Raw genomic sequence first — 1067028 nt, 5'->3', positions numbered from 1 at the left:
TAGATCCCTTGGACTCTGGTCATGAACACAGTAGCCAAAGGAAATAGATTTTCTCTTTGAAGATTCCTAGTCACAATTGCTCTTTTGATAGCTTAAAAAAAAATTACTATATGAAAAGTAAAATTCTATAGCTATCTACTTGTTTTGCCTTCTCAAGGTTAGGAACTTTACCTTAGCTTCAGTTGTAGCAAGGATTTGTCTTCTGATACACAGAGGTCGCCTTCTGTAGGGTAGCATTCATTGCCACACTGCTGATAAATGCTGAAAAACAAAAGTGGACTCATAGAATCAGAATGATTCGGGTTGGAAGGGACCTTAAAGATCTAGTTCCAATGCCCCTGCCATGAAGAGGGACACCTTCCACTAGACCAGGTTGCTCAAAGCCCCATCTAGTGTGGCTTTGAACACTTCCAGGCTTAGGGCATCCACAACTTCTCCAGACAATCTGCTCCAGCACCTTACCACCCTCACAGTAAAGAATTTCTTCCTAAAACCTAATCTAAACCTACGCTCTTTCCGTTTGAAGCCATTCTCCCTTGTGCTGTCACTACACGCCTATGTAAGTCTCTCTCCATCTTTTTTGTAGCCTTCCCTTTAAGTAATGACAGACTGCCTTAAGGTCTCCCTAGGGCTTTCTTTTCTCCAGGCTGAACAACACCAACTCTCTCAGCCTGTCTTCATAGGAGAGGTGCTCCAGCCCTGTGATCATCTTTGTGGCTCTCCTTTGGACTTACTCCAGCAGGTCCGGGTCTTTCCTATGTTGGCCCCAGAGCTGGGCACAGAATTCCAGGATTCTCAACAATAGTGGAGTAAAGGGATAGAATCACCACTTCTTTAGATGCAGCTCAGGATGTAGTTGGCTTTCTGGGCTGCAAGCGCACATTGCGAGGTCCTGTTGAACTTTTTCTCCACCAACAACCCCAAATACTTCTCCCCAGGGGTGCTCTCAAACCATTTTTTGCCCAGCCTGTACTTGTGCTTGGGATTTCTCTGACCCAGGTGCAGGATCTTGCACTTGGCCTTGAAGTGGGGGAGTAGTCTATTCAGCACCAACCAACATATCATTCAAAAAGCATTTTTATTTTTGAAAATATGCCTAGATTTGAGCCATCTACTTTCGGGTACCTGTTCATGTAGGCTTAGGAGTTACTTAGGAGAGGTAGGTTTCATGAAATGCCTTCTAGAGTGCTTTCTGGAGTCTGTAGTAGAGAAGATTAACTTGTTCTTTGAAACTGCCATCCTAATGTCATTTTGTAGGCAATCCCCCAGGATGATCTCTGTTTATAAATGCTTTATAACTTTCATTTCAAAAATAAATTTGATGTTTTTCTCCATGGCCTACTAAATTAAGAAAGGAGACACAATTTCAAATCTTATTAACAAATGTTTCCAAAGTGGAACGTGAACTGAAACTATGGGTCACTGCCACTGTGAATGAAGAATGAAAAAACTAGGAAAGGAAAGATATAATTAACAGCAATATAAGTTCATATCTACTTTGGTAATAGGAATTAATGTGAGATATAAATCTTAGTTGCTAGTTTTGACACACTCAAGCTATCTGCTTATTTCATCATTCCCTTTTTTGGTATTAAAAAAAATGCTGGATAAAAATATGTATCTGTCTAACTTCAAATTCAAAAAATTGGTTTAGATTAATAGAACACTCTTCAAGTTATTCTTCTTTTGATCAGTTTAGAAACATTCTTGGCAAAACAAAGAGCTGAAAAGAGAACTTCCTGAACTGAAGAAAATACAGATCTCGTGAAAAGTTGTTATTTCTTAAAACTGTTTAAATCATACATTGCTAAATGGGTTATCTTAATCTAGAGTTCTTAATTTAACAATATTATTTGTTGATGATATCTGACAACAGTGTATATTCCAAGCCTAAGGAACTTAGGTAGCCTGGAATATCTTTCTTTTGCATGCTATAATATAAAAAAAAAATTATATTTATATTCTTCTCCTGAGGCCGATGTCAGAATAAAAAGCCTAATTCCTTTACATTTTAAAAATGCCAGTTTTCTTAAACATGAAGAGTTTTCTGTTAAACACTGTGCTCCAAAATCCAAATGAACAAAATGTTTAACATGAAACTCAGCAGTTCCACATTAATAGATCCTGGCTGACAGTATGAAACTTGGACATTATTGATTACAGTTCCAATGAGATATATTAGCTTTAATACAGGGTACAAGCAACATGTGCAGGCAAGCCAGATGCAAAACTGAAACATTATCTAAACAGAGTTGATTTCAAATGTTTCAAATGTAAATAATCCACCGGGTGGTCCTTGAGACTGTCAGCAGTCATTATTTTCTGTAGCATAAACAGGGCTGTCAGCTGGGATTTCTGTCAGAAAGATAAAAAAGCCATTTTTCCCTTGCAAAGCCTGGGCTGTTTTTAAAGAAAGTCATGTACCTCCATGATAGATGGAGAGTTTCTTTCTGGATTTTAGTGAAAGTATTTTATAGGCTGCCATGAAAACCAGAATAGGTGTCTGAACAGTGTAGACTACAAACTAAATAAAGGTTAGTGGAATTAGCAGAATAATAAGCCTTAAAATTCTGACATGTCTAAAAAAATGCATAATTTCCATAGATTTTTCTATGTTTGTCTTTCAAATTTTTCTGCTGGTAGCAAAAGCTAAACTAAGAATCAGACATACTAGTAGATAACAAACATATAACCTTGGATGAAAAAAATCATTTTATGTTAGAGGCTACTGCTTGAATTAAAAATATGAACCTGATCAGTTTAAGTGATCTGAAGTATTAGTTGATCATAGGGATTTATATAATGGCTTTAAGTCATCTAATATTCAGATATTTCAGAAGAGTATTATTACACTGCCTGCCTCTACTTAGTTCAATGACAGCCGAGCAATTAAAACATATTAACAAATCTGGTCTGATATCTCAAAGCACAAAATTAATTATGTAGTAATATCTTCTGTATCAACAGTCACATCTTTATCTGATAGCCACTGAAATCCAGAGCAGCATTGCCATTGGCTTCAGTGGAAAGATGATTTGAGGCAGTGTAGGACATCAGGTTTTAATTCCAAGATAGTTGAAGATTTTTCCAACTAATTTCCTGAAAGAAAATAATATTTTCAGGTTCTTCTCAAGACCATTTTCACCTGCAAATGGGTCATCAGGGGCCTATACCTCCTTTCTGTAATGGTCCTGTGCACTGCTCAAAAACTAGAGAACTTCACACTTTACTGAACCAAAAAGATCTCTTCTTCTTATGCATGTATGTTCTTTGTGCCTGAGGAACTGAATATAGAGTCATTCCATGATAATGTCATTCTTTGCAGCCATATTTATACTTGCTTACGTGGTGCAGTGAGTCAAGAGAAAGCATGAACAATTTGGTTAATCCCTCCTTAAATCCCTCCCTTCTTCACTTGTACATTCTGCAAAGTCTATGTGTAGTGTTGTCTGTGTTCTTGGCAGATTGCCTGGCTACAGTTTTAATTTTTCCTTTCTCCCCTCTTTCAGTGCACTCCCCATGTCCTCTCAAGCATTCTCAAGTATTCAGTTCACCTTTCCCCAGGGGATTTTGAACAGTCCATTCGACCCTTGCGTTCTTGTCTTGGAGAACCTGTATAACATGTCTGGCATCCTGAAAATGCATCTTTAATGTATCCTGAAAATATACAACTTTACAGTCTAGGGTTTGTACTTAACTCTCTAAAGTTGTCTATAGTTGTCTTTACCTTTTTCTCACTACAAAACCTTTCAATTTGCATAACTGTGTAAAATAATACTGCGAGCATCCTGCTGCTTTCTCCTGCTAAAAGGAATTTGATGACCAACTCCTTCTAAGATCAATGAATTAGATAAAATATTATGGGAATATTGCATATTTTTCTTTTATGTCAGAATTAACTTTAATTGAAATGACAATATATTTTAAACAGATTTTTAGTTCAGCAGGTGAGTTCAGCAGATACTCTGAGTATCTGAGGTACAAAACTTTCCCTGTATTACTGTTTACCTAAGCACCACCACAGACATACAGCTATCAGCATACCATGTGCAGACCTACATAAGTGAAATAATGACAGCAAGAGACTTGCATAACTACTGAGAAATATATGGAGGCCAGTGTCCCCCTTTTTGGATGCTGAAAGGGGAATGTGCTCTTCTTGGTATGTGGTATTCTTTGCTTCTTTGAATCACAGCTGTGAATTTTGTTTTTGCCAAAAGTCATTTTTTCAACAGAATGGAATTTTCCACAAAATACTGTCTTCCACAAAAATTGCCCATTTTTAAAAGTCTTTGAAAGTGTTTAGATCAAGAAAAATAATTTTTTCTTCAAGTGTTTTTTAGGTATTCCAGTCCCCTGAGACTTTTCTTCTACTGTTCTCCATAGTTTAATCATCCTACAATGTTTCAGTAATTTTCATACATATTGCTCTTAGGTTTGTGTTTGTACATTTCATGGCCTTTCAGAGCAAATAAACTTTACTGAAATAAAAAGAGATTGAAATCTCTATAGTAGAGTGTGTGCATCAGAGATACAGAAAGCTGTAAATGGGTGCTTTAAAATCATAGTACTTTCCTTTTTTCTTCACCTGGCATTATTTTTCTTGTACTAAGAGTACATCAGTCTAGTAATTGTCTGTAGTAAAGAAAATGCACTGACAAGTCAGATTTAATTGTTAAAGGAAAACACAATGAAGCCAGCTGAAAGTGTAGTTGCAGAGAAAGAAGATCCTTTCAGATCTTGTCTTCAGTATCTTTTATAAGTATTCATTGCATTTTTTAAATTACTGCCAAAAGGCTTTTCTGCATCCATCAGTAATAAACTGGGGGGACTGGGTAAGCTAAGGGTAGATTCTGTGTAGCAGGTTTAATCAGTGCCTCTGCAAGTGCGTTTATCTATATGTGGTCTTTGGTGAAGAAGTAGTGCCAGACTGAATGTCTTTGATTGGATTATAGTGTATCTTGCCCTTTCCATCATTCCTATATTATTAGCTGATGTTTATTTTCATAACTGTGCTTTTACTACAGCTGTAAAAAAAAAAAAAAAAAGTGCCTCCTTTGAAGTTCAGGATTATATTGTGCTGGGAATATTATTTAGAAATTGGTTAAATACAGCAATGGAGGGAGGCGGCTGAGCATGGGAATTTTAAGGCTGAGTGGAGCAAAAGTCATAGAAGCTCTGAAGCCCTGGTCCCGTGCCCTTTAATAACATAGCTTTGCTTCTCTTCCACTCCACAAACAGCACTGCTGATTTACTTGCATGAATAAGATTTAAAGGATCAAAACTCTAACTTGATACTGGTGGACTTACTGGCATCATTTGGTTTAGTCTACTGTAAGATTCAATTTTGCTCTGACTCAGAAGAGACAAATTAGAAGAGCAAACTCCCTATATAGGCACTGGAGAGAGGTAAGTGCTTCCAGGGGGGCCACTTAGGCAGTGTCAGTTAATGGCTAAAGCAGACAGCATAGATAACATGCTTCTGAAATATAAGCGTACCATGTGGTTCTTGGAAAGTGAGACAGAGACTTGGGTGCATGTTAAGATTAGTCAAAGAAAGATAAACTTATAGTGGAGTTCTTGCTACTTTCATTTGGAATGTTAATAGCTCAAATTAAACAGTGTAGAGTACTCCAAATACCAGAGCAATGAAAAAGTTTACAGCAATGATATCAACATTTGGAGTATCCATATTTTTTTAAGGTCTGTTCACTTCCCATGACTTTCAACATACTTATACATTGCCAAATATAACTCAGGGTGCAGATATGATGTAGGCCTGATTTAAATTTGAGTGCCTGAGTATAATTCCTTCACCAGAGTTACCCCATGACAGAACCACATCAAATGCAGTTGCTTTCTATTATAAAAGTGTATTTTATCTCCATATATAAAACAAACTTCTAGATTCATGTGCTCAGAAAGGAGGCCAAGGAGTGAACTAGCACAGAAAAATTCTCCCTATAAGTAAGAATAAAGTGATTTTCTGTGGTCAATGTAGAAATATAAGTAACTCCTGCTAATATTATGTTTTCTCTAGGCAAACATAGATAAGTTTATTCTCAAAGCCTTGACAGAATTCCACAGTCTGACAACCTTGTCTTTTATACTCCTGAATTCAGGTGTTATATGCAGCTTTCACATCAGAGATAGTGGCATGGAAGTATCACCTCATTAAAAAGGAAGATGAAATTTTGTTCACACTTTTTGCAAACAGAAGTGATCAAGGACCAGGCTGCCAGGCTGGGAAAATGGGAAAGCAATATAGAGAAAAGAAGCTGGGCATTTGTGTCCATCCAGATCACCAATCTGCCACTTGCTGGATGCAATCTTTTGGTTGAGCCAGCCTTGCCACTCACTTACTTTTCCCCATGCGCAATGTGAGGAACATCCTGTGTTTAAAACACTTCAAGGACTAATATATGGAAGGAACTGAACACAGCCATGTTTGAAAGATGGAAGACTCTTTCTAAACCACTCCTGTTAGATTCTTGACAGGTGGTACCTTGACAGCACTGGTACCTTGACGGCACTGCTCAACTTACAATCGTGTGTACAATCGTTTTGGACTAGTCACTTATTTTAAAGGACAGCACAGTAATATGCTGAGCTCCCTATGGTCTCCATGGTCTTAAAGAAAGTAAAAGCAAATTATTTGTAATATTGGTATGTGCCCACAAAATAATCAAAGCTGTATCCTAAAGAAGACTTGCCATCTTGGATGAACCCCAGCTGTCCTGGGCATCCATCACTCCAAAAGCAAACCTTTGGCCCTCTTATATTTTCATAATTATATGTATGTTATAAAAAAGAGTCAAGAACGTGGGAAAGAAAAAGAAAAGGTTTAAAATAAGCATCTGTACTGTGGGAACATGATGAGGGAAGAGTGGTGAATGCAGCAGTTCTCCTTCACAGGAGAGTGGAATTCCGTGCAAGGTTCCCTTGCACACATGCCTATTTTGTTTAGAAAGGCACTGGTGCTTAAGCACCTGCCTGGCTTACCCTAAAGGAAACAGACAGCAAATAGTCTGTCTCAGAGACACTAAAAATGGCCACAGTTTGTGCTTACTAGGTCCAAAGCCAACAGGAGATCAGGCCAAGCAAATGCACCTTCTCATTTGGCAAGTTTGGGTGCTGGCTGTTTGCTGGTGAGAGTACACAGATGCTACATATTCTATCTAATTTGAAACACCTGTGGAAAGAAGTATCACATGAATGATAAATAGAGAATTGGAGGTTCTCATTGCCAATAAAAAAAGAATGCAAGAAAAAAAAGACTCATTTTTGCTGCTTTTCCACTGTAGTCCTGTAAGCCCTTTAGTGAATGCCAAAATGAAAACAAAAAACCCAAAAAAACCCCAAAAAGGACGCTATATTAAATATCTTATATGCTAAAAAGGTGTGGTTCAATTGCTCTTGAATTCGTTAGGAATTAACTTTAGAACGTTTTATATTGAATGCCTAAGGACATTCTTCTTTGAAGAAATTGGCTGCCTCATTGAACATATTTGAAGAGTTAAGGCTAAAGTAAAGGACATTTAATGTATAGAGCTGCTGGCTAATGTGTCAACAGCCATAGGGTTACAGCCCCGGGCAAATCACAGATTAAAAGAAACCATGGATGTCAGCAAGAACAGCAGTGGGCTCTGTATTACCTCAAGCGTATCTGTGTTTACCATCCTCTTATCTTTTGTTTGGTTCTTTTTTACCTAAAACTTCATAAGTTCTAAATTAAATTAATGTCAGTGGGACAATATGAGAAGCTGACCAAGGCTTCTTGATAAGTGTTTGTGAGACATGCAACACGCTACTGCCCAGATACCAGTTTTCTTATGCACATAGAATAGGAAGAGTCAAAGCCCAAGTCTTGTCAGACAAACTAAGGATTAATAGAAGAGATGTCTGTTGTTCTGTCGAGTTCCAGATGGTATTAAATATCCTTTTATTTCTCCTTATCCTCTTCCCATAAAGCCAAAAAGCCTAAAATTGGCACAGCATAGACATTAGCAAGGTCCCCTTCGCAAGGACTGCACAGAAACCTGTGAAGTGTTCTGCAAAGCCAGAAATATGCTTAGAACTTGGAATCTCTCTCAAGAAAAATGATATCACAGGCAAAGCTGTTTGTAGTTTTTGATAGCAAAATTTTTCCTCCTATGGATTATTAACATCCTCCCTGAGCACTGGGCAGGGTGAGCCTGCCACGGGAATGGCAGCAGGAGGAAGTCAGAAGCATTCAACTGTGTGCAAATGTGTCAGCAAAGGGCCACACAAACCTCGAAACGATTCTCCTTTTGACCTTTGCACACCTATCCCTAATGCATGTGATTTCCAAAACCTGTCAGAACTAAGTTAAAAACTATTTCTTCACATTCGTTGTCCTGGAAGTTTTGTTTTCCCCCTTGCTTTTGTGTATCAACTCAGCAGAATCAAAATAAAATACACTTTTAAACTCAATACAAAATCTAGAACACAGATAAGAAAGGTAAAATAAGGTTATTGTTACTTTCCTTCTTAGATATTTCTGTGCCACATCACTACTATGATTACATGGGCCACATCGAGCTACCCAGGTACTTTTTTTGGAAAAAAGTGCAAAGAATATCTTGACATCTCAGGTCATCCTGTAAGTACAGAAAATCAAGACAATTAATTTGTTTACATGACCTGGTGGTCTATTCTGCACATTTATGTGATGTTAAAATGCTAACACTAGTAGGAGTTCCATACACTTTAATATGCTCCTAAATTCTTATGGATATAGATACCTGAGTATCTATACTTCATATTATGGAACAAAATTTACTGAGGAAATAATATACAGTAGGGATAGTATTCGTGAAAGAAGTAAATTTTGAGTATAGTTTGGATGCCATTCAAAAATGCAGAACACTGATGGCTCAGTCCACTTCAGTGGGAGTCTTGCTCTCAGACAGGCTAAACATTGTCAGTGGCAGACAGCAGAACAATAGCTAACTTGGCTTTTGATAGAGCTTCTTTTTAGACAGCTGGGTTAATAAACTGTTTTAAAGGCAATTTTTATCCACTGTTACACTGACAAAAACTTACAAACATTGAAGCTGAAAGTCTGAATTAGAAAGGAATCTTGTATCCTTGTGCCTATATTCATATTTTGCAATATTGCATTTACAGCGTATTTTGGTTTAGATTGCTTTTGTTTTATTTGAACAAAAATTTGTAATTTTTCTTTGTTTTTGAACATATCATGTATAAATGACCTTTTTTAAGAAGACTAAGTAATTGTTCAGTTTTTGCTCTTTGTCACAAACACAAATATGGATCAATGAGAAAAGTTTATAAACCAATGACCTCTCTTGAAGTTTGGATTTTTTCATTAATTCTGACAGCTAATATCCAACACAGAGAGAAGTAACTAAAGAAATGTATTTTGCTGCCACTAAAGTCAAAAGAGCTGAGCTGATAGTAGAAGAACCTAGAGTGAAGGTTACTTGATAGAGGCAGTGGCAATCTAAAATTTACACTCTGATGCTCTATAGGTAAAACATATATATGATAGGTATGTTCCATTTTTCTTGAGAAATACATATAAGATGTAAAGTCACACTGAACTTTAATAAATGTTTACACTTCACAGGGAATTAAGTTTCTTTGCTGAATTAGGGTCTAAATTAAAAAATTAAAAAAAAAAAAGAAGAGTTTTCTCTTGTAAAGTCTTGTAGTCCTAAAATTAATAATAAAAATAATAAACATTATAAATATAATTTTAAATAGAACATATGAAATATCAATATTCAGAACAAGAAATTATTAATTATTTCCCACATCTCCTTCCTGGTTTTTAAAAAGTAAGCCCCACAGACTTTGAAAAGGAAGGACAAAAACAATTTAGAAGAGTGCATAAGGAGTAAAAACAAAGAAATTGCTAGAAACAACTGACCTTGAGCCAGACTTTCAGAACAACAGGCTGATATAGTTAAGGGACCAGATGGTCGAGGGTACTGAAGATAGAACGGAAGAAGTCCTCAGACTTTGTTTTAAGCACTTTTAGACGTTTCCCTTCCCATTATGTTATTGACCTAAAGAAAGTATTGACTTCCCTTGCTTCATAATTTCTATAAATTATGGAAGTTTTACAGTAGGACAATGTCAGCTTGATCATACACAGTGTTTACAGTTGGGAATGTTTGCAAGGAGAAAAGATAACTCGCCAGATTACTTTTCATAGCATTTTTTCTGCAGATCTAGGAACTACTAGGTTCACTGCTGAAAGATTTGGGGTGAAATCATGGCCAATGGGAATTTTGCCATCTACTTCAAAAGATTCAGATTTCATCCTAGATCTTATTTGTCTAGCAAGAAAGTGCTTATTTTTCTATTCTTTTTTTTGTGCACAAACTGTCAGCATTGCATGAAACAAACCATCCTGATTTCCAGAGTGCCTTTCAAAAGTCGGGTCACTGCCAAAATTGCAAATCCAATTTGTTCACAGATTGACCAGTGTGTGATCATTCCAATTATATTTGTCACATGTCAAGTGGAAGAATCAAACCTCCCTCTTTTTGGATCACTTATAAACACTTCAAAAAATAAACTCCCAATATAATTAGCTGCTGAAATGCTTGGCGGGTTGCCCTTAAAAAAATCCCCATCAGAAAACACACCCCCTTGATTCTTCCCGAGCTCAGGCTTCAATACGCAAGTCAGACCTTGTCCCCTGCACCTGCACTGATTAGTGTAATCCTCTTGACTGCCTGTGGGTACCCCCAAAAACTAGTTTTCCCACAAGCGAGGTCCAGGAACTGTGTTACATGAGAGCTGGATAATGTGACAAGAGAATTCTCCCCCTCAATCTCACTCTTAAGTACAAGCTGCTGCTTAAGCCCATCTGCAAGCTGAATGTACACAGCACAGCTCATTGGTGTCCTTACTCTTCAAAAACTCTGTTACTGATATATGTTGAGGTTTTCTTTCAGTGCATCAGTGAAAATCCATAACCCTGTCAAGCTGCCTGAAATCCTGTGTAGGAGCTACCTTTTCCAGCGAGCATCTGCCTTAATTCTCAAAAAAAAGTCCTTCTATTCTGCTTTTTTGCATAATCCTGCCAAAAAGCAAAGGAACATTCAGTGAGCCAGTTACTCATTTTCGCTGCTGTCTTGAAACACAAGAGTCATTCTTCTTCCTATTTCTTTTTGGTTTTTGTTTTCCTTGCCAGTGGTTGTTATGAGAATCACTTCAGAACACTCCGAGGCTCAGAAACAGCAAAATTCAGTGCTGAAGAAGGAAAGCAGAATAGTAGGTAAATGTATCATAAAACTCAAGCCTATTCTGCAAAACTACATTTTGAGAGCAGTTTGGCAAGAAAGTAAACATGCTTTTGGATCTTCAATGTCAGTTTATACTTTGCCATCAGAACACTGGGGACCTTCCACTGCCTAATTTTTAAAACACATTACTTATGAAACTAATTCATAGTTCCCTACTGCTCTACCTCTACTCTGTGCTGGATTTAGCAAATTTTATGAATACCCATTTTGTATGGGAAGATCATCAATTAAAATGTTAAATCATCCCCATCTCAGTACCAAACTCCATAAAATAAAAAAGCTGCTTTCAGCTCCATAGATACCTATTTGAAGCAACACCTCACTTTCTCCTGATGAAGTATTTCCGTCCTGATGATTGCTTTCCCTTTTCCTCATACACTCTGTCTCAGTTCAGTTCTCATGTAGGACATGATCATAACAAGTGTTTTAGACAAGTCTGGATGGCTTGGCTCTGGTTCATCCCCTTACCCAGGAATAACTTAGCACAAAAGCTGCCAGATAAGCTTTGCAGAATCCATATTTGGTAAGTATTGTCGCATTTCTTCCACATCTCTACTTATGTTTTTCTTCAAAATTGTTCTGAAATCATGAATACTGACAAATGGTTCAGTAGATGCCTGGTTTATGTTTTTCTTCCATTAAATTTAGCTAGGAAATTTATTATTCTCTAGTCAAAAGCTACCACAGTCAGTATGATGGGTGTATTTATAATGGTTTCTACCAGACTTCTACCTCTGTGTGCCAGTTCTCTCAGTGTTCTGGGATCATCTGATCCCTCTGACTGAACTGTGGTGAACTATCTTAGACTATCTTCCATCTTGTATACAGTAATGTTCATAAGCATAAGCCAACTCTCCTTGTTTTCTAGCATAACTTCCCATTGAAAGATGATAAGCCACTTCATTTTAGGAGTAGAGTTTATGTTCACATACACCATCTCATGATATTCTGCCATATTGCTGACCAAAGACTGCACTTTTGAGAGAAAAATAGTTGCCCTTGTAAGGATATGTAAACCCTAACACAAATATTAGGAAAAGAGTTTTCAGACAGGTAAACTTGATACTTAGTAAGATATTGGATCTACTTCACTCTTTTCATTTAAGAAAAGAATTACTTCAAAGAGAACAGATTAAAAACTTATTAAAATCTTCTAGATGATTTTGTTTTGTGTTGTGATCCTGCATTTTAAGGCGCTGTAGCAATCCCCACTTTTATGTATGGCATTTTGACACTCTGCTTCTTATTTACAAATGTGTATTCCTGGATGTCTATAAATCAGCCCCTCAAGATTGTTCCAGACAGATACTTGGCTTCCAGATCCAAAGTACAGAGAAGAATAGTTTTCTTTTCTTCCTGTATTGACAAAAGTATATGTGATAGTGTGTAAGCCACACCACTGGAATGCAGTGAGTAAACAAATATTTAAAGGACATATTAGCAGCCTCAGTTTATTTGCCTAGTTCCAACTCAAATAACCTCAGTTTAAAGCACAAATCAGGCAGTCAGTGGCACAACGAGTACCTGCATCCTGTACCCTCAACAAGGAATGTGAACAAAGAGCACTCTGGCACTTGGAAGTATGCAGGAACAAAGGACCCAAAGAATCACCAAAGCATCAGGACTGAATTTGTGAGCTTTTATCACATGCTTGAATCCCACATATTTCTGGTGAGGCTTTGCCAACAGCTCCTGAGGCATCGTTTACACTGCACCCAGAACGTGAGATTCTGGACAAGGAGACACAAATCTCCCCATGCCAGAAGAAAAGCTGTGGTAATGTTATTCCATTCTCACATCATTTTTATAACTGAGAGGAAATGCAGGCCACAAACAAAGAAGGTAACGGACTCAATATGACAGAAATTCCCCATTGTTCCCTCCTTTCAGAGGACTAAGGGTCCAGCTCTACATTTCATGTAATGAAATTCTACCATTGCTATTCCTCAGCTGCTGGGGAGTGTCTTACCCCCAAGCCCCGCCTGGATTCAGTGCTATGAATACCACCTCCAGCACAGCAAGCTGAGGCAGGCAGCAGCCACGGATGGCATTTGTCTTGGAACATGCTTAGTTGTGTGAACATCAGCTTTCACAATCTGACTCATAGCCTGGATGAAGGTTGCAAGTTTTCAGGCTGGTACGCAGCACATTCAACATGAGACTGTAGCTTTTATTTAATCTGAAGAGAGTCAAGTTTCAATGAACATAGAAAGTCTTTAGAACGCCCTGTCCACCTGAATTTCCCCCCCTTTCTCCCCATTCCACGTTTCTTTCCCGCAAAAATGAGAAGTCCGTGTTTTAGAGAGGTAATGAAAGAAAACAAATATTTATGTGTTGGTGATTCCTCCAGGGCCACATGAAATTGATTGCTTTAATAACCTATAAAAGGTAAACACCATCTCCTATCTACTATTGAGTTAATCAGGAGTCTCAAAGAAAAGTTTCTAGAAGAAGGGGAAAAAAAATCACCTCCTGTCTCTTCCTCTCCGTACCTTCAACACTGAACCAGAGTCCTCCAGCTTTGCTTGGGCTTGACTCTGAGGCATCTAAGTCCCCTCCATGCTCTCACAAGGAAATGTACATATCTAGAGGGCAGTTTTAGGAGTCTCACAGCATCTCAAGACATTAGGTTCTTAATTCATTTGATAGCCTAAAACTAAGCAGAATTAATTGAAACCACAGTTTAATGTAAGTAAACATGTGAAAAACACAGGAAAAACAGTTTAGTGCAAGCATAGGTAAATAAAAGGCTTCAGCTACTTAAAAATTATGGTGTTTGCACCACAAGGAAGAGTTTATGATGTGATGAACAAGCAAATGGAAGTGTTTGTGTCACAAGTGCATAGCTCAGCCTGAAAACATGCTAGTTAAGTTTGGTTGGGATTTTTTCCCTCTGAGAAACTCTTCTTTTTAAAATATAAGAAAAGTCTGTAATTGTCATACATCTTGGTTTCCCTTTTTCTCAGATTTCACATAGATCCCCAGTGCTGTTTAGCGGAAAAAAATAAAGATTTGGTTATTTAAACAGGCATCCAGTCTCTATGGGATGCATAGATTATGTTGAGTTTAGTGAATAGCCCTGAACTAAAACTGTTGATAAAGAGGGCTACAAATACACTTTCCCCCTAAAAATTATATAAGATACAGTGTATGCAGTTGTCTTAAATTAAATTTTGCTTTTAATTATTTTATTGTTGTATTGTCTAAGAACAAGCCAAACATGTAAGGACAGATCCAGGCTGCTTCTCTATCCTCTTTGCAATGCCTCGATGACAAAGTGAGATGCTGATTATGCTGACAACACTTGGCAAAGGCTGCTGAATGCCATCCATTTTCTCTTCTCCAAGGTGCCTAAGGCTATGGTGACTTGGGTGAAAAAAAGAAGGGACTGAATGGCTGGAGATGGCACTCACCTGCAACAAACCCTCTAGGACTGGAGGTACAGAAGCAAGCAAGCTGCAGTTTAACATCAGTGGCTGTCAGCCTGCAACTTTCCTACACATACCTGAGTTCTTTATAGAGTAAGGAGCTGAGGTAAAGGGAACACATAAAGCTGGAGCTAGATGCAAGCAGCCTGTGTGGGGTGAAATATCTAATGACCTCAGTGTAACAAGTAGGGGCAGACTGTGACAGGGTTTTCACACACACACAGGCGCTGTTCAAACATTAATGCCTATCTTTGACTTTAGTAGAGCTGGTGCAGAATGAATTCCAGTAGACAAGACTATCAGCCTGATCTAAACAGCAAAGACATTTTTGCTTTCAGCACAAGGCAAGAAGCAGTTTTTACCTCACTATACCAGCCCTGAATCATCTCTCAGAGTTTCAATGACCACCAGCACAGCGTGGTAGCCTCTGAGAGCAAGTTTCTCAGTTGGGCTGCTTCTGCTGCTAAGAATGTAAATTGTGTATGAGGAGAAGGTCCTGTAACCACATTTCAAGCTGTAAAGCAAGTCAGAAAGCTCCCACATAACTCTGGCATAACTGTGCCAAAATCTAAAGAAACCTAATACATAGGAGAAATCGCATTTCATTATGCCTGTGTGAGAGAGAAGGACCAAAAGTTGGTGGCAGTACCTGAAAATATTTGCACTTGCTCTCTTTAAGATAAAACACAAAATATCTTACCTTCATTTGGTTTTTTTTGGTTGGTTGGGTTTTTTGGGGTTTGGGGTTTTTTTGTCTATATTGTTACAGCCTTAGCAGATCGATGACAGGGGACAGACAAAATCTGTAGGAAAATATGCTGTATTTTGATAAGCCAAATGGTGCCTGTTAAGTGCTAAAGCCAGTCAACACCACTCCACAGCCATCACAGTAAGTGTCCCTTGCCAATAGAGCTAAAAAAATGTATGGATGGTTCACTGCTCTGTTTTGGAATGTGATACGTTTCATCCAGGTATCAAGTAGAAAATGGTGCTATCAGGACCAAACTAACTAAGCTGTATGCACCAAGGTGAACACACCTTCACTAATGTACATAAAGGTCAGGTTAGCGTTGGAATAATATTTTTCATAAAGCAGACTCTTCAACTTTGAGCTCTCAGTCCTGTTTCCCTTCAAAAACTGAAACTAAAAATTAAAACTCATAATTCTGCTTGTTTTATAGACAATAGAAAAACTTCCTATTAAGCTTTCTCTTCTACAAATGTCTTTCTTTTTATTCCATTAGGACTAGTGCCCTTTGTCCTCTTCTAAATCCTTACCATTCTACTCCTTTTTTCAAATTTTAGAATTCACTAAAATAATTAAACTCAGAGCAGGTGTTCTGTTCTCAGCCTTTCTCAATCTGTTCTTGACCTTTCTTAACTTCACATTTGCTTCTACCTCAGACTCAAAGAAGGGTTCTTTATCCCATACACTTCATGTTTGTTTCAACTGTGCAGAGGTTTGCAGACTGACACAGAACTATGATCTTTACTTTTTTTTTAGAATTTCATTATTTTAATAGTACATATAAACTGGACCTCTTAAAGTATAAAAAAAAATGAATAAGCCCAGGTTGGAAAGGACCTTGAAAGTTCATCTGGTCCAGTCCTTCATGAGAAAGGGAGCCTAGATGTTAGTTCCTATAATACCTAAAGATTATGAAATAGTGGAAATAATGGGAATAATCATGTAAACAGAACTGCCATTGAGTAGGCAAAATGTTTAAATCTGTCCTTTATAGGCCTTCTGCTACTGATGATCAAAGATCTGGTCATATAGTGCATTAAATGAACTATCAGTCACCATCTCTTTTTGAAGGAACATTAGTCTTGTGTTTCTAAACTGCTGGTTTCATGCAGCACAAAAATCTTTGGACGAGTTGCTATCCTGGGACTTGATGTCCTGTACTTGGAATTGCCAGTGCTTCCACATGTGTTCAGTCAGAAATCCCTAATGCCACCTTTTTCTGTTGTTGATCATCAGTGTTCTCGAAGAGAACAGAAAATAGAAGTGTATGTTTAAAGCTTTATCAGTACCCTTTCTTACTTTGAGACTTTTAATTTTTCACTGTGTTATTCTGTTATATTCACCTGGTTAAGACCTTCATTTTTTTCTGATTTAGTTTTTCTAGTAATTTCCTAATCTATTTCTCTTCATTTTTCTTCTTTCTTTGAACACTAACTATTCTGTTACTATTTTAGAAATTGTGTCTATGTGCATAATTAATAACTTGGTTTAGTGGTTGACCTCTAAAATATGGGTTAATGAAAGTTTATGGCTGGCCTAATAAAATTACTAATTTTAATGTGGAAACATTTTCACATTTTTTAAAAGAATATTTTTTATCCAACTGGGCATTAATCCAACCCAAAGCAATCTAATTTGCTTCAAACTATCCAGGTTTTATAACAAAGGCATTTTTTCAGTGGGAATCAAATTTTAATTCATCAAAATGCACCAACCTGGTATTCCATGCAACATCTTACTTGAGTAACCATGTAAGAATAAGATGCATCTTCCTGCGGATGCAGATTTGTGCTGCCAGAGATGGATGTCATGAGGCCAACATCTTGAATTGAGTGGGCAGCCAGGGACAGGACTGACAACCAGAGGCAGGACTGACAGCCAGCTTGTCCTTTTTTAGAAGCAGAACCTTTTCTGTTTGTTTGTTTTCCCCTCTAATTTGAAGCTGAAAGATTTGCCTAGGACACAGGTGGGCTGAATAAATTTGATAAGAAGTTAGGTCACTCGCTTCCATGCTCTGGGAATCACCTAATGATTAGAGACTTACAGAACCTAGGAGGAAATAAAGAATCTGTACAAGAGAGACTAGAAATCAAATATTTTTCATGGAAAATGTCAGTGGTGTAATAGCTTCAGGTTCTCTGCTTTGAATAGAGACTCGTGGTTGTAATAAGGCTTCCCTGTATTTCAGCTGTTCCCGCTCTTCGTGTGGCAAACATTTTTCCTTGAAAATCAAATAGAAAAGACTTCCTTGTGATTCTTGACTTGTTATAATCAGCACGAATTGTTGGCAGGATTTTGAAAAGCATTCTGTCAGTCTACCCATGATTTAAATAAAAAATGCTTCCCTCCCTGCCCCCATTGACTTCAGTGAAGCTGCTTAAAAATCATCTACTGTTTTCAGGTCACTGGCATTATTCCATGGATCTGAAGTTAAACTTATGCTCACATTGTCTTACTAACCCGAGACCATTCTAAGCAGGTTTTGAATCAATGATTTCCCTATCCTTTCCACATACGAAATGGTTCTGTTTTCTCTTTATTTTCTCCATAAATCTCAAGATACTGTCAAAATGCAACATGATTTATATTCACTGTGCTTCATGTATGTTTCCCAAAGGTGTCAAAACAATAAACCTTGGATAATAGATAAGTTATTGCTGATAACTCAACCAAGAAATATATGACAACTGTGATAGCATGTTTTTTTCTTAGCAATTACTTGTATTTTCTGAGAGATGGAAACTAGTCCAGTGCATGGGAGCACAGAGCTCTAATCCAGCTGTTCAGAAGGGAAGACAGATGCACTAAACTGCTGGGCCACAGAGATTACTTATCTCTTTGTCATTACACTGGGGCAAAGGCAATTATTTCTGTTGAGCCTGGGCACAGATTTCTCTCTGAAGGAACCTCAGACTGGGAGCATTTGATTCCTCCAGGGAGAAACATATTAATTACTAACTCACTTATTTGCTTATGAATAAGATAAATTATGAGAAACGCCTATATGAAACAGATGGCAGAAGGGAGAAGAGATGGAACCTCAAGTGACCACCGAACAGCTGGGCAAGAGTATGTGGATTAGTGCACACAGCCTCATGCCCTTTCCACCCCCATCCAAGGTCAACCAGGAACAAGCTGCTTCGCTCAGGAAGGTGTAGGAGCCACATCTGTGTGGAGCACTGGCCAGTGTGACACAGCCACTTTCTCAACTGGGCTGTCGGTGGAGTGGTGGGAGAACAAAAGGGGTGCACGACCTCATGGGCCACGGTGTAAGTATTGCTTAGCTGAGAGCTCCAGGAGTGGGCAGCATCCCCACAGTCTGCCTGGCATGCACTGAAAGCCGGGATATCCCTGGGAAGACATGCAGTATGAAATTCAAAACAGAAGAGTGTTATTTAATTACCAATATGTTTGTAATAGCACAAATGCCTCCCTGATCATAAGCACATGCAGTAAATGCTATCCAGCAACCAGCAGAGTAACCACAGATCCAAAAACCTCAAGGAATGAAAGGCACTGGGATCCCTCCCAGCAGTGCAGTGTTACAGGCAACATTCAAAAGATACATCCAAATTTAAAAATAAAGCAAATAAATAAGTAAGCATGTTGCATTCCACCACTCCTCAGTACATAATCTCCTACTGAGAAATGAACTGTCAGCAGAACTGATTGCGGTTGCCACACCAGAAATGCAGGTCAAAATTCACACCATTTTTTTTGGAGATCAAGGTACCACCTTACACATCGTCTCAGCTGAGGTCCTTCAACAGCCAGAGGAAAGGCTGCCCAACCGATATCCAAGTCAGTGGATAGCTGAGAGCCACTGAAATGCTCACTAAATTTGAGATGGGGAATAGATAGAAGAGCTCTGTTCTTATGTAGAGCCTGCTCTTGGACTTTAAACTACCAGGTCCTTTTGTGCCTCTTCTTGGCCTTCTTTCTATTTAACTAGTAGACTTTCTAGCTGGAACATCCTCTGGTACAGTTACCAGGGTAAAACCTCCAGAGTATTTTCTGTGCAGAACCCTTTGGTCTCTGGTTTTTGCATTCATTTCTGTAATCCCAAGAGGGTTTAGGTGTGAGAAAGGGAGGAATTTTTGGTAGAGTTGCTTTAGTTTGAGACATACCTTGATCTGTTCCCGTTGTCTCCCCCAACAGCCTGTTTAAGGAAGGTGCTGACGGCCCCCAACACCTGTGGTGCCCATGCCCTGCTGCTCCTGTGGTCCCATGCCAAGCACAACTGGGGCCCTGCTCCTCCAGCTCAGCAGTTGCTTCCCAGGTGGCTGGTGCATAGAAATATCAACAGCAGGGAACTTGAAAGGTAAATTAAATTAAAAGTAGCTTCCCCAACACTCCAAAGTGGAATTGAAAGAGAAGAAATGCTGCTTAAGAAGAAACTGCTGTTTATTCACCTACATTTGTTAAATAGGAAAAAAAAAAAAAAAGAGAAATTAATAAGAGTCTTCTTAATCAATAATACTGTAAGTTAGTACATAACTTAGATATTCTAGGATGTCATAAAGGACACTGCGTGTACCCCACTATATTTACTATGTATTGAGTAAATAAATCTCCCCCTGCCCACAGTGCCTTGTGGAGGGGTGAGCACAAACTTTCTATTCAGGTCAAAACCTGCAATATTTAAGTAGCTCAGACTGTTTCATTAAAAATATAAAGTAGTGCCTCAGTGTTTGTCTGTTTCCATAGGTCATGACTTATTTCATTTCTCAGTCACTGGGAAGAAGCAAATGTGTACCTGCAGACTTCAGCACTGACCACCGTAGTTGGAAGTGATGGTTTAGGGTTCAAACGCCCAGTTGCTGTTTGAAGGAGATGATATGGTTTCCAGACAATGCAATTCTCGAAGGCAGTCCCTAGATGTCACTGAACACCACGGCTGGTTTAAATACAAACCAGGACATTTTACACCAGGCAAGTACTTCTCACACTAGAGACACGGTATATTTCTGTTAGCTGGAAAATTATAGCTTTGAAAAAAAAAGCTTTTTAGTCCTTCAATTTGAGTGTTGAAATAATTCCATATTGAAAACTAGGAAAGTTGTAGCATAATGAGCTGCTCAAGCACCAGTTCTGGGTTTGCTCCTGAGCTCTATTAGACCTGTGAGGTGGTTTGCATCCCCTTCTAGAGGTGACTTAGGGCCTCATCCAGCAGCTTCTCCACTAAGAGGGAAAACTCCTGTTCCTTTGGTCCTTCTGAAAATCCCTCTGTTTCTCTTTCTTGCATGAAATTACTTTTCCACAGCAATTTGCCCATACCTCATGCCTTTCTTTACTTTCTCAGAGGCACCTGGTTCTGTAAGAACCCCCAGAGCTGAGAGCGGTGGGGAGCAGCGCCCAGGACCACCAGCCATGGCCTTGCCCAGCAGCTGTGTTCAGTCTTAAATCTAGTCTGAGATTTGTCTTAGTTTCCTGGAGATTTGGGTTATTTCCTGGAGAGCCTGGAGAAGAAAAGGCTCCAGGGAGACCTTATAGCATCCTTCCAGTACCTAAAGAGGGCTTACAAGAAAGCAGAGCACTCCCCCTCATACTAAGGACTTTAGATAAGAGGCTGCCTTTGACAAACAGAAGGCCTATGGGGAAGATTTTCAAAGGTAGATGTGATAGGTGATATTTTTGATTATCTACCTTTATATTGCAATGCTATAAACTAGTATCATCTACACACTGATGCCTAGTATTTCCTTGGACTCCCAAAGCAGCCCCAAAAGTAGCAATCTTTTTGGCATGGACTGTATTAGTCAAGCAGCCTTTTCCTTATAAAAATGAAAAGTACTTGCGAACATTTAAAACTTGAGTGGAAAAGAGGTTCAGTTTAAAAAGGAAAGTGAGAACAGACTACATTCAAAGTAATAAAGAAAAGCAACAATAACAAAAAAAACAATCTCACGGGGTTTGTGCTTACAGAAGAGAGGCTGTAAACCAGAAACAGGCTCCACCAGTAAATCCAGGTAGGTGTTGCTGTTGCTGCTACAGGCTTCCTCTTAGTCAAATAGCACTATCTTTTCTGCCAGAAAAAACACCTGAATCTGAAGATTTATTCTCAAGGTTAGGACATCTGGGAACTTTCTGTAGAGTAGATTAAATCATACCTGAACTTATACTGTCCTGTCTACTTCAGTGCTTTTTCAGTCTACTAGAGTGGCACACATTTAACTTCCTTTTAACTTGTCTTCCTTATCCTTCACTGGTAATATAATTACCTCTGGTTGTGCTTATTTGGCACACCTGGAGCAAAGCTTATAGTTTCTGTCTGACAAATTTGGGTCTAGGTAGACAAAATTAGAGAAATTAATATAGTTCTTGTGTTATTTCTGTATCAAATGAAAATAAAACAATACAACAAATGTCGTGAGGAAGCGGGCACGGCATGAACCATAGGAAATCAAAACTACTCACACATGTAGGTGTGGATTTACTGTAAATATCAGCAGTTCAAGAGTCACGGCACTGAAGAGACTCTGTTGATTTCACCTGAACTGGTTTCAGGTGGTAAGAACAGGCCAGCTCCCACAGACACCACCCCAGGTAACTAAAACTAATCTCAGACTAGATTTAAAACTGAACAAAACATGATTCTGCTCTACAGATCTGTGCCATCATTACCTTGGAACACTGTAATTATGAAAAATTTTGTACTGTAATAGTGATTAAGAGCACAACCATGAAAGTGAACCCAGCTGCTCTATGTGCTCTACAAACAGAGGACAAAATGCCAATTTGACCCAATAAGCTTTGAGGCCTTCATGGTCTCAGCACTGCAGCTGCATACTCTGCTGCTGATAACACTGACAACTCACCTGCTTATCCCTGGGGAAACACTCAGGAGGCATCTAATAAGCAATGGGGAAAGTTTGAGGGTATTTCTAGGGAGTCCTGATATGGTGGGATGGAGGTATTGTAGGAAAAGAAAGTGTTTGTTTTTAAAATACAAAGAGTAGATAATGGAGATTATCACTTTTGGCTGAGTGAGGAAGGCTATAGAAACATGTTACTAGTGCATTAGAGATGATGTTGCAGTAATTGAGGTACAGTGGGAACTTGGATAAATATGTTATCTGGGTGGATGGACAGAAATGGTCTATCTTACAGATGCAGACAGAATCACAAGAATTCAGGGACAAGCTCAGTATAAACATATGGATCCAAAGTAGTAGAAGAAAATCAGTGTTATGGGCCTGAATGGTAGGGAAGAGGAGTTCCCAATCACTAAGAGAGAAGATGGAGGAAGGCATGAGCAGGGGAGCCTGTAGGACAGGCTGGACTGATTTCGACACCCGTATATTCCCAGGAGATTTGAAAAGACCTGAGTTTTGAGTTTGGGCAGGCAAGAAAAGCTCCAGAGCAGAGAACTGAAATTCTCAAGTCTCCAGCAGACGTTTATGTTTATGCAGGAGATTACTAGAAATTATTTCTGTGTACACAGTTTAAAAATGGGATTATGTGGGAAGCCTGAGATGCACTTGCCAGCTGGTGAATGTTGCGAGCTCCTGGAGAGTGGTTTGAAAAGACCACCAGGTATTTGTAGTTGTCACTCTGACGTGGTTACATCCAGTTCTCTGACAACAGCTAGTCATAGACAATTGAATACAGTTGGAGGTTTTCTGCTCCTCCCCAGAACTCCTCAGTCTTCCTCTTACTAAAAAAAATTGAATTTATTTTCTTACACTAAACAAGTTCAGACCTTGCTCTTTCATTCTGTCTCATATTGTTGATCTGCTGCATATAATTCAAGATGCAACAGTTCAAGTAATTTGTCCCAAAAATGCTATTGGTTGTCCACAAAAAAAATTGTATTTCATGTTTTAAATATGCAGTATATTGAAAATATAGAGAACAACACAGTATATTTGTGTCACATAAAACATACATAATATAACAATAAAAAAGTATGCTGTCGATTATTGTATGATGTTTAATGGAAGGAAGAATAAAAGCAAACAAAAAGCCCACAAAATTAAGGTTTATTTTAATAGGGTGCTATTAGGACAGAAAAACTTGCCTTACTTAGGTAAATCTATGTTTTTTTAATATCTGCAAGTAAGAATAATCACATGAGCACAGCTACCAAGTCAACACTGGACATATTTTCATTGTCTTAAACACCAATATAAAATTATCCTAGTCAATATCATGTAAGTGAATATGACAAGGTAAATGAGTCCAAAGAAGGGAAAATCATACCTCTTGATTATACAGCAGACTGTTTTTCTGACTGTTTGCTCACAGAAAGTCCTATGTAATTTCTTCCTCTTACATAGAGAGTTCCTGTAGCAACTTATTTCCCATTAACCTAACAAAAGCTGTGATGGCAGAGGATGCTTGCAATGGTTGCCCATACAAGCCAAATTATGCTCATGTTGCCTTATTTTAGCACTAATATTGTTTCCTATGTTACCTTACAATTCACTTAAGCATGTTTCAGCAGCCCACAGGCTGAGGCAGCAACAGTTTGCCATTACAGGAGAAGTAAGCTCCTGTTTGAATAAGAGGTTCACCTTCAAAGAATTCAATGCACATTAAAACCCCACCTGGAATTTTTACTGTTGCACTTTGAGATATGCCTTTCATGGAGATGGTCCAGAGAAAAGTAGTGAGAATGATGAAAACTCTGGAAACCTCTGCCCTGTGAAAAAAAATTGAATACTTGAGATGATTAGATGCAAAAAACTGTTGTAAAGAGGGAAAGAATCTATTCTCTGTGCTCAAAAAGAGCTGGGTAAGCAAGTATCCTGGGCTGCATCAAAAGCAGCAAAGTCAAGGGAAGTGATTCTCCCCCTCTACTCTGCTCTTGTGAGACCCCACCTGGAGTGCTGTGTCCCGCTCTGGGATCTCCAACATAGAAGACATAAGAACAACATGTATCTGTTGGTGAAAGACCAGAGGACATTCTCAAAGATGATCCAAGGGCTGAGCATCTCTCCCATGTAGATAGGCTGAGATAGTTAGGGTTGTTCAGCCTGGAGAAAAGAAGGCTCCAGGAACCTTGGAACACCTTGGAGGGACTTTTCAAAAGGGCATGTAATGATAGAACAAGGAGACTGGCTTCAAACTGAAAGTAGATTTAGATTAGATATTAGAAAGAAAAATTTTACTGTAAGGGTGGTAAGGAATAGGCACAGGTTGCCCAGAGTAGTTGTGGGCATCCCTAGAAGTGTTCAAGGCCAGGTTGGATAAGGCCCCAAGCAACCTGGTGTGGTGTGGAGGGTGTCCTTGCCCATGGGTTGGAACTAGATGATCTTTAAGGTCCCTTCCAACCCAAACCTTTCTATGACTCTATGATTCTATGAAGTGCTAAAGATGCAGCAAGAAAAATTTACATTTACCATTAGGAATTTTTTTTCCTAATCATCACAGTCATGAAGCACTGATTATGTGGGGGTTTGTGGAGCCTGCATGGTTAGAGGTGGCTTGACAGAAATATCCATGTGGAGAGGGGGGTAGAATAGTTGACCTCCTCCAGTCCCTTTCAAGTCTAGAATTAAGATTCAATGAATGATATCAAGTAATTGCAAACTTAAATTGTTTTTACATTCCACTGCAAATCTCATAATAACTTGATATTACCTCTATATTTAAAGAGAAAATCCTACTTCAATCCAAAAGAAATCGATCTTAAGTATAGTTTGATTCTATCTATAGTGGCTGTTTTTCTTTTCAATTTCACATCCATATTCCTAAAGCCTTACTAAATCATCACTTTAAAACACTGTGCAAAAGCTAAAGTTTTATATATTTCCATCATATAAAAAAATAATCAAAAACCAACCAAGCCCCTACACCTTATCCCTTACAACTGTTACCTTTCCTCTTTTTCACCAGCCTAGCCCTGTCAGTGCTATAGTTTCAATGCATGTCAGGCAGTGCATTAATGCTGGACTGCAAGCCCTCAAATCCAAACTATCTTTTCATAGGCAAGATCATCCGTGTCACTTTGAGACTGCAGATGACCTGGGATCAAAAGCACAGCAATGTGCTGCCTTTACACCTGATTTACACGTGATTGCTACAGTGACAGATAAGATTTGTCTTTCAGTTCCAAATTCACCACGCAAAGGGCAACAACATAATAAAAATTTCATTAAGCAGCTTTTCTTTTTCCATGTAACAAACTTCAAAGGAAAAGAGAATTTGGGGGAAAAAATGTATGATATTAAAAAAAAAATACAACTCCAAATGAAAGGATACTATGGAGAACTGGGGTATTCCTTTGCAGAAGTATTGAATGCCTGCAGCTGAAAATCACTCCATAGCACTGAAAATCAGGCCAATGTTATTTAAACAAGATGAGCTATTTTCCACATATCATTTATCAGCACCAACCTGTAATAACCCTATCAAAGAGTAACTAAGTGCAGAGTTTGACCTTAAATATTTCTGATGCAGTAATTTCTTCCGTTTTTTGTGGAGAGACTACTTCTGGGTTTGTGCTATTAATGTGGACAGGAATCTGTGAGTCCCTAATTCCTAATGAGACTGAAGAATGACAGAGACTAATTCAAAAGCAGACCATCTTGATGCATTGCCAAGAATGACTGATTTTTTTTTTTTTTTTGGCTCTCCCATCAGCACACTCGACAGCATGAGGCATCCTAAGAATTGCTCAATTCCCATTAAAACCTCCAGAGGAAAACAGCTCAAGTCTTTATGTCCTTATAGGTAGAACAATCACACCAATATGTGCAATCCCTTTAATTGATGTAATGGAAGACTGATTGCAGCAAATAATTAGTTGACAACAAATTTAAAATTGCTCAGAACCTGCAATCCTTTTTACTCCATATTGTGTTTCAGCTATAGTAGCTGTATCACATACCGTGTGCTCTAGAGATTTTATTTTGTGTTTTACTTTTTTTTCACATGTGCCAGGCAGACAATTCCCACTGATTTATTCTTAATCAGTAACATGTAAAGTAAATGCCAGCTTACAAACTTTGGGGGTTTCTTTGTTTGTTTTTTTTTTTTACAGGGCGTATTTTTCTTGCATAGCAAGCAAATGTAATGGTTTGCTCTTCACTGTAATTTCTGTTGTCTTTGTTCCATACCATTTCATGAAAGTCAAACAACAAAGAGTCTGCCTTGCAGACAATAAAAGGAAAGAAGAAAACCAAGGTAACACAAAAAACAAGGTTAGAAAAAAATAAAATACGGTCAGTATTTTCCCAGACCATACTCTTAGAATGAGTACTAGCTAGTGAATATAGGGCCATACAGAAACCTAAACCCTGTCTTTCTAGCCAGGATTGGCTTCTAGGAACAAAGTATCTTTCATTTAGCCTTTTCATATTTCTACAGTTTCAAATAAGACAGTGTCATGGTTTGAGAGCTCCAAAATCCAATTCCCAAACCTCCTCCCACATCTCAACCCACTGTGAGATGGTTTTCCAGACAACCACACGAGACTCAAAATGGGGGAAAGGGAATATATATTACAATGTATGGCCAGTCTTTGCGAACAAAGAATTGGGAAAGGTCTTTACCCTTCGAGCCTGCACAGTGGATTTTTTAGGTGAGACACAGTGTGTGCTGAGCTGAGCCCACCCTTTAATCCTAAGGTTCATCTGCCGGCTCCGAGCAAGCTTGGACAGTGGCAGTGAGGTCCTCAGGACGTAGGTTTGTTTAGAGTGACCTTCTCTTAGATGGATGGCCTTACAGGGCTGACGAGCTCCATCTGCCCAGGGGAGTTTCCCTGACCAGGAATTGAACCCGGGCCACAGCGTTGAGAGCGCTGCATCCTAACCACTAGACCACCAGGGGTCCCCCATATTACAATAACTGTACAAATAAATACTACAATACGTTATATACCATCTTAGCTATCTCTACCATGACGTAAGTATTTACAATGGATCAAATCTCTTCTCTCCAAATAAAAGTCCAGGAGGGAAGAAGGAAGATCCTTTTTCACTTTCAGAGCAGTAGTCTCTAAGGCAGCAGGCTTTCTTCCTCTCATGCATGCAGTAGCTGTGGTTGGATCTCTGCCAGTACTCACGAGGGGGTATCCAAGCCCCCTTGGCCACTCGTTTCCAAGCGAGGGTCTTCTTCTGTAGGCTGTGTTCACCAGGACAAGGCTCACTTCACTATGTCATATCACAAAGCTCAGGGGTCTTCGTGACAGTCTGTATCTTCAGGGGATTCAAGTTCCCTACAGAGCTCTGTGCGCCTGTCTCAAGCAGCGGGGGGGCCAAGGTCACCTTCTGCTTTCTTCTTGGAGCTTTTCAGCTCCTCTCTGTAAGTGCTGTAGCACTTTAAGACTCTTTCAAGTAAGAGTCCATCATCTTCCTCCTTTCTCAGAGGTCTCAGAGGGGTATGGGCTTTTATTTAAGTTCTTACCCCAACTTCCCCTCTCTCTCTGCTGCTGCAGGCTCTCGTTCTCTTTCTCTCTCTCCTTCTAGGAGTTCTCTCTGTGTTCCTGCCTGCCTGTTGTTGCTGCTTGGTCTTATCTCTCCTGGCTCTTTGCCACTGTTTCTCCGGTCAGTGCAGTTCTGCCGCTGCTGCTGCTGCTCACAGTGGAGGGAAAAACCCTTCCAGCTTCTAAGTCACAGACCTCAGTCTAGTCTAACACTGTTTCTGAGTTTCTATGACCCCAGGCGGGGCTGGGTGGGCCAGAGCCCCCCAGAGGGGCTCCTGCCCCTTCTGCTCGTGGCTTTCACAACATGGCTACCTCTTCTAACAAAACTACAACTACCTTCTCTTCCATTCTGCTTGTGATATGTTTATATTTTGCAGAAGCGCTCATTGGCTAAAACCAAAAAACTTCAAGGGTCACCACTCCCCGGGGTTTTACCATTTTATAACTGCAGGGGGAAAACTGTTTCCCCCCACCACAGACAGATATATAAATATAGAAACAAAGTTTCATTTACATTCATGCACTAGAATCTTATTGCCCATGTGTATAGCAAATTCAGAGAATACCCATCTAAGATTCATAACTATTAAATTTACACCAAAAGTGGCATTTAGACTTCTAATTTCCATCTGTTAAAATATACACTTGATATAAAATCCCAATTAAACTTGAAGTAAAACAAAGATGAAAAGCCCTGTGGCCTTGGGACCCGAATTCAACCCATGACTTCATTTTGCAAGGCATGTGAGTATGTGCCTTTTTTTTTTTCAATGTTATCATTAGATAAACAATTGTGGTTCATGTTTGGCCTAAAAATGTTTTTGGCAAGAACTAGTTTCCCCACCTTCAATATATCCTGTTCAAGAGAAGTGTGGTTTTGGTATTCAGAAGTCCCAACACCAAAAATTGTAAAAGGGAGCTTTTGTATCACCCAGAAAGTATCTGTAATATATCTGGTCACTAGATAAAAGAGAAGGGGTAGAAAACCTAGACCCAAGAGAGGAGTTAGAGACAATACTTGTTGCAGAACTTCTTGAGCTATTTTTCATCCATCACTGGCTATCGCAGAACTTTTCACAGTAAAATTACCGTGCCTTGTTTACATTTAAAGCTGGCACTTTTGAGGCAAATTTTCTTTTACACATATCAAATAGGAAGTATATACTACATAACATATACACTGTATGTAGTAATTACATTTTATGTCATTTAGTGTTCCTGGTGAGTGAAATCACCTTTAGTGTAATAGTCTTCCAAGAATTTTGACCAAGGATGAATTGTGTTTATTCATTTTATTTTAAACATTGCAAGCATTAGGTCAGGAATTCTAGTTCTGTGGAGGGATTTCTGCTAATCCAGACATGATCTGACGATACTTAGATTACTTTTGGCCTAACTGCCATTAGGAAATCTGATGTTCAGTCAGTAGCTTTTCCCTAAACATTGTTCTGACATGTGAAATACATTTTCTGCCATGCAATCCATGCATCCAGTACAAGATAAGGAGTCAGTTCTGTACAAGCTAGTTCCAGTCTGATGGAAATTTCTACTACTCAGTCAGTCAGGTAAGCTTGGGTTTTGTTTCTAAAGTTTCCTCTTGAGCTTTTGCCAGCCCCAAAGTTTCAAAAGTCAAGCCATCCACCAAAAAAATCATATATTCAATTTAACTAGTAGACTTTTATTAATCAGGAGATTGTGGCAGTCTGTTTGTTCAATTTCTGCGATTTTTAGAGTGTGTTTTGGTCATACTTTCTGGCTTTTCTCTTAAGGCACAAATCTTAAACATTTCTGGTTTTTAATACATGTTGGGTTGGGTTTTTTTCCATAACCCTATGATTTCTGTAGCTGAGGTTTAAGAAAGCTATCATATACCAAGAAACCTAAGATAAAATTATAAGAGTTGTTACCACTTCAACTGTGTGTACAAACTGAGAGATAGCTTGCCATAGGCGACTGACTCCACAGTCAGTCCAAGATCATATTCCAACTTGACACCATACCTTATTTCCAAATGAAGTATTTAGTATCGTCAATCCCCTGTAAAAGCCGTATTTATTATGGAGGTAATTTGTAGCCCATCCTTGTTTTCCTGATATTGGCCAGAAGAAAGAGTAATTCAGAATTTTTCCTTTACTCTTGTGTTATTTCAGCCACAAAACACATAATCTTACATTTTCCTTTGGGCTTCTGGGTTTGGGTTACCCAGCTATGAAATATCTGTCCAAATTTTTCATTTTAGACAGTCCTGTTCTCCCTGTACAGTTCATGCTGACATTGGAATTCTGAAACTTAAATATACTTCACACTTTCTGGGTTTACTTTTTGAAGTTCTTAAAAAATCTTTGTGAGTTTTATTGATGTTTCTACATAAAGGTAGGAATTTACTTGAATTGGTATCACATTTGACAGTGACTACTAAAACTAAAATTAAGGAAGCTGAAAAGATAGAAAAATGTACTGTCCCTTTCATGTGGATTGCTTCCATTACAAATGTTCTTGTGTCAATTGTTTTCTTTAAGATGACTCCTGGACCCATCAGAAACTGTCCTGCTCCTTGGTTTTTATGAGATTTATGGAGCAGTGACAGCCATCTTACATTCAGAGGAGGGAGGAATGTGCTGGGTGTGAGTGGTAGAAGAGGAGATCCCTCTTCCCTGGGAGAACTATGGATATCAAGACCTCAGAGCTGCATAGTCTGTAATGACTTAAAAGGAATACAGATGCTGTTATCATGGTAGCCAGCTTCAAGCCATCTGCCAGCCTCAGAAAAAGAGATTCATGATTGCATGATGATTAAACTATCTCATTGCTAAACCCATGACGTCCTCGAAGGTGGGAAAGGCAGTGTAACATATACCACCTTGGACCAGAGCAAAAAACATGTTGCGACAGAACTAAGCTCAAGGTCATTGCTGCTTGACCCAGGGCACATCTAAACAAACTGTATTTTTCAGAAGTACTAACCAACATTTGTTATCCCTGGCACCACACTAAATCACTGAGGAAACTTGGTTCTTCCTATTAACAGAACTCTGGGTGGACTTTTCACCTCAAGCTTTACCTACTCCAGACTGTGAGTTTGCCTGAACATGAACAAGCCATAGTCTTGCAGCTAAGAGGTCAGATGGAGTGGCTTCCTCTTCTCCAACAGATGCAGTGATGGAGGAGCTCATTTCTTTCTGCAAAACGGAAGCAATAGTTTCCCAAGTATTAGAACATTTATTATGTTCAGAACAAAAGAATGGCAAAGGTCATCTAGGAGGTAGATGAGTGAAGTTCTGCCATGTTCTTCCTGAGGTGGCATGACAAAAAGTGCACAAAGAATTCAAGAGGACGAGTGACTTAAGTTCTCTGTTTCATTCTTTTCTAGTAGTGATGAATAAGCATTGTGTCTTTACAACAAAAGCTAAAGACTAGGCTGACATGTCAGGAGAACTAGGCAAAGTAGCTCCAAATCTTCATTTTCTGAGCAGTAGCAGCTCATTTAGAATCCATCACTATGCATGTACAGTTGTGGATACTTTTTCCCATGTCAATTCCTTAGCATTTAATGACATTGAATTTCACCTGTCATTTTACCATTTAATATTGTGAACTCCTTCAGTAGCATTCTGCATTCAGTTTTAATTTTGAACCTACTGAATAATTTCTTATCCACTGCAAACCTTCACCTTACCAGACACACTGTTATTCCAGGCTAATTCTGAACATGTTGAAGAGCATAAAATCCACTGATTTTCAGAGACTTATCCTGGCAGTTGTGAACTAAGCATTTCTTCTTATCCTTAGTTAGTCCAAAACCTGGTCTCTCCTCTAGGCTAGTAAGAACCTATTATGTCTAAGAGTCAAATGAGAGGAATACCTCAAAATATTTTAAAGTTAAGGATCAGTTCATCCCTTATGCCAAGTGTGTTTAAGCTTTCAAAAACTTGTCTTTAATATGCCAGACACCAAAAAAAAGAGGACAAGGGGTAGAGGCAAAGAAGAGAAATGTTTCGGTGATTTATGCCTCTGCCATTAGTATTCCTTGTTAGGAGTACCTTGTTCTGTGGTGACCTCTTAAAACCACAGCATTCCTTGCTCCCTTTGCTACTGTACTGGAAACTTCTAACTTCATGCTAAATCCCAGACTCCTAGCCCAAAAACACCCTACACCTGAACTATCTTCAGGCATGGTTTCCCAGGCCCTGCTCACATCCCTCCCTCCCAGACCCCTGACTCCCACCTCCCCTAGATATCCTGCCTGGCAGAGGTTCTCCATCTTTGCTCCCCAAAGACTCTCTCACTGCAGAAATTCTTCCTCCCACTTAAAGGGAGGGAAGTAACTGCTTGAAAGATAGTTAATATCCCTTTGTACTGAAAATTAAAGCCCCACAGCCCTTGGCCAGCAGCAGCCTCTCCAGGTCTGGTCAGCACATGTGAGCTGCAGTCCTCACCACTAACACCCTCCACGTGAGTGCAGCTGGCCTTCTGTGGGGTCTGAACTCTTTTCAGTGCCTCCTCTAGTAGCTAAAGATTACCTTGGAGAACATTTACTCTTCACTGCTGTTCTACTAGCAGCAGTTACAGTGCACACATCTTGAGACACCTTGGTATTATCTCAAGGCAGTTTCAATGAGAAGCTGGGGAAACTGATGAAACTAGCAGCAGATTTTCCATTTACAACAAGAATTGCCTTTATTTTAGTACTTTTAGTACTTTATTTTTACTAACATATAACAAGGAAACTATTCTGCTTCATAAATATGCAGTTTTAGTGGTTCTAATCACAAACCTCTATAATTAATCCTTTGATTTTTCTTCTGGGACAAGAAAATATTTTCAAGATCCACTTTCAGATGAAGTGTTATTAACAGTAATTGGCATAATTCACCAATTTGCAACTTTGCAAAATTAAAAGTTTAGTCTTTTCCTCTTTTCTCACTGCAGACCAATACAGAATTTCCTACTGATATTTCCCTGAATGCTCTTTGACTGTATTTTTCTAGATTTTTAAGGCCAAAAAGGAACCATTATGATGCACATGCATACCATAGACCCTTTTTTTCCAGAGCTAATACTTTTGGTCAGCCTACAGCAACATTTCTCGCTTGATGTCACGTGATGCAAAGTGGCCCACAGAAGACAAGTGAGGGGTTTTATAAAGGATTTCAAATTGTGTTATCAACCTAATACTATTAATAAACCAAAGAGGGTATATGAACGTGGTTATCACACCATTTTTCACGAAAATCTCACACAGACTATATGTTGATTTTATAGTCTTGTGATTAACATCACTGATCAAATTTTGAATTTCTATAATGAACATAAGAAAAGAAATGAATTGACAAACAACAAAAATCCCAGAAACACTCTGAAACTTAATCTGAAGATGTTAAAAAATTCTCATGCAAAAGCATATGTTTTAGCAAGGTTTTCAAAGCTTAGAGGGTTCCCTGTGCAAACTGTGACCATTAAAACTAAGCTTTTAGGATGTACAGATTTCATCTTCATTACAGAGTTTGAAAATAGAGACTGACTAAAAGGTGATTTTAAGGATATCTTAAGTGCAAAGTTACATTTAGATGCTTTCAATTAGCTCAATAGCATACTGCTCTTAGTTGGCATAAAGATTCTCTAAAGTGTTTCTGCTGGTTCCTCTTTTAGGTATTTATAGAAGCCTCTGCTCAGTTTTTATCTTCTGCATTACTGTAGAAGAGTGTTAAGAAAAAAACAACTGTCCTCTGATTGCTAAGTTGAGTACAGAGTCTGAACCCATACCATATTTTTGCACTACATTTTTAAAAATTAAGCTCATCTGTTCATAATGTTACTGCTGATAGAACTTCCGCTATTGCAGTAGTAGAAAAGGCTGTTACGGGATAATATATTCTTCAGATAAATAAATAATTAACTTATCTTTGTGGGTCTCTGTAGAATAAAGATAAATAAAGTAATAAGATTTAACTGAATCTGAAGCCCATTTTAGTTCCCTCAACTTGGCTGATATAGGGAAAATAGTAAACATCAAAAGAAAGGGGAATCAATAGGATTAGTTTCAAGAGCACTGCAGTGTTTATCTGATAATCCTCTCAAATAAATTGTTACTTTTTCAACCCTTTTCAACTGGAGTTTTCCTCTCATTTGGTACCATTAGCAATGCTGATCCAGTGCTGCCTGCCTTACTTGCAGGAGTACTCCAGACAGCCCTTTTAAATGATGCCCCAATGGATTATCTGAACAATTTCCAACTGAAGGTAGTGAGTAACCACTGAGCGCTGAGGTAATATAATTTCAATAAATCAGTTCAATCTGAAATGTCAGATAATGGTCAAACTAGATAATGGAAATGGAATCCAGCCATATCCCTCTGCGTAATGTGAAACAAAAGCTGTTCATCCTTTCCACTCCCTAAATCACATCGGTTGAAACAAAGTAGAAATTGTCAATGCCGAAATTGGGGTAGAGGCGCAGATTCAGGGAAGTAGGTAGTAACAGCAAGTTGGGTGGTGTGATACCTTACCTTGAAGGGAATACTGATTGACTCTCTCCCAGATGTAGAGTACGGGAACTGTTCAGCCCCTCTAGAAAGTACTGGCCACCATTTTTATATAGTGGTTTAATGACTTTAACCATGACTAATGAATAAAAGTTTCAACCTCTGCCCTCCCCTTTTTACTAAGAGTGGAGGTCAAATAAATGGGATCAAACCTACCTCTCTGACCTCCAAAGGCAATTCACTAAGTGTCTTGTTATTGTGTAGAAAACAGGGTTGAAGATGCTTTCGTCTCTTCCCATTAAGGAACATGAATTGCACAGGACCATGAAGACAGCTAGCAGAAGTCTCCCTACTCTAGGGCTGTGGTTAGGGCACAGCTTGCGAAATGATGAGTGCTGATGTGAACCATTTCAGGTGTTGGAAAACAGTAACAGTCCCCCTTTTGTGGTAAGCAGCCAGGTCATCATCTGTGACTGAAAGTGAGGTTGTGACAAAAAATTTTGGGACCTATTAAATGACACTAAGAAGAGGACATATCACCTCTCCCCTTCATCCAAGTATTTGCCTAGGTGCCTAACTGTCGGTGTGTGGCCTGCCAAAGAAATTATATAGGAGAATACCTGCTTTGGGAAATAGTCCAAAGATAGACGTGGAGCTGCACAGATGGGACAGTTCAGGGAACTTGCAGCACTCTAGAAGGGTAATGAGTCCTCTGATGCTGCAGGGTCATCTTGGGTGTCTTCAGGAATAGAGGTTTTTGGGTAGAGGGGAAGGATGGGAGGGCAAAGGAGATTTGTGAGTCACATCTTGTAATTTAGGTATCTTAAAGCTGCCTAAGTGCTAGTTTGGCTCCCAACCCAAGCTCTGCTCTGAATAGCAATCACGTCTAAAAGCTTAACACAGTAGAGCAAGACCTGAGATTACAAGAAATGAGCTCCGTGGAGGCAGGAAGCCAAAGCAACATTTCAAAGCAGGAGACAGAGGTGCAGTGAATGAAGGCTTTGATGGTACTCAGATGAGCGGGTATGAAGAATAAGGAAAAGGCTGCAGTGCTGAGGCTGCAGTGTTCAAGCTGGGAATGCATTTTGGCAGTAAAGATAACTAGGAAGAAACACATTTTTCAAGCTGAGACTGGGAAAACAGGTATAATATTTGGTGAAGTCTTTGCTCTGTTAGGGGAGAAGACATAGAAATGGCTTGTAAAAGTAGTAACACTATTGTTACCTAGTACAAACTGTTAACATAGATGTTTGGAAAGAACATAGACAGGAAATCCAGGCGTCATTTCCTAAGAGCCATTAAAAACCTACTCAGGTAAAGTAATGAAAAATTAATTTGGTTAAATTAAAAAAGTAAGATGATGACTAACATTAAAATCAATATGCATTCAGACATCTTCCTGGATGTATAAACAGGGAAAGGTTCAGTCTTGCAAGGTGACCTTGCCTTGAAAACAACAGGATGACTCAGCTAATAAGACAAAGTGGTCAAGGGAGCAGTGAGGGGCTCTGTGATTAAGATAAACTCAGACCGATTAAGATAACTTTCTGCCCTCAACATATCTTAAGCACAAAATCCCTATTTTGACAACTCGTTGCATGGTTACCAACCTCTGTACCATCTTACAGCCCATTGATTGGGCTGAGATCCACATGCCCACCAGTGTAACATTAGCTTTTGGAGCCTAAAGGGTCCATTCAGTGCCATCAATAGTGACTTGAAGTCTCTACGGTAGATCATTTTATGGATCATGTGTAAACAAGTGCAGGAAAGATTAAACTGATCTGTCAATAATCAGGAGTAGGATTCCAATGATCCTTTTGGGTGCCTTCCAATTCAGTACATACAATTCTATGATTCCTTTAAATAGAGTTGTACTAAATATTCACACCTGGGTTAGCTTAGAAAAGCAAACCAGGCATTTCAATATTCAGTAAGTGAAATTGCTCCCCCTGAAATTGCTCCTTAGGGAAAAGCACAGTAGGATAGGGGGGATTTCTGCTGTGGGAATCACTGGTGGCTGAAAGGTTTCTCCAGAGCATACAAAATCCCACTCAGCACTTTTTGTTTAAAGAATGGTGTTGAGGAGGTTAATGATGTGTCAGACCCCCCAGCCTGAGTCAAACAGGTGCATGACTGGAGTCAGAGTCTTGAAATCAAGCTAAAAAAAGGCTGTAGAGTGAGATGAATGGAAGCAGAACTTGACTCTACATCAGAGCTTTATACACTTTGCTCTCTAAGACGTGGGTATACTAAGCAAACTAATTCTCGTTAGCTCAGAAAAGACGAAATTCAGAAAAGGAGAAGCATTGATCACAATAAATTGATTTTAATGCATCTAAAAATAAAAGGCACAGTACTTCTTTCAGATACAGCTGCAGAGAAACTGATTTATTGCACTAAATATAAAATTGAAATTCTGAATTAATTCTTGAGGGAAAATGTAGCTAAGGAGCTAAGACGGGATCACCACGCTCTCTAGTTTAGTATTCCAGGGTGACAATATTCCCGTAGGACTGAGGTTCTGCAACAAGCTGTATTGTGTTTTCCTGAGGTATTTGGTTGATATTTCTATTACATATATGTTCCTCTGACTCAGAGGCTAATTCAAGCTGCCCTCAGTTTATTACACTTTCCCTTTCTGACAAACTCCGTTGCATCCCTGTCAAGTGTCATGACATTCAATTACATACTAATTTTGAGCAAAAGATTCTTAGAAAACTTTTTAGTTCCAACAACTGATGAAACAACGAAAGGTCTATTGATGTCAGCATTGCCTGATTTTCTTCTCCCACTGAAATCTTCCATACTAGCACCTTAATTCTCATTAGGCACTCAGAGTAGTCAAGAAATACATTGTACGAAGAAATACATGAAAATTCTGAAGATGCCAGGTTAATCACTCAAAAATTTATGGATTAAAGATTTAGGATCATCTGTGTAACTTCTTGCAATATGACATAGCTATGTGATTATTTCCTTTTTTCCCTTTTCTCAGGGTTATTTACCCACATTTAGATATAAAATGGAAAATAGATTTATAGGAAAATTTAGGCTGGATTGGACCTCTGGAGGCCATCTGGACCCATCCCCTGCTCAAGCAGGGCTAACTTCAAAGTTAAATCAGGTTTCTCAGGATCTTGTCCAGTTGAGTTTTGGAACATTCTGGAAATCAGTAGGCCTCTTTTCTTCTCCCAGCATCATCGGGCAATCTCTAAAGCACTGAAGTCTGATTTGAAAAAATTTAAAAACCTGAAAGTATTCCAAAAGCATGGAGTATTGCCATTGCAGGACAAAACATGAAATTTTTCACTTAGGATTCTATCAACAAAAAATTTAAAGTGAAAATATACCTCAGGACAGCCAGCATGGTTTTACAGAGGGCAAATCCAGTGAAAGGATCTTATATTTTTTTGGGAACAGTAGGTTATTTAAGAGAAGACAACTAATTTTTACAATATAATTTTCTACTACAACATAGTATTTTTACACATTTATTACAACAGCATAGTACTTTAACCAAAATGTCTGCATTATATGTGGAATTAACAGAACACACATCACATAAACAAAAGGCATGCTGAATGACAGATCTCAGAAAATAAATTATTGATGAAGAGGTGTCCATTAGCCATATTTGCTAACAGGCTATCACTTCTTTATTTAAAGGTGTTCATATGACTGAGATGATATAAAGTCATTGCTGTTGTGTTTTAAAATTACACACAAAAAAACCAGCAAGGTAGCAAATAAGAATAAATTTCTGTTATATAGGAGCTGAAACTGTAAAGACAAATGCTTTGAGTTCAACAAAATGCATTTCAATTCAGTTATATGCAAGGTAATATCAACTATCTACAGTTTGGAAGACTACTTCAGAAAGTATTGTTTCAGAGAATGATTGGATGTCGTCTCAGACACGAGATGAAGGCAAGACACAATCTTACCTCACAACAAGGTCTCTCAACCTCTGACCATTGTGATCCGACCCCTGACAGTGCAGGGACTGCAAATATCTGTGGGGATTACCTGACATTTTCTTATTTGTTTCTTATTTAATTTCCTGTTTCTCAGAGGCTACAAAGATGGAAATATGCCTTCTTAAGAAGTCACAGAACATTCTCTCTATATATATATTTGCATAAAATTTGATGAGTCATAATAAATAAAATAAAGAATAAAAATAGATTATTTTATTTTTTAGTGTGAGTATAATAAATAAATGCTCACACTGAAAAATAATCTATTCTGGATTTAAGCTGTATGATCACAAAGGCTAAAAGATTTTGTCACCTTACACATATTATTTCCCTGTCCCTTCAGGAAGCTGGGACATTTCCTCAACATCACAATTTTGGATTCAGCACAATTTTTTGGCCCTGCACAGAGTATTCCCATCATGTGCACCAGTGCAAGGACCTCTCTGGCTATGGTAGAATCTGACACCCTCTACTGTCACAGAGCAGCAGTTCATTCCTCCACATCCCACTGCCAAATGGGATCAACATTTGAAACTGTAGACAAAGCTTTTCTAAAAAAAAATGAAAACCAACAACTAGCAACGTATACAGACATCAAAGACACCTTGTGCTTGCCAGACACCAAAGTGTCTGTCTGCTTTCAGCTTTCAGTCCTTTCTGCTTTCAGCTTCTCCATAAGAAACAACCAGGATGCTGAAATCATGGTACTTCTCACAACCCCTCCCTCTGCCCCACTCCCCTCAAATCATTTCCTGTGCTCTGGGAGACCCTGGCATTAAGACAGGGCCCTCTGTCACCCACTGGCCTGCCTGCAGAAAGGCAAAACCCTGGTTCTGTAGTAAAGCAAAGAGAGGTAAAGTCTGATAGGGAGATTTGATAGTAATTCAGCCAAAACAACACCCACGTGGTTTCCTGATAAGGATCCATTCTTTTTGTCCCTATAGGGTGGAAAGTTTTAATTTTTCTTTTTCTTCAAGAGTCAGATTTCAAATATTTATTAACTCAAAGCCAAGTACAAATCAACCGTTTTAGTCCAGGAGTCAAAGCAAAGCAGAGAGTTTGCCAATACTACAACAATAGAAAAAGCAATCCCAAAGTCTTCAAAACAGCTCTGAGCCCCCCTGAGGCTCTGTTCATCCCTGAGTCCTGGTATATGCTGCAGTTATATTTGCCCCTTGTGTCCTGTCTGAGACAGCCTCATAAAACAAACCAGGCATTTATGCTGGATTAAAACCAAGATCTCTTCTTTGCTTTACTGAACATTGAAATTGGGCAGAGGACAATATCTGTAAATCTATGGATGCTAAACAAGAGCAGAAATTATATGAGAAGTAGTAATTCAGCAGGATTGTATTTACTGAGACAGATTAGAAGCCTTAGGATTTCTCTTCTGAATTGACTGCAGTGTAATTTTCATGTTCCCAAAGAGAATAACATTAAAGGAAAAATCCTTCCTTTTTCCTAGCAAATACTTTGCTTGAGCATTATCCATTACCAAGCTGAAAGAAATTCTGAAAGAAGCATAACAGAAACTTTCAGAGTACATTCTTAGAGAACTAAAGCCAATGCTGACAGTTAATTTTGCAGCATTTTTAAATCTGTCCAATTAAAGATCAAATCCTGTGCCTTTCATATGTGTATTAATTGTGGATGTCCAAATAAAAACACTAGATTTTGTTGTTTTAAAGTCTTATTGTGTCCTCATAAATCAAATTAAAAAAATAAATAAATAAATGAAACCTTGAACACTGTTGGCAGGGCACTGCAAACAAAAAAGATTAGTGAATTCCACAAAATTTGTGACCTAAAGATCTGATTTGAGAAAGTGCTCAACTTCCATTTATGTAAAAGCCTGTGTTTTTTACACTTATCTCTGGTAACAAGTAACTTCAGGGTCTGCTCCAAGTTCCTACTATTTTAAACCCCAAACTGTATGACAGCAATACATGCTGATGAAGCTCTGATATCAGTGAAGTCCTGATCACTCTAGAAACCTTGACAAAAGCAGATCAAATTTCAATATAAAAATTATTTTTTTATTATTTTGTTTATTTATTTTGATTTTTTATGAAACTCATGGATTGCCAGCTATTTTCCTGGACAAGATACTTCTTCAGCATCTAAGAAAAGTGTATTGAAATAAATTATGGTCTGAGCTGAGTTCTAGTAACCACAGTTTCGTGATTTTTCTGTTTAAATCTGTTCTCTTTCCCCTTGGCTTCACCCTGCTCACTGTTGCTACAAAAGGAAAATCAAATCTTCTGAAAATGTGTTTAAATCAGATTTGAATAATTCACTGCCAAAGATTTGGCTGTGCTACGCTGATGATTATTTCATACTTTGACCCCTTCATCCAGAGCCATTATTCATATCAAGGCAAACATTTCATATCAAGCAGCTGTTCATGTTTGCTATGCAGAAAAAGGAAGACCTTCACTTTCTTTAACCATTCTACTGACTATTTTTTTGCCAGGGAGACTAGTCTGAGAAAACACAGGTATATTTTTTTAACTTAAATTTTATACAAAACAAGTTTAATATCCTATCCACAAATCAGTTTTGATTTATTCTAAGCATCCGTAGAATGAGATGAATGTCTTCCACCTCAGTACCACAAGTTTAAATAAGCTATAAATCACTTTTTGTTGCAATTTGGATACACGGTAGGTCAAACTTTCTTAATGTTTGTGTCAGTCTGTCATAAAAGCACTAAAAAAGTCTTGAACCTTTATACCCACTCCCCCCATGCAAAAATCTATATTTACTTAATAACCTTTTCCTCTTCTATTGGTTGCTCACACTTGTGAGACAAAACATACACAACATTTATTTTTAGCATTGCCTTTGACAGTTCATAGTTTAAATTTGAAATGTTTAAATCAAGTCATGATGTCCATAGAAAGTCTTAAATGCAACAGTGAATCTACAGGGTTTTTGGAACTGAACAATGAAAGAATAATTTGAATTTGTATAGTATTTGGCAGTGTAAAGTAATACTGATGCTTTTGTCCATTGACATACAAATATATTCTTTCCAGATTTCTGTTGTCTTATAATTTTTGGGACATTTACTGGCTTAGGGAGCTGTGCAATAAAAATAAATGCCTGAAGTTACTACTGTTTATTTTGTTATAAAACTGCTTTAACTGTATACAACTTTTCCTCCAAAATAGTCCTGATTAACTGCTAGAGTTTGTGAATTTATTTTTTTGTGAGTTTATTTTTTTTGCACATTGTCAGTGTAATTAATATAAACATTTACTGCTTTGCTCCAGGGCTACAGCATGTGACACTAAACCATAAAAACTCTTTTTGACCTCAACTGCATTTCTCTTAGTTGAAGAACCGTGAACTTGGCCCTTAAGTCAGGTCTTTAGGATCACCATCTGTCTCCAGACAGCACAATAATTCTGGCAATAACTCTCTTTTGATTAAAAACATTGTAATTGTTTTAGTAAAAAAAAAAAATCTGGGTTTTATTTCATAAACAGTGTATCACAGACCAGCTCCCAACACACTTTAGGAACTGAGGTTGGGAAAAATCTGCCAGCCTACCATGTGGGGAGACAGAAGAAGAAAACTAGGTTCTTGATAGGTAATAAACTTCTTCTTTTTTTTTTTTTATTTTTAATGCTAGAAGAAAGCTGTGGTTAATTATCCCAAAACTATGGATGGTCCAAGCAATTAGGAAAGAAACCTAAGCCTATGGAAAGAGTGGGGTTTATTTTTGGGGGGCTTTTTTGTGGTTTTTGGTTTGAGGGTTTTTTTGGTTGTTTTGTTTTGTTGTTTGAGTTGTTTTTTGGTTTTTATTTGTTGCTTTTTTTGGTCTTTCTTGTTTTGATCAGCTACAAGCAATACGGCAAAGAGAACTACCTGACCCTCTTGCCACTGAAACATGGGTAACAGGTCAGACTTGCTTAATAAAACTTCTCAATCACTGCATAGAGAGAAGGACAAAATAAAGCAATGAAGACATTTGCTAATCAAGTAAAGTTCCGCTGGAAGAATTTAGAAATGGAGATTCAGAGATTTTGTCTGACAAGTGCTTTTTTAAAATCAAACTGTCTCTATCCTGTTACTAAGTTGTCTTTTTGAGGTTGTACCCCTCTCCTCCACCCATTCTGGTTCTTCTTATATCATCATGTATTCAGATCTTGCCTTCTGTCAATGTCAACATCAAAATCCAGTCTTACAGTTTTCCAGCAAATTGAAATGAGTAGAATTTGATATTAATATATTTCTAGATTAAGAAAACTAGATAACTGTTTATTGTGTATAGTGTTTTTATATCTAATAAAGAAGTAGTAGAATACACTCTTTTTTACCCTCTATCAAAATAGAATATTTTATAATATATTTTTCTGTATTAAAATGAATTCCACAGTCTGTTTTAAAGTTGTGTTTGTTCCTCCTTGAAGTGATGACAGGCCATCATGCACACACAGAGAAAGCTTATCCAGGACACAGTCTATCTTCAATATGAAGATTTCTCAAACAGACATCCCTAGAACTAAAAAAAATAAATAATATATTACACAGATAGTACAGGTATACAAAATAGCTACAGATTAGGCTTTTTTGAAGAAACTAAATCAATTTGTTTGTATCTGTGACTTATTCATATGTAGGATAAAATAAAAAGTAGGAAAATCATTTACTCTATTATGTCATTTCATTACACTGCACTATAAAAATGTCCTGTGCAAGTTTTTGAATACCAACTAACATTGCATAATACTTTAAATACTTTTCAGAGAACATGGTACATTTCAAATCAATAAAAATAATCATTTTGGTCCCATGCAAAGTCACAAAAGACCTAAAAAATTGATTTCAGGATAACTCAGATGGATTTTATTGAATCTGACCCTCAATTATACATCTGCCACTGTTAAGGCAACAGCAGGGTCATGGTGTTGCTTGTGTAAGATCCATGGGTAAAACAAGCTCTTATAAGCAAAGGATTCTTCTCAGAAGTACAGCTAATATTTATCTGCTTCTGGTGGCACTCCAAATGCACCACATACTTCACAAAAAAAGGAATAACTTCTATTGCTGGACAGCTTCTTGCTGAAGTTCACTGAAATATGGGAGAGCGAAGAGGAGGAGAGGGAAGAAGAGACAGCCTAGCTGAGAGACAGAGTTGAAGAAACTTGTGTCTTTGTGTTGGTCCAGCTGGTTTCCAGGAAGGAAAAGCATGCTCACACATCTAAGACGAGGAACATCATGGAAAGAAATTACCCCAGAAGGGCTCAGAGTTGCTAACATGATATCCAAGAGTACGAATTAACTTGTGGATGATTTCTCATCCAGCATAAAATCCATAAAACCTGTTGAAATCTCTAGTAGGATTTCTATCCTTGGAAATACTCAAAACTTGACTTCATGTGGCCCTGAGTGACGTGGTCTAATGTCAAAGTTGGATCTGACTTTGCGTCCTGCAAGATTTGGACCAGATGATCTGAAGTTATACCTTTGCATCTTAAATTACTGTGTGATTCTGTAAAAAACTTCACTCCCTTGAGCAGGCACATTAGCAGAGGGATGCCAACATGCCAGGAGCATTGAAGCTTGTGGGGTTTGTTAGTCAGGAAGGGGTGATGCATGAAAGCAGGAGAGAGTCAGTCAGATGGGAACTCCTTGCAAGGATCACACCAGATCCTGTCAGCTTTCCTCTGCTTTGTGCTGACAAAGCACAGATTTAGCAGCTCTGCTGGTCTCAGCTGAGTCAAGGACTAGATCAGGAACTCCACAGCTTTAAGCTAATACCCTTGATTGCACTAAAAAGCTTGTCAGAGGGTCCAGCCAGTCTCAGCACAGCAGTCTCTCTGTGCTGTCAGTGTGCAGCTCCACTTCACAAGCAGTCCTCAGCCTTTGGGCAGATGGTTAAAGGTGCAGGCACCGTGCTGAGCACGTAGCAGCAGCCTAAGCTTCGATGTGATGAAAGAAAGATAACTGTGAAGGATGACAGCAGCAGGGAAAGGCGAATGATCTCACCAGAGGTGGATGGCAAAGGCTTGTATCTGCTGGATCTTCACCTGACTGTGCCGAGGGACAGCCTTGGTCTGAGATTCAAGGGGCAAAGCTGTTGTACTCTGGACCTGGCTGCCAATACAAATTCCTCCTGCTGCCTCTGCCCAGCCTGCCCAGCCTGCCCCAGCTATGTCTAGACAGAAGCCTGGTGCAGGGATACCACTCAAAGAGCATGGATTGTAGCTGGATGTAGATTGAAACTGAGGCAGGTTACTGATAATACTGATATAAAAAGGGGAAATAAATGGCTGAGCCTGGTCTGTTTCCAGGCAAGCTCTAGAGTTACTTGGAAGCACAGATACACAAAATAAAAGAATAAAAGTCAGAAAAAAAAAATCTGCACGTTACTAATCCTGTGAGATACAGTCAGTCTGAGTTCATCTTTGAATGAGTGCCCGGTCTCATGCATGACTTTGAGGTATAACGGAAAAAAGATGAGTCAATTTTTTTCAAACCAGTTTCCTCACTGGGAAAACATTCCTTTAGGTCACAAAGTACTTATTTACTCAGTCAATACTATGACAGTGAGATTTACAACCACGTCATTAATAACACTGATTGACAAAGAACTTCCTCAAAACTCTTTCAACTCCAGACAAACATGATATATGAACAAAAAAGCGCAGTTATAGATTTACAGCTGAACATATGTGTTTGGGGCAGGGGCAGGTAGGGAAAGAGGGAGAAGCGCATGAAAAACAACATCTGATCTTTTTTTCCCCCCAGTATTTGAGGCTGACTCATATTTGTTTTGAATTGCTTGTTTCATTGGTTGCTCAGGGTTCTTTAGATCTCTTAGAGGATGAACTGGAAAGGGACTAATTTTTCAGAGAACTTCCACAAGTCTTTACACTCGAATGGGCTGATGATAAACACATTATTTTTGTCCATACTGAATGAACTAGGTGGTAGCTCTCACTGGATTTAGTTCAGTACCATCTTAATAATTTTCACTGTTGTCTGAATGTATTCACATTTATCCTGCAGGAACTGTGAGGAGAAAAGGGGGACCTTGGTGAAGATAAGTGCAGTTGCTTCAGTGTTCTTTTTATTGAAGTGATTTTGTATTTCATGAGTCTCTTCTGCTTGTGCCTCATAATGGCATATAAACTTTATATTTATTGATACCAATGACACTTGGTCTTCTTTGTAATAAAACAATTTTCCATTGTAAAATGAACTTTTGTCCAAGGAGAAAGTTTTGTGGGCCTTAGTTAATTTAGAGGAATTTTTCTCAGGAAAAGGCCTAACAAACTCATTTCTTCTGTCTTTTTAAATAGTGGATTTTTAAGGTTTTTTTAAGTTAATAGTTTAGATCTTTTTAATTTTATATTAAAAAATATATTTTTTATTTTATATAGTTAGGTGTGTTTTACACTATATTTCCTGGCACATAATTCTGACATTATCAAAATATTGACTGAATATTCCGGAACATATCTGACTTAAATTATAAAGAAACATAGAATGCAATATACATTTTCTGGCCATCTTTAATATTAGACTCTTTTGCAATTATCTGCAGCTGCTGAATCTACGTGTTTCTTTTACTCTGCAGGTTTATGCTAAATCTTTGAACATTTCCTTACTAGCCCAGTTCCAGCAGATGAATATTAAAAAAACCCACATTTCCCCTGAAGGTAGCACCTGGATTTTCTATATAGTCAGTACAGAGAAGGAGCTACTTAGACCCTCACGGGGAGTTCTTTTGTGTCTTTCTTTTGTGCCTAGCCTGAAGAAAAGAAAGATTTGTGGAGGGGGTAATGTTTTTTATAGGACCAATTGCAGAGGCTTTCAGAAGTCCCAGCCTCTTTTTTGATCGCCTATATAGGGAGTTTGGGTTTAAACTTTGGAGGAGAATTGACTCATTAAGCAAGTACAGTCTAAGTGCAAACTGAATTAAACAGCCAACTCCCAGCTGGTGGCTGCAGTGAAAGTCTTGAAAACCTCCTCTGAACGTGCACAGGAACTAAAGACAAATGTACAAAAGGCTTTTAAAATAAATTCCAGGGTTGTGCTAGCCTCATGATTTTGAAAGTCTGCCTCCTGCTGTTTGAACACGTGGATTAGACAATGACACAAAAATTGCTCAGCCTTGCAATTGTGTCTTGCTTTCTGACTGGCATTCCTTCCTTCAACTTTGCTTCTGTCCCTACTGCTGAAGGATCTCTCAAGAAAGAGAGGCTTCTTCGCATACCACAGAGCTTCTGCTGCCATCCAAACAGGCAAAGACACCTACTGCAGCTCTGGTAAGCAGTCAGAGCATGCTGATGAACATATTGGATGGGGCACTTAAGTGCTGTAGGACCTGCAACTCATCCCTGGCTCTGGTATTGCAGTGCTGGTGTTTGGGAGATGAGCTGCTCAGGGCCTGCAGCACCACACCTCCCCAGAATCAGCGGGGGGCCAAGGATGAGGGTCCTCTCCTGAGCCATAGAAAGAGATGGAGTCAAGCCAGCTGCATGCATCTGGTTGACATGGAAAGCAGGAGGCTCAAGCAGGGTGCACAGACAGCAAGGAATGGGATACAGAAGAAATCATTGCAATGTGGTGACAGAGACAGCCTTTGCTGGGACAAGGGGTTTTGTGGCCCCTCTCATAGGTGTGTGATACAGAGTGGCAGCTACTCTGTGTAGTGGGTGTGTAGTACATTCACCTTGAGAAACCATTACCCAAACTACAACCATGTTTGAGGCCCTCCAGCTGTCCAGCATGATGCAAATGTAGAGAAACGGGTAATACCAGTCCAAAGGAGCCATGTAGTTAAGCTACACTGTGCCAGTGTAGTTAAGCTACACTGGGGTAGGGTAGAAAACAGAAGTGGGAAGAGGACCGAGTAATGTCCAGAATGATGCATCTGGAAGCAGGGTAGAGTTGGGGACTGGGACCCAGCTCTTCTAATTGTGTTTAATGATAATGTTCTCTGAAAAAATAAAAAAGAATTAGGCTGAGCTGTACTCCCTTTGTCTCCTTCTGTCTTCTCCCTGTTTCTTCTTTGTATATATAAAGGCACCGAGAATATTAACTGTACAACAGAAGTATACTGAGTTAATGACTGTATCCATACCGATACATGTAAGAAAACCAGATGTAAGTCACCAGCATAACAGCACAGGGGCATGTGAGCTCCTGTGGTGCTATGCTGCACAGAGACAACCACGTCTATTTATTTGGGTTAGAGTTTTATAGGGGAACAGATGCAGATTGGTCAGACTTGGGTGGTGACTGACGGGCTGGGGAAAGGCTAGTGTGGCCAGAGCACTCCTAGGCAGGCACAGCCAAGGCACCTCACTGTCCTGGGCAGAGCTGTACCCTCCCAGCACCCATGCTGGAGTCAGTGGCAATGTTGTGGGAAATCCACTAGATGTAGATACAGCGTTAGACTGTCACTGATCCAGGAAATGTGGAATCTGTCTTCAAGGGGAAATTACCTTTCAGAGCCGTGAGAGGGGGCAGGTGCTTCTAAACAGAAATTAAAAACTTTTTAAAGATTATACTGGTCTTAGGTTTCATAATAACAATAACAAGTCTGTTGGTTAAGGATCTTCTAATAATGTGTTATTTGTTCAATCTTTTTTTTTAGAAAAGCCTTCTTTACTCTGTTGCATTATGCCCAAGTGCCACCAAACGCCACATTATCCTCCTAAGATTGGCCTCACTCACCCTCCAAAGCCTCCACCCCCTTACAGCACAGTCGTGGAGATTTGTTAGCTCACCAGGGCAGTGCTGGCAGCAGCTCATGCTGTGGGAAGCATTAGTGTGCTCTGGGGTGAGAGCAAAATATTGAGAAACAAATGGTAGGTAAATAATGCTTCTGTCCTGAGGTAATGAGGCTCTTTTTCAGAATGCAGATGAGAAATTCATCAAAAGGAGAAGGCTAATGTAAACTTCTAAATGTTTAAATCATTTAAATGGTGCATGAGAAACACTGCCTGGTTATACTCTGCCTTGGGCAATAGGGCAGAGCATCAGCTAATGTAAATCCATCAGAGCTACAGCAAGGTACAGTAGCGCTGGACCATGACCATGCATGGGGCTGGCATGGTCAAGGAAAATGCCCTGTAGAAAAAGCACCCTGCTTGCAGTGGGACAAGTAAAAGAAATGAAAGGCTATTGCTAAGGGCTAGTTAGAGGCAGGTCTACTTTCTCTGTTTCAGAAAGGCACTCACTGTTCATATTTTCTATTTATTTTCCAATGTGATACAAATTTTAGGGTAGCAAGTTTATCCTGCAGCACTTTCTTAGTGTCTGAAGAGTAGCAGAAAAGAACACCTAGAGAGGAATAAAAAAATAAAATCATTAGCTAACTGATAATCTTTTTAAAGACGACAGTGAGCAAAGAGGAAAGGCTGCCTGCAGGTTAATGGTGCTCGCAAGGAATTGAGCATTCAAGGAGGCTCTGAATGAAGAAATTGGTAATTTTCAAAGACAAACATCAGATTCAATGGACAACAACGAGTCATCAAACCAGAATGCAACTAAAATAAAATCCAATAAATAACTATTGAAAGATATTTTGCAGTTTCCTTACCCCTGCCAACACCTGGTGCCAAAGGCAGTTACATCTTGTCCCTTAACACAGGCATCACAGTATCCACACCACCAGCTCAAACAAGGCCAGGAGGCAGGTTTGAGCAGTGTCCCACCAATTATCCAGGTTGCTTAATGGTTAACATGCTTCCAGGTGAGGTTTTGGTGTATGCCAGATAAAATTTTCCCAAATCCTGCTAGAGCAAGGTTTGGGAGGGGCCACATGCAAGGGTCAGTTCCCAGTAGACAGGATGGGTGTGATTGCATCAGGCTGGTTCCCTCTCCTTTGCCCTCCAACATGTGCTCGGGCTTTGCACCCACAAATGCCTCCACATGCATACTACACTGCAGCCTCTGCAAACTAACCACCACCCTCTTACCACAGGGAAAAAACCCATAGTTGGTGAAACTGTCACATTTTTTAGACACTTCCAGTTGGAAAAAAGCAGGTTTCCACAGTATAATAATGATGGCTCAAGAACCCAAGATGAGATGCTGAGGAGATGCAGGTCAAGTTCTGTGTAAAGTTCCTAAGCTGCTTTTCAGCCTTCAGGCCAAGCACGAGTTTCCAAACCTGTTTTAATGTGCTGGACAGAGCTTTAAATCTTAATGAGAAAATTTATTGCTCTGTAAAGTCCCTGGTAGAAATAAAGTGAGGCACATGAATAAACTGTGCTCTATTTCACAGATTACAAAGCAGGGATTTGAGTATAGTAGGAAAGGTTTCTCTGCCTTGGATCGGGGTGGACCTGCCTCGCAAATGCTGAGCCATGTACAAGCAGCCGCCTGGCAGCAACTCAAGTCACGGCATGGAAACTGTCCCTCATACCTTGGACCAGGTTCTCCGTTGCACAAGCTGAAGGCTCTCTGAGAAGCATGAGCCACAGAAGCCAGTTGGCTTTTTCTCATTAAATGGCTTTGGCAAGAAGTACTTTTTCACAAAACAAAACTCTTTACAACACAATAATAATGAGATTTTTCTAATTTTCTGAAAGTGTTGAGATGCTTAATTGTTTTTCATCCAATATTTTGACATAGTGTTACCAAAATAGCTAATAAAATGTTTACCCACTAAAATCTTAGTCTCTGATAAATCAATGGAAAAGATATTAAGAAACACTATGACATCTCCACAAGAAAGCACAAAGAATAATAACTGCAATAAATAACAATTTAAGAGAAATCAGAGAATTTAATTTTGTTTAAAATGTTTGGAATTTTAACACTTAGCTCTTAACAACGTTGTTTTTCAACAAGCTTTTCTCAGACCTGCTTTCAGGAGTTATTCACATGCTCAGTGTTTGCTGTTGCCTTCAGAGATTATAATCTCATTCAAGCAGAGGCTCATCTTCTCGAATATTTGCAAAGCACTTGCACAACTTTGAATGTCACTGGAGTGAGAAGCAACAGACCCATCAACACAAAGAGCAAGCAGAAGATAAGGGGAAAAAAAAAGTCTTTTATCTGCATTTGAGTGAAAATATGTTTCCAGAAAGGAAAGAGAATATAATCCAAGATCCACATAATGATACAATTTAGCATCTCGGCAAGCTCTGGGTTAGCTGTGCAAAGGAGCACACGAGCACGTTGTACCTATGACTGTATTTGAGTGGTAGCAGTGTGAGTGTACAGCCCTGAGCCAGCCTTCGTCTGCTTAGCGTAGGAACACAACAGCAGGGGAGTGGCTGGGCTGGCTATGCAGGCTCACCATGGGGTCCTCAAATGACTAACATTACCTCCACCCCACACCCGCTGTGATTTCCCTGCTCTCGCTGCCTGGCCTAAGCTGTTTACAGCCTCAACAATGCGTTTGGTTTTCTCACTGCAAAACAAAACAAAACAAACAAACAAACCCCAAAAAAACAAAACACAGACATTACCAGTTACAATGTACTTCACGCAGGAGGGCTTGACCTGTACGTGAACTGAAGGGGGTGGGTAGCGAAAGGAGGTTCACATACACTAAACCTCCCTCTGGGACATTAGTGAAGCTGTCTGTGCCTCTCCTAAAATGTTTCAGGGGTTCAAACGTGAGGAAGGTTAAAAGACTGGTAACAGGGAGCATTTATGTAGCTCAGTCCTGTGTCATGTATCAAAGACCTAGCTAAGAAGTCCTAAACAATATAAATGCCATACTTCACTTGGATTAATACACCCTCTGTCTCACAGGGGCTACAAGGCAATTCAGGTATCTTGCTGCACTGCTGCAATATGCCAGGCAGACATACACTACTATTTAAACTGGGAAGGATTGGATGAAGAAAGCTATGTAATTTACCCAAGGTCAGAAAAATGCCTGCGGTGGAGCCAGTCTCCCAAATAGCATCCCAATGACCCATGCACTCACGCACCCCATCTATGTAACATGCAGAGGGAGGAGGAGAGAGGACAGCAAAGCAAAGGCAGAGAATACATTGATACCCGCTTTGCAAATTAAACAATGGGTAGTGGAAAACAATGCTTACAATTTGGTGACAATCTCCTCAGTGCTCCCAACCCCTTCACAGACATCATCCCAGCCTAACCTTTTAAACCTGATGGTAAACAGGCAGGAGAGCTCAGTTCTTTACTTCATGTTGTTAATGAGATCCAGCGTGCAGATCCCGCCTACCCTTCCTGATCATTTGTCAGATATGTCGATATTTTATCCACTACTCAGAGCAGAAAGCATCCAAATGTCATTAAAGCCTGCCCTTACTGTACAGGGGCAACTGTTTAATGGAGCAGGTCACAAGGGCAGAGGGAGCTTTTAGACATTGCCAGATGAATAACTGAAATAGCACCAACTTGCAGGAGACAAATTTCAGGTTGTGGCATAAGATGTACAGAATGGCATATAGTTACTGGGCTACCAAGACAAAGAGGACAGATACAAGGGACAAAACTAACGGTTTCAGCAAAAATTATGGAGCAAAAGATCAGAGGTCCCTTGGCTGGGGCCACTAGGGCAGGGTGGTGGTGCAGCATTCCCCAACCCCTGACTCAGAGCAAAGACTCAGGGCTAAAAAAATTTTATTGAGGTGAGAGTACAAGCAATTTTCAGATTGCTTTTGGAAATTTCACAGTGTTGTTCTGAGTGTGGCTGCCTTTCAAAAGCATGAACTCGAGTGCAAAGGACTGGATTGTATCCACTGCAACCTGCCATTGCTAACTGAAAGAGCTGACCTCTTTCACTCACTCTAATTACAAAACACGCATCCTGCTGAGCAGTATTAAAATTTTTTTTGGCATACAGTGTGTAAAAGATATGGTATATAGATTAAAAAAACCCCAAACCACTCATTCAGCTTTTCCTGGAGAGGTTTCATATGTGATGAGTCAGTTATTCAAAATAAACCCAACGAATGAGTGTCAAGATGGAAGAAAAATGTCCTGACGCAGAACCTCACCAATTCTTGACTGAAACCTGTAGCAGTCACAGTACAGAGGAGATGCCATTTCAGCCTCCTTTTCAGCACGTCTATGTACAGACAGCTGGAGCTTCCCGGCCCTCTCACAAACATTGGGATTTTCCCTCCACATCTTCCTGATGCCTGTACCCTCCTCCCTCTTCTTCACTCTGACATTATTTTTTGTCCTTCCTCTGCTTCCATGCTGTGCTCTCCTGATGGGCACCTGCTTCCATGATTCCTGCTGTGGGCAGGAACTTGTAGGGTGGAAAAACCCTACAAGTGGAGGGGAGTGACTGTGGACTGACTGCTAAGGGAAATGGAAGTGAACATCAAGGTCTTGCAGGCTGCCTCTGCCACTTTAATAGAAACTTTGGATCAAATACTAGGCAGGAGCTCCTAGGATCCTGTTTGCAGGTGACAGTCCTCATGCACGTTGAAGATTCTGTTTTGTCGGTTGTACAGTATCCTGAGCATTGCTGACAGACATCACTGGGGACCAGAGTCCTGAAGGGTGACACTGCTTGCCATTAGTCACCAAGGTGGTGGGAATCACCATGAATTACCACCACTGTAAAAGACAACACCAGAAAAAACAATGCCCCAAAAATTATGGCTCACCGTGCTCAGAAGTGTAGAGAACACACTGGTGGATACAAAGAGAAAATAAATAAGATTTTAAATTGGAGTAGTCATTCTTCTGCAGAAACCTCTGTCTAACGTGTACTGCTCAATGTGTGTGTACTTCCCTTTCAATGACTGTAGCCATACACTCCTTACAACATTTCTGCATAAAATGAAGGCATAATATGCAATACAGCGTGCTGAAGAGATATTAAAGATATTTACTACACTCTGATTATGAAGACGGTGTTTGTTTAACCATCTTTATTCACAATAATTAACTGTTGCTACTACAATTCTTTTCAGCACCAATTAAAAGTTGTTCTGTACTTCTTTACTAATGCATTTTTAAGTCACTCAGTGCTTAATACAAGTTTGTAACCTGCAGGCTCATGTCTTGTGGAGACTCATGCACATGAATAATTCATAAACTAAGGACCTATTAACATAACTAAAACTACTTGAAAAACAAAAGTAACTCAGACTGAATTCTTTGTAGGAATTGACCTTAATTTGCTCTTTAGATCTAGACTGCCCTATTAGGAAGCTCTTGTCTTATTTTTATTTATTTTATACAGGTAGGAAACACAGATAAAACAGGTCTCCAAACTCTATAAATCTTTTAAGTCAGACTGAACTTTCTTGACAGTTGTAACACTATGAACAGCATCATAAAACAGAGTTCCTCTACCTACTGCCCCAAGACTCAGTACTTTCTGTATGAGGAGGCAGACAAGATGACTCAAATGCCGTTAACGTTTACAAGGCTGGTCTGTGAAGCCTTAAATCAGTGAGGCTCAGCTGTCATGCCATGCATAAACCCCTGATAATTCCCTGATTTTCCTTAAATAGAGAGAATGCAGAGAAAATTTTAAAAAGCAATGAGACAGAACTCAACTGACACACTTACAAAGTGCCATGCCTCTATCTTGCTGTTAGAAACCAAGAAAAAATCTGATAAGAGCAAAGCTCTCCCTGCTTACAAAATAAACAGTGAAATATAAATTGGATTACCTGTTGTATCAGGAATATGTCACTGTTTTCTCAGGGTGTTCAGACATTTTTCTTCCATAGTACCAACCTGGCTTGATTCAAAGCACCACTGATGATGATGGTCTCAATGCTTAATAATGTTTCAGAATTAGGGTTTTTTCCCTTTAATTCGCATGGCCTGAAAATATTTATAGATCCAAGGCTAATAGCAATTGTGTACTTGTGTTCTGCACAGCCCATAGTACTATCTGAGGTTCTAGTAGAGATACACAATTTTTTTTCAGTGTTATTACCAGGATATAAAAATTAATCTAACCCTGGTCATTTGTGACTCAAGCTAACCAGTATAATTTTGAGCTTGTCTGGGATCATAGCAACAGCAACCTTTGGAGCCTTGCTCCCAAAGGGAAGAAGGTGCCCATGGGGTAACCCTGATTCAGGCACCAAATCACTTATGATGACTATGTACTTTCTGCATCAACTCAAAGGCGTTTTACTGTGTGTTATGAACGCATCCTCAACACCCACTTTAGCTTGGTGGGAACATATTGTGGAAGCCAGATATGTTTGATGGTTATTGAATATCAGAGCTTGCAGCTGCAGATTTACAGGTCCCTGGGACCTTGCTATCAGCTAGCTCTGTGCTTTTGTAGTGCAAAGCTGACCTTTTGAAGCTTTCCTCTCCCTCTGTGCTACACTCTCTTGTATTTCAATCAGCATAGCTGCACAACAAGGAACAAGTGGGGCAGCCTTGTAAAGGAACGAACCATCAGAGTGTGGGTATCTTGAGTAAACAAACTGCAAGGAGAGAAACAAATCCTGACTGACTTCTTGCACCTCATGACGAAAGCAGTATATCCTGGCAGCCAGTGCATCTCATAGTTCCAGAGGGATTAGTGTGATGTTTACCTGCTCTTTCCCAGGCTGGGCAAACGTTTGATCTTACTAATGTGTACACGAGTTTTTGACAGTTGCCATAGCACGACAGGAACCCTCCCATCTCTCTTGTTGTTTGTAACCTTTGAGGACTAACCAGCTGAACTTTCTGACAACATCAAAAATTCACCTCATTTTAAATTAACTTCCAGTGCAAAAAGGGCTGCTTTCAAGGGCTTTCATTGACCAAGTTGGATACTCCTCCATTAGCAAGCATTAGCTTCCTTTCGAGGGGGAAAAGGGCTTTTCTGCTCCCAGAGAAGAGGGAACTGGTTGGCTTTTGTGGATCTTTGTGGAAGAAGGATCAGAAAGGTGGCACTGCAGTGCCTACATCTGCCCTGGAGGAACAGGGAAAAACTTTCCTCTCCCATGGGACTCCATTTGTGTAGTAGTCCACTATTATTTTGTGCACTGTACTTAATACTGTTTTCTGGTATAGACTAATGTTCCATTATGTCCCTGGGCACTTTGTGTAAAGTGATATTTAACCACAATGAAAGCAAGGTGCTGCCAAGAACATGCAGTAGGAGGTTATAGAACAAAGTTGGGAAAGTCTCCTGGCGTGTCACAGCTAAAACAAGGGTGGGCCTACAGCATCAAACTATGAACTGTGTATGTCACAGCAAGGGCCCATAGCATTGATGCCTGCATAATACTTCTTTTTTTTTTCATTTTATCTTCACTATGACTGTCTTCCTTCATAGGCATATATTAAACAGGATTTGTATGGGTTAGGTGACAAAACTAATTCCAGCTGATGTGATAGTTCATCAGTGAGTCGTGTACCATGACTGAATGCCTTCCCCTAGTCTGCACCACCAACAATGTCCAGTCTATGGGTAGCACATTTACTAAGTTAAACCACGCAGCAGCTTGGAGAGCCCTCTGGAATTGTGTGATGGGAGGTGAGCAGTGCTTCTCACACAGGTGCTGACATATCCAGTGTCAGAACATTAAAACTAAAGACTGAAATAGGCCTTTACTACCACTTTCACACTTTGTGAAATGCTGATCATAAAGAATAGACAACACAAAAAAAAAAAAAAAAGTAAAAAACCCCTAAATTACAAAAAATTCAATCTGCAATTTTTAAAGTAAAAGCTGAAAGAAGAAACAGAATTTTGCCAGTAGTAATACCTCAAGGTTTTAATGGCTCCACTTATCTGGATTTTATTTTGGCTTGGCCCAGCTAATGTAACTGCACTTCTCAAAACACTAGCATCAGCATTTAAATTTATCAGGCTCTGAGGACTATCTGTTGAGATAAACTCAGCCTACCCAAAGTGGCAACATTTACAGCACTGATGGAGCCTCAAATAGAATAGGTAGGTCCTTTGCAGCACTAAATTAAGTAACAACAGAAGATTCGTGCTGTGCATGGTCACTCCACACGCAAGCAAACTGAATTTCCACAGCCCCATTTCAGGTCCTAAAAGGTTTGATGAATGGAAAACAGCAAGATAAGTCCCTTTCCTGTCACAGCTAAAAGTCATGTCCTGGTTTAACCCCTTGATCCCCAATAAAAATCCTGGTATTTGTTTTCTTAATTTGATAGGGGAAAAAAAGGAGGAGAGACAGAGACCAGAACTGTTCTCAGTCTTTAATTTACCTACTTATATCATTGCTGCTTCTTCCCTGGGTTTGCACAATGGGGCTAGAAGCCTAAATGAGAGGGAAGCCAGATAGTGGTTATTCTGTGACTGCTCCAGAGGTACAACCTGAGATGAAAAGGCCTTTTTCAGTATTGATCAATGCCCTTGGTGAGTTGGAGGGTAAAACCTTTGAGGCACTTTTATTTTTCAGGTTATACTTTTACTCAGAGGCTTTTATGTCTGTTAGTTTATCATATTGGAAATGGATGCATAGAAATTTCGTGTTACAAATCGAGAAAAAGTCATACATTATAATCACACAGGTAAAAGGAGAATTAAGATCCTTAGAGCTCTTACAACTCTACCTTTCTTCAAGGAATTGCCTGTCCTAGCCTGTGGTAGCCATAGTAGGCATGGCAATGTGGAGTCCATCTCACCTGGAATAACCATAGGTATCCTACAAATATTTTATCAAGCAGCAAGCACCTGAACTGCCCAAGTTGCCTTTTCATAAGCTGTCTTATCACTTCCTGAGGCCCTGATACCTGAAGAAATGAATTAACTATTTAAAAATGGCATAATGATTCTGCAAAAGATGGCTAGCAAGTTGTCATTATGTAAATCTGGTTTCCTATTCTTACAACTGGTTCAATAACACTGCTCTGGCTTAAAACTGGGACTGGTCATACTATCTGTTTTCTATAGTGCTTGATTAAATTAGTTTCTTTTCTTGTTTGTGAGACAAGGACTCCTGTTTCCTCTCAGTCTGACTTTTGTCTAGATGCCAGATAATTTGCACAAACTAACCTGTTGTTGAATTGTTGTAGACTGGCAAACTAAGGTGCATGGCCTGGCTCCAAACTGCTGATTGGAACCCTCCGATACAGGTCTCCTGTGACAACGAGCAAACAGCACACTGAGGTTCACAGGAATGCTCTCAGACATTGGCCAGTATCTCAGTGCATGCCTGCAGACTGAGCTTGTCACTTGGCCCTTCCAGTGCTACATAGGCTGTGCCAGTGTGACCATTGTGAAAGTACAGCTTGTACTTTCCTAAAGTATCTTCAGCTCACTCTGAAATTAGCTACAAGTGCACAGCTTGTCTGCCTTTTCCAACTTTGCCTTTTGCCAGCCTAATTTTTTTTTGAACTGAAGGATCATATCCTCTCAGAGAAAACAGTGAAGAAACATTTCTTGTATAGACAAGGTTAGAAAACTCATTTACTAACAGACATTTGTAGCTTGGCTGGCTTTAATGAAGTGACATGTCAAAACAATAAATATTAAAAGAGAGCAAAAAGATTGATGGTAGAAGAAAGTTTTTTCATTAGAAAGCATCAGAAAGCACTTGTAGAGAAAGGACTCCTCTTGAACTCTGTCAAAGTCTGTGTGTGAGGTCTGTGCATGCCTGTGAATTTTAATTTATGAACTAAAGAAAAAAGATTGGTAAAGGATCTTGGAGACCCTTGTTATTGATCAGAAAGGAATAAAAAAAAAGAAGGAAGGAAAGTAAGGACACAGTAATGGGTAGTGAAACAGCAGAAGCAGAACTGAGAGAAAGAAGAATTCTTGTAAAAGTCATCAGATAGAAGGTATGGTTAATGAGTTTCCATGCAGTAAACTAGGAGATAACGGTGAGAAACAACTGAGAAATTGATGTACAAGAGGTTCAAGAAATCCAGACAAGAAAATCTGGGAATTGGAACTGTGCAGAATGTAAAAATAAATGCTGTAGAGAAAACAAAAACACAGTCAAATAGCGATCAAGATTTGATCTCTGGCACTGAAGAATTTATGATAAGGAGAAAAGAGAAATAAATAGCAGACTGGTGTAGTCTCTTCAGTACTGGTGATGGTATAGAAAAAGTTTCCTTAGGATTACTAGAAAAGATATTAACAATACAGGAAGATAAATACTATGAAAGACAATAGAAGGTTCATAGTTTCCACATATAAATTAGACGTGAAAATGAAATATCTGGTTTGACAGTGAAGAAATTTGTTTGCGACTGAGAAACACCTACCTGAACAAAGAAAGGATTTGTATCCAGTCTTGTTAAAACTTAAAGGTATCATAAAAGTGCTGGCCACAGAAGGTACTCTTGCTTCATGTGGGGTTAAAATAACTAGAAGAGTTAAGAAAAAGCGCCCATCTTAAAGATTATTTAGTTCCAGAAGGGAAATATGTAGGATACAGGAAGAGCTAATGAGTAAAGGCACTGGTGCTGAGGAGTTCAGAAAGTTGAATGAGACTTGGTTGTTTGCAATAAAAAAAGTGCCACTCAGACCTTCATACCAAGAAAAAGAGAAAATAATAAAGAAGGATCCTAAAATTGTTTAGGTAAATAGCCACATAAAAATTATATTCGGAATAGGTAAAAACTAAACACCAGGAAAAAAACCTTTTTTCAAAATTCAAGATTACTCATAGAGCAATTCTAAAAGCTGAATCTGTATCTCTTTACAGCTATTCTGCAGTGCCCCTTCTTGTATTATAAGAAGTCTACAGGTATCTTCAAAATTTGCTGTGATCTTTAATACATTTAGTGGACATTCTGTTATTCTCTTTTCCTGGAAGACTGGAAATTTTGCTGGATTATTAAATGCATTTTAGACTCCTTTTCATCTAACGACACTTACTCAAAACGTTTGAGAAGTTTCTGTAGCTTCGCTTTGCCTCTTTCATCCCAGAGATCTTGGACACAATTCATGTCCACTGCCAGGGATGATGCTAGAACATACTTTCATAGCTTGTCCCAGCTGTCTTTAGCAAAATATGGTGTCCTTCTCCACCAACCATAGGCAAGAGGGCAACCAGTTTAAAAAGGTGTAGAACTCAACCCAGCCATGAGCTCAGGTGGGACTAACTGAAACTCTCCACATTCCCTTTTAAGTCCTTTCTCATCTTTGATCTGCTGCTGCCTTCTGGCTTTGCTATGTAATAAGGATCCTACTGTTTTAAAATATTACAGGTTTCTGCTGCTCTTTTAACACAGCCCTGAAATTACTGAAGAGAGGGACCACAGTAGCAATTTACAGAAATGGTGGAAGTGCAAGTTATAGTCCCCATTTTCTTTCATTTTCATACATTGTTCAATAATTCATATCTACTCAAGATTTCAAATTACTTTCAAGTTCTATGACTAATAGGGTGTGGAGCTGTAATTTACTTATATGAATGTTTCATGACTTCCTTTCCAGTGAATTTGGGGAAGGTATCACAAAACTTCAATTCTTTAGCACTTTGACAAGGATCCAGTAACTAAGCTGAAATTCACTTGAATTTAGCATGTAAATTCTGTCCATCTTCGATAGGGAAAAGATTGCATTGTCATTTCACTTATCATTACCTTCCATTTACTAGGAGTGTTTCAGATACATTTGGATAAGGTCCCGGTGCAAAGAAGGGCAAAATATAGCATATGAAACATCAATTATTAAAATACAACATTCATTTCAATGAATGCAGTCACTAGGAACGACTAATGTGCTCAGAGACACATGTTAGTCTTGATTTACAGAAATTAACTGATGTACTGATATTTAGACAGAGTAAGTACTGGGAACATAAGAAGTGGTATTAAAAAAGCACCCACTAAGACTCAATAAAAAAAAAGGAAATGTGATTTATTAATATTTTATTCTCTGCCACTAGGGCTGCAAGGATGAAAACCCATCCTTTAGGTTTTATCAAAAAGCCCTACCACTTCTGTATTTTAGTATCTTAAAAATTCACAAACTTTCCAGTATTTTGTTTCCCTCTATTCTCTGCTCACTCCTAATTCCCTATTCCCTCCTCACTGCCCTTCCCCTTCTTCCAAAGCAACTGTGGGTCTCACTGTCTCAGAAAGACCCTCTGAAACTCTTTGCTGACTTGTGCATACCCACAGCAGCATTAGCCTAGCTCTCTAGCTGGGTCAGAGCACATTATAACTTTTACCAAAGGGCTGTAACTACCAGAATTTATGTTACATACAACTGCAGCCCTCTACATGCATACACACAGTTTACATTCACCCTTCACCAGTCAATGCAAAAGCTCCCTTATTGCTCCAGCTCTTATCCATGGGACAAGTACTCCAAAAGCCAGTAGCCTGCACAATGTCTTATCATGTGGAGTTAGTCACAAGAAGTCAGTATGTGAATGCTTGTTCCCCAGAACTGTTGCAAGGAAAGGCAAATCTGGAGATCCAGGATATACAGCCCAGTTCCCAGAAGAGATTGCTTAAAAAAGGGAGGGGATTGCCAGTGTCATTTTTTTAAGAACTGGTTGGACAAAAAACTAACAGGATTGGCAGAACCAGAGATACATAAATCTGCCTTTAGGCAGGGGGAGGGATTTAAAGACACGGTGCATTCTCTTTCTCCTCTGCTTTATATCATCTGTCTGGGTACACTGATTTTTGGCATCTTTCTTAACCCTTCCCTTCATGCCCACACTAATTTGGATGATGAATCAGCAGAGAGATGCTGCAACAGGAATCAGGATGTGCAGGGCATGTTTTCTCCCTCAGTTTTGCCTCACTGTTTGACCTTGAACTTCTCACATGCTGCTGTGATAGCCAAGACCGTGCATCTGCAAATAGAGCTCATGGTAATTCATCTGCTTCATAGTGGTAAGATTTTGGATGACAACCAATATGGAAAAAAAAATCTTTTTTTTCACTGAAAGATTAATTACATAAAGTAAAAAGAAAATAAATTCTAACTTATGTGAAGAATTTCTACAGTACAGTTTGAGAAGCAGTCACAGAAGTGTATGGTTATACTACATAAAATCAAACTGGGCTTTGCAGTGTTTTTCATGTTTTTTAATGGGCACACCTATATGTTGTTCCACATGTTTTACTTGTCTCGAAATAACCCCCAAAAAACTTTCCTGAAACTGTGGGAAGACTTACAAGGCTTAGTGAACAACCCCCATTTCAATGAAATTCACCTTGAGTTACAGCTAGCATGTCTGAAAAGCAAACTTTCTGAGTTGGGGTCCTGTCCTCACTCTCCTACTCTGTGCTGCTGTCTTTCCCAAGTGAACCCTCGTTTTTCCCAAGTGATCCCCAAGTGAACCACATTGACTTCAACACCTCCTTAATCTGAATTCCTGAATATTCAGAATATGCAGAACAAGGCACCTTGATAATGCAGTAGCATTTTGAAAGCTTTTCCACATATTTCTCGTTATAAGGACTAAAACATCTTTGAAAGTGATACAATCCCTCATGGAGACAAAAATGTTACTTATCTTCACAAATTTTTTGAAGAACTGGAAGAAGTAAAGAGAATAAAACCCCACATGTATAAATACCTTTCAGTCAGATTGGCAGCCTCGGTAAAAAGTAAGCCTAATCAGAAGTATAAAATCAGTAAAAATGTTTGTGTGTACAAGTTGGTAAAGAAGAACTGCTGTACGCTGGATGTAAACAAGATTTTGCTTCAGACTGAGTTAAGGGCAGAAGTAAGTTATTTGCATTATTTTCTTACTGTACAACCAAATATAAGCCCTCCACATTCACAAAATTTCAGTCCAAGGGGCTGAAATGCATGTAGCAATCCCATGAGCTCCACAAGGAGAAAATGTGATCAAATATATTATAGAAGACTAGATTTTGCCCCAGTATTTTCCTTTATGAATCTTCTCCTAAATGGATTGATCCATCCCAACACCCCTGTCCTCCTCAGCTCACTGCTGCCTGCTGGACCACTATTGGCCTCCAGCATCTCTTTCCCCTCTCTCTCCTCGGTACTGGAAAGTACCTCATTCAAACACTCCTGAAATAGCAAAATAAGGATGTTTCTGAGTGGAAAGTGAAAAACATGTGAACATCTGCTGCAACAGGAGCTCTGAGTCCCTCTGAGGTCTTCACTCATTTCCATTCATTCACATTAACTGTAGGTCTGTCCAAGGCCATCCACTAGCAAGGTCCTACCAAAGTAGAATTAAAAAGTGTATTTATACTGTAATGTCATGTTATAAAGTTGGAACTTAGATTGATTATCTTTGCAGAGCCAAATTATTTTGTCGGAAACTACATTAGACTCAACATCCTCTCCCAGCACAGTTGGGCAGAGGCCATTATCTTATCCTGTGTCACTGTTCATTTCCCAAAGAGATATTAAGTGGGAGTGAAAATCATGACAGGCAGTGTGAACTCTGTTCAGCCCTAAATCCATTATTTAAAGAAATTACCTTTTACTGTTGATCATCAGCTCCAGCACCCGAAGGTAGCAAGGCTGAAAGTCAGATGCAGAGTTCATCTGCTTTATCAGCTGCATTTGCTTACTCCAGTCACATCAGAATTTGTGCTATAAAGAGACATGAGATAAAAGGAAAGGGTGAATGTGGAATAGAGAAGTGACAGAAGCCTTCTGCATTTTCAAATGGTTTTGAAATCTTAAATGTTTTCATAAAAATTTCAGCAATAAGAAACCGTTTGAGCTATATTTGGGTTTCCCTCTACATGAGGCCAAGACTGTAGATCCTACTTCTTCTTTATGCCTCCTTTATTCTGGCAAAATTAAATTATTCTTTGGTTTAACAAAACATACTGCCTTCCTTTAAACTACACTGACATTTGTGTGTCTCTAAAATGGCAGATGCCAAGCTCTGGCGGGCCCAAAATCAGAGCTGATAAAGATGGTGCTAAAACTCTGTGTACAATGTCATTGAAGTCTTGTCTTGTCTGTGCAAAAGCTTGACGGTGGAAAATTTACTAATTGTGTCATGAGTCCTCCCAAGGAATAAAGCACACAAAAATTATAAAGTTTCTACAGTTGCACTGAATCATCTGCTTCTCCTTGGTTAAGAAAAGAATAACAAGAAAACCTTGGGCAGTAATGATTATTAAACAATTACTTTCCACCTTACCTTCACTCAATTTATGTGCTTGAGAAATCAGTTATATCCATTTCAAATTTCTCATTACATATTTTCTGAAATGCAAAAGCATCCAGATTTTGAGTTTTTCATATTGTTAAATATTTGGATCAGTGTCCTAGGCTCTGCTTTTGTCTGTAAGTCCTTCTAGCATAATTACTGAACCTTCGTTTAGTTTTGGTGTTTATAACTTTTTTGTTATCTGCAAATAGAAGTCCTCTCTAGTTCCTTTTGCATCTCTCTTTTCTTTGGTCCCTTCTTCTTAAAACTGAAGTGTGGAAAAATTTCCTTTTGAAATAGGAATAGAGACACAAATCTAATTTAATTCAGATGTCAAAATTGTGGAGTAGAATTATATGCAGGAAGAGGTGCGATTTTTCAGGTAATTTCTCTTCCCTGGAATGCTTCGGTCTCCTTTAAAACATTAATTGAAGGCCTGAAGCCTCAGCCCATCCTGCACACAAGATACTGAGCTGAAAATGATACTCTTAACTAACAAGGTACAACGAACCCTTGCTGCCAGAAAGCAACATATTGTTGATATCTGCATGTTTTGTAGCTTTAATCCAACAGCATGTTGCGCTGCAGGCAGATACTCCTATTTAAATGAAGCAACTCAGAAGGGAATGCATTATTATTAAATATGCATAGGAACAAAGAAACATCCTGACTGTGTTTTTTTCAAGTGCTTGTAATACTGTGATTGATGTTTCTATACCCATGCTCTAATAGCTGAAGAGATTTTCAAATTCACATGAGCCGTTGAAGAACATCCAATTCCTCTCCATTCACTGAAGTGTCATAAAAGCAGTAGAGGGATGGCCGATCCTGGGCTAACTCTTAGGCTAAAACAAGCTTGCTTATTCCTGCTAATGGAATTCTCAGTAATTGCAGGAGGAGCTGTATTTAAAAGAATTTGTCCAAATAGACCAGATTTTCAGCCATGTGTAAATCTCGATTAAAATCCTCTTTTAGAGCATCATCATTACCCAGTAAAAGGTGTAGACCTACTTCCCAAAACTGAAGGAAACACATATCTCCTCTGTATCCAAAAAACATGGGGTTTTCAGTATTCTCTCATGTTACTGCATTGTCACTCAGCTGAAGAGAGTTTTCAGTGTTTCCTCTGGAAGCAGACTCCCCATTGAGACTTGAGCCCACTTCTTACACCTTTTGTAACAAAGATATTTCAGTCCATGCATCCTGTTCTTTCCTTTAGCTTTCAAGGAACAAAGCCTTTTTGATAGTTTTCTGGGAAAGTAGGTAAGATTCACAGAGTGACCCACAGTGTGATTGTCTGCAGAAGAGAGGCTTTCTTACCCCACACCACTCTCCATGGTGTGGTCTTGATGTGCACAGGTACAGTCTGTGCTCCTACCCCTTTCTTTCCAATCATGGTGAATTTTGTCGTTCTGTATCTGGAGGAGCTGCCAGGATGCCCTGATCTGCCCCTGCAGCAGCTGCAGGAGGTAAGTACAGAGGAGACAGCCTCCAGCATGGATCTGCAGTTACAGACAGCTACAGAATCCTCCAGTTCACAGTATTGTGGGAAAGATCCCTTGGTGCCTGAGTGGACATGTGGCTCACGTATCTCAAAACATGGGTAAAATAAACCTTCTTTGATGGTCAGTTTTATTCAGCTTCCTTCATTAAAGACTAAAGATGTAGCATGTATTCATAAGAAAGTTATATCAAAGTAATGAGCTGAAAATAAACTTGTTTTAATGAGATGGATATAGCTGTTTGATTATGCTCGGTCATCATTTTCTCAACTTGATCTTGACTTCCCTTCACATATCAAGTTCCTACTATATAAAATCATATTTGCTTTCCTGTGTTCATTACTGCTGTTGCTTTCCAGGTTGCTGTGTAATTTACTGTAATCCTCCTATGGGTGAATCACCCTTCATGCTGGTGTCTTCTGCCGGGAATTATTTTTGTGTCCTGGTGCACTTTATTGAACTGTGTTCTTCCAGAGTGTGACTGATAACTCTAATAAAACGCAGGAGTAGTTTATGACCAGTAAAAAGTTTTCTGTGACAGAGAAATAACTTTAAGGTCCGTGAGAGCTTTGGAGGGCTCTAAGGAATACTTAGTTGGTTTAAGACCCAAACTACTTGGGAAAAAGCATGTAACACAAATATTGTCTCTTCAGTGTCACTTTTACTCCCCAGGTATTTCTAGGAATAATGCCAGCCTAAGGTGGCATATACACCTGCCACAGCTGAGAATGGAGAGCCAAGTGACTCCAGCTGGGACTGGCTAAAGAGCTGTAGCTCATGCCAAATACTCTGTGAATAAAAGACTGGCTTGGATCAGTTTAAACAGACTAGAAGACTTCGTGTAGGACTCACACAGCTGAAGAAAACAGCGCTTTTCTGGTTTTACTTCTTGCTGTAAAAGTGTCCCTCTTTCAGCGACCATTTCAGTGCATGACTTTCACAGGCAAGGAGTGGCTCAGAGGCACAGATCCTGTTTGGACATTGCTTAGGACCGGGTCTAATTCCTGGGCAAAACTGCCTGGGCCAGAACAACTCACACTGGCTGTGAGATCAATGTTCATCAATTGATTCACAGCTGATTGCTCAGTGACAGCAAACTGTGAAGATCACTACTCCCAGTGGGTCTGTGGGAATGCATTGTAGTCTGTCCTCTGGAGAAGAACCTTCAGCCTGGGATGGGTGGAGCAACAAAGGGGTTTAACTGAGCAGTTGATCTTACTTATTCTGATGGATAGAGATGGTAAAGAACAAGGTCAAAGGTCAAAGCTTTAGAGGTGAGGATATGGCTGCATGAGTGATGAAAGAAACTCCATCCTAGGCCTGCTGGCATGGGAGAGTAGGTTTTCTCCATAGAATTATGAATTCCATAATTAAGAATTAAAGTTCTTGGATAACTGCAGAAAACTGCAGTCAAACTACACAGCTCAGAATCTGGTATTCAGTCCACTGTTCTGTTGAATCTATAGAGTACTCAGACTCTTGCCGAAAGATTCCCATTATTGTGAAATACCCCTGAGACAATGAAGGGCATGAAAACTGCAGAGGTCTGTGAACATAAGATGGACAAATACCCTTAGACATGAGGTACCACAGAACAGCTCTCTTCTTCTAAAGCTAGGTTGCTCTTAGCAGGTTTTTTTGCATTTGAGTGAGCTATGAATGAAATTTACACAATTTTTATCCATTGTCTCTGCCACTGGTAATTGAACATGACACTTTGTAGTTAGAAATAACTCAGATAGTGTGGTAAGAAGCCGAGCCCATGGCTCGTGTGAATTAGTGGAAGTGATGGAAGTAGGCTGATCCCCACCTGCTAAGGAGCTGGCATGACACTGGGCATTGCTGTCCTCCAGCTTTCACACCAGCAGGCAGTCACTTCAGAGACACCTGGAGAAGCATTTGAAAGTCTTCTTCAAACAATAGTAAATTATTTCATGCTATTGTGCTTTAAGCTCTAAAGAGCCTCTGCTTCTTAAAATGTCTAAATATAAAGCACAATCAGTCAGTCTCCATAGAGAGAGGTGGGTTATAAACAGTGTTGACTCATAAGGCTTTTTAATGGCTTTTATTTACAGCTGGAAGATAATTTCCAGATTTGTGAGAAGACTTGCTACAGCATTGTAACTAGCAAGATCATTTCAAGGATCGCGTGTTTTATTAGCACAGAATGATCTTGTCCCTGAATCAGGAGCTTACAGAGGAAAAAGAGAAACAACAGTGTAAAGGCTTTTGGAAGCATTGGCATATCAGTATGGTGCAGTTATTATGACATACAATTCACAGTGTGCTATAATGCTTAATTTTTATCTTTCTTAGAGCCTCCCTGCAATAATGGTTTCTTGGTAAGATACATCTTCATAATCTTTATTATAACTGTTATCTTAAAGAATTTTCCTCTCTCCCATTTAGCTGTTCTTGGCAATTTTCCTTTAGGTAAATGCATACAATGTCATATAAAAGAGCTCTGGAAGAAGTTCTTGTAACTGTGAAAATCACTGTATGTCACCTCATCCTGCACAGCTGCACAGCTGTGGAGTTGGTTCCATCTCAAACAGTTACTCTTTCCATAGCCAAAATGTATTTTCTTTTTTCTTCTCCAATACTGCTGTGGCTCTACTTTTTAGGCGCTGCATACCCTTTCTGAGTCCTGCCCTAGAGGAACATGGCTTTCCAACCCAAGCCACAGAGCAGCAGTGCCACAGCTCGTGGGTTGTAAGGGAAAGGATAGGGCACTGCAAAAAGGACTAGGACACAGCTGAGGGTGAGGGAAGCAATGCCAATTTTATTGGGGGAAACACAGACTTATATAGGGTAGTTTGAGGGGTTGGGCTCAAGCAAGGGGAGGAGGGAAAGATTGACAGGTCAGGAGGGATTGGGATTGGATATTATAATAAGGAGGGGTGGAGACTTCGGGTATCCAGGGGAAAGGACCAATGGGAGCTACCTCTGCAAACTGTAGCCAATCACAGGCAGAGGAGCGGGAAAACAGGGGAGAACAACAGGTTCTGGCGGGAAAACTGTGAAGGGAGGAAGAAGACAATATGGTGGGCAGGATTTTAAAACAACAACCAGGGGTACAAACACATTAATAACTCTGCAACAATAAACCGGGATTAACTGGAAGCAACTGGGGGAAACAAGGGTGTAACTGTCCAGTCCGGGTACAGCCTTTTCAGGCTGTAAATGTCCATTCCAGTGTTAAAAGGTCCTTTTATGAGTTGTAAACTCTCCTCCACGCTTGGTATCTTTCCCATTCCTCTCGCTGGTTCTCCTCGTCGTCCCCAACACAGCAGTGCTCTCTTATTCTGTTTCACTGCTTCCTCTTTTGTTGCTTTCCTTACAAAGTAAACAAAACACTTCTAAAAGATGAAGCTAGGAACTCAGATCCGTAAAACTGTGAGTCAATAGACGTTTTTAATGGAATACTGTGGTGTCTCTCCTCCCACCCCCCATTAACCTTCCTCTCCTCCTTAGGCAATCCATTACCTGTTCTTTTATTTTTTTCTTCAGTAAGTGATAATCACTTTATCTTATCTAACATCCCCCATGCTATTCCCGAGTCTCAAGCTGCCCAGCCACTCTCAGTTGTCTTAAATGATTTACACATCTAATTAAATACAGAGAAGCTAGGATTTAGCTCTGAAGGTTGCTGCTTCAGTTTTATACCCAAAGAAGGACTTGTGTTCCTGAAAGCTTATCTGCTTCTTTCAAATACAGAAGTTCTCATAAAAGATTATCCCCCAACCTTGTCATGTTATATGTTTACAGTGGTAAAAGGATGTGGAGGACAGAGATGGGAGCCAGAAGGAGGGTCCAGAGGAAGGAAAATGTGAATGAGGTCTCTGAGGGGATGTTGTCCCCCAGTGGCAATGTTTTTACTCACACTTTGTTTGATTATCTGGTTAGAATTAGCACTGATAAAATTACTGGTCTAGTCTGTGGGGGATCATAAAATGTCAAAACTAAAGAATAATAAACAATCATCTCAATCCAGGAGTTCTTCACATGTTTTTATCTGATGGTAGAAAAGCTTTAAGAACTTGAAGTTTATGAAGTTTCACCAGTAAAAAAATACATGTTTTTATAATAGTGACATCAGAATTCCTTCTGTAAGTGACTCAGCTTCTCTGTCTGAAGTTTCAGTGAGATAAAGAAAATGGTCCTCTGTAAATGCTTTTTGGTATGCATAAAGGACTTCTGTTTTCTTTACCCTTCGATAAGAAAATATCCATATACTTTTGAAGATTAGTATTATTAATTAATAGGAGCAAAACGATGATAAAAGAGCAAGATCCTTCAAAAAATATTTTTTTAATTAAAAAATTCAAACCAGTTAACTTTTCAACCAACATGTTCCTTGATGAAAATGGTACTATTTCCCTTTAAAAGGCTGAACCTCTATAGTAGTAATTTACTTTATTTTAGATGTGCATCAACAAGAATCTGGCTTACATTTACTGTATAAAGCAGTGGACTAAATGGCATAGAAAGTTCTACCCAGAAAGCTTGCAAAAAAGAAACCATAAAAAAAAAAATCAACCAAAAAGTAAAACCAAACCAAAACAACAACAAACCCCACATAAATACACACACAAACACACACACACACAAAGAACCAAGAAAAAACCAAAACCATACCAAGCTTTAAAAAGCTCATTTTGGCAAGTTAGCTACAGAAACAGCTAACTAAAAATCATTATTCTGGCATTTTTAAAATCATTGCATGGAATTACAGAGTCTTTTCACAGGGAAGAAAATGGTGGATGGAAGGTACATGAAAGCTTAATGATGTAAACTTTTTTTCATTAAAAATACAAACTTTTAGGTCCAATAAATTCTCAACAGCATCAGAGAGTGACCATAGGCAAGAAGGCACCAGGGCATCTGAAATGCTAGCAACCCTGCAATAAAAACACCTCCAGTTAAGAACAGAGTAATTGTGTATTTTAAGGAAGGACTCATGAGTGCATCAGAAAAAGAGTGTTTACTCTTCTCCTTAGAGATAATGGCAGAACTGATATCAGCAAATAAATAATAAGCTGTTTCTCAAAACAGACTGAATGTGCTCGGTGCTGGTTCTTCTAGTAAGTCTCCACTCACGCTCAGCACTTTGTATGCAGTAGGAACAATATGATGACTGAGTAAAGCAGAACAGGGAAATTAAATTGCCCTTTCCTCTACCAGAAAAGAAAGAGCTCTTTGTTTGAATTTAAAGTTTCCTATTGCCTCCTTCCAGAGGCTATGATATCTTCTTAAACAGCCTGGTGCAAGTAAAATTACAGCCCTGGAGACGAGAAGTATCTTTAGTTCTGTGTTTATTGTCAGTCTTTGATTCATGATGTCCTGGGGCTGGCTAGTCAGCTGTCAAAAGGAAAGGCTCTGGGTGTTAACTCCGCTGCTTCCTCCTTCGAAAATCTCTATTGCCTCTTACATCTTTCCCATAACCACTTCAAAAGCCTTGTTCTTGGTTTTCAAGGTAGGTAGCTGGTTAGAGTTCAAATGTACTAACACAAATAGTTTTGCCAGTGTCATTTCCTAGAGACTTGTTTCCTACTGCCTGATGTGCCTCCAAAAGCAGGCACTTGTCCCTCCCTTCCCTCCACCATAATCACATCCCAAATAGTTCCTCCTTATATATCTCTTTCTCAGTGTCGCTCAGCCCATCCTCCATTCCCATCAAAGTCCCCATCTCCATATCACATGGTGATAGTTTTGGGCAGCCAAAGGGACAAATCCCTACCCTGCCTCCTGCATTGGGTACTGCCCAGCATGCCACCCTAGCTCTCCTCCACATGCCAGCTGGATATGCAGGAAGAGAGGATCCTGAGGCTTCTTGCCTGCTGTCAACTGCCATGACCAGAGAGCAGTGACATTTTCATCTGATTCTTCTCCTTCAGTACTAAACGTAGGAGTGAGTTCTGATTTGAACAGCAGGAATGTGGTAAAATTAGCTGTGCAGCAACTGTTCACAATATTGGAATTTAGATGTCTACCATTAGTTTCTGGGGTTAATAACCTACTGCAGTGCATGGGGGAGGCACCAGTTTGCAGAGTGGCTGTATATACTTGCTTAAGATTTCAGACAGAAAAGATAGTTTAGCCTATTTTGAAAGTGTAAGAATATGATCATGCTGTCAGACAGAAAAAAATTACTAGAATATATATTAAAGCCAATATAGAATATACATAATAAGAAGATGTAACAAAAACTGAGAAATGCTGTGAAAAAAAATATAGTTTTATCATCATTACATAAATTACTTAGTGGGCAACTTTTATTTTGTGTTCTGTCTTGGAGCCAGTGACCCATTTGACTCAGACTGTTGTACTGTTCTCCAGTCTTCAGCTCCCTTGCTCACTGTCGCATGTTTGTCACACACGACACATGGTCATTGCAAAAATGCTCAGACAGGTGAGAGAGGCTTTTTCCTGATTATGGATTCTTGGCAGAAGTAAAAGGCTCCAGTTGAAGCAGGGCTTGGACATTGAACTTCAAGTTTTAGGAAAAGTAAAATTAGTAAATTGGTGACTATTATTTTATATTTTGGTAAAAAAAATACTTTAATAAATAAGCAATTATTGTGTGCTCATATTTAGATGGAAAGTTATTTGAAAAATAAAGGTCTACATTACACTGGAAGTGATTTATATGAAAGATATGTTTTTAAAAGCTTTTAAGTCTAGTCAATTCAAAGATCTTTGATTTTTTAGATAAAAACAGTTTTTAAAACAGCGTTTAAGACTTTCCATCTCTTTCTAGATGTTTTGGGGTGTGCTGCATTTTTACCTTACTCTAATTTCTTTCTCTTGAGACTCCACAGTTCTATGTGTGAATTAGGCAAACTAAACCTTAGCCCAATTGATAAAAAAATAGTTCTTTATAATATTACTGTATTTAAAAAAAAGTCCAAAGATATGACTGCAACTTCTACTGGTAAGTGTCATATGAAGTAAGAAAATGAACCTGTTTTCACCGCTGTTAATTATTTTGGAATATGAAATTCAGGAAGAATTGCATGTTATTATATGTTCATTTCTGCTTGATTTAAGTTTTCAAATCAAGCATTTGAAAGCCTTGCTTGGTTTCAAGTTCCCCTTATGTAAGTAGTACACAATCCCGATAGAGTTTCTACCTGGAAAAATTGAAAAGAAGACTGATGATATAAGGTGGTGGGAGTGCATAATCCTGTGAATGTTTCTTTCATTTCCTGGATTAAATATCAGACTTCATGGACCACTAAATTATTACTAGGTTTTAATCCATCAAAGCAGCATGAGTATGAAAGCTGCAGCGGCGTGGTTTGTGATTGCAGGAGTAGGGATGTTGCAGGGGTGGAGAGTGTCTTGCTCAGTGCAGTGGCAGGTCCCACTGGAGATGGCAAAGCGAGGAGTGCAAGGTGAACAGGGGGCTGCTGGGGGCTCCTGCCCACCTGTGCCTGGCGGTAGCAGACCACAAGGGACACTTGTTCTTTGCAAACTCCTTTTCATAGTTTTGCTGCACTCATTTCAGCCTTGCCAGCCCAGGTGTGAGTGGTGGGCTATGAACCCCAGAGCACATGTAGATCTCTGCTACTGGTACCCTCTGGTAGAAAATCAAAGAGGCAAAGAAGGGCAACCTCTTATATCAGCTGTCGCTTGTGTGTGTGATGCCAAAAAGGCACTAGGGTGCACAGAGGGTGGGTGCTGCAAAACGCTTGGTGATCCTGGAATTTTTCTTCCAGGTCTGCCTGTATCTGTTCTATGACTTGGAGCTAATTTCTTCTTTTTTCCCATTGTTTACCTCGTCCTTCAGACTATAAATTCTTCAGTGCACTTACTGTCTGTTATCAGGTGTCAAAGCAGAGCCTAAGACAACCAGCTCCTAATATCCTGTTCCATCTCAGCCACCAACACCCTGACCTGCAGGTACCAGCAGGGCCAGGCAGCAACTCTGTAACTCTGTTGCCTTTATCTCTTTTCCCTCCACACCATGGAGAATAAATACCTGTGACCTGCTGAGGCAGCGAAGGATTGATATACTGAAGAAGCTTAAAATGCAAAGCACACAGAAAACAAACTGCAAAAATACAAATTAATTTTTGTTCCCAGGACACTATCTTGATACAAACTATAGCATAATGTCCTTCTGCAACCTTTTCTGTGGTGGCTTCTTCAACCATCTGTGCTGTGTACAGTAATTAACATTTGGTGAAAGTCTGCAGGGTAATGTGAAATTAAAAGTCACTCTGGCTGGTTTGCACTGGTGAGAAAAGCTGGTTTTGAATTTCAAATAAAGCTTGTAGAACTACAGAATACTCATATAAGCAATTCCCATATTAGAAGGCATCCTCCAGGAAAGCAATTAACATTCCATCTCCTGTATCTTCACTGCTGGAGAATTTGAATGCTGACAACTGTTGACATTTCCTTACTTACTCCATTTTCCCCTTGCACATCCAGCTCCCAAATATGGGTGCTGTTTCTCAACTCCAGCCCTCTTACTAGTAATAATAACAATGCTTTGGTGGGAGCAATTACAAAGCAGCCTCTTGAGAGACTTGGCAGTCATTTCCCCTCGCGCTAAATATGTCGGGATCTGTGTCAACTACCATTTGACCAAAAAGTAGTTTAAAAACTTCCCCACAGCAATATGCAATTCTGACTCTATCAATCAGCACACATCAGGACACTGATGAGGAGGCTACACACAGGCTCAGCAGAGCAGCCAGGAACCAAATCTGGCACAGGCTGGCATCAGTGTTGGATGGGGGCTCTGACAGCTCCTCCCAGCAGGACAAATAGTGTGCCTGTGTGCTGGTGGGAAAAGGCAGAGACACTTTCCATAGGTACTTTCCATACAGCACATTTCTAAGAATGGTGTCTGTGTCCCACTGTCACACTGAACTTAGATTTTTTAGTGTGATCGCTATGCTCATAAAATTAAAAAGTTGTACCATAGTAGTAATGAAAAGTATGAAATAACCAGTACCTTATTTTTAAAGACTCAACCAACTAACCTCTTATGTTAAACAATGGAAACAGGGGCAGAAATCATGCATCATATTTCCAAACAGGTGCTTTGACAGACCATACTTTTTTCAGGTCAGTGGACAGTTCTGAACAAAAAGTAAGGTGTGGTACTGAATAACAATTTAGTGGTGTCAGAAAGATCTTTCCAAATAGTCAAATGAGTGATGAAAAATACAATTTTAGTTTGCTGAATAAAATTATACAAACCAGTCATGTTTTTCCTGTGTTAGATTCTTAAAAAGAGCTCTGGAATTATTGTCTCAAAAATTTATTGCTAGAAGAAAAAGGATTTAGTTCTCAAATCCTAGGCTATATTACAGATTTATGGGGATACTTGACCAGGACACAGTTATTATTTTGAAAGTAAAATTCATCTTCGCCAGTATTTACCCTTCTTGTTCTAGCAAGACTTTTCCTTGTCCTTCTCTCCTTTCCCTATACATAACACCAATCATTTTAATTAAGTTGCCAAGGTTTTTCTCCTTTCTTTCTCTAAACTCTGCTATGTGAGTGAGCTCACCCAGGATCAGATTAAGCAGCAGTATATGTTTTAGTAAACAGAATTTATTCCCAACCTTCAGCTCCCCATCCACTGTTACAAACCAATCCTTCACTCCCTTAAGGCAACACCCAAGAAAGAAGCTTCTGTATAAAAGACTTACAACCCATGCAGACTCCAAGGGATAAGCTGTCAAAACAATGTCTTCAAGGGGTACATCCCATAATACTCATATCTGTTCAAACCACAGAAAGGTTTTAATTCTGTGCACTGCTCAAATATCAGTTCTGAATCTTGTTTAGTCTTTCAATGAGTAGAATTTAGGTATTTTAACTCATGACCTGATAACATTTTAGCTACACAGAAGATGCAATGGTAGAGAAACCCATAAATTTGAATAAGAGGCTTGCAGATGTGTTGGACATCCTTTATCACCTTCAGTAGATCAAGTAGCTTCCACTGAACTTTGTCTCCTTTTCATCTTAAAGATCATAAAAGAAAGCCTACTTGGCTCATGTTTAACAATAAGACTTTGGCCTTGTTCTTTTCTTACAACTCAGTGCATTGAGGAACGCACAATCCAGAGTGGAGAAGTCATCAAAAGAAAGGATGCTACATCTTGTAAGTCAGGACAGAGCTAAATCCCAGGCTTCTGAAACCTCTAGTCAAAAGGAAAGGTGCCAATGAAGCAGAAGCCAGCCCCAGGACAGCTGCAGCCCCTGGTTACCAACATGTTACCAAGTTGTGCAGGCTGCCTCATCACACCAAGCCCTGGGCCAGGGAATGTTGTCTGTGCTTGCACAAGTCTGCAAGACCCTCTGAAACAGAACTAGACCAGTAGCTTTCCTGTGCCAGCTCTATAGACCCCTGAGCCTCTGTAACACCCCAATACCAGCATTCTCCACGTTCCAGCATCTGTCACTGAAGTTGGAAAATCTGTTTCCTGCCATGTCGCTCTCCCTTCACAGCTCTTAAAAATTTTTTTTTAATTCTGAAGCTTTTATTTGTTTATGCAAAAGGAAGCTGATCTCACTGAGCTGTAGAGTTCCTGGGGGCGTATAATGACATCCTGATGACTGCAACCTCGGAAAGTGCCTATACTTGTTTAATTTTAAACACGTGAACTGCCCCACTGAAGTCAATGAGACCACACTCCACACACGTTTAAGTGCATCTGTTATTTCAGGGGTAGTTACTACATCTGGAGCATGCACATTCATTTAAATGAGAGTGTTATTTTTTGTGTGCAGTACCAGTGCAAAGTATCTGGTGTGCCAGTGTGCAAAAAACCACCATTTTTTTTGCAATGAGTATTTGTAGTTGATCTTTAAGGCTCATTTTTCAATATAACACCAAAGCCCCAAATGGGTGCCAGAAACTTACACCACAGTAGGGAAAGAACCAGAAAACAACCATAGTCCTTCTACCATGACTCACTTTTGAGTCCCCACCAACCAGAGAGGTAGAGCCGGGAACATTTTCCATACTCAGATGAATGCAGACATTGTAATTGTTCCTGTAGCCACCAATAAAACCGCCATATAATTTAGAATAGGTTAGTTCAGTTCAATGGATACAAATACCTTTTCTTCCCTGTGCAATAGTACCACTTTTGGAAGAATAAAAAAGTGCTACTGGTGGTAAGTGCAAGACTTTGGCTCCTCAACTTTTGCATCGTTGCATATTGGCACAATTTGGTACCCTGTATAAGGTCTGAGAAACACTGGAGCAAGATGTAGTTTGTACCTTTTGTTGTCACATACCTTTTCCCAGATCTGCTGTATGCCATGTCAATATAGTTTCAGTTATCCAAGCTAGATTTTCATCTAAATGATATAGAAATTGACTATTGTAGGCATTTTAAAAATTGAAAGACTAAAATTACCTGCTAAACACTGTTATTGTTCCATTTATCATCCATAGAATTATTTCCAGTTTTATATAATCATTCCACTTTTATGACCCTGCTGCCATTGCAGAAGTAACATATTGATATTTTCTAATATGTATTATTTGTAGCTATATGAAATAAACAGCAGCTAGATTTTTATTTTCCTATGTCACTCCTTTCCTATGAATTGTTTTTAAACTTGTACAGCAACTCCCTGTGCATTTCTCAGTCACATCCTGAAAAACGGTGTTGGGTTAATTAAGGATACTACAGACTGAAAAGTGTTAGCAATAGAAAACAGCCAGTAAACACAGACATCACTCCTGCCATAGAAATTTCACGCTCCACTAATACACATTTCATTAAATGCCCAGGCTAAAAGATCGCATCATAAGTGCCAGATTATGTATGTTTTGAATGTTAATGTCAAACCCCTGCCATCCCGTGCTCCACTGCATGAAGACCTTGCCTTTTGCAATCTTTATGGCCATTCTTTGAGACTTTTCCTGTCTTTGATTTACCACATGCTTTTCTCATCTGTACTTATAGTGAGATTTCCCCCACTTTTATTTTATTTTAATTTTGCTCATGAGTGCAGCTCAGGACAATTTCTGAAAATTTAATTTAAAAAAATTTCTCCATGTAGTCTGAAGAAAGCTGAGTGGTTAGCATGGGATGAGGTAGTTAATGAGAAGCACGGCATGGACACCCTATAACTTAATGAAAACAAGTGGGCTTATACCAGAGGGAGACAGATGCACGGCAGTATTCCTGAGCCAGGTTCCTGACTGGGCTAAGCATCCATTATGGGACCCTATCAGTGGGAGAATACTGGGCTACTTGGATTTTTCATGTGATTTTATTACACCGTTTTCATCTGCTGCTTCTCCTACAACCCATCCTTTTCCTGTGTTCATTAAATTAAGCCTCCTACTTTCACACAGCAGGTCACTTAGGTGTAACTTATATCACCATTATACAGTTGCCCTATGAATTTAGCTAAGAAAACACCCTGCTTTCCAATATACTTAATCATGTGCGATACTATATGTCAATTTTTCAGCATATTTGAGGAGAAACAAGAAAATCTCTCTAAATATTTTACATGATGATCTGATTAGTATTTGTATGTGTCTGCACCCTATTTAAAGGTGCATATTGCCCGTGTATGTGAGAAAAAGAATAAATGGAGTCTTGGTGGTCCTATCATCTAGTTAGGCTTCAGCAAAAGAAAAGTGAGCAATTAACTCTCCAAAGAATGTCATTAATAACCCTGACCAAATAAACCATGATTAGCAAACTGACAGCTCCAGCCACTCTTCTTTACTTTCTTGTAGTGTATACTCAGAATATCTTTAAACACGTTAATTACCTGTACTTTTTACCATCGAAAGATCCTCTGTTTGCTGCAGCCAGCAGCTAGCAGCTAGCAGACCTAAATCCAAAGAACTATGAACAGCTGAAAATAGAACAGTATGGGGAAAAAACCCCAACACACTATGCTGAGAGCACTTTGGGACTATCAGCACATCATTATGAAACTCAGCTAAACAAATAGCCAAACATAAAGCATCAGCTATTTTTGGGGGGTTGTGGGTTTGTATTTTTTGTTGTTTATTTTTTTGGTGTTAAAAAACAAATTTTCTCAGGATGGACAACACACAAAGAAAGAAATTGGGAAGATGGAAGCACAAAATGTGAGCTCAGTGAAGCAAGATGTAATGTATTTTACATAATATACAAGCTATTGTAGTCTGTATGATGTGGACTTCTGAAAGAGTTTTGGCAGTATGAGGAACCACACTAGCCTGGAGAAAAAAGGCTGAGCTGAAGGCCAAATGTAAAATAATCATTGACTGTGTACACGCTTAGTGTAATCAGGCAGCTGCAATCTATCCTTGTATTAAAGAGCTCAGCCCTATTAGATGTACGAGCAAAGCAAAAAGGTCAAAACATTGCTCACTGCATGAGCAGCCCTGCTGCACCCAAGGTGGTTTTCCTCTTTAACCTGTCTTATGAAGAAAATGAGTAAGCAGGTGAAAAAAAAGCCTTTCAGCAAAGAGACAGAAATTTAAGCCTTGGCAATGGAGACATAACAGACAGAAGAGAGTCCCATGCACAATAACAGGGCAACATTATCTAAAAATATGTATAACAAGAATAAACACTAATATTCTGATTCTTCTAAGTTGCCACAAGCGAAGGCACAGGAGCACAAATTGCGCTCTTAGATCCACTGTCAGGAAGAAAAAGAAGAAATATCTCAAATCCTCCTTCACATCTGCAAAACAGTTGGCTGTGGATCAGTTGGTTATGAAGAAAGGTTAGGCCAAAACCCTCTACCCCCTTCATTTTTGTGATACAGCCACTGAAAGAAGCATTCTCTTGGTGTTCCCAGGAAAACAGTGATCCATTAACGGCTATTTGCTGAAACTTATCTTCCCTAAATGGTTTTTCTTTTTTTAGAAATCCAGGGCAGGAGCATGCTACCCCTGCCTGTGCCACACCCTGGGTGAATATGGCCACAGTATCAGCCAAGGACATATTAAAAACCTGCCAAAAGTCCTGACCAAAGGATGAAGTGTAGTTGCATGACAGGAGCAGTGGTGTGTGAGCAGGGTGTGGCTCAAGCACCTTTGCCCCACAACACCTGGGCTACATCCAGCATTATACTCCACCAGCTTCTCCCTCCTAGAACAGGCATATTCCCAGCAAAAGCTGTAGATGTTAACATAGAAGCCCATCAGATTAGTCCTGATGCAATAAAAGAGGCATTACAAGACACACTTAATTTTGTAATAAAACAGATGTCACTAGCTAGCAACAGGGGAGCAGAGAGGATCAACACAGGACTAGTTCAAACCTAGAAGTCTGCAATGTTGATGTTACGTGGGGACTGGGTTCCCTAAGCATAGACATCTGGTGTAATTTGAGACACAACAGGATGTATAAAGTGGCCTCATGGAGCCATCAAATATGCGCATATCCTATGGTGCACCAATGTCCTTCCAGATCAGCTGGAGATCCCACGGGTTGACCCTCAGGCAGCTCAAATGGTGCAGAAGTCTACATCCAAGCATCTGAACTTAGGTGGGCTTTAGGGTGACCTACACAATTGTCTAGTGTAGACTAGACCTGCATTGACCATGGGTGCAGTTTAGACTCATGGCACCTACATGGGGACAAACATTTTGTCCTTTGCTGCCATCAGTACCGTTAGGTGAGACAAATCCAGGCACAGAGTCAGTGTATATTGACACATAATGTTATTTAAATTTTATTAATCTCAGGATTTCAAACTCCCCTGGACAGAAGGCTCACTGCAGCACAATGGAGACGTGGACAAAGACTAAGTGATGGTTTCTCCTCTCAGCTTATATGCCAATTTTGAAGATTTAAGATCAAACACACAGCCCTTGATCAGAAAGAGCTAGCTTACAGATCTGCCTTGACAGTATAATATACCTTAAGTGGGCTTTGCAGAAGCCCATCAGATACTATTTCTGCTGATTACATTCCAGCAAAGCACTACATGGATAAACAGCTCAAAGGAAGCATTGTTCAAAAGGAGTGTTCAGTGCTTTCTACTAACGTTAGCTTTTTTGATACAGTGAAGTGATAAAATGATTAAAGCTAATTGCAATGTTTTAAGACTTAAAAAAAATCAAGTGACAACAGTTTTCTGTCTTTTACCATTATTCATTTCCAAACCACATGCTTAGGAGAACAACTTGTACTTGACAAAAACCCATTGTTTCTGCTGGCTTGTGAGAAAGCTAGCATCAAGCCTCATTTAAAGGGGAGTTCTCAGAGTCTCTGTGTGTGTCCTCAGTGACCACAAACCAAATGGCCACAACCTGCTCCACGAACAGTGCACTAAAGGCTAAAGACCACCAACTTAGCATTCCTCTGCTTGCAAGCAAAACAAAACCTCAGTGACTTCTTACAATGAAGTTAGAATTTCCCATATCTTGTTTTTAAACTAGATCTGTTCCCAGGAATGAATCATCTAATCGACAGGACTGTATGAAACCACCTCTAGGATGAACTGGATTGCAGCTGTACTGAGTGTGGAGTCCGTGGTAGCACCTGGATTCCAGAAGCAGAACGGGAATGATGCTGCTGCTCTGGAACGGATGCTCTCCCTCCAGCACAGTGCACATGCATAAACACACGTGTGCACAGACAAGGGAAGAGGGTTCTGTCAGGCCACCTGAAATGAGAGGCTGCAGGTCAGTTTCTTGCTACCATCTTGAGCCAGATCTGGCTGCTCTGGGGGACACACGGGTGAGGTCAGGGGACAGTACAGCCCAAGTGAAACACATCCACTGACCTGCCACCCAGGTTGGACCAGGTCCCAGTCAGTAACTGGGATGTAGGGTGTTCTTGTCTACTTCTAACAAATATGATCCAGTTCAGGAAATCTGAGATCACATTGAAGTATAAATCAAAGTGCAGCAAAAGGAGATTAATTATCAGGACATTAAGTTGAAAAACCCGTGCCTGAACTGAATAAAAATTGATATAGAAACACCAATGGGTTACCCCTGTAACTGAGGCCATGCCTTGCCCTTAGCCAACAGATATGGCTCTTTTTAGATTCTATGTTACTATTAAAAAATTAAAAAGCCATTTTCACAGCAATATTTGCACTAATCTATGTGTATTTTTCAATAGATATTCTCTCTGTCCTTGGAGGGTTTCTGCTTTAAACACTGAGTCCAGGGACACAACTGTTTATTTTTCTTCTGAGGGAAAATTATGATTTCTGTTGAAGCATGGGACTCTTCCTGCAGAGCAGGATGATGATGGAGGACTCCAAATGTCCTGGCTGAGTGGCGTGAAGCACAAGCTGGTCCGTGACATGGCAGGGATAGCAGCCAGCTGTTCTCTGTGGGGAAGCAGAGAGCATCTGCTCTGCTCCTGGAACAGCCGAGAGACACGGAAAGGGGAGAGCCAGCCAGGGCCCCAGCTGGGGAGCCATCAGCACAGAGGGGAAAGCAAATGTCTCTCCTCAGGCCCCAATTAGCACAAGCACGAGGAGGGAGACCACTTCCCCTGCAGGCTGCTGAATGCTTGGCCAGAGACAGCAGTGAGTGAGCAACAGTGGGAAGAGACGGAGAGTGATAACACAATGGGAGAGCTGAGAGGAAGAAGGGAGTGGAAAGGATGGACAATGGGGCTTGTGTGCTCTGAGATAAAATACCAACTACACTCTGTCAGTAGATGCATTTCAGCCTTTCCCAGCACAAAGCTTTAGTCTAATGACTTTTCCAGTAATCTAATACTCCTTACCTTAAGCCACGCAGATCTCAACTGAGAAACTCAACTGTGTCTTGCTGGTACAGACAGCAAAACCTTGTTGTTGTTGTACTAATAATACAGTCCTCATTTCCATGTGCTTTGCCATCATTTCTTGTGTTGAGCCACAAAGAAGTTGATGCTGTGGGGCCAGGCTTCCAACCTGTGTAGTGTTAGACCTGTGAGGGTCTAACCTCAGGGCTGTCAGTTAGACCCTCAGCAACAAGCAGGACAAATACAGTTCATGTAAGCAGCACACCGGTTTCAAATAGAAGGAAAATCCATACTGATGTGGTAGAAAATGCATTCTTCACTGCAGACACCAGTGCTGGCTTTGAAGGTGGTAAGCCCCATAGGGAAGGCGAGAGGGGACAGATGTGGACCGCAGCCTTTGTGTGGTGCCCCCCAAGAGGTGCATTAGTGCTGTATTTACACTCACCAGCTAGAAACACAAGACCCACACTAGGTAACAGCTCTGCCAGCAGAAGGATTTGGAAGTGCCACCGCTTCAAATTATATGTAAAATTATTTGAGTATTCATTAAAAACATTGTCTGTTATCCGTATTTTTTGTCTAGAAAAGGAAAGACTTTGATCTTCTTTTTTTCCTTGCCCTGTAGAACAGAATGGAATCAGAAGTTGATTTTGTCAGCTGACATCCTTGCTGATCACCCCTCTTCAGTCTCTAAAATCCATTAACTTAGTAGGGCCATGTAGTGACCAGTGCACAATGTCAGCCTTTTCAAAGAACAGTGTAGAAGCATAAAAGGCAAAATGTTGACAATGAAGCTCAAAGATGCAATATAACACTTTGATATGTCATATCCATTTATGTATTCAGTATTGGCAATGCCTAGACAGTATTAAAAAAAATAAATCTCTCAAGTAAGACAATAGTAATCCAATGTGTGCATATTTTGTCTCCAGTACTTTTCAGCTTCTAAAAAGGTTAAATAACTATTAAATTATATTTTACCAATTCATTTACCTGAAATTATTTAAAAATAAAATATTATAATTATTTAAGTGATAAGTTAAGCTCTTTACAGCATTCATCTCCTTTCAAAAGCCTTTGTAAAGATTCAATGAGCACTGATGTCTTTGGCTAACTTGACAGGATGCAAGCAATTTTTATTTCTTGAGTGATTTTATCTCTGACCAAACAAACTTGCCTGATGCTTTGTGTCCTTATCTCTGACTGAAGCCAGTAGGGACTGCAGCTGTTTATAGCTTAACAGCATTCACTGATGCACAGAAGGTCTTCATTTTTTCATGAAAACCTATGAGGACACAATTATTTTTCACCATCTATAGCACATCACTTCTGCCATGCTCATATAATGTCAGTTGGTTGAAGCAGCAGGCTCAAGAAGGAAGGAAAGTAAAGCTGAGAACATTGTGCTCTGGCAGATGACTTTGGTTTCTCAGCAAGTCTGTGCAAGCATCAAGTGATTCACAAATGGTTCAGCAAATGTTGGCTCTGGTGAAATCAGATTGAGGGCAGTTCCAAGAACCACAGGGAAGCATATGAAGCCAAAGCCAGTGGTGGGTTTGCTGGAGCTCTGGTGGGTGCATGGTCCTCAGGGCCCTGCTCTTCTCCCATTCCGTAAAACATCTGCAGTGACTGGGCTTTACTCTTCCAACCTCAGAGAGGTGTAGCTCAGGAGAAGAGACAGTGCCAATCCAAGCTCTGTCCCATCTTCCCTCACCATGTGTCAGGACTGACCACGCAAGGTGCTGAATGCCAACAGTGCACAGAGGCTCAAGATGAGACTCCAATTTTGTGTGTATCAGTGCCTGGTTACACACTGCCTTCCACTCTGGGGAAGGGGCTTTAGCTCAATGTGGGCTGAGTGCTCAATGCTAAAAAATTGGATGGATCCAATTTACTTTGTACTTGGGGTAACTGGGAGTACCACACATATGGTGCACAAACCTCCAGAGCAGAAAACTTAATAATTATGGCATTTTGGAAATATTTTTTCACTGATAATCCAGAATCATAATCTGGATTGCCATATTATCTGTTCATTCATTACTTAGCACCAGTCTTAAAACAAAGGATCAAGGATTCCAACTAACCTTCATTCTACAATATACCGCGTGACTTGGGTTTGTGCATTAATTCTTATTTTCTTCACTTTCATAAGATGTTGGACACAGATACTGAACAGGTCAACAGGATAATTAAATACTTTCTTAAGATGTGAAACAGAAAAAAAATAAAGCCTAATCATCAAAATATTTTAAAAGCAATCTTGTTAGGGGGTGAGGTTTTTTGGGGGGAGGAGGGGAGGTTAGCAAATGGGCTAATGGAGGCCATTTTCTAAGAAGAAATTTAAAGTAATTTTGAAGTTCCTATCTGGAGTTACTCTTTAACTTTTAAGAACAAGAAATGGGCTATATTAGGCCTACATTACAGGTCTCCCTCTAAGTTCAGCTGGTACTAAAATAATAGAGACTTTCTATTCAAAGTAAAAAAAAAACGAAACTGAAGCTATTTTTCCAGTGAAGTCTCACTTTCAGTAGGGATAAATAATTACTTTAGACTGTAAATAAATAACACATCACATTTTTGTGCTCCAGTTGATTTTAATATTGCTAGAATTTCTTTATTTTATGCCTAAAAATGTTCTAGGTAATTTACCCACCAGTTTAATACACAAACAGAATCCTAAAATCTATATAGAAAGTTTAAACCAATGGATCATGGTGAAAATGGAAATGAAATAGTTGTTCAAGAATAGCAAATTATCAATTATTAATTTTTCTGACTTATTACCCTTGTTCTGCAAAATCTGACTAGTCTTTGTATAATCCTTTCTAACAACACTGTTTTTAGCTCTATGCTATAACCTGCTTTGGTCTCACAGTTGACCCTGTTTGGAGTGGGAGGTTGGATTAGAGACCTCCTGAAGTTGCATCCAGTATGAATTTCCCCCCATCCTGTGATCTGCACTGACTCCACTTATTCCCTCTCTGAGATGAAGCCTGTTCATGGGCTATATCTACACTGTCAAATCCCTCAGGTCCTGGGACTGACCCCAGTGCCCTTGGTGGAGTGAGGCACCAGAGAGTGAAAGCAGACCACTGTACCCACACTACACCTAGAGTCAATCTACACTTACCCCATACCCCTCTGCTCTGGACTCCTGTGTTACCTCTGAGACATAATTATCATCTGTGTGAGTGGAAGAAGGGTCATTTTGTCCAAAATGTCTGTAAAGTGAGAGTCGTGCTTGGTTCAGTCCGAACAGTCTGTGTTGGAGACCACGTGTTGCCTGCCTGACGGTGCAGGGTACAAGAGATGGAGGGCAGAAGGGGCCAGACCTGGGACAGCCTTGTCCATGCATCCCTTCGGAGTGGCTCTGGGGTGGAATTTCTCTGAGCAACACCCAGGGGACTTGCCTGTCCCAGAGAAATGTGACTGGAGGCTTCAAAGCAGAGCCAGTGGAAGAACAAGGAGATAAGAGCTCACCTTCCCTCCCTGACCACCTCACCCCTATCAGGATAAAATCCGTTCCTTGGTTTAGCTCACCACCACGCAACTCAGGCTCCAGTAAAAACCCAATGCCCCTGGACATCTACTTTAGAAATCCAGGAAACTTTTCCCTTTTTATTTTTCTCTGTAAAAGATATCTTAATGAGCCTTAAACATATAGGTTAGTTTATAGGTTCCTGTACCAGCTGTACCTGCAAAGATGGAAAACAACAAGAAATAGGTAGAAGAATATTTTCTGACAGGTAAATTCCTGGTTGGACACTGAACAGTCATGTGGGATGAATGATTAAAATCACCAACACTTGCAGCTCTTTTTTGGTCATTTCTCAGCTGGGGTTGAGCATCTCGTTAGCACCCGAGTTAATGTTTGCAGGGCAGAGGTGGAGCTGTTCTGTAAGAAGTCTGCACTGCTGTTTCCCAGAAGAGCTCTGCAGTAAGAGTAACTGTGTGATCCTGTCCAGAGCAGATGCTGCAACACCAGCATGATAAGATCTTACTGAATCTGTAATTTTGTTTAATGTAGGATAAACCTAATGAGGCCTGAATACTGGGGCTTGTGTTTATTTGTTTTGTATAGCTTTGTAATTGATATAATTATATAGAACAGCTAAGCTATTTTACCCTCTTTATCCAAGAAGTTATTTAATCTTCAGAGTCAATTGGATTAGAAGAAATGTGTTATCATTTTCAAGATAAATTCATGTAAATCAAGAATTTGTAATCAGGTCATCCCAAGACTTGTGAATGCTCTTCTGTTGTTATGTGGAACTCAGGTGATGTTAGGGTGAATTTAGAAGGACTCTGAAATGTAAAGGGCAGGACAAGGCCTGATTTCACCATGTAAACAACTGTGTCAGAGAACCCACCTACTACACAGATGTTGACCAGCTTAGTTAAAACACAACTCTGTAGTGTAACAGAAACTTACTCATCTCCCTCAACCAAAGCTGAAAATTATTAAATAGACTCAGTCCAATTCAGAATAACTATATGTATAGAATTGTTGCATATCATGGTGAATAACTAGAAAAGGTCAAAGAGAAAATTAATTAAATTTTTATTGAGGACTCAGAATTGCATCTATAAGCTCAGATTTATTCCCTGGCCTCACAACTAAATCAGACATGATTTGACCACATCTACACTATTTAAGTCACCTGTTAGCCAAATAAAATAGTTGGGAATAGCCAAAAGCCTGCGTTAACTCCTAAACTCAGGCAAAGGGAACACAGGTTATCTATTTCCTCTGTACGTACATACAGGACAGATTGCAGGCTTCCTTTTAAGCCTGGAAGATACTCGCCTTTTAGGTCTGAATTGTACAAAGCCCTTAAGAAAGCAACAGGATAAACCATCACACCTTCAGAGTGATATGGTTTGAAGCTGGCTCCCTGTCAAGTCTCCAAACCTCACCACAAGAAGTGTCCGTCCCCCCCCACCCCCCCCGCCAAAAACCTCAGGGAGAAGAGGGAGAAAAACAACCAAGAAAACCCGAAACGAGAGAGAGACAGCTAAAGTGATATATATAAATATATTTACACTTATATTACAATTATATACAATTAAAATATATACAATTTCACAGGGGAAATGGAAGGCGGAAGGGAAAAGGAACAAAACGAAAATAATATATCCCAATCAGTAGCCTGAGATCTAGTAACTAAAGAGTTAGCAAAGAAATATCCCACCACTCTCCTTGGGACAACCGAGAGTCGCTCCGGGACGATCGCCGACAACCTCCGCCTCCCAAGGTCGACAAGGCCCTACCAGGCCTCGCTCCCCAACCCGGCAGACTCAACAGCAGGGAACCTGCACCTCCAAGGCGCCGGAAGGAAAGAGAGCGAAGGCCTCTCCTCCTTTCTTCTTATAGTCTGGCTTACGTAAAAATCGTAGGGAATACTGGGTAAATCTAGACCCTTCCTTGGTTACAAACTGGTCACCAAGGAAGGCCTAGCCCAAACTACCACACAGAGGTATAGTGACTGATGACTATCAAATGTAAAGGTTTGTCCTTGGCAGGGGAACTGTCTTGATAAATTAGTTCATTTTCCCATCTAAACTCTGAAAGGAGCTCTTGCATCAGCAAACCAAAGGAGACCTGAAAATATCTAGAAGGGGGAAGCAAACAACCTGCAGTGATACATACAAGCACATTTATCAGTTTTCCTAGATTTGCATATTTCTTGTGCTTAAACAGTAAAAAACCAATCACCCTTGGAGTCCCTTAGACAGCCTGTATTCCAGCAATCTCCCTTAACTATCACATGTCCATCAAAAACTGAACTACAGACCTGCCTGCTAAGGGATATGGGAAGAATTCTTAGATGTGTAAAGGTATCTCAGCAGTGAGAAGTACTGGCTCCTTCTGTGGAAAGGTGAGATGCAGACTTCATTCGCTAGTAACTCTGCTAGAGAGACCATGCAAGAGCTCTTCTAGTCCTAAATTAATATCTAGGATGTACAGATAAAGCATTGTATTTGGTCAGATTCTTCATAGATTTCACAAAGAAAGAGGCTAAAATTTGCAATCGCCGATAAGAAAGATTGAGCGATGGATAGCTGAATCTTCAGACAGAGTACAAGAAAGCTTTAGGAAGGAAGCATCATGAACTCATCCAATTTGTTATTAAAACCTTAAACAGAAGATGACAGACTTTGTATGTTACACATATCTGCACATTCCAGGTTCTGGTACTGTGCTCCCCAGGTGATATTTGCGGTGTTTTGGTGTTTGACTGACAGATGGACTTTTTTAAACATTAGGAGCTGTGTCCATCATGGATAGTGTCAGACAAATTTATTCAGCTACATTTAAAAGGAGCTCTATGATGGGTAGTGATTTTTCGTGTGTGTTGCCATCTTCCTCTCAGTCATTCAGATTTTGAGAAGCTACCCAGCTCAAAATACTGCCACAGCTTAAAAAATACTGAAAACATAGAGCATGTCTGCTGCCTTCTCAGAGATCACTATGGTATTTATGGGTTTCTCATACCTGCACAAGGAAGCAGACCTATGCTCAGCTGTGGGGGGAAAGGCTGCAGTACCAAAACTCCCATGACCATTCTCTCAAGGAAAATGTGCCAAAATTTTTGCTTTAATATAAACATTTTGTGTTTACTGACACACCACTTGTTATAAAACATTTAATATACTTCACAGAAAGTGGATGAGGAAAATAGGGAACGGGATTTCCAGCAGTCAGTGGCTGAGTGAGGCAACACCTGTATAAACTGTCTTCATTTCACATTTGAATGTCTGAAGACTGCTCTGAACATTGTTCAGTTCCTGTGTACCACTAGAATTTTCAAATACGAATATTATCCTGTTGTTTGATTTCTAAATTTGAGTCTGTATCATTGAAAATTAGACTGGGAGAGCTTATAACAGCATGCATAGTAGAAGAGCTGAAGTTTTTAGATATCATATTGTGATTTGAATGAACATCTCCAGTGAATACCTTGACCAGCATTGAAGGTGAGACTTTTTCAACCTTCCTTGTTTAAATCCTTCTACTTTGCAACAGTAACTAAAAATCCACACACTTCCTAGGTGCATGAATATTAGGTCATAGAATTAACATCTTCTGCCCACTACCTTCAGTAAATTTCTAATTAGACAAGCAGAATAAAAATGTTTTCAGCTACAGAACCTGAGTGACAATGAACTACAGTGCCCACATTATAGCTACTGTGTTGGGAAGCAAGAAATCCAACATCAGAACTTTGCTCCAAATATGGGAGGGGAAAATGGTCTCACACACTTGCCAGGTGAGTAACCCAACTAGCAGGACATAAATTATATATAACAGACAACAGGCAATCCTCTTTCAGAAGTTCAGTCATCAGTGACCTTTCATATGCTTCCTAATCTGGCCTGTGCACTCTGAGAGAGACCATGTGTGCAAATTCACAGAGGAATTCATGGGACGTAACCATGTGCTGTATCTCTCAGCTGTTTGGGCGCATGGATAGATACGTAAAGTCTTGGCACAGCAAGAGCAAAAACTTTGCAGTGATGTTTTAGATATCTACCAGGCAAAGAGACAGTAGAAAGAATTTTGAGGTGACACTAAAACAACAGAGATTTGTATGACTGTAAATGCTTTTTATAGGTTTTAGCTTTTGATTAGGTGAAAGGGTTTTCTAGGACCAAAGCTAACTATATATGAGACTAGGCTCAAGGCTGCCTATAAAATGCATAAAGTACTTAAGAAGTGCCCTGACCAATCCCTGTGTTGGGTGAAGTGCCTGTGTATGAGCTTAGCTGGTTTGTAAAGGATTTTGCAATCGCCGAGGGAGGCAATTTTACAACTGCAAGCTATGACTGTGGGAACACTTATCCAACTCATACACAACAGAAGCAACAGTAAGAACCTTTTACTGAGTGCAAAGTTTATTTCAACACATGTAACATGCATTCATTCGTAAAGGATTTCAATTCAAAATTCAAAGAATCCCTTTCAGGATCAAGAAGAATTGGTCTGGAAGTTAACTTACTTATTTCCTCCAGAGCATCATAGCTGTATTTTACTGTGAAAACTCTGGCTCTTCCCCTCCTTTTATATATCAGTCAATGAATTTGATCCCTCAAACAACATGATAAATAGATCAGTGTTTTTTAAATCAAATTCAATCACAACATTTTAACACACACTTAAATGCGTTAGGTATCAAACTTGGGTTGGATTTTTTATTTTTTCATATTAGGTATGTCAGAGCTGTATGACAAAATGGAATTAGTAGGCTCAGATGTACTGCAGGGAGAAAATGGCATAAAAGGCGAAGAGAGCATGCAATGGTTTGCACTTTCCCCATTGCCACTGCCTGGTGTAATCCACGTTGTATTTGTCCTCCCCCTCATCTCTTACTCTGTGTTATTCCATCACTTTGCTTCTGCTCTTTGTTCTAATAATGCTTCCCATATGTTGCCATGAATCACTGTGATGTAAATTACCCTGTCCTGTTGAGATCCATGATGGTTGTTCAACCTGGAAAGTGGTATACCTGGGGTTCCCAAAATTCTACTAAAAAATAAAGGCCTCTAATGACAATTGTGAACAGGCTGGATTGATTTTAGGAGGAAAATGTTTTCTGGTTAAGATGCCAAGTTGTTAATGAAGCAAACAACCCAAAATTACAAGGGTGGTAGAGGAAGCTAAGCAATCTGTCAGTGGTGGGAGAGGCTAAAAGAGGACACAGAAGCGATGTGGATCTGCCTCTGCTGTACAGTGCTCAAGCCTGGAGTCTTAAAATTCTGCCTGAAGATGTACAGGCATGCCTATATCTTCTAGTGTGCAAATCTGAATTGGGACTCTCACTCATTTCATGTCGAAGGGCCTGAAATTTCCCCACTGGAGAGATCTGGTTGGAAACTGTTCATTTCCGGATTGTGGCTGTTTTACATCACCCGAGGGCAGCAAACAGGACACCCAGTGGCACCACTCAGAATGCCACAGCAGGAGCAAACCACACTCTGATCTGGGCTGCAACACCTGCACCCGGCACCGAGAGCTGCTGCGGGGGAGAAACCTCAGTCCTGGGACACAGCTGTTCTGGTCGTCTCCAAAATGGAAGTGTCCCACTTCTTTTAGGGCTTGAGATCCCCTTTCTCTCTCCTCTTTGCCTTTACTTCCCACTGCCACCACTTCATTTTTGCCCTTTGACCACCGTAAATTAAATGACACTGGCAAGGGGGTAGGAGTAGTGACAGCAATGACCTAAGCTTTGCACACACTGTACTTTTTGCTAACAGTCTCATTGCAGCGGCTCTCAGTTACTGACTTCCCAGACTCCAGCTACAGGAAAATGTGCCCCAAACACATCTCTTATTAATACAAACAGAGTAAGCAGTGATTTGTCTTACCCCACATAAAATTAAACTGCTTTGTGTTTAGTGATAACTTTAAATGCCAGCTGACTCGAAGGTGTTCTGAAAAACTCCCCGTGTGAAAACCCATGGTGTCAGCTTAAGGCTTAGTGTGTGCAGAACTTGTTTCTCTTATCTTTGCCTGATGCATTGATGCCAGAGAGCGACTGATGACAGCTGACAGGCTGAGGGATTGATGCTGCTGCACCCATTTTTATTTCCACTTTATTGTCTGCAAGTCTGTGCTGGGACAGGGACAAAGGTGGTTTGCTTGGGGCTCTCATAATATACTCTCTTTCTCTCTGCTTTCAAGAAAGAAGAAATGCTATGGCTCTCTCTTCTTTGAACATTGTGAGTATATCCATAAACATAAAGGCTAATTACAAGAGATAGAAATATAAATATTTCAAAGCATAGAATTATATTTTAAACTGAAATGCATTTAAGTTTTAAAATACATGCCCAAAATATATTTAAAATATCACGTAACTGAGCAGCTGCTATACTGATGTACCTTATTAAAGGAGATAGGGTTATAAAATTTTGTTGCTCACAATGTTTCCTGACTCTAGGAAGACTCTTCTCCCACTTTAAATGTTGTTGTCATCACCCAGGATTCTCAGGGAAAAGTATCTCACATATCAGGAAAGGCAGCTGAAAATCACTGTTGCAATTTTTCATGAGAAATTTCTTGTGACATGCACTTTGTGGAAAATCAAAACTCACATCTTCCTTTGTCAGTGAGAATGGGACAAAACAGGCTGAAAATGAAAATATTCCAACAAAAGTGCCTAGGTTTGTCTTTCAGGCATGCATTCAAAACCAAGGACATTTTAAGAGAAAGGAAAATATATCTTCTTTTTTTTCTAACGATTTAAACTTTTTTTTCATCCTAAACAGTATTTTTCCATTGTTTTTATGTATCAACTCTAAACACAAATCTATTGTCCACTGAGCAAAATATAGAATTTCTGCTTTTGCTAGTGGCTTTTGCATGTGACAAGGGGTGGATAAACAGCCTTGATAAGGAAATTAATTGGATTTGTTTAATAAGATCACTCTTACTGATACTCATGTGTTCATTCTTCTCATTATTCCAAAGGACTGCAAACAAATTAGGGGTTTTTTGTATGTTCTGAAAGCTCAGACAAACAAGGCACTAGAAATTGGAACAAACACAAATTAAAATGCATGGGAGAATGTAAATATGTGTTGTTACATTATGCAGTGCCATAGAACTCCAAAGAAAATATTGAAGGAAAAAATTCAGACAGATTTGTCCATACAGGAATGAAACTTTAACCTCACAACTACATTCAGCACATCTATCAGCTTATTGCTCAGATTCATTGTCAGAAGACATCAACCTTCTCTATATGCCCAGCATCCCATGTAACATTTAAATATGTAATGATAATAACTACACTCTTACATATCTGTGTATGAACTGCTTTAACTAGAAGGTGCTCCCCGGTAATTAACTGTGCTTAAACTTTTATTATTATCTCTTAGTTTTTGAGAATATCAATTTTTAGGCAAGTCATTATATGAACCAGCTCTACTTGTTTACCTGTAGAAGAAAAAAAAGTTCTTTCTCAAAAAATACACCCATTCTACATAATCACAAGAATTTCACTCTAAGTGATTTTAGAGTATGTCACTACTTTCAGTCCTGATTCAGGCAAGCATCATATCTGAGATCCTTGCTGTGAACAGGCAGTTGTGTGTTATAGGGCTTCTGGAGTGCAGACCTACATGTCTAGAAACAAAGATGATGTAAAATTAAGAGGAAAACCAGCAGTAGAACCATGATGGCAAGAGAATATTTCTGAGTTTTGTGTTTCTAAGGTGGTCTACACTGAAGAGCTAGACCAAACTCTAACTCCAGGATTGCTTTCAACACTTCCCTTGTCACAATGAGAACCTTGCTGGCACCTGAAACTGCATCATGAGGACAGAGCTCATCTCTCCCTTTGTAAACTTGTTTGACACAATTTAGTGATTATAAAGATCAAGTATGAATCAATCACCACAAAAGTGTTCTGATGTTATAATCCTCCAGAAGTAACAGACAAACTATACCCAAACCAAACCAAACCAACAAAAAATACGCATGGAAAACCTTACATATATAAACTGGCTTTTGTTTCCTACGTAAGAAGAAAAGTTATCTATAATTCAGTTATTATTGACCTCAGAGGAGCTGCATTTCACATGTGATCATGAGTTAAAGTTGAACTGCCCCAAGTGATTACCTATGACTTATATGTCTAATTTTCAGGTGTTTACATTACAACCAATGCCTCTGTCCTGCTACTTCAGAATTGCCAGTCCCAGCTGGGAATTCTACCCCTTTGGAAATCTGCCCTGTATTTCTGAAGGGCAAAGATTTATAACAAGCAATTCAGATTTATGTCATTCCACAGCACTTTATTCGTGCAGAGCCGCAGCTCAGCTGTGGGCCAGGGACAAATGTCTCCCTGCTGCTGCCGATGACCCGGGAAGGACAGGATGCTGCTAGCACAGCTGGAGGCACAGCTGGAGGCACATCTGTGCTGCCCACCCGGCGTGCCCGGACCCTGCTCCGTCTCTATGCGCTGGAAGCCCGAGCCCCGTCCTTTCCAAACCATTCCAATAGCAAGAATGCCTTTAAGCTCAGCACCCGGCAAGGCCGGGCAGTTAAATCTGCGGGGGCAGGGGGGGAGGCACTGAGACGTATAAGGGCCGCGAAGAGAGAGGTGTGAGGTGTTGCCCCCACAAGGGAAGATGCACTGGGGTCTGCCGGGTCAGGCCCTAGAGCAGCGCCCCGTCCCCCGTAGGCGGCCCTGGAGAGGATGCTTCTGAGGGGAGCAAACCCCCAGAGCGTCTCGCCGTCGGTGCGGGCGCCCCGCGCCCACGGCAAGGATGTGTCCCCGGAGCCCGGTCCGCCCCAGCACCGCGGGAAGCGGCAGGGGCCGGGCCACTGCCCCCACCAGAGCGGCTCCCTCCCTCTTTCCCTGCCTTCCTGCCGGCCGGGATTGGCTGTGCCTGGCCGGCGGGGCGGGCGGGAGGCGCGGGCGGGACACGCGGCGCCCCGACGGCGCAGCAGAGCGCGGAACTCGGCCCTCGGAGCGCGGAGCCGCTGCCTCTGCGCACCAGCTGCCAGGCTGCCCTCCACCGCTTTCTGGTTTGGTTTTGTTTCTTTTTTTTTTTCCTTCCCTCCCTAGGACTGAAAGCAGGATCCGCGTCCCTGAAACTGCTATGCCAGCTGAACTCTCCCGGGCCGTGGGAATGCACGCTATCTCCGACCTGCACTCCTCCCTCCCTCTGCGGCTCCTCAACAAGGGGCCCGAGTACCTCCGCAGGCAGATGGAGGCCGGCAACTCGGGCAGGAAAAGTGCCGTGGAGAGACTGGCCGCCGATAAGGCCAAGTACGTAAAGAGCCAGCAGGTCATCAGCACCAGGCAAGAGCCCGTCATCTCGCTCAGCTCAGCCTCGGAGAGCAGCAGCGAGACCTGTTCGGTGGAGAGCAAAGCAGTCAGCAGGGACTTAGGCAGAGGGAAGGGCGCGAAGCCCCTGGACCTGGCCAAGGCGGCGTACTCCTGCCGCGCCCCCTTGCAGCACGGCCCCCCCATCACCAGGCGCAGCACCCACAAAAGACAGATGCGGCCGGATTCGCTGGTGATTTACCGTCAGAAATGCGAGTTTGGGAGAGGTCAAAGCCAGGACAGCTCGCGGGGGAACTTGGTGAAGAGAATCTTCCATGGGTCCATAAAGGAGAAGCAGTTGCCTTCCCCTGAGTTGCCCAGAGTCATGGAGGACACCGCGGGCACCGAGAGCAATGAGCCCCTCTCTGCAGAAGATGGTGACCATGAGCCAAGCGACTATGCAGTGGAGCAGACGGTCCCTGTGAGCACCGAAGGCCCAGGGGTATGTACAAAAGAGCATGAGAGACCCTCAAACCTGAGTATACCTCCTGACGAGGTCAAGGAGGTGAAAAGGAGAGGTCTCCATCGGTCCCAGTCGGACATCAGCTCTCGCTACTCTAAGTCCTTCGCTGAGTTTGATACATTTTTCAAGTACTGTGGCCTGGAGCAGGAGGTCATTGAGGACCTTGGAAGAGAGAACTTCTCCGTGGTGTCTGACAATGTCTCCTTCAAGTTCCGCAGCATCAGCGTGGCAACATCTGAGAGCGACTTTACGAGGCACAGTGGGGATGAGGGGCTGCTGGAGGATGAACTCACAGAGCAGGTCCCAAGCAGCACCTCTGTGGTCGAGCGAAATGCTCGGATAATCAAATGGTTGTATACGTGTAAGAAAGCCAAGGAGAATAACAAGGTGATCCAGGAACTGGCGTGATGGCTTCTTTCAGCGTGCATTGCAGCCTGGTGAACTCAAGGTGTGTGCAAAGCCTCGCCCTGGTGATTTGTGTATTTCTCTTTCCTCTTTAACGAGCAGTTGGCTTTTCTAAGTTTATATTATCTTTTCATGAAGGGCTGAAGGAAAATGTATTTTGTTTACTATGTGTTCCAAGTATGGCTTATTTGCAAAGCAGAAATCGATGTTGTTACAAAAACCAAAATAAAAACAAATTAATGCTTGCAGCTTGCCAGGTTTAGGTCAGAGCCCCCCCCCCCATGACATTAAAGATTCAGTGTCTGTAAAGGATGCCTGTACTCTGCAGATTCCTGCTTGCAAATAGCTTGTTTTCTCTGATTTCTGATATATTAAATGCTAGGGAAAAAAAACCCAACCAACCAAACAAAAAACATTAGAAAACTATTCAAGCTTTGGTTACAGTTACTTGGATAACAGGCTGAACTGAAACTCTTACTCATTAGGAGTACACTATATTTATATTCTACTACTGAAACTCTTACTCATTAGGAGTATACTGTATTTATACTATAGTGCTACAGTTTTCCCCTCTTTACTTTCCTTCGCTCTCTCTCCTCCCCCTCACACACAGGTGCCCCCAAGTATCAGGAAAGCAAAACTGAGTCTGTGGTCCTGCTAGCAATCTTATTTCCTCCACAGCTTTCTGCTGGGGCCATAAGTTTGTTCCAGGTGAACCTCTAGTGTTTCACAGGCTTTGGGTTTTCCTCTGCAGTGGGTTTTGCCATGTGGTTTGGCAGTGGTAGCTGGGAATGGGTTGGGTGGTTTGCCTTGGTCAGAGGGGTACTTCACTGTTTAAACTAAAGGTAACTAATATGAATGTGTGGATCTAGACTTGGAAATCAATTACTTCACAGACAGAAGCAGAACAAATTCAGCCCTGCTAAAAGGAGATATCCTGGTTTTAAAAAAAGCAGTGCTTATTTTGCATATGATCTCCTGAAAAAGAACTATATTCATGGAGCCTTTGGTATTGATCTAGGAGATAACAGTTTTTCTCCTTCCAGTACATAATGCCCTTAGGATAAGTGCCACAGCTTACAGTGTGGTATTTAAAAATTGCATGAATAGGCCTTGATATGAAGGATTACATGTATATATTCTGACAGTTCGTAATTGGTGCGTGAGAAGAACATCACTTGGTGTAGACACAGCTGTTAATGGAGCATGTGGGCCTTATGACTGTGGAGAAATGTTGTGCTTGAGCCTCTTTACTGCATGGATGTGGGGCTGTCACTCCCGAATATATATATATATATATATATATATATATATAATATATATAATCCATATAATACAATAATCCATTTACTTCATTGAAATTGGTTTTAATTATGTGAAATTTTGTTCACTTTTAGAATAGAACTTTTCTCAAAAGCCTATTTTCTTCCTGCAAGAGGAGGAAGAGGGAGAGAGAGCCATTTTCACACAAACATTTCAAGCCCTTGCAGATAGGAATTCTTGTCAGGTGTCTGGCTGACAACTTAAAGAAGTGTTGTTATGTAACAGATCTTTTCCCAAGCTACCTTACAGAGAAGAAAGGGCTCTCCTGAACTAATCATTTCTCCTTGCTCACCCTTTTGTGTAAAAGGCCAGGGAGGTATGCAAAATGAAATGAGGAAGGTGGTCATTATGTGAAGCTCCTTGCAGCTGCCAGCCTTGTTAAACACAGAGGATGGGAGGCAGATTACGGCAAGCATGAACCACTCAAGAAAAACAACCAGATGAAAGCTTGCTTTTCTCCTGAATGTCCTTGCTGGCTTTAGGGTCTAGGGCCAGAAGACCACAGAAGGAGCAGTTGGCCCTTTCCCCATCCATTTGCACGGTGGTAGGATGTCCAATGCTGCAGCTGAGGCAGGAGATGCTGGTGAGCACCCCAGGGAGCTTGCAGCCTGCAGAGGAGGTGCTGCACCAGGGCAAATGCAAGGGCAGGAGGGGAGAAGCACTCTTCTAGGGGCTGAACCACTATAACCTCATATGGGTTTGGTCAATGGCTTTTTGTTTTTAGCATAGAAAATAAAATGGTAGTTCATAGCACATATCCTAACAGGCTGCTGAAAAGGTCTCCATGAAGTAAATAGCAAGTTTATTCAAGTCAGTCTATGGTCATTCTGCAATAACTTTAATACCTAGAAAAAGGGAGCACTTTACGCTGGCAGCAATTGCCTTTGGCACCAACATTTTTGACAGCCTAGGAAACACTAATTCATGGGGTCCTTATTACAAACCTAATTTTAAGGATACTAGGGCTGATATGCAGCTGACAGATCTCAGCAGTAGGGTAATTTCTGAAAACTGAGAACGTACTGAAGCAGGAAGTTCAGAGGGGTCAACTAAAACTACCTGTACACAGCACCCAGAATAAAGGACAAAGGTCGTTAAGAATTACCATAAACTGGGAAGATTTTAAGGAGAGAGTTGTTATCAGCATGTGATTGCAAGATAAATCTTTTAGTTCTGATAAAAAATTTCATTCAATCCTACACTTTCTTTGATAATGCAGCATCAAGTTGGATATCTATGTTTTCAAAATATCCAAGTATTTGGCTCTGTTTAGTTTGCTTACTGATTATAAATGGGCAGTGGACTCCTGTGTAGCACTGGGGAGCAGTGTACTCTTCCTGGCTCTCCCAAGCACATCCTTGGAAGTTCCTTGTTTTATACGGAGGCTTGAAAATTGTTGCATCTTCTTTGGACAAGGGAGCAGGAACCTGTTTTCTGAAATCCTGACATTCATTATGTATGAAACCTTTCAAGAACTGCAGGGCTTTTATGGGCCAATGATCATTCCATTCATATTTTATATTCTCCATTTAATTTTTCATGAGCTCTCTAGGACTTGGTGGAGCACCATGTAAATAACAGAGTTATTTGAAGGATTGAGTTCTTTAACATGTTTCATCAGAGTGGTGATTACAAAGTCTGACTGTGGGTTGTGAGTTTCAGAAAACCAAGTTCTTTAGCAAGATGGGCATTGCTGTTTCATGGCTGTAGTTCAGCCTGTAGTTCAGCTCCTCCCCCTGTCAGTCCTGCTTGATTCTAACAAGACAGGAGGCTCATTCTGCATCCTCCTTCCTGAGTTGAATCAAGATTATTCAACCTTGAGTTTCTGCATCCTTCTTAAATGGATGGGCATTATTCAAGTAGAAATCTCCTGAGTGGGGAATTTACTATGTTGGCAATAGCCATAAGCAGCTGAATAAAAGATTTAGAGTATCACCTTATGCTTGTCTGATGTGATAAATAACAAATGACACTTTTTTTCTTCTTTCTTCAGAATACTTGACTTGGAAGTTGAACAAAACCAGACACAGGAAGAAACTCGTCCCTCATCTGGCTTATGACTACTTTGTCCAAGTTAAGTATTTTATTATTGCTTCCTACCCTCACCCCCATCCCTTGGAAGCCTCACCCTTGTCAAGCCCAAGCGTGTTGAAGACTGCGATGACAAGTGGAGGTTGTGAACTGTGCCCCAGCGAGACAGCACAAAATTAAAGCCCCTGGAAAAGTGAAGTGTGGCAGCAGCTGCCATCCACAATAACATTCAACATCAGCTCACTGCCTCAGGATGCCAGTCCAAGCTGTGACAGAAGGTCTGTGTTGTGCACCCATCTCCTTCTAGCAATGAATTTGTCAGCAGGGATATGGGGAGAAAGCGGGAATGAAGTAGCAATGACCTCTGGGTCAGGCATTTCCTTGCAGACAGACACACTCCACCTGCGCGTTCAAAGGCTGTGTCTTACCAGGGCTGTATGACCAGAGCTCACCCTGACGTCATTCAAAATCATCCTCTTGGCTGGTGAGGACTAACTGTGGCAACTTTATCTGGGATACTTGGCAAACCTGTTGTAAGCTAAATCCCCGCCAAACCTCTCTTTCTCTGCAAGTATTCAAACTAAATTGGTGTAGCTAGTTTGCTCTTGCTAGTTGGTCACACAGCCTGCTCAGCCATTGGGAAAGAATAGCCCAAAATACTTCCAGAATGGTTCCAAGAAACAGGTATTGAGGGAGGGTTATGCATTGTTTCTGCTTGCAGAATAGTACAATTTGTTTGCAATGTGTGCTCAACTCTGACATTGCAAACATTGCAAACTTTGGTAGCTTGTGGTTTAACACCTTTAATTTTATGCATTGTGAGTGATCAGGTGGCTTACAGAATCACGTTAGGAAATCGTATCCCAGGCTGCATAAAGCCAAACTTCCCTAGCAGAAGGGCTATGCAAGACAGTATGTCTGCCCTGCAAGGCAAAAAGGCATATTAGGGCACAGCCGGGCCAGGTAATGCCCTGGCGACACCCAGTGTAGACAGCACCTTACTCAATATCATCAGTAAAATGCTTCATTTGGGCTGGCTGAGCTAAATGTGTTTTAAAAGCTGATACTTTGGATCATCAGTGTAGTGAATGAGGCCTCTGCAACAACTCATGGAATTTGCTGGCTGTTCCTCAAACATCCCAATCTGTCATTGCTCGCTAGCAAATGTCTTGCACCAAAGCATTTCTGTGTGGACATTACAAACCACAAAGCAATGCAAAAAGAAAAACCCAAAGCTAGTTTCTCTTTAATTTGCACAGATGGCCATTTGTGATAACTGCACCGCTGGCACACTGGGGATTTGACCTGGGGGTCCTACAGATGTTAAAAGTTTACTTTGTGTTACCATGTATGTGGAAGAGTTGTTCTTCAAGAGCTCATTAAGTGACATAGTTGACATCAGCTAAAAATCATCTGAGTTGCATTTCCCTATGTTTTAAATGTGCTTGTCAGTCCCTGGATGGTTGGTTCTCAATTACAGCAACAGTTTGGGAATGCAGGGCATTTGTCTTCTGTTTCTAGTGTTATGTACTAAAGTCTGCATGTCTGAAGTTCTTGAGATAACTGGATAACAATTCCAGATAAAATAATTGTTGAACCCACTTTTTACTTGGGAGAAAACTAACTAGTTTGCATGAGTGAGCTCCTGCAGACTTAGAGGGAAGGTAGTACAGGCAGATATTTTTTTAAATAATGGAATTTCCATGTGTATTTGTTACATTATTATGAAAGGATGCTTCTCAGAAAACTCCAAGATGCTGCTAATATAGCAAGAATTATGCACTTAAGATGCAGGTTTTTAAGGCTCGAGTCTAGGTTTATTAGTCAGGGACACAACCTGACATATCTGTTCTGTTCATGCTCAATTTGCAAGGTGCCGTACCACATATACGTTTGTATACAGTTGTCAGAGATAAGGGTTGCTTTTCTTTGAAAATACAGATGCCTGTAGACAGCTCAGAGTGCAGGAAAAATCTTTTGCATTACAATTCAGTGCCCCACTGCAAGAGAAGAGAATTATTTTGTTTTGTTTCCAAGGAAATATTTGGTTTCATTTTTAAACTTCTGTTTGCTTTTGCTCTTTTAGTTGAGCAGCTCTCAAAAGTTAAGATGAAAGATGTGTTGCTCACGAATTTTCATTGTTAGGAAGGAATATGTTTAATTTGCTTGAAAATAGTGAACATCAGCCATTCTCAAAACTGATGAAGGTTTTATGGCAGAGGTTAGTGAAATCAGAACTGGCCCCATTCTGAATATTTTTTTAATCCCCCGTTTTATCTTTGTGAGTAGTTTGGGGGAGTTGGAGTTCCACACTGATATGTGGCAAAATTTTTCTGGCTTTGTTCAAACTCTGTAGGAATCCCAGGCTCTCCCAGGTATCATTTACTTCAGAGATGATGTGGACCTGTCTAAGATCTTTCCCTGATAAGCTATAGATTCCCTTTATTTAATAACACCTCTGGGGAAGCTAATAATTTACACTTCCCAGTGTGTCAGAACAACAACAGACAACAATCTTTCTTTCTCCATACATCTTGGGAATGGGTAATTCAGTGCTTTTTCCAAATGGTGGGAGCTCTAGTCTTCATTCAGCTCCTGTTACTGTTACATGTACAGGCTTTTCCTTTTTTCTGCTGGGTCTTTCAGATGTATCCCTCAAAATAAGAAAAACTTGCTAATGTTAGTCACTACCTCTCTTTTTCTCAAAAAATTATCCAGATTGTTTTGTTGGTTTTGTTTTGTTTTGTTTTCCACTATTTGATTATAAAAGACATGCTTCGGAAGGGGTTGGATTTTTCAGCTTTAGTGATAAGCTGTGGTAAGGTGGGCCATTGCAGTTTGGACAGAAGTTTTAGCAGTGGAGTTGGTTTTCCAGTTGTCTGAGGAGCTTAAACTGAGGCTGAGGACAAAGGTGAGTCATAAATTGAATGATTTTTTTTACTAGAACTATGTAAACAAAAATAGTCAAATGGTGTGTGAGTGTGCAGAGTGAACTGCTGTTTACACCCGAGTGTTTCAAGGTGCTCCAATGCTGTGACAAAGGACAATGTCCGCGGCTATAGCACAACAGGAGAGAGGTACAAAGTCTGGGGTTTATGGCCTGGAAGCAAGTATTTGCAATCAGATAGTGACTGAAATCTTTGCAATATATTGTAAATATTACTGTACAGAAATCTATAAGTAAGAAATACAGATTGTTCTATGATATGTATATTACTTTTCTAAGGGATATAAGTCTTCATGTTTTTTGAAATTGGCCAAGCATTACATTGATGGGGATTAAGCAGAAACTTTCTTCTGGGAGCAAGTTGTCCTGTCATTGCCTCTCATGGAGTTTCTTGGATCTGCTTTTGAATCCTTTGAAATGGAGTGCTGGTCACACCTGGTATGGATGTTTCTTGGTTGCTATGTTTGTATTACTATGAAAGAACGTGTGCTATTGAATGCATACAAATAAAATGCATACAAATTCAATTAACTCTGAAAGTTAATGTTTGGTTTTTTTAAAGTATACTTTTATTTTGCTGTCTCCATTAAGGTACTATTATTTTAAAGTTGGAATCCCGTTAGGGAATTAATTTCTCTGTGAGTGAGGCTGATACTAGACTGTGAACATCTGAAAGCGCAGTACTTCCCTGGGCCACGCCCAGACCCCTGGCTGAGCTTAGGCAGGAAGTCTCACAAGGAGCTGGTACAATAACTGTTAGCTCTCAATATCAGTAAATTTGAAACATATGAGGCTAGGGCTGTTCTTTTCATTTTAGAATATGGCTGAAAAGATAAAGAGTTTATTTCTGAAGGGTACTATTTTTTTTCCAAAAAATAGTATTATTAGTATATACTAATATATACTAGTATATAAATATTAGTATTATATTTGGTTTTGCTCACTGTCAAAAGCTACAGTGTGCTGCAGGCAATATCACATTCTTCACAGCCAGTGTCCAAAGTGGCAGGGAGTTTGAAGTTCTGCTTGGAAAAAATACTATCCCAGAATCTTATCAACAAGCTGTTGTTTGACTGTTCTTTCCGCAGGAAGAATTCAATATATGATGCTAAGTCCTTATTCATTTATTTTTTGAAGAAAGCAGCAGAAATAATGATTGCATACAGTGAGCTTTTACCAGAGACCAATGCAATCCAGTTTCCTAGTCATCATTTTGGTATGATCTGCTCAGACACAAGTGTTTCACCATCCAGCATTTGAACACAACTGTAGGTTGTGAGAGCTAAATGATGGTTGCTGCGCAGATTAGGCTCTTCCACAAACACCCAAGAGCAACTTTATTATCATTGCCATGTAACCTTCCTCTCACAAGCCCTGTTTGACCTATATCAGTGCAAGGTACAAAGCAAGTCTGGAAAGGAGTGACAATTTGTGTATCCCCCTTTCTGTGGAAGTTAATCTCCATAGCAAGCCTTTGCTCATCTTGCTGCTTAAGAGAGGAAGGAGCCATCATAATCTGTGAGTAACCTGTGGCTACATTTAGGAACATTGTTCTTACGTTATTTTCCACATAGCACCTTTGTACCATATTTTATGAAGTCTAGTGGATTTCTTCCAGAAATAAGGTTTTATATGATCTTATTCTTGGACTGATACAAGCGGCCTCTAAAAGTCCACAGCTTACTGATTCACTGCTTCTTTTCTGATTCATCTCTGAGTAGTAAATAAGTGTTGGAAAGAAATAGAAAAAGGCCTTTTCAGGTGTATTGTAGATGTTGGTGCACTCTGAACACAGAACTGCAAAAGTACTTAATATATCCAAGAGCTTTTGCCAAAGAACAGCCTATGTCAACAGCAGGTGAATAAGCAAGTACAGGATTTGGTTTTACTCTGCAAAGAGATGCCTTCAAATTTTTTGAGGAGGTTTGGTGGTTGGGCCATATTTATCCTGGATTTATCCTGTGGGACAAGAGGGGACTATATCAATTCACTTAAGTATAATGTTGCAGAGAGAGTGGTAGGTGCCCCATCCTCAGAAATAAAGTGGGCTTAGAAAGGGCTACTCAGCTCATTTGCAGGCAACGATGTAACAGCAGCTTAGTCTGTGGAGGTCTCCATGATAAAAGGTGTTGAGAATTTTGATCACTTATACTTGCCAATAAAATTTTGGATATATCAGAAAAAGAAACAGTATCAGAAAAAAACAACCTCCAGATGAAAGTCAGTTAAATATATCCACCTCCAGGAATCAATCTAGCTACTGAAAGAACAGGAAATCCTGTAAAATTAGCTTCTACATTTGTACGGGAGTTGAGTTGCTTCAACAGCTATGATTAAAAATATCTAAGAGCTGTGATTGTCTGGGTTTCCAAATTTACCTCAGTTGTCAAGAGCTCCACAGGAGTACCTATTTTTATGTTCTTTTTCATAGGGGGTAGCAAGGACCTCTCAGAGGGTAGCGATCACCAACAGTTACCCACAAAACCACGAGATTATTAGTCAGGTGATGATGGACATAGAAGTGTCGAACCAACCAGCACCGAGATTTAGACTTGTGTGCAAAGAGACAGACACAGCTGAACACGCTGAGGGCAATGCTGCCCTTACTCCTTCCTGTTAGCCCAACCTCTTCTTACATCACTGCTTTTCTCTTTGGTGAGCAGGAAGTCTTAACCACTTCCATAGTTATTCATCAGTTGTTCATCTTACACCCTCTCTGACAGTCCTTTTCTATGTTTACTTTTCCAATGAACTCATTCGTGTGCCAATCATTACAAAAGGCACTATTGTCCTCACCTCATTCTTGTAATCTTTTTTTCTGAATAATGCTTCCAGTTAGGTTTTACATCCTTCTGCTCAATCTTTTTCTGTCTCTACCCATGGAAACTAAGAACTAATCATGCAAAAAGTCAAGAAATTAATGTGTTGTGTAGTTAAGCAGAGGCTTACAAGATCAGAGACCAAGTCTCTAGTCCTTTTTCATGTACATAGCTCTTCCTGCATAACTTAGCATATCATTTTTGCTCTTTGATACCTGTTTGAAACATCATCTTTGGCTTGGTTTATGTCTTCTAGATGATAAGTTTCTCCAAGCTGTGGTGACACTTTGTCTCAAAGAGCCCTGAGTACAGCTACTGCAAAGTCAAATGCCAAATCACAAGTCTTCTCATGGTGTAGTGTAGCTTATACCTTGTAGAAAGCTCAGTGTGGCCAAATAAGAACATTACAGCAGTGAAAGCAAATTGGGCAAGCTTTGCAGCAACAGGACTGAAAAAGAAATGCACCCTAATCAGTTCTATGTGGGACCCAGGACAGCGAGGTATCTCTTGAGCTTGTTGGAAAGATGCAGTTCACCACTTTTTTCTTGAGAACCAGTTTTTACTCAACATTTAATACTTGCAGGAAGAACCCTGTCACATGCAAAAGTCAACCAACATCAGATAGTGATGTAGTCTATTGGGTTCACTTGCAAATACAAGCTGAGGTGACTCTCTAGGCATCTTTTGGGCTTAAAATGAGCATCTGCAGAGCTGTCTCCATTTGCTGTGACAACAGTAAGAATAAATCTCCGTTCTTTTTCCCTGTTGTAGAAAAGAATTCGATCCTTGATTTCAATTACTATAAAGAGGCTGAAATTTATGTTATTTCTGAGAACAAGCCTTCGATGTAACCTTCCAGAACAGCCTAGTAGTCTGGAAGCTCCAATTTTCCTAGATTTTCAGTGATTTAGATTGTTATATTTTTATTATCCTACAGTTGTTGGAAGAAAGACCATCTCACTCCTCCAGATCATGAGACATTCACAGATCATCTTATATTGCTCTAAAACCATTGTGGAAACAAAGTGATGGGATGGTAAGAGGACTTCTCTGCCCTCTGATCTTAGAATCATAGAATATCCTGAGTTGAAAGCTACCCACAAGAATCATTGAGTCCATCTCCTGACTCTGCACAGGACAACACCAAGAATCCCAGCATGTGCCTGAGAGTCTTATCATGCACTATCCAAGAGGATGGTTTTCTTCCATGACCACTTTGTCTAAAATCCCCATTTACCTATGCTTGATCTCAAACTGTCACAAATGAATTCCCCTGATGTTCAAATATTTAAAATATAAATCAGTGTGGTTTGTATTATGTTAGCATTCTGTTTTACCTAAGGACAGAGGCCAATATTAGCAACAATCCTCGTATGTAAAACATTTGTACAAATGCTGGAGTACATAAAAATCTTGAGTCTGCCGATTAAACCACAGTAAACAGCATAATCTGTCAGATTTGTTGTGGGAAAAATGAATATGATGCAATAAAAAATAACGTCCCGCAAAATTCAAGGAAACAAGGAAAATAATTTGGAGAAATGTTTAACTCCTAAAGTTACATAATTTGAGGTATTTTCTGTCTTTCCTCAGCATACCCTAAGAAATTACAGTATATCTAATGGTTCAGCAGAGCTGCAAGATCTGGGGAGATAGCAGTAAAGTGCAAAAGACATGTTTCCTCACAGAGTAGAACTCAAGTTCTTCGTGCAGTTGGGAGGCACAAGAAGCTGTTGTTTTAATTAAAAGTATGGATTTAAATCTATTTATATTACTTTAATTGTAAAATGAAATTGATTTAAAAGTGTTGCAAACCTCCATGTGCCCGTTTGTCCTTCGGCAGTCCTCTCTCTGTTTAGTTCAATTCAGCTTCCCACACGGCTCAGCTGAACAGAAAAAGCTGAAAAGATTTGAAACTGAAACATTCATGTAGATGAGATGTAGTGCCGGAATGAGATCCTGCTATCAAACGCTATTGAGTTAGTTACCATCCCTCAGCTGCAAATCTGGCCTCCAATGTGTGCTGAAGTACACAACACACAAATCTGACCACCTCCAGTCCCCCTTTAGGGATGTGGCACATCTGGGAATCTTCTCAAGTTATCAAGAATCTTCTCCTGTCCATGTGGCAGGAGGTGGTGGAGGAGTGGGGACTGATGGGAAAGGAGGCCTGCTAGGAAGAAGAAATGGTTGACCCAGACTCTAAAACCACTTGCCAGAGTTCATCCTCTCAGTAGCTGTCTCAGCTTCAAGACCCATTTCTACCGAGTGAGTAGAATATGTACCAGTAAGTTAAACAAAGAGGACACAGTTTATTTTCATCTAAATGAATGTCTACCATTTCAAGTAATCCTGTATTTTTCCGTCTAAATAGATTGCAAATATATATTTCCAGTTTGAGCCCAGCTTAAAATGATTTAGCTCATTCCTAAACTAAAACAAGCACTGACCAAGGACTGCTGTACTTGTTCTCTGTTGATTTTACTCAACATTCTTCCACAAAGGTATCTTTTCAAGGTATATATAAGTATATTTCTTTTCAAATAAAAACTTGTGGTTCTATAAACACAGTTGTGATCCAGATCAAAACCATCCAAATATGTAGGACTGTTCAGTTACTAAATGTGAATGAGAAACAGAAGGACACCAATTTTACACTTTACATTTTGCTACAAACCTGATCTGCATCAAAGTTCACAGTTCAGCGGAGGAGGCAGGAGTGTCAGAGGAATGTACGGTATGTAGTGTGTCTGGTCATGGGGAAGTGCTGTGTTTTGTTGTAGGTGTATAGTATGTAGCATGATAAGGTCCTGGGCATGACTGCAAAACATAAACATTGCCCAGTACAAATATTTCCAGTATCAAGACCCCTGTGATGTCCACTACCCACAGCCTTCCCAGACTTCCCTAGTGCTTCTACTTGCTGTGACTAACCTCAAAGACATAGCTGGAGACAAAACCAGTGGTGTCTGCACAGTCAGGATTACACCTTTGCGACTATGATCAAAGATGAAATGTTAAGCAAAGACAACAAGTTCCATCCAAGCAGGAAGTAAACAAGGCTGGTTCTGAGCAAAATGAAATGGGATGGTGCAAATGGAAACGCAAAATATTCAATCACAAGCCTATGTATTTCATAGGAAGAAACGTGCCACACAGCGACAAGTCCATCAGAAGTAAGAGAAAAGCCAGTGTAGCTGAAAAAGGAGGTGAAAATGAAATCAGTTCAAGAAAGATTTTTAAAACATGAGGAACAAGGTAAACTAGAAAACTCCCAGACTGTGGAAAGAAAATGTAGCTGTGATGATGGGGTTTTCAATTGTCTGGAGGATGCAACAAAAAGTCATCAAGAATAAAGTAAGAGATCATGTAGACTGTTTGGGTTCCTTATAAACAGTTGGGATGGGTCCACAATTCTGTTTGAATCTGATGAGTTTCTAAGGTAAAAGAAAGCTGATGTGAAAATAATTTTAATGAAGTTATAGGGACTAGATTATAGCTTTATACAATGTTTTGCTTTCCAGCCAGAAAGAGCCATGTGACACTGCAGTCAAGAAGAGGGGGTGCTAAGATATTTGGTCATAGCTTGAGGTATTTGAAATGGTGTAACGTTTGAAAAGCACTCACAACCTTTCCAAATTATAATTCTCTTTATCAGAAGTATCTCAGAGTCAGTTTTGCAAACAGATGCTGGTACTAAGGATTCAGCCACATGACTCAGCTATGGCAGCTGAACCTGCCAGCACTTGTCCCGTGAGCTGCCTTGACTGTCCAAGTCTGTGCTCCTACCCAGCTCCAAATGGGGGGTGCAGCAGCCTAGCCTGGAGGTATTTTACAGCTAAGGCTGTTGCTTTGTTCTGAAGGCAGGCTAACACAAACAGTATCCAGCAGCACAGTAGATCTCACCTCACTGCTCACCCTAGCAGTAGCCCTCTGCAGTCAGTGAGTCATCCCGCCTTCAGGTAGACCCAGCTACAAGTAATGAATCACTTCTGGAGCTATCTACAGTTCACCACTGACTACTGAGGGCGACTAGGTGACTAATTGAGGCTGGACTGTTAACCTTTGGCCAGCAAAATTTAGATGAGCAATCCCACCCTCAACCAATGTTCATAACCTGTAACACTGTGAACACAGTGTCTGTCTAAAGCCATAAAGCCTACTGAGATTTTTAGGGAGGGCCTGCCACTTTTTTCGGTCCTTCATTGGGACAAAACATTTTGGTCAGAGTGGCTACTGTTTCTGAAAATCCCCACCAGGTGTGGGTGGAAGAAGCTTCAGCTTGGTGAACCCCAAATTTGTCAGAACTGAGGCTCCCCAGAAGAAATGCTGCAGAGCCAACAAGGTCATTAGCAGAAAGTCCAAATGGGGTAAAGAATGTCAGGTGCCTCCAGGCTAGGTGGCGCTCTGGAAATGTGACACCACAGTGGTACCCTAAAGAAGTAAGTGTAAAAGATGTGGGTACTTATCTAGGAATAGGCAAGTTACTGAAAGGTAAACTTAAAATCTGGCACATTAATTAACTTCCATGGAATGCAGCTGTCTAGAACAAGTTCTTCATTGTCTCTTCCCTTCAGTCTCTTTTCTGAAGGTTATTTTAGACTCTCAAACTGCAGGTTAAAGTGGTGCTAACTGAACTGCGGTGAGATTTGGTATATCTCTTTGCTAGAGAGTAACACAGAAGACAAATCTGAAAAATCAACAGGTGTTTTCCTATTTCAGAAAAGAACTGTGTTTTTAACCAAGAAATTAAGCAGCTGCTGGAAAGGCAAGGAAAATCAAGACAAGGAGTGATACAATTGTCTTTGTATTATTTTCTGAATGAAAGAGGAAAGAACAGTTTGTGAAAACAATAGCAAGGGTGTTGCAAATCAGTGGGGAAAGGGGGAAGGAGATGTGAGTCATTAGTGTACATAAATTTAGATACCTAAATTGTAAGGCTGGTCAAAAAAATTCCAAGAAAAGTATTTCATAATGAAATTTTACTTTCATGGAGTTCATACTTTTCATGAAAGTGCTGAATGAATATCCCAGCCCCCCCAGCCCACCAAAAAAAAATTTTACTCTCCAATAAAATTAGAATCTCTGAAAATAAATATATTTTTACCAGAAAGAACAGCCTAGGTCAAAGCAAAATATCACATATATAGTAGAAGAAGCGGTATGCTCAGAGCATATGGTATACTCAGAAATAAGTTCATTTTCAGTTTGGGGTTTGGGGTTTTTTTTATGGAGGGGAGGATCATGGAAAAGTTGAATACAATTAATTGATAATTGTTCAGCTGAACTGTAAGGAGGAAGAAATCGTTTGAAAAGTGCATTCAATGTGTAACAACAGTTTTTATTGTTGTTGTTATAGGTCACTGCTGTGACAAGAGTTTTAGAGAGCTCTCAATATACCATTAATGCAAAATTCTGTACTAGCACTACTGAGTGTAGGCACTGTACATCCTTAATCTTAAAATTTCAATATATACATATAGTTTCTGAAGTCCATTAATATTAAAGTTTAATATTCATTAACATTCCAGTGAGACAATATATTCCAGACAATTAGAATGCAATATAAGGATTCATTACTTTTTCCAGAAAAGTCATATACACTTATTTCAGTGACAATGCACTGAAAAGCAAGTTTTCATTTGAACTCTAAAGCTGGACGTTTTCTTAACGTGTGAATGTACAACTATGGAACCTGTTAATGTCTAACTAAGTGAAAGATACTTTGGAACAATACCTTGAGTCTCTGCAGTTTTGTCAGTTATGTAACTGTCAAAAACTTGTGATTTACATGTGCAGTGATAAAATATTTTGTATTTAACAAGTATAATTTGCAGCAGAGAGTTAAATAAAGGCAATTTCACTTCTACTATTTTTTTTTCTAAAGGTATATGTCTCCTCACTAGAAATTGCTTTATCCCTACGTTTATGAAAAGCAAGTCTGTTGTGAAATACTCTTAAACCATCCAGGAGGTCTTGTAGCATCCTTTCAGATATTTTGCAATGATATTTTTATTTCCAAGTGGAAAACTGAAGCAAAAAGAAATGAAAATTCCGTCAAAATTAAGAAATCATATGCTGATGCTAGAGGGAAAATTTATTCTCTCTGAAAGAGAACTATAAAGGAAAAATAGGAAACAATAAAAGGTGGGTAGGAAGGAAGGAAGGAAGGAAGAAAGGAAGGAAGGAAGGACAGGCAACATCAGGCTGAAATAAAAGTGTCTAAGAAATAAAAATCACTAAAATACTTTAAAACATAGCCTATGACCTGTTGGTAGCTCGGCTATCCCTCCTAAGAAATTATAATCTTCTAAGTTTCTTGCTTACATGCTTTCCATAATGTGTTTATAAACTAATTATTTTACACTTTGCTCCTAAATTTGTCCCTAGCAGTCTTTCCCCCTCAGAGCTGACCCTTTGATTTGTCTTCTGCTTATGAAAATAAGGCTGCTTACAAAGTTACACAACACCCCCCAGGGCACACACTAGCTGTATTTGCTCTGTGTTTGCCTGAGGTATTGGCTGCTCCTCCCATAAAGGGGCAGAGATTGCATCTGTTTGCAGATGAAATCTATATTATTGATTTCTAGCCATCAAGGTTCAGGCAGATGCTGTTTGCTGAAACCCCAAGGCACCAGAGAGACACCAGCCAATTTTTCTTACTTCTGCCATTTCTTGCATTACTACACACGTTTTTTATCCTGACTTTCTGCTTTGGAAGCACGTGTAAGTCGTATTTCATATAAACATGTTTTGTATGCTAAGATTTTCCTTGCTTTTCTAATTGCACTAGTCCTCCAGACTCTAGCAGTCTGTCAAAGGTGATCAAAGAAGGAGATGAGAGGAGATATTTTAAAAGGGAATTGCTGATCACAGAAATGGAAAAAAGCATTTTGACCAGAGATAAGAGATATTATGTCATGGAACAATTAGTAGAGGGGGAATAATTGTCTATTTTATTACTAAAATAAAAGTTTGCAATAATATCTTGTTAAAAAATACTGTAACATTTCTTAATATTGTCTAATAAAAATTAAACTGTGGCTTGCTGATAGCTTTTTAGTTGCTTTCATCAGCTCTTCAGACCTAAGGGCTCTTTTCTTTTTGGTATACATTTAATTCCTTTGCTGAAGTCTCTTGAACTGATTAATTTTGAGGATACGATACCAGACTAGATGGACCAGTATTTATATTTTATTGGCTTGGAAAAACTAGATATGTTCTGAGGAAGAAAAATTGGCAAAACTGGCAAAGATTAAAAGCTGTGAAAGGCAAAACATGCAACTGGGACAACTTTCAGTATTTGTGAGAATCCACCAGGATTTGTACCAGGCTTTGTGCTGTGGGAAGTGCACTCATACATCTCAGAATCCACCCTAAGCTGTAGGATGATGCTCTCTGTCCCCAAGTGCTTGACAAGGCACAAACATAAACATATATTTGCAACAAAAGCCGCTAACATTCTAGGAGATGTCAAGAAATGACTGACAGCTGCAGTACAGACAACAAGCACAAGTCAAAACAAAGCCAACATTTTCAAAGTACTGCCAGATATCTTAATCTGTAGTTGGGCAACTTAATTACTTAACCACAGACTTCATTAAAGGCATAACAGTCGTTACAGTTCTCTAATTCTGAAAATAAAAGAGGTCCCATTTTGTTGCCTGAATACAAGTGTAGAACCAAGCTTTTCCAAAGTACATGGGGATTTTTAGTAGGCCAACTTCAGACATGTCTGACGGTCCAGCTCTGAAGAAATGCCAGATAGGAACTCACCCCTTATTGACAACATGTCCCCTCTGGTTGGTAATTCAAAACTTTGAGAATTTTGGTTTGGATTCCTGATTATAAATATAATATTTTAAAGTACAGGCTCACCATATACTCAATATTTAGATTTCAGAGTAGATTTTCACTATTCTTTCAATCCTTCAATATCAGCAGTGCTGGAGGGAATGTACGTTATACCACCAAATGATTGTATGGATTTGAACCTAGCTTTACCAAAAAAAAAATCAATAAGGACAGAATTCACAATGACAAATCCTTTCAGTCGCTTTTTTGATAAAGATTAATTCTTCTAAAAAACACAACTGCGCAACAGAATTATGAAATACATCAACATTTATCTTCTTTTATTGCCTTTTATTTTGGGGGGGGGGTGGCAGACTTCTTTGTAAACGTGCATCCCTTATCCAATTTCTGATCTCAGACAATAAAAAGTAACAGTTAAAAATACAACAACCTGAAACGTAAGACAGAGCTACATATGGACCCTTTCCTTCTCCAGAATTAGAAACATCATTTATTTTTGGAGTATGAATGAATAGATGAATAGGCAGAAAGAGAGGCAGATGCATAAATAATTTTAAAACATGACTAATGTTCTAAACCATTAAATGAAGATTTTATCATTTTATCATATGTCTTTCCATTCACTTGCATGATTCTCCCATTGGGAGGAATTTCTCTTCAGAACTCCTCAGCGTCTTTCCCAAGAGAGTTTCACCACTATGAAAGAAGAGCTGACAGACCAGTTACAAAATAGTGGATTTTCCTTAATTATTACTGTCTGGTTAGCAATTAAAGTGAATATCACAACACAAACATTTCTGCAGTTTGCAGACATTAATGATTTAATAACCACTGTGATATGTATAGCCATTGTCACGTGTTTACATAACAGAAACACCAAAGCTTGTTGAACTGGAAGATGAAGGCAGTAAGACAAAGGGAAAGGGTGAATTGACAAACTCTTCACAGTACTCATATACCACATAAATGCTAACTAATCACAGGATTATTGATATGGAATACTTCACACTAGCAAAGCAATTGAAGCTTTTATCTTAGACCATAAAAACATTAAAATTTTCATCTTAGAAAAAGAAATTTTTTACCACAGGCATTTAGGCAATTCTGAATATTAATGGGTCTTATTTTAATTTTGTACAAGATCGAAAGGATGGAACCACTGAAAATTTGTTTTCAAATATTCTGAAAGGTTTCATCTGACAATTTTTACAGCTTTCTTCTGAAAAGTAGTAGTACAATCTATGGCTACAGAGGCTTCTAACCACACTACCATTTCAATGAAAGAAGAATTAGGATTGCAATTTCATTTTTTTCAAGAGAAACAGAAAAAATGTAGAACCTCTTCTCTTTAGGGGGCAATGATGACTAGGGCTAGATGGCAGAATATTGGATTTGGCATTGTAGGCATTCCCTCACAGTTCCATGAAGCAAAATTATCTTTACACAGTCATCACTTGGGATGATGGAAACAAATCGTTGAATGCTTTTCTCCAGAATCACATAAACCATAGACCTACACAGCAGTGCTTTTCTGAGGACAACCGATTTTCCTGTAATTGAGCTACCATGATCCTAAGAACACGCAGCAACACAAACGAGTGCTTTCTCAAAACCAATTTTTTTTCCTTTACAGTTACTAATAAATGCACCTTTTCGGTTTGTTCCTCCATTTGCTCCATGATCAGAGCAAATAAGAGTTTATCCAATCCTTAGCCTTTGCTTAAAGCAGGAAATGTGAAATGGGAATATGGCCTTTTAGCCTCACAGTTACTTTTGACATCTTCCCTGATAACTGGAAGATGTTTTCAAATTTTTTTTTTCTCTTTTGAAGGAATGTAGGATATGTCTTTATCACAGTAAAAAAATCATAATTTTCATGGAACTACAGGAAATTCATATAAATATCTTTGGGGAGTTTGGTTTGATTTTCCCTGGGATATTCAAGAATCTCCCCCACATTATCGCAAAACAATGCTTTGAACATTCTTTTTGTTCATAGGTACTTTGCTTTACCAATTACAGGCTTCATATGCATATACACTGTAAACATGAAAAAACAGAGCTGTGCCAAACCTAGGTGCAAAGCCATACTGTGCCTGCTTACCACGTTACAAGTAGTCTTGTTTTCCTTTATTTTTCCTTTATTTCCCAAGAGGTGATTTATCCTGATCTGACTTGGAACTGTCACTATTTATTGTATCCCTTTTATACAGAAAACTTTCCCAAAAACCTGAAACAAGCTGATCCTTTATGTTATCAGTGAACATTTAGAACATGCAGCATCTTTCTGGCTGTTCTCTCAATGCAGCTGCTCTACTGGTGGTGCTGCTACTGCAAGCCAGGGGCTGTTGGAGCTGCCAGGAATTGTATGTACCTGCAGTGCTTTGTAATGGTTGTTGTAAACCCTCAGCTGTAAACAGTTGAGAACCTGTCTATTGGCAGAGGGCAAACACACCTAGCAAATGTTTCCTTCAGCAAGAAGATGGAGTTCTTGCCAAATCCTCTTAACATTCATTGAAGTAGCCCTTCAGAAAAAGGATTTTTTTATTCCATTCCTGTGAGAAACCACATATACAAGTTCACCACATCCCAAAGCAGATTTAAAGCCCATTTTATTTGACTGCAGCCATTTTTAGCTACACAAGAGAAAACATGATTTCATAATGCCATGCCATCACTTATTCACTCTCTCTTAGCAACCTCAGCTCATGAAGCAATTTAGGTCACACAGATGACTGCACTCAATCTCTCTACCAGCAAAGCTGATGTTTAAGAAGAACTCACTGCTAATCATGCTATATAATGTTCAAGTATGTGCATGTTACAGTGCAGTCAGTGCCATGCACAAGCCTGTACATACTAACCATGGTTACAGTGTTGTCAATGTAGTGCATGAATGTGCGCATACTAAACATGGTTAATTTAAAGGAATGCATGTAAAATAATTAAGAAATAAAACATGAGACATTTCAAGGAGATCAGTGAGTTTTCTTTCAGTTTTGTAAGGTCTGGGAGCAATGACAGAGCCTTGAACAACACATGGAGTGCAAAACTATTCATAAATTATACTGTTAATAATTTTTAATATATTATATTAAATATTATAACATATTATATATGTGCATAGATACACATTAAAATTATTACCATGGTTATACAACCATTCTGATCTCTCAGCTTAGCTCCCATGAATGGCACTGGAGTGCCTCACACAGACATCCCATACTGCTGGGCCACTAGGTTGGGTGCACATTGCACTTAGGTCCCGATGCAGGATGGTGCATGAGAGGCTGGACATGACCAGGCAATGTGCAGTTGTGGCCCAGAAAGCCAAACATGTCCAGGTCTGCAGCAAAAGCAGCATTGGCAGCAGATCAGCGGAGGTGATTCTGCTCCTCTACTCTGCCCTGGTGAGACTCCGCCTGGAGTGCTGCATACAACTCTGGGGTCCCCAGCACAGAAGGGACATTAACCTATTGGAGTGAGTCCAGAGGAGGCTGCCAAGATGATTAGAGGGATGGAGCACCTCTACCATGAGGAAAGGCTGAAAGAATTGGGACTGTTCAGCCTGAAGAAGAGAAGACTTTGGGGTGACCTAATTGCAACTTTCCAGCACCTTTCTGGAGCCTGCAAGAAAGATGGAGAGGGACTTTTTACAGGGGCGTATAGAGACTGGACAAGGGGGAATAGCTTCAGGCTGAGAGTAGATTTAGATTAGATATTAAAAATAAAAAATATTCTTTACTGTGAGGGTGGTGAGGCACTGGCACAAGTTACCCAAAAAACTATGGATGACCCATCCTTAGAAGTATTCAAGGCCAGGTTGGATGAAGCTCTGAGCAACCTGGTCTGGTGAAGAGCATCCCTTCCCACAGCAGGGGTCTTGGAATTAGATGATGTTTAAGATGCCTTCTAACTCAAGCCATTCTATGACTCTGGGAACCTATGATATATCTGTGAGTCTGCAAGAAACGTGTCACCCAGCTCAGCAAGGAATAAAAGCATTTTCCTTCACGCAATTCAAAGCCTGAGGACTTTCCACTACTTTTCAAGTGACAGATCAGGCTGCAGAGCCAGAGCACAGAAGACATGCCTCAGAGGGTAAGTGATTCAGCAGGGCATGTGGGTCAGCGACTGAGTACTTTGATGAGGTGTGAAAAACTAGAGAGAACTAGTTCCCCCATGAAGCCCACATTTCAGCAGGATTGCTTCACCAAGCATCAGATGCTTACATACAGTTCAGAAACGTGGCTTAGGCAAACCGTGTGCAATCAGGAATTAATTTCCACATAGGCAGATGTTTTCAATGAAAAGCAATATTAGGCAAAGTCTGAAAAGTATGCCTATTCTGCTGTTATAGCATAAGATCAGGAAATCAAATATGAAGAGAAGATAAAAAGGTAAAAAACTGGTTGACAGTTGGGAAAAGTGTCTTGGAAGAAGTGGGAACAGGAAAAAGGAATGAGTGCCAAGACCAGGCAGAAGTACTACTGCTAACAGTTTTTAACATGGCATATTCTATCTTGAACTTTGATGGAAGAATGGTGACACTTGTGATAGATACCCATATAGTGTTGGTCATACTTGTAATGGACCATTCATTGTCCACTTCTTAGAGCATTCAGTTTGGAAAGCCTCTCCCATGTCCTCAGAGAGTTCTTAGTCACAGAGCATCATGCATACGCTCTGGACTGGGCAGTGAACCAGATGCAAATCTGCGTCCTGTTGCTCAGCCAGTCCCAGAACCCAGCATGACTCTATTTGTGGAGTGTGACCTTTTGCATCTTACAGTTCAGCAGCCTTCCACTTTTTCTCCAGCAGGTGCTCATCCAGTGCACACACACAGATCTACATGAAATGACTGAGTTGATCCCACAAATGGAAGCCTCCAGAATTTCAGATGCGATTTCCATGTATTAGTCATGGTTGCTGGCACAAACACTGTAAAGCTCCTGGGTTATCAGGTTCGTCTGCTCCTGTAGCTAAAGCTACTCAAGCAGATGGCTTTGTCTCGCCCTTTCTCAGCCTTGCAAGTTCCTCTTATACGGAAACAGTTTGTGAAACAAGCACCTGGGACATGGGGACACTGCCAGAACAGCCTTGCTGGGGGTGCTTTTCAGGAAAAGGTTTCATCCTGCTCACAAAATTATGCAAGATCGTTTTACGCAGCTGTTCTGGATTCTTGAACCAAGAACTGATGCAGGGAATGAGGAATGTAGAGGAATCCATCCTGCATCTGCCGTGCTTCCCTATCTGTGACCGGTTCCTATAAGGCATGCCACATCATCCATTCCTCGGCTTTGCCAGCAGAGATCCAACTGTCTTCAGCCATTGAGGACTATGCAGTTCAGAGACAAGAATCAGAGGAGAGGTGTTCTGGTGGACCTCAGGCTTACAAAGAGAAAAAACTGCAAGGAGCATGAAGATTAAGGGACAGTTGACTGCAGAAACCATGGGCTGGTGGAGTTCAGTATTCTGAGAGGAGGGAGCAAGGCAGAAAGCAGGATCACAACCCTGGTCTCCAAGAGAGCAGAGTCTGGGCTGTTCAGAGAGATATTTAGAAGATTTGTATGGGATACAGTCCTGGAAGGACTTTAAAGTTTTATTTTTAAAGGTCGTCTTTTCTGAGCTCAAGGATGGTCCATCCTCATAAACAGGTATAAAAGCGAAGATGGCTGCAGGACTGCCACTACTTTCTAAACTCAAACATAAAAAGGAAGCAAACAGGAGGTGGAAGCTAGGACAGGTAACCCAGGGGAAATACAGGTACACTGCCTGAACGTGCAGGGATGAGCTTAGGAAAGACAGAGCCCAAGTAGAGTTAAATCTGGTGTGGAACATGCTGGGCAACAAGTTCTTCGACAGGTATATCAGCAACAAAAGGAAGACTGGGAAAAATAAGTGCCTGCTGCTGGATGGGGCAGGGGACCTCGTGACAAAGGACAAGGTAGTCAATGGGCTGAGAGACTGAATGCCTTCTTCAGTTTGATCTTCACTGGTCTTGTCCTTCATCAATTCCAGGGCCCTGAGACCAGTGGAAAAGACTGGAACAAAAAAGACTGCCTTGCTGGAGGAGGAGGATCATGTAGGAAACCTGTGAACTCATTGGGTGAACACAAATTGGATGCACAGATCAGTACTGAGAGAGCTGACCAATGTCACTGGAAGGCTATTTCTCATTATCTTTCAAAAGTCATGGCAATTGGCTAAGGTTCATGAGGACTGGTAGAGAGCAAGTGTCACTGTCTTCGAGGAGGGTGAGAAAGAGGATATGGGGAACTTCAGCCCAGGCAGTCTCATCTCAATCACAGGGAAGGTGATGGAGCATATAATCCTGAAGAACCTTTCTAAACACAAGAAGGACCAGAAAGTAGCTGGGAGTAGTCAGCAAGGATTTGCAAAGGGGGAAAAAATGCTTGACCTGGTAGCGTTCTACAATGAAACTGGGGAACAGTGGATGTTTATCTTGACTTTAGCAGGGCTTTTCACACTGCGTCTCATAACATCATTAATGACCTAGGTGTTGGGATAGAGGGAAGGCTCAGCAAGACTGCAGATGATATAAGGTTGGAATGAGTGGTTGATACACCAGAGAGTCATGTGGACATTCCAAGAGACATGACCAGACCAGGCTGAAGAAAGGGGCTGGCAGGAATCTCATGCAGTTCACTGAGGGAAAGTACAAAATCTTTTGCTTGGGCAGGAAAAGCCCCATGCACCAATAGCCTCTGGGAGCCAACCAGCTGAGAAGCAGATCTGCAGAGAAGGACAGTAGGGGACCCTGGTGGACAATAAGCTGAGAATGACCAAAGAGTAACTGTAGCAAAGAAGGTCAAGAAGCTCCTGAGCTGCATCAAAAGTGGCCAGCAGGTCAAAGGATGTGACCCTGCCCTTTGCTCCACTTAAAATTGTGCATAAACAACCAACTTAGGTGAAAGAATTGGGGGGGTCAGACTGAAGACCTCCAAAACTCATCTTTTCTGTCATTCTAGAAAAACAGAACGAGTAAGAAAGCACACTTTTTAGTCTGTCCACATGGAGTGGAAGAAATCGGCATTCCAGTTTGCATGGCAGCATCTGTCCTATCAGCTCATCCATTGATTTTAACATAAAGCTCAGGAGAACATGCTTGGCCTATAGTTTTCAGTGAAATGATGCAGTCACAACTCTCTCAGGCCTTTTCACTACTATAATGGAAATGACACCACTGAAGTGTATGTGACTATAAAATAACTAATTGTGTGCTGCTTTGCACAGAGAAAAAGAAAGCAGTATTTTCAGAACTAACATCACTGGAAAACTGTGATGATAAGTTTGAAAATACTTCTGGAAAGAAATATGATTGAAGAGAATGCCAAAGCATGGCTAAAAATGCTTAATTAGATATGTTCTGTCCCATTTTGTAGTATTTATTACCTTTGTCATCCAGTGTATTAATATAGACTCTGAAGGTCAGACTTTAAAGTCTTGCTTTAGGTTCTTTCATTGCTCAAAATGGCCTGGCCTTGATACCCCCTGCCAAATTCCTTCCTTCAGAGGGTCTATCAGGCACTTATGAAATTTATATTTGGGCTGTGATTTCTCTTTTCTAAAGCTGGGGGAGATATGAAACTCATCCTATTTTAATTAGTACTTTAAATAGCTTATTATCATATCTAAAATATATGAATGAGATTTTTGGAGCTGGCACATCTTCTCAGAGGGTAGTATATTCAGATGCTTTACATAACATGGTTACAATGCAAGAGGATGCCTGTCATGTCCATGCATTTCAAGGACATTTTTGTTTCTTCGCTAAATATGGAGGGCATCAACAAAAGAGGCCGAGGCTTGGACTCAGGCTAAGACAAACCTTCACTGCCTTCCTCTGCAGTCACTGGGGGAGGAGTAGCAGTGTTTCCTCAAGCCTCTCTGTAAGACATAGCACAAGTCCCAGCCACCTCATTGCAAAAGTACCTTCTCCTTGCCAGTGAAGAAACCCTGAAGGAAACAGGCCTGATAGCCTTGTCATGTTCTGCCTGCATACATACACGTGGTTTTCCTCCACTACTTTTGGTCTTTTCATGGTGTTTGGTCTTTCTTACCTTCCTGCTTTGGATAGAGAAGTAACAATCAGTGCCAGCCTCTACTGAGGATCAGATTGCTTTTCAAAGTCCTTGTAAAAACCACCAGACAGTAAGCAAGCCACATCAACCATGATGCCTTCCCACCATACCCTGTGATATCCTTTGGGGCAGCTTGTCCCAGCACTCTTATTTTTACCCATGTTGGATTCCCAGCTATGCTGCCAAAAAGGGTTGAAAATGAACAGGGAGAGTTTTGGTGCAGACAAGCTTCCACAGCTTGGCTCCTGCTTGCTCATTTGAGTAAAGAAACAGTGTGTGACCCCCTAATGATCTTAGTATATTCTGCAAAGAACAAGTATTTTTTACTCACTTTTATTTATCTCATGTTTAGTTACTGGGTGGCAACCTCCAGTATGAAATGTTGCTGTATGCTGCATACAGAGGAGAGTAAATAATCTGCTCAGCACGGTCCCCTGCAGCCCTCTGACAAAAGGAAATGTGAGCAGAGGTGCACCTTGACCAGCTGGAGTTTTTAATTGTGTTTGCAGAAGCTCAGGTTGCAGCTTGTGTAAGAGCTTTTCTTGTGTAGTAGTTAGATCAAGCATCAGTGACTGCTGTTCACTGGTGCATGTGGAATTAAAGACAGTGACAGGTTAAAAAAAAATAACAAAACAACAGAAAGAGAAAACACATGGGGCAGAGCAAGGAACAAGAGCTGGTTGATGGTATCACTCAGCTACAAACAGCAGAGCAGGGGAGAGAAGAGAGAGCTGCTCATCCCAGTTAATCCAGCCTGATGCAGTTTCAAAGGGCCTTTGCTTTCCTTTTAACTCCAGTTCCCAGAACAGTGAAACAAGGAAGAAAAACAAATAGAAGGGACTTGGAAGTGGGTAAGGCAAATGAAATACAGTTACGGCAGAGTGAGCAAGGAGAGGAAACTGCAAAACATGTTCTCATGCAAAACTGGTGGTTAGGTTTCCACCTCAAGCAGTTTCTTCCAAAACAAGTTTAGTAGCATTCATATTAGGAGTGGTATCATCTTCAGTTTTCTCCACACTTACTTGTATTAGAATACACAAAACTTGGCAACAACTAATATTTCAAACCTGAATCCAGCCAAGCACCTAAACACAGCCTTAAACTGAGGCACAAGGTTAGTCCCACCAAAGTCAACAAGCTATTGATTCAATTAAATTTTAACAGGTACTTGAATACTTTGCTAGGCTGAGATCTCCCAGATGCTTTTACTTGCTGATTTCCCAAAGTGCTGAACAAATGATACACCCAATCCTCCTCCTAGGCAAAGTCTGCCTGCCAGCTGTGCTCTGGCTTGGGAGGCTCCATGCACACACATCCATTGGCACACATCGTTGCTGCAGCGGGTTCTCACGCGGGACTACCTGTGTGGGACACTGCCCTCTCAGCTCCTGTTCAGCCTAACTGAGGTGAGCCAGGGCAGGCCTGAAGGGCCCAAATACAGACTGGGCCTTGCTAAGCCAGCTTGCTTTGACTGATGAAGGTCAAAGAGACTGTGCTGAGCCGAAATGTTTATGAGGGCGGTAACATCTGTCTTGGCAATGATGCTGGAGATGGCAGCCTCTCCATCCCATGCACCTGAGCCCCAGGGAGAGGCACATTAGCTGCCAGAATGGTAAAACACTAATTTTTTTTTCCATCTAATAATCAAGGGAATAAAATACAGACCATTCTTTTCCTTGGGGAGAGAATACATTTACTTGACTTCATATTCACTTCATATCACAAATTGTCAATGACTCCTAAGAGAGAGTTGGTGCAAGTGCCTCTTCTTCAGGTTTAAATGCAGGGCAGTGTCTCCGTCATCAGAAGACTCTGCTTCAGAGTTGAGCCATGAAGTAGATAGTCCGAGATATTTAATGCTCACCTGTACTTGAAAAAACGAACAATTTCCAATCACAGAAAGATTATTGTAGGACTGTATAAAAAGTGTAAGTTCCATTCATTCACAAGGCTGCCTGTATAAAATGAAGAAGGCTGTACAATTCCCTTAAGCCATACATGTCCTAGGCTTCAAAGCATGTGCAGGAAACACACCTACATAAATACATGGATTTCTGAAGCCTCAGATTAAAAATGCAATACAAGGCTTATTGACTTAATGTATTATGCTCAGTCTAGTAATTCTGTACTATGCTACGCAATTAAAAATGTCAAGTTGCTAGGGGAAACTTAAACAATCCATCTCAAAGAAATACCCACACCATGACTCAACATTGGCTTTGGGCATAGCCAAAGTAGGGAAGAAGATTGCTGAAAGGCAAATCTGCCATAGGTTGGCAGTGTATATGCCACAGCTTTGAAAATTCCTTAAATATGTGCTGAATTCTAGATGCTTTAGTTAGGGCAAATAAAATAAATCTTAGAGTAGAAACCCTAATTGCTTGTCTCCAGTGACTGCACATGGAGCCGGGGCCTGGCAGTCTGGACAAATTTCTCACCCCACCACGGCACTCAGGCACCATGAGTTGCACTGCCTACCCATGTCTTGTAGTGGATGGAGTGAGGATGGAGTAAGCTGGTTTTTGTAACTTTTTCAAGAAAGCGATCAAACTGAAAAAATTCCTCAATGCATTGTTATTTACTATACAACTGTTCAGAAAATCTAGATTATTTCTATCTTTGGCTATTAAACTTGATTAATATGGCCAAACAGATGCAAATGTAGCAATGAAGTGCTTTAAAAGTACTGTTCTCCTTTTCTCTGTTATTTTCCGAATTACTTTCTTCCTTTCTGACTGCATTACATTAGATTGTATTTCAAAGACCACTAATCAGACTAAGTGCTTGGGGCTTGTTTGGGGAGCTGCAGTTTAGTAGAAGCACGCAGTGCACAGCCCCATTTGAGATGAGGTGGGGTGCTCCAGGTGTAAGCTCCCCTACAACTTCTCAATGGAAGAAATACAGGCACTTTTTGAAATGCTGATTGCTGTGCACTTGCACAAGGATTTCTAGAAGGGAAAAAAGCAATCCTGGAACTGCTATTCATCTTTCTCTGTTAATTTTCAAATCAGACATTACAGGGATTAAGAACGGGATTGAAGAAAGCGCAATGGGAGTAAGGATCTACCTTCGCCCATCAAGCCCGTGATCTCTAACCTCACTGTAGCTGACTGCTGCTGAGCAGCTGCTGAGCATTCATTCACAATGTCTCCAGTTTCCTGCACCAGCAGGTGCCAGTCCAAGATCAAAAGAAATCAAAGCAAGAACAGTTTTTCTGCATTTACTGTGAACATGGAGAGGTATCAGTGTTGTAAAGAAACATGAGTAAAGACAGCTTTTTCCCCTTTTTTCCTGTGACTCCAGGTATTTAAGAGAAATACACACAGAAAGAAGAATAACTTTCAGCCAGACTCAGCCCTTTGCTTTCAGAAACAAATGCAACAAGGGGTTGCTTGATGTTTTCCTATCCAAGGCACTGTCAAGACCTGTTTGGACTGTTTTGTCCTATTGAAATAGCTGTGTGCTCTGCAGAGCAAAATAATATTAATCTTCAGCACTACCAGAGTGCTTAACATTTTACCAGGGCTTCACTGATATAAACTGAACTGCAGTCATAACACTGATATGTGAAGCAGAGAGCTGACAGCAAGGTAAGATAGCAAGCACTGTTTTCCCCCTCCTACAGGTTGATCACATCCTCACTCAGAAATGACAGTGTCAAAACAAGTATCCATGGTCATAAATCCAGACAGCAGTCTGAATGTAGTGTACTGATGCTTTTTTTTAAAAAAATGTCCCTTAGGAAAAACAGCAGAAATATCACTTTCTGTGGGTAAAATGACCTTGAAAAACAGAAGCCTGGTAGGTGCAGAGGAATATGCAGAGGAACAAATCAGCCACAAATGAAACAGAATTAAAAGGCAGGGAGGACAATAAGGGTAGATTTATACTGAAAGGTTTGGTCCTCCAAAGATACATGGACACAGTGACCTCTGTGCATTGGGGCTGGGCTCTGCAAAGCATCATGCAGCTCCTCTGGGGCCTTACCTGACAGCCCAACTGCTCAGATGCAGGTTAGACAAACTGTACCCATTCTGACAAAGAGCGAGTCATCCGGTGAGGGTAAATACCCCTCTGGAGGGTGTTATTTTGCAAAAACATCATAAAATACGTTCTTCATCCCTCTCTTAATCAATTCACACCCATAGAATAAGCAGAGTTCACAACAGTAATATTTGTTAGTTAAGTACATTGGAAAAATGTCTCCGTATTAAAGCTACAAAGTTAAATCTGTAAAGCTGTCTCAGGTGAGATGTTTCTGTTTTCATGACACAATCCATAGTAGTAATGCTGATGAATAATCTGTTAGAAGATATAAAAATAGAGTCTAAATTTTGTGAATTATTACTGATTACAATGGCTATTTGATCATGGTCTTAAAATTGAATATTTATTAAAAACTTCTTATTTTCTTTACTTTAAGGGTATAAAATTTTTAAAGCTTTGCTATAAGACCATTTGACTAAGATATCTCCAGTAGCTCTGAGGAAAGCACTGGATGCAGAACAAGGCGGATGTTAACAGTATTGGAGCACAGAGTTAAAATTGTTCTCCCAGTTTCTATAATACTGAATTCTGCTGCAAGAACAGTGTAGCTTTTTGTTGCCAAGCATAAGACAAGGCATTCTGTTCAGTAAACAGGCTGCCTATCAAACACAAAAAACAGAAGGATAACATCTGCATTTTGCTAGGATCAGGACTTAATCTGACACCACTAAGAATGTCTAACTAAGCCTTTTTTAATTTGTTTGTTTGCAGTGCAAATGGAATATTCTTGTGTCAACTCAATTAAGCTCTCTATAAGTAAATGCAGGATTGAACAAGCAGTCATCAGGATCTGGTAGACTTTAAACCCTGTGCCAGGCTCCTCATGAAAGTAATCCCCACTTCCTTAAGAGTTTCCAGACTGTTTTCTCTCATAGCAGGGCTGGACTGATAGGAAGTGAACAAGCTACAGATTTTTATCTAAATTACTGAGCTGCCACACCAGCATGCAAGGGAACAGCCTTTGCTAAAATCAAACAATCACGACAATTAATTTGATCGATTTTCCTCCTTGGGAAAAAAAAAAAAGCTGTTACCAAACCTCTTTCCCTAAGTCACAAGGCTGCACTCTATAAATAAGGCCATCATCTAGTCAATGGGTTTGCCTTTCCTGTTGAGATATTACTATGTTGCTGCTGTGAAAGCATGGGAAAACAGGTAATTTTTTACTTAAGTTTACTCTTTGCTAGTTAAGACCCTCTCATGTAAGGCCACTTCACTTGACTTGCTGAAGCATGCAATTGCCCCCTGGTAAGTTTTGTAAAAGAAATAGTGTTATCTGATAACATGAGCTATATCATAACATTTAATGGTATGCTTAATAAGTTTATCTTCAAGTAATTATATTAAAATCTCAGCTCATTAAAATAACAAATTTGTCAGACATCACTGCTGAGGAGGAAGGCTCGAAAATGAGTACCCAAAAACTCACAAACCATGAAATAAATAAAAATAATTTAAACTAGCTTGTGCTTTAAAAAAAAACAAAACAAAACAAACAAACAAACAAACAAACAAACAAAACCCAATAAAACATGAGACCCAAATTTCCATAATAATTTCCTATTTTTATGTCTATGTTCTTTTATTTTTAAAGAAACTTCTCAAAAGACATTGGGGCTATGCCTAAAAATATTAAGCTCTTTTTTCTGTTTATTGCAAACTGGTAAGTGTATCACACGCTTTTTACACTTGCATTGCTACTGTTTGTAAAGTGGTGAGATGTTGTACTTTGGACAAATATACCACAAAATGTTTACAGTTTCATTTTCTTTTACATTCTTATACTTAAAAAATCAGTTCCATTTCTAGATTTATTTAGACTTTATTCTGAAAACATTCATGGGCACTTTCATTTCTGCCCAAATTCCTTTATTATCCCGCAAAGGTCTTTTGAAATTTAAGACTATTTCCACTTTTGAGAAAGATTTATTCTTGCTATGCATGGGTACTTTGTTTCTGTGGACACAGGAGTGTCTTTCTAAAGCTGCATCTTTTTACAGGGAAGCTGGATGAGGGGAGAACGACTATAGGAAGAGGCAGTAGGGACACACCTGGGCTGAGTACAGTTTTTTTGGCAGCTGTTTGCTCCTGATCCCTTTTGCCAGTTCATCTGATAGAGATTCTGCCTTCAGTTTCAAGTCTTTTATCAACACAGAGAAGTATGACTGCAGAAATTACCTACCTCTTACCTGAAATGATAGCAAACCTTTTCCTTTGTGCTACATTTTTCTCCAGTCCTTACCTGACTTGGTTGTGCAAATTTTAACATGTTTTCCCTTTGTTTCTCCAGTCCTCTCCTGCAGCACTTTTCACACATTTAACGTCACCCAGCAGTAGCTGTCATCACACTTCAACAGGCCCATTATGAGACTTGATTTACTGTGTCCAAACTGGCTTGTCTGTGACTCACGTTATAGCCTTAGGAACTCTCGTTTTCTGGTACCTGGGATGCACAGGAAATGAGGAGGAAATGTTTCAGTCGGTATTAAACTGCTGCTTAGTAACTTAGCAGGTTATTTGCACCTAACAAGTCTGAGATATGTATTGACAGCTGTCTTCTAAAACTGATACCTTGAGAAAAATACTTCTCTGGGCTGTTTTGAGAACTACCTATATTTAGAAGAACTCTAAAGGTGAAAACAGTTACTAAATTCATTCTGTATGGGCATTGTACCAAGGAGTTTTGTTTTCTTACAGCCACGCCACTTCCAACAGCAGGTGACAACAGAAGAACATGGGGGATCAAAAGCCATATCTCCAGGCTGAAAATAAGACTAATGAAAAGTGTCATATGATTGTCTGGGGAGGACCTTTCACACTCTCATAAAATCCTGTAAAATTTGAACATAAATAACATGACATAAACATCACTGACCTGAGACAGAAAGACATACTACTGATGCTAATCTGTTTGAAGGACTTTCTGTTCTTTTGATCATTTTTCTTTTGGTCTTACTAAAGACAGTTATTCTAGGCAGGTCTCAATTACCTTTAATCGGTGTCTTAGGTGACGTTAGAGGCAATCTTCTAAGAAGTACCTGGAGAATTTAAGAGACAAGTCAGATTTAATAATAAGTCATAGTATGTTTGCAGATCAGTGAAGTATCTGTGCTGAAAACCTGCTGTGGTTTGTAGTGGAAATTCAAGCAAAAATGCTGTTATCTCCTGCTCAGCTGTGCATATGTTGTCCCTGCAGCAGGCCAATATATCTGCTGAGCTCTTTGAAAGCAAGGGATTTGCCATCCTGAAAATGACAGACTGTCCAAGTAAATTTGTTCAAACAATTATCAGGACCAGCTTGAAAAAACATGAAAAAAAAAGGTCTCTTCAACAGAATTTCTTCCTCTTAAGATCTGCAGGCAGCCTCTCACGGTATCCCTTTGGACACCTCCTCTCTCCTCCATAGATTCTTTCCAAGAGGTTTTCTTTTGCTACACTCACTTCTCCAACTCAGAACTGTCACCTGGGCAAAACAGGAGGATTTCCTGCTTTTGTTCAGGACTTCTGGCTTGCCTAGCATCCAGAAAACATGGAGGTGCTCACTGGGGAGGAAGGTTACTCTTCAGCAGCTATTCCAAATTGGAAGTGCGTGGGGGTTGATTTTAGTACGTGGATTTCATAGATGATCTATGTTTCTGCTGTATGCTTGACATGCTCAGGATGTCTGACTTCCTATGCAGAATCAGTGCACACACAGCAGGTTTGATATTCCCAGATATATTAATCCCATTATGTCATCACGGCTAGACTTCGCAAATGAAGATTTGGGAAGGGCTCTACCCACATTTGTCACAAGTGCGTTGGTGGCTAAAAAGGCCAATATGAGATAGACATGTCTGATTGCAAAAGGCACAGCAGAAAGACTCCTTAGGTGGTATATTCTGCAAGACACGATTCTTTCTGCGTTGTCTTTTCTCCTCAAGAGCAATCCTGCGTGTGTTCTCAAAAGCATCAGCAGCGTTATAGGTGGTGTGTCTCCAGCCCTCCCAATTGGAGGCCAGAGTAGACCAGTTATGTTGATCAATATGGCCATTATGTACATACTGCGCTGAAGACTGCAAAGGTATTTCTGCCATCTATCCTAGTGGGACCTGAAGTGACCATCCCAAGGGTCAGTGCCTAAAACTTAATTAAATTTTCACTGCTTTTCTAACAAGCCATATGAAACCAGAAGCCAAACTCTCAACAGAACTCAAATTCAAGCCTCAATGAGTCATCTAACTCTTTCTTCCAGTGGGTATTTTTTTATAGCAAGTAACTAGTAGGGCAATAAGTGTGGTTTCTTCCCTGTCATACACCCACCTCCACTGCACAGTTTCTTTCATGTTGCCATACTGGAATAAAAGTGAGGGGAGCTCTTTTATTTTCAAGAATAGTCCTCCAGGATATAAAATAGTTTTTCTTGCTTGTATTATCAAAAATTACACAGTTCACAAAAGTCAGCAATGGCATTTTTTCCAGCAGGTTGCCAATTGTTTCTAATTTTTAAGGCATTTAAAACTATTTCAAACTACAGAACCTATTTCAAATTTTTACTCTCAAACCCTGTCACTCTTATAGATTTTAGGGGGAAATACCTGACAGTCTCAGCATTAAAAACTGATGTTGCCACATACCACTTTATTCGTATTGTGCCCTTGCAAAGGATATTCTAACCAAGGACTAGAATATCAAGAACTGACTATCCTGACTGCATCCTCTTCACACCCTCCCTTCAGATGCTTATACACATTGATAAGATCGTCTCTCAGTCTTTTCTTCTTGAGGTTGAATAGGCCCAGCTCCCTCAGTCTTTTGTCATAACAGAGATACTCCAGTCCACTAATCATGTTTGTTGCCCTCCTCTGGACTTGCTCCAGGAGCTCCATGTCTCTATTGTACTGGGAAGCCCAGAACAGGTCACAGCACTCCAGATGTGGCCTCACTAGGGCTAAGTAGAGGGGCAGGATCACCTCCCTTGACCTGTTGGCAACGCTCTTCCTAATGCACCCTAGGATACCTTTGTCCTTCTTGGCCACGGAGGCACACTGCTGGCTCATGGGCAGCTTTTTGTCCACCAGGACCCTCAGGTCCTTCTCCACAGAGCTGCTCTCCTGCAGGTCAGCCCCCAGCCTGTACTGGTGTATGAAGTTATTCTTCCCCAGGTGCAGAACCCTGCATTTGCTTTTGTTGATTTCCTCATCCTCATTTCACAGAGACAAGGCTAAAGCTGCCCTGACACTGTGGCACCCCTCCTGCTCTGCAGTCCAGCGTAACCAACCCAGGTGTCCAGGCTGGCCAAAATGCCAGTGAGAGAGGAGCATCACAGGGATGCACAGGAACCAGGTGGGTACCACATTTGATCTATCCCTGCCAGAAGGCATATTCCCATCCTGGCCCCACAGTCCCTCCATGTGGGCAACTCGACAAATTAAAAAAGAGGATTTATGCTGATACTCTACCCACATACCTTCACGAGGTGGTCTGACACATGATCTTCAGCTAGTAAAACAAACCTGGTTAACCACAGTGAGGCCTCTGCAAAAACAAGCAGCAGACAAATGCCCTGGATTCTGGAGAGATTATTAAATCTCATGCCCTGTAAGCTCTTATTATAATCACTTTTGATATACACTGTGAAACATTCACCTGGCTTTGATCCCTACCTCTGTCTGCTGTTTGTGGTTGAAGAAAAAGTGACTGTTATTCTGGACCAAAAAAAAGCTTTGTTCCAGACCAGATGTCTCATTAACTGCTTATGTCATCCCTGCAGGTGCTATCACAGAGTCAAGAAACAGCAAGTTTTGGTGCAATTTTCAAATAACAGTGAGATGTCAAGATATTACTTAGCTAAAATAATAAACAGTTTATCTGCTTCAGTCATAGCAAGTTTTGAGTTTGGGGTTGTTTTTCTCCAAACAGTGAGTTATATTGTGCTTTCTCTTCCATCACTATAACTAAGAATAACTCCACTGACTTCAGAAGAAGGTTTCACATCTGTGCTTTAAAGAGTGAAATTTTAAACTAGCACATGGATATGTTGCATATTTGAGGGACTTGCCTGGTTTAATGCTTTAATTCTTCAGGACTGTCTTTAGATTTTCCTATCTCTGATGCATTGAAAGCAAATCCATGTTTCAGTGAGTAATTTATGAATCTCATTTTTTTGGGGAAAGATTTTTACTTTGGGTTTCCACATGAACATTATATCACCTAGATGTAAACACAGAAAGTGTCCTTCCATATTTAATCAAACTGCTACATCACATAACACACCAACTGATTTCTCCTTTTCACCCATCACAAAAGAACTGTAACATCTTCCTTCTTGCTTTTATAACACCTATTTTGGATATCTGTTGATCTTTTTTGCAGTGACAGCTCACTGTCATTTAAAATATGGGTTCTCCTTAAATGTCACTTTTGAGTGATCCATTTGAGTTTCCACTCAAATGGGTTACATTTAGATTTTAAGATATGAAAATAGATTGTCCCAGTGGCTCCTAATCACATACTTGTATGTAAACCTTTGTTTCATCTTAAGCCGTGTGACTGTTATAAAAGGATTATAAGAAGATTATGGTCCAGATCTACAAAGTACCTAAAGAAGAACCTACATAGAACCAGGATTTTCATCACCAGAGAGACATATCCCCAAAACTGCCTTATCCCACAAGGACTAGGAAAATTTTTGATGTGCCATTTAGTTATACTTTAACATGTGCAAAGCACTGAATCTGTCTTGGAAGGAAATCACTCACTGTTCCTCATCCATGGGTGGCCAAATCCACCAGCCAAGCTTCCCACTGACAGATGGAAACTCTGCACACTGCATCACTACCGCATCTAATACATTTTGCTTGTGGACTTGGGGATATCTTGGGGCAATTTCAGCCAAAAGTCCAGAGACGACATCATCAACCCTGCAGAAATCAACACCAGAGCTAGACCCACCAATGAGTGAGGAGAAAGACAACTGGGCTGCCACTCTGCATTCTACAAAACTTTGCTTATGGATATGACCATAGCATAAATGGCAGTGCCCTTTTATAACTGTGTTGCTGGCCCCAGTGTTAAATGGAAATTCATATCTATTTTTAAAAGGTTGTATATTCAGAAGAACCAGAACAAAAAAAAAGAATCAGGCAGAGATCTCCAAACCCTGTCACCTCCAAAACTGTAAAATGTCAGAATTTATTATTATCCTCTCTGAAGGGTTCTCCTCTTGACACAGAAGAGCAAATTGTTAGTAATGGGTAATGAATTCTGGTCACAAACAGCTTTTATGGCTTTTGCTTTGCTTTGTAATCTGTTTCCACAATACATAAGTGGAAGAAGCAGATAAACCACTTTTTTTAGAAACCATAAATATAAGTAATTTGTCTTCTTTCCTTAAGCATTTAGAAACCAACCTGCCTCTCATTTTGCTTCTGTGAGTGCTTCTGTTAAAATTTTTTTTGAGCTCTCTTCGCTTTATCTTTAGTTACCAGTTTCAGGGAGCGCATGGTGTTTGAAATGTTAAACCAAGACAAATTCCCTGTGTAATGTCCAGTGCACAAATTCACAAATTAAAAATATGTCCACAGTCCAAGCTTAGGAAGAGGATTTTTTTCTTTCTTTTGAAATGTTTAGGGAATATTTTGCTTCATACATTAAAATAAGCAAAAATGTTGAAGTTTGAGTACAAATATACAATTTATACAGTATACAATGTATATTGTATATTTTACATTTGTATATATTTAGAATGAGCAAATATGCAATTTACAAGGAGTTCACTTTTCTGAAATATGTATGTGGAACTGGGGTGTGCTCTCAGCTGACATGGAGCAGGTTCTACTTCCTCTGTTTCTCTTCTGTGGAAAATAAGGACATGTTCAGCCAAGCAGATCTGTCAATACACTTTAAGTTTTGACCTAAACCTCATGAAAGAGCGTCTATATAGAACAGTGAAGAGTACACATAAGCAGGCTGCCCCTTAGCTACATTCCAGAGAATGACAATAATACAACCATTAGAGACACTGAGGATGAAAATATTAGAAGTCTAAAATCCACAGGTGGCTTGCATTCTACTTGCTAGTCCATATCACATTTTTGCAGGTATCTTCACTTGTGCTAGTAAGATAAATTTCAGACCATCACTTTCATTTTCTTATATAGTAACTATATAAGATTAAGCCATATACTGAAGTCTGCGGAATTAACACACCTGAATAAGTAACTTCATGTGCACTTGCTGGATTATCTAATTGAGTGTCTGTCTATTTTTAATATAGGTCAAGATTTTTATTTGAAAATCCTGTTTTTGAAATCATTGGGAAATTTTCTGCAGACAGACACAGTTTCAGAAATAATTACCTTAATGGCCTTAAGATGAAGGAGGAAAGGTTTAGATTTGATATTAGGAAGAAATTATTTATGGTAAGAGTGAACAGGCATTGGAACAGGATGCCCAGAGAGGCTGTGGACTCCCCATCCTTGGAGGTGTTCAAGGTTGGATGGGGTTCTGTGCAACCTCATCTAGTGGAATGTGTCACTGCCAATAGCAGGGGCGTTGGAACTGCGTGATCTTTAAGGTGTCTTCCAACTCAGGCCATTCTGTGATTCTGTGAGTCTATGACTACTATCTAGAACAACATAGCAAAATATTTGAGTTACCTTTAAGTACTGTAAAGGAAACTTTTTATTCTCCAGCATGGATTAACATAGTATATAGTTCAAGAAATAAATACATTCAGTTCCAGGGCTTCTAGTCATTCCCCATAATGAAGATGGTCTGCACAGTCCATCAATCAAGCTATTTCTTATTTCCAGAATTCCTTTTACAGTGCTACTTGCTCAAGAATTGATGAAAGACTCCTTACAAAGGATAACAGACTTATAGCTTGGAGACAGGATGTTTGCTTGCCATTTTCTTCAGACATTTAGGTCTTTATTTTTCCTGTTCTTCAGCTAAAAATGCCAAGACACAGGATGGATGGGCAAGAATGAAATTTGATGCAGCAATGTGAGGAGTGTTTCGCAGAAAGCAAAACACCCTATCAATAATCCAGTATACTCATCTCTTCCAGAAGAAAAACTAATTCACTCATATTTTAATTAGCAATCCTAAATCAGCATTATATATCCCAAATCATTGTACATTAAGATGGACATTATGTATAATTACTCAGAATTCAAGCTGTGGGTCACATTTATCCTTTACACATTAATATACATTTATAATCAAAGGGAGATCAAGGGAATCAGTACAGATTAGAACTTACTAGGACACATCTTCAGGTATTATATTTACTTGTACAACAGTTATATGACTTGCCATGTGTAATTAACTACAGGGTTAGTGCTTCAAAACTGGAGCTGTAGTCATATATGCTTCAGAAATTCACAGAGCTATGTGTGTAAGTGGCTAACAGGTGCAACTGCCGTGACACCAGCAGGTGGTTCCCATTCTGAACCTGACACAATCCTGATCTTCACTGACTGGTAACTACCCAAATACGTCATCCAGACAAAAGATGAAATCCTAGCAGTACTGTGTCAAATGCCAAAACTGACATCAGGACAGCCAGTATTTTGTTTGGAACATTGTGTTTACATCCTTAAATGAGAACGTATTTAATTTTCTTTTTTGAGATATCTTTTGCAGCACAAAGGTTGTGTTAACACGTAATGCCCAATCCACAGTAACCTTCCTGTGGTTACTTCTTCCAGTAAATACCTTTGAGGCAAAGGCAAAAGTTGAAAACAAACCTTTGTTTGTGATGACTGTACAACTAGAACAAGAATCAACAGAACACAGGGAATTCAAGGTAGGGAAATGCTGGAAGAAAACCAGACAAATAATAATGTACCTGACTGGTCGAATATGGTCTATTCCACTGAAAGCCAACCTAGTTTTCTCATTAAATCACTCAGTTAGGTAGAAAATATTGTCTCTCCCTATGAACAACCTTGACATCCTCATAGCCTCCAAGGCTACTACTAGAGACTGGTAATACACATATATTGGCCTATTACTCAAAGGTTTACTTGGAGAAGATAGGAGAGTGAATCAAAGAAGGGAAACATAAAACTTTTCACATAATACCTTCATCATGTATATTTTAAAGGGGTCCATTCACAAGTTATTAATTGTTTGGGACATTTGGGACATTAAAATTAAACTACAGATTGTCAAACTCTCTTGAATTTTCAGTATATACACAGTATGATATTTTTAGGCACTTTGAGTTAAAGTCTCTATACTATATGTTTCTAACTAGCTGTTACACCCCACCACATAAAAACAGCCATCAGCAACTTGTCAGAAAGCATTTTTTCTTGCCACATGACACATATCTAGTTAAGCCTATTGTTTCATTTCTGCAGTGTGTAAACAGATTTATAAATAAAATTAATATGGAATGTGATATTTCAACTTCATTTATATATTTAGTATATTTAGAATCATAGAATGCTTTGTGTTGGAAGGAAATGTAAAGATCATGTAGTTCCAAGTCCCCTACCATGGGCAGGGACACCTTTCACTAGACCAGGTCTCTCAGAACTCCACAGGTGCTGATATCTTTTCTTCCCACTATCTGCTCTTACCTTTTCCTTCTCTTCCTTTCTTTTCCTTATGTATTTTCTTCATTATATTTTATACTTCTAGTGGAAAGAACCAAAATGGCCACATGCTTCCTTTCTGCTGCAATTAAATTGTTTCAAAATAAATCTGCCTCATGCATACACTGGTGATTCAGTGTCATTTCACTCTAATTCACCCCAAGAGATTTATTAACAGGAACCTCAGTTACCCTGCCTCAGAGGCGGGTTGTAACATCATGGCACTGTTTTGTTGTATGTAGCCTAAATTACTAAAAGTGCTTATATGCTTGGAAGAGAAACAATTTATACTGTACTCTTTACATTGACACAATTCCACCAATGCTTGAATAGAATTTATTTCACCTGGTTTTTCCTATCTAATTGGTCATCTATCTCTTCTAGTCACCAGAAAGAGAAAACCTTGCTGTAAGATGATAAATGCTCATCTTTCGCCTACACTAGACAAGAGAAGAACACAATTCTCTGCAGACCCTTATTATTCCTTGCTGATTTTAAGGGATACCTGCTCTTCCACTGTGTATATTTCTTTGCACTGACATCAAAGGGAGCTTAAACAATGAGTTGAGATGGGAATGGCTGCAGCATGTGAAGTTTCATCTTTCCATATGAGCCCTGTCCTCTGTGCCTCACACCGGAGCTGTGAGTCAGCTTCCTAATTTGTACACAGTGTAAAGTCAAGCTGTAGGGTTTTGTCTTTTCAGCCTCATTTTTCTGCTGATATTCTTGATTATCAAAAGGATTCATGAACAGGCTTTAGCTAAGTTTAGACTCCTTGAAAGCAGTTCATTAGCTGTGCTCATCCCTTCCTCTGAATTCCCGAAGGATGAAGAAAATCTCTCTGCTAAATTTCAAAGGCATTAAAGATAATCCAGTCAGCCTAAAAGCCATTTTTGTTTCCAAAGAATTAAACAATTCCTTATCACTTTTGTTGCTATGTAATGTATGGAAAGCTGCAGACTGACTCTGATTGCAAAGATGTCTCAGGGCTTACCTGGCATACGTTACCCGTGGTACACAAACCATGGCCTGCTACTCTTTAAAAGGGTGCAGACTTTCTGCAGAGCCTTTGGAAGAAAGAGCATCAACCAGTTCAGGCTCAGAACATGCTTAGTGTTGTCTGACCCCTGCTCTCAGCCATATACCCTTATGACCAATGACCTGTCCAAGCCAGCTCCCACCACTTCTTCAGGGCTGTGGGATGGCCACATAATCTTATCAAATCTAGAGTTCATCTTCTTAGATGAAAATTACCCACTGTGGTAGCAAATCCCTGCACTTCTGACTACCCACCTGCATGTGCTGATACTGCTTTGTAGTCCCATCCTGTGCTGGAGCCATTTCAAAAAGGTCATGATGTCCATTTGCTTAGTGAAGATTGCTGTCATATCTTTTCTGGCACAAAACAAGCATTTGGAGCATACTCCAATTATGAAGCAGAAATCAGTCTTTAGAAAATTCCACTGCTAATATTTCTGTATGCCTAATTTAAGTTGCAGCACCCATATATAGCCAGTAAAATGAAATGGCCTGATTTTCAGAGATGCTCAGCTCTTCCACATAAGTGCCTTTGCAAGACAGATGATTTACAAGGCTGTGCTGTTAAGCTTGTTAGCTGCTGGCTCTGAAGTTTCAAAGGCTGATCTAAACTGACAGAAATAGGAGTTTTGCAGAGGGACCATCTTTTAGGAGAAATATGAGTACACACTGAATCTATAGAGAGAGAGATTGTTACCTGGCCCTGACTATTAGCCAAGGTGTGCAGTCTTATAGATTGTTTCCACCAGAAAGAATTGACAAAGAGATTGATTAAATAATTTGACAAAGAAGTCACATATTCTTTATATGCAATCTCATTTATTCACAACAGCAATGACAGAAATGCAAGGACTCGTGTTTCCTTCACGACACTAATTTACCACAGAAACTAATGGAACCTGCAGTCTTTGCAGTAGCCCATCCAGTAAAACATCATCTCCCTGCAGCTGGAGACAAGGAACTGCTCTTCTCCCTCCATTGAGACTATCTGCTTTGGAGCTCCAAATCTGGAATCGAACAGTGGAATGAAGTTTCTTTCTCCTTAGCACCAAACCCCTTGTTTTGCTTGCCCAAAAGCCTGAAGTCTCTCTTTTCTTTTTTTTTTTTTTAATATCATGCTGCGTACACCTTCTTGTCTTTTCTCTTTTCTTGCTAGTTTCCCTGCTTCTTTCTCACACAATCAAATATGCCCGAGCATGTACCTATTTTCTGGAGGACAATTGCTGCTGCTGTTATCTCTCAAAATATAGTTACTTGTTAGCTGAGATGAGCAGTAGGTGTTCTAGCCTCACTTGTATGTCCATAGAAATTATAAGAAGGGATCTCACAGGCTTCACTGTGCCCTGGATGAAGACCTCTAACCATATTCTTCCTTTGTGTGAGATGTCCTCCCTCCCACAGATTTCTAGAAAAAATTCTAAATATTCACAAATAGATGCAAAATTGATTCAGGACCCAAAGTCGGTGGAAAGAAAAAATTGCAATGAAGAAAGAAATGGGGAAAAAAAATCATTCCAATGTCCCAGTTTGTATCCACTCTCTAAATCAGAGGGAAAGGTGGCAAAAGTTGTGAATTGAGTGGGGCATTTATTTCTTCTTAATGACTTGGTGCAGAGGCTGATGTTCATTTTTTCATAAGGAAAATGCAGCAAAATCACAAATGGATGAGTAACTATTCAGCACTGTACTTGCACGCTCTTCAAAATTTTAATTATTCCAGTGAGTAGAGAAAATATAATTTATTCTTCTCATGAGAGAAAAAATGAGCAAAAGACAGATAGTAAGGTCTGTTCTTTTAATTCATTAATCTAGCAATCTATATTCCACATTTTTGCACATCAGATTTATCCTGCATAGTAAATGTAGCCTGGCAAGACTTCACTTGAGTATATGTGATTTTTACTTATCTCTTTTCAGAAATTCTTGACCGCCACACGTTTTTTGCAAACATCAAAGCAGAGATCATTGCAGCTGTCTTTTTTCTTTTGCCAGGTTGGAACTGAAATATCCCATAGGTACGTGCTGTGAAATAAAGATGCTGATTTGACAGATTTTAAGATCCTATGGTCATTGGAAATCGGGGAGCTCACACAGAATCTGTATTGCAGATCTCTCCCAAATCTCAGGTTTGGGTATACAATAATTGCAAATTCATAGTCATTCCCTATTAATTTGATCTTTTTTATGGGTTTTTTTCTCCTTCAAGCCCCTTTACAAACTATGCTATCAATCAATTACTAATGTTACCAGTCTTGCTACACTTCTGTATTTTCTAGTAATGCAAAAGTAATTGGTAAATGCATCCCTTAAGGGTACATATCAAATAGATCTTTCATACAACTTCTTTAGGCAGCTTTCATTTTACAAAAACAAAGTTACTTTTTAAAACCCCCAAAATTATTGCAGAGTTATTAAAACAGATTGATTCCATTACCTTCCACACTGAGAGAGTCCAGGACATTGTGATTTCTGGGCCTATTTTCAGAAGCAGGCAAAGACAAGAATTTTATATTTCAACCAGAGCACAAATCTAATGGTCTTCTCATTTCTTGAGCCCTCCATGCCTGATGTGAATTTGGAGTCTTGTCATCATGCAGGATGTGAGTAATTACATGTTTAGTGCATCTAACATATCATGGAAATTGTTTATAAGCTACATGGTCAAGCTATAGTACATTAAGTAAAAGAAACAAATTGCAAAATTCAAGATTCATGCATTGACTTGTAGATAAAGGTTCCTTCTGACATAACAACTTTGCACTAGGAAATGTATTGATTTTCCTAATTGATCCTACCAATCTTTCCTATATGAAACTTTGTATTACTTTTCTTTATAATCAGTTATACACAGAAGTGTTAATGCTATTAGAGTATTTTATCTCCTGGTTCACATTCAACTTCTTGCTCTATGTTCTAATCGTATGCATGTAAGTTAAAAGGCTTAAATGGACTGACTTTTTTTTCAGACAATACAGCTAATAGGCCAGGGCTGACATAAGTATATAAGGAATAATTCATACTGTAGCATACCTTCGTTATTCTGCTTAAATAATTCATTAGTTTTCAGTCAGGAAGGGAGCTTCTTGCCCATGAAAAAGATATAATGCAACACTGGGATTGCATAGTTTACCCTATGCAACACTGGGATTCCACAGTAGCAGAATCTCCCTGTAGGAAGAACTGGATAAAAAACCAGGGTAGTTTAGATTTAAAAGATTAAACAAGGACAGGAAGGAGGAGAGAAAAGTTTAAACAATTAAAAAAGGAAACCATAGGAACTAGAGGAAGGCAGGTACCTGAGGTGATGGTCAAAATAAGTGTCAGTGTATACATTTTTCCAAATAATGATTTCAAGTTGCCAGCACATTTCAAAACTTGAAGAGAAGATGGATCTCTTAAAGGTCTTCCTATCTTTTCTATCACTTTGTCTGTTATTTCTCTCTTTTCATTGACATTCTCTTTCTTTCCCCATCATACTCAGCTTGAAGCATAGGTCCCATTTCAAATTCTGCTCGTCAAATACAGAAAATGTGCAAATATGTGTTTTATTAGTCCCATATGTATGAGCATAGCTGCCTGATTTGAGTGTGATTTCTTTGTGGAACAAACTATACCAGCATAAATCCATACAAGGAAGAACTATCATTAGGGATGTTGATATAAATGGTTTTAAATAAACATTCCAGTCTTTAGGAGGACAGAATTGCTGTAAAGAAATAATACTACTGTTTTGTTTGAGAAAATCATGGCTAAGATTTGGGAAGGGCTCTACCCACATTTGTTACAAGCACACTGGTGGCTAGAAAGGTCAATACGAGATAGACACATCCAGTTGCAAAAGGCACAGCAGAAAGACTCCTTAGGTGGTATATTCTGCAAGACATGATTCTTTCTGCATTGTCTTTTCTCCTCCAGAGTGATCCTGCGTGTGTTCTCAAAAGAAGCAGCAGCATTATAGGTGGTGTGTCTCCAGACCTCCCAATTGGAGGCCAGAGTAGACCAGTTATGTTGATCAATATGGCCAAGGCTGAGATGTTGTTTCAGGGAGTCCTTGTATCTTCTCTGTGGGGCTCCTCTCTTGAGGCAGCCAGTGGCAAGTTCACCATAAAGCAAGATCTTAGGGAGGCGGTGGTCCTTCATCCTTGAGACGTGCCCTGCCCAACACAGCTGTGTTCTCAGTAACATGGCCTCTATACTTGTGATTGCTGCTGTTCTAGAACAGATGTATTGGTCACATAATCTGACCAGCGGCTGTTTAGGATTGTACGGAGGCAGCGCTGATGGAAGCGTTCTAGGAGATGCAGGTGGTGGCGGTAGATGACCCATGATTCGGACCAATATAAAAGAGTAGACAACACTATGGCTCTGTAAACACTGATCTTGGTACTTTTCTTCAGGTGTTTATTTTGCCAGACTCTTTTATGGAGTTTTCCAAAAGCACTATATGCCTTTGCTAACCTGTTGTCTATCTCTCCATCCAAGGAGATGAGGCTACCTAGGTAATTAAACTGCTGGACTGATTTGAGCTCTGATTGGCCAATGGTGATGGAAGACTTCCTGAGGTGCAGGTTGATAGAGAACTTCTGTCTTCTTTTAGCTGACTTCCAGCCCAAAGAGCTCAGCAGCATCTGCAAAGCAGGATGTTAAACACTGCAGAGCTACTTCTTTGTGGGCGACAAGGGAGGTGTCATCAGCATAAAGTAGCTCCTGGACAAGATGATTTAAGGTCTTGGTGTGGGCCTTCAGTCGCCTTGGGTTGAATAGGTTTCCATCAGTACAATATCACCTGGCCGCCGGGGACGGGGGCCTGCCTCCGTCCACTGTTTGAGGAAAACTATTCATTTAAATGGTATTTCTTACATGAGTAAGCTTCTGAGTTGAGCAATCTGTTGTGCAAAATGCACCCTCTTCCTCTTCACTAAAAAGAGAACACTGACTTTGAGTCACAGGGTCATCATATTCACAATACAAAACACTAATGTTACAAAGAAGAACCAAGTTTCAAAATAAAAAGCATCTTATTATAGGTACCATCAGCATTTAACTTACAGGGTTTCTTTCCTGTTTAGATTAGGTAACTGTATCTGTTGTTTGATTTGTCAGAGAAGATCATTCTAACAGGGATGTAAAAGCTTCCTACCATTGGTTCACATAACATTTGTGCTTCTCATTTGCAAACCCTGGGATCATTATTTATAGGCAGAGGAACTTTGGATTATCACACAAGAGAGAGTTCTCCATCTGTTCATAATTTATTCTAGTCCTGCTGCTAGTTTTGGCAGTTCAACCATTAGACACAGTAAGACAATAAAAGCTCACAGCATGATGCCTATCTGTAGATTGCTCTGTTTTTGAAATCTAGGCAGCAATATTCTTTTGTTAAGTGGAGACAAAATTCCGTGTGCCATGCAAACGTGTTTTTAGATCAGCTATGTACATTATCTGCTGTTGAAACAAATATAAGCCATATTTAACCAATGACAGAATCTGACATTTTATCTCAAAATAGTTTATGCACACTCAGCTTCAGAACCATGTTTGGATTTGAGATAATAACCGAAACAAAATCCACTTTTAAATTATTGTGTATAATAATCCTTACATATTTTATCATTTTATCCTTGCAGTCATAGTTACACTCCCAGGTCCAAATGAAAATTAGCTATGTCAACCTACATGCTAACTAAAGCTGACAGAGTTACAGTCAGTAATCAGTCAATTATCAGTCAGCCAGTCGTGTTTGTGTAGAGGCAAACCTGCACTATTGTCCTGTTGATCAGTCTGCTTTTTCAGTTCCTTTTCTGACAAAGAATTTATAGGGAAATTTTGACCGGTAGTTCGACAAACTCTAGAAAAACCAGGGAATTCTTATTTTACACCTCTAAAAAAGAACATGCCATGGTTCTGGTCTTGGTCCTGGACAATTTTTCAATGGATGGTGTGTAGTGTGTAGGCAGCTTTCCCAGTTCCCTGGTTGTGATATAACCCCCTTGTTTCCCTTTTTGCAAAAGTTAGATGACTTCTGGCACTGTCCAGCCTGACAGGTACAAGAAGATGCTCAAATGTCTGATTCATCCCAGTGAACTGAGGGATGGCGAGGGATGCACAACCCTATTACAAGCACTGGGAACATAAGACCTTGCAGTTGGATGCTGTCCATTACAATTGAAAGCTACAGAGCCTTTTGGATGCCAAATGCAGAAATGCAACTTCTCTTATTTTTCACACACACTTTAAAATGCTTTAGAAATGCAGAATGCACAAGGAGGCTTACAAAATGCAATAAAGTTTAGCACACAATCTTTCTCAGGGGAAATAGCTAATGTTTATGTTGGGACTTCAACTAAGCAAGGCTAACCCCACTGTGATGAACTTAAATGGCAGTGAGAAAAATTTAGGCTAGGCATTAGGACAATTTTTTTAATGGCAGGAATAGCAAAGCTCTGCAGGGATTGCCAAGGACATTGTTGAGTATCCATCCCCAGAAATCTTTGAAAAAGAGAAAAACTGGATTTATAGGTGAACCTGTCTTGGGGTAGTCAGCTGAACTACATGAAAACTTGAGGTCAACTCCAACTTTGTTTTTGTATGTTACCCTGTTCCATAACTTACTATGAAAAATATCAGCAGAACAAGCCCCCTCAGCCTCATGGAAGTGTGTGCTTTGGATCTGACACACTTTTCCTGACAGTGCTGTGTGCAGTGTCAGGAAACCCACTGCAGCAGTGGTTGAGATGACTCAAGCAGGCTTTGCAGCCATTGCAGCCATTGCAGGAGTTACAAACCATGTCAGTCAGGGTGCATTGCCCCTACTGGTGAATAATCACCCTGATAAGCATGAGGTGCAAGCCACAGGGACAGACAAAATTAGTTTAAAACAGAATAATGATGTGAGACTCTCCCTTTTTTCAGTATCCAAAGGGAACAAAAGGTTGCCAAGAGATTTTTTAAGAAAGTCACTGGCATGATGGTATCAAACACACTCTTATTCTGCACTTTCTTTACAGTTAGAATGCAAGACAGCTCTAGACTCTGGCTTTTTCTATCAGTTTCTTGCAGGCTTCCATCCGATGTGGATTAAAAAATTGAAGAGGAACAGCAGGGTGGGAAACATCTATTAGGGCTGAAGAGCGGCAATGACATTTTTCAGAGAAAGTGTGAGAAATGCTACACAGGATGCCAGTAATGAGCAGAAAGCCTGCACTATCCTGTAAGTTCTTCAAAGCAGTGTCCAGAAAGTGCTTATTGGGTAACTTTTCTGATACAATTAAATATAATCATGATGATAGAAAGGAAGTCTTTAATTTTAGCACCATTAGATAAAGTGCAGGTGACAAGTGGTCACTGTCATGTAGAGAATATTTAGTCTTCTTTACAAATTGAAACACTATGTATAATTCCTACTGATGGTGTATTTATACCCTGAACAGATGGATTTCCTTGTCATCCTGACTGGTCATCTCAGCAAGAAGGTCAAGATTTGAAAGAACCCAGAAGAATTAAACAGCAGGACAGATGAGTATCACTGGGGGAGGTTTGTAATTTCCCTTCAAAGTATAATTATGGGCTGAAAAGAAGAAAGGAAATATTGCTTGGTCCTGTTACTGCTGCAAAAGGAGACAGATAAGAAGAAATATTAGGAAATTTACATTGCCAAGACAAACACTTTAAGAAACCCTATTATGCAGGGCCAAAGACTTATATTTTAAAACCAGAGATGTTCTCTAATAATATGATATCTAACATCTAAACGTTAAACAAAGTCTGGGAATTTTCTGTTTCTTTGTCAAGGTAGGATTTCTGATTTGTCCAGTGATTCATCACAATATAAAGGATTGGATAGTCAAAGGAGGATTGGAGTTACATTTCATGAAAACTGATGTAATTTCACAAAACTAGCAGAATGCATCTTCAAGGACCAAGACAGCAGCTCAGCTCTGCCATGAAAGACTCGTTAATCCACAATTAGCCACAGAATGGGGTTTCTTCTCTGATTCCTCGCTCTGATCTCTTTGCTATTTGTAGCAGTTATTAAACTTAAAATGCATTTTAATAAAATGGCAGAAGCCAAGCATCTTTCAGTGTCCTATATTCACTTTATGTGGAGTTGTCAAGCTCAACAGCCTCATTAGCTTTGCAGTGGCTGAGCCTTAGTGAATAAGCCAAGTTCATTCAGCCCTCTACAAATGCAGCTGGTTACAGTACTTCAACACTTCAAAAAAAGAATGAAAAAACAAGGTTGATCAATAATTACTACTCCCACATTGAGACAACCATGAATTATTTTAGACAGACTAGTTTGTCCTCAACCTAAACATTTATTTTTGCTGCATTCCTTCAGCTAGAAGTTGAGCTGTTGAACAGAGTGGTTTTCTCTATTTTAGTCTGACAAAAATTATAAGAGGGAAAAAAAAGCCAAGGAAGCACAATATATTATTTCTCATATACTAAATTGTGTAATTCCCGAGCTGGCCAAATAAGAAATAAAGCTCTATAGTTTTGCTTTTAGGATTACAATATTTTGTATGAAGATGTGTGTGTACACCTGTGACTGTGGTATTTATATTCCCAGCTATGCATGGACAATGAATATATAACATATATAACCTTCATTAGAAATTATGTCAATCCAAATAAGTGGCCATAATCTGGTGTCAGCTGATGATATGACAATGCACAGCTGCAAGCAAAACCATAAATTAAAATATGGATGAAGACAGACATAGAAATCTGTCCTGATGGAGTAAAGTCTACATTTTGAGTACTTCTTCTGCTATAATTTCTGCAATTTTATAATGTTCTTTTAATCTATATGGTTGTAAACTGCATCAATGTACATCCATGTATTCTTATTGAATACTTTCTATCAGGTAGAGTTGATATCATCATTATACGTTATCTTTTTCTTTTTCAGTATGTTCAGTATTTATACTACAAACATCCCAACCTTGCTTTCCAAAAGATTTTCCACACTGGACCAAGTTTTTATGCCCCTCCAAATAATAATCAAGCAGACTAAAGTCAGCCTTAACATCCTTTTTGCATGCTTCCTTCTTTTTCTCTCCCTTAGTTAAGTCTGCCTCAAACTTTTCCTCCCTCTGACTTGGGGTTGAGCCTGTGCTCCAGGTCTTTGACAGAGTGCCACAGGAGGTGATGCCTTTCTCTGCAGAAACTCTGCACTTGCCATTCTGCTGACTCAGGTGAGATTTCTGCATGGCTAGACTGCAAGTCCTAAAATTCAATATTAAGCAACATTTTAGTAAGAGTTTTAGAAATAGGCTACTAAACCAAGGTTCTAATAAAAGCAGAGAAAGAACAAAACTATTATATATGGAATTTGTCTTTACATTTACTATTTCATATTATGCTAAGTCATTCATTAAGCTACTGCAATAATATATTGAACCTTTCCTGCTATTAATTCATGTACTTTATCAATGACGGTGGTTATTGGCTGTCATTATACGTGTATACAAATTACTAGAGAGGCAGGAATTTTCTTTTTTCAGTCTGACTTCTCAAGGCTTGCACAGCTGTCAGCTTTCCAAAGACTGAGCTTTCCATGCTTTGAGCAGTAAGCATTCCTATGAGAAAAGGCTCAGAAAATGAGGGACCGAGTTATCTTTTAAGATCAGACCAATTTCTGTGGGCAAAACAGGTACAAGAAAGAAATATTGTGTAAAACTCACAAGGAAGGAGTATGCAGGTGCTCCGACTTCAATAGCTAAATGCATTTTCTTCATCAAGAATCAGCAAAGGAATGATGTCATTGAAGACAAGGAGCTATTGTACAGGAGCCATCTGAATGTGCTTCACTAGAAGTGAGCTGCATGTTGTCCAGCCATACCTATGCGTCAGCCAGGGAGATGTTTCATATCCTCTGTGATTTCAAATGGTTATTTACTGAACTTGTTATTGTATAAACTTCAATTCCACTTTAATTCCTGTGACAGAAAACACAGGAACGGGGGTATAGACATCAGGAAGATTTTCCCGGTTGAGCCCCAGAGGTTTTGTGGAGGGGACAACCATGTACATAATAGATGGAGCAAGAGCAGTAGTTCTTCGGGTATCAGATTCATAAGAGCTTCTACCATGTCAAAGGTTTAGCTTCTTTCCATCCTCCACCCTCTGCATATTAGCTCACAAAACGCATGGCACAGAATCCTGATAAAAATCTCATTGATTGGTTATATATTAAAGTTTGCCAAACACCAACGTACAAACTTGGGATAGAATTCATTTCTTCTGCCAAAGCACTTAATCTAAGTGCTGTAACAATCTAATGAGGAAAATGTTGATTTGAAGGTTGTCCAGAGACAGTATACACATAAGTATTTATTCCATGAATCTAAGAGATAGCAGGATGACAAAGTTATTCCAATAAAAAACTTGCCAGTTGTGCAAACTCCAGTGTGGTGTCATGGAATCAGTAGAAACAATACTCCAGCCCATCATGGAACATGATGAAGAAAAGAAAGTAAGTAAGAAAATAAGAAACCTTTAATTACAAAATTCCTCTTTCAGCATTTTGCTGAAACTATTAAGAGATTTCTGTAGTAAACAACTGCAGTTGTTTTCTTTGGCTTGCAAGCTGAATCTGGAGGTTTTAAATTCCCTGGTAGAAGTGGCTGTTGAAAACAGGGCAAAAATGATGAGGACTAAAGCACACAAGCTGTGGCAGGTCTTTCGTTATTTCGTTGAAAACTGAAAGGAGAAGGCAGGGAATATTTTATGAGTAATGTGTTTCTCACATTTTGGATTAAAAGAAATAATAGAAATATGTGGGAAACACCATGAAAGATCATATCAGAACTGTGAAAGACATATTTTGGGACAAAAAAGAAAAAGATTAGCTAGAAAGAAAAAAATCTTCAAAACTTGGGTCCAATGTCCCAGTGTTCAAGAGAACAATCCAGAATGCATGCTTTTCAGTACTGCCTGGTTGCTAATACCAGCAGCACTGAGACATGCACACGTCTTCCCCAAGATACGTACAAGGCAGTAGCTGGCAATGGTCCATGGACAGAAAGCAGAAGCTGAGAACCAAATGCAGCTCTGCTCCTGCAAGAACTCTGTGTGTCTGGGCTTCAGATTCTTGCTTTATCTTTGCTGATGAAACAAAACCTTCATCATACAGATAGAGGCTATTCTTCCTTGATCTCCTCTCCTACCTGGCTCCACCTGTCAGAACCATCTCCTCTGAGTTAGAGCACTGTCCTTGGAAGAAACACATTTCTCAGCAGCTCTTTTTTGTCTGTAGGCATATACCTCCTCCAAGAGGCCATCAGCATTTAACTCTTGCCCTGGCAGCAGCCCCAGGTGCATCCAGCATCCAGGCTCTCCATAGAAGGAGAGTAGCACCACTGGGCCCATGTTTTCTGCTGGCTTCGTGTTGTCCACAGCACCTGCCTGGAGCTGCTTCTCTGAAAGAGCTCCTCTCTCTACACTGACCATGCAGCCAAGGCATCAAACACAGTGAGTCTAGCGAGTGCTGGGGACTGGAATTTTCTCGTACTACCACAGATCATACTGGATGCTCATTAGTAAGGGATGAGGACATTTTCCATAGTGCACAGCAATATGTGTGGGGTAATGAGTGTAGCAAAGGTGTAGGGTTGTGATCCTCTATGTTTTGGATTCAAGTCATGCCATGTAAGTTCTTTCGTGAAGCCAGCCACCAGATTCATTTAATGTTAAACACTGACCATTAGTATTATCATGATTAAGAAATAATACATAGTATTTGATGAAGAATGAAGCTAATAAATTTAACTAATAATTTTTAAAATATCCATCAATTCAAGACCTAAACAAAAGTTAAGAGATCTATTGTGGAACACATTTTTAAGCTCCAGATACTGAATTTTCTTGTCCCTTTTCAAAGACAAGGGTGACAAAAACTGTGCACTTCTGTTCCCTATCTATGTTGCACATAGGCATTTATGGCTCATGGATTATGATCCAAAGACCATGAGAGGCCTATGAGGCCATGGAAAGTGATCTACAGCTGATATGCAACTCCATATTGCATGATAACAGCACTTGGTGGTTTGTGAAAAATAGATGGTGTCGTAAGAGAAAGACTGATGTTAAACATATCCATCCATGATTCAAATAGTCTAGAGATCATAGACATTCCTTTACCCAGGAATATGTTCAGGATCCCACTGAGTGACCTTCCCTGCCATCCATTTCAACTCCCTGTCTGCTTAGGCAGGCCCAGGGAGGTGTTTTTTTGTGGCTGCCACACACTAGTTACATGATGGTCTTTTTAGAGTTCGGATTTACCTTTGGCTGAAAACTCTTCACTGAGTAAAAATATTATGCCACAATCTGTAGAATTCCCAAAGCAAGAGTGTTTCCTGATCAAATTTTCTACCACTAAAAATGTATACTCCATTCATATTCCAGAATAGCCTTTTGTAGTTGTTCCTCTACCCTTTACCAATGATAAGTGGCATTTTTGAATCATGATGGCACTTTTACTGCCAACATCTCCAAATATTTTTGCCACCTTTAGCTGAAACTTGATGAAAAATGCATTAAAGTAAGGCAGTTCTGAGGATTATCCATAGGCCTCCAATTGCATTCGTGCAGACTTCTTGAGGATGACTGTTTGGGAAGTACATTTTACTTTTTGCATTTTTAAAAGGAAATTTGTGTTCTCATTACTCCCCTGCAGTGCAAAGAGCAGCTTGACTGGAAAGCCTATAGTGTGATCAGGGAAAATTGAAATCAAACATAGCAGAGAATGAGAAGAGGGATGTAGAAATCACAGACTGGGTGAGTGGACAGAGGGTCAATCCCTGAATAATTATTGCTCTTAGGTCAGCCTCTTTCTTGTGGTCAGAAGCCACTTGATCCAAGCTAGCAGCTCTCCTACCTGTGAACAGTGGCTTTTGTCTGCAGAAAAATGTCTCTGCTAGAAGATGGGACAGTTCAGTGACATCAAGCAGATGGGCAGAGAGCAGCAGCAGCCCTCTCAGGAGCATGTGGCAGAAAATCAGACGACAGCATTTCAGCTGCTTGGCTCTATGAAACCTGTCTCCATGGAGAGAGACCAGTCACTTGCTAAGATTAAATCCACCTCTGCTTCGTATTCCCCACACACCCTTTAATGAACACATGCAAGATGGCAAAATCCACATGCTGAGTTGACTCATCCCTTTTCAAAACTAAGGATGCCACAAATTGGTTGCACATGCTGACAGTGCTTGTGGAGAGCAGAGTTATCACCCAGAGACTACCATGGTGTCCAACCATGCACCAAGTCACGGCCAGAGGAGTGTCTGCACACAGGCAAGGGCAAGTTTGGTGCTCCACATCTCCTGGGACACTCATCTTCTCAGGGTTGGGATGAGCACGTGTGGAAAGGTTAAAGGCACAGAGAAAAGCACCTGCAGGTCCTGGTACTCTGTAAGAACATCTAGTAATTTCAGTCTTCATTTTGTCCTGATGCTGCCTGGCACCAGAATCTCTCAGAAACACAGTGCCAACAGTCTTCATTAAGACTAATTAAAACAGTGGGGGACATGCTGCTCTGTTAATACATGCTGTCAGTTAAACCTGCCCCCAGCTAAAAGTACCATTTCTATGAAGCTTTGCAGAGTCAGCTGCTATTCACCTTGTGCAGGAAAGGTCAGAACTCACCCAAACCAATTCTCTTACTACTTTGACTAAAGAATGACTCTCAGTTTCCCTTTACTGACTACCCTTTTACTGATGAGAAAGAAACTCATTTTTTAAGTGACAAGGGAACTATTTTTCTCTCATTTATTGTAGTATCAACCTGAAGAAACTATTGACATCAATAATGCTGAACATGATAAGAGAGGAAAATCAGGCCCCAGTGATTGACAGAGGATTTAAAGGGATCACTGGTTCAGAAAAGGTATAACACAATTTTCAGTGTCATCAACAATTGTACTGTTCCACCAGCAAGGAAAGCTTCTTTTTCAAGAACATTTTCAAAATGTCTTTAAAAGGTCAGTATACTCTGTGCTCAGCCCACTCCTGGTGAGTGCTGGTTAGCAGATACTTTTGATTAGGCAAATGAGACAGGAAGAATTGTTTTGTTTTCTCATCTACAATGTTGAGAAAGGCCAGTCAATGAAAGATCAACTTTCAAGATACTGGGCTATAATACTTCTTCTCATCAAACATTTTCTGGCCTCTTGATTCATATCTCAACTACATCACCAGTTCATTTCACTTCACTCAGGTAATCTATATCACGTGAGAAATCCATTATTTATTGGAAGTTAATCATGTATAATATAATGGTCTATAGAAGATATGCTATACTGATAAATTGTAACAATTATATAATAAACTATAGAATATATTATTACATATTATATTATACATTATATAACTATTACAATGTGTTATATGCAAATATAGTACACGCACTATGCATCATTACAAAATGTAATAATAGAATTATATATAATGTGATTTTTAATTATAGGCATAATTAGTCATACATTTTTGTTAATCTTCTTGTTTTATAACAATCTTTTGATTAGTTCATATATATTTCAAATAAATATTTCCTTTCCACAGCATTTGCCTTAAAAAAAAATAATTTCTAATCTATTGGTCATTCACTATCAAGGTACTTTGTCTATTTATTAGATATTATTCATATTAAAAGATAATTTCCACAACTCATATTCTAATATTACTATGACCAACCATATGAAGTTCAACAGGGAACTGGATTCTACACCTGGGATGGGGCAATCCTGGATGTAGATACAGACTGGGGAACGAGATACTGGAAAGCAGTGCCATGGAAAAGGACCTAGGAAGTCCTGTCAATGGCAAGTTGAATATGAGTCACCAGTGCCCTGGCAGTCAGGAGGGCCAACCATGTTCTGGGGGACATCAGGCAAAACATTGCCAGCCAGTCGAGGGAGGGGATTGTCCTGCTCTGCTCTGCTCTGCTCTGCTCTGCTCTGCTCTGGGGCAGACTCACTTTGAATATTGTGTGCAGGTTTGGGCACTGCAATATGAGAAAGATATTAAGCTCTAAGAGAGTGTCCAAAGGAGGACAACGAAGATGATGAAGGGCCTTTAGGGGAAGCCATATGAGGATTGACTGAGGTCACTTGGTCTGTTCAGCCTGGAGGAGACTGAGGGGAGACCTTATCTCACTCTACAACTTCCTCATGAGGAGAAGAGGAGAAGCAGGCACTGATCTCTTCTCTGTGATGACCAGTGACAGGACCTGAGGGAATGGCCTGAAGTTGTGTCAGAGGAGGTTTAGGTTAAATATGAGAAAAAGGTTCTTCACCCAGAGGGTGCTTGGGTACTGGAACAGTCTCCCCAGGGAAGTGATCACAGCGCCAAGCCTGACAGAGTTCAAGAAGCATTTGAACAATCCTCTCAGGCACATGGTGTGACTCTTTGGGATGTCTTGTGCAGAGCTAAGGGTTGAACTCAATGATGAGAACATCACAGTTCCTCCTTCAAGGATGCTCTTGTTCCTTATCCTTGCTGCAGCTGATTAAGGTACATTCAGAAGAAAAAATATGTGTGATCTGTGATCTTCTCCAGCCCTCCCTTCCAAATTTCACCTGGGATAGCACAGTCAGACCGAACCTTATTTACTCTCTGCCTTAGTTCTTTCCTGATGAAGTCAGTTTAAAGACCAAGCCCCAGCTTGCCAATGAAACCCAAAATAAAGGATTTGTCTCTATTTGGGCAGGAGCTGCAGGTGCTGTGGGTTAGCTGAGAAGGCCTTTAGCACTCGTGCCATTTCTGTTTATGTGTGAGGTCCAGAGAGTGACTCCAGTGGAGCCAGCCCTTGCCCATAACATGGCCAGACATGTGTTCAGATCTGACCAGTCTTGCAGAAAGCTCCCCATGGCAGGACCACTCTCTTCTGGGAATTTTCATCTCCTTTCCTTTCGTAAGTTGATTACAGAAACCATGATTCATTTAAGATTTGTTCCACTTAAATAAATCCAAAGCCTTAACCACAAACACTTTACAAGTGCTTCTTAGCAGCATGTAAGTTATATTACCAGTCCCTTCTGGCTTTTTGCATCTAGTCCAAGATTCATTTATTATTATTCCATGTGTCTAACACTATCCTGCTGATCTATAGAAAAAAAATGCATAGTAAGCAACAACTGAATATTATAAAAGGCTCCCAGTTTTGCTGTTTAACTCATTATCTAACTCATATATCTTTCCATTGCCATAAGGTTTCTGGAAATTAAAGTGTTGGAACATGACTTGCACGGTACACAAGATTTTCTGGTAGGCTTAGAAAGTATCAAAGGAACAGCTCAAATTTGTGTTAAGATATAGGTCTAATAAGTGAAAAAATGGGTGTATGGTTGTGCAGCTGGCAACAGCCAGTGCAGGACTGCTCTCGTTTCACATCCCAACACTTTGTGTACTGCTGTCTCACATATGTAAAATGTTTCTCCATTATAATTTGAGGGATTGTTTTAAAGCTGAGTGTCCAAACAAACAAGATACAAAGAAAACTATTAGCACTTCAGCATTCCATATATGGGATTGATTTGTAAGCAGACATTGAATTTCAGTCTCAGAAACCAAGGTGTAAAGAAGAAAACTGAGATTTCAGCTCCACAGCTCACAGCCCTGGCACCTGCTGCTGTTGTCTCTGCACGTCACGCAGGAGGAGGGCAGCACACATCAAATGTGCATGGAAGAGTTGTAGTAAGTCCTACAGAACCTCTGTGATTGACCAGATAAACTGTGTTCTAGTGAGGTGTACTTGAAGCAACTATCAACCTAGAAAAACCACTGTGGTCAAAGGTAACATATTCATTGCGGCGAAATTTAAAATGTTTGAAGAACAAGTGCAAAAGAGGCATAGGGCAATACAGTTTCCATCCTTATTTTTCTTTAGATTTTGTAATTATAAATTAACTAGTGATGCCTTAAGACCCTTTTAGTTTCTTATTTTTCTAATTTTGTAAGCTTTATAAGTTTTATAAGAAGTAGAAGCAACAGCCCTTATCCCTCACCCTGTAGCACAAGTAGTTTATGCATTCCTCAACCCTCTTACCCCATTCCGTGGTCCCCATATCAATCCTCCCCTGAATTCAGTAGTCTTTTGTCAAGGCAAGGCATATGCTGTTTAGAGAACACTCATATCTTGGCCTGAACAACAGAACAGTCAAGAACTGGGTGACCGTGTACCCTTTGTGCTCTGAAGATGGTGATGGTGATGAAGAGGTGGTCCCAAAAAGTCCCCAGACCCAATTCCCAGGGGGTGGGCCAGGGGGTGGATCAGGGCAAATTAATGAGGTGGAAACACTTGGGATTGGACAGATAGTATTATAAAATGTAACATCTCAGGCACAGCCGGCGCGCACGTCCTGTAACATCTATGCCTTGGAACAAATTAAACCCTTTTCTTATCTCACCCTAAATTAACTGCTCCTGAGGTTTTTTTTCTTAACATCAGCAACAGGCATCATTAGAAATAAACAGCATCAGAATTAGTCAATATACTAATTTATTAAAAAGACATGATTAAGTTAAGCATTTAATGCATCAAGAAGAACACCAGGGACTTGTCACATTGTGACAAGTAAGCAAATACAGCAAAGAGAAAAATTTTCAGAAGTGTGCAAATCAGACAGACGTACAGGAGATCTTACAGGACCACTTCATAAATACGACTGGAGTTCCTGAAATCATAAAGGTCAATTTCCCATTTTCCAAGAGATTTCACAGAACTTCCCTACAGACATCCTTGTGACAAATAAAAAGAATATAGAGATTGGAATTGGGCACTTTGGAAGGCCACTCTGACAAGTATATAATTTAATTGCTTCGCAGCAGAAAATTATGGCCAAAGTTGATCTGAAAGCAATGGTTTAAAAGAAAATATTGAGATATTTCAATGGCGGGCTTAATGGATGGATTTGGGAAGAAGTAGAATGGTGTACAAGTGAGGAACTGAAGAACTTTTTCCTCTTTTAGTTACTAGGGATACCTGTGAGGGACAAGCATTAAAATCTGCAAACTTTGTAACTCCTACCTAAAAACCTGGAATACTTGTGTAAAGAAGTCTTGATTCTTCGGATTGTATTCTTCAAGAAATTTTAGAACTCTGGAAAAATTCCAGACAGCTGGATGTCAACAGGAGTCAAGTATGAAAAAGGATTGATGAAGAAAAATTATAAATAGACTACTGTTTCAGAGTAACATATATAATTGTCATGGTGGCTTTTAATCAACACTTAAAAGCACATAGTTGAAGCTTTTCAGGTGAATTTTAACACTTCTAGAATGTATTGATCTCCTTTTCACATTCTATCTAGTATATCATCCTCTTCAGATCTGAAATGATTTTTTAAAGAAGTTACTAAAAGCAGCTTTGTAAACACAAAGTTGTTCTTGACAATGATGATGACTACATGCCTATACAAGCAGTGCTTAATGAATTCATACTGTCAAGGGCAAAAAAATTATGTGTCTGGATTACTTATGTAATGTTGTCAAGGTGTCTCTACTCCCTGAAAGCCAAATCTGGGGGGAGGGCTCTCATCCAAAACATATTATCAGTCCAAACCTGCTTGGCTGTCATCACTTCCAAACTCTGTCAATAACTAGTAATAAGCTACTTTCATAATTCTCATGTCCATATTTATATAAAGAATATTTCTGATTATATAAGGTGTTTTGTGTACTAAGATTTATATCACTCCTTAACAGTCTGCAAAGAACACAATTCTCAACAGATAAATGATCTGTTTATTGACAAGTATCACACTGCTAAGTAGATGTTGCCTCAAACAAATATTTTATTTACTGTGTGGTCAAGTGCTAAGTCTGCCCTGGGGACAACAGCATTTCAAATATTTGGAATGTGGTTTTAAAACTGTTGGTTTTCTTACTAGAAAAAAAACAGATGAATACATTTAATTTTGAATCAAAGAATCACAGAATATGCTGAGTTGGAAGGGACCCACAAGGATCATCAAGTCCAACTCCTGGCCCTGCACAGGACCATCTCCAAGAGTCACACTATGTGCCTGAGAGTATCATCCAAATGCTTCTTGAACTCTGTCAGGCTTGGTGCTGAGACCACTGAAGTGAGACTGACAGTCCTATAGTATCTAGGGTCCTCCTTCTTGCCTTTCTTGAAAATCAGGACAACATTCACCATCTTTGTCAGCTGGGACCTCTCCAAATCTCCAAGACCACTCAAAAATCGTCAAGAAAAGTTGTGTGATGACATCAGCAAGCATTTTAAGGATTTTGGGATGAATCCCATCAGGCCCCATAGATTTGTAGGGATCCAGTTGGAGCAGCAGATCCCGCACAATTTCAGGGTCAACTGGGAGTTAATCATTCTCAGAGTCATGGTCCTCCAGTTCAGGGCTGAGACCTCCTTGGTCCATCATCCATGTTGAAGACAGAGTCAAAGAACACCTCTGCCTTGTCTTTGTCCCTGTTTGTGAGGTGACGATCCTCATCATGTAAAAGGCTGATGATATTTCTAGACTGTCTACTACCACTAACATATTTGGAAAAACTCTTTATATTGTCCCCCATATCTCTAGTCAGCTTCAACTCTGAGCTTCAATCTGAGCTTTGGTTGCACAAGTTTTCTCCCTACAGCATCAAGCAGCATCTCTGTATTCTTCCCATGTCCCTTGACCTGGCTTCCACTGGGCATACACCTTCCTTTCTTGCCTTATTTTCGAGAGAAGATCCCTGCTCGGCCAAGCCAGCCTTGTGCCTCGCCTGCTTGACTTCTGACACTTGGGAATTGCCTGCTCCTGTGCCCTTAGAAGATGATGTTTGAAAAGTGATCAGTACTGAGGGACTCCAGCACCTGCAAAAACATTTTCCCAGGGGACCTTACTTACTAATTCCCTGAGCAGCCTGAAGTCTGCTCTCCTCACGTCCAGAGTTGAGGTTTTGCTGGCACTTTTCCTCCTGTCAACAGAGACTTAAAATCCCGTCACTTCATGGTCACTGTGGCCAAGACAGTCACCAATCTCCACTTCGCTCACCAGATCCCCTCTGTTGACAAGTAGCAGACCAGGGAGGGCGTCTTTCTGAGTTGGTTCTCTTAGAGCCTGTTCCATGAAGTTGTCATCCAGGTTTTTTAGGAATCTTCTGACCCTGGTTATACCAGCTGTATGATGCTCCCAGTTAATTTCTGGCAAGTTGAAGTTGCCTATAAGGACAAGGACAGTTGACTTTAGAGTGTATCCCTTAGTTCTTCAAAGAATAATTCATCATCATCATCATCCTGGTTGGAAGGTCTATAGCAGATGCCCATGATGACATCCACATTATTTGTTTGCCCCTTGATTATTATCCAGAGGCTTTCAGCTGTGCCATTGTCAGCTGTGAGCTCCATACATTCTAATCCTTCTATAACATACAGTGCCACTGTTCCGCCTCTTCTGCCCTCCTGAAGAGCCTGTAACCATCCAACAGGGCACTCCAGTCATAAGTTTCACTTATGCCAGTGATGTCAAATCTCTGGGACTGGGCCAAATCTTCAGTCTTCAAACTCCTCTGTTTTGTTTCTCATGCTGTGTGCATTGGTATAGAAACATTTCAGGTGTGGTACATTGTAGTCAACACTTGGTGAAGCAGATTGAGGGATACCATTAGTGTTGGTTTGCTCATTTCTTCAAATTTTGGCACACCATCCCATCTCATCACTGGCAAACCTGGTTTTGTCCCTTTTCTTCTTTCAAGCTAGGTTGAATGGAATTGCCAGAAAAAAGCACCAAAAATTAAAGGTGTGATCTCAGATGACACTCTGATCCTTCAAATGCAATCATGAAGATAGATGTTTTAAAATGTCTGGGTTCCAGCTGGTGGAGCTGTATGACTATGAATAACTCTTTGGTCAGTGGACTAGAGACCATCTCAAAGTTACTAAAAAGCATCAGTAGCTAGAAACATCTGGGATTTTCTTGTGCATAATTGCTGCAAATACACTACTTGTCAAGTACATTTTAGAATGATAATCAGTTCATTTTGCTTTTATTTATGATCTGCCCACTCTTCAAAGCAGCATCCAAGCACTTGCCAGGCCAGAGATTGTATTCACACAGGGGTGGCAGCCCCCAAACAGGGTGACTTGTTCCCCTCCACAGACTGCAGGATGCCAGGACAAGTTCAGGGTACTCTGGAAAAGGCAGAGACCTTTTGGAACCAACAACAGCCTGTCAAATGGGAATAACCTTTCCCCTAGGACATTTGCTGATGAGTACACCCTTCGTATTGGTGAGAATTCTAAGAAAATACACATAGATCTCCTTTAAATTTTAGCAGGTATTAAATCCTGATTTAGTCTGTTTATCCCCAGCTATTCAAAGAAGCATGATACAGTGCTTGGGTGGGTAGCTTCAAATCATGGTATTTTCAGAATAATACTTTGTTTCCTGCCTTTTTTATATTTACTATATGAATTTTGATACTTGGGACATATAATTAAAAGTTTTTCCCTGCAAGGGCTTTCTTTATTATCATATAATCATGTGGCTACAAGCTTTGAGTTGGCACATTTAAGGATATGCCATTAAAATAGAAATATTGAGGAGCATTTTTTTCTTTGTTTTGAAAGTTTTTAGCAGATTCTGAGGGATAGATCTTCTCCCTGTTCCAAATCCTACGATCCTGAATCAATGCCTATCAAAAATTAGTGTTGTTCAATGGTGCCACGAAAAATTGTGAGACTGCTGTGGACTCCTAATCCTTCATTGAAAGGAGATCTTACATACAGTTTAAATCTAAGGAATATTAACACACCCATGTTTCCACCTCTAAGTCATTGTTCTTTTCTTTATGCTAACTTTTGCTTTCTGTAATATATATAAAAGAGACATTTTTCCTATATTTTAACATGGAGTTCTTATATTCTGTTCTTTCTTCTTACTTTCCTTGATTGAAATTAAAGAAGTTATAGCCTGCAAGAGCATGATTTGTTCCTTGTGCATGGAAACATAATGTCCTTCTAGGTTATCTCAGTGGGGTGCACTATGACTGCGATGCACCAAAACCCCTCTGAAATTAAAAGCAAATAGAGAAACTGAGTTTACGTTAGACAAAACAATGGAAAATTCCTATTACTGCAGGAAAGCAAGCTTGCAGAAATGTTCCCTATTCTTGCCGAACTCCCCACTTTCTTTCTACTCAGTAAGAAAAGTAACACAGTACTACATTTTCCTGATCAGTGATCATATTATCACATTACGATTCTTTCTTTCCTATAATCATAAAATGTTATAAACAAGTAACTTCAAAAGTTCATTATATTACAGCTGTTCCTTGCAGTTGCCCTCACACCAAGATGTATCACTGTCATTAGCCAAATAATTCAGCATCAATGGTATAGTAGAAACAGTACTAGCATGAAATTATTACAAAAATTTTCAGAATACAAGGGACATTTTCATCTCCCACAGCTGAAATCAGTGTGATCACTGACTGTGACCAATAAAATAATCATTTCAACTTCAGCTGTAAGCCTTTGGTAACAGTGTCAGGGAAGTCATCATAGTACTGGACATCACAGTCATAAATCAAGGACCCTTCTGTACAATATAGAACAAAAATTGTGACCCTTGCCTCTAAGTTCCCTGTTCTAAGTATACGTGTTACTCAATGATGACAAATGGCAGGTTGGCTTCCTGCATGCATGACACTGTCTAAAACATACAACTGTGCACCAGGGATAGCAAACCATACCTGTCTGCAAAAGGAAGTACCTGATGTAGGAAATTGCTCACCTCTGGAATTTATTTGAATGTCTACCAGCTCACTTGTGATTATTTCTGCAATTTGAAAAGAAATGAAGCCAAAGCATACCACTTCCATTTCATTAAACCAGGAAAACTTTCTCAAGGTAAGTTTTGATAACCGGAGAGCTTCCATGCCATTCCTTAAGGAGTGTGCTTGGTAAGCAAAAGTCTTTTTTCTTTTTTTTTTTTTTTAACAAGGAAAATGTGTTACCTGCAGTGGCCTTTATGGAAATTCTCTGCCACTATGGAAAAGTCCAATGGCTTAAAAAATATCCCCAGAAGCCTGAGACTGGGAACATATTTGCCAGACTAGGCCAAATCAAATCCTGTTGCATCTTTGTAGGAACTGAAATAGTAATGGTACACATTAAGGGGCAGAAATATTTCATGCAACTGATCACATCAGCATCTAGAGCATTCTTCTAGCTAACTGTTCTTGTGCAGCTAATCCATTGCCTCAGGAAGCTTTAGTGCACACAGATGTATAAAGGGAAGGTTTCTTATCTCTACAGTTTGCAATTAGCTCTCTCTTTCCTACAGTCTCCTGCCTTATTAAGTTTACACCCTAACAAAATTGAATTAAAAATAGAAAAAAGATACAGAAATGCTTGCTGAAATGCCAGGAGTTAATCTGTGCTCACGTGAGGGTTTATCTCTTTGATCCTCCCCCTGACACCCGTTTGTGGTCTTGGCTAATACTTGAGCTACAGCGCAACATGCAAAAGAAATGGAGGATCCAACACTCCCAAGGTGCCATAACAACAAAAATGCTGTCCACAAACACGTTTTTGTGTCAGTTCCTTATAAACATGAGTACTCATAAATGCAGTGAGGAAGACACTTTGTCTACAGGTAAGGACTGCAGAGAACAAGTCACCAAAGCTGAGCACCAGAAAAACATTAACCAAGTCCTTCTGCAGATCTTACTGTGACTATGTTTTTTTAGCAGTTACATCACCTCTGGGTGATGTTTTAATGCAGTGCTTGTCTTACCAGAATAATTTCCATTTCCACAAACAGAGAAGTCAATTTTAATTAATCCAGACATAGAGATAAACCTGCTCAGAATTAAGTCATTCCCCAGGTTTGGCAGTCTGCTTCCCTGAATAATGACTGCAGTGTTTGTTGAGAGGCAGAAGGTTACTGGATATAGGGAAAGAGCACAAAATATTGTATTATGACAACTGAACAGGTTTAATGAACCCACCATTCTAACTCAACCTTTTGAAGAATGCACTCAATGCGGGTAGCTTGGTGTGCAAGCTGCAGACTGAGCTCTGGGGAGTGGGAACACAAGGCAAGAGGCCATGAACTGGTGCCCACCTTTTGCACAACAAAGGGCACAAGGACCTGTGGTGCTGACCAGGTGACCAGACACTTAGATACACAGAAGGAGCCAATGATCCCCGACTTTCACGTGTTTTGACTGTGAGGGTATAAAAGCCCAGGGTTTTCTTTGTTTGGGGTCCCTTCTTGGAGGCCCTCAGCGCGAGCTGTAATTTTGTTATTTGGTTATTGCACCAAGATTAAATTATTTTAAGAATACAGACTCTGCTATGGGAAGTCCAGGTTGAGCCAGTAAGGAAGCCTGGCCTGACTATGTGAGAGTGGTGTGTGTAGGGAGTCAAGTGGAGCACCTATGGGGTCACTGGAGTCACCTGCTGTCAAGGGACCTCAGTCCCAGCTCAAGTGGTGCAAGTGTGACTGCCAGAGTGGCTCCTGGATGGTGAGAAAGGAAAGTTTCCTCAATGCAATCTAAAGATCAACGCCAGCTTCTCTTGCATGGTAGCTAAGAGCCTATGCTAGATACTTAAATATTAATTAGCATGCCTGAAATACAAGAAAGCATCTGTGCTAGTAAACAAAATGAGTGGAGAACTTCTCTTCCAGTCCAAAATAGTGTCTTAGATTCTGGGATGTGATGGGATGGCCTGTGATGTTCCCTGAACTATACCCAAATGCTGTTTGGGAAAGCCTTAGATGTGTCACCATGGAACGGTGCCCAGTCCTTGTGGAGTCTACTGACATACACAGTTTATGTATCTACCTTTAACAAGTTGTATTTTTAATTGAATCCATCTGTTGATAGCATTTATACAGAGCCACAGTAGATACTCAGGGCTTTCCTCTTTTAAAGTGTTTTATGCTGAGAAGCATGTGTCCAAGATTATTGCACGGCTATCAGTACCTTCAGCCTATGCCCATGACACCACATTCTCTTACCCTGAAGAACCCAACATTCCCATATCAATTTCTCATTCAGAATGACCTGCGCTGACTCTGAAACTGTGCCCAGGAATTACCAAGCGCTGCTTGACATGGGTCAAATCTTGACAAAAATGTTATAAGAATTTAACAATAGAGAGGACTAATTCTCATATCCAGGGATATACTCTGATATGGCTTAATTTACAAATATAAACGTATCAGGAGAGACTGCTTTTATCCATATATATATGCCAGTCCAAACTACAGGCAGTCAAATGCTGTGCAAGGCAGGCCTTCCTTCAGTGATCTCGATCCCTATGTTCAATTTCTATGGAACAATTCCATTCAAGAATTATTTATACTTTAAAAAAGCCTAGAGAATATAGTCTTTTTCTATACATGGAACATTTTCTACCCAGGACTTTCTATTATCAGCAACAAAATTACATAATTTGTCTTTTTTCAAGCTAAATGCTTGTACATTAAAAAAATAGATGGTGTACATGACACCTATCGCAATAAAATATTTTTAATACACTAACATATAAAAAGAACATCTTTAAGATTTGGAGGTTGCAAATCAAACTCTAATGAAATCCGTGGGAGGATTGCTACATACTTCAGTAAATGCAGGCACTGGCTCGCAGTTCCAGCAATGTTAAATTTCCAGTAATTCCATTAGCTAAGTGGGAATTCCTCCAGATTTGCAGAAATGTGTCTGAGAGCCAAATTCAGTCCAAAGTATTTTTTAAAATATTTCTATAATCATGCTTAAATACCTGGTGTTCAAGATAAAGAAATTCCTACTGTGATTATTGACGTTTCTTTAAAATAATATATACTCTAAGAGCAGTATACATTATCTCTGGTTTTGGCATATCCAAAATAGTCTTGAGTTTCTCAATTATTTTAATATCAAAAATACACAGTTTTTAGATCAAGCCTTTTATATACACCATACTTTATCAGACTGGGGGGAAAATAAAGATATAAACTAAAGATTCTGATTGACATACTTGGAAATTTTCTGTAATAAACATTGTGGACTGAGAAAGGGTCCTGAAAGAGTAACTGGATCATCTGACTCAGAGATTTAAACAGGTGAAAATTCACAAAATTAAAAAAAAAATTTTGTTGCATAATTGCAGCATTATAAAGGTCACTCCTATAATTTACTGTAAACCAGATTATAATATAATACAGACTACTCATTCAAACATTCTGTAATCACTAAAGGGGTAGCAATCAGTAGTTCACTCTCAAAAAAAGAGGAGCTATTGAGTAAAATTTTGAAGCAGATTTTGCCAGCTCTAGCCCTCTTCAAGGAATGGAATATGGTTCCTACCTGGGCAGATTCCATAAAGCTGAAGAATTTTATTTCAAAACAGAGTTACAATCCAAAATCAATTTGACAAATGGGAAAAGAGGTCTCAAAACATAGGTACAAGTGCAGAATATTACTTTTCAGAGGTAATAATAATCTTCCAAAACACAGGTATGGTGACAATGGAGTACATATTGTATCAGGAAAAGGGTTAGCACTGAAGCCAATATTCAGATGAAAAATAAGAAGTGCCATCCTAGTGGAGGAAAACCATAGTGGCACATTTAAACAGAAATATGTTTCTAAAGACAAGAGAAAGTAATATTTCTCTTCTACTCTGCTTTGGTAAGACTTCAGTTGGACAACTGTATCTAACTGGGGTGGAAGCATAACAAAAGAATACAGTATAAAAGCTACCCACTACAGTTTCTCCACTGGGATACCTTTTTTGGGTGTGATATTTAACTATTTTTATGACCCTAATTTAAGAGATGTTTTGTGGAAGCTGAAGAGCATATGAAGAACACTCACTGTGACAATAATATCTTCTTCTGGCTCCCACTTTTTATGAGTGAGATAAATTGTATAAACAAATAAACACTCCTCCCTTACATACTTCTCCAGACCTTACTGAGGAGCCAATGTACTGCCTTCAATAGGATAAGGCTATAGCTAAAAAGGAAGCAGACCTGAAAATTACTTTCATTAGCCCAGATGCATAATCCCAAATCCTCAAAAAACTCCTGTTAGAAAAGTCAGTATTAACTAGGTTGTAAGTTTTTTTCCTCAGCCGAACTCTCTGTCCACCTTATTTTTTTGTTACTATTTATATTAAAAATAGCAAAAAGTAAATAAATAATGCTGTTTTTTTGAATCCTATTTCTGACAGGAGACAGATTTATCGTTCTGCTTGCCAGATGAACAGATTTCTGATGGGTTTTTTTCCTTTGTTCAGGGCTCTGAAGCACTCTTGATCCCTGGGGCAACGATAAGAAACTCCACATTCTTCTTTTTTGTTGAGCAGACCTTTGGCAGCCTGCAGAGGCAGCTACAATGGGGAGCATGTGTCAGTGCCCTGAGCATTTCTTTTCCTTGCACTGTCCTGAATCAGTTTCCATTCTCCATTCAGCAGTGGAAGGGACAAGGGACAGAATCATGCTGTGCTCTTATATAGGCACAAATAATAGTGGTTGCAAACCCGCAGAAATGTCATAAAGTTCACTCAACAACATCCAAATACTCAATAAAGGCCAACTTAAGTACTGAAAAGGCAACACACCTTCACTTTCTGTTTGATATGCAAATACAGAGAAGTGCTAAGTTCTCTTCAGGTGAAGAGTAAGATTATTTCCTTTGGCTGCTGTCTGCCTCTTGGGAGTTTATAGATGCTTAGTATGTTTCAAGTTTTTGTCCAGTCATAGCATGAAAACTGTAAATACAGTTTAGCACATATTTTCTCTGCTTTGCAGCTGAATATTACATAAATGGGGACCAGTAACCTCTGTAATGGCAAGTTATAACAGAATGAAATAATTTTTTCATGTATATTCATTTTACCTTTTTCTCTTCTTTGGTATTTAAATCAGCAGGCTAAAGAAACAGACTTTCCCTGCACTGCAGCACCTTTGCAAATACATTAGCACTGATGGAGCGTGCTTATTTTGTCTAGGATAGTGATGATTTTCTTCGTAATAGCTAGTATGAGGCTGTGGTTTGGATTTGTGCTGAAAACACCATTGATAATGCAGGGATGTTTTCACTGTTGCTGAGCAGTGCTTTCACAGTGTCAAGGTATTTTCTGCTCCTCACTCCGACCCACCAGCAAGGAGCCTGGGAGTGAACAAGGAGTTGGAGCAGACACAGCTGGGAGAGCTGATCCCAACTGACCACAGAGATATCCCACACCGTATGGCATCATACTCAGCATAGAAAGAGGGGGGAACAAGGAGGAAGGGGAGAACATTTGGAATGATGACATTTGTCCTCCCTGGTCACCATTATGTGTGATGGAGCCCTGCTTTCCTGGGGATGGCTGAACACTCCCTGCCCATGGGAAGTGGTGAATGAATTCCTTGCTTTGCTCTGCTTGTGAATACAGCTTTTGTTTTACCTATTGAATTGTCTTTATCTCAACCCATGAGTTGTTTCAGTTCTGACAAGGGACTAAGCAAGTAGCTGTGTGGGGCTTGGCTGCTGGCTAGAGTTAAACCATGACACAGAGGCACGACAGGAATTATTTTCTATATATATCTCTTTTGCAGGTAACCCTCTCCAGCCAAACATATTTAAAACAAGACCAAATTGTGTCCTTAAATTCTCTAAAGCCACTCTGCACCTGCACGTCAAGTATGAAGGCTAAAACTCTGGGATATTTTGGACCAAATAACTTTTCTGTTCACAAGATGCTAACATATCTGGCCATTCAATGACCTTCAATATGTAAACTGTTCTCATGGGAGTCAGAGGAAACTGTTAGCAAAATTCATTATTAAAAGCCCTACCAAGTCTAGGACTGTTTACAGCAAGATGAAGTAGAGAGGATCACTTATATACTCCCCATTTTATGGGAGAAAAAAAAATTGGCAGTTGAACGGATATGCTGGCAAGCTGCAGCCTTCCCTCGCTGAATGCAGTCTGCAGGCTTACTCAGAATGGGGAGTTCTGAGCTTAACTGTGGCCACACTCAGCGTTCCACTGCATATATAAACCAAATACAGCCACATACTGGACTGTACAAGTAAAAGTATAGTCAGGAGGTCAAGGGAGGTGATTATTCTTCTCAGCACTTTTGCAGCTGCATCTGGAACACCGGGGTTTCCCTTTTGGCCCCCAGCACAGTAGTGACAAGGACAAATCAGAGCAAGCCCAGCAGCAGTTTACTGCATTGCTTAAAGGTCTGGAGCAGTTGATGAACAGAGACGCCAAAGGAACTGCACTTGTTTAGCTTGGAGAAGAGAAGGCTGCAGGGGTGCTTAGCAACAATCTATCATTTCTGAAAGGGAGTTAATGGAGAAGATGGGATCTAGACTCTTCTCAGAGTGGTACAGTAAAAGAACAAGAGAGAATGCAGGTTGTGATAAGGAAAATTCCCATCATATACGAGGGAAAAAGTCCATAATGAGAGTTAATTGAACAGGCTGCCAGCAAAATTGTGTAATCTCCATCCTTGGAGACACTCATAACTCAGCTAAACACAGTCTTGAACAAACCCCACCTACCTTCAGAGACAGCTCTGCTTTGAGCAGAAGCCTGAACTAGATAACCTTCAAATGTCCTTTCCAATCTGTTTTTCCATGAGCCTCTGATACCGTGAAAGTAGGCACAAGTCTAACAGTCCTTGATATATTTACTTACAAAGCAACTACTATGGTACAAGATGAATGTCAATGCACAGACCAGAACTTCAGAGGCAAGTTCCTGCATGCGATTCAAGAAAAATAGTTAAACCTTGATAGATACAACAACTCAGTCATATTTATAACCTAATGTTAACTGATCTACTATGCAAAATTTCTGATGTAACAGCAGAAGTCCTTAAAATTAACTACGACAGGACTGAAACAAAGAAAAATACCTTTGTAGAACACTCTGGTTTTACAGGCAGAGAAACTTACGGGCAGACGGCAGCAGAGATGGGGCCATTCCCTAAGGGAAGGTGAGCTGGGAGCTGAGAGTGACTGCCCATCCAGCAGTGCCCTCATTAGCCAGGGCACAGCCTGACAGCATCTGTGCTGCAGTAGCGGTAACAAGGTGCAAGGGCAGCCCCAGGCATAGCGAGGACATGAATCAGGTCCTTGGTCCACCAAGGGACCATCAGGAGATTAAGTACTGGAGACAAAAGTGTAGTAAAGGTCCAAGATCCCTCCAGAAGGCAGGTCCAGAGACATGGATGGGCACAGGCCCATTCACAGCAGAGCTGGGGCCAGGACTGGATTCCCAGACCTGAGCTGAAATGGAACCCCAGGGTAGTAGTGGGAGTGGAAGCTCCATGAAAGGCTGGTCATGGCCATTAAAGCCTGTTAGTGCTCTCAGAGCCCTGAGAAATTCATGCATTAGAGGTATATCTTGTCTAAAGCTATGTGGCCCAGTCTGAAACTACCAAACTATGTTAAGAAAAAAAACAACTTGGTGACTCTGAAAACCATTTTCCACAATTCAGCAGAAGGTGAAATATATGTTATCAACAGAAAAATAATAACAAAGCGTCATCCCATTAATTAAACTTTCCTACTGCTTAGTAATAAATCAAACCGTTACATCCAATTTTGGCAAGATTCCTAAATTCCTTAGTATCACTACGTTTATAGTGGTATGTCACAGACCAGACTTATTCACTACAGTATTAGAAACTGATTGACATCTTGACTTTTTTTTCTCCATTCCAGCTTGTGCATTGTGGTCACACTTCAAGAGAAATTGAAAATGCTATCTGGGCCAGATTCATTTCAGTGAAGTACACATAAAATAAATTTGACCAGCTGTCACAGATTTCTCAACTTATTTTAGAATAATTTCCACAATGTTAAATAAGCTTACCCAGAAATTGGAAATGCTCCATTAATTGCTCCACTTACTACTAGTAGATTAAATGCTGAGCACCAGCTCTGGCACAGATTGGAATGTGATTCTTACTGTATCTCTTACACATATCTTAACAGCATCATTCCTAGAGGTAGGAAGTTCTCCTGCCCTTTATACTATGTATAGATTTTCATAATAATCTGGTACTTGAATCTAGTCTTTGAACATGCAAAGCACCTTCACTTTTTATTGACATCTCTGAAATTTGAACATAATATGAATTTTCACGAAACAGTCCCAAACCCCTATCTTTAGTGATGGTTCCTACAAAATCAGTGATAGTGTGTGTCCTCCCCAGATGCCCTGAAAAATGAAGATTTTTTTAGTCTGAGTCTATGCACAACTCTTGCCATGGAAATAAAGCAATGCTTCCCACAGTGAGATAAAGTTATCACCAGTAGGGGTGAGCATATGGGTAATGAGCTAAGAACTGCTTGGTGTCTCTGCTAACAATTTAGGAATAGATTTTGTATATTTTCTTTTTGCAAAGCTCACAAACTGAACCAAACCTTCTATGTTTTAGCAAAAAGGAAAACTAGTTTGTTACTTCCTAGCTACTTAGAGCTCCACTCTTGTGATTATTGTTACTGTTGTTTTTACTGCCCCATGGAGCTATACAGCATACAACCACTTTTCATCTTGATGGGAGATATAGTGTTGATCACAGGAGGGGAGAAGTTTGCCTTCACAGTAGGTGTCAGTGATCCCGATGAGCTTCTTCAGGTCCCACTGGGTCAAGTCCCCGCCTGTCACAACTACAGTATTTTACTTTCATTTTACTTTCTAGCTCCAATATGGATCTCAGCAGTCAGTAGAAACTGTGCCAGAAGCCCTCTCTCCACCGGGAACATTGATGCTGATGCTGATGCTTTTCCTTCTGGGCTTTCAATACATAAACACGACAATCACTGAAAGTTTGCAGCAGTGCAATTAAAAGTTAGCTTTTAATTGTTAAGTTTCTAATCCACTTAAATAAACCTCTTTTGTACAAAATAATTTCTTTCTCATGCTTCCTTCAGGCCACTGTTTTTTATCAGTGCCAGCATGTTATCATTCTGTGGTACTGGTATGCTGGCATTCTGATATCTATATTTTTTTTGCAAAAGTGCTTGGAGCTTCTTAAGCAAATGGCCATCACCTAGTGAATGGGTGCTGTAAGACCCCAGCCCCAGAGCTACAAGCTCAACCAGAAGTTTTACATTTAAAAATATAAAAAGCTCAAAAAAATTCACCCACTGAATGTTTTGAAGAGCCCTCGTTTCTTTAATAACTTGAGGTAGCATAAAGAGAAGATGCAGTACACATTTTCTCAGGAGATACTTTTACTGATAACTTTAGAAAACAAGAGAGAAAATAAGGGATCTTGGTAAAAGTTTAAAGGGGTAACATACAACCAAAATAGAGCATTCCACAAAGCTATGACTTAGCACATGCTAACCCACACAACTTAGCAAAATCCAACCCATTCAGTTACCCAAAAAAGAGATTAAGAGAAGAAAAAAGAATAAAGAAAGAGAGACAAAAGAGATTAAGATCATAGCTGCCACCACAACGTCCTGTGCAAAGCCAGCTTCCACAAGACAGGTGGCACGTCTCAAGCAAAAATGAAGCCACGTGTTGCTGTTTTTATGTGCTTTGGCCACCCCTCCCAGGCAGGACTTCCAGCCCACTGGTCGCTCTGGGGTTCCAGGACAGGGTGCAGCCTGTCTGCAGCTGGGTTAGGGGCCCCAGGGGCTGGTGTGTCCCAAGCTGCCTTTGCCTGAAAGCTGCTCTGAGGTTGCTCCACGAGCAGCTGCCATGTAGGCATGGGGCTGCATGTAGTATGCAGTACGGCCAGTCTTCGCGAACGAAGATTTGGGAAAGGTCTTTACCCTTCGAGCCTGCGCAGTGGATTTTTTTTTAGGTGAGACACAGTGTGTGCTGAGCTGAGCCCACCCTTTAATCCTAAGGTTCATCTGCCGGGGTGGAGCAAGCTTGGACAGAGGCAGTGAGGTCCTCAGGAGGGCTGCATGTGGGACGCAGCATTATCTCACCTCCATGAGATTCGACCTATCCCTTCCCCTCACACACACACCTCTGAGCTGATTCCAACCTAATAATATAATAATCCAGTGTCTCACACACCCTCCATTCTAACCTCCTTGAATTCAACAAGTTCCTTCTCAAAGGGACACTTGCCCTTCTCCCTGAATCTCCTTTATCTCACTAAAGGGGATAGCCCCCTTTCATCTATCCAGCCACTTTCCCCTGCAGCCAAATGTTGGAATTATTCTTCAATTTTCTTCCCTACAAAAGAAATGGTGTTATCTCAGTGCCTATGACACTCACCTTCTGAGTTTCTCTCCTGGTGCCTTAGCAAATACTCCATCAAATTTAAGTTTTAGCCAGCAGTGTAAAATCTCTGCTTATCCCATTGGAGAATCTTGTGCTTGCAGCACTGGGGTCTGTCCAGAAAGAACAAGTTTGCATAAATAAAGCAAATGCATTGTTATTGCTACTAATCTCAGAATAACAGCAAATACAAAAGATCTTCATGTCCTCAGTTCCAGCACCATACACCAAAGCAGGAATATCTATACCTGGATTATTCGTGGTAGACATCTCTCTAACCTGTTCTCAAAGTTTTTCAAAGACAGAGATGCCATGACCTTCCCCAGGCAGCTTTTCCATCCCTTTTGGCTTGTACTGTTAAAAAACTTCCATGCTGTCTAACCTGAATTTTCTGATGTAATTTAAGCCCTTACATCCCGTGGCATACATATGTCATAGACAAAGAGAACAAATTAATTCCTTCATCTTCACTGAAGACTTTTACTTATTTGAAGTTTGACATTTCTTTCTATGTTTTTTTCTCCTGATAGTCCTTTTTTCTTTTATTTAAATAACCCTTGTTTTTTTCAGTCCTTACTTGTAAGTCATGTTTCCCAGACCTCTGGTCCTTTTTTGTGAATCTCCTCCTTAATTTTCCTTCGTCCATAAACTGGAAGTCTCTACTTCTGCAGAACCCTCACCAACGCTGTGTAAAGACTAAGGATTACTTCTTATGTCTTGCAAGCTGTATTTCTCTTCATCTGAGAATCTTCATCTATATGAGGAGTATTAAGTACATAGATATCATTTGTGTGTAGAAGTAGCAGAATAACCTGTCACCTCCATTGGTTTTCTTTCATTAGGTCTGTCTCAGCCTAAGGTTTGTCTGTAATTCTATCATTTGAATTATGAAAGAAAAACAAAAAGTGAAGCCCTGGACAGTAAAGAGGAGACAAATTGTAGCACTCAATGTGATGCAATTGCCAGAGGATATTCTAAAGCCAACACTGAGGCAATACAGAGAGGTCTGAGTTAAAAAACACATTTGTAACTAGAATTTTTGGTTAAAAAACATATGGAACTTAAGTTTAAAAGGTGCCTGCTCTCTTCTGGCTATGTGAGAGCTACATGTAGGCAGTTCTGTTGAGAAAGTATTAAATCACAGAATCATAGAACAGTTTGGGTTGTAACAGACCTTAAAGATTCTCTTGTTTCAACCCCTCTGCTGTGGGCAGAGACACCTTCCACTAAAACAGTTTGCTCAAAGATCTATCCAGCCTGCCCTTGAATATCCCTGGCCTTCCAAGGATGTGGAATCCAGAGCTCCTCTGGGCAACCTGTTTCAGACCACCCTCACAGTAAAGAATTTCTTACTGAAACCTAATCTAAACCTATGCTCTTTCAGTTTGAAGCCATTCCCCCTTGTCCTACACGCAGTGGAGAACCAGTGCCAGCAGGAAGGACTGAAACCCAGTACTCACACTCACCTATTCCCAGTGCCTTAATCACTGACTAAAGAACATGTCCATGATTACACGGCTAAGAAAGTAATTTCCAGTTCTGGGGGCAAAGATACTCTCCATGGACAAAAAGTTTAAAAATCTGTATTTTTAGTTAGTTTCATCCAGAAGCATTAATTTAATGCATTTTGAGCCTCTGTTTCTCAAAACAAACCAACCTAAAAGTTAATTCAAGAGATTTCCATGTTGTATTGACACTTCAGCCCAGGCTGGAGAGTTGGGCTGATTCCAACGGGATGAGGTTCAACAAGGCCAAGTGCCGGGTCCTCCACTTTGGCAACAACAACCCCATGCAGTGCTACAGGTTGGGGGCAGAGTGGCTGGAGAGCAGCCAGGCACAAAAGGACCTGGGAGTTTGGATTGACAGGAAGCTGAACATGAGCCAGCAGTGTGCCCAGGTGGCCAAGAAGGCCTATGGCATCCTGGCCTGTATCAGGAACAGTGTGGCCAACAGGACCAGGGAAGTGATTCTTCCCCTGTACTCAGCGCTGGTGAGGCCACACCTGAAGTACTGTGTCCAGTTCTGGGCCCCTCAGTTCAGGAAAGATGTTGAAGTGCTGGAGCCGGTCTGGAGAACAGCAACAAGGCTGGTGAAGGGACTTGAGGTAAGGTGAGGAAAGGCTGAGGGAGCTGGGGTTGTTCAGCCTGGAGAAGAGGAGGCTCAGGGGAGATCTCATCACTCTCTACAACTCCCTGAAAGGAGGTTGTAGCCAGGTGGGGGTTGGTCTCTTTTCCCAGGCAACTATCAGCAAGACAAGAGGGCATGGTCTTAAGCTGTGCTAGGGGAGGTTTAGGTTAAATATTAGGAAGAAATTCTTTACAGAGAGGGTAATCAGCCATTGGAATGGGCTGCCCAGGGAAGTGGTGGATTCTCCATCCCTGGAGGTTTTTAAGATGAGACTGGATGTGGCACTTAGTGCCATGGTCTAGTAACCACAGCGGTAGTGGATCAAGGGTTGGACTTGATGATCTCAGAGGTCCCTTCTAACCCAGCTGATTCTATGATTCTGTGATTCATCAAAGAAAGACATCTATTTTTGTATGCTGGAATCAACAGAGAGTTACCATGATGTTTATGGTATCTTTCTACTCTTCTGTGGACCTTGCAGCTAATGGCCATCCACAAACATTATTAATGAAAGCATTCAAAATACCAAACTGTAAACAGAATTAGTGAAACTTTGAACTGGGCCTTAAGCTGAGTATTGGGGAAAGTTCTGTATTCTGCTATGCAGGAAGAAGGAACTGAGCAAAAGGTGTCTTTGAAAGAAATCGCTGTATACCCTTCACAGAGAGACTTCTTTCACTGATCAAATGATGTGTCAGATAAAAATAGCATCTCCATTACAGTGTTATTTTCCATTTTAATTTTAGTTTCCTGTCCAAAATTAATACATTTTTTAAAGATTTTATGATTGATAACTAAATTATAAGCTAAAGACCAATGACCGGAAATATCTGTTACAATTTAAGTAAGTGGCTAAAATACTGAAATTGTGAGAGAAGACTACAGGTTAGAGGAATAAAAATTGCTTTCAGGAAAGCATTACAATTTTCAACTTGCTTCTGTAAATATCTTATTGTGGTTTTAAGCAAGTTACTTTATCTTTTCTAGTTATGTTTCATTGGTAAAACAGGAATAGCATTTCCTTACTTTATTAGGTGTATTATTAAGGATATGCATATTCATAAAAAAGCCTGTTATGGTACTGAATGATGTGGAAAATTCTCCAGGTAATTGAAAAAGAATTTGCATTTTTTTTCTTCTTTCAACTAATGTTTAATAGCTCAGTTGTCAACAAGTGAGATAATGATCTAGGAACCAGAGACTTAGAAAAACAGCTTAAATTCCACATTCTGTCTCTGCATTTGCATGTTCAATATTTTACAGTAGTTTCCCCAAGAAGAAGTGACTGATATAAAGAAACGGAGAGCTGTTCCAGCGAAGTTCTTTCCTGCCTCTGAGGAATGCATTACCTCTTCTGAACACCAAATTTGCAGGAAGCACTGACCCGACATGGAATTTATTTGCCTGAGTTAACTTGACAACTGGCAGGCGGTTGAGGTACATTTTGCTACCCACAGTGCCTGAGCTGCTGCATGTGAGTCAGGTGTAACCAAGCTCTACCTGTCAAAGGCTGTAACAGAACAAGCTGCAGTGCAGCAAACTGAGCCCCTTTCTTTTTTTCTCTCTTTTTCATTTTTTTAAACATTTGAATAAAAGGTAGAAGGTATTGACCAGAATCAGTTTTGCAGTTCCTGAATTTTTGTACAGGCACATTCAGAAGGAATCCTTCTCTTGGACATACAATTTCAGAATTTAAAATTTCAGAAATTAAATGAGAGATGTTTAATTGCTCAATGACTAACAGTGAAAAGTTTTGTCGATAATCTGCTTCACAACTATATAAAGTCTTCACATGGTGTGAATTTACCCCTTATTTTCATCTACCACTTTCACATAAAAAAACCCCAAACAAAACAAACAAGCAAAATATGAAAATTATCACTAATACTGTAGGACTTGCACTATCCTGTGTAGAACTAGGTAAAAAAAATGCAAAGGTTAAAAAGGTTAAAAGAGGTTTAAAAGGTTAAAAAGCCCTTTCACAGGTATGGTAAATGTATCATCAAAAAGATATGCTAATTTGACATTTCATTTAATAGTCAAGAGAAAACCACTGAGCTTATATAAGAAAATGGAATGAAGACTATGACAGTAGACACTGCAAATTTAAGATTGGAATTCATATATGTCATAGTCAATGTTATTTCTGTTATCCTACTTTTTTCTACTTTTATTTTTAAGGTACAAGCTGATTGATTTTCACTGTGACTTCTATAAATCAAACTCACCAGAGACTTGGCTCCTGAATCATCACTTATTCTAAGAAATATTGCCTGATTTTTGCTTTCCTCATATTTATTTGCAATGATAGGAAGCCTTTGCTCCAATTTGCTCTAAAGGAAATCTCACCATATTTGAGTCTAATCTCTTTTGGCTTCTCTGTTTGAATCAAATCACAAGGAGATTTAGAAAAATGCTCTGAAAATACTTTACTACATGCTGACAGTTACAGTAAGGCGTAGTTCAGCAATGCAAACAGCATGAAATAAACAACATGTCCCCATGTTTTTATGACATATCCAAGACAAGAAAGGGAGTACAATTTCTTTTAAGGGACATTTAGGATTTTTCCTTAATGGAAGAGTTTGGATGCACAAAGATGAAACCATAGATTGAGCAACAGAGGAATCCTGTTTATCAGAGTTGTACAATAAAAATCCAGCAATAATCAAATTATTTTAGTGCTTTGACTGCCATGGAAAAGAGTGCTAGTCACAGCAAATGTTGCCAAGAGTAAGAAAAACAGTACCAGCAGACTGACATATCTGTTTCCACATCATGTGGAAAACATTATTAAGCTCTCTTGTATGTCTGCTTTAGTACAATGTTTAATTACACACCACATACAGTTCCTCCCAAGATGTCTGAGGATAAAATCAAGGCAGAATACTGAAGGAGGCTCTTATCTGTAGTACTCTCATTTCCTGAGGGAATAAGAAAATCTCTAGTGAATAAGGCAGGGGTTACTTCTGGAACAAAAAAAAAAAAAAGCTGGTCTCAAGCTTAAGACCACTGAATCTTCTGCTTATTGTTTTTGCTTTCAAAATCCCAGCATTTGTTTTCTGGTTGGGAGGTTTTTCCACAGAATTTCTCTGTGATTCCTGCCTCCCTCTTAGCTAAGTATTTTCCAGATTATCACTAGTGATAATCTGTGATATCAGTGAGATAACTGCTAAATGGAGAAGGAAATATGACATTGTATATATGATAAATGCAAACAGTGATAGTTTCAAAGTGTGATGCAGGTGGCTAAATACTGCTAATTGATTAAGGAAAAACAGTATTACATATCTCTCTGTTCTGAAAGTAGTCCTGAGATGCAGCGTTTAATTTTAGCTATAAGTCTGGGACTATATTTATGATTAAAAAAGAATCACAATTAATTAAAAGCTATTTTCTGAGGAGCTCAAGCTAATGAGCTATGTTATTTGTACGTAAACAAGTCTGCACAGATTTTCTTGCTAAGTATCTGCATGAGCTCATGTCTGCAAGTCAAGTGAAAACCCACTAAGCTCATTTTTGTTTCTGAGTGAGAGAACATGGTGGGATGTTTGTCTCAGACATCAAACACCACAACAATTAACAGCATCATTTCAGAGCTCACTCATGACTTCTTACTAGACCCCTTTTATGCTTACTACCTGCTTTTAAGTGAGGCTGTTTGCAATGTCGCAGTGTTTCTCTTTTCAAGTTACTGTAGTGCATTTCACACTCAAGTATGCAAATCTCCCCCATAACCTGTAAAGGTGCAAAACCTATAAAGCTTCAGGCTTGCATCTTTATAGCAATAATTCTCTTCATGACTCAGAGAAAATATTAGATGGCACCACACTCTCAGAGCCTTTTCTGTGCTAGGCCAGAGCCTGAGACATCTCCAAGCTCCTCTGAGCTGTCTGATTTTGACTGTTATAGAGCTGTAGATTACTTGGGGTCTACCATCACATCCCATACACACTGGAAATTTGCCTTCTAATCTGGAATTGCCAAGTTTATCATGCTCAAAGGGAGAGAGAAGACCAAGTAATCCAGTAGTCAGGTGAGTGACTCTGACTGTCTGGGGAACCTCCCCCCTAACATTTCTGCCCTGCTTCCTCCTCACACCCCATTGTGGCACCTTTCAGTGGAGTTACTCCTGATTTACTCCAGTCAGTGACCTAAAGAAGTGTGCCTTTTGGTTTCAAATTCACCTGGTTTAAAGACTATCAACCAAGATGATCCAATTGATCTTAACTGATGAGAAAGCAACTGAAGCAAAAAGATTTTCACAGATTGAGGGAGGTGATCCTTCACCTCTACTTGATCCTAGCCACATCTGGAGTATTGTGTTTGATTCTGGTCTACACAGTTCAAGAAAGACAAGGAGCTACTGGAGAGGGTCCAGCAGCCACAAAGATGATTAGGAATCTGGAGCATCTGTCTTATGAGGAGAGATTGCAGGATCTGGGCCTGTTTAGTCTAGAGAAGAGAAGACTGAGAGGGGATCTCATTAAAATATTAAATATCTCAAAGGTGGGTGTCAAGAAGATGGTGCCAGACTCTTTTCAGTGGTGGCCAGAGACAGGACAAGGAGCAATAGCCATAAACTAACACACAAGAAGTTTCACCTCAACATGAGGAAGAACTTCTTTACATGAGGAAGAACTTCTTTACACTGAGGGTGACAGAGTACTGGAATGGGCTACCTAGGGAGGTCGTGGAGTCTCCCTCTCTGGAGACATTCAAAACCCACCTGGGCACATTCCTGGGTAACCTGCTCTAGGTGATCCTGCCTTGACAGGGAGATTGGACTAGATAATCCCCAGAGGTCACTTCCAACTCTAACTATTCTCTGATTCTGTGATTGCAGTCCAAGTCCTTAGGTCCCAAAACACAGTCTTGGGAAGCCAGTCAAATCCTGCAAGGTATGGGAACTGGAATATTCTCTGCAAGCTGTAGCACAACAATAAAATGCCTCATACGCAGACACCTTATTCACCAGACAGGGACAATAAAATTGTTCATATCTGAAAGAGGACAGAAAATAAGCAGGTATTATCATTCAGAATCAAATGAAGATATGTCCTGAAATACAGAAGCTCATATTTGGATTTTTTTTCTCCATCTGTGCTGCTACCAAGGAGCTTACAATATCTTATAAATATCTCCTAAGAAAGGAAAAGAAAAGCATTGTCAGGAAGTGGACATGACTGCAAAGTCATTTTCACAGGCTTTGGAAACTACATTTTGAAAAACAATAATAATAATAGGAATTTTTTAGTCCTGGAAGGCAGGGTTGACACACAATGTGTTTTGTTGGATTTAAATTGTGAATGCTTTGAATATTTATAAATGTTTATAAGAGTTAGGAATGATTATTGCTGCACATTGATAAAGAAGTCCCTTCTTTCTCAGCAGTACTAATAGCATCTGCAGTGCTGAGACTCATAAAGCATTGCTGTTGGCTTTTAGGATGATTCATAGGCCTATTTTAACAGAGAGAGGTATCTCAGCATAGCACTGAGAGTTAGCAGTTCCTCCCTTCTGATCTGAGCTCTGATACAAAATTTTCTTTATAGCCTTGAGCAGCTCACTTAATCTTTCTGCCTTATACTCCCCATCTGTGAAATACATAGTTACCATACTCACCTAACAATAAAGAAAGGTCATTGTTTCTCTCCTTCAAAAATATTTCCCTTAGGACATACCTCACCTCAAAGTCACATGGGAACTGAAAGTTGTCCTGTGAATTTTGAACCTTTGAGACTGGGTTAAATGTTTGCATGTGCTTGATGGTACAGAATTTCTCTCTGCAGAAATACCTACTGGCAAACTCAGAACCTGAATCCTGAATATAGATAATGTGGGTGCTTAGTGAGCTTCTGCTTAAAGATGGAAGGAAGAGTCCACTTAGAAGACAATATGGATGCAGCTCTTGCAGTTGGGAAGCTAGCTTTAGTGCCTATGTTCCAAATCTCTACTGTATGATTCTATATCAAAAAAAAAAAAGGCAGGTAATTCTCTCTCTGACCCCCAAAAGGATCTCTTTATATTCTTTTGTTGTGGAGCCATGAGTACTACTGTGGTTTTAGTCCTGCAGAAAACTCTGAAGCATGCTGACTCAGTCAATATCCACTTCGTTTTACAGGAAACTCATCCAAAACCTAGAAGAATAGTGTACAAAAGAAATGGGATTTTTTTTCTTTCAAAATGGTAGCAATATTAAAAGGATATATTCATGAATAGTCTAGGAACTTTACTCCACATTTTTTAACCCTTAAGTGGTCCACTTTTTAGAAGTCCAAGTTCCCACTTACTATAGAAATTATATTATGGTATCACAGAACATTAGTTCTCAACTGCTCTTGTGGGATGTTAAGTGACACCATTGGGAACCTGGCAATAAGAAAGACATATCAAGAAAAGTTATCCTAAACCAATTAACAGTGAGGACTGGGACTGTTTCCCTGAGCAGCTAGGAAGTCCTATACAGATATATTCATGCTATCTCATGGTTTCTCAAGTACATCAGGAAGTTAGAAGGAACTGCCAGCATCAAAATTCACATCCTTCTGTACCTCTGCACTGGCTAATGATGCCAACCAAACGAAAAGACTTAGACCACTGGGAAAGGAGAAGTGCAGCTGTAATATCTCCTCCAAACTAATACCACAATTTCATCTGTCTGCAATCTTTCAGTCTTTTTTTTTATTTTCAATTAAATGAGTCACGCAACATAGCTCTCTTTTAGAGCTGGATGAAAACCTGATTCTTATATTCCACAAATGTATTATATGATAAAAGGAAACTGCTCTCAAACTCTACGCATAGACCAATTTGCTTAAGAAGTTGAGGAGCAAAGAGGTGGGGCCTGTGACTATCAGACTCTCAAATCATCCAGCCAGTAAAAACAACATTTACTTGTTTAGACTGATGAACCTTTAATAAATACTCTTTCATGGAAAGTCAGATTCTAACTCAGAGTACATGTAAGCTTTTTTATTAGATTTAAATCTATTTCTATCAGACTTACATCATTTTCTCTAGGTTTTATATCTTGAGAGCAGACACATACAGTACTCTAAGCATGCTTTAATTTTTTTCTAATTTCATGCAAAATCTATTCTAAAAATAATTTTGGTGATTGTCCTTCATTCAGTTCCTTGAGTACTGTTTACTTTTACTGGTTGACAATCCAGTATTTCTAATATATATTGTTGCCATCTAGTGTCAAAAACCCAGCAGTGTATTTAAAATTCTTTTTTTCCATTTTTAGATTAAGCACATATTTGCATGTCTCCACAAATCTTTAAATTAGTTGATTATATTTTCTATCTATTCTTTTCAACTTATCAACCATTTGTGATAAAGACTACCCAACTCCTACCATGTCTACTGCATATCTTTTCCAAGGTCAGCTAGCAGGGATCAGTGCTTTGATTTCAATTCTGTTTGGCCACCTAGGCATGGTACAGCAGTTGGAAAGTATGGCGGGAACTGAAATTGTTCCCCAAAAGCTCTGAGGAATTTGGGATGTCCTGAAAGAAGATGAAAGGTGATCCCAGAGGGAATGAATCTCACCTAACTAGACATACTTACAATATAGATATTTACCTTTTAAGCTCCCTCTCCAGTCACTGGAAAGTCACTGGTACTTTCAGGGAACAATTCATCTCATTCTGAAGTACAAGAGTGAAACAGGTCAGATTACTGATGTGCTTTAGAATTGTCTATTTCTGCCCTCCTCCCTAGCATCAGGTAGCAAAGGCAGGTGGAGACATCTAAACTACGGATGGCTAAAGTCAGATGAGATGAATCTTACCTTAACTCACTGTCATGAGATCTGAAAGGAATTTATTAACTGTCCAAATTGGACTTAAGCCTGTCTTTTAAATAGCCCTGTTTGAATATTCTTCATGAGTGGTAATGAGATTTTCGAGTTACGTGCTCACTGAGGGCAGCCAGAATCCTTTAAATCTTTTCTAATTATTTCAAGAGAGGTCTACAGAACACTGGAGGAGGAAGGACATTCGATTACATAATTGATTAAAGTGGAGACACAGTAAAGCTGCCAAGACAATCCCTTTATATCTGAAAACCCAAAGCACAATTCAATCCAATAATTCCTCATAATGGTAAAAACTGGAGAATAGAGATCCAGTTGTGGCATATTCCTGTAATACTTAGAAAGACAGTAGGATGAGTTTTGGGTTTGTTTTTGCTTTAAGCCAACAGTTTTCATAGAATTGAATCCATATTAAAAGAGAAATTTTGGCTTATCCTAGTCCACTGAAGTCTTGTCACTGATTTCAGTGAGATCAGGGCTACATTCTCAGTGTTGCTTCTGCCTGCTCTATCAGGTAGCTAAAATTTATGGAGCACAGTGATACATGAAGGAGCATATGAGGTAAAAGCTTAAGCCAAAAGACAGATTGACTTGGAAAGAGTAAGATTCAAGAAATGCGCAACTTTTTCCTCTCTTTTCTGTCAAGTGTTCCTGTCTTTACTATTAAATGTACACTCCCAGGTCTCATAATTCCTGTGACCGTCCCCACATGTGTTTAAATTTCTGTTAACACAGTTAGCTCTGCCTCCATATGGCACAGCAGTGGCACTTGGTTGCTGTGATTAGATCTGAGCATTGGCTGGGGAGGTAAATGAAAAGGCATGCTTTCTGCTGAAGCAATTTGTCAGTGAAGTACTGCAAGCCATATGTTTCTCTATCTTCTTCCAAATATTTGTGCTGATGTTGCTAGAAGGCGATGTCATCCAAGGAAAAGGAGATGCATGACAGATTGTGCTGTGATAAATTAGCGAAAGTATACAGCACTTGCCTAATGCATTTTCTGCTTCTGAATTCAGTGCTTTACAGCCAGTGATGCTGCTGCCACTAGAATTCATCAGATTATTCCTCCCACCACCAGGGCTGCAACTTTGTGGGGCCCATTTCTCCCCTGTAGTGTTGGAAGCCATTAAGGTTTTGTTCTCTATCTCCTGAGGTATGTTATGCCTAAAGCATGTACATAGTAGATAAAATTGTAAAAAATAATAATAAATAAATCAGATTCAGTATCTAGTACTGCATTAAATTAAATGCATGTCCTCAAGTAAGGTTAAATAATTTCAAGTTGGTTTTAATTGAGTAACTTTTCTGACATGAAAATAAAATTAATTCACCAGACTGGCACAGACAGCATCCCGGGGCCAGTTTCCACTCTGTCAAATCCCAGTTGAAGTTACTGAGCCTCATTCATCTCACAGATGTAACCTCTGCAGCACCACTTTATTACACTTTATTACTGCCTTGAGATTAACACTCCTTAAAACAGGTAGCTTCCACAACAAGCATGGAAGTGACTACCAAAGGAATAAGCATTCAAAATGGTAGTAATATCCAGGTGAAACTTCATCTGTCACTATAGTGATTCAACCTAGTCCAGTTTTAAAGGTTGAAAAAACACTTTTCCTCTTATCTCTACTATAGCAAAAAAAATTTGTACTGCAGCTGAAAGATCTAGTATTGAAGTAATAAATTACTCATATTTTGTATTTAATTAAATGAATAAAATATAACCATGCTATAAAATAGAGACACAAAAATAGTACATGCTGTGCATTTACATTTTAGAACTGTCAGCAAATTCTATCAGGAAATGATCTCCTTAATATAAATGAACACAGGAAAGCAATTAACTCTTTTTAATTTAGCAACAACAAATTGTAATATCTTTCACACAAGTAAATCAGAATCATGTCCTAACTTTAATGACCAATAGGTAGCTGCTCCATCCTTCCAAAGCTGAAGAATTAATACAAGGGCAGAGATTAACAGCAGCAATTAATTTTTAGTACAATCATAAATATGTTCTTTTAAGCATATTGATTTAAATGTGATAAAGATCCCATTGGACAGAATTCTACAGGGTGCAAGCCTGCTGCCATTACCTAAACCAAACTCCTTTGTGTCAGCAGTTTTGACAACTGGTGATATCTGAGAACTGGAGCTTTATAGAAATCATAGAATATAAAGGAACTGGCTTGGCCATCCTTAAACAAATTACCTGCATCTTTAAATAGATTGGCTATGTGTTTACTGTACTTTACAGTGCTCTAAATTCCAGTTTTTCCCTAAGATCTACTGCTAGTGATTAGCAGTGACTGCTAACCTCCTGCACTACAGGACAGTGTGGATGCACTCATTAGATACTGATTTGTTTTCTCAAAAAGTCCACAGGAAGATTCAGACGCTAAACACCACCAATACAGCTGAGAATGCGCACGATGTGGAGAGACACCGCCTGTCCAGGGCACCCTTTTTCTCAGGTCAGAACTGGAAAGAACAAAGCCTCCACAGAACCCACAAACCAACTGAAAGGAAATAGGTCACTAGACCTCAGCTGTCTGCTATGTGAGTGCAAGTCCTTTGGTTTTCTGACAAGGAGCAGTGTGGGATGTGCACTGTCTGAGACCTAGAAAGTCAAAGTAGGAAAGAAGAAGCAGAAGAAATGGAAGGGGAAAAAAAAAATCATTGAAATGTGGTTCCTGTTCCATTCTCAGAGTTTTAAAGACATTTAGTCATCCTTTGAGTATGGATAGACAACCATTGCTGCAGTAAATGCTATGTTCTTTTAACCAGGGTGCTTGTAGGAGAAAAACATCTAGTGATTCTTGCCTCCAGCTGGTAGGACAACTGTACACCTGGCTATGCAATGTCAGCCTAAATAGCATTTCCAATGCTAACAGCAAAACTATTCACATTTTTAATTGGTATTTGTTAGCATAAATTTCTAACTTGAAAGGCACATTGCTCACTTGCTGTTTCTCTAGTCTGTGCGTTAATGAGGCAGTTTGATCTTAATAGGTTTTAAAAATTATTTAATTCTTTGCATATTGCTTGTGTTCAAATAATATATGAATGAAATCTTTGTGTCTTCCAGCCCTATGTGCTTCTGAAAATGACTGCTTAGTTTAATGGTAATCCTCCTTCTCCTATCAAAATGCACCAGGAAAAAGAATTTTGCTATGCACAAGGCTTTTAAATGTTTTCTAAAAATTTCTACCCATGTCCATGGATTTTATATTTAAGATATCTATAAAATCATAATAAAAATTTCCAAAAACCATGTGAAAAAAAATGTACACTCAGAATTAATAGTTCTAAACCTTGCTGAGAATTGGATAAATGGACTGCCACAGAGTTCTCCTTTGTGTAATAGAATGGTCCCAAGAACCATGCAGAAATCTAGTGGTGACTTCGAATAAAATGTTGCTTTTATTTCTTCCTCCTTATCAGGAAAAAAAAACCAAAACAGCAACAACACAGCAACAACAAACACCAAGAAAATGAACCTGAAATTTGCACAGCTTTTTCAGGACTGCTTTTAGTAGTGGAGTGGCACTGAATTTAACTACAAAGTGTAAAACTTCAGTTGCATATATGCAGTTGCTTTTCCTCCATATAAACAAGCTTGATTCATTTCCTTTGAAATAAAGGTCAAAATCCTCCTTTACTCCCCTGGGGGTTGGATGGCACTTAAGGAAGGCTGTCACACATAGTGGTGTTCATATTAATACAGTAAGCAGAGAACAAATAACCAAATGCAGAAAGTTTAACCCAAAAACCTTACTGGACAAACTCACAAAAAAAAAAAGACTGATTCTTCAGTAGGAAATGTGAATTTAGGGATTATAATTACATGGTGAGCAAGATTATAAATAATAATCCCAGAAGTATATTGTGCTGCTTTTTCACAAAATACATTATTTTTTAAGACTTCCTCTGTTTAGTGCTTTCAAAGTGAAGTCTTTACTACCACAGATCACAGTGGATTACAAATCATGAGGACTATTAATGATGAGGCATAGAATTACTGATCATGTATTAATCTCTGATATACTTTAGAGTAGTTAAATTAGTTGTAAATATACAATGGATGGACCATATATAATAGAGTAACCTCTGTAACAGTCAACCTTCAGGTTTTTGTTTTCTTTATTAGAATCACTTACATTTGCATCTTTCCAAGAAAGGATAAAATTATTCCAAACCCATCATTCCAATATCTTAACAACTAAAGGCTTTGGCAGCTTCCTTGCTGTTTCATCTCTGGGTCAGATTGGCTGTCCATTGGTGCCACTGTCATTCAGCAGCACTACAAATTACTTTACTGAAAACAAACAGCATTATGTTACTTATAACCAAAATTTATATCTCAGAAAAAGTCTAGTAGACAAGCTTACATGTGCACAAAAACTAGATAAAAACACTAATTTGCAGCTGCTGAAGGTGGTTCATTTTAAATATGACAGTGACTCCCTCTGGCCAAAGCCATGAAAAGCCTGAGCTCAGGAGTCAACAAGGGCTTTGAAGCAAAAGCCACCACAACTCAGAACCTCCTGGGAAAGGAGATTCTGTTTTTATTTCAGCATCTCCTCTTCCTCCTTGTGCCACTATCTCATTCCAGCCTCTTTCTTGTCTTCACATTGTCATAAATTGCTTGAACACAAGATGTGGAAACTGAAAACCACAAAAACTCAAGAAATTAAACATTCAGTTCGACATGCAAAATTTACTGGAGAAAAATTACCAAGAAGAGTGGAAGATTTTCCAGTTCTGAAAATAACATATGTATAGTATCAAAGTAGTTAAGTAAGAAATTGGTTAGCTTGTTTTAGAAATTTCTCTGGGGTCTGTTATGTCAGTGGAAAGACACTTGGTCTTTAACAAACTTCAATCAGAATTTTTATTGTACAAGACCTTTTCTTTTTCCTTACTATGCAGTTTCAGTTCTCTTTAGAAAACAAGGCTGGACCATGACATTTAGTAAGCCAGAAACACATTTCTTTGACACCACTGAGCTAAAGTGCAGCAACTGAGTGCAACTATAAAACAAGAATATAATTATTTTTAACTTGAATTAATAAAGTTAGGATTCTGCATCTCACGTAGATGAAAAACTTAGATTAAAATGTGTTTCTTGGCTTCCATTAAGATTTTGATAAATCAGAAAGCCTGATTCGATTCTCACACTTCCATAAACCTCAACATAAATTGACTAACACAATCATTATTTATGGGTGTTTCATCTGTATAAAAAAGTATATATAAAAGTTAAGTAAGCTTCAATCTTGGGTTTTTTTTTCTTTCAGCATACTTTCTTTTTTTATTTCCTCACTGGTCAGCTATATCCAAATAATGCTACTGTGATATCAGATACAGTTTTCGCTGTTGAGATAAAAGCAGTTACTGATCACACTAGTAATTGAGTTTGTTTTATGCAACTCCATTAAGTCACGGTTATATCATAGGCACAGCTAAATGAGATAGAAGCACACTATGGACAGATGTTTTAATTATGAGTAGATACAAAAAAGGTCTCTAGGGAATTCCATTCTGTGTTTCAGACCACTCCTCCAAGGTCATTTTTAATTCTTAGCATATTTTTCCACATTCTTCCAGTTTCCTACCAGCTATCAATTTGACATGCATATTCTTTATTCTTTATTCCAGCTCATTAAAGAGATTATGTTAGTATCAAATTTTTCCACCAGAAGCTATTTAAATTTACAAATTATAATTGATTGTGTGTATTTTTCCTTTTTTTTTTCTAAAAATAGTTGCTGTATTTGGCCTTTTGCAGTTCTGTCACACTTCTCCAATGCTCTATATGTTTTCCAACAGAACTGCTGGTAACTCAATTTATCAGGTCCAGCCAAACTGATTAACATCTAATTTCTCTAAACGGTCCAGCTATCATTCTCTTTCTCTTTCAACCCACATTTGTCTCTGGAAACTTACCCTTTGCATCTAGCACTTCTGTCAGCCATCTCCTTTAGCTGAACATTTTAGTAAACAGCAGGGCATTTAATCTTGTTGAACAGCATAGTAATAGTTTAGTTATTTTCTTATTCTTCTCAGTATCTCTAGTAGTTTGCATTCAGTTCCCTGCAGTCAGACTCAACTATATCAAATAGTTGAATCTTCCTCTACTGATTAAGCTTCTCTGTAAAATTAGATTTCTTTGTTCCAGTTCTCGCTCTGAGAAAAGTTGAGAGAAACAAGAGAGAAAAAGAAGAGAGAATCTTTCTCCTTTAACAGTTAGATATCTTCTCATTTACAGATTAATTTTATCTCTATTTTAATTATCACAACATTGTCTTCAGTTTCAATTCATTTTTAACTTGAGCTGTATGTCCCCAGCTTTTGCTGCAGTAATCACTTTCTCTTAGAAACATATTTGAAACCACTAATCCAAATGAATTTATAGGTTCTATGGATGCATAACAAATATAGTGAAAACAGATGGTAACTTACCAATATGGGAAAATAAACACCAAATTGGGGTCTGTTCTGATTAAAGGTTTCAAAAAGATTAGAAAACCTCTCACCATCCCTCATCAGCAAAAAAGCCATGAACCTCACTTTGGTAATACCAATTTCTGTAGCTTGGATTGCCATGAAATTCCACCCCAAACTGCAAATTCCTAAGCTAATTAATTTTCTTTCTTAGTTATCTTTCCCTAATATAAGCCAGATCATATTTCTTGAAAAATGAAAATCTCTTCTCCAAACCACAGTTTTGACCTCACATTTCCCTACTGTGAATGAGTTAGTTGCCATATCCAACTTGTCATTGATCAAATGGTGTAATTTCTGTTGGTGTCCCAGCACTTTCAATTAAAGATTTGTTTCAAGATACGGTACATGCTGTTTTTCAGATTGTTTCTCTGGAGTTATCTAAAATCATGTTTTTTACTGCCACTCTGAAACTGCTTCTATTTCTCCCTTAACATTATTTCCCAGCAAACTGTTACTGATCTTTTCTCTAGAATAATTGTTTTCAAAATTCTTTGCTCTATGCTACATACTGTTCCAACCAAAATAAACCTGGTTTTACTTTCAACAGCAAATTATTATAGAAGAAAACACCTTTCACATTAAAATTCTGCATCCAGCACTGATTTGCTGAAAACAATTACTTCTCTGAATGTAGTTGTTAATAACCCACTGTATATCTGTGAATTCTTTTTTCACAAAGCTCCTATACAATGTTTCTCTTCATAAAGTCTTTCCATTTCCCATGGTCTTTGGAGAGCAATTTGTTTGATGACATTACATCCCTGCAGACTGGGGAGCTGAGAGGGGTGCTAGGGCTTCTCTGGATAAGGCAAGTAGATGGGGCCCAGATTCAGCCAAGAGTCCAGATCATCAGGTAAGTGGTAAGGCTGGTCCAAGGTCAAGCTGGGAAGCCAGTCTGCACGTCCAGGCAGGGTCCGAGTTCAGCAGGCTACGTGGACAGAACATCTGGTTCCCCTGGCGCTGTCAGGGGCCTCTCTCCACTGTTCCCAGGAGGAAAGGGGCTGCCCTGAGCTCCATCACTGCTGAGCTGGTCCTGATTCCCAGCAGCCAAGCCTTCAGGAAAGGGCATGCTGTCTTACACAACTGTAGTTTCCCTAACACACTTAAATATTTATCTTCGCATATTGAGGAGAGTAATAAACCTAATGAAGGAAGAGGAGCAGTATTACCTCGTTTTGGTAGTGCTGATGATAAATATTTAGGAAAAAACTATGCCAAACTTCTGAAGAACTGTGCAATACACTGAAAATCACACATTAAGTAATATTTAGGACACTGAGGCTTTTCTCCAAGGGTTGTTGGGGTTTTTTTACAGGTTGTGGGTTTTTTCCTGAAAAAATGAAACTATGAGCAACTGGCTCCTTGGGAAAAGGCCAACTGCTTGGATTATGTGTTCTTTTCCATTTTTATTTTACTTATTAAATGAATTTTGTCTTCACTGTTACCATGAGCTCCCTTCTGCTATCTAATGATTTTATTGCTGCTGCATCACTTTCCTGTTTCTTTTTGTTAGCTTTAAATGTTGCTAAGTAACTGAATCTGGATGTGATATTCTTTGGCAGAACTGTTCTGTTCTTTGAAATATGTATAGAGATTACTCAGCAAAATGAAAACTACTCTCCCAAAGGAAAGAAGGCCATTTGCATGTACCATAACCCTCATTTTCAGATGATTTTTCAGAAAAAATTGAAACTGATTCCTACAAAAATAATGCATATTTCCAAACCAGGTAGTTAAGGAAATATGAATATTGATGAAAAATTGCTTTTCCTTCTCCATGAGGTTGTCCTTAGCTACACCAAATAACACCATTCATTTTGCTTTTAATAATGTGTCTCAGCTCTTACAAGCTAAGTAACTTAAAGGCAAAATAGCTTGGCTTCCCATCAGTGCAAGCTCATTTAGAGAACTCACCTTTGTTGTGAATTATTAAATAGAAATCCTAATTTAAGTAATTTAGTAGCAAAGAAATGGGAAAGATAGAATTTACCATTTTATCTAGGTATCCTAATTTCATGTTAACGTGGCAGTGACCTAATGTCTCATCTGTGCCACTCACACGGACCTGCAATCAGCAGTAAGGGCAAAACTTATCCCAGCTGCAAAACTCATCAAGGTTTAATGCAATTTTAACTTTACATCTTTCTAAAACAATCAAAAACACTAACAGTCACACTGCAGACCAGTTTGTTCGATTTCCACTGTAAAGGTTTAAACCGTTTTAGTACTAAATAAAACATAATAGAGGACTGTGACACCAGAATAAGAAAATTACCATAGAACTTTATGAAGAATGTCTGAAACAGAACAGTGTCAATCATTATTAAATTATTCAAGAACTGCTTGATCTGCTCTGTGTTGAGTAGAATAGTCTTAAAAGCTTCCACATTCTATTTTGCAATTTTAGAGTTTTAAATCCCCCCAAAGTGAACGTGATTTCTTTTGTACATTTTTAACAAATACATCTTTGAATACTTAACAAATACTTGGAATGAATAAAAAATATTTTAAAATAAATTTCACAGTCATAGATGAATTTTTTATAGATAAGAGCTTGGACTATCAAGATAGCAACTATACCTGGGAAATATCTCTAGATTTGCTAATTTGAAAAGTTATCATATTTTGTTAAAAAAAAGGTAGACAGACAGGCATAATAAACATTAAATAGAAAAATGACTTCATAAACATTAAATAGAAAAACTATTTTGGTTACGAAGTACAGAGATATAAAATTAGGCTTGCAAGAGAGGATGGCTCAGTACTAACTATGGGCAACAACCACTTTACATCCGGTTGTTGAATATCACAAGATTTTTAGACATTTGGAATGAAACCTCATATACACTAAGTCTTATAATAAGTGGGTCTGTACTAAAAAAAAAAAATAAATAAAAAATCACATTCTCCCTGCTCCCTTTATTGTACAATTAATATAAATATTCTGAAGCCAGCAGGTGAAATATTGTAATAGCTAGGCATGAGTAGCAGTGAATATGCAGGAGAGTTGTCACAGAAAATCCAATTATTTACATACCTTAGCTATTAATAATTTTATTAAATTTGAAGCGTGGATAAAGCCTTCCCAAATCTTCGTTCGCGAAGCCCAGCCATGATGAAATTTGAAGCACAAGTTGAAAAGTGTGACTGCCCAAGCTGGGAAGGCACACTTGTCCTTGTCCTTGTAGAACCTATACCAGAAAAAAAGAAAAAAGCTACAGGAAACACGTTACTTTCTCTGTGTCCTCCTTCCCTATTGTATCCTTCCTAAAGTGTGAGGTATTCACCCACACTTTAGGGTGGGTATCGGCTTGATACCAGCAGGTATGATCAGCAGGTGGAGGGAGGTGATTCTGCATCTCAACTCCTCTCTCATGAGACCCCATCTGGAGACCTGCATCCAGCTCTGGGGACCCCCAGAATAAGGACATGCAGCAAGTCCAGAGAAGGGCCACAAAGATGCTCTGAGGGCTGGAGCACCTCTCCCATGAAGACAGGCTGAGAGAATTGGGGTTGTTCAGCCAGGAGGAGGCTTCAGGGAGACTTTCTATACCTATCAATACTTGAAGGGGGCCTACAAGAAAACCAGAGAGCGGCTTTTTACTAGGGCATGTAGTGATAGGACAAGGGGGAATGGCCTTGAACTGAAGAAGGGTAAGTTTAGGATACGTATTAGGAAGAAATTCTTCCCTGTGAGGGTGGTGAGACACTGGAACAGGCTGCCCAGAGAAGCTGTGGATCTCCCATCCCTGGAGGTGTTCAAGGCCAGGCTGGATGGAGGTTTGAGCAACCTGGTCTACTGGAAGGTGCCCCTGCCCATGGCAGGGGGGGTTGGAACTAGATGACCTTCAAAGATCCTTTTCAACCCAAACCATTCTATGATAATTAAGGAAGTGTGGTGGGTTGACCTTGGCTGGTTGCCAAGTGCCCACCCTGCTGCTCTCTCACTCTTCCCCTCCAGCAGGATGGCAGGAAAAAAAAAGACAAAAAAGTTCATGAGTCCAGAAACGGACAGAGAGATTATTCACCAATTACCATCACAGGTAAAGCAGACTCTACTCGGGGAAAATTATTTTAATTTATTGTGAATTAAAAGTAGGGTATTTTTAAAACAGGAGAGAGAGAAACTAAAATAAAACAAAACCTACCTTTTCCTAAATCCCCTTTTCTTCACAAACTCAACTCCACTTTTTGTTCTTGACTTTTCTTTCACCCCCTGCCCTGCACAAGTGTCACAGGGAGATGGGGAACAGGGGTTGAGGTCAGTTCGTAACAGTCTATGCCACTCCTTCCTTCTCGTGCTATTCCCCTGCTCCAGCATGGAGTCCCTGCCATAGGACAAAGACCTCCGCAAACTGCTCCAATGGAAGTCCTTCTCTAAAGGCTGCACTTTTTCAAGAAGTAATCTCCTGGTTACTGTCTCTTAAGGTTTTAGTGCTGCTTAGTCCTCAGATAAACACAAGAGAACTGCATAACTTTTTCTGAACTGTATCACTTTTGGATTAGATGCCTCACTCATGATGTTTTTCTAGTCAAATCCTACCTGCCCTAAAGGATCAACCCCACCAGAGCTATGAGGTAACATGTATGTCCACACATGACAGGATATCTCAAAGGCAGAGAGAAAGTATAGAAAGAACCTAGAGACAAAAGGATTTTTGCCACATTATGAAGTAATTTTGTAGATTTCCATGCCAAAGAGTAAAAAAGACCCTTCCATGGGCTGGAAAAGGAGCTTTACAAGTTCCTGATAGTGTGATAGAACTATTAATATTGACTTATATACTTTCCCAGTGTGAGGCTGGGAAACTCTTTTCAATCAGGCAGTGGCAGAGACTGTGGCCTATAGCCTTTTGCTATGCAAAGGCAGCACCTTTGCCTTAGATGTCAGGACAACGGGGTCTTGAAAAAGATTATGGTACTGTATTTTTTTTCTCTCTTCATTACAAGAAAGGAATCCAATTTGTAAAACAGTAGTTTAATTATTAAGTGACATACTGAGAGCTCAATGAATCTCAGGCAAAAAATAAGTACTCATGTAATTTTTTCAAGACTAAAGACTGAAAAGAAGCCCTTCCAATGCGAGCCTTCACCTAATTCTGTGCTTTTACAGAGCTGAAATTATTTTACAAGACCAAAACCTCCAGTTTCTTATGGCTAAGACTGGCAAAAGGATTAGGGAATGCTTTCTGAAGGGGACAAGTTTCAGTAATTGCAGTATCCTCAATACCAAGCATTCAGATAATTGAAAGTCTACAGCATATGTTCTACAGTATAAAATTTAAGACTGATTACCATGCTTGAAATCACAATTTTAATTTTCTTTTTAGGTCCTTGACCTTCTATTTTTTAATCTTCTCTGCATTCATATGAGAGAAAATGACTGATTTTAAGTGAAATCTGAAATGTTTATACAATCACATATTAATGACTTAAAGTTTAAACAAGGCACTGCATGAGTTTGGTTTTCCGGGCACACCAGCACACCCGGGGCACAGAGGGACAGACCGGCAGGTCACACGGGGGTACATGGCGCACACCAGAGCACACTGGGACACACTGGTCACACCGGGAGGGGGTCACACTGGGAGGGTCACACTGGGTCATACTGGTGGGGTCACACGGAGGAACCACATGAAGGGGGTCACACTAGGGCACACTGGTCACAGCAAGGGGTGTCACAGCGGGGAGGGGGTCACACCAGACATACCGGAGGGTCACACTGGAGAGATCACGCCAGAGGTGGAGTCACACTGGAGCACATCGTGTCACATCGGGTGGTCACACTGCCGGGAGTGGGAGGGGGTGTCACACCAGGCACACCGGTCAGCATGGGGGCGGTCACGCCGGTGTGGGATCATACTGGGGGGGGGGGGGAGGGGGGAATCACAGTAGTGAGGGAAGGGGTCAAACTAGGGTACATCAGGTCACACCGAGGGGTCACACGGGGGTGGGGTCACACACTCAGGGGTCACACACTCAGGGGTCACACACTCAGGGCTCACCCAGGGGGAGTCACCCGAGGCACGCCCCGCCCCGCGCGCGCCACGCGACCCGCCCCCGCCGACCAAAACATTGGCACGTGCGCGCCGCGCCCGCCGGTCACGTGACGCTCCGGGCCCGCGGTGGGCGGGGCCAGAGCCGCCCCGCTCGGCCAATGGCGGCCCGTGCTGCCGGGTAGCAACAGGCGCGGCAGGAAGGGACCAATCAGCGCTGCGTGGGCGGGGCCGGCGCGGCCCATGGTACTTCCGGAAACAGCGCCGGGCCCGGTCCGAGCGCCGGGCGGGGAGAGGAGCTGCTGGGAGGGGAGGTGAGTGAGGGGATCCCGGCCGGGAATGGTGCTCGGCTCTGTGTGTGAGCCCCGCCGCCACGGGGCTTTGAGGCTGAGCGTGGACAGTCGTGTCTTGGGGGGTTGGGGACTCGCTCTTAGGGGCATGTGGAGCTGAAGGAGTTTGGGACTAGCTGTTGGAGTCAGGATGAGCTGATGGGCCTGGGGCAAGGGGCAGGACCGAAGGGTGTGGAGCCTGCCTGGAGGAGTGAGGTGTTGGGATCTCAATAGGGTGCGTGAGGATGGGAGCTAGCGTGGCTTCGCTAAGGGCAAATCCTGCCTGACAGATTTGGTGGCTTTCTACGGTGGGGTTACAGCGTTGGTGGATGAGGGAAGAGCAACTGATGTCATCTAACTGAACTTGTGAAAAGCATTTGATGCTGTCCCACACAACTTCCTCGTCTCTAAGCTGGAGAGACATGGATTTGATGAATGAATCACTTAGTGGGTAAGGAATTGACTGGATGTTTGCACTCAAAGAGTTGAGGTCAAAGGCTCAATGTCTAAGTGGAGATCCGTGATGAGTGATGTTCCTCAGGGGTTGATATTGGGACTGTTTAGCACCCTTGTCAGGGACATGAAGAATGGGATTGAGTGCAAGTTTGTGGATGACAAGCTGTGTGGTGCAGCTGACATGCTGAAAGGAAGGGATATCTCCCAGAGGGACCCTGACAGGGCAGAGGTGGGCCCGTGTGAACATCATGAAGTTCAACAAGGCCAAGTGCAAGGTCCTGCAGCTGGGTGGGGCAGTCCCAAGCACAAATACAGGCTGGGTGGAGAATGGATTGAGAACAGCCCTGAGAATGACTCAGGGGTGTTGGTTGACAAGAAGTTCAACGAGCCAGCAATGTACACTTGCAGCTCAGAAAGCCAAATGTGTTCTGGGCTGCATCAAAAGAAGTGTGGCCAGTGGATCAGGGGAGGCGATTCTCCCCCTGTACTCCACTCTCCTGATACCCCGCCTGCAGTGTCATATCCAGCTCTGGGACCTACAGCATAAGAAGAATGTCAGTCTGTTAGAGTAAGGCCAGAGGAGGGCCATGAAGATGCTCAGAGCACTGGAGCACCTCTGCTATGAACGCAGGCTGAGAGGAGTTCATCCAGGAGAAGAGAAGGCTCTGGGGAGACCTTTAGGGCAGGCTTCCAGTACTTGAGGGGGGGCTACAAGAAAGCTGGAGAGGCACTTTTGAATGGCATCAAACTGAAAGAGGATACGTTTGGATTGGGTTTTAGTAAGAAATTCTTTACTGTGAGAGTGAAGAGGCACTAGCACAGGTTGCCCAGAGAAGTAGTGGGTATTCCATCCCTGTCAGTGTTCAAGCCCAAGCTGGATGAGGCTTTGAGCAACATGGTCTAGTTGAAGGTATCTGTACCCATGACAGGGGGGTTGTAACTAGGTGATCTTTAAGGTTGCTTCCAACCCAAACTATTCTGTGATCAGTCAATGTGAAGGGAGTTGAAAACAACTTGGAAAAAAAGTGTGTTGTGTTCATATTACTCCTAGGAAGCAATACAAGGATTGGAAAAGCAGATAGGCATGAATAGAGTTTGTGGTAACTGGGGGAAAGGATGTGGTAAATTTTGGAGAAGGTTCTTGTTAGATGCAGAGGACAGCTGACATAAGTAGGAAGAGGACTTTAGTCAGTGCTGAGGACTAGACAATGCACTTTGTTTTGTGTAGTGAACAGATTTTTAATTAAAGAAAAACTCAGTTGGCTCACTCGATTTGTATTTCTTCTGGCTTTTTATGTGTCTGTGCCCTCTCCTGTTGTAACTATATATTGGGCAGATGCTGGTCAAGAGTGCAAATGGATAAATAAATTCACAGTAATGCTTGACTGATGTGGCCTAATATTTTTTTCAATTTGGAAAAGTATTAGAAAATGCATACTGGTTAGGACCAAACCTGTTCATATTATATATTAACATTGTTTCAAATATGATAATGTTACCTTTCCTCTAGAGCCTGCATGTGAAATCCCGTGTTAAACTAAGGAGCAACATGTTTGTGTGACTAATGGGAAGAAGATGGCAAAAGCTGGCAAGGTCATAGTCTTCAAAGTACAGAAAACTGCTTTGTTCACATTCTTAATGTGTCAGAAGTGAATCTCACTTTTGAAAAAACATAGCAGAACACTGTTTGAATGACATACCTTGCATCTGTTTGTAGAGATTTTTGGGAGACATGTCACAATGGACTTTATGTTGCAGTCTTCTTTTGTGCTGGTATCTGGTCAATAACCTGGCGTGGGAGGTGACCTTCAACAACAAGTGAAAAAATGTTTGGGAAAATGAAAATTCCCTTACTGAAACATCACTACACAGTGTAGCAAAAACTCAGTATATATAAGGCTTAGAAAAAATAAAAGGCTCAACATTGAATTTGTGGGCTCTCAATCTCTTTAACAACCATTTATTAGTCATGTATAAAAATCAGTAATCTGTTTGATCATGGCAGAGCAGATTACACAGGATACAATTTTGCTTCTTTTGGAATAATTTTTTTCCTGGGCTACCATTCTTTTCCTGTTCTCTAAAGAACTAGGTAGGAAACCTACCTTGATCTAATAAATGCTTAAAGACAAGAAGAAGGAGGTTAGAGAATAAAAAATGTACTTAAACCACTGAATCTGTTTCTTTAAAGGATACTCTACAGAGAACTTTCGTCAAGGTATATTTTTTTTTTAAGGTTAAACAGAAAACTGAAATAATGGCAAGAAGTTTTGCAACTTTTATTAATAAATAATACACAAGGAATCTCTTCTTGCTGCTTATAGAGAAACCATGCCATTTTTGGGCCAAGACTGGAGATCCCCTGGATGGAGATGGGTTAAAACAGAAGATGGATGGAAACGATGTGAGCCCTTTACTCCTGCACTTGAGGATGGGAATAATCAGCTGAATGATATCAGCCACACTGTGTAAGTTAAAAAAAGAAGTCATTCTGCGTGAGTTAATGGCAGGTGGGAAGGCAAAAGAGTGCAACTGTTTGTGGTAGCTGATATCATCTGTATACAAATGCATCCATGTATTTTGTTCAGTTAGGCAGACAGGAGACCCTTATGGATATTGTCTGTCTTTTGTCATTGCTTCCTGAGTTGCTTATTGTAGGCAGCCAGATCCCTTCTTACGTTCTATGTCTTTAAAAATAACGAAATAAAAAATATGTAAAAAAAACCCCAAAGCAAACCAACCGACCAAACAAACAATCAAAAAAACACCCAAAAACAACAACAACAACAAAAAAAACCACAAAAAAACCAAACAAAACCAAAAGAAATGAGAAAAACAAAACAGAAAAACAACAAACCAAAAAACCCCACCACAACAACAACAAAATCCCAACAAAAAACCCCAAACTAAAACAAAAAAAGAAAAAAGCCTGTCTAGTACTATTTGAAGGTAAAAGTAATACATATAAATTGCAAGTGCAACAGGCATATTGAACTGTTACCAGGAAGTGAATGAAGACTTTGTGGTCAATAGGTGTTGGATTAGTTCTGTTTATAGCACTCATATAAGGCCTTTGCTCCAAATACACAATCAGTAGTAGCTTAATGCTCATTCTCTTTTATACAGTATATGACTGTATGTGCTCCTGTAAAACGGGGGAGAAAGAGATTGGATAAATAAAATAATACTTGTGGCAAATGCCCCCAGACTGGTGTGATATAAATAGCTTTGTCAAAACAAATTTCTACTTGATTTCTCCACAAAGAAGTAATTCTCAGGGATAGCATTCTTGGTCAAAAATTCCATCATAATGTGCTCATAGTCCAATAAATGATATGATAACTCATTTGATTTAGAGGGAATTTACTGACAAGCTGGGGCTTGCTGTAGTCATACACCTGTGTTTTCTATTTGTGAAATAATCCTCAAGGGAGTTATTAAGCAGTGAAGAATTATTTTTAAGCTTGTCTCGACCTATTGTTTTCTTCATGCCCTTTTTCCTTTTGTGCTCATCTGTCACCGATCATATTCGGGCTTCTTTTTTCACACAGTCTGGCCACTGTGGATACCAAACACTGGAAGAATGTTCAGTAAGCCTCCAACATAAAAGCTGCCTTAAATACCTTTGACAAAAAATCTTTTCTTCCCTCTTTCATACCTTTAATAATATACTTGGCAAATTAGAGGAAATATATTTTTGAAGCTATTTACACAGTTGCTAAATAATTACATCTTGTGTGTTGCTTTAATTAATATTGCTTGACAAGTATGAAATAAATTATCATTGTCTTTGTGAATACCATTAAGACTTCTGCTCTTCTGCTTGTAATTGTATATCTATATTTATATATCTTTTCTCCAGAGAGCAAGGTGAGGTATTTTTATTGCTTCTTTTGAGCAAAAATACTGGACTAAAATAAATACTTCAATTTGAAGAGACTGGCCATGAAATGCACTAAGGATGCAAATATTTTTCCATGCAATCTGCAGTGTCTCATGATTTGGGTGTCTTAGTCTAGCTTGCCAGTTTGTCAGAATCTCAGACTTAGGGGCCAGCTTAGTCTGCAGCAGCCATCCTCATCTGCAATGGTTCCCCATCTTCATCTTAAACATCTCCTACTTAGCAAAGCCAAACTTTGCAGTTTTAATTTTTTTTTTTAATTCTACTTCTGTCTATTCAGTTAAAAATGCATGTTGTCCAAATTTAGACTAAGGAATTCAAGTTGATACTTCTTGGCATAGTAACACTACTTTGGAATAATTTCACTACACCTTGAACTTTGAATCTGAGTGCAGCTTGAACTATTTGTCTGTGAGTTAACTTCTGCTGCTAAGCAGCAATTAATGTCTATTTGCACAACATTATAAAACAATTTAGGGTGTAAATGACCTCTGGGCGCCATCTGGTCCAAACACATATCGAAAGCAAGGTCAGACTTTGCCCAGTTCAGCTTTGCCCAGTTCAGCTTTGTGTATTTCCAAAAATGGAAATTCTTCTCTGGGCTCCTGTTTTAAGTTCTATTACTCTCAAAGTTATTTTTTTGTTTGCTGTTGTTCTGTCCCAAGTTGTATCATCCCTTCTTGCCCCCCCTCAGTCTAATAAGAATTTCTTATCGCAGATTGTGTCCGTTACCACTTGACTTAGCACTGCCCACTTCCCCATACCTTACAGTCCAGCTCTATCTTATTTATACCCTCATATTAGAAATTGACAGCAATCAGATTTCCCTCCACCACCAGCTCTTAACACCGAACAAGGTCAGTTCTCTTACCCTCAGGCATCATGTGCTCCAGTACCTTGGTAACTCCCCACTGGACTTATTCCAGTATGACAATGTTTTTAATGTACTGGGGAGCTCCAAACTAGACACAGTACTCCAGATGCAGTTTCTCATGCCAAATGAAGAGGGATGATTACTTCTTCCAGTCTGCAGGATACACTTTTGTTAACTCAAACCAGGGTGCAGTTGGCCTAATACAACACAAGAGCACACTGCTGACCTGTTTTCAGCTACTTATCCACAAGACTGCTGGCTCCTTTCCTGCAAAACTGCTTCCTATCCAGTTTGTACCCAGCATATACCCAGGCTTGGGGTTCTCCTATGGCATGTGCAGGCCTTCATATTGTGGTACGCAGTGTAAAATATTTTGGCAAATACATTGTCATGTTATTTGGTGCAGACGCTTATTTCAGAATTTGCCATGCATGGTCAAGCTGTAACTGGCTTTGAGTCTCTTGTAAAGCACTTAGTGTGTCTCTGTATGTAATTGCGTGACTTGAGGGCCATGTGAAAAGAAGCAAGGGGATAAGGAAGAATAGCTGGAGCTCAGATAGCCCTGTCATATGTTCCATCATTTAAGTATCATACCCAAAAGGTTATTTAAATACTGATATGAAATTATTTTTTTGGAAAAAGATGAAGTTCTTACATGCTTTATCTAAAATATTATAGTTCTAAGAACACCAGATACTTTGCTTTTAAAAGCTTTAGAATAATTTTTTTTTGAAGTGTGTCATCAAGACAAGAAAGTAAGAATAGCTGTAAATTGGCAGTATTGTGTATGTATTTAAATCCTTCCAGGTGCACGCAGATGTCACGTGCAGTATTATAATAAAAACATTTCATTAAGGCTTCTGTTACACCATATGGCATGTGCAGCTTTTGATTTGGTTTATTGTATGTTAGCTTGGTGTTTGAAGGGGACAGGGGTTGCTTTTGTGATGGTAGAGCAGCCTTATTACTCACCAAGCAGCTCTGCAGGTTTCTGGAAGGAACGGACGCTCCTAGTCACTGGGGAACTGCCTCTGTTTCTGTCCCATTCTTCTAATGTCTGTGGGACTCTTGCTTTCATTCCTTGATTTCAGACTTAAGGTTTGTCAAGAAGAGTGGTGGTGTTTACAGATAAGTAGGGAAAGACTCTCCACATGAAATGGGACAGAACATGAGGAAATAAACCATCATATCAAGAGATCCTCAGAAGGAACAGTCCAATTTGTCTTTTCTCTAAAAAGACGTGAAGAATTCCAGGAACGTCACAGGCAAATTTAAATGTTAGACAGAGGTGTTTGAAATATCCTCTTCATCTTCACAATTCCTTCCAGAGAGGTCCCAGCTGACTGGAAGCTGGTGAACATTGTCCTGATTTTCAAGAAGGGCAAGAAGGAGGACCCTAGAAACTACAGGCCTGTCAGTCTCACTTCAGTGCCTGGTAAAGTTGTGGAGAAGATTATTTTGGGAGATACTAAAAAACACCTGATGATGCAGTCACACAAGATAATGCAGTCACTGGTCACAGCCAGCAAGGCTTCATGAGGGGAAAGTCCTGCTTTTCAAACCTTATTTGAAAAGCTTTTCAAACCTTATTTCCTTATATGACAAGGTAACCCACCTAGCTGATCAGGGGAAGTTTTTTGGATTTCAGTAAAGCTTTGGATACTGTCTCTCACAGGATCCTTTTGGACAAAATGTCCAGCACAGAGCTGGATAAACACATCATGTGGTGGGTGAGCAATTGGCTCATGGGTTGAGCACAGAAGGCTATAGTGAATGGGGGAACATCAGACTGGAGACCTGTCACTAGTGGAGTTTCGTGGGGCTCCGTCTTGGGCCCTGTGCTCTTCAGCATCTTCATAAAGTACTTGGACGCGGGACTGGAAGGGATACTAAGCAAGTTTGCAGATGACACAAAACTAGGAGGAGCTGTTGACTCTCTCGAAGGCAGGGAGGCCCTGCAGAGAGACCTCAACAAATTACAGGACTGGACAATCACCAACCACATAAAGTTAAACAAGGAGAAGTGCAGGATTCTGCACCTGGGATGGGGCAACCCTGGATGAACATACAGACTGAGGAATGAGATGCTGTAAAGCAGTGCCACAGAAAGGGACCTGGGGGTCCTGGTTGATGGCAAGTTGAATATGGGCCAGCAGTGCCCTGGCAGCCAGGAGGGACAACCGTGTCCTGGGGGGCATCAGGCAAAGCATCACCAGCGGGTCGAGGGAGGGGATTGTCCTGCTCTGCTCTGCTCTGCACTGGTGTGGCCTCACCTTGAATATTGTGTGCAGGTTTGGGCACTGCAATATAAGAAAGATATCAAGCTACTGGAGAGTGTCCAAAGGAGGTCAAGGAAGATGGTGAAGGGCCTTGAGGGGAAGCCATATGAGGAGCAGCTGAGGTTGCTTGGTCTGTTCAGCCTGGAGAAGAGGAGACTGAGGGGAGACATCATTGCAGTTACAGGTTTTTTGTGAGGGGAAGAGGAGGGGCAGGCACTGATCTCTTCTTTGTGGTGACTGGTGACAGGACCAGAGGGAATGGCCTGAAGTTGTGTCAGGGGAGGTTTAGGTTGGATATTAGATTAAGGTTCTTCACCCAGAGGGTGCTTGGGCACTGGAACAGGCTCCCCAGAGAAGTGGTTACAGCACCAAGCCTTACAGAAGTCAAGAAGCATTTGGACAATCCTCTCAGGCACATGGTGTGACTCTTGGGATTGTCCTGTGCAGGGCTAAGGGTTGGACTCGATGATCCTTGTGGTCCCTTCCAACTCAGTGTATTTTATGATTCTGTGATTTATTAACTATACTTAATCTGCCTTGCTTGTTTATCTGATGCTTGAGGAATTCTCTGTTGTTGGAAGGCAGGAGTGGACTTTAAATCACTTCAGGTATGTTACTGGTCTAAATTGCTTTCTAGGGATGCTTCCTCTCCAGGAACAAAAGAAAGAATCTCTACAGTTTAACTATCCTCTTCAAGGCAGGCCTTCAGGAATGCAGCCTCCCATACTCTACTTATTGCTTTCCCTGGGTCAGTGGGAATGAGTGAGTTTCTGTGCTGCCTGGATTATGTTGCAAAGTATCAGGACATATCTCCCTAGTCCTCTGTCTGTTAGAATGATAAAGCTCTGGGAGTATTGGCCTCTATTTCTGATTCTGCAGCAACTCTTCAGATTCTGCAATAACCTCTCACATGACATGGTGATGCAGCCAATATGTTGAAACATAATTAAATTAATTTTTAGTGATCTTAAAAAGAGATTTCCTTTATGAAAGCTTTGGAAAATACCTCAAACCTGATGGATTGGAATGCTACATAATCAAATAACTTGGTGTTGATGTTGTGCCTTTGTCAGTTGCTTTGCTTTTGCCTGTTGATGGTTTCTTTTTTCTGAACTCTTTTGCTGTTTGACCAGAGGTGATATTTAGCACTGTTGCATAGAATATTGAAGGTGTTGAGTCTTTATCCTCTGCTTTAAAAATATTAAGGCATGAACTAAGGTCCTGACCTTGGATTAAGCAGTGTCTGAACACAGAGATATGTTAGGTTTAAATCCCAGAAAAGAAAAGCTAAGATGAAACTAACTTTTGATTTCTGAGTCTTCTCAACTTGTGTATCTTTAAGCTGAACTAGCATTTACTGATAGGAGCAATCAAAAATCCAGAGCTTTTTTGCAATGTTGTTTAGTTATCCTCCCTAACAGATGGTTCAGGCCTGAAAATTTTAACTGTATAAGCTAGTAGCAATAAATAATTTATTTTTTGCCACTTAATGGCCAAATAGAGGTTATTTTTGAATAAACTGATGTCATTTATTTTATAGTGTTCAGTTATTTTAATTTGGAGTTCAAACTGACGTTGATAAATAGCTTCATCTGGCAAACTGAGATTAAAAATAGTAACAAATGTGAGGGGTTTAGTATACAACTTTGTTGTCAAAGAACAGTAATGGGGAAATAAAATAGTCTTACAGTTAAACTTCACTACCACATATCCTTCATTATTCTGGTTATCTGGGCAAGACCATAGCCTTCATATGAAGTATCTTCCTTCTCAGTGCTAGAAAAATGAACACCCATTCTTATCTATGTTGCTGGTCCTTACAGATATCTGTAAAAATGGAAAGAAAATTTTATGAAACTGTGTAGACTCCCTGTAGCATGGGCAGTTTTTAAATGTATGTAAATTTTAGAAAGGTTACTTTATCAAAAAAACCTATTTTAATAGTTTATTGTCTGTATATTTTTTTATGTATATTCACATTGTCTGTGCAGTATATACATAATTATTTGGTATAGTCCTCAGTGTTGGGTTACGTAGTTATCTGTCAGAAGTGACACAGATATAATTGAGTCTCTCTGGCAGAGACAGACCACTTGGTTCTTGATGCTGTACAAATCACGTACAGCATGACACCTATACCATGACACCTATATTATGTACAGTGTTGTGGTTCAAGCATTTGTTAACAGAAAGACTTTCTTTCCCTCAAAGGTGACAGTAGTAAGAGATATCTTTCTTTGCTGATTTTCTGCCTATGCAAGGGTGTGAAACAATTCTGCACTGACTTTTATACCAGTGTGCAGTTTTTCAAGGTTCGGTCCATTTCAAATAATGAGTTTTTGTACACCAGAGCTTTGGAGAGTTTTGCAGTTGTCCAGCTGGTACTGACTTCTTAGTAGTCCTTCCTAAATGTCAGTAATGACTTAGAAGATACCTATTAGGAAGATACTGTTGTGTACTTAATCACTTTGACACAAAATTCAACTGCACTGGGAAGAAAAGAATACGACGGCTTCTCTCAAGACACACATTGCTATAGACAATCAGGTAAAGGATCTTAATTAAGAATATGGTGGGGTTTTTTCAGCTGGTAGACTTTAATGCAGAAAATTGTGAGCTGTATGCACCTTAAATATTTAATCACTGCTGTTCTAATTAGATTTTTTTATTTCAGCATCATAACCGGGGATGATGAGAAAGAAGTATACAGTACTGAAGACTGTGAGTTTGCAGCCAAGAAAAGGAAAAAAGATCATTTTAGGAATAACACGGATTCACAATGTACGCCTGAGTTTTCTCATTTATTTTAGAAGACTCATGTAGCTTCAGAAAAATGTTGCTATAGTTGTTCATTTATATTCACCCATAGAGTAGCCTTCCAAATTATGTTTACTTCTGTATTGGTAACAAATTCTCATGTCAAAAGTGATATGTCTCAATTGAAGATGTGGTATTGATCACTTATTGGGGTTTTTTTCAAAGATCCAAAGGTAATTCACTCCTGTGTTTTCTGTGGTTTTTTTTAAATTATATAACTCTTCCATTATTTTCTTGAAGTACATAACTTGTAAAATATTTTAGTCATCCTTTTCAGCCTTTATAAACTTTCTTCATTAAAACTGTTCTGCCATCTCTCCTATCTTATGTCTGTTTAGTTCAATTTCTTTCTAGAAGGCATTAACCTATGTGGAAGCCTAAAATCTTTGTGTTTTGATTTTGTTTTAGGTTTTTATCGTGAAAAGTGGATTTATGTTCATAAAGAAAGCACCAGGGAAGTAAGTCTGCATGCTCTGGGTCAATTCCTGCGATATTTGTGCCTCTTAATTGACAGACTGTATATTGAAAAAAAGCGTTTGTGCTGTGTCTTAGGGGTTGTATTTAACTCTTCACTGGCAACATAGCACACCTGTACGTGGTGAGGCAAAGGCAGCTGGCAAAGTGGGAACTTGCAAGGATGGACATACAGTTCACTGCTTATCCAAGCCCATTTGTCTTTGTACTGTCTGTCTTTGAACTAAAATCGAAAGTGCAAAACCACATAATTGTCTCCAAAGAAGGTGCTTGCAGGCAGCTACCTGATATTTTGGAATTTTGGTGTACATTTGAATGTAAGTAAGTAAAATTTCAGTTTCAAACTTTACAAAGAGGACCTTTATATTCAATGCTTTCCGTTAGGGGTATAAACTGTATCATGCAACTGTAAAAGGAACATTAAAGATCTTGGAATGAACCCTTGTAAAGCCATCCATTTTATGTAGAGATAAACTGATGATTCCTTTGGTTATCTGGGATGGGTGGAACTTGAACACCAGTAAGGATGTTTTGCATCCACATAGTAATGCCGTGGAGAGAAGGAAGCAGGTGAGTGTAATGAGTGCAGTCATGCAGGCAAAATTTGGCTTTGCATTTATGAGCTAAGAGAGACCATACAGAACTTTGTACTCAGGAAGAGTGTGGTATTGTAAAGAGAGCTTAGATAGAGGACACACCGAAAGACTTCACCTTGTAGATCAGTGACCCAGAGACTGCCCTTCTACATCTGAAGGTAATTGTAAAGCCTTTCACCAGATTCAAAGCCCTCTTTCTGCTCTGTCTTCTAGATAAGGTTACTTACACTGGTCTACAAAAGTCTCAAGCATGCTCTTTCCCTTTGTGCCATCTCAAATTTAGGGTACGAAGGAAGGGGAGATGACAGACTCACCAATCATTATGGTGTTTTGAGTGATAAGGCTGTTAGGCTGAGTTTTCAGACTACATTCAGGCCAAACCACAAATTTCCTAAAATCTCTCACTGCTGTCCTTCATAACCTATATGTTGGAATTACTTTTTCTGCTACTCCTGCAGAAGTTGGTGTCCTAGTGATTTGTGGTATTTGCTTGGGTTTCTTGTCCATTCAGAGAGTGAAAAAAATATTTTGGTTGTCTTCAAATATTTGACCATTGACTTTTCTAGGGTTTTGGGGGGGTATGAAAAACTAACCAGGGATTGTTAGAATTAATCACTAATCTTTTCAAGAAGTGCTTCATGTAAATTCAAAAGCTTAGACTAAAAAGTTAAAAAAAGTAACAGAATCAAAAAGTAGCAACAGCAAGGAATAAGCACAACTGAACCAAAGAATTCAGAACAACAATTTAAGCTAATCTAAAACATAATTTACAGAGGCTCTAGTTTTTCTTACAAGTTGTAATCTTACTTGATTTTGAAATTGCTGTCTCACAACCAGGAAACATTTTTTTCTAAACTGGATACAGCTTGTTAGGGCAAAATGACAAGAATAGGAAGGTATTGGTAAGAAACCTATGAAACATGCCATGGGAGAGCACTGAAAATAAAGAAAGCCAAAACAAGTGCAGGAGTGTAGCTGAAATGAAGCAGGGGATGCTTTTTGAGTAATTTTGTCATGATGGTGCATTGGGAAAGGCAGAGCTTTCATAGAAATCTGTTTCCAGCTGTTCAAGGAAATGGGTCTCTCATGTTAATGTATTTAAGCTGACCTTTTGATAACTCTTTAGCCAGAGAATAGACACAAATACTTAAATTTCAACAAAAGTTTTGTTGTCTGTAAGTGTTAATTTACTGCAATTAGCCAACCAAGGTGTGCACATTGGGAATTGTGCAGCACACTTGGATCTGAGATGTATGAACTGGATTAGCAAGCAGTACAATCCCAAATTTGGTCACTAACCAATAAGCAATAATTACCTCCACTCTGCAGCAAGTAGATAACTGTCTCCTGTCCCACTAGGATGCACCCAGGGTAAGCTTTGTTTGGGTCACAAAAAGGAATGTTAATTTGTACTGCCATCTTGTCACCATCACATAATTCACCAAGGAAGTCTGTCTAGGAATATATTTCAAATAATTATTTATCCTTCTTCTTCCTGGGCTAATAAACCATACTAGCACACTGCTCTGCAAAACTCTTTTCAGTTGGGGGTTGGGTTTTTTTCTAGTATCATTATATTTTGTTCTAGGCTCCCATGTGGCTTTGTGGTTCTAAATGTGCTCAGCTTATGTGATTGCATGTCATTTTGGGCTGCTACTGACACCTTAAGTAGTTCGCAACACCCTCTGAAACTTCCATATTTACCTTAAGATACCTATGGAGAAATACCAAAGAAAATGCAATTGCTCATGCTCTTGGGACATAAAAAAAAAGGTACCTAAGCTTCTAGCACCTGGAAAATAAATTTTAGATGTTGACACCATTTGTTCTTCCAATCCTAGGAGCAACTACCTGTGCTCTTACCCTCAGATGTGAATCAGATAATTGTGGTTGTAGGCTCAGACTGCTATACAAGCAAGTTCTTCCTTGTGCTGAAGCAAATGGGGAGTGTGATATCCATGACAGGGTGCCAACATCATGGCCGTGCAAGAGTGGAGTAGATTCCCAGGGCACTCAAATACCAGTGATTCCAGACTGTATGATTAGTATGAATTGAAAGGCCTTGGTTATGTACCTGTTAGTTCCAAACAGCCTATCTGTTTTCATTTGTTCTTCAAGAAAGTAAATAACTCTTCAGTCCAGATACATTGTATTTTCAGGGAGCATGGCATCCATGCTCAATTTTGTTTCTTTCCACTTAAAGTGTGTTTTTTCTTCTCAGAGACATGGCTATTGCACCCTGGGAGAAGCTTTTAACCGCTTAGATTTTTCAAGTGCAATTCAGGACATCAGAAGGTTCAATTACGTGGTCAAAGTAAGCTCTTTATTTTATGTTCATATTATAAAAATGTGTTTGCTGGTGTGCCTATGTGTACAAAAGAAAAATTTTTGCACTGAACAGATGATTTGTAACTGTATAAATATCGTGTTCCTATGTTATTTATACTGCATGAAGCAACCTTCACCTGCGTAATCTTTATTTGGTGAAAACTCATTATATTGCTATGTAAAAAAGCCTCTAGCTTGAGGAGGATGGTGATGGCCAGTGTGCTGTGTATTTAGAGGGAAACATTGATGGTAGTTTCAATTGCTGTTCATCAGTCTGGTTAGTGAACTTTCTTTAAAGGCAAAATAATTTCTATACAACCAAAATAATTTCTATACAACAAGCAAAGTGTAATTCATCACAAATATACTTTTCTATATCTTAAATATGCTTAAAATAGAGATTTCCAGAAGAATATTTGATGTGTAAATATTTTGCGGTTTCTGTTTCTTCTGCAACTTCTTAACAGTCCTGTGATTCATTGTACAGTTTTGTTTTTTTTTTAATCTAGGACAAGATATCTATGCAATTATCTTTGTTAACAACCCTTAAAACTTGAGACTCCAGCCTTAATTTCCTTAATAACTAACCAGCTGCCCACTTGGAAATGCCTGTTCTGGGCGATACTGATCTTCTTTTAGCCTCAGGGGTTTTTTTTTCATCTAACTTGAGATAGTAAAATTCTTGTCCCAACTCCTAGGGAAGCTCAAAATGAGTCATATCAGGACTAGAGTTCAGCTCAGCGGTGAGGCTGTTCACAAGTAATGTAGTGGTTGGAATGCACCCAGAACTTTAAAAGACACGAATCAAAATTAAATAAACATACCAGGAGAACACTCTTACCACTAGGCTATGGAGTATTTGGAGAGAAAACATGCTCTATCCATCCTTGTGAAGCTGAGGCAATGTATTATACTCCCAGCAAAACGAGATGTGGAAACAAAGCAAAAAGGATTTGTTTCCAGGCTAGTGGTTAGGGTAGTTGCCTGGTTTATTCCCCTTGCAGCTTTGGGGTTTTTTTGTATGTGTGTGTTGTGGTTTAGAGCATTACTTTTTAGCGCTGTTTTGGGAGCAGAATCAGGAATCCTACCCAAGGCTTTTCAGCCTTGAACAGTAGGAAGGAAAAAAAAGCATCTGAAAAAGGTGATTTGTGTTATAAATGGTGTCAACCTTGAGTGCCTTACTTGAATGGAAAACAGGAAGAATGAATGCAAATCTAGAATTCTACATGGTTTTTAAATGCTGCAGTGCCTAAGCTGGATTGCTTAAAACAATTGATCAGAACAAAGTGCAAAGTCTAACATAAGCACATGGACCAGTGTTTCTTCTGTTCACCAAAGAATATAAAATGCTGGTGTAGTTGTCCAGGCTTAAGATCACTGAGAAAGCACTACTTTAAAATTCAGAAATTTGGCTTTGCAATCCAAACTATTGCTCTAGTAATGGTAGATCCTAAACAATCAGGGTGAAATTAAAATAGCGGGCATTTTAAGGTTTTAGAATTTATTTGAAATTTTTAACATTTAGAATTGTTTTACAAATGCAAAGGTACAATTAAATTTTCGTATCAATTCCTCTGAGGTGGTAGAGGCAAACTGACTTTTATCAACAGGTACATAAGACCTCAAAAGTTACCAAGACACTAATAAACATGATTAATATGAGTGACAGCTGCTGCTCATTCTTTAGCCATAGAACTTGTGGACTTGAGAAACATATGTGGAGTTCTGTCTAACTAATGAAAACATCTGAGCAGATGTCAGTAATATGTGAAGTTGCCACAGACTTTTAAGAACAATGTTTAATCTACTCTCTCAGATTTTAAAGCAGCCTGCAACTCAGACCTAATAAAAGAAGCAGTTCATTCCATGCCTATCTGCTTTACATGAGTTCTCATTTACTTTCCTGAAATTTCTAATGGTGGCAATACTTTGTGTAGAGCTCATTTAATGCACTGTAGCCGTTCCTATTTCTTCTTCTCTAAGGATTATTTCTAGTTATGCATGAACACAGTTATGATTACTTTTATGTGTGCTGTTCTGCCTCTTCCATTTAAAGATAGCAAAGTATAAATCAGGAATACTTTTTCTAAAGCCCTACTAGGTAGCTCTTCTTTGATCCCAGACCACCAGAATGATCCATTTTGATTCTCCAACTAACTAAAAATCTGCCAATCATTATTTAAAGTTAATATAGATGTCTGTCCAGGATCCTTTTGGTGTGGGCAGTGAGAAGAAGGTAGGATAAGCTGTTCTTCTGTACTTGTTTGTGCTGTAGCAGATCGATAATTTTGTAGCTGTTAAATGCTGATACATTGAGTTTGATATGGTTTTTTCCACATATTTTCATTTGAGTAAACAGATGATCCATTCAAAGTTATAATCTCTAGTAGACAACATAAGCCATGGCTTTACACACATTTATAAGACTGAACTTGTGTGTCAGATCCTTGTACTCATGCTACCTTACTTCTGCTAAAATTGCCTTAGTCCTTGCATATTAACTTTAACTGAAATTGGAAACTTCATTAAAATAAGTTAGGTGGAATCTGTTTCTTTGATTTGATCTCCAAACTGAGTAACGTAACTGATTTTTTTAAAATAAATCCAGAGAAATATACATACTTGCTTGAACTGGCAAACTGCCAGAGACCTCTAGGTGTGTTCTAAATTATTAATCAAACTAAAAGGCTTTGAAAACACCAAGAAAGAGATCCTTTTTATACTGTTTTTGAGACTAGACTGCTTGTATTTAAGTACATCAAGAAAATTATTTCCTCTTTTCATAGCACATAGTGTCGTGTCAGGGATCGTACAGAGAAGACAGAAGGAACATTATTAAATCAGGGAGAGAACAGGTGTATTCCCTCTTTCCAAAAGAAAATTAATGTTGAATGAAGTGCCAATTTGATGTTTTAGAAATGAAGATACAATAAATTTTTGGCAGGCTTAGTCTTTATTCTTCTTCTGTGCCAACACTTGATGCTATCCTATACCAGCAGGGCTCTGCAGGTTAGTCTTGAGAGTGCTCTGCAGGGAATGCTGGCTTCTGCTCCCTGCTTTTGCTTTCCAGAGTGTTGAGAACACTTGTTCTGAACTAGTCATTATAAAGTGCAATTGAAAAGCTCAGGGCCACACTTCTAAACATTGTAATACTGTCACAACATTAAAGTCATATTTCATACTGAGACCATTTTTTGTTGAAAAGGCAATGGTTCTTACCAGCTACAAAACTGAATCTAAAGTGTAAAAGCAAAGGTGCCATAATGGAGCAAGGGCTGCCCCTAGTAGCTGTAGCTTGGCATTTACATGCACCAAGAATTTAAGCTGTTCTGATTACTTTGCCCTAAAGCATTCCCACTGTTCTTGCCACTCTTCTGCTCACAGGGTTTTCAGAAAGAGATGTGTGAACAGCTAGGAGATCCTTGCTATTTAGTTAAGGGAAAGTTACTAATATGTTTTGTACACTGCTCATTATTAGATCACTGTCGTTTATTCTACCAGGAACCTATGTAGGAGTAATGTAGAAATGTAGAAATTTTTTTCCCCTAGTTTAGGTAAAATATGGTATTTCTTCTCCATGAGTAGAAAGTATTGCACTAAATCCATCACAGTTCAGTTTGACCAGTACGATACTTTCACTCAGAAATTGGAACTCTGGTAAGCAGGTATCAGTTCAAAATGATGTTCCTGGCCACCAAATCTCTCAGGAGTTTCAGGACCCAGCCACGCTGAAGTTCATGTTTGTATTTGTGAGCCTCCAAAATAGACTCTCTTCATTGTTTCACTACAGCTCCTAAAGTCCATATGTCATGTGCTCTGTCAGAGATAAACACTACTATCCATACAGTATTTTGAAAATGTACATCCTTCAGGAATTGTTCACGGTATGCTAGTGGGGATGCCTAAAGTTTTCCATGTTTGTCTTACTTTTTCTGAACTCTACACTTATATTTTCACAAAATGCCGTTGCGTGATCTAGGGTGTTGTAGGTGAGTGTATGCACTGAAAGTGTGTATTTAAAACCATCCTTTACTTCTGTCATTCTTCTGAATTTTAATTTTTTTGTCCTAGCTTTTGCAGCTAATTGCGAAATCCCAGTTAACTTCACTGAGTGGTGCAGCACAGAAGAACTACTTTAACATTTTGGATAAAATTGTGCGGAAGGGTAAGACCTAAGGTTTTGTAACCTGCTTCATCAGATTTAGTTGCTGTGACTAAGGTATCAGTTGATTTATTGCAAGGTTTCATACCTCCCATCCCACAATTGCAATAAGTTTTTTTCTCTTGGTCATTGAATAATGTCTATTGAAGCAGGTTGGTGGAATTTAGACAATTAGATTCTATTCAGAAACTGTTGGTTACTACTAAATTATACTCTTCATGAAATGTGAATGCTTTTAGATTAATAAAATGTTTTGGGGTTAAGTTTGTGTGATGTACTGAAACTTGAAATACATATCTGTTCTGTTTATTTTGTTTAAAAGCTATTACATAATACTGATTTATTTTTCCTTCTGGTAATCCCACTAAATGGAGCTGTAATACTATCCACCTTGAAGAGAAGAAATTGGATTTATAATTTGTTGTTTAGCATTAGGTTTATTAAATGTGTAGCATGAAATGTTGCATCAAATTTGCCTGTGGAATTGTTAATTATTGATCTTGCATGTATGGAACAACATTAATGAATGTCATAGTAGGAATTAGGGCAGCTATTTGTACACAAACAGTTGAGTTTTAATTAGTTCATCTAAAAAAACTGTTGATTACTTTGAGCTAACTGTTAGCTTGGTTAACTCAGCCAAAATTGTATTTGGTTTGTTCTGTTTTCTAGTCATGGAAGACCAATATAATCCACGATTAATCAAAGATCTTCTGCAGGATCTGAGTTCTACTCTCTGTATACTGATTAGGGGAGTAGGAAAATCTGTGTTGGTAGGGAACATCAATATTTGGATTTGCCGATTAGAAACTATCCTTCTGTGGCAGCAACAATTAAAAAACCTTCAGATGAACAAGGTATGTTATTAAATCATGTTAAATAAAATTTGGGGGAGGGGATTCCAAATACATTTTAAACAGTTTTACTTATTTTCTTTGTTTTTAAAGAAGTAGTATGAAACTAATGAAATGGAATCAACTTACTTTTCTAATTTTTAATAGCTCTGTGCTGCTGGTTTGTGGTATAGATGTATAGATATAATGGTTTTTCTCACTTAAATGAATTTCAAAATGTTTGTCTCTAGATTGTCAGATGGAAATGGAAAAAATACCAATTTTTAATTCCAAAGTAAATTTTCTACAACTGAAGAAATAAAAATCTAAAAGGCATTTTAGAGATGTATCAAGGAAGAAAATATTCAAGTAGCAATTTTGCAGAAGCAGAGTTGCTTAAAAAAAAGGAAAGGAAAAAAAAGGAAGTATAATGACTTCAGCATCTGGATTCTCATCATGTTCAAAGCATGTGGTATGCAGTGGTCCAGGGTTTTATAGTGGAAACTTCTGATGATAAGCAGGCAATTTTTTTTTAATCAGACTGGGTTACTCCTGGAGAAAGAAATGCTGCAAGATATTGCTCACAGTGAAATCGTACAAGTGTTTCACCTATTGGCTGTCAGCTATGAAATCTTGAAGTAGTCCTTTTTGTGTGTGCTGGGTATTTGAATAAACCAACTACTTTTGGAACAGAAAGGAGAAATGGGGAACCCAGTCTCAGCAGTTTTGATATGCCAGGCAACCCCAGCACAGACACTGCAGTTACTGCTGCGCTGGTTTCTTTCCAGTGCAACACGTCCCTCGGAGCTGTTTTACATTGGCTGGAACCACCAGTGTGAAATCTTGTGTCTGTAGTGCTCACATATTCCTCAACAGAACGATAGTCCCAAGGTGTTTATAACAGATGACACTGTGGAAAGTCTAGTCTGTGAGATGGGTGGCTGTGAAATAAGCCGATAGAAGCAAGAGCCCGCTGAAGCACAGCTGCTCTGCTGCCAGTGCCCTCTGCTGGGGCAGCTCTGCTGGGTGGGGCTGGCACTGCCCACCTCCCTCCCTCCCCAGCTGGGACACTGCCTCCAGCCTCTTGGGTTTTGTGCCAGCTGGCACTGTGGGCTCCAGGGTTATTCGTATAGGAGCTGTGCCGTAGGTTACCCCATTCAAGTTCCCAGAGGTGTATAGTCCCAGTGAAAACTTTCTCAGTGCTTTATTCAAACACCTCTGCAGAACTTCTCATTTATGTATAAGGGGAATTAGCTCCAGACTTCAGAAATTATCCTGCTTGCTTTCTTCTTCCTCTGACTTCCAAAATGCTTTCATTCCATATTTCTGCATTCTGTATTGTCTTCTGTACTCTAGTTGTCTTAAGGCAAATTGACATGTGCTTTGTTTCTTAATAAAAATTGAGAAACTGTAGTGATCCTACAGATTAGAAATAATTGGTTCATATCTTTATTATAGTTAGGGCTTTAGCACACTTATCTCAAAGGTGGAATTGAATATATGTATATACATATTGAAAATATGTAGTTTTCAAGATTGCATACTATTATTTTGTAAGAAGTGTTTTAAAAATTATTTGAACTTTAAATAAATAATTTAGGATATGTTTATTTTAACTGTAGAAAAGCTATAAGTTATAAAGCTACAGTCTGTAGTTCCTTCTGTACCTCTAATCATTAAACTTTTCAACAACAGCAGTTAGAGAATAATGGTAGGCAAGACTTAACCATAGATTTTACTCAATGTTTTCGAACAACTAAGACCTGAGATACCTTTAAAGTAAGAATCTTATTTGCACCTTATACTGTCAAGGTTTTGTAGCTAAAAGTCTTCAACTCTTATTTCCAGCAAGTCAGCAATGGTCTTACGCTCATGGATCTCCCTCTCCATATGCTGAATAACATCTTATACAGGTTCTCTGATGGCTGGGACATTATTACTCTGGGTCAAGTGACCCCAACTTTGTACATGCTTAGTGAAGACAGACAGTTGTGGAAAAAACTCTGCCAGTACCATTTTGCAGAAAAGCAGGTAATAAACTCTGACATTTGTATAAATGTAGCCTTTGTGATACGGTGTACTCACAGTTTGAACTCACAGTTTTTGAGGTAAGTGTGACATTGTGTATAATAGTGAAGGGGTTCTTTTGGGGGGCCTTGGTTGCTACTAACTATGGTATTCAGCATGTCTGTGAGTTTAGGATAACTATTGGGCTGTTTCCTTGCATTATTTTAAAAACTGTTTTTTCAGAAGATGTTTCTTTAAAAACTGCACAATCCCCAGCAAGTACGGTAAAGGAGACCTCTAAGGTGTTCCTAATTTTAGTACCTAAAGTAGAACTTATTTGACTAACCAAGGTAGTCAGGTTGCTTGAACTTTTAGGCTACATGAATAGTCTGGTGAAGCCAAAATTGGATTTCTGCAAAAAAGAATAACAAATGCTTGAGATTTTGAAATTAATAACAAAAAAAGAAATGGTGCTTTTCTGTCATTTCCTCTTAAAGAGCATTAAAGTAATCTAGGAATGACTCCAGAACTGTCTTAATTTTCTGGCAATAATAAATGCTGGGATAAAATCAGTTTAGGTGAAAATAAACCTATGAAAGTAGTAGTTACATCAGAACTGGAGGAAGAACTTTCAAATCCTGGTACATTCCAGAATGGAGGAAGCAAAAGTGCCCATTCTTAAATCTGACAGGTTGAAGTGACACCATTTGGTTGGTGACTGCCAGATTAAGTATCATAACAGAAAAGAAAGAAGTGAAGATCAATTAACCCAAATAAGAATTTTATGTGAGATGAAAGGCTTTAAAATTAAGTTCCTGGAGAAAATAAACAGGCAAAAGCAAACTGAAAAACCTTCCTTCAGAAGCCGAGAAGAATGCAATGTGAAGTTATGAGGATAAGAAATTTAAGCTTAGGTAGCAGTTGAGTGTATTTTGAGGGTAGATGAGCAAAGCTCTTTTGAACAGTGACAAAACTGGTAGGAGAGGAAGCTGTTTTACTAAGATAATGCTGGAAGATCTCTTCAGTATTTCAGTAGAATTAACTATCCTTGTGCCTCATAAAGAACACTTGTACAGAGTGTTTCTAGTGTGTTCCTGAATGTTCACATTCAATTTCTTGCTAAGTAATTAATGATAGAAATCTAATGATTTTATTTATTTTCCCATATCTGCTGCTCGAAAATCCTGCTTCTCCTGTTTACAAGTACGCTGCCTTAATAAGCTACAGAATCATGTTAGGTTGGTTTTTTTGTGCTCCTCAGTGTATTTGTTGAACCACTGAAACAACCACAAAAACATACTTGACATCTGAAGAGCACTTTTGGAAAAAATGAGACCTTTAAACAGGGAAGTTACTGTGAAACCAAGTGTAGCTGAAATCAGAAAGGCAGTGCTATTTGCCCCATCTAGGAGTTGTCTTCTGAAAGAAGAAAGCCCTCACTTATATTAGCATTAATCCACACTGAGTGGAACAGAAGCCTTTTATAAATACATACTTAATAAACCTTGGCTGTATTAAGCAGGGGAGAAATAGCTGTTGTGCATCAGCTAAGCTTTACATGGAGATTAGGTACAACAAGAAGTACAACAATCACTGATTATTGCTATCCTTCTAGAAAGATCACCAAATGTGAAAAAAATCATGTATATGCTTTTAAAATTTAAAAAACCCCATTATTTAAATCCATAGTTAATGTTTTAACAGAAAACCATGATCTGTAATGCATGATCATGTTTTTTAAATCTCATTCCTCAGGTTTTTTTTAAAAGTATAAAATTAATTACTTACAGCTCTAAATACTGTTTTTGTTAAATGGTTCTTAACTATAATTAGAATCATTTTGAGACAGTAGAGTTAGATCAGCTGTGTATGGCCTACTTTTTCTTGGCAAATATGCACCCTCCTATTTTTAGTATTTGCCATCCATCTTTTTTCTTTTTTTTTTGCAGCCAGGTCTCTCTCACGGCTTTGCAGAGATGTATGATGTCAGAATATTTATTGTCTTCAAAGAATTCTAGTTACAAAACTTCAGTTTAACTACCTTTTCCCCATCTTCCCCCATCCTTTACCTGATTTGATTACAATTTTAAAAGAAAGTATTAATTTTATGTCTAGTTTTGTAGGCATTTGATTCCATCAGAGAAAGGTCACATTGACTGGAAGTTGATGTACTTTGCACTTCAGAAATATTACCCAATAAAGGAACAGTACGGGGACACCTTGCATTTCTGTCGACACTGTAGTATTCTGTTTTGGAAGGTAAGAGCTTTGAAACAGATAATCAGAAATATGTTCTAACAGCTAGTGGTCATCACCTGAAAAGAAAAATATCAAGATCATCTTCTTGGGTTTCTCATGAAAAATATGATTGGGTAACTAGTATCTAACTTTAAAATAATATATAAAACTTCCATATAAAATCAGTATTCAATTCTGAAGTTGTTCTTTATCTTGTGTTCTTATCTCTTGATACCTGATAACCTCCGTAGTTAGAATTACAATGAAAAGTGGCATGTGGAAAAGAGTTGCACTCTGTCTTCTTGTATCTATTTAATCTTATAGAAAGTTATTAGGGAGTAGTCTGAAGTTAGGATTTGCTGATGATGACATGGTAATCAATACATCTCTAATGAGAACTAATTACTACAGTATTCCTACCACATTGGTGTAAAGCTCTGTATTTTTATAGTCTTGCTTCTGTCCCATATGAAGCTTGCAGGAGTGTTTGAAACTTCATTTAAAATGTGTTTTATATTGATTTTTATGTTTACAATGAAGCACATGCTGAGTTACAGGATAATTTTAACTTCAGTAGGGCATTTTCTTGTTTAACTTGTGTGTGATTTCATTGTCCTGCTTTTACTTTGGGTTGCACCATAACATTGCCTTCCAGTTAGTGAGACTTCTTTAATTTTGCAGCTGAAAGATCAGATATGGGTAGTGTTAAGTAGACAGCAAAGAGCAAGAAATGTTTGAGAAATCTTGGGAAAAAAAATCATATTACTGATGTTTTAATTAACAGAAATTAGTTGTTCTTGTTTCATCTTTCTGTGATGTTTAAGAGGAGTGGCATGTCAGTGTGAGGCTTTTTTACTTAAAAAAACCTAAGTCATTTAACAGGATAAGCCTGGCTTTCATAGAAATAGCATGTTACTTAATGATGTTATCTAGAATTTTAGTATTCTTGATATCATGGAGCCCTTCCAGGTACTAATGTTTTGCTAAATTAATAGTAGGAAAGCAGATAGCCAGAATTGGCTTCTGCTGTGAAAAGCCTGGGCATTTGTTGAAGGATCTGTGTCAAGAATGTCTAAGAACTTTCATTACAGTGGAATAATTCTTTGACATCTGGCCCAATATGCAGGGTAAAGTTTTCTCTTTGAAAGGGGAAGTTTCAAAGGTAAGCACACACCATGCATGCAGGTGGGCATTTGTGGTATCAGATTTCTTTGGATTGTCTGCCTTGGCTGTGTAAAGGGTAAATGCTTTCTACAGTTAGTTTCTCTCATTCTGATCTTGGTATAATTGAATGTATAACTCTAATACTAGAAATTACTAAAATGTGTTTGGCATTAAATATTTAACTTCAGAGATGGTATGTGACAGTAAGGGGCAGTGAACCTGAGCAGGCAGATGTCTTGTTACCTTGACTGCTCCAATCTACTACCAGAATAATAGGTCTCATTTTGGGCTTTTATATTTTTAGTGAAACACAGCACAGTAAGTTCTAAAGATACTATGGATTAATGAGCAGTACCTGCTACATCACCATTTCAGTGCTGACTGCCTCATTCTGGAGATTTGAGCAAGTCTTAAAGTGATGGTGCAGTTATAGATAAGTTGCATGCTTCTGCATTAAAACTCTATATCAAATGTTTGGGATCAGCTGTTTTAACAAGAGCACAGTCAGCAGGTTGAGGAAAGCCATTATCCCTTTCCATGCAGCACTCATTAGACTGCATCTGGGATACTGCATCCAGGACACTGCATCCAGCTGGGGTCCCAATACAAAAAAGATACTGATAAACTGGATGAAGTTCAGGTGAGACTCAAATAATCAGGGAGGCTTGAGGACTTGCCCTGTGAGGAGAGGCTGGAGAAGACTTCTTCAGAGGAACCTAAAAGCCTGCCACGAGGACAGCCAAGCGAGGGAACAGTTTACTGTAGGGTTGATGCAGTTTCCATCCTTGGATGTGTTCAGGACCTGACTGAAAAAAGCTCAGAGCAAGCTGGTCTGATCCCACAGTTTACCCTGCTTTGAGCAGGAGGCTGAGCTGGAGACCTCCTGAGGTGCCTTCCAACCTGTGAGCCTGCATTGCAGTTTTCCTTCTCTAGGTCTTGGTATCTAAGCCTTGTCCCTGTCTTAAAATAAATATTTGATCAGGCCGAAAAAGCTTAATTGAATTAATTTATGCACAATTGTCACCCTTATTTGCAGGGACACTGAGACCTTAATCTTTGGTCTGAAAAACCATCCCTCTCTTTACAGGGCAATGTGGGTCAAGTAGTGTTGATCACTGAGTTATGGGAGGGTGGGGGGAAATAGTTCTGCTTTCTTGTTCAGGCACTTGTATCTTTCCCAAGCTTTCTCAAGAGAGGTGAGAAGCAAAGCAGAGGTAGGAGGCAGAGGGAGAGGAGGTAGGTTATTAATTCTAGATAAATTCCATGCTAAGTGAAAATATTTCTTAATCAGAAAGAACTTTTATCAGGTTTTGGCAATTCATTCAAGCTTCAGCATCATACTTGATTAGACAAATTGATAAATTACATATGTATATCAATATATCATATTATACATTTTTGTTCTCAACTGAAGCTTTTACTCTGACTAATTCTATTGGGTGTATGGCAAAAAAAAAAAAAAGCCAACAAAAAACCCACAACAAAACATCACCAAGCCCAAACTTTAAAAGAGAAATCACAGTTACTCTACAGAGGAAAATCATAGAATCAAGGTTGGAAGAGACCTTTAAGATCATTAAGTACAACTGTCAATGTAGCACTACCACTGAAAAGTACAAGTGTTTGAATGAATCAAGTAATTTTGGGTAAACATGCTGAGAGTTAAGACTTTCTAAGAACCAAAGCCACAAGGTTCTGAAATAGCCCCGAGGTACAGGCCTAACCAGTGATGAGAAGAATTTTCATCAGTGTATGAAATTAGTAATCTAACATAATTGCTTGCAATGTGAGAGGCCTACACACAGGAAGTTATTGCAGTCCTGCATTTTGTGCCCTTTTCAAAGAAGGCCTTGCAGAAGAAGGGACTGACGGCTCCTGAGTTGAATTAGCAAACTGTTGAAGTAGGGAAATGACTTTTCACTCTTTCAGTATGCTATAATAATCATAGTGTTTCTTTTAACAAGCTTAAAGAGCTTTTTGAGAAGTGGCATTTGTATTCTTGTATTTGTCTAAACCCTGTGACCAAAGTAATGTTAAATATAGTATGTAAGAGACTCCTAAATCATTGTTAGAAGTACAGTGACTCTAGTACTCTTCTGTGTTAGAGGAGGGAGTGATTATAAGAAACTTTTCATATTGAATGACTGTTTTCAGAAGTGACTTTTTGGGAAAAGATACGTATGTCCATGATGAAACTGAGAAAAATACATAATTTCAGTAGTGCAAAAGTAATGACAAACTAATTGTCGACTGATGCCTCTGTGACTGCTTTTTCTGTATATTATTTCTTCTGTTCAGCTGGGGATCATTGCAGTTGTGACAGGTCTTTTCTTTAGCACACTACGTAGCACTTTTCAGTTATCCCAGACATGGCCACAGAAGCTGAAATACCTTTTCTTCTTTCAGTATCCAAGGCTTTATGAAAACACTTTGCATAAGTGGTATGCTTCACACTTGGTCTTAGTCTTTCTGGGTCTTGTGCTGGTATAGGTTCTCACAAACCTGCTTGTGATTTGCCACAAGAATAAAAGACTTTTTCTAAATGGCATATGAACCTTAGCTTAAATAAACCTTAACTCTGCTTCTTTTACTTTACTGCTCTCCTTCCCGCTTCCTTCTTCATGATCTCAAAAGGACTACCACCTTGCTTTGTTACTCCAGGTATTGCCTCTGTCTCATCTGTTTTCATTGGTAACTGTTCTGTAATGTTGAAGTGAATAGTGTGTTCATTTCTGATTGTCTGATACTCTTTGTTTTGATTTTTGTTTCCCCACATTAGTTTTGCAGCAGGAATACTTCAGGTTTTTTCCCTGTTACGTAAAGGTAGCGATGACTTTCCATCTCACTTTTTTGTCAGTTTTGTCTTTCATTATTGCCATATTCCCTGTTAATGCCATTTAAACTAGGGACTCTAATTCAAATTCTAACAAACACAGGGGCAATGGTGTTAGTGAGATCAGCCAGATTTTGCTAAGAAATAGGTTTCTCTGCACTCAGTGTTTTAAACTATTCCTGCACTCCCTGATGTATTTAATTCAGTACTTAAATCTGAAAAGAATAACATGTACTTCAATAACTTTCCTTAATGCAAATAAAATTGATTTTACTCTACTTGGAATGCTGTAGTCCTGTATACCTTTTTGAAAGGGAAATTCCCAGAACAAGCTACATGTGACTTAGGAGAGTTGGGGGAGGCAATTATATCATTGTTTTCTGAATGAAGAAATGGTGAAAATACTTACACAGAGGTTCTTAATGTCCAGCTGTGATAAAGTTTGAGGAGAACAACTACATTTAACAGTAAATGCTCCTTCTGGGGAATTATCATTTTACCTTAAAAGAAATCTGTTTTAGCTTTGATACACTGAAAATCAATATGATTTGAAGACATTAATAAATGTAGTTCCAATGAAAATATATTTATGAAAATATATTTCATAACATTACAGGAAAGTTATGATTCTTCTTTTTTTCACTGTAAAATTTCTGTCTGTGTTAGTTCAATAACTAAGAACTGACCTCTGAGATTTTTATTGGACCTGTAATTCCTGACTAGGCAGTCAGCAAAACACAAAAGTGTTTTTATAATGATGTGCAGAGAAAGCAGATAGCATGTTACAAATTCTAAAATATTCAGGAGTATAAATAAGTTCTAAAAGAGGACAAACCCTACCTTCTTTCCCAGAATTACAATTCTGATGGTGTGTTTTCCTGGAAGTATGACACTGACACAGCAAGGGGTAGAGAAGACAACAGGCCATCAGCAACTACCTTTGAGAGTGTTTTCTGGTGTGGTGTAGCTCTTCCTTGTAGATGTCATCTCAAGATGAAGGTGTTAAGTTTAACACCTCTGGTTTTGGTCTTGGTCATCTGTTCTTGCTCATCTGCAGCCTCCCCCAGTAGGCAGTTCTACCTGGGTCTCTTTGTTTGTTTTTCCTCTCTGTGTCGTGAATCTAACAACTGTTTCTAACCTGTTTCTTAGGTGATGTTAAAGCAATTGTTAAAAAAGTGGGAGGATGAGGAGGTGATACCACATGGTATATTCATGTAGTCATCTATAGATGCAATGGGAAAACACAAACAATATATCAATAGAGTAACAAATTTAATTGGAAAAGCTGCATAGTATTTAGAGCACAAAGCTGAGTAGTATTCAGAATGTGTTTCACCTACTGCACTTTCGTGCTGCAAAGACTTTGAGTGGGAATGTGGCAGTGAGGAAAAAAATTCACTTACAGGTTTCCTTCTACTAACTGAATTGCATGTAACTTCACTTCCTATGGAGACAAAAGCAATGGAGACCACAGCAGTCTCTGATCTACTTGCCATGTATTTATCTAGTTTTCTTGCCTCACATGGTGAATTCATCAACACTGGTGGAAAAGGGAGAGAAACCCCTTAAAACCTGGTGAGGACAGGTTCTGAGCCTTACAACAGTATTGAACCAGGTGTTTAACTTCTCCATTGAACTGTCTGGGGCCTTCTTCTCATTACACCTCTGCATTTCCTTCCCTTGGGGAGTTCTAATAAGGTGCAAAACGGAACTTTTAATTCAAAGAGCAGTTTGAATCTTAAATAATCAGACAGTTCTGCTGAGGTAAAGTTTCAAGTAATGTGAAAGAAAACACTGCAGGCTTAGTGAATTTGTAATGGAAAGCCTTTCCTGTCTGACTTAAATAGTCCTAACTTGCCTGGGTGCTCACTTCTGTTTTAAGGCAATGCTTTCAGGTGGGGAAAAGGTAGGAATGGAAGAGGAAAGAAGGATACTGGGTGAAAAATAGCAAAGTAGAAAAACTTTTAAGACTGGGATTTCAAACATGCTGTTCAGGTTTTTTGAGGAAGTGTCTGCTGCCCTTCACTTTCAAAGAAAGGGGCTAATTTTTCCCTAGAGGAATAGTTGACTTCAGCTTTTGATTAAACAGATAATTTAAGTTCAACAAAGCAGTTGCCTTTTTGCCTTTTTATTACATTTATCAAAAAATAATGGATAAGGAAGATGATACTTTTTCAAGAGCTCCAACTAAGGTTCTGGTTTTGCTAGGAGGAGAGATTTTTTCCCTTTTTTTTTCCTGAATTGGGGGTGAAGTATGGAAAGAGAACTTACTTTTTTTTTTCTCCTTCATTTTGCAGGATACAGGACATCCCTGCACAGCCAGTGATCCAAACACCTGTCTCATGCCAGTATCTCCTCAGCATTTCATTGATCTATTCAAATTCTGAGGTGTTCAGTAGCTGTTCTCCTGTGTTCGTGGCCATTTTTGTGAAGAATCAGGCAGGATATGTTATGCTTTTTGTGCAATATATTTAAGTGTAATGTTTTATTGTAGTTTAAAAAAATGTGTGTGGGAGATTATCAGACAGGTTTATTTGGTGTATTGCTTTTGTGCAGAAAAGACAGGAGGAGAAGGAGATGCATTAAAAAAATTTCTTTGTCAGGAAATCTGCAGTGGACTTTTTTTTAAGTCCAAGAAAGATCACTTAAATCTCAACTTTAAATCCATGCTTTTGACGCCTTAATAGTTGGTTAAAATTATGTGGGGGAGTTTTGAAAATTTCATGGAAGAATTAAACTACTCTTGCAGGGACCAAAGGAGGGGTTTTTTTTGTTAATCCTTCTTTCTTTAAGCCACAGTTTTCAAAACACCTCCATGTAATTTGCACTATTATAAAGAATAGGCCAATATTCTCTTAGACTCTTACTACATCGTTACCAGGGTGACATTAATCATTGTGAGGTAGTGAATAAAATATAACTGTGGTTATATCTGCTGTTGAACCTATATGAATGAAGGAAATCAACCAATCTTTGTACATACATTGTGCAAATATATTTATTTTTCTTAAAGACTTTATTAAACATATATAACCTATCTCAGCACATCCCGCAGAACTCGACACCAATCTGGGGCTACTGGAAATCTCATTTTTCTGATGGTAGCTACAGCCTTCATTTATACTGTTTGGAATGTCTACAAATGCAACCACATCAATTCATCTTCTAAGAAGAAGAAATTATTGAAATTTAAGGAGAATGGAGTTGCTCGTTCTGGTACAGTGGCAGAAGCCTATGCTACCAAACGAGGTTCTAACCTCGGGGGTTTGAAGCTATGGGGAACACTGAAGGTCAGTTTGAGCTCAAGCACCTTCTGCCAAGTTAATCAGATGATAAATTCTCAAGGAAGTTATTTTCATCTATCCTGTAGAACAAACTAAATTGCTTGGCTTAGGCAGGTAAAGGAAAAATTAGGGAAGTTTTGGGTTTGTCAGTGAAATTTAAAAATATGTAATGTACAGAAAAAATAAATTATGTACCATATTCTGCACTTGCCTGTTCTGAATCTAGTTTTGTACAGTGTAATAAATCATGGTTTTATCTGTTATTTCTAGAAGTCTCCAGTGCACAGAGTTGAATCAATTTGTATTTTGTAATATCTTTCTATAACCTGGTCTCTGTAGTAATTGGTCATGGAATGAGAAGCGTACAACCAGTCCAAGTGACACTGCTTTTCAGTAACTGGTTGTATTAGCACTTTTTTTTAATAGGATAGTTGGGCTGTTAATAGGCTGCACAAGAAGAGGAGAATATTTATTTCCTCAAAAGATAGTTTAACTTGAATCTTGGTAATATGCCAGCCTTATCCATTGACTTTGCTGATAGGTGGATTTTTCAATACAGGGTTTTGCGGATTTCTTTTCTTTCTTTCAATTCAGGTGTTGACCATGGCTATGGTAGTGATCAGGTGTGGAGCCAAGGACATCCATTCTTATTCCTCTTCGTTCAGAACATTGCTGCAAGCCCTGCTTTCCCAGCCCAAGCACTGCTGTAGCCACTGGATTTGTTAAGGAACCAGCAGCCCTTCTTTAACAACATTTTGCACCCCATTTATTTAACTCATGTAAGAGTTGCTGATGTGCTTTCCCATGTATGTGACCTGGGTAACCTTGACAGAGGTTGCTGATGGCTGACATCCATTAATCACTCCCTTCATGAAACTGCATCTAAATACATGGATGCTACCTGCTTTCTCTGAGAGCTTGAAAGAAAGGTTTTAAGCATTTGATTTAATACTGCTGCGAGCTCTTCCCCCATCATGCTGACTGAAGGTCTCTGATCAGGGACTGTGTGGAACCATCTCCTGCAGACAGAATGCAAGCTTGTAAGGGACCCACTGTTACCTGGGATCTGCCCATCATTGAAGAGACAAATGTGACAACTGGGGAAAGGTATTAAGAGAGCTGTAAGAGACCTCCCCTAGCCACTGAATTGAGGAGGGAGAGAAATTACTTAAAATGGCTTGTAAGAACTTAAAGATAGGTTTGGAAAAATCAGTATCGGTAATAATTAATTTTCAGTTCTCTTAGAAACGTCAAGTGACAGCACTTTCTCTTTCCCCAGAGCTGTCTTGCTCTACCTTCTGTAGCAAAAAGCCTGAATGTTTTGTCCACAGGCTGAACAAAACAGGCTGAATGTTTTGTTCTGAGATGTTCCTGTGCAGACCATTCAGGATAACCAGTCCATTCCACAGGTCTGAGGTGGTAGTAGACGACAACAACCAGGATTCTGCCTTGTATTCTTCATTCTACATTCACAGGTTGGTTGAGCGTGGAAGGGACCCTGTTAAGCAGGGCTTAACAAGCTGATTGTCCAGGACTTTGTCCAGAACCACGGCCAGATGGCTTTTGAGTATCTCCAAGGAGGGAGACTCTACAGCCTCTTTGGGCAGCCTGTGCCAATGCTTGGTTACCCTCACAGTAACAAAGTGTTTCCTGATGTTCAGATGGCACCTCCTGTGTTACAACTTGTGGCCCTTGCCTCTGGTCCTTTCAGTGGTTTCCACTGACAAGAACTTGGCTGCCTTCTCCTACCACCCTCCCTTCAGGTATTTATAGACATTGATGAGATCCCCCTGAGCCTTCTCCAGACTGAACAGTTCCAGCTCTCTCAGCTTTTCCTCACAGAACAGATGCTCCAGTCCCTTCATGATCTGTATGAGCCTTCACTTGACTCCCTTCAGCAGGTTCATGCAGCTCATTAACCTTATCTGTGTTGCAGCCCATTAACCTTATTGTGTCAAGGGCACACTTCTTGTCTCGTGTTCAGCTTGGTGCCCACCAGGATGCCCAGGACCAAAAACCAGCAGCCTTTTAAACCTTTCTTTCAGGTTAACAAAAAAAGAAAAAGGGGAGGGAGAGAAAAGATGTGCATACATGCTCTGAGAAGCATTTCAGTGCTGGGCTATTATTTTTTATATCTTAAAGACCTTGAGTGCAGAATCACACTGTCATGAGCAGTGTTACAAGCTTTTAACACTCGGCAAAACTGAGCTTTGGGAATAGTTCCCCTAGCTAGTTAAATATTTAGTGAATGCATTTCTTAGACTAGGCAAATACTAGAGCTTGATTAAGAGTGACTACATGATGTGAAGTCATTGGCTGCATAAGAAGATAGCTTTTAATTGTGTCACCTATCAAAAAAGCTAAGGCAGTGATTATGATCAATATGGTTTGTGTTCTTATTTGGTTTTGGTTGGGGTTTTTTTTATATCTCAAAGAGATGGAAAGGGGAGAGGATTTCACCTTTAGGATAACAATCACATTAATACCTCACCCGAAGTAAAGAATATATTTTGACAGTCTGAATTCATCCCATTTTCCTTTACATCAGTACTTACTCATGTAACCTAAAGTGTTGTAACCCAGGAGAAAGTCATTCCTTAAAGTAAAACATCTGCTCTCTGGCCTCCTGTGTGCTGACTGTCCCATGCACAGAAACGCAGGTGCTGTTCCCTAAAGCAGAAAAAGTGCCTTGAAACGTGTACTAAATCTCTAGCACACGTTTCTTTTGCTCCCCAGCTTTTGTCCCCAGACCTGGATCTGTTTACAGATTTTGCAGTGGCAATGGTAAGAAATCATGTTCTAACTCTGGCCCCTACATGATCGCATCACAAGTTCAGGTGATCTGGGTTTTATTGAATTCTAGTCCTGAAAAAACAATACTGATTCAAAGGCAATCAGGATGTTCTCTGCCACAGTGCAAAATGATCTTGAAATTACAATTTTGAAAAACAGGATCTTTCCCCCTCCCCAACACCTGCCCCAGTCACTGCCTCCTCTCTCAGAGACTCCTTGCTTGTTTTGTTACATTCTCTCCCAACAGTTTTATTCACCTTTTTCTGGGAGAAGACACTCTGCCATGGACCTATTCCAAAGGCACTGAGTGAGCCTTTCTCTTTGGATGTCAGATAGGATCAAGGCAGAGTAGCAGAGGAGCTGGACCTTCCTCTTTTCCTTCCCCTGCTCCCCATCCCTGGGTAATGCAAAAACTTGATTTTGGAGAAGGAAGAAGCTGAACTTCAAGAAAACATTTAGCTCAAACCAAAACATAACCACTAGGAATAGGACTGAAAGACTAGTGGCATTTTTGTGGTCTAGAAGGCAGCAGCAATGAGAGCTAGCAGGAAGGAGAGGGTGGAATAGGGAACAGTAGCACAAAATTTTGGATCTCCTGATGTACAAATTAGCATATTTACAGATCAGTAATTGGCAAAGAAGTTAGAGGAAGGCTAGACGCTTAATATCCAACTAAGGTTGCTTGAATTGGCATAGAGCTAGAGATACCAGCATTAAATAAATCAAACAATATCAAATGTTTGGATACAGTTGCTAAATTCAAGTTCAGAACATTGAAGCATTAGCTAATTACGCTATTCATTTGTACTGTTTCTATGCTTTCAGCTGCAAGACTCAGTTCCAACCCCTTCAAAGACATTGGAACGTAATTCCCAGCAAAATTCCTATGAAGTTCAGTAGGTTAAGGGTTACCTTTAATTCTTAAAATGTCTGTATGGAAGGACATGATAGATAAGTGGATTCAGAACATGAGAGGTGAGAGAAAAGCTGGGTGTCTTTTCTTTCAGTTCCCATGGGCTGTTCTCTGTGCCACACACAGATCTCTCCCTCTGCCTGTCAGACATGCTGGTAATGCCTAATGAACCTTCTGCAGGTTTATGTGTACATTCTTCTACAAATATGAATAAAACATGTTCAGCTTTATATTTGTTGCTCTTTACAGTCATTGCACCTTCAGCTGAAAGTTCTAAAAATTTTCAAGGCACACACAAACAGCTGCCACTTAGTTCTACATTTACGTATTTAATTTTCATATGCTCCTTCCATTTGAATGCTGTTTTTCTGTAGTGTTTATAGGAGACCAATAATGGAAGAATAATTTATTTGCTGAAATCAGCTGTCATCCCCACACAATGCTTAGATTATGGAACAAAATTCTGCAAGCTGGGAGCACCTCTTCACAATGTTTTGGTCCCCGTTATTCTTCAGACATAGCAGTTATTTTTAGCTTTTTTCCTACTGTTGACTTTTAAAGCTGTAAACCTGTACTCGCCTTCTTAACTCAATGGTATCCCTTTAGAACTTGGTGAATTTATAAAAGCAATACTTTTCATTACATTTTCATGATCATAATGCAGCAGCTCCAGCAGTAGCATTTTCCACTCTGTACCTCTGAACCCCATCTCAGGTAGACCGACTACATTCATCCACTAAAAGGGGAAAAAAGTATCCTGATACTAAAGTGGAATCATCAGGGATCTCAGAGAAGAAAGGGAAGGATGGAGAAAGCTCTTAAGAGATCTCAGAAATCTGGTAAAAAAGCAGAGAATGGGAGGAGGCTGAAAGTACAGCATTTGAAGAATCAGGATACTAGACGGAGGTGTTCAGTTCAACTAAAACGTCAATAAATTAATCACACCACCACTTAAGTTCCTGCTGCAAGCTGGCCATATGCCTTCTGCTGATCCTGTGTTTAAGGGTACAGTCTTCTACCACCTGCACTCACCTTCTACATTTTTGATCAATTAAGCTAAATTTATAGGCATAGTAGTAATATATACATCTGGAGAAGTGTTTGCTGCAAGTTAGAGCACTGATGTTACAAGCATCCAGAACTTTCTGTCTGTACCTGTGCACATGGAACATTCTTTTCAATTGCTCATCACAGCCAAAAATCCTGGTCTTGAATAGGATAACAAGGAAAAAACACCAGGAAAGAGGATTGTCTGTGTGTTAGTTCTGATTCTCCAACACTAAAACCCTGGCTTATTAGTAAATATTGATACTAACACCCCTAGGAACATTCTCAGATGTTCTGGACTTCTCTTTATAGTGTGCTTCATGCCTTGTTGCTCCTTTATGTGTCTTGAAAACCTTTCCCCATCCCCAGTGCAGCCAGTTCTCACAGCACAGGTCAGGAACTCAGACTTTCCACCGTCTTCAGCTGCCAACAGGCCCATCCACCTTGGCTACAACAGTTTGGTCAACTCACACTTGCTCTCCTGCAGGGCACAGCAGGACAGCCACGCTCTGCAGACAGGTTGATACTCTTCAGGAGACACATGAGTTTATAAAACGGGAAAAAAAAAAAGAGCAAGTATATATTTCATTAAGTCTCTTAATTTTCAAAATAACCCTAAAGTGCAGCACTACTCTATCTGTAGTAGGACTTCTGGGAATCTTGTGCTCCATCCTATCAAACAATGGTTTACTTCCTAATGGGAAATGATGCTTGACTTGTTTTCCTTTGTTTTCCTTTCAAATGTTGGTTGCCAAGTTTCTGTCCAAATGTTCAAAAGATAAACTGTTTACAGGCACTAACTGAGGCAAGTCAGACTAAAAAGGGGGTGTCAGTCATGCAAGAAATAGCATCTTCATCTTCATGTAATCAGGATGTTTTTGCATGTGTGACTCCCCCCCCCAAAAAAAAGCTAATATGGGACAAGTACAAAAAAGAAATTAATCAAAGAATAATTAATATTAATCATCTTGCACATTAGAAAACTTTGGCGGAAAAAAATAACGTGCCAAGTGCAGTACTTGGTCTCATGATACATTGGTCTCCCTTTCTCCAGCACAAACACATACACCAGTGTTTCCTCTGTCCCTCAAATACCAGAAGCGTTTAGCAGTGTGACCTTGTGGAGAATCCATGACTCCTGGACAAACAAGATGGTCAAGTCAATAGCATTCGGGGGGTTCAAGGAAAAAGGTAGAAGACAAGAAAGGCCAAAAGACATTGGTAACTTAAAGGAATGAATCTGACCTGTTTTGCCACACAAACTCAAATAATTAAACCAGCCAATTCTCTGAAAAATTACTTAGCTGTTCAGGTAGTCTCCTCAGTACAAGAGCTTGGAGCAACTGGAAAGCAAAACATCACATGGTTATTTTCAGCAGTGGACAAACCCATCTTAGAAAATACAGCTGTGAGTTTTTCTCTGCAGAGCGTAATTCTTTTTCTTTTTCAATAGCAAACTCACAGTTCAAAATGTGTTATTAAGCTCCCACTAGTGTTATTTGGGTCTCAACAGCATAAAAATTTAAGTGCCAGCCAAGCTTTTACCAGACTATTATGGACTTGAAAAGAATATACCCATTTTCTTGTATCTTTTAGTAAATACTAGACACAGAATAGGAAGAATATCTTCCCAAATACAGAGCAGGTATTTCTTTTTTCATTACCTGTGATAACTGTTGGTAAATATCATTTGAAAAACCATCTTCTCCCTACACTTTGTTTGCTATTATATATTTCATAAAATTTTTTATTATTTATATCCCTATTTTCTGATTGTTTTCATATTCTTTATTGCTTTGTAACTATAGAAGAAGCGTTATTTTCTGCTATTTTACTGGTTGCACTTAAAATAAATGTAATTCTCTCCTTTCAATTTCTAAACTGGATTTTTTGCCTATATATCTGATTTCCTATCTTGTACAGTACAAAGCAGTCACTCCATAACAAATTTTTGAGAGTCTGACAGACATCTAATGATACACATCTTTGCAAACTATCACCAGTGACTAAGCCTTTTTGGAAATTATTTTTCTTCTTCTCATTAGTGGTTTCATTTCCCTGATACATCAGTAACAAACTAACAGGCACTCAGGAAACAAAAATAAATTTAGCAAGAACAGTTTAGATATGCAAGAAACAGCTAAATAACATGCACATTCATGTTTTCAAATTGCACAGAGATAGGACCTACAGTTTTGTCATCTAACATCCCCATACATAAACAAGCATTTCAAAAAGTTTTGGAAATGAGACAGATGCCAGGCTGAATTCACCTGGGCTGTGGGAACATCTATGCTCAAAATTTGGCAGGGTCCTTGTCTACACTAGGTCTGGAAATGCAGGTCCCTCCACTCCCTTTCACCTGCCTTGATGTGCACCTAACCCACCTGGGTCCAGTCAGAGCCATCTCAATACAGGATTTCCTTCCCGTAAGAATGCAACTTTTATGAATAAAATTTTCTGTTCTGCCTAGTCCCCACACTACAGTATGAAACATCTTGCCTAAATATTCCCTGCTAAGTCTATGTAGGCAACCACAAAGCCAGACGAGAGTGGAAGACGAGAGTGGAAGAATGAGAGGCTGACAATATACTTCCCTCTGTAGCTGATCCACTGGTATCAGTGGCTGCACCTCACGTGTCGCAGTCCAGGACGTGCAGGTCTCACCTCGTTACGGGGCCAGTGTGTGCAAAAGCATTCCAGGTCCTCCAGTTTACATGTAGCAGGTGAAATATTTAGGGAAAGAATGCTGCTCTGCTCAAGCTTTCATAACAGCCAGTAAATTAAAAAAACAAACCAAAAAGTTTAAATCAAATACCAGTAAAGCAAAATATTTGTAGTTTGTTAAAACCAGTTAATTCTTCCCACTGTGAAAGCAATGTGTGATGCTTTAAATCTAGGGTGCTGCAGCTTCCGAGATGGCATGATTCACGGAGTTTGGACAAACATCACTGTCACTTCCTTGGCCACCCTCTACAATGATACAAGTAACGTCCACACAGATGGAAACAAATTCACATGACCAATAAAATGGAATCAGAAAAATGTCAGAGAATGAGGCATTTCAGTTCAAACTAAATCTTTATTCATATGGAAAATACTACTTTTCTTTTTTTGCAAATGATGCTAATAAATAAAAATACTCAGAAAGAACTTTGCTCAGTTAAGTGACTAGTAACAGCCACACGAAGCTTTTAATTCCCATTAAAACCACGCCAACGATCATGCAGATTGGCTACGAGAAAGCAATATAAACTATATTTTATTTTGTGCAATCTTATCGTACAATCTTAATGCTACCTTCTTCTAAACCATTTCACACAATTTGAAATGCAATTCCAAAACAAATTTTAAGGAACATATTCTACATTTATTCCACATATGGAGCTGTGGATAGCTTAAGCCCATAAATGTATAATGTAGTTAAGCATCTAATGAAGGTAAAAGAAGAAAGGACCCCATTCTGAAAATTCAGACACATTTATAAACATAAGAGAAGGAAAGCTCACACCGTGAGTTCTTAACAGACAAATAGATTATTAAAGCATAACAATAAATTATATTAAATTTGATAACATTGATCCTTAGAATGGTTATTTCTGAGGAAATATCACTTAAAAAGCACACCAAAACTTTCATCACTAGGAATGAAACTGAAATTTTACATATCTCAATTTCCCACTTAGATGCAATTTTGTTTTATAATAGGCTTCAGATTTGTTAGCATATTCTTTATCATACATCTAAAAACAAATTGAAAAAGGTTGCAGTTAAGCTGTGCATCAAACACGTCATCAAGGTGAGAAACAGGCACTTGACAGTATAATGTGCAAGGCAAAACCTTTACTGGTCACAGTATAAATAGTTTCTCCAGGAGTGAAATTAAAAGTTCTCAGCCCATCTTTAAGAGCTGCTAACAGATCTTTTTCTGTTCTTTTAAGTCAGCACCAACAACCAAACTAAATACTAGCTCATGCCTTAAAGGGTATTCCATAAACTATAAAATGCAGCATACTTAACCCAAGAATACTAACTCTTTCCTATAATTAACCTCAGTGTATGTATTTGCCCAAGGCAAATACAGAGTTTACTCACAGACTAAATGATGCAATATAAATGCTAACCTTTTCTCTATCAGTATTTTTTCAATAACTAATGCCAGTTTTACAAATATATTTGCCAGTTGTTGCAAGATCCTGTTTTGTAGCAGAAAACATCAATGTTTTTTTATATAAACTTAAGAACAATGTCTTTTAACATCCTATTAATATCAGGAAAAAAGAAAACAACCCAAACCATTTTGTTACAGTTTCCCTTCAGGCACATCTCAGCAGGAATCTCCAAAAAATAGCTATGTAGGAACTGTAAGCCAGAAAACTCTATGTGAATTGGAGGGAGGAGAAAGAGAGAGTTAAGGAAGGAGTAATGTGGCAGTAACAGAAACAAGGTACAAGCTTAGAAAAAAATGGCATGCATCCCTTTCCATCAGCATAAGCTTCTTGCAAAATATGTTTACAAGACATCTGTTATATAAAGGTATATACTTTCTTGTAAAAATGCTGATTTTCTCTGACATGCTAGCTTGATCTTCCAACTGTACTGGCCATATCGCTAGGCAGTCAAGTTTTCAGTTCAGTTGAACAATCAGGAGAGAAAAGGCCTACTGTTCATTTCCTATGAAACTTTTGGTTTGATTTTTACCCATGAATGTTAAAGTAGCATTTATGTGGATCATATAAACAAAATAGAAACCAGCTTTGGATCTGGCATCAGCTGCACTGCTAATGAGAGATAATAAGCTAAAAAGAGGCACTTTTATTAGTCATATATACATTTCAAATCTCAAGTTTAACACTTCACCTACTTTTACCAAAAAAAATCAAAATATCAGTAGCTAATAAAGCAGAGCTTTATAACAAAAATGCTTCAGAAGTTGTGTGTATGCACACACTTGCAATGGCTCAGTTACTCTGCTACCCTGAAAATGCCAGAGTATAATTCGGTCATTGCTTATGGGGTGGGGGGGAAAGAACAACACAGCAAAAAACAAAAAAGATGGTTTTAGAACAAGGATCAGCTATCGTAAAAATATGAGAACATATGCCCTTCCATAAGAAGCAACTTATACCTAGATCCAGATTCAATATCCCCCCAGAATATCAAGATCATCTTATGCTCTACTCACTGCCGCTTTCCAAATTGTCAATCATTTTTATTTTTGGCATAATATGCATCTTAAAAACTGAAAAACTTAGCATTGTCAAAAAAAAAAAATCAATATTAAAAGAAAAGAAAAAATCAAACCAAAAACACCCCAAAAACAAACAAAAACCAACACAAAAAAAACCCCCAAACCAAAACAAAAACAAACAAAAAAACCCCAAAACAAACAAACCAGAAAAAACCCCAAATGCTCACCCTCCCCCCCCCAAACAAACAGGAAAAAAACCCACCAAAATCCCCCCCCCAAATTCTGGAAGACCCATTTGACCTGACTATTGGTGACAATCTTCTAATGGAAGGAATTACATTAGAATAGTATTTTCCCACTTCATACACAGTATAGCACATTGTGACAGTAAGCATCTTGTGTGCACAAGCTGAAGTATATGCTGAGGCTGAAGATTTGGAAACAGTCTACTAAGTACAAGCATTCTCCCTGCAAGCGACAGATCAGTATTCTTGGTTAAAAAGGGACAGCATCAAAACTAAAATTTTGAGTGACCCTCAAACATCAGAAAAGAAACAGGACTTGAGCTAGTGGAACTTCCTACATAAGGCAGTCAAATTTACAACCAGTGTATACATTCACTAAGGAATTACTTTTTTTTTGGTAAAACCAACAATCCAACATACTGCAAAGTCTGAATGTGAAATATAGGCACAAAATAGATTCTCTACTTTTTTTTCAGTGTGGAAAACATAGCTATTTAACAATGTAATAAGAAAATTTACTATCAGGTGAGCAAAAATTTGTAACAATCTGAATAAAACAAAGTACTGTATAAAGGTGCAAGATCGAGCAGATTTGATTTTGGTTTAAACATATGAGTAAATCATGGAATCTTTCTCTTCTTATCTATAAAGCATTTCACGTTATCATTCTAACTCTTCCCAGTTGTCAGTAAGGTTACCTTTGCTTTGACGTCTAATACTAACCAGCTTTCCAGCTGATTTGATACTCCACCGGGAACTGTTTCCTGAGCTGGCCAGGTTTGTGTATTTTGTGGAGCCTTTGGTTTCATCTTCCCAGCCTGACCAGGCTGTATAGTCACTTAAAGGAGTGGCTGCATTGCTGGTGGAGTCAGCAGTGCTAATCTGCGGTGGTTCCCATCCCTCAATCTCATCTGGTTTCCTAGGTGGAACATTCTGCTTTATCACCAAACTGTCCCAAAAACCTGGCTTCTTTTCAGACTTCATCTCTTCCTTTAACTTTAGATTTGTTCTACAAAAAAACAACAGTGCAGTGATAAATTTCTTCATTTTACAATGTATGTAGTAGTTATTAATAAGCATTCAATTAATTTATATATTTTACAGTCAGGGATGCTAATGAGTTGTCTAAGCATCCATTACTGTCAACTTCAGGAAAAACACCATCATATGCATGTAAGCCTAAACACAGTAGAATCTTGCAGTGATTAATCAGAGGAGGACTGAGTATGGTCATTTCCTATTATAAAAGAACTTACATACATACCATCACCCCCACCAACACCCCCCAGGGGTGAATTACACAGAACTGCCTCTGGAAATGTACCAAGTATTTTAGAATGCATTATAACTATTTAGGACTTTAACCAAAAAACAGTACAAAACAAATAAACAAAAAACAAAACAAAACAAAAATATCTCCAGAGGTAGGCTAATAGAAGGAATATGAAAATGTCCTTTGTAACACCAGCTTTAACACTCACTATGTCCCTCAGTTTCATATTCCTGTCTACCCCTTGCCAGTTAAACCTTATACCCTAAAATAGTTGATGTACTGTGAGGACAGTATTAGGACTTTAAAGATACCAGCTTTATCTACACAATATCGTGAAAACAGCTGGTTTGTACTTCTGGTATGAACTCCCCAAATCCCCCTCCCAAACCCAAGAAATAACAACCTTTACTGTAATTTCTCTCTCAAAGAGACATTTGTAAGGCTACTCATATTACTTTTCTTATCCCATTAAGAATCTTCAGTCTTAATAATTTCATATTTGCAGCTGGAATATTTAAATTACAGAAATGTCAAATGTTTACAGTTAATTTTCTGTGCAGGGTTATGTACATAATCATATAATGGGCCACAAGGATAGGCTGAACACCAGTGGTGAAACACACAACCTTCAGGGTTCAATGAGCTAAACAGCAAATTGAAAACATTATCCACTAGTAGCATATAAATTCCTTAGCCACAACTAAACTCACCACTAAATCTTTTTCTAATATTTCTATTAAAAGAGCTTTTTTCCATCCATGAAATCTTTGCTCCCTCATATTTAAATAGAAGCAATTCAATCAATACCTTTAAAATTACTTTTCCTTTACTGAATTTTGAATTTATGATTACTCAGAATTTTCATCATGCTAAAACCAGTCACATACTCCAAACACTTTTCTTGTATTTTGTAAGCAGTGAACTTGAAAAGTTCAATTTTTCTTTAAAAGTAAAGTAAAAAATGTGGTATACAGTTAAAGAAAAATATTCTAAACTTAAAAAACAGGCAGTTTTCATAATAATACCAAAACAGCTTTCCACATCTGTGGTAACTCTGTTTAAATACTTTTGCTCTCTTCACTGTGTTACTTGATTCTTATATTCAGCATCAATTGCAAGCATCATTAGAGGAGCCTAGCATCTTAGTAACACCCGTAAAAGTGTACACAGATAGCTGGGAACTTTTGTGAAGTTTTATTGAACAGGCTCAAATGGAAATGGAAATATATGCTTTTATATTCTATGTTGTTTATTTATATGCAAACACCCCCCACATGCAGGTATATACACTTGCATTCTGAAACACATATATTTCAAAGTAAACTGGAAACAAAGCATACTACAGAAAGTCTGATCAAAGCTAATATTTGGCTGGAACAGATCTACTGATATGTGGCACACTTGGTTTGTACCCAGTGTAGTTAGGCAGCACATGAAGGTAAAAACTACATATATTTGTAACAGCAAAATAGTCTGTTCTGGGAAGAGATCTGTTCTGTTCAGAGAACAGCTCTAATCATGTCAGCAGCAGAACTGCGCCAAGTAACCACCTCAGCTCCGACAAGGAAGACTTGCAGATCCTAGTATAGCTACCCCACTTAACCTTTTTAGGTGTAGTAAGACTTCAAAAGAGAAAGTAGGGCATGTAAAAAAAGGAATTTGTAAACTCAACCATAATTAATCTTTAAGAGGAAAGACAAGAGGTAAGAATGACTCTTTTACTCAGAAGCCTTTACTCCTTTTCTACAGTAAAAAAATTATTATGCAGCTAAATTCCCTTTTCTTCCTGACAAACCTAAAAATGTTAACAACATCTGTCCTTTCCAAATACAGCATGCCTTATTCATTGTAAGACTAACATATACATAACTCTGAAATGCACCGAAACCTTTCTTTGCTGATTTGACTTCCAGGAGTTGAACACTACTGTTCTCAGTGCCTAGCTTCATTCCTTTGCACAGCTATTTTCTGTTACAGCGAGTGCATTTTAATAGCAGATAGACCGCTTGGTTTTACTTACCCTTTGGATTTTGGAGACTTGCATCCTGCTAGCAATTGCTGTTCATCATCTTTATTGAACATAGATGTCACTTCCTTCCAACCCCGGAAACTTGCACCTTGAACCTATACAGAGAAGTAAACATTCTCATAAATGTGAATCAGACCTACAGGCACAGGGTCACAACAGACAGGACAGCCACATGAATTATGAAACTCTTAAGATTTAACCCCAAAACTACAGCTTCTGGACCTGCAAGCAAAAAGGGTAAGAGCATTAGGTCACCAGTGACATGTAACATGTGACACTAGTGCACTACAGTGTGTTCCCTAAATTTCCTGTGACCGTTAAGCATGCAGCATAAATTACTTTTTCAACTTTATTTCACATTGAGGAGAGAGGTTCAAACCTTTAATAAAGAGGTATAGGTTATTTTTACTTTGATAGCATGCTTATAAAAAATGCACGCACTGAATTTGAAAGCCGCTGTTCTTCCTCACAGAGTCCAGTAAGAATGGTAGTGCCAGTCAGTCAGTGTTACTTGATTACATTAAAATAGTTGTCAACATAAGCAAAGGCTAATTCATCACCTATTATTATGCTTCATCTTGCTTCATCCTTTTTGCAGAACTCAGAGGTGCAAATTAGTATCAATTTGCCATTTAGGTTTTAATTGATTACAGTTTAACTGGTATGTCCACATAGGCCTTAAAACATGTAAGATGTCACCTACCAATTGAGCACAAAAATCAGACAGGAAAATACTGGTACTGCCAACTCCTCACCTTTCAGAAACCCACAGGCTCTACCATTTACAGGAGTAACACAACACCCTTGTTACCACATGCTAGTCATGGAGTATTTCCATACCTTGTTCTCCTGTTTTACTGTGTCCTGTGCTTTCACTTCTCACCCACCTTCCCTACTCACATCTGAACTGCTTCAGCTTCTTCAACTCAGAGGCATAGCAGGTCTGGTTTAGGATCAGGAGAAAGGTCTAGCCTAGCCTCAGTGTCACTTTGGAAAGATACAAACATGGATCCAGCTATGGGCAAAGCACTGGAGAACTCTGAAGAGGGAAGGCTGAGCAAGCCCAGAGCAGTTTCAAGCTCTTGTTTATGGGATATGGACAGACCCGGTACACAAGAGCCAGGTTCACCACAACTCACCTCTTCCTACATCCATGCCTACTCTTACTGTAAACCACAGCATTCCTCATGGCTTCATAAAATAAAACAACAGCTTCTACATACATATATATTTTTTCCCACTCTGACAATAAAATTAATAAAGCTTATAATAAGCAAACCCTCATGTTTAATTTAAACATACACTTTTATTTTTAATTAAGTTAAAAATATGTAGTTACTACATAAAAATATGTAGCATAAAATAAAACCAGGCAAGCTGCAGATGATACCTTAAGATACCTTGCTATTCAAAATCCTCGTGTTTAACTATCAGCCTCTTCAAGCAGTACTCAACATTTAATGCTTCTGTGGTGCAAATGATGGTCTAAGCATTCAATTTTAGTCAATGAAGGACTAATATTGTTACTTGTTTTAGTCATTCAAGTAAATTCTGTAAAAAGTTTCACATGAGGATTTGTTACTCTGACTGGGCTTCCTCTCACTGCACAGTACTTCATCCACAACAAACTTCCATAAAAAGGAAGAATTTCAGGAAGCTGACTGTTGAAGGAAGTAATCCATTTTAAAACAAGAAAGAACAAAACAAAACAAAATAAAACAAAAATTTAAAAGACAGAAAAACTTGAGAAAGCACTTAGCTTTTCGTAGGTTAAAAATATCCTCCATCTTCCTTGAGTTTGTAGGTCCTGAGGGAACTGGCAGAGGAAGTAGCTAAGACACTATTCATCATATTTGAAAAGTTATGACAGTCCAGTGAAGTTCCCACTGAGTGGAAAAGGGGAAATATAACCCCCAATTTTAAAAAAACAGAAATAAGGAAGACTGGGGAACTACAGGCCAGTCAGTCTCACCTCTTTGCCCACCAAGATCATGAAGCAGATCCTCCTGGAAAGTATGCTACAGTACATGGAAAATAAGGAGGGAATTGGTGACAGCCAATATGGCTTCACTAGGGGCAAATTCTGCCTTTCAAATTTGATGGCCTTCAATGACTGGGTTACAGCAGTGCTGGCTGAGGGGAGAGCAAATGGTGTCCTCTACACGGACTTCAGCAAAACATTTGACACAGTCCTGCACAATATTCTTGTCTCTAAACTGGAGACACATGGATTTGATGGATGAATCACTCAGTGGACAAGGAATTGACTGGATGTCTGCACTCAAAGAGTTGCAGTCAACGGCTCAATGTCCAAGAGGAGACCAGTGATGAGTGATGTTCCTCAGGGGTTGGTATTGGGACTGGCACTGTTTAATATCTTTGTCAGGGACATGAACAGTGGGATTGAGTGCACTCTTAGCAAGTTTGTGGATGGCACCAGGTGTGGTGTACTTGACATGCTAGAGGGAAGGGATGTCATTCAGAGGGACCTTGACAGGACAGAGGTGGGCCCGTGTGAACCTCATGAAGTTCAACAAGGCCAAGTGCAAGGTCCTGCAGCTGGGTGGGGCAGTCCTAATCACAAATACAGGATGGGTGGAGAACGGATTGTGAACAGCCTTGAGGAGAAGGACTCAGGGGTGTTGGTTGACAGCAAGCTCAACAGGACTTGGCAATGTGTGCTGGCAACTCAGAAAGCCAACGGCATCCTGGGCTGTATCAAAAGCAGCGTGGCCAGCAGGTCAGGGGAAGTGATTCTCCTCCTCTGCTCTGCTCTCATGAGAACCCACCTGGAGTGCTGTGCCCAGCTCTGGGACCCTCAACATAAGAAGTATGTGAACCTGCTGGAACAGGTCCAGAGGAGGCCACAAAGATGCTAAGAGGGCTGGAGCACCTCTGCCATGAACACAGGTTAAGAGAGCTAGGGCTGTTCAGCATAGAGAAGAGAAGGCTCCAGAGAGACCTTAGAACACCTTCCAGTACCTAAAGGGGGGCTATAAAAAAACCAAAGAGGGGTTTTTGATAAGGGCATGTAGAGAGAGGACAAGGAGGAATGGCCTTAAGCTGAAGGAGGGTAGGTTTAGATTAAATATTAAGAAGAAATTCTTTACTGTGAGAGCCACGAGGCACTGGAACAGGTTGCCCAAAGAAGGTGTGGATGCCCCATCCCTGAAACCATTCAAAGGGTTGGATGGGGCTTTGACCAGCAACCTGATCTAGTGGAACATGTCACTGCCCAGGGCAGGAGGGCTGTAACTAGATGAACTTTAAGGTCTCTCCTAACCAAAATCATTCTGTGATTCTATCATCTGTTACCTTACTCAAACTCTGCTATTTCATGCCTTTTTGGGAGGAACCTTTGCTACCATAGGCAAATTCACTACGTTTGTTGCACTTAAAAACTCTCACTGCCCTTTAAATTGGAAAAAGACGCAAATATATCTCAGTGATGTAATTTGTATATGTTTGTCTTTTTTCATTAATGATGTTTCATCAAGCCATTTCCACCTAATAAATTTGATAATTAAGAAAAAATAAACTCACCTTGTTACCAGTTTTCAGATAGCAATTTAATACTTAGAACTGGGTTAACTTAAATTATATGTACCTTTAAAGAACAACATTGATGAAAGACTACTTGGAGAGAAGCATTTATATGCATAGGTTTAATGTAAAAAAAAGGATATACCTATACATACACCTTCTTTAATCTAGAACATCATACATACTCCACCGAAGAATGCCAACCTTTGCTACCCTGTTTGGATACTCAAGCAATCCTCTAGCCAAAAAAACAAAAGTACCAATATCCAGCCCAAAGCTTTCCATATTTTTTAACTAGATTTTTTAAAATTTAATTTCATTAATCCAATTCTGATTTACACATATCTTTAAGAACAATTATGAGAAAAGTTCTATTCAGTGTCAATCAGATGGCATGTGCAGGTCTTCAGGTAAAAGCTCTGCACTCTTTCTACCTGTATGTAAATCACTGTCTATGTACACATTCCTTCAATATTTTCATATCCATGGCATTTGGTAGGTACAAACAAGGCTAATAACCATTGTAGCAGCTTGTAACTAATTTCTTCTTCTCTCAACTAGTCCTTAGGAGAAATGTACACAAAACATTTAAGATATATTTCCAGCACTTACTTATTTGATGTTTCCAAAGGAAACCTGAAGGATAATCTACATAAGAGTACCAATGTCCAAGTAGACCATATTTTGCCAGTACGTGATAAAAGTAATTGCAAAAGCCTACTATACATTAAACAGACTAGGCTGAAGGAAACCACATAAATGCAAGAGAAAAACCAGAACCTCTGCCTACAACACTTAAGCCTCCTCTTCTACACCTGCCTGCACCACCACTGACCTCCTGACACATCTTTTCTCCCAACTGAACAGGAGTCAACAGCTCAATCTTGATTGTCTTCTCAGTGGCAGCATACTGAAGAATTTAAACCTCAGCAAAGGAGGAGGTCAAATACTTATTTCATACTTCCAGAAGTTTCTTTGTAACTACTGAACTGTTTTTAAGACCACAATCCTGTTTTTTGACTACTGCTGTCATGTAGCTGTCACATACTAAAGAAATCCCTCAGGATAGCCTGCTGCATTTCTGTATTTCTTTCCAGAGTTCTTTAATGACTTTAAACCTACTGACAAGTGCCACCACCAATGCAGCTGGAACACTTATAGCTGCATCTGCTGGCAGGTACAGCTCAGGAAGGAGATCTTGAAGTCAGCATTCTCTGGAACCATCAGTTTGACATTTAGCAGCTGTATAGCCAAAAATCCTGGGAACCATCACAAATTCAGAAAGGAGATCCATAAATCAATATCCCCTATTTAGAGAGATGCACCCTCTAATACTCAAAACAATGATTCTTGATGTTAGGGGTAAAGGTCCTAGACACTAGCCAAGTTATGTTCTCCCTGAACATCATCTCCTGCTGCCACAGGCAAAGATAGACTGCCAGAATACATGGGCCAGTCTCTGAATCAGCTGGGAATTTCTTACAATTTAACAGAAGACCTGGAAAACAACCCAGATCCCAGAACAACTGACTTCCTTGCAATGGATGTCAAAGGAAGGTCAGTAAGCAAGATGACACTTCAGTAAACTGACTCCTCACCACACTGGAGACATATTTTATGTAAAACTATTGAAGTTATGCAAAGTATGAAAACACAGTACTGATATGGTCTTAAGGCATAAATCCTCTTGTGAAGCTCTGTATCTCATTTTTATGATGTAATTGTCTACACAAAACTCAAAAGTGTACTACTAAAATTTTCAAAAAGGTTTATAAATGTAACTAACTAGCTTATATTCTCAAACCTTTAAAGTATTTTTCCATGTGTCAGTGGAAAAAGAAATAACATCCAGAGTTCACAGAATCACACAGCTTTTACAGCTGGAAGGGACCTCTGGAGACCATCCGGTGCAACCACACTGCTCAAAACAGGGTCAGCTTCAGCAGATTGCCAAGGATCATGTACAGGCAGGTTTTGAATATCTCCACAGCTGGAGGATCCACAACCTCCTGGGGTAATCTGTTCCAGGGTTTGACTGCCCTCATGGTGAAAACATTTTTTTCTACGTTTTAAATGATATTTCTTTTATTTCAGTTTGCGCCCATGCCTCTGCCCATCCCTAAGCATCCTGAGAAGACGTCAGACTCTTTACACTCTCTCTGTTGCTGGTGTACATGCAAAGCCTTTCTTGTTGCTCTTCATTTTTCTCACCAGATTTAACTCTAGGTAGGTTTAACCCTTCCTAACTCCATCCCTGCATGCTCATATTCTCCTCAGGTCACTTGACCCTGCTTCCACCTCTTGTATGCTTCCCCTTTATGCTTGAGGTTTTTCAGGAACATCTTGTTCATGCCTCCTGCCACCTTCACTTCTTTCTCTGCTTGCTAAGTTGGGCTATTCTTGAGCTTGGAGAAGTTCATCTTTGAAAATCAAAGTTAACTGATACCACTGGAATAGAACCAGCGGTTACAGTCAAAACTGTAGTAAAAAAAATCAGTGAACTGCTTATGGGATTGCTAAAAAAGATAGCACTATTAAGGACTACAATTGTAACATCAGATGTGGAAAGTTAAAAGCTTTAGAAACCAGGTTGGATGCCCGCAGTCTACCATGTTTCAAAAATGTCAACGAAAAACAAAGAAGAAACTTCTCAAGATGCATTTCAGTGTTTTCTGAAGTAGGAATACAGACTAGTCTCATACCAGTTTGGCTACGACAGCACAGAGTATGCCTATCAGAACAGCAATTAATAAAGTTTCTCCCGTATCTTCCACTTTAGGTTGTGAAAGCCTTTGCAGAAATCCCCTGTGCAGTCACCTGAAATGTAAAAAGTGGCAGACTACTGAAAGCCTCATCATCATTCATCCTGTCCCAACAGGCATCTAAAGTGCTCAAGCCAGAGCACAGACTCTTTTCCTTCAGTAGAGGAAACTCCAGCTAATGAAGTACTCTTTTTTCCCCATGAGAAAGATGTCTTTTAATTAGAGTATCATCTGAAACTGGGAGTCAAGCCGTCCCTTCTAGAACATCATGTAAAGGATGCAGTCTGTATCCTACTCAAACTGTCTGCCGTTTCTCTCCCCCAGTCCCTTCCCTCTGCTTTGCCCAATGCTTCAGTACCAGTGCCCATCTGTCAGACAGATTCCCAGAGAGAAGTCTCACAAGGTGACAAATCTGGTTTATCAGATACTGCTGCTGAAAGGGTCAACCCAGTCCATTGCCTGTGTGATGCTGTGGAAAACCAGTTCAACTCACTAAGCCAGCAGAAATCTAAATCACTCATTTTTTTACAGTCTTTTAGGTTACTGCTATGAATCAGCTCATTAAAAGATGTCTCCGAAGCATGTGGAATTTAGGGGCAAAAGCACCTTTTTTTGCAGCAGCAACTATTATAACAGCTGAAGCACCCTCTGAAAATTGCAGTCACATATCAACTTTCTTCCATACATACAGCTTTGTACATACAGTATGGCTTCCCCAAACTCAGCCCTAAGCTCACTCTGTAAACTCAATCTTCACAGTAAGACTTCTGTTTTGTTACCTGTATTGATTCAAGTGAATCAACTGTACATAAATTGTATATGTTGACTACAACTTTTCTTTCTTTAGATAAAATAGGGAGAAAATGTTTATGATAGTTAACTTTATAAAATGCCCCAGAATGGAACAGGTCCTCTTAAATGTGAAGTCTCCTACAAAATTGATAAGTATTATTACCAAAACTTAGTTTAAGGACAACATTTTTCACCACATCAACAAATTCTGATCTTTAAATGATTCTTCATGTCATAATAGGGTAAATAAGCAATGAGTATAAATGAACAATCAAAGAGTCCACTGGGAAACAGTAAAGCATCACAAAGAAGGACACTTCAGTTAATTTTACTGTGTAAGGTAAACAGTTGATAATTAGAACTCTGCTAGAGGGCAAGAAGGTTCATAAAAATTGGGCTAAAATGCAACAACCAGCTAACAGCTCAGTATAAACTAATAAGTAGTTCAGGCCTTAAAGCGATTTTTAAAAGTAAATTACACAAAAAGTATGCAGATATAGATGAACATATACTAAGAGGACAATTGTGCAAATTTAACTGAAACAGGTAAACTCAGGCATCAGATGGATGGGTTTAATATACGTGAACATCTTATTCACACAGAATTCAATCAATTCAAAGAATAACAACAAGATTTGGGACACCGGGTTAGAGGTAGAAGACAAGCAGTTACAGTTCAAAACAAAAATTCAAGTATGTTTGAAATATTACTCTGACTGCATTATGATGGGTACCTGTACTTTCAATATATTCCTGTTAAGACTTTCTACTTCCTGACTGCTGGCCAGCAGGGCCTGGAGCACAGACGTCATCTCTGCAGGCTAGACAAGCCACATGACAGTCTTAGCAACAAAAAGAGCAATTACAAGGGATTCTTGCTGTATACCTGTGGTGAGAATTCAGCATGTTCAATGCCATTGTGTAGTTAAGCAGCTAATCCCTAAAAAGTCACTGCTCAGCAGGTACAAAATGAGATTTACAGAATTTATATTTGGGCAATGTTTTAGAGACCTTCACAAGTATTTTCACAGAGGATTGACAACTGGTGAATCAAAACTCTCCAGCAAAGTAGAGGCACTCTACAAAATGCTTGCAGATTTTTTTTTATAAATACAAACAAAAAGAAAGATTTTCCCTCTTGACCTTGACTGAGAAAGAAAACAATTGTTTGTTCTACAGTTCCCCTCACTCCTCCCCTTGAAAAAAAAAAGAACCTAAAATAAAAAAGCTAGAGATGAAATTTTCTGTATAAGTACCTTACAGTTCAATAAAGTTACAACTAAGTGCTTAACAATAAAAAAAACATAAATCAGCTTGAACTAAAGTGTTGTTCCCACATAATACGAAAACCCATTCATAACATACAAGAAGCCAAATAAGAGAAAATGTAAAAAAACCACTCCTCTCCAAATTTGTCTTACAGATATTAAAGCATTGGGTGGTGGGAGGGGAAGGGGGGTGTTTCAAGTCAGCCAGCCTCTGGTGTGCAGATCAGCGGTTACTCTATCCTGTGGCATGCAAAAAATGAAACTCCAGGATATAGCCCCATCAGGGTTGACAGTGACCGGCCTGCAATTCCTTGGTCTTCTTTATTTCCCTTTCTTACAATTGAGAGTTATACTTCCTCTTTTCCAGTCAATGGGAACTTCCCCAGACTGCCACAACTTCTCAAGAATGATGGATAGTGACTTAGCCACTACCTCAATCTCAGGACCACAGATGTATCTCATCAGGTTCCATGGACCTGTGCACATAAGGTTCCTTAGATGGTTTCAAATATGATTTTTTTTGTACTCAAATCTTTGTCTCTTTTCAAATCTGGCCTAAAACCAACTGTAGATGAAGTCTCTGCTGTACTTTTAACTCAGAAAGCCTCAGCACATAGGTGAGACCCCCCAGGATTAGTTTGTAGAGGCCAAATCATAGAATCACTTAAGTTGGAAAAGACCTCTCGGATCATCGAGTCCAGTGTTGACTGATGTCAAATAAACCATAGCACTAATTTCCATGTCCAGCGATTTCTTGAACACTTCCAGGGATGGTGACTCCACCACCCTCTCTGAGCAGCTTGTTCCAATGCTTAGCCATGCTTCCTCATGTCCAACCTGAACCTCTCCTGGTGCAGCTTGAAGCCCCTTCCTCTTGTCCTATTACTAATGCCTGGGAGAAGAGGTCAACCTCCACCTGGCTACAACCTCCTTTGAAGTAGTTGTACAGAGTCATGAGGTCTCCTCTGAACCTCCTTTTCTCCAGGCTAAACACCCCCAGCTCCCTCAGCTGCTCCTCATGATTCGCTCTTTAAGTCATATGTCCAGGCACAGTGTGAACACAAGTTCCAGATTTCTGCATTTTGCAGAGCACCACTAGAGGGTTCACAGTTCCTCACTTTCAGATACCACAAGGCTTTTTAATCAGCTATACCTGCCTTTCAAGAGAGCTGTTGAGAGGGAACTAGAGAAATTCAGCATTGCAATTAGCCTGTCCTCACTGCTCAGTGGGCAGCCTCCTGCAACAGCAGGATCTAAGACTGTTTTCCAACTCCATCTGTAGCCATTAGGACTAGTTCCTACTTTAAACCTCCAAACCTAGGTCAAAGGCTTTCCTCTGCAAATGGGCATCAGCACCGTCTCAAAATTCAGGCTTTAAGAGACCAGGAAGGCTGTTTCTCTAAAAAGAAGATACATTTTTTATCCACTACCTTCTTCTTCCAGAACTTTGTTGATCTTCACCATAATGCTTCAACACGGAGACTATTTTATTCATGATATGTGCATACCAAAAAGGCCACACATGTAATTCATCAGCCTTTTATTAACGTATTAAAGATTTTAGAACTTCTCGAGTATCACTGTACTGAGTGCTTCTAAGACAACAAAACAAGCAAATAAAATACAGAATCACTTTCAGAAAGAGAAGATAAGGATAAGGTGCTTTCTTGTGAATACATTTTTAAGACAAGAGGGTTTTATTTTAAAACAAAAAGTACTGCAGCTCAGTAGTTTGCCTGGTGACATATTTGTTGGGATTTTTTTTTAAGTCAAAGCACATACTTATCAAGCCTTCCTGAAGGAAGGAGCAAAAAAGTTTCAATATAAAACCGTTTTAGGAGTCTTTCCCTAAACATTTATCATCTGGTATAAAATATATGGTATTATATGTTTTCATTAAAAAATTATATTTTTTCAAAAGGGTAGGAAAAGGTATAATACAATCTAACTACTATTTTCAATGAAAATCATGCTGCGTCTGAAGTAGAACAAAAAGAAGTAACAGAGACAGATGTTCAGTTTATACATATTAATGTAAAGTATCCTGTTACGCTAATGAACCTATTTTAAAATACTTTTCTCTATACCTATGGAATTTCAAAACAAGCTCTAGCATATCATAATAACTTCCAGTTCTTTCATCTTCCACTCATGTATTTTAAAAACATTAAAGAAGATTCTTGGACACATATCAAGGTAAAAAAAAATTAACTTGCATGCCTACTCCTCTTTCCTGAAAGAGATACAGAATAAAATTCTTAACCTCTTGTGGTCGTGGAGCCAGCTGAGCTACATATAATGGAATAAGTAAGAGAGATCTCTTCTACTTTTCATGTTGTCTTTGGCAGTTGCAGCTAGATTTTAGTGCTTCTTTAGACTTCAGTTATTCCTGTGTCTTCTTATTTTCATTTTGTGCTCTAATATCTATCATGTGGAAGAAAAAAAAATAGGATACCTTTCCCTCCCCATTAATGAAAGAAAATAAGGCAACTGCACTGCTAATATTACTTCAATGAGAACCCCATGACCAAGGATCATACATAATTATAAAATCATCAATGAAGTATATAAATATCCTCCTTAATCAGATGTCCATGAAAAACTGGTAACTAGCATACAGTGACTGAAATATATATAAAATGTTACACTTTCAAAGAACAGATATTTACCTTTGTTGCAAGATGTGACACTGAAGATGACACTTCATCATGAAGAAACTGGTCTTTATTCTCAAAAAATGATAAAGATAAAAAAGGCCAATAGTCAGTTTTGGTTTGACAATCAGCGCTGACACATTTTAGACTATTCATAAATGCTTTTATTTATTCAGGCCATCATAAAATTGACAAAATATGATCACAATGCAAAATTAAGTGAACATCACTAATAAAATAAGACATGTGAACAAAACTACTTATAATGATGAAAAATATTGTACCAGATGTAAAAAACCAGATCAAACCCTTAAAAAACCAAAAACACCATATCGCAAAGAGAGATCAAGAACACCCTTCTATCGTAACAAATTTAGCACAATTAAAAATGAAAATTTATTTTTATCTTAATGATTGTTTCTCTATTTTTTGGATCACCACTGATTTTCTAAATATCATACTAGGTGATGGTCTATGCAGTGTCTGTGGCCTGGAAGAAAAGGAATGTCCCAAGACTTTTTCCTCCTTCACATTAAAACATTCTACATTTCTTTGACTCAAGGACAGACTTTCGCCTGCATTCCCCTCCATTTGTAACTGTTGATTTCAGAAGAAAATTAGAGTGCTAAAAATGCTTGTGAAGGTTATTCAGCAGGGAAGCATTTCTGTCCATCTCTGAATTAAACTCCTGTCTTAGTACTGTCAGGCCATCCTGCTACTATCAATGCTCTCTTCAAGACAAGGCAAGTAAGATCATTGTTGGGAGTACTTTAGAGGCCAAATATATAGGAAGTGAGATATAGAATTCAGGAAATATGCAATTTTCATTTTCTTCACTCTGTGTTTTAATGAGAAATTTATTACATTTTTTTCCTCTACATATGACTCCAAATACAAACAGTCACAAGTACAAAACCAGAACAGCTGTGTATAACTGTAAATGTTTAACTCCTGTTTCAAAAAAACCCTCAGAATTAAACCAGAACACATCTTTTATGGAAAGTGTCTTCAAAGTGGCAGTTTCACATAACCTCCAGTGTTCACTTTGGTCCATATTTTGCTTACATCAGACACTCACTGTTTCAAAAATCAAAGTTATCACTCCTTCCTTTTCAACTAAAGTAAATGCTAAGGAGTTGATATGCTCTTTGCTCTATAAGCTTAATTTTTGTTTTTGGTAACTCCACACACACATATCCCAAGACACCCAAAACACTCAGTATCCCAGCTTCTATACTTACCAAAGACCTCCTTCACTTTGCTAACAGCATCAGAAAGAGGTGAGAAAGCCAGCATAAAAGTGCTACGTATTTCTAGTCATGTGGGGGTCCAGATGTATCAGCTTCATTTTGAGAGACCAGCTTCAAATCCCAGGCATTTTTATTTATTTATTTGTTTGCATACTACTGTTTCTATTTACTTTACCGGTAATACTTTATATTATACACGGAACAAGGATGGAGCATTTCTAGAACTGAGTATGAAGACCATAACACTATAGTTCAATAGTAATTGTGTGTTGGAATAGAGCAAGTTGTAGATAGCCAGCTTTAGTTGTTGAGGCAGAATACAAAGTCAGGAACTCGTATTATCATTCAAAATGAGAATATTACTTCCTGTGGATCTCAACAAGTTATTTAACTTCCAGGTTTTAGTTGGCTGTCTAACACAGGAGGACATTATTGCAGATGGGATACCAAAAAATTACAAAGTTAAGATTTGTCTAGTACTCTCAAATTAAATTTAATTTACTTCCCCCCCTTTTGGGTTTTTCTTTTCCCTCCTTTAAAGAAAAACATTAGCAATATTTTAAATGGAAATGCCTCACACATACCATTTCAGAAGTCTACCTGTTTCCTCTCAGCACTCCCAGCTCTCAAGCTCTCAGATGAGGTCTTAGACTTAACATGATGGTATCTCTCCTTGGACACGGTACAAGTTAGAGAATACCTCAGCTGATTTGTCCAAATTTTTCCCAAGAAGAAAAAAAAAATTAACAAGAACTGGGAAAGCCCCAAGGGGAAATACAGTAAGAGAAAAAATTATTTCAGACATCCAGAGCTGGCAGAGCTACCAGTTTCAACAACCAACAAACCGTCTCCAGAACTAACAGGACACTGTTAGTACCTTCCAAAGAAATAAAACCTCTCATTTTAATTCTTCCAGCTCTCCAAGTATCTTAGGAAGGATAATAAAAATATGAAAGTGCATACAGAGACATCATGTTCTACTAGAGAAGAGAAAAATGCAAGTGTGAAGGCGTACACCCTCTAGCAAGCCTGAGCACAAGGAAGCAAGGGTGCAAGGCATTTTCACAGTGAAAGTTTTTAGGGGAAAACCATGAGATGCAACAAGCACCTCACAGAGCCAGGGAGTCAGCATAATAAAATGTGAATACCATTGTCAACCAACGATGTAATTCACAATAAATACTAGACAAAAGGACGTATTTGCTTCTCTAAATGAGGGACAACTAGGACCGTGTTGCTGTGTTAATACAGTGTTACTACTCACAGACATACAGAGTGCTACCTCATACGGAATGAGACACAAGTTTGCAGCAACTATACTCATGCAGTGGAGGCTGATGGTTAGAGGACAACACCAAGTTTAAAGATACGAAATACAAAGACTAAAAGATATGAAACCCTCAAGAAAAAGAAGGGTGAGAATCTAATCCCTAAAACACATTTTTGGGGGTGGAAGACCTAATAAGTATCCAAGCATCCTTTTAAGATACACTGCTGAAGGAAAGGAGACTTGGACAATGGCAGTGTGGTTGTGACGTCCATCCATATATCCCATGGACTGATCGAAAACAGCCTGTAAATTTGAGTTCAGCAGTCTCCAGCAAACTAGATTTCAAAATGTTTTGTGGAAAATCCATCCTTATGAAAAGTAGAGGGGAGACTAATGCTGCATGGTGAGAAGAGAGTGCAAGAGGAGCAAGTATAGGAGTTCAGAACCATCCGTGGCCCACATTGCAGGGAGGGACCTGCACACTGTACAGTAGGAATGGGTTGTGTATAAAAATAAAATAAAATAAAATAAAAATAAACAGAGGGAAAGAGCAGAGGGAGGGAGGGGACCTGTACCACCACTGGGAAGAACCGTGGAAAAAAGATGAGAAGCCACATACAACACATCTTTACTTGTTACCCACAGAATAATTTGTATTTTTGAAGTGATACACATTAGTACACCCTTCTTCTGATACATATTCTCTACTTGCATTACCATTCTGAGATCAGAGAGCTTACGATTTGTTTTTTCAAGTTTTCTTTAAAGGACAATCTACTGCACCGCTACATGTAAAGAGTGAAGATGAGCTTTCTTTATCATGCTGCATAACACACATTGATGCTGAACAATTATAAACTATTTTATCTGGACAGTTTAGAGTTATGACAATTCACTTTTTACTTCAATTTAAAAGAAAAACATAGACCCCAATTACAGTATTTAGATACTAATAGGTGACTAAATGCTAATGATAGTGAGAAATGCTGATCAGCAACTTGAATAGCCCTCCAGTTCTGGCAGGGGAAGGTTGGTATGTGCAGTGTGTTTTCATAAGGAAACAAGTGCCCTTTTGTTGGACATACTGCAAACCATAAGGTACTCAAGGGACTAATTCAACTTGCACACAAACCTTTTTGTACAGAGATCAAAATCATAATCTACTTCCCTCAGCTTCCTTTGTGGTAAAGTAATTAATTAGTCTCTTTAGATCATTCACTTTCATAATTCAGGCCAAGATGAGGAATGCTGGACACTGAAGAGTTAAGGCAAATAATAGCATCATCTCACTCTGTATGCCCTTCTTTTGCTCTAGCACATAAAATGGTAGATTATTGATTTTTTCTACCCAGTTGTGGAACACACACACACACTCACTGTCAGAGCAGAGCACAGATAAGAGTAAACAACATACTGTTAACAGAGTAGGTCCTTTTGGTGCAAATTCTCACCCTTCTACTGACTTATTGAATCCCCTCTGCCTACCATCACACCTTACCAAGGACTGAGCATAATATAAAGTCTAGGTTATCATACCTTTGAGTGTGAATTAGATTATGTACCACAGAAATATCATTAAAGTGGAGAAAAATCCCAAAATAAAGAAATACACCTCAAGAGATACGTTCTAGAGAAGAATTTAACATAATCTCCAGTACTCCACAAACCCTACTAAATAATTTAGTGATAGGAGAAGGGAAGGTTAAAAAAAAATAGTTTTAAAAAAATCACTCAGGAAATCACAAACCTGAAACTTAACCTCTGAAGCTGGAAAGATTCCAAAAACACTGATTACAAACCAAACAATTGAACAACTGTATATACACAGCCTAACCAGAAACAGCACAGATTGGGAAGAGGAGATCACCATCTTAAAATACAGCTGACAAAAGAAAATATTTCCTTGGGTTTGAGAAGGATCTTACTATTATAGTGTAAAATGAAACGAACAAAACTAAAGCTGATTATTAATGCGAAAGTCACTCTGCTTATCTGAGTTTAGAACTGAATAAAATCCAAAGCAAAATACACTCAAACATAAGTAAGAAGAAAGTTATCAGCAGAAGATCAGTGGTATTTGGCCTCATTTTCCTTGCTGCACCTATAACATACACCTGGAAAAATTCAGTGGATGGATATATGCTTTGTGTCAGGAAATTGATGCAACAGTAATCAAATTTAAATGGGCACTGAAACAACTACACATATTCCTTTTAACACAGCTGAAAAACAAAGCTGAACTGTACCTGAATACCCACACAAAACTAAACATGCCTTTAAAGAAATACAAGGCTTGCAATATTAAGAAATAGAGACTGGATTACCCAGTCATACACAGCTTTCTTCTCGGACATGAGGCTATGTGTTCAGACGTTCCCCCAGTGCTGAACCATGAACTGCCTCTGCTCCTTTCTGGCAGAGACAGCCTAGACTGAGACCAAGATAATTTGATCAGCCTTGCCCATATTTCATCTACTGCTAGATCTCAATCTTCCATTTGTCTGTCCCTAAGGCAAGTGAGTGAATCAAACAAGCCATCTGGGCAGGTGATATAAATTGAAAATTGCCTGTTAATGTCACCAAGGAAAAGTATTCACCTAGGTATTTCTAAAGTCTTGCTCAAGAGTAATTTGGCATTTTAAATTCATTTTTCTCTTCTATAAACAATACTTTTCCATTCCAGAGTGCTCACTACACTTAGAAGAAACATCTACATTATGACAATAAATCATTTAATATGCCAGTGTAACTAAATAGTGACAGTGATTCCTATCCTGCAAATCTCCTCTGACAGTCTTCAGCAAAACTGAAAATTAAAAAAACGAAAATGTAAAAATCTAAGTATGTTAAAGAATTATCCTTTATTTTATGAATATATTTACTAGACAACACTAATCTGGAAATATGCTTTTAAAATATAATTCATCAGACCATTTATAGAATAACTTATTTCACTCCACTTACTTTAAAGTCTGGGTAACTATTTCACATAAGGAAGACAACTCATAAAACGTATTTAAAACTGCTTCCATCTTCTAGTCTTTCATAACCACCTATTAGTCCCCAGACCAACTGGAAGGCAAAACCATAGGAAAACTGGTTTCCATATTTCAAATAATTTTAATTTATTCAGTATTAATAATAGAGTTGATGCTCCTTTCTTCAGCATCCAGCTGTTAAGAACTTGTTTAGCATTTTCACAAACTCTGTTTCATTCAATTACTTCAGTTATTGTTTCACATTCCATTACATTTTACAACAGAATATCTAAATTATTTCTATACTTTTACTGCCAATTGATATAAATGGCCAAAGGTACCAGAGAAGATTAATCTCAGAACGTATTTACATAAGAATACTTCTGTTGCTCTGCATTTTATTGGCATTACAAACAGAAACATTGGAACATCAGATTTCTATTCTCTCTATTCTTACATTAATACACGAGGTTATTCTATTAATTGTTCAGATTACTGTGCATCTCTGTAGTAAGTGGTTATAACACATCTTATTCAGACTTTGCTTCTCTGAAATATTTTTGGAAGAATATTAAAGATTGAACACTTTGAAAATATTAGAAAAGCTTATATGTCATTAAGAATTTAGTTTTCCCTAATTTAAAATATTTCAAATATGTTTCACAAAATTAAAACAGCTGTATTAAGATCAAAATACCATCAGTGTCAAAGCTGAAACAAGGAAGGTCAGATAATCAATTTTAATTCAATTTCTGCAGCAATTCAAAAACATCAGTGAAGTTTTCAATTTTGCTGAAATTTCCGACTAAAAATTCGTCAATTATTTTTAACAACTTAGCCATAGTAAAAGTTTATGTTTGCTTTTTCATGATCCAGAAAACAAACCAACAGATGCTAATTCAAAAGACAGTAGCTGACAAACAATTTTTATTCAGTGATTGAGTTTGCCATTAAATTACATGTCTTTAATAAATGTCTTGCATGAGTAATGGCCATATTTTCCTAGTTCAATTTCTGCAAAACAGGGTGAATGCATCCTTTTTTGGTACAGTGTTCACCAGCACATGCATTGCTTCCTTTTGACATATGGCTTTTATCAACCTTGGGGTGTTAACACAGACCTGTCCTAGAGCTCCTCACAAAGAGCCAGAGGCAAAACTTGTTAGAAATGTATCTCTGATGATGACAGAACCAAAAGATAATGTACCTGGTAAAGTGTTCAGCAACTTCTAGTAACTCCACTTATGTGGAGTCCTCATGCAATCTGGCAAATAGTTTCTATAAAAGTGAGGGGAAAAATTATAAACCTATTTTACCAGTAAATAATTAAAATGATTCATTCTTTCTCAAAACCTGTTATATTTTAGTTTGTATACTGATGGTAGGAAGTTCAGCACCACTAGCAGAGTATGGCTCCAGAAACCTCACAAAGCTCCGTGAAGATACAACAAATAAATTAGGGAAAGTGGATCTCAAGCAATGATGTAGAGGAGAAGATGACAGTGGTTTTATGGATCGGTGAAGTGGGATAATTCTGTGTTAGGCAGGAGGGGAGGAAGACAGACAAGGCAGCTGCTGGCAAACAGAGGCAATAAGAGTCAGTAAAGCAGAACTGGCTTGAGGAAAGATACAAGTGATAAAAATGAAAAACAGGGGAGAGGAAGGGCCTGTACTCAGAAAAACCCTGAAAGCAAGGACAGAGATTTAAATGTAAATTTCCTGAAACAAAGACAGGCCAGCTGAAGAAAGTGAATCTGAAGGATGAGGAGAACTTAAACTTTATGCCATAAGCAACAACATTAATATCACCAATGGGATTTGCAGGGACTAGAAGATGGGAAAATACAGTATAGGTATTAGAAGCTGCAGAGGAAGTAATCACCACCAGGATGGGAAGCAAGGGTCTGCACAAGAATTTCAGCTGTCTAGACAGAAAGAAAAATAATAATAATAATTTTTAAAAATACTACAAAAGCAGACTTGATGTAGACTTCATGGAGAAAACAACAGTAAAGTCCAGGACACAAATTCTCTTTTGCACAATAGATAAAAATCACCAACAACCTTCACCTTATAGGCTTGACTGAAAGAAAAAGACACATACTGATGGCATCTATAGTAGGACACCAACCAGACAATATGTACTTTGTGGACTTTTAAGAGTCAGAATAAGCCAATAGAAAGAGGATAAGAGGTGAGAAGCATATCTGATCCCAGTCAACTGTGTAAAAAACAACAGTATAAATAAAAATTTGAAGCACCTTAGAAAAGAAAAGGATTTAATAAAAAGAAAGCCTAAAGCCCCAAAAGGCACTGTCAGCTCTATAGAGCTCCAGGAAGATTGTAAGGAAACAGGACCCACTCCAGAAGCTGCTGGAGGAAAAGGAGGAAAAGCAAGAAAGGTAGGCCAAGGAAAGGCTCAGGAAAGTCTTTTCTGACAGTCTCACAATCTAACATTCAAGAATGATGACAGAATACAGGTGATGGATTTTAGCCAGGAAAAATATCACTGAAATGTCACAAGAACAACTTCAATGAAAAGGAAAAAACCAGGCTAGCAGACAGGAGAATGTATGTCAGAATTATTAGACTACTGCAGGCAAAGCCTGAGACACTTTCTAGCCTGAAATGGCTAGAAAGTGAAGGAAAGGCATTAGCTGGATTAACACTGACTGCTTTATTATTTTTTTTAATTAAAAAATACCCTTATTCTACATATTAGTGGAATATAAGAAATGCTCCTCAGCTCCCACCCATTCCTGCAGGGCCTGTCTGAGTTTGACTCACTTCAAGATGAAAGCTCGTATTAAAATCATACCAAAGACCTTAACATCTTCATTAAAATATATAACTCAAATTCTGTATAGCCAACTTCCAAACATCCTGAGCAAGTCTAAACAAAATTCAGCATAAAACATGTTTTTGCACATATTCTCTTTGAACTTAACAAAAAATACAATCAGAGAACAGATCAAGGCTAAGGTCCTGAAATACTTTTATATGAAAGATAAGAGTTGCATTAAATAATACAGACCAGCCTGATACCCATCCACTGCCCTAATATATAGATGTGTTTTGAAGCTGAGTGCCATTTTACGTCAGAGTTACATGTGATATTGACACAGCATTGACATCTCTGAGCACTGATTAGATGACAGCAGGACTGAATCAAGGAGAACTTAGCAAAACTTCCAAAACAGTGCCTTCCAGAAGTCAAAACCCAGCATTTTTCCCTTTCCAAAAATACAACTACAGTTTGAAACATAATGACTATATTACAAACTGGACGCAAGTTTGGCACCACTATGTACATTTCTAGCATATTTTCAGAGAGACACATAAAAAGCATATTAATTTCATTTTATAAGTGTTTACTATGTACGCATGTTAAGTTGCCTAAATGCATTAATTATAACCTAAATGAACAAAGCACCTTCATTACATAAATTAAAAATACTTATGCCTCAAAGTATAAATTAAAATTAACTTCTAAGATTCAGACTAAAACTGTCCGGTTTAAAAAAAAATAAAGAATACAATAATCCACACATTTATTTACACAAGTACTGTTTCAAAATTTACTTGTCTTTCTTATCTCAGGAAACACCCTACTATTTTAAATAAATGTTAATAATTCAAAGTACTTGAATGTATGCAGAAACTTTTGCTAACAAGTGGCCAGAGGCTGACAGTTCCCTCCCCTGCAATTTTCATGTTCTAAAATTTGTTTTTGTTCTCCCCTGGAACAAAATCAAACCACTGCATATAACACAAAACCAGAACTGTCAAAACTTCTCTTTACAGATCAAACTAAGTTTTCCTATTTAAGAACTATGAACTTCTACAAATTCAAATGTCTGCTTGAGTAAGCCCAGATCAGGCTTCCATATCTAAATAGCATGATTAAAATTGCTCTAGAGTAACAAAGGGGTTTTTTGTGTTAGGTTTTTTTTTGTTTATTTACTTTTAACTTATAGTAGCCTAATTCTTTGTTGCTGTCTGCTAATGAAATGTCCTAATTATTAGGTTGCACAGTGAGAAGTCCTTCACTCTTTCTCAGCTTTAAAGAAACAACATACAGCACCAACATTTCACTGGAATACTTTCAATCTGGTCTGCTTTAATGACATAGATGAGACTACCAATTTCTTGTCTTCGAAGTAAAAAGTTTCAGCCTTATTTATAGCATGAATGGTAGAAGCTTAAGGATTTTCTTGTCACTTGCTTATTAAAACTGAAAATAAAGACAAAAGACAGTTGTTGGGAAAAACAAGATGTCATAAATCAAAGTCAAAATATGATGACGCCAGTTCATCTTCTCTTTTACCAAATGATTTATCAGAAAAGAACCTAGAGGAAATGAAATCTAACAGTCAACTTTCTGTTGCATGAAATCTATTGCTGGGCTTCTTAATTTACTAAAAGGCACTCAAACTAATTATCTGGATTTTGGCCCTAAAGAAAAAAAAATTAGTGAAGTCCTGGATTCTCTTCTTCTTGATAAGGTAATGCTTCATTCACAGCAGGCCGTACTGCAACAACAGAGCTGAGGAAGACTGTGACATTCTCATGCACAGCTAGGGTACCACGAGAACTGTCCCCATAACTCCTCCAAGCTCCAATGGGGCTACTGTCCAAAGTCAGGGACTTGGGTGCTGCACATCAGGACGCTGCAGGGGCCAAGTGCAGACCCCCTACACATTACTGGATTTCAGTGCCTTGAAATCATACTATTGGGAGAAAGAACAGGTTCTGATGAAACATCAAAAATGTCAAACACCAAAAGCAGGGCACGTAAACCAGATCAGCTACAACAAGCTGAACAAGTGCATTTAGTTACCTCACACTTTCCCCTTGACACCTGTCTAAGCCGTGTTTTAGACACATTGTACCTATAGCTGATCTAGAAGCTGCCTTGATCATGAGAATTACAAAGTTAATCAAGTGGTAATAGTTTTCCATACAGTCTATCCTTCCTTAAAGTCCACATAAACTCTCAAATAAATACAGCTAAATATTGCGGGAGGAGTGTTGTGTTTCTTTCGAGACATTTTGATTTTAACAGGCAAAAAAACTAATAGCTTATGGTCTTCACTCCATTCTCTGTGCCAAGCTACACCACAGTTGCACTAACCTTACTGAATCCTTGATTTTCAAGACTATTTCATTTAGTGACTTAGAATAATTTATTTTTCATCTTCCACCTCCAATACCAAAATCAGCTTCTTTTATTCCAGTGCCACTGGGACTTGAAAAGGATTTTTCCTAAAATTGATGAAAATGCAAACCATTTACACCAGAAATCGTCATCACCATTATAACTTGAGATTGCTACTAAAGGAACAGAAGCCCAGGCTAGTAAAAGACAATTGAACTGGACAAAAAACAAACAAACAAACAAACAAACAAACAAACCCCAAAACCAATAAAAAACCAAACTCCAGCCTCTGTTGCTAAGTAGAGGACTGGGAGAATTGTCTGGACAGAAGTCTGAAGAATCATCTTCTGACTGGGAGTCTAAAAGGGGGCTTGGAGCATTTATGGTAGAGAAGTAGTGAAGAGTCAGTCAGATTTACCGGAAACTTTCAGTGACCTTTGGTGTCTGAGGAAGATTTTCAGGAGCTAAGCAAGTCTAGGAGGACTACAACAGCACAAGCCAACAGCTTAAGGAAAACAGTAGAAGTTTCCAAGCACCTGAGGATAGGATCTGTAGGAGGGAGAGGTTATGTGTTGCATGAGAGGTTGTGGGAGATACTTCAGGTTGCTTCCAACCCCACAATCCCCCTTCGTCACTCTCCAAAATGAGTGACTGTTCTCCCACAGGAGAAGATGCTATTCATCCATATGAATCTTCACAGCTGCTGTCAAACTAGTAGCAAGAGCTAGGGCTCTTCTGTTTACAGTGCAGGGGAAAAGGTAAGGCAAGACTAAACTGGTGATTTTGGCTACTGGAAGATGGGAGAATAACTGCTGTGACTAGGAGAGGCTGCTCTTCAGCAGTAGCCACACATGTTGACAACCCATAGCACTTGTCAACCAAGAGCTCAAGCAGAGAGTAGTTTATCCAAACACATTCCAGCTCTTCCAGCAAGCCAAGCAAGACAAACATGGGGTGGGAAGTTGAGTGGGCTTTTGTACCTTCCTTTGAATAGAAACCTCACTGGTTTGCAACCCCGGGCAACTGCTTACTTCAGATATGCAGGTGTCCTGCAACCTCTCATACAACATCTAAAGATAATCTGTGGCAACAGAAGATCAGTTCAGCAACAAAGCTGTATCACGCAGCGTAACAGGCTTCTGAGCTGGACGGATGCCTAATTGCTACCAAGTTTTTGAAAGCAAGTCAACAAACATTTTTTCAGTTGTTTTGCCTGATATTCAACAGATACCCTTCCTTTCAGGTTGTATTTGTTAGGCGACCAACACTTTGAGAAGGTCACTTGGTATTTAACTCATTATTTAACAATTAAAGCTTTCAAACAACATTGCGGCTGATTAAGGATAGCCAGCTACTATTACTGAAACCATAGAAAAAAAGCAATCGTGCCAAAATATCAGTGCTCTACACAAACACGGAAATGAAGGTATGTTCTTAAACATCCCTGTCTAATGTATTATGCTTTACAGATGGGTTGCGGTACCCCTGGCTAGGGCCGGGAGAGAAAGTCCCCTGTGGTATGAAGCCACTGGAATGAAGGACAGCAAGTCCCAGCAACGCCGGAGGCCGGCTGCTGGAAGGAAACAGAGGTGCATAGGCCACTCAGCACCCCAAAAATCGGGTGACAGTCGCACGATCCGCGCAAACACCCTCAGCTCGACCAGCGCCAGGCTGCCGGCACATCCAAAGTGGGAAAAGTGATTACTCATGCCGCCGGAGAGAAGGGCAGCGGGAGCGGGGCCGAGCCTCCCGACCCCTCCGAGCCGGGCTCCGCGCTCCTACCTGGGGGGCCGCGAAGGCGGCGGCGGCGGCGGGCGGCGGCCCGCGGGGATGCGTCTCCTCCTCCTCGGGCGAGTCGTCCAGCAGAACTTTGCTGCTCTTGTTGAGCTTCCACATGGCGGGCACGGGGGCGGCGGCTCCCGCCCCGCTGGTCCCGGCAGCGAGCGGGCCGAGGGGGAGCGGCGCTGCCTCCGCAGCCCCGGCCGGGGCGGCTGCGCTCGGCAGGGCTGTCACCCCGCCGGGGGCTCCCGGGCCAGGAGGAGGGAGGAGCTGCTGGCGGCGCTGGGAGCCCGCCCCTCACCGCCGGCCTGCCGATGGAGCCGGGAGCGCGGACGGTCCGTCCGCGGCGGGGCGGGCGGGGCAGGGCAGGGCCGGGCCGGACCGGGGCGCCGTGTCCCCTCCCCGCCGCGCCGCTCCTCACCTGCCGCCGCTCCCCGCCGGGGCCGCCGCCGCCGCTGCCATGTTTGCGGGGCGGGGGCACGGGCAGGGGCGGCTGCCCGTCATCACCGCGGCAACCGCACCGGGCCCGCCGGCGGAACCCGCGCCCTGGCCCCGCAGCCTTCCGCAGGCACGGCAGGGGGTCCCGGGGATAAGGACCGTCCTAGCTCCGGCGGGTGTTGTGGAGGGTGCGGATGAGCGGATGGCGCTGCCCGAGCAGCAGGGGCCACAGGGTGTTCGTCAGGGCAACGCCGGCCACTTTGAGGTGAAATCGGACCTATCTGGGTTCTGAGGGTAGAGGCACCCGCAGAGCGCCATAGATGGCCCGACATCACTGGGTATGGTCCTGGCGTACCCACCCGTGTACCCGCCCGTGTACCTGCCAGTTTACTCACCTGTGTACCTGCCGGTGTACCTGCCCTTGTACCTGCCAGTTTACCTATTCACGTACCTCCAGTTTACCCACCGGGTACTTGGCAGGGTACCTGCCGGTTTGCCCACCCATGTACCCACCAGTGTAACGACCAGCGAACCCCCCACGAGTCTCCTGGGGTGCCTCTCGGGAAGGGCAAGCTCCACCGCCATACCCCACAGCCTGGACCACATGCCTTCTTCCCTTATCCAGCAGAGCCCTGCAGCCAGGGTGGAAAAGCCTGGTGCATCCAGGTGGAGTCCATTGAGTACTAGGAGCTCCCAGTTTTATGGCCGAATGATCCAGACTTAGTGCCCTATGTACCTGCTGCTGTGTTCGTCAGTTCTTAGTTTTCAGACAGGTGTGCTAGGATACTTTTCCACTAAAATCCCCGTCCTTTATCTCTTATTTTGAACAATGACTTAGGGTCAGATGTCCAAAGAACTGGGAAACTATTTTAAAACACAATTTTTGGTTGTTCTGCTTGATTAACATTGCTGTGATTTCACTAGTGAAAGGCCATAACCCTCAAGGACCCCTCATGACAGACTTGCAAGTCTTGCTTTAACTGCCTGATCTCCTCGGGGCCTGGCAGCAGCAATGCCTTGCTGAGGGTGGTTTTGGCTGCAATGTGCTCCTACCTGCTTAACCGGAAAAAGGCTCACCCCGGGGCTGGAACAGCAGCTCCTTCGGGCCAGCTGGTCCATGTGCTGTCTGCTGCCTTTAACTTCCAGCATGTGGACACCCACAGAGTGGAGATTTGCAAATCAATGAAAAAATAGTTTTTCTGTCATAAAACGTCCTTATCTATAATCGCTAACTTCAGAGGCATCATGGTTTTAACTACAAACTCACTTTTGTATTGATTGAGGATTTCTGTAATGACTTAGGAATGCTGTGTAGCTAACTATAATTTATTAGCTAACTGCACAAAAGACACATTCACTTGAACCTGAAATCGTGGAATTCACACCAGTGCAATTTTAACCCTCTGTCTTGAAAATGAGCTTCACAAAATTATATCAATGTGCATAAAGCAAGTGCACAAGTGTTTGGAGGACTGTAAAAGCCTTTAGTTTTGCAATAAGTTTTCAAACAAATTCTTCTTTATCTCATTTATCTATCCCTTCTCTTGCAAGACTAAAAGCTACTAAAATGTGAAGCACTGAATTTCCTTTCACATCTTGCATTAATATTAACCAAATCTCAAGAGGGTAGGAGAAAAAAAACATTCTCAAAGACAGATCAAGTTTAGCATGGGTTTCCCCTAGAAGACCAAGTCAGTTTTGTAACTAGTTCTTTAACCTCTCACTCCTTCAAATGTATAAACAAAATTAATCTAATTTACTTTGCCACATTTGGGCAACTCTAATTGGTAACCAACCCATTTATTTTATTTGAGTTCTGTATTTAAACCTTGAAAAGATCAAATAAATTATTAGTCACTACGCGACCCTACCATTTTAATCCAATGCCTTCTTTATGCTATTTTCTTATGATTATCTGAAACACCAGCTCTACCATTAGGCTTAAATCCCACAAATACTTATGATTCTGCTCAGTTTTAGTCTCATTAAGAAATCTACACAGCATTCCCAATACACACAAAATTAACTACATGCCTTTGGTCTTTTTTATTTTTATTAATTTTGATTTTTTTTTCCCCTTGGGTTTTCTCCTTAGATCTTGAACTTTGGTGTGGAATCCTGGCTTTACTTCGGTCACTGAAAATCAGTCCAGTTGACTTCAGAGAGGTGAGAATCTCAGTTCAGATTTTCTATTGGTCTTCAAGACCCCAGGGCATGGCTGAGCAGTATCTCTTGTTCTTTAGAGAAGAGTGTTATTTTCTGCTGATCTGTTCTACAGACTTTGGGCTTACAAATTTATTATTTCCTTTTAAAATTAATTATATTCATCTAATCAAAAGAATTTTTTTTCCAGATTCAGAAACTGACATCCGCTGACTGGATCTGCCTAGGGTGAAGAAGAACACACAACACTTAAATACAAAGCTTCTTCCTCTAAGTAACTACATTGTCATGTATCCCTAAGTTATATGCAGGGGAAGGCTCTGAAACCCTGTTTGAGAAACTTCTTGCATAGTATTTAAAATGTTATGAGCATCTTTATAAATATCATTATGAGGAAAAATTGATGATTCTACTTCTGAACTCTGATCCCATCTCCCTTAAGGGAGCACAAACAGAGCTGGAGGAAAAAAGACTGAGCAAAGTAACAGAAAATGCAGCCTTTGACTGCCGTGGAAGACTGAGCTGTTTTGAAAGTAAAGCCAGACAAAATGGCTTTAGCAGCCACTTCATGACCTGGCAAAGCATTATGCTACTGAAAATCTTGTTTCTCCTTTGCTCTTTTACTCCAGGCTCTCACCCAGGAAAGAAAAGGGTGGAGTTCTTTTGCTGGACTAAACCAGACTCTCAGGAGACAGAGAGCAAAAATGGGAAAGGTAAAGGGCAGTACAGAGATGATACCAAATAACTCCATGACACTTAGTGCCATGGTCTAGTTGACAGTGTGATGTTTAGTCATAGGTCAGACTTGGTGATCTCAGAGGTCTTTTCCAATCTAATTGATTGTGTGTGATTATGTGTGTACCTGAAAGCATGGCCACATCCAAAGGTCCTGCAGCCCGGAGTCACTAAAGTATGCTAAAGTCACTAAGTGCCATATCCAGTCTTTCCTTAAACAACTCCAGGGACGGTGAGTCCACCACCTCCCTGAGAAGCCCATTCCAATAGGTAATCACGCTTTCTGTGAAGAAATTCTTCCTAATGTCCAACCTAAACCTCCCCTGGTGCAGTTTAAGACTGTGTCTTCTTGTCCTGTTGCTAGCTGCCTGCGAGGAGCGGCTGACCCCTACCTGGCTACAGCCTCCTTTAATGTAGTTGTAAAGAGCAGTAAGGTCACCCCTGAGCCTTTTCTTCCCCAGGCTAAACAACACCAGCTCCCTCAGCTGCTCCTCATAAGATTTGTGTTCCAGACCCTCCACCAGCTTCGTTGACCTTCTCTGGGCAATGGTTTCAGGTACCAAATCTATCCCAACAGCTCTCAGCATTTGCCTTTCAAATCCCTGTTGCTGTTCATGGCATCTCTCACTCATCTGTGCCACAGTCAGTATCTCACGCGAGGTGTCTGTCACTCTTCCCTGACAGACTAACCTTGCTATGACTGCCTGAACACAGCTGCAGTACAGCTGCTCTAATAAGCAAAATGAAACTCGCTTTGGGCTGGAGATCACACACCCACCACTGCTACAACCATTGGTAACCTTCTTAGCTGCACTTGGTACTGAGAGTAACCAAGCTGTTGGAGACCACTGCCAGCAAGACAAGGTTCACCCCTTCCCAGCAGCGTTAGGCATGCACCACGAGCATTAGAGAGACATCCTTCTCCTCCTGCCATGGTCCATTGCTAGCCATGTTACGGTAAAAACTGTCTTTATAGCACTGTGCCAGAACATACCATAGGTGCCATAGTATCCATCCTTTCTGCATTTCTACCCCCAAGTGGTTTTCACTTTCCAGACACTGATAGGGCCAGAGTCCCAGTCTGGTATTTATCTCATGAAATGTTAAATGCCTAGATGTCTAATCTCAGTTATTCTCCCTTTCTAATTGGTGGGGAGAAATACTGTGTGTTTTTGTCTCTTTATCTTAACTGTCATGGGTGTTTCCTATGGACATCTAGCTATAGCCATATCAAAGTTCACAAAAATAAGCAACACAAGGGCTGTATCTTCTGAACTGCAACAGGGGAGGAAGGTTAACCAACTAGTAATAACAGAGTCCAGGGAGTTCGAGACTTTCTTCTTCACGTTTTCCCCCATACTTCTGAGCAGTTCCCTAGCAAACTTTAAGCTAAAACATATGTAATATATATTTTATGAATATGAATTCTGGATGACATGAGTTCTGCAAGTCATCACAATGTCCAAGCTCATTCAAATGAAATACTTGTATATGCGTGTAAGTCACATTTACTAGAGAAAATCTGTTCTAGAGCAATTGAAGAAGGTCGCATACTACTTTCTTGGGACTTAAGTGTAATTCCCATTTAAAACACAATGTAAAATATAACTGTTTTACAAGCCACTTAAGTTTTGTATGACTATTTTAAGCCTTACCAACAGAAAGGTGAGGTCCACCCCTATAAGAGTAAGGAAATCTTCTGTCTGTAACCAAACTCCATTCTTACCGATAACAGAATCAATTTGATTTGAAATACTAACATGTATAGGAAAGCTTTGTGGCTTGGTATGTAACGTATTCAATGTGGCCTTTAGTCCGAAGAAAATATGTGAGACACAAAAGCAAAATACTTCTGAAAATACATTTCTTTAAAAAATTGACAGCTGGTTGAATGAACTGTAAGTCAGCTCAAGAAATACGAAGAGTCTTAGAGGAAGCAGATTATTGCGTGCAAATGCATGCTAAATTAATTTATACTTTGTCATTGCGATTTATTATAGAGGTTTTATGTCCCCAGGGGTGACATAGCAAAAAACAGAAGAAGGCTGGAACTGATGACAAAGACTCTTAGACATGGAAAAATACTGTTATGAAGATAGATTAATACTGTACTTTAAACCAGACATAAGTATGAGGAAATGGAATGAACGTACACAGGAAAAAATTGGGAAGGTGGATAGAACTAATAGGATTGCCTCTTCTCATCAAATATAAACAAGGAAACATCCATTTAGTCAAAAGATAATGCATTTATAACTGAAAAAGGAAATAGATTTTTTCAACTATGTAATTACACACTGTGTGAATTCATTTCTGAAGAATGTAATTGAAACTGTATTCAAGAGATAGGAACTTCATTGGGGTAACAAGAACATCAGGTAACACAAGTAAACCCTAAAAATCTAATATGATATATAAGGCTCAGATTTCAAAGAATGTGCTAATTTTCACAAGCTAGGTTTTAATAGCATGAGAATATATTCCATTATTTTCTACTGCAGGATTTCTTGCTGCAATGAACATCAAATTGGCAGTGACCTCTACTGTAAATAGAATATTAGATAAAGCACACCACTACCTAACCTTTCTGATCTTACATCCCTTTTCTCTTCCACAAGTATTTTCAAAAATTTTCCCTAGACACAAAAGAATTTAAGTAAAGTGACCTGAAACAGTGCTGTTCTCTGCAATACGTACATTGGTTAGAAGTGCACTCAGAAAATTGTAAGTACTAAAGTTTCATTGTCTTCAGGAAAGAAATCTCATAATCCAAAGGTGCAGTTCTCAAGTTTTTGAGATTTTTTGTATTTTATATTTTGTTGTTTGGAAACAGTTTTTCAAGAAATCTAATGCATTTACAGTTTTGGATTACCAAAATCTAATGAAGATGAAAAATTGGGAGATTAGGTTAGAATACTTAAGCCACAGAGTACATGTGTTTTTGTCATGAGAGTGCTTGCCCAGACTGACACAAGAACAGTAAACGTAATCAAATATGCATCATCTTCTGGACTACTTAGTGATCTGCTTTGCAAGAGAAACAGTAAAGAGTTAAACTTAATGAAACCTCCCCAGCATTTTATTTAAATCAACAGTAAAACTTTGATTTCAGATTCAGGCCTTCTCTGCCTGGTGAACTGAAGATCTCAGCCTGAAATATTTTCACAGATAATACTCCATGAGGTCGTAGCCAGGTGGGCGTTGGTCTCTTCTCCCAGGCAACCAGCAGTAGGACAAAAGGGCATGGTCTTAAGCTGTGCCAGGGGAGGTTTAGGTTGGATATTAGGAAGAAATTTTTTACAGACAGAGTAATCACACATTGGAATGGGCTACCAAGGGAGGTGGTGGATTCACCGTCCCTGGAGGTTTTTACAATGAGACTGGATGTGGCACTTGGTGCCATGGTCTAGTAACCATGGCGGTGTTGGATCAAAGGCTGGACTTGATGATCTTGGAGGGCTCTTCCAAGCCAGTTGATTCTATGACTCTATGACTCCATGTGCTCCAAGCAGGCAAAGCCCTCCAGATAGGGCCCTTTGTTTTGTAGTTCCACCATTATATGAGAAAAACAAAGTGTAGTGAGGGAAAAAAAGGGGACTGATTTGCCCACACAGCTTTTCACCAGTGCAGCAGTTCTGAACCAAAAGTGACATCTCTGCACTATAGCAGAGATGGACACAGTTTTCTTTGGAGACTCAATTCTTACCTACAGTTTTGATCCAAATTTACAGCACAAGGATTCTGAAGAGTGCAAGGCTCACCTCCACATTCTCTCCTTGCTCAGAGCATTGTGAGAATATTTCTCATAAAAAAGAATCCCTGAAAAGACAGACAGGAAAAAGGGATTGGCAAAGAAAAATATTCCAGAAACATTCCAGTTCAGTGCTTGTTCTGCTGGTTAACATCAGCAGTGGGAAGATAACAAAGGGAACTACTCAATGTGAAGGGGGAATCTCAAGGCACCAGTATATGACTCTCCTGGGGCCAATTATTCTTCAAGTATTTCTCAGTGATGCAGTGAGCACATAAGCTCCCACTAGACCATGCAGGAAGGAGCTAAAAAGTTTTAATCAAGTCCTGTTTAAACCACATCAGCTGTCTTTCCCTCTTTAGAGGCAGGTGCTAGCCCAACCGTAACCAAACCTTCAACCCCTCTGAGCAGAAAGGGCTGGAGGAAAAAAGAAATACAAGGAGAACGAGAAATTACAGAGGACAAAAAAGGGTTAAAAGTAAAATGTGTGAGTGTCACAAACTCAAAAATAGATTGATGGGTACTGGAGAAGGGCAGCCCCCAACAACATCAGTCACTCCTGGGATGTTGCTGTCCACCAGCAGCATGAGAAGATGAGGGACTAGAAGCAGATGCTGCAGTTGGCAGGATACCCCCATTGAGTTTGTGTCTACTGGTGGCCTGAAAGGCCACTTTGGCTGTAACTGGCAGGAGACTGATGAATAGGTCTTGTGTTTACTGCCCATTGTGTTACAAACATCTCAAGTGATCATTAATGAAAATGTGTTTGAGGAATAAATATTCTTTAAGCTAGGAAAGAGTGAAAATACTGTTCTGCAGTGAGAAAGCCTCACATATGTCATGTGTGATTTGAGACAGAATTTTCTTTATTTGTAACTTCTATTCTTTCCCGACATTTAAAATGTTCTTTATTTGCTATACTAGTAATGGACTTTGGATGTGAGAAAACAAATTGCATACTTCCTTTGTAGTGCAGCTTCAGTGCAATGATCTGAAAGTACTCACTTACATATTAATGAATTAATCCTGACAAGATATTGCTCAAATAACATCTTCATAGCTAGAAACTCCATGTAAGCTTTTTTTTTCCCCCCTCATTTTCAATGTTTGCTATTACTGGAATCAAACAGCAAAACATGATTAATAATAAAGTGCTATATATGCTGGAAGCCAAAATACACAGATTCTTCTAGCAAGCTCTGTCAAAGCTGTTACTAAGCAAGCAGCAGTGTCCTGACTTCACATTCTTGTTGTTTATCAACTAGCCCGCTTTCTTTTCCAATTCCACATCTACACTACCATGCATTGTTGCAGAACTGTCAAGCAATCTGCGTTGTGTGTCTACAAAAACATTTTTTAAGAGGTGAAAACTTTAAATTATTTTCATCTGAGCAATACAACTTTCCCAAAGCCACAGAAGCTTTTATCAAGCCTATGGAAGAACAAGAACATAGATGTTGCCTCATTTATATTTTTCCTATAATCCTCCAGTTCCACAATGCTCTGTTCCCTCAAAGCAATTGTCCCGTTGTGGTTTTTATTTCTGTTGCTTTGCATTGATCCATGTGATACGAAAGCCTCATATTTGAGCAATACTTTTTATTTTCTCCACTGCTAGCCCAAATTGCAGGCAGGCAGTCATTGCCTTACATAAATTGTGAAGACACTTAAACACCAAACTTCTGGCTGCAGAGAAAGAGTAAGAGTATGAATCTCCTCACACTGAAGAGGAGGGAATGTGTAAGGCTATTTATTGTGCAGCTGTAGCAACGGCCATGTTTGTAAACAATAGAGAAGATGCAAACCAAAGAATGAGAAGCAATATTGCTAAAAGACAAACATCCTTCTGGAAAAAAAAAAAAAAAGGATGCTTGTTTCAGTATGTCTGAATCAGACCAAAAGTCCATTTACCACAGCATCTTCTCTCTGACAATGGTCTTTAAGAAAAGAAACAAGGCAAAGAGCAAGTTCTGTATTTCCCCTGGAATATCCTGCCAAGCATCAGCTTCCTATTCTAGAGACCATATCAGTGTCTTTGTTTTTAATAAAACCTGACAGACTTTTCTTCCTTGATTTTCCACTATGGATTCAACTTCTTCCAGTGATTCCAGTGTTCCATAAAATATATTTCCTTTTTTTTTTCTTTTTCCTTTTTTTGTAATGAAAAACAAAACCACACAGAGAACTCTTTAGTTTCCACCCACCTCTGCACACAGCCAGAGTGCCCAGCACTCAGGTGTGAGTTTCCTCTAGGAAAGATTTTCAGAGGGTGATGGAACTTACAGTAATTTAACTTTCTATTGCTGGTAAAGGATAAAGGTCTAGTCCAAACAGCCCATTAAGCATCTCAAATGTTATTGTTATTATACAATACAGACACATAATCTCCAGCCCTTTTAAACATTTGGCAATCTATAATCTGTGACTGTGAGAATGCTTGTGGAGTCCAGAATATGAGAAATGTCCTTGGTTTCTAATGTAAAGAAGTATAGAACTGTACATAGTATAAAAGCATACTGTGGAGGTATAGAATGCTAATTAAAAAAATTAATGCAATCAAATGCACTGAGAAACAAAAAGATTGAATGGCATTGGGAAAAGTAACAATATGCTATCTAAGCAACAAAAATGAGCCAATTGTGTGACAGATGGAGTTAGAGTTATGGCTCATGAAATTGTGCCCATATATTTTCCATAGAATTCTGTAGAAAAAAACCCCTGTTATTCATGGAAGTTGTAAATTCAAAATAATTTTAAAGCAAGTTATTATCACCTCAGTAAAACTGCATGTGAATCTGTTATTCGGGACAAAGAATTTTGCAATTAAGTGTTTTGCTTACTATAGTTTGGAAGTCTTTAAAAATTTGATTAAGTTATATTTACTCCTCACATATATAGTCCTAGTCTTGATTTGACTCTTTGATTTCAGTTTGTTTACTTCTGAAATACGCAAAATTAAATTAAAAGTGCTTTAATTCTGAAGCAGTGTCCACACCAGATTAAAGGTAGTTTTCTTAATACACTTCAAAGTCACACCTGTAGCTGATTCAGATCAGTTTGCTGAATCCTCCTACGTAATCAAGGCTAGTGTGACATGTAAATATGGGAAACTCCTTTGTAGCCTTGGATAATGACAGAGTCTGGAAGAGAGCTATAAATATTTCTGCAGAAGTCATTACTCAGTTTTTATTATTAATTAGTTTTCTAGTGAAGTATGCAGGAGTCAGTGGCATTTGCTTAGATTTGCCTAGAGTATTTGCCATTCCTATTATTTTTCTTTAGCATGAAAAAAATGTTCCCATGCACTGGTTAGTGATGCAAGACTGTGTTGTTTTTTATTTCTATGCTTAGGCCAAGTTGCTGAAATCTTGGCCTCATTGTTGTCATTGATAAAAGTTTTCTGTGCCTTTAGCAGAGGTGTATTTTGATTCAAAATATCTTCATACAGAAGGGAGAGGAAAAAACCTGCTTATATGCAGTGTGGAAATATCAATGTAATCTAAACAGGTATTTTACCAGATTAGCTCTTGTTAAGACTTTTCTCTACGGATAAGTCACGATGTTCCTAATCTGAGGTTTCCGAATCTGTTAATAAAAACACTAATAATACACCCAAGTAGTTTTATTCTCTCTTATCCCTTTGAGATATATATTAAAAATGAGACTTTGTTAAGCAGTTAAATTTCACAAGAGAAAGATTCACTTCCATTGGTTCAAAACCTAGTTAAAGGAGTGACTTTTTTTCATCTCTTTTCCCTGTTGAACATGGCAGTACACAACCTGAAAGGAGACCTTGGGTTAGCCCCATTTCTTCTGACAGTGATTTACCTTAAATGTTTTTGAACAAATATTTTAAATTAAGGGCATAAGAAATCTAGTGGATGTTGGACTAGGCTCTTAAATTCTATTTTGATATTATTTATCCAATTATGTAGATGATTTATATTTAGGAAACTTAGATAACAGTGCATGTGCCTGAGTCTTGTCAGATTTCACAGAATCATAGAATCATTAAGGTTTTCTTGTCTCTAACCTCCCCTTCACTGACAATAATTTTCTCAGCATTTAGCTATTCCAGAACCAGAACTGAAATACAAAGATCTTCCAAAATCATGAAGTTTTCACCAATCAGTTGCTGTCTGTCTCCATTCTCAATGCACTAGCACAAAGAGCCAGTGTCAATCACCGAGGAAACTGGCAGCTTGCTACTTTACAATTTTCTTTGTGTATCCCCAGTGAGACATAAATCTACAGTAATCTAGAATTTCCACCTTTTTTACGTCACTTAAAAGTTTAGATCCAAATTTTTCCCCAGGTGTTCACTAATAATATGCTCAGTTTTGCTTAACAGAAAGGTTTACTGTAAAGCAGATACAGGTGAGAAAGTTACATTCTGAAAGCTTATAGTATTTTGTGTGTATCATGCTTAATGTAGGTCAGGTAACAGAGACTATGTCCCTTAGATTTGGGAGTTAGAGAACATAAAGCTTGCTTTAGCCAAAGGGGATAATTCCAATCCAGGAATTCAGTTTAGGCTAAAGCTGGAGAGATTTATACTGGCTGAGAATTTGCTTATGCTTTAAGAAGCTTACTTTGATTTAGAAAGTTCAGAGATTTTAGCAAAGGCTTCAATTAGAAGAGTTTATCTTCTGTGAGTAAATATGCATACCAGTACTTTAAAATAATGTAATTTTTTTTTCATAGCTCTCCCTGCCTGTATTTCATCCACTATTGATGAGTTTACATGTTTACATATTACGGTTATGCTGTAAAATCACTAGCTTCTTTGGAATTCCACTGTATCCTCCTCCTGGACTTAGTGGATTCAATATGTACTTTGCATAAATCCTTTTGCTTTTAATACCATGTTACTTTATTATATAGCATAGTTTTCTACTTGGTCAGGAACTTATATATATTGCAAATAGCAAAAAGCAAAAAACCCTATCAGTTACTTGGGCCTGAGAAATTCAATTTCAGGAAAGGTTAAGATTGATATCAAAAATAGTAAGCTTACATTTCCAATGAGGACCAGTGCTTAGATTGGCATACCAATAGGCATACCTGCTGTGTCTTGTATTGCATCTGTTGTGTTGTTGTATAGCACTGTAACCTCATAATCCTGCTTCTGTAAAACTGTTTTTAAAACTTTGTATCAGATTTGGCAATTCTGCATTGATCTTGATGTTGATCTTGAAGGTAAGCAGCCATTACGTGTGTGTGCCTCAGTCATCCTGCATTTTGCTTAAGAAATACCTAGTAAGTAAAGTTACCTTTGAATTTCAAAGCAAAAAACATCTGGTTTAGTCATCCTGTGCAAGGTTTCTGGATGAGTTCAGCAGCGTAGGAGCCTGCAGTTGATCAGTTTGCCCCTGCCTTTAAAGGCAAGTGTTGAACTGTTTCAGATGGCACAGGATAACTCAGCTATCAAGCCACCAAATTAATCAACTTGTATATGATAGATTTTAATAGTCTTCTTTTGGTTTTTTTTGCAAAGAAAGGCTTGGCATCTTGATATAGTATTTCACCACATCTTTCTTGTGTAAGCTGATGAAAAGCTGTCAGTGAGGTAATTTCAGAGAGAAGAAAGGCAGCATATCCCATTAACTTGTCTTGGGATCTAGGTACCTGCTGTTCAGCTAAATCTTGGTTTGCAATCCAGAAATACAGCTTTCATCACTGTTTAAACATCAGCTACCTAAGCACAGGCCCTGCAAGTTCCCTGCACTGCAGTGTCCCTGGGTTTAGCAGGAGATGGGAGGCTGGCACTTGCCTTACCTCCTCATCAGCCCAGTGTTAAAAAGAAAACAGTCTTATTTTTGGTAAGCTCTCTCAAAGAGGTTTTGGTTGCCTGGATCTGAGTAAGTCTTTTCAGTCTGCACAGATGCAGCAAGGTGGTGCCCTCTGATGGGTGACTCAACATGGAGACCCAGTGATGATACATCAATTCCCAGTTTGTTCAGTGACCAGTGTGCCCAGCCTAACCCACTACAAGTATTCCTCATACCCTGCAACAGGCAGGACCTGAGCCCACAAAAATGAGGAATTCCTCCTGTGATGGTTCTACAAACATCTGGCTGCTGCCTAGCAGAGGTCATGTGCCTCTGCACCACCACTGCAAGAAAGAATGAGAATTCCTTAAGGGGCATGTACCTGAATATACAAAATGTTGCCTATTTTTCTTTAATTGTTTGATCCTTCTGTTCTGCAGAGATCTGGAGGCATAATTTTACTGTGTAATTTTTGAAGAGTTGGCCATTATAATATTCCTGACAATAAGTATAACAACAACTAGGCAAACAAAATGAAAGTTCTTAACCTAATTACATAAAAGTTAAAAAAATTCTGTAGTCATACATTTATGCAGAGATTTTCTCCATTAAGTGAGCCTGCAGGGAAATACCTAAGTAAACAAGTGAATTACACCAGCATATGAATCAATCAATTTAGTCAATAAAAATAAACATCCTAGTGCTGACCCCCTTCTATGAAAAAAGTCACCGGTGTTTCTCCTGAGGGTCTGTGGAAAAATGAATGCAACATTAATAAAGCCTAGCTTTTGCCTTTCAGTACTATCCCAAGCAGGGGTTATAATGCATGGTGTGAGTCATGGAATAGCTCACATGCCTCATGCCCAAAAGATATTTGGGCTTTTTGTTTGCTTGTGGATTTTTTTTTTAATTGCTTTTTAAAGGCAGAAGAAGTTAATAATGTTGCATAATCTTAGATGAGAAGCACCATGTCTAAACTGTGCAAACACAGCTTAGGTGATGACTACTCCTTATCCACCCATATTGGTAGGGCAGCTGCATTTCTAACGGGTACTTCCTAGTTATGCTTACTAGAGATGCAAGTTATGATGAATTGCACTCCAGAAATTCAGTACAGTCTAGATGAGTATGGGTTCCTTGTGGTTCCACTGCTGACATGATGTTCATACAAAGAAGTTCCTCCTTTTTCCTGTACAGGTACACTGACTTTTCTCTGCAGGCAGGCATTGCTCACAAAGTTAGATCAGCAGCAGGGTAAATGTTAATTTTTACCAGCTTAACTAGTAAGAAACAGTGGCTTTGCCAGTAAATTTCCTTACCTTGATAAAGTGACACATGGCGGTTTAGTCGAGTGCATTGGTTGATAGCATGAGTACCACCCATAGCACCAACATGTATACCAGGATAAGACACCAGTTTCACTTCCTACTCCAACTCTGCATCTATAGGATAATAAAGAAGATCTATGATTGCAGTGATCTATAATTTCAACTTCAGAATGAACAAGACTAGACTACTGTCCCTAGTAAAAGCAAAGAAGTCACAGTTTCTATTTAATGGAACATTTATTAGGGGTTTTTAGATGCATTTGTCAAAATGACTGCTAGTGGTATTGTGCTAGAAATCTATATGCTGATAAGTTTAAAATAATCTATAAGAAATCTGTCACCATTACTAATATCTATCACCGTTTTTGTTATCTGCTATCTTAAATTTCCCACCTGTGAATGATTGAGGTATCTATGAGTAAATAATGTTATGAAAAGCATAAATGCTCAAAGAAAATAGTTTTGTGCTATGTCTTACTGTAGTACTTGCCTCCTAGAAGATGGAGTTTTTTAACTTTGGCATGGAAGAATGATTTACCGTGCCTTAAAAAATGCAGTTTCTAGCAGAATGATGTTCTCATCACAGAAAAGCGCTGGTATTCAGAACTTTTTCTGATTCCCTCAGCCACTTCTCATAAGACATTTCATTGTAAGCTGTTGTATTGAAATCTAAAGCTTATGACCTAGCACTGCCAGTGGCTATGCTAATGATACCAGGCTGCTGCAACACAACATTTTAGTCCTTCAGGGAGGTTTGCAAGTTGTGTCTTGAAGCTATGACATTGTAGATGAAAACTGATTTGAAACTTAGTGAGTTCTTACTGAACTTGCATTGCTGAAAAGATTGTGGTTGATAATAATTTAGCCTATGGTATAATGAAGCAGATAAAAAAGGTTATGACATGAGCTGTAGAAAGCAAAAAAAGTGAAAAGTTGAATGTCATATTCAGTCCATAATTGCTGTGTATGGTGTACAATGTGACATCCAAAGTACCAAGCATTACTCAGTGAGCTAAAAATTTTGTTATATTCGAGTACAGTGTAACAGAGCAAGGTGAAAATGTCAAAATTGTAGATTGTAGAGCCCTGTGTGGCCCCATTTTTCTTTAAATGTTGATCTGTGTATGGAACGGCATAGGATTATAGGAAAAAAATCTCACTAAAAAACCCTACATAGACGAGTCATTTTTATATGTATATTTTGCTATAGAATCACTCAATTAGTAAAAAAATACATTCTTTTCCAGTGATAAAAGCTACTTCATTCGTCTTTTTATTTGTTTGAGTGGTTTCTTTCATCCTTGGAAATAGTGGAAGAATGGAGAATCTGACTTTTCTAAAGGTCAACTGGGCGAGGTCTGCAAAGCAGAGTTCTTGACCTCCAATATTTTATAGTGGACCTGATCTGCTCACCCCGGAGTTATGCACCAGGCACACCTTCCCTTTGCTCCTGTTCCCACAGAAAGCATCCCCATACCTGCAGGCTGTAAGGCAGTCACAACATGGCCCAGGAGAATTCCCACAGTGTCCCCCTGAGTATTATACCTGGCAGCACATGGAGACACAGACTTTCAGGGGCAGAACACAAGCACAAGACAAGTGAAAAGGGGAAAAAAAGAACCTGAAAAAAAAAAGATAATTGAAACCAAAGCTAGAGCAATCTGATCCTCAGTATTATAAAGCACCTCATTCTGCTCCCTTACAAAGCTGGAGCAAGAGAGAGATCTAAATCTAATCAAGGCTTGAAGAATGTTTGCCTTAGTCCTGGGAAGAGGGAAGAAAGCAGATCAAATAAACAAACATCAGAGAATGAAAAGTTCAGATGACAAAAACAAAATACAAAGTATTTATTTATTTGTTATTACTGCAGTCATTTATCTCCAGTTTAAATTTGGGGGGTTTTTCTGTGGCTCTTACCAAATCTCAGTTCATTCACTTGCAAAACTGGTGTACTACTTACCTAGGAGTAGCCTTCCAAAGATAACTATGTGGGTTACATTTGTTACTTGGCTTAGTTTTCCAGAAGTGCTTTTTGAAATTCCTGAGTAACGGACACAGGAGAACTATAAAGTATTGTTGTTACTATTACTCTGAGTTTTAGTGAGATCGTGTATTAGTAGCCTGACATAATGGAAATAATGACAGTGACCCACTTCAATCAAATTCTATATTTCTTATTTGAGAAGAGTTTTGACTGAGAACTTGCAGGCTTTATCCATAAATGTGAGCTCAAGGGAGGACTATTTTATCATATTTAAGGAGGGAAAGAAGAATGATGAATATCTTAAGATCTAGATACTAATTCTTTTTTTTTTTTTTATAATCCATGCTTAGACACCTAAAGGGGATGGAATTTAAAGCTGCTGAACAATTCCAGATGTCCCCATCTTCAAAGAATGCTGGGAATACTGCAGCCCCTCAGCACCAGGAAAGAACTGGCCTGATACTTAACTATGGATTCAAGTAATCCCAGACATTCAGTTTTGAAGATGCTGTCTGAAACCTCTGGATATCTGAAACACCAACAACCGCCCCTCTCAAATTCTCTATTAGTAGCAGTTAGCCTTTTTTAGACCTTGGAAGATCTATGTGACAGCTTTCAGTGAATCATAGTAAAACCATGTTTTCTTCTTTTCTGTGTGGTGAAATAACTCCCTAAATCTCATTCTTTTGGATCAGCTGTTGGCAACACTCTGGCAGAAATACTAACCTGCCAACATAAAAATGTTGGGCTGTAGTCAGCAGACCCATTACACTGTAAATGTTGAAGCTTGCGGAAAGAAATTAAGTGTGGGAGTAACTTTTTACTCCCTTCTGCATATTTGTGGGGGCTTTCTGCCCTTTTGCACGGTCGTAAGCAGTTGAACATAAAGCAAAGTGCTGTTGAAGGCTGTGGAGCAATGCTGGAAGTGGAGCAGAGCAGGTGACTCCATTTGCTTTGCTGCCAAATAGTTTAAAGGGTACCTTTAGCCACAGTGTGTGGGGTGGGCATTAAATGAGGCCTCTGATGGCACTACCCAGGGTATGACTGAGTGAGGATGCTGAGTGACTAATGATGCAAGGTGGAGGCTTTTCTGCCCTCCAGAGACCCCATACCACCCTTTAACCACAGCAGAGACAGCCTGGGTTGAGGCACACATCCATGCTGGGTCAGGCAGAGGTGCTCAAATTAGCTTTCAGAAAACCTTGTATACAGGAGGCATCAGAACTAGTGCAAATGTCAGAACATCAGACACTCTCTGAGATTTATATACCAATACACAGAAAATACTCTCCTGCCTCACAAATATGTCTGAGATTTAGTCCTTCTCTTCAAGACTTAATAATCTATGGAGAACAAAAGAACCAGTGAAGTACTTACTACCTTCTCTTCAGTGCCTGATAGCTGGTGATTGAAGGAGATGACACCAACTCAGTGAGCCCATTGTACCTTCCTGCACGAACTGAATTAACAGCAGTAATAACACATCACACACATTCATTTCCTTCCAACTCAACAAGGAAATTATATGCATTTTTGTAGATTAAAATACCATAGCAAACCAAGCCAAGTGGATCACCAAATTATCCCAAACACCAGTACAATGTTTTTTCCTTGTGCTGACAGATCCCCTTGGGTTTAGCCTTTCCCTGTTTTTGTGGGGTTTGTTGGTAGAGCTAAATGTCATTTCCCAAACTGCAAAAAGGTGGGAAAAAATGTATCATGATTTTTGTCAATATAATTTGCTAATATGATTGTGTAAGTCTTAAAACCAGCACTCCTAGCCAATATTACCAGAGCAGTGTTTTCTAGGCTCAGGTTTAGCCTTTTGTGGGCAACTAAGAAACAACAGCAGCTTTGGCCACACTGGCATTTCTGCTGCTCCACCTGGGGTGTTCCTGAGGGAATAGGACATCTTCCTCTTGCAGTGCCAGCCAACAGAGCTGTTCTGGTGTCTTTGAACATACACCAAAAGGGGATTAAAACTTTCAAAGTGAGTATGTTTGATGACACAAACCAACAAGGCGTGTTGGTTGTTGTTCTTTGTGTGAAGCTAGTTAAGAGTTTCAGTGGAGGTATAGAAGTATTTTGTGTTTGAATTGCAGTAAAACCTGAAAGAGCGCCCTACTTTGTACGAAAGGCTCAGTTTCATCCGGGAACAAAAGAAAATAAAAGGTTTGGATTTTTTTTACAAAATAAAATGTTTTTCTTGTTTTGGGTTTTTTTGAGGGTGGGGTTTTTTTTAAAGGTCTACAGGATATCCTCCAGGGAAAACCAAAAGCAGAGATAAATGAGTGTTTAGAACACTGAGTGTGGTTTTACAGCAGGATGAGGAAAAGAAAAAGATACATTCAGAGCATACTGATAATTAGTGCTGGATAGGAAAAAGCAGAACATTAAAAAAAAAAAAAAATCCACTCTGTATTCGCATTCCTGTTCTCCCAGAGCTCATGAAGTCTCCCTCTACCATCAAAAAGTGTCTTTGTCCCTGAAGGACCGAAGAGACATCATATCCAGATGAGCTTCAGGGCACTGGGGTGACAGCTCTAAGCAAGGATGACAAAGAGAGCGATTTCTTACCCATCCAAGGTGGTGGCTTGACCACTATCCCAGCTGGGAAGAGGTGACTCTCTAATCATGAGTGGCTCTGTGACGTTTGAATATTCGAGGTCACTGAGCTGAACTCCAAACCTCAGTGATCAGAGCTCTCCCCTGTTCTGAAAGGAAGTACTAATCATCCCATCCACTTTACAGGACTCTTTCCTTTCCCACTGTCCCACAAAATATATATTAAAAAATTGTGGTTTTTGACTGGGCAGATACCTTCTATTCTTCTGAAAACTTTGGAAAAACAAATATCCCTAAAACCTTTTCTATCCCATATCTCCAAGACAGATGGCATGAAACACAATGGCTGTTCTTGCTATTTCAGGCAATCATTGGGCCATATTTCCACACATACACACACTTAGACATACTTTATAAAGGTTTGTATTGTGTCTGTACATTTTGTCTCTGCACTAGAACTATATTGCTTTGATAAGTGCACTGAAACGCCACCCCTACGATGGTGTTGCTGTCTTGTGTTTTCAAAATGAGCACTTAGTTGTGCCCTGCGTGAAATATGGTGTGAAATCCCTCTGAAAACACAGACATGTGCAAAAGCAATGGAGGGAAGGAGTGCCACAGTTCAGCAATGTAAGAGATGCCTAAGGGTTTAAAAGCTTTTTGTTAGCTGGTGTACCATCTCCCCCACAATTTCTAATATCTGTCATCCTCAGGATCAGGTAAAGGGACTCGGAAAATTAGGATGAGCATAAAATTTGAAGAATAGCTCTTATAGTTTCTTTATTAAACTTGAAAAGAATGGGTTGTACCATAGACATTGAGATTCCCTTTCTACTGATAGTAATATGTGCAATAAGAGCAGTAGGATCTTTGCTTTCCATAGACTCCCATGAGGCCAACTTTGGGTAAACTTACAAAAGAAAAATGTGGGGTTTTCCTTACCATATTTAATATAGGTGAGCTTTCTGTGGTTGCCTCAAAACCGACTTATTATTTTTAAATTATTCTGAAGCATCTGTTTCCCTTTTAATGATCCTACGTTACAGAATGTGGCAGAATCTAAAGAATTTTTTCTGCTGCAAAGATTTAGGCAGCCATCAATGAAAAGCAGATTTTTCATCACAAAGATAAGGGCAGCTACAGTGAGTCACACCAAAGATTTGTCCTTCTGCTGGCTCACAACAGCTGGTAGCTGTTCCTCAGGAAAAAATATTACAATACAGAGCAGTGTTTTTCTAAGTACACCTTCCATGTAACTTCCACTAATCTCCTACTTAGTGAAACTATTAATCCTTGACAAAACACAGCCTTTCCTATCCTGCAACAATACACGTTTACATTTCTGTTTTCCAGGGCACAAAAAAAGTATTTTCATCTTTTTTATTTCAAAACTGATGATTTGAATGGATACTCCCTAACTATTATATTAATGCTCTCCATGTTTTTAAAGACTTTCCTTAAATCTGGCATTACTCTTGCTTTTTTCAAGGTAAAGTCCCTTCACATGCTTTGCCTTCAATTCTTGCTTTCTATAACATCATCATGACCATGGTCAGACATCATCAGACATCATCTGCTGTATCAAGTTCTGTTTCACTGTATAAGGTGGGAAAAGAAAATAGCATATGGTATTCAAGATGCAGTTACATCATGAGTTTCTGTAATGGCATAATATTTTCTAGTTTGCTCTCTAGTTGTTTCCTAGTGAATGCTAATTTGCATTTCTGCCTCATATTTTGTTACCATTATCTAGCAGTCCTACAAACACCTTCAGCAAACAGTCCTAGCTGCTTCCTTTCAGCTTCCAGACATTCAGCTAAGGTTTGGTTGGATTTGCTCAGGTGCTTGTGGCAGGAGATCCTACCCCACAAGACCTAAAATCCAACCAGAGAATGCATACAATGCAAGCCATCATGCAAGTTCAGCTGATGGTGCAAGGGTGCTGTCTTACTGTTGATTATGCTAAAACCAGCCTGGTTCACCAGACTTTGAATACACATCTTGCTTTTGAAACAGAATTTGACAGATAAGCTGGTAGCTGGCCTGTAAATGTGTGACTAGCAGTCAATCACTTTATACTATAAAAGTCCATTTCCCTCTCCCGCAGTCAGGTTCTTCTGACATAACCCTTCTCGGGGTGTATGTGTGGTGATTCCTCCCTTGGGTGGACTACTTGTAGTTTTAGTATTTATATTGTGCAGTAAATCTGATTGAGAAATTTTGTCTGGTCATTTGTAATAATAAATGATTCGTTTTATATAAATATTCTCATTTTGCCAATCATTAAAACCTGCGGGACAAAAGTGATTCAATCACACCTCTGTAATTCCTTAAATTTAAACTATTGACGTGATCCGAGGCTAAGATTGGATTCAGCCACGCCCAGATTCCTCTCTGAGAACGGGTTCAGAAAGAAAGGGAATCCTTGTGACCCAACGACAGGGCTTTTTAATATATTTTGTCTAAGCCTTTTACTCCCACCCATTACAGGGCTCCTGAGATGTTTTTGTTTGACTGGGAACTGGTCAGGCCCTGCAGGGAGCACATGCCACAGGGCTGCCCCAAGAGCAGAACCAGCATGAAATTCCCCCTCACCTGTGTGGGACTGGTGTCACCTCACCTGCCCCAAGGACACTCCAGCATCATCATATGTCATAAGCCATTTCCTTGGGTCAGTTCTGCCTGCCTGTGTTCAGGGATGCAAGGAGGCTGCTGGGCTCCTATTAAGCAAGAGAGATACAAATTCTAGAAGAAAATGTGTAGAAGTTCAAAATTTGCCAGAAATATCTTCCAGAACATTGGAAATATTAGAAATATCTGAAATAGCTACATGCTTACCAAAACCACATTTTATCAGATTTTTCAGACATAATATGTATCTTGTAGATATGAAATGAACTGGTGGATATTATGTAGATAAAAAAAACTTCTATACATCTTTAAAAATTAAGTATATTTTTATTTTGGTTTATATTATTTATATTTATTTATTGGTTTATATATTTTATACTTTGTTTTGTATTCATAGCTATAAGGAACATAAAGTTACTTACATATATACCCTGCTTGCTAACATGTGTCTGCAACAAGGGGAAAATAATGGGAGCAGTTAGAACAAAGCATGGCTGTTGACTCACTAGCAAAAAGGAAAGCTATAATTGTATATGTAAATAGACTGCAATGCAATAGAGGAGGAAATTGTATTTCTGTAAAAGAAGCTAGGAAAATGAATATGCACATGTTTTATACTTTCATTTATACATTCATTATGCTGTAAATGAAACTCAGAAAATTATCTTATTGTACAGTCCAAGAAAAAATGTTTCACATGGAAGTTTTATTTCAGTCTTTCTTCAGATCTCTGTGACAGGTGATTAAAGAGAAGAGGAATGGGAAAAGAAAAACAATATTTCTCTGAGAACTTTCCTCTTTTTCCAAACTCATAGGTCTGTTTGGGACATCCCCTCTCCTAGTGTTCTTTCAAAAAAAAAAAAAAAAGAAAATATAAATCATTAAGGTAAACCCTTCCCGAGTGAATAGTGAGGGGAAGATACCAAACCTAATTTTGGCCTTAAAAAAAGGAGATGCAGAGGAGTTCTTTAAAGGTAAGGCATTGTAGGGCAAATGAGAAGCAGAAATTAAAATGCATATTTTCAGTACATTCAGTGTGTATTTGGGCTAACTCTATAAGAAGAACTGCCAAAACACAAAGGAGAGAGGAGGTCAAGCTAAAATATCCTGGCAGGACTGATGGACATAGGCCTATTCAGTATCATGTGTAGGCAGATCTGTGAGCTGGGAGATGTGTGTTCATAGACAAGATCTGTTTCTGCGCACACCAAACCTCTCCAGGAGCTCCATGAAGGTCTGGTAGTGGCAGCTTTCCCTGCTCTGCCCTAGTTTTCACAGTAATGCAAAACTTGGCCACCCTGACGCTGCTGGAAGACCTTGGATTGCCTGCCCTCAGGGCTCCTCAGTGCTTGGAAAGTCTCTGAAATAGCTATTCCAGAATATTACTTGGGCATGCATCCTCTCTGGATGCTCCTATTTCAGAACAGGAATGCTTTTTCGATCTGGCTCTAATCCTTATTCACAACTAATTCACAAACCATGTGGCTGCACAGAGACTTAAATCAGAATAGCTATTAAAAAGATTATTCTGGAATAATATTCACAGCTCTCATTTCTGCATCAGATACAGTTATTTGGGAATACCTCTTCCAGTGTATTTCCACATGCAGGTGAGCCCTGAGTGTTCCAACACCTGTGTTTTCCTCAATCAGGTAAAGAAAAACCTTTTTGCTGAAGTTCTGAGTAATAAAATGAAAACCTTTTGAAATGAAATGCTGCTCTAAACTGCAGTTATTTTGACAATGGATCAATCAAAGGTATCACGCTTTATTTATGTGCCTGAAGAGATGAATTCTGAGCTGTAGTTTCTGTTGCATCATTGAGTTACTCATTGTCTTAAACTTAACTGAAGATGATTCATGGGCAATTAAAAAATGGCAAGGAAGAGAAATACCAGCTTGGTGTGAGCCAGCAGGTTTGTCAGGTGGAGAAACTCAGTCAGCAGGTAGGTGTTGTCTCAAACGCAATCTCACCAGCAAGGCAGCATGGATGCAACCAGTTCAAACCACACTGTGCAGCTCTTGTCCCCTTGCTTGGGAACAATGTGGCGAATTTCTACAGCAGTCTCCAGGCAGTACAAAGCAGCCAGAGTCAGCTCTGTACCCTTATGCCCAAAGGACACTGCCCAGGAGGCCCTTTGTACCTTTTGTTTATCATGTTTTCCCCACACAGCTCCCCGTTGAGATGCCAGCTGGAACAGAAATGCTGCTGGACTGAAGGAGTCAACCAGTGGTTTATTGTATACGTTACAGTAAGGACCACTATCGATTTAATACACTTGCTAGTAACCAAACAGGTTTAGATTGGATATAAGAAAAATTTCTTCACTGACAGGGTGGTCAAGCACTGGAACAGGCTGTCCAGGGAAGTGTTGGTGCTCAAAAAGCATGTAGATCTAGTGCTTAGGGATATGGTTTAGTGGTCGACTTGGCAATGTTAGGTTAGTGGTTGGACTCAATGATCCTAGAGGTCTTTCCCAACCTTAATTATTCTATGATTCCAGATGTTTGAAAGCACAGGAGGAAAAGCATCGATACTGTGAACATATGAACTTGGGCAGCTGCTGTTTCTCCGCAGTCAGCAGTCTCTTGAAGGACAAGTCAGAGCAAGAGCTGAGCTGAGGTGGTCTGAAGAGCTCTCTAGAAAAGACTTTCTCTCCACTGACTTTACAGGAAGACCACCTGGCTCTCAAACAGGTGCTCTTAGAGGGTGTGTTGTTAGCAGCTCTCCTAATATTTAGGTGTGTAGTAAAATTATAGCATACAGCAATAATGGGAAGCCTGAGCTTTACCTAAATCAGAGCTCAAGACCAAAAAGGTAAGACACTAAAACTGTCAAAAGACAGTTGGGCCTCTCAAAATTACTGCTAGAAGACTGACAAGTAAAAAATAACCATAAAGTCAGTCTATTAATTTCTTTACTAGGGCTGGCCAAAAATAGGCCATTGCTTTTTATAACAGAGAGATAAATACTGAATGAGTACAGAGAAATAAATTGCTGTTGTGAATTAGGAGTTAATGGGTGTTGAAAATGAATAAATTATAGATATTAAGTAATTATGCAAATTATATTCCTTCATCCAGTCATTTATTTAGTGGAAACACACAGTATCTTTGCAGAGTGACTGCAGTGGTGGAAACAGTCCTGTTGATGTATAACCTGAAGCATTAGAAGTAAACAAACTTCTGTTATAAATGGTATTGTCTTCTTCTCAGGAACCTCAAGGTTTTTCATCATTTTAAACAATGTCTTAAGGTGGTCCTCAGAAATACAGGGATGGGCAATCTGAGGCAGAAAACTGGCAAGGGAAGTAAGATTAAGGTTTTCCTCTTCTTGAGTTTCACGTACCAGTTTCACTGCAGAGGGCAATGCTTGGCTTAACGTGTTCCTGTGCCCATCACTCCAACCATCCAGTGGCCCTGGCCTTGCTGTGCTCCTTAGGTATATCTGCATGGTTGCTCATAGGACAACTTCCACACAAGAGATTAACACTTTTATTAAAAAAAAAAAAAGTGCTTTAAATAGCATTTTTTAAATTATTTTACTTTTGCAGAGTTTCTCCTTTTTATTTTTCTTTTTAATTACACAGCTGCCTTGGTGGGAATAGATGGTGGCAGGAGCAAGCAGCAGCAGCAGCAGTGCTGGGGACAGTGTCAGCCCCTCAGGTGCTGTAGGATAAAGAAGTGGTGAAGGGATCCTTGCTCTCCACACAAGAGACTTGTTGTACCTTCCCCTTAGCCTGGAAGATGGCAGCTCCCCTCTGCATGCACTGCTGAAGCATTGTTTTGCAGGCAATTGGGTGAAATCCAGCAAATATGTCTTTGTTTTTCAAGCTGGTCACATACAATTCTCACTGGGTTTTATGGTTACGCTGGCTGCTCTCTCTTCAGACTAAATGAGCAAACAATTAACTATCCCACTGCTCAGCCAGACCTAAAGCAATGGTAGTGACTGCCAAGGATCAGACTGAATATAAACACTAACACTGGGAATTAATTAATTTGGGGTTTATGTGTGTGCATGACTTATAGAACAGGCAGAATTTCAGCAGATAGCCATGCAGACAGGAAAAGTTACATTTTTTAGTCAGAAAGAAAACCAGAAGGCCACTTTTTGGACAGAATGCTAGCTGAAGGCCAGAGTTGGAAATATAAAATGGGAAATTGGCTCTGTGTGATCTTTGTGCTTAAGAGAACATTATTTGCCAATAAACATAGTCTTATCCAAGAAATAGCTGATTGTCTTCATATTCGCCTATGGAACAGGGTGCACAGATCACGGCACACAAGGCAAATTCTTGCAATGGAAAAAATGAAAATATGAGAACTAATCTGATGAATTTGAGGACTCTACTTTGGTATTTAAAAGTTGCTCATTAACTTGAAATCAGAAAACTTTGATATCCGAATGATGAGTTCTGCTGAAATCATCTGTAGCCCCTGCTGAAGCTTGGCAGTGGTGACATAGCCTTCAATGCAGCCTAGGCCAAGGCACAGACTTACTCATCATACATCCAGCAGAAGCTCTTAAACTCTTCTTTTGCTGGAAGATACAGTGTGAAGCATCTGTTGCTGGTACACGGCATTTTTAGGTGTATTTCTTACTTGTTAAAATGAAACCATAGTTCATACCAAAAGCTTTTGTAAGAAACAGGGAGAAGGTAACTTGAAAATAGGATAATTTCACTCTCTTACCAGATATCCTGCCGACACCTCTAGCATTCCAGTCATACATATATAGAAGATAATGGGAATAAAAGTGTGGGTAACATAGGACTTGACTGGCTGTAAGAGACAGGAGCACCCTCCCCCATCCTGAAGGACAAGTGAAGAACCATCTGTCAAGATCCTGTCTACTCACCGAGAGGAATGATATCCAACCCTTGGCTTTTTGATCCATTTAATCGTAAATGTAAGTTACCAAATCACTAACAGATTATTGTATTTTGCTATGCTTGTATGCAAAGGGTGATTGTTAACAGAGACTTCAAGTGTCCTTGCCTCTGTCATCCACAGACATCTTTATCCCATAAAAGAACAACTTGTCTTGCAATGATTTCTTTCCCACAGGACTAGCCTGAGGTGAAGTACTAGTTTTCAGTGTATTGAGAAATAAACAGTTTTCAGTGGGTTAAATTTCTGTTGGTAACTACTACTCCTCAGTTTCAGAATGGTACATGTGCCTAAGTGTCTTCCACAGCAAGTGACCACTGCTTTTATTAATGTATGGCATTAACATTAAGTAATCAGACTGTTGAAGTTATTAAGGTATTACTCTGCTCTCTATTGCTGGCAAAATCCTGGCAAGAATACTTTTGAACAGACTAATACCCGCTATAGCAGAAGAACTTCTACCTGAAAGCCAATGTGGTTTCAGAGCCAACAGGAGCACCACAGACATGGTATTTGTTCTCAGACAACTGCAAGAGAAGTGCAGGGAACAGAACAGAGGTCTCTATGTAACCTTTGTTGATCTCACCAAAGCTTTCGATACTGTGAGCAGAAAAGGTCTGTGGCAGATTTTGGAACATTTAGGATGTTCCCCCAAGTTCCTTAAAATGATCATCTCACTTCATGAGGATCAGCATGGCCAAGTCAGATATGGCAATGCACTTTCTGAACCTTTTCTAATAACCAATGGTGGGAAACAAGGCTGCGTTCTCGCACCAACCCTATTCACAATCTTTTTCAGCATGATGCTCCAAAGGGCCACTGCAGACCTCGATGATGAAGATGGTATCTACATTCAATACCGTACTGATGGAAGCCTATTCAACCTAAGGTGACTGAAGGCCCACACCAAGACCTTAAACCATCTTGTCCGGGAGCTGCTTTATGCTGACGCCGCCCTTGTTGCCCACACAGAAGCAGCTCTGCAGTGTTTAACATCCTGCTTTGCAGACGCTGCTGAGCTTTTTGGGCTGGAAGTCAGCTTAAAGAAGACAGAAGTTTTCTATCAGCCTGCACCTCAGGAAGTCTTCCATCATCCCCATATCACCATTGGCCTATCAGAGCTCAAATCAGTCCAGCAGTTTAATTACCTAGGTAGCCTCATCTCCTCGGATGGTAAGATTGACAGGGAGATAGACAACAGGTTAGCTAAGGCATATAGTGCTTTTGGAAAACTCCATAAAAGAGTTTGGCGAAATAAACACCTGAAGAAAAGTACAAAAGTCAGTGTTTACACACATTGTGTACACACAGTGTACACATACACTGTGCTGTGTACTCTTTTATATGGGTCCAAATCATGGGTCATCTACCGCCACCACCTGCAACTCCTAGAAGGCTTCCATCAACACTGTCTCCGTACAATCCTAAACGTCCACTGGTCAGATTATGTGACCAATACATCTGTTCTAGAACAAGCAGCAGTTATGAGTATTGACGCCATGTTGCTGAGAACACAGCTGCGCTGGGCAGGGCATGTCTCAAGGACGAAGGACCACCGCCTCCCTAAGATCGTGAACTTGCCACCGGCTGCCACAAGAGAGGAGCCCTAAAGAGGAGATACAAGGACTCCCTGAAACAACATCTCAGCCTTGGCCAATTGATCATCATCATTGGTCTGCTCTGGCCTCCAATTGGGAAGTCTGGAGACACACCATCTATAACGCTGCTGCTTCTTTTGAAAATGCACACAGGATCACTCTGGAGGAGAAAAGACAACGCAGAAAGAATCGTGTCTTGCCGATACCATCCAAGGAGTCTTTCTGCTGTGCCTTTTGCAACCAGATTTGTCTATCTTGCATTGGCCTTTTTAGCCACCAGCGCGCTTGTAACAAATGTGGGTAGAGCCCTTCCCAAATCTTCATTTGCAAAGCCCAGCCATGAAAAAAAAATGAATGATGGCTGAATTGTTTTCACTGAAATGTAATTAACACAGAGGATGCATGTGAATGAGGAATGAATAAGCAGTAAATCTTAAAGTAATCCCTGGAACAAGTGTGGCCATGCAGAGGCTTTCCTTTTCTCTTTCATACTCCCAAATCTAATTATGTTTTTCCAGTTTTCCTCCCTTCTTTTCCCCAATTCCTGCTCTGTTTCCTCTCTATAACTCTCATTCCTGCTTAAAACTTTCTGCTTCTTTGCACATTTCCTTTCAACAAAGTGGAAAGAAATCATGTAGTCTTGCATTTTACTGCTCCTTCATAACCAAATCTGGAGAAAATACAACAGAGAAGGAAAGAGAAACACTCTTACATTTTTGCTAACAACTGTTGTTGCTGACATTTACATTTGTTTGATTTACACACATTCTAATTAACACAAGTAGTAAAGGGGAGAGCTCAGCAGTGAAGCTACAAAAGTTTACAAGTTGCTTTCACATGTTTATTGCTTTGCTAAAACCCAGACCCCTAATCAGCTTCACAGATTATTCCTTGCATTCACAATGTTATGCTGACTATGAAATGTAAACAAACTGATGCAATGCAAGAGGTAAAATCTGTAAAATTAGTCATACACACAAAAAAATAAATCCTCAAATATTATCATTTTAGGAAAAAAAATACCAAAGCATCAAACAGTGTAAAAAAATATTAGTATAAGGAATAGGAGTCCAGAAGAGCTCTCCTACAACCCCTAATATCGCCCGGGAGCTGTAAGGGGGGTACAACCACAATATAAGGAAGAAGAAACTTCACTGCATGACACTTCCCTTCTGTGATTAAAAAGGGGGATTCTTTTTTCTTTTATCCCGAGAAAGATGGTATTCAGAAAAGCTGGCTATTTTTGCAGCTTTTAATCTAAATTACTTTTTTTCCCCCTATCTGCTGCTCATGATAAGCTCACAGTATTTTTTTATCTGTACACAACACATTGGATCGTCAGAGAGTACTGAGCATCACAGGGAAGACAATCCTACTTTCACCTAGACAGGGTGCAGGGTAAAGGTAGATCTTGCCTCAGATTAGATCCTGTACTCCTCCTGTGGTCTGGCTCCACTATAAGCTGGTTTTGGGTGGAATTCACCCACAGAAACTTGATCTTCTAACCCAGAGATGATCTCTCTTCAGTCAGCATCTGTGGGAGTTAAGCCAAACTTGTCAAATAGACTGCAGGGTTTCAAGGCAAAAGAGAGCACAAGAGTTGGCCTGACTGCCCCTGCATGTGCTCTGCTGTTTTGTCAATTAAATATGCAAAAAGAACATGTGTATTTTATCAGTTCCTTGCAAGTCATTAGGCTTTTCTCTGCCCTTACCAGTTCATACCACAATCAAAAATTTTGAAACAAGTAAACATTCCTCAATAACTACCAGCTGCAAGAAATGGGTCTCAGAAGGATACCATCATCTATTCTGAGTTCTTGAGCCTGAACAACAAGTTTAATTTGTTATACATCACAGATTGCAAGGCAGTCCAGGCTGCTATAGGGAATTCCATAACAGGAGGAATTGATATGTATTCAAATAAAAACATCTTTAGTCGATTGTGCAGTCAAGGAAGGCAAAGCCTATTTATCATAGTCTCCTGATATTGGTTCAAAAGGCCATCACATTACAGACAGAAATATATAGCCTGCTTTCTCATCACCACCTGTCAACAGCAATGACAGCCTGACTGACAGACAATTTGAATGTTCTCATGAGCCCTCCATCCTGAAACCAATATTTCATGGGTTCAGCGTATCTATTGCAGCAATAGAAGGAAATATCCTGAGTTTATTCAAGGGCACTTTCCAATATCAATGCTTTTGTTCAAAAAGTGGTCCTAGCACAGGCTGGTTTACAGCAGCTTTCCCATCATGTCATACTAGTAGCTGAAGCCTATGGCTTTTCACTGACCTTCTTTCTCCCCAAAGGCAGATCTGCCATCAGGAATGCAGGCAGTCTGATCTTTATGGCTCTTTGTAAGAGGATGTGACTGGTTAACACATCTCTTCTAGGTATCTAATCTAACATGTGATTAGATTTGATCTAATGTAACTGGTTAGATTAAATAAGATTATATCACTCCTGTGCTCTAAAGGAACTGTGCCACAGAAGGAGCATCAGGGTCTTCATCTAGATCTGATGGTCTTCCATTAGACAGCACAGTGCTGGCTCGAGCAAAAGCACCTATTTTCTGAATTTTTCTGAAATTACCCTCCCGTGTGATACTTCTTTATGGAGTACAACAACTAAGCAGCAGAGTGCAGGCCAAAACACTGGGCCACGTAGGAAGGCTTAAACAGGAATTAATTTAGGTAGAGTACTATTTGGATCTAATCCCAAGTGCAGGAGTTTGGGTATTTAATCGTAGTGAAGTTGTTTACATCACTGTGCCAGAAGCTAAAAAGCACCAAGGAGGATGAAAAAGAGGAGCAGTATGGCCTCATGGGATAGCACAAGGAAGAGAGGGATGTTTTTGGAAATCATTTGTATAGTCCTTCTGTGATCGGAAAAAATAACAATTTGTAGTAGTCACTCCTGCACTAATTCACTTCTTCATTCTTGATTGCAGAAGACAAGAAGGAGTGTACATCCCTCCTCTTGTGTCTGCTCACTGGGAACAAGGGCAACACTGAAGCAGCTCCCAGTTCACATCTTGGCAACAACAAGGCCTGGTTAAACACAACAAACAAAGGCAAACACAACATTATGCTTTAAGGCAGCAAGATACAAGTACTTCTCTTCAGATCAGACTATGCTCCCAAAAGCTGGATTTCACCTGTCATCCTCAAGGGAACTAGTCCTGATTCATGCAAATGTAGCCAAGCACATCAACACACCAGGGACTGACAAGCCATTTCCATTCAACTGCTTAACAATAATTGCCCAAATAGGTCTTTTACTAATGGAAAACAAAGGGTAACTCCTGATGTCTGCTGAGAGTTAGACATATTTCCCATGGAGTAAAACTGTTGCAGGGCTGTAGCTAACACATATTAAATTCAAAGGATATCGTGCCTACAGGTCCATAATTGTGAGAGCAAAATCAAGCTTAAAGGCCTGAGGAAACAACAGGAATAGCTTATTCAATAATTAATTTTAATTAGGATTTCAATCAGAATGGACAAAGGTAATAAATAACCAACAATCTTATGCTAAGGAATCAGGATAATTAAGTTTGCATTTGTTTGTATTTGTATATTTAGAAAACCTCTGCAGCTGTGTCAGGTGAGGAGGTTATGCTGTCTTGCATGAATTCATTAATTTAAGAAAAAACATACCTTGAAAGACTTTTTTACTAGATAAGTGGAGAAATTGCCAATGAACCCAGGTGGCTCTGTGATGCAACTGCTTTCCTGCTGAGAGCAGGAATAACAGAGAAGACAGAAAAGGTTCCCAGCTTCCTCCCCTTCCTGGCTATGCCTGAAATTTCCTTTTATTTCTTCCTCTTGAGTCTTATTCTAGTTCCTGTTTTGACTTTGGTTTCTCTAGGCTCAGTGTGCTGGTGTTTTTTCCTGCTTCCCTTTAGAAAGGAGCAGTTCACTGACTCTCTCCACATGTGGCTGCCCTGCCTGCGCCTTGGAGTTGTGGGCTCCTACTGAGAGTGCTCTGGTTTCTGCCACAGCAGTCCATTGAATACCTTTGCTTTGTCCCATGAGTACATTAAATACAAGAGAGTTGCAGCACTAGTACATTTGGATGTTGGGTGGTTTCATTGCATTTGGGGGGAGGTTGCTTTTCTGTTTTTGTTGGTAGCTCCAAATTCTCGTCACATGGCACCTTGCTTGCGTTTCTGCTGACAGTCTTAGAAAGAAACTGGGATTCCATTTTGAGTTTTTATATATTGATGCATAGCTATAAACCAAAATAATTATATATTTGTATACCTTCCAGGAGCTTTGTATCAGAGCTATTGTTGATTTCCTGAGGTTCTGGATAAGTAGCACATGGACAGCGCTCAGGAAGATAATCCATAAACCTTTAACCTTGGAGTGCTGAGCCCACTGTCATTTAACCTTTCTGACTCAGCACAGTCGCTCCTTCCTCAGAGTGCCTTGAGGAAGGATGTGTTATCTGTGAAGCCCTGAGTAAAATTAAGTTGCAAGTTGCTATCAGATCTTCAGCTGCCTTTTACAGAAGCGCTATCAGGTGAAGAAGAGGCTCTATAAGGTGAAGCAATCAGTGCTATAAGAAGCTATGAGCTCTGTAATTGTATATTAACATTTATAAGAAGCTTTACAGAAATGTTATAAGGTGAAGAAACCGGTGAGGAAGTCACACATGAAAAGATTTTGATTTCCTGTTGGTCAGAAGTAAAAAATACTGAATAGTTTTATGACTAAGTTGCATCAACTGCATTGCTATTTTTTTTGTAATAGGTATTAAATGTCCAAAAGCAAAAGTTAACCTAAGGTGAATGGTAAGAAACATAATCGGTGTCCCTAGTGAAAGACTATTTCCAAAGATTTAAACTGGGCAATCCTGATTCCTCCAACAGGATGACGGGAGCTTGAAGACCATGACATTGAAATAGAACACTTTGGCAAAATCTGTTGCAAATCATTGAAAGGGTTTGTTGTTTGGGTTTTTTTAACAAAATAATGCATAAAAATAAGAAAGTGAACTTTTTGCCTCAAAATGTGGCCCAGGCTGCCTCTGGCTCTGTCTGTCACAGAGCAAAGACAGGGCTGTGCTGACTGGCCTCTAGAATGGCCCCAGGACCCACATGGCTGACAAGGCTTTGTCTATCCCAGAGCCCTCGTGCAGGCAGGCAGACAGATGTCCTGTGTGCTGTGTGGGGACAGACTGGGTCTTGGTCTAGGCTGGGTGGCTGGCTGCTGCCTGAGCTCAGCAGCAGAGTTGGAGGGATCAGACCGTGGGATGATCTGTAAAAAGCTAAACTGGAGGAGAGGTCACTGCAGAAGACAGATAGATGGCAGCAGCTCTCCAATGCAGCAAGAGGACCAGGGATCTGGAACCCACTTCTAGGCCCTCTTTGACTTCACAGGATGTAGGTCAAACTGTCAGAAGCTGCAATTGTTTTCCTTAGGTTTGTACACAGCTGTGATTTGTTGGCTCGCTTTCCACTTGCTTTTCTACTGGCATTGGTGGTGTTGGTGGGGGAATAGAGTCCCAACAAGCTGATGATCAGGGGCAGGGGGTTTGGTGTGGCTGAGAAGCAAGGGTTGTGCAGAAACACAGCTGCAGCTGCTGCTGCTGCTGCTGTGGAGATGTGGGACCAGACAAGTCCCTGGGCAACAGCAACGGGGAGCTGGTGTGTGTCTTCCTCCTACCTGGAGGAAATGCAATGGGGTGCACCTTAGTGGGAACCCATAAATACACAGTGATAACAGCAACAATAATAATAACAGTAATAAATATAGCTAAATAATTCTCTGTTTATAACTCATATAAATACATTGATTAATAATATATCTGCAATCATATATAGTAAATACATGCATATATTTTGTATATCAATTGTATGAAACATATAAGAATAGATAAATATATGTATATATTTTATCATGTAAATAACACAATACATATATATAAGAATAGCTACTTAATGACCTATTGATATATAAAGATATGCTATAGTATATAATCCACAGCATATATGCAATATAGTTTCTATAATATATGTAACAAATACATGTAGAATGCTTACATAATATACATGTAATAGAATAGATTAATATTACTCTATTTGATATTTGTAAATTTTACATAATACATATACATATAATATAGACTATATGCATTATATGCATTGTATGTACATAATACGATATTTGTATTGTTATCGTTAGACATAACATTATATGTATACATAAACCCCTCAGATGAAATACATGAGCCAGGTTTGATTTGTGCCTTTGCAGTGACAGGCAGTTTTGTTACTGACTGGAAAGAGTGCAGAGTGACTCCTGAAGAGGAGGCATAAGAAGAGCAGAGGTGCCCTAGCATGCCTTCAAAATGAGAAATAACACCGTGGTGTCCAGCTCTCACTTCTCTTCATTTTAATACTAGTTTTCCACTGATTGCATTTGCAACCTAAATATACTGGCAGCAATGAAAGCATTATGTAGCAGCCATTTTAAAGTTACCCCACTGCTGCAGGACATCCCTGCCCTGACATATTTGCCCAGATGTTTATTATTTTCTTTTTATGGATTGTGTTTAATCCCCAGGAAATAACTCAGACAAAAATGAAATACTGAGTAAAGATTTCAGAAGATGGCTTCTACCCTGAGAGTGCTGGCTGGTAGGAGATTTCCCAAAGACTGGTGAGATTTATGTCCTGGAATAAAGACAATGCACATAACTTTTCAGAGTTGTGAGGCAGCCTCAATCTGAATAGCTGATTATTTGAAGTGCTCAGAAAGTATTACTTGTGCAAATGTGCTCTTTCATACTTTCAAGATAATGCCTACCACTGTAGTCACTTCTCACAGGAACAAATTATTCAGGATTCTCTAGAAAAAAGAAAGTGATGGTTATTATGCAAAGGACAGTGTGGTGGCAGAGAATTTTGAGAAACAGCTTTGGGCAGCTAGGCATGGGAAGAAATGTGTAGAGACAGCCAAAACAGTGATTGATCACTCAGTCTCCAACTACACCAACATTCATCTGATCAAACTGGTCTTAACTGATTTGTTTGTTTGTTTGTTTATTTATTTATTTATTTATTGTGTGTATATTTTCCTCTGTGCTGTTCCATAGAACTGCTTTCAGCTGGATTTCATGACAGATCTTCTAGTTTCTTCATTTAAATTGGCAGGAGTATTTTTTTCATATTATAAAAGTTCATACTCTTAGAAGGGTAAGGTAATAATGTTACATAAAATATGGACTGCTAAATAACATCCCTAATTTTTTCATTATTGATATTCAGAAACACCTCTACAACATAAGAAGATATCCATCTGGAGAATACAATGGTTTAACACAAAATGATGGGGTTTGTGATGTTGATTTGATGGCAGATTTGCATGAATTTAGATCCTAATCCAAACCCAATAAAGTCGGCACCAGGACAGTCATGGCCAGCAGACCTTGGCCAGCAGACCACAGGCCAGCCTGTGGAGTGCTGAGGTACAAGAGAGGAAAAAACTTAAATCAGTTTCGATGCCGAAGGACTACCTTGTCAAATCATTCCCTCCAGTACCTCTGCAGGGTACCAACAAATTCAGGGGAGTTGAATCAATGTGAGTAAAATTTGAATATTTCAAAATTGATAGAGCAATGCTGGAGCTATGTAGGATTGAGGGTTTTGAGATACCTTGTAGCATCCATCCCACAAGCTGAACTGCTTTCTGCTTTATGTTCCGTGATGTAATTCAGCTATTCCTTCAAAGGGATTCTACTTGTTTACAGTTTCCAAGCCCTCAAGTTATGATGTCTCATAGAGTCACACTTCATTTTAGTGTTTCTCTCTGACAATCTGCTAGTAAAGAGAAAGTATTCATCTGCTGATAGTTTAATTTCAGTGTATTCCCATGTATTACCCTACCCTGTCCCACAGGGTATACCAGTAAGTGTAAAAAAAGCCCTTCTTGATGAGTCATATATATATATATGTTATATACTTAGTATACCACTAAGTATATAGAAACACTTCTCAGTGGGGCTAAGTTTTTTTACCTTGAATCCTTTCTATAACAACCACCCATCCATATGTTTCCAGTAGGTTTGACTGTGTGAGGATATGTTTGTTATACAGGGGCAGATCTTGGCTTGCAGTGCTGCTCCGGGACCACCTGAGTGAAGGGGGTTGTTGTGGCAGATGCCATGCTGGCTCTTCTCCCTGAATACACACCAAAACCTCCTAAGAATTTTGTAAGCTGTCTGTGAAATGAGGACACTTCTCGGGCAGCAGGAGCAACACAAGTGAGCACGTGGTCAATCCCGTGGCAGGGCTGCAGTCCCCAGGACACATGGGGAGGGTATGCATGGCATTTGCATGGCAAATAACATCTCTCACTTGCAGTTTTAATACCATGAGTTTGGCAAACAGAGCTGCCAACGAATCTTGCTGGGGACCGTCTTATGGACAGTGCATGGTGTGGTTCTGACAAAAGAAGCTTCTCCGTGGAGAAGACTTGAATGCAGATACGATGTCCCACTGCAGCACCTGAGACTTTTTATGTTAACCCAATGAATCCCGTTTTAGTTCACATGTTGTTTCAACACAGAGGAATTTATAAAACTTGTGCTTCCACAAGGGACATTACAGAGGAAGATATCTGAACTGCTAGAAATGTTTAAGGCAGCTAAAGAAACATATTGGTGGCATAAGCGTATGCACTTAAATCAGGACTTAGTTACATACACTAAATCTAAATGTCCAAAATTGGAATGATGGCCCAGTGTCAAGGGAAAAAACAGCCCCCACACCCTACATAGAAGTACTTCAAGTGCAAATCCACCCCATAAATCCTCTATCATGCACATTTTACAAGGTAGGCTTTGGTCTATGGCACTTGCATATGGATGGGATTTGCAAAGCTGCCCCCCACAACTCTAGCCTTGTTGTAATTTCAGTTTCCGTATACTTTAAAGTAGACCACTACAAAAAGCTTGGCCCCCACATTTGTCCCCCCTCATTTCCTATGGTGGTAGTTATTCCCCATGTTCCACTGTACTCTCTCTGAAGATATGTTGGCAAGCAGGATGTGTTACAAGTGGAATCAATGTGGAAGACCACAGCACACCAGAAGGACCCTCACCCAGGAGCTTTTGCATCGATTTGATAGCCTCTACCTTCTTTAAAGATACTTAGAGCTGTTTCAAAGTGACAAATATTACCTTATTTCCTATAAGGTGTTCCACAGATGAGGCAGTTTTTGGCAGGGTGAGAAAGACTGTTCATCTGTTAAACCACTCGGCCTTGTTGTGTGCTCAGCTGGTAAATGGCAGTCACGCCCAGGCAGGCTCCCAAAAAAGATAATACCTCATCCCTTGTCAAAAGGAGGAAAAGTTAAATTCGCTGACACTACAATTTTCATGGGAGTTAAAAGGATAAGCAGCTGGGGCTAAGAGGTGATTTATTCTTATTTTCAGCACTCTCTTCCACATATTCCTTTATCTTTTAAGCACAGATGCAAGGAGTTGACCGAATCCTCACTTGTTCCTGCCTTTGGAAAGTTTTCTGATTTGGCAAAAATAATTATGCATTAAAAAAAAAAAGTTTTTGTAAATGGAGGAGTTTGCACAGGTGGATTTGTGAACATGTGCATGTCACAGGGATGATTTAGGATCTTGTCTGGAAATCTGCCCTCAAAAGCCTTTCAGTGATGGATATTCAGATTGAGTTGTTTCAAAGAGCAAGGCTACGAGGCACCAGAGATTACTTAAAATGAACCATGAACATAATTTTTCAGAAGAGCGTCAGTAGGCAACCTGGAAAAATTATGTACAGTGAATCAAAATAGATCCTAAGGACCAGAGCTTCAGGCCCACTTTCTTTCCCAGCATGCTGCTGCTGGCTGTAGGATAGCTGTGCTCACTCAGAAAGCTCATTTATACTGCCTTAATGTTTTGGTGAGGGCTTGCACAGACAAAATCACCTTCACCAGGGTAAGGGCGTTGACTGGCTATGATAAAATGATGCCAGTTTTGACAGCAACTTACTAAATTTAAACTCCTCTGCATGTCCAGCTGAAAAAGGTGGCCAATATTTTCAGAACATTGTCAAAAATAGTTTTCGCTTGACGTTTGTCCAAGTCCATTGAGTTGTTCTAAAGCTGGTCAAAAGAAGAGCCAGATTTCAACAGGAGATAAACAGTGAAATCAAAGTTTTCACTAAATTTTTAAACCTTCTTTTTACTTGCATGTAAATTTCTGAAAGAAACATAATTTTTCTGCTATATTGATTTTCATGCTTCCCCCAAGCTGGTACCATAGGAACAGTTAAAGGAAACTTGCAATAACATGCTGTCTCTTGATGATCAATAGTATATGAAATAAAAGCTCCACTCCTAAAAATAAGCTAGGGATTCTGCTATCCATTAACTTTACTTTACCTTAGGCATATAAACTGTTACTAGGGTTGCATGATATTGAATAGTTGATATGAAAAAATAAATCAGGCTGGTGAATTGGACCATGTGCAACAATGAGAATAATGAAAGAAATCACATGTATTTAAAATCAAACACTAGAACTGGGCATAATATGGACACATAGAAAGAGTGAAAACTCCAGAATAGGAGAAAAACAGTACTGAAAAGAGCAGATATTTGCATAAAATTATTATGCTGTTACCAAAAAAAGAACATCTGGGTGCAAGGTTTATGATGTTTCATAGTACAGCAGTTACATTACAAGTCACAGGCAGCTTTCCTCCTCCCACTCGGTGTGCTAAATGTTAGAAAAATGAATATCCTATGTACCTGAAGCTGGGCTCCTGCACCAAAACTGGAAACCATCTTCACCTTCAAGTCAGCAGGGCAAAGTGGGGCTCATACGACAGAGATCTCAGAGATGTACCTGAAGTGCCTAGGGAAATGTGGATGTGCATCTGTGACCTTTGAGTCCAACATTAAAGACTTGTCATGGCTCCAGCAACCCCACATCTTTGGAACAGGGAGAGGTGACTGTAGACATGAGACTGCTGCCTCTATCCACCTGTGTGATGGCAGACTTGCCAAACCAAGCAATCCTGCCATGTGTGACTCATTTGGATACTTGACTGGGTATGGTACTAGAGATAATTCAGGTTGTTTACCACTTGCAAACAATCTTCTGCAGAGCATAGACAAGATCATGGATCTATCTCAGAAATTATAATGGAAAGGAGAATTGATGAAATTTGATAAATTATTTATGCTGCAGTTCAATCAGTCTGTTCTTGGTGTTTAATTACATGTGTTTCTGGAGCGATGAGAAGAGCAGGGCAGGTGCTAAAGAGATCTGTGGTTAAAAGTTTTTGTCCTCCTTTCCCATGTTAGCTGTTCATCTACAGCTGTGCTCCTGCTCCCTCGGTGTCCTCATGCCCAGCTGCGCTGCAGAAAGGACCTGCCTCATCTCCAGGCCTGCTTCTGGGAGAACCTCGTGGGGCTGGGAGGTGGCCAGGGCTGGGGACACAGAACTCCTAGCCATGAGCTTGGTGCCACATCCATCTGAGACAGGTGCTTTGACTACTGGACTCTTCGGGATGAATGCGTGGCACTGTTGGCTCTCCTCCAGCTGTGTGTCCAGAGGCACCAGCTGTTGATGGATGCATGTGTTGGGAAAAGGTTTCCACTGGCTGGTGGGTCCTGAGGAACCAGGACTGGCCAAGCACTGATGGAGACTCAGTACAAAGGAGGGGAATGAAGATGGTGAAGGGCCTTGAGGGGAAGACATATGGGGAGCAGCTGAGGTCACTTGATCTGTTCAGCCTGGAGGAAACTGAGGGGAGACCTCATTGCAGTTACAACTTCCTTGTGAGGGGAAGAGAAGGAGCAGACACTGATCTCTTCTCTCTGGTGACCAGTGACAGGATCTGAGGAAATGGCCTGAAGTTATGTCAGGGGAGGTTTAGGTTGGATATCTGAAAAAGATTCTTCACCCAGAAGATTATTGGGCACTGGTACAGGCTCCTCAAAGGAGTGGTCACAGCATCAAGCCTGAGAGAATTCAAGCATTTGGCAACACTCTCAGGTACATGGTGTGACTCTTGAGGATGGTCCTGTGCAGGGCCAGGAATTGGACTCAATGATCCTTTTGGGTCTCTTCCAACTCAGCATATTCTGTGATACTGTGATTTTGAAGTAGCTGCCTCAGCAGGAACTGGTATGCTGCAGACTCACCAAGCTGCTCTTCAGTCTCTCTTCTTCCACCTGCCAACAAGGAGAGCAGAGGTTACCCTCCTGGCATGGTACAGCTCATTTCCATGAGCTCGAACTTTGTGGTACCAAAAGAAAGGCACCTGAAATAGTAAGCCATGACTTTGTAATCAGTGCCTTTACAAATCTAAGCCCAACTTTCTTTTTTCTCCTCCCAGTATTATGGACCCCTTCCCAGTCAGAATGAGCAGTACAGCAGGAGATCAACTTTGCTGGAGCATCCCTTACTAAATAAAACTGAAAACAAAACACCCATTCCCAGCACTGGTCCTGTACCAGAAAACCCTTGGTAGCACTTGGCAGTGCAGCCATCCACATCAGTGTCCCAGGATGCCAACCTGTTGGACAAAAAAATTCTATGGTGGCTCATCCCTATTTGCACGTTTGAAGGCACCTTCCCTCTGGTGATCCTGTAGTATTAAGTGTTTGTTGGTGTGTTGGCAGCTTCCAGGATAAGTGAGTACCCCTGAGCTTCCTGTCCAGATCAGTTGTCTTCAGCATAATTTTGTGGCACAGAGTGTGTATTATGTATCCACTAAGGCATTGTCAAGCAGGGTGGCCTTGGCTTTGCAAAGTGCTGTAACACAGAACGTTACAGGTAGGTCAGAAAAAGAGAACACCTGCTATTTGTGGGTCAGCAGAGGTGCCTTCTACAGGCACAGTGTCCACTGCCAGTGCTGCCAGGGAGATGGTTGGGTCCGTGGCATTTATTTGCCTTCTCCAGGCTACCAGTTTGATCAGTCTTTCTGTGCAGGTCACATTTTCTGCACTTCTTACTTTTATAACTTTCTTCTGAGCTCTCTTCACTTGGTCCACATCTTCCTTAAAGGGTGGTGCCCAAAACGAGACACAGAGGTCATGCCGGGCCTTCACCATTAATGTGCAAAGTAGGAGGACCCCTTCACATGCCTTGCAGCCTGCACCCCCATCTTCACCTCCCCATGAGTCTGCTTCCCACCCCTGCAAGAGTTTGACACTGCTGCCTAGTGCTGTGATTCACTCCATCGATCTTGAGTTGCTCCTCACCCTGTGTTCACACAGCTTATGCTTCTGCCAAAGCATCAAGCTTTTTGTGCTTGTCCTTCTTGAATCCCACAGCTGATTTTGGAGCACTTGGCAGATTTTTAGATCATTGTGAATTCTGCTCCTGTCTTTCAGTGCCTGCAGACCTTCTGAGGTTGATGTTTTATGCGTTCCCACTCACATAACATGAGTCATTAGTAAAAATATCAGGCAGCCCCCGTTCACAGCAGTGTGCAGCAGCCCATTCTGTACTTTTTTCCCAGACACTCAAAGAATACTCTTCATTCTTTGTAGGTTTTTCGACAAGACCTGTAATCTCATTACTGCAGTTCATTTAAGAATGTTTTCTCCCAGCTTGTGTGTTAGAATATAATTTGTCACCACATTATGGAAGTCATGCATTACAGTGCTTGCTCACCTGCTTGTAATGTCACCTAAGGAGGAAACCAGGTTGGTTGCACAACTTGTTCCTGGTAAACACATTAGCTGCTTTTTATCCTCTAATTTTTCTGTAGGTTTGCAGATTGCTCTGATTATTTGTCAAGTACTGTTGAATGTTTTTTAAGCATTATTGAATGGTGATCCTGAGCTTTTCCATCTGAAAGATATTTGCCATTTTTTCAGTCTTCTGGGATCTGCCCAATCCTTCAGGAACCACAGCTATAACCACTGATGACTCTCAAACTCCTTCAGCCAGATCCTCAAGTACTCCTAAGTGAATTTCCTCAGGTCCACCTGGTAATAGCATAGTAATTAGGTGAATGTTTGATCTGTGGCTGCAGCATCTCTCAGGTAATGGAAGCAAATGGGTTCTGATACTAAAATATTCCTTTAAATAACTATATACTGGTTATATTAATTAAATATCACTGTTTCAGACTTGGCAAGTACAAAGCATCTGAGACATTGACATAACTCCTTTTCAACACTATCTAGTACAGAACAAACATTTTCAGTGAGATTGATGGTCTGAGCAACACAGTTGTTTCCTTGTTCTCACCATGCAAGCACATTGGTACTTTTTCTTCTCATTTTATTGGGACACACTAGCAAAAAAGTCTGGAAAAAAATTCTACTGCTCACTTTTGATTTTTCATGAAGACTAATAGGTCTCCAGAGTGATCCAACAAACTTTACATCTTGTACATTTTCACAGAAAGCAAAGTGGGGCAGGAAATGATGTTTAGGGTTGGTATATGCCCAGCGCAGCAGGGACATCCCAGAGGGCTCTCAAAAGCATCTGCAACCATGGTAGATGCTCATTCGTCATGGGCTGCTACCACCCCTGGCTTTAGGACACTGAACATGCTACTTGTGCAGCTGGAGGAAGGAAAGACCGCTAAGTCAGTTGTGGATGCATGTGAAGCCAGATGACTTAAGATCTTGGCAGGCTTGTTTGGTTTGTTTTTTTTTTTCTCAGAATGAAAGTATCTTAAGCACCCAGGAGGCCATCATTTTATTCAAGAGGTTATTTTATTTCTTTTAAAGCCACAGGTCAATTTTTCTTCTCTTTTATTCCTAACTGTGGCAGCAACTCATGCAAAGACCAAGGCTCTTCAGGCAAGTGCCTGATGGTATCAGGCAAAGAGGGGGCTGCAGTCCATCAGAGTCACTTGATGGGAACAGGCACCCAGAGCACATGCTGCTTGCATGGAGAGGGCAACCACCAGCCACTCTCCTGCTGCCATAGGCAAAGCAGAAAAGTGAGAAAAAGTAAATATTGTTACCTGCTTGCTGCAGATGAGGAACTGAAACAACTGCTGGAGTCACTGATCAGATTCAAATGTAAAACTTGAGCCATATTCTCCATATATCCTCTCCTTTTCTCTTCCTCTCTTGGTAAAGTGGATGATTTCAGGTTCTTGGCACGGGCGCAGATCAGAGAGCGCAAAGCACACCCAGCACTTTATTTACAGTGCAGCACAGATCTGCAGATAATTCAGCCTCAGCAATATTACGCAATTACTTATCGACGCCTGTGTTGAAAATAAATGAAAATTATTATTTATTGAGAACTTCTCAGCAGGGCCTGGGATTAAAGAGTACAATAACTGGTAACATTTTATGCTAAACATTTTGTTAAGGGAAATAACACTTTAGTATACGTATTGGCAAAAGAATATTTCATTTAAAGGGCTGTTAGACTACAATGAGTACAGGAAGTCCTTTATAGGAACCATGAAGATCGAGGTACAGCACAACTCACTTTTTAATCAAATCTCAAGGACAACAGTGAAGCTCTAACTCTGAAGGTCCCCTCCCACTCATTTGATAAATTTTCAGCTTTTCCCTCTTAACTTACATAAAAAATTAAGCAACTTCTTAAATTGTATTTGAATGCCAATTGAAATTAATCAATAAAGTGGCCTTCATGGGCAGCACATGGGCACCTCCTGCTTTGGCCACAACTAATGCTCGGGGACCAGCAGAAGGCTCTGGTGGCCACTGGGCTTCACCCTGGCCCTCACTCCACCTCCAGCCTGTAGCCTGCAGGCGGTGGCCACACCTCTCTTTCAGGGGAGGCAGAAGGTGAGCTATCTCTCACCAACTCATTGCTGATGAGGGTCATTTCCCTGAAAGGCCACCCAGAGAGGTGGTGCTGGAAAGGACAAGAGTGACCAGACTGTTCCCGTAATGGGGAGATGGAGGGCAGCAGCTGCTGGGGTTGTGAATGGGCCTCATGCTGCATCCTTCAGCACTGTTGCAGTTTTCTGGGTGCCTGAAAGCTGCTCTGCAGAGGGCATCCTACCGCTTTTGGGAAGGATGGTCAGTAGATACACGACGAACACCTGTTTAGTGACTCCTGTTGTAGCCCAATGACAGTGCAGACTTAGTGGGGAGGGCTTCACCTCCCAAAGAAACACAGAATGCCCTTTGTGATCTTTTATTTCCCATGAGGATGCCTGGATCTGTGCATCTTCATTGCTTAGTTTCTTAATGTTACTTAGCCCTGGTACTGTGACAGGCACCGGTACATTCACCTCTCCAGTGCAAGCATGCGCATACTCAGTGCTGCTTCTGAGGCTTCCAGGTGCCTCCATATGAGAGGTGAGCCACAGTGGGGCTGCCTTAGCTGGTCACTGCCCACACTCTGCTCTCCTGGTCCCAGAGACAGCACCCTGCAGCTCAGTGACTCCCTCTGAAAGCTGCCCAGATCCTGGAAATTGTGCCTCTGAAGTCACAATCTGCCTCAGTGTCTGTCTTCAATGGGAAACTGCTATTATTGGAATAGAATTTTTTTTAGGGGTAGGGATTATTTGTCTCTGCTACCCTGAGCTTTCTGAAAGTGAGATGTCCAGCCCTAGTCAATACAGGGAGAGGCACTCATTCTGAGGGGGATTTGGTCCACCTTTTCTAGACACTTTCTGAAGGGGATGAATTTTCTCTGGAGGTGTTAATTTTTTTCACTCACTATGGAAAGAACCTATGGAAAATATTCTTTCTGAATATTTAATGTGCAGTGACTAAAGTTCAGTAAGATAAAGGTGCAGCATCATACTCCCGTATTGACATCCTCAAGCAAACTCTGGGCTGCAAGGAAATATTTAATATGGGAGAGCAATGATGAAGTGGAATTCAGAATTTATGACTAAAGTCAAACAAAAAGTCTGTTAGTGACCCACTAAAAATGGGTTTCCTTACATTCATCAGCCTATCACTTTGGCACAAACCTGTACTGAGGCAGTTGCACAACTAAACCACAGCTACAAGTACCCAGAGCCTGAGTGAGTCCCCAGCTTTGCTGAATGCTTGCAGGAGCATTGGCTCATTAAAGCCGCCCTGGGCTCAGCGTGATCTTGGGCTCCCTGCGTGGCCGCTGGTTGAGATTTACAGACCCTCTCACCGGGTGGGAGGGATGCTTGTTCTGCTTCTCTTGTTCTTTGCTGAGTGATGCCTCTCCTCCCATCCCATGCTGTTCTGCAAGACGGGGTCAGCGGAGGCCTCCAGGCCTTTCTGCTTGGCAAGGAAAAGGCAGGGAGATGTAGGGACACACACACAATAGCAGATTTATGGGAAAATTCACAATAAGGAAGAAAGTGGCAAAAAACGTTGCAGGTACTTTTTCAGTGCAAACACTCACAGTGTTTATTTAGTTTCTCCTCTATACTATGCTATCAAATTAACAGTTGAATTCAGCTGGGGATAAAGCATGACAAATAATCCCTCAGGTGAGCTCTGGGGCTAATGAACAGGACGTAACTAGCAAGTGAGTGAAAAGGGGACTCAGAGTTACCTGAGGAAAGAGCTTCTTGCCAGTGCTGTGCTGCAGATGAAAGCTAAGGCCCAGTGGGAGACTGCATGCTACTCAGGGAAGATTCAGGGATTTGCACAAACCATCGATGCAGTGAGGCATCCCTCCTCATCCCTCTTCAGTGTTCACCACCTCCTGCACCTGATCCTGCCAGATCCTGCTCCTGCCCTCTCCCCCTTATGTGCAGAGACAGACAGAGAGGCACAGAGGGTCAGGCACAGCTCCATAAGCTTCAGTGGCTCCAGAAAGCAACTCTGGGAGCAGGAGACAGCAGGGACAGGGATGGGGACCCTCACCAAAAGCTTAGCCATTCTCTGGCTGTGTTGACCCAAAGCAGCAGCCAAGGGGCTCTTCTGCCATTGGAGGGTCATGGTGAAGCAAATTTTTTGGTTCCATTCCTCTGCCCTTCCTCTCCTCAGGGATCTATCACAGTGCAGCTGAAGACCCCTAGGGGAGCAGAGCACAGCTTTCTTTTCCCTTAAGGCAAAGCTTGCATTTTAAAAGGAAATATGGCTCAGCTATGACAGGGAAGACACATGGTGTTTGAGCTATTCCTGGCCAGTGACGATTCTGTCCAAGCTTTCAGCGGTTTTGGCTTTACGTGCCACAATCCCTGTTGGGCCAAAAGTTCCAAGTTCCTGTAATCCATTACTGAAGAACAGAGAGTGAAGGACAAACTAATTTGTCATTTGCTTTTTTTAAAAAGATTAAAAATATTTCTCAGCAGCAGGGTCACTCTGACTCTGTATTTATTCCTTACTCTGGTTTAAATAATAGCAATGAGATACAGCCCTTTCCCTCAGTGAGGAAAATTACAGAAAAATTATAGAACCCCCAAACACCAAGTACTTTGACATATAAGGAAACCATCCACATTCCTTCAGCTCATTGTGAAGCACCTTCAAGCTGCTGCCAGGTGCCAGGGTGGCTGTGGCCTCACCAGGACCTGTCTCTACTCTGTGTAGTGGGAGTTAAGAGTGCTCACAGACTTTTCCAAACTTTCCATTGTTCATGTCAGCTGAGCTGGTTCTCTGATCTTTCTTAGGAAAACACATGGAAGCACCCACTGAGAGCTAATTCAAGCCCTCACCCTGCTTGGTATCAGACACCTCCTTTGATTACTCTGACTCCAGTGTCTCCCTTGTAGGATGGACCTCATCAGTGGGGTGTTGTGGATTACATGAAGCTCCAAAAAGTTTTCAAAAAGGTACGGATTATTGTTTTTAATCACTTTGTGTACTTAAAAAGGTCACTTGCAAGAATGCTACTAAGGAGGGGAAGAAACATCTCTTTCTGGGCCCTTTGGGGCTGTTTTTATGCTTACAAACACATGCACTGCAGAGACAGGGGCACTCTGATTAAAAGTCGGTGACACTCCATAGCTCATGGTTATACACTTAGTTAAAAGCTGAAGTCAGTGTAGCCCCAGGAACCTTATTAATCTGTGGTTTGATTAAACTACCTTTCAGCTACCTTATTAAATTGTGATAGTTTTAGAAGAATAACAAGAAAGTCATATGAAAGACAAGACTTCTCTAGAGTGTTATTTTGTGTTGTCATTGACTACTCATAACTAAGAGGGGAAAAGGCCTTTTATCCAAGGTAGAAAGACGTGACAAGCATTAATGTCTTCTTCTGTTTGTTTTTTTACTAACATATCCATACGCAAGCACCATTGCACTGCACAGGTAAATCTATTTCTCAGCTAAGTCTCTGTGGCCATGTTCAACTGAGGCCAGGGAAGTGAATTAACACTGGCATACAGCTTTGCCACTGATAAACCCACTGCACAACTTGCAGTTGAAAAGGTGATTTTCAGACATCTCAAGAAGGAAGCTCCCATGCAGCATCAGTGCCCCAGTTTTATTTTTAATTTATTAATTTGCTAATTACCACTATGGCAGCACCTGAAACCTCAGCTGAGGCCAGACTTCCATGCATCTAGCACTAGCAAAAATGCATGGTCTAAAATGAAGGGTTTCTCAGCTTGTTTGCCTTCTGTTCTTAGTTTGATATACAAATTAGGGGTTCAGTACCATGATGATACTCCCTCTGCCTAGGAAGTGATGGAGCTTCCACTCATTGTTGAGGCAAACTCAAGTTTGTCTTCTTGGTCTGTGATATATCAGGAGACGTGCACAATCTGCAGCTCTAACTTTAGAGATAAGTAATGCTCTAGAGCAGTTATTTCCATGCAGAAAAATAATTTCCAGAAGATGCATGAAAATATGTCAGACACTGCCTTTATTTTATACTTCCCTGACTAGTAGATGAGTGCTACCTTGAGTGACTGTCCTTGGTTGCCTGTCCTGATGGAAGAAGACAGAAATCCTGCTTTAGATAACTGAGTATATATGTGAAAGGGAGCTTGAATGCTCTGTGATATTCACTAGCAATGCCATTTATCGCAAACAAGTCTCCGGTCTGTGCTACATCTATTTGAAGAGAATATAAACCATGTTTGAGTTTCTGATTATTTAATACTTTCATTTCACTTGCCTTTAGGAAGTGGACTCAGGCATAAAAATCAAACAGCTACAAAATCTCTTGTGATTCCTTCTCAAAGAATAAAATAATTAACTTGATATATCAAGACATAATTCAGACTAGAGAAGTTACTGCTGTTAGAAGTGGATTAGTTGAGTCACCATTGTTCAGCATCAAGAGATATTGACCTATATTTGTCTGATATTAGAGGTAAAACCAACATAATAATTTTTATTAAATGGTTTTTAAGTGTATTTATAAAGAAAGTCTAATATTTACTAGCTTTAATAGTGCTTCTATTTAAACATTTTTACAAGCTAGGGAAGGTAAAAAGTAATTCCTGGAGCCTGTCCTCAAACATAACAATTTATATGCCAAATGAAATCCATTGTTGGTGTTTCTTAAAACTACATAATGCAGCATTAACCTCTCCAAGCTCACCAGGCTCCTGACTCTCATCAGCATTCACTTGTTGATGAATTGCCAACATTTTTGATGTAAAAGCCATATAAACAAAAGTACAAATACATTTAAAATGTAAATGCTTTTCGGGGGGAGATCAAGGAAGAGATTAAATACCCCAGTCTGGCAAAGGATGTGAGGATGTTCCTTAAACCCTCTTTGACTTCAATAGGACATAAACACGTGCTTGAAGTTTGGCATGCTCAGAGCTTTGAAGAGAATATTCACAGGCACATCTGGCAATTGCAACACAGAGTGGTATCCTACTCAAATTTTGGGAGACCAGCCACATACTGAGCCTGGAGGCTTGAGTTAGATGTCTATAAACATGGCAAACATAGGTAAAGTCCAAACCCCTGGTACACCAAGTGCAGGGAGGGGGCAAACAGCTAACAGGCAATTAGGACGATAAAGTTTTAGTTTATCCTAATTGCCTGTTTGGGCCCCCTGCTGTAGCGGATGCAGAGCAGGGACAGGTTCCTAGAGCCAGCCTGCTTTAGGAGCTGGGACCCCATGGGACCACACTGGTCCTTCAGAAGAACATGAGGAGGGAAGGTACAGTGCCACAGGCTCCTCCGTGGGAGATCTGTGCAGCTGCCTTTCCTTCCTCTGCCAAAGAGTATTTGCTCTGACCAACAGCGGGACAAAATGAGACAGAGGATGTTAGCTTCCAGTCATATTCTGGGCAGCCTCCAGTCCATCACTATGCTTCCAGCCACAGGAAGGATGAGAAGATGGGCATGTTGTTGCCACTCCACAAGGTTTTGATGTCTGGGTGCTCATCACACCCCAGCCTCACCTGGCTGAGGGGAAGGCTGAAAGCAGATCTTCCAGGGAGCCACAGCAGTGAAAGGGAATGGCACATGGACGTCTGTTGTGCCTGGCATTAGTTGACAGCTCAACTTCAGAAAATTGACATATTAGGTGTAGATTTCTGCAGGAACAGACAGGTTAGATACCTGTGCCTACATCTTCTGCTGGATGCAGTGCCAACTTTTCACCTGAAGTTGATTTTCAGCCCAGGCCAAATTCACCATCAGCAAGTTTAAATCTGTTTTGTAAATAATTTCAGTTACATCTCCCTGGTGCTTCACTGTATGTTCCCGAGGCTCCTATGGCTCATACCTTTATTGAGTCTCTCCACACTCAATGTACCTATTGCCTGTGTTGTCCTCTGGCCATTTTCCCTGGTATTAAATAAAGCTTTCAAAACTATCCAAAGCAATTCTCATGAAAAAAGTACACATACCTTATGAGCATCATTTCTAATTAGAACATCTCACGGCCAAGTTATCATTTATTTTATTCTAGTATATCTTCTTAAAATGATTGCACTTAGCCTTCATCTAACAGAAGAGTTTGCATTAGCATAGTAATGGCCCTGAAAACAGCTAATGGTCTTACATTTGTGTTGAATGGGAGCAGGAAATCAGTTAACAGAACTGCGGCTGCCCAATATCATATGAATAGATTAAAAAGCCATAACTGTGGCATACTGAGGGTGGTGGTGGGGGTGTCACACTGTGTAATGTCAGTCTGTGTGACTGAATGTTTTTCAGAGGTATCATTCTTACTTTTGTCAAGGGGCTCAAGTATTTTGTTTCATTTCTTGTAGGGGAAGGCAAAAGTCGGAATATTGCATTATATGATTTTTTAAATATAAACAGAAGTCTATACAAGATGCAGGTAATTTGTGACCTGGCACATTGGAAAAAATGACCTTGTAAATGCTGATTTTCTCATCATCTTCAGTTTACAAGAGCTGTGGGAGAAGAGCGACATTTCTTGGAGGGGATGAGAAAAAAGGAAACAGAGGAAACAACACTTTAAAAAAAAGTAAGAATTTCAGCCTGATTCAATTTGTGGTTTGTAATGTTGGAATGAGCAACCTGAAGAGTTCAAAATATTCAGCTGTGTAGGATGCCCCTTAGTGGTTGAATATATACACTGTTGACAGATGAAATAATTTTAAACACTAAAAAACCCCAAATAATATTGGTATTTAGTAACTGAGAACAAAGGATTTTAAATGCTAACATATGCACAGAAGAGCCCACAAAGCTATGTTTACATAAAACATCAGAAACAGTTGGAAAAATGCAAACCAATAGTAAAAGAACATTCTTGAATAAGCTATTGCACCGAGTGAGAAAAAAAACAGGGAGAAGGAGGGGAAAAAAGGTTAATCTCTATTTCTATTTTAATCAGAATGTATATTATGGGATGAGTTGGCTTTGCAGAGGAATTTGATCAGATATGGAACTTCACAGTGAAACCCAACACAATATTTTTACTGATACTTTCTAGAACAGAGAGTTACTGTACAGAGTTATGAAGTTATCTGGTCTGGAGCCATGGGCCTTTCCCAGCACCATATGGCTGGTGTAGCCTGTGGCAGAAGACTACCAGCTTGTGTTACAATATACAGACATTGCTACTCAAAAGGCATCAAGAAATGTTTAAGATTCAATAAAAAAGGCTAGAGTGCACAAATTCTGTAATACACACAAATGTACATATCTAGTTAGAATAGTGAAAAGAGTCAATGGGAGATTACTTTCATTCGTTCTAACTCTTATTAGAGGAATATGTTGCCTTTAACTTCTTTTCAAAACCAGTCTTTGCATCAGAGTCAATTTGCAAAAGCTGCAATGCAGTGCAATTCTCCTGAAGCACGGCACCCCCATCAACCTGTTTACACCTACTCCGAATGTAACCACATTTTTATACCTTTAGGTCTCTCTCTGTGTATACACTGGATAACAAAAGAAGTCCATTGTATTTACAGACAGGTTTTGTTATTTGGAAATCTGATGATTCTGATAGCAGTTTTTTTCTTTCTTGAAGATGTCTGGAATTCTTCCATCTTTTTAACTTTGCATGTAGAAGTCACGACTGCAAAGTGTCTCATTACCTCCACACTGGTAACTGAGGCAGAAAAGCCACTCATCAGCAGTACTGACATAAGCCTGGACTTCTTGGGTCACATCCCAACACAGCTTACGGGGTCAAGGGAAATCTCTTTGTTTGAGTTAGCTGGTGTGTGCTGTAGCTGGATATACTGATCCCAAACACTCCCAGGAGGAACGCCGCCCGTTGCAGTGCTGTGTCTGATGGGTTGATAACAATTTTTGCTGCAGCTTGAGTCTGTGGGAGAAACAGGGCAAGTTACATGCTGATTCAGCTGAGTGCAACACAAAAGAAGGTCTTTGGAACCTACAAAGCACTTCTTTCTTCTCCATGCCATTTAACAGTATGATTCTGCTTTCTGCTGAAGAGTATTTGTCACAAACTATTCCATGTTTTGGAAGGCCCCCCCTTTTTATCAGTTTGCAAAAGAAAGGACACATTTCTGATACGATTTTTCTTTCAATTGCAACTATTGATTTTGGTGACTTTAATGGGGTTCCACATGGCTACCGTGTTGAGAGGGAGAGATGAATCAAGTGTGGAGGCTTAGGCATAAAGGAGAAGGAACTTTCTTGTTCAGCAAAGTACAAAGATCTCTTCCTTCCCACAGATTAGCTACTAACACAGAGATGCTCCTTTGAACGTTAGATATTAATTCAGGAAAGCGAGGCTAAAAGGGATCACGAACACCGCTCATGAGCTCCAGAAGTAAGACTAGACCAAGCAGACAAGTTTTAACACAGTCACTTTGTCAAGTACAACCAAGACACAAAGTCTTTGTTCAAGACAATCAAAGTAAAGATTAAAAAAAAAAATCAATTACCTATTATCTGAAAAACAATCAGAAAAGAAATTAAGTTACTGTTGCTTGCCTAGTACATATGATACACTAACCAAGAAGCAGAAACCCAGTTGCATGGACTCTCTAGAGAGCAAAATACAAATTCCAATACACACTGGTTCTTCGAGTTAAAACATACCATGTGTCTTTCTAGTTGCCGCATTTTTTTTGTACATGAAAAGAGGACTAGGCCTCAAATAATGTTTTTTAATGATTTCCCTGGCAATTCATGAACAGAAAGCACGGATGACACCACTGAGAGGAGGAACAGATTCCAAGGAGCCTGATTTTCACTTCCATATTCCAGTTTTTATAGAGCTTAAAGAATCAGAGCTGAGTGCTCTGACCTTGATCAATGTATCTAGCTAGGGCTTCTTCAGCAGTAGAATAAATAAAGACAATGGAAATTCCGAACAGAATTACTACGTAGGGTGATACCAAAAGATATATAGAGAAGCATGAAAGAAATTCACTGCTAGGTCTGAAACACAGTATCTTTAGCTCAGCCTCTCAACTACTCAATCATCATCTCTCAGCTACTATAGCCTATGATTCTGGATGCAGATCACATTGTTAAGAGCTGTGCCATTTTCCAGAGAAAGGATAGATGCACTGTAAATATCAAAATATGTAGTAAAATAAGGAAGATATTCTACTTTGGTATATATATATATATATATATATATATACACTTGGCTGCTTTAGTCTCAATTATTCAGCTGTTTTAAAGCATTTTCTATGCTTGCTTTTATTTTTTTTTTCATATAATGATTGAATGTCCCCCTGTGTTCCAGAGCACATCACTGACTGAGGTTTCTTTATCACAGCCATGGAAGCTGGCTGAAGTGTTTCACTGACAGCTCATCTGAGTTGATCAGGAAGCCATCATCCTTCTTCCCATTAACGTTTTCCTACTGCTCCAAATACACAAAGCCATTGAAAGAGAAAATTATGGAGAAGCAGTTTCTGTTTTAGCACTGCAGAAGCATAAACTCCTTCCAAGTATTCTGCATTTGGTATTCCACCATGATACCAAGATATATCATAATTCAATTGCTTTTCAGCAGAGGCTTAATTAAGCCTTCTTTGTGTTGTTATGTAAGTTAACCCACAAGAAACAAGTGTTCCCTTGGGTTGGTCATGCAATAATTTGAAATAAAATCAGGCTGGTCAAGAGAAACAGAGGTACTTTGAAGATCAATTAAAAGCAGAAAAAAAAACAAACCCACATAATTTCATACCTGCAACAACCTTATATACCCAGGTGTCATTCTCCGGAGAGGAATCATCATGATTTCTGAGTCTTCGTAGAATTTCAGCCCCTTCAGTTCTAGAACACACAAATCATTACTAAATCCCACGGACTTATTACAAATTGAACTCTTAATGAAGCATAAGATTAAGCCTAATATTGTTTGCTACAATGCCAAAAGCACCCCAAGAAGCACAGTATGCAAACATCTTTTCCTCACCTGATGCTCTTCTTCCTCAAGCCCTTTACATGCTTTGGGTCCTGGGGCATATAAAGCCCAGCTCAGTTACATAACCTGTCACATGGGATCTGTCTGCACCACTTAGGTGTTGGCAGAGCCACAACTGTCCTGCCTGGGGCCAGGTATGTCTTGCAATATTGAAAGACTCTCTGGGAATGCTTAAAGCTCATTAAGAGAGCCGACCTCCTTAACAAGAAAAGGACCTAAGCCTGCTTTATACATAGCACTGGACAAACTAAAAGGAGGTCATTATAGCATTTCGTGTCATAGAGTGACGATGCAAATAGGATTGGATGGTGTAGGATTGGATGGTGTTTACATAACTTAAAGCATATATTTATACCCACAGGTTGACCTGACTGGGTAGGAACCTTAATGCAGCCATGACCCAAGTTGAAAGGATGTGCTAATGTTACATGGCTATTTGGAGGCATATTTAAAAATAAATTATTTCTTTCCCGAGAGTGTTCTCTTTTACTCAGCATTATACATGTTCTTGCTTACTTCTCTACTGCTAAATCTTTACCACTAAAAATACCTAATCTGACACTTACTGTTATTACTGCTTTCTGTTAACAGTGATCTCTTTTCACTGGATTCAGTTCTGTTCCTGGAGACATATAGCACACTATGCGAGAAATGGCGGTAGAATCTAATTTACAAAATTAATTTCTCCATCTTTTAGGAGTGTCCATGGATAGATCATGTTGAGAAAGCTCCTTTTTTTCATTATCAATACATTCAACCTTGAATATGGATAGCAAGGCAGAATTTGACTCTAGATGCAGTCCTACTTGCAAGGTAAAAATTTCAGGTGGTATAAGTTAATATAGCACCAGTGAGCACGGTGAACCCACATCAGTTTTCATCACAAGTGTTCCAGAGATCAGTGCTGATTTGCACCCCTATATTCTCTGCTATGGCAGCCTAAAGCTCTCTGAGAAATATTTCTGCTGTAAAAGAGCAGAAATATGTTTCTACTTGGAGAAGTACTCTATATTAGGTATTCCACAATGATACCACTTTTCAAGAATTCTCATAATTCATCTTCTTTTCAGCAGATGCCTAATTAATGTTATATAAAGGAACACTTCTGTTTGATTCTGAGGCTCTGGCTTACACAGCACACAGTGGCAGATCTCATTTTCCTTTTGCTGCACCACCTTTGTACCACATCAACCCTGTTGGCACCAGCAGAGTTATGTCTCATTCAAAAAAAAGTTGAGTAGAACTCATCCTATAGTGTCAGTCTAAATCATCATCAGTGAATCATCATAGAATGGTTTGGGTTGGCAAGGAGCTTTGAAGGTCATCTAGTTCCAACTCCCCTGCCATGGGCAGGGAAAACTTCCATTAGAGCAGGTTGCTCCAAGCCCCATCCAGCGTGGCTTTGAACATTTCCACAGCTTCTCTGGGCACTAAAAGCAAGAGTCGGGGAACCTGCCAATCTGTTGGTTCCTTTGTTTCATAATATGCAACTTGCACAGTGCCCCCATGCTAAACCTTAAGTGCTGTGTTCCTTAGCTATAAGAAATACTGTATTAACAGGAAGCAATCAACATAAAATTGGGAGCCTACTGAGGTTAATAGGAAGCGTATCAGTATCTGCCAAAATGCATTTGAGATGAAAACCAGTATCATGAAAAATTCTTCTTACTGTATGCCCCATGCCAGCTTTCCTGAACAAGCAGGAGACTGCCTGTGCTTGCTGCCCAGAGCAGGATAAGGCTAATGTTGCAGAGTCCACCTTTTTCTGGAAATACACAACACTAAGTTTTTCCTTTATATTTCCAGCCTTGTCTACATTCAAAGAAAAACCTCCTTACTGCAGTATCAGAGTTCCAGGAGGTGCAAGAAAAGTATTACTACCTATTTCTGCCATTTTGTGTGTAACTCTCTCCATTTGGAGAATGGCAGTGAGATTCCTGTGGCATGGTATTCAGAATGGGAGAGCTTTCCAAACAAGTTTCTTTGTGCAGAAAATAAAAGGGAAAGAAAAGAATATGCTTTGACTACCACAGCTGTCTTTAAAAAGGATTTCTTGGCCATGCTCAACACAGCTGAATTATAGAACATTTTCTGTAATTGCAGGTGTTACCAAAATCTGTATTAGTTGCCCAAGGGCTCTGAAAGAATAACCCTCATAGGCTGTTTCAGGTGAACTTTGAAGTTCAAGCCTCTGAAAATTAAGTCCTGACTGCCAGGATGCAGAGATGAACGTGCCTCTTCAGGGCAAAGGACTGGCCAACAAGCCACAAAGGCCTCTTTTGGCACATACACGGGGATCCCATGGGCTGTGCAGACTACTCACTTCATTCATCCACTAATGCCTTCACTGCTTGATGGGGGTACTGTTTCCTAACAGGTATCAAGCAGCTGAGAATGTCAATGCTATGCTGATATCCTCCCCAAAATTAAAGACAAGGAACATTTTGAACCTAGCTGTCAGTATTCACCATCTTGTGCTCTATTTCCATTTAGAGGAGAAATTAATAATGAAATTGCAAGTTCCTTCACTGTAATCCTGTGCCTTTGTCACCAGCAAGGGCTGCTTCCCCAAATGCAGCAGGAATTAACCAACAGAAATAAATCCTTTCCACACTGTTAGAAGCACCTTCTTGACTGGCACTCCCCAAAAAGCTCTCCATGTTGCCAGTGCTGCATGTCCCTGTCTCTCCAGAGTGCAGTGCAGATGACATCACCCACTTCAGTTCAGTGCAAGCAGCAGGGAAAGCACAGCAGCAGGGGGCTCAGGGCCCTGCTCTTTTGGCAGATTTTGCAGTCTCTGCTGTAAGCCACTCTGAGACAAATGCCTCAAACATTTAGGCAGTAATCATCCCTGGACCTGACACTTTCTCTATGTGCCTCAGACTTCACTGGTTTCTCTTTCATAGGCCTCTGCTTCTCTTGACAGCTGGACTTCATGATCTTAGAGGTCTTTCCCAGATTTAATGATTCTAAGATTCTCCCATCATAAGAATGCACTTTCAGATTGTGATAAACTGAGAAAATGATTCGGGCTAATTAAGAGAAAACAGTGTAAGGTCAATATGACCTGGAGAGAGAAAAGAAAAACAAATCGTAAAACTTAATTGGGCCTCTATAAAGAGATAAAACAAGTTACCTCCCTTTTACCTTGTGTAGGATTTATAGTGAGAGAATTTTGTTTAGTTAGCTAGATAATAGCACCTTTCTTAAAATTTATAGATAACAAGCAAACATCTGCTGAATGTCTGATTTAACAATATATTATGCTTATAGATAACATTCTTGTTAAGAAATAATGTTTATACTCATGTACCTAACACTGTGTAATGTTTATACTTATGTATAATGAATATTCATGTAGTAGCTGGAAATAAATGTAGAACAACTGTCTTCTTTGGGTGTGACAGGCGTTGGGAGTTGTTGAACCCCTTCCCTGATCACCCAGCGCTGAATTTGCTTTTATCATATAATAAATTCTGATTGGAAATTGCCCGACTGAGTTTCTATTTCTCACAAGATCCTTAAAGATGTTATCTCTTAATATCAGGCTCAACTTTCCAGTTTTCCTTACTTCCTGTGCTCCATACAATGATTCTGACTTTCCAGCTCATTTTCCCAGATACTTCCTAGCATATTCATTTTTATCCTGACAAAAGGGCAGTTACATCAACATTTCCATCTACACCAATACTTCAGCTTCTGGATTAGAAATTTCTCTTCAGGAAAGGGTCCCATACTGCTTTTTTCTCCTCGTCAGTTCTTACCACTGGAGATCCCTGTAGGATTTGGAATAACAATGGCCTACGGCACTTGAGACTCTGGATGGTAGCAGGCCCTGACTCTCACATGCACCACAGTCCATTGCCTACAACTATAAATGCTTTTTTCCCCTCTCACTGCTTTCTTTTTTTTTTTTTTTTTTTTAAATCTATTTCTAAAGAACTTTGTAGCCATCCTGCAGCAGAGTGAGGGAGGAGTGAGGTAAGCAGGTCAGGTGTGGGAGTTAAACCATGGGAAGAGGTGATGGAGGTGCCCAGGTGAGCAGCCTCCCCAGGGTCCCCCCAGTGCAGCAGGGTTATCTCAGAAAGCCCCTTGCAAAAAGCACACAAGTCTCACTGGGACTTGCTTGAACTGCTGCTGGTGGTTCCAGCTTGCAATGCTGTTATTGCTGACTTGTGTGTGCTAGTGTGCCAGGGCTAGTGTGTGTTGACCCATAGGTATTATTTGGGCCCCAAGCAATGGTGGCAAAGGCAGGGGAAAGGCAGGTGATTCTCCCACTGGCATGGTCGCTTCCCATGGGAACCTGCCACAGCCTCATTACTGGCTTTGGTGGGGCAAGATCACGATACTGACAATGTGAGAGCAAGAACATGAGCCCAAGGAGGGGATATTCCTGCCCCACGGGTGGCTGGGGTGACAGGCACCCCTCTCTGCCAGGGGAAGGCAGGCTGCACACCTGAAGACAGGAGGCTTTTGGCAGCCCCAAGGCACCTCAGGCAGGTGGCATGTGTGCATGTTGATGGGCAAGTTCTTGTGACCCACCACATGCTCAAGGGGTTGGAGTCGGTGTCTCCCACAGTGGTTTCTCCTACCTTACGGGAACAGACTGCAGGCAGAACACTGCAGGGCACTGCAGTTTAAAGCAAGACTCCCTGCTGGCTTTGAGGATCATAAAGCTTGATTTATTCTAGGCCCTCCACACTGATACAAGGGCAAAATTTTACAAGAGGATTTCCCATAACACATTCACAATTTTCATTCTATACTTCGATGACAACATGACATTTGGAAGTCATAATTTTGAAAACAATCCAGATATTTAACTAAAGAAGTACTTTCTAAAATTCATCGTCCTTAAAGAGGCCAGGGTGGAGGAATACAGGGCAGGATTCTGAACCTACCTATGGCTTTCACTGCAGCCTTTGTGCGGGATAGGAGTAAACACAAAGGTTTGTCTTTGCAGGCAAATCAATAAAATCAACCACATAAAGAAAACAAACCAGCAAATCTTCCTCTACACACAACTGTATGACTAATCCTGAGCTTTTTGACTTCAACAGTTATTAGATCTGAGGGCATATCCTTGCAAATCATTCTGTGCATTACTTAAAAATTAGAGTTAAGCTAAAAGGAATTTTGCCTAAGCCAAATGTAGCTGTCAGAGTAACAGGACTGGGCACTGTCAGCTTACAGAAGGAAGAGATGGTCCTGCCCCAAAGAACCTACAGTCTGTGGGGAGGCAGATGGTTGCCACCAATTGAAGAAGCCCAGGGAAACAAAGAGAACGTATTGCTTGGCATGCGAGGCAATGTTCTCAGCTCGCTCACAGTCAGACTGTTTGCAAATTTTTTAGGCATTGCAGTAAAGCACAGAGCTAAGGAGGGATGTGAGGGTGGTTAACGAATTTTAAAATGATGAGGCAGGCAAGGAACAGGAACAATATTAGTTGTATTGTTGCATCACACAGTAATATCTTTGCGAAGCACAAAATTAAGGATGCATTGGAATATATTGATGATAGAAGTAGGAAATACCATCAATAAAGAAGACTGCAGTGTCGTGTAGATGAGCTGAGGCGTAGACTACAGAGAGTTCAGTCCTCAAAGTCATCTAAGGTTACAGATATACAGCAGCAAGAGATCTGTGTTGCTGAGGCTTATGGAGTTACCACTGAAGTAGCTTAAACTATCCATTTATTTCCTGCCGAGAATTGACTCCTGCACTTCCCACAGCTCCACTGCCAAGTGGTTATTCCTGTGTTTGCAGCCTGCCTACCCACAGTGCTTTGATGCCATTGAGGGATGAAAGAACAGAAGCTTACAAAAATGTAACAGCAAAAGAATAGCTGAAAATAAAGTTCATTTCTGCTATGGAGAAAGGAGAACTTCTTTCATGAAAGCAAAATTTGTCTTAAAATGCTGCAGGTTCTATCTGTTAGAAACTAAGGGGGAAAAAAATCCGTAAACATTTCCAAAGCAAAGGTAGGTAAGTGCTACTGCCACTGGCAAAGCACAAAGGCACTACTAACAGAGCTTACCTGGAACCCAGTTCTGGTCAAGCAGGGCTGGATACCGCTCTCCTAGCTCCAGATAAGGCTAGCACAGATGTCAGCCTTGGAACTAGTTGCTCTAAACTCCCATTCTAATTTACGTATTTTAAGCTTCGGGCAAGAATTGTTGCTAGTACAGTGAGTTGGTACAACTAGCACAGACAAAGACATCAACAGTGTAAATACAGCTAGTCACAAAAACTGCATCCCACTGATTAGAGCAGAAGAATTCAAAATGAACCTACTACAAGGTGTCATGCAGAACAGCTTTTAAGATGACCAAAGCAAATGAAAAGCATGTATTACAAGAAGAGGGTATTTTTAACCTCACAAAAGGAGGATCATCAAATCCTTCCTCTCCTCTTAGATATTGATAAGTGAGGATGTCCTTGAACACTGATTTTTACCTCATTCTCCAAATTCTGGATGTGGTCAATAGCCAAGCTTCATCTCCCCTCACTCAGGGGAGGTCTTCATAGAGAGAAAGCAACACTAGTAACATTGAGTAGCCCACTACATGGAAAAGCAAGCACACGAGAAGTACTGAATTTAAGGCTCTGCATAAACAGTTACTGTCTGACCTGATACGCAAATACATCATCATTGTGGGGACAATCTCCGATGTCCCAGCAGACAGTCACTGCCCTACAGAACTGACTGCTACTGTGAGCCATCAGTTGGGCATTAACAGAGAGCTATGTGATCTTGAAGGTCTAAAGACCTTCATGGAAACTAGCACCTTTCAAAAACATGCTGCTATGTTCATGCCAACCACTGGCAACTCTGTGTTTGGGTCCACCTTAGGTTTGCAGAATCTGTAGGTTGGACTGCAATAGAAAACTGTTCTAGCAGATATGGGCAGGGGGGAGATTGCCTGCCTGCCTCTGCTGTGCAAGTGACATTGCATCACAGGCACTTCACTGTTGTATCTTGCCTAATATCCACTCAGCTGGTTGAGTTTAAAATGCATAGCAGAATTACAACTGTCTTTTTGGAGCAACAACTTTATGCCTTGCTGCTTCTGAGGTGGGTTCAGAAGTCAACCAGCACAACTTGCTACCAGAGAAGCTGGAACACTTGGCCTGAGAGCTGTGCTCATTAACTTGAGAACTGTTTGGGTGCATATTGGTGGACAGACTTGTATCTATAGCCATTATTCTGGGAAGGTTCATGTCTGGCAGGCAGTGGACAAACTTCCAGCAGAGGTCCAGAGTAACAGTTAACCCTGGAAACACTTGGTAACAGAGGTCCTGTTTACTCACAAGTGCAATGCACTGTCCTGAAATAACCCCAGTATTCAGAGCACACACCACTTAAGCAAGGCAGTGCACTGAAGGACACACAGTATAATCCTGACAGCTTGTGAAGAAAGGTGGGTATCGTCCTTTAACATACAGTCATTTTTCAGCTACCAAGGCACTGCTGATCTGACTAGAGAAGCCTATGGCACCCCAATGGATGTATCTGGATACATGAGTTGCGAGACACATCATTACTCAAGAGCACTCACACTCCTGTGACTGTGTGTGCCACTTAGCTGCTATTAATCCATGACAGTAGATTCTTTGTTCCTCTAAAAGAATGACGTACAATGGCTGCTGTTTTGCAAAGGAACAAGGCACTAGACTCTTTCCTGTGAACAGCCTGAAATTTCCCTTCCATTTAGAAGAGACTGAAGAAAGAGAGGAGAGCTTGTTAAGGAGCAAGGCATGTTTTCTCACTCTGCTCTGCTCCCCGAAGTCCACTATACCAAGACACCCACCAGATACAGGCTGAACATGTGTTCCTGGCTATCCAGTCCTCAGTGGGTGTTTTTCACTGTGAGAGTTGGTGTAGAGAAATTTTATTACAATCTGTGATGAGAAAACTCTTCACATTGTATCCTTTGCTGCTTCTGTGGCTGATGAGACTAAAAGCTGGATTGTCAGACTCCATGTCCTCCTGGCCATCCCTCATTCCATTTACAGAGGGTTTCAGATCATGACAGGCTTCATCACAGCATCCCAGATATCTTCTGTATCTTGATACACAGTGTACAGATATACTGGCAGATATTACTGTGTAACCATTGTAACTTGCCCACTGCACATATACACACAGGTCAGAGCCTTTGGAATTTGAACTTGTTTGTAAAAAGCTGGACAGATCATTCCCAGAAGTGCTGTACTGCTGCTGGGAAATTTTATCAGTAAAACTGTGCCCATGAGCAAATGGGCAACCAACTCTTGAGCAGGGTTCTTCCTCCTCTTGTATCTCCCACATTGCAACCCTGTTACACACATGCCAAATCTCTTTGAGTCACACGAATGAGAGAGCTTAGGCAGCAGCCTTCTGACATATAACTCCAGAAGTAGATATTTGGGTATGGCAGCTGAGGATAGGTCACGAGATCTCCTAAATGCCTGTGAATGACTGGATGGCTTGCAAAGAACTGCCACACTTTATGTGTGTGAAAGACCTTAACATACTGTATGCAGTGCTTTTCTGTAGCTAGGGACATTTTTCATTTGTTTCAGAGCATGTGAAAATATAGCTGCAGTGGGAATATTTGGAGTACCAGGACTCCAGAGTAGAAAAGGATTCATTGTAAGATGGCACAGATACATTGAAAGTATGACCACAAATTTGGTTCTAATTCCAAGGTTCTGATTTACAACAGAAGTACACAACTTCAGCCAGTCATTTCATTGCTACCTCTCTGCTCTTTTCAAACAAAATTTTCAGATAGTCAAAATGTGTGGGTGACTATATTCCATATGGTTTTATAAATTGTGAGTCATGAATCCTACAAAAGCACCTGTTCCACCTTCTAAACAATTCTGTATAATCTTCTTTTTGGAAGGGCTGAAACTTGTTCTATGTGTGATCACAGCTAAAATAATCTAGTGCTATTATCAAAATGTAGAATTTTACTGACATTTACCATTCCTGCATTAGCAAATGTGACTAAACATCCAGAGAATATGAAGTCTTCCTTAGTGGTCTCCTGGGAAAGTTTCTTACATTTAGCAGCAACGGATATCTAGATCTGTAAAAGTCAAAAATGGTTTCTAATTTAGAAACTGTAAATGCTTTGATCCATCCTGAATATATTCTCCTGTATGCTGCGTGTCTCCAATGCAACAGGCTAGTGAATTAATCCACTAAACCCAAAAAAGGTCTGTAAATTCTCTCGTAAGACTTTAAACTGAAGTATAAGAAGATATAAATTACTTGAGCTTTCCAAGTATGACAGAAAATCCTTCAAAACTTCAAATTAAATTACATAGCTTTAGTGGGAACCTTGCTAGCTGATTTTTTGTTCTTGCATGCTTTCTGATATGTTCCCTTGTTTTGGTTCCTTGCAATTGCCTTCACTTTGCTGATTACACATAGTTCCCATCCCTTACTGTCTGTCTTCCAATTTAAATGTTCTAATCCCTTAAAGAGACTTCTATTATTTCTGGCATGTCACTGTGCCAGCACAATTGTGGTTATTTAACACTACTGATAGTCTATTTTTAGGCACAATCCCATGTAAAGGTACATGTCATGTTGTGCATGAACTCTCTAGCTGAACACTGTAAAGATTCATTAACTTAAGAGGGTAAAACAATCTACACAATAAATATGAAATAAAGCATGAAAAATAGATTAATCCAAAGAAGAGTTCTGTAACATTTACTTTTTCATTAGATAGTCTTTACTCTGATGAAGTGTTGTTGACGTCTGACTGTAAGGCCAAGCAGAAATTACTAGAACAGAATTCAAATTACATGGGAGTGGAAATCAAAACAAGAGGGGCAGAGCAGTGAGCATTTGCACTGAACTAAGATCCACTGGACTTAGCATGGAGTTCTCTCTTCAAAGACTGTATTTCCCACAACAAAACTCTAACAGCTCCCTAGGGCCAGATGGAATTCACCCAAGAGCTCTAAACCAACCGAAGGATGAAATAACACAACCGTGAGCTGCAGTGTGTAACCTCTCACTGGGAATTTTGTGTGTCAGGGGGTGGGAAGGCGGGGAAATAGCTAATTTTTACAAAGGATTTCAGGGGTGATCCGAGGAACTACAAATGAGTGGATATGTCCTTGTTCAGCAAGTCAGTATGAACCATTGCAGGGAACAGAATGACCAGACACGTGGAAAAATATACTGGGATGCACTCCATTAAGCATCTGTAAAGGGAAGAAACACTTCACAAGCCTACTGGCATTTTTTTTTTAGGAATTGACAAATAAGCATACAAGATGTACTAAAGTGCATTTTTAAAATTCAGTGGAGGAAAAAAAAGCCCTTAAAAAGGAAGTCTCATGGTTTAAGAAGATCCTATTTGAATTAATAAGCAATTAAAAAATATGAAAGAAAAAGTACAAAAGTAGGAATGCAACATTTTCCCACCGGAAGGAAATCACTAATGCAATCCTATGGGATTTTTGTCAGGATCTGTGCTGCTCAGCAAAGTCCTAAATGACCTGGAAAAGGTGATGAATAATGGGAGAACAGAGACTGCTGATTTCACTACAGTTATCACAGGGACTAAAATCAAAAGCTGACTGTGCAAAGCTGCAGAAAAGCACTATGACCACAGACAACTTGTGATAAAATGGCAGATGAAATTCTGTGTAGGACATTGCAAAATGGTGCACATAATTACTTAAACTGATAAGGACTGTTCAGGATTAAAATAATGATTCCATGAAGATGTCAGCTCCATATCCAGTAAGGGGTCAAAAGCAACTGAATTATTTGGAAAGGACTAGAGAATACATCAAAGCACACTTCAAAAAATCAGTGGTGAACCAGCATTTTTAATAACATGGGCAGTTTTTGTTCTCTCATCTCTGAAAGGATGAAGCAGACTTAGAAAGAAATGGGTATAAAGAAAAGTAGGAAGTGTTTCTTTATGAAGAATGTGCAAATGGACCTCTTCAAGTTGTGTGTCCTTCTACTCTTCTTTCCTGCTTCCCTACCTCCTCTGTATGAATTCCTCTCTCATGTTACTATGTTCTTACCAATACTTCCACAGTCTTCCCAGACATGCAGACAAATGGAGAGTTTGAAATAAAAGCTGTTGGGATATTTTTTTTTTCTCCTCACTCAGAGTTAGAGGGAGGACTTCTTCTACTCTTCCCACATTCCTTCTCCAAGGCAGGAAATGCATAAGGATTCACTACCCTAATATACAAAGATTAAAAAAAAAAAAATCCTTTTAGTTTTTTACCTCCTTCCTGCATCATAGCCTTGTCAACAGGGTTTTTACTGATTACCAGACATTGACTTGTCCAGTGTGCACTGCTTTCAGTGCAGAGCTGTGAACTGGGAACTGCAGTGACAGACTGTCCCACCTTGCAATTAGTTTCAGAGCTGATTATAAACTCCCATCTTACAGCTTATAGAAATCTATGCCTACTGCTTTTCCCTGATGGTGAGGCAGTACTACTCTTTAAACACATTTCAGTCTTACCCCTTCTTATGTGAAGCTGATGACACCTTTGTTTGGAAACTGGAGCACAGGTACTACAATTGCCAGGGGGTGCAAATATCCAGACTGCTTCGTCTTAAAATTTATCTCTGACTTGTTTTGACTCTGATGGAAATTCACTCCAACTTAAGAGATGTGTTCATGGATTTCCACTCATTTGAACCAAAGACAGACACCCACTTACTAAAAAATGCACTGCTTCAGTCCTTGGTTCATACCACCTCAAAGACCTGTAAACCAAAGTTCACTTCAGGAATGCGACTGACAGGCTGCAGGCTGGAAGATGACCTTTGTATAGGTTCTATGAAAACTTTCCATGAGGTGCAGATCAATTCATTCCTATGAACTTCTACACAGAAGTCTTTCCCTGCCAGAAATTATTTGGTTTTTACACTGCCTATAGGAAGTGTCCAATTATACAGATTACACAGAATTCTCCTTTGCTTGGTTCCCTACAGTCTGAAACACTCATCTTCATTAACTCAGTGTTGCGTATTTTTGTGAGCACTAAAAACCCAATGGAAGGCTGAGCATAGCACTGTGGAAAAAAGATTGCCAGTCACTATAAAAATGCAAAGCACAACCAAGAGAGGGTGCTTTAATTTCAGATAGACAGCTGTAAAATTGCCTAGCAAAGATAGTTGAAAATTTGCTTGTACTTCTTCTCAGTTGTAATGCAGAGGTGAATGGCTGTGTACTGATAAAGCCATCTGTCTTGTGGGTGCCTGGAGGAAGCCTCTGCACCAAAGCAATATTGCCAGTTTTACAGTTAATATCCTGGTGCACAATACTCTTGAGCTGAGAGTTGGATCGCAGACATTTCCGCTGCCTCAGAGCATCCCAGAGAACAGCATGCTTGGTTGTAATGACTCTTGCTCAAAAGCACAGGCTGCTGGATTGGGAAAGGGGACCAATAATGCTGCAGGGCATAACAGCAACGCGACTATGCCATTCCATGCACTGAGATAATATTCAGGTCCGTGGACTCAGATTTGAACCCAGAGAAGAGAAAGAACAACTGTGAGTAGAATGCTATTGTTGGGTAGGTTTTTCAGATGACATGCACACCGTGGGGTGCTGGTTTTTGCTGGGGTAGGGTTAATTCACAGTAGCTGGCGTGGGGCTGTGTTTTGGATTTGCGCTGAAAATAGGGTTGATAATTGTATTGGGTTTGTGTGGCCAGGTTTTGGTAGTGGGGGGACTACAGGGGTGGCTTCTGTGAGAAGCTGCCAGAAGCTTCCTCCATGTCCAGCAGAGCCAATGCCAGCCAGCTCCAGGATGGATCTGCTGCTGGCCAAGGCTAAGCCCATCAGGGGTGATAGTAATGCCTCTGTGATAACACATTTAAGAAGGAAAAAAAGGTTATTGAGCAGATGTAATTGCGGCCAGAGAAGAGCAAAGTGAAAGTATATGAGAGGAACAACTCTGTAGGCACCAAGGTCAGTGGAGAGGGAGGGGGAGGAGTGCTCCAGGTGCCAGAGCTGAGGTTCCCCTGCAGCCTGTGGTGCAGACTATAGTGGAGCAGCTGTGCCTCTGCAGCCCACGGAATTCAAGGGGGATGCAGGGATCCACCTGCAGCCTGTGGAGGAGACCCACACTGGAGCAGGTGGATGCCCAAGAGAGGGCTGTGAATCTGTGGGAAATCTGTGCTGCAGCAGGGTACTGGCAGAGACCTGCTGACATGTGGAGAGCCCACACTGGAGTAGGTTTTCCTGGTAGGACTTGTGGCCCTGTGGATGACCCATGCTGGAGCAGCCTGCACCTGAAAGACTGCACCTGTGAAGAGTGACCCACATTGCAGCAGTTTGTGGAGAACTGTTGCCCATGGGATGGACTCATGCTGGAGAAGTTCATGGACTGTTTCCCACAGGAAGGATACCACGGAAGCATGGAAAGGACACCTCTCCCTGAGCAGCAGAAGAAACAACCTTTGACAAACTGAACACAACCTCCATTCCCCATCTCCCACCACTGCTGAGGAGGAGGAGGCAGAACTTGGGAAGGAAGGAGGGGTGCAGGGAAGGTGTTTTTAAGATTTATTTTACTTCTCATTATCCTGCTCTGATTTTGTTAGGAATAAATTTAATTAATATCCCCATTTTGAGTTTTTGCCCATGACAGTAATCAGTGAGTGATCTCTCTTGGTCCTTATCTCAACTCCTGAACCTTTTGTTATATTTTCTCTTCCCTGTCCAGTTGCAGAGGGGAGTGGTAGAGTGGCTTCGGCGGGTAGCTGGCACCCAGCCAGGGTCAATCTACTACAGTAATACAGGGATGTTTTCATTACTGCTGAGCAGTGCTCACACAGCCAAGGCCTTTTTTTGTTTCTCACCTCATCCCACCAGTGAGGAGGCTGGAGGCGCACAGGGAGCTAGGAGGGGACACAGCCAGGACAGCTGACCCCAAATGATCCAAGGGACATCCTATACCATATGGGGTGATGCTCAGCATATAAATCTGGGGGAAGGAGGGGACACTCGTAGTGATGGCGTTTGTCACTGTTACGTGTGATGGAGCCCTACTTTCCTGGGGATAGCTGAACATCTGCCTACCTGCGGTAAGTGGTGAATGAATTCCTTGTTCTGCTTTGCTTGCGTGCATGGCTTTTGCTTCACCTATTAAACTATCTTTATCTCAACCTACAAGTTTTCTCACTTTTGCTCTTCTGATTCTCTCCCTTATCCTGCCATGCGGAGAGCGACTGGCTGTGTGGTGAATAGGTGCTGACTGGGGTTAAACCACAACACCGGGATATTCACAAAGAATGACTACAACAATTTATGGGCTCAGCAAAATAGAAAAAAGGTCGCAAAGACTGGCCTACTTTGGATCTCTAGGAAATAATTTTATGGGTTTTTTTATTATTATGGGGGTTTTTTTTGTACTTCTCTGGTTGGCTTCAAACAAAATACCATTCAAAGGACCACTGCACAAAGCATTTATGATTTCTGGACACCAGTAATTCCTATGATCAGCCTTGGACAACAGGAGCTGCATTAAGGTTGATAGAGAGAACCCTTAGTTATTATTCAAAAGACTAATGATCCTCTTAGAAATACTTGCTCAATGCCATCCCATCTTTATGACTTTCACCTCAAAAGTTTCCCACCACTCTCATTTAAAAGTACAAGTCTCAGGTTATCCATGAGAACGCTGTTAAGCACAGAGCAGAATGGGCCTACGAATCACTATTGCAACCTACATGGGAAAAGCTACACTCATGCAGTCCCGTGTCTCCTTCTCTCCTGCTCAGTAAGTCTCTGTTGCCAGATGCTTCCCAGGATCCGCCTACTTTCAAAATTTCACCCTGTGGTACCTGCAGGGTAGTTTGAGACCACTTTTCACACTGCAAGGCCTTGCAATTTATGGAAAAAGTAGACGGGTAGGGGACTTTTGAAACAAAACAGTCAGCAAAGTCTTTGTGCCTCAGGTACCCTCACAAGGACACTTGAACTGCTTTTGGCTTGGTTCTGAACTTCGGTTGGTTTTGCTTATGCATAAGGAAATCAGACTGAAAGAAAGGATAATGCCAGGGCAGTGTGACAAAAACGATGCATTTTTTTTTCCATAAGACTTCCAGCATAGGGGAGAATTATGGAACCTTTTGGAATCCTGCCAGACATGTTCCATATTAGCAGTGAGCCAGAACCTGGGAGCTGAAGGCTCTATGCTATTCGTCTGCAAAGGCTTTATACAGCCACAGTTCAATATCTCTGATGAATCCTTACCCTGATCTTATCTCAGGATTTAGACAGCGAAGGCTGATACTGACAGTTAACATAGCTGTGCTGTGGCCTGGAAATCTGCTCAGAGAACTGCTTCTGTAAAAAATTGAATATTTACATATCCCACTATAAAACTGCGAATGCAACTTCATAAGCAAACTTCTACATCTCAGACCTGGTTTTTTTCATCAGTAGTTAATGAACTTATTGAAGGGATTTTTTTCAATTACCAGCTGGAAGAAATGTAACACAACAGATAATGCACACACTAGACACCTTCATAACTAATATTATCAAATCTTGCAGAAAAGAGAAAAGTACAAATTTTTCTTTGATGTTTAAAAATAAAGAATCTTACAAAACAATCATTCTTAACTAATCTCCCGCAGAGCAACAAATTGAAAACACGTAAGACAAACTTGAGAGGCTATTTACTTTGAATACATTTCAATTGTTCTGCTTGCCCTTAAACACACTTTAAAACAAAATTTTACAGTTTTTTTGTACAGTTTTTGGAATCTTACCCTTATCTAAAAAGTATTAAAGCTTGTTCTTGTAGAAAACTGAAGAAATACTTGTTGACAACCATTACACTTAGTGCCACATGACTTTCTGATCAAAACAAAAGGAGCATATAATACAATAAATACATCTTAAATAAATTAGAAATCTACCAGATGATCTCAGCTTTCTGTTTCCAAAAAGAAGGTACGAACAGGGAATCACGACTGAATAATGTTATTTCTCTTTGAAACCCATAAGGATTAGAACCAGACCTTGACATCATTCAGTATTTTTACTGATGATCTGGAAGCAAACATGGAATCACGGTTGGTAAAATTTGCAGATGTCACCGAGATTAGCAGACAGTCAATACTAATGAAAGCAGTACACGTGCACAAAACAATCCATCATTTATTAATCTAGACATAGTAAAAGAAAATTAAAGTTAATACAGCCACACAGAAAGACAGACATTTATGAACACGAAGTATGGAACCAAGGACTAAATCCTGGAAAGCAATGAATTTCAAGTGTATTTGTCTACTATGAAAAATAATTCAACATGGACTTCCTATACAATACTATGGTAAGAAGTTGATCCAAAACCAATGAAACAGTGAGTATGAAAGTTGGCACTGCTGAGATTTTAAATGAAGTTCTGTGCTCAGTTCTACCACACTTGTTTTCTAAATGGTGGGAAAAAAATGGAGAAAATGTACGAGAGAGCCACAAAACCAAGCTGAAGGCTGTAGAAAATGCCTTAAATAAAATAATTTAAAGAGATAATATTAGGGTAGAAAAAAAGCTGCCTTGTAGCTTGATTACAGTGTTCAAAAACTTTTGCAGACAGAGAACAGTGGGTAGTGAGGGACTACTTAATCTAGTGAAGAAAAGCATACCAAGAACTAATGCCTGAAAGTTAAATCTAGACAAATTCAAATTTAAAATAAGGCACATGATTTTACACGTGAAAGTGACTGAGTACTGGAATAAATTATTAGAGAAGGAGCTAAGTCTTCATTTTTTGATTTCTTTAAATCAAGCTTGCCTGTCTCTGCAGATGACTTGCTTTAGCAAAATCACAAACTGTGCTTCTGTCGGACTGGTCTTCGCCCTAAAGTAAAGGGAAAATTTATGACCAGGGATCTAGATGGGGTCAGAGAAGATAATCTCATGTCCTTTTCAGTCTTACCCTTTATGAATCTATCAATTTACTGAATGAGTATAGAGAAAAAATTTTCTGACTTTTGCCATCTGACTTTTGCCAATGTGATCTGTAGCAGATTGTAAATCATACAGTAATAAATATATGCCAGAAACTATCAAGATTAATATATTCTTGAAATGTCTTCTAATTTAGAAATTTAGAGTTATTTAATATTTTCCACATTAATTTTATTCTGGGTAATTGAATTAAGGTGAAAGGGTTAAGCAGACAGGCTAATGAAACACTGTGCCATGTACTTAGCTTAATGTGGTTGGAAAAAATCAATGAACTTTGGTCCGTCAGTCTGCAATCACAGATTTAATTGAATAACATGTCAGGTATTTTAAACAGTTTACCAATGTAAATAGAATCCAGCACTACAGTCATTGTAATAAGCCAAGCTGCTTTCCCTGAATTCCAATCAGATTGCAACATGACCTTCATTTTAAGTTCCCACATGCCAGACAGAGATCAAACAGCTATCATTATGCCTACAGAGTTCAGTGATTAGTCCCGTGATTCTGAAAAAAATATATTTGTTATTGATTCCCTCTCTAGAATACAGGTAATAGCTGATCATTTTGATATTCCTAGCAATGGTTACTCCTTTGTGCATTTACATTCACTTCCACTTGATTATTGTCACTAGGAGGAGGAATAAATCACACAGCAAGCTTTTACTGAGTCTACCTGAGAAGTGGTGGAGGCTGGTTTGTGCATGATCATATGAAGGGAACATGAGGAAGAGAAGGAGAAGCATCTCCTCAGTTTGTTTTATGTGAGTTCCAGGCACAGCTGTACAACAGCTCCTTACTCTTCTTCTTCTCCCTTTTATCACTCCCAGGCAGTCACTTCCCAAGAGGAGACATGAAAGCAGCAAGGAGAGGAGGTCACAGCCCTGTTCAGGCTGAAGGAGCTTGTCACTGCCAGACCAGAAACAAGAGCAGGTGATGTTTCGGTCATGCAACATGCACATTCCTGTCCTTTTCTCAGATGCAGCAAATCATCTTTTTTATTCTTTTTTTTTTTTTTTTTAACAGGATCCAGACGCCTGCAATGCAGATGTTTCCATCTGACTTATGTGTTTATGCTCCCATAACAGTCAACATGAAGATCTAAGTGCTCCCATTGGTACCATTGTTCCTATTCTAAAATAGATGTCCAGTAGCAATCAGTTATATTGCCCCATACAAGTATCTATTTAATCCCAGTGATCAGAAAGTTCTTTAGGATAGGCAGCTCAGATGGAAACATTAACACTGCAGACATATGAAGTCAGGAGAAATGAATTCCACCCTGCATGCCTCCAAGCTCTCCTTAGCAACCTGCAGAAGAACACTGCCTACAAAGAACACTGCCTGCTAGGGAGAACCAAGTCCCTGTTTTACCAGACTGATCATGTGTGCAGTGTAAAATTATGAAGCTATTTTAGACTATCAGCAGCCTTTCCTACGTGTTCAAGCATGGTCTCAATTGTAGTTAAGCCTATTTCATTTCCCCAGCAGACTGTCACCTCAGATGTAATAGGAACTTGTCGTGCTGGCTGCTGTGCAGTAGGGCAAATCCTGCAAGAAACTTATACTCGCTTAGGAAAGGAGAAAACAGGGAGAAAACAGGCAGATTGATGTGGGAGTACACAGACAATAAGGCAACATTAGTCAGCAAAGTAGGCAGTGATCCTAGCATGCTGGCAAGCTTTTGGGCAGCATCACAATAAAGGAGAACTTTAAAGAAGGAAAGGAAGACGGTAGAAAGACTGTTCTGTAGAGAGCTGTGGAAGGCATTATGGGGAAAAAGCACAAATGTGTAAACCTGAAGATATAGGAAATGGGTGAGGGAAGCTAATACCAGAGGCTGACAGGGACAGAGGAATCACCTGTGTGCTCATAAGGAACTGAGAAGACTGGCAAAGATCTTGAAAATGAAGAGAAGCAACCTCTACTTGATGCAAACTATAGCACCCTAGAGTTGATGCAAGAGAAAAGAAGGTATTGAACCACAGATTTGTTCCTTCTCTTCGTGCAGTCCTCTTCAATTTTAGATGACACTTTTTTTTCATTATGAATCCTAAACCAGGATGTTACCTTGCAGTAATAATATAAAAGAGAACTACAGCTTGCTTATACATTTTACAAGAGTATGCAGTACATTAAAATGACAACAGACTATTAATTCTACAAAGTAAGGTATTCAACTTGGAGAACATCCTTATTAAAGCTATATATTTGACCTTCAGTGACTGTGGTGCACATGCGCTGTTTTCAAATAATCACAGAATATATAGCTAATCACAGAAAATACAGCTTTTTCCTATATCCTTATAGAAGGGAAAAAAATACAGCATCTGTAAATTTCTGCTTTTTCTTTATACATATGTCCCCTTGTCCCCTTAGTTCAGCATATATCTAACAGCTGAAAACAATAAACAAAAGTTTATTTATATGCAACGCAGAGGATAAAGTAGTAAACAGTGAAGCTTAATTAGCTGCATAAACATGTGCAATGCAGCCCTCCTTAGGTGCAATCTAGGGCCGAAGCAATTAATGAAGTCTGCATAGCTGTAACCTGAGGTTTCCCTAAATATTAAATATAATACATTTTCCCAATCATACAGTTTGCTGTCATTTCCACTACCACTCTTTGTTATACTTAATGTGTAGCATACTGTACACGTATAACACACACCACTTTCCACACTTCATCTGTGGACTGGTTTTATGATATACCTGATATTACTGGACGACATATGTTTCCTTTGGTCAAAGACAGCTTAAAAATCTTCTGCCTTTATGCTGCCATTTCAGAGATTCAGCCTACTGAGCAGTGGTGCAGGAGAGAGCCCAGCTGTCATAGAAAACATATTAAGGAATTTATAACTCTACATGATTGTAAAGCGCTATATAAAATATTGCACCACTTACACAGCAGTAAAAATCTGTAACATTAGAGATTGATTCCCACATTACATATCCACAAAAGAGAAAAATTAAGGTCTTACAGGCAATTTTAAGAATAAAACATGTACCTATATATAGAGATAATGGCTTTGAACTCATATCCTTACATAGAAGTGTAGTGACTAGCTATTCACTACCACAGATGCCTCAAATTACTTCAGCCTCCGTGGCCTTCTTTGGACACTCTGGTAAGGGACCACCACCTACTCAGAGCCCGATTTCTCTCTCACTGTGCTGTTGCTCCTTACTTACTGTGCAGCGCTCAATTATGCAAACGACAAAGTTTACTCTTGAAGACACATGCAGGTTACTTTCCAGTTGATCCTTAAATTCTTCCTGTTCTTGGAGCCCATGTAGGTTTTAAAACCAAAATTTTAAAGTTCTGTCTTCCCAGAAGTTTGAAATATGCTGATAACAGTCTGAAGTTTTCTGATGCAAAGTCCACTTAAAAAAACTCTTCCATGCCTCAGAAATTCCATGATGCTGTACATTCATTAAACTGAATGATGCTGAAGAAGCAAAAATTCAAGGCCATCTCCTTTGCCATTTATAAGTTTGGCATGAAAATCCAAAAGGATAAATGTTTCATTGCTATGTTGAAGGAGCCTTGTATAGTGAAAGGTAGACCACAGTATTCACTGGTGGATATTAATTTAAATATTTCAATTTTCATATCCCAGCCGTGTTGGTTATACCACTGCTCAAATAAACCTGAAAAGCTGTAGGAAGATTGAGCACCATTTATTTTAGAGAAGCAGTACAGAAAAGTGACCAGGTATTAAAATCCTGATGTATGAAATCTTTTTTGACTGCAAATGGGAAATTAAACACGGAATCCCTGCTGTTTATAGTACACTGCCTAATTTACTTTAATATAAGTAATGTCCACTTCTTTTGCTATTAAACTAGATCTTCTGCTCTATTCTTTTGTGTATTGCTCTTAAGTGTCCTTATGCATGTTGCAAATCAGCACACTGTTGTCTGGCACCTTTGTTTCAGAAACAAATACACTCTTATGCAATTGCATTTATCTACAATTACAGTCTACAATTTATCTGCTTGAATTTGGTCCAATTTTCTAAACTCTTCAACATACTTTATCCTCTACTCCTCATAATCCCTGTTAGTGCAATAGTGGCAGGTTTGATAAGTGTAAGCTTCAGCTCCTATCACAGGTCATTTACAAAGACATCAGATATCACCAACTAACTCGCTATGCTCTGAAATTGTTCCCAGGCTTGCTTTGCTGGGGCCATCTGATTTTTACACAGAATATAAAGCTCTTACAGTGGTAAAAGCAAAGGGAAAAAAGAGAGACTGAAAGTAATCTTCTCTCCATTATTACCTGATTCAAGCAAAGTACATTTTTGACCTGAGAAATTTTACTCACATTCTGAGATAATACAAAATTTTACCCTGCTTGAGCAGGGAGGTTGGACCAGATGACCCCACTGTGGTCCCTTCCAACATTACCCATTCTGTGATTCTGTGAAAAGATTTCTGTTTGGCAAAGATACGAAAATATGCTCCTCTATATGCAGCTATTTAGAATTCAGTGGTATTTTAAAAATCCCTTTAATACTGAGCAACATGGTCTAGTGGAAGCTGTCTCTGCCCATGGCAGGGGGGTTAGAGCTTGATGATCTTTATGGTCCCTTCTAACTCAAACCATTCTATGTTTATGAGAAATGGCCAAGCACTGAAAGGAAATACTAAAGAAGAGAAATTAAAGCAATAAACAAAGGTGTGACATGAGTGCATGAGTGCTTGTGAGATGAGTGTGTGAACATGTGTCAGGCTGGAGTAGCTGGTGAGTAGGAGAACCATAGAGTTAAGAGGGACCAGGATCCAGGCAGGGATATGAGGCAGACTGGGGTCCTGTGCCGGTATTCAAGGCATCAAAGCCCCGTGTAGTCATCCATGTGAGTGTTGTGCATGTCCCCAAGATCCATGCTAAGCATCACTACCGTTTGAACCCGGGAACATGAAAGCTGCACTCACCTCACCTGGTGTGTGAGGGAGATATCCAGATCTCCAGGTACACCAGCCTGAGATCCAGAGGACAAGGAGAAGGAATTAACAGGTCCTGGGGTCCACTCAAGGCAGCAGCCTTATAACATCCCTCAGCACAGTCACTCGATCATCAGGAAATGCAGGCACTACAGTGGTTTTTGTGGTCCTTATTTGACCTGGTTTGTACTTGTGTTTCAAAATTCTGCCTTTAATTACATGACCTCATTTATTTTTTTCATATTCAGTGTTTAGGACAGATGATGTTTACCCAATGAGTTGCTGTGTATCCTTTTTTGCAGTTCCTAGGCCTCATTTATTGTGTGACACTCAAACCTTAATCTGAGGATGAAGTTATTAATTTCCCATGGGTCTAGGTGCTCTAGGAGACTACCTAGGTGCTTCACATCAAAGCGATATTTTCTTCTTTCTCCAGATGTGGGACTGAGGCACACAGGATCTCAGTGAAAAGTCACATCTACAGTACAGTGCCTATTAACAATTAAGGAGCATTAAAGCAGAGAGCACCCCTCTGCAATGTTTGGTTTATGCATCTTTCCTAACAGATACAGACCAAACTCAAGTTCTTCAGAGCTCCACATAGCTGCCATAGCAACAAGACTAGTTTTTCTGCACCTGCAATCCTTTGGTGTGCTACTGAATCCCTTTTAACTTCTTCAATAAATGAGAAAGAGAAATGATTGTATTTTTATTAAAAATTCTTGAGCATCCCTAAACCAATGCCTTACATCAGGATATATCAGGCAACACAATAAAAAATAAAAAACAAAGCAAAAAACCGTGCAATGTTTATATAGTTTCATCAGTAGTGTATCTCCAAGCACATGTTGGAGGAGATAAATATGTTGCCCCTATCTTATTGATGAAGAAGCTAACACACCAAGATAGAAGACCAGATGAACGACTCGGCTGAAAGCTCTTACAAAGCATTTTTTAATTCATGATTCCAAAACATTTTACAGCCGTGGATATTATTTACTGTATTATCTACACACGGATAAGTTCAGCTGCAGAAAGACTACATAGTAGTAGACAGATTACACAGTAATCAGTGAGAGAACCCAGTCCCATAACTCTGTGGTCAGTGGGGCCCGTCAGATTGTAACAGGCTTAGCCATGGAACAGTTCTGAAAATGCCATCCAAGTTTCTTCATAACTCCAAACAGTACCTACATGACCCACATGTAGAAATATATCTATTTCCACAATTTAGCAGTTTATTCAGCAAAAATATGTTCCTCATGACGTGTTGTTGCTTAGATTTAAATATAAAAAATATAGTTCTGTTTTCCAAGCAAGCAGATATACAAAAAAGTCAAGAAATATAATTTCCGGAAAGGAATGATATATTTACAAACAAAAAAAGGAAATACTATTGTTCTTAAACAAAATACCTGATACAGACTTTATCATTCCAGCTAAGTCCCTTATCCTAAGGAGAAATGTACATAGTAATCCAGCTGAAGACTCAGGCCACACAGCATATGGATATTCCTGACCAACCAAACACAAAAAGTCACATGTAGTTTTACCTTGTTTACTCTTTTCTGAAGTTTGTAACACAATAAAAAATCCGTTTACCTGAAGTTGTAGAGTGTGTATTGATACTGCTCTTCCTGAACAATTGCTAATTGGTTATGAGTTTGTATATTAAATTTTAACCCTGTGCATACAGATGCAGGCAAGGCTTTATTTTCTGTTCTTCACAGGAAGGATATCTGTAATCCAGTAGTGAAACAGAGACGTGGCTACCTTAGTATGATCTGAAACAAAGAAAACACATTCCTCCTGAAATAACTCCATGACATTTCTGAACAGGAAAGACTTGTGTGAGCATTTTCAGTAAAACCAATGAAGATATCAGAGCTTGAATACATATGAATTTCTATATAAGCAGGTGCACTTCATTTTAGGAGGTCAGTCATTTGTATGAGAAAATTTTGCTCCTATATTTTGAAATGTCCTATTTGCTATGATTCAATAATTCAGAAAAAAAGGAAGCTGAAATTACATGATCATTGGGTAAGGCTAAAAGAATGCATCTTCACTTCTTTCTGTTTGGAGAGTCATTTCACACCACTATTGAACTTACAGGAGCATCTGCAAGTCCCAGTTGAGAATGAGTCATCTTGTACAGACAGCTGCACTAAAGCCTCAAAATGCTACGACTTCTGTCAAAATGCTACGACTTCTGATTACCTATGTGACTTTATTGATTTTAATGACAGGACTTTCCACAGTACTTACCACGTAATATTCACATTCAAAATGATTCTATGTTATGCTAATGTAGTTTTCAAATTTCTTTTCCTTTTCTTTGAATGTTACTTCATAAAAAGAAGTGTAAATTTAATAATTTTAAGGCCTCTGTGTATCAGCCTCTGCACTGTAGGCACACAGTAAGTGCATTATTTCTGGTCTGCCAAATGTATCTCCCCCTGCAATGAAGACATATATAAAGGACAACTCTCCAAAAAAAGGCAGATAAAAGAAGCTTCGAGCTCTGCCATGAGTGATAATTTCCTAGGCAACAAGGGAAGAGTATGTTTGAGATTTGAAACTAACCAACAAAGGGAAACCGTTAATAGATAATGGAATGAAGTTGATGAGTAGAAGTTCATAAATGAGTTCATAAATTAGGAGATACTGACTTTTTTTTAATTAGGCGATCACCTATGCTTTAATAATTGATGTGAAATAGGAATTAAGTAGCTCTCATTTAAACAGCTGCAGTTTCCAACCAGCAAAAGGAGCACTACTTCCAGTCACAACTCTTCTCCTTTGCCCACTGCACTGTGCAGGACCATGAAGGTCTCTGGCTTCCTTCTGCAAACGGACACAGACTTTCTGACAGAGATCGGCAAAGGCCCCACATGAGAAATCCATATCTGTGTGACTTCTAAACAATCTCTTCCCTGCACTTATACAAGATTTTAGGTAGAGGTAAGTACTTTTTGTTAAAGAGTACCAAATAAATGGAAACAGTAATAGGACATTTTGTTGTCTTTTACAGTCTGAGAACAACGACACTTTAAATAATTATGTTCACACAAACACTCCTGACCAACCTCAACTTTGTATGATCACTGAACTACAAGGTCAACTTGACAGAGTAACTTGAAGCACAAAGTACAAGGTAAGCTGATGGAGGATGACAACTAGACAGAACAACAAGAATCTCTTAACCAGAGATTTTCTTATTTAAATATGTTTTCTCATTTATATGAAGGGTTAAATATAATACCTAATGATAATTTTTCTGTTTCAATCTCTTTAGCAATTTCTTTGACAGTAAATATTGGGACCTAGGAGCTTAAGATAAAACAGAAACTTATTTCTTCATTGTTTCTGCTTTCTTTTGGTTGCACTGTGATTCCCAATATGAATAACATGCTAAGAGACATGAAGGAAATACCAAAACATGGTATTAAACCAGTGATTTTCAATTTGTGATCTGCAGACCAGGGCTTTATTTAAGGGGTCTGTAAAAAGTTACTAAGAAAACAAAACTTATCATAAGGCATAAACTTGGTAACCCCAGTGTAGAGTTAGATGAAACCATAACATACAGATATATGAGGAAATAAAAGACATATAATGGTATGTATAATTTGTAAATTTTACTAAAGGAGAACGTGCATTTATATGAAAGAGATGGATCACTTCTAATTTTTTTCCTACTCTTCCCTTCCTGGAATTAAAGATAAAACTGAACAAAACATGGCACCCATCAAGACTCCTTTGATGCTAGCAGCTTAAATACAATCATAGCCATGGGAAAAAGGGTTAACATATCGCTTGAACCTTAACATATTAACATAGATAAGAATATGCTTAACATATTCTTGAACCACAGGGAATAAAATGTTTATTTTGTAAAAATAATACACCTTTCTAAATTAGATTGGGTTTTTTACCATGTTAATATAGAATGACCTTTGCTTCTAGTACATCACTCCCCAGTAAAAATAAAGAGAAAAAAGGAAGATAATCAGACAAACTTGTAAAAAATTAGAGATAACTATAATGTACTGTACATTTTTATCTCCATAAACAGTCCTAATTTGTATGTCTATAATAAGAACTTGAATTTGCTAAGACAACAAGTTTTTGAAATAACTCTTAACTTTTATCACCTCTTAATTGGGAATGAAACCTAAAACGTAAAATACCCAGACCAGACAAGATGACCCATTTCTGAGCCCCTATAATTAAAGGCCTAATTCGAAGTAAAATTGCAGAGCATTAAATTTTCATTCATTGAAATTCCTGAATTAGAAACAGAATGTATTGTTAAATTCTGCTGAAGCAAATTAATACCTAGCAGGTGTTTAATTATCATTTAATAATTTATAGGAATGTATTTTCCTCTTTCTTATGTTGTTATACCTCATGAATATCAAATCAACTACTGTGGTTACATCTCTGTGAACTTGGAATGAGATTAGAATTGAGCCTGGAGTGACAAGAGTTACTAAGGAAAAAAAAATTAACTGGAAGAGTAAACAATCCCAGGCTCTATCAGTAGAAACATTAATGAATTCTAAAAATCACTCAGAAAATTGTCTTCTGCTTTTCCAAGCAACAAATACATGCATCAGAAAATTATGGTTTTTAATTTGCTTCTGTTTTCTCTCTTCAGTTGGACATTTCTGCTGTATAAAAGTAAAGAGAGCAACTTGCCTCTGGGCTGCAAAACCCAACAGAATTCCAACTGTCTTGCAGAGAATATGGATAAGGCCTGTAAAGAATCCTGAATGTAGTCACTTCAACAGTTCCATTTTGCTTTAACTGACAGAAGCTAAATTAGTTAATTCAATAAAGTGTCAATACCATTTTCATTATTCCTGTTGAGTTCTACCTGGTTTGCACATGCGTATTACATCCAATGAGACTGTGTGATTATAATTAAGATTGTAGAATGTAGGCTTGAAATGCACAGGATTTTGTCCCATGTATATGTAGATGCTTCACATCCATGATAATCTTAAGGGTTGTCATATCTCTCCTTAAAAGAACACATATGTACTTCTCTAAGAGTGTCCTTTCCAAAACGTATCAGCTCCGAACTCTACAGGAAGGAATTCTCTCTTTTTAGTTTAAAACCCTGAATCATCTTGTATTCTATAGTTGCTGCAAAGTGAGAAAAGTTTCTGTATTGATTGTAACCAAATGGAAAGAGGGTAATCGCTGTATTTTTGGCAAGAACGATATTTTCAAGTTTTATATAAGCATATATTTATCATTATATAATTATTTACAGCTTAATAATAATAATAATAATAATAATAATAATAATAAAAGAAGTTATGTGAATTTTAATCCACACCAAAAAAAATTCAGTGAATGAACATGAGTGAATGGTACCAAATGGTACCTACCAGGAAGCATCATGGATTGTTCTTGGAATTGTTTCAAGGCATCCTTCAATCTCTCAATATCCTGTAGCAATACAAGGGATTTCAAACGATGTAGATGAGTCACATCTGAGGAAGAGACGGTGCGAGATTCAAGATATTGTAAGAGCTCTTGGGCAGTTGCTGAATTTACAGCAGTATCTGTGCATTCTGATTTCTCTGGAAAACAATTGGAAAACTATGTTAAAAATGTTCAGTGAACACAGAGAAAAATTTTCCTAATTATACTTTCTTTTCAAAGACAGCATCTTCCTTTTTAGTACAACTGACAATCAAATATCAGGCACTAAAGAGCAGCTTGCTCCTCCAACTTTTTGTTAAATATAAAAACAATGGTAAGAGGGGAAAACTACAAAATTCAATAAGTAAAAAGGACAGTAGGATTCACAACGACAGGAATGCAAGAGGAATCTAAATTTTCAAAATTAGCAGAGGAAGAAGGCGTGATGAAGAAACTGTACAGTGGCCAAAGCACTGTGTTTCTGCTTCCTACACACTATGTATTACAAAAATGCACACACATTTGGAGACAGGGAAACTGTGGAACTACTGCAAAGCACTTCTGGAGGCTACCAATTATCTTGTTATTGCACCTGTATGTTTTTATTTAAAAAGCAGGTATAACAGCATGGAAGACAGTAGAGAAGGGCAGGCATTGTTTATACACTACTAAAGCATAAATTCTTCCATTCCAGTAACAAGGTGTAGTCTGTCCCTTTAACCAGACTCCCTTTAATTCTTTTGTTTTTTACAAGCAAACCAACTGAGAAGAACAGAATTTTCCCGATTCAGCTTTTTAAGATATATAGTAGAAGCATAATCCAACGTGACCATTTGAAAATGCTGCTAAAAGCAATGGTTTCCAATTTTATCTAAAAGAAACAGGGAGTATTAAAGTCATTCAACCAGAAAAGGCAAACAGCATAATGTCAAATATATATATATAAACTACAATTTGCCTAACAAGAAAGTTACTCACACTCTGATTTGTGGATGTCACATCTTATCTGCAGATGAACTTCCTTTTACCTAAGAATTCCTCTCTGTGGATTCCAAGGTCCTCATTGGCTCAACACTGATCTGCTGGTTTGAAACCAGGGCCAGTCAGGCTGTCAAAAACTGTCAAAACCTGAACTTGACTTCCAGAAAAGCTGGAAGCTCAACAACACTCCTTCTTAAAATTCAAGATGCAACACAGTTGTGGACAACTGATCAGGTTTCTGTTCTGTTCATGCATTAACAGCAGAACTTGAAGAGTTTGCAATCTTTCTCAGTTACTCTGGTGTTCTACCACAGCAAACACATGTAATTTAGCTTACATTTACTTAGCAATACAGTGAAGTAGTAAAATTCATATTTTTGGTGACGGAAATACATTAGCCAAAAAGCAGGATAGATTTCCAATGTATGAAGATCTGATGCAGCAGAAAAACTTAACAGTGAGCAAAGAAAATTCTGAGCACACATCTTGAAAAAAAATTAACATGAAATCCCTGATGTCATCCTAACAGGGTGTTTAAAGTAATTCTGTAGTCTAAAGATGAATTTTACGGGACTAGGAGCCAAGAGCTCTGACTTAAGATGGACTCATACAGATATGTAAGTTGTTTAATATTCTCCATTCAGCTCCACAGTGACCAGATGAACATTCAATAGGCCATTAGGGATAACATCCATGCAATCCTTTGAAAAGTGCTATGGAATATGCATTATGCAGTTCTCATTCATCTTGTTCAGAAGTGCTTTATGCCAATACACTTTCGCAGTGCCAACAGTATCCTGCCCTTTCCTCTTGCATGCTGTTTAGATTTCCTTATATAATACAAAGAAATCTCCTCCTGGGAAAGAGAACATTCTGAAAAGTAGGTTGGTTTAGAGATGCTAAGCATGAAAGTAGTTTAGGATAGCAATTGCCCTCATTTGAAGTCCTCTGAAAGGAAGTAATCCTTCTGGATGTTGGCTTGCAGAGGAAAGAAGAATTTGGCCCATTTTAACCACTTGCCCCGAGTGCTTTGGAATGTTTAAGAAAAGAGTAAGGAATATCATGTATATTTTCAAAGACAAGAAACAAAGAACCACAGGTTTTTTCTATTGATGTGGATTCTTACATATTCACATACACACCAGAAAGTGGGACAAATACTAAGCACTCACATGTCTTACCGAGTTCAAGAGAGACACTTCTCTACTAGATTTGTCCCATTTTACAGCATTAATAAATGCACATCCATTTCCCCCTGCGTGGTAATGCTCATGAAAAGAGAGGAGAAAGAGTGGTACATACTGTCAGCAAAATAAATTTGTTGTGTTGCCTGCAGGAAGTCCAGAATGCTATCTGCCTTTTCATCTATGTCTTTTAAGCCTGCTGCTTCTTCTCTGTTGTTTTTGTCAGGCTGATATGTAAAATCCACACTGGTAGTTTTTGTTACCAAGCCAGCTGCTCTCTTTTTTTCTTTCTGTCGCTTCTTTTTCATTTTCCTCTTTTTATTTCTGCTTGTTTTGGGACTGTCTGTCTGCTGCAGCTGTAAATTATCTTGAACTAGAGCCTCTTGCATTCCACAGTCTGTTTGTTCTCCATGTAAATTATTAGAGATTTGCAAACTGCTCTTTTGTTTCTTCCTTCGAACGCACTTTCTCTTGGTTTGCCCTTGATATTCCTCTTCTGCGGATTCAAAAGAGACATGAGAGCTGTAAATAAGATGATCTGTAATAAGCATTTTAGAACTGAGAACAATAAAATATTACACCCTTCAAATTTTGGGATGCCAGAGTGGCTCTAACCTTAATGCATTTAGAAAAGTTGGCTTTGACATTGTAGTACTGAAAGACATTCTAATCATAAAAGTAAGACGACAAGCTCTTTTCCCTTCTACTTTCAATAAAGACTGTACTCTCCTTTTATATACATACTGTATATTGCATTTACTTTCTTAAAGCAGATAATATGGTTCTATACCAAGTGAGGTCAAAACAACCCCCAGAACAAAAAGCAGTATGGACAGGCTGGGGAACTTGGCATGAGAGACGTTCCCAACGAGTCCCCCACCAGCAGTCTGTAGACTTGACCAAGAATGCAAGGAGAAAGCACACAATTGACAGCAAAACGTGTTTATATTGATGATGTTCATTCATGACAGTGTGGTGCTTTAAAAACACCAGGCATCTGCTTCTGACTCATCTACTTCCTCCTCCTTAAACATCCTCCTCCTTTGGGATATCTTACTGTTAGCTCAGTTTTGGACATCAACTTTATAGGAAAAGCAACAGTGACCTTGGCAAGTAGTCTCCAATCTCTTTAACTGCCTGCCTCCGTTCTGTTGTTCCCTTGCTACATTATAATTTCCTTACTAGCTAATTTTTCAAAAGGCTCAAATGTCATGGGAAATAAGTCTCTCTTGCTCTCCAAGACAACTTTTGTGCTTCTTTACTCAGATCTTATCCCTCTACACAAAGCAAGTCATCTCTGACCCTGAACTGACTGCTTCTCCCACACGCTCACTTCTTAGTGTTAGCCCTCCTAACATTAGGCAAGTAAGACTGCCAGAACCCACCTTCCCTTTGAGTGCACTGCTGCTGAAGTCCATATTCATGCCTGTAATAATTCCTGTCTAACTGAAATTCTCTCCTTCATGGTCTAACAAAATCCTCACACGTTTGAACATCATGGAGCGCAGAATACCAGTGTTCTTCTATGTATTGAGTTTGCATGGCAAGATTTTGGTCATGGTGGGGGCTACCAGTGGTGACTTCTGTGAAAAGTTAATTTGCCAGAAGCTTCCTGTATGTCCGACAGAGCCAACGCCAGCCGGCTCCAAGACAGACCCACTGCTGGCTGGCTAAGGCTGAGCCCATCAGTGACAGCAGTAATGCCTCTGGGATAACATAGTTAAGAAGGGGTAAAAAAGTTATTGTGCAGAAGTAATTGCAGCCAGTGAGATTATGTCAGCGAAACAACTCTGCAGATAGCAAGGTCAGTGAAGAAGGAGGGGGAGGAGGTGCTCTGGGAGCTGGAACAGATTCCTCCACAGCCCATGGAGCAGAGCACGGTGAGGCAGCTGTGCCCCTGCAGCCCACGGAGGACCATGGTGGAGCAGAGATCCACCTGCAGCCTGTGGAGGACCCCACACTCGAGCAAGTGGAAGCCTGAGGAAGCTGTAGCTTCATAGGAAGCCCACACCAGAGGAGCACCTGGCAGGATCTGTGGCCTTAAGGAGATAGGAACTCACACTGGAGCAGGTTTGCTGGCAGGACTTGTGACCCTGCAGAGGACTCACACTGGAGCAGTCTGTTCCTGAAGGACTGCATGCATGCTGAAGGGCTCCTGAAGAGACCCATGCTGGAGCAGTTCATGAAGAACTACAGCCCATGTGAAGGACCCATGCTGGAGAAGTTCATGGAGGACTGTCTCCCATAGGAGGGACCTCATGCTGGAGCAGGGGAAGGACTCCTCTCCCTGAGGAGGAAGTAGCAGCAGAAACAACATGTAATGAACTGGCTGTAACCCCCATTCCCCATCTCCCTGCACTACTGTGAGGGAGGAGGTAGAGAACAGGGAATAAAGTTAAGCCTGGGAAGATGGGAGGGATGGGGGGGAGGGTGTTCTTAAGATTCAATTTTACTTCTCATTATCTTGCTCTGATTTTGATTGGTAACAAATTCAATTGATTTCCCCAAGTAGAGTCTCTTATGCCCAGGTGAGTGATGGTAATCGGTGAGTGATCTCTCCCTGCCCTTAGCTCATGAACCTTTATTTTCTCTCCCTTGTTCAGCTGAGTGAAGTGATAGAGTTGCTTTGGTGGGCACCTGGCACTCAGCCAAGGTCAAACTACCAGTTCTAATGTCTTGCTCTAGAAAGCTAAGCCATTTATCTTTCCCTCAACCTCTACCTGCATGTTTCTAAATTCCTCACAGTGCACTGAGCCTATTACTCTTATTTATCTGGGCTTACAACATTCCCTTAGGGTCAAAGAATCTTTGCTTGGCTAACACTGGTGTAACACAGGAGAGACACCTGAAGCCCAATGCTCGTTTCAGGATGATATGCATAATCTCCTGAACTGCCTCTGACATTCTCAGCTTGTTTGGCTTTCTCATCACTCCTCCTCCTAACTAGTCTTTGCCTCTATTTTCTCCACGGTTGGAGGCCCTCTCTTTCATTTCTGTTTCTTTTTCTGTCTTGAACTCTGTCAGCTCTGAGCCACTTTCTCTTTAAATATCACTACAGATTTGTAGTTCTTTAGCTGTCAGATGACTCACTGCAAAGCAATTTTCCATACTTTCAATGAAGGCAGGCTGCATAAAAATAAATTTGCTGTATTATAACTGAACACCACAGCATGTTAAAGACATGCCAAACGTCACCCTGGACCCACAGTGTGGAATGTTTCACACTCATGGTATTTGAGCTAAATATCTTTATATGTGATTTGGACATATGGGATGTGGGAAAAATAACGTCTGTGTCATCTTGAAGGAATAAAATATCAGAACTGAAGGCAGATATGAATGGTGAAAGATGCTATAAACAAAACATCACTGTTTCATCTTGAGATCTAACTTGGATTTTCATGGGAGTATTTGTGTTATAATAGGTGAATTTCAATGCAAATGTAGGTACATTGTTTTGCAAAATTCCTCAGCCCTCTATTAACTTGAACCTCACTGTCTGCTAGTTTAATCTATGCTCTCAGCAAAGTGGCCTAACTTGCTCTTTAAGCATCTGAGAATCACCAAATCTCAGCAAAACTACAGCATGTTGTGCAGACAAGCACCCTCAATTGGTTTGAAACCACTTGAAAAAAACAGTGCAGAAGCCAGGACCCGGCTTAAGATAATTGATCTTTTGTGTCAAATCCAAAAGTTTCTTTATCCCAGGTACCTCAGGACAGCAGAAGGTCTGAAGAGACCATGGTGAAGCTCTCAAAAGGCAGACTGAATGTAGCCTTCCTATGTGTAGGCATTAAGATAACTATCTGACTGAAAGTAAACAAAAACTATGCTTTCCTCCAACACGGGAAAAAAATCAAACATAAGACTCCACTACCCTATCTAAGTTCTCTTGAGGAGTTAAGAGTGGCAGTCCTTTAGCGGTTTTTGTCATTCTTTGTCCTGTATTTTAGCATCTGTTTAGTATCCACTCTTCCATGTGTGGGAGCTACTAGTGATTCAGCATCAGGAACAGACAAAATTAGACATTTACGAATGTAAAGCAATGCACACAAAAGGGATCTATTTGAACAACCTACTGCTAGGGCTAGAGTGAACTGCTATCAGCTCAAGAAAAACAAAAGCCAGACCTGTGCATCAGTATAGAAAGCTCAGTGAAAACATCTGCTCAGTGGGTATCAACGATCAAAACAGCTAACACCTTGTTTGCATACATAAGAAAGGAGATGGAAAATAACTGGAAAAATATTCCAAAGCTATTATATAAACCTGTTGTGCTCTTCAAGCTCGTAATACTGTGTTTCTTAGCATAATCCCTGAATAAGATGACTTTGGCAGACAAGAGGAGGACTCTTACAGAAGTTACCAGAGAAAGAAACTCCAAAAATGTTTGTATTACTTGACTTGAAAGAAAGAGTGACAAAACAGACTTCATTTCTGCCTCCTTGTGCAAGAACAAGGTGACGTCCAATTAACCTGAGCAGTTTCACCAGCTAACAGAAGAAAGTAAATCCTTGTGTTACTAATGGTACAGATTGCTATTGAATTCCCATGTGTGTGGCATGCACAGGAGATTGAAGAACTGGTTCTTCATATAGCCAGTAAGGCTACCTGGTTATAACAGTCATGCTAAAATATAAATAAGCGTTGTACAAGGAACATAAAGTTTAGGTCAGGGGTCTCACACAAGGATCTCAACAAGCAATATGTTCAGTGGGATCTGCTCCCACAGCTTAAGCTGTCTGAAAATACTCAGTGCATACCTAGACTTATGCCCCCTCAGATAACCCAAGAGACACTACCATCTTCAGAAAACAGTTTGCCTCATCCTAAACCAGCCTGGATGGAAATGCAAGCTGAAGGACTACTCTCTCTCTCTCCCCTTCTGTTAACCACGAAGGAAATGGAGATAATGAATTTTGACTAGAGGCTTGCAACAACTGAGAAGAATTAGTCTCTTTTATAAAAATTATTAGTATGGAAGAAGGTGTTTCATAACATGAGTCTGCTCATGAGATTGACTTTTGGTAATTAACAAAATCCACTGTTTTATTAAAAACACCCAAACAAAACAAACGAACTTCTGACAGATTCTCTAGATTTCAAACCAATAGGGAGGCGTGATAAAATTTCAAGAGATACAAATTTGGTTCTAATAACTAATGCATAATTAAAACAAATGCAGGGAATATATACTATGCAAGCAATCTCAGGATGGTGAATAAGTACTTCAGCAACAACGAGAGGAATAGCAGCTTTTGGGCCACACTAACTCTAGCCACAACTGCACCTACAGCTTGTCCTAATTCCAAAAGAGCTGATGATTCTTCCCCTGTTCCATAATGGCCTGTCACCTCTCTCTCTCCTAAGACCCATCTCTGTTCCACAAATCACTTAATTGATCACGTAATCTAATTATCCAGAAGCAATTGACTCTAACCTGTTTAGCTGCACTTGGTGCTCTCTCAGACTGAGCAAAGTGTCTCCCTGACGGAATGCCCATATACATTTTCCAATCACAGTCATAACTTCATAGGCATTTCTTTCAGCCTTAATAAGAACACCTTCCTCAGGAACTGTTTGGAGTTAATTTTTTTTTAGCATAGATTACTTTCTGGATGCAGTTTACCACGCAGGTGCACAGTCGCCGTAGCCTGATTGACAGTATGATATAGAAGTGGGAATGAGCAGCCTGAAAATGAAAGCTAGCTGTAAAAGTCATTTTCTAACTGCCTATCTTATCTTGTCTGAAAGACTAAAATGTTTCCTCCATTCAAACTGCATGATTCTTTAACAGAACAGAGGTAGAAATATGTCAAAACCCAGACTTGAAATAAGAGGATTCATTTATAGATACAGCGTATTGAATTTTGATAATGAAAAGTCAGTGCATTGAGTTTCTATCTTCAAGGAAAACAAAAAAATAATAAAAAATAGAAAATAAAAAAATAATGATTGACATTAAGATTACCAATAAGCTAACTTTTATTTAGTAACTTCTATTATATTAGTAAGTTACTTTGTATTCATCATCAGGGCAGCTGGAGACACAAACAGATTAAATACAAAGCTTAACATAGGCTAACTAATAGCTGACTTCCTCCTGTCCAGACTAACCATCAGCATGAACACCCTGTTGGCAACTCTGTGATGGAAAAGATGAGCTTCCTCGAGTTTATCTGTACTATTTTGGTTCCTTCAGACAATGGCAGATGGAAACATTGTGGGACAGCATCCTGTAAGACACTGAAAAATGGGAGGCTGTTTACTTAGTGTCTGCAAGTCTAAGAGGATATCAAATTCCACAGCATGCCAAAATGAAGTTTGGCTCTGAGAATAAGCTGACAATACTAGGGAATTTTAAAAATCAGGTCCCTGAATATTATTAGAACAAACTTCAGGTGTATAAAGCAGACCAAGAACAAGTCAGTCAAAGAATATCCTCTCAGCTTTGGAAATCTGTATAATGTGTTCATCACGACTCAAGTATGGTAGCTGGCTCTCCTGTTCAAGAACCAAGTCCCACAGCTGGCTTTCTGGATGTCTCTCATGGCAATTCTGCTGGCTGTTTTTGCTTTTTAGTTTGTTTGTTTGTTTTCAGATTAACAGGACGTATGCCTCTCCTGATTTTTCCAGCTAGTTGAAGTTTTATTCTTCTCCCTGATACAGTGGATGGATTTTCCATGCTAAACCATGCAGTCAATGCATAGGAATTTAATTTTGGTTCAGGATCTTGTAAGGTAAAAAAGAATGTTATTTTTAGTGACAATTAAGACATCTGCAGCTACAGTTGGACCGAGAGTGAAAAGCTGTGACTAGTGAATGCAATAAAATGTAATGGTTCGTTAAAATAAAAGCAATATTGCAAAGATCTCAGGAGCATAAAATGATGTTAATATTTTCACACTCTTTTTGGGTGGAAATTGCTTCAAATCATCATTTGAAATCAGTAAAAGAAATCTCAATTCAAAACTTCAAAACTTTTAGTAATCTGCAACACTCATGATGTTGGAGAAAACTGCAAAAGACTGGAAGCTGTTTAAGATAGGGACTGCCTTTCCATTGTTCATTCATGCTATGTTTGTGTGTTCATAAATGAAGAATTCACACAAAACTGGCAAATGCTGCATAAATGCTGTCTAACACAACAGAGTAGTAACTCTTGTATTTTAAGCATATCCAATTAACAGTAATGACAATAATCAGTAAAGGCAGATATCATCATCTGCATCAGTCCTCAATCCTAAATGTTTATTTGACTGTACATACAGATGAATTTCTCTTACTCATAAGTTACATCAAATTCCTGCCATAGGAGGAATTGTAATTGGTCACTACAAACAACTACCTAGGGCTATATTCTGTATCAAACAGTAGCCATACCCTGCATTCAAGAAAAGGTGAACTTTGGACTTACGCAGTGGTATAATGATAGTCCTTCTATTACACTTTTTACCCTAATAATTGCCATAATTTTGTTTGCTTTTTTTGATTGCTGCTGAGTGCTGGAATACTCAGTTATTCGTCATACTGTAAAATCTTAGTCCTGCTTGGTAACAGTCAGCTCTGAGCCCACCATTTTGCAGGTGAATTTTGACTGGTTATTTCTTCCTAAGTGCATCACTTGACAACTACCTGTGTTTTTGACAAATCACTCAATCTGAGATTACATTGCATCCAGCTCTTGCCTTTAGTGCAGTCGATACCCGTGTAGCCATCAGAAAACCTGATATCACTGTTCACTCGTTTTACCTGACCATCTATTGAGCAAAAGCCTTCAGTTGTGACCTCTTTGTTTTGAGAAGTGCTGCTTTTTCTCCATCTACTTCCCTATCTGAGGCTTCATCTATGCTACGTCTATGTGCTCTCTTTGGTGAGGGGTTTTAACAAAAACTAGGTGGAAATTCAAGGAAACTATAGCATTCTTATCCTAGCTTTTCAAAGATTCCAAGGTATGTTTATACTTTCTCCTTGCAAACCTTCTGTGGATTTGTCCCATGCATATCACAGGTTTTCAAGCATCCACAAATATTATTTTGCATCATAACTTGTGGTGAACTGCCTAAAGCAAACCCCAGGACTACAGGCTTGCAGTTCCCTAGATGATTCAAGAACTGTTTCAAAAAACTGGCATCACACTATCCAACCACAAAATCTCTGATAACAAGGCATTTGAAAAACAAGTAGTTATGCATCACTGTCAGTAATGCCGGCAATTTTTTTTCCTTGAATTCTTTCAGAAAGTTTAGGTGAATAAAACCTGGTACTGGTGATTTTATTTTATAATTTATTTTGTTGCATGACCATTAAATTGCTTCAATTTCACATATCCTTTCAGAAAGCCTAGGAAGAAGTGCTGCATCATGGGATTCTCCATAGTTTTTTTCCACAGCTAACAGCAATGCAAACAGGATTTATTTAACTTCTTTGAAACAAGCCTCTCTAAACATTAATTCTACACCATGATCACTGTCTCAAAAGACTGGCAGACACATTGCTCCTGGTGTATCAGAAGTAAGACCTATAGCCAGTTTTAGTTGTTTGTAACATTTGCTCAAGCATTCCTTCACCTGTCTTACCATGTTTTTACATTTAAATATGTTTAATACATCATTTGGGTGTGAACTCAGCTCTTTAAAGAACACCTACTTCTTTCTAACTTCCTTTACTCTGTTGTCTAGCTCTGCTGTCTTCTCACTTTCTCTCACGCCTTTCATGACAGGTGGTGGGTGCTGGCCTTGAATATCCCATATGGTGTCCTTAAGTAGCTTCCACACCACCTGGTACAACTTCCTTCTCTTCGCTGACCTTTTTTAGGTTCTTTTTAGTAAATATCTTTATTTTTGTGTAGTGTTCCTTCTTGAAGAGTATCACAACTGTTGTGGATTGTTGTTTCCTGCTGTTGTTGTTTCAGCAGCATGTTGAATGCAAAGGTTGCTGTTGCGATGTGCCTCTTGTGAACTAAATGCTACGCTGGATGAAGTCAAGAGTCTCTATTCCTCTCACAGCCCCACCAACCAACTTTTCACAACATCCTGATGTGGCAGTAAGGGAGAAAGTGAAGATCCCATTATTACTCTGTGATGCTTCTCTGATTTTTCAGCACTGAGTATTCACAATCCCACCTGGATACGTGATGAAACAGACTCTAAGCTTGCTTTGCTTCTTGTACACTCAGTCCACACACACATTAACCTAAGGCATCCGGGAGATATTTGAAACTATGTCAATTAATAAATTAATTTCAGCAATAAGCTTTTGGGCCTCTTCTCACTTTATACAGAAAATTATACTTGATGAAGCCCCCAATCTTTCTTAAATAGCAACATTTCTGATAAAAATTCTGTACCACTTAATGACTTAATTTTTAAACAAAAGCAAATATTTTGACCTTTTAGTGATCCTTTATTATTTTTTAATTTCAAGCTCACTGTCTTCATTCCTTTTGGCATTTTAGGGGTGATGTGCAAACTATCAGTCAGTCCCCATTATACAGTCACTTCTTAAATGGGCTCAGCTGTGCTCCCCAAAATCACTGAGAATTATTATATTGACTCAGTGAGGAAAATAAAATAAAATCACAGAGCCGAACATATTCACAGACATGAAGGAACAGAGATCCAATGACAATGAGTAACTGTTTTGAAGGCTACTAAATCACCAATGCTCAAGAATCTTAAAGCAGCCACAAAGACTAACTGCTACTAAATACAGAAATCTTCTTAGTCTCTGGCTAAATAAGATTATGTCTTTGCATTTGGACAGAAAGTACCACCATGAATGGGAGGGGGAGAGTTACAACATTTATATTAAAAAACTGGAAACTTTTTAAACATTTGATATCACATTTCCACTTAAAAAATTTGTTCTTTGTTTTAACTTTGCAGGACACAAACACACATGCAGAGTTTTCTTTAAAGCCCTTTTTTCCCAGAAATGGTTTTCAACCAATGAATAACAACAGAAATGATAAGAAACATTGCAATCTCAAAATTCTGTGCAGCATTTAAAATGTTCTTTCCAAATATACCAGATAAACCAGCACAAAATATAAGAAGTTATTTAGACCACGGGATCACAGACTGGAAAATAGGAAACACTGGAAAACAGTTATCTACTGGGAAACAGATATCTAATTTTCCCTGGTGATAAAACAGCATGAAAGAGCAGATCTAAACTAAAGTACAATCTTTTGCACAAAAGAGCTATCTAAAAACACACAGACATTGACATAGTAATATGAAGATACTCAACAACCCCTCAGCCTCAATTCTATTTTTGCAATATTTTACATTTCTTAACTTTTTACAAAGCATCGAATAAACAATTATATTTAACCCCATACATGAAAGAGTTGCCGCAATTTCAATTTATTAAATGATTCTTCCAGTAAATCCCTATTTCAAAAAACTTTGGAAAAGTAAAGTCTGAAAGGATGCAAACCTTCCAAGTGTTTTACTTTAAACTATTTCCTTCATCCATTTATCTTCGGATCTTAAACTAGATTTCAATTAAATTTAATTACATAGTTTCCAAGCAGCTTCGTAAAAACTGGGATGTTTTAGGACATGGATTCAGTTTACTTTTATTAATCACATTCTAAATTAATTGTGTTTTAAAGCAGTAAGTAATTTCTTAATGACCAAGTTCTCTATGTAAAATTAATCATATATATAAAGATGCAGGTAGGTAGGCTGGGAAAATGAGCAACACCATAGGGAAGATCTTGAACTGGTAATCTGTCAGTTTGTAACAGATGTGAACTTGGTGCCACGGAGCCTTCCCAGGGATGCAGCTTTGTTCCTGACTGCACGCTGCGCTGCAGTGGGCTCTGACCTGCCCAGAGCTTTGAGGTCAGGCTGCTCAGACTTTTGCTTCTAGAGTGAACACTCCAAAACAGCCTTTTACTAGGAAAGCTAGGTTTTATTAGAACAGACACTAGAACAGTTGATTTTTTTGAGGGGGAGAAAACTCAAAATGAGGAAAATCAAAACAAAACAATAGGCACAAAATCATATCTCCAGTTTATATGATGCTTTGTAAAAAGTTAAGAAATGTAAAATATTGTAAAAATAAAATTGAGGTGTCATATTTAAATGTTTGATAACTGAAATTCATTAATTGGAGCTGAGGTTGTTGAGTATCTTCATATTACTATGTCAATGTCTGTGAATTTTTAGATAGCTCTTTTGTGCAAAAGATTGTACTTGCATCTTCATAAATCAATCCTCTTTTCAGCATATCAGATATTTCCAGAGTTGCAGAAAAGTCTGCAGTGTTGTCTGGGTCTCTAGGGAAAGTCCCTCTGAAGCCTGGGGTCATGCTGTTCTCAACACATCTGAGGACATCAGATCTCTGCTTTACATAGGGCTTATTCCTTTGCCATCATTCCCCCACAACCTGTTTGTCCCTCACATTCTAGAAAGTTACTCTGTCTCAGCAAGTCTTTCCTCATCTCCTGAGGGCTCTATTCTGGCTTCTCCACCAAACAGCTACAGATTTTCAAAGAATGAAACATGATATATGACATAAGCACATGATTATTCATAATAATAAACTGGAAAAAATCCCAAAAAACCCAGCTGATATCATCTGTTACAAAAATAAATGTTTGGAAAGTGATCGAAATAATTTTGTCACATGTTCTCAACAAGAAATCATATCATATGCATATTCTATTTTCCTAGGAATTGACCCAACTGTACATCATCTTCACATTATTAGGCCACCTATTTCTAGGCTTAGTAAAATGTTACTGGGATAACATGGATCACCCTCTATCACTTCCAGGATTTCTTGTGCTGCTTCCCAAAAGTAAAGCACTTAAAATGGCAATGGGAGCACAATGACTTGTCTGTTCAACTTAGTAAAGTGTCAAGGTGTTTTTAGTTCCCATTTAAGTTGTTGAAAAATAAGAGTTGCCCTGCATCTCATTGAAGCATAGTACTGTCACCTGAAGAGAGACACATTCTTACTTTTCTTCAGTTATATGACATGATCTGTGAAATAACCCTGCTAGGATAAAGGGAAATGTGTTCATCTGTCTACACTTGACTTTGTATTTCATATAATTTTAAAATCTGTCACCTGCTTGCAAAATGCAGTTTTTTCCACCACATGTTGCCCCTCTAATCCAGATTTCCGGCAATGCTAATGCTTTTCATTTTTACTTGGTGCATTGCCTGACACCTCTACAAACTTAGTTTAATTTTTCTTTTCTACGTAATAGAACTTTAGCCATAAACAGCTTTAAGTCACAGACTACACTTAATATGCTATGGATATGTGTATTTTTTTTTCTTCTTTGATGAATTCACATGTTTATTGTTAACTGACTCTCTCACATGCTTTCATGAACTGGCTGATGTATACTACTATTAATCCTTGGGGAAGGAATAAGAGGGTTCTCCAAAAGAGAGCTTATCCTGTCACAACCACCTAATTTTAACCATACAGGTAGGATATTCTTCCCGAATGAAATATTCAGCAGTAGGTAGGAAATATGTGAGAAGAGAAATAAATTCAGGTCTAAGAAGTCCCTCTCTAGGTTTCATGATACCACAGGTATCACAGAATATTCTGAGGTGGAAGGGACACACAAGGATCAGAGTCCAACTTTTAAGTGAATGGCCCATATGGGGATTGAACTCATGACCTTGGTGTTGTGAGGAACTGAGCTAATCCTTTGTACATCTCCCACTATGTAGGCAGCCGATTTGGGCAGAGAAATTGCAACATGAGTCATTTGGCAGCTCTGATGTACAAGGCTATTGTACCACTGTGTCTCTGGATACAGCCTGGGGACAGACCACAGTTTGTCATAAGAGTCTCAAGCTGCACTGGATACTGTCAGTACACCCACCGTTGACTAAGCAGTTCATTTTGAAGACTTTTTGGACTTAGGGAGGACAAGGCTTCAAAGTAAACAACTTCTCCTCTGTCTTAATTTAAAAGGATCACTTCCACTCTGACACAAGGAAACAGGTGTAACAGTGATGGTTTAACCCTTACGGGGTTAAACAGAGGGTATTTCATGGTTCCCTCAATCCTTCTGGACTTTGTTTTGCTCTTCCTGACCTTTTAGCAATAATTAATAATATATTAATAATCACAAAGGCTTACATGATTGGGACAGCAAAAGAAATATTTGCAGAGAACTGGTTATCTCAAACTCCTGCCATTACAGTTTTGAGGGTGCCTTTTCAGCTAGTCAACAGAAGTTCCTTCTATTATGCTGCCAGTATTTGTGCAATGCCTTTAACAGTGCTACAGTTCATCATTAAAATCTACTTGACAAATTTTTCCAGAAGAGATGCAATTACATTATCAGACTATAGATAAGAAACTTAAACAAGTGCATACAAACAAAACACCCCCTTCTGTCCTCCTAGCCTGGTTCCACCTGGAAGTAATTAGACATGGAGTGCAAAATTGTTGCTTCCCTTTATGCTTTTAATTTGACATTATTCTTTCCAGTCTAGAGTGAAAAAACATATTGCTTCCCCTTTCTGGAACTGGAGTATCTCAGCATCATCCCAATAGTAAGATATTCAGGACTTTGTGAAACCTTTAACACAACTTTACTCAGCTTTGAGTCAATCACATTGCTCCTCTGGAGTAGTGACAAGGTTACAAAATCATATTACTTGATACAGTATATCCTCTGCATTTGGGTTTCTGCTATGCCTTAATCTGAACCTTTTCAAAATCTGGAAACTAATTAGGTGATATCACTTTTTTACCCCTCACAGAGACTTTTCTTCTGGTCTCTCTCACCTGACTTAACACTTGTTGTCAAAAGGGTGTTCAGGTTTCCTACACTTAAGCAGCAGAAATTGCTTCCACCAACACTTAGGGCAGCCAAGTTATATCTGACTTTTTCCCAAGACAGCTACTACACCACAGAAAGTTTTCTGACACTAAGGGAGTATTACCTTTTTATACTCAGAGCCTGATGACGTATCACGCATAATTTTACTTAAACAAGAAAATGTAAAGAAGATGTTTCTTCATTTTACTTGTATAGAAGAAACAGGAGCCTTGTTGTAGGTTCCAGGTACAAGCTTGCCCCCAACATTATAAACCAACCACATAAAGATGTTGAATTTAGATGCAAGGAACACAGGCCTAAAACCAATTTTTCAATTTGCTTAAGCAGTAACAGTTTCCTTAATGTTTATTAATTACCAAATACAAGGTTGGTGAAAAAAAACCTCATTGCAAATGTGAATGTTTTGCTGGAGTCACAGACTAGAGCTTCATTCGACCTTTTCCACCTTGAGAACACAACAATTTTTACAGCTGATTAGACAACGCAGGCTTCTGTAATAAATATATATCTTACATGATTGCTGCTGCTCCTACCTGTACAGACTATCTAACTGCTTTTACACTATACTACTATCACTCTGGTGGCTGTATCACATGCCATACATGAAAAGTTACTGCGTATGTATAAACTCTGTGGAGTACAGGACATCAAAATTGCCTCCTTGGAAAGTAATGTTTTATAAAAACTCCTGGATGACAGTTTATGAAAAAGTGTTTTCCTTAAAAAAAACCAGAACACAACCAAATCACCAAACCCAATGTACTGTGCTTTATACAGGTCCTAAAGACACAGGGGTTTATGCACCTGTTTTGATTCTTTCCAAAGGAGATGCGAAATAAACGATGAGAAAGTGGCTCATTTTCCTTTACACTTATGAACAGCAAAGAGAAAGCAGGAGAGAACTAATCAAAATTCACTTATTTAAACCAAAAATAAATTCCAAGAAGTCTGCAGTAAGGTTACAAGCTACCTGCACATCTCATTAGCAAAACCAAAACTCTTAAGGTCTCACTGGAATGCTGGGTTTGAAATCACAAGCAATGGTTGTTCAGTCCTCCTCCTGACCTGTTCATAAAAGTCCTCTTTTGTCAAGCTGGACAAGAGGCCACACAGTACAGGTTTCTGTCTTCTCAAAGAATTAGGATTTTGACTTTAGTAGCCAGTTCCTATATTCACAGGACTTTTTTCATTCTGAAATACTAAAGAGTTCACAAAAATCTTGCAGCCAGTGTCACAATCAATAAATCTCAGCAATGGCTTTAGGTTCTCTGAAGACAAGGGCCAGAGCACTGAACCCTGTGAAAGCAGGATTGGGAATGGGGGCCCTCTGGATGGAGATAGCAGGTGCCTGGCTCTATGGTGTCGCCTACTTCTCTGGCTGAGCAACATCAAGAAAGATTACAAATGAAATTTTATTATTCACTTGTCCCCAGAAGGAGATACATGCTAATCAGGGCTTCACACAAGATTTGCTCCTGCCATTATCTCATACTGTAGCAGGTACAGAGAACTTCCACTGTACTAACAAGTACAGTGACACAAAAAGTTTTCAGAAGTTCACCAAAGAACAGGTTGCAAACAGCTCAAAATAATTCAGGGCTTTTCATTTACATGGCTTTTAAAATAAGCATTTCACTGCAAGCAAGTTTAAGTGTACAGAATTACTGCCATTAAAAGAGAAGGAATTAAAATAAGAGAAGTATAAAAACCTTGTAAATACATTTGAACTAAAAGACATATAAAATACAATGAAAGTTTATACAGCTCGTAACATAACTGCTAGAGGCATTTCACTTTAATAGGCATATTTATCCAAGAATGTATTTAATAGAAGAAAATGCCAGAGTTAGAGTGAAGAGGAAAAGTACTGTAAGTCACTACAGAACACATTCAAGGATTTTAATCATTATACTTCTACTTAGATATTTTTCTGCATATGTGCAAGTGATAACACCATTTCTAAAGCTTCTGCTGAAGTTCTCTATGCAAGCATATATGGTTTTGCACTAAACAAAATATGAAGGTTATTTTCAAACGCAAACATTTTTGATTATTAGTGGATTTTCCATACCAATGTGATTTCTAGATATACGTCAAACAAAATACTGCAGCGGATTTTTTCCTTGGGTAATTTCTGAGATTACTGAAACATACACCTAAACTTCAAGCAATCACTAAACTACCTTACAACCGGCTTGAAATGAGAAACACACACACATATGTAACACTTATGAAATAAGGAAACACTGCATACTGTATTTGATAGTCTTTAACTTTTCCTTGACATATTCTTCCCTTTCAGAGGAAAAAAACTCCATCCAAGGCCGTATAATACTGACCATTAAAGGCTCCACCCATCAACAGCATATTCAAGATTATGGTACCAATGTCTGAGCAGCATTTCAGAATTGCCTGTCTGTACTTACTTCACCAGGTACCTGTATGCTCTACTCAAGAAACAGTTAGTAATGGAGGTAAGTGCAAGATTTCCACTGGCAAGTGCTACAAAGGACAAAGCAGATGCCAAGAAAACCTGGCATTTTTTCTCAGGATGAGAAAAGCTGGCAAAAAAAGACAAGATTAAATGTGGATCCTGAGATGAAAGTGGAAAATCTGTATCACTGGTTTATTATTTTAAGCCGTCCCGTTTATCCTAAGGCTACATATTTTTATTTCTTAAGGAGCTGTAACAGGCACAAATTAGTATTTCTCTCCTCTACAGTGTTAACCTATATATGAAATAAAGAAGTACTGAACAAAGAATCAATCCTTTCTTTTCTCTAGCAGAAGAACGAGAAGGATAGAGATTATGTTCTTTTCAGTAAAAATGCCACAGTTCAGCTAAGGTATTTAACTGCCATGTAAAAGTTACCATAATACTCACTCCCCTTTCCAGGCTCAAATAAAAAGAGACTGCCTTCTCCAAACAGAAAGTTTGATCCTAGCCAGACTTTATTATAGTCACTTACTGTAACATCACTAGATGCCTCACTCTTCTAATTACATATGCAGTTTGGTAGAGTATTCTCATATGCTTCAGTGAAGAGCTGGGAAAAAAAACCAGGTCCATGCACACAGGTGTTGTATTGCAGCAGTTCAGGGTATGAAGTGTTACAGACCTGCAGACCAGCCTGGAGCCTGCAGCAGTTGCTGCCTTTCTGTGCTGATCTATCAGCCCTGGCTCAATATCAACCCCATTACTATATGCATATTTTTGCTCATATATTTATATGTTTGGGCTTCCACAGTAGAATCTTTACTATTTTACATAGTTTGTGATAAGAGAAGTGCATGGATCTGAGCGTTCAGTAAAGTTGGGTTCTCTGAGGAATGACTCTTAATAAAGGTACATACTTAATTATGCTACCTTGTCTAAAAGTTAATGGAGAACAAATCTAAATCTAAATTAAGTATAAAAAAACTAAGCCTTTTTAGTACATTGGATGAAGGTTGGAAAAGAACAGGTGCCACACGAGCACGAGAACTACTTAAAACATCTTTGCTGTATTTGCTGCTTCCTCTAGAAAGCTAGCTGAGTAACTAGAGACATAGTTGCTGTATTTAGTAATATCCACTTCTCATAAAGTTTCACAGCAAATCATTTTCCTATCAACTAAATGCTGCATACCTTTGTCGTTTTTGGAAATTTTATCTTCCATGTTGTTTGATAATGGGAATAACAAAGTATTCTATATATATAAAACATACGTAGCAGACAATATTAGCTTGTAACTCCCATCTTCAGAAACACAGTAATCAAAAAATTAGGTAGAGATATTTGTCCAGACTGACAAAAAATATGTCCACTTGTAAAATCTTGAGAAATGCTGATATACTACTGGAGTTGAGTGCATACCTAAATATAACAAAATGGAATGGTTTGGGAACACATTGCAAACCTAAGCCATCCAGATAATAAAGTACCTAAAGATGAATTTAAGATAGAAGTGTGAAAGGAATTAAGCTCATCATGTGTTAAAGATGCATCTTTTCTCTCACATGTGTGCTAGGCTCTCCTTAAGGTGTGGCAACCATTACAGTTGCCAAGCTACAAAAAACAAAGCTACAAGCTACTAAAACAAATGTTTTATCTAATATTTTATCTGGCATTGTCACAGCGCAATGGCTATTTGTCAGTGAAAAGCAAAGCAACAAAATAAATTTAATTTTGTGGGTAGATGTGCAAGATGCTGATATCCAGTTCAGTGTTACACTCACACCATGGTCCTGTTCCAAAAATAGCACCACCATGTCACTCACTGAGAGTAATGTACTAAACAGATTTGAACTGGCAGAACCTGTTTTTAGCAGTCAGGACATTAGCTCCTGAGTGCTCCTGACTCCTGGCATTTTTCATCCTGTTCTACACACCTTAAAGTACTGAACAAGTTGGATTTATCAGTGAATTAGCTTATGTTGCATTCTCTCAATGTTCCTAACATTTATGAATTATTTTAAATAAAATAAAAAAGCAACTTAGAGAAACCTTTCACTCATGTTTATCCAATTGGATTAGTGAAGAATTGGTATCATCAGCCTAACTAAGCAAAAATAGTAGCATAAAACTGTTTCTGAATTCTTTCCTACTCTAAAGGAAGATGCAGAGAGAGTGTGTTGGGTGAGTTTTATGTAAGTGTTTTCCAAATATCATCAACTCATCCAGAAATAAATAGCTTTGAGAAAGTAAGGTCACTCAGTTCTTATGGAAAAACACAGATGTAGGCAGAACAGATATGAATTCAAACAAAACTTCACCTGTCATTAGACCAGCTACACCAAGACTGGATTTTCAAGACAACTGTTTAAACTATCTGCATCAAGGAAAGAAGGAAAGTGTCAGATGTTGGCAGTGTCCTACACATCAATGAAGGCCATGTGCCCCACGACACCTCGACAGAGTTAGATGCTAACTGTAAACTGCAGACTCAGTCAGGTCAGTACAGCTGTGCTGGTTGTACCAGCCCAGAGTCTGAGCACACTCAGATTTCAAGAGAGAGTCTGTGAGATTTGTTCTGTATCAGTAGAGACTGCCTATTTGCCCTAATGCCTGCCCCACAGCTGCACACTGCCAAAGCAGCTGGGAAATGAAACTACCGGTACAGAGATGCAGCAGCTTTGGTCAGCCAGAACAAGCTGTTCAAAGCAACTGGGGATCCTTGGAATGCACTTAGATTGCCTGGAGTGCATTTTGACTAGATTTCAGCAATTCATTTGTGTATGCTGGTATTTCTGTCTTTTGCTATAGCAACCTCCATTTTTTTCCGCCCTCCACAGATGGCTGGAAAGAAAGAGGGTGAGTGAGGCTGAAGCACGGAATGGGCAACACACATCCTATACTACTGAGCCTACAGTGAAGGAAGGGGCTTCCTTTCCCTCCAAGAGTCTACAATACAGAAGGCTCTGATGAATTATGCCCTGTTAGTTATTTGAAGTCTAATTATAAATCAATTTCCACTTGCAGGGATAAAATGGAAGGAAAATAGCATGAAACTAGCAAATAAAATTATTTAGCAAATGTAATGGGAATGGGAGACGGAGGATGATTATCAAAGCTTCCTTGGCAAAGGTTACAATTGTACTGAGGGTTGTTCAGTACTTTAAAGACTGCTGCCTGTAAACTTTGCAGAGGGCAGTAATCAAAGGCAAAGGATATGAGATCAAGAAATTTCCCAAGTAGAGGCAGAAGGGAGTCAGCCTACTGGAAGCCATATTAAAGCGTGTCTGTAAGCCTACAAGTTGCCATAAATTACAACTATTGCTACAAAAGATTAACAATAAAATGAAGCTGTGAGGTAGGCCTGATTCTGACTTTCAACATCAGACACCATCATACATCTCTATGTCATACTAAATGCTTACATAAAGGACATGGTTAATACTATACACATTCTTTTTCCTGCAGTCTTCATTTTCCTTGTCCACTCAGCCCCACTGATTCTAAGCCCCTGCATGTTAGAAACAGGCTTTGTACTCTTACATTGTCAAGAGTATTTAAACAGCAGGGTAATACGAATGGAGAATTTCTATTCTTACAAAAGGCTTTCCTCTCCTCCTGCTCTCTATTTTATTTTGAATGGGAAAATTGAAAACATACTGCATTGAAACAAGTCTTGTGAGAAAGAAAGAGTAACATGGGCCCTTACAGCAAGAGGATGAGCCAGGGTCACATCCTCATGCTTAATATTCAACAAGTGTGTTGTCTATCGGTGGATATTTGGATCTTGACACATAGGACAGCAACATGTTGCTGTGATTCAATACTAACAGGTTCATAGGCAATAGCAGAGCAGTGGAGGTTAGAATTTTATATGGAACCAACTATATAACTGATAGCCAAAATCAAAATAACATGTATATTAAGAGTGATCAGAAACATCTCAACATCTACAAAACATATTTCCTGATTTAACATGTGATGAACTGAGATTCAGAACAATGAAGCACTTAGAGCCCAAGCTGTCTTCTGCCTTTCCCCTTCATCCAGCCCCCTACTGACTTCACCAAGGTGCTCCATGATGATTTAACTACAAAAGCTTAGGTCTTGATTATGTTTTCATTATGAAACAAGGAGATGAAAGTAGTCAAGCAGTGCCAGATTTCCAAAGTGTTGGGTGCCTGCTCAAGTGAGGCAGAATTACAACAATGCTGTCTTTTTGCTGGGATCTAAGGTGGTTGTTGGTGCTGTTCTCTATTTCTTTTCCTTTCCCATCAGTTCCTTACTGTGACTATGAGGACAGGAAGCCTGCAACACGGCTTCGAGAGAGTAGAAAGGGGGAGCATGCTCCTGCTGAGAGGGGAGAATTGACTCAGTGGGTGGGGAGCAAGAAGAGAAAAATGATATGCAGTCAGGAAAGAGGAGAAAATAGAAAGTCAGTGCCTCTTCGTTCTGCGAGATTCATCTATTAGAGGAGAGGATGCTCAACAAAAATGTTTGTCATCACTGTAAATTAAAAAAAAAAAAGCAAAAAGCAAGGAAAAAAAAGTCAGAGATAAAGGCCTTAATTCCACCTCCTCCTGCTACACATACTATCACCTGACTAGCTGAACCCACTTTAATCCAATTACTTTCAGACTTAAGGACATGGAACAAGAGGAGATTCAGTTTGAGATACTGATTGTATCACAGAGGAATAAGAAAAACTGAAGGGCAAGAACCACAAGAAAGTGAAGGTAACTGCCAAAGTCAACACGTCTCATTAAACATGCACTTCTTGGTGAGTTCTTAGCTTAAGCACACATCTGCCCTCTGGGTTCCAACCCAGCATTCTCTTTCCTCTGTTAAAATGTAAAGGCATAAACTAGGATTAGGGGTATGTTGTTTTCTGCACTACAGAAACACACAGGAATAAGAGCTCATTTCAAAGGTACATTTTCTTATTCAAATACTTGAGGCTTTTTCAGAAGCACACAGAAACTAATACAGCATCTGTACATGTACTTTATTTACAATTATAGGAATATAAACCAAAGATCTTTAATAAACCTTTAACATGCAGCCATGGCTAAAGTAAATCATTACAAGTGTACTAACATTAGCATGTGCTTTGTTTTTTTCCTTAATACATTTTCAGCATTTATACCCTTTCTTAACACCACACAAAAATGTGAACTAAATATTCGGGGTAAGATTCTTTTCCATTCCACTCCAAAAGACATTTTTCAGAGGTTTTTTGGGCTTTGTGAGTTTTTGTTTGATTTGACAGGGTGTCTACTAACGTCTTCATGTTAGAAACTATCACACCAGAATTACTGAAGACTTCAGTGACATTAAAAGCTCCTGATTCGTACCATGAGTTTTGCAATAGTTCCATATGCTTGTGGTTCTATCGGCATTTAGAAGATGTAAATAGTTACAGACAGTGGTAGTTAGAAATGACTGGTTTCTACATTGTATATAAACCTAAACTAGTGATTCACACTTACATCTTCAATTGATAGCCCAATCCTGTGTTTAAAACCCTCAGTGGACAGCGGGGAATTTCTTGTTGTATTTCACACTCACCCTCAGGAGGTTCAGACTTGTTTGTTGTGAAATCAAGAGAGGTGATTACCCCATTCTAGATGGCTGCTTGCCAAATCACTGCAATTGCTTGTAACACTGCTACAGAATACTGGTGGTCTGGAAATGTTTTCCTCTAAGTGCCTGCCCAAGCTACACCTACCTCAAATGTTTATTGCGTGTATCACATGTAGTACACCAGAAAGATTTCCAAAAAGCTGTGATCACACTAGTCAGCTAGCTTTTGCAACATGAGTACATCGGCAAGCATCTTCTTCCAAGCATACACTTAATTCCTTGAAATTAAGTACGATAAAAGTTAAACACAAAACTAGAATTCTGGACAACTCTTAAATCATGTGACACTTTAAAAAGGAAACCTTCTCCTATTCAGATAGAAGAGGATTTAAAGATTTTCCAAAGCAGTATTAGGGAAGTTGATTTAAGTCTTTCTTAACCTTTAATTTAATTCCAGTGATGCAAGTCAACCGATAACAACGTCAGTGTAATATGAACAGTACTGGACCTAGATTTTTATTTTTTAAAAAATTAAGCCAAATGATTCAATACTTTATCTGAACTCTGAAAACAAAAATGGTTCTCTAATCTTATTCAATTTCAGAAAGAAAACTGTGGTGATATCATCTATGAAAGAATGTCATTGCATCTATCAACAAATACAAGGTCTGCCGAGAGGACATTCAAAGAGAAGACGTGCAGTACAGATTCTTCAGCTATAGCTGTCCGACACCTCTATTTGTTTGGGGTATCTTTCACTGTAATTGGTTCCAAAACGTCAAGTGCATTCAAGCTGAAGAAGAAACAGGCTGTAGAGAAGAAAGTTCCTTAACTTCCCAGACATCTCTTCTTCCAAGTTATTGATTAATCTGTAAACACCACAACACTGTGGAAGGGCTTATTAGTAACAGCCTTAACAGAGGTGTCATTGTTGCTACTGCTTGCTTTCTGATGATGCCATACCCGAGACTTCCTGAAGCTGCTGGGAGTTCAGGAAAATCTGCCATTCACAAACTGGGAGTCATACACTAATTTCTGCAAGGACAGTGCTAAACTACAGAATGTTATCACCTAAAATTTTATCATGCACAAATACATTGTTTTAATACTAAACAGTGACATCCAAACTGTCAGAGAACTAAAACCAGAAAACCCAAAATTAACTAACAGAATTCATTAATAGAAATTTAAGAAAAGACTTAGTCTATCTATTAGAAATATAAAAGTCAGAACTCTTAGTCACTGTTTCTTCCTTGCTGAATTACTGAAAACCACTTTTTAAACTCTTTCACAAGCAAGTTTTCAACCTGAAAGTCCACACCATCCTTACTAGAAAAGGAAATACCCATGTTAACAAGTCTACGGAAAAGGACGACAGAGAAGCAAATCTCACAGCACAAGTTTTAGAAGTAGTTGAAGTGAAACAGAAAAACTCTTTTTTTTCAGCAAGTTATATGAAAAATCTGCACACTTGCATATCAATTATATTCACTTATTCATTGAAATATGATTTGGTGCATCTGTGTTGCTAAACACTATTATATTAAGAACTGTACTTCGGCATCTTTCATTATTCAGGCATACTTTATGAAGTCCTAAATTAGACAGGATTTTTATCTGTAACAATTCTTTAATAGGCTTGTTATTCCATTAAAAAAAAGAATAAATCTGGAAAGAATTTTATTACTTTTTGTTTGCAAATGCCCAATCCTTACCCCCGAAGTGCCACAATTCCCATAATTTGTCTTGTTACCAGCTTTGGATATTCAACACAGAAGTTGCCACAAGTCAATCCATGAGCAGCAGACAGAACACACTACAAAACAACCTGATTCACAGGAGGATTTTTTCATAGCTTTTTCTTTCAGATATAAGATTCAGAAAAACAATTATAAGTGTTCTTAAACTCCTTTGGCATCAAGATAAGTTGAGTTTATTTCATGTTGAGTTCTTACTTGAACTATTTTATTTAAAATAGGTAATAATAGTCATTGAGCACTGTTAAACGTTTTAATTTACAGTTAAGAAGTACTAAGCAAACAATGTATATTGTAACATCACTTAGATAACTGCAGACACAAATGAAGTGCTGTGGAATTAGAAAAAGATTTTTCTAATGAAATATTTCTTTTAACTTTTTTCTACTGTAACACCCTCTGATTAATTTGAAAACACATCTAAAACTCTGATACAGTATTAGTTTCTTCAAGGGTAAAGAATTCTGGGCAATCTGTTGTAATTGGGATGCTTGGACATACTTTAATCACATGGTATGTAATGGCAAATGTATTTCTTGGGAAAAATAATACTTAGAGCTTTTGATACACTATTCTTGCAAAGCATACAGCCTATGAACTCATAGTACTGAGATTTTGAAATATGGTTTGAGACAACTTAAAAAAGCCAAAAAGCCTGCTGTGGGAACTGGTAGGAAGCTTGCACCTGCTTGGCTTTTTCATCAGTGATTAACATTAAAATTACTGCTGACATTGAAAAAAATAATGAAAATAGGAAAGTTATATATAAGCATTACTTGGGTTCTAAAAAAACCCCAACAAAATCAACCAAACAAAAAACCCCAGACACTAAATCCCACAAATTTTAAGCATGGTCAGAATATCAGTGTACCAGCTAACAGGAGCTCCTGCTGAAATGCTGTGGCAGAAAAACATTGATGCAATTTTCTTACCTATTAAAACCAAACCCAAACCCCAGACTTGTGGATAGAAACACAAGGACTATATTACACAGAATCACAGAATATTCTGAGTTGGAAGGGACCCATAAGGATCATCAAGTCCAAATCTTAAGTGAGTGGCCCATACAATATTACATCAACATATGGCCTTGTTGAAAAAATAAATACTACCAGCAGTACCGGAGTTTATATTCTTAAAAGGATGCTGTGAAATGGGAGTTATCTAGAAGAGCTACAAAAGTGACTTGAGGATTGAAGCAAACATCTTAGAGCAATACACAAGCGAATCTGTTTAATTGAAAAAGATTGATGGTGACTTGATTACTGTTTTTCTTTGCGGGAAGAAAATACTGCTAAATAAATACTCCTCTTTAAAAGGAGGAAGGCAGAAAAAAACCCCATTTTCAAAGATTTTTTTGTTTTTGTTTTTGATTAGAGTGAGGCCAATTAACTGTAGCACCAGAAAGTAGTGGAGCCTCTGTGACATCCTTGAAATGTGAATAGGTTTTTTTGTTTGGTTGGTTCTTTTTTTAAATGCAAACTGCTGAGCTCAATATGGGGTAAGACCTCTCTAGCAGGTAGAGAAGATTAAATTACATGGTCCAATGATTCCTCTAGTATGAAGGCTACAAAAAGATTCATAATTTCAGTGGTGCTACCTGCCAGTGAAAAAAATTTGCTGCTGGCCTTAGCTGCTCAATATCCATTGTTCCCTCGGTGTGCTATCAGTTCTGTAACGTGTTGCATTCCCAACCACTTGCCAAGAACCTAAGTAGTCAACACATGATTCACACTAGCACCACTTAACAACAAACATAAGCTTAAGCATCCTTAAGTCTTCCTAAAATGGTTGCCTTAAACCTTAAGTGAATCAAGAGACTACAGAGAGGTCAGAATTTACCTGATCATGCCTTAACCAAAACTATCTTTTGCTGATCAGAAATTGCAAACATTTTTGCCAGCAGAACCAAAAACAAGAAATGTAGTAGCTTTTACGAGACTGGTTAAGGACCCCTCCCCAATGTTGCTATTCTATACTGACAACACTAAGAATTTCCTGGTATGCATCTCACTTGAATAGCTAATTTACTTGTATATAAATGAGACAGATCTCTAACTTCCTTCCTTCAGCTTAGACCTCTTGCAGCACCAGTAATGATTCTCTGCAGTATTGCCCTTTCTGACAAAAACAAAGAAAGAAAGCAGAAGTCCAAAGGGCAGCTACATTAACAAATGACTCATGTGCCTCTATCATGTAGAATTGCACAGCCTGCAACCAACAAGCAAATTTAACCAGGAGAGGAAGTGTCCCACAGAAGTACCACTTTTCACATTATGTCAGATTTGTCAGCTGTCAAAAGGTAGGAAAAAAAAAAAATCAGTTGTTTGCTTCTATTTCTCTAACTTGACTTCTCAGCATGACAATAAAGCATCCAAACTGGATTATTCCTCCTAACTAGAACTCCGCCTCATAACCTACCCACTAGGACAAAGCTCAGCCAGGTCTTGTTCCTTCTGTCTATATAACAGGCTTCACCAAAAGTAGCAAGGTTGTTATCAAGATAGTAACAACAGCGTACTATCAGATGAATACCACATTGTGCTTCCAAACTATGAAGGAAAAACGAGTGAAACTTGACAAGAACAAAAAGAATGGGTTATTAAATTAAAAATGAAAAAAAATCCTAAGAACCTTTTTCTTTGAGTTCTCTTTATCTGCTCTTCCAGGTGTCCTCAACTACTCCATATTACTGAACTCCTACGTGCACAGTTTTTATCTTCTACAGTCTCTGGGGCACGAATTTGCTCTGCCATAAATCTAAGAACCACCAAATATCACTTTGTGATGCTACATAAAAATATGGATTTAATATTAAAGTACTTTTGAGAGAAATTATAATCCAGCATACTGTTTTGTGCAAAAATAAAATAACTTTATATGTTATATTCTATTATCATAGCTTCAATTACAGTATCCAAGAAGAAACACTGCTGGAGAAATAAAATCAGTTTATCTTTTAGAAGGAATAAGGTTACATTTTTAGCATTCATACTTTAATGCAAGATAGTGTTTCCTATAGTTTTACCTGTCTTGAAATAAGAAGCAAAACCCCCACAATTTTACTTCATCTTACGAAAGTTAAAACCAAAACAAAAGTACTGCTTCCTAAAAAGTTAAGGGACACGTAACTGAAGTTTTCTGGATTCTCCTTTCATACAGAAAACCCTTTTAAATGTGATGGTGGATCTTTCAAGTGACTACTCTTGAAGAAGCATTTCTCAATAAATAGGTAATGAAAATAAATTAATTTTTATCTCTGATTTAAGAACTTTAAGATATGAGAATATTGGACTTACAACCAGAATTTGATGGATAATAACTTATCTGTAGCTTGAAAATTACACATTTTAATGCCCTTGCCAAACATATAAAGTCTACTGCTAAACAAGTTAGCAATGCATTAACACGTACCAAGGTCAGCACGAAAATAATGTGAAAAACAAAAGAAATTCTCTGGATTATTTCCTCCCCTGACTGTCTAATTCTTGTTACTCAATTCAATCAAAAGAAGGCTGTCATAGTGATTCAATTCATACAAAACAGTCCAGGGAGTTTTTAATAACTAGATGCTCAAGTCTATTTTATTATTCCAAGAACGTTGGATAAATGTAATGCTCATTATTTTCTTGAAAGATAAGGATTAGATTTTTCTTCTCATTACTACAAGTTCATCAATCACCTGTTTACATGAAGGAAACAAACCTGCAACAGCAGTTTTATTCTCCTCACCTCTGGGAAATGTATAAGAGAATCCCACAGGGAAGCAGAGATGCTTCCCGAAACTTTGAACCTCGATGCCATTAGTCATTTACGCATCATCACAAGGTGACTGTGTAATGGTAAGGGCATAACTACTCACAATTTATTTGACAAAACAAAGAAAAGTATTTAAAAGCATTTCAAAAAATATTTGAAATGCTAAAAATACATGCAGAGACAGATGGAGAAAGATATACTGAAATATTCATACAGACCTGCCTTTTTCCCCCCCGCTCTTGCTCAAAAGTTGGTGTTTCCTAAAAAATTGAGCATGTTGTGTATATGCCGGGTAACAAAAGGTTCCCATGCTATCCTTTTCTAGCCTTTGAGTCCAGAATTAAGGGAAATAAATTATGTGGAAACTCAAGCAAAAAGACAAAAAAAAGGAATCTGACTCAAAAATAATTTCATTGTTTATCAAACTTGTCTTATGAAAATAATCTGACTATTTTAGCATTTAAATTTTTTAGTTGCAACTTACTTATATATCAGTGTGATTTGCTATGTCTTCTCAATAAATTAAGAAAACAAAATCTGTGTCTATCTGAATTAATAACAAGATTGTCAAGAAGGATAGATGTGCCATGGCTGATATTTTATTGCATTAATCTATGAAAGAATGAAGTATTCAATCATTAGAATATGAATTTAGCCATCAACTGTTTTTGAGAAATTGTTTAAAAGTTAAAGTTAATTAAAATTATAAATTAAAACAATTTCTTGTCAGCTCTAAAATATTTTTTGAGTTGTCCATTATTATTACTCTTTAAATTAGTTCCATTATGGTTGATACTGTCAGGATGAAATTAATGTTGTCCCTCAACCTTGCAAGATCAGCACAGATCTCCAATTCTGAATCTGTATTTAGACAAAACAAATAAGGGTCTAAACTTCAGCAAGAAAGATCTAGTATTACAGGGTAGTGAAACACTAGAGCAAGTAGAAAAGAGCATGTAAGAAAAACCACCCTAAGAGGAGGTTTTTAAGAACAAATTAGGCAAATCCCTGGCAAGAATGACATTTACAGTCAAATCTACCATGCAAGGAGAATCAATGATTAAAAAACTTCACTTCAAACTTATTTTTTCTTGATTCCATAATAAACTGCAAAGTCAAATAACAAACTAATCCAAAAATAAGTCTCCCAAAATTCCACATCAATTTGTTAACTGTTGAAAAAGTGGTTGAAGTCCAAAACCTACTCTTGCTGAACACTGAAATTGGGATCAGCTAAAAGAGCACTCCATCCAACAGTCAATACTGTCACTACACAACATCAGAATTGTACTTACTGCTATCATGGTTGAGTACGTTTGTTTTGAAATACTAAGGGAAAAGATTAAATCTAGAAAATGAACCGTTATTCAATATTCCATCCGCTGTAAGACCAGGCCAAGTATTTATACTGCTTTAAAAAGAGACAACATAATGCAATCCTAAATTCTGTTCTGCTTAACTGCTATGCAATATATCAACATCTAATATGCACCACATATAACCTGATTTACACACAGATTTTGAACAGCAGCTGACTAAATATGCCACAAAAGTTCCATGCTAATACCTTAATAAAGAGGTTGCAGCAGTGTTCAGACATCTGTATTCTAGTGTTTCATTTAAAAGCAATGTAAGGCCCTGTATAAAACCGAATGTTACAGGTCCATTTACCTACAAAGTATTACGAGACTTCATTTAGTTTTATTAGCAAAATACAGAAGGGGAAACATCCCTCTAATATCTAAAAGGAAAGAACACCAAATAATAAATGGAGATTATATGGCATGGAGGGAGAGAAATGGTGCTTCGGGATCAGAATAAGCAGCTTGAATATGACATGCTGGGAAACAAACCCAGTGAACTGCCCAAAGACTAAACAAATTTGAGCAACGCCTAGAAATAGCTTTTGGACTCAGAACATGAATCCCATCCAACAGAGAAAAGAGCAGCCTAGAAGCTGTACATCCATAATCCAAAAGGTATCAAGATCTACTCTCACGTTACTCTGATAAAGTTACTTCTTTGTCACTCAAAATATGGTCTTTAAACCACTTCACATCAAGGAAGAACATTCTTGATGCACGACCAGTCACGCTGTATTTTGCTTCAGTCAAGCTACTTTGATAGCTTTACTTGTATCCACATTCTGAATGGAGCTCTGAAAGTGCAGACCCAATTTCCAACTGAAAATTCACCCCGTGGGTCCTGTTTGCAGAGGCAAGCAGCTTTTGCCTTTCCATATATGCAGGTTATATCAGAGATTTTCCTTACATTTAAGGCAGTCTCCAGGCTGAAATAGATACAGTACTTTAATAACCGCTGCTTATCAGGTGTTTTACTTCAGCTGCCTTACCTGCGTATTTTCTTTGCTGTAGAATGCCCCTAGCAGCAAATTACAGTGATACACCATTTTGGACAAACATACATCCACAGCAACACAGCAACTGAAAAAACGGAATGAATTTGTCTTGTCTAAGCTTAGAACTTTTTTTTTTTTTAAAGACAGATGGAATCAATTTATTCTGGTAATGGCATTCAGAAAACCATGTATTTAACTGAGGCCAACTTAGAGCTCACTTTACAGATTCTGTGCTTCTTCTCTTGTATTCTTTGACAACCTTAAATATTGGTTCTGAAGTTACCTGGTCACAGTTTCTCATCAGAAAGCCTCTCAACACTAAAGAATTGGTATCTCCCTCCACCAACACCAATGATGAATGTCTGTTCTAACTGAGAGAGGTAAATTTGAAATGTTGTTGAGTCTTTATCCAATTTCTCAGAATATCAAGAGTAAAACAGCTTTATCTATCATTTATCCTTAAAAATAACATGACTGTAAGCAGGCATAATATGAATATACATGTGCCACTTGAGTGGGAGGAGCTAAAGACTTTGTCCTTAGTTAGACTTTATGGAACTTCAGCAAGATCCGTGGCACTGTATGGCTATAACCAAATGTTCAATCTAGTCGTGCAACACTTAACAAGGGAGGTGAACTCATAGGGATGTACATCCTCATTTTGCTTACGTTGCAAAACAGTGACACCCGCTGGCAGCAACAGTTTAAATACTTAATTGTTGCAGTCTGAGTCTACTTGATAAGAGTTGCTAAGAAGTTTACCTTGAGAAAAATTTATCACAGTAACAACCATAGAAACTTACCTGTTGAGTCAGCACTACTGCCTGAGTTTTCAGAAACTGCACTACCAATAGCATCTGGAGTAGCTGCAACATAACCCTCTGGAGGAAGATCCACTTTGTAAATTCTTCTTGGAGACATAACTGCATCATCACTACCTACAAAACAGAAAAAACCCCAAATATCTGCCTCAATATTGGTCTCACTACAGATTTTCTCAAATGTTTTTCCAACCATGGCAATAAGTGTTCTCAAAAATCCTTACAGAGGGTCAGGTGTGGAACACTGAAATTATCCTACAACCAACAAAACTGCACCAAATTTTGTAGCAGCTACAAATAAGCAATTACTCCATGGGTTAGTTCTTTCCACCAGAAACATTTTTTTCCTTTGTATGAGGCAAATCTTCTGCTCTAACTTCAGAAGACACTTACAGTGACATTTTAAGAGAGATTCTAAACATTTTTCCCCATTCAGCATGAGCAGACATTATTTCTTTAAGAACTGTTTCACAAAAGATGGATGGATGGAGAGATACAAGCTGATTATGCAGTGATAGAAGCAACAGAAAAAGAATCACAGAACTGTGGTTTGCCCATTTGTAGACCTTTTAAACACAGCCTATCCTGTTCTAAAGGATGCAAAGATAAAGGGAGTTTGAAAGCCACACTTGACTAAGCCTCAGCAGGGCCTGCTCATCCCTGCTGTGCTTCTTTCTGAGAGGGGAAGGAAGGGGAAGAGCCAAGGGCCAGCTTTCCAACTATTTTATTGTATAGGAAACTACTTGTGGTGATGGCAGCAGTCTCATTTTGTAGGATTCCTTTCCTGTTTAAAAGGTATTTAAAAATACATCTAAGAGCATCAGTAGAAACCTCTCCTGTGTTCACCAGACAAGTAGCTCTGTAGGAGTGACAGAGACTCATCTCTGCTCCAGTTAAACGAAAACAGTCCAAATACCAGACTGTATTTCTTTTGCTCAGTAGTGACAACAGCACAGACCAACCACAGGGAGAAAAAAGCTTTTCCAGAAGGCCGGAATGTCAGGGTATTTCCAGATGCTGCAATGTAGTTTTAGATGGCTCAGTGTTGTTTTGTTTTTCTTTTTGGTTTATTGGGGCTTTTTGGTTGTTGTTGTTTTGTTGGATTTTTTAACACACAGCTCCATAAGTCAGCACAGACAGAGCACCAGCCTTCCCTTCTTGGGGGCAATTTGTCCTTTTAAAACGCAGAATCAGAGAATATACTGAATTGGAAGGGACCCACAAGGATCATTGAACTTAACTCTTAATCCTGCACAGGATCATTCCCAAGAGTCACACCACGTGCCTGAAAGTATCATTCAAACGCTTCTTGAATTCTGACAGGTTTGGTGCTGCAACCCCTCTCCTGGGAAGCCTGTTCCAGACAGAACTGTTAAAATAATGTAAAATAAAAATATCTTTGTCAAGTGGACACAATTAACCTCCTTACACCACAAATTTGCTAGAAGATCCCAGGTGATCCAAGTCTATCACTGAGGTGCAGCTATGGTTGGACTAATTCTCAAACATTTAAAACATAGTTGTGTCTGACAGATTCCTAACAAGAATTACTTCTAGGTTTCAAATATGCAATTTAACTACACATACTGTATGCAAATATGTAATTTAACTATACACTGACATTTCTCAGATACTCTACTTCAAAGAATTCAGCATGACTGATCATCTTAGATATCTATGACAAACTACATTTCTGAACATTCAAGGCACTTCTGAAAAGCTACACACAGTTGTTTTCATCATCAGGAGGTAATAAATTTGTTTTGAAAACACATTAGAAAGTTGTTTTTTTTTCTTGACCAAGCCAGAAAATTTCCAACTCATATTAATGATACTTACTTTAAAGGATAATAAAGGGAAAGAAATAAATAATACAGAAAGATGAAGAAAATTTTGCAATTTGAAGAAAAATCCACTGAAAATTAATGTGGAATAATTCTGCAATCCTTTCCATAGGGATGATGCCAAATGGCTGAACTGGCAGCACTTGCACTGATTCCCCCCCCGGCTAATTAGTGACAGTTTTAAATTACAAGGATGTATAAATGTTTGTATTTCCTTCTGAATGATTTCAAGTTTCCTCATGTTCTTTTCTACAACATTCCCCACACAAAGAGATCCTTTGCATGTAACTCAACTTTGTGCACAGAGTAGGGATGTGAATCTACATCATGCCCTTCCCAACATTACAACTGCAAGCATGTCGGTTGCTTGGCCAGCTATGTTATCTCTTGCTACCCTACTACAAACAAGCATCAGACTGCCTGAACATAAAGCATGCTTAGGCACACCTCAGACACAGACATGGCCAGAACACATGTTCATATAATCTTGGTCCTTTTGTGGCAAATCTACTCAGCTGTTGGTTAAAATCTCAAAATCCACTAAAAAAAAAAATCTTGGTCCTTTGCTTGCTGTAAGACTGGATGGAGACTGAATCACTTCTAGTTTCTGTGGTGGGTTGACCCTGGCTAGCAGCCAAACACCCACCAGATGCTCACTCACTCCCCCCTCAGCAGGATGAAATGGGAAGAAGAGGACTAAGAGCTCATGAGTCAACAGCAGAGAGATCACTTACCAGCTATAACAACCTTTCCTTGCTGGCTTATATTCACTCCAAACTTCACCTACTCCCTATTGCTGCAGTCCCTTCAGTGAGACAAAAAGCAGTGCAAGGTGGTGGAGGGGGCTGTCTACAGTGCAACAGTTTCTCTCTGCTGCTCCTTCCTTTTCCCCCACAAGTGTTCTCTGTGGGCTGCAGTCCTTCAGGAACATTTCAACAACATAGCACCTCCTCCTCTGACCCCAGGGTTCCCACTGTTGTCACTCCTTTTAGTTCCCTCCTCTCCCAGCAGTTCTCCTAGTCCTCTCCTTTCTCAAAGAAGTTTCCCCAAGGCACCCCCCCTCAGCTGTGGGCTCAGCCCTGCCCTGCAGTGGGTGGGTTGGAGCTGCCTGGAACCGACTGCATGGGGCAGCCCCGGCCTCCCCTCACAGAGCCACCCTGCCTGGACACCAGCACCCTGTACAGCTTCACAATCAGACAGAAATTTTGTCTTGCCCATGAAGTGCTTCCCTGCAACTCAGAAAGCTTTGGTAACTCACTGCTAAGTTCCCATAGGGTAGAACTCATACTGCAATTAGAGGACCCAAGTCCATCTAGAACATCCTGCAGCCCCCACAGACAGCTGACAAGTTAGCCCAATCTTATCAAGACTATCTTTTTCACAAAATTATCCCTTGGAAACACCTGGCTATCACTTCTCCAAATAGAATGAAAGAGTTTATCCTCAAAAATAGGTCTTTACAAAAAAGCACAGGAAGTGAGGGATTGATGTTGGTTCAAATATAAGGTCTGATTAGTTCAATGCCATACCTTCTACAAAAGTCATTACTGTCAGTAGGCATTTTCTATGTGGTGTTACAGTAGATATAATCTGGACAAAAATAAGGCTTGAAAGAGGTCTGTTATCTCCTTTAAAAAGTTTGCATAAAGTATGATTTTACTTATTAGGAAAGCTCGAGTATGACCATGTTATAGCTATTCCTCATTTGTATGTATACAAATGAGACCACAACCTGAAAATTCTGACAATCCCCAATGCACAGAAACACTCCCTTGTTATCTGTACACAATCACTTTCCCCTTCACTGACTAGCAGGATAAGTATCTATAAAGACAATGCACATACAAATCCTGGGCAAGAGCTGTCTCCTTTGAAAAGTCTTCACAAACTGAAGTGCACCAAAGGTGATATCAGTGACTAAATGTAGAATATACACACCTCGAGGGTCCTCCTGAGCTGTGGTACTGGAAAATAGGTACTTTTGCAGTTGATCAACCTGAAGACATCAAATTGTCCTTCAATAGCGTGAACAAATCTGGTGATCCGAAATACTCACCTATTCCCCAATGTATACTCATTTTTCTTCAGATGACATCCAAGTTCCTGACCACTAAGCTATAGTTACTTTAGTCTGCCATGATAAGGTACATCAGAGTAACTTCAGGGACATGAGGTGTTATATTATGTGCAAACAACCTCTGTTCACAGGTTTACTTTCACAGGTTTTTCAGTATGAAGTCAACGCACACTACAGTGCTTTCCACAACAACAGAAGCTTTTAGCTCAAGTAGACCTTTGTGCAATTGGAAAGTAAAATCCTTTTTCTTGCAGTGCTGCGTAATTCCTGTTATTTGACCTCAGTTTTCAGCAGAAACCTCTCCCTCAATACTAGAGAAGCACATTTGGTAGAGAACAAAACCAAAAAAGTGATAATGATAATAAACAACCTAGCAAAGAACAGGCAGTCATTTACTGCTGGTCATTTGTTTCGCTCAAATGATAACCATCACACAGAAATGGAAATGTTGTGCTATTTTGCTGGGTGACAGGAGTAGCTGATGAAGTATTTCTGTAGAAATTCACTGCAGGTAGGAACTTGTTTCTCACAAATTTATGGAACTCCCTTTATGGAGAGCTACTACAGTTTACCATTACAGTCTGATTCCTTTAGCTTGTTCTAAGATCTGATAATCTGTACTTTATCAGAATAAACTAAGGGAGTCATTCTAGCCAGTTTCTGGCTGAAGATTCTTCATCTCTTTCTTTTTTTTTATTTAGGAAAAAAAAGCTTTTGGAATGTCTTTCGAACATCTAATTATCTCAAGTTACATTTCTTGCTACAGTCACATATTTTATTGGCACCAATACATGTAACAGAATACTGAAAAAGCTTTTTCTTTTGCAAAATTCTTTAAAATTCTGAAGATGCCTGCTATTTTTTTCTGAAGGATGAACTTCCCTGTTTGCCAAGTACACCGTCAAAGTGTACAGTTTTATTCCAAATTGCTCAATAACATACATTCAAACAATAAACTGATGAACGAATAAAGTCTTAATAGATACATGTTGTCTTCGGGCTCAAAAAATCCTCAAGCAGCATATTGTTGGAGAACATTGTGGGGATGCAGTACAATACACTTATTTTATTCCAATAACCTTTTCTACAATATTAATGGTCACAACATATTAGTGTAAATAGCAGTACTGAATTTTTTAATTTACCTTAATTCTGCTACTTTATTGTTATTTTTACACAAAAAAAGTCTACTATCCCTTGTTTGTCAAGCAATAGCATGCTTTCACTGCATTCTCAGATTTTTTTCGTAGAATACAAGCCATATCACAGAAGAGTGCTCCCAGTTCTTAGGTTACACACCATTTGTGCCTGGTAGAATGTTTAAACAAGCCAGTTCATTACGACTTCCCTCCTGACACTTCACATCACCAGAAGTACTTTACTCCTTCAAAAGAGTAAGTCTAGATTACACAGCACACTAGACTAGAGCACTGAAAGAAGAAAACAACTTGAGAAAATCCTCAGAAGTACTTCCTCATCATGGTCTTTTCCTTCAGCTTGATGAAACCCAAAAACTTCAAAAGGAAACTGAGGTCAATAAAGACATACTCATTTTACAAGACCCAAAGTTAGGATGGGAAATTCATAAAAAACAAGGAACAAGAGAACTCACATTTATTTCCCTCACTATCTCCCACATGCACACTAACTCTTAATTTACTTTTTTTTTAGACAAGTAGAAAGGCTGTATTATAGCTCATTTTATTGAAGACAGCACTCACCATTATAACTCAGCTTCAGTTTCATTACATTAGGAATGGCAGATATTCTTCGTCACAGAGAAAAAACTGATTAAAAAAGTACAAATCCTTCTTCCTCATGTTCTCACTCATCGTCTGGGGAAGAATTTTTTTTTACCTACAAATCACTACAATTTCTACATTCTCCCAGAAAAAGTAGTGAAAAATAAGCAGAATACAAAGTGAGAGTGAAGCATGGAAAAACCACTGACTGAGGAAACCAAGAAACATAAAACTTTTCAGAGCAAAATCTGACTACAGGCAGAGGGCAGTTTTAAAATTACGAGATAGCTAATTTAAAAAGCGGTACAAGCTATTTTGCTAGTTTTTGTTTTCTGAAAGTTGAATATAGGAGGTAATGATGAAACTGTATAGCTCAGTGGTAAGTTATTTATTTTAAAAACTTCAGTGTCCCACAGATGCCCTGGTATATGATTATATGCAATATTTTGATTAGATGTCTAAGAATTCTAGCTGTATAAACAGGAGCATAAAGCTATCTTAACATTAAGTTAGTACTCAGTTCAATTACTTCTCCTAGTGCTGCACATCTTATTTGTTCAAAACACTTCTCAAAAGCCAAATACACCCCTGTCAATCAATACTTTTTTTTTTTTTAATAAATGCAACAACATTGAATCTAAAAGGCCATATGTAAGTTGCAATTAATTAATTACCCTCACTGATGAAGTGATTATGTTATTCTGGAACTCACTTGAAATAAGACCAGAAAATAAACAGATGTGTTCATCAGAATAAAAGTAAACAAAAATTCAGGATTTTAAACCTTTTTTTCCCCCAAAATTGACATTTTCTATTCCCTAACACAAAGTCATCAGTAACAGTCCATTCCCACTTGTGTAAAAAAATAACACAAAGCACAAAAAATTATGGAAAATCATTTCCCCAGAACTTAGTTCAATATAAAGCTCACATTATAAGCATTTCCACTTTTCAAATAATTGTTAGAGGGTACAGTTGTTAAGAAAGACAAGTAGAAAGTAAGCTTGTGTAACAGCAGAAAACATGAGATTTGACTCTGAATAACTACGATTTTGACAATGGCAGATTAAGTAATAAACTCCGCAGTGTAAATCAGAGCAGGAGTGGGGTCTCACACAACTGATTTTGTCAGTTGATTTCAAACAGGGTGACAAAGTGGACAGTGAGAATGTTACACCATTACTATGCTGTAGTTCAACTTCGGGCTATCAGCCATTCTGTAGCTGAAACAAGGCCATTTTATCACGTTCTTACACAAGCCATTTTTCCATTTCCTTTACCAAGATAATTTGTTTTCCCGCAGCTGGCTGCATTTAGGCTTAGAGCTTGTTTACACTTAGAGCTAAAGCTGGCATTTTCTACTCCAATTAGGCAATCCCTACATACTCTTTGATGAGCTACTTATTAAACTACATGCTGTTCTCACAGAGGCCAGAGGCTTTCCCTATGACAGATAAGCTGATGAAACAAGCAGGTAGTAGAGAAGAATGGGTGAATGTATATACATAAGAACATTGGAAAAAGGAGGAATCTGTCAACCAGCAGAAAAAACCCCCACAAAAACACTGCTAAGGGAACTGGAAACTGAACAACAAGGCTGTTTCTGTCACAACAGAATTTACAGATATTATACGTGCAGCCCACTCAGCCTGAACAGAGGCAGGCTTTTGGTTTGTTTCTGGGTTTTTGGTCAGTTGGTTTTCATTTTTTTCTCCCCTTCCCCCCCCTAAACCCCGTATCTCTACATTACCCTAAACCATGCAGCTACCAGTTTGTAAAACTGGTTGGGCACCATTTTTGCCACAGCCACCACAGGCTGTTGTCTTCAGCCAAATAGTCTACTCACTTCTGGATATATCTGTCCCATTTGCACAGCGTAATGGCACTGTAAATACCACGTAATGAGAGAATTTTTAAACCCTTGAGCGAAGACCGTAAGACTGTGTGACAATACTTTGTTGTATAATAATTATAATCTCCATTGCTCTTTAACTTATTCACAATAGACAGCCTTTCAAAGTAATTAACTAAAGCAACGCTGAATTCTTTAACAAGCCTCTAAAGTTGTTTACTGCGTTGAGTACTGCTAGAATTTAATTTCTCAGCCATATGCACTTCATCAATTTGATCAACTAAAATGCAGGGCTATTCATGCACATTTTTTAGACAAGTTCTGTCTTCTAGGCACTTGTGTCACAAGCTTGAGTTTTCTATAAGAGAACGGCTGCAGGAAGAAAGGATTAGAATGAGGATGGATGGACACAGTCTTGGTGTTCTACTGATGATCTAAACACAGTATAATGTCAGCATCAGTAACTTCAATGGAACAAGTAAGAGAATACAAAATTATCACACAGCTGTACTGAATTTTGACAGAAATTCCTCATATAGGATAAGAACGTTGGGATATGTCACATTTGATAGACATTCATGTTTTTATTTAATAAATACAGAGTAAACTGCATTTTGCCTATTTATATAACATAACATGGATTCTGGCTTTTTTAGAAAACTAAAACCTGTTAGTAGTAACAGCTTAGTACTATTCTTCATTACCTCTTACTTAAATGAAGGAGAAGAAAAGATCAAATAGGGTGTCTCTACAAGATCCGAGACTCTGGCCAGGCTGTCTGCATTTCAAATTCCTTTTTCAAAATTAGGGAAAATGCAAACATCAAAAGTGGCACAGTATGCTTTATACAGACAAACTGAACACTATATTTCACTTGAATGCAATTATCCTTCTTCAGCAACTCTGAAATTTCCATTTTTATAAGGAAGCTGCTAAACACTGATCAGTAAATCCCAAGTCCTTTAAAAAGTAGTTATCATTCTTACCAAGAAAAAAGTCTGAGACTAAGGAGGCCATTTCCTCTTATGAGAAAAGGCTGAGGGAGCTGGGCCTATTCAGCCTTGAGAAGAGGACCTCAGCTACTTATATGTAAGTGTCTAAAGCAGGGGAGCCAAGAGGATGGAGCCAGGCTCTTCTCGGTGATGCCAACCACCAGGACATGAGGCAACAGGCAGAAACTGATACACAGGAAGTTCCACCCAAATACAAGGAAGAACTTCTTTACTGTGTAGGTGATTGAGCACTGGAACAGATTGCCAAGAGAGGTTGTGGAGTCTCCCTCACTGAAGATATCCAGGAATCATCTGGATGCAATTCTGTGCAATGTGTTCTAGGATGACCCTGCTTGAGCAGGGAGGTTGGACCAGATGATGATCCACTGTGGTCCCTTCCAATCTGACCCATTCTGTGACTCTGTGAAAAAGCCAATTCCACAATTAGCAAATCTCTATGTAGCAGCATGCATGTCTACTCTGAATATAAAGCTATTAAAAATAATTAGTGAGGTTTTAAAATATCAACAAAAAGTAAATCAATTATGGAACTGCAGACCTCATGAGAAACATTTTTCATTAAATTAATCCTTGTTGCAAGTAGATCCTGCTCTAACAAGGGTCAGAAACAAACAAAACCTATCCTTGCGACAAACTCATATCCAAGTGCGCAATGTGTATTTTGAAATGCTCAGTCTTTTGCCAGATACCTTTTTTTTGTGATACAGCAAGTTTTTAAGTATTTTTAATACAGCATTTGGAAGCATATTTGCAAGCATAGGGAAAATGTTCTCTTATTTGTAGGAGCTTTCACCTTTTCATTTGCTCTCTTTACCACTTTGCCTGCCATAAGGCTCAGGTTCATTATGTTTGTGTAACTTTTAAATGGTTTAAGGTAACAAAGATGGTCATCTACACCCTCTTTAATTTTACGCTGAAGCAAGAAAAAACTTTTTTATTACATCTTCTGAAGTTAAGAAATATAGTTCTTGCAATGGAAGGATCAAGTTCCTCTAGGGAAGAAATGGTTAGAAGTCTTACCTAATTGTCCTGGGGGATAGGAATCCCTACTTTAGTTACGTTCATTTTCTCACTGAGAATTTTGGTAAAATAGGGGAAAAAAGTCTCATTTAGGACCCCAGAATCCAAAGGGATGGTACATCTTACTATGCTCTAGAATGGAAATTCTGGCCACAGGCGTATGTTCAGGTTTGTTGGGTTTTTCCTTAAGCACTTCAAAAAAAAGAAATGATAAGTGACTTCTTTCCTTCTTTGGGATTCAGAAGAAGCTTGACACTTCCACGTTTCCTCCACCCCTAACAGAACTACCACCTTCCTAAGGAAAGCACAAATAGCATTCAGAAGATCACATTATAGTCACAAAGGAAAGTGTCCCTCAGAATTTGCCTCCCATCTCCAGTTATTCTGGGTCTCATTGTAAACTTTAGCTCCAGAACTATGTGAGGAGCTTTATGGGATGACCCTTTCTCACAGTAAATTATTAATCTTCAAAAATTATATGACGGCCAACATTAAAAGTGTCCTCGTATTCTATCAAGTTCATCTCAAGTTCAACTTGATCTCAAAAAAAGGATGTAAATGCAAATATTTACAGGATATGAAAGTATGATCTTTAAATTTTATGGGCATGTCTCTATTATGCTTCAAGGTGCAGGCATTTAAGGCAACGCTGGAAATGCATTCCAGTAAAGATCAGAATCTGGCTGGGGGAAGGGTAGTGGTGGTTTAGCTCAGACAAATTGGTAATGGTACTTTCACAATCTGAAAATAACTATTAAAGTCAAACAGAACGTTGTGATGAGTTTTATAGTAAAACCTGTTATTTAATGCTAGAAAATAGTTAAGACTAAGTCAGCTTTTTAGAGAAATCCTCAACTTCTTACTGACACTACTTTTTTTTCAGTAGTATTTTGCAGGATTGAAATAATCACTTTCAAACTAGAAAAGAGTTTATATCTACAAAAAAAATTTCCCTCATTTTCCATTGTTGCTTTCAATTACCCATCTTAGACTACTGCTACTGACATCATCAGCTGTTTTGTAGTTACACCTATAACCTTTGATCTGTAAGTAAGAAGTAACTTAAAATAGTTTATGATCAAAATGTTCAATCAATGCCTTTATGTTTTTCCTTCACTGAGGTCAGACAGTTTATAGCTCAAATCTTCTAGCCTATCACTAAAGATGTACTTTCAGTGTTCAATGTCATAAAATCACAACATGTAAATGCAAGAGCTCCTTAAATTGAAATAAAATCACAACCAGAAAAGAATGGTTGTCTGTTGGTTTCACAGATGGGTAACTGATTTATCTTTTTTCCCATGAGTTTATTACTTCAACCCCCTTCAAGGCTTTTTTTTTAAGTACTTATTTGTTGAACAACAGTCAAGGCAGAACCCTTTCTATGCCACTGCAGCATTTGCATGCCTCTAACAGAAAGCAAGCTCAGTTACAGTTTGTTGCTAATTTCAAAAACAGCTTTGTTGCTTTGCTGTGAAAATCCTAAATATGGGCCTGTCCTTTTTGTTCCATGTTCCCTATCCCATGATCTACATTTTACCCGTATTAGGATTCTGAACTAAAAGCTTTTGTTTCATTACCTTGAAGAACACTGCATTAGGAATCAGGCATAAACAATCAGAGGAGTTAAAAATCACAAGGTCAAATAAATTCTCCCCCTCACCTCCCACTACAGTGGGAGTTTGGGCAGGCCCTAATTTATAAGGAATGGTATAGATTTACTACAAATGAAAGCAGTATTAGTTTAAGAAATTACTTCATATTCGTGCTTATTGAGCACAACTTCATCACAGAGACTGTCACCTATTTTGAAAGGACAATTAGTTCCCAATGCTATCAGATATCATTGTAAAGAGTAAGTTTAATGTTTTATCAGCCTTTTGAAAATATGCCTCCCATTATTGACTACACAAAAGAAGCACCAGAAGTACTGATCTAGAAAATCAAAATGTGTGTCAAACAAATGGAACTGCAGAAGGTGAAATTTCCATGCAATCTTCTATTACAGTAGGGATGCAATACAGGACAACAGCTACACAACCCTTGAAAGCAAATTCTACCAAAGGGACATGTGAGAAAGTCAACCTGTTACTAGCCATCTTTATTACATATTGGGTGGGGGACTTTTCTTTTTTTTTAAATAAATAAAAAAAACCAAACCAAAACCCAAAAACAAACCAGAAACCCCCCAAAACAAAATAAAAAAACAAACGAAAATCAAAACCAAACCAAAAAACAGTAACACAGATTTCTAGACTCATATATGTTGAGGTCATTAGTCCAAGCCCCAGTAAAAGTTTTCTAGTATGCTGTTGGTTTTGGCTCTTTCAAGAATAGGGATACCAAAACTCTCTTTGGGCAGCCCATTCCCAGTGTTTGGTCACCCCCAAACCCGCATTCCCTCCCCCATCCAACTGGAATTATTCTTACCACAACTTCTTTGTCATCCCTTCTCCTGTCACTGAGCACTTCCAAAAAGTGCACGGATCAGTCTTCTCTATATTCTCCCTTCCCATTTGGTAGCTGAACTAACGAAATTTCCTTCTTAAGACTGAAACTCAATTCTCTGTCTCTCCTCATCCACAGTGTCATCTGGCTCCCCAGTCATTAGTCATTACTACGCCCTTCAGTGGACTCCCTCTACTCTGTCACTACCTTTCTTTTACCGAGGAGCCCACTAGTCACAGGACAGTATGAACTCACACATGCTGCTCCAGTGTGGTCTCACAACAGGAACGATCACTTCCTTCAAAGTGCTGGCTACACTGTTAATGCAGCACAGTATGTCATCAGTTGCCTGCGTGACAAGGATGCAATGCTGACTCAATTGGGCACCCACCAGAACCCCAAGGTCCTCTTCCGTGGAGCTGCTTCCAGTTAGGTACCCCCAGCCTGTGTTGCTGGTTACTATGTCAGATAAAGGACTGCACTCTAGTATTAATTGGTAATTAATAAGGTATATCACTAGCACATGGCCATCTATCAAGTTTTGTATTGCTGATTATCATCCTTTGAGCCTTGTGGTCTATCCATCTAAGCATTCACTTATCCAGCTGATATCTCACCTTGGTAGCTGTAAGAATGCTACAGGACACCATACCACAGACCCTGCCTATCTACAAGCCAGTCATGCCAGCACAGAAGGCAACTGGTTTGCACAACCTGCCTCTGGTAAAACAAGACTTACTGTTTCCAATTCCCTTTTTGTCCTTCACATGCCGGGAAAGAGCTTCCAGAAGGATTCAGTCCCTAACAGGCTCACTTTTCAAGACTCTCCATTTTTGAAAATGGCCCTGGTGTTTGCCTTTTGCAGTCACTGAGGAACCTCCCAATGGTGATGACTTCTCAAAGAGGATAGAAACCAGTCTCACAATGACATCAGTCAGCATCCCATGATGCACAAGTCTTTGTCCCACTGGCATGCAATTGCACAACTGGGTTAACTACTCCCCAGCTGTCATTGTCTACTGTGGACGATTCTTCACTTCCATAGGCTTTATCATTAGGCTCAGGGGCCCAGGAAGCAGGAAGAGAAGTCTTACCAGGCAAAAAAAAGGCACTTAAGTACCTCAGTCTTTTACTTGTCTTCTGTCACTAGTCCCTTGTCCATTAAGCAGTGGGTCCACATCTTCTTTAGTCTTCCAGTTGTTATCCCCACCCTTCTTGTTTCTTCCCACATCCCTTTGAGCTGAGCTTTGGCCTTCCTAACTCCATCCCAGCACACTTGGGCAGCATCTTTAGATGGCTCTTCAGTAGCCAATATCTGCTTTCATCTTCTCTGTATAAGGATCCAGAGCTCCCTCTCAGGATGTAGCTGCCTGCACTTACGGGCAGCTCTCAGATATCACACAGCTGTTGATCCAGATTGTTACGAAGAAAGAGTTGCTTATGAAAGACCTGTAAGAAGCCACCTCAGCAGAGGCTCCCCTCACATCACTCAAAGCTGCTTTTATGATGAAGCTTTTAAGCAGTTCCCAGCTTCAGCCAGACTGAAGCCATGCCTGTGCATGGGCACACAGCCCAACTGATGCACACCCTGACTGACAGACTTTACACACTGGCTTGACCTCAGGCCTGCCTTGTCATTACTGACTTGCCTGGTGTCTGGTGCCACTGGACTGTTGGTTGAACCTGGTTACTGTTACCAGACATGTTCTGCTCTTCTTTTTCAGGCACTGTGGGACTGCTTTCACAGTGATGACACAGTTCCCGTGCCTGCCTTGTCCCATCTAGCCTTCCCTTACTTTCTTTCCTCTTGCTGCTCCCAGACATCTGAGCTCAAGTCAGGCATCCTGCCATACTTGCTTAGTTTTCTGCATGTCAAAATGAGCCATTCCTGTGCTTTGAGAGGTTATTCTTGAAGATCAACCAGCTCTTGAAAGCTCCTTTGCAATTCAAACTAGTCTTCCATTTAATCCTACCAAGCAGACCCCTGAACAAGACAAACATCTGTTATTATGTAGTACAGGGCCCTAATCCTACTATTCATTCTGCTCACTTCTTTGTGGACTTTACTCTCCTGCCCCAGACCATATCCACTGTCAATTCTCCTCATTTGCAAGTAAAAAGTCTTCATGAGCACCTCCCCTGGAGAAAGCTTTTATACTCTTGGGAAACATATCTTTTTATTTCAAGTCAGTTTAGCAACCTTCTAGTAATGGAAAATTTGGTTTTAGACAAATACAAAGCAATTCACACTCTTATATTTGTGCACAGACTCCTTTACCCAAAAGTAATACCACAGCTACTTCATTTTCCAACTCCATCTTTTGGCACACTGTTCACATTCAACAACTCGTTGCAAAAAGGACTTTTACTTACCTGTACCATGTGCCATGTTCACTGCATAAACACACACAAAATAATTCTCTTTAGCAAGGTACCAACATAGTCTCTGAATTGATATTTGCCTTCTGTTGAGTTTGTGTTCCCCATGGGGTTTCTGCTGCAATATGAGGGCAGGAGGAAGTGCTGGATCATGTATTCCCACCAATCTTTGGCTGTATCTCTAACAGCTGAGCAGAGCTGTACCAGTGTAAGTAATTTTATTATCATTCAACAAACATTACACCAAAGACAGTTATAGCTTACACTGAAGTTTCACATTTGCTCCTGCTAATGCTGCATTTATGCTTATACACCAAGACTATTTCTTGGTTTTCACAGGACATATGCACTGATCTCGAGTGTTCTAGGTATTAAGTATCAGAAGCATTGGTATTCAAATTCATCTGTTGGTATCAATAGACGAAAAAAGTACATACTATACTGTTCTGAAATAAAGCAGCTGTATTTAAAAGCATATTATCAGAAAAAGGACAACGCAGTCTCACCTTGCAATGATTTGCAGGGTGTATCAGTTGATGTGCTAGCATCTGCTGATGAAGTCTGAACATTACCCAAATTCTTTTCTTTGGATTTTGATCCCAGATTTCCAAGAACCGCCTCCTCTCCTCTATTTGAAGTACGCACTGGAGAAGATGATGAAGTTTCACCATAGAGTCGCTTCAGTAATTTTGCCAAGAACACTGTAGGGTAAGAAAACTTTCTTAAGCATGAAAAAATGCAGTGTTTTAAAGATATTTTAAGACTTTAAAACCCCCAACAATTAATTGATATATTTTCCCTCATACTGCAAGCAATGGTCTTCACTAGTCCCTACCTCTCACAGGCACAACTGAAAATAATATATATAAATTCTAAACTCAACTCAGAAAAGCCAATTTAAAGCCCCAGAGTTCACTAGCAAGGTTACATTTGAAGTCTTCTATTTGACTACATTTTGGCAATAAATTAATACAGTAGATTTACAGACTAAACACAAATTAATTTTTAATTTTTAAAACAAGTACCTTCCTATACAAGTTTTATAAGGTGGCTCAAATGCAGGTCTCTTCTGGCACAGAGGCACTGCAATTGAATTACTTATTAAAATCAGTAAGCTACAACTATTCAATTATATAGAAAAATTAGAAGTAGACAGCAGCAGAAACACATGGTAACCCAATTATTTCTACAGAACTAGCAGTATTCTTATATGCCTCTTCTTCTTATGGGCCTCTTTCTGACGACACTGACAATCTGCTACTAGTTACTCAAACACAAGCATCATTTGATTACAGAAATAGATGCAAATAATCCACCCATCAACAAAAACATCTTCTTACGGATACGTGTATATTTCAATCACTTTAGAAGACATGTTATACTAAATATAAAATAATACTAAGAAAGTTTTTATCTATTGCAAAAAAAATCCCTAGTTTCATGAATTCTATATGATTAAGAAGATATTGTGGGATGGGGGGTGAGAAAAGAGAGATTTGGAGAAAAACATCTTATCTAAACTCCAACTTTAAATTTAATATACATTTCTTGGACACCATACAAGCAACTTGGTGCAGACTCATAATAAATACTTCTGCCAAGAGAAAATGACTTATATTGTTGTAAGAACAGTTCCTACTGCACCTTAGTTGAAACACATATTATCATCACATAAGCTCACGAATAAATTACTTCACAACTTAAAAAAAATCACCTTCATCCTTGAACATCAAGTCTTTGATAGACAAACTGTACCTCCATATGTGCCTTGGCAACTATGCTTTATCTGTCATGTAAATGCCTAACTATGGGTTAGAATGCTTTGTTATGGGTTAACACTACTGCTCCTAGAAAGACAGACACAAACAAGTGACTCCGCATTTTCTTTTCATAAGGTTCCCTTGCCAGGTTACTCTACAGCTACAAAGACAAAAATCCACAGTTGCCCTCAACTAGAGAAATCAGACAGAAATTAGCAGTGCAATAAGACAAAGTAAATTGCTCTTTGCAGATCTCTGACTCTAAAGGAAGTTATCCAAGTGGTTTATCCTGGATCCTTTCCCCAAGTGCTGCTACTAACACTACAGCATTTTACCAAACTCCAGTAGAGCCGTTACTAAATGCTGTGGTTTAATGCTGATAGGTAGCAAGTCCCCCTACAGCTGTTCACTCACTGCCCCCACATGGAATGGGTGAAAGAATCAGAAAGATAGATTGGAGACCACTCATGGGTTGAGGTAAAGACAGTTTAACAGGTAAAGCAAAAGTCATACACACAAGCAAACCAAGGAATTCATTCACCAACTCCCATTTGCAGGCAGGTGTTCAGTCATCCCCAGGAAAGCAGGGCTCCACCACGAGCTAAGTTGACTCGGGAAGACAAACACCATCACTCTGAACATCCCCCCTTCCTCTTTCTTCCCCCAGCTTTATATGCTGAGCATGATGTCATATGGTGCAGGATATCCCTAGGGTCAGTTGAGGTCAGCTGTCCCAGCTGTGTCCCCTCCCAATTCCTTGCACACTCCCAGCCTCCCTGGCTGGTGGGGTGGGGTGAGGAGCAGAAAAGGCCTTGACTCCATGTAAGCACTGCTCAGCAATAATGAAAACATCCCTGTGTTATCAACACTATTTTCACCACAAATACAGAAAACACAGCACCACAGGAGCTGTTATGAAGAAAATTAACTCTAGCACAGCCATAACTAGTACACAAATTAACATTCGAGCATTTGTACCAAGGAAGCTGTTCTTTCAAAGCAAATTATTACTGACATACTAATGAATCTATGGAAACACATTTTCTACAAGTCTGCTGAGAAGAGCCAGCCTCCTCATAGCTACAGTTGATTTTATGCTCCCCATCTTGAAATCTGATTTCTCTAGTCATCTGTTCAGTTATCCCCACTGTCTGCCCCCCCTCTCCAAATTACATCACTCTTTTTCCTTTCCTTTTTTAAAATAGGGGGACTTTACTCATACACACATTAGCATTGCTTCAGAAAGCAAGATGAGACCTGTCATGATACACTCGTTCCTTCTCATTCCCATGGGGAACTCTCCCCATCTTGAATACCTCTGCCTGAGAAAGGAAGCTGAAACAATGCCTGCCTTTGAAGGGTATGAATACCAAGGAGAGTATTCTTTCATAAAAATCTCTTTTTCTCAGAAAGAAATATCTAGATCAGTAACAGTGACTGATGGATTTACTTCACCAGAGCAGTATCCATATGGCTGGAGTTTTCAGCAGACACTGGGGAGAAGCAGCCAGGTGCAGAGAGAGTTCTTTACTGCCTGCAAAGTGCAGTAAGTGCTGCGCAGCTCAGCACTAACACAAGTCATCTCTTAAGATAACCAGTAATTCCCAATAACCAGAACAGAATGGAAGTGAGCAGTGGTGACTCCTAGGCATGACAAGGTCCTCTTTCGGAACCTGATGTATTTCAAGCCTTCTGAAGACAGCGGGAAGCAATGTATCCCAGCAGTACCCCTTCCTCAGGAGAACACAGAATCATCAGAAAGCGCTGAAAAAACTGACTGATTTAGTTTGAACTATTTGGAATCCTAAGGATATTCTAGCCAGAATGAAAAATAAAAATATGCCTGCAGCCCAAAACTTTTTGAACAAACTGGTCCTGCGTATTAGTGAACAAGGAAATTAGGCTCTGAGGAATACCTATCCTTCCAGAGTCAGCAGCTTTACATGCTCCAAAGCAGCATTATGCTTTGCAGTTAAGAGTCTCAGAGCTAACAAAATATTTTTCAGATGCCAGAGGAAGCTCTCCCCTCAGGGTTTTATTGCTGCAATTACTTAAAAAAGGTATCCATGAGCACTGCCTTAACAACAGGAGGTTGGTCTTGCTTGATGCTATAGAGCAGTACTTCCGTATTCAAAAACTCTTCTTAACCTGATGTCTTTGGCACTATACAGTATCAGAGACCAGTCCACTTGGTAAGAATTACTTAGACTCTTGAAAATAACTACCTCTTACCAGAAAATCAGCAATAAAGAAAATTCAAGCAAAAATATCTGCTACCAGATATCTGCTACCTATTAGAGTTTCAAAATAGAGTAAGACTTGTTCTCACCATATGCATAGCATAGCCAAGTTAATAACCATATGGTTATTTGCTGCTGTTTCCCAGCCAGCATAACTGATGGAGGACTTGTAGAGGTTTATGTGGTCTTTCAATTCTGATTAAGCTTTAAATTTAATTTTAAAGAAAAAAAAAATAAAAATCAATTTCCAGCTGAAAACACGCAACCCTATCAAATACCAAGCCTGTAACTGAAAGCACTGAATATTCTTACTGTGCAATGAGCTGAAGCAAAATCAGAACATGTATCTTTACAGAAATTACTCCGTGACAAAAAAAGCCAGTATTTTCAGACATGAGAACAAGCTGCCAATAGGTACCAAGCTAGTTCTATGGCTAATTCTTGACAACACATGTCTGGAAATAGTGAAGTACAAATACATCAGAAAACTGAAAAAGCACCAGGACTCTGCAGCTTGACATCACATAAATACAGCAAACTGTAAGTCCAAGAAATACAGTGCAGAACACGTACTGGCTACTGATACAAACTGTGAACATCCATGATCTTTCTATTACAATTTTGCAAGAAGAGTAAAGAGACTCCTTCATATAAATGTACTTTTGGCATCTCTGTATTAAACTGATGCCTTGATTTAATTCATATTATGTACATAAGCAGACTATCCACAAACACACACTGGATAGCACTGCAGATTTATGAATGTTCTCCTGAGGCTGACAACATGACTTAGCATGACTTACAACTCCGTTAAGACTAGAGACTGTATAAAAAAGCATGCTGATAACTAAACAAATTAAGTTCTGAACAACATCAGAAGAGTTCCTGTCCAGCTGAGTGTAGGAGGCAACAGTTTCCTCAAAAACATTTCTATGGAGAATGCTCGCCACATACTTTTGGCTACTTGCCATACATACTGTAAGCATCCCTACCATGTTTCTCAGTTGCTTGCCTCCTGCCTACTCAAGTCGAAGTTGGGCAGTAAGAACAAATAAATGGCATCAAGAGCACTGAACACATTAGAACTCTGTGAAGCTTGAAAGTTGTCCTACTTGGTGTCTCTCTCTCTCTGTCTCCTACAAACAGCTTTCCAAAAATGGAAGAATCAGGAATTTCTTCTGAAATCATCCCATGTAAGATGTGCTAATATGCTATTTTTGCTAAAGCAGAAGAAAAGATAGTACAGCAGAACGGAAGAGGACAGAAAGAGGAGAGAGAATGATAATCCACATGCAGAACATATGGACAAGGCTTCATTAAAATGTTCAGTTCATCTCTTGCAGAATTACTGTCCAATATTCAAATGGATTTAAATCCTTGAAGTCTCTTTTTATTATGCAAGTACCATATCTCCTATGAAGGTCACGACAGGACAGTTACTTTACAGCATGGTCATAAAAATCACAAAACCGTTAAGGTTGGAAGAGACCTCCGGTCATCATCACAGTCTGATCCTAATGCTCAGAGTAGGATCAACTAGAGCAGATTGCTTAGGGCCTTGCCCAGTTGGGTATAACAATCATAGAATCATAGAATCAGCTGGGTTGGAAGGGGCCTCTGAGATCATCAAGTCCAACCCTTGATCCACTACCACCGTGGTTACTAGACCATGGCACTAAGTGCCACATCCAGTCTCATCCTAAAAACCTCCAGGGACGGAGAATCCATCACCTCTCTGGGCAGCCCATTCCAATGCCTGATTACCCTCTCTGTAAAGAATTTCTTCCTCATATCTAACCTAAAACTCCCCTGGCGCAGCTTAAGACCACACCCTCTTGTCTTACTGATAGCTGCCTGGGAGAAGAGACCAACCCCCACCTGGCTACAACCTCCTTTCAGGGAGTTGTAGAGAGTGATGAGATCTCCCATGAGCCTCTCTTCTCCAGGCTAAACAGCCCCAGTTCCTTCAGCTTCTCCTCATAGGACTTATGCTCCAGTCCCTTCGCCAGCCTTGTTGCTCTTCTCCGGACCTGCTCCAGCACCTCAGTATCCTTCCTGAACTGAGGGGCCCAGAACTGGACACAGTACTCCAGGTGTGGCCTCACCAGCGCTGAGTACAGGGGAAGAACCACTTCCCTGGACCTGCTGGCCACACTGGTGGCCACTGATCCAGGCCAGGATGCCATTGGCCCTCTTGGCCACATGGGCACACTGCTGGCTCATGTTCAGCTTCCTGTCAATCCAAACTCCCAGGTCCCTTTCTGCTGGCTTGCGCTCCAGCCACTCTGTCCCAGCCTGTAGCGCTGAAGGGGGTTGTTGTGGCCAAAGTGGAGGACCCGGCCCTTGGCCTTGTTGAACCTCATCCCGTTGGAATCAGCCCAACTCTCCACACCTGTCCAGGTCTCTCTGCAGAGTCCTCCTGCCTTCCAGCTGATCGGCACTCCCCACTAACTTAGTGTCATCTGCAAATTTGCTGATGTTGGACTCAACGCCCTCATCTAAATCATTGCCTGGACCATCTCCTCTTCCCTAATCATGTCTGGACAGTCAGCTCCTTGACCAGAGATGCTCAAGGGGACCACTTGAAAAAGAGTGACTCTTGAAAAAGATATGCCTGCATTTATCAAGACCGAGAGCAACAGAGTGTAAAAGCATTTTAAGGAGACTGCTACATACAGAAAACGTTATCCAGACTGCCATTCTTACCAACTAGCAGGTGAAAGACTGATGATAACTTCAGGCTAGGAGCTACTATCCATTCCATTAAACCATACCCCACAAAGCTACTTGTCCTCAATCGTTCAGGATGGAGTTTTATAGTTCAGGTCTTCTGGATTCTTTCTGAAGGAGTTGCTCAGCTGGCCACACTGATGAACAAAGGTCTTCATTCTGTATTTGCTTGGGCTAACACAGTGATTCTTGGGTCAGGGCTCGGTAAGCCTCAAACGACAAAGGCATCTAGTTTGTACTTCAGTACCTGGGCAAAATTCGGTTTGTAGAATGATGTCTAATGAAGGCAAGGTATCATACTCTGCCTACAGATCCAGACACTGCTCCAGAGACCTCATGTACACAAAACACCAATTCTGCCCATGAATCTCTGGGTGTCCAAGATGTACTCAGAACAGATGACAGTGCAGTGAGTACAAGCCCTTGTTACAGTAAATGGAAATCAATACACAGGATCTCCAAGAGTAATTAAATTATTACCTTGACCTGAATTTACACAATACAAGAAACACCACACACACATCGCTCTCGGACAAACCCAAAGCCTCCACCACAAAGTCCCACAGCCAAAACTGCACAAGTAAAACCAAAAAGGAATCAGCTGGAAAGCTAAAAAACCCCCCAACCATTGCTAGAAATGGTAGAGACCAGAGGCTTGAATTAGTCAAGAGAACCTGTATGTGTGTGTAAGCACACAACATATTCTAGCCCCAAGGGAAGTGAGTGGCTATTTAAACATAACTTCAAACTCCTTTGAGTAGAGATCACTTAGCTGCAGAGAATATTCCCAGATTTGGGATACCAGTTCAGCAACTACCAACAGATTAAAGCCAAAGAAGAAAGAGAGTGATTAACTACAACAAAACATTCCATGGCACCTTAACAGGGTATTGTTTCCCACTTCCCCCTCATTTTTATATGACTTTCCCATTTCCAAAACCATTCAAGACACACAGGGATATGTAGAAAAGAATGATTGCAGTGACATGCAATTACATTGTGTATAGCCCAACAGTTCAGATCATCATAAGGGTGTATCTAGTACCTAAGAGGGATGCTCTTGTCAGATTGGGAGGAAGAAACAGAAAACGTAAACATTCCTGCAACGAGCAAGGTCAGTTTTGCCAGAGTGACGTAATTCCATTTCACCCGGATAGTGAGTGTAAACCAAAGCAAAGCACTGTAGCACTGTATGGGAATAGCAAAATTGATTTTTTCAAATGAGGGGGAAAATAGTGAAATATACAGAATTCTAGCTGTGGTGAAAGTACAGTTTTTGTGTACAGAGGAACGGAAGGTCTCCAATTTGACAGTATTTTGCTTTGGGTTCACAGTCTGCAAGCAGTCCTTATCCTGCAGGCAAAGCTATGATAACAGGCTCTTATAACAGTAGCTAAAGGACATAAAAACAATAAAAGCAAGGACTGCAAGATATGCAGCAGAAAATTCAGGCTGAAGCTAACTGTCTTGAAAAAGGCTCTTGAAGACAAAACACAGAAGCTAACATCTTACAAGATCTTGTGTTTGGTCAAAGAGGATGCCATTCTGCAGATCATTTACAACATCTTTAGTCTTATACTTCAGACTTAACTGACTCTATCTATGAATTTATAGTCCTTATTTCCAAATAGCACTGTTATTCTATGGCATCCTTTCTTGAGGAAGACACCAAGTAATTTTTCAGCTTCAAATTTCAGAGTAGAATTCACTTGCAACTTAAGGCCAGAAAAGCACTATGCTCTCTTGTCTGAATGACCTGGAAGGAGCAGTTTTACACATCTACCTACTCAGACTCAACAAGTTCTGTCTCAAACACTGTTAATATACTTCAAAAGACTCTAGAGGTCCTTCAAGAAACAGAAGAACTCAGTAGTTCATAGCACGGGTTTTTTTCCAGTGCTTAATCACCTTTGGCATAAAACACTCACAGCATGTTTGCTACTCACATTTGAAAATCTTGAGTTTTTTCAGCCTTGCACCTTTTTCTTAGTATATTACGGAATCCTATATTACACAGTCTCATCTATATTACGTTTCCTGTGAAGATCTCCCTGCAAGTTAGAAACCTTGATTCTGAAGTCTCTTGATCTGGAAGGCAGCCTCTCAGCCTCATACACCTTATTTTCAACTATCTGCCTTCAAGAGACCACTTTTTTGAACAAAGATTGTTCATCCCATTTCTCCACAGGCTATTATCACCTGAGTCAGCTGAAGCTGAGGAGTGATAGAGGATTTAGATGTATCTAAGGTCATATGAATCTGTGCCTGAACTACTACTAGGTATCAGTTGTCTACATCTTGTATGGTTGTATCCAAAACATCCTGGGGAACTGCACAAGAAGCTTAGATACTACTATTTTAAATCTAGTGTGTAGATTTAATATCAAGGTTTGTCTCAAGACACTGAGATTATTCTCACTGAAACAGCATCTAGTAGTGTTCAACACCATCAGACATTAAATCAGATGTTAGTTGCCTAAATTTTTACTCCTGCCTTATTATTTATTACAGGTTCAAGAACCACAGAGGGAAAAAAACTCCAGTTTTGTGCTCTAAGGTAGTAGTTGATAAAATGTGGCTCTATTTATCTTTTTACTTAGCACTAATTTTTATAAAACATGGAAACCCACTTGGTTATCCAAAACTCAGCAATATATAATTCTCCTATCTTTGAGGCAACTTTTGAACAGCTTTATTTAAGTATATAACACACATCAGCAGGATTCAAAGGTAGGAAAATAAAAGAATATAGTGATTACATACCCCACATTTACGTATTCACCTAAATTAAGCAGTTATCACAATGGGAGAGGGATTTACCACTCCAAGATTGACCAGTGTGCATCCAGACCAACACATTTCATAGCAACTGCAGATACAAACCAGTAAGTTATCCACTACATAAAGCAGACATTTATTTTCTCGTCTTAGCTTAGAAGAAACTGATTCAGGTTCACCAAGCACGATCTCTGTATCAAACTGCAGTTTCAAATCAGTAAGACTGGTGTTACACCTGTCAGCAAATTCTACATGACTGTGTAGTTCAATAAGAATCTGACTAATAGATTGTGCCATCCTGTCTCAACAAAGGTTTTAGAGATCTCTCAGTAGGCCACCTTAATTGCAGCCACAAGCAATCTAGACATCTAATAAACTTGACATGACACAGATGATAAGAAGCTACATAAGCACAATGAGAACATCAGGATTTTGTTCTGGCTGTTCATAACCACATCTGCCTTGTAGTGAAACCGTGTAAAATGCGTACTGCTACTGCAGTCCTGGGAGTCCTGGAAAAACAGCATCTTCACTGTTATTTCAATTTGTGGAGCCTATCATCTTCCACACAACCTAAAATATATTTCTCATACGGCACCATTATCTTGTTTTTACCTGTCACAATCAAACAGACCTCACTCAAAAGAGCCAAAGATATCTCACACACCTGTACTAAATCTCAACTTTGGGATTATTATTGTTAGTAGCAGTAATAATGGCTACTCAGAGCTGGACCATCTGCAACCATAGCTGCACGAGACTGTGTCAGCAGTGTGCCCTGGCAGCCAGGAGGGCCCCCCATGTCCTGGGTCAAACACAAAAAACCAACTCATTCAGAGTTCAAATTACCGAAGAGAAAAAAACCGCGAATTTTAAAGAGACAGTTTAATATTGAGGAGAGGAAGCAAGATAAATGAAGTTCAATATACCAGGATTTAAAAAACAAACCATGAAACTGGTAGTGTTGTATCACTGAGCATAGACAGAAGTCACAAGATTTTGCATTATTAAGTGTTATTTAAAAGGAATCTGCATATGCTTACATCATAACGAAATATAACTACAACTGAATTTCTACCATAGCCTTCTTCAAGGAGTAAGTATATATCACCGTTGCTGTGATTTTCAGATTTGACTTTCAACATAATATCCAGCAAACTTCCGGCAAGGTGTCCCCACATATACATATATAACAGAAATCAGTATTATACCAAACACCCCATCAAGACAAGTTCTGGAAGTTTCAATGCAACTGAATTTTTATTTTCTTTCATCTGCGGAAGTTTAATTTAAGACATTAGGCAACCCACAGAAATCCAAACTTCTTGACAACAGTTTTCAACCTTTTGAACTAAACACAACTGAAAACATAAGAAACCACATGTTGCCATAAGAATCTGTGCCCGTTTTGGTTGGGATAGAGTTAATTTTCTTCACAATAGCTGGTATGGGGCTGTGTTTTGGATTGTGCTGAAAACAAGGTTGATAATACAGGGATGTTTTCATTATTGCTGAGCAGTGCCAAGGCCCTTTTGCTCCTCCCCCACCCCACAGAGAGGAGGTTGGGAGTGCACAAGAAATGGGGAGGGCCAATCTGGGACAGCGACCCCCAAACGACCAAAGGAATATTCCATACCATACATTGTCATACTCGCATATAAAGCTGGGGGAAGAAGGAGAGATATTCAGTGTGATGATGCTTGTCTTTCCAAGTCATTGTTGCATGTGATGGAGCCCTGCTTTCCTGGGGATAACTGAACACCGCCTGCCCATGGGAAGTAGTGAATTATTTCCTTCTTCTGCTTTGCTTGTGCAGATTTTGTTTTACCTATTAAACTGTCTTTATCTCACCAAGTGATGATGAAACAGAGTCCCATCTATCACTTGTGGACTACCATATCTCACTGCAAAGTAGGTAAGAATTGTTCCAAAGTAAAATTTCCAAAAGAAACCAACCTTAAACTAACACTCTCCATCCCCTAAAAAACCCAAACAACCATGCACACAAAATACAGAACCCTCAGGACCACATTATGTGTAGCTCTGCACCATGCAGCGCTCTGTGAGCATGGCGCTCCTCTCACAGACTTTCAAAACAGAAAGTCACTGGATGTATAATCTCTGCTACTTTCATATCATGTTGGCCTTATCATCCTGGCACAACATTGAAGTCAGCAACAAAAAGGGCTTAACATTGTTCTTTTCCTCCCTCCATAAAAGGTTTTAGTGGCATGTCAAGTACTTTTACTCCAGTGCAACTCTTACACTTAATCACAAAAACAGATAGTTGTGGTTTATTCAATTACAATACAAATAAAATTTATATCTTGGTAAGCTGTAATAATCTTTGGTCACTGAAACCAACACCATCCAATTGTTTAGGGGGAGCAAGATACCTCTCCCAGAAGAAAAAAAATAGTGTCAGTCATTAAACTCCATTTCTAATTAATATTTCCCTTCCTGATAAGCATATGTGAATAAAGACATTGACCTTAAAAAGAAGGTGCTGATCTTTGTTCCAGTAAAACCTCAAACTATTTTCTAAAAAATTATGTTGAGTTTAAAAAAACAAAAATAAAAAAGGATTTCAAACCCCTCCATATCTCTATTGAGAGATACATTGCTTTGAAACAATTACAAAAATGAAATAATGTTGTGTTTTTCTGCAAGAATTAAGCTGTTTAATATCTGATTTGGCCAACAAACCCCCCAAACTAAGGAACTTGCAATCTCATTTTAACCCCCATAACAATCGTGCCCCAAGCCATCTGATTTATCACAAAAAGGTGGAAACAGCAGTCCTCGAAGCAATACTCCATTTAAAACCAGTTGTTACTGACAACTATTAATCAGCCAGATTTGCTTTCCAGTTTAATCTCTCAAATAGGAAAGTGTCCTGTAGTACCCTAGATCATCACAATAACTTTTGTATCACTTCTTACTTGTAGTTACAGTCAACACTGTACACCACACCTACATCAATTACTTAACTCTGCTCTTCAGTCTACATACAACCCTCCATGACGTATACTTTGGGGTGGCACAAACTTTCAAGAATCACAACTACTGCTTTAAAGATGCAACTAATGATGTTTAACAGCTACAAATTATTGCACTCAGCTGTTTCTGGACAGAATAGTCATCTTATTGGTAATACATATTATGATAACGGTTGTACCATAGCCCTGTTATGAATTATTGGTACATAATCAACTAAAAAACAAAAGCACACCAAAACTCAAAAAAATGCACTTTCTCAGACCTGCCCCGCTCTTTCTGGTAGAATGAAGTGCCTGCACTATGGCTTTCTGCTATTTTCTTCTCACTGACAATCAGATCCATCACCTACAAGCTGCTGACCATCCCATTTATTCTGTATTATGGCCCAGTACAAAATAAAAAGCTTCATTGTTCACTTGTACGCAGGACAGAAGTCTGTCTTCAGCATCTTCAACCTACTTCTACAGACAGGAGCAAAACCAACCTTAAAGAGAAGCATCTAAACCTTCTTTTTCAGTTTTTTAAAAAATGTCTACAGTTTCACACAATAGAATCCAATAGTTTTCATATATGCTATCAGCTGCAGAGGCTGATCAGATCATGCTGTAAACTCTCCCAATTGCGTTATTTCCTCCGGGTGGCATGTGGCATCCTTGTATTTCTCACCGTATTTTCTTCCCAATCTTAAGTCATCACTCCTTAGAGTTGCTGAATAAATATGCATGATTTCTAACTTTACACAGTAAAGGACAGTCACTCAGCATGATCATTTTATCTTTCTCTGCCACACTACCAAACAAGTGGTTCTTTATTTTACCTTTGGTTTTGCACAATTTGAGAGTTTTAGCATTTGGATCCCTCGTTTTCAGCTTTAGAGCCATGCATTCATTTACAAGTGCATGAACTCACTCTTCCCAATCCTCTAACTTTCTTCCAGAAGACATCAATTTGTAATTCAATCCCCAAGTCTCGAAGCAAAACAGTTACTCCTCCATTTATCACAAGGAAAGCTGCATCTAAAACACAGAGAACACTACTTTGTATTTATATTTCCTTCAAAGTATCACTAGTACACTCAGCAAATAGCTCAAACACTAACTCTAGCTGACCTGTCTCACTCTCAAGTTGTTATCCTCGCATGAAGGATTCCAGTTTCAGGATGTTGGAACTGTTTGAAAACGCAAAAGCTAGCCACAGCATGAGCATCCAGCTCTACTCAATCCCCCTTAAGAAAGAGATATTACTTACAGAACACCTCTATTTTATTATTGCATTCTTCCTGAGCCATGTCTTCTAAAACATAAACCGAATGGACTGAAGTTTTGCTTGGTAAGCAGAAAGCTTTTATTTATTCTTTGCAAGCACAGTACCATAATTATTTCAGAACGGAGCTGGATTCACTTTTAATAAGCCAAGTTAAATGGTCACTAACAGCAAGTAAGCACACACGCATGTGCATACGGAGAAAAAAGGTATTATCTTAAAATACTCTGTGATTAAAAAGCAATTTTTATTTGCTACTTCTCCCCCGCGCCCCCAGGCAGGGAACAGGCGGCAGCAGGACCCTCCGTGGCACGGCGGGTGCGGGCAGGAGCTCGGGAGTGCTCAGCCCCGGATGGCTCCGCGCACCCACCGCCCCGGCCTTCCCCCTGCCGGGCTCTCCCGGCTTCCCACCGCCCGCTCCCGCTCCGGAACGCGCCTGGGCCGAGGGCAGCCGCGCCCAGGGCTGCCGCCACCACCGCCCCCGGCTCCCTCCGTGCCCAGCCCCGAGTGCAGCGCGGCAGCCCCGACCCCTCCGCCCCCTCAGCGCGGCCTCACCTTCCCTCCTGCTCCCTGCCATGGCCCCGCGGCCCCGCCGAGCCGCCCGCCCCGCCCTCCGCAGCCCCCGCCAGCCTTCCTTCCCGTTGGCCGCCGAGCCTGTCCGTCAGGGCACCGGCGCGGCGCCATTGGCGGAGGCTGCGTCGGGGCGTGCCAGCGCTGCGGGCGGCCCCGCCCCCTCTCGCCCGGCGCAATGCTCGCGGGCTCCGGCAGGGGGGCGCGCGGCTGCGCAGAGCCGGCGGGGGCGCCCCTGCCGCGCGCGCGGGAGCGAGGGCGGGGGTGCGCGCGGGGCGCGGGGTTGGGGGGGCGCGCGGGGGAGCGGCGCGCGGCGGGCGGGCGGGCGGCGCGCGGCGGCCCCGGCGGGTGAGCGGCGCCGGGGGGACGCTGGTGCGCGCGCCGCGGCTCCCGCTCCCGGCGCCTCCTCAGCCCCGACCCGCCGCAGCCCGCACCGCCGCGTTAATAATGCACTAGAATGTCAGCGCTGAAAAAGGTAGGGAGGGAGGGGACGGGACGGGAAGGGAAGGGGCCGCCGTCGGGGCGGCGGGCGCGCCGGGCTGCCCGCGGGGCGCCTCCGCCAGGCAGCGGCGGGAGCCGGGGGTGCGGGTGCCGCGGGTCCGCGCGGGCACCGCCACCGTCGGGCACGGGAGCCCGGGCGGCGGGGCGAGGGCGCCCCGGCCGCGCCGTCGGTGGGGCTGTCATCCCCCTCCCTGGTGCTTTCCGGCGACGCGCTGGCCGGGCGGGGGTCGCCGTGGCGGGCGGGGGTCTCGCCTCGGCACAGCCCCGGCAGGACGGCTGCGCGGCGGGGTGCCCGGTGTCGGAGCGGGGGGGACGGGGGAGGGACGGCGTACGGACCCTCCGTGCGGCCGGTCTGGCGAGGGGGGCGGCGGGACTGAGGATGCCGCCCGCGGAACCGCAGTACCGGCGGCGATTTAAATTTTGGCATCGCAGGATCCTCGGGGCTTGCCCCGCGAGGAGGGGTCGGGCAGCCGGGGCTGCCGGCGGACCGCCGCCCGCACCGCTCCCCCCTGTCCTTTCCCGGCCGCCGCGCCGGGGAGGGTGCGGGTACGTCGGAGGGGCCCGCGCTGCTCCTCCCGGTTTGTCCCTGTCCTCCGAGGTGCGTCCCGCCCGTTTCCCCGCACGGTCCGCCTCGCCGCGGTGCGGGGGCTCGGCGCGGCCTGGAGGAGCCCGCGGGCGCGCAGCCCGAGCGCGGGGGTGGCCGCCGGGCGCATCTGCCGCGCTGCCCTCGGTCACAGGGGCGATCGCCGGTGGCTCTCGCCGCGGGGACGGCGGCGTTCGCGGGCAGGTTGGCTGAGCGTCTTCGCGGTCCTTTGAAACACCGTCTGCCGGAGAAATGAAATTATGACCCCGCATCATAAGGGGAGCGCAGCGAGCCCCAGCCCACCTCGCCTCCCCGGAGCGGAACCGGCAAAGCCGCCACCTCGGGCGGGCGGTCCCCGCCGGCCGGCCCGGTGCGATGCGGTGGGGCCGGTGCGGGGTCGGTCCGTGGGAGGGGAGCGGGGAGAGCCCTCCAGCCAGCAGGAAGTGCAGAAAAGGGGCTTCTCTTACGGCCCCGCTTTCTGTCGCCTTCGTAACCTAGTTCCTGCGCTGCTGGGTGCCCCAGTTCTACCAGCGGTGCCAGTGCTGTACAGCTTGGCGTTTAGCCATAAATCCGTATATAGTGCTTCGGCCTCAACTTCCCTCAAACTTACGAAGGTTTCTAATTTGCAGTGACAATCTATTGCTGTTTTCCGACTGTGCTTTACGGCACAGGCTTACACAGGCTTAATGTGCCTGGTAGCAGGTGATAGTTGAATCTCTTCCAAATTAAAGCCCTGAGAAGGTGACCAGGTGTTCCTGTCACTCTAGGTGGTGTGAGCCCAAGAACAAGGCTGTGAAACTCAAGTGCCCTTCTCAGTGCTAGAGTGTTTGGTGACTATTTCTCTCTGCTTCAGGAGCACTAGCAAAATTTTCAACACTAGATACCTCTAGCCATTAAGTAGTAGATGACTGGAAGTGGGCATCCTGAGACAAGCAGGGGGCACCTCACTGTGACTGAGTGCAGATCCAAGTGCAGACAATAGAGAAATGTCGTGTGAGGTCTTAGTAACTGAATGTTTTTTACTCTAGGATGTGTCTAGGGAGCATACTGGTTGTACTGGATGTTTTAAAAAGCAACTCTGCGGTACAGCAGGGGATGGTACTATTTTATAATGCAGATGTGTTTGAGGTATCATCAGCCTTTCATGTTTGTGATTAGTTGCATTTTCATCTTTGTGTTTTAGCTGGAAAACAGGTAAATAGGAAGAGCAGCAAGTTTTATATTTCTGTGCTTTCAGCAGTATAGCAATACTTTCAAGTCATTTCCAGATGGTTTGCACAAAACACCTTCTTTCAGAACTGCAAGTTTTAATTTTACTGTGTGTAGCTATTTTTACAGTGCTAACCAGATCTTATAATTTATATTTGAAGGTTGTTCCCTCCCCCATCATTTTGCATGCTTTTCAAATGTCTGGTATGTGGTTAAAATGGACTCAGACAATGTTTAATAGTTTTATGACTTTATAGTGTTATGCATTGGAGATTTAATTCTGAGTGCTTTAGGCAGGACCCTCTGTGATCTGACATAATATTCCTAAGTTTAAAGAATGCATTTATTATGCCTTTGTTCAGTTACACGTGAACTAAAAACTAGGATTATCAAATAATTTCATTGATTCTAATTTAGATTATTTTTAGCTTTTCATTTTAGTACTATAAAGTGCTATCGGCATTTAGTTACTCATATATCTAGTTTGCACTAGAACAGTATAGGGCATACTTCTTGTTAACTTTTTAGAATTTCTAGTCCCTCTGAAATGAATTCAAATTTCTGGTGCAAGTTGAAGTTACACTAGAGTGAAGTCATAAGTCCTTTAACTAGCATTAAACAACCAGGAAACATAGACTGCTCTTGACAGAGGTGTTGAGGAGACTGTGTTTTGTCCATGTACCACGTAAAACCACACAGTCAAATCCAAGACAAATCAAGGGTAATGTTCCTAATGACTTAATGGGATCGAGATTTCACATCTGTGTAGGTCAAAGTCCTACCAGTATTAATGGTGATACTGTTGGCAAGACCAAGCTGTTGAAACAAAAAGTTACCAAAGCAAGACAAAAATGTCAAGGTCCATTATGGCAAACTAGAAATTCTATCTAAATGAATTCCAGTATATGAAGCAAGTTACTTCAATAGTAATTGGTAGATATGATGGGATGAATGTATCCCTGAATACAAAATTCACACCTGATCTGAGGAAAGCTTGGATATTCAGGTTCCACTGTGACTCAATGCCAGGCAGCATCCTGCCCAGGGAGTACCCCCTGCAAGCTCTCCTGAACATTGCGTGTCCTGGTCCAGTTAGCAGGTCACAGTTACCAAAAGGGTTCTAATAGCAGATGTTCTAATAGGGAAATATTCATAGACACAGTCTGGATGACTGAATTTCAGCTTGATTGTGAGCTTTGCCTGTCTAAATTACAGACAATGGAGTAATTATTGGAATACTTTTTGTATGCCTTAACAAAGATGGTAAATGTTATTTTACACGTACCTTTGGCAAGAACTTTTTTCCTATTTGTAATTACACATAGTCAAAGCACATTTCTTGTATATCTATGATAATCTATGAGAAGTTTTAGTAGTAAAAAGAACATAATCCCTAAAATAACCCCCCCGTTTTTTTATGAGGTATAACTTTGGGGGCCCTTTGAATCTGCAACAAAGAAAAACAGCTGCTTTGTTCTAATCCATGAACAAGACAAGTCTTATTTGCTGCTGCAGGTTAATCAGTACAGTGAATTTTTTATCTAACCATGCATGGTGAACAAGAGGACCACTAATGCAGAAAGTTAGGTGTTAGTCCATCAAGACTTTCAGCTCTTAGAAATGTGTTATATGGGCTTCATATAAATCCTGTTGATTTGAAAATGTTCTGTTTGCTAAATGGGTAGTTTTGTTTTAATAGCTACAGTAAAAAAATTACATACATATTAGTTCAGTTTGCCTTGAGAAAATTCATAGTCATCCACGAACCATATGGCTTTCTTACCTCTAGTAAAGAAATAGCTCTTTGCATGGCAGATACAGTATGTCAACAGCTATAATCAAATATAAGTAGCCAGTGGGCATGGATGAATCAGAATCTGTTTTAAAGCAGACCTGTTGGAGACCACAACTTCTCATATTTCAGTCCGTATATATCTCCATTATAGAATATATTTCCTGGAACAGATTATAGTTCACCACATCTACTTTCTGTTGGAGAGGCCAAAATGATTCATTAAAGTAAAATAAGTACTCTTCCCATGATATTTATTTAGGAAATGTCAAGTAGCAGTTTATTCATTTAGTACATGCTCAGTTATGATGAGAGGATGGAAATCATGGCAGTTAGATTTCTCAATCAGTGTTCCACGCATGCATATATATTTGGTCTCACTTTGCTTTTATCTGTTTCTCACTGTACTTTCTTAAATACTTCTTTTTGTGCATAAATTTACTTATCTTCCATGCATTTTCATTCCACATTTGTCACATTTCTCTGTCCTTGCTAGTTTGAAAATGATCAGCAAATAGCTTCCAATATGGCATTGGCCGTAAGCCCTCTAATTTTTTTCTGGTTCTATAAGTATGTATTCTTATGATCTAAAAAGACTTTCTTTCCACTTTTGATAGTAAAAATACATCAGCAGTTAGCAGACGTACATGAGGTATACCACGGATGAAGGCTTTCATCTCACAAGGGGAATCAGTGTCTGTTTATCTTCAGTAGATGCTGCAAACCACTGTGTGTAGATAAAGTAGATAAATTGACAGTAATGGAACATGTCAAAAATATGATCAAATACATACATAATCCAACAAGACAGAAATCAGTAGTTTAGAGATTCAGACTGTACATATGCACAATAGCAGAAAGAGCTAAAGTATAAACCAGAGCTTTCTATATCTCCCTATCTTGGGTCCTTCATAGCTGCTTCTTCTCCACTCAGAATCCTTCCACCACTCTCAATTTTGCATCTTCCATCTCAAATATTCTCTTCAAAAAGTGAATTTGTTTCGTCAGAGGAACAAAGAGCATCTTAGGGTTGTCAGATTGAGTTGAGCTCAGTCTGAACACAAAAAGTTCTTGCAAGTCAAAGTTTATTCTAGGAAATGTAAAATCTTAATAATGATGTTGAAAGCAGTTAGGGAAGTGTAAAACTAAGACGCACAAAGTTAGGGAGAAATTGAACACCACTCTTGTGTAGTGGTCATTTAAGGTGTTTCTGATACATATTTCATCTTGGAAGCTGAGAGGCTGCTCAAGCAGTGTTCAGCCTCTGAAGTGATGCCTTCAGAGGGAACAGCTCCTCTGCATTGCCCTGGAGGGGCAGCAGGTCAGTACTGAGAATAACAATTCAAAATATTTTTTATTATCTTTCTTCTTTAATTTAGGGGATACTGTATTTTCAGTAATCCCTAAGGTGTGGGGAGAATGCAAATTAATTGTTTAAGCTTGTCCGGAATCTAATTTCCCTTAGCATGCCAGGTTTTTCTAATGCATTGATTTCCTACATGAAATTTATTTTTCTGCACTGGAGGTCAACTGCATTAGTTTCCTCTGATTCTTGCTTCTTGACAGTATGACTTGTAATGTGAAACTTTAAATACCTAATAATATTATGCAAATTACATACCATAAGATATCTCCAAAGGCTCCAGCAATTCTCCTTCTTTCGTAACTGGATAGACTGGTGACTTTTCATAGAAACATACACAATATTATTAATGATGCGGATAATCAACTTAGCCTTAGCCTTAAGGAAACTTTGTCCAAACCATTTCATTCTTTTGTGGTCATTTTTAGAGCTCATGCAGCTGCAGAAATATAGAAGAAGGCTATTGTATTATTCTGTGCTTATTGGCAATGAGGAGTAGAACGAACTTCCCAGCTTTCACACCTGCCTTCCAGTTTCACAAGTAGCCTATAAAAATAGCCAGAACAAATAGCTTCAATTGCCACAAGTGGGAGGTTATTTTTTAACCTCTTTTTTCTCCCCCTGAATGGCAGACAGTAGTGAGAGAATCTCAAGTAGTTACTACTCCTTTTATTTCTATAAGAATAAAACCCAGAGGATCTTCCACCTTCACTTTCCTTATTGATTTACGACTTAATGAGTCATTAGGATGTAAAGCTACAGAGCATAACGCTCCTATTCTATCGAATTTGTCTAAACAGAGTCCAAGTAAGATAAAAGACAACACTTTTACTTCATTCATGCAGAGTGAAATTCTTTCCAAAGAGCATCAGTATAAGGCGACCTTTATCCTCTGTGCAACAGCAGATTTCACTTAAATGAACAAATATATTCTTTAGTTTTAGAGTTTGATAACAATTATCTTCCCCGATGAGCAGAAAGCAGGACAAAGCTTGCTTTTATTCCTTTGATTTACTTCCCTTGATAGTGCAGTGTTTCAAATCCCGCGTAGTTGAAGCTACAAGAAGAACCTGGGCCTTATTTTTGATGCTAGAAAAGGAAATGAAAAAGCACAACCAAATGTCTTGAAAAGACTGTGTCTGTCTGAATTCTTTTTCATATCTTTAACCAGACTTGCTCATGATTATGCAATGTAGGGGAAATAGTATGTAGACTTAATAATGTTAATTTTTTTTTAATTGGCTGTGAAAACCATCACAGCAAGAAGATGTGTATCAGTAAGAACTATTAATATCCTCTAGCTGGGAAGACGATGGGCTCCCATTCGTAAGAATGACATGAACTTCACCTTCCCTCTGGAGGAGACTTCAAGCCCTTCTGATGTTCCAGCCCTTTCTGGCTGCAGGACATGAACTGATCTTTTCTTTGATGGCAACTTGTGGCTTTGTTATGCAGCATCTGGCCTGGTTTTTGGCTATTTTGGGATATCCATGCCATAATGTTTTACTTAAAGGTAAGAAATTAAAAAATATGATTAAGTGTTCCTGTTATGCATTTTATGAAGATAATTTCATTTTTATTTGAGTCCAAGGTTTTGATCTCACTCATTGAGGGTCTGTTTACAAATAGTGTCATTTAGGAATAGCTACTATAACTTGTATTTATACCACAAATGTCCAAAATTAGTTTTCAGAGCTAGATAACTACTGGATTTAAGAGAATACCTTCAATATTTAAGAGAATAATTTTAAAATAACTATAATGATTTTTTTCTTAGTAGCTTAACAGAAATTTAAATTATTATTTTCCTTTCTGCAATCCAAATGGATAAACAGGATTGCTGGGGTTTTTTCCCCTCAGTTTTAGTAGATTGAGAAATCAAAATGTTACACATAGGCTAGACATAGCTCCTTCACAACACAGTTTATTTAAACTGTAATTTACTACAGTTTGTAGACCAGAGCAATTTTGTCACAAGGTCCTGCAGTTTATAGAATTATATGCAGAAAAGGCTGCAAATATGAAAATACAGCATTACTTTTGCTTCCAGTCCAGTGAATTCTTAGAGTCTCCCATGTCCATACATGTCAGCTTTTATTCATTATGCAAGAGGTGAGTATGGCAAGTGAAGTATTTCAAAAGAAATTATTTTTATGAAGTTGAAAAGGGATGCAATTAGTTATGATATTGTGTAGTGGTAGGTAATTTGATAACAGTTTTCTTAAATGGTAATTTGTAATGTACTACTCAAAAATCTCAACATAAATGACACTTCTAAAGGCAAAAACTTGTCTCTTAGTTTTCAGTCTCATTCCTCCTTTAGTAAAGTGATGCATTCTTATATTGCGCTGACCTTTCTCACAAAAACTTGAACTATCTACACTGCAAGGTTTCAACTGTAATGAGATTTAGAAAGTTATGTATTACTTTATGAATTCAAAGCCACATAGTGACCTTTGAAAATAAGGAAATAGATGACCAAAGTATTACAATAGATCTAAATAGTTAAATTAATTATTTTGAAGTTATGTATTTTTCTTTTCAAATTCAGAACTGATAAAATAATTTTGGATGCGTACCAAGTTTTTCTCTTTGTCCCCTCTATAAATGTTTCTCTACAGCTAAAATAACTTGTTAAAGGTTAGGGAAATAAGTCGAACTATTCTTATGACCACCAATAAAATACCTCTTATGGTAATGTGTGTTCATTCTTGAGGTCATTTATAGTGCAGTTAATGTTCTTTTATATTGTTTCATTTTGAGTTATCTTTTTATGTACATTTTTTCTTAATTATTGTATTTCAAAATGCCTTTTTCCTTCATGGTGCTTTTTGATACTGTGTATTCCTTAGTAAATGTCTCATCTGATTTATTAATATTTTTAACATGTACTGTGCTTATGATTTAGAGCAGTGTGGAAGATCATTCCAATGCTCTTTGTCATGGATAAGTTATGCAGCACACTTCCTTTGCTAACCAGTATCAGGTCTCTGATCAATTCCCTGGGATACTTCGATTTCTTTTTGCTTTCCAAAATTGCTGTTCTAAAAATGATGGAGAAAAAGCAAAATATAAAGCTGAGAAGCGCAGTGTATGCCAGGCTGTCGTGGTTTGACAGAGGCTGTAGAATAATGCTTTGATCAATAAAACAGAAAAGTTTCTCCTATATAACTACTATATACATTCAGATGGCATTCTCTTTCAAGAGCTTTCCTGGCATCTGTTTGTGAGTAACCTTCTATTTAGTTGCACTCCCAAGTAATGTAATACATTTTATTTTTCTTTTAATTTTTCTAGAAAGATAACAAATGCCTTTTCCAGACTTCCTTTAATAGAATATTTTCTCTGCATTAATTAAATTCTTTAAACTGCATTCCATTATTTTAAAATCTTCGTGATATGCTTCCTAACTTGATGGAATCTTGTTTAAAGTGTTCTAACAAACGTCCATTTGTTACTTCACAGCATGTACATGGACACTGAAACTTAACAAACTAGTGTGATGCCTGAGAATCACAAGAATGTGTGAAGCCTTACATTCTGGTTACAGCCTGGAAATGAAATGTAACATTTTGCTTCACTGCTTGAATAATCAGTGCTCTAGGTACAGCTTGCTGTGTTAACATTTGTGTTTTCCTGCAATTCATAACACAATCTATCAGCTGAAGAGTGAGCAGACACAGGAGCAAGCCCAGGTTAACATTGGAAAAAAGGGAGAGTGTTGTGGAGGGGTTTAGGGAAGCATGTGATACTGCTTGTCACCAGAAGAAAAGGAGACAAATAATCAGGGATATAGATGCAAGTGTCTGAATATAACAGTGAAGAGATCCTAACAGGGCAGTACAGGGATGACTGTTTTGGTTGTCTCGTTGCGGTTACATGTAAGAGGCAGGAACAAGCTGCATAACATCTCTTTCCTGAGGCATCATGCACATTTTGCGAACTGCATCATGCAAGATTAACAGGCTTAAATGTTTTCATATGTACAAGATAAAATTGCACAGACTATAGATAAACAGACATCAGCATTGAATAATGCATCTTGATATGTAAAATGTGTAGAAGGGGCTCAGCTGATACAAGGTAGCTGCCAGGCTGTGTTTGTACTGTTCTTTACTTGGAAAAAGATTGCCATAAAATAGGGTAACTTATATTAAAAAAAAAAACAAGAAGATATTTACTGCAAGAAAAAATACTAATTTCAGTTGCATAATTCCACATAATTATGAATAAAATTTGCCTCTCTTTTTCAACGTCTTTCATGCGGCTGGTCCAAGTTACCATAAAGAAATATCTTAATCGTTATTACACTGAAATTTGCCACAAAAGCTGTGTTCCTTTTGACCAATGGAACAAATTTTTCTTATGTTTCTGATTTTAGAGCACAAGAAGCAAAGTATTCTTGGCAGCCAGGCTCTTCCTGTGTGAATTCGCTTCTGAAAGACATCAATGTGATTATTAGTCTTGCTGCTTTCTCTTTTTTTTGAGCAAACATAAAAACTTGCAGCCTTGTCCACCCTTCGTAAATATGTCCAGCTTTTGTAATCACTACCACCGGTGAAATATCATCTGAAAGATTTGCAAGAACTACAAAAATAAACAACAATGTATATGCATGGAAGATGTCTCCATTAGGAAGGAATGATGGTATACTGAAATATTTTTCCACAAAAACTTCTCAGTGCATTTCCTTTAAAACTGTATCCATGAAAATTTACTTGAACTGTCCAGTACTACTGTTTCTTTGGCTGTGGCTATTAATCCTGTGTAGTTTGATCTAGAGGATTTCCTGATATTCTTTTTAATTGATTGATTTTTTCATTTATTGTTTTAACACAAATCTGTTTCAACCTATATACCTTCTAGAAAAATTGACTGTATATATAAGCACAACTTGTGATTACACCCAAGCATTTATATATGTTCCACAAAGGAGAATGGAGAAGGAGGTAAGATTGCAGACCAAACAGTAACTTTTCAACATCATTAGTATCCTTAAATTTCACAGAAATTTTAAGAGTAATTTAAATATTTCCACTGGAAAAAAAAAGATAAAAGAAGTGATTAAAGTATAGTAAAACAAAAAAAGTAGAAAGTCAGAAGATAATATAGAATTTATGATACTGAGCAATAGTGAATTAGTATTATATAGTCATTATGAAAATGAGACTAATTGCCTGTGTGCAAATTTGAGCTGTCAGTTGCTCAGACTTCAGCTTATTTGTATCTAGGTTTCACAGATTAGTGTACTTCCTGGTGAAAACCAGCCATCTGATATATTGGAAATGTTTTAATTCATCTGTTTGAGTTATGGTTGATCAAGAAAGGTTTTGCTACTGAACTCAGACCCAGTTTTTAGGTGCCAGCTGGTAAAGCCATCCTTAAGCACACACCTTGCTGTAAGCAGGGTTTTAGGTTTTAGCATCACATTTTCAGTTCTTTTCACTGTCGCCTTCCACAGAAGGAGTGACTTAAATGTATTAACTCTTTGAGCAAAATGTGCTTAAAAAAAAAATCACCGAATTTTGAAAGAGCTAGTATGGGCATTTTCAAGTCTCAAAGATCAAAAACTGCCTACAAGAAAAGCTGTATTTTTGGCTTCTCTGTGTTGTTTATGAGCAAATAATCCATGTTCCAATTTTTTTTGTAATGGAAAACTAGAAACAGCATTTTCTTTCTGTTCTTGCTTCTGTCAGAAAAGTAGCCAAATGCCCCAAGATACTGGGCTGGGACATATGCTTTACTGATGGCTGAAGAGAGAGCATCACCAAGTTATTTTCCCCAGATTTTGCAGTCCCTTTTGTTTGACAGTCTCCCCTTCCATCGATGACCACTGGAGGTGTGCCAGGTGCCTGAGACCAACAGAGCACCCTATGGGATGTTGCCCTGCCTCTGAATTGCTGGTGAACATTATCTCCTTTGGGGCTTGTGGCCAACTGTAAATTGCCTGCAAGAGGGCAAATCCATTTTTCTGTGATGTCAGTGAGTTGTCCATCTCTCTGAACTTGCTGTGAGCTGCTGCAGTCACTGGCACGATGGGAATTACTGGAGTATTTTGGACCATTCCTCTGCTGGCATCAGAGAAACCTGAAGGATGTGCCTAGAAGGGAAGGGGCACTTGAAGATCTCTGCCTTCTCCATCCAAGATGATGTCTTCAGGCCATACTAATGCTGAGCAGCATATCACATTTCGCTGTCAAATCACAATTACAAGCTTGAAGGCTTGTCCCCATGGCTGGGACACTGACCTCCCTGCAGGTTGCAGTGTTTGGGAAAGGCGCAGTCAGCAATCCTCTCTGCTCATCTCCAGTAAAGACCGAGAAGGGGGACAGATTTAGTGTTTGTCCTGAACAGGGCTGCATGTGCTTTTCCATCATTTTTAGAAATTTCCTTTGGAAGAGCTGACAGTGCATGATCTATTTTAAATATGCTTCAGAAGATAAAATTATTTCTGGTCTAAGTGAAATCAATAAGCAGTTTTAAATATAAGATATGATTAAATAAGCTAAAAAATATCCAGTGACTCTCTGTATATATTGGATGTGTCAGGCCTGCTATGACAACCTTTATTAGCTAATTAATAGCCCCTTACTAAGCAACTTACTAAAACCAACAAACCTCACTCTGAAGTCCTTCAAATGCATGAGTAGTAAAGGTGCAGGTGTGGTGTTGCCTGATTTATCCTGGGGTACCTGTTCCTCAAAGTCCTGGACCTTGTTCTCTCTGGCTTCCTTGTGTGCATCAGGAAGTTTTCCCAAGGCTGGTCTGTGTAGCCCATCACAAAGTCAGGTGCTGGTAAATCCCAGTTTACAACTTCCTCATCTGTGCTGTTACAAACTCCTCTGTCCTGGCACTGCACACCTGAGCTCCGCGCAGGAGATACACTGAGGTGTATAAAGTGACACTCCTGCTTTGCCTTGTGGAAATCACCTTTCCTCTGTCCCTGCTCTCACAGTCAAAGCTCTCAGAGTGGATTGGATATTCCAAACAGAGAAGCATTTTTAAGTTCCTTATAAAAATTAATGTAGCTCTCCCATGCTAGCCTTTTCCCCCTTAGTGCCCTCTCTTGGCTGTCTTCTTGCCTACCATTATAATTCTGATGTTGGTACTTTCATTTGCTATATTGCATATTTTCTGAAATAAATAAGAACATTGCTTACATTTGTGAATAATACTGGTCCCATATGTATGCTACTGGGAAGTGTTGCCTAGCAAATTCTGTGACTCCTGATGAAATATGTTAGTTCCTTTTCATAACTTACATTTGTTATTTCTCACAGTATTTGATATATTTTACATGCTTTTGTAATCCTGACTTTAAAGGAAAGTGAAGTGGTGGTCAAGTGGACTCATGTACTCAGTTCTTTGAGACTTTTGTTTCTAGATATGAGGTTAGGCTCATTAAATGTGCACATTGTAGCTGCCTCTATTGGGGCAGTAACTAGTTGTTACTAGAATTTCTTGGTTCCCTTGATGTGGTGAGTGGAGTGGAGTGGTGTGGGCAGCCCTAAGGGGTGATGCAGTCTTACCTTAAGGCAGGTTAGCTGCATCACACCTGGGAAGTGCTGCTTTTTTCAACACCAGAGCCTGGGATGACTGGCTCAGATGTGGATTTCTATCATAAAGGATGTATATCCAGGTATGGTGAATTCTGTCAGGGAAATCTGCAGGTAGCCTCCTTTTTCATACAGTCCAGTAGAATTTTGTCATACTGTTAAACAGGTCTTCGAAGAATGAATCTGTTGATTGTAGTTTCTCACTCTTGCTAAAGATGCTTATAAAATAAGCATTTGTGCATAAATACATCAGAAATAACTGATTTTTTATTAATGTAAGGCTGCAACTGAACCATCTATTCTCATACCTTGAGTTCTGCAGAAGGTTAAAAATTGTGTCATAACACTGAATGAACTTTGAGTTGTATGTCCTGTCTCATGCACACTTTTTTTTTTCATAGCAGAAGAAGTCTGATTTAGCTGCACACAGGAGAAAGTCTTTTCTCTCTCTTTTTTTTTCTATTTTTTTTATTTAAATCAATAGAGACATTTTTTACCAGATCTTCTGAAATGCTTACTGATTCTATTCCTTGCTCAGCAACAGGAGATTAAGAAGAAGGCTGGTTTCGAGCCTAATTGAAACATACCAATAATAGCATTTGTTGTTAATGAATCTATTCCTTATGAGTACATGACATGCTCCTTCTTTCTTGCAATAGAAGCTTTAAATGTTAGTAGCCAGGAAGTGCCAGCATTTCATTGCTGCCTGTAGTTAAGTACATAAAAATATCAGAGGCATGAAATATTTTGGCATAAAAAAATCCCCCCATGGGTAGAGAAATAGGGTGCAGTTAAGGAGTATAAGTCAGAGGCAGAAGTGTCTGCTTAGAATACTTGATATAGCCTTTGCTTCAGGTATTGGTAAGGGAAGTTTAGCAGTCCCATAAGAAATGTGTTGGTGTTCCCTCACCTACGTTCAAGCTACATTTGAACTGGGAGCTTTGATCTCTAAATTGGTCCGTGTTACATGAAGATTTTCCATTTCTAGATACTTGTGCTGCTGTTTTCAAGATGCTAAAAAGTGAAAGTCCCACAGTGACATGGTAATGCTGGCTCCATCCATAGTGTTCTTGGAATGAATGTGTCCTCTATTTTCTTGGCTCATCTACTGCCGGTTTCTGGAGTGGCAACACAGTCCTGTGCTGCATTTAACTTATCCCAGAGTTAAAATAACAAAACCAATAAAATGTGACAAAATCCTTTAGAAGAACAATTGTTGTGCATTTTATTCCAGATGAACTTCTTGAGAGTTGAATCTGCTGCTGACCATTAAAGAGAAAATTGCCATTACAACTGGATATTTAGTTGAACTTATACTTCCATAATTCTGCTAGCGTAAAAGGGATAAGTTGTCAATATACATTATGCACATCATTATACACATACCCATTATCTCTGTCAGTAGCAGATATATCTGACAAATTTCAATGTTTTTAAAAATTATTTTAAATAAATGAAGCTGTTATTGCTGGGATTTAAAAGGTGTAAAGCTCTGTTTTACCAAGCTGCACACATAGCTATTTTTAGAAGTGATAACAAAGTTTCTCTCAAACCGAGTCAATGTTAATAGGTTTCAATTGAGAAAGCCTGGATGATTCAGAGTAAGACTTCAATTTCTTTATATGTAAAAGTAAAAAAAAAATGCAAAAAATTCTATAATTGGTTACTTGTAATACCTAAAAAAAGCCCTGATAGATATTAGCATTGCTCCATATGAAACTTCTCTAAGTCATCCTAGTCCTACTGAGTTCAGCATCCTAAATAGGCATATGTTCATGTGTTAAATAAGCAGCTCCTCTGCTGTCCTGTAAGCATGAAATCAAATCATGGTTCTTTAGTCCAATTTTTGTGGTTCTTTATTCTAAAGACTTTACAACGGATCCCTAAATACTTTTATTGTTAGAAATTAGGCATTTTTTGCTCCTCCAAAGAGCCTGTATGCTTTGTGTTTGAGCTGCATGGGTAGGTTATATTTTTTGTGTCCAACTTACTTCTAAAGTGTTTTCTGTTGCTTTATATTATTGAATAGTTAGCTTAGCTAGTTCTGCAGGGCACCAAGGAAAAAGAAGAGAACTGTTCAATACAGATATGGCTATTCTCCCTCTACTCCTCATCAACGCTGTTCTTATAATTTGTATTTTAATACTGTACAGACATGTAAAACATTCACAATTTTTATTCATAAAATAAGAGAAAGAAGCAATTTATAAATTACCTATACATGGATGTCTTGCATATCTATAAATCGTGTTTAAGCGTAGATAAATATTACTTTGTAGGGAAGAAGACTGTAAACTTTTTTCATCTGTACAATGGTAACCTGTGTGCATTGTTACCATTCAGGCAGCAAATTCTTTGGTTAAAATGTTTCACTGCACTTCTGTATAAAGCTTGTATGCAAGGTGTGTTGGTGTTTTCAACCACGCTGTTAAACACCACTGCCAACTGGTGGTGTAAGCACCACTGTCTTTGCTTCCATCAGACTTCTTTTCACTTCTCTGTAAGCTTAAGGGGTTAATTAAAAAAAAAATTACATTCTTTATGACCTATTGCTTAATCAGCTCTACAGTCTAGCTACAAACTCTTAGGGTATAGTTTATGTCAGAATCTAAAGATGATATTCAGTTTGGGATTAAGATACCTGAATGTAATTTTCTGCCTTCACTCAGGCATCTAATGCCTTTTTAGAAGCCCTTATTTATTCCATGTCACTCTCAGCTACTGCGCTAAAGGATGCCAGTCCTTCTTAGGTCCTGTGTAATATCTCCCAATGTCAGCAGAGCTCTGAGTAAATAGGTGGCCCAGAAGTCAGAGGGGGAGGCATTATAACAATAACTATTATTATTATTTTATTATTAACACAGTCACCTGTATTTATGCACTGCCTAAATCCCTACATGCCTAAGATCCCACTATAGTGCGTGAAGATTAATCAGTACAGCTGTGGCAACTGAGAAAATTCAGCTGAACAGCCTCTATGGTGACAGTAAACTTATGCTTCCTGTGGTGTTTCAGATGCTTTGTTGTCCTGAGACACGTGCATGGGATAGAATGTACACCCTCTACAGAGGGCGTATGTTCTTTAGAATGGCAAGTGGAGGTTAGATACGGTATGTGAGAGCCACCGTCAGTGAGCACGGGGCACTGGTATGTGAGCAACTGAAGTGAGTCTCCAAGTATCATCATAGGCACCATTGACTGTACTAGAGCCATAGGCACTTCTATAGCTCTAGACATCAGAATTTGAGCATTGTAGATCTGTGAGCCGAATTCTGCCTTGCTGAGAACCTGGATATTAATTATCATAATTTTGTTGTTTGGCTACTTGCCTGTGGTACTTTCAATACTTCATTGTCATGTGTGTATGAGAAATTACTTGTCCATCAACTAAAGAGTCTCGTTCCCCATATACTAACAGTCTCTGCTCTCTGGCCTTTAAGTCTCATAGTCAAGACTGACTTAAAATCCAAACAATACCCTGTTTGGTACATCTTCTGTGCCTGATTAAACCTTTGAACAGTCATTGCTAATTTTAGTGAACCAACATCTGAGTACCTCAGACTATGACTAGCAAGTTATGTCTACAAGCTCTTCACTGAGTCCTTTATTGACCTCCTATTACCAAAACATCACTTCAGTTTTATGAAGTTCAAACTCTTCAGGGGTGGAAATCTGAAGTTTTTAGCAATCTTTCCTTCAGACTACATCTATGCAGCATGGAACAGAAGTCAGGGCTGAAGTCAAACTATGTAATAATCACAATTACAGGATCTCACAATTCTGGATCATCAGAGGTTTTAAATGTGTTTTGCAAGTATTAACATTACAACAGAGTGAAGGTGTGTATTATTAGCTTGTGCCCATGTTGTGAGGATGAGTAACAGATAAAAAGAAGAGCTATGAACTCTTCCTGAGACCCTGGGAAAAATCATTTATTTGCTAATTTCTCTCAGGTGGATAGTAGTGCTTCTGTATTCAGGGGAGCTGAGAGGCAATGCTAGCTGGGAAGGGTATTGCTATCTAAAATGGCAAGTGTAGGGGTGTTTTACAGCCAAATATAATGTGAATAGGGATTCAGTGCACACTTCTTATTTGCATTTATCACAATGTGGGAATTCATACAGTGCAGATGTCTCCATCTGAGCTTGTTGCCCTTGCATTTCTTTATAGTCAGTGGAGGTCTAGTCAGTGTAAAGTGTAATTAATCTCATTCTAAAGTAGGTGTCTGAATAGAACAGAATGACTGCAAAGGGTGCATGGGGTGACTAGTTCAGATGGAGGAGAACTGAATCTCATCCTACCTGTTCCGTGGGCAAAACTATGATTTTGCCTTTAAAAAATATATTTTAACTTTACTGAGCCACAGTTAACATACCAGATGTAGAAGTGTCTCAGAATAAGTCTGTTCTAAGCATTTACCACAGATTGCCATACCAGAATTTTTATTTAATTAAAAATACAAATAATTATTTCCCTCGTTTACAGAAACACAAGGGCCAGTACCCATTATTTGTCTGTGTGGGTTGTCTGGAGCAGCAAACAAGGCAATGAGTAAGGTTTCACAGTGGAGGACTGAGGAAATTTTCTAGGACTTCTTAATTTTAGGACTTCCTATTTCTAGGACCTCTACATTCATCCTTAATGTGATCTCTTGGAACTTTGTTCAGATTCCCCACACATCTGGTACAATACTAAGCACCGTCATGTAACCATCCTTATCTCCAGCTGGTACGTAAGAAGGGTGTGGTCTTCTGTATGTTCTGTAACTCACCTGCCACTGTGCAGTGACAGAGGTACTGGTACCTGAGTGTCCTCAGAATGGCACTAGACATCATATATGGATATCTTGAATCAAGATTAATTTATTTGTCATCTCTTCCCTGTATCTCCCAAAGTTATCCTTATCTGGAAAGAAATCATGTTACAGACAAGTTTTCTGCATTGAGAATTTCAGAGCAAGCACAGATCATCCACACTAGAATTACTCACAGTTACTGACCTGAGGTCTCATTCTCATCCTAATTTTATGTAGTTTCCCTCTGCCCTGTTTCTTTCACAGTCTTGCCTGATTTCCTGTCTGTGAAAGCATATTAATCTTTTAAAGTAACTGAGTAGGATTTGGGGTGTACTTTTATGCTCTTCTCCATAATAGAATGTTCCTTCTACAGCAACAGCTACATACTGACACTGTACCTCACAAATTTATCCAAGAATTATTTTAGTTGATTTTGACAACTTTCAAAAGACTTGGAAACAGCTTCATGTTTGGAAGAAGGAAGATCTATATGAGATTCTATAAAGATGGTATCTGTTTTATATATGTTATAATTCTTTGTCAGCTTTTACTGGTAGGGAATGTCTCAGTAATCAGCAATACAGCAAAAATTCCCCACTTCCAAATAAAGAGATAAGGAAAATACACCTCAAACCCCCCCACAAAAAAAAAAAAACAACAGTGAAGAACTTATAGCACTAAGAAAATCTCTATAATATTTTAGTAAATTTGTATGTATGGGACCTGCATCATTATTACTGAAATGAATAGACAGTTTGATGCTGTATTTCTTACAGATTTTTAAAAACAATGTTACTCACATGCGGATCACACAATTTACTAGAAAATTCTTTGAAATTCCATAGTGTATTCAAACGTTAGATGATTTGAAGATGATTTAAATAGAAGAAGAAATGACATGTTACCAATTCAAAATGAATGAATAAGCCCTATGTTTGCTATGAAGCTACAAGTTGTGCATTGTGGGCTAGCCATAGAATTGCTAAAGAATATTAAGGGATTCATGCAATGTTTTTCCTAAGGAATAAATATTCTAAGGTCAGTGTGGCCAGTCAAGCCACAGATCTCAGATATCCTGAAACCTGCTCAAATGTTACAAAGAATGTTTTTAATATCCTATATTTTAAAATCAATCACAAAATTTTAATGCCTAAATTTAGGAAAAGTTCAGTTGTAAGCTGTGTAATTGGGAAGGGCAAGTTCATTAGTATCAATCTAGATGTAGTAGCAGCTCCATGCCCTTACTCTTGCTAGTGAAAATACCACGCAAGAAAAAAGGCCAAGGAGTTAGCAGTGTACCAGTCAGGAACTCTGCAGGAAAGGCAAATATAAATGGTTGGGAGTTACAGAAAGAATAATGTGAGTCATGCTAAGAAGCTGTGTGTATCTAAATGGAGCGGTGGACAAGGTGTATTTGCTTTACCTGTACCTACTGCACAGCAGCCTCATATTCACCATCCCTGTCAGGAGCAAGTGTAAATAGCATAACTAAATAAAGGGATGGGAAAGCAACTATAAGGGAGTATCTCCTTTCATCCAAAAGCTGTAAAGCTGCATGAGGGTGATGCTCTGCACAATCTAATAAGTCCTTGCTGTGTCTGTGAACAAATGTGCAGTTTTTAATGATATTTCTTTCTCCATTTGCTGATGAGCATAAGGACTTAGTGGGTTTCTGTGGCTGGGTTTTGGTAGTGGAAGGGGTGGGCTACAGGGTGGCTTCTGTTAGAAGTTGCTAGAAGCTTCTCCTGTCCCATGGAGCCAATGTCAGCCGGCTCCAGGACGGACTTCTGCAGCTGGCCGAGGCCAAGCCAATCAGGAGTAATAGTAATGCCTCTGTGATTATATGTTTAAGAACAGAAGGTTGTGGCGCAGAAAGAATTCCAGCCAGGGAAGAGCAGAGTGAGAACAAGGGAACAACAAGGCAGACACAAGGTCAGTGCAGAAGGAGGGGGAAGAGATGCTCCAGGGGCCAGAGCTGAGGCCCTGCAGCCCGTGGTGCAGACCATGGTGGAGCAGCTGTGCCCCTGCAGCCATGGAGAACCATCAGGGTGCAGAAGACCCACCTGCAGCCCATGGAGGAACCCTTGCTGGAGCAGGTGGATGCACGAAGGAGCCTGTGACCCCATGGGAAGGCCCAAGATGGAGCAGGGTCCTGCCAGGGACCTGCAGCCCATGGAGAGGGAAGCCCACGCTGGAGCAGGTTTTTCCTGGGTAGGACTTGTGGCTCCTATGGGGGGACCCATGTCAGTACAGCTCATTGTGAAGGACTGCACCCCATGGAGAAGTGACCCACGGGACAGCAGTTTGGGAAGAACTGCTGCCTGAGGGATGGATTCACACTGGAGAGGTCCATCAAGGACTGTCTCCTGTGGGAGGGACCCCACAGAACAGGGAAGGACTCCTCTCTCCGAGCATGGCAGAAACAACAACTGACCATGGGGGAAAAGGTGTTTTTAAGATTGTTTATTTCTCACTCTTTGGCTCTTATTGTGTTAATAATAAATTTAAGTAATATCCCCGCTTTGAGTCTGTTTTGCCCGTGAAGGTAATCAGTCACTGATCTCTCCCAGCTCTTAACTCATGAATCCTTTCCTGTTTTTTTTTTCCTTCATCTGACCATTGCAGAGGGAGAGAGAGAGAGCTGTAGTGAGTACCTGGCATCTGGCCAGGGTCACCCACTACACCAGGGTATATTTTAGGAAAATGGTAATTTATCATGCATATTCAGAATTGACATGACTGGCATTTAAGAAATTAATTTGTGTTTCAATTGAGCGTGTAGAAAGGAAGCTTTCTGTTACATTTAGCACCACTCTGAAATGTATTGTAAAACTTTAGTGTCTGTAAAGTCATTGAGGCTTATAAAAACTTTGTGTACAAACATCTTTTTTGATTAACCTATCTTCTCAATTCAGGCACTTTAATTTTTTCAGGGGAGGATCACTTTTTTTGTCTTATATTGTGAGAAGTTTTTATTTGGTGAAAGGGTAAGCAGATTGGAATGATGGTATATTATAGTCACCCTGCCCTCAGTTAGAAAAGAAGTAAATAACTAAACAGAGGTAAGCTGAGTTGCCTGTTGTGTGCATTCTGTAGCAGTTCAGTAGTTTCTCATGCCATTAGTGTGGTAACACAATGCTGTGATGGTGGTACTCATAAATACAAAGAGAAGTTGTGTTCAAGCTACAATCCTGATATTAATTTCAGTGGGAGTCTTATTAGTCTGTATATGAATGGGGTTTGTTATTTCATCTCTTAAAATCTGTCAGACACTGTTGTCTCTCTTCAATAAAAATTTTTAGATCAGTCCTATTAAATGTTTTAGTGTGCTTTTATGTGACTGCTTTGGAATCAAGGCAACCTTGTCCTAAATGGAGAATGAAAGCGCCTAGCAGTGCAGTCTCTTCACTTCCTATTCAGATTTTCTCTCTAAATTTACATCAATATAATAAGAATATAAAATGCAGATTTTGAAATCCAGAATGTATAAGACTGTGGTAAAAAAAAAAATTAGAAGTGTGAATAGCTGTTGTAAAAATCAAGAGTTAACAAAAGACATACATTACATGAAAGATAGAGAAGCAGTTTAAAATACGATCATATTATTAAAAGAGCTTAATGCAGCATTAAGCTTCAGCAATTGAGATCTTACACTATCTACAAAACCTTTCATTGTATGGCTTGTGGCTCTGTTCCTCTCTCTGCTCTTTTCCATTTTTGCTTGTTTTACTTTATCATACTCTAGTCATGCTCTTAATCATCCATTTGTATTCCACTGCTCTCATCTCACCTCCCTTGTTTCTCAGTCCTCACGGCTGAATCATGCCTCCACTTCTGGGAACTTCTCTGTGACCAGTGCTTCTCAAAAAGCCTGTGTATCCTTCCAGAGTCCCTACTGTTGGAAACACAGCTCTCCCAATCCTTAAGGACTGATATTTCAGTTCTTTGTGACCAGCTGTTGTCATCTCAAAAGAGTGAGAAGTTGACTTGAGAAGGGAGTGAGGAGCCACAAAAGTGGTGGGACATGGCTACATTTAGAAAGGCTTGCTTTACTCGCTTAGGCTTAAATGTGCAAGAAATTTTGTTCATATAACTCTTTGATTGATTTCTATGTGTTAGCTGATCAAAAAGCATTACTTTCCTGAACAAAACACAGAAAACTGAGCTCTTACCATCTATTTCACAGAGTAATCAGATGTGACTTTGGTCAGGAGGATCTAAACCCATTGACTGTGAAAGCCTGGAGTATGCATCCAGAGAAGGGTCATTCTGTTTCCTCACTTTTCTGAAGTGTCTCCTACTAACTGTGGGTGAAAGCAGGGCACTGCTGTTACATGTTACATGGGCTGCAGGTCTGAGCTGGTGTAGCTATTCTTGGGTTAATCACCTGAGGATGTGCACACTTGGCCAAATCTTGAGTTAGTAAAATTCTTTATATTGGGTTAAAGAAATTAAAACACTTCACATAAAATTGGATTTCTATCATAATGTCTTGGATTCTTTGAAAGTATCAACTATGTATAGGGTCTTAAAGAATTTAATTCTAGTCTTTAGGAATGGCTTACATAAAAAGGATCAACTTCCCAGTCAATAGCTTTAAAAACTGCTCATCAGAAAGACAGGTAAATTATCAAAACTACTTTAATTAATGTATCCCATGTAAGCCTTTGGCTATCGGACTTCAGCTGTCTTATCTGTAATTAAATATTTTATCCCTTTACAGATTAAAAGGTGATCCCGCTTGAGCTTTTCAGGTGGTTTTGTTGGAGCATAGATTTGATTTCCCTGTTAAATTTAGAGACTGAAATGATGTCTTTTTCTTCCTCCCCTGAGAAATGCTGAAAAGTTTCTTGCTTGCAGTTTCAACCCCCTCTTGCACTTTGCACTGAGGACTTGCTGAATCTCTTCTGAACAATTCTGATGTTGGATGCGCTCATGTTGTTTCATTTATTGTTTGCTGAAGTAATTTCATGTCCTCTTGTGTGTATAGACAGTGAAGTATGGTTGCTATTACCCTTAGCAACACTAGAGTTTCCTTAATCATTAACAAGACTTTATGTACAAGGTGACGATTATTTTCTGCACTGAATGCATGAAATGGGAGTCCTTCTGGTCATCAGTCAGTCACCGTGTAATTTAAGTTTGTATCCTAATGCATATTCAAAAGTGCCCAAATAAAGACATTTCATGTTTCCTGACTTTCAACTGCCTGACTTCACAACCTAAATGATTTTATTTTCATTTATATTTTAGAAGCTTCCTAGGTTAAAAAATTGTTTTATTTTTAATAAACTTCGCATCAGTAGCACACTTATTAGTTACCACACACCTCTGTCACTCATGCTTAAGAATGACATTTATCCAATCAGAGGAGAAGGCAGTTTTTCTAGTTAGACCAGTCATGGGGAGAAGATGGTTAATAAGTGGGAATAGTGGGAAGGACCTTCAGCAGTAGTGGTACACAGATACTTGGGTGACCTTGAGAGACAATGTACCTACAGGGCATAGTTTTGCTGTACTTCTCTTATCCTTATTTATTTCTATTGCAGTAATGCATATGGTGACAGGTCCTGACTGCTTTTGTTTCTCATAATCTGTGTAACACTGTGTAAAAGAAAATCACGCACAGGGAAGTGTAGTGTCTCGGGTTAGAAGTCGTTAGAAATGTAGTGTCAGAGGTTACAAAACAAGCACCTTCTCCACAAGACAACACCACGCCACACAAGGCTGTGCAGCTCTGCTCTGGGGTACGGCCTGGCAAGTGTGCAGGAGTCAGAGGACCTGCAGTTGAAGCTGGAAGGGATCGTCTGTTTCCCAGAGCCACACAGCTGCCTTATGGCCATAGGGGCAGCTATTTGACTGCTGTAGTGACATGCTGGAACAGACCTGCTCAGAGAAAAAGAATGTAATGAAAACTGACTCTTAGGAATAAAGCATTTAGGACTGAAAAGAATCCTTCAGATCAGTGAGATAACATCATCATATATCTCATAAGACTGATTTGTCCCATTTTTATTTATTGTTCGTTGTTTTTTTTTTTGTCCTTATTTCATATTTTGGAAAGCTTTCTAGATATTTGCAACTCTGAGGATTTAAAACAAACTAAATTTACTTTTTACTATATCAGACAACACACTCCTTCCTCACCCAGCTCAAAATCGTCAGAATGCTTAAGGTGTTTGTCTAGGGAGTAAAGACCAATATTCAGTTCTTACTGTGCATAGATTTAGTGGCTTAACTTACTTTGTCTTTTCCACATCAGTGATCAGTGCTCAAGATAAAAGACTATTAGCTGTTTTCCCCACTCTTACAACAATATCACTCTTAACTTGAGAAGTGTTTTCAGGAACCGAGTATTGTTCCAAATAAAATATCTATGTTATCAAGTTGTTCCTAGCCAATATTAACCCTAAAGCACTGTATGCAGAGTAGAAAAAAATACTGAACAGTGTTACCAGGCTGACAGCAGTGCCCTGTACTGTCTGATATCTGGACAAGAAATACTGTCATTCAGTGATCTTCTCCAAATATAAATGTTTTTTCCCCAGGACAAGGCAAAAAGTACCTCCATGATTTATGTACCTGCTAAAGTTTTAATTCTGCACAAAATGGTGAAGACAACATTTCAAAGAAAATGGCAAATATTTTATAGTGGAAATTAATACATAATAGTATTAAAGGGTTACTGCTTTTTCCTTATCAGTGTATCTCGGAATCTACATGTAGCCCATACTTCTATTTCCAGAATTGCCCATGTAAATTACTTGAGTTACCTCTCATGGTTAAAGTCAGTTGTGTGTTTGCAGCTTTGGGATCACACACTCTCCATGCTGCTTCAGCTTCCTCAGCTTCACAGTGCAGTGCACCTTTATCTTAACTCATTCCAGGCCTTTCTTGCATCAGAATTCCTCTCCTGGACATCATGACTGATACCTCAGGTGTAGTGGTCTCTTATGTTATAGGACATGGTCTAGGAAGACAACACTGTGGGGTATTGAGTAGGACTTCACTGATTCACAGAATTGGAGGCTAAAAGTGCTACCTTGAGTATCTGAACTTGCCTACTGAATGTTGCTGGTGAGGCACCAATATTCCTAAACCCATGCTCCTCTCAAGACTGCCTATTGTTCCTCATGGAAGCTTGAAATTAAGAAGTATACAATTGTGACTGACAGAGCAAAATAAGGTGTTTTCTAGAACTGGTTACCAGTGATTGCTGCTCATTGATCAGCAAAGAGTGGGAGCTTCCTACCCTAACATTTCATCCAAGAATCCCGCCTCAAAACATCTACTTCTTGAAAGAAAAAAGAAGTTACTGTTCTAACAGACAGAAAAGAATACAAGTAGGGATGAAATAGGGGTAAATAAAGAAGAGAAGTAAAAGCGATGATTTGCTTTTTCTAACAAAAGAAATGAAACAAGACAATAGCAATGAAGTAGTCATACAGAGAAGACAATACTGCTATGAGCAGAATAGTCAGATAAATTTCCACTTCTAAGCTTACCACATGGCCAGTGCTGATTAGGCAAGTTTAATAACAGATCAGTTGGCACTTTTTCATCACCTGTTCTACATACTCCTCTTCTTTCCATGCATAAACTATCATTACAGGCAGTGCAACAAGTACAGCTATGTTCCACTTTTCTATATGTTACACACATTTAATAGTGCCAGAGGACAACTCATGAATATAACATTTTCCACTGCTATGGAAATGTTTCCATTTTAGCTTGTCCTTGTACTGCTACCTAAGAAAAGAGAGAAAAGAGGAGTTTTACAGCGCCCTTTGAAGGTTAACAAACCTGAGCTTTTGAAACCCTGAGGGTATATGAATCCCAAACTGAGCCCCCCATCACAAAAAAAAGCCTTCTCACTTATACCATAAAACCACAATTGAGCATCCCCGCAGATATTGACTGCAGTAAGATTTCACAGGGACAGAAGCAATTTCTTGGGTAATATGGTCCCAAATCACATAAGGCATTGTAGGTTGCAGCCAGCATTTGGCTCCCACCTTTTGTATTTTCATTATGGTATAGAAGAGATTCAGGCACTTCCCTTCTTTTTTTTAGAAGTTTTGAATTTAGGGCACAGGACTCTTGCTATAAACTTTGAAAATGTGCCTATTTACTTGTGACAGGCTGTGCTCATGTAAGTTTCTGCCACTGGGGAAGCAGCAAATCAGGGTATTGGGATAGCAAAAACATTGCCAGGTATTCATCAGACTTTTCATTCTGGGCTGCCATTTCAAGTGATGATTTATAGTCCTGCTTCTACCTTCTCTCTTCTGCCTTTCCTATTTTACCTTGCTGCTTTGGCTGTGGATCTTGGAGAGGGAGGAGATGTTGAACCTTTCTTGCTATAGGGCCGTTTGTTCAGACCTAGAGGTTTCAGTCTAAGGCAATATACCCAGACTGGTGATCAAGACACCAAAAAATGAATTTTCTGCTGAATTTCAAGTCTCAAGTGTAGCATACTTTGGACCAAACCTAAGGCTTTCTGATGCCAGTGGACAGTCTTCCACTGATTAGGATGACCTTTGGATGTGGCCGAGACTCACCAACCTGACCTAGTTGAAGATGTCCCTGCTTATTGCAGGGGGCTGGCATAGATAATTTTTCAAGGTCCCTTCTAATCCAAATGTTCTGTGATTCTATGATGTAGCTATGTTTTCATAAGCAGATAATTACAGGTAAAATATTCTCAATTAAATGAAAACCCAACAGGCTAAATTATTCCCAGGGGTCATTCTGTTGTTTTTCAGTTGAGTTATACTAATAACTGATTTGACCCAATATTTTGTTTATAGGAGGGCTTATGAAATGCTAATTATGTTGGTCAAATTAGTGAAAACCAAACAGACTTCAGCTTTGTTTGTGTGGTTAAGCAGTGTAATTATGAATGCTGGAATTGACAATGAGGTTTTTTGTGGAATACTGAGCTCTAACTAAAAATGTATAAGTGAAACACTTCGTTGGGAGTACATACTGTACGGAAACTGGAACATGTTTTTGGACGGCATCCCTGGCTTTGCAAATCAGATGCTAAGATTCAGCAAAGATGAGTTTTGAAGGTAAGAAACACTTTTCCAGAAGAAAATCATAATATGGGTGTTAGTCATGGGTTTCATTGCCCTGTGAATGAAAGTTCAGCTGAATAATTCAAAATTAACAATTATATTTAAACCATCTCTAATTCACTATAGTAAAGCAATCTTAATTTGCTGTATGAATGGCACTAATCTGAATGAAATTGACCATGTCAAATGGGGAGCTGTAACTGGGATTGATTTGCTTTGTATTGCCCAGTTTGGTCAAAGCCAAATCCTGACACCGCATCCTAACGCAAACCTATAGAAGAGGAGATCCCACACAGCAACAGCATTTAACAGCATCTTACATAACCAAACCACATTATCTAAGTTCCTATCTCTTTTGAAGCTCTTTTGTCAACAGAATATATATATATATATACATGTATATATGTGTGTGTGTATATATATATTTATAAAAAATATATATATGGTAGTTTCAAAAAGTATTTTAAAATAAAGCACTATATAAAAGAAATTCTCTCAATAGGCCAAAGCATAGTTTTCAAGCTGTCAGTGCTTGATTGCAGGTTTACATTGAGATGCTTTTGAAATTATTAGAAAATACCAAGAAGACAGTAATAGTTAGCTACATGAAGATCTAGAAAGAAAATCTGAAGTGGAATGCCAAAAAGGAAACTGTTTACTCTCTTTTGGTTCTTCTGTGCTTACAAAAATGTGAACAATGGCATTTACCAGCAGCAGAGGTGCTGCACTAGATTTTCCCATCCAACTGAATAATTGTGTTTTATGCTGATGTATGGCTCTGCTGTAAAAATCCCTACAACACTCACCAGAGTTGCTAGCAAAGACTAATCGTGTGACTGCTCTTCTGGCTAATATCCATTAGACAGGGTAACCACATTTCTCCTTATAGATTCTGGTATACCTCTCATAGGTAAGCAGTTATTATATTCACCCACTGAGCCTCCTACTGTCTCATAATACACCTTTAGCTCACTGTCAAAAATATCTCCAGAGTTGAAGTGATTTATTTTTGCTCAGAAGGTACTCAGAAACAATTGGGAATCCTTTGTTTTTATTACACAGTACTTCTTAGAAACCAGTGTGGGGGAGAAAGACTAAAATACTAACCTTTGTCTCTTGTGTGAACAATTTATAGTTTTAGAGCATCTTTTTCTCATGTCATTATTGCAATAATAATAGCAACGACAATAATAATAGTTAATTTTTAATTATTTCATCTAAACCTTCACTCATAGGACAATGTAATCCATGTATAACAGCCATATTACAATTATTATTATTGTTCCTATGGAGAATATTTCAAGGACTGTATTACCATCCCAGAAAATGGCTGGTGATTTTTTTTTTTCTAACAGATGTAGGCAATCATATACATATATATATATATATATATATATATATTATATAGACAGAGGAGTAGCAACTAGAAACAGGCTTGTATAGTTCTATGAAGTTTCTGACCAGGAGTCCTTGCTTAAGATTGGTGACACAGTTTTGGAATTAATAGTATCTCTGTCCCATTTCTGGTCCCTCTGGAATGAGTCCTCCAGGTGTCAGGTCTGATGCCTAGTCCTGTGTCTGGATGTAAGCTCAGCCTTTAACCTACATTGTGACCAGAATCTAGGTGCTGTTCCAGCTCTTACTCAAGTTATTCAGCTTTTATTCAAGTTGTCTGTTTGAAGGCTCCTGCTTCTTCATTTTGTTGTTCTCTAGCTAATATGTAGGCAGTATTTAGCCAGTGAGACAGATCATTGGAGGAAAATATTTTAAAGCCTCAGCCAATTTACACGTTTATCTGGTTGTACACTGTCTTATGCTGCACAGTGCAGACAAGTCAGTGACTTCTTTTTTCAAGGGATCAGGCCAACTAATTTTAAGAGAGTTAAATATTTTTAAAAAACAGTTCCAAACATTTTTAGGAATTTCTCAGTGATTTTGCTTTCTCCTCTTCCCTTACTACCCTCACTGCTTCTTCCCTCTGGCCTTGGGTCCCTTTGGAGCTAGTCTAGGCACTGGCATTTGGGTTAGCCCCACTCAGCCCCACTCCTTCCTGACACCTCTCCCCTCTCGAGACCTCCACCACTGCCTCCCCACTGCGTGTCCCTCCTGGGATCCAGCTTGGGGAACTCCACTTCCCACTTTTATTTCTGTCACTGCTAGGCCTGAACTTAGTTTAGATACTGATTTTCCAGGCAAAAGCCCATATTTGGTACCCAACATCTCTGTTCCTGATCAGTTGGCCCAAGAGGACACTGATAAGGTGATGGTGCAGCAGCCTGCCTACTGCCCATTTAATATCAAAGGCTTTTGGTCACTGCTTGGTGTCTGTGGGACAATTAACTGGAAGTGTTTATTACTCTCTGATGGTCCAACTCATCAACTTAAAGCTACAGTTTGGGCAGGAATCAACATCCACCTTGGATCACACCTTCATTTACCACCAAGGAGTCTGCTATTACAGCACATATTTGGACTGTTTGATTGGGAAAACTCAATGTTATTTCATTATTGCAACTATCTCATCCAAAGAAAAGTGATAACTAGTTGTACTTCTGAAGGAGGTAATTTTCAATTTGTTTGACTCATAAATGCATTGATTTTATGACTTCACTGCAGTTTCTTTACTCCAGCCTAGGAAGGATTGGTACTATTTTTTGTGGGTTTTTTAGGCTGTTTCTTAAAGTCAGCAAGAAAACAGTGTGAGTGGCATGTTTCAGTTGCCACTTAAGTCACAGGCTAAGGTACAGGAGGACAAGCTTCAACTGATCTAGCAGATAGATGTTATAAAGCAATTTTCCAGCAAACTGGCACTGCAGTGCAGAGCTTAAAATCCCTTTCAGCAACGACATTAAGGTCTCAGGGGTGCCATTGCATTGCAAAAATGCTGGTAAAAGGATAAAGTTCCTTGGTGTTTTGTTCTCTCTTCTTTGTTCCTTGCGGCTCCTGGTAGCTTGTGGAAATTAATAGCTGAAATTGAGAATATTGCTCTTTATTCTGTCAATTCAGAGAGATTCATGGCCTTTCTTTCCCAAATCTCTTTGAAGAAATAGGAAAGGCAGAAAAACCCCCACACTTCAGTGGGCTGTCTAGATTCAAATACCATCCACTGCTGGCCTTTCATCGGTGTTCAGCAGCCTTTGCAAGATTGTTTTGGGAGCCCCTCCAATACACGAATTTGCAATCTGCTGATACATATGCCATGGAGTTGAAAGTGGTTTTCGTTTATGTAGAACCTCTCAGAGCATCCTTATGCTTCCTGCACTGATTCAGGCTTCTGCCAGTGTTACCCCTTACATTTCATCAGTCTTCAGCAGTAGAGATGAGGCATTACTACTGCTAGAAACCAAATTCATTCTACAGATGAGGTTGCTGTATGGAGATGTGAAATATTTTACTACTTTCATAATAAGTGTCAAAAATTACTGTATAAAACCTTCCTATTATATCCAACCCAGACTGAAATGTAAATACAAGGTTATGCTGCTACTCATATACTCACACTTAAGTATAAACCATTTCATTTAATTCATTTAAAACATTGTCTTAATTGAAGCATTTCCAAACCATACCCAGGGTATGGCGACCTTAGGGTCCAAGACTCTAAAGTGGTGAGTATAAACCCAGTTGCTTTAAGAGTTAAAAGTTGGTCTCATTTTTTTTCTGTGATGCGAACTAGTTCAAAACCACCTTCCTCATCTTCACTTCTCTTTCAAGAAGGGGACCACCTTTGTATTCTTCTTACAGAGTGTGTTAAGATTGTGGTGTTTTTGTGGTGAAGACCATACCTATTGCAGGCTGAAATCTACACAACAAAACGTTACTCTTTTTCCCTTTCTTTTTTTTAGAATTCTTGCATTCATTTGCTTTCCTGAATAAATGGTCCCAGATATGACTTAGCAACTGTAGTGTATCAGTAATATGTAATTAAAGTTTTCCATTAAACGTTCCACATATGAATAAAACAACACAGAACTAATTCTTACAAACTATTATCAAATCCATTAATACTGAGCCCTAAGCTAAAGAGGCATTTTAAAGTTTTCTTCCAGACCTGAGACATGTGCTGAAACAACAGATGCAAGTTTATAGCTACAAGGACGAGCATCTTTGGTGATGCATAGGGATCTTCCACATGGAAAGAAAATATTTGCCATATATATACTGAACATTTGTGAAATTCAAATAGCAAGGAAAGCCTAAGCTTGTAAATTCTTATATTCTCTAAGCATCTCATCTATGGAAAAGATTGCATACGAAAATACTAGTTCTAGTAATGGAAAGGCAAGATTGCAGTGACCTGAAATTGTAAAAATACATTGTACTTACTTTATTATTATTATGAAAATCTCCTCTGCAGTAAATAAGTTTGTTGTAAAGGAGCATTTTCAGACAAAAAATGGTGGTTGTCCTGCATACTCGTCTGCAACTCGTCATTGCAAGCTCAAGGGATATCAATTGTGAGCAATAAAAATGTGCCTTAAAGTTTCAAAGATGCTTACTAGCTCTTTTTCTAAACTTTTCATCAATAAATCAATTGATGTGTAAGATGGTTACTTGAACAAATGAAAACGTAATGGCTCAGTTTCACTGTATTCCTAAGAAAAAGATTATTTTTTCAACAATTAGCATTTATAGCCAATTCATTCCTCATACCAGCAATGCTCCTTTTCTCGAGTTTGGATAACCTTTGCTACCTGATACTTCTTTAGGCCTTGGTAGATATACATGCATAAATAGACAAAGTGCTCTGTAAACAAAATTTGAAAATATCTTCTACCTTCCCTATTAGTAGTGAGGGCATATATTTTCAGCCTCTGTGTTACCACAAGTTACCAGATGGCCAGAAAACTTTAGTTTACAAAGGCAAACATGCCTATTCCCTACGTCTCTTTTCTATTACACATTACCAAAACCATGCAGAAAGAACATCTGATTTGTAGTTACACTTCTGCTTGGTCCAAAGTCCAAAGCAATGTCCAAATGTACTCTCTAGTTTGAAAACAAGGCCCTAGACAGCTGTGTAAAGAAAATGAGCTTATAAATATCAGTAATCTTTACATTAAATCATTAAATAGTTGTAAAACACCATCTAAGGATGAGATGCTTTGCAATCTCTTTTATCTTCTGTATTTCCAGCTTCAAAATTTCTGAAGTTCTGTGTTAGTTCAAAGAACAGGAAGCAGTTAAGTAATGTATTAGCTTAAAGCAACATAAAAACATCAAATTGCTGCATGTTTTAGTGTTCAGTTCTTAGATGCATTGGTTGTACTTGTCTGAGTTACTACAAGACTGAGTTGTCTTTGTCTTCAAAGAAAACTTTAACCAAATGACCCTCTAAATTTTCATTTATATTTTCCTGAATCAGCAGGAGGTTTAGCATCAAGCAAAGAATATACACAGGACTGAATGCTTTCTTTGATTCATAAGTTCATGCAAAAGCTTTGATATAAATACTGTTTGGAGGAATTCAGTGAAGCTTGGTGGTTTGGAGGAATAAGATAGTTCAGGATGAAGAACTGGCCATGCATATATGGCTATGAGAAGTCATTCTTTATAATTCTGGTGAATTTTCCTAATTTTTGACCTAAATATTAATAAGTTAATAGTTAGGGTAAGATTGTCCAGATTCTTCATTACACAAAGGAACTGTGTGCTATTCCAATGACTTAAATTAACACGTTCACTTTAAGGCACCTTTACCAAAGAAGCACTTGGAGAGATTTTGGGGAAGCATCTGTGAAAGACGCGTGCAGTCCCATCCTCAGCACTGCAGTGCCTGTTTTTTGGTCCTGTCTCCCAAAAGCAGAGTCCTTAGTTCTGAGATGAAGCCCATAGAAACTTTATACATCACCTGGAGTGAGAGAGTAGCATTTCAGAATTGGATGTTAAGTATCATGTTGAATCAGACAGCTCTTCAAGTACCTCAGTGTGAAGCCATGTAGAGCTAGCCAAAGGAGATGCTCAGTGTCATAAATAGATGTGACCTACATTTTAGACCTTTGCAAGATTTAGATACATATGGCAGGGACCTCCCTCTGCTCCGGATTTGAAAATATTAACTTTTCATATGGTATGATTACAGGTATGATCACACCTTTTCTCTCTTTATTTTGTTCTGGTGTTTTATTTTGAAGCAAAACCATCATCCTACTGTGGCTTTTGGCCCTATTCTGAATCCTGGAGCACTCACAAAAGGCATCAGCTTGTCTTTAGTTTTCCCTCCTTACTGAAATTGGTGATTGGTCTCAGCTACTTTCCATGCTGAGGGTCAGGTGAAGAGTTATGGAGCGCCACTGAGTAAATCTAATTTAAATAAATTAACCTAATTAATGGAATCCTATAAAAATAAATCCAATTATTATTTAAAACAATAAGTAATGATGTAAACAATAATATAAATAATAGCATTTAAAAATATTAATGAGGAATTACTAGGTTTGCTAACGTTGCTCCTTGTGCTGTCTCCATGTCTTTAGCAGTAGGGGGACAGAGATAAAAGAAAAGGCATCTAAAGGTGGGAGACATTCCTGCTGGTACAAAGGGGAGCAGGAAAGGCTGTTCTTGTCCTGCATCCCCCCCTTTCTGTGGGAGGCTGCAGAGAAAGCCGTGTCGGCTGTGGTTTGGAATTGCATCTCCAGGGGGCTGGGTTTTCTCACTCCTTTGCACAGAAGCAGCCTGGAGAGAGTGTGAAATACTGCTAGTGAGGCCAGAGGAGGGATGAGATGCTGCAACCCTGGGGCAGCCAGGTGCTAAAAGAACCTCTGACCTCCTTTCCACCGCCCTGTCTGTCAGCTCTACTTTCTCTGCACTTCTGTAATTTCCTGCAGTGATTTCACCTGAAATCCGATATTTCAGCTCAGCAGAGAAGTCATGCAGGACCTGGAGGAGGTTCAGGTGAGGGGCTGGGGTCATGCCTAGCCTGTCCTCAAGTCTGGGGTTGGTGTTGAAAGTGTAGGGACAGCCTGTGCTCACCCCACTCCTGGACTGTCCTCCAATTTTGAAGCTCTAGTTTCTGTGCTTCTGAGCTTGCCTTGGGCTTCCTCCCCCACTGCTAGTAGACATGGGTTTGTGGGGTAAAACACTGCTATTAGGCATCAAATCCTATGGTATGTCTGTTTGATTTGTCTGTTTGAGGCAAAATTCTGAGAAAGCCAAATTGTCAGTTTATCCTTTAATCCTGGTAGCTCAGGTAAGCTGGTGCCTTTTCACTGTGAACCAACAGAGCAAAGCAGCGGGGAAATAAACATTAATTGAGAATATAGACCACCCCAGATAGCCTGAAACTGGTGGATGAATTCTCCAACATCACAGAAACTGAGCTGGTATCTACAGTGTTTATTAGACTGAGAGAAGATGAGCTGCAATTCAGTGTTCAGTGCTGACAAGCAAGTCAAACTAACATTTAATTTATAAAGGGTATGGAAGAGAGTATTTTACTGGTTTATGAATGGGAATTAACTTGTTTTGATTTGATTTTGCTAAAGTAAAAATGCCCTACTTCTACTGTAAATCAAACCAAAGAGCTTAGCTAGGATTTAAATGTCTACATATTAGACATTATACCATACAAGTGGTTTTGGGTGTATCGACACGGTTGTGTGCTGCTCTCAGGAGTAGCTCAAGACTCTCATTGCTGCACATCCACAGTTCTTGGCTGTAGGAGCCTGAAACCTGCTCTGATGCAGTATTTTGGTAGGAGAGAACACAAATGCCCCTTTTATAATAAAACTGTCAGAGTGCCCTTACCTCACGAATGATTGGTACCCGATCCTCAGCTGTTGTATTTGCCTTTGGGGTGGTGTGGCTGAGAACATAACTCTTTCTTGCAGGAGTTTTTGAGTTTTTCTGTATGTTCTTCAAGGGTTTTCAAGTGATACCTAAGCATTATCCAGGCCCCGTGGTACCTATGCTCATGCCAGTGCTGTGAGCTGAGGGAATGCTATCACAGCAAAATCAAGGCAGAGAAGGCTGAGATGGGCTTTGGGTTCGCTAAGATGCTGATGACAATTCAGTGCTGGTGCACCCTGAGTCTAGCACTCCACTGCATTTAGAGCATTTTGAGATGCTCCCAGTAAATGGAAGTATTTATAAGGCAGATCTATCCTTCAGGTAACCCTGTCTACAAAGGGTGTATGTAAAAAGCTAAATCTTCAGAGAACTGTAGGCAGAAGATAGGTGTACAAATCCAAAAATGTTTTAAAAGAGAAAGAGTTTCTGTTGGTAAGGCTCCACCTGTTCCTGTATTAAAGTGGCCTTATTTACAAGTAGAATTAATTCTCTGGAATTCACATCTTGCCACTACCAAGTGGTATTTCTCTGGGCATTTTTTTAAAGAAAAGACATACTTCTGCAGTTTTTGAAGAAAAAAAAATTCCTAATGCAGCTTCAGGGATCATGGATTAGTGTTTCAATACCCAAAGAAAAAGAAGTTCCTCAAGAACTGCTCAGAAGTTCTTGAATTCCAGAGAAAATTAAAAAAAAAAAAAAGGAATAAAATTCAGCCATCTCCATAATCCTCTGTTGGTTCCTTTAATGTGCTGGCTTATATGGCCCCTATCCTCAGGTACCTCAAGTTTCTTTAGACAGGATGTAGGAAGACTAACTGCTGAATCTTGGATGTTGTTGATTTGAGGTGTCCTGACCATGACTTGTAGTAGAAGTACTGCATTGCTTAACATTGTGGAATAAGGCCAAAATATGAATTCCTTGACTGCTGTACAAATAATGGGAGCTTATTCCCCAGCTAGCTGCTGTGCGATGTAAGGCCTTGTCTGTGTCCTTTCAGGTCCAGGTTATTAGTTTTTTCTTCCGGACTCATTTTTAAACTCTTTTCACAGATACTTGGACAAATATCTGCAAATATGTCAATGTCTTATTCCTCTACCTTCCCAGGGCACCCCTCAGGGCCACCTCAGTGAGGTTCTGCCAGGAATAATCAAATTTTGCCATGAAATTCAACTTATCTTGTTTCATCATTAGTATACTAAAGACAGGGTTTGAGTACATAATGCAATGAGCTGAATTATGGCAGATTAACAAGTTCCTGCCTGTCATTGGAGTTGCCATGTTGTTCAAAGTGTCTTGGATACTTGACATGCATTAATTGAACAATAGCACTGTCTTTCAGACATCATCCCTGCTCATGCATGGGTTAGCCCTCTGGGGCACACACATAGGGGGGCAGCTCTATGGGTCTGATGCATTTCACGTGCATCAGATTCACTGTGAATGTACCATATGTATAGTTTTATCATGTGGGTTTCCATTTGCAAATTTTCAAACAAAAGTTAAACATGCTTCCCAAAAGGTGCACCTTTATCCTTTATTTATACTTTTTTAGGTTGTGTAGAGGGTTCTTTATAGTAATACATTGCATTTTCTATTCACTGGACTTCTGATTTCTTATCTTGCTATGCTGATTATCCTATATTGCTATGCTGATTTTCCTAAACAAGCTCAAATCTTTATTTAATCTATTCCCTTTTATGTGTTTCCAGCAAATAATGTCCATCCTACCTGGTGAATGAATGACTAGGTAATTCAGTCAGATTGTTTCTTTTTTCCTTATATCTTGTATGTAAGGAGAAAAGGGATCCTTATAAACATTTGCAGTATACGATGGCAAAGTTTAATATATGAGAAAGGCTTTCCATAGTATGGTTGTTAACATGCAGCATGTGTCCCTGTGTTTGTTTCATGCCACATTGCTATGCTTAAATACATAAAAAGCTTCTTAGGGACATGGTTTTATTTTTGATTAATGTGCATACCACAAGAACTTAAAACTTGATCCCTTTTTTCTCTTTATCTTTTTTTTTTTTTTTTTTAAGGTTGTCTGCATTTTTATCACACTTCCCTCATTGCTATTCATTCCTCACCTTAGGGTTTCTCCTCCTCTGAAACATGAGGATGAGACCCCCAAGTTCATTCACTGCTGCTCCGTGCGGGTCCTTACAGGGCTGTGCAAGGCTCAGGCACGGGACAGCTCAGGGTCTGCTCTCCGCTGCTTGATCAGCGCCTGTGCCTCTGGAGGAGGCAGTGGGCTGACGATACAGAATGACAGGACTCAGCGCGATGCTGTGGTCCATGTGCCCTACGGCTTCTGGGCTGGGGAGAACAAGTGCTTGTTGCTCCCGGGCGGTGATACTCCCAAACCCTCCCTCAACTCTCCTTCGCCCTTCTGCCATGCAGCGACAGCCAGGACAGCCTTTGTCCCCGTGCCCATCGCTGCCGTGGGATGTGACTGCGGTGGGGAGACACCTCTGGCTGGGCAGAGCCGGCAGGTCGCGGCCCACGGGGGCGTATTTGTGTCCAGGCGGCAGCAAACCCTGCACCTGAACACGTTTTTCCAGAAAGCTCTTTGGCTGCGCGAGTGCCGCGGGGTTTCCATGGTGGCCGCGGGGCTGGCGCGGCTCCCGCGGCGCGGCGCTGCCCTCTAGTGCCGGGAGCGGCTCCGGGAGCGCGGCGTTCCCGGCTCCGACGGCACCGGACATCCCGGCGCGGGACACCCCGGCACAGGACCTGCCTGGAACGGGTCGGGGTCCGGCTGCTCCACCTTTCCCTTTCTCCTGGTTTAACCCCAGCCGGCTCGCTCGTTGTCCCCATCCCTGGTGGGGAGGAGAACAGGAAAAAAAAAACCAAAAAGATAAACTTTAGGGTTTGAGATAAGAACATTTTAATAATGGAAGCAAAACAAAATATAATAATACGAATCATACTAATTATAACAATACGCAATAATAATAACAACAACAATAATAATTATGATAATAATTGTAATGAAAAGGAGAGAGAGGAATAAACCACAAGAGAAACAAGTAATGCCCAATACAGTTCCAGTACTCTCCCTGATGCCCAGCTCCTTGCTGAGCAGTGGTAGGCAGCTCCCAGCTAATTCCCCTCCAGTTTATATACTGAGTATTATGTTCTCTGGTATGGAATATCCCCTTGGGCAGTTCTGGTCAGCTCTTCTGGCTATGCTCCCTCCCAGCTTCTTGTGCAACTGCTTGCTGGCAGAGCATGAGAAAGCACTGTTAGAAACAACTAAATCATCAGTGTTTTATCAACATTATTCTCAAAACACAGCACTGTACCAGCAATTAGGAAGAAAATTAACTCTATCCCAGCCAAAACCAGGATATCCTAGTTAAATTTTTTTTACCTGTACCTGTGTGTTTAGTTATCTGTATTTCTTTGTGGTTTTTTTTTTATTTTATTTTTTTTAATGGATTTAATAATTTTACAAAATTGTAATAATTTTCTACTGTAGGATTTTTTTTGTTGAACTTACAATTCAAGAAATAAAAAGAACCACTGTAAGCCTTAAGTCCATTTTAGGTGTTCGTGTGCTGTTGGGATTTGATTTAGTTTTATTACATTGAAAGAATCAATGTTAGTGTAATACAGAAAATGCTTGAACTGAACTAGGTATAGGGCTTTTTTTGTTTGTTAATAATTAATTAAGTAACAGTGCTGTAAGTAGGAGAACAGTACCTGAAGTATGATTGGATTATAAACTATATTAATTGTCAACAAAGTTATATGTGATGCATACAATAGATCTTGTGAAGCTCTATAGTTTCCATTTTCTCTGTGTGTCATTTTTTGTTGATCAGTATTTCTATAGTCTCTGTTTATTATTATATAGGTATATCTAAAAATGTAGATGTGAAGTTAATCCCCACAAACCGTGCTTTAGCAATCTACTTTCTAGGTGTTGACTTTGTTTTCTAATCACACATAGTAATCATACGATGATGAAAAATGAATTGTGAAAGTGAAAATATGATGGATGCAGTAAAAGTGCTTGTATTCTTTTATTATTATTTTGACATCAGAAGTATTTCTGGAGGAAATAAAGTGACAAAAACTAAAATTTCTTTGAAAGAAACTTGAACATAACAATGGTAATTAATCCAAGCACATGTTTTCCAGATACATTATTCAGATTGGGTGAAGCTTATTGTTTTCTTTATATTATAGATTCACTAATTTAGAAATACTGAAGGGTATTAGTTTTAATAGCTCTCAGTTCCTGGTCTGCTTTGTAAGTAAACTATTGCCATCAGCATGGGTGGGCTACTTCTTTTATCACTTACTTTGCAGTGATATAAGGAATTAAGTTCACTCACTAGAGATCCAGAAATATAAATATGTGTCCTTATAAGGAGGAAGATATACATCATCCTATGTAAGGCAATCCAGTAAGAAATACATTATGTGTGATTCATAAAGACCATGACCTTTTCAAGTCTAGCAATTTAAATATATTTTGTTGAATATAAGATAGCTGTGGTCTTGAAAGCCATCTTCTTTATTCCATTGTTTTCTGGTATTTCTTTTGTAGCCACTCTTGCTGATCTGGATGAAAATCTTAATATTTTCAATGTACTTTTCTTAGATTCCTATCTATATAACTGGCAAATGCTGTGGTTTCTCTGGAGTAGACCAACTCTAAACCTATAATGACCTCTAAACTCATGCTTTCAGTTCACTGTTTGTGAACATGTGGTCCCAGTGTACCGCAGCTCTTGGATGGCATTTTGTATTGTTTTACCTTTCAGCTTGTAATTATTTTCTACTTTACAGCTACAGATCTAGCAACTTGACAAAAATCTAGCATCTGGTAAATCTGCATGCAGTTTTCCTGATGCCCAGAACTCACTGCCAACCACAAGAGACAAGCAAAGTAAGAATCCCGTGTTTTTGCTGGCTCAGGGTCCAGTCCATGCTTTCTGAGGGCTTAAGTAGAGCTTAAGCGACTCACAGGTCTTTCATCCTCACCATGCCCCAAAACCATTTTGCACCAAGCCCTTGGTTCTAAACTTCTCTGTGTGGCACTGTATGTCATTGCAGAGCAAACTTTGAGGAATTTCCCCATGGATATTATCACCTTTGCTAGAATACTCCCAATGACAAGGAAGGGCAGTTGATGTAGGGGAAGGGAGGTATAAACTGCTGCAGGAATAATTCCAGCCTCAGAAATAATAATAATAAAAAAGTGATGAAACCCAGGAAAACTTTGTAACATTGTGTTTCTTTACAAAGAAAGGCACTAAGTAAAACTGGGGACAGGGCAAGTGCATTATATTTGCTTTTGGCAAGCATGGTGTAGAACCTTCATATTGCGATTAGAGAAATTTACTTTGCAAGAGTAAATTTTTGCTGCAGGGGAAGGGTACACATATAACAGATTTAGTGGAATATGTGTTTTCTATTTAAATACATGAATTAGAACTGAGTGCAAAGTGCTGTTTGCACATCAATAATTGCCTTGTGTCCAACTGCCAGCCAGGCTTGACTGCTCAGCAAACACTGAAGAGGGGGCTGATTGCTGTCTTCATATCTGCTCTTTGTCCTTGACTACTGCATGCAGTTTTGGCTTGTTCTGTTGTTGCAGGGTGTCTGATTGACACAAACCATAAGAGGAATAAACCTCTATGTGTTATTCTCAAAAGGTGAAATATCTTGAGGATAAATGACATCTCTGGTGTGGTTGATCTCACCTAGTTTACCTCATGATGCAGCTAAAGTGCTTTTTCTTCAGCATAGCTTCATGCAGATACAGCTTATGTGTTAGTTACCTTCCAGGGTCATATTATAACTTCTTCTGACCAGGGAGTAAAAGCTTAAAGCAACAGTTCTGCAGGAGCTGGTAATTCCATTGTCATTTGAAGGGGAGTGTGGATATGTGTGTCATTTTGGTTAGGCAGTTGGACTGTGATAGTTTTTATTTCAGGCAGAAGCAACTGGTTTCCAGGATTGTGGACATGGATGTTATTTATCATGGCCAATACAAAGACTTTTTTCTCTTTGGAATGCATGATATCAACTACAGATCTTTTTATTTTCTTCTCCTGTTGTATTCTAATCCAGTCTCACAGAAATTCACCACAGATCTAAATTACAGAGAGGAGTAAGCCCATTAGTCACCCATTCCTTTTGAAAATAAAAATAAATAGTAATCAAGTTTGGAATTACTTAAACAAGGCTGCAGCTAATATATCACTGATAAAAACCAAGCAGACATTTTGATTTTCCTGAAGCTGGTTTGAAAAAAAAAAAAGCAGAAGTGGACAAACCACAGCAAAGAGGAAGAAGGATAGATAAGATCTGGAATAGCTTCTGAAAGGTTACATAGCCTGGAATGGGTAAGGTTGGGAAAGAAACAGCTGGAAGAGGTCTAAAAGTCACAAGTGACAGGAAGAAAGTTAACAAGGAAATCTCTTTCTTCCAACACTTCCAACATAGGAACAAGGGAGCATCAGCTAGAACTTGCAGGTGGCAGGTTGGAGACATGAGGGCTCTGCCTACAGTGCATGGATATGTTGCAATACCCCTTGCTTTGGGATCCCTCAGGTGCCAGGAGTTTCAGAGCATACCAATGGATGAATTCGGGGCAGGGGCAGGTTAACACAATGGCTGTTAAACACAAGAGGCTCACTCTACCCGCTGGCATTTTCTGGCTGTTCTTAAGATGCTTAAGGGTGCCCATAACATCTCCCTAGGGCTGGTGCAGAATCTGTGGTGGAGCCGAACATGTCACAGGAGGGAGCTGAAAGCCCAGTGGGGTGTCGTTGGGCACCTGGTGTTGGGAGCCTGAGGGGATATGGATGCACCCAGCAGGGGGTGAGCCAAGTGCTGGGGCTTGGGCAGCTCTGATGAGATGTGGCAGGTGAGCTTAGCTGGCATCTTGATCTGTGGACAGGTGAAATGCTTCTGTTGCTGGAGGACAGGTAGCAGGTAGAGGAGAGTGTACATGGCCTTAAAATGAAGTAAGAGGTACCTTGTGATGCATGCCAAGAAAAGCTATTGAGTTTTGTGTCTGAGCAGTGAAACTCGGAGAAACACAGAAGCCACAAGTTTTGATTTCCAAAATATCTGTTAGGTTGCCAGGATGTGTCAAATCTCTGAAATATTTTACTTAGGACTCACTAACTTTATGGTCTTGGGGTAGATTGTTTCACTTTTTCATGGTAATTTCAGAACAATTCTGGGCCTCTTGTACGGATTGTCACGTGTGGTGAATTGCAGCCAGCTCTGTTGGTGGTCCTCCGGTTTGCTTGTGCTGAGGGGCACCTTTAGGGAACCTTGGGGCAATGGAAAACCCATTTTTTTAGCATGGGGGCAAACCAGCATGGGGATCTGACTTCTCTGCCAGCACTGCAGGACATGCAGCCAGGCAGTGGGAACGACCTGGGTAAGGCAAAGGCCAGCGGCTCTGGTTGTTTGCAGCCCACCGAAAGCCCTGAGAGTGTTTCATGTCAGTGGTGCAGTCATGTCTTGTGAACTGATCCTGGGGCCAGTCCTTCCATCAGGGGCTGAAGCTGAACTTGCTCTCTAAACACTAGCCCTTCCTCGTGAACTCAGGGGCCGGGAACTGGGCCCTAATTCACTTTCTGCATCTTAACATGCAGCTCTTTGGCTTGCACAAAGTTTCCTGGAGCTGTACAAGGGCTTTGCTGAGGTCTTTGCTATTCTCTCTCTTTCTACTGGATGTGTGGAGGAGAGCATGGATACCTTCCATGCCGTCACCCTGCATAAGCCATTGCCCTGTGCAGAAGAGTAGAAGTTATGGATGGATGGCACATAATGCCATCCATCCATAATGCCACTTCAGACTTGCCTTGCTGTTACTTACCTGTTGCTTTCAGTTTTCTTTTTATGGTGGCCAAATCAGAACTTTCCATCACAGAACTAGGAAGGCATCTGTCTTTGTTGGCTACAGTCAGTCTTACTGCTTCTGAGTTTCAAATCCTTTCTTCCTCTTATTACTTTACATTTACTGTGGATTTCTTGAAGTGAGCGCTGCACCGGTTATGAACTCCCTTGGAGAGCCTCATGGTTTGACCATGGCAGCACTTTCTGAAATAAAGCTCTGCACAGGCTGTAACTAGAGCTTGCTGATACTGATGTTACTTTAATGCAGTTGACATAGATTGAAATGAGTAACTCCACTGATATAGAAATTTAACTGACTCTCTGTTGAGTCTGGCTAGTGCTTTATAAAGTAGTACATAACTTGGATAATATGTACAATGACCCTGCTTTGCAATCTCTGTCATACTCCAAAGTTTTGATAAACTATCTTGTTATAATCTCACATTTCTTTTACAAGTAACCAGTCTTGTATACTTATACCAAACCACTATGATATACACTTTTGTTTATCCTAAATAAGAAAGAAAGATAAGATCTTAAACAAATGTCAAAGACAAAATGCCTGAAAGATCAGAGTTTTCAAATGACTGGTTTTTTTAAACACTTAAAAGAAGCATAGTTTTTTATATATATATTTATATATATATATATATATATATATATATATGTCCAGCAAGTTTTAATAGAAAAGTGACTTGCTGGATTTGTCTTAAATGGTCAGATTGTACCCCGTGCTCAAATAATGTAATCTAACTCAAATGTTGTGGTTCCTGTTTGCTTACCTGACAGAACTAGATGGTATGTTTGTAGAACTAGAATCATAGAATCATTTAGGTTGGAAAAGACTTTTAAGATCATCAAGTTCAACCATTAACCTAAAACTGACAAATCTACCACCAAACCATGTCCCTAGAGTCTAGCTTTGCCTCATTAAACTCTAGCTAGGTAGTCTGGAACTTTTGCAGAGTAATTTCATTAGTCTAAATGGCTACCATTACTAGACTGTGTAAATGTGTACGTAGGTATAAATGCATGAATCCTCTTGCTAAGATATCTGTCGCAGAATTCACCAGTACTTCTCATCTATTTCCATGTAAACTGTCTTCCCCCCAGCTATTATCCAGTCAATGAATGTATGATATGATGTGGATTGTATGCTATTTTCTTAAGCTTCACATAAGGAAATGAATTCTGAGGGGGATTTTTCATTGTCGATTTAACCTAGATTATGTGTAAATATACCTCATAGCCTGTTTTTTCTGACTTATGTTTGCTATATATTCTGAAAGATTTGTAAAATATAGTTTGATTGCTAGTGGTTCCACTTATTCTTCCTTTATATGGTACTGCATTATGCCACACTAGGAATGCTGACTATTTTGTGTGTAGACAAAGGCACAGCTGATGATGAGACTAGGCTATTTCATCAGAGTCTAGATGAAGTCAAACAGTGTTCTTATCCTGAGCACTGACTAAGCAAAAACTCTCATGGGCATTTAAAAAACCCCTCCAACCATAATAGAGAAACTCCAATCCACTGAACAAGTCTCATGAGGAATCAGAAGGCCCTGGTTCCTTTCATTCATTTGCTGAAGGGACACTCAACCCTGTGCTGATGGAGATGTCTCTCAGGGGAAGGGATTAAAAGTGCTACATCATTTTGATTCCTGGGGTTACTGGTCCTTTAAGTTTCTCCTTTCGCAAAAATAATTAAATCTTAGGGAAGCAAGACCAAAAAAAAAAAAAAAAAAACCAACCAAAAAAACCCACGTAAAGTAAGGGACTGCATATGTTGTGGATGCTTAGTGCTCCACACCCACTGAAATAGTTCCATTTGCAGTACAGGAACAGTTAATTTTTAACAATCCCATTCTGTGTATTTGTCCTTCTCTGGCCAAGAAAAAAAAGACAAAACTCCAAATCAAAAGATAAACGAAGGAAAAAAAATTGCCCCTTGAAGATGGAGAAGCTGTAGTAAGAAGGATCAAGCAGTTAATAAGAACACTCACCTTCCTGACAAATGCTGGTTGCTTGAATCTAGTCACCTATGACAATAACCTGAAATCCATTCTCTTACCTCCTGTCAGTCTCTGAAGTGTTCCAGTTGTATTTTCTGAGAAAGAGCTGCCATAGGCAGCCATATATGGAAGAAAATTCCAGTTGGGGAAGTCCAGCAGATTGAAAGTGAGTGCCTCAGAGAAATGGGCTTCAGGTCACATTGCTCACTCAATTATTTCCATTGCCAAGGCAATACCCCTGCTCACTGCAGAGGCCTCGTGGTTCCCATTTTATGCACCTGTTTTCATGAGAAGATGCATTCCTAGTTCCCTAAAGAGGTTTTCCTGGTTGCAGTACGTAATCAAAGGAGTGTTGAGTCTTGCAGCACCTGAGCCCATAAATGTCTCCCATTTGTCTCCTTATCTGTCAATGAAACATAGAGCACTCACTGGACAGTAACTATATGCTATCACAGTTATGCAAAATATGGAGGAAAATTTTTCTAGGAAAAATTCTAAATCAATTATATGCTTGATCCACGTCCACTGAGGAACACTAGAGCAGAGAGGCAGCAAACAACACAAGCGTAGTGGTGGCTCTGACGAGGGATCTGGAAGCCAAACCAGGGAAGAGAGGAGAGGGAGCATCTTTTGTTATCCACAGAGCTGGCAGCGAGCATCTTGGCTTGAGGATATTGCCTTAATGTCCATGATCAAAACTGTCTGCAATAATAATCTGGTTCTTCAACTTGAACCATCGCATTTCAGTGCAGAATACATGAGAAGCCATGTGGTTGTCAGGAATATCAGTCTGCCAGATTCTTCTGCTTAAATCATCTATTTTGCATCTTGCAGGGGTTTCTGGGAACATGTCATTCCCTCTCATCAGATAGTCCCACATCAAGAGGACTTAGAGTACCTTCATTATTCTGTACAGTTCAGTACAACTAATACTCTTTTGATCATTCCTTACGTGCTACACTTTATTTTGGATGTATTTCACCCATAAAGTACTATCACTGGGGACCTTCTGCAAAATATTTAATTGGTAGGAATTCAGGAATATTGTTAAGAAAGCACAGTTCACATAGGTGGTTTGACACATCTCTCATTCCTGCCTAAGATTTCACATTTCATCTGGATGCACACCACCCAGCTGTTCTGTCAGTAGACTGAGTGATTATGGTTGTTGTTTTGGGGTCTTGTTCTGACAATAGTTCTGTTTAAAAGTAAAACCCTGGACACACTGAATGAAAGGTACTATACTAACTGTACCTTTCATTGTCCACGCTCTCAAAGCAAAATTTTGTCCTGGTTAGGAACTTACCTATTGGTGCTTCACATGATACCTTTTTACCTGCTGCATGGAGGCTCACTGTCCCAGTAGCTTGCAGCTGTTCTTCCATTCCCACTTTGTCTAAAACATGTCATGACAATGACTTAATGGGGATAGATCTGTTCAGAGTGAATGAATGAAACGTTTTATAGGCTGGCTATGGTCTTGCCAGTGAGAGCACTCTTGAAACACATGATGACAGCCTGGATAGTCAGTAAAAAGCTCAAATTCAACTGCTTGAAATGCCTCATGCTAAAAAAAAAAAGAAGAAAGTGTGGGGTTTCTGAAAGAATCTTTTTGGAAATGGAAATGAACTGATTAGGGATCACCTTTTCCTTTGAAAGTGGGCTAAGCATTATAAACTGCAAATTTTCCAGCAAATTCTGCTGTACCTTTGTGCCAAAACTTGGCAAATGAAGATAATCTGAAATGTGATATATTATTTTTAGCTTTTAGAAAAATAGATTACTTGAAACTTGGAATACCATGATAACAAAATAATCTTTAACTTTACAGAAAAACTTTAATGGAATACAGAAACAAGAGTTATTTCCCTGTTTTATTTCATAATGGAGATAAATTAAGAAACTAATTAAAGTGTGGATAACTTGGCCACAGTTTGGGAGGTTTTGAGGAACAAAGCCTTTTTTCACTCATTTAAAAAAACTGACATAAAATATAGGAGGGTATTTTTAGCAGAAGTGCTCTGAGGTAATGAATTGAATCAAACAAGTCTCTTAATTTGCTCCTTTATTTTCATTATATTTCAAAATTCATATTCTGCTTCAAGCAGAGATGGCCTTTGCAATTTTATACTCTCTGAGAATGCTGGATAAATTGACCATAAATTGGAATTTATACAATGAACTGTCAGTGAGATTTAGCTTTGTTCAGAGATCTGGAATAAGAATTATGCTACATGTAACTCATATTAAGGCCTCTGTGGAGAATGAGATTGTACAACTCTAAGATAATACATAATTGATTTTATCTTGGAAGTGTATACGATTGCTTTTCTTTGTATAAGATGAATGAATCTGACAGACAAAATACGGCATTTAAAACACAAAAGACAAGTCATTATCCTTTGATTTCCTCCCTGTCCTTATGATACAATCTGAGTTCTTTCTCCTTATTTTCTCCTACTGGAGCTCAAGTTAGGTTGCCTCATTTTCTCTCATTCAATTTATGGTTATTTAGGAGGTGTAGTAGCAGTTGTATTACCATCAGCACTACACCTTGAGAAACCCATCTGGAAGTGTGCATGATCTGCAGCAATTGCTTGGATCTCTTTGCATAATAATTACAATAATTATGATTGTATTTAGAAGAAAATGGCAAAATGATAATAAAGGTGTGCATTCCCTATTGAAGAGATATGCACAGGAACAGCAACTGTGGGTACAGCAACCTTGACTCTTCAGGGCACTCCCTGTTTCTCCAGCCCAGCTCTCCCTTTTTGTGAAGTGACTGAGCTGTCTTCTTGTCTCAGCAGAAAGCAGACAGCTCTGTCTGAAAGCTGTGAGCCTACCATGGATGATGGAAGTCTTCCAAGCTTTTCCAGGTTGCCAGTTTGGAGTAATGCCCCCCCCCCCCAAAAAAAGTTATGGAGGAAATAGATGGCTGGCTTCTGAATCATAGTGTGAATCCTGGAGAGCTAAGAAAATTTCAGAGACTTGGAAAAGTGCTAATGAAGTTCAAATGTCAAAAAAGGCTAGAAAATGGAACCTAGAAAACACACACACACAAACACTCTCTCTCTCACCCGCTTACGTAAGTCCAAATTCAATTATAATATTGTAACAGGATAGGTTAAGAAACATGAATAATGTCAGTCAATACGGTTTGATGGCAAGGAAGACTTGTCAAATAAATCCGTTACGTTTCTTTAACAGGACTGTGGATTGGTTGGTGGAAAGAACTGTGTGGATACAGAAGCAATTTCATTTCTCCAAAGTATTTGACTCGGTATCACAGGGTATTTTGATTAAAACCTACAACTGTGTTGGGAGGAATAAACAACTGTCATTTACAGGTTTGACTGTGTCTTTTCCTAGAGAGGATCTGCAGAGACTGGTTATTGACTGAAAGATGCTCAGTACTTTTGGCAATGGTCTAAATGAAAACGTGGCTGGTGAAATGTGCGGAGGACACATGGATGCTACAAAATTATGTGGATTCTTCTCTAAATAGTTTCTGTTGACTATTTTGTTATGTTAATTTAAGTGCAGTGTAATCAGTTGAGAATGAAGAATAAAGGCATACGGTCAAGGAGCATCAGGCAGATACTGAGATGAAGCTTTGTCCCTGATGGGTAGGGTGGCAGTCGAGTGCTGCAGGCTGCTGGTGGCACTTCCCAGCAGACACAGAGGTGCTGGCGGGGGATCCCAGGGGGGCCACCCACAGCAGCAGAAGCAAGGAGCTGTGTGAGGGGCATGCCCTCAGCGACTTGAGTTCCTGTGGCAGGAGAGGAATGGAGGTCCCCAGACTGCTGAACACAAATCTAGAGGGAAATAAAAGAATCTGACAGGAGTAGGCTTTCCTGCCTTGCAGTCAAAGGCACAGCAAGAACCTATGGCTGAAAATTAAGTTAAATTAACATCAGTTTTGGTGTGGGACTTGGGGATTTAGCCACAACAATCCATGTAGAGCTTGGAATGTGAACATCGGCCTAGGTAGAAGGGGATGATACAGCAGGATGAAGCAGGTAATAAGGCTGAGATCAGCCACCACATTTCCTACTCTTCACTTCCAACCTCACATTACCTGTGACTTCTACAGCAATTATAGTTTTCTTACCACATGTGTGTGTTACCTGTCCAAACACGTTTTCTCGGGTGAGGTATACAGCCTTTCTCAGAATGACAGTGCTACTACGACTCCCAACCTAGGGAGAATTTTAACAGTAATTTTAACAGTAATTTTAACAGTAAACCTGGCCACCTCTCTTAACAGGATAATACAAAGTTGAGCCCAAAGCCCCTTGAAATCACTGCAAATTGTTTGCTGTTTCAAAGGCTTAAGAAGAACCCAGCAAAATATAGAACAGATTTTGCTACAGTCTACTGAAAAAAGAAAAGATGTATGCCATTTTATGCATTTGAGATATAGCTTGTGAAAGCATACTGTAAATCTTTAGTAGCACACTTTCAAATGTAAATATTCATATGACTGCTTTTTAAAATAATGATACTTGACAAGCTGACAGTGAAATTTTTAAAAAATTCACATTCATGTGTATATGTGTAGGCTAAATAAAGATGTGTAAATATAAATATAATAATACAAAATTTTCATGCCTGTTATCATATAATATAAAAGAAGCAAAGTGCAAAACTGACTGGTGGGTGACTTTAGTATTTAAACCAGCAGAAATAAGCAATTTGTTCTCAAAATTCAGGAGGTACAGAAGTCCTACATGAGCTGTATATTTGAAAAATAGAGTTCAACTAACTTGGTGAAATAATTTTCAGTTATTTTGAGCCCCAGGGTACACTGCTGTGGATCCTGTGTAGTCAGCCTTTGCAGTCAATGGAGAGAACAGGCTTTCAGAGATGGCTCATCTGTCTGCTATAGAAACCCATCTGGATCTCTCTCTCACTGTGCCTGCTTCTCTCTGTTGCCTACGGAGAGCATGAATATGAATCATGTGAATCCCATCCGCTGCATGTACAGCACATATATGGCTGTAGGAGTTTGGCTGTTTGCTGCTCCCAGCCTCTCTGGCAGCTCTCTGTGGCTGTTCATGGTCTCTGCTGTCTGACCAGTGGCTCCTGCCCACAGCACAGTCTCATCCCCAGGTCCACTGCTGCTGCTGTGTGACCAACTCACCATCTCAGTCCTTGGCCCAGAGCTGTTGCATTGCAGCACTGCTGGTTGTCTGCTTTTAGGTTTTCCTTGGGGTCACAGTCACTTGTTTCTAAACAATCTGGTAGTTGTGCATTGGGGATCTAACAGCATCATCATCAGTGGGGCAATTGTGGGCAGTTCTCTGAGGTCAATGTACCAGAGCGGTACTGTGCAACGGCTGCCTGTTTTTCCTTTCTTTACCAAAAATCACAGATCTGTTGGAGGCTAATAGGTCTTCAACAAAGGACTCTACTTATGAAGGCTTTAGTGGTCATTTGAGAGGCTGCATAGGAAGAAGAGATGGGAGCATGGGGAGTGAAATAAGGCAGAGGTGCTGGTGGGTACCAGACAGCTTTTTGTTGTGAGTCATGCAGGCTGAAATACAAGAATTCATGTTCATGCATAAAGCACTGCCAATTTTTTGATTCTTTTTGTCATTATGCATCCACATTTTACAGTTTTTCAGGGAAGAAATAAATTGGTCAGATACAGGTACACAGCTGCAATGAGCTAATGATCATAGAGTAGAGCAGTTCTGTGAGAAAAAGGAGTTTCTAGTGGGATTTCGGTGCATTAGTAGAAGCCTCTTCTCTGCAAGATGACTCCAGAGCTTGCTGCCTTAGTCAGTGCTGTTGGACTGCAGTTACTGTAATGGTGGCATCCTGCTGCCCTGATCTCTCTTCATAAACATCACTTTAGCAGTGAGGACATCTTGGTCTTCCAGAACTTCTTGGCTTCTGTCCAAACCCTTGGGTGCTCTGGCCTGACCCTTAGCAGCACTCAAAGACTCCTGAGGATATGGAGGCCAAGGCTAAGGTGTCTCTGGAGGGCTTAGCACAGGGGTGCTGTTCTTCCTGCCCTCCAGAGCGCATTGAGACTCTGTTTCATAACAGCTTACGCCCAATTCTGTTGTATTTCCCCCATGCTGCCATTTCATTCTGCAGAGGCTGTGACAGTTTCAGTCAGGGACAGGCAGGTTTCTGGCAAAGCCTTTAGTACATTAATCAGACTTTATTCTTAGGGAAAACAGAAGAGAGAAGCACATGCAAACTGCCCCTTATATATCAATACCTCCTTTCCTTGAAATAAGACAAACAATGCAAGGTTGTAATAAAAACCATAAACAAGGGTACAAGCTTGCAAAGTGTTCATAAAATAAAATAGAAATGTTTGAGTTCCCCTAGGCAGATCCCCAGAATGTCATATTTAATGTCTGTTGTTAGATCAGTATGGTAGTTTGCAAGCACCTAGGGAGAGGTGAGCTAGGTGGAACAATAATGTATCATGTAAACATATATCAGATAGTATGAATAGTAAGAACACACAGAATATGCAGGATGTGCTCTACAGCGTCTGTATACAGAGACAGAATAATCAAGATTGGTTTCATTTTAATTTTTATATGTTCTGCATGAATATTATGGTTTTTTCAGTAAAATAAATGCATTACAATGTTCTGGATATAAAAAACACTTCTTGAAAATACAAGGGCTGTTTTGTCAGTGCATTAGCAGTATATTGCACGGTGAGTTGCTCTTTACTAACCTTTATAGCAACTTGTCCACTTAATGTACATATCATAGAATCATAGAATGTGCTCAGTTGGAAAGGACCCATCAGGATCACCAAGTCCAACTCCTGGCGCTGCACAAGACACCCTAAGAGTCATACCATGTGCCTGAGAACACTGGCCAAATGCTTCTTGAACTCAGAGAGGCTTGATGCTGTGACCACTTCCCTAGGGAGCCTGTTCAGTGCTCAACCACCCTCTGGGTGAAAAATATGGATATCCAACCTAAGCCTTCCCCAACTCAGCTTCATACTGTTTCCTCAAGTTCTGTCACTGTTTACAAGAGTGAAGAAGTTGATCCTTGTCCCTCCTCTTCCCCTCGTGAGGAAGCTCCCCTCAGTCTCCTCCAGGTTGAACAAAGCAAGTGCCCTCAGCTGCTCCTCATACGACTTCTCCTCCAGACCCTTCACCATTCTCGCGGCCCTCCTTTGAATGCTCTCTAATAGCTTGATGTCTTTTTTATACTGTGGTGCCCAAAACTGCACACAGTACACAAGGTGAAGCTGCACCTCCCTTGACCAGCTGGTGATGCTTTTCCTGATGCACTTCTGGTGTAGTTCTCCATTTTTTTCTGCATGACACATTGTTAGGACTTTTTGTTACTGACATTTCTGTCACCCTTCCCAACATATTTGTGTAAATATTTTTTCCTTTGTGTGCTTGCATGCCTTTCTATAAACATTTTTATATTTCTGAGTAAATCTCTCACAGTTAATTAAGAAATTATGTCAGCAGAGGTAGAAAGTTGTCACCAGAGAAGGGTCCCCTGCAGCTAGAGTGCCATAGTTATTATTGAGGCATTTAATAAAAATAAATGTAGAAGCAAAACAAGCAGGCTCTGAATGTGAGGCATGTATCTTGTGACAGTGCTCAGTTCCAGCGACCCTTAAGTCTCCTAAATGAGGGGATTAATTATGTTGACGCCCCCTGCCTCTCCCGGTGCATTACTACAGCATGTTCAAAGAGCTGTGTTGTACGTGCAGCTCATGAATGAATCCCTGCATTTCAGTCACCCCCTCACTCGCTGCATCAAAGTGCGAGCTGCTCTCCATCTAGAGTAAGGAGTAGAATATCTTTCCTATCTGGATGACAGCTGTAAAATACGTCCCTCCATCTTTCCTCTTTAGTCTGTAATCTTCCCTCAGATTTTGGGATCCACTCCAATTATGCAGCACCTTAGACATGACGGTGATGGCTTGTCAGTGACAGCTGCTGTAGGAAGCCCTAATACAGATGGATCATTCTGCTCCATTCACTCCCATTTCTTGGGTTTGCTTGCTTTGACAAGAACCTTCGTTTTCAAACGGGGTGTGCCTTCTTTTCCTTTTTCCAGGGACATATGAGGTTCCATGCAGGATCAGACTTGGTATTATACTAATGTAATATCCTGCTTAAAACAGATTCTTCAGAATAAAATGAAAGTCCCATTTGGCGGACTTGTAATTAAATATGCCTTTGTGGGAGAATTTTCTGACACTCCTAACAGCTCTGTTGAATTTTAGATAAAGAGAATATAAATTTTATATAAAGACATAAATTTCATATAAAGAGAATACAAACTTATAGGTCAATGCTGCACGTTCTTTATATTTTGCAATGAAGTAGCAACAAAAATACTAATTCAGATAAACATGTGGTGTTTCTTTTCAAAATGGTTTTGTTTTCTGCCTTTGCAGGTCAATAAATTAAGTCCCGCCACAGTAGCTATATTTCTTCAGTTCCTCTTTAACTTCTGAAAATTAGAAATCATCCTTCCTTGTCATTTCTATTTTGAGGGAACTAAGCTGATTGAGCAGCATTGATACGTGTAGATGCTTTAGCTTCTGCCAACGTCACTTTGCTATGAACAGAGTTTCAGAAAAGAATCCATCTTCTTGTTAGGAAACAGAGCTGGTGCCAAGCACGTGCTACATATACCTCCTTCTGCTGTCTGCTTACCATCAGATAAGATAAAAGACTGGAAAGAGCCCAGCTGAGAACTACTGTGCACAAACAAGTGGTCTAATCGGAAAACCCACTGAGAAGCCAGGATTCACCCCTCTTGCCTCCACCTGTCTTGAAATGATGTTTCCTCTGCTGCTTTCATTCTCTTTATTCCTCCCCATAGTCGTTCTCCATGGCCTGCACATTGAACCCAGATTTAAGTCTTTGTTGCCAGAAGACCTCTTCTCAACTGACTGCTTCTTGTGCTTGCCTCCCTTCTTCCCCCAGGTACGTTCTTGTCTGGCGTGCAGCGTAACTGCAGCCTTCCATCAGGCAGTTTTTACTCTTGCATTTTGCTTGCTGAATTCCATCCACACTCCCCTGTTCCCTGTGAACACAATGCTGAAGCGCTACCCTGTTATTCCCTCTATTCCATGCTCTTCCCTCTTCACACTCAGTACTGCAGCTGGGAGCATTATGTGATACAAATAAAATAACTGATTAACTGATTAGCTTTTCTCTCTCCTTGTGAAGCAGTTATATAAACTGATTCTATTTGTTGTCAATTTATGCATAAGCCTTTGCTGAGTAGTTGAGATACATATTTTCTAGTCTGTGGGTACTTCACAAACTGCTTACTTTGATTATTAGCTTTTCAGTGTGTGATTAGTCATCTAAATCACAGGGTATCAGCATTGCCAACTTTAAACATTACAGAATCATGAGTCAGCCTCAAAAAATCATGGGATTGTTTAAAAATTGTGTGGGTTTTTTACTATTAAAATACTTTTGCAGTTTGGATTTTATTTGTTTTTTTGAGCATTTAGCTTTTACTTGCTTTAAATTTTCAAACTTTTCTTTGCAATTTTGGATTAGAACACTTCTTAGTAAAGGAAGTTATGTTTACTTTGTAGTCTCCTGATTAAATGATCTGGATCATCAACAAGGAATTATAGAAAGTAAAATAAAAAACTCAAGAGTTGACAGTGCTATACCATATTTTCTGCTTTCTTATTATATGACTGAAAATTTTTACACATAAAATAAGGAATACCAAATAAAGATGAATAGAGATAGCAATTTTCAACATTTATTTAAATTCAAACAATTTAAAGCCTTCACACTAAAGGGTGTTAGGCTCAGTTTTATTAATGATGTCCCTGCAGCCTTCAGGAGGAAAAAAATGCGCATATAGAAGGCTAACTAACTCATTCTGGGATTCAGCTGTGTACCCAATATTCACCTTGCTCCCAGCCATGTCTCTCTCACCTATGGTCCTCATGGAAGAAATTACCTTTGCTGCCACCAGAACTGGCTGTCTAGCTCATGACCCACCTTGGTTTGAAGGCACCAGACAGAGGGTTTCTGGGTTTCTAGGTTTGAGGGCACCAGACAGACAGTATCTAGGTTTCAAGTTTGGAAGGCACCAGACGGAGGGCTTCTGGATACGTAGCCAATTTTTTTTTCTTGCTTGTGCTTCCCACTATTTCTCCAAGCTGCTAATGTTGCTTCCATCGCCAGCACTCCACTTGGGTATTAGTAGAGGAGCATAGAAGAGCAAAGTCTTCAAACCCCTTAAATATGACTGTGAGTCTGTTGTCAGTTCTGAACTCTGTATCTTGTCTAGAAGAAAGTATGTCTATACAAAGCCACCATTACAGCAATTGATCCAAGTAAAAGTAATAGGAATCTGTGTGAAAGCATAGTAAATGTCATGTTTAATTTATCTTATATTCTTTATAAACAATACCAGGTGCAGCTGGGTTAAAGGCACAAAACCCGAGATGAACAGTTTAAATCCCATGGAAGACTTCATTTCATCATCGCTGGCTAGCCTGCACTAAATCCTTTGACTCACACAGATATCTTTCTTATCAAATTCCCCTGATCCCAAGCCAGTGTTTGCTTTCAAAACTAGTTTTCTCTTCTTATTATCAATGCAGCTTTCTTTTAAAGAATGATTAATAGTCACCTTTGAAACACCTAACTGCTGTACTTCCCTGAATCTACCTTGTAAATGAACTGAATCTAAGTTTTGAGTCAGACCTCTTGCTTCATCCCCCTAAGGCTTCCCCCCACCCCCACCTCTAGTCCTGGCTCCCATCTTTTGTTTAGAAACAGGAATTATGGGCAGTTCTTCATATATTTTGAAGGTATTGCACTATTACTCTACCTAGACCAGTTATCTCCTCCAGGCTCCTTGATGACACTTGCAAATGCTGCTGTACCGTAGCCTCCTATCCACCCCATTCATTTCTTCTCAGTGTTTGATCTCGGTAGCCTTTCCACATGACTTGGATGAGTAACTTATCCTGTTGAGTTCATGCAGAAGCCACTATCACAAACAAGTAACCAAAGCACTTGTTTCCATCCAATATGCTGGAATGGAAAGGCTAAAGATGCCATACTTAGAAAAACATAAGGTCAGTGTGCTCAAAGTATCAGTGTTGAAAGTGTCAGTATGGATTCATAAATGTTCTCTTTGAAGTCAGTGTGAGGTGTGTGACAGTAGGGACTGACTAAAAGTAAATATAGCCATAAGAGCTTCTTTGGGCACGTCTGAACTGGGGAATTTTGGAGCCTTTCCCAGTCCCTTCTACTGAGTACTTAGGCCAGACCATCACTGTTTGTTGGACAGAAACCTAAACACGTAAGTAGAGAGTGAACCATCATGTGTTCCTCTCTGCTCTCCCATCTGGAGCATGGGATTGGAACTTCTGTAACAGTTTCAGAGCATTTTTGAGAGAAAAGAAAAAAGAAAGAAAAAAGGAGAAGTCCGCTCAGTTCTCTCTGGATAATGCATGTTAATAGTGCAGCCGCCAGCAGTGCTTTGGATCAGACTAGACCTGAACCACAAAGAATTTTTAAAGATGCTTTAAGAACTGTTCCTCATTTCCTCTTCCAGACAACTATCTGACTAATAAAAGAAAAAAAGATTTTTAAATGTGAGTCTTGTGGGTCCCTTCTGGCGCAGGATATTCTGTAATTCTATGATTACTGATTTTAATGTGTTATTGCTGTCCTCTGCCATTCTACATGGGATGTTGTAAAGAAATAGGCACCAGGTACATTATGTTTCTGTAACTACATTGTAAGGTTCTGGAAAACAAAGCAACCTCAGGAAAGAACAGAGATGAAGCCATACATGATTAGACTGAGAATGGAGAGCTATAGTGCTTTTGTTGTATACGTAACAGCTTGTTTCAAAGCATGAGGGAGTCTTGTAAATCCCTGGATACGTGGAAAATAGCATATTAGTGCAAGGTCATAATGATCATCTATAGTGACAGAATGAGAGAACGAGTATATTTATTTTAACATTATTATCCTTAACTTAGTGAACAGTAACATTTCTTGAGGCCAAAGTACAAACAACAGTATGTTATTCCATTGCCAGAATTTCATAGGATATTGTGAATTTATCTGCAAATGAGTCCATATACTACAATATTAAATTCAAGAATAAACTGCCTAAAGAAAACTAATCTTTGTGTGTGGTACAAGAGCAAGACCAGCTTTGGAGCGGCTGACTTAGGAAAGATGTTAGGTAAGTGCAGCAAGGGAAATGCAGTTAAGACTCTTGGGTTCAGACCCAAAAGGATCTGAAGTCAGGTGACTGTCTCTCGGAGATGAAGTCACAGGGTATATCTAAGCCCCAGCTTATTATGAAGTAGCTTCCGTCCCTGGCAGCTGAGGAAGTCTAATTTTCAGCCCTTGGAGGTATAAACATGAGTCATAATAAATCTTGTAACTGCTGTGGGTCATTTTAGAGAAGAAAAACTCTGCATTGCATTTCTTTTGAAATTAAGCTGCTCTCCAGGAGAAGATAAGGAAGATTTTGCTGTCTGTTCAGGGCTCTCCTCTGGGACCAAAGGCATGTAGCTCTGATTCCTGTTTCCAGATCGGCCTTGGTTATTTTTAATTAGATAGTCACTGACCAAAATCTGGAAGCCATCCAGGGAAATTGCACTGCCTCAAATGTTCTGTCTAAATAAAACATTAGGGAACTGCTTTACCAAGTCATGCCTAGTCCTTATCCTGCCTTGTGTTTCTCAGCTATCTCACCTATTGTGTATGTCTTCTACATCTAACAATTTGTTCACCATCTCTGACCTGGGAGCTAGATGACGGAAATGCTACCAGAAATAGCAGATTTCTCATACATAAAGGCTTTCAGTGGTACGACAGTTTTATAACATCACCCACATTTCATAAACGGAACATAAATTCCTTTGGCAGTCTCATGAGGGACATACACTTTGTCAGACATAACTTTCTAACTCCTTTTATTCTTACAGAACATAGCAGAATTTTTCACAGGAAGGAATCATTCCCACAGAGTAGTTTCACTGTCCATGTCGGCTGAAAAAATTCAGATATGTTTTAAGGAAAAATGGCAACCTTGGTACTGGGTGAAGATAATTCACTAGAAAGTTGATTTTCAGTTTGAAATTTTTGAAAATACATTGCTATTGGCCATATCAGTACTTTTAGAAATGACCTTTGTACCCATCAAACTGTAGCCGACTGTGTGAGGACTCTGATGAGGGTTCCTCTTAGGAGTGTTTGATGCCACCAGACCTGGTTGCTGCTTTTCATGGCACTGAGCAAAAAGTTGCAGCTGAAAATTCTCTGGACTCTGGTCTAGTCTTCCAAATCTTGCAAAGTAACTATTTACGTTTTTTGTTAAATTTTGATATCAACGCTGCCTCCGTACAATCCTTAACATCCACTGGTCAGATTATGTGACCAATACATCTGTACTAGAGCAAGCAGCTGTCACAAGCATTGAGGCCATGTTACTGAGAACGCAGCTGCGATGGGCAGGGCACGTCTCAAGGATGAAGGACCACCGCCTTCCTAAGATCCTGCTCTATGGTGAACTTGCCACTGGCTGCCGCATGAGAGAAGAAAAGATACAAGGACTCCCTGAAACAACATCTCAGCCTTGGCCATATTGATCACCATAACTGGTCTACTCTGGCCTCAAATCGGGAGGCCTGGAGACACACCATCTATAACGCAGCTGTCTCCTTCGAGAACACACGCAGGATCACTCTCGAGATAAAAAGGCAACGCAGAAAGAACCGTGTCTTGCAGAATACACCATCTAAGGAGTCTTTCTGCTGCGCCTTTTGCAATCGGATATGTCTGTCACGTATTGGCCTCATAAGCCACCAGCGTGCCTGTAGCAAATGTGTATAGTGCCTTCCCAAATCTTCGTTCGCGAAGCCTGGCCATGATACGATGATAAATTTTGATGGTTTAAGTTTAAGCTCTTTTAAGTTTCTCTCAAGAGAAGAGGTACCATTGTGAATGCCTCAACTCAGACAAACAGGGGGGTTCTCTGCCCTGGCCTGTCTCTGCCTGCCTGCTGTCCTCACCTTCGCACTGAGATTATTATCCCTCAGTTCTGGGCCTGTCCTCTCTAAAGGGCTTGACCTAACTTTTAAATATCTAACATAAGTGTTTACTGTTGAAATAGGTGCTTGGTTAACTCAGGGTGAGCTCAGAAGAGAGCACTGACCTCCTCTCTCTCAAGCCACTGGTCCTGCTGACATAAGAGGAGAGGGTTCTTTTCTGCCTCATGTCCCTCTCATTCCTACCTGTGCAGTCCTGCTCTCTCTCTGAGGCTAAGATCTAGCTCAGTATGCCAGCAGAAATTAACTATTTTTTTCATTTATTTCTGGATTTGTTTTCTACCAGCTCAGTGAACTGAAGGGGCTTAGCATCGGGAAGAGTAAGTAGCCAAATGAGCACATGAAAAGGTGCCTGGGCAGCAGGCAGGAGGAGTAGGACAGCCTCTTCTGCTAGCAGCATCATGGCATCATCTCATCGTTTTTAGTCACCTCCCAGTGCTCTGTGCTGCAAATAGGGGCTGCTCAGCAGCTGCTGCTTTATGATCTGATAGCTGAGCTCCTCCCAGGCAGGTGTGACTTCTGCAATAAAGACAGTGTGGGTAGAGAGCAGCAGGGACTGCAGGAACCACAGCAACCTTCCCAAAGCAGCCCATCCCCAAGGCTGCATGTGAACCCCTCTTTGTTTTCTTTTATCTTCTACGCCCAATTCACAGGGATGAACAGGTGTTTAATGGGCTTTCTAAAAACAGCCTTCACAATAAGCCACAAATTACAATCATGCATTCCAGGTGCTATTTTGGATGAAACCAGCTATAGAAGGATAATTTTGGAGAAGGAAGATGAGAGGATGAAAATAGTGAAGTAGTAATGAAATTGATAGACTTAATTATAGTATTTGCTTCTGTGAAAGCTATAATGTTGTCTAATCAGTTAAAAAATGTGGGAAGATGAAGGAGTTACTGTTTTGTCTATTTACCCTACTATTTTTAGGGTTTATTGAATAACGTATCTAGGATACCATTTAGAATGTAAAGGTGTATATGGAAATATATAGGCTAATTACATGTTTGGAAAAAATACATGAAGTATCAGAAAGCATGAAAAATTCTGGTGTTTTAGGCTGTGCATTCAAAGTTTATGTGCTCCTCTGGTTTACCCGATCACCTCTCCTTGAAAAAAACCCACCAGTAGTCTGTTGTAGTATCCTTCACCGTAGTAAATCAGAAATGTTCTCTTAAAGTAGAAGAACAAAAGATTATTAATACTGTTACTGTAACAAATGTCATCAGTAATGTACTGATACTGTGAAAGACTATTGGGTTACTTGGAATCATATCCAGATTAATTTTTATGCTTTAGCTGCTTTGCATCACTTGATAGAGCCAAGTTTGACCATTGAATTATTTGAACTTTATGGGGTTTTTCCCTTCTTTGTGCTTATGCTGGGCAAAGCAGCAGAGAGCAAAACATTTTTCCCAGATCCCAGGAATGGTGCTGCACATTTTATTTTCTCTTCTGCCTTTCCTATGTTGTTGTAACTCTTTAGAGTAGGGCCAAATTATCCTCTCATTTGCATTAGTGGGCATCAAAAATATAGTCACTATAACTAGCATTAGTTTAAAAATTGTAAGTTATTTACAACTTCTTGGTCATCATTTTTTACTTTAGTAAAAAACTTTGGAGTGAAAACTATAAACACATGTACGGGAACATACACTATACATTCCTGTTTTCCTTTATACTCTTGGCAAAGCTTGTCCTCTTGTTGCAGACCCACCTGCTCCAGTGTAACTGAGTCAGCGGAAGCAGTTGCTGTTGGTGCAGTTCTGTAGTTGCAGAGCATCCTCATGGGACTGCTTCTGCTTTAGTGACTTTTCCTCATCCTTTTCTCAAAGCAGTGCCTGAAGGATGAATTTTGCCCTTAGACGCTAAAACATAAAGATATTGATGAAGCCAACCAGTAGACAATTAGTTGTAATCTTCTAGTGTCCAGTCTGGTATTTCTCTTTCTCAGCAAAAGGCTCCAAAAATGTCATGAATGTAATAAGCCATGCTCAGGGCCACCGCAAGACAGGCTGGGATGCACAGTGTGATGCAGGAAGTGCCAAATATATAAACTGCACAGGTACTGTTGACAGCATCATGCCTATCTATCCATATGCAATGGTAGCAAATGGGGACAGTTGTTTACTTTTTTTTTATGTACTTCTGTGTTAAATTTTTCAGCTGAAATACACATTGGTTCTGAAGTTACAACCCAAACATGTATCTGGTAAATATTATTAGATTCACTGATTTAAATATTTATTAATTTGATAATAGTTTTAGTAGTAATTATGTCTATGCTGCAACCCAAAAAAATACTAAAGCATATATTTTACAGTTAAATATGTGATTAAATGTGGGCATACTGCTGAATCAGGACTCAAAGTAAGTGACTTTTGAATGGATATTAATCACAACAAAATACTGAACTGTAATGAGCATCTGTGTGCTGAGTCAAAGAGCAAACACATATGACCCCTGGAGTATTTATTGTATTATTATGAGGCTAATTAATGATATTTTGTTACATCCAGTGATATGTAAATTTTTGTGAATCTTACACTATTCTGATGTTATTGGGCAAATACCTCAAACAAAGGCTTACTACATTTTTTCACCCTGATGCCTGTTGTTCAATCTGTAATCACATTCAGACTTTCCGTTTTCCTTGTTTTTAAATGTCTGATTCCCAGCAAAGAATGCCAGGTGTCTGTTTCCCGCTTCCAGTTGTTCAAATTTCTTAGGAGGGATGATAAGCGCACAATACATGTTAGTGAGGAATTCAGCACTGCAGAGTAGACGAACATTCATGGCATTTTTTTTGTGATCAAGAGTAGACCATGTCATATACATTAATTTGAATGGGCTACAGCATGAATTAATTATTTATTTACACAAGTTAATACAAGGAAGGTCATAAAACGAATTTTTATCAGTAACACAATGTAGAAAAGATTGCCTTGTGTGATCATATATGTAATTTTGCTATTCGTCCTGGTCTTGTTATTTTAGATATGAAAAAATATGGACAGCAAATAGCAGGTCACCTTCAAAAGGCAGAAAGCATTTACTTATCTGTCACAAAAATCAGTATGGAATGTAAAGGAGCATCCTTTCCTGAAGATGGGTCAAAGGGAAATACCCACAGGTATTGAAGTAGTACTTTATTTTATTAAACACTTTTTTTCCCCCACATTTGCATTAATACGAATTTCCACACTATGTCACATAGCAATAATGTTCTAGTTCACAGATCAAAATATCTTCTCTTGGTGTTTAAATGAGATAAACAAAATTAATTGCCATTGCTTCCATGGGATAGTATAAAATAATCACAGGAGAATTAAAAACAATTTAAAAATTGGAAGAATCTAGGGTGATATTTTGAAACATCCAAAGACTCCTAGCATTTGACTGCATTCTAATTTTTTCTGCTATCTGTATTAATTGCAACAAACACCCAACTTTTCATAACATTTACTCCAAGCACTCCAAGCAGCAAATTAGCTGAAGTTACCTCATGGCTTTTTGCGTTTGAATAATAAAAACTGATTGATCTAAGGCAGTCTGAAGTTCAGTAGGATGTTGCATTAGTTGTACAGGATATTTGTGTGAATAAACAGACCACTTATACTTTGGGATCTTGTCTGGTGTCAAAACATTTTTAATAGCTTGTTTAATAATATTTTGGCTACAGTAAGCAATACAAATAGTGAGTGACAGAGCCCTGTAGTCTTTCATCAAGCCAGTGCAAGTGGGACAGACTCAAGCAGTTTCATGGTTAATTCTAGATTCTGGTTTGAAAAAAAAACCAAATTGCTGGTGTTTACCAGTGATGAGGTAACATCAATGCTGACGTGTCTGAAGATGAGATGACCCATGAGAATAATTAAAATACTGAAACAGGAACTTATGTCAATGGAGATGGCTTGTCTACTAGTTGGGTGCTCATTCTTTAATATTTTCAGCAGCCTAGGCTTGTCAAGCAGACTGATTATATAGTTCAGCATTGCGTGACTTAACCTTTTGTTCTTGAGAAGTGACATTTCCTTGAAAGCAACATGAAAGGAAGAAATAAAAACAAACAAGCTGAAAACAAGCTATTTCAACTGGATAGCCAAGACAGAAAGAAAATAAAAATCCCTTAAAACTACATTTATTTCAGCTTCTAGTTAAAAAAATGCATACATAAAAGGTCAGTCATTCCACATATACATTTACCAACAAAACAATGTTCCCCTACCTTTCCACCAGTTCATGTGGTTATTTCTCTGATGGCAAATGAAGACCCTAGAAGCATCACAAAAAAAAAAAAATAAAACCAGTAAAAAATTTGTCCTGGTCAGAAAACTAATTAACGCTGTGCAGTCCTACTGCCCCTTGCAAGCCTTATAAAACCCCCAAAACCTAGAGAGCTGAAGAAAAGGGTAATTGTTTCTTTTTAAAGGAGTACTTGGCATGTTGTCTGGGATGTAGGTGGCACAGGTCCAAATACTCCTCTGTTAAGTTTGAGAGTTCTCTCCCACTCCAGTGTTCTAAAACTGGGGACATTTCTGTGAAAGTAATTCTGCTTTGTACAAAATACTTAAATGACTATTAGGAGTATTAGCAAAGAAGTGAAGAGGCAGGAATTTCCTTTTTTTTTGCAAGACCTCTGAAATGTAAATTGTAGAGCTCTTCATGGTATGAGTAACATTCTGCTAATTCTGCAAAATCAAGAAAATCTTCATCAGAGATGAATGTAGTCTTACAATAACTGCTTGTGGAAGCCTTTTAAAAGATAAGATTCTACCATCTCTATTTGGCAGACATTTGACTTGCAACTCAGTTTTCCATACTGCTGATAAGTTGTGTCTCTGTTGCTTCTATCTCAAGAGCTGAGGCAGCACTGTCGTCTCCAGTGCTCCCTTAAGACTATCCCCAAGAGTGTATCAGGTCTTTGATGACTGCCCACTCTTGGGGATTCCCCAGGCTCCCCTGGCTCCTTCCGTAGCACTGGAGGAGCATCAACTGACGAGAAATAGGCATATTTATATGTGTTTTACATCTATCTTTCCACTTTTATAGGCATCAAAAATATCCTTTCTTTGTATGCATCTTTGGGTCATCTAGTGGTATGTAGGCACTAAACTGACCAAAGATTAGAGCAATGTAATGAAGCTACATAGTTTTAACTGTGTAATGTCATCAGCTCACAGATTAAAAGTGCCCTACAGCTCTTCCCATTTTGTATTCTCAGAGACTGACTGCACAGATGATGCAGTCTTGTACCTCAGCAATCCTCGCCGGAAGCAAAACTGTTTAACTGTGACTGAAAAAATTATGACCTGCTTACTGAGACCTATCCTTGTTTTATCCCACCTTCAGCAAAACCTCCCCAGGTGACTGGAGCTTGCAATAAGCTATCCTATTGTTCAGCATTGAATGAAACGTGGGTAATGTTTCTGTCCTAAAGAGAAAGCTATTATTTCCATACAAATACCTGCTCATCGGGGAAGGAGGTGTGGGTAGTTGCTTTGTGTTCTGAAATCTATATCCCCCTGTGCTATCAAACATTGCCAAGGGCATGAATGAGGCACGACATCCTTCTCTGTTTGTTCTCTTTGCATGAAAAATGTGTATAAGCTATGAAATAAGTATTCCTAAAATAGCCCTTCCTTCTCTGTTTTTCTGCCATCACTTGCAGTTGCCCTTCAGGAGGGAAATGTCCCAGTTCTGTGTATGCATGGATTCTGTAGCATGCTGCTACTTCCGTTTGTGTGTTGGGCCAAAAGATGATTGTGTGGACTTGACTTACGTGGAACAACAAAGCAACTGTTGGAAAAACTATGCCTGGTCCCCAGTTTTCAGGTCATCTTTTACCTGTCCAAGGGAAATGGCTAGATGAAATATCAGACATCTGATTTTTCTGAGCAGTTGTCCTATCAAGGATAGAGAGTGCTACTAATGTGTAGAGTCTCAACTTCTCCAAAGCAGCAAATGTATAAAACCTGCCTTTTACATGTAATATGAAATAGTATTAACAGACTCTGGTCCTAATACAGTGGGGACTTCATTTTCCCCCACATATATAGGTGACATCTATTTTTAGCTATTAATAAACTTGAAATTGGACTTATCAAATAGGTTCTAAAAGCAACCATATGTCATAGCTAAACTACTAATAAATTATAAAACATTAGGTAACTTCCTTACTAGATGAAGTAATGATTCCCCACTTCTGGTACATGAGTTATTCTCTGCTTCAGCAGGAAAGATCTGTGATACTAGCACCATAAATGCAGGTAACCAGTTAGGATGTTTCCTTTTTAATTTTTTTTGCGGTAACTTTTATACTTAAAAAGTCCTCTGTCACCTTGTTCATGATTTTTGAAAGGAATATCTTTGCATGCCTATGATTCCTACACAGAAGAATAAAGCAGGCCACTGAGAGAGCTTTGTTGCCAAGTCCTAGCACAAAACTATAAACTTTCATTTTTAACAAAGATTAGTTTCTTTCTAAAAAAGTTACATGGAAGGACTATTGCTCAATTTTGCTGGTTTAATGCTTCTGCAGTACAAATACAGGTATCAAAATATTTAAGATCCATGTGCTTCACACATAAATCTAAAATACAATTCCAGAGCAGCAAGGAGAAATATCACATGGTATTCCCTGGCATTTACCTTGTGTATATTATTATTATCTCAATAATCTGTGCTTTTGAATCACATAATTTATTGATATTGTGCATTAAAAAGATCTCTTGTGACAAACTACAATAAAAACGTATTCCACAACTCCCCAGGAAGGTAGCCAGGACCTATATGCTGAAGGGCTTAAAATTACCCAATCTGAAAGCATTTGATGTGATTTGGTGTAGCCTTGCTGCATAGTGACTTTTACCTGCACCAGTTTGGTCTGGACCCTCAGTGTATTACAATAACAAGAGTAATATCTGGGTGTCCTTTTCCCTGAGGAGGGGACTGCTTCCATGCCTGCGACCTCACAGTTTATTCCTGCCACTGGAGTATCCTCCTCTCCAACTAGGAGACCTCGCAGTCCAGGCATTGCAAGGCCCATACATCCTTTCTATCTAAACAGATTAGGGCAGGGAGAAAAAAGGAACAGTCGCTATCTTGTTTTGTATTTTTTAGAGAATGAAAATGAAGATGTTTGTTCTGCTCCACTATATACCAAGCTCTAGAATTTTTATTTGTTCAAAACTCAGTCAGATGCTTAAAGATAAATAAATCATAACAGCAACTTCTTGTGTCAAGTAACTCACCATGGCTTATTCTTCAATGAATTAAACAATTACAGCACTGGGATGACTATTTTGTAACTTCTGGGGGAATACCTGTCTTTAGCTGTCTCCTAAAGCTACCATGCTTCTATGAGGCATTTGAGTTTTGCAAGTGGATGTAAATGTCCTCACTATTCAAATGTAAGATTCATTAGTAGAAACAGAAATTACATATGCCAATTAAAATTATATTTGAAGGTGGATGGAGGAACTGATGCATTTTAATCTTACATTTTAATGTGATATTTGACTGTATCAATACATTAAATTTAATATATACAAATTTTGAAATAACTTCAGTTGGAAGAGACTCCTGGAGGTCAAGTCCAAGTCTCTGCTCAGTGCAGGCTACTTTTGAAATTAGAGCAGGTTTCTCAGGGCTTTGTTTATCTGAGTTTTAAAAATCTTCAAGAATGGAGATTCCATACTGTCATGGTTTGAGATAGCCCCAAAATCCAATTCCCTAGCTCCATTCCCCCTCCCACATCTCAACCCAATGTGAGATGGGTTTTTCCAGACAAAACACAACCAGACTCAGAATGGGGGAAAGGGAAATATATTACAATGACTGTACAAATAAATACTATAACACATTATACACACAATCACAACTATCTCTACCATGACATATAGTATTTACAATGGATCAGATCTCTTCTCCCCTCCAAATAAAAGTCCAGGAGGGAAAGAAGGACAGATCCCCTCCAGTCACTAAGCAGCAACTTCTTCTAAGGCAGCAGGTTCTCCTCATCTCGTGAATGCAGCTGATAGCTGGATCTCTTCCAGCACTCACGAGGGAGGTATCCAAGCTCCCTCGGCCCCGTCGCCAACCAACCGAGGGGTCTTCCGTGGACTTCGTTCACCCCAGACAAGGTCATTTCACCACGTCATATCACGAGACACAGGGGGTCTTCGTGACGGGCTGGTATCTCCAGGAGATTCAAGCTCCTTGCAGGGCCTCTGTGCCCTGTCTCAGGCTGCGAGCTTCTTTGTAGCTTGCAGCAAGGGAGGGCCCCCAAGGCCAACCTCCCACACCGTCCTGGCTGAGCTCTCAGGACAACCGAGCTTCTTAGCTCCTTTACTCCATTTAGGACTTCTAATCAGTAAGAGTCCACCCCCTCCATCTTGGAGGGATCGCAAAGAAAGTTTAGGGGAATTTTGCAGTTCTTACCCCCAAACTTTCTCTCTGTAGAACTTAGTTCTGTTCTCTGCTGCTGTTCTTTCTCTCTCAGCTTGCAGAAGTTCTGTCTGCTTTGCTACATGTTTGTTTGCTGCTCTCTTATCTTTTGGCTCCGTGCCGCCGCTTTTTCTCCAGTCAGTGCTGGTCTGCCGCTGCTTTCAGTATCTCTTCTGCGGCTCAGAGTGGGGAAGGATCTCCTAGTTTATAGCTACAGACACATAGTCCAGCTTAACACTGTTCCAAGTCTCTGTAGCCCCCCACTGGGGACTGGGGGGCCCAGCCCCCAGTGGGCTGCTGCAGTTTCTCCTCGTGGCTCCTACAACATGGCTACTTCTTCTTCCCTAAAACTACAACTCTTCCCTTCTGGTCTGGTTGTGATATGTTTACATTTTTGCAGGAGCGCCTATTGGGCAGAATTTCAAAACTTCCAGGGGTTCCACTCCTTGGGGGCTACCACTTTCTTAGCCTCTGAGGGAAAACAAAATCCAAACCACTACACACACAAAAAAATAAAAATCTCTTGTAGGTTTTTTCTTGATGTCCAGTCACAATTTTCTTTACTGCAATGCAAAACTGCTGCCTTGTGTCCCTTCACTGTGCAGCTATGGGGAGAATCTGGCTCTGTCTTCTCCATAATGCTTTCAGTGCAATTCTTTAGCCTTCTCTTCTCTGTCTCAGGATCCCCTATCTCTTGACCTGAGAAGGTGAGAGGACTCACAGTCATCATCTTTGACCTCTTGGATGTATTCCATCCAGCCCCATGGATTTGCTGTATCCAGTTAACTTAAGTGTTCCCTTCCGTGACCCTTCTGGATGCCCAGCTCAGGGCAGGAGCTGGGTGAACCTCTGCAATTGCTGTAGGACCTGGACTCCAGGCAAGTAGCAGACTCCTGAGACTGCTGGTCCAGTCAGAAGGTAAGTGTCTGCACAGAAAGGAATATCCAACCACTGTTACCCATTACATCCTTTTTGTGACTGGTGGCCAAGGCTCAGTCACCTTCCAGCATGTTAAAATCACTAGCTGCCACCCTCCACCACTGGGGAGGTTTTTGTCAGTCCCTGCTTTGAGGGTAGTCTCTGGCCATCCCTCCTTCAGCACAAGACAAGGCTTGGTCTCTTGCCTCTTCAGAGTGTCTGTGGAAAGTTGTGACCAACTTTTGGACTGTTAGTAATTTGCTACAGTTATTTCTGTGACCATGATCCACATGATCCTATCACTCTAGAGACAGAGTATCTCGTATCTAGGCTATTGCCATTAGGTAGGAGATGCCTGTGCTACTCATGGTGGGAACAGAAGAAATGTTTGTGATTTCTGTTTTACACCAAAGCTTGTTTCTCAGGTCTGATTGGAGAAAAGTGAATTTGTTTATGTTGGTTGCTTAATGTGTATGTAATGACTGTATATTGGATGAGTTGGTTAGGAATACTTCATCTGAAAGAAAGTTGAAAATGCAGTTGGTTTTATCCTGAAGTTTGTTCTCCTATTCATTTGCTTTTGGAAAAAGGAATTAAGGCATCAATTGAACAGTCTTGGTCTCTTCCTCCTAGCAGTGTTAGCCTGGGAGGAACAACATAATCGTCTCACAGATTCAGAGCACTTTGAGAGGTCATCATCTCTCAGCTTCAGAGACCTGTGACATTGTTTGTTCCAGATTTTTGAAGTCATAGTTTTGGACAATGGTGCAGCGGTGCAATTATATGAACAACAAAGTGAAGTGTTCCAAATAGACCTGTATTTATCATGCTATGTTTAGTCTGATACATCTTAAATAATTTGTGGATTCTCTTATAAGTGCAGCCAATTATGGTAATTGGACCCAGAGATCACAAGTATACAGATCACTCTAGCAAAGTCTTGTTCTGTCAGTCAGGAGTGTAAACTTGTGACAAGTGAAAGGAGTTTTTTGTTGTTGCTGATGTATTGTTCTCTAAGTGTCTAAATACTGAAGTGAAAGTCAGAAATAAATAGGGTTTATGGCTGTTGCCAGTACCACCACTTATTTTTCTAGAGTATTAAATATGAAAAGACTGTCTTAGGGTATTATTTTGAGTCACTTCAGAGCTAGATGTGCTGCTAATTCCAGTCTACATAAGTTTTTTCTCCACAGGCTTGCCTAGTTACTCTATTTAGGCTGATAATTATATTCCTATGAAAGCTACATGGAGGGATTATAGTTCAGATGATAACTTTTAAAAGATTCATGTTTATAAGTGCTTGTTAATTGTAGGGCAATTATAATTAGTTCATGCTAATACAGATTCATGCTAACATTACACTTAAAAGTGTCATAATGGTTATCGTGTTTTCTTTCCTGGGTCATCAAAAAATTATCAAGCCTGTGTTTCAGCTTTACTTGTCATGGTGGCTTGGATAGAAGGAGTAACAAAGTCAGTCATAGTGCTTGGAGATCAGCTATGCTATCTGGGGTTGTTGTAACGCTACACCCCTTCTTCTAGAGTTTCTTTCTCTTAGTTTTGATTCAGATGTACAAAATAGAAAATGCAGTCAGTAATTTCCTCATTACTTAAATGTCTGTCACCTTTAGATGAAAACTGCTAAGAAAATGTTGCTTTAGTTGTAGCTGCCAATGCTTCCTTTAATCATGGAAAGGGTTGTAGAGAATTTCCATTTTTTGAAATGTAATGCAATCTGAAAGAACATATATTAGTATGGGTGTTGTAATGTTTTCCAAATATTTCTGAGATTGTATTTGATGTACGGCCAACATGATTTATCTATTTTCAGTGTAGCTTCTCCCATCCACAAAATCGTGTTTTATTTATATTCTTGATATCTAATTGGGAATGGTGGACTAAGGTAGAGGATGATACTAAAAACCCCACAAAACAGATGAATTATTAGCAAGTTCTGTTTTTGCATTAAATTAACATGAAGGTTCACCGGTGTATATGTGAAACCGGACACTGGACAATAACAATCTAGTAAAATCTTGAAGAAACATAATTGGACAAGTCTCGGCCCTCTCATCAGAATACAATGAAATAAACTGACAAGACAGGCTTCTTACTCCCACCACTGTGGGTGGGAGACATTTGGGCACAGACTGCCTTTGCATCAGGGTGCAGCTCATCAGGGGCTAAGAGGAAAGGTGGTTTCCTCAGGAGGGCAGCGAAACCGACCACTTACAGGGAATGATTGAAAGGTCTTGCAAAATCTCTACTATTTTCAGCAGTACCAGATAGACAAAAAGATATCAAGTCTTAGTATTTTAATATTTTCTAGTTGTGCTAGCTTTGCCATTATAAGCGGGGTCTGTGTTGCTCTGACAGGGAACACATATGGCTGGAAGGGCAGGTGCCTCTGGTCCTGTGCTCTCTTCCTCCAGAGCCAGATATTTCAAGGACTCATTTTAGGAGTAACTTGGAATTGTTACTGATGCTGGTGTAGGTTGTATCAAGAACAGAGTCAAGTGAGATACAGAAAAGACACACTGGTAATCTGAGGTTATCTTTTGAGTTTGCAGAAGAACAGAAACAATAACAGGTATTTATTAATACACTCCCTAGGTGCCCCTTTAAGAGCTTAACCAAATATAATTATGTTTGTGGGAGTGGAATGAAGTTCAGATTTGGTAGATTGAACCAACTGCATATTTTTAGATTGCTGAAGGCAATAACTTGATGCAGCACTTCACCACCTGGTTGCATAGAATCATTATGGAATCACAGAATAGCTTGGGTTAGAAGGGACCTTAAAGTTCAAACCCCCTTGTCATGGGCAGGGATACCTTCCACTAGACCAAGTTGTTGGTCAAAGCCCCATCCAAGCTGGCCTTGAACTAGTCCAGGGATGGAGCATCCACAACTTCTCTGTGCAACCTGTTGCAGTGCCTTACCACCCTCTAAGTAAAGAATTTCTTCCTAATATCTAATGTAAATCTCTTTTCTTTTAGTTTAAAACTGTTCCCTCTTGTCTTGCATGAGCCTGTCTGCTCTGAAAGAATTACTGTAATGCTCTAATGATTACCTTTTGATTTATGATGGTTCGTGTCACCCAGCAGCTTCTGAACAGTAAACCTTGCCTACTTTTTACACCCTGTCTGAAGTCAGACACCTTTACAGACATAGTACATAATTAGCTGCTGGGAACAGCCAAATCCCTAATGCTTCCTTTCTGCTTAAGAAACAGCAGTGAATGGGTTCCAGAGAAGTAGGACCTTCTTGTAACATGTCAATGGGACAGAGACATTTAAAATCCTCAGATCTGAAGTCCAAAATAGAAAGAAACAATAAAAAAAGGGAAAACAAAAATATAATATGCCTCTGTAATGATAGGAGGCAAAAGACATTCAGAAGACTGAACACAGGATTTCCAGTGGTTTAAGTTTTAGCTACAAACATTATTCAAAAAGGTCTCTGTAGTAGCTGACAAAGAAATATTGCCTAAAACAAAAGCCCTTAGACAAATATAAGGAAAAGCCAGATGGAATGAATATGATCCTTCGAATGAAAACAGTCATAATTCATTCCATGAGGTTTGTGCAGATGGTGGGAAAACAGGAATGCTTAGCACAGAGCAGGTAGCAAGGTCTAGGAGGTGCCTCTCTTTTCCAAAGAAGTGACAAAACATTTGAAAGACAAAAAGATAGGAACTCACTCACTGGATCACACCTAAATATCAAACCTGAATTCTCTCCAGTACTATACTGCTACCACAGAAGATGTAAAGCACCCTTGGTGGCTGACTCTGCCCAAGGACCATTTCTTTCCAGCTGTCAGTGTATGAGTAAAGCTCAAATTCTGGAATATGTTTTCTCTGGAATTTTATAAATTGATGTGGATTTTCCCAGTATATTTTTGACACGTTTTCTTCTGAATGTTACCATATTATTGCAATCAAAATACCTCACATGCTATATTTAATAGTTTTCTGGGGGAGGGAGGTTTGGAGCACAAGCAGCTCTCTCAGAGGCAGTCCTTGGAAATGTTTGAACATGACCACGAGGGCCATGAAGAGGATCTGTGTGTCTGGCATGGCCAAAAGAGTATATTTTGACTTCCTAGTCTTTGGGATCACTGGATTTCTAGGATGTAAAAAAGCAGAAAAATATCTTGTCTCTGCTTGGGACCTGAAATTCAAGTTGAGCTTCCTTCCTTCTGGCAAGTTACAAATCACAGGATAAATCCTTGTTAATTTCTACCTTAAATTTCATCTATCAAGCACTTGGACTCCTGAGTGTGGTGTTCTGTAAATTTGGACCTCTGAAACATTAATTTTCAGTTGACTTATTTTTCAACAGAAAGAAATGTAAATGGAGAAGGGAAAATAGTATCCAACTCATTTTTCTATGGCCCTCTTAACAGTGGAATAGAGAGCAAAACATTTTTATCATTCAGTACCGTAGAGAGGACTGATCATCTTTGTGCAGCAGATCCTTTTAAGTGAATAGATATCCATGTCACAGAGGCATTTTTCCATCGTAGAATTATTTTCCTTCTCATTTTTCCACTTCTGTGTAAAGTGGTGTGTTTGGTTTTTTTTTTAGTGGGTTTGGGGTTAGTGCTTTCCAAATTTAAAATGTTTTTTAGGAATTAATTCTAGTTCTTGCTAAACCACTCTAAAAAAAAAGTATTACATACTAATCACTGAGAGGACTCATCTGTCTTATTTTTAAGAAATTGAAGGAAAGTTTCCAAGTAAACGTATAAAAATATGATCTTTACTGAACTGCAACAGCTATGTAACTACCCTGTGCTGTTCTGAGGAGCTTTTTGAGTACCTATATTATAAAGCTACAGGTTAAAATTTGAACACTAATTATGACAGCTATATATTTATTGTGAAAACAATTGTAAATAGGTCCAAATCAATATCCAACAACAAAAATTTGTGTTTTTCATCAAATTGGAAGACACTTTCAACTTGGCACCATAAGCAAAGACTATGTTCCTGCCACATGTGTCCGCCTAGCTATATATGTGGACCATAGTTAATTTGCCTACTACTAGGGAAGCACCTTGATGTTAAGGACATACCACCTGCTGTATTGTTTATTCTGTTTCTGCATCTATGAGTCCAGTTTTAATTTAGTATTGCAATGCCTTAACTCCCAGCTGAGATCTTATAAAACAACTGAAGGTTAAATCATCAGTTAACATAATTGAAACCGGTTTCTTTTTTGCCTTTTTCCCCCACCCACTCTGCATGTAAATCTCTCTATTTGCTCCCGTGTTTTGATTTCTACAGCAGAAATCACTCCAAGTCTGCTTTGGGTGAAGATTCTCACTCAAATTGCTTGTGTAGGTAAAGTTTCGAACAACCAAAAGAAACAAAGATTAATCTAGGGATTTTCTGTGAAATTAAAGAAAAATCTCAGCCATAAGGCATTTTAGGCATTTTAAGCAATAAACTGGGTATTACAATATGCAAATGAATGAAAGGAAAGCAGCGGGGGAAGGAGAGGCATGTAGAGGGAAAGGTGACAGTTTTGCTGAGGAATTCTCCTGTCAGTTTCCCTAGGGAGGAGAGAAACAAAGTGGGGAGAAAGTGGGAGGAGAGCAGTGTGAAAAGGCTCTTGGATACCATGGAGATGGGTACAGTGTAAAAATCTGTATACTGTAGATAAGTAAGTGGGAGGTTGATATCAAACTCCTACCAGCCAGAAACTGGCTTTGTGCAGGGTAAACATGTTAAAGGGTTGGGGAGCAGGAAGCATTGTTTAAGCCTTTGCCATACTGTTTGCCTACTTAACACTTAGGAGAGTGAAGGGAAGGGACAAATAAATGTTTTCCAGCCTGTGCTTTTCAGTATGACTGTTCTCTTATCTATATTCAGTTTACTAGGAAGGGTAAATTATTTTCCAGAGCTTTTTTTTTTCCATTGAAGTTGTTTTGCTGCTCCAGATCTGCTCTTTTTTGTCTTTTCCTGTAATTTCAGTCTTAGTTTGATTAACTGGGAACTCATAATAAATTATAATGCTTTTCCATGGTTCGTGAATGTGGGGAAGAAAATGTGACAGATTCCTGAGGAACTAAATGTTACTTTATGTCTGAATAAGACAGTGTGTTTTTAAAATTCAGTCTTTGTATTACACTGCTTTGAAAGACTGTCTCTGCTCATTTTAGAATTTCTTTGTTCTCTGCTTCTAATTTTTATGCTTTCGATGCCTGTAAGACTACTCTTATTTATATCCATGGCTATAGGAAAAATGCTGCAGTTTGTACATATGACATTGTACTTCCAGGAAATATTGGATTTTTTTTTATTTTAAAATCTAGAAACACTGTAGAATGGTGAGTGTGGTTTTCAGAAAATTGTTATTTATGCTATTGATCCTTCCAAAAATGCAAGCTGCCTGCTGCCTGTGAATCAGAGTAAGGCATGCTGATATTTTTTTATGTTTTATCCACAAGTTTAACTTTAGAATTATGCCCAAACAAGTGAATTACTTTTGTAAATACTGTACCTTCTGTAAAATTTAGAGGACTTGGGTGGGGGGACTGTTCTTATCCCTGTCAGTTGTACTCTTTCCTTTTTGTTCAGGGGGGCTTCCTGGCCACAGACTGACTCATGAAGTTATAATAAAAGCAGAGTTTTGCAATGGCCCTACCTATGCATGTGTGCATTCAGGAGGAAGCATGGTGCAGCAAGGTTCTTAAGACTTTGATTTCTTGTGCTGGAGAACACACAAACTGAGGTGCTTGTTCTCCTGGTTGTACTGAAGGTGTGTATTGGAAAAGTCCTGCAGGGAGGAATGGGGACGTGGGGTGCTGCTGTAGGGGCTGTGAGTGTCTGTCTCTTAGCAGCCTCATCCCTGGCTATTAACCTTGGCCAAACAGCAACAGTGGTCTATGTGAAAAATAAAAATGTCTCTATTCCCTAAAATATTTTCCTTCCTGAATTTTCAGAACCAGTGTGATGGTTCTTGACATCTTCTTAGACATTAGAAGCCCAGGATTTCCTGACAGTGGCTGTGCTGGCCTCTTGTCTGTAGAGACTAACACATGTTTTTTTAAGTTTCAGACTTTAAAGGGTGTGTGTTGACCTCCAAGGGAAAATTGGAAGAAGCCATCTCAGAGCGTGATTTTTAATTGGCTTTTTCTCAGGAACCACAAATAAAAAACCATTAAAGTTTAAGCTACGGTTTTACTGATGTTGATATCACACAGGGCGTAAATTGTAGATTTAAAAGTCCGATTATAATGAAGTATCGTGTGCTCCATGTATGTGTTGTTGCTGGTAGGACCACCAAAGTTGGTTGTCTGTACCAAAATAGGTGATTTTAATATGTAAATCTGTGAAGAAGAGGGAGTTCCTGCCTGTGAAAAAGGGTTATAGGTACTGGTAAGCTCCAGCAGCATTTCCCACTGGCTGACAGAAGCATCAGAGCATGGTGGATGTGGTGAACCATAAACTTGGGATCTTCTCTGTCCCTATTCCCTTCAGTTTTCTACTCTGGAGTTTTGACTTGTCTACTGGAACTGGCTGTGTGGAGAGGGAAATACTGTGCTTTGGAATTTGGACCTGAGTGTTTTATGACAAGATACTGTGACTGCAGGGCCACGTGTGCAAAATGAGGAACAACAGCATCATTGACTGATAACATACTCTCTTTCTAAGTAGAGCATTTTTAAGTATGGTCTTGGGTTCTTTTACCCAGCTTTTGATATTGTAGTCAATGGGAGAAAGTGAAACTAACTTTACAGGCAGGTAATAAGCAGCTAATTTTATAAGATTCTTCTCTGTTTGCAGTTCCTAATGAGTGGAGTTCAGATTTACATCACGATAGCTAATTTGTTGAAGTTTGAGAGCACAAAGCTTGATCAGAGGCAGCAGTGTTCCAGCAATCATTGGCTCTTCTTCATATGATGTTAAAATATATATGTACAGTAACGCCTGTTTCTTTGTTGCCACAGGTTCTGCCTGGCATACTGCAGAAGCATTGCTGCATTTTACCTGACAGGAACACAGGTAAACTTTTTTCTTAATGAGTTAACATTGTAATATGATTTGGAGAAATGCAAACACAAATTGGATTATATTGAGAAGTCTTGTTTGCTATTTATGGCCACTGAAGTTATCTTATAGGGAGTGATTAATTGGATGTTTTGTTTAAATTGCCTGCTTTCATGTGAAGACTTTGTGTATTCTGTTAATTTTCTGGAGCTGTTGCAGTTGTAGAGGTTGCTATCAGGTCTTGCTTATAAAGGTATTTGTGTGAACTTCTGAAGCATTTCTATGTTGTTAATTATAAAGTTACGACTTTGTCAAGAAAGAAGATTTAATACTGAAGTCTGCAGTCTGGTCCTCTTGATTCACAAAGGTGCCAAACATGAAGTCATGCATAGCTCTTACTGCAGATAAATGCTTGCTCTATGCTTATTTTTCAGAGTAGAGGAGTAGACTGGAGTAGTAGACTAAAGGAGTAGAAGAATGAGTATCACGAATGATGCCGGAGGAAACTTAGAGTTGTTTGCAGGAGGAAACTTAGAGTAATGTGTTTATGACCAGAACAAATCAATTGATGAGAATGATATTGGATGAGAAGAAAGTTATGATTTAATTTTACATTCTTTTATGACAGGAAAAAACCAATTTCTTTAAAATAAGTTTTAAAATCCTTTCAATAATATTATAAATTGAGTTAAAGTGACTGTGTATGCAACTGTGGGTATGACTTGACAGACTAATTTCAGAGAAGTAGGAGGAAAAATATAGGTTTTTCTTTGATATCTTCTTAATAGAATATATATGATTGCTTGCATCTCTTAAGGCTACATCCCCTCTTCCCCCAGTAGCTACCATTAAAATAAACTGTTTTGCTCCTTGGCTTGCTACTAATTGTATTTCAGGCACCGTTTGCACTAAGGATAATTACAGAGAGAACTAACTTGAGAACTATGTTGAACTGTAGAGGGACTTGTGGTTACCTGCAAATGCTCAAAAGAAATTTCAAATCTGATTTCCATTTTATCTGTGAACACGATAGAAGTACTACAGTAAGACAGTTAATAATATAGCCTTTCTAGCAAGAATTTGTAAGTTCATAATTAGTCTGCAGACAGACTTTGGCCTTCATAATAATTTCAAGATTTCCTGCAAACTGGACTTGGTATAACGACCTCAGCCCAGTCTGTGTGCTCCTTTTCTAGTATCCCGTGCCAATTATTTTGATTCTTTTATTTGTAATATAAGAACTTCATCCGGATTCCATTGACAACCAAACTCTTCTCAACTTATACATAAGTGTATCGCGTGGATATCAAAGCCAGTGTTGCATGAACTAATGGTCTGGGTATGGGCAGTAAGACTGACCATTTATCTAGAGAGGGTATAACATGCCTTTATAACCAATATCAAGAAAGCCACGTATCTAAAATCTCAGTCACCTTCAAAAGTGCCTTCATTTGGGCATAATAAAAAGGAAGGCTCTTCCTAATGTAAAATTTGTTTTTGAAAACTTTGAACTAAGCTCTTTGAAGAGGAAACCTATCAGGTTTACGTAGGTAACAACTGCTGGACAACTCAAGCATACTTATGTGTGAAAATAGTTGTAAGTTCTATTGCTGCTGTGTGACTGCTGCAAGAAGTATTTTTATGCCTACCTACTGTATAGTGGGGAGTTGCCAGCAAGTGCAAAGTAAATTATGTCTGTGTTCCATTTTCCCCACTTCCCCCATTTACAGTGTTTAAATACTTGGCAAAGAGAAGGAGAAGGAGAGTTTAGACAGGCCATGAGGGATTTTTAAACTCCTTTTTGCAGGAAAAGAATGACTAAGTTTGTGTTTGATTCATTGAGTCTGTTAGAGATAAATGACCCTTTGTCTTGTTTGATTACGCCTGAATCAACTAGTCCAAACTAAGAAGAAATTCATTAAATATGGGTAAATGTGGAATGTACTATTTGCATTCAAATGTATACATCAGACATAATCTTGTCCGGCTCCATTCTCAGTAAATGAGCCCAGAAAAATTGCCTGATTGTGTGCTGTAGGTCTGTTTGCATTCAGCTGTTGACATTTGGAGGAACTGAGCAATAAACAGACTTGGGTGTTGTTCCTAATGATGAGAGAAGGATAAAGAGAGATGGACTAGGGGGAAGGATCGGAGAAGAAAGAGAGGAAGAATCATATAATGAGACTGACAAAACTGTTAGGGAAGAACACAGATGCTGTAGGGAGTATGGGTGGGTGAAAGGGAGAGGTGCAGTAGTAGTTTCTCCACTTATTTATATCCATTCAACATTTCAAGTGTAGCCAGCTTGGTAGTCTTTGGCTCCTCATTCAAGAGTGTCTTCATGACCAGCCTCTTTCATGTTGTTGCACTGGAGCTACACATCAGAGAAAGAAACAAGCCCTTGGGAACAGCAGGGCCAGTGCTGCCAGGCCATTCTTTCATCTGGCTGCCCTTCAGACCTAGCCTAAGTTTGATTCTTGGGGAATATATGCATTTAATCTTAAAAGTAATATGCCCCTGGATTGCCTGTACTCTAGAAAATTGTGCATATCGCTGTCCTTTCCTACACTGTGTAGGACACTGAAGTAACCACACTTTGTGGTATTGATATTTTGTATTTGCACTGGAGAAAAGAACTATGCATGGAAAGAAGGGTACATGGCAGCAATGATCTCCTTCCCATGGTGATGATTTGTTAGTACTCCTACCATGAACTTTTATTCTCAGTGCTTATAACTAAGCGATAAAAATATCTCCTGCAGAAACTTTTAAAAGGGAGCATAAAAAATGTAATTCAGCCGTTCCACAGCAATGCAATTTTGGAAGAAGGTACATATTTAACAAGATTAGGTATTTCAAAGGTTAAAGAATGATTAATTTTCAAACATGTAAGGCATTTGCAGAATTTCATTTTCTAAATATAACACTGAATACTGCTAATTGGCTGCTTGCATTAAACTTTGCTAATAGACAGTGATGTTTCATTTCTTAAGTGTTAATTTATTTGTGGCTTTCCATTAATCATATTTTCATTACTAAATTAAAAGTTCATATAGCATGCACTTGCATTATATATGCTCATTATCATGTTAACTAGTATCCAGAACCTGTATTTATCACATAATCTGTGCCTCAAGAGGCAAAAGATCCCAGACCAGACATGTTTATTCTGCACTTCTATCTTATATGCCATAATCATACTGTAAGAATTTTATTGATGTCCCTGCTAAGTTTTTTCCATGTCTTGGAACTGAACCAGCCAGCAACAACTGGGATGCATTAGCAGTTATAAAGTTAATTGGAAGAAAAGCAGTTACATGCTCTGTACAGGCATTAGTAACAAGATCGTAAGGGGAAACAGTGTGAATGACCTGGTAGGGAGCAGCTTCCTTATTTTCTTGAATTATAACCCTCTTTCTCTCCAGCTCCAGCTGGGAGAAATAACCCACCCCTTTTGATGGACATCCACCACCCTCTGTGTACATATGCAGCTGGCTCATATTCCCTTTATAAATATTTCCCAGCAATGATCTGCCCCCTGTTAATGGGAAATCTTCAGCGAAATCAGAAGTCCTTCCCATTTCTGCATGGTCACTTCTGTAAATCTTAAGCAGATGCGGACGCTGTCCTTCCCTGCTCCCTCCCCCCTCAGAGAGCTGTTCACGCAGTATGAGCTCTACACTTGGTTTGTACCCTCAAAATGAAGATAGCCATTAAATGCAACATGTTTTGGCATTCCTAAACAAAAAATTGAGGGGTTAAAATGCAGATTTGAAACAGAGAAGTGAATGTACGCTGCTGTGTGTTGCTTTTTATTTAAATTTATGTATTTTTTAAATTTATTTTTATTTCCAGTCTTGCTTGAAATAGAACTCTTCAGGCAGTACATGTGGGTTGTTTAGATGTAGAAAATTTCATGCAAATAAAAAGAGGAAATATATCTGAAAGCTTATGCTTTTGTGTATGCTGTGTTTAAGCAGTCTTAGAGCAGATAAGTGAATTATTTGGGGTTTGATTTTTATTTATCCCAGGGCTCCTTGTACCATGATCTAGCACAATAAATGATCCTCAAGGTAAGCACAAATATACTTGATGCAGTAAAACGTGACTTATCAATGGGACTCATTAATAGAAGGCACTTGGTGTGATTTTTACCATTGCTACAGCTGGTAAATGGACACTCTTGCACTGCTGAGATGCTGATAGCTGTGTGCTTTGTCTGCCTCTGTGGTGCTCTTGATACACAATTATTAGTTTCCAAATTGCACGAAAAGCTTGTGTACTATTCTTTTCCGTTGTAGCCGTGAGTTTGATATGTTGTGGACTGCAAATTTGGGCTCATTTTTTCCACTGAAGATCCCAAAGAAAGCAATGAATCAACTGTTGCTAGCAGCTTCTTGGGCTGATTCTTTCCTTGAAGTTTAAGCATGAATTTCCCCTCTCATTGTGAAGGAGAACATAGCTACAATAAAGAGCACCGGCACTGATCATACTGACTTTATTCTGATAAATAGCTCTTTGAGCAACACTTTGAGCAACACTTTAAAAAAAAAAAAGGAAAAGATATTTCTGCTGTCTCAAGTTTCTTCATCATCCATTTTCAGATCAGCTCTTATGTACTGATATTGATCTTGCACAAGAAGTTAAATCTTTCATTTTAATCATACTCTTTTGTCCACTGCATTGGCTAAAATTACACTGAAAAAAAGTGTGACCAATGTTCTGCTTTCTGCAAAGAATGAATTATATCTGCTTTAGAGAGTGGTAATTGCTTTATATACAAAAGCAGGAGTTTAATAATAACCAATCTCTTCATTGGGTAAACTACAGGAATGTTTCATCCTTTGCTTGTTTGCTTTTCTTCCTGTTGCTTGAAGAGCAAATATTGAACAGAAGAAAAATCTAAGATGGTATTAAATAGAATTCCTGCACTAAACTTTACTAAATTGGATAAAGAAGTCAACATTACTTTTTTTTTTTCCTTTAACTATATCTACAACAGTATTGCCTTACTAGCTTTTAAAATAAAAGGTGAATTGGTGTTCAAAACCAAGTGTTTTATAGCTAGCAAATATGTTACTAGTTTTATTTATTTATTTATTTATTTATTTATTTATTTGTTGAAATGCAATGGATGTTTGTGGGAAATGCCATCCAGATAAGTGGGCTGACAATGTGTGTGTATGAACTGTACAGCAGCCAGTTTGACTTCACAAAAGAAATTACAGGATAATGTTCAGAAACCAAAGTACTGTTGCAGAAATAACTTAGCATATTATCTTCCATCCGAATATTTTGAAGTACTTAATTAATTGTGATGAATTTTTGTCTTGTGCCATTGTGATAAAGAAATTTATTCCTACGTTCCAAAGAGGAAGTCAGGTTATCAGCTGCTGCAACGCAAGAATATTCACTAGGGTTAGTATCATCCTCTTTAGAACTTCTTTGCTGAAACTGAGATTGTCCTTTTGCTTTCAAGATGTAGCTATAGATTTTTAGACAGTTCCTGCAGATTTCACCTGCTGTCTGCTTGCTGAGTTCAACATGAGCATTTTCATTCAGATGTTCAGCTGCAGGCTGCCTGCTGGTACTTTCCAGCCCAGTTTCCATGGAAATGGAAATTAGAAGGGTGAAAATAACGAAAGAATAAGTATTTTTTTAATCTTCTAGTTAAGCTGGAAGTTCTCATACCTTGGCATTAAGGTTGTTTTGCTTCTAGTTGGATAGGCATATGATACCAACTTCTGAAAATTCAAAAATAAATAAAACTTGTCATTGGAGCTGTTATAAACAATACCTGTTACCATGACTCTGTAGAGGTGTTGGGAATCACTAGTAAAGGATGAAGAAGGGAGAACTGAACTGAACTGTGCAAGGATAAACTGATGAAAGGGTGTGAGGCAATACCCTATGGCCATTTTAGACTTAGTACTGCTAGATCTATCTAGAATAAGGAACTATACACTTGCAGTCTCAAACTAACCAGGAGACTGCCTTGTCTTATTGGATCTGTATCTGCCTAAAATTGTCCATCTCAATCCACTAAAATCTGGTCTCTAGGTGTTCAAAAATATAGGCAGTTTGGGGTAGACTCGTACTTCAAAGGAGTCAAGTCTATGATCTCAAGATCAATAGGACCTCAGACTTCAGTATCAAGACTTCCAGCTATGAAGCTAATCAGCACATATTGGTCCACTTAAAATAATTGGACAGGCTAGAAGACTTTGTATATGTGTGAGCATAAAAATGTTTTAAGGCTCCAGCTGGTGCAGATCTCTGTGCCATTCTGGTTATGGTGTAAAAAAGCATGATCACAGCACAACGTGTTGGTGCTTCAGTCTTTGCATGGCGTGTCCCAGTTGGTTGCAAGCATAGTACAAAGTCCTTTTTGGAGTTCAAGGTCCTCCACTACAACTGGTTCCTCCCAAGAGATGTTTTTACCCTCTTATTACTGTTATGAAAAGTCACAGTTGTGCTTCACCCAAAACTATGTAGTCTTAAAAACAAAAAAACTGAGCAAGAGACTTCACTGATGCTTAGATGTCACTTTAAATGTTCCAAGATCGATAAAACGTGCTCCCCTGAAGGGCAAGTGCTGCCTAACACCTGTGCTCTCAGGACTGGATGTATACTGTTAGCTGTAAAATAGCACTTTCACAACAGTGTCACCCTCATATGTGTGAGGGGAGCAGGGACTGAAGAAGGCACTCTAACTTGAAGCTTAATTCTAGAGGCAGACGTGAGCATGTGTGTTTGCAGTCTCTTTGCCTAACATCATATGAGTCCTGGAAGCTAAAGGTATGTAGGAAGGAAATTCTATCCAGAAAACAGCATCCCTTTCAAGAAAGCTTACTTGACCTTTATTTCTGAAATGTTTTATAGAGCATTCCAATGCGTATAGCTCAGCTGCTGAAGGAAGAGAGAACTGTGCATCATCAGCAGCAGAAACTGCAGGCAGCCCTGATAATTGATCTTATTAGTAATGAGACTAAGTCTTGCTAAATGAAAGCGTATGTAGAATGACTGCTTCCTATATGCCACAGTTTGGGATTTTTATTTTTTAGGGTTTTCAGCTATTTGTGAAACAGATGGTTGCCCAGGCTGTATGTAAATCACATGGACTGAGGAGCTGTGTGTGTGTGTACTGTACACGGGCACTCTCTTGTGGAGGAACACAGTTTTTGAAGTCCACTGCCAAAATATATGTCTTGGCCAACACAGTGCAGTGTGTGGGTAGAGTTAAAGAGTGTGGAATTGAGCAGACAAATCAAAAGTTAGACATTTCTACTCATAAAGTGAGTAAAGTAGAATGTTGGTATGTTTTTCTAGAACAGCTATAAGTCAATGGTGAGGAGCACAGAGAATTCTTATAGATCTCAGAGGAATATAGCTATAATGCTGGAGGACTCTTGAATTAATTTTTTATGTGAGTACAGTAGACCACACTGATATTTCATTACCACTAGAGGAATTTGACTATGGGCCAAAAGAATTTATTCCCTTACTTTTTAAAGGTCTCAGAAGTGCCTACAGAAAGGTATCTTCATTTCTTGCTTCAGTAGCGTCTTGCCTCTCCAGCTACTTTGACGCACCTTGGAAGCAAGGACAGATCTCTTGGGTGGTATGCATTAATCATACATAAGTCAATTGTGTAAAGTATAGAAGCAATAGATATGTTTTATTTGCTATCATTTTACAATGTGTGAATAATATTCCTTTTCTCCTTAAATTGCAATTCAACTATTCAAGTAGATTGTTATCCTAAAAAGATGTCCGTTCTTGATCTGGGAAGACACCCAATCCTGAGAGGAGGAAGCAATGGAACAGCACTGGAAGTGACCACCAGTCCTTTATTCCAGATTCACATCAGTTGTATTGCAATCGGTATTTGTTGGGAGCTTTTCAAGATTTTGAAGAGGAAAACATTTTTTTTTCAGGGTTTTGGGAATAATAGAATTTGTCATAAAAGTTTTCTTGCAAGAAGAGTGTTAGTTAGAAAAAATAAGGACTAGAATTCACATTGCTAAATTCTAAAACCAAATCTGTTTTAAGAAACTGTTGTTTGTTTTGTCCTTTTCCATGCACCCCCACCCACTCCTCCACTGCCCCTTTTTGCTAGAAGAGTGGGAGAGTATGGGGAATTGGGTTCTATATCTAAGATGCTCACTGTGTTAGATAACTTTTATTTTCATAAGATACCCGAACAATGTTTACCTGCTCTAAGGCATGCTCCTTAATTTGGAGTAGTCTGCCTCATGTTTTGTACTAGTATTTAACTCCCTAGGATAGAGTAACAGGTTGAAAAATATGTAGCATACAAGCATTTCCATGATTAAAATCATCGGAGCTCTCTTTCATTCTAGTTGTGCATTTTCCAGAAAAGGACAGCCCACTTCCACTGACGTACTGGTGGAGACTTCTTCCAGACATACCTTTTTTCTTTCAACTGACTTTATTAATGTGCAATTTTTCTTGTCCTTCCTATTTCTTCTTGTATTAGCTGATGGGGTGGGAGTACTAAAACATACATTTTGTCGTCAAAACATCTGAGCTGTTCATGCTTTCCATTTAAAGATAACCTACAGTGATATTCTCTATGCTTAAAATGGTTTTACGTTACTAGAATGATTTTATTTGTAATAATGCTGTATGACGCAGTTCTCCTGCCTTTTGGGATACTATAACATAACAGGAGCTGTAAATAACAGCTGCTAATGTCTACAGTCATGCACAACAGGTAGTAATTTAACCATTTGTCTCCCTTCTGTCATGATGGGAAATAGCAAACATTTCTGCACCAATACTGCATATGATCCCCAAAGCTGTTAGTGGTACTTGTTGTAGAAATATATTTCCAGAAGCAGTGCTGCACCCTCTGCACTTGAGACTAAATGGTAGCAAATGCTTCCATGCATGAGGTTTATTCATCTCAGTATGACTCTGCACTGGGTAAGACACAAACTGTATCTCCAGAGAGGAGGCAAGAGGAGTGATGCTGTTGAGCAGGGAAAACCAGAGGAAGAGCCTAGAAACAACAAAAGCTGTCCTATTAGTTTATCTTCTTGAGGCAAAGATTATTGGGGCAGGAAAGGAGCAGAGAAGATGAAGATGTTTCACCATAAGGGAGGCTAATATTTCAGTATACCTCTGTGAGAGTCATTGTACAAGATTATATGCGTGTTATCACTTGTAGATTGCATTGATTTTATTAAAATCTGTTGATTTGCTAGACTTAGGTAATTAAATGCTTAAGTGAGGAAGTGTGAATTTGTAGTTGGCCAAAGCTGCTGTCCCAGAGTCCCCCAGGTCTTATCTGGACACAGCCTAAAATCAGGGAAGGAGTGAGGGGTAATAGTACCAGAGAAACTAAGAGAAGCATAACTCATAACTGTGCTCATCTGACAGCAAGCCCTTGGGATGAATCATCTGAAGATTTTCAGTGGTATATATAGGAAACCTACACTTACCAAAGAGTAACTATGGGATGACAAAAAGCCATGGGGGCATTTGCAGTTTTTCTTACCTTATGTAATGGCTTCTTGAATGTCCTTTATAAACTGAGGACAGATCCTCTGTACTGTGCCATTAAAACTTCTTGTGAGCCAGGAGCCTCCGTACTGAACATGGGCAGAACAATGCTGGAGGCTTCAGCTGACAGAAGTTTAATTCATGAACCACCTTCACAAATATATTTGGAAATTGTGAGTCACAGAAATCAGCCCACAAGGCATAAGAAATTACATCATGGTTAAGCTGCAGGTGATTGCAAATGTAAGGGATAAGATACCACATAAGCTTCAGGGAAAGGGAAGTATATATTGAAAATGCTTCACTGCTTTTTACTCCCATTCTCATTTGGAGGGCAGTCGGAGGAAGCAATACAAAATTGAAAAGCCTGAAGAGGAAGGACCAACATGGCATGAACTGTTAATACCATGTGTTAAAGGATGTGTCCTTTCTTTTTGTTGCCATAAAGACTTGGAAAGCGTGTACAATCCTGAGTGCCTCTGCTTTAGGACTAGTGATCCATGCTTCATATACCTGAGTATGAGTCTTGATGATGTATTTGCACTAAAAATATATATAATGATTCTTTACAAAAAGTCATTAGAATTTGTTGCCCAGTGCTAAAATTTTCTCTCTCTCTTGTTTCTATGGAAACTGTAATACTTATAAGACACAGTAAACAAATGCAGGCAGCCTCCTCTTTAGCAGGAGATTAATTTTATTAATATCTGTCCAAATTAGTCTGGTGGCAGGTATTGTTCATTTAACCATCCAAACAGTAAAGTATCTATTTTATTTTTACTGAAGACTTATCTTCCAGCTTTGAGGACTTTTATTTGCTCTTAAATCATTTTCCTGACCCAGTGGTGAGTTGGTGTTTGCCAGTGGTTACTGCTGGTAATATTTGCTTAGCTCAGAGGAAGGTAGAAGTACGCTTTTTGCTAGCTAATACAGAAAATAAAAGCCTCTTTTGCCTGAGATTCTTCTGAACATGCTTATATGGCATGGTCTTTTGGGGCATAGCTGGAAAGGCACAGCCTGCTTTCTAAGAATGAGACAGCCTTTTGTGGAATGAATTATACCTCACAAAGTGGAGTGTCATCATCTGGAGCCATGCACAATTGAAGTATTTTACTTAGCAACAAGTGCTCTGTATGTTCCAGACTGCCAAACACAGCAGAGGCAGTGAGGAGGCTGACCTCTACCTCCCCCTGCTCTGCCTGGAAGGAGTTGCAGGCAGAAACAGCCAGTGCATCTCCTGCAGTGCTGAGGACCCTGTGTCTTGCAAACTTCCTACTCACTGATGGTGATACAATGACATTCCTGCATGATTGCTGATCTTGTCTTCTGTTTTAGAAATGAACCTTCCTTCTGTAAAACCAGTTTCAAGGTGACTTATGCTGAAAAACGTAGTGAGGTTTTCAAAACATTTTAAAACTGGACAAATTGTTCAGGTGACTCAGTAAGTGCTATGCCTATGCTGTACTTCTGGAGTGGTTTATGGAGAGTGAAAAAGTCAAAGCTCAAATACTCAAAGATAGGAATGGAGAAGCCTGTTTGGTTTTCACATGCTGAAGAGACTGCTGGCACTCAGGTTACTTGGAATTTACTCTGAACTCTTCCCCTGGGCTGCAGGATGGCAATGAGGCAGTCACCTTTACTTCAGTTTGTAACATTAAATGCACTTCAGAAAATTATAGAGCTGCCATAGCATAAGCAAAATACTTTTTCTTTGCTATGAAAAATTTATGATGCTTATTTCATTGAAGTCCTGCTGTGTTAAGTATTTAAGAAAATCAGTTGATAACTTTATTTAGTGTTAGTAACTTTTAAAAATGCTTTAGAGAAACTGATGGGAATGGGGTAACTAATTAAGGAAAGCTGTTGATCTAGAGAAACACAAATCATTGCTCAAACCTTTATATACTGATGGTGGTGGTAGACAGTAAAATCCCAATTTGTAGGTTTTTCTTTTCAGATTCTTCAGCAGCATTTTGAATATCATTGTTGCTACAGGGACCGAGATAACCTATCTGATAAGGAAACATTTTGGATACAATGGTGACAAAATAGTGCTCCTCAAAGGCACAGGATACTATGATGTCCAATAAGAGGTAGGCTGTTGGATGGTGCTTAAGTTATTTACTTTGTGTGCAAGCACAAGTGTCTTGGTATCATCCAAAAGAGACAGCTTCTTTAGGTGGGACATCACATTTGACAGGAACCCTTCAGATACTTTCTACCACTTCAGAGAGACTGGCTCTGTGAGGGATCCTCCCGTACTCCTTCATAACTATGACGTCAAGATGTAAATGAAGGTACATCAGCCTGCATAGGCAGAGAATATGTTTTTGAAGGAGATAATAGTATTTTATTTTACTTTTTTTTACACGGGGAGCATATTATATACCTTCAATATAATTGTCTTTCCATTTCTTGTGTTAACTTGAAAAGAAATAGGTTGCACCATACATCACTCAACATATAAACAGGGCTTAGAAAAAAGACAGAGAAACACCTTTTACCAGGACCTGTAGTGACAGAGCAAGGGGCATTGTTTTTAAGCTGAAAGAGGGTAGGTTTGGATTAGGTGTAAGGAAGAATTTGTTTACAATGAGAATGGTGAGACACTGGAGAAGGTAAGTGGTGAATGGCCCATCATTAGAAGTGTTCAAAATTAGATTGGTTAGGGCTTTGAACAACCTGATCTAGTGAAAGATGTTCCCGCCCATGGTAGGGGGGATTGGACTAGATAATCTTTGAAGAATCTTTCCAACCTAAACCATTTTATGAATCTATGATTTTTTGGTTTTGGTTGTACTTCTTGTTATTTGAATTAAAATTCAGCAAAGGGTAAACTGAGATACATTTGATTGCTTGTCCTTTTAATTGTCGTGAGATTCACCTTCATATCAGAAGGCAGATTTTGGCCTTAAGGTGGACATCTTCAAAATATCAACCTTGTAGCCATGAAGATATTACTCTGTTGGAAAACATTGCAAGTAATAGTTGAATGCATTCATTGTTATCTGCTAGAGCTCATCTCTGACTTCTTTATTCAACTAATTTATGTGTGGGGAAGCTGTGGTTTTCTTTCTTCTTTTGAAACTCTATCATTTAAGTCCTTGTGGAAGACATCCTATGCTATTTTATCATTTTTATTTTGTTGAGTTGTAATTCAAGAACATCACAGATCATCAGATACATTTGCTAATGTTTTCTGTTTTCCTTTTCCTTACGACCTTTCATTACTCAGCATAGTCAATAACTCAAATCTTCTCCATTGTTGGTAGTTATTTTCATCCTTTTTATTTTAAGTTTGGCAGCTTTATCACTAAATTAGATATTTTTCTGATTTTCATACCTAATGTTTTGCAGCTCCCTGTAGTTTTTTTTTATTATTGTCTCTAAAATTTTGCTGCCTTTGTTTTTGATCTTCTAATTTTGTTCTTTGTAACTTATCTTAATTTTTATTTCAGTCTTCTTTTTTAATCACGTAAGAAACACTTCCTAGGTTGTTATTCACTATACTTACACTTGATTAATGTAATTTTTTTTGGCTAGTAGATTCTTAGCTATTTGACATTCTGTAATGCTTGGCTGATTCCTCTGCAAAAATCTTTTAGCATCGTGTCCTGCAAGTTATTGACAAATTACTCTCAACAGTAAAATGCAGAGCATCCTTAACTGTCACTGACATCTTTGCTTGGCGTTATGGGAGACATATGGCTTCCTACAAAACTGTGTTGTTATTTAACTTAAATTTTGTTGCCTTCCTGTTGGAGTTTTTGAACTAAGGTATAAATACTGTACCATAAATATTTCTTTTCCCTTTCAAGGAATCTGATGTTAGCTTAACACTGAGCATTCCAGGAGAACCTGTGAGGTTTAGCTTGCAGTAAAAATATTTTGGTGTTTCATTCCTCTCTGCTTCCTCCTGGCATTTGAATGTGTGCACAGCACATTCAGTCTTGAATTTTGTCTCAAGCCACGTGAATAGGATGGCATGGAAGTGCCAAGAATAAGCTAATTTTGCAGCAGAAATGATGGTACAGGTTCTTTGTTGTTGTTGTGTTGCTGGCAGGGCAGTTGAACTCGATGATCTTTAATGCTCCTTCCAAACCAAAACATTCTGTGATTCTATGAAAACTCTGTAAGTGCACCAGTATTATATCAGTATTCAAAGTAACAATCAGGATTACTCCAGTAACAAATTAGTTTCCTTTGATATAAAAACTGAATTCTGTCTCCTTTTTTTTGTTAGTAAGGAGTTACAAGTTTAGACTCTGTAATGGGTTTTCACATGTTTTTATGACAGTAGGTCTTGTCATGGAATCATAGAATAGTTTGGGTTGGAAGGGACCTTAAAGGTCCTCTAGCTCCAACCCTGGCATGGGCAGGAACACCTTTCACTGGACCAGGTTGCTCAGAGCTCCATCCAACCTGGCCTTGAACGCTTTCAGGGTTGCAGAAATTTTCTTCAAGGTTTTAGTTAATTTCAGCCAAATGTGTATAGAGTGCTGCAAGCTGTCTGACTTGATGTAGATGTTTTTAAAACCATCACTCCATTTTAACAGAATTAATGGGTTACACACTGGTTGAAAGACAGATCTCAAACAGTTATTGTGGTGGCAGTGAAATAGAGCTGCTTTTAGAATGACTATGCAACAAGCGGAACAAGGTTCAGCCCTATTTAGCACTAAACTGGAATTAAATATGAAAGAAAAATCTTCTAAAACTTATATCTGAAATGAACAATTGGAACACCATGAATAAAGTGTGCAGTTGTCTAAATTGATCTCATTTGCGTCCACAAAGCTGGACACCTTTCAACAAAATTGTTTCAGTTTAGGGAAAAATGAAATGGCCAATTGGGACCAAGAAAAAAGGTCACGAAACTAGAATAGCAAAGAATATCTTCTTGGAAATTTTAACTCTTTCTATTCTGTGGGGCTGGACATGGGATGTTTCAGGGTCATGCTGGGAGTTAAAGGGCTCACTTCCTGATACAATATTTAAATAGAGGACTAGTGAACAGGAAGACTGTTTCAGCATTACAAATGGTGTTCATTATATTAGTACATGACAGTTTTCTTGCTTGTCTTTTTTAAGTGACCTTGAAAAGCACAGAGGCATGCGGAAAAGAGGGAAGAAACCCCTTAAGGTCTGGGTAAAGTGCTTTACAGTCAGACTCAGTTTGATCTTTGGCTTTCCAGAAACAGAGGTGTATTTTAGCTGAACCAGATAAGCATCACTCCATCATCAAATACAAGGTTCTTCAATTTCTCTGAGAAAAGCAGAACAAGACAACTGCAGATAAGGGATTTTTTTTGCTATGGTGAAAATGGTGATGGAAATGGCTGGATGGAAATGGAACACCCATTTCCTGTGGCCGATTCTTCATCTCTGAACAGCTCCCACTCAGATCTGTTCTGTCTCATATCTGTCATACCTGAGGAGTTTTGGGTTGATCCTTTCAGCTCAAGAGGCCAAGCCTGTTGAGTCAGAGGTGTATTTCTAGAATATTGGTGAGACATGCACTACAATACCGAGTCAAATGATAACCCTTTTGAACACCAGGCTTCTTAGACTTTCTGACTTCAGTTTATGGGAATTTTCAAGGTACTTATTCAAATATCTTGATAATGCACTTCAGATAGATGTAAAGATCTTTAGATGGGCCACTTTTTTTATTTTCTTGTGTAGCTGCACTGATTACCTTTAAGACTAATTGCTGTTTGAAAATTTTCCTTAATATAAAACTAGATATTAGCTGTAGCACTACATTTTAAAAATTCTGAATTCCCTTTTTCCTCTCTGTATTTCGGCTACAGAAAATTTTTTTCATTCTTACTGTGTAAAATTTTTTCAGGGCATTGGTGTTCTAGTGGCCACAATATAGAAGATGCTGCTGCCAGTATGACCATGACATACCCGTGGATATGTGCTTCTTTAAAAGGTCATGATTTAGACACCAAGTTGACTCGAGTTTTGTGTAAGATGTAGATGTCTGTGGAGACATGGTGATTAACTATATGATTTAATGATCCTTTCCAGCTCTTTGGGAAACAATAAACTGTATGTGAGTTGCTTTTCTGGTAATTAAGGGCTTCAGGAGCAGGCTGAAATGATTTCTTCATCACACCCTGTTACCTGTACAATGTAGCCTGCATATTCTCCTGAAAATTACACTTAAATTATTATCTTCTTCCCAGCTGTTTGTAACATCAAAGCTTTTAACTTTTATCTTGATGTTATCATGGATGGATCTTTCAGTCTCTGAAGCGATCAGAGATCACTTGTTATGCAGATGAACAAGCTAAAGAGCAATTTCATAGCAGCAAGTCTGAATGAATCAGAAGTGCTGTGAGGATTAACAGGATGTCAAGCTGTGCCTTGATGAGAAGTACACCCATCCACTAGAGCCATCTTTCCCCACTTCCAGTGATCCTGTATCACAAAATACTCAAAAAGTTTTCTAATCTAGTTTTGCATAAGAGTAAATGCATGTACTCTGTCCTAACTGCTGAATCCAAAGTTAAATTTTAAAAGTTTGCAAATATTACATGCTTATGATGTGTATGATGAATGGGATCTGCATGGGATTAAGTGCTGAGACACATTTCTCAAAACATTGAAAAGTATTTCCTGAGCAGAATAGTGCAGTATTTTTCCCATTGCAGATTAAAATTATGTCATTGTTACAGGGGGTCTTGTGCACATCTTTAAATAATGTTTATAGGTAAGGGCTCAGATTGTTGCCAAGTTGTTTATGAATTCAGGTTCAAAGTTATTTTAAAAACAGAACCCCTCATTTGTTAAAAGTATTACAATATCATTGCATTTAGTTCTGTTTCTAGGAAAACATCAGTCCTGGTAAATCAGAAACATGTAAATTAATTTAATGTGTTGTGATAAAAAGATATCTGTTAACTAAATAACTGCATCATTAGAATCTGAATCAACACATCTGCAAACATTTCACATGGACAAATCATACAACCAAATAAAGCTGTTCTGATTCCTCAGAGGTTACAGGATTCCTGTACAGGAAAACATTTTGGGATTGATTTTCAGATCTTATTAATTTCGTTGGAGATGTGGTGGATATACACTTAATCTCACATTTGAGAGAAATAATTGGGAAATAAGGAGAATGTCTTATTTTCTGTCAGAGGTGAGTTACTTTATTACACTTCATTGATATGATTATGTGTAAGCTTCATGGTCATTCAGTCACAAAAGTTCAGAGTCTTATCGAAAAATTGTCATTTTACCAGTCACACCCAGACTGGAAAACCAGTAACTCCCATAGTGGGATGGATTGCAGAATAACTTTATAATGTTCCTATGCTTTAAGGATTTTGTGAAATATTTCTCTTCCACACAAATATGAAGACCAGTTTTCCTATGAGTTCTTATATTCTGATTAGCCTGTTGTTTAAAAGTGAATCTACCTTTGTAGGCTGGAGGCATTGGCAAGGCAGGGTCCATGGCAAAAAGATCAGTTGAAGGCTAGTGCAAGCCAAGATTGTTGGCAACCTTTTAACTGCATTTTATAATGGGAATGATAATGTGTGCTTCAGAGAGTGCAAATTTTAAACATTATTAAAAACTAAAAGCAATTACAGTGACTCAGAAAAAAATTAAACACAATAATTGAAACTAGAAAACACTATAACGAGATTATAATGGTACAATAATAATAAAAACAAATAATAAGCAAAGGAAGATTACACTCAAATATGTAAAGCTCCTGATGATAGCTAGCGAAAAGAATGGATAAGATGGATAGGGAACATTTTGGAAACCTGATGAAGCAGTAATTAGCTGTGAGCTGTGCTGCAAAGACACTACAAGTAGTAAAAAACTGCCCTCTTGGAGAATAGGGCCAAAATTTACCAAACCTGAGCTGCGTCTGTATGTTTGCTGTGAGTGTGGCAAGAGGAGGGCAACTTGGGGCTGCAACCCACTTTTGGAGGGGGGGAATCTAAAAGCAGGACATGTCTTGAATTACTCATTAAACTAATTTCCCATAGTACCAGTTCTGGCCTGTGATAATATCCTATTTCAGGACTGATATTAGAATCCAGAAGTGAGAAATTGAGCAAGAGAGAAATGAAAATATTGTTTTTCTTTGTACTTTGGTACCTCCCAAAGGTCTTCTGGAACTTCTGGTTACTCTTATTAATGTTTCTACAAATGTACCGGTGACAGCACCACAAACGTGGGCTAACATTGCCAGAGTTATTTGTGCAGCTGCCTCCACAAGGGCACTGTTGAGAGGGGTGTGGCTGCCTGTACTCACCAAGAGTGATTTATCGATGGTGACACGGGAGGAAATGCTCCTGAGCTGGTCCGATGGATCCTGTATTCCCCCACTGCTAAGCTCATGGAAACATCTGTGTGAGCACGAAGTGAAGGGGAGCAAAAAACCAATCTAGACTAAAACTCACTCTTGTAATGTATATTAATTCCCAGTTGTGCAGCTGCAAGTCCCATTGTAAAGCCACAGGAACCAAGTGGTCAAATATTGGGGTGGCAGAGCTGCCTCTCAGCACTATTGTATGAGGTTCCAGCTTCCAGCACTTGGAGATTTGCAGTGTTAGGTATTGATAGAGATCTATTGCAAAGTAAAGAGTTAACTTTTTTTTTTCACTAGATCCAAAGCTGTTTTTTCTCCTCATGTCATGTCTCTCAGATTTGAATCCAAATAACAATGTTGTTTACACTGAAAGGAGAGGTACTTTGTTTTACCCAGAATTGCAAAACTTCAGGATTTTTGTTTTTACAGGGCCAGTAGCTAGATATTTGTGTCCCTCACAGTAGTTTGAGATGAGCTCTTTTTCATCTGAGAGTATATACAGGCTCCACTGCCTCAGTGTATTTTTTACACAGATTTTGTGTTGACTTGTTTTTCAGATTGCTTCTCTGAGCTCTTCTTTTCTCCTTCCTTTTTCTTCCTTTCCTGTTTCCTTTCCCATTCTCCTTTCCTTTTTTTTTTCTTTTTAAACTAGAAATGACAGGTATGTTTTCAACCAGGCTGTAAATATGGACCTAGGCTACATCTGTACTAGCAAACAAAAAATTCTGTTAACAGATACAGAGATATTGTTATTTTCCAATCCACAGATTTTAATATTTTCCATATTGTTAAATTGTTAACTTAGAGGGGTTTTCCACTGCATTTTTGCTTGGGACCAAAACTATCTGTGTCTCAGGCAATTGCTAGACATGGACACATGTGGTAGCTGAGGCTAAGGACAGGACACATCAGCAGCTTCTTGGATGCAGCCACTCTATTTTGAAGGAAAGAGAGTTTTCCAGAGAGTTGTGTGGACAGGCTGTGTATGTTGCCCTCACAGTAAGTGAATGTTCCTTGGTGAATTTTATTTACTGGTGTTGATGTGGCACAGAATAGGGATATTGGGGTAGGTTGTGTATGGCCTGTGGCCCAGGTCTGTCTGCAAGCTGGATTCAGAGGTTCTTGCTGTCATAGTAGAAGAATAATGCTGAGTATCCTAAATTCCAGATGATGATCAGGTCAAGGCCTTCATGCGCACATTGCACTAGAAAAGCTGTTTGACAAGGTGTATGTCTGTGTGGAAAACTTAGTGCCTGGAAGAAAAGGCACTCTGTATATGATTACCTCTTGGTAATCATATGCACACTTAATAATAATAATAATAATAATAATAATAATAATAATAATAATAATAGGCATTGCTCATACCTGGTCATTGAAGTCTCTCAAGAAAACTCTTAATATATGAACAAGAAGCTCATATGCCCTGAATTCTTTTTTCTTCACAGTGGTCACACACACATCTGAGGTCTTCATGTTTAGAAAGCAGTCTTTGTACTTGATGTTTAAAAAAGCAAACGAAGCTGACAGTGACTCTGTTGGAAAGCAGAGACTGTAAAGGTCTTTTTCAGTTGGTAACTGTTAAAACTATATTTTCTGTGCTGATTTTTGGCCATTTTCTTCAGTCAACCACTTTTTGTGTGTTCTTAGCATCATCTTGGCACAGTGATAGTGCCTCTGCTGGGACTGGTGGGAACTTGGGATTTGAAAAGGGCATGGATACTGAATCATGAACATCTTGTATTCTGATGAAAAATATATACAGTGTCTTACAAGTTGCTCTCAGGAGAATTTTGCTTTAATGTTATAAAGACACACTATTAATGCACTGGGAACATCCATAAGAATAGCCAAGGATGGACTAGCAGTACTGGGAAAGGGCAGGATTAGATCCTGCTGCTGTCCTGCCAAGACAGGGGTGCCCCATGCCTCAGTGGTTGCTCTTGTGTGTCCTCTAGAGATGCCACATTCTGCTAGCTTGTTCTCAGCTTCTGTGAAATGAACCTAATTAAAACAGGAATATACATTTTATAGTGGGGCTATATGTAACTGCCTCTATATTTTAAGGAAAGTGGCAAAATTGCCTAAATAAAACCAGAAAATTTGCAGGAAAGCAGTAGTTTTTCCACTCACAGATTTATTGCTACAGGGGTGAAAATTATAACCATGTCACCTAAGCCAGTGACATCTGGGTTAGTTGAACTGTTTTTGTGTCCTCATTGAGCAGCTCAGTGCTGAACTTTTTGACACAGAGGACACTGTAGAAACCTCCAAGACCACCTATGACCAATATTTTTTACCTGACATACAAAACCATACAGTTAGAGTAAGAGACTTTCGTGTGCAGCAGGGATTTGCCTACAGCATTTTAGCTTTTTAGTGTATGAACTCTTTTCTCATTATTTCGATTTACATAAATGTGGATTACCATTCACATAAATTAAATTAGGTAATTTTGAGTTAAGATGCAAACAGAAAATAAGTTTCTCAAATTTCTGTCAAATGTTTAAAATCTTCCAATTAAATGTTAGTAAGAATCTTTTTCTTGTTGTCTGTAGTATTATTTTTTCTGTTACCTTGGAATAGAAGAAAAAAGGACATATTATTGTTATTTCTGTTAAGGTCCCATACACATTCTTCATGACACCACCTTAATTTTGAATATCACAAGGTGATAATTAACTGTCCTGTTAAATCTGTGCCCAAAAGCCCAATCCAAGTAAGGAAAATACCAAGTGCAAATTTCTTTCAGTGAAAACTTGAGGACTAAGGAAAAAGGCATTTTCATATTCTTACATTAGTTTTGTTAATTAGTGTAAGTATCTCTCATCATCTGATGATTTTTGTGGAGATATCTAGAGAAGTCTCAATTTTATTACAACATGATTTTAGAAAAAAGGAAAAAAGCAGAGGCAACAAATATTATTAATTTCAGTGTTCACAATGCTCTGAAAGTTGAAGTAAAAAAAGAGGGCAGCTTGTGAGCAAGAGAGGATGAAGCTTTACTTTCAATCATATTAGAGCTGCAGCTACTTTACTCCTTTGCACCCTTTTGCTATATAGGTACGCAACTGGACTGGAGGAAACCTTTGCAAGCACGTCTGGATGCATAACAGAGGTGCAGAAGAAAACATTCTCTTTAATTAAAATGTTGCCCATTACAAAGTAGGAGCCCTATGGAGAGCAAAAGTACAGTGAGGTTATAATTAGCATAGCTATACTCAGTTAAAGTGAACATCCAGCATCAGAAAATTATATATAACTGACTGAACTCAGCATCTTTAGGTTAGGTATTAGAAAGAATTTCTTTACAGAGAGAGTAATCAGACATTGGAATGGGCTGCCCAGGAAAGTAGTGGATTCTCTGTCCCTGGAGGTTTTTAAGATGAGACTGGATGTGGCACTTAGTGCCATGGTCTAGCAACTGCAGTGGTAGTGGATCAAGGTTTGGACTTGATGATTTCGGAGATCCCTTCCAACCCAGCTGATTCTATGATTCTATAATCTTGAAAATCAGGTTGTTAAATCAACTTTAGTGACAGGGAATTTGATGTTTAGCTCAGTTTCTCCCACCACTCTCACCAGAGGCCAGTAATCTATATATTATACCTAAATCATCTATTCTGGCTCTTGTTCCTGAAAGCAAAAAAGTGCCCTTTAATGATATTTAATGAGCATACTTGGAAACCTTAGTCCTAAAATAAGGAGAAACCATTTTCCATCCTTACTAGTTCAAGCAGTGCTTCCCTTATAAAATAGAATCACAGAATCCTTGAGGTTGGAAAAGACCTCAAGATCATCAAGACAAGCCGTTAACCCAGCACTGCCAAACCCACCACTATACCATGACCCTATGCACCACATCTACACCTCTTTTAAATACCTCCAGGGATGATGACTCCACCAGTTCCCTGAGCAGTCTGTTCCAATGTTTGACAACAAGAATTTTCCTAATATCCAATATAAACCTTCCCTAGTGCAACTTGAGGCCATTTCCTCTCATCCTATCACTTGTTACTTGGGAGAAGAGGCTGACCCCCACCTCACTACACATTCCTTTCAGGCAGCTGCAGAGAGCGATATGGTCTTCTTTGAGCCTCCTTTTCTCCTGAATAAACAACCTCAGCTCCCTCAGCCTCTCCCCATAAGACTTGTGCTCCAGATCCTTCGCCAGCTCCTTTGCCCTTCTCTAGACACACTCCAGCACCTCAATGTCTTTCTTTTAATGAGGGGCCTAGAACTGGACACTGGATGCCAGGTGCGGCCCCACCAATGCCAAGTTCAGAGGGATGATCACCTCCCTAGTCCTGCTGGCCAGACTATTTCTGATACAGGCCAGGATACCATTGGCCTTCTTGGCCACGTGGACACACTGCTGGATAATGTTCAGCTGGCTGCCAACCAGCATCCCCAGGTCTTTTTCTGCCAGGCAGATTTCCAGTCACTCTTCTCCCAGCCTGTAGTGCTGCATGGGGTTGTTGTGACCCAAGAGCAAGACCTGAAACTTCTCATTGAACCTCATAAAATTGGCCTTGGCCCATCGATCCAGCCTGTCCAGAACCCTCTGCAGAGCCTTCCTACCCTCCAGCAGATCAAGACTCCTACCCAATTGGTGTGATCTGTAAACTGAGGGTGCACTCAGTCCCCTCACCCAGTTCATTGATAAAGATAGTAAACAGGGTTGGCCGCGACACCAGTATGTGGCAAGTCTGTGTAGAGAAACCCACAGCTTCATTTTAGGAATAATTCTTGTCTCAAGTTTTCACCTTGCCTGTGCAATTGTCATATGAACAAGTATCTCCAACAGGTTCTTCTTTCTTGCATTCCATGCAACTTTTGTCTGTTTTCTGGCTAACAACAGAGAACACTTCCCATTTATGTTCAGTCTACGTGAAACATGTTGTTTCTTTTCTTTACAAATACATGACAGATTCCCTCTATCCTTTTCTCATCTCTGCCCCTTCCTTCTGCTCTATGTTAGTGTCAGGTGTGAGTTCTGACTTGATCTAACTTCTGTGTCATCTTGGGCAGTGCTTGCTAGTAGATCCTGACTGCTGCCTGCATTGAATGGAGATGTTTGGATCATTATGAATCCCTTTGCTGCAGTATGATGAGTTCATTGTGGTGGTCCAAGGATTCTGTCACTGCTCAATGATGCAAGAGCTTTAGCAACCAGTGCATTGCTTTCATCCACCTTTTCCTTGAAGTAAAAGCCTTAGGAACAAATACTTTTTCTAATCTGTAATTGAAAAATCCTATTTGTTTTCTTCAGTTCTGTACAGAAAAATGATGATTGCCCTGTATCTAAAGCGCCAGTGCAATGCCATTTCATTCAGCTGTTAGCCACAGCTCCACTGTCCTTCAGTAAGGAAATGGCTTCTTCAGCTTCCTGCTCGAAACCTAAGTTAGTGCTAGATGGGCAAGCAGTATGTATACACTCAGGACAGTGCATAGCAAACAGGTAAATTAGCCAAGACGAGGCCCAGTGCACAATGCAAAGGAAGATGTTGATAACCAAGAATGCTTTATTAGTAAAAATTGATCAAACTTGTGAGAAAACCACTTGGTCATCATGCATTAACTTCCTACAGTATGAAAGAAAACTGGTGCTGGTTCTGCGTGCCTGTTCATTGCATACATTTCCAGCCTGAGACTCTTCAGTACATCACTAAACAGTTGCAATTTGCACTGGATGAAAAACCTGTCCTGAAGTAAATCATCCCGAAACCACCTATTGCAGGACTCAAACTATCCTGAATTGGTTAATGCCATTTTCTACAAACTCCCAACAGGCTGAAATGAATCAAGACATTAGCATGAGTTTGTGGGCTTTAACTTATGACATCCAGACAAGAGATATCCCCATCATATAACTTTTCTCAATAACAGAACTATCAAAAGCCTTGCATTTCAGACCATGTACTTGCACATAGCAAGATACAACCTACTTTATTCAGTGCACCAACTAGCCACAAGACAGATACTGTAAGCTGTTGTTCTTAGCTTAGATACCTATTTGGAGATCTACTGTTCCTATTTTGGACTCAAAGTACACTTTTCAATGTGTCTCTCCTCCAGCTGCACATGTGAATAGGTGATTAATAACAGGTTTTCACGTCTATCCATAATTCATATTTTCCTAGTCGGACCTCTTCTCTTGCCTCTCTATATTTCACCAATAGGTGGTGTGGAAAGTGCTAATAATTCTTTAAAGATTCATTCAGATCATAGCTTTATTGTAAAGTAATTCTGGCCTGGAAGAAGTTACATAATATGATACCAGCTTTTAAATTTGTAAATAAAATAAAAATACATTCAAGTGTCTTCACCAAACAGGGCATTTGACCAAGACTTCCTTTTACCTCAGCCATTCTTTGCTGCTCTAGCATTAAAGAAAATTTTTTGGAATATGCTATTGTACACAGCTGTTTGGTAGGAGGAAGTGGGGGTGTCTTCAGAGAAACACATAAGTTTTGCATGCAAAGATTACTATTTTTGTTGTGCATTAATATTCAGTTTTGTTAAAGTGAACCAAGAAGAAAGAAGTGCTGTGATGAGCAGATTCGTGACAGTTATCAATTGACTGACAGTGTTTTCCATGACTAAATGTTCATGTTTAGTATATGGCCTGCACAATTAATGGCACTATATACCTCTTCAAGAATAAAATGAAACCCCTGCAGGGATTTCTTTTTTTTTTTCCTGTCCACTATTATTTTGTCATGCTTTATTATTCCCGAGTCTCTGTATCACGAAATGTGAAATTAGATTTGTTTGGATTTATCTAGTCGGCATTCTTAAGCTTTGTGACATAAGAACTATGAGTTGGATGTAAATGTTATTTATATTCATTTAGTACTTCAGCAATACAGTCTTCAGTGTATAAAATAACCAGGCTTAAAGAACAGAGTTTAGACAGAGTGACTAATAAAATATGCTTTCTCCTTAGAGGTGAAATGAATAACTACTGTCTAGTCTGGTAATTGTAACTGTCTTGCTCTTACTTGCTTCTCTCCTCTCTGTATTCTGTCCAGGGTTGTCTTCCTCCAAGGCAGCATTTGCAGACTTGATCACTAAAAGGTGGTCTTATAATGCCACTGGAGTCTGGGCAATGGAAACAGTCCTAGAAATATTATGGTTCAAGCATTTAAGCTGGCTTTTACAATCTCTCTTCTTTCTCTGTTTTTTCTTTTTACTATTTTTCCTTCCCTTCTTCTCCCATAATTGCAAACCATTTGGTAAACACAGGCTTGAAAATTCAGTTGGAGCAGAAACATTGGTAGGTTCTTATTTTTTCTTGAAAACTGGAAAGTGAGAAAACTCAAAGAGAAAAAGCAGACTCTGCCGTGGGTGCTCCTCACTTGTCCCATGCTTAAGGGGAGGGAGGAAGCATCTCTACAAACTTCTGACTTGGAAATTCATGAAGCGTTCTGTATTTTTACTGGCTATTCAGGAATATTTTAGGAATATAGTTAGGTCATGTAGAAAGAAAATTAGAGAGACAAAGGCACAATTTGAACTCAATCTAACCACTTCTGTTAGGGATAACAAGAAGCGCTTCTACAAATACATCAGTAGCAAAAGGAGGGGCAAGGAAAACCTCCATTCTTTATTGGACATGGGGGGAACATAGTCACCAAAGGAAAAGGCTGAGGTATTTAACACCTTCTTTGCCTCAGTTTTCAACAGTAAGACAGGTTGTCCTCAGGACAACTGGCCTCTGGAGCTGCTAGACAGAGACAGGAAGCCGAATAATGCCCCTGTAATCCAGGAGGAAACGGTTAGCGACCTGCTGAGCCACTTGGATCCTCACAAGTCTATGGGACCAGATGGGATCCACCCAAGGGTGATGAGGGACCTGGCAGAAGTACTTGCCAAGCTGCTCTCCATCATTTACCAACAGTCCTGGCTCACTGGGGAGGTCCCAGATGATTGGAAGTTGGCAAATGTCACACCCATCCACAAAAAGGGCTGCAAGGAGGACCTGGGAAACTACAGGCCCGTCAGCCTGACTTCAGTGCCTGGCAAGGTTATGGAGCAGATCATCCTAAGTGCAATCACACAAAACCTACAGAATGGACAAGGGATCAGACCCAGCCAGCACAGGTTTAGGAAGGGCAGGTCCTGTCTGACCAACCTGATCTCCTTTTATGATCAGGTGACCCGCCTGGTGGATGAGGGGAAGGCTGTGGATGTGATCTATCTGGACTTCAGCAAAGCCTTTGACACCGTCTCCCACAGCACACTCCTGAAAAAGCTGGCAGCCCGTGGCTTGGACAGGGGCACTCTGTGCTGGGTTAAGAACTGGCTGGAGGGCCGGGCCCAGAGAGTGGTGGTGAACGGGGCTGCATCCAGTTGGCAGCCGGTCACTAGTGGTGTCCCTCAGGGATCAGTGTTGGGCCCAGTTCTGTTACTGATGATCTCGATGAGGGGATTGAGTATACCATTAGCAAATTTGCAAATGACACCAGGTTGGGGGGGGGGCATGTTGATCTGCTGGAAGGCAAGAGGGCTCTTCAGAGGGATCTGGACAAGCTGTAGAGATGGTCTGATTCCAAAGGGGTAAGGTTCCACAAGGCCACTTTGGCCACAACAACCCCACACAGTGCTACAGGGTGGGCACAGAGTGGCTGGAGAGCAACCAGGTAGAAAGGGACCTGGGAGTTTGGATTGACAGTAGCCAGGTGAGCGTCAGTCTCTTCTCCCGGGCAACCAGCAGTAGGACAAGAGGGCACGGTGTTAAGCTCTGCCAGGGGAGGTTTAGGTTGGATATTAGGAAGAAATTTTTTACAGAGAGAGTAATCAGACATTGGAATGGGCTGCCCAGGGAGGTGGTGGATTCTCCATTCCTGGAGGGTTTTAAGATGAGACTGGATGTGGCACTTAGTGCCATGGTCTAGTAACCATGGCGATGTTGGATCAAAGGTTGGACTTGATGATCTCGGAGGTCTTTTCCAACCCGATTGATTCTATGACTCTATGATTCTTCTGTCTCAGAAGAGAGTTCAGTCATAATTATGTAGCCACATTCAGATGGGTCCGAAAAACCACCATCTGGCATGATCATATGGTGAAGTAAAGGAATATTTAATGTAGTGTGCTTCCTTTTTGTTGGAGTGAGGTTACAACATATTCCAAGCACTAGAATAAGCCCCGAGCTGGTGCCATCCCACTACCTGACCTCCAGGCATGGGCACATGAGACTGGCAGGGAATAAGTGCTATGTGACCCTTCGTGAATTTAGAAGAGCTGAAGAGTTGACTCGAATTATTGATGGATGAGGTTCCCCTGCAGGTTATGTCAACTCTGTGAACCTCTCACCTGCGCAGATCTTGTTCTGCTATGTCGCTTGTACCTACCACAGGACATGAGGGGTTGTGGGGGGAAGAGCTGGTGCAACGGTAGCCTTCCTGTGAGAAATTGTTCAGTCTGAGGGCAGAGAAGACCTCTTGCCAGGAACTGGGGTATCTTCTCTAAGTCTATGGAGGTAGGCTAACACCATTTGACTAGAAGAAGGTACTTTAGATTCATGATGTAGGCAGAAGGACTTCAGTCCCTTCAGGGAAAGGTAAGACAAAAGATTTTCAAAACGAGAATATGCTTTCTGACCCGAACCCCTTCTGTGATAACTTATAATGCAATATCACTAATAAGCCATAATTAGCAATGAAGTCCCTTCTCATTGCACCCAAGATTGTGCTGTGAAGAGTTACGCCTCTTCTCTTTGGAAAGTTGTTGGAGCTCTCCCCCTCCCCCTATTCTCCTTGAGCAAGAGCCAACAGTGATGCCTGTAAATAATAATAGACCTGGTGGGAATTGCCTGAACCAACATTTGCTTTCTCTTAAAGAAGGAAATAACTTTTTACTGAAGTCCATTGCTCCTTGGAAGAGCGGCCATGTTCATGTTGCTGCTTATAGCTTGAGTTTGCAGTTTGTTTTGCACAATTTGCCACTCTCCCAGTACCTTGTTAGACATTTTGTACCAGTCTGAAGAATAAGCAGTTGATGTCTGTCCTTTCACCTATGACTCTAAATAAAATACCTGCTCTGAAAGAAAAGAAAATTAGGAACTAGAAAACAAGTCAGCCTTTCAACTGAACAACAAACTTCAGTTATATGTTTGAGGACAGATTTTAACCCCAGTCTTCAACCACAATTCATCTGTATTTTGACATGCTCCTGGCTCAGAATGGACAAGGAACAATAAATACAGCTTCTGAAAGAGATCTTTCCGCTGGGGGGTATTTGTACAGTCCTCCTGTCTGTGACCTGAGAATCCCAGACTTGTCATAACTCCTGATAGCTGGACTAGGTCTTAAGTGCTCCCTTTTCTTTTTTTTTTTTTTCTTTGATAATCTTAAATATTGCTTTCATGGCACATTTTAACTTCAAAAAGGACAGTGTGGAATTTTGATATGCATTTTGCAGTCAGAGTAAAATATAGATATCAAGATGGAATTGCAGGCTTAAAGACATAAAAATATCAGTAATTCTTTTGATTATGAACCCAGAATGTCTATTGCAATTACCTTGCTTGATCTTTTATATAATGCAGTACATGTGATTTCCTTTAAATAATACTTATTTGAAATGGACTCTATCATTTAGGCAGAAAAAGATCTGATAATGATTTTAAAAATAGAGTCCTTTTTAGGAGAACTGTCCCTTTATCATTATGTTTCTAATGAACATCCGAGCCACATATTTAACAGCAGTTTACTTTAGTGCCATTTCCAATCCTCAGTAAAATATTTTGTTAATCTTATTGGAAGAGCATAAAAAATACTCATTGTCTTTAAGGGACTTTATATTAATTAAGATTAAATTGTTCCTTATTCCCTAATGTAGTGGTTCTGTAATTTTCAATCAGATGGTTGTAACTGTCTTTGTCTTTATATCTTTCTGTGCACTTTTCCTGACAATGGCTTTGTTTGGAGTAAAAAAAAATTTTTTACTTTTAAGAAAAACAGGACAAGACACAAATCACTTAGAGAGTTCCTGAAAATAATGATGATTTTTATACTGAAAAATGTGAAATCATTAAATTTACTACACAGTATGCAATTGTAGGCGGGAAAGAGACTGCTGGATCATTGGTTGTTGGATTTTTTTTGTTCTTTTTTTTTTTCCCCACCTGTTATGGAATTGATACGATATCCAGGACTCCAGTGAAGTAGCACAAATAAAAAGTCAATGTTTTCCAAATAGAATAGTCTTCAATTGTTTTTCTCAGAAAGGACTTCTTCCACCTCCACACTAATAAGCATTCTTCTGTGCTTCAACTAACTACCCACTCACTTTCTCTCTTCAAAGAATTGTCTGTCCCAATTATCATTGAGACTTTTCAGTCTCTCATTAAATTTGGAGCAGTAGGCAATTTAATCAGGTGGTGATCAGTGTGACATTACAGAACATGACCTTTAGAAAGTGTGTCTTACAAATTTGGATATTTTGTTTTATTAAACATACACTTAGTGTATGGTTAGTTAACAGTTCTCTATGGGGAAAAAAAAAAGTGACTCATAGCACTGTTATATGTAAAAAAATACAAAAGAAACCTTTTATATATATTCTTTGCCTTTAAATTGAAGTGTTATCTCTTACATGTAACACCAATATGAATTTCTACCACCCAAGTTTAAATCAGTCATGGAGCTGACTGAGGATGCAGGACATTGGTACAGCATCATTCCTCAGATGAATGCCACATTCTGGCTTATTTTTTCCCTAGTCAGAGTATCATCTCCTGTTGCTTACAGAGGAGGAACCCTCTTGCAGACGGAGGTTTTACATTGCGAGTTGTGACTCAGAGCGTCCCCGTGGGCTGTGGGAGCGGAGCTGAGGCGCCTGTGGGAGCAGCAGGAAGCGGAGGGGGTGCTGCAGCTGTCTCCCGGCCTTCTGTGGGGCTCAGTGGGCTCTGCTGTGCTGCTGGGGACACGGCGGCTTGATCAGCTTCTAGAGAGCCTTTTTCTGGAAATCCCTGAAGACTTAAGATACTGCTCCCTCAAAAAGTGTGCTTAAACTAGGGCCAGTATATAGAGTAGGAAAACTGCAAGGCCAAAACAAGTTTTGTGCTTGCGTAGCATGGCATAACAGTAGCATGGCATAAGCCATTCCATATGATTTTGACCTGTCTGTGGACACCAGGAGTTGGTAATTCAGAACAACCCTGATACCAATGAGACATTGAAAATTTAGTTTTTAATTTAGGAAATTTAATTGTGTAGTATAACCAAAATCTAAAGTGACTGTCTTTGCCTTGCATTCAGATGAAAAATCAGTTTGGTTGGTCGGGTTTTTTCCTCTCTGTTCATGAGACTACAAACATATGTAGTCCTTAAGAATTCTGGAATTTGAAGCCTTAGACTCAAAACCCTAAACCAGCTCAGATATGAGTCTTCTTATGGATAATCCAGAGCAGCTAAAGCTGACTACCCGTGTGCCATTTAAGAGGTTCTATATCTAGGTTCTGCATCACCCAAGGTGAATTGCAAATTGGATAGGTAGGATTTCACTTCTAAGAAGGTACATATATTGCTGCTTCTCCTCTAGTACTAATGTAATTATGTGGATGCCCTGGGGTATAAGATCCGGTATATTTTGTATCTCTTTTTCAGACATTATTATGCTCTGAGGATCTAAATATCTTTTTTATATGATGTTACATTCTGTTGTGCAACATTATTTAGTGCTGCCAGCCAGAAAGGAAGAGGCGATATCCTCTTCTGTGTATGCTGACCTCTGAATTCCTTTAACATTATCCTCATATGTTTTTTCAGCTAGGCCCACCTCACTTATCTGTATCAGAAATACAAAAGTATTTATGTCAAGGAGACAGGACTACAAGTACATTGGGAGGGCTAACTTAAAGATGTTATTGTTATTGCAGTTGAGGTTCAATTTTGATGACGAAATCTGAATCAATTCCTTGTAGGAAAAGAAGACCAATTTCATGAGATCAGAGTTAACAAAGGTGTACCGATTTCTTCCCTCTGTGGACTAAAGAAATTAATAAAAACCACTATGCCAAAATTTAGCATTCCGGTTCTATCCTTTCATATTTCCTGAGTACACTTCCAGGAAGAAAATTTGTCAGTTGTTTCTAAGCAACATGTCAGGCAGTGTTGCACTTTTTCAGCTGACTCTAAAATATATAAATTTTTTTCACCTAAATAGTGAAGACACCTATGTTGAATAGTGGGTTAGTTCGTAAAAGGCAGATTGATATCTGATTATTTTGGCTCCTCACAATGAGACTCATCTGAGAACACTGCTCATTAAAAACTCACACTGAAGTGAGAAAAAAAAAAACTGAGATTAAGAAACAGTATGCTTTTAATATCTTACAGCACCTAAAATTGCCAATAAGTTTTTTAAAAAAAGATATTGTGTGCAGTAGAGCGTGTTTTTAAGTATGTACCTTTATCCTTATTAAGATATGTCAATTACTGAATACCTAACACGAGATGAATTGAAGAAAGGTCTGGAGGAAATTTTACAGATGTCCTAGTCATGAGAAACTTTGCAAAAAGCTTGTGAAGCTGCCCACAGATTTGAAGCTGTGAGAAATCCGAAATGCCATGGATGACTGTGAAGCTACTTAAAATTTCTGAGGTTAATGGACTGCATGGTAGAGATTATGAACGTCTCTTTACTGCTCTGCTTTTACAGAACAGACTTTTCCTCTTCTAATAATGTTAATTATGAAGCATATGTATTCTGAGACAACATAATGGATGCTATTGTTCCATTTGTGAAAACACTTGGTGTTTACCAGTGCTGGTGAGGGGCAGCATATTGCATAATTCTGCTGTAATTAATTTTCTGTTGTACATAATACAGCACTACTTCATATACACTTCTTTTGCATGCCAGTAGAACATCACTGTTTTCTTCTTCACATTGGGATACACAGTAAAAAACTATTCCCACTTTTATTGTAATCAGGAAATCAAAGTACACCTCATTCCATGCCTTCATTATTTTACAAAATGAGTGATGGCTTTCTTCAGCCTCACAAGTATTCTTTCTGAAGAAAATCAGTCTGATCTTCAATATCTGAAAGTTTCAAATTACTATTTTTTTCTCCAACAGGTCTCCTATCTTTTTTCCCCTGCAGAACTAATTTGGACTAAACAAAGACATAAGCAAACTTACCAAAGGTTTGGCACAGACATAAGTGCTGGTAGATGGCAACAGCTATGAAAAGTAGAGTTCTACATTCAAAACAGTCTTAACATTTACATCTTCACTTTTTTTCCTCTGGGAAACGTGGATGAGTGTCTTTCAGTTTGGTCCTGGACATGCAAATAGAGCTATCTGAATAAAGACTACTGAAAATTAGTATTTTTCTGTTTTGGTGTTTTGTTCTTGTTGCCATGAGCAAATGAAGCCAGCAGACAAAAACCTCTTTCACTGACATACATCACAAAGTGCTTTCCACAGAAGGATAAATTTAATCAAATATCTGTTACCTCTATGCAGACAGATTTACTCTAAGATTTGAATAATTCCTAGATTTTTACTGTTGTCCCCTCACCCCCATGTTATTGATTCTGATTGTGTGGGATGTTCCCCCACTTCTGCTTTGAACTGATGGAAATATTTGGAATTGAGGAGGATTGTTCAGTTACTATTATGGGAGCAAAGTTTAGAATACAGTAGGGATTGACTACACCTCACTACTTCAGGAGCTGAAGATCTCTTTTTCTCTGATGTGTAAATCATACCAAATTCTAGCAGGTTCAAAGCTTAAGTAAAGTACGTATTCTAAAAATTTTGTCTTTTGAGCTGCATTTAGCCATTTCAGAAATACTGTGAATAAAACATTGCCTACCTCTGCCTTACAAGGAAGGAAGTATTGATTTGGAGACAAGTTCTTGAAGATATGCTCTACTGTTCATCACTCTGAGGTATTAAATTACAAAAAGCCCTACAATGTTCTGTTCCCTCATGCCCATCCCTAACACACCGTTTTACAGAAGGCTTAAATTATTAATATTACAACAATAAAATTCACAGCTACTGTTCAGCTTCTTATTTGGTTGCTGGATAAAATTCTCTCCCTACAGTGGTGTGCATACTAATTACTCATGTTAACAGATTGGGTTAAAGACATACCTCACAAAAATGGTGGATATAGAAGAAGTGAAAATAATAGCTCAGGAAAAACATGGAAGCTCTTGATGCTAAGTATGCCTAAAGTGCTGCAATTGAGGAAGAACCCCATTGGGTGCTCCTTATGTTCTCACTGAATGTTTAGTTTTGGCTTCTTTTGAATGATCTGTCTGCAAAGGAAAAAAGCAACCGAAATGCAAGCTTTGTTTCCTGAACTGAGAAATATCTTTTAGCCTTTTACACACACACCTTTTGAAAATGTCTTTTTAATCCACAGTTCTATTTTGGCTTGGACTCAGGTTTCTGTGACACATCTTTGAAGTTGTTTTGAGTGGTGTATATAGATATATAGATATATATTTAGTTTAGTACTGGCTGAAGATTATCCTGTTTCCAGTGGTCTATGCAAGATGGATCCAGTCCCTGAAAAATACCTTTGTAATAGAGAGACATCTACCCAATTTTATTATTTTCAGGGAAAAAAATTGTTTTCTGTGCCAGTAAGGCTTGTCTTGCCACTTCTTTAGAAGGATGGTCCCATTAACCCTCATGATTTGGGAAGTATGAACAAAGGCTACTGCTGCTGTGAGTACTCTTTTAGATAAGAGTGCTAAGAGTCTGCAAAGTGCAGGCTTAGTATCCCTTTCATTATTATGGTAGGTAGGTGTGCTCTTTAATGGGGCTCTATAGTGAAAAAATTCCCTTTTCTGACCCATTAGTCTACAGCTGATGGAGATGTCCGGGTACCACCCTTCTTGACCTGGGGTCTGTGGCTGCTGTGACCAACACTATGGCATGGAATGGAGTAGCAGAAGAGGTTATTTCAGGGATTATTGGAAGGGACCTACAATGATTATCTGGGCCAACTATCTGACCAATTCAGGGCTGACCAAAAGTTAAAGAAGTTATTAAGCACAAGCGTGTGATTAAGGACCTGTGTACATATATATGTAACCTGTATACTTTCATTTTGAACTTGAAGCCAAACAGATTTTAACTACAATACTTCTCTGAAGGCATGAAAGGGCAACTATAAAAATGTGGGAATAATACAGTGTATGTAGAGTGTGTGATTATGGTCATATGTAACCTTTATTTTCCCTCCCTGTTGACCATATTGCACGTTGTCACTGCAGCTCAAGGTCAGAGACTGTTGTGTACCTAATGCTTCACAGTCACGCTGGAGTCATCACTAAGAGTTGAACACTGAAAGTTTTATGAGTTTATGTCAATGAATTCAAGAAGGCTATGCTAGGCCCAGGTGTATTTGGTGTTCAGAGCAATGCTTAGGGCAATCCCCTCAAACAAGGTAATTCTGCTGTCCTGAGCTAAGCAAAAGAAACTATTAATGTTCAATGTGAAGATTCAGAGGTAAGCTATGGGTTAGGAAATGTAGAAGCACACCTATTCATTTAGTAGTTTTTGAATGCTAGGAAGTTAAAAGGTAGGAAAAAGATTAAATGTTTACTGTTACCAGCACACAAGTATAATGTAATATACCATTAATTTACCTTATTTGGTGGGGTTTTAAAGTTTCTCTCATAAAAGCCAGTGATGTGAGACTTGTTTTCTGTGCTACCTTCTATGGAATCCTTAGCTGGAGGAGCTGTAGGATTCCGGGTCATATGAAAGTCATTGAGCTCTTCCTAGTAGCTAGAAAGTCTTTCATTTTCTTCTGTATTTATCTCGCAAATCTCCATTTCAGTTCTGTACTCAATTGATCCAAAGTCACCCAGGAGGCAGGAACAGGGTCTCCTGGGTGTTCTGAATCTGGATATAGGACTCGACTCTGTAGTTCTTGGAAATGTATGGCCTCTCCAAGCATCCATCTCATGAAATAGCAATGAAAGGAATATATTCACTAAGATATTTCAGGGGTTAAGTAATTAATGTTTTGAGTAGCTTAATGCAGAAGCACTTTGTATGATTAAGTATTGATGTAATTCATTAGTTTAGGAATTTGATAATGTCCTTTGTGGGCTCCTGCTGTGGTTGTCAGGAGAATTCTGCTTGGCCTTCCCATGGGAGTACAAAGGACATTGTGCCCTGAACACAACTACAGCCCTTGCTTCAGTCTCTCCAAGAGAACAGGTCATATTAGCTGTTAACAAATTTCAGTTTAGTTGTAAAAATATTGGAACCCAGAGGAAATACTAATGCTGCTCGGCAGGACTGTGTCCCTGACTGTTCATGGTTCAAAGCAACTTCCTGTTTTCCTAGCACTCCTCTTAATCCTTGGGGCTAATAGATCAGAAACCTATCTTAAAGTATACCTTCTATAATTCTTGATATATAGCATCCTGAAATAAAGCTATAGAAGATTCTACCAGGTCTCCCCATCTGGTTCTTTGCTCCACTTGGGCTACTTGGGAAATGCCAAAGGGATACAGAGAGGGTCAGGCCCCATACCTGAATTCCCATCTAACTGCAGAAATAAAAATAGTTGTATGTGGTTGTGCAAATTTGTACACCTACACAATAATGGCTTAGTTTTTCAAGCTGCTCTTCCCCCTGAACATTGAAAATAAAACGCTACTTATAAATGCAGCGCTGACTGCATAATGTCTAGTAATCATACCAAGAGCAAGTATGGATCACTATCCTTTTACATTTCAGGAGTAAAGAGATCTCTCTGGTAAACAGATCTGTTCTTCAGCAAACAAAAGATAAAGTTGCAGTCCCTTGTGTGATAAACTCAGTAATCCTTTGTTATGCCAGACTCAGATTTTGGAGACAGCACCCTTCAATTACAGGGGCAAATGTACATTTGGATACAAAGAGTAGACAGTGAAATGTAACTTTTGGTGAAAAAATAAGGCCTGCCCTGTTTTTCGTACACCTTAAAGAGAAAAGGGAAGAGGGATTATTTCTTAATACAGTGCAGACATATTTCTTTCAAATTGATAAACTTTTGAAAGTGTTATTGCTTTCCACCTTGAGGCCACCACACTTACAAATGCCTCAAGTATTTTAGCCACAGGGATAGTTCTCTAATGTGTGAGAATCATGACTGTCTAACTGTAGGTGGGTAGTCACCCCTGAGCTTTAGATTTAGCCTATTCACCTATGCAAACGCTGAAACAGCTCTGTTTTTAACTTTTGTCCACTTTGAATCGGTCCACTTGCCCTCATCTTCAGCTGTTAGCTCTGTGCCTGGTGGCTGGCATGATGGAGGCTGATTTCAGATTGTGGCTTCTAGATGCTATGGAAACAGAAATAAATATTTTTACCTTTTTTTTTTATTTCATATTATGTAAGTGCATTAGTAACAATGCATGGCACAGGGAACGCAGTAATCGAATGTGCTGTGCAGAGCTTTCTCTTTGTTGCTTAGCAATTAAATGTATGCACGTAGCAGCAGCACTGACAAAAATGCTAATAAAAGGTGACAAGTTATATCGCCAGGAAAAATTATACAATTAAGAAAAAAATATCCGACAAGATACAGGAGGAGCAGCAAATGGTACATATGGATAGATCTTGTCCCTCCTGAAGGCAAGATCTTCAGGTGCTGACCACTAGAGGGGCTGAGATGATGGGAATAGAAGGTATCCATCCACATTTATAGCATGGGCTACAGACACACAGTTGTGCAAACATCATGGTAAGGCTTTCTGTTGTTGTTGATGTTGTTTCTTTATTATTTGTTCATATTTTTATCTGTAAAATGTCTAGAAACATGTTTTGTTTCCTTTGTTTCATTTTTCTCCTCAGCGTTCAGGTTTGCAGATTTTTCACAGCATTTCTTTCTATCGAATTTCTGACTTTCCTAGCAGATGCTTGTGTCACAGTGTAAGATTTTATTTATATAACATGATGTAATCTATCATGCTAATGTAAATAGAATTCTCTATAAAACTGGTTCTTTAAGAATACCAAACTGCTTTTATTTATTTATCTATTTATTTATTTATTTATTTATTTATTTTGAATTTAGAGTAAACATGAAGCAGAGGAACTGCACTGTAGGTTGCAATTCTCAAAAAAGCCCTGCATTTAAAGACTCCTTTCTTTGTGAGATTTGTATGTTTAACCTTTCACTCCTCTCTTACCTTTAGTCGTCTTCTAAAATCTGTGTCACTTGTGTTGTACCCAGGCAGTGCACCGCTTCTTGGACTGGTTAATACTGATTGTACACTTGCTTTGCTGCGGATAAACATAGTCATCAGGGGCTTTTTAGAGCTTTTTCCAAACCAGTTTGACACATTATTGCATGAAATTCTTTTTAGTACATTCAAAGAATCATTTACAGGCTCAAAGTAATTACTCTTAAATCATTTATCAATGTCTGTGGTATTTAGCAAATATTTCTAGTTATGTGGAGGATTTAAATAGTTTTTCTTCTAACAATTCTTTCCAGTATTTCAGAGCTTTTCCTCATTAGATTTCTGCTCACCAAAGTGCTGATTCTGCACTTGACAGTCTGCCTGCATAGTGAATTGCAGGATCTGGGCCCAATTTTGATCTATTTATACTATAGTCCATTTCATTTTAACTGAATGCAAGTACTAATTTGGCTTTACTTGCTTTCAGCATTATGTCAAGTTGTGCCAAATCATCAGACAGCCCATTTGGAGTTTGGCGAACTTTGCTGAAGCTCCTGCATTTTTGGTCAAGTGCTATCAAGCAAAAGTAGCCTAACTCCCGGCTCAGCTCAACAATTCCAGTTCTCTATCCTGTGCTTTAGCAAATAAGATGGACTCTGAATCAGTGCAGATCAGGCTGCAGTCTGTGTTAATAAAATGAATCAAACTTCTTTTAATTCATGTATTATACCTCTTAAGAAATAGAAATGAAAACATACAGTAAAAATAATAATTAAAATTCAGAACATTACTTGACTTCTTTTCCCTGGCTTCTTTATGAGTGTGTTGATAGAACAGTGGTTCAGATAACTCTGCACGCAGAGCAACGCTGTCATATGCTGCAAACAACAAAACGCTATTCAGTGAGATTTTTTAGATAGTCCACCTTATGTTCACTTCACTTGTTCTGTTTTTTTTCCAAAAACAAGTCTTTTAGAATTAGTTAAGGAGGCAGGAATTATCTCATACAGATGAAACTATATGTCAGCCCCAAACCAGCTTGGATAAGGAAATGATAGTGTAAGATAAAAAGGAAGGAGAAGAGCAACAGATCATTGTGCTGAAATATATTGTGTGCATTTAATTGTGATCTTTTTAACAGATATTTTACAACTTGTTCAGGACACTGAATCAAACATCCAGAAAAGGAAAGATTGAATCCACTGGGATGAGATAAAATAAAATTTCCCTGCTTTCTCTCTTCCCTCTTCCTCCTACTCCAGTAAATGCAATCATGGCAAAAGCTTTGAGAGAATCACTTTGATTTGTGAAATACTTTTCTCCAAAGGCTGCATTTTGAAAGCTATTTTCAAATAAGCCTGTGCTATCCAGAAGCAACAGAAGTATTTCATGCTCTAGAAAGATTTTTAAAAACATATTTATGTATGCCTTCCTTCCCACGTTACCTGCAATGACATGAAAACACGGTGTGTGCATATGTGTATGTATGTAAGCATGTGTGCATATAAAATGCAATGGGAAAAAGCAAATACTGTATAAAATTGTCTACTTAAATGTCTGCCTGAAAATGTATGCAGTATATTCTTTTTTAAGTAGCCTCCTCCTGGTAGTACCTTCACTCAGATTCTCACCATTCCCATGTAGTGTTCTGTAAATACCCTGTGAGAATGACTAGCAGGGAGGATGATCTTGCATAACAGGCAGCTGACTAATTTAGACCAGGAACATTGATCTACAATGACTGAAATAGTCCCAGTCTTTTACCGATTTCAACATTTGAAGTTTTGGCATCACACTCATGGATACTTGTATAGTTCAGTCTCCGGAAGTCACTGTTCATATATTTTACCACTTTCAGGTAGATCAAGGAAGGGATAAATCATTCTGAATATCACAGAAATGATGGGATTTTGTGTGTCATATGTGTTCCCAAGATACAGAGAGGGCTATGTTAAAGTTTTATAAACTATCTCTACCCTATACCACTTCTTTAACATATACCACAGCAGACCATCTTTTTCATTTTCTCAGCATGCTACCTTGCCCTCCATATTTTATTCACCTTTCTGAACACTGTGTCTTGACCTAAGCTGTTCTTCTTTTTTATCCATTTAGATTAATTCATGTTTTCATAAAAAGACTATCTCCAAAGACTTATTGAAATAATGAAAGTCTGAGGTCCGTCTCTTACCTGTATTTTCTTCCGTTTGGACCACCCAGGTAAAGCCTGGGACTGTGACTGTGAGGTACACTTCAGAGGTACACTAATTGTGCAGTTTTGGTGGCCACATAGGACACTGGTTTTTGAGACATTGATTTAAATTAGTGCTGAACACTGCAAAGCCAAACACCGCAAAGAGGCAGGACTTGCTTGAAGACTGGTCTGTTCTGGGTCTGAAGCCAAGGGATGAAGCTGATCTTGCAAGGTGTCAATGTCTTTGAGCACAAGTGATTGCTAATCACTAGAACTGCTTGGAGGTCAGCTCCGGTGTTTTCATTTGATTGATACTCAACTCTTCCCATGGGTGTTTATACAGATTCAGTGCCATTGTATGTGTGTGTATTGGCAAACACATGTGAGAGTCCACTGGGATCTTTCTTTGACACCATTGAGCTTTCTCTCCATCCATCCTCTTGCACTTCTCTTAGAAGGGACCTTAAAAAACTTCCAATGTGCTACATAAATAGACACACGTCTTATATTCTCTGCTACCACAAAAATATGATTCATCACTGCCGCTAATTTTGTTGTGAATAACAGCAAACTGGATCTGAATTCCTACAGTAGGAAGAAGTCAGGAAAGAAATGACTGTGTAGTTTGCTGGTTTTGTTTTAAGCAATGAATCTCTTAAAATAAACAATTCTTCATGAAATATATGCCCTTAAAAAAACCCCCCAGATGAAACCTAGAACTGCAAAATCTATTGCTTCTGCTTCTATTCATTTAGATCTATACTCTTATTGCAAAAACACATTTTAAATGAATAAAACACAGAAAAAGAACAGGTTAACAAATGGGCAGCCAGTTGTGCAATAATTTTTATAGGAAAAGGGGCATTAATTTTTTCTCTAGTCCCCATCCCCACCAGTATGTCTTGCTTACACTAATCAGCTCAGCAGTTTAAATCTTAAATTGGTTCCCATTAACTACTTATACCTAACTTTCAGAAGACATCATTATGGAAAAGGTAAACTTGTTTGAGTCCAAATTTTCTTCCGCGCTAACAAACACCAGAAGAAAGTAATCGGTAAAATTTAGGACACTATTGTATAATATATGAGTAATCTGAGAAAATGTAATGTGTAGACAGCAGTCTTTCCTTGCTGTGCTGTTGCTCAGATACACAGCTTGTCTGAATCTAAATATATTGATTTATAAAAAGTCCATGTTTGGTGATACATACCCCATGAGCCTGAAAAACAGTGAACAGGAAGAATAATATTGATATAACTCGTTGTGTATTTGAATAAGCCCTTATAGGAGTACAGTAAGCTACAATGGAGTTAAGCTTTTAAAATTACATTGCAATACATGTTTTGGCCTGTGACTAGGAGAAAAGGGCATTCAGAGACATCTACTCAAAGCCTTTTTCTTTTAATCCTGATCAGTGCAGAAGAGGAGCTCTTCTGTGAGAATAGCTTGGCACAGAGGCCACATCCCAGCAATGGAGACGATGAAGTTAGACTTGCGTATGATTTTTAAAGTGTGTGATTTGGTGTTCTTGGGCTCCGTATCAGTATTAGCATGTGGCTGGAGATATTTCTTAATTGACGGACAGAAAAGAATAGTCTGTTCTTTTTTTCAGTAGACAAGGCCTTTGCAACAAAAAGGATTATAAACATCCTATTTGAAAATTATTTTTTAAAACATTTCTTTAACTTCATATTAACCACCGGTGCTCTGTTTTGTACTGAATGTAGATGTGTTTATCAAGATATTAGGGGGAAATACTTTGGCTGTGTATTTCTCATTGAGACACTAGTGGTAAAGGAGTTCAGGAACCCTTTGCCTGTGGGACCCATTTGCGTCACCAGAATGACAGTAAGCCTTAAATCTGTGTCATTTTATGGATGCCACAAAATCAATCTGGCAGGCTTGGCACGGGAGACCGTTCAAGAAGTGGGTTTCAGGGAAAGATCGGTTTTATTTTAACTGCTCAGCCTTTGCAGAAGGTGAAGTGGAATGGGGCTTTCTCCCTCCTGCCGGACAGCCCTGCCCAGGGGACAGCAGCTTGGAACGCTATTTTGAGTAGGTGCTTACTTGTGAAGAAATAGATGTTTCAGTCGCAATGATGCCATTTCACTAGCTGAGAGGATATTTGCCTCTAGATGGAGCTGTCCACTTGTGTTACAGCGGAGCTGCTACAAGCATAAAGTCTCAAAGGTGCAATGTCCCTGGAAGGCTGGTCAGCAGAGCCCTGAAGCCAAGCAGGTATCTGGCTCAAGCGTGGCAGTGGGTAAAACCTACAAATTCTCCTCTACCTTTCTTATAGACGTGGGGATGGCAGAATAGGCTGAAGGGCAGATTTCCTTGTTTACAGCAAAGACTTTTATCCCGGCTCCCATCCCTGGATATTTTCTTTCAGGCTTTCTCTGCCCCCTCTCCTTGTTCACCCCTTGCAGCTTACTTTGCCTCTTGGCATCTTCGAGGCCTACAGAAGTCTCTTGTTCCTCAGCATCTTCACTGCCTCCTTAAATCCATCCACCAGCTGTATTCTATAAGAAAATTACTTTTTTATAGCTGTGTTTTCTTTATACTGTGTACTCAATTGCTGTGATTGTAAATCTGCACTATATTTGTGCTTTAGGTAAAGTTGGGGCATGTCTTCTATGTGCTTCAGCTTGGAATGATTTCTAAAGCATAACTCATAGTTTTACAGGTCATTTGATCCCTAATTTGGATTAATTTAATCTGAGCAAGGTCTATGCTCAATTTAAATATTGTCCCATTATAAATTATCTCATTTATGGGATAAGATGCTCCTCCATAGCTTGTAATGCTGCAGCTGAACACCTATAGGAAGCCATATTTAGGCCTGACTGCTGGGTTCCCAAGAAGCTGGGACAGTGAATTTTCATTGTACTGGGTATATGTGTTCCCAAACAGAAGAAAATGTGTTTCTGTGCCAACCAGCTTGTAACATATTTTAAGTAGCATGATGTGACATACTTAATAGTTAGTATAGAGAGGTCAATTTATTTTTTTGGCATTTCTCCCAGGAAATAAGACGGGACCACAAGTAAGTAGGCAAGCGCAACAGAAAACAGCTTAAAAGTCAGAGTAGCACTCCACCAATAAATGTCAGCCTTTTGGTGTACTCTTCTTCCACATCTGCACAGGTTTTATAAGCTCCCACTAAACTGCTATTCTATTTTTGTCAAAACCTGGACACGTGCATTTACTAAGACTTCATCAGAAGAAAAATGTTTTCCACTTTCTCATTTACATTAAAAATTTTGAACAGAGAACTGTTCAATATTTTCTATGACATATAGAAATTGCTGATTATTTTAAACCGACAGCTGAGTCCTTTGAACTTCTGGGAAGTACTTTCCTCCTCCCTCTTTAGTGTATCTAGGTTCCATGCATGGAAATGATACATGAAAAGTGACCACTGCTGGTTTGTTGTTTCATGTGATATTTAATGCATTAGCAAAAGTTTGTTATTCTGAGAGATTACAGGGAAAAGCTTTATTTTTCAGTTCAGTTAAGAAAGTAATGATATGACAGACAGTATTCTGAGTTCTTACTGAGTTCAGAGTTCCAACTAGACCAGGTTGGACATCTGGTCTGAATATACCCTACCAACTAAAGAGTCAGTATCAAGTTCAGTTTGCATATCTATCTTTTAAGAAAGTATTTATGATTTTGGGAAAGCTCCATCTGTTACTTTTGGGGGTATTGCTTGAGTCCTTGGGGCTGGCAATGCTAGAAGAAATTATGTAGATTTGGGTGTTGAGGGGACTATATCAGCAGCACGAATAAGCCTCTGATGCTGCTGCTTTTCTACAGACCATAGCTAAAGTTCAGTGTAAGTCCTGCTTAAGGTTCCAAGTATTTTACCTGCATGTCCTGTATGCAGTGAGCACTGTGCCCTTCCTGAAAAAGGGGAAAAAGGTTCTCAGTGAAAGGACTTCAGTGAGTGTATTGAAGAGTAATATTAAGAGCTTTCACCTATAGGGATCGTCAGCAAAATCACATACAGGAAAAATAAAGGAAAATAACTGAACTGATAAAGAGTGCACTGATATCTGTCAGATATGTAACCTGGTGACTAAAAGCAACTAGCCATAAGAAGGTATTGAGGTGAAAAGAGGAAACATAGGCTACTTAAATGTAGGAGGAGTGGCGATGGTGGTTCAGGCAGGTTGTCTAAATAACCAGCTACAGCAGGGAGCAAAATCACTCAGTGTGCTGGGAGGAACTTAAGTGGAAATCTACCTGAAGTAAAAGGATAAAACTAAGAAATGGTTTTTGGTGACTGTTGAGGACACAACCACTGGACACATTTTTAAAGAACTTGGTATACTGTGTGACAGTGAGTTCAGAAAATATTACAGGCTCTAGCCAGTTTGATGTTTATGTAAGAATACTGAAAGGAAGAATCATGCTGATTGCTATAAGACAAAGCAAACAAAAAACCATCAGTTTTACGTATAGCTGTTTCTTATTAGAATAGGCAGGGAATTCAACCATGGAAGATAAACTTTTAATTTTCTTAGTACTGGAAAGATTTACAATAATACTAAGCATATTCATCTGAATTTGCCTTGCTAAATCCTCAGCTAGTGCCTCTCCTCTGGCATCCTGTAAAGCGTTTTCTGGCTTTCAGCTTTATACTGGCCAAGAGCAGACAGCTGTTCCGCACACACTGCTGAAGCTGGGGTCTACAAAGCATTTCCACTGCAAGGCTTCTCCTGCAATAATTGTTCTTATACACAGATGCATAATAATATGCCTCAGCTCAGAGTCTATACTTAAACAGATAAAAGCAGCACAGCTAAGATGTTTATAAACCAAAGAGATTATTTTTTTTGTCTGAATAATTTTGGTGCATTTGGTGAATTTTAATGCTTATGGAAATGAATGATTTTATTGGAGGCAAAGAAAGTGTAGGCAGTAACCATAGTGACTTCTACACATATCAGCATTGCCAGTGTGCTTCAGTTCTAGACCGCAAAATCCTAGATATCAAACATTTGTATGTCCTTTTTGGAAAATCACAATGAAGGGTTAATGCAGAGATGTTATTGTCCTTTCATAAAAAACTAGAATCACAGGAACAAAACAATCATTTGCCAAGTTTCTCACTAAGGTCAAATCTAAAATATGAAAGCATTAAAGGGTGCCACTGTGAATATTAATGTTGTTGCTGGTGTTTTCTTTTGCATGCTGGCAGGGTTAAATAACCTATCAATGATACCCTCATTTTTGTCATATCATTTTCTGGCCCTCAGTCACCCTTAAAGAAGACCCAGTTTACAGATATACTGCGATAATCTTTTCTAAACTACTGCTGGAGGATTTTACTTCTTCCTCCATTCCATTGTTAATGAGTAATCTTGAACACATTGTATTTCTACAAGAAACATGAAAATTTGTAGAAATATTCTACTGAAAGAATATTTCTACTATTTTGTTTGCTATGGCTGAAATTGCTTGACTATTTTTAGCAGTCATGCTAAACAGTCATTTCACTGCACATTTCAACTGCTACACTTATGTTACAAGCCTCTGGATTTATTCAAGTTAAAAAAAACATATTAGAATTTGTAGTACATGTCAGCTTGGAAACTTTCTTTTGGGATGGGAGTGAGGTTCCCTGAAACGAAAATTTAGGCTGATAGAGGAGGCAGAAGATCTAACTGCTATTATATGAAATTGTTATACATTTGACTATTGAATATTACCATATTGAGTATTTTATATAATTTCATTAATCTATTCAGCATTTTTTATAACAAAGAAGCAGTTTCTCTGTCCCATATTGTGAATATTTTTTTCTCCAAAAAAAGGAAGCATTAAATATAATTTATTTTGTTTCTAAAAGACGAATTCAATTATTTTCTAAAAGAGGCCTTGTAAAGGTTGTGAGAAATCAACATACGTTGTTGATTATTTGGCTGTGTGTAAATACATATACTGTTTACCTTTATTCTTTAAGTTGGCAGGTAAGATTGAAAGAATTTGCATCAAAATGTATTTTTAATGTATATTGTGGCATCCAGTGTACTACTTTTCCTTCCATTGTCCTTGTACCATGCTTTTATATCTAGCTCAGATCTGGAACTGCAGAAAAGTCGTTTAAGTGCTATAGGCTTTTCCACCTTCTCAAAACTCACCAGTGATACACTCTTACTTTAGAGTTTGACTTTTCAAATTTGTAGGGGAAAATCCCGGTTCTTGTTGAGCTGTTGCACAGGTATGAAATAGGGTCTCAGAAGAAGAGCCCTTCAAGAGGCTTCTGTAAAACAGGTGGTAACAATCAGTCCTTGCTTTGAAGACCTTGCAATTTATTTAAACAAAACAAAAAGACTTTGTTTTCCTGATTGTATTTCAAGTGAATGTGACAAGCTAGGTGTGTTTGTCTGAATGGTTTTGTTGGGATTAATTATACCAAGATGCTCAAAAACAGCAATGAGTAACACTGAGCCCTATATTTTTTTCCCTAAGAGCTAAATCATTCCAACTCACTTAACTAATGTATTGATTGACTTTATCGAGTCCATAATAGTTCTCAGTTTATGAGCTGTGATGCCTGGAAATGGATTAGTGGCAGTGCCTATGATGAGATATGGCCAGAAGACGACTGTTTTGTCTCTTGGCAACATGTGAGGTTACAGAATTTGACTTTGTTTCACCTTCAGAACAAAACTTGTCATCGCAGATCAGTCTGTATCAGCCACAACAAGGACCTGAACATGATGTCAAACCTCACAGAATGTTTTGACTTGAAAAAATCCAAACCCTGGTACTTCAGCTGTTGCAGCACAGGATACAGTTAATATTGGGTTTACGTAGTTGTAATATTTGTATACTGGAGGTACAATGCAAAGGTTATGTGAAGCAGAATTTTATTTACACTCTAGACACTCTAGACTACATTGTTATTATTAGCAAATAATCAAGAAATGTTAATGAGACCTTGTAGGCTGTCTCTTTCTCCTGGCTATGACCTGCAGACAGTGCTTCCACTTCGAGCCTCACTGTGTGAGGTGCCTCCTTTGGACTCACCAGACCCTGAGAAAGCCTTTGAATTATCTGCAGCTGCTGTCACATGTCTCTCTCCTCCTTCCCCAAAATCTTGTTTATCTGCTTTTGCTTTTTGCTAGTGATTTTTCTTGGTTTCTTTATGCAAAGCCAAATCTCAACGTCTAGTCTTCATGTTCCCTGGACTAAAACCTCAGATCCTCCTTTCCTCTTCAAGCAGAAGATCAGCTTGTATTATAGGTGAAGAATTTATTTTTCTAATTATTTTACTTTCTTTTTTTTTAAAGACATGAAGACATGTGTCTTTATATATATATATATATATATATATATATATATATATTTAAACTCAATACAGAAGTAAGGAGAGGAAATCATATTGATAATTATTTCCAGGAATTCAGACTTACCATTTTAGTTGGGATATTTTTGACTTCAAGTTGTATAACCGGATAAGGCTCAACGAGAAGCTTGAGAAGCTGGTAGTTTCACTACTTACCAATATCTTATTAATTTTACTACCTTTGGCTGAGCATAAGCAAATAGCAAGCTTTTTGCTGTACAGATTTCACATGTGTAGAAAGATATTGTACCTCTGTTTGAATTCCCTAACACATAAGAGCAAACTATTCCTGGTTGTTTACAGTGCTCTGTGCAAACATGCAAACATTTACACCAGGAGTTTAAGATGGAAAACCTCAAACCAAGAAATTCCAGTCTTTGCCATTGCTATCTGTGCATTTCATTATTGTCACCAATGATGGAAGTTCAAGCTTCAGATAAAATGAATGTTTTCCTTCCTTACACACAGCTGATATAAGCATGTCATAAACCTGCAGTCCCATCTCAGTGTTTTCCCTGAAAAATGCTGCTTACTAATCACATTTACAAACTGCCAATACAACTGTACTACTTGAAGATGTATTAGGTACTTCAGCTTACCAAGGGACAACAGATTTCTTGATGTGAGATGTGTTCAAGTCGTTCCTCTTTGTTATATTTTTTCCATAGTTTCTAGAATGATTTTTATAGAGTTGCACCTTCAGTTTTGTCATGGAGTCTACTGGTCATCCTTCAAAGACATCAGAAATGCATAAAATCTAAAACCAGATAGGAAAAAATTGTCTCACATCACTTTTTGTCTATTTGAACATAGAAAAATGGGAAGGAGAATGAAAGGGGGAAGGGGAAGTCAAGACAAGGAACACAGGACTACAAGTGAAAGAACTGTGTTTGACTTGAGACATAGATCAGTAAACAAAAAGATAGAAAGATTAAAGACTGTTGTTTTTCACAAGTCACTAGTAACTACTTTTACTCAAAACAAGAATGCTCAGAAAGCCTACAGTAACATTCTCAGACTAGTGGCTTCTGAAGCAATATTACCTGAGAAAAATATTGTAGGTTTGGTAAAAATAATGCCCCTGTTATAAAATTTGTTAAAATTAAATAGTGCAAAGTTGAGAAGCTTCTTAACTGCTCTAAGCTTGTGCATATCTACAGGGAGACCAGGTGTTTACTGTTTCTTTTTCATTTCCTGTAAAAATTTTGAGATACCAAGCTCTTGAGTACATTCTTAAAATGCTACTGCAAAGAAAAGACTGGAAGCTCTGAAAACAAAAAAAAAGAAAGGGTAGGCTATTAAAAGCCTCTAAATTAAGCCCTCCGGAGATGTTGGTAAGAAGCAAAAAGTGAAATTTTTGAAGGAAACTCATTTTCTTTAAAAGAAGGCATTAGTGATATATTTTTTTGATGTTATATGGTATATGGTTTTGGTATATGGTCTTTCAGGATTACCTTTCTCTTTGTTGTTATTGCTCTTCTTCAACAGTTGCATTGAAGGGCAGCCGGATGCTTTTGCAGTCTTGCCTCCAAATGAGTGAGGAATTGTTGTTCACCAAGCTGTCCTGCTCACAGATGCATCTTCCACTTTATCAATATCAGAATTTATGACATGCTAACCTGGAAGAACCCTCTTTTTTCATGTCACAAGTTTATGACCATACCATAGCTTTGCTCTTTGATCTTCAATGAAAAAAACTATCTCAATAAGTCTCCTGTATGCCAATGGGAATATTTTGTCACAATAACCACAATTTATAGAGAATCCTGATCTGAAATGCTCAATGAGTTAGATTTTTGGACTACAAGGATGAAGCCTACCAACCTCTCTGGAAAACCATCAGGCATCCTACAGTATGGGGGTCTATGATAGAAGAAAGTATTTACTTACTGCTTATATTAAATTATTTTGTACAACCCTTTGTACTGTAAGTGTTTCAATACAGCTGCCTTTCACAGCAATGGGGAGTTCCACTGAAAAGGAAATGACTTAGTAAAATACACAGTTTTAAAGACAGAATGACATCAAGTGGAACTTTTTACCCTTTTCTTCCAATCTCAAGAAAAATTATAACTTATGTAGAAGAGACACTAGATGCAAACCATGGTCACCCCTTATTGATCAACATTTTTGTTTTTGAAAACCAAAGCAAAGCCCCTCTTAAAAAATTTTAAAATTTCTGCTCTCAGTTATTTTAACATTCATATGGAAATGAAAATTATGTGGTTTCCTATCAGAAAATGTAATTTTTTATTTGGCAGATTTTTTTTTTTTACGCCTGTATTCTTATGGAGTGTGAAATAAAATGAACACTCATGGAGTTTTTTTGGGGCACCAGCATTGCAGCTGGTGGTATAGAAATGAGCTTGTGAACAGATCTTTTTCCTGATTGTTTCAAGCATTAAGTAATAATTTATTGTGATTATAATTCTTAAGAATTTATTTAGGTGTGATATTGACAATAGATATTTCTGGCTTTTTGTCGAGTAATAGGATTTTGACAAGTAATTAAAAACTGCAGATTATTCTTCATTAACATTTCTACATTATGACAAATTACATTTGGCCTTATGAGGCTGCAAACTCCCTTTGAGTTTTCCACAGTGCTGTTTAAAAGCAATAGTGACGACTCTCAGGGGATTTAAGGAAGAAACTGATTAAGTACAGCATTGTGATGCATCTTGTAATAATGTCTATCCAAAGGATCCCATCAGTTCAGTTCAGCTCCTCAAGAGATTTAGGCACAAGTAGAGCTGGCTAAAAGAATGGGGATACACTTTTTAGCTCTTAGCATTTCTGATCTTGGCTGCAAATATTAGAAAGGATAGCAGACTAAAATTTCCTTCTCCAAGACTCTTGCCTAATTTTCTTGTTTGTTTGCCTTAGAAACAAGTGGAGATGCAAGTTCTTATAAGGCTTTTCTTTTTCTTAGTGTGTGTGATCCTTGTTGATCGACATGCACAAGGGCTGACCTGAGTAGCACCATTAAAAGAAGCATCACACAATATGCAGTAGCTGTTTTCCTACTCTACTTCTGGAAAAGGATGACATGTAAGAATTCACTTTTTATTTATACTGACTGTTTGTTGTCTGCAGTCTAAAAGGAGAGCATTGCAAGATTTTTTTTAGCATAATTTTTTGTTGGTTTAGTGTTTCCCCACTAATTAATATAAGTTACAATGACACTTACTGACAGGGCTTCTTGCTACGCAAATCAGCAGACAAGCTCATTTAACTGAAGCAATTATTATTAAAATATCAGTAGGTGTTTTAGAAGGTAGCATCCTTCTGTCTCCTACCTTTCAGAATCGAGATTCAATAATCCACTGGTGTTCTATGATTTAGGTTTCAACTCTTATTAGTGGAAAGCCTAGACATTAAAGAAGATCCAGTCTGCTTATTCTCTACCCAGGAATGTGCAGATTTACCAGCTGGCCCTAATATCTGGAGAGATTTAGTTTCCAGTTATGCTAGAAAGAATAGGCCAAAAAAAAAAAGGGAAGACCAGTAGGAACTTCAAGGTGCTTTAAGGACATTTAGACTTATTTTTTTGGATATCAGGGTACTTGAGAGATCCCAAATGTAATGGAAAGAACTTAAGAGGGGTAGAATATTCTGTTTTGTGGTCTGCAGTTTTATCAGATGTCTACTGTGCTTGCTTAGTATTAGATGTGGCTTATGACAATCTCTCCATGACCAAGTACAACAGCTTTCCCTTCCATGGAGTGACTCATCCTTCAGGCTCTTCTTGAGACAGTAATATGCTTGGGATATTTTCTCACCCTATCTCCCTAGACAATAGGGAGCTGTTTGGGAATGACAGTCCATTCTCTTTAGCACTGTCTTTTATAAAGCCTAGAAACCTTTAAGCAAAGATCAGAACCATCAGGGCATCTTCCACTGGACCATGTTTAACATCCTCCTCTGCATGGGAGCAAGCTCCAAGCTCATCACTGTGTCCTTGGTAAGCTCAAAACTAGGTTAAGGAAGAGTGGTGATATCCTTTGATCAGATTCTGAAAAAGATATTGTTTTAAGAAAATGAATGCTTTCCTACTACATCCTGGGAACAGCCTTAAAAGTCTTTGTACATTAACAACAAAATCTGACATTTGGTGTTTCCCAAGGCAGGACTGAATTTGATGAAGCAGTAATGAATTTTCTTTTCAGCTATATTCTGTCTTTTTTTTTCCTCACTTCCATTTCAGCAGCTTTTATCTAGCCAAGAGAGAAACTTCTGGACCATCAATCTCAGTTACACTCACATACATTTCTAGTTTCTAACTGTTTCTTGTGTTATCTTTATCTTTTGTCATGGAAACACGTGGAAAATATTTATGCCATCTGGACACACAGAGTATATGCTTTTCTATTTCCACCCAGTACTGAAATGTAGGGGTTATGATATCCGGAGTCAAAGCTACACTCTATGCCTAGACAGCATATTTGGGAAGATCAGCTAGTGTTATCTTGAAGACAAGCACAGGAGGGAGAAGGAAAGAACCTGCTCATATCTAAATGGCCATGCAGTGCTCTGAAATTGTTTTCTCCATCGTTTTCAATCTCTGAGGAAGGAGTTCTTCTCTTTAGAGTGCTTTTAGAAAAAAACATTGACTTCTCTGTTTTGACAGCATGGCTGTGTCTTGGATGCTGTGCTCAGATTTTGCTTTCACCCCATCTAGACCCGAAGTGAATCATTTTGGTACCAATCAGCTCTGAAAGAATAGCTTTTATTATTAACATTTGAACTGCTTTGCCTTTTGGACCCTCCCTATGTGTAATACAGAAATTTAGTAGAGGTCCCTGGCCCAAAGATACTATGAAGTAAAGGCAAGGTATAAAAAGGACCATCTACAGTGGACAGGCTGGATTTCCAGAAGTGGACTCTGTTTTGGTGGAAATCATCAGTGGAAATGTATATATTATATACAAGTCCTCTCGGGTTTTGTGCTTTTAAGCTTTAAAGTATTCTTCCCCAAAACCCCAGCTTGACTGGCGTTCTGGTGAGCATTGTACAGATATGAATGTGGATGGGTCCTAATGTTACATGTCTCTTCCTGTGTGTTAAGAAGTTGTTTAGATGCAGCTCAGTCTGTTCAAAACAGGAATAACTAAACCAAGATTCGTGGAGATTCTGTTCAAAAATGCCCTGAGGTAATTTTTTTTTTTAATCAGGAGATCTTTTTCTGAAGTTCTTACCAACTTCTGCCAGGAAAAGTATTAAATACAAAGTTCTTAAGCAATTTGCTTTAGCCTCTAGCTACAACTGAGTCCCTTGAGGAAGGGGTGGGTAGGCAAGTGAACGCTGTGTCACCTTTAACTCTCCTCACATCCCTATGTGTTAAAGCAGGCAGATGGAAACTAATTTCAGTTATCTGCATCATAGCATTTCCCAAATATGTATATTTAACCGAATGATTTTTCTGAAGAACACACTGATGTAAGAAATTAAATCCATGTAACGAGTGCATGAGGCAAGCCTGTCTAGCAGACTGGATTTCTAACAGTCCAAGGGTACTTTGATACAGAGTTCATAATCCAAGCTACTGTGACAAGCAGCTGCTAATTCTGAAAAATCTTCTCTAAGAGTGGCTAATTTGTGCATCACTGAAGCACTGGTCCTTTTAGCTGTCAATGCATATTTTGCATTTGCAAGGAAAGAGAATATTCAGTCTTTTACTATTTGTTAAAAAGAAACTGACAGCTACACTTCTAAACTGAGAGTGATTTTGTTCATACCTACCAGTATCCTTGGGAGTGCCGAAGGAATTTGAAAAGGTGCCGCTGCTTTGTCATTATGTTTCATCTACCTTTACTACCTCTTTAGGATTTTTTCTCCAGTTTTAGGTGTGGGGTTGTTGTGTTTTTTTTAATGAGCTCCACCAGACAGGTTTAATGCGTCTCTTCGTTGTCAGTCTTTTAGATGATTATGCAGGATTCATGATATCACATCAGCAGAAGCTGCTGTAGATTGATGGGACCCAATCAACCACCCTGCCCACTCAATATTATAAAAATTTGTGTCGTCAGTAGTCATGACGTTTTGTAGGAAGTTGCCCATTTATGGATACTAGAGCAAATGATATCATCACAATAGGTGGCTCCTGTCTAAATAGGATCATTTGTGAAATAAGATTACAGGCATTTATCTGGGAAACAGGAGACAGAGGCACCTGCTTTATGTAATTGATATCCTGGGGAATTATTGTGTACAATAATCAAGACAAATCTTCACTTCTAATTCTGTTATGTGGGAAAAGAACCTTTCTTTTTTCTGCCTGCATAAAACAAACCCCACTTCCACATGGAATAAGCTCCAGACCATGTTTTCTATTATGCTTGAATATATGGGACATGCATTGCAATCCTATGCTTGCCACACTGCTGCAGTATACTTGTTTTGCAGAGCTCTGTAGCAGGCTAGTCAAAGCTGTGACTAACCAGATCCTTGGATACATACTCTAATATCTGGCCTTTATTTTTACAATGAATTTTATTTGTTCATTGATTGTATATTTTTTCTGATTTGTGAGAAGCTTCATGCTCTGTGTTTGGATGCTGACTGCAATACAGCAATAGTCTTTGATACGGTAAGTCAAAGATGACTCATTTCTTACTCTTGTGCATTCAATTTATACTTTCTACAACACCAGCTCATCAGGTAGAAAATTATGTGTTAATTAATGTTGAAGTAGTTAATTTTCAACAGATGCTCTTCCCTTCCCTTCCCTCCCCCCAGTACTTTGCACCATGCTTTTTTTCCTACTCATGAAAGCAATAGGTTTGAACTGTCTTTAAGTAAAATGCTTTTACTGTGTTATTTTTAATAATATTGCCATAATTTTATCTATTCTCTAATTTCAACAATAGAAAAGAAAATAGATCACACACAGAGATTTGGAACTTAACATGTGATGCTAGAATACGATAAGTTCAGTTCAATGTTAACCTTTGTTACAGCAAACACAATTGAAAAGGCAAGAATCTTCGGGGATTTATACTCCAGATAAAGTAGATGGGTTTCAGTTTTTATTTGAGTATTAATACATTCAGATACATCCAGCTACAAGAGCCTTTATTTTGTGTGAAAGCAGTGGAGAGAAAATGCCTTACAGAAAGACAGTTTTCTTTGTAATGCAGTGTGCAGAAGATTCAGTAGTACTCCTTATCAAGTGCACTACATGAGATAAGGGCAAAAAACCCCATATATTTGCTGCACAGTGATAGGAGCCCTTACATTATAGAAATGTTGCTAACGAAAAATACTATCAAACAGAAATATTCCTTAAAGAGTTTTAAAAATGTGCTGTGAACACACACACACACTCTTTCGGATAGCTGACATTAATTGTACAGTAAGGGTTGATTTGATATAAGATTTTTTTTTTGAGAAACTTACATTTCAGCAGAGGTCTGGAAGATCACTGGGTTACGAGGTCTCCTTCAGTAAAATTCATTCAATCCTGCTTTTAGGATTGGCAACTTTGCAGCAAGTGAACAGTGTTCAAATGGCTTGAAATGTTTCAATATGGGAAGTATTCTCTGTATGTATTTTTTCCCTTTCATGTCTTAAACTTTTCAAAAGTAGAGGTTTGCGGTTTTCTTTTTTCCCGGAGTACTCTTCTAGTTTTGGATATGCCTATCCAAAAAATCAATGAATTTGTATTTGCCAGTATAGGTTTCTGATGTGCAGGTAAAATAGCTCACTCTTTAGAAGTTTATGCAGGAACAAAACCACAAAGGAAAAAAAAAGCAGGATCTGTATGAAATAAGAGTAAAAGCTCAGGCTGGCTGTCATCAATTCACAACTTGTAATTACAGTTGCTTTTTTATTTCTGTGGAGAAGTTTGAAGGTTTGATTTCTGTAGTACCAACGTGATTATTTTACAGGCATGCATTAATATCAGTTCTTGCATTTGATCATATCTGTGAATCCATATCTGTCATGTTTTCCTGTCACTTGAGACAGACTACATCCTTTTTATTTAGCAACAAGTGACCAACATGAGCATGTAGTGCCCAGTGCAGTAAATTTTAAAAGGTATCTTTTGAAACATGAAAACAGTCAAACAACACTTTTGCTAGGTGTTTAAAATCAGTGTGTTTAGCAAAGTTGGTGAGTACTGGCATTATTTTTTGAATGAAACATGCTATTTTAAAATGCTAACAGGCAGGTGAAGGTACTTCAACACATGAGCATATTAAACATCAGCACTGTGCCTGGCATTATCCTTTGCTTTTCCAAGAAAAAACACAGAATAAAGGCTATTTTGTCCAAATAGTTGCATAATGAGATCTACTTAATATGCTTCATGGAAGCTTTTTCACTGCAAATGCTTTTTAAAGTGATCTAGAAAAATGAAGACATTTTCACAGATTTCATTTATGCATATTAAGCGAAAGCTGAAGGAAAGTGGCAGATACTGAGTGTAGAGGCCAAATTGCATGCTCTGTGTTTCAGACATATAACTGTTATGTAGCTTAGCTGATTAAATTTCAAATATCAAGCGGTTTGCAGGGTCCATCTTCTGGAGAACAAAAATAAAGAAATTACTGTGTAGTCACTGCTTTTATTAGTCCGCCTATTTTGAAATTTTATGTAAAAAAAGGCATTAATATTTTTTTCCAATTTTGCATCTCTTATAATTTCCCACTAAAGGGAAGCAGATTTGGCAGCTGCTTTTCATAAATAATAAAATACTTTAAAATTAATAGAAAAGATAATCAACATAATTGGAGTAATAAGCATACTGCAGGGCATATAAATAAAAGCAACATATCCATTATGTTTAAAACAGTATATCCAGTTCTTAAATTAATTTAAAAATATAGAGAAGGAGAAAGGGCCATTGAACAGAGCATACGATGTTCCACTTGAGCTTTATCTAGTAAGTTTTTAAATTATATATCCAGGAGTCATAGAACTCTGTAACACAGATTACATCATATTAGTTATGCTCCATAGATTTTCCTTATTATTTTTGGCATTCTGTTATTGCCAATGTATTAGAAATCTCAGCTGTATTTTTCTGAAAACTTTTTGATTTCTATGTTTTGTAGTTCTCTACTTAATTTTAGGCTCTTAACCTTTGTTGTTGCAGTAAGCTTATGTAGTTGATAATTTGGTTCTGGTTTTGAGGAGAAAAGCTTGAATTTGTGCTGGAGTACATGAGGGAACATCACAAATAACTGGACTTCTGTACAATCAAGTTTCACGAGTGTAGTACAAATGAGACCAGATAGATGTCTCTGATGTGAATATAAAGGGAGTTAAGTGTGCACACAAAGGAAAGAATATGGGATCCACATTCCTATTTTAAAAAAATCCTAATAAATTATTCTAGGGTAGTAAGGGAAATTAGCTGGCTTTTTTACTCATTTTAAAAAGAAAATTCTTTTCATTCATAAGAGTTTAGTATAGCACAAGGTCTGTAAATGCCACCTTCCTTTTCTCTGAATACCACAAGGAATACACTTTTTTTCTTTTCATATATACTTTAAAAATTCTACCCATGGACAGTGCAAAGGGCTGGAGTACATACAAACCCACACATCCTTGGCTGAAGACACCATGGCTAAATTAAAGTGAATTGCTTTTAGTTTCTTGTTATGTAATATAAAATATTCATACCCGCAACAGTGAAAGATTTGCATGGATTGGTCCAATTTGAATTATATCTGTCATAGAATTTAATTGCCTTTGACAGATGCACTTGCAAAATTGCTATTAAAGCCTGAAAATTGTACAGGACAGTGTCAATGCCAGCAAAGCAAACAGAAAGTAGCAAAGTAGTTCTGCTTAGCAAGCTATTAATTTCTCTTAGGAGTACATTACCAAGGTACAAATAGGGTAACAAGTCTGTTACTGTCAGACAACCCTCACAGTAGAGCACTTAGTGATATATAGAGAAAACCACATAGTAATTCATAGATTTCTTTTAGTGAAGGAGAGTGAGACTGCATCATAGTTACTATTAACATCTTCAGAGAAATGATAGGCAAATAATAAATGCTACTGCAGTGTTTGTGGTAGCAATAATTACTTGCAATATCAGAGTCAAAGATTTAAAGGTGACCATTGCCCATCAAAAGAAATCGAGAAAAAAAATTCAAAGCAGAAAAATCACTTAAGGAACACGTGTTTCCATGCTCTCTGAGAAAAGGCATTCTTTGTCATTCGGTTCAAGTTTTAGCTGATCTATATACTAATGTGTTGTCTGTCCCCCCAGTTCTTAGCACTCTATCTGACATTTGATACAAGACCAACATTTTCTAGGTGACCTGCCATCATCAAATCCTTGGTATCTAGGGCTTGAACATGCTTCTGCTGAAGCTGATGGCAAAACACTTACTGGCTTAACTGGGATCATGATAAGGGCTATGCACCATTTAATAACAGAGGCCAGAAAATGTCAGGCTGCTTTTTGCTTGTGAGATCCAGGTGCTGTTCCTGTGGGCAGAAATCTCGCAGCAGTTCACGAAGAGGAAGAGCACTTCCAGATCTTGTGTACTTTACCCCTGGAGAGAGGAGGGGCAAGGGCAGGCCAGGCATGTTGAAATAAATATTCCTGCAGCACAGGAATATTTATGGCATGGCTGGTGAGCGTGTGGCTTGGGGGAGCCAGGTACTGTGCTCTGCAGGCTGTGCTGCCAGGGAGCAGCCTGCCTGCCTGTAGGATCGTGTAGCACCCTCTGCCAGGACTCCGCTACGGTCCTGCACTTCGAATGCCAAGATCTAAAAGGAAAGCAGGTGTTGGTGATCAGATGTTACTTCAGCACACATCCACAGACACTCCCTCACTGTGGCTGCTCCTCCACATAATGACAAGGAAACCCAAACGGAGCTATTTCATCTCCTACAGAAATTGTACTGTGGGGTTGGAGTGGGAAGTGAGCTCAGCATTGCTTTGAGAAGTGGGCACAGTTCAGATGTTCTTGTTTTTGAGGGAATCAGGTGCTTATTCTTAGAAAGCTATTCTTTGTGCGGGCACTCTTAGAGATGAGGCCTGGGTTAAACTCCTCTAAACTTCACATCCCTCACCATTCACATCAGCTTCCAGGCTAGGAAAGTGCACAAAACTCAGAGGCTATTCTATACATTTCTCCAGAAATTATTTTTTAATCCCAGTTTTTTTTCACGCGTTTTTAGTCCTATAAATTTTATCAGTGGCTCTTTAAGTGGGATATTGTCATTTGAACAATTATTCTCGTATCCCTTCCCCCTGGCTGACTGCTGATAGCAGCAGGAAAGAACTAAAAGAAACTAAAGAAATTAAAGGTGTATTTTTTCTGTTCACTTAGTGTGTTTGACAGCATTTTGTATCTATTCACCCTCATTGTTTCCTCACTGCAATCATTTGGCTGCTTCCCATTTGTGCAGGCATAGTAGCAGCTGAAAAGAGAAAACATCTTAAACCAAGAGGAATAATACTGTAGTATCATAAAAATTGGCAGGCTAAATAGCTAAATGTCATGGGGACTCTCGATTTTATTGATTATATGGAGTCAATGGTATCTTCCTCATAAATATGTAGTCCATATACATTTTCATAGACTTAGTAAAAGCTTAAATTATACCTTACAATTAGACAATTAATTTGTGCTATTGCTCTGAACTGCCGTCTAAGCATTTATCTCCCCCATATTTTAACTTAAGTTGTGGCACCATTTCATTATTCCTTTAGCAGATCCATCTGAAGAGGTTCACATCCTGCCCACAGACACTTCTTCCTTCCCACTCCCTGCCTGAAGTGCACTCGGTTGTGCTGACTTCGCTCTTTCTGTGGCCACACTCCAAAACACAGCTTTGACAAGATATTATATTTCAAAAACATGCAGAGACAAGCTGAACAGGCCTTTTTTATGAAATATTTTCTTCTGTCTGTATGTGTAGTTCCATTTTCTTTTCTTTCCATTTTAAGCCACACTAGATGATAGTTAGGTTGATCTAGGAAAAGATCTGGAACTAGGAGTAAGACTAACTTCCAGTAAGAACCTCTTAAATCAGATGTACAGCCAAAGAAATATTAACCAGCTTGATAAGTTTACCTGATCTAAAGGCTGGATTCCTAAAATGGATTGATTTCATAACAAGTTCTCCTCTTGTGAGGAGAGAAGTATCTGCAAGATTCCTGCAACCAATTTTGATACAGTATTGGTATTCAATATTACTGCAGAACAGGATGTTTTGTTTAACAGTATAATTTCCATTTTAGCAGCACCTATAAAGCAAATGAAGGATGAGGACTTTATGAAACTAAGCACTGTTCAAGTAAGACCTTGCTTTTAGAGCACGAAGCAGAGGTGAACCCCTGTCATTAGTGTTCGCACTGCAGATGTTGAAATGTGTTCAGCAGGGTGATGAAAGAGATAAAATCCAAGTTTGGGATGGTGAGCTAACATTATCAGCAAACCTACTTAGACAGAAATTTTTTCAAAACATTGAATGGTGTAGGACAGTTGTCAGCAATAGTATGTAGTAGAGTTGTGCAGTCTTCTGTGTGTTCTTTGGATTTCTTGCACAGGCTCCAGAGGAAGGTAGTTCCATGGCCATGCCCTAAAATCCTATCAATTTTGGTGCAGTTCAGGCCTTCATGGAGCTTCATGGTTCTTACTATATTCATGTCAATGCTATCATTGTGCCTCATAATGCAACATTGCCTTATAAAAAAGGCAGTAGTAGTAACAGTTTGGGTGCCCTCTAGATGAAAATGAGTATGAGCTTCCTCTAGGTTATAGTGGGCTCTAGGATGAAACCCTGTGGGAAAAGGGAAATGCTTTCTAATCTAAGAAACTCCTTTTCCTGGGACTGGGCACATCATCTCAGCCTTTGGTATTTGGTGTCCTTCCAGGCTAGTTGTAGTAACACTTTAGTGGATCCCTTATGTGCCTATTGTGTAATGAATGCCTGCTTCTTATCATTCTCATGCATCCCAGATACAATTCCCTAGATTTCCTATCTAGACACTTACTGCTTTGTATTAAACCCCTTGTGTCTGATCTGAGTGTGAGGGTTTATTGATACATCTATGCTTCAGTAAGCAAGAACAGATATATATTTATCATAATGTAATCTTTAGATTCACTTCTGATTTCTCTTGTTCTCCTAGGATCTCATGTCTCCTGTACCTGGTCTCACCCAGGAATGCTGTAATGGGCGAGCACAGGCAGGCGTTTGTTCGTACGCACACGCAGACATGCACACACATACACGTAGACACATACTTTCTGTTAGAGAGCCAGAAGAGCAGTGCTGAGATACTGCCAGATAGCACAGTTATAGCAGATTCTGACATTGCAAACACTATAATATTTTGCAGATATTTCATTCTACTACTTCCTGGCCTGAAGAGGCTTCAAAAACAGTCTGGCTAGCTTACTGGGTTTTTTTCTCTCTTGTGGTACAGGACCTTCTGCTGTGCCTTTTGCAATCAGACGTGTCTATCTCATATTAACCTTTTTAGCCACCAACGTGCTTGTAACAAATGTGGGTAGAGCCCTTCCCAAATCTTTGTTCACAAAGCCTAGCCATGGTACAGGACCGCTGTGCTAGACAAGGCTCTTATTACTGAACTGGCCATTCATCAAGATCTTGACTTAACATAGTGCAACTCTTTAACACATTCTACCCTTAGTTTCATTTTAGTTTTGAAGCATTGAGAAAGTCAACTAGCCTGAAAGGTGCCACATGCGCCCTACTGCATTGGGCATGAGAAGGAAAGAGGAGAAATCATATTCACAAAGTAGCACAGAGACCTGGAAATGAACTCAGAGGTTTAAAATTGTATTTCAAAAGAATATTGCTCCAATGCTAATTTAATGGCACAATTTCTATTTTACTGATTTCAGTTTTAAATTCTAGTAACAGTTAGATATGAGGCGATCAACTGCTATAATTATTTTTCATATAGCAGTGCCTATTTTCTGAATACAATACAAATATTATTTCCCTGTCCCCCAAGGGTGAAGTAATTTTTTTTTCCTTCCTAGAGTTTTCACTCATGTTAAATTGTCATAACAAGTCATTTTAACTATCTGTGTTCAAATGGGTTACTCTGAAAATAAAAGAGGCCACATTTGAATTTCCAGGTAGCGTGCCATTAGGAATCCAATTTTGGGGTATTCAGTAGGTTATGAAAATGTGAGATTTCCATAGAATTTCAGGCTGGGGGACTGCATAGTTTCTGATCATGTGTGTATGGTACCTGTACCCCTGCTCCAAGGGAATTCAGACAGACCTGATGTGCTTGAAATTTTTTCACAGACCTTGACATCTGCAAGCAGATCAAAACAGCATTGGACATTGACTAATAGAGATTCCTCTAAAAAAAAAAAATGTTTTTATGGTTAAATTTAAGTGGTCTTATTCACACAGCTGTGATGTGTCATGAACAGATAAATAACAATTGAGAACAGGACTCCAAGCTACTGTTTCCAACACGGAAGGGGACACTGTGATTACTGTGCTAGCATCTGTTCTCTTTAAATGAAGGACACTTTTACAGACAAGTTGTATAGAATAGGAGAGGAATAAAATAAAAATGTGCCCAAGTAAAGGGAAGAAGGGATCTACCAGACCTTTCCTAAGCCGACAATATCAGTAGATTCAGACATCCAACTAAAAGTTTTACAGGTTGTTTTCAAAATTAAATTTGTGTGATTTTCATTTCCTTTTTAGCAAAAGGTTATAGTAGTATATAGTATCAGTAATACAAATACTCCAAGTCAATGGGGTATTTATTAGTGGGCAAAATTGGATGTAAAATTACTCTGTTGTCCACCTAGAAGACATAAATGTATTTCTTTCTGCTCAACACATTGCCACCTAAAGCTACAGCCTTGGCTCCTACTGCCTTATGAAAAGTATCTATTAAAAATTATATTCATGAGATTATGGGCTAAAACTAAGAGGCCAGGAGAATCTTTTAGCTTTTCTTCAAAAGTTCAAAACCAGATTACACTCAACATAAATGATGCTCAATGAAAGTTTTAAAATACATACTCTAGAATGGACTTGGTTTTCCTCACACATTTTATGCCTCAAAAGGGACCTAGACAAATCAGAATTATAGCAATCTTGCATCAGCTGGAGACTTTTTCTGAAGACTTTTTTGTAGCTTTCTTTTCTCTCTGTTAAAACAAGAATAAAACAAAAAGTGGTGTTTCACTGGTAATGGCAACATTAAATGAAAAGAAGAGCTTAGTATATTGCAAAAATAAAAGATATTGGACAGATCTATTGTGGTAATAAGATATTAGTAGCAAATGCTGTTGAGGGAGAAAAAAAAAAGTAAGCTCCTCACCCAAGAAGTAAGCATAAATCTTAATTGAGAAGTGAAAGATCCTTATTTTCAGCAAGATGACATTGATTCACATAGATTAATAAGAATATGTTTATATATCATCTCATAAAACCTGAGATCTGGTCTGATGGAGGGGTTAGTGATTTAGCATTTATATAAAGCAGATTATCTTTTGAATTGCTAAGACATTAGTTTAAGTTATTTCAAGTTTACATCGCTGTAACTAAACCTCAGTCTGGCGAGCTGATTTGATTTCCCTGTGTTAACTTGGACTAAATTGCTTATTCACACAAAATGGCCTGTTTGCCGCATACTGTGCTCATGGGGTTCTTTCATTTGCCACTGATGTACTGCAGGGTTAAACATGCCTCTTCCAATACCAAAGAAAGTTGTCTAGGCAAAATGTTGGAATCCGTTTCTCTAGACTAGTGTCAAAATCTTGCTGTATAACTCGACCAGAGCCTGAAGAAATTTCAAGGAGCAGTGTATTCTCCACCTATCTATTTAATAATTCTTTTGAATATTGTTGTTGTAAAAAATAGATAAACATTCTACTAGTAAACTCTAATGTAATTTGAGCTATAATTACAAACTGCTACAACTGTGATTTGTATTGATGACTTAAAGCAGTGCTTTCTATTTAATTAACAAAATATTTGATGTCATGCTGACCTTATTTCCAGAAGACTGTGTATTTCTGATTTCAGTCACTGTGGTGGGTTGACATTAGCAAGCTGCCAAACCCCCATCCAACCACTCTCTCATTCCCTCTCCTCAGCCGGATGAGGTAGAAAATAAGGTGAACAGGTGAAGCAGTTTGTGGGATGAGATAAAGACAAGGAAGTCACTTATCAATTGCCGACATGGGCAAAACCAGCTCAACTTGGGGAGATTAATTTATTGCCAATTAAAAAAGGTTTGGATAGTGAGAAACAAAGAGAAATGAAAGCAACGCCTTCCTCCTGGCCTCTCCTTCTTCCCAGGCTCTGCTTCACTCCTTCACTGGCTTCTTGGCCTCCCCCACCCAGGCAATGGGGAATGAGGATTCATGTCTGTCCGTAAGACCTGCTCTCTACCACTACTTCTTCTCAAGCATCTTCTCTGACGTGTGAGTCCTTCCATGGTTTGCAGCCCTTCATGATAAACTTGCTTATGTGTGGGGTCTTAACAGGCTGCACTGTGGCTGCCCCACCATGGAGGCTGCTCTACCATGGTCCTCTCCATGGGCTGCAGGGAAATCTTTGCTCTGGTGCCTGGAGTACCTCCTCCTTCTCTCTCTGCTCTCACCTTGGTGCTCACAGGGTTGGTTTGGGGATTTTTTTTTTTGCAGGTTTGTCTCACTTATTTCTTCCTCACAATCTTTTATTCAGTGCTTTTGCCCTTTCTTGCACACACTTTCCCCGAGGCACCCCCACCTTAGCTCAGCCATGCCCTGCGGTGGGTGGGTCGGAGCTGGCTGGAATTATCTGTGTCTGACACTGGGAAGCTCTGGCCTCTCTTCACAGAGCCCCCCTGCAGCCCCCACTGTTGGTGCCTGGATACCGGCATCCTGTACGGTGCTTTTTTCTTTAAAAATGTTTTAAATAAAAAGTTCTTAATATATTAAGGTTAATATATTAATATTGATAATAATATTATCATCACAGTATGGAGCAGCAGTTTACAGAGCCTTAGGATGCGTTGTAGGTGTGATGTGTAGAAGAAGCACAAGAAAATTCAATCATGTAAGCTTTTCAGCAGTGGCATCCTGCCTGTTCTCATGACAGAGAAGGAGTGTAGGGTAGGCCTGCCTGAAAAACAACACCTTAATGTGAAATTTCAAAGTTGTCCAGAATTTCTTCTAATTAAAACCTGATCGATTTTATTCTATCACCTTTGGAGATTTTATTGCACTTATTTTTAAAAGTGTCAATGAAAATTTCCAGGGGAGGAAACCCAGTTTCTCCTGAAGTATTCCAAAATAGCTATATTTTGATAAATTTCATAGTGTTTCAGTTAATAAAAATGCTTTTTAAAGTATTATACTTATTTTAGAGAAAAATCTTCCAGTTTTACAGTGCGGATCAACTATTTCAAAAACATTTAAATATGAGGAAAAATATATTTGCAGAGGCAAGATTCATGCCCTCTTTTTGTCTGTCTTTGATATGATCCAGTCCATGAGAGGCTGTATGGCATCCGGCACAGCAAAAATCAGAGCGAATGTGCGTCAGAGCAGCCTGTGTGTCTCTGTGCCCTCATCTCAGCCTACAAAGAGGGGATGAGACTCTTCCCTTACTGCTAGAGCTGGGGCCAGCCCCTGTTGCTCACGGGGAACACCTTTCAGATTGAGGAGAAAAGCCTTGGTTGGCAGGCAGCTAGTCCGGCTGCTTTCATGGCACTGCACTGCATCCCATCCTCCAGGAGCAACCCCTTTGAAGGGGTCACCAGGCAGCACATCTCCTCCTTTGCGAGTGGAATTTTGACCATGTCCTTGGATGTGGGTTGCTCCTCAACCTATTGGTGCAGATTTTGTTCTAGGTCACTTTGACCGAAACTCGGTAGCAGTGCTGAGTTCCTTCCTGTACAGTGCATGCCCAGAGAACAAATTGGTTCACGTCTTCAAAAAGGTCCCATGGCAATGGTAGAACTGTGCAGTTGCACATTTTTCAGATATCTGCTGGCAGTGACACCTGTGTAAATCCACAAAAGCCTATAGATACATGAAAATGTAGCCTCATATAGCCTGTAGATAAGTGAAAATGAACAGTGGGCTTATTTAAACTATGATTTTTATGAAACCAGGCCCAAAATAAATATCCAGGAAAATTGTATAATTCCAAAAGTTAGACACCAAGAAAAAATGCAATTCTGCTGTCTTGGGACTATCCTGATGACAATAATGTGGACAACAAATGCAAGTGATATATATAGTCTGTAAGTTTGTAATACAGTTAAGCTATCTGAATAAACTCATACAGGACACAGTACAGTGTGCTCATCCTTCTTAGCAGGCATACAGATATGCCTTCTAAAGAAGCCATCACCATGCTATTCACGCTGATTCATTCTGCTGTGGAACAGAAGTGCAAGGTGGAGATGTAAAATACATAGTACTTATTTTCAGTAAATGCCTTTTCTTTGTGCGTATCTTGATTTATCTATGTAGCACTCTTTCGATTATTGCTACTAACAAATTCTTCTAAGAAATCTCTGATTTTGCTGCAGATCTGTTGTGCAGTTTCAATGGGACTGATCCCTGTTTCTTAGTATGATTTTTTATAAGTTTTTTTAAAATATCCCTTTTCATCAAGCATAGCTGCAATATTTACTAGTGTGAAGAGATAATAATGAGGAATACAAGTGAAGGAGGCCTGCTCTGTGGTGCAGTGATGGCAGGAGATCAAGATGTTGGAGAGCTGTGGTCCACGCTAAAAGAACCTCTGCCTTAAGCAATTCCGCATGTGGAATGGCAGTACTGATTTAGAGCCAAACACTTATTTATTGATGGATAAATTGACTGATCTTATTCATTGGCTCTGCTTTCAGGCTTGGTCAAAAGCCTGAAACTACCATGGATTGCCTTTCATTTATTTGATGTAGTAATATTCATTTAGCCAGAATACTGCAAATGAAGGAGGAAGATGTTAACAAAAGTAACTCCTGAAGGTAGACTAATAGCTTGTATACAGACAATTAAACTTACAAGGAGATGCACATGGTGCAGACTTACTCTTGCCAAAGTTTGACAAGCAGGCATTTCCAGATTCTGGACAAAAATGTTGCACCACGCTGTGTCAATCTGTCTGTGCCTAAGGCTGACTGTCTCTTGGATGCATGGTTATTCTTTAATATCAGGAGCTTTACTCAGGCAGAATAACTGTGCAACATATTGTGCATCACTGTGTCTTGCTCAAAGTGCTTAGGGATAAATACAACTCTGACAGGAAAATTAATGTGTTCCTTTTCTGCTTTATTTTATTTTAATTATGGAAAGTAGTAAAGTTGTTCAAAGCAGCTTTAAACAAAATGCAAACCCACAAACAAAGTCACTTAAATAGCTCACAATCAATATGTTATATGCCAAAGCGGTAAAATAACTGAAGGAAGAATATTGCACTATGTTGTTCTGGATGGCTTTAAGAAATATATTGTAAATCTTTTATATTTACAAAATCATCTCTCCTTCTAAGTAAAAAGTGTTGCCTGAAAATTTTAGGAAAGCACGTGAACTTGCAATGTTTATCTAAACTCACTGGGTTCTTGATGTTATCTATTGATGAAAATACGTACACATATATGTGTATCTATGTATATATATACATATATATAGGAACAACCTAATGTGAACCTGTTGCACACTACAGCAACCTGCCTGAGTCTTCATCCAAGCACAACTCTGAAGCGAGGAAAGATCATTATCCTTATTTTGAGAATTAAACAGAGGCTCTGTCACTTCCCTCACGTCCCTTAAGAGCCCTTTGGCAAAGCATGAAATTAAAGCCATTATTCATCAGTCTTGCACTACACCATAACCACTGACCTGAGTGATGGACACACTGTAGTATTCTTCAGTCTTTCATAAAAGTTATTCACGATTTTTTCCCCACATCTGATAACTGTGTGTGACAAAATTCTCTGATGGCCGGCATGGCCAATATGTTTTCTCTAGTAATTGTGCTAAAACTTCATATATCCTATGCTGACTCAGGCAGCCTTGGCTACCCAAATAAATTGAATCTCTGTAAAATATGGATCTGTGTGCATCTGTGGGAACAGAAGATCTGGCAGAAATCTTTGATCTCACTGTTCCTAGAATTGCAATTAGGAAAATTCATCTGTGACCCTGCTGCAATATGTCTAACATAGTTCTGGGACCAACCAACTTATTTTGGTCATTGAATTTTGCTACATAGACCTGAACCATTTAGGTCTGAGAATAGATTTGCCTCTTAGCTGAGTTAGTGAGTGTATGGATGGGTCTTTTCTGGTTTGTCCAGTGTGCAAGAAATCTTCATACATGCAAGTAAGCATAGCACATTGAGTATTACTGCAAACTCAGTGTGTGTTTCTAATGTCAAAATCATGATGAAATTCCAGCACTACACAATACAGATATGTGCTTTTTATGCAATAGTTCTAATGTCAAAGAATGCCCCTATAAACTCTGATAGAATAAAGCATTTAGTCAGAGGGTTTGGATAGCCTCCTATAAAGTATCATACTTAGTAAAAATAAGTGTCAGTGTCAAGCATACTTCATGGATAATAAAGACTTTAGTAGGTAAGCTATAACTAATTTTCTCCTGAAATATGTCAACACCATTCCATCTAATTTAGTTTAGAACTGCAGTAATACATGATCACAGTGTACACTGCTTTCCGTTCTGCTGCACAGATTAGAGAACCTTTAGTGTAAATGAGTGTGTATCAGTTCACACTTCTCTGAATTTCCATCTTTTCACATATGCTAAAAAACACAGCTGGACATAAACAAGTAATAATCACTCTTAGTGCCGTTCTTCTGTTTTGTATCAATTTGACAACTGACTGGAAGATGACATGCTTTGTTAATTAAAGGATTGTCTCTGATCTTAGATGCATCTTGATACAAGTCTGTGAGATCTAGAGTATCCTCTGGCAGAGCTCTAATGCTTGCATACTTATTATGAAGGTCATAACTGATAAAAAATATGCATAATACTTAGTCTACAGTATGTCTTCTGAATATTTTTACTAACATGGGTGCTCTGTACAGAACTTGGTTATGTGTGACATGCATGCTAAAAAGCCCCAGAATAACTCTTTTCACTTGAACTTCCTCTTTGCTTCCCACTCACTGATACATCTTTTTAGAGCCATTAATTCTTGTTTGCAGCTGGGAAGTTTCATAGTTTTCATCCATTTTCTTAATCCTTGTCTTCCATAAAGTGGCTAGTTGTGGAAGGGTTGAACATCATTATGGCATCATGGCATGCGATGTCACCTGATTATTCTGAAAGACTTTTTCTCTTCTGTTGTCTGACATGCACTATCTTAATTCAGCCCTCAGAGAGGCTCCTAAAACTGCGAGGACCTATAGCCAAAAGTTAACAGCAGTTCTCAGCTTTAGTTCCCCTGCATAGCACAAGCAGGAATGTACATAACCTAGTCTGTATCCTGGACCATGAAGGCAGCATGAAGCAGACTATCTACTCTTTTGTGGAAATGGACCAGAAACAACTTGATGGGGAAACTGAAAACTAATAATTTCCCCAGCATTTTTGTTTCAGTAGAAAAGGAGATAGAGTTATCTCCAGCACTCACGAGCTCCATGGATAAGGAATATCTGTCTTTTGGAGAAGACCTGACAGGTCTGAGGTCAGTTCTTGTGGGCATACTGTCCCTGAGGCTTCAGTAGCCAGTTCAGGGCAGCAAATCGGGGAACAGCAACCTATCCTGTGAAGCTACCAGCTGGCACAGGTCTCTTGGTCACATATGAAAAAACCCTCTGCCTATAGCTTCAGGTCTGGCATATGGAGACGAGGCTTTTTTAATCCATCCTGTGTGTGGGTTCAACTTCTTAAAAATAGTTGCTGCAGCTGCATGCTGTGAGTCTCTGTTCATTTGAAGTAGGAGGGATGCTGAGCAGGTTTAGAGCAGTGTCTTATTGAAGCTAAGTCTCCCATTTGCCTTTAATTCTCCTGAGGACACATTTTGCACAGGCCAAAATGCAGCTCTGCATATGAGCCAACATTCATATGAATGCATAAGCACTGTGTCCTAAGCAAGTATGAAAATGGTACCAAGAACTAACAGCACACTGAATAGAGCTTTCAATTATTCATTGACACCCTACTTATTTGTATACCTACTCTTTGGTATTATAGTTAGAAGTGTAACGCTGTGTTTTCTACAGATTTTATGGATTAGAAAATCATAGGATTAGCCAGTCCATAAGTTAATCCTGATGTATGTTAAGTAATTCATCTAAAAAAACGGATGCTTCCTATATGGGAAATGAATAATTAATTTTGTTTTCCTGGTTAAAAAAATCCCTCAGGTGCTTTTCTGTTTTCTGCTGAAGCTGAAATTTTTTAGTCCTCTGACAGTGTCTTACACCCTCCAATATGTCTTGTTTCTATGGAGACACCAATGAACTGCAGCTTGCATTCTTCTGCATACAAGGTTGCTTCAGAATTTTCCCGGTGCTTCACTCTCTTCTCTTTTAATCAGAAATTAATCAATAGGTTCGGTACTCTGGTCTCATGCACTCACATGTACATGCACAAACACATATGATCCCTGTGACTGTGAGCCAGCCTATAAGCACAATGTATGCTTTCAAAGTTTTAATTTAGAGAACAGCACATTGTATATTGAGGCTTATAATACTAGAATGGCAGTGTGGGAAGATAGATATCTTGTATGCAGTAGATGAGATGGGAGGATTTTATGATACTTCATGCTTTTTAAAAATAGGAGGGATGTGTGGAGTTCTGGCATGGATTTAAAACATGTCGGGTTCTTGGGATTCTATGCCCTTAACGTTATCTGAGTTATTGTTTGGCCCCATTTTCTGCCCCCCCCCCTTGTAACTTTTATGTGAAATTTCGCCTCTTATCCCTTCCACCCCGAATGGTGACTTATTGCAGGATGATTCTGTAATCTAATTCTCTGAGCCATATTGTTCCTTCCCTGTGAGCACAAGGCTTCCCCTTCAGGACAGTGGGAAGTAAACACTTGTGTGGCAGAACACACTATGTTAGCAAACAGCATAAGAAAGAAGCTATGTAAATTACTTTGTTTATTAATTTTAAATGTACTATGAAGTAAACAGTATTTTTAATTATCAAGAACCAGTGAGAGTGAAATGATGCCAGACCGGAAGTTGTATGCCACTGTTAGTGAGCCCTTTTAAGCCTTTTCTTCCTGCAAGGTAGTCTAAATTATTTTCCCCCAGTTAAATTCAATAAGTAAAATTGAACAAGGCTGTGCTGGTGCCCTGAGTTTTTTTTTATTATTAGCTCATATGATACTGAAATAGATTTCCAGTAACAATTCAAAATAGCATTTGCAGAGGCCTCATAACAGATAAATGTTTATGTAAACCACCCAGTGATGGCAACAGATTACATCTGATGCTCAATTTATGTGCTGAGATGTATCCTGAGCAACTTTTTTCTCATTTTTTCTTTGTGCTACACAGCAGAGTGTCTCCTCTTACTGTCTCCTATGTTCATTGTGGTCTCCTCTAGACAAAGAATATTTTTCAGTGTTCCATATTTTTTAACTACTTATGGACTTCTGAAGTTAATAGTAGTTCTTAATTCTACTTAAGCAACTAGTAATCCGATTAAAAATAAAGAGTTTTGATGATACACCCCTGACTAGTATTTCTTGTCAATATGTTTGTATTTATGCTAATGCATGCATACATACAGATATATGTATTTTTGCATTTTGTGACCGTTTTTGTTGTCAAACCAAAAAGTGGAAAATACAATTAAGATTTTTATGCAAGATTTCAGAAAGAATGCTTAGTTTGAAGTCTATGAACATTTATTGCACTCTCAATTTGTTTGAACTATTCAGTGTTTTTTGTTAACAGACGGACAATAAGGTTTAACCTCTAAAAGGACTAAAACATTACTGCTTTCTCAAGGATAATAATTGTAGCTATGCAAGCTAGCACAAAACGGTTAAATATATCCTTGCTTTTGACAGAAGCTAGTGGAGTTGGAACAGGGATGAACATAGCTTATTAAATATAGCTCTTATGAAGACTGCTCTGTAATTACTGTGACTTTTCTTTGTATCATTATGATGATAGGCTGATGAAAACAATGAATCGAGGCTTTCAAGAGGCCGAGAACTATTCAGCCATATAAAAAAGATCATAGCTAGGGTAACAGCTCTGTTACTTTTCTTTGAGTAGTCTATGTAAATAATACACTATAAAGGTTAAATAGGTTCTTTCACTGAAGCTCCTTCTTCCACTGATAAGAGTTAAAAACTTAGAGGAGAATGCTCCAAGGAGGATCAAGAATGCTTCATTCCATGAAATCTCATATATATCCACGAGCAAAATTTTTGAATGTCCGGAAGTGTTTTCTGAGATGAAAACCTCAGAACAAAGTGACCTATATATCCAAAATATTATGAGCACAAAAATGCCCGATTGTCCTTTGCTCTCAGCTCTGACACTTCTCAGATCCAAAATAGTTCTGGGGACCTAAATTCGAATATTTTTCACTTTTTCTAAGCCATGAGAGATTTCCATGCTTTGCGGCCCTGAAAGGAAAACAAATAGCAAGGGTATTTTCTTTTGATCTGGATTATATCTGTTCTTCCTAGGTCTGTGTTGATATAACTGGGGAGGCAGCAGACCCCAATGTATCTGCTGTATGTAATGAACTTGAGCTTTTCAGCGAAGACCTTGGTCAGTGCTGAAGTCCACTGTCTTCAGGAGTGCCCTTGCTTGTGAAGCTTTCCCCCTTTTGTATTTATTGATAATTAATTTTTTAGAGGGTGGAATTTTGACACTTAAAAATTCAGTTGCTAGTGTCTTCTTAGTAATGAAGAATAATAATTTAATTTTCTTATTTTTAGATTTTATAAGGCAGTTTAGGTCCATGAAAACCATGCAGTATTTATTCCAGACTTTCAGCATGAAGCAAATATGAATCAGTATTTTCAAAGATAAAATTAGGAGTTAAGAATCGTTGATATTCACTGTTGTGCTTGCAGAGCTGGAAGGCAGATAGGGCCAGGCATGTCTGAGATCAGGGATGGGTGTGCTGCCTTTTCAAGCAACCACTTGACAACTCCTTCTGCAAACCAATACAGCTTTGTATTAAAGATAGAAGGTTCGTTGCCTTGGCTACATGTACTGAAAGACTTATCTGAAGGCTCACATTCCTGATGGTTGTTATATCCTTCTCATTTCTAGCCTAATTTATTCTCAGTTAGTGTGTTTGCAGGTCACCAGTAACTGTATAGGTAAAATAGGTCTTTTTCTTCTCTGTTTATGTTTTTTTGATGTCTAACGGATAGACACCTCTCATGATTCCCTTAGTTATGCTGGAAGTGTATTTTGAATTTTTTTGTGTCTGTGGTACATTCATATATATATATTCACATTATGTGGGTATAAGTAAATAATATTATCTTCTATTTAATATTATTTGTTTGTTATCACATACCCTTCTGCAGATATGTGATAACAAAGAGCTTTAAAGCAACTTAATTGCTTTAACAATTGCATGGAGTTAATTCAAGTATCTCAAATCTGTAAGAGTAAACTATAGTATGAAGTAGTGAGTAAGAAGAGGGAAATAAAAAGGAGAACTGTAGTAAATAGTTTAAAACCTATTCTGAAGCAAATCCAAACTTTACAGTAGGTTTGGTTTAAAGAAGAGCAAGTACATAAAGCGGTCAGATTTTGTATGCCAAGGTCTCCCAAATGGTTTTCTGGTAATGCCACAATTAAATATCAGTCAATTGAACAAATAATAACTTAGCAAAACCAATTAAAAGGAATGATTTTGAAGATGGGCTTTTAGGCCTTGCTGCAGAAACCTTGGCTGATGCCCATTCCACTTGTCCAGTAAACTGCTATAATGATTGCTCTCTGTTTCAGCCTTATTTAATAGTTTCATTAATAGTATTAAAGAAAGCAAGTGAACAGCATGTTAATGAAGTCAGTAGATGATGTAAACAGCAGGAAACAGAAAATATGAGATGCTTCGAGATTAGAAACATGAGCAAGAGGAGTTATCAATATGTCATATTCAGATTGACAAAAGTGAGAGGATAATGCATCTGGGATAAATTAGTTCAGAACTGGTTTTTTATGACTAATACATATTAATTAAATACACAGAAATATATACATTAACTTGCACTAAAACATTTTATTTTCTGGTTGAGAAAGGTCCAGTTTGTAGTCAGTATAATACCTAAAAGGGCAATACTGTCTTTGAAAGAATGTGTAGATAGATTGTGTAAAAGAGTAAACAAGTAATTGCTGAGTTTTACACAAGTGAGTGGATTGTAGGAGCAATTTACTGTTCTTCAAACAGAGTAAATTTAAGAGGAAAGACTGAAATGTAATGACTGAGCAAACAGGGAATGGAGAGGAAGACTACTGTAATCCACATACCTGAAATATGTGTAAGCATTTAGAGAAAATATGACTTATTTAGCATTACCACAAATTTAATATCGTATCAGAAAAATGTTCCTTATTATTTGAAAGCAAACTCTAACTGTACTAAATCAAGAATTAAAAATTATATGCAAACAGGCTGTAAAGCACAACTTAGTGCCAACTGATGGAAACCTAAAACAGGCCGTAGGCTTCCACTCGCATATAGAGATACCAAGTCTCTTCAACAGTGCTCAGTGTGAATGCATGTTGCAGAGTTCCTAAATTGTTAAATCTAACCTATACTTTTTTTCCCCATCCCCAACAATATCCAAATTACAGGAGAGGAGACTTCCTAAGTGCTCCATTCAGCATGCCCAATCCCACACAAGATCTAAAATATTTCCCCTTCCCCGGAGTGGTGACATGCACGCTGCAGGCAGACTGACAACTACCTCCTCCAGTTGGAACATATAATCATCAATGCCCTTCTGAGCTCATTTAAAATGTGACTAACTCGAGCCTCAGCTCATACATTGTCAAATCCCACTTGGTGAGTCTTGTTCCTGTTCCAGCTGGAGATGGGCCCACGCTGGAATTTGGGAATCTAGTTTTCACGTTCCAAAATCGAACAAAGAGACTCGGACTCATTTCTAGCCTTAGTTTCCTAAACTGCTGTCATGTCTGTAAGTAAAATGCTGGAACGTTAGTTGTCTGGGAAAAATAAATGAATGATGATTTTAAGAGAGATGCTGGGGCTACTCAGTGCGGTAGCTTCCAGCTTTTTGGTGCTGTTCCCAGAAATGCTTCAACCATGGTGAGGAGCTCAATTCTCTAATTAAAAAACAAAATTGTATCAAATATTTTTCAGCTTTACACTCTCAAATTAAAGCTTAAAAACCTCCAAGGAAGGAAAGGAGGCCAGATTGGAGGGGGAGGAGGTGAGAGGAAGGAAACGGGTGGAGAAAACCACTATATTCCCAAGATGCAAGGAAAGTTGAAAAGTAGAAGAAAAAATATATTAAATCAGTGTAAACTAAGAGGTAAGTTTAAGGCATTTTTTTACATTGAATGTATGTTTTGTTGGGGTATTTTTAGCAGTAAAATTCTGTATACTTTAAAAACATTTGAAATACATTAAAGTGAGGTAATTGCTTTGTTTTCCTCAATTTCTTCTGCAATAAACTTGATCTATATTTTTATTAAACCTATCAAAGGATTTGTTGTGCTGAGATTTTGCTACTTTTCTGCTACTGCTGCTTGAAACTGTCTATTACCTCACAAATGACCTACATGAAGTGAAGCAACATCCCATGGCAGCAGGCAGGTTGTTCTGGGGTAGAGCTAAGCTGCAAAAGTTAATTGTTTATGGAGATTTAATGGGCATGGTGCTCCTACTTACCCACCTCACTGCAATTCAGTAGTGTGTTGGTGTAGCTTAGGAAAAGAGCTGTTGAAGTAATAGATTTTAGCATAGTTAGGAAGACAGTTGACCTGTGTTCTTAACTTGAGGTCAGAGCAGTGTCTTGCATTGTTTCTTAGTGTCGTTGCTGTTATTGCTATTTGGTGCGCTGGCTATGCAGGGGTTATATAAGTTAAGTTTTAATGACAGACCACATGCCACTGCTGAATAGTAAAGCCTGGTACACTTAAAAGCTCATTTATTACTGGGATATTTGTTGCTATACTGCCAAAAGCCTGCCAGAGATGCAACAGAATAAAAATATTGGTGATTAATATGATTGTGCTTGTGTTGTTAACACCATGTGATACTAAAGGCTTTGTCACAGATGAGTTTAGAAAGAAAGGGAGCAGAAATCTGGAAAAAGTAGAGGAAGGGTTACTTGCAGCATTTTTATCTTTGAAGATTGGGAACAGGGTAGGGCAAGCATGCGACAGCTGCCGAAATAGGAGAGGGCAAAGCTGTCAGTAGTTGATGGTCAAGAACAATACAGGAGATGAGGTTTGTAGGGAATGCTGCCACCTTCCTGTCTCATCCATATCCAGTTTCTGCTGTCTGGTCCTCTCAGGTTGGAGGTCATACTGTGTTTAAAAGCTTCTGATGTCTCAGTTGTTCATGATTTTATCCAGTCTTATTTTTTAACCTGTTTACATTATTGATTTCAAAAACATTATAGAAATAGGTTCTGTAAGCTAATGACATTGTCTTTGTTTTAAGCCTCCTGTTTGAGGATTTTATGGATTGCCTGAAGTGTTTCTACTGTGAAAAGTGAATGCTTATCTTTGCCACCTTAAGCTGTCTACTTATTGGCCCAAAACTTGTGGTCTGCTTAAATTCCTCTCTACTCCATATGTCTGGTCATCCTTGTTCCTCACTGTACATTTTCTAGCTATGCTATACATCCTCAGTGTTTCAGGTGAAAATGTTAGCAGTTTGCTGCCTTCTGAAGATACGTATGTCTAATAACTATCTTCCTTGCTTATGCTCACCATTTAGCCTTCCTTAACTTTTCTAAATATATTTTTCAGAGTTGAACTGAATGCTTAAATATTTCTACAGATAGCAGTTACATAAATGTATGCATGGCAGCTGTGCACTTCAAGATGAATATATTATGGATGAAGAGCTTGAATGCCACAGTATTTGTACTATTTTTATTCAGACACATCCTGAGAATTTAGCATCAAATGGCCTAATTCTGCTTCGACACTATAGCCAGTGAATTAACCAGAAGCTGCTACCAGACTTCATGGGATCAGGACTGATCCTGCCTGCTAGAGAAATGAGCTTGACACTACTTTCAGAAATCTTCTGAATTGTTCATGAAGCCAGATATTAGGAACTGCAGTCTTTTGTAGGAGGGGAGACTTGGGAGAGAAGAAACCACAGTTGTTTAGGGGATGCAGTGGTGGGATTGAGGTGAGCTGGAACATGGCTGAGCAACAGGAGCTGTGAGGAACAGGCAGGGAGAGCTCTCTGGGTGAGCTGAAGAGCAAGGTGAGTGAGAGCACAGCCTAGCAGGCAGGCAGGCAGCAGCTGCAGTTGCAGACCCCTGAAGGCAGCGAGGCTGCCACTACATTAGTCAGATACTCTGTCAGAATTTCTTTGGACATCCAAAAGGCCTTGGGCACCTATGAAAGTGAATGAGAATTTGGCATCCCAAGACACCTGTGCAATTGTCAGCCTTGAGGTGATTCAACAGAAATAAAGAGCAACATAGAAATTATGTTTAAGAACAGACTGGGCAGCTGATGACTCTAGCAGTCTTTATTTTGTTCTGTATAGATTAATGGAAAGCATTTTCCTCAGGCATTTGGAAACCATGGTCTATATTTTAAACAGTCTTAAATAAATAATTAGTATGGCTAGTTAATCATAACTCCATCACCAGACAAAATTATCCAAGCAAGAAAGTAATTCTAATTATATTCTTCCCACTGCCTGGTATGTGTTCTTGTCCTTTCTCTTCTTTGGATATTTTGAACAGTAAGGGAACCCTTTTAAGCTGATACAGATTAGTTTTGTATGGAACTAGAAGGAAAATGAATGTTTAAAAGAGATTCTATATAGAAACAGAGAAAACTACCTGGTTTGGGTATTTTCTTAACGTCAGGTGCCTTTGCTTATCATTAATGCAACAGAATAGAAGTAGGGGAACAATCCAGATTGCTAAAAATACCATGTGTAAAAATTAGCCATTTACTTAGAAATTAGCTACAATCCATAGGAGTTGATGTGTTGGCGTTAGTACATCATTTACCAGGTGTGTTGCATCAGCTTCACTTCACAACAGATGTAAGACGTAGAATGCCATGAAGAAATTCAGGCTGGCATTAATAAAACTATGCATGGCAGCACTTCAGCAAGAAAAACTGCCTTTGATACTGCTTACTTGAGGGCTTATCCAAATGTGGAAATAGATTGAATCTAGCCAACTAATAGCAAGCTGGAGGAATAAACAACAAAGGCAGTCTTCTATCCTGTGCTACTATGAGCCTTGCTATACCCTCTGACTGACCTGTCTAGGCAGGCGGTCCCTCTGACCTACATGGGGCAAGTCTTGTAATGCTTCAGCATCAGTTCACTGTTCACTCCAGTATTCACCCAGCTGCAGCTTGATCAGGTTGAATGGAAACAAAATGTTGTCTGCAATTTAAGGACTCTTTGACTTGAGTTTTGCCAACAGTTCTGCTGATAACTGAAAATAAAATACTAAATAATAATACTAAAGGCTTTATCACTGCATGATATTTGGTTTTGCCAAATTTTATCCCTTTCACTTATCCCAGGTTGTGCCAGCACTGTGGGATCTGTCCCTTGCATTAAGCATTGCTAGATGGCTAATTTTTGCTCTTTCAATGCAGTATGTATTCCTTCATTGTCACTAGGTCTAGAAAATAGATAAATGTCCATGAAGGCATAAAACAGGACTGAAGGCAAACCCTTTTCCTGTTAGAAAGTGATCCAGACTACCAGAGGATGGCTCCAGTACTTGCTGCCCATGTCTACCATGCAGAAAGTCCAGTAGATGACACTTCACCTAAAGTAGAAATTTTTAAATGTTGAGTAGATTGGAGAAAGAAAAGCATAATTTCTTGCTATGTTCTTCCTTCTGAGGTGCTCCAGGAAAACAAAAAACCAACCAAACAAAAAATCCCCAACCTCTGTCTTCCACAATCCAATGTGGAAGTATTCAATCTTCACTACATTTTTCTTCTCATTCTTGCACATTCAGATGCTTTTTTGCACATTGTTCAAAGCGAATGTCGCACGTAGTTCCCTGTCTGTCAGTTCTTGAGCCCATGTGTTCCACTGTTGGGTTTACTTTGCTTCCTGGTTATAGGAATTTTTTTCTTGAAGTAGTTTAGATTAGAAGGGGAAGCAAGAAATACTGAAAACTGTTTCTTACCTCTTAAAAATTTTCTAACGATTTTTATTTTTACAGACTAATTGTTTCTGAAGCCAAGGAAGAAGTTGCTTTAGCACAAAATTTGAGACAAGTTTTACCAAATTTCCCAACCAATGAAATGATAAGTGTTTTAGACAGAGCTTTAAATAGAGCTTTCATGTATCCAAGAGGGTTTAACCATTTAGATTGACACTGACTTCTGGATTTGGGGAAAACTACTGTTATTTTATGTGTTTTGGACACTATAACTTACCTATCATTATTGAGTGACTAATGACAAACATCTATCCTGACTTTTGTGGCCATTCAAGATGTAAGGAAAGGGAATCTTCCTCATATCTGGCACTCTCATGAGCTCTGCTGAGCTTTACATGGGCAGGAAAGTGATTGGCACTGTAAACTGAACTAATGGACACGGGAGGGATGGATCTGAAAGAAGCTTTGCTTCTTATTTCTCTTACGACATCTGTGTTCACGTACAGTGAAGGAATCTGCTCTTGGTTTCAATCAAGGCAGCAGTATTTGTTGCCTGGAATAAGGAAGGAGTTGACTTTTGGGATAGCTTCCTTCCCCTTTGGTGTGGCTAAGCACGCTCAGGTAGGCTAGACAGAACCACAAACTGCTTCTGCAAAGGTTAACTGTGTAGTGCAGCATGAGAAAAATATTCTGATGGAAATATTCAGCTTATTCACTATTATTTTAGGTTTCTATAAATGTAATAATAAAGCAGTACTGAAACACCTTTCTGACCATATAGTAGCCTCCAAAGTCTATGGGCTGTTTGAAACACTGGCCTCACTTTACGTCACTTCAGAGTGACATTCAGTAAGCAAAGGATTATCCAAAAAAAGAAGGGAACTGAATCTTCAGTTAATAACCATCTTTAAAAGAAAACAGGTAATGAATATTAGATTGCTATATTATTACTATATTTATTTAAAGAAATTGCCTCAATTGGGAAAAGAAATTCACGCCAACGTTTGCCCCAGGAAGTTACCCTGGGAATGCAAAAATAACACCAGCTTTGGCCTGAAGTCTAAGATTCTCCAGCAAAAAATACTATGCTCTGTCAAAGGTGTCTGAGCTCCTAGCTGGTCAGTTCTCTTCTGGGAACACAGTCATGATTTGAGCTTTTATGCCAGGAGTGCATGTTCAGGAGATGCTTTAAGGTGGAGTTATTTCATAGAATAACAGAAATAGCTGAGTTTAGAAGGCATCCCTGGAGATATTCCAGTCAAAGCCCACCTGCTAAAAGCAGAGTCCTAAGTTCGTTGCCCATGACACTGTCCATGTCAGTTGGGTTTTGTGTATCACCAAGGACAGGGACTGTACAACCTCTTTGGGGAATGGACTTTAATGTTTGATCAGTCTCACAATGAAAAAGTTTTTTTCTAATTTTTAAGTGGAATTTCCTCTTTTGCAATTTGTGCTCATTGTCTCTTGTCCTGTCAGTTGATATACTGAGAAAAGTATGACAGAGGGACAGTTATGAAATTGTAAACTGTAGAAAAGTGTATTACTTACAAAACAAAAAGAGGAATAGCTAAGAAAGAAAATTATCATTATTGCCTCTACTCTAGTCTTTAAATCTGGATCAATACTCTCTTAAAAAAAAAACCAAACAGATAGGAATTAGTAGAAAGTAGATGGGAAGAAAAATCTGAACTTGATGCTTTGTTTACCTCTCTGTGCCTTTTAAAAGAGAGGTCAAATTCTTCACTTTTGAAGTGCTCTCTGAAGAGGTTCGATGTGTCCAGGATACTCAACTGCATTCAGTGCCATTCTAAACCAACTACTTTACATGGCTGAAATCAAATACTGCGTTATTTTGGACTTCAGCAGTGTTTCTCCTTTGCTGCAGAATAATTTAGAGGTTAGATTGTCCCAGCAGCTTTTTTAGAGTCATAGAAATTGACTATATCACCATGTTTTGATCAGTAATATGTCTTGCTGCAAGGGGGTTGGGTGCTCGTTCTCTCTTGGAAGTAAGTATGGAAGTGAATATCTAGGGCAAAAGCCTTCAGGTGTTGCTCATAACGCAGGAAGTTATCCCCATCACAATCCAGGATGTTATTTAGAGCAAAACATGAAGGCAACCACAGAACATTATTTACACAACATTAATGTCTATAAAAGAGTGAAGATTTTGACTGTCCTCTGGTGTCCACTCATAATACATGTTTTGCTGTGGAGAATCACAATTATTATTCACAACAATAACCTCTTTCTCCACCATCTATTATTAAAAACAGCCAACAGGTTTTTTACCATAATTCACAGGCTCAGGTCATTCTACAGGGCTATATATAGTTCAAAGGATAAATATCCAGCATGATTTCTTTTATTTCTGTGAACATTTTAGCAGCTACCAGTGTTTTCATCAGAGTGGTGCTGAATATTACTTCACATATGTGGATGGCTTCCAGCCGTTATAGCAAAATCTGTGGGTTTGATTGTTGTCTGTAAGAAACTACTTTATTTAAAAGATAAATATTTTTTTATTATTACTTGAATAAGAATTTAGGAGAATCCCATTTACACAATGGGATGAAGATAGAGAATAGTCAATATTTATTCCAGGTAACTTTCTGAGCTTTACTTAAGGTGGCAGAGGTAATAGCTACTTTTACTGTCTGTGAGAGAGATTTACCTCTATCTCTCCCCAATGGCTGTAGAGGGAGGTAATATTTTCAGTTTCCATTTTATGGAAATACTCAAAGTTTGGTGTGAAAAATTGAAATTCTCTAAGAAACTAATATTCTTGATAATTGCATTAACCCAAATACTCATGTCACTCTACAAAACTTTTTGAATGGAGAGATGAGGTGCAAGATAACTAAAAAAAAGAAGAAAAAACCCATTGAATGTTAATCCTCTCCTGATCTCAGCGTAAGGAAAGTCAGCGTTCTTCTCTGTTTGACAGCAATTTAGAGTGGCAAATATATGTAAGGCTATTATTAGAAATCTCTGGAAACTAAAATGGTTTAAGATTTAAAGTTGAGTCACTCCCTTCCTCTGCAAGTATTGTTTTAGCTTGATTTTTAGGGATATAAATACTTTTTTATGTTGAATTGCTACACTACACTGCACAAGTTATGCTTTGTAGTTGCCTGAACATAATTTTTCTGTCACTGTGCTACTACCAGTGATTATAATAGAAGTCCTTTTCTTGTATGTATTTGACTGATAAATTACTTAGATGATATAAATGAGAACCCAAAGACTTTTTTTATATTTTTGTGTGTTTATCTTTGCAGGTGTACATGTATTAATGTCAGATGTATTCTGACTCATTCGCAAACATTCTGAAAAGCTTGCTTCCTGATTGAAATCAGGAATGGCAGCAAAATGAATTTTGAGCTGTTTTACAAAGCCAGTCATCTAAAATTATTGAATTAGATCAAATTATCAGAAACGAATTCTATGAATACATCGAATAAAATATAACTTTGAATTTAATGTTTTTGTATGGGAACACTTTTTTTTGAGTCTGTCACATGAGCAACAGTTCATGATGGCTACATCCTATAAGCTATTGCATGTTAATATGGAAGCACTGACTACTACTAGTATTGCAATAAAATACTAAAGGCCTGGAATTTAAATACTGTTGTGTCTGAATAAATGCTAAACTTCATGCTGAAGACCAAAGTGCAGGATGGCAAGGACTGACATATCATAACAAGGTTCATTTCTGTAGACTAAAATTTCTCTTGTTCATTCTGAGGTAACTTACATCTTACTGAAACTTCTGAACTTTACCAAAGTAGAGGGGTTAAGAAGATAGACTGACAAATAAGACCATATTCTCTTCTGGATTCTCTGAGGAGTATCTTCACCTGACCTTTTAGTTATGGTTGCCGCAACTAGACAGGTCTTTTTAATTTGTTATACAGTATGTTTTAAGTTTGTAATAGTAAAAATTTTGCTCCCCCACACCCTCAGTAGCTTTCTTTTTTTCCCCCCTAAACTGCAAAGCTAATTTTCTCTCAGGTGGACATTTTCCACTGGTTCCTTTATAAATGGACTTTTTTAGATAAAAATGTCCACAGAAACAAAAAAAAAGAGGTCATTCTATCCATGAAAGAATAAGAATTATCTGTGAGAGTGGGAAGCTTGAACATGGAGGAGGTTTTCCAATGCTTTTTAGCATATTTTGCTAAAAAGGAGGTGCTTCAAATGCTTCAAAAACAGTCATATGGCAAAAACTTGAAAGAACAGTAAAAGCTGTCAAAGCTAGCAAGACTGTATGAAGTATACTTTTAAGTGTAAGACAAAGAGTTCATTCTTTTCATGCTCTCTCAACTGTTTAAATACATCCTTGCCGGTCTACTGTTTAGAATTTTTGCAGTATATTGGTGCAGAAATGGCAGCAGAAGACCCCTGGAACATAGTGGTAAGTAAACAACTTTTAATCCTGAGATTTGTCACGTGTCATTCCAATCTTATCAGCATTTGACTGCAACAATTGGTATAACCAGAGTATAGCTTTAAAATAACATAATTGTAAAATATTCTTTAAAACAACCCAAAATAAAGAATATGTCTATGACAGACATAAACCAAGTCTATCCAAGAGAGATTGCTAGCATGTAGTCAAGGGCTGATTAATGGGATCAGTAGATAAAATAAGCACTTAGACTCAGTGCTTCCAGATTTCTCGTAAAAGTAGAGACATATGGAAAGTAGGCAAAAGAATTCAGAATAAGGTTTTAAATAAAATCAAATAAATCAAATTTATTACTACACATGCTGTATAAGCATAGATGCTACTGGGAAAACAATTGCTTCATCATCATAGGTTCAGTCAGTCAATGGATATTCTAGATGGTAAATCAGTAGAGTCTGTCATTATTGAGAGCTCATTATGGAACACTTTTAGAGATTAAAGACTTGTCATATGAGTTTAAGTGAAGAATAACTATTAACTTTTCAATATTCATGAAAAGCAGAAAGGCTATGTTTAGGTTTTCTAATGTTTATGAATAAATGACATTTTTATTAGTTATCATTCCTATACAGCAGTGTAATAAATATCAAATGTTGATGACACTTTCCAAATACTGAATTGACCCTGCACGATCGCGTGTATTTGCTCTAAAAGAATGATAGACTCATCAGTCTTGGAGGAAATTGTAGGCTGAGAATATGATGATATGAGCCAACTGATGCTGGAGCTTCAGATATTAGGAGTACTTGTATTCAAAGGAGGTAGACTAGCTTTGAATATCATAATTCATACCTCAGAGAACATGTGAAGCATCTAATCTCTCTCACTGCACTGCCAGAATTGTCATCCTGGTATGTTTTCATAATGCTTTATACAGTTTATGCAAGTACATTTAAAAACTGTGCTAATTTTCTGTAGGGGTTATTCTAAAATCAAATAAATTTCATGCTAGGTATGGCTTCCTAATAATCTTAATCTTAACTCAGCTTCTCCAAAAGGAGGAAAGCAAACAAAAAAAAAGAACAAACAAAAAATATCAGTAGACAAGTGACCTTTTATCGCCAATTAAAAAAAAATGGAGACACAACTTCATAGCTACACCTCCATATACATTAATTTTTCTTAGAAGCACTGGCATAAAGTTAAAAGATTGATTCCCTTTTATTCACAATAATGGTCCAGAAAAGGATGCCTTTTTTACTAAAATTTTAGGATATATATATATAACCATATCTTTAAATGTAGCAGAATGTCACTGTACTAAATTCCATGGATTGGTGCTTTTGTGTTCTCATATTTGCAGAGTGGTGTCTGTGCTACTAGTAGTCTTATGTTTGTCTTATAGTTTATGGTTATCAAGACAAAAATTTTTGTGTGTTAATGGAAATACACACTTTCCAGTTCTCTAACAACTTTCCAGGCTTCCTAACAATAACGAATTATCTTTGGCATGTAACCTTATCAGATGCTTCTTGAAAAATGCATACCGTCCATGTCACTCTTATCTATCACAGTGGCATTATCTTCAAAGTGTTCTGTCAACTTAGTTATGCAAGACATTCCTATTATACAGTCATATTGGCTGACTTTAATGGAATTAAACTTTACTTAGTGCTCTCTTGCCAGTTGCAACAAAATTGTTTTCAATATGCATTAAAAATGTTAAGCTTGCTGATGATTATATATTTTACTCTTTCTCACGACTAATTTGAATAGTGATGATCTCAACTTTTTGGTTCTTCAGGAGCTGATTCTGCCTTCACAGAGTATGGACTGTGAAAGCTCAGTAAATGCTTTGCTAATTGGAAAGCATTAGGAAGCAAAGCACACTCATGTACTTCAATGACAGAATCACAGAAGGAAAACAGCAAGTTTCAGAGAGTGAAAGAGAGGGGTCTAAAATTCAGAAGAAAATTGCCAATGGTTATAATCAGAAACCAACAAGAATGCTAAAAAAAATTAACTTTACAATGCTGTAAATATCTCACCTTCAGAAACAAGGTCCCAGAGGTTTGGAGAACTTAAAGAAACTTCTTCCCTCCCCCCACCCCCTCAATAGGGGGATTATATTTCTTTCATTCATCATTTTATGCCATAGGGAAAATTGCATTTTAATAATTGAACTGCATTTTTAGTAGATTTTGAACTTATGGGCCTGTTTTGGAATGAAAAGCAACATATAGATATAAAATTATATATATCAACAGTTTATTAATTGTGTATCATCCAGGCTGTTACCAGACTAACAAATATATAACAGTAAATGATAAAGGGTAAGAAGAAGTAATACAAAATGGGAAATGAAAAGAGGTTTAAAACCATAGTAAAGTTAGAGATACTCTTCCATATCTATGGAAAGGCAGTTTATGGCCAATGCAGGCATTGTATGGGACAGTGAAAAAGAGTAAATGGTAGTGATCTTGTGCAGCTTGGAAATGGAACCATACTTTTCTATTTATGTTCATCTTGGAGGGAAGAAACAGGCCAGGAAAAAAAAAAAGACATATTTTATTCGTAGGTAGTATATTAAGCTGAAGACCTTCTCCTATGTAGTCTGAACAATCTGAAAATAAGAGATATGTGTGAGTTATATGATATATATGATCTATCATGACATGTATGAGCTTAAACTCCAAGAAAAGTAAGCAAGTCTTTAAAAAGGCTGTAAATCTTGAAGTACTGTGAAGGGCTTGAAACACACTGTGGGGCATTGGGAAATAATCCATTGATTATATTGCAGGACTTCAGTTAGACATTAGAAGCTTAATTAATATTGTGGTGAAAAATGGATATTGTTATCTTGTAGAACTTTCTCAGTAGACAAATAGCCATTTTGTCTCCTAAACTGAGAATAAAATCATTATCAGTAAGTAGAGTGCTGCAACTTTAGCAAATTATATGGTTTTTTCCCTTCCCATTTAAATCAATTGGCGTTCTGTTCTGCTGAAGTACAGTTAGTCTCGTTCACAGAAACAAGTTTTACTTAGATTAGGTAGGAAGCACAATTAAGACAAACCTAAATTAGCCACATATCCCCTTTACTACTTACTTTAGGGTGGTAGACTTATTCTGAAGTTATTTGAGACAGAGACTCAGTATTTTCAGCTGAAAGGCTTGTTAAAATAATGCAGTATGACTCTTTGCTTTTTTCTTTGTGAAAGATGGTATGTGTCCGTCTCTTTCCCCAAGTAACAAGCAATAGGACAAGAGAAAATGGCCTCAAGGTTTAGATTTTAGGAAAAATTTTTTCACCAAAAGGGTTGTTAAGTACTGGAACAGGATGCCCAGGAAGGTGGTTGAGTCATCATTCCTGGAGGTATTTAAAAGATATGTAGAAGTGGCACTTGGGGACCACAGTTAGTGACTTAGGCACCATAGTTTAGTGGTGAACTTGGCAGTGTCAGGTTTAGGGTTGGACTTGATGATCTTAAAGGTCTGTTTGACCTAAATGATTCTGTGATTCTATATACCGTTCAGTTTAGGAGATAAATAATTTCAGTAGAAATCCATCAGTTGCTAAGAAGTGGCATGTAACTTGAGGAGTTTTTCTCAGATGATTATTTTTCTTGCATTGAGTTGACCTCTTACTGTCTTTGAGAGAAACTGAGAAAATAGATGAAAGATAAAAAAATATTTTTCCTTACTAAATGTTTAACAAATTTGAGCATATGCAATCATGAATTCTGTTTGAGTCAGCTATATGCTTTCAGATCTATGTCATATATCACTCAGACAGTGGAAAACTGTTGGAACTGGATGGATCCATTTTTTTTCTAGAAGATATTGAGAAACAGCTTCATAGAACTCCCACAGTCTTTTAGAGATGGTCTTTTTTTTTCTTCTTTTAAAGGTACATGCTATGGAGGCACCTAAACCATTATGCTGGTGTTGACATAAAAGCAATTCATTAAGCTTCTTACAATTTTGACTTACATAAAGAAATATATATGTTAATGCATTGTCAAAATACTTTTTAGTGATGTATTTAATTTACTGTAAAAATCCACTTTTTCTTGTCTTTACCACCTGTAAAACGAATGGAGAAGATTTGTTGATAATAATACAGTCAAATCAAGCATTGGCAGGGAAAAATTATTCTTGTTAAGGCATTATGCGGTCTCAGGAGTCATCTTCTGTGTGAATGTGCCCCTGGAGGAAGCCAGACTGACAGGGCTCTTCGCTCAAATCTTCCATTCCGGTTATATTAAGCACATGGAGCACTTTCGCAGCTACCCTTCCTTCGTCCTGCACTGAAAGAATGAAAGGAAAATCCCTGTGTCCATGTTGATTTTCCTCTCCTCCATGGATTTCTTTTCCAGAGCTATCACTAGAGTCCAGTTGTCAAATTATAGTTCTTCGAAACAAGAAGGAAATCTAACCTGATCTTTTCCTTGGGACAGCTTATTCCTTGCTGCTGTGTTTTAGTGGTTTTTTTTAACTAAAGTTAAGGTGTCACGTTGCAGGAACTTTGATTGTTCTAAATAGAGAAAGGACTCCAAACCACCAGCCTGTTTGACCAGTTACTAGGGAAATTCATACTGCACAGATTTCCTTTGTTCTGAGTATGGATTTTCCAATACCTGAAAATTTTCAAAAAGAGACATTCCAGTTTTGGTCTATGCGCATATCATATGTTCAGGAAACCCAGATTCTGGCTTCACAATAAATTTATTAGGAAAACTTTAGCCACTTATTTTAAAATCTTCTTTCCCTAATAACTTTATAGATCTCCCTTCTGCAACGCTATTACATACACACTTATGCACACAGAATTATTTTGCCTACCAACCAGATTAGTTTTGGAAACAGAATGGGCCTCCAGCACTTTGCTGGATAGGAATAATAATTATATTACCTTAAAATCATGAAAAGCATCTATTTCTGGGGCCTAATAAAACATCAGTATAAAGTATCTAAAAACTGGAGTGGTGATATTTCTGTCATATTTTAATTCAGAAAATTTGTTTCGTTCTTACAACATTCTTTGCTTTTTTTTCTTGCTACAATTTATTTGGATATTAAGTTTCAAAACATTGTGGTTTTTACTAACTAAAGAGAAAAAAGTCGTGGTTTCTGTTAGTAGAGTTTATAATTTTTACCACAGTTTTATTACTTGTTTTTTGAGGAAGTCAGCAGTTCATCAAATCCATCAAGGACTTTGTAAAATGAAAGGATACAAGATGGTGAAAACATTTGTATGGATACTTTCACTTACTGCTCGCTCTTTTTCTTGGTAGGCAGCCATACCTGTAGGTGTTGACAAACTGAGAGTCCATTTAATTCTTACGATAATTATTCTTTAGACCTAATGTTAGGCAAAAGTTCTTTACTATTTAACCAGCTCTATAGCTTTCAGTTAAAATCTTAATCTTTACAGTGGTTCAGATTGTTTTGCATTTCTTCATGAGAGACGTATAAACAAGTTAAAAAGCAGCCCGCACACTGCTTGTTCAGTCAGAATTCTCACTTTTCTCCTATGTTTGAGTTTTATAGCAAGTACACCATAAAACAAACTCTTCCCTCAGCTTGCATTGTTTATAAACTTCATGGTTTAGTTATACCAGCTCTTCCTACCTGATTCTTTTGTCTCTATCTGCCTCTATTTCCAGGCATGACAGTTACTTCCTTTTCATCCTGTTCTAGCTGTGACTTCCACCAGCTTCTTCAAAAACACTATACAAGTCTGTATCATTTACACAAATAGTAAGAAAAGCTCTAAAGTTTCATTGAATAGGTGTTAACTCTGGGGAAAGAAACAGAAAGTAAAAACTAAACCATTGAAGATCTAATAAATTCTTTTGAGTTTTGCCTGTGTGGAGCTTGAAGAGTGTCCACATGGATTTAATATAATTTTTGTCGTGACTGGAAATACCATTTTATGGATGGCATGATAATGAACAGGAAAGGAAATTCTCCCTTTGGAAATGAGTAACTGTAGTCTCGCTGCAGTAGCAATGAGGAACACATCATTGCATTAGAAACTAGAAAAACTTTTATTTTTAAGATTACATTGATGAATTTAGAAGTAAGAAAAAGGTAAAATTAGCTTCAAATGCTGTTAGATCAGTGTTCACACCTTTCCATTCATTTTGATGGAATTGAATTTACTTGCCATCACCTTCAGTGCCAGAGTGGATATTTAAATCCAGATACCATTAGAAATACATTTTTGCATACTTTATTTAAATGATGAAGACATAATGTTGGAAAATTGTAGGATAAGCGTGATTTGCAGTATTAGATACACAGGATACTTTTGCTAGCAAGACTTCAATTGACTTTATGTTGACACGAACTTGTATAGCACTTTAAGTTATGGTGTTAGAACCACAACATATTGTGAGGATGCAGTTTCAAAAGTATGGATTTTCTTCATGCTTTTGAAGCAAAAGCACTTCAATATGAAGTGTTTTATTTATTATCCCCACTTGCCTTCAAAGTTTTCTTGGGATTTCTGTTCACACTGTCTCTATTACTAAGTTATGCTTATGAGAACAAGTGATACACTTCAGGCACATAACACAATCAGTAGCACTTTACCACACAGAACAGTCCATTTCATCTAGAAGACATAGACACTCATAGCAGAGTTTTAAATACCTTTGCATTTCTACTGTAATGATTCTCCAGAAGTCTTCATCAAGTATGTACAGCTCTGTGACAAAACATGGGTTTCCCATCTGTCGCAGGATTCAGACCATCAGATGAAGCTGATTCAAACCGAATACAAGGGCCCTTGTGAGAATCAGCAATTTGATTCTCAAGCTGCTGTTGCTTTTGAATACGAGGTCCTGTGTTTGATACTAAGTGTCATGGTCTGTGTGATACTGGACTTAGTCTGTCCATAGTTTTCTTCTACCTGTAAATGGAACTGAGAATAACCCAGATGATATAGTTGCAGATGATGGATAAGTATACAAAACAGAAAATAAGTACCATCTGTAATTTCTAAAGACACTTGCTGATGTCAAAGACTGTATTATTTTTGAACTTGCCATTCTGCATCACAGATTTTCACTGAAGAGTTGAAGAATTCAATACCCATCTGCAACTAATCTCCCTTTAGTACAATATTATTTGTTTTTTTCTTGCTTGGTATGCTTGAAGGATTTGTAATTGTTTTAAATTATGTTATACATTATTTTGACATAATAACCTATTAAAGGAGCTTTGGAAAAATGGTATGGTATTACAATATAGTTTTCTTATAGTGGCAATTAATAACTACACAGCTGCTTGAGGACTTTGTGTTTCTCAATAAGACACTCATGAAATATTCAGAAATACCTAAACTTTTCCATTTGGAATGTTGATAAACAAATGCATCTGTGTCTTCTGAAGAACCACACACCCCCATTCTTTATGTGTGACACAAATCATTGTTCCCAAAGCTTAGAGGATTTGTAATGAACAAGCAGAATATATTCTCTATTTATAAGGTTTTGGAGAAAGAGTTAAAATCTTAAAGCTTTACTTGTCAATTGTATTGAAAGCTTATGAATATGGGAAGAAGAGGGCATTTCACCTTATGGTTTCTCTATCTAATAAAATTTAATATTTTTCATGACTTGGGAATTGAAAGATGTTGTATAGGGCAAAACCTCTACTGTTGTTAATGTAGTGTGGGTAGATCGGTATGAGGAAATCTAGACAGATTATTAAAGTGGGAAGAAATATCCACAAATCTTCCATTAATTTAACATTATACTTTAATAGATCAGTTGCTTGGTACAACCACTGTCAACTTAGAAAAACAGCTAGTCATCCATTTTGCAACAAATAATAAATGAAAACTCTGCCATCTTTGCTGTCATCTGATGAAGCAATATTTAGTCTTTAAGAAAACAAAAAGTATTACAGGAGTAGAAAAATTAGTCATGGAAGGCTTTCTGCTTCTTTATGGTCCTGTGGCAGTATAGAATATTGGCCTCTCATGGAAATTAACTGAGTTTTGCCAGGCATCTCAATAGCTACCACCACAGCTCCTGCTGCTGACCAATAGCACCAGGAGCTGAGAAGAAATCTGTCTTTTCATAGGTGAAAAAAATTGAATGCCTCTGTGTACCATACACTAAATGAGTGTACAATTAGAGGCAGAATAAATTCATGTTAATTCCCCAGTGTAAAACTCTCAGTTTTCCTTAGAAAATTCCAGAAGTCTACAAAAGATTTAATTTTCATCAATTTCATTCCCAAACTGCATAGCCAGTGGAGAAGAATAAGCCATGAATATTTTTGAAAACAGACTCTTCAAAGTTTTGAACTTAAATGAGAAGTTTCTTATCACTAAAGTCAGAAAACTATTGATCCAGCCTGATATTTTATTTGTTCCACTAATATTTCAGTTAGCATTTTACAGTATTAAACAGTTTGAATATTTTTTAATATTCATTTATTCAAATATCCTATTTAGTTTTCAGAGAGAATATTTCTTTAGTCAAGTAATTTGCTTTTTTCTTTAGTTTGAGCAGGGGGACTTGTCTGCACATCTTCCTTTACAGAATGACTATATCTGCTTTGAAAATCTCAAACCTCAGTACTAGGAAATTGCTTTTTTCCCCTTTTTTCAAATAAGTTATCTTTAAAATATTGGACCAAATCTTCTATTTTCTACAACATTAATCTGACAGAAAATTTTCTTTACTGAGATCAAGAGAATTTGCCTCTGAAAGGATATTTTTCCTCTATTTTCTGTTATCCCCACCAGTATGTTAGTGTTAAGTTGGCAGCTTCCAAGAGCATGGAATTGCACATGTACAGCATTCTTAGTGCTTTATATTTGAAGGACATTTTACACTGGCAGATAGTAGGAAGGGTTGTCAAATCAGCATCATAGTAATATGATTCTCTAGGATTTATGATGATAATCCATAACATCTAGAGATAATGAGGAACTTGAACTCTTTGATCATAGTAATATTCTTTAGAAAATTGATTTTTTAAAAAAAGTATATATTTGGCAATTAATGCTAGCTATGACAACCTTTACTGGATACACTTCAAATGGTTTCAGCTTGACTTGCCTCCAAACGAAAAGTGTGCGGGTAAAGGCCAAGTACTGCAAATGAAAATTCATATCAGAAAGATGCATATAAGGCACTAAAGTACAGTTCTTGCTGTGCAACTGCACAGATTGCTGGCACAGTTACAGGTATCTGTATTTAAAGGTAGCATGTTATTAGTTATCCCAGCTTGGACTCCAGCTTCAGTGCTTCACAGTTGGTTTACTGCTGACAGACTTGCTGTGCTTTCTTTGCCTGGACTTTTTGCCTGCACCTCTTTCCTTTTTTGAAAGTGAGAGACATGAATGGAGAATCACATGTCTGAGTAAATCAAATCTGTAGGAGATACTGGGCATACTCAAGCAAGCCCTTTATATTGTACTTGTCAATGGTTCTATTCTTTAGTTTGTAAAAGACATTATATTCCTCATAGAAAAGTGTACTTTCTATTAAGCTTTCATAGAGAACTGAGAGCTTTGAGAGAGTCCAAAACTACCAGAGCTTTGAGGTAGTGGTGCCTGAACCTTTTCGGTATAAAGAGCTTTCCAAAGAGGATCCAACTGGCTTTGAAGTTCAAAAAGCCAGGTTCTCTAAGGCTATGAACTGGAATAATTAATAAAAGCTATAGAAAACTCCAAGTGGCCAGATGAAGCAGAATAGAAATACAAGGTTTATAAATCAGTGACCTTCTTCTCCCTGTGACCTGGCAGGATGAACTTCGCTTTCAGTCATCCCGTCACTGCTGTGCTTACTGGTCCTTGGCAAGATCTCCTGTTGTTCTGCTCATAGCCCTCTGCTGCTCTTAGCAATCATTCAGGCTCTATTTGACCTGCAGGATGCGGGTGTGTTCTCTTCTCTCTTAGGCTTTCCCTGTCTTTGGCATGCAGTAACTGAGGCTGCTGCATTTCCTGAAGAAATGCGCAGCATCTGCCACCTCCTAGGAGATGACTGTCACTCCTTTTAAAGGAATGAGGACAAATTTCACAGGCTGATCAAAGGGAAAGAAGCAGGTTTGCCTGTCAAACCCTGCATGTGTATGTTGTCAGTGATGATGAAGATTCTCCTCGTGTGATCATACAGCATAGCAAGTCTGTTAGTTATATATGTGCATAAATAGCGTATGAAGTTTGCCATGTATGACTATATTTATCCAAGACTGATGCTAGTTCATTAATGGCTATATTTGTATATTGACATTACATAACACATTTTGTTAGGCGTTAATGTGAATCACTTAAAATGTATAAAAACGTTTTTAAGGCTAGCATAGTTTCAGAAGATACACAATATCCTAACATAAAACATTAGGCCTTTAAAATGATGGTGTATTCTGCAAAAGCATTCTTGACTTGGGAAATTTCTCTTTATTTCTTGCCAATTAACATAATTACTGACTTGGGCATTGAGAAACAAAGAAGCCAATTAAACAAACACTTGGGGGAGACACCCTTCTACCTCCTCCTCAGGCCCAGCTCTAATCTGGACACATCTGGGTGTTCTGGACTCCTCTCTCCTTGCTGTGCATTGCCACAGGGTACGCTCAGTCCCTTCAGGCACAAGGTGGGCTCAGCACCTCGACACCTCAGCACCTGTTGATGCTTCCTTTTTGCTCATCTACTCTGCTTAGGTGGGAATCATCTATGGAAACCCTACCTCACAATCTGTGAGCAGAAGCTCCATGTTCACCTCTAACTGACTCTTTAGGCAAAATGGAACAGATTGTTGAACTGCCTGGGAATGGTTAGGACTGACTGGGACTGCTAGAACCACCTGGAAGTGGCATGTATTTGCTAGGACTGGCATGGATTGGCTAGAACTGGCTTGGACTTGCTGTGACTGGCTAGTACCAACTGAAACCATTCATAGCAGTGCACAGCTGCCTCTCACACAGTCCCTGCTGCCAAACCCTGCTTCTTCTCTCCAGTGCATGCTGTAGTTGTTGTTTCTTTTCTGTTAATTGCTGTAAGGGGCCATTTAGTGGTAGCCTGTCAGCTTCTTAAATAGTCACCTGCCAAAGTGGCCTGTGTGGAAGTAGAAATGAAGTAGATAGAGTTGAGACTGAAACCCATGTTGTAGGAAATTTGCTCAGGTTGACTTCTTTTAAAGGTATGTTCCTTTTTTTTGCACTGAAAATTTGTTTTGTCTTCCTCACCTAAGAACTTCTCTGTTGTTAAAAAAATACTGAAGTTAATATGATCTGTAAAATTTTCTCAGAAATATTTCTGAGTCCGGGGAAAGCCAGCAGGCAGTGAGCCACTGCTTACTGCGCAAGAAAATTCACGTTTCCTTGGTTTTCACTGGAACTAAAATACGAAATTTCTGTTATGATGAGGGCTCATTCAGGTAGGATAAAGATACATAAGCATGAAAGATTAATGTCTGGCATCGATGGCTGTTCATTTAGATGATGTTGTTCCAGGCTGCCCTTAGAAGATATACCCTGTTTCAAAACAGGCGTGTCTAATAAAGGTAGCATAGGTATTAAATGACTAGAAATGGTTTTCTCAGACTGCTATAGGTGACATTAGTGCTCTCTTCCAGAGGCATATTTTGAGGCATGTCTCTGTAAATGCTCGTCCAGGCTGGCTACCTACTGCCCTTTGTACCTGTGCACTGTCTTATGTAATACTACCATCCTTGTTTCTCCTATCTGAATTTCACAATCCATGTATTCAAATGAATAAGCTAAGCTATGTTGCAGAACATAACAGGATGTTTTGTCTCAGCGTAGTAATCGAGTCATACATCCACCCAGTTGGCCAGGTTTTCCATTTGTGTGACTCAGCAGAACGGTGAAATTTATGACCTAAATGAGTAATAATAGCTCAGAATTGCCACAACTGTTTAATCAATATAAGTGATTTTTAAATCCTTACTACTATATTTTATTTTGTCACTTAAAAAAAAAAGGAGTAGGCTTTGCTTTATCTGAGGAACAACCTTACGTTCCTGTTTCACTGTAAGAATCAGTTGTCCTGGTACTTTATAGCCAACTGCTGGTTTTTGTAGGCTTCATATTGGTTTATGTAAACCTCTTCTTTGACAGGTTTCTTACTTCTAGCACGATAATTTCTCTTAGGAAACCTTATTTACTAAACCAGACCTGAATCCTCAGGTGCATATGAGTTGTCTCATTAAATCCAATGAGGTTTCTAATGCTCATTGTTAATTGGTGTGCATGAGCTCAGTGAGGGCAATGCACTTCCTCAGGATCCTGAAAGCCTCCTGTTCATGTGGAAGTGTGAAAGGACTTGCCACATTTGGAGAGTGAGTCTACAGACATTATCCAGGTGTACGCACACACATTTACGAGTTTTCCAGCTTCTAGCCCAGCCTTACACTGGATAAGTAATTTAAGCCATTTCCTGGCTGTACTTTCTACAGTAATTCAAACATCATGAGTCTCTCAAGTGTTCTTTGCCATTTGGTAATACGTACCATGGCAACAGTTCTGGCTGTTGCAAATTTTGTCAATGTGGCATTATATTTATACTGTGCAACACGCTGTAAATACGTTAGCATTATGAGATACTAAAAAATTATTGTTATGTAGCCTGTAATTGTCAGTACTAGTAGGTTGGCTATTCACACTTCAAACTTTGTATCAGTAGTAGTGCAGATTTTTGGTAGTTTCCTCAATATTTTCTGCTAGCCCTATGCTTAATTATTTTGTACTGCAAGTACTGTACAAAAAAAAGTCTCAAGATCAGATCTTGAGGTCTTCATCATCTGTGCTTATTAATATCTGTACAAAGACTTAATAAATGTATAAATGAATTCGAATTAGAAATAATAACCAAACCAAAGAAAACCAACATGTCTTTCCAATGTGTGCTTCTAACCAGAGTCATTACTTCTGCAGTGTTCATTTCTCTGCTCTCCAATGACTCTATGCTTTGGCTATCACCATCTGTTGGGTGTAGCAAAAATTGTGTTGGGAATGTTTTTGCATGGGGCTTGACTTTTCCCAGTCTTTTGTGGAGCAGCAAATATACATTTCCAAGTACTGCAAAATAAATTTGATGCATTGCTCATTTATTTCAAACATCAGTAAACTAGTATTCTTAAACTGTGAAGATACGATTCAAATTGATTAGTTCTCAAAATGTGAGTATTCTCTGTAAGACAGAAAGCTATATAATAAATTACTTAGTAATTGGGCAATAGAAGGCAGAGATGGGAAACGATTTAGGAAAAGTGAAGCTGAATAAAAAAGTGGTGGGATGAGGAAAAGCACACAAACAAAATCCAGCTTTGAATAATAAAATGTTTACCAAATAATTGGTTGTGGCTGACAGTGCTTGCTTTGGGCATGTTGCACACTTAACAGCTGTTACTCTTAAGAAAGGTTTAACATTTCTTCCAAAACGTTCAGATGCGATGCTTGTTATGCTCTTTCCCCATGTGTGAAGAGTGTAGGAGTTGTCACTGGAGATAAGGATTCAGCTTCTTAGTTCAATTCTTAAACAATAGAAAATAATCTGGTTTAAGTTATGTTCACCCTATTTTAAGACTTTTGTGCTGACAGAATGGTACACTGGACGCCAGTGGATCTGCTTTCAAAGACACTTGTCAAAGCATCTGCTTTCAACAAAAGTACAAATCAGATTTTAGAGTAAAGTTTTTTTCAGGAAAGATAGCATGCCTGTTACCACTTTTTTTGTTCTTTAAAGAATGAATTTATGTGATTTAAAAGGAAAAAAAAAGTTGGTGTAAACTCGATATTTTGAAGCAGAGAAAACATACATTAAGAGAAGAGTCATCTGAGAGAAGTGTCCTCAGGAGAAAACATACTAATAGGTGTTCCAATAAGAGGAAAGTTGGCAAGCCATGAGAGAGATCATAAATAACATCTTTCTTTTTTGTTTTCCACACAACCTTCTGCTATATTACTTCAATATCTGTCGTGCAAATCCAAAACATATTTTCTCTGTTGTTCATGATAAGCTAAGAGAAGTCTATGTTACAAGAGAACATAAATATCAAAAGCTCATCAAGGTTAAAGGTGCAGATAAGACTTTTATGATTTCATCTAACCCTGGTGGGATAAGACTGCATTCTTGCAAATAGCCAATACAACAGAGACTAATAATTGTACTCTTCATTTAATTATCATTTCCCTGTGGTTCTTAAAGCTTGTATTTCATGTTACAAACATGAAAAAGCAATTAATTAATCATGCAAAATGCTTTAAACTATAGATTGTGAAGTGCCTGCCAGGAACATGTGGGCTTCTGTTAAAACCTTAGTTCTAATTAACAAGAGCAATCCAGATGATTAGGGAGCAGTGTATCTTTCAGAATGGGTTGTTTCAATGGAAGAACAGTGGCAGCATATTATGAAAATGTTTAGTTGCAGTCTCACCTGGTAAAATATTTAGCTATTAATATAGTAGTTAAATTTTGCCTCTTACATTTTTAGGTAGAAAGCTAATAATTAGTTCTGAAGCAAACATCTTAAAATGCTTAAGCTCTAGTTGCTGTTTCTGTGACAAGTGTTCTGTAAGTACTTACAAAGAAGTCAGAAAGAGATGATGTTTTAGATTTAAATGTTTCATATAAAATAATATATACTTACAGTATGAACATCTTCAGCCATTTGGAAATTTTCATTTCTGTTGTGAACTGATTTCCCAGGATGTCACAAAAAACAAAGTTACACTGTTCTGACAGATCTCGTTAATATGACCTCAAAGAAGGCTGTATGATTTGCCACAGTACTATTCTAAAAGGATGGTATTCTGGATCCTAAATGTCTGTGCTATGCTTTGTTGAAGGAAATTAGTCTCAGCTAAAATTAAAGATATTATATGAATATTTCTTCATTTGAACTGAGTACTATGTAGGGAGAAGTGGTCAAGCCTGAGGAAGTAAAGGTTGTTCCTTCTTCTTTGAAGTGTTCTTATTATTATGATCATTTATTTCATAATATAGCTGTATGAACACATTAATAGCTTGAAATCAGACCTACCTTTGTGTTTTTAAAAGGCTGCACAGGTATAAGTGTGTGGAACTTAACTAAGCAGTCCACAGAGTGCATTTGAAGAAGAATAATCTAGTTTCTGTTTGCATGCTCCAAATACATATGTGTAAGTAAAAACAGACTATTGAGACACAGTTCCTCTTCAAAGTAAGACAGATCTTTCTTTAACTCCTTGGTTATTTTTTATTTTTTTTCAAAATGGTCCCCATATATCTTGTGCTTTGAATATTGACCACTCCAAATGTTTATGATGAATAGTAAGAAAATCAGCTTTACAGCATCTTTTATTCAGTGGTTGTAACAATGAACTGAGTAGTCTTTTGTGCCTCTGTCTGCAGTATAAGTCTTTAAAGTAAACTCTAGCAAAGAAAGCAAAAGTATCTATATAGTAGAAGCTGAAATGCTAATTTTCAATCCAAAGCACAATGCTTTTAGATATTTTGGAAATTCTGACACTAAAGGCACTCTCCAAAGGAAAATACTGTTTCTTCCAGTCTGTAACTTGGCCTTATTTAGCCTTTTACATGTAATGTGAAGCTCGGTTTAGAGAGATCAGACCAGACACTGTCATGTTCTCCCTGCACATCATGAGCCAGCCTGATGGGTGAGGTAGTTCTGGTCACATTTTAGTGAGTGTGTCCAGCCTGGTAGTCCACACTGAATGGAAGAGTGTATATATTGTGTTGTATCATCTCTCTTTACTCCAGTAGACATATCTATGTGTCACTGTTACTCAAGAACAATGTGATGGTCTGTACTGGATTGCAGATGTTTATAGAGAATCATGCTGAAAAAGAAGTACCATTACCATGAACTTCAGAAATATTAGCAAAGTTCACAGACAGGAAAGAGCCAACAGATGAAATTTCCAGCCTCATACTCTGTCTGAATCTTTCTGTTCCAAGATTTCCTCATTGTAGCCTCAGACATCAAACTACACAGACTAGCTAATGTAAAACTAGAGCACACAGCAATTCTAGAGTGAAGTATGGGAAAATTTGCGAAAATATAATGAGATATATATATTCAGTGTTTTTAATATGAACATCTTAACAGAGCAGAGATGATTAAGATGTCAAGAGGGGTTAAACCCTCTCTGCTGAACTGCATACTTCCTATGTTGTGTGAGGAAAGTCAGTTCAAAGCTGACTGGCTTATTTCAACTCAAGATGTAGAACAGGTGGAATGATGGAAACATGAACACCTGTGTCTTTGCAAAATTGGCATAGGAAGGTGGTTAAGAAAATGAGCTGATCTGATCCAATCAGCAACGTCTCATAATATACTAGAATCCATCATAAAATAACTATGCAAAGCACCAGAGTGACAGCAGATGCATGAGATGAAGCCTGCCTCTCCTTGGATTAGCAGGCTAAATGAGTCACAAGCAAAGCTGAATTAGATCAGGTGGGAGGCAACACAGTGAAGTGCCAAATACTTTTGAAGCAGCCTGCTCATGGGGCTGCATGGGCTCCTGAGTCACAGCATGTGCTGAGGCACTTGTAGCAGAAAGGCACTGCAAATTCTACCGTTGCTCAGAGATCAGTCTCATCCACTGCAGGTACTAGGTAGTTAGCCATCCTTCCATTCCATTAACACATTCCAAGTCATCTCTGTCCTGACTGGTTACCTGGTAAATATTTTTTATGCAGTGAACCCATTCCAGCTCTTACATTCCTGCTACTGGGTGATACAAGTCACAGTTCTGATGAGTTGTACTCTACCTGTCCTTGGCAGGCGCTGTTAATTAGGATGCTTTAATGACATCTCCCTTTGACACAGTCACACTATGTAACAGTAGCTAGCTGTGAATCTGTCTTCAGAGTAAATTTATATTGATAATCCAGTTGCCTTGAATTATGTTCTTCAGCTTTGTGTGTTCTATTTGTCCTCAGCTTTTTTGTTTTGTAGCCTTGCTTTTGTGGCCTTATTTCCTAAGCAGGCTGGGTTTATGTGATCACTCTATGTAATAATCCCTTACCTAATCATTAAGGAGCCACAGCTAAAGTTGCTAGAGGAGTACCTCACTCATCATGGCAGGAGAAGATGGAGAGAGAGTGCAAGATGGGCAAAGTGACAGGTCCTCCATTTGGGTCACAAAAACCCCCATGCAGCACTACAAGCTGGGGGCAGAGTGGCTGGAAGGCTGCCTCGTGGAAAAGGCCCTGGGGGTGCTGGCCAAAAGCCGGCTGAACATGAGCCAGCAGGTGTCTAGGTGGCCAAGAAAGCCTTTGGCATCCTGGCCTGTGTCAACAATAGTGTGGCCAGCAGGACTGGGACAGTACTCAGCACTGGTGAGGCTGACCTGGAATCCTGTGTTCAGCTTTGGGCCCCTCGCTGTGTGAAAGACATTGAGGTGCTGAAGCATGTCCAGAGAAGGGCAATGAAGCTGGTGAAGGGTCTGAAGAGTTAAGTCTTATGAGGAGCAACTGATGGGAGCTGGGGGGGGGGGGGGGGGGGGGGCGGGGGCTTGTTTAGCCTGAGGAAAAGGAGGCTCAGGGGGAACTTTATTGTTCTCTACAACTACCTGAAAGGAGGTTGTAGTGAGGTGGGGTCAGTCTATTCTTCCAAGTAGCAACTGATAGGACAAGAGGAAATAGCCTCTCAAGTTTTTGAGGAGATTGGATATTAGGAAAAATTTCTTCATCAAGAGGGTTGTCAAGCATTGGAACAGGCTGCCCAGGGTAGTGGTTGAGTCATCATCCCTGGAGGTATTTAATAGATGTGTATATGTGCCACTTAGGGAAATGGCTAGGACTCGGCAGTGTTAGGTTTATGGTTAGTTATCCTCAGGGTCTTTTCCAGCCTAAACTATTCTAGGATTCTGTGATGGGAGGCAAAGGCAGCTCAGTCAGAATCGTTTCTGTATGGAAGCACAAAACTTGATAACCAGCATGTGTGGACTGGCAAATACAATGTTGAACCTTAGGCTTCAAATTTAAAAACCAAAAACACTTGGATATAATTTCTGATCTTGTAATAAGATGATCTTTCTTTAGGTAGCTACTACTGAAAGCAAATAAAAAATTCAAGAGACGAATAAATAAATTGCACAAAATATTTGATTTTTGTGGTCAAATGCATGGAATGGTAAAATAAATAACATCTAGTTTTGGATCTGTCAGTCTTAACCTCTCAATATTAAACAGAACTATTTCAAATAAACACAAAATTTTAATAAGGTTAGTATTGTGATCTAAGTCAATTTTTAAATAAATAGGATGATTGCTACTTCTTCCATGAAATTTTATTTTTAGTTTGCAATCAGATATATTATTACACTTGTCACATACATGTACATTTTGCATACACAATCACATGTTCCGATTACAACATGGTGAATTTAACCTTAAAGTTTGTTTTTAGCTTTTCAGATAGGTTATGCTTGGTTTTTACAAAATTCCCTTTACTCTTCCCTGTAATCATTTTTGAAACTCAAGCGTTTAACTTCATGATTTACTTTGTAATGACAGTGTGCATGGCAGCCCATGTTGTTTCCTACTCGTCACTGTCACCAGTATGAGACCTGACATGGAGATTTTCAGTCAGCATTTTCATCGATCAAGATGACTTTCCCCCCTCCTGTCCCTGACAAGGAAGAGTTGTATCTCAGATAATCTCCAAGATTCCTTTATTCTTTCCCGGACCCCTATCCCGCTCCAGCAGCTCATGTAGAAAAAGGCAAGAATCAATATCTACTGATTGTGACTGACATGAATGCTGAAACATCAGAATTTGAGTTCATTTCTGTCAATTCAGCCTGCCTTGAGTGAGAGAAGTTACACTGGAAAGTAACTAACAGTGCAGCAAAGCGATTGGATTAATAACACAGAATGGCTGAGTCAGGCTGGGTGCATAGCAGGGGTTATTTTTTTTTGGTTATGTTGTTTGTTTGTTCTTTCTGGAATACCCTTTTTGCTAGAAAAAGCAGTTTCACAGCATTCAAAACAAGGTGCTAATTTAAGTACAATGTATTTGCTGGCAAATCCCCTTGCTTTGCTTGCTCTGTAAAAACACTGGGGGAGGTGAGGATGATGATGCCAGCAATCTGATTTACCTTGTTTTAGGACAGGGAATTTCCTCCTCAGCCTGAAAGGGTCAGAGTCACTTTTCATGTGCCTTGATGCACCTGCCGTCGAGCCATGGAGATTGTCCAGCCCTGCAGTGCCAGCTGCAGTGATTTCCTTGGGAACAAGGAAATGCTGTCCTCAGCATCTCCTCTTCTGGATGGTAGTCTGAAGAGGCATTCTTCCTATTTCTGTAGCTCAGAGCCTTCAGGTGCAACAGGGAGAATCAATTTGCCCACTACTTACATTGGCTCCTTACTGCTTTACTAACAGGAGTACCATTAGTATTTGAACTTTGACTTTAGTCTCCAGGTAGGACAGTCAACTAGAATTTAGAACAATGTTTCATTGTGAGGCTTGTGTGTGTGGAGAACAATGAGGTGTTACACCTTAAAGAAAAGCTGTACGTTATTGATTATGAGCTAGCATGGGGGCATGAAATAGAAAAATCACACAATTTCTTTCCTTTTTTTCTTATTTTTCATCTGAGCTAAAAGGAAGGTTACAAGGATTTGTTTTATTCATAGTAGAGTGAAGGTTAATTAGTAAATACTTTTCAGAGTGCTATTAAAATCCTCAGATTAAAGGCTCCAAATACTGCAAGTATAAAATATTCTTATTTATTATTCATTTATTTTGATCTGCTTCAGGACATATGGAAAACTCATTTCTAACTTAAAAAACAATTAATTATATTTTAGTACCAAAGTTTTTCACTTTTTGGGGGGGGTGGAGTGAAAAACCGTCCACAAAAATTACAGTGAAAATTAATGAGCAGAGTTTTAATGATGTTCAGGGCCTCTACAGGAACAAAGTAGAAACATTAAAAATAATGTGCTCTTACCGTGCAACAGTCCAAGTTTAAAAAAAATGTAACCTCATATTTTCTTCCTTTTTTAAAGTCATTCTCTTTGCCTGGCCCCTGTTGTCTTTTCTCTGGTTGAGTTGATCAAAGCAGGATAGTGAAGAGCGGTGGCAATGAATCATACTTGCTTAATCTGGAGCTCTGAGGATCTGTAGGAGTATTTCCAATGGTTGCCGGTCTGAACCGTGCAGGGGTCTGTTCATGTGAAGAACTGGACAGCTGACCATTTTCTTGGGGAGTGCCCATGGAGAAGCAGAGACTTCAACTCTGTCTCGGGTGACAGCTTTCTTTTGAGATATAGCAGTAGGGGACGAGTTCCAGACCAGGTTATTATGCGTTAGCAAGGTTATGAAATGCGGTTTATGGGTCTAATATTTATTTTATTAAAGTTTTATAGCTCATCTTTAAATATCATTGTAGAGCATCAGTGTTTATTAGAGATCTGTGTGTTTTCAGAGTGCTCATTGTTGTGGTTTCTGGGTACTTGAGGTGCCAGAGTTATCAATTTGCCTGTGAAGCTAAATTAGGCTGCAATGCCCTTGAGTATGTGTTCTCCACATCAAGCAATAATCTCCATGATTATGGGCTCTATTGTGTATTAATTGACCATGACTTGTTATGCATTCTAGACTGAAGATGCATAACCTATTTCAAGGTCACTTTTGTACTAGTAAAGTGTCTTAAAAGGTTGAATATTGATGAATTAATGTTAAATGCAGCTTTGCCTTTAATAATGTAACACTGCTCTTACATGCTTTTCAAAAACACATCCAAAGCTTGTCTTCCTTAGATCTTCTTAAGACAGACATTTGTAGGAAAATTTTCAGCTTTTTATAATTAATGAAGAGAGACAGTAAATTATTAACTTTAGAACTATGACTAAATGCCTTTGCAAATGGTTGTTTGTGGGGAATGTGTAATTTTAATTGTGCTCTGGTTATTTGTGAGCTGTGGAACGTCAGTTGTGATGCCTTCATGGAGAAGAAAAAATTGTACAGTGTGAGGAAAAAACATTCAGAATATTTAAGAGGCTTTGAATTAGTAGGCACTGGAAAGAAAGCAAGTTGTTTGCATGTCTAGTGGTTTAATCCATGTTAAGAATCCAGAGGTTGTAGATTTCCCTAAACTCATAGCATAGGGAAATAGCACTGACTGAATTGGAGTACTCTGTAACAATAGATTGGACAGCTAGACCTGGAATGGATGAAGCCATTGAAGACATTTTCAAAATCACCCCTAACAGCACATATCTTACTTTTCTGATTTCTGGTTACAGAAATTTTATTTTTCTATCATCATAGATTTTTTTTACCATATATGATGAATAAGAAGTTTATAGCGTTTTAGATATGTGCATCTATTTCTGTTTTATTAAAATGACCTGCATTTCCTTAAAGTTTGCTTTCTGTATATCTCAGTGGTCTTTCTTAAGGTGACCTAATGACCTAATCTTTATTATGCCAAAATTTCAAAATTATTAATTCAGAATAAAATATTAGCTTGATGGAGACTGAAGAGGAAACTGGCAAGGATGCTGGAATAGGAACTCAGTAGTTCTGTCCTCAGCCTCTTTTCATACCACTGTGAATTCACAAAAACTTGAAGTTTGTGTAGCATTTTATCACTAGATCTCAGCACAGACTCAGACATTTCATAGCTGGTTTAGTACTGGTATATTGATTAGCATAAGAACAGTCACTGGAATAAAAGTTAATGTGAAAAAAAAATCATAAATAATTATACATATTTCTTGGACAAGACAGGAGTCAATAAACTTAATTAAAATAATTATGACTGGGATGTAAAATAGTATGCCAAAATTATTCTTTTCCTCCTTCATTTACAGAAAGGTACTTTTGAATCATAAATTATTTGATTTTTTATTGTTGCAGCTGTAATACAACAAATATTGCACTATCCCTTATACCTTGTAAGCACCATCTTTCTTAGAAGAAAAGAATGGATAAGAAGCTGCTTCAATGCTTTTGACAGATGAATTATATCTTACATTCTGAAAACTTAATTTTTCATAGTTTCAGTGATCATTTGGTATTTACTGTTTAAAAGCTATGCCTCATTCATTTTTAAGTCATTTTGTAGCAACAACCCAACCCGAGTCCCAGATGAACACCTGTGTTTACTAACAGTATTCAGCTAGTCCAAATCTTTCTCTTTTCTAAAATACAAACCAAAGTGAGCACTGCTAGAAACCTATGGGTTTATATACATATGCTGTGCAATTCTCAAGCAGTGCAGGCCTGGTGCTGTGACTGTTTACTTGCCTAGTTACACTTGAAGCTACCAGCACAAGTAAGTTTAGCCAGATGCCAAATAACACTGCAGCTGAGAATAACACTCTAAGACAGAAAGTGAAAAAAGTAGTATTCTCTATTATTTTTCTAATATTTTCTTTAAAAAATTGAACACTGTATAGCTTCACAGGTTTTCCTTGAATTATACTGAAGATTTTGCAAGATGGAGAAAAGTGTTCTTCCTGATTAAAAAGAACCCAAAATGAAGAAAGTCCTTAAATGATTCAGTAGTCTGCTTATTTTGAGGTATATTGCAAATCGGAGACAAACTGTGTATTTTTAGAGGAGGAGGTAGGAGGTAAGTCTTGTTATTATATCTGGTATGTTCCTCATCCTCCAGTTCTAAAATTAAATCCCTGGATGGGATTTAAGCTGGATGCCTGAAGCTGACTATAAAGTCCAGAATTTTTTAGTCCTTCTGGATGGAATTCATTTCACCCAATAGTGGTATAGTTGAGATGTCTGCATATTGAACTGATCATCTCTGCCTTCTTTTGTAATGAATGTTAATAAATAGGTGGTTTTAGGTCTACCTTCTTTCAGGTATGTGCATCAGATTATATGAATTGTGCCCTTAAAGTGACTGTTTTCTCTCTTCACTGTGAGACAACTATCTGATTTGTAATTTAATGCAGTCATCTACATTTGATTATATGAATCCCATTCTATAATGTTTATTGCATAATAAAAAAGGACTGCTTCACAAAGTAAATTCAAAATCTGGTACACTAGCTTAGAAAAGCTGCTCAGTCCAAGGTCACTGCTGCATGATTTAACTTCTTATTCTATACACTGCCTGTCTCACCTAACGAATTATGTTTAGCTGTCCATTAGTCTTGCAAAATACATTGCTCCTCTCCCTTTTTCTCTTTTAAATTAAACATCACATTCACAGATAATAAAAATGTTCACAAAAATATGTAGCCATAGAAAAATCTTACATTCATAATGGGGCCAAATATTTTGAACCTAAATTTTCACAGCAGGATTTCAAAATGGATGTGATTTCTTTTCATAAAAAATCAGATAAATACAGCCATAGCACAGTTATATGCTATAGGAGGCCCTATTAGAAGGTCAGTACTTTCAGACAATTATTTTTTCCTGGAACAAAGGTGAACAGGATGTTTCCTGTTGTGACTGTAGGAACACATTGTGATACTTCAGAGATCTGTGAAATAACTTAGCAAGTACCACTGTTTCTGCAGTGACTGATGCAAGTAACAAGTGCTGAAACTATGCCTATGATCTTGGACAGTGAACTCCTGCAGTATCTTCCCTCCTTTTTTTCTGTAATGTACTGTGGTAAAATGAAGTCTCCAAATCTCACAGTAGTGTTTGCATTTTCATTACTCAGAGGATAATAGTCTATAAATACTACATTTCCCTTTTCTGGATTTTTGTGTCTTTTTGTTTTTATTAAACATGTTTCTCACCCCTTTTGGATAAAGTAGCTCTTTAACCCTGGTAGATGATTGCTCTTATTTTCAAGGCAGATCTCTGGCAGCTGTTGCAGAGTGATTCATGGCATCTACGTTGAAACAGTGATGCCTAATCATTATAAAATGATCCATCTGGGTTTTTATTCTACAGAGGGGACTTTCTGTGCTATGAAGAGATACAAAGCATGTGACACAGATATTTTAGTATGAGAACATAGCAAATGCTCTATCTCATAGCTTCCTATATTCTTGATCTTCCCCTAAGCCTTAACAGCAGCATATAAAGCTTACTTATGGAAACTCTAAGTTGCTGACACAACTGTTCTGTTCTTTATTTAGGGTAAGATTGTGCCTATCGGCATAGCCTCGAGCAAGAGGTGGTGTGTGAACTGCATCATTGTAATGCCAGCCTGGGGAAGTATGGCAACTCAGATTTTCCTCTGAATCACATTTTTTCCTCTGCTTCTTCCTTGCTCTGAGGGAATAATAATTTACTTCTAGAAATAAGTATCTCTGTGTGGTGGCACAGCTGTTCTAGCCAACAAGGCTGGAAAAAGACTTCAATCTTCCCTCCATTTCTCCCTATGTTCCTTCTGCTCACCTGTTTCAAAGGAGATATAGCTAGGTCATGGCTGAGCTTCGCGAACGAAGATTTGGGAAGGCTTTATCCACATTTGTTACAGGCACGTTGGTGACTTATGAGGCCAATACGTGACAGACATATCCGGTTGCAAAAGGCACAACAGAAAGACTCCTTAGATGGTGTATTCCGCAAGACACGGTTCTTCCTGCGTTGCCTTTTCTCCTCCAGAGTGATCCTGCGTGTGTTCTCAAAGGCTTCCGCAGCGTTATAGATGCTGTGTCTCCAGGCCTCCCGATTTGAGGCCAGAGTGGACCAATTATGGTGATCAATAAGGCCAAGGCTGAGATGTTGTTTCAGGGAGTCCTTGAATCTTTTCTTCGGGGCTCCTCTCTTGCGGCAGCCAGTGGCAAGTTCACCATAGAGCAAGATCTTAGGGAGGCGGTGGTCCTTCATCCTTGAGACGTGCCCTGCCCATCGCAGCTGTGTTCTCATCAGCATGGCCTCTACACTTGTGACTGCTGCTTGCTCAAGAACAGATGTATTGGTCACAAAATCTGACCAGTGGATGTTTAAGATTGTACGGAGGCAGCGCTGATGGAAGCGTTCTAGGAGACGCAGGTGGTGGCAGTAAATAGTCTGGTTTACTCCTGCACACTCAGGTCTAAAATTTGGGTAGTTTGCATAGGACTCTAATTGCAGGGTTCTTCCATTCTCTCCTGTGTGGGTACATACTTACAGACTAAACCTTACAGAGAAGACTCCAGATGTGATATGCAGCCTAGAGAAAATAAATAGCATTTTATTTTGGCTCAGTCATTCAAGTAAAAGAGGACTGATAATTTGGAAATTTTTTATCAGTCCATGAACTTTACTTTTCTTTATCAAATAGCTTATAGTTTAGCACAGCAAACAAATTTAGTCCTGAAAGAGAATCTGTCAGCCTGTAGAACTGTATCCTCTTGCTGCTTTGACTGGAAGTTTCTTGGCAGTTTACTTGGTGACATCAGTCCTTGAAGGCTTGTTCTGCTATTAATGCATGTGACCTTTATGCTTTAATTTTAAAGGAGGAATTTTAAAAAAATCTTTTCTTATTTTAAAATATCTATGCAAAACTTCTTCACTTCAGGCCTAAGTATGATCTGCTGTTGCATCTGAGTTTATTCTGATTTGGTGCTGCAGTATCAGTCACGTTGCCATGTGAGAGAGTGTTGGTGAGTAAAGCACACGTACACATACCACTCCTTAAAATTCTCATTATAAGTAGGTACTAACAGATAACACTTAATATATGATTTCTGAATGGCAGAAGCAAAATGTGGTGAAGAGCAAACCAAATAGTACTTCTTTTCCTCTGCTGAAGGAATGTGGGACATCAATCAGGTGCAGTACCCTTAGCCAGGTGAGATACTGCTGGAGGAATGCTCTTCCTGCTTTTCTTTTGTGCTCATTCTTGTAGGGGCTGTGATCTTGCATACCTTCTTGTTTTCTCCTTTGAATTTTCATTATATGTAGCCAGTTTTATGTTTGGTGTGTGCTTTTTATTTTCTTTATTGCGCTCTAAAAGCAATTCTGCTGAGCTCTCGGAAGTTGCACTCCTTTAGTGGCCAGGAGTAGACCATTTGCACTATGTGCCTCATCTCCTGGAGCCTCAGTGTTGTACTGAGTCTGTTCTGTCAATACAGATTGAACACACAGAACCTATTATTATTCTGTGCTTTTACTCTCAAGGACCCCTTCCAGAGTGCAGACTTTATTATAACCATACTGAGTAGTTACCCTACCAAAATTCTGTAAGGCTGCTCTTGACCACAGACAGCTGGTGTCATCATTGCCAGGATCCAATTAGTACGCCTGCTGTAACAGGGTAGTCCATTACCTTCACAAATACCACAGTCTAAACCTCAGTATTTTATCTAATGGTGAATAATGATCATTAATGTATTTACATTTTATTCTGATGAGGAAGCATGATGTTTGTTTTGCTACAATAAGAAGATGAAGCATAGAAACACTACAGGAGGCCTGCAGGGATAAAAAGCCCCTACAAGACACACGCCCTGGTCAATGTCTCCAGCAACTATTCAAAGGATAACCAGAAGGCTACAATAAATTCTAATGTGCTCTCTGGTTTGATTGCCAAATAGACCTGATTCAAACATTTTTTCAGCAGTGCTACATTTTTATACTTAGGCATCTTTTTTTTCAGTTTGAGGTCATTGCCCTAATGGGGTATCAGAAAGAACAGAGAATGTATCGTATTAAGAGAGTTGCTATGAAAATCTGTGTACTGATTACAGATTTTTTTTACAGAATATGCCATGGTGCAGTTACCCATAAGAGGTTTGCATGAAACATCATGGCATATGAGTGCACTGGTAGTATGACAACTCTTTCAATCTTGTATGCTCATTAAACCACTTTAAATGTGCTAGGTTTGGTTGTTGGTATTTTTTTTTTCTTCTAGTTTATAGCTTTCTGAAAGAAAAGCCTGCTTTTTAAGGTATAATAATCTCTAGAGGGATCTACCAGCTCAGGAAGTTAAATGATTAATACTGTGTCTCAAAGCATCGCCTACTGACACAGCCCAGAGAGAGGTACATCCTTTTTCTGAAATGCTATTGGCATTGCTGATGGCTTTGTGATCATTGTTCACACCTAGATTCCTATCAGCCACTTCTTCCCTAACCATATATTCTCCTTTTTGTATTAGTGATCATGATTGCTCTTTTCTAATATCAGTACTTTGCCTGGTCTCTGTTGAATTTTATCCTCTCTATTTTGACTACACTGAACTTTGCCAAGATCACTTTTAATTCTGATGCTGTCTGACAAAATGCTTTTTAATCCTAGAGCAATATGAATGCAGTTCCTCTGACATAGTGTAAATTATTGTTGAAAATACATTATAGTCCTAGATTTGGGCCAGCGCTGAAGAGGATCTCCAAGTTTAGTGACTCCAGGTTTGACAACTAGCAGTTGATAATGGCAGGAATGTTTGGGATTTTTTTTTCCCAAAGTTGTGGTTCTCTGTTATAGTGGCTATATTCAGGTTATAATTAGCGAGATTGTTTATTAAATTTGCAGCAGTATCACTAACCATATTAAAGTCTTTCTTATATTTGCTGGTGGCAGGCAATTGCATTGACTTTACTATGCTTGGCAAATTCTTACTGGCTGCTTATAGATTGTCTTATGTTCTTTTTATAGCTTGCTTTTTTGATATTTTTCAATATTTTTACTTTCAAACTTAGTTTAATATGTTTCTTATTTCCTCAGCCTTACTTTGTCCCAATAGATAGAGGAGGTGTGTTTGCTGTTCTTCTACTTCCTCCCTGTGTACTTGAAGGCGATCTCTCTGTTGAAACTGCATTGGTTAGTTAGAAAAGTTCTCTAGAGTGATTAATTCTCTGAAACCTTGTATGTTTGCCTTTTCTACATATTCTTCAGCTTCTTTTCTTTTCCTGCACTACTGTTTGCAATGCAATTTGCTTGATAGCTGATTATAATTAATTCTTCCGTGTATGAAAACTGAAGTGTGGAACACCTTAGGCGTCTCTGTGTATCATCCATATTTATGTCTTCTGTCCAATTAAACAGTGGTCTCTTCCTTTCTTTTGTCTTCCCATGACTGCCTAATGTATTTATAGACTTTCTTCTCATTGACTTTTGTGTCTCTAGCTAATTGAAAGACATTTTGTACCCCAGCCTTTTGATTTTCATCCATATGGGGCAGGTAAACTATCCATTATGATTATCATTAATTATGTGCTTTTGTTTCCACTTTTATAATGATTTTGTTTCTATATTCAGGTCATTAAAATACCTACTGATGCAGTTAGAATGGTGTCTTCATATTTTTCTTACCTACACTTCAAAAGCGGTTTGCTTTTGTGTATTCAGTGTAGTTTCTCTCAGTAGGTAGTAGCTCTCATGGTGCTCATTTATCCTTTACATTATCTTACTGAGAGATCTTACTGTAGGTTTATTTTTTCCTCCTTTATTCTGCTTTTTAATGCAGAACAAGGACTTCAGATCTTTTTTTTTTTTTTTTTGTACAGTAAACCTCAGCATTTCACAATGACCCCATATTAGCTCCATGCTGCTGGTTGATTCCACTATAAAAACAAATCTACAACAGCTCCTCCCCGGTAGCTTTTTTAGTGGAAACTTCCTGAGCGTTTGCATTAAAGATTTGATTAATTAGGTGTCTTAAAAAACAATTTAAAAAATCTCCAAACTGCTACCTGCTCCTTGGCAATGATTGTTTTCTCTTGCTAGATACACCCTAAACATTCAATAACTTATTTGGTCTTCCTAAATTTCAGAATAAGGCTTCTAGATAAGATAGAAAATTCAATACCTTCTTGCCTATGCTCATTAAAAAGCACTTTCACTGTGTCTCTGTGATATCTATGATGTTTATAGATGCTTTTATGTTTTCCTTACTAGTAGTCTAATAGCTGGCATATACCAGAAAATTCAGGTGAAATTCTGTTATTCTCACTATTTCTCATATGGCCTTACTGCAATGTCTAATTTCTAATTAGATTTGTATTTAGTAAGTAAATCTGTGTTTTGAAAGTAGCAGTGGGCTTCTTGCAATGACTAACTCTTATTCTACTGTAGTAGCAAAACCTCATTCAGCTACTCATATTCCAGCTAAAATCTCTTTCTGCTTCCCATCAGGTACTATCACTTACCTCTGTGTTGAGATTCCATTTCCTTTGGGACTGAGATGGATTTTACTTGGCTGTTATATTTTACTGGGGCAAGGTGCCATTGTTCCTGGGTTTTAGGCTTAATATGCACATACAGTCAGTTTGTCTGTCTGTAAATCTTCCCCTTAAAAGGTTAAAGTATGTGTGTAGATCCTGAGCTATTGCACATCTGACAAGACAATGACATGAGGAACTGCAGAGTGCTACAGATAGCCAAATGGGAGCAATGTATATGTAGGTGACCTGTCCTGTTCTTTCAGTGACATTCATAAGATGGCCACGTGAGAGACAGCAGGACACCACAGGTAATGAGAGTTGAACAGAACTGAGGGCAAAGGCAGGAAGTACTGGGACTACTCTATCAGAGTCATCAAGTAAGGGTATGAAGTCAGCAAAACCAGAGCCAGTGAGGAAAGGGAAAATAGAGTGGGCAGTTTATTTGGGAGGGATTGAGGGTGCTAAATGGGAATAGCTTGGGAAGAGGGGGGAAACAGCAGTAAAAGGTGAAGCAAGTCATCACTTGGAGCTGTTTGGGAGTATCTGTTGAGCAGCTTGTTCATGATCAGTGCAGTCTATGGCAGGACAGCATATCTCTTTCTGCTGGGTCTGTGATGGAGTCTGACTGGCTTCAGTGCCTGGGGGAACCAGGATGCTCTCCCTAACACCAGTGAGGAAACTCCCATAAGAATGGACCGAACTTCTTAACTAAACCCTTGTAAACTCAGTGCTCTCAAAGTAGTGGAGATTTGTGGGTTTTGTAACTACAGTTAGGCAGCTAGGGAAGGGAAAGAGACACAAATTTGATCTGATTGGCAGAGAGATTTCCGTCTCAGCTCCAAAGTCAGCTGCTTAAGCAATAGGTGTGTGCCCATGGGCCAGTCAGTGCACAGTACTGGCACGTGGCCAGGCAGCAACAGTTAAGAAGCCTGAGAGAAAGACTGGGATGAGTTTAGGGAAATATAGGTGAAAGAGGAATGGAAGGAATTACTACATGAGGGACTGCACACGGAGAACCTAGAATACAGTAAAAGGTATGTAAGGAGTCAGGACATAATTGAAAACAAAAACAAACCAGCAAAACTCCAAACAATCAAACAAACAAAACCCAAACAAAACCAAGAAAAAAAAAATGGAAAATGGAAAATGCTTCTGTAGCCCCTGCTTATGAAACAATGTATTTCAAATCCCCATGGATTCCTCTGACATGTTTTCAGGTGAAGATGAATTATTTATTTAGCTTCCTTTTTCCATAGTGAATCATCCTAATCTTTCAGGAACATAGTCATCACAAATTTTAGACTTTATCTGTGATAAAAATACCACTTTCCCCCTTGCTTTTTTTCAAATTTTATCTGCAAATTATTTCTATTGTTCTGACTCTGCACTGATAAAATAACACTCTTATTCTCACAGAACTAACATCATCTGCAAATTATCTCCTTTGTTCTGATGTCTTATCCATGTAATGTTCACTGACTTCACTTATGACAGGCAATCTTTGTGTCATTCATTTGGGTAAAGAATGTAGTATGTATATATCACATCTCTAGAGCTGTTATTGTGCAGATCCCAGCTGAAACTTTCTACTGTCCTCTAGTGTGCTGTGTTCTCAAAAATAAAAACAATTGGCTAAATAAAATTTTCTTGTCTAGTCCAACATGTTTGACTTCAAATCATTCTCTTTTAGCTCTTAAAAGAATACATTCCCTTCTCATACACCACTGGAGTTGCTTTTCTCTTAACCCTTTTTGACTTCTTTATCTGTTTGTCTCTAAACAACAATCAGCATGGATGAATCACTAATAATTTTCCAAGTAGCTGTAGGTATTCAAGTAATTCTCCTTGTTTTCTTTGTAACTTGGTAGAGCAAATTCTGCTGTTACAGGTGACTTGCTGAAATTTATTAGTGAAGTAGAAAAATAAAAGATAGGATGTAGTTTAACTTAAACAAAGTTGCTTTTTTAGTCTTTGATTTTACACAGTAAATATTTTTTACTTTTTCTTTGCTATCTCAGACTGCACTACAGTTAAGCACAACAGCTTCATATACCATTGCCTTTTCAATGTACAAAAATGGATTTGATATCTTTATAGATGCAGTTTCTCCCATCTATATTAACATCTCATTTTTGCTGGTTAACTTCCTATGATAGTTGGGGAAAGCTATGAGAAAAATTGTTATATTATGAATAAAATATCTGAATATTCATATCAACTTTGATGAGGAAATGTCAGTACATTTTTACATGGAACACTTGTACCATAAACATGAGGTTATATTTCTTTGTAGACTACATGTGCAAAAAAACCCCCTCCTTCTTTGAAATTATTTGTAGTATAAGGATTAAACTTATTACAAATTTTTTTAATACTCCTTTGTCTTTATAAGTATGTAAGATCTGACTTAAAATTATGAAAGGTGGCATTCTGTATAGCAGTAAAAAAAAAAAATCTCAGTTTTTAGTGTGGTTTGTGAGACATATGCTAGGATCCTCTGAGGAATGTTCACTTCCCAGTAACATGAAGTGCCATTTGCTATCTCAGTGGGAATTGCCACATATTGAATGTCAGGCCTGGCACTAGTTCATTTTTACATTTTGGACTTTAGGATTGTGTCATATGGGGGAGGAATGAAAGTGAAAGAATAGCAGAAAAATGCACTTGCAGGAAGGAAAATATATTTCTCTAGAGACACTGGTATATTTTTAATTGCAGCTGTTAAAAGCACTTGTCTGGCATGATAGGTTTGGTGTGATACCTTGCATCAAAGAAAGCTGATTTTACTGCATCATCTGCAACCTGAGAGAGGCAGTGGTGGCTGCTGTCACAGTCTTTTCGATCTTCATGCCTTCCAAGCTTGGGCAACTTGGATTGCTTTGTGTAGCTCCTTGCTGCTCTTTGCCACCTCTATAAATACATCTTCAATTAAAGGAGAGCTGAGGAGAATCTCCATCCTTTGTTTGATGCAAGGGGAAACAGTGAGGAAAAGGCTGAGGCACTTAATGCTCTCTTTGCCTCAGTCTTTTACAGTAAGGCCAGTTGTTCTCTGGTTACCAGAGCTGGAAGACAGGGGTGGGGAGCAGAATGAAACCCCCATATTCCAAGAGGAAATGGCTGGTGACCTGCTACACAACTTGGACACACTCAAGTCTGTTGGGCTGAATGGGATCCACCCAAGGGGTACTGAGGGAGCTGGCAGAAGAGCTCATGGAGCCACTTGCAGTCATTTACCAGCAGCCCTGGCTAACTGGGGAGGTCCCCGTGGATTGGAATCTTGCAAATGTGACACCCGTCTATAAGACGGATTGGACGGAGAATCTAGGGAACTACAGGCCTGTCAGTCTGACCTTGGTGCTGGGGAAGGTCATGAAGTAAATAATCTTGAGACTGGACTTTAGTAAAGCCTTTGACACCATTTCCCACAGTATTTTCTTGAAGAAACTGGTTGCTCATGGCTTGGACAGGCGCACTGTTTGCCAGGTAAAAGAAATGATAAATGGCTGAGCCCAGAGAGTGGTGGAGGATGGAGTTACATACAGGTGGCAGCTGGTCATGAGTGATGTTACCCAGGGCTCAGTATTAGGGTCAGTCCTGTATAATGTGTTTATTAGTGATCCGGGTGATGGGATCAAGTGCACCCTCAGTCAGTTTACAGGTCACATGAAGTTGGGTGGTAGTTCATCTGGTAGAGATTAGGAAGGTTCTACAGACGGATCTGGACTTGCTGGATTGATGTGCTGAAGTCAATTGTATGAGATTAAACAAGGCAAAGTGCCGGGTCCTGTCTTGGGCCACAACAATCCCATCCAGTACCACAGGCTGGGGGCAGAGTGGCTGGAGAGCTACCCAGCGGAAAAGGACCTGGGTGTGCTGATTGATAGCAGTTGAACATGAGCCAGCAGTGTGTACTGGTGGCCAAGAAGGCCAGTGACATCCTGGCCTGTATCAGCAATAGTATGGCCCAGCAGGACCAGGGCAGTGATTGTCCCCCTGTGCTCAGCACTGGTGGGGCCACACCTGGAATCCTGTGCTAAGTTTTGGGCCCCTCACCACATGAAAGACATTAAGGGGATGGAGCGTGTCCAGAGAAGGGTAATGAAGCCAGAGAAGGATCTGGAGCACAAGTCTGATGAGGAGCAGCTGAGGGAGCTGGGGTTGTCTAGACTGGAAAAAAGGAGGCTCAGGGTGGACCTTATTGCTCTCTACAACTACCTGAAAGGGGGTTGGAGTGGGGTGGGAGTCAGTTTCTTCTTCCAAGTGGCAAGGGATAGGATGAGAGGAAATGGCCTCAAGATGCACCAGGGGAGGTTTAAATTAAATATTAGGAAAAATTTCTTCAACTAAAGGGTTGTCGAGCATTGGAACAGGCTGCTCAGAGAAGTGCTGGAGTCACCATGCTTTAAAGTATTTAAAGGATGTGTATATGTGGCTCTCAGGAACATGGTTAGAGACTTGGCAGTGTTAGATTAACTGTTGGAATGCATGATCCTAAAGGTCATTTCCAGCTTAAAAGGTTCTAGAATTTTGTGATGGGAGGCAAGGGTAGCTCAGTTAGAATAATTTCTCTATGGAAGCACCAAACATAGCATATGTTTGTGTACTGGCATATACAGTGCTGAACCGTAAAATAAGGGAGAAACTGTGGTCCTGGGTTAACAGTTGGACTTGATAATGAGAGGTCTTTTCCAGCTTAAATGATTCCGTTATTCTGTGTGCACAGTGCAAGCACAGGGCAGGGGAAATTTGTCTTGCCTATGCTGTCGTCTCTAGGTATTTGAACAACTACTTTCTTAGTCTAGATAGCATGAACAGTGAATGGAAGATCATTACATGAATACTTTACTTCAGAGGAGGGGAAAGTGAGTAGGTTATATTAAATTTGAAATATTTTGAATGAATAGATTTTTTGTTCAGTAATGCTCTGGTAACTAGCAGGAATCTGAGGTGGGGTTATGAAATTTATACAATAGCACCTATCAATTTTCCTACAAGCTTAATATAATTTAATGACCATTCTCTATGCCATTTTAACAAAACTTGAATATCATGATTTCTGTTTTATAAAAGCCTTCTTTATTTCTCAGCTACTGAAACCTAATATATTAATGTGCTCTCAGATGAATTTGTAGCAGTATTGTTTTAGCTTTTATAATGACAAGATTAAACAAATAATTTTAATAAGATTACTCTTGTAGAAGGGTGTGATTTTTCAGCAAATAGGATTGTGAAGTTAATTTTCTGGAACCTGCCCTCCCAACCACCTTACCTAAAGCATATACTGCTAGACAGCATACCAGCTTTCTTCATGCCCCTTCAGAAATGCAAAAATGGCACTAAAGACAGAGGCAAAGTGGGTAGATTTGAGACCCAGCCTTTATTCAAACAGCAAGAAGCCCTTATGTAACATTAATAATGATCATTAATATAACTATTTAATCATTATTAGTTTGCTTCCCTGGACCAAGTTAAGTGTTGGAAACATTTATTTGTTAGGCCTCTACTGTGTTTTGATTTTATTTAGTCTGTGAATTTAGAAGCAATTAACCACCACTGATAACAGGAAGCTAAGGAATTTTGCTTTCCAGTATTCCCCTTAAGACTCTGTCATGCCCTATCTAGCTCATGTACAGGTTTTCTGTGAAGTATCATTTACTGAAACTTTTTTTTTAGTTCTCTATGAAAACGTATGTTAGGGCATTCTGACCCATACACACATGAGCATAACATTTGTATCCCCCAATGGCCACTTGTTCACATTCAGAAAAATCACAGTCCTTTCTCTAACTACTTGTTGAAGAGTAAACTGTCAACGTAAAAAAATAAAAGCGCTTGATGATACCCACTGGAGACAAAAGAGTGGAAGCAGTTATAAAAACCTTTAAGCACTAGGCATTGTTTTATGATTAGATTTTAAACGCACCAGAGTTTTGTAAAACATACCTAACTGTTCGCACACAGTGCCCTTTTCTCCAGCTTCTTAGAGAAAGGAAAATCCAGCCACTTTTTTATGTGAAATTTTATATTAAGCCAGACTGGCTGACTGCGGTTTTGTGAGAGAAAGAGTGACAGTTTTGAATGACTAGCAGAAAAGTAGCCAGCACTTATCTAGACTAAGGGCCAAAGGGGGAGACATAACAGATTGCAACAGCCTTTTGCAGTTCATTTTTTTTTATTAAAGCGGCACAAGTCCATTCCCTGCTTCTCATTTTCTACCTGAGAAAATTCTTTATAAAAGCAACAGAACAAGGTTGCAACACAAACAATAATAAAAATATCTCTAATATTTAGGCACCTTCTTGGTGGATGGTAAAAAGATGAATTTGCTTTAATAATACTTAATATATTGCAGGTTTCCTTATGTCTGTGACAGATACTTTACTGAAAGTTGATTTCCGTGAATGTTTATTACATATGCCATGACTGAGGAAAGAATAAATAAAAATAAAGAAAACTACCAGATTCTGAATTTGCTGACCTTTACATAAGGAAAAGGAACAATTTCTGTACCAGGCTAGTCTAGCCATGTTTCAGAGTTGTGCTATGCTGGAATGCTTTTCTTTGTAACAGATGTTGAACTGCACGAACTGGTGTGGTTTGAATAAATTTTAGAGGGTTCTTCCTTGTATCCATGCTCTTATGGAACAGGTTTCCCGAATGGGGCTTTTCCCCATGGTATACTTGTTCTTAGCATAGAATCATAGGATGATTTGGGTTGGAAAGGACCTTAAAGATCATCTAGTTCCAAACACCCTGCCATGGATAGGGACACTTTCCACTAGACCAGGTTGCTTAAAGCCGCATCCACTGAACACTTCCAGCTTCTCTGGGCAACCTGTTTCAGTGCCTCACCACCCTCACAGTAAAGAGTTTCTTCCGAATATCTAATCTAAACCTACTCTCTTTCAAGGGTAGATTTTTCAACCAGTCTCTTCTCCAGGTTGAGCAATCCCAGCTCTCTCAGCCTGTCTTAATAGGAAGGGTGCTCCAGACCTCTGATCGTCTTTGTGGCCCTCCTCTTGACTTGCTCCACACATTCCTGTCTTTCCTATATTGGGGGCCCAAGAGCTGGACAGAGCACTCCAGGTAGGGTCTCATGAGAGTGGAGTAGAGGGGGAGAATCACCTCCTCTGAGCTGCTGGCCACAATTCTTTTGATGCAGCCCAGGATACAGCTGACTTTTGGGGCTGCAGATGGACATTGCTGGGTCATGTTGAGCTTCTTGTCTACCAACATGCCCAAGTCCTTCTCCTCACAACTGGTCTTAATACATTCTCCACCCCACCTTTATTTGTGCTTGGGATTACCTCAACCCAGGTGCAGGACCTTGCGCTTGACCTTGTTGAGCTTCATGAGGTTCGCACGGGACCACATCTCAAGTCTTTGAAAGTCCCTCTGGATGACATCCCTTCCCTCCAGTGTGTGGATTGCACCACACAACTTGGTGTCATCAGCAAACTTAATAGATTTCACAGAATATTCTGAGTTGGAAGGGACCCGCAAGGATCACTGAATCCAACTCTTAAGGAATTGAACCTGAGACCTTGATGTTAGCACCATGCTCTAACCAAATGAGCTAATTTCAGGGTCCAAACTTGCTGAGGGTACACACAATCCATTGTCCACACCCAACAAAGACATTAAATAGCACCAGTCCCCATACCACACCCTGAAGAACATCACTTGTCGCATCTACCAAGTGGCCCATCTATCACATCCATGTCTCTCTGTTTTAGAGATAAGGGTGTCATGTGGGACAGTATCAAATGTTTTGTACAAGTTCAGTTAGATAACATCAGTTGCTCTTCCCTCATCCACCAATGATGTAACACTATCAGGCCCACAGATCCATCTCATCAGGTCCCATGGACTTATGCACCTTCAGGCTCCTTAGATGGTCTCGAGCCTGATCTTCTCCTACAGTGTGCAGTTCTTCGTTCTTCCAGTCCTTGCCTTTACCTTCTGTGGCTCAGGCAGTGTGGCTGGAGCACTTGCTGGTGAAGACTGAGGCAAAAAAGGAATTGACTACTTCAGCCTTCTCCATGTCCTGGGTAACCAGGTCTCCTGTATCCTTAATGAGAGGACCCACATTTTCCATAGTCTCCCTTTTATCACCAGTGTACCTATAGAAGCTTTTCTTCTTGTCCTCACTTACCAGATTTAATCCTATCAGGGCTTTAGCTTCCTTAACTGAACCCTGGCTGCTCAGACAATTTTTCTGTATTTGTCCCAGACTACCTGTCCCTGCTTCCATCCTCTGTATGCTTCCTTTTTGTGTTTGAGTTTATCCATGAGTTCCTTGTTCACCCACGCAGGCCTCTTGGTGTTTTTGCCTGACTTGCTCTTTGTTGAAGTGCATCCCTACTGAGCTTGGAAGAGGTGATCCTTGAATATTAAGCAGTATTTTGGGCCCTTCTTCCCTCCAGTGCTTCATCCCTTGGTATCCATGCTCTACCAAGCAGATCACTGAAGAGGCCAAAGTCTGCTGTCCTGAAGTCCAGGGTAGTGAGCTTGCTGTGCACCCTTCTCACTGTCCTAAGGATCTTGAAGTCAACCATGTCATGGTCACTGCATCCAAGGCTGCCCTTGAGATTCACATTCCCCACCAGCCCCTTCTTCTTGGTGAGAACAAGTTTCAGCACAGCAGCTCTTCTCACGTTCTTCTCTATCATTTGTGAAAGGTTGTTACCATCTGCACATTCCAGGAACCTCCAGGTTTTCTTGTGCCCTGCTGTGTTGTTGCTCCAACAGGTATCGATGTGGCTGAAGTACTCCATGAAGACCAGGGCTTGTGAGTATGGCTCTGCTCCTATCTGTGTATAGAACGCCTCATCTGCTTGGTCTTCCTCGTTGGGTGTCCTGTAGGAGATCCCCACTATAATGTCACCTATCCCTGCCCCCCTTTAATCCTAACCCAAAATTCTTGACTGGCTCCTCATCCATCCCCAGGTTCAGTTTCATGCACTCCAACTGGTCATTGACACAAACAGTGATACCCTCTCCTCGTCTCCCTTGACTGACCTTCCTAAAAAGCCTGTATCCTTCCATTCCAACATTCTAGTCACAAAAGCCATCCCACTACATCGCCATGTGATGCTAATAAGATCACAGCCCTGCAGGGGCACACACGTCTCTAACTCCTCTTGTCTGTTCTACATGGTGTGTGCATTTGTGTAGAGGCACGATAGCTGGGCCCCACATGAAGCCGACTCACTGGCTGAAATGGCTGGAATATGTTTTCTCAGGAACTATGAACTACCATTGGTTAGAAATTATGATTTATATTAACTAACCTACCTTGTAAGTGATAGTAAGTACATAAGATATCAATGAATTAGAATGTTACTTTAAAAGTAGTCTTAATTTGTACAATAAACATGTTATTTATTCCCAAAGAAAAATGACAATGTGATTCCATACAAGTATATGAACCTGGAAGCATCATGTGGATGAAATCTGTCTCAGAAGCAGGTTCATTCCTATTGCTCCAGTGAAGTACTAATCAGATGACTGACAATAACAGAAGCAAAGTACCATTTTACTCACTAAAGGTAAATTTATGATTGTATTGTCATATGAAGGTAAGACTGCATGTTTCCCACCTAACCAGGTAGAAAAGAGGAAGCAGGTAAAGGAACAAGAAAGATATAGTTTGCATGCAAAAATGTACAGTAAAGATCTTATTTTTTCTTGTAGATATGGGTTGAAAGTACTCCAAAGGACAGTTAAGTTCTAGGGAAATGTTCTAAGAACAGTAATTTAGAGATTCTCTGTTCAGTTTGGTATGGGTTTTCAGTATGGGTTAAAAAGTACTTTGAGATCACTAATTCTCTGCAAACTTAAGGGATACAATCAAAGACAACATTTATGTGTTCTATTCTTTGATCAAACTGTAAGTAATACCTGGTATATATATCAGCCATTGTATTAAAATTCTTCTGCTGAAAGTAATGGCTTTGGTGACTTGTTGTAATTTACTAGTTCAAAATTAGGTTTTTCAATACTACATTGTGTTTGAAAAGCAACCAAGTTGTTTAATTAATGCTGGAACTAATGAATCTGTCTTATAGATTCATGACCTGTGTTCCTGTGTTGCAGTAGCCTAGTTCTCTCTCCTCTTTTTCCTTATAAATAACCTTCCTCCCACCCCAAGAAATATCTTTACTTCCTTGGTAACATCTGCTAAGCCTCCCTGTTCACAGTATGCTTGGCTCTCTCCCATGTCCCCTAAATCCCAGCTGCTGGGGAAGGAGCAGCTTGTATAATAGCTGATTTCAACATAATACGTGTGCTGATTGAGAGATCGAATGAGTCTGATAGTTGCTGAGTTTGTATGGCTGTCTTTCCAATGGGGGTCTTATGCTGGGTTTTTGTTTCCTCCTTCCAGTTGCCAATATTCTCAGATCTCTTAACAACTTGTCTTCTAGGTGTCAAGTTCCCTGTTGAAATGCAGAACAGGGGGCGAAGGTGGTGAGAATAGTGCATAGGAGAGCCAGAGAACTGCCAAATGGATGGACAGTTCAGTCCCATGTATTTAATCTCCTTACTGAAACAAAATGTGAACGGAGAATGAAGTGGGAGCGAGAGAGCAGCTTTCATGTGTGTATCCTTCTCCACAAATGGAGTCCAAATTAATGGCACCAACACTGTTCTAGAGCCTCCCCGGTATTTCTGAATTTTCTCTAAAGTTGCCTTGTTCCTCCCAGCCCGTCTGGACATACCTACAATACACCCTTCTCTGATCACTCAAGTGACTTCCCCTACCCATGACCATAGTCATATATCTTCTCTCCTGCAGTGACTGTACTCCCTTTAAGCCCTGCCCCCGGTCTTGGTCCTAGTTTCTACCCCAGACTCCCTGTTCAACCCAGAAACTCCCAGTCCTCTGATTCCAACTCCTTCCACCTTCACTTCTCCCGTGGGTCACACCTGAGCTTCATGCACATCTACCTTTTTTCTTAACCAGGTCCGGGTACTTTGATTTACATGGGTAGGTCTGAGCTGATGTGTTGCCCTTACCTTCTGGAGTTGTTCCCAATAGTCATTTGGACCAACTTGTTGGCTACTGTGACAGCTAAACATGTCCCTTGCCTTGGGCTCCTTTCTTGCTAATATAGATATTGATGTCAGAAGTGATTTCTGCCAGCAAAGAGACAGTTCGTGCAGAAATCTGAGCTGGAATAGAAGTGAGCAATTGAGCTTATAGGGCTTCTATGGTGACCAAGAAACAGGAATACTTACTTTAAAAGAGAAAATATAATGGTTTGACAAGTTTTACGCAGCAAGTGGAAGGCCAAGAAGGGATATGATTGCTTTCTATAAATATTTCAAGGAGGTAAACAGCAGGAATAAAGACAAGTGTTATAGTGTAAATGATATTGCCAGCAATATATCAAATATATCCTACCTAGTTTTGGGTGGAGTTTGTCACATCATGAATGAGACTGGGAGAGGCTCACTCTCAACAGCCTTAGAAGTCTGGTGTTTGGGGAGTATCACTAACACACCAAATTTTTATCAGTAATGCACTGCCTTGCTGCACACTCCCATGCCTGCCAGAGACAGGTGGAGTATTCTAGATGTTTTTTAACAAATGCCTTGAACACTAATGATAGTGCTTTACTTTGTGGTGTATCTATCTATTAATGTAACCTGCTGTCATCTTTGCCTTCTTTTCCAGCAGCTGTGAAATTATTTGATGGTTTTAATTATTTTTCATAATAACCGCCAAATTCTTCTCTTGATTAGCTTCCTAGATGAGATTTCCATTTAGTACATATTCTCTAACTTGGTGTTTGGTTTCCCTGCTAATTATCTCACATTTTTTTCTGTGTTAAGCTGCATTTGCCATCTGCTCATCCAGTCACAAAAAATAATGGAAAACCTTTTGAATCCGATTGCATTCTCTTAATTACTGTCTCTGTCTCCAGTTGTGTTATTACCCACAGATTGGAAGATCTTGGGCCAAATAATTGGTAAAAAAAAGTGAGATTTCTTTGATTTTGGCTGAGCAATGCTGATACACACCGAGGTCCTGATCTTTCACTTCCTACTATTGTGTATTTTAAGTTCCCCATCTTTCAAAAAATAAACATCTGAGTCACACTTCTCTCAGTTTTCATACACAGTATTGATGCTGCATATCCCACAATTAGACCGTGCTCCTACTGTGAATGAGTTTTTCATTTAGCTATCCTGTGCTTGTACTCTCTCCAGGGAATTCACATGAAGTTAGTAGCACTTGCGAAGAGCTTCAGTGTTTTTCAATAAACATGAACTGAACAGTCATTTATGGCTATGCATATGTGAATATCTGCAGATGTTTCCAATATCAATGCTTACAGCATTAGAAAACACCCAAACCAACAATGCTTGAGTTCTCATATGTATCTTTTCTTCTTTCTCTGGGTCTGTTGATTCTTTTTCTCATCTTCTCAATATTTCTGTATGTCATTTTGGTGTAGGTACTTTTTAAGCCTTGCACTTAGATTCTGTGATGCTTGTTACTTCCTGATGCTTGTTACCTTCCTTGGTGAAAAATATGGTTATTTTGTGAGTTGATCTCTTTACTTCTAGATTCTTGTTACCAAGGTCTATCTCACAAAATTCATTCTTATCCTGTTTTCCTATTTGTATATTTGTGCCTCTTTTCCTAGACTCTATATAGGAAAATCTGTCTTTCATGATAGACTCTTATTTCCAAATTAGCTGAATTGGATTTTTGGAGCTCTTAAGCTATTACAGTACAGAGACCTACCATGGCAACTATATAAACTGTGGAAAAAATGTTTCATATAAGCATAACCCTTGTAAGTTGTTAGTTTGAGCAGTGTAACTGAGATATCATGGGAAGGAAATGAAACCATAGAGTACAGGTTTATTGCAACATTAGATTTTGTGCATCAGCAATAATAGTATCCTTTTCAAAGGAGTTTTTAAAAGCAGAGTTTGGCCTTCTAGTTAGCTAGAAGAACAAGCTGAAGAACAGTTTCAAAAGCACCTGAATTTCCTCAGGGCTACCAATTTGTATTTAATTATTTTTTTCAATAGCAAGATACCATTTAATCTCCATTTTTCTGCTTAACTAAAAGAAATATCACTGGAATGGTAATTGTAAGCATTGCATTCAGTACCTGCAGTATGAGGCAAAGCTAGCTTGGGGATTTACCTAAGGCTTTGTTTGAGAGATTATTTCTTCTCCCCTCTCAAATTTAATTTAATTTTTTCACATACATACTTGCCTTTTACAATGTTATTAATTTATTCATGCCACATTGCCATTATATATATGTATATATATGTGTGTGTGTGTGTAATGATCTCTCTTAATTGACAGAAAATAGGGTAGAGAGGATGGAATAGATATCCTTAAATTCCTTTTCTTTATTGTGTGAGTATTTAAGGATCTCCTAATCGGGGCCAATTCCAAAGCAAGCACATTTCAGAAAAATGAATAAAAGAGTACTTTGTTCTGCTGAAATCAGTGTTATTATTTAGGTGTTTGTTTTTGTAGGTTTTGCATCCCATCTAATTATGTGAAAACATGTAATTTCCCATCCAGAATTTATTTTATTGTTGTGAAAAATCATTTGATTAATTATTTATTTCAATGCTATGGAACCAGATAGAACTGAAATTACAACCCTAGAGAAAATCTTATATGCCTTCAGAACATGAAAAAATAAAAAATATGTGTAGAAAGTGTTTATGAATATTCTCAAAGCATTTAGATTCCTTTGGGTAGTTTAGATATTAGATTAATTTTTGCTGGATTACTATGGAAATCATGAAGCTAGGCTATATAACTTATACTGTAAAACTTCCTGTAAGACAAAATATTTCTAAATCTAACAGATAGAATTATGTCATTACTAGTACATCACACAATTATTTCATGAAGGCTGTACTGTTATGTGAAGGGACTGAAATATTAATGAAAAATTATATATAGGGGGACTTGTTTATGTTTAGACTCCATCTTAGCCAATGTTATGGTTTACTGCTTTTCAATTGCTCCTGAGATACAACAGGTTTTGAAGTCAAACAGCAGTTGTCTAATAATATCATCCAATAACTAAAATGTTTTAAATAAGAAAACTTAGATAAATAGTGCTGAAAAATAACTATGATAAATCATGCTGTTCTTTTTTTTCCTAAGGGTGAAGTATTAAATCGGACAGACAACTCATTTCACACCTGTATGTGTCTGTTTTCTGCTGATTAGTAATTCAGTGGTGTTTTTGTGATTAAGAGAATTTAGCATTATAAACTAGTCATTTATGACATTTGTTTATGACTAACGTGTATAATTATTTATCATTTGACTGTTGAAAGCTGGATCATAACTTTTTCATTACTTGTCTCCTGCAAGTAATTCAATATTGTCTCCTTGTTAATAAAAATCTCCTTAGTTTTAAATTTTCAGAAATTTGTCCCTTAGTTACATCTTGCAAATAATTTGAGGGAGGCCAGTAAAGTTGTGGAAAGCACATAGTGTGTGTGTTTATAATTTCTAAATTCATGGCCAGTCCTGCAGATAACCTTACTTAGGTGACTGTTTAGGAGTCAGTCAGCAGTGTTTAGTATGGTTATCTAAGAGAAAAGGCTACATTAACAACAAACTACTCCTGATTGAAGCAATTTTTTCCACATTAAATATTGTGTCAGGAAAACAAACCAAGGGTGGCAATTTCTTGGCATAGACTTTGAACACTTGTTCATAAAGAGAAACTACTCAATTTGTGATTTTTCATTTTTGTATGTAAACTTGCTTTCAATATCCTGTTAGAAAGTAGAGAACACTGCTTATTATTCCAAACTTGAAAGAGACAGTTTCAGTAGAAATTTTATTTAATGCATTTGGAAAGGGGGAAAAAAGGTAGTTCTAAAGAATAGGGAGAAAGTTTTACTTCTTTAAACTCAGTTAACTAATCTGAGAAATTATGGGCATTTAATATGAACTGGTGTATTTTCTGGACTTCTGCTTTTTCATTCTCTCAAAAGTGACCTGTAGTTATACAACTCCATCTTATGTTTGACACAATAAAACGTTTATTTTCCAAAAGGCAATAACACTCCGATGGGACTATTAGCAGTAGCCTGCCCTTAGGCTAGATTGGTCAATGGAAGTTTGCTCTAGTGATGATAATGCCAGTGATTTGTACTTAATTAGCTGAGCATATTATACATTGATTTAATCTTGAGAATTTTATGAGGGTTTTAATATCTTAATAATGGTGTCTGAAATACTTGCAAGGCTTGTGCTGAGATTCCAATTTTGGTGATGTTTTAAAAATCAGGCAGAAGCATCCCATGTGAGTTTTGGTGTTTGCACTTCAGGTTCCCTGAAGTTTCTAAGCAACATATAGAGATCTGTGATACTTAGCAGTTACAACGATGGCATAGTGCATGTTAACAATTTGTATTTTGACCTTTCAGTGCTTGTGCATACACTCCTAATACTGCAGATCTGGACTGCCTTGTAGCCAGCTATTAAAGAAATCACCAGACCATTACAAAAGCATAAAGGAAGTGAAGGTCAAATCACTGGCAGTGAAAGCCAGCTTGCTGCAGTAATATAAAAGGTGATGCTGGCTGGAAGAGGTACACGTTGCTGTGTATATGAGGCACTGAAGAAAGCAAGGGGAGTCATACAGCTGAAAAGAAATAGTGATTTTTAAATCTACTGTTAGAACTTTGCTTTTGGCTATTAAAAGTTGAATTAATGAAGGCTTCTGCAGAAAGATCAGACTATTTTTCAGTCATTGAGTTTCATATCTCAGTTTTAGCTTAATGAAATATTTTTTGCACTCTCAACTCCTATGTCTTTATTCCAATTCTGCAACTTTTTGCTGATGGATTTATCTATAGTTCTGATTAATGTTTATTTAGTTGCAACTGGAATTTTGGGTTGATTTTGTTTATGAATGTTGATAAGGAGATATTCACTATGGAAAACCATGAATAAAAAGTTTCCAGATGTGCTCACTTTGTTCTAGCCTAGGGGCTTTGCATGCACAGGTGAGGATTAGTACTTCACCAGAACAAGTTAAAAGCTTGAAGCTGAAGTTAATAGTTGTTTTACAGAAAACAGCAAACACTTTTTTTCTTTTTTTTCTGTTTAGCTCACTGGAAAGTTTCTATTGCCCCAAATAAATCTTTAATTTCTATTGTAAAAGCTGAAATTAAGCACTTGTTATTTTGAGCTTAGGTCTGAGTCCTGCAATGAGCTCTTTGTGCTTTTGTAATGGTTATGATAGAGGTCACGTTTATATATCCAGTGAGATGGAAGTGTTTGAAATCATTACCACAACAGCCTTTTTTTTTTTTTTCCTGAGAATGTTCAAGATGGAAAAGAAAGGATATTTTCTGTAAATTCACTTTTAAATTTCTCCAGATTAGTTTTATTAACACTTATTTGTTTGCCAACAAATGCTATATAGCATAAACAGATTTCAGTTTAATTTCTTAAAATCAGATTCAGTGTTTCACACTAAATTTGTATTTCATGGGTATTTGCTCACTCTCTTTTGAAGGCAGCATTTCTGATGGAGAGCACAGACTATATGAAATCTCTGCTCCTGAGATATGCAGATATATTTAGAAATGTCATCAGATCTGAAAGACTGGTCAAGACAGAAATCCTTACAGATGATAGCTCAGTCCTCTTGTTAAACTTTGTTCCCCCAGCTTGTATTTAAGAAGGAACCTGTAGTGGATTCTTTCTCAGGACAGTGGAAAAATATAACCAATCAGACTTTGAGCTGTGGTTTCTAGCTATTGGCAGATACTGCCTGGCACACAGAATTTGCTTCTGTAACCTCCTCAAGTATTCATTTAACATGTGAGGTCACCGCATATTTGGGATTGGACCAGGTCAAACCTTTACTTGTGTATCACAGTCTTTTTGTGTTTGAATGCACTCTTATTAGGACTTTAGAAGTGTATTTGCAGCAATGAAAGCTGAATGCACACTGGACTGCATCGGTACAACTAATAGGTTAAATTTAGGGATCATTCCCCTCTTTTTGGTACTTCAGGTGCTGCAGTTGGAGTGGGGCCCAGTTCTAGCCCTTGCCTCTTTCCCACCCCAGTATAAGAAGGACACAGGCAAACTGGAGTATGTCCAGAGGATGGCCACAAAGATGGGCAGGATACTGAAGCATATGATGCACAAGGAGACACTGAATTTGTTCAACCTGAAGAAGAGGAAGCTAAGAGGAGAACAGAGCTAATTGCCATCCTCAGCTGCTTAATGGGTCATTACAGCCAGATGGAGCCAGACTCTTAATGGACATGCACAGTGTAAGGACAAGAGGGAGCAGATAGATGTTGCAGCAAGGGAAATTTCAATTAGATGTGAGGTATAAACTCTTCATGGTACGGGTGGTCAGACACTGGAACAGTTGCCCAGAGTGACTGTTAATTTTCCTTCCTGGTGGATTTTCAAAACTTCTGTGGGCAATGCCTTGAGAAAACTAATATTACTTTGAAGTTGGCAGTGCTCTGCAGAGAGGGATAAACTCTAACAACCTCAGGATGTCTCTTCCAATCCTTGCTGTTCTAAGTTGATATATATTACTGACTTTATATGAAGGACTTCATTCAACAGTCTTGCCCAGATATGGATACAACCCCCTCCAATGGTTCCGTATTTTTTGTACACCCTTTGTATTTTAAATTACCTTCTTCAATTTGTTTTTAAAGTCAACTCCCCACTCTGTTTAGATGCTTTTGAAATCTGATTCCTATATGAGAGCACAGGAGAAAGGAGTGAAAAAATCAGTTTAACCTTTAGTGTACCAGAGTATCAGAGTATGTCTACAACTGTGCTGTCCTATCCTATATTTTTGCCATCTTTCTGTTGGTTCTTTGTTATATCATGCTCAGCTTGGATTTGTATCATTTATTTGTTCTTATGAGGCTCTGAGATAATTGATTAAATCTCTTAAAATGAGCAAAGTGAAAGAAGAGAGAGAAAAAAAAGACAGAAAATAGAGGGATGGTGATAGATAGCCTGGGTAGTTTTGCCATTAGTATACGACTGAGATTTGACCCTGAGCTGAACTCCAGTGACACTTGCATTGGCTTCAAAGGGGTTTTGGAGCAAGCAAGGTGTAAACTGTCTTCAGTTTTGTATTTCATAGCACTCTCATAGGTCGTCACTTGCACAATTTTTGCTCATCACCTTTTTCTCCTCTTTGGTATTTTTCATAAAGATGCTACAATGTGATTAGGGGATGCAAGCTTCTTAACTTGGCTGTGAGGAATATGACTCACTTTAACCTTCAACATCAAATATGAGAAAATGAGGAAAAAGGAGGAGAAAAACATACGTATTTGCTCTTTATAAACCCATCTTCTGGTATTTTTTGGACTCATTTGGGATATTTGGACTCTCCACTTGGATATTGTGCATGTGAAATGTGTATCAGAAGTGTGCTAAAGCACATCCTTTTTATCACTATGTTTATGACTGCTCCTCTGAAAAGAAAGCATTTGTGTTCAGATCACCAAGAGAAACATTACCTCCTCTTTTTATTTCTTGAGTGGCTAATATTTTGCTTTTTATTGCTTCAGTTATTTTTGTTTTCCTATGAAAATATTTGATTGTTTGATCTCACCATTTTTTTTTTCTGAAATCTCTTTTGGCTTGGTTAATGCATGTGTAATGTGTAAACTCCATATGGAGAAGGATCTGATGTGCAAGTACTATAAAAAGGTTTTGGCATTGCTTTAAGCATGAACCTTATATTTTTATCTGGGGAAAATAATGGGCTTTTAGTTGTTGCTTTATGTATTTGGTTGGATGTCAGTTCATTCGCTCAAAAGGCTGCAAAGTTTGATGCCAGGTTAGTTGATTTTCTTCTGCTTTAGGCTCATTCTATTTTAATAATGGCTATTCTGTGTTCTATTTTTATTTCAAGTTCTTTCAGTATTTGCCCTCCTCAGGACTACTCATTTCCCCTGCCCTGTCTTTCCCCATATAGCCCAGCTTCTAGTCTTTCACAGGCAGCTGGGTATTTTTCCTATTATATTTTTCCTATTCTTCAAAACTTTACTAGCTATTTATTTTTCTTAACCCCAAGGCCCGATCCTGGGCAGTAAAAGGCCCTTTGTTATAAATACCACAGTCAAATGGAAGTATACAAGAAAGCTGAAATTGCAAATGCAAGGGAATCTCATCTTGAGAGAGGTCATAACAGTAAATGATCAACAGTGAGAGGCAGGCAGGCAGGCAACTAGGCTCTTACACTCAGCAAGAAGTGCTTGTAGAAATAGTTTCAATGGGAGAAATACATTTATTGGCTGTATCCACAACAACTTTAAACAATTGTTGTTATTACGTTTTTTGGCATGTTCTGCATGATGAACTGACTGTTATTTTTCTGTGTAAATACTATTGTTCAGAAGAAGAAAACAGGTATCAAGATGGACATATATATATATGTACACACATACAAATGTAAGTGTGTGGTTTTCTTTTGATTGAAATAATTTTTATTTCCTTCATGACTGTTCATGGAGATGGGCCCAAACAATATCTCTTCCTGTTGTGCTATTTGTCAGCACTCAAAATAATGTAAGAAATACAGTATTTTGGAGTAGTGCCATTTTTTATTATTTTACCACTTCATAGTTTCAAACAGGAAGTTGTAAAAAGCACCTTAAAATGCTTTGTGGATTTCACTTGGCTTACAAGGATTGCATGAATAGGGCTCTTAGTGCAAAGGTGAACCAACAAAGCATCCTTGACCTACTTCATTCTTATGATGGTGACTGCTCCAGGTACCTCTAGTCAAACTTCTGTCTAAAAGGATGAGATGATATTTCAGCCAAGAAAATAGTGCCACTCCAAAATTAGGCCAGTGGCATTCTTAAAAATATAAGAGATTGTATGAGAGTAAATATTCTGTTCTACCAGGCAGTCAAAGGACTCCGCTCATATACTGTGTTGAGTGGGGCACTTATAACTTTAGGATGTGGCTAAGTTGGAGAACAGCAAAGATGAGATGAGTATTACCAACCATGACTGTGAGAAAAAAGTGAAGAATTAGAATGGAGGAAGGGAGGGGGAAGAAAAGAAAAAAAGAAAAGACTTAAGGAAATTAGTATTTCAATGAGATATTATTATTATTATTATTCCTTAGTGCATAAAAAAAATTTATTCTCCGTCTGCATATGCAGGGTTTTATTCCCTGTCATCGGAGGTTTTAGAGAACACTTTAGAAAAAATTCTGTAGGAAAAATGGGCTTTCTGGAAAAAAAGGCTATTTGTTTTTTGTACGTGTCTCTCAATGCCTTACCTACATGGGTGACTGAGCTTGGAGCAGGAGACCTCCAAAGGATTTACTCTGGCATCAGTGTGGAACAAAGAGGATGATTGAGAATGGAGAATGTTGCTGGACACAATGAAATCTTGCCATTTATCCTACATGTCTGTCACATTGATATTTTAGCAGATGATATTGTGCAATGATGAGATATCAACAGGAGGAAAAAGCTACAGATAAAGTAAAAGATGTAGGAGAAAAAATCCCTACATGAGTAGAAACAATGAAAAACATAATGCATAATACTGTCAGCTTTTATTGGCACTATTGTAGCCATGTTTAGATACAAATATTGGATTAAAATCCTTAACATTCTTAGAAGTCTCACAGTTTAGCCTTAAATTATACTTTGCTTTTCAGCTGCACTAAATGTCAATATAATGCATGGCTACTCTACGTCTCTTTGAGTGTTGCAGAGTTCTGTTTCATTGACATCAGTAAAATGATGTAAAGATACATTGATGACATAGTATGCTGATGAATTTATAAAACAGTTGTGTTTCTTGCCATTAGAACCAAAATATAAGGCACTACCTGCTAAATTTTGTCATTGGAACTTGATCTATTTTTTTATTGTTTTTAAAATTATTATTATTATTTTGCATAAATGAATGGGGGGGGAAAAGGCAAACTGAGAATTGTTTTCTGTGAGCCAAACCATATTTCTCTGTGAAATAAAAAATCATTTCCAGTTTTCTTCTGATGCATTGAACTCTGGATTCAAATGGGCAGTGATATTCAGTAATTGTGTAACAGTGCTATATGTTTTTTTGGTCACTCAGTAAATATATTTACTGAGGGAAAAAAAGCAAAACCATATAGAGAAATATAAGAAATAGAGAACATATGTGTTTCTAATTAAAATTTAAAATAATATAGGCAGAAGGGAAGAGCTGCAAAGGGTATCTGGAAGAATTAGATGAAAAGAGAGACAGAAAGGCCTGTTAAACAATTGAAGGGGAGATACAAAACTGGATGTGTGGTGTTATTCAAGGGGTAGTCAGAAGGGCTGACCGTGCCCATTTTCTGAATGCAGTGCTGAGGTAACAAGTTATCCCCAGCACTCCTTCTCACCTTTGCATATTATTTCTCACCATATAACTTCCATATAATTTGGTCAAAACTCATCTAGGTTGGACTCTGTAATCTGGGTAAACCCCTGTTGAGTGCATAGTGTATGGTAAAGTGTAGTTAACTGTTTAATACCATCCACTATTTTCTTTAAACTGATTTAAAATATTACTGATATGTGGTGTCTTAGTCTTATTAGATTATATATCTTGCATGGGTATTTTGAATTGTAATTTATTTTTAATGGCTATTTTGTATATTTTATCTGACCCTTATGTTATTTTCCTTATTGTACCTCTTTATATTGGATTTTATTACACTTGCACCAGTAATCTAAGAAAAGTATATACAAAGAAGGAAAGATGAACATGTCTAGCAGAATAATTCATTTTCATTCTAATTTAAAATGGAATGTTGAACTCAGCTTTTTTGAGAAAGAATGTTGGCATTTATATGTCTGGGTTTATTATTTTTAGTTCTTCTTATCATTTAGGTTAGACAAGAAAAACTATAAAAATGAAATAAGTTTCATAATATTTGGGGAAAAAGAGATTGTGTCTTCATGATAAATTTGTTTCTTCAAAAGATCTTTCTTATGACCTATTTAGTCAGCAAGTTCTTGTATCTGGAAAGGTTATTTCTCTTAGCTAGACAATTTCAAAATGACAGAGTGAGATTAATAATATAAATACAGGTTTTCCTTGTTCTATTGATTTATTGGATCCTAAATCTCTGAACACTTGCCTATATTAGTCATTTTACTATTGAGATACATGACAAAGAAATCACTCAGGTGTGTGAGTGTTTGCAAGAAGGAGCATCTTTGTTAAGTGCAACTGATTAGCAACGTACTATAAAGAAAATTCCTCCTGTGAAAGTATCATTATACTACTTTAGATGGACCAGATATGTAGAGACATAATCCTTCACTAGGAATTGTGCAAGGGAGAGGCTTAAAGGCAGGAGGACCCTGCAGAGAGACCTCCACAAATTAGAGGACTGGGCAATCACCAACCACATGAAATTTGACAAGGAAAAGTGGCAGATTCTGCACCTGAGATGGGGCAACCCTGAGTGTTCATACAGAATGGGAAATGAGATGCTGGGAAGCAGTGCCAGGAAAAGGGACCTGGGGGTCCTGATCAATGGGCAAGTTGAATCTGAGTCAGCAGTGCCATAGCAGCCAGGAGGGCAAACCCTGTCCTGGGGGCATCAGGCAAAGCATCTCCAGCTGGTCAAGGGAGGGGATTGTCCCGCTCTGCTCTGCACTGGGGTGGCCTCACCTTGAATATTGTGTGCAGTTTTAGGCACCACAATATAAGAAATGTATTAAGCTCTTAGAGAGTGTCCAAAGGAGGGCAACGAAGGGCCCTTGGTGAAGGGCCCTGAGGAGAAGCTGTATGAGGAGCAGCTGAAGTCAGTTGGTCTGTTCAGCCTGGAGGAGACCGAAGGTAGACTTTATCACACTCTACAACTTCCTCATGAGGGGAGGAGGAGGGGCAGCCACTTTTCTCTGTGGTGACCAATAACAGGACCCAAGGGAATGGTCTGAAGTTGTGTCAGGGGAAGTTTAGGTTGGATATTGGAAAAAGGTTCTTCACCCAGAGGTGGTTGGGTGCTGGAACAGGCTCCTCAGGGAAGTGGTCACAGCACCAAGCCTCACAGAGGTTAAGAAGTGTTTGGACAAGACTCTCAGGCACATGGTGTGACTCTTGGGGATGGGCCTGTGCAGGGCCAGCAGCTGAACTTGATGATCCTTGTGGATCCCTTCCAACTCAGCATATTCTGTGAAGTATCTTTGAAATGTGGTCTTTCTGTGCTCCTATTCCATCACAACATGCAGTATCTTAAGCACTTTTGACATTTAATCCAGCACAGATGTAGAGAAGTCACTTGTCTGAGGCTGAGATTTCACATATAGCACTGCTATAATTGGCGGGAGACTTGGGTCAGGGGACTGATCTTGCTAAGACTTAATTTATTAATTTATTTTTTTTTCTGAACAAATATGAATACCAAGTTGTATATGAGTGAATGTGAGGCATATGAGGCAATGTCTTCATTGCAAACAGGTAAAGTCCATGTTGGGCTATGCCAGGATGAGTAGGATGGGCAAGTTCAGGAGGTTTGTTGTTTCTTTCTGGTGCTGGTGGGGCTGCACCTGGAATACTGTGTTCAGTGGCTGTGGCTCCCTGCTTCTGCAAGCACAGGGAGAAACTGGAGTGAGTCTAGCAGAGGGCCCTCTGGTCAGAGTAGTTGAAAGAACTGGACTTATTTCGTCTGTTAGCGTGAAGATCCATAGTGGGTTACAGCTATTTGAAGGAGAGTTGCAGACAGGATGGAGCTAGAGTCATTTTGGCAGTGCTGAGTGATGTAACAAGGAAGAATGGCCACAAACTGCAGCCTGAGATGTTCAAATAGGGTCCAACAAGGCTGATGCAGCACTGGAGCAGGCTGCTTGTTGAGGTTGTGGAATCTCCATCCTTGGTGGCTTTCAGGACTTGACTATTAATCCACAGCTGAACTGAACTTTTGTTGGCAACAGCCCTGCTTTGCTCTCAGTGGGAGGCTGAGCTATATGACCTCCAGAGGTCACCTACAATGAACATTTCTCTTTTGCAGTGAATGTTATTATGAAGATGCAGTCTCAGACCTCTTAGCACATAAAAAAATGAATGTGTTCTTAAAAAAAAGTGATTTATTAATTTATCTCATGCTACATATTTTTCTAAGGCAGATTAGATGCCTGTTTCTTTCTGCTAATTGGTAATTTTTTTAAGACTACTTTAGATTTTGAACACTGATACTGAGACACTCAATCTTGGGTGAGATGCATGTAAGCCTAAAAAATGTAATTTCACTGGATGGAGTGGTAACTTTTTATACCACTGTCATGTCCTTCATTGCTATCATTTCTCCCCAGAAATGAAATTTAAATAGAAAACTTTTAAATTAGTACAGGTGCTTAGTATTGAGCTGCCTTGCAGAAAGACCTTTTCTAACAAGATACAGCAACTTCATTACAGAGAAAAGAACTTAAAATGAGTGTCAAGTCATAGCTTCTTTACAGAACTTTAAGATTTATGTATTTCTATATAATGTAAATCTACAAATAATTGAGTGCCATGTGTATGTTTTATGTGATTTTAGTTTTGGAAACTTAGGGCATGCAGTCTCTCAGCAATAACCATAGAACGTACAGATCTAAAGAGACTAGATAGAGAAATAATTATTTCTCTCTCACACACAGAGGCTTTGTGGAAAAGAGAGCTCTGTACAACCTCCTTGTCATGTTGTTCACATGCCTAGTAGCAGCGGTTGTGTTTTTGTTTGTCACTCAATCTGTATGTGTCAAGCACAACAAAAAGGGTATCTTGTTCTCCCCCACAGCGGCAAACTACAGTGGGGAAATTCTTAAACAGAGCCTTACTGGTGAATCATGCACATCCATAAAGTCTGCTTCTTACCAGTGTAGAAAGAGAGGTGCTGCTGTCAGTTTGAAATGATTCTTAGCCTCTGTAAGGCATACACTGATGAATTAAAACACCCACCCCCCCCATGAACTCTCCCCAGGTATGCTGAGATAGGGGAAGAAAAATCTGGGTTGCCCATGGAGATGGGACCTTAAAGAAACATCTGAAAGAATTCCAACAAAGCAGTGGTCTGGCAGGGATAGTGCTGACACTTCTCTAGCTTTTGTACAATTTTCTGGCACCAGTCGTAGCTGCAAGCCCTTATTTTGCAGGTAGACTATCTAGCCTGCTGCAGACTTGCAATATTGGCACTAATTTTTGTTTATGGCAAAAAAGAGGGAAGCTAGTAATTTGTACTCTTGAGTGGGGAGTTTTGGAAGATGGTGTTTTGAGCTGCAAAAAATGTCAGGCAGACTCTTTGGATTGTAACGAACCAGTGAAGCAGTTGTTAGCAGAACACAGACGATCAGAAAAAAGTCAGAAGTTCAGAAACCAAGTCTTGGCTTGTTCTTCCTTATCAATCAGGATAATAAACTTCACACAGGCAGGCAGGCAGCCCATCTCAGTAAAACCTCAGAAAGTCTTTGAATTAAAAGTGAAAATAAGATCTTCTGAGATGCTTCCTCTGCATCACCGGCTTGTGCATTTTTTCAGCAATAAAAGAAACTGGCCTGAGTTACCAGAGACCAGGCTTTTTATACTTTTCGTTGGAGGTTTTCTCATGTCTGATGTTAGGGTGTTGTTTTCAGTTTGTCAGATCTGCTGGAGCATTAGTGAGTTGTTATCAATACACTGTTCAGTGACAAGTTTCATGGTGCTGCACTGCATCGAATTTAATTCCTCATGCAACTTTATGCTGTTCTAGGAGTTGTGATCCACCTATCAGCAGCAGAGCTGCCTGGATAAGCTTATTTTTCCTCATTCTTTTCCCTCGTGCACGCTACAGCGTCTAGCAGTAGTAAAACCACAATGATTAACGTGTTTAAAATAAATGAAAGATGTAGGGTCAAGTGCCATTACAACAGTGGGCTGCTATGAGACAGCTTCTTATCTGTATGGAGAAAGTACTTCTAAATAACTGTCAGTGTCACAGCAGCGCTATAAAGGTCAGTCTGTTCAGTGCATGTGTTTCGTATTCTATTTTTCTGGCTTTTTTTGCCTTTGAGTCAAGATCACAGCTAAAGTCCAATCTTCTATTAGTTATTCAAGATGGAGATAATTTCAACAAGCTTTTGTACTGGATTTTTATATACCAGGCGTGTTAAACTGCTTTTTGTAGTAATTGTATATAAAAATATATACATGCACATGTGTGTGTGTGAGCCTGCATATATATATATATATATATATTTGCTTCAGCTGTTAGAGATGTCATTTTTCAGCTGAGTGTTAAAATGGAGATTTCAGAGATTTGTGATTTAAAATATACTGTGCTTTCTTGTTCTAGTAGGACTTTTACAAGTATATCAGAATTATCTGCCAACACGATAACATTCCCTGTGATTTCAATTGATTCGGGTATTTGGATTCTAAACAAGAGCTTTCTTCTACAGCTTGATACTAACTCCTGAAGCAGCTTGGGTTTAAGAGATACTTCAAAATATTTCCTCTATGTGTGTATATATTTGTACATTATGCAAAATAATTTTTAAAACAGCCATCTCTAAACAGTAGTGTGTGGATAAAATAGTAATTGCACATTAAGAGATTGTCTGTTTGTTATGATGGAATTTTATTTCCTTCATTTCTACACTTGAATATTTTGCAGAGTATAACTGCATATTTACATGACTGTTTGACTTTTCTGGCCTGCGAGGACTTGGGATTCTTTTATGGGAAGGGAATATATCAACTCTGTCACTATTACTGTTTGCTACCTCCAAAAATAAAATATTAGGAGGCTTAAACTTTTATTCGAGTGACTGTTGTCATTGCAGTATGGTGTATATGAAAATACAAAAAAGTCACGTGGAACTAAAATGTCCTGATACACGAAGGCATTCAGCTGCAGTTTCTGAAGGTGATAATTATATAAATGTAACTAAAGTTTTATATAGTTCTGTTTTAAAATTCTTCCTGCAGAAACTCTTTTTTGAAGATTATTTTGCAACCGTTAAGAAATGTGTGCTGAAAATAGAATTGCATTTTTCATGCTAACTTTGAGTTCTCTGAGTTTTGTTATATTTGGATATAATTGTGACATCTTAAAATAAAGAAATTATAATTTTTTATTTTTCTTTGCAGAGTCACAGTGTACACTCTGTGGGGAGCCTGAAGGTGAGTGTGTTTTTACACTAATGTTTTTCAAAGCAGCTAGAGGTGAACACTTGTCCCAACACACATGTACAATAGATTGGAAATATTATGTGAATAATGAAAAACAAGGAAAGACATTCTTCCCATGGTTAGATACAAAAAATGAATTGAATTAAGCTGAGAAAAGCACAGTACATGCTCCAGGCAGGAAATACCTTAAAGGGCAAATATTCTATTAGAGCAAAAATTGAAATATTTATTTCTTATTCTTTTGAGTGTTTGTTAAATTAATTTTGGGGTACGAGAGAGTGCAAAGACAGTTTTAAGGACATCAGTTTGAGGATGGAAAACAAAGATAATGGACATAAAAAAATGTTTTTAGATTTGATATTACATTTACAGAGAGGCTAACACATTTCAGCAGGTGAAGTAAATTAATACTACTTCTCAAATTAAGATAATTAAGCAATAACTTATGCAGTACAAATATATACCCACATGACAGTATTTGGTGATTTGTTTTGTTTGGTTTTTTCCCAAGTGACTAATTAAATGCCAAGGTGCGACCCACAATTTACCTAAATGAACGCTGAAACAATGAGATTACGATTTTTAAAGCAGCCTATTTTTGAGGAAAATATCTCTTATTTATTTATTTATTAACATTGGTGCTGTTATAAAGAAAAGGTCGAAAGGCTGACCTTAGTTTCAAATCAACTTGGAGTCTTTCTAAGAAACAGAGTTCTAAATAGCAAATGTAAATGCTGGAGCAAAGTATATTAACTAAAAAATAAAATATTAGGTACTAGGCTGTTCCCAAACACATTCAGCTTTATATCTGAAAAAAAAAAAAAAATAAGCTTCTAATGTTTTATAAATTTAGGAGAGATGAGTTATTAGAAGAGGAAGCCTGGAAGTGGAAGGCTTTGAGACCTTGCATCTAATGAAATAACTCAGTAAATTAAATATTAATTATCTGCTTCTCCCTTGTTATCTACTGAGAAATAATTGTTTTAGACAAATTTTTTTACTGCATTCTGATTTAGAAATTTTTTTGACTGCATTCCTTTAATAAACCTCAAAAAATATGATTTTCCTCTGCAACATTTTATAAATTTTGCTATGGTTTCATAGTAGAATAAGACAAGGGAAGAACTAAAAAATCAAGTTTTTGTGGTGTTCTATGTGGAATTTCTGACTTCTCTTTAGCCTTCTTCAGAAGTTTTACATTGTGTAGATTGCATTTTTTGTATCTGAGGAAAGTTCGGAGAATATCAGTTAATGTTAGATACTGTTTGCCTCCTTTTCCCCCTTCTCCTTTTCAGAAGCAAAATCAAAGTTCACTAAGTACATTAATGCACTTTAGTATATTAAGATGAATTTGCAAAATTGTAGGACAGACACGCCACAGTGTAGACCTCCTGTATTAATTTCCAAAGTGGAGAGACTCATTCAAGAGCAGAGACTCAATCAAGAAATAGTAGATGTGAGGAAGTCTCCCTGGCTTGGGAGAGAAGACAATGCTTCACATCTTACCTCTTCTGAGTTCCTCTGCCATTTCTTGAAAAAACCTGCAGGCAGCTAGGGTTGAGTTTCTGATCATCTTCTGCCTTCTGTAAGAGAGATGGCAGAATGGAAGTGTTTTGCAAGCCACATATTCTGATTATCAAATTGGTCATCTGCAGTCTCACTGCTCTTATTAAGGTTCATCCTTTCTCTGACCATCACTCCCCCTTCAAAACCAGCAGTTTTGTTCTGGATTACGAGTGTATCCAAGTGTAATAGCAAATGACTGTGTAAAACAGAGCTCTTCACTTGGGGCCCTTTGATAAGTTTTTAGCAGTAAATGCTGCACTGTAGGAAACAAATGTGTTTATCTGCATATGTGATAGTGCACAGGTATGGGCAACGTGGGTCCATATTTTATAAAGTGAAAAATACCAGATTTGGAAGCAAGTATGAGTATGAGGGTACAGATTTCTCATTTCAGTGTTTTTCCTGGGGAACTTGTGGTTCCACAGGCAATGTGTCATGTGTCTTCCTTTGCATCCCATCTAAAGAGAATGATGGACAACAGGTGACAACAGCCACCTTCGTAGAAGTGATCTGCAGTTGACAGATTGTGTTGTCCTGTTAAACATCATAGGGTTGTTCTTCTTTGCTTTATTCCTACTCAGATTTTAAGTGAGGACAGCATGTTATAGACAAGTGTCTAGCTCAGTCTTTGTGACAGCCAAAATACTCTGTTAGAAAGACTGGAGGAGTCACGAGAAGTTTCAGTTATCCCTATTAATCCTCTAGCAGATGTTTCTGTTCTTTCTAAATCTTTGTATCTATTCACAGGTTTTGAAAGGATTATATTATCAAATATAATTTTCTATGTTACCAAAGCAGAAAACAAGTCATTTTGATGGCAGCTAAGACTTCAGTAGACTATTCTGTCTTCTCAAAGCCTATGCAAAGGGAAGCTTTTCTTCCAGGCATTTTTAATATCCTTCACAACTCCAGAAGTGATTTACTCTTTCTATAATTTCTCCAGGTAGTTCAGATTCTTCTTCAGTGTCTCAGATCTCTTTTGGGCTGTGGTATGCACCAACAGTTTGAATTAAGATGCCCATTATTTTTTACCAGTAACTGGCACAAGAAGTGGTTGGTGGGTTCAAGCTTGTGGTAGCAAACTTAGAATAGTGACTCTCCAATAAGTAGTAAAATAAACGTGAGACCTATTTCTTAATATATCTCACATTGCACATTGGGGTTTTTTTTCCAAACTTATTTTGTTAAGTTAAACAGTTAGTAGTTCATACAACCAATGCATAGATACTGCATGAGTTCAAGTGTCAAAAGATTGAGAAAGTTCTGACAATTGTATTTTATCTGATAAATCCAACTGTCAGAAGATTAAGATTTAGATTTTCAAGCTAAGATGCAAAAATAATTTTGTATAAAATTATTATATGTAAGTAAATTTGTGTAAAATTTTAACAAAGTTACAAGAATGCTAGATAATGTCACTCATTTACCCATACAGAAGTTTATGCCAATTAATTGGAGAAGGGATTTTAATATGATTAATAGTGGAGGAAGGGTTTAATTTTTTTTTAATTTTATTTTCATTTAGTAAAAGAAGTTCGAAATGCTCTGAAAGAAAAACAAATTGTACAGTTTAATTCTTTGCTCACAGGATGCATAAAATAGAATTTGGGAAATATAAGAAATATAAATAAATAATTTACAGTAACAACAAAAAGCTCATATTTTCCTTGATGAAAAAAATGCCTTTTTCAGCTATGTCAGTGTTGGAGTGTTGTATTTATTTCAGGTACTATCAGCTTTGCCACCCTCTGTGCTGTGTTTAGTACTAGGGTGTTGGAGTTTGTGGGGGAAATAAGCCTGGGGTTTTGCTTTGTTTTGTTGGTCTGTTTTATTTTTGTTTTGTTTTTATTTTTTGTGGGTTTTTTAATAAAGAATCTGGAGAGTAGGTAGTTCAGAAAAAAATACCTTAAGCTTGGCAATATGTCTTAATATTGATGATGTTCCATCTGTGTAGTTCTGGCTCTGAATATAAACATTTCCCAGGGTATCTAGTTGAAAACTATTACAGGCATATTAATAACTCCAGAGAATTTTCCTAATCTTCATTTTACTAATCTTAACATTTAGTAATCCACACTGAGAACTGACAGTTTTTCCACTATTAGCAATGACTTTCAAGAGTCCTATAGTCTTAACTTTTTTATACTTCTGCTGTATTTACTAGACCGACAATTATCAGTAATAAAATTAAAATTGTCTAAGGAAGCAAAGTACATTTCTCAACACATAATCCTGAAATTTTTAAGGAAACAATAACAGATCATAAAATCTACTTTGTCTAATTTTAATATTTCTCCTTTTCTTGCTAATTATTTAGAAAAATAAATCACGGTTGCTTCTTCAAATAAGAAAGTTTGTTATTCTGTATATATATAACTGAAATGCTTGAATAGATTATGGTTCCTGCTATCAACATAATAATAATTTGTAATTATTGCTTGAAGTGATTGACATAACACTCACTATTCAGTTATGTACGAAAAATTTTATGTAAGTACGGGGTCAAGGTCTTTGATCTTTCTGCTTTGATCTATTTGTACACCAATACATTGGTTTTCAGGAACACTCACATCCATGTGCCTGTGTAAACTTCCTTGCTAACATTTAAATAACAGGTTATGGTAAAATTACTGGTAGTATGAACCTTCCTCCTGATCTAAGTGTCATTAATGAACTTTATTTTTAGCAATTTAGCTACTGCTTTCAAAGTGAAGTGATTTGATATTTCATCTTCATGAAAATGTTTTCAAGTTTCATAGAAACATGCTATCATTTACCATTGTGTAATCTGTAAATATTGAACTTTTTTTACAAAAATGTGTAATTCAGTTACACTACATGTTTTTAAAAATTACATACAAAATGTGGAGATTGCATGAACCTAAATATCTTTAAATCTCTTTCTCTCCAAGCTAATATGTGGGATTCTACTCATTAATTTCTTTAAGATACCAACTTATAGTATAGTCACAATGTGCATTATTCTTGAATTGTGCTGAGTTTTAAATAAAGTGAAGAGTTGAGATGTGTATCCTGATTTTTATGAAAAAGTTACAGTATTTTTTTATTCAAATTATATTGAACTGTATCTTCACATTACCTGCTTTCGGGCAGACAGCAAAAGTTGTCTACAGTATTTCTGGTAAAGATTTTGTTGCTGAGAAAGCTCTCAGTGTCTAGTCATACTTGAAATATTTGAAGGTTCAGTTTTGAACTCATCTATAGTTTATATTTGTATAGTTTGCAAATTTATATAGGATATGAGTAAAATGAATACTTTTGTCTGTAACCAGTAATAAAGCTGCCCATTTTATGTAGTTGTACTGAATAGAGAATGGTATATTTAAAGGGCTAGGACCTATGTAAGCTGAGGGTGAGGTATGGTGATAGTAATTTTGGTACGTTTCTTTTACAGAATATCTTGTGATAATTTAAGATAAAAGTCTTTAAAGAAAAAAATCACATTTTATTTTAAGAAAATACTTTTTTAAAAACGTGTTTACAGGCCTTCACCTCTCATTTATATTTTGAATAAATTAAGTAAATTCTTCAGCTGTTTTTATTTCTCATATGTGCAGGAAACAACTGTACTCAAAACTACATTGTTATTCTTGGTTTTTTCATTTACTGATCCACTCTTGCGACTTGTGCAAACCAAAAAATAATAAAAAAACCCCAAACCTAATTTAAATTGAACAAACAGGATGTAATCCCAAATGCAGAAGCTGTTCTTTGTACATTAATTTTACATTGTTGTGATTAAAAAAAACAAACATACAAAACGAAAGACAAGGACCATGTCATCTCTTTCGCTTCAATATAAATAAATAAATTAAAAGCCAATTTGACCCTGAGATCAGTTGGTTAGAGCCTGATGCCAGTAATGCCAAGGTTGTGGGGTTGGTCTCTGTGGGGACCACTCACTTAAGGGTTGGACTTGATGATCCTTGCGGGTCCCTTCCAACTCAGAATATCCTGTGATTTCAGGGAATGAGGGAAGAAGAGTTGGACTCAAAGGCTATAGTCAGAATACACTTAATGTTTCATGCAGCATCAGAAATGTGAATATTTCCTTTGCCAGTAGTGAATGAAGGTGCACATGTAATTTAGTCCTTCAGGGGACTAAATAGTCCTCAGGACTTCAGTATTTGCTGGAGCAGAGAACAATGTAAGTAAGGTTCGTGCAGCCTAGAAGATCCTATTTTAAATTAACCTTTGCATAGAAGTAGATATGTATAAATACACAATTCTTTCTTCCATTTTTCTTCTTTTGCTAACTGTTTAGCACGTTTTCATATTCAGTGAAATGTCCTGTTTTGAATAGTTCATATACCTCAGGTTTGTCTGCTGAATGTTAATTTCTGGAGGAGCACCCTTCTCTTAAAGATATTATTTTAGAAGTATGTATCATAAATGAAACCATTTCTTTTATAATGTGAGCGGTCTGTGCTTTCCCTTAGCTTCTAATTTTCATGCTCTGCAATGCTTAGGGTTTGTGTATTCATTCAACTGTAATACTGCTTTGTATGTATATGAAGCAGATCTCTTTATGTTTAACAGTAATTTCTCCAGAATATTACCTACAGCTTCTAGCATACTTTATGTTTTAGAAACATACTTCTTCACCTTTGTAGGATAAGAAACGTTATGGATTCCTACCAAAACATACAGATTTATTGAAAAAAAAAAAAAGTTACATTTCAACATTCATTCCTTATTTAATTTACTATGGATTTGAGCCAGTAAAGCTGAAATGGCTGATCTTATGGGTCAGTTTTAAGTTCTACAGTGTATAGCTTGAGGTGGACAGTTTGCAGGCTTGATTTGACTTTCACCATATCACTTCCTGGACCTGTCCCTTAGTCCCAGGCTCAGAGCAGACTCAGATGGTCAGCCTGGCCTCTGCAGACACCTGCTTATAAGGAAACCTAGGCCTACCCTAGCTTGCAGCTCTAAATCTAACAGGAGCCATGTGTCACTGTCAGTATCTGTCTGCTTCTAGGAAAAGGTGAAGCTAATTCTAGATGTAAAGCTGAACACCAGTGAGATGCAAAATGCTGTACAGCATCACCGTATCTTCCGTAAGCAAGTTTAAGTTATTGCTTCTTGATCAGCGTTTAACTCTTCTGCGTAGAGAGAGAGTTTTAAGAAAATCTGTTGTAAGGTTTGGGAAGCACAGCTGTAACAGAAAGCAAAGAAAACCTTCCTTTCTTATCACCACACACCATGACCTTCAAGACTGAATATTTCCAATCCATCTTCTGAACCCCATGCACAAATAAATTACATGATTATTATTGAACACATGTACACATTTCATTCTGACTGAGCAAAACATGAATGATTTTTACTTCTATTCTAGATCATCAATCTGAAAAGGTTAAGAAACAATGCAATAGCAAAAGGAATGCTTTTTTGAAGCCAAAACCTGCATTAATTTAAAATAGATTTCCGTACAGGAGGAACGCTGACTTCTCCTAGAGTGTACATTTGCATAAATCTTAGATAACTTCTGGCAACATTCACCTCAACAATTTATGAAAATCCTGAGCTCTTACTTTGTGCAGAGCTACAATTGGTATTAGTGGAAATATTATGTAGAAAAAGAGCTAGGACTTTCACACCAAAGAACTTCAAGCAGAATGCTTTAAATTTCTATACCTGCTGATTATTTTCCATCCGCTATCATCACAATTTTAGTCACTGGAATCTTATAAAATATTAAAGCCGACATTTTTCTGTATTAATATATGATACAGAAATAACTTTGAATATGTAGTTGAAAATACTTTTTCATATCTGCTGACTGACCATGAAAATGAAAAGTATGATGGCAGCAACTGTGTTAATAGCAATTAGCTTGTGCAGCGGAATGTTTAGCAAGCTCTTCAGTGCTGATCTCTGAAAAATATATTTCAGAAAAATCTTGACATGGTATTATTCCAGGCACTTGAAGAATTGACTTTAAGGTGCATAAAGAGGCAGAATGTGCCACAGTGTCGTTCTTAACCCCAGAGCTAGTTTGCCAGGTTTTAACTGCATACAATGTAACAGAAACTTGGGTTAGTATGTTCTTTTCCCATAACTTATTTTTCTCAGTGGTACAAGTGGAGTAGCACTGTATGCCTCAGCATGCTTAGCAAAACAAGTAGAGTAAGCTGTTATTTTAATGTTACACAAGGGTCATAGCTCAGTCTTTATTTGTTTTACTTAAGGTACCTCATGAAAAGATAATGAAACAAATGTATTCTGCCAGATATAGGACTTCATACATGGTCCGACTAGTTACTTGGAAGAAAAAGAGTTAATAATTTTTTTCACTATTTAGAATGGACTCATTGTTTAATTAGAAACTTTGAATGTTGAACTTGTTTTCCAAAATGTCCATTATTAGCCTTCTTTATGATATGGACTAATTATTAAAACATAGAAATGATTTCTCTTTCAGCATATGTGGATACAGTGACCTCTTGGGGATTTTAGCTTGTGTTTAATTTTTGTTATGCCCATTACATTTCTTGTTTGTCAACTATATCATGATAGTGTCCTTTTTAAGAACTAAATGTCTATGCAAATCAGACGTTCTGAAAAGAAACTTCTAAAAGTGTTGAAATAATTCCATCTCTTTGTGCTTTAACAAGAGGATCCAAAACTAGTGATGGAACATTCCTTTTGTAGATTATTGTAAGTTATGGATTTAATGAACTAAATAAGTCTTTAAGGTAATGCCATGAGTGGCACCATGGAGATTTTATTTTCACCTTTTCCTCAGTAACCTTCAGTTCATCATATTGATATAGAAGAAAATTAATTCCCTTACTGATGGAGAACATGTGAGTGTTTTCTTACTGTCTTTTTTTTCCTTTGTATTTACTCTATATAAACTACTTTAAAAATAGTTTTGTGCTAGACATAGTGATTTTCGCTTTTCTGGTGTTGAAGCATCTAATTAAGTGATTGTTTAACGACTGCAATATTTGCCTTGTATCACTGAAACAACAGGGATATTTCTGAAGCTAAGCCAAAATATTCTCCTTTATTTTGCCTATGTTAGCAGGCTAGACACTTTATGATCCATTCAGTTCAAATTCTGGCCTTTTCTTCTGCTAGCTAAATCTAACTCTAATATCATAAGGTTTACATCTGTGCTATGTTTTCTAGCTAGCCAGTTGCTGAGAGTTTAAACCCAGCTTGGGAAGGGGTTACTTGGAATGATTTATTTCATGTTGTAAAAGCACTCAGATAAAAGAACATGTTGTGACTGCCTCTGTTATGAGAAATTCTTTGGAGCCATCAATGTATAATTTAGGAATTCTGCTAGATAACAAAGGTTCTCTGCCTGAAAAGGTTGAGTCTGAGTGCACTTTGTTTTGAATATGGGGCTTTTTTATGCTCTCTATATGAATGTCTTCATATTAATCTAAAACCTAAAAAAGGTAACAGGAAAAATTCTTACTTCAGACAGAAGACTATCAATGTAGGGTTTCTAAGTTTCAACAACCACAGATATAATTGCAGCTCCCACAAGACATATAGCCAAGGGCAAACTAAGCTTTCAAGGCTGAATTCTGGATATTTGGTAAATAAACGACAGATTCACTGACTGATGGAGGATTTCAGGTAGCCAAGAGATCAAATTCCACTTAACAAAGGAGAAGCCAGTGTTGTGGAAGTTTTCGATGGTGAAGCTTACAGAAGAGCAGAATTGGAAAAACATAAAGAGGATAGTGATAGTCAAGAGCAGCAAGGAACAAAACAAGTTTGTTATTTTTATGACACAGTGTAGCTGCTTTTCTTGTGGTGGATCATGACTTAAGTCACAATAAGCTAAATGTGATTTATTTGCAGAATCTTTATAAATCTAATTTCTTTGTTAGCATTCAATGTCTTTAACCTTGAAAAGGTGAACTCAGATTACACGTAACCTGAAAGGAGACAGACACATTTATGATCCCCCAAACTGATAGAGCTGAGCTTCAAGTTCTCATTCTGTGACAAGAGAGTAGAGAGACCATGGAAGAAGATTAACCACACCCATTTCTCTTAATGGGATGCAGCAGCATCCAGCACAAAAGATCAACTATGGATGTCATGGAAGATGTAACAGAAGAGGGACCAAGTCCAACATCGTCTTTGGAATTCTTGCTCTATTCCATTGATGCAGGGGGGTTTTTTTCCAGTCTTATAGCCTCCAAAGGATGATGGATTTAATGCCTACAGTGAATTTGGTCCCATTTTAGCATTTTAATATGTCTGTGGAAAACATTTGTACTCTTCTAAACTACACAGTACCTTTCTGCCATAATTATTTCAAAGTAGCAAGCTCAGGATTTGATGTATGCGAATGACTAGGCAATGCAAACTGAAGTGATTAATGTGTTTGAAATGGGACAGTTACAGAAATTTTGCACTAAGTTTCTTCTACAAGACAGATGAGGTTGAAAACTTTGTGCCTGAGTTTGTTCTCTATTCCTAACATTATCTTTTAGAAAGATCAGCTTCTGAATATGATGACATATAAAGACTTGTGCAAGATATTTTAACTAGACATTGACAAATCAATCATTCCAACTCACAGGGGAAAGAAATAGGCAATTTGTTACTGTCTCCAAGAATGATGGAGATAACAGGCAGAAGAGCTGGAGAAGAATCCTAAATGGAACACTGATAGAAGCAGAAACAAAATCAACCCTAGTTGACTGTGTAGTTGGCTACTATTCCTGCTGACTGATTGCAAGGTATTGCAATCAAAGTACACTTGCTGTTTGGGTCTAAATAACTATCATCATGGTGCAAACCTATGTTACCCTCACAACTAAAAATGAGATTACCCATTAACATCTAATGAATTCCATTTACAGTTAAAACTTCGGAAACAAACAACTCTAGAGATATAAATTTCACACTTAGAATTAAAAAGAGTAATGTTCCATATCATATTCTGGGACACTGATGCAGATCCATTATTAAATAATAGATAATATTAAATAATATGTTATTGTAGCTAAAAAAACCATCACAGTCACTCTATATGGTTTTCAGTATATCATTTTTGTCAGAGGGTATTTTTTGCAGAAAAACCTGCTGCCAGAGAATCAAGTGGTTCCAGGCTGAGAATTAAAAAAAGCCCAAATCAACGTTTGAATGACTTTTAAGGTTTAAAAGCTGTAGTAGTAAGCAGTGCAATTAAACACTGCACTTTATTTCTGAAAGGAGTGTAGGAATCCCAATTAAGGACTTTTTTTGTTGGTTTATATACTGGTTTATTGACAAGAGTTCTTTCATTTTATTATTTTTTTAATTCAGTAAGAGATCAGTGTCCTATTTTAAGCTGTTGCGAATCAGCTGCCATTCAATGGGCACCTAAGTGACTACAGTAATAGAAGACTCTGAGGCAGAATCTAACACATATAGATAGTTTTAAATAGAATCATAGAAGCATAGAATTGTTTGTGTTGGAAGGGACCTTAAAGATCATCTTGTTCCAACTCCCACCATGGACAGAGACACCTTCCACTAGACCATGTTGCTCAAAGCCCCATCCAACATGACTTCAACACTTCCAGGGATGGGGCATTCACAACTGCTCTGGGTAACCTAATCAAGTGTCTCACCACCCTTATAGTGAAGAATTTCTTCCTAATATCTAAATCTCTCCTCTTTCAGTTTATTAAATACATTATCATCCTCATGGCTGGGCTTCGCGAATGAAGATTTGGGAAGGCTCTATCCACATTTGCTACAGGCACATTGGTGGCTTATGAGGCCAATACGAGATAGACATATCTGATTGCAAAAGGCACAACAGAAAGACTCCTTAGGTGGTATATTCTGCAAGACACGGTGCTTTCTGCGTTGCCTTTTTTCCTCGAGAGTGATCCTGCGTGTGTTCTCAAAGGAGACAGATGCATTATAGATGGTGTGTCTCCAGGCCTCCCGATTTGAGGCCAGAGTAGACCAGTTATGGTGATCAATATGGCCAAGGCTGAGATGTTGTTTCAGGGAGTCCTTGTATCTTTTCTTCGGGGCTCCTCTCATGCGGCAGCCAGTGGCAAGTTCACCATAAAGGAGGATCTTAGGGAGGCGGTGGTCCTTCATCCTTGAGACGTGCCCTGCCCATCGCAGCTGTGTTCTCATCAACATGGCCTCAATACTTGTGACTGCTGCTTGTTCTAGAACAGATGTATTGGTCACAAAATCTGACCAGTGGATGTTTAGGATTGTATGGAGACAGCGTTGATGGAAGTGTTCTAGGAGATGCAGGTGGTGGCGGTAGATGACCCATGATTCGGAACCGTGTAAGAGAGTAGACAGCACTATGGCTCTGTAAACACTGATCTTGGTACTTTTCTTCAAGTGTTTATTATGCCATACTCTTTTATGGAGTTTTCCAAAAGCACTATATGCCTTTGCTAACCTGTTGTCTATCTCTCCATCAGTCTTACCATCCGAGGAAATGAGGCTACCTGGGTAATTAAACTGCTGGACTGATTTGAGCTCTGATTGGCCAATGGTGATATGGGGATGATGGGGGACTTCCTGAGGTGCAGGTTGATGGAGGACCTCTGTCTTCTTTAAGCTGACTTCCAGCCCAAAGAGCTCAGCAGCATCTGCAAAGCAGGATGTTAAACGCTGCAGAGCTGCTTCTGTGTGGGCAACGAGGGCGACGTCATCAGCATAAAGCAGCTCCCGGACAAGATGGTTTAAGGTCTTGGTGTGGGCCTTCATTCGCCTTAGGTTGAATAGGCTTCCATCAGTACGATATTGAATGTAGATACCATCTTCATCATCGAGGTCTGCTGTGGCCCTTTGGAGCATCATGCTAAAAAAGACTGTGAATAGGATGGGAGCGAGAACACAGCCTTGTTTCACACCATTCTTAATTAAAAAGGGCTCAGAAAGTGTGTTGCCATATCTGACTTGGCCGTGCTGATCCTCATGGAGTGAGATGATCATTTTAAGGAACTTGGGGGGACAACCTAAACGTTCCAAAATCTGCCACAGACCTTTTCTGCTCACAGTATCAAAAGCCTTGGTGAAGTCGACAAAGGTTACATAAAGACCTTTGTTCTGTTCCCTACACTTCTCTTGCAGTTGTCTGAGAACAAAATACATATGTATGCTTTTTATATAGTGATTGATTGGTTACTAAATTTTAAATTTCAGATAACATCTAGTATGTTTTGATTGAGTTCACAGAGACCTGCTTAATAAGCTGCATCAAATGTTCAGTGAAGCCAAAAGAAATTTATGAAGTGAAAGTCACACTATTTAGCAGAAGCAACATTAAATGTAATCTGTAGAAATGAATGATAATTGTTTTCAGCTAAAATGTGGGAACACAGCAGGGCAATTCCAAGAAATGCCAGGATAATCCTCTCTTACTGGCTCAGAAAGAGATAAATGCATTGTAAATATTCGCAGCTTTGATGTTCTCTTCAACTCACCAATTCCTTACGGAACATTTTTCACTCTGTGGTAAACATCTCTCCTGTTTCACCCTGAATTTAGAGCGCTAACTCCCCACCATTCTTCTTTCTGTTTCCTTGCAGCGTAGTGTATCATACTGCATCTACTGTTAAAATATGCACAGTAGAGGATTTTGTTTCTTGTTTGAACAGGGAATATATTGATTAATAAATGCTGCATAATTTGTTGGAAAAGTAATTGCTTATACAGTGGTAAGTTAGCTATACCGAAATTTTGGCAAGCTTTTTTCTGGCTGTAATTTCTAGTGGAATAACATTGATAACAGTGCCTCTCCTTGGGAGAAGTGACTGTAATGAATACTGATTTTAAAGAGATGATCTGAAATTTTAGCTTGAGGTTAATTTTAAAAGAAAAGGTCAAACCTACTGTGAAAAGAAAACATCTCTTGAAAATGTAGGGATTCATATGACAGTGTGCTCACTTATGTTTCGTAAAATAAATATACTTCATACCTGATTGACAAGCTCTCCTTCAGAAGATATGATATACCCTTCAGTCCCTATTCCACTTAGTTCAGAACAGGAACACTGAAACTGAGTCTGTTTTCCAGCTTGGTCTGGTCTGGATTTATAGTCTAATGTAGAACAGATCTCCAGTGGCCTGTGTAATCATTCTTTGAAATAGTAGGTGGTTGTTTATCCATAATGGTACAAGAGAAATAGACAAACACATTAACCAAAAGTGGAAGCAAAATTCAGTCACCTCTCCTGGTTCTGTTTTTAAGGACTAAAAATGAAACAAAGGAAGTGCATAGAGACAACAGCTCTATTCACTGTATAATTCCATCTACATAACTTCAATTTGTTTGGTATTTCCTATGATTTACAAATTTACGGTTTAAAAAATGTTAGTGTGGGTATTCAGATCTAAAGCATGGCCTCTTATATATATACCAACACGTTTAATAGACATTTGTAGAAACATCACATTTTGAAGAGACCATGCACTGGATTACTAGGCTTAAAATCTAACTTTTTACACTGTTAATTTTACTGAAAATTATTTGGAACACTAAAAGGAGAAGCTTTCTATGCTAGCTGCCAGTAGGTTTCTTGATAAAGTTCATGATGCTGACATCAGCCTGTCTGTTTTGGATTCACTGAAGTGATTGAGCATACAGCCCTGAATGAAGCAATGGTATTGCTGGCTTCTGGACAGCAGCCTCAGTCCTACTTTGCTCAGTCCTACTTTGATCGACTGCCAAGGGTTGATTTCAAACTGAGTTAAAACAAGTACCTTCTTTAATGACTGACTAATCCAAGTCTAGCGACTTAATGTATGATTTTTGTGGTTTTATTGTATATGAGAAACAAAAAGATAAAATAATACTCTTTTTTTCAACTTGCTTTGTTTACTCTCAAGTCAATTTGTGTCTCTTGACATTTTACTGCACTGAGTCGTGAAACAACTTTGATCCTCAAAACACATCTGGATGTTTACATCAGGTAACGAAGGCAAGCTCAAAGGCTGTTCTCTGAGTGCATATCAAAGCTTCACTGAGTGGACTGTTTTTCAGTTTAGTTTTTAAATGAGAAAAAAATAGTATTCATGCAAAAAAATAAAATTTTTAATTAAGCATATAGCAGGAATTAAACATAACCCTGAAACACAACATAATCCTGAAACACAACATCTCAATTTCTTAGGTAAGCTTGATATCCAAATCCATTCTGTCCTTTGTCTCTTTTCTCAAACTGATGCACAAGACAAGACTGGCTAAACTGATCTACTCTCTTCCCACTGTGCTTTTCTTTTTTGTCCTATTTCTATCCAGTAGACTTTGTAAAAGTCTAAATCAAACAATTGAGTGCTAGCACTTATGATTTGTTTGATTACTAACTTTTTTTTTACAGAGCTGCATACTTAAGGTATAAGATAGGTGGATGAAATGCCTTGTAGGTTCAATTACTTGGGGGTGTGATGATGAATGAAAACTGCTGCAGCTCTCGGAAGATCTGCAACAGAATGGCAATTGTTTGATCAACTGTGGCATCCTTGTTAATGCTCTGGTGAGAATGGAACCTTTCGGTAGTTACAGAATTCAGGCATGTCAGAGCTTTAGCTGTTCCCAAAGCCCAGTAATGTTGCAAGGATGGAAGGAGAGCTCACTTGCAAAACTGGAGCTGCTGTGCCCTGTCTGGTATGCGCATAACCCTTAATAAATATTTCAGTAGCTGAGGATAAGCAAACTACCTATTGGTGCCCTTGCTAGAAGAAGGTGAAGAAGATGAAATAATCTATTCTTGAAGAAAATTCAGAACTGGAGACATTATTTAAAAAATAATTTAAAAAAAATAAAAAAAACTCCGAAAAACCACAAAACAACAGTCTCAAAAGCAAAAAGACCCAAACCAAACAGAAAAAAAAAACCCACAACAAAAAAACGTGTAGAAAAAGAAGGTGCCATAGGAGCAGCAAAAATATTGCTGATACAGGACTATGTAGAAGCTAGCCTTGTGAGTTAACCAAAGGGTCAATGTCATAAGACACTTATACATTCTAGTATTGACCTTTTAGGCCATGAGGACACTGACAAATCTTCCACAGAATCTCAGGAGATATTCTGAAGTACACAGTTTCCAGGCCTTGGACCAAGAGCAATGTATGCACTTTTACATAAAAAATTCAGCTGTGAAATCACTGGTCAACCAACAACATAAGAGAGGTTAATATATTATTTGTTTAGTTGTCTGCTCAGCTGTGCAATTGAGCACATGCTTTGTGTTAAGTTTAAATATTTCATTATATGTCAATAATAATCACCTTAAGCCTATGCTGACATTTTTTGTTAAGTATATCTGTTTGACAGCTGTGGAAAAAGAGAAGTTATTTGTTTTGTAGATCAATAGGGCTGCCCCACCTACCATTGAATTCCTGTTGAAAACTAAGCATCATCTAGGCTCATAATTATGAAGTCAGCCTTAATTGTCAAGAATGTAAAGCTGAATACTACAATGAAGCAGTGTTGAATGGCATGAAAAAAAGGGGGTTAAGGGCTATATATTGAGAATTTCAAGGGTGTATGTATGCATTTCTGTTGTTCTGCACTTGCATACTCCAGTGACCAAAAATACGGAGCTGAAATAATAACTTAAAATTATCTGAAATGGGACCCACTTATGATTACTTTCTGTATGCAAACCTATATTTTAAAAGCCTGCTTTCCATGAGAACATTGCTACTGTTATTAACTGACAGTCAGGATGCTATGTTATCAAACTAGTGCATTTTCTATATACAGATATCCCATGATACCTCTAGCAGTTCACTCATTCATTGTAAAGACAGAGAATTAAGTCTCCTTTCAAGTGTCTTTGCTGATACAAAACCAGCACAGGCCTGTTTTTCTTGAAAAAGATGTTCAGACAAAAGCATATATGCATTCAAAATGAACACTTTTATAATTGTAATCAATTTTGAGCCTAATATGTTTTATGTAATTTATTTACTATTTAATGTAGGACCTCTTTTGTGAGAAACATAACCAGTTAATGACCTGCAAAATGCTTCTATGTAACTAAATTCTAAAAGCATTTTACAATTAATTGAATTAATTATGTCTTGAAACCTGGCATTGTTTCAAGACATTCATGGGAATGTTCTAGCGATTGATAATAAATCTGCCTCCCATATATATAGAAAATTTTTCTCTGCCTACAGCTGTGTCTATAATTTCATGGTGAATCAATGTACATATGTGTAAGCAGTCATAAGATAAATGGCCTTAGATTTAGCAGTTTTAATAGGAAAAATTATATTCTCATTTTAGATGAAAAAACATGTCACAGTTGTAAATATTAAATCACTTGAGAATTTGAGCTATATGAGTATTTACTTTTTCTTGTAAAATGAGGGTGAAATATCTGGGGGAAAGTATTTTGACCAGCTGTTCTGCTAGTTGCTCACAAGTGATATTTTAGATTTTTGGCAAGGTTTTTATTTATTTATTTATTGGTCAATCTAAGGAAAAAAATCATTGGAAAACAAGTATTCTGGAAAGGGCACACTCCAGGATGATCACTTCTGCAATGTTACTTGTGGATGAAGATTTTTGATTTGTTTTCCATTTTATATAAGTTGTGTATACTCTTTGATCGTGTTGTTTTCCATACCACAAGTCCCAGCCTGTAGAATTCCTGGGGAACAAGGCTGAAGAACTTTTTTGTTACTAATCTCTACAGACATTCATAAACTTAATCCTAAGCTTATTTCCAAAAATTAGAGTATCTGTTGATTACTCAGCTGCTCCACAATTCACCAATTACAGGATTAAGAAATAAATGGACCAACTTGCTTTAAAATGCAAAATATGGCCAGTGACCCACTGTGAGGGATTGCCCCTGGCTGGATGCCTAGTACCCTCCAGAGCCACTCTATCATTCCCCTCTGTAATTGGATAGAGGACAGAAAATATAAGGAAGGGTTCATGGGTTCAGATAAAGATCTGGAGAGATCACTCACTGATTACCAGCACGGGCAAAACAGACTCGAAATGGGGATATTAATTAAATTAATTGCTAACAGAATCAGAGCAGGATAGTGAAAACTAAAATAAATCTTAAAAACACCTTCCTCCCACCCCTCCCTCCTTCCAAAGTTCTGCCTCCTTTCCCAGCAGCAGCGTAGGGAGACAGGGAATGGGGGTTGCGTTCAGTTCATCACAGGTTGTTTCTGCTGCTGCTCAGGGAGAGGAGTCCTTCCCCTGCTCCTGTGGGGTCCCTCCCATAGGAGACACTTCTTCACAAACTTCTCTAATCTGAGTCCATCCCATGGGCAACAGTTCTTCATAAACTGCTGCAACGTGGGTCACTCTTCCAAGGGGTGCAGTCCTGGTGCACAGGTTGCTCCAGCATGGGTCCCTCACAGAACCGCAGGTCCTACCAGGAAAACCTGCTCCAGCGTGGTCCTCTCTGCACAGGTCAGCAGGTCCCTGCCAGGCCTGCTCTAGCATGGGCCTCCCATGGGGTCACAGCCTCCTTCAGGCATCCATGTCCTCTGGCGTGGGTCTCCTCCATGGGCTGCAGAGGCACAGCTGCCTCACCACGGGCTGCAGGGGAACCTCAGCTCCAGCACCTGGAGCATCTCCTCTCTCTCCTTCTGCCCTGACCTTAGTGTCTGCAGAGTTGTTCACATGTTCTCACTCCGCTCTTCTCTGACTGCAATTTTCATCTGTGCAATAACCTTTTTTTTCCCATCTTAAATATGTTATCACAGAGGCATAACTATGATTCCTGATTGCCTCGGCCTTGGCCAGTGGCAGGTCCACCCTGGAACCTACGAGCATTGGGTCTGCTGGACATGGGGGAAGCTTCTGGAAGCTTCTCACAGAAGTCACCCCTGTAGCCACCCTGCTACCAAAACCTGGCCATGTAAACCAAATACACTCATAAATGAACCTTCAAAATTCAAAAGAGTATTTTGTTATGCATGTCTGGGGTAAAGTCAAGGATTGGAAAAACATGTGAACTGTGAGCACCATTCCTGAGTCCTGGGTGAGTTATGTATCTTAGCCACATAGTGACAAGTAATACTATCTCTCCTCCAGCCTGTACACCCTTCACCTCTCACTGCTGTAGGCTATTCATCATCTTGCAGCTACAGTTACTGTCCTCCTTTGTCCCCAAGCATATTACCCAGCTCTTCTCTGTTGCTGTCTTTTCTCTTTTTTCAGCAACTTCAGACTTCCTCAGACTCACCTTCAAACTTCGTATGTCAAGCTTGCCTACAGCTTGGCTCACACTTGGCCCTGCTGTGGCTTGTTTACTTTGATTTAATTAAAATGCACCCATCCAGAACTCTGGGCACATTATTGACTGCCCGCCTTGCAGAACCTTTAATTTCTGCACTATTTTCACATTGCATTCTCTCTATACCTGGAACAACTTCTTTCTTCAATTACAACAACTAACCTAAAATTTCTCCTTCAAAAACCACCTTTTGAATCATTGCTAGGATTTAACCACCAACCCCCTTTTCTTACCTTCTTTAGCCAGGCAGGAATTTAATTTATTTCAGTCACTGAAGAAATAAACTACTGCAGTCAGGAAGGTCAACCTTAAAGTTATTGTTTATTTGTGGATTATTTTTTTCCTGGTGCTGTTAAGATTTTTGTTAGAATCAGGAGAGTATCTTCATCATATAAACACTAATACCTGCTCTGTGGCTAAAAAATCCCAGTGTATTTTCCACTCTTACCCAAGTACTTTTGGATGGGAAGAGTTAACAAATGGAAAAGTGTGTCCTCCTAAGTTAGCCAGTGATATAAAAAAAAAGAAGAAAAAAAGGAAAGGAAGAGAAAAGTTGTGTTTCTCACAACAAGCTCAGCTTTATTCTTAAGTGCTGAAAGCATCAATAGCACTCTGTAAAGTATGAATCATTCAAGCCATTAGGAACCTGAATAAATATAATTTATTAACCTTTTGGATGTTTTTTTTTCGTTTTGAGTTGTTGCTGGTTTGGTTTTTTTTTCCAAGCAAAGGAGCATTCTTATTCATCTTTTTCTTTCCTTATTCCTCTCTCTCTTTCCAGTTCTGTCCTCCAAAGCTCATTCTCTTCCTTTCTTCCAATGCCATTCTCTTACTACTCCTTCCCTCTGTATTACTCATGTGTTTAGCATTTGTTTTTCTCACACTCTTTAGCCGTAGTCTAATATCCTACACCTTACCCCACTACAAGCAAGAAAGAGAAATAACAGTGTCTGTGTGCCAGCATAGACAGGACACAGGAACAAACACAAAACCATGGATGAAATGCAAAGAGTAAATTTATTTTCATTACCTTGCCATCTGGGGGATCCTCAAAGCAGCACCTGGGCGGCAGCACCATGGAGCTTGGTCTGTGCTAGAGGATGGCTGAACATGCTGTTTTCATGCATCTTTCAGGCTTTCACACAAGCTTTCTTTACCAGTGTGCTTTGGTCTTTCCCACAGCAGAGTAAGAGTCTTAGGAAAGTTTGATAGGGTGCCTCTGATTATCACAGGGCCTATGTTTTCTAAATATAGATGTTCTGCTTGTCAAGCCCACAAGACTAAAGAATTGTCTATCTTGACCTATCTGCAAGTCACTTGAGTGTGTTTGCAATAATCCTTGCCATTTTTCTGCTGTTTTCCTATACCATGCCTCAATTCTGCTCATCTGACTGGTTTTTAAAAGACCTCTGTAAGGTGAGATGAATCTTCATTGACTGTAAAAGCAGAGGTCACAGAAAACTGTAGATATCAGCTCTTGGTCAGGTGACTCCCACCCTCAGTAACCACTCCAGTTTTCTTTGAAGTGCGTTCTTGGAAGGCCTGGATCCTTTGATCCAACAAACAGTCGAGATGTGATGCTGTCTGGATTGCCTGGCTCTGCCTCTGGAGCAGCCACAGGGACTCCTAAAGCTCTAATTTTTGTGCTTGGAGGGGGAATGTTTCTTGCTTATACATTGCTGGTGAAGAGAACTATCACTTGGTATTGGAAGCAGAATTAGGTGGGTTAGCACTTACAGGCATACTTGGACCTTAACACAGCAATTTGGATATAACGTGTGCATAGGAGGAGTACAGAGGAGCAGCAGAGGAACTGCATTTGGTGCTTTGCTACTCCTGGAGCATGCTTGTTGCTAGACTTGTTACAGAACTACTCAGTTTTCTTCTTGAAACACATTGTGGTTGGTGCTCAAGACTTCAAACAGCCTTTCATAAAAAAAGAAGTGGATAGAAAATGACAAAACTTGAATTCCTTCAACTTTAAGTGCAGTTGCCTGGAAAAGACTTGGAGAGAAAAAGAAGGGTTCAGGTCATCATAACACTCAAGGAACTTGGTGTCTGTTGGAACATTCCCAGTTACAAAACTGTTCTAGAAATGCAGCTTGTGAAAGGTGTTCTTGGAGTAAGACTATATGTACCTCTCTAAAACACTTCTGTTCCTGGAAAACCACTTTTAAGAAATACCCTTTTTGCGTCACCATTGTGTAGGTGTTATGGTATTTAGAACAAGATATTTATTAGAAAGCATTATACCGTTAACAAAGATCTTGACAAATCTGAAGTTCTTATCTGCATTTTCGGATCAAAGGTGTATTTTGGCTAAATATTTTAGTTTCTATTATTGATCTAACTTTGGTTTTGGTTTCCATTTTTTAAAATTTTTAGTTTTCCCTGATAGGTGCAAAAGATAAGTCAATATATCAATGCAACAGTAAAACACTTGAATGTTACTGTAATCAGTGTTTCATTGTAGTGTTTCATCAGTTTTTAGTATGCAAAGTATTGTTCAAATTACAAAAATTCTGTAGTTTTGTCTCTTTTTTTATGGTAAATTCAGTCCCAGAAAATCAAGCATTACTGAACTTTATTCTGACTCTAAGGGTGGTTAAAACTGGTATAATACTCTGTTGAGAAAAAAAAAAAGTGATGCTGCATAAAATACTTCTTTTTATTAATGTTTCTTTTGGCATGGAAGTCTTTGGAGTATGCTTCTAAGCGCTAATCAGAAACGCTAAAAAGTGTTTAATGTTTTTAATTTTCATTTCTTAATTTAGGAAGACTTTAATTCATGATTTAAATACTTGGTTATCCTCAGAAAGCTTGGTTCAGTATTTTTATTTCTTCTATTTATTCAAGTATGAACTTATTTTTTATGGTTTTAAAATGTTTTTATGTTTTTATTGCCTTTTTTTTTTAGCAATGTTTTTATTATATTCATTGAATCTTAAAATGATTGGAAGGGACCCTAAAGATCATCTAGTTCCAACCCTCCTGCCATGGGCAGGGGCACCTTTCACTATACCAGGTTGCTCAGAGCCCCATCCAACCTGACCTTGAACCCTTCCAGGGATGGAACATCCATAGCTTCTCTGTGCAACCTGTGCCAGTGCCTCACCACCCTCGCAGTAAAGAATTTCTTCCTAATATCTAATCTAAACCTGCCCTATTTCAGTTGTAAACCATTCCCCCTTGTCATATCACTCCATGCCCTTGTAAAGAGTCCCCCTCTGTGTCTCTTGTAGGCCCCTTTCAGGTACTAGAAGACTGCAATTAGGTCACCCCGAAGCCTTGTCTTCTCTGGGCTGAACAACCCCAACTCTGTCATACTTTCTTCGTAGAGGTGGAGAGGTGCTCCAACCCTCTGGTCATCTTCATGGCCTGATCTGGACTCACACCAACAGTTCTTCTTCTGGGGGTCACAGTCCAGGTGGGGTTTCATGAGGGGGAGAATCACCTTTGAAATGTGTGTGACTGAAGAAGAAATTTTGCTTTCTTATAGGTAAAGTATATTATATATCCCATTCTGGTGATAAATAGCCTATAGAAATCCAGGTACTGTGATTAGATGTATAGATAAAACAAGGGAGACTTGTTTTTAGTACAAGAGGTTGTAGTCTCATGAAAGGTCAAATTTTTAACAATTCCACCCTATTTGGGCTCTGTTTTTGCTTGCGTTGTAAATGAGTAAAATTTCATTAAATGATATCTGACCTTTTTAGTGCACATACTCGCATTTTGAGATTCTAAAAATTTGTCTTGATTTATTCTTGATCTGTAAGAAAATAATAACTTTTTTCTTAAATGTTTTCTAATTATTTTGCTATTCGTGTACAAGGGCTAATTAAAGTAATTTTAGAGGAGTTGAAAGAATTTATTTCAAAAGCACAAGATTCTTGTTGCTAAGCTTCACTGTCCATTTCAGTCTTTGAATTAAGCAATCTGCTCCCCAGTATGCAATCCTAGCTGCTTCAAAGTCCACTACACCAGTAGATTCTGACATTTGAAACTATGGGAGCAAATTCAGAGAACAAAAAAAAGTTTGAACTATTGAAATCGCACAGTATTTCATATGCTTCTATATGTGTTTTTGCTATCAGCCTAGATCATATTTAGCTTCACAGGGATTTTATCACATGCACACAGCAATTCACTCCAGTAAGTTTCTCATGTCCATTCTTTTTTCATCTGCAAATTCAGCTGAAAGTTTATTCAGAGTAACAGTGAAAAAAATTTATTTTCACTTTACAAGAAGGATAAGTAGCTGTCATTTAATTTTCTTGAGACCTTTAAAAAATTAGATTTATCTAAGTAAATAGCATATGTTCTGAAATTATTTGTTTGTTTGTAATTTAGAGTTTACATTAATATGTTCCACTGTAAATTTAGTTGTTTCTAACTCCATGAGATCAGTTATGGAGATTATGGGCACTGAAAGAAATGGGGCTGCCACCACACAGGGTTCAATTTCAGGATTTGTCCACTGATCTTTCTGGCATTCTCCTTTTATTCATATTGTCTCCTAAACAGCATCTGGTGTTTGTCTTTTAGTTAACCAAAATTCCCAGGATCGTCCTAAACCAGTGCATTGATCCCACACGTTCACACTCGCATCATGTTTGACTGTTTTCAACCATGGGAAAAACATGCAGATCAGGCAGACCATTAAGTGATGTTTGCTTTGGCAACACATCACTCTCTTTATCAAAAACATCAGTCAAGGCCAAAACACTCCTTTTTGATCCTAATTAACTGAATGCAGGTGCTGCTGGCTCAACTTGTTCCCACAATCAGTCAAGGTTATTTCATTTTAATATTATTCGTCTTTCTGTGTGAAGACATCTTTGAAGATGAGTAAGATTCGAAGTCTGCTAGACAGGATCTACAGTATGATTTGGATTAATTTGTTGGTATAAAAGAGTTTCTGTGTTAAGTAATAAGTCTTATTGCACTAACAATGCTAGTGACACTGACAGACCTCTGACTCTACAGCCTGAACACGATTGAATTGCTTTACTCTATGCCATCATGAAGACCTTTTATGTTTCCCACTCTACCTGAGTAGTCTAGAAAATATATTTGTGCTGAAAGTGGATTCAAGATCATAATCCTTTATTTATCTCATAAATCTCAACGTAATATCCAGCCTAGTGTGAGACTATGGTAATTAAACTCTATATTGAAAGCTATATGCTTCATGGATCATTGGATATGCTAATTACCTTTTATTAGGACTGTCACCTGTATTTATGTTGTGGTAAGCAATGGAATAATTTCATGTATTTGGTAAAATCAGTAGTTATGGAGGTATCTTAATTGTGGTGGGGTTTTTTTAGATAAAACAAAAATCTGATACTTTTTTTTCTCTGTACTCTGGCTAAATGAAACTGAACATCTTACTCTAAGTAGGTCTGTTGAGTCTTTTTTTCACTTCATAAAGTGTATTTGCAATGTATGATGTGTTTTCTATTGCAACTGGTTTTACATGTCCTTTTACCTTTTTCTAAATTGGAACAAACTGTTCTAAGCTTGAATTGGATAAACAGATCTATTCTGTGTAATTCAATAACTGCTGATAGATGGTTTATATAGCACAATCTGAGATACTATCAATACCTTTTCTCTTCTCTGCCATGATACAAAAGCGCTAACTCAGTGTCACAAATAAGTGGAGTAGTTTTCTCATTTACAACAGTGGTGTTCAGGATATTCTTTGATTTTATGTTAAATTTTATTTTTAATTTTTATTTAGCTATTAGATGTGATCAGGCCAAACAGGCAATGGAATAAATACATATGAACATGCACTTCAAATGTAGCAAAATTCTTGTTTGTATTTTATCTGACAATGCTATAATAATGTATGACTTCCTTAATTACAAAAAAAGAGGTAGAGTTAGGCTTTTTGCAATATATAGAGAAATTAATACAAGGAAATCACAGAGAAATGTGGAATGTGTCTTGTAAAGCAAAAGGCTACACCAGTCTGTCCTCTTTATGGAAATAATCCAAAGTTTATTATAAAAACAAAAATATTAGGTCAAACAGAAACTGGTACTATTATATTTTTCCCCTGAAAGACTTTGGCATTTCAATATAGAATATCAAGTTTCCAAGTAAAAAAATGTTGTTTATTGTAGGTGACATTTTGACATTTTATAACACATTCATTTGACAAATAACTGTTTCTATAGCAGTTCCTGGTGATGTGCAAACTATACCCAAATGGGTGGGTTTTTTAGTTCTCTGTTGGGTTGCCAAAGAGTCAACTCCAAAAACTGCCTATCAAAATCTGTTCCCAAATTCTGAGTGAGCTCACTGGGAATGCAAAAATCCAGAAAGTTAAAAAGAGGAACTTTGTTCTCAGAAAACTAATGCTTTTTAGTAGAAAACAATAAGACAATAAAGGCACATGTAATGATATTCTGATTACCTGTGTCTACTTCAAAATACCATTTTAGAAATCATAAAGCTTTTATATTTGTTTCAGTCTAGCTCAGTAACAGCCTAACTCTGCTCTGCCTCTGAAAGTTATGGTGTTCTTCAGCACTTAGAGGTGTGTGGTTTGTTTATCTGCTCAAATGCATTGTGGTACTAATGCAAATTTTGAACCAGGGTAAAAGTCTTTACGTAACCTCTCCCCTAAGAGTAGAAATATATCTTCAGAAGGACATAGTTTAAAAATGAAATCCCACTTTATATATATTAAAAGAAATGTCTCTGATGATTTCTCTGGGAGCAGTAGTGACCTTTGTTTGTAGCTGCACTAAATCCACTTCTGCATAAATTTGAGTACTTTGCGTATTTTTCAAATTTTATATTTTTTTATGACATTTTAGAGTTGTTTTCTCTAAGTTTCTCATCAGATCATGTTTTTTTCCAGCATGCTCTGTTTTGTTTAAGCTTCACTGTTTTCTGGTAAATGAAACTGTATTTATTTTTGCAGAAATGTTACATCTGTAGTGAAACTCACGGGAATCCCAGTTTTTTAGCCTGAGGTGGTTGTTTTGAACTTGGTTCCAGATCAATAGAAATTTTTCCCTTATTAAGTTATATATACTGTGTGCTTATGTGAAAAAAATTTAAAGCATAATTCTTGGGCTGGATGTCCAAGTAATAGTTAAGAGTAATCAGTATCATGCAGGAGGTCTCAGCTTGTCCACACTATCTGGACACTGAAGTAGAACTCATATTATTCAGAAGTGGTGTGGAAGCATGTGGGGCAACATGATTCAACTTTGCACATACCTTCTTTGTGATAAAATTGTTGTCCGAATTATCTCAGAAACTCAGGTAATGTCAAAGATGAAGTTTGCAACCCCTTCATAGTTTAATGTGATGGATTTAACAGTCTATTCAATACTGTAACAGTTCCTCCAGTATCAGCCTTGTCAGCACAGCATTTCAAAGACAAATTTACCATTATATTCCTCCCTGTCAGTAATTATCCATTTGTTTAAATATATATTCTTACTTAAACATTTGAAAATCTGCAGCTACTAAGTTGGCATCTCCAGTTCTAATGGATTTATCCCAGTGATTCAAGTAAATTAAAAGCTTGAGGTGGCTTCATCAGCAGTTATTAGTTTAGAAATATCTGATATTAGAAGTGGCATATTTAATTGCTTATACTTGGCCCATTTATAGTGGTCAATAATGACAGATTCAAATAGATGACATCAAGAAAAGTCAAGTAATTTAGTTCAGTCTCTGAGCTCTGTCAGGATCAACTACACCTAAACAAGCTGGACCAGTGATATATCGGTATTAAAAAACTTTCAAATAATCGATTCAGTAACATTCCTAATTTCTTTCACCCTAACAGTTGAAAAGTTTTGACTAGGCAGTGTTGATAGTACTTTTTTTGCAAATTACGTTGGTTTCTTCTCTACCCTACAATGGGCATTGATCACCCTTTTATAATACATTTTTGCATGTTGGAAGAATATTACTGTGTCATACTCAGTATTCTCAACTTTAATTATTACTCAAACTAGAGATTACTGGAATCTTTGCTTGCAGGTTAAATATTCTATTATTTTTCTAATCCCTTTTACTAGTCTTTGCAATTTTCTTCATTTTATCTTCATCTTCCTTAAAGTGTTCTTGGGAAAAGAGGACACTACATTACTTGTAGCTCACTGGTGCTGAATTGTGCACCATTATTGCATGTTTATCTGCTCTCTGTGTGTTCTCACTGTGTTTGATTGCTGTTTGCTAGGTAAAACACTTTGTGCTTGCCTCCACTAATTCCAACCAGCTGCTGAAATTTTAATGCCCTAGTCTAAAAATAATTTTTATTCCAGCTTCCAATGTGCTACACCCTTAGTCTAACAATCAAATTTGGTCTTGTCTTTGCCATTATAAATGGAACTTGGGAAAATACTTGGTAGATCTCAACCTTTCCTGTTCCCAGTCTAGTCCTTGAAATCCTCTTCTGGTTTGACAGCAAATCATTGGTAATTGTTTGTGAGAAATTTGCTGACTGTCAACCCATCTGATGGTGATTACATTTCCTGCTTTACCTTGTTTATGAAAATATTATATGGAATAGTGTCAAAATCTGTGATCAAAAGTCAGAGTATATCATATCTGCAATTTCCTTTTACCCAGTTGACTTGTCATAGAAGGAAAGTAGATTGGCTTGACATAAGTTCTTCTTGACAGATGTAGACATGTTCTTGTACGATCTGATCTTCCAGAACTTGTAGATATCGTGGTTAATACTGAGCTCTAAAGTTATTAATTTGACTAGGTGGTTCTCTGGCCCTAAAAGGTTTTCATTGGTTCGTTTGGAGTTCTTTTAGCTTCTCTTACAGGTCCTTGATAAATACTTACTCATATTCAGAATTCCAATGGCTAATTTCCTAAAAACTTCAAAGTGAATATTTTCAATCTCTGCTCCAATGCTCACATTTGACTGATCTGCATCTTCTTTCAGCATGTTTTCTTTGTCAGTGCATGTTAATATGCTTGTTAAATTAATTCTGTTAAATGGGTCTTCAGTATTTGTCTTTCATGTAAAGGTTTAGGAAAAAGGCAATGAATAGGTTACCCCTCTTTTTTATAATCTGTAATTTGGTCTTTGTTCTCTTTTACAATCTTTTGTTTTCATTGTTCAAATACAGTTATGAACCCTTTTTGTTGCCTTCTCTTCCTTGTTCCAATAAGAACTTTTTTGGGTTTTCCACAGTAGTCTTTTTTATTTCTTTTCATATGAACACAAACTACTCCCATGCGTTTCTGTGATTTCTTTTCTGCTTTCAGATCATTAAAGAGTTCCTTGCTCAGCCAGAAAGATTTCTAGTTTCTCTTCCTCTATTTCCTTCATATATGTAAAATTTGTGCATTTGATAAAAAGTACATTCTTGCTAATGGGAATATTTTCCAACTGTATGCTCAGATTAGTTGAAATGTTTCTTGCTGTGTTTCTGCACTTACTAGGATGTGTTTTTTGAATAAGCTACTAGATATACCACTTTGTTTTTTCAGACTGAGAAAAAAAAAGACAGAATTTGAAGTGTACACACAAAGATGAAAAACGTCTCATGGCACTGATGATAGCAGAAACAGCAAAAGATTCAACTTTCAGCAAACTGTGGCACTTAGATTAACAAATTTTTAGTTGTTTGAGCTTTTCTGTAGCTTTTCACAAGGACAGGCAGCTCTTCTGCCCTTGTTGTTTTGGTCAGGACAGCATCAAGAGTGTATAGCTAATTGGATTGCAGTTTCCCCCCGCCCCCCAAAGGTAAAGGCTAAGATTGAGCAGGAACTGGAAGATACTGTCTCTGAAGGAGACAGGTGCTGTCAATCACATTATCAGTTATAACTTTTTTTTATGCAAGATAGCAGCTCTTGGCAATTGCAGAACCTGGAATTCAGTAGGAACCAGCAGCTGGGAGATGTCTTCATCAATGCCTCTGATGATGCTGTTGCTCTTAGCTCTTTGTCCTGTATTAGCCCTGCTTCATAGAACTACCTATCCTGCAGCTACTGTCTCCAGCATCTCCACCTTATCTTGCTTACTCCAACTTAGATTTTCTTTTCAAGAGGTTTTTGAAGTCCATTTCCGATATTTATTTTACTCAACCTTCCAATTAATTCTAATACTAGCTATAATAGCTGTTTTTCCAATTAATTTTCTCCCTCTAGGTATTTACTGAATTCCTTACAACTAATTAAGCGTAAATCTTACATAGCTGCTCACTGGATCAATAAAAACAAAAGCCTTGTATATCTTCACTTTCTTCTCAGATCTCCTATTATGAAATTGAATAAACTGGGCTCTTCCTTCTTCCTGAATTTAGAGGAAACATACTCCTTATGAAAGTATGTCTGCCCTTAAAAAATTATTCATACCACTCAGGTCAATATTGCAGTTCTGTGATTTGTCTCACAAAGTAATGGTAGAAACAATCTTTGTCTAAGTTCAGTTGTTTACTAGGACAGAGAAAATGTTCTGCCTCAAGAGAAAATGATTTCATGAAGAATTCAAGAGTAGAATTATGTACATGTCAGATTATAGTAAAGCTTTAAAATACAAGAAGCAACTTGCTTGAGTCAGAAAATAATTTGAAAACTGCAGAGTGTGGGTACCAGTTATTTTTAGTCAGCTGAAACAGTTTCTTCTCTATAGGAAAAATGTTATCATTCAGCAGCAGACACCAATACACTTCACTTGAGAATTTTTGCCAGATAGTGTCATATGGATTCTAAAAGACTGTATAATATCTCCAAATTTATCATGATGCTGTTTGCAAAGGCAATAAAGTCATAAAGCATCACTATGGTATTGTGTGTGAATTTATTCTTTCATATTCTTTTTTGAGATCTAATCAAAAAGTGTGACTATCCCTACTCTGATTACATAGTCAGTCTACTCATTTCCACAAGTGAAAATGTTTACTCTGGACATGACAGACAACATGCAGATGTTTCTTCATAACAAATTCTCAAAAGATTTTGATTCTACTAGCCTTAATCCTTTACATTTACACAGACTAGGAACCTCTTTGGCTCTACACATGTGAGAGATATATATACATATATATATAAAAAATTTATTTATTTATTTATACTTATTTATATTTATATGTGCATGCACAGTAGTTGACTTGTAACCTTACCAAAGAAAAGAAAATGCGTAATCTAAGTTTCAAAAGTAAGAGAGAATAATGTTAGTGATTTCAATGCTTAAAGAAGGAAAAGTGTTCTAACCACTGGGGGTCTGAAAAAAACACTGGGGGAAACAGAAACTCTTGCTGTTCCTAAATGGTGTGTTTCTACCATCCTTCCTACAAAGAGTCACAAATGTGGTGTTTCCTCTTTACTGAGATTTAAATCGATGCAGTGCGGTCTGCCGTGGAAAAATGCTGAACTTACTCAGCTGGGACAGAGGGCACTGAGAAGGTTGCTTTGAGTATTAGATGGGATACATAAAACAAATTTCTTTTAAAGTTTGGATCCTAGGCAGTTCAGAGTAGACATTCAATGTTAGTTGTCTGAATTCTTTTCTGAATATTCCTCAATTGTCCATGCATCAAATCAGACATAAAGAAAATAAATCAGTTTGTGAAATGCTCTTATTCTCTAGAGTTTAATAATCTGTGAGGCTAATAACTACAGAGATTATTTGACTGCTCATTTGAGACAACAGAATATTATTGTATAGATGCATGTTAAGTGAGCACCCACTATCATGAGTTCTGAGTGAAGCCAGAACCCTGTGGAAAATAGAATCAAAACATGTAATTAAGGCCAGTCAGGCTAGGGTGGCAAATTGAAGTACCCCAGGAAACTTTAATTCTTGCACTTCCTAACTATTGAAAGGCTCATTTATGAAAATGATGCTCTTTAATGCATTTTTGTCTGCGTGTATAATACATATTTGTAGCTATTGGTTGTTTGTGATTGAAAGTCTAATTAATTGTAATGTTGCCTACTGTTTTTCCATGGAAATAGTAGGGGGCTTATTTTTTACTTTTTATGTGGATTTGTAGCTTTTAGCACCTTTCCAGAATATCAAGCAGCTTGTCCCAATTTTCACTATCAATAGATGTTGTCCAAAGGAAAAAAAAAAAAAAAAAAGAAACAACACAGCTGATATTTCAGTAGGAGCTGCAAGCATCAGCTACAGTCTGTGGACACATATTTCAGCCTGAACACTCCAATTTATTAGCCTGGGAATACGTATAAACTTTCCTCCAAAGGAAATGCCGAATACAGAGAGGCACTTCTTCCCTTATTGTAATCCTCTCCAAAGAGAGCTGTTGTAGTGCTTGCATTCGCTTAGTAAGTTTGGCTATTGGCTAGCAGTTTGCAGCTGCCTGGATCACAGGACTATGTAGAGGAAGATGAGATTCTCTCTACCACTTCTATTAGGAGCATGAGCTCTTTCCTTGCCATCTATATTTCCTGTGGAGAATCACACATCCATAATAAAAAGGAAAGCTAGGAGAAGAGCACTACAGAAAACCTACCAAAATGAAACAGTGGAACCAAGAAACACTCCTATAGCAACCTCACCATGATGTATTGTACAAACATAAACCCAAGTAAGTAGTTGTGCACAAAATAGCAAAAAAACTCAGAACAAAGCATGTGGAAAAGTATCACGGGTATGCTTCAGAGAGCACAGTTCATTGTGTCTGTTGCTTCTGACAGACTGAATATCCCTCTTCTCATAGCCATGTCAGAAATACTCTGCAAGACTGAAACGTAGATCAGAAGTTAGGTCCAGTAAAACTGACTGCTCCTTCCAACAAAACAGTGAAGAAGAGCCATCAACAAGTTCTTATTAAACTTCATGTTAGAAATGCATTTCCTACTGGACTGTGTGGGAAGGATGAGTGATAGGCTCTCATTGTGTTCCACTTTTATACTCTTCTCCTGCAGAATGGCTACACAGTAATTTTCAGCAGTAAACCAGTTGCTTTGCAATTCATCAAAATTGGCTACTCTTTATTTAAATAACTGTTAACATTTATGTATGGTACTTCAGATCTGAGATGCTGGCATATCTGTGTTTAAATATTTACTAGAATTTTTGTATATGTTTTAAAATATTTAAGATACGTCAAATGGGAAGAGGCTAGAAACTGGCTTCAGAACCTGTGAATAGTATGTACTGTGTTGGAAAAGCATAATTTAGCAAAAACTTTGATGCAAAGTAGTTCAAGTGCTAAAATAGTCTGTCTTTATAAATGATTATTTGAAACACAAAGTGAGGAATTGTGGAAAAACCCATGTAGTTATAATCTCTCTAAAAAGAATTAGCTATCAAGGTCATGTTCCTTGAGGGAATTCCATTTGTCTGTCATGATTGATGTTTTTCCCTTTCAGATATTTTTTCCTTTCTCCTATCTCATCACAATAGGTAATTCCACACTGTCCTCATCATGCCTGATTATTTCCACCTTTGCATTCATCTTTCTAGATAAGCGAGGTATTATCTCTCCCATATATCAAATGTGTTGCATCTTGACTTACATTTCTGTTTCTCCAGACCTTTCACAAAGCTGTCAAGATTCTTCTCATTCTTTTTTTTTTTCTCCTCATCAGACCTTGCACAGTTCTGCTTCTGTCTGAATCTTTCTGCTTTTTTTTCCTCCCTCATTCTCCATCAGTCCCATATAAACACTGTCTAGCTTGGTCCTTTTATTGCTTTCAGAGTTTGGCTTTCTCACCACAGCATGTGACCTCTCCAGTTACTAAAAGATTCCTTTTTCAAAGCCATCTATTTTTTGATATCTTTCTCTTTTCCAACTCAGATGCTGAACATGTGTATGTTAATGTTTGTGAATGCAGACATTTTTATGTTTACAACCTTTGATTTTTGATACTGCCTGAGGTTGCAGAATCTGGTAGCCCAAACCAGTGTGGTTCCTATGGCTCTGCATCCCCAGGCTCAACAAGGCTGAGCACTTATTTCTAGTAGGCATATAAGTGTATGTGCATATATATATATACACACAAACACATATATCACTCTTCATATGCATGCATATATTTGTATCCATATATACATGTGTATATACACACCTGTGTACTACAGAACACTTTAGTAGCCAGCCTTAGACTCTCAGTCTGCCAACAAGTTAGCCACTGGATCCCAGGTCTCCCCAGTTGCTGACACGTGGACACAGGGGCCTTGGAAACCCACAGCGAGGGTCTGGTTGCTGGTGTTCAGATCTCTCATCCTATTTGCCAGGTGGTCCAACTTGATGCTCACTAGCATTCACGAGTGCCCACTGGGAACAGAAGTGTATCCACAGAAGGTAGATATTATAGGATTAAATGTGTACGTAGAATAAACTGTGGTGATCAAGCACAGGGCATAGTAAGGCAGGTATACTGTACCAGCCTGTTTCCAGCTGATTAACCCTTTTTATCTGATCTACTCCATATATTGCCACTCCTCTTCCTTCCTGAGCCACCTAGATACCTCCCTTTCTCCACCTTAGGTCCTTCCATTAAACACCCCATAATAAATTCCACACATTCTCATAATTTCTTTGAAATTTCTTTCCCACAATTTCTTTAAAACATCCCCTCTGAAAGTTTTATACAGTCTCCAAAAATGTTCTTTTCCTTCATCCCACAATGAATCTCAAATCCTCAAACACAACCACCCCCTTCAGTGCAGAACATGGCCATGCAAGAGTGTTTCTTTCACTGAGTCACCGTGGGGTGTTTCACCCTGGGACTGTGGTGTAACCACTCCCCTTGCTGGTCTTAGGGAGCAGCCAAATCAGTGAGCTACTTTTCACTGATTAGGTTGATTGGGTTCCTCTGCCTGGCATTGCTCCTCCAGTCCTCACTGGGCTCTTTGTGTTAGTGGTAATTAGCCTTTAATAAAATAAAATAAAATAGTCTACCACACTGGAAAAAGCTCCATGCTGTCCACGACATGTAAATAATCCTGCTTTGTGGAAAAGTTATCTTTTTTTCCTCCTTAGAAAGATGTACACTTCTGGGTTGGTAGTTTTACTAAAATCTAGTGCTAAAGACTAACTTTTTATCACAGACAGGATTTTGCAGAAGTGTTTTAGTGATCAAGAGTTGATTAGAACTATCAAGAGTAAGAGTCTACTTTCTTGTTTGGTTTGCCATCTTCTTTAGTGGTCTGGTATTTCATCTAGTAGCAAATCCATTGTGTTCTGCCTAATGTCTGACTCCTTAATACTCATAAAGTCCGTTTTTCCGTGGGGGCGGAATCACTCAATGTCCATGATTAACTCTTGATATCAAAGTTGTATTTAAACTGTGTCACCTTATCATGCAATGACATTTCAAGGCCCTTTACAAAAGACTTGTTTGTTGAATTCTGTGGTGTCTACTACTGATCAGAATGACTGAGAGCCCAGAAGGGAAATAAGTGAGCTTTCAGTTCTGATTTAGGGCAAAGGAGAGTTAGCGTCCCTGACAGAGTTTGGCATAGAGCACAAGAAAGACTGGGATACCTGGAGAAGAAATGGCAGTATAGCTATCCCCATGCTCTCAGAGAATGTAGGGTACAGTCAGGTCTTTTCAAACTTCATTGGAGTGTTAAAAGTGAGACTCATGAAAAAAATCTATTTGGATTAATACTGAAAAGCTTGGAAAGCAAACAGTGTGTGTATCACATTCAAGATAAATGACACCTCAGCACCTATTCTGATCTTAACAGTAGCCATATATAAAAAAATGGTGAAAGCTTTGTGAGAAGTTTTAATAATATGAAATTGTCATTCTAAATTGGGAAGATGCTAAAAATTTTTATAATTTCATCTGAAGTGAGTGTCTAGAAAGCATTTTGATTTTGTTCTGTTTACTATTTTCTTAAGTAGCGTGTCTGTCTTGGGATGGAAGGGTTCACTGAAAGTATAGACACAAGCATACACAAAAACTTCTTATGCGTATCCTGATGTTAACTAGAGACATTTTCAATATGCATCCAATGATGAGTTTTATTTCATAACAGGAACAGTTACTGAGAACAGTGCTAGAACAAAGGAGTCCAGGTTTGAGAGTATGACATCTGGAGTTCTTTTATACTTTAAATATTCAAATTCTGTGAAATATTTGTATTTTCCAAAAATAGATTAGTAACCTGAAAATATTGTATCACAGAGATATCAAAAAATGAAAATGTAAAGTGGAGCAAAGCTTTTTTTTATATTCAAACTATTAAGGGTAGTTCCTGAGGCAATGAGATAAATATGGCTAGAGAAACATCAGTGTAGAATGGGAGCAGTATGATTATTAGTTACGTATATAAGTTAGTACACATTTGTGCTGTACTGCCTCAAATCCCTGTAGTACTGAGTTCTCTCTGTCTGCTGTGATTGAAATCTAAAGCTAATACAACATCTATGAGAAACAAGAGAAGGGTTTTATTTGCTTGTTGGTTGGGGGGGGTGTATTTGTGTATTTCATGGATGAACTTCTGTCAAAATCTTTGATGTTTACTGTAAAATATTCCTATGTATTCAGCACTCACATCTGACTTGGGAATGAATGCAAAAAGTCATAGTGTCTCTCAAATATTTCTTTAGTTCACAGGAGAGGAATATCTATTCTAGAAAGCCATACTTTACAAACCATTCTACACAAGAAACTTTATCATAAGATACTCAACACAGAGATTCATAAACTGAAGCAGATGAAGATGAATTTTAATCTGGTTTATAGAAAAACATGAGCTTATATCAATTTTATGGGATGACAAATAGATAAATCTGAAGCAATGAAAGGATAGTATAAAGACCGAGTGTAGTAAATAGATGGGATTTACCTTTAGATATGATTATGAGGTAGGCAACAAGTCAGTAAAGTCAGAGGTGATAAACTTTTGGTATTAGGAATGAGCAATTTATGAGCATTCAGGAGGAGAAGCTGGTAGGGACAGAGTCTGGAAAACTGGTGGATGGTGGATAAAAGTGGTAAAGAGGAAATGTGTAAGGATGAGTTCTGCGATGCTTTGGAACCATTTAATAGGTTTGAGTATGAGACACATGAACGGAGAAAATTCAGAAATATCAAAATAACTCTAAAAATTCTGGTCTGATCAAAGGGTAGATAAGTGTACTGGTGTTCTGTGGGGAAGCAGGTGGAAGGAATTCACCTCATTTAACATGAGGTTTTGCAATTTGGATTTTGGTATGAAAGTGAGTGGTGCAAGGCAAGCTTCATAATCACAGGAGAGAAGTAGGAGTGTAACTCCTCTGACATCAGCTTTAAGATAAGGTAAAATTGTGCCTTAGAATTGCCTGTTTGTCATTATTGACTTTAAAGGGAACCTAGATGATGAAGGTGGATACACTGTCTATATTAGATATCTATTTGATCAGTGAAACACTATTTCTCTCCAGCTAAATTTTTTTTATGCAGCTCACTTTTGTAACCTAAGGAGAAAAAACATATGAATCTAGGAGAATGCTGAAATTTTCTTGTCATTGCAGCTCTTTAATGAGGATTGTATCAAAACAATCATATGTTATGGTGTCCAATACTGGTATCTTCAGGAAAAAAAACAAAGGAAAGAAAGAAAGCAAACCATTATCTACTCAAAAATGCATAGCACAAATCCCATATGAAAAGGGAACCCTTGCTGAGACATCTGCAATACAAACATTTCTCATTTTCCTTTTCATTCCTCAAGCAGGGAGCACAGAGACACTTACGTGAATAATTAGGGCTCCTGTTAGCTGCTTTGTTTTGCTCTGGTGTGCTAGAGCTAACCTAGAGGAATCAGGAAACTCGATGTGGAGTCAGTACCTTTCTACTGTACTAAACAGAAAGTCTATCTGTAACTTTGCCAAGCATCTATAGATGAATACAAATATATGTTCAAAGACACATACAGCTTGCTGAAGACCTATACATGTGATATTGTTCATATGTAATTACACAACAAGAGTGTTAAGACAGACTGAAATATGAAATGGACTGTTAAAAAGTTCTGTTGCAGTTACACTAGTTTTCCTTACCTTTCCTTCTAAAACAGATGTCAGAGCCTCTCAAGCAGAATACTCCCAGTCTCTTTCCATCTCCAAATTTTCTGTTTTCACTATGTCACATCTGCCTCCTGTTGTTCTTTTCTATAATTTCTTTCCTCACACATCAATTTAGGAGTGTATGACACCAGTGCCAGTGAAACATGAGGAGAATTAAGAGTTGCTGTGCTTGATAAGGTCAGATGCTAAAAATATTACCCACTTATGCACCTACACTGCTAGTTTTTCTTATTATTAGCTTAAGGATATGTGGTTTTACTGTTGCTGTTCTGCAGTGCAATGTAGACAAAAGCTGGTCCTCCTGCCCCAGTTCAACCAAAGATTTTTACATTTTACAGATGGTCACTCTAGGGTGTTGTTACTGGAGTGGTCGGGTTGGGGTTCAGCAGAGATGCTGGGAACAGAGGGGAAATGGCTCCACCTACCAGACTTCTCCCATCTCTCTTTTAGCATGTGCTGCACTCCATGATGTGGGGACAAGGACTGGAAAGGACTGTGGAACCCCATGGCCTGCTGTCGAAGGCAGCTATGTCACATAAAGCAATAAATGTGTCGAGTTACACTGCCTGACTGTGGTAGTGTCTGTCTCAACCCTGTTTAGTGAGATATTCAGTGTTTCTCAGGTGCTGAAAGGAATGATGAGTAAGAGGCTAGAAAGGTCATAAATTTATTACTAGAGTAAGTAGGAACAAGAAACTAAGAGGATGGGTTGGATGAACTTTGTGAAAAGCAATCAAAGCACAAGAGCACAAGAGGTGAAGAACTCCTTGAGTACCTCAGCTTTCTCCATATCTGTGGTCACAAGTTCTCCCTTCTTGTTTATGGGGAGGGCTACACTTTCCTTGGCCTTTCTTTTCTTGCCTATGTTCTTGCAGAATGCTTTCTTGTTGTTCTTCACAGGAGAATAACCTTCCCAACACAGGAATAATCTGTTCCTCTTTGTTATTTAGCTCAGATGTATCAGCACCTCCCATGCATCTAAAGATCATCAGTACAGATAAAAAGTTTTATGTTATCCTAGCATTTCACTTGGTTACATTATCATTACTTTAAATGAGGTGTTTATCATTAACCTCACCACCTGATTTTAGCTGTATATTGTCAACTGCAGTGTTATTGATTTCTCATCATCTTTTATATTTGCTTAGTAAGATGTTAAAATTTTTCTCTGCGTCAAACTCTTATTTGTTAACAAATTCCAGGAAAAAATATATCTTGCAACTTCATTAATCAGTTACTTTTTTTTCCGAGGGTTAAGGCAAATAAACCCTCTTAAGTATGAAAATTTCTTGGTAATAGGATTGGTCTTTGTGTTTAACAAGTGCTGACCAATACAAGGCCTTTTTTCTTAGTCTAATAATGGATTTTTGCTGTTGGAGCTGTACAATTTGATTCTCATTTATCATGAATTTTGTGAGAATTTAAATACATTTTGTGCAAAAAAAAAGCAAAAACTGTGCTTCCAAGATGTTCAGAGGTTTAATGTTGTAATCACACAGCCTTCTGCACATGTTCTGTTTAGTTCACAAACATTCACTCGATAGCATCCTTGAATCATCTGTTCAGCCGTTCAGATTATGCACAATTATATTTTATCATTTGCTTGAGTATTTCTCTTAAAACTGGTAACACAAGTGTCTCCTTAAAATATGGATTTTCATTAAAAACATATATATATTTAATTGTTTTTTTCTTTTTATCTCTGCTTTGCAAAGAGTTTTGAAATGTAGCACTGCTTCTGTAACAGTATTCTTAAACGTGCCAGCATGAGTCTATCAGGAATAACTAGGTATAAAAATCACTAATAAGTGTTTAACTAATGTTAAGGTATATAAGTGTAGAAAATGTTTCAATACTAAAAAAAACCCCAAATATAAAGTGTGATACTGCAATACGATTCAGCTTTAAACTTTCACAAACATTTCCATAAAAAACTTATTTAAAGTTTGTCCAAAGTATTGTGGAAAATAAATGAGCTGTAGAAGCAGACAAAGAGCTGTGGGCTGTATGCTGTGCTTGAGTGACTGTTTACCTGTCAAATGAAAATAACCTCATTGCTGTTGTAAGGAAACCCCTCCTAACATCCCCAAAAGAACTTTTCTTCACTTTCCAAAGAAAAATTGTAGGGACAATGTGAAAAAGTCTCCCACAGCTAACTCAAACTTTCAAGCTAAGAGGTTATAGTCATGCCTTTTTCTCTCTCATTTTTCTATTCCTCTGGGTACCCTGGTTTCCAGGGCAAGAACACCTAGGTTTGTGACATGGTAACAAGCCAAAGAATGCTTTGGCCAAATCTCTGCTCTTTATGACTTTAGAGATCAGGAGCTCCGAGGGTATTCTGTAGTGTGTGTGGTCACAATTCACTTTACATGCAGCCAATGTCACTTTCCCTCATATTTCTTAATTAGTCTTTTGAAAAGTCTTAAAACTTATTCAGATATGAAAACTCCAAAGAGTCTGGATTTCAGACTATTAATCTGTCTCCTGATATATGACATTCAATGCAAGATATTAATAAACTGTACTAAACCTCTCTTGGCTACTTAGCTGCCAAATTTGTGTTACTTTTATTTATTTATTTTTAAACTAATGTAAGGCAGGCTAATATTTCATCTAATGTAAAATGCTTGAGGCTTTAGAGGGGTTAAGTTTTTAAGCAGCTTTTGAAACCTTAGGTCATTTTAATTCTGCCTCATTTCAAGAAGGAAAGAAATCCTGGAAAGAGTTTGAACCAATAACTAAAAGACTAAAGGTGAGACTGTAAAAGAAAAGGACCTGCTCTGGTTAATGTGCCTTAACCACACTTACCTTTTCTTCCAAGCATGTATTTTATATGCTCAATACAGCACTCAGACACTCCCAATTTTTACTGGAAAAAAACCCTTGTATTGCAAACTTGATGAAGGATATACTCCTCTCTAAAGATTACCAGTGTATCACTCTTAATCTTCAAAGTTTGAGTGAAGTTCTGGTCCTGCTAAAGGCAATAGGACTTTTGCAATTGGGTCAATTGTCTATTTTGAAAAATTCTTTACCTTTTGCACAAGTGATCAAAGTTGTGCAACAGGGAGGCTGACAAAGTCACAGCATTGCTGGGACACCTGCACTAAAGTCCTCGGTAAAACAAAGACTTAAAATCCTTTCTTTTGGAATTCATAACAGTAGAAAGCATATTTGCAACTATATATTATCAACAAATATGTTTTCCACCAAATAAAATGTCAAGCCTAGAGGGTTAATGATTTTAAAATGAGGATATGAAAACTAGATTGAAAACTACTTTACAATCTCAGTTATAGCAGATTCTGACATTGCAAACACTGTAATATTTTGCAGATTTTTCATTCTACTACTTCCCAGTCTGAAGAGGCTTCACAAACAGTCTGGCTAGCTTGCTGGGGGTTTTTTCTCTGATGTGTTATGGGAGTGCTGCACTAGACAAGGCTCTTATCACTGATGAGCTGGCCATTCATCAAGACCTTGACTTACCAGTGTGACATTCCCCAAGTGTCTGTGCAGTTTATGGGGCATTATAGATTACTCTTGTTGTTTGCTTGTCATGATGGACTGGAGAATTAATGAAATGGGGTACAAAAAACAACAAAAAAAAAAGGTAACATTTAAATTATGTAATCAGTGAGCCATTAATAAATTGTTAAAAGACTCTGCTTACAGCTTGTGATAACTTTTTCACATATCCTACCTAAAACAGACTTTTCAGGCTCAAAATTAAATTAGGTAATCAGTCTTGTGATCACCTTTCTCTTATCTTTGCTCACTGTTTTGCAATCACAATTGCAATCCAACCAACAGGAGGAAATAAATTCTAAAGGATAAATTGGCTTGTAATTTCTGCCTGTGCAGTGCCCAGCAGAGAAGGACATCAAATAAAAATCAAACCATTCCTATTAATAAAGATTGATAATACATCCCAGCATTCCATCAGCAGCATCCTACACTGACATATATTTTCAAAGTTTTCTTTTTGTGTTCCCATTTCCAATTATAAACCAAAAGATAAAAGACATGATAGTGAAATATGGTAGGACCTAGAAAATTGCTGGGGAAAAAATACTGCTTATTTTTAAAATGAAATGTGAACCCTTTAATAAACAGGAAATGATATTGTGGAGTACATTCCAAGAACTGAAGAGTTGCAGATAAAAAGTAAATACTTGAGAGAAAGGCTGAAAAAAAATATCAAATGCCTTTGAATATAGTTTTACAACATGTTTGTAAGGCACTATGTGTATCCTGAATAGCTAAGAACTCTCATTTGTTAAAGACTGCTTCAACAAGGTCACATTTCTGTGCTGTTTGCATAACAGTCAGATGTCAGTGTTCAGGGAGTATACTACTTTATAGTATCTGATTCATAAACTTCTGCTTTTTACCTCATTTATCATTCCACTGGTGGTATCAACACAGTAAAACTCTGGTTAGCTACCTTTGTAAGGAAGTTTAAAAGTAAAGCTGCAAATCTACTCTGATGTAAGAAGAGCTAAGATGTGAAATTCCAGCTGGAGTGTGTCATTACATGTTTTGTCAGGGACTTAAGTGGATGAAGGACTTCATGCTAAGTTTTAGCTGTCACTCTAAATGCAAGTCACTTCGAGAGCAGAAAGAAGGGGCTTCATGGCTGTATCTGAACTGATATTAGATACTTTACTGCTAAAAAGGATGACTCTAATTCATAGAGGTAATTTTTTAAAAAATATAGTTATATATAAACAAAATTCAAAGATTATTTAAAATTAAAGATTTTTAAACAAAATGAAATCTAGACTTTTTTGCTTGAAGAATCTTTCTGTCCAGGATCCAGTGAATAATTTCCAGGATTTATGGCTTGCTTTTTTAATTATAGGTATATTTTGATATAACATCATTAAACAGAATTAAAAGATAATTAACATTACTGAGATAATTTTGTATATATTAATTAAATACCAGTTTTCAGCAAAGTATTTCACAAAGCTCTTTCTAGTTTACTAGGAGAACTGATGTAGTGATTTGTGAATTGTCTTGTAATAACAAACAGTAGTATTGCTGGCAGGGATAGCTGAGTGGCAATTCCCTGGTTCATTGTTCTGACATTTCTAGATCTAGTATTTTTCTATACATCTATACTGTGTCCCTAGTGAGTTTATGAGCTGCATAGCTGCTCTTGTGTGCTGTTAACAAGTCTCTTATAGATTCTCTGTTATGTGGTGGATTGCTAGGTTTTGGTCAGTGCGTTTTTTTCACCTTGGTGTTGAGGACTAATGGGCTATTTTTTGCCAGCTGTACACAGCCCTTACCTCAAAATTTGTTTATTTTTTAAATTATTTTTTAAGAGTCCACCCTTATTATTATTTCAAAGAATAATCTTTGTTGGGGGTACCTTTTAATAGATGAGTTTTCCCCACCCTGGGATTAGGTTTCTCTCTTGTCATGTAAATGAGTGAGCATGTACAGTCTGGTCTTCTGGACCTTTCTGGAAATGGGTTGGAAGTTTTGAGGGTCTTTGGTGGTCTTAATCCTCCTCTACTGGATTTATCCTCAGTCAGTCAGCTGTTCATGCCCCCCTGTTGACCCCATTTCTTTGTTTGCACTACTCTTTATGTTGTGCAGTCACCATGGACCAGAACAGGGAAGTTGGCCCTACCTCTATGCCTCTTTCCTTACACATCCTGTCCTAACTTGCCCACTTGAATGGTCATTGGTGTTTGAGGTATAGCAACACATTAAATCCTTACTGTCCAGGTTTCTACAGTGATTATTAACATTATTTTCAGCAAATATGATTCTTCATCATCGTTGCTCAGTCTGTGTTTTGTGGTAGATGATGTCCCAATTGTAACATGTGTCCTGTGTGGCTGCCAGCTGGAGTACAAATCTTTCCCCTTTTATTTAAACAATTTTGATCTTCTCTGGTGATTAGTTTTGCAACAAATACATGGCATTATGCCACTTTGGCATAGCCCAGGGTTTTCTGCTGTATAAGCAGTACAACTCCTCTATGCAGTTTCATGGCATGAACTTTGTTACTATCCTACGTATATCTGCATCTGAAACTCTTGGCTGTTGTGTTTGAGATCGTGCAGAAGGAGACAAGATATCAAGAGAGCTGGAAAAAGACAATCACACTGCTTGACTGTAAACAGTACAAAGAGAACAATCTGGCAACTGTTGTCAGTTAACATCAATCCTCAGAAAAATTCTAGAGCAAAAAGTCAAATAAAGCAGAGGAGCAAAGCACTAGCTGTCATATATCTTATATTTGTACACTCCCTACTATACTTTTATGAACAATCTAGATGATGGAATAGAGTATGTTTATTGTATCTTGAGATGATCCAAAACTGGGAGAGAGCTCATATGCTAGAGGATGGGATCAGAATTCAAAATGGTAATGACAAAGTGGCAGTGCATGTGAAAACATAAAGCAGGAATTATTTACTGCAGTGATACAAAATGATGACAGCTGCTTTGGTAGCAGTTTTTCAGAAAAAGCTGAGCATAAGCCCACAGTGCTATGAAAAAAAGCAAGCACAAAGCTAAAGTACAGCCCGAAAGACGTGTGAAGTAATCAGGAATGTGGCCTCCGGTAGACTAACCATCTAGAAAACTGCTGTTTGAGGCACTGTACTTCAAGAACTATGTGGTCCAGTGTAGATAGTCTGGAATAAATGGATTACAGCTCTGGAAAGTTTGACCTATTTCATTATTGAAAAACCCTTTAAAATTATAAAAGCATTGAAGAACTATCATAGCTGTTTTTGTAAATGATGGAACCTCCACCACTGGAGTTTTTTAAGAACTGGTCAATTAGCTCTTGGAAGCAATGTGGTTATCATTTGTCTTACCTGGGGGCTAATTAGATAAACTATATGCCCTCCCGTGGTTCCTCCAAGCCCCATTTTTCTATTATCCTGTGATTATTAAAGTATATGTTCAAAGATTTGATCACAACTGAATTATACACCAAATAAATTGTTAATATTTCTTCATGGATCATTATATGTAGAGAGGCTGACAAAAAAAGTGGGTGGGAGAAGCCCACAAAGCATAGAGTTCAATGGGTTAATATATGTTCAGGTGGAAATGCACAGGTATCAGGGGGGTAACTTTACACTGTCTGATGTAACACTGTGGATCATGCCTAGTCCTCTGGTGGAAGGCCCCATAAATGAGTCTTGGGCCTCTTCAGGGGTCTTTGGTTTTTGACCCCTTCTAAGACATGATCTGTTTCTCACACCAACATAGTTCAGCCAGTTATGCATTCTCAGAAGGGATGAATACCTTCAGGCCTAACTGTGAATGTCCCGATATGTCCCCCAGGGGAAAGAGAGGGGAGTATTACACCTGAACTAGTTGTGTAAGGGAGGACACTGGCATGATAAAAAGCATTATCCCACCTAGCAGGATCTGCTCTTATCAGCCTTTTCCCTTATCTGTCTCAAAACCCAGCTTGTTGCTAAATAAAGGTCAGTTTGTTTTAGTCATCCTCTCATGGCGGATGGACACCCCCTCTGCACTTGGACTGTTCTTATGCAGATCAGAGATTTCACCACCATACATCCAAAACCTCCCTCCCTCACTTCAGTTGAGGGGTGCAAACCTGGCCTCAGTACAGCACCCCGCTGCTTTTGCAAATGACTGATTGTTTGAGCCATTAACCCTTAACATTTCACTCTCTCAGAAGGAGTGTGCATGATTTTCATTTGTTTTTGGCTTGATAGACACCGAGGTGCATTGTAATTATCATACAACCTCTTTTCTTCAGAAACTGGGGGCTTAAATTCCAAGCAGGCAAATCTGCATTGTGATTTTTGGTTTTGGAAATGAAGTTATAAAGATAAGAATGTTTTGCTAAAACTAAATAACCAATAGTGAATGCTGAGAACTTTTGTTTCAGTTGAACAGTTTTGACAAGCCTAGTATGGTTAACCAGATGGAGTTGTCAGTGTTGGTGATGCTGAGATATTAGGTAGTATCCATGATAGACACTGGTGGGAAAATTGTAATTCTTCCTTTAGCAAGTCACTCTTATAGATTCCTTTTATCAATGGCCATTGTTCATGCTTATAGTTCTTTCAAGGAATGTGCTTCCCTATGACTATATTATTTATTTTTAAGATAGGTTCTTCCATTTTTCCCTCATTTTAAAAATATAAGTTTGAGGAATAAAGGAAAAATTTAAAAAATTTAAAAGCAGCAGAATCAGGACCTCGGAATAATTTAACTGACAGAATCTCACATCAACAGGAGTTGAATCCATTCTTGAGTATACTAATGGTTTGGAACCCTTAAAATCAGGTTATTATATTATTTTTCTCCTTACTATTGAACCGTTGCCTTCCACACAGCCCAGTCATGGTCTTTCAGTTTTCTTCCACTAAATTAAAAATAAAGGTCTAAGCAGAATATAAGCATTTTCTGTTGGATGGTTTGTATTCAGCTTGAACTGCTTGGTGTCACCTTAAACATAAAACTGGGATAGTGTAACAGGTGCTTATTGTCTTTTTCTTCCTCATTGTCTTTCAGATGTTATGTTTTGGCATATGTTAGTGACTGTCAAGGGGTTATTATTGATCTTCTGAGACATCTGCTCTGCTCACATTAATTTGACTGAAATATTTCATGAAAGATGAGTTCCTTATGACTTCCCATTCCTGGCACAGTAATACTGACCAGGTCTTTGCGGCTGGAAATGAGCATTATTTAACACGTACCTTTAAATTATGCAGGTTTTGTTTGCTTCTAATTGAGTGCCATTCTTTTTGTTGGAATTATCATATCATGAACTATCTAAGGAATAAAAAACTCAATATTTAAATAGTTAATTTTATTTTTGAAATGCATTTTAACTCATTGTTTTTGATGTAGCAGGAAAAAGGTAAAACTTTCACAGAATCATAGAATCATAGAATGATTTGTGTTGGAATGGACCTTAAAGTTATCATCTAATTCCAACACTTCTACCATAGGCAGGGACACTTCCACTAGACCAGGTTGCTCAGGTTCCCATCCAGCATGATCTTGAACACTTCCAGGGATGGGGCATCCACAACTTTTCTACACACTTACCACCCTCACAATAAAGAATTAATTCATAATATATATATATAAACCTACCCCTCTGTCCTAGCACTACATGCCCTTGTGAAAAGTCCCTCTCCAGCTTTCTTTTAGGCCCTCTAGGTACTGGAAGGCTGCTCTAATGTCTCCTGGAACCTTCTCTTCTCCAGGCTAAACAACCCCAACTCTCTTAGCCCGTGTTCATAGGAGAAGTGCTCCAGACCTCTGATCGTCTTTGTGGCCCTTCCCTGGACTTACTCCAACAGGTCCATGTTCTTTTTCTGCAGGTTTCCAGAGCTGGACACAGCACTCGAGGTGGGGTCTCATGAGAGCAAACTAGAGGGTGAGAATCACCTCCCCTGCCCTGCTGACCATGCTGCTTTTGCTGCAGCCCAAGATACGATTGGTTTTCTGGGCTGCAAGTGCACATTGTCGAGTCATATTGAGTTTCTTATCAACCAATACTCCCAAGTCTTTCTCCTCAGGTCTGCTATCAATCCATTCTCCACTCAGTTTGTATTTGTGCTTGGGATTGCCCCAACCCATGTGCCAGACAGTCATAAAAGAAGCTTTAGAATATTTTAGGGAATAACCATAAACCAGAAAAGAACAAACTGACCTTCTTACCACACGAAATAAATTAGTGGGTCCAGACAATACTATGCTTTCAGTGATATTTCTGAAAGAATAACATGATCATTTTATTAAATTGAGGAAGAAAGGGACATGCTAAATGCAAGAACCCAAAACTGGCTCGCATCAGTTAAAACGGCATCCAGAAATGTACCTTCAGTTTCCTTCCCTTAATTTAACCTGTGGCTCAAAAAAAACCCTTTTAGTCATCCAAGTTGAAAAATGTACTTTTATCTTGAATTAATTTAATTTAAATAGTGCAGATATAAAAACTCAGCAGTCATATAGTCCCAGTAACTTAATTTCACTCACTTTTGAGCTCCCAGCTACTGTGGTTTGTTTAACTAAGGTATTATTTTGTAAAAGTGTTTTGATCTATGTCTACAAATACATTTTACTCCAAAAAGTGAATATCAGTTCTGCATTTCCCTGTAGTTCTCCTTATTCATACTCCTTTATATCTTTGAAGTAGTAAGCAGATTAATGAATAAACTGGTTTGTTAGCTGTGGTCTAATCTACATGGGACTCAAAAAAGAGGATACAAAACTTGGTGGAATGTTCTGCTCCTTCCTCTTATCTCACCTACCTTATGAGGTGGCTTGTGACTACCTTGCAATCTTGATGTCTTGCCTATTGTGGCAGCAGGCATTTCTCCTAGAAACTTGCACTACTCTCTGGTGCTTACTTAACAGCAATTAGCTACTATACTGTCCCATGTATAGGACCCAAAACATATCAAATAACTGTGGTGCCTTACAGACTCACAGGGACAACTGAGTGTGAAGCAGGAGTGAAGAAGAAAACAATAAGGGTATAAGTGGAGGAACACAGGCAAAAGAGAGAGTGAAGTTAGCAATGGTAATATTTGGATGATATGAAAAAAGAGATTGATGATAGTGAAAGATCTAACTTTTGGAAGCAGAGAAATACTGGCCAACCATACATGCATGACTGAGTGACCACTGTAACAACTTCTGTAAAATGAAGTAATCAACCTCCACATCTTTGTGACCATTAGGAAATTCTCGTGCATATTGTGTATGCCATGATTTTTACAAGATCTTGTACAGACAGCACTATACCTTGGAACACCAGTGATCCAGTTCTTAAGTCTGATTTTAATCCTTAAGAGAAAGTAAGCCAGACCTTGTAAAGAAATAGCACTGAATTCTGGAAGGGAAAAGTTGTCTTCTACCTCAAGGCAGCCGTATCATTTCTCTAGAAAAGAGTATATTTCCAGAGCATTTGACAGAGTATGAAAAGCTAAAATCTCAAATGTTGGTGAATATAATGTAGTGTTACACCTCAGGTAATACCATTCTGAAAAAAATATCTTTGGAATACTCTGAAATATAATATATAGATTCACGATTTTTAGATATCCATAATTACATAGAGAAGTACAGATATATTTCATTAGCAGAATTTCTAGGAGACCAAGAGAAGGAACTTCACATTTCTATCTATGCTAAACCAATTTGATCATGCTATTTTCTTTGCTATCACTGAAATTTCAAATTATGTAAGTATAATTATGAGGGCACTGTATAGGATCTGGTCTTGCTTCATTGAACTCAATGGCAAAATTCCCATTACTTTAAATGGCAAAATGAATGATCTCCAAATGTTCCTATTAAACTGTTCACAAGCTGTGCCTTCTTCAAGTTACCCAGCAATGAATTTTGTTTGTGAGTGCAGCTGATAATTTTGCATTAAAATAATAATAATAAAGGGATGTGATGACAGCCTGTCATTTTTCATTCCTTCAGTCAAACACTTGATGTGATGGACTATGTGATTTCCTCATTTAAGGACCTACCAGCTGAAGGTGCAATTGCTGTAACTGACACAAATCAGAAATGTTGACAAAAAAATCCTTAATATAAATTAAGAAATGTTTTTAGTGAAATGAAAATTTGTTCATTCATTTTCTTTTTCAGACAAAGAGCTTTTTGAGTTCTGTATGTTTAAATTTACCCTTAGACGTTTGAGAAAAGGAAAAAGAAGAAGGAGAAGCAATGCATTTGGTTGTTGTTTTGGCTATCACATGTGTTACAGAAATAAAGAAGTACAAAAATTCAAATTAGTAGAGTGGCAGCAGTCTTCCTGTAATATGGATTAATCAAAAAATCCTGAGCAGAGTTCTACTTTCCTCCTAATTCTCATGTATACAAAATATCTTTTTTCCTCTGCAGAATATGAATTCCATTAAGTCCAAATTACTGGCTTCTCACATGCATCACTGAAATTCAAGGAAGCCTTTACATATTTGGGCAGGGAAAAGAGAAAATCTTCCTTATCTCTCCCCCCCCCCTTTTTTTTTTTCACAGTGACTACTGCCTAAGGCTTTTTCCTCCTTTTTTGATGTCTTTACTCACCTTATTGCTTTTCAGGACACTTAGCAAACTGTATTCATTTCCATTAGCCCACTGTTCAGAAGGAAAGATAAGGGAAAATTCAGTATTAAAATGACATAACAGAAGAATTTTTAACATGGTTCTACTGGAAACTAATACTTGTTTTTCAGATGGCCAACAACATTCATTGTAATTTTATTTTACTTTTTTCACCATGAAACTCTGGTATATAACTAATGACACAATCCCTCTCATTATTGACTGTAATGTCATCACTTAGAGTAAAGCTTTCCCTGTTACTGCAGGAAGTGGGCTAAGGACCTGTGTTACATAGAAAAAATACCTTGAAAACAGCCATCTAGTTGAAAAAAGCAATCCCCGGAAGCATCCACCTATGCCATTTGCCACTGGAGCCAATACACACTTCTAGACACCATGGAATTGGATGCATCAGGATGACTAAAAATCACTATGTCTTTCCAGAAGACAGACTCATTGGTATAGAATCATAGAATCATTTATGTTGGTAAAGAACTTTAGGATCATCAAGGCCAACTGTTAAGACAGCACTGCCAAGTCCACCACTAAACCATACCCTTAAGTGCCACATCTACTACACCCCTTTTAAATACTCTAGGGATGGTGACTCAACCACTTCCCTGGGTAGCCTGTTCCAATGCTGTACAACCTTTACCATGAAGCAAGTCTTCCTGATATCGAATGTAAACCTCCCCTGACACAACATGAGACTGTTTGCTCATGCCTTATTGCTTGTTACTTGGGAGATAAGAACAGCCCCCTCTGCCCCTTAAAACCTCGTTTCAGGTAGTTGTAGAGAGCAACAAGGTTCCATCTGCACCTCCTTTTCTCCAGGCTAAACAACCTCAGCTCCTTCAGCAGCTCTTCATCAGACGTATGCTCCAGACCCTTCACCAACTCTGTTGCCCTTCTCTGGACCTGCTCCAACACCTCAGGAGGTGTCTTTCTTGTGATGAGGGGCCCAAAACTGGACGCAGGATTCCAAGTCCAGTCCCACCAGTGCTGAGCAAGGGAGACAATCACTTTCCCTAGTCCTGCTGGCCAGATTATTTCTAATACAAGCCAGGATGCCATTGGCCTTCTTGGCCACCTGGGCACACTGCTGGCTCATGTTCAGCCAGCTGTTGACCAGCATCCCCAGGTCCTTTTCCTTTGAGTAGCTTTCCAGCCTCTCTTCCGCAAGTCTGTAGTTCTGTTTGGGGTTGTTGTGACAAAGGCAAGACCTGGCACTGGCCATATTGAATGTCATGCGATTGACCTCAGCCCATTGACCCAGTGAGTCCAGATCCCTCTGTAGAGGCCTTCCTACCCTCCAGCAGATCAACACTCCTACCAAATTGGTGTGATCTGCAAACTGTCCACGGATTCACTGGATCCTCTTGTCCAGGCCGTTGATAAAGATATGAAACAGAATTGGCCCCAACCCTGAGCTCTGGGAAATACCATTCATGACTGGCCGCCAGCTGGATGTAGCTCCATTCACCACCACTCTCTGGGTTTTGCCATCCAGCCAGTTTTTACTCATTCACCATCCAAGCCATGGACTCCAATTACTCCAAGAGAATGCCATTGGAAATGGTGCCAAAGGCTTTATTGAAGTCCAGGGAGACAACATCCACAGCATTTTCCTCATTGAGTAAGCAGGTCACTTTTTTGTAAAAGTAGATCAGCTTGGTCAAGCAGGACCTGCCTTTCACAAACCTGCCTTTCTTGTAGATGGGTGTCACATTTGCTAACTTCCAGTCAGCTGGGACCTCTCCTCCCCAGATAATCAGGACTGCTGGCAAATGATGGAAAATGGCTAAGTGAGCTCTTCCACCAGCTCCCTGAGTACCTTTGGGCTGATCCCAAGGTGCATTGGTGTAGATGCACTTCACTTTGGCTGTTGATCCTGACATCTTTTTTTGGGGAGAAGCTCTAATTCCTACATGACCATTCTCAGGCACTTCCATGGTTACTAACACATCAATAAACTTGTATCTTAGATCCTACATGGATCTCCATCCCATACCTCCAGTGAAGCAGCAGACTGAATGACCTCTCTAGCTCACTGTCCCTCAAACATTGGCATGCTGCCCCTTGGCTTTTCTCTAGTGATCCTGGTTTTATTCCCTTCCTCCTTCAAATCTACTTTAAAGCTCCTTCAGTAAGTCCTGGAAACTCCTTTGCAAAAATCCTTTTTCCCTTTTGAGACAAGTGTACCCTATCTGTTGCCAGCAGACTCAGTGTTGTGTAATCACATGATCAGAAACCTCTAAATTCTGCTGGCAATACCAGGCTTGGAGCCAGATATTGATCTGCTGGCTCTTCCTTTTTCTACCTCTATCATTCCTGGCAACTGGAAGGACAGGGGAGAACGTTGGTTGTGCTCATGATCCCTTAACAAGTCATCCCAAGGCCCTGAGATCTCTTGATTGCCCTCAGACTTCTTGTTGCAGCTTCATTGCTGCCTACCTGAAAAATCAATAATGGATGATAATAATTGGAGGCCCATATCGGGGCAGGAAGCTTTCTCTTCACATCTTTAACCTGGTGTCACTCTGGTACAGATCTCTAAATCCTCGCAGCTTTGTCTAAGGCGCTCAAGACTTGGAAGAGAGTCCTACATAAAAGACATGGAATAAGAGTCTGTTCTGCACCAGTGCCCTGAACAAGGCCAGAGGGAACTCAAATATGAACACTGAGGGTCATTCTTTTTCCCTGCCACAACAGGTGTTTCTCAGAGACATAAATGTAAGTGAAAAAGGAGACATGTTACTGATGCCTGATACAGGAATTGTACTGTACTGCTTTAAAAAGGGAAACATAACAAAATTTGTTTACGTGTGATCAGGTTAATCACTTGTGTTTTTCTGTACAGTAACGATGAAACATGCTTACTGAAAGCAAAAAGCCTATATTCATAATAATATGAAAGTCAGTGTTAATAAGAGCACCTGGCCTAGTTATTTGTCCTTGTCACATCTCATAACCGTAGCAATCTTTATTTAATTTTATTTTTATTTATGTATTATTTTTAGGTTTGGGTATTTTTGTGATCTCTCTTAATTATAAAAATATACCAAGACCACATTTGTATACAAAAATTATTAATGTTGATTTTTGGAGGAACGTTCATAGCTACACTCTGGCTTATAGCAATGTATTTTTAAAGAGGGGTTTTAGTACCACTTTTCAACATGACATTTTTCATTTCTCAGCCACTCATTCTTTTACAGAAGAGATTTCAACACAAAGTTTTACTAGTAAGTAACAATTCTTACTTGTTCCTGAAATATTCTCTATATAAATTAGGATTAAAAACTTGTGAAGGAAGACCTGTAAAATTTAGATCCTTAAAAATCTTCCTAAGCTCTCTTTAGGGTTTTGTTGGGGTTTTTTTTCTCCCACATATTTAGCTGGTCAGTACGCAGCTAGATGATCCAGAAAACTGCATTTGCTTGTGTAACAAAAAAAAGTGACCCTGAAACAGTATGTTTTAATTGAGAGTAAAATGACAGACTCTTGTTTGCAGACATGTTATAGATCCATGTATTGTTTCAGGATGCCATCTTTGGTGTTTTGTCTTGACCTGCTTTTTTTTTTTAAAAGATGGGGGAGAAATCTGCTCATTAAATTTGTTTCTCATTTTCTACTCAGGTTTTTTTGAGAGTGTTTTCAGAAAAGCCAGAAACATTGACCCATAGCTATTTGACAATACAGATAAGCACCAAGGAATATTGCTGATATGCTACTGCAAATGTTACTGTGTTGTATACGTTGAATTAATAATAACTCTAGCCTGAAAACATACAGAAGTCTTCCCAGGACATTAAACTTCTAAATGCCCACATTGGGTAGCTTGTTTAACGATGGCTTGGATACTATCAAGAAATGGAGATGATCTCCCCAAAGCTAAGAGTAGGGGTTTTCTTTCTGCTGACCAGTTTAGGGAATGTGAATACCGAAAGACAAACACTGTGAATAATCCACAAAGGCCTAGTTGCAAACTTAACATTTGACAAAAACGAGTAAATTAGTTGTGTTACTTTCACAGTAAAATAATCCCTTTCTAGTCACTGATGGGATTTTTGCAAAGCTTTAAATTGTTCTCGCTCAGGTATTGTCCTAATCCTCATTTGCAGTTACGAACATCTCCATGCCTTTTCACTGAGGATGTAGGTGTCAAACAGGTATGATTTAATAATTATGATGCAGATATCATGATTTGGAGTGGTAGGAAGGTCATGTACAAATAGATTCCATAAGTAACATGCTAACATTATTCACCTGTTGCATCCACTTTAATGTGTCTTAGTGCCACTTTGTCATGTGGGAAAATCAAAGCAGAAAACACTTGGACACACATACTGCTCTTCCAAATTCTCATTTGCTTAATCCAGCTACACAGCAAAAAATAACACTTGAGGTACAATTACTGAGTTGGAGTAGTGAAATGACAGCATTGCCTTCTCTGACAAGGGAGGTGGAAGACCCCCTGGCACTAATCGGGTGCACAGCTCTATCCATTCTTCCTCTGCTCCCATTTTTGCACAGGCTGTTGTGTGCAACTCTTCTTATTAATTCCATTGTATTTTCCATATATTTATGTTATAGTATTGAATATATATTCCTTGTCCTCTGTTATGTCCTAAAATGGGTTCAGCCTAGTTCATAGAGTTGTATTCCATTCATGACCATTAATTGGCCATTTGTGTTTTGTATTCATACCCTCAGGCTCTCTAATACCTGTGCTTGTCTTTTAAGGTTTTTGTTGTCATATTGTTCTTTAGCTCTCAAGGGCACCTGCTATAATCCTGTGCTTGCTCAATCAGGAAGGGACCCACAATAGGTATAGTAGTATTTTAAAAATATATTTTTGTAGTTTTCTCTATCTCTGACACAAACAAGAAAATTTGTAACAGAGCTAACATTAATTGTTGGTGCAGAGAAAGTACCAAGACAGCCTCCAGACATCAGTGGATGCTTTTCCCTGACAATTTCCTAAACTCCTTGTGTTACTCATGAGACAATCTAACCAGTCTGTCATCAATCTTAAGTGTTATCACACCATGAACAGGGCATTACCTTTGATTATAATATAAAACCATTTTGATTTTCTGCGTTTAGAATTGGTAGTAGATATCAATAACCCTTGGATCAGTAATTCAAGGGGCAATATATAGCATGAATCAATAATTATGGGCAAAAGTACAGCAGGTTTTATTGTGTACTTAAAAATGTGGCCATGTTACTGTAGTCATAGTAAGAACTGGTACTATATTGACAATATTCTTAATATTTATATTACATTCAGAGAACAGTATTTTTTAGATATGAATATATACGATACCATATAGACTTCTAAAACCTTCACATTTGCACATTTTTTATATTCTGACTCCAAGTGTTGTTCAACTAACAAATTCTTTTTAAATGAAAGGAAACTACTCTTGCAGGATATGGCAAAGTAACATCAGACACAGCTCTGCAGATCCTTTTCTCTGAAACAGTATATACTGGATTAACCATATTCAGATTTTTAAATGATGCCTTTGTCATTAGTATGTTTTCAGTGTCCATCTTTAAAAAGTTCTGTATATAAGACTTTACTGATTCTCTGTACTTGCTACTTCTTTGATAGATAAAACATTCATAAATATGTTTTCCTTTAACATTCTTTTCAGTTTGACGAAAACTGGTGGCATATATTAGCAGGACAGAACTTGTGAAATTAGTCAAGCCTAATGTTATTTGTTGATAAAACCCCAGGATGTTGCTTTACAACTTTCAGTGTTCATTTGTCTAGACAGTTGTGACTGTCTGTTATATTCTGGAAGTTTCTGTCTTTATGGTATTATTGCATGGTTTTGTTTCCATAACTTCTTCATCCTCAGGAGAACAGTGCCACTTGGGTTTTAGTTGAATTTTTAGTGTTCTGAAGGCTGTGTGAGATACTATTTAAAATATTCAGTCCAAATATTACCTGAGTATTACCTGATCAGGAGCCTTATGTTCTTATGGCAACAAAGAAAAAAGGTTCTCATTGACTAAAAACAAGCTCACTGTATTGAAATGGCTAAGATATTTTGCCTATTTGTTTTCATGGGCCATTTTTTTGAACAATGGCTTTATAACTCGTCAACATGTTGATATGAAATGCATTGGACTTCAGAAATTTTCATGGAGACAGGAAATAGTTTTACCACAAGGAAAAAGTTATCATGCGATGAAACACTCAACAGAACCACAGAATCACACAATATACTGAGTTGGAATGGAGCCACAATGGTCATCATGTCCAGCCCTTAGCCCTGCACAAGACCATCCCCAGGATCACACCAAACGCCCGAGAGCATTGTCTAAATGCTTCTTGAACTCTGTCAGGCTCGTTGCTGTGACCACTTCCCTGGACGGCCTGTTCCAGTGCCCAACTACCCTTAAAATTCAGACTATTGGTTAATAAATACACTGTGCCAAAAGTAAAATATCTTGGGTTTGTTTTCTAGTTTATTTTTTTCAACAAGAGCTGAAATTTTCAGAATCATGAGGTTCATTGTACTGGTAGATAAATACAGAGTGCCAAAGCTAAAATACCCAGGGTTTTGGTTTCCATTTATTTTTTTTTTTTAGGAGACAGGATTTGGTTTTTTGCAAAAATACAGTCCTCTGATTAATAAAATATTGCAAATATTTAGTTAGTATTTATTATTACTCCTCAGTGTTTAGCCTCACAGAAAGATTAAATTCTTTGAGTCCACAAATACATACTCATATCAGACTAAAATATTAATACTCTAATACCAGGGAAGAAACTGAACTAAAACAAGCAAGCTACATAGAATATTTTTAGGTTTTATCTTTTACTATTATCTATTAAAAACTCCAGAAAACCAAATTGTTACTGATAGTAGCTCTCCTACCATAGTTACTCAGCTGTTTTGTTCGCCTAATTCTTCTTTCTGTAAAGTTTATTTAGAGAACATGTGGAGGAGTTAAAAAGGACCACTGCATGCTCAGCTCATGTATAAGATGTGAAACACCCACATCAGTTTTATTTTCTACTTCTTCAGGCTTTTAAGATGATGGGGGGTGATGGTGGTGGCAAAATAAAAAGAAAAACCCCAAAAATATTTTCCAGGATATATAAACCAAAAGGTGACAAACCAGAAAAGAGTACCTTACGCAAACACATTTCTAGGTAGGATAAAAGAGCAGGGTACAGCAAGAAAAAGATTTTATTACTTTACCAACTTTTATGATCAAATGCATGTGAATGCAGTAGCTCTACGTCTTCAGCACAAATGAATGCCATACCCACAGTTCCAGTAACCTTTATTCCATTGAATTACTTCTGAAAGCTTCACCTCTCTCTTTTCACAAAGTCTTGCTGATTTTTTTTTTCCGAGAGAAAATAAACAGAATTTGTCATGACCTTTCTTCTTTCTTTGGCTGGCTTGTTCTCTCCTTTTCCCCTTTTCATCATGTTCAGAGAAGTTTCTCCTTCTCTTTTCTTTTATTTTCTCACCTCTTCACTGCTTGAATTCCTGCCTCATTCATCTCTCCTCCATGAGCTTGTATGCATTTTACATCTAACTTTTCGTTACCTTAGCAGAGGTTGTAAGAGACGAGGTTTTCACTAGATAATGGAAACTTCTAACTGATTGCTGATTCTTCTTGATTTCTCTAATGTTTTCCCTCTGATGTCTTACAAAGTAATGCTGCTTTTAAGAGTGACTTTTCCTTACACTACACCTGCACAACACTGCATACGAAAAGCTTTAACTTCTAACCCAGCAGAAAGATATTTTTACAATAAGCACAGCAGTCCTGTTTCAATAAATCTAAGGTTTATTTACCCCTCAGAATCTGCTCTTTCTTCTTACCTATAGTTGTCTCAGCTGGGAAGCTATTTACTTACAGATAGTTAATAGGAAAAACAGCTCAAGAGTATTGACTGACTTCAGGTTGTGTGTAGCTGCAGCAAGGTGTGCATATAGGGTATATTTATTACTGTCCTCAGCTGATATTTTAAGAATAATGCATTTCTTCTACAAAAATACAATCCCTTTTAAAAATCTGATGAGCTTTTTCTACTGCAGTATGTGATTCACATATAAACTGTGTTTTTCATGTGGGCGTTTAAATCTAGCAGTCTGCACACAAAACATCCCTGAACCTCAAGACATCTCTAAAAGCATATGAAAGACACTACTGTAGTCTGAGCATTTAAATTCTTCTTTAGAGTTATTACTGTAACAGTTTATAAAGAAAATACTCATGCATGCATCCATTTAATGTGTAAACAGAACACTGTCATAGAACGGCATCATGCCACTTTTTGAGTGAAGAGTGAAGAGCACCCTAAGTGACCATGATATGTGGGTTAAATGACTTAACCAAGGGACATATGGCTGTGATAGTGGTGTTCATACCTTCATAACCTGTCTAAAGTGCTCACACTTCAGTGTGTTGAAACATATGTCATGTTTCAACGTTGTACAAATCTGGAGATGTAGTGCCAAACAGGGATTTTAATCAAACTTCTCAGCTTAATTTATCAGTGTGATGTTTTTCACAGATTCTCAAAGGAAATGTAAGGACTTTCCTTCAATTGTTTTAAAGTTATGATAAAGAAGACATAAATCTATCCTAAAAATTCTGGTTATTAGCAACAGCAGTTTCCTTCAACAAACTTGATTTTCATTTCTGTGTTTTAAGAACGGGAAATTTTCTGACGGGTTTCACAGGTACTATAATGACTGTGCAGCTTACAGAATACTAGGCAACTACAAATACTAACAATAATTCAGGCCACAGAATTAATTATTTTATTCCAGAAATTTAGCAAATGTAGTTCCATTTTTAATACCTGTTCTATGAATTGTTATTGACAGTGAAAAGACTATATAAGAAATAAATAGTAACAGACAGACTTATTACTGGAGCGAACAGTGAATTTTTATGATACCACTGAATGAGAGGAAATGATACCTGGCTTAAAATGAATGTTTGAAAAAAAAATCTGGGTAAAATAAAATAAGTCATGGCTTCAGTAAGGGTATAATCTTTTTTTTTTTCCTCTCCCTTCCTTCTTTGTATGACAAATATGTGCTGGACTGTACTATCATACTATTTATGTATATATTTTAGTTGCCTCCCTTATATAGACATTTTGTTGCAGCTTGATAATGTGGTTATATTTGATCTGTGTTATCCAAAGTGTCTCCAGTTTGGTCTTTGCCATTGACAGGGTTTCTATAGGGAGCAAAACAACACAGGTGAACTTGTAGTACTGATATTGTGACTGATTTCCTAGGAAATTCTGAGTAGAGAGTGTTTTCTACCTTGACCTGAATGTTCATTTCCCATTTCCTGCAAATTTTAGCTGTAGTTCTTTCCCTAGTGAGTGGGAAAAACTCCCAGAAGATCAGTGACTGGGGAGGGTTCACCGAGGCAGCTGCAGGCAAATATTTGTAGGTATGACCCCTTCTCAATTTTACATTTAGTACAAGACAGTTAACACAAGAACAGTAGTTTATGCATAGCAGAAGAATCTGATCCAAATAAAACCCAAGATGTGTTTTGAGAGCAGAATTGTGATATGAAAATTTTTACAAAATATACGTTTTAAAAAATACATTTCTTAAACACAGCTTGCAATTAGGGAATCTGTGTAGTTGCAACAATACCGATACAGATTTCAAGAAGCTTTCAGATTTTCCATTTGTTATCTCTAGCTACTGGAACTAATATTTTTCTAAGAAATCAATGCTGAAATGTTAAGAGACTGACATGCAGAGGTACAGGATCCAAACTAGGACAGAATAAGTAGAAAACATTTTGTTCTAGGGTTCATGAGTCTGTCCTATCCCCTCTGGGTACAGATTATGTTTCAGGACATTTGAATAGCAGTATAAAAAATCGGTTCCTTTTGTAGCTAAATGAAGTATGAATTAAATTTGTTATCAGATGACCAGTAGCTGCTAAGCATTTTCCAGCTGAGTAAGCTAATAAACCTATTTACTCTTTCTGCACAAGCAAGCACAGGCCCATTAGCTGCAGATGCCTTCAGCAATATTCTTTGACATATAGAAGGTCATTCTCCTTTCATTGTCTTCATATCTTTATAGTTTAATGGTTAGCAAAAAGAACAGCTGCAATAGTTCTAATTAGTAATTTAAAATTGCATTTATAGAATTTTTATCCTCTTTGACCTCATTTTGATGGATTAGTGCTTTATATGCATTTACTTTGAAAGCTCTTGATTTAAACTGAAATTACCTGTAGTAATATAAATTGTCAAAGGCTTTCTTAAAATTTGGTAGCAAAAATACCTTGCACATCAAAAGACCTCACTCTTGTTCTTTTCTTTGTTATTCAGTATTTGAATGTTTGCTTGCAAGATCCTTGGCAAGTGGTGGATCAGGCAGAAGCTAATGGATGATTTAATTTACCATGTCTTTTGACAGGTACTGTGTACTATCCCATTTTGTGACAAGGTGGCAGGACCGGTTCAGTTTTCATATACATTTCTCAGGATCTGTTGCATCTTTGTAAGCCTTTGCAGTAGGGTAACGAAAAGGAATACATTACTGCTTTTATTGTTATTATGGCTGTGTTTTTTTCAGCAACACCAGTTATGGCAGCTACACTGGCTTTCTGTGCTCTCTTGCAAATATTTCCCAGAAGGAAACAGCCTCTTCGCAGTGCAAGTTCATAACACACAAAACATCAGTGGGAGACAAAAAAAACAGATTTCATTTTTGCTTTATAAGAGTGATAAACTTCATGTTGTTTTCATTGAACCTATGGAGTGTTGCTTCTGGACCTTTGAGTTGTTCTGCTTTGTCAGAGCAACAGTTGTTTTAAATTCATATCCTGCTGCACTGAATAGGATACCTGGTGGAGAAAAAATATACTCTCCCCCACTCCATCTAGAAAAATCTCTATCGCATGTTCTTTTCCCTTCTAGAGAGTTTATATCGTACCTAGTAATATCCAATTGTTCCTATAATTTCCTCAATTTTCCATTTTCTTTCTTTTTTTATTTTTTTTTTTATCTTTATTACTCTGCGACATAAGGTTCTCAAGTTTATCATGACATCACCATGGCCAGGCTTCGCGAAGGAAGATTTGAGAAGGGCTCTACCCTTGTTACAAGCGTGTTGCTGGCTAAAAAGGCCAATACGAGATAGGCATGTCCAGTTGCAAAAGGCACAGCAGAAAGACTCCTTAGGTGGTATATTCTGCAAGACACTACTCTTTCTCCGTTGTCTTTTCTCCTCAAGGGTGATCCTGTGTGCGTTCTCAAAAGCATCAGCAGCGTTATAGATGGTGTGTCTCCAGACCTCCCAATTGGAGGCCAGAGTAGACCAGTTATGATGATCAGTATGGCCAAGGCTGAGATGTTGTTTCAGGGAGTCCTTGTATCTCCTCTTTGGGGCTTCTCTCTTGCGGCAGCCAGTGGCAAGTTCACCATAGAGCAGGATCTTAGGGAGGCGGTGGTCCTTCATCCTTGACACATGCCCTGCCCAGCGCAGCTGTGTTCTCAGCAACATGGCCTCAATACTTGTGACTGCTGCTTGTTCTAGAACAGATGTATTGGTCACATAATCTGACCAGTGGATGTTTAGGATTGTGCGGATACAGCGTTGATGGAAGCGTTCTAGGAGACGCAGGTGGTGGCGGTAGATGACCCATGATTCAGATCCATATAAGAGAGTAGATTCTGCAACATAAGGTTCTCAAGTTTATAAGAGGGATTTAAATATCTACTTACACTTCCTTGGGATTCTCAGTTTTCATTTCTCATCTCAATTTGCTTAGAATGATTTCAAAGTTTCTACAGTACTACCACAACCTGGTAGAACCTTTCTGTAATTACTTGTACCAAGCAGAGGGCAAATATTAATAAAATGTTATTTTTACTTATAGGCTAAAAATATGAGATCCATTAAAAATATTGATATTTTTACTGTGATTATTGATAGAAGATACTAGAAATATCATTGAGTTAAATTACAATAAATATCTGTTTTAACTCAGTCATTTTTCTGTGTTCTTCAGAGATACCCAATTGCTCGGATTTTAGCCGGGGGAAAGAATTGTAAAGTTACTTAAGTGCTAAATTAAAATTAATATCGACAGTAAACCTTGAAAGTGGCTGTGAGAAGCTTCATGTCATCAGATGAACCTTACTGCCTTAGGGTGATTTATTCTGGAAGAAATATGGCTAGTTCTATTCTTTCTTATTGCTCAGTCAGTACTGGGCTTTACTGTATATTAGAAATCTTTATCTTGCGTAGCCCCAATTTCTACGTGTTCTTTGAGCTCTGCTGGCATTGACATTTTTGAATGGAAAGGCTCTCCTTGTTTTGCTTGTTCTCACAGCTGTTTTCATACTTGCTTTGGTTGCAGTAGAAGATAACCCAGACTTTACTTCTGCGTTTGCTTACAACCTAACCTCTTCCTGGTGTTAGAGGATTCCAGTGTTCAGTCATGTCCTTGCAAATTCTTGTTAATGTGAGAAGTTTATAACTGTATGGCATGGAAAAGTGTTTTTCAGTGAAATTCTTATCTCAAAAATTCTGAAGTATCGTTTCCCTTCCACAAATGTTTGAGAGTTTGAAGGGCTCTTATATATGAACAGTTTATGTATAAATACATAAGACTAGGTTATTGTGAGAGCTCTACTGACTTCCGATGTCTCCATCAGTTTACATGGTCTGCAAACCTGGCCTCTAAACACAGTATTGAAAGCTTATATTGTTAGAGTTGTTACCACACTTTATTTTGTTAACCAGCTATCTAAGAACCTTATTTTATGTGGTAACCAAACTGCCAATATGTAATTCTTTAACCTGTAAATCTAGGGCCTGTAGGCAATCCCAGAACTTCCATAAAGAATATACCACATAACTGACAACATAAAATCTTTGTTTACAGTGGAAACAAAATATGTAAAATCAAGAATATATATAAATCACAAAACCTGAAACAAAATGTAGTTTAAGAACAGAGTTTTAAATAGAAGGACACTGACCACAGCAATATTTTCAAAGGCCAAATCTCTTTTGCTCTACACTTTCATGTAGAGAAATTTACTGATGCAAAACAGTTGTTTTACCTAGGTATACACAGCCTTGGCATTCTTTAAGCAATTTTTCATAAGTTATGCCAAAATCTACTGGAAATGGGGATAAATTCTGAGTCTTGCTCTGTACCTCATTAGCTGCTCTGCACCTTTGATAGCACCTCAGGAGGGCCTTCACGTTCTAAAACGAGCTTTCTTTGAGCAGATGGTAGAGCAGACAACGCTTGAAAATAGAAAAATGTCAAAATGACCGGGTTAAAATAAATGTCCGCTGATTTCCACCTAGCCTCCATTTCCTTGCAGGTGGCATGGATCCTTTCTTCCCATCTTTCTCCCAGCCCAGGAACCTCTCAGTTGCTGCTGCGCTGCATCAAGTTGCATTCAGTCCCTTCTCGAGAAGTAGGAAACAGCCATGCTGACTTGTGCCATTGGCTTTGTTAGTTGCCCTCACCCCACCTGCCTACTGCCTCTGGCCCCATGCTTGAGACCTCTCTCTCACAGAACACATTTCTGCACTCCTCTCAAGAGGATCAGCCCTGCCCTTCCTCCGCACACTTCACCCAAAGGAGAGTGCAGCCACTAGGAGAATGCAAACTAGGGCTTTCTCTTGACTGTCCAACCACAGACTATCAAAAAAATGTAGTAGAAATAAATAGATAAGTAAAATATACATTGTCTGTCACAGTTGAACAGATTTTTTTAGGAATGTTCAGAAGACGGTCTGGAGACCAGATGCTGGAATTTGAAGTCATACTATGTTTCCGTTTCTGTAATCCATACACTGACATTTCTAGGACAATCCTAGGTTGTCTTATTATGAATATATTATAATATTCACAACTTCTGATTCAAATTTAGCTTTTCAAAGTTTTTGAGTTCCATATATAGGCAACAGAGAAGAGCATATGTCATTGAAGGAAGCCAGAAGGATTTTTCCTCTCTGTTAACATGATGGTGCTTACTTCCAGAGGAGTGATTCATTAGGTGTAAATTAGGGAGCTCTTCAGTGTTTGGTTTTCTTTGAGGGTCAATCTGAATTAAAGCTAGCTCTCTGTACATGAACACTTATTCTTGTCATGGTACTACCATTCAGCGTCTTTCTCCTGCAGTTCTTAGACTGTAGTCTGAAAAGTGATGTTAAACTGATTACCACAATGAGCTATATCCAAGTAATTTCTTTTTAACTTGGAAAATTTCTGTGTCATGGTTTGCACCCTCACGAATTGCTGCACACACAATATTTCATCCATTATAGTTAAGAATGATAAATCTAACATATTTAATCAATGCTCCTGCCAGCCCTGTGCTACGTTTCAAAACAAAGCTAAAGCCTCACAGCCTCATAGTTACTGTGTCCTACTAATACTGTTCTGGTTTAGCTACAAAAAAATGAATCTCTATACTTTTTACATACTTGAGCACGGGGTTTGTGTGAGCTGTTCAGACAGTTTCTATTGTTTCTAGACGCAGTTTCAAAGTCCTTTCTAGTCAGAAGTATCATCACAATTTTCATGTGCTTTCACAGCAGCAGTTAAGACGCTGGTGAAATATGGTTAACTGGAAATGTAAACTTTATGAGCACTCTCTGAATTCTTAGTTCAGTGGCATTAACTGAGACAAGAAGGGAAATAGGATTGTTGCATTTAACAGAAAATAGACCTCAGGATTATGTTTTTCATTCTCCTTACTTTTGTACTACTTATATGAATTTTAAGACAATATAAAGTAGTTAAGTGTTAAGCTAGTGTCTTCTGCAGGTTAACATCCCTGAATGCAATGCTAGGCTATGTTCCAACCCTCTACTGCACCAGAATTCTGGGTGCAAGGGGAAATAAATTCTCCCGATTTCTTCAAATCCTCCCCCCTCCCATCAGTCCTGCTACCATTCCTTGCACTTTTGTTTGGGTTTTTTTCGAATATTTCAGATTAAGGACTCCAAAGAATAATACTCAGACAGACTTGTCATGCAGATAAGACAAAACTTCATACTGTACCTAAGTTCTTACTACAGCATTTGTCCTCCTGATCTTTGCACTTACTTTCTTTGTTTCTGGTACACTAAACAAAGGACTACTTAATAAGTACTCTTCTGTTGACCTTAGTAAAGGTTGCTACCTGTAGCATTCCCAAGCTTCACTAACACTGGAGATTTCTGATAAGTCAAAGTTACATTACTTGAGAGGAGTGAAACTTTCAGAATAAAAATAACAACAGTGATGTGCTTAGAAAAAAAAAATGATTGTGTTAGTAGATGCTTATCACTTAATAACAATGGAAGAGCAAACCAGGGCTTTATTTCTACAACCTGTCTATAAACAAGGGATATACTGAATTACTGTTATATCTTGTAAGGCAGGTATAAACTTATGAAAGAAAATGCAAAACTGCATACATGTGAGGCCTTTTTATGTCCACTGCTTTTGTGATGTTATTAAGGTTTCTGTCCATCACTGCTTTCAGTCTCAGTTGCTTTGACTTTAATGGGGAGTTTCAAGGAATCATCACACAGCAGTCTATGAAGGAAGACTTTATGTATTTTTTCGTATGTGAGTGCTTCATTTAGTAATTATTTAGAGTGCTTCATTTTAGTAATTCAGTTTAGTATTTTAGTATTTAGTATTTTTAGTATTATGAATTTAGTAATTCATTTAGTATTTAGTATTTTAGTGTTTAGTATTTTAATATATTTAGCAATATACTAAGAGCATATTACTCTTAGTTGTAATGTTCAGGTTTTCTCTTTCACTCATTTCTTTCAGTTTGATCTAATCTGAATTGGCGCAGGAACTGTGTGAATATTTATTCCATTAAATATCATTAAATATTCCTTTAGGTGAGCTTTAAGAAACCTTTTGAACTTACTTTTATTTTTAAGCTATTTGTATTGCATTATGATTCTTTTTACGTTGACAAAGTAGAAAATACGTAGACCTACCATTGACTGACTGACAAGAACTGATCTAATATTAATTCACAGTATTACCAGTAGATCCCTGTAATAAACAGAACATAAGCTTTCAGAAGAAAATAGGGCAAGAAAAGAACTGCACAGAACAGCCAGTCTATCTTCTGCCCCTGCAGGATTGGTGATGCTGAACAAATGTTTGGTCTAACCTTGTTTTCAATGCTTCCAACAATGAAAAGACCATAATATCCCCAGCAGGTCTGTTCCTCTGCTTCACTATCTTTGTTAGAAAGTTCAGCTAATGTTTGACCTGAGCCTTCCCTGTTTCAGAATAAGCTCCTTATTTTTTTGCGTATGAAAGTAGAAATGGATTATTCCTTCCCTTTAGCAACAACCTTTCATGCAGCCGAAGATTGATATTGTACCCTGTTGGTCTTATCTCTCTTAGACTTATAAGCAAATACTTTTTCAGTCTTTTCTCATAGGCTGTATTCCAGAGTTCTGGTCAGTCTCTCCTCTCTCTTCTGTCAAATCTGCACACAGCCGAGGCCCTAGCCTATACTGCATGTGAAAAGAGAATGACTTTCCATGCCTTGTAGCTTCTGCTCTTGGTTTTATGTTCCATCCACTATCATGTTTATTTCTTTCCAGAAATAGCATGCTATTGCCTGCTCGTATTTAAAGTGTGCTAAACTGTAGCAGTGGACACTTTCTGTGTAGAACAGACACATGACAATTGGTCCTCTAGCTGGTATCTTTGAATTAGTTCTTCCCTTCTGAGTTCAGTGTCCTGTACTTGTCCTTACTGAATCCAATCCTACTTTATTTATTTTTTTCTTTAAGAGATTCCTTTAGTTTACAATTATAAGCCTGTCCTCATGCTGTCCCAGCGACATGGCTGTCCTAATGACATCCTGTCCCATCTGGTGAGAAAAAGACAAACTGATTGCCTATTCATCCATATTAAATGTGGACACCCCATTTAACATAAGGAAATGGACTTAAGTTACGCCAGGGGAGGTACAGATTAGATATTAGGAAAAAAAGTCACTGAAAGAGTGGTTAGGCACTGGAATAACTTGCCCAGCAAGGGGATGGAGTCACCATCTCTGGAAGTATTCAAAAGGTGTAGGGATGTGGCCCTTGGGGATATGGTTTAGAGGTGATTATGGTGGTGCTGGATTGATGGTTGGACTAGATGATCTTGAAGGTCTCTTCCAACCTTGATGATTCTGTGATTTCAGCTGTGAATGGCTGGTTGTAATACAAGTTTTTGACTTTCCATCAGTTCGGTATAGGTCATTTCGTCTAGAACATGTACCTCACATTGTCTGTGACATTGCTGACTTTTCAGTTCTAGACAGACAAAATGTGGCCTACCACTCCTTTCCTTATGCCGTGCCAAGTGCTTATATATCATTACTTATTCTAAAATTTTTCCTTTCCCCATGATTTCTAATTACTACATCTTTGTGACTAGTCATCCTCTGTTCCTTGCCCCTTCCCTTTAAAGGTTTAAGCTCTGCCTTCCCTTTGTAACCTCTTAATACCTAGTCCATTCTCCACAAGATATGAGATAATTTAATAGAATTTGTGAAGTAAATGTTCCCACTTGTCCTACAAACCACAGCTACCAAGGAGGAGTATGCTTCTGCATAGAAGTAATGTGGGAGCCTGCTACTCTAGGTGCCTCTCTCTGGTTACCCTGGGCTCTGCTCAGCCAGGCCAGAATGAAGACACTTGGTGGAAAGCCAATTATAGAAAGTCATTAAAAAAAAATAAATCCTCGAACTAAAAGGAAAAATGGCCTGTAACTAACAACTCTTTTTTTGCCCTCCATCTGCTTAGGGATGTGCTATAAGCACATTCCACAAGTTTTCCAGAGTTGAGTGCATGCACTAGTCTAATTATTTTCAGACCTGTCTTCAGGTGGCATAAATCACCACCTGGAAATGTGTTTTTCCTCTGTTGGTTATAGAAGGATACTAAACAAACGGCATATACTAAATAGCTAATTTTTCATAGGCTACATGCAGACATGGTTATTAAGGGAATTTCCTGAAGTTACTCAGCAGAGCAGTAGTAGAGCTGGGAATAGGCCAATGCTTCTAAAACCCTTGATTTGGCTGTCCTGCATCTCTAATTGTTGCTTCTATACATTGTATTACAAAGGAGAACTTTAATGTGCAGCAAAATCTAGAAAGGCCAACCTTTCATATGTATTTCTATAGAAAATTATTTATTTATTCCTTGAGATTCTGAGAACTCTTAGAATATGAGTATTGCTGAATGTAATACAAAATTTCAGTTTCATTTTTTTAAGCTATTTTTAATTCCAGCACCTACCTTAAGTAAAGTACTATGCACCAAATTATCAGATGTCATTGTGAAAACTGCCCTCACAGTTAGGGTTTGATACAGTATATATTATTATACTAATGGAGATTGATGTGATTCCACCTTTTTATAATATTTTATATATTACTGATTTTAGTTTTTCCTTTAGCCAATATGATTTAAGATTATTGGAGAGAATATTTAAAAGAAAAATGAAGTGTATTGCTCAGGGATAAAGTGTGACAGACTATTTGCACAACCTCTCAGCATTTTCGAGTTTTTGATATGAGTTTTTCAGATCTTGTGTCTAAAGGAAACTGTAATAAAATAATGACTTAAATGAAATGAATCTCATGGCAAGTAATCAGAATGGTTGGGGACTCTGTGTTTTGCAATTTCTGATTATTCTTTCTGTTCTCTGAGGAGAAAGCACGTCAGATGTAGAATATGCATCAACACAGATGGAAAGATCCATTTATACACTTGACCTCTCTATATAATCAGAGGCAGTAGTGCTTGCACTGCTGGCAGCTGGCCCTTGTGGTTTAGAATCCACGGTTTAACTGGGAACTAAAATGCATACAACTGGCACTTTGGAAGAAGAGTGATGTGATTGTCCTTCAGCAGCCATGTCAATGAAATGGTATTGATAATGGAGTCCCTTCCACCCAAAGGTACATACGCAATATTGAGGACATTGTTAAAAACTGGGAAACCTTATGAGGAAGACAATTAGGGCACATGCATATCCTGTAGCTGAATCTAGGGACAGAAGAGAACTGACACAGAAGTTGGAGTAAAATCCTGGTGAAGCAGACAGTGCTGTGCATCAGAAGCCATTGTTCCATTGGTTTAACTCACCTGCCATTCGTATTACTGTAACATCCTACTGCTCTCTCGGGGTAGCTGCCTGCAGAGCAAAGACTTGAAGAGGAGAGCTGGTGAGTTGTCAATGTCCAATATCTCTTTGATGAGAAAAGAAGTATATTTTATATTTATAATGTGTGAGGAAGAGAGGAGGAGGCCAAGATCTCATGGGGAAGAGGTGCAGTAGAACTTCAATGTGAAGAGAAGTGTGAGGACAGACCGTTCATACCCTTGGGACCTCTAGGGATGGAAGCAAAAAATACTTCACCATTGCTGCTCTAATGGCTTGGAACGCATTCTGGTTGTTTGTCTTAGTACAGAGCTGAACCTACTGAAGAAACTTAGGGTGGATATGATTGTGATACCTTCAATCACATTTAAAAACTTTTCAATGTTAGTAAAATCTTGACACTGAGCTTGAGTGAAATATTGCTTAAATTCATTTAAAATCTATCCAGGAATTAGAAAAGTGTAATTTTTTTCTCAGAATACAGAAGGACTTGAAAAGCAAGTTTTGTAGTGCTGTATCAGAAAAGAAAGAAAAAAGGTAAAAAATTCAAATTAATTTAAGGTTAATGGTATCTCTTCTGAGATTATAAAGCCAATTCTAAGAAACTGTCTTGCCTGAGGCTGCTGACTTCAGTTTTCTCTCATAATTAATCTTTCTTACACTGTGTGTCACATTCAGTTGCAGTAAGACAATTAAGCTAGGAAATGTGCTAGATATTATCCTCTCCACTTTATGTCAGTGAAATAGTTCTTCTAACAAATAAATCACTGCAAGATTTGTAGGACACAGAAAGCAGCTCCCTTTTCTCACTGCTAAGAAGTGCCTGAACACAATTGGGTCTTACTTTTTGAGCAACAATAGTAAAAATTATATGTCTTATTATTTTCATGACACATCCTCCTACAAAATTCAATTGGCCCAGGTTAAATGCTAGGTATAACAACAAGGCAAGAATCAAAAGTTGTTTGGACTACTTTTCTTGCTTTTTTCATTTTTTTGCCTTTTTTAATACGTATTGTAAACAAAGTTCCTGAAAGGCATGCCATAAAATAAACTGGCAAAGCAGTGCTACCAAAGTAAATTAAGATTGCAAGTAGAACATATGTTACAGGAGGGTTTTTTGAGTTCTCTAAATTACACGAATTATTTTATTTTATTTATGGATTACCTCTAATATTTTCAATTTGAGGGCTTGGGGAGTTTTGAAGGGTTTGTTTTTATGACTCTCATGATATCAATATTAATGTTGAGTCAAGGTTCATTTTCATAATATACACAGATGAGGAAATGTTGTTTTTACAAAGTTCAACCACCTAATTTTGGAGGCAGATCTAATTCCATATCAAAGCTGCTTTAAAAAAAAAGTAAATTAATACAACCTTCCTATTGTTAGAGATTTTGTTAAACTCCAGAACATATAATATGTAGATATCCTAAAATATGAAAGGAAGTCTTTTTCGTTTAGAAATTGCATACTGCAGACCAGAACTTGGCCTTCAAATACAGTTATTTTTAAAATGTTCTAATAATTCCTTTCCTTCCATTTGAAACTGCTCATTTTTCAAAACTGAGTCTATCCCAGAGAACAAAGCAATTTCAGTGCATTTTCTTTGGAAAATTTTTCCGGGCCAAAGATGGTCAAGTTGGTCAAAAGGAAAGAGACCCACAACAATTTGGCTGTTTCCCTATTTGCATGCCGGGCCCAGAATTAACTTGTAGCTTATAGATATATATCCTGGTTTTAGAGATGGTAACTGACCTGTTCACTCTGTTTTACCTGTACATTCATGCATTTTACAATAAAGTTCAAGAGAGTCATACCTAGGATTTAGATTATGAATAAATAGTTGTTATTTCATCTAATAGTTGAATATTTAAAATCAAAAATATGAGTCATACCCCGTACTGGAGTAATTCCACTGAATCCAAAAGTTATATCATGAAGTAACTTTTTTCTTCTGGTTATATTCCATATGAACAATGTTGAAAGCACAAAACTGTGCTGAAAGACTGCTAGACCAATCAAGTGAAGCAATCAAATCTGGAAATGCCTGTGGGCAAAAGCCAGTTCAACCTTTACTTCATTCCCTTGTGCATAGAGATTTTAATTAATTACATTATCACAAACTTTTCCCTTCTTCTGTTTCATGGTCTTTTCCTTCTGAACTCAGCGCAATTCTTACCTCTATGAAATCAAAGGGAGTCTTGCAGTCATTTATATAGAACTCTGGCATTTATCACTGAAAACATTGACAACTTTCCTAAGTTACAACTTCAGAAGTCGGCCATTATTCAGTGAATGAGACAGGAACAACAGGTCATCATGGATGCACAGAGTCTCTGGGCCAGTCTCATAGAGGTGCTTTTACCACTCACTCCCAGTTGGACTTATTTCAGCCTCCAGTATGATTAGCTCCCGTCACTCCAGAAATAAAAATGGGTTCTGCCACTTTATAACTTGATGGCATTAGGGTACACTGTGCACCGGTATCTACCAGAGCCCTATACTTCTGATCCTATGGAAAGGAATTGTAATACATTTTTAAAAGAAGTGGAGATTCATGTTAGCAGTACTAGAGTAGTGCTGCCTCCAGACAGGTGGAGGAGAGGGACAATCAACTGACTCTAGTACGCAAGAATCCAACACCATACTCTATTTTTCCTGCCTTGATGAAGAACTGTAGCAGATGGACTGGACTGGACTAAAGGCATGGACTAAAGGCATGGACTGGACTAAAGGTATGGACTAAATGAACTCAGTGGACTTTTTTAGGGATGGTCCATAAACTAAGGGAATGATGTGTGTGTAGGTGTGTGTGCGTGTATAGATACATCTATTAAGGGATGGGAAGAGTGGTGATGGTTAACTGAAATGTACTGGAAAATATAGGACCTGGTCATGGCATAAATTATATGGAATCAAGGTGGATACTGTCCCAGTTTCAACTGGGATAGAGTTAAATTTTCTTCTCAGTAGCTAGCACAGTGCTGTGTTTTGCACTTAGTATGTCAATAATGTTGATAACATACTGATATTTCAGTTGTTGCTAATAGTGCTTACCCTAAATTAAGGACTTTTCAATGTCCTATGCTCTGCCAGCAAGCAGGTGCACAAAAATCTGAGAGGGAGCATGGCCAGGACAGGTGACCCAAACTGGCCAAAGGGATATTCCAGACCACAGAATGTCATACTGAGTGTATAAGCTGGGGGGAACTGTCTGGAAGGGAACAATCACTGCATTGATCAGCAGGTGCAATTGCACTTATCTTTCTTGGATTTTATTCCTCTCTCTTTCATTACTATTATTATTATGTTTTACTTTATTTCAGTCATTAAACTAATCCTATCTCAACCTATAGGTTTTACCTTTTTCTGATTCTCTAACCTATCCCACCAGGGTGAGGAGTTGTGAGCAAGTAGCTGTGTGGTGTGTGGTTGCTGGATGGCATTAAGCTACAGCTACTTAAGCAGATGTTTCTTTTTTGGGGGTGTTTTGGATTTTTTTTCATCCCCACTAGCTTTCCAGATCTAAAGTACTTAGAAGACTCAGCTTGTTTAGTATGACCAGAATTGTCCTAATATTTAGTAAGTCACCGAATCAGCTTTGTCATATAAACCTCGACTTGGTACTTTACATGTCAACATATAAATATAGTTATTTAGTCTTTCTGAAACCAGGCAGGGCATGAAAGGCTTGAAAGATTGCTTAATAATAAGGGCTTGGTTTTATCTGATACAAGTTAAAATGGCAGGAGAATGAATATAAAAAAATATTTTCTCTTGGTGAACAGAAGACAATGAATAGATATATCAAAGACCAGATCAAGCTGAGCACAAACGTGAAAGCAATCTCACGTGAGTTAGGGGAAGGGAAACTGATGCTAAGTGGAAAATGAGAGAATATTATCTTTTGTTTAGAAATGCCAGTTGATTCAAGAGCTTATATTTCTATAATTTTCAGGGAAAAAGCAAAGTTACTAAAAAACAGGGACAATGTGAGAGAAGAGGCATTTCCAGTAGAAGAGAAAGAATAAGATAAAGTGAAAGAATTTGAAAGCACTTAAGAAGCAGCTTCTGAAAGACATGTCATAGTATTTGACATAATTAGTGGCATAAAGTGGAACAGTTGAATTTCATAGGATTTCTTGCCTTTTCTGTGAATAAAGCAGATTTAGAAAAGAGCTGCAATAAAACTGAGCAGATATATTATTTTGAAGTTCATGGTTTTTTGTTTTCCCCTGGGGTTTGGGTGATTTTGGTGGAGCGAGGCTTTTTAGTTTGTTTTTGGTTGGTTTTGTTTGGTTGGTTGATTTAGTTTTAGGTTTTTGTTTGTTGGTTTGGTCTTTGGGTTTTTTTTGGTTGTTTGTTTTTTTGGTTTTGGTTTGTTTTGGTGGAGTATTATTGAATCTCTGTTTGAGACTCCTCATTTGCCCAGAGCCTACTTCCAGGATTTCATCAGACTATCTCAACTTTACATAAACATGAATTTTATTTAGCATATTTTTACTTATCTATTTTATGGTTTTTTGGTCTGGAAAATTTGATAGCTTCATATTGCTGAGAATCATGATGTCACCACATCATGATGTGTATTATGTTGTTGCTTCTTGAGTCATGAGTTGCATATTTTTCACAATAATGCAAAAGTAATTGAAGTTTTAATATTTCATATGGGAAGATAATGTTATTAAATGTACAGATAGGATTCAAGCAGACTCTCAAAACTCTGACATCTGTTTGCTGTCAAGTATGGAAACTCTACTGACAAATAACAATTTTTCAGAGGTTGAGTAAACAGTCCATGGCTGTCTGTGTTAGCCACCTCCTTAATTTGGAAACTCTGTTCTTTCTCTATGGTCTTTCTCAGACAAATGGGAAAGAATTATACTTGTCTTTTGAGGACAGAAATCAGCTCTGGCTCAAAGTTAAGGCTTTAGGTTATTAGTTCAAGAACACTGCTATACTAACCACAACTCCAAGATCCTGTATATAGGCAGGCTTTAGGTCTGCCTAGGCTGAAATAAATTTACAAACATCCTTTGAAAAAATGAGCTAGAAAGTTGTATGTGTCTGGCCATCCCCATGTGTTTTAAGATGAGCTGGAGGGGAAGAAGACTGACCTGGCTGAGCAGAGAGCTTTTCCTGGAACTCAGAAAAAAAATGGAAATTTTATGATTTTAGGGAGAAGAGGCAAGCAACTTAGGAGGACTATAAGGATGTCCATGCATGAGGTTGAGAAGGGAGGAAAGTAGAAGGACCAAAGCCCAACTAGAACTTAATCTGGCTGCTGCTGTAAAAGAAAATAAAAATGTTTCTAGAAATACATCAACAACAAAAAGGAGGCAAAGGAGAATCTCCATTCTTTATGAGATGCAGGGAAAAACAGTGAAAAAGGATGAGGAAAAGGCTGAGGTACTTAATACCTTCTTTGCCTCAGTGTCTAACAGTATGACCAGTTGTTCTCTGGGTACCAGCCTCCTGAGCTGAAAGACAGAGTTGGGGGTTGGAATGAAGCCCCCATAATTCGAGGAGAAATGGTTGGTGACATGCTACACAACTCAGACATCCTCAATTCTGTGGGCCAAGGCCAAGTGTGAGAGGTTCTACAAGGCCAAGTGCCAGGGCCCGTCCTTTGGTCACAACAACCCCAGGCAGCGCTACCTGTTTGGGGCAGAGTGGCTGGAAAGCTGCCCAGCAGAAAGGACCTGAGGGTGCTGGTTGACAGCAGCTGAATATGAGCCAGCAGTGTGCCCAGATGGCCAAGAAAGCCAATATCATCCTAGCTTGTATCAGAAATAATCTGGCCAGCAGAACCAAGGCAGTGATCTCCCCACTGTATTCAGTACCTGGTGGGACCGCACTGGAATCCTGTGTCCAGTTTTGGGTCCCTCATTACAAGAAAGACATTGAGGTGCTGGAGTGTGTCCAGAGCAGGGCAGTGAAACTGGTGAAGGGTCTGGAGCACAAGAGGTGTAGTTGTGGCACTTAGGGACATGGTTTAGTGACTTGGCAGTGGTGGGTTAATGGTCGAACTCGATGATATTTAGGATCTTTTCCAACCTAAATGATTTTATGTTTTTAAGGTGGTGGTTGCTCAGTGATCAGCCATACATAATTTTAAATGTGCTTCTGAGCTTAAAAATGTTTTTGGGCCTGCTAAGGCACTAAAGTACGTTAGGTAAAGGAGATTCTTTCACCTCTTTCATGGCTAAGCCAGTTACCCAAGTGGAAGTCACTGGGGAAAGTATGAGTAATATTTGTACTGATCTTTCTGAGAAACTTTTTCATTTGTGTGCTTGTTTTAAATAAATACACATATGTACACAACTGTGAGCTGTTGCACTCACAGTTACATTGTGATAGATACAATCTGCCTTCCTGAAAGTGTTTGGATTATTACATGTGGTGAGGACAGCACGCCTGTGTTAGTCCTCTGGGAAATCCTGGCTCAATATGAGGCAGTAAAGCTGTGATGAACTGCACGGAGTTCCAAATTACAGTGCACCTACCTCTGATGATAGATGTCCTCCATCACTGCTATCAAAGTGCTAGTCAATGCTGCCTAAATAAAGTCTCTGCATTCAAGCAGAGTGGGTGCTACTGCTGCTGCTGTTAGTGCAGTAGCTATCACTGCAGGAAACTGGGACTGGGATTTCATCCATAACGTACTTTTAAGTTTCCTGATGAGAGCTGCTTTGGAAAGCATTAATGTTCTGATCTTGAGATGGCTGTATGCAGCTGTAGGTTCTACAATATATTTTAAGATTCTATTTAAAACCGCTGCATTGAGTTTGGATAAACCAGTCCTGAGGCCATGATTATACTAGGAAGCATGAAGCAGGCAGATTGCTTGAGATCAGCAGCAGAAGAAAATGGATTAATGATGGCTTTCAAAATGAAAGGAAACCACTTTTGGAGTTTCTATTTTTCATTGATGGTTGTTTTGGCTTAGTTTTCTGAAGTGAGACAGAGAAAAGAAATGAGAACAACATATGTTGTGGAGGAAGAGAAGCAGACCATGGTCCAGTTTAGCTGGCCAGGGCCAGTAGATCCCATTTTTTTCTTCTCTGAAATGTTACCCACTATGAACCTACTAGAAGATCTCAGCCAAGTCAAATTACACCTATAGGTTATGTTTTTAATCATCTCTGTTCAATATCTCAAATATTTTTATGTAATTTAAACTGTATATATAGGTAACATGAACTTTTATTCTCTATAGATGGTGATGACATTTTAACTCAGAAGCCCTATGAAATACAGCTTTAGGAATACAGAAATTGAATTTCTTGCTCCTCAGTATAAGAAAGACATTTGGCTCCTGGAGTGAGTCCAGCAAAGGGCTACAAAGATGACTAAAGGACTGGAGCATCTCTTGTACGAGGAAGGGCTGAGGGAGCTGGGCATGTATTAGCTTGGAGAAGAGATGACTGAGAGGGGGACCTTATCAAAGTGTTTAAATGTCTGCAGAAAGGGTGTTGAGAGAATGGAGCCAGGCTAATTAAGATGAGAGGCAACAGACAGAAAGTGGAATACAGGAAGTTTTATGTGAAAGAGAGGAAGAATTTGTTTACTCTGTGGATGACCACGCACTGGAACAGATTGTCCGGAAAGATTGTGGAGTCTCCTTCTCTGGAGATATTCAAAAGACATCTAAACACAGTCCTGAGTAACGTGCTCTAGGATGACCCTGCTTGGGCAGGGAGTTGGACTAAATGACCTCCAGTGGTCCCTTTCAATCTTACCCATTCTGCGATTCTGTTGAATTATTCTAAGGAAACTAAGGACAACACATTTAATTAATATTTCCTATCCAAGGAAAGGGGATACCAAAGAGTTAACTGTATGGGAAGAGAACTTTTTGTTTTAATAGGACACTTAAGTAAACCTGGAAGCTTATTTTCTTCCCTTATTGTGTTATTTTGAATAGCATCTTTAGTAATGTGTGTTTGGTAGTATTACCAGTCCTTGTAGTTGTTCACAGTAATTCACAACTTCAATGTAAGGATAAATTTGCATCTGGATAGCAGGATTTTAGGTCTCCCCCAGCTTCTTTTGCTAAAGCATATCACATAGCAGGTGTGATCTCCCTGGGCACTGTGCCAGTGCTCAGTCACTCTCACAATTGAAAAAAGGTGTTTCCTGCTGTTCAGATGGATCCTTTTGTATTTAATTTTGTAGCCATTCTCCAAGGCTGCATTGCATAAAAGTGCCTTGTGATCTTGTGTGAGTGATTTCTGTGGGTATCTAGGTGTGTGGGTGGAAAAAGTTATGAGGATACAGTAGGCTGCAGAGAACAGCATGCAGCAGTCTCCCAGGCACTGATAAGCTCCTTGAGATTGACAGTCTGGCAGTCTTTGCAAGAACTAAGAAACTTGGGGCACAAAAAGCTGGCCAAACCTGACCACCTGCCAGGACTAGCAGCAACAACCAGTCGTGTGAATGGGACCACATTCCAGAGGGTGCTACTACCACATGTGGTCAGGCTGCAGGATTCTATATATAAGTGATTAGGTGAACGACCCTTTGAAGAACTTCCTGAATGTCCACCTAAGAGCCCCTGTGTGCTGTTATGGCCCCACGACCTCTGTGCAGAGAGCTGGTGTTGGCCTCCTGGTTGTGCAGTGGTGGGTAGCCAGGAGAGTGCAAGTGCAAGAGTGTGTGAACAAAGACTTGAATGGGCAGTGTGAATGGTTAGCAGTTATTAATAATAACAGATGGGTTCTATTAATGAAAGCTCCCCTACTCAGTATTTTTTTGTGATCTATCTTCCACAATTCACTCCTCTCATGAGGAAAAATGCATTTCTTTCTCCTGCTCTGTCAACACTGAAGCTCTATGTGGCCCTCAGGTTCTTTCAACAATTGGTACTATCTCACAGAATCACAGCATGGTTGAGATTGAAAGGGACCCCTGGAGGTCATCTGGTCCAAGCCCCTTGCTCAAGCAGGGCCACCCAAAGCAGGGTGTTCCAGGACTACATCCAGATGGCTTTTATTTACCTCTGGGGAAGGAAACTCCCCGGTCTCCCTGGGCACTGTGCCAGCGTTCAGTCACTCTCACAGTTAAAAAAAGGTGTTTCTTGGTGTTCTGATGGATCCTTTTGTATTGAATTTTGTAGCCATTCTCCAAGTTCTTACTGAAATAATGTAAATCAGAAGGCAAAATATAAAACTGCAACGATCATCCTGTATAATTAACGGATGATTTTTAGAGAGTAGAAAAAATAATCAGTGAGTTTTTGTACCAGAGACTGGCAGGATTAAGTTTATTTTTGTCTAGTACTTATTTTAGCTAGCCATTTTAGAGATCTGAGGCCATCAAATTTACCAATTGCAAAATAGTCTAAATCCATGTCTAAATCATTCCCATTTTATTCTTGTGACTGTCTCAGATCCACATCCATATATGTACATTATTTTCCTGAAAGATTCTTGTGGTGAGATTCAGCTCCAATTACCTACAGTATAGGTTATGTAGGTATGTAGGTGTCTAAGCTCACACTATAGTTATTAGAGATCTTGTCAGTGGAAAGAGCTGTTCTAACTATTCATCTGACCAAGTTTAATTTCTACTTTTCAATGTAATTAATTGACTCAATTTCTACTACTTCTTCATTGGAACTAATGGAAGCTTAGGTACAGCTCACAGGAAAACACCTCCACTGAAGAAAAGTAAGTTTGAATCCAATTCTTAATGATATCACAGAAAAGAAAGCTGGTGAAATGAACCCCTGGTTAGTGGCATAACTGTGATCTACTGTCTCTATATGATGCAACTTTTTATTAATAAATTGATGGTATCGAGTTGAATCAGAGCAATAAACAGGTTTTGGAGTGTCATACTGTTAAGTCTTCATAAGTAAATGTCCACTTGATTTTTTTTCTTTGATTATCTCCAAGAGTAAAAATTAATTCCAAACAGCAGCACAAGAGAGCAGTGGGTTTGTAAGATGGTGACTGCACTATTGTGAATTCCTTATTGCAACCTTTATGTGGTTTTTTTTTTGCTTCTCATTGGGAAAGTTCTCAAAGAAAAGGTTTACTTTTCCATTAAAATTGTAATTGTGCTGTTTAAAGGATTGGTGGCAAATGAATGCAATAATATATCAATGAAAATAAGAGAGAGCCTGAAAACAGTTTTGTTTCAGTACGTTAAGGGCATGTAGTTACAGATAATGACAAATAGTGCAGACCCAAGTTGAAGCAACAGGACCATACAAGAGTTACCTCTACTGGAAAAACAGCTTTTTAGTGAATAAGGCACACCATTTCCAAAGCTGAAGGAAATTCTCCCCATCTAGAGGCTAATGCAAAGAATTGCTCACCTACTTCTAGTTTAAATTCTGGCTGTATGTTTGGTTAGTAGCAAATTAATCCCCAAATCTTGGTGCAGCCAAACTCACAGTCCAAATCCAATCATAAGAGTTGCATGCCAATACTTTTTACTGACCTGATTGTCAAAGCTACAGTTGCAACTTCTGGTTAATGCAAGTCATCTTTCTTCTTCAGCCACTGCAGCTGTATGTTACTCTTCACTCTCTTCTTTGCAACTAGCCTTTTTATTTCTCTCCCTTCGTATTGAAATATTATGAGCAGTGGGACTTTACTCCACTCCTCTTGTTTGAAGAGTTCAGCTTTGTAGAATTCGTGGTCCAGATGTTGTGCATGTCCACAATGGCTCCTCAGTTGTGCTGCTCATTTATGGGCTTATAGTGAAATAAGATTGAGTCTAACTGTGAAAGTTTACCAAGCAGAGACACTCATTTCCTGCTGTCAATATCTATTAAAACACTTAGAAGCAGTGCAAAATCTTGTATTTTCGAAAGAGCATTCCTTTAGCTTCTCCTAACCTTTCTAAGCAGGTACCACCTTCAAGAGGTGATTTGGTATTTCATCATCTTGCTGCCAATGCTGTGGAGAGCCTTTAATGTTAAATGACTTAAATGTGCTCTGCACCTTAGGTATGTTTTCTGTAAAAATCATCCCTTCTGTCCATTTGGCATCGGTATTCTGTGAATGCATATCAGTGGCAGCTATACAGCTATTTTACTGTAAGCACAGCATGAGAGTGGAAGCCAAAGGTTGAGCACCGGATTGTGCAGTGAACACTGTTTTTGAAATAGAAGGAACAGGGCCTTGGAGGCAAGACATAGACAGGACTACATCTTTGCTAATCAACTCTAGGAAAAAATACTTGGCTTAGTGGCATAAAAATCTTGTACCATCTCCAATGTCTGTTTTGCACTGAGCTAATGAAATGACTATGGCATACCAAAGAAAGATACTGCCTGCTGAGAAGTACATACTCTTTCCCTTTTTTGAAAAATCTTTCTATGTATTACATCTTGAAGTCAGCTTTATCATCAAATCACTAGTTTTATTACTTAAATCAATAACTTATAGTATGAATCAGGTCTGGATTGCATGAATATAATTCATTGCTAACTGCTTCTGTAGACACGCTAACTATGTTGCCCTAACAAGGGGATGAACGTGTGTCACTTTTAGGAACTCCATTTTAATTTCAGATTCCTCCTCTTTGCTTAGAAAGTCGTATGTGTGAAAACAAAAGTGAATAGTAACAAATCAGAGCAATCCACTAAATAAATGGAATGGAGGAAAATTGGATTCCACCTCTTCAAGCTTACTTAATTGAAAATCAGTCAAAGAAACTGAGAAATCTTCTTAACAATAACAGGAAATGATGATTTTTCTACTGCCTTTGGAGTCCATAGGAGAGTAGAAGAAATCTTATGGTAGAGACTGAATACTAGAGTTGTTTCAGTCACAGCAAAGGTTTCATTCCATTATAACTGAAGTAATTGCATGTATTGAAGTCTACCAGCAAAATGTTGCACACTTTATCTTTATATGGGAAACTTTACATTGCCTGCCTATGCAGTGTCAGCTCATATCACTCTTTGTGAAGTGTAATGATGGAATTGGGGCATGTGGATCATGATTTGTGGGTTCAATATACCATAAACTCTTCTGGTTTCAGCTAGCAAAGTAGATCTGATTTTATTTAACAGTTCACACAGGACACATGTGCTCGGGTGACAAACTACCTTGTTTTCACTTAGTGGACATCGACTTGTGAGAAAATAAACACATCCACAATTTATATCATCAGCTTAACACAAAGTATTACACAGTAGTGTTGTTTTATGCTGGGACAAGAACCTAATTAATTTTCATTAACTTATCTGCATTGCTTTCAGAATAGCATTTTTAGTAGTAATTTCTGCTGCAAGTTACAATAGGTACATGAATTTTTCTGATGCAAATCCCACTTTTCTGGTGTAGTTTGTTCTGGTTGGTTTTGGTTTTTTTTAATCTCAGTGTCTAAGTAGATATTTTTTACTGCTACAGGAAGAAGAGATTTTTTTTCCTCTCCTGTTCTTTTTCCTGGATCTTAGAGTTTTGCATCAGGATACTTTCATTAATAAAATGACATTGAACAGATGTTTTGAAACACCTTACTGCTGTGGTAGGATGTGCCACAGGATGTGCACAGTGACAACAGTTTGTGCTATTTAAGTATTAGATGTTTTCTTATGTTGATTCCAATTTGCATGGTGGCTGCATCCAGTCTCTTTGCTTTCAGGGAGCAGTCACTGCCTAGCTAGATACTCCATTTATTCATAATCTGGTTTTGGTGTGCTTTTTATGGGCTTCTAGGGGGCAACAACATTCTTCTGTCTCTCAGGCTCTGGAAGAAAAAATGCTGACGTTGTTTCTAATTTCTGCTGTAGATTATGATGAAGTTTGGTATGATAAACCTTGAGACCCCCCATACTGGAATTGTTAGGTAATGCATTGTGTTCAGCAACTTAGATTTCAGAAAGCAAATTCTCTCTAGTGCATTTATCACATTTTAGGTTGTTTTTTTCCTATGTTCACTTGCAAAACTAAGCATGTTCTCAGTCCTCAGGAAATTTATCTCATTTAAACAGTTATAAATTATTAAAGCAAAACACACTTCCCTCCTATCTTTCAGTAGGAGCAGTTCCTACTGCAGTTCCAGGAGTTAATTGGTAAATACTTTCGCAATATTTTTTAGAATCAGTTACCATGTTACAAGTTGAGGATTTCTGTAGCTTAAACCATCGACCTAGAATATTGTGTCTGTTGACTGTTGCAGTCAGAAAACAATTTTTTTTTAAAGATGAAGTAATTTAAAAACAGTACTAAAAGTTTTTTTGCAGGCGCTGCTCATAAATACCTTCGATTCCTTGAAATGCCAAGAAAGCTCATGTATACACACATGTTAGGGTAGATTGGTCAGCCACAAAGTTGTGCATTTCCAAGATAGTGTAGCTACTGCAACCCTCTGCCATCCCACTTGTCAGATAATGGGAGGAAGGACAGTCTGAGTATCTCATACACAAGTCTGGTGAGCTAATTGGGAACTGGTGGACTGCTTCTAGCAACAGGGCTTGTTTTCCAAATGTTCTCACGTCACTGCCTTCTGTGACAGAACACTATCTAAGAAGGTGGGAGTTTTGACCATATATGTCTGAGAATTAGCCTTATACTTTGGTAATGCAACAGCAATGTCAGCTGGTATTGTGACTGTATTTTATGAGAGTCAACTGCTCCTCTGGCTATAGATTTACAAGTGAATCTCTGAGTGTAACTCCTCGAAGTTACTAAATTAGTCTCTGTTAAGAACATGAAATTTCCAAAAAGGAAAGCACTTCAAAGAGGAAATTCTGCATTCTAGTCCCAATGCACATTGGAGAGGGGTCATTCTGATGCTGCATCACTGATACACCTTCCTGCTTTCTCTTAAGATGGGAGTTGACTAGTGAAGCCCTCATTTATGCTTTACAGTGTCAGCAGAAATACTTCTAGCTCTCTTCCTTTTATAAAAAAAAGATAGATTTAAAAGAAAAATGAAAGAGTAAACACTAAAACAGGCAAAATTAGGTCTGTTACTTGTTATGATTAAGAAAGAAAGTCTTTTTAAAAGAGTAAAATCTAAAAAGCATTCTGTACATTTCTAATTATTGTTTCTATGTACAAGGGCAGAACAAATGTTTATACTCAAGATATGAGTTTCTTAATCAGAGGTTCATTTAAAAGGTATTGTAAAATTCCTATTTAATTGTGATATGTCTGTTATAAACAATAAAATAATTTAGCTTCCCATAGTGTTCAAAGCTTTCATCTTTAGATCTTATTTTACATTTTTACAAGACTATGGAGAGGAAAACCTTCATAATGTAATTCTAAGTGTTTTATTTTTGCTTTTCTATATATATGATTAAAAGTTGATGTTGGTGATAATGTGATATTTGATGCCAGCTTGGCTTTTGATTTTTGTGCTTTCTAATATTAAATTAGTGTTAAAGACTATCTTTTCACTGTTTTAATTTCAGATTTGGATTCTCTAACAGGGCATGCATTTCCAGGTAAAGTGGACAGTTAGATTAGATTATGTTATTTGTTTGTTCTATACTGAGTTTATTGAGGGGGGGTGGTGGTGACAAATTGTTTTGGTGTGCTTCTGACAGCATTTTTTTAAATGTCAAAATTGTACTATTAAGGTTTTTTAGATTTCAGATAAATGAAGAATGGGTAGCTATTACATGCACCAGTTTAAAGAATAGAATTGAAAATTTGCTTAAAATGTTAACTACGTTATATTTAATGTTAAACAAATCAAGGGGGAGAAGAAGCTGTATTCCAAACCAACAAGTCGTAATGAAAGGATTTTAAGTTATTCAAACTTGCATGTGATTCTGTAATGAAGGAAAAAACCCCACCTGTTGGTGTTTAAGGAAAGCAAAGATTCAATAAATATGAGAGTGAGTTTCCAGTTTTATTACTAGAAATGCGTAGGAAATAGGTTTTTAATAGTAAGAACATGATTTTCAATAGAAAATCTAGAACAGATGAGAACATAATTATGCTAATTCTCTGGATTCTACTAAACACATACATTTTTTTATGCTGTGTGGAACTTAATTTTAAAAGCAGTCCACTCAAATAAAAATTTTAGAATTTTACAATTATAACTACTTTACAATTCAAACATTTTGAGTTGGGAATTTTTTAGCAGAAATATAAGAGCAGAGAATTTGATGCTAAGTGATCATGTGGACTTCTGTGTTACTTGGGTAGAGATTTTGGCACAGAAGGAATATGAATGAGCACTGTGAAGTAAGGTAATTCTCTGCTGCAAATATCTTTCTATACTCCAAAGTTTCTTGAATAATCCTTCAGTTGAACAGGTTGTGAAAATTAAGGCATAATTTTTGTATCCCAAAGAGATTTAGTCCAAATTTGTGATGATATTTATCATTAGAACAATATTACTATTTATTATGTCATTGGCTTCTAATGTGTCTATTGCATAATATAATACTCCTCCTTCAGTTTTTGTTTAAAGAGTATTCTTTAAAAATTAGGGGACAGTAGATTTATTGAAGGTTTTCCAAGCATTCCTTTACTGTAGGCACTAGGTATGCTGTAAGAATTACGATAGAACAAATGATAATAAAAGGTTTGAAGTCCATTATAATGAAATTTGTGTGCAGTGTGGAGCAGATCTGGGTACAGAGTCTGTCAGAGTTATTTGCACTCAGATACAGCAGCACACCAAGTGATGTCTGTTTGAGAAGTCAGAAGACTGTAAATGCAGATTTTGCCATTTTCGTCGCAGATGAGGAGACCCTTATTCTGAGTATTTTGGTTTGGTTTGAGTAAGGTTACCCATGCTTAATAGGACCATCTTATAAATATGACCTTTATGACTGATGTCAAATATATGCATGTGTCACCAAAATAGACATTGAGACAAGCAGTATCAGTACATCTTTTTTTCTTTTTTTTTCCCTCTCCTTTTTAAAGGTTGAGTCTGCTTTTTGTTTTGCATGAATATTTTGTGTTACTAGATGATGCTGTCACGGTGTGTCCCATCTTACTTTGAAATATGACAATCTTAACATAATGATAATGACCAGTACTGACAACAGAGTATATATGCTTCAGAATTATGACAAAGAGAAATCATCCTTATTCTGCATGGAAAATATCCTGAATTGCAGGACAGGTCAATTACATGCCTGCATTACATTCCAAGTGTAACTGTGCACAAATCCATCCACTGACCTGTTATTTAGCAGAGACAGAAATATCTTTGAATTTAACTAACTGTCAAAGGGATGTAGGAGAACAGTATAGGTAGTCAATAAGCATAAAAGCCCGGAAACATGCACTTTCATATTTGGAGACTCAGAGTATGAACATGCTGCTGTGCAGCTCATAGAAATCACTAGAACAACCATTTCTCATTTTATGCTTTATTTGACAGAGTTGAGACATACTCTTTTCACACAAAAGTGTAAAAGCAGCAGAATGTTCTGTCTTGCCTTCAGCTTCACTTACATTTAATAATTAAGTCATCATAGTAGTCTGTTAAAATAGTGCAGATTGTATAATTACAGATGTAGCTAAACTAAACACCAAAAGGGATGCTTATGTATCTACTTAAGTTGGAAAACACAGAACACTAAATTCGTCCTGATACCTGTGTGCTAACATGATTACTCTAGTTAGGCTAAAGTATCTTAACTTTCAGGGGACAGAGAAGATCAAGGTGTTACTCATGCATCTTTAATAGCAATTACTTAATTAGATATGTCAAAATGATTCTAAGTGTGCTAACAGGTGATTTGTTTCACTGAGCAAACACAAAGCAAACTCATTTGAGATTTCTATTTATCTCACCTTGGGAAAAGCACACCCTTTGACCTAATCTAGCAAGATTCATTAATGATACCTCTAAGGGTATGGTGATCCAATAGTTTTTCATTTGACCCTTGGCCAGAGCTCTGTAGCTGCGTCAGTGAAATGCTGCATGGGTGCTACTGCCAGGCCCTTAGCAGGGCAGACAAATCAAACCTGGTTCTGCACTGACCTAATCACACAGGTTCCAGGGCAGAGGTGGTTTGCATCCATCTGGATGACTTCAAATTCATGTGAGCTCCCATTTGGGTATGACTGCTTGGTGAATTTCAGGCTAAGAAAAAGTACTTTCCCTATAACCACTGGCCACTGCATCAGCTGCTCCTGTGTTTTCTGTAAATGTGGACAATCTTTGCTACTACAGAGACAGATCAGAAAGTAAACCACACCTAAGTATCTGTCTGGTTTTTTATGTGAAAGGAAAAAGAAATTCTTTATAACCCTTGCAGTTGATCAGCTGAAAGTATGAGATTTGATTATAGTCATTGTCTTAATGCAGAGCTGCAAGTGTTATGGGCATGTTGAGAACTTCCAGAAGCTGGATTAAAGCATCTCTTTTACAATGATATCTAATCTCATCCTAAAGCTCCAAGCAATGGCGAGTCCACCAGCTCCCCTGGTAAGCCATTCCAATATTTAATTACCCTTAGTGCTAGGAAATTGCAATGTTATGGAAAGATTGAATTTGTCTAATTTCAGCTGCCAGTCTTCCTTTTGCTATGCCTTTGTCAGCAAGACTGAAAATTCTCCCTTTTACATCTGTTTTCTGAACAAGTGTCTATGAAAAACTCTTTGCAATGGCCTGTTGAAAGGCCTCTGCGCACAGAAACTGGTGGCCGTATTCTGGCTGTGCCACTCGGCCCGATGAACTTATTGCCTTGATCTGCAAACCTGGCCTCTTCCACAGACTGTCACTTTTATCATGCCTATGACTACTAAAAATTTATATACAGCAGTCAAGGTACCTTTCAACTTTTGTTCTGGTAAATTTGACATATTGTATTCTTTAAGGCTCACACTGTAAGACTGGTTTTCTAACAGCTGTTCTAGGAACTCTCCCTTTTTTTCAAAAGCTATGAGGATATATTCATGTAGAATTTCATGCTGTATATAGAAGTAAAGTACTTTCTTATTTGTACATAGCACCACCTTTTTCATTCTCCGTTTTTAAGGATTTAGCTCCAGTTCAAGTTACAGTGTTTATCTGTGTCAAACAAACCAAATGGTGATCCCAAAATATAACTGATAGAATAGGAATGAACATTTTTTTCCCCAGTTTGATGTGGCTAACATGAGGTTTGAGGAGGATTAGCCAGGATGTGTTCTTAAGGAGCGGGATTAAAAAAAGATAGAGACTTCAAAGCCCATTCAAATGCATCCCTCAAACTACAGGCCTATACCTAATATCTTTTATGAACTCACTTAGAAGATCAGGAATGTACCTGTAGCACAGAGGAGGTAGTTAACAGCAGTTGACTGCTTTGATTTCCAGTGGCTGTGAAGCACACCTGTGAATTCCTGTTCTGAATCACATCCATATTAATTAGGTGCCACTTGAGTTAGGAGTCTACAGTAGGTAATCCAAATGCACCTTCTGCCTCTATGTTGAATTTTCTTTTAGTTCTGCTTTAGAGTGCAGTGTTTTCTCTGTTCTGTACTACAACCACAAGGTACCCAAACTCTTTAGTAAGATCCACAGACTTTGTTTTTCATTTTGTTAATGATGAATGCTGTTTTGTTGCAATTCATCTAAAGAGGCTTGAGGTTTTATGAAATACCTCAGGCACAAAGCTGTGGCTGTTTATTTATTCAAACAGTTCTTCATTGTGGGCAATGTAATGCTAGATTTCAACTTCAAAATGTTAGGGTTTTTTTTTTATTTCTGAAAGTTGTTTAGTAGTCTAAGGAAAAGACTGTTGTCTTCAGCACTGTCAATAAACCTAAGATAGAGGTAAGTGGAATGAGCATTCTCAGGTCTTTATATAATAGCTCAAGCTGTGGTAGGAATTTGGCATGTGCATTCTTGTGGGAAGTGTTTCTCTAGAAAGAGGGCCTCAAACACTAAGCAAATGTGAACACAAAATATCCATTCTAATTCCTAGGTGTATCTGATAAGTATGCCATAAGGTGGTAGGTTAGTGACCTGCTCATTTTCCAGAAGAAATAACACTTTGTATAATGAACATCATTTCATGGGTTAGTTAATGGCCTACTGAACTGGGCACTTTCCTTTTCACAGATCTGCTGGGTCAAAAACTTAAATGGACATTTCATTCACTGCGCTAGTACTGGTGTGTTGTAATTGAAATAGAAGTTTATCTGCAAGTGTCTTCTCAGCCATATTTTTTGCACTTAGGGTGGTATTGAGTCAGAAGTACAGAAAGTCTTATCCTTATCCTTTTTCTCTGCCTTTGTGCAATGCATGTGTAAGGCTGGTAGAATATTAATGAAAAATGGATGGCTTAGAACAAATAACACTGACTGGAATTTAGTACAAGAGTATTAACAACGGAATATCAAAGTACAATGTATTTGATTAGAGCTGACAGATTTTTAAAGAACAAATTTGGAGAAAATATTACTTCACAGATGTTTTTGGCTAGCTATCATCTTGATTTTATCCAGGAGAGTGCTTGCCCAGTGAATTGAGTCTGGCAAAATGTTGTGGGTTTTTTTCCTAACCTTTATACTGAACTTTAGTAACATTCTTTTTGATGCTCAAAAAGAGCAAGATCTTTCAGCTTAGACAGAATACAAGCTTGATTAAAACAAACAAACAAACAATATCTAAACAAAAAACACAGACAAACAAAAAATAAAAACAAACAAAAAAGCCCAAACATAAAATGAAAGCCATCAAACCATAAGGGGGTGGAATATGATAAGCTAGTAAACAAAACAAAACTGTAAAGGTCACTCACAGCTAAGGTCCCTTTGAGCTTAGGTAAAATTGAATGGACAGAATCATAAGCTAAAAATGAGCTGTCTTTCATTTATTATACTTCATCTAGTATAGGTCTTATCCAACTTCCTAATTCTCTTAGTTCTGTTAGTTTCTTACAGTTCTGTATTTGTTTTGACTTTTTTGTCTCAAGTAAAACCATGAAGAGAAAGCTTATGTGTACCCTATGCTTCTGTTGCCTTTAGTCTTGATTGGGATTTAACTGTTCATAGTCTTGCTGTTCAAAATACCAGTTTTCCAGATGAACCTGCAGGTAGAAAACCAAGCATTATATACCAACGTGAAAAGTCTGCTATGTGAATTTGCACTGGGGGATACGAAAAGATTATTTCAAATTGATTGAAATTTATTTCTTTTTTTATTTCTGAGCTCCTTCAGGCTCCCAGTCCAGAACAGCTCATATGTTTCCAATCTGGGTTGCTCTGGAGCCTGCCTTTTATGGGTATTAAGCAATGAGGATTGCACATAACTGAACAAACCTTTCCTGGGATCGGGATACAGACAGCATGTGTTTTGGGGAAGCTCAGCTGGGGTGTGCACAGTATGGTGTGTCCCTGCTCCAGAGTGCAGACTCAATCATAGAATTACAAAGAAGGGAAAACAGATGAAAATTACTAATCATGCAGGAACTTGACAGTTGTGTGAATTTCATACCATTCATGTGTTCAAATGTCTATTTCTGTACCCTAAATTTCACCTGTTTATTTTCCACTTAATTATATGAAAAAGGAAAAATGAAAGGGATATGAACTTTTCTTGAAAATAAGGTAATTTCAGAAGTGAATGAGCTATATACTCCTTCTTTGAAATTAGGAGTCTCACAGAGACATATAATGCTGGTGCTTTGACACATGAGTTTATTTAACTCTTTAGGACTACTTGATCTCATTTCTTCAGTTCTTCACTATGATTTATAGTTGTTCAACAAGAACTATATAAAGACTTCTTGGTATAGAGGTACAGCAGGTACTACTAATAATTTCCTAGTCATTTATATAACATGAGTTATACAAAATCACAATGAGTTCTGCACAATTCTTGGTCTTGTTTAATGTCAAGTTAATGATTAATTTTTAGTTGTGCTTTTAATTCATTCTTTTGATATGTATTAATTATTGGATTTGAGTGCTCTGGGGTACTTCATGTTAGGAGTACAGGATGAGTTAGAGTAATTATGTACCTCATTCATTACCACCAAACAGAATTAAAAGGAATTTAAATAAATAAATAAATAAAAATATTGGGACTTTACTAGATACTGTAGAGCTACATGATGTATCTCTGATTTACAAATACATGAAGTCATGGCTTGATTCTTCTTTAATTAAACATTTCTTTTTAGAAATATCTGAAACATGATTATCTGAGCGCAGCAAGGGCTACAGTATTTATGATATTGGGTTTGTCAAATGTTCCCCAATGTTCTATTAAGGCAGCAATTTTTCTAAACTGTCATTCAACTATTCTTACTCTGTGTTTAGACTGTGCTGCTGCTGGAAATTGTTGGGAACCTATTATGATGCAGAACATCTTAAATAGCCCCAGCACTTCATAATGTTAAGGGAAACAAGTCAAATGAAGACTTTGAAATGTTAAGTCTCCTAAAAGAAATATATTCAAATGTTTTAAACAGATGCAGTAGACCACAAGAACTCATATGAAGAAAGATATCAAATTGGAATTATAGCCAAAGACAAATCTGTAAGGAGGATAATTTAGATTTTAAACTGGAAAGAGGACAGCCATGTTGATGTTAAACCTTGACTTCTTGCAAACTTTAACTCCTCATTTAAAACCTGTCTCCTTTAATTTCCTCTTTTTGATGATATGGATTAAATGTAGACTTTTTTTGACAGCTAAATGTCAAAAATACTTTTAAATTTGCAGGCAGTAGCTACTTGAAATAGACAAATATGAAATCCTACATAGATGAGGTTTCTATTTACTGTGATTATGTACTGTCCAATGTTACTCCTTAGTTATATTTAGGCTGGCTTGTAGCACTTGAAGGTTGTACTTAAAATATTTTACAAAATAAGTAGTTCATAATAGTAAATATTTTTCTGTTTTTATATAATATATATTCTATTTTATTATATATACGTGTTTTAAAGGACACAATATGAATCATGACCATTATGATCCTCAGTGGCCAATTAAGTGATCAAGCAGTACTTTTTAATGTATTTTAGTTATTTGCTGTATGCGACAAGGAAGATTTTAAAATAATAGTTTATATTGTAGATCTCATTTTTTAAGTATAATTTTAGAGAAAATAATCTTTGATAAAGTAATATCACCTCATAATGTTTTTAAATTTATAACTATATTTTTGAAACATTTTTGCTTCTCTTGAAATGAGAAGTCTCAGCTCTGAATCACAAAAACTGTCCCAAGGAGAATAGATGTTTAGATAATTCTCTATAAACCAACAAATTCTGCACAGTAGTTTAATGTATTGCATAGACCACGAGTCAAATATTTCTTTGCTGTTACAAGATTTTTAACAGGAATAAATCATACTCCTATATAAACATATTCTTATGAAAATATTAAATGACACTCTCAAAGCTAAAATGCCATAAGCAGTCTTTACTATTTCAAAATAAAATTGTCGATATAATTTAAATTTTATTTTTGACATAGTTCTAGAACTGTTTCCTGCTTCAGATCTCAGCCAAGGAAGTGATCGTGATGATCAGAGATGATAGTAGCTGGTGTTTTCCATAGTTGTCTCTGACTAAGTATGATTGTGATTCCTGTAACAATAAATTATGGATGTGGTAGTGTAAGACTTACCTATCAAGGTCAGTGGCTTGTGTATGTTGTGTGTTTGATTTTAATGCAAGACTAGCCACTGCTAGTTAATATGGAGATGACTCTTTATAGTCCTGGTGTTTAGCACTGAATCAATTTCTTCAGAAACAGGATAATCAGTATTCTTGTTAGTTCAGCAGGCACACTCAACCTGCATCACCCGTCAAGAACTAGCCATTGCTGTGATGAAATCTGTAAGAGGGGCTTGCAGAATTTGTCCTGTACAATAATAAAGGCTCATGAACTATTTCAGTAGCTTAACCTAATGCTCATTTATCAATGTGGAGGTGCAGAGACATAGCGACATGACCAATGTGATCAAAGCAATGTCCAATTTATTATTTAAATCAGTTAACTTTTATACAGTTTAGTTTGCTCAGGGTACATGCTCACAACAAGATGATTGGATAGCTCAGTTTGTGCACGCGTCTCATGCTCTCAGTTTATTGGATCTGAGGCTCTGTCCATGCGATCTGAAATCATTCTTGGCATAGAAACCTCTTTCTAATTAATCTGCTTTTAGGGGTTTTCCTAAATCTGCAGGTGTACTTTTATCTCTAGGTTCTCAAGGTTTTCTTACTGTAAACATATTATGTTCTCAAACCTTATAATTAGACACACAGCTAACAAGTATAAACATCACATATTTTCACACTCAGTTATAAGTATAAACAATACATTCTTGTCACTTCCATGGCAAGCAAGGCCTACAGAGTGCAGGAAAAATTTTTTAGAGAAATCTCTCTGTTCCGGCGACACTCATGTATTGCATATGTTCAACTACAGGATAAAAATACTCTTATAATAATTACTCTGGTAGGTGTAATGCTTTTTTTTTTCATATCAGCTGAACACTTAAGCCTTCATCACAGTGCTAGATCATACATACTTGGTTTGTCTAAATGTAATAATATTCAGGTTCTGTGTATTTGTTTGGATGGATGTAGAAGTAGAGGATTATTCTTCTGTGCCATAGGATCTTTATCTGTAAAAAGGCATGCATTGCATTGTAGTTGGAAAAAAGAAGCTAGCTGCCATGTTTGTTTTATATATATTTTTAGGTGGAGTTCATAAGTGGCATTTATTATATCTTACACTTGATCCCTGAACTGCTCCAGTGAAATTTTCATGTTATGTACCCACAGGACAAATGTTTGTACTCCCAGCTACTTTTCCAGCTGCCTGTATCAATTCCTGTCTTTGATCTACTGTTCAACTTACCAAAATGGGAAAAAAACCTGGAAGTCAGATAAATTATCTGCATCCTAACATCATGCATAATTAATTCTCAGCGATGAAGTTAAAAGCTTAATGGTTTTGCCTTTTGCATATTTCTATAGTAAGGAAAATCTGTGAAGAGGTGAGTACCTTAGGGTTCCTGTCAGGGGCTCAGCTCAGGACAACTTCAGAGACAGACATCACTTCATTACAGAGTCTATCAAATGCAGCGGCCAATACAGCTTGCTTTCAAAAGCATCCATTTCCCATGGATGGGGGATGATTCATTTGCTGACATCAATCAGATCTCTCCTTCAGAAGGAATTCTTCCAGCCTCACTGAGAAAATAGTATAAGACATTATTCTTTGCAAGGCAAAGATTGCAGGCTGCAATCCTATACTTCCAGTAGATAGAAATTGATGGTGCTCCCCCTGATCTTTCCATTTAGACCTCAGCTACTCAAGTGTGAAATTTCAAGGTAACTTTAGTGAGAATATTAGTTCTGGTGTTTCTGTAAGTTCCCATTTAAAAATTTTTTCCTAGACTTCTTTTTTTTAATTTGAAGCTACAGAGCCAGATGTTTTTAAAAAGCACTTTAAAGTGATTCAGATTAATAAAAAAAAAAACAACTCACAGGACCATTGGGGAAGCAAAAGTATTACGACTATGGGAGTGTGTCAGCAGTGTGTTAAATTAGTAACTGTGTGTAGGCTCAATATGAGATTTAACAGGTGCCCCAGATATGTTGTGCTGACTCTGTGCATTGAAATGAATCTTATTCTGGTAACTGAGGGGAAGAAAGAGAGAAAGATGGAATCTGCCAGTGAAGATGCTGCTTCTGCACATTCCAGAAAGAATCAGACTAACACAGAGACAGGCCAGCTTCAGGTGTCCTTCACTGGATCTCCTGCACCATAAGGAGAACTAAATTAGTATATAGTGGGTTGAGGATGGTAGAAAATCCCATGAAATACAGATGAGAAGAGAAAGAAGCATTTTATTGTCCTGCATCTGAAATAAAAGCTGTGTCTTCCTCAGCATTTCCAGTGTTTTGCTTCTTTATTGTGTTAGGGTCTTAGAAGACGTACTTTTGTGTTTTGTAAATTGCAATGACAATGAAGTGCCTAGAATGGAAAGCAGCTATCTTAGCTAAATTATGTTGCCTGTTGCTATGGAAATGGTAGCTCACAAATTTTTATGTAAGCGCTCAAGCTACAATACTTATGACTTCTTACTCTAATGGAGCAATGTTTATACTTCATCCACCCTCAGGTTTTTGCTTTGCTTTAGTGACAATATTGGGCAGTAATCCCCAAGAGCAAATGCTGAAATAATACACCATTCCATAGAAATATCTTTTATCATCATTAGCTGGGCAATTTTTGAGTTGCAACATAATCAGGAAGATCTCAACCTTTAAATATGATTTATATCTCAATTATGCATGGTTTTAATATATATAGTTACAGGAAAATGCAAATCATTCAAAGCAAACATTGTTTATTCTGCCTTCTTTTAGTATCACCTTTATATCATTTTTTGATTTAAGCTGAGGTGTAGCCCAAAAACAAAAGGACTCCCTGAAGCAACATCTCATCCTTGGCCATATTGACCAACATCACTGGTCTACTCTGGCCTCAAATCGGGAGATCTGGAGACACACCATCTATAACACTGCTACTTCCTTTGAGAAAGCACGCAGGATCACTCTTGAGGACAAAAGACAATGCAGAAAGAACCGTGCCTTGCAGAATATGCCACCTAAGGAGTCTTTCTGCTGTGCCTTTTGCAAGGTAAAAGACTTGTCTATCTCTCATTGGCCTTATTAGCCACCAGCGTGCTTGTAACAAATGTGGATAGATAGAGCCTTTCCCAAATCTTCGTTCGCAAAGCCTAGCCATGATGAGCCCAAAAAAATCAAAATTAGAATAGGCTTCAAAAGTGTAGCCCAAGCCCTCATGAGTTTTATCCAAAACCTCATTTCCTGCTACATCTTATAAGACATTCTCACTGAATCCAGCCAAAAATTTGTTTTCTTCCTGCAGAGAATTACTTGCATTCTTGTAACACTTTCCACACCAGACAAGATGCACCCACTTACTTAAGTGTTATATTTGTCTTGAAATGACAAATTGGAATTTGAAACTCATATTTCCCCCATTATTTTATCAAATTATGTAGTTGCTAAATAAATAGAGAACTATCTGCAAGAGACCAGAAGCAAACCAAGCAAAAGATAATTTCCCTGGAACACTATATTTATGTTAAGCTTGTGATCCAAGTAAGTAGATAAATATTATGAGATGAAAGCAATTTTTTCTGAATATGGAGATGCTGTACTGTCTTTGTGTCAAAGAAATCACAGAGCAATTGCATCCCTTGGGCAAGCAAGGTATCCACTAACACAAGACTTACACAGTGTGCCATCATGCATTTTGTGGGTCATTGCTAGGATCTTTGTTACAGTACCAGAGGGAAAGATAAGTAGTAATAAAAAATGTTTTTCCTGTCACTTTTCTTTGATCAAACCTTCCTTTCCTCCATGTCTATAATTATCCAACCTCTCCTATTGTAGGACTAGGTCATCCCTTTTTTACACATCTGGTCTGAGTCTCAGCTATACCAGTTCAGTGAACTGTACTATCCAGTGCTTGTGGCTGCATCTGCCACAGTAAACTGAAGTGAGCTGGAGTCTGAGTCTCTTCACTGGCATGTGGCCATCCACACAGTTAAGTGCCAGCACACTCCCTGTGCGTGTGCCTGGGTATGTTTCAAGAACTAAGGCTGGCCATGCATCTTTCCCAAAAAACAGTTTCGATGCAGGCATCGTATTTGTGGAAGTGGAAGAGGGGATGAAGGATTTCAGTGGGCCAAGCAAGAGCTGTGTAGTGTCAGTCTGCCTCAAGGCCAGTGTGATGGCCCAGGCCTGTTTTATTTACTTGTGTCATGGTTTAACCCTAACTAGCAGCAGAGCCCTGTGCAGCCACTTGCTCGCTCCCCTCCAAGGGGAGAAAATCGAAAGCATAAAAGTGAGAAAACTTGTGGGTTGAGCTTAAGGCAGTTTAATACGTAAAGCAAAAGCTGCACCCAAAAGCAAAGCAAAGAATTCATTCACCACATCACTCAGCTGTCTCCAAGAAAGCAGAGTAACGGTGATTCATGAAGATGAACACCATCACTCCGAACGTCACCCCCATTCCTCCGTCTTCCCACAGCTTTTTATGCTGAGCATGACACCATGTGTTGTGGGATATCCTTTGGGTCGGCTGGGGTGAGCTATCCCAGCTGTTGTCCCCTCCCAACTCCTTGTGCGCCCCCAGCCTCCTTGCTGGTGGGTTAGGGTGAGGAGCAGAAAAGGCCTCGATTTTGTGCGAACACTGATCAACAACAATGAAAATATCCTTGTATAATCAGCACTATTTTCAGCACAAATCCAAAACATAGCCCCATACTAGCTACTGTGACAAAAATCAACTCTACTCCTGCCAAAACCAGCACAACATGTAAATAGAGTCCATATAGATATAATCCTGAGCAAGTATGCACTTGTGCAGAGATATTATCTCATTGGGACTATTGCACTTGTTTCTTCTGTAGCCGTCAGATAGCCGAGTTTTCCCTGTTAGAGTCTACACAGAACTGGGGGGCAGTTCCTCCCTTGGTGTACATTATTGTAATGCCTTTCTAGCTCAGAATACTGACATATTTTTAAAGTAAAAGCTTTACAGCCCTTCTTATGTGGCCTCATAAACAACTTTCCTTGCATGATCTGATTCCTTTCAATTAAGTAAGTTTTGTCAACAGGAACTTGTCTTCAACTGCATTTATTTTCCAGTTGTTTCTGCAGTCCTTCTGCTCTGTCTGATTTTTCCATTATCCATTGGTACAATTTAAGATGAGGAATACATTTCACTCTTTCAGGCAAACCCAGTTACTGTTCCAGTTAAGAAAGTGGCAGGACTCTGGGGTCAGGATTTGCTTGATGCACTAACTTCTGTCAAGGTGGATTATAGCTCTGTTTGTAGACTGTCACACATTGTTAATTATATTACTGAAAGTCATGCTTTGAATAGATGTTACACTATTCACTCCTCATAAACTCTAAAAAGTTATGTAGAGTGTTCTTATTTTGCTGTTTAATATCATAGCTTGTCTGTTTTCTTGACCTCTTCCTCTGTATTTTAGGGCTTAATCTTTAAAATATTGCATACAGTTTGCATAAATTTTTGCAAACTTCTCCAACACATATGTTATGCAATAGGAGGAGTGTCTGCAATAAGAATTAGGGATGAGATGATGTGAATATTTCAAGTGTTTTATGGCTTTCGAAGTCATCTCTTTTATTTATTGAGAAAAAAGCACATTTTGTGAACAGAAGCTCTCTCAAGTGGATACCAAAATCTTAGTCAATTTACACAAGACAGCAAATTATATTTTCTTGAAATAGAGGTGTTTGGGGTATTTGAGATTTTTTTTCATAGTTATATAGCTGAAGTCTAACCTATTTTCCCATCGGTGCTGGATATGCAAAGAATGCTAGATAAGGTTTTGGGCATGTTAGGACAAGATAGAAGTATAAGCTATCACTGTCTTAAACTGTTTTCATAATATTTCTAAAAGTAGGAAAAATAAAAGTTTTATGAATCTATAGACACTCCAAACCAGCCTTAGTACAACTTTCTTCTGGACTGTTAAGGCAACTCTTATTGCTCTCAAACCCTGACACTAAGTTCAAAATCCCTAAAAATTGCACTGCTGATTTGCCTGAGTTTGCATTACCAGACTTTGGCATGGAGGTAAGTACAAGCGTAGCTGGGGGACTGACTTCACAGGGCCTCCCTTGGAGCAAGTAGGTCAATTCTGGAAGCTGATTTCCATATGTTAGGCAGTGGAGACATACAGCCTGTGGTAAGACTGGATGCTGGAAACTCTCACTTCTGCATTTGCAGATCTGAATGTGAGCTTCTCCACAACCTGCACCCATGTGGGTGTGAGAAAAGGGAGGGCAGTGGCCTTCCCACCTTTTGTGCCCTGGCCTCCAAGCTTAAAGTTACTCAGCAATAGCAAGGCTCATCCCACACTGAGCATCTTCAGCTCTGGATAATCTCTGGACCAGGTTTCAGAGGTGTGCAGTGGAGTGTATCAGATGGTGAATCAGTGCAGGGGTTCATAGACTCATTAGGCATTGTGGTGTAAGGTTTCCCTGTGTGAGTTAGTGTCCCTACATGTATGAGTCACCTCCTGGCAGGGTTCAGGGTAGGAAATACTCAACATAGGTACTGAAGAATATTATTGTTAGTAGCTACCATTTAGAACTGGTTGTCATATTTGTTTTGCTTTGCAGTTTCACTGCTTTTTTCCTAAAAGATAGTTTTAACTCTTGCTAAATCATAGGCAAGTATTCAACATGTTCGATTGAGGCAGAATGGACTGGGTTAAAACTGACAAGGTTCAGTTACAGGAGGTGCAAAGGACTGGGGAAAGCAGGGCTATGGGTATTTCTTTGCAGTATGCCACAGACCACTGTGGAAGTTTGTGCTATCAGCTGCCAAATTTGGGCCTCACAGAAAAAGTGCATTTGGAAGAGGAGACAGCAGGGAAGATCTCTTCCAAGTAGTGATTAGTGTGTCTGTCTCTAATATTAGCCTACCTGTTCAGCCTATCTGTTGTACTGCATTGGAGATACAGAACAAGTTATGAAAAAAAAAAAATAATCTCTGGGTTTAATTCTGGAGGGGGGGAATCGGCTGGGGTTAAATGAGATTTGCCTATTTTGTTTTGTTCTTCCTTTTAAAGAATTTCACTGCAGGATCCTTGACATGATTTTTTTGTTCATTAAGTATCTGATTCTACATTTGAATTCCTAAGGTAACATTCATCCAACTTGAATCTAAGTTCTATTGAAGATGTCTGTTTTAAGATTAGATGAATAGCAGCCTATTCCCCAATAGCACTTTGTCTCCACATTGGCAATCAACAGTGTTTGCTAGGATTTAGGCAGTTGAGTCTTGCTCCTGTTGAGCCAAATAAGCATGCAAGGTAAGTTCAGGCTTCTAAAGTACTTGGAAGTATTTTGGTAGAATTCTAGCCAAGTAACATAAATTTTTGGGGTTTTAGTGAATGATAAGTAAAATGATTTTTCCATCAACTACTCTTCATAAGAATTGATAAGGTATTAAGTATACAGTCAAGTCTTAATTAATCAGGATAACTGATGAGCATGATAACATGCACAAAATAAGTTCCTATTTAGGCAAATGGAAATACTGAAGTCTAATGTCCCATGCATTGTGTTCATTGTTTGACTTTTCATCCCTCCCTTCCCAGTGTTCCTCTGCTGTCCCATGTAACAGCCCATACAGTAGTAATGTTGTTGCTACCCTTCAACTGTGTGAGCACTGCCCACCTAATACCCATGTGCCATTTGGGCATTTGGCTTCTGCCTTAGTGGACTCACTATTGTGCATTTCTCTACTCATTTTCTGATTTTCACAAGTTGTCTCTAGTAATTCTTATTCCTTTTTAAAATCAGCCCTTGAGTTCAGTTAGTTGGTGAGGAATCTGCAAACTGCCAGAGCAATCAACAACCTGATTGCACAAGTCAGATCTTCTTAAAATTCTAAGCCAGAAGAACAAATAAAGCATATATTAATAAGATTGTGAGAATATGTAGTGAAATGGCAGTTGCAGACAACTAATACTAATGATACCGTGGAAAATGGAGATAAGAGATCCCTAAATTAATGTTTACTGGAGTGGTAAATCTCCATAACACAGTGCCATGGGTAGGCATCTATAGACATAAAGAAAGGGGTAGTATGTATAGAACTTCCTTGGGTGGGTCTGCATCATAACAAACCCTCAACTGCAAAAATGCAGGCATTGATAAGTGAGAATCCAGTGTCTGAAGTGTTGTTAGGGACAATTATTGCCAGTAAAGGAGGCTGAAAAGAACACGGTGTTGTTAGCACTGAAAGAGGGCTTGGGGGGAGCAGCTCATGTTGGCTCCAAGCCACACGAGCAGGGAGTGACCAGGCACAGACCTTGCAGCTGCCCAAGGCAGGTGTGAGGGATCTTGCTGCTGTTAGCCTCCACTTGGGAACACTTGTGATGCTGCTCCTGCCTGTGTCTGCACTGGAATTAGTTGGTTCAGCAGGCAATGGAACGTCTGTCCATTGAACCCAGCTTTATGCAGCTCTTTTGTCCTTTTCAGGCACAAAGACAGTGCCTAATAAATTTTAGCAAAGTAGATACATGGTCTTTGCTAACACAAAACATTTGGCAGATACTTTGGTGGATAAATAGGTTTAACAGTATAAAAAACAAGTGAGTTAGGTCAACTTAAGGTGGTCAAAGCTGGCCCCCCTGCTGTAATTTATGGCTCTTCTAGATGTCTATATTTTTAGTCAGTCTGCTCAGGCTCTGGGCTGGTCATTTGTGAGCAAGATTCAGACCAAAAAACCTTGCAGCCATATTTAATGTGATACAGTATGGAGCTAATAAAGCCCTACCAGGAACTGAGTTGAAGCCCAGTGCTGTGCTAATGATGACTTTCATGGCTATTCCGTGGAATTTGGCTGAGGAATAATCATTGAAGCTTGTGCTTTAGCAAAAAGCTTTACAGAAACCCTCAGTGCTGACAATCTCATGTTGTATTTTACCTGCAGTTTGTGAGAAGAAAGAGCTTACTGAGACATTAAGTTAACTAATAAGGCTTGCAAAAGCACAGGATTCAGAAAACAGCATTAAAGCTGATGATAATTGTGAACAACACCTCTTCAAATATGATCTTTAAGACTGAATAGAGTGCCATTTAAAATACACTTTTAAAAACTAGGCTCTGTGTCCAACTGCCTGAGAGAAATCTCACGAGTACTTTGACATCTCTAATCATGCTACTGTGCTTTTCAGGTCTTTTCTTGATGATCTTGGCTTAAAAGGTCAGCCATGTAACATTCATTGCTTTGACCTAGCAGCATCAGGCATCTGTAGCAGTTAACTCTGTAGCTATTATTCTCTAAACACTTGGAGTGAAGGCCAGAAGCCTCAAAGTCCTGAGCTTTGAGTTTTCTCATGTTTCAACAGAAAAATTTTTCTTTTGAAAATGACACAAACTATATCTCAAGTCTATCAATAAGGCTGTAATGTGGGGTGGGAATGGGAAAACAGGAACTGGCTGCCAGTGGTAATCCTTACACAACTAGAATACGCAATTGCATATCAGAAACAGAGGATGTGGGATTTTGGATGGTTCTTTTTTATTATTTTATGTATTTATTTATGGAATAATATCTGTCTCTAAGGCTTAATGAAGTGCTTCTAATCTGTAAGGCATCAGGCTGAATAAGAACTCACATTAGACATTTTACTTTTATTTGTATCCATAGAAACTGAATGTTTAAATGTGTTCAGTTATTTTTGTCTTTGGAGTATTTATGTGCCTCAGAATTTGGACATGCTCAGAGGGAAAGTTATGATCTCAATTAAATTGTGTTACCTTAGGTACCATCAGCAGGTGAATGAGATGTATTTGAATGACTGGTGTGGTAAAAATAAACTCTCTAAAGAGAGAAATTCAGAACTCTGTATTTCAAATAAACTAACCCTAATGTTCCATCAACTTTTAAAATCTGCACAGTAAAATATATCCTATTTAGAATGTCCAGAACCACCACTTTCTTGCGATTGCACCTTTGAAATCTAATTGAGATAAAGAAGGCCATTGAAGAATGATTATCAATATGATTGTGTGAAATTTAATCTCACTTGGTTTCTCAGCAGAGACATTATAATTCCTCAGAATCAAGGAGAAGCAGCTGAATTAAAGCTCACTTTATTTGACTTTTTAATGTAGAGTTTTACTAAAGAAAAACGGTCATCCAGAGTAGGAGAGCTCAGAGAATGAGGAGCTTCAGCAAATGGTCCAGTAGTAGAGAGCTTCAGTAGCAGTGCTTCAGGGAATGGCTGTTTTCAATTCTGTGACTTAGGAGAAAAAGCTGGTGTTTATTTTTATTCATTTTATTTGAATACACATAGTGTTTGAAATTCAATTGCTGGGTGTTGTTACTATAATAAATCAGTACCTACTGGTATTAAAGGATCATCACTTCCTAGAAAGTACTGAGACTCCCTCTCTTTTAAAATAAATTTTAATTGCATGAAGGACAATTAGAATGAGTTATGGTGAAACTACAACAACTATCAACAAAACCAAGACAACATTCTGTCATATAATAGCTTATGTTCATTTGTTGTTTTCTGTTGCAAATCAGAAAGACAAAAGGAGACAAGTAAAGGGAAACCATAGGAAGTGCAGGAAAGATGATACCCAGAACTTAGTGACCGATGGAATAACCTGCAGAGCCAGAAAATTGTCAATATACAGGAGAGTACAAGCTTGATATTTATACAGATGCTGTGACATGAACACAAGCACATATTATATCTCCATAGCAAATAACTTTACTGCCTCCACGCTACAACACAGTAGAGTCTCTAATTTTTCTTCGCAGGCTTCAAGTTAACTAAAGCACAGCCATACGTTTAGTCTGCAAGTAATAAAAATCTATGGGATCCTAAAAAGAAGTTTTCAGAAAAACCTGGTAAGCAGAGTGTCATGGAGAGGTACACTGGAAAACAGGCCAATTAGCAATGGAATTTTCATGTTTTGGGTACCCATGTACACTCAGTGATGTGCCCTTTAATTGCATGGTACTGTCAAAAAAATGCCATTTTATAAACTAAGTCAAACTCTAGAAGGTTATATTTTCTTGGAGTATACAAATTCTTTTTTTTTGAGACAATTAAATTTGCATTATCAAATGAACAGAAGGCAATCTATTTATTAAATATACTGAGCAAAGAGCATATACTATGAATGGTGTGCTATGTCTATGCAGAATGTAGTCACTAAATCGTGTAAAACAGATACTAGCAAATATCTTCTTAGCTAGAAAATATCTGGCTTATGAGCATGCTGTACTTTCATTGTTGCAGTGTCAGACTTGCAAAATTATTTTTTACTTTAAGAATGACAAATATACTGTAGTGAAAATTGAACAGGATATGATGCTACAAAAGAATACTCAAGTACAACTCTATTCACTCATAAAAGATGGAGATAGGTTGATGTAATATGCAAAAGAGCTAATACTTTTGCAATCAGTGTAAATGTGTAGTCTTCCATCTTTTTATAAAGAGATTGCTAAAATCTAGAATCACAAAATAATACAAATTGTAAGGGAGCTCTGCAGAACATCTGATCCAGGTCCCAGTCAAAGCAACGCTGACCTGGAGTTTCTCAAGGCCCTGTAGAGTCAATTTTGAACATCTCCAAGGACAGAGATATCTGCAGCCTTTCTAGAAAACTTTGTGCAATATTTGACAGCCTTCAAGGGTGCCCCGTTAAGTCACATTCACCTTGTTCACCAGGAATCCCAACTCCTTTTCTGCAAAGCTGCCTTGGAATCAACTGATCACCGGCTCCACTGAGGCAAGAGGCTATTATATGCCAGAGATAGGACTTGGCATTTATCTTGCACACCACGAGTTTATTATCAGCCTCTTTCTCTGGCCAGTCAGGTTCTGCTGAATAGCAGTACTAACAGCTGTCTTGCTGACCTTTCCCCCTAAACTGATACTGTTGCTGATGATGGACTGACTCCATCACCTCCTCCAGACATTAATGTTGTTAAACAACTGACCCCAGTTTTATGTGTGGAGATGCCACTAGTATCCAGCCAGTGGCCAAGGTTTTTATCAGTCATCACAACACTGCAAACCCAGCTGTCCAGCTGATTTTGCATTCACCATAAGAATGGGTAGTCCACCTATCCAAATCCATGCCTATGGATATATGAATGAGGTTAATTATACTAATAATACATGTGGTAATCATGAATATTAATGAATTGCATTCATGTTATTCTCACTGAAACCGGTATGCTTCCAGTACACAATTAGTATTTAGTCAGTGTACTTGGATGTTTCTGGCTATGCAGCTGTTTCCACTTGAATTCAAAGTGTCTTTGGAATTGAATATTTCAGATACAGATATTATCTTATTCTGTGTTTGAGTACTGTTCCAGATGGGCTGATAAGTGATTATTTCTAGTAGCAGCATCACTATATGGCTAAATTCTACAGGTCTGATCCCAAGAAAGCTGAAATGAATGAAAATAGTCCCATAAATGTTTCTAGGTTTTAAATGAGACTCAGTGAACTCCCAAGTTCATGTTAAACAAATGTACTTACATTACTGAGGTACTGGTGAGAACAGCAGCAAAGAGTGTTAAGGAAGCATCTTAAGTATGAATAACTGTTATTTAAACCATAATCTGTAACATTTTATTAAATTTACAAGATTTCACTACAAATGTTCATGTACTGCTCGTCACATAGAGAATTCAGATGGGGGTGAGGCAGTAATGTCTTAGACCAGTATCTCAAGCAAGATTCTCAAAAGAATTTTGGAAGCAGATGGGGTATTTAAAATGCATTAAAAGTATCAAGGTAGATGTAGGTCCTTGTTCTGAAACATCCACCCATCTCTTAGTGGAGACAGAGTAGATATTGTATTAGTACTGAAATATTATAGTGAAAAACACCAAAGATATATAAATACATGCACACAATGATAAACTGTGGTACTTTGAGAAATATTCAAGAACAACAATTTTGCCTTGTGGTTAACTTAGCTGTTTTTGGAAATGCTTTTTCCTTTTCCCATCAAATTAGAAACTTGCTCACAGCAAATGTCAGCCCTATATGATAATCTCTTTCATAAAGAATCTTCAAAAACCTTGTTATCTACATTATAAAAAATGTATGCTTGTATGCTTTCACCTAGGAATTTGAAAGTCTTCAAGTAATATGGGATTAGAGATGGTTCTGGAAGTTTTGAGTCACATATTTAAAACATTGAAAGAACCCTGGTACTAAAATGATTCATCCACCTTTTTGTAAAACAGATGCACATTATTTAAGATAAAAGTACCTGAAATTTATTAGTTGCTTAGGCTTTTTTTTACTTTTTTACTTTTCATTGTCTTTCATAAAGCCTTCCATTAGTAATGAGACTCCTAGTACACTTTGTACAGGAAGGTGAAGCACCCAAGTGAAAAGTCAAAAGAGTAATTTCTCTGAAAGAACTTTTGTAATAATTTGAGATGAATCAAATTGTACTGACTTGGTCAACTCCACTCAGCTTTCTGCACCAAAAATCAAGCTAAATAACTCAGATCTGTTTCATATTGATACTACTTACAAGCTACTTGTTTGTACACTTTGATAAGTACACACAGAACAATCAGGCCTAATATAATCTACTTTGTTTCTGCTACTACATGGATTTTTCAAAAGTTGCAGTTATTCTTTCTTCATTATTTGAAGTCGTTCCCACTGAGAAGCACTGTCATGTTTCAGGGATGATGCAAGGTACTACTTTCTTGGAGAAACTCTGCATTAAATATAGGTCATTGTAACTACACTGAGTTTGATGTACCAGTTGAGGGAATTTAGGATCACGTACATGCAAAAGCTTGGCTAACAGTCAGGACTGTCACAAACTGATGATGAGGGTACTAAGTTTGGTCTGGCTCTCTTGCTGAGTCCAAGCTGTCTCCTCCCTCTTCCCGCTCTCTCAAGCAAGGGAAAAAAGAACAAACCACAGAAAAACCGAAAGAAATCCGAACGAAAGGGAATTATATAAAAAATATATATTCACATATATTGACAATTATATATACAATTTGAATAAATTGTACACACGATAGGGAGCTCCCGGGGGAAAAAAGGAAAAGGGAGAGGGGAAACAGGGATAAAAAAACCCTAAAAGCAAATATCCTCCAAATATACCCATTAATAGAAAGCTAGTGAATAAATGCAAAAAATGAATTAAATACTTCCCTGAACGAGACAGCAGAACCGTGCAAAGCACCAACCAACTCCCCCACGCCTCCTGGAGGGACCGTAGATAACAGCAGGTCCGAGCAGGCGGGCCCTGGCCTACGCGAGCCAAGGCCATCTGAGGAGAGACCTGTTGCCTTCAGCCGCTGGAAGAGAGAAGAGAGCGAGCTCTCTTATCTCCACCTTATTTGTATGTTGTGTTAAGCTAAAGGATGATATGGAATGCTTCCTTAGATTTCTGACCCCTGTTGCTAAGGAAGGCCTAAAAAATCCAAAAGCCAACCCACTACATACATGGCCACAAGAAAGAGCTGCCTCTCTCCTTCCGCCCTGCTGCCAGTCGGAAAAGGCACAATGAACCACAGTAGTGCAAAACATCCAAGGAATAGAATCGGTACCATTACCTGCCAAAAGTTGTCAGAGTTGTCACAGCATTCCTTTGTTATTCAACAGAAATAGCATTTCTGTCACAGCTGATAATATGTTTAGATTGCAGTACCTCCACATGACTCTGGTAGAGAATCATTTTGTATTCTGTGGGTGAAAAAGTAAGGCGGGGGAAAAAAATCAGCTTTTCATAATCTAATGACTTCTGTACATTGAGCTAGGCCCAATTTGAAAATTTCAGTATCACAAACATGAAATATGTAATTTTCAGGTCCAACGTCTTTTCTGTTGCACAAAGGTATATTAAAAAAATACATTGTACATGGCTCTTCTAGGATATTGATTAGACTTTCATGTTTAAATAATACCTCTGTAAACCTATCAGTTTGAGATTAAAGTTCTTTGTACTGCTTAAGTATTGGGAAGTGTATCCTCATACAGCTTTTGAAACTGTTATTCATGAGCTATCAGTTACTTTCAACACTGCAGTAGAGAAAGACGTGTGACATGTTTGTGTTTTGTAGTTCTTAATATGCTTTATACATGTATTATTAATAATAAGATAGGAAAAAGTGAATATGTTTGTTTTAGGCAAGTGCACTTCTTTGCTTTAAACTGTCATGAACACTTTAATCTTTTTATATTTCCCATTTTACTTGAAGTCTGTATGTAAATTGAAGATATGTTATTAAAAAACTGACAGGTCATACAGGATCTGATCCTGAATTATGAATATCTCTTAAAACTGAAAAGTTGCAATTGCACAGAATTAAATGGAGAATCATATACAAAGAGAGAAAAGTGAAAGAGATTTTGTGGAATCATGTCCTTTAGTTAGAATCTCAACAGAGTCTCATGCTTCTTTACTTAATTTCTTTCTGTTTCAAGTTGGAACAAATCCCAAGTTTTTCCTGAATTTTTGTTATTTGCATTCGTGTTACACTTCGAATTTCAGCTGGTTCTCCAGAAATGCCAGAGGTTCCCCACTATTTGGGCTTCAGTTTAGGATGCCTTTGAGTAGGGACCAGGAAACAAATCTATTTGTGTGTACGTGGGTTTTCCCCATATAAAAACCCACTATGTGGGTTTTCCATTTACTCCCATGAAAGAGAATTTACAGTTTGTCCTCCTGAGTGTTTTGTGCATCATGTCCAGATCTCAAGTCATAGAAATAAATTTCAATAATCTATTTTTTATTTTTTTGCTGACTTTTTCTAATGTCTTTGTGAGGAAGAATAATGCTATTAAATAAAAATCCATGAAGAAAATATATACATATGCGGAATCTAGATACTTTTCTGCATTGCAGTAGCAATCATAAAAGTTACAAGTCCTCCTCCTTCAGCTACTTTATTTTATTCCTTTGAAATAAATACTAAGAAATCATTTGTAAAATATAGTAAAAGAATCTCAGGATGAACCCAGGTGTTGAGACATGCCGGTGTCAAGACCTCTGCCTCTCCACCTTTTAACTAGTTACTTAATTACTTAACAGTTTCTGGTTTGGAATGACAGACAGCTTTTAATCAATGTCAATGTATTACTTGTTCCTGTCTTATCATTTCCCCACTAGTTTCGGATGTGACAGCTTATCAAATGCCTGGGTGAAATCCAGATAGATTGCTTTCATCACCTTTCCATCAGCTTGGTCACCCTTTCAAAGAACTTAGGTTAGTTTAGCAAATAAATATTGATATTTGGGATTTTTTTCTGTCTGTCATCCTCTAAGAAGCATACTCTCTTTTTCTTAATGAATGATATGAATGTTTTGCCCAGAGGACAGATTGGTCTCTAAGGAGTTGCATTTTTCACTCCATTTCTTGAGTGGAGTGGCTAATGTATTTAACCCTTTTCAAGTTGCTGGTCTGTAACAGCACAAGCTTCATCAAGACAGTCTGTTTCTGAAGGCCCAGGTGGGTGCCACTCTGGTGCTAGGGATAAAGCAGGGAAAAAAATCAACTTAAAAATAGATCTGTTCAAGTATACTGATGATTTCTTAAGCTATGTCATCTGCTATAGCAACTTGTACAGGGAAAGCCTAGAAATCTCCTGTTTGGAATTTCAACCAGTTCACTGTGTTTTGCAGCTGGTTGCACACTGCTGGGCTCTGTAAGCATAGCAGAGAGAAATCAAATGTTGGGCTCTGCTTCTGAAAGGTTAAAGTAAACAATGAAAACTGAAGCAAGAGCTGTTTCATGGGGTGGTGGGTTTTACCGTCAGTGTCCTGCATGCCACAAAAGGTAAGGACAGGCTCTCCAGTGGCAGTCCCTGGCAGGAGATCCACCAGCTCTGTTCCACGCTCAGTGGGTATCACCTTCCAGTTCTCTGTGCCTGCCTCCAGAGATGGAGGCGATCAGGGAACGACGTGTCTTGGGGGATTCAGAGTAAGAATAGGAAGAGCATGTGATGCAGCTCCCAGCCTGCTGAGGGTTAGGATTCCCACCTGTGGCATGAGAGGTCTTTGTGCTGCACCCCATGCTGTCAATGTGTGTTACCATAAGTGTCGCTGAAAGATCAAGCTCTTGTGGAAATTCGAACAGAAATCAGCTGCCTGACCTGTGATTTTTAGAGGGTAGTAGAGCTCAGAAAGAATTCAGAAGCCTAGTTTTCCAGCAGTAATGCTTCAAAAATCTTATCATATTACCAGAAGGTGAATTTTTTCACCAACAAAGAAGCTACCAGTGAAAAACAGAAGATGCTGGATAATTTCCTGACCTCTCTTAGCAGCTGATTTTACTGATGTCCATAGTTAAGGTTTCCTGAATCTTGTATCTAATTTCTAAAATCTAGGTCATACCAAGTGGCACACAGTATAATAAATCATTTGTATGCATTAAGTGGGTTTCTTTCCATTTGCAGTCTCCAATATGATTACAGCTACCCTTTTGTTGACTAACTCGTTCAGGGGCTTTTCTCTGATATATGCTTACTCCAGTCCTGTAAGACTCCTATGCAAATTTATGGAAAGTTCAGTGTTAACTCTTCTAGTGTTGAATTATTGGTCTGCTCTCCCATACAAGGACAACAGGCCACATGACCTTCTTAGATAAAGATGAAGGCTTGATATTACTTCTTTGACATAAAGAAAATGCTTACATTCTGCTAATGAAAGGTATTACTTGGAAATTAGTTCTGTAATTCAGTTCAAGTGTTTGGACATTAAATAACTCTCATAGTACAGTCACCAGTCAGAACCAATCTATTCATTTCCATCCCTTTATAACTAAGGATCTTTTCCTACTATTTTATCCTTTGATTATCCCTCTATTTCATCCCATAGAGAAGGACAAAATTTAATATAGTTCCTTAGATGTGAATTTAAGTACATATATGAACTGGCTTATTTAATCATCCGTGCATATGACTAACTGTATAATACCTGCCAAACCAATTAAAAGATAGCACTGTCAAAGGAACTTGGCAGTATATAATGGGGGATGGGGGGCGGGAAATAAGAATAAAGACATGGTGCTCATCCTGCAGAGTTTCTATGGCTGGTTTGCATGTCTGTTTCCCCAGGCAGCAGGGAATGCACACAGCACTGGATAAGATACAGCCCTTGAGTCTGACAAATGACACAAGCAGAGTTTTAAGATCTCTAATTACACCCATTATACTGTATTTCTGTAAATAAGTTAGTTTATTTTTATGAAGGAATAGATATAGAAAAGTTATACTCATTTTCTATATAAGGTAAAAATTATAATATCGAAGCAGTCAAGGCTTGCCTCCCATGTCCACATCCTCAGCTCACTCACACTCTATAATTTTTTTAAAAATTGCTTTATCTTTCTATCCACTTTTTTTTAATGACAGTGGTACAAATACAGACTGGATCTTCCTGTAGTATTTATTTCCAAACAATGACTATTGTAAAAGCTTCAAAACTTGGGGGGAGGGGGTGAAAAGGGGACAAAGAGATTCTTTATCCCATACATGATTTGTAATTAGCAATTGTGCACTGCTTTGGCATCATTAGATGGAGTGAGTCTAAAAAGAATGTTATGTTTCTCCTGTGTCACTTCAGCATGATAAGATTTACTGTAATGCTGAACGATAAATTTTAGTAGCATCTTTCAGTGCTAATTAATTGTAAATGTTAGTCTGCAAATTATGTCCTTTTCATGGAGGCAGGAAGAGTTCTGTGTGATTCTAGTTGCCATGTAAATAAAAAAGAATGAAAGACCATGCTACACTTAGTCCCAAAAGTCTTATTGAAATTGCCTATTTTAGAACACTGATATAAAATGTTATGTAATTGAGGTAAGTGTTAATTCTACTTCAGTGGACATTTCCGACACAAGTCTCCAGGGAAATCCAATCCCAAATAAGAAATAAAATCAGCTGCAAATGAGGTTCAGCTTTTTACTGTGCTTTTCCAAATACAGATTATCCTTAAATACAGCCCCAGGTTTGTGGCATCCAGTGTACTAGCAAGATATGCAGATTTTACATACTGCAGCAGGCTGCCATTCAGAAATAAATAAAATGAATAAAGTGCAAACTCGAGCTTCTCTCCATGGCAACCACTGCATCGCTTGAGCTTTGTGCCGCTTCCTGAACAACTGCACATTGGAAAATAAGACAGCAGCCAGCACAGGGAAAAATAATAGGGAGAGGCACATAAAATCCGCCCAGGCTGTCAGGTATGGTCTTTGTATAGACTGTTTAGGGCTGCATTTTTAACTTTGTTTCAGTGTGTTCTGTAGTAGGCTCTGGTTTCTCCTCACTGTGGCAGGGGGGACAGAAGATGGGAGAACTAAAGCAGGGATGATACAGACTCTTCTTCCCTGCAGTGGCCTCATGCAACAGCCTTGCCCCACTGCAAGTCTGGTGGCAGGAGGCAGGGCAGGAGAAAGGACAGGCTGCCCCTGGATATTTCCAGAACCATCAGCATCAGGACACTGCAGCAGTTCTTCCCAAACACGTATGGGGCTGCACTTGAAAACAAGCCACAACAGCCAGGCAGCAAAGCAGGTTGTGGCAACAAGTAACACAAGTCCCCGAACTGTATCCAGCCTCGCAAAAGTTGTCAGTTGTACTTAACCTCTTCCACTGAATCCCTTTTAGTAAGTAAAATGGACATAGTAGGTGGCTAAACTGTCCCCTCTCAGGACAATGTTCTCTTATTAAAAATGTCCTGGAGAAAGGGCCCCAAAACATGGCCGGGTGCTGCCTGATGGGAGGCCAGGTGGGAAGGCTTTGTCCAGTTCCAAGTGTTCCAGTATTCAAACTCCATGGAGGAAATAGGAACAGTATTTACACACCTGCCCCGATCCGCTTTACAAATTTCCAGATAAATATGTTGGAAACAGACAGAGTCAAGATGCATAAACATGGGCTATACTTTTTTACAGTTTTGCACTTTGAGCAGAGACATTCAAGCATGGCTGGAAGACCAAGCTGCTGGAAGGGCCAGACTTGCTTTGCATTCAGAGCACTGATTTCTACAGGAATAGGTTGGGAATCCTCTAGAAAACTTCTTGTCTCACTGCAGAGATGTGATTCGTACGGTGTTTCTGGTACTGTTCCTTCTTAATAAAGTTCATAGTGGAATTAGATACAGTAGTGCCTCATGCAGTGTCAAAGAACAAAGTTCATGATCCTCAACTCCACCATATGGAGTCTAATAGGTTTCTCTGCTAAAGCATTCTGCATACTCATCAATATTAGTTTTTTGGTACTTGATACTATATGAGAGATGGAAACTTTATATTCAGACTTTGTAAGTGTACACCAAGCAAGTGTACATAAGTGTATTAAGTGTGTATTTTGCACCTATATATATATATGCACTCTTCCTTAGCCCATTTCCAAACGTAAAAATAAAAACATTTTAAGAAGTGATTGTTTTATGTTATATATAAAATGTTAAACCCGTTTCATATTGTACAAGCATTTTCCCACACTTTGCAAATGTGCTACTTAGAGAATTGCTAACTTACCAGCACTATGACAAACATCAACCACTGATGGATCAGGAGATAAGTGACTACTGAGAGAATTAATGCAGGAATGAGGAAAAAACCCAACTCTCTCCTTTTTAGTTAGGAATAAATTGACTATAAATGTCTTTGCAGAATACTTTCTTATCAGATCAGCAGGTCAATTTGCCAAGTGAATGTCCTAGTCACTGGATTAGAGAAACATGCTTTTCAGGGGTCACTAAATACTTAATTATTTAAACAAGATGAAACAGCTCCAACTAAAGAGAAAATAACATTAGCCTGCTGTTTAGGGTACTCAGCTGTCATTGAGAGATGTAGAGTCACGTCCCTGCATTAAGGCAAGCAGCGTATAGACACCAAGCAGGACATCTGACCATTTGCCTTTTGGCTGTTCTTTAATAGCAGTGTTTACATGTCAACTTCCTCATGAAAATTTTTGAATTCTGATTTTTGTTCCAATGAAGATTAAGACCCAAGCTTCATTTTAAAAGTATTATTTATGAAGAAGAAGAAGCTGGCTAGCTAGACATCCTGATTAATTTTCAGAAACAATTTTAGGTCTTTTTTTTTCCTACTGAATATGCAAAATTTGGTGGATTTAGTCAATTGAATTTATTAAGGGAGTGTAAATATGTCTGTGTATCACTGGGACAAGGAGAGGTCAAAAGGGAAAAAAAGATGTCAGGAGGAGAGTAGTCAGCAATATCATTTTACTGATGCCATTGTCTGGCAGCTACTTGGGAATTTTTTTTCCAATTTAAAGGAACACCTTCAAGGCTACAGTTTCTCTATGGCCTATTTTCTATAGGCAAACATTGAGCAGCGTTACTCTTCTACCATGCCTTGTAGGGGAGATGCTCTCTGCTAGATGAACTGCTGCACTTAGAGTCTTCTTTGTTGGACTCCTGTAGACTTGGGTAAAGTGGCAGCCTGCTGGGAAAAACAGAGACAACAGCTGAAGACAGTGCTTGAATGTCATCCCATTACCAGTGAGGGTTATTCGAACACGCGTGTTCCTTGTTTCAGGTCATAGCTATATGGTACTTTTGTACACATAATCAAGTATATATGTCATCCTTCATACAAACATTTTAGAAAGCTGTGCCATTTAGGCTTATTTAGGCTGTACATTTAACAGGCTGGCTGTGACAGCTCTGTGCTATAGCATAATTCTTGAGAGTTTTTCTAACATAATTTCTTGGGGGAACACAAAATAGATAACATAATTAGGGTGGAGCTTATGGAGCTTTTGAGATGCATGTAATAGCAGGCTCAAGATGTGGAAACTTTTCCTTTTATTAGTGTGAGGGCCATATGAAACTCACTGACTTCAGAAAGAGCTGCATTTTTATGTCCAAAGGTAGATTTGAGACTTCAAGACATAGTTTATGTGTGTTATCCTCATATGGTTCCTGGAAATCACTGTAATGGGTGTTTTATAGAGATACGTACAAAAGCTCAAAATCACTTCAAAGCACAGTTACTCTTTGAAGTATCCAGCTAAGACTAATCATCTTATCAAAATTCGAAGTGACACATTGAAGTAGCCATTTGGATGCTGTATCGAGATAATAAATGCTCAGAATGAGACTTACTTTGTATATCTGTACTGCTCTAATGTCTCTGCAAATCAGACACATCTTGAGCCACTTTTAACTAGTTTTGTAAGTACTGGTTGCAGACCAGCCATTGTAGACTACAGCTTTGTGGGACTTACTCAATACACCTCTTTATTTGTACCCTGTACTCAGTGTTTTGCAGCAGTAAAACATCTGGAAAAACTAGCTTGGAGGAGCTATTGCTGATTGCAATGTAATCAGAAACTTTGTGGGAAGCTGAGGGAGCCAGTTTTGGTTCTGTGTCTAAAACACTATTTTCTAGGTAGACCCAAGGTTGTTCTATCCTGCTCCAGGGCAAATGAAACCTACTAGAATGTGTCTAACAGCATGCTGACCCTAAGCTAATACAGCTTCCCTTGCCAGAGCCTTATTAGCTCAGACTCATCACCATGCTAATTGCTTTTCATATCTTACAAACATAAGCTACGCAAAGTGGACAAGTGAACACATGTGTGCTTATAAATAACTATTCAGACACTAAATGAGCCAAATTGTCTGGTGGAAATGGAAGTGAGACACAGACTCTTCTTGAGTCCAACTGTTTACTCTGATTTTCCTATAAAAGCCTGAATACTGTGTGTCTCAGAATGGATGTGAAAGGAATTTGGAACACCAAATTACATTAGCTGAGTTTTCTTCTGGTTCTTTTTTATCTCCGTGGAAAGCATACCAAATCTCAGGTTTCCACTTGGCATAAAAGAGCAACAGTAAATCCTTTGGTGTGATTTGTCTGTTGAAACAGAGAAACAACTAGAGACTCTTTATTAGCCTATGAAGAGCGACCGACTCATTGTTTCTGTCTTTAATGGTTCTTTTGTGTTCATAGCTTATCTGAATACTGCATTAACCAGGGATTCAGGAGACCTAGTTATTAATGTAGCCCGTGACATGACTTCTGGCAACAAAACATGACTTCACTGTTTCCCAATTCATAAATTATGAATAGTGACACCAACTACCAACTATTCCATCAAGAAATCTGAGATGTAGTGATGACGAGAGGTATATACTAGAGAGAGCTATTATTATAATCATTATTTATTTCTTGGTTAACTGAAAAATAATTGATGGCTAATATTTAGTGCATTTAAGTGTTAAGATAGGACATTTTAGAGATACCTTGAGAGGGCTGCTCAGTGCAAAACATTAGAAGCAGAGTTTGAGGGAGTAAATTAAATAGGTGAAAAAATGCCTACCTTGTGTCTCCGGAGGGAATTTTCTACTCCCTACCTAGTACAGTATGTTCGAGATGAACAAAATTAGTGACAAAAGGTTAGATCCTGAGGGAACATTAGTGCAGATCTGAGATCTAAATCTTTGGACTCTTACTTAAGCAGAAATATGATTAGATCCTGCTTAGATAGAGAGGTGGGTTTATATATGTATGTAGTCAGACCAGCTTTGAGAATCTAGATCCCCTTGTAAATCTAACCCTGAAAGAGAATTCTCTAAGTTTGAACTATTATTTGTCAAAATGATTGCTTAAATTCTGGTATCTCACATCTATGTTAGTGCCAGAACAAAGATGTGAACCATATTTCTTCTCGGAATCAATTCATAGTCAACTATGCACAAATATGTGAACTTCACGAGAGTAATACAAGTGTATACACAGTCATGCACAGAGAGGAAGCAGATAGGAATTAATGCCTGCAGAAGAGGAGACTAATACACAGAAAGTTTCTGAGACCCTTTTCATCTTTGCAGCTTTCAATCTTATATTTCTATTAGAGAAGAAATTGTAAGAAGGAAAACCAAAAGAAGGAATTGGTGGATGAATTTTGAAACAGTATGCAATGTAGTACAGATTGCCTTTAGCTCCATGTTAATGTTTTTCACAAGCCAAAACAGTTTTTTTTGCTAACAAGTGAAAAGGAAAATCTCATAAATGAAGGTTGGGAGGAGAGAGAGAGAACTGCTTCATTTCTTTAGCAATAGTTTGGCAACAGCTCTAGCACAGTTGAGTTCTTATAAGTGTAGTGGGAAAAAGCTACACCATTAATGGTAATTTATCTTATGTTGTTCTCCAGTCTCTGACTATTATCTAAGTGCTTTGTGCCAAATGTAATAAAATGGCCAGATTTCTCATTATAGGAAGCATAAATTGCTGAAGGCAAATGTATTATGAAGAAAACTGTCAGTGTCATAATTGTGCACTCCTGTCACTAAATTGCATAAAATATATACATTTATGAATATGCTAACCCTCAACCTATTTACTGGTAGAGTAACTGGAAGAGCGTGCATGGGGAATGTTTCATTCTTTTTGCCATTTTTATTGCTACATAGCCTGTAGAGATCACACATTACAATATATTTGAAAAGTATTACAAATAGGTCAGTATGCCACTATTTGCCCAGTCACAGTCAGACACTTGTAATAATATCATTTTAGAAATTACAAAATCATTTGGGCAATAAATTAACTTCTTATTCAAGAGAGAGAAAAATAAGTTGATGTAAGTCAGGCTTTTGTTAAAAATATGAAGTCAGCTGGTTTTACTGATGAAACACATGCTTCTTATATATACATCTTTTTAATGCTTCAGGTGATAGTCATCAAAGAAATACTGACTAAGATCATTTTAGCAGTTTAATATTAATAAGTAGCTAGCTCTCACACATTGAAATTTAAATACTATTTATTATGAAAGTCATTACATTTTGGTATTTTAAAAACAGCACTTGTATACTATTAATAACTTGGGCTTTGGTATCTCCAACAGGAGTACTTCCTAACCATTAGAGTTAAAACATAGTCGACCAATCTAAATTTACTCAGTTTTAGGATTGTTTACAAAACCCATGATGCAAATATCATGTATTAAATAAAATGATGCATCAGAAATAAATTTCTCAAAATAAGAAGTCATGAAAAGATATGGATAGGGTAGAAAGAAGGACTGTGGTAATTCAGAAAGAGGAAAGGGAAGAACTCCAAATTCTTCTTGGCCACTGCCAATAAATGAGTTCTGTGTTGTTCAAGTTACCATCCTAGTTACGAGGAAAGAATTTGAGATAAAAGAGATGAAAAATAGAAACTAGAGTTTCCATCTCAAAAAAAATGAGAGAAGAGAATAAGACACACTGAATGTATCCACCAAGTATTTTTAGTGCTTCGCAGCTCTCTGTTAGATGCTCCATCCATCTGCATGCTAGAGGGACTTGCTTTCCCCAAGCTCTTGTTCCTGTACATCAATAGGAGCTGGAATATGCTCTAATCCCAGTTTTAAATGAGAGACACTACTCAGCTGACCTGTGCACCCCAAGCTGCGTGGCCTTAAAGTTAGCCAAGATGCTAGAGCAGAGAAGAAGGAATAAGGTTGCACGTACAAATTAAAACTGTACTTTCTTGATTTATCATTCAGTTCTTTAGCTTCACTTATAATTTTGAAATCAAGAAAATTACTCTGTTCTTTTCCTGTTCCTAAGAATGACCTTAGGTAATGCTGGCAAGCACAAATGTCTCGGACAAAACTTAATTCATTATTAAAATGTCAAATATATGTGTCTACAGGCAAACTAGATGTCTAAGTTCCCATGATAATCAGTGAAGGTCTCATCACTGGGGCCTCAGCCCACAGTACAGATTCCATTTGACTGTATTGAATGAATCTTGAAGTATGTGGCAGCTCAGATGCCTAGGGCATATGTAGATGCCTTCATTAAGTGTGTAGTTATTATGGGTGAATTAAATCTCACCTATCATTTCTTAACCAAAGAATAAGAAATTGTAGCCAGATGTTTAGGAATTTTTTGCCTTAATACCTCATGGCTGTAAGAGCTTTTGCTGCTCTTAACATTCCAGCAGAGGGTAGATATTGTATCTACATCTATGCAGAAACACTCCCAGGAATAGTGCTGGGCAATGAAACCATGTGGCATGACACTTTTCTTAGTAAATGTGTCAGCCTCCAAAAATTGCATGTGCACATGGATGGAAGCATAACAAGTATCCATTAGAAATGGCGGAGATCTGTTCATCTCCCTGCAGCATTCTGATCCCACACCACTGCTGGCAACACTTTAGAACATTGTTTTTTTTGCTAGAGGCTCAGGCAAAAAACACACAGCTGACCAGTCTAACAATTTATCCCCATACCTGACTACATATCCGAGCCGGGGGGGGGGGGGGGGGTGTTCCTGGGCATTGTTTAATTTATTAGTGTACTTATAGCTTGTAGATAGTACTTCATCTGTATATCTTGCAGGCGTTTCCTTTGAATCCATCATGATCCGGCTGGACTGGAAGACTGTTACAATACTGTGAATAAAATAAAGCAGTTTGGTTTCAGATGAAGAAAAAAATCCACAAACACCAATCCAAGAAATCAAGAAAAGATGTTGATGTTGCTTTGTTTCCACCTATCTTCCACAGCTTATGATAACTCACTTGTTGGTACAATGATGCAACATTTCTCAGGATTTTCTAGTAATGCACAGAGAAGTGGCATGGGAAGGTGAATGGTGCCATAGAAACAGAATTTAGACATCACCTTGAGCAGGATGGTAGCGTAGTGTAGGACTAACAAAAGCATATATAATAATGTTAAATATAGTCTAAATGTGAGTGATTTTTACATGGAAATAGAAGATAACTCAATAAATTTATGTTTACCCATTTTCCAGCCCCCCCCCCCCCCCCCAAAATCTGTCTCACAGGACAGTGAGATATGAGATTGTTATTCTACAGTGCCATGCCTACTGACTTTCAGAGGTAATGAGTATATTTTGATATTGTATTTGAATACATTCTCAAGTCACATTTCTTTTCATCGTTTTTACAGTTAGCTTGAAGTGTGCTGGAAATCTCTCATCATCTACTTCAGTGCAAACTTAAATTATGACAGCAGATAAAAAAACAAGAGAACTCAAATGGTCCTATTTGAGGCAAACAGCCTAGTCCAAGGAAAACCACTAGCTTTTGTAATAAAATATGGATTAGGTGAATAGCAATGCTTTTTAATACTTATGTTACCAGCTTCTCTTAAAATTACTTCAATTTAGAAGAAAAGTAGGTTGTTTTCCTTGTTTCATTCTTTTGTTTGCTTTCATGTTACCTTTTTCTCCAAGTGTTGCTGAAGTGTTGCACTTACCAACAGATTTTGGCATCTGTGTGCTGAATCTAGTCTTTATGTTGCAATGTCATTACTGGGAGCATCTCTCTGCATGTTTGAGATTCTCCATCTAGCTATTCTGGTCTATAAATTGCAACATTTTGGTGAAATAAAATTCTATATTATGAATTTCCCTAATCATTTTGAATGACCTGTCACAGTATGCTAGGATGCCTGGAATGGATGCTTTAGGATCTAGGACATGAAAATGAAGCCATTTTGTAACTAGCAGTTGCTTGGTATTTTATAACCTTCATATTTGCAATCATTGTATTTATGAGACTGCAAGCTGGAGAGGGGCAAACGGAGATCAGGGGAGGTGTAAGGGCATGAACTGTCTCAGTGTGTGGGAGCAGCTGCTGCTGTGGGAGCTGTCCGGGCAATGAGCAGCAGTAGCGAACAGGTGGACGGACACACAGCCCTTCCATGAGCATTGCACATTCCATCCCACTCCATTCCACTTCATCTCAGCACTGCTTTCAGTGGACCCATTGCAGCCACTTTGTCAAGGAAGACCTGAATAAACTTAGAAATAGAAACTTATGAGTTGTCTGAAGAGTATAGCTGTATTTCGTGCTACAGAGATTGAGTAGCTGAGTCTCACTTACTCAAGGTTCCAAATCAAACCAGCAGCAAAACCAATAAATTCGGTAATCACAGCCTTCCCTCATTTGCCCAGATGTTACCACTTCACCATTCTTTTCCCTTTTTTCGTTTTTCTTTTTTTTTCCTCAGAAATTTAACTACAGTTGTGAATTTTAATTCATCTCATTTTGAAAGGCCAGGGCATGAGAGCCTCGACATGCACTGGAAAGCATGGCCAGTGGTATTACCTTGTCTCTTGAAAATTGAGACTAGAATATTGAATTCAGTTTTGTGTATTAAATGAAATATTTATCACAAGAAATTTAGGGAAAAGGATGTTGAAAGGTCAAATTTTCCATTATGGTCTAGCACAGAAAGGACAGCAGAGATCTTCAGAGAATAGCTGCGGTAAAAATACTACTTTATTCTTAACCTTGCCCTGCAGACTCTTCATTTATTTCAGCAAACTGCATCCTATTGCTATTCAGACCCTTAGTTCCATTGACATTCACCTGCAAGAGCAATGTTTCACAATTTCTGCTTGTTGTTTTTCCTTTCATTAATTCTTCCAGACTTTAGATGTGCTTTTTCTGCATTCTCAAATGCATTTCTGTGAAAGTGAGATCTTTGCAAAGGGAATTATGTAGCCTTTTCCACTCTCTGATTAATTGTAAACAGATGTTTTCCTTTTAAAAAATGTGTGAATCTTCCCCTCATTCCCACCTGATAAACGTTAAAACTTTTTCTGAAACTTTTAGGTGACCTCTCTGCAGCCTGAGATGGCTAGGAAAAAACCTGGAAAATATCTTTTGCAGCTTTCTAGTTGCTCAACCATACATAACTTGAGCCTTCAAGTTTTTTAAGTGTTTCAAACTTTCAGTCAGTGCTGTGTTTGACTGCTGTCCATCCTTTCTTTGCATTTGGTCATTGTCATCAACTCATATTTGGTTTTAAAAATGAAAGAACCTCTTCATGAAGGAAGAGATCTTTTATCATGAGTTTCTTTTCTAGCAACTAAAGCAATGTTCTCCTTCTCTTGGGTTTCCCTTTGCATATTTCTATACCTTACAGGGTATGATTAACCTTTTTTTTTATTATTTTATTTTTCCTTTAAGGCCTTGTAGTTTGACTTGTTCATGTTACTTTTATCCACAGAGAGCTAACACCTCAAGTCTGGCATCTGGTCCTTTTTGCACAAAACAAAATAAATGTAGAAAATCATCTCCCTGTTACAAACATATCACTCTCCAAATAGAAGAGAGAGAATGGAGGTGGTGTGTACTGCAAATATGCCATCATCAGAAAAGGAAAGAAGAAGCTGGTCAAAAGAGGGTCAGAAAGCAAAAGAAAAGTCCCAGGTTTTTTAGTACGGTGCAGTCTGCATGAATCATGAAGAAGAGTTATCAATTACAATGCTAGAATAGTAAGGAAAAGAGAGCACTAAAATGAAGAAATGACAAAGGGAAATCGATAAAGAAGGCCTGTGAATTGAGCACATTTAATCTCATTTAGATTTTAATTTTGATGCACAGTGATGGAAAGTTGGATGTAAAAATTTTGTTATAACAGAAGTAGGCCCTAAGTAAGTAGTGACTCAGATTAAGGGGTATTCTGAAACCTACTCTGAGATCTAAGAAAGCAGCAATAGCAAAGACTTATTATTTGTCAGTGAGTCATTTCTAATGCAGAATATTATCTCCCTAAGGTATTTTTTCATGGACTTAGTTACTTGGAAAACAATTTAAGCAAAGTTTAAATTTTGAAAAGCTGGCTTCAAGGATTGTTTTGTTTTTCTCACAAAGTTGGCTTTGCCTAGAAAAAGCAAGACATTTGGCACATCTGAATACAGAGGTCTCAGGACTCCAGTCATGTAGTAAGCTAAATTCTATTTTTATTGCTAATGGTTGAAAGCAGAAAAACAAAAAGCAAGTGTTAGAACTTTGGAACCCACACAGAGTCACCAAAATTCACATTAATTCAGCAAGGAGAAACTGTTGCGAACTGAAAAATATGACAGGGTCATTTTGGCCAAATGTGGGTTTTTTGTATGCCAGTTACAATGTTGATACTAAAAGATACCTGAAACTTAAAACTAATGAGGAAAAAAAAAACAATTCCCTGTAAGTTTTTAAAAGTTACTTTTTAACTTTCAGATTTTTCATCAGATTTAACTGATTTTGAGTTGGAAAGTCCTTCCAATTGTCTTCAGTTAGACTTTTAATAATTTAGAGGTAAGGTTGATATCTAGTGTTTAAGTAGCCATCTAGACACATAAAATGAAACACAGAAGACCCTGTGTCCCTTAGATCAGATTAGGTTCAGTTACATGTACTTCTTTCATGTCCCATGTACCTTAGTGTCCATTTGTATTTAGTTCTTTACCCTGGTGAAGGCGATAGACAGCACCACATTCTTCTGTGGTACAGTGATATTATTATTTAGAGGAAAGAGGTAAACTGATGTCTCGCATAAGCACTGAGTTACCATCATCAGATTCTGTTAATAGCTAAGGAAATGCTAAAACTTCTTTGGTTCTTAGACTTATACTAGTTCCTTTTAAAAGACATCCTTACTTGTATTCAGCATTATTCTCCACCTTCTTTTTCTATGAATACCCTTTTACGTTTCCTTTCAGACAAACTCTGATTTGTTTTGTTTTTCGGAAGTTGCAGGTTTTTTCCTTTTTCTCACACAATACATTTTTTACACAAGTAAAATCTACCTAGGAATTACAGTTCACTTCATGAAGGATATTGTAATTCTTTTTAATTCTAGTTCAGCATAAAACGCTCCGAATTTTAAATTTTTCAGTTAGAAAAATTCTACCAGATTGGGTATTTCCTGTTCCAAACCTGTCTCAGAGCTGCAAACCCTGCTTTGCTCCGTCTCTGGGCTGCAGCCACACTCCTAAAGAACAGAGGAAAGGACCCAAGAGAAGATGAATTTGTTGCTGAATTCTGGTGAAGCTTTGTTGAGATCAAAATATCTTCATCAAACATCTTGACTCCAGGGAACAGGAGCCAGAAAATGCTGCCTATTTTCTGATCAGCACTGGTGTTAAAAAGATTCCTTTTGGTTTTGCCATGAAGACTTGGCTTTTTGAAAGTGCTTCATTGGTATGAACTATTTCTTTTTCATCTGCTCATGAACTGTCTTTTACCTCATGTGCTCATATGTTTAAATGCCAGGGAATGTTAATTACTTACAATTTAATAAGACAATTAATTAAGGCACAGCATAAGTACAAAGTCAGAATGCCTGTTGCTTTTCTCAGCAGACAATTGATAGCTTTGAAATACTAACAAAAGCCAAGCTTTAGACATACAAGGCTATTATAGGACCTATTATTTAATGTAGAGGTGAGTTATGGGCACATACTGAAAAAAAATTATCTTCATATAGAAACCACCAAGAATAATCTGGAGCCATAAGAAAAACAATAGATATTTTTTAAAAATCTAAGAAGGAAGCTAAGGAAGTGGTACATGAAGTGAAATCTCAGCAATAAAGTAGTCTGGACATGTAATCAGGATGATGAAAGATCCTCCCAAATATCTTCTGAGAGATTACTCCCCTTTTTTTTTTCCTTCATGTCCATGGAAAATGGAGAAGATTGAGTAAAATATAGAATTTATTAATGTGATTTACCAACAATAGGAGAAATATATTGTTGGCTAAAAATGTTTGGACTAGTAGTGGGAAGGACAAAAAAATTCAGTAGTTGTGAGAAAGACTCTTAAGATCAGAGAGACAGTAACAGTGTAATATATAACCTACAGTGGAACATTTTAAACATTTCAGACAGGAAGGATTCTAGTAATCTGTTTTAAATGTGATGTTCCTGCTTAGTATACTGGGTAAAGATTTTTTAAGTTTGCACTTGGCAAGAAGGCAATAGGTTTCTACCACTATATCTGTAAAATTTATATCTGATAATCTGATGAATCATGATGTAAGGAAGTTTTATTTTTCAGCCTGATGTTTTCCTTTCTATAGATGTATCATGTTCCTCCTAATTATGGTCAAATGGAAAGAAGAAAGGCAAGAAGAGTAGAAAGATCCAGAGGGAAGCATAAGTGGCTGCTTGTAGAAGTTTCACAGATAGTCTTCCACAGAGTTTACAACACATGACATAATAAAAACCACAGAATAAAAAAAAATTATGGCACATTTATAAATTACAGACTGAAACATTGAAATTACTTTTATTCTTGTTTTCACATGTTCTGTTTAGTTTTAGATGAATCTCCAGGGGAAATCTGATTCTTTTAAATGAAAATAAATATATATGCCAATTAATGATGGCTTTTGGATTCAATATATATAGACAGTGCAGTCCTAAATTGCCACTGCATTAGCATGTCCATTTATTTAATATTAATAGTAGGTTAGTGAGTTCATTTCCAGAAGTTCTTATGTGTATATTGTCACAATATTTACTCGACAGTTACATGAATCATCACCTATGCATGTATTGTCCTACCTATGGTGCCCAAATGTTTGTTTCTTTATGGGTTTTATTAACTTTTCTAATGCCATTTCCTATCCTTGGAGCCATTAGTTTTTATTAAAAAAAAAGAAAAAAAAACAAACAAAAAAGAAAAACAAACAAAACCCAAACAAACAAAAAAAGGAAAAACAAACAAAAAACAACTACAACAAAACCAAAACAACCAACCAAACAAAAAAACAAGGGTGAAAAATTCTATGACTGCAAGCATTTCTAGGCTACATCAAGGTGTCCTAACTTTCATTTGACAGCCTTACTGTCCCAGATTGTGCACTTACTTCATGAGCTATTTTCCATAATAACAATTATTCTACTAAGTATTAGAATTACTGATGCTATCAAATTACTAGCAGTAACCAGTAGAGTAAGTCTAGTATTAAATACTTCTTTCATTACTTATACATGAAATCTAGCATTGTAGCACTAGGAAACCATGCCCTGATCAATGCATGCATATAGAGGTGCTGTAAATTTATGCTACTAGTATTGATAATCTGTAATCTCAAAATGAGCAAATAAGGGGAGAAATTAATACAACACACAGATTGAGCAATGATTTACAGATATGGTATTAGCTCTGTGTCTGGGAGTTTTTTAACGAAGTTTTTCTTGTTATTTACAACTTTTCATTGGAATTTTGAGAAGAAGAGAGATGTTGCCAACTGAGTATCCAAACAAATGAAAACAACTGTGAATATTTTAGAACATCTTGGGTCTACTGGTTTCATGTGTGCACAACACCAGTAGCATAACTTAATGAATGGTGAAGCAATCCCTGTCATGCTGTTGTGGATAACATTATCCATGGACATATGTATCCTGCCATCAAGTGTGACTTCCATTAATTAGTTCAGCAGATCGGTTGATGTAGTTAGCTTCAGTACTGATGGCAACAAAGCTGCCTTTGTTCAGGCTTCAGTGAAGGTTTAACCAGGATTCTTGGTATTCTTGGTGGCTGAAGCCTAAGTTGCTATTGCTTAGCAACTGATGATTTCTAATGAGATTAAAGTTACATGTACTGTAATCATTCTTAATAGAAAGGCATATGATCTCAAGGGAGTGTGTGTATGTGTGTGAGAACAGAGGGCTGAAGATGGATCTAAGCACACATCAACATGTGAGAGATGGAAAACTACTGGAGTGAGCTTGATAGCATAGGAGGCCCTGCTTTCACTATCTCGATGATGTAGTAAAATTCAGGGTGATGGAGGGGGGATTTGAGCATAATATTGCATCTTTTTGTACCAGTGAAAGCATTACACGAAAATATGTCATGTTCTATTTCTTTCAGAGGTGTCAGTTTTTAGTCACTGATAATTCCCTTTTTATCCATAAATCAGAAAACTTTACGTGAAGTTTTGTGGAGAAAAAAACCCTTCTCCCTCCCTTTTGTGGAATGAGCTTTTGTGGAATTGTTAAGGTTGTAAGATCATCAAGTCCAACTGTCCATTGAGTCCACCATTTGGGTGATGCAAATGATGGTAATTTCAAAGTAAGTGTGGAGGATATTCAAACAGGTCTTATTTTGTGGATTGAACATTTGAATGGAAAACACCTTTTCAATATCACAGAACTTACAAGGATTGCAGGTTTTCATGACTGCGACAAAACTAGGTGGTGGCCTGATCCCAGTAAGCAGCCAAAACACCACCCAGCTGCTTGCTCACTCCCTTTCCTACGGGACAGAAAGAAAATAGAAGGAATGTGAGAAGACTTATGGACCAAGATAATGACAGTTAATAAAGGAAGTAGCAGGTGTACATGTCACCAAAGAAAACAGAGGAATTCATCCACTACTTCCCATCACAAGGCAAGTGTGTAGCCACTCACTGGAAAGAAGGGACTCAGCACCCAAAGTGATGACTTGGGAAGACAAATGCCATAACCACAAACATCCCTCCTTCCTCCTCCTCCTCTATGCGGGCTGACATGAAGAAAGCAAGCTTCATCCCAGCCAGACCCAGCAGAAACTGAAACTTTCTGTTTGCTTTTTCCTTTTTGTTTTTTTTTCTTTTTTTACTGGATGGGTTAAGAGGTGTATGACCACTAGTGGCAATATGAGAAACTCAAACACATTTTTCTGCTTTTTTTATTCTACTTGACATTATTTGACTTTTGGCATGGTGAATCAGCCTCCCTCTGTCTTAACAAATGTTTAACCATTTAAATTAATTTAAATAGCTCCAAAAAACCCCCAAACTAGACAAGATCAAGGCCAGAACATCAAGATACTTTGAATGCTTGATCAATGTGAGGGTCTTGGTTTCTAACCCCAAACCTGACCCAGATAAAGTAACAGCTGACAGCTGATTCTCCTATGCTGAATCATTGTCAAAATTAGCAAGTTCTTCCAAGGCAGATTTACATTTCTCTTTGACTGGAAGAGGAAACCTTCATCAAAGCAGAAACATTTCTGCAAATAAATTTAGGTCTCGATGAGTTTATATTTTCTAAGAATAGGAAAAAAAATGGAAAAAAAAAAAAGAGAAGGAAAAACAACACCAACAAAAACCCCAACAACAACCCCCTTCCCCACAAAAGTACTTATCCATCAAGGAGTAAGTCATGAAAACACTCCCTAGGAAATCCAAAAGGATGGGATGCATAAATAAGGCATGCTTACATGTTGCATTTTAAATAAGAGACTGCAGTAATGAGTACAATACAGAGCATAGCCATCAGTGCTACCATAGGCGATTATCTGCACTGATGTGATGGGAGATGATTCCACATATAAGAACTGAGGGTGTAGCAGTCAACTTTAACCCATTAAATGCTTTCAGTACTGGAAACTGATGACTAGAAAGTCATTGATATATGCTGCCTGTCAGGATAGCATCTTTTTGCTTATTTGGTTTTAGCTGCCCTTTTCACACAGTCATTTTCTTCCTGCCACCTGTAAATGCATGGTGTGTATTCAGTGCCTTTGCCATTTTCCTTTGGACTGACTCCAAATAAAATTTAACCAATGGAAGGTCTTTTATGAACAGACTGCATAATTCAACTCAAATTAGCTTTTTGCTCAGAGGCCAGAGAATGAATACAAAAAGTTATATTACTTTCAAAATAAAGTCATTAGTAATCATTAAAGTAGCAGCCAAATGCAGACAGCATTACAGCTGCATTAAAAAAATGGAAGTGGAAGTCAAACATTACTACTAATCACTGCCATTGTCCGGAAAGAGCAGAAATTAAGCACTGATTTAAATTCATTTTAAATCCCATTACTGAGAGACCAAATTGCTAAAATTGTGGAGGCCTTACTCATGGATTTCTATAGAACAAAACCAGCTTTGCATTCTGAAACACTCGCAAATGTTCTTAAGAGATACCAGAATGACAGCCTAGAAACTATATCCAGTTGCATGGGTGAATAATGGGCATGTGGAGGAAAGATTCCCAGTACTGTCTTGCTGACATGACTTGACTCTGATGGGGTGAAAAGTTGACAGGTTATTTTATTCTCCTTGCCCTTTCATTCTGAGACAACAAAGGAGAGATGAAAGTTTTGTCTTGATGGACACCTCTCCTGTGGGAATTGACAGAGTTCGGTAATTCATTTTCAACCAAGGAGTTTGTCACTACCAGTCTGGGCTTGATTTGAACATTGCATCAGAAATTAAAATCTCAATATTCCATTTACAGCTTCTGGACTTTCTGATGACCCCATTTATGACCCTATTTATGGGCTTGAATAAACAAAGATATGGAGAAGCAAAATGGCACAAACAGTAATCATTTATTTTCCGTTTGTAATGTGAGCTTTGAAGACCCTTACACAAGCCTTTCTCCTCCTTCTGCTGAAAATGTAGCCATGGTTGAAATAACGGAACTATATGTAACATCCCAGCAAGTGTTTATGGATGTCCTAAACAGTTACTAGAGTCAGATGGTGAAAAAAATGGATTGCAATTGAAAGATACTGTTTTCAAGGTACTGAAACTGCACAACTGTAAATTAAATGGTATGTTAGCTTCCTATATATTTTGTGTCTGTGATTGCCAGATCAAAATGAAGGCTCTGCCACACCACTGTGTTGCAGAAGTTTAGTAAATCATCATGTGTCATCTGAGCCTTGGTAACTGAACTTATTTACACCGTTATACTGTTGGCAGATATGATCTAATTCCAGGTACTTTTACCCCCAGGCAGATGGATAGTTACACCAGCAGAGCTGATATTCTTAAGCACATTAAACCATCCAAATCTGATCAAGCATCTAAGCTAATATTATTAAACCCTTTTTTTGTTGATTTTTTCAGCTGTGTGAGTTCTTCCAAAGAGCAAGCTGGATGTATTCCTGATCACGGATTGTTGCCAGGGCAGGAAAAGGCCGGGCCAACATCTGTCCAAAGCACCTTTAGTGTGTTGCAGTACAGGAGAATAAAGAGTCCATGTGCATAATGTCAATGACCTGGGCTCTGGGTGGGTATTTGCCCACATACAAACCTCAATGAGACATTCTTGTAGTGAACAAGGTCTGGAAAGTATTTTACTTTGTGGCTCAAGGAGGATTAGCAGCACTTAAGTGTGGAAGAATTTAGGTTGTTCCCCTCCCAGTGTAGCAGCTACAAACATAACTGCAGCTAGCAAAGTGATCTGAACAAATACCATCCTTGCTGAGAGCAAATATTTGTATTCAGTTTCTCAGTTCCTTTTGAAGTAATCTTGACAGTCTGGCTTAATGTCATTTTGCTTTAGGCCCTCATTGAGGACCTGAGGTGAAGAGCCTGGCAATCCAGCACTTCCCTTAGTCCCTGGACATATGGCCTCGACAGTGATCAGTCTAGAGCTGCCCACTTCTCCCCATTAACAGTAGAAGACAAGGGTGCACAGGGTCCCGGATGCTTCAGTGAAAAGCCTATCCTTGAGAAATGAAATGAAAATTTAATCGTTTTTGGGGACATCAGTCTAGCAAACTTGAGGATTAGGAACTGGCCAAGCATCTGTACACCTTTTGCAGCATCCTAAATATTGATTCTGTCCACCCCACAATACACAGCTTATAATTTTGCTTTCCAGTTTCACTGGCCACACACAGAATTGATTCTCCCTCAACTTCATTTCTGCTTGCGTCAGAAGGAAAATCCAAATAACCCAGCAGCTGCACAGGTTGTAGTTGAATGTCGCAACCAACAAACAGAAAGGTCCACCTCAGCCCCATTGTAACTGGTTTTAAAATGTAATGAGTCACTGAGGCTGTGTATCCTAAGCAATCACAGAAATATCTGCTATATATTCCACAGTTTTTAAAGCAACCGGAGAGAACCCAAAGAGGGTTGCACCCACTGTGCAGAGTGCTAAACAAATGCATTAGTAGGAAAGCTCTCCGTGGTGAGGTAGTTGGCAGAAACCTTTCCTTTGTAAAGTACAACCTTCCTGAAACTGAGACTGTTTATGGGTCAGTTCAAAGCAAATTCCTTCTTAAAGTAAAAATGCAGGGGAAAGAGATTTCTAAGTGTCGAAGCATCCTATTTTTACATTTTTAGAAGTTTGATTTTTCTAGCTTGAACATGGGCTACTTCAGATATCTTTTAACTTGTGAAAAAGGCCAAAACTGCACAAAATTAATTTGAAAATATAGATGTTTCTTTCACTTTAGATTCTCCCTTAACAATTTCATTAATTTTAGGTTATTTCTAATGTGTGCTTTTATAATTTATAGTTGAAAATTGCTGGGGGAAGGGCGAAAAGTTTATTCGGTCTTTCCAATTATTTGCAGTCCTTCTAAAGACCTTGTGGTTTAAATACTTCAGTGGAGCAGCTAGTTGGGAGTAGACATGCATGCACAAAATCCTCAGGTGAGCTTCAGCCTGTGATATATTACTTGCACCTCAATAGGCTGGAAGAAGAGGAGGAATAAAAAGAAAGGAAAGACTGGTGAGGGAGAGTTAAAAGGAAGAAGAAGAAAAATAAAGCAGATCTATGAAGGAGATGGAAGAGAGAAGCATATGAGACAAGGGAAAGATGAGAAAGATGAAAGGAAGCAGATGAGCGAGCAAGTCTTGTGTCGCAATTGCATGGGAGGGGGAAGGGAGAGGAACTAATGACCAATCACTGGAAAATGCATTAAATTTGAGGGGTGAATCTGAGCATAACTTCAGCACCATCCACGGGATGATGAAAACAGGGCAAAGAAAGGAGGCATCCTGATCCATCACTCTTTACCTGCTACAGCTGCTCCAGACCCATGATTCTTTCTAGGAAGAAACCTTGTTGTGATTATTGCTATTTTTGAGAGAGAAAAATGGCTCATTTATTAGGTACTGCATTTCATATCTGCTTAAATCCCCAAAAGGAAGCTACATATTATATATCAAATAATCGTATTTGCTAAATAAGAAATTCTACCAGCTGTCAATCATACCACCCCAGTATTTAGGTGTTCACAGAAATCCTCACTGAGATCTTCACAAATTGACTTGTGTAGGAATGAAACCCATAGGCATCATGTTTCCAGTTATATAGAACTTCATCATCTAATGTCAAAAGGCTTTATTGGGGGGGATTCAAGACTGCAGCTACTAAAGCTAATTTCCATTTTCAGTGGAATTGCTGGCTTTGCACTCACATCCCATTGGGGTCAAAGGGTTTTCATGCTAAATGTCTCCTACCGTGGTAGATCAGTGTAACAAATGCAGTTGCTCTGTAATGTTAAAATATCTTATTTATTGAACATTTGAAAGACGGGAACACTGCTCAGACCTTTTACCCCATAAAACAAATTGGTAAAATCAGAATGCCATGACCCACTAGTAATAATTGTATATCTGGTTGTGGTTTTTACCAAAAAATAAAGTAAAATACAATGTGAGCATATCTAGTTTTAACCCGAAAGTGGAAAGGTTACAAAATCCATGTTCTTTTAAACATAGTTTAATATTAGAGAGCTCAGTAATTTTTAAGGAGAGTCTTAAAGAAATGCTTTTCCTCAAAATGAATTTGAAATATGTTGAAAACTAAAGGTTTTTCTGGGGTATCCAGAAGTCTTGGGTTTGTAGAATAAGGATCCTGATTCACAATAATAAGATAATATATTTTTAATATTCCTACTTTTTAATATAGAATATTTTAAATTCCTCTCACAAATCCTGAAAAGCAATAAAAAGTAAATAGCTCAATTAGGGGCTTGACACAGTCATTCAGCTGTGAAAAATCCAGGAAGAAAGGGCTTTTAGAAATTTCTTAGACTCTTTGAAGCATGTCATGGAGAGCCATGTCTGAACACGATGTCTTGTCACTGACTTACTCTTTTTTGGCTTGCAGTCACTTGATAATTCTGTTATGGAGAGGTAGAGTTATTTAACTGAATTAGTCATTTAAATTCTAGAATGACTGAAAAGTGACTCTGCTTTAAGACTCCACGGCATTATCTAACACATTTTTCCATTTATTGCTTGAAGTGGGACAGGGAAGAGGAACTTGCAGACTTTGGGGTAAAAAGGATAAGGTTCCTCCGAAAGATTTCCAAGAAGCAAAATGTCCCTGGCTGGCTCGGACAAGGCTTCTGTGGGGAACCAATGCCTTTCAGGGTGATCACCACAATAGTGCTAAGGCAACCCGTGTTTTGTGGATAATTTTCATCTGCCAACAGCTGGGATGCAGGAGTTAGTATGCCAAGACCAATATGATCCCTGACAGCTTCAGTGGTCCCCTGCAATGTACTTTATTTTATTCTTTTTCTAAGACAGTACATGAGGGACACAGTCATCTCCTTGTCCCCGATTTACTGGGCTGTGTGCCTGGCTACTCCCTCTGACAGCTGATGCCTGGTTTCATAGTCCTGCTGTCTGAAACTATGCTGTAAAAAAGTGGACAGGGTGACTGAAAGCAAGAGATCAGAGATTCCTTAGTCCTGCTCTTCAAGGGGTGGGGAGGGTTGTTGAGTTTATTAGTCTTGGTAGTAACCTAGGGATTCTTCAATATTTATTAGTATAATATATATGAAAAATATGTTTGTGTTTGGAAAGCGAAACAAATTATCTCTCTTGGGCACAATTTAATATGACTAATGAATTCTCTAAGTTATGAAAGGGCAGATGAAAATATTAGAAAATAAAATAGAAGGAAAAAGCAGAGAACCACATCATACCACAGGAAAAAGCCATACTGTAAAGCCAATTGAATTTCTGGCCTCTGTGTCTGAAAGTGGCATAGCAGAGTAACAAAAATGTACAGAGAAGAATGAGAAGAATGATGAAAGATTTAGAACAGCTTTGCCACAATAAAATACTAAACAGATTGCTTCCTTGGTTTGGAAAAGGAAGGGATAAGGAAGGGATATGGTAGATGTCTACACAATTATAAATTATATAGACATAGTGCATAGGGTTCAACGATCCATTATTTTTCACAACCGAGGAATAGAGGCACCTAATTTAATTATCAGGCATCTTGATAAACAAACAAAAAGGAAATTCTTTTTCAAATAAAGCATAATTAAATTGTGAGGTGCATTGGCACAGGATGCAGTAGAGGCTATCAGTATAAATGGGCTCAGAGAAGATTAGATAAATCCATAGAGGATAAATCCATTGATGACTATTAAAAATTATGGTCTAGACTAAATTTCTGTCTCAGGAAGTCCCTTAAGTGCTGATCGCAGGAAGCTGGAAAAGTATTGTAGGCAATCTACGTATTTGCCCTGTTTCCAGCAACATCCATTTTGGGCCAGTGCTGGAGCCAGCATACCAGGATGAGCAGATCTTTGCTGGACTCATCAGCAACACTTGTGTGTCTGTATGTCTGTGTGTGTGTGAGAAAAGCAAGAACAAAAAAAGAGAGTCTGCGATGAGAAAAGCAAAAGCAACTTAATTAAACAATGACTTCCTCTTACTGTTAATACTTTTTGCACAGGCCCCTTGCAAAGGAAACCTCGATAACCTTAAATCTGATACTATCATCTTTAATATTTATTTCAATCAGAGTTTTCCCTACCTGGCTGTGTATTTGTTGCTTCTCAGCATGCTATCAGAACAATGCATGAGAATATTGTATTGACAATACTGCCACCTGGCCTACGTCTGTCATGTCATGGCCAGGCTTCACGAATGAAGATTTGGGAAGGGCACTACCCACGTTTGTTACAAGCACGTTAGTGGCTAAAAAGGCCAATATGAGACAGGTATGTCCAGTTGCAAAAGGCACAGCAGAAATACTCCTTAGGTGGTATATTCTGCAAGGCACAATTCTTTCTGCATTGTCTTTTCTCCTCAAGAGTGATCCCGTGTGCTTTCTCAAAAGCATCAGCAGTGTTATAGATGGTGTGTCTCCAGGCCTCCCGATTTGAGGCCAGAGTAGACCAGTTATGATGATCAGTATGGCCAAGGCTGAGATGTTGTTTCAGGGAGTCCTTGTATCTTTTCTTCGGGGCTCCTCTCTTGCGGCAGCTGGTGGCAAGTTCACCATAAAGCAGGATCTTAGGGAGGTGGTGGTCCTTCATCCTGGAGACGTGTCCTGCCCAACGCAGCTGCGTTCTCAGCAACATGGCCTCAATACTTGTGACTGCTGCTTGTTCTAGAACAGATGTATTGGTCACATAATCTGACCAGTGAATGTTTAGGATTGTACGGAGACAGCGTTGATGGAAGTGTTCTAGGAGACGCAGGTGGTGGCGGTAGATGACCCATGATTCAGAACCATATAAGAGAGTAGACAGCACTATGGCTCTAGTAAATTAAACAGTGCCAGAAAAAAGGCACAACAAATAGGAATTTGATTATTTGTAATAGTAGTCAGCGAGGTCCCTGTCTTAGTTTTAAGCTTGGCCAACTAATTTTCGCTGTCCCAAATAATTCCCAGGGGATTAGCATGGGCAAGGGACCATTCCTCATCACAGTTTGAATGAAGCCAACCTGTTCTTGAAGATATGGCTAGACCACAACAGTTGGCATCATGAGAGAAGGAGCCTTCACCATGTCTAATTTACTATATAGATGTTATAATATTGATTGGATGTAACTTTTTGAGGATTAGATGAGGAAGTTTATAGGTTTGCCAAAGATGATTTTGGCTGCTTGAGGAAGATCTAAACCAATCCAATTAGCTATCTCCCAGGAGGGATTAGGGATCCATAACAGGTCACAGCCATGCAGGCATTTGGTTATTTCCCTTAGGTCAGGACCAGCCTTGTGACAATTATGTCTGTTCTCATGACATAACCAGAACAGACTGGGGATATCTTTGGCTAGAGTCAAAGACCACCTGCAAGAAAAGCTTTAATTGCATGGCAGCCTAGTGGACTTTGAGGTACAGGAGATATCTCTTCTAGATCTCTAAGTATGTCTAGTCTGGGAGCGGTGATTTTGTTTTCTCATATCATGGAGTGATATGGTGAGTGGCCTGTATTCATACTCTGTACACATTCTATGATCTGTAATTATATGATCAAATGAAATTGCAGCTGCAGCTTAATTCAGATATTTTAAGGCCCGTATTTTCTTTCATCTGTTGTCAGACAATATAGCAGGCACTATAAGACAAAACTAAAAAACAACAGCTACCACAGGGAGCTTGCAGGTTGAAGGAAATGTACATATAGAAAAAAAGTTGGTGTGTGTGGTCCAGTGTGGGCTAATAATAACTAAATTAAATTCCATTGAACTGAGAAGTTCAATAGCAGTTCTAGTCAGTCTTGCTCTTATATTGTGATGGAGAAGGCAGATAATTGATTGTAAGTCTTGCTGATATGAACCTTTTAAAGTATGTGAGCAACAAGTCCACTGAGAATAGGGCCTATTTTGTGGATGGATAGGTTATGGAAGAAGTACAGTTAAGAGATGGAAACAGCATGCCTGGTTATTAAGGATAGAATGAATGCATAAAAAATGAGGGCCAACATAAAGTCATATCTTGGTGCAAGACTTTGCAGGTGAAGAAACAGAATTTAAACTGATATGTCATGTCAGATAGTAGATTGACAGGTTAAAATTGAGATGATAAAATCTGAAGGATGGGCAAAGTGATTATTCATCCCTGCCACAGAGCACACCTTTGCCCATATTTGGCCCATACCAACTGGTGCTTCCCTAGATAATGTCTCCTCACCAGGGTATGGAACAGCACAAGCCAGGGCACAGTCCTAACAGACATTCAGCCTGTTCTGAGGACAAAAGCTGTGCCATGCCAGCTTGATCTTGGGTGCTGGCCTGTGTCATTTCCCACTGTGCATGTAGTAGCTTCAGGGCTGAATGAGCCGTCTGGATCTGTCAAGCTGGTTCCAACTCAGCAACGTCTCCTGACGTTTCCAAGCCTAAGTCTGGAGAACTTCAGCTGTGAAAGGTTCCTATCACAGTTTTGAGTGTCATCTGTACAGTGTTGCACTGGAATGCATGACAGATATATCACTTTTTTATAAAAGAAAATGAGATACTACATGTAAATGACAGTTTGTGCTTTCCTATGCAGATCACAGCATCATTTTACTATACATTCAACTTTCATGGAAGCCGACGTGTCTGCGCTTTTAGAACCTTTCATTTTTTGTCTCTGTTTTGAGAGCCCTTTTGAGACTTTTCCCACTATTTTTTAGTTTCAGTTTCAGAGGAATGTTCTTGCTTTCTGTTTAGACCAGTCTGTGATGCAGTAGTTTGTATATTGAGACGTGTTCCTTGTCTGTGATCTGTGTATTCCATACATTGTTTAAAAACTTTTATCGTAAATCATCCTATTTTCATAATCTCATCTTCGTTTGCAATTCATTGCCCATTGAAGCATTCCATGCTAAGAGTACCATTTCCTTCTATGTCCACTAGTGTAGAATGTTCTACTAGTAGGTAGCAAAGGGCAAGCTGAAATACCATGAATTTATGAGACAGAGAAGGTGAATGACATAAAATAAATGCACTCGTTCTATGACACGTGCATTTCAGAATGTGCCATAATTCTGTGACAATCTCCATGACTTCATTACTATGACATATGAAGGTTGCTGCTGTGCTCATGAATGAAGGACATGCTTTTAATTTCTGTGGTCAATAATAAAAATTATAATTTCTAGGAGAAATTTAAACTGAATAAACAAAGACCATGTATGTCTGTTTCTGAAGGAATAATACAAGTTTGAAGTAGGGTTCAACCTCATATGAAGATTATCTTTGTAATACTGCAAGAGCCACTGAGACTGTAGATTAATTATGCCTCGTAAGTGAAGAATACAAAAATTGAATGTCTTCAAGGACTGAAGGAACTGACAGTAGCCTTTTTAAAAGACAATATAAATAATGAAGTAGTGCTGTGAATAGGTAGTCATAAAATATAAAGAAATAAGAAGTCCTCATGCTTAGGAAGTAAACTAATCACTAAGAGCTGCTCATATCCCTCATACAGATTCATAAACTTAAGAAAATCACAAAGGAATTCTAAGTTCCTTTGAAATATTTGCAATTGACCCTATTCAAAACAGAATACAGCTTTTCTGCAGGAAGGAAATTCTATCTCTTTGTGCGCTCTATAGGCTCTTCTAGACAAAAGGCTCACTGACACTAACAAATGTATTCATGTAGGATAGCTACAAGAAAGAAATTAATTCTAATCCTAATTCTACTGTAAAATTGAGACAGAAAGAGATTAGTTGTATTGTCCAAATTTGCACAGGAATGTTTACAGCAAAGTCAGAATCTGACTTGTGGACCCCGTTGCATGACCTTTCCCTTTAATTTTGAAAAGGAATTTATTTTCTTCTTTTTTTTTTTTTCTCCAACTCTTCAGACCCACAAATGTTTAGTTTTGTTTAGCCTACTCCTAACATTTTAGTCTACTTTTGGGCAGAGCTTGTTATAGAATGCTAATTTCTTGCAAGGGAGAAATAACGATAACATACATAAATTCTGTAATTGTTTTTGAATATATGTGCATGATAGACCTTTGGAATAAATTTATAGCTTTTCAAAAATACAACACTACTCTTTCAATATTTTCAATATTTATTAACATCTAACATCTACTGAAGTTAGCATAAGATCTCCTAGTCATTTACAAGAATGTAAACAAACCTTCTGAATATTTTTGTTATAGCTTTTATTTGATTCCTTATTCCTTACTCCTGTGCAGCCACATTAGAGGACAGGCTTATGAGTTATACAATATAGGCGGATCATGTGAGCAAGGTCTCCATGGGAACTGCCTAATTTGTGCTTTTATTTAATTAGAGTTGTCCATTACCTTTCCAAATGAAGTTTAATTTAAATTCATGTGCCAGTCATTTTAAAAATTGTGTATGACTTTTTATCTGTCACTTACTGAGATCTCTTGAAGGCTGTATTTTATCAGAGTGAGTTTATTTAACAATTGAGTTTATAAACAAGATGTTTATTTGACAGCTATCCAACAGTCTTAACATCCTTGGGACTAATTCTCTATGCAGTATCTGTGCTATATTACCCATTGTTATCAATTATATATTCTTAACTTCAGGAATTGTTAAAATCTCAGAGTAATTGCTTGAGAGATCCATATGAGTACATTAACTCATTTTGCTTCCTGTGAGACAATTGGGGAAAAAAAAATCAAAGTACAAATAAAAAGTGTAACCAAGACCAAGAAATATGTAAAATGCATGTGTTTGTTAAATGGAGCATTGAAGTGGGAAAAACAGTGTGTCTATTGTAAGCTGCACAAAAAACCCCAGCTTGTCTGATAGAGAAATTGAGGTACTCTTAAGAAAAGTCTGAGTTGGTTCAAACTTTCATGATTGTCTGCCTGAGGGTATGATAACAAGAACTGATGCAAGTTATTTACAAGTCATCAGTCATCAGTTGTGCAAAAACTATGGTCTGCAATACCTGATTTTATCTTTCTCTGAAGAGCTGGTGGTTGAACTTACTGCGAGATGCTATGGACTGCTCCATAGCTCTTCTCAGGGGTCTGTGCTTGTAACACACACAGATGGAAAAAAAAAGAGTAAAGTAAAAGGCTGTATATACTAAATAATTTCCACATATTTGCTGGTGTTGACACCAGCAAATATGGAAATAGGGAAAAAACATAAAACTCATTAAAAATATAGCGTTGGGTAAATACATGAAACATGTCACTGTGATATTTTGTATCCTAATCTATATATTCTTAAACCAATCTTGCAATTTACAGAAGTGTTACTGACCCAATTTTCCATACGCAGCTCTGTTACAGAAATATCTAAACTAAGTGCCTGGTCCAAAGCTAGTTTGTATTCCAGCATGACAGGAGGGCAATGCAGAGGCAACAAACTGCAGCTCTGAAAGAGGTATAAGCAGGGTAGCTCAGAGCTGCACTCAAGCCATTTAAATGGTTTCTGCATTCATGCAGAATATACATATCACCTGCATTTAAGTACTTTTCCAGAATTACAGAAGTGATGTCTGGCATAAAAGAAAACATAACTGATAGAAGAAAGTCACCATCACATCATTGTCAGAGTTCACAATGGCAGAATTGAACTGATTGTGTATAAAAGGTAATAAAAGTGGCCTGAGAATCATAAGTGGAAAGTGCTAAAGGTGCAACTGGAAGGACTGACAATAAGGATTCTTCTGGAATAAATACATGAAGCTTAAAAGGCAGTAGAACTCAATGCAACTGAGAAAAGTTGAAAAGAACAATGTAAAAGACCTTATAAAAAAGACATTTATTAATATTATGACATTAGTGATTTGAAAATGTCTGGTAAAATTAAAAAATTAATAATAATAATTGATGAGCACTAGAACAACTGGCAAAGAGGGATAGATACTGCAGATAATAGCACCTCAGCAGCTTCACGTTATCTGAGATACTGAATGGTAATAGATATCACTGAGTGGATTTAAAAACTAGTGGAGAGTTTATGTCTGGATATAGAAAAATATCAGAGGTATTAAATAGCTACTTTGTTTCTGTCTTTTCAGAAGAAGAGGGTGGCGATCTGCTCAAGTCGGGCTTCAGTTTTCCAGGGACGCCAGAGGAGGAGCTAGGTACAGATACCATCTCTCAGATAACTGGTACTGCTTGAGCATCCAGAGGCTGGGCGCAGCCGCGGGGTGAGGCAGCAGGAGGCTGCTCTGCGGTACAGCCTCCCTTCAGCCACAGAGCCCACAGCAGGCATGGCACCACGTGGTGTCAATGAGAGTGGCCAAAAACCTCTCAGTAAAATCCTTCTGGGAATTTCTCACCTGCTCTATAAGGTTAGAGAATGAAAAGCAAAAAAAAACATCAGATTTGGGTAACACCCACAGAACCAAGAATTCAAAAGAAGAATTACCAACCTTACTTCTTTGTCTTTTTCTCTTTGTTTTACCCCTTAGATGGAGTTTTCAATGTTACCTTTTCAATTTGAAAAAGTAACAAAAGCAAGGAGAAATCAGAAAATCTTAAAGTCCACAAGTGAAATCTTGATACTTCTGTCTTACAAAGCTCCTAGTAAAATATCCCACTGGCTTCAGTTTTATACATTTAGATTGTGCAAAATTGTGTTTCTGTTCCTGTATTTTCATATTCAGATTCTCACTGGTTTATGTGAAATCCATCAAAATTTTGATTTTTGTGCAATTACTTTATGTGGATTTTTTTGGAAGAGAAATATGGAAAGTGATTTCTGTGTGTCTGCTAGTTAAAGCTCCCTTTATTCAGTGTGAGCTTACTTACATTTCAGAAGTCAGTATAATTTTTCTCTTTTTGTGCATATGCTTACGTTAATACATTGCAACAGTTTATTTTGTGTTATTAGGATATTGTTGTAGTTGACAAGAATACTATAAGCTCTCTCCCTGACTGTATTGTTGCACATTGCTAGGAAGATAAATCATAGTTGCTATATTAAGGAAAAGTACGCAAGCAGTTTGAACAAGGAGCATGAATTTAGGCAGGGGTTGTCATTATGTTTGAACAATCTCTTAGAACAGGATTTTCTAAAACAAGTAGTGTTGTCACTCAGTTACACTCAAATCAGGAAGTTCCATAAATGTTCAGTGTAAAAATATCTGTATTGGACTTAATATTCAAAAACAAGTGAAAAAAAACTACAGGTAAGTCCAGACCCAAAATTGGACAGAAGGAGATGTTAAGAAGAGACTGAAGAACCTTCAGGCAGTTTCTGCCTTAATCAAAACAGTGTAAGCAGGAAAATATGGTTAAACATGAGGTTTCCTAGGAATCTCACAAGTGGATCCTATGGAGGAGTCATGAAATAAGCAAATATCTCAGCCTTCTTGGATGTTTGGAGGTTTTTCGTCCTGCTGTCCCATTTCGTAGCACACAGAAAGGAGTTCAGATGGGTTAGAATCTCATCTAAGAGATGGAAAGTAATTCAGTAGTAGATGTCTAAACTGTAGATCTCTGGAGTTCCTTTAGAATCAATGAAGAGTGATAGACTTTTCCAGGACATAGCAGGTTTGGCCTACTTAAGAAGCTTAGTGTAGAGTGAGATAAATCATACCCTAGAAGTGTGTCAAAATTGTTCTCCTTCCCATTTGGTTGAGAAAGAACTGCAGGATTTCTGAAGCCAGAATAAATGATATATAAGTCAACAGTATTAAATGTCAGGTGTCTATAGGAGCAAGGGCCCTCATATAAAATAGGCAATAAAGATTGACACAAAGATATGTGCTAACTGATCAATCATACAGCACCCTAACTAAGAAGAAGATGGGGATTAGTCAGAAAGGAGAAACAGAAAAGCCAAAAACATAAAATCACAGCCAGACTACAAATAAATTAAGCTGCTTTCAAAAAATTTCAGCTATTTATGGCAAAAGGACTGAAAAAAACCATGCCAAAAACAAGGGCAAGGAACGATCTATCTTTGCTCCTCAATTATGTGTCCCTATTGGAATTCTCTGAAACTTAGTACCAAAGATCTCTAGATCATTCATAGAAAGAGGTGAGTGGCTTTAATATTTTCAGAAGACAATCCTGTCCTTCTGACTTAACTATCAAACTGTAGGTGGCCAAAACATGCGGATTAAATGTTATGACTGGGTTACTAAAATTATTAGAGAGATGCCACTGCCCAAATTAAGGCATGAGACCATATGCCCAAGGATAGTAAATGTGAGGTAGAGAAAGATAGAAAAGAATGGGAAAAAGAGGGCAGGGGGGGAGAGGAGAGAGACAGATTAAGTAGAAAAATATCACCACTCCGGGGATTATGACAGAAATCTTCTTCTGGTCTTCTCAGTGGTGAGGGTTCCAGTCTTGTCAAAGTGATAGTTGAAGCCTGGCTCCATCGAGGGAAATCCAAGATGGTGAGAGAAGCCCACAAAACAGAGTCCATAAGGGTTTATATTATGCTTAAGATAGGTGGAAATACCCCAGTACCTCCCCTGGGGCTGAGAGTTTCACACTGGATGATGTAGTACTGGATCACAGACATTTCAGGAGTTTTTGACACCTTCTAAGAGTTTACAGCTGCCTGTTACAAGCGCAGCTGAGCCAGTTATGGCCCATTGTGGCCCCATCAGCAGACATGAATGACTTCAGGCTTCATGTGAATGTCTGGTGCTTCCCCAGAAGGGAGTTATCACAGCTGAGTCACTCGTGTAAGGATTCGATTCACGGGTTTTGCCTCTCCTTATCTTGTTCAACACCCAGCTTGTAGCCTGATTGTTTGAGCCATTAGCATTCCAGTGTCTCACACTAGTGGATGGTTCTTCTTCTTAGACCTGGGATAACTGGACAGTAGTAACACCTTTATCTTATCTCAGGTTCCCATCACAGTTCAAATTAGTAGGCATATTCAGGGAGGGCTGGGCTTCAGTGAGCAGTTGCTTCTTTGCACAGTTTACTACAGTGAACTAAAGTCTTTCAGTGATTTTAACAACATTTAAGACATAAACCATTTCAGTGTCTCACACTGGATACCATTAGTAAAAACATATGATGTCCCATTCTCCCCTAGAGAAAATCACTGAAATTGATAAGGCTTTTATAAAAGTTGTTGGATAGTAAGTTAAATTCTGTGTAGACAAGCTCTGTAGTTATAGCTGTGCTAGTGTAATACAGCTCTACCAATGGATAGGATATATCTGTCTGTCCTTCTGTCTTTCCTCCAGTATTGTGTTCTGTCACTTGAAGATTTGAGTTCAAATCCATTAACTGAATGTAACATTAGTGAAAAAACTGCAAACTATTAGATATTTCTCAGTCTCCACTTTTTATTGCTGTTGCACAAGTATAAAGTTAAATATTCATTGAAGAGAAATCTGATTCTGGGTGAATACTGTAATCACTGAGCAATGGAAATGGGCTTGCTCTCTTTCTGTATATACATAAACCAATGACTACTTCATTATTTTCTATGAACAACCTCAATCTGAAGGATTGTTAGAGACCTCCATTCCAGAAGAAAACACAGAAAGGGCTTTCCCGGCAAAGTGAAATAGTTTCCCAAGTCAAAGCAGAGTCAAGATGATGTTCTTTAAGGTAGCTGTAACTGCAGGGCCATTCATTATTCTAAACTCTCATTGTCCCAAGGAGCTTCAAGTTATGATCTCTCTGGTACTGAAGAATTTCTGACTCAAAGCCTTTATTTGTAAAATGGGTTTAGTATTTCCTAGTGAGGTTTTAGGGCTTTGGTGGGGATTAATTAATATTTGCACAGTATCTCACCAGAGTGAAAATGCTGAATAGTCATTAAATAATATTATTAATAAAATGATCCGCTGCCTTAATTGGAAAAAGGTATCAAGGGATGGGACTGATCTCAATTCTTTTACGCCATTGATTCTATGAAAGACCTCATTAGATAAAACAGGCAGAAAAGCAATGGATTCCTTCAAAAAAATCTTACCCGAGTGTTCATGGTCTGTTCTTGAAAACAATGTTTTATAGCTTTTCCATTAACATTTATTTGTCAACAGAGTTCAGGGCGATAGGTATTATTGTTACAAGATTCACACACCAAAAATTTCAATTCTTTTCACTACTAATATATCAAATCAGCAACCTGATAAAGTGTAAGATAAACCATACGCAGATATTCTTCCCAAGAATGCCGAGGCAGTGGAATGATTAAAAAAGGTTTATTTCAGATGCAAGGACCACTTCCTAATGATGCTGCACACACCAGGCCCCCAGGGAAAAAAGGCAATGACCCACCTTCTCCAAGGCTTTCTGTATCTTCTCTCTCTTCTCCCCCACCCTCCCTGGCCTGAGGAGGCCTTGTACATGTCTGCATGTTATGTGTCTGCATACCAGGGAGAGAGAGAGTTTGCTCACAGCTTCTCTCTGCAACTTTCTCTGAAATGCAGAAGGAAGACAACAAACATCTAACCCCTTTGAGAAGGCATTTTACAGTCTTCCTAAGCAAAATCAAGTTCTAGCTTTCTGTCACAAATTCTTCTGAAATTATACCCATCCCTACATAAAGGTAGCAGAACAAGAGATCTGACATGCGTGATCTCATGCAGCTCACTGTAAGTCATGAAAACTGAAGTTTTTCTAATTCCTAGCTTTCATCTAGCTGGTCTTTATATTATCTGAATAATGTTAGTGTATTAGAAAATAAACATTTTATAAAACTACTCTTTTCTATGCTATCTAGAAATTTCTCACTGTCTTATTTACTTTAGGCCTGTAAAGGATAAGGCAACATTTTGCTTTGTGTGTTAAAAGCAAACAGTGCAATCTTAACAAGAGACAGAAAAAATGCCATGTTTGAATGGCATTCAAATAGTTAAAGAAAGGTAAACAGGGAAGATGGGATGAACTTCTCTTTAAATATAGATTTTAACAGGTAACATGCACAGAGTAAAAAGGAAAAAATAGATTATCGAAAAACTATTTTAACTCCTTTTTATAGGTAAGGAAAACATTTATTTTACATGAGTTTTATGCATAGCCACTTCGAATATCAGGCAAAGAAAGAGAACTTGCACTAAAGGCTTTTTGTTTCAGTAAATTACTATTTTCTCTTCAGGAATGGATGTTGAGTTGATGTTAAGAAAAAGGCTGAAACCTGTAAACCAGGTTACAGTTACTCATAATGCTCTTAACCTGCCCCAAATGCAAAGTAAACTCTAAAGGAGTTTAAGGGCAGGTTACCAAAATGTATTTTTATTTCACAGTTGATGCAGTCGTGCTTTTGATTAATTGGTAAGGTTCAAGTGTCAGACAGTAACTCATGGTTATTCAATCACTGTTGATTGTATGATCATGACATTATGACCATATGTGTTGAAAGGAAGAAAGGATATAACCGTTCTTGAAATAAAAGCATAAATAAAGGCCTGACTTTTCAGTCTATCTCTCCTTCTACCAAATTATCCAGCTTTACTCAGTGTAGTCAGTGTCTGAACACTTCACAGTTTTCAAGGGTTTTAGCTTCATGTACCAGGCACGACAGGCAATTTTCCCAAGGACAGAGAAGGGATTGTCAGTGAGCTCTTGGCTCTCTTCTGTGGCACATCCATGACTCAGTCAACCTTCCCCCAGAGCATTCAGGAATGGTTAAACATGTGTAGACTTTGATTGGAGTTGGTGGGACTTCAGTCAGAAGCAGGGCTTGGCTACATGGAGTAAATTGCAACAGTGACACTCATACCTGTAATTAACAGGCACAATACCAAACACTCTATTCTAAATTCTTAGATCTAAATTCTAAGAATTTAGATCTAAGACATGCCTCTTCATGGCAACTGGCATAGCATTGCATGACCATATCCTGAACTATACAAAGAATTCATGGCTGGACAGGAAAACCTAACTGCAGATTTCCCAAGCTAATCCTCTAACCACAGGGCTATCTTTCTGTCATGTAATAAAAATATGTAGCCAGGTGGTTTGGTATGGCAATATAAAAGTCTTTTAAACCTGCAAGACATTTTAAACATGAGGTGACCCATTATGATTCATTGTCACCCTATTATTTGCTTATTGTGACTAGATGAATAGATACTGCAAAAAAATAGCCTTTTTTTATTACTGTTATTCCATCATAGCTCCAAATAATTGCACTTCATATCTTTTCTTTTTCAGTACCCAGAAACTGCAGTGTAGAAGCATACTGATGAGATGATCAAGATCACAGAAAATGTTAATGAAATAATACAAAATGTTTTTCAGAAAATAAATTTTGAACTTTAAATTCCTTTTAGTTATGCTTCAGAGCTTATTCTGTGAATTACTTTCAGTCACAGTACAAAATCATATCATATGGACTAAGCATCATATAAAAACATGCTAACTGTCCTGCATTTTAATTATAAGCTGTTGGCAACAAATGCTTGCTAACAATCTGCAGACTAGAAGCTATTTCTAAAAATTAAATACCTCATAATGTCAAATAACTTTGCAAAAATCCCATTAGGCTCAAGGTCAATTCACAAACAGGAAGATATTTGTAAGGATGCAAGATTAATCAGAGAGGATATTTGTTATGAATTATTCATTAATTTCTACTACAGAATATAAACAGGGTTATGCATTCATAAACAAATATTTCTGTTCTAAATTATTTCACATGTGGAATATTAGTAAAGGAGGGACATTTTTCTCTCCCTCGTGCCCTGCTGACCTCTGTAACACCTGGGTGCATCCCTGACATGCACCGTTTACTTTCCCATAAAGAGTGCAATGGCTGCAACAGAGATGAGAGACTGACTCGTGTGACTGCTTTGTTGCGCCTGCCTTCCTCAATGAGTGTCTTCACTGTATTGTCCCTTTTCAACAGGATAAAATGTGCAGCCTTTTAAATGCTTTCCCATTATGAGCAGCTTAAATGATGTGCTCTCCATTCCCCCATAAAAAAAATTACCATTCTCTACCTCCATTTTCATTATAGGCTGCTTAGGCTCTATCAGGAGTGACACAATTTATTGGCTCAACCAGGCTGGTGGAGATACTTCCAGCATAGAGGTAAATGACAAGAGTTTCTTCTCACAGTGCTGGGCACATAGGCCATTTATTCTGTCTGTCTTCTTAAGGGGATTTGTACTAGAGTAAGCAGTGCAGCAGGATAAACACCAGCAAATATTGCTTATATGATCCCAACTTTCGATGGCGAGTTCAGTTGTCACCTTTCATTGTGCAATTTCATATGTACTTTTCGTCTTTTTACAATGTAGTTTCTCTTCATAAAAAAAACCAAAGAGGCAGCAGGGTATTAAGATGACCTGTCTAAAATTTGCTCAGAGTGGGAGTACTTACACCATCACCTTGTGCCAGGAGCAGGGGTCGCAGTTTGATGCTTCCCTGCCACATGGAAAATCTGGGTGCTAATGGATGTGGGAAAAGGCAATTAGTGTTTGTAATGTTTGTCACAGATCCAAAACAGAGCTCAGCCAGGCAGAAAAGAGACAGCACCCTGATTTGAAAAATTCCCAATCTGGAGGTTATGGAAAGAGGAAGACTGTCTGCCTGTTACTATGGCAACAAGTTTAAAAGGGAACTTGTCACCAGGCTGCTATTTCTTCCTGCACCCCATAGGAAAATCAGGATGAGTCCTCCTCCATCTCAGTGGGTTGAACTGAACAGAAAAGTTCACCATAAAATGACGAAACAGCGAGAGGCATTGCCAAGGGTGTACAGCTGAGCAGATAATGATGAACTCCAAAAAGCAAAAAAAAGTAAGTTTTTGGGTCAGACCAAGGCTAAAACTCTAAAATTTTTGGTGAATCAAAAGGCTGCAAAGAACGGATGCTGAAACAGACAGAAAATCAAATAATTTCCTTTAGTTCTGACAATTTAAAAATTGTATTGAATGTTAAAAAAGTAAAGGTGATTTTGAGGTATTTTCAAATAAAGTCATACATTTTATGACAATAATCAATGCTTTTGAACATTAATCCATAGATTATTTCTTTCCCAGAAAAGCACTCTGTAAAATAAGCAAAATCTTTAAAATTCATGTTTTAAAGAAATTATAAAAGACTATTTAGAAGGAACATATGGTAAATATTTTTATTAGGACCATTAGTTATCTCAGGCCCCGTAGTATTGCAAAGGATGGAAAACTTTCTCCATGATATATCATCATAAAAAAAGGACAAATTCAGAACAATTCCAGAAACACTAAGAAAAAAATTCAAGGGAGAAGATCATAAATATAAGCATTATTTCTTTTGTTTGATTTTCATTTAAGAATCAACAATAAGTGTTTCTTATTAGAAAAGAAGCCCTGGAGATGTGGTGGTTCTGTTCAACTGAATAGTTGGTTCAAGTGGTTTGGATCCTGGGGATTAAATCTTGGCCATTTTGCTATCAATGGCAGTATTTCAGCAGAACCAGTTTCACCCTTCCATGCCATCATCTTCCTAGCTGGGGACCCTTCCAGGTTTCTAACACATTTATTCTAGTCCAGCACAAATTGTGCATTCTGCAAAATACACCCCTGATTAGAGATGATCTACTTCAAGTAACACAGGTGTTGTAGGTCAACTAAGCAAGAACTTTTCTCAGCAAATGTTTAGAACTAATCCTGGCCCTGTGAAGTTAATGGGAGACTTGTCACTGCCGTCAACGTGACAAGGATTTCCCTTGTACTTCCAGAGTGGTTTGTAGATTCCTGTGTACACCTTTGAGCTGTACCACGCAATACTTTGGCTTTCTTTTATTGCTGAGAAAATAGTGGCAGTTTTATGACACCAAGGGAAACTGATTGTCTGCTGACTTAATAACTGCAAGCAGCAAAATTTTCTCCTTTAGGAAAGAAAGTCCATAAAGCCAGACACAATAAGGAATAAAAGAAGGTTAGTAGTGTTGGGCTAGCTTTTCTGGTCTGTATTTGGAAGCATTAAAAACAGTTGTTCAATGATACTCACATATTGAAGCCCTGGTTAACTCCATACGGCTGTATTTTTCCAGAAAATAAGCTTACATGTTGTTTATTTTAGGTCAATCTGATCATGATACATTATAATTTTTTCACAACTCTGCTGATCATACAGATTCTGTGAAAAAATATTAGTTGTAAATCATTTTATGGACTTACCTGTGTTATAGCACTGTTGAAAAGGTGAATAGTGGCAATGAACTTCAAACTTGAAAAGCACTGTGAAGGTTTGTGTGCTACATACCAGTCAATACCAAGACATCATACACTTCAAACCAATTGAAATTAAGTTTTGCACCATCCTGAAGACTCCCTGCGTTGCTCAACTCCATATCCTGGAGCTTCTTGCAAATCCCATATTGCCTTCATGAATTTCTGTCCTATCCTTTGTTGTGGCATGGGCACAATATTGTGCCTCTCATCCTCTTGCAGTCCAAGTGCCCATTCTTCCACCCAGAAGATGTTAGATGTCTTCATTCCTCAAATACTGCTCCCAAATTTCTCCTTTTTCACATATAGCACACCCTGTTCTCCATGCCAGGCATGTGTTGTAACCTGGCTTTAACATGTTCCTGGTCACAGCTTTCCCCAGTGATCATAGCTCTCTGTGCTTTTCGTCATCCTGGTATATTGTGCTATATGTCCCCTGAAGATCAATACCCACACCAGCCACTCAGCCCCCCAAAGATTCCATTCTTGCTCATCAACTGTTTTTCTGCATTCCTTTTACTACATACCCTTTTCCCTTATCACACTTATTTATCTCAGAAATTTATCCCTTGGGATGTTGGATTGCCAGTCTACTTACCTTTATTTGAAAGGTGGATGGAATTGAAGTTGGAGAACTGTTCTGCTGAACAATATTTGCTCCACCTGCATAACAGTGCTCAAAACTGACTGTACTGAATAAATTGGAGCACTTCATGTGCTCCTTACTTCTCCCTTGGAGTTGTCTGACTTTGCTCCAATTTGATATGTCCGGGACTCTGGGACTGTTTCAAGAATAGAATTTTAATGTCCATTTTTATCTAATATAGGAGTTATAAAAACCATCTTACCCTTGGTCATTATTCGTCATGTGGTTCCACTGAATTAGCTTGGGCTGTCAAAAACATTTTCCATCGTTTAGCAGTATACCATGTGTACCAAAATGATTGTCCATAGCATATAAATCACCTAAATTTATATATTTATGATATAGGAGAAACGTCAGCCACAGTTTTTGGCTAGTCAGCAGACACAAATATGTACATGAGGGGTGGTATTCATCTGACGCTTTTTGGACATGTACTTCAAGCTTAAGAAGAATCATGCCAGTTTCTCACAATCCAAAATAAAACCTCATGCAGACTGCACATTTGTAACAGTCTTTGGGAAATCATATCTGTGTATCAGACGGAAGAGTCCTATTTACATAGTATGAAACTATAAGGCAACAGTTTAACTGTATGGACTGGACACGTCCTCTATCTCTGTTAATCTCATCATCTAAACAGAGCCATATGTGCCTGCGGCACCGACTGCTCGGGATTCTGGAGAAGTATTTATTTTTCAGGCATAAGCGTCAGAACAAACCAGGCATCCACGTGCAGCCCATGTGTTTGTTTGAAGCCTTGGGCAGTTTGATGTTTGGCTTTAGGTCCTCAAAACCACCTACTTCTTCCTTTTGACTGTGCAGGCAGACTGGGTGCAAAAAATACCTTGTTGCAACAGTCTTATGAGAGCAAATATTACTTTTCTTTGAGGGCGTGCTACCCCTCAGAGTTTAGTATTTCAAGTAAGCAGCCTGAATTCCTTAGGTAGGAATCCACAGAAAGGTCAATGCACTGCATACAGTACACACATATCACGGAATATACAAGTCATCTTCTAAAGCTTGAAGTTACAGTCACTCACTCAATCTTTGCAATTTTATGTAAATTTTATACAAGGTGTTGTGCTACATAAATAGGCTGGAAGTCTCATGAGACTATAACAGAAGTTTAAGGCATTTCCAAAATTTCTTACTTGCATTTGGCAGATTAGCACTCTTCTCAATCCCTATAAATATTTATTTTCAAGGTTAGAATAAAACAGAGAAAAATAATATAATCAGTTAATGAGGAAACAGTGTTCCTCTAGTACTATTTAATGAAGACCTTGGGCAGACAATTTTCCAGTTAAAACGTTTTAATTATCCATTATAAGTAGATATTTAGTATCTACTTATTTGATTAATGTACCCATTTTTCAGGGTTTTATTAATTTTAGGTGAAACTGAGTATATATTTTTCATAATGCATCACAACACTGATAAAACTGTGTGAAACAGCAACATGCAGCAGTCTGGTTTTGTCTAGCAGCTCTTTTTGAAAGCTAGGTTAGGTATCTCTTTTCAGCAATGCATTTTTCTGGTTACACTGTGCAAAAGAGCTGTTTCTTCTCCAGTGAAAACAGCACAGATGTTTCAGATGGGAAAGCCATTTACCAAGGGGCTTATAAGGTTAAAGCAATTTAAATTAATTTCTCAATAGAAAGATAAGTGATTTGCAAGAAATTAAATAAATAAATAAAAGGAAAAATAAGGCATCATGTATTAGTTCCAGAAGCCAATATTATGCTCTGAAAGCTGGCTTTCAATATACAACACACAAAAAGATTTGTGGAGACACACACTTCTTTTGAATATCAGAAAAGTTTCAGTGGTTTTATATTGATTCTCTTTAGCCAAGAGCAGTGTTCTGGGAACTCTAGAAATGTACAGTTCTTATTTCCCATTACTTGGAGTTTTTTAGCATTTTCACCCTAGAACATTCATAGTAATTCTAATTCATTATTTCAAACATTAGTCTTGGTCCTTAAACCTCCCTTTTTTTTCCCTGATACTGGCTAGCACAAAAAACAAGCCTCAATGCTCTAAAAATTGTGACCAGACCCTAAGGAGAGGCAAACCAACTTCAGCTTGGAGCAAGAGAGCAACTCTTTTAGCATCAGAAAGCAACTCTTTTAGCATCAGGACAGGACATGACGTAACAGGGAAAGAGTTGAAATAAATAGGAAGGGATACAGAAATCCTTCCATCTGTCAAGGTTAAAGGTTGACTTATGTCTGTAGAGTTGTCTCTAAAAAAGAAGAGCTTTAAAGGATTTTCAGGGTTTTGGAATTACTAGATTCTCTGACATAACAGCCTGTGTCTTGTTCTAGGTCTGTCCCCTGCCCCCAGCCTTTAGGTATTATCAGACTATCCATTGAAGTCAATTGAAAGATTCCATTTTGCTCTGATGAGACCTAAAAAAAGCCATTCCTATGCTCACACATAATATATTTTTCTCTGTTCCTATTCCTTTATCTCTTTGTCTGCTTTGGGTTATGTTTATTTGCTCTTCTGTCTCCCTTTGCTCTTTGTTTCTGATGATGGCACTTACTTTTATATTTTTAGAATGATTGCCCATAGCAAACATAGGAGCTACTGTAAAAAAAAAATCTTCAAAAATATAGATTAAAATTTCAAGCCAATCTGTCATTACCGAATAAATCTGGAACTATTTTGCTATACTAAAATATTGTATTTCTTTTTAAAGGATTGGAAAAAACCCAGTTTTGTTGTAGCTTGATGAAATTTTATTAATCGCCTGAGCTGTGGACATTGACCATATACACACTTTTAGCCCTTTGCAAATGCTAGAAAAACATGTTAGCTTAATTGAATTTTAAGCCAACACAATGTTGGCTGGCTAAAAGCTAACACATGGGCAATTACACTGGTCTGGTACCACACAGTACTTCATTCAGCAGCAGCTCAACTGCTTATTTGAGCCCTGAAACAGGTCTCCTGAACAAAGTTGACTGAATAGTGCAAAGCACAAATTCTGTATTATATTTCAATTTTTGAAGATTTTCAAAAGGTTTGTAAGAAAAAGTAATGTTGCCTAGGACAGTGAGCTGGTTTGATGTCCTAAGCGGAGTTCGAACCTAATTGAAGTGATAAATTTAGATGATACACATTTAAGTTATTTGGGACTTTATCTACTTTTAGTTACTCTCTATGGCAGATTTAAGAAGGGACAATTACTTTTGGTAAATGTCACCTTTTTAATTAATGTTTTAATTATTTTGATTAAGCTTATTAAATGCCTATAGCATTTTGTAGCTCCTGTGTTTCAATCAAAAAGAATTCAGACATTCCGTGAAGCACATAAAATGCTATGTGGTGGTGAAAGCAACATACAGAAAATTGTATTTTTCTATGTTTGCACTGAGCTGGAGTCACAAGGAGTAATGAGGGATGGAAAAGCTGTTGTTACATTGCGCATTGCAATGCAATCAAATCATCGTGTTTCATATTCCTAAGGATGTAACAGGATGAAAAGGTTTGAAGCCTTCTGGGCTATGTTTGATGCTGTGTGAGGTCTAAAGAAATCACTAGGGACTAACAATTCTGTGCTAGGGAACTCATTTAAGTGAGTTCTTATTCTCTTTCTTTCATTCTGGATCTCTGCCATGTCCTTCCTTTTTTTGTCTAAATGCATCACTGAGGTGTAGTGCAAGTTACCTTCATTCACGGATGTGCAAGATTGTGACAAAAAGGCTTGGGGTTGACTCTTGTCGTGCTGTCAGTTTGACAGAAGAGCTTCCTTCCACCTCCCTCTGGCTCATACCTCTGTGAACATTAAGATCAGAAAATCCATAAGCACTTTGGAAAATGTTGCCTGTATTCCAATTTCCTTTTCTGTAAAAGGAGAACAGTGTCTTCCACATAGAATAGTTTGGATTGGAAGGGACATTTAAAGGTCATCTAGTCCAACCTCCCTGTAATGGGCAGGGACATCTTTAACTAGATCAACCTCTTCCAGCGTTTTACTACCCTCACTGTAAAAAATTTCTTCTGTCTATCTAATATCATGGGATTGTAAAAACTAATGTAGTAATCTCTGTCAGGAGCTGTGGGAACCCTTTATGGGAAGTACTGACTAAGTAAGTTCAACACATGGTCCATTATTATTTCCCTGATAGTGTTTGGTAATATCCTGGGTTAAGTACCACTAATTACAGGACTTTTGTAGGTGAATCCCACTGCACTGTTATAATTTACTACCTCATCTGTATATAATCAAAATTACATCATTTCAGAGAAACAGTTATAGTTTTTGTAACTACATTTATGCAGGTATTATAACCTAAATAGCACAACAGACTGAGTAATTAGTAATAAGTTTTTATTTTAATGTGATAATAGCCAAGAACTAAGTAAAAGAAACTGACATGAAAACAAAATAGAAGCAGAAAAGGATACATGCACATACCCACCATTTTTATGCCATGATAAAGTCTGGAGGTGACATTCAGACCCTTAAATCCATCTTTGACTTCAGAGTGACAGGATTGTGCCTAGGCTGAAGAACGCTTTACTGTTTATTAGTTTAATGCTGTATTCATTTTAAAACATTATCTGGAGCTCTCTTGAAATTAGGGTGTAATAAAATTATCAAAGCATCTCCCGTGAGAGGAAATATAGAGCATTTAGGTTATGAGATTTCTGATGCTAAAGACTTGCCGACAAATTGCCTTCTGTACTGAGGATATCATAATATAACACATATTAGTTGAGTAAAATTAGAGAGATATGGGTATTGATCTGCCTCATGAACATATCCAGGCATGGAGTTTTCACCAGCAGTGGGAATATGATTTAGGAGAGCTTTATCATATGCTTAGAAACCCCTCAAAGTGCTTTCATCTACTGTGTTATCTCTACAGGCTGGTTTTCAATGTCCAGTTAATAGATATCGTCTGGGTTCCATTCTGGTTGAGGCCTTCAACTTCCTTGCATTAAGCACCTGTGTGAGATGATTTAGATTCTTAGAGTAAATTTGCAGAAAGGCTGTGCTAAGTGCATTGTGTAAACACACATTTCTCTGATCCTCTGAAGGATTATCTTGCATCCTATATCTTTGTCTACTTTTGAAATGTTTCTTAAATAAGTTGAAATTGAAGACGGAAAGTGAATGAGAAAATCAAATTGAAGTATTTCTGGGCTTTTTAAAATTTGCTTCTTGTAGCATTTGACAGCTGCAAGAAATTGCATAAGAGAAGAAATCAAAAGCTTAAGTATCAAAATCTTTGCTTACAAGCTACTCTTATTTAGCGATCATGCTTGTATATAGCAATCATGCTTGTATAATAAACACAACTTGGAGCACATGATTCATAGGAACAAATAATCAAGTACATAAAAGCCCATAGCTTGTACCAAAATATATTTGTTTTATCAGGGATAATTTAAAGTCATTAAATAAATGTTTTGTAGTTTGATAATAAAAAGGGGGAAACTGCCTAATAGAGAATACTCTAAATGTATGGGAATAGCAGTAATGCTTCTAGACTAAGGATAATGGATGTTCAAACAGTATGAAATGCTTATTCATAAACTATTTAGTGATATAAACTATAGCTTCATTTCAGCATGTTCATATTCTTCTTTCTCTTTGCTGTTTGTTATTTATATTTATGAAGAATGAACTTGGGATCATGAAGATGAGTTTTATTTAAGAAAATGTAGTTCAATTTATAATGCAAAAATGGTTCCATGGAGAAAGAATACATTTAAGTTAAGATATCCAGCTGTTAAACCAACGAAATAGAAACTGGACCCATGTAACTCAAATGACTAGCCATAAAGCTTCACATACGATTTGTAAATATCAAAGAATAAATTAAATATCTAAATATATCTATTTAACTTGAGTAAATTTACACAATTAATAACTTCATAACATTTAGAACTACAGGAAAGAGGGCTGCATTCACCCCATAATTTGTTCATAGTGAAAAATTTTAACAAGTTTTAAAATGGTGAATGAAATTTCAGGAATGGTGAGACTTTCCATCTCACTGATAGAGAAAAAATGTTTAGTTTTTCAATATACTTGGATTTTTCAAGTTAATCTTTTAATCAGACACATAACACAGGTTTTATATGTTCCCATGACAGACCAGCAGTACTCATGGTCACCTTCTCAGCACTTCAATGAAGAAAGATACTCTCCTGCTGCGAGGAATATGAAAGGATTATCTGGTAGTCGCAATCAACCACAGTTATGTTCAGCTCATACTTGTGGCTTAGCATCCCCTGAAGATTGTGAACACACCCACGACCATATCCACCATGGGCAGGAGCCAAGGCAGTCGTATCTTCTCAGCCCCACGGAGAGTTGCCCGCTGGATCACCATCGTTGCTCTCCACGCAGCTCCATTCATTCTGAGTGCATGATGATGCCCATGGTAATGGGCGATCACATGTCAAGTAGCACTTTCCCCAGAATGCACTACAGCTCACATTACGACTCGAGAGACGACTGCACCATGTCTCACGGTAACCCTAAGATTAACCGTATTCCTGCAAATCTTTTGGACCAATTTGAGAAACAACTTCCTCTTCACCGGGATGGGTTTCACACTTTACAGTACCAGAGGACCTCAACAGCTGCGGAGCAACGCAGTGAGAGCCCGGGAAGAATACGCCATCTTGTTCATTCTGTCCAGAAACTTTTTACTAAATCGCATTCTCTGGAAGGATCATCCAAGGGCAATGTTAATGGAACAAAGGGAGACAGTCGAGGGGACGATCATCATCATGGGCACCATTCCAAGCATAGCAAAAGGAGTAAAAGCAAGGAGCGAAAACCAGAAAGCAAGCATAAATCTGGAATGAGTAGCTGGTGGAGCTCTGATGATAATTTGGACAGCGATAGCACTTACAGAACCCCTAGTGTGGTAAATAGGCACCATGCAGATCATATATCCCATTGTTATCCTGAGGCACTCCAGGGGCATTTTGGGGATCTCTCATTGAAGACTTCCAAAAGTAACAATGATGTGAAGTGTTCGGCTTGTGAAGGGCTACCAATGACCCCTGATAGTAAATATATGAAAAGGAGTTCTTGGTCAACGCTTACAGTAAGCCAGGCTAAAGAAGCTTATCGCAAATCATCACTGAACTTAGATAAGCCTCTGGTTCATCAGGAAATCAAACCTTCTTTGAGGCCGTGCCATTACCTTCAGGTAAGAGGAAGATTTTCTTAAGATTTGTAATGAAAAGAGCATCACAGTATATGCCATAATCATAGTAAAAACTACAACATCTATCTGCGTAGCTCTCAAAGAATTTCTGTATGGCTCATGTAATGCAGATATTGCATGAAAGTGAGAAATTTCTAGCTTTTGTCTTTGTTTATAGAGCACAGATTAAAAGCTATAAAACTAGTGTGATATAAATTAGTTTCAGGTCAGTGATTGTGTTTTCATCTCTGCAGTTCACATTGAACACCTTGATAAAATCCATATATCACACTAAAAAGGAGGAGTTCTCCCAGCAGTCTGAGGGCTAGAAAAACTGTTTCAAATACATCTGTGAATGAGTGATTTTAAAAGCAGGCTGTGTGGAAACCTATTTTTGCGTTCTTTTATTCCCTTTCTCCATGTTTCTGTAAGTAACAGAAAAATGGATTTACTGGTGTACCCAATTGCTTTGTTGTGATGATGATCACTCACCTATTTGCTTTTAGTGATTGGGTCACCCAAGATCATATTGAACGACCCTCTCTTGAGACCATACTATAACAACATCCTTGTTAAAAGTTACATGGGTGCCTCAGGGAGATAGATAGTTTGGGCCTGGCCTTCAGACTGTTTTTTGTGTGTTGTGCACTCTTGTTTTCTCTAGCAGCAACCAAGAAGCTTCCACTTTCTCCTACATTTAAATTTTTATATCTTCTGCTTAATGCCATTTCCCACCCCAAAGTCATGCTAACATAGCTATTTATCATGCTGAGCCATGATCTGGATCGTAAAGTGACATGGGTTTAAAAAATAGCTTCCAAAATACTATCTTTAGACGTTTACATCATTTACAGCACAGTCCCATCACAGGTGACATTAGCACATGAAATTGCACAGAGTGGAAGGAGAGCAGAAAGAAAGGAAGGAGTAGCTGGGAGGATAACTTCTTCAGCTAGCTTTGTCACTGGAAAAAATGCAGCATGCAAATATTCCTTTAGTAATTTTTACTAAGTACAGCCTGCAAAGCCCACGTTGTTCTGAGTATGTTCTCTTCTATTGCTTTTTAAGGAACTTCTCTTTCTCCAGAGCTTAACTGATTCGCACATTAACATGGGGAAATCTCTACTCCAGATTTATATATTTGGAGATTTTCAGTTCCTCTGGGCTCTGCAGAAACTGGCAAACACAGATTAGCAACAACAACTACACTTCTGTGCAGAGCTCTCTCCCTTCAGAGCTATAGGCGTCCCATAGAAATGAGTCACACTTGAAGTGCAAGATCTTTTCAAATGCATATGCAGACATCCAGGATCAATGTTCCCTACTGAAACAGGGAAAGTTTCTCATTGCAGAGAAAGTAAAATAAATTGCAGCCCTCATAGCATTACCATGCAAACTAGATTCCAGTCTAGACTGACAGCTGTGGTATTTTATCATATCCAAGTACATTTTCATGTATGTAAAACAGACTGCACTTCCCTGGAAGTTTTTGATCTAACTGAACAAGCCAGAACTGGAAATGCGTCATGTGCAGACTTCCCCTTGTGTCTGTGTTCTTAAACCATGTGTACAGACAGCTCTGACATTACAGAGAAGTTTAGGTATGGCTAGCTTTTTCCTTACCTTTACATACTTCTACACTGATGGCTCTGGTTCCTCTACACCTCTGTTGGGTTTTTTGCTTTCTTTCTCTATCATATTTCATTGTTTCCCCCCCTCTCTACATCGCACTTGGCTTTACAAAAGCCATCAGGTTTTACTTTTCGTTGGCCTTCTCCTTACTCTCGACTATATTAGCATTCTGAAGTGAATGTGCAGCGCTGAGTTCACAAACTAACTTGGTTATCACTAAGCCTTAGATCAAGCCCAGTGATAAGTTTAGGGAGCAAAAAAACACACTTGTTGCTGAGTCATTTTTTTATGCTTTTTATGGATTGGGATGACTACAGAAAGGAATTTTCATTCAGTAATCAGGAAGGTTCATCCACTGGCAGGTTCATCCAGTTTAAAATCCAGGAGATGTGAATTTAAATTTTTGCTTCACAAAGACTTGTGATCTTTGTCTTTAAGCCCCTTTAAAAATGACATAGTACCCAGTCCCTATTCATAGGGATCTTATAACGGAAATCTGTAAAGACTCAAGTGCTCAGTTACTACTGTAAGGAATCTATACTTTTGTCCAAAACAATAATACAAGGAATTCTATAAAAGGAATATTCTTATTACAAAATATTAAAGTAAGATATGTGTCCTGTCTTATCAGAATATACCATTCAGCGCATAGATATCTTTCAGAGTGAGCAGCTGGCTTATTCACTAGCCCAAGGTCAGCAAACAAATTGAAGGGACCCCATTCTGTCAATGTCATAACTGAATGCCTGGTTTTGAAATTTCTACTTTGAGGGATGCTGTGCTGTCACACTGTAATCATTAAAACCAGAGATATGTCCCATTATTAGCTCTTCCATGAACTTTCTCTCTGACCCAGGAAATGTAATTTGTTAATCACTGCACACTTCAGTTGCTCTATCTGCAAATCTGAGGAGGCATATTTAACTTTTCTTATGGCAGTGCAAGAAGCATCACTGAATAATGATTGGATAAAAATAATCATTAGGTTGAGAAACTAACAAAGGTAGAGAAACGTCAGGATCCCTAGCCAAAAGAGTTTACTGCCTCACTTCAGAGTACATGGCAATGAGAATTCAAGGGATTATGAAGTTGATTATGCAGCAGCAGATTTCCCTGAGGTGCACAAGTGAATGGATTAGCATAAAACCCCAAGGCCCTTCACAGGGTGTCTGTGTTTAAAGTACTACAGCACATGATATTAAAAGACATTTCTCCCGACTGATGTCAGCTATGTATTTTTAATTCTTTTTAAAGTAAATCTGTGAAACTATAGTCCTTCAGTGATCTTATATATGAATACATAAACATAGAATAATAAAGATTAATTTTGTATGTTTATATATTAATGTTATCAATTCATAATATATATATGTATGAGTTTTGTTCTGCTACCTAGTTATGTGAGAATTCACAGTAGCCAACTCATTTTCCTATCTACTGGTTTTCTTCTTATTATTTTTTTCCAAACTTATGTTTTCCATTGGAGAATTTTGACATGCAAAGTCCCATACTGGAAGACTATGCAGTGTCTTAGGCCTGTGTTTGAGACTTTGTTTTCTGTCATATGTTTCTGGGCTTCCATTTTGTCTTCCACCATAATTAATGAACTGCTTTTCCTTCGAATTGAAACTCTGAAGAATGAATAAAGGAATTTTCTTTCTAAGAAGGAAACTGCTAACAAATTCACAAATTCCTGGAAACAGGAGACAAGAAAAGAGGTTTTGAAGGTGTCTGCGCATTATGTGCTTCAGTCATGTCCTAGAGTTGGAAGCAAGTATTTCTTTAACCTGGTACATCTCCAAGCTTCATCTCTGGCTCCTGTTTTAGGGTTTCACATTCCCTTCTCCTCCACACACAGTCCTTGGCTCTGGGGGATCTTCTTGGACTAGGGGTGTACTGATGTAAGTCAGAGGTGATTCAGTCAACATGCCTTCTTCCAGCATGGATGGTCATCTTATCCTAAAGTGGATGGTTTAGGAGAACTACATTAGCTGAAATAAAGCTTTATAAAATAATGATTATTTTTCTCAAATTCAGATCAGATTTTCATTGCTCCTGCTACAGTGGAGGTGGTGGGAATGTGCAGAGAGAAGAGACAGGGGAAGAGTGGGAAGCCAGTTTTGGGGGGGGGACACACACGACTGTAATGTCAACTAGATGGTCAACTAGCACCTCAGGAACAGAGGGCAACCATTTGTAACTGTATACTAACAGCATTTATCAGATTATATCTTTAATTTCTATTTTGAATGCAGACAAATTGAGCTTCTCTGGGTACCAAACATCTCACTCAGCAGGCAAAATAGCCCAAGTAGATCATGTGTGCAGTAAAGTGCATTTTTGTATAGTTTTAACTATAGTTGCTGCTGCTGTTTCCCATGTCATTTTAATTTTAATATAAAATATTTTAAGAAAAAGATGAATGAGCTGTGAGATCTCTTCTGTCTTCATCAGCTGTTTTGGCTAATTAGGTTCCACATGTGTACAGTGCAATGACTTTGATTAATTCCACTCTGATATGAACACTAGCAAGGAGCAAAGATTTTTAACAGAAAAAAATGGATAGGAACTAGATAGCTGTGTTAAAATGATGAATACAAAAGTGTCACTTCCAGTTTCCAGGACTAAAATAACTGTAAATGCTTGTCAAAGAAAAGTAATTCCTTCAATAAAGCCAAAAGATAGGCAAGAGCCTAGCACTCACCATCACTGTAGTTCTGGAGCACAATGCTATGTGTCACTGATTAATATTCCTTCCTCACCCATTCAACAGCCTGTGAAGCAGCAAGGAATCGAGGTAAACATACCACAAGGTACAGTGAATGAGTCAGCACCAAAAAAAGAAATAGCATGTTGTTCTAAAAATGGCTTCAGCCCACTCCTGTCTTCCTAGTGCATTTAAGTACTAGCGTCATCCATTACAGCAAAGGCACTGCTAAGCATGTGGGTAATAATGTCAGCTGTGTACACTACAGAATGAAAGAAAAGCAGAGTTGGTTTCTTTAAAATAGAAAAAGAAAAAAGCAGTAGTTTCAACAAGGGTCTTTGCTGGTTTAAGCTATGCCTACATGGAGAAAAGCTTTGAGGAAGAACTAATTGATAAACAGGCCTTTAGCCCTCAGTTACATTTTTCCAGGAACTCTCCTGGGGACAGGACAGATTCCCAAAAATGAGACTGTTGCCCTTGTGAGGCACACTACTGCTTTTCACTCTCTGCTTTGCAAGGATGGATGGATTTGAACTCAATGTACTTTTTTCAGCACTTCATCTTTGTGATACTAGATTGTATCTGTTTTCTTGACATAAACCCCATATATGAACTACAGAAGCTGCATCCAATACTCTACTGATGAGTGCACAGTGTGGAGTTAGACAGAGCTAGCAGATTTTTGATACTCTCATCCAAATGACTATCACCCACGCTGCCTTCACAATGATTTATGACCAGTCACCACTCAAGAACTAACTGCACTGTTTCCGCAGCAGGAAAAGCTAGTATAGACAGTAGGGTAGCAGGGTAGTCTGCATTCTGAATCAGCATGGACACATGCTGTACCATTTTGTTTTCTACAGCTCATTACAGCACCCGAGGATGTCTCAGCTACCCCTATGCCCTCCTGATTAGGAGTGAAGATGTGCAAGAGAGACATAAAATGCCCAGACAGTAAGGGAAATGATGGGACAGGTAATGTCCCACAGTCCATTCACAGTGTTAATGTCAACCTGACACATGTTGTGGAACATTAAATTAAAAGGAGCAATAAAGCTGACACTTCCCTGTATTTACAGAATGCTGATGGCTTTGTGTATCACAAATCCCATAATATTTCTTAAATACTCCTTCCAAGGAAAAAAAAGGAACAAAATAATAATTAAAAAAATACATTCAATCAATGTGTAAAGCTCTGACCAAACATCTATCTCAAATTAGTGGTGTCTTGAATTGTGTTAATCAGTGATACAGCAGTACCCTGCTTCCATGCCCATGTACTCTAGAATCCTTATACTGGATGAAATGAATTGCTGAAACTTTTTTCCAAAAAAGAGTAGAAAGATTTCAGAGTTAGTATTTTCTTAAAGCTGCCAAAACAAGTCCCTATTACTGTGGAAATGTCAAAGCTAGGAGTAGAAAAAGGAGGCCATGATCCCACTGCCCTTTAATCAGGGAAAATTGTCCTTTATAACATTAGTAATGTATTGCCAAATTGTTTTTCAATGTTCACTTCACTGAAGCTGAAGGCTGACCTTTGCAGTTGTTACTCAAAGGTGTCACTGGTTCTGAAGAATTTTCAGGCAGGAGTAACTTATTATTTTATACACTCAGGCTAGTTGCATCTGTCAAACAAGACTGCCAGGAACATGCACTCGAGGCTGTAATGACTGCACACTCTGCTAGACCACAGGCTTGCTGCCTAGGGCAGACTCAGCTCATCTGAGCAGTCCATGCCATTTTCCTGCAAGGAGGTGACTGTAAAAAAATGGTGAAGTACTCACAAATACTGCATTGTTTTGTTTTGTTTTTTTCCTTACCATATGGTTTTGGTCATCTTACAATGCTGTGCTTAAAGGTTGTTTTTTAAACTGGAATTGCAGATGTATGTACCTGGCTGATTGTCTATATGGACAAGGTTCCTGGTACTTCTGGTAGGGAAACATCTTTTGAAAAGTGTGATGGTGGTTAAGTGTTACATAGTAGCTAGACAGAAAAAAAAATACTCATTGTGCTCTGGAAGCTAATTAATTACAGTCCTCTGGAGTTAACTATGCAAAACTGTCAATCATTAGTTAAAATCAGAAAAATGGATGAAAGGCAAATATATATATATATTACAGCCTTTAAAATTATTTAATTTTAAAAGACATGCACTGTTTTTTTTCAGTAGTAGACCTATAAAAAATAGAAAACAAGAAAAAAAAAGGTGATGTAATTTCCTGCTTACATTAAATAAAACACTGTTTACTACAGGCCACTTTCTGGGTCAGCCCTGGGTATGCTGCATTTTTGTCTCTTACTTTATATTTCTGAGACCTTGAATGATCTGTGGGGTCTTGCCCCACTCAGGAAAACTTCTAGTTAGCTTCATTTGCTGATTTGGTAGTCCCCTCAGCCTTGTCTGCTGCCTATCAGTCAGGCATCCCAGCTGGCAGGTATATTCCTGGCTCCTCTTTATCTGTAGTGAGACACAAGCTGCAATACAATTTATACCTTTAACCTTGATGCTTGGTTTTAGCAGAATTTGCAATTAATTCAATTTATAGGGAAAGATTTAAAGGAAAATGCACCTATGAGCTAGCCCCAAAAGGCAGAGACATAGGAAAACAAACTCTGGGTGCATGACTATGGCAAATTAATTGGCAGAAAAGATACATTCTGTGGCAAGTATACAAAGTTCCAGGTTGTGAAATTTGTTGTTTCTATGGTCTTCCATTATAAAACAGTTGCTACCTTATGCTATGAAACTGCATCGTGTCAGGATAGTTTCCTTGGCACTGCATCCTCATCCTCAATACTGTTATGTGGCTCAGCCTGTCTCAGGCATTGTTTCCATCCAAGCCAGCCAGTATTTACCTCAGTACTATTGGTTCAGGATTTAGCAAAGACTGGGGAATGTTCATGGTAGCCCCTTTTTTGGGGGCCAAGGTTGGTCCACAGCATGGGTATGGAGTGCTGCAGGGCAGCTGACCTCCAGGCAAGACGGTGGGTCTGCATTTGCTGATGTATGCACAGCCCTGGCATAGTCACCACACTGTTTTGCATCCCTCTCTCTCCCTGGTGGTTATGGTCATGCAGCAGCTCAGCAGGCCAGCTCACCAGTTCAGCTGAACATTTACTTTTACTTATCTTTATTACTGTTTTAGGGTAATTTTCCAGGAAGCGCTCCAAGTCACTTGACCATTACTAGTGTTACTTGAAGAGCTGCATATTGCTTAAGGAAAACCTACCCCACTGAAGTTGATGGCAATGTAATTTTAAAGTGGCTTAAGCTGACCACAAAGCAGCATCCTGGGTTACCTACCGAAGGAAATATGCAGCCACTGGAACTTGGGTGAAACCCTACTGGTTTTGTGTCTTAGACTGAAGGACTATAAACAGGTTCTTATTTAGGAACAGGCCAAGCCCTCCCTTCAGCCCAACCTCACATCAAAGTTCTGGCACAAGATCTCAGTGAGCTCCAGGCTTAAAGACAAGCCCATGACCTCCATCTGACTGTACCTTGCTCTACCATGTCAAAACAGCACAGAGTCCTGAGGGTCCCAGAAAGACACAGAAACATAGTAGGAAATTTGCAGGTGGCTGAACTACCTAGGATCTATGCCATCAATATGAGCACAGTGATGAGGTGGGAATTTGGCCCACTTTCATCCAAGCACTATAAACAAAGCTACAGAGTCCTCACAATGCTAATCACTGTGTTTATCCATCCTCAAATTCCAATTCACATGATTTCTGGAGAACCAGTTAGGAAACATAGTGCTGGTTCTTTTTTTTTTTAAATTCATCAGTGTTGAGAGATGAGTTATAAAGCACTATTTAAGTGAAAAGAACACAGTTCTATAGAAAATACAGAAGTGGTAACTAAGCAATCCTGAGTACACTGCACAGAAGTCTTCTTTCTGTCAAGGATCACTTAGTGCAGCTTTGCTTGGAACTACACATGAGAAACTAAAATCATGCAGTAAATAATCCTGAAAATGTTTTGCCTATCCAAACATCTCCCAGCTGGAATATTATATTTGTGTTCTGTGATCTGCATGGGTGTCCAGTCTGTTGCCGACTCCCAAATTCCTGAAGTCGTTTTCTACGCAATGTAAAGCATATATTGTTTGAGGCCTATGTGCTTTTCCTTCCTCTTCCTGTAATACTATGGCTGTTAGTAGCAAAGCCTGGAGAGAATGGCAAGGTAAAGATGACTCTTGTTTTCTCAAATTAGTTCCTGCCTTGATTGTCAATGGCAACAGACTTTTGGGAACACTGAAAGAACTTGTTTTGCTTCTGAGCTGCCAAGGAGTTCAAAGAGTAGAGTGTGGCATGTGAAAATTAAAGCTAATTATGAAGGTTGGCATTTTTAGTGGCGAGGAGGAGTCCCTGGCATGTTTTGCAGAGATTTTTTTGAGTGGCTTCACTGTATAATTCGTGTTCTTTGAACAATGAATCATCACATTAAAAAAAAAAAACCACAGAAGAAACAAGTCAAAAGTGTGCACTGAGAATGGTGGTGAGTTGTAGGCACAAGGTTAGCTACTGAGGAAACAAACTTCTCTTTTCAGACACTGCACTGGCAAAAAGCCAGACCAATAGGGTCTAAAGTCCACAGACAGGAAACAGAGGAATGTCTTAGTGTCATTAACTTCAGAAGAAAATTCTTGTAATTGGTTGGTGTTCCTTCTTCAGAAAAATTTTTGAAAACACAGGAGGTCCAGCTCCCACCTCCCACTGTAATATCAAGGAAAGTTTCTACCATTGCAAAAAATCATCTCTGTCTGCCTTCCAAGATTGTCATTTACTTTCATCTACTTGCAGCTGTGCACAAAGGCTATTTTTCTGAGGCTCCTTGAAGAAGACATGATTTAAGAGGAAACCTCTTACCTGCATTTCGGATTGTGTCCTTTTTTTTTTTTCTGCCTCATCTTCTTGACCAGGCTGAGAAAGCATAAAATTACAAAAAATTTGTCTCTCTTACATACTGTTTCATATCTTATCTTTCGTCACATCATCTATAGTCTAATTTCATGCAGAGACATCTTGTGCTTCTAGTAAAATGTGAAATTTATATTACTAAAATAAGATTTAGGTCATAATGAATATTTCAGAGCATTTTACATCTGCATGCTAATTAAATTCACAGGACTCCTATGAGGTAGGTAATCCTCACTTTAACCTTTGGGAATGAGAAATATGAAGAAGTGATAGTCATGTCCCTCAGCTGAAGTCATATATTTAGAAGTGCTTCATTTTAGATAGTAAAGTGATATGCCAGGTTTTAAGCAGATCAGCAGTTTAGTGGTGGAACACCTTTAAAATTCTGGGAGCTGGGAGCAAATGCCATAGAAGTGGGTGGAACAAGAGGAGCAGATCTGTCTTGAAATGTCAGTTGCTGTTGCCAGTTTGACTGCTTTAGCTAAATCCTAAACAGAAATAAATTTAAAAGAAATCAAGTTGAGAGGGGTCAAAGTCCAGAAGAATTAATATTTCATTGTTTCTTCCAGTGTTGTCATTAGTATTGCTTAGATACAAGGTCGCGTATTCACACTGCTAGAACTAGTTCTAGGGAGCCTAGATTACCTATCTCTGATCAGATAGGTATAAAGAAGAACTTTTTCCCCCTGAATGTAGCCAAACATTGGAACAGGTTGCCTAGAGAGGTTGTGGAGTCTCCATCTTTGGAAACGTTCAAAACCCAGGTGGACGCAGTCATATTATCATAGAATATGCTGAGCTGGAAGGACCCACAAGTATCATCAAAGTCCAACTCCTGACTCTGCACAGGACAGCCCCAAGAATCCCACCATGTGCCTGAAAGCATTGTCCAAATGCTCTTGAACTCAGGTGTGGTGTCATGACCACTTGCCTGGGGAGCCTGTTCCAGGGCTCAACCACCTCTGGGTGAAAAACCTTTTCCTTATATCTAACCTAAACCTCCCCTAACACAGCTTCATGCCATTCCCTCAGGCCCTGTCACTGGTCACCAGAGAGATTGGTATCTGCCCCTTCCGCTTCATGGGGAAGCTGTATGAGGAGCGGCTGAGGTCACTTGGCTTGTTCAAGGGGAGACTGAGACCTCATTGCGGTCTCTAACCCTTCACCATCTTCATAGTTGTTCTGGGCAACCTGCTATACCTACCCATGCTTTGAGCAGAAGGCCAGACTAGAGAACTTCAGAGTCTCTTCCAACCTCACTGATTCCATGACTTCTAGTTTGTTCTGGAGGTTTGGTGAATCCATCCCTGTTTGCCCTGACAGCACGCTGTTGCTTTGTAAGATCCCAGCCACAGAACCACAAGCTCAACTGAGAGTATTACTTTAAAAAAAATAGAAGACTACAAAAATTCGACTACCAAACTTTTGTAGAGCCCTAGGTCCTTTAATACCTTGAGGTAATGCAAAGAAGAAAAAGCTGCACACTTTTTCTCAGGAGATATTTTTACTGATAATAAAGAAGGAAATAGGAATCTTGGCAAAACCTTAAAAGGGGTAACATACAACCAAGACAAAGCATTTCACAAAGCACTGTCAGCACATGCTAACTTTGGCGTGCTCCCAGGCTGCCCTTTTGACTGACAGCTGCTACCAGCCTATGGGGCTGCCCCATGAGGCTGCAGACCTGCCCTGTGAGTTCCAGGGCTGCCGTGTGGGCTCCATGAGCCCTCTCCCCTTCCTGCACACACTTGAACTGGTTCCAACCCAATAATTACTATAATAATGCTGTGTCTCACATGCTTATGGACAGAATCTATGCTTTCTGAGAATCAGGGGACAGACTTACTGCTGAAGTCCAGTCAAAGGTTCAAAATCCTCTTCTGACAGGTCTTGTCTGAGCACAATCAGTACACCCAACAGGAAGGATAGAAACATAGAATCATTTAGGTTGGAAATGACCTTCAAGATCATTGAGTCCAACAGTTAACCCAGCACTGGCAAGTCCACCACTAAACCATGTCTCTAAGTACCTAATCTATGTGTGGTGTAGATAAGTACATGCAGGGATCTCTAAATAACTCCAGGGATGGTGAGTCAACCACTTCCCTGGGCAGCGTGTTCCACTTTAATCAAATTAAAACATAGTGTAAAATATATGAAATAATAAAAGAAGATAAAGGAGAACTACACTAATACAAATGTGTACTGTTTCTATAAAAGGGAGATATAAATAAGATGTACAATAAAATAAAGAAATTATCACTTTCATGACCATTAACAGGTCATGTGACTCATTAGGTATTTAGCCAAAAATTAGTAGTAAGGGATATTTTAAAACATGAACTTTTAACAAAGAACAAAGATAGTGACATTTCTTCTAAAGCAAGGAAATTTGTTTTTATAGTAATGAAATTTCTAGAATACCCACTGTGAGATGACAGTTCAGTTTCTTTCTTAGCCTGTACAAGGTCAAATCCCATCTTTTCAGTTCCCCAGACTGCATTCTGAGCAGCAGGAGGTACATCAGTTTGGAGCAAAGGTACTTGTTTCTTTGTTAAGATGCTCTACAAGTTTTATCCAAACATCCTTTTACATAAAACTCATGCAAGTTTGACCTAGGGACTATAACTAAGCTCCCTCCTTTCAGGTAAGTGCCTGGATCATGAAGCTGCATCACACTCTTTTATATGCATGAAGTCCCTGTCTTCTAACCAGTCGTCCCCAGACAATCTATGAGTTCTTCATGAAAAGGCCATGAGTGACAAAAGAGAAGAATATAGCAGTTTATTTATCAGCCCTAAATCTTCTTCCTGAGCTCTCAAGACATTATTGATTAGAAGGTTAGCAATGTCTCCCACTTCCACAACTGTTTCATCATGGAAGGAAAGAATAAGGCTGCTGCACTTAGAAAAAAAAAAATCTGAACTCTTTCTTTGTAAGATGATTTAGGCTGTGAATGGGAAATAACAGAAGGGCCTTTCTGCTGCCTGTAATCAGATACAATAAACATAAGAAAGGAGCAGCATTTGAGATTTTTCTTCACACTTTACATTTTGATTGCTAACTAAAGGGACCTTTTGGATGCTAGTCTGAAGGAGCTAACTCTGTTAAATGTCTTTATGGGGAATTTAGAGTCCTACCTCAGGTTCTGAAGTTCACTCTCAGATCAGCTCCACAACACAGAGTTAGGTACCAGGTGCTTTAATAAAATTGGCCCTAGGTGACTAATGTACGCTACCAGAACAATTGAAAGATCTCGAATTTTCTGAGTTTGGTGCTCCTCACAGCAACAGTCCATGAAATTTATGGAAGAGACTCATCATTCTCTGTAATTTTTATAACCATATCAACAGCCAGACCTTGTCAGCTCGTTGTTCTTGCAAACGGAAATTCATATGGTAATATGCAGGCTAACTCCTCTGTGAGTAGAAACCACATATATAAAGATTCATGTTAACATCTAGAACAGAATGAAAGGCTTTTTAGGCATTATAAATATCAGCACTCATCACTGTACGCAAGTCGATAATTAGAGTAATTATTCCAAATTAGCAGCTGCAAACCCTACAGATGGGAATTTCAGGGGCTGGTAACTGTTGTAAGAAAGCATTTCTTCAAGCTGCAAAGCCTTTCCGTATTTTGGAAGATGTATATTCAATGACCCTCATTACACGATGTTAAACATTTTTGTTAATATTGCAAAATAAAAATCTTTCCTGCACTAGTATAATGCTTCTGCTTTTCTTTAAAACTATATTGAGTCTGAGATGGCCTGGATTTGGAAAGATTTTTTTGAGTACTTAACCTATCAGCTCAAGTAAATGAAGAACGAGGCTGAACTGGGACTCATGTTTTGCTTCTTTTCTCAGTCCATGAGGAAAAACAATGTCAAGTGCCCTTTTGTTGGCTTTCGAATATGGCAAAAAGACTCCAACTGTTCTCCAAAACTCTGCATGAAACCTTCTAAGAGAAGACATTGTCAAACTTGTTCACTAGGTTCCAGAAGCATTTTCCCTGTGTTCATAATATTGTGCTCCTTTGAGTGGCTGAAGGGAAAAAAACCAACCAATCAAACAAACCGCATATTTTAATTGTGAACAATGTTTTTGTAACCATAAAGGCTTCTATGATAGCCAACAAGTCAATCTGATTAGAAAAGTTTTCTTGGTGCCTATGTGTGTACCACAAGTACATCACAAGCACAAATGGAGCAGGCCTTCTTCATTTTTTAGCTTTGGTCTTTAGCTTTTATGTGAATTCATTTAACTTTTGAATACAGAAAGCAAAAGAAATGTAATCAACAGAAACAGTAAGGCATATAACTGTAAGATTTGTCCTTATCACAGTGAAGAAGCTTAACTTTTTAGATACTTTAATGTAAAAAATCAGTCATTCCTATCTTTTAAAATAAGATTTCAACTTCAATCAATAAATACGCCTGTGTTTACTCATTTAAATCCAGTCCTTATCTAGTTATTTGAACATGGAATTTCAGACAAAATAAAGTTGAGGAAGTAATAATTTTCTGCATTTGAGTAAAAGGTTATTGATCCATGTATTTTTAAACTTTCTATTTAATTATCTTTGAGGTAAAATGAAGGGAAAAGTTTCAAGCCAAAATAATTATTCTATGAAAAAGTTTTGAGTTGTTTGAAAAAAAAAATGAATAGTAAGACTGAACATGATAATTCAGCTTTAGTGCTGAAAATTGAACAGTATATCTTGTAATTGTCCTATGCCGAGGACAATAAATGCTTTTTCAGCTTTTGGATTTTGCTTTTAGCCATAAAGAATAATTAAAAGTGAGAGTATGTTTGTATGATATCAACTAATAAGATAGTTCTCTAATTCAGACTTTTGCAGTTAGTTGTATTGCCAGTTGTAGATTTAAAAACGTTTAAGGAAATATATTTATTCTTTGTATTTTAGGAGACTCACTGTGACTACTGCAACTACATGTAAAAATCTTTTAGGTCTCCTATAATCTCAAAAAACCTTCCTGCAATATTAATCTCATACATACTAGGTTTTAGAAAAGAAATGAAAATGATGTATCACATTTGCAGGCTTCAAGTTGGGCAATATTTTTGATGCTCCCTTTCCAATCTCCGTGCAAAGCTGAATAATGTGAAAAGTTTGTTTCCTTGCATGATCTAACCCATATTTCATTTAGATTCACACTCTGTCTTAGTATGTTGTATAAGAATATGACTCATAATGTTTTTCTCTGATATTTATCTCTCACTTTTTTCTGATCTGTGCAATCTATTTCATCTTTTCTTATTTGACTTCATTTTCTGTCTTTTTTTTTTTCTGTCCTGAGCTTGTTTCTTTAATTTAATATCTCTATTTTTACTTGTTCACTCCCCTTTAAAACTTCGTTTCCCCCTTAATCCCTTTTTGGGACTCAAAGCACCAGGTCTGTTCACCTGGTATGTGTGGCTAATTCATTTATCTCAAAAGGGCAGTAAAGATGACAGGCATATCATGTTAGTTATTTAAATCCAATCTACAAGACTGCTGAAACCAATTGGAGCATTTGCTTCAGCTCTGCAGTGAACTCTGTCTACAGACTCTAAAGTCTCAAATATGTTTGACTTAAACATCTTTATTAACATCCTGCTTTGCAGAAACTCGTAAATATATATTTAACTGAAATTTCAGATTTATAGTATAATAGTAAATAATGCCATTATACTGCTTAATATATATGAAGTCATTATGTTGATAAAGGATTTGATGCTGACAAGTGCAACAACCCTGGTCCACTGATGAACTCTGTCACATCCTTCTTTTTGACCGTGAGTCCTTATAATGTATTTTAGAGAGTTGCTTATATCCTTTAAGTTAAGTAAATGCTCAAGTGTGTTTCTGGGTTAGAACCAAAGGACTCAGCACCTTGGAAGATTAAACAAAAAAACCCAAAAAACCAAACAAAAAAAAACCAACAAAAAAACTAACAAACGAAAAAGAAAAAAAAAAACCCAAACCAAAAAACCAACCAAACAACCAACCAAACAAAAAAAAAGTAATACTGGCAAAGACAGGCTTGTTGAGTTTATCCATGAGTCTTAAACCAAGGCTTATTTCATTTTGGATTGGAAAATCCACTCTTGCTCAGTTCTGTGGTGAACTGAGACATATCCATCCACCAGGTGTGGATTATCTGACTACCAATCTTACTATTTGGAAAAACCACCTCAAGTGCATAAAAGCAGCTGCAACCACATGTATTGATTAACTGGTTGCATTACTGGTACATTACAATCTCTATGAACTATTTTGGAGTTTCTAAATAAGAAAGAAGACAAATTACCGCTTTTGTTTTTTCCCCACAGAAGTTTGCCCTAAATCACAATCCTATCCATTTATGACAAGATCAGAGTTGAGTTTAGCTTAAATCCGACTTTCACCTTCCTGAAAGGCCTCCAAACCCCCATATAAGGAGTATTGGTAATAAACTCTGAAGTGCTCAGCTTTCAGTGAGTTTTAGATCTGAGACACCTGATCAACTTACTGTTATCAGCTGAGAATCTGCGTGCAAACTTTTAAGAGGTTAAGCCAAGCTTCTTCCTGCAATTTAGAGCATGTCTACAAATAGATATTGCAGCTCAGCTTGCAATCCATGACTTATTTGTTCCTTGGCTTCCAACTTTTATAAACTGAAAATTTCCAACTTTCAAGTCAGAATTAAATGGTCAAATCATCTAGGGACCTTGGAAATTTCTTCATAAGTGATCTGTTTCTGAAGAATAAAAAATTTATTGCTTGTCTCTTTAAAATGAAAAAATGAAGGAAGTACTTATATTAAAAGAATAAAGCAGATTCCATATATGTGTTTTATGGTCTCTATTAGGTACCTCAGGATGAATGGGGAGGATACCCAGCTGGTGGGAAAGACGAAGAGATCCCCTGCAGAAGAATGAGAAGTGGGAGCTATATTAAGGCCATGGGAGATGAAGAAAGTGGAGACTCTGATACTAGCCCCAAGACATCACCAAAATTAACGGTTCGACCGGAGTCATTATTAAAATCCATTGGACAACGACCACTGGGAGATCATCCAAAGTAAGCTTTGCTATGCCATGTTATACACCTTTCTGAAAGCTGTTATGACTTGGGTAATTTTCCTTTGGGTTTTACTGGCAGTGGTCAGCATCTCTAATAAGAAATGATCTGTACTTAAAAAGGTAACTTCATTTTAAATTAACTGCAGTTTCTTGTGATTACTGGATGAAAACCTGCCATCTTCCTCCATCCATGAAATAAAACTGTTATATTTACTGAAGGAAATACATACATATTTTTGTCAAAAGTTCAAAATTCTGAACTTTTCTTCCCTAGGATTGTTTTATAAGTCTTAGTTATTTCATTGCTTTCTCTGAAACAGAAAATACACTCTATTCTATACAAAATATAATAGTATTGTACCGTGTATTTGGCATCTTACACCTTCTTTATCAGTACAATGCTTTATGTGTCAGCTATACTGTATCATACTGATTTAAACACATTGTAGAGGACTTTGTCTGGGTTATTTTTCATGCATACTACCTACAATATAGCCTATTAAATAGCTAAAGCAAATCTTAAAACTATAGGGAAATATGTAGCTTTATATGTTTTCCAATAGATCTTTGTTTTTATCTCTTTTTTATCCTTTCAATATATCATTTTATAAGTAAACTGTAAGTATATTTATGAGGAGAGTTTCAAAGTCGTAGCCTGATTTAAAATCTATAGCTTCTATTAATGTAAGTAGGCATTTCTCATGACTTAGAAAATTGATCTTTTTGTCTGGGTCATAAACTGAAGAAATTAAGAGTGAAACCTTTAACCAAAGGTTTTTTGTTGTTCTGTAGGTAATACCATGTATAGTATACCATATAGCATACACCTTTTCATAAAATAAAATAAAACAAAACAAAACAAAAGCCTTAGGTAAAAATCCTTTGGGGTTAATTAAATTGAATTATTTAGCTTGCAATCTGCAAGAAAACCACCAACTTTTGCTATTACTGAAGAGAAGAGTTTACAACTTTATTTATCATATAGCTTGGTCAGCATATCTGTAGGCTTAATTCAGGTACAAAACCAAAGGCACCTGTACCATGAGCTACTGTAAGATTTCTGAGACATCATGAAACAAGACATACAGATCTCTGCTCTTGATTGGCAACTAAAATACAAGTCTCTGCTCTTGATTGGCAACTAAAATACCTTGTGGTCTCTCAAAGGTGGCCAGAGACCTATGTTTAGGCCACCGAGACAAATTCTGAATGTGAATCTGCAGGATTCGTTAGAATATTTTATCTGATGAGGAAACCTGGCCTGTAACAAAAGTACTACTGGTCTGAGTACAGAAACCTGACCATGGACGCTGAGAAGGTTTTGAAGTGGTCCCTGGCAAACATGTCCCCTGGGTCTATTAGCACTGTCCCTACCACTGCCTGGCTGTGTTCTGGGCATTGGTGTAGGCCAGGTATCATTCCCAGAGACAGTTTAGTTGCAGCCATCCCAGTTTTGAAGGGTATATCTTATCTGGTCTAGTACCACAAACAAAAATCTTTTCCCAGAGACCGTTCTAACTTTTCGGATACATTCTATGCTGTTCTTTGTTTTCAGCTGTGGTTGGACCACCCACAAGGGAATCTGGGTAGCGGCACAAATTTTCCAGTGAGTGGCAGGTCTTGGTTTCTGCCCTAGATCTCTACAGCTTACAACCAGGTCCAGACAGCAATTAAACCCATGTATTCAAGCAAGAAATATATTTCAAGAAAAAAGTATTCCTGATCTGTTAAATCCTGAGGGTGGATGGTTATTCATGGGTCAATACCAAATGTTACGTCTTCTGTCAGTTTTCCGTGTATTGCAAATACACCACTCAAAATATAATAGATTAAAACAGGGGTGCAATGTTGATGCATGTACTGGGGTTGACAGCTGTGCCTGTTCATGGCCCCGAAGGATTTCATGGCATAGTTACCATTAACCACAGCTGGAAAAGGAGGAAGCTTTTTGTAATACTATGAAATATTATTAGGGGTTCTGTTGAGAATTTGTCAATATCACTGCACCGGGAATAATTGAGCAGCCAGTCTGCTACTGACAGATATTTTTTAAGTCCTCAGTTTTTCCCTAAACAGAAGGACAGCACCTTGAACCTGCCAGCCTAACATACATGGGGTTTCCCAGTGAACTTCAAGCAGAAATGTGACAACTATTCTTGTTCTTGTATTTTTTTCTTGAAAAAAATCTGCAAATTTCAGCAGTCCTAAAGCAGACAGAAAATTTCTTGTCTCACAGAAATACAAAGTGCTGATCCTAAACCTGGGGTTTCACCACAACCCATCTCCTCCCGTTATATTTCTGTCTCCCTGTCACTGTGGTTACCTTCTATGTCTGACAGATTTTTATGAAGGATGTAGCAATGGATAATGGTTACAGAGCCTTCCTTGCTCCTCCAACGTGGCTCAGTAATCCCCATTGCATGTTGAGTACCACTGATCATGCTACTGAGCCAGAAGCCAGGGCTTTGAACAGCATTCCTGCATGTATAGCAGGGCTGAATAGCATTTCTGGCATGTGTTATGAGAAATTACATAATTCAAGATGTCAGCTGCATTATCTGGCTTTTTAGCTTGTTTACCCAGATGGAGGGAGCTAGTGCACAGAAATAAAATGGGGTTTTAATTCTCTTAGTCCTTCACTTGGGTAGCAGAGTAGCTCAGAACTGGGATCTGCCAGACAGACCATCAGTAAACCTGAAAAAAAAGCTGAATATTGATAGTTTTGGCAATATAAAAACATGCATTGGCTGCAAAACAAATGTAGATAGATTTCATATGAATAAACCTAGTTTTCTATCGCTATCCTGAATAGGATAAGACAAAATTAGAACAGCCTTCACTTAACCTTCAACAGATGTTTGACATGTGTGCGACTTTCTCCTTTGAGTTTTATCAGGTATCTTTGCAAGATTTTTTTTTCCCATTTAGATTCTGTTTCTGCTTAAACAAAAGTAAGTGCTACCTTGTTGGTTTGTGTTGCTCGAAGATTCAGCAAATTGAACATTAAACGTTTATAAACAATAAATGTGCATATTTGTATCTGAAAAAGTAACATACAAATAGGTAAATGTAACTGATATAATACAAGAATTAAAATTCTGAAATAATTTCTTTTAAATTGCTTTTGGAAAGGAGTATATTTTACTCTGAGTGAAAAAAAAAGAAGTGCAGAGTCTGCCACTGCTGGTTTTATACAGCTGACAGAAGCAGGTCATACACCCAACTACTACCATCCGATCTCCACCTCTGTCAAACGAGGCTAGCACAGCCAGCATGATCGCCAGCCTGCTTCCAGCCTAGGACACATGGCACACCTCTGGATAGTGCCCAGGCATGTTCCAAGGATTAACTCTGTGGGATGCAGCCACCCTCTCTGTAGGATAAGAAAGCTTAACCATACAGGTCAGTTGGCCAAAGGGTCAGGTAATGGACGTGGCTTATTTCTGAGTATAGCTATAGCATAAGGGGCTTGATTTTTTCTGGATTTTTCAAAAATTAAATGTACCTAAATATGTAGATTATTCACTGAAGATAAATGCATTTCAGTTCTTTTTTTTATGAATGCTGTTTCAAAAAACTAAATAGTGTGTTGCACTACTTGGTCCTGTAACATCAAGCCGAAGTCCAGTGTAATTTATTGGTATTATTATGAAATTGCACTTGAGTGAAATATAATGCAATAAGGCTTGGCAGTGGAGACAGGACACTACCTGAATCTGCTTCCTTTCTACTTTTTGCTTTCTTGAAATGGTGCCAGCAGTCCTATTTAATGTGGAAATTATCTTGGCTCCCACTAGTCCAGGAGAAATATTTTCATTTGGTTGTTGTTTGGGGTTTTTTTAAATTTTTTTTTTATTTTATTTTACACTATGATTAGACATACAAAGTCTTTCTGATGTCAGTTTTGGTATACTATGAACAAATAGTATACGTAGTCTTCTAGCAGTGAAATGCTAGCCCCTTGTATTCGGTCCATTGTTTTCTGCTGTGCTGTGATGCTGCTGAGGATGAAGTTAAACTGTGTTGGAAGGCAGTTTGCACCGGTAGCTTCTAGAAGATAAGTCGTATGCTGCTAGGTATTTTCATTTACAGTAAAGGTCAAAACAACCAAACAGTTTATGGAACTGATAGCTGAAACAAAGGTAATGTCTGTCCTAAATAAGTGTTGTGCAATCCTGGAAGAGAGACTGACCCACGTGATTTGTTAGAGTATCCTTCTAATGTAGTAAATGTCTTTTTTTCTGTATTTATGACAAAACCAAGCAAAGCTGAGATGGAAGCCTCAGAGACACTGGGATCCAGAAAACAAAGCTGAAAAGAAACCAAGAATTTGGGACTCTGCAATAGGAAAACAATTCTATGACTAAAGATAATATTCTGGTTATTTGATGCTTCTCATTTTCAGGAAAAGAGTACTTAATATACCGATTATGTAAATGAACAGGATAACACTATAGAAATAGCAAATTTCATTTTCAGTATCTCCTTTTTGAAGTGTTGCGAAGGACTCTGAAAACCGTCTAACCATTTAGTCAAAAGGGATAGCAATAGCATTTAGCCCAAAGTAAATACACTCTATTTGAAGATCATACTGGTATCACTCACACAAAGGAATAGCCATGCTGTGCTGCAGTTTTCCATTATGACTCACAGGAAACTAGATGCTGCAAACATGAAGATGAAATAGGTTAAGCTACAATAAAATAAATTCAGTGACAGCAATGTGTACTTCTGTTCTGCGAACCTCTAATGGCAGACTGTTCTGTGTCAGCTGGTAGTCCAGACACCTTAAGCTGATGGGTGGGCAGACAGAAAGACATGTGAGCAGATAGGTAATACAAAAATGTAATGTATTAATTAGGCAGGAAATCTGCTATAGCATAAATTATTTGAGGAACTACCATAGTACAGTACCACTGACACTTTGGTTTGTCTTGACTGTGTTCTCCACTTAACCCTCTGCCAGGTTTTGGCCCCTGTATGGAGTAATGTCTTAAAGTCTGAGTCACAGTAACAGAGAGATCATCTGTGCCTCCCTCGGATGTTTAATGTCTTTGTGTTTTATGTTATTTCAGTCCATAGCTGAAGAGCACAATGCATGTCCATATTTCAGCCACAGTCTAGTATCTTATTCACACTCTGGTATCTCAACACAAAACACTTTATTCAGTATTTTAAGTTAATAAGCCTAAGTAAGACGTGAAATGGTTGACATATCTTCTGGGCTTTTGGTAAACCAGATCAAAAGAATGACCTTTCACTGACTCCCCCTTTTCAGAGTGAGAGATTGCATCTTTCAGTGGCCATGCTAACTTACGCTTATGTGGACTGTTATCCGAGGCACGTCCACATCTTCTGTTCTGCAGACTCTATTATGGCAACAAAAACGCTCCCAAAGCACATAGCAAGGGAATTAGACTGTAACAAGAAGATCTGACAGCACTTAGCTGCCAGACGCCTTGGTTCAGCAGGAATCATGGAACAGCACAGACTCCTCTAAGACATGTGGAAAATCTCCATTAAAAAAAAAAATCTTTCCATTTGCAACCATTTGTGCTAACTATAACATGCTTACGATATGAGAAAGTGAAAGGTGAGCAAGCATGTTGGAAGCAGTGCATGAGACCAACCCTTTGTCTTTATCTTTGGCCCATGACAGAGTAGACACCATAATTATTTAAGTGATAAACAAATTTGTGGGTATTTCTCTTAGAGACATACCACTTGGTAAGTGCAAACAGAGAAGGCTGTGGTTAAGTGTGCACAGGTGGAGGAGTGGGTGTGCTCCAAAAAAAGTCACAGATTGAGAGTTAAAGCACAGTTTCCTTGCTAGAAAAATTAATGTCCAATTTCAATATTATCCATTGTTGTGCACCAGTGATGCAAGCCTTTTACTAATTTTTAAGGTAAATTTCAGTTTAGCATTAACTCTTCTTCTACACTTTAATTAGGATTGGTTTTGAAGCTATTCCTGAGAAATATTTTCAATAGAAGAGATGAGGAAAATCACTAGAAAAGAAACTTTCATCGTTTATATGCTTTTTATTTATCTTTAGGTTTTTTCCCTCAATCTTCTGACTCTAAAAAGCCTCATTACACACTTCATTAGTAGCTTTCTGAGGCCCTATAGTGTAGTAGCGTCTACTCAGAGTCTCTGAGGGGTGAAATTGGAGATTTAGTGAGGAGAGCTGGAGGGCTAATTACAAAGCCTTATCAACTAATAGTGCAATCAGAGGGCCACGGGCACAGTGATAGCGTTCTCTGCTGCAGTCAATAAGATCTGGGTTAGATTAGTCCACAGGGTTAAGAGGGAATGCTGATGAAGGGCATCTCGTTACCTAGGAAGCATCTTTTATGGGGTCAGAAGACATCCCCATGCTTTCTTCCTTTGCAGAATAATAGGAAATGCTCTTAAGCGGTGTTAGACATCTTGTTCTCTGAGAAGCAGCATAGTTTGAAGCCCAGGGAGTCATTGAGCCCAGATCTCCTGCCTCACTGTAGTAAATACCAGCTTTATGTTGTAGGGATGAAATGCATTACCCTGGATTAGGGATGGAAAGGGGATTCTAAGGCTCTAAACAAAATGCAGAGTCTTTTCAGGACTAAAGCAGTCTTCTCTCAGAAAGATGCAATTATGTGATGGATTGTGGTGAAAATGCAGTAAGATTCAGGCCAATCTCACAAGCACAAATACTGACATCCAAAAGAAAATATGTTTCTGGTGCTCATTCATTTCTGCTTCCAACAGATATGTTAGCTTTACTTTTAATTTGAGAAGGATCAAAAGCTGATTTTCTCATTTTTTTAGTTTTTAATAAGAACTAAATGGAACTATAAAGCATATGTATAGAAACACTTCTTCAGGCAAGGATTTGAAAATTAAGATGCTTTTGGTTAAAAAAGCAGAAATATTATATATATATTAACTTTTCCCAATTCTACTCAATTTTTTCTCCAGATATTGCATAGTCTTATTAATATCTTTGACTTCAGCATAAGAAGGTCACTTATTTGCTTTAGATGTATTGGCTTTAATGGACTTACATGTGTGTTTAAATTAAGCTCATGCTCAGATGCTTTACTGAGTCCTGATAGTTTGTAATCTATATTTGTTTTGTCCAATTATGACTTTTTGCATGTGTACATGAATATGTCCTAAAAGCAAATAAAAAAAAAAAAGTGACATAGCTTCCTGACGAAAATTATGAATACTTCAATTTCATAAATGGATTTAGGAACATACATCAAATATTTGAGTTCTGCATAGATCCTTAGATCCATTTGCTGAACTGCTACAGGATGCTTTAAATGCCAAGTTTTTGCCATAGCATCTGCCTGAATTTTGTTGATGCTGACCAGTTTGTTGCTTACTGTTCAGGGCAAGCTCAATATAGGATATTAAAACAAGACTTTTCATATTAGCTATAGATTAGCTATATGTGCAAATCTGTCACCTGTTACAAACAAGAGCTCTGAGTTTAGATTTCCCACGTCATAGTTTTTTATTACATGAACATTTTGAGTGATTTGGAATACAGGCTTGGTTGAGCCCACATCCTCTAAACCACCAGACTGTTTAACTATGCTGATGATTTTGTCTCATTCTCTTCTGGTTCATGTTGTACCAATTCTCTAAACACTTACTTATGATAAGGGTTCTCTCCTACCGGTGATTAGTAGGCATTTCATAAGGATGGAAACTGCAGTCTCCACCTCTTCCCTAGCATATTCGTGTAATAAATCAAATGTTCAATATCTTTCAGGAACGTTTTTTTTAAAAGGTACGGGTCAATGATGAAATATATAAGCATGTTAACAATTTAATTTGACCCATATTCTCATATCTATCAATGATCAAAGAGAAGCTTCAGACTGGCAAATATTAGGAATGAAATTCTTTGCTACAGAGAAATTAATGAGTTTTATGTGCACTTCCAGTTTTTCTAAGAACCCGACTGATTGTGCTATTCCAAAGGGAGAATCAGACTTAATGTCTACACTCTGAGTTCTTCAATGGGCTGTATGCAGGCACATCTGGGCCCCTTTGCAGAGCTCTATTGACTCCAGCAGGGCTCCACAGAGATACGCTGTGACTTGCAGCTGCTATACAATGGCATTGCTAGCTAAGCCTAATCATTAGATTCTGGTCGATGAGTTATTTCATGTTTCTAAAAAGACATAGTTAAGATAGATCCAGATAGAGAAATGAATATCCATTGAAATGCAAATGTCTCAATAAAATAGGTTTTGATAGCTGCCACTACCTTGATATTCCTAATGCACCTCCCTTTTAGGCACCTAAAATGAATTCTTTTACAAATTTTATCTTTTTGTTCCAGAAAGATACTTCTGAATTGCATATACTGATTTAAACGGAAGTGATTGTACTTTCTTTAATGTTCCCATTCAGTCTCAGATTTTTGGACAAATGCAGGCATGATCATGAAAATAAAAAGGTATGATTTTAGAATATGACAATTCAAAAAATTAATTTGATGGAAAATGGACTTTCTTTATATTGGATGCTCCATGAATAAACCTGATAGACCCACTCAGAGTCAGAAGGTGACCTTCTTGCTGAAACTTTTAGAGCTCCAGGAAGATTTTATTTCACTTTTGGTACCTCCTTGACGCAGGGTGCACTGGTGTCTGAACATTTGACAAGAGAAGAGGTGCTGTGGGGACTGATCACTACTTTGAATGTGAGCAGATCAGGGAATGACCTTGGCTAGTGTATGGCATTTGCTGCCTTGACGGCATCAGGATCATATTTTTTTAAGCAAAGGTATTAAGTTTATGACAAATTATTATGTCAATCACTTACTAGAAAATATTACAGACAGAAAAAAAAAAAAAAGCAATGTGACAGAGATCCCTTTCTCAGGAGTTATACCCTCCATGCTTCCCCTAGAGCTCTCTTGGCTGTCAAGTATTACTGCTCAGGAATTTGAATTTGTAGGAAGAAGTTAGTGGGCTTCTCCCCCTGTACTCAGCACTGCCTCACTGCTACCTCTTCTCTTATTCTTTATCTATTTTTTGTTGTTGAAATATGCAGACTAACCTCACTGCCATTCAGTCTATAGCTGGGTGACATGTTATCTCAGCTATGCTGTCAGACAAGCGATCAGATATACTGTCCCAGATAAGCATGTCATGCTATGTCTCACTTTATGTGGTTATGATACAGTATTGTGTCCTCCCTGAACACACTCAGGCAACCTGCTGAGTGCTGAAAGTGCTGTTGCAAGTTTAGCTGTCTTCACTGGGAGCCCTAAAGCTTCACTTTTAGGTCCTGAAGAGCTGCAAGGTCATTACGTGGAACTGCCTTTTCCCCAAAAACTTCTCTAGGCTTTGAGCCTTGCTTTCAACTAAGAATACTTCTCAAATTTAAGACCTCTTCCTAGCTGCCCTGAACTTCCTCCAAAGCCAATGGAAAATGGAAAGCAACCCTCGAGGGCAAAAAAGCTTTTAAAGATCTCTCCCTAAAATCTTGTCTAGTTGGAAAAGCAAATGGGAAGAGAGCTGACATAGCAATGTAATTGTTCCTATTAGTCTCACTCTCTTCCTCCTTTTCCATAGTACCAAATTTTAGAGTCACCTCCTTGATGTTAATGGGTATATTTGTTTAGTGGTCCTGGAGATGACCTGTCAAACCATCTCATTTGCACATGCTTGCCTTGCCCTTCTTCAGTGATCAGCTGAGATATAAAATCCTCCATGCTGCTATAAAGCATAAAAGAAAATTATTTTCTTTTGTCAAAGCAAAAGAGCTTTGATGTTTTGGAAAGGAAGGTCAAGAATTTTGTTCCTAAGCTTTTAGATAGAGTGGATGTCATTAAATAGTCAACATTTACCAAGGTCAGATGTTGATTGCGTTTTCTAGCATTGAGAGCAACTTTCCTATACAACTCTTGCATTTTTGTTCTGGGTCACATATATAGCAAGGTCATAATTTTCACCATGCATTGACACATTTATCCTAGAAGATAACTTTGAGACTATATCTTAGAAAGAAAAACTAATAATTCCTTTTTGTCAGGAAAATTTCAAAATATTAATTAAATGAATGTAAAATTGCTTTTACAGCCTAATATTTGTAACATTTCTTTTATTTTGCTTCAGTTCCATGAATCAATCTCCTCTGATAAATGAAAAATTATTTAACTATCAGGTAATGTCCAAACTTATTCATCAAAACTCAGCTGCTTAGAAGTACTATGGAATTCTGGGTTTCTTTCCCTAAGAAATGATTGCTGTAGAAATTTTTGATTGCATTTAATGATAGCAATATCTCACAAGGAACCAGAATGTGATTAATTAAATACTAGGTTGTTGAGTATTACTTAGCAAAGGAGACAGTTACTAGGAACCAGTTTATATTAATCATTTTTAACGTAGTTCATACAGTAATTAATAATTTATAATTTAATTATATTCCTTCTATCTTTTCTTAATGTGCCTCATATTTTAATGAAATCTCAAATGTCTCTTTCACACACTGTTTATGAACTCAGAATCCCAGATTTAGCCACCTGATGATGACAAGCAGAAGGTCCAGGGGGGACTCATCTGTTTTGAAAAATACTAAAGTCGTGATACCAAACAGATTATTGACAATATCAGACAGGTTAAAGATCTGTCTGCCCTTGTGAGACCCCACCTGGAGTAGTATGTCCAGGTCAGGATTCTTCAGCACAAGAAAGAAATGGACCTCTTGGAGCAGGTCCACAGGAGGCCACCAAGATGATCAGAGGCCTGGAGCACCTCTACTATGAGGAGAGGCTGAGAGTACTGGGGTTGTTCAGTCTAGAGAAGAGAAGACTCCAAGGAGACCTTTTTGCAACCTTTCAGTACCTAAAGGGGGCTTAAAAAGAAGAGAGAGAGCGACTTTTTTCATGGGCAGATAGTGATAGGACGGGGGGGAAGTGGTTTTAAACTAAAGGAAGCGAGTTTAGCTTAGATGTTAGGAAGAAGTTCTTGACTGTGGGGGTGGTGAAGCACTAGAACAGGCTGCCCAGAGAAGCTATGGATGCCCCATCCCTGGCAGGATTCAAGGCCAAGTTGGATGGGGCTTTGAGCAATGTGGTTGAGTGGGTGGCATCCCTGCCCGTGGCAGGGGGATTGGAACTATGTGACCTTTAAGGTCCCTTCCAACATAAGTCATTCTGTGATTCCATGATTAAGTAAAGCATATGCAAAGAATCACAATGAGTCAAGCCATGTGTCAGTCGTCAGCCTGCTGCCTATAGAGGAAAGGAAGTTTAGTTACATCCAGCAACTAAATGTAGATAGCGAGGTTCTACAGCACCTCACCTAATCTATTATATTTGTCTTTCTACCTATGGGAAGAAAAAACTGCTGCTACAATTCTTGTTTTTATCATCTGAAACCTAATTATGCCCACTATCAGACAGCTATCTTAATCGTAGAATCACTTTGACTGTAATGACTTAATTAACCTCTGAGCACATGCCTACAATAATCTCATACATTTTCACTTCGGTTTTAGCAGTTATAGTTTCTACATAGTTTACCTCTCTCTTGAGGTTAAAAAGATATTCCATAGAAGGTACTGAATAAAGACAGGGGGAAAAAAATGTGTTTTTTTTTTCTCCAGGGAAATTTCTTAAGAATTTAAAAAAATGCCTGCCTTGAACAAAGATGAAAAAACAAAACCCTTCATTTTTTATGCTTCAACAGCTCTGTTGCTCTTCTTTGGACATGCTCCAGCAAAATTTATTAGGAAAAATTTCTTCGCTGAAAGGATTATCAGGCATTGGAACAGGCTGCCCGGGGAAGTGGTTGAGTCACCATCCCTGGAGGTATTTAAAAGACATGTATATGTGGCACTTAGGGATATGGTTTAGTGGTGGACTTGGCAGTGCTTGGTTAACAGTTGCGCTTAATGATCTTAGAGGTCTTTTCTAAACTAAATGATTCTGTGAGTCTAAGACAGCCTGTCTTAGAGGAGCAGCTAGCCTGCACATTGGCAGATACACCAAGGAAGCAAGGCTATGGCTGTGTTGACCCTGAGATGGGAGAACACATGAAAATGCTTGAGAACAGATCTCCCAAGTGTAAGGTTGGAAGAGTCTCTAAATCCCATCTGCTCTTGCAGCTGATGATGTGAGGAAATATTGGGTCATCACATGTCAGACATCAAAGGACATGGCCACACAGGGAAATGGATGTTAATACTATTTGCTTTTCTAGTCAAAGGCTTGATAAAATATCTGGGATTCCTCCCTGAATGCTCCTCAGGGCTTGCATCCAGCCCAAACTCAGGTTGCGTCCACTTAATGAGGAACGCTGAGTCCTTCCTCAATCACCAGCCTATGGTCATGCTCAGTGTTTGATAAATATGGTCTGAGAAACAAGATCCTGGTTTGTGCCTTATCTTACAGTAGGAGTTGAACCTGTGGCTTTCTCATTCACTGAGTGGTCTGGTCCTTCCAGAGACGAAACTTTGCCCTTCACAGTGAACTTCCCAACAGCCTGAGCATACATCACAACCACTGCTGGACTGACCACTCTGCCAGTTCACATGAAGTAACTGTATGACCAATATTACACATTTAATGGGCACAAATCTGTCATTCCCAGATATAGTTTTTGTTAAAGCTACTGTAAGGAATAAATGTAAAAACTGCCTATTTACCACATGAAATGAAATATTTTCTGGGACATTAATTCATTTCTGCACTGATATCTAGAGAAAAGCGTCACATGACTTCTAAAATCAGATTTACAGAGTTCTGTGAACTCTTGTGAACAATGTTTGTGACTTTAATTTTTTTTTTGTTCAAAGCAAAGTACTGCACTTTTCTTAGGTTTATTTGTTTTCCTGGAGTGATAATCAATATATTTAAAGCAAAACATGAAGACCAGCATACCCGTGTTGTGAAAGCATACTGAAAGGCACCCAATGTGGTGTTAAGTCCCAGTCCTCCAAACTGTGGAAGAGATGTGTTGTAAGAAAACAATTTCTAGAGCTTTGTTCACTTGGTCTATTAATTTATTTTTTTAGTTGAACATGGGATATTTTAATCTTTTGTAAAACTATCAACCTTTGAAGATAAAAGATCTCTTGATGCCTAACACCCTGATGAAAACCAGATGACAAGTAGCAGATTTTATCTATGAAGAAAGATTTTTAGTTACTTTGTGCTTTAGCTCTGGTTCTTGTTCCTATTGACCTAGACGTTGTCTTTTAGTAAAGTTCAATGTTAATAGCCAAGAGGATTGATGATGTTTAAATACAGCAAAGACTTAAAATTTCATATTGTCTTGGTAGAAGCACAGATAGATTCTCTGCTTGTGCTAAGGCGTTTGACTACAACAGGTCTGTGATGCTTTATTTAGAGTAAGATTTGGACCCTGGGGAATGGGTTTGTGAGTCTCATACAAATTACTGTCTTTAGTGTCCTAATTGATTCCATCTGTAGTTTTACAGCCTTTCCTTTTTTCTTCCTCTTTCCTTTGTAGTCAGAGCTACCTTCAAACTGCAAGTGACGTACCTGGGGGTCACAACCTGGATCCCTCTGCAAACTACAATTCCCCAAAGTTTCGCTCAAGGAATCAGAGCTATATGAGAGCAGTGAGCACGCTCAGTCAGGCCAGCTGTGTTAGTCAGGTGGGAAATTCTTGTTATAACTTTTCTTATAGGTTAACTGCAGATGTGAGAGTTTTTACTAGTGGATGGGTTTGGCTTTTTGGGTTTTTTTTTAAATTTATGTCAAGTTGAAGATGTGCATTGTCAAAGTAATTCTGTTCTAAGGAATGTAACTCAAAATTTCAAGAAAAGTGCTAAATACTAGAGACAAAAGGACACTACCACACATAATATTTTCCATTTATTTTTGTTAAAAATATAAATACTGGGTGTTTCATTTTCAGTCTGTATTAAATATTTAAATGTTAAGAAGATTCTGACTGAGAATGAGAAGCACACTCTTACAATACTCCTCCTCTGAAAATACTTACTCTGATTTCAGTAAATGTGGATTGCCAGATTAAGATATAGGTTGAAAAAATTGTGCTCCAAAGGAGCAGTGATTCGTCTCTAAACTCAACCCCCCATTCTTTTTGGGTGAAGGAATAAGTCCCATCAACTATTCTATGGATGGGTTCTTCTGAAAAGATACATTTTTTCTCCCTAGTGGTTTTATGTCAGTTAGTTAATACTAACTTCTGTTAAAGTGAAATCTGAATCAGACCTGAAGTGCAAGCAGCTTTAGGAAGTACATGCATGTTTTGTTTAGCAGAGGGCTTTACATAAAATTCCCCATGTTTCTAATGTTTATTGGTCCTGACATTTCTTCCCTGTGTTGTTTCATGACAGGTGGGCCCTGCTCTCTTCTCACATATGTTGCTTAAGTTTCCTTTGACCATTTAGTGAGCCACCTAAGGGTATACATGCACAATGGTTATGTTGAAAGAGAAATCTTTTTAAAGCAATTTTATATTCATTCATATTCAATTTGTATTGAATGGCTATTCAGACCTGGATGCAACTCATCTGACATGAGGCTTTTGACTGAAGCAACAACTAAAGCTTCCTCTGTAGTTAATGGAGTGAAACAGTTTCTTCCTGGATAATGCACATCCAGAGCGGGCAGAGAGCCCTCTGGAAATGCCTTCAGTATCCACTGACTGTAGAGAGCTGGGAGGGACTAGTGATGTGATTAATGTCCTTCAGTCAAATTCCTTAATTTATATGGGGTAATTCTAAGTATAATCTAGCACAAAACATGTTGAAATTAGAAACAGCCATTTTCCAAACCTTTCATTATTTTTTATAACTCCCTTGTGAAACCTGTCCTCATCATTCTCATGCCTTGTTTTTTATCATTCTGGTTTGGTTATTTTCTATTTTTATTAGACTCTGGTTATAAGAAAGTTTCATAATGATTAGATTCTGCATTCAAAGCAAGTGCTTTTGGCTGTCATCTAAAAATATTATCATATAGAACTATTCTGCCTCTTTGAACATGTCTGTGCACAGAGGTGTTTACTGAGCTGTCCATAATGACTAATTGGTTTCAGCAGTGGTTAAAATTCTTCATTCCAATGTGCATTACCTGAAAGATATACACAAAAGATTTCATTTGCAGGTAGTTTGCTCAATTGGACAGGTTAACTAAACCTGCTGGATATAGTTCCTTACTTTTTCAGTTTTCACTAACCTATGCGACTTTGTGTCAGCCACATACTTTCTACCTTGCATTTCAGCGTTTCCAGACCAGTAATAAATGCATTTATTAGATATTATACAAAACAAATGTATTAAATATCAAGTTCTGAACCTTTGCTGTTTCCTATTCTTTTTCCATGACACCATCATATTATTGTCCCATCTATATAATAGCAGTTTATGTAATTTGTGGTATTTTTTGTATCTTTTTCTTGTGAGATCCTTCGTTTTTCACTCCTGACAAAGGGAAGAGTCAAGAAAGATGTTGAGTTCCATGGTTTATATTTTTAATTTAAGTTTAATTTTTATTTTTCTATTCTCAATGACCTTAGTTTGAAAGAAGTGGTTAGGACTTAAAGTGTTTATGGACTAAATTATCATAAATTTTCTTTTCAACAATATTGCAAAATAGTTCAGAGTAAGATTTTTTAAAATCTTTTCAAGATTGCATTGTCTACTTACCTTTATTAAAAGCAAATTTTATGAAGGGTAATGTATTTCCTTTCAGAAGAGTTTTAGTAGCCAAAACATCTTACTCAAAATTAAAATATCAGTTATTCATAATCATCAGAACTTTTGTATAAAATTTCCATTTACTTAACCAAAATCCTAAACTGACTCTCTTACCATAATGAATAAAGCACTAGGAGCACTTAGCAGCCGTATAGGAAAATTAATATCGACTGGATGTGCCATTTAGTGATGCTATAATTTTAACTTGTAAAATTAGTCATACTGATTCTGATTTTTAGCACTCTCTTTTTTAAAAAAAAATATTTTCAGAAAGTCATGCATTTGTCTATCCAGTGTTAACTTCCTATCTGATTTTGGATAAACATAATATCAAATTATTCAGATAGATTTACAGGTAGTTAGGACTGACTTCAGTGAACCTGTTAAAAATGTAGGTAGAATTTGGGCACTAATCCTCAAAACTGTGACACACAGTTCCCTACTGAGAGGTTCCATAAGCCTGGCCTGCCTGCCTGAGCCCTGTTTATTATGAAAATTGCCTAAAAATGTATAGTGTTGCATCATGCCCAACCTGCAAGGCAGGGTCAGCAGGTGGATGCTGGGTTCTGCCCAAGCTCTGGAGGCTGCTGCTGAAATACCCCAAGGGATGGGCCTGGTAAGGGTGCAGGCAGTGTTCCTCAGCATGCTTGGTGGCAGAACTATCAGACTTTAAATAATGCTGCTGAACAAAAGGTTTTTCAATGGTAGTTGAAATGCTAACCCAGTTAAAGAGGGAGTGAGTTTGGTTTAGGGCCCTTCTCAGCTAAATGTGGTCCAAGCATTACTTTCTCATCTGATCACTTTTCACTCGGTTTCAGACAATGGTTATTCTTTCACATGCTTCACTGGACACAGCTCTAGATGCAATATTTCTCAAACCTTTCAGAAGCATCACCTCCTCTGTACTTTTATACATCTTCAAGAATTAAATACTTCCATGAGCCCCTTTATAGTGAGAGGAAGATAACCTGCCACACAGGTTAAATGTCCACATGAGTAGTAACTTTGCTGATAAGTGAGGAGCCCAAGCAATCCACCTTCATCTTTTGAGGCTAATATCAGCATGTTTGGTTTCCGTTCTCCTGTCCTGGCAGATCATAGATTTCTATCAGCACAGAGTATTCTTGTTGGTTACAATTAAATCGTGTATTTACAATCATCTGGCAATGCCAAAATATATTAAATGTAAAATTAATGTATGACATGTGTGATGCACTTAATATATACATGTAAACAGCTGATGTACGTTAAACAATGTGAATGTGATCAGAAGGGATTACTAAGTTTTAACTATTTGCTAAAACAGTTCTTCATCAATGTACAGGTGTCCATTTGAGATGTTGAGGCCGTGATGATCACAAAAAAGCAAGTCAAAAATCAAATGCATTGTTGTTGTTTATTCAGATGAGTGAAGCAGAGGTTAATGGGCAATTTGAATCGGTGTGTGAATCAGTGTTTAGTGAAGTTGAAGCTCAGGCAATGGATGCCCTTGACCTCCCTGGATGTTTCCGAACAAGAAGCCACAGTTACTTGCGTGCCATTCAGGCAGGTTATTCCCAAGATGATGAATGTATACCCGCGCTGACATCTTCCAACATCACCTCAACTATCAGGTCAACCACAGGTAAGCAAATCTACACTGACCTTTCCACTGTTCTGCATGTGAGAATATGCCTTCTTGTTTTCTAAAAGGTTGTTAGACATTGTAAACAATTTCCCTGTGTAATGAGTGTTTGATACCACTATTCTTAAGATTGTAATACTGTATCATTGTGGCTACATCTTGGAATAAGCTCCTTCCAGGAAGAATCCTGCATGCATAATATAATGAACCTGGATTTTTGACCTCCATTCTCTGCACATACAGTTATCTAGGTGCAAATATAAAAATATAAGTGCAAATGGTATCATTTAGATATTGTTAGACATGTCCGTGGTTTATCTATCAAGTAGTTGATCTTCAAATGAGATTAGTTGCAGTAATTTTAATTTAGGTCCTTAAAGTATCAAGAGAAAAAGAGAAGCAAGATTAAAACTATTTGGTCTAAACACTTGAAGGCAATTAATTTAAAAGGGAATTAATTACTTTTAGGCAAGGTGTAAACAGTTGTATCAATACACTGAATTGTTTCAGACATCTGCCATTACTTATCAATAACAATTTGCATTCATTGTTATAACACTTAAAATCTTTTAACATTCTTTTGGCAATTTTCTTTTCTCTTAATAATTGCTTAGCAAACATGGTAACTTTATTCATTTTAGAGTATTAGCATGTATTGGTAGAGAAAAGACTGCACAGAAGGCAGTTAAATAATTCAAATGAAATCTATAGGAAAGATGTATTCTTTGTTAAGTGATGCAAATTCACTTTTATGTTTCCAAATACGTTAATGTCAGTTCCTAATTAATACTGTCCTTTCCACGTACTATTAAATTGCAGTGCAGGCTACCCATCTACACAAGGTAAAAATGAGCTGAAAATGTATCACATAAAAATATAAAAATACTTTTAAAATTATTTTTTTGACACATCTGTTGTATAACAGAACAGTGGGAGCTTAGAAAGGAAGCAAGCTGCAGTTGAACAACATACATTTGCATTCCAGAAGTAGCATAAAATGTTGTTTTATCTTAAGCATAGTATTTTAATTGCTGTATGTAACTTTGTGTAAAACTAGAAATTGTGGCCTACAGTGCCCCCTCTAGGGATGTTTCTGTCCTTTGATTAATAGAAATGCTATCATAATACAAAATGAGATTTTATTGCTACCCCGGAGACTAATTTTCATCTTTATCGTATAGTACATTGTGTGATCATTATGAAGACACATTCCATGGCAAAAGACACGAATAGATACTTATTTTGGTGTCTGACTTCAGGTACTGAATTGGAATAGTTTCAGAATTACTTTCAGAATTACCAATCCAAGTGGGCTGGTTTTAACCTAAGCTGTCTTGAGTTTATATACTAGATAAGCCCAAAATTCTCACTGAAAGTAGTTTGTTTTATTGACTTTGGAATGACAAAGCTGAATAAGAGAATATGTTTGGGACAGTACAGGATTAGTAGTAAGTATATTTGCATCACAATGTTTTCATAGTTTTGCATTGATTAGCAGGCTGCTGGTGAAATACTGTGGCTTTGAAAACTTTAACCTTCATTTTGCACATAGCTTCTACCTCATCTCAGAAATGATTTATCAGATAGATTTTCTTGACCACATATGTAATTACTCCTCTTTGTTGCGGTGAAGTGATATTGACATTCTGGAGAAAAAATTATTTGAGGTGTTTTCCTGATCCAAAAGTGTTTCCAGGCTTGTGGACTATATACAGTTTTGAGTGTGGTTCTGTATTCAATATATCTTCTCTGTACCACTAGGCAAGTTTGTCCTCAGCTTCTATATAAGGTAAATATTCAAATTAGAAATAATTTTCTGTTTTACAAAAGAGTAAGGATTAGTTGATTCACTTTTAATCAGAAATTTCAGTTGCCAAATAAGTTCTTGTTTTTCAACAAGATTACTCTAGGGGTAATTCTTCTATTTTTCTCTCTTCAACCCCTGTGAGTTTGGAGGGAGATACTTCATTTCCTATCATTGCTGTCATTCAAAAAATGTCTTACTTCTCCATCCCTCTCTGAAAATTGTAAAAGAAGCAGTTGCCTGAAATATGAAAATGGTGTTGGCAGATATTTGGCATTTATATGGGCTTCATTCAAATAAATGTCAAAAAGGTTAGAGTTTTGCATCAGCCTTCAGTTCCAATTCGGTCTTTTGAATTCTTAGGAAAATTACATTACATTAATTCCTTTTTTGCTTCTGATGTAACAAACTCTTCTTGGCAAAGAAACTAAAGTAATTTCTTAGAAAATTAACAGGCTTTTCAATTTAATTATTACGTGCAAAATTTAGTGATATAGGTCATGACGGCCTTTTATCATGTTGTGAAGCAATTAAATCATAACACACAGGCTTAGCTCAAAATTAATTTATGTAACTAAAAATGTAAACCTAAAATAAAAAATCTAGTATTTGATCTATGAATTCAATTACAGAAGTATAGAGTATATATTTACGGCATGCAGTTTCCTAAAATATTGCTAGATGCATTAACAGCTTTCAGAAGGTAGAAAGGTTGCAACTGTAATGAATATTATGTGGGACATTATTAATGGACTCTGCTAACAGGGTTTTCTAATAGATGGAAAAAGAACTACCAGTATGTAGCTCTTCTTAACTGTATTCAACTTCACAGAGATTATCCCAGTGGTTCATTGCTAATATCTATAGTAATGAAGAACACATAACTTTTGAACAGATCCACGTAGTTTAGTTACTTGTGGAACCAGTCTTCTCCACCCCTGAAGGCGACTGTGTAACAAGTCATAGGGCAGCCCCTGTTGCCCCGGGTGTAAATGAGCAAGACAAGCAACGGTGCAAAGGAGGCAGCCACATTGCTGGGGCAGGGAAAAGCTGGACCTGGGCTCTGTGTGACCCTTGCTGAGACTCATGTTTCATTGTGGTTAGGGCATTTCTAGCCATCGCGTTTCATTTTGTGAAGAGATAATGAACCCAGTAAAAAATACTTGATGTTAAAAGCCCTGAGTGACAGCATATGCTTTCTGTCTCTGAACTGTATCCAGTCGCAGCTGTCAGATGCACAGCTGAGAAAATACAGCTCCAGCTGCTGCTGCCTCCCACCACGTCCCTCCATCACAGACAACATGTAATTTCCTGAATGGAAAGTCACAGGGTGCGGTAGTCATCCTAAGTGCTACTTCCTTACAGCTCTGCTACTCCTACAAGCAATGCTTCACTTTTCAGGAAGAGTTCATAAAAAATGGGTCACTTTCCCGGGTAATACTGGTTCCCCATTGTCTAAGCATGTCTGCAGGTATATTCACTATGCTGTCAACTTGGCAAGCTCCTTCCCAGTAACACCTGGGGAGCGTGGCAGAATGTTGTGGGAAGGTGCACAAGATGCCTGAGGTATTGGATCTGTATCACCGCCAGTTCAGCCTGCAGTGAGCCCTGGCTATATAGTCCTACTGGGAAACAGAATGTAGAAGGGTGGGAGCAGTGCTGCAGTGCACTTTATCCCACCTGCAAAACCTGGGTTCTCTTGCTGAAAAGTAGTTCAAATCCCCTGGTACAACAGTGGACTATACTATGAAAACAACCAATGAGGACATCTGGAAGATACTAACCACTCCCCCTTGTTTTCTGTTTGTCTGAGAAGATCAACTTATTTTTGTTACAAGTTCTATATATAGAGAGAGTCCTTTATATTACTCACTCTATATGTTATAGAATATATCAGGATGTTTCCTCACATGTTTTTTAGTTTGGTTTTACCGTGAATGCAGAAATACTTTCTGAATTGCAATAGTACCAGAGGTAGCAGTTAGGATGGTCTCTTGTGAAACAGGTGAACATGTTAAAATCCCTTCTCTGACAGAGAGAGTTACTTGATATTTGTACCTTTGGCTAACTTGAACAACAAGTTATCTTCTGTTCAGATGTGGGGGACACATATAGTTTGTCCTGATGGCATTATTATACACTGTATGAAACACTTTCACCTTTATTGAGAGAAACACTACCTCTCTAGGCTGGTGCTCAGGATGCTCACCTATCAGATGGGATATCTTCTCAGTGTGTATTGGTTTTATATGCAAATTGAAACAGCTAAGCCAGAAATACTAAATATGCAATTCAGTCAGACATACAAAATCCTTCTCTAGCAACAAGCATGGACTGAGTAGCCTCAGTTAAGTTCTTTGGGTTTTAAGCTGATGAATAAAAGATAGAATCATTTTCAGTTTCTTAAAACTACTTCACATTTTCCTCTAACCCATTTTTTTTTTTTGGCTACAACAGTGCTTTTTGATGAATGGATTAATGACAAAAAAATATAACTACCTGTGAACTTCAGCACAATGGGGACAGGGTCAGAGTACATAAAGGCATCCTGGATTTCTCTCCTATGTTAAGTGTCCAAGGTCACTTCTCCCACTTCAGGATTTCCAGCTAATCTTGAGAGAAACTTAGCATGAAGCACTGCTAAATTCAGGGAACATAGCTACTAGCCTTAAATGGCCAGTATACTCCATTACAATTTTTTATTTCTATAGAAAATGTAGCATAATGAAAATCTCTCGGATGTTTTCCAAACGTAAGGATTCTGTCAGTTGTGCATGCACCCCCTTTTATCTGATTCATAGTAGGTAGCTCAGCTAAGCTCATACTTGCTAAAGAATTCACCAAAGAAGATGAGAAGCAGAGAACTGTCTTTTGGCCACTTTTCTCAATCAGTTGGACTGTGCTTGGCAATGAGCAAACTTCAGAGAATTCCACGTTTGCTGAACTATTGAGCACTAATTCCAAAACCAATTAATTCAAACAAGGTCACATTGGATGAGGGAGTTTTCAATTAGAGCTCATACAATTACTCAGGATGCCTGAGGAATTGCAGGTTTCCCTTCTCCTGACTTAAAGCTATTTTCAGCTTTCCATTTTTCAAACAAAGGCGTACCTATGGTGAATTTTTACAGCACATATTTGGTATTTAGCCACAAAACTCTCATTGCCAGTAAATAGATTGCACAGTCAAGTACTTACAAACATAAAGGCATGAGAATTTGATATTTCACAGAGAAATTGTACTGCTCCATAGTACAAATGCCCCCGCAGACCCTAAAAGGGCTGATTCACTGGTTGCTATCTGAACAGTAATGGCAGTAGATGTTCTTTTTTTAGTTTTTGTTGGTTTGTCTTTTTTTTTTTTGCAAGATATGAAGATACCAAAGGCAGACAAAAGTCATGGTGCTACTACATATGACACCCCTCCCATGAGGAAAGCATAAGAGGGTGGGGACTTCTCAGCCTGGAGAAGAGGAAGTTCAGAAGGAATTTTATAAATGTGTCTAAATATAAAAATTGGGAAAAAATGCTCTTCAGTTCCTAAAAGAAAAATTGTTTATGATCAATAAATGTGTGGTTTTCTTTTATTTTGTCAAGTATGAGATATTTCGTCGAGGGGGCTGTTTGGATCTTCTTAATCCAGTGCACTATGACTAGGAAAATCCAGCCAAACAGAGGAATATGTATGCATGAAGTAACATCTCCACAATTTCTGTTCCCTCTATAGAAATAAATGCTGAGTCTTAGAGGGGTTTTCTGGTATCCATTGCTAAGTAACAGCTAGCAGTGGAATCCACAACAGGTATGTTTAAAACCACAAAACCTTGAGTCCAAATAAGATATAGAAGGCTCTCTTCTCAATTATAATTTGCTTATTGACTTTACTCAGTTACTGTTGAGGCTCCATGGAATTATCTGACACTCTAACTCTCTGCAGGAAACACACCATATATATCTCTGTGAGCACTTCGTCATCCTGAGTTAATATTTTGGTGCTGTGCCAACTTATGTGCCTATACTGTGAGAGTAAATCATATACTGACAAACGATGAGTCTAGTCCTACACTTGGATATGCACACATCATTTTCATTGTTCTGGGTGTATCTGGGGGGACATAATTAGTTTTTAATTCTTTTAAACATGTTGAAGTTCTGCTGCTATGCTGACACTGCTGTTCAATAGCAGCTCTACGTGGTGGAAATGGCCCAGGGAGTCACTGGGATGAAGGTGACACAAACACTTTGGTCCAAGGAGTTCAACAGAGGATGGCTAGGGGCCATCACAATTGTTCATAAACCTGGGATTCCCTGAGATGGAGTAAGACTGTGCTAATTGGGGCTGCCTGGCCTCTTCAGGCTGATGAGGCATGAAAACAGTTGGAGCAGTAGCCAGGAGCTTTTCATAATTTTCATTCTCCCTGGTACAGATTATCTTCAGACACAAAGATAAAAAATGAAGCCACTGACTTCCATCTATGGTTAGTTTAAAAAATGTGTAATGAATGTTTTTCCTTTGCTCCTGCTGCTCTGTGCTTGACATAATTTGTCTGTAACTCATTGGATTTACCAGACAGCTGGTTCTTTCTTTATTAAAAAGGACATCCATAGTCCCTCTTCTGGCAGAATTTGGCTTCAAAGCTATTCTATTTGTGGAGTTTTCTTACTTTCATTTGCTGTATGGTATTATATGGGAAAAAAAGAAAAAGAATATATAAGAAAAAAAAATGCGAGGAAGGTGATTCACTGCTCAGTGTTTGAAGCCTTCCTCACATAGTAGAAGCTGACAGTGGTGGACATAAATCTCAGCCCAGTTATTTAACCTGAGGTTGCCAAAAGAATTTGTCCTCTGGTGGGTCTGTGCAGCTGGGGGAAGATCACAGGGTGGGAGACTCTGGAAGCACCGGGTCATCATGCTTCCTTGCAGTGAAAAAGAAGGCAGGACCCCTCTCCTGCTAGAACTTCTCCTTCTGGGTTCTTCCATAAATGAAAATAACCTTCTCAGAAGCTCTGCATGTATTCAATCCTGGTTTTTTGTTGCAGGCATATATGTCAGGAGCCATAATAAATTATATGCGCACTGGAACTACAATGCTTGCTGTGCAGAGTATGCAGGCATCATTTGATCCATTTCTGTGTCAGGAAATTTATTCAGACTGAGGTCTACCCTGGAAAGGCAACTGATAAATCTGATACTTAAAATGTACTTGAAATACTTTTTGCCAGGGGATCAGAGAAAATAAAGATACTGGTGACATTCCTAGGGCATAACCAGACAGAATAAGCCCTTGACTAGATAGGTTAGTTGAATGGTGTGGGGTTTGCCTCCATATCAAGGCAACTAAACATAGAAGCTTTTGTGCAATGTAGTTGTCTCAGTTCCCATGACAACAAACTCCGATTAGTTCAAAGACAATTGGCTGGTACCATTTGAGACATTTAAGATATCCACACAAGACCTAAAAGAGAATTGCATCATTCTGGACAAGAGGCAGTTGGTCAGGCGGAAGGGTCTAGGATCTCTGAAAAGGTATTATTTACCTGTGTTTTGGTGAGTTTGACTCAGACTGAATACAGTGTATGAATCTTATTATGCACCAACAGAGAATCAACAAACCCTAACCTACATTGTGGTGTCTTATGGTTACCTAATAGCGGCTTGATACTTACTAACAAAGTCTGTACTCACTGCAAGACCAAGGTTTGGTCTCAGTTTATAGTCCATTAAAATATACACATACTGGAAACCACAAATACCAGAGCAATCCAAGCAGCTCACTACTACTCCTCAAGGGCAGCTAGGGGGCATCCAGGGTTAGGGAAGACACTCAGTTTGAAGAGACTAACCTATCACTTGGCTTTCTGAGACTAAACACAATATCAAGGACGTATCAATGAGTCACGATTTTTATATGCATTTCCTTACCTATTGCTGTGTCCAGAAAAATACATATATTTCCATGCTCTGTCTTCTTCCCACAATTAAAAAAATTTTACAGATTTCAGTCTTAAAAATTCATCTCACGAATTATACATGATGCATATATCTAAAATGTAGCTGTCAAAGGCAGTCACATTATTATCCTATTTTAACCAAAGAATATATATCTCTTTTAGAACTGGTATCTATTACTAATGAAGTGATCCTCTGGACATCCCTATTTCTCTCTGTTGCCTATAAAAATAGTCTACAATGACAGCATTGTATAGCTAGCTAACTTTCATAAATCTGAGGCAAAAATCAAACCTATTCAAATTGCATTATAGGATGAAAACAAAGATTAAATCCTGGTCCCACTGAAAACAAGGGTAACTGAGAGAGCCATGCTCTGACTTACAGAGCTGAGAGATCAAAATGCAGCAGCATCATTTTCTTCACCTAAATACAGGGCTGTGAGCTTGCAAGTGGCTTTCTTAGCACTGTTTTTGACACTGATACCAACTCCATCAGCTTCTTGGGTAAAATGATTATTTGATTTGACAAAAAATGCACTCTGAGATTGTGTCCAAACTTGTAGCTCTCTGTGGATTAAATTAATTATTTAAAGGTATTAAATTATCTCTAGTTAAAATATTTTGTAATCATTTAAGTTCTTTAATGTCAGATGATTATCATAAAGTAGTGTTAATATTACGCAACATTTCCTTGAGGGTAAATGAGCAAATTGTTTTTCTCATCCTATTCAGTTTAGAATTCCTTACTGTAAGTTAAATAAAATCACAAGCTACACACAGTTACTGTAAGAAAGAAAATAGAAAATAGAAAACCAAAACCAATTATAAACCTACATAATATGTTCATGATGCGGTTTAGGAGGCTGATGGAAATTATTGAATTGAATGAGAAGGGTATGTAGGAGTTCAAGAGGAAATTCTACTGAAAACCATTTTCAAATTTTCTATTTTATTTCAATGTGAAAAGAGTAGCACAATAAGAGTGATTTTTAGTTTCTGGAACTCTTTTTTTCTCTTTGTCTCCTACTGTTTTGATGATGTGACAAGTACAATCTGTATTCCTGAAAAGCTGCACACACATTCTGAAAATTAAATTTAGTTAAAGGAACATTTTTCCTTCCTGAAGGCAACTGAAACTGAAATGGTGTTTTTTCATGCGGTATTTCAGAGGCACATAGGAACTGTTTAGAAGAGCAATACAGCTGTCAGCACTTTACTGTGCCATCTACAGGATGCTGGTTAGGCTATAATTTCTTGCTAATTAACTGATCTAAAATAGAACCCTTTATAACCAGTCCATTAGCAATCTATGAGGCTTGTGTTGCCCACATCTCTTTTAATTTTGGCAAAGGCCTACAGTTTCTGATCTTGATGTCTTGTTTGATTTGCATTTCTGTTTTGAGACTAACATTAATTACACTGTCAAAACAGATTTTATCATTTATGTAACATGGAGCTGCCTACAGACCTAAGTTTCCTCAATATGGAGGTAACATATTGCACACTGAATAACTTGGTTACAGTAATTCCTTTTATATTTTTCTTCTCCTAAAAGACTCTTCTGTGTACTTAGTCTCCAGCTTTTTCCAAATTTAGTGGTCACATTACCACTTAATTGTTAGTTTCCTGTACAAAATCAGATAGCTGTGCTTAATCAGATAGAACTTAAGCCTAAAGGGATCTACTCTGAATATTGAGACTAACCTGATGCATGCACAGATTTATTTTTATTAAAAAAAAAAAGAACAAACAACTTTGCCTTTAAAAAAAAATTTTGCCTTACCCCAGTAAATTATAATTGAGGTCACGTGTCATACTACTGGCTTCAGTCTTTTTTCACAAGTGCTATATAGATTCTGTTCAGCAGAGAGATATCAAAAATAGATATCACTTAAAAAATAGTTTTTATATGGAATTTGTTTGACAGCAGTGTTTCGGTGATATGCTATTTTGAAAAACTCTTTTAAAAAATTTCATATAAGAAGCACAGTTCTTGTCTATGTAAAGAATATGTTAATATAATGGCCTCTATCCTGAGCTGGTGTGAATTGGTCTGATTCCACCGACTTGAATATCAACATCTGCAGTGAGATTAACAGCATGGTCTAGTCCAGTGCCTAAAAACCATGGAACTAATTTAAAAACTACAGAAATACAGAAGGGTGGCTTTTTATACCTCTGTGAAGCTAGAAAGGTACCTTGGGCCAACCTGGTACTGGCTGCTATGTGGTAGCTTCAGCAGAAAGGATCAAGGAGCAGAAAATTATGTTTCAGTCATTAATGCAGGCAAATTCCACACAGGTTTGCTTTACCAGCCAGCTCACAGGGGATGTGGAGCAGGGGAGATGAAGTTCCCACCTTTTCAATGAACACAGGGAACAGAAGACTGGAGTGATTATGTCCCAGTACAGACCTGTTCTGTCACAGGGACAGAGCTTTTGGCTGGAGTTTATCTCACCCCTTTGGGCATTTCATAGAAACATAGAATTGTTAAGGTTGGATAAGACCCCAAAGGTCATCGAACTTCAACCTTTGACTGAACACCACCATGTCAACTAAATCATATCATCAAGTGCCAGGCCCAGCTGTTTCTTGAACACTTCCAGGATGATGACTTTCAAAATTAGACATCCTGATCTGAGCTGATTGTCCTTTATTCTCTTTGTGGCTGACAGAAAAGAGCATAGGATGATTCATTTCCTGGTAAAATAAGCATCTAAGATGGGTGAGAATTGCCCCCAGAATTGCTTATTTTTCTCACAGTAATTCTAAAAGACATCAGGCAACTAACTTAGACCTGGATGACTGGTTTTTTCAGTGACTAATGTGAGGTGAGATGGATTCCCATGTATAGTTCTCAAAAACTGTCTTGAAGATATGATATAATTCACTGTTACTAAAAGACTTTACTTAAAATACTGGCACAGAATGAATGCAGCATTTTGCTCTCATGGACTATGGCAGCATGAGACCACCAATTAACATCTGATTTAGGGTATAACAAATATCCAGGTTTACCTAATCATAAGACATGTGAAATGATTCAGCAGGAAAAAAGATTATAAAGTTATAGATGCCTACTACCCAGACAATGCTTTGGGTTATGTGGTTTAAATAAAATGCAGCCCACCATATAAACTGTGCTGGTAAAACTCATCTGGGTATAAACAGTCTTTCCAAGAAAATATGTCATAAAATTTTCACTCTGAATATATCACTGTTTCTTATTGCTTAATCTGAAAAGGAAGAAACAGGGTCTTTTCATGGATATCCAAGCTCAAGACTTTCTACTGTGAAACTGTCTGGTTGCTTTACTGACTAGGATTCGTTGTGGAGGGCTGAATGGGAAAAGGGAAGAAGCAGGAAGATAGGTTAATAACTAAAGTATGTCTCTGATTATGTTAGAGGGAAAATTATTCAAAATTCAATTAGAAGAATTATCTTAATTAAAGCCAAAATTATCTCTTGAATTTCAAGCACAGTATGACATTGGTAAGTTTTAATGACTACTTTTGCAAGGTTGAACCTCCTTACAAGTAAAAAAACCCAAAACCCTGCTGTCAATTACCTTATAAATGGAGAAAGTCTGCACATGGAAAGCCCTCAGAAATTACAGGATCTTTCACTACCAGAACAGCAAGCAAAGATGTAGACCTATTCAGGGAGCAGCAAAGAAAAGGACTGGAGAACCCTGGACTGTATGTGATGTGTTTCCCTCACCTGCCCTACACTCATACACAGCCACTGTTTCAACTAAGTGCAAAGTGTGTGTTTGAGAAGTACTCTGAAGGACTTGTGTTTACATTCAGTTAGCAATGCCTAGGTTCAGGTAATGGAGCAAACCATACTTTTTTAGTGTGCAGCATGAACACAAACTGCTCCAGCATTGAAAAGAGAAAGTAGACCCCAATCACCAGTGTAGGTCTTTGAGGTAGACACTGATGACCCACATTGAAAATGGCAGACTTGGATCCAAACAGACTGATTTACCTTAAGGTTTTCCCCTCATTCTAATAGATACATTTTCTTAATTAAATACCAGAGGCTACCACATGTCAAAACTAAGCATTTCTAAATCTTATTGTTATGACTCAACTTTAAAGGTTTTTCTGATTCAAGAAGGAAACCCCTTGCTAACATTCCAGAATTTGACTATAAGGAAAGTAAATTTCCTTTGTACAGTTAAACTGGTCTGTTTGACACTACCATCTCCTTTTAATAGTGTTTGGCATTGAAGACCAGTGTAAATGGAAGTTATAAAGAGATATATAAAGAGATGTGTCCCAAAAACCCTCTCTTTTAAGTAGGGACTTGTATTTTTATTTTTGACATCCTTGGTTTGGTAGAAAAATCATCAAACAATTGATTCCTTTTGTAAGAAATAAACTCTTTTAGTGTCTGAGATTTTTTTTCTCCAAAGTCACTTTTGATTTCTTAATGGTCTTTTAATGTTCATCATTCTTTGTTTTGAGCAATAACTGTTATGCATCCATACATACATTTTTATTTTAAGAGTAACTTAGAGCTTGTAATGACTGGGATGGAGCACAGTGAAGAGATTTCAGGACTTTTCAAGGACAGTCATGTTAGCTGGGACTTTCAAAGCCATTGGCTAGAACAGTATACACCATGGTCAAAAGACTATCCCAATAACTGAGTACTCTTTTGATAAAGTTAAATTTGATCATGGCCTTTCATTATGAGAACGTCTCTTTTTCCTCTTCTGAAATGGTTTCAGGGCTGGCATTCACCTTCCCTGTGCAAAGCAGAAGATCTAGTGCCCTCGTGTTTCTCTTGGTGCTGGGGTTCTTCAGAGAAGCCCTGTCTGCCTGCAGCAACATGCCCCTGGGAGCTGTGCCTCCAGGGCAGTTCCACACTCCCTGCAGAGCTATTATCCTCTTTCTGAAGAAGCTTCCTTACAAAACAGAAAATTCAGTTTACTCCTGCCATGTGTCATAAGGGACAACCATTTCCTTTAGTTGATGGTGCTTTCATGTAAATTCATCATCCAGTTAACTTTGTGATCTCAGCCTAAATAATGTTATTTTGACTAAGTGGTTAATGGTCATATTGATTTATAAAATCCCCTCAGGCGATTCTATCTTGCAAATGGACCAACAGTGGTGATTTATTAAAAGGCTGCTTTTTGAAAGGTGTTCTGAATGTAGCCTACAGCAGCTGCTATTTCCTCAAATATATCCCTCCTTCTGCCTTCTGTCGGCAAATATCTCTTGCTAACCCGAAGTTATACCTGAATTAAATTATTTTAGTAATTCTGTTTCTAGTACAAACTGTGTTGGCACTGAAATATGGGGCAGAGTAACTGTCTTATTTCTATGGCTGTATCAACAGTAACCTTAAGCAAGTTTAGACAAATGCAGTGTAGATTAAGAGGGATATTCTGCTTCCAGCTATATCAGTTAAATTTTTAGAAATCCTGTTACTGGGATTGTCTTCCTGGCTACTCTGTGGTATTGCCATAATGCCTGATGCTCTCGTTCTGACTGGTGCTGCCTGGCTAGCATCACACAGCACATAAGCAGAATGAATGTGATTTACAGAATAGGTCATTTGTAGCCACTTGTGTGTCAAATTCAGCACTGATAGACAATCTTGTATATGTGTGGGTCATCTGACAGTTAAGATATCAATCCTTACGAAACCAATTTGACATTTTACACTTTTTCCTGATGGGTAACGAATTAATACATGTTATGCTGCATTGATACCTACTCACTTCTCCTGAACAATTTATGCCTGGTTTGCATCATTATTTAATCTGGTCCACTATGAAGCAGCACAGAACCATTTTGTTTTCTCTCTATTTCTCCAACAGTGTACTTTCTTAAAGGAAAATTCAGGGGAACCAGTTGCACATGTTTATGTTGAAGTGGGACAAGTACCTGAACAGTTAATAATTTGATTCAAATGGAAGTCTGAAATACCCATATGAGTTAGAATTAGAACTGGGTTTTACCATTTTTAGAATTTTTGATTGATTTTTAGAAACTAATAGATGGAGATACGCTGTATCTTATTAACTTTAAAAAATATTTTCCCTACTTTATTAAAATAGGCAAAAAATAAATTCTGCTTTCTATATCAAGCTAGCATCTGAATACAACTGGAAGGAAAATTTTAGCTTCTCTTTCATAATCCCTTTTGTGTTTAGTTTATTTATGAAAAAGACATTTACCTTTTGTGTCATCTACTTCCTTTTTCTTTGCATTTCAGAGCAGCTGTAGATTTTACAAACAGCATGGCAGAAGGCTGTTGCTTTTACTTTACTTTGCTCAGCAGCAGCACTGGTGAGAGAAATATCAGAAGTGTTCAGGATACGCACAGTAAAACCACTCAGAAAACTAAAGAAATCAGAAATCTTTGGTCATCTTCCATGAGCACCAGAAATAACTGAAGGTTATCCAGAATTGATGCTTTATATGTCTGAACATGGAGCAGGCTTGCTGAAGTCCACAATTTAAATCAGTCTGAAGCCATCCTGTGGCAGCTCTGCCCTCCTGGTGCTTTGCTATTGCACACCCCTGCCTCATGCTGGGTCTCATTCCTCACTGTCATGGTGCCTCTGACACCCAGCTTGTTCTGACTGAAGAAAAGGATCCTCCATACCAGTCTTCTTGTTCCCTGTTCAGCTTTCATCACTAGTGCCCTGGATGGAGTTACTGGGGCACTGTCCTCAGCCAGGACTCAGTACTCCAGGGCTGCATTACCCACTGCCAGCCCTCCCTGTGGGAATTACAGAATCTACCACAGCTCTGGAGTTTGCAGAATGATGCACCAAAAAAGGAGGAAGACACAAAGCAGCTCTCAGGTTTATACACTTGTTTTGAACTAATAACTACTAAGGCAAATAAAATTTGCAAAGCGGCAAATGATGCAAAGCAGCAAATGATGCAAAGCTGACAGGAGCTCCTGTCCACCAGCATACCAAGGGGGTGATAAATAAAAAGGAAGTTCATTTTCTATTAGGAGAAGGAAATGTTTCTCCCCATATATAATGTGCGCCAGGGCCAAGAATTGGACATGATAGACAAACATTACTGTTGATAACTGTAATATTCACAGATGTAATTATTTATGGAAACAATTTGAAAGTGACAAAAAATTTCATGCTTCAGACCTCACGGCAATACTTATTCAAACCTAAACCCAAGCATGAACAGTAAACTATGGATTACTGGGTTACTTTCTCCTTTACCAAACCCCTAATCTATTATGTAGTCATCTTTTAAGTCAGCAACATATACCAAGTTTGCCTGAGACAAGTCTTAGTCACATTATTCACCGAAGTTATCCTATTTACTTTACTAGAACCACTTGAATGATTAAAGTAAATAGAATTTGGTGGCAAGATTTGCCTCACAAATGCATGTCTCCACTTGATTTTGTCAGTCTCCAATTAGTCCCAGATTTCTGTGTCTCTGAAACTGTTGTTCCAGATATGAACTCATTAACTGTGTAGAGATGGATTTTTTTATTCCCTGCTCAGTATTTGATCTCTGTGACTGTAGCTTAGGAATTAATCGGATTTCTTCTTGCCATATTTCACTGTAAATATGTAGCCAATTTCTCACAAGCTTCCAGTCTTTCCTCTGATTTCTTCTACTTGTTGGGATTTTTAAATCCTGTTTAGTGTTCATGATCAAATACTTGCCAGAATACTGCAGTTACTCTAATACTTCATGGTTTTAAAACATGTCACTACACTGAAAGAATCAGAAATTTCTAGAATAAAATATTCAATCCTGGGGGGGAAAAAGGGAGGGGGGGAAGCAAGTTGTTTTGGTTTTGCCACAAGGAGAATTTTTCTTTTTTAGAAATGTAAATGAAGATTAAGTTAGCTATGAAGGTTGCAACAGAAGTTTAACATTTATATTCATTAGACAGAGAAGTGATCTGCTGCCCAAGTAGTAGGGATATACTTACTTGTGATGTTTCATTATCACATTTACCATATGTTTCATTTTTCACTGCTATTCTTTTGCATGAAGACAGACAGTAAAAAACAGTAAAGTAGTTACAACAGTGATAACCTGTCTTATGTTATAGGTAAAATTGACTTCTTGTGCTGGATATCACTCACCCTATTTCACCCCATTGTCTCTATTTCTAATTTTTTCCAGCACTTTGATCACTGGCATCTACATTTGCAGGGAGAAGGTGAGGGAGGAGCATTATGGCTACTGTCTTATTGGAAACATTCCTTAGAGCCACTGTTTGAGCTCATTAGACACTATCCTGATTTCCAAGCTTTACAGCCCCTCCCTTCTTCTGTGAACTTTCTGTATTCCCCAAAGCATCTTAAAAATTTCAGGTTCTCTTCCTTCTTAACTGCTGTTACAAAAGTGACAGAAGATAAGATTGGTGATAGGACAACAAAATGGCACTTCAAAAAACACCCAGTCTTAGAATCTGAAGAGCATGCTTCATGCGTTTTACATGTTTCACTCTGTTAGAGCAATTTAGCTCAGTGCAAGACTCTCTTTAGATCTTTACCAGAATTGAGCAACATTAGTAGTAATTCAAAGTGCTCTTTAAACGAAGGTTTTTGCTTCCCAGCTCTGCCTTGCTCTGTTTTATATATGACCACCCTTTTATTTATGATTATCAAGAATGAGTGTTTAAAAGTTGTTTTCTCTAGGCTCAGTTTTCACATATGCTGGCCTGGTGACACAGGCTCAGCAGTTCCCAGGTGTTAATAAATTCCTAAGTTCCTCTTCACTCTAGAAAGCTGCAACATATCCTTATTTCAAAAAGCACAACTGGAGAGGCTGACTTCAGCACTCATCAGCCCGTATTTGTGTAATGGGAAGAGGAATTCTTGTAGAATCCTTTTTGGACTCAAGTAATCCCAATTCCAAGGTTACCTGAGTCACTCTTGCAATGTCAATGTATTTATAACACCAGAAAAAGGCAATCTTTTTCCTTAAGTCATTCAGTCACTCTGCATGTATATATCATGTTGTTTCAGCATTATCAATATCATAGAATCAGAGAATCACAAAATGGCCTGGGAAAGCAAAGCAATTTATCTTCTTGTAACTATACAAGAAGTTAATTGGACTTGATTTCTCCGCACAGGAACCCAGACAGACATATCACAATGCATTTTTCTATCACTTGCTAATTTTATGAATTATGATTATATGTGCTTTGTGAAAAGTACTCTTCCATTACAGAAATGCTCTTTTTAGTACCAGAAGAGTATAGTGGGCTTAGACAATTAGAAAATTCAGCTGTGTGATATTAATGGCTACGTATTAATCTCTATGAAATTTCTAAAATTTTGTAAGGAAGCAGTATTGGCACAGTTCTGCATCTGTAGAGCTTTCTTGGATGTTTTATTGAGCCTTATGCTGCAAGACAGGATCTGTGTTAAACCAGCCTCACTACTGCTCTGCTCATCGAAGTCTTAGTAGCTTTGCATATATTATAACAGTTTTTACATGCCTTGAATTTCTTTTTATTAACTCTATTGTGGATATCTTAAAAATATAGACTTCTTACACAAGTCAGTAACCAACCTTGCCTAATTCTAATCAGTGCACCGGGAAGTATTTTAAAAGGTTGAAGTGTGGCATACCATAAAGTTACTGAATAATATTTTGTTCCAGTATAGTGATACTACTTTCTTAATACACTGTATCCATACAGAGCTCACGGTTAGATGATAAGAAGAGGAAAAAAAATTTTCCTTTACTTCTCTTGTGAGCTTTGTCTGATGTGGGTACAACCTCAGAAGCCCCAGTGTGTACCTACCCAGCACAAATCTTAACACACATATCCACACTAACTCTCTTTCATCTTCGCTGTAATCTGGGTCTCCCATTTCCACTCCTTCCTTACTGGTTGAAATAAAATATTTCTGTGGATACCCATCTGACTCTGAGAGACACTTTCAACTAATAGTGAGGTTCACAAAAAACACTGTGTTGCCTCATCATAATTTTTAAGTAGCAGAATCTTAAGGTGATTTCTGTTGTGAAGTTTCCATCAGATTAATCTTGATTTCTCTCTCTTTTTTTTTCTTGTTTTATTTTTATCTTTTTTTTCTTTGAATTCTTTCCGTAGCTGTAACTTATACAAGTTACAAAAAAACACCACCACCGGTACCCCCTCGTACCACTTCCAAGCCACTGATCTCAGTCACGGCACAGAGCAGCACAGAATCCACCCAGGATGCCTATCACGACAGCCGGACTCAGAGGATATCCCCGTGGCCGCAGGACGGGCGAGGGATGTACAACTCCACCGACAGTTTGGACAGCAACAAGGCCATGAATCTCGCCTTGGAGACTGCAGCCGCACAGCGCCACGCGGCCGAGGGCCAGAGCACCTCCATACGCACCAGCGACAAGGCCATTTTAGTGACAAAAGCAGAGGAGTTTCTTAAGAGCCGGCGTTCCTCTATAGGGATTCAGGTAGCCTATCATTAACATCTGCCTGTGATGAATTTCTTGTCTGCTGTCTGGAAATAGCATAGAATGAGTCATTCAGCTTCACTGGCTCTAATAATCTAACAAACAACCCCTGGCTGCTTGGTGTTAATTGTGATTCACATCATGGCAGCATGGCTGTGCAGAAAAGTCTTTGGCTAATACACTGTACCTGAAAGAAAATGAATGAATAAATCTCTAGGGAGGTTACCTGTCATTAACACTTGATATGAAAATTATACTGCAGAGCTACAGGTGAACAGCATGTTCATCTCCTTCTCTCTATGAATTCACAGTCCTTTTTATAGAACTATGCCAGCTTCAAAATGCTTGACTCTATTTTTTCCATTATCTTTCTCTTTTGACCTTGGAAAATGTGTAATGCTACTCGATCTTCAATTATTCTCCCTAAAAAGAGCCCCCCTGCCCTTACTTGTAGTTGTGCTGGAAAGAAGGTACCAAGAAAGAGAAAGAAATACAGCATATTTCATTACTTGTAATGAAATTACATTAATAAACAGAGTCTTAAAGCACTCTTCCATTTGTCCATCAAAACCCACAATATTTATTTCACCTGAAAAAACATGTGTCAGACTGTGGAAAGCTCAGTCAAGTTCTGTTGTTTCAGGCAAATGAAATAAGACAATTCCAAATGCAAATTTTGATTGCTATTTCTTCTACTAAATGGAAAGTACTAGATAGCTGGCAATGGTCATTTGTTTAAATCTCTAGAATATACCAAGTAGTAATAAAAATCAGAAAGTTGAACTTGCAAAGAATGTAAAGTCCTTTGAGACAGAAGTAGAGGAAAATTTAGGCTTCTGTTTTGATGAATATTTCCCTTTATATCACTGGGGTTCACTTCTGTGTTAAAAATATCTACTTTTGCTAGATCGACTATAGAGGAAATGCAATTTATTTTGTTATAGCTATAGGTATTGTAGCAACAGTAACACAGATCTTGAGAAGGTAATAACTCATGTAAAAAAAGCCCAGCAAGTGACTGTGTATTGGAAAAATACAAGAATTTACATGGAAGTATATTATTTTCTTTAAAAAGTAATAATTCCATTTCCTTTAATTTCACTATATAGTTAGAGAGAACTGTTTGGGTTAAGCATGTAACAGCTACTGATGGAACTTCAGGTTAACATTTTAGTGTGGTGTAATTTTGCTGTTCCATTATGTATTAGACTAATGGGAAGGAATCAGCTTTGACAGCAACCTGTTTGTCCATTTCTTGGCATAAAAGCGTTTCCTTCTGATTTTTCAGATGCAGAAGGGTAGAATATAATATAAGAACAATGGTAAAATATTCAGATGGATACTTTTCAAATGTTTTACAAAGCAAGTAGTGTATCCCGAATTGTTCAGAGAAGGGGCTTAGAGATAACATGGAAAAGCTCAAAGGAGCAGCAAGTAATCTTTGCTACCTTTTAGCCCCTAACCTGAAGCTTACTTTTCAGTAACAAATAGTACCTAGTGTTGTTCTTATCCCTTCTTAACAACAGCTGTACACAATTATATTTATCAGTGTTGGTGTCTTGATTTGGTCACTCCTGATATTCCAGAAATTAATTCTGGAACTTTGATTACATCACTTGATCTTGTTTATTACTGCAGGTGATGACCAGTACTTTTCACTGGTCTCTGACCCTTCTTTGTATGTGTTGTGTTTAATAATATGTTCTTATAATCCACAAAAACACCCGTGCAATGATTTGCAGGAAGGCAGCAGATCTTCCATAGCAACTTGTCATCTGATGCTTGGCCTGTAATAGTGGTCCTCAGGTGCACACGTGGAAAAAGACAAATACTGTTTGCAACAGCAAGTCTTAGAAGGACAAGCTATTTGTTATCTTTTGAGAAGTACAAGCTGCTTGGTTGTACTATTTGGCATTAGATAAGATTATATTTGCAACAGTAGCCTGAGAACACATTCTAGTTGTTTAGGATTTTTTTCAGCAGTAAGTTTCAAACTTCACATTAGTGAAAAAAATACATTTCTGCAGTATTTTTAAATAGGAAATGCATTTTGTTATATTACTATTGCCAGGTTTGTATGGAATGAAAACACAGCATAGAACATTCTTATCTCAAACTACACAAATAGAAATTTATGCACTCAAAATACATTTGAAGTATTTAATTTCTTTTAGTCTTCTGCATCAAAGTACCTTGGAAAAGGATGTTTTTTATTTGCATATTTCCTTGATTGACTAAATAACTTGTTTTCTCATTAGCATTCCATGCCAGGGTAATGCATTGAATTTGCATTTATTTGCATTAATTAATTTGCTATCAGGATGGTTAATTTGTGTGGTTCTTCCATTCCTTTAACACGTTGATGTGGGAATGCTTGCCAGTGGAGCTTCATACAGGAGCAGAGAGGCACAAAGATACAGAGTGACCAGCGATGCTGCTGCGTGTGGAAATACTGTGGACCCAGCCTAGGGCTCCCATGTCTTTGGTATATATGGTTTGTGTAGTGTGCATGTAGTAAATAGAAGTCCCTTTAGAAAGTCCTGGCATACTTAGGCATGTGCCAATAGGATTGGTATTCACATGCACAGAGAGCCCATGCTCCTCGGGAAGCACTGGACTTAGTATGAAGATCAGTAGCACCCTGTCTGCAGAGACAGAGAACAGCACAAATACAGTAGCCCATCTTACGGTATGTTAGTCCTATTCCAGATGGGAATTTTGAGATAAAAATAAAGCTTCAGAAACAAAGCTTTTCCAGCTGGTGGGCTTCGGGGATTTTTTTGGTTTTGGTTTAGCTTTTTCATTACCATATTTAAATCAAAAGGAATATTGTCAGACATGTCAGTAGGCACTGGGAAAAAAATGTTGATTCCTAAGTTCAAATGAATTACAAAATACTAATTTTGAGATTAAAAATTTAGTCAGCAGTATTAAGAATATATATTCATATAAAGAATAAAACTCTTGTAACATTAGTAGCAATAAACTTCATATCTGTCTTCTGTCATGACAGCAAAAGACTAATCAAAGTATTTGAATTCAAATGGAAAGTAGAGATCGTCAAGAGTAAAATAACCTCTATGTTAGAACGAAGTTGTTGCTAAGATATTTTCCAGGATTTTCCTTACTCTTTTGCCCACCCTGATATATATGCTAATGATTAACATTCAAAATCTTCTCTAGTTATAAACCATTTCATATTAATAGCATTTGGAATGTGAAATATATGAGAAAACATGTCAAGAAATTGTTCCTTATTTATTTCAAGTATTTCAAAATGTACAGCCTTCTATCAGTCTTCTGAAACATACGGTTTCTTCTCTATTTAAGAGACATCAAGGCTTCTCAAAATGAACAGAAACTTCAGAAATGAATGAGATGGAAATGAATGTTCTAGGTGTGAAGGCTGATTCATGGTGGTATTTTTGGAGACAAGCACTAATTGCAGTGTAGAGAATGGACTCTGTCATCTTCATTTATCATCAGGAAATGACACTTCAAAATACCTAGTGGTTTTTTTATAATCTCCAGAATCTACATTAAACAAATCATTCTTATAAATCAAAGGCTGTATCCAGGAGGATTAGTGCAATAATTGGCCTGCTGAATTTTTTTGTGCCAAAAGGAGATCTTCTGGATAATATTTATATATATATTTAGTAGCATTATTCATGTCAAATGGTAAAAACTTTGTTCCCAATATTCTTTAGTCTCAAACTGGAATTTCCCTTTAACACAGAGCATTTTTTACCCCCATGGCACAGGTACTCAGATGAGCATCTACATTTTCTTTGTACTGTTTAGGTTATAACATCCTTGTCAGTGCTCTACTTCAGTGTACACATATCCATCAAAAGAAATATTCTCATTGATTACACTGGTCTTTCGATCATAAATGATCCAAAGTTTTAGAAGTGTTGTTCATTGTCCTTCTAAAATGACTGTCAGATCGTGGTTTTGTGAGAGAATGTGGGAAGTCCTTGGCCTGGAGAAGTCAGTGAATATTTGTTGGTTCAGAGCAATTTGCTACTTAGCATTAATTGCACTAAAAAAGTTATGAGCAACCTCTACTCTGTGCATTAATTTCTTGCTACACTCTCATTTTAGTTTGACATGCATCCCACTTCTAAACTCTGGCATGTATTGTTTGCAAAAAAGTTTTCAACCTATTGTATGATATTCTTGTGGTAATTAGCATTTCCTGTGCCATGCCATGTATTTTAGTCCAGATGTTCTGTTGGGAAGTAGTGGAGCAGCAAAATCGAGCTCTGTGGTGAGGCACAAAAAAATATCTCAAGCATGAAAGTGTAGGTTTATTTTAGTGGATTTCTAAAAATCATTTTGAAAGACTATACCTTTTTGGTATTCCATCACGTAAGGAAAGCAGTAGCTGTGAGTACTGTAGTTTTATTTGAAGTATTTTCCCTACTTTGAAGTCACTGCATACAAATGAGATTTCCCTCTACCTAAGAGTGGTTATCTGAATTCACAATTACATGTACTTGATCTAATGTCAAATATAGTGTTTTCTACCCTTTTTTACTCTTGTTATCACTGAGAAGCCTATGCAAGAGAGGAAGGGTGAATTATTTCCCTTCCTGTACATCATCAGAGATTGTTTATTAAATCCTAATAATAGAATAAATTGGTTACATCAGTGAAAACCCATTGAGGGCACTGAAGTCGCATAGGGAGAGATAGTGTGGCCTGAAGGACTCTTACTTCTAATGTTTATGAGAGATAAGTGAAAGTCACCAGGTTAAAATCCGTTTTCTTATGCATTGAATATATTAACTTCAAGTCTCTCTTAGAGACAGTGTGTATGGAAGGTTAGACTGGAATTTTTAAGACACTGCAATATTATGTTGCAGTGTCCATGTTTAAGTGCTTGTGTTTAAGAGCAGAATAATGCTATAATACAAAAATAAAGGTTGGTTTTAAATAATTAAAGTTATCAGCTAAAAAAGCATAGTAAATGCTTTGAAGGAATAATTTAGTTCACACATCCTTTTCTAGAATGAGTGCCTATGAACAAACTAAGATTGATTATAACAAGAAAGTTATTTGCAATAGTGATTTGAATTTATTCAAATAATTTTGTGTTTGTATAATTTACTTGTAGATCATTTATTACCAAGGCAGTGCCAGTATCTGATAGTTAGTTTTCAAATTTTGAGCTAGATCAGACAGCAGTGACTGATCACAGAGGATTAATAGTATTGTCTGCTCCTTGTATTGGCAGAAAAGGACATGGAGGGGAGTGTTATGTCTTTGTGAAAGGTAAGATATAGAATCATGGAATCATAGAATATCTTGAGTTGGAAGGGACCTACAAGGATCATCAATAAAAGAAATAATCTCAAAATGCTCCATTACATATGATATTAATATTATAAACCTTGTGGACATAACCCCATAAGACAACATTTTTCATGGGAAAAAGTGCTGATCTTTAAAGAACTTTAGCTCTTCGTTTGCAATGAGAGAGGAAGATGATGTGCTGTATTAGATCTACTAATTTCTTCTGCTTTTGTCAGTGACTGGCTATTTTTTTTCTTTCCTCTTCTGTGGAAGACTCCATCATAATCACATAGTGATATAATTTTTCACATTATTTAGCTTTGCTGAGATTGGGCCAATTTGCAAATATTAAGGCTTTTAGAACCCATGCAAGTATTAAAAAAATAATGAATCAAGGAGAATAACAACAGATTTATTAAGACTTACTTGAGTTTCAAGAGCCACACAGGCAAACCACATGTATTACTTTTTCTCCTCTGCTCATTTGAATCTAGGTTGGCCAATCTGATTAAAGAGTTTCCTGCTGTTTTCTAGCAGGAGTCTTTATAATGTCTGTCATTCAGAAATGCGAAGACTGGCCATACACACATTCAGAAATGTAATTTATTTGTTCATTTTTTTCTTTATGACTGCAAATTATTGTCTTATTTCCCGCTTTTACTTTTGTTGGCATTTGCTTCCATTTTCCATTTTGTTGGTTGTTACAATATTTGCAATCCTAGATTGCACACACGCACGTACGCACACAAAAATTGGCATTCACCTGCTGTTACAAGGTGCAGTGAGAAAATGAAAGCATTAAAATATCAAGGCAATCATCAGGTTATTTAGTTAGTGTCAGTTCTGGCAAGCTGGAGGGAAGGATAGTTTGGCAAGGGTTTATATTTAGAGGTAAATAATATAAGTTTTATTTTGATACCTGGGCCATCATTTTTCTGATAATTTTGTTTTGAATAAAATTTTAGAGCTTATTACTTCATTTATACCTCTGAATTCTAGATGTCAATTGCATATTGAGTAAATTATTCAGGATTATATCTCTAGGTGAAATGCCAGCAAGAAAGCACTCGAAATCATATAGATGAAAAAGATTTTTTTCTCAATGTGTTGCATCAAAGGAGAGATACCAGCCCATCCAAAATATAAAAGGTAAATCTGCCTCCACACATCAAAAGCAGAGTTCAAAAGAAGACCGGCTATTTACTACTAACCCAAACGATGTAGCTGGCAAAAACAGATACACTTTCGATATGCAATGCGGAAGAAGAGATTGTGTTGCAGGTCTGCCTGCTTTGTTCCAAAAACATCAGTTGGACAAATTGATGTTCTCCATAGAGACCTTTCCTTATTTATGTCTTTAGACCATTGTGTTTCCAACAGCACTATGTCTGAGCTGCTCAGACACCCTTGTGGAAACCACAAGTCTATTCTCTGTCAACTGGCTGTTTCTCACCTCCAGAGTGTTACTAGCCATATGTTAGCCCCACGAGTATGATACTGTTGACCTTCCTTAATCTATTTCTGTGTTCAGAAATCTGGCCTCCACCTCATCCCCCAGGACTCAGTAGGTCCCAAGGAGCACAGTATGTAGAAATGGTCATCCTAAGGATATTGCTCTATGAAGGAAGTGCAGTGCTTTAGAAGGAACTGAAAGCAAAGACTGACATGTGTGGATATGTCAGCTTGGCTTCATCTGTCTGGCTTTGTCTCAGGTCAGAATTGGCACACAATGCCTGTCTTTCCATGCTGAGCCATGTGAGCGAGCAGGAGGCTCTGATAAATCCTGCTCTTTGGTGTCCCTGGAGCCATCTCTTCTCTAGGTTGAACAGCCCCAGCTCTTTCAGCCTGTCTTCATAGGAGAGGTACTCCAGCCCTCTAACCATCTTCATGACCTTCTCTGGACTAGCTCCAACAGGTCACTGTCCTTCTGTTGGGGTCCCCAGAGCTGGGCACAGCACTCCAGGTGGAGTGCTCTCATAAGAGCTTCTTTTGGTGCAGCCCAGGATGCCATTGGCCTTCTGGACTGCAAGCACACTTTGCCAGTTCACATTCAGTTTTTCAACCAACAATACCCCCAAGTCCTTCTCCTCAGGGCTGCTCTCAATACACTCACTGATACTGTATCAACTGTCAGGATTGCCCTTAGCCTTGTTGAACCTCATGAGGTTGCATCAAGCCTGTCCAAGTCTGTCTGGATGGTGTTCCTTCCCTCCAGTGTGTCAGCTGCACCCAACAACTTGTCATCAGCAAACTTGCCTAGGGTTCACTCAATCCCACTGTCCATATCACCATCAAAGATGTTAAATAATACTAGTCCCACTACAGACACCTGAGGGACACCCACCACTTCTTACATGGTGGTCTCCACCAGACACCTGGTTTCTCCACACAGACACTGAGCTACACCCTATGAGTGCAACCATCCAGCCAATTTCTTATTTAGTGAGTCCACCCATCAAATCCGTGTCTTTCCACTTGAGATACAAAGATGTTTTGTGAGACAGTATCAAGTGTTTTCCACCGGTCCAGGTAGATTACATTAGTCACTGTTCCCTCATCCACCACTGCTGTAACCCTGCTGTAGAAGGCCACCAAATTTTTCAAATGTAATTTGCCTTTAGTGAAGCCATGCTGGCTGTCCAACACAGTCCTAACTGTGGTCCACAGCAATTCAGATGTACTATGTCTCCTAAGTCTGCAATGAAATCCCCTAATATTACCTAGTCACTACCAAGACTGGAAATGCTCAGGAGATCAGATTTCCTGTATCACTGTTTAATAACCACTGCATTTTCTGAGCATAGGAAGAAATCTTGATTTTGAGATCACAGTCTTAAGCATCCCTATAATGTCAATTTCCAAATTGCCAAATGCTTTCTGTTCTGTAAAACAGAAATATGGTCTCCTTCTCCAAAAAGTGTTTGATAGTGACTCTGTCTGAGATCAAGGGAACTTCTCTGGATTTTTTTTTTTTTTGTTACAAGATGCATCCAGTATGGCTTGGAAGGCCATGGTGTCTGCTACATTAACAAGATCTTCCAGTCTTCTTATTTACAGGAGATGAAATCTCTATTTGAAGACATGCCTTTTCATGGCATTACTTTCTGTAGTTTAGACTCAGTATATTCCTAAATTATGTGTTTAAACTCAGACTGAGTGGCTGCTTTGGGGAATGAACCCCAGTCCCATAGCTCTTAGCAACAGTTTAGACTTCTTAATCACTCCAGATGGTTTCAACATCAAATGGCTTCCTCCAGAAAATGTTTCTTCGCCTCAGACATCATCTTTCTGCTAGCGCTCATACCGTCACACCCAAGAGCCACAGTCTAAGCATTTTGTGTTATCTGCTCTTATTCACTACCACATCATAGAATCACAAAATGGGTCAACTTGGCAGGGTCCACAGTGGGTGATCTAATCCAACCTCTCTGCTTAAGCAGGGTCATCCTAGAACACATTGCACAGGATTGCATCCAGATAGTTCTTGAGGTATCCCCAGTGAGGGAGACTCTACAACCTCTCTGGCCAATCTGTTCCAGTGTGTGATCACCTACACAGTCAAGAAGTTCTTCCTCATATTCAGGTGGAACTTCCTGTGCATCAGTTTTTGCCCATTGCTTCTTGTCCTATTGCTTGGCACCACTGAGAAAAGCCTGGCTCCATCCTTTTGGCATCCTCCCTTCAGATACTGATATACATCGATAAGGTCCCCTCTCAGTCATCCCCTCTCCCTTTGAGAATAAGTTGACTTCACTCTTCAAAACATGTCCACGTATATTTCAGCTCTCACCACAGTAGTCAAAGCTTCAAGCGCAACTTGCTTCTCTGCTCCCCCTCAACAGGCTACATGAGTGTCTCATTCTTGGGCCAGTTAATTCATGAAATGAAAAACAACCTATCTCTAATGAATGTGGTTTTTATGCAGCTTTCCTCATATCACTGAAAGGACATAAGGAAGTGCCTAGTCCCTCACTTAGACCTGAACTTGTTATCTGAGGCTCTTTTGGGCTCTTCTGTGCTATAAATAAGGCTGTCTTTCCTGATAAATACCTTTTGTGCTAAGAAACCTGACTTTATGGCTGTTCTACTTAGAACAATGTTCTTGCAGGAGAGGGTAACCCTCCAAGCAGCTTAGGTTCTCACTTGTGTTGCAGCCAAGACTCTTAACTAGAAAACCCACTTGCCTGTTTTTTTGGTTGTTTTTTTTTGCTTTTTTTCCTCCAAGCTGCTACCTCTGTCATTGAGGCTTTTTTTCACTACCAACATCAAGAGGAATCTTTCTTTTTATACTGACAGCACCAAGTCCTGGAGACTCTTACCAAGTCTGATATTTTAGTTCTCTCAATGCACTGCCCATCCAAGTGAATATAGCCAGCTTCCATGCAGCTGCCAAGGTGGAAACAGATGACAGCATGCGCTGTACCCTAGACCTTATGCAGAATAAATTGAATTACTGGGAGATGTGTCTTTCCCTGACAGTTGCCCAACTGATAGCCAGAGATTTTGGCAAACCTGTGCCTGATGCTACGCTGTACAGTTCAAACATGCCATTAACATTTACTAGAGAGTTCTTACACTTGCTGTTTTCATGAACATGTCCAAGACACACACAGGTAAATACGAACATGTACTAATTACTGTCTGGTGTTCCCATCCATGTGAATGTACATGGAGCTATGGCTTAAAGATGGCAAGAGAAGTTACCAGCAACTGGCTTCTTCAAGAAATATAGTCCACATGTACACTCACTTCCCACCCTCCTTCCTCCTTGTCTCTACATCCTTTCAGAAACACAGTGAGATTTGGACTGTGAGGCTGAGAGAGAGCTGAAAAGACCATCAGGTTCTTTCCAGAGGTGCCTGTGACTGCTGCAAGAGGAAAAGTTTTCTTGTATGAATTCACACATGGAGTGTGCATATTGAAAAACTGGTCGCTGATATTATTTTTTTATTTAACAATGAAAATATCATTCAAAAGGAAAACTCAATTCTGTTCTTTTTTTTTCCCTGCCTATCCCTTGATTCAGTATAATTTCCATACTGCAGCACTATCTCTGTCTGTGTCAAAGACTTGAGGGTGGTGTGGTGTTGGTGAGTGTTATATAAAATCCCACAGAAACTTGCAAAAGCAAAGTGGTCTCAGTCATGAAGAAAATTCTACTGTGAATATATCTTGGTAAGCATATTTCAGATGGGAGTACTATAAAAAGTGCATAAATTACTTTCTTGATATAGCGTTTTCAGGACTATGTTATTAAGGAAGGTGAGACTGGGCATTCTACTGTATCCCTTACATCATTTAATGGTTTTATATTTGCCAATACAGTTGTCAATAAAATTTCATAGCACCATTTCTTTTTATCACTTGCAAGCTTATGGGGCTACTTGAGATTTTATTTTATTTTGTAAATCAAGGAGTATAATGAGATTGGTTTATAATAATATAAAAAGAGGCTGTCCTGTGGATTCCTCATTCTAAGAACAGCTCTTCCAGACCAAGCTTACTTCCTGATTCCACCAAACTGTGTAATTGCATCTGCTTAGGTTTGAAATAGGGAATTATATAGCAGAACAGAAGTACTTGTGCAAAGCTTTGATAAGACAGCACACCAAAGCAATGATACCAGGCTGAATACCTATTACATTTATTTTACTGTGCTAGGTGTTTCTTAGCGGTAAGAGATTAAATATATAATTAATTTTGAATGAGTGTGTGTAGAAACAGTGCTAAGTTGTCAATGCTAACTCTGCAGATGTATCTTTTGTGTTGAATTAGGTGGAAACAGCAACTGACTCAGATACTGAAAGCAGAGGCCTACGGGAATACCACTCTGTTGGAATACAAGTGGAAGATGAAAAACGGTAATTCAAGCATGTAGAAAAATCTGTAGTCTTTTATAACACAACACACATTTGTAAACAGAGTTAATAACAAGCGTCTGGCAAGTGCTGCTCCTAAATAATTCACAAAGCCAAATTTATATGCATGCTTGTCATTTGGTAAAATTTGTAGAGATTACTTAGCAGTTGCTTCATATTTAGCTAAATTTCCAGTTTTTAATTGGAAAGAAGGAAATGAAAGTATTAAATTGAAGTAGTGGCTTAATATAATTTCATTATTGGCAGAACAAATACGAGGAGCTGTATATTGGAACAGTCTTCCTTCAATAGGACTCCTCATGCTGATCTAGGCTTTCCCCATCCACACAAGGAGATATACCGGTTAGGATGTAATCCATGATACCTTTTTCCTAAATTAGAATCAGTTTTTACACTTGTTCAGTCCTCTAGTTTTGTAAAGATGCTGGCCCATCTACTAACCCACAGGTTATCCCTGGTAGGCACTGTTTGTCAAGTGCTGAACTGAGACCATTATCTCATTTCATAGCAGCTGTCAGACAGTATCTGGTTGCTGATTGCCTTTTGCTGTCATGGACTAGAAGTAATTTGAGACAATAGGCTCAGATGTGAAAAGATTTCACAAATAATCTCTTCTTCTCTAACTTTTTAACACAAAGCTTTTCTAAAATGTCATTATTTGGTGTCATATGAGACTAGAAAATCAACCTTTAATGGGCACCCTATAAACCAAAAAAAAAACCCCAACCCACAGTCTTAAACCTGCTGCTACTATTTTTCTTTTATTAGAGGATTCTCAAAAGTCCTAAGTTAGCAGATTTTCAGATTTTATCTAACTGAAATTCTTAACATTTGAAATTTTTTTAATATATGTACTTTACAGTCATCTATCAGGAAGTTCTAGTTCTGCTAGTTATTTCCAGTTCATTTACTAATGATACATGTTATTTTGTAGTGTGAGAATAAATCAATATTTACTTCCAGAGATAATTTGAATTATTTTCCTTTGTATCCTTGCTCAGATCAATGACGCCACTATGCATTTTGTTTTTCCTCTCTGTTGCTACTCACTGTCTTATTTCAGAGATATGCCTCTGTATTATCACATATGTTATCTATATGTCTTAATCTCTTTTCTTTCTTCCCTGTTCACCAAGGCACGGACGATTCAAGCGCTCAAACAGTGTAACAGCAGCTGTCCAGGCTGACCTGGAACTGGAGGGTTTTCCAGGACACATCACCATGGAAGACAAGGGACTTCAGTTTGGCTCGTCATTCCAGCAGCACTCAGAGCCCAGTACACCCACCCAGTATAGTGCAGTGAGAACTGTACGGACACAGGGACTGTTCAGTTACAGAGAAGATTATAGGACCCCAGTTGACACAACAAACCTTCCACCACCAGAACCCTGGCTGGAGCCAGCCATTGAGACAGTAGAGACTGGTCGAATGTCACCTTGTCGACGGGATGGATCTTGGTTTATGAAGTTACTACATACTGAAACTAAGAGAATGGAAGGATGGTGCAAAGAAATGGAAAGAGAAGCAGAAGAAAATGATCTTTCTGAAGAAAGTAAGAACAACTTTTTTATAGAAGTCTGCTAAAATAAGAAATATGTTAGGATAAAGCTGTGAGCTGTGGTTTTCCTTTACTCATACTGTAGGACCAAAGACTCTCTACAGAACCATAAGGTATAACACTATCCTGCAACTGACTGCATAAAACAGCATTTCCCAGAGTAAGGTTTTGTGGAAGTATTTAAAGACCCAACTTTAGAGTCAAGCGCAGGATCGAAGTCTGGTATTAGATACAGCTCAAATGTTGCAATAGCTCCATCCATAGCTCCAACTCTGACACATCCTTTACACTCACTTGTATGGCTCCAGTGCTTGACCCTTTGCCAGAGCACACGGGGTGGTCCTATGTGAACATTGGTTCACCCTTTTCCTGAACCTGCAATTTTAACTCTTATTAATGAATAGCCATTTTAAAAATGTTTCTATTCCTTTACAGGCACTTCAGGCAAGAACAATAGTTAAAGCACTTCTGCAGTTACACAGGCATATGCATTATTAGAAAATTCAGTTGTATTTTCTTATTATAATTTTGTCAAGAATCATTATTATTCTCCCGTGTCCTGTAGACTCCTTGAAAGGAGTGATGGGTTAAAGTGAAAAATAATGTAGACTATTTTGGAACAAGATCCAAGCCAGCACTAATGATAGTAATATATCAAAGTGGTCCTAGCACTCAGTAGCCAACTCCCTGTGACTCCCTTTGAGGTCAATTATCCTTGTTCTTCAGGCTCAGTTTTATAAATATTTCAATCCCTGACAATCTGAATTATTGTCTCAGCTGAGTTTTTCTCAAATCACAAATTAGTTCATATTAAGTTTTCTTACTAGCCTCTTTCCCTGCCCTCCCTCCACGTACTCTTTCCTGGTCATCTTCTTTCCCCCTCAATGAGTTCTTGCTATGATCTACCCCCAAGTCTTGAGACAGGCCAGTATGGTGACTAAAAGGCCAAATTTTATTTCTTGTACTGACCTTTTCAAAATAAATAATATCTGTGTGTTTACATCATCTTTTTTTTATTTTACAGTCATATTTCTACACTATATTGTGTCCAAGTCTGCCGAGTAACAACATAGGATTTGGCGAGGGGTGGGGGGTGGGGTGTAAGACTGTTTTTCCTTCCTTCAGCCTCTGGTGCTTTCTGGACTGTGGGTTTTGTTCTTATTTTCATCATGGCAGAGCTGAGCTGAGAATTTTCCCCTTGCATTGATACTGTGAAGACTTTAGTACCCTCCTAGGGGGTTGCAAAGTATAAATAATAAAATATTTTTATTTGATTAGCCCATATGAGAATTTCCAAGCCTTCTTTCATAACAGTTATTTCTCACTACATTTTACCACGTCTTATCTTTCAATTCTCCAAGTTTTCGCACTGCTGAATACTGACATTTCAATGCCGTGTTGTAAGAATCCCTAAGCACCTGCTTCCCAGATCACCTGTTACTGATGTAGGGACATCAGTGCTTCTGATCTGAAGCAGAAGTTCAAAGAGCAAGATTTTGATCTCTTTGGAAAGAGTAAAATTATTTAGAGTGCAAAGGGGAGAGACACACAGGCAATTAGCCCCTCTCTTTCCCTAGGATGCCAGTGAGGCATCTGCAGGCAAGAGCTGGACTTCTCCTATCTCTTCTCTCTGCAAGCTCTTCCTGGTGCACAGCCCTAGTCAAATCTGCAGCCATATGAAATGAACAGGGGAAGCACACTGACATCAGTACTCCTCACTGGGAGACACAGAGAGGCAGTTAGCAGTGTTATTCCTTGGAATATGAAACTGTGTACTACATGAGGAAAACTTTGAGGAGCTGACTTTAGCTGACTACCTGTTCTCAGGTGCAGAACCACCCTCCTTCCCACCATGTGAAGTTATACTCTTGGACTCCAGAAATACTCTGAAACACCTTGTTGCATGGTGAATTGGCAATCAGGGAAATAGTTTTCTGTAAATTGTACAAAGGACATGAAGACAAAATGGACTTCAGTAATTTTTATTAATATTTGGAGTTAGTGACACCCTTTTAACTTGGAACATTTCAGTCAGAAAACAAAATGTAATATCAGGATTTTGTTTCCCCATCTGTAGAGGAGCTCTAATCTGTAAGAGAAAAAAGAGGGGAGAAAAAAGAAAAAGAGCAATTCCCTGATAGAGAATTGATAAAACACAACTGAAATGGACCTTTGAAATCCCTTTATCAAACTAACAAAAATGGGTTAATTACTTGCATTTGGGGGAACATTTTGGCCTCCCTAATAAAGAAGTTATTATCGAATAGGTCTATGTAGCATATCCGAAATGGAAGTTTGTGTTCAGCTGATTGTCAAAAGTAAACTCCAAAGTTCCAGTTTTCCATTTTATGTGACTCATTTCAAGAGACCTTCCTGAAATAATTTTCAAATTACATTATCTTTGAAATGGTATCCCTTCACCTACCAATGCTTAGATCAAGTAAGAGGAAGTTTTCAAAGAATTAATTTCACCAAGAGAATGAGCTTCATAGCACTTTAAAAATTCAGTGTGACTAATTTTTTTTCTGTCGAGTCTTTAGCACATTTTTTATCCCCAGTTTGAGCTACGGAGCTTATAAGATATATATCCACAAGAACTTAATGATATTCCAGCATGAAATAGATCTGATTTTTTTAAATGTTTGCCATTCCTTGAAGAAAATACACAAAAATGGCCAAACCAAAAGCAAATAAATATGGTTTTCCATCTTCCAGCAGGAGCTACTATTCCCGAAACACTTCACAGCAAGGTTTGCACATTCAAACTGTCATTCTTAATGCTGAATAATTTCTTTTTGGCCTGGGTATATTAATTGTACCTTAAGGCCAAATATAGCTTTGCATCTCATGGGAGAATGCTGTCCTTATGATGCCACTTCTATTTCATTTTAAACACAGGAAGAGTTAAAATAGAACTGCATTTTAGAAAACAATTTCATTTTTGGCTTTAACACAATAGCTCCAAGATCACCGAGAGCTGTCTGATTGCTGTATTGATTTGTTCTTTCACTGTAGCTTTTGTCTTATAATGCTGTTTTAAGAACTTCACTCATCAGGTCTTAGAAAAAGAGAAAATAATCATTGCAGCAAAAATAACTTCTCTGTCCTTTTCATAGAATTTGTTTGTTTGGTCAGTTGCCATGACTTATATTTTGAAGTCTCTGCAAAGTTCATATATTGTTTGTGGGGACAGTTATCTGTGTTCTAAGTGTTTAATATAACATAGATAGATAGATAGATAGATAGATAGATAGATAGATAGATAGATAGATAGATAGAGATACAGATGTAGATCTATTGATAAATATAGATAGATATGTGGCTGTAACTGTTCCCAGGGTTAGTCATCTGATCATTTGCACTAGCAGGGTGCCTGCAAGCAATGATATGTGTTTCTCATGGGTGCTGACTGGAGTTTCAGTTTTACACCATGAAAATTGTGTTTGGCTATTACTGATGTGTAGGTGATGACAAGAAAAACACTCTCAACTGTCACAAAGCTATTGAAGACCAAGAGGGTCAGGACTCTGCCTCCAGTGATGGCAGCAGGGAGAGCAGCTCAGGGAGGGGGAGAGCAGGCCAGCCAGGGGGGAGCCACAGTCCCTGCTCACGGCTCGTGGGCAAGGTCTGGCAGAGGGAAGATGACTTCCTGGGCTTCTTAGTGCCACTTAGTGCTTGACCTCTGAAATACTTCATTATGGAGAACAGCTGCACAGAGTTTACTCTCACATAAAAACACTAATATAGGCTCAAAAATTAACTACAGTATAGACTATGCCAGCAGAAAAGTTGTTTTGCTGGTATCTTCCTCACCATGGTTGGGAGCTCTGCCGGCATAGCTACATGGTAAAGTGATCTCTAACAGGGAAACAAATAAAGGTATTAGAGAGAGTGAAAGAGCAAAGTATCACCCTTCTCTCCCCTTCTCCTTCATTCCATGAATGGATGCTGGATTTTTCCTTGCTAATCCTCTGGCTGATATTTCCACAGTACTGCGAAGGCTTTATTTAATAAGGCTGAATAGTAAAAGAAAACATAGTTAAATCTCTCATAATTTGGGGAGGGGGGAGGAGAGGGGGAAATAAAAACCAACAAAAAAACCCTCACAACCAATTTATTTTAGTATATTCATCAATTAATTATCCACAAAAGCTTTCTTAGGTGTTTGACCAAATATGGGTTATCCTTTAGTCAAAGAGAAATTACTGACATAATTTTCTAATGCTTTTCACAAACCTATCCTTCAAGAACTGCTGAAATTTACATTTTCAGTGTTGTGAATGACTAAAGAATGTCTTAATTGTCCTGAAACAGTCTGTAAAGTCCTATAGTGTGGAATCCAAGAATTCCTCCTATCATTTCTATTGTTCTGCTGAAATTTTCTCCTCTGTGAACTCAGCTTTGTTGAAGTAAATAGCAAATTTGCAGCAAGTCCCACTTGGTGCACAGGGATTTCATTGTCCTAACTAACATCCAGAGCACTGCCAGCTGGAGGTTGTGTTGTCCTAAAATGCCATCTGAACATTATATATTTATTTTTGTGCTGACATGCTCTGTTGATAGTGAAAAAGATATTTCTAAAGATTACTAATTTAGGTTTAAAGATTAGACAAATGTCATGCCCTAATTTGAGTTAGGAGGATGAACTAACTGCCAGTTCCAATTTTTTTCTAGGCATATTTTCTTAGGTTGTTTGTGGAGCAATTTATTTACAAGTAGAGGGGGAAAAATGGAATGATCAAATGGAATGAAAATTTAAATTAAAACACATCATTTAAATAAACAGTAATGAATGCCAGAAGCAGATTGATTGTTACTGGTTTCTCACTGCCAGTATAGCAGTGGCACAACTGAGCAAAGCTTTTAACCTGTCAAAAGTAGAGTTACAAAATCAGATTATAATTGGTTTCATCAATATAGACATCTACCCCCTTTACCTTTGTGATATGAAATCATTTTTGATTACAAGATTTTGTAGAATTTCTCAAGCAATTCCACACATATATAATACTAGCAATTTTGTAACATGTTTACTTCAGGGGATAAGACACCATTGTGTTAATTGTGCAGTTTACACAATCTCTAACCAAGATGTAAATCCTGAGTCTGTTTTTATTGAAGTCCTGGTCAGCATTTTGTATACATTCAGAGCAGAAGTCATACAGGACCACATAACAGAAATGGAGTGCTTCATACAGGCAGGGAGCAGAATGAAGGTTGAGTGACTCCTTCCTGACATTTGGGCAAATATAATATTATCTTAACGGTGGTAGGTATATGGATTATATGAAAATTATATCTATTTATGCATGTTGGTAGATTTTATCATCATTTATTTACAAGAAAAATCTTCTAGGCACCACCAAACCTCTCAGTCTCTCCAGTCTCTAACATTCATCATTCTTTCATGGAGATAATCAATCTGCACTCATCAGAATAATTCCCCAATGCATGAAATTAATAACAAGGCTTTGGATGTCTATTAATATTGTGCTAAAGATTATGAGTTGAAGTGTTTTAATACTTTAATTTAATTACAGCAAAGTAGCATGAATATTAGGGATTCTAACCTCTATGTTTTATTACGTCTGATTTACTTATTAAAATGGAAATAGAGTTAGATCTTTAGTAAATGCTAGGGCTGTAATTATACATGTGTATTCAGCACTGTGACTCAGTGACACATTCAACTAGCCCAGTCTTACATCTCTGCCAGATTTGTATCACACAAAAATTCTGCACTGGGCTATAAATCACTACTGCTTGTTGACGTGATCTTTCAGGGTAATGAAGATAAAATAAATCCTTATTTAATATGGGGGTTGGGGTAACATTGAGATTCACTAGAAAATATCAGACATATATAGATTCTGTCAGGATCTACTTTTTATAGTAGGTCTACAATCAATGCCTCTTACTCAGGCTATGTGAGTATAGTTCATAGCTATTTGAGGTATGAACTATAAAATTCAGCAAACTAAAGCTGAACTGTATTGACTATGAGATAAGCACAACCATCAGCCTATGGAATCATCTCACTTTCTTTCTGCCCAGTGAATAGCTGAACATAGCATGAAACAGGCAATGTCAGAGACCTGCTACAGCACAATTCCTCATCCTGGAAAAGAAGGAATTCTGACCCCACACTGGGAGTTTGTGTAATGCCCTAAGCTACAGAGCACCAAGAGAAAAAAGGAGGATACAGGATGTTTGTCACAGAACTCATCACCTTTATTAAAAGTGCTGGGAACCAAATTAAAGCAATTTGTTTCAGATCAAATGAAATATTACTTTTTTATTTGTTTTTTTGTATGTTTGTCCAGGTTTTAACACTCAAAACATTTTTTCTGTATGCCAATAATGCCATAGAGGAAAGTGAGGGTTTTGGTGATCAAAAAACCCAAACCAATAAAAATACTTTATTTCATCTGACTGACAAAACAAAAACAAACCCCAATGAATTACTCATGAAGCCCTGAACCACTTAACCCTTTCATAATGGATGTCACAGAGGACTGATGAATTCAGTATATTGCTGTTTAATTTAGTATTGTGGCACAGCTGTACTGTTTATCCAACAGAAAATGGAATAGAGTTTGAGAACAGCTCTACACATTAACACATGCTTTGAAAGTTACTGAGTTTATAACTGGAGCCCAAAACTTTCAAATTGTCTCTTGCTGCTACTCGTGGGTGAGCAGATGTTTCACTGATCTAGAGAAAGCAGAATTAAAATGTAAAATCTACTACCAAGATCCTGGTTTCACATGCCGTCCTGTACTTATTCTAAATAACAACAAAATGTTAAGCCCTACTGGAGTTTAATGTTTCCTATATCATGGGCTGCAGATCAGTTCTGCTGTACTATTGTGTCTTCATTCCACCCTTTCCATTCTGTTTGAATTATCAGTTTGGTTTCCCCAAATGTAAGTAAAATACGTCAAAATAATTGCTGTCTACCCTTACTTCACCTCTCTATGTCTTTAACATTATAAAAAGATTTGGAAATTCTCCAGCTAAAATCAGTCTTCCATTGAGACCACGGTTTAAAATGCTTTTTGAAGTGTTACATTTTCATCACAGAGATGGATGTGGAGGAAAGGAAGTGTAGGAAAGGATATGTAGAAAGGAGGTGTAGGAAGGGATATGTGGAAAGGAGGTGTAGGAAAGCATGGTGCTACCTATGATATATGTCCCAGCAACTGTGGGAGTCAGGAGGATTTAGTTTCTTAGGGATAAGCCAGTACCCCTAGGCACTACAGTCAATAGAAAGACAGAGGCATCTCCAGGAAAAAATTCAGCTCATCTGAAAATAAGTGCCTAACATGGCTAAGCTGACGAGCTCAGATCACTGATTACAGAGCATTCAGAAATTTTAATTTAGACAGATGACTCTTGGAAACAAAGTCAAGCAAAATGAGTTTGGTCCCTATCCCCAGTGCTTATGCACACTGTAAATGGACAGTGGGGAAATACCAACATATCCATGGGGGCTGATCCTGATTCAGCAAAGTCCTGGAGTATCAGCTTGTGTCCCACTTTTTCTGAAGCTCCTGTGCTGAGGACTTTGTGTATTTTCCTTGGTAGACAACCTGTAACTCCTAATGTGTTTAATAAGACATGTCTCAGAGATGTAATTCCTCTGAGGATCTCATCCTTATGATAGGAGTATGTTATATTACAGTTTAATGTATTAACTTCAGAACAGACAGGATAAAGAGAGTTCACCCGAGGATCATCCACACAACTGAGTGAAATAATTTGAGATTGCAGAACCAGAGAATATTATGTAAGGTACATGTAAAGCTCCCTTTGACATCAAGGTGCCACTGAGCTTTCTTATATCTCAGTCTTTTTAAAAAATATTTTATGTGTATAATCACAAGCAACAAACCCAAATATTTATTTCCCTTATAAAATAAACAGGAATTTCAGCTACATATTTTTGAGCTGCATTTGGCATTTACTGCCAAACCCCATTTATTGGTAATAATCTGTCTGTGTGTTTAGTTCTAGGTAAGATCCGAAGTGCTGTTGGAAGTGCTCAGCTCCTCATGTCTCAGAAATTCCAGCAATTTTATTGGCTTTGTCAGCAAAATCTGGTAAGTCACTATGCCTGGCTATTCTTCCAGAGTTTAAGGTTATTTGTTCACAGAATTTTAGAATTTATTATTTTTACTTCAAAAACAACAACAGTAGCATTCTGAAATGTTATTTTCATGTCCCACATTTTGTCTTATTGCTCCCCTTCTTTAAACTTTATCCTTAAGTATGGTGCTAGTACATTTTTTTTCAAAGCAAATATGTAATTCCAGTAATTTCAGTCTGGTTAGATTTTGTCTTTTCTCTTTTTGCTGTCTTTATTAAAGAAAAGAAAATGAAAAGGGAACTAATGCACGTTTTCTGAGACATAATATTATGGCTTATTTTTGTAATACCCTAATATAGCAACGATATTTCAGGTAAGAAAGGGGAAAATTTCACATTACAGTAAGTGGAGAATAGTAAAATAGAATAGTGGAGAACACACGATCCAGCCTTCTACCTACCTGAAAACAGGACTGATCTTGGAAATGAGATATACATAACGTTCATAAAATTGGGTTGCATAATTTGCATTGCCAATTATATATAAGATGTCCTAGGGCTAAAGGAACAGATGCAGTATATTACTTATGAGAGTTACTGCTATTGTTCTTGAAGTTCATTAGAGACTAATTCAATTCTAAATGTTATCTTCATTAATATGACAGCAGCCATCAGTGATACAAACATTGCGGCAAGATGATACTAATCAATAGAAGAATGTAATTCTTCTAGCTACAGTTGGTGGTAGAACACCTTTCTTTGAGAACACTCAAATACCAAGTGTAACTTTCTCCTTTTGACTGTCCCCACACCTCATATATTGAAAGAGCAGAATTCTATTGCGTGCCTGACAGCAGACATGACCTATACGTCTAGTTAGATACTTTTCTTTGTGTGTTGGCATTTGCCCCATAACTTTTAAGGCAGAACATCCATTCTGCAAAAACCTACTTGCTACTTTCCATCCATAAAGTTAAACATTCAGAATTTCTGAAACTGAAATCAAATATTACTGAGAAAGTTGTGCCAAAAAGTCATACCTTCTGATAGAAAATAGTAAGATATGTGTCCTCATTAGGAAAGAATCCAATTATGTACTTCAAAGACGCTGTCAAAACAAGAATTTTAATAGCTGTTACAGAATGACAGAGGAAACATACAAAGTCAGGCAAGCAGATGACCACGTCTGTATTATCAAATACATCATGTGTGCTCTCTATCTAGTAATTTGTTTCATATAAAAAGGAGGAAATCATCACTGTCTAAAAGTTTCTCACTGCAAATTTAAAAATGCCCTCCATTACCTGATTAAGCTATGCAAACTAAGATTTGGAGAGCCTAACCTCCACTCCACTTCATTTATCTTCAAGTGGGCCCAGCACTTGTGCTGAGAGCATTACTGTGATAGCAAATGCAAGTCCTGCTCAGCACGGCTGTCAGCTATTTGGAAGTGAGAACAATTCATTACTGCAAAAGCAATAGGAGCACAAGGAGAAATCTACAGCTTTGCAGACTGCATGACCAGAAAGCTGGCAAGATTTTACATCTCTCTTTCTTATTTGGATAATAAACCTTTGAATTCCATAACAGCAACTTTATCCCACTCTGGAGATTTAGACTCTGAATATTCTTCAGTTTCATTAAACCAGTAATGGGCTCTGCAGAAAACAGCAACCGCAAGACTGGACTTTAGGTCATCCATGTTTGGAGGCTTTTCTTCCTATTCCTAATGACAGAGTTTGTTGCTAAATAGTCACTTAGTGTATACCCACAGCAGGCTTTCCATATGCTCCTAAGGCAGCATCGTGGTGCCCCACGGGAATGTTGCCAGCCAGTGAGTTCCTTTTCTTGAAAACATCCAACACGTACAGGGCTGCCACACAGCGGTTCCTACGACAGTGTTCAGCACCTATAAGCATGAATGTAGGACAAAGAACAACAGCATTTAATTCTGCCAATTCAAAAGGCAGCAACGGTTTAAGAAGAGAAATATACTTACTCAAACTGGAATTTAACCAGGAAACTCACCTATCTCCTGTGGACTTTTCTAAAGGGTCATGGGAACTTTAAGGGGCACATTTGATTACACTCTGGGTTAAGACCTCTTATCAAAGACCCTAATTTAAGGTAAATTTACAAAAATTTAAGCTCCGATGAAGTTTTTTTTACAAATCTGTCTGGCTATCTGCTACATGTATACGGTTCCCACTAACTACTTGGGAAAAAACCTATTACTGATTAATAACTACTCCCTTCTAGATTATTCACATTAGTTCTTGTAACTCCCAGGTTTTTTACCTTGAAGTGTCCTCCAGCATACTCTCTAGTCAGCACAGATCCTGCTCACCTAGTGAGATCCTTGCTCAGTATGTCATGGTTGCAGACAAAAACAGAGCAGCTCAAGCACCAGCTAGGTACTGGTTGCTTGGTTTAGGCTTCATTCAGAAGGAGGGCTGCAAAGCTGAATTCCAAGTACAATACAAATTAATGAGCAGCTTCTGAGAAGAAGCAGGTTTAAGCCAATCTTTTCAAAACTTAGTTAGCTGTAATAGTATTCATTTGTGCCAGCATTTATTTGTGAACTGTGGATCTGTATGAAGCAGGAGGCAGCCCTCTTGTGTCCAGACCACACATGGCACAGCCCTCTGCAAAAGCCGTGCTGGAGGCCTGGTCTTAGCAAATACCATGAGCAGAGTGGGGAGCACAAAGGTACAGAACAGCAATTAGCTTTGATTCAGAAGGCAGTGGCCTTGCAATGGGTGTCATCATTTTCTGGTTGTTTGTAGGAAACTGGGGAGAGGGACTGAGGAGACCAGGCTGGAGAGAACAGATTGCAAGATAAAATATACTGCTGTGGGACCATCCTGACAAATTTCAAAGAGTTGGTTCTTAAAGCCTGAGATATTGACCTCTGTAGAGTAACTAACACCACTGACATAAATTTTAAACTATTTTTTAGTAAATCGGGATCTACCCAATGAAGTAGTTTTCAGTAAACACTTATCTGGAGTTGCAACCTTTCCCAGAAGTCTGGTATAATCTATATGGCCAGTTCTGTTAAATCCCTGAAGCTGCCTATGAAAAGGAGACTTTCTTCTAGTGAAGAAGACTTCTAAGTTGTTCTTTGCCCAGATTCCAAAAGACGTCTAGGTATGGGTAACGCTACATGTTGTATTTAATATCTAAAATGCCTTTCTCCACTAGATTTGTAAAAGGTGGGGCAAAGAGCCTTGCATCAGCAATAACAGCAGTGGTACTAACACAGTAAACTAGTCATTACAGCTTTTGCCCAGGAATGGGGAGATCCAGAGTCCCCTTGGCCTGGTTTTGATTCTGTCTCTTCAGCTCCATTCTTTAGACCATCTTAGTGGCTTCTTCCTGCTCTAGAAGGAAAAGGGAATCTCTCCTCTACCTTCACAGACACATTTACCAATTAAACCCTATCTCATTAAACCGACAAAGCTATCTTCTGGTACCAATGCTCAGAAAGCACAGGGTTAAAAATCTGCATACCACCTTGTATTGCAATTTTTATCCACATCAGCAGCAACTAATTAATCAAACAGAGGGTCATCCTGCTAATTGTTATGACCAGTGTTTGCTCCATTAAGTCTTGTGCACACAGAGCCGCTTAATTGCAGTACCTGGTGGCAATGCCTTCCCAGTTCCTTTGTGTGATTCAGCTCCCTGGAGAACAAAATCCTACCATCCCCATCAAAATTTCATACCTCATGTATACATTTGAAAATGCAAGCCAATGTAAACATTGAGTTCGGCATAAGCTGACAAGTCTTTGTGGTATCGTTTTGTCTTCTAATAAGCTATCGTGAATACAATTTTTAAACAGAAAGACTTCAAGTTACCTGGAATACAAACCACGTTCCCCTTCCCTTTAATAATCAGCAGGCAGAGGCTGTCAGCTTGTTCCGTTTTAGAAATGCAGGTCAGCACAGCATATGGTGTAAGGAACTTCCCATGCCACAAATTCAAGAAGGCTTGCATGTGACATCCAGCTCATTCATGTTTGGGTTGTGTAGGAGGCACAGCTTTCCAGTCACAGCTCCCAGCTGTAAAGTGCAAAGGGCCTTAGCACTGAGCAGCGCTGCAGAAATGTAATCTGGCACGACGCCTTTCCTGCCTCAATGCACACTCTGTAAAGCCTCCTGGTCTATTCATATTCTCTCCTTTGCTCCTGACAGGACCCCAGTGCCATGCCGAGACCAACTTCCCAGGACCTGGCAGGTTTCTGGGACTTACTGCAGCTCTCAATTGAAGACGTCAGCATGAAGTTTGATGAACTGCACCAGTTGAAACTCAATGAATGGAAAATAATAGAATCACCTGAAAGGAAGGTAAGCAGACCATTTACTCCCCATTTGTAGTCCTGCAGTCTCCTTGCGTTAAATATAATAATGAAACATGATAGGCTTCTAACCCTGGGAAGTATTTAATTGGCATGGCCCAATTTTTACATGGAAACTTCCATCAGACGTGAGGGGATTAGTCTTTTTAACAATTTTGAGCTGAATTGTATAAGAAATAAAATGGGGTTTGCTAAGTTAGTTCACTCCATAGCACTTTTGTTCAAAATATTTCGATTCACATTCTAAAGGCTAGAACTATGTTCTTATTAATTCAGACTGAAGACAATAGTCCAAGAATTCAAACAAAGTAAACTTGGCACTCTGCTACATTTGGGGCAGCCCAGACCGGAGCACTTCAGTGTTTAACCCTGCCCGCACAACACAACTGATACTAGAACAGAAATGAGATGTAAGCATATGACAAAACATGGTGCAGGTCATATTAAAGCTCAGCCCACAAAAGTTTGGGGGACAAAGAGTGCTATTGGCAAACTGCCCACATTTCTGCCTTGCAACTCCACCATCTGGGAGATGCCCCACCGTGATGCTTACAAAGCAAAGGTGGCAAATTGCCCATTAAAGCAGTGTAATTCTGAAACTGCCTTTCCCCTCTCTAGAGCTTCATCCCTTACCCTGATTATCCCGCTATCCTTGCTGATTATTGTATCAGTCAGATGAAAACAGCATTTGGTTTGAGTCAGTACTGTTGGCCTCAGGTGAATACTTGTTTGGTTTGGGAGGAATTAGGAGGCATTTTGACAACTTTTTCATTTCTTCATGCTCCTCTTGGATTTTAATTTTCAGCCAACGGGTTGGTGGATGGTGAGTTTGCAACTCTTGCTTACTAGTGACAACTGGAAGTAAGAAATTATTGTAGTGACAGCAACAGTGATGTTCCTAAGAGGGAAATAACTAAAAGTGGAAAAAACCAAAAGATGGAACAAGAGGAATGGAGCCCTTATGTTCCTGGCTGAAAACAGGAAATAGAGAAAATAAAGACTGGAAGAGCTGGCTATCATGGGGAATAGCATCTTAGGCTGCTGCACTGTTCCTGTTTAATATAGAACTATGTTTTTAAATGACCTTAGTTATTCAGTCTTGGCTATTGCATTTTGGTAGTAGATTCAGAATTTTTTTTTTTTTTAAAGACCAAACAATGAAGAATCTGTAAACCATAGGTGTATCAGTTCAATTTTCGCATTATTTGAATCCTGCTGTGCATCAAATTAACTGTGTTCTCCATAAGGAACAGCCCATACTCTGTACTACTACCATTACTTTAAGAAATTATATAGCAAAAAGATCAATCACAATAACCATAAATAAACATGGGAAGTTGCGGAGTCTCCATCTTTGGGGCTATGTAGTCCAGTATTAAATATGACATTAAAAACCTGTTTTAACTTCGAAGTTGCATCTAATTTCAAATGGGCTTTAAATAAGGATTGTATGAAATCACCTCCAGACGTCCATCTCTTCTAATCTAAGCTACTGTACAATTCCTTGATTCTACAGTATCTTTTTAAGGCCCTCATATGATATTTCACAGTCTCTAAATTGAGTAAAATATCCATTTCATACTTCAAAACAATTCTCGATTTAACTCCTGCAGGGAAATTTACAGATACTTTGGTAAAAAAATCTACTGACTTTCACTTTATAATTTGATAATTCTTCAGAATAATTTTCTTTAAAATGGTCTAGGCTGACAAGCAGAATAATTAGCCCTACGTTCTCTCTCTAGTTGGAGCTTGAATGTTTCCATTTAGCAATTCATGGAGGAAACTAAACTAATAGACATGTACACACAGCTGCTATCTCATATCCAGCTGAGGCTAAACTCAGTATGATTAATTTCATCAAAAATCCTGTCCTGCTAATCTTAGAGAGTCTTTTCACTTGATCAGACCACACAGATGCGCTGAATTCTTATTGGAGAGCCAGTGTGTGTTTCTGTTTATAATGAGTGTAATAATGTGTCAGCTAAAATTAAACAAATCCATATGAAAGTGAGGTGTGCAGATTGCATGTGCCGATACCTGCAAGGACAGTACGAGGAAGCGCAGTCCTTTTTCAGGCACAGGACCGCAGAATGTGTAATGGTTGTCAAAAGGGGTTTTGTCAGTGTCCCTAGTGTGGATAGCTGTTCATGTAATCCATTAGTCAGCTGATGGGCAAGCACAAATTGAGCATGCTTGATGTATGTAATCAGTATTTTGCATTTCATGTCTTCGATGTGCATGCTCTACTGACAAGTACCTTCTGCATACAGCTCACCCTTGATTTTAATGCCCTATTGCAGGAAGAAAGAAAGATTCCTCCTCCTGTACCAAAGAAGCCCCCAAAAGGAAAATTCCCTATCACAAGAGAAAAATCTCTGGACCTACCCGACAGACAGCGACAAGAAGCTAGAAGACGGCTGATGGCTGCCAAGCGAGCAGCCTCTTTCCGGCAGAATTCAGCCACAGAACGTGCAGACAGCATCGAGATCTATATCCCAGAGGCTCAAACACGGCTTTAAAGACAGAATGCTGCAGAGTTCCTTTTTTAAAAAAAATGCTTGTACAGTTTGTCACTTACCTGGTAATTTTTGTCTCATTCTCTCCACTAAATATGCCCTTGCTGTTGTGTTCTTTGTGCCATAAGCACAGTGGAATGCTTTTGATTTCCTCAGAATTTGCTGAGCTCACCGCAAGAATGACTTCTTTTTGTATTGTCTGACTTACAATCAGCTACAATGGATAGGGCTTGTCAAGACCTGACTTATCCAATATATTCTCAGAGGACAACAAGAAACACCTCTTGAGATGGAACCCAGCTTACTTTTTTGTTATTTATATTTTTATAAAATGTGTGATAATTAGGGATAAGAATTACAAACTATAAATGGGTGCATCTCACCATTCACTAGAGGCATTAGCTAATCCAAGTAGAAGGTGCTACAAATGTAAAGAGCAGGAAAGAAAGAACCCATTTATCTCTTTGACCTCCAGTTTCTTTTCCTAGAACCCAGCTAACATATTTACCCATGTGCTCTGCCACTCTTTTCATCTTTGTTACTGCAAAATAACATTAGGCGTCTCATCTCATGTCAAGTTTCTGGAGATGAACAGGGATACCCAGCCACTAAAACTCCAAAGTTCATCAGAAACTAAGAAGCATGCAAGTCTGATGGTGGTGGGAATGTCCACTAAGAAACATTTGCTGTTAGCAGCATAACGACACTCTGAAACCTAAGCAAAATTGTAATGCAAGAGGACTTGAGTGATGGGTGAAAGGAAAACAGAAGCCTTAAAAAGTTAGATCTTCTGTAGTAAGATGTGTAAAGAAAAAGTTATACTCGCTCCTTTGGAACACTCATTACATTTTTAACAGTTCTTTTACATGTTAACATTTATTTTATAAACCTTCTCTCATTTCAAGAGCCGTGCTACATGTACTATTTAAAACTCTCAAATTGTTATAACAATTGAGTTTCCAGGGTATCCTTGAGAACAGAAAATCTTGCTTGTTTAAAATGCCAGTTGTGATGTTGTAAACAGTTTAAGAAATATGAATGTGAGTGGTAAGTATATATAAGTTTAAATGGTTATGTTAAGGTAAAGGTGAACTGTGGTTTACAGTTGTATTTTTTTTTTAGAACTATTTTTCTATGCAGTATCATTTATGGCAAGAATAAACTTCTTGCTTGCTTCAGACATAGAAAAAAAACATGACTCAAGAGATAAGCGATTTCTAGCCAGGAAATATAAGGAAAATAATATATTTTCAAGCCTCACTTTGTCAGGAGAGAAGTGGCAACTTCCACAGTCAAGAGGCTTTAATTTAAAACAAATTAAGACAGAATTATTCCACTTCACCTACCTTCCAGAGCCAACTGAGCAATCCAGCACTTAAAAGTCTTCAGGTGAAGACGCAATAAGATGAGTAACCTGCAGCCCCCAGTTCCAAGGTTTGAATCCTACAGAACACAACTTTAGGTCAAAACAGTGTGAACCCAGTGAGACAAACAGCCCCAACTACCGCATTCCCTGTTTACCTGCTTTAACAAATGCAATGCATTTAGCCATAGGCAGAACAACTATTTAATTATACTTGAGCACTTTGGTTCTTCACCTGATGAGCACTTTAAATACGAATCCCACACACCCTGCAGCCTGATGGATGACTGAAAACATGAAGTATTGTAAGTTATGCAGATCTGACATTGCTTCAAATCTGTTTTCTTTTGTTTGCTTTTTTCTTTTTCCTTCTCTTTTTCCTACAGTGTATGTTATTAAGCATGACTTCTGTCTTTGGAGCACAGATGATAAAGCATGCTTGGCTTCAAGATACGAATCTTTAGAGATGAAGTTTTGAGAAGTTTCTTTGAGAAGAAACTGTAAATTGAGCCTGATATCTGGTGTATACTTTACCAAATAGCCTTAAATTATATTTGGAAGCAAAAACCAAGACGAATGTATATCCTTCAAGAATGCAAAAAAAAAAAAAAAAAAAAAAGGAAAAAAAAAAAGAATAAATCCCTGAAATATTCTTCTATACATGAAAACATTATATTTCCCTTCCCTTACATTTTCAAGGCATTTTCTATTATGGAAAGAGCTGAATCCTAGGTAGTGTACAATATTGATGCTACTTCCTATAGTTGTTGTACTATTTTAAATACAAAAGTACATGCAGACACTGGCATCTTTAGTCTTGAAAATTAGTATCCCAAAGTGGAGCTGCTAATTGGAAATATCCACACAAAACCAAAGTCGGTGTCTTTCCTAGACTGAAGAAATTTAAAAGAGAAACACACACACCTGTACAAATATATATATATATGACAGCTGATATGTTTTATCTAATTTTCCTGTACACTTTGAGGAGAAATCCCATTTGCCTTATTCGCTTGAACCCTCCCACCTGCAGCAACAGGTCATGCGATTAAGACAAGCTGTACCTGATCCTGCTAGCAATCAGACTTCATGAAGATAAATTGTAAACCCAAGAGATTACAGATAAGCTGAGATCCCAGCTGGCCTACTGATGCAGGCTTGGAGCAGTCTGTGTTTTACATTTCCCATGCCTTTATGAGAAAATGTTCAATGGAAGATTTAGAAATCTATGATTGCTGTTTGTTAGACCTTGGTCAGAAAAAAATTATTAAAAAAAAAACCAAAAAAAACCCAACAAAAAACAGCAACCAGAAAGAATCAAAAGTAAACTAGATGCCTACTGAAAAATCTGATAATATGTTATCTGTGCACATTACATTTTGAAGTGCAATATATTAACTTATTGTTGTGGTAAAATTATATCATTTAAGGCAAATAAGCCATTTCTATTTACGTATTGTACATCTGGTTAGTTTAGAAAAATAACATTATGCTTATCATACTTGTGTTGCAAATAAATCAAAGTCAGATTGCTTCACTATATGACGTGAGAAACACTGCATGTAGCATCATAATAAACATTTAACCAGAACAATTTTAATCTGATCCCACATCATAAAAGTAAAATTCAGTTACAAAAACAACATAGGAGGAACATAAATAAACAGAAAGATAGGAACTGGAATACTTTCTGCTTTGAGTTCATGGTGTAGACCCACACAGAACAGCTGGATACAGCAAAATAGTCTAATGTTTAATTAAATATTAATTGGACTAATATTTATTTTAACCCATTAAAATTATAGAATGTCCCTGTTCATTTAGTCATTGCCTGTAAAACACAAGTATAATAAACAAAATTCAGAAAATTTAAATAAAGAAAAAGTCCTGACTGGTAAAATTGTTGATATTTGCCATACTTATTTTTGCTTTGTATATCTTTTTAGATTTTAAATTCTTTGTAATTTGGTGCAGTACATTATGAAGTATTTTATTATTTTATGTCAACCTGATTAGAATGGCCTTTGGCAGAATGCTAAGACTAAAAATGTTGTACAGTTTAATACCAAAAAATGATATTTTAATTCATACTTAAACCTTGACACTATGTTAGATTTGAGATCAATCAGGAAGGAATTAAAGTGTGCATAGGAAAGTGTGTGGATTTCATATATGTAGATAGATAAACATAAGATACATTTCATATAATGGAAATTATTTGTTTCGAAATAACGCCATGTCCTGCTGTATCAGTAAATTAGTACTCTACTTCTTCAGCACTCCATCTAGTATAAAGTGAAGGACTGTTTGGTCATTGGGAGGTTTTGCTAGGAAAAGGAGTAACTGCTACATGATGGTGCCACACGTGATGTGCCCTACGTGACCCGCAGCCTCTTCGTGCCCTGTGGGAGCGGTGCCCTTGAGAGGCTCCTGGTCCCATGGCACCTCAGGCAACACTGCCACTCTGTCCCAGGCCCTCTCCATGCAAGTCCACCCTGGCCCCCTCTCCTAGAGCAATGTGCCTCCAGATCAGCCCAGCTCAGCCTTTTGCGTTCAAAGCCTTGAGCCTGCCCTGTGCAGTCGGTGGGTTTGATGTCCTCCTCAGCATCTCAGCAACAGCACCAGGGGCAGGGGGCACACTGGGGGCTCACCCATCAAGGGTTGGTTTGTGCTTTCAATTTCAGCTCTGAAGCTGGTTTGGCAGCTCCAGGTGTCAAGCTGTGAAACAGAAGCCTCAGCATTAGAGACGTAATTGTGAAGCAATGTTACTCCCATTACTGTTCCTAGAGCATCTTATGATGTAGGGATAACACCCACATTTAAGGTGAGGAATATCAGCACATGTGTCTAGAGAGGTGCTTCCTGGTGTATGACAGGTAGACACCCGCATTTATACAGTGCCTTTCATCCAGAAGGATCTCCAAGCACTTTACTAGCCAACACACAAACTCCAAGTTGGGCTGCAGCTGGGGCAGGTAACCCAGCATGGCGGGATGCTGGGGGCTCTCCCACCTGTTCCCATGCTGCTGGGGAGTTCCCTTCCACAGCACCCTTCCAGCACCTGGGAGGACCCTCACAATCTGAGCCTGTGCTGAAGGAGAAGCAAAGACTAGCTGAACTGAGAGGAAGACCTGAGCAAAGCAGAGATGAGGGCAGTCCTCATACCATCTCTCCGGGGAGTAGGAAGGGAGTGATGAGCACCAAATTAACCTTCCAGAACAATCGCTGCTTTTTCTGTTCATGATGATGGCAGTGAGGTCCCTGCAGTGGAGGAGTTCTCTGGGAGGAGACCCCTGGTCCGCGGCAGGCTCAGGAGCTGATGGCGCCTGCAACTGAGCCCTCTTGGTCAGCAGTCTTGGCAAGTCTCCCCCCACAAGTGCATTTTCCCCCGCTTTCTTAGCAGGAGAGCAGGAGAGATCCATCTGGGGTACATGCTTCAAAAGCAGCCTTCCCCAAGCACCCTGTTCTCTCCCTGGGTCTACCCTCCAGCCCAGCTAACATGAGGGATGATGTGGGGCACAGGACTTAGGCATGATAATTGTGCTTTGGTCTGGGCAACTGCTCTTTAATGAGACTCAGCTCTAACCCTAAGGGTTCTTTATATGGCAGAGCAATGGGGACACCTCTCTCTGCATGGACAGGATCAGCAGAGGAGAAGCCACCATTTCATACTGCACAGAACAGAAAGAGAACATATACATATGTCTATATATATAAAAAATTTTCATTGCCATGGTCCCAGACAGATGGACCCAGGAATGTTCCTGTAGATTGTGCCACTTCCTTGCAGCTCATCCTCAACACTGACGGCCATGGCAGGTCCCCTGCCTACTGCAGCCCCACAGCCGATCAGCAACTATTCACCGTGTTCAGCTCCAGGGACGATTTTTTGGGAACAGCTGTTTTATAGCATACTCATATGCACTCGCAGAGTCCTGTCAGGAATTAAACCCTCTGCATCCATAGAAATTGCTTAATTTATCTCTGAAATGCAGCTACCTCAATGGCGTAATATTGTAGCTGTTTAACTACATAATAGGCTGTTCAGGACAGCAAGTATAAAACCAAAATTGAGATGGAACATTGCCCAAAAGAAAATTTGGCCAGCATATTTAGGCTGATTCAACTCCTCTTAATGAAATAAAATTCCAGTAGCTGCAAGAGGCCATGTCATTCATAACTGAATGTCTTTTCCAACATAAATGATTCTATGATTTTATATCAAAAAAATGTATTCCAGATGTCTTCTCATTAAATGCATATCACATTTCTTAAAAGATGATTGCAGAACAAGACTTCATGTTCACAGATCCACTTTTCCACACTCAGCTTTTCTCCCATTATCCTTCATTACTGAAAAAGAACTGGACTTTTGAAGTCAGATCATAGATAAGGTAAATCAGTAGGTCTACACGGCTTGCTTTTTGACTGAGCAAACACAGAGCAGTTTTCATCAGTTGGCAGTTTAATTCTATATTTTATAAAGGCCAAATTGTTATTTTTCTAAGTTGGTTTTGTTGGACAGGATTTTTTACTTCTCTAGGTACAAAACCACAAATATTTTCACCTAAGCTTAAATGAGAAGGGAGGCTTATTTGGATATATGGTCATTATTTACCAACACAGCCCGTTAGTGAGGAATTTTCTTCTCCTTCCTTTGCCATTCTTTCATTTCCCATTCCTAAAGCTCAACTGTCATACAAATTTCTTATTTGTGAGACGGATTATTGCAGAGCTTAGGGATAAGTTCTGTTCCCAGTTGTATTAGAATCAAAGCTAAGAAACTGAAACCCGAAAGAAATGTCAGATCTGAATCAGTATAATTTGGATCAATATCTGACTCAGCAAGACCTGCTGAGGTAGGAAGGACTCATCAGTTGAGCTAGTGGGTGCATCACGATCTCGTTCTTCCTTTCACGTAGATCGCAATCAAGCAGAGGGTTCAGTAGTAGGTTCAAGTGTCTGCAGGCAGTCCTGCTAGAAATGCTAGCTTTGTTTATAATTACCCATGGAATCCACATGCTCATATCCATGCTTTGATTTACCCCTTTGGAGGTTTAACAGTATGGCCATCTTGTGTTAAAAGGGCTCAGCATGTATGTAATATTTAGTTCAATTTATATATTAATTTCCTGACCGAAGAAAAATTCCCTTTCAAGTAGCCTGGCTTATATGCTCTAGAACTGTTCTTTCCTGAAGAAAAGCCACTATGGCTGTGCAGGATTTTCTGTACAGAAACAAAACTCATACTTTCATTTACCATGTGACATGCCAAAATAATCAAGTGTGGCCTAAGGACTAAATTAAATGCCTCCTATAGAATTTCAAGGAATGTTAGAACCAGGAAACTAGCTGTTTAGTTATCATTAAAAGTATATATAAATATATATAAATATATATATACATAAGAAATCGTATCAACAATGAGGATGAACTGAGTGCCAAATATTCACCATCTGTATAAAGCTACACTTCACTAGAATTAAACTATTTTATGTAATTCTCTTTCTCTTGCTTTTATGGTTCTTTTGATAAATTCTATTTAGTAGCATGCAGGATACCTAAATTGAATGTACAGTATGTTGTTTCATTGCTACAATAATTTCTCACTTCTCAGTAATATCTTCTTTACCAGAATGTTGTTACTTTGAAGACATATTTGAAAATTGTTTTATTATTGAGTTATTCTTTTTTCATGGTTCTCTACTCACCTCCAGCTGATTGTAAGAAAATGTGCTTCACTATTTTGCCCCATGGCTCTTTTATGAAGCTGCCTCTTTCAATTGGTTTATGTATTGTTTATGTTCATCTCCTGTAAATAATTCTGCAATTAAATTTTTTGAGAAAAAATAGAGTATACTCTTTATTACATTTTAAATTTTGCAGTAGTTAAAATATAACATTTCCAATCAGACGATTTGTAGACAACACTAAATTATTACTCTAGACTTGTAGCCTTTGGAGTGTGAGGAAATTAATTTTTTAAAAAATAACTTTTATAGGATTTTAGCTGAATTCAAAGGAAAATGCATAAAATCTGAAGGAAATGGCAAATAACAGAATCAGCTATGCAATGCTATTGATGTCTTTTGATTTATAGTCATCAATACTATAGGTATAGAATATCATGTACTGCTTTTGAATCAGACCATTATGTGTTATTAAAAGACAGAATAATAGTCTCTTTTGCTTCTAAAACACCCAAAACTGAATTATTTGTAAGCAGTCATTAGTGAGCAGAAGTAACTGAATGGATTTGTTTTGACAAGGTGAATCCTGGAGCATCTCTCTGTGTGTTTTTACTGTTTGCAACAGAATAGCCAAAAAGAACTTCTATCCTCCTTCATTTTTTTCAGCTCCTTCCAGGGCAGACAAGTCTCCTTCTGGGAATGGCTTTAGCAACTCAGCAGAAAATTTGATCAATACTTTGCCACATTTCTTGATTAGGAAAAAGTCATGGTAGGCATGAAACAAAGATGTGTGAAGTCCTTGAATCTAAACAAAGGAGGTACCAGAAATACTATGACAAATATGAATTTGTTTGGCATACAAAAGAGCTTAACTACTTGAATCATTAGATTTTAACTGCTCATTTATTATATATGCTATTGTAACACTTATAAGCTCTAGCTGTGGACCAAGACAACATTGTACATTTACAACATGAATATATTTCCCTTAACACAAAGAGTTTACAACCCAGCCAATAGGTAAGAAACAACAGGTAGGCAGACACAGGCAGACACAAACTGATGGAAAAAGTGAGATGCTATTGATTAAAATGAAGAGCATTATCTCAGCATCCCATCAGTTTTCATTTGTTTTACAGACATCAGAAAAAGAGATGATAATGAAGTGGATTGGAAGATACTCTCAGGGATGTCTTCCCATGAAGGGAGTGAATCCAAGAAAGATGTTTGTTTGAAAATTTAACACAGAGATGGTGAATTTTGGCATCCTGAGTCAACTGGAGGTGGAAGCTGACATCTTCTTATTTAATGAATGATGCTAGCTTGGGAAAGGTCTTGGCAGTAAGACCAACAAAAGTCAACATTCAGTACTCTGCTGGCTCATTGCCTCTATGAAGGAATTTTCACCTTTAATACCTGTTGAGGAAGGCTCAAAATTTTTCAGCTTTATGTCAGCAGTTCTAATGAGAATGAAATTTAGGTCATTAGAGCAACTTAGTGCTTGTTTTTGTCTGTCTCCTAACACTAGATGTTATGACATAGAGCATCACTCATTGCAGTTCTGTACTGTTATATTAGAACAAAAGTCTTGATCACTTCCAGGCAAAATTTCAATAACCTTTTATCCTCTCTTAGCCTCCAGGAGTTTCCTAAAATAGGGTGATCCTTCCTGCAATCTGGAAAGGATCTCAGAACTAACAAGCAAGCTGTTTCTTGTACAACAGCTTCACAGATGGTTGCATGTCAGCCTTAGAATTATAGGCATACCCATATAAATAAGGACAGGCACTGCCAATGAACTAGTAAGGTCAAGTAAAGCTGGAGCATAGATGTGACATATTTTATTTCAGTTGCTGAACCAAATAATGAGGTGCAGAATACATGCTCTGGAATTAGCATATTTATTCCAGTTGAACTACATGGACACTGACAGTGGGTTTGTGGAAGGCTGTTATTGTTTTAACTGCAGCAGCATAGCTGAAGTGTGAAAATTTTGAAATGTAGACAAGTACATTACATAACCTACTGCAGCCCTACCACAATCCCTGGACAGATTCTGTTGTGAATTTTTAAACAAGCAATTTATAAGTAGCTAGGGGATAATACTGTGATAAAAATTAGGCAACAGAGGTTTGCCAACATCCTATCATGACAGTCAATTTAATTTTCTTCTCTAAGAGGATGTTTTTATCTAAGGAATTAGGTAAAAACAGTAAGTTGTGATAGATCTTCACTTCATTAAGGCCTTTGATACAGTTCCAGTGTAAAATTTTTATTTAAAACTAGGAAAATATTTTCTAAATAAAATTGTTGTAAAATTAAAACTGATGCAGCTGAAAATATTATTTTTAATATACATATATCCTTAACCCATTGTGAAATCCAAAGGCCTTTTGAAGTGTGAGAGAAAGGGACAATCTTAGAAAAATCTAACCTGCTCTCAGTACTAGTCAGAAATTTCATTGATAACTTTGATGTTTACTAAAAAATATAATATTCATCAACTTGGGAGCAGTTACAGCTTCCATAGAGGATATGATCAAAATTCACAGTGATCCCCAAAAAAACTGGACACACTTTCTAAATTCAATGTGATGTAATTCAGTGAAGAAAAAATGAAAAATGCTGTACTGAAAGATGAGATCAAGCTCAGGTGTGACAGAATATCCCTTTGAGAAAAAGTAAAGCAAAGAAAATGTGGTCTATGGTTGATCATAAGCTAAAGGAGAGTCAACTTGATGCCAAATCAACACATGCTTAATCACGTTCTCTTAAGAAAAGGGGAAATCTAATAGTGAATGTATTAGCATATCATTAAATTAGTGTGGCTTAACAGATTATTGTGCTGTGTAATCATCCATGTATATGCAATCCTAAATTGTGGCACACACACACATTATTGGACTTGACATTGCAAGCCAAGATAAAACAAATTACCCATAGAAGGAAGAAGGCATCCGTTCTATAAAAATCAAACTTGTGTATCTGAGGTATGGCTCATTCTCCTCCATCCAGGCTGCTCAGTAGAAATCTCCATGACCACTGCATTTTGCTCTGTGTCAAGTGTCTAAGGACTTCCAACAAGCTGAACTACTGCCAAGCCTTGGGTGGAGATAGTGTTTGTCTCTGTCCAAGGTATGAACCATGTCAGGGCTGGGGCACAGGCCAGGATGCTTTTTGTGTGCTTGTCTTCTTGTTTAGGAACCAGACTGTCATGTCTGGGCAATGGTGGGATTCAGACTCTCTGAATCTGGCTGTCTTCAACTTAGCCACTTACACCCACATCCTGTCTGAGATGGCAGAAATTACCCTCTGAATCTCAGACAAACACTCAAACACAAAATGTTAACAAGTAAGAGAGGGAGAAGCATTTCAGAATACGTAAAACTTACACTGAATGACTGAGTACTGAGTCATGCCACTGAGAAAGTGGCAAGTCAGATGCCAGGGATGTAGGGACATCTGTATGGTACAGAGAGGTTCTTGTTTCACTCTGTTCAATACTGTTAAGGTTTTGGTTAGAGGATTAAATCCTAATTTAAAGGAACTGAGAAGCAGTGGAGAAAATTCAGAAGAAAGCAACAAGGATTACAAAATATTAGAAAGAGTGACCTAAGTGAACAGAGTTCAGAAAATGAATCAAAAAAAGACTGACTTGTTTCAATACAAAGAAGTTGTTGTGAGCTATTAATGAAATTGATTCCCCGTCCCTGGAAGGAGGTTATTGTCATCATAAGCATAAAAGTCTAACTTTTCTTTGTTTGTTTGGATAAGGGTAGTGAATCCTGGTAAAAAACTATTTAGCTCAAGGACAAGGTAGCAAACATGCCCTATGCAGCCTTGCAGCTGTGATCTGCATGTCAGTGCTCCCTGGAGAGTCACAGGAACCACCATCCAGCATCCTGGCTGCACACATGCTCTGAAAGGGATGTGCCCAGACCACCACTACTTTCATCTTACTTGACATACAATCCTATTTATAAGCAACTGACCGTTTATGAGTGTAAAAGAGGTATTCACCTGGCAAAGCTGCAAGTGCTGCTCAGTGAGATGTTCCTCAGCTCTTCCCAGAAGGAGAAGCTGACCAGGCAGGTGGATTTGAGAGGAAAGTGCCTTGGCTGGCCTCAGCCCTTGGGGAGGTGAGTGCTCAGGATCATGGCTGAATCTCCACCTCTTCTCCTGTGTGTTATGGGTTTGTCAGCTCACAAAGGAACAAAACTTGGCTGTTCTTGAATAAAAGGCTGTAATACTAAATAAGGGAATTGCAGAGAATTGGTGATACTGGCTGAATCAGCAATGTTCTTTCCTCAGTGTGAGGTTCATATCCCTTTTTATTAGTAGCAGGCATTGGGCTGCTTGAGGTGTTGCAGTTAAGGGAAAAAATCTAAAGGAAGTTTCTGGTCCACATGAGGAGTAATATCACCTCAGCCTTTACCACTGAATGGAAGCCCAGATCCTGACCAGGCATAGACATTATTAACCTGCTCAGACAAAATCTCTTACAAAGTCTTTCTGGTTGTTAGGTGGCTTATGTATTCTGTGTGACCCACACTAACTCACCTGCATAGGTGTGAGCTATCAAAACCACAGAGGAGCTTGTCAGAAGGGCTGTGCACCAATCATTGCCATAGTTGGTTTCCTCCTTGCAACTGAGCCTCATCACATTCGCTGCAGAGCTTGGCACTAATATATTTGAGGAGGACAGGGCTTAGGTCAATGGAATGGAAAATAATGACAAATCAATTTAAATGCAGATCCTGGAGGAGTATATTATAACAGACCGCTTCAGACAAATCTTAAAAGGAAATTAGCTTTGGTAAAAATCAAGGATTCAGTGTATTAAAAAGTGACATAAACCCAATCATAATAGAGGTGATTAATCAGTTTTGCCAGATAGGAAATAAATCATGAGTGAACAGTAAGGGAAGCAGATGAATGTTATGCTTTGGGGTTTGAATATGTCAAAGTGAATTTTGTAAAATATTTATAAATTTATGAAGCACTGACAACATCTTAAGAAAAGCTGGTATTTAGAATTTTATGAATGTTTATATTTATATATTTGTATGAGTTTATGTGGCTTTGTATGTGTGTATGTATATATATACATATGCATATGTGTATATATAATATGTATGTATATATTTATCCATACAGAAATAAAAGAGGAGTAACTGTAAATTTTATATACATTTACTTTTTTTTTTAAAAAGGCCAGAATTCATATTCAGTTTGGTTTGTGCATGTCTGTATCCGGATAAAACCATTTGGTTGTCTAAAACAGAAAAAGCTGAAAAGAAGTATGAGGAGAATAGGGCTGAGGAAAGGGAAAACCTATAGACCAAAAGAAATGCAAATGCTATATTCTTTATTCTTTGCTTATTAGGAATACATTATTGCTTTAGCTGATTCATAATTTTACTTAACAGTGAAAAAGCATTTTTGAGTTAATTCACAATACATATCTGTTTCTACAGCCAGATCCCAAATCAAATAAACACATGTACATTGTGCCAGCAAACAGACTCTGCATGAGACAAGCTAATTCAATTTGACACCTTCTAGCCTTAATTAGGACAGGTGGTTGTATTGTTTTCAGACAAACTGGTCTATAACAAATTCAAGATCTTTTATTCCTCCACTCAGATTTACTCCATCCTCCCAAATGTTTCCAAAACACATTTTATTGTTGACTTATTTAATGTGACATGGAATAAACAAATTTTTCAAGAGCGTCCTCATTTGAAATAATTAGTGAGAAGCTGTAACACTCCATCAGTTTTCACATTCTGAACGTACTGACCAAAGAAGGAAAAAAAGCATAATACCAGGAAATAAATGTGAATCTCTATCCATTCAGTTAGAAGGGTCATTTAAGGCCACACATGTACCAGCTGTGACAGCACATGTGGAGGGGAGGTTCCCTGTGTGTAATATTTCCCGCGTTGCTCATCTCCAAATACCGAAGTAATGTAAGTGTAATAAAAATGCTATTGTAAGTCAGAGGTTACAAAGTTCTCCCTGGAATTTACTGTGTCAGAGGAGGAGGAGAAGAGGGGGTTTGTGCAGAGGAGGACCTGAGGAGCAGACGGCAGCACTTCATGGCCACTTGAAAGACTTGTCGTAGGAAGCCTCTGGGGCACATTTACCATCTGTGATATGTTTCACTTTGATGGCATTTACCCTGTGAGACGTAACAGATTGTGCCCCTTGCTTGGCTTCTTTCTGGGATCAGATTTTTCTTTCCTGGAAAACAGACACAATTGCTGGTTTGTGAGCTGCTAAGTATTTGTCTTTATTGCTACAAATGAAATATCTGTAAATATCTTTTGTGATGATCTGTCACGTTCAATGTCAAATGCTACATTGGGACCATTGACTTTTTTTGGACAAAGACTAATGGTTTCTGGTGAAGCTGATGTTGTATTTTCATCTGTCAAGGAAAAGGTTAGGCGAGTTCAGGAAGAAGTTGAGTCAATCCATGAAAGGGGGTAGTTTGCAAGGTAAAATATATGAGGAAAATTGTTCCTGGGGAAGTGGGTGGGAGATGTCAGAGATGGATAGGAGTGAACAATAGATGCTTTTCACACACAAGATTATTTCCAGTCACTAAAAATGAAACATGATTATGATCAAAATAGTATCTAACATGCTGTAATTCTCCTTGCATTAACTTACATTACCCCAGGGAGATGTGGATTTCAGAAAGCATAAGAGGGGCTGATGGTGCTTTCACCTCCAGCACACCACCATACTCTCTCTGCTAATGTGCCTGTCCTGGTTTCAGCTAGGATAGAGTTAATTTCTTCTCAGTAGCTGTTACAGTGCTGCGTTTTAGATTCAGAATGAGAATGGTGTTGATAACACACTTGCACCATGCTAAGTTGTGTTTATCCATTTTTCTTGTCTCATGCTCTGCCAGTGAGGAGGTACACAAACAAAACTGGGAGAGAGCATAGCTGGGACAGGTGAGCCAAACTGACTGAAGGGATATTCCGCCCCACAGAATGCCATACCCAGTATACAAACTGGGTGGAGTTACCCAGAAGTGGGGCCAGTTTGGATTCAGGAAGGGGAGTCTGGCATCGGTCAGTGGGTGGTGAGCAATTGCATTGTGCATCACTTGTTTTTCCCTTTTTATTATCACTATTGTTATAATTTACCATTTTACTGTATTTTACTCTATTTTTAATTATAAAACTATTCTTATCTCAATCTACAAGTTTGATTTTGATTCTCCTCCCCATTCCATGGGAGTGGAGGAGAAGAGGGGAGTTAAGCAAGTAGCTGCGTGGTGGTTAATTTCCAGCAGGGCTTAAACCACAACGGTGGCCCCCTTTCTGAATCTCTCTAAAGGTATAACTGTTATTTCCTTTTGCTCTAAACAAACAGACACCTACCAGGGTCCTGGGAGTTCCCTTCTTCTCTGTTGCTGGTTAAAATCAAACCCCCTTTGACCCTTCCTGATTCATTTTACTTTATTCTGGAAGGAATCTAACTATTTCTTACATTTAGCTAAATAAACCAGTATAATCTGTATAATAAACCAGTATAAAAGTCAAGAAGGAAACACAGAAACAGACTGAAGGATGCCTTTGAAAGCTGTCTGGAAGGACAGTCTGGGGAGGTGCTAAATTTTTCATTTCTTTTTGGCTGTGTCAAATGGGACAGAAGAAGCATTTAGCAGTCCCATTTTGCTAGTCTGGAAAGTGTGAGGAATGAGAGGCATAAATCACATCTCCTTCGCAGCCTGCCCTCCTAGATGTCTTTCCAAAGGCAGGCAGTGTGCAGCAGAGTTGCTGCACCCTCATGTTGTACCCTGTGGTGCAGCTGGGCTGGGGGCTGCTGGCACAGGCAAAGCACAGCTGCTGTGTTCAACAGGCACAGCCAGCACTTCTGAACACAGCTCTCAGCATTTCAGAAGTTTATACTGCCACCCATTGCTGTATCTGAGCACAGTTTCCCCGAAAGTGTTAGCAAATTCCTGAACAGACTTCATTCACAGTAACACATTTCCCTTGCTGGAGTCACGGCTTCCCATCACAGCAAATAGATATATTTGGGAATAATGGGCTCTGAAGTGTGTCTGCATAGGTTAGGGTGGAAACGCTTTCTCAAAGGCAAAGTGTGATCAGACTGTGGAGTCATTGGATCTATTTTCAGTCCCTGCTTCTTCTCAGCCAAGAATACTTTGGCCCCAGGTTTGTCCCTCTGCCACAGGGGTTTTGTTCCAGATGTTGTCGGCACATTGCAGTAGTGCAGAGGAAAAAATTCAGGTCTTCATAACCTCTGAGGCTGAGCATCCATTGCCTGTCAACAAAATACATTACACCACATAATTAGAAACAACTGCACCTGCAGGGCATGTGCAACAGGAACTATGGCTCCTGTAAAATATGATGAGAAGGAAACTACATTTGGGACTGTGCTGGTACATCTGAACCATCAGGTTTTGCTGCTGAAATAAAGAAATCTATGTTTTTCTGTAGACAGATCTTACAAAAAAAAAAAAAGTCATCAAACCAATATATCAGCAGTTGGTGTTATAAAAAAGCACCAAATTCAAGAATTTTCTTCAATGGTGTTGATTCACTCTTTTTCAGAGAGTTTGAGGATTTCATGTTGTCATATAGTTCTGCAAATATTTCCTTGCACCATGCTTGTGCTATTCAGAGAACTTTAATTTCATTTCCTCCATTTGGCTTCATCTGCTATAACAACTATACACATCGGGCTTGCATCTGTGTTCACAGAGACATGCACACGTGTGTGTAGACAATATATTCCTTTGCACCAGTACTTGTCACTAATGTAATTCAATTTCAAATTTTCCATGCCATCGGTCAGGATGTGGTGAAATTATCTGGCAGGGCATTTGTAGGCAAAAGAATTCATTTCTAAAAAGTGGGACTAGGAATAAAATGCAATTTGTTTGTATTTAAAAAAAAAAAAAAAAAAGTGATACTTGTTTCACCAGCACTACAGCACTAAGGAACTCCATGGTATGTCTGGAGTAAGGCTCGGCTCTGCATGAGCCATGTGTAGAAACCAAAACAGAAGCCATTTTTGCATGGGCAGCTCAAGCTGGAGGGATTTTTGGAGCTTCAAGGAACAGCAGGACCCAGGACAGGACAGGATGGGAGATCAGGATTTTTCCTCTACTTGTTTCTTCCAGCTTTGAAGAGTCTGGGAAGGAACTGATACTAAGGAACTGAGAAGATACTGTTAACTGGAAGCCAGAGAATATCTCTAGGGATCTTTTATTCTTTCTTGTCTAGTGCCCAGGATGCAAAAAGTTATTGAGGAAGAAATCTAGCTCATACTGAGGAAGGATGGCAGCAAGTCTGTAGAGGAGGAACAAGAGAAGATCCAGGGAGTGGGAAGGGTATGCTTCAGGAAACAAGAAGAAATACATACGAAAAAGGTGCTGAAGGTGGCCAGCTGCTGGGATGGAGAAGGACCTGCTACTCCCCGGCCCAGACTGAATCCAGGGCTACTAAACATAAATGTTCACTACTCCTAGTCAATGCCTCTGAAAAAACAGATCATTACTCAGCTATGTCTCAGCTCTCTTTAAGAGACCAGTTCACATGGAAGTCAGTAAAAATTTTGAAAGGATCTAGTCCTTTCAACCACCAAAGTGGATTTTAGTTTGGGGTTGAAGGGTTGGGAGATTTTAAAAGCTTCTTGCAGAGTGCTTACTGCGGTAAAAAAAACCCAACCTGATCCTCATCCTATAAAGAATAGCTCCAATACGGCTTATCCTTAGGCAAAAGAGTTGGTTGGAAGCAGGATGAGAAAGCTCTCAGTCAGGACATGGAGTGTTTCTCAGCATCCTCTCTCCATTTTCCCACTGCCAGTGCTGCCACATAATATTCAAGTGTGAGAAGCTACAAGTAAACACAGGGATTTATGATACAGCGAGGAGGAAAATACATAATGAAATTAAACAAGGTTTCTATCTGAACATAAAAGAACTTCAATAATTTTAATTAATGGCCAGGAGACACATTATGAGGTACAAGACAAGCAAAGAGGCATAAATGAATAAATAAAAACATGAAGAATGCTGAATCACAGAATACATTCTTCTCATTTTACTCGTTGCTTTTTTCATTCAAATTACAAAAGAAAAAAGAAGGAAAAAACCCAAACCCCCAAACATTCAGAGCTGTAGGTAATATACAGATCTTGTTAATGATTTAAAAATAAATCAACAAATCAAACCCAGTACAAAGTATTGTAGATGTAATTTAATTTCAATAATGCATAATCAGCCATAGTATGCCAGTGAGGATCAGCAGTATATGCATTGAACATAAGCCAAGACAGGTATAACAGATCTTATAAAAGTACCTACTGTTGACTCTCTGTACTCACACTTGAGTAAGCTTGACCCTCACTTTAGTGGGCTGGGCTTATCCCTGACGATTCATGAATAGCACTTGAATTTTAAATCTATAACCATACATTTTCTGTATTTGTCCTCTGCCAAATTTGTCCTCTAGATTAGCCCATTGAATCAGGCAAACAGAATACCTCCTTTTATACCCCCAAATAAAATAATTTAAGAGGTAGCTGAAGTGCAAGCCAAGTTAGATGCCATGTAGTTTCTTCACGGAATATTTCAAAAGAAAATGCAAGACTTGCTCCATGAGAGTGTTATTGCTACTTTAAGATAGGTAAATTTTTTTATTCCAAAAATAATAAAATTATTATAGTTTTGTGTGAAAGTAATATATAATTCAGTTTCTTTTAAATGAAAAATGCTGCAAAAGACAGTTCTTGCCTGATTGAGCATTTGTTCAAGTAGTAGTTTTAAAGGGAGTGTCTAACTGACAATTCCTCTCAGCCCATATTGGTTTACCTTTAAATTACCCTGAAATTCAGCAACAAAGGAAAGTTTTAATAGCTGCAGTGGTCTACACCACACTACTGACTTATATCCTTGGTAGAAAAAGATGAGTTAATGACAATTTATGGAATAGAAATTCCTTGCTTTGCTCTAGGAGAACAAATTGTCATTTATTTGCAAGGAGTGCATGAGGATTTAAGGCATAAGCATTTAGGACATACTTCTGTATACCAGAGTGGGAAGAGGGTAGCTAAGGGAATCCTATTCATTTCACACGTAAAGAGAAAAGTACAGTATGAACATGAAAATTTGGCATAAAAATCAGGATGAACTGCCACAACATGAGAACTGACATGAGAAAATATCTTCTCCAAGGATGTGATTGCCCCTCTTCCCTGATCCAACCCAGCAACATAGGCAATGGCTAATTCACTTTGTTCCTGGCTGGTTTCAGTCTATGCCAAGAAACTTTTCTCTAATGAGAAAAGTAACATCATTTAGTATATCTGGGGGTGGAGAGATCTTCTGTTTCTATTCCTATCCTATTAATTATCTCTTGTGTTTATCCATCTAGAGAAAACATCCAGATCAGTTCAAGATTTACTTTACTGAACTACAAATTTTCAAAGCACTAATAAAGGTTCATTTACTGGAGTCTGACACTAACTGGTGGTAGAGTCAAAATGGAGTAGTCAGGGTATTTGTGCACATCCTAGTTGAGGGTAGAGAAGACAAAGGATATTCCTCACCATCTGTAAATGTTATCTTCCATAACATTTTGACAGCAATTTTCTTCTAGAAGTAGACTTCTTTTGCACCATGTTGGATTAATGCAGCTCCACTGCTATTAATATTACTACTACTTTCTCTGGATAAATGCTGTTTGCACCAGAAAGAAAGAAAAAACGGAGAAACCAAAAATGAAAAAAAGCCATTCAACAATGAATTGTCCAATCCCTTACTAATCTCTACCTAAAATAGCCCAGTTTTGCAAATCATCTCAGCACTAACAAATCAGAATATTCTGAAGGAATTAAAAAAATTATGAACAGGAACAGCAAGTTCAAACAAGCATTTACATGTTAAAACAGCTAAGAAAGTAAGTTCAGCTCTAATTAGGCTTAAAAACAATCCTGCCTTTATATTTTTGATGTAGAACTTATGGTCCACATATATAGTCCTTCAAAGACACCCCCAAATTTAAACACTCATGAAAGTTATATTAAACTTAAGAAAATGTCTCACAGGTGAGCATAAAAATAACCTCTTTAGTTTATAAAAAAAATCCTCCCCCACAACCCATCCTACCCCAAACTCAAAAACCTAGAATGTCACCTGATTGCAATGTATCAGTATTTTCTCAGGGAAGAAGTACTGGAATTAATAGGTTTCTTAATCTAGCAAGGAAAAGCGCAACAGGCAGCATATAAAGGGAAGTTAGAGTGCTTCAAACTTCTGAGAAGGTCTGCATTTTAAGACTGAGATTAGTCACTGGAACAAGCTGCTAATAAAAGCAGCAAATTCATTTCCTTGGCCTTCAAAAGCACAATAACTGGATTTCTGAAAATAAGCATTAGTCAAACTCAAGTGATGAAGCCCGATAAAGGAACGAATGTGTGAATGTTAATGGCTTGTGATGTGCAGGAGGCTGGATTACATGCTCTAGTGATACCATCTATCCTTAAATGCTCTGAGTAAATACAGCATTGTACTTGCTTCTGGCATAATGATCAGGATTCAGCAAATCCACCTTTTTCTTCCCCTCAATTTTATGCTTCTTTTCAGAAACCAGGGAGACAATTGCCATGTTCCTGTCTATGTCTGCTTTTCTATTTCCTACACTCCTAAACCTTGAAAAGAAGCAGAATTCACTTTATGACCCCGTGACACTAACATGGCATTACTGCAAACAAGAGCTAGGGCTATTATATTTATCACTGCTAAATCCACAGAAATGACAGGCACTCACTGGGCATGGTGTAGCCTCAGGCATGTGGGATAAATGGCAAGATTTTAGGCACTCCTTGGGAGCTTCAGTTCTCATTTCAGTCTATGAACAAATAAACACTAAAGATGTTTAAGGAACTGTTTGCTTAAAAAGCTTATTTATTTAATTGAAACAGTAATTTAAATTCTGCAGATTTGTATCATGCCTGTGCCACACCAGCCTTCTGCCTGCTGCATCTTCTCCAGAGTATTGCCCCATCTGCCTGCAAGGGAAGTTCCCACTGCATCTTCCAATCCTGAATGATTTCTACTACTAAGTTAAGTTTAAATGGGAAAACAGATTTGTTAATAGTAATGTTCTTGAAAAGTGTGGAAGAGATGTAATGAAGTAGTGCCACTGCCCATTTGCTCTGGGGTGTCGTTCTGCAGGGAGGAGCTGTATCCCTTTTTGACAAGATCTTTCTGAATATCCACGTGCCTCACACCGTGCTTTCCGAGTAACTTCTGATTTCACCATAGCAGCGTTGCTGTTTATTTCCCTGGAATTAACATCCATGCATCCTTCCCATCATCGGGTTCTCGCTGACCCGGGGGCAGCCCCAGCTGCAGCCCTATTTTAGGGTGCTGGCAGAGAGCAGAAGATAGGCAGCAGGGTCCTGTTCCCGGTGGGGCTCAGGGGTCCCGCAGGGAGCGTGCTGGGGAGGAGATGGGTGACACAGTCGAAGAGACAGGCGGAAGGTGCGACAGCCGGGAATACCGCGGTCTGGAGCTTTGACTGGGGCATCAAAGGGTGAGCCAGCAGTGCTGTGAGAGGTGACTGTGAACGGTGTAACAAGCCTGTGTACCATTAAGGAATAATGTCGCTGATCCCCCATCTGGGGTTGTTGTCCTTTTGGAACAGGTAACAAATAGCCTTCCCACTCCGGGGGAGAGTGCTCCATTGTAACCTGCCAGGATTTAACGTTCAAACCCGCAGAGGGAGCGTCACCTCCACACCCTGCCGACCCGCTGCCCTCCGCATAGGACCAGCAATCGCTGCGGAAAACTGGCGGAAGCTTTAGGGCACCTGAGCTACCTGGGCGGTTTCTGCCCGTCTCGTAACACCGCTGTGAACCGCTGCCGCATTGGAAAAGGCAGCGGGAGAAGGAGGGGAACAGGCGAGATCGATCCTGCTCGGTTCCAGCACTGTGTGCCTGTCTCCCCTGGCGCACAGCCGGACCCTCCCTGTCCCTGTCCCCTCCAGGTGGCAGCAGAGCAGCAGCGGCGGGCGGGGGGCGGGCAGGGGGCGGCTCGAAGCTGCAGGCCTCCTTTTTTTTTTTTTTTTTTAATCGCATTTTTTTTTTTTATATATATATATGTTTGCACGGTTTCAAATAAATAATAAATAAAAAGGAAAACAGTGAAAGCTTGGGATCGCAGGTGAGTCCTGCAGAATGTAACCTGGGCTCCCGAGCTGCCAGGGCTGGCAGGTGCATCACGAGCATCTTCTCAGGTTCTCTGCCTGGGGACCTGCAGCTGCGGAGTCACGGCCATACGCTGTCTCTGCAGTGAGAATTTAGGACAAGGACAATTTGACAAAGAGTGATAAATCCCATGAAGAATTGTACAAAAAGGGTCAGATCTTCGTAAAGAGAATTTTTGGAAGTTGTGGCCAAGTTCCCATCCAGAAGACAAAAATCTCATTCATTTATTTACCCCTTAACCTCTCTTTCTGTGGTGTATTATAATGTCACTCTGATGACTTAATCTTTAGTGAGACATGGCAAGAAAGGTCTTTTAAGTCAAAATTATTGTTGGAACCTGCACCCAAAATCTTTCTAAGCAATGAATTCTCGAGCACTGAAACTCAGGAGTGTTTCCTCAGAAATTCAGTCCTCAGAAGAATCTTAGATTTTCACAGGGTAGCCACAACACATCTACTATGAAGCTCATGGAAGTTTTGATTATGAAATTTTTATTATGGAGTTCACTTCTACCTTGGGCTTGACCTTTTTAGAAATAATTATAAATCATGCATTTAACCTGTTGGTGGATAAGAATAGTAAGGCGACTATAATTTTTTTTTGTTGTTGTACTATTTCTTGTAGGCTGTTCTTAGACTATATAAAGTTGTACATTTGAAATTTGGGAACTAGAGCAAGAAATTGTAGAGTTCTTTTTTACAGGAATTTAATCAGCCTGTCCCAGATAATGTTGCATCACACCCTAAAATGGCATAAGGCTGCTTGTTTCCAGGGCCATTCGGGGCCTAACAGCCCCTGTGCCACTGACTGGACTTTGTGCCTCACAACCAACCACCGGGCAAAACTGCATCCCTCACACCTGCCTCAAGGCAGATGTGGACACGGACATTTGAGGGTGAGAACACAGGCACATTCCCTGACTTATTGCTGTGCCCCCCAACTCCTGCCCCCGACAGAGGGGCAGCTACAGCCCTAAGCTGACTTTACACTCCTGGAAAAGGCACGTAAATACCTTGCAGTATGTCCATGTCTGCTCAGGAAGTCTGTAAAGCCAAATACAGCCACAGGGGGGAGGAAGAACCGTGTAACCAAAATCGCACCCAGGAATCCAGCCTGGTCGCACCGGGGACCGCAGCCCCGGGTTTCGCAGCCCCTGTCATCCCCTAGGAACGCTGCATCCAGAAGCTGGGTGCTACCCCCCACTTTGCTTCATTAGAGGACCCCTTGGAAGAGTTGTAAGATATATCCATGGATGTGTTCAGTTTGTGAATATACACTTAGTTAGACTGTTGCCTTTCTGCAAATCTTAATTACTGAAAGAGTTTGCTTTATTTGGGGCCACTGTAACAGTTTTTGTGAGTAATCTCCTGTTTTAATTAAAGAAAGTAAATAGAAATGCGGAAAAATAAATGTTAACTGAACCTGCTTCGTTCCCAGTACAGCCTGAATTCCAAAGCTTCAGCTGTGAGTCTGCCTCCGTACAGTGCCTGGGTGCGTACAGACAGGTGGTATGGGACCATAAAAGCCCCCTGACATTACAAAAGGCTGATCAGAAGCCTCTAGTTTAGGCACACATTGCTGATGTTGGATCCTGTTCCGTGATAGGACACAAATGTTAAGCACTATAAAGGTGTCCATGTGTACTGTGGCTGTCTCCATCTCTCATGTAGCTAAGCCCCTGCTCAGTGGGTTAAGGTCTCCTGGAGCCCTGATGGCCACAAGGCTGGAGCTTGGCAGGATGGAGCCATGGTGGATATTCATTTCCACTGTTCCCTTCTCCGCTGAAGTACTCCTTACTGAAGGCAAAAAGGAGTGTGAGTAGAGAAAGTGAGCACATTTTCGCCTCCTACATCAGAAGTATAATGCTATGCTGCTTCCTTGTTCTGTCTCTAATGGTCTGATCTGAGTAGATTAAGAACCAGCTGCTGCTTCAAGCTGTCTCTGACAAGTGCATGTAGAATCCTAGGCAACTGATGAAGTGCCAACTCCATTAGTTCTGCAGCTGACATGTTCCCACATGCTCCCAGCTAGTCTGAACAAGCATGGTGGGCTACTGGGGATGCTCAGTGGCCATGAGCTGGCACCATGGGTCAACAGCTATCTGGAGTGCTAGATGCAGGAGACATTCGTCTTCATTCTGTCTCTCAAATGGTCTTAGTATAGCAAATGATCAATGAACTGTTCCAGAAAAGTGATGAAATTCCAAAGTCCTGAGAGACGGTGGTAAGAGGGATCTCTCTTTCTTTCTCTTCCTCAAACTTGTTGGGATGTTCTACTCCTGTGCTGTCTTGAATCTCTCCCAGCTGTTTTCATTTTTACACAGAGGCTGCACTGTACCTACAACACCCATGTGAAGTGTCATGTTTTCCCCCTAATATGATGCCAGATCATTTCTGGGGAGCAGAGAAAAAAAAAAAAAAAAGAGAGAATAAAATGCTGAATATTTTGCACTTGAGGGTCAGAAATGCACACTCAGATCCTAGGTGGTCATTCATGAAGATGGATTGACAGGGCACAATTGCAGGTGTAGTGAATCATTGTCTGATGTGGCTCTCAGAACTTGTGAAACACGAGGGAAAAGCAGAGATCACTTCTGCCATGGTAGATGGGAGTCTATGTAGAGGTTTCTCCTCTCTGCAAATACTACTGTGCTTCTTCTGTAGTGGCCTGGCTGACAGAGCTCACTGAAGTAGTAGCCAGCATGTTTTCAATGCAAACTGATGTCCCTGATATAATTTACTGTGACCTGAGTTGAACCTTTCTGCCTATATCACATTTATTTTGTAGTCCTTCTTGTACTGCTTCATAGGAATGCATGGGACTGACAACCCAGAAAGAAACAACCCTAGCTGGCTGGCTCCCAGGCTTTGGCAGGCATATGTGAATCCCTGGCCCTGTCATCAAAGGCTCACTGGTACTGCCTTGCCTTCAGATCTTAAGCAGCATAATGTGCAATTGCCAAGGAGCCAAATTGTTTCCAAAAGCACACTTGTCCTTTGCAGGGGTGCACAACCTACAACCACCATTTCTTACTGCCCTGTGTGAAGCTGACCTACCCTGACTGCAGCAGTATCTTCTTACTGCTGAGTTTGTCTTCCTAAGAGCCAAGCCATCTAGGTTGGCTTGGTCCATCATGGTCCTAGAAGATGGTGACCAAGTCACTGATGCCCTTTGGGTCCCAGATCACTCAAAGCTCAGCTGCTGAGGAACATTCCCTAGAGAACACACTTATTTTCCATTGACTAAAGGGAAACTGGGACCCCTGGTGGTCTAGTGGTTAGGATGCAGTACTCTCACCGCTGCAGCCCAGGTTTGATTCCCGGTCAGGGAAACTCCCCTGGGCAGATGGAGCTCGTCAGCCCTGTAAGGCCATCCATCTAAAAGAAGGTCACTCTAAACAAACCTACGTCCTGAGGATGCCACTGTCCAAGCTTGCTCGGCCCCGGCAGATGAACCTTAGGATTAAAGGGTGGGCTCAGCTCAGCGCACACTGTGTCTCACCTAAAAAATCCACTGCGCAGGCTCGAAGGGTAAAGACCTTTCCCAAATCTTCGTTCGCGAAGACTGGCCATACAAAGGGAAACTGCAGAGGTATCATTATCACACTGAGCTAGACACCAAGAAGACCCTTTCTGAAGACCTCTAGGATTTCTTTTCTCCTTTTCTCCTCCACTTACCAGTTGCCTAAAGGCAGAGCTAACCTTTGAACATTTGTGATTTTTTTTCTCCAACAGAACTTTCCTAAATACAGTAAACATTCAAACTGTACTTCGTTCTGTTTTATAAATAAGTTGCCTGAAGGATATATTCAAATGAGAGAAATCACCAGTACGTCTACTTGTTTTTCCACATACTAAGTACACACCCAAGGCTCAGCTTAATAAAAACTCTATAATGTCAATTGATAAATGCATAAACACATGTGACAAAAATGCTGCAATGTTGAAAAGAACTGATACAATTTTTCATCTACCTGGGACAAACCACACCTTATATCAAAGCAACCCTCTAATATATAGTCAATGCCTAATTTAGAATATACTTATTAAAACGAACTAACACATAGATTAAAGAGAACAGCTAAGAAGTGTTAGGGAAACCTATGCTAGAAAAACAAGTGGCTGGCAAATAATGCTTTCACAGTGTCTACTCAGACCTTCAACCTCCAGAAAAAAATATTTTGTAATATTATCTCATTTTGTACAATTACTGAATCACAGCAAAGAAACTGAAAATTGAGGCTCCTTTAAGACATATCAATGAACATAATCTCAGTTTTTAACTGTAATATGAAAGCAAGATTGAGTTACAAGGTATCAAAGTGCAGCACTGGCAAGGATGTGAAATTTCTGTTCTAAAGTAATTTTGCACTTGTTTTCTCCCAGCTGTCAGATTTAATACAGCCAAACAAATTTCAAATATGGAATTTCTTCTTAAACTCAACAAAGAAATTTCTACTATTTTGTGTTTTTTGATGCAAGAAAGATTAAATACCACAAATCTCTGCAATGAGGCAGTCCCCAATAAACATTTTTCACATCTTTAAAATTAGTATTTATTACACTCAAAATACAGTTTAGGTTTTTTTCCCAGAATCACTTTTTGTCTACCCTCTCTTTTTTCCCACATTTCTCCTCTGTAGAGCCTTGTAGTGTACAGAACAAAGAGGATGGTTGCCTGACAGTCTGACAATTCTGCCACATTATCTGGGCTCTGCTCACTAACTGTCCTCTCAGCTATACTCTCCTCAAATATTGACACTGCTTTTAATGCACAGAAATACTGGTATTTTAAATACTGTCCAATCCAAAATGTCCTTGAATTTCAGAGGGTGTATATTCTGTCCTCTATGTCAGGCAGTTGTGAAAAATGCGATTTACACAGTGATTTAAATCATGTGTCACACAACCTTCACAGTCCTCAGATGGTGCTTAATGACACTATTGCACAGGAGCTCATAAAATTGGGCACATAAATGTTTTTATGGTTATGGACTTGTATGGGCTCAATTCCATATATCTTCCTGAATTAAGGCATTTCTGCTGAATTAGCTTTTGATCTTTTTTGGCCATCCAGTTGTGCATCTGGCAAGAGATCTGGGCTAAAAGCAGCTAAGGCATCAAGCCATTTGTTTCTTCAGGGTTGTCAGTCCCTGGAGAAACATCACTTGGCTATTGAGAAACACTAAGTAAGAAATAAGTAAGGCCGCACTTGTTGTCTAGCTTAAATTTTGTTCTTTGTGTGAAGAAGGAGCTTTTCAAAACATTAATTTTAGAAGATAGAAGATTTAGCTGCAAAAGATTCCCTTCAAGCCATCTCAAGCTGTTATCCTGTCAGCAGGAAAGCAAAGATGCTACAAAGCCTGCTCTGAGAAGTCAATCTTTAAGCCACTCTTTCTCCATCTTTTAAAGCAGTCTTACAGAAACATGACCTGTCAAGTATGAACATGCCAAAGTATAGGAAAGGAATACCAGGGGGAAAGATTAAAAGACTGAGGCATGGAGATGCTGGGAGATGGATCCCATGACTGTGGATAAAGAGCCTTGTAAGAGACAAGTTTGGTAGCCTGGCAGCAGAGGTTTAGGAATGGGGCACAGGGAAAGGAAGAGGTACAGACTGGAGGATTGTTGTGGTAGGGAAAAGATGTTGAGGATGTCTTACTTTGCAGTAAGTAGTCAGGAGAAAGGGGAGATGGGCACTGCAACGAGGTGAGAGGGATTTGAGAACCGGGCCTGAGGGTATTGCAAAATGGAAGATGGGAGTAGACATGACAGAAGTACTTATTAGACAAGCCTGATGACACTGATCGTTGTCAGTGCCCTCCCCATGCACACACAAGCACACTCCCAATGCCTTCTTTTTGGGCAAGCAGCTGCTGACAGTGCAATGGGGCACATTAAGATGTGTTTGCAGTAACAGATTAGTTGTCCTTTCTGTTGAGTAATCACTGTTCAGCCACAGCTAAAGCTGGTTTATTCCAGGATGAATGTTTTCAGTTGAGTGCCTGCTGCCCTGTAGAAGGCTGGCGTCCATGAGAGTCTAGAAGCGGTAGCCTGATGTTGGTCAGCTGAAGGTCCTCATGACCCACCTGGTTGTCTTACTGTAAATTTAGTTGTGATTTCAGGCTAAATGTCCCCCCTGCCTGGAGCCTTCTGGGCAAGATTCATACCAAGCTTGGACCAGCAGTTTGCCTCACATTTTTCAGCTCTCCCCAGCTGCTCATATATCATCACATCCCAGCTGTTTTGATATGGATCTGGCACATCACATCATGCTTGTTTTTGTGGTTCCTTCAGCTTCATTAATCTAATGTCTGTCTTTGAGCTGCTTTCCTGAAAACAAAGCATTTTCACTTAATATATTAGAGGGTAAAGTTTTTTAAAACAATTCTCCTTTTCAATAGAATAGCTATGCCATGTTCTCTTGTTTAAAAGTGTTGTCAAAACTAACAACTGTAGTTGAATGACTTTATTTAAAAATATGTGCACGTACAAAACCACTTTTCTCTAAAAACGCATACCTTCTACTGCCTATTTGCATGTAGATAAGTAAGACCCTCCATATTTTGTCAGATCAAAGGTCCTTCAATAATGTTTTAAGTTCACTGTCTTGTCTTTCAGGAATAGACTAGCAGAACTGACAAAGTCAGTTACAGCTGAAGAACTGTTTAAAACTCTATCATTTCACAACTACAGCATCTCAGTTAAAACCTGTGCTACTGTGAAGATGCTTAACACCTACGTATGAGTTCAATGCGAGTCACACAGCGAATTAGTGGAAGATCAACAGTTGGATCACACAGGGATGTCTGCACAGTTACCCTAGTCAGAAGTATGACTGACTTCAGACACAAAGAACATAGGACATGCTTCCACAGTAGTGTTTGGGAAACAGAAATGTAGAAAGAAATTTGGAGATCCTTCTGGTAATCTTTGTGTATAAACAGGGAACTAGAAAATAGAAATAATTTCTAGAATACTGTGTCCAAAGAGGTAAGGATTCAAAATAATATAGATGAAAACTACAAAACTTGGTATAGATCACTTAATCATCCTACAAGCTTGTTCTGTTTAAGTGATCAAAGATTAAAGGCCCCTTGATCACAATTTATAAATGCCAAACCTAGCTGTTGAAGGTATAATGAGATACAGTGGCTAGGAGATGAAGCTGAACTAATTCAGACCATAAATAATGCTCTCATTAGTTATCTGTGTGCATATTAACTCCTGAAATAATCTATCAAAGATTGCACATCATTAAAAAGAATTTTTTTTTTTTATTTGATAGACATGCTTTAATTCATCAACATCTATTAGACTCGAAGCAAATTACATAGTGGATGTCCAGTGAGCTGTTATACTCAAAGGGCTGGAGTAAATAATTGTAAAACCTATATTAATCACTGAGATTTTAAATTTATCCACTGCAAATAACAACCCCATAGCTTGGTTATGTGTTGCAAGCTTTATGTTTTGATTTGTTTGTCCTAATCACAGTATTAGGATGTCCTTTGCAGGGGATACTTCCTTCCTCCCAGAGCCAGCAACAACCCTAAAACTGACCACTGGGATGCATCCTGTCCTCAAGACTGTGTTGCCACCTTTGTCAGCAAGCCCTCATGGACACCATACTGGGATCAGAAAGGGACATTTTCACTGGCACTGTTGTCCAAAAGGATTAAAGAGAAGGTGACATTATTTGTGGGTGAGAGATATCCCACGACAGTTTTATTACTGTTGCACCTTTTAAAATGCATTGAAGTGCAGCCTGGGAACAATGTGCTCATTTTTCAAGATAACAGATATCTAAATGTGCCTCTCATTAAGCTCACAGTCAGCCATTTCCGAAGCCTAATCATAGCTCTGCCTTTTTGTTTTTTGGGGGGATTCACTTACCTCCCTGTGACTGTGTCCAAAGACAACAATAATCTGCTTTTTGGGGGTTTGAAGCATTAGGTACTGTTATGTAGTGTGCTGTAACTTGAAGTTACATCTCAGCATTTCACCCAGATCAGCATTGTGACTAGTCTTTCACCTATATTGGTGATGACTGAAAAATCAGTTTAAAAACTGAAGAAGAGAAGACTATGGGGTGACCTGACTGTGGCCTTTCAGTATCTAAAGAGGGCTTGCAAGAAAGCTGGAGAGGGACTTTTTACAAGACTATGTAGAGATAGCACAAGGGGGCATGGCTTTAAACTTAAAGAGGGTAGATTTAGATTAGAAATCAGGAAGGAATTCTTTGCTGTGAGGGTGGTGAGGCACTGAAACAGGTTGCCCAAAGAAGTTGTGGATGCCTCACACCTGGCAATGTTTAAGACCAGATTAGATGGGACTTTGAGCAGCTCGGTGTAGTGAAAGTTGTTCCTGCCTATGGCAGAGGGGTTGGAACTAGATGATCTTTAAGGTCACTTCCAACACAAATCATTCTATGATTTCACCCAACCCTTGTATTACAGCTTGTCATTTCTCTTTCATGAGTTATTTTCTAACAGCCACTGGCCTTGCATCTGACACATATTGGTAATAAGAATTGTGTTTTCAGGGAGAAGGCTGTTTCAATTTGCTGCTAGTTTTAGCCAAGTTATACCTATTTTGCATTTGATACAATGTTAATTTTTGCTTTTTTTTTTGCCAGTTATAGCCATGTTGCACAATGGCCTAATTTAGGGTCTGTAGTGTACAGATTTGCTCATGAATTTCTCATCTGTAAAGCCCTTACACCGCTTTGTCTACCATTAGGGGCTGATGCTTTATGAATCTTTTGCATATGAAATTGTGCCAAATGGCAGCCATGTAAGTCACCACTAGTTGTAGAGAGCCATAAAATGGACAGAGCTCTGTTTTCAGCTCAGGCCGTGTCAGCTAAAAGGACATTATGGCTCTCCTGCCAGACAGTATAGTTCCTTCCCAGCTGTTAGCTGAGCTGTTTGCAGAATTGTTCCTTACCTACATGAAGCTAAACGTGACAGATCAGAAAAGGGTTACTGTTCAAGGTAACCAAGCTTGTGCTGACAGGAGCATAAGCAGCTCAGGGGCAGATTAGAAGGGGCAGTAAACTGCAACATGAATAGTGAGGGAGAGGTGTTCAGATGAAGAAAACAGCTTCTGCTAACGCAGCCAGAAATTGGAGTGAACGTGTGCCCAAGCCTTAGTTTTGCTTAATTTCTTATATCTCTAAAATAAGAAGAACAATAGAAAGTAGGATTTTCCCCTGGCATCTTCTACTTATCCCAATCTCATATGCATACTCCCCATTAATGCTGGATTTTAATTTGCCCACTGAGCCCTCTAAAAGCTCCCTTCTTTGTTCTTATTCACTTCCCACTCACTTCTAAAGACAGTGGCTGTGATCATATTGTGAATTCTGTTATGCAGCAGTACCACTCTAATTAGTACTTGAATTTATTCCTGACTGTTACTTTGGAAAAAGCTGGAGGTATTTTCTCATTTGCATTCTTCAGGTCATTTAATGATAAATTTACCTTCTGCAATAGATGATGGGTTTACAAGTCACAATAACTCAACTCAGAAAAACTTAATTTAACAGATTGCACTTAAGAGAGTTGTTGCTATTGCCAGTGTATTCACTTCTTTCAGGTTGCTTCCAGCTACCAGTGCCAGCTCTGTATTGAGTACAAAATGGAGAATGGGGAATGTATAACTGCTTAAATGGGGTAAAATAAGAAGCGTGTATCTCTATCCTTATGTTTATGCTTCAGGCAAAGTTAGAATTTTATTACTTATTGTTTTTGCAATATGTTTTTGATGATCAGGTTTCCTCAGAAACCTGTCATTCTGAAGTACTCACAGTATTTTTTTGTCTTTGAGTTTATCCTCTTCAGCAGTGGTAATGATTAATCTGATTCTTTTGGTAAGCAGTTTTAAATCCAGTTACTTCAGCAGAATGAAAACTTTAACCTTAGTGAAGGGAAATCTACTGCCTTGTCAGTAGAGAGATCTTTTATATGTGTTGAAGGGCTGAATGCTCAGTAAACTCTCTTACGATGATTTCATGAGCACACCTGCTATCTCCTTGATGGTCAGTTTGATTTCTGGTAGCGTAGTTAAATTCAGATTTAATTTTATAAGGAATAGTGGGCTCAATCCTGCTAAAAGGCCTTAAGGGAGGTTTCACGCTGTGCAGCTATATCTCCCCTTTCTGTGAAAAACATTTCCCGGGGAACATTTTATTTCACTGAATATTCTGGGTTGGAAGGGACTGTCATGGATTTTCGAGTCCAGCTCTTAAGTAAATGGCCCATACAGGGATCAAACGTGCAACCTGGGTGATATTAGCACCATGTTCTAACCAACTGAGCTAACAGGAAACCTGGAATTACCTCAAGACCAAATCAGAAATAGAATTACTTGGCAGCTAAAATCTGGTTCCTGATAATAGTTTATTCATTGAATGTGTTGGAAAAGTAGAGATCCTGCACCTTGACATTGTTAAAACTGCCTCTTTTTAGCAGAGCTGTTGACTAATTAATTGCCTTCTTTTGCCTTCAGTTTGTTCTCTTTTTTTAAACATTAATTGCATTTTGATTCCTTATTTATAAGATATGCCTGATGCATGGAGGCTTTGGTCTTCTTTTCCAATAACTGGTAAGGAATTAGGGCTGTTGTTTTCTATAGCTTGTGTAAGCAGGTATCACTTTACTGCAGATCCACAAATATAGCAACTTCAATACAAAGTTCAGTCCAGACAGTCACCTTTGTAGAAAAAAATGTACTCTGATTAGAGTGAAGACCTTTACTGTAACTCTCAGTGGGACTTTGCCCTTATTAACATAGTTTATTGCAAAATTATGTATTGGAAGATATAGGAAGGCTAAGAATCAGTTAAATATTCATAGAATGAGGATTTTTTTTTCAAGAACAAGAAAACCAGCTGACTTCACACTTAGGGAAGTTGTCAAGTTCTGTGGAAATGAGAAGAGAGTGTCTAGTAAGAACTTAATCATTATACTCGGGCCTGTTTCATTTAAGAATCTCTATTAGTGTAAAACTGCAAAATTATGCAGAATATATTCTAATTTTCTTTGTGCTGCATTTTCAAATGCTTAAGCTTTCTGAAATAAAGGGATGCAACAAACAGTAACCAACACACATCTTTGACACACTGGGCACACCTAGTGAACAAATAAAGCCTTGTGCTGTAGCATCATCATTTCCAAAGGAAGGAGGGTGGGTATGTAACTGTAGCACAGTTTAACCTTCAGAACACTAAAATCTGGCTGTTTCCATAGTCTGCTGGTCACCAGCAGGGTCATCCACAGACTAGCCCTTTGAACTTGAAGAAATATTTACATATAGATTTAATAGATGACAGTCTCAGTCCACAAAGACTTACTCATGTTTTTGCAAGGAATCCCACTGAAATATTAATAAAAGGGTGTTAACTTTCCTGAGAACGAAGCTTGAAAAGCTTGTTCATGCTTCTGAGCTTGTTGTGCTTTTTCAATTTACTAACTGAAAAATCAAACTGTTTGGAGAGAAACAAGGCAAAAGAAACTTGTTTCCTTTTCCACCAAAACTTTCTCTCAAACTTCTGTACCATGTTACTCCTTGTGCTCTTGCAGGGTACTTAGCAATTTGCAGAATGAACTGCCCTGTGTGTCTATCTGGCAACTGGCTCCTGGGTTTGGGCTGCCTCTGGTAACTGATAGACCTGTAGCCAAACAGGACAGAGAACTGTTATTTTGTGATGCAGCCTTTGTTTTCATGGAGTATTAATTGGAAACTCCTTTCTAGTGATTTCTATGAAACTTTTAAGAACATATTTACTTTGGATGAAATCAGCTAACTGGTTCAAATGCTCCTATGAAAATCTCCTGTGGGTTGATGTGCAAAGGGTAAGATTACATAAAGCCTTATTTCTTTTAAATTCTATGATTTGTTGATTGTGTGTTACCCTTTAAATCTCCTTAAATACTTAAAAGGCTACTATAATGGCTTATATCCATAACCTGTTATGATTTATTTCAGTGGGGTTTTGATTAAGCTTGCAAGAATAGGAGAGAACACCTTGGCAAAGAATTCTCTGACGCATTTCTCTTTCTTCTCCTCTCAGGTTTGAAATATAATTTTTCCCTCTGTGGATATGGCTCATGAATGAAAGGTCTTAAGTTTTACCCTTCACATTACACTACGTGATGAATCGCCTGCAGTAGTGAGAGTTTATCAAAATAGTGAAAAAGACAGTTTACATTTCACTGAAAGTGAAAATTCAGGAAGGATGGAATACAAAGAAATGGGAAAATCCCACACAGGGCCTGACCACGAATTGGTATAAATAAATTCAGTGGTCATGTGCTGGATGATGCCTTCTGTTTCAGTAAACCACACCAATTCATTAAACAATAGACCATAAAAGAAAACTCTAGGCTCACTTCACACTCTCACAGATTTGTGGCAGGCATCAAATGCTTTACTCTTGACCACTAAATATAAACCTAGCTTTGGAGAGAAAAGAGGTATTAGGAAGATTTTTCAGCACCAGAGGCTTAGTTAAATTAAAAACTGTATTAAAGATTAAAAGAGACTGGATAACTGCTGTTTGCTTATATTAATACGTGTTTGTAGAATTTATTTTTAGAAATACATGCAGTAAATGGTAAGAACCTTTCTATTCCAAATAAATTTAAATAGACTAAATAAATAAAAAAATATTTACATCTTTCTCAGGTCTAGAATAACCTGCCATGAAAGCAGTTCATTCTCAGCTGCAGTTTTAAACATAAATTACATTTCTTCCAACTAATCCTAGAAAAATGTTGTAACAAAAAAAAAAATTTATTTAATTTTTAATATTAATTTTTGCTTTATACTGCTGTCATTGTTGCACAGTACTGCAACTTTTGAAATAACCGAATGTCTCCACTTGGATCAAGCTGAAACCAGGAAAATATCTTGTCACCTTCCATTTTCTTTACTTCTTATGGGCTGCTTATTCCAAGAAGCCCTTTAAGCTGTTGAGAATCTTCTTACTGTGGTGGTTTTGCTGTCATTTTACTGAAATCTCCAAAAGTAAACTTATCAGATTACTGACTGAGGCCACAGAAGTGTTCCTGGTTTCTACACACAATTGCCAAACAGGAATTGTAAGGTCCTTGACTTCACCTCAGAGAGTTTTCACAGGGACTGTTGGTAGCTTTCTACAGATACAACTGAAAGATAGTCTGCGGTGATAACTTGGAATTAAACCCTTGCTACAGACCCACTGGTAAGTCAGTCACTGTCTGCTCTAATTTGAAAAGCATCATTTTGCCTCCTGGTAAAGCCCCCACTTTCTATTCAGGTGAGACCACCTGGAGCTAAATAAAACCCCAAAACGATAAGCTTATATTCCATGAGACAGTCACAGGATTTTATTTTGATTCCTGAAGAGGCACTGAAGGTAACTGTGTGAAAAATGAGAAGGAAGGAGTAGAGATTCTGAGTAAACCTGAAACACCAGTTAAGGTTAACCTTCATGACTACAGCTGTGAAGCAAGAGCCTAACTACTAAGGCAGAATAACTTGTTCCAGTGAACATTGTTAAGACATGTTGATGGGTAAGGGAGGAATAAAAACGTTCAACTGTGAACCCAGTCTTGTATCATCACCTCATGCTAGTTACCTGAAGCCAATCAGAAGCAACTGAGGAACTAGTGTCCAGGTCTGGATACAGTCAGTATTATTCTTATTTATTATTCGTATGTTGTAAAAGAATGGGCTAGTGTCACCAGTGATACTGGGCACCAGGAGGTGAAGATCCTCAAGGATCTTCCTCAAGGACCATAAAGAGGCACTGACTGGACAGAATTAGGGAAAAGAGGGGGAAAAATTATATTATTAAATATATTTAAGCAGTGATTCAACCCAATAGAGCTTTTTGTGTGAAACTGGGATGTATAGTACTACTCAACAGTGGTTGCATACCTCCAGCATTTTCATGAAATTTTCATAAAGAGAAATGGGAGATGATCTTGAGAGGGACTGAGCAAAGAATCTCCAGTTTTTCTACATTACATCCATTGTCTGGAAAGATTCAAACATGGAGAAACAGACAGTTTCATTGGTGTGATTTTTCCCACAACTGGTAGCTCAAAGTCTGGATGCTCAGTAAATCTGAATTGTTTAAAATTTTGAGAATATCAAGTGTTTCAAGGCAACTATTTTCAATGTCTGTTCTGAAGCATAAGGAGTTGATTACTCAATTAAGACTGACCTTAAGTGAAATACAAAAAGAGGTTGTAGAAACTAGTGTTGATCTCCAAGTACTAAGGAAAGCAAACTAGTCTGGGTGGATGAATATGTTATGCAATGTAAAGACATTCTGAATCCTCGGCACATGTGAAAGCCTTGTAATACAGGTTTCTAAAAAAAGTCAAGTATGCTTCCTGTTAGCTGAGAGGGAAAAGGCCTTAAACAAGCATGTTCAAAGTGCTCCTTTGAATAACTGTGGTTTGCATCTAGGAATACGGCATAAGTACTTGCTGGACAAGAATCAGAAGAACTTTGAGAGTATGTGTAAAGCTGTAAAAAAACCCCCAGATTACACATTTGGTGTTGCCTTCAAGCGTTCCTTGAAGTGGGCATTTACTAAATCTCCCACAGACTTGAAGCAAAGCTCCCTCAACTAGTAGTAAAGCTCCCAGAGATCTGAACACAGATAGATTAGTAGGTGGTAAAGGTGTAAATTTCAGTTTAAAAAAAGAATTCAAAAAGCATGCCACTGAAAATACATGATTGTATGACAGGTCAATACAAGTTGTGCATATACGCATGAAACTGCACCTGTAAATGTGTAAGCTTTTCTAAAACTTTGGGAGCAGCAGGCTAAAACATTTTGAGAAGTCAACAAGTTCTTGATTTTTAAATTAGCAGTAGACATTTTATCTTCTATTGGGAAGATCACCAGCTCATGTCTTATTTATGATCATATGACTTACTCAACTCAGGTCTTATTTATGATCATATGACTTACTTCAACATACACTAACTACAAGTGTTTGGTACTATGGAATTAAAAAAATAATTAAAATAACCTTAGGCAGTAAATTGAGTTCCTTCATATGCTACTCAGAAGATGAGAAAAAGCTATAAAATGATAAGAAAATAGCCTCATCAGGCAGGAGTTCTTCCAAACTCCATCCCTTTGCTTCTGCCACAGACAACTTGTGGCCACTCTGTCATCATGCCATGTCTCCTGCAGGGAGAAAAATCCCCTCTGCTGCCACTGCAAAAGGCAGAATTCATCATGGCTTATTGTGGACTTCTCTGCCACTACATGTCCAAGGGAAATATTTACAGGACAAACACTTGTCTGTAATGGATGGATTAATTTGATAATGGGACTGAAACTCCTTTCTCAACTCACCCCTAAAACACATTACTCAACTTACTGTCAATGGCAACAGAAGCACCAGCTGGCCATATTCTGTATTCCCACCACACATACACACAAGCACCCCTTCACATCCTACAGGAGTCATCTTGCAGCCTCAGCACAAACAGTAGGCTCCCTTCTCACTAAAGATCTCACTGGTTGGCCTTGTGTCCTCCATACACACCTCCTAAGCCTCTGCCTTTAAGGTGCTCTCACACCACCGAGAGCTAATGTAAAAGTGTTAAAACTAAAGACATTTTTAACTATCATCATCTGTCTATATATTTGTAAATAAAGCAGAGGAGCTACTGATTTGTTACCACACGCAGTATCTAATTATTACTATACTACCTGGAAGGAGTTCCACCAGTACTAACTAGTACTTGTCTAGACAGTTTCTGGTAATGGGGCATGGATCCCATTTGCAGCAGGAGTATGGTCAAAATTACGTTCTGAAGCCAACATTTATGTAGATGTTTTGGAAATAGTGTGTGCTGGAATCATATTCAATGGCCAGCTGGGGTGTAGCCACCTGTTTCAAAGTAAAAGGCAGCCCCCACACGGTGGAGGATGTATAGATGTAGCCATTGAGGCAACAAAAAAAAAACTTGTTCTTGACTTCAGGCAAGCACTATTGAACCAGTATGAAGAGGCTGCAGACTGCAGGCAGGGCTCCCTGCTGGAGGTGCTCTTTGCTCTTTGAGTCATGACATTCTGAAGATGCTGAGAAAGTCTTCCAAAACTGAGACAGTGTAAATAGGAAATTTAACTTTGGACAGGGCGTGCTGTAGCATCCAGACAAAATAGCTGTAAACAGGAGAACTGAATATGACATAAGAGGGAAGATGAGCCTCACTGTGGGAAGCACTGCTTTGAAATACCTGAAGTGATCATAATGAGGTATCTATTAAAAAGCTGTCACTGAGTATGGTTGTAGTATCAGGAGATTCAGATAGTAACACCAAACTATTTCAACATGGCTATAGTTGCTAGTAATCATAAAAACATGATTATGCTTGAGAAGGCAAGAAAGGCAGCAAAGACAAAGAAAATCCAAAAAAAGACAACAGCCTGTGATCTTGCTTTTGACAGTATGACCACAGTTCCTATCTCCTTCTTTAAGATGTTACAGCTTAAAGGAATTATTTAAAGACAGCTATGGGAAAAACAAAATTAGGTGAAGCTAAAACACATGCCCTTGGTACATCAACCCAATCATGTTGCTTGAGAGAGCAACTTCTTCCAACTTCTTCCCTGCTTTTGCTGATCAGCTTTATTATCCTTTTCAGGTTTCCTGGGACAGGTCCAGCATCTCCTCAGGAACAGAGGTTAATAAATGAATGTTCACCACCAGCTACAAAGCACTTTCCAAGCGACAGCTCCTTCAGAATTTCTGCTTTGCATCTCTCAAGCTACGCAGCCCTTTTTTCCCTTCAGGGTTAGTAAATGGCTCTGACCACATCCCAAAGCTTTGCAAGAAATTTACTCTCAATTTTGAGCAAAAAGTAATCCTTCTGTCTACAAGACCAATTTGCCAGTGCATGTCATTACAACCTGTATCACTCACTCGTGCTGACTGCATGAAATAGGTATTTTGGCTGAAATTTCTTGCCCTGCATTTACTGCTGAGCCTGGTCCTCCTGGTTCTGCTGAGGTTACTGGTGGTGAAGTGGCAGGTGTGCTCCTCCTGTGACTCACCTCAGTGGCACCCGGGGAGTGTCTGGGTGTGTAAGCAGGGCTTCCGCCGAGCCCTGCTGTCCCTTGGGGCTGTCTGCAGAGGAGCTCGGAGGGAAGGTGCCTCACACCCAGCGCATTAAAAGGAGGCAGAAGCTGTAGGTTTTGTGGCCGGACTTTTCCAACAAACACCTGTTGCTGCCTGTACCTAAACTACTGAGGTGGTGCACGGACAGATCTTACTTCGCACTGAGCTTGGGGGTCCGCAGGGTCAGGGGTATCACATTAGCAATTAAAAGCAAATCCACGAAACCCCTCCTGCCCAGTTATCCTGCTGCTGTGGCAGAACCCTGTTTTCCGCAGGGAATGGCAGCATTTCCCTCTTCCTCTCTGGAAAGCGAGCGCGCGTCAGACCTCAGGACAGATTTCCCAACTCTGGTCTCTCACCACCTGTAGACCCAGTTTAGGATGTCAGCTGTTGTAGGTCAGTACTGTATGAGTGAGAAGTTGTGGCTTGATTTGTCTCTTTTCGGTCCCTTTTTTGAGGAACCCCCTGGTCTGTTGCGGGGCTGAGCTTTTCCCTGCCAAAACTCGCAGTCCCTGCCAGTGACTCCCATTGAAGCCAAAGCACACCGCGGGTGCGGGGCTGGCAAACAGCCGAGGAACCCTTCCGAGGTGGATTCAGTGACCGCGGGAGATCCAGCCGGGCTGAGGCACCGGGATGACAGCGTCACTTGTCACAAGCATGGAGAAAATCACGAAGCAGAACACCACGACATCCATTTAATAATTTGCTGCCCTTAATGAAACTGGTTGGGCAAAAGTATTGACTACGGCATGGCTAATACTTCTTTTTTACTACTGTTCTTGCTGAGCAGGCTGGTAAGCGTTCACCTTTCCGCGGCGGTGACGTTCAGCGTTGCTGCGAGGCAAAGACACGCACCCTACAAACAAAGCTCCCCCCGCCCCAGTGGTACCGCCGCGCCTCCCCGGCCCCGCTGCGCGCGGTGGTTGGTGCCGACGGCGGTGCATGCGCAGAGTGCGTGCGGTGGCGGCGGGCGGTGCTGCGGGACCGGCGGGTCGAGCAGGGTCGGGGCCTCCCCGGGCGGGTCGGGCCGGGCCGGGCCGGGCGCTCCCGGGGGCCGGAGAGGGCAGTCTCCGAGCCGGGCAGGGCCGTCCCGCCATCGCGGGCAGCACTGTGGGTGAGGAGCGGCGGGTGCGAGCGGGGTTTGTATGCCGGGACTAGTCCTCCCGATCTGCGTGAGGGGCTCGGCGGGGGCGGGACGGGGACGGGGGTGCCGGTGTGGTGTCTGTGCTGTGTCTCTGCGGGGGCGGAGGAGCTGTCACGGCCCTGCTGGAGCCGGGGCTCACGGCAGTGGGTCGCACTGTTCAGAGGCTGGTCGTGCCGTGGGATCGGTGTGTTTTGCCCCGGTTTTCCCCGGGGAGATGAGGGAAGGAGTGCTGCTGGGACCTCAAGTCGGTCTTGCCAGGTGTGGGCGTGGGGTGGGCGAAGGGCCTTCGGGGCTCGCAGCCCGCCCCCTCCTTGGAACGGGACGCCTGAGCGAAGGGCAGGGTGAGCAGGTGCCTGCGGGATCCGGGCTGTGGTGGTGGGATTTGCTGCCTGCTAAAGTAAGGCCGGAGATTCTCACTGGGTGCTGTGCCTTCGCTGCTTTTTGTAGCTTTTTCATCTGGTTCGCACCAGACTGCCAAACGCGTAGCGGTATTAAGCATTTACAGGCTGCGGTAGGTCTCGTGGTCATGCTGATGTCGCCGTATAATTCATAAAACGAGCTGGCATTCAAATCTTTCAGTACTGCCTGGCTTTTCTCTCCCCACTTATCCTTGTTTTTGAACTACAGTGTGTTCAGGAAGTTTCAGCTAACTTGAGACACTTGGTGCTAGGCTGTTCAGTTAATTACACTGATGTTGCTAATAACATATAATAATGTTGCTTGTCTGCATTCCATAGTCTCTTTTCATTTTTGAATATGTTTTCTGTTGGAAAGTGGCTTAATGTTAAAAACTGATTGCAGAGCCTTTTTTTAAGCCATGATCATGACTGTTCCAGTGTAAGTGGTCCTGCTTACTGCATTAAGTTTCTGTAGTTTTATGTCCTGGATCTGTATTTGAGATACTGAATTGCACCTAAAGCCGTAGCAAATGGTGGAAAATCAGTGAAGGAAAAGCAGGGGAGTAGTACAATAACTGCGCAATACTGTTGAAATAAAAGTTTCATAAGTAACAAAACAAGATTTGCTTCTTGTATTTTATCTTCCTGTTTCTTACCTTCCTACTTGACCCTCTTCTGCTTTTGCTTCAGTGCATTGCTTTGTACTAGTACAGATTTCACAGGGTGGTTGTTAATCTGAAACACGTTGCTTAAGGTTTTTTTGTCTGTCTACCTGTCTTTGGGATGACTGCCTAGTGGCAACAGGACCAAAGTCATAACTGCAGTGGATGTGAGTTCTCTGTGGTTTAGAAACTGTGTATATGGATGACTTGAAAATTCATTAAATATTTTTCTCCTTGTTCCAGATGGAAAAGAAGAGTTCATGGTTTCTGGTTTACGTAACAGCAGAGGCTGAATAGGCATGAAGGAGACTATAGTGGGAATGAGAAGTGTCAAAAGAGAAGAAATGAGTCCTACAAATGATGATGCAGTGTTTGGGACCATTTTTGACTGGGACTATCTCTTATGGGAAGTTCGTTTGACAATTATAGCTGCTGGTTTTTTAATCTACTTGGGAGTATTTCTTCTGTCTCACTGGTTGTCTTCATGGACAAGTACCACTTACCGTGCCTTGTATGCAAAGGAGAAGGTGTTTTGGAATATGGCAGTCACACGTGGTGTGTTTGGACTTCAGAGCTGTGTTGCTGGGTTATGGGCTTTGCTCATAGATCCCGTTTTTCATGCTGACAAAGTGTATTCACAGCAAAAGTGGAGTTGGTTTAACTGTTTAATAGCTGCTGGATTTTTCTTGCTTGAAAATGTAGCAGTCCATGTGTCCAACGTTGTTTTTAGAACATTTGATGTGTTCTTGGTAGTTCATCATTTGCTTGCTTTTGGTGGCTTGGCTGGTCTGGTAATTAATGTGAAATCTGGACATTATCTGCCTTTGATGGGAATGTTGCTGGAGATGAGTACTCCCGCAACGTGCATTTCCTGGATGCTTCTGAAGGTAAGAATGTGATAATTTTCAGATTATGTTTGTATATCAGTTTTCGTGTATTTTGCTTGTCCATATAGGTAATCTGGGTGGTTTGTCTGGATAGCTTCTCATCAAAACTGTGTTAATCCAACTGATATCCATGTTATTGCCATACCTGCTTTTGTAGTGATGGTATTTCTGCAGTCCTCCATATAGGTTTCTGTGTGGTGCTGTGTGCATGTGCACTGTGAGATGGTATAGATGTGTACTGAGTTTGGGATGCCATATATATGTGGAATATCATAGCACTATGTGGAAAAAATGCCTGAGAGCATGTGTTTGTGAAAGCTGGATATTTGCATTAGTTCTACAGATTCCTCAGTTCCTAATCTCGAAGTAACAGTCTCACTTCTGCATACTTTGTGTTCTTGTTTTTCTAGGCTGGCTGTGCTAACACCTTTTTCTGGAAGGCAAACCAGTGGGTGATGATCCACCTGTTTCACTGCCGCATGATTCTTACTTACCACATGTGGTGGGTGTGTATTTTCAATTGGAATTCTGTGGTAGAAAACCTGGGACTTCTTCACTTCATTGTTTTATTCTCGGGATTATTTGCTGTTACAGTAATACTTAACCCATACTGGACATACAAAAAAACTCAGCAACTCCTCAGCCCAACGGACTGGAACTTTGAAAATAAAGCAATGGAAAATGGAAAATTAAATGGTGAAACACAACAAAAGAAGAGGATATAACACTGAAGCAGCAGTTTCCTAGTGGGGTAACGCAAAAGTACAGTGCAAAGTAATTCCTTGCATGTGAACTAGAAACTTTTGCAAGAAGCTCATTGACACAGTGATTCGTTGCTGGTAGCATTCTGTATGCATCAGAAGTATTGAAAAGCATTGTTTGTGTTTCATATGTGCATACACATTAGAACTTCACCCTGTTAGTTATGAATTACGCCAACAATTTTGTCAAATTGGGCAGTATTTCATAATTTAGTGTGACATGCTCCCTAATGGCAGCCTTTGTCCTAATGCTTCAAAGTGGCTTCACAGTTGTCTATTAAGCTCAGCTTGAATCAAGTTTAGCTTGAATGTTATTTCACATATGGCAGAGATGCTGATACTGGAAATTACGTTGTTTATTAAGATCAATTATGACCCAAGTTAGGTATGCACAGATACCTAATTCCTGTGTGCCAGTGAATCATTCCAAGTGGCTGAGCTGGTCAGGGGAAGAATGCAGTCATAGCTTAGGTTTCAGTTTTGTTGTTCGTTGGTTTGTGGGTTTTTTGTTTGTTTGTTGGGGTTTTTTTGTTTTGTTTGTTTGTTTGGTTTTGTTTTATTTTATTTTATTTTATTTTTTTTTTTATTTCAAGTTCACTTGAGGAACAGGAAGATAATTGTTTGAGTGTTCACTGTCAAAGTGAGTTGTAGTTTCAGGTTGCCCTCAGTATAGGAGGAGTTTGTATCCACCAAAACCATGCATGTGGGGATGCACACATTTGTTGTATGTGCAGACTAGCTAGATAATCATAGTAATCCCTTCTGGAATTGAAATCAATGAAATACAATTGGCAACAACAGGATGTGACTCTGCTTCGTCCTTCAAGACTGCTGCTTGATTAGTAAAATTATTTTATTTGTAGACCCCACTAGTTCCATTAATGCTCCTGTTATGGTTCCTCTTATTTTTGGAAATGCACTTAGTTTTAGAGGATTTTAGAATCTGAGATGGCTCCTCTGTGGAGGAAAGCCCAGGTCACCTCCTGTAGAGTTCAGTTGTTCTTTTAGTGTTTTGATTTACCTTTGAAGAGCATACAAAATGACACTAACAATCTTTTGTACTTTATCTGTCACATCACAAAAAGCTGTCCTTGACCTGAGTAATTGGGTTCCTTTTTAGATAGGGACTAATGACAATGGACGTTCTCCCACTTAAAATATTGGTCTGATGATTCCTGGGTTAAGTGTTGGGAAGTGGATTAAGGGATAAAGATCATGATAGAAGAGAGTGACGCCTAGTGGCAGGAGAATGACAAAGATACTACTTTTGGTGCACAGAACTAGTAAGATAAAAGGCCTCTTAACTGGAACTGTGTGTGATACGACTGCTACACAGATTTATTTTGCAAAGCATAAGACTGGGCAGGCGCAAGCTGTGAAGAATTTTAGGTCAAGCCATGGGTTAGAGACTTAGTGTACTGATCTGTGGTGGAGCATATTGTTTTAAAAGTGTAAGGAAAGCACTCTTTGATGTAAACAGTCCCATTTTATTAAGTTTTAATGGCAGTGTCTTTGATTTTGTTCTAAGTGAAGGGAGGAAACTAGTGGTCAGGTTGTTGTGTTCCCTGATTCACTCTGTGTGAGCACAGAATTGAATTCCTGCTCTATGAGGGAGAGGAAATGTGTTTCTATTAGGTCACAAATGTATAGCCAGATCCTGTTGATAATGATGAAGTGGTGAATATCTGAAATTGCCCATTCAAAACTATGCTGAGAGGGTGACCCTCAATAGAGAGGGCCAGTCGTTTTATACAGCAACCCTGTCTGTTATTCTGCTTATACTCAATAGAGAACTTGGAGCTGTCTTCTTACTCCTAAACTGGGCAAAATGAGGTTGCCAAAACACTGCAATGTCACCTGTCTGGGCACCATCCTATAGTAAAAAGAGTTCTCTAAAGCTTGAAATGATATGCCTCTCCTGAGGATTTGTGTGGGGGAGAGTACTGTTAAAAGTACTTTGGAAGAAAGGAGAGAGATGAATTCCTTGGAAATGGAACTGAAAAATGTGATCTGAATGCATATGTAGCAGAAACCAAACCTCACTTCCAGGAGTTCCAGGGAGAAAGGTAGAGGGTAAGTCACCAGTGACCAGATATGGAAATGATGGTGTGCTCTATGAAGCTTAACATTTGAAGGTTTGGATTCAATAAAACAAGGTAATAATTGTAAAAGTCCCAGCTACAGGATTCTGAAGAATCCTAACAGAAAATGGAAGCATCAGAAGTAGTTCGGGCCAGGTGTGTAATTCTTATAGTGGCTAGCTAAAGGAGGGGAAGTTCTATGTGCTAAAATAAAAAAATATGAAGAGTGGGAGTTAGTAGTGAATTTGTGACTGAAAAAAGGAGACAGATGGAAATTTATGCCATGGTACCTGATGTCTAAAGTTTAATATTTTGTATTATTAATTTGTTTAATTTTATTAAGTGGCTTTTACATATTTCATTAAAATTATGTTTTTATCATCATAATGCAGTCTTTTTAGTTTGCATCTTAGTGTGAGTTTTTTCATGCAAAGAGTGTTATGGAATATCTTAAATCTTTTGCATGTCTTAACTGTATAATGAATAATACCTCGGAACACCTGTTAACCTAAACACTGGTAGACCTTCTAGAACAAGAAAGCTATGCAATAAAAGAAGTAACAGCACTCATTTGTGTTGGTTTGGTGGGATTTTACAGGCCAGCTAGAAATACAACATGACAAAAATAGACAACCTTTCTTCTTCATCTTGATGTCTTAGAGTTGGAGTTACCAGTTCTGTTACACAGAGCCTCTTTTTTTATACTACAATATAAAAAACCTTTTACAAAGGCATGTAGGGATTGGACAAGGGTAATGGCTTTAAACTGAAAGAGGGAAGATTTAGATTAGATATTAATATGAAATTCCTCACTATGAGGGTGGTGAGGCACTGGAACAGTTTGTCCAGAGAAGCTGTGGATGCTCCGTCCCTGGAAGTGTGTTCAAGGCCAGGTTGGATGGGGCTTTGAGCAACCTAGTCTAGTGGGTGTTATCTCTGCCCATGGCAAAGGAGTTGAAACTAGATGATCTTGAAGGTGCCTTCCACCTCAAATAATTTTGTAATTCTTCACTGCCTTTTGGCTGCTTCCTTCAGGAGGATTTTCTGGTTTATTATTGTGAATGACTGTCTTATTGCTCTGAAACAAGCCTGAAAAAGTTCTCAAACTGAGGGTTTTGGTATCTAATTACTCTTTCAACTAAGTACTGCTTTTCAACCCAAGGGTAGACTAGCCATAGCTTGCTTGTAAATTTTGTTGATGTGAAACTAATCCCAGTCCCCTTGGGCCTCTTACATGGCCTCATCCACAATCCCATGTAGAAAAATTCACGGTCAGCTTTAGTAGTGGCTGGATCAGGTCACAAGGTTTGCTGCTGTGGATTTGGAAAACTCTTGCATAATATGATTTTGGGTGAATTTTTTGTTTGCCAAGGTGACTGTTGGGGACTTGGTTCTGCTTTCTTGTTGAACAAGCTTATCTGAAGGAGTGCTGTTTGAAGCTTTTTTTTCTAAAAAACCACGACAACCCAAACCAACAAACTGTGGTGGGGGTGGGGGTGTTCGGTTGTTTGGTTTGGGGTTTTTTTAAAGAAAAATGTCTGATCTAAGACACCTTGACCAGGCATCTGGTTCTTACTGTCTTCAAACAACATTCCTAAATAACAGTTTGTGTTTTCCTCCGTTTGTGTCCTATCATGTTTTTTTCCAAAACTTGTCATCATTTCCCCCCAGCCCCAAAATTTTTCTATAATATTTACTTGCAGTACTGGTCATGATCTTGCAGCCCTCACATTACCATGGCAATATTTTTGTCCAGTAGTTTTCAGCATTTCCTGTCAGGCCCATCTTTCACTAAATAACCATGTCCAAATCTTTCAGGTTTTTTGTGTTTTCCTGAACACATTGATTAAATATTGATGTGATGTACAGTTATAAGAAACCTTTTTTAACCTCAGGGGGACTTACACTTAAAATGAATTTAGAAGTATTTACCAAACTCAAGTCTGCTCTTATACAATGTAACATTTGCTGAATGGTACAGCATCTTTACGCTGTGTACATAAATAAAAGTATTTTATTGAATAGCTGTCTACTGTGAGTTTCATTTACTGATTAAAAAATACCAATTATGTTTTACATGCTATTTGTAGTTTAAACAGTTTTTGCAATGCATGTGCTAAAAAAAACCTGATTTGTTTGTTTTGAAGTGTTCTGTTAAAGTTGACAAAGATATATCATACTTTTCAAATACCATATCTGTGGAAATGGCTATAAAACCTAGTAAACTAATGTTCCTTCACCAGCAGTTAACATATTATTCCCATGAGCTTGTTCAGAACACTAGAAGTTGTAGTATATATAAGTATGTATTAAAAAGAGTTAAAAAAACATCCCTTCTGGCTTGTGTATCTGAAGTGTGTGGTCCATTTTTGTATTAGCCTCTATCTGTGAAGACACTTCATTTGGTACCACATGACACATCATGGTTTAATATGAACTACCAACAACAAAAACAACATAAACACAAACACCAAAAACTTGTCTCGTTGCAAAAAAATACAATTCTAAGCATTAAAAGTGTGTGTCTTGCATTGTGCTTTGCAGGAATTCATGATGCTTTTTCAGCATTGGTGAGTTAAAGGAACACAGCATCATTGCTGGCATTTTAATTATTCTTATAAGAATGCACTGCGCAAGCAACTGGCTGGCTGCCTCTGCACTGAAGTCCCCCAGATTAATTGAAGCAGAAGCGAGACATTCATGTGTACAGCTCTGCTAACTAGACTGTGTGTGGGTACAGACTGGGATGAGAAGAACAATGTATAATAGTGTTTGTATGACTAAAGTCTCTTTTTTTTTTTTGGTAAATAACCTGTAAAATTAATTTAAATGTTATTGATTTTTGCTATTCAGGTGTTTTCAGTTAAAAGGTCAAATTTTACTTAGTAGTTCTTACTATATTTCCCAAAAAGTATTGGAGTACACTTAAGCTGACAGTTATTATTCAGCAATTACAATCTTCTGATCTTGTGTCATGGCACTGGTACTTAAGTTGGGATAAAAAAATACAAGCAATGGTCATTAATTAAGTAAATTATGCCTGTTGCTGTAGTTTTCAGCCCCCACATGGGTTTCCAGTGTTGGAAGAGATGCTTCATGCTCTGGATCTGATTGACTAATTAGTGTGTTCTGGTAGTGCCACAGAGCAGGAATAAGTGTTTTTTCAGTGCATTGTGCCTTCCTGTTTCCCCCAAGTTGAGCAGTTGATGAATGAGGTGGAATGACAAAGACAGGGCAAACCTGCAAGAACATAGCTGTTCTTGTTTATAGCTCAAGATGGCAAACAGACCAAGCTTGAAAAGAGTGTTGCCTGCTCGTGTGTCCACAAATAAGAAGAAAGCATGGAAATTGGCTGTACCATTGCTTGCTGCTGTTGTGTGTATGTTCTGATGAGTCAGCTAGGGTCACTGCTGAGTCCTTAGGGATATGACCTGAGCAGAGAGTGGAAATTTAATACTAGTTTTATCAGATGCATTACTTCTGGTCTGATATATTTATTTCCTCATATGATTCCAGTTGCCTCTGCTTCCTTGACTGCTTGGCTCACATGAGTATGCTGTAAAAGCTGACAGTGTTTTCACCAATATGTCACCTGATACTTACTGTAAAGACTTGTGAGGTTTTAGTACTGGTAATTGATTGTGGCAGCTCCAGGTATTCACTCGGCCTGACTTCTATATTGCTCTATAGATCTGCAACTTCTCTCTCCTGCTTTGCTGTTTCTGCTGCCAAAAGCAGTTTACCATGTGAACACTGCATTTTGTCACCAAAGCTGTGTTCACTGAAATTTAAGCACGGGAATTGCACAAAGCAGGCTACAAAATATACCTGAGAAAGGGCTAATTTTGTACAAGGTAGAGGGTTGACTTTCCTACGTTTCTGGACCTTGCAGTTCTGTCAGGATCTTGTAAGCATAAATCAAGATTATAACTGCGATACCTTAAAAAACAAAGCCATGCAGGCAAACTGTAAAAGTACATAGAGTGCTTTTGCATGGCAGTTTGCACAGAGTAGGCATAGAGCATCTAACGAGAGTTTGCTGATCTTGTTTTGTGAGTCATATTTACATGAAGAAAGTGTATCCTGGAAAGCAGCAGTAGCCTTGCTTAGGAGTCATAAGAATTAAATGCAAAAAAATAACTTAGGAGGCTTTGGGATGAGGTAGCTGGGACTGGTTGTTATGTTGTCCAACCAGGTTTCAGTTGGACATTGAATATGTAGTTTGTCCAATGCTTTAACTCTTCCTTTTTTTTCTCAGGACCATATTGTTTTAAGGTATCATTGTGACAGCAGTTGAGGCCAAGGTTAAGGAACTTGTTTTAGGACATCAAAATTCCCAAGCAATATATTGCCCAAAGCTGAAAGAACCTAAAGTCTGTTCTAATTTAAAATAATTTATTCTTGTATTATCACTGCCTTTTTATCTTATGTAATTATTTTTACCCCTGGAGACTTATTTGCATCTTCATGAGTACAAATCAATCTGCTCTTTTATTTTCCTAGCAATCCTAATACTCTTTGCTTGTCATTTTTTCCTCCTTGAATTCCTTTTTATTATATGTTGGCAGCTTAGAGTTGTCCATAGCATTTGATATAAAGTCTTCCCAGTATCTTGTATTATACTAGTACCTCCTTTCCACCCCTGGGAACAGCTCTGCTTTGGCCAAAGGCTGCATTTGTCTTTCAGGGTTGCATGACCTCAGGGCTTCATGATAGTCTGGTGAGAGGAAATTCACTTAAGTTTTTCCCTTCCTCTGTTTCAGAATGAAACAGAACCATCAAAGCATGGTGAAATAACTGAAAGTAGGAATTTTGTGTTATAGAAACAACTTGTGCATATGATTGTATGGTGCCCGTGTGTGGGCAGTGGGGGCTGCAGGGGGCTCTATGAGGAGAGACTGGGGCTGCCCCATGCTGAACACAGATGGTTCCAGGCTGCTCTGACCTACCACAGCTGAGGAGGGACACCCTGGAGGAAACATGTAAGAAAGGACAAAAATGCTGCACAAAAGTGAAGGTCGAGGGGAAAAAAGTGAGAGAAACAGCCCTGTGAGCACCCAGATCAGTGAAGAAGGAAGGGGAGAAGCTGCTCCAGGCACCAGAGCAGAGATTCCCCTGCAGCCTGTGGAGGAGCCCTCAGAGGAGCAGGTTTATCCTGAAGGACTGCAGCCTGTGGGAAGGACCCACACTGAAGCAGCTGAAAAATGTAAGGAGGAGGAAGAAGTACAGGGAGGAGCTGTTATAGACTGACCCCAGTTCCCATCCTACTGTGCCCCTCAGGGTGGTAGAGGCCAAGGACTTGGGAACGAAGGAATGATGTTGAACCTGGCAAGAAGATGGAGTGGGGAGGTGGTTTTACTTTTGTCTTTGCTACTCACCATCCCTCTCTAATTTTAATTGGTAATAAATGAAATTTCCCCAAGTTGAGTCTGGCCCATGACAGTAGTTGCTAAGGAATCATTCTGACCCACACGGTTTCCATCTTATTTTCTCCCCTCATCCTGTTGACAAAGGGGAGTGAGAGAGTGTCTGGGTTGGGGTCTCTCTGCTGGTCAAGGTCAACCCATCACAAGAAGTTAACCTGTACTGGTACGCTCAGAATTGACAAACTGTCTCCCAGTAGTAGTGCTGGTGCTTCAGGGAGACCTGGAAGACAAGTCAGCAGTAGACAGCATATCAGAATGTGAATAAGCAGTGCTTTTATAAAACCAAATGTTATTTTTGATGTAATAGTCTGAATTTAAGAAAATTGTGTGGCTTGCCTTTTAAAAAGTGTTATCACTCGTCTGGTTTGGTAAAGGGAAGTAAAGGGCACCTGTAACTTTACAAGAGTCCAGCATGAATTCCGCAGATGCTCAAGTTAAGCAAGGTTGTTGGATGTCCTGGCTTTGAGTGGTTTCTGAGGGATTACAGTAAGCAGATGACATACTGTCTTAATGGGGGACTCCTGAGAACAATAGGAGAAACAACTTCTGAATTTCCAATGGATAAATACTCCCTAGGAAAAAGTGCCAGCTATATCAGCTGTTAAACAGAAAGAAAAACCTGAGAAGGTCTGGCTTTGCTGGAGAATGATAACCTAAGTTTTAGTTTCCTTATTCAGATTTCATGCAATGTTTTGGAAAGCAAGCCATAGGAATGATGTCATATATCCTTAGGTGTCATAAATTTAGGTTTACATTAAACCATGCCAATTTCCATGGAGAGAGACAAAAGAGGCCCCATCTTCACAGCACTGTGTCATATGGGGCCAGGACACTGTCCAGTGTTGATGGTGTCCCTAAGATGCCCAGTACATGTACTGGCGTAGATGTGTGGTATAGATGTATGGGGTAGCTGACCTATGTATAGTAGCTTGGAGGCTAGAAGTATCTTTGCTGAAGCCCCTGTAATCAGCAACGAGAATAACTAAATTCTGGTGAGGCCTCATGCAAGGATCACCAGGAAAACCAATTTAAATATCAGCTTTTTAGAATCTGGTTATAAAAAGCTTCATGTTAACAGTGGAAGCAGACATTATCTGCATTGTAATTATCAACAATTAATTATGGGTGAATGAAAATTTAATTTGTGATTGCAATTATTAGGGTGCTAATTATTACTGCTAATATTACTGCCTTAGAAAATAGTAAGAAAGTGCAAGGTATTTTGGAAGTTAGTTTTTCTTTTTTACAAGTTGATCTGCTATTGCTGGATTTGTCGAACGAGGTTTCTACAGTGACCTTTTATTTGAATTAGAGAAGGATATTTACATATGGTCACCAGAATCAAAGAAGTGGTTGTCAAAGATCAAAAAGGTTCATAAAAGAACTCTAGGAAGGATTTGAATTTTGTCTCTCTAACAGTGAAAGGTAATTATGAAAGGGAGAATTTAGTGCACGTAGTGAGCTGGCTGCCAAAAGGAGAAGGATATTGCTCGTGAATCGTATTTTTAATTACAGAATCAAATTAGTTGTACTTGGTCTAGATATGTGTCTGTTCTTTAACATGGCCTCTAATGATAAGGACTTATTTAACAGTGTGCTAAAGACTGATTCCCTGTCATTTTAGCTCCTGAAATTATAGCTGGCTCTGAATGAAATGCTACACATCTAAAAAATTACAGAAACAACAGGATAGAGTGGTGTCTCTACTGGAAGCTGAACTGAATGCCATAATGGCATTCCTGTCCTTAACCTTTACATATGGCCCAATTTTTTTGTTTTCTTTCTTGCATAGAAACTATAGAGCTATGTGAGAACTATTTTGAGTTCATACTGTGATGAACTGCACTAAAAAGAAATAACTTTGTGAAAATGGAAACATTTTTTGAAAGTAATACTTTTAAATACTTAATTTTTAATTCAGATTGAATGAACCCATACCAAGACAAGGATAATTGTGAACGTGTGTTGTTAAACTATAGACAAAGGAAAAATGTAGGAAAGGGTGGATTCATCAAATGTTGGATGCCATCACTGCTGAGAACACAGCTGTGTTGGGCAGGACACATCTCCAGGATGAAGGACTACTGCCTCCCTAAGATCGTGCTCTATGGTGAACTTGCCACCAGCTGCCGCAAGAGAGGAGCCCCGAAGAAAAGATACAAGGACTCCCTGAAACAACATCTCAGCCTTGACCATATTGATCAACATAACTGGTCTACTCTGGCCTCCAATTGGGAGGTCTGGAGACACACCATCTATAATGCTGCTGCTGCTTTTGAGAAAGCACGCAGGATCACTCTTGAGGAGAAAAGACAACACAGAAAGAATCGTGTCTTGCAGAATATACCACCTAAGGAGTCTTTCTGCTGTGCCTTTTGCAACCGGACATGCCTATCTTGTATTGGCCTTTTTAGCCACCAGCGTGCTTGTAACAAACGTGGGTAGAGCCCTCCCCAAATCTTCGTTCGTGAAGCCCAGCCATGATGGTGATGATGATGATGGATGCCATCATTTACTACTAACGTTTTCATGTGATGATAATGAATTTGGGCATATTTGGCGTATTTTATTATTGGCTGTAGCATTGGTGCACTGAAATAGGCAAGGATCACTGGTGGATGATGTATGGCTCTTTGAGCAGCATTTAGCTCAAAGTTTTCATTATTAGAAGTCGTCCAAAGATTTCAAATAATATTTAACAATATTAAATAGTTGTAATGACTTATAATGTATTTAAGAACTTATAATGTACTTAAGAGCATTTATTTTCTTCAATGTGTGGCAGATGTGTAAAGGGATACATTTTCAAAATAATTGCATCTTGTAAAGTTTTCTTTTTTTTTTTAAGGAAGGGGCATGTTGTCCTGAATGTACAAGTCGTTGGTGTTACTTCCAGGATAAGCATTCCATACTTGTACAGCACACGTGCATTCCATGTGTGGGTGGCTGTGTGGTTGGCTTGGTCAGTGGTCTGCAGCGATGCTCCCTGGGAGGACCATCACACAACAAGGATGGGGAAAGAGCAAAAAGACTCGGTGCGAGGTGCCAGCGCCTCTAAACAGCCTTTAATTGTGAAAACACGTTTTCAAGTGATAAAGAAGATTAAATTCCAGTATAGCGCTCTGGCCCAGTGTGCACCCTGGCGTGCTCAGGGGCTATTCGTGAGCGTGAGGCTGAGAGGAAAAGCAGTACCATCGCTCGTGTGCCCAGTTCTCCATCCCCGGAGAGCTCCGCTCTCCCCCGTTACACCGACGCCCCCCCGTGCAGCAGGGCCCCGGGATGTGCTCCCGCCCCGAGCGCTGTCACGTGCGGCGGCAGGAATGCGGCGGGGTCCGGGGGGAACACGCTCTGCCCGGCCCGCCCCGCCCCGGCCCGCCCGGCTGCGCCAACCGGGAGCCGGCGGGCCCTGGCGGAGGCGGGGGCCGGGAGCGGCGGCGGCGGCCCCGGGCGGGCGGTGACGGCAGCGGGGCCGCGGCGAGGCGGGGCCGGGCGGCTCCCGCCGGGGCTCAGGAGCTCCCCTCTGCGGCCACTGCGAGCTCCGCGGCGGGCGAGTGACGTGTCCGGGCAGCGGGGCAGCCGCCGGAGCGGAGCGGAGCGGAGCGGGCCGGGCCGGGCGGCGGCCGCCTCCGAGCGCCTGGCGGCGGCTCCGGCTGCGGCAGAGGAGGTGGGTGTTCGCTCCGGGCCGAGGTCCCGCTCCGGTGTTAGTCACGGAAAGTTTGGTCCTCGGAGGGTGGGCTCGGTGTTGGGTGCGGAGACGCCCCTCGGGGGGCCGGGGCAGCCTCGCTGGGGCTGCGGGGGGCCCGTGGCGGCGGCTGGGCACGGCCCGGGGGAGGAGAGGGAAACCCGGGGGGTGCGATCTGTCATTAAAGAGGTTTTGCTCGTGCAAGGCGGGTTGCTGAAGCGAGGGGTCCCTAAAACGCATCCGCGCTTTGGCCAAACTTCTCGCTCTTGAACTGGGGAAGTTTTTTCCTCCGGGTTTTCGCGAGGGGTTTCTCGCGTGTGCGCCGCCGGCTCCAGCTTCCCTCCCCTCTCCATCAGATACGGACAAGGCTATGAAAAATCCAGCTCCTATGGGGGCTGGAGTTTTTCCTTCTCCGTTTTTCAAAGCCGGTGCCGACCACAGGTTTTCAGTTGGCATCTGCGATTGAGTTGGCTGTCTTAAAACAGGGGAAAATGTGCTTCACAGTAACAACTGCCCTTTAATGTATTTTTTTTTTCCAAGGAGGTTTTAAAATTGTCTTTAGTTTCTTTGTAATTCACGGTGCAACTGTTGAGAGGAGAAGTTATATAGTTGTTTGTGGTGATCCCAGACCCTATAGTTGCATTTGCAAGATGCCCTGTGCTTACAGGGTGAAGCAAGAACAGCTTTCAGAGATTGTCTAGTCATTCACCTGGGCAAGTGAGTGAGCAGGCTGTGTCAGTAGGCAGTACTAGCTGCTTGGAAAAGCAGCTATTAATAATTTGTCCACGGCAAAGGCTTATTTTAAAGACCTTTAGGAGATGCATGTATTTTTGACCAAAACAATTTTATCCATTCTGAATTCTGCCCTCTTTCATTTACATCTTCAATCCTTTTTTTTTTTCATTTTTTTCTTTCCCAAAGCTACTAAGATCATGGTTTTTACCTTGTGCTGGCAGGTTTGAAATTGTTCAATTGCAATGTAAAGAGCATCTTTTTTTTTTTTTTTTAGTTGTGCAATTTAACTGTTAGTATAAAAAGGTGTAGGGTTTTTTGTTTTTCTTTCATGGGTCAAGAAAAAAAAAAGATTGATTAAGAACTGTTCATGCTAAATAACTACAGTAAGATTATACCACCATGTGTGACTTTGTGGCTATTTTTATTGTAAAGAAAATAATTTCTTTCCCAAAGCCTCCACTCCACTTGGTGAAGCCCAGTGAACAATCTGTTCTGCAGTAGAAATTAAGTATTACATTTTTAAAAATTTTCTGTTGGTGCTCAGGAGACACAGATTTATTACCTGAACGTTGGGACACGTTGGGTGCCTACAAGTTCAAACCTATTATTCAGGCAGGGGTTCTGGCTTTTCAAATGTTTTCTTCAATGGGCACTTCATTCTTTTCACTTGGGTGATCTGTTTGATCTTGATAATCTGTCTGACTTGCTTTGTTTAATCCATCTTGTCTTTTTTTCTTTCACCCTCTGGCACAGTAGTCCATGAACTAGTTACATGTGTTTATCTGGTTATGAACAGTAGTTCTTTAGATGTTACCTTGAAATCTGATACCTCTGAAGGCTTTACAGTGAGGTTTCAAGGTTTTTATAATATATTCAGTGGATTTCATAGCTTACCTGTGGCACTGTACTGTGTGGGCGACGACAGGTGTCTTGTGATGGCACCGGGTGTCCAGTGCATGGGACTTCCGTGGCTGATACGCGCAGATGGATGTGGTGGGAGAAAAGACCATGGAAGCAGACAAATGCTTGAGCAATGTGCTGTCCATCATCTCCTGGATGAGTGCCCGGAACCAGCAGGATCCTATGTATTGGACACTGCAGGATATGGAGAGAAGCCCCAGTGCTGCATGACAGGTGTGCGTGCTGGCATCGCAGCTCTGAGACATGGAGGCCAAACGTGCAAGTCTTGTGCTATTGGCTCTGAGGGGCCAGTGGTGAGCGCACCACAGCACTGAAAAGGGGGTTGGCTCCCTCTCTCTGTGCCCGGGAGTTCTCTCTGACCCCAAGCTATGCTTACGCTCAGCAGATAGGCTGTGGTTTCACTCATCAGTAGATTGCAAAAATCCTTTCCTAGCATAGAATACTGTGAAAATTTCTCTGACCCATGCATGGCAGAGGGATTGGAACTAGATGATCTCTAAGGTCCCTTCCAACCCAAACCATTCTATGATTCTATGAAGAAATCTCAACACCAGAGAAGTTCTTCAGTTGATTCTGAGCTATTTAGGAGTCCTTGCATAGTTTATAAACATTTGAAGAAAAATAAGCTGGTCTAAAACCTGACAGGCTATTGTCAAACTTCATAATTGTTAATGGAATTTAATGCAACTGGGAATAGCATGTTACTCATTTGTAAAACAGGAAGTCTATTAACTGCTTCTATATAATGTAGAAATTATTTTTAGAATCTGTTGTTGAAAATTTATAAACTTCAGTCTATTTCTGAAGAAACCAGGAAGCAAAATCTGCAGTCCAGGAGAAGGAAGAGCAGTTTTGATTCAGACTTTCAGATTGAACTTTGTGTATTGTGCAGAGCTGTACCCGGTTTATCTGTAGTACTGCATCTGTAGTACTGCACTGCTCTCAGTTTTGTATGGGATGGAGAAATGAGCAGTGTGTAGTACTTATTTTCTTCATATTTTCTAGAAATTTTCTTTACGCTTATGTAAAGTGACTTCTGTTTCACTTTTTTCTTTTTCTTTAATTATGTATTTCCATTTTACAATTTTAGTTTAGAATTGGAGAAGGAATCTCATGTGGAGTTGTCTTATGGCCTCTAAATTTAAAGGTATTTCTTTAAACAGTCTTTCTGTAAGTTCAGCTTTCTGATGTTTTTTTGAGCTGCAAGTGCATTTACGGACTATCCTTGGATGCTTCTTGTGGGATATCTATTGCAGCAGTCGTACCTCAGAGAAACTTCTTTGGAGTTACAGGGTTAAACACTGTGAATGCAATTGTTGACTGAGTCCTACTTTTTGAACACTTTGTATCTTATAATGGGATAATAAAGGAGGCTGCACTGATAGTGGTATGAATTAGTTTTTCATTTTGTACATATTCTACAAGGTGTGAGGGAGGCATTTTTTGTATCCAAGAGCATATCTTGTTAAAATCAGCATTCGTGGCAGATATTTTTTCCCACTCCCATTCCTATTCATACAAAGTCATTCTTGTTATTGCATCTGTTAGTGGAAAAATGATATTGGTAAATTAATTTCTGAATCTGGAGGTAGTTTGAACAAATGGAAAAGCTGCAAGCCTGGATGCTTGGAAATTATCAGGAATTCATAAACTGAACCTTGAGAATTACTTAGGGAGACTGCAGGTATGTTATGCCGAGGTGGTGCTCTTTATAGTAAGGAGAGGAAGCACATGAGCAAGGTAAATGAGAATTCTCATTATGGACCTATACAAGTATTTCTTAATATTCTTTCTGCTATTTTTTGTTTCAAATCTTTGTCAATAATGTCATTGTGTGTTTGCATGTGTGGTTTGCAGAGAGCAGAATCTCGGTGACTCAAGTTCTGTTATATATGCATGGAAGGAAACTGCTGCATTATTACCATCTTTTGAGATTTAAATCAGTTGGACATTTGGTGCAAGTTTTACTTGCACCAAAATATTTTGGATTATTTTGAAACCAGGAAGATGTAAAAGTACAACTTGTTTTTAAAGGAGTGATGACAAGTAATGCTAAACAAGATTTGAAAAATATGTTTTCAGACTTGTGGTTTTAGATCAAAAACTTGATTCATGTTTTATTCTGAAATGCCTGAATCAGCAAGACTGTGGGAAGTGATGCATAACTGCACAACATCGATTCATGTCCTACATGTTCACTGCTCAGTCAGAAAGCCTGAAGCTTAATGTCAAATGCGTGGGTGAAGCAGTTAAGCAGAGCAAAATAAATTGTTCTACTTACGTGCTGCTGAATGGGGGCATTATCTTGGGAAAATCTGTTTCAGTGACTTACTGTACTGTACAATACTTGTTACTTGGGACTGAACCATGAATGTGAACTATTAGGATCCAAGGTCAAACATTCACTCTTGTTTTTGTTCTGCAATCTTTTTTTTTCTTTGAAATGCATTAAAAAATTGCAGAAATCATATGAATATTTTTGTCCTTATTGATACAGAAACTTCAAGAAAGAGGGTAAACATTATTTCCTCATCTCTAAACTGGGATAGTAAGTTATTGGAAAGTAGATGGCAATATTTAGATATCCTGCTAGGATATCTAGCAAGGCTGTGAGTTTTGAGCTTATGTCTCTCATCTTTATATTTTTCACCTTTTTAAGGCACTCACCGACTCATCCTCAGTTTTCTTTCAGAATGTTATACATAATATTTAATATTGTCGCAAACTGTGGACTCACTTTTGAACTGTAGAAGGCTGAGAAGAAGATGGTCTAGTAGATCATTTCCAAATCAAGGAAAGAGTGAAGACTGCTGATGTTAGGACTAGATGCAGAACTTACACTTCCATGGGAAACCACCTTCTGTTATATATTTTTTGAAGAGAAGGGCTGTTCTTTGCAGGTACTATTACTGTTTTTCTTTCTTGCTGTAATTGATTATTTAAAAACTTCATTACCTGAATCGGAAATGATTTTTGATTCATTTGAATAAAATTTTGGTGTTATAAAAAGGAAATCAAAGAAAATTTTGTTATTTTTCTAGAGCATGCATTATAACTTTATTATTAGATACATATTTCCATATCTTACTCCAAATTTTTTTGAAACTCAGAAATAAGACTGTACTTATATTCTTAATAACTTTATTCATCAGGTGAAATAATTTGTTCATTTTGATGCTTTTGTAATGATCAGGTGTAATGTGTTGTCCTTGATGAGAAACAGCATAGTTACTTTTCCAAGGACAGTAATACCCAAAGAGCTGAAAATGTTTAGTAGAAGTGTCTCTGTCAGGACTTAGTTTGCAGGCAGCAGTAGTAACTGAATATTCATTTCAGTGTATCCTTTCACTTGTATCATTGGAAAGACCTTGGTGGAAATTTTCATCAGTTGTCATCAGTATCTTGAAAGGCAACCTACACCTTGTAAAACTGGGATGCATGAATTTAATGCAAGTTAGAACAGGACTTTCTTTGCTTTTTTGGTGGATGTGTGACTGAAGTACAGCTGGAGGGGAAAAAAATGCTTATTGACTGTATCCATAAACAAATAACATTTCCTCCGCTTTTGGTTTACATCGCAATTGCAGCATGTGAGGATCTAAAAAATACAAACATTGCTGAGGATATTTCCAATTAAAATAATACTTGATATCCAGTATAGAAAGGGACTAATCTGAATTAAGTTTAAAAAAGGAAGTTACAGAAATAAAATTACTTTTCTGTAAGAAGTTACTTGATTACAATCAAATTATAGAGCAAATTAAGAAAAATGCTCTTAGTATTCATACATTTTTATTTTGCTTCCATGTGCAAGATGGAAGACATTGTCTTGACCCAGTAACGCAGTTCTCTAGTTTGTGTGGCACAGAACAAAACAAATCAAATCAGTCTTGACTTAAAGCGTATGATGCCATTGTTCACTTTTAATTCTTCAGATCCTTGCATTTTGTTATGGTACTCTTGGCCTCCAGGATGGCCTCCAAAACCTGGGGTGATGCCCATCTTCTTCCTTTGGGTATTAAAACAGTTACCAGGACAAAAGATGGGAGCAAGGCTTGTTCACTAAAAGTTAAGTGCCCTACATGCATCTTCAGGAACGTCTTCCCTTCCCTGGTTTCAATAAATTTTTATCCATACTCCTCTCATTCCTTAAAATTTGTAGGCCATGACTTTCCTATTTGTAAAGTAAGTATATTGCTTCTGAGCTTAATAAAACTATAAGCTCACGTTGGATTCAACAAGGTCTTTTGCGGAATGTCATTCTAATCTGGGTGGGTGTTCTGCTAGATAGGTGGAAACCTGGTGAGATGGTTAGTTTTAGAGATGACTAGTTGGTTATAACTTGAGGCTGGTAACCAGTGGAGTGCCCCAGCTGTCTGTCACAGGATATGTCCTGTTTAATATTATGCATGATGTGGAAGTGTACCAGCCCTTGCTCATGAAGTTTGCAGGTGACACCAAACAGGGAAAAAGAGATGGGTGGTGGATGTGCTTGAGATCTGGATTGTCATTCAGAAGGACCTGAGCAGGTTGAGGAGCTGGCTGGAAGGAACTCTGTGGAATTCAACAATGACAAGGGCGAGGTTGCTCACCTGGGAAGGAATATCTTCTCCAAGGGAAGGGTTCCTCTTCATTCAGCACTTGTCAGCCCACACCTTGAGTATTGCTTCCAGTTTTGTGTCCACACCCCATCCTGCCCAAGTACAAGAGATGTGGATAAAACTGAACAAGTTCAGCACAAGGCTGCCAGAATGTCAGAGGGTGGTAGCGCTGCACTGGAGGAGAGTCTGATGGAGCGGAGGTTGTTTGGCCTGGAGAAGAGATGCCTCATGGGGGCCTGATGGCAGTGTGCTCCTGCCTGCTGGCAGGCTGTCAAGGTGACAGGACAGCAGACTGTGCTCCTAACTGAAGTAAGGGTGGTTCTAACTAGATATAAGGGCAATTTTTTTTTCTAGGAGGACAACAAAGCAAGGAAACAGGATGCCTGGCAAGGTCATGCAGTCTGTCTTTAGAGATTTTCAGTATCTCAGTAGATAAAGCAGCCTGGTCTCATCTGGTAGCTGAGCAGCAGGCTGGCTTTGAGCAGCAGGTTTAACTACATGACCTCCTGCCAACCTGAATGAGTCTATCAAGTAGTGATTCTCTATTTTGCCTTGCAATAACAACTGTAGAGGAGAAGAGCATAAATATTAAAAATTTAACAGTGCTTTCTGATTGCACTGTGGTCAGGATCCCTTGGACAATTTTGCAGATGCAATCTGTACTTTCTTCCTTTTTTCCCCTCCTCTAGGTGACGTACTGAGCAGGAATACACTCTAGGTGAAGAAATGTTGTAAATAATAGCCTTTAGAAAGAAAGACTAGAAAACCAATCTTCAGCCATGTTTTTGGGGGGTCTCTGTAGATTGCTTCTTGTTCGGGGCTTACGGCTGCTGTGTTGTTCTCTGACTTTGAGCAGGATGCTGCTGGTGTGAGGAAAAAAAAGCCAACTAGCTTTTGGGGAAGTGGATTCTCTATGCGTTCTGAAAAACGTGCATCCCTGCGGATCTGACCTTGTTTGGATTGCTGCGGGTAATAGAATTTCCCCCAACTTTAACTGAGCCAGAAACTGGGCTTCATATTAATTTTCTGACTAAACCTCTGTACTTCCTTTATTATTCTATGGCACATGATTTAGGTAATTTTCTTCGATAAATTTAAGAATAAAATTTGTATAGAACAGGACTCTTACCTATTAATAAAACCGAATATACATTAAAAGAAATAATGATCAAGTGTTGATATAGACTTCTTCCATCGCTTACAGCATGTATGGGAAGCTGTCATAATATGAATGCCTGCTTCATTCATACCCACTGTAGACACCTCTTAAAAAAAATCTACAGTCTGTGTTTCATAGGCATAACTTGTATGGAAAACAAATTTTACTATATTTTTTTGGGGTTTTTTTTCTGTGTAATGGAGCCTTCTTTATATACAGGAGGAAAAAAAAGTAAATTAACCTTCTACCTTCTACATTCTTTTATCTTGTCTTTTCTCTGCACACCTGGAAGAGTCTTTATATCAAATTTCAGCAAGATTTACTTCCCACTGGGAATTCTGTAATTATAGGTGGAAGAAGACTCAATTGGGCATTACATAGCAATATTCACTAAGTGTTGTGGACACAAGAGGTTTTTAGACATTCATGCACTTTGCTTTCAGAGTTTCTCTTGTTTTGGTGTTGTTTTCTTGAGTTTAATTTTCAGACTTCAAGGCTTTCTCAGAGACATTGCTGCTTGGACTAAGCTTTCTCCATGAGTCACAGTTCCTTGGAAACCGGTCTCCTTGATTCAGCTTTTGTTTCCTATGATAAAATGTTCATTGGCTCATTCTCTCTCCAGTGTTAAGAATGAAGAATCCTGATGTTGCTGCAGTTATAGTGCACACACATACCTAAGGAGAAGGTATGTCAATCAGCTTTACAGTTCTTAGGACGGTGGAACTGAAAAAACTTGGCAGCATGTGCTCCCTTGGGAGCTCAGTGTATGGATACTATGCCCCCAGATCTGAATGCTGCACTGCCCCGTAATTTTGGCAGAGTTTGTGTTGGTCCCATTTCTGTTACCTACTGACCTCTGCACAAGTAGTGACTTTTGGAAAATAGTTTTATTGAAGTGGAAATCCAGATGTTGATCAGTATTTGTAGTCCTGTATCTGAGAACTGATGGTCTGTTGTTTGTCCCACAATTAGAGGAAATCATTGAATGAATTGTGATGTGCAGACGCGGCTGAGAAGCCTAGTCCTGGAGGCAGAAGGAGTTACCAGAGGTTAGGAGAAGGGAAACTGAGTCGCAGAGAGGAACGTTGACGTTCTTCTGTAGTCTTTGGATAAGTATAAAGGTGCCTTTGTCTCCTTTGCTGAAACTGCCATTTGCTGTGGAATCAGAATTTTAGTCTCATAGATTATGCAGGTGTTAGCACTCTGAGGTTGTGAGGTCTGCTGTGGAACATCACAGACTCCCAATTTCCTTCAGTACCAGCTTTCAAAGGTGCCTTCAGTACCATGGTCAAAGGTGAATGTTCTTGGTGGAAAATTTGAAGTTAGTTGGGAGCTGTCCTTGGGGTTCATTTCACATTTGAACAACTCTGGCTTCTGGTGTGAGTGCCACTGGAAATCTGACTGCTTCAACTGTGCGGGACTTCTCTGCATCAGAAACATCTGATTTTAATGTGGTATTTTAATTCCTTTTTTTTTCTTATATAACAATTTAAAATTCAGAAATTTAATGGGGAACTCAATATATTGCAGTATAATGAGGGATTTGATTTTCTTTTTTGTTCAAAATTCATGCATTTAATATGATTATTCCCAATTTTTAATACCAAACTTAGGGAGTTACTAGCTGGAATAAAAGCATGCTACTATGCTACAAGTAGGGATTTTTTAACACTAGTAGTGGTCTCTTTAGGCTTGCAGTAGTTGGGGTTTGCCTAGATGAATTGGTTCAGTTATAACTGGGCAGGTAAACTGGGAACTTAAAAAATTGGTAAACTATCTTTCTTCTTTCAGTCTGTAAATATGAGTAAGAATTACCTGTTCCTGCTAACAGTTTGAGAGGAAAGGACCAGATGAAAACATCAAGAAGCAGACATGGGAAGTGTGGGCCAATGTTTTGACCAGAGTGGGTCAGCTGCCTTTAATAAGAGTGTCCAGGAGATCCTTGGCCTCTCTCCTGCATCTGCTGTGCATTCAGCCCACAGGGGAAATGTGGGGGAAGGAAGGGAAAGGAGGCAACCTGTAGATCACCACTGTGGTCCACACCAGTCACTGCTACCTCTACCCACATCTGAAGCACAGATGAGCACTGAGTCAGCTGAATTGGTCACGCATCTGGATGCCAATGGGAAATCTTAAACTTTGGGTTGGATAGCTTCAAGAGCTTCTTTCTGTCCTAGCGTTTCTGTGACTGCTGTGGAAGGAGCCTGGAAGGGTGTGGTTTGAGTCATTACATAGAGGTTATACCGCGTTTGAGAAAACAATTTTGTGTGGGGAAAAAAGCTCCATATTTTTATAACCTCTGTGTCATGTCCAGTAGGTCAGGGCAGTTGTTCAGTTACTCAGATTCATGATTTTGTAATGGGATACACATGAATATAATAGCATGTGTTTCATATTTAATAGGGAATTTTTTTCTATTTACCATTTTTAAATACCCTTGGAACAAAATTTTAATATTCTGCGTCTTAAAAGCACTTAGCTGTTAAAAATTTCATATAATTTTGTGCTAAACCAAACAACATCTACTCAGTGGTCTCAATGTTGCATCTGGAATTTAGCATTCAGTGTGGGGCCCCATTACAAGTGAGGGACTGGCAAACTGGAGTGAGTCCAGTTAAGGCCACTGATATGGTTAGGGATGGGAACAGGTCAGAAGAGGCTGAGGGAAATGGATTTGTGTCTTTTTGAGAAGAATGGACTGAGGGGTATTGAATTGCAGTCTTCTGCTTCCCAAGGTTGGAAATAAGATGAAGCCAGGCCTTTTTCAGAGGTGCACAGCAGGAGAATGAGAGGCAATGGCTGCAAGCTGCTGCAAGGGTAATTCCAGTTGGGCATATCGGGAAAACTCTTCCTAGAGTGGCTCGTTAAGCACAGGAGCAGGATGCTCTGGGAGGTGGTGAAACCTCCACCTTCATGGGGTTTCATAACTTGGAGGGACAAAGGCCCTGAGCAATCTCATTTAATTTTGAAAACACCTGTCTTTAGTGTATGAGAGAACATTCAGAAGTCCCTTTCAGGTTAATTTGAGCTGTTATTTCCATGATTATTGTCTGAATGCACCTGTACAGCTGTGTGCTGTGTAACTCTGTTAGCAGCAGAATCAATGGGTAAAACCACATGAGCTACGAATGCCAATGTACCATATGATGCTAGTCAAATTAAATCATCTGCCTTAATTTTGATTTAAACATCTTTAACTTGAGTTAGTTCCCCTGCCTCTCGATAGGAGAATGAAAATCTTCTCTTTGAAATATGATGCTATTAGAGATTCTTCATAAATGTGCTGTCCGCTACATAAAATGAGAATTATTTTATTTTTGTGGAGGGTATTAATGGAATGTATAATACACAATTGCTCTTTGCTGCTGCAGGGCTTTTTGTAGCAGCTAAAAAGTAGAGAAAAATATGTGGAACTTCAAGATGAATTAATGCAATGTATAAATCAACCCCTGAGGCATTCTTAAGTGACAGTGTATCTTTCTTCTTGTGAATAACTGCACTGTTCAGATAGGAGCAAGCAGGTCAGTGGCTAGTACTCTAACACTGGGTCTGTGTCCTTCCTTGACACAATTCTTGTGTAATTCGAAGCATGTAACTGTGAGCTAGATCAGAATGGAAATAAAGCTCTATAGCTCAGCTCTGTCTTGTTAATATTTGCTTGTGAGGAAGAAATTGATTTAAAAAATCATTGTTGAAGTTAACTTTCATAGACGCTTGAAAACTTGTATCATATGTTTAAATAATAAAAAAAAAATCCTCAAAGCCTTTTAGCTACTCTCTTAAAGATGCATTTGGAAAAGGTGCTGAGACTCACTTTCAGAGATTTCCTGTTTCACACTTGAAAATCTATGCTCCAGTCATGATGCAGCTTTAAGAGAATAAAGGGAAAGCCTTTTCTTTAAACCATAACTATTGCTCGTTTTGGCTGACAGTTTTGGTGTGGCAAGATGCATTCCAGACATTTGTAAGCAGGAACACGCCTTGGAGCTCTGCAGATAGAAATTATAGAGAGGCTTTAGAAAGGACACTGTATAGTGAAAGCATGTAATGTAATTTTTTCTGTGTTGTAGATAGATGTTGCATATGTGGGTGAATCCTTTCGAAGCCTTAGCTCTGAAACTACTTGGTTTTATCAAGGACTGGATTAAGAATTACCAAATCTTAAAACAGTTTAAAAGGCAATTTTGTATGCTAAGTTAATACAAGTTGTAATGAATTGTCTCATAACAATAGGATCTTGCTCTACCAGATTTGTTACCCTTCCTCATACATCTGTCCTGATGATTTGCCCTTGCATACCTAGTATTAGGGAGGTAAATTTTGTGGTACCTCCTAGGACTGGGTCCTTTTTTTGAAGCATTTTCTTCCATTCACTACCACTTCTGTAAGTGACAATTCATTTGACCTCTGTATCCTGATCCATTTAGTCTATTATTCCTCCACTTTACCTTGAATTTTACTGTCTCCTTCAACTTACTCTTTTCATACTTGGACTGAGGAAACTTTGCGAGGGCTTGAGCTGTTTTGTGTGCCATTGCTGGCAGAAGCGTTAGCTTCTTCAGGTTAACATCTATGGGCTACTCAAGAGTAGGACATAAAATTCAGCATTAGCTCTTCCACTGTCCTGTGGGGCTTTTGGAAACTTACTTTTCCTCCTCAGCCTTGTTCTGAAATCTGTCTTTTTGACATGTCTTTTGAGTTAGAGTGAAAATGGTTTTGGGGCAGAGTATATGCATTGCTTAGCACAAGAGGTTTTCCTTCTAGATGATACTAGAATGTCACTATTAGGTAGTGTTATGGGGAGGGAATGAAAATGTCTCTCATGGGTTCTGGGCTTTGCTCTCTCCCAGTGTGTATTCAGGACCAAAGTATGGGAACGCTTTGTGAGGTTATTCTTTTCCTTAAAACATGAGATCAATGGCATTTGAGAAGAGAAGAGGAAAGAGAAGGTGCTCGGGAATCTGCTTGCTGATACTTCATTCTTCTCAGGAAAGGTGAAAGTAAAGGGGCTCAAGCAGAATTTTTTAAGATTGGAAAAAAAAAAAAGAGGAAGGAAGTGGTGTACAAAGTGCATAATTAAAACTTATTTCTGATTGCCAGGTGGAGAAAAGCATCATCAAAACTGAGGAGCTTTCTAGAATTTTTATCCTTGTCCACTTCATGAAGATTTTGAAACAGAATATGTGCTCCAAACATTGAAATAACATGTTTTAGTAATCTGTTTGTGATTGTCACAATGGGAGCTGCAGAGTACCAAATAGTTTAAAAACTTCATCTTTCTTCAGCTGGCTTACTGAGGTCATTAAAGGAATTGGCTCCAATACTGAGGGCTGTATACATAAAAATTTGGACTGGATTAATATTGAAGAAGCCAGGCACATTTCCTCTCTTCCACAATTGTATTAGCTAATAGGTATGAGTTTAGCCAAATTGAAAAGGAGTGTCTCAGTATTTGGAAATTATGTTCATCTACAAAACATGTTCCCTTCATTTTTGCAGGGTTTTACAGTCTGCTAAAGTTGCGGTGGATACATTAGGATGGACACAGAGGATTTCCCTCCCCCACCACCAGAAGGTAATGGAAATAGTTTGGAGTTTAAATCCAATTTTGTTGTAACAACTTAATTATCTTTCCAAAACTGTTTTTCCTTCTCCAACACTCCCTTTCCCCATATCACCCTAAGGCTTGGTCCCAGTGGTATTCCGCTGAAATATGAACTCCTGTCATCTACCCAGTCTTGTTCTTGAACTTTGCTTGCTGGTGTAGTTAGAGCATGATGGGAAGAAAGCTGGGGAGCAATTGGTTCTTGCAGTCCAAATCTGCAAATATGTGTTTTCTAAAACAAATCTGTGTAGTCAGAGCACAGAGGGTTACGGAAGAGTATTATGGATGCTGGACTACGGGGCTCATTGTGTAAAGTTAACACCCGGTGCCTGTGTGCTGGCAGCTGAATGGCCACTGCTGTAGCCCAAGTTTCTGAGGGCACAAAGGTAGGATCTACAAAGACACCATGTCATTGCCTTCTGTGTTTATGCTCTAAGAGAACATTACATGCAGCTGTTTTTTTGTTCTGTTTGATTTTCTGTAAGCACACCATTGTGTAGTGCTTGTTATTACGTATTTTAATTCTTAATAGGATTTGGCTTTTGGTAGTTGGATGCTTCATAAAAGTATCATGTATTTGTGCTGATCATCCCAAAGCACTAGTTTACAGAAACATGGGCTATGGAGACCTGTCGTTGAACTCGGTACAGCTGCTTTTATTTTGGTAAAGTTACAAGTATAGTTTTTATAGATAGGGATTTTTCCATAAAGTTTTCATCTGTTCCTTATATAGGACAACATTACGTATGGACTTGTACTCTATTATGTACATTGATATATGTATATGTTAATATATGTATAAATAATATACATTATTACTTATAGGACATTTCAGTTATTGTTCACACAGAACTCAGATGAAGCCATTTAAGTATGAAAGAGGATTTGTTCAGCTGTAACTCTTTAGGAATTTGGGAATTGTCATCCTAGATCTTTTGCTTTCTCTACATCTTAAACACTGCCACAGATAGAGGTCTGTTACTAGGTGCTAACTAGGGAATTGGGAATGTGAAAGAAGCAGAAACTTGTGAAATCAGCTTTTAGTGGGTTAGACTACTGGCCAACATTATGGGCAGTTTCATTAATGCTCTTAGATGTTACTGAGGTTATTGTTGGCAAAACCACTTTTGGCTGTCCTTGTCCTAATCCATGTGGTCAGGACCCTGAATTTAGCTCAGTTTTGTTTAGTGACAGTTACTGTGAAACTCCCTTTGCTGGATAATCCATCTCCAAATCAATGCAGTGCTGTGAGGGAAGAGTCATCCCTAAGGAATCAATATTTCCACTTGAGCAAGGGCTGCTGTTTTTCAAAGACAGCCAGTAATTGGGGAAACAGCTCCAACTTTGTGCAGCATGTCAGTTTGTGGGATACTCTGACAAGATTTCAGGGTAATGTAGTTCAGCATGATTCCAGAACTCAGAATGTAATATAAATTGAGATTCTGCTCTACCTGATCTTGTGTCAATTGATGCTTTTTTTTTTTTTTTTTTTTTTTTTTGGCAACAAACTCCCCAGGGGGCAGCATCAAGCCTGACAGAGTTCGGGAAGCATTTGGTCAACATTCTCAGGCACATGGTGTGATTCTTGGGGCTGTCCTGTGCAGGGCCATGGGTCAAACTTTGATGATTCTTGTGGGTCCCTTCCAAAGGAGAATATTCTGTGATATTCCTCTCCTCTTATCTCAAAAATCTTGATTGGAAACTAATGGAACTTGTATATTCTTTTACTTTACCATTGCTGATTCTCTTAAAAAAGCATATATAAGGATTATCAGTGAAGATAAATTTTAATTACACTAAAATATACTTCAGTTCACTTTCTAGATAATTCTCATGACCCATTTTGAAAATGGAACAGAAATGAGGATTTTAGGGTCAAGTACAACTGCAAATACATATAACAACCAGAGGAAGGAAACATACAGTATTTTTTGTAATAATTGGGGGGTTATTTTGGATGCATATACACTGGCCCACCCATGGCCTGTTCAGAAGGGATGAGCAGCACCTGTCACTGCCTTCAGACAGTGGGCACATTGGGTGGGTTATTGTAACTTGTAGTGAGGATGAGGCTGGGTGCAGAACCCTTTGCTACATCATAAAAAAAAATATTTTTAGCATGTGCATAATGGTTATAAAATTCTACACCAGTGCCACAGATTAAATCAATTGCTTTTATTTTTTTAAAAAAGTTCTTATGACATTATGGAAATTTTTTCCTTTACCTATTTGTTGTCCTAACAAAGATAGCTGTAGTGCTGAAAGTCATGTGGGTGCCTTTCCATTTACAAGTGTATACCATGCACTACAAATCTCAATTTTATTCTTGTCAAGTAGGTTTTCTATGGTTTTGACAAGTAAATTCCACAAGTTTATTTGTATCAATCGTAATGTATACAAAGGGAAAAAGTAATAGTAAACTTTTATCTTTTTCGTGTCTCAGTTGTGAGAATGTATATGAAAGCAATGTGATTATTTAAAATTAAATTAATGTCTTTTTGTTAGCCACAACCATCCGAATCTATACCTTGTTTAAGATAAGATACAGCTAAGGTCGGTAGTGGAGTTGCATCTGCCTCTACCTGATGAGGAAAAACTACATGCTCTGAAAGAATGGAATATAATGTATTTATTTAGTTTATTATGCTTATGTAACGTATCTGTTCATTGCTGTTTGGACATTCCATTCATGCATTGCTAATTAGGCAGTGGCAAGTCTGTGCTAGTTAATTTCCCTACTTCCGAGCAAATTCAAGTACTGAGTAACTTGGAAAAATTACTGCCTGTGTTTCTGTTCTCTAGACTGCTTTAAAAAGAGTTTCTTCTTCTAGCCATTATTATAAATTTCCCAGTATTTTTCTCTGTATATGTTGAGTGAATGTATTTGTTAGCAACCAGGGAGCAGTTGGAGTGGGCTAGATGCCAAGGCTCCTTTGGGTAAGAGCAAAATCAAAAAAAATACTTCCAAAATGAACACTTGAGATATTAGGGCTAGCTTGTGTTCCCTTCTTTAGTGTGTTTCTGCATATGAATTTATGTGTGAAGTGTGAGTATTTAAGATTTCAGACATGAAAGATTTCCATGGGTATTTTGTGAGATAAAATAGAGGATGAGTCTTGTTCTGTCAAAAAAAAAATCCTTTTTGAAAAAGCTAAATGGAAAAAGCAAATTTTATCATGGCTGTAAGTTATAATTATGCTTTTTATTGGTTGCTGTAATGGAGTGTCCTTAACCAAGCCCATTTAGACAAGAAAAGGGTCTACTGCAGACTGTGTGGGAAGGAGTTACAAAGTGGTGGTTCTGAGAATCGGGAACCACATCATGTCTTTCTTGTAAAGGACTTAACTTCACGCTGACCAGGTAGGACTGGAGATTGGATGTTTAATGCTAGGGTGGTGTTTATGTATGATAGCCTGTGCTTGTGCTATTACTACTTTATTAGGAGATGTCGTCTCTGGCTGTTTTTCATTCCTCTACTTGGAAAACATCTGGTGATCTTTCAAAGTGGAAGTCCTTCTCTTTAAATGAGGACTTGAGGGGTGTTTATCAGGGCCTGTTTCCAAAGGAAAGCCTGCTTTGTTTGCTTGGCAGGATGGATATCTGACAAACAGCTTCTTGCCCAAGGGAAGGTGGGGCAGGGAGCAGGGTGTACTTTGTTAAGTAGGTTTAGTTTTGCATCTCTGAATATGTCTGTCTCTCACTGTTTCTGGTATATGGCACTATGCCTCATATAATTTCTCTGTGAAAACTATTAGAAAGCATTGGGTGTATTTCCTCATACTTGCCAACAATTCTCCCGGTTGTCGTATATTCAGTTGCCTTTTACAACAGTTGTAAGACCTAAAATAAGTTTTAAACTCTTTTCCATAATTAGTTGAGTCTATCAAGGTAGGTTAATATATAGTGATGAGATTTGAAGTGTGGCTGCATTGCAGTACAGTTCTTGAATCATGAACAGTGGTATATTTTGTTTCATATTTATAGAAAATTAACATGATTTATGTTAAAATTTTAAAGTGAAATACTGAAATTTCAGTATCTGTACAAGAACATTACGAGAATTAATTTGAATTCATAACCTTCATATTACTGCCAAATACACTCTTTACCTGAGAGAGAATCAATTTTAACTCCTTATTTCAGAAGGGTGAAGTGCCCTTTAAGACAAAGTGTAGTGGAGAGCTGGATGTTCACTCACATACGCCACTGTCCCCAGTACCTTGGGTAAAGCTAGGTGAAAAACCTTGTTATGCCAAAGTTTGGGATTTAAAATGTTCTTCAATGAAATTAAGTTTGGGGTTTTTTAAACTGAAAATAGAATGAGGATATCTCCTAGACACCGATTGTAAAAGCATTTTTTACACATTTTTATACAATCAGCTCTCTAGAGCCGGGATATTTTTTTGTTCCTGATATGGAAACGCAGAGCAAAGAGGCCAAGGACTTAAATCTGGATATCCTGTATGCAATTGCGTGCTGTGATTGTGTCTTTCCACAGTTATTTTTTGTCATTTGCCTGCCAGTGCTGAAACACTGAAATAGTCCTAGTTCCTCTATCCATGAGAAGGAAGTCTGGCCTGAGTCTGCAGGTAAGAGTGAAGTAGAAACAACTGTACTCTCATAAAAGTTTCCATTGAGATGACTTCACAAGAAAAAAACCTTATAAAAAATTTTTGATTAACTCTAGTAAGGAGCTGCTCAACCGGTGCTGTGTTTTGCTGTAGAGATGACTGTATTTCTCTGCTTTTTATTCTACATCCTATATGTATTTCAGATTGTTTAGTTAACTTTTGTGCTGTTTTTGAATAATTTTGGAGTTTATTTAAGTTTAAACCATTTTAAAAAGCTAATTTTGTGACTGAGACAAGCGGTGGTTAAATTTGGGCTTTTATAATATTGAGAAGATGTTTTATGATTTAATTGATGAAAGTAGAGAACAGTGATGGCGTTATAGTTGTATTTCCATACTCTAACTGGGGGATTGAAATAAGAACATTGCTTAAATTAAACTGTAGCCATAAAGGGAGTTGGTCTTGTTCTAAACAACATTGTTAGGTATCTATTTTCAGCATACAGACAGTTACAAATGATGCTAAAAGGGGAGCCAAGATTTCAGAAGAATGAGAACAGAATATGAATTGTAGTTATGAATGGTTCCTTGTTTTTGAAGCTGGCAATAGCTTGCTGGTGTCTGCCATCCCATCTGTAAAAGAACAATTTATTTATTTCTAAAGGTCACATTTCTCTCAGTAAATGCAGGAAAATGCATTGTTTAAGGTAAGGATCAATTATTCTTTGTGACAGTTCAGACAAGTTGCGTAACAAAGAGTAACAAGAAAATTCCCATTGCAAAAAAAAAAGTTATGGTGTCACATGTCACTCCTAATTATGTGTTTTTTTCTTCTAGCTAAGTATATTTGAGTGTTGGGAAAAACAAAAAAATATTATTTTGAAGAAAAACAGTAAAAAACTCTACTAGGTGTTTATAATGTATAAAATGATCAAATGTGATTTACCATTATGGATTTCTTGGAGATTGACTTTATTATTTTATAATTTTTGGTATTTTCTTTCTGATTAAGAAGTTATATTTTGGGGGGTTTTTTCTGTTTACTCAACTGCTCTGTAAGGTGACTTTACTGCTGGCCTCAACTTGCTGACTGTGTGCAGGGACAGGGCCCAGACATGTTGATCAGAAAGAGTACTTGATGATGAGATAAAGGCCTTTCGAAGGATTGGACAAGACTTGATCATTGGTCTGGGGTAACTAGTATTGATTGCTTAAAAAACAAAAAAAATTGTAAAGAAATTTGTGCTGATTTTTGGGTATGTTTTCTATGAATAGTTGTGTAAACTAAGCTCCAAAATTTTAAATTCAAACAGTGAGCCAAGATACAGGGAGAAGGGTGAGATATTTTTTTCTTTGCTTCTTTTGCCTGTTTAGGACTTGTATCTATCATTAACTGGCTGGGATAAATTGCTGGCAAAGAACTGAAGGATTTGTTCATTTTTTTTGAGTTTTTTAATTCTGTTTCACTGATCCCAATAAATATTCACTAACCATGCCTCAAGCCTCTGTAATGATTCTACTCTATAGTTTACAGAAAGAAAAACTTTTTTTATACATTGTTATAATTCTCTTATCTTGTGCATGAGCATAGATAAAAGCTTGTTTGCATTATGATAATTTAAATGAAGTGTCTGAATTATTGAATGAAACATTTATTAGGTGCTACTTGCTTTTGCTGCAGAGAGGAATGGAAACTATGCCTAGCAATCTGAGGAAAACATACTTGATAAACATTTTTGGGAGAAAACTTCTCCCACCCCATATATAGATTTTCTTTTTTCTTCCTCATTGAAATAATCTTTCCAGGAAATGTGACCTTGTCATAATTTTGTTACAATGGATACAGAAGATGACTTAGTCTGACAAAGAAGGATTGCTGCAGGAATATGTGTCATTGTTAAATAGTCTGTTGTTGAGCTCAGTAACTTGGTTTAGGTGAAAGCGTGATAGATTCTGAATAATCTTCTGTTACACAGGTACAAGTTTCTCCAGGGGCAGTGTGGGGAACAAGGCAGAGCTTCCTTCCCGCTCCATGGCTAACTGGAAGGAGGCAGTGAGAATGGCTCTGAGGCTCATGGACTGAAAGGTCCCAAGCAAACGCCATTGTTGTGCAGCTCGAGCCAGTGTCCACTGAGAGGAAAGAATTTCTGGTAGAATCTGTGCTGAAAGGGTATTGTAAAACAGGATTTTGGAGAGTTCAGTCATGTAAGAATTACTGTTTTCACATGTTTGCTTGAATTCCACAGGCATCGTTTTTTGAACTGTAAGAGGATCTTAGTATGTTAGGGCAAAGAAGACCAAGGTGTATTCAAACAATAATTAAAAAAAATACTAAAAAGGGGGATGCTATTAAACTCCCTCCCCATTAGTTGTTGGGATAATCGATTTGTAAAATTTTGCATATATTACACTTTGTTTACAAATCAATCTATCTGAATAGTTCTCTTTAGGCTAGGTGAAGTGGTAACAATAGAAAGGGGTAGGTGAGAAGCCAGCTGAAATCCAAAGTATTTCTGGTATTGTCCTGGATTTACTAAACAAAACCATTCTGTTCTAGTGTATATATTTTTGTATAGTAAAAGATACAGTAAGTTTCTGTAAAATTTAATTTCTAGCTTGTTTCCTTGTCCGGGATACATCAAGGAGAAAACACAAATAGTTGAATCTAAGTTATTTTTAAGCATGTGAACAGGTTGCATGTGGTGCTTTGGGTGTTAGGTGGAGTTATTGTTGGGGAAAAAGGAATTTTGCCAGTGTGTCCAAAGAGAGAAATGGATCCCTGAAGCCACGTGCATCTTGTGGGCCCCGCCTGGGCCGCTGCTGCAGGAGACTGAATGTATGAACAGTCCATGTCAGCATCTGTTGGAAATCAAATGCTTTCAGGTGTTCCAAGTTCTGATTTTGGGGAGTACCAGCAAGTGCTTCAGTTCTGACATTGCTAGATAAAGGGTTGTTCAGCCTGGGCCAATGACCCAGAATTTAGGCATCTCTTTGCCTAAATCATCTGAAAGTTGAATCTAGGAAGTATGTACAGTTGCTGTTAAGGTAGAGCAAGAAACGTGATCCAAAAATGAAGTCAAATCCCTTGCTACTTCAAGATCACAATTTCATTAAAATTAATACAGAGGATGACTTGGTCTGACAAAGAAGGATCGTTGCAGGAATACTACTCATTGTTATATAGTTTGTTGTTGAGCTTAGGTCTTGGATCATGTCTAGCTACATCTTTCTACCAGGCAGACACCCTGGAGACCTGAAACAGGGAACTACTTCATATCTAGAATGTGTCAGCCTTGTTGTATTTCAGCTTTTTTTTTTTTTTTTTGTATTATGATCAGTTTGTGTACCTGAACTGTATGTTTTCTTTCTGTAGAAATGGGATCTCCTGCTCCCTGTTTCAGGTCTTCAGGGTGTCTTTCTGCTGCTTTTTGGTTCATGGGACTCCCAATTACTCTTGAAGAGCTTTGAGGCCAAGGTATTATCAGATGATACAGCAGTTTTATGTTGCTAATTAGAATTAATCAGACTGTATGAGAGAACTGTATATGCCTCAAACCATTAAATGGTAATTGCTTTAAAGTAAAAGTAACTATTTGGAAAAGTAGATATTAATAGATAATATCTGATAGGAAAAAAAGTGTAGAAATAAATAACAAGACAGGCTGCCCTCACTAGTGGAAATTTCCTTAAAATTAGTTACTTTTTCACAAATATATTAACTACGTGGTCAAAACTGTATTTCCTAGAAAATTTTTCTTTTTTTTTCTCACATGGTATTTGTATCCTGTGGTTAGCCAACGTGCTCTGCCCTTTCACTGCCAGAGCTGGATACTTCATTTTCTCAATGACTTTGTAGTCTTCTGCTGTTTGATTTCTGTTTTATTAAAGCTCTCTGGTTTTCCTGTTCCCTGTGTGGATTGTCCATTTGGACAGCACGTTATAGGTGAGTTGAGTGGTTCATGTTCACAGGAGCTTAGGCTGAGCTCAGCTGTGCAGCTATCATCAGCACCAGCCTCACCAACAGACATGTCAGGTGGCAACATGGCTTTTGTGATGTGACTGCTGTGCCTCATGTCAGGTGCCTGGTGACATTTATAGCAATTCAGGCTTCAGTATTGTTAAGTGTATTAGTATTTCTTTAATACTGAGGGAAAGCTAGTAGCCTTTAATATGGATAGATGCCTTTCAGCACAGAGGGGGATCTCCCATGTATTCATGCAGATTTCCAAATAGCATCTGTACATGCTTTCTGTACAGAATCAGCAAAATTTCTTGGTGAAATTTGAATATCAGAATATACTAATAAGGTGCTGAGGTGGAAGATACCTGCTCGGGGTCAGGCTCAGTCTATGGTTCTGACTGTGGCAGGCAATGCCAGTGTCACCAGTGTGCTGAGTGTAGAGGCAGTTAAAGTAAATGGGCAGAAAATGCTGATTTTACATAGTGGCCTTTCTGGTTATAGCACAGACATCACTGAAAAGCATCTTAAGGAGTTACAAAGGAGTACAGGTCTGCTGGTGTTGCTACCACTACTTTCTGGACAGTCTGGTTCATGCCTTGTGTTTTCATTTTAGACTTTGATTTTTTGCAACTTGATTCTTTTAAATTTTAGCTAACTAAAGCTTAAATTTTTAACATGTGAGTAGTTTGTAAATTTCAGGGTTTTTTGCTATTTATAAATCTTTCCTAACATCCAGAGGTCTGGGCTGTATTTCAAGGAATGCAGTTTTTTAGCATTAGGCGTGCTGTTGTGAGCAGTCTCTCTGAAACTTGAACAGGCAGATTCAATGCTCTTTTGCCTCTGGTTTTGAGTTACTTTCTCCAGAAGAATAATATTTGTTGTGCATGCTTGACAACATAATTAGTATGTAACGTGTGTATTTGCAAAATACTAAAGAGGCATTTTACTTATTTCTTTGTAGTGTATTTGCAGGGAAAGCCTGTTAATTCATGTGATTTTCTTTTGTTTCCATCACTGGAAGCACTTTTTGCATGAGTGTGTACTGTTTAGTTTGGTTTGGGGTTTTTTTGTAACTCTTTTCCACAGAGACTTGTAACGCTGACGTTGTGGTCATGCTTTGGATGTGTGTGTGAACTGTGTGTAATCAGCAGTGTGCCTGCACTGCAGGGACCTCGGTTTCCTGCAACACCAGCTTAGCACAACTGCAAGTGAAAGGGGAAAGAAAGTCCTTGGCTCTGATCTGCTTCACATAGGAAGGAGCGCTCGCTCATGTGTTTATGCGTACACAGTTTTGTTTTAGATATTTCTTTTCCCCCAGCAAAATAGACACTTTTCACCTACATGACTGTGTGAGGAGCTGAGTTATGGGTGCCAGTAGTGTGCTCATGGATGTCACACCTGACTTGGAAGTGTCAGTGAAGGGCAATGTTTGCAGAAGCAGTTGCTCCTAAAAGCCAGCCTTCCTCCTTTGGGGTCTCTCCTGCCCTGCAACTTGTCCTTCTCCCTGCCCAGGTGTCAGTAGAGGTGTCCTTTTGGGAAGGGCAGAAGGGCGAAGTGTCAACTGGGTACCAGAGTGAAGGAATATTTAACTTTAGTTTTCTCTCCTGATCCTGAAGAACTAGTGGTCATGAGTGGGAAATGAGAGCAGGTTGAAAATAGCCGTAGGAATGCAGCCTAATCAGTGCTTACAAGCTGGGAGAAAACAGAGGCTGTCCAATGACAATTGAAATTCTTAAAATCTGTCTGCAAGTTCCTGCTGAATATGAAACAACTTTCATTTTTCAAAGGTTTACAAGTTGGACAAATTGGGAACTTCTGTAGGCATGAGTGTTTCCTAACACAAGCTTCACCTTCCTGACAAATGCCAAACCTCTGCTACGAAACTTGACCTGAAATAAAAAGTGAACAATTTGAGATCCTGTTCATCCTGGAGGACAGTCAGCATGGTGTATTTGGGCCCAAATGGTTAAGCGTACAAAAGTAATGATAACTTTAAAAATTCAGTCATTTCCTGGTATCTGCATGCTTCCAATTCTTTTTTCTGTCTAGTGCCTTGTACACTTACATAAGGAGCTGGGCAGATTTTAGTTGTCTAGAAATATGAGTCTGTAAAGGAAAGTGTATCTCATCAGAGAAATCTCTGGAACGTATCAAGGTTAAATAATAAGTACTCAGATTGCTATATTCTGGTAGTTTGTTTTGACTTGATAACTTACACAAGTTACAAATTTTATAATACCAAAAAATATTCTGAGGTAATGAACTTTTAAAATATTTTTCTTTAACTGAAAAGTTTTGTGTATTTATAGATGCTCAAGTATTTGTAGGAAGTTGAAACATTAGGGGAATTCATTTTGAAGGAAGGTGTGTCTTTGCAGTCCTGAGTGTCTTGTTGCAATCCAAAGTAACACAAGTAAAAAAGATAAATGTTTTAAAACTGCACATTGGAATAAGAGCGAGCAGCTCTTGCCAACCTGCTTTAGGTCCATTTGTATTCATATTTTTTCACCAAATAATAGCTAGATACGTTCCATTTGAAGCTTTGTATGCTTATTTCCTTCGTTGTTCTATATGAGGTGGTCATATGGTAGAAGTGAATAAAAATGTTTATTCAGTCTTTTAAATATAATAGATGCATTTCATCTTTTGTTCCATAGTTCCCTGCTTACTTTAATTAAAAAAAAGAGTACAGCTGATTGCAAGGATGACACTCCTGATTATACAGAAGCCTTACTTATATTTCTAAAAATATTTTTCAAACCTTAAAACATAGGCTAAAGTATTCATGTTTCTTGATGGCAGTGTGCCTGTCTATGTCCAGTGTTCCAGGTCTATTGTTACTGGGCTCCAGACTGCTAAAGTGTTCATGCTTGGGTTTCTATTTCATTCCTTCTTTGTCATGGTTTTTCATTGAAGTAATCAGTTGACTTCTTCAGGATCATCTCTGATTTATGCAATTGCAAGGGGGGATAGAGATTTGAGGTGCCTTTTTTTCCCCTGGGTATTCTCATTGTCTTGAAAGTGCACTTAATAGTAAACACAGAACTTTTGTTTTAGTTCTGTGTCTCTAAAATAAACCATTTAATAAAATTGTTAATGAAGCTTCACTAGCTTAGTCTGGGCTTTAAAATTAATGTCACTCCTTTAACTCCTTAGCTATATTACATTGAACTATAAATAATCTAAGGATAATGAATGGGAAAGCAGATGATGCCAGGAATGCTTTGCAATTGGCAGAGTGACCAAAATTTGTTTAAATTTGCTTATGCCCCGGCAGATGTCTGTAAACACAGTCTAAGTGAGCTTGTCTGTGAAGTGACCTTTAAGAAAAGTCATTTCACTGAATAACATACCTCAGAAAAAAGTCATAAATCTGTGTGTTGTGCTAACAACTATGGGAGTATATATTCCTTTTTCTAATTCTAAATTAACCCTTTCACACTTAATTTAACTTGAAGACAGTTTTTCCATTATATAGGATTTATTTTTTTCATGCTTTAAAACTCCAAATAGAATTTTTTAGAAATGTAAGAATTTCCCTGAAGCATTTGCAGAGCTTCAGAGTGGTATTGGCATAAGATGAAAAATTTTAATCAATTATTGTATTCTCATTGCTCTGGTTGGCACATGTAAAATTATGGATGTGAGTAGTGGTGAAAGGGCAAATTGGATTTTTAGTAACTAATTTAATAATTTGAAGTAATTCCAGACAGACTCCGTCATGCTAAGCAGTCTGTGATTATTTCTTTGAGAAAAAAAAAAAAGCATTTTAAAATTATGTTTAAAAAAAAAAAAAAGAGAAAAGGAAGTAGTTGTCCTCTGTGTTTTTTAGAGGGGAGGGTGTCTTCGAAAATTCCACCCTCACACATCCCCACCCCCACTTTTTTTCTGCAACCACCGTTACCTGGAAATGTACTTTTTGGCTTGATTCTTTTGACTTGCAGGTAAAGGGTAGGAGGAACTGGGGCTTTCTTCATAAGCATGAAATTTGGCAAGATTTGTGGTGGTTTTTAGTAGCAGGTTCAGCCCGAGTCGAACTCCACTGTGTCTTCCTAATTGTAGCATTTCACAAGTGCTTTTGTCTGTGTGTTGTTGTGACAAAACACAAAGAACTGCGGAAAAAGTATATATTTTCAAAAGAGGAGTTTGTCATTTTTTATATGAAATAATCTGTATTTATCTGCTGTGCTGAACAGCTCTTAATTTGAAGCAAAAAGCCCCCACCCTCATTTTGTTTTTGTTAAAATACTTTTTCCATCAAATGAAATAGTATGCCCTGGAGATAAAAAGCTTAAAGGAGAATATTTTTATTAAATGTGAGGTGGAAGGGATCTGTAAATTTAGAAAGTTAAAGTTTGTACCTGCAGAATTAATTAAATGCAGAAGAGATGTAAAGCTAAAATAAAGTTTTAAAACTTTCTGAAGTGAGGATATTTGTCTCAGTCTACCCTTTCTAAAGGACATGTAATCTGAGAAAGGAGTTTCTTTTTTTTCTTTTTTGTCTCTTTTGTAATCTTTACCTGCTGTCCCATCAGTGATGCAATTAGGGGATCTTTCCAGTTGCAGTGCTCAATTATGGGATTCAGTGCCTTGTTTATTTATGATGCAAAGTAAGTGTTTTGAAATTAATGAAACGGGGCAGTGTTAACAGCCATAACAGAAAAAAATTAGGTGGCACCTCCAATATTTTTTTTACTCCAGTTGAGAAAATCAATTCCTGTGTAAGATTCTTCCCACAATTATAAAATATGGGCTAGTTGCTTTTTTTTGGAGGAAATAGGGGGGCACATTGAAGGGAAATTATGCATCAGTTGAGCAGGTTTTGCTTCTGGGTCCTGAGTCGTTCCTTTTGCTTGCAGTGTCTCAAATTACCTTTTTTTCCTAGTGGCAGATCTTAACTATCTGACAAATGGCACTGTGCTGGACTTATGAGTGTGGGCAATTGCAACAAAGTGTTGGAGTAGAGAGTTACCAGGCACCTGACACCTAAGTTACCTGTATGTGGACAGCGGAAGTATTAGGATCCAGAAGCTCCCTAACCTCACAGCCACAAAACTCAGAGGGGCTTGCTGCTCCTGCAGTGTTTCCCTGCATGGCTTGGATGTTTTGTCAACATACACACTTTTTCTTTTGCTGATGTCTAGAATTCACCTTCACTGAGCAGGTGTGTTCATGGTTCTCAGCTGAGCCTTTCTCCAACAGTGCCCCAGTTTTCTGAGTGGCCTAATCCTGCAGATATGATCAACTCATTCCAGTAACCTCATCTTCCCCCCTCTCCCGCCATACAAAACATAGACAGAGCTACCTTGTATGCTGGAAGTGGTTGTTGCTCTGGTTCACTTACACAGTACAGTGAGAGGAGTGGCAGACAGCAGCACGTGTACCTCCGGATGGGTTGTCAAGCACTGGAACAGGCTGCTTACGGAAGTGGTTGAGTTGCCATCCCTAGAGGTATTTAGTAGGTGTGTAGATGTGGTGCTTAGGGACATGGTTTAGTAGTGGACTTTGTAGTGTTAGGTTAATGTTTGGATTTGATCTTAAGGGTCTTTTCCAACCTAAATGATTCTATGCAAAACTGTGTTTTTGTGGCTCTTACCTGCTTGTATCTGTCATCTACTTGTTTATCTGCCTAGCCTGAGTGAGTAACCAACACTTCACATGCTGGTAATGACAGAAACCACTCTACTTGGTATTTCATGTGTTTGTGTTTTCCAAATTTGAAGTATGCAGGCATACTGAAAACATAAAAAAACTGAAAAAAAAAATGCTGGAGATAAAACAACATCTCCCCTCTTTTCTTTCTTTTCCCCATTACAAACAAGCAACAAGTAGTACAATCTAGTCAAATGGATGCTGAATCAGGAAAAATGCTGTGTTTGTCTTTAATCACTTGGAAGAGCTCTACAGGATTTCTTGCGTCTTTCAGGGTAAAATAGAATTGCTAATGAACAAAAGCAAAAAATGAGAACCCTTAATCCAAAGGCTGAGTTCATCCAGAAGGATTTTTAAAAGGCATCAAAATGAAATTAAATGTCATGCTGCCTCAGCCATAAACTGTGACAATAAATGTAGGAAACCCCCTTTTTTTATTCCTTACTATTTTTGCAATTAGTTCACTTTTTCTCCTGCAGAGAGGCTGCATGAAAGATCTTGTTATTCGTGGCTCTGGTAAAATATGCTGGCTCAGCCTGCCTGAAGAAACAGAAGCCTTGGCAGGAATGCTGATTACCATTACAATCTAAGCAGTCTAGAGCTTAGGTGTGTGGGGGTTTTATCATAAAGACAAAAAATGTTTTCTGGATGGTAGAAGAGCTGATAATATCATCATGACTCAGGAGATTCAAATGCCCTTGCAAAACTTTATTTTTCATTTTGTGTTACCTGAAAGAGGAGGCAGGGAGAACCTTATTGACTTCAGGTATATTTTTATAAAATATTGGTGTTTACATCTTTGTCTATTTTAGTGTATAGTTTTATGCTATAGGTACATGAGGGGGCTTAAATCCTTGTGGGTTTTCCACAATGGCATGGAGGGAAATTGCCCTCCACTTCCACCTGTTCCTGCTCCTCAGCCCCATGTACAGTGCCAAATCTGTGCTACGGTGTTTTCACAAGCAAACACAAAAAACCCCCACATTCACACTTCCTATCCATATTAGGGTGTAATTATTTCAGCCATTACTTCTTGAAATGTAAGAACTGAAAAGTCAACCTTCCCCACCTCCACCAGAGTGCACCTTGTGTGTTGTAGTAGGGCTAATGATATGTTGCATAAAGTCTTTGGTTTAAAACTGTCACAGATTGGAGGAGTAAAACCAATCTGCTTGGTCTCATTAAGTGTGGGAAGAAAGTTTACCATGACTGGCATATGGACACTGTTAAAGAATAGATTTGGGAATTTGAGTTAGAGAGGAAAAATGAAGTTATAAAGTCCCAAAGTCCCTGTACAAATAAATTGACCTGTGAACTTTTCTCATTTAAAGAACTGACCGTTAAAGGATTTTTCTAAAAATGTTTTGGGTCAGTATGACAAAACCAAAGGTACTTGCATTATCACATCTTAATTGCTTTCCAAGTAATTTCCTTGTTTACGCTGAAGGATTTATTGAAAACTGCATGGGGTTATCACCATGTCAAGGAGCTTTTGTTCTGTTCCAGTAACCCTAAAATCTAAGGGTTCATTGTATAAGCTTCATTTGTAATGTGGAACACTCACTGGTCCCATGAAATCATTACTAAGAATAAACAACGAAAGGCATGTCTTTCTGCACAGTTCTAGAACGTGAACCGAAAGCCACGGGTACGAATGATGAGGAGGAGGACGAAGGAGAACAGTTTGACTTTGATAGTGGAGATGAGATACCAGAAGCAGACAGGCAAGCCATTGTGCCACCTCCTGCTGATCCTGGAAATAACATAGAGCACCAAGAGGCTGATGCCACAGGTAAGTCAGCCTGTCGGTCTGTGCCTCCACTAGGCTAAATAATCAAGACTGATCGTAGGATGCCTTTTTTTGACAGTGCAATAAAAATACTGTAAAAAGAGGTTTCCATGGAAATACCATTAAAATGTTCTGAATATTCCTGCCAGTTACAGTCATGGTAGATTTGACAAGGCAAATGGCCATCACATGTAATTCCTGTGAGGTTTTCCATCCAAGTGTGACGTTCGAAGCAATGGATTGGGCACGGTCACAGTGTCATACTGCGGGTAAACACTGTCCTTGCAGATTTTATGGCATGTGGATAGCTTGAGATAAGCTGTCTCACAGCTGTGCTTGCTGGTTGCTGGTCTTAAGATATGCATAAAACTAAGTGGAGTTTGAATGTATGAATTTTGTTCATAAACAGAAGTCTTACTAAACATTAAAATATTTGTTTTAATATTTGTAGATGTTCCCAGTGCTGGAAATTGCTGTATTCTGCTCAAATTGCTAACAGCTGATTTTGTTTACTTTGATCCAGTTTCCTTTTGTAAGCAGAGTTGTTGTGCTCATGGCAATTAAAGATAATTAACTCTTCAGATGACTATGCAGTTTGACAACCTGAAACTTAAACACCATCTTTTCCTGAAAATTTGTGGCTTGCTAGTCCATCTGTGAAGTTGTGCTTATAGCTCAGAACTATTCGATTGCTTGGGATGCAGTTCTGCAGCTCACTTCAGAGGGGCCTTTGGTCCTGCTGTGTCTCAAAAAATACCAAGAACTTTACATAAATGAAAACAATACATTTTCAAAGAGAAAAACTTGGAAAGTTATTTTGCCTTTTCTTAACAGGGCATTTTCAGGACTGTTAGAGGAATGTCCTCCAGTGAACTTTTTCTGTCCTCATGCCTATTCCTAAAATGTTGCTTATATTTGTGTTTATAAGATTCAGATAATCTATAATCCAGATTTTAACCTTCAGGGTTTAAGAGTGTTTTGAGCCATGTGCTTATGAGAAGAAAAAGAGGAGCCTGGCTACTTGTCAGATACCCTCCTATTCAAGATTTGCAATCCAGTTACTGTTTTTCCATAGGCATCCTTGTAACTCATCTTGTTTTGCTACTGTTGCATTACTCATCTGTAAAATATGGAAGATGGCACTACTGTTCGGGAATTTTGAGTCATAGATTGTAACTATACAACTTTACTATAGAACTTGTATAGTAAGTGTCAAAGAGTGCTTGCAAAGAGTGATATTAGAGCAGCTTGAAGAGGTATGAAAAATAAAACATTATATTTTTGTTTGATTTTTCAACTAAAGGAATTGATAATTTAGAAAACAGTGAGAAACTGCAAACATCAGAACCTGCTGTGGAAGGCGCTCCAGCCAAAGTAAATCCCTACTCAGTCATAAATATTTCACCAATCCAAGACAAGGATCCATCCTCATCACCAGAACCAAGTCCTCAAGATGAATGTGCAAGTCCAAACTTGTCTGGTGGATATTCTGTTCCTGTCCCTTGTGGATATGCTGTGCCATCTAACTTACCTTTGATACTGCCAGCATACTCCAGCCCTGTCATAATTCGCAGTGTTTCTGTAGACGAAGAAGGTATTGTATCCACGCACCTTACTTTTTTTTAAGGGGGATCGTTGTTTAATTTCAGGTACCTGTGTTCTTTTGTTAATGCCTGGATAGCACTCAGCCTGGACAAGTGTGGGAATGATTAATGCTAATTCCTTTTTAATGTAATGAAGTAATTTCCAGAGCCATAGTTCAGTGTCCAAGCCAAATGGCTTTTTCTCATACCTTATATTGCTTTCTCTAGGTTCTGGCAAAGTTCTCTCCCTTTTAACTTTTCTGTGTGTGCTTCTCCTTGTTTATTTTCCAATCCTTGTGGATTTAGAGTTGCTGTGGGATTTTCTCCCATGATGATTTGATGAATTCTGTTTGTCTTTTAGTACAATTTTAAGACAGAACAGGAAACTAGAAAGGGAAATAACTATGGATTATTATAGAAACAGGAGATCCCCCATTTTGTAGCCAGAGTTGGCCAAGCTGACAGTTTAATGTCAAGAGAGTACTAGGAAGAGAAAGCTCCCCATATATTCCTGCCTTTTCCTTTTTCTTGTATTTTGAGTATGTTTTCTCTAGCTAGGCAGAAGTTCTGCTATAATTCCAACCTTTTTGCCAGCCTTTGTTTCCTACCATCATAAGGAATACCATCAAGAAATAGCAAATATTTGTGTGGCTGTTATTACCTATAGAGGAATATGTTTGAGAGATTAGAATTAAACACATCAGATAATTGTAATTTCCTCTTAACAGCTCTTATAATAAATGACTGTGTCTTTGAATTATTTAATTTTCAAAAATGGTTAGTGTGAAGAAATATCTAAATGTTTTTAGGCACATTTAAGAATAAAGGTATTGCATAGAAGTAGATTATTCATTAGCAAGGAACTAGTAAAATCAGTTTTTTATGCTAAATGTGGCATTTGAACCAAACTGACATGTTATTCTAAGCATTTTCATAACTTTTTTGTTCTACTTGGCAGGTATACAGTCAGCAACTGAAGAATGTCATAATTTTGTAAACTCAGAGGAACCTCAAAATAGGTGATTGCCAGTTTAGCATGTTTTAATGATTTGTAAAACCTTAATTTCTAGGGAAGCTTGCATTTGATAAATATTTTATTTTTTCTTGTGTGATGCTTCCATTTTTTTTTGTTTTGTTTTTGTTTGTTTGTTTGTGTGATTTTTTTGTTTTTGTTTTTGTTTTCACTTTCCTAACTGTATCTCTGGTTGTGTAGCAATATCAGCACTGATTGAGGTATTGTATGTGTAACCATGCATGGCATTTTCAAAGAAACTGGATTTTAATTTTTATAGAGTGATAGCAATGTCAGGTGCAACAGACTGTTGTAGTCTTCCCTGCTGTACAATATTTTTTCCCCTAATGTCCAAACCACATCTTCCTGTGGGCACTTTGACTATTCCCTCTTCATCTGGCACTGAGAAAACAATGACCCCCAAAAACCCTGAAGCAAATGCAAACAAAGAAAAAATAACCCTGATTCCATCACTTCTATAGTTCTCTTTGAGATAGGTGTAGCTGCTGTTGGATCACCCCATAGCATTCTTTTCACCAGACTAAGTAAAGCTCCATGTCTTTCCTCTTCTTCTTTGTAAGCCATGTGGTTTAGTCCCTGACTTCAGTTTCTCCGCACCTCTCTAGAAGTAGTTTCAATTTCTCCATAACTTTCTAGAAGGGGAGTGCTGGGAAGCCTAAATTGATCATGCTGCTGCAAGTTCAGCCTCACCAGCACCAACCAGAGGAGGGTAACAGCCTTGCCAAGCCTGCTGCCTCCTGATGTAGCCCACAATGTCTTTAGTCCTATTTACCACGAAAAAGCATTTATAAGACAGTTTTCTGTGTTCTGATAGAAGAACTCAAAAGTGAAGTGTTTTCAATTTCCTGACTAAAATTTTCAGACTATTAAATAGAATAGATTATTAATCTCCTAACTACGTACTGAAGCAATATTTTTGAGTAATCAGCAACCTTGTAGTGGGAACTGGAAGGCAAGAAGATATTTATTGTCTTGTCTTTGCAGCTATTTAAAAACATTGTAGTGTAACTTTTAATACTTCTATTGTATGGCCTTTTTTCAAGTGAAGATAATCAGCCCAATAGAGAGGACGATGCCCTGGCCAAATGGGTTGCAGATCCTGCAAATACAGCATGGATGGAAAGTAAGTATCAGTGACCATTAAAGTACAAATATAGAAAAAGGTCAGTATTAAGTTGTGATTCACAGATGTGTGTATCTATATGTACAAGTATATTTTACAGGAATGTCCATGTTCACTTTCATGGTGTTTTTTTCAGATATGTTCCAGAACCAAGTCGTACCAGTTAAAACATTCAACAGTGTAATAAAATATTTTAGAATAAAATTAATGTTCACTTTTCCATGGAGCACCTTTTGGAGTCTGTGGAATGATTCATCACTGTCCTGGCTCCATCAGTGTGTGTATAGAGAAAATATGCTCTAGTTCAGAGTCTGCTCTGTGACTGTATATGAAATTGCTCTTCTCATGTAATAATTGGCAAATAAGTACTTGGAGAATGTGGAAGGGTAGGAATTGCTGCTTTTTCTTGGTGTGTGCCGTTGGCTCTTGGCTGGCAGCTGCATTTTAAACCAGAACAGAGACTGTGTAGTTTGAGGAAAGGTAATCCTGCCTGTTCTCAGCTGTTCCTGCTGGTCTGGAGGTTTATCTTATGTGTCACTTGAAGTGACTGAAGAATTTGCATCCTTGTTCGACCTCTTAATGTACTACAATGTATTACAATTACATTATTTAGTTTTGGTTCTTTTTAAAAAGTTCACTACAGCTTCTCTACAGCCATTTAGTAAGGCAATGAGCAGCCTTTAACAGGCATAGAAAATACTGTACTGCTGTAAAAAGCAGAGAGAAATGTTGGCTGTGGAAGTGGGTTTTTGTTTTCAGGCTACCAAAGGTCATCATAAACAATGCAGATAAAATTATTTGAAATTTCACAAATACTATATACTGCTTTGTGCATTATTGTGTTATTTGAATGATTAGATGTACAAGCAAAGTGCTAGTGGAGAATGAGTCACATCTCCATTGTGCTCATATGTTCCAGTAAAACCAAAATTCTTTAGAATAGAATAGAATATTTCAGTTGGAGGGGACCTACAGTGTCTCAACTGCCTGACAATTTCAGGGCTGATGAAAAACTAAAGCATGTTAAGGACTTTGTCCAAATGCTTTTTAAACACTGTTAGTTCAATTCAAATTTAAGGAAGTTTCTAATTTGTTTTTTTTCTGTTTTGATTTTAGACCCGGATGAGGTAATTTATGATGACGTGCCAAGAGAAGATTCAGAGTCTGAACCAGGTTTGAGGTCTTTGTAATACAGCTCATGTTGAAAGCAATGTGATATAGAATTATGTGAATGTATACTGAACACATGTGTTCATTAAGTACCTAAAATATATGTAAATAAAATTAACATTTTGTCAGTAATTGGTAGGTCTTACAAAGTTTGGAATTAAACTGACACTTCAAAGACGTTATCTCAGCAGATCTCCTACTCTTCTCAGAAGCTGAATTCTGCTTTATTCTATAGATACTGTCCCAAATACTGGACTATTCCACATATTAGAGAATTATTTGATTGGGTGTTCTAGCTATAGGACCTAAACAAGGCAAGGTAGGTAGGAAAAGGGTGTTTTAAATGCTTAAATGATGTATGATGATGCATCGACATGGCTATAGAAAGGACTGCTTTTTTCTTCTAAGTCCCCTTTAGCATAAAAATGCCTGACAGATGGAAGAGGAGATTCAGAGAGGCTGTTTACCATCCTGACTGTGACTCTACACAAATGCTTTATTTCAGCCTTGGAGTCGTCCGCTCCTGATGGTGTGATCATGTTTGGAGGGGTCAGAATAGATCTCAAAGTAATTGCTGGAACCAAGATTTTACCTTTACTGGGACTGATGGAACTAGGTCTCAAGAAGCTTATTTCAATGAGTTCTTGCTCAGATTTGTTGCACAGTTTTTGATTATAGTGAAGTCTGCTTAAAAATTTGTTGCTACTAACTGATTTTGTGTTTGAGTGGATTGGCTCATTAGGCACTCAGCATCTACTCATCATGGCTCTCTGAGGGTGTAGGTGTTTGATACTGAAGTTGTTAATGACTCAAGAAAACACTTAAACTTTCTTGTGTTAAAACTACATTAATATTTAAAACTGTAATATTTTAATTTCTTGTCCTTAGTGGTGTTCAGGCAAGATGTTTTACAGATTAATAATGAATTTTTTTCATTTATTATTGGAAAGTTTTGTGTTATGTTCGTGACTTGAATACTTATATTACTGGAAGGTCCCTTAGTGGACTGTGCTACTCTTAGCACGGACATCTTTGCACTGTTGCTGCTCAGTCAGGAAACACTTGCACCAGGCCCAGGAGGCTGAGCTGGGTGGGATATGGAGCAAAGCTCTGCTGAGCATCTCAGTCAGAATTTTTAGCCTAACGCAGAAGACATTAATACAATTTCAGCTTTCATTTTGTCCCCAAAGACATTGAAAGATTCTGAGAAAATAGGTAGTAAGAGAAGTTTCATCTTTGTACATTCATGATCTTGGTGTTTATTATTTGTATATTTTGTCAGGGAGGCACAACTATTCCAAACAAGTTGCAGTCAGAGCTCAGGCTACATTAGCACATGGACAAGATAAGTTCACCAAATCATTGGGTAAATCCTACCCCAATACTGACAACACAGAAGTTAGACTTGTATAAGTCTTGACTTATTTTGACTTACTATGGTGATTCTTTTAAATTATTCATTATGCTAGATTACCACTAAGATATCTTCTTAAGTAAGTATATACTAAGGACAATCTTGATATGCATGGGGGTTTAAAAAAAATTAAAATCTGAATCTTCCAAATAAGAGTAGAATCCTCTGTATGAAGAATTTAATTAATGTCAATATTAAAATATTGGCCAAAATGTAGTTTTTAAATCATAGAATCCAGGGTTTAGATGGATATGTGAAACATGTCAACTTTTCTTTTGAGTACATATTTTTTCTATATTTAAATGAAAGTTCAATCTTAAAATGAAAGCACAGCTTTTGTTTCCTGAATTTAATGAGATAGTTTTAAATACTGCGTCATAACCTCTAACAATAGTGAATCCTGGCAGAAGTGTCCACACTTCTCTACTTGTAATGACAAATGATACTGCATGTGAAGCACTTACCTGTTTGCTGATAAGCAATTGGCACTAAATTTTCCATTTTATCTTGAGTCAGTTTGTTGTACTTGACATCTGTGCTAGTGAGAAGACCTGTGTCTTTAACAGAAAGTACTTTGGTCAGCCTTTGCAATATAGTTTTCCATATCTTGAAAAGGTTAAAACTTCAAGTTCTTAGACTAGATTATGAGTGAGGTAACCCACAGATAGGGGTTCTAGTGACTGGTGGAATTGCAAGAGTCATAAAATATCATAGTGTAATATGTTTCTTGCTACTTTGGTCTGATCTGTTCTGCTTGAAGTACTGATGTTTTTGTTTGATTCTTGCTATGTTTTAGCATTTGCCATTTGAGCTGATGATGTTCCAAGGGACAAATGGCAAGCTTGCAAATGGAAAGATGATACTTCTTAGTGCAGATGTGTGTTCATAGCTACAGTTCAAACTTCCTTTGAAATTCTTCTAAAACATGTTGTGGGATTTGGACATAACAGTGATGTTTGAATAGTGCATGCTTTTAAAAGGACTGTGGTGTGTACCCTTAACATTGTCCTCTTTTAGTACTCTGTTTCAACAAAGACAACCCTCTTTGGCTGTTCGAATATTGGTTTTAATTCAGAATTTTTCACGTGCATACAAAAGTCTGTACAGTTCTTTATGGTACATCCTGAACAAGTGTTTCACTGTTGAAACAAACATAAATTTCAGTGTAGCATTTTTTATTTTGGTTTAATTCTTGCAGAGGAAATGATTTATGATGATGTTGAAAATGGTGATGATGGTGGAAACAGCTCACTGGAATATGGTTGGAGTTCAAGTGAGTTTGAAAGCTATGAAGAACAGAGTGATTCTGAGTGTAAAAATGGAATTCCCAGCTCCTTTTTGCGAGGCAACCACAAGAGACATGTATGTATCCCACAGTGCTGCTCAATCGCTGGGGTTATCCTGGTTTCCAACACTTGTAATTCTTATCTGTATTTCTCCTTTCCTCAATTCGGTTTCAAATAGCAACGGCATCTTTTGAAAGATGTGAATTAGTGTGGAAGTGACAGTACACAACAAAATGTAACAGGGAAATGAAAAGATGAAAATATTTAACAGAAGCTTCTTACAAAAGAGGAAAAAACTCATATTGGATAAAAGTGAAACTAAAAATGAGATTATTTTTGCCTGTAGATGGTTACTCACCATTTCTTCTATTCCAGCTACTGGATTAGTGTAAGTGGTAAATAAGTGTGGAAAATAATGTGAAGGACAAATGGATATAAGCCTGACAAGAATTGAAGGTTTGGGATCTTTAGGTGCTCTAATGTCACAGGACTGTTCACCAGTGTTCCCTACCTTTCTGTCTTAGATCTGTATCACTTTGATTGTTTGAAGGTGACTGAGCTTAAAAAAAACTTGAAAAGATTTTTGTAATCAAAGATAACTCTGTACCATTTATTAAGGAGAGAAGAGAGGTGGCATGATTAAAATGATCCATCTATGACAGTTCCCTGGTCTAGTATCTTTGGCTACATCTGTTCTCTAGGAGGCAGGAAGACACAGGAGACATGGGTGTCTGCCCTTGTTGCACCTCTTCTGTTGCACACTGGGAGGACCCCTGGATTGCTGCACTCTTGCTGCCTTGACTCCTCTCCTTCTGCCCTTGTGTGCCCTCTCTGTGAGAGGAAAGTCTTCCCTGGCACCTGGGCAGCCTCCTGCTCCCTGCCCTGAGTGCTTGGAGGACGGAGTGTGGGGCGCAGAGGGGACAAGCAGGGCTGGGCTTGGTGCCCAGACTCCCTGCGAAACCCTCAGGGCTCCCCAGTGTATGCTGACTAGGGACAGATCTCCAAGAGCCACTCCACAACTGTGCAGTGTGAGCTGTGTCAGCATCCCACTGCTGGAAAGTGTAGGGGTTGTGGACAGGGTGTTATTTCATGGGACCCTTATTTTTATTTTGCAGACTTCTTATCTTGGTCAGAATAAAAGCCTTGCTGTCTGTATTTCCCTCCAGCACATATTATCTGTACTCCCTTCACCTCTGTCCTTGCTACTTGCTCTTTGGAAATCAGAGAGTGAGCGATTAACTGCAAGACTTGAGCCCACCCAAATCTGCTCTTTGTAAGCTGAGTGCTCATCCTCTGTTTTTATCTTGGTTTTGTTCTGACTAGAACAAGATTAAGCTACTGCAGCTCTTTGTTTCTGGGGAGTTTTTTTAACAAGACTGAAGAAACTGAGTTTGGTAATTTTTTTATTTTAAATACCTTGGAAGAGAATAGGAAATTGCTTTGCATGTGAGTGTATAAGTCTTAACATGGCTGCTGGCTTGTTCTTTTTTTAAAAATCTTTTCCTGTTATCTGTAGCTTCAGCTTTGGCATCAGTCATAAGAATATATTTACACATGTGTACAAAGCTAGGTTTAAAACCAATTTTTTAAACAGTTAAAAGTATACTTGATCTGTCACAGGAAACTGTTGGCAGTGGTTGGGCATGATAGTGCCAGGATCAGGCACAAAGTGTCTGAGCAAGAGACTGAAGAGTGGTGGGAGGACAAAGGTGTGCTCCTGGGTACTGCCCTGCCACTGTCTTTTTCAGGCCTATGACAAAAGGTTTTGGGGATTGCCTTGTGAGGATGGGCATGAGGAGCTTAGAAACACTTTAGTTGGTTGATGGAAAAGTCAGAGATGCTCCTGGATGGTTTACTGGGAGGTGGAGAAATCAGGAAACCAGAGGTTTTTGACAGAGAATGAAGAAAGACAGAAACTTTAGGATTGCTGAGAAAAATCCTAACCACTAAAAAAAGTCAATATATTCACAGCACATTGCATTCTCTAGCCTTTCAGAACCTGTGAGAGACTTGCCTTATTATTTTTAGTGTTGGTTGAAAAATATGGAGGTGAGATTTTTAATTTTAAGTGCTGGTATGACTTCACTCAAAGTCACTTTTTCATTATGATTCTTATTATTTTAGTTATTTACTAATTTATTTTAAGATGGGAACGTTTTTGTGCTATTAAATATTTCTAGTCTGTGAACCAGATGCTGTTCTTCGTTATACTGCTGTAATGCCAGAATCTTCATGTCAGATGTAATTGCATCCTGACCCAGTCTCGTAGAGCTCCGTGCTGGACCCGTCCCTTTGTTTTCAGCTCAGTGGCCTTGTCTTTCCTGCGGCTTTGATCTCTTGCCAAATAACTCTGTTGACATCAGGCTGATGGGTTTTCCATTGGACTTCTATTGTAGAGCACACCAAATATTTTCCTTTTTTTCCTTTACTGGTTGCATTTTAATCTTTTTTATCTAGCTTTCTCAAAATGATTAACAAATGTTGATTAGTGTTCCAGAGAAGCCAATGGATATATTCATGTACGAGATGGTTACACCCATGGTCATACAATGAGGCTATGGTAGATGCATGTGAAAATTACAAGACCATGCATCCTGTTAGTGTCTCCTTACTTGACTCAATGCATTGTCAATCTCCACATTCCCAGGTGCCAGCAGGCTCCACAGGTTCTTCAGTCTCTGAGAATCCTTCCAATTCACTCTTTTGAAGGATAGTCCAAAACACACTGGCTAGGGTTTGTGCTTCAGTGAATAATGCTCATGGTTAAAGCTGATGCATTGTTTCCGTGCACTTGTTAAGAGATACACACAATATAGTTAATATATATAACAATATAGTTAGCTTAACCTGAGTGTCTTTGCCCCTGTCTTTACCTAGTTGCCAGCATAGCAGAAAAGCACCTGTCTGAGTTCAGCAACGCACAAGAGCGATGGTCCATTTGTCAGACTGGAGCTTCCCTAAGTGATAGATTTCCCTCAGTTGTCTGTGTATCAGTAGGTGGAAGGGCAACATGCATGATTTATGTGAGCGCTTTAGCGTGAAGTTTGCACTACAACTTTTTGAAAAGATTGTGTCTTTTTATACACTTTAGCTTTCTCATGACCTAACGCGTTTAAAGGAGCATTATGAAAAAAAGATGAAAGATTTGATGGCAAACACTGTGGGAGCAGTAGAGATTCAGCAACTAAAGCAAAAACATGAGCTGAAGGTAGTGTAGTTGACTTTTGTAACTAGCTACATTTAAATAATTGCTTTTCCAACACAGACAATGTTGTCTTTTAATAATAACTTGAAGATGTGGACAATAATTTGTATGAAAGGAATTATAAATGAGCTGAATTGTTAATATGCAGTCTTAAATTAAAGACTATAAAATTGCTATATTCTTAAAAGTACTTGGTCAAGGACCTTTTCTCATGCTTATTTTTAATGTTTACAGAAGGTTGCAGAAGATAAGATAGGGCATTGTCTTCCCCTGCTGACTAGTGCCCTTGTCTCAGAGTGTGAGGCAGGTGTACAACCCCAGTGCCTCTCTGAAATCCAGATGAGCTCCATGGGTGTAGCCTGACCCTGGCTCTCCAGCCACATGGAATCAAACTGTGGGAGTCAGAATCTCCCTGCTCTCCATTCTGAATGAAGCCACTATGAAAAGACTGGGCTTTTTTTAAAAGCTTCATCTCAAACTGTGAAATTGCCTGATTGCATCAAGACAGCTTTGTTTGTGTTCTGACAGTAGTGGTGATTTTTTGCTGTGGTGGCATTTTGGAAAAGCAAAAGTACAAAGCAGATTTTTAACAAACATTTTCTAGCAAAACAATACTTCAGTGGCTTGTTTTTTAGTTTTTGCATGAAATTTAATTAGGTTCTAGTAGTGTACTAGAATGCAATTCTTAGTTAAATCAACCTATTTCTTCAATGAATGTGATTATTAGTTGTAACATTTTCTGCATAACAGTGTTTATTTAAGAATACAGTTAATATAGAACCTAGTATTGAGGATTATCTTTAGGTCAGAAATACCTTGAAAGTTTATTGGGACATGGAAGATGGACAAGACCCCTGGGCGTTAATGACTTATGAGTAGTAGGTATTTGTTACATAACGTAAGCTGAGCATTTGAGACTATTTTGAGTTCATAGGTTTGATGCAGAAGGGTTCTTAAGCATTTCTGCTATTTTACACTTGCATACAGCATTGCCATGAAGTAAGTCCCTGTCTCCGGGTTTTATTTTGTTAAGAAATACAGATGCTCAGACCTGAGCTTTGATGGTTCTGTCTACTTATTATATATTCCTTTGAATTTGGACTATATTTATAGTCTAAACTACTTGACAGTGTTTTTCTTAAAGATATTTTGATCAAAGATATTCTGCATCATGTGCAGGCTCAAATGTGTTCCTATTATTCACTGAACATGTAGACTGTATTTTTTATGTTACAGATGCAAAAGCTTATGAGAGCTGCTAGAGAAGGTACAAAAGATGGACTTGAAAAGACAAAAGCAGCTGTGAAGAAGGGTCGTAGCTTCATTAGAACAAAATCTTTCATTTCTCAAGGTATATGCCAATTATAATGTGTCTCTTTGTTACTCTCTCCAGTGATTTCTGACAAAGAAAATGAATGGCCTAGCAGATTTTTGTACTAGGAACTGAGAACTAGATGCAAGAAATCAGATTTGTATAAAAAATGTCTGGTATATGATGATAGATAACAGTATGGTCAATGCATCTTGTGTTGTTTTATATTTGGAGCAAGAACCTGAGTGACTTGAGAAACCTGAGGACCACAGAGAAGGGTCAACTTAAACACAACAAAAAATCCCATCAAACAGTGTCACAGATGCTGTCTTGGTATTGGTAGATGGGAGTATGGAAATTATGTTGTTACTGTCATGGTTTAACCCCAACCATCAATCAAACCTCACACAACCACTCGTTTACTCCCCCACCAGTAGGATTGGGAAGAGAACTGAAAGGGTAAAAGCTGGAAAACTTGTGGGTTGAGATTAAAAGAGTTTAATAGGGAAAGCAAAAGCTGTGCACACAAGCAAAGCAAAGCAAGGAATTAGTTCACTGCTTCCCGTGTGCAGGCAGGTGTTCAGCCATCTCCAGGAGAGCAGGGCCCCATCACGTGTAACTGTTACTTGGGAAGACAAACACCATCACTCCGAAGGTCTCCCCCTTCTTTCTTCTTTTCCTAACTTTACGTACTGAGCATGATGTCATATGGTCTGGAATATCTCTTTGATCAGTTTGGGTCACCTGTCCTGGCCGTATCTCCTCCCATCCTCCCACACACCCTTTATGTCTCTTGCCAGCATGGCAGTACAAAAAGCAGAAAAGGCCTTGTCTCTGTGTAAGCCCTGCTCAGCAATAACAAAAACATCTCTATATTATCAACCCTGTGTTCAGCACAGCCCCATACCAGCCCCAAAACACAGCCCCATACCAGCCACTGTGAAGACAATTCTATGACAGCCAAAACCAGCCCAGTTACTAAGTCTGTTCAGTTCTCTCCATCAAATAACTCCTGAATGTCAGGAAAATAAGCTGTTAGGACATGGGTTTCAGTGGAGGGATAGCTAACTTTTTAAAAAGTTCATCATTGTCAAGGAATAACTCTGTGCTTAAGACTGTTCTTTATCAATTTGATTTTTGATGAAAGCTGAATTTGGACTGGGGAAACAGAAAGTGGTCTAAAATCAAAGCGAGAAGTATTCATGTCCTTTCTGTAATTAAGAGCAAGTGACAGCCCTTTGAGCCTCAGAAGCAGCTGTCCACAGGGAATTTTTTCGGAAGGCAGGGGGTAGTAAAAGAAACTAATTTCTTCTTCAAGATAAGTCTGAGAGGTAGTATGTGTTTCTGCTCAAGTTTCTGCCCAAATAATTGAATGGTAGTAATTTCAGAGTTTATAAAACTAGAGTTTTAGGAAGCTAAAACCAGAAGATGGGAACAAGACATTTTTAGTGAGTGAGCTAACAAAAAACTGTGTCCTATCTGTAAGGATCAGCACAGACCTTACATCCCTGTTGTGGCCTCTAACTGCTTCTGAATTTACTTAATTCAGAATTCAGATAAAATATAGACAGGTATTTACACAAACTTTAGGGATCAAAAATGTATCCTCAACTTCTTGCAGTTGCCCAGACAAAAATGATCTACAGAACAGTGTTACAGTCGACCTAGCACTCCTTACATTTCTAGAGTTTAGGTGGCAGACACAGTGTATCTGTGAATGGTTTAATCCTATAACCACTTACCAAATCAGCAGGGAGCTAGGGACAAATCTGTTGAATGAACTGATAAATTTCTCTCAGCCATCAGATCTGCTTCCCTTACTTCCCTTTTTGTTCTATGACAGTTTCTCATGCTGTCTTTCTCTCTCCTTTCCTCATGTCTGCTTGTTTGTCTGGCTATGTACTGCCACCTATCACTGCACTTTGGTGGTGCTTTTTTGGTAAAATTTGTTCCTACAGAGCAGTGCAGAATCCCTTACTCTTGTTTCTGATGAAAGCAAACATTGGTAAATCTGGCTACTTACTTTAGTCTGGTTATGAAAGAGTGTATGGAACATTTTTAGCTGGATCATATATAATATGGGTGTGTTTAATTTCTTCCCAAAGTTCACTTTGAAAGTGCTGGCTCTGGAACTGCAGTGCTTTAACCCTAGTTGTCATGTTCTGCACTCTGCACAGCCCTGTTCTCCTGGCTGTGAGGAGGGAGTAGAGATCAAGCAAAAGATACAAAGGCTTGCTGTGTGGATTTTAAGATGCCTTTGAAAGATGTTCTGTACTAGAGCACATATTAGTGGTGGTATTTATATGATTTCACAGATGACACAGAAGTGCTGGGAAATTTGTTTAGTAAGTGAACATGTATGACTGCTGTGTTTGGATGATAGGATCTTTGCTTTCTTTGATTTTGCTTTTTTTTCCCTTCTTTCAATCTACATGTTGTAGAAGTTGACATTTTGGTTATTTAATTGTTTGTAGATCACAGATCATCATGTCTGGAAGAAGAAGAGCTAAATTTATTTATTGATGTGGACTGTATGCATACAGAAGCAATTATGACTCCTATGCCTGAAGGATTATCACAGCAGCAGGTAATAGGCTTTGGGAAATATGGTGCTCTGCCTCTTTTTCCTCCTCTTCTCTCTACATCAATGGCTCTTAGGTGCCTCTGCTCTTCAAACATGTTGACATTTTACTTAAGTGGACATGTAATTCAGAGTTAAATAAGTAGTTTTTTGAAAATTGGTATGTGTGCATGTAAGTTGCATCAGTCCTGAATTCAACCATAGATGCAAAATGCTGTTATGCATTCTAAAATTATCTATAATAACTCTACTGTTTCACTACTTGAACACTTACACTAAATGTGATGGTTTTGAGTGCAAAAGAAGAGAGTTAAAGCAGTTTTATTGAGTCAGAAGACATTTCTCCAGGTGCTGTAGGATTTCCATTTTAAAAGTAGAGAATATCCTAAATGCTCTCTGAATTTTAAGGTTTTTCTTAGTTGAAAAAAACTTGTTCCTAGTAAAGTCATGTTTGGAGAAGAATATATTTTGCTACTCTCCACCTCAAACTGTATAGTCACTGTGGAAACCACTTCAAAAACACTGAAATCAATGTCAGTTAGAAATTTTGGCTGAAAATAAATCCGGTGGATTCATGTTACTGTATTGTTATGGCACCTAGTAACTATACGAGAGTTTTTAACTTTTTGTGGTGTCGAATCATGAGTTAGTTGATCAGTATTTTCAGAAAATGAGCAAAAAACCAAACTAAGGGGTAGTTGAGGAGAGTGATATATGTTTTCTGGTTTGTTTGGTGAGGTTTACTTTTCTTGTGTGTTTAACACAGTGAAGTGCTAATCTTGTAACAATGCAACTACCGAATGTGAGATTTCAGCATCAGTCTGAATGCTGTCTTTTCCTTCTTTCCAAATAGGAATTTCAGTTTCACTGGGATTTTTTTGTAGGTAATTAAGAATAAATTTACTCTCCAGAAAAACAAAAGTGCTTCTAGTTTGGAAAAAACCAGTAATATTTGCATAAGTCATGATATATGTTGCTTATCTACCAATGAGGAGCTGTCCAAGTGGGCAGGAATGGAGTTAGAAAGCCAAAGCTCAACTGAAGCTGGTGAGGTGTGAGAGACAACACTGTGCAATAAAAGGAAGCTGAGAAAAAGATGAGTAAGCTGCTTAGTGAGGCAGGGTCCTGGTGAGAAAGGGTCAAAGACCAAGATACTCTGTGCCACTTTTGTCTCAGCTTTTACTGGTGAGGTTTGTCCTCAGGACTCAACCCATGAACCTAGAAGCAAGTCCTGCTGGGGTGAAGCCTAATCTGTAGTTGGGGGGACCAAGGCCAGTTGGACATAGAGTTATCTGTGGGGTCAGATGGGATGGATTCAAGGGTGCTGAATTCAAGGGTAATGTCTTTCTCAGTCATCTAACATCACAGTGATCAGAAGACTGGGAAAAAGTAAGGGTCATACTCTGACCAACAAGAAGGAAGATCAATTCTGGCCTCACCTCAATCCAAGGGAAGGTGATGGAGCAAATGCTCTTGGGAGCTGTGTCTAGGTTTGGTAGGACAGGAGTGTGAGTGGGAACGGTCAGCACAGGTAGACCAGGCTTGAGCCCCTTTGATGTGACTGGTTTGTGGGCAGAGGGAAGCAGGGGATATCACCTCTGCTTTAGCAGGGCTTTTGGCAGTCTCCTGGAGTACCCTTGTACCCTTAGGTGAGATACAGTTTGTATGGGTGGACTGGAAGGTGGGAGGAAAACAGGTGAGGATGGCATGCTCAAAGGTTGTAGTCCATGCTACCAAGTCCAGCAGGTGGTCAGTGTTAGTTGTGTCTCTCAGGAGTGGATACAGACCTGTGGCATTTAATGCCTGTGTTAGTGATCTGGATGTCAGCTGCAGTGCACATCTGGAGGGACACCAAACTGGTGAGGTGCAGCAGGCCATGTGTGGGAGGGGGACTGCTGGTCAGAAGGGCTCTGGTGGGCTGGGATGGACAGAAACACTGGAGCAGCTCAGTGGAGGCCAGCACAAGTCCTGGCTGCAGGAGGGGGTCACAGCCCTGGGCACTCTGGGCAGGGAGGTCCAGTGCCAGGACCCCCTTCCCGCCCGGCTTCCCTGTAGCAGTGGAGCTGCTCTATGGATGTGCTGGCTTCAAACAGCAGGTGGCATGATGGCTTCTGTTTAAATCCTGGTGCCAGTAAATACTGTCTGGAGTTGAGTCTCATGTCTGTTGCAATAATTTAGAGGCAGTATTAAATATCCATTCTGTGTATTATAGAGCCTGAAATTTTTATTTCTACAGATGTTTATTCAGTTCAGAAGAATGAACCGTGACTAAAAGTAGAGTTAGTATCTGTCACCAGAGCAGCTGATACGTTATAAGACAATGCTAAATCCATTATAAACAGAGATTATACACAACTAATTTTACTGTATATATCTTTGGGCAAAGCCTCAGTAATTTTGAAGTCCGCCTTTGAAATACCAGTACTTGAAAGAAAATTCTTATTTAACCTGCACTTAATAAAACAAAATACAAGTGTGGAGAATCAAAGGCAGCCATGGTGGAGAAGGTGGGAGGCTGTGGGGTTCAGGAGCAGAGAGAGAAGCAAGCCTGAGACTTGTTCATGGTCATTTAGGCTAACTTAAAATAGTAAAAGAAGTACTTTTGCCTTCTCTCGTAGTTGTGGAAAGTGGCTTGATCTTGCCCTTGTGCTGTCTTCTCCCTCAGAGTCCCACTTTTGAAAGCTGTGGAATGAGCTGGATTAGGAAATGGATTTGGGTAAAACCAAATCCATATAACCAGCAAGAAATCTAATCAATGACAGTAAGAAGTTTAAATTTTAAACCAGATCAGTTTCCCAGTTTTTCCTGTCCTGTCGTGTCACCCACATGTGCATACAAAGTGCATTTCAGCTGAATTACAGAAGCAGAAAGTGGAGAAGGAGGTGTGATAAATAGCCTGTAATTTGTAAACATGAAATATGGTAGCATTTCCTGAAGCTCTTACAATGTCAATTAATGTAGATATAGATGACATGGGGTTATCGCTTATACATGATAATGCCCAAAAGAGAACACGTGACTTACTTGGATACTTTCTTAATACAGGTACATTTTATATAACCTTACCTTAAAAAGGCAATTAATATTTGCTTGTTTGTCCTTCATGTTACTCCTAATAAATTTATAAAACATATTAAAAAAAAATTGAAGACTGATTTTTGAAAACTAGTTACTATTTTATTGCAGCAATGTACTGAAGTAGCCAACATCAACCTGTGCCTATGATTATTTCCATTAATGTCTACATTTATACATCTAAGGGTCATAGGATCATTGAATATCCTAAGTTGGAAGGGGTGTACAAGGATCATCAAAGTCCGAGTCCCGGCCCTGCACAGGACAACCCAAAGAATTGTACCGTGTACCTGAGAGCATTGTCTAAATGTTGAACTTAAACCACAAGTTTCAAAAGTAAAGCTCGGAATTGCAACAGTCAGAAAAAAATTATAGATACAATAATTCTTGTGTTCTTTAAAATAAATAGTTTTAGAATAATACTAAATTTAATTAATTTTGAAGGGTATAGTATTCTTGTATTGCAATTCCAGTATTGAAATTCCTTCGTATTTTTGTGTCTTATTGATGTGAGAATTTTATCATCACCATTTCTAATTCTGATGACGATGCTACCTGATTAGAGCTTTGACAAAACTTTGTTGTTTTAACAGGTTGTGAGAAGGTATATTTTGGGCTCTGTAGTTGACAGTGAGAAGAATTACGTGGATGCCCTTAAAAGAATCCTGGAGGTACCTTAATATCCTTTGCATTTTTTTAACTTGGAAAATTTGAACAATAATCAGATCCTTAAAGAATCTGTCATATGACTTGCACAGATTTTGCTACAGATGCTTCATGCCAAATGTTCAGTGATTTTGTGTGTGTACTGTTAAATAAGTTGGTTTTTCTGCTTGTAGAAGTCCATTTCTTTGTTTGTTTAAATCTATTTACTTTTTGTTTTCCCCCACAGCAATATGAGAAGCCCCTTTCAGATATGGAACCAAAATTACTGAGTGAAAGAAAACTTAAAATGGTCTTTTATCGAATTAAGGAAATTCTTCAGTGCCATTCAATGTTTCAGATTGCACTGGCGAGTCGTGTGTCTGAGTGGGACTCTGTTGAAATGATCGGTGATGTCTTTGTTGCTTCAGTAAGCAAATGTGTCAGAACAGATAATCTCTTTTTATTTTAGTCTTTTTATTCCATCTCCGTATCTTTTTTTCTAACTTGACTGCTTTATTACCGTATTCACCAATGCCTGCGGCAACTGCCAGAGTATGTATGTACCATCTTGGTAAGGAAACTGACACCAAATGTCTTTGGCTTGGTTGGCAGATAAGAAAGGATTGTGGGTAAAATTTTCAGGCTTTGATCAAGCTTTCAGACATTTAAGTAAATAGTTTCTTTTTCTGAGAAATTAGAGATTCATAAACCCACCAAAATTAAAGTGCAGTTGAGGCTCAGCATCTCTTACAAAGTAAATAGTCATACATAGTAGTCTGTGAGTGTTAAAAAACCACAGTAGATGATGTCCTGAGTTCCTGAGGTCTAACTGAGCCTGGGGCACAGATAAAGAGTATTTGTAAAACATGCCATTATGAAGTCCATTCAGTAAAGGGCTGAATTACTTACTGTTTTAAGGTAGAGAAAACAAGTAGTGGCCTTGGTTGGTAGAAGGACATTATTCCCAGTGTGAAGGTGATGGGCAATGATCTTACCATTCATGTAACTGTTTGCAGGCCACACAATTTGTCTGCTTTCTTGGTAAGTCCTGACTAGCTGAGGTTAGCACAGGAAGGCCCTGGGACTTCCCTGAGTCACCTAGTCTGGAAGACAGACAGCAGTGAGATGATCGGGGATGCAGCTACCACTTTGAATCTCAGAGGATGCTCTTTGATTGCCCATAGTCCTCAGGTTGTGTCCTAGTGTTGCGGCCAAGATGAAGCAATTTCTGTAAATACATATCTTGTAATTCACAGCTCTTACATCTGTATGTTTCTGACCTGTCTTCTACAGAAAGATTATTTTGGGTATCACCAGTATTTCTGTAGATCCAGCACTAGGAGAAGCAAAGATCTTAGGTCTAATCGAGGTGAATCCTTAATGGTCAGATAGCTTTGCTTTCAGAGGTCTTTTGTATTTATAGTTAAGGCTTACCCTTTTGTCTTTCCAGTTTTCTAAATCTATGGTGTTGGATGCGTACAGCGAATATGTGAACAACTTCAGTACAGCGGTAGGGATTCTCAAGAAATCATGTGCCACCAAACCTGCCTTTTTAGATTTCTTAAAGGTGAGTTCATTCAATCTTAAAACAGCTGTGCATATGTATAAATAAGAAAGTATAAGTTATAAGTAAGGTATAAGTATGCAACTGGACTTGAGTTTATGTTTTATGGGTTTGGCACAAAAAAATCCATTAAATTCACTTCCCCTACTGTGTTTTCAAGATAATAACATTAGATCTAGGATGTATTCTGAAGTACAGAGTAGTTTTGCAGTTGTTCAAATCAGTTTATTGGTGTTTGCATTCCTGTGCTTGGCAAAATATTGGGATTCTTCTATATCAGCTGAGCTTCAAATAATAGTTCAACATATGAAGCCTCTTTTTATTTGGGATTTATTTTATTTCTAATTTCTTTATTGTATTGTGAAGAGCGTAGTGCAACTATATTTCTGTTCCACAACACTTCCCTAGTATTTTGAAAATCATGTTTCTGATTTGGGGTTGAAATTGATAATTTTTGTGCAGAATGCATACTACCCTGATGCATATAATGCTTGTAACAATGTGTTTAGAGATCCTGGTACATGCAGTTGAAGTGCTGTGAATCCCTAGGGTTGATACCTTACAGAGAGTACACAGAATCCATTGAAAGGCTTTTAGGTTGTCTGTGACATTGCTGAGAGCCTGAAAGCTCTGCGTGTCCCATTCCCTGAGAGTCATAGATTGAGTTGTACCTCTCAAAGCTGTTGCCCTGTCAGTTCCATTGCAATGGTCCACTGAAATTGGGTACCCCAGGCAAACGAGGGCAGTACTTAGGTTGCCTAGAGAAGGGTGGCAGGGGTTTGTCTTCAGATTTTAAAAATAACTAACAACTTTTTGGAATGTGGCCAACACTGTGCAGGATCATACTCTGGCAGCCTTAGGCACAATGAAGTTGAGACTCTTGTGAATGTAGTCACTTCATACTTCTCATATGGTTAAAAGCCTGTTGTTGCAATAGAGACATAACCTGCACCTCTCATCGCTGCTTGTCAGTGCCACTCTGGTGCTGCTGGGAGCTGGGGACTCATGGCCAAACTCTGGTGACAGAAGACATTTTTGTACCTTCCTTTTTTTGTTTACCCACCAACAGTGAAGACCAGAATCTTCACTACTGTTTGGGCAAAAGAATATGTTTGTGGATATAATTATGGAAATAAATTCTTGTGAAGCTGATAGCTGTAGCAATAAAGAGAAATTTAAGCACCACACCAGTTTAATATTGTTTAGGTTTGCTTTGTTTTTAATATTATTTCCTCTAGTGTCCTTATTTTGTGTTAGCTTTGATTCTGGTCAAAGTATTTCTAAATGTCTTATACAAACAAGGCTTTCCTATACATGCAAATGAAATTTGTTTGGTTTTATTTGCCATTCCTGATAACTAAAGTAATGGATTCTTACATTTTTATTTCTAAACATAAATCAATGTTCTTTTCCTTAGTTTCTTTTAATAAAGAAGATGAAATCTCTGTTTGCATAGCACTGAGATTATGATGTTTTCCTTAGATTTCCTTTTAAAACCCATAGGTAAAACCACATAGGTACTTAGAGATTTAGTCTCTTAGCCCCAAGGAACAGAGCAGCAATAGTAAATTAGGAACTATAAATCCACAGATCACTTAAAATTTTTACATTCAAGTCAGATGTTTCAGTGCACTGCTTATGTAAGAAACATGACTGTGCTCTACCGATACATACATGGGTGCTGCATTGCTGGTGTGTCTTTAGCTTAGCTGTATTTATTTAAGCAGATTTCAGTTCAGTGACAGGCCATCATTTTAATAGTGGTGGGGTTGTTTTTAAGATTTAATATTTTAAAACTAAATCTTTGCAGTAAATGGAATTTTTACAGCCCTACTATTACAGTCAATGTAAGTGATGTAGAAAAACCTTTAGGAAATGTTTTCTTTAATTCTGTAACTGGTGGAAAGGCACTCACAGTTGTGGCCTTCTTGCATTGCAGCAGTGCCAGGAGTCAAGCCCTGATCGCATTACACTGTATGGTTTGATGATGAAACCTATCCAGCGTTTTCCACAGTTCATTCTACTATTGCAGGTAAATAATGTTTACCAAAAGGATGCTCTTGTTGTATTCTTGTGGGGTTTACCTTTGGGATACAAGATAGCTGTCTTCTGCTGGAGGAGCTTGCTGCAGTGCAAGTGACCACTGTAACATGAGGAAATAACAAAGAAGAAATTTCGGTGCATTAAACGTGCTGATCTCATTGCAGCGACAGGCAGTAAGCACACTGCAGAAAAATCTTAGCAAACTAGACTTACTCTAGATTACTTTCCAAGTTAGATGTATCTTATAAGTCACTTTGTAGTAAAGCTGTAGGTCAAATGTGCTACTTGTTCATATCAATTTGTTAGCTAATAACACTACGAAATATGACTAAGAACTTGGTGGCATTACTTTCCATTTAAGAGCAATTCAAGAGGATTTAATTCACGCCTTGGAGAGTTCAGAATATATGTGGCATGCGGAACAACAGCACTCTCTCTCCCTGACTACAGAACCTGCTAGAGTGTGTTGCAGCTTCCTTTTGACCTGCAGCATCTTCTGTTTCTTCCCATGGAAACTGGGGATTTGACTGGGAGTCCTTGAGTCTCATCTCAGCAGGCAGTCAAACTGCAGGAAGAGCACAGTTCCCCAGTAGAGACATCCTCCTGACCAATTTACACTGTTTGTAACTCCTTCCAGACCACAGCAGGCCTACCCCAGTGAGGACTGTGTGCTGGTTGTGTTTTGAGGTGCCACAGAGCAGGGCAGGCTTTGGGATGCAGGTCTGTGAATTATTGTGGGTGAAGGAGCTGGGGTAGTTGTTGGGGAAGCATGTAGGCTGGAAGTTATGGTGAGAGTTTTTTTTAGTAGCAGGAGTGATGAAGTTTATTCTGGCAGGAAGATGGAGTGAATATGTAGAGATTTTTAAGTGCTGTGGGAAAGGAGAAAAAGTATTAATTCATATTGTTCCTACTGTATGCCTGCAAAAGTAAAAGACTTGGAGAAGCTGTTGTGATCTTCATGAAGTAAGGTCTCCTACTTTAGGATGAGCACACTGTCCATTTAGTGAGGAATAATAATGATAATAAAGATAATGCAGTATTATTACAGCAGGAAGTTTCGGGAAAGTTTCATTTTAAATAATTGTTAACAGACACTGGCATTGTACTGTAACTGATTTTCAAATTGTTTAATATTATGTTCCTTTTCTGTACTTTCATCCTTTAAATAAGCTGTATTCAGTATCTTTTTTAAGAATTATTAAGATATTCAGGAAGGTAAGGACCATGCTGTCTGAATATTCATTAGGTGTTTGTTAGTCTTATTCTTTAATAGTACTCAGGTAAAGAATGTATTTGTAACTTTACCTCATGTAATCTTTTGAACTTGGCTTTGAAATTAAATCTGATTTTTGTTTTGTTTTGTAATTTCCCCTCAGGATATGTTGAAGAACACTAATAAGGGACATCCTGACAGATTACCTCTACAGATGGCTCTTACAGAACTTGAAACACTGGCAGAGAAGTTAAATGAAAGAAAAAGGGATGCAGATCAGCGCTGTGAAATAAAACAAATAGCAAAAGCAATGAATGAACGTTATCTGAACAAGGTAAGGAAAGTAGGAAAGTATGATGGAAGAGTCACTTGAGCAATCTCTAAAACAGACCAAAGAGACACCTATGGTTTTTTCTGTAGAGCTCAACCACCTGGGGTCATTCTAGTGGTAGATGAGAGATGTGACCTGCCTCTGGGGCTGAACAGGCTCGCTGGTTAAACCACGTGCTGGAGTGGTTAACAAACTGAAATAGCAGCAGCAGTATTGGTGTTCTGTGACAGTGTAGGAAACGATGCTATATAGTAAAGTCTCCTACACATTTTCTGCATGGGAAAATTCAACTTTAAATTAATTCTAGAACTGAGGAATTACTCCTGTATAAAGGAAGGAACCAGGTCCTTTTGCTGCAGTACTTCCAACTATGGAGCAGTTCAAGATGTGCTGTTGAATGTGTTCAACATCTTCCTTGTTTAAGGAGCATCCAACTCTATTTCATTAATGCATTTGCATCATACAGTAGAAATGTCTTTAAAGAAATACAGAAGACATTTACTAAGAAGGAAGGAACTTTCTTCAAATGAATTTGTTAGTAACTGTCTGTACTGTGGATATATGCATGCTTGTCTTATTTGTATCATAAATAATTCCTCCTTTCCCATGAAATGGGGCATAAATCCTTGAGTTATTGCTTTTGTGAAGTTATAGATTTTTATGCTTTGGACTCTTTCTGGGATGAAGTAATGGGGACATACTGAAGGGATGGGGGTTTTTTTTGGTGATAAAAGCATAGCCTTTAGGAAAACCAGAATAGTCAATGTACTTGTTTTAAACTATTTATCAGGAATGGAATACTGAATTTATTTTCATACTGGAGCAGTATTTCCATTCTAAGTGCATTAGAAGATGGATTCAAACATTTTACTTCCTTTTCTAGTTCTCATACTCCTGCTTCTTGAAGCAGCTACAATTCATCTACAGATAGTTCAAGGAGTTCAAGACACAGAATGTGCTTTTGAAGAGGTAGCCCAGGTTTCCTTTTTTCAGTCAATATTGACTGCAAAATTTTGTGTGTTATGCACTGGAGGATAAATTGATATGTATGTGGATAATCACTCCAAATCTCACAGGACCCTCCGTGCTTTGTGGGTTAATGTCTGCCTATACCATTTTGGAACAGTGCCAGGCAGGGGGAAATAAATGATGAAGGAAGTGGATGGATAGGAAGTGAGTTGTGGACTGTTTTATTCTCTTGGACACTACAGAAGTGTGTTACACCTGTAAGGTTTTAGTTCACGCTTGCACATGGTGCTGATCCTCAGCCCCTGAAGGCAATTGTCAGGAACAATTTACATGCCATGTATGTCTTGGACATGCCATCTTGTCTGCAGTCTCTGGCACCCTGCCAGCTGTGCTCCTCGGTTAGCTCTGTGAGCCTGGGGGGACAGCAGACTGAGCACCTTCCTCCTCCAACCCTGGCTTCCCGCTTTGGCAACTGGAACCATGTGTTGCACTTCAGTGGGCTGTGAAAGAAACGTCGAGGGAAGGAAACCACAGAAATTGTGGAAGCTATAATTTTTTTCACCAGGGAGCCTTTATCAGTGTGGAAGATTCCCAGAGCAATTATGGTCTGCATTAAGACCCAAAACCCCTGCAGGCCATATTGGTGGCAGCAGAAATTACTGTTTCTCTACATGAAAAGCAAATTAAAGAAGAGGCTTAATTCCCTTAGCAAATCTACCTGCGATCACTTGTGCTAGGATGGCAAGTGATAACCTGTTGTATTTTCTTTTGCCTTTTGCACTGAATGTTAGATGTACTATGTATAATATACGATGCTGATTGTTTTCAAAATCTAGCTACTCAGCAGTGGAAACAGATACCTCATACGGACTGATGATATGGTTGAGACGGTTTACAATGACAAAGGAGAAATTATCAAAACCAAAGAACGACGTCTTTTCATGTTAAATGATGTGCTGATGTGTGCAACAGTAAATATTCGGTAAGACTTGATTCATATTTTTTAGATGTTCCTTCAAGTTTCAGTTTGAAAAGAGACAATGAAATTTTTCTTATTGTTCTGTCTACTGTGGCTAATGACTTGTAGGAGTAGTCCTAATAAATGCATAACTAGCTTTGTTACAGTCCTCTAAATTGCCAGCTGATATTTGGAGGTTCCAGAGTACATTTGTAAGGAGACTATATCAGTTGGAGATTACAGATAGAAATGCTTTGTAGTGTCTAGTTATTGCTGTGTATTAGTGCTTAGTGAAGTACAGGCAAGCCAAGGTAGGACTTTTTTCTCTTCTTCCTTACATTCATATTATTATGCACACACAAATCTGTAACTTAACGGAATTTGCAAATAAAAAAATCAAAACAAGGCTAATGCATGCAGCAAGAACAAACCTGGAACTCACTAACAAAGTTCCAGATGGGGAAGGGTTTTTATCTCTTGAGACCTAACATTTAAGGATTAAAGTGAAGGTGCTTTGAAGAAAGGATTTTTCCTAGTGCTTTCTCTACTTTTGTTGGCTGTAATTATTCTGTTAGTAAACTTCTGTGTATGCCAAAGTCACCCTCAAATTCAAATGCTGCCTGTATTTGCTTTATGTGATAGTACATTCTGACAAAGAAAATATGGATCATTAAAATTTTCCAAGAACAGATTTTCTTAAGCATAACGTGAGTTGATATCTTATTATGAATAGAGTACATATTTTTTTAACTAGGTGAATGCTTTGTGCATTCACCATGTTAGTGAATGAGAATGCCACATAATAACTGCACTTCAGAAAATGAACATCTTATGTCAGTTATCCTGTGATTCTTTTACTTTAAAAATTCTTCAGTTTCTTAGTAACACTTGGGTATTTTCTCATATTTTTTTTGCAAGTACATTGCTTTTGACCATTCATCTTTTGTCTTGTTCCATACCATCATAATCTTGGATTTTCTGTATTTGTCCTTGAAGTGGCAATGTACAGTCTGTTTTCATTTTCCATGTGAGAAATTCATGATTATGCCAAATCTCTGTGTTCCTCATTAAGTCAAGAGTTCTGGTTATCACAGCACTATTCCCATGGGCATTAACTGGTGCTGAGCAACCTCCTTTGGGATGGCAATTTGGCATGCATGTGTCATGGGGGTTTGATAACACTGAAAAAGTTTAATTAGGGCTTCCTGTAGCAGCTAAGGTTTGCTTTTGAAGACGTTATTGAAATAACAGTGGGTTTTTAGAACAGTTGAATGCACTTCTAGCTTTATTCACTAGCAGCGGAAAGGTTTTGTGACTTCCTTGGGGTGTTCAGTTGAGGGTTGGTCCACCTGCAAACTGTGTGTGTGGACTTAAAATTCCTGCATGATTTCGTGGACTGCTCTTAGTTTTTTACTGCAAAAGGAGCTACCTTTGCACGCAAGATAGTTAGGGACTGAAGAAAATTGTCTGCCAGACTTCACATATGACACCGGTATAGTCCAAAAGTTTTTGTTCAAAATGAGAATATGCTGTAGAATATACCACTTGCCTGTTCAGGTCACACGAGATGAGCTTTATTTCTCTTCATTTTAACTGCATAGATGTTACTCATCTCACCTAAGCTAGACTTCTGTTACAGCACTGGTTATCAGCGTGCATGTCCGCAGATTCACCCTGGAGATGTAGACCACTTCAGAAGGTTTACACGTACACATAGCTGTGCAGTATCTATCAGCTCATTTTTCTCAACCCCCTTTTGTCCAACCTTTACAGGAATACTCAGACATCCCAGAAGCCTGGAGACCATTAGTTCCAAATGAATTTTTTATGGCTTGCAAAAGATACATATTTTTAGAGAGGACATGACCCTCAGAAGGTCTTTCTTCACATGTAGTCCAGATGACTGGCTTGAGCTGGAGGCCTATCTTTGAAGTAGCAGCAGTTGGACAGGGTGGATGCTATCCCTAGTGACTGAACAACTGTGTACTGCCTAGTCTTGTTTTTTCTTCTAAGCTAGATCAAGAATTTATAAATATTTACTTAAGCTGTGGCACTTGTTTTTTTTGTTCATATTTGCTTCTTCATTGAAACAAGTGTGACTGTGTTGTGAATAGGTAGGTGACTAGCTGAACTTCAGCATTTAGATAAATGCATTTTTCTGATTTCTCCCAAGCATTTAACTTCTGTATTTCGGTCATGCTTTCTGTGAAGTAAGCGTTTTATATTCACTTTAACCTCTCTTTGGTCCTTTATAATAAATATTTGATACTTCTACTTGAATGTGCATAAGGGAATGAGGGAAATAATGTAAAATTGGTATTAATGTCATTTCTCTTCCTAGTGAGCTTCCTCAGTGTGCTCTTTCCGCATAGATGTGTGTTGATACACACTTCCTTTAGCAGCAGCTCACGTGGGATTACTCTTGGAAGCCACAGCAGTTGCAGAAGTCTCCTGCACAGAACATTCTGGGCTGCGTGGCTTGGCAGAAATGTTAACCTTTCAGCCCTTGGGAGGTTACGTTGTCCTTCCCGTTACCAGTAGTGAATCAAAGATCCCATCATCCATACTTCCTTAAATATAACAGTTACTTCTTTTGAGCACTGTTTCAAAAGAGTCAGGAAAATACAGAACCAAAGTGTAATCCCAAACACTTGTGTTAGGATGTCAAAGTGCACATTAGTCTTAAAAGATGGTCATTTATACAAATGTATATATGCTATAGAAATGTAAGCACTGCTGTTGGTGATCCTACAGTGTTTGTAAACAAGATTATCTACACCTGCATAGCTGCTCTTTGCACCTCAGAAAAGGTATGTCACAAAAGTCTGCCTGAGGCATGTATTTTTTTCAAGTTGTGCACTGTACTCAAACTGACAAACAGCAGATTTTAGAAGCTGGAATATTAAATGGGATATCATGAAACATAGTTGCTTGTCACAGCAATAATTTGTGCATCTTCCAGGTCTTCCTATGAAAGCAGTGGCACCATGACAACTGACCAGAGGTATTTATTGAAGTGGAGTGTACCATTGGGACAAGTGGAAGTCATAGAGTATGGCAGCAGTGAGAGCCAAGGAGAAAACTGCAGGTTTCCACCTCAGCACTCTGCTGAAAACATCATCATTAACTCTAAGCCAAGTAAGTGACAGGAGTTACTGACTTTTACAGACTACTTTGTTAAAATCCATATTTGAAGTCCAATGGGCTACTGCAAACAAAGGAAAGTATTTTGTGCATGACGATTTCTGTAACATGAAGAGAATACAACCTCTTTCTTTGGAAACTGAGTGATAAAGTGATAGCCAGGCTTCTGCCTTGCAATATGAATTACTTGTGTTTGTCCTAGTTTAGAATTTTCTACATGAATGCATAAAGAGTTTTTAAAGCATGAGGGTGTGTGGACATGCAAAAAGGTTGTTTTGGTGTGGCATGCCAGTGGTCCCGTGGTAGCTGGTTCTGTGTATGTTCTTTATGCCATAGTTAAAGCAAATAAGTTTCTCTCAATAAAAATGATCAGGCACTCTGTTGCTGTGAAGTAAGAGTCTGAACACAAGTGGTTATTGCAGGGTAAAAGTTATTCACTTATTTCAAACCCATAGTATCTTGCCCTTTAAACTAGTGCTTCATAAAAAAACTTTAATGAATAATTTTGAAAAAATACACTAATAGGTAATTTCCTCCTATCCTCTCTCCAAAAATGACCTCAAGCTCTTAAGTTTGCAAGTTCTTTCCATGCTTGTTAATCCCTCCTACAAGTCTGCCAACTGCCCTCGAGAGATGTATGAATTTTAAGAGTTTACTCAGTAGCTAGACTTTCATACATGAGAAGTTTTTTTTATATCCTGTGTTTTGCCTATATATTGTAATATGAAACGCATTTAAAAAATCTAGATTGTGATCTGTATTAATGGACTATAATTTACGTGTATTTCAGTGCTAGCTGTAGGCACTACTTCACACTACATTTATTTAATATTGCACCCTTGGCTTCATGAATTTTCCCAAATTTGTGCTGTAAGGAGGCATAAATGCTACACGTCAGAGTGATCTGAGGTGTAGCTGCAATATTTAATACCTCCTGTATTCTCCACGGTGGTTATTGTCAGGTCTTCTTGCTCCTCCCTTTGTAAATAGCCACAGAAAATGTTATTATAGGTACTTATGTCTCAATTTCAAGAGTGACTTCATTCCTGTAGCTCCTTTTAAGCATTACTGGGCTGCTTAGACAACGAGACTGAAGCCTTTTTATTATAATTTACGAGCTGCTGTATGCATAACCCTTGGGAGGAATGTATATAAAGAAGTGCATTACTTAGAGTTGGGGGTCCCTTTTGTAGGTGAGTGTGGTAGAAACACCTTGTTAAAAGTTCCAGCTATGACTTTGTTCAGTAGCCTCACAGCTGATTAGACCAAATCCTTGCATAGCAGCAAGGTCAGATGGGGAAGAGAAATGCGAGGGGAGAAACAAAAACTCTTGACTAAACAGTCCTGTAGAACCTTCTGAACCCCTCTTGACTTAGAGGTTTCTCAGCTTCATCATGTTTTGTGACAGTAGCAACACACAAAAAAGAAATTACTATTTGCATATTTGTAGCTCGACCTTTGGCTTAAATGGTACTCAGTAGGTAAAAGATGAACTGAACTAATTTTTCTTTTGGTAAGCTCTGTTGTACTAATTCAGTCTTCTAATAAAAAGGATCAAAAGATAAGAAATAAAAAGGATGTGAAGGATGCTGGCTATACTGAAAAAATCCTCCCTCAGCTTTAATCAAACATTTCTGCCAAATGATCCAACGAACCAAAAAAGAGGAAGAGCATAGCCTTGCTATTTGCACATAGTGCTGTGTCTGCACTAGTGCTACTCTGAATGCAGACTTGTTCAAACTGACCGGTACAGGCGAGTTTGAATACACACCTAATTCTGTTAGTTGTTCTGTAGAGTTGCCCCCTTAGTTCCAGTTTTGGCTGCTAAAGATTACAGAAGCTTAGATACAGAAGCTCTGCCTTCCTGCAGAGGGAAAGGACTGGTAAGACTTTGTACAGTGTTTCACGGTTGCTTTTTCATTTGCACTCACCAAGTTGCTGCATTTTATAGTTGATGACGACAAAATCTTTATTATTGTAGTAGCACATCATTGGTGAGACTGCTAGTTTCATGAAATCCCAGTGGCCTTATAGTATGTGGTTTTAACAACATCTAATGGTCAAGAACAATTTGAGATGCTATAGGCAAAATCCTGAGACATATAAAACCACGTCTCAGACCTGATTTTCAACTTGCATTTCTAGTTTGTGGGTACTGGAGAGATACAGAATAATGGTGATTCTGTGTAAAAGCATTAAGTAGTAGAGGGGTCACCTCTTCCGTTTCTGGAGGACTGAGAGAAGTTGGTTTCTATCTGCCACATGCCAGGTTAAGTACTTGCCCACTGGAAGTTTAGTATTCTCACATTACTGCTGTGGTTAGCAAGGATTCTTGATGGATTCAGGCTGTGTTTTGGTGAGGATTACAGGTTATTAGTCACATTTCTCTTATCATGGCACTTTTTCTTCACCAAAATCTTCTTTATGAGAAGGCAGTTCTCATAATCGTATCTTACTTTTTTTTTAGTTGGCTAAATGCAATTAGTGCTTTCTGTTTTCTATGATGTTGCAAGAAAGGATAGTATAAAGATGCAAACTTTACATTTGGTGCTACAAAGAAATTAATGACTGAATTTGAATTAATCTTGTACAGGCTGTACTATGCAACTGCTGAAGGGTTGAAAGATTTTATGTGTACATATAAATTAAAGGCATGCTTTAGTACTATTCTAAGGTGGAAAGCAAGGGCTGTGTGAACTTGGTTTTCACTTGGCAAAATCATCAATGTGCAGTTTTCTACCCCACTGAGCTTTGCATAGCAGTCTTTTGTCTCTGAATTGTAGAGGAGAACACATTTAGAGGCTGTTATTTTCGTGTCTTTGATTTAAACCCTTTGTATTTTGGCAGGAGAAACTATGTGGCTTGAGGGGGTGTGGGGGAAAGCAGGAAAACTTTCCTAGAATGCATTCTGCTATGCTGCCCCGTCCTTGATGTGCTCTTACCTTGTTCCTGTCGTTCTCCTCTAGTATGAACAGTAGACTGAATTCTTTTAGTTGTGAATGTGGAGGATTGAAGTCTCAGCTTTTTGGCAGAGTCCTGTATCTGTACGATTCTGATATTGTTTCCTAGTGGAGTGCGATTATAACTTATGTTTGCTTCCTGCAATAATATTTAAACCAGAAAACATTTGACATTCTCAGTCTTCATGAAAAAACAGCATGTTTATCAGATCACATTTCTCTCAACAAATTAGTCAAAGTCCTTGACTAATTCATGTTTTGGAGTTAGTCTTGCTTGAAAGTCTGTGAGTATGAGTCTCTGGTATCCCAACTGGACAGTTCCTGTGGAAGTAGTTATCTTAATCATGTGTACCAAAAGCTTAAGGTTTTCATTTCCTTTCCAAATGTAGAACTGTTTGCAGAAAGATGCAAGATAGAGATTTTTCACTAGTAAATCCATGTACTGTTTCTAGTAGGCTATTGGTGTTCTCTTCTTCCAATTAGTCCATCTACAGAAGTACAGACACATTCATTTTATGGAAAAGTGGAATTAATATACGAACAGAGGAATATTTTCAGTGTGAACAGGAAGTTGTATATTGTTGGTTTTTATTTACTTGTGTTGGTAGGAAGTTCGCCTTTCTCGACTGGCTGGCGATGCTTTGCCTGATGCCCTCCAGGATACGGTTGGCCCTCTTGGCTACCAGGGCACTGCTGACTCACATTCAACTTGCTGTTAACCAGGACCCCCAGACCTCTTTCCTTTTCATTGTCTCCTTCCCCAATCTGTACATACATCTGGAGTTGCCCCATCCAGGGTGCAGAATCAGGCACTTCCCGTTGTTAAACTTCCTACTGTTGGCAATTGCCCAGTCCTCTGATTTCTTGAGGTCTCCCTGCAGGGCCTTTCTGCCTTTGAGGGAGTCAACAGCTCCTCCCAGTTTAGTATCATTGGTAAACTTACTTAGTATATCTTGGAGTCATCTGTGAAGACATTGAAGAGAACTGGCTGTAAGATAGAGCCCTGCAGAACCCCACTAGTGACTGGATGCCAGTCTGATGTTACCTCATTCACTATAACTCTTTGTGCTCAACCCATAAGTCAGTTGCTCACCCACCACATGATGTGTTTACCCAGCTGTGTGCTAGACATTTTGCTCAGAAGGGTAATGTAAGAGACAGTATCAAAAGGTTTACTGAAATCCAAAAAGTTTGTATCAGCTGACCTTCCTTGATCAACGTGATCCCTTGTCATAAAAGGAAATTAAGTTTGTTAAGCAGGACTTTTCCCTCATAAACCTGTTCTGGCTGGGACTGATGATTGTGTTGTCTTTCATGTGTTTTTCACTAGCTCCCAGAACAATCTTCATAATTTTACCAGGCACTGAAGTGAGACTGACAAGCCTGTAGTTAGCATGGCCATCCTTCTTGCCATTCTTGAAAACTGGGACAGTATTTGCCAGTTGACTGGGACCTCTTCAGATTCACAGTTGAATTGAATATATGAAAAGAGGGCATCAAGAAAGTTAAATGCTACCCATACTCTTCTGATAAAAAAAAAAAGAGGATGAGTGAAAACACAATGGATACAACTTGGTTTTTAATATGCCATATTGGTATAATATATTTTAAATATACCTTCCAAAAATATAAAAAATACAATCAAAGGCAATTTTTTAACTTCTTCCCAAAATGTTCAGTATTTCCCCTTAGAAGAATAAGAAGTCAACCTTCCCTTGCAAGTCATCCGTGTTTGTATAAAATCACTACAAATACATGTATTTCTCTGCCCTTTAAATGGGAATATAGGAGCAAAAGTCAAATATACTGGCCAGAGTTTCAGTTTCTCAGACTCCTGGCACATGTTATGAGTTTGCAGCACTTGATGCAAACTGTTGGTGTGTTGTGAAATGTAGTTTGTGCCGAGACAAAAGCCAGTTTGGTGCTGCAGTGACAACGACCACCCCCAGTTTCCTGTTCTCAGGTTCCTAAGAATGAACAGGGTGACCTGTAGAAGTTTTACACAGTGCTTTTATTTAAGACCAGACTATAGAGACTTTGTAGAATCAAAGGGAGTGAGCTAAGCATCCTGGCATTTCTAGGTGGGAAATCAGTGCCTGTCAGCAGTGTTCTGATGCTGATCATGTTGATTAAGAGATATAGACAACATGGACTATTCCTTAAGCAAAGACACATTTAATTTGAGCCATATATCTTAAAGCTGGAAGAGAAAATGAGCCAGACCCATCTGTACTATATATATCTATGCAGTGATGAGTGCAGAAGATAACAGTAAAGTGAAAAAACAGGTTAGCACGTTTATGGCTGTGTTTTAGTGTTATTTTTTTCTTTCACAGGTTTAGAGTTTGTCACTGAGATCGAACCTGAGCACTGCTAAACCATGACTCCTCCTCTTTCCAGCTCAGACTTCCAGGGATACATTTGTACTCTGTTTCCACTCAGTTGTGGTTTTGATCTCTGTGAGGTTTGTTTATTGTCGAATGTAGTAGTGACACGATACTGGAGTGTAGAAATGATTCCTCTCTTCTGAGTTTCCTTCTGCTTGATGCAGTCACTTTGTGTAGGCCTCTGAGTGTTGCCAGGGAAACAGAGAGGGATGTTTGATGGGCTACAGCGTACGCTTGTGTTTCTGTCAATGTCTTGCTCAGTTAAAGAGCAGCCCTTTTCAAGAGCTGCTGTGATAGCCATTGCTGGTTTTTTGGTGGTTTGTCTAATGAGAAATATAGAATTGGGGAAGGAAAAAAAAGTCAGCTTTATCATCACTCTAAGGCTCAGTAATGGTAATCCAATGTCCAGAATAAGCAAGTGGCATATCAACTCTAGCACTGGTGATAAGATTTTAGAAAGAATGATGTGGCATGAATTGCTAATTGAAGTAGTTTTCATCTCTGTTAAATATAGAAGATTAATAACATAATTCTCTATTTTAAAACTATTGAAAACAATACTGTACACTAAAGGAGATGTAATATGTTCATAAACGTAAACTGTCACTGATATATGCAAACAAAAGACTGGAGATTTTAAATAAATCTAGTGCCAAACAGCTTGTTCATCTGAGCAAACTTGGTGACATTAAATAGTTCATTCGTTAAGCGGATATAAGTTTCTAGCTGGTAGATTAGGCAAGGAATAAATTAGGTGTTACATGTTTGTCTCACCCTCTTAGGATGAGATTCTTCTCTTTGCCTTTCATATTTGTTATAGTGGTTATAGGACTTGTCATCCACCTCTGAAAAACCGTGTTCTGTGTTGCCAGGGTTCTCAGACACATCATGACGCAGAGTAGTAAAATGGATAGAAATCTGGCTATAGGCAAGTGAGTATGAAAGAGGGAAGTGACCTCCTCAGAGTACAATTTCTGTGAGTTGCTGTAGTCTGGTGGGAGCTCCAGTGTAAACCTCTGGCAGTTTACAATTGCCTCCAAGCCTGTCTTGACATCCCTGCAGTACTCTCGTTGTTTGAGTGTCTTCGCAGATGTACTTTCATTGTCTGTTTATGTCAGTGTGGTGGGTTGACCTTGGCTGGACGCCAGGTGCCCACCCAGCTGTTCTATCACTTCCCTTCCCAGCCGGACAGGGGAGGGAGTAAGGTGGGAAACAACTCATGGGTTGGGATAAGGCAATTTATCTAAAGCAACAGCAAAGCGGAAGCTTGTGCACACAAAAAGTGAAGCAAAGTGGAAGATAGCAGGGTTTGTTCTCTACTTCCCGTGAGCAGCGATGGTCGGCCATGCCCGAGAAGCAGGGCTTCAGTATGCATGAAGATTCCTCAGCAGGCAGCCATGAATACCTGCCTTCCTGCTCCTTGCCTTAGCTTTTATATCTGAGCTGATATCATATGGTATGGAACATCCCTTTGGTCAGTTTGGACCAGCTGGCCTACTTGTGTCCCCTCCCAGGATCTTGCCCTCGATTGAGGAAGGAATGTTACAGTGCTGATGCTGTGCTCAGCAGTAGCCAAAACACCAGTGTGTTATCAACACCATTCTAGCTACCCATGCAAAGCACAGCACTGTGAGGGCTACTATGGGGAAATGAACTCCAATACAGTCAATGTTTACCCTCTTGCACCCAGTTCTTCTCTTGCCTTTTGTGGCCATGCAGGTGCATCCAAGAGGTCCTGTATAATTCCTACCCCTCCTTAGGAGGGCAAGGGATTCCAGGTCCGTGGTGCCCTCAGCCTTCCCCTTCAGGCCTTGTTGGAGAAAGGGACATGGCACTTCTTTTCTTTCACTCTAAAGTCTTCGCTTCCAGCATTTTTCTTCTTTATGGGAACAGAGCCAGAAACTGCAGTCAGTACATTGTCCAGGAAGACACCTGACCATTGTCCAGGCTAGTGTGATGTTGAGGAGGTGGGCTATGGGGTACTCTCTTGTCAGCGTATCAGGACTCCAATGTTTCTCCCTCATGTTCCTTTCTGCTTTGATCTCTGACACAGCACAGTTGCTTCTGTCAGCAGGAAAAATATTTATGGCCTTTTATCTCTGAAATTCCCTGTGTGGTCAGGATTAGCCAGAGTTTAATATAATCCTGAAGCCATGCTCTCAATGTATGAACTACTTCTCATGATCTCCGAGGCTTTGTGTTTCCTTGGTGGTTTTGCATAATTTTATTCACCAGTGGTATAGGGCTATGAATTTAATACCTTCCTCAATATTTGCAATTGCAAGCTGTTGATTTTATCTCCCCATTGCTCAAGCTATGTGAATAAGCAGTTTTGTGATTAGTTTTTGTGCAACCTGTTTCTTTCAGGTTCAGATTTGTTACAATTAGCAAGACAGGTCTCAGCATTCATACAATTACCAGTTGAGAGCAAGGTATTAACAGCTGACAGGGGGGTGAAGCATGTTAAAATTACTTCTGTCAGAGTTGAAACTTGTGAGGTTTGTTTCCCAGCTCTGCTCTATGTATACTGGGTGGCATGTAGTGTTTGGTTCTTTGTCTGTGATTAGGAGTTGAAGAACTCCCCTGTCTTGCATGGCAGTGAGAATAAATACATTAAAGAGTTTCAGAGGCTCGGATTAGCAGTTTCAATAATCAAACTCATAAGATTATGTTTAGGTGCTTACATTATTAAAGTATGATTAGAATGATGTCATTTCTTATTTTTGATAATGCTCTTCATGTTGGTTGATGATGATGATGGGTCCTATATTGTTAGTTAGGCTTGTTTACCCCATGTCTGAACTGAATAGTTTGCATTCTAGTAATCTCGGGGTTTATTGCTTATCACTTAATACTATATTTGTGCTTGCACTAGGTTAGTAAGCCTAAATTAGGGTTATACTGTAAAGCCGTGTGTGAGTAGTGTTTCTTTGATGGCTGCCAACCAAACTCTTGTTTTCTGAGATCATTCCTGATTTCCAATCCCTGGAGACTGATACCACTGTAAATACTTGTGTAACTTGGATCTGAGAATGTGATGTAATCTCACAAGACCTACAGTTGAGTTAAGGTGGCTCAGATTTTTCAGGTGCATACAACTGTGAAGATCACGCGTTGGATTTAGTATGAAAGAGCAAACCGAGGGAAGGCAGAAAGTTTCCTTTTCTGTTATGAACTCTAAATTGACCCATGGACTTGCTTAGGTCATAAACCAGGATTTTGGAGTCATAAGACTACCTTTTTTTTTTATTACTATTTTAGTGAAATTCCAATTGGCTGTTAAAATACTCTCATAAAGGAGAAACAAGAAAGCTGAATCTACCCACATCCTTCTGTGATGTGTCTGTGGAAACAGGAGCAGCATGAGTGAGCAAGTGAAAAAACACAAAAAGGAGTGTGTGTGGGGGTCTGTCAGGGACTTTGCTCACATTACACAATGTGCATGAAGTTTGTAGTTCAATATCATTTGCTTTGTCTCTAGCTTTAACACTCCTAACAGAATTTCTAGGGAGAAAGGATCAGAGGTATGGATGTGCCTCTTGTATGTATAACTCGTCAAGTTCTGTGCAAGACAAAGTTTTAGAGCAGAAGGGGACCCTCATCACTGGCCTTCCAGCAAAAGCTAGGTGTTCTGGGACGAGTTTGCAAAGGGAAAGGGAATAATACTTAATGAATAATTGGCATTGGTATCAACTGCTAAATGAATTACACTGTTTCTGATGTTCCAAATATTCAGAATCTTTTTACTAACTCTATTGCTGAAATAGCTTGGTATGATAATGCCACATAAAGGTCTTCTTTTCTATTTGCACTGAGAAAAATAGTTCCACTAGACCTGCCAAAGGAAAGTGTTTTTCCTCTATTTGACAAGTTCTCTTCCCAGAGCAGCTATAAGGCATTCATCCTGTGTGTTTTGCATTCCAGTGTATCTGTAGGAGCAGGATTCAGTACCAAGTATAGGGGAAGAATTCCTCAATTGAAGTAGTTGAATCTTGGGCCTCAATTGAAGTAATTGAATCTTGGGCCTTCTTAATGGCTTCTGGTTTTCCTTTACAATTATCAAGGTCTTTAGTGAACAGGAAACTATTTTGCTTCAGGTATAACATTGTCTCTCACAGTCTCCATTCTTGTCCTTCCTAAAGTTGGGCATCATAAACTAAGCAGTGGGATGCTATCTGCCTATCATTACTTAATGAAAAAAAAAAAATCAGTGACACTTTTCTAGGACAATCAAAGTCACATTTAAATTAAAACAACTGCACAGTTCTGACTGCAGTAGTTTTAAATGTATTACTGCTATGTCATCATAGTTTAACCTAAATAGGTTAACAATCTTATGAAATCTGTCCAGTTTATTATGAACTGATGAAGAATTCATCTAGTATCATGGTGCTTTCATTTCCAGAACACTGTACAAGCTTCTCAGGTTTAAATGTAGATTTAAATGTTGCAGAAGAGGCCTGTATGTTTTTATTTGTTCCAAGTGTGTAATTCTACACAAGTTCCAGTTTGTTATGCCTTCTGCGGACACAGCAACTTTTAAAGTTACCTCCCACATATGTAACTTCTTCCCCAATCCCAGGTGATTTTTGTGCTCAAGATGAGGATTGAATCTTTTCCAAATCTCTTCCTTTCATAACACTTGATGTTTCAGTATGCTGCCTGGATGCACACAGATGGCTCAGTGGGAGGAAGCAATACAAATGTTCTCAGCCTCGAAGTCAGATTGCAAATGGCAAGTCAAATTATGGATCTACCAGCCTTACAGAGTGGTCTTCAAATCTGGCATGTTCTTCAAATGTATCATTAGTTTTGTGTTACCCTTCAGAAACGTTGGAACTATAGTCAGGAAAAGAGCCTTTCTCTGTTCCGATTGAGGTTTTTGCATGGGAGCATTCGTGAGCTTCCATTTCATGTAACACCTAGTCTGACTTTGGGGCTCCGTATCTCTCAGAAGCAGAGTAAAAAAAGGACCTTGAATTTTCGTGATACATAAGTTCTCACTTTGTATTGATATGGTTTCTCTCAAAGCAATTTCTATTGACGTGTTGTGGGTTTGAACCATGTGGGGAAAAGGCCGTTACTATGATTATACTCAAGGCAGATGTTGTCAGTATTAGTTACTTTGCAGTAAAAGAGATACCCAGTAGCGCATCTATTAATAGTCTTTGGTTTCAACATGATAGATAATACAGAAACGTTTGCAAAAGTAGTTGCAATTGAATGTATACTGACTGAGGCTTTTAATTTATTTGTATGACATTTGGATTTATATGTAATAGTATTACTTGGCAAAAATCCTCCTAATTGGGAATAAACAGGAGTTTAGTATGGGAATGGACCACCTGAGCCATCATGTTTGCTTACCCAGGAGTAGATGTTTAAATTATGGGTGACTGCATCTACTCTGAGCATTGCAACCCTTTCTTCTTGTTTAGTAGCATAAATATGTGCTAAAATAGTAATTCACAAATGAGAATCAGAATACACAGCAAGAGGTAGTAGAATATGTCTACTGGTAATAAATCACCACAGTAAATAAATGTGCCCCTTAGAAGAATAGGGCGTGATCAGTTCAGGATTATAATGTCCAATATCCTTGAGGTACCCATGAAAATTTAGAGGAACCGGATGGACAAGAATCCCAAGGGAGCAGCTTCTGTGCCAATGCCTATTAAAGCAGCTGCTGCTGTGCTGGCTGTGCAGGGAGAGAGCTGTGACTGCTGGCTGTGCTCCCTAGCAATGCAGCTTTCTGCCGGAGGTGGGAATTCTCCCTCTCTGCCCACACACAGGCACTAGCACACAAACACTTCTCTTGCATTTGTATATTTATGCACAACCTTCCAAATTCTACTTTTGCCTGAGCCAAGTTAAACTGACTTTAACCACACCCAGGGAGTTTCCTGCAGGCCTTGAAAATGCCTGGATGTAAATGTGGTAAAATTGCTTCTATTTCAATTACAAAAATTACTTCAAACCAGGCAAAATTGATTAATTTAAAGCTGTGGTGCTGAGAGTTACTCTGGGAAACGTGTAAGGTAAAATAAATGTTTAGTATTATATTCACATGTGTCTCAGCTAAGATTGATTTTACAAAAAGCATAATCTTGCCACCTCAATTTTACATAGCAGCAAAAATCAATTTAAATTTTAACCTCCTTTCTTCCCTCTAAAGCAAGTGACAATTTTTTTCTATTTTAACCTTGGGTATATTTCATTTAAATGCTGAGCAAGGAATTCGGTGTTTTGCATGAATTACTGGTTGTTGGCAGTAAACTTGCCTGTTGCAGGGAGGCATGAATTCCTTTGGTAAAATCTTAGCAACAAAGGAGTTGATGAAACAAATTCTTGCCAAATTACATGTGACCAGGATTTCACCCTTAATCTGTAGGTGGAACGCAAAAAGCATTGCCTTCAAAGCCACACACGTGGTTATTGATTACAGCATGCTGCCTTCTCTCCTGCCCAGACACACTGTCCTCTGTAACACTTAGTTACAGAGTTGGGAAGAACATTCTCTAAACTCATGAAGGGTTTTTTCACATTGGAAAAATAAGTTGTTTTGGAGCTTGATAATTAGCAAGAGTGGCTTAGAAATGAGAAGGAAATGGCTTTATCATTTGTGAAACATTTCATAGTACAAAAGAAATCAACCACGTATCTACTTTGGAGTGAAGCCAAGAGTTTTTCAGTGCTCTCTATGGATAAAAGAAAGAGTGAACACCCACCCAGCAATAGCCAGCAATTGAACGGTCAGGGAACATGCGTGGGCTCTAACAGCCAGTCTTTGGCCGTGAGCTGAGAAACACATCTGATGAACAGAGCAGTGTGCTCCCCCACCACCTCCACACTAGAAAAACCCTCCGTCAGACAATTTTCAGCCAGATCAACTGATAGGCAATGTTTTGTTAACCACTGAGAAACTAATTTTATTTTAAAAGACACTGTGAGTAAGTCTTACAGGACCCAGTACAGAGATGAAGTTGCTATAACTTGTAACTCATTATCCAAGTGGTCAGTTCTCAGAGAACTCTCTTCTGATGAGTACATCATTGTTGATGTCTGAAGGCCCCTTACTTTTCTGTATTTCAGTTTGTGTCCACTAAGCACCTCCATGAAGGACTGATATTTGTTGTGACTATTGATCTAGTCCTTGATTGACTATTAAATTGGCCGTTTGCCTTTTCTTGAACATCAGAGGATGGAAGCAAGCTCTCATTAATTATTTATTGTTTTGCTTTTTGGCTTCCTTTCCTGAGCTAAGAATGTGGTCTTTAATAAATGAGCCTGAAATTACTTTCATTTGTTTTTTCTGTGTGACAGACTTTCATATGCCAGGTTAGTTTATTTGCTTTGATGTTCTTATTGCATCCTTTTTATCTTGATTTTTTAATAGCTTATAAAATACGCATGATGCAGAAAAAATAGACTCAGGTGACAATTGCTGAATGAAATTCAAGATTTATGCCTTATTCCCAAGGCTGGAACAAGGATATTTGTAAGACTATTTGAAGTTCCAGGAAGAGGATTACAGAGGACAGCTCTTTTCAGGCACAGTAGATGTATATACTGCACAGGGCAAGTTCATCTTTGCAAGCAGTTAAAGCTCGCTTTATGACCTCAGTTGAAGACTATGGCATAAAGTCCTCCAACATCTAAGACTTGCCTGAGTGCTGCGTGTTTATGTTGCACTAATGTCTATTCTCCAGACAATAATAAACAAAATGGCTGGTAATTGCCTTTATCAAGCGTCAGAGTGACCCTGGCTTTTAAAATTTAAGAATAATGTAATTCACTTGAGTGAAAATATCCATCCTATACAAGTGAAGCCTCATAAACTTTCAGCTTTTCACAGCCTGATAGTTGTAAATTTTCTCTTGGTTCAAACCCATAAGGTGAAATTTCAGAAATATTTGTACTACATTTTTTTCAGTGCAGCTGTTTGTTTTGTTTGGTAGTGGAGTTTATAAATTACAGGTAAGTGCCTGGACTTCTGCCAAAAACTTAATAAACTGACAATTATTTCTAATCAATATAAATTTTGTTTTGCAGAAGTTATCTTTTTGTTACAGAAATTTGAAGGAAGAATTATTTCACTTGTGTTCTTTGCAGTGCCAGACACATTATGATGGCTTCTGTCTAGGTTTCACCAGATCTCTGTTAACACTGACCTACTCCTTTCTTTGCAAGTAGCCCCATCAAAATCAACAATTTGGTGTGTCTAGGAACTAGCAATTCTGGTGCATAACAGCTGTTGTAGACATTAGTTTACAGTTATTGTAGACATTACTAACAAAAAATTAAGCTAGCAGAAGAGGGATGCAAGGAGAGAAGTGTTTACATCTTTGAGTTGCTGATATTTCAAGTGTTTGGATTGAAGAAAGTGAAAATACAGGTTAATGAAAATAGAGAGTCTGCAGTTCCAGAACTACTGAGCACAATCTCAAAATTCTTCCTCTTAGATCTACTTTGCAGTAATTTCTTTTCATTGTGTACAATAAATGCAATTATCTTTTCTTATGGACTGATTTGGTTTTTAGGGTAAGAAAGGCTAGATTGTTCTTTTAATTAACATTCAGAACAGACAAGGAAGGGTGGATGTAAGTTGCATTTTATTATCTGGATGGGTAAACAATAGTAAGTGCAGTCATTCCTCTGTTTGGTGCTCAAGTGCAATGCACAGAAATCCTTTCATTGATTCAATTTACCAGAAGATTTAAAGGCAAGACAGTAATTTGAATTTTTTTGGGAATGTATAGTATCTCAGGTTTATGTTGCATTTTCCTGCAGTGAAATGCAGAATTCAGAAATAAAGTAGACATTAATATTTTCTTTAAGCTTGGAAATTTTATGCTTTTCAAGATTAAAGGCAGACTCCCAGCTTAATATAGTGAATTGTGTTAGAGCAAAACATCCAGTCATGGCCTCTGCCAGTATGATGTCTCCAAATACCAAATAGCTGAAAATATACTAATGGTTTAAATAGAATCGTTTCATATGTGTTTATTTTTCGTGTTTACTCTGACTTAGGCTATTTTGACAGCTTTGTGCTTGGTTTGACACGTTTTGGTTTGTACACTGGTCCCTCAGTCTGAGGGAAGGGAGTTGCCAGTGGTGTGTGGGTTGGCAGCCAGGCCAGGTGGCACAGCTCGCGCCCGTGCTCCTGACCCGTGTGCAGAGCCAGTAGCCGGCCCTGTGTTTAGGTTGTGTTCTTGCCAACATACAGTTGAAATCCTCCTGCTCCAGGGGCATTTACTGCCCACAGACTAGCTTCCAAAACTGTAGTAAGGATGAAGGATCCATAGTTTGGATACTATGCTGCGTGAGCTAAATAATCTGCAGGAGTTTCCTGTAAAGATAATTCAGCCCTTTTCCTGTCATTCAGCCAAAGGGAAACATGCTGACTCTGTATGAGACAGGGTGGGTTTTTTTAATGGGAGAGTGAGTGTTGTTTCCATAAGAATTACACAGCCATTCCGCTCCTAATATCATGTCTGGGAGTCAGAGTATATTGTCAGGGTTCTGCAAGCTTTTTGCATTTAGATAGACACCTTATCCTACTAATCAGTGTATTTTTCTTAGTTAGTGTTACCTTATGAACTTATGTTCTTATTGATGATTAGAGCAAAATATTTCTGCTGCTGATCTCAGTGCAGATCCTTTTTTGACTTAACTGTAATCATAATAAAATTTCAAGTGGTTCAGTGAAATTGCAGGCTTGTGTTAGAGTTAGGATATGGATATATGATTCAGAAATGTCTCATGATTGATTAAGCAAATTTTGAGCTTTAAACCAGCACAGGGATAGCTACAAATATATTTTTTGTGTTGTCATGTAACCAAAAAACAACCTCCAGGAAAGATGTTTAAATTAGCAAGTCTGTTGTTTGCTGCTAAGCAAAACTTCCATGTCAGTGAGAAATTTTGGGGCCAGTGAAGCTTTGATATTTGTTACAGATCTAATGTGTGGTATTAAAACTGTACAAAATGCTCCCTGTCATACTAGATGAACAAGCTTGAATCTTAATTGTAGCTAAAAAACCAATGATAAGGTGAGCTAAAAGGAAATGCCAATGGTAAGGCCTGTATGTGCAAAGCTAATATGTGACGCTAACTACTGCCTATAATTTCCTGGGATGCATTTCACAATTATCTGTCTGCAGGAATATTAGAAGTAGCTGGAGCAGCAAGGTGAAATAATGATGATATATGTACAAATAAACGACTGCTTTTCAGACATAATGTATGTCGCTATTATCTTTGTTATGCTTTCCTCCTTCAACTGAGAATTGCATCTTTTTATTATTTTAACCTTATGTTTTTATTCATTTTAGACAAGCTCTATATGGGACCAGGGCAACTGTACCATGATCTGCAGAACCTTTTACATGACTTGAATGTACTTGGTCAAATTAGTCAATTAATAAGCAGCCTTAAAGGAAACTATCAGGTAATAAACAAAGCTGGATTTATCTTTCAAGTCTATTCCTGTTGAAAAGTAGCATAATTATCTCTCCCTAGGGTCTGTGCGAGACATTCTTTAGTTCTCTCTGCAAAGAGTGGAATAATTTTTACCTCTGGTAATGCATTTACTGTTAACTGTTTAGTATTATAAATAGATTACAGCCATCCTTCTAATCTTGTTTTTCTTTATTGTTTTTAAGTGTAGGTGGATAATACAAATCTTTGCATTTGTTCAGTAGCTGATAAGCTTATATGGAAACAAAATTACATTTTTATGTTAAGAAATTGTGTTCTTGCTGTTAGACAAGGCAGTAGGATGATGGTTGTTTGGAGGAAGCTCTTGATGCCCATCCAAGTTCATAATCCTGGCTTTTGGGAAACTCCTTAAAACTGAGTGTAAATCACAAAAAGGATTTTTAGGGGAATTTTGAAAGTATTTTGCTTTGGCTTTGTTCACAACCCTTTGATTTAGCTTGTATTCTGGCAAACAAATATAGTACTTAACACCACATTTCAGAATGAGTTGTCCACAGTCTTGAGACTTATAAAAATTGCTTTTTGTCTGTTTTGGATATTTTAGGTATGCTCACACACAATTTTTACTCCTACCTGCTACCACTGGTTGTAAATATGTATATGTGTGTATGAATATGCAAAAGCTGAGTTTCTCTTGGAATATCTTGGCTTCAGAGTCAAGGCATTAAATAAAATATAGCATTTTGTGAAAATATGTAGTCTGAAGGAAGTTTGTGGAAACACTGTTTTTGGACAAAGCTTCAGAAGTATTTGAAGGTGAATTTTGTCTCCATAATTGGGAATATGTATACCACAGGTACCATAAGACATTCACCCATTAACATATATGAAACCTTTCTGCCAGTCAGAGCCAACTACATTTTGAAAACTTAAAATTAAGCCAGTGTTTTCAGATAGAGGTGTGTAAGATAATTACAATGACAAGTTGAGGAACGAGGTCAGCTTCTCTATTTTTGAAAAACATTTAAATTTTCATACAATTCTGCCTTTGGAACATGTGTGTACTTTTGTGTACTTGTTAGTCTTGATGCTTAAAGTGTCACTCAGGTGTGCTTTTACCCTCTGTGACAGGACACTCAGCTTGCAGTAGGTCATTGTTGAAGCAGCTTAAACAGATATTTAGACCACACAGACCGCTTTCATGATGGCTCTGTAAACATTTTGGCTCAAAGATATGAATAAAAACATACTGTCAGTATGATTCATACATGTTTTCATGAGATTTTCTTTAGAAGCAGAATGTGAGGATTCTGGAATAAGTAAAAGGCTTGTGGGTACACCTGATGCAAATTTACATTTTTTAACCTGGTGAATGCTTGGGAATGTCATTTGTGTATCATCAAACTGAGCAATGTGAGATTAAGTCATCAGATAAAATATGTTAGCAAAAGTTTTACAGATATTTTTGAAATATGTTTACAAATATGGCTAAATTATCCATGATTATAATGTGGACTCATTGAAGCCCAGGTGCCAGGAATTTTGTTATATGCAGAGATCACCTTAGCTAGCCTGTTGGAAATACACTAGTAGGCTGGTGTTGAATCTTAGCTTTTTTAATTTTGCAGAACTTAAACCAATCTGTAGCCCATGACTGGACCTCAGGTTTACAAAAACTGATTTTGAAAAAAGAAGATGAAATCAGAGCAGCAGATCGCTGTAGAATTCAGCTGCAACTTCCAGGAAAACAGGACAAGTCAGTAGAAATCATGATTATGAAATTTTCTAAATGGGCTTATGTATTAGGCATAGATGTACTAGTTCTTCCCTCTCTTTTGTCTCTGTAGTTAGCCCCTGACTTTTGCTCTTATGCCATGATATTGGGAGCTTGAATGTTCCAGAGCAGTTTTTCTCCTGTTCCTCAACTCAGCATTCCAGATGTAAGAAGCAAAAGAGGAACCGTGGCAGTGACAGCTAATGGAGAGCAGCCACTTTTGTATTCCTTTGCCAGGGACGGTGTTCCTCACACTGTTTCATGTAAAAAATAGGAAAATGGATGTATAGTGTATCAAAACCTATATGCTTATATCAGAACTGTGTCTTTGTCTAAGTATTAGAAAATAATGAAATTTCATCATGCTCAACATTTCTAGACTTGGCTGTATCTCATAATAAATGCATTTGGTGGCTTTTTTTTTTTTTTTTAATTGCAGGTCTGGGAGGCCAACTTTCTTTACAGCTGTATTCAATACATTTACCCCTGCCATCAAACAGGCTTGGATCAACAATTTACAAATGGCTAAACTGGCCCTTGGTAATTTTTAGTTACTCAAATTTCCTATCAAGTTAAATAGCTCTAAATGTATAGTCTATTTTTTTATTTTTATTTTTAAAAGATTATTTATTTTTGGTGAAAATTTGTCTGCAGATATTTTAAAACACAGTACAGTAAACAGTAGTGATTGTGTATCACTATAAAATAATAACATTATAGATTAGATGAGGCCTTCATTATGAAGCAAAGTATTTCAATGAGGTCTGGTGATCATTATTAATTGTTACATTTAAATAAAAAAGAAAGAGATATTCTACAGGACAGACAGATGAGGAAGTTATTTGATTATAAACATATTTCTTAGGATCTTATGAACTTTTTATACTTTGAACTTCAGGTTCAAATTTCTCAGTTTTAGCTCAGAATTATTCTAGCTAGGAATTGTCAGTTAAGGCTGTTGGGTTCATTTGTTTAGCTTTTTAAGTGCGTTATAAACTTATGGATGTAGTTTAATTAATGCAAAATTTCTATAGCTGAATATGTAAAACTCAACTTTTGGTGAGGGAATTGGGTTTTTGTTCAGTTTTTTCTTTTTTTTTTTTTCTTTTTTTTTTTTTAACATAACACTGTAGTTTTCACATCAACAGACCTGATCTTAGTGGGAGCCGTAAAAAATGTGCTGTCCTGTGATGTTATTAATCTCCTCTGTTTGCACAGGGCTATAGGTTTTCAAAGATACCTGCATTTTGAATGTCTAAATTCAGAAACATTAACTTGCTACAAAGCAAGTTTCACCAGCGTATTGTTAAAATAGAGTGCTTTTATGGTGTCTCACTGAAGGCAGGCAAAGTAACAAAAAAGAAGAGAGAACGGATGTTTCCATCATTCCAGGAGGAGGATCCTTACAATTATGATAAATAGTAGAGAGGAGTTACAGAATATTCTGAATTGGAAGGGAGCCACAAGGATCATCAAGTCCAACTCTTAAGTGAATGACCCATACAGAGATCAAACCCACAACCTTGGTGTTCTTAGCACCATGCTGGTTGGTGCTCTTACACAGGCAGAGAAATGCTATTTGCCAAACAAATTTTCCAGAGTCTAAGAAGAAATTTGATGTGTGTTTTTCTCTTTCAATAACCAATTGACAAGATCATTAAGAAACTACCATTTTGCTAATGTAAGGTGTTCTTTTTTTTTTTTTTTTTTTTTTTGCATAACCAGTATGTATGTAATCTACTCAATGGAATTTTTGGTCATAGTTTGATGTTGTCATTTAAGTATATATAGCATAAGAACAGCCTGATCAGTATTGACGAGTCCTAAGAGAGTTCTTTTCTGTTCCTGTGGAAAGTTGAAAATGATTATTCAGTGAAAGTATTGCAGGATGTTTGTTGTTTGTTCTTCCCATTGCAGTGGAAGATAACCTATTAGGTTGGTTCTGCATAGAAGATGATGGAAATCAAATAAAAAAAGAGAAACATCCTCTCCTTGTTAGACATATGCCAGTGATGATGGCCAAGCAACAGGAATTTAAGGTGAACAGTATTTTTATATGAGATTACAATTGCTTTTTTGTGTGATATAACTGCTAAAGAATACCATATTGTAAATACAACTACTAGTTCTCTTGAGTTACTACCTTGGTGTAAGACCAGTAGCAGTGAAAGATCCAAGAGGGTCAGAGGAATACTGCAATCTTTGAGGCACTGAGGAACATTGTGTTTACTTTTATATAGCGTGACGTTGACTTTCTGATGTAAGCTCATCACTCAGTGTAAACAGAACTGCTGGGAATTTTTAATTTGTCTTGAGTTTTCCAAGTGTTTGTTGGGGGCTTGGAAGTAACTTAAAGTTTATAAAGTACAGGAATCTGATCTCCATGATAGCTGTCCTTTACTGGTGTAATTGTGTTGAATCCTCCTCAAATTTCTGATTTTCATTAGTGCACAGAGAACAATAGTTTTAAAATAGTTTTTAAAATTATTTTTTATGGGATCGTATAAAAAATGTAGTTCTGTTCTGAGCAGTGATACAGAAATTGTCTTAATAGTTGACTTCCTAAAGTAACACGTCAGTTTGAAGTCATACCGACCACTGGCTTTAATGAGGAAAATAAATACAGCATGTCCAGGCCAATAGATGGAAGGGAAGGGTACTGGATACTGGTTTTTTCCTGTATATCAACAGGATTTCTTGTTGACCATCAGTCAGTTAGGCTTGTGCAAAGACACTAATGGAAATAAAATTGGGTATGTATGGCCAGAATCCCAATATTAAATTAACATTATTGCATGGACACTGCTTAAAGAGGTCAGTCTGCATGTCCTCTCTGTAGGACAGCCTACAGGAGGGAAGTGCAGCTGGCAGCTTCACTCCAACTGTGAGTATACAGGCCTGGATGTTGGGGGAAAATAATTGCTAGTTAGAAATGCAGTTGAAATGTGTAATAGTGTTAAGCCATTCCTATGATACTGGTTTTCAGAGCAGAGCTGTAGTTTAGACTACTGAAACTCTCTACTTTCTCACACAACCATAGTCATTCTTGTCTTATTTAAACAGTTAGTTTTTTCTATATTGAATACTTTGTAAAGTCACCATTGGTGAAAAAGTCAGCTAATTTGTTTGCAGAAACCTAAAATGTATGTTTCCTTAGAGCTTAAGTATTTGTAAGTCCTGGAGATCCATGCCAGAAGCCATGAAGGGCCATGCTCGACTTCTGTAATCAAGTTAGAACAGGATCTTTGTTTTGAAAAGAAGGAGGAGTCTGTTGCCTGTACAGCTGGGTGATGGTCTTTGCCTTGGTACCTCAGGAGAATGTGACAGCATTTGCCTGAGCTCTGGGTCAACTTTGCTAGTTTTGCACCTCCTAAAGATAATGTGGGTGTGAGCCGTCATGTCTTGTTCTTCCAAGTCCTCGATATTACTAGAAAATATGATTTAAGTACTACTGGTGGTTTGTTAGGGTGTCAGGCCAGGTCTTGGGCTGGAAAGAGATCCTTTGCTTGGCTAATTCTCCTTGATAGCTCTCTCTATGCTGCTCAGGCTGCCCAGTGGTGTAAGAAGCTTGTAAGAACTTCTCCCATCAGAGCAAGTTTACACCCCAGGCTTCTGTTAAGATCGAGAGCTAAACTAGCAGGGTTTAACTATGAAAAAATATCATCAGTTTTGACTAAGATGCAAAGGGGCAGAGAGATGCAACAAGCAGCCTGGAAATACACAAGATGCAGGCTGTCTTGTTTTTCACTAGGGATGTATTTCATTGTCACAGCTACTGTAAGTCACCACTATGAGTAGATAGCTTCAGCATGTGTTAAATGAGACATGTCAAGACTGGCATGGATAGCTCTATTTTTTTTTTATTTTATTTTTCTCATCTATTGATTTCAGTCTTTCATCTGTAGAGTGAATTACGTTGGTGAAAAAATAACATTGTTTTTACTAAGGATAATCACTTTTTACACAGGCTAATCACCTGAAGCCTGCTGACTAAAGGGAGATTTGTGAAATTCTTTGCGCTTTGGAAAATTAAGTAAACTTGGAATTTACAACTCTTAACTTTTGCCTGCTTCTTTCTTTCTTTTTTTCTTTTTTAATTATTCACCGTTGAGAAGTGATGTTGCAGGTTATGGTGAAGTTGTCTTAAGTTCATACTAACCAAGTTGTTTCTAGTACTGCAATATAATCACAACGATGTCCGAGGTGAGAACATTAGTGGGAATTATAGAGAACCTTGTGTAAAAATGTTGTATCCCACCTCATTAGAAACCTTTTGATTACATAAACAGTTACAAATTTATATATTTTGAATTGTTTCACTAAGCGTTAGGGAAGTCTGCCATGGATATTAGGGAAATTAGAAATTCATGACTGGTCATAAAAATGTCTTCTTCAGATCCTTGATGCTTGAATAATCTGCAGAGTTGGGATGGACTTAAATATAGATCTTGAGTCTGGTGTAGCTTTCATGTTTTTTTTAAATGGTCTGCATAATAAAATCATGAGTATGGTTATTCATTTACTGACAGTAATATGATGACATGAGGTTGGGATGGAGTAAGGGTATTATGGAAGATAGCATTAGCATTCAAAATGAGTAAAGCACCTGGAAAAATAATCTGAGAGGAAAAAAAAAATAAAAGGGCTGACAGTCAGCAGGACAGACATATGGTCTACTCAGGGAGAAATTAAGAGCTTCACAAGTACAGATTGAAGAGGTGGTTGAGTGGAAGGGTCTGTTAAAGTCATTTTAATAGACCAGCAAGCTAAGGATTGGTTAGGAATGTAATACTGTTACAAAGCACAATCAGTCAATGGGATTTGTAGAAACAGGCTTCAGAAGTGGTAGCCGTGGCGTAGTGCTGCTCACAGCTCTGCTAGAATGGCATGTTCAGATGAGAAAGTTCTGTGCTCTCAGATATACGAGGCTGATACATCAACTGGAGAGATGCCAGTTCGAGAAGTGATGATAGTAATTCTAAAAACAAGAATATAAAAAATCAATTATTTGTAAAAAATAATTAATTGATTAAGTGATAATGTTAATTTAGCCTAATGAAGAAGAGTCTCAGACAAGATCATGACATACAAAAGCCTTATGTGTAAAAGGACACTGCAGAAAAAGAAGTACCTGGTGGCTGAGATGCGAGGTAACAGGCTAATGATTATAACAAGGATGGCGTTAGGTTGGGTATTTGGAAAAACTTAATAAAAATCATGAAGCATTTGAGCAGATCAGCTGGAGAGTTTGTAGTCTTTGGCTTTGAACGTCTTTAAGAGTAGATAAGGAATATGTCGGGAACAATACCGATGCAGCTGACCCTGCCCATGGGAAGCAGGATGGACTAAAGTGACTCCCTGCCTTTTGGGATTTTTTGATATCTTTAAACATTTTAGTTAATTGCAACCTAAAATAGACAGAAACAGGCATATCTTTCTGATGTGGTAACAGCTCTCTTTTCTTCTCTTTGAAGGTTGAATGTGCAGCTTATAATCCGGAGCCATACCTCTCTGGAGAAACAGAGTCAGATTCCTGTGCCATGGAACATGGTTTTCTTTGGGTAAGTGTAATCTTTAAAAGCTGAAGGGTTGTCTCCTGTTTTTCTCCGTTGCTTTCTGTGACTCTCGGCAACATAGAGATCTGAAAAAAAACTAGGTGTTTTTTTTTCTTTGTTTGTTTAAAGATAGACTTCTATAAAGGATAGCTAGTAATTTGTCCATGTGATCTTGCTGTTCTCTGTAGGCAGTCAGTTACGTGTGTGTGATTTGTTAGTGCAGCACAGAACAAATTCCAGACAGCTGAGCACATTCATGAGGGAGTTATGTGCTAATTTATAATGAGGGCTGCTAAAACCCATATGAGCTCACGCTGTCCTACTGTCTGTTTTCATATTTTAAGAATGTTTTAGCCATTAATAATCTGTTTAAACCTGTACATAGGAAAAAAATTACTCTAGCAGATTGTTATGACCCCAAATATACAGATATTCCAGCAGACAAAATGAGGTTGTCAATATGGTTTTGTTTTATTTTTAAAAAAGCAGACTAATGATTTCAGGAACTTTTCTTATTACTATAGTACTGAAATTTTAGGCTAGTCTTGTGAATTAAAAGTTAGAAACAGCTTTTGTTGGTGATCTTTTTCAAGGTGACCCATATAATTTCTTTGTCTTTGCTATTTGTAAATATATGCCAATTAAAACTTTCTACTGCCATAAAATATCCTTTCTTTCTGTTTCCTGTGTTTTTTAATTTTTTACAAACACAAAGTATTACTACATAGAAACATTTACTTCTGTTTGTGTAGGGTTTCCTTGTTTCGTTTTGTTTTTTTTACTTCTCTCTGATCTCTAAAATATACAAATTTGTGTACATATTAATGATACTTATTTCTGGATCAGATTGAAATTTAGGATCCCGTATCAGCAAGTTTACAAAAGGGATTATATTATATAATCCCTCTTTCTGTTGGCACAGAGCATTTCTTTGTAGACCTGTTGTGGTGCAAAGGACAAGCCTCAGATGCATTACCTGAGGTAATGCATTTAAGAGAACCTGAAATAACTTAGAACACCTGTTATTAAAATAATATATTACACAGATACTTATTGTAATTGAATTACATAAAGTATATACTTTTGAGTCAGACATCAGAATAGGCCATAATATTATTCCTACTTTCAAAAAATAAAGAACTGGTTTTGTGAGTGTACAAGGCAATTTTGCGTACGTAATGTTTTGACATCTCTTGTATTTGTGCTGAATTATTTTCTTACGTCTTAATGCATGAAAATTCATATTCACACATATAACTTGAGATACACTCTTCAGTTAACATTCCAGTCATTCCTGCTTGTAAATGCTGATCTTCCTGGAGGCGGCTCAGTCTTGGTATATTTCTTTTTATTTTCCTTTTTCCAATTCAGATTGGCAGTTGTACTAATCAGATGGGCCAGATTGCAATAGTCTCATTTCAAAGCTCCAGCCCCAAGGTTATCGAGTGCTTCAATGTGGAATCACGGATTCTCTGCATGGTCTACATACCAGAGGAGGAGAAGCTGAAAGAGCAAAACAAAGCTTTAGACGCTGAAAATGTTCTTGCAACAACTTCTAATGTGCCTACTATTTGCCTTGGCATGGAAGAAGGAAGGTGATTCTTGTTTTTGGTGTAATGCGTATGATTTATTCATTAGGTTTACTATTCTGTAGCAAAATTGTGTGATACATTTCACAGACAGTGAGTATTCTGAGTTGGAAGGGACACACGAGGATCATCGAGTCCAACTCTTATGTGAATGGCTAGTGTGGGGATTGAACCTGCAACCTTGGTGTTATCAACACCATGCTCTAACCAGCTAAGCTAATCTCAGGGTCAATTCCAAGAAAATATTTACTTTTTTAAGAAGTATCCATGTGTTATCCCAGTGACCTCAACGTAGCCTTTCCACTTAAATCAAGGAAAAAATACACTCTACATTATTTTAAAATATACCGTGTAGTATTTAAAATTAAAGCAATGCATCTTTCTGATGAAAGAGGATTAATTAATTGTGCATCATATCTGAAAAATATAAATATTACTTTTGTAATGTTACAACAGAATCTTCAGGTATTGGAAAACTTTCAGAATGGCAAAGAGGAATCCATTAACCTTCTACGCTGTGATATTATGCAGGATTTGCCATGAATGGATAATATTACTGTTTAGTATTGACATGCATTATTTTACTCTATTTGAACTGATGGCCTACTGACTCATCACTTGATTTATACTGAAGAACAAGGCTACATTTTCTGAACTTTTAGGTCTGTAACCAAAGAGATCTGGTTATAGCTAGTGAGGGCATAACTGCGTAACTACATGTTATTTTGGAAGATATTTCTAACTAGTCTAAGAGAAGAACAAAATTCTCCAAGGAAAATGCCATGTTTCCAGCAATTAGTGCAATTAATTCCAGATTTAACAATATTCCTAACATACCCATGGTAATAATCAGTAGGAATGGTGTAAATTTTAAGTATAATTGACATCTGGTAGCAAGTTTTTCTTGTCCCTAGTTCTCCAGGTAATACCTTTTATTTTTTTTAATTAATAAATATTTTGGATAGACTCATAAGGAGGACTTTGAGCAGAATTTCTATTATGCCTCTTCGTTGAATAAATGTTTCTTCAGACAAGGTAATATGAAAGTGTTGTCATATGTCAATGTTAAGTAATTGCAAGTTGTCTACATAGACATTCTGGAGTGTCACGAATAAGGGAGAAAACCTTCCCCCCCCAATATTTTATTCTAAACCTCTCATTTGCATATTCTATTAAGAACTACATAATGCATAATGTCACAGGTCTGTTTTTTCTTGCTTCTTTTTATAGCATTTCTATTTACAAAAGTTGCCAAGGCTCAAAGAAAATTCGACTTCAGCACTTCTTCACTCCTGAAAAATCAACTGTTATGAGCTTAACATATAGGGCTCAATACTTGTTTGCTGGCTTAGTAAATGGAAACATCTCAATCTACACAAAAGCAGAAGGTAATGTAGTGATATGATTTAATGGCATCCTGAGGAACTCACATGTCAGTGTATTTTGGCAGAAGTAGTTTTCCACTACTATATTTTCCAAAAATTCTTTGTAAAACTGCGGAACTAAGGTTACTGGACTTTCCGGTACATCTGAAGAGACTTGTTTTCTCTTTTTGAAGGATGGTAGAGACTTTGATACTGTTTCCACTTTCACCATATGTGAAAACTAATTTTTTCCCCTTAGCTTAAACCCTGAGATCTTCAGTGTTGCAAGAATCCAGAAGTTTATGCACTAACAAGCAGTATACTGTACTTTACACAACACAATGCTAATTCTACTCAACTACCCAGTATTGGTGTTTATGAAAGACAAAAATTCCCTATTGATAGAGATTTCTGTATATCTCATTTAAAAGGACAACCCCATTCTTTCTGTACAGATAGGGTAAGTCTTTCCTATGTGTGCAGTTCATGTATTTCATGGTAGGACTCCTTTTTCTATTAGCATCACAGTTGGTTGTTTTGTATCTAGCTGAATAATTGGCTAAAATAATTTGAATAAAGGAGAATCCCAGGTAATTCTTCTAAACCATAAAAGTCTTCTCCAGAAGTGGTTCAGGTTCTTGTCTGTATACTCCAGTATATCTCAGTAACTCTCCTGCAGTACTGTATACACATCTAGTCAATTCAGTTCAAAGACAGCAAGACTCAAGGTTTGAACTATGAATTTTTAATTGAGATGTTAGCAGAGACTCCTAACCTTGCCAAGTGCAGAGCCAGCAGAGATCTGGTCTGCCTTATTTGTGTGAGCTGCATAACGGTGGTTGTCACGCTTCACTAATGAGGTGGGCCCTGTAAACAGTTCAGCTGTATTCCTTTGGCAGTGTAGCTAAGAAAAGTTGCATGAGTTACACATCTACTACAGAAAATGTTAAGGACGGGGCAGAGCTGTTAACCAAACTGAATTACATTATGAGCTGGAGGTTCTTGCATCGACCAGGATCACAGCATTCCCTGTTTATTTTATGTCTTTTGAAGACATGGGTTTTGTGCAGCTCAATACTAACAGAGCCTGTCAGAGTCTAGGTCAGGATCGCTGAAGCTTTGGGATGGGAAATAATCACATTTTTCTGACTCATCTTGTGGTCCCTTTTCTTACATCTTGGTCAGTGTGTGTTGTTTCAGTTCTCCATACCCCATGGAAGTTGTGGGATTCAGCTGCTCCCGTCTTCCTTATAGTTGGCTGCTATGGTTATGTGAGACAGTCTGCCCTGGAGGGGTGTTTTTATGAGCGCTGACCTATTTTACCAAACAAAGGAATCCAAGCAGTGGAATGGGAGGGAGGGGGAATGCAGCCTCTGAGGAGCTTTGTGCAATTCATCAGGGTCGCCTTCTGTTCTGCAGTAGGGGTTACTTTCCAGCCATGCACTTCACCTTGGGTTTTGGTCTGTCATCATTAAGGAGATTAAGAAAAGATTTAAAGCAAATGTGAAATATGTCAGTGCATTACAATATATCTTGATTTGAAGCCTGAGGACAAATGCTATGACATGCACAGATAAAGTGGTTGTGCAGCCTGTTATGCAACTCCATGAATGAAAAAGGATAATCTTTCTTCTAGGATAAAAATCTACCTCACAATTTCTGATAGAGTTGTGATCCTTTTCTTTTCCTCCCTGGGCAGAAAGTGTGGCAGATCAGTTCAGTCACTGAGGCCTGATGCCTTACTGTAGGTAGTCAAAGACCCATGACTTGTGTAATTTGGTTTTCAGTACCCAAACAGCTCTAATTTCTCCTGTTGTTTTCAGGTGGCTCAATGCATGTAAATATCCAGCTTGTTTACAAACAGCAAGTGCTCTCTTCTGACTTTCTTCACTAGAGAGCTTTGTCAGATCAACAGAATCCAGAACACTCTCTGGCTGCAGAAAATCTTGTCTTGAAGTAATATAAAAGGCAAACTGAGAAGTATGTACAGTAAACCGAGGAACAAGTGCCATTAGTGAGAGGTTGGAGGTGTGCAGTGAGATTTCTTCCTTTCTGGAGGGTAGCCGTGTTTTGCGGAGACATCTCTGTATCCGTGTATTTTCACATATGAGGTAAAAAGTACTTAAGCCTCATTTATGTATTTGAACATAAATTAAAAGCAGAGTCAATGAGGCGCTGGTATCATAAAATCTACTCAGCTCTTAAATATGAACTAACATGCTGATCTGTGAAAATGTCACAGGAAAGTAGGATATAGGTCAGCTAATATATTAATTCTAAAAATAATAATTAATTATTATAAATAATCCTTAATTTCATGTGAGTGAGAAGACTACTTTGGGGAACTGTGAAATAGCTAATGCAATAAATGCTGTTGTATATAGTAATGGGAGCAATGCAGATTGCAAAATTTCTGACACCACATCTGTCAGGACTTTGTTTTCCAGGGCAATTAACTTTTGCATAGTTATCAGTCTGAAAAATTCTGCATTTAATGTTTGCCTCAGGTTGAATTATTAGTAATATTTCCAGACAAAGCACTTTTCCAGAAGAGGTTAAGGGAAAAGTACATTGTATTGTCTTTGTTAAAAAAAACCAAACAAAACCCCTTTGTGATGATTACAGACAGCCCAGCAGATGTGTTTTCTGAGTGATGTAATAGCAAAAAAGGTCAATGCCTGTTTGACTTCCATTCACAAAAGTGTCTTAGGAAAGGGAAATCACAATCTTTATGTAATATAGGTGTATTGTTCCTGATATACTGTACTCCGTTCCAGCTACTTCCTTTCTGCTAGGCACCGATACACATTTCCTTTCCATAAAGCCCTGTAAAGAATATGGAGAGAAACAGGAAAAAGAAAGTAAAAACTCAGTGATTGTGGCAGAGAGTAGAAGAATTAATATATTAGTAGTTTCAGAAAGAGTTCGGTTAGGATGAGAGAGCAGATGCATAAAACAGATGTGCTGCTTTGATTGCAATGATCGGTATGTGCAGCCTCTCACTGGTGTGTACAGCACACAGGGAGTTCTTGCATGCTCACTCCCAGAATTAAATTCATACCATTAGGCATGTTTGGTGATCCACCTCTCTGCAGGTGACATCTGAACATCAGGGAACACAGGTTGTGGAGTCTCCCTCCTTGGAGATATTCAAAGCCATATGGACACAGTTCTGGGCAGCCAGCATGAGGTGACTCAGCTTGAGCAGGCAGGTTGGAACAAGTAACTTCCAGAAGTCCCTTCTAAGCTCAGTCATTCTGTGACACTGAGTAGAGAGATGTCCAAAGAAAGCTCTAAGAAATTGAAACTAGGCATTTCTAAACATCGTCCTACTTCCAGGTGCTGCTGAGCTAGAGAAGTGCTTCTTGTGTTTCACAGAGGAGAGCTTGCAGCTATGGTGAGTTTCTCAAGCTGAGGATGAATCATGCTGCTTTGTTTTTAAAAGAGGCTAGGAGAAAAAGGACATAGAATTTCTCATATAGTATCCTCATGGGTAAGGCACTAGGTTTTCAGTTGAAGAGACCTCTATTTTATCAAATGTTTCTTTAATATATAAACTTTTGCACTGTTGCCTCTCACCCAGTCTTTAATTCCTTTTTTTCCAAGAGCATGGAGAAGGGATGCCAATGCTGCCATTGCCACTCCAAGTATCTGTCACCTGGGTGGCTAGAGGTCTCTTCTGGAAGCCTGAAGATACTGATGAGAGTCGTCTTTTGCCATAGAGAGAACTGAGCCCACACACCCATAAGAGAAAACTCTTGCGTGTTTTAACAAAAGCTGTATTTTCTAACAGGTTTTTGTGAAGCCTGTGCCTGTAGGTGTATGCTGCTAGGTTCTGACCCTGAGATTTATGAAAAGAAGAAAGGCTCAGCTTTGAGGATTGCAATTGAATGTGAAACAATCAACAGCTGAGGCAATTCTGGCCGTGCACAGAACAGAAGTTTATATTCTTCAAAGAGACTTCACCAGTAAAAACTTAGGGATCTCTGAAGATGACTTACCTTTCCAAAGAGGCCTCATGACACTAATCAGTGAGCATTTTCAGAGGATTAGTATCAAGGAAAATGATCAAAACTTAAAGGAAATACAAGAGTAAGGGGAGACAGTTACAACAGTGAAGGAGTAGCAAGTCAGTTTATTGGCAAGATTCCTTGATTCATTTGATAAGACACTTGTCCTTTGTTGGAGGACAAAAATTGAGGAAAGGAGGAATATGTGGAATGTAAAGCACTGATGTCAAAATGTAAAGCACTGATTTCAGAGCTTGAGTGGCTTGATGTACTGTTCCAGCTTGTCTGAAGAGTGCATTTCTGGCATGCGATTGCCACTTAGAGTAGACGTGGTGAGAGGTATTGCTGTGAAAAGTAAGAAGTGACACTAAGCTGTTAGAGAGAGGACTAGAGCAGTGATATTGAAATAAATACTGTTGTCTTGACTGCATTGTCACTGTTAGCAGTAACACATAATAACTGTTACCAGGAATACACTGACATTGCTGTGGCTCTTACTTGTATATCTCTTACCGGGACCTCCAGCACCACTCTCTCTATAACACTAGATAGAGCTCTGTCAGCTATTTAGCATGAAGAATTTGATGCATATGTGGAAAAATGATTATGCATGTATAGCATAGGACACTCCTAGTTATATGTTATTTAGAAGAGCAGACCTGACTCTCTCATCTTATTTCCAACTGGTAAGGAATGTGCTAAACTTTTTACTTCTGTAGCTACCATTTTACTCCTCCACAGTGCTGGTTTATGTACCATGTGATGGAAAAAATGTTTGTGCTCCACTGCACTAATTAACCAAGAACTGCTGTTCCCAGGGCTGTGTTGGCAGCTCTGTTGAAATCATCAATAGTGCTGCTAAGCAAGAGAGGAAGCTGTCAACAAAAAAGCACGTTTGGTTCAGCTCGACTGAAAGTGTGAAAGAAGAGAAAACTGCTACAGACTTTGAGAAGACTTTCTGAGGAAATAAACTATATGTTTATGTTAATAAGTTATCTCATATGAAGACTTGAGCTTGCCAACTAATTATAATTATGAAAAATACTAAATATTAAGAAATTATTTATAAATTAAATAATAAGAGACTTGTAAATTAATGTAAAATAATATTACTTTCCTTCACTGGGTTTTATGGAAACAAACCACAGAAAGATAAAATAGCCAACATTTTGTTCTATAAAATGAACATTGTTTTAAGCCTTCCTGCCTGATTAAATGTGAGTGAATAGAAAGATAACTAATTTTCCAAAATTCATAAAAATCACAAGACTCACAACAAAATTAACTAGTGGAAATGTCCTTATACATTAAAATCTTTGAAATATTTCATGATCATGAGATATCTTTGATGCAGCTAAACTGCCTGATAAAAGCACTGCAAGGTACTGTTCAACATTGGGATATAAACTATGGCACATAACTACTTGAGAAGTATAACTTACAGAGAGTATTTAAAATAATGGCACAAAACAAATCTATTAGTATAAAAACTGTCTTCTATTTTTTAAAATATTCATCTAGTATGTAAATATCAGACTGTTTATATATAACATAAATATTCAACATCTAATTCCCAGAAGCCCCTAGATTCGTTTCTGTATTTGCCCCTGTTCTCAGATTTTGTAGATGCCTCTCATTCCTGCAAATAGCTGTACCTGCAGTTCATATAGATACTTATATTCTATTAACAATAATGTTATTGAAACTAACAGAGGCTGTCATATCCTGAGTATCAAGCATTTGGTGTACTTATATTAAGAGTCTACACCTGCTTTGATAAGGCCAGTTTAAGATCCAAGTCAAATAAAACTTGCAAATCATACAGTAATCTTTGTGTTGTTAATACTTGTCTGGACTTTTCTTACAAAGCAGAAGGAAAATCACTCTCTCTTCTTTCACAGTTTCCTTCATGTTACCACAAGTGTCAGGCTTTGGTCTTGTATTTGCTCAGGGTGCAGGTATCTGATTTACACAGAAGACTGACCTCTGGTTATAGGATATATGTACTGCATATCACATCTCGTTTGGTTCCATATATTTACCTCACAGGTAGAAGAAAAATTTATTTTATTTTGTGTGGCTTTTCATCATTCTAGAGACAATAGTGACCATAAAATCTTTCTGAAACTAAAATTATGCTTATTTAGAGAACAGAAGCAAGGCATTGATTGAGCAGAATTCTAAGACAAGCCACACTTCTGTGAGCACTCCTGCAGGTAATGTCCAGCCAGGTCTCCAGGACCCACGCTGTATACATCTCCACTGTTTGTTTTTCTGTTGTTCAATTCCTACTTTTCAGACAGTAGTTTGCTGGGGTCCTTGCACTGGTGTTGTCATATTGTATTCGTTGAGATTTTGCTGGCAAAAGTTTTATCTCGGCTACTATTTCTTACTTCTTTTCTTTTTTGTTAGTAAAAAAATAAATTTGTTCAGTCAGTAACTAACCAAGGATTTTACAGCATCAAACAAGGCTGTTCCTTATCTTTTTGAAAGTGCTGGGCATAATTTTAAGTACATGGATAGTTCCAGTTGTTGGAACTGCTTACATAAGTCTGTCTTGGATCTGCAGGTGTTTACACAAATAGAATAGAAATAATGCTTCTTTTCACTTAGATTTTAGAAGCAATGAATGTTGGATCAGGCAGATAAGATGAAACAGCCAGCATCAAACATGAAGTCTGTGCAGGCAGGTGTTGAATAGAGTCTGCTGAGATCTGGAGAGAGAGGCAGGGGAGAGTATTATGTTTTTCTGAAAGTGTGACTTTGATAGTCTTAAAACAACCTGTGAACTAGACACAGACTTGCTGAGTAATTTTGCAAATGGGTGATAAAATTCTTGGTCAGCATAGTGACGTTGTGATCTTTCTTTTAGCCAGCAGCCTGTGGATAAAGCATTTACACAAGTGTGTTGGATTACCAGACTTAATCCCTTGCCTTGTTTGAGAGGATTTTTACCCATGCTTCCCACTCTCAACAGATTTCCCTGGCTGCCACCAAATAAGAGGAGAGAGATACACAGTGCTTAATTTCTCCTCCTGGTGTGGTTCCAATTTGTATAATTATTTAATCATTCACTGAGGCAGGGAGCAGAACACAGATGACCCATCCTTTAAATACTGCCTAATTACCAGACTAGAGAGTCTCCCCCTACCCTGTTTTTCCCCTCATCTGTCTCAGATGCTGTCTGATCTGGAAGTTCCATTAATTTTTTTCTGTACGTTGTGTTGTTCAGTGTGAAAATATAACTACGAAAGAAAAGATAGCTTTTTGTTCTGCATATCTGCACTTTGCCCAAATTCACAGTCTTTATCTTTCAGAAAAGGCAGCAAGAACATACTAGAATTATGTTGGGCTTATCCCAAAAAAGGGTGCTACTTACAGGATGCTGTTACAACTTCTGCAGTCAGCATCCCTTACACAATGAAAGTTGGGCCACACACGTGTGCAGTTTCACTCTCTGAAGGCTTTGCACTGCCCACAGTGGTTACAGCATTAATAGAGTATGGACAGCCTTCACTTTAGAATTTAATTTGAGGATAATGTGGTTGCTAGCGAATGAAAACTTTTCAAGAAGTTTGTTTATTACTAATAGTTCACATGAGTCATAAAGAACACAGAATGACTTTAACATTGCTGGGAGACTTTGCACGCTAATAACTGGAGGCACTCTTCTCAATGCATACTAAAATAATGAAAATTGTTTTGACAGTCTGAAACTAAATGTCACTTTTACAAAAGTGCTTTCAGAAGAGGGCCACATCCTGAATATGACTCAGCAAAGGTTGTATCATACAGATGACAGAAGTATTGAGAAGTACTCCAGAAATGAGGCTTCTCATTTTCTTTGCTGCTGTTATTGGTGAAGAAGGAAATGTTGTACCCCCTTTACCTAAGAAAATGATAAAAGATACACTTGTTTTCAGGATGGAAAAGAAAAACTTAAATGCTTCTCTAAAGATGTGTTTTCCTTGGTCCCATCAATCAAAATTGAAGTGGTTACTGAGTTGAAACCAGTGTGAATAGACAACTTTTCTGCAGCTTGTACAGAAAGAAAACTTTAAAATGAGGAAATGGTGCTTTTAAATATGTATTTTATCTTAGTGTAAAAAACCAGATACTTTAACAGATTTTTATATTATTAATAAATCATAATGTATAGAAATGTGATCTTTGAGACTATGTTCAGTGAGCACTTACAATATATAAACTAACATGAAAGCATTAAAATAATTATTGTGATATTTAGTATGTCAATTTGTATGTATAAAAGATAGAGCTGCAATTATTTCAAGAAGCATATGTTTCTGGCTTTTAATTTAGGGGATAAATCATCTCCTAATCCTTGTTTCAAAGAGATGGCAAGTGAGAATGACCAGAGCAGGAAGTAGTGACATGGATTTCTTATCAGAAGCTCGCTGAATAACTGATTGTGCCACATACACATGCAAAATGTAATTTTGATCTGATAAATGCAGTCCAAAGAAAACACTTCGGGTTTTATAGTTAGGGGAAAAAATAAGAAAAGTGAAGATATGGCACAAGACTAAGTTTTAATTTCTTTTTTTTTTTAATTTCCTTCCTAAATGAAACATCTAGTAGCAGGAAGGTCCATTCTGTCAATACGCTCTTAGAGAGTCATCTGAACTCGTTAGAGCCTACCATAAAAATCTGAATGGCAACTTTTCACATGAAAGATGAATCTGTCCTAGTTGGAAATTGATTCATCTTGAAATAAGTTGATTGTGAGCTCCTCCTGAGTTGAAGACAATTGTGTCTGCCATGGCTTTCTCACTGTATTTCTTCTGGAAAGAAAGCAGTTGTATCAGAACGGCAATTTGAGATTCTTGGATTATCATTTAATCTAGATAAAATTTATTCAATTGACAGATATATGAGTGCTTGGTTTTGGGTTTTCCCTGTAATGTTATATTATCCTTACAGACCTACCCTGGAAGCTAAAATTAATCATGCATAAATCACAGCATAGCTTGAAGTGGCAGAAATTCAAACAGTAGGCTTTTCAGAACTGTTTTAAAGCAAAAATCACCATTTGGTTGTGTATAACCTTTCTTCTTCTTTTTTACTGAAGATGGGACATGGAACACGGAACCTCAGAAGATAGTTAAATTGGGGGTTCTGCCTGTTAGAAGTCTGCTTGTGATGGAGGAGACCATTTGGGCTGCATGTGGTGGACAAATTTTTGTAATCAGCACTGTGACGCACTCCATAGAGGTAAACACTTCTAAGAGCATTGCTCAAGTATTATGCTATAGGCTATATAAGAGGTGAAACTTTAAAGATTAAAATCTGTTTAGGAAACTTCATGATTTAAGAAGCGTTTTATTAAACATGGTCTCAGTTCTCTGCCGATGTCTCATTATACCTTGCTTCCTTTTGCCCGCTGGTTTCCATAAGACACTTGAACTCAGAATATTTGGGGCAAGAGATTTTCTTAAAAACAAAATCTGAGGAAAGGCAGCAAAGGAATGAGTGTCTATAGGAATTTCCTTTTAATTACAGAAGACAGTTTAATTAAGGGACTGCCTCTATATAGTTAGATGTTACTTTTACATTATGGTGATATCATAATACAGTAATACAGTACAATATAATAAAACTCCGAAAACATTCAGAGTTTTGCTCCTCAGTGACCTACAAAAATTTGATTTGCATAAGAGCACTTTCCAATGAATAGCCATACAAAAGCCATCTTTTCTGGAATGAGAGAAGAGTGTTAAGGATTCAAACTCATATTTGTGACCACATTTGCCAGAAAGTGTTAAGTTGTGGAAGTGTTAAGCTCTTATTTTTGTCAAAATTGCAACTTCCACCAAAAGAACGTCTTAGTGGTCCAAAGTTAAGAGTTGATAAAACATTAGGAATTAAACTTCTCCTTCAATTTACAATACAGTGTCACTGAATTGCATGATGTTTACAGCCATAAAGTTCTTTCAAACAGGAGTTGTGATGAGCTCACAGCCTCCTTCTTTGTGTGCTTTGTTGCTGCTTTTTTGTTTCATTGATGATCGTGTTTTCTCCCAACAATTGTCTATTTGGTACAATTGATTCTGTGAGTCACTGTCATGGGTTTGCAGGGAAATAGCTAACATCCTAATTTCCTCTGGTTCTTTCTGTGGTTTTTGGGTGATTTGTTTCATCCAAGAAGATGCTTGGATCACATATTTTGCTACTTTGTTTTTCTTGAAGGCTTGTTTGGTTGATGGTTTGAATGGTATGATTAGGGAAAGATTTCTGAAGAGTGATTTGGAGAGGTGCTTGGAATGGACTTTATTTAGTTTTACAGCCTCTTGGACACATGGTTACTGTTCGAGAGACTTTGATGACAAATCTCTCTGATTCCCACCAGGAAATGCATAGCAATGGTAAGAGATCACTGATGGATTGTTCCTGTGTGGGGCTGAATATTCACAGCCAGATCTTGGTAAATGTTTGGCAATTCTGGCTTAATTCTGTCACAAAGCTCTCCCTAGATCAGACGGTATGGCTGCAGTCTGGGCTATTCTGGGCTGTTTTGGCAGAGGAGAACAAACCCAGAATTAAATAAGCTTTGAGGATTAAAGAATGTTTAAAGCTTCCTCTGTCATAATGCAGTACAGCACCATGGATTGCAGTGTTGAAAACAGAAGCTCAGAGAGATAAAATTACAAATATTCTATCAATCTGTCTTAGACATGGCAGTTTCATTTTTCAGCTGTTACTACAGGTTTTTCTACAAAAGCATCACAGGAGGTTTTTTCTCATTTCTGGGGTGCTTTGTAAACTAACCCCTCCATTGTATTCAGAGCTCACATTATTACAGGTCTACTGATTCTTATAGCTATAATTAATATAAACACAATGAATGCTGCAACAAACAACATATAAGAAATGGTGCAACTGGAAATGGTGTGTATGGGTTGAGTAATGTTTTTTCAACACAAATAATTTTGTTCAAGAACATGATAGTTTTTTCTATGTCTGGCTGATGATCAGTCACACAAATACCCATGCCATAGCATGTGATCTTCCTCATAGAACTGTGAGCAAATGATGATTTTTTGTTGCTTCTTTATGTGCAAGTACTGATCTTATTCTCCTCAACTTGCCAGACTGAACAGCTCACTGTTTTCATTATTGCTGCCTGCTCAGTTGCCTGACTTGTTTTGATAACTTCCTGGGTTTATATTTCCAAAAGTGATCTGCTACGATGTCTTTGCCATGTTCATTGGCAATATTATTTCAATATTATATGATACAAGGCAATTTAAACTCTGTCTATATTGAATATTTATTATTAAATATTTAATAATATTAAATATTATATTAAAATGTTTATAGAATATAATAATTATATATATATTCTATATTGTATATACATCTGAGCTACCTCTTCCTTACCGTGAAGAGCAGAAGCTTTGCTCCATGAAGAGAAGCAGCAACAAGGAAATGTTTGTTCTCCCTCTGTGCTCTCTCTTGTTGACAGTTAGTAGTAATGATTTGACTCAAGATCTTTTGCATAAACTTAAATCTTTGCTCTATCAGCAGGAATCCAGGGCTCAACTGTTATTCTTCCCTCTTTACTGAACTTCTTTATATCTCCATTCCCTTAATGTGGAGATACTCCATAAATACTCCAATACAGATGCTTGTTAGTTCATTGCTTCCTGCTATCATGCATACATACTGTGTGCTCTGTGTCACGTACATTATCTATAAAGGCCCTTGACTAGTTTTTAAGGCTGTATTTGTGCAAGCCCATATTCGAGACCATTTTTTAAACTTTGTGCTTGTGAGGCACTCTTTACTTCATAGGTATCTTTTGTTTAACTGTGCACTCACCAAGTGCAAAGTACATTATCCTTGAAAACAATCTCATTCCATGTCTCCTTGCTTTTCTAAGATTTTTATTTAAGATTTTTTCTTTATTTAATGACTGTTAATAAATTAGCAGGTTTGGCATCCTGTATATTGGGTTTGAATATTATTCTCTTTTCCTGCCTTCTCCTCCCCCCTGCCCCCACACCTCTGATATGGATAAGACTCTCAATTCACTTGTTCTAATGATATGTTATTGCCTAATGATATGTTACTGTAATAAAATGTTTTAGGTATTGTATTTTATTGGCACAGTGCCCCAAACTGGCACAATGCCTCAAGATCCTTGGCAAGGCACATGTGAGAAATGCATCAATTGCTATTATATATTAATTACATACTCTGATACTCTATCTATGAGGAAGAACTTTGTTACTTAGTTTTGGCCCTAAATCTGACAGTTGTATTGCTGTTGGGTATAGACCTACATCCCATATTTTTCACTGTTCCTGTAGCCCCTTGCACTCTGAAAAGGCAGTTCATGTTTGTTTAAAAGCTTCAAAAAATGCGAGAGTAATTAATAGAATAAAGTCACCAGCTGAAGTCATTCCATCCTGGTCTATTTTGTCTTGTTTTTAAAACTTGGCTGACTATACAGGAGTTACACTGAAACATTCAGCTGAATAAACCAAATTAAAATCCCTACACATATATTTTGCCTGAGTACTACAACTTCTTTAAAGTAGTGAAAGTCATTTGTTTTACATTGAAGATGAATCTCATTATGCATTTCTCAGGAAGCTTGAGAAGTTGTGGTTCAGCTCTTGGTGCAGCTGTTTGGTGTAAGTGAGCACCCCTCAAAGAAATGCTCCAGCTATGCCCCACACTGCTGGAACACAGTGAGCTGCATCGAGCTCAGGCAGCCACTATGTCTTCTACAGCTCCTGTGTTGCTATAGAGTTAGAAGAAGAGAGCCTGAGGGGGAAAAAGCCAGGCTTTGAATAGAGAGGAGTGTAGGTATGAAAACTAAGAGAAAAAAAAAATTAAGTTCATTTTTTTTGATAACACAGAGAATAAGACGTTTGTTTGTTTGTATCTGTATTTCTTGTTATGAAAAAAAAAATAGAAGAAAAAGACCAGCTATTAGTCTTCTGTTATTGAAACAGATGTCAAAGCTATCCTTTATAAAAAAACTTATGCATAAGAAGGTACACGTTTGGGATATGTTCCTTCTCTCTGTTTGAAGAACCTTTCAATGAGAAGAATAGTTCTTTTTACAGGTTTCTTGTGGTGTTTGCATTATTATGGTTTTACTTTAAATATGTCTGTTCCAGCAGACAGCTGCACGAATGGTAGGGTAGACTAAGTGGGAGTATAATGAATTGGCTGGTAAAATGGAATGTGACAAAAATGCATGTGTAAGTTGTTTTTAGTGGCACCAACAGAGTTTTCAGCTGTGGTCAGACCACTCCAGAGACAATTAATTTTTTACAATCCGCTTTATTTTTCTTCTAATTTCAAACAGTGCAAGTTGCTGGTCAGATTCACTTCAGTGGCCTTGGATCTGTCCCTGAGAAGTTCTCAAAAGCCAATCAGTGTAGGGATGTATGAGTCTATAAAGAGAAGTTAATATTTTAAAATCCTATTTACAGTGAAACATGCATGATGAGTATATCAGAAAATCTAGTCATAAAGAGCTGTTTCTGACTTTGAAAGGTGGGGTTTTTTTTATAAATTCTTCTGTTGAATAAATTGTATGATTTTGAAATTGTATTTATTCTCTGGTAAAGAATGAATGGAGGTTACTTGAGGAAAACAGTGAATATAAATGTGTCTGCCAGAGCTGCTTACCTTGCATTCTATAGTATTGTTATTCAAAGAGTCAAAAGGTAATACATTAACACTCAAAACTGAGCCACTGTCTAGCTGAAGAAAAACTTCTCTTTTCATTTACTAAAAACAGAACATTTGAAGAATAGTGTTAACAAATGAAAACACTTAAAAGATCATTCCCATTATTTTTAAATGGCAAATTTCTCAGTGAAAATACTAATTTATGCAGCAATAAAGTATGAGAAGAAAATTAAGTGCTTACTAAGCATAATACCAAGTTATGCTTTGTGGAAGCCTAAACTTTTATCCTTTGTCTCTGATCTTAGCCTGTTTGTTTAATTTGGATGGAAAATTTGAACTATGTATCTATAACCCTGCTATATTTAGATTTTGATGAAAAATTACCAAAATGTAAGTCTTAAGTGTAATGCTTGGAAAATTAGTGTACTTTACACGGAGGAACAGACTACTTCTGCATTTTATCTGCAAATATGATGAAGACTATATAATATGTTAAGTGAATATTAGAGCAGTTACTTACTTCCATATTCTTCATAGAGAGATTTTTATCCAAAGAACAGTTTGTCATTTATTTAGCCAAGTAATTTTTATGTTTATCAGACTAGCTTTGTGATAATAGCTGGCACAACAATAAAAGGCTGTGTTTAACTTCAGAGACAGTCTTACTTAGAAGGCGAAACTGGGAGGAAAAAAAGAAATTTCCTTCTAGTTAATGATTAAAAAACTTCACTACAGCTTTATCTTGCATGTTAACAGGGACATGTAGAGAGGTTTCAGCCTTCCGGAGCCATGTAGAAGTTGTAACTATGAAGGCTCTAGATCAAGGAAAACAGTTTGTCTTCAAACTGTTGTGTTACTTATCTTTAGAAAGAGGATTTTGGCTTTTATAATAAAAAGCATCAATATTTTGAAATATGGGAAAACAAATACTTATACAATAGCTCATATTTGTGAAATTCAAAATCATCAAAAAACAAGCCACAATATTAAGGCGTACATTGTTATGTGTGGAGCAAATAATTGTGTGTTTGTATTCTTAAACAATCTACTTTCTAAAGATGACTTTTTATTTGGTTCTCTGATTTTTGTTCTGAAAAGACCCCTAACAGAACAGAAGTATTTTTTATTTGTTGAAAGAGAAGTTCTGCTGTAGATAAAAGTACATCTGTGGTAGTTTTCCCAAAGGAGTATTGATAAAGAAATACAAAATCCTTTCATGTCTGAGTTCTTTTGGGCTTGCTAGCCCCTATAATATGATATTTCTAATAAACAGAAAATCTGACTTACTCTGTCATTAGGTGGAATTTTGGCTCAAGAGCTGAGAATCCTTCCATACTAATGATGATGTATTTTCAAAAAAAATCTCCCAGGAAAATTAATGTCATATGCAGTTGTCAGAACATATCCTGAGCAAGGCAGAAGAAGCTAGCTTTGTCCTTGTCAGAGGATGAAGATAAAGTGCCTATGCTGAATAGCATTTGAACATTCTTCAACATTTGAACATTCTTCGAATGTTCAGTTCTTATTAAATATAAGAAAGGTTGAATGATGTATTTGAGTTGCATCTCCCCACAGAGTACTTATTTTTCTTGCAGAACCATTTTGAAGCCCACCAAGAGGAAGGGATGGTAATCTCTCACATGGCTGTTGCTGGTGTGGGAGTCTGGATTGCCTTCACATCTGGATCTACGCTTCGCCTGTTCCACACTGAGACACTGAAACACCTCCAGGATGTTAACATTGCCACACCTGTTCACAATATGTTGCCAGGTAGTTGAATTGCATTGTATGATAACATTTTGTTTTGTCTTTATCACCGTCGTTCTCCAGTATTGTAGATTAGGCCAGAATCAGAAGGTTCATCTCAGACTTTGAGTCTAGTAATGGTTTAATGACTGTTTGCTTTAGTAAGTCGCAGTCCATCTCCTGCCCAGGCAACCAATGTGTGCAGTGAGCTGATGGAGTCACAGCTCTCCTCCTTACAGGTTATAAATGTAATTATATAGATAAGCAGGTGGATTCTTCTGTTGAGTCACATTTTTTGTGTGACTGTAAAGCAGTTGGACAATGTAATCTGCCAGGAAAATGTGTTTACTTTGCAGAGATTAGCATTTGCTTCTGGGACTTAGTATCAAGTACATGATGGTGTCAATTTGCCTAAGGGTCAGACCAAAAAACCACTTGCTTAATTTTAGTTACCTCAGTAGTCCCAGTGAACTCAGCTGAACCACTCACTCACAAGCTGCCATTTCGGAGTGTGTTCAGTGTTTTGCTGACTGGAGCTTTAATTTGTTGAATTAAATAATTAGTCTTATAAGTTAAGATGAAACCTGTGGTTGTTAGGATAAAGTTTTACAGCTCTTTAACTATTTTAAGACAGAAGATTTTCAATCACCCCCCCAGTGTCACAGGCAGTTGCACTGGCTTCTAAAAGTTTAACAAGTGAGGGACAAGGACCTCAGCGTTTGCAAGCGTGTCAGGTGGGAGCTGTGGCAGTGCTGGGAGAAGAGATGGAGAGTAAAGTGATACTGGCAGGGCTGAGCATGAGGCATCCAATAGGCAATCATTCTTTCTGTCTTTCCCTGTTTGTAGACTGGAATAGACCAAGCTTCTGCAGTTTTTATGGGCGACGTGGGTGCCAGCTTTATTGCTTAGTTTTTCTAGCAGAAGCCAGTTCTTCCCACACTGAGATTATATTTGTATTCTCACAGGAGTTAGGCATAAATCTTACATGAAAAATGTTTCACTTCTTCAGACTCTGTCTTCTTACCATGTTTTCTTTCAGATGACATTAGCTTTGCAATAAAGCTCTATTATAAATTGTGTCTATTTATATCATGTTCTGGACAGGGTGTTTTTTACATGTAGTATTTGACTGTAGATCCAACACTGAACAGCAGCAAATAACCTGCCTCTAAATAGATTATTTGATTGAATTTATCACAGTTACACAAAGAAATCAAAATCAGTTGTAAAAAGATTAACTTTTAACACGTTCTGCTGTTTATAGTGGGAGAAAAAAGGGAAGTACAGCCTATCTTATATGTATTTTCTGCATATAAAACTCTTCAAAAATTTGTGTTCATTGCCATGGTAATAAAACTGCTGATGTAACATACCATTATTTTTGGAAAAGAGTTTTAGCTAATTATATCTCTTTGGTGTCATTCTTACCCATTTTAGTTCCTCTTTTTTTTTTTTTTTTTCCCCCAGAGTCTTCACAGAAAGCACACTAGTGAATGTAAATGGAAATTTATTTTGGGAGTAGAATATTATTACAGCAGATGTTCCAAGGGGGAATTCATTCTAAAAAATGAAATGAATTTCAATTATTTAGCAGTAGCTCTTGGGCCTGTTTATATGATCTCAAAAATGCTGCAACAACAAAAGCTGAAAGACAGGGTAGTAGGAGGTTTACATAATAAAGCAGCTAAATAATAAATCAAGTTCTGTGTAGTATATACTGAGATTAAAAACCAAAAAAAACACCCCAGAATGAAACAGTGAAATACAACATGGTGAAATAGCTGTGTATTTACAATGTATGTATTTGCCTTCACTGGGGATTTTTAGGGCTTCTAGTTTTAAAGGAAACACCTCTGTTAGTTTTCTGAAATCCAAAAGGAGTTCCTTAATATGCAAAAATAAGAGATAAGTAATAATTCAAGATATTGAAGTGAGAGAGAAGAAATTGGTGTAAAAATATTGCTGAGTCTTAAGAATAGAGATTAAAAAGGCAAAATCTCTGTATAACTCTGAAGAAGCTGGACTTCTTTTCCCAGGATTTTAGTAGGAACAATATGTACTATTTGCCCAGTAGATTGCCTGGAGATGTCATCTGCATCTTTACTTCAAGTAAGGTAAATGCAATGAATGTCTCTCCATGAAGTTAATGAAATTATTTTGTTGTTATACAGTAGAAGAAAAGCTTAGTCAGGAATGGTTACTGTGAGTTACAGTGCTGTAGTAAAACACTTAAAAGACAGCTGTAGTAACTAATTAAGATAGAGGAGTAGGAGGGTCTCATAACCTCAATAATGAGTTCTCATAGCATTAGATTTTCCCAATTTTGTTCTTAGGAAGAGATGGTTTTAAATATCACTGGTTGCTCTCCCCGTTGTAAAGGATGTGCCTTCTGTACTTTGGGGAAGACAACCCTGCAGCACAGTTGGCAGGACAGAATCACAGAGGATTGAAATGGCACAGGAGGTGATTGTCCCTATGATATGGCAAAGTTTAGTAATGTAAAAAAGCAGACTGTGTCTGGCATGTAATTTTAAATCTGTGGCAGTCTACTTATAAGGAATAGAACTGAGAGGGCTCTTGCTTTCTGGAATTATGGGAAATTTGTGTCTAGGAGCGCAGGACTGGCAATTAAACCAGGGGCACAGAGGCAACCGTGGGATAGACGTTTAGTCCAGGCTGATCTGCAGTACCTGTACTTCACATATCTTCAGAAATACTTCTTAATACGGTATAACAAGATTGTGTTCTATAACAAAAGATCAAGTGCCATGTGAGAAAGGTAGAGAATGGCTGAGGAAAAGAACATCTTCATTGTTTTAGCTACTTGGACCTATTTATTTCACTGTCTTGTAATCCACAGTACAGCTGAATTGCTTTTAGGGGGCCAAAGGCCAGCTCTGTTAGCTGAACAGAGGGCACACTGAGCAGCAGAAAAAATAATCTATTAACATTTAAAGACAAATATACACACTTCACTAGTGCAATGCAGTTCATTTGTAGAGCAAATTAATGCTTAATTTTTATGATCTGTAGTTGAAATATCAACAAAGGCAGTTTTTCACCAGCCTTTATCACAACTCACACCAAAAAAATCACACTGTGAGCAGACAGTCCACTTGTTTTTTCATAGTCACAGTCAGTATTTTCATTATTCAAGAACATCCTTAAACATGTTTTTGCTTTCAGCTCTCTAAGAGTTTGTCCTTTTTAAAGAGATTGCTGTGACCTTGATACTTCATTGATCATATGGACAATGACAGGTTTCCTGTTCAACAAAGAGATGATTTCTGCTTAAGTTGCTATATTCTGTTTATATCCATATATCCTCTAATGGCATGTGTATTTCCTGGAAACAGATGAGAAAAGCAAAAGAAAAAAAAATGTATCACTTCCTCCTTGCAGAAAACAAGCTCTACTTTGAGGCTTTAGAGCTTTCTTTCGTCCCCACCAGGTGACAGACCATTAAATGCAGATGCTTTATGATCGTACTGCTGGGAAATTATAGAGATTGGGGAAAACTTCAGGTTGGCCCAACAGATCTGTACAGTGGACTAGTTTTTTACATAGTAAGAGCAGCATGGCCAAGTAAAGGATATGCAACAATGTCTTTACACCTACCTGGGGTTGACTTCAGAAGATCTAAGAGGATTTACCCAGGTCTGGTGCTTGTTGGAATGGAGACCTGAGAAGGGTGAACACAGCAGAACAAAGGCAATAAAATAATTTGTCCATGTATAAGCTTAATGGTTGACTTCAGTTCCTTTTAAAGACAAGACCTTGGTCAGATTATTTTACAGGTTTCAACAGTTTTATCTGCATTGGGACAGTGTGATCTAAATGTTGGCATTTAAAGATGAGTATTTTATTGGTTTTGGCATTTATGTTTATCATTTTCCCTTCTTAATTTGTTAATTTCTGTGCTTACTGCATAGTGCATTCTGGAGAATTGGTTTGACTTTTTTTTTTTCCCCTCTAAATTTGAAATCTATCAAAACAAAAAGTCAGAAAATAACAAAGAAAAGTATGATTTCAAACCATAAGAAGATAAATTAATATTTTAAATTACTATTTTTTTAATCTATATGTAATTTTTTTAGTTGATTCTTGTTATTTCAAAGTATCTTTTCAGTTGCAGATGTTTCCTGCTTTTCCGAGATTTCACAGCAGGGGATTTTCCTTTTGACTTCCCTATAGTTGGTTCATGCTTTAGGTTATGCTCAATATGTAAAATTCTAAATTGCTGGGTGATAATTTCCTGTTCTCACCTATGGAAACAGTAACGGGTATTGCCAGTTTTCCCAGGTAAAAATTACTGTTTAAAACTTGCTTCACGTTTGAAGTATAAAATTAGTCATATAATTTTACATTTTAAATGCTTAAAAAAATCATTAAAGATCTGTTGTTTAAAACTATGAGCATCTTGCTTCTGCAGGGGATTTGAGAGACAACTATGCACTTAAGAGTTTTTGATAATTTTAAAAATTAAAAAATTGTATTTAAGTATTTCTGTAGTTGATAAAACAAGCTCTAAGGGAAATGGAGTGAGGTTAAGGGAACCTGTTATTACCTTGCACTTGCTGTGGCACCAGTTACGGGAGAGGGCTCATGTTATGTATAATTTGAACGAGCCTGAACTCTAAATCACGGAATTCAAATACCCATTTTTGAAAACTCCAAAACACAGAGGTGTTTGGGCATTACTGTTTGAACTGTGTTTCTGCTGAAGGAGTGCCTTTGTTTGCTTTGTTTTGGAAACTAAATCAATCCCATTAATATCTAAAAAAACCCCAAAACAAACAAAAAGAAATCCTAACACCAAATCAACTGAACAAGAAACCCATAAAAAATGCAAACACCAAGCTTCAAAAGACTTGTAATTTGTCTACGACATAGACCATTCATGCTTATTTAGCTGAGGAGGGATGATGCAGTCCTACCACCATAAACACCTATCGTTTATGGAAAACACCACAGGAGTCTCTAAAGGTCTGCACAAGTAGATTGAGCCTTTTAAACTTACTTATCCTTGTTACACTTGCCGAGGATGACCTAGTCATTGTGCCTTTAGAGTGTTTTAGAATGTGCTTTTAGGTGGACAGAGCTTGGATGACAGATCTGACCCCCTCTGTGTGCCTCTCAAAACCCACCATTGCTGGGTTAATACTTTGTTTCTCTAAAGTTCTGCGAGGAAACAACTGTGTTCTGCCTCCTGCTTTCCAGTTGAGTGGTTTGGGCTACAGTCTAGCTGCTCCTTCCCTGCTTTCCCAGTGATTCTGCAATTTATATATTCTTGGATGCAAGCTTCAAGGGACTAAACAGAAAACACGTTCATTTGTGATACACCGTAATTAAGGTCCTTTTCCAAAGTGTGGAACGTGTGGGTTCATTCAAGTTACATCAGATGTGAAATCCAAATTCCTGACTTACTAATGAATTGAGAGCTTGAACTTGAGAGCTATGATGAAGGTGGAATGACTTCTCTACATATAAAGTTAATAATAAATTGAAGAATGTGTGTGTTTTGAACCTGAAGGCTTTGAGCAGAGTTTAAATGCTCCTCCTCATAAACTTTGGCAAAATTTTGGGCAGGCCATAGTTTCCATTTCTGAAACTTGTCAAGGCCATTTTGAAAATCCATCTAAACTGAACCAAACATATGTAGTAAGCATTACAAGCAAAACTTACTTTGTTTTCATTAGAAAAATAGCGGTCTCATAAATAATATTGTAGAAAATCATAGAATCACAGAGTCAATTTGATTGGAAGTTACCCTGGAGGTCATCTTGTCCATCATTCTTGAAGCAAGCCTGATTAGACCTGGCTGTTCAAGGTCTTGTCCAGCCAAATTTTTAATATTTTTTGATAGGATGAAGATTTCACAACCTGTCTGAGCAACCCATTGGAGTTTTTTACCACCTTAATGATGAAGCAGTTTTTCCCTACTTAGAATACAATTTCTCCACGCACCAAATTTGAATTTCCTCATGCTCCAAATTTGATCCATTGTGTATTATCATATCGCTGTGCACATCTGAATAGAGCCTGACTCTGTCTTCTGTGCATCTTTTCATCGGATTCATGTAGATAGCACTTATTTTAATCTCTCCAGTCTCCTGATCATCTTGGTCTCCTTCTACCGGACTTCTTCCAATATGCCAATGCCATTCTTGTATGGAGGGGACCAAAACTCAAACAAGGGGACACAGCACTTCTAATACAGTTTCACAGAATAAAAACTAGGAGAAAAAAGTAATGCGAGCAGGTTTGAGTCCTGAGTATATTGTGTTGCAGCAATATAATTGTGAGTATTGTGGAGTGAAATGCCTTTCAGTTTTATTATTGGGAATATACAAACATAGCCTATTCATAAAAGCATGTTTGTAAAGACAGTCTATGTCTACCTTTAGATACTATGATTTAGATATTTAAAGCAGAATGTTTCAAAAGTTTAATAGTATTTAAATTGTCATGTATGTAAAGTGTAATCCATAATCCAGCAGAATATTTGCCTTTGTGCTGAGTGGTTTGCTGAATGAGGCAGTACAGCTGATTGTGTTTGCCTGAAGTTACTCTGATCTAGGCAAAGGTCATCACTCTTCAGTAATGGAGCACTTCCTAAACTTCACAGGGCAGCAGCGTGTCTCTGTGACCAGCCTCCTGGTGTGCCATGGTTTATTGCTGGTGGGAACAAACCTGGGTATAATAGTAGCGTTACCAGTGCCTCGCTTGCAGGGGATTCCCAAAGTAACTGGTGAGTGAAATTTCTCAAATGCCTCATGTACTGAAGAAGCCATTTCTCTGCTGTCAGTAACTGGAGTGAACCTGGAAAATTGTGTGTATTGTTTAGATAAATGACAGAGCTCTGTGATTAAATTACACTTGCTGCTCTTCATAAGCTTTACAGTATATCCAAATACTTGACTAGTTATGTCTCAGTTGTTTAAGCTGGGACAATGTTTTTTCTTTAAGGTATAAGAACAGGATAGGCATTAATCTTGTCAGAGTACAGTCAAATACATGGAGATGAGAAGATAATGCAGTTTTTCTTTCAAATTTGGGGAAAATACATTCATTAGGTATATAGACATAGATACTGAAAATTCAGCATGTTGTCTGATTAGTTTCCTCCTAACAGGAGACTCGGAATACATGAGAGTAAAAATACTTCATTTTTTTTGACCATGATCAAGGTTTTTACATTTTGGAGAGGTATATTTATTGAGTTACTTTCATATTACCCCATTTGAAATACAAATGCATGAATGCTGCTGTATCACTTTACTAATGTTTAAGCTACTAGCAGAAGCAAGATTTTAAAACTATGTTTAAAAGGGACTTTTCCCCAATGTTTTGGGTTCAGAATTCTGTTCGAGCTTCTGTGCTGTGGAGGGAAGCTGGCAGATTTTATGAGGCAAGCTGTTTGCAGCTTCCTTCAGGAGAAAAAAAATGCTTATGTAACTCTGCAAAATGAAAATGAAATCCTCTGTGTTCAGCAAAACACGCAGCAATAATGTGGTATGACACAGGATAAATGCTCCATAAAAATCTGGAACCTATGTTAGATGAAAATAAATGCAAAACAACAAAATGCATAGTTTCAGAATAAAAAAATCTCTCATTCTTCCATTTCCTGTTTTTATTATTGTGGTTCATGTCATGTATTCTTGCATTTATTTGGGGTTAAGACTTTTCAGATTTCACAGATCTAGTAACATTACATTTAGAAACCTGTTTTTTAGTCTTTGATAACTGTATTTTGAACTCAAAAATTGTGGCTTTTGGTGTTGTGCTTCCAATATTGATAATTCATCTTTTTATGATTGTGCTTTCTGTAAAAGAATGTGTTCTCTTATAACCTGGAATGCATCAGGGAATTAGGGATTCACATAGTGATTTATAGGGTTTGTGGGCTTTTCCCCTTGATAGCCTAGCTCTTTTTCATATTGTAGATTATTTTGTAGAATTCTAATTTTTTTTCTTCCTTTTTACTGTAAAAGCTACATATAATATTACAGCTTCTGAATTTGGCCATATGCAATTTGTTTTTCATACGTTCTAATGATTTGCACAGCCTAAATCTTCCTTGTACTCTCATTATCCCACAGTAAAATATTTAAAAAAAAAAAAAAAGGAGGAAAAAATAATAATTGTTCAATCATTTCCTTATGAATCCATCATGGTAACCAGACAACCATCCAGAAGGATAAGTTTTAGTTCCTGCTGTATAGTATGAAAGGGTCTGTTCTAATGCTATTCTGAAGATGTACAGGGCTAGTACACGATTGTTTGTGCATTACTGAAGAAAATTGAGTATTAAATTTGTGTCAATGCCAACAAAGAGAAGTTGGCAGTGTTTCTGTGCTCACACTGTTGCGAGGATAAAACACAAAAGTATGTCAACTAAAATTCATAATGCCATGTTTCAGCTGATTTATTAGTACAGTTCTAAAACACTTGTGGTATAACACATTACTTCTATGTACTTCTTTTTTTCCTGTAAATAGTGTACACACGAGGGGAAAAACAGACTGGATACATATAATAGGGTTTAAAGAGTTATGCTTTTCTGAGCAAATTTCATGAACTAATTATGGTGGAACACTGTGGCCAAATAAATAATGTTCTTTAATTGCATCTTTTCTTTTGGCTCCAGGAAGAGGAATGGTGTCATACCATGCACACAATAGCCCAGTCAAGTTTCTTGTAACAGCTACATCTATAAACAAGAAGAACAGAAACAAATTGAGGAACAGCCTGCCTCCTGGCTCAGAACCTAAGGACGAGGACCAGAAGAACATTCTGCTCACTGAAAGACCAGGCTCTTCCCTTAGTAACACCCATGACACTGCAATTTGGCTGGGGGGTTCAGCAGGGTCCATTGCACAAAGAAGTGACTTGTCATCATCTTCTGGATCCCTTACTTTGTCTCATGGATCAAGTTCTCTAGAACACAGACCAGAGGACAGTAACATTTATGAGCTTTTGAAGGATCAAAATATCTCATTTAAAAGTAAAAGACAGAAATCCAAGAAAATGAAAGCAAGTTCAGTATTAGTGATTTCTGGTGGCCAGGGACACAGAAGAGTGAACAAGAAGACCAAGCAGCAGCGACAAGATGAACTAGTGTCTTCAGTGATGGTTTGGCAAATCCCACTCTTAAATATATAACTGAACTAAATCCAGGATCCTTTCTGCTATTAAAAAAGTCTGTTATCCTTTTCCAGCAGCTTAGGACCCAAACAGATAGAATTTATACACCCGGAAGCAATTTCAGTAGGCTTGGATCACAGGATTAAGGGTGCAAGACAGTCTTCACATACTTAGAACATTCTGCAGTGTTAGAGTACTGGAAAATGTTTAGCCATTGGTGCTGTCCTTTATACTTAGAACGAAAAGCAACTCTTAGGCACCTTTAAATGGTTTTAGAATCTCTTACTTTATTTATATTCACTTTTATAAATATCATAATTATGTTCTGTAGCACTTAGGGAAGGCAAGTAAGACATGCCATGTCTCATGCTGATTTCTGCTTATGTAAACTAGCTATTCTTTCTTTTTCTGAACATATTGCATGGACTGTAGATTTTAACAAACTAGCAAATAGTTTTAAACAATTAGTAGTCTAATGCAAGCTAATATTAATTTGGAAATAACTATGATAGTTTATAATATCATTCTGCAAACCCAAGTTTGGCTGGGACAAAACCATCTACATTAATTGACTGGTATTTGTTTATTTCAACATATAACATAGATTTTTTAAATATTAATTTCAGTTTTATTAAAAATGTTGTAGTACAAAAAGCACATTAATTTTCTTGGTAGGTGCAATGTGTCTGCGACTTGCCTTTGTTATACAGAGAAAGTTGCAAAGACTCAATGGCCTTGGGCAAATAGAAAACACAGATACAGGACAGCTGTGCATTGTAGAGCTCCTAACACATTCTCCCCCTGGCAACTCGCTATCAAAGCTAAACATGGACTGTTCCACTTTTAAGGAGGCATGCACATCCAGTACATTAATAATGAAATTATTAATTAAGTCATTAATTGGGAAGAAATAGACTAATATTGGAATATCTATAGGAATTGCAAGTAATCACTATAGATCTGACATCGTTTGAGTTGTGCTGTGCCCTCAGGCAAACATCAGTCAAATAATGTCACAGGGCAACAGCAACAGCAGAGATATAGTCATGTCTGAGTGGTGGACACCTCTTTTCACCCAGTTTCAGCAAAGCATGGTCATGTAAATGGGTGTTGGGAAAACAGCATGCACAGCTTCATTCACTGAGACAGACAGGCAGTGGCTTTGGCAGTGTTAGAGGGCTACAAGTAGAGATCTAATTGATGTTTTATTAATGAATCGATGTATTTCCAAAGGAATCATTGAATTCCGGATTCCTTTTGAAATTGCCTTTTGCACTAGTCTCTACACATGTGAAATATAAGACAAAGGCTTCAAGCTCATAAAGACATTGCCAAAACTGGTGATGAGGCACATCCTTAAGTCAAAATCTGTTTAATACAGATAACATGTTGAATGGAGTCTATGGGAACATCCTTTTCCCTCATCAATAGACTGAAATACAGAGAAATTAGGATGATTAAATTTCAGTTGAGTATGTTAAGAACTCTAATACTACCCATCTGTTCAGTGAAATGCAAATTAAGTATATCTGAAGTCAAATATTTGTCAATAGATCAAATAAAACTTCTGGCTACTTTGGTACCATTCTTATCCCAATAAGGGTGTGGTTTGCCCTGAAATTACTTCTGCAACATCTAATACAAACTGCTTGATTCCACCATGTTTTGTTTCAATCTGCTTGGTTTAAACCAATATCAACCATAATGGCAATGTTTCCTATCACATACCATTTCAAGGTCAACAGTACTAGAGACTGAAATATTTTGTTTGATATTTGATTGATATTTGATAAGCAGTAGGGTTGGGGTTTGTAAAATGCTGCTGAAATTTATTTTCTTAATTTTGCAGCAGATTTGTGTATGTCTTAAATTTTCAGTCTGTCTGCTTTAAAAAGCAAACGCCTATCAAGGTAACCCCAGAATCGGTGGGTAGGCTGACTTACCAAGTTTGACAGAACACTGGAATAACATCAGGTCTTCCCTGCTGCCTGACCACCAGTGTGTGGGGCAGAGGGGATGCCAATGCAGTCAGTCTTTGCCTACGAGGTGGCACTGAAATAGGCACTTGAAAATCAGGTACGCATCCTGATTTCTTTTCAGAGGCTTTGCCCACATCCTACATTCCTGATTAGAACAAGATTCTTGAGTCATAATAGCATGGACTTCCATGAGTCACAAAGGACTCTTGTTACAGATGGGATTGTAGGCTTGGGATCTTCATTACTGTTTTGTGCTTTTGTTCTGTGTCTTTTGCTGTGTATCTTGCAACTTCAGTTGGGTATTGTCAGTGTTGGCACGGGCTTAGTGTTGGCATGACTCCTGGTAGGGAAAAAAAAAGAAAAAAATCAGAGTGCCTCTAAGCTAGGCAGCTGGTAACATTTTCCCAAACTTTTTCTCTTCTGCCTGGCCTACTGGCTAGGCTCACCTGGCTAGCCAGTGAGGCCAGTTGCATTTTCTATGCTCTTCCATAGCTATGGCCCTGGGAGTTGCTCTTTTCCCACTGTGTGGAAGTACTACATTGTACAGTTTACTGTAAGTATATTGAAAAAAAGTTAAAAGATTCCTCTGTGTATTAAGCATACATAATCTTGTATCCCTTTGCTAGACTGCAGTAAAAATTCTCCTTGAATGTAGGATTCCATATCCGTGCCTTTGGGACTGGAGAACTACATCTGCTCTCTCATGGGTCTTTATCAGTAGGAGCAGTAAGCAGAGTCCACCAATTCAATTGGAAATCCACACATGGTGTTATTACAGGATCTGCTATCTGTAATGAATGAGAGTTGTAAAGTGAAATTCATCCTATCTTTCAGCTGGAATGTAATTTTCTTCAATTACATCAATAAAACAGTAGAAACAAGGTACCATTCTGCTCTTCTGAAAGTACATTGGGGTTTTGCCAATGACTTCCATTAGAAATTAACTGAGTCCCTCATTTACATTCTTCTATTTTGAAAATACCTATCTATTTATCTTACTGAGCTGTAAAGAAAAAGAGAAGCTGTATGTCTGTCTTGAAAAATATATATTGTCATGAACTAGATTTTTAGTAACTAACTGAGCACAAGGTGCAATGTTTCTTCCTGACATGCAACTTACTGGTATTACCTTACCATAACAACAGGCAGGAACCAAAGTTTCTCTCACAAATAGTCTTTATAGATGTTGTAGATTGTGCTGCTAGGAGGTTGGATTTTGCTTTCTGATACTGCTTGTCTAAATTAATAGAAGTTATGAAAATAAAAGGAAAAGAGGGGAGCAAGTGTAACCACTACAATATATTCTATATATGTTTTCTAACACATAGTAGTGTCTTTTGTAACATGAGCCATAAAATTTGTGTATTTATGTTCAAACTATAAATTGAGAAAAATGTTTAATAAAAAATATGATAAATTTTAACTTCAGAAGAACATCTCGAACTGTCATTTTAACTAGAAAGCTAGAATTTGGGGCATGCATTAATGAATAATATATATATTCATGGACTCATGAAAGGGAAAATAGGATATGTGATTAGGATGACAGAGATGTATATTTTTTTAGTTTTATAATTTCTACAGTTTAAACACCAGCAAATACAGTTTCTGAAAATGAGACCGTCATTTATTATAAAGTTTGACTCCTGTATCAATGGACCCAAACAGTGTTTAAGCAATAGAATTTTTACTATGCTATGTGGAGCATGCATCAGCACTTGCGCAGCATGCATGCTGCATAAAACTGAGAAGCATTAATATTCAAAATACTGCAGAGCAAAGCATTAACAGAGGAAATTAATTTTCAGTTGCTAATGGGCAATTCTTTCTAATTAATCTGCCCTAAAGGATATATACATAATCCCATGATTGTGTTTAAATACCAAGACTTGTATTCATCAGACTCAGCAATAGCCTTTTTGGGTGTACCTGCGCTATTATAAACAAACAGGAAGAGTTATTGAGAACTGTTTGGTTGCTAGGAAAACCTGCCTTTTTGCCCTTGGCTTTATACCAATCTCTTTCATATGTGGTTCTGAAAAACATCCAATTGCATGTGTGCAGCATACCATATATGTGCACACCTGAAGGCAGATTCTGTCCCAATGGGAATTTACAGCTCATTATTTATGGGTGGCGTGAAACAAGGCTGCGTTCTCGCACCACCTCTATTCACAGTCTTTTTCAGCATGATGCTCCAAAGGGCCATGGCAGACCTCGATGACCAGGACGGTATCTATATCCGATATCATACTGATGGAAGCCTATTCAGCCTAAGGTGACTGGAGGCCCACGCCAAGACCTTAAACCATCTTGTCCGGGAGCTACTTTATGCTGATGATGCCGCCCTTGTCGCCCACACAGAAGCAGCTCTGCAGCGTTTAACATCCTGCTTTGCAGACACTGCTGAGCTCTTTGGGCTGGAAGTCAGCTTAAAGAAGACAGAGGTTCTCTATCAACCCACACCTCAGGAAGTCTTCCATCATCCCCATATCACCATTGACCAATCAGAGCTCAAATCAGTCCAGCAGTTTAATTACCCAGGTAGCCTCATCTCCTTGGATGGTAAGATTGACGGAGAGATAGACAACAGGTTAGCAAAGGCATATAGTGCCTTCGGAAAGCTTCATAAAAGAGTTTGGCGAAATAAACACTTGAAGAAAAGTACCAAGATCAGTGTTTACAGAGCCATACTCTCTTATACAGATCTGAATCATGGGTCATCTACCGCCACCACCTGCGTCTCCTAGAACGCTTCCATCAACGCTGTATCCGCACAATCCTAAACATCCACTGGTCAGATTATGTGACCAATACATCTGTTCTAGAACAAGCAGCAGTCACTAGTATTGAGGCCATGTTACTGAGAACACAGCTGTGTTGAGCAGGGCACGTCTCCAGAATGAAGGACCACCACCTCCCTAAGATCTTGCTTTATGGTGAACTTGCCACCGGCTGCCGCAAGAGAGGAGCCCCGAAGAGAAGATACAAGGACTCCCTGAAACAACATCTCAGCCTTGGCCATATTGATCACCATAACTGGTCTACTCTGGCCTCCAATCGGGAGGTCTGGAGACACACCATCTATAACGCTGCTGATGCTTTTGAGAATGCACACAGGATCACTCTTGAGGAGAAAAGACAATGCAAAAAGAATCGTGCCTTGCAGAATGTACTACCTAAGGAGTCTTTCTCCTGTGCCTTTTGCTACCGGACATGTCTATCTCGTGTTGGCCTTTTTAGCCACCAGCGCGCTTGTAACAAACGTGGGTAGTGCCCTTCCCAAATCTTCATTTGCGAAGCCTAGCCATGATGATTTATGGGTGGCAGTCTGAAGGCTAAAAATTGCTTACTGCTCCTTTGAGAGAGGCCTGAATATTGGGAAGGGTTTCCTGAACAGTGGTTCAGTGCTTAAACTTCACTGTTCCTCTCTCTTCTGTCCTATTTAATTTTCTAACTACATAAAGACAAATTAGTTTTTGTAAAATGCATTTGGAGGTGAGAAATATCAGTCATTTGAAAGGTATAGCTGTAATGGAGGGTTCTGTATGAGTAAATTGGTATTGCAATGAGTGATACCATGGAGCTGATAATAGTATTTTTAGATTGCTTTACCTATCTTCATAGTAATAATACTTCACATAATAATAGTCCTGTTAAGAAGGCAGATTAATATCATCTGTAGCTAGGAAGAAAATGAGTTGAAAAGCATTTGCCTGACTTGAAGCTATATGATGAGTCTATAAAAGCATACAGATTAAAGCCACTGCTGCTTTCTAAGCCCATGATTAGCCCTTTAAACTGCCTCCGTCTTGCAGGCATCCTGTACGTGTGGTTGTGGAAAATGTCTGTGCTAGTAAACTGGCCACGACTAGGGTGACAGCTTGAGCACTGACCTGGGATCACATTTAGGAGGTGGCTGGCTGGGGCTGAGCCAGGCCTGGGCTGCTGCTGTCAGACAGCACTGACAAAGCCACTTACCTGGGATATTTTAGGGACTGATTAAGTACATGGATGTAAACTGTGTGGTGCCACTTGCAGAATAGTCTTTCTGCCTCTGGTTTTGTGATGTTGATGCAACCTAGCCTGAATCCGTACAACCTTCGTCCTATGGCATGGTTGCCTAGCAGTCTGGAACTTGAGACCAGTCTCTTACAGTCAGGAGATAAAAATACTAGCATAGACTTGACGTGTACCATTCAGGTACCAGGTTGGTACAAGAAGTTAATCTGGGATGGTTCATCAGCTGCTTGTACCACCCCACAGCTCAAAATTCTGGTCTACTTCTTTCACCTTTAAGATTTAGGGTACATGTAAAGTCTACATCCTGTTTGCTCACAAATGTAGCATGCATGCCACCAGATCTATCTGCTATTCAACTTCAGAAATCTAGCTCGAGATTTTTGAAAATAAGTTTTTTTGCTGCTGCCTTGTACTCATCCTTATTTGATCGTAGCTGTACTCATCCTTATTTGATCGTAGCATTTTCTTTAAAGACATGCCCAACCACTGAACTGCCAGAAACACTCTTTGCCTCCTAAAACAAAGAATCAACAAAGTAACACTGAAACAGCTTCAGATGAAAGGATCTGAAAATTTCCTAAGCAAATGAAGACTTACTGTGTGACTCTATTTGAAATGCAACAATGCCAGTGTATGACCAAAAGCACTTTGAGTGCTTTGGCCAAGCTCCATAAACCACAATATAAAGGCAGTTAGTCTTTAGCACGACCTTCAAAGGTGTTCAAAGGGATGTATTTTTTTCCTGTAGCAAAACAGGCCTTGACAGCAGAACTGCAAGTTCTACTGTTGTACATGTTGTTATACTCCAGTGATAATCACAGTTATCATTAATGTGTGTCCCAACCAAGAAGATGAGCCAGAACACCTAGGATTACAACACACCTTGGGGGAGATGAAATCATTGTAAGAATTCACTGGAAGTTAAATCATTTCAAGAATTCACTAGAAATATGTCTTAAGGAGTATTTTGACATCAAAAGATTCAGGTGAGCCTCCAGCAGAGTTTTCTCAAAGCACTGAAATTCCTAATTTCCACTGAAATCTGCGTATTTTACATGCCCAAATGCAGATAATCAAAAAGGTTTTTAATTCAAGAAACTAGGTACAGCTTAGCTACAGAGTTACAGAATTTTCATTTTTTCTTATTCCACACTGGAGAGAAATTCGATGGGTTTCAACTTGAGCATCAGGATCACCTTCAATGTGGGCACAAAAAATGCATTCAGTCACAACTTCCAAATCAAATTGTATAAATTGTTTCCTGTGGGCTCTTCTGGTTTATTCTGTGTGCATTTCAAGTTGCAGAACATGCCTGCCAGATTACGCCTAATGCCTTTTCAGTGTTCCCTTTCTAAAGAGATTTTTTTCTGTAGGGTTGGGTAGCATAGAGTGTATGTATTAACAAAGAGGATTACCCCTAGTTCAGACAAGACTTGTAAGTGCAACCACTTTTCTGCAATGTTGCTCAGAGCAGCTTGTGATGCTCTTAATCCCAATCACACGCAACTGGTATCATCGGTTAACTTAAGCTGCATCTACACTGCTGAACTCAAGAGCACTTCAGAGGTTACTGACACACACCCACTGTATCAGATGGGATCCATGTGCCAGTCCCTTTTCTGCTGTCTGGATGAGCAAAGCTAGTTATAGTCTACACTGATACATGAAGATGTTTCATAGAGTATTTGGGGAGTATTTTGCTCACAGGCCATAGTCATAGAGCACATGGATGAGGCAGGTGATGGGACAATACATAGCTAATTATGAATGGGGTGAAATGTTGACTGGATAATCTCACTGCACTGTAAAGAGCAAGGGTAGGATTTCATTCTCTTCTCCAAATTCTTTTCGGTTTTATTTTTAGCAAATTAGATGATGTGCATGTTTTCTCAGTTGTTCATCTAAGTAAATGCTGTGTGTTCCCCATGTTTTAACCTTATCAGATGCTTTCGACCTCATTAAAAGCTGCTCTACATATTCAGAACACTTTTACATGACAAAAGTCTGTAGTAGTACAGCCTTTTTTGCTATGCTGGTTGTTTTTTTCTTCAATTAAAACCAATATTGATCTGTCTCCAGTTCCTAGAAGTATGCAACCCAATGCTGAAGAAATCTTTATGGTCTGTTTTTCCTTATGACTCCTACGACCCTATTTGCTACAAGCTGCTAACCCTCATGTTGCAACCAGCCCTTTTCTTCCAGTTCTACTATCTGGGTGTATTACAGGGATGTGGGAAAAATAATACACACAGGCAGATCAGCTTGGCTCAGCATCAAATGTATACATTGTGTCATATGTAACATGTATACAGTATGCATGGGTTTTGTATTGCAAGCATAAAAAAATATTTTGTTCAGCAGAAATACAATAAGCATTTTGTCTGTTCCAGCAATAGCATCAAACCAGTCCTTGAATCTGTTGTTTTACAACACCAAGAAGCATTTTACACAGGAGCATTCAGCTGTCAAACACAGGATGAGCAAAAGCAGTCAGGTTTTCTTTCTCTTTGTTTTGGTTTGATTTTACATTTCGGCTTTTAGCCATGAACCAGATTTCTGGGTACTATAGGGACCACTGACATCAGCTACTGCCACTATGTATCTGATACTCCAATGTTCACAGAAGGAATACCAGCAAGTTTCAACTATGTCTACTCCAGAATTTTGATGCAGTAATATTTATTTTTCCAATACATCCCTGTACCAATCTAAATAAAAACAAAAACACAAACAAACAAAACACAAACAAAACAAAACTAAAAGTAGCCTACCAACAGCTTGGCATGTTCACAGACACTGGGAGCAAGTCTAGTCTATGCAGGCTTACCAGTCCTGCCCAGGGTGCTGGACATGTGCCCACAATGTGATGGCCTCAGCAAGCAAAGGCTGCAAAACCCACCTAATTAGCTGGGTAAATAATTGAGCATGGACCCATGCTCAGCTCCACGCTGCCATGGGTACACTACCTACAGGATTCTACTTACTTACTTATAAAAGCTAGCCTGCATATGCTGTGAGCTACACTCTGAGCCTGTTATCTAGAAAGGCTTAAAGCCTCTTGCTTCATAGAATGTGGACTGAATATTTCATCTGGATAAAATAACGATTTTGTTAAATGATTCCTTACCTCCTTAAATGAGAAGTTCTGTAGCTTCACTGGCCAAGAATCAACCCCTCGAGATTGGGCTAGTTAATTTTTGATGTGACCTGCTGGCTAATTTTGGCCGAGGAACTGTGCATTTGCTCCAGCTACCACAGTAGCCCAATTCTGCATGACAGCCTCTGAGCTTGGAATGGCAGCAATGCAGCTGCTGCTGCAGTCAGTGGGAGAAAGAAAAATGCAGTACCTCTCCCTGTAAGAGCAGAGCCCTGATAAGCTCTGAGCAGAAGTGCTCTGGATTGGGATGCTATTCAGTGACCCTATCATGAGAGTGGCGTTCAGCATTATTGCCCATTTCTGCACTAGAGACATCACAGTCTGATGCCTTCTAGAAAGAAGAAATTGAAAATACTTTGTTTTGGCTGATATGGATTAAACAGACGGAAAGGTGTGTAAGATGAAGAAAACTTCCTATTCCTGTTTCTTCTTCTGGTTTATTTTATGGAGCTTTGTTTGTTTGTTTGTTTGTTTGTTTGTTTTTGTTTTGTTGTGCGGTTTTTGGTTGGTTTTTTTACTAGAAAAACACCTGATAAAAGTCTTTTGTTCCAAACTGTATTCCCTTTTTATTACTGAACACCATTGCTGGTATGTGAGAAACAGACAGGATGGGCTGCATGTCCAGAAGGAAGTCTGCTATATGTGACTGGGCAGGGCCTAACTAAAGTTTCTGGGACAGAGCAGAGCAAAGGCTTCCCTTCCTGCCCTTACTCTCCATGCTACTGTTGTTGCCCCAGGCTAATTGCTCCTTGCAAACACAGGATCTCAGTAAGTCCTGATGGCCAGTAGCAGCATTACAAACTATTAGTCCTTCTGGATATTTGTCCCATTGGTTGGGCTACAGAAACGCATGTCAGGCACCAAATTATATATCACGTAAGCTGTGTGATACCTGTTTTCTTTAGGACAGGGTCTTTTCTATGCTGAGACAATGATTCATCTCATGTAATTTAAGTGTTTAAAATTAGTTGTCTGCAGCTGTACCAGTATGACTTTACAACTAATGGAGAGAAATGAGAAATACCAAAGGATGATTCACTTCATCCTAAGATAGGCGAGAAAAATTGCCCTTCAGACATGGTTATTCCTATACATTAATTGTAAATGGAGCCTTGGGAACTCAGGTTAAATAGGGAAATCAAACAAGTAGAACTGAGATGATTTCTACAATGGGTGTCCCAGTTTTTAGCATCATCTCCAATTCTACTAAAAACTGAAAGGCAATAAGCAGCCTTAATGTCCATGGCAAGTGTCCCAGCCTATGATCCACAGAAGCAGCAGTATTTTTCAAAAGTTGTGCTGAGAGGTCAGCAACTGTCCTTTGTATTTGTTTTCATTAATAGGTTTAATGAAAGAGGGGCGTGGGGGACTGGAAAGAAACTTAGAGGGAAGACAGTAGACTGAGGCTTATGACACTAGGGAATTCCTGCCCAAAGCTAAACTTCCATAAAGCAGAATTGAGGTTATTTTACGTGATCTGCTTCTGGCATGTTCAGTGGGAGCAGATGATAAAGTCTGCAACAGCTAAGGGCTACCTGACTTCTCAGACTAGAACTTCCGTGGAGCTTGGATTTTGTATAGGTCTTCTGCTGGCTCCATCCACAGGGGCAAATATGGCCCATAAAAACACAATATGCTACTTCCTACCCACCACTGGTTTTCAAATTGTCTCCAGAAGCCATAAATCAGACACCTCTGTTTACACCCAGACTGGGATGTGATGTGGCAGTTAAACCTGAAGAGGAGTTAAGAAAATCCAGTTGTGGTTAAAACTGTCATGTATTCAGAAAGGATGAGTCAGAATGATCTCAAATGATCTCAGATATTATACTGCTACCATGGTCACATAATTCTCATCAGTGTGAACAGAAGTTAGGCACCTTAAGGAGAGGCAGTCCTCCACCTAAGAATAGAACAACAGAGATTTTAAAAGTGAAAATAATTTCCCATATCAGTATCAGTTGTATTTTCAGTGTAATCTTGAAATATATAGTATTTAAAGTAATATGAAACAGCAGGAAGAATAATTCCTGATGTCAGAAGAGAAGAGTTATTTCTGGCAGGCTTTAATGGATCTGTTGCATCACAGGGAAACTTCTTCCAGCTAGCCAGGAATAAAACCACATACAGGCACAGTTTAACCTCGTAAAGGACCCAAATCAGGGCACAGTGGGAAATTCACAATTAGGCTAAAGCCACATGTTGTGGTTACTGACAACTCTAAGACCCCTGTAACACTGTGTGATTGTTACTTATCTATTTTATGGCAACTAGAAGCAGGCTGGCCTCTCTCAGTAGAGATCAGACATGACCTCAGCTTGAAAACCAGCCTTTGGGTTAAGCGCTGCTCTTAAGTGCACAACGTGAGTGGAGCCAAGGGTTTCAAGTGGTTACAGTTACCCAGCACTGCATGCAAGCACTTTAGTTTATTAAGTGCTAAGTCAACACATAAGAGTTTTAGCAAAACCAGTGTCAAAAAGTAGGGGCAACAGGACAAAATGAAGGAGAAGACACTCAACTACGCTTAGCCATCACCACCACGAAGCTGGAAAAACATACAGCTGCAATGGCTATACTGCCAGCACAGAGCAATTAATTGTCAGGTTGATTTGAGAGAGGAGACGGAGTAGTAGCTTTTCCAGTCTGCACAGGAGTGTCTCCCAGGGCCAGGAGCCACTCGCTGGGCAGCTGCAGGGGAACCAGTCTGACGGGACCCTGGAGTCAATGGAGAGGAGAAAAGAGAAAAACTGCAGATGAGTCGTGTTTGGAGGCAGCAGCATCATAGGAAATCTATCCGTTACAATGGCAATACAACACATCCTGGCACCAGGAATGGTTCAGAAAGGCCGAGATAGAGCGGCACGTCTGCCGTCTTCGCAGAAATCAAACTGCAGCCCGCGGTGCGGCGTGAGCTGGGTGAGTACCACTGCCTGCGTCGGGAGCAGACCCAGGGCACAACTAACGTAACGTGCGGGGGGGTTAAAGAAACTGAGAAGCGGGTCTATTTCTGGGAATCTTGATGAGAGTCTCATCTTTGAAGCGCAGAGAAAAATGGGACCCTGGCGCAAACTGCACCCAAACAGAAGCCACCTGGCCTCCTCCGCGTTGTTTCTCAGAAGCAGAGACCTGAACAAGGCAGAGGCTCCGCCTGGGAACCCTCCCCGTCGCTCTCCGCAGCGAGCACGGCGGGGCCGGGCCGGGCCGGGCCGGGCTGGGCTGTCCTAGGGGGCCGCGGTCACCCGGGGCTCCGGCAGCAAAGCCCCCGGCCCTGCCTCAGGCAGGGAAGCGGCGCCGCCGCCACGGGTATCCCAGACATGGCCCCACCCGGAGGTGGGGGAGGACTCGTCACTCCCGCCCGGCGCCGCACGGGGGGAGTTTCTCCTCAGCAGGTGGGGCCGCTCCGCCGCCCGCCCCTTCTCACCGCCGACACCCCGCAGCTTCCCGGCCCAGAGGCTGCTGCTCGCCAGGAGCCGCCGGTAGCGGTAGCAACAGGTCCGTGCCCGCTCCTCCCTCCCCTCCGCCTGCCAGGCGAACAAAGGGGCTGAGCGCGGCCCCGCGTTCGCCCGGCCCCTCCGCCAGCTCGGCCCCTGCGCTTCAGCCATTTGCCTCGCCTGGCATCGCCCCGCCAGTCCCTCCCCGCCTCCCCGGCCTCCCCGCCGGCTCCCGCGCCGTGGGCGAGGCGGCGGGGCCGCTGCGCTGCAGGAGCTGCCCCGAGCGGAGCGGGGCTCGGCGGCCGCGGGAGGAAGGTAAGCGGGGAGGCAGCGCGGCCGCGGGACGGGAGCGGGGTCGGGGTCGGGCATGTCTCGAAGCCGGAGCTGTGCCAGACCCCCTCCCCGGCCGCCGCCGCGGAGCCTGTGGGGAGCCCGTGGGGAGGATCGGTGCCGGTATCTGCCGATATCTGCGGTACAAACCGGGACGCGGAACCATGGTAGCCGTGTCTGTGTGTCTGTGTGTCTGTGTGAGCGTGAGGGGGGATGCTGGAGCACTGTCAGGTTTAATCGTGCTATTCTCTTCCCTCTGTCCCCCTTAATCCCTCTCCTCTGGGCAGTAGGGAGGCCGGGCATATCCCCATATCCCTTCTCCATATGTCAGAGAGAGAGCCAACCCTAATGCTTGCGTATTTTTTTTTTTTATCCTGCTGACCTATTAAAAATCTAAATGACTCTTTACACTAACGTTTAGGGATGTGTAAGAGCAGCAGATTGCTTCCCGCTATAAATTCTTCATGGCGTGCTTCCCCATCCTACTAAAAGCACACGCAAGCCCCGGGTGAACACATGCGTGCAGGATTTTGCAGGGTGGAAGATGCCCGAAGAAAAGTCCTACTGAATTTCAGTTGTCTGAAGCTGGTAGGTTTTTATGTCTGGTTTTTAAAGCAACAAAAAGCCGACTCCTGAACCCAAACCTACACATAGCATAGACAATGATAGTATTACATGGTATAGCCAACTTTTTTCACCTATCAAGAAAAAATAAAGCTCTATAGAAGTGACATTCTGTAAAGCTTTTCCACAGCAATTAAATTGAACAATAGAAAACTAGAACAAAAAGCTAGGAAAAAAGTAGGGCAATAAAAAATAGAATAGCAATAAAATAGAACAATCACTCTGTATGATCTGAGAAGCAAAACAGCTCCTCCATTTTTCAGAGACTTAACCATCTGTCTCCTGAAAAGGAATTAAGTGGAATGTTTGTGGAAAAAAAATAATTAAATTGTCACTAATATTGGCAAAACAATATTTGCTCCCCTGTTTAACTCTCTGGCCCGTCGTACTTGTTCTGCATTCTTCTCTGCCCAGGGCGCATCACACAGCATTTATTCACTCTTTAATTAGGACATCCAGTGCATGCCAATGGGATCCTCTGGTCATTCACTGTTAATGGCACTGTCTGAGGAGAACCTACCAAAGAGCCAAGGACTGTTCCCATGCCTGTTCCAGCTCCTCTCTGCTCTCCAGGACTGACTCCTGGCAATGGTGGCACTGAGTCAGTGGTGACAGTCTTAGGAGCTGGAGTTTGCAGGACTGTGCCTTAGTATCAAAAGACTGAAATCCTTAATAGGTTTCTTTCTTCTACGAATGCTGCGCTATCATCACTTTTCAGTATAACAAATAGTCCAAAGAGGTGAACAGACTTCAAATGTCAATAAATATTACAGCACCATTATTTGGCAGGAACATTCAATGAAAGCCATTAACTGGCTTTACTATAGTAAAGCAGGATTATAGTATTTAGGGCTTGCCTAGGTTACCATGAAGACAGTGATGTGGTTAGATGACTGGATCCAGATCCTACTTACCAGGGTTTCGGCATCCTGTAGTATCCTGTTGCAAGAGGATACTAGGGGCTGCTGAATGCTAAAGAAGGGTATAATAAAACATGAAAGGAAATCCTGCAATTTCTTTTGACATAGAATTAAGCTTTTTTTTTTTTAATACTTTTTTTTTTCTTGGTGAGGTCCTGTATGGATTTTGCAGGCATTTTTCTATTTATCCCTACTGACATTGTGCAGCGTTGCAGTTGGAAGCCTGTTTCTTTCTCGTGAAGAGAAGGAGAGAAGTCATTTTATACCTCTTCACATCCTTGAAAATACCCATTTTAAAAATGAGCTCATTTCCATTAGCCTTCTCTGGATGTGACATTTTTATATCTGCTGTTTTATTTTTCAATGGAATTGACATCATTCTTTTTGCTTCTTTTTTGGTCTCGGTGTTGTTTTGTCAGAGAACAGACATGATTAGTTCCTTTCACTGAAGAATTACTTTATAGCAGTTCAGGATTTGACAACCAGTTTAACCTGATCTATGAATGAGCAGTCCCTGAGCAGGAAGGGACCCTGCTTCTTCTCTAGCCTGGGCCGTACATTACTGCTCAATTCCCTGTGCCAGCACTCATAACCATGTGACAATACAGTGAATGGATAGAGATTTTGTCTTCCTCCTGCAGTTAATTAAGCAAACACCCAGTTTACACATGCAGAAGTTGGCGTTAGGAGTGGGGCTGGTCCTGGGATCAGACCATTTAAATCTGCCTGTAACTCTGCAGGATCAGGACCTGTGTTTTCCTTAGACAGTGTTGGAAATGCTCCAGCCTTTTTTTTGGCCTCATCCTAAAATGCTCCTTGGATGCTAACTGGCAGTTTTGGCATTGAAAGGATTACAAGAGTGGGTCAGTATTGTATAAGGGTCTAGAAAGCTAAGATGATCCCAGATATGGAGGTAGAAACTGGAATACTTGAGGGCTGGACATGTTAATGAGGAGGACGAGTTATGTAAATTAGGGGATGGCTTTATGTTAACTAGAGGATTACACAGGTTTCTGCTACAGTTACACAATTGATTAATATTTCCCTTAACCAGGATTAAAGGGGGGGGAAGAAAACAAAGGGGTTTCAACATGATTTGATAACTTCATCTCAAAGTCCTTCCTTATCCTGCTGCAGGAGCCAGATTAATCCACATGATTGTACATCAACAGGTCTTGTGAGGAAGGTCCAGTCCTTCAGATTAAGGGATTTATCTCAGCCTATGTTGCCCAAGGTTTCCTGTTTAATCCTAGCAGTTCTTTTTCTGCAGGTATCTGAATTTCAGACTGCAACAGTATTGTATATGGGGATTGAGTGTTATTGTAAAAAAGATTTGTCTGGGTCCTTTGTTCTGCACTGCACATTTGGTACTTTCCAGTTCCTTATACCCCATCAGCAAGGACAGCAGGAATTCATGATTGGTTAAGTCAGTTTATTTAATGCAAAACAAGCTGGAGAAAAAAATTCAGTGGTTCTACAGATTTTGTGCCGTGTGTCAGAGGGAGAAGAAAGATGTGTCATATAAATGCTTTTCAAGTGTGATGTTTCATGAGCTGCCATTGCTGTGCCTCTGGCTAAAACAGACGGATTGACAGCCTTTTTTAACTTACTTGGAACCACTCCAGAAACCACAAACTTTCTATACACATTGGCATAAGTTGGTCAAGCAGGTTCCATGCTGTTATGTTGTCTGTCACAACATGATTTGCATTAATTGAAGTTATTTTACATGTACACATTTATAGATTAGCACAAGCTGCTTGTTGTTTTTCTGGACACTGATTCCTTCAGGAGTACTTAAGGAGCAGAGTAAGCTTTGCATGTGGATCTGTAACTGCTGGAAAGCTCCTGGACTTCTGACTAATTTCAGACTATCAACCTGTCAGAGTTAAACAATAGTGCGTTGTTTTTTTTTTCTTAGAAGCAGATCTGCTTTTCTCTCTCTCCCTCTCTTGTAAGTAAATTGGAAGAACAGGCCTTAAGATGTGAAGATAAACTATTATTTCTGCAACGCATATTTCAGAGTGTTATACAATAAGAACTAAAAGCCTTTGCTATGGGAATGGCATGCGAACAACAAATGTTCTGATTCCATCAGTCAAAGACAAATCTGTTCATGGGAGAGTTCTCCTCTTATCCTGTAGCTTTCTTCATTTTTCCTTTACTGCAACTCCCTGCATTGCTTCACTTCAAAAAAAGCCATTTCTATGTACAGTTGTGGTAGATTAACCCTGGCTGGATGAACATGCCCACCAGAGCCACTCCATCGCTGCCCTCCTCAGATGGACAGGGGAGAGAAAATGAAATGAAAGTCTCGTGGGTTGAGATCAAGACAGTGAGAGATCACTCATCAGCTAATGTTATGAGCAACACAGACTCGACATGGGGAAATCAGAGTAGGATAATGAGAAATAGAAATGAAATCTTGAAAACATCTTCCTACCACCCCTCTCTTCTTTACAGGGCTTAACTTTACTCCTGAATTCTTTATCTTCTCCCTCCTTCAGGGAAACAGGGAATGGGCATTTTGGTCAATTCATCACATGTTTTATATGCTGCTCCTTCCTCACAGTCTTCCCCTGCTTCAGCAAGAGATCTCTCCCATGGGAGGTGGTTCTCCATGAACTTCTCCAGTGTGAGTCCTTCCCACAGGCTTCTGTTCTTCATGAACTACTCCAGTGTGAGTCCCTCCTACGGGTTGCAGTTCTTCAGGAACAGGCTGCTCCACTGTGGCTCCCCTGTGGGGTCAGAAGTCCTGCCTGCAAACCTGCTCCAGTGTGGGTTTCCCATGTGGTCATGGCACCCACAGCAGCCACCTGTTGCAGCGTGGAATCCTCCGCAGGCTGCAGGTGGATCTTTGCTCCACCATTAACCTCCATGAGCTGCAGGGGCGCAGCTGCCTCTGTTCCAGTGCCTGGAGCACCTCCTCCCTCTCCTTCTGCACTGACTTTGATATCTGCAGAGTTGTTTCTCTCACATATTCTCACTCCTGTCTTCTCTGGCTGCCATTTGCTCCTGCGCAGTAACTTTCTCCCCTTCTTAACTATGTTACCCCAGAGGTTCTACCACCATCGCTGACTGGCCTTGGCCAGTGGGTCTGTCTTGGAGCCGGCTGGCATTGGCCCCATCAGACATGGGGAAGCTTCTGGCAGTTTCTCACAGAAGCCACCCTGGAGCTCTTCTGTTGCCAAAACATCACCATGCAAACCCAATACAATAGTGTAAGAAATCCAGATGCTCGTGAAGTTAATGGGAGTTTTCCCTTGGCTACAATGGGGTTAGGATTTAAAGTGATGTCAGACTCTGGCTTTATCGAAATGCTCTGAAACTTCGGTGGGGGTTTCTAGCTGCAAGCTACTAGCACAAGCTTCATTCTTTCCATAGCAGTACACAGATATAATTCTTGTTTAATAACAACTGATAATAGGGTCCTGAAGTTTGGTTTCCACAGCAGATGGAAAAACAGTAAAAGTAAACATTGTTTGAGTGTATTGCTTTAGAGTTAGTCAGTGTCATGTGTCCCAAGAAGTTTTACACCTAGGAAAAGGGTAGCAAACACTTTATGTGCATTCACATGATAAAATTCACTGCTGCTGCTTCTTGTTGTTCAGGATGAGGTCTATACCACTCATTCACTGTGACAGAAGATGTTTAAGATAAGGAGCAGAGTTGTAAGGATCTATTAGTTAGCTTAATGCTTGGACAGTATTCCTGGCAAGATATTTTGCAGCCTTACAGGAAACAAATACTTGTATCGCACCGCCAAAATCAGGCAGCTTTTCAGAGTGGTGGTTGAAAAGCCTCAGTATTTGCTTTGAGGAGATGTTGATGTGTATCTAAAATCTCTCTCTAATCAGAAGTAACCAAACTTTAGACTTAGGAGTGAAACATCAAAATCTTTAAATGGTCAAGAACCACAAATGGGGACCCCTGAATCTGCTTCTTTTCACACCTTCTAAATCATAACCATGAAACCAAACACCTCTCTGCCTCTTATACTAATTTGAAGGTCTGTCTTCTTACTCCGGGTCCTGACTGTAGAGCTCTGTCTAGATTGCTAACTAATAAATGCACTATTGAACATGACTATTGAACATGATACAAATTTAATGGCATGCATTAACAACCCTTTATTCTGTAGCACTTTAAAAGGATAAGTTTGAATCATAGATTAGTCAGACATACTATAGTCTTTACATCTCCTCTGTGTCAGGAAGTCCAAAAGCAGCTAGGACAGTCCTGAGGTAGCTGTGGTCATCATCACCCTTCATGATTGTGTTGCCAGTCTGTATGTCTCTCCATAAAGAGCGTGGATCATTTTGGGAAAACAGGATGCTGCCAAGTCAGCAGATATGAAAGTGCTAAAGGCAAAAAAAGTGAATTCTGAGGTGAAAAGCATCATGTACATTTCCAAGGTATTCAGGATGATCCATATGACACCTGAATATCCACCAAGGCCATTGGCCAAAACAGAGAAACCATATAGATGTGAGATGGATTATTTGAGCAGAACAATGCTTTAACCTAATTCAACCAGAAGTTATTGGCATGGTACAGGAATAAAATTCTTTGGCCTGTTCTTGCAAAGATTAGATAACCAGGCAATTTTTTCTGTTCCTTAAATGTAGGCATCTTAACTATTACCTATCTGCCCTGTTAAATGGAAAAAAAAATAGTTTTTTTGAGTATAGTCAGAGAAATCAGTGCAGCCAGAAAATATTAGACTTTACACCCAGGCTCAGCATATGAAATTCACATTATAGTAAAAAATATTATGCATCTAATGTAGAAAGTGTCAGGCCATGAAAATACGAGTGTTTGATTAGAAACTTATTTTATTTTTGTCTCGGAATGGCCAGTAAGTGTTAACTTCTACTAATATAAACAGCATGCATTGCAGTCGGTTTTCTCTTCTTTCCCTGTTCATTTCCAATGATCACATGGAGTAGCCTCATATTTTGTTGAGCCCTCAGTTACATCATTGCTGCTAAAAGCATTCCCACTTCTTGGTGAAATCTGTACTGACAGCCTGCACGTACTTCTGATAGTAAAGGCTTGCCACAAAAGTACCTATGACTCCAGCATATGTTTATGCTTTGAGATCAGCAAAAGTGTTTTTCAATCCTAGCCCAACTCAGGATGGCTTGGATCTCCTGGCAATACAACTGAGCCCTGACCCACCAAAGGCAATAGAAAGAACAGAAACTTCCCTTTTGTCAGGGAACAGAACCAAGGATTCTTCTTACTCACCCTCATAAATGTTTTTATTGTTTCTGTGAAAAGCTTTAGTCTGAAGGAGAGTAACCTTTCATAGACCTGATAGTTTGGGCACTCTGTTGACATTTGGGGGTTTTACTCTTGTCAGGCAAAGGAAGGGCACTGGCATGTTTTCCATGTAGCTTGGTTAGATCTCTAACTGTTGTACAGAAAGTCAAAGTAGCAGCAAGAATCAGTACTGCTATCTTTTAAAGCAAGAACTAATGTCTCCTGATTGTACAAACTAAGCACTTTGTCACCATGGTCTTTGGTATTTTTCTACTGGCTAGCCCTTGGTAGCTCTCATATGCCGATTTTTGAGGATCTGAGTCAATTGGCATCTAACTGTACCCACACAATGCCTATGTGTACAGAAGCCATCTGTGTGTTCCAGACTCCACTCCAGCAGCTTGTTACAGGTAGATCAGCAGTGCTGTACAGCTCAGATACACAGTGTCGGTCTCTGCCCTTGCAGGAGAACTGGGAGGTGCATCCCACTCACAGGTCAATTATGTGTAGGAATATGGCCCCACATCTCTCCATCTTGGCTTGATTTTCATGAAATAATAAATAAAAGAAGCCAGACTCCTATGAGTCACCTAATAGTTCACAGTTACAGGCCCAACAGCAAACTCTACCAGCAGCATTTCTGCCATGGCAGAGAGAAGTCTGTGCAAGCTGATTGCTTTCCTCTTTTTGGATTAGGGCTGTCATGCTGGAGGTTTTGCTTTGCTATCTGATCTGGCTTTCTTGGGTCTTACATCTCTGCTGCATTACCATCTGCCAGCTAAAACTGCCCTCAAAGTCAGCCTTTGCCGTGTTAAGCACTGCGGCAGGTCTCTCCACCTTTGAATCTAGTCCAAAATCTGTGTAGAGACTGTCTGCAGAAAGCTGGAAATATTCTGTAAATTGAACTATGTGTGGTATAATTTTTAGTTGCAGCTAGATTGATTGTAAACCTTAAGTTTGAAGAAGTGTCTGGGCAAAGAAACAATATATGCTCTTCAAAAATGAGAAGGGTGCCATTCACAATATATCTGAAGGGCCTTTGCCTTTCTAAGCATCGCTTACCTAATTTGTCAGTAAATCAGTGAGCCTGTTCAGTCTCTAAAAGAGGGGCTTTTTTTCTCTTAAGTATCATATTTAGAGTTTGTCAGGAAAAAGAAGTGTTTTCTTTAATTGCCTCCTCTAGAAGTTTTTCTTTTACTTCCTTTTCTTAGACATAAGTCTCAGAAAAATGGGGCTGTTTGCTTCCCTTTGAAGTCAGTTGTTACTTTTCACATTCTGTCTTTCTCAAGCACAATGGTGACATATTTTGGCAAATTTGTGTTGCTTTGGGCTCTTAAATCTGTATGTACTTTCCATAATGATACTAAAAGCAAAACCCAGTTTTCTTAAATCAGGAATTTAATTTCCTCCAAATACATTGCCCCATCTTCTATATTAAATGCAATACATAGAAGGTGCACTGAAAGAGTACAGTCCATTCATGGAGATAACTGCTCTTCTGAAATGCAAAACCAAGCCTGACTACTTTGATTTTCAAAATTCTGTCTGAACTAGTTTGCTGTTCTGCTTGACTTGGCTTCTGAGTGGATATTCTCCTCCTTGTTTATTTGTACCAACGTTGCCAAAGGGTTGTAGAGATTTTGAACATGTTTGCAATTTGTTGACCATACAGTTTAATGCCGAAAAGCATTTCTGCAGTCAACATTACCACATTGCACTCTAACATTACACACTAATGCTTAAATGAGGCTTTTAATCATCACAAGCTGATGCTTTGCTTCAAGTTAGTGCTCCTGGTGTATGGCAATTTCTAGAACTTAAGGTCAGAAAGGATTACTAGATGAACTAGTCTTCTCCTGTAAAAATTCTGTCACCTTGGACTCCCCAAGGCACACAGTCATGATCCCTTTCATGAGATCAGAATAAGAATCTTCTCATATCAGATCAAATGTCCACCTAGACCATCATCCTGCCTCCCACATGGACCATAATCCAGTATTCAAAGAAGTGTGCAGCAGAATAAAAATGTGTATTTCTCCATGGGATACTACTTTACCACTTTATCTTCGAATATTAATACCCTGACCATTTTCCCACGCAGGATCCTCCTAAGCTGGATGTACCTTTTGTGTTTATTGTGTATTTGGTTGCCTTCTATGAATTTCTTTTCCTTGAGCCCATTCTTCACTTTCCCCATCGATTAATGTAAACTTTCAGTATCCACAATACTCTAGTTGTCCTTTTTTCCCCTCAGTAGTGTGGATATATTGCTTTGTTTACATTTACATTTGGTTTGTTTAAGGTTTTCTCCATCAGCCTAAGAAAGCCATCAGGATCTAGAATTTTCATGTGCCTACTCTTGTGCACAGTCATCAAGTCACAGAGCAAACATACCAAGCCCTGAAGAACTGTCAGCACTGCATTTCTTGGGCTAAGCCTTGCTCTACTAGTTCTCCAAGAAACTAGTACAAGCCACCTTTTCTCCAAAGCCATGGAAGTGTGGCTGTTAGGGGGTGCCTAAGCTAGTTATCCTCTTTTTGCTTGGGAGTTGGCTTGAGACTGGTGTACACTGTGTGGAGACAGAGTAAGCTTGTATCTGGTTGCAAAGTGTTGTTGTGAGTCTCTCACTGAAGTGGGTTTTTTTTTTTAATATCTGTGAAATAATTTAGTACTTTTCTCTGTCATCACAGCTTTTTAAATGCTACTTCCAAAATGTAAAGCCTGGAACATACCTACTTCCATCCATTCATCCACCATGTTACGTTGCAAACCTACTAATGCTATAGATGAAAGGTAACGTTTTCCCTAGTGTTACTCCTTATTTCCCAGAATACACATTCAAGGACTGTGTTTATTCTTTCAGCTATAGCACCATGCTATAGCTTGGTAGCACTGTTCACTAAATGTAGTGTTAACTGTGCCCAGATACGATGAAAGCAACCAAACTCCAGTTTATCACAGCCATGACCACATGCTGTCACCTTATATCTAGAACTAGACAGTTGCTGGCCCATGTCTAGAATTAGCAGAAATGGTGCATAAAGAGTTTTGCTGCATTCGGTGTAGTATTGCCATGCCATTATCTCCTGATCTGTAGTGCATTAGTGAGAAAGACATCACATCAGCTCTAGAGTTTTTCTCAAAGGTATTGTAATCACTCAAAACTTGTTTCTGACTCTTCTTTTTTTGTTAGACTTTCTTTTATCTAAGACATATTGGAGAGGACTTGCACTTAATCTTTGCTAGATTTTGCTTTTGTGGGAGTGTTATTTCCTTTTTCTGTGAGAACTGCTGAGAGACCCTGCTCCTCCCTAACTATTTCTGAGGAGTCTAAACTGTGGTAGGAACTCAAAAAGATAGTTTCCTTTTTAGAGAGTGTTTGCCTCTATGGATATTACTGTAAGGAAACCTTTTCTCTGGTCACAATGACTGTTTAGAACTTGTATATTTTTAGTTTGGATTTGCTAGCTGTAATATCGATTTAATCAGGCTTTTGATAATATTTTTATTATAACTTACTTCCTCTCTCTCTTCTTCCCTGCCCAGACACACACAGCCTTTTCTTCCTCAGTTTCTGATGAGGAACTGCTGCCCACGTGTGTCTTGTGTGGTCTATAATCATAAGCTGCATTTCTTAATTTTTTTTTCTTTACGATTTTATGAAAATTTTGTAGTTATGAGATAGAAACGTACCTCTGTTACATGTTGTGAGAAAATTACAGGACCCTGAAAGGTCATAAGGAAGCTGCATAGGCAACTTGAGTGTGAATGCAGTACTACAAAAGACATAGGTCCAGCAGTCAGGGCAAGACACTAGGATTGTATTGTAATCCTGGTTTTGAGCACTCCTAATTTTAAAAAAGGAAAAGAAAAAGAATTATTCTTCATGCTGTATTTCTTCAGGTGGCACATTGAAAGACAATTGTGTTTTTTTCTTACAAGCAGGAGGCTAATCAAGTGGTTAAGATTTAGAGTGAAAATTTGTGGTAGGATCCAAGAATTCACTTGGTGCAAGCCCTCTCAGAAAAATGGCATCTTTATGCTCCAGATGTTTTCCCCATTTACAAAGAAAACATTTTTTCCTCCAGATTTCACAGATCTACTCAATGAGCAGGAGTGTAACAGACTATTTTTATAAACATGCAAAGCACTCTTCACTTTACTCTGCCTCCTAGAAGATTTTGCCTTCTGGTCTGAGCTGGATGTCTTCACACTGGCCAGTGTGAAGTCATTGTTTAGTTTTTAAAATAAATACAAGGGATGTTTTTTCTCTTTTGATGATTCTGCCTCTTTGGATGCCTTAATCATCTCAATCAGATGACGCCCATATCCCAAGGGAATTCTCTACTGAAGTAAAATTTGGCAGTACAAATTTTTACAAAAGCATTTCCTGGACTAAGGTGGAGCAGAATAGCATTCAGTCATTTCTGAACTGGTGTGTCTTTTGGGAGGACAGCCTGCATATGTAAATTAGAGTTGCTTATGATAGGGAAAGCACTGCTTTTATTTACCCCGAGACTTAGTCAGAGCAGTTTTCATTTGTGAACTGCAGAGCAGTAACCTAATTCCTCCCACATGCGCATATTCCCTAGAGAAAGTGGGTCTTGCTACAGCACAGGGTTTGGGTCAAAGGCTATTGGCACTGCACAAAAAAAAGTAAAGAGAGAACAATGCAGTACAAGCATTTAATTGGATTTTATCAGAAGGACTGCCAAATGAATGCAGGAAACTTTACCTGCAGCTCTTCATTACAGTTTCTCTGTCAGAAAAACTACGCCTTCTTATCTGTGCTGTTACTTGAGCAATGCCTCACAGCATCTGAGATTGGGGCCACACATCCAGGATATTGTAATTGTGTCATTGCCAAGTCTGTAAATACAGTTCATGTTTGTTGGCAGCTCCTCTGTCCATTAACATTACATCATCCCTAGACCAAGCCCATGATAATGAAAACAGTAATTCAGCTTCTAACTTAAAAGTCCCCAGTATAAAAAGTGATATGATTAGTCCATAGATACCGTGTCCTGTAAACAGCTTGCTTCCTTTTCCAGTACCGATCCTGTTTCTGAGTTTTGAAAAAAGTGCTAAAACTAAGTTTGTTTTAAGCTGAATGAGTTTGTTAGGGGGTCAGATTCTTCTGAATCAGCACAGCTATCAAGTATCTTCTGCGATTCTGTAACTTTTGAATGTTCTGTGTTGTTAGAACAGCAATACAACTCTTTGATCACTGTAGATAAAAAAAGAATGGAGAAGTAGTTCAGTATTGTATTTCCACCAGCCCCTTTCAGCATCTTCCTGTTTTATACTAAATCGATGACCTTTTAACTCAGATCAGGCAAGTCGCTCAATAATGGGAAGGTTCCACGACTTCTCTGAATTGTTTTTTCACCTTCATCTTTGTGTAATGCCTATATTTTGTTTTCAGATAGACAGAGGTGCTGAGATTGCTGGAGTGGTCATTGCTGTTGTTGACAGAAGTCCTCCAAACCCTCTTTCAGCTTTTCTAAATCTTCAGCTTCCCTGTAGCGTTCCTTGTTGCCTTAATTGCATGTGATACTTTGACTGAAGTCCTGTTCATGCTCAGCATAAAATTAAACATATTCTTGGTGGTTAGCTTTAGATATACCAGCAGGTCATTTTCTTCAGAATTCTGCTGCTTGCCATTAGGAAGCCATACCATCAGTCCTTCTTTCTCCCTGTGATTCCTCAGGAGAATGCTAATATACGTGTTTGTTACGACTGCGGTGGCTGGCAGCTTCTATCTCAATAACACTTCAGTGTCAAGTCAAACTTCTAAGCCAAGCAGATATCTGAATATGAGGAAAGGTATGATAACTGTGTTTAGGAGGATGTCACCCTTTCTTTTTTCTTTTTTCATTAGCTGAGAAAATTGAAAAGATCACTTTTTTCTGGTTGCTGTTTTAACAACTTTGAACATTCTAAATGGTGATTTTCTTTTGAGACATAATGCAGGAAATACATCTCACCATACAGAGATATTATTAGTATTACAGTTACTGGTTTTGACTTCTCCCATTTAGTCACCCACACTTTTAATTTTTGGTGGCACTCTCTTTCATTCTTCCTTTATAATTTCACTTGCAAAATCAAACTGTAGACTGAGAGTTTGAAACTATCTGAAGCTACTCATTCCTTCTTGTAGCGGGGGAACATAAGTAAAAGTGGTGTCAAAAGTGAGGTGTTTCAGGAAAGGGCATAATATTGAGAGCAACGGGGGAAGGTATATTAGAATGCAGTGAATGTTCATGATTGTGGAGTTCAAGCTATCCAGAACTGTATCAAGATAAGGATTAAATATTGGGGAACTAAGCCCAAGAAAGAGCAGAGGAGACACAAAAATGTTTTAATTACTTACTTGTGTCACATTGTAGCAATTTTCTTAATATAACTGTACATCTGAGCTTGGCATTCCTGGTGTTTTCCTAGCCACCTCCACTGGACCTTTGTCGTTTCACCAATGTCAGTTACAGTTGTTGCTCTTCAAGAAAGCTGATTATCAGGGCTCTGAAGGCCTGGAGCAAAAAGAAGATTAATCTCAGTGTCTACAGCATAATAAAATAGCATAAAACATGGTTACATAGTGAATTCAGTACTGTGAAGGCTCAGTGACAAACATAATCACATCAACAGGGATGCTGCCCAGTTAAAGTTAATAATGAATCTATACATCTTCCACAGACACACCAAGTGTACACACAGATCACTGCATTTCTCATTGTCTATTTAAAGCTGCAGAAAACTCAGTAAAACCTGACCTACAGAGTTTGGGTCTAGACCGCAGGAAATTTGCCAGTAAGACTATCCGAAGTTCATACAATGTCATAAAAAGTTCCTAAGTGTCAGATTTTTTAACACCAAGATGAGGAATACAAAGTTTGTGAAATCTGCTCATTCTAGTAAGGAATATGCAAATGCTACTGAAACCTTGTTATGGTCTCAAAGTCTCAAGTGCCCAGAAATCAAACATCAGCATTGATTCAGCCTAACTGAATGTGATCAAATGTAGAAAGCACTTCACAGGGAAAATCCACAAAATAAAAACCCATAAGAGAAGACTGATACTACCATTTAAGTATAGTTTGCATGTGCAAGTACGGGCTTCTAGGTTTCATGTACATGTCAGGGGTTTCCAGACAATGTCACTTACTAATTATGCTTTCAGTAATTAAAAAAAAAAAATCAGAAAGTTAGATTTTCCTAATATTAATTTAGTAAGGTAAACGAATCATCTCTGCTGAAAGAAAGTCACAATGCATATTTTACATAGAAATTAGTGTTCCTTGAGAACTGTGAAAAAACTGCTAGCAGGGATTTGGATGGAAATAATAACCTCCTTAAACATAGAATCAGAGCTGCAGATACTTATTAAATGAAATTAAGTACATTTGGACAATTTTCATGTGTCATTCATCAAAACCTAAACCGAGCCTGGGAAATTCATAAACAAACATGAGGCAAACAAATGGCACTTTTTTAAATTCTAAAAACTACATTTGTGAAGTCACTGGGTGGTGATTGTGCTGACGGGGACTAACCTACTTGCAGCCATGCCCTGTAGCCTGCCGTTTCCCAGAAGAGACTTAACGTTCTAATTATCTATTGTGATTTTTATGCTTGTTTCTGCTTTTTATTAACAGAAACTGTAAATCTTTCAGATTTAGGAAATCCGATTTACACCTTGCTAGTGCATTACAGCTACATATGCTGCTACATAAGTGTGAAATTGCTTGCTTGTCCTAACAACAGAAAAAATCCTTTCTTTTGTAAACAGAATTATTAGCATACTTATTGTCCCTTTGAGATACTCTAGATATTCTGTTAAAGGAAACAATGCTCTAGTAGTCCCAAACTTCTGAGTGAACAGAGAATGTGTCGATTTTAAAACTAATCAGCTTTTTACACTTTCTTTTAAACAGAGGGAATGCATATAAGGAGCAGTGATATGAAGAATACTTCACAAAGGTCATGCGAAGACAAACTTGACTAGTGGGGAATCGCCTTCCAGAATCAATTGCAGCCTCAGCCTTCCACTGAAATAGTTGCACAAGGTGAATACATTGTGATAGTACTCCTGAGTACTTTTAAGGACATTTTTGCTCGTCACCCAGCACAGAGTAGGGACCAGTTGTCAAGAAAAGGATACGGTGCCTGCAAACTGCTTAAAGTTTTTGCACAGCTACAGGAAAAACAGAATTGCTTTTCAGGTTGTTGTGGTGTTCATCGGGGCGACCCCCCGTCCCACCAAGAGAGCTCAGGTTTTCGGGGGCTGAGCTACCGCAGTTAGTCCCGGGCCGAGGGAGGCGGCAGAGCCGCAGGGTGGATCCCCCGGGGAAAGCAGAAGCAGAGGTTTAGTCCCGGAAACCAGAGACGGCCCCGCCTGCGAGAGTAGCGGCTCCCAATATTAAGCCGGAGAAGCGGGGGGAAAGGGGAGGAGGGTGAGCGGAGGCAAGCACGGATGCTGAGTGCTGTTGTGTGTCCCCCGCAGGTGATGGCCGCCCCGCCGGGGCCGGCAGCGCTCCGCACAGGCTCGGCGCGGCGCCGCCAAAGGTAGCGCGGCTCCATGGAGGGCTCCCTGGAGGGCAGCGCAGCCCCGGAGGAGGAGAGCGGGGCCGCCAACGGCGCCCCCCCGCCGCCGCCACCGCCCACCCCGGCCGCCCCCTGCGGCTTCAGCTCCTCCCTCTGCTTCAGCGCTGCTGCCGCCGAGCCGCAGCCGCCCGCGGCCGGCGGCCGGGTGGTACAGAGCCAGTGGGAGATCAACAACGCCGCCTGCCAGCCGGAGGAGGACGATGAGGAGGTGGTGGGGCCGCGGGACCGGCCGGCGGAGGAGCCCGACCTTGTGATCGAGGTGTCGGGGCGTCGCATTCGGGCGCACAAGGCGGTGCTGGCGGCCAAGAGTGACTACTTTCGTGCCCGCGCCTCCCGGGACGTCCTGCGGGTGAAGGGGGTGAGCTACGGGGCGCTGCGGCTTCTCATCGACTACGTGTACACGGCCCGCATGGGAGAGGTGCGGCACGACAACCTGGCGGAGGTGGTGAGCGGCGCCCGCGTCCTGCAGATGCCGTGTGCCCTGCACTGTGCCGCCGAGGCCATGCGCGCCCAGCTCTGCCTTGGCAACTGCTACCAGCTCCTCTGCCTGGCCAAGAAGCAGCGGCTGGCGGAGCTACGGGAGGCTACCTACCGCTTCATGAGCGACCATTACCTGGAGGTGCTGCGGGAGCCCAGCGTGTATGGCCGCCTCAGCGGCACTGAGCGGGACCTCATCCTGCAGCGGCGCATGGAGGCCGGCCGACCCTGCCTGCTGGTGGCCGAGGTCAGCGATGCCTTCGAGCGGCCGGGTGGCGGCAGCCGGCCACAGAGCCGCGAAAGCAGCCGGCCGCAAAGCCCCTCCTCCGTGGTGTCCCTGGAGGAGAGCGGCTCCCTCATCCACTGCTACCAGGAGGCCAGCGGTGAGTGGAGGGTGCTGACACGCCTGCCCGAGGAAGCCAATGCCAAGGGTTGTGCCATGTGTGTCCTCCACAACTACCTCTTCCTAGCAGGGGGCATCGTGACAGGACCGGTGGGTAGCGAGCCCAGGGCCCGCCTTTCCGACAAGGTCTTCTGCTATAACCCCCTCACTGACACCTGGAGCCAGGTGCGGCCGCTGGCCCAGCCCCGCTCGCAGCTCAAGCTGCTGGCCCTGGATGGTTACCTGTACGCTGTGGGGGGTGAGTGCCTCTTCACTGTGGAGAGGTACGACCCACGGGCTGACCGCTGGAGCCCTGTGGCACCTCTGCCCAAGGGTGCCTTCGCTGTGGCTCATGAGGCCACCACTTGCAATGGGGAGATCTATGTGTCAGGAGGCTCCCTCTTCTACCGCCTGCTCAAATATGACCCCAAGCGTGACGAGTGGCAGGAGTGCCCTTACAACAGCAGCCGCCGGCGCTCAGCGGACATGGTGGCTTTCAAGAGCTTCATCTACCGCTTCGACGTGAGCAGTGGCCGTGGTGGGGAGCCGGGCCCAGGTGGTGGGGCCGCTGGTGGTGTCGAAGTTTTCCGGTACAACACAGTGGCCAAGTGCTGGAGCCAGTGCGCCAGCCTGCGGCCCAGCGGCAGCCCCATCCAGCCCTTCCGCTGTGCCCCCTTGGGTAACACCATCTACTGCGTCAACCGGACCGGCACCCTTCGCTTCAGCCTAGCCCAGGACGGCGAGGTGGAAGCGGATGGTGGGCTCAAGGGCACTTTTGACGGGGAGCTTCTTAAAGCTCCCTTGGATGTCAAGGGTGTTCTCCTACCCTTTGTGCTTACCCTACCCGAGAGGCTGGACAAAGCAGGGGACCAGGAGGGCTCCCTCCCACTCTGAGGTGGTCAGCCTGGCTCTGGCTTCCTGAGAGGGGAGCTGGGTTGCAACCATGGGAGACCCACAAACTCCCACCTATAGAGAGGATTCCCCCTGGTGAGTCTGCAGAGAAAAGGGGCTCCCCCTTTCCTCCTCTCTGCTCCCAAGGTTTTGAGCTGGTTGTAACTCTTCTCATGTTTGCTGTGCTTTGTGTGAAAAGCCAAGCACATGAAAGTAAAAGCTGCTATATTGGATAATCTCTGGATTATGTTTGTGCCAATTCCCAATCTGAGAAAAACATTTTTACACCTGGATATCTAAAATGTTCCTGACAACAGTGTCATAATGGGACTTAGTGTTGGTTGTGTGTTTACGCATAGCTGCAGTCTGGGTTGGAGCCTTTTCTACTATTTGGGTTTTTTCTGTCTAGGATGATACTGAGGGATAAACATAGTTTAGCTGAATTTGTTTGTATGTTAAACCAGCTATTTCCTGTGTCAGAAAAGTATAGGAAGAACATCTCCGTCACAGCCTTTCATTTCTGGTGCAATAGATGGTTTAAGGAAGATGTGGCACTGTGTGGTCCCAGGAATTTCAACCACAGATGATTTAACATATACCAGACTTAAAGTTTTAAGTAACAGAAATGAGTGCCACATGTTTTACTTGGAATACAAAAAAAAAAAAAAAAAGTCAAGTTACCTTTTTAAAATGTGGCATATTATAGCACATATGAAATGTTGATATGTTCTTTATTTGAAAAAGGCAACGGTTTCTATATAAAAAGACATTGTTTTATTACTTTTTTTAATCAGAGATTTTAAATTATAACAAAAATGAGCTGAAGCTGTTCAGACTGCAGCCAATTGATGTGACCATGTATGCCACTAGAGCTGGGGAAAAACTTTGTACTTCATCTGCTCTTTAATTAACTGCAGGTCAAGGAAGGTTAACCTAAACCAAATGTAAGTTCTTTGAAACTGACTGTAAACAGCTTAAATGTTTCACTGTATGTTCAGTATCCTGTGGCAAGAGGCTTTTCCAGCTTGGTTCGAGACCATCAAAGGAGGACATGGCAAATAGGAATGCGCAACACATGTCGATTATATTGTGCACTAGCATGATGTTACCTCCTATCTTTTGATTGAGAGACTGCTTTATTTATTTTGATCTCATGATTATTGTAATCAATAAGTCCTTGTTAAATGCAGTACGTGCTGATAGCATACGCTGTCATTGTGATTCTAAGCTTCCCAAGAGAGCTGTTTGTGGAGCAGCATCCTAATGAGTCAAAACCATACAAAGCTCCTTTTTGCCTGTGGAAAGTTGTCGTGTTACTCAGAACTGGAAAAGAGTAAATTGTCTACATAGACATAGTATATTGAAAAGGACACATGCATTTATTTTATACATTTTATATTGCAAAAAAATCAGCAGGCAAGGCAAATGTTTTAGCTTTATGGTAAAACACTGAGAAACCTTTTCTGAAAAAAGGAACTTGTGTTTTTGCTAGTACATCACTGTGTACTCAGTGTGGAACTGGCATGGACTGTGGAAGAGAATTGTTTTTGCTCAAAGTTCTTGTATAGATTCATATTTTAGAAAGACATAGGGACCTTACATCAAAGAAAGCAGATTTTTTTATGTTTTATTAAGATGTTTTTGTTAAACAGGACTTTAGCATTCTTATATGTAATTGCTAGTTCCAAAGGAAGACAGCAGGCTCTGTCCTAAGAGACACCATCTTTACAAAAGAGAGTAGTGAAGTTTGTAGATACTTCTTTTGTTCACTTAAATTTTTTTTTTCTTTTCTCCTTCTGTTTTAACACTGTTGATCTGGTTAGCCATGCTATAGAAAACAGTGGTCCAGTTTTAAAAGTTCTTAGCCTAGTGAGCCTATTCCCTAGTGAACTAATTAAAGCATCAGTCGGGCGGGCAGGAGCTGTAGGCCTGCAGAGTGTGATGTTTATCTTAGTCTCAGTACAGGTTGGTGCCGTGGAATTTAATACCATTCATGGAGTGTTGGATTTAATTCTCAGACAAGAATCCTTGGAAATGTTGACTCTAAATTAAATTACAGCATTGTAGCTTGAGCAGGAAAGAAAAAGTATGTGTTTGCCTTCGGCATAATTTTTATGTTAACTATAGAAAGTATTTCAAGCTGGGTAGTGAAACACTTAGGTGCATACTTAAACTTAGCATAAGTGCTGGGCCAGATTTTGAAATAGTAGAGTCACCAGGAACACACACAAGGAAATGTCTGTTTTATCTTGCAATACAATACAATTTCATAGTTCAAAGTATTACGTAGTATAGTTCCTATACTACAGCATAACGAGACATTAAGCCAGCTTTTGCATTCCTATTAATTAAGCATTAATTAAGCACTTTCATTCCTGCTAATGCATGAAAATGCTTTTAAACGAGTTTTGGGAAGTCTCCATGATTTAAGCTGTGAAAATAGCTGCAAACTTCCGTGAAAGAATGAACCATATCCTTTCTTCCAGTATTTGTTGCTGTACACTATGAAGAAATACATTTGGAAATAAGTTCTATAGTAATAAGCATTCAGTGAACCTGCAGTGATTTGTATTTTTGCTAGCTCCTATTTTTAGAAAAGGTTGAATCAAGTGCTTACCTGCTTTCACTGTTTACACAGTGTCAATGGGGGCAGTCTGGGCTTCATTAGCAGCTGTCTATCAAACCTGTTTCCTTTGTACACTCTGCATAGTCACAGCCTGATGATTGACAACAGAGGCATGTTTCTAGCCAGATTTCCTACTCTGTGGCCTCTGTTTCCTCCCTGGTAAGCCTGAGGCAGATTTGCTGAGAGTTGTTTTTTCCCCCAATTAGATCTTCACCCAAACAACCCCACCAAACTTGGGCACAAAAACCAGAATTTAGGTAATCTTCAGGCATTTGAAGACCAAAATTATCATCCCAGAACTCTTCAGTTTAATTTAAACCTAGCCACAACTGTCCCTTTGACATGTAGAAGTGCTGAGCAGTTCTCCTCCACTCACTCAGAGCTGCCCACCTCGGAGCAGTTCCACACCTACCTAAGGACCACCTCAACTCCTTTGAAACTAGATGATGGGATACCTAGAAGCCACTGATCTAATAGGGTTTTATGGTACAGATTAAAGGGCCAGACCACCCTCAAGTTGCATCTGTTTTGCTTTGAAGACAAAGCTGTTTTATCTAGAGTCACCTGAAGGCTACTCTATTTGCATGGGAACATGGAGATCTGTGTGTGCTTTCTTAGCCTGCAAGCGTTCAATCCACATCTTCCACTGCCTCATTGTCAATGGACTAAAGGACCTCTTGGAGCTAGTCCCCCATCTCTAAATATTTATGCATTTTGTACTGTATGTTAATTGGCTAAAAAATCTCACAGATTGTCAAGGTAGGTAAATTCAAACCCTCATCCTCACTGACGAATTGGAGACTAGCCAGAGAGACATAGTTTACTCTGTCATCTTTCTTCTCCATGAGTATTCCAGTCCTCCCATTTTAGTGGGACATGCAGGAGATAATTTTTCTGCTCCAATTTTTTAGGCAATAATTTTTCCTTCCTAGAGTACTCCTGTTTTCAAGGTCATCTGCTTGAGGATTTAGACTTGAATTCCCTTAAGCTGAATAAGGGCTGAAGTGAGGCCTTGCACTTCGCGTGTGTGTGCACGCGCGTGTGCATTCTCAGATCTAGATGACTGTTGAGAAGAACTGTATTGGGACCACTTCCTGGGTTCTTTTTCGGGGATGAGCTTCTTGCAAATCCTCCAAAAGCACACACAGGCTCCTGCACATTGAGTTCTGGGTAAATTTCAGGCTCCGGCTCCTGGGTGGGTAAGTCAGGACAGATGTAGTAAATGTTTGCACAATTGGGCAAGTTTTCTTTGGAAAGCTTTTGCAGACAGGCTCTGTATTTTGGGTTACCAGTCCAAGGTGAGCTACTCCATGCACTGTACTGGGAGGCCAAGCAGGTAACTTGAATTCTTCTCAGGGGTGCCGTCTCGGTAAAGAGGCATTGTAGTGCCTAACATGGAAATGCCTAAAGCCTTCATTGAATCTAAAACTAAATCCCAACTTCAATAAAGAAATGCTAATAACAGATGGAACCTTTCTGTTTCCATCTATTAACTAGTTCTGTAAAAAGAAATCTTTAGTTGTAGCAAAGGCTTGTGTACAAATTCTGTTCACACTTGGAAACTAAACCAAACAAATAATTGGCAAAAGAATAACCCTATTTGATCAAAACCAACTCTGTTAAGCAACATGGGAAAGATGCTAATCATATCCTAGTAATGAATAAAATTGTGCAGTAGCTGATGTAAATTCTGTCCACAAAAAGTTTCTTTGTAAATAAGTACCTGGTAAAATTTAATTGATAAAAGAATAAATTATTCACATGAAAGCCGTAACTCTCCTGTGCTGTTTGATTGGCTCTCAGTATTGTATCCCAATTACCAGTGTTCATGAGTGGCTATTGCTTTTCCTGATTTACAGTGTGCATTCCATTGACTGCTCCATAGATGTGTTACCCTTCATTATCACAAAGCTTAACAGCAGTGCTGGTGCTTTGTGTCTGGACTGATGTGTAGTGTTTTCTGTGTGAATGAACCCAGAAGATTTAAACTGAATCGTATCTTTGGGCTTTTTTTTTTTCCCTTCAGCGTTGCCCCTGGGAAACTTAAGAAAGCACAAGAGGAAATGGTGATACTGTTGAGCAGTTGTAGTAACAAGCGTTTTATTAATTTTTTTTGTCTGCTATTGTTCCATGCACCAGATTTGCACTGGGTGTAACAGAACAGCTCTGTGTGGCTATTATCAGTATGAGTCCGAGTTCTGTTGTAGCAAAGTACATTTTTACATATTTGCTGCCTCAACTCCTACTCCGAGATAATACAATGCAAATTTGTGATAGTTTCACACATTTACTAGATTACTGTAACTATTCTGACTTCACATTATTGCTACTAAAAGCAGAGATTGACACACAAGCTCAGTAAAATTTTGCGCTCAGAACATATAATCAGACACTTTTCATTTGCTTTGGCCTGTTGAATGCTGAGAGCTGCTGGAATGAACCCATTCCTATTAAGAATCAGCAGGATTGCTGGTTTTGGCTGGGGTAGTTAATTTTCCTCACAATAGCTGTTATGGGGCAGTATTTTGGATTTGTGCTGAAAACAGGGTTGATAATACAGAGGTATTTTTGTTATTGCTGGGCAGTGCTCACAGAATCAAGGCCTTTTTTGCTCCTCACCCCACTCCACCAGTGAGGAGACTGGTGGCACACAAGGAATTGTGAGGGGACACATCTGGGACATCTGATTGCAACTGACCAAAGGGATATCCCAGGCCATATGTTATCATGCTCAGCATATGAAGTTGGGGAAAGAAGAAGGAACTGGGGGACATTCCAAGTGATGGTGTTTGTCTTCCTAAGTCATCGCTATGGAGCTATGGAGCTGAAGCTCTGCTTTCCTGGGGATGGCTGAACACCTGCCTGCCCATAGGAAACAGTGAATAAATTCCTTGTTTTGCTTTGCTTGTGGGTGCAGCTTTTGCTTTACCTATTAAACTGTCTTATCTCAACCCATGAGTTTTCTCATTTTCCCCCTTCTGATTCTCTCCCCCAAACTACTGAGAGGAATGAGTGAGTGGCTGCATGGGGCTGAACTGCCAGCTGACATTAAACCACAACAGCAGGCTATTCTGGAGACTGTCTAACTCATAAATAACTCAATGGGAAGAAATGGGACTGTGAGACAGTGGGATAGGAGGGAAGAGATGAATTTGGAGTCAAAAGTATCTACTGTATATCTGGTTGAAACAAACAAATAGCAGGGAAGGGAAACTGGAATTGGTACTTGAGACAGTGATGACTATAGGGCCAGGTTCTTTTCCAAATATTTCTTAAACAGACTGAGTTTCTACCAATGATATTGGTAGTCTTATAATAGTCTTATAATTTTACACCTGCAATGCTTTTCAAACCACCACAATAAACCACCACATAAGCTACCTTTTGCAGGAGTCTCTTGCTTTGCTTTTAAACCTTAGTGGATAAACCTTGGATAAATTTGTGAAATGATGAAATAACAATGTCAATGCTACCACTTTCACAGATTAAGTAATGCAAATGCTTTAGACACTTTAGGTGAATTATATGTGTAACTGATGTATTAACAGTTTCATTTTTGACGTATATATAGGTAAAGCATTTTATGTACTCCAACTTATGTTGTAATGAAATAAATACTTAAAAAAAAAAACTTATGCTCCCCCTTAGGGATTTTTGGGTAATTGTTGTTTTTTCTTTGTCATCCGTCCAATCAGTAAATGGTATTATATTTGTTCTTATAAAGCAAAGACAAAATTATATGGACTATGTCACAGGTAAATATTTAGGAAATGTTTCTAAGGCTAAGCAAAAGGCAATATTTTTATTTCACAATGCCTTGAGTGTTGGGAACATGAAATATTCTGGAGTGAAAGAACTTTCCTAAGTGCAGATTAGCATATATTCCAGTTTTTATTTAATTTTTTTTCCTTGTCAGTATGTTGAAGTACATTATTTATTTATAAGAGTTACGTGTAGGTTTTTCCAGGACACTCTCCTGTATTATATCACACATGTCAGATTTTTGGCTGGAGTAGATTTACAGCAGTGAAAGTTAAAGTAGAATCAAATACAAATTTCGTACTTTTTTTCTTATTTATTTTCTTATCAGATATTTTACTTGACATGAAGTTATATAACCTGTTTGAAAACTCCAGAATTCATGGAGACACTAGGTGGGGTTGGACTTCCTGTCATTTCTGTTATTTCCTTATCTGTTCCAACTTGCAAGCTCAACCTATTTCAGCTTTCTTGTATTTTCTTAAGAAGGACCAAATTCTTCTGCTGATTAAACAAGCAGGGTAAAGCTGGAATAACTCAACCAAACCCCTCGGATTGCCAGAAAATTTTTTCCATTCAGCACTGGAATTTTGAGTCTGTTGTAATTTACTGGGGAGCTTCATTGGAAAAGAGAAGGAAAAGCTCTGGTAGAATAAGACTCAGTCAATCAGTCACTTGAATGTGTATTTTTTTTAACTTCACTAGAACGTAAGTGCTTTAACTCTGTCATTTTTCTCTGTGTTGATTGAACTAGATATCAGGAAGTTTAGTGCCAGTGAAGTTTTATCTTAAGTATATAGTCCTACTTGATTCACTGAGCATTTTGCACCTCTGTCTCTCAGGCTGCTTAGGCCCCAAGCTGAAGCTTCAGGTGTATCCAGTCTGGTAAATTATGTGGTTTGGGTCCAATAACCTGTACCGTGATTAATTTTCCAGTTCTGAAACGCTAAACCCACCAATTTTAGCACAAAGGATTTGGGTTCCAAACTCCTTTCAATTTGGATACAGAGAATTCCCTGTCGGTTATCTGTTTCCAGGTACAATGCTTTTTAGCATCACTTGTGTCCATATATTCAAAACTCACAAAGATTTTCATATCAAAACATCTGCAGGTAGATGGTGTTGGCTTGTATTTCCCCTGAAGGCAGAGAAGTCTTGCTGGAAAGACAAAACTTCTTCAGTTCCTAGACTGTGCAAGCAGGGAAGTCACGTATGCCTGGGAAACTCCTATGTAATACTGAGTAATTATCAAGTGAACAAAACACTAATGTCATCAAACATAAGTTTACAGCCTATGGACAGATGTAGCCAAAGGAAATTCAAATCAGTAATTATTAGTGCTGGGCCCATGCCTAGAAACAAACCCCATTCCTGTTCCAGGATTGCGTTGTCTAGGCACCTGTCAACAGAAGAGAAAAAAGTCCTGGGTTAAATAACACCATGTGTCTAAAAGTAGGTCAGGGGAGGAATAGATGTGGCAGTACCTGCAGGCTTCTTCTTGAAATGAGTGTGAAGGGCATCTGCGTCTCATAAATACCACCAGGAACAGCTGCTAGTGAGCCAGGTCACGCAGAGGGAAGGGAGCATGACTGTGCCTGACACAGCAGTGACACCTGCCTGGCAGGTCACTCCAGCAGTGAGCAGTGACAGGAAGGAGGTGAATGAGCATCCTCTGAATGACAGCTGTCCTGATGTGGAGTCCTTGGAAAATTGAGAGGAAAAGATCTATGCCTGGTGGTCTTGCACCATGCCCTTCATTGCTGTGCTCTCTCCGTGTGTGGACAGTGCCAGTTCTCCATGAATTCCCTGATGAGCAGCTTATACATGGAGAGTTTTGAAGGTGACATCTTTTTCTCCTCCTCTTTTTTTCTTGCTTTTTTTTTTTCTTTCTGTTTTCCCCCCCTATTTTTCACCTATATCTTTTTTCCTTTTGCAATCTTCTCTTTTTTCCCCTCTCTCTTCTTTTTTTTTTTTTCTTTTTCTTTTCAGACTGTGTCTGTGTCTCTACTCAAACATTCCAATAGGTCATACAGGGGTCTATGAATTTGGAAAAATTACCTATTGGAAATAAATGGAACTCCTTTTCCTCAAAAGGCAAACTTTCCTTCTGTAGCCTGATAATTTTTTCCCTTAATAAAGCCCTAAATTTTTAAATGAAGTGAGGAAGACTTAATCTGCTTCTTGGCAGAGTGGTGCAATAAACTGTGAGCTGTTTACTTCCTAAGGAAACAGATAAAGTTGTGAGCAATTGAATTAGTCATAATGCAGACTTAAGGCAAGAGTTCTGCATCTTTTGTAAGTCTTGCCTGAGCTTTTAGTCACTGCAGACTGCAGCTCCAGGAAAAAGTAACTGCAAGATTAAAGTAGTGACCAGGTCTCTGAGGAATGAAGTGAAAGCACAAATTGCTGCAGAATTAAATTAATTCCCACACCATTTAGAAACCATTATTTCAGTGATCATGGAATAATTTATTGACAACTTATTAGTGCATTACAGATGAAGGTGGTTCTTTTTTCTTGTGTCATCGTCATCCCTGTCCCTTTTCCCATCCCATCCTGTTCCCCAACCCAGTGCTTTGCAGTTCTTTGCACATGTGAGAAATCATTGCAGAGTTTGAGAGTAGGAAATTTTTAGGAATTTTTACCCATTCTGCATGGCTAAATGGATCTCCCACATGCAGTGATGGACCATTTGTTTCTCCCATATTTTTCTAGTTAAGGACAAAACATAGAATCTTTTTTGGAATCAGAGAAATAAAAGCTGAGATAAATAGTAACTTTAGGGAATTAGATCATTAGATTAAATTTAGATCATAATGAAGACCTAGGCAGGCAGAGTCTTCTTGAAAATATGCTTTAAATCATCAAAATCATGTAGGTCCATGAGAGATCTCCTGGGCTGGGAGCAGCACTATGCAGGAACTTCCGTAGGCTACTTTAAGAGGAAATGAACCTCTTTCCTTTCTTACTGTAGTTCTGTGCTCCTATGTATCTATTGAAAGCAAATACTGATTCTGACTGTGTGATTTATTAACATACCTTGGGGGTGCAGTACTCATATCATGCTATCCTAAAGCAAAATGACGTCTCAAAATCTTAATTTTAAAAAAATGGAAAGAAACCCCTGAATTAATCAGCAGCTTCCTTCATATCTCCTTCTTAAGTGCTTCTTCAATTAATCCAGTGTTATTCAAATGTGAATGCTGGCTGTGTCCAAGTCTGGTTTGCATTTGACAGAGTTGGAGTATAAAGGTATGATGGTAGTGCATATGTAATGTTTGACAAGCCTGGTCCATAAAAGCCCAGGCTGTCTCTTAAACAGCTGACTGATGCACTAATGAGAAGGAGCCCAGCCTGACATTTAACTCAACATACTTGCTGTAGTTGCTACATTAGATTTGGCAAGCAGGTTGTCAGTGTATAGGCATATGTCAGTATATACCTATCACTATATATGCCTGTAACATGTTTTTATCCCAGTCTAGAAAGGGGCATTGTGCTTCCAGGCAAGAAAAGGAAGGAGCAGTCTTTGCTCACCTCATGCTTCCTGTTGTTAGCAACAACTGGAAGGCCAAAGGGACTAGAATTCATTCTGGCTCCCACTGCTTTCCTGACCAGACTCTCTAGCTCAGTGCCTGCAGAAAGGAGTGAAGCTGTATATTCCCTCTCCCAAGAGCAAGAGAGGCACAATAGCTCAGCTGTTACACCTTTGCAGATCTCTGGGGAGAGCACAGTTCCAGGCTTCCTCTTACTCAAATTACAAGGTTACCCTTCGTTCCCAAGAACCAAAAAAAAAGCTCAACTTACATGTCGTAAAAGAGAGCTTGTGAAAAAAGTTATTTTTGAAGGGGCAGGGAAAAAAATCAGTATTTGCATTTGACACTCTTGATGTTGCTACTGTATTTGAAGCAGCTGGAGTATAATGTAGGTCCCCTCATCAGGCCCAGGGCTTCCTCATGCACAGTTTAAATGTGAAGGGCTACAGGCAATAGTTTCACTTTCTTTGAACTTTCCCTGCTCTCTGAGGGCACCTAAAAATTACAAACAAGTCATTCGAGTAACCGCAGCAGTTCATCTTCCGCAGTGCTGTGCAGAGACTCTACATTGCTGTGCCATGGGGAGAGAACATGCAGAGCAAAAGGAGGCTTGAGAGAAGCTACCCGGGTGAGAAGAAATCCTAGGTGCAGATTACCTCGGAAACAGTTCCCTGTGAAGTTTTTTTGATTCTTACATATACTTGTACATGTTCAGTCAAAAAAGAAAAAGACAGATAATTCTATGGCAATGCCTGAAGACTGGAATTGCAATTAGTTCCTGCTGCTCTCGGAGTAGGGAATAGAGGCATTAGGAAGACCTAATTTTATTTCTGGTTCTGCCATAAAATTCTATTTATTTATGGGGAAAAACTGTTAAAGCTTCAGTTTTCTAGGAAGAGAAATTGGGGGTGAGGAGGGAGAGAAAGGTGATTCATCCCGTCAGGTATTGGAAATAAGTTCTTTTTAATTTGGGTGTTTGGGGTTTTTTTGCGTCAATAAAGCACTCTGGGAATATTGACTAATACTGTGGAGTGCATTTTGCTGTTTCAACTCTTTACTGTATTTGCTCCATGTTAACAGAATATTTCCTTCCTGTGCAGCTGGACGGAATAAAAAAGGTGAAGCTGTTCCTACTTTTGTTCCTATTTGTGGCCTTTTGCAGCATCATTCCTGGGCTCTGAAAAGGTAGTGGAATGTCTGCCTTTCTGTTGAGGCACAGATGTCTGTGGTGGAAGAACCAGGTGAGTAAATACTTGGATAGAGTTGGGAAATGGTAATACCACTACTATGACAATTCCTCCACCTTCAGCTCTTGCCCATGTATTTTATACCATGAAGGACACGTAGCCTAGGATGAAAAAGTGACAGTCTTCCTCATAGTCTCTTCTTTGCTCCTTTTATCTGAGATGATGTTCAGTGCTTTGCCATCTGCCCATAATGTTACAAATGTTCGATTTTTAATTTTTTCACTCCAAATTTTGAAGATATTGGAGGTGGCTATGTCTTTGCCTTAACTCTCACTGTCAAAAGCACTAAACAGGTCATTAGAATCCTTTGTGTGAATTCAAACAGACAAGACCTCCTTTTTTTCTCTTCCAGATGAAGTCCTAAAAGGGTAAAATTTCATTACAGTGTTGAAGTGTTTCTTTCTGTAAACTTCAGAGAATTTAGCATTCTGTCTAAAAATAAAAAAAAGAAGGAAACGTAATAACGTTAAATCCCTAATACTAGGGAGAAAAAAGCCAACCAAACACATTCCCTGGAAAAGGTTACATTTTCATTAGATTTCATAGGTCTTCACAAGGGCTGCAAATCTGTATCTGAAGTTGTAAGGATATCTAAAATGCACTAGCCATCCCTATGTCAAGACATTTTAAACATTTTTTGTGGTGTAGTTCAGTGAACAGTCAGTTATTGCCTCTGCCAGCCAGCTGGTGATTGCCACAGCACCTCTGGTTTACAATTTCAAAACAAAGTGTGGAGAAACCTTCACCAGTTCCTCTTGGCAGTCTGGTAACTTTATCCAAACTAGCTAGCAAGGGAGCTTTGCTCCCTTTCAAGGATGCAACCTGCTTACGGAAAGAGCTGGTTCCAGCAGTCCTTCTGTATGTAGCTCCCTCTTCCTTTCAAAACTGGAAACTTGGAAGTCTCTGTGCTGGAAACACTTTACAGACACCGGGGTTTAGGAAACAGGGCAAACTGTTGCTTCTGGGTGCTCAAGCATCTTGTGTAACCTCTTGCTTTCACACCTCAAGCTGTATGGGAGGAGGGAAAACCCACAAAGAGATGTTACAGAAAGAATACTTGTTTCCCTTCACTGGGCACTTGCCACTTTTCTTCTGAGCAGCTGGTCAACATCTAAATGAATACCAAATATATATAAGCTTAGCTGGGTTCTTTTGCTCCCCAAGCTTGCTCCCCAAGTTCTTCTCACAAGTTCCTTGGAGGGATTTTACGTCAAAAAGATAGAGGGCTCTGAAACCCACCTGATGGATTTATTAAAAGGACCTTCAGTTCTTTTATACCTTGAGGCTGCATATGGGAGAAATGCCATGATGCTTCTCAGGGGGCCAAAATAACACCGTTTTACTGGCAAACTTTGGAAAATAAAGGAACGTGGCAAAATTTGAAAGCATTTCACAAAGCATTGACTTAGCAAATTCCAGCCCATCCAGGTTAAAGTTACCCAAATATTAAGAAAAAGAAATTAGGAGAAGAGAAAGAAGTAAAGAAAGAGAAAGAGAGAGAGAGAGACAGAGAGAGAGAGAGACAGAGAGACAGAGACAGAGAGAGAATTACAGTTATTGCCTTAGCTCCAGCATAAATCCAACTACCAGAAGTCCAAGAATAGAGCCACGTGGTGACTCCTGTGACCACCCCCACCTTCAGGTAGGGCTTCTGGCGTTCCAGCCATTTAGGGTCTGGGTTAGGGGTTCCAGGGGGTGTGGTGTGGGGCAGCGCTCCCAGTGTGCCAGTGACTGACAGCTTCACTACAGGCTCTCAAGGAGGTGGGATATGAGGGTGGCAGAGCACCATTGCACCTTGGCAGAACCTGATCTGCCCCCCTCCCCCCCGAGTTGTTTTGAGCCAGTAATAATTTCAATAACTTTTTTCGGTCCCTCACAGTAGTAAAGAAGGCATTTTTCTGCAGGCAGGATGGGTCTGCTGGAGATATGGAGCACAGCCTACTGATCCAACCCAGTATTTGTGGATATAACTTACTTTAGATTGATTACAGTTTCAGCAGAAACCCCACTTAGGAAACCACACAGTGTGCAGGTAATTGGAAACAGAACCTGCCACAAGCACTTTGAAAATTTAGCACTGGCCTTTGAATTTGTAAATAGAAAAGGCCTGTGGCTCTGCAGTAAAACGGTGGCTTCTCAAGAAGGAAACAGAGACCTTTTGTTTTCTCTCCCCAAATACTTTTCTTTTTCTTTGTTTCTCTCTTTGATCTAAGAAAACTCCAGGATAGGTCCTTTAATTAAGGGGCAGTAGACAAAGCTTTGTCCACAGAGTGATGTTTGTGTTGATGCACACAGCTAAGCTGGCAGGCTCTGTTGTTTCCTTCATCTTTTTATTCTATTTGGAAAAGCAAGACACTTTTCATATGAATTTTTTTTAAGGTTATAATATACCCTGTTTTAAAAGATACCTCCCCTCCACGCTGGTGTTTTTGAGCATGTCACCAATGGTAATACATAATTATATATAGGAAACATAAATTTTACTTCTATATCTGTTGTTAAGTAACTGGGATTTCAGTAATTTCCTTAGCCTGTGTTAATTCTCCATCTTTCACTGTTCTTCTCTTTTCTGGTTGTACCTAACTCCTTTCAGTACTCCTTAAAATGTCAGATGTGATCACAGTTGTGATCAGCTAACTTTTCAGGAAAGATTGTTTCTAATTTTTTATTTTACACTAATCACATGGACACCTTTCAGCTAAAGAAAGTGTCATCTGATTCACCCTGAAAAATATGACTCTTCAAAATCATCTGTGGTTAAACTCCTACTCATTCAGCATCTCCTAGGTGACAGTGACTGCACATACACCAAGATATTTTAAAATGAAATATCTCATAGTTACAATCACTGGTTGAATTATGATGATGATAATGGGGTCTGGTATCTAGCCTAGAGAGCTCCAAGACACCACTGGTATTGTTCATACTGTACTTGTTAACCCAGATCAAAATCTGTTTAAGACAGAATTTGAAGTGCTAGTGGTGGTATTTTAAGTTAGGTTGTCTATCTGACCATTGCAAGCATCAGTGTAACTGGACTGGGAAAAAAAGAGGGGAAATATCAGTCAAAGTATGCCAGGATAAAGAAACAGTATTTTGAGTCATTTGATGAATGTTTATCCAACTGTTTAAACATCAAATTCTTCCACAAGTAAGTTAGTCATTGTGGGAAGAAACAGAACTATTGCCTTACTGCTAGTAGGCGGCATATAAATCTAAATGAAGCAAGCTATAGTAAAGCAAATGACAGATGAAATGTGCATAAACCTCCGAACTTGCGGATTGGATGATAAATAACTAAGTGATAGTGGCAGTGCAGAGGTGCTAGGCCAGGAAGGGGGATAATCATCTCCCACAGCAGATGAGATATGACTGGAGCATAAGCATCAAGGAAGGATAAGAACTGTGCTCAGACAGAAGGTCTGTTCCCACACCCAGACTGCATGCTTCGTTTTCCAGCATTACAGACTGCTACTCTACTAATTCCTACTTGGCATAAACAAAGCAGAGGCTTGAGAAGGATGGATGAAAGGTTCATAGTCTGTTTGAGAGCTGTGCTCAGCTCCTCTTCAAACACCTCCCCTGGGTCACATATTTGGTTTGCTGTTACCTATTGCACCTCCTCTGCTTTATGGCAGAGCTAACTAGGAAAGATGGTATAAGCAAAACCTTATAGTTAAAGTCATCAAAATGCTTGGATATGCCAGTACTTCAGGCTATTTTTAAATGATCTTGAAGGAGTTACTAATATCTACTCTCCAAACTAGGCTATAGAGTTATTTCCCTGTTACAGTCTATCAGATGTTTCATTATTTGATGCCATATGCAGCAGTTTGTTGAGAAAAGACTGAGAAAGGCATTTAGAAAGACTTCTAGACTGCTGGTTGCATCGATGGGATGTGGTGATCAGAGTTCACATTTCCCTGCAAAGAGAAAAGGGATGAAACTGTTTTTCCTTGATTTACATTAGAGCTCTGACAAATTGCTTCTGATACACAGGACTAATCTCTCTCCCTGCATTTTGTGCAGTTCCTGACCCCAAAAAGGAGGTTCTGAGAGGTCCATCTCAATGAGAGCTTGTTACTGTGATAGGCCTACTTGGTGGACTTGGAGGTGATGTAAATGTGAAGCTATACAACAGTGCTGTACTTTTTCAGTTGTGCTCAAGGAGGTGTTTATGTTCCCCAGAATATTTGGACTCATTCTGTAATGCAGTGGAGATGAATAGTTTGAATGTGCCTGAAAAAAAGGCTATGTTGATGAATTAGTTTCACATAATCACTTAGATTAGAAAAGACCCTTAAGATTCTCACAATGATTGGTATCCTTACAGGGCTGGCAGTGAGCACAAAACTGGGTTTGTCACAAATCTTGTCTCTATCTGGAACAGAAGTGCTCCATTTCACTGGGATTTACTGTGCACATTCATCCGTTGTATTAGCTGCAAAAGACTGTTTTCAATGTGATACTGCTGTTGTTTCTTCAAAATCTGTGGCAGTTGTTCTGCCATTTACTTTCTTAATAGTGTTGTTGATAAAACCTCTCCTAGTGCCTTCCCTAATCTAGGAAGTTTAATATCACATTGTCCTAGACCCTCCAAAGTGAAGACAGTCTCATCCTCTCATGTTATGACAGTGAGATGATGCTGAGAGATTTAGGGCATAAGAGACAGGACATAAAAAGGTACTGGACTCTGCATTTTGGTGCAGACATATTCAGACTCTGGTCCTTCTTGGTTGCTTATGCAGCGATTTTAATGTAAAAGGCACAAGAGCACCAGGATCAGGAATAAAAACCAACATGGTTGATTCTTGCTTGGCTGTTGGCCACAATCACTGCAGGCAGTGCTGTTTCTTGTCATTTCTCTGATCTAAAGTTTGCAATCCTCTCAGCAGAGAAGCCCAGTTGCTGCAGTGCATCTGTCTTGATTTACAAGTGAAGTCAAAATGCAGCAGCAACACAGTGTGGTGTGTAGGATTAGGTTTATACTGAGCGTTGCCATGCTAGTTTTACTTCAGCTTTAATTCACACCATCTTCTGCACTGACTGCTGTGAGTTCCTCTGGCATCCCATACTGGGTCAGCAGTGTGGTGAATTGAGCTCATCACTGCAAAGTTGGTGCAATGATTAGAACAGCAGCTATATCTGTTATTTCCTTACACAGCTCTCAGAGCTCTTCTCTGCCGCGTCCTTTCACAGCAACTTCTCTTGCTGCGTCAGGTTTGCGGTAAGCGATGTTGCTAATCTCCCAGGCTGGGTCTCTGCATGCAGGATGCTTCCTCCTTGCTGACAGCTTGCCTGTGAGCGACTCTGTGCTGCAGACCTTGAAAAAAAAATTAGAAAAACCAGAAAAGATAAATGTTGCCCTTCCTCCTTTGTCTGTGCGCGAAAGTGAGCATGTGGGATTCTGCCTCTGCTACCACACAAAAGAGCCTTTCTCCCTGCTCGTCCCCAGGGTGAGTTTCTTCACTGATCCCACTGTTCTCCCCTCTGGATACCATTCAAAGGACAAAATGGAGTAAATAAATGTCCTCTGCTCTTCAGAGAGGTCATTGCATCTTACATAAAACACACTGACCCTTTAAAACTATAACCAATTCATCAAAGTCATTATTCTGTGTAACATTGGGGGTTTTTTCTGCATTTGAATAGCATTAACAATGCTTAGAGAGTATTATATACTACCATACATGTGTATTATCTCTCTTCCTAAATACATATAAAATACCCTTGAATCTAAACTAGAGTAGCTGCTGTATCAGCAAATGCTTGTGCTTAGCTTACCTGCTTGTGGCAGCATAGTCTTACTGGTGAAATGTTGTACCCGGATGAGTTAATGGAGAATAGGTATGTTTTTACTGTAATGAGATCCAGTTTCACCTGTGGGATTGAGTGGCATTATTTTGCGTGGAAACTAAGCATGTGTCTGTGCCACATTGGTATCATATTTTCAAACAAGCACAGAAAGAGAAATAACTCAGGGAGAAAATCTCATTTAATGACTGGTAGATATATTAAAAATGTGCCTTTTCTTGAGGACTTTGCTCTAACAGGTTAGAACTGAATAAAATGCCTTAGCTTTACCTTTCTTCTCTTTCAGAATGACTTTGAAAATGTATAGGAAATTGCAGGACAGACTTAAAGAAGCCGATTGCAATGTTGTCAAAGGGAGATAACACGAAGATGGCAAATAGTAAAACATAGGAGGACAGGAAGGTGCACCAACAAGAGGAATGTGAAGTCTCTTAACTAGAGACCGTAATATATCCAAAACTGTAACAAATGGTGTGAATATTTTGGTAGATGCAGATCTTGGGTTTGCTAGCTCAGGTTATGACTACAGTTATGCAGTTTTCAGGGGAACTCACCTGAAACTGTCTTGTGTTGTACATGACATTCCAGGTGAGCAGCAAGTAACTCATTTACCCCATTTGGCCCTATAGGTGCCCAAAGTGAGCTCAGATTGTTGATCTGAAAGACTTTGGATTGTGAATTTTCTTCCCTGAGACCACCAGAACAAAGTTATTAGTCTTCTAGACATAATGAAAGGTTATTTTTCTACCATCCCATTCCCAGACTGTTTAGGCAATGTGATACTTGAAATAAACTTTATTGTTTGTTTGTTTGTTTGTTTTGATTTTGATTTTGTTTTGGGGGGTTGTGTATTTGTTTTTATTTTGTTGTTGGTTTTTTGTTTGCTTTTCAATTTCTTAATGCTATATAATCCATTTTATCTTCCTGGACAAGACCCTGGACACTTTCTATGTGCCTGGTTTAGCCATTTGGTCTTTTCATGTTTGTTCCTATCTTGTAGTAACAAGTGTACCAGTTTCTTCCTGTTTCCTCCATGGATTTTACCTTCTGCATCACCCACATGGAGGCTGAGTGTGTCTTTTCTCCCATATGCCATGGTTGGCAATAAAAATGAGCTTCATGACAACAAGGAGGACTTCGCTCTTTGGAAGTGCTTTATCACACAAAGTGTCCCAGCGTGCATCTTTTTCTGGGAATGGAGTCATGCTCTGATTAGATATTGCAAAAAGCAAGGGGCCTGCAGTATGGCATGAAAACTGTGGGCTATTCCTAAGTGGAGTAAAATGCAGGGCATTCCCCTCACACCTTGATCAAAAGTAATGAATGGTACTAAATATTTCTCTTGTGGATGTGAAATTAAATATGCAATGGAGGTAGGGAGCAGATGGCCAGGTGTCAGAATCCCACCAAAACCCTCAAGATGGTATTGGAAAACAAAGAACATTAGGTCACACTCCGAGTCTGTTGTGTACCAAAGAGAAATTTACTATTTAGGTAAAAGTCTGAAAAACAGCATTATTTGTAAAATGAGGATTAGTTGCACTTCTTTTGTTACCACGGGTGAGACCATCTGAAATACTGCCCCTACTTTCAGGCATTGTCCTTGACTGGAAATGTGGATGCACTGGAGAGAGCTGAGTTTTAGGAAATGAAGAATTTCAGAGCACTGGCTATGTTTGATTTAGAAAATGAAACTCTATGTGGGGAACATGAAAAGTCTTTCATTAGTCTTATTAAAGAAAACAATCAGTTGATCTCCTTGTTCCTTTAAGAAGTGCAAGAAGAAATCAGATTAATTTTTGCTTATTCTGCAGCTAAAAATTTTCAGGCTGGATACTGTGAAAAATTTGTTAAGGTAGTAATAATCCTTTTAGTCTACCTAAAGTTGCACAACATTCTCATTTCTTCATTAGTTTATTACTAAAAATCTCAGTGCCTGAAATACATTACTCTGTATTTGGTAAGTTCTTCAAGCATCTTCAGTACTATTGAGTAATTTCAGGATAAATTGAACAGAGATGACATGTTTCTAACAGTATATGCTTCTAATTATGTTGAGAGCACTGTCTGAGAGCTTATAGGCTTACCCACTCACATGTAATCTTATATTGAGCTTTGGAGAGAGCTAAGCATGCTGTAGTCTAATAAAGTACAGGAGAAAAGTAACTTGGAAAATTAAAAACCCTTAAAGAGAATAACAAACGTGGAAAATAATTGATTGATTGATATAATGATTAATGAAAAGATTGTGAGGAGAAAGAAAAGTTGTGAGACAGTGACCTTGGCAAAACAAGGCATACAGGTGACATAGGAATATCTGACATAAAGCTGTAAAAGAGCCATGTGAAAGGGGGAGAGTGGGCAGATTGAAAGCAGTGGCAGATGAAGCGTAGGAGGCAGCAAAGAAAAGCTGCCACACACATGAGGATGAAGTAATAGATCTCCTTCCCCCTTCCTTATATTACTGAATGGGAGGAGGGTCTGGTTTGAAAGCACTGTAGAGAGAAGGCATTCTTTAGAATGGACCTACTCTGCATAACTCCTGAAGAAGACTTGGTTGTCATCAGAAACTAATGGCTCTCCCATGCCTGTCTGTTCAGAAGCACTTTCCTATTTTGGTCACCACAAATATTCAGCGTTATCTGGAGCTCATGTTCCTTCTCCTGTGCCAGCCTGCATGAACATCGAAAAGTCTTGTCTGTTTTAGTTTCTTTGCTCCAGTTAAACCCTGAATTTACACTTTAATGATTCCATTCCTTCATTTTAATTTTGTCAGTTCTCTTATGGCATGCTGTTCTCTCCCGCTACAATTACAGGCTTCCAAGATTGTTGGTGACTGTACCATAATATGCAAAAGCTGCTCCACCTCTGTACTGCTCCCATGGTACTTATCTCTCACCCTGCCTTCACTCCAATATTGCTTACGAGTTTTTCATTCTCAGCAACTGCTCCATTTTTAAGTCTACCAAGTTCTGTGCTAACCAGCTCTCTCTCTCTCTCTCTAGATATATGTACAAATAAAATGAACAGGGTTATGACTGTCATGGCTGATCCCTAGAACTACCAGCATGACCATGTCTGCACTATAAAGCTATTTTAGCTAGCAGAGCAGGAAGATTGCACTCAAACCTCCATAGGCAATAGTGCCTTGCTCAGGCTGAATCCTGACTGTACTCAGGTTTTGTTTGGGAAAGTGCCATGTGTTCTAGTCCAAAAGAGTATCAAGGGGCATTCAAATACTGTTACAGTATTGATGAGTGAATTATCATGCTTAGGAATCTCCTGTTAGATTGAGTAGCCAATGTGTTCCTCCTTCAGAAGTTGCCCTCGGAGAAGGCTGGCTCTCCAGGGTCTGATCCAGGCAGACATAAACATGATAACAACTCAGCCAGCCTTGGCTTGGCTGTTACCCATTTTGGCATGAACAAGTCCAGGTTGTCTTTACCCAGCTTGGTTGGTGCCCATCACTGCACTTGTTGCCATGCAGAGCTGATATGAAAAATTATTTTCCCAAATCTTGTAAACATCAGGAGCCTGATTTTTCATTAGAACAGAAACAGACCATAGAGTTGACAGAAATTTGTGTGGGACAGTTTGTGGCACTGTCTAACTATGATGTGGCTAACCTTTCCTGGAACAATTAACTTTGAGGTTTATGTTTCTCTTTCCTGAGATGTACCATGTTAGTAACCTCCCACCACATATTTTTTTAACTTTCAAACTAACTTTTGAATATTTTGCAATTAACACTTTCTGGCTTATCTTTGTAACTCTAGGCTTATGCATCTAAGCTAAAACCTGAAATTTTGTCACTTCAGCAGTGAGAAACTCCCAGAGAAGAGTGAAATGGTTTCAGATAGATGCTTGTAAAGTTGGTTTACAAATCTGATGAATCTGAGACAAAAGCTCATGTTTTTATTCATAAGGCTATGTGTTGTTAAACACAAAACTAAGAAAAAGTGTCTCATCTGAGAAGTAGATGCAGGGGCCTTTTTGCACACCTCTGAGACCTCTGCACCTTTGGCACCTATATCCGAACTGCTTACTCTAGGAGGACACATTTTAGTCAGCTACTTTGGAACAGGATGAATTGTATTTGTGCAGTGACTTTCTCCACTGATAGTAAAGACAGTCCATGGTAAGGAGTTCAGGTACAAATGTAGGGATAAGCTATATAATAACAGTCTGCATGCACATTGTAGGACAATTGTATACATGATGGTAAATCATCAGCTGAGAATTAACTTTGAACAGATTAAATGAGAAACAGTTGTGCATAAAGGTGAATAAAAATCAGAGTAATGTCCTAAATCAGTGGTTATGTCTTTAGCTGTGAAGTGCAGAGATTTTTGTTTCTTGACGCTTTTTCTTATTAAATATGTGAAGAACAACATTTTCTATGGGTGTCTCTATGAAGCAGATGCATTTCTGTGAGAGGCTGAGTGCTCAGCAGTCCGAGACAGAGCTGAAAGGTCTCTGAGGACTGTAGATTTTTGGAAATATATTTTCCTGAGGGATGATGGGATTACTGTTGTCTAGACCAACAGGTAGGAAACACATGATGCTACTTATTTCGCATGATTTTGTGCTTGCTATCCTCTGTGAGTAGGTGTAGCCATAGTTCTATGTACTTAGACACAGATGTGAAAAATCTTCTGAATTTTTTTTGGTGGAATGCAGGAAACTATTTTTCTTTTTTCTTCTAAGGATGTTGGATTAGGTAGCCAAGAATTTGAGGGATTGAGAGTCTGTGCTTGTCTTCTGGTGTAGATGCTAGGAGAATTCAAGTACACTTATGAAGTAAATTACAAATTCAGCTGGAGCTCTTAAGCTCGGTTGTGGTTCTGATATTTCCGACCACTTTTTGCCCTTATTATAATTTTCTTCTGGAAATGCAGCTTTTCAGGGTAAACACGGCATTGTGAGCTGAGAATTTCTTGCCTTTGGGCCCCATCTAGTGGGTAGTGGTTTCTACTGAGCAGCACCAAGAGCAACTTTGTGTTGCTGAGAAATGAAAAGCAGGAAAAGGAGCTCATATGAAAATTCATTACAGAGCTTAGTAAACACAAATGAAATAACTGTGTTCGTTCTTCTCCTGATGTCATTTTTGTTACTTTCTCTCTACAAAACATCCATTTCTTCTTTGTATCCCTGCATTTCTTGGTTTAATGGAATGGCTGTATTATTTCACTGAGTATGCAGCAGTCACTGGTATATGATACAAGGATATCAGTATTCCTCTATGAAGTTATCCATAAGGTAAGAGGCTTCTTAGGTAAACTTGAAAGTAGGAAGCATTGCAGCCAAACTAAAAGGTCTGTCAGAGCAAAACATTTAAAATCTGTATTTTGTCTTCACAGAACTGCTTATATTCCAGATGTTAAAATAGTCATCATGCTCAGACAGGATCTGTTTGCTATATGTATGTATTAGGAAAAGAAAAGAAAACGTCTCGATAAATGGAAAAAGGTTTTATGGCTATATCCAAGTTATTTTTACAAAAGACATTTTTCTAGTCCTTCTGTCAAATGAATTTAGTAAGCCAAATTTGGATTTCAACTGCACTTAAGTCATTCAGTGTAACCCAAGGGAGTAAGATGGATAGCTAGACAGAATATATGGACCTAGCTGTTTAATAATTTGCTTTTTTGAAATAAAAAGAAAAAGAAAGAAGGAAATAGCTAAACTATCTGGTAAGGATAAAGCTGTTTTCTCTGGCAAATGGATTTTACAGAACTAGCTGTTTTGAAGACAGTGTCTGTAACATAGATGGTAATTTTTCAATTTAAGATGAACTCTGATGAAAGCACTTTCTGAAGATTTTCTGTGCTATCTATATCTTCAGAGAGGATCCTAAGGGATAGAGACTGGATACTCCTAAATTTGTATAGAGGAGTTATTTTGCAAAAAAAGTTATTTTATAAAGGATAGGTTGATTATTTTCATTAAGATGCATAGCAGGATTATTTAAGAACTCTGCATGAAACTCCCAAGGTAGAGATATTGAAACACAAGTGAAAGTCTGGCTGAAATGAAAAATGCATTGTTGAGAAAGAAACCTTTTTAAACTTTGACTGTTGACCTTGCATACCTCTTTGCCTTAGATTTTTATTTTTTTTCTATTTTTAAATTTAGTATGTGTGTCGGGAAAAGACAAGTGAAGTTGCCTTTCCACATCATGAAAATCTGACTCTTCAGTTTACTGTTTATAAAGGAGGAAGAGTTTTAAAAGATGAGTGTGTGTGTGTTTCGATATAAAAGAATGATCAACAAATAATTTTTCTTTTTTTTTTTCTTATTGTCATCATATCTGCTTATATTATTTTCTATCAGTTTTCAGCCTTTCTTATTTGTTCTTTAGCCTCTATAGCTGGTATCCCTTTTGCAACACACATCTCCCTATTTTGATAGCCCATGTTGGTTTTATGCTGTCTCAGGCATCATGTAGAGTAGGCAAGATCTTTAGCTGTGCAAATCCTGGAGAAGTTCTAAATTTTTTTCCCCCATCACTGTGTTTCTCAGCCTGTCAGAACTAAAATAGTCTCTGAAATAAATGATTGTGGAAAAAATTACTTACAGAATAAATGATCTGAAACACAGTGCTGGAGTTACAGCCGGTGGAATGGTCTCTTAAGTCCCATTACACTGACCAACAACTGACCTAGCTCAGCTCCCCAGGAAGGTGTGAAGGTCTGACAGAGGTGAATGCTGATCAGGTTTTTAGGAAATAGATCATATTTGTGAGAGAAACTTTGCGTCACAGATATATTCCACTCTAGACTAAATAGCAAATGCCTTTTTAACTATGATTTCTGAGTTTTAGAAAAAGTCCTTGTACTGAAACAGTACTGACACTAGTAATAAATACAAGTCCTTCTCTTGCCTGTATTGAGTGTCACATCCCAGATTTGTCCTATAAGTTCTGTTAGTCAAACTATTTCCATTTGATATTTCACTATTCAAATTTTAGAGACATTAGGCATGGGGTTAAAAACAGTCATTTGGAGAGGGAAGATCTAATCACTTTTTGTTCCATGTAGAAGTTAATACCAAAGAGGCGGAGCTGCAGTGGAGAAGCAGAGCCTCATGCCCCCCTAAAGAGCACAGGGACGAGGGCATGGGCAGGCTCAGGGCACAGTGCTAAATCTTGAGCTGCCTGGCCAAGGGCCATGTCTGTCTCTGGCTCAGAGGGTAGGCTGGGTCTGAGGATACCTTTGGAAAATGGTCTAATGCTTCTTTCATGCTGAGCAAGATCTTCTGACCTTGGTCTCAGGTTTGGTGAACCACGAGCAATAACAGCTACAAGGATGGTGGGAGCAGCCTCACATCCACCTGCTCTCCTGGGATGCACCTGCCCTCTCATCTATTCCTCAAATTACATAGTGCAGGTGGGGCTGCACACCCATGGCTAATCTGCTGTCCTGCACTTTCCCAGTGTGAAAGGGAAGACAGAAATGTAGCCTAAGGATTCATAAACAATGTAAATACATCTTCATCATGGCCTGGAAGTCCTCCTTGGACCTGAGAAGCCTTTCCATATCCACATATCCAATTCCATATCCACATATTCAATTCCATATCCACGGATGTACTTATCTGGAGGCAATTTCTGTTCAGTGCAGGCTAATATTTCATATACTATAAATACGATATTTAATATGAATTTTGATATTTATTAAATATATTGCAGCATGAAGTTTAAATAATTTGCAATATTGAATTAATACTCACTCAAACTTGTCTATTTGAAACTGGAGTTTGTCAGTTATAATATATTGCAGAAGTTGAATGAGGCTTTAAAGTAAAATCCTGCATCTTAATGGGCTGGTTGTCTAAGTGCAAATACACTATAATGGAAACCTCGCTCTATTATTTTTGATTCCTTACTCATAAAAGACTATATTCTGTGGTATAAGGAAGATAATAGACATTTCTCCATCAATCCAGTTTCACTAATGGCCAACGCTGTGAAATGTGTTTGAAGAGAAGACAGGTATAGAGGAGGCTTTTACCGCCTTTCACCTTCCTTTCCAAATCTGATTTTGGAGTTAATAAAAGACTCCCCCTGCCCTGCTCTACTCATGGCC

At 38.8% G+C, this 1067028-nt stretch overlaps 8 protein-coding genes, 7 long non-coding RNA genes and 1 other non-coding gene across 46 annotated transcripts; 9 read left to right on the top strand and 7 right to left on the bottom strand.

The window, feature by feature from the left end:
- Positions 1 to 27182: 27182 nt before the first annotated feature.
- Positions 27183 to 27254, bottom strand: TRNAE-CUC. The gene has a single exon. It is a non-coding gene; the product is annotated as a tRNA-Glu (tRNA).
- A 66659-nt stretch (positions 27255 to 93913) lies between these two features.
- FAM110C (family with sequence similarity 110 member C) lies at positions 93914 to 105571 on the top strand. 2 transcript variants are annotated; one of them, XR_004356367.1, is made up of 3 exons: positions 93940 to 95227; positions 98501 to 98816; positions 105242 to 105571. XR_004356367.1 is itself a non-coding variant. In XM_032684275.1 (2 exons), the coding sequence occupies exon 1, from the start codon at positions 94090 to 94092 to the stop codon at positions 95185 to 95187; it is 1098 nt and encodes a 365-aa protein (XP_032540166.1). In that variant the 5' UTR covers positions 93914 to 94089; the 3' UTR covers positions 95188 to 95227; positions 98501 to 101477. The 2 variants fall into 2 exon arrangements, 1 of the variants encoding a protein (XP_032540166.1); XM_032684275.1 differs by lacking the exon at positions 105242 to 105571 and having other exon boundaries at positions 93914 to 95227; positions 98501 to 101477.
- Positions 105572 to 116130: 10559 nt separating this feature from the next.
- On the top strand, positions 116131 to 143599 carry LOC116785232. Its single transcript, XR_004356437.1, has 3 exons — positions 116131 to 116220; positions 129467 to 129596; positions 143329 to 143599. It is a non-coding gene; the product is annotated as an uncharacterized LOC116785232 (long non-coding RNA).
- Positions 143600 to 191802: 48203 nt separating this feature from the next.
- On the top strand, positions 191803 to 222407 carry FBXO25 (F-box protein 25). 2 transcript variants are annotated; one of them, XM_032683170.1, is made up of 11 exons: positions 191803 to 191883; positions 194679 to 194822; positions 202083 to 202189; positions 202634 to 202683; positions 205517 to 205609; positions 209695 to 209788; positions 210458 to 210642; positions 212467 to 212649; positions 214741 to 214884; positions 218662 to 218688; positions 221158 to 222407. In XM_032683170.1, exons 1-11 carry the CDS (start codon positions 191813 to 191815, stop codon positions 221245 to 221247), a joined length of 1188 nt encoding a protein of 395 aa, XP_032539061.1. In that variant the 5' UTR covers positions 191803 to 191812; the 3' UTR covers positions 221248 to 222407. The 2 variants fall into 2 exon arrangements, with proteins under 2 accessions (XP_032539061.1, XP_032539062.1); XM_032683171.1 differs by lacking the exon at positions 218662 to 218688 and having other exon boundaries at positions 191807 to 191883.
- Positions 222408 to 229959: 7552 nt separating this feature from the next.
- TDRP (testis development related protein) lies at positions 229960 to 259484 on the bottom strand. 2 transcript variants are annotated; one of them, XM_032683821.1, is made up of 4 exons: positions 259093 to 259484; positions 246670 to 246729; positions 235627 to 235730; positions 229960 to 233342 (listed from the first exon to the last, which is right to left on the bottom strand). In XM_032683821.1, exons 1-4 carry the CDS (start codon positions 259204 to 259206, stop codon positions 232997 to 232999), a joined length of 624 nt encoding a protein of 207 aa, XP_032539712.1. In that variant the 5' UTR covers positions 259207 to 259484; the 3' UTR covers positions 229960 to 232996. The 2 variants fall into 2 exon arrangements, with proteins under 2 accessions (XP_032539712.1, XP_032539711.1); XM_032683820.1 differs by lacking the exon at positions 246670 to 246729 and having other exon boundaries at positions 259093 to 259482.
- Positions 259485 to 261607: 2123 nt separating this feature from the next.
- Positions 261608 to 261968, top strand: LOC116784838. The gene is made up of 2 exons (XR_004356264.1): positions 261608 to 261693; positions 261881 to 261968. It is a non-coding gene; the product is annotated as an uncharacterized LOC116784838 (long non-coding RNA).
- Positions 261969 to 309561: 47593 nt separating this feature from the next.
- LOC116784853 lies at positions 309562 to 334018 on the bottom strand. The gene is made up of 3 exons (XR_004356269.1): positions 332778 to 334018; positions 312377 to 312465; positions 309562 to 310531 (listed from the first exon to the last, which is right to left on the bottom strand). It is a non-coding gene; the product is annotated as an uncharacterized LOC116784853 (long non-coding RNA).
- A 1214-nt stretch (positions 334019 to 335232) lies between these two features.
- ERICH1 (glutamate rich 1) lies at positions 335233 to 401484 on the bottom strand. Of its 4 annotated transcripts, none has more exons than XM_032683843.1 (6): positions 401385 to 401484; positions 387565 to 387759; positions 372666 to 372800; positions 342258 to 342635; positions 339938 to 340132; positions 335233 to 336319 (listed from the first exon to the last, which is right to left on the bottom strand). In XM_032683843.1, exons 1-6 carry the CDS (start codon positions 401404 to 401406, stop codon positions 336246 to 336248), a joined length of 999 nt encoding a protein of 332 aa, XP_032539734.1. In that variant the 5' UTR covers positions 401407 to 401484; the 3' UTR covers positions 335233 to 336245. The 4 variants fall into 4 exon arrangements, with proteins under 4 accessions (XP_032539734.1, XP_032539736.1, XP_032539733.1 ...); XM_032683845.1 differs by lacking the exon at positions 401385 to 401484 and adding an exon at positions 400494 to 400514; XM_032683842.1 differs by lacking the exon at positions 401385 to 401484 and adding an exon at positions 400384 to 400492.
- Positions 401485 to 401771: 287 nt separating this feature from the next.
- On the top strand, positions 401772 to 857306 carry DLGAP2 (DLG associated protein 2). 15 transcript variants are annotated; one of them, XM_032681591.1, is made up of 16 exons: positions 401772 to 401874; positions 477362 to 477416; positions 615809 to 615841; positions 698318 to 698350; positions 753623 to 753715; positions 769451 to 770520; positions 786645 to 786856; positions 800344 to 800491; positions 803969 to 804188; positions 822034 to 822383; positions 833460 to 833545; positions 834700 to 835115; positions 843132 to 843223; positions 847409 to 847561; positions 848378 to 848395; positions 849876 to 857306. In XM_032681591.1, exons 1-16 carry the CDS (start codon positions 401857 to 401859, stop codon positions 850092 to 850094), a joined length of 3216 nt encoding a protein of 1071 aa, XP_032537482.1. In that variant the 5' UTR covers positions 401772 to 401856; the 3' UTR covers positions 850095 to 857306. The 15 variants fall into 15 exon arrangements, with proteins under 15 accessions (XP_032537482.1, XP_032537484.1, XP_032537483.1 ...); XM_032681593.1 differs by having other exon boundaries at positions 753623 to 753688; positions 849876 to 850288; XM_032681600.1 differs by lacking the exon at positions 401772 to 401874 and adding an exon at positions 701188 to 701307 and having other exon boundaries at positions 753623 to 753688; positions 849876 to 850288.
- Positions 403168 to 411897, top strand: LOC116783771. The gene is made up of 2 exons (XR_004355822.1): positions 403168 to 408360; positions 411229 to 411897. It is a non-coding gene; the product is annotated as an uncharacterized LOC116783771 (long non-coding RNA).
- Positions 481978 to 487075, bottom strand: LOC116783770. 2 transcript variants are annotated; one of them, XR_004355820.1, is made up of 3 exons: positions 486925 to 487075; positions 484907 to 484993; positions 481978 to 482130 (listed from the first exon to the last, which is right to left on the bottom strand). It is a non-coding gene; the product is annotated as an uncharacterized LOC116783770 (long non-coding RNA). The 2 variants fall into 2 exon arrangements; XR_004355821.1 differs by having other exon boundaries at positions 481978 to 482088.
- LOC116783769 lies at positions 716976 to 720368 on the bottom strand. Its single transcript, XR_004355819.1, has 3 exons — positions 720031 to 720368; positions 718940 to 719022; positions 716976 to 718848 (listed from the first exon to the last, which is right to left on the bottom strand). It is a non-coding gene; the product is annotated as an uncharacterized LOC116783769 (long non-coding RNA).
- A 32238-nt stretch (positions 857307 to 889544) lies between the features above and the next one.
- On the top strand, positions 889545 to 896501 carry CLN8 (CLN8 transmembrane ER and ERGIC protein). 3 transcript variants are annotated; one of them, XM_032683611.1, is made up of 3 exons: positions 889545 to 889660; positions 890994 to 891637; positions 892048 to 896501. In XM_032683611.1, exons 2-3 carry the CDS (start codon positions 891050 to 891052, stop codon positions 892360 to 892362), a joined length of 903 nt encoding a protein of 300 aa, XP_032539502.1. In that variant the 5' UTR covers positions 889545 to 889660; positions 890994 to 891049; the 3' UTR covers positions 892363 to 896501. The 3 variants fall into 3 exon arrangements, with proteins under 3 accessions (XP_032539502.1, XP_032539503.1, XP_032539504.1); XM_032683612.1 differs by having other exon boundaries at positions 889554 to 889674; XM_032683613.1 differs by having other exon boundaries at positions 889554 to 889685.
- A 7007-nt stretch (positions 896502 to 903508) lies between these two features.
- Positions 903509 to 1015274, top strand: ARHGEF10 (Rho guanine nucleotide exchange factor 10). Of its 4 annotated transcripts, none has more exons than XM_032683430.1 (29): positions 903509 to 903569; positions 916503 to 916578; positions 932413 to 932583; positions 933884 to 934174; positions 935122 to 935182; positions 936240 to 936319; positions 937436 to 937492; positions 940102 to 940265; positions 943281 to 943397; positions 944631 to 944745; positions 947181 to 947293; positions 950956 to 951033; positions 951255 to 951434; positions 952458 to 952574; positions 954514 to 954603; positions 955991 to 956161; positions 957964 to 958109; positions 961048 to 961223; positions 976911 to 977026; positions 978645 to 978772; positions 979230 to 979330; positions 980708 to 980829; positions 984265 to 984351; positions 985717 to 985940; positions 987165 to 987322; positions 996398 to 996540; positions 1002573 to 1002747; positions 1009352 to 1009474; positions 1011377 to 1015274. In XM_032683430.1, the coding sequence occupies exons 2-29, from the start codon at positions 916542 to 916544 to the stop codon at positions 1011889 to 1011891; spliced, it is 4056 nt and encodes a 1351-aa protein (XP_032539321.1). In that variant the 5' UTR covers positions 903509 to 903569; positions 916503 to 916541; the 3' UTR covers positions 1011892 to 1015274. The 4 variants fall into 4 exon arrangements, with proteins under 4 accessions (XP_032539321.1, XP_032539319.1, XP_032539323.1 ...); XM_032683428.1 differs by having other exon boundaries at positions 954511 to 954603; XM_032683429.1 differs by lacking the exon at positions 903509 to 903569 and adding an exon at positions 911631 to 911688 and having other exon boundaries at positions 954511 to 954603.
- Positions 1015275 to 1023853: 8579 nt separating this feature from the next.
- On the top strand, positions 1023854 to 1046359 carry KBTBD11 (kelch repeat and BTB domain containing 11). Of its 5 annotated transcripts, none has more exons than XM_032683351.1 (3): positions 1023854 to 1023948; positions 1039540 to 1039671; positions 1040109 to 1046359. In XM_032683351.1, the coding sequence occupies exon 3, from the start codon at positions 1040184 to 1040186 to the stop codon at positions 1041960 to 1041962; it is 1779 nt and encodes a 592-aa protein (XP_032539242.1). In that variant the 5' UTR covers positions 1023854 to 1023948; positions 1039540 to 1039671; positions 1040109 to 1040183; the 3' UTR covers positions 1041963 to 1046359. The 5 variants fall into 5 exon arrangements, with proteins under 5 accessions (XP_032539242.1, XP_032539244.1, XP_032539240.1 ...); XM_032683353.1 differs by lacking the exon at positions 1023854 to 1023948 and adding an exon at positions 1024402 to 1024421; XM_032683349.1 differs by lacking the exon at positions 1023854 to 1023948 and adding an exon at positions 1024442 to 1024778.
- On the bottom strand, positions 1036310 to 1041101 carry LOC116784586. Its single transcript, XR_004356156.1, has 3 exons — positions 1040823 to 1041101; positions 1037979 to 1038135; positions 1036310 to 1036829 (listed from the first exon to the last, which is right to left on the bottom strand). It is a non-coding gene; the product is annotated as an uncharacterized LOC116784586 (long non-coding RNA).
- Positions 1046360 to 1067028: the final 20669 nt, after the last annotated feature.

The sequence above is a fragment of the Chiroxiphia lanceolata genome, chromosome 3 (assembly GCF_009829145.1).
Source record: "Chiroxiphia lanceolata isolate bChiLan1 chromosome 3, bChiLan1.pri, whole genome shotgun sequence".
NCBI classification, from domain to species: Eukaryota; Metazoa; Chordata; class Aves; order Passeriformes; family Pipridae; genus Chiroxiphia; species Chiroxiphia lanceolata.
Note: the sequence above shows the minus strand (reverse complement) of the source record. Positions and strands in the feature narration are given on the sequence as shown.

What these genes read in the sequence shown, in the direction of transcription:
- DLGAP2 (XM_032681591.1), top strand. An exon ending in GGCCGTGCCATTACCTTCAG is followed by an intron (nt 770,521 to 786,644) that starts GTAAGAGGAAGA and finishes GGTCTCTATTAG; the next exon opens with GTACCTCAGGATGAATGGGG. An exon ending in AGGCCAGCTGTGTTAGTCAG is followed by an intron (nt 800,492 to 803,968) that starts GTGGGAAATTCT and finishes TTGTTTATTCAG; the next exon opens with ATGAGTGAAGCAGAGGTTAA.
- FBXO25 (XM_032683170.1), top strand. Translation starts at nt 191,813, where the DNA reads ATGGTACTTCCGGAAACAGCGCCGGGCCCGGTCCGAGCGCCGGGCGGG. An exon ending in AGGAGCTGCTGGGAGGGGAG is followed by an intron (nt 191,884 to 194,678) that starts GTGAGTGAGGGG and finishes TGCTGCTTATAG; the next exon opens with AGAAACCATGCCATTTTTGG. An exon ending in GGATAAAATTGTGCGGAAGG is followed by an intron (nt 209,789 to 210,457) that starts GTAAGACCTAAG and finishes TCTGTTTTCTAG; the next exon opens with TCATGGAAGACCAATATAAT.
- ARHGEF10 (XM_032683428.1), top strand. Translation starts at nt 916,542, where the DNA reads ATGGACACAGAGGATTTCCCTCCCCCACCACCAGAAG. An exon ending in AAATACAGCATGGATGGAAA is followed by an intron (nt 936,320 to 937,435) that starts GTAAGTATCAGT and finishes TTTTGATTTTAG; the next exon opens with ACCCGGATGAGGTAATTTAT. An exon ending in GAGGCAACCACAAGAGACAT is followed by an intron (nt 940,266 to 943,280) that starts GTATGTATCCCA and finishes TATACACTTTAG; the next exon opens with CTTTCTCATGACCTAACGCG.
- TDRP (XM_032683821.1), bottom strand. Translation starts at nt 259,206, where the DNA reads ATGTGGAAGCTCAACAAGAGCAGCAAAGTTCTGCTGGACGACTCGCCC. An exon ending in CCGCCTTCGCGGCCCCCCAG is followed by an intron (nt 246,730 to 259,092) that starts GTAGGAGCGCGG and finishes TCATTTTTTGAG; the next exon opens with AATAAAGACCAGTTTCTTCA. An exon ending in AAGTCTCCAAAATCCAAAGG is followed by an intron (nt 233,343 to 235,626) that starts GTAAGTAAAACC and finishes GTTTTTTTGTAG; the next exon opens with AACAAATCTAAAGTTAAAGG.
- KBTBD11 (XM_032683351.1), top strand. Translation starts at nt 1,040,184, where the DNA reads ATGGAGGGCTCCCTGGAGGGCAGCGCAGCCCCGGAGGAGGAGAGCGGG.
- CLN8 (XM_032683611.1), top strand. Translation starts at nt 891,050, where the DNA reads ATGAAGGAGACTATAGTGGGAATGAGAAGTGTCAAAAGAGAAGAAATG. An exon ending in TTTCCTGGATGCTTCTGAAG is followed by an intron (nt 891,638 to 892,047) that starts GTAAGAATGTGA and finishes TTGTTTTTCTAG; the next exon opens with GCTGGCTGTGCTAACACCTT.
- ERICH1 (XM_032683842.1), bottom strand. Translation starts at nt 400,447, where the DNA reads ATGGCTCTAAAGCTGAAAACGAGGGATCCAAATGCTAAAACTCTCAAA. An exon ending in CAGTAGTGCTGACTCAACAG is followed by an intron (nt 342,636 to 372,665) that starts GTAAGTTTCTAT and finishes TTGAATCCGCAG; the next exon opens with AAGAGGAATATCAAGGGCAA. An exon ending in ACAATCCATGATGCTTCCTG is followed by an intron (nt 336,320 to 339,937) that starts GTAGGTACCATT and finishes TCTTTGTTTCAG; the next exon opens with ATCATACTAAGGTAGCCACG.
- FAM110C (XM_032684275.1), top strand. Translation starts at nt 94,090, where the DNA reads ATGCCAGCTGAACTCTCCCGGGCCGTGGGAATGCACGCTATCTCCGAC.